Source organism: Lepidochelys olivacea (genome assembly GCF_965140295.1).
Source record: "Lepidochelys olivacea isolate rLepOli2 genome assembly, chromosome: 10".
Classification (NCBI taxonomy): domain Eukaryota; kingdom Metazoa; phylum Chordata; order Testudines; family Cheloniidae; genus Lepidochelys; species Lepidochelys olivacea.
Window position 1 is genome coordinate 48,749,569 of NC_140420.1, and position 1,110,501 is coordinate 49,860,069.

At 46.0% G+C, this 1,110,501-nt stretch overlaps 5 protein-coding genes and 1 long non-coding RNA gene across 23 annotated transcripts; 5 read left to right on the forward strand and 1 right to left on the reverse strand.

The window, feature by feature from the left end:
• The first annotated feature begins 44,000 nt into the window (after positions 1–44,000).
• On the forward strand, positions 44,001–515,260 carry LINGO1 (leucine rich repeat and Ig domain containing 1). 5 transcript variants are annotated; one of them, XR_014713453.1, is made up of 8 exons: positions 44,001–44,700; positions 96,170–96,369; positions 96,777–96,922; positions 227,410–227,452; positions 327,309–327,502; positions 351,001–351,086; positions 512,840–512,939; positions 515,137–515,260. XR_014713453.1 is itself a non-coding variant. In XM_084642161.1 (7 exons), the coding sequence occupies exon 7, from the start codon at positions 503,338–503,340 to the stop codon at positions 505,177–505,179; it is 1,842 nt and encodes a 613-aa protein (XP_084498287.1). In that variant the 5' UTR covers positions 44,246–44,700; positions 96,170–96,369; positions 96,777–96,922; positions 227,410–227,452; positions 327,309–327,502; positions 351,001–351,086; positions 503,326–503,337; the 3' UTR covers positions 505,180–505,538. The 5 variants fall into 5 exon arrangements, 4 of the variants coding, with proteins under 4 accessions (XP_084498287.1, XP_084498289.1, XP_084498288.1 ...); XM_084642161.1 differs by lacking the exons at positions 512,840–512,939; positions 515,137–515,260 and adding an exon at positions 503,326–505,538 and having other exon boundaries at positions 44,246–44,700; XM_084642163.1 differs by lacking the exons at positions 512,840–512,939; positions 515,137–515,260 and adding an exon at positions 503,326–505,538 and having other exon boundaries at positions 44,246–44,700; positions 327,309–327,489.
• An 18,689-nt stretch (positions 515,261–533,949) lies between these two features.
• On the forward strand, positions 533,950–538,336 carry LOC311527087 (uncharacterized protein). Of its 6 annotated transcripts, none has more exons than XR_014713238.1 (3): positions 533,950–535,162; positions 535,812–535,986; positions 536,954–538,336. XR_014713238.1 is itself a non-coding variant. In XM_084640712.1 (3 exons), the coding sequence occupies exons 1-3, from the start codon at positions 534,437–534,439 to the stop codon at positions 537,488–537,490; spliced, it is 1,380 nt and encodes a 459-aa protein (XP_084496838.1). In that variant the 5' UTR covers positions 533,950–534,436; the 3' UTR covers positions 537,491–538,336. The 6 variants fall into 6 exon arrangements, 1 of the variants encoding a protein (XP_084496838.1); XR_014713239.1 differs by having other exon boundaries at positions 533,950–534,411; XR_014713240.1 differs by having other exon boundaries at positions 533,950–534,411; positions 535,823–535,986.
• A 168,071-nt stretch (positions 538,337–706,407) lies between these two features.
• LOC311526997 lies at positions 706,408–708,970 on the forward strand. The gene is made up of 3 exons (XR_014713216.1): positions 706,408–706,503; positions 707,094–707,209; positions 708,557–708,970. It is a non-coding gene; the product is annotated as an uncharacterized lncRNA (long non-coding RNA).
• A 21,224-nt stretch (positions 708,971–730,194) lies between these two features.
• On the reverse strand, positions 730,195–801,412 carry HMG20A (high mobility group 20A). Of its 2 annotated transcripts, none has more exons than XM_084641326.1 (10): positions 801,240–801,268; positions 760,278–760,370; positions 758,096–758,243; positions 755,343–755,555; positions 752,227–752,359; positions 751,712–751,743; positions 740,966–741,041; positions 739,814–740,029; positions 739,045–739,189; positions 730,195–733,582 (listed from the first exon to the last, which is right to left on the reverse strand). In XM_084641326.1, the coding sequence occupies exons 2-9, from the start codon at positions 760,364–760,366 to the stop codon at positions 739,053–739,055; spliced, it is 1,044 nt and encodes a 347-aa protein (XP_084497452.1). In that variant the 5' UTR covers positions 760,367–760,370; positions 801,240–801,268; the 3' UTR covers positions 730,195–733,582; positions 739,045–739,052. The 2 variants fall into 2 exon arrangements, with proteins under 2 accessions (XP_084497452.1, XP_084497451.1); XM_084641325.1 differs by lacking the exon at positions 801,240–801,268 and adding an exon at positions 801,300–801,412 and having other exon boundaries at positions 730,196–733,582.
• A 409-nt stretch (positions 801,413–801,821) lies between these two features.
• Positions 801,822–1,016,895, forward strand: PEAK1 (pseudopodium enriched atypical kinase 1; the record flags this gene model as incomplete). Of its 8 annotated transcripts, XM_084641721.1 has the most annotated exons (8): positions 802,005–802,138; positions 820,519–820,551; positions 904,611–904,789; positions 961,505–964,788; positions 973,405–973,521; positions 975,585–975,781; positions 994,800–995,548; positions 1,013,888–1,016,895. In XM_084641721.1, exons 4-8 carry the CDS (start codon positions 961,619–961,621, stop codon positions 1,015,043–1,015,045), a joined length of 5,391 nt encoding a protein of 1,796 aa, XP_084497847.1. In that variant the 5' UTR covers positions 802,005–802,138; positions 820,519–820,551; positions 904,611–904,789; positions 961,505–961,618. The 8 variants fall into 8 exon arrangements, with proteins under 8 accessions (XP_084497841.1, XP_084497847.1, XP_084497840.1 ...); XM_084641715.1 differs by lacking the exons at positions 802,005–802,138; positions 973,405–973,521 and adding an exon at positions 801,822–801,909; XM_084641714.1 differs by lacking the exon at positions 973,405–973,521.
• Positions 1,016,896–1,068,146: 51,251 nt separating this feature from the next.
• TSPAN3 (tetraspanin 3) lies at positions 1,068,147–1,105,703 on the forward strand. Its single transcript, XM_084640418.1, has 7 exons — positions 1,068,147–1,068,304; positions 1,084,417–1,084,608; positions 1,085,700–1,085,774; positions 1,089,701–1,089,802; positions 1,096,477–1,096,629; positions 1,096,986–1,097,069; positions 1,104,753–1,105,703. The coding sequence occupies exons 1-7, from the start codon at positions 1,068,227–1,068,229 to the stop codon at positions 1,104,843–1,104,845; spliced, it is 777 nt and encodes a 258-aa protein (XP_084496544.1). The 5' UTR covers positions 1,068,147–1,068,226; the 3' UTR covers positions 1,104,846–1,105,703.
• Positions 1,105,704–1,110,501: the final 4,798 nt, after the last annotated feature.

A 1,110,501-nucleotide genomic window follows, 5' to 3' on the forward strand; every position in this document is an offset into this window, starting at 1 on the left:
GAGAGGAAACCAGTCAGGATGGTTATCACCCAAGGATAGCCACATGCCAGAGCGCATGATACTCACCAGGGGAGGGGTGGTGGGGTCTGCATTCCTCTCTGGCTGATAATGAATATCAAAGCCCCCTTCACCCTGGTTTGCCAATGCACCTCAGCCCCAGGCACTCCAGGCCTGGGTTGCCCCTCAGTCTCACTCCCTGCTGCTCCAGGCCTAGGCCCACACCCAGCTGTGTTCATGCACCCCTGTCCTGAGTTGCAGCCCACCTTGCTAAGCATTTAGTAGCTTTATGCCCTGGGGCCATGTCTGCCAAGACACAGAAGAAGCACTTTCCCCTTAAGTTTCCATCCATCCCAGAGGTGAAAGGCCAGTGGCTCCAATCTCCACCCCCCCCCCACCACCAATCCTTTCCCAGCCAGAGATTGCATGACCTGTCTGTCCCTTGATCCAGAGCCATGCCATGATAAGGAGGGATTTGCTGGGCTTGCTTAGTCCTGAGTATTCCTAACTGCCCCTCCCTCCCCTTCTGCAGGGGAAAGACACTGACATGAGCTGTGCAGACAGCCCATTTGCTGACGCAAGATGCGCAGGTCGGGTTTCTTTTTTCCCTTCTGGAGAGTGTGTTTTTGTTCCTAGAGGAGGTGAGAGGGGCCCCCGCTGAGGCTGCTTTGTTTACTCTGGCACAGGCTGGAGTTTATTGTCATTTTCTCTTAGGGAATAGAGCACATTCATGTTGCAAAGGGATGGCAGGTGCTGTCATATCCTTGCTCTCCTTAGGCATCTGTCTGGCTCCAGTTCTGTGTGTTTGGGCCAGATCCTCAGCGGGTGTAAATCCGCATGGCTCCTATTGAGCTCAGTGCACATCAGCTGAGCCATGATTTTGTTTCCTTCAGTTGTGACTCAGCTTTAAAAGCACTCAAGCTCCGCGACTGGGCATTAGGGATAGAAAGGTCCCCCGACCAAAAAGCCAGCTTGGCCTAAGCTGGCACCCACCGCATGATATGCAGGCTGTATTTATTGTTTGCATTAGAATTTTCTCTCCACCCTGCTCCCTTTTTCACAGCTCCCCCAGTATTGCTGACCCTGAGCATTCAGAACTCATGAATAAGGCCTTAAAGAATCATGAGATTTTAAGAAATAATAATTTGGGGAGCTCTTGCTATTGGAGCCTTTAGTTGTTAGCCCCTTTTCAAGCTTCTCTCCACAACTAAGAGGGGAAGAAAGTTTTTTTTTTAATGATAGCTGAGATTCTCAAAGAATTACATGACTCCAGGAGCTGGGGCATTAAGGAAAACACCTATTCTCATGTGACACGGGATAAAATCACACAAGTTGGTGAAATGGCGGGCTTCTGACTCAGTCAGGCGAGAGTGTCAGTCAGCAGTTTAAACCCAGGATGTCTGAGTGGGTTTGGAATCTGGGAACATGAGCTTCCAACTGGGTGTGTACATCACAGGTGCCCTGGTCTGCAGAGAAACATTGTCTCTCTCTATTTTCCCTCCCCGCCCCTCCAGGCCCACCCACTCCAAACTCCAGATGACAGACCAGCCCTAATTTAGACTTGATCTCCAAAGCTGCTGAGCACTGCTTGCTCTGATCAAAACCAATGGGATCTGGTAGGATGCTTAACATCAGGGGAAATCTGTCTGCGGTAGAGAAGGTGCAGGGAAGCTGAGAATTAGAGCTGCTCTTGGCATCAGATGCTGGAAATGTCAGCTGTATTGAAAAAAATTTTTAAAAGGGAATTCTTTGAAAGAATTTTGGTCACCACCTCCTTGTCCAATCCAGGACTCGGGTTCTCTCCCATAGTTAGGCAGGTGCTGGTAACTGGCCGAGCTGTGGGGTGGTCGACACAGAAACAGCAGAGGTGCTGCATGGCCAGTTGTGGGGCACAGGCAGAGAAGAGTGAGAGCCCCAGAGTGGAATAGCAGAGGTCCTGATGATCAGGGATTGGCAGTTGGGCCGGGGTCGGGGAGGACAGGATTGACTGTGGATGCCGCGGGTCCAGATTGAGATGCACTGGTAGAATTAGGAGGGTGCATGGGAGTTGCAAACTTGCAGCATCTCTCACTATATTTGGTCCAAACATCCCCATCACACACTTCACTTACATTTTCTTCCCTGCTGAAGCCACCTGGGCCCTTGCAGGCTGTCAGATCCTGCTGTTGCAGGTAGTAGCAATGTAAGGTGACGGTGCATGAGGAAGATATTAGGAACCCAGCAAAAGGAAGGAAGGAAACACAACAGCTGGCTACATGGTTTTCAGCACTAGTGACTTGAAATGTTGAATTGAGCCCAGGTCAGTGGCAACTGAGAACTGTCCTTCCCATCAGCTTGCTTTTTGGTGCTTCACGCAGAATGAGTTTGTGGGTCTCAGGCTGTATCCCCCTGGACAAGTATCCACATTACAAAACCTCCATCACAACTGGGACTGCTGAGTTTCTTTGCTTGGAGCCTCAGTTGAAATAAGGGCTCTAAATGAACTAAAAGACCTGGTCTTTCCAGGTCAAGGATGAAGCATGTTGGTTGATGACGTGGGGGAAGGCTGCACTGCACTGTCTGTGCTGTGGGATAAAGAGAAGTCTCCAGGATTGTCAGCTTGGTTCCTTCCCATTCTGGATGGTGTGGCCTGTCTCTCCTTTTACACCTCTCATTAAGTCCATCTGTTTGATTGTTATTGTGTGGTTTGCTCTATGATTACCCGGGGTTAATTCCAGCAGGAGGTACTTGCATATCCACAGAAAATGGGACAACGGCTTCAGATTGCCCCATTCACTGATACTGAACGGGACAATGCAGGTGTCATGACCTTTGAAATTTACCTGCAACCATGCTCAGACCACCTGTGTGGTCGGTAACTCCTGTGGAAGATCCTAGGTTGTAACCATGAAGCGGGGGCCTTCAGATGGGGAACTAGACCAAGGAGCAGTGGGACTGATAACTAGAGAGCCTCTGGAGTGCAGTGGGGAGAGACTCAGGGACTGTGGGGAAGAAGACTGAACCCCAGGCTCTAGAAATGGCAGTGTCTGCAGAAGCTAGGCCAACCTAAGCCTTAGCTAAGACAGATATGCACATGGACTGTTTTGTTGTCCTTTCTCTTGCTATCCTTTTTTCCTGCTGTTGAGACTAAACAACACTTTGCTTTGAAAAGGCTGTTTTGAGTTCCTGTATCACTGATCACAGCTCCTGAAGAGACATCCTGCAGGTCGCTGAGCCCAGTCAGGCCTGCTGAATAGTCCCATCCGGTACATGGGGCTGTAGCTGAGACCAGGTCTGAGTGGGAGACTCCCTGGATCCACTACAGCGGTAGTGCAGGCAAGAGGCCTAACACAGGAGGTTGGTGCACCCAGCAAGTCCCAGGAGTAGCTGGCCCTGAACCGAGACAGGGAGGAGGGGCTTTTGTCTAAGGTGGGTTCCGCCCACACTTCCCAGATTCAGATAGGCCAGGTCCTTTGCATTCGGGGTTCCATGTCCCCCCTCTGATCTGTGGGGGAGGGGGCTTCTGTTGTTTTGGTAGGCTCCTACCACCATCCCAGGATTTAAATAGGCTCCCCTCAGACCAGAGGAGGAAGTGTCTTCTTAACTCCCCTTAACTCTTAATTGTCAGTCAGTAGATATGCTAAGTACTACCCCTGTTGTCCTCAGTCGGGGCGGGGCGGGAGGGGGGGAAGGAGCTTTCAGGCTGGTAAGCCGTGGTGGATGCACTGACCTAGAGACATTCCATGATACCGCAATTTTAATAGTAACAACTACATAACATCAACCACAGTTCATAGGTTGTGCAAACAGATCCCCCAAATCATCAGCCTTAAAGCTGACTCCTGGTGCTAGTTGCTGCAGTCCAGGAGCAAAGTGTGTGTGGCAGCTCCTTTCTTCTTCTCCGAGTGCTTTGCTGGTTCGGCTTCCACAGCACAATCCCCAGCTCCCACAAAAAGATGCTTGCCCAGCCCGCATGGTTATGCATTGTTTGCCCTGTCAGTGTGCGTGCTGAGTCCCCCTCAAAGTGTAGCCATCTGACCTTGTGTGTGTATGTCATCAAAAAGCACCCTGGAGGGGCCCTGTATGCCCTGCAACTGAACATCCAAGTAGTTCTCTGGGTGCACACCTCATGCCTTGGGTTATATCCATCGGCTCTGTTGCACATTAAAATCTAGGACGTGATTCTGCAGTTGTAATGGGTGCAGATGAGTAACCAGGCAGGAGGGTTAAGAAGGGCATCCACTGTCTGAAAATAGTTTCTCCTCATCCGATCTACCAAAGCCCCTGGAGTTCTCCTGTGGGGGAGTGCAGACATTGTCTGGTTTTCTCATCTTTGCCTTAGACCCCAGGAAGCAGGGATGCAAATCTAGAGAAGCGAGAGGCCCTGATGGTTTAGCCAAGGTTCGCCAGCATGTGTCACTTGTGACCTTGCGAGAGAGAGGTGAGTTGGACAAGCCAGCGGATCATTGCTGACTTCATCAGCAGGTATCAGGCACGACTAGGGTAGGGAGGGAAGGTGAGAGAGGCAGTATCTTTTACTGGACCAGTTTCTGTTGGTGAGAGAGACAAGCTTTCGGGCTCACACAGAGCTCTTCCTCGTGTCTGGGAAATGTACTCAGAGTGTCACAGCTAAATACAAGGTGGAACAGATTGTTTGGAGTAAGTAGTTAACACATATTTCAAGGGACCATTCAAGGTGAAGCGGCCAGTTAACACCGCTGCAGTCTATGACAAAAAAGGGGGGTTAGTGCAGTGGTTCTCAAACTTTTGTACTGGTGACCCCTTTCACATAGCAAGCCTCAGAGTGTGACCCCCTCCCTTATAAATTAAAAACATGTTTTTATATATTTAACACCATTAGAAATGCTGGCGGCAAAGTGCGGTTTGGGATGGAGGCTAACAGCTTGCGACCCCCTCTGTAATAACCTCACGACCCCCTGAGGGGTCCTGACCCCTAGTTTGAGAACCCCTGGGTTAGTGGGCTACAGATTGTTGTAATAAGCATAAATACAGTATCTTTAATAAGTCCACAATTTTTAGTGTCTAGCAAAATTATGAATTTTAGCTCCCAAACTCATCCTTTGAAGGTATTGTGCAGGTTTCCTTTGAGGATGAGGCCTGAGAGGTCAGGTATAGAGTGATCGCTCTATGAAAAGTGTCCCTCCACAGGTAATAGATTGTTTTTGTCTTTTATCATTTTTCTGTCTGAGTTTATTTGAGAGCATAGTGATTTTCTGGTTTCACCCACACAGTTGTTGTTGGGACATTTTAGTGCACTGGATGAGGTACATAAGAGCAGCCGTATTGGGTGAGACCAATGGTCCATCTAGCCCAGTATCCTGTCTTCTGACAGTGGCCAATGCCAGGTGCTTCAGAGGGAATGAATAGAACAGGGCAATTATCAAGTGATCCATCCCCTGTCACCCATTCCCAGCTTCTGGCAGTCAGAGATTTAGAGACACACAGAGCATGGGATTGTGTCCCTGACCATCCTGGCTAATAGCCATTGATGGACCTAACCTCCATGAACTGATCTAATTCTTTTTTGAACCCAGTTGTACTTTTGGCCTTCACAACATCCCCATGGCAATGAGTTCCACAGGTTGACTGTGTGTTGTGTGAGGAAATACGTCCTTTTGTTTTGTTCTGTGTGTTGTGTGAAGAAATACTTCCTTTTGTTTGTTTTAAACCTGCTTCCTGTTAATTTCATTGGGTGACCCCTTGTTCTTGTGATAGGTGAAGGAATAAATAACACTTCCTTATGTACTTTCTCCACACCAGTCAAGATTTTATAGACCTCTATCATGTCTCCCCTTAGTCATCTCTTTTGCAAGCCTAAAAGTCCCAGTCTCATTAATCTTTCCTCATATGGAAGCTGTTCTGTACCTCTAATAATTTTTGTCGCCCTTCTCTGTACCGTTTCCCTTTCTAATATGTCTTTTCTGAGATGGGGTGACCAGATCTGCACGCAGTATTCAAGATGTGGGCGTACCATGGATTTATATAGCAATATGATATTATCTCGTCTTATTATCTGTCCCTTTCCTAATGGTTCCAACATTCTGTTAGCTTTTTTGATGGCCACTGACCATTGTTGTGATGGAAACACTGCTTAACAATAGGAGCATAAAGCAAAATAACACAACCTGTTTAGATCTGTGTAAGGGCTTCAGAGCCCTACAGCACTCCCTGTCTAGCTGCGCATCTGTGCGACCTGAGCCACACCAATACACTTGTGGACATAAGACTCCAAATGAAAATACATATCCCTATGTATAGTGGCCCAGGAACTTCAATTGCACCTCCCATCCACAGCTATGTGCGTTGGGCTCAGAGAGGGCCAAAGGTAAGAATGGTTCACCCCCACCCGAGCAAGCTTTGGGTTGGATAAAATAGGGCCTGGGCCTGAGCCAGCCCTGGCTGGGGTTGGTTTCCAAAATAAAAAAGCAACCTGGGTCCTTGTTTTAGAGATGGAGCAAAACCTGATAGCCAAACACTTCTCTCATCCCTGCTGAACATCAGGCGTTGGGCATTCAGAGCCCACGGGGCCGGGACCAGAAACTGCCCTGGGCTGAGTTTTAGGCACTCAGATAATACAAACGGGTTGAAAAGGAATCTGGCTGAGGAGGTTTTGCAAAACAAAAACTGCTTGGCGCAACTCTTACAAGATTCTAACCCCTCATAAACAACCCATCCAGACTGAAACCTAGGGCCTGGTCTACAGTATGCGGTTATTTCGGAATTACCTGAGTTACCTCGAAATAAAACTGGTTCCGTCCACACAACCAAACCAGTTTTTTCGATTTAAAGGGCTCTTTACTCCCATTTCTGTACTCCACCTCAGCAAGTGGAGTAGCGCTAAAATCAAGATCGCAGTTCCGGGTTAGAGGTACTGTGGACGCAATTCTACGATATTGGCCTCCGGGAGTTATCCCAAAATGCTCCCTTGTGACTGCTCTGGACAACACTCTGAACTCCGATGCACAAGCCAGGTAGGCAGTAAAAGCCCTGGGAACTTTTGAATTTCCTGTTTGGTCACCATCAGCACAGTCCACCATCACAGGCGACCATGCAGAGTCCACCATCTCAAGAGACCATGCAGTCCCGGATTCACAGACGAGCTCCAGCATGGTCCGAATGGGAGGTACTGGATCTCATTGCATGTTGGGGAGACGAATCTGTTATGGAAGAACTACGTTCCAAAAAAAGGAACGCAAATATGTACGCTAAAGTCTCCAGGACCATGACGGAAAGAGACTACTCCAGGGACACAGAACAGTGTCGTACAAAAATCAAGGAGCTCAGACAAGCATATCAAAATGCCAGGGAGGCGAACGGGTGCTCTGGGTCACAGCTCCATAAATGCCACTTCTACTGTGAGCTGCATACAATTATGGGGGGTGACGACACCACTACCCCACCACTTTCCGTGGACACCTGCAAGGGGGGGAGTAGCACGGAGCGAGGAGGATGAGTTTTTGGAGGACTAAGAGGAGGAGGAGGAGGACAGTGCACAGGCGGCAAGTGGGGAATCTGTTTTCCCCACTAGCCAGGAAATATTCTTAATGCTGGAGCCAATAGCTTCCCCCTACTCCTAAAGCATGCTCCCGGGCCATGACCCTGGAGAAGGCACTTCTGGTGAGTGAGAGCTTGATCGGAGCCACACGGTGGGGGGTGGGGGGAAACGCAGCCACGCTGGGCTGTTCGCGTTTAGTTTAAAGGGCTCATCCCTGCTCAGAGCCTCATCGGAGCCCCGCGGTGGGGGGGCGGGGAGGAGGGTGTTGTGTGAAGTGATCATCCCAGAGAGCCTGCAGGCTGCCTGCAAGCTGAATTCTGTTGCCTGGCTGCTGCCTGAAAGCTGAATTCTGTTGCCTGGCCGCGTGTGGTGGCTTACTCACACCAAAGTGGCAGGCACTTCAGTATAAGAGGCAAAATGAGACCTTGTACAGAAAGAACATGTGCTGTGTACTATGGAATTGCCTGTTTCACTGAGAAACAGTGTCCCCTTTGTTCTCTAAAATGTATCTTTTAAAATACTACCCTCCCTTTTTCTCCTCTGCAGCAGGTGCAAATGTTTCAATGCGGCCCCATCTACTCTGTCCCAGAGGCTGGTCCAGATTAGAAGGCGGAAAAAAGGGACTCGGGATGACGTGTTTGCCAAGCTCATGCAGTCCTCCTGCACTGATAGAGCCCAGCTGAATGCGTGGAGGCAAACAATTGCGGAGTCACGTAAAGCCTTATGTGAATACGAAGAGAGGAGGGATGTGCGCGATGAGAGCAGCCAGGATGGTATGGTCGAGCTCATGGGGGAGCAAACTGACATGGTCCATTGTATGATGGATCTAATGCAGGAAAGGCAGCAAGACCACAGACTGACACTGTAGCCCTTGTATAACCACCCTCCCTCCTCCCCAAGTTCCATAGCCTCCTCACCCAGATGCCCAAGAACATGGGGGTGAGGGGGAGGGGAGGCTACGGGGACCCACACAGTCAACCCCAGAGGATTGCACAAGCAACAAAAAGCTGGCATATCCTAAATTTTTATTTTGTTTCTGGACTTTTCCTTCCCTCCTCCTCCACCCCACAGCCCAATACCCTCCCCTCCCCCATCTAGCTTCTGATTTCTCTCAATGTTTTGTCCAACAAATAATAAAGAAGAGTTTTTAAACAATTGTGATTTTATTTCCTTTCATATATATATAGGGGACGGGTAACTTTAAGAGAAACAAACACAACTCTCACACCGTACCCTGGCCAGTCATGAAACTGACTTTCAAAGCTTCTCTGAGGTGCAGCGCACCCTGCTGCACTCTTCTAATCACCCTGTTGTCTGGCTGTGTGAAACTGGCCACCAGGTGAGTTGCCTCAACCTCCCACCCCACGATAAATGTCTCCTCCTTACTCTCACAGATATTGTGGAGCACACAACAAGCAGCAATTATAATTGGAATATTGGTTGTGCTGAGATCTAACCGAGTCAGTAAACTGCGCCAGCGTGCTTTCAAACATCCAAACGCACATTCTACCACCATTCTGCACTTGCTCAGCCTATAGCTGAACTGCTTCTTACTACTGTCCAGCGTGCCTGTGTACGGCTTCATGAGCCATGGCATTAATGGGGTTGGCTGGGTCCCCGAGGATAACTATAGGCATTTCAACATCCCCAACAGTAATTTTCTGGTCTGGGAAGTAAGTTCCTTCCTGCAGCTGTTCAAACAGAGCAGAGTTCCTGAAGATGCAAACGTCATGCACCTTTCCAAGCCATCCCACGCTGATGTTGATGAAACGTCCCTTGTGATTCACCAGTGCTTGTAGCACTATGGAGAAGTACTTCTTGCGGTTTATGTACTGGCCGCCCCGGTGTTCCAGGGCCAAGATAGGGATATGCGTTCCGTCTATCACCCCACCGCAGTTAGGGAACCCCAGCGCATTAAAGCCATCCACAATGGTCTGCACATTTTCCAAAGTCACTACCCTTGATAGCAGCTGGCCAATGATTGCATTGGCCACTTGTAGCAAATCAGCCCCCACAGTAGATTTTGCCACTCCAAACTGATTCCCGACTGACCGGTAGCTGTCAGGCATTGCAAGTTTCCACAGGGCTATGGCCACTCGCTTCTCAACTGTGAGGGCTGCTCTCATTTTGGTGTCTTTGCGCTTCAGGGCAGGGGACAGCAAGTCACAAAGTTCCATGAAAGTGGCCCTACGCATACGAAAGTTTCTCAGCCACTGGGAATCATCCCATACCTGGAACACTATGCAGTCCCACCAGTCTGTACTTGTTTCCCGGGCCCAGAATCGGTGTTCCACGGCATGAACCTGGCCCAACAGCACCATGATCTCCACATGCCACATGCCATGCTCTCTGTGTCCATGTCCTCATCAGTATAGTAATCGCGCCGTCGTCGCTTCCTCGCCCAGTTTTGCTGGTACTGCACATACTGCTGGATAACGCGCGAGGTATTTACAATGGTCAAAACTGCAGTGGAGATCTGATCGGGCTCCATGGCTATGGCACCTGCACGGGTAATCCTCGGAAAAGGGCGCAAAATGTAGGAGAGCAGAGTGGCAGCGGAAGCTGTGCTGTTTGTTTCACAGTAGCTGAACAAAGGCTGAAAATGGTTGTCTGCTGTGGCTTTCACGGAGGTGGAAGCTTAGGACAGACAACATGGAGAAGCTCAGAAGCGCGGCAATAGCAGGAGAGCAGAGTTGGCGGCAGAAGCCGTGCTGCTCGGTTCATGATGGCCAAGCAGAGTTGAGTTGGAGAGGTGGATTCATAGTAGCAGGAGAGCAGCGGTGCACCGTCTGCTGAAAGCAGCATGGCGTCTGCATGCCAAAAAGGTGTGAAATGATTGTCTGCTGTAGCTTTCTGACGACACACACCCAGAAACACCCGCGAGAATGTTTTCGTCCCATCATGCACTGGGAGCTTAACCCAGAATTCCAGTGGGCGGCGGGGACTGTGGGAACTGTGGGATAGCTACACAGAGTGCACCGCTCCGACATTCGATGCTAGCCTTGGTGCTGTGGACGCAATCCGCCAAATTCACGTGCTTTAGTGGGGACACAGAAGACCGAAAATAGCTTCCAAAAATTCGAATAGAATAATTTTGAAATAATTTCGTACTGTAGACGTACCCCAAGAGGGTGCTTCCTACACGAGGTTCCCTGAGGACCCAGCTGTGAAGGTGGAAGCGAAAGGGATATCATTCCTGTGGGGTCAGAGGTGTGCAGCTGACTGCTGGCTGATTACCCCTGCCTGCTTCACTGGAGAAAAGAGCTGGAACTTAATTAGCTGAGCCACAGAAAAGAGGGCAGCAGAAAATGGGAGGGGGGGGGTGACTGAAACACCCTCCAGAAAGCTGAGGGGACAGGGGCTGTGCTCCAAACCAACTACTGCTGCAGCTACTGCAGAGAGGAATTGCTCCAGAAACCAAATGGATGGAGGGGAGACTGTGCAGAGTCCTCTATTGCCGAGGCTCTGAGGTAAGAGCCAGGAAATTCGGGTGTGAGGGACAGACTTGGGGAAGGGGCTACTTGGCCTGTGCACAGTTTGAGGGAAGAGCCTGGGAGGCTTTGATTGATTTGTTCAAAGGCTCAAAATAAAACAACTAGCCCTGCTGCAAACTGCTTCCCTGCTGGATCCCTTGGACCAGCTCAGGCAGAGCTCCCCCAGGGACTCAGCGAGAGCAAAACCTGGTCCAGTAAGAGGAGGGTGCTATCAGCTAGGCTCCACTCCTTTTACACCCTCATTTAAGCCTCTCCCCCTTCTCCCAGCCAGAAAACACTCACTCACAACTGAGGGATTGTTTCAGGTTATCCTGGAGGGTAAACATGGCCCTTAGCTCTCTGATATTGTCACTCTCTGTGGTGTGTGAGTTTATTTCCCCTAATACCTAACCCTTCTCCTCAGGGGCTTTCTAGCAGTGCCCTAGCAGGGGAGAGAGCGCACGCTACGTGGTTATTTTCCCTCTCCCACCCAGTTGTAATATTATTGCAGGTGGTCTCCTCTATTTAATTACAGTATGTTCTGTGGGGAAAAAAGACTGTTTCCCTTTTAAAGAAAAGAAGCTATAAACCAACTAATTAGCCACTTGACTCCTTCCCTAACCTTATGTGATAGTCTTGTACATTTCACACAATTTCCACACTGCTGATTAGGAGAGTCTCAAAGGCAACCCACATGTAGTTGTTAAGGGTGCATCTTCTGTGGCTAGCTTCGAGGAGATGGCACTCAATGCCGGTGGTGTTGCAGCTACAGGATCATCAGACACATTGCTGGTAATCAGATAATGAGGCTTCTGCCCTACTGATCGCTGATTGATCTTCAGTTAGTCTCTTCTTGTTCACTCTCTGGGGCATGTCCTGCCAGCTGCTGTTGCGGAGGGTCCTCAGTCCTGCCTCCCAGAGACCACCCTCCCTTAGAGGGGTGGGGAGAAGGTTTATTTTGGGCTGCTTCTGGGCTGTTCTGCCAATGAACACTCAACGGAGCCCAGGCCAACCAAGTTTTTCATTGATTTCCCTTGGATCACTGTCCGTCCCTTAGCCCACGGGGAAGCCCATTTCCAAACATAGGTGTATAAATATGGCATCCAGCTCACCCAACTGGAGGGGTTAATTTGGCATTAGGGGCCTGATCAAAAGCTCACTGAAGTCCAGGCCTTAGGTGCATGGATGCCCTTTGGGCGTACCTAAAAAGTGCTGATTTCAATGGCCAGGTATACAGTGTAGACCTCCTGTTTAGTCACTTGCATTTGAAAAGTCTCCTCACCCCAGAGGGGGGAAAACTGCCTCGGGGCTCAGCTGTTTTGACAGAAACCAAATTACACGGAGTAGCGTCACCTCTCCCTAGTCCCAAACCCTGGATTAGGAGCATGGTAAATGGTCACTCTATCAATTGACTCGGTCCTAATAGAGGTCAGACCTGTCAGGCTAAACCCTGTTCACTGAAAACTCCCAATCAAACAAACCTCAGCCCCGTCCTAACCATCACTGCAACCCATTCCCACCTTCCCTGTTTGCATGGCCCCCCAGTGCTTTGGGGGAGACATTGAGGTCCAACAGTAGAACAGCCCAGAACATCTCCAGAACCTCTGTCCCCTGCAATGGTACTTCCTTTCCCATCCCAATTATGGGCAAACTTTCAGCCCAGCCTTCCCCAGGCATCCATTTTGCAGGCAGAAAATGTGGGGGCCGGGGGCAGAAAGTCTGGACCTTAGGACAGAGGGGAGGAGAGAGGCTGAAAGTGAGGCTAGAACTCAAAATGAGGTGTGTGGCAGGAATGGGCCTGTTGTCTCCCCCAAATCCCCTGCTACCTGGGCATGATAAGTGAGGCGTGTGCTCTTCCAGATAAACAGGTTGCCAGTACGAAAATATTCCTCCTCGTTTGTCCATCGGACAAAAGCCGGCTTGTCGTGGAGAACGGGGTCCTGCTGCACCGAGCTGGGATGTGCAGGATACAGGCAACGTAACAATGGGTGATATTCATATGCATGAGGAGAGGAGATAGTTTCTGCATCCTGAGCTGGGACTCTGCCTCCCTCCCCCTGCTCCGCTTGTCCTCTTCTCATTGTGGTGCACCAGCTATCGATTGTGGATGGGATCCCAGGCAGCAGCATTGGGACATCTTAATGACAGGGGCAGAGGGAGGTGAGGGAAGGCCCAGCATGCGCCCATTAGACACCGTCGCTCACATGACTATGCATCGCTCCTTGTTTGTGCTAACGAGATGGGCTCATTGCTACATTGCCCACACTCTGTCCAGGATTTCATGGCGATCCTACGCACACCAAGACCATCCCTAGGTTCCTCTGGAGCTCCTTCCTCTAAGTACAGTAATATCTCCTGGCACGGGCAAAACTGAGAGCCCCGGGTTCTCCCCACCCCGGGCCACAGCGACATCTGCTGGTAAGTGAAGAGCTGAACGGTGGCAGGCTTCCTTGGTGTCTCAGCAGCTTCTGCTGAGGAAAGGCCAGGTGGATCTGCAGTTCCCCAGTGAGATGGGGTCAAATATGTTCAGCTAAAATTGGCCCTGGGCTGGTGAGTGTAACCATTTGGGGAGGGGAGCCCCTTTGCCTTCTCCTGAGAGATGTTCAGTTAAGGACACTGTGTTGGGCAGGAAGGGGAGAGTATTCCTGTGAATTCCAGCTCTGGTTTGCCCCAATGCCCTTTGCTCCCATCAGTGACCGGACAGCAAGTCAGCCTGGATGGGCTAGGGATCTAGACATGCAGGGTGCAGTATTGGTGCATGGGCACCTGCAAGGAGACCTGGGGCCTGCCAAGGGAGCTTGGGGTCCTCCACCCCAAAAGGCAGAAGGGATGTGTATGTGCCACCTGAGCTGGGGGAGAGGGCCTGTCATTGGCCAGACAGACTCACCTTGGAAAGCCGTAACACCTCTTGCATTTCCTGCTGTCATCCTGAACCCGTGCAGCCGAGTGCTGTGCCAGTGGCCTGTTCCCATGGGGTGGCTGCTGACCATGTCAAACCCAGGCCTGGCAGGGCTTCCTCCCCTCCCAGAACCATTTACAGGACACAGACAATGCCATTCAAATCACAGAAGCCTGGACTGAAAATGACAGCTACAGGACTGGTAAGAGCTAAGGCTGGATTTGCCTTCTCCTGTCACCCACAGCTCCAGAGGCTCCGTAGCCATCTTCCAGCAGTCTTGGAGCATGGCCAGCTCCAGAGAAGTGGCCACATCCAGACACAAAGTGGGGAGTTGAGTATGGAGCAAAAGGATCAAGACCTTGTGGCTGGGCTTCCTAGTTCTCCCTTTCAAGACTATGCCCACCAATGCATGTCAGATCCTCTCTCTGGCCCCTGCATCCACTTGGTGTCTATTCAGGTTGTAAGCTCCTTGGGGCATGGTCCTGGCTTCTACGTCTGTGAAGCACTAACACATAAGTGGGTTGCATGGTAATAAATTCTCGACCATCTCCTCCACCCTCATCCCTCTCTTTGTTGCGAGGTAACATTGCTGTCTCCAGCAACAAGAGCCTTTTCACTCTGCTTTGTTTTGGCCACAGGCTATTATTTCGGTCTTAACTGGCAAGTGAGATTTGGGTCATGGACAGGGATGAAATTGCCTTGAATCCTTGTTCCCTTCCCTGCCCCCTGTCTCTCTCCCTCTTGCCTTCTTCAGGGTTATAAAAATTTAATGTTTGTTTCTGTCACTCAAAAATCATTTTGTGGCTTGAAAGGGACCACTTCAGAGCAGCCACTAGAAGAGGAAGGCCAAAGAGGCCTTGGGAGACGGAACCGGAGAAAGGTGAGCACTCAGGCTGTGTGAGGTGTGGGGCCAGATTCGTCCATGCACAGCACCTCATGCAGGAGAGGTCACTGTCAGACTCCACCAGGCCTGAACAGCAGCCTGTCACACTCGCTTTGCACTGGTGTGAATGGCAGTACAAGGTCTGAGGCACGGGGGGAGCCAGGCCTGTGGAGTTTCATGAACACAATGTTGGCTAGATCCAGACAAGGGGACCCCAAATGGCACATACACTACTGATGTTGGGGTATTTTCACGGGGGCCTAAGGAGGTTAGGGTGGTTCCCACTTCCACAGGAAGTCAATGAAAGTTGGGTGCCCAGTGCCTGTTGTCTCTCTCCGTTGGCAATCCCAGCTGTTTTCTCTGGGGAGAAGGGTGGGAGCACAAGGTGAGTTACAGGGAGAAAAGGCATCTGAATATACCCAGGAGAAGGCCAAGTTGGGCCTGAAGGTGCGTTGAGGAGGTTAAGCTGGTGTTGGAATAGATTCCCCTGGAGAAAATCTGAGAGGCTCAAGGAGGTAAGAGAGAGATCAGAGTTCATGCTCCATTTACACATCTGGTTGAGTGCAAGATGTGGTTTTATGGCTAACCCAGCAGCCATGCGGACTCCACACCCAGTTCAAGGCTCAGCAGTCCAGTGCGGCTCATTTCAGGCCAGGGGCAGAGGGGCTGGGAAAGTCAGCTGAAGGAGAGGAACAATGGTCCATGCTTGATGGAGATGAATGCACGTCAGGATCGGACACTGAGCCAGTGAGCTGAAGGTCCAACTCTGCATCACTGGACCTTTGAGGAGATCTCAGGTCATGCTGACAGAGGGGCGGCAGGGCTCTGAATTTTCACCCCTCCTCTACCATGGGTGGGGTTGAGCCAGGAGGCTGTAGTGAGGAAGTGCCAGTCTCAAAGGTGAAATCTATGTGTGGCCTCGTGCTGGTGTCGTGACGGGATCTGAGGGTTAGTTCCCATGGAGAAAGAGGGGAAAATCCCAGTGGCTCCAGCTTCTGGACTTGTGGTTCATTACATTGGCCTTGCTTAGCGGGTGGGATATGGATCCAGCAGGATGGTGACACAGAGAGAGATGCACAAAGCTGTGACCCAGGACCAGGAACTCCTGAATTTTAACCCCAGCTCTGATGCTGCCTTCCCGTGGCTTTGGACAAGTCACCAATTACATCTCTTTGTGCCTCAGTTTACCCATATATAAAGTGGGGGATAATAAGACTGACCTACCTTACAGGGGTGTTGAAGATAAATCCTTTCATGTTTGTGAGGGGCTACACGGGCAGAGAAATTCCTAGGCAGACAGATGCATGAATGGGAAATCAGCACTGTAATGACAGGGTCTCTGGTGCTAGGAGAGGGAAGATCAGACGCATCTATGGCCCCTCCCATACAGAAATTCACCACTACCCCTGTCCTTCATCCCCAAATCTGTTAAGCCCTGGGTTTCACTTTAGAAGCTGTCTGTTGCTCCCTTTGAAGTCCACACAATCATTCTGCCTCAACGCTTCACTGCTCTGACTCATTGAGTTTGCATACAAATGGGGAGGGGAGAAGGAGGCTGAAAGGGGAGGGGGTGCCAGGCATGTGCTAAAGCTAGGCATGTAAACCCGGCTTGCACACAGCTCTGTGAAATGCACCATGGGCATAGGGAGCACTCTGAATAGCTTATTCCCATCTCTAATTTTGAGGATTTGGTGAGATATCACTCTGCAGCCAGACTGAGGGGAAATGAATCAGCAGCTACATGCTCTCTGTGATGCTGGTGTAAAACCGGAGTAACCTCCTTGAAGCTGATGGAGCTGCTCTGGGTTTACACCCCTGTGACTGAGATCTGCAGCATCCCGGGGGCAGAATTTCATCTTGGCTACAGCAGTGTGAATTGGTGGGGGGGTTGCTCCAGATTTATGCCAGACAAGCTGAGATCAGAATCTGGCCCTTGTGCCTGTGGCCCTGAACATGCCAGAGAACCAAATCCTCTGAATACAGTGCTCAGACAGCAAGACCTAATTGAACCCACTTCATAAAAAGAAAATCTTTCCCTTGTTTTGTAAGTTTCCTTTCCTGAGGGGGGAAGCCTGGCTCTGTATTTTCTTCTTTTACCACCCATCTCTTGCTTTCCTCATTTTTCTTCACTTAGGAGCTTCCCCACAACCTACTTGCATCCAGTTCCTTTTCCTTTTTTTAGATAAAATCTGACTCCAGGCCTTATTTGGTAAATAGAGCTGGAAGAATTGGAGCTTGTGTTTTTTCTACTGACAAGCCTTTCAGTATCAGGGAGATGGAAGGAGAGAGATGAATGGAATGCAAAAGCAGAAAGGAAAATCAGACAAAACCAAAAAGCCCCAAAGATGAAGGGAGGGTGGAAGCAGAAATGAAGGACAAGGGGCAAGCAGAGAGAGAGAGAGAGAGAGAGGATGAGGCAAAGTCATGCTCAGGCAGTAAAAGAGAGAGGAAGAGGGCAAAGTAAAGCCAGAGTGGAAGAGAGATAGAGAGGGGCAGGCAGGGGTGGGGAGGAGACTGCAGAGCTACTGGAGCGAGGACAGAGAAATATTTGCTAATGCTGATCTTGCATCAGAAACCGTCATTGCTGGCCTGCATATCTGAGCATTTCTTCTCCCCTCCTGTGACATCCAGCCCTGTCTCCCATCCCCACCTCTCCCAGTGCACATGCTGTTCCTTAGGCAGAGCCCCTGGCATCAGAGGGGTGGGACTCATTTTAAAAAAGTAAGTAAAAAGAAACCAGGCTTTAGGATTAGGAAAAGCTTTAACCAATCTGATGGAAAGCAGGCAGCAGATGGTTTCATACACCAGAATATGTCATAAAACAGAGCTGTCCATTGCGGCCTCCTTTCCAGATTGTATTTAGTGCTTCTGTATCTTTCCTCCCAGCCTTGTCTACACTTCGATTGGGTTTGGATTTGGGAAGCATGAGTGAGTCTAAGAGATGCCGCTTCTCCTACCTCCCTGCGTCCTAGCAGCAAACATTGCTGTACATCCACATTTATGATGTGAGCAGGCAAGAAACCTTAACCTGTAGCTCCCTTTGCCTGTCCAAGACTGTAAATATCCTGGAGACAGTTAATGTATGGAAACAAATGAGGTATTTTAAACACAGTGCAAGAGCCAAACCAACCTATTGCAGAACTCATAAATATCCCTTTTGCATTTCTTTTCTGTCAAAAGGCAGTAATAAAAAAGGACCAAAGCCAAATCCATTGCCAGTCAGCTTGGATGATGTTTGGATGTATAAAACCATGTAAATGTTGATATATCTCTGCATCATTTCCTTTCCCACTTCCAGGACCTTAAACAACAATATCAAATCCAGATCAGCTGTGGAAGGGTAATGCACTGAATTACATTCTGGTCTTAGGTTACATCTGGGTTCTGCCACCTGGATGGAAGGATCGCTGGTATTCTCAATCCAGTGTCCTAGCAGACACATCAGTAGCAAGATGACAGTTGCCACTAATTAGTTCCCCTTGCTGGCTGTCTCTTAGAAGCAGAGCAAAGACTGAATAATTCACAGAGAAGGGACTGTGCTCACCACAGAGATCACAGTGTTCCCAAATCTCTGAATTTTAAAGTGAGTCTTATGTTAGTTCCTAGATGCCTTAAAGCACCAGCTCCTGGAATCTTGTGGTTATGGGAAAATCTCAGCTTTCACTTTAAAAATAAAGCAAATTTCTAGTCCTGCAGGTTGTAGAGAAAAGCCTGAAAATATGACTTCTAAGGGCCCGAAATCCAGAAGGCAAATAAAAACAATGCAACTTTTTTTTTAAAGTCTCCTGATTTATTTTTTTTAAACCTGACTCGTAATTTTTTGACATTTGGCCTCTCAGGAAAGAGCTCTTGGAGTCATCGTGGATAGTCCCCTGAAAATATCTTCTCAATGTACAGTGGCAGTTAAAAAAGCAAACAGAGATAGATAATAAGACAGAAAATATCATAATGCTACTCTATAAAGTCATGGCACACCCACATCTGGAATACCATGTGCAGTTCTGGTTCACCAGCTCAGAAAAGATGTATTCGAAATGGAAAAGGTACAGAGTAGGGCAACAGCAATGTTAAAGGGATGGAGCAGCTTCCATCTGAGCAGAGATTAAAAAGCCAGGGACTGTTCAACTTAGAAAAGAGATGACTGATGGTGGATACGACAGAGGTCTATAAAATCATGACTGGTGCAGAGAAAGTGAATAAGGGGGGTTATTTACCTCTTCACATAACATGAACCAGGAGTCACCTAATGAAATTAATAGGCAGTGGGTTTAAAACAAACAGAGGGAAGTATTTCTTTACACAACACACAGTCAACCTCATTGCCAGAGGATGTTGTGAAGGCCAAACATTAAAAAAAGGATGAGGTCAGTTCATGGAGAATCGGTCCATCAATGGCTATTAGCCAAGATGGCCAGGGACACACCCCTGTGCTCTGGGTGTCCCTAAACCTCTGTCTGCCAGAAGCTAGGACTGGGTGACAGGGAATGGATCACTCAATAAATTGTCCTGTTCTGTCTGTTCTCTTTGAAGCATCTGGCACTGGTCACTGTCAAAAGACAGGCTACTAGGGTAGATGGACCATTGGACTGACCAGTTCTTATATGACAGAGAAACCTGATCTAATGCAATTCTGAATGTCCTCCGCTCCTATTTATGGTCCAAAGTTATTGGTTTTAATCTATTATTTGCATATTGCCACTGGGGTGGAGAGCCTTTTACAGCCATACAAAGCTACGCCCCAGATCTAAGGACCAGATCCTGAACCCATTGACATAAGTAGCTTTGACACTGACTTCAATGCGGGGCGGTGGAGCTCAGGCCTTGGTTGGATAGGTAACACATGGAGTGATATGAGGCAAGGGCTAAACCCATCCCTGCTCTAACTGCACTGAAGTGGATGGAGTTAAGCAAGGGATGAAATTGACACAATAGGAATCAGTAGCACTGAGTGAAATTCAGAATCTCTGTCCCATGTGAAATTCTGACATTGTAACATCTTCTTTGGTCCCAAATCAGGACACAAAAAATGAAATGTTGAAATTTTTTATAGAATGGAAATCCCAAAAACGTTTGAGTTGGGAATGTTGAAATATTTTGCTTAGATCAAAACATTTTAATATTCCTGAAATTGAAATGCTTGTTTCTTGAAATGCCCCTAAAAGCTTCATTTTGAGTCATTTCAACATTAAACTCTATTTTCGCATTTTGGCACATTGCCTTATGGGAATTGTACTTCAGGAGCCGGATGACCCCCATGGATTAAGCTGTTTGCTGGACTACATCTCCCATGATGCAACCCATCACGTGACTCAGGTAATGCACAGTGCTTGGTCAGACAGAAATCTGCCATCTGTTATGGGTGATATAGTCCTCAAAGGAGCTCATCCCGGACGATAGAACTGGGGGGTCTAAACGCCATCTCCTATAAGGCAGTGTGCTGATAAGAAAATGCAGGTTGACATTTTATTGAACTGATTTGAAACTAAATATTCTGGGTCAGTTCAACAAAACAAAATGTTCGAAAGCAGGTTGAACTGACCCATAATGAAATATTTCCTTTGGATTTTTCCAATGGGAAACTGAAAATTTTTGGCAAAATTAAGATTTTCCCCAAGGAACATTTCAGTTTTGCAGAAGCTACATTTTCCATCAGAATGATCGTCTGCTGGAAAATTTCCAGCCAGGTCTAGCAATTGAAGAGATGGGGATGGTGGAGAGAGAAAGCGAGCAATAGGAAGAGGATGAACTGCTGGGGAGAACACAGGGCCAGATGTACAGGTGCAATCTGGCACAGTGCCATTGCCTTCCGTGCTGAGGATTTGGCCCTTCGGGGTATAAGGGAAGCAGGAGGTATGAACTGTTTTGATTTCAGACTTTCAGGAAGTTGTTAGTGTCTTGCACTTCTGCAATATCCCCTACCCCTGCTGGGAAGCTCCTTCTCTGGGGACCTACAGCTTGGGTTCCTTGGGTAGGAGTGGACTGATCCCTCTTAGAGCTGGTCAAAACATTTTCAATTACACTTTTTTTCTGCTGGAAAAATGGCATTTCATCAGAACTGAAATGTTTTATGAAACCTTTGTCAGGAAGGTTTCTCAGGTCCAGGATGGAATTTCTGGAGAGGGTGAGCAAGACCCCAGCTTAGCCACTAGCCTAGTGGTTAGGGCAGTTACATGGGATGTGGGAAACCCACATTCAAGTCCCTGCTCTAAATTAGCTAGAACAGGGACTTGAACCTGGTCTCCCACATCCTAGGTGAGTGTCTGGACATAAGAATGGCCACAGTGGGTGGACCAACTCCATCTAGCCCAAGATCCTATCTTCTGACAGTGGATGGTGCCAGATGCTTCAGAGGGAACAAACAGAACAGGGTAATTATAAAGGGTGGGCAGGGGGATGCTCCAATGCTCTAGTGAACAGAAGAGATATTTTCTGTTTCTTTTATATGGGGCCTTTTCTGATCTGAATCTGAGCCTGCCTGGCCTTTTGTTCTACCTCAGCTCTGCTTGCTGAGCACCATAGCTGGAGGACATTTTGCATTTCAGATTTTCTTGAGGATCAGGCCAGGTGGTACTTCTACACCAGGCAAGGGGCAGACCCAGCAAAGTCCATCTCCTGTAGTGAGATACAAAGGCCTGGATGGTTCCTGCGGCAGTGCAAGACTTCCCTGACTTCAACCCCCAGTCTTTCTGTGGTTACATGGTGGCTGGCATAGGTGGGGTGAGGGGTGCGGCCTCAGGACATTGATTCTGCCTGAGTGCAGTAAGCCAGGAAGATACGAACATCTCCCTGACAACTCTCTGCAGATTCAGGCTAGTCTATGGATGGGGATTTAAAGATAAAGGCTCATCTGGCAAATGAACTGGGGGCACAACAGTAGGGAACTTTAATAAGAGTTCCTCCAGGCTGCTCCCCAGGTAATGGGCCCAACACAGCTGGTATTACTCAGCCTTAGCTACTCCAAGAGATCCACTGCTTAGCTAAGAACATGGATTAAATAGAAATGTCTTTGACTTTTGAGCTCTTTGGGGGCACTGACTGAATCTGTTAATATGGTTTTGCAGCATCTAGTACAATGGGGCCCTGATCCTAAGTGAGACCTCTGGGTGCTCCTGTAGACTACAGAATTCTGGGGAAAGTGGGGATCCACATCCAGAATTGGGAACAAACTTTGCAGCTCCATCCCAGCTCTGTTTTTAATAATATGGCATCTCAGCTGGACCCTGCAGAAAAATCAAGAGAGGAACTTGATAAAGCAGTGGAAATACATGGAGCTAAATTGGCTGCCCTGCAGGTATCAGTTCAGACTCTGGTATGTAATAATATTCAACTCCACTGGAAAAAAATGACAATTTCAAAAATCCTTTGAAATAATTCTCTACAAATGCTGAAGTTTCTTAAAATACCCGGGGAAGATCCAGAAAGTACTTTTTTAAAAGTTTGTGATGGAAGTTTGAGGATTAAGTGAAGCAACCTTCCCCTGCTGTTGAAAGTACATCCGTCTACTTTTTTTTAACCAATTAGATTTAAAAAGGAACCTCACCTGTAGAAGCACATTACCTGCAAAGCAGCATCCTGGGATTTCGCACAAAGATTCTCTTTCTCCAAAGTCACTCTAATTTCACCCTCCTGGATCAGCTCTTCAAAAGGTCCCCCCTTGTGACATTCACATTGCCATACAATAGAAATCCTTAGTCTTTTATTTTTGGCAGTCTCCCAATCAACTATATTGTGGTGAGAAGATAAAGATGATATCCCCTGACATTTCAAGACCTGCTTGGGCTGGTAGCTGGAGACTTTTGATGTGTTAGGATTAAGGTGTTGAATTCTCACTATGAAATCTATGCAAATGTCATCTCAAGGAAATGTTTTTGCATGCTTTGATCTGCCTCGGGAGGAGAGGCTAACCTTCAGTAGAATTATTGTTGGCTGGGCTTCAACTGTAGTGGACGTTGATCCACTTCTTCAGTTCAATATAGAAGGCCATGTTAGGCCCAGATTCTCTCTGTGGAGTACAGCTGCAGATGGTGGAGTGCAGAGAAACCAGTTGTGCTCCCTTGATTCTCAAGCCAGCTCTGTGCTCTAAATTCCTCCTGCTTTTCAAAAGAATTGAGGGCCAGATTTTCAGTTGCTCGGCATCCCTCGGCGGGGAGAGCTCAGCTCTCATTTAGATATCAGACTAAATGGCCAGCTTGGCGCACATGGGGAGCACACTTGGTGCTGAACAGTTGTAGATGTGGCACGACTGGCAGAGGCTGAACAATTGGAAATCTGACCCCACGTAGCTGCCTCCCCACCGAGAACAGGTGGCACACAGTAGCACTCCAATGGCACTTCCTTCCAGCCCTACCTGCCCTCTACACCAAGCCCAGGTAGCCCAGGAGCTGGCTGTGCCAGTTGGACATTAGCTGAGGATTCCCCACACTGGAGGGAATTCCCAGGTGCTGAGTTGGACAGGTACGGCAACCCCATGCAATAGCTCTGTGTGTGAACCAATATCTGAATGGTTTATGTATCATTGTGGGCTAGGGATTATGCACAACTCTAGGGGGATGGGTTTACCACAGCTCCTCCAAGAATCAAAAACAATGTGTGTGTGGAGGGGTGATTAAGGTGAATCATTCAAGCTCTAACACCTCCAGAGAAGTACCACCCCTGGGGAGGCTGACATATACTGACTCAATCTGGGTTTTCCAGAGATAACAGCCAAAGAAAGGCCTTTTGTTATAAACGGACTGGGTTTAAACTGAGCTGAAGCCTGCTTTCTGATGCAGCAAATGGACAGGACCTGCTGTCAAAGTGGGGAGTGGAAACCTTTGCAAAAGGGTTGGGAAGACTTTGACTTACTAGACTGATGGTGACTCCTGGTATGTTCAGTGTGTGTTAAAAATCTGTTTTATGATGTTTTTTCTCTGTAACGCTTTTACCTTAAGAGTAAGTGCGCTTGCTTAAAGGTGCTGCGTGACAACTTGTGGCTGCGGCTACACGCTGTCTGTAGCCCTCAGAGAGAAAGCAAAGTGCAGGAGCTTGCTGAGGATATCACAGTTGTACAGCAGGGGCTGTGCAGCCTTAAAACCCCTAAAGTGGGACAAGGGTCCCTGCCCAGAGACAGGTGACTTCAGGAGTCCTGAGACCTGGCTGGATATGCCTGGAGTGGGGGAAATACAGGTTCCGTTCCCCTGAAAGTATGATAGTGAGACCTAGCCAGTTTCCACTGCCTTGGTGCCATGGGGATGGAGACTCTGACCCTTAGTCTGTACTTTAACTAAGTTCTCTTTCTAGGCCAGAGGACAGAGGAAGAAAGAGAAAATATATATCAATAAACCATTTTCCTTTTACATTTTTCTTTTCTTTCCCAGCCTGTGCTCTGGGGCCCTTCCTTTCACTCTTCCAGGGGCAGATCTTTCAAATTAATTATGTTCTTTCTCTCTCGTTTCCCAAGAAGCCCAGTTTAAATTAATGAAATGTCAAATACTGTTAAGTTCTGATCATGTGTCTGTGATAGTGGCGGGCCTGATCTGTAGCCAGTTTATGATGCTGACACTTTCCCCCTCCCATTTGCCATGCTGATCAAAACTCCTTTTATTAGATTTGCTTTTTCATTGGCTTCCTATAGTGACCTCATGCCGGGGGATATGATTTTGTTTAACTGAGGATTTAAGGCTTTTCATTTATTAACATTTTTAATTTCATTATCATCTGACCTTTCCTACAACCGCGAATCGTTTCTTCTCATTATCAGTATGTGGGCTCCGATTTGGTGGGGGTTAATTGAGCAAAATTCTCATTGAAATCAAGATTTCTTCCTTGGAAGTACTGCTAAATTCGTTCCATAGGCTATAACCAGGGAAGAGGTGGGCAGGGCTGGAATGGAGGTTAGTGCTGAAAAGCTAGCTGGAAGAAGTGAGCACTGAGGAGAGATTTGAAGGAGGGGAGCAAGATTACTTGAGTTCTGATCCAAACACCATTGAAGTCAATGGCGAGACTTCAGAGGGCTTTGGATCCGACCCTTTGGCCCCGATTCAGGAGCGCATGTAGGCATGTGCTTAACTTTAACCATGTGCTTAAGTTCTGTGTGTTTCCCTGAATTGGGACCACAGTGCCCACAGAGAAGGCACAGTGGCAGGATGGGAAGAGTGATCTGGCCCTGCTGTTGCTTGTGACATACCTGTTCTGGGGGTAAACAGACAATTGCCATCTCTGGGGCTACCCATCTGACACCTTTCGTGTACTTAATTTTATCCCTCCAGTCTTTGCAGTCTCTCCAGCCTGCAGTGATTGTGCTGGCACGAGGAATAATCAGCAGACCTGCAAATCCAGTTTGAGACGGGGCTGAGCCTAATCAGACACCTGTGATTGAACTCCCAGCGGGCACGGAGTGGTTTTTATGACTCTCCAAAGCTAAGCAGGGCACACTGTTCAAGCATCATATTGCTGTTGCGTGTTTATTTTAAGCCTCGTCCCATTCCTCAAGGACCTGTTAGCAGTGGAGGGGCTGGTTGTCTGGTGAGCAGCACTAAGGGACTGGGTCTGTGCTGCCGCTGATTATAATGGTAGCAAGAGAAGGCCCAGTGTGTGTGCACACAGGAATCACAAACCGGGGTCAGTAGTCAGCTGAGGCTGAGCCCTGGGGGTGGGGAGCAGTGCCTTGGGAGCAGCTTGGCAAGCACATTGTGGCTCCAAGAATCACAATCTGCTTCCCAGTTCCCCGACTGTGGGATAGAGGGAACATGCCTTGTGCTTAGCTGATGCCTGCTGCAGTGTATGGCCCTAAGCACATTGGGGGTGAGGGGATTGTAACCACGGCCCTGCCCCTTCATCACCACCTGCATGGGAGGGGGGCTGCTGGGGAGTAACCCCCGGTGCTACTCACAATTGGGTAGTCAGTGCAGTTGGGGGTGCCTTTTACTCCCTTACTTCCTTGCATAGGGTGAGGCAGAATCTGGCCTTTGGGCTGGCCGGGGCTAAGAGTCTAACCTGGCAAGGTGCTGAGGGCTGTGATGGGGTGCCTACCCCACACAAGGCCCAAAGGGGTGAATTAGGCCAGTTAACCGATAGGCTGCACCTGGAGGAAAGCCAGGGAATGCTAAGGCCTAATTTGCTGATGCAGTCCATTTCGGGGAGCAACTGGTCTGGGTTTATAAAGCCAGGAAGCTGGCAGCAGAAAGGGGCTACAGAGAAGTAGTCTGCAGTCCCTCCCTGGGAGCAGGGACGTGTGTTTGAGGCTAGGGCGTTCAGTCGCCTGCAGTTACTTCCTGGGAGAAGGGACTTTGAGCTGGTACAACCGGGGATGGGGGAGGGAGGGTTGGGGAACGGAAGCTGCAGAAGGAGCAATAGGGTCTGAGGGAAAGTGGACCACAGTTGGCAGGTATAGGATCCCTGGACTAAAACCCAGAGTAGAGGGCGGGTCCGGGTTCCCCTACCAGCCACTGGGGAAGTGGCACCATTGGGGCAGTGCCAGAGAAGATTGCCTGAGACCAGTCAAGTGGAAGGGGTTTAGTACCCTGGAAGGGGAATCCATGCTCAGTGACCTGGCCAGAGGGCTGAGTCATGATGAGGAGGCACTGCCTCCTGGAGCAAGAGAGGGGCCTCAGATGGCGAACGAAAGAGAGAGAACGTGGTGGAGTGCAACCACAGGAAGGGGCGTCCAGAATGGCCAGGAGGGGGTGCCATCTGCAGTGAGTAGAGTGCCCCAGCACAGGGACCTTTTGTCAAAAGTCGAGCACTCTAGGGCCCTGATCCTGCAAAAACTGGTGCATGTGGTTAATATTTTGCATTCACATCAATGTCAGTGGAACTACTTGCAGTGCATAGAGCGAAACACATGCCTAAGTCTTTGCTGGATTGGGGCCTGAGTGCTCCATGGGTGGCCGAGATGCTCAAGTCCTCGCAGGACATGCTCAGCACTGGAGTTAGGTAAATAACTGTGCAAACATACTCCCTGACAGTCAAATAAAATCCACCGGTATACGCTGGCACTAAACACACACCTTGGAACTTACTTCTAATGATTGTTCACACTGTTGCCGGCACAGAGTGCCCGAGGCAAGCAACAGCAAGGTTTGTTGCCCGGTATGCGTCACCCAATAATCACAACGGGGTGGAGAAGCAGAAAAGTTTATTTGAAGCTTCAATATGGTACAGGGAGATATTCACCTCAAATCCTGTACACCGAGCAGGAAGTTACACAGACTTTTATACATCCTTTCTTCAGCATACTTATCCAACAGCAAGCTGCCCTAAGTATCCATATAGCCAGATACCAGCTAGTTCCCTTTTGCTTTGTACCATCTGTTAAACCATATATGAAGCTGCTTTGTTCAGTAGTGTTTTACCATATCTGCCCTGTCTGGCCTTGTTTAGTTTCAGACAGTCTGACTTTGCAACATATTGTTGTAGATCCTCAGCATAACTGCTGCGAGTGCCTCCAGGCTGGGGGACCAAGGTCACTCCAGGCCGGGGGACCAAGGCTTCATTGACACTTGTGGTCTTCCATCCCCTCGAGTTACCTAGTGGCCATGCCCAGTGTCCCCAACAACATGAGTGTGGGTTGTTTGCACAAATGGGAGTTTGCACATGGTTTGATGAAAGAAGGGTTTGCTCGGCCATCATGGGTTTGGGTGTGATAAAGTAATGAAGCAGAACTGCTCATGCAGCATGGGGAGTGAATAGCGGTGGGGAACAGATTGCAAGCTAACCACTAGGCAGGAACATGTTTGCACATACCATGGCAGGAGGAGCTGTGACTAATGCACTCATCTGGAATGATGTAAGTCTGCTCGTGATTCATGAACAGCAAAATGAGCTAAGTTCGTTAAGTATGTTGTCCTCTGGGGGATGAGATTCACTCCTGCCCAGAGGGGCTAGCACAAAGTTCTGATGCGCCACTTCAGCCCTAATTGGAGGTCTTGAGTGGGACTCAGATGGAACACACAACTTCTCCAGGCCCATATGCAGCAGGGTAGGTTTCACCCTGACAGTATTTCAGCCAGAGCCCTTCAGTGCCTTACCAGATCTGATCCTAGGAGCACTTTGTCCCTGGGAGAAGGGGGTATGCTTTGTGTTGCAACCTCTGACTGATCCCGGAGTGATATTGACAGACTGCATCCGTCCTGAGTTGTGCAGGAACCAGGAAGGGAAGGTGGAGGAGATGAGAAGGAATATTAACTAACTGCCACTGTTCCCTGACCTCACCAAAGCTCTAAGCACCAACTGATAGCTGTAAACTAAATCTACCCCTTTTTCTGCCTGACTGCTCCTGATGGGATTTGCTCTCCAGCAATGTATCAGTTGGGATTCCCAGACTGAACCCTACAGGAAGCGTTGGGCCTTTTTTTCCTCTCTTCCTGCAGTTGGAAAACAATTGTGTTAATTAGTTTAAAAAGCCACATAATAATCAAACACGGCTGCACTCCAGTCAGTGACCTTGTAGGAAAGAACAGGTTCATTATCTTCCAAAGTGCCGCTTCGCAGCGGGAGCAATGGAGACAATTAGAAATAATATAAACAGGAGTAGCCAGTTAACCAGCCAGACAACGGGATAGAAATTGCCAGCCACAGCTGCAAGCGGCCAGGCTGGGGGGAAGAGAAAGAATTGTCTTTTTCTCTTGCACAAAGGGCAGCTTGGTCTACAATGGGCAGAGATCCTCTCACATACTGTGCTGGCAGGGAGGCAATGCATTCAGAATCTGGGAGGGGAGCACCCAGCTGTCACACCCCTGTGCAGGGGTGGCACCCAGCCATATTTGGTCACAAGGACGGCGACTGCAAAGTAAGAGATCAAGTACGAAGAGAACTGGAGTTGTTCCGGAGGGGGTAGAAACAGATCCTTACCCACTACCCCAAGAGACCCAAGGAAAGGAATGGAAAATATTCACTCCAGCCATTAGAGATGGGTGCCGACCAGATCCCAAGGTCTAAAGAACCCAGAACTTCAGTAACTGGACCCAGACTTTGTGGCAAACCCATCTCTGTAATGGCTTGAATCAAAACCTGCGGCACACTCTTAAACTTTGAGAGAGATTGGATCTGAACTATGTGGCTCCAACCCATCGTTATTAACAACCATAAATTGCTAATAATTGTCTGGAATTCTACAGGCAGGGAAGAGAAGGGGGAGCTGGGACTCAGCCCTAGATTTGGGCTCAGTCAGAAAGCATCAAGTTGGTTCTGTAGCCTCCCATGGCATGTAGCAGAGCCCCATCATTTGGCACTTTTAAACTTGTGCCTTGAAGACGACTATGGAGCAGGGAAGCAATCCTGGGTTTGAAGGGAAAGGGGCTGGACAGTCAAATCCAGCAGGCCTTTCCTATATCTAGCATCTGAATACCAGAAATACTCGGAGTGCACCGGGTGCTCTGGCAGAGGGACTGGTTTGTGATTGAGTGGCGATGTCTGTGCTTTCACTTCTGGATGTGGCTCCGTTCATTCGCTTCATTTTCACTTCTGCTTGTACATCTGGGGCTTCTGTTCTTTCTTTCATTTGTTCCCTCAGATATTTCCCTCGTGGCAGATTCTTCTCCACTCTTCTCATCATGGAGAGGCATTCTGCAGAGGGCAGAGCTCAGTGGTTTGTATTGTTCACCTGACTTTGTTAAGCAAGTGTTAGGGACTCCTTTTATGTAGTTTTCAAATCCTCTCTTTTCTCTGTCTATGGATTTGGCAGTTTTTTTATGACAGTAACACTCTGTGCTCTGATGGCACCATTTATCAGCAAATCTCACTGCTTTGCTAACACTGATTAAGGTCTGTTCTATACCAAAAAATTAGATCAACTGTGCTACATCTCTCTGGACAGTGAAAAATTTTACATCCTGGGTATCATAGTTAAGTCAACCTAACCCCCACTGTAGACGCAGCTAGGTTGAGGGAAGAATTCTTCTGTTGCCCCAGGTACTGCCTCTCAGATAGGTGGATTAACTACATCAATGGCAAACCTCTTCCATCAGTGTAGGAAAAATCTACACTGTGATGCTACAGCTGTAGCTGTGCAGCTGTAGTTTAGACATACCCTGAGTCTCCCCAAACCCCTGGGAGCTAGTGTAGGCAAGAGGTATGCAGGGGTTACTTCACCTACCAGTGATATGCTTCCACCTCTGGGGTGGAGCCAGCAGCTGAATAATAACACTGCACAGTAGTTATACTATATCCATTTGAAAGGGCGAGGGGGAATTTACAGGGAGAAAACAATTTTCCCTGCTACAATTTATCCAGAACACCTCTGCTCTCTTGCGAAAGGAGCCTCGTGAGATCTTTCATGACCACGTGTTACATACCTGGATTTTAAAAATGGCACCTTCTACAACAAGTTGATCCCTACTTCTGCACGGGGGCTTTGCACTGACTCAGAGGGAAAAGTGCCACCTACTGAATAAGCAACACCACTTTTTATAGCACATTTTGTTTTTCCGTCCTACTCTAAATCAAGCAAGACCTTGTAAGGGCTGATAAGGTCACGTGCTGAGGGTTGTATAGCAGAAGAGATCCATAGATGAATGATTCATAGATGGACAAATGAATGGACGTAGGTATAGGCAGCTAGACACACAGATTCGCTAATGGTTGGACAAACTGAAGACTGTGCATTGTTGCCAGCAGCATCCTCAGTGACCAATCTGAATTCAGCTGTGGATCTGAAGGGTTCTTCTATGAAGTGGAAGAGCTCCAGGGGTTAATTTGCTATTTCGGGCTTCGCACCAAAGATATAGTCATTGGGAGAGAAGAAAGCACCATCGAAGGCTTTGGGAAGTAATTTGCCTTGGCACTTTCTTATAAGTGTGAATTGATTTTTGCTGTGCAGTGTCAGGCTGAATTATGAATGGGGGGAAAGCAGGGCTGGATCTCCCAGAGGTGGTGGTGTCAAAATTGGAGACAGGGAGAGTGAGTGTATTTCAATGCCTGCCTGGATTTATGAGCCCCAATGAAATAATTTCAAGAAGAGCAAAGGGGTCTGCACAAAGGGGCTAGAAATGACCATTTGACACCCAGGGAGCTGTCATACCATTTTGCTTCATGGCCGTAGGGAAGCCATGTAACTGCTCCCTGCCTCAGTTTCTCTCCCAAGGCCTTCCCTCGCAGTCCCATCGGTAGATCCGAGCCCTGACCCAAAGGTGTCATCCTATATTCTGGTGGTTAGAAAGAGGTTAGGCCTCTAAATTAGTGCAATCCTGACCCTTTCCCCCCTGTTCTACCTGTGGACCCCCAACTTTCCCGCCGGCTGCTGACTGGAAGCTCCAGTTGTTTGAGTATGAAAATGAGCTTTGATCGGCCGGCTGCAGGTGAGGTGTTTGGACAGGACCTTAACAACAAATGACAGCTGATGTTGAACTCTTAAGAGGGAAAGGGAAGCATCATCATCGTCTTGATGTGAGACAGGACAGTGCTGATGCGTGCGCAGTGGGGGCGGAGGGTGAACATGACCCTGCCCTTGCTGGGCCTGAGAAGGCAGCTGCAATACACCTGAGTAGAGAAATGTAGGCTCCGATTTCAAGGGGAATGATCTCGGCGGGTCAGTTTTGCAGGTGCAATCACAGACCAAGGAAGAGCAGCAGGCAGGACTGGAATGTCAGGGGTGGAGTGTGGGCCTGGTCTGCACTTAAAATGTAGATTGATATGGCTACATTGCTCAGGGGGGTGAAGCGTCTTCACTATGGTGCTACAGTCAATAGCTACAGAAAAAAGAAAAGGAGTACTTGTGGCACCTTAGAGACTAACCAATTTATTTGAGCATAAGCTTTCGTGAGCTACGGCTCACTTCATCGGATGCAATAAATAAATAAAAATAAATTGTTTACACTACAGAGCCCTAGCAGTGCCTGTAGTGTAGACAAGGTAGCATATTGGGAACACTTCCCCCTAGCCAGGGCCTCTCATCTCACCTCAGCACCCTGGGACAGGGAGCACCGCTGGCAGGATTGCTATGCCCCATGCCACCAGGTCTCCTGGGGTCAGATTTTCCTGCCAATGGAGACTCAAAGTCATTGGGAGTGGAGGACTCTGGTACCCACTGAAGGGAGAATCCACCTCAGGGAGGGTGAATGAGCAGGATTTCTGATCCGGGCACCATTTGCTCTCCTGGCCAAAGGACTAGTGACTGGAAAAACGATCAAAACCAACACTCTGCAGCAGCAGACTGGCCCTTTGGGCAATTAGTCACAGCTTGATACTGAAAGGGTGAGCTTTTGTACTGGATGAAAGGGCCACGGCAGCGTAAAGGAGCCCCTGTAATGGGGGCCTGTAGCATTGTCCCCGTTATACAGAGGGAAAAACTGTGGCACAGAGAGAGGAAATGACTTGCCTAAAATCAGACAATGAATCAGTAACTGAGCTAGGAGGAGAATCCAGGAGACCTGGCTCCCGGTCACAAGCTCTCCCCACCAGATGACTCGTCCTATTACATAGAGGATAGGATATCCCCTCTGCTCCTGCTGAAGTCAATAGAAGCTTCACAGGGTGCTGGGAAATCCCAGCCATTAAGGTTATGGAGGCGGGCGCTAGTTGATATAATGCACGTCACTTGTAGATGGGATGAATCAAGGCTTCTGTTTTAGTGATACCAATGGTGGAGGTTCATCATCATTATTACTGGGGTCAGAGCAGCTAGGAATACCAGTCCTTGCCCAGGACCCCTCTGTGCTAGGTGCTGTACAAGCACACAACAAAGATGTTGCACTGCAAGAAAAGGACCAAGATTCAGGCCTCGCTGACTTCCTTTGGCCTAAAGAAACAAAACAAAAGAGGACGGCAGAAAGAAGGCCCCTTTCTGACCCCTGAAAAGCCTCTGGCATTGTGTCTGGTCCTCAGTGTCTGAGCCTGGGGTCAGCTGCCTGCCCACATCCATCTCCATTCACTGAATGATGAGCTGTGAGGCTGCTCTGACCTCAAAGAGCTTTATCGATCAGCATGGCTGAATACACTTTTCCCAGGTGAGGGCACTCCCATAGGCTGCTGGGAATTGTAGTGCAGTAAGAATGTTGGTTAATAATGGAGACAAATGCAGCCTGTTAGCCAGCCACTGACCTGACCTGCGACATGCACGTGTGCACATTAGAGGCCCTACAGCAATAAACTGCGGGTGAAACATCCTCCCAGGAGAACAAAACTCCCCGGGAGAAAATCTCCTCTTTCCCCCTCCACTTAATTTCTTCAGAGACGGGATGATATGTCTCAAGATACTGATATTTCCCCCTGAGCCCAGGGGACAGACTGGGAGGGAAAAACAGGTTGTTGTTTTTTTCTGCTACAAACAAACTCCAGATCATGACTGAGACCCAGGAACAATTTGGCAATTAATTTTAAATAACAAATTCATCTAGAAAATCCTGGTCTGAACACCCACTTCACAAGCAAAGGGGCAAAATAGGTGGAGGGTGTTACATGTGAGGAATGGTTCTTCCAGCACTGCTCACAATGCCACCCCTGCAAGATACAGACATATCGTTCCCACTGGGGAAACGCACAGGCACAAAGACAGGAACTGACTTCCCCAAGAATCACACACTGGGTCCATGCTAAAGCTGGGAACAGAACCCACATCTGTTGACTCCTAGTCCTGTCCCTGAGCTACAATCCCATCTTCTTCCTTATCCCCACAGCTCATTGTGCATGCAAATGGGTTCCCATTTATGTGTTGAATTGCCCCTTTTGCTGTCACAGATGAGCATTTTGCATGTGCAATTACCCATTTCTGCTTGTGCCATGCATACACTGGGGGCACAGCTCACGTGCCGGGTGTGGAAAATCCAGCCTTCTGTATTTCCTGTCCAGCAAAACATGTCCGTATGTGAGGTTTAGTGGCAGTCAAGCAGAAGCCGTTTTCCATACAAGGTTGCAGGCGGCATAAACATTTTTGAAAGCTTAGCAGGGTAATAAGTTAATTTTAAAAGTGCTGCCTTCTCTGGTGCATTAATTGACTCACTCTTACAGTTAAACCTTCACTTGCTACAGCTGCTTTTGCTTTTTACAGTAACTTTATTTTTTTAAGTGGAAATTGCTAATTTGTGGGTTAATGTGGAGTGAGGGGTGGAGAAAGGGAGAGGCTGGGAAGAAACAAGGGGGGTTACCAGAAACCTCCACTAGGGGTGCTACTGAGTTCACCTGCAACTCAGTGCTGGCAACAGGGCTCAAAAGAGCAGCATGGAGGTTGAGGAAGGCCATGTCTCTGGGTCGCTCTGCTGCAGTGGGGATTGAACCTGGGATCTTTGGATCTAAAACAGTGACTTTTGACTGCCTTAGCTAAAATGCTTCATCTAATAGTGCAGGCTGCAGTAGGCCCACCACCCCCAATATGTGGCCCAGCCACCGCTAGACAAGGATAGCTCGTGACACCATGCGGGTCTAGGTTACAGTTACAGAGAGGCTGGGTTCTTCCGATGACACCCCAGCCCGGTCTCAGAATCAGGAGGGAGATATTCACTGATTCATTGTGGGAGGGAGGGATGATTAGCTCCACCCTAGGTATAAGGGAGGTGAGCATGGGTCTGTGAGAGGCCCTAGGACAGAGCATTGGGCAGATTGGAGGCAAAGAACAGTCAATCCCAAGGAAAAGACAGGAGCTAGCATGTGTGTTGTGTCATTACTAACTGCCTTGTTATTAATAAGGCCAAGCCCCAGGCAGGGCTGAGGTTAGATTTGATATAGAATGGGGTCTGCTTCTTTCAGAGCAGGGTGCTGGCTTCAACGCTTGCGTCCCCCTGCAATCCCAGACTAGCTGGATGGTTCTGCTAAAATGATCTGCAGGGATTTCCTAGGTCTAAGGTCGACAACAAAAGCTGCCCTTCTGCAAACTGACCCTTATTCAGCAGAGCATGTGCTTAAGTCCCATCGAGTTGAATGGGACTTAACTAAGTCATTAAAAGTTAAGCAGACACTTAGGTGCTTTGGTAAATCAGGGCCAATGTTAGGAATGCCCCATGAGCCACACAGCAACAGCTCAGAGCTCTGGGAGCAATTGGCACAGTCTGCCTCGCACATGCCTACATAAACCCCCATGCTTCAGGGCAGCCTCCAATGGGCATGGGCGCAGGCTATTCCCCTTGTGCACAGGTTATTCCATAATATTCCACTACCGGCATGCTTGTATCTTGCTCTGAAACAGCTGGTACTGGCAACTGTCAGAGCCAGGATACTGGTCTAGATGGCTTGCTGGTCTGTTTGGGTACAGCAGTTCCCAAATAGTTGTGCACTGGTGCCAGGACTCACACTCCAGCCAATAAATGCACTAACAGCAGGGTTTGCACATCAAGGCCCTGAAGGAGGTATGCTCCAGAGACTTGCATGCTTGTGTCTGGATGCACACTTCTTGCCCACATGTGCAATATGGTTCACCTTAGTGCACTATTGCCTGGAGTCTCATTCCCAACCAGTGAGCAGCGTCAGCATCTCCACCCACTAAAGCCCAAAAGCCAGGATCCATGTCCCTGGGCCCTGCGTGCCATAGTGTGCATGGGAACACTAGTGCAGGGTTCACACCTATTAGTGCCTCAGTTCAGCAGGATAATTTGCAGCTCCATTAACACTTGGAATCCGCGCAGCAGCCCTGCAATGTGTCCATTTGATAAGAGGGAAATTCCAGTGAATAATGAGCCATAATTGGATTTCAGGGTTAACCAGCTTGCAGCAAAAATAGAAAAGAAAGGAGAGCCATTGGATATTTCTGTTCTGGCTCATCAGACATTGGAGCTTTCTCTCTGCTGAGAATAGCACAGGAGAGGTAAAGTTATTAGTGACCATCCGAGCATGTTGAGACGATCTCCCTCTTGTGTTCAGTGGGATGAGTCTGTGCATCCTCTGTGAGGCTCATGTAAGGCAATGGGAGTTTATAACGCTCCCTGTGGGAGATCCCCTCCCTCCCCCCCCACAATTTCAGTGCAGCAGAGAACAGTGTAATCAGCCCGATTTAGCATGCAGTGAGTTGAGTCTTTGTCACCATCCTCCAAAGTGGCAAGAGGATATAAAGGCCCCCAATATTTGCATAGCTTCAGGCCAGCAGAGTCCAGGGACATGGCCCCCCTGACAGGGTCAGAGAGTCAGTTGGCATAAATGACCAGGGCTTTGCTGAATTCCATTTGCACCAGCTGAGGACCAGGCGCTGATAGAGAGGGACGTTGTTAGCACACGGTTAAGGGCAGTGAGGAGAATTCTCCTAAACTAACCGTGGTCCCTGGAAAGGGAGTATGGGGGATGATGGAATCTCACCCTGCCCTTCCAGTTCTATGCCCATGGCTGTCTAGCCTGTATCACTTTGAGAAACTCCAGCATATTCTAACTGCACTTCTGGGACCCAGGGGAGCTGGACACAACTCCCTGACACAAGTGGGTGAGACAGATGGGGATGACATCTCAATCCAGAGGGATGAGTTGAAGGGTGCAGCGGGGGAAGCGTGATGAGGTAGGCCAGGACAATATTCTGTCTGTCACCAAGTAAACATCTGTGTGGGTACTGTGATCCTATGTGACGTTCAGTGTAAAGCTCATGTACATGTCTAAGGAACTGATCTGAAGAAACAGCAGTAGCCCATTGTGCACGCCACCATCTGTTATCAGGAAGGTCATGCTGAGATGAAGCTATGCGCATGTTTGCTCACAGGGAGAGGGAAGGAAGCAACTTAACCACCCATCCCAACCTCCCTTGCCCCTTGTTTTTGGACCTCAAGTGATGGAATGATCATGCAAACCAGCTGCTTCCAGCTCTCCCCTCTCTCTGGGTGATGCTTGACCTCCATTGGTGGAATGATGTGAAGAAACCCCAGGGTTCAATGCTTTGAACGCTCAAGGTCAGGCCCAACGGGGGCAGCTATGTGAGTCACGTCAGGATTTCATGAGTTCAGGACTGAGTGAGCGCGGAGGCTGGAAAACCTCTTCCCCCAGGAGTCCCTGTGGAGGTAGTAAGACAGTAACTTGTCCTGTGTTACTGCTTCAGCTCCTTCCTGCTCATGATGTCTGAAGTGACAATTCTGTCCCGCAGCCTCTGGGGACTGAGAGCTTCCTTAGCCAGTTCCCTCAGCTGGAAGGGCGAAGGAGGTCGGTGACAGTATGTGATGGGTCTGAATCACACTGAGCACTCTTTTCTGTTCTGTGCTGTGTGGGAACACTGGACACTGGGACTGCACCAGCCCAAAGAGAGACAAGGTGGGTGAGGTAATATTTTTTATTGGACCAACTCTTCACCAACAGAAGCTGGTCCAATAAAAGAGATCACCTCACCCACCTTGTTTCTTTAATATCCTGTAACCAACACAGTTACAACACCACTGCAATGCACAAGCCCAAAGACAGCCTGTTGTACTGCATTACAGACTGGCTGCTACCCCACCCAGAAAGGTGCTTGACACCTCCTTGAAGGACTAACTCGAAGGGTATGTCTACACTGCCCATGTTACAGCGTGGCAGCACTGTGACACAAGCAGTATAGATACACTTTATCGCTGGGGGAGAGCTCTCCTGGCAATAAAAAAAAACCCCACCCCGAATGTGCTGTCTATACTGGTGCTTTTCAGTGCTAAAACTTTTGTTGCTCAGGGGAGTGTTAATAGACTCTACCCAGAGCCAGTTAGCTTAGAAGGCTATGGGACCCAGCGACTGGGTCCTCTCGCAACAGACTGGTGAGTGGGAAGAGAGACTGGGCCAGTGTGTGACAAGGGCAAATCCTGGATCCTTGTCCCAGCAGTCAGTGGGGTTTGCTGGGCCATTACCCAGTCTGGTATCTGCAATGGCAGGACACGAATACTGAAACTGCAGAAGGCAGTGCAAGTATCACACACAATGGGAGAAGTCTCCCTCTTCTCCTAACCTGAGCGAGGATGCTTCAAGTAAGCTATTACCTCCATCACATGGATTGGTACATCTGTCAAACCTGGCAAGCAGCCCTGCAGCCCAGGGGAGTTTCCAGAGTCACCCCTCACCTCCGCCCAAGATGTGTGTTGCCCCTCTCCTATTGGAAACACTCTGGGACAATTCCCTGGAGAAACAAAAAGAGCCACTAACACTTAGGCTCAAAGTTATTTTTTGGAAATGTTTCTTCTAGGGTCAAACATATTTCAAACATTCTTGGGAAAAAGGCTCTGAGAGGCAGTGACTGGAAGTTTTATCAGTAACTCACTGACTGGCCTCCAGTAAGTCACTTAGGCGGAATTTCAAAAGTAGCCTCTCATTTGTTTTGTGCCTCAGTGTTTTGGTTCCCACTCTGAGACAATTGGGCCCTGATTTCTAGAGACGCTAAGACCCCTTGTGTTTGCTTCCTGCAAACATCCCAGCCAATGAGCTTTCTGGCAGGAGCATCCAGAGAAACAGCCAAATTGAAGCAAATTTTGGAGAATATTCATGGAAAGTGAATTTTGTTGGAATAATTGTGAGGATTCCCATCAGAAATTGGACTCTTCATTGAACTCATCCAATCAGGGAGCAGAAAGATACCTTGTGACCTTCCACATGTCCAATCAAAACTCACCAACTTAGCTCACGCTTTCCAGTCTGGAAAGCATACAAAAGCTATACAGCCCAACAATTAATCGAAGTGTTGTAACGGTGCTGGTCCCACAATATTAGAGAGACAAGGTGGGTGAGGTGGGATCTTCTGTTGGACCAACTTCTGTTGGCAGAAGAGACAAGCTTTTGAGCTTCACAGAGCTCTTCTTAAGGTCTGGCTTGGCACAAATTAATCAGAAACTCTTCAGTGACTGGTTTGGAATAAACAAGTAGACCAAACAAAGTCAGGAAGCTGTGAGCAGACAAAGAAGTGAAACACATTGAATGAATTATTTGCCATAAATTATTTGCCAAGCTCTAGAACTAGTTAAAAAGACAGGAACTGGGATTTAAAGAGAGATAGAGCTGAAGGAATTTGAAGGAAGAAAAGGTAATGAGAGATACAAATCCAGGAAGAAAAGGAATACTTGTGGCACCTTAGAGACTAACCAATTTATTTGAGCATAAGCTTTAGTGAGCTACAGCTCACTTCATCGGATGTAGCTGTAGCTCACGAAAGCTCATGCTCAAATAAATTGGTTCGTCTTTAAGGTGCCACAAGTCCTCCTTTTCTTTTTGTGAATACAGACTAACACGGCTGTTACTCTGAAATCCAGGAAGAAACACATGGCCCCATTTCCTGCTCCAGTTCTATCTTAAGTACATATCTGGTCCCCATCACTATGGTATCTCTGAGCACTCACAATCTATAATGGATTTGACTTCACAGCACCCCTGGTCGCAGGGCAGAACTATCACCCCCATTGCACAGAGAAGCTAAGTGATTTCCCCAAACTCACACAGGAAGTTTGTGGCAGAGCAGGGATTTGAACGTGGATTTTAAGTCCTAGCCACTGAGTCATCTGTCCTCCCTGCACTGCATGCACTGCTCCCTGTGTCATTTTTGGACTGCCAGTCGGTGCCAGGCAATGGGCTATGAGCCTCAGGGACATGCCCACACACCTTTTGGCGATAGCATTAGTATTAATTATTATTTGTATGACAGTAGCCCTTAGAGAGGGTGCCATTGCGCTAGGAGCTGGACAGACACACAACAAATCAATGATCCCTGCAAAGTAGGGGTGGATAGTTTCCCTGCCAGGAACAGGCCTCCCTCATTGATTCCGCAGGAGGGAAGGATTCCTGGTGTCCCGTTTCCCCCTGGCACAGCAGTGTAGAGGCAGGGAGAGTCAGAATTCATACAGAGCAGTGTTGTGCCACCCTGCCATCTGAGTGACTCTCCAGGGACAGCGCTTCACGAGCCATCTCCCATATCGGAAGGGAGGAAGGCAAAAGTGCTGCCAGAAAGTTATCTCACATGTTCTCATTAGCTGGGAGAGAACAGGAGGTTGAAACAAACTTGCCAAGTGGTTCTGAAAATGAAGGGCGAATGGGGAAGTAACAGATCCTTGGGCATGCTGCAACACTGGCATTGATTCACAAGAGAAGCAGCATGGCGGGCCCCCTCGGCCCAGTGCCTGTGTGATGCAGGTGGAATACACCGTTAAAAGGTACAATGCTGTGGAGCAAGTTGGTAACTGGACAGTGGGTGAACATGCTGGGGAGAGAGAGCACAGGGCTGGGTGTGGCAGGGTGCTGCTGGAGAAGCCCTTAATCAGCTCCTGCCACTCCAGACCCAATCAGGGAGAATGGATTGGGGCTGCGTGAACCGCTCTATGTTTGCCTGATAACTGACCACCCCGCCAGCCTCATTTAGGCGCTATAAGGCTGGAAGGAAGGAAGAGGAAGGGGAGGGGGGACTGGACTGGACTGGACTGGATTAAGAGCAGGCGGTCAGGCTCAGAGGGCATAGGAGCCTCCTAGCCTGTTGCTGGCCAGGCCTGTGGTAGGCCAAACAGCCTGTAATATAGTTGGACACTGGTGGTGGGAAACTGGTCACAAATAAAGAACACTGGTGTTGCACCAGACTGAAGTTCACGGGGGAGAGGGGCCAAATCCAGAGGGGCACAGTGGGTTCCCTGTTACAGGGGGCTGTGCTGGGGAAGGAACAGCGTGAATGCTACATTCTCCTAACTGGAACACAGGCTTCAGGAGTCAGTGCAACATCAGGGCATGGGTCTAATGCCTGTTGATCTGAGGAGTCCAAGCTGAGACACCCAGATATTCAGGGTAAGCATTTTGCCTTAAGGCACAGCCAATTTGTATCTGACAACTAAATGGCTTTGATTCAGTCATTACATAACAGGAACACTGCAGCAATGAGATCCTGCCCCGAGCTGCTGCTTGCCACAGATTTGTCCTGCTCCTGGCTGTCCAGAGCCTTTCAAACCTTGGGGGATTGAAGCCTCCCCCAATATCCTTACCCAGCCATGGCAGCTGTGCCACTCAGCGGGCGGCCAGCATTGTCCGCATTGAGACACCCCAAATCAATATTCCATTGGTCCATAAACTCCAGAGTCCTCCTGCTGAAGTTGCAGAGCCTGGGCTGTGTAAAAATGCCCCATAATGTACCCAGGGAATTGTGCAATGCTATACATGTGCGAGGGGCCTGCTTTCCTCCCTGACTGCTTTGGCCATCAGCTGAAGCCTAAAAGCATAAGATATGGGAACATATCTTCTGAAACATTCAGACATGTTTGTGCTGCTCTGCTGGTGCAAAACGTGTCTCAAGCCAGCTGATTCCCCATAGGAGGATCTCTAGGGCCCCTTGGTGGCATGAAGCTGGCATGGAAATGCCGGGCCACCACCTCCCCTTGCAGTGATGCAGCCAGTCCTGAGGATGTGTCTGGGGCTAAGAAGCGCCATAGTGACCCACTGTAGCTGTCGGGCTCTCACTACTCCTGAGCTGTGCGTAAAGCCCCTCAGCCACTGCCGAACTATCCATTGATTCCTGCCATCATCTTGGCATACCTCATTATTGATCATATACGTGTATTCAATCATCCTGAATCCCCCATATTTTATAGCATCATCCCAAAAGTGCTGGCGAAGAACCCACCAGGGCTTTAATCTGCTGCCAGTGCAGGTGGGATTGATCCAGAGGTAATTTCTCAGCCACCAATCATCTCGAAACAGTAAATCAGATTCAGGAGATGGCTGCTTTCTGCATGCCACCAGAATGGACTTGGGGAAGGCTTGTTGGAATAATCAGTTGAGTTGGAAGTAAAAGATGACTATTGATATTATGTCTGAGTTGTTTTAGGGTTATTTTACCAGGTGGGCGGTCCCAGGGCACAGAACCTCAGATGATGATTGAATGTGAATAATTATGGGCCCGATCCAAACCAATTAAAGTCAATGGAAAGACTCCTATTGATTTCAATGTGCTTTGGATGCGGCCCTATATTTGGGATGAAAGGAGGGAAAGGTGAAAAAAGCAGCGTCATCCAGTGGATGGGAGACTAGATGGGGATGCAGGAGGCTCTGCCAGTAACTTATGTGACACTGGGCAAATCATGGCATCTGTTTCCTCTCCCACCTTTGGCTGTCTTGGCTACATAGACTATACATTCTTTGGGACAGGGATTGTCTCTTACTAAGGTATAGGTACAATGCCTAGCACAATGAGACTCCAGTTTCAATTGAAGTCTCCAGGTGCTACTGTAATGCAAATAATAATAATGTATTAACTGGGGCCACTATTATATTGCCATTGTCTTTCTCAGTTCTGTACAACAGAAAAAGTGGAGAGTCTTATAAACCTAGGGAAATACATAATTTCATTTTGAAAAAGCACAGAGAGATAACGTAGATGTGTGAACAGATCTCAACTTCTGTCTAAACAATCAAGCATCTGACTCGTTCTAGAATAAGCATGAGTCTCATTTGGGGTGAACAAGTGTTTTATGATATTTTCATGCAAGAATTTTGCATGTTTGAGGGAGGGAGGGGAAGTTGCCTGCCTACCCTAGTGCTCGCCTCTAAAAAAAGCCAGTGTCAAAATGAGCTCCTGGGGTAGCCCCACATTATTCCCCTCCTTTCCACAGGGCAAGACCAGCCCATGGGATTATAATAGATCCTGGAACAGAACAGTGCACAATTTGGTCATCTTGTGACATTGCAGCCATGAAGTTGGGTTGTCGTGTACTTTGGGTGAGTGTGTTTGTATGTCCGGATATCTGTTTGTAAGAGAGCCACTGTGGTGCCCTCTAGTAGTCGGGCCTGTAGAAAGGATAAGGGATTCGCTAAGGGAGATTGCCTAGCTGAAGCAAGAAGCCTGGGCTTTTGGAGCAGGGAGGCTAGAGTACCAGTCCCAGCAATTTACCTAGTGATTGTGTCTGTTGGCCACAGTGCACGGGCCCATTACAGCGTTCCACCAATGGTGTTGCACCAGTGTGCTCATGACATGGCATGAGTCTGTCATGTAGTGGGACAAACGGAAGTGGCCCCCCTTTGGCAGTGAAGCCGGATGAGCTGGGGCTGGCACAGATCCCTTCAGAGCCTGTCAGCAGACATCAGTCAGAGGGGGGCACCAGCGAGTGGCGTGAGGAACTTACTCCCCCAGCCACCCTGGCGCTGGGCAGTTTAGGACTGAGCTCAGGGCCTGAGGGTAGCAAGCCATTAGGCTGGCACCACTATTTCCGCTGCTATATTGTATCGTGTTCCCCATCTCTCTCTCTCCCTGGGCTGCAGACGGACTGTTAGCATTGAGGGATGCTTCTGTGTCCCCCCAACATTGGCCTAAAAGTCAAATGTACAAAACCTTTCTTTAAAAGACCAGGAATCTGGAGCGGGGATGGGACTGGTGTAAAGCTCCCCTCCCCACGCACCCACCATCACCATTATTGCAGAGGTGACACCTTGTTCCTGGACACGCTGCCAGGGGGTCCTGTGCTGGGGGGAATGTTGCGGGGCCAATGAGACATAAGGCTGAGTCAGAAATATGCCTCGGGGTCTTTCAGGCATTGCATTAAAGCAAGGAGGATGGTTATTCATCTGCATTACCATGAAGAGTGCCCTGCCCTGCTCCCTTGTGTGTCTTGTTCCTTCATGGGTTTGGTCTGTTCCAAAGCCCAGCCAGACATAAGGAACTCCAGAATGCTAGGGATGCAATCCTGGCTCTGCTGAGTCAAGGGAGCTTTGCCATTGGATTCAGTGAGGCCAGGGGTTCATCCTAAATTCCTGAAAGGGCTTGGGTCTGGAAGGAGGGAAGTCTTTCGAAACCGTGTTGTGGCACGTGAGGGACAGGTTGCACTGGGTAAAGTCAAGCATGCCATGGGCAGGCAAAGTGCGTACTCCCCCCACCCCATTTTAACCACACACCCTCTCCTCTATTTTGTCTTTCATTCAATCCCTGGTTGCCAGTGTCCCTCAGTCCTGATTTGTGGAACACCCCTCCTCCCCCCCATCTCATCTCTCCCCATGCTTCCTGCTGGCTGCCCAGTGCCCCTCATTTCTGATGTGCCCCTCCTGTGCTACCCCGGCTCCCAGCCTCCTCCAAGAACACACTGCTACTGTGCATCCAGCATTGCGTGTTGGTTCTGGGCTGGGCACAACTGTCCATGAGGACTTGGCTGAGACCATTCAATCTCGGGGCACTGATGACTCCAGTCCGATTCGGGGCCAGGCCTCCAGAGCTGAAGGGACACGTGTACAGACTCTGGCTACCCCGGGCTCTTCTAGTAAGCGAGGAAAGGCGGAAGCACCCCGAGTCGCAGCCAGCCCTGGTAAGTGACTAGCCCAGGAGAACGCCCCGCAGGGGTGGGTGGCCCCAGGCGCCGGAGCGCAGCTGGGGTGCACAACCGCGGCCAGCTGTGGCAAGGAGCAGCGGGGAGGGCGCAGCTGAGCCACCTGCCCCCCGGAACAGCCCCCCGCCAGAGGACGGTGCTGAGTGGAAGTGGGTGGGCGCGCTCTCTGGGAAGCCGGGCTGGCCAAGGCGCATGGTCACAGCCTCTCAGCGGCGCGATTTGCCCCCGAGCCTCGGAGAGCGCCCCGCGGCCAACGGCTCGGTTCCCGTCTCTCCCCCCGGGGGCTGGGGCGCAGCTCGCCAAGGCGGCAGCCTCTGATGTCATGCGGGGAGTGTGAGGCGGCGGCGGCGGGCGGCGCGGGGAGCGGGCGGCGGGAGCCAGAGCGAGCCCAGGCGAGGGACGCGTGAGGAGCGCTGCGGAGAGCGGCTGCGGCTGGGCGTCCCCCGGCCCCCGAGCCAGCGGGCAGGCGCAGGAGGGTGGCGGGCACCTGGCGCTCGGGGAGGGGATGAGCTCGCCCAGGCGGCCGCGGGAGCGCTCCAGCCGGAGCGCCGGGAAGGAGCAGTAGGGCGCGTCTCCCCGCCCGGGGAGCGCAGAGCCGGACCGCGGCGCTGCCAGCTCGCCCCAGCTCCGGGGCCGCTCGGATCCGGGCGCGTCTGTCCCGCTGCCGCCCAGCGGGCACTGCCAGGGGCAGGGTTGCGGCGAGCTGCCCCTTCCAGCCGGGGCTCCGTGATCAAGGCGGAGACCGAGCCAGGAGCTACCGACACGCGGGGCGCACCTGCTCGTGGGGGCCGGTCCCCAGGGCCAGCGCGAGCAGGGGATCCTGGCAGGGCAGCCGGGCACCGCGGGTGAGTCTCTGGGCAGCAGGGAGTTGGCAGGCCGGGGATGGGGCTAGCTGGCGGGATTGCTTGGCTGGAGGGGGATACGTGAGTGTGTGTGTTTGTGTGCCGCACGCGGGAGAGGACTGGGAGATTTGGAGAGACGGAGGTTGCAAGCTCCTTGTAGTCCTCAGCAGCGGGAGCACGTCTCAATTTGCTCGCTGCTGTGCTGGGTTTGTGGAAGGGGTGGTGGTGGTGGTGGTGTAAACACACAGCCCAGGAGCAGAATTGGCTGCTTAGTCTCTGGTTCCTGTGACAGCACAACCAAAGGCAGCAGGCAAAGCAAGTCTTGCTAGGTCCATGGAGAGGGGTGGCTCTCCTTAAAGCCACACTGGTTTCCTTTCTTTCCTAGTCCTGCCATCCTCCTCCTTAACCATCTCCTGGCTGGATACAGCTGGGATTCTGGTAACGCTGCAGAGCATCAAAGGCCTGGCTTAATTATTTTAGCTTTCACCTGCATGGGCAACAATGACCTAGGATAGGTAGAGGCCTGTAGGAGGGGAATGGGACAGAGTTGTCACATGGGCATGTCCCATCAGACTAGCTGAGACCCCAAACAAATCCACAGCTTCAGGCTCGTGGCATGGGCTGAGGAACATAGTTGTTTGCTCTGTGACAGCTTGGCATTCACAGCATCCTGATCCAACAGCGCTGCATGGCCACCGGACAGCCTGTTGCAAGAGGCCCTGACTACAATGGTGTGGGATGCTCGCATCCAACCTTGCAACCACTCCGTTGGAGCCTGGCATTTGAGGTTTGATGCATTTGCTAACCTCAGTCCCTGCTCACGAAAGCTCAGTGAAGCTGGTGAGATCTCTTGCAGCTGGGAAACAGGCCAACTGCCCTCCTCTCCCACACAGCTGGCCCCCATCCCCCTGCAAAAGCCACTCTTTCCCCTGCCCCACAAACCCATTTTTGGTTTGGGTCCAGTTTCAAGGTGACCTGGGCCAGCTGACAGAGCTGGGTTGCCATTTGGACCGGTACTGCCACAGGAACAGGTGAAACAGAGTGGTTTGGCTACAGTTTGGCTTTGAACCTCAATGGCTTTGAATTCTCAAAGGAACACATAGACTGAAAGCAAAGGCAACATCTGTGTTACAATGGTAGCCCCTACTGAGATCAGTGACCTGCTGGTGCCAGGCACTACACATACAGGGGAAGAGAGAGGCCCTGCCCCAGGGAGCTCACAGTGTGGGACTATTATACAGCTGTGGATCTGAGGGGACTGTGTGATATACTCAGGGTTATAAAGGCTGTCTGGTGGAGGTAGGAACTAAATCCAGAACTCCTGGCACCTTAAGCACCAGGTGATCCTTCCTCCTATGGAAACCCATCCAAAAGAAGTCATCCACATGTTTCTTGTTTTGACCAGCACAGCATCTCCTGTCTTTGCCCCATGAGACCAAATTGCAAAGGAAGCTTCCCAGTTACACTGTTGGGAAACTGTGTTCTTTCCTCCTTTTGCTCAAGAGTCCCGGAGTCTATATGCGAGTAGCGTACCAATGCAATGACACAATGGCTCTTCCTCTCTTATCAGCTGTGCTATGGGTGATAGATTACCCTCAGATGTCTGCTCAGGATAAATCCACTAGGACAAAGGTCTTGAAAGGTGCAAAATGACAAATAATTTTCAAGTACCGGAGACTGAGTTGAAAACAGTTAACTGTCTTCATAGGTGGTGTGCATGAAAGATTCATGCTAGATTACAGAAAATGCATGATTCAGAAAATTCCAAAATTCACCAGTAGACTTGTGTTGGACAAAAGGCCTGGTGGGAGTTGCCTATTTTGCATAGGTCATTTGCTTTGTTATGGAGGGAAGTAGGCACTGAAGATGCGTTATTCCATCCCCACTGACCTTGTCCCTGCTACCGAGTTGCATGTGTTGTCCCTGCTACCGAGTTGCACGTTAAAGAGCTAAAGGCTTCATTGGTGTAATTCCTAGGCTGAGGGCTTTGGAATTTGATGGCTTACCTTTCAACAGGGATCTATGTGCAGGAACTCTGTTCTGGGTAGGGATTTAGGAGCAGAACCCTACACCCATGGCCTCTCTCTAAATGGCTTGGCATTTCCAGGTGCATAGCTTCCTAGACACTCCCTTTTGCTGGATCGTCTGGGTTGCTAAGGTATGGAACAGGATCCTGAGAGAGTCTGGGCAATGCTCTCATTAGAGAAGCTGCATTTTGCAAGACACACTGGTCAGATAGTTACATGCAGGAACAGGGTGTTCTGGAGACATCTTCCAGAGACTCTTTGGCAAGTGGGCCTTAGTTTGCGTTCAGTAGCTCTCTTTCCCTGCATTTCTCATGTAATGAGCTCCCTAGGTAGAAGCTGCATAAGTTTAGGCTCACACCCCAACTACTGAGAGACCTCTCCATTCCAGTAGCTGCAGATGAGGAACTCCGGGCCCATAAAGGGCCCTCCAGCTCAGCTAAAAATGTAGGATTGGAGCACGCACAACATCTGTCTCCTCTCCTCCGTGTCTCAGCTGCAGCACATTCATTGAACTCCAGGGTCTGATGCTGATCAGATATTGGAAGCATCCCCCAGTGAGCTACTCTCCAACTGTGGGATCCAAAGGTGGTTATCCAGTTACAGCAAAATTAGGTCTCTCTGCAGCCTGTGCCCATCATGAGTTTGTCTGGGGGCAACTTAATGAAAAGGAGAAAACTTTGTTTATTGCTCATCCAGATGTGCCCTACGTCGCTCTGTATTTCCATTCACAGGCCTTCCCTGGCAGCGAAGGGAATAGATGATTTAAAGAGACAGTATCTGATTCTATTCCTGCTGGCTTCTAGGAGCTGAGTGCAAACAAGTTGGGTCTGGTGTCACAATAGATAGAAACTGGGGCAGTGGGTGGCGGGGGGGAGTGGGGGTGGGGAAGGTTAGTTATAATCTCTGCTTTAGGATCTGGGAGGTAGAAGGGCCCTAAAGGTAACAGGCTGGCGCTTTTCTACTGCAATAAGTTTCTTTCCTGGCTGGTACCTGCCCAACAGGCCTTTGTGGGGGTCCCTCCCATGGGAAACCTGAATGGGTATATTTATTTAAAAATACATACATGAGGCTCCTATTCTAAGTGGGCCCGATGAGTTTGCACCGAAAAGGCAGGGTTCCTGTTGGGCTAGTAGATCAGAGCATGGAGATCCTGCACAAAGGATCTCCTATAAGCTGTGGAGAGGCTTCCTCAGTGGTGATGTGTACAGCGGTGCGTAGGGGATAGATGGCTGTACTGGCGGCATGGCTAATGGAAGTGCACAGAGAATAGATCCACGAGGACTATACCCCACGTTGGGTGGAAGCAGTGAGCTGCCTCCATTTGTGTCTTCCCCCTCCCCCCCCGCCCCCTGTCCTGCTGTGTGGTCCAGCTATAGGAGTTAAACAGCCCTGAAAACACATGTTGTGAGCGAGGATTGTTTCCTTCATCCACACTATCTCCGGGCATGTTTCTCTCAGAGCACAGGCCCAGGGTCAGAGGAATGACCAGATTCATCTCACAGACCCTCAGAACTTGATGAGGTTCTCCCATCACCAAGTCACTAAAACAGCGCCGTCACTTTTTGGAATGTGTGAACACATGTCTCTCTGTGGAAATGTGGCGGAGAATTTCTATAGGTTTATGGTCTGTTCCAGTGCCTGTTGATGACAATGGAAAGACTCCCTGGACTCCAATGGGCATTGAGCCAAACACTTTGCTTGGAGTGGCCTCCAGAAAGTTTGGGTTATCATCTAAAACTTGTGTAAACTTTTCTGAAGCTCCTCCTACCAAAAGCTTCTCACAGGCCCCATTCCCCCCTCTTTGCTTTTGGCCCCAGATACTCTCTTACATAAGAACATAAAAACGGCCATACTGGGTCAGACCAAAGATCCATCTAGCCCAGCATCCTGTCTTCTGACAGTGGCTAATGCCAGGTGTTTCAGAAGGAATGAACAGAACAGGTGATCACCAAGTGATCCATCCCCTGTCGCCCATTCCCAGCTTCTGGCAAACAGAGGCTAGGGACACCATCCCTGCCCATCCTGGCTAATAGCCATTGATGAACCTATCCTCCATGCACGTATCTAGTTCTTTTTTGAACCCTGTTATAGTCTTGGCCTTCACAACAAAGCATTCCACAGGTTGACTGTGCGTTGTGTGAAGAAATACTTCCTTTTGTTTGTTTTAAACCTGCTGCCTATTAATTTCATTGGGTGACCCCTAGTTCTTGTGTTGTTAGAAGTAAATAACACTTCCTTATTTACTTACTCCACACTGGTCATGATTTTATAGACCTCAGTCATATCCCCCCTTAGTTGTCTCTTTTCCAAGCTGAAAAGCCCCAGTCTTATTAATCTCTCCTTATATGGAAGCCGATCCATACCCCTAATAATTTTTGTTGCCCTTCTCTGAACCTTTTCCAATTCCAATATACATTTTTTGAGATCGGGAGACCCACATCTGCATGCAGTATTCAAGATGTGGGCATACCATGGATTTACATAGAGGCAATATGATATTTTCTGTCTACTTATCTATCCCTTTCCTAATGATTCCCAACATTCTTGAGTGGTAACAGCTAATTTAGACCCCATTATTTTGCAGTTCAGAACAAGCTTTCTATACAGATGGAGTAAAACTGAAATTGAATTGATATGACATTCTCTTAATCTGATCTAATAAAATATTAAATAGAGCTCTCTGTTTTAATAGGACAATCCCATGAACATGGTATCTGTGCACATCCCAAAATTATAACATACACGTAAAGGTCTATTTCTCTCTCCAGGCTCTGTGGACTGGCTTTTGTCTGTTCACAGGCCAGTTGCTGAAGAAGCTACGCTTCTGGCACAAGTGACCTTTGCGCTTGAGGCTGAGAGTGCTGTGGTTCCGGTGGAAGGCAACTGCCCTGGGAAGACTTGACCCCCTAGTCTGTGGGACCCCTCAGGTGGTCTGAGCTATTCCCATTAGCATTTAGCGATCCATTGCTGTTGATGGAAAGAGGCTGATTTGTGTGGCCTCAGTATCTGGCCCGATATGCTTAAGAAAGAAGGCACAGCAGTCTCCTTCCACTCCCCAGGGGCATGCCTTCAGGAGAACTATGGATGTGCTTTTGTTGTTAAAAGGGGCAGCTGGGAGTGAGGATTAGGGTAGACTGGTAGGTAACAATCTTCAGCACCAAACAGGGCTGTTTGGAACAGCACGCTGAGGAAGGAGGGTGAAATTCCCATGCATAGGAGCCTGGAGCAGATCATCCCTCCCCTACTCTAAATATTAACTGCTAGCAATTTGCTGCTGGTTTTACCCATGTCATAGTGGAGCAGTGGCCTCATGATGGACAGTTTTGTACCCATAGCCAAGAGAAAGTGCCTCATTGGGTCAAAGAATCAAGCTCTTAGACAAAAGCCTAGTGACTTGGTATTGACAGCATTGACAGGTACCCTAGGTGCAGATGCTGCAAGAAGAGGGGTGAGATTTGGGAAGGAGAAAGGGAAAGAGGCTGCTCTTTCAAGGGGTGTCCAATGAGGATATCTGGGAATAAAAGAGCAACCAGCAAGAACTGCCAGCCATCCCAACACCTCCAGGATTGTCCCAGTTCAGCTGGGATGATTTCACATTCTTTCAGGAGGTCAGAGGGTCCCAGAATAACTTGTTGCGATGTGTAATGTTGTGTCACAACATGCTGGTGCTGCCTTTCCTGCCCTGGGGATGTTACACTCTGACTTGCCAGCATCGGATTGTGAGGTTGGAATGTAAATGTCGCGCTGTTGTGACTTGCACTGGACAAAGAAAGGACGGGGGCTATACTAATGTTGTCCACTGCCGGGTTTTGAAATTGCTTGTGATGTGAATTTATTTTGATTTGATTTATATTCCAAATAAAAAAGCACCTGCCAATGGGCTTTGGATCGGGCCATAAGGGCTTTTGACAAAAATTACAACTACAGGCCTTAAAATATCTGCAAATCCAATAGCTTATCCTCATCCCTTGCGGACAAAGTTAATCAACCATGGGCTTAATAAATCACAAAATAAGCTATTTGCACCACTGAGTAAGAACTGAGGGCCAGATCTTCAGCTGGTGCAAATCAGTGTGGCTCTGCTGAGGTCAGCATTCCTACGCTGATTTATGATGCGGGCACTGGACAGTGTTTGCAGTTCAGGATTGCTGGGAAGTGTCAGTGTTTGTGACTCTGGGGGTTCGGAGGGGAAGCAGATGTCAGAGACTATAAACCACTCCCAGCCTGCTTTGAAATTGGCATGACAATCAGAAATGCCACCTGCATTCTCTATGCACTAAACATTTGCTTAAATATTAGTAAAAGCATTCCTCTGGCTGTTAAAGCTGTATTGACATTGGACTCTCAGGTGGCCAGAAGGAAAGAAACGTGACATCCAAGTGCTCAGAAATGCTAGTCAGAGCTGTGCTGAGCTTGCCCTTTGATTTTGCATTCCCTATACTAAGGCACATTTAAAACCTGTGAACTTCAAAGCCCTCCTTATTTTTAATAACATTGCAATGCGTGGCTCAGGAAGCAAAAAGGGTCTCAGTGAGGCGCTTGATTCTGCTCCAGATTGGACCTATGGAGTGGAATGATTTAACAAGCACCCTTTATCAGACCGGAATGTGACTGGCTGTGAGAGATACCAAGGGGACAAGCTGAGTGAATTCATTAGCCTGGCTGTGGCACAGAGGCAGAGTGAAGTGGGGAACTGAACAGATTAGTTGATCCAGGCCACCACATTTGTCATAGAATCCCCAATCTTATACCTCCCCCACTACCTCAGGAACGCACGACTGAGCTTCATCGTTTGTGGTAGAACTGCAGCATGGTTAGCCTTGATCCAGGACTACCTGGCTCTTGATAGAGACCAGCACGGTAACAATCAACGAAGTATTGGTCTTTCTGCCATCCTCTTGCCTTATACACACACTGCCATAATTTTCCATCAGTGCTGGCCTCATGTAGCTCTAGAGGTAGAGTGAGAATCATTACTCTGTTGTTGTTTTTTTTTCCTCTCTTTCTCTCTCTCCCAATCCCCCCCTCCCCGAAAAGAGCTACTGACCCTTTGGTGCAATCAGGGCTAAGGGGACAGAGGAGGGAGCTGAGTTTCCATTTAGCTGAAGAACAGCAAGGCAAAGTGTTACTCACTAGAGATGGACCTGAAGCAGGCTCCCTGATCCAAGGACCTCAGAGCATTGGGGGTGTTCAGAACCCAATCCCTGATCCAGACCTGACTTCACAAGATGGCCTCGGATGGTTGGAATCCAGGTCCCAGTTCTGAGGCCCAAGTCCTTCTCCAGTAATAACAGGAAGTGAGTTTCAGAGTAACAGCCGTGTTAGTCTGTATTCGCAAAAAGAAAAGGAGTACTTGTGGCACCTTAGAGACTAACCAATTTATTAGAGCATAAGCTTTCGTGAGCTACAGCTCACTTCATCAGATGCATATCGTGGAAACTGCAGCAGACTTTATATATACAGAGAGAATATGAACCAATACCTCCTCCCACCCCACTGTCCTGCTGGTAATAGCTTATCTAAAGTGATCATCAGGTGGGCCATTTCCAGCACAAATCCAGGTTTTCTCACCCTCCACCCCCCCACACAAATTCACTCTCCTGCTGGTGATAGCCCATCCAAAGTGACAACTCTTTACACAATGTGCATGACAATCAAGTTGGGCTATTTCCTGCACAAATCCAGGTTTTCTCACATCCCCCCCACCCCGATACACACACAAACTCACTCTCCTGCTGGTAATAGCTCATCCAAACTGACCACTCTTCAAGTTTAAATCCAAGTTAAACCAGAACATCGGGGGGGGGGGGGGTAGGAAAAAACAAGAGGAAACAGGCTACCCTGCATAGGAAGTGTGTTGTTTGCAGTGCAGGGAGAACGAGAGGGGAAAGGCGACAGTGGGGCAGAGCCATGTTCTGATGACGAAGGAGATCATGGGGCTCAGAGAGGCAAAGAGGAGGCTGGAATGGAGAGACGCATTGGGGCTGATGAAGGAAAGGCAAGGGTTTGTTATGCCAGATCACTCCCCTGCTCCACCACGTCTGATAGTCTGCTGCCGAGCAGTGGCCAGTGCTAGCTGGTGCTTTGGGGAAATGGAGGAGATTTACTGAACAGCAGGAAGGGAAGCAAGTGGACCAAGCTGGCATATTAGCATCAGTAGCAAAGGACACCTTCAGGAAGTCACTGCCAGCCTCCTCAGTTGCGGCTGACCATATGTAACCCATATGTTTGTGAGAGGGGGTGGAGTGGCGGAGATGCCTCCAATCTGTAAGCCTATTCTTGGAGATGGGCAGGCATCTGCTGTTCAGATCCCCACTTCTGCCAAGCTGGAACCAGGCTGAGCTGGGACAGACAGCAAACGGGGATCAGCCTGGGTCGGGTCATGGAAAGGAGATCCCCCTGCAGGTGGTCTGAATCTATTTGCCCTGTTTCCAAACACTTTGGTTTGGGCCCCATTAAAGATCCAGGCTCTACTTGTGAAATTCGCAGCCGGATCTGGGTTTGAATTTTAAACTGCCTCCAAATTCATGGATCTGTGGATTCATGGATAAGAACAGCCATACTAGGTCAGACCATTGGTCCATCTAGCCCAGTAGCCTGTCTTCCAACAGTGGCCAATGCCAGGTGTCCCAGAGGGAATGAACAGAACAGGTAGTCATCAAATGATCCATCCCCTGTCACCCATTCCCAGCTTCTAGCAAACAGAGGCTAGGGATGCTTCAGAGCATGGTTTTGTATCACTGCCCATCCGCTAATAGCTATTGATGGTTCTAGCCTCCATTACCTTATCTAGTTCTTTTTCAAACCCTGTTATAATCTTGGCCTTCACAACATCCTCTGGCAAAGAGTTCCACAAGTTGACCGTGCGTTGTGTGAAGAAATGCTTCCTTTTGTTTGGATCTAGGTGTGGTTCATCCCCCCTTTTAGTTTTAAGGGGTTATCTCTTAGCAGTTAATGGAAATGGGATTGTCTGAGTGACTGCCTGAACTGTGCTCCTGTAATTAATGAGCTCAGTACAATGTATGGGCGGGAGTTGGGCTGAGGAGAAAGGGAACTTGCCAGCTGAGATGTAAAGCCCTCAGATGACCATTTCTCATGAAAACATCATCCCCTGGTGCTTATCACAAGCACAAGGGTGTTGGTCCCAGTCTCCTGGTGAAATTCCAACTTGAGTAATTGCATTCTGCCTCCAGAAAACGCCTCCTGGTTTTTCCTTTGCATTCCTTCGCATCGTCTCCTGGGGTTTAGTTGTGATTACACACTGGAGGTTTGCTCCTGCTCCTAGTAAAGTCAATGGCAATGCTCCCATTGACTTCAACTGGAAATGGATCGTGCATGTAAACAGCTACTGTGCCCAGCTGCTAAGGGGGATACTGTCTTGCAGAGGCACCTGCGGTTCAGGCCTTGGAGGGATGAGCCTTTATAAACTGCTTGGGGATCCTTTCTGGTGAGAGGCTGTATGAGATCTCATCCTCCAGCAATGGGATAACTATAAATACCATATTTGTGGGGGAGGGGAAGGATTCCTCTTATTGATAAAAAATTACTTGTTTGTTGATTTCATGGCTGGGGCACCATGCTGAGTGCCTCTGTTGCCATCTCTTTAGCTTTATGAGCTGCCCTGACTCAAAGAGTCCTTGCCACACTGGGAGAAACTTCTAAACGGATATAATATTTTACAGCCCTCCCATTAAACTGTCCTGTCTGTTTCCTTCCCCATCATTGCCAATTACCAAGGTGCTTGCTTGTGTCTGTACAAACAAATGCTGGCTCTTTTAGAACAAGCTGCTGCCTCTGCAACGGCTCCTTCAGGGATGCTGTGGCAAGTCCGTGTTTATGGTGTCCCCTTTCGGTAGTGCTGAAGTGATTCGGAGGTTGCCAGCGTTGTGTTACGCTTGCAGGTGGGTTGGAGCTAAACTCCTGCGGGCAGTTGCTTTGGGTTTGAGGCTTGGGCCCATTGCTGCAGGAATGCCTTCCAGTTGTGCCGTGTCATGTCATTTGTGTTACCATACTGCAGGGCGGTCCAGCTAAATGCACAAGACAGACAGAGGGCAGTGGGAAGGGAAACAGAGGCATGGAGTGAAAGCGACTTACCCAAGTTCGCTCAGGAAGTCAGTGGCAGGTGTAGGAATGGAACGCAGGTCTCCTAAATCCCAGTCCAGCGCTGTACCCACTAGGTCCTGCTGCCATTTCAAACACTGAGGGCATAAAGAACTCAGCAGCCTCAGTTGCTCTAGCTCACCCTCTCCAGTGACCCGCAGTGTCCCAGGCATGATGCTGTCAGAGGCGAGTGGTGAGGCCCGGGGATTGGTACATGCGTTCTGCCGCCACGGTGAGTGGGGGACATCCACAGAAAGGTAAAAGTTTGAGAGATACATTTCCCCTGCCCGTCCCCATCCAACTGGCTGCCCCTGATGCTCTTCAGTCACATTAGCTCTTCAAGCAAGCCCTTGGCGACAGGCCTGCAAATGGAGACGTCTTGGGGTCCCCAAGGCCTCTGACAGGACCAAGTAAGATGGCTCCTCTCTCAGGGTACGCCTAGCAGCTCTCTTTCCCTCTGGTACTACAGGCCCTTCCGTGATGGGGCCCTGGTGTCCATTTGGGGCCACATGCTGATACTTATTCCCCAGCTTTTCGAGGAAAGGGCCAGCTGGAGGGAGAGGGGCGTGGGTCCCCTCACTGCTTCAACAGCGCACCCACCACGAATGCTGTTTCAATGTTAGAGAGAAGGACAGTCCAGTGCCTCCCTTCTGAAGCCAGTCACGGTGGCATTGTCAGACTGGCTCAGCCCTGAGCTCCACCTAGCTCCGGGGCCTGTCTGTGATGGGGGGCCAGCACCCTACTGCTGCAGAGGAAGGTATGAGAACCCCACACCAGCAGCTGCGGGATAATCTGCCACCCCGCAGTGGTCTCATTCTGCGCTCTAATAGAGATCAAGGCCTGAATTACAACATTTAATATCGCTTCCAAAATGTATGTCATTAATTGTAACAGCTGGGTATGCTAACGGGTTTTAAGACTTCCCCAGTCCCCCAGCACAAGGTATTCCCAGCCACCCCTGGGAAGGGGGAGAACAGTGCTCTGGCCTGTTACCCAATGGCTCCCACTACTTCCGTTCCTGCACTTCTGAGGGTGGCCACTTCCTTTCCCCATCCCCTGCTTAGGCCGGGGGAGAGCAGGAGACCCTGTCCTATTCTAGACAGGGTCTTATGCTGTGCCAGTCACCATAGTATCTGAGTGTCTCTGGGCTCATGAGCTGGTTCAGATCTCTGTTTTCCTGAGAGCGGAGGGAAAGCCCCAAGGAGCATTTGGCTGCCTTCGGATTAAAACAGGTTCTTTGGCTACAATCCGAGGTTTGGATCAGGAGACCTGGGGACTTACTAGCAAGCTGTTCTCCTTTGAGAGACTCCCCCCTGCTCCCAGCACTGGGAAGAAAAGAGTTCACGAAGGGGCCAGCTTTATTCTATTAGCCACTTGGCTGGTGAGATGGGTGGTAGCCCAAGAGTTTTAGAGATGACTGGATATTCTTGGCAGGAGACCTAGCCAGGCCCGGCAGCCGTTCTTTCCTTGCCAGGCCCTGTGGTCTAATCCGTATTGCTTCTGAGAAACATTTTGCCTGGACTCCAGTCTTCTGACTCTAGCTTTAGTATCAATCTGTATCTTTAAGCGGGAAGCCTCTCTTTTCAGTTAATTGTTTTTTTCTTTTGTGTTTACTGTGGGGATTAATGAGGAACTGCAGCGTAAGGAAAATCTGAAACAGCTTCTTGTTTGTTGTTTAATTTAGGAAAATGCTACTGAAGCGCGGGTGTTCGCCTGCACTGTGCTGCAGTTTGTTCTGAATCGCGAGAACGACTCACAGTGGGAGAGGAGTGGGGAGGTTTTTACCTCCCCCTACAGGCACTGCTTCTACCCAAGTCCTCACAGCGACTCCTGCTGGACGATGCTGGACTGGCATAATTAGGAACATGCTGACAACTGGTGCTCTTGTGTTGTCCTGTGCTATGGGAGACTCTGAGTGGAAGATGCTGTCAGTGGAGTAGTTCTGTCCCCCCACCCCCACCCAGAGGTCTTCCTGTGGAATTCCTTAGAGTAATTCCTGCTAGAAGAACCTAGAGCAGCTTCAGTTGTGACCTCTCCAAAGGCACCAGCTCTTTTGAATGAAATGGGCAAGAACAAGTGGTCCCTTTGCTGCTCCAGGATAGCAGAGCTTTGCTGATGGCAGCATTGAGAGTGCTGTCTAAGCAAAGCGGTGAGCTTGACTTACCTTTTGCAGCAGACTGGCAATTTGGTGGCAGATTCAGGTACAATCCAAAATGGAGATTTCTATTCCATTAAAGATGCGAGTAAATCATATAATCAGCAGGGTGTTTCATTTTCATTGTAGTTCAATTAAGGTTGTACTGCTTGTGAAATTTCATTTGCCACAGATAAGTGGCAAGGGGTAGATTTGGTAGCTGCAGAACATGCAGGATCCTTGGTGTAACACTGATTGAAAACAAACCTGAGCTGCTCTTGAGCAGCTCACTAAATTACGGCCAGAAAATTGAGTGTTGCCAGCCCTTTGGGATTCTGACTCCTCACAGTATCCGAGAGAGGAGGGAAAGCTGATGCCCTGATACCTTGGAAGTTTTAAAGAAAGGGAAGGAGGGTAACCTTATTTGCAGCTGTCACCTAGCTCCGCTGCCTGGTCCCCTGCTGCAGCATCAAAGGCTGAGAGGGAGCCATTCTCTGAAGGTATCACATGTTAGTTCCATAGAAACACGAGGAGGAGCAGAGAGAGGGAACTCTTCTACCTGAGCTGCAAAGGGGCTTGAAATCAGCTCTGGCTGGAGTCCACGTCCACCTGGGCATCATTCATGGGGGCTTCTGGCAACTGCTTTTGTTCTTTCTGGGTATGTGACACCTTTGTTTGGCTGCTGCTCCCGTGGTGTGCCTACGGCTGGATTTGTTGAGAGAAACCCTCTTGCCTCCCTTACCGGCAAGAAAGGCTGTACTGGCAATTGGATCAAGAGAGGCTGTATTGATCAGCATTACTCTTATTATTTGTAGGGGTAGAGTCACTCAGGATCTGGGCACTACTGTGTTGCTGGGCATTTCAGCTGAGTTCTTATCCCAGCCCTGTGCCTGTGACTCTGACAAATGTAATACCCTGGCCACACCCCTTCCAGATTTCTGACCAGGCCTTTGGAAGAGATCACTTCAAATGTATCCATCATCCCAGGTTTTACTCTGGGCCTTTATGCTGGGATTGGACTTTGGGAATTTAGCCACAGCTGTGTGGATTTTTATGCAGCACAGATATGATCAGTAGGGCCCATAACTATGTACTTCAAGGCACTGAGACTTTGATAGTGATTTAAGCTGCCATCCGTAGCTTGGTGTTTTGTTACGTGACCTTGTGGTGTGCTCATTGCTGGGCTGGGCTGGCACATGTAGGCACAGTCCCTGGAATAATGATGTAATCATGAGCTCAGTAAACACGAGAACCATGCTTGTGTAGTAGTAGGAAAGGTACAGAGGCAGCTCCCCTCCTGCTACTGGGGCTATGGTTACCTACCACAGAGTTTCCCTTTGTCCCTGAAACTCAAAGAACAGAACCACCCCTAAACTTCCTCTGGGTTTCTTTCTTTCCCTCCCATCTGGGAAGAGCCGGACCCATTAGGGGACTAGGTGTGGAAACACCCACTCAGCCAGCCAACCCATTAACCCTTCTATAGTTCTCTTGGGGATTGTCTTCGCTTTACCTTTGGCCTGATGTAATGTTCTCACCATCTTACTGGGGGAAATATACGGGTTTCATGGGCAAACTGAGCTCCTGTGGGTCTTAGATTTTCAGAGGTGCTGAGCACCTTTGGCTCCTATTGATTTCAGCTGGAACTTGGGGTGCTTTCCCGCTTCTGAAAATCAGGACCACGTTCCAGGATGCCGGGGCTGCATGTTAACTCCTCCTCCAAATATCCCAGTCGGTGGGAAATGCTGTACGCTCCCATTAGCTTTGCTTTGGCGGTATCATCCGGCTTTACGTGGGGAACTTCCCCTGTTCTCGAATTTCCTTGTACCAGCAGAGTGTGGAGAGTTGTTCTGCGAATGGGAGGAAGACTTCAGTACCACAAGACCCATTTCTTCTCTACCTTCCCAATCTTCCCATTTTGGTTTGTATGTGTATCTGACCAACCACCTGTTCTTGGTTGCTCGTTGCTCAGGTGAGTGACAAGGACCTATTTTCCCTGGAGTTCCTACTCCTCTAACTTTCCACATCACACACTGGAGCCATCTGTGAAACTTGCTTTATTCTCTGCAGTATCTCTGGTGACTTCCTACTGTGGACAAGGCCACCTAGTCCTCCTGCCTGACACTTCTATTTTACTAACCTCTTCAGTTCTGTGATTGCCCGTGCAGTGCCCAGTCCAGATTCCGTGGGGATTATAAAGAGTGAGATCCTCAGCACTTCCTGGTAATGGAGTGCTTTGTGCTACTGTGATCACAAGAGTGTTGCATTCGTGCAAATAGAAATAGGTTTACGAGTGTGCCACCTGGCTTGTGATTTGCACCTGCACCAGCCCACTGAGAACATTTGCAGGATGCTGTGCAAACCGGAGTAGGGAGGGTTTGCACAACTGTATAGCAGACCAAGTCAGAGGGCAGGAGGGGAAAGAGGGAGGGGAAGAGGCAGATTTCTAAAGGAGAACTGCTGGAGAGTGGCACTTGGTGGGTGCCGCAAAAAATCTCTGTGACTGCTCATTCCGCCTGTTAAACAAATTTTCTCTGATCCTGTTCATCTCCCTCCCCCCCCCCCCCTTGGGTTGATATTCCACAAGTATCCATGAGCTTCACTAGTGCGATGGTTGGTGGAAAAACAAATACCAAGCAAGACTAGTCACAGAAAGTGATTTTTCTAATCACAAAACCGACAACAGTGAACGTTTCAAACCACAGGTGGCAAGCTTTCCACTTGAGTAGGCAATTCATGCTGGGATTTGTTAGCTGTGAGAGAGAAGTGGGGTGAGTAATATATTTTACCAGACCAGCTTCTGCAGATGGAAGGAACAAGCTTTTGAGCTGCGTGGAGCTCTTCCTTGGGTCTGGAGAAGGTAACCCCAGTCGGTTAGTGGTGTAAGTCATCCAGTTGGGAGTGAAACAATGCCACGTGAGTGATGTTTCTAAACAGCCAACCATGAATGCATTAGCATTGAACTATTTGCCAGCCTGCTGCAGGCCAAGAACTGGTCACTAATGAAATGTACGAGTAACTTTTCCTGATAAATACACTGGAGAACTTTGCAACTGGCTGTTGGAGAGAACAGTGGGTGAATTTTTTTGAGTAAACTGTTGATGACTGATCCTCCCAGCCCTGCTGGAGAAGGGCTGAAAGGGAGGAAGGCAGAGGCAAAGACAGCTGGGATCCTCACCGTACAGCCTTGCTGGTTTGAATCGAATACACTATCATCTTTACCTGGTGCTGTAATTAGGCTTTGAGCTCATGTTCGTGTCAGTTTGCCTACCTACTTTCAGACACCACCAACTGTTATGGAGAGGGGGAGGAAGGAGACAGGCAGAGGAGGGGGAAACATGGGGCAGAGCAGAAGACAGACTGAGGCCTTGACTTCACTGCTAAAAAAGGTGGGTGTTTTTTTAACAACAGGCTAACTACGCATGTAAGGTCTCCTGAAGTGAAAGCACAGCAAAGACAGGGCACTTTGATTTTACTGTGCAGTAAACTGGGTGAGGTGAACCCCAGGTGGGGACACAGTGTTGACCTCACTGAGTTTACCTCATAGTAAAGCCAAAGTGGTTTATCATTGCTGTGTTTTTTACCTCAGGATACTTCACGTGCGTAGTTACCCTGAGGTAAAAACCCCACCTTTGGAGCAGCGAAGACAAGGCCTCAGAGGGAGACAGATGCAGGAGAGGGCAGAAGGCGTGTAGGAATTGAAGCTAAATATCCTATTGCAGGGAAGAGGCGGCGTTCCTCAGGCATTGTTCTCCCGCCTCCACATTGCCAAGCCAACAGCATAAAAAACAAAGGCCGTGCGCAACCACAAACGTAGCTCACCCGTCTATCCGATTTCTATTTAAAACAAAGCCCTCTAGAGTGGGGAAGCAACAGGCTTCCCTGTAGTAATATGTGCTAATGAAGGTGGCCTGCTGCATAACTTATGCAAAATGACTGCAGCCGGGGCGGGGGTGCGGAAGCTGCGTTTAAAGTTTTTACATTTTCCTGGGGCAGGAAAGAGCAGGATCATGAACCCCGCAGGTGCTGAGATGTTTTACTCTTCTGTCTGAGACTGAGTTGCACAGCGGCTGTTTCAGATTAACTTCTTTCCTGGGGCGGGGTGACAAAGGGGCCATCACCAATGTGTTCATGATGGGGACACTCTGTGGTATCAAGCCTGCCTGGTCCCTGACCTCTGTTTCCAGAGAGGGCTCTTCAGAGAGTTGCCTGGATTCCCCCCATCTTTTTATTTAAATTAATTAAAATGTTGTTTTCTTGTTATTTCAGTTCTGATTAATGAGCTGAGTTTAACTCTGACAACGTGCCACAAGCAATAAATCTCCCAAGTGCGGCCCTGCTGCTGGGGGTGCCCTCCGTTCCAGAGCTGAACCTGTCCCACTGTGTCATGCCCACCTGTCGCGCTCACGCTTTGACCCTTTTCAGTGACTTACAGCAGGGAGAGACTGGGGTGGCAAACCCGGGGTTAAAAAGGCCATGGGGTGAAAGCTGCCTTTCCCAGACCATGGGCTGGGTTTGGGATTAAGGGGCTAGTGGGGGTGAGAATATAAACATGGGCCAGAACTTCAAGAGTGCTCAGGATCATAGAAATGTTGGGCTGGAAGGGTACCTTGAGAGGTCAAGTCCAGCCTCTTGCTCTGAGGCAGGATCAAGTAAACCTACATCGTCCCTGATGGGTGTTTGTCCAACCTGTTTTTAAAAGCTTCCCATGATGGGATTCCTCAACCTCCCTTGGAAGTCTATTCCATAGCTTAACTACCTTTAGAGTTGAAAAGTTTTTCCTAATATTTAACCTAAATCTCCCTTGCTGCAGATTAAGCCCATTACTTCTTATCCTACTCTCACTGGACATGGAGAACAATCGATCACTGTCCTCTTTAGAACAACCCTTAACATATCTAAAGACTGTTAGCAGGTCACCCCTCAGTCTTCTTTTCTCAGGACTAAACATGTCCAGGGTTGTGGTTTTTTTTTTTTTTTTTTTTTAAACCTTTCCTCACAAGTCAAGTTTTCTAAAACTTTTTATCATCTTTGTTGCTCTCCTCTGGACTCTCTCCAGTTTGTCCATATCTTCCCTAAATTGAGGTGCCAGAACTGGACACAGTACTCCAGCTAGGGCCTCACCAATGCTAAGTAGAGCGGGCCAATTACCTCCTTTGTCTTACATACAACACTCCTCAACACTCAGATTCTCAAGTGCTCAGCACTTGCAGTTGGGGCCACATTTTCTGAACAGGCTAGTTCCTATTTAGGCCCTTGAATGAGGACTAAATTTTCAAAGGAGTATCCAACATGCGGGAGAGCTCAGCACATGAGGTGCAAACCTGATCCCAATTGTGAGTGCTGAGTCCTGCTGAAAATTCTGAAAATCCAACGGGCTGGATCCTCAGCTGGGGTGAATTGGTACCAGCTCCGCTGAAGTGACTGGCTTACAGCAGCTGAGGATCCGGGCCAATAAACCCAAAAGAAGTGGAGCTGGCTGGAAAATGTTCAAAGAAGAGCCAGCATTTGGATGGAACAGTTTTCTGTTGTTGAAATGCATATTTGGCTATGTCAAAATATTTTATGGATATGTCAATTTCGATGAAAGTTTCCATGGGAAAAAGTTGAACTGTTTGACATTTCGATTAATTCCATTTAGACTTACTCTAATACACTAATTTTAATATCGTATCAAATGTATGTCGGGAAGAGGTTTTTGCAATGTCAGGATTTCCTGTGGAACAGAAATTCCACTTTCTGAATGGGATCTAGTAAATAATGCCCAGCGCTTTCTAGGGAGCTGCAAAAATACAATAAAAATGGGAATTGTGCCATTTTTACAATAGAACTGTAACCAGGCACTGCATAAACCCCTGCCCTTGTTTCTGGCTCTGGAAGGTAGATGAGCATGTGTTGTCTTCATACAGCGAGTGGGAGGGAGATGGATGGGATGGGGGAGGATTGTCTGCTGAAGCCAGCAGGGAACATGGCAATGAGGGTGCTATAGGGGCTCTCTTGAGCGGTGGCACTCCAGTTTCCAACCATCACCTCTAAAGTAAAGAGAGGACCACAGTGGCTTCATGCTCAGCAGTCTCTACCAGGAGTGCTGAGTTCAGGCCTGGATTTAAGGGCGACCATATGTGGTGCAGCCTGGAAGCTGGAGAGCTAGAGGGAACCACAGGGCCAGTTAAATAAATCAACTGTGTCTTATTGTCCCTGTAAAAATGGCGAAGATATTGAACAATTTTGCTTTTGCTGAAATATTTTTTCAGATTTTTTCAGATTTTTGTGGAAGAACTGAAAACCAAATCATGGTTTGGTTTTGGGCTGTCGGAAACTGAAAATTGTTGGACTTTTGCTTTTTTGATAGACCCTCCCCTCCCCCGTATTGCAATGAAAACGTTGTCAAACCCCATTTTCTGTTGAAGAAAAGACTTGATGAAAAATTTCTGACCATCCGTAGCCCAGCAGCCTCCTTACAGAATCTCCTCTGGGTACAAGGCAGCCAAGGCTTGTTTGCCTTTATGATAAAGGACATTGCGGACACTCTCCTGCAGTTCCCTGCTCCCACCCCCCAGCATGCTGGCTGCCTGTAGCATTTACACCGCTAACAGTGGGAAGCTCCAATCCTCTCCTGAATAGAGACATCTGCCGAATAGTGAGAAGCCACCACTCAGCCCAGAGGTTGGGGGTTGGGTGGGGGAAAAATCCTTGCAAGAACTGAGGCTGCTGTAGCGAGCAGTGAATCTCTCCTCTGATGCCAGGGGCATAGCTGGCTCAAGGAGGTGCATGGCTCGAGTTCCTCTGTCCCAGTTTTGCTACGTTTCTATATGTATCAGGGTGGGGAGTCAGCACAAGGATCCTAGCATGGAGAAGTCTGGGACCTCCGATGGCATTCTAAGCTTCCTGCTGCTCTTTCTTGTGCCTCCCATTGGGGGTCTTTGTCTCACCTTTGGTCTTTGGCAGGGTGAGAGGTGCAGCTGAAAAGCAGGGTAGATTTGCTCCACCCCAAGTATTGGGCTGTCGCTGATGCTGCTGTTCTGTTGAAGGGGAAGGGATGGCGGAACGTCATGTGTAGGCTGAATTGACCAAGACACAGTCTTTGTTCCACAACGTGGGCTTCATGTTCCACCCTCTGGGTCCTTATTATTATTTGGGTTTCGATAGCGCATCTAGAGATCGGGGCCCCATTGTGCTATGTGCTGCGCGTGCACGCACACACACACACATAAAACCAGATTTTCAAAAGAGCTCAGCGCCTAGCAGTTCCCATTGAGCTGCCAGTTGGTGTGCCGTTTTGAAAATCTGGTCAATAGTGAGACAGTTCTTGCCCTGAAGATCTGATATCTAAATAGAATAGACAGACCAAAGAAGGGAGGGGAAACTGAGGCACAGAGCAGGGCAGTGACTTGTCCAACATCACCCAGCAGGGCTGGGTACAGAAACCAAAATCTCCCGAGTCCCAGTCCAGTGCACTATCTGACAGACTACACTGCTACTGAAGACCACAGGCGCTTTGCAAGAGTCACGTTTACTTGTCTTCCACCTGAATGAAAGCTGGGATAAGCTCTCAGCAGCACATTATGGACCCCTTTTCCGTAGGGGAGCAACTGGATGTCCCCTCCAGGACATGAAGCAGGTTCCTTGATGGATCCATGTGAAGGAAGCCCAGAAATGGATGATGATTTCCTCCATCAGCCCGGGGAAGGCTGTCCCTCCAGCGCAGTAATGGTGTTTTTTTGGTTGGTAGGGAGGACTGGATGAATGAGGGAGTCTGAATTCCCTTCTTTGTTCATGAGACACCCAGGTGGTCACTCATAAGTACTGCTGAGCTCTGTTGCATCCCTCCAAATTACATCAGATTCTCTGCTGCTTGAACACTGATAAAATGCAGATCCCATTGAAAGCCACGGCTGAGCAGAGATTGAATTGGAAGAAAAAAGCTTTCGAAGGGCTGAGGAGAGAAGTGGACTGTTCACCAAGGGAAGATGGTCCACAGATGGATACGTTTGTTACTTAGAGAAAACAGATGGGCTCAGCAGCGGGTCTCTTTGAGAGCAGATATCTTTCCGTCTGAAAGAAAGGAATGAATTCATGATAAGAGAGCGAACCTCTTCATCTTGATGGGATCTGACCCAACTGCCTGAGCTGGATTGGATGCTGGTTTGGGAGATACTGGATGTCACAAAAGGGAGAGTCTTATTAACAAGACGCCATTTGCACTCTCTTCGTATCTCTTGCCTTCACCAGCCAACTTCAAAGGGGGCCCTGTCCTCTGCCAGACGTCTCCCAGAGTGTCCTGCCAGCTCATTCTCCTTGAAACCAAGAACAGAGGACGGGCACCACACCCCCTGCCTCTATCAGAAGAATAGACACTTTCTCCTCTTTACAAGAACAAAAATTGAGGAAAGAGGTATCCCCCTCCTCCCTTTAAAATAAAATACATCTTCTTCCAGACTACAGCTTTGTGAAACACTTACAGTAAATATTCTGAGGAGGAGAAAAGTCCGCTAGGAAAAGAGGCCCCTTTGTTGAAAGCAAGTCAAACTTTTCCTTTTCCTTTAGCGTGTTTTTACTAGGGACAATCTCCCTTCAGAACTCCCACACATGAGTTTTAACCAAGGAAGTGTACTTTAATAACTGCGTTTCTTCTTCTGAGAACGCAGTCTCTTCCTTGTTTCTCTTTCCTCATCATACTGCTGCTTCTCTAGAGAGTTTTGTTAAGCAGGTTGGACCCAGGAGGCTGTGCAGCTGCTTTGAATGTGTTCCCCAGTTTATGCAGCAAAGGGGCAGTGAACAGGACACTCCCTGTTAACTACAGAATAGCAGAGAGGTAACGAAGGTAGGTAACACTTTCAAAAGCGCCAAAATGACTTAGGAGCCGGACTTCAATTTTTCAAAAGTGACTTATCTGCTTAGGAGCTTGTCCCGAAGGGATTTTTGCCCTATTAATGTAATAATACCATCTAACTCAGGACGAAGGGGAGAGGATGTAATATACTGGCTTTGTGTGGATGAGAGATGCTGCCTTCTAGTGGCTGGCCATTAGAGAGGGTGAGAGAGCTGGTGCTTCTAAAAGTAGAGGGAGCTCTTCTTCAGCTGAAGTGGTTTAGGAGCCAAAAAACCAGAGTTCTAATCTGGACTCCTAAATTGAGTGCATTGAGTCCCCATGCAGGCATGTCTGTTGTTGGGTTCAGGATTCATTCCATTAGATCAGGGGTTCTCAGCCTGGGGGCACAATCCCCAAGGAGTAACAAACAGTTATTAAGGATTCTCATGGCACCATGCTAAAAGAGGCAGGGTGTTCTGGCTAGATCTTCCTTGAAGAAGAGAGGTCCCAGTTACCCCAAAACTTTCTCATACAGGATGCCACTAGGCTCTGTCTGATCACCCCTTCCTATTCATAGAATCATAAAATCATAGACTATCAGGGTTGGAAGGGACCTCAGGAGGTCAGTGGAAGGAGCCATTCATTGTGTCTGAGGCCATTAGGAGTGCGGAGCAAGGAAACCCTGGTTGTGCCACGTGGAATAGCCTGATGATGCCCTACTCTGTCTCCTCTGACGTGCCTGATGCTGTGTCCCAGTATCTGCATGTTCTTGGGATGTGATGAGGGTTTGCTGCCAATACAGAAAGGATTAGTGGAATGTTGTGAGGTGCAGCTTGCACGTGCAGGTGATGCTGACCAGGTCTGCTGGGTGTTATGCAGGTGCACAGTCTAGGGGGTCGTAGAGACCCACCTGCTAGTCCTGTATGCACTGGTAATGGCTGTTTTCTAGCTGTGTCTGATGAGAATAGTGCAACTGTTTCTCTTGGACAGGGCTTGTGCCACAGTCATCCATGCCTTTGTCAGCTCCAGTGCCAGATTCATCTAATGCACCCTTCATGGGACTGCATCCCAGGGCCACTCAGGAACTGCAATTAGTGACGAGGGCTGAGATTTCTCCAGACCAGGCTGGTCAAGGCATGTCAGTGTTGCTAGGTTTGGCTGGAATTAGAAAGTAGGATGAAGAGAGAAATCAGTGCAATCTTTTGTGCAACGCAGTGCGGATATGGGACTTGTTTCGAGTTTTGGGTAGAGCCCTATCAAATTCATGGCCATGAAAAACGCGTCATGGACCATGAAATCTGGTCTTTTGTGTGCTTTTACCCTATACTATACAGATTTCACAGCGGGAAAACAGTGTTTCTCAAACTGGGGGTCCTGACCCAAAAGGGAGTTGTGGGGAGGAGGGGGATCACAAGGTTATGTTAGGGGATCATGGTATTGCCACTCTTACTTCTGTGGTGACTTCAGAGCTGGGTGACATACCATACCATGCTACCCTTACTTCTGTGCTGCTGCTGGCAGTGGCTTTGCCTTCAGAGCTGAGCTCCAGGCCAGCAGCCGCCGCTCTCCAGCTGCTCAGCTCTGAAGGCAGCGCTGCCCCCAGCAGCAGCACAGAAGTAAGAGTAGCAATACTGCAGGCCCCCCCCTCACAATAACCTTGCAAAACCCGCCCCCCCCCCCACAAAACTCCTTTTTGGGTCAGGACCCCTGCAATTACAACACTGTGAAATTTTAGATTTAAATAGCTGAAATAATGAAATTTACCATTTAAAAAAATCCTCTGACTGTGAAATTGAGCAAAATGGACCATGAATTTGGTAGGGCCCTAATTATGAGTGAAGGGTTTAGTCAGATCCTATATCCTCTGAACCAGTTTGCCTACACCAGAAGAAAACCTAGCTTAGGGGTGGAGGGAGCAGGCAGCAGGATGATACTAGTATATTTGTGTCATTGTTTATGTACTTGATTAGCTCCTGCTGATCAATGACATTAATCCCATTTACCTGGGCATTGTTAGGGGATGGCTCTTGGTTTCTAACCATCGACAGGAAACACAAACTATTAATGTCATTTCTCCTTGTATCCTTGATAGATTTTTTAGCATTGCCGTTACAGACTCTCTGCTGTTACCTTTTGTTTTGTCCTCAATAGCTTGTCTAATAAACGCTATTATCTTGGGCACAAATCTACTTCATGCTTCAATTCCACTTGGTAAGAGTGGGTAATAATAGCAGAACAATGATCCTTTTAAAGGGAGATCTTTCACAGGCCGCTCTGGATGCCATTTGTCCCGTGCTTTCCCGTGCTCTTCCCTGAAATGGATAAAGATAATGGAGCACGCAGGTCCTGAAAGTGCAGGTGGGAATGGCGCCCAGCTGATAGATTGGATGTCAAATAGAGCAGCAGTCAATAGAGTAACTCTGGGGATGCCAATAGGGGATCTGAGATGCTTGAGGCCCTGCCACTTTGGTAATTAGAGAAGACCTGCTTTTTGGTCTTTTGATGTAATTCCAGCAGATTAGGATGAAGAAAATGGTCACGAGGGAGGAAAAAAAAGAGAGATCACAAAACGGCTCCTTATGGCTTCCAGGAAAGGTCTAGTCCAGAACCAAATAAAGATATTGCCTCCCTGTCTACATAAACAGGAGCTGGAAAAAGCTCTGCCTAATTGGTAGGTGGAGGGCTGCCGACAGATCCCTTGGTCAGCCCACAGTTTTTAAGAGAAACAGTGAGGCAGCTCCAGTTGAAAGATTTAATTCCCCAGCAAGAATGATCAAAGGTGTGTAAGCACAATAACTGGCCCTGATTCTTGCTGGCTGCTGAGACTCTTGCTCGTTAGCGTCTCTGCAAAGTGAGCAGCAGGAGTGTGAAAGCCTTGGGTGAATGGTGTTTAATTAAAGCAAACACAACCCAGCACAGCTGAGCTGCTGTATTGTCGGAGCCTTCTGAGCTGGATTTGCTGTGCCCATGTGAAAAAGGGGACCCTTTCATGGAACTGGGAGAACCACCCCTGGATGTGCAGTGTTCCCCTGGCATGAATGCAGGGTATAGACACCACCTGAGGACTGCCTTTGTTGGAATAATGTCAAACTCTTGTGCCTGCAATTATAGTTTGTTTAGCAGGGGAACAATGAAAGGGCCCTTCTTGGTTATTTTTGTCTCCATTGCTTTCAAGATGGGGAGATAGATTTCACCACAAACATGCCACCATTATACCCCCTCTGGCACTCCGGGCAGCCATGCTAGCCCTGCCATTCTAGCCAGACCTGGATGTCTGCTGTCCCGGCCCAGGAGCAGGCCAGGGGAATTTCTTGCCCGTCATTCATTTGTAAGTGTATTCTAGTCAAGTAAGCATAGTCTAGTCTAGTCTACCCATGGCAATCCTAAAGGTATTGTCCAGGCCTCAGCTGCTATTTAAAGGCAGCACTGTGACAGTAAATCATTAGCTTCCTTCCCATGTTGCATTCCCTATGGTAGTCATGTTGATGCTGTGGGAACCACGTGCGATATGGCACAGGATTTTGTTTTCACTGCTCCGTGCCCAAATGGAGTTCTGGACCTCTGGGAAAGAGAGGCTGGAAGGCACGAGGTAACAAACTCCCTGAGTTTTCTTATTATCTGACAACAGTCTGATGGTGCTTGCACTCAAAAGGCTCTAGGATGGGGCAGCCCCATGAGATGCATTGCAGGCCTCGTTCCTAAAGGGCATAGTCTCTGCTTAGCTAGTTTGTGCCTAAGTGAGAATTCCCTGTTCCCAAACTAATTTCGGTGATTGGCCAGGAGGTCACTGGCCACATGGTGTTGGCCCCTCCTCCTCCTTTCCAGCTGATCCATTGCATTAAAAGAAGTTGAAAGTATACTAAATAATTGCCTAACATCACTCTTCCAAATACACAATTACTTCAGTTGCCACAGGGTTACTAGGCGATTGCAAATGGGAGGACAGTTGCTTTATTGAGGTGTGATCCAACCTATGAAAATGTTTGGCAACTTCTACCCTCTGGATCTTTCCAGGGGCCTGCCCCAGTTCTGATTGGTCCTGCTGAATGAGTCACTGTTGGCACCAAACTCACGGCCTGGCTGGCGAGCAGATGAACTGTAGAATTGCACTTCAGAAGAGGTAAAGGCCTGAGGGCTGACGCTGATGGGGGTGCCCTCAGAGGGACCCCAAGATGGGACAGTGATGCAGCCTACCCAGGGACCATGACAAGTGGTGGCAGTGGTGGAATGCTGACGGTGACAGGGTTATTTGCAGGAAGTGGCAAACAGCAGTAAAAGCAAAGTGGTGTAGTCAGCCAAGAGGCTGGGGCAGTGTTGCTTTTCTTGAGCATCATCTCCCCCCTTCAGCATGTGTGTGATGGGTTTGGGCCCTTTGGGGTGTCACCTGATGTGCTGGGGTGACCCTGAGTCAGCCTATTCTGCCAGCCTGGATCCCCTTTACCTGACCTTGCTGGGCTAGGCTCACGAGCCCCTTCCAGCCAAGCACACAGGCAGGGCCATACCCAGCTGCACAGAGAGACAGAGATCCGCTCTGGAAAGATTTGGCCTTAGGGGCTTGCCCCAACACTCTGTTGCCCATGCCCTTTAAGGGGTACAAACCCAGAGGTTTTATGAAATTCTCCCCATCCCTCAATGTGGAGGGTGATTTATGCACAACTTCTTGCCCCCCCTTCCCCCATTAGAAATTACGTAAACTGGGTTATGTTATAAATGAGCAATAAGTTTATTAACTACAAAAGGTGAATTTTAAGTGACTATTAGAGATAACAGACAGAACAAAGCAGATTAGTGACCAAATAAAACAAAATATGCAAGCTAATCTTAATATACTTAAGGTTACAAAATGTAAATTCTCACCCTAAATGTTATTTTAGGCAGGTTGAAAAGTTTCTGTGGTTCACAGTTCCAGTTATATTCCTTTTCAGATTGAACCCCTGTCTCAGTCTGGACTCCCCGCGTGCCTTCCCTTGAGGTGGTTTTAGTGGTCTCTCTTTTTGGGCAGACAGGCCATGGAGAGGAGGAGTCCTGTTTGCCTTCCTCCCCACCCTTAAATAGGATTTACATAAGGCGGGAATTCTTTGTTTCCCAAACTTGACCCCACCCCTTTCCCTTCCAGTGGAAAGTTACGAGAAGTCCCAGCTAATGTTTAGTATCAGGTGACAAGACCACCTGACTCTGTAGTATCACAGCGTCCATGACTCAGTGGCAGTATGGAGAGTCCGCAGGAAGGCCAAGCCTTTTCATAGTCCATTGTCCTCGCTGATAGGCCATCTGGCTTTTCCGTTGTTGTACCTGAAGCATTGGCAGTGGGCGTCACCCAAAATAGCATAGTTGAAATACAGATACATAGTCAATATTCCTAACTTCAGATACAGAAATGATACAGGCATACAAATTGGATAATCACATTCGGTAAATTATAACCTTTCCAATGATACCTTACAAGATCCATCTTGCATGAAGTACATCTTAGTTATGTCATATTCATATCATAAGCATATTTTCATAAAGAATATGGAGTGAAACGTCACATTGTGAAACCATGCTGTACCCAACACTGCATGCTCCTTGTTCACACCTTCGGACCCAGTCTGTGTTATCTGCCTTAAGGCAGAAGGGACTCATCCTGCTAATCCATGGGCCTTCGCTGGTTAAATGGGGGTGAGGGCTGGAGGGACACAGAGGTCGGATGGGGTTTAACAGCACATTTACCCCTACTTACTAACCCATGGGCATGCTTTGAATGGCACTGGGATGTCCACAGCTCCCTTTGAGGACTCACCCTGCTATCCTCTCTGTCTTCCTACATTTGCCCAAATTGCCTGGTTGGCTGCAAGATCCATCCTGCCTGCAAGATGGAAGTATTTTACGTCCACAGTATATATTTGCCTTAAATTGCTGCCTTGCAAGCCCTGATTTGCTTTTACTTGGTTCCTACATTACAAAACAAAACAAAGAACACCCCACCAGGCACAGCACTCAGACGTTCTCACTTCTCTCTCAGCTTTCCCCAACTGAATTGCTTAAAAACTGTAGACCATTGATAAAAGCAATTTTCTTCCCATTATGGAAAACCCTATCAAGTCTTATTCTTCACTCTGACCTTTAGGTGTGCTTTTCCTCACCTCCTCTTTTTACTACCATGCAACTATTGGAGCGCCTGGTACCAGAGTAGCAACGGTCACCCATCCTCTTAGCCAGTGCTCCTACGAAGCAGTTCCTACAGGGACTCCTGTTGTGGGAGGATGGGACTGAAGAACCTGTGACCTTTCCCACTGCTAGTCCTCCTTCAGCACTTCCCCTGGGAACAGAAATACGGTAGCTGGCCCCTGTCCCTCCGCCACTGCTCCTGTACCGTTCTCTGTTGCAACTTCTGGGAGAGAGGATGGTACTGCAGCTGTGAACTCAAGTCTTTTCTCTTCACTATAGAATCATAGACTTTAAGGTCAGAAGGGACCATTATGACCGTCTAGTCTGACTTCCTGCACAACACAGGCCACAGAATCTCACCCACCAACTCCTGTAACAAACCCCTGACCTATGTCTGACCTATTGAAGTCCTCAAATCGTGGTTTAAAGATTTCGAGGTGCAGAGAATCCTCCAGCAAGTGACCCGTACCCAATGCGGCAGAGGAAGGCAAAAACCCCCCAGGGCCTCTGCCAATCTGCCCTGGAGGAAAATTCCTTCCCGACCCCAAATATGGCGATCAGCTTAACCCTGAGCATGTGGGCAAGACTCACCAGCCAGACACGCAGGAAAGAAATCTCTGTAGTAACTCAGGTCCCTCCCTATCTAGCGTCCCATCACAGGCCATTGGGCATATTTACCGCTAATAGTCAAAGTTCAGTTAATTGCCAAAATTAGGCTATCCCGTCATACCATCCCCTCCATAAACTTATCAAGCTTAGTCTTGAAGCCAGATATGTCTTTTGCCGCCACTGCTCCCCTTGGAAGGCTGTTTCAGAACTTCACTCCTCTGATGGTTAGAAACCTTTGTCTAATTTCAAGTCTAAACTTCCTGATGGCCAGTTTATATCCATTTGTTCTTGTGTCTACATTGGTACTGAGCTTAAATAATTCCTCTCCCTCCCTGGTATTTATCCCTCTGATATATTTATAGAGGGCAATCATATCTCCTCTCAGCCTTCTTTTGGTTAGGCTAAACAAGCCAAGCTCTTTGTGTCTCCTTTCATAAGACAGGTTTTCCATTCCTCGCAGGGCCGGCTCTAGGATTTTTGCCGCCCCAAGCAAAAAAATTTTTGGCTGCCCCTGCTTTTTTTTCGTGCCCCACCAACCCCGGCTCTGCCCCAACTTCGCCCCTTCCCAACCCCTTCCCCAAATCCCCGTCCCCGCCTCCTCCCCTGGGTGTGCCGCATTTTCCCCCCCCATTGCTTCCTGCAGCTCCCCCCCACAACCCCCTGCCCTAGCTCACCTCTGCTCTGCCTGCTCCCCTGAACACACTGCCGCTCTGCTTCTCCCCCTTCCCTCTCAGGCAAGGGAGAGGCAGCGCATTCAGGGGAGCAGGCAGAGCGGAGGTGAGCGAGGATGGGGGGAGCTCAGGAAGTAATTGGGGGGGTAGAGGAACCGTTCCCCAACCCAGCTTACCTCTGCTCCACCACCGCCACCTCCCCCGAGCGTGCCGCCGCTCGGCTTCTCCTTCCTCCCTCCCAGGCTTGCTTTCGTGCGCGGCAAGCCTGGGAGGGAGTGGGGGGAAGCGGAGCGGCGGCGGCGGCAGAGCGGAGGCGAGCTGGGGCGGCGGGGGCACATTTCTAGGGGTGACATGGCCGGCGCTGGAATGCCGCCCCTAGAAATGTGCCCCCCCAAGCACCTGCTTGTTTTGCTGGTGCCTAGAGCCGGCCCTGATTCCTCGGATCATCCTAGTAGCCCTTCTCTGTACCTGTTCCAGTTTGAATTCATCCTTCTTAAACATGGGAGACCAGAACTACACACAATATTCCAGACAAGGTCTCACTAGTGCCTTGTATAACAGTACTAAGACCTCCTTATCTCTACTGGAAATACCTCTCCTGATGCATCCCAAGACCGCATTAGCTTTTTTCACGGCTATATCACATGGGCGGCTCATAGTCATCCTGTGATCAACCAATACTCCGAAGTCCTTCTCCTCCTCTGTTACTTTCAAGTGATGCGTCCCCAGTTTATAACAAAAATTCTTGTTATTAATCCCTAAATCCCTTGCACTTTTCACTATTAAATTTCATCCTATTACTATTACTCCAGCTTACAAGGTCATCCAGATCCTCCTGTATGATATCCCGGTCCTTCTCTGTATTGGCAATGCCTCCCAGCTTTGTGTCATCTGCAGACTTTATTAGCACATTCCCACTTTTTGTGCCAAGGTCAGTAATAAAAAGATTAAATAAGATTGGTCCCAAAACCGACCCCTGAGGAACTCCACTAGTTACCTCCTTCCAACCTGACAGTTCACCTTTCAGTAGGACCCATTGTAGTCTCCCCTTTAACCAGTTCCTTATCCACCTTTCAATTTTCATATTGAGCCCCATCTTTTCCAATGTAGCTAATAATTCCCCATGTGGAACCTTCTCAAATGCCTTACTGAAATCGAGGTAAATTTGATCCACTGCGTTTCCTTTATCTAAAAAATCTGTTACCTTCTCAAAGAAGGAGATCAGGTTGGTTTGGCACAATCTACCTTTTGTAAAACCATGTTGTATTTTGTCCCAATTACCATTGACCTCAATGTCCTTAACTACTTTCTTCTTCAAAGTTTTTTCCAAGACCTTGCATACTACAAATATCAAACTAACAGGTCTGTAGTTACCCGGATCACCTTTTTTCCCTTTCTTAAAAATAGGAACTATGTTAGCAATTCTCCAGTCATACAGTACAACCCCTGAGTTTACAGATTCATTAAAAATTCTTGCTAATGGGCTTGCAATTTCATGTGCCAGTTCCTTTAATATTCTTGGATGAAGATTATCTGGGCCCCCTGATTTAGACCCATTAAGCTGTTCAAGTTTGGCTTCTACCTTGGATGTGGTAATAGCTACCTCCATATCCTCATTCCCATTTGTCATCCTACCATTATCCCAAAGTTCCTCATTAGCCTCATTAAAGACTGAGGGAAAGTATTTGTTTAGATATTGGACCATGCCTAAATTATCCTTAACCTCCACTCTATCCTCAGTGTTTAGCTGTCCCACTTCTTTCTTTGTTTTCTTCTTATTTATATGGCTATAGAACCTTTTACTATTGGTTTTAATTCCCTTTGCAAAGTCCAACTACATGGCTTTTGGCTTTTCTCACTTTATCCCTACATGTTCTGACTCAATAAGGTAGCTTTCCTTGCTGATCCCTCCCATCTTCCACTCCTTGTAGGCTTTCTCCTTTTTCTTAATCACCTCTCTGAGATGCTTGCTCATCCAGCTTGGTCTACAACTCCTGCCTATGAGTTTTTTCCCCTTTCTTGGGGTGCAGGCTTCTGATAGTTTCTGCAACCTTGACCTGAAGTAATTCCAGGCTTCCTCTGCCTTTAGATCCACAAGTTCTTCAGTCCAATCCACTTCCCTAACTAATTTACTTATTTTTTTAAAGTTAGCCCTTTTGAAATCAAAAACCCTAGTCACAGATCTATTTTTGTTTATCCTTCCATTTAGTTTGAACTGAATTAGCTCATGATCGCTCGAACCAAGGTTGTCCCCTACAACCATTTCTTCTATGAGGTCCTCACTACACACCAAAACCAAATCTAAAATGGCATCCCCTCTTGTTGGTTCAGCAACTACTTGGTGAAGGAATCCATCAGCTGTCGCATCCAGGAAAATCTGAGCCCTATTATTATTACTAGCACTTGTCCTCCAGTCTATATATGGGAAGTTAAAGTCTCCCATGATCACACAGTTCCCATTTGTATTTACTTCATTAAAACCATTAAAGCAGTCTCTATCCATATCCAAATCATATCCCGGCAGTCTACAGCACACCCCAAGCACTATCCCGGGGGAGGCTCTACTAGCTTTCTTCCCCAATGTGATTTTTGCCCAGACAGACTCTGTCTTATCCATTCTATCACTTCTTATTTCTTTACAGTCTACCTCATCATCGATATACAATGCTGCTCCACCACCTTTGCCTTTATTTCTGTCTTTTCTAAACAGCACATACCCTTCAATACTTGTACTCCAGTCATGACTACTCTTCCGCCATGTTTCTGTTATCCCTATAATATCTGGTTTCACTTCCTGCACCAGTTCCTCCATTTTGTTACGTAGGCTCCTCGCATTAGTGTACAAACATCTTAATTTTTGCTGTTTGGCTTCGCTTGCATTCTTTACCTGATGAGGCACAGACATTCTCTGGCCAGTATCACCAATTAGACTGGAATCTACACTACCCTTCCTTCTTATGTCCATTCTCCTACCCATGGCTGTATCCTTTCTAGCTAAACGGTTCAAACTTAAAGTTCCAAACCTACCTGTCTTTCTGGCTAATTTGATTAGGGTAGAATGCAACCCCAGCACCTTTGCTTTGCAATTTAGCCATCTGATCAATGTGTTAAAATGTTCTTTCTGTTCGCGGGACGTGTAGGGTTTTCAAAAGCATTAATGATAGAAAATAAATTGGAATCTGAGAGAAATAATCTTTAGGCATTCTCTGTGGGCCTTTCCTTTCCTCGCTCTTCTCAGCCATATTGAAGGCTGCAGCTGGCCTGGAATACAAATGAGAATGAACCCTGCATCCCTCTTAATCTACAGTGATGCCTTCCTCTTGCCGGATAACTCTCACCAAAGGGAAAGCTCTTTTAGATGAGACAGCTGCAATAACTGGGAGTAATAAAACATAAAAAATGTGTTTGGGATGGAGTCGGAGTATACGAGAGGCAGGAAAGACAGCAAGGCACAGAGTGCACAAGGCTTCCTGATTGATTTATTCCAGGGATTCTTAATCTGGGGGGCATGGACAGGTATTATGGGTCATGACCACCCTGCCCTCCCCATATTGCTAAATATGGGGGGTGGGGTGTCCTGGTATGGAAAAGGCTGAGAACCACTGACAAGTCCCATTAAGTGTTGCGTATTGTGGGTCCATCCGCCATCTGGGGTGATAGAGGCATTGGCTCTGCATGGGTTCTCTCTGCAGCCAACATCAGCAGTGTAGAAGGGCAGGTCATAAAACACCAACTCCGCTGGGCTAGCTGCTGTATACGTATGCCTGACACTTGCCTCCCGAAGCACGTACTCTTCTATCAGTTAAGTCAGGGAAGAAGGGCTTGTGGAGGGCAGCAGAAGCGCTTCAAAGACATACTGGAAGTACACCTTAAAAAGGGAGGCCTCAGCCCAACAAACTGGGAGGACTTGGCAAGGAACAGAACCCAGTGGCGCCACACCATATACCAAGCCACAGCCCACTTTGAGGAGAACAGACATGCTCATGAGACAGAGAAGTGACAAAGGAGGGAAGAAAGGACACAACAGTCCAGCCAACAACTGTGTCTCTTCCAAGATCACACTTGTCACTTCTGTGGGAAAATCTGCAGGGCATGAATTGGCTTCTCAGCCACTTAAAAACTCCAGGGTAACTGAGGCACAGAGAAAGTAAGGACCAGATTTTTAAAGTTAAGGACCTGGTGCCTAAAATTCATTGATTTCAATGGGAGTTAGGTTCCAACATACTTTTGAAAATCACACTAGGTGTTGGATTACTTCTGAAAATCTGGCCCTCAGTGACTTGCCTAAGGTTAGGGAGTCTGTGGGAGAGGAAGGGATTGAACCCAGGCCTCTTGTCTCCTAGGCCAAGGCCTTAACCACTGGACCATCCTTTCTCTTGTAGGGTTGCTGCTCATGGCTCTACTTTTGTCTCCCATTGCTGACCTACTAGTACTGTTCATCCTGTGCCATGGTGAAAGAGGAACTCACTGTCCATGGCCATTGAGTCTTCCCTTGTGCAGTCCAACGGATTACCCCCTCGGCCAGGATTTTCCAAAGTGACTTATGACTTTGGGCACTTTAATTTCTCTCCCCCACCCCCAACCCTTCCAATTTGAGACACCTTACAGGGTGTGATTTTCACAAGGGGCTGGGCCTCAACCCTCTGAAAATTAGGTCCCTTTAAGATGTCCCTAGTTGGGCTCCCCAAATCATGAGTGACTTTTTGGAAGATCTTGGCCCCTCTTTCGGGAGTCCCTCCATTGACTGCAGTAGGCTTTGGATCAGGCTGAGTGGGAAGAGAATTTGGCTGTCAGGTCTGTTCAGTCCTGACTTGCTCATCTTTGTCAGTGATTTGCAACTTGCCTTGACAGGAGACCCCGCCTTCTCTCGGGAGAGAGGGATATTCATTCAGAGATATGCCTCTTATCTCTTTGTTTTCCCCTTTGTGTTTACGAGAAGGTGGTAGAAGCAGAGCTGGTTGTGTTTTGTTCTGTTTATACCACATGTGTCCCCTGATAACAGCTCCTGGCCTCTGATACACCAATCCCCTGTGTTAATGGCAGTGCTATCAGATGGAACCAGAAACTGATCCACAAAGACTTGAATGCTCTCGGAGAAATGGGGAGCTGTGCCTTGAAGAGAGTGTGCTGGGATATCATGGGCTCTCTTTGCTGTCATCTGAGTAGGAAGAAGATCCTCAGTTTAAAATGTAGATATTCTGGAAACAGGGGTTGTCAGGCTATACGATTTGTGAAGGGGACCAAACAGTTCATCTGATAGCGGGTAAGAAAGATGCCTCTGAAAAAGCGAGCCAATCAGAAAGGCCAAGGACAGTCTTGCAAACTCAGTGTGGGTTTGTAAAGGGCCAGATTCAGCTGTTGGTTTCACCCACCTCAGTCCAGAGTAACTGTTGATGCCAGTGGCCTAAACATGAGCAGATTCTGGCCCCCAGAAGCATTTGTATGAAGAACAACAGAAAACATACAGAGTTGCATTAAAGGGAGATTGTCAAGTGAAATCTCATCGAAGGCCATGTGCATGCATGTGTTTGTAACATTTCTTAACTGAATTATTAATAACACTGCAGGTTATTCAAATGGGAACAATTTAAAAAATCAAACTAGTGTCTCATCACTGCGGCTGTGTTGTTTACATTTTGCATTTCCCAGGCTGGCGCGGGGAAGCCATGCTGGTCCTTTTCACTTCCTTCTTAGTCAGGCTAACTTTCAGGATCTCACACACTGTTCTAGCCACAGCCCTTAAAATAACTATATGGTCACCTTATTTTAAAACCTGGGCTGAAAGCAGAACTGAGGTCAGACGAGCAGCTTTGGCGAGATCAAAGTTTTCGCTGTTGGGAGGCTGTGTGGTCTAGTGGATAGAGCACTGGATTGGGAATTGGATTCTGTTCCCAGCTCTGTCCCTTTTCCCCCATGCCTCTCTTTCCACTCCCAACCTGGGTCTGTCTTATCTATTTAGAGTGCAAGCGGGACTCTCTCTCTCACTATGTGTTTGCACAGCATTTAGCCCAATCGGGCCCTGATCTCAGCTGCAGGAACTGTCATCATAATGCTGTGTAGCCTTTTCATCCTCAAAGCACTTCACGCACTGGTCCTCGCATCTCTCCAGGGAATAGGTGGGTGTTCTCTCCATTTTTCAGAGGCGGGCAGTGAGGTGAAATGACTTTCCCAAGGTCACAGAGGGTGTAGGTGTCAGCATTAGAACGTCCGTGGTTCTCAGTCCCATACTTGGCCTGGTAGACCTCTCCATGCTAGAGACTGTGAAAGGCTACTGAGTGTGATTTAGGATCTTAGCTGCATTGCCTCCTCAGGCCTCTCCCCTGGCTCCTATCCACATGGACTTGGCTGGGGATAGTGAGCAGGACAGAAAACAGGGCTTGAAAAATCTGATTGTTTTCTCTTCCCCTATTCTGGAAATGGAGCATGTAGCTGTGAGAGGTTCTGGAATCTGCCGAGAGCCATACCTCTTGCAGGCCTCAGACGAGAGTCTGTTAAGGCACTGTTTCATACCTGAGTCTGGCCCCTGCGTTCCTTTTGGGTACAGACTAGCCTCATAATGAAATCTCTTTTTATTTATGTTGTTTTCCAAGCATCAGTTTAATGTCTGGAAAATCCTGTTGCTGTGGAGCCTAGAGTACTTAAAAGAAATCCCGTTAAAGGAATGGGCATCTATAGAGACCCTACGTATAACAGGCACCAAATGAAATTCAGCCGTACACAGACATATAGAGTGCACCAGAGCACTTGGAATGGCTTTGTTTCTGTATTCCACTGCTGCGTGGACTGGACAGACAACAAGGATGCCGCAGACACTGCAGATGTGTTTTGATGTACTTACCTATTCTATTCAGGGTCTTAGGCCACACCCTTCACCATGGTATCTGAGCACCTTCCAGAAATGCATTAAGCAATATAAATGGCAGAGCTGGTCAAGAAATTATTTTTCCTCCTGGGAAAAATTTAGACTAAAATAAAAAAAATTAATATTTTGGTTTTCAGTGGTTTGAGAAAAACCTGAAAATATTTGACAAACATGGACCTTTTTTTGCAGAATTTCTTTTTAGTCTAAAAAGACATTTTCCATAAACAAAACATGGATGGAAAATTTTTGAGAAGCACTACTGATTCGAACTTTTCAGATTTGCTTGCCTCTTTCCTTCTTTCTCTTGCTTAGGGGAAAGAAACGCATGTGGATTTTCTCCTGTTATTATCACTGTAATGCATATTTATGTTTGCGAAGGCAGGTTAGAGGTGTGAACCTTGCACTTGCAGTGGCAAGGGGGTGAACTTAGTGATGATTGGTTGTGAGATCATGCTGATACCTGGAATTTGTTAAGTTATTGTGAGTTTTACACATAGACTTTAGAGGAAGAATGGAACCTGTTGTCTGTTCTGGCCCTGTGCGTGCTTATATGTACATATACCCAGATTTACTGTGAGGATTCAAAATGAACCTAAGCTTTGAACTTCCCCCTAACTCCTATATGGGCTTCTGGTTCTGTAATTCTCTAGTCAGAATATTGAAAATAAAACGACTACCCATCCTGTACTGGGCTTGGTTCAAAAGCCATCAAAGTTAGCGGAAAAACTCCCATTGACGTGATGGGATTTAGATCAGGCTTGTGTGAGAAAACCAGGATTTGCCTTGATGCAGTGTTGAGCGTTATATGGCAGCAGGGAGAATGCCTGGAAATCCCACTGTGTCAAAGCAGATTTTCCAGGCAGGGTGGATGAAAACCTGCAGTTCACAGACTTGACGTGTACCTGGGGGCAGAGGGAGATGCTAAGTACATAACAGAGGTGTGTTGAAACGTCCCTTCGCCCTCTCGATCTGGGGCCCAATTCTGCAAGGTGCTGAATAATGCTGAGCATGTTCAACTCCCAGTGATGTCAGTGAGAGCTGAGGGTGCCCCTCATCAACAAGAGGCACTCAGCACCTCTCAGGATCAGCCCCCCAGGGTATCCACAGCCTAATCACCTAGCTGTAACGTACCTTTGCAATTGTCTGCGACCGAACGAGTAATTTAACAGCGTGGTTTATAAACACTGGATGCCACACGCTTTTTATATTGTATTGTGAGATCCCTTTGAATGAAGCTATGATCTTGTTTTCATATCAAATGTACCTAACGAAGAGGGAAGGGGCTGAATAATAGAAGGATCACGCCAGACAGAATGGTTTGCTGGTTATTTGTTTCCAATGGGAAGTCAGTAGCTCTTTACAAAGAGTTATGCACAGTAGTTTCTATCAGTACTATTAAACAGTGGCACAAGCTGCCAAGAAGTCAACATCGTGGGATATACTGAAGGCTAGACTTGACAATTATCCATCAGGGATGCTTTAGGCACAATGAAATTTCAGCTGCTGTGATCCAAGGAGGGAATGGATTTAATGACCCAGTAGGATGTTCCGTCTACCCTAAATTATTCCACAAATACACTTCAGGCCATCCTCACGTAAGGGAGTCCAGGCTGGGGAGGAAGCAGGCTTGGTAGCAGACTCTCTCTGGCTGATGCAAGAAACAGTGAGAGGCTCTGGAAGGAACAGTGTCTCAGCCCTGTCTCTGCAGAGGAGTGCCGGAGCTTTGCATGATGGGTTTTATTTTAGTTCTTAAGTCTCAATCTGTTGAAAGATTTGATTGGAAAATTTAAACACCTCTACCTGGCTGGTTATGTTTTTTATTTCCGAGAAGGATTGTATCATGGGGTGACTGACCACTTGAAGGGGAGTCTGGGCCCAGTCTACTCACAAGATGCTTCTTTGAGAACAAACCCATCTTGGCCCACCTGTAAGCAAATAGCTGCCAGCTAGCCACCTGGGCAGTTAACTAACGAGCACCTGGGCCTGAAAAGGCTTCCCAAGCTCAATTGGATGGGAGTGCTCCCAGAGAGCAGGTGCTCCCAAGGAGAGCTCCTGGCCGGAGACACAGCTGTTGCCTGCTGTGCTCTCCCAACCCAGGGAGATGAGATCTAAGGTAAAAAGGGGCTAGCTGGGGAGGAGCTGGTTGGAGGCCACAGTTGCTGTGAATTAACGAGCACAGCCCAACAGGGAGGGTGGGGGCCTCCTGTGCTACGGAGGCAGGAAATCCCCCACGGTCGGCCCCCAGAAGATGGGCTGGGAACCGCTGGACCTTTTGGTGGAAAGCTGATTGAACAAAATAAGTTAGACCACAGGGAAAGTGGAATATTGTTTAGGCTCTGGGTATGAGTGGCTTATTTCTAAACCCCAAAATGGGGAGCTGAGTGAGCCTGTAGGGTCTGGCTGTGCCACAAAGGAGTGCTCTGGGGTGGCACCCTGCTACAGACTGACTGAAAAAAAAATTTCCTCAAAACATTGGGTTTGTGGTAAAAAGACAAAGTGTCTTCTGAATTTTCCAGAAAACTGAAAATATTCAACTGACATGTTTTGTCCCAAAACTTTCAGCTTTCCAACGAAATGTCAAAAATCTTCTGGTGAAAATTTCCTTGTGATTTTTATTTGGTTTTGTTTTCATTTCATTTTCTGCAGAAGCCCCCCACTCTTCTTGCCCCCTCTAGTTTTCTGACTAGCTCCAGTGCCTATTCTCCTTTGCCTTGCAGCTCTTTACATCGATGCAAAATAAGCATCAGATGGTGCACCCACCTGACATAGAACCATTTTACACACTTTGCGCCAGAGGAAATGACTCCACAAAGTGATGGGGTAATGAAGAACCAGGCCCTTTAAATATGGGAGAGAAACTTGCTTTCTCATTACCCCAAAGAGCTGGTGGGTTCCTCAGATGCAATCAGCTGGAGTGTGGCTTTTAGACCAAGCCCTGTGCTATGGGTGGTGTGGAACAGTGGTTCTCAACCAGGGGTACATGTACCTGTGGGGTACGCAGAGGTCTTCCAGGGGGTACATCAGTTAATCTAGATATTTGCCTAGTTTTACAACAGACTACATAAAAAGCACTAGTGAAGTCAGTACAAACTAAAATTTCATACGACATGTTTATACTGCTCTATATATGATACACTGAAATGTAAGGTTTCAGAGTAGCAGCCGTGTTAGTCTGTATTCGCAAAAAGAAAAGGAGTACTTGTGGCACCTTAGAGACTAACCAATTTATTTGAGCATAAGCTTTCGTGAGCTACAGCTCACTTCATTGGATGCACCTGATGAAGTGAGCTGTAGCTCACGAAAGCTTATGCTCAAATAAATTGATTAGTCTCTAAGGTGCCACAGGTCCTCCTTTTCTTTTTACTGAAATGTAAGTACAATATGTATATTCCAATTGATTTATTTTATAATGATATGGTAAAAATGAGAAAGTAAGCAATGTTTCAGTACTGTGGCACTTTTTTGTATTTTTATGTCTGATTTGGTAAGCAAATTGTTTTTAAATGAGGTGAAACTTATGGGTACACAAGACAAATCAAACTCCTGAAAGGGGCACAGTAGTCTGGAAAGGTTGAGAGTCACTTGGTGTGGAGTTACAGCAACTTCTGGAAGAACAATGTTTCTGGGAGCACAGCTGCTCGACAGCACTACTCAGGAATTTTTTGATGAAACTTTTTTGTTGAAACGGAAACATTTCACAGGAATGGGTCAGTTTTGACATTTCTTGACTTGAAACATTTTTGGGTGGGGCTGGGGGAGGGAAGGGTTAGAAATTGTTGAAAGATCCCACAAATATTGGGTTTTTCGTTTGAACTGATTTTTTGTGTGTTTAAAAATGTAACCTAATTATAGTACATGTTTTTCATTTTAAAAATGGTCCAAATCAAAACAAAACACTTTGAATGACCTGAACTGCAGTTTCTTTTGGATTTTTGGTTTGTGGAAAATTTTCAAAATTTTGACTTCTTGTCCTGATTTGGGATGAGAAAAATTTCCAAAATATCAAATTTTCATGGGATGGGAGAACCATTTCCCACCCAGCTGTACTACTGGAAAGGGTGTAACCCCCTGCCGCCAAAGAAGACAGACGACTTGTAAAAGGGAAGTGTAGGGATAGTTAAATATATGCCGTTTTACAATCCGATATACGTTTGCTTTTTATAGAAGGTGTTATAAATAAAGTAAGTGCCATTTTTCTGCCAGCTGCCCCTCAACCCAGTCAGAGTTAATGGCTGATTTCTTATAGGAGTCTCAGCAGCGCTGGATTCGGAGGGGTTTGGAAAAGGAGAGAGTAATTGCTTGACTGAGCCATCATGGGACCATTATCCAGGCATGGAGGAAAACATGGAGGTGTTTGAATGGGGAGTTGACAAATGAACAGATAAGGCTGGCCTGAGGATGTGGTGGAATGAAACTGAAGAGGATGAGGAAGGATGGGCAGAGTTGTGAACGGTCTGGAAGGTGCAAACAAGAAGCTGGAGTTTGATTTTTTAAGGGGTTAGAGCTAGAGACTCCATTAAATCTACTTGGGGCTTCACTATTGCCAATCTGTTTTAAGAACATAAGAACGGCCATAGTGGGTAAGACCAATGGTCCATTTAGCCCAGTGTCCTCTCTACCAACAGTGGCCAATGCCAAGTGCTTCAGTGGGAATGAACAAAACAGGAAAACATCAAGTGATCCATCCCCTATCATCCACTCCCAGCTTCTGGTAGACAGAGGTTTAGGGACACCCAGAGCTTCGGGTTGCATCCCTGATCATCTTGGCTAATAGTCATTGATGGACCTATCCTCCATGAACTGATCTAATTCTTTTTTTTAACTTTGTTATAATTTTGGCCTTCACAACATCCCCAGCAACAGCATTTTGCACTCCTTTTGCATTGATGTAAATGGCAATAAGGCCATTTTACAGGAAAGGTGCTCAGGTATTCTAGTGATGGGCAACAGCACAAACCCCACAGACAGAGGCTGTGAAAGAGGGGAAGCCGTTTAAGTGATTCAAAAGGGGGTGATGGAGTCAGAGCATGAGCAGGGAAGATGACTATAAACCTCTTACTGCCAACTGGCAAGGGGCACAGAGGGGGCTGCATAGGAGTCACAGAGATCTCTGGAGTCTGGTATGTATATTCTAGTTCACCAAAGAGTGTTATGTGAGGTCTCAGATAAAAGCTGGTGTCACACTGGTCATGGATATCATTGTAAAATGCACGCATGGATGATGTGTATGGAGTGATGTGTGCAAACAGAAAATTGGGTTCCTAAGGTCTGTGTCTAGGGACTGGTGACCAGCAAAGGTGAAAAACAGGTTTTCTGTCAGATGAGAAATGTTTATCTAGCTGGCTGTTTACATGTCAATTCAGTATTGTTGAGTTCACAATGGTCTCCTCTCACCGGTCTGAGCAGAATGCTAATGAAGGATTGTGAAAACTTCAGAGAGAGAAAAGTAACAGGGAAAAATGAAGCAGTAGCGGTGCATGGGGAACCCTATCTTGAGGCGCACGCCAGGGTTTGCTGTGGAATATTTAACTAAAAAGACACCCTGGCCTCCTTCACTGAGGCTATCTATTTACTTCAAGTTTGCTTCATGAAAAAGGGATCTGTCTTGACCCGGGTTTGGTTGAAAATGCTAGAGAAGACTCTGGGCAAGATGAGCTTCTTTAGACACGAGGTTAACCTGTTAAGTTTAGTCTCTAGAAAGTGTATTATGATTTTCTTTCACTTGTATCCATTTGTTACCAATTCTCTCACTCACTGTTACTTAAATCTCTGTTCTTTGTTAATACATTTATCCTTGTTTTCACTATAAATATAGAGAAGTGCGGTGGTGTTGAGCAAAGACATGGCCCCGAGCTGAATCTTGCAAGCTAGTGTGCACTGTTCCTTTGGGAACAGCAGTCTGGGTAATTGTGTCCATGTCCAGTGGAGCAGAGGCTGGACTCTACAGGGAAATCTTGGAGGGCTCAGGGATTGGTGTGCGTACAGGCTACCAATGGACAGGGTGTTGCCAGAGGCTGGTGGAGTCAGGCAGCTGATCCATAGCAGGCACAGACCTGGCTTCTTCATGTTAAAGATAGATGGTGGGGAGGTGCCTCCGGGGAGTGTCCCAGGAGGTGATGGAGTCGGAGCCTGAGCGGAGAAGATGACCATAGCAGCTGTGTTTTGAGCAGACTGTAGAAGGGACAGATGGATGGCAGGAGGCAGAGGCCAGACAGGAGAAGGAGGAATCTGTAATGACCAAGACAGTTAACTATGAGGACCGGGACTGAGAGTTTCGGGCTGTCTGGACAGAAGGAAACCTATGAATCCTAGGAAGGGGATGGAGGAAGAAATGGCAGGATTTGGACACAGCCTGGATGTGCAGGGCAAGGAACTGAAGGTGGCTTCTAGGAAGATGGGGACACTGTCAGCCATGACAGAGCCTGGGGGAGAGGAGCAGGTGTTGGCGGAAAGTTCCCTTTTGGCCATGTACTGACAAGCTAAGCAGCATCATTTGCATGGTGAGTCTCTCTTGCAGAACAGCCAGCCCTGGCCTATACACCGCTCATGATGCTGTCATTAAATGGGATGGGGGGGAGCAAAGAGGTGAAGTTTGTCAGATAAATTACTCGTGGTGAATTGCTCGTTCAGCTCTAATTGGAGTCTTGATGTCTGAAGCTTCTACTCCTTGTTTGGATCGCTTGCTTTTCTGGGGAGTATGGGCCCTCTTTTTGCCCAGACAGGGTCCTCAGCATCCTGGCTGAGTGCTTTGGAAAGCCAGGCCTCAACAGAGGAAGCAGGATTTGCCATTTTATCACCTTCCACTAATCCCACTCTTCTGATATTCTTCCTACTCAGCCGGCTTTCTACGGTCCTGAGGTGGAATTTTAACTTTTTATTTTCTAGTGTTGGAGAAGTAGCTATAACAAGTCCTTTATCCGACCTGGTTATTTTTATGGGGTATTTCATCATCATGCCTTAGCTTGTCAGCTCTGTCAAAGCCTGGAAACTCTGGTCTCTGCCCAAGCATAGACTTGAACGTCCTCTTGTTTAGTGACATAGTCACTCTGGCTAACCTTTTCTCCTCTTAATCTTTGCAGGAAGGCCTGCAAAAGTCCCACTGAAGGGGAGCAAACAGAATTTGGTCTGTGTTTGTGACATTCACCCGAAGGTGGACTGAAAACTATCACTGTTAGAATTTCTGGCCTTATTCTTTAGTAGACAAGATTGGGGCCCTGTTGTGCTGGGCTCTGTCCATATATCTGTACACACACAAACACACACACCCCTCTCTGCCCCCAAAGAGCTTATAACTGAAATAGACAAAGGAAGCATTGCTATCTCCATTTTACAGAGATTGAGGGACTTGCCCAAGTCACACAGGGTGTGTATGGTTGAACCCAGGTCTCTTAAGATTCACTCTTTTGCCTTAGCCACAATGCCAGGCTTCCTCTGACTTAAACCTCACCAACTGAGGACAGAGGCCACAATAGGCAAGGTGCTTGTCTAGTGCTCCAAACATCAAGTAAAACACCATAAACTTCCTGTGGCCACAGGCTCAAATGCCAGCAGAGCTGACGCGGATTTTCATCCTTCTGTAGTAGATGAAGGGAATATCATAGGGCCAGAGTGTCTTTAGGAGGTGACTTCATATTAGCACTGTGAAGACATCGAGGACCATATGATCATTTCCATAAGAGCGGGACTTGGGTCCCAGGGTCCCTGTCCCCGATTTCCCCTTCTTCCGCTCCCCCCTCAAGGTGGCTGTATTTCAGTGGTTCTGCTTGTGCTCTTTGGCCTGAAAGGTGTTACAGAAACAATGGGCCAAATCCTCAGCTGGTGTAACACAGCCCAAAGCCTGTAGTTTATTCCTAAGTATTCAACTATTCACTGGAAACTGCCCTAAAACATAGCTCTAATAAGGTGAGTTTGGGATTTGCTGGCTGGTAAATTTCTATCCAAAAACTCTTTGAGGGAGGGGAAAAAAATGTTGGCAAAGATCTTCCTGGCTGTTTTTTTCACCAGCTCTTGTTGGTGCATTTCTTCAGCTCTGCACTGTCCTCCAGGACTTGGCTTGATTAGCCTGTCCTCCAGGGAGTACTGGGTGAGGATGTGAGATTTGCTTTCCCCACGTGAGGGGGAAGAGCAGGGAAGGCTTTAGAAAGGGGCAAAACCACCCAATCCACTCCGCAAACCTTCAGAGCAGCAGACAGGCGAAGGAAAGGAGAGAGCGAGAGGCAGCAGCTTACAAAATTAATATAAATGGCCTAATTCCTGTGTCAGAGGAGCAGAGAGCTTCTGGTTTTATTGCGTCTGGAGGAGGGTTGGGGGTCTGGGCCAGGCTGATCAGATCCATTAATATAACCGTGGCCTCACAACTGTTGCAAAGACAGACCAAATCGAGCAAACCCCCTCTTGTCCAAAGGTGCTCCTTTATGCTCAAGGGAGAAAGAAGTGATCAAAGAGGTTTGCCTGATCCTGAGACTGGATTGCAATAATCAGAATCCCCAGAGCCTTTAGAGCTGGGAAGAGGAAGAAGGCTACCTAGAAACTAACATGAGACAGTGAGAAACTAGAGAGACTGTACAGGAACCTGTTGCAGAGTTGTCATAGCTGCGGCTGGGAGACCAGCATTTGGAATCCCATGTACTGGGACGGCAATGTCAGGGGCTGGTATAGTTTTCAAACGGATTAACCCTAGGTCCCAGCATTAGCACAGCCGTGTCAGGACACGCCCAGGGTGGATTTCAGGGAGCTGAGTCCTTGATCTCATGCAGCCCCCAGGAGGAGGCTGAATGTGTGGCTTTCTGGGAGATTAGCCCTCAATCCTTCAGTGTCTACAACTTGGACGGTGGCTTCAGAGAGCGGAACGGCTGGCTTTCCGTGTGCATGGGGATTAGCTGTTGAGTAACAAAGGAAATCAGCAACGGAGGGTTTGCTGTTGTATTCTGAAGGTCGCTGCCTGCTCTGCATGCTGGGTATTTGCTGTCTGGCTACTTTGTTGCCTAAGGTGGACTCCCCCGTGGACGGGGAGGCTTCTCCAGGGTGGATGAGCATTGGAGTCGCCACAGCTCTTTATGTGGGAGTCAGGCAGAAATAATTAGGGAGGTGAAAAGGCAGCAGCCATTGTCATGGGTGGGGGGCCCAAGATACTGCAGGATGCTGTTAATTGCTCCTAGAGAGCTGGAGTCAGGTGTTTAAATAAATATTGAGGCCTGCCAGCTGGGGGAATGAATTCAGGCTGAGCTCGCTGCTGCCTGACGAAATGTGCTGCAAAGAGTCTGGCAGCGTCCGGACAATGCATCCAGCAGGAGAGATGGCTAATTTTGCTTTTGCTGGAGGCAATTATGCTTTAAATCTCTCCCTGGGGTGGCAGCTGCTTTGGCTTAAAGATCATATGACCAAACAACCTAGGCCTTTCCGCTCAGCCAGAGGGATCTGTTGTTTATAGTGACCTAGGTTCCAGCTGGAGGCTGGGCTCCTTTGTCCTTTAGCTGGCACATTGGGGGCAGCGGCAGTGCAAGCTTCCCCCCCACACCACCACACACACACTCAGGGTGAGAGGGGCTTTTAGTCTGCATGGTTCAGTCTCTGACCAGGCAGCCAGTCGCTCTTATGTGGAACTGTGCCTTAGGACACACCAGTTGATTACCCAGCTGCTGGGAGGTAGTGACCACTGGCAATCGATCCACAGCATAGGTGAGGGTAGCTTTAATTTGTACCCAGGTGGCCCTGGTTCCTATAGGAACAGCCAACGACCCCTGTCATGCCATCCTGCCAGTCCTGGAATGCCCCTGTCCTGGGGGCTCTTGCAGGAGAGCAGGGTAGGCGCAGTGGCTCCCTACACTAGGGGAATTCCCCTGGCAAGGGGGGCGTCTAGTGGCATTGTTACCCCTTCGTGCCCGCAAAGGGGCTGTATAGCAATAAAGCAATAAAACCCGCAAAGGGGCTGTATAGCAATTAATCCCAGAGGCTCATGATCGCCTAGGCCTGAGCCATCCAGGCAGCTTTGCTCTGCTGCAGCGAATAATTCTCTGCAGCGTGGGTGTAATAACATGAACCCCGTCCACATGAGCCCCTTATTCCCCCGCAGAGGACAGTGACTTGGCTCAGAGTACTGCAACTTCTGCCTGATGGAGAACTAGCTTTTTCAGGACCATTTGTTCTATTTAACAGCTTGATTTTGGAGTTGAGTGGATGTGTGTAGAGTCGACGCTGGCTCACCGACTCTTGTATAGTTTTTATTGGCGTGCATGCACACCCAGGGCTTATTGCAATTGGCGCTTGTAAAAACAATGGAAGCAATCATTAATTAGCCTTAACAGCAGGCTAGGTACAGGCAGGGATGGAGATAAAGAGATTTGTTTAGAGGACAAGCTAAGGGAATTGAATTGGGTGTAATTTACCTGCCATGGCCTGGATGAGCTGGGAAATCTTGTGGCCCCTCCATAAGCTTACATAGTGCACTTTTCCTGAGCTGCTTTTCCTTTCCGTGTTCTCTTCCAGCCTCTCAGTGTGTCCATGATGCCACCTAAGGCTGTCAGATCCAGGGGCCAAGTGCAGAACTGGTGTGTGTAGCAGAGGGGATGTAGGTTATGTGTTGGTCAGTGGTTATGAGACTTAGGGTATGTCTTCACTAGCAACATTAAAGCATTGCTGCATCAGCTCTTTAACATGGCAGTGTAGTCGCGGCACCAGCAACTATAGGGGTAAAAAAACTACCCCCACAAGGGGAATAGCTACCAGTGCTGGTTCAGTCTATTCTGGCACTTTTCAGCGCTAAAACTTGCAGCGGTCGGGGGGTGTTTTTTCACACCCCTGAGCGCGAAAGTTGCAGTGCTGTAAAGTGTCAGTGTAGACAAGCTCTTAGAGTCATCTCTGCATATGGCCCAAATATCTTGTCCTGGATTGTTTACAGTCTAAATAAGGCCCATATTGTAAGGACATGTTCTACAACAAAAGATACAAAGAGAGATTCTCTGTCTACAGCCTTATTACATTCCAGGCTCCCCTGGTTCTTTGGTTTTTAAGAGTATTTGATGAAATCCATATCTGTTTCCTACTTGAAATCATCATTCTCTTCTCCCTGTGACATCATAATTGTTTTCATAGCAACCAGTTGTAAGGTGACAAAGGGAAGATTGTATCTTTGGGTGGGGTTGAGGAGGCAGAGAGAGACTGCAGAGGCCAATAACTGGTTAAACACAGGTGCTGATTACATGCAGTTATCAATATCCTAAACTAGATCTTCTCTTCCACCCCTTGCCCTGTCTGCATTGAGGAAGTGCCCCTCCATTATCTAGTGAAATTAACAGTCAGGCATTAAAACAGCTTAGAAACAGATCCAGAGCACCTCCTGTCCCAGTAATTCAAGAGTTAACTACTCAGCCCTCTTTCAAGTCAGCTGGATTCTCTTCTTCTTGGAACATAATCTTCCTGGCTGCATGTCCACGTTCTTGCATGGAATGGATTCTTATTCTTTGCTCTTCATTTGCCCCTCTGTGCAAGGACCACGATCAGCAAATATAATTGCAGCGACTGGATCACAGGTCTAGAGATTTGGGAGAATCCTTTGCAAATATTTGCAAGTCTCTGCACTGAACCTTGTGAATATGTTGTGAAACCTAAAGGCTGAACGTAATTGGCAATTTGAGCTAGGATACCAGACCCGGGACATACATTGCAAGAGGTTGTGCACACCTGCTACAAAATACCTACATAAATAGACTTCACTTACACAGGCTTGGATCAATCTCCCCCCTCCCCCACCCACAAAGCATGCAACCTGGTGGTTATGTTAAACTATGATACACTTGACTGATTCCATTCTTGGATCATATCCTTACCATTAAAAGGTGACCACAGATATATTACATGAACCTGCAGCTAAACAGTTTTGAGGTGGTCTTATGTGCTAGGACAAAAGTGACTAAAGGAAGAGTTTGCATACTTCACTGTGGGCTACAAAACAGTCAAGCTGCCTCTTCTGTGAGAAGCTGTGGCTGTCTCCCAAAAGGGGTAAGTAACTCTCAAGGGCTGGAGGGTCAGCTGGTCCCACCTCTTGAATACAAAGGGCAGCCTTCCCAGCCTGCATCTCCTTTTACACCAGGAGGGAGGAGCTGGAGGGAGATTGTGAGATCTGTGGTGTTCTTTAGTAGCTCTTTTTAAACTCCCCTGGAAGTTTAGTCGTGAGTAGGCAACAGAAGACTGGTTTGTTCCTCTCGGCAGAATTCCTCTCATTGGCAGAGAGAGGCTCTATTCTCCATAACTGGGCTGCAGGTCCCCAAAGTCCTCTGCTCTCGTTTCTGTGTGTGTGAGAGACATACACACGCACACGGTGTGCCTCTTCAAAGCTCCTCCCTGGATGGGAGCTTCATCAGCTTCCAGCCAGACCAGTCTGGTGACTTGGCCTAACCAAGGGACAGTGGGCAAACACTGCAGTTGGAGGCAGCACATAACTGGAAAAGCTTTACCCTCGACAACACACCCTCTCATGCGGGTTCTGCATCTTCCTGAATAGAAGGATGGAGATGGCCGGCTGCTTGAGTTTGCCCCTACTTAGGAACCTGCAGCTGATTGGCTCTGTCCTTCCCTTGCTTTTACAAGACAGATGGTTGCAGGCTGATATCTTCTGGATCTCCTGGCCCTCAGTCCTTGGTGTGTTAGCTAAAGGTCCGCAAGCAACCCCCTATGATAACTATATTACTTTGGAACGGAGATTTTTCCCCTTCTCAATATCTTCCCAGCCCTGACTGTCTCTGCAGCCAATTCAGATGGCTTCAAAGAAATTAGGACCTATTATTGGGTGGACATTACCCTTCCCAGGCAGGCAATAACCCTCTGACTCTTCTTTTAACTATGATCCCTCTGTTTTGCTTTGTTGCCCTAATAATTTTACACTTTGTCTCTATTAAACCATGTTCTTCATTTCCAAATCGGGTCACTCGAGGTCCGAGGCCATCTGAATTTGTTAGGTTGGGCCTTGTTATTTGTTGAACTTCTAGTGCTGAGCTTTACTGGTGGGATGCAAGATCTCCGGTGTTATAAATGAGCAAGGGCCCCATACTGACGCCTTGGTAACTGAGCTAGAGACGTCCATTTTCATCTCCTTGCTGCTTGTTGGGGTTAGCCAGCTCCTGGATAATGCACTGTCTTAGTCACGGCTCTTTAGCTCCTAGGCTGCTAATCTTTATATCTATTTAACGCTGCCTGCATCGATAATTTTTTTTAAAATGAAGTGAATACTGTTTGTGATGATGAAAGGCACTGGGATGACAGCATGATAATCTTCTAACTGTACCACCAAGGCAGGGGCAGTTTAATGTTCCTCAAACCATCTTGCCCTGGTTCTGTTGGGAGATGAGGGAGCTGTTTAGTATTCATGTCCACTTGGATCTTGTCCACACATTGGGGTAGTGTGCTCTACTGGATGTGATTTATAAAACACACTAATATTTTGCACATTAATTGGTCTGTGTAGACCCTGCTGGTGTGCTTTAATGTAGTGCTGTTTCAAACAGCATTGTGTTAAAACACACTAGAGAACCTTTAGTGCACACCATGTTAGCAAGCTTAAGAAATAATCCTCTCCCACCCAGGGGCCGCAGGTTTGTATAAATTTTGGTGGTGCCCACATGGGTCCAAGCCTCCCCCACAACCTGCCTAAGGCTCTGGGAGGGAGTTTGGGTGCGGGAGGGGGTTTGGGGTACAGGCTCTGGGAGGAAGTTTGGGTGTGGAAGGGGTGTGGGCTCTGGGATGGAGTTTGGGTGCTCGGTGCAGGCTCTGGGCTGGGACAGGGGGTTGGGGTGCAAGAGGGGATGTGGGATGGGGTTTGGGTGTGGGCTCTGGGCTAGGACAGAGGGTTGGGGTGTGGGAGGGTGTGCGGGGCATGGGGCTGGGCATGAGGAGTTTGGGGTGCAGCAGGCAGGCTGCCCCAGGGCTAGGGCTGGGGGCCAGAGAGGAGGATTCCCCCCAGCCCTCTCCCCTCCGGCAGCAGCAAGCTCCAGTGGAGAGGGTCCCCGGTCCCATCCCACACCCCCCCCCGGTTCCACCGGCAAGACACTCACCAAAGCCCCCCCAAGCTGCTGCTCAGGAGGTCCAGCCGGGATAAGCCCCCACCTTGGAGATGCCTGCTGGGGTGGTGGGGCTGTCATGCGCCACCTCTCCTCCTCCCTCCGCAGGCGAAGCAGCTGCCTCAGTCTCTCCGTGGCGTAGCTCCCTTGTAGCTAGCAGTGGCCAGTGAGGGAGTGCAGCACAGAGCGGCAGGGGGCAGTGGCCCGCTACCCGGGGCAGCGGCCCGCTACCCAGGGCAGGCAAGGACACTTGGGGAAGGTGCGCAGGGGTGGCAGGCGGGGTCGGGAGATGCTCAGGAGGAGGTGTGCAGGGGTGGCAGGTGGGGCCAGAGGAGAGACCCGGCCCAGAACGTTTTTGGAGCCAGGCCCCGGGCCCTGAATTTGCTGGAGCCCGGGCACCAAGGGCCTATACAACTCGCTGCCCCTGCTCCCACCCACACCCAGGAAAGCGCATTACCCCATGGCCTAGACAAGCTCGTGGTCTTGGCCTCTTTCTTGGTGCGTTTGGCAAGAGCTCTGTTTGTGATGATTTCTCTGAATCACTGGTGGGGGAGGAGATGGAACTTGGTTTTAATGAATCTAAAGAGGATTCAGTATTGCTAGCTCCAAGCATTCAAAAATCATGAATTGAACCCCACCAAAATTATAAGATTGGCTTAAAAATCATGAAAAAATCTGGGTTCTTTTTCTTTTGGTTTCTGAGCCTTTAGGGTGCACTTGGTTCATGTTCTCAGGCTTATCTGCTCCACCATGAGGGCTAGAAACTTGTATTTTTAAATGAAAGATGAGATTTTCTTGTAGTCACATGATTCACAGATCTTGGGCTTTAAGAAAAACAAATACAATGAAAGGGGTCAACACTGAGGATTCCTTCTTGAGGGTACTGGATGTGGGCAGACCCAGTGGTCCTCTCTGGCTTTGCAGCTGCCAGACCAACTAAACAAAACTTGGGGTGCCTAATGTGACCAGCCTCATTCTCTGTAAACCATGACATGGATGAAACAGTTGTGGAAGGAGCTCCTGGCTACACTGCACAAGGAACCGGGCTGTGCCCTCCAGTGTATTGCAGATAGGCCATCAAACAGCCATTGTGCAATGTCATTATGTTCCCTGCCTGTCAGACCCTATCAATAGTATCTCTGAAGAAGGAGATAGTTAATCTCCCTACCCAGGAGCTGGACTGTGTTTGTTTTATATGCCTGGCCCATTAAACCTGAAGAGGTACCCCAGGCTATCTTTCCTAGAGCATGGCTGTCAGTGTTAATGGGTTACAACGTTAGTGTCCCTCACAAATCCATCCTGGCTGCTCCCAGAGCCAGTTCTAGGGGTGGGTGAGCAGGACAGTTGCCCTGGGTGCCAACTTCCTGGGTGTGGTGTACTGCTGAGCCGCTTGGAGATATAGATAGATATAGTTGCTCTGCTCTGATTGGCTGACTATTTTGGAGGCTTTTTCCCCCCTCAGCCATTAAACAACAATGTCTACAGAGAATCTAGCTCAGGTTAAGTGACAGTCTCATCCCGTTGGAGCCTCCATCTTGAATCTCCTCACAGCCCTGCCCCTTCCCAGGCAGACTTTGTATACTGGGAGGTGAAGTACACAAAAACTGGGCTCCTAACTTAACAGGCCAGTTTGTATGTGGGTGCTGGGCGGACTTCTGTGCATGTACAAGCGTTGGTATGTGAATGTGTGTTTGTAGTGCATCTACACAGGGTGCTGGCTGTCCTGTGCCAGGAAGGGGGTGATCACCCAGAGCACCAATAATACTAGGGGCAGCTAAATGCTGTATATCGGCCTGTGGCAGCTTGCAGGCGGGGAGGAGCTGAGATGCCTGACTGTTTGCCTAAGGAAGCAGCCATGCTGGAGCTGGCCAGGGTGTGTGTGTGTGTGTGAGAGAGAGAGAGAGAGAGAGAGAGTGGTGGTTTTGACCTTCCTCTGCCTTAACTGAACTGGGGAGACAATCACATTTGTCCAGCATGAGTGACGAGGAAGGCCCCATGACCATTAGGCCACGTTGCTCAGATTGTGCTGCTAAATTTTGTGTTTCCTTTCTCACTTCAGCCTGCTGTGCCTGAGGGCCATGAGCTGTTCTCAACATCTGGAGACCCAAAGGAGCAGCCCCACATCCTTGGGACCTCAGCACTTGTAGAGGACTCTGCTGTGCCAAGAAGAGCCTTGCTGAAAGAAGCCCACCACCAAGAAAAGGCCAAAGGCTGCAGCCTCCTGTAGCCCCACCCAGGGTCTCTTGGGGCTCTCTGAAGGTAAGACCCATATTCATTCTCTTTCCTTGGCAAACAGGCCTCCCTGTTGTTCCCCAGCTGAGGGCCATTTGCTTCTTGGTTGCCTTGTGTCATGTCACATCCCTCGCCTCATCCAAGCGGGAGTTTGATTCCTTGCACTTCAGTGACAGATGGTGGCAAGGTTTGGCATGCGCGTCTGCTGCTCTGTGATGTGTTGGCCTGTGGCTTTGCCATCCAGGACTTGCAGGGGATTGTAGAGGGGAGTAGGACGTGTGTAGATGGGTGAAATCTTCTGCAAGCAATGCAGGAATTCTCTCTCTCTGCTTTGCTTTTCAAAGGGGTAGAATCAGAGCAGAAAGGCCCCCATTTTAACCCATCTTCTCTGTCTGCAAAGTCTAAGCCAGTGCTTATATTTGTGTGTCTTTTAGAGTATCCTTTGGTGGTCATAAAATGATGCAAAATCATGGTGAGTGGGCAGAGAACAACCTGACTCTGACCAAGCCCGCAGTAACCGACCAGTGTAGTAAGCCCAACCCTCATGTACAGCCCTGCAGTAACAAACCAGAATGTTCAGGTAAGCTCCTGTAAGCAACCCGAGGAGGATGGTTTTCTATTCTGGGAGCACTGAGAGGCCCAGCTGTACATACACCTAGTAAGAGAGAGCCACTGCCTTCTAGACAAGACAGACTAAAGGTGGGTGGGGAAATGGGCACAGGGAAAAGTGAAGTGCTCAAGTCTGAAGTTTGTTAATATAGCGCCATCGCCATGGGCCATTGCACGTAATACAATAAATAAATAAAAGGTGAAAAACAACACAACTTCCAAGAACAGATACAAATGAAAACCACAGGATTCCCCTTCCCTAAAATTAGTGACACCTTTCAAATCCGCACGGGAAGGTGAAGTAACTTGCCCGTGATCACCCAACGGAGGAGTGGCAAAGGCAGGAATGCAACGCAGGTCTTCCAAGTCCTGCGCTAGTGCCCTGTCTGCTAGCCTACACTGCCTCCCAATAAGAAATGGGGTTGAACAGCCTTATGGTGATGACCTAGTGCACTCAGTCCGGCCCCCATGAACACCTTGACAATGCAGGTCCCTTGCCCTGGTTTCCTGCAGGTGGCCATGCTGGTACAGAAAGGGTTAACAATAAGCGCAGCCGGGTTAGGACAGAATGAAGCATAGGCCACTTGGATTCAAATGTTCCTGCATCCCTCTTTGTGCATGGAGTGGTGCTTCCACCACAGCAATCTCCCTCCTCATTAGACTCTAATGAGGCTGGGCTGGGGCTGTGGGAGCTGAATTGTTGTGATTGGTTCAGCTCCATTGATGTGCTTTCGATATAATTTTCTGCAATTTGTCTCAATAAAACCCTTAAGAGTTCCCAGAATGGGCCCAGCCTTCTCTCCCCCAGAAGAGGCCTGGAGGGCATAGAAAGAAGCTTTCAGCTGGAGGCGGGCTGGGGGTGCAGTGCCGCTGGAATAGATGGAAAACATTACCCTGACATTGTCTGGAGATTAGTGGTGTTCTTCTCCTAGCAAAGGGACACATTCCCCATCATTAAAGCACAGGGTGCTCCCATGTGCTTCTTCTCTCTCTAACCATTTTTCTTCTCTCTCACATGCTTCCAATCCCTCCCGTCTGCCCTCCGCACTGAGTAGATTTTAGAGGGGGTGAATGGATGCGCTTTTTGGGTGCTAATGCCTTGTCTTCATGAGGGAAAAAGGTGTTCTTAATTCGAGGCAAAATCTGGGCAGTTAACACTACTTAGCAGGTTGAGTTAAAGACTGTTTTCTTGCAATAGAGGATTGTTAGCCTATAGGGCAACCTAGTCTTCTAACTTGGTAACTTGTGTGCAAACTGCCATCTTCACTAGGATTTTACCTAGAGTTAAGAGCACCCCCCCTTTTTTTTTTCTCCCTAGTGCCCATCCGTTGCAGTTCAGCCAGGGTGCCCAGTGCATTTATAGCCAAGCCCGCCTGCTTGCTCTGAGGGATGGCGGAGCAGAGGCACCCAGCCAACCCCTGAGCAGGCCAGTAGTTACTGTATGCTGCTGAGCTGCCTTGGTTTGATGCGGGCCGTGTGTGCTCACGCAGGGTGCACTGCAGGGGGGCGCCTGAAGGGGAGCTTCTCTGGGTCCGGTGTCGTGGGGAGCCTGAAGCTGCTGCCTTCTAACTGAGGGTGTGATTCTCCACGGCTGAGCACCTTGTGTCATCGCTTGCAATAGTACAAAGCAGCAGAGTCCCCCAGACAGGCTGCGCAGAAGCTGTGCCCAGGAGGAAGTGATGACACCAGCTGCAAGGCAGTGGACAAACAGGCCCCAAGAGGCTGACGGGGAGGAAAGATTTCAACAGCGGTGTATGTGTGCATGTATGTCCCGTGGGTGGTTAGGAACACAGAGATTACTAGACTGGATCACACCCTCGGTCCATCTTGTCCAGAGTCCTGTCTCCAGCAGTGGCCAGCACCATATGTTTCAGCAGAGTTTTGTGCACCTTCCTCTGTTGACAGATGTGGGATGGTCTACCCCCAGGAAGGTCTCACCTCGTAGTTAGGGACTGGATTAAGCTGTGAAGCGGGATGTATTATATTCCTTCCAAAAACTCTGGTCGCATTAACAGTCCTAAATCTGGATAGTCTCGTTATCCATTTCCATGTCCAGTCCCCCTCTGAGGGATTATTAATGTCCATGCACATCCTACAGAGAGAGTATCTGAATACATCTGTGTGTGTGGAAGCTGCAAAAAATCACATCTGGTTTCCATGTTAAGGCAAATAATGACTGACTTACAGCTCCAGATCTGCCATTCACAGAGAGGGGATTTGGGAAAAGTGCTTCATGAGCTTGTGCAGTGGGACAGTGGGGACCATGGAATAAACACGGGATAAAATCCCTGCAAAGTAGACAGCTTATCCCCTGGTGCTAGCCAATACATACATGCTATGCATTGTATTACTGGAAATGTTGGGAAGTGAAATTAACTGAATGTAGTACTATACTCTCCCCACAATTCTGTTCACCCAGGTCCAAACTCCCATAACCCCTTGGATTAGCTGAAGTAAACTTCGTCTTAAATAGATAGGAAAACTGCCAGGACATATGGGTGTTTTACTATAGCAACAGGGAGGGAGGTTCTCTTGCAGGCTGGTACTGGAATGTCCTAAAGGAGAAGGACAAGACATAGGATTGTTCTACCCTGGTACAAAGCTAGGAGGTGCCTTTGTGCCCCTTAGTCCGTGGAATGCATGTGTTCAGAGCAAAGAGATAAGGGGTGCACCACGAATCCAGGGAAACAAGGGAGAAAGCTCACGGGTTAAATCTAGTTTTAGATGAGGCACATGGTACCTTTTTACATGTAAACAGGATGGGTGTAAGAAGGATCGTCTTAGGAGGCAGTGCAGGATAAGGATTATTATTTATTGTATGGATTGCAGTGCTGGCTAGGCTCCACCTGAGGGCACTGTGGTAGGTGTTGTACCAGCACAATGAGAGACAGTCCTTGCCTCAGAATAGACATGATGGAAAGCAGAGGCAGGGAGAGATGGAATGACTTGCCCAAGGTCACTCAATAGGTCAGAGGCAGAGCCACCCAGGTGTGTGAGTTTTGGGAAGGAAGAGGTCTCTGCTTTGCTACTGCTAGATTGTCCCAGTAAGAACGCCATCAGCTGTTCTGGCCTGGGCTGGTACAGGAGGAAGGACTCTCAGTTCCTCCAGCCCCAGCCCCTCCTGGCTGTCAGGTGGACGGTGAGGGCAGTTCAGTGCAAAGTCTGGGAGCTTGCCTCATCTCTGAACGTGCCCCAAACCCCTGGTTGGGAGTGGGGAAATCAGGGCTCCACCAGGCCTGACCTGTCTGAGGGGGATTGGCAGCTGGGGTGAGTGGGGGTAATCGGACTGCCCACCTGAGGCTGGCGTTTCCCAGGATCGTCTGTCTGCAGACTGCAGGGGATCACAGCTTCTCCAGGTCTGGCCTTCCCCAGCAGTCCACTTCTACCTCTTCCCCTTTTCCTTGTTTTGAGAGTGTTTTTTTAAGAGTTATTTGACTCTTCTGCATCGCACCTTCCAGCCAAATGGCTTTTAAATTAAACCCTCTGCTAACTCATTAAGCCCCTGTCCAGGTCACTTCCTGTGTGTGTGATTTATAGACCTGCTTTTAACATTTATTAACTGCTAAATCACTGTGGCTGGTCAGTTGGAATCCTTCCCATTAGTTGCCTTGAGTGGTAAGTGGATGCCGGCCTTCTCCTCGAATCTGGGGAAGGCTGAGGTGGGTCCTTCCTAGGTAGGTATCTGTCCACCTGCACTCAGTCAGTCACATGTTGCTCAAAAATGGACTGAAAATGGGGGAAGGTGGAAAGCGGGTGGGGGGAGTGGAAGAGAGGAGGGGAAGGCTTCAGATAAAAGATGGAGAATGGAAAAATGAAAAAATTTAATGAGGGAAGATCTGACAAAGGGACTGGAGAGAAACAGCAAGGAAAGGGGACCCTAAATAACACCTGGGGAGGTGGCTTATCACATACCTTCAATGCATTCTTCTAGGATCTTATGCCCTGTAATGCAGGAAAGGAATTGTGCCTTCATAAGGCACTACAAGTGAGGGTCATAGCCCCAGAGTTAGGGGCTGGATCAAAATGTCCCCCAAAGGGGTGTCTTCATCTGGGGGATTTTGGTGTGAACCCATCTCCATAAGTACAGGAGTCAGAATGAGACTGTTGCCAGAGCCTGAGAGCAAAGCAGAGTTCAACTCTATCAGACTCTGTGACCTTGAGCCCATCCCTATCCATACAGTGGGGAGACTAGCGCTGCCCTACCTCCCAGGGGTGCGAGAGGATAAATACACTAGAGATTATGAGCCACTCTGAGGCTGCGATAATGGGGACCAGAAAAATACCTTAGATAAATGGACGGTAGTTTGGGCAAGGGGAAAAGACTTCAGACTGCTGAGGGGTGGGGGAGAAATCCTAATTAGAGGTAAAAAGCTGGTATGTGAGACCCCAGCATTAGGAGCAGCTTTGATTTATTTCTGGTTTTTGTCCTTTTTTTCTGTGTGCACTTGACGCTTTCATTCGATAGGACTCGGCTGTGGTTTTTGCTGCACAATCAGGGCTAATGAGCACTCCCAGGAAATAAATTGCATCTTAAGCACAGCCTCACAGTGCAAAATAAACAGTTCCGTAGTGCTGAAGCTGCCTCGTCAGTGATCTCCGTCTCCCCTGAACTCACCAATTCAGGAGGTTGAGATCAGAACCCTGCTCTGCAGTATTCCGGGGCAAGCAGAAGGAGCTGCCATCATGAATCTGACACAGACTCTATCCGGAATGGTGTAGCCCCCGATGGTTCGCCTGCTGGGATGTAATAGATGCCTATGTTTCACTTGTGGTGGGGCCCAAGTACAGCCCCATGTTGGTGGCTGCAAATCAAAGCAGTGATTCATCCTAGCGGCTAGAGGACTTTGTTATTTCTACTAGTATTGTGGAGCGTGCTCAGGTGGTGTTTGGGTTCAGCTTGCCCTTGGGTTCTCTGCATGGGAGAAAGATACAAAGTTATTCCCCTGCCTTGCGTTATGTCTGGTATCCCACACATCCCTATCCCATCCTGGCTGGGGTGAGTGTCTGATGGGAGGTGGGCCGTGCGGAGTTCAAGGGGCATTGATTAGAAATGCATTGTCAAACAAAGGCTGAAATATTCCAACTCCTTGATGTAGAGCGGGGGGAGCCAGCAACTGGGCCATGTTCGAGGCCTATCCATGCTGTCTCTTTGAAAAATGCTTAATGATTCTAACTCACTTAAAATCAGGCAGTCGCGTTCCTACCTCACCCCGGGGTTTTGCAAAGCTTGTTCCAGACTGTGTCTGAATCGTGCTATGATCTTAAACCTCAGACAAAGCTCTGCTTTAAAGTGACTCACTGTCCCTCTGCGAACCACCTTGGAGCTGTAACTGGACCATCATTGGGACTTAAAGCTGGGACTTTTGAAAGTGGAGCTAAAAGACTAGTTGGACTACTGTAGCAAACTCTCAAACCTCTGGTATGAACCACCAGTAGAGGGCAGCAAATGCTCCTTGCTCTCCTAGGATTGGTGTGGGATCCTGTCCATTAGGTTAGCTCAATTGAGCTAATTTAAACACACTTTGAAACGCTCCTCCACACCCATATAGACATAGTTTGGCATATTTACAATGGTGTCAGCTGATTGCATTGTTACTTAGGTGAGTGTTAAGAGAGGTTTACAGTTGTACTGAACTTACTGGATTTGGGGGTCCTCCCCGTTGTCTAGGCAGAGTCCTGGTGGATCTGAAATCCATAGTTCTCCAGTTCCTCAGGGGGTAGAGTGAATCTGCTGCCCCTGCCTTTGGAAGTGATCTTGGTAACACAGTTGCTGTCACAACTGCTTTTGCATTCCCCAGTGGGGATGAGGCTTTAGATCAGCAACCCAGCCTGGACGTATTAGACCCCTGCAGTGTCCATAGGGACTACAACCCTCGTATTAAACTGTGGCTGTCACTGTTGTCATACACACAACTAAATTTATCTAGCAGCAAAGCCAGCATCTTAAAGCCGTTGGTTCTGAGGTACCTGTGATTTGCTGAGATCCGTGTCTCCTTTATCCCTTCCCCCTCTGTGTCTCTCGCTCAAATCCCAAAGCAGAGACTAGAAACTTGCTTGCAAAGGTTTTTTTTCTTTTATGTTTCAGAGGTTGATGATAATCTGTATGCAAACACTAGCATGCACAGGATTGCAGCTAGAAAGCCAGCTAGCACACACAGACCTCAGCTGGAGCATGTATGGAGCATTGCCTTACCAAACACAATGTAGTGATCTGGCCAGTATGAAATGGTACAATATGGTGAAACGAGACACCCCTTAAACTATAGGAAAAGATGACGCACTTACTGGCTGTAAAAGAGCCTCCAGCTGACAAAAGCCCAGCTTTTCCCGGCAGGGAATGGTACAGCAGTGCAAGGTGTGAGGGAATTCCGAGCTTTGGCAGCCCCCAGCTTCTTGTTGTAGGGGGAGGCAGTCTAGCCAAGTGGATAGAGCACTGGACTGGGGCTGCATCCCCAGCCTCTCCAAGCAAAAGGTGCTGTAGGGGAGAGTGATACATCAGGAAGGAAGTCTCAGCTGACCCTGGGTGTATACTGGGGCTGTGTTGAGCTTGGATGTTTTGTAGCTAGAGCCAAAGAGCTGTTAAACTGTGAATAATGTGACAGCTTTTTTTGGCAGGAGTTCAAAGTATTGAGGGGGGAAGCTGTGTGTGTGGGGGGGTAAATGTAAAAAAAAAAACTGAAAAAACGCCAGCAGAATATTTTACTCAATTCTCCCCAGACATTTTTATGTTGGGGTTAAAAAGAAAACAACTTCCCAATTAAAGGATTTTTATTTGTAACATACCCTGGGAGACCTTTCTAAATCAAGAGATTCTTCTGAATAATAAAAGTTTTATATTCAGGGGAATGGAGGGACTCAGGCAACAGGTGGCAGAGGAGCTTGGAAAGAGAGGAGGAGGAGAGCTGGGCTGTTGTGATGGAGGGGAGAGTGTGATATTCTATTCGCCGGAGCACTTCTCTTCCCTGCTTTTAGAAATTTCTCATTTGACAGCCCTGTCCTGTCTTTGTGCTCCTGGCTGGTGCAGTGTGCGTGTCTGGGGCGGGATTTCATTGCCAGGGTTGCATTCACTGTGGAGATGTTTTACATCTAGCAAATGAAACTGGTAAATGCTGATCCTGGGAGAGGGGGAGTGGAGCTGGGCTGATGGCTCAGCTGACATTTTAGCTCCTGCCAGCTGTCTAAAGTGACTCCCAGAATATCTCCCTCCAGATCAAAGTGGATCTGGGCAGGTACATTATAGCGGACAAAGCCTTCCCCCCCGCCCACCATCAGGACTCTCACCACTACAGGGGCTTGCTGAAATGCATGGCCTGGCTGACTAAGTGCTCTGATGACCAAGATCCTAGCAATGCTGTATATTGTCAGGCTAAAGCAAATGGAGATCCATGCAGTCAAAGGCCACTGGTTCCCTGATGGTGATACTCGACAGAAGGAAGAACAGTTTTTGAAAGCAGGGTTTTCTGTAGCATGCATCTGGCAGTAGTGTTCAGCCTCATTCACATGAAGCCAGTAGACTCACTAGAGGCTTGAACCTGTGAAGTTCTGAGTGCCTCTTGCATTGTTTTGCTCAGCCTCTGAACACGCTCTGTATTACAGGCTTGGTCCCAAGAGCTGCAGTCACTTCAGTTCCCATGTGGCCCATGGCATCATACAGGGCATTCAGGACTGACTTCAGAGTTCCAAGGAGAATACAGCCTGTTTGGAAGATGCCTGTTGCTAGGGTGACCAGATGTCCTGATTTTATAGGGACAGTCCCAATTTGGGGGGCTTTTTCTTATATAGGCACCTGTTACCCTCTACCCTCTGTCCCGATTTTTTACACTTGCTATCTGGTCATCCTACCTGTTGCTTACTTTCTATACAAGGCCACTTTACCGATGGGTAAACGAGGCACTGAGATGCTTATGTAACTTGTCTGGGGGTTAAGATGAGGTGTAGGAAATAAGATCTGTGTTCTAATGCTGGTCTCTCTTTTGGGAATGGGGACAGTGTACTTGCCCTCTCTGAGCCTCAGTTTCCCCATTGGTAAAAAGGGGGTGTAAGAGGGGAGGTAGGGCTCCTCTGTTGACCCACTCTGGTAGCAGGAATTCAAACCATGTGTAAAATCTGGTTTGACTACCTAGTGCTCAGCCCTATGCTTGATACACCAGCACAGGTGGCCAGTGGCTTTTCACACACCCCTTGCAACTGGAAAAGCATTTTGTCTGACAGGAAGTTCCACTTCCTCCCAAAAATGTTTCCGTCTTGAAGGTTTTGTAAACTCCAAACCACACAAGTTGTCCCTGAAGACACTGCTGTGACGGCTGCTCGGTCTGCACCCTGCAGCTACAGGGCTTTGGTCTGTGCCACTGGGAGCTGGGAGAGAGGCCTCCCAGCTGGCTGTGCTGTGCTAAGCCCTCCTGCAAGAGCTATGGACACATGCAAGCTTCCAGCTGAGAAGTTTCCTGTTCAGAGTTGTAGGCTACAGCCTGCCTCTCAGCCTGCACTGAATTCTGGGACATAGAGCAGGTCAGCGTGATGCCCTAGCCAGAGTAAACAGTGCGTGTTGATCCCAGGGGGTGGCATGAAAAGTGAGGAGAGGAAGCAAAACCTCATACAAAAGCCATGTGGGAGAGGCAAGAGAGAGGTGGGACAGACACTTGATGGTATAAAAAGACAAAACTGCACTGGAATCAAAGGAGCTGTGCCCATGTAGGCCAACAGAGCATTTGGACGGGAGAGCGGTATGACTGAGGGGGCCATATGATATCAACTAGCTACGGTGTGTAGGTAGATTCATTGATAGGGCCCTACCAAATTCACGGCCATGAAAAACACATCACAGACCATGAAATCTGGTCTCCCCCCATGAAATCTGTATAGCATAGGGTAAAAGCACACGAAAGACCACATTTCATGGGGGGAGCCCAGCGTTTCTCAAACTGGGGGTCCTGACCCAAAAAGGAGTTGCAGGGGGTGACAAGGTTATGTTAGCGGATCATGGTATTGCCACCCTTACTTCTGTGCTGACTTCAGAGCTGGGCAGCATACCACACCATGCTACCCTTACTTCTGCGTCGCTGCTGCTGGTAGCGGCTCTGCCTTCAGAGCTGGGCTCCCGGCCAGCAGCCGCCACCACTCTCCAGCTGCTCAGCTCTGAAGGCAGCATCGCTGCCAGCAGCAACACAGAAGTAAGAGTAGCAATACCACAATCCCCCCTTACAATAACCTAGCAACCCCCCCACACAACTCCTTTTTGGGTCAGGATCCCTACAATTACAACACCATGAAATTTCAGATTTAAAGAGCTGAAATCATGAAATATACCATTTAAACAGTCCTATGACCATGAAATTGATCAAAATGGACCCTGAATGTGGTAGGGCCCTACTCATTGACTTTAAGGCTACAGGGGATCCTTATGATCATCTAGTTTGACCTCCTGCAGAACACAGGCCAGAGAATTGAACCCAGTGCCCAAGGTTACCTGGCCGGCCAGTGGCAGAATCAGGAATAGAACCTAGGCTATTGCTTTAGCGACTGGGCCACACTGCCTGAACTTAGCTGGCTGTATTCCCACATCCCCTGTTCCCCAGATGATGACACACCTGCCCTGCCACTGCTCTGGTGTGACCTGTCCAGCCTGCTTCTGCAGTGCCAGACTCCGTTGCGTGCAGTAAGCTGCCATACGTTCTCCCTCACTCTTTCGTTTATTTCTTTGTTGTTGTTTTTTCTGCCCTCCTTCCTTTCTTTTAATATTACTGCAACGTGCCCTAGAATCCCAAGGTCATTCAAGGGGACTGGAGCGATTAATGGGTTTGCTGTCCTCTGCTTGTGTGCTTTGTGTGTGTTTTATATAGACTGCACCTGTGTGTCTTTTTCTCCCCCTCTCTCTCCTTTCCTTTTATTTTCTTGTCCTACTTTTCAAATCAGACTGCTGCCAGTGCTCCAGTAAATAAATTGAATTCTGAGAGACTGGCCTCTTCTAAAGGTCAACTGACTTCATGAGCAACTCTCCTTGAGCGTGGGGCATGTGTGTTTGGAACACTAATTAGGATGAGTCCGTGTGCATTTGGGATGGTGGGTGAGAGTTGGAGTGAGAAGACTTGGACAAAGTGGTAAAGAGCCTTGGCAGTGATCTGGCATGGACATGAACCTCAGGGCCACAGAGCTCAGGAAGGGAGGGACACAAGGTGGCTCTGTGCCACCTCTGCAGCACTTGGCTTCTGGGGACTGGTCTCATCCCTGGTGGAAATTAGAGATGCCTCAGGGCTGCTCCAACCTTTGCTCAGCCACTTATGGCCACAAGAGGACGTTTTAGCAGCAGAGAACAGCCAGAGTACAGAGGTGTTTCAGCTACGTCCTCTATACCAGGCGAGATTGTGACATGGGATGGCAACGGGTCTACAAGCCTTGAGGATTTCCCTTCTGGAGGGGAAACTCCTGTGTGGCTGGTGATCACTGGCTTTCCTCCTAACTCTGTGCTGCTGGAGTTTCACAAAACTCCTGTGAAATGGAGAGGTCACTCTCACCCTTCCAGGTGAAGCTGGAACATGCAATAAATGCCTCTCTCACTGGCTGCTAACCCCCATCAGATTTCCACAGCTGGAGACACAAATCTTGGGTCAGAGATGCTTGTGCTTTTTTCCCTCCTGCATATCTGCTCTCCTTTAGAGGTGCAGAGGCTTGGAGTTTGGGAGTGGGGAGAGGTGCATGACAGCTGGACTTGTGAGGTATCTTGTAAATGGGTGGGTTTTTTTATGCATCACTGCAAACAGCTAGGGAGTGAGCTCTAATACTAGGTATAATTCAGTTGGGGAATACCTTGGGGTTAGCAGGGATAGGGCCAAGAAAGGGAAGATTCTGAGATGATTTAAATAGGAAGATTCTCCCTTCTTTTCTAATGGAAATTAAATGCAAAAAAACTAAGTTGATGTAACACTAATGCTGCAGAACTGACCACAAATGAGTCAGGAAGGGAAGGGATGAATTAAGGTTCATGTGGTAACTCACAAATTGTATGCGTGGGGCCTAATTGTGCTCTCTCAGCACTACAAGCCAACTGAAGTCAACAGTTTTTACACCAGTGTCAACTCAGCATGAGCAGGCTCAGAAATGGGCCCACTGTTTTGTATGTAGGTTACCACTAAGAGTCCAATTAGTGAGAAAAGCTCTCTCTTGGAAACGTGGGTAAGTTGAAGTTGCTGTGAGAAGGAACTCATTATTGTGACTTTTGGGCATTTGAATTTGTCGCCATTACATGGCATTATTCTATGGTTTTTACATGTAACATACGGAGTGTAATTTAAGACTTCTACTGGAAACTCAGCATTTTTGGAAAGAGGCACCTCATTATCAGTTTTTCTGCTTTGTTATCTTGGAGCGTCAGGGATTTTTATAAATGTGGCAATAAGCCTTTGTCGTGTTCTCTATACAATAGGCTGTCCTCCTTGAATAGAATAGTCTGTCTATTTCTTCTGCTCTAGGTAATCCAGTCCTCGTGGTGGTCATTTATCCTTGCACTGTCTTTCCTTCAACCGAAAGAAAGGGGGAGATAGGTAACTGAGTGCATGTCTGACTGTTTCAGTTCCTCAAGGACGGTGCCCCTTCCTCCATCCACTATAATAAAGGCTTTCTGGCCATCCTTAAAGGAATAATCATTCACACCATCCCTGATGAATATGTGGGTGTTAATACCCAGATTTTGTAATGAGCACAATGGTTTTGTGACCATTGTATTGATGGCACAATGAAATCCTTCCAGTAGGCATCAAGCAAATGCCAGTGATGATTGTGAATATGCCCCTATAGGATTTGCCTAAAGGAGGCAGTGGTCTCTTTTTGTACTCTTTCAGAAGGCTGGTGTTGGGATGCTGGCAGCAGCAGCCGATCTCCCTCCTTTGTCTTGATGGGTTGGGTCGTGCTTCTTGGGTAGCTAGTCTGATCACAGGTACTGTGTGCCATGGGCTCTTCTGACAGGTGGGGAGCTGACTAGAGACTTGCCCAGAGGCACTCAGGAAATTTGTGGCAGGGTAGGGAATGGAACCCATGTCTCATGAGTCCCAGCTAGCCTATCCTCCTCCATGAGGTCTGTCCTGACCACTTATTGGCATTAAAGTTTCCATGGCACTTGCCAGAAGAAATAGGATTGTTAGTGTTCTGGCCAAATTCCAGCCATGGTAGCATGCTGTATCCTTCAACCACCCACTCCCGTGGTCTGGAACTGAGATCCCAAAAGGAGGAGCCGTGAGTAACATGACCCCATTTGCAAGGGATACAGTAATGGGATCTCTTTCCCTGAAATGGATTCCTCTCCCTCTGTATCACTAGTACCACTCTATCTCCCACCCTCTTTCAATTGCTTTCCTGTCTCTCCTTCTCTCTTCCTTCACGTTCTCCAGTATCCTTCTCCTTTCCAACTTAGCTCCCGTATCCACCCAGCTCCTCAGTGCTTCAAAGCAGTGGAAATGCAGGTTAAATTATCCTTGGTGTGTGCTCTGACCATGCTTCCATTTTTATTCCTAGAGGCAAAAATCTCCCAAATTTTTGATTTCACTGTCAAACCCTCCTGTGACTCCATGGCAACTCACTTTATTCTGATCACTCCAGCTTGATCATTAAGGGTCAGATACTGAATACCACCTTAGCCTGCAATTAGTCCCATTGATTTCAATGGAATTACTCATAGAGGAGGCTGCAACTCACTGTGAACAATGGAATTGCAATCTGTTGCTAAGAATAAATGCCAGTTAATTAAATCTACGTCTGCTCGGAGTGAGAACCTGAAGACACTAAGATTAATTTATAAGAAACATGAAATGTTTAACTAATAAACAAGAGCCTACTAAGCTCTATATTAATTTAACCTAATGAAGTCCTGTAATAATCCATGATAAATGAGGAAAGCTCCCAGAACATAAGCAAGGAAAAGCAGCAGTTGGGTGTCATGATAAATTGTTCGTTAATAGTGAGAATAATTCATAACCCCTAAGAACAACAGAAAAGAAACATCAGATTGTTTGTTTGTTTAATAAGCTAATCGATAGCTGAGCCCCATGTATCTTAATTCAAGTTAGATTTACCTTTACGACAATAAATGGATTTTTCCTGAGAATAATCGTACCCGTTAATATCATTTTTCCCCTCTTGAGCCTGGATAATGGCAGGAATTATCCTCTTTCCAATCAGATGCATTTTCTTTCTCACTAATTAACAGAACAGTAGGAATCTATATATCTACACACACACACACACATATTTTCATCTTGCTTCTTCTGAGAGGCAGCAAAGAGGTTTATCCAAGGAAAATGGGCTTAGGGATACAGAGCCGTTCTGAACAGAGTGTGTGAGAGCTCCAAGGATCATCTAAAGTACTGAATGGTTTCCAACCAGGCACGTGTGTGGCAGGTACCCTGGGTCAGATTTATGCTTCTAATATTGCCATTATCCCCTTCTCTAGTAATACAAAACCTTATATGTGTACCCACTTCATCCAGAAAGTCCCAAAGTGCTTTAGAGCAGTGGTTCTCCACCAGGGGTACGTGTACCCCTGAGGTTATGTGGAGGTCTTCCGGAGGTACATCAACTCATTTAGATATCTGCCTAGTTTTACAACAGGCTACATAAAAAGCACTGGTGAAGGCAGCACAAACTAAAATTTCATACAGACAATGGCTTGTTTATACTACTCTATATACTGTACACTGAAATATAAGGACACTATTTATATTCCAATTGATTTATTTTATAATTATATGGTAAAAATGAGAAAGTAAGCAATTTTTCAGTAATAGTGTGCTGTGAGATTTTTGTATTTTTATGTCTGATTTGGTAAGCAAGTAGTTCTTAAGTGAGGTAAAATTTGGGGGTATGCAAGACAAATCAGTCTCCTGAAAGAGGTACAGTAGTCAGGAAAAGTTGAGAAAGGTTAGAGGCTGTGTGCGTGCGTACATACGGGATCAATCGGTTTCCACCAGAAAGATGCATCAGGGTTTAGAAGTGAAGGACTACTCCCCAGGAAACTGCAGGGGTAGCTTGAAAGAGATGAGATGGATTCCACTGTGACACCAGAGTGGACAACCATTGTCTTACAAAAAGCAGCCGGGGGTATCTCATGATCACCCAGTGCTAAGGGAAGCCGAGTTTAAAGACCATAGGTCAGACCCTCAGCTGCTACAAATCAGCTTAGCTCTGACTTCAGTGGAACTGTGTCAATGTACGCCAAACAGGGTTTGGGCCATGCGTCTCCAGTGGAACAGTGCTGCCTGGCCATGCCTCAGGATTAGTTTAGAATAGTGAACACCCAAGAAAGAATAGGGTTCCCCAGCACCGTTTATTGTTTGCAGGCCCCTCGGTTTTCCTTTGAAGTCTGCCAGGCCCAGCCCTGTATAGCTTCTAAGTTGTGATGGGACCGTGGTCTGAGTGTGCTCTGTGGGAAGGCCACAGCGTTTAAAAGGGGGATCAGTTGTTGAGTCTCATGGGGTTAAATTGTGAAGAGTGCGCAGTCTGGTATCCTATAATTCCCTCTCCTAAGGCGGTGTCTGCCATGTCCCTTCTTTTTATCCCTTTCAGTCCCCTCTCCTCTTGTCCTCTCCCTAAAGAGATCTAGTCACTCCTCTTTAGGATCCCCTGTGAGAGGAATCTCCCACCCTTTGGAGTAGAAATTGACCTGAACAGCAGAATTTGGATCCGTCTCTTGAGCACTGCAGTGTTCTGTGGGGCTTGGATCTGGGTTTGCACCCAAATGAGTGAGATCCTTAAAATTGATGGAGCTTATTGATTTACACCAGAGGAGGATCTACATTTCATGTAGCTCTGCAGGCTGCCACTTGTGCTGTAAACCAAAAAAAAACCCAGAGAAATTTGGTCCAAAGAAAAGCACCTAAAAATAATCTGCTAGGATCAAACTGTGGGCACCTTTTTAAGCACAAAAGTTCTGAGCCTGCAGTTTTTCTTGCCCATTGTTTAATGTAGACACATGCCTGGTAGTTATCCTGCTACCCATCAAATCTGAATTTTCAAAACTCAGTCATGGAAACTGATGGGATCAGAAATGTCTTTGTGCAAAAGTAAACTTGTGGGTCATAGACTGGAGGTCAGGCTGCTTCCAACATTTGGGATGAGAGCCTCACTCCCACCCCAGCCCCGGGCGCGGTGTAAAGAAGTTCTAAAAGCCCCAGCACCACCCAGAGAAGGCCCTGTGGGAGATACCTGTGAGGTTGCCTTCTGAGGATCCCTTCACAAGCCATGGCATAGAGGTGTGCTGGGGATGAGACAGACTGGGCAACAACATACAGCACTGCCACCCATAGGGCAGGCTGGGGACATTGGAAGCTAGACAGGAATAGGATTGTCTAAGCTACACTGGGGCCTGCCGAGCAACCCAGCATGGAGAAGCAGCAAAGCCATCTTAGACTCTCCCACTTTCCTTTGGGCTGAGAGCTCTGTGCTGCCCCTCAGGAAGGCATAACAGCTAACATCTCACCCTTGGCATCATCACCCCTCCCCTTCCAAGGCAGGAGGAGCCTGTGTCATCCCGGAGCGACTCTTGGATGGGTGGGAAGGAGGTTGGCCAACAGTGAGACTAGTAGCTTGAGGCCAGCCTCTGAAGGGGATGAGCCAGTTGTGGCTGGTTGTCCATCTGTTTCCTGGGTTGGAATTTATTAATGCCATAGCACCCCAAATGTGTTAGTAGAGACCTATGATGAGATCATTCCTGTCCTGAAGTGTGGGAGAGGGATCCCTATATAAGAGAGGGGATAAGGGTGATGGTTGGGACATATCTTTTTAGTGCCATGTTTTGTCTGTCTTTTTTAAACCATCGCTAACTGCTGCTCTGCCAATCCACTGCAATATCCTTCTCTTGTGTTTTTCCTGCATGTGTCTCTTGCACTTGAAAATGACACCTGCCCTTTTACGTCCTATGTTGTCAGCAGCATGGTGCTAGCCCATGCCTGCCATCTGCACTAATGCAAATCCTGCCCTGTGTGATAGATTTTCTCCCTGGCAAATGCTGATCCAAATAGTTCCTGTCCAGCAAAACAGAAGCATGGCTGAAACCTTCCTGTCCAAACTAAGATTGTACATTCTATCCCATTACTCTGCTTGCCCAGACGGACATTCAGGACTGTCTGTCTCTGTGGATTCATCCCTGTCAAGTCAGTGCTGTTCTTATGTGGAATGTGTCCCCTTATTTGATGTCATGCCTAGATTTTCTTATCCACCCTTCTGTCCATTGCTGTCTCTATTGTGTATTCATTACAATGCCCAGAGGCTCCTCCAAGCCCAATGTGTGTTGAATTACTGCTCATCTATTTCTCCCAATGTCCTCATACTCATAACCATGAGGCCCATATTACCCATGTGCACATCTGTCAGGCTGCATATTCCTTGGCTGTTTCCAGGGATACATAAAATTGCCTGTGTGTTTATGACATTACCAACAACTCCGTCCTTTCTCTCCCCGACCCCATCCCCCCGAGTCCAAGCCGCTGCCTCTCTTTATGAGGATTGATATTTGGGCTGTAAATATTTTAGAACCTCATCTTGCAACCATCTCTGTGTGCGCGCATACATTCTTATCTGACAACAGATGTTGTTGGAGCTCTCTCTCTGTAGGAAACGCTGCACATTTGTTTGTCTTTTTCCTGCTCCACTCCCCCCTTCGTGTGTACGTGTCTCTGTCTGTAAAGTGATGACCGTTTCTGTTGGAGAGGAGGGAATTGACAATCTGAAACAAAACCATGCAAGGGATGTTACATGAGTTGCTCAGCCCATGAAGGAACATGTGAGCCTCATCTTAAAAAAGGGTCCTGTGACTTGGTCTTCATCAAAGAATCCTTCTTCTGGTCCAGAACACTGCATGATCCTTGCTGATTCATGTTCATTTAGATCCCCCCCATTCAGCAGCGAAGGGTGCCTGGCTAATCCTAATCCCCAGGAAAGTTAATATTGAACTGACTGACAGAGCTCCGTTTGGCAGGACAGATTTGTTAGCACAGGCGCAAGCCTCACCAGGTAGGTTCACACTGCAAGTGGAGGCATTACTGTAGAAAGCATAGGCACATTAGCTTTAATCTAGCTAGCCCAGGTAACAATAATAGTAAAGACTTAATGGCATGGGTTAGCAACCAGAGTGCATACCTAGGGTCCCTAGCAGGCTTGTGCTCTGGTTGCCCATCTGTGCTGCTGCCCACACCACCACATTTTCACTACCATTGTCACCTGTGCTAGCTAGAGTAAAACTCAGGCTATGTCTACACTACAGCTGGGATCAACGCTCTGAGATCAATCCACTGGCGGTCAATTTAGCGGGTCTAGTGAAGACCCGCCAAATCAACAGCAGATTGCTCTCCAGTCGACACCTGTACTCTACCCCCAACGAGAAGAGTAAGGTAAATCGATGGGAGAGTTTCTTCTGTCGACCCCCTGGCGGTGTAGACCCCGCTGTAGCTCGACATACGTTATTCATGTAGCTGGAGTTGCGTAGTGTAGGTTGACTTACCACAGTAGTGTAGACATAGCCTGACATGTGTTTGCCTACCTGTCTGTCCTACAATCACACCTTCACTTGCCCTGAAGGCATACTGAGAGGGGAGGAAAGGTGTGTCTGACTCTTAAAGGCCCTGGAAGAAGGAACAGGGATACAGTAGCTGTGTATGTCAGAGCTCTGCTCTCCTAGCTGTGAGATATGACTAGAAATGGGCTCAGGTTTCAAAATTCAGATCTAGCTTTCAAACACCCTGTAGTTTAGTTGTTGTGTGAAGGGATTTGGTGTTGCTCACTAGATAGAGAAAGACTACCTGTGAATTTCAGCTGAGGCTGTGGATTTGGGTTTTAAACGACCCAGAGATTGCAGTTGTTGAGAATCCAGGGTATTGATTCAACTGTTTTTAAAGGATGAGGAAAATCCTATTTTAACCAATAGAATCATGGTATGCAAATGAAGGTAGTAATCTGATCTGCTCAAATACCTTCTATGCTGCAACCTTGTCACTCAATGAGTTTGTGCCTGTCTTGAAATTGAACAGCATACGTGAAAATCAGCCACACGGCACTTGTCTCTTGTGGGAGCCATTCTCAAAAGTGATCCATTTGACAAGAATGTACATCTTCTATACAATTTTAATTTCTAAAAAATTTGTAAATTTTCTGTATAATCTACATTTTATTGTAAAATTACAGTTTAAACAGAAGTTAGATAACCCCTTAACATGAAGGGTATGATCAGTACAAGAAGAAACACTCGGGGATTATAAGGATTGCCCAGTGGTTAATAATGTGGTTCTTCACAGCTGAATGGCTCTTCCGGTTTCAAGAATTATAATAGCCTTTAAACATATAAATTCCAACCCAGGAGATCAGTGACTATAACCACCCACATCTCCAGATTCTAGTGATATAAAGAAGGATCAGTCAAGCTTTTTTCTCATTGTTACTGTGATGTATCAGCCTACACTTGATTCTTCATTAGATAGAATGATCCTTTTCTACTCTCAGTAGTAAAGGTTGACGCAACAAAAACCTCCACTCAGCCTTAATAATGGCATCGTTAGCACTTACCCATAAAGACCTGGGGTTCTGGACCACACTCCCCTTCAGAAAATTATTTTTGTGTCCAAATTGGCAGGTGAGATCAGACAACCAAAGTTGGCTTGAAACTGTTTAGCCCAGGGGTCTCAAACTCAATTTACCTTAAGGCCAGTGCCAGTCCTCAAATCCTCCCAGGGGGCCAATAATGTCACTCATGCCCCCCAAAACTCCACCCCCCCAAACTCCACCCCCCACCTGCCTAAGGCTCTGGGAGGGAGTTGGGTGGGGAAGGAGGTCTGGGGTAGGGGATTGGGGTGCAGGCTCTGGGAGGGAGTTTGGGTGCAGAAGGGGTAAGATATTGGGCTCTGGGAGGGGATCTGGGGTGCAGGCCCTGGATGGAGTTAGGGTCATGGGTGCAGGCTCTGGGCTGGGACAGGGGTGGGGGTGCAGGAGGAGAGGGTGGGGGTGCAGGCTCTGGGAGGGAGTTTGGGGGTAGAAGGGGATGTGTGGGAAGGGGGACTGGGTGCAGGCTCTGGGAGGGAGTTTGGGGGGTGGGAGGGTGTGCAGCACATATCTGGGGCTCCAAGGTGGGGTGGGCCAGGGACCTCCGCATGCTGCTGCCTCCAGGCACCGCCCCTGCAGCTTCCCACTGTCCACAGAGTGCTCGGGGTGGGGGCAGCGTGTGGAGGCACAACCCCGCCCCGGGGCCACAGGGAGGGGCCAGCAGCCACGGGGAGCTAGTGTGCAGGAAGCCACTCAGCTCTGCTGAGCTGCTGGTGGTGGGAGGGGCCCCAGCCATTTTAAATCGCCCTGGGGGGGGAGCGCCTGGGGGTGGCAGGCAGGGCAAAGGGAGAGACCCGGTCCCAAAATTGCTGGAGCCCTGCGGGCCACGTTGGGGAGGTTCTCAGGCTGCAGATGGCCTGTGGGCTGGGACTTTGAAACCCCTAGTTTAGCCAGGGCAGACACTGAAAGTTCAATAACAGATCTAGATGTTGCCCAGTTTTGTTAATTTATCCTCAAGCTTTTGCTACTGTTCTTGAAGGGCAAGGCCTTGATGCTCCAATTTTGTGTTGTGAAGGCTTTTGCAAAGCACACTGAGCTTTTGCCATTTTTAGATACATGGGGTACCTATCAGGGAGTCATTCGATAGCAAATTCGCAATGAATGGATGGTCCCTTTTCGCACTCTCTCATTTTGAGGCTGGATTTTTAGTCAATCTAGGGGTGCAGGTGGAAAGAGAATATCTAGGATTTAATACTTGGGCCTAGCCTATGCTTGAAAAGGTGTGCTGGTATGGCTCTGTCCATATGGCTATACCAGCAAACCTGCCTTGGGGAGATGCAGTTTACACAGGCAAAGGGTTTTTTTTTGCTGGTATAGTTTATGCCACTTCCCCCAAACAAAATAAGCTATGCCAAGAAAAGGGCTTTTTTGATGGTATAACTGTTTACATGAGGGCTTTATAAAAATGTCATAAAGAAACAGCTGTGTAACTGACATTGTTATACCAGCAAACGTTGCTAGTGTAGCCCTGGCCTTACTTAGGAGTAGAGTTGGCTGAAGTCAGTGGCGCTTTCAGAAAAGGGTACTCACTTGAGTAAGGATTTGCAGCATCAGGTCCCTAATCTGCATGTGCAGACACTGACTGGGATTTTCACAGGAGCAGAAGAGAGTTAGAAGCTCAATGCTTACTGCATTTCAATGGGATTATGTGCCTAACTCCTTAAGGGCTTTCCTGAAACTCTCAGCCAACCTGAGTGCATGAGCAATAGGCATACATCCCCGTGGCCAGCTGGATGTATTTGGATGCCTGATGGGTCTGCTGATCTGGCCCTTGATGGCTACATTTTTTTATGTCAATGTAATGTCTATTTATTTATGGCTTCTGTGGGCAGTGCTTTGGCTGCTTTATGGAGCCACTGTGAGATATTTTGAGGCACAGTGAGATATTTTAAAAACATCTCACTACTCTGGAAATATACATAGTGTGCTAGATATATATTAGTCATTCTGAAAGGGAGCGATTTCCATGAAGGAAAAAACATTTCAGCCCTTCAGAGCCTTTTCACTCGCTTTCTGTGAGGCAGCTACTGTTACTCCCTTTTCTCAGTTACTTGTTTTACTCGTCCTGAGCTCTGCCTTTATTTTATTTTTTCTTAAACAAGAAATAAAATAAAACCCTTAATGGATCCCCATAGACATTCATCAGTTGTCAGCAAGAAATTGCATTTTAAAAGTATGCAATAAAACCTCTTTCAACTGGATTACTTCCAGCAGGATTATTTTTCTAGCAGACTATCTCATCAACATGAGAAACTCCTTCAACAGGTGTTATGCCCTGAACAAAAGACCCTGACCTGATTTATGACAATGTAAATTAGGAGTCACTCCAATGTAGTCACACCAGCTAGAGAATTGGAATTAGGCCTAGCAAACAGAGAAGAAGGAATGTTTCCCAAAGAAAGAAAGAAAAACAACAACAAAACACAAGACCAGGCACCATCTTGAAGGAGAAGTCCGCACAAATGAGTTCATAATATGCAAAGCAACTGAGTTGTATAAACCAACAGGGTGGTAGCAGAGAGTTTCGCTTAGAGAGAACCTATCATAAATCACTCAACACTCAGTTTTGCGGTGCCATTTAAGAAAATATTTTTCAAATCCTACTACCTGCCACTCTTTTCCACATGGATAGGTGTTTGTATTGTGACAGACCCAGACTAGTGGGATACAGGAGTCTGGTCTTATTGGGATCCAGGAAGTGGGCGAGCGAGGCTTGCCCACTGCTAAAGGATCCCCCCCCAGCCTAAGGGGGAGATCCACAGGACCTGGGAAGCCAAATAATTACGGGGGGACAACTCATGAAAAACAGGGACGGGAGTGCGGTCAAAGGGTCAAACAAAAGGAACCAGACAGGGACACCGATTAGAGAACCCCGGACAGCACCCACTGCTCCTCAAAGGTGTCAAGGGAGTCAGTGGACGCCGCCCAGAGGAACTCTGCCCGGAGGCGTGAATGGACAGAGGATCGGAAATAGGCCCCGCAGTCGCAGGAGACTCCATCGGCCAACCTCCTCACCCTGGTTTTATAGATGGCCACTTTAGCCAGGGCCAGGAGGAGGTTGACCAGGAGGTCCCGCGACTTAGTGGGGCCACGGATAGGGAGTGCATAGATAAGAAGGTGAGAAAAGTGCAACCAAAATCTTAACAAAATATTGGTGAGGAGCCGGAATAGGGCCTGCAACCTGGCGCACTCCAGGTAGACGTGCGCCAGGGTTTCCCTCACGCCGCAAAAATGGGAGGTGTCCGGGATTGGGGTGAACTGCACCAAGTACACGCCTGTGTTCACGGCCCCGTGAAGGAGCCGCCAACTGATATCCCCGTCGGGCCTCGGGACTAAGGTGAAATAGAGGCTGGCCCACCGGGGCTCCTCACCCTCTAGAGGTGGCAGGAGGTCCCGCCACTTTGTGTCAGGGCGGGACGTGAGGGTGAGGACATGAAGGGTGTGGAGCACAAGCGTGTAGAGATGTTGTTTTGGCGCAATCTGGAACTGGACCGGCTGCAGCTCGCGCAGCCGGCTCACGGTGAAGGGGCGGGGGGGGTCAGTCGGGTCCACAGGGCAGGGGCCCGATGAAAAGGTCCGGAGGGCCTGGGGTGGAGGGCGGGCGGGTGCGCCCTCTCGCAGGACCTGGTCGAGGTAAACCCGAGCAGCGGGCAGCAAAGCGGCCCTCACCTCCTGAAGTACGTGCAGGGCAGTACGAGGTCTGGAGAGCCCCATGCGCTGAGCGAGCGTCAGGGGATCCAGCCAGTCTCCCCGGTCGTAGTCCAGGAGGTCTCTGACTCTGGTGACTTCTGCCAGGACCAACCTCTGGCGCACCGAAGGGGACTCCGCCGCCTGCGCACGGAGGTGGGGGTTGTGTAGCAGGGGCTCCGAGAGGAGATCTTCCCCCACGGGGGCCGCCACAGACCTGGTCGCTGCAAACAGTTTCCAGGTCCGGAGGAGGTCCTGGTAGAAGACCGGCAGCCAGGAGAGGTCTCGCGGAAGACCCCTCAGATGGAGATAAAGGAGCTGCCGGTCATATCTGAGCCCTCGGAGGCGGCGCAGGAAGGCGTGCGCCAATATGCTCCACGCCGGACTACCTGCACCATAAAGGAGCCTCTGCAGGGCCTGAAGGCGGAAAACATGGACCTGAGTGCGGAGACACTTCAGGCCCTGCCCTCCCTCCTCCAGGGGCAGATGGAGAACCCCTGCAGAGACCCAGTGCAGTCCTGACCAGAAGAACTCCAGAATCAATTTCCGGAGGTTGGCCAGGAAATCCGGGGCCGGAACCAGGGTGTTGAGTCGGTACCAGAGCATGGACAGGACTAGTTGATTGAGCACCAGTGCCCGCCCTTGAAAGGACAGACACCGGAGCAGTCCTGTCCATCTCCGGAGCCGCTCTACCACCCTGCCCTCTAAACCGTGCCAGTTCTCTGGTGGAGACGGATGCGTGGCAGAAAGGTAAACGCCGAGATAGAGCAGCGGACCCGCGCTCCACCAGATGGCTTGAAGCGCGGGTGGGAGGGAGCTCGCCTGCCACCGGTCCCCTACCACCAAGCCAGAGCTCTTGACCCAGTTGACCCGGGCAGAGGAGGCTGTGGGTACACAGCCTGGCAAGCCTCCACCCGTGCCAAGTCGCCCGGGTCCTGGACCACGAGGAGTACATTGTCGGCGTATGCCGACGGGACCAGCCGCAGCTCCGGCTCCCGTAGCGCCAACCCCGTCAACCTCCTGCGGAGGAGACAGAGGAAGGGCTTGATCGCCAGAGCGTACAGCTGGCCTGAGAGGGGGCACCCCTGCCGTACTCCTCGCCCGAAGCTGACCGGTTCGGTCAGGGTCCAGTTGAGCCTGACCAGACACTCTGCGGAGGCGTACAGCACCTGGAGAAAACCCACAAACTGGGGACCCAAGCCAAACGCTCGCAGAGTGCCCAGGAGATGCCCGTGATCCACCCTGTCGAACACCTTCTCCTGATCCAGGGACAGGAGGGCGAACGACAGACTGTCCCTACACCTGAGTTCCAAAAGGTCCCGGACCAGATATAGGTTGTCGAAGATGGTGCGGCCCGGGACAGTGTAGGTCTGGTCTGGGTGGATCACGTCCGCCAGCACGGACCCTAGCCGCAGCGAGATGGCTTTCGCTACGACCTTGTAGTCCGTGCTGAGGAGCGAGACGGGACGCCAGTTATGTAAATCGCGGAGGTCCCCCTTCTTTGGCAATAAGGCGAGCACGGCTCGCCTGCATGAAGGAGGGAGGACCCCGCTCTACAAAGACTCGGCCCAGATGGTAACTAAGTCTGGGCCGAGGACGTCCCAGAACGCGCGGTAGAACTCCACAGTCAGCCTGTCCATGCCCGGAGATTTATTGGTGGGCATGCGGCTGAGGGCTTCCAAGAACTCGGCCAGAGCGAGAGGCAGCTCTAGCCGGTCTCGGTCGCCCACGCTGACGGTCGGGAGTTCGTCCCAGAGCACTCTGCAAGCATTAGGATCAGTCGGATCCAGGGAGAAAAGGCCTGCGTAGAAGGCCCTGGCCCTCCCGCACATCTCCACTGGATCCGTGAGGGGGGTGCCATCCTCTGCAAGGAGGCAAGTGATGTGCTTCTTGGCCCCCCTCTTTTTCTCCAGGGCGTAGAAGAAGCGGGAGCCGCGATCCATCTCCTGAAGGAGGCGGATGCGGGATCGAACAAAAGCACCCCGGGCCCGATGGTCCTCGAGGGCCCGGAGCTCCTCCCGCTTCTCCCGGCACGCTCCGCAGAGGGATGGATCCTCAGGGCTGGCGGCCAGACGCCTCTCCAGCTCTAAGACCTCCCGTTCCAACTGCCCTATCGCCGCATCTCTCCGTCGGCTGGCGCCCCGGATGTAGTCACAGCAGAAGAGCTGGGCGCGCACCTTCCCTAGGTCCCACCACCGCCGCGCCGAGGGAAAGGCACACTGCTGCCCTCGCCAGGCCAACCAGAACTCCCGGAAGGACGCCACGAAGCCCACATCCTCCAACAAGCTGTTATTAAAATGCCAATAGGCCGGCCCCGGCCTCTCTGCACAGAGAGAGACCGTCACGGTGGCCAGGTGATGATCGGAGAATGGGGCTGGCCGGATGCTGGAGGAGTGGGCCTGTGAAAAATGGAAACGTGATAAATAGATCCGGTCCAACCGGGAGTAGCGCAACCGACGGGCCTCCACCCGGACAAAGGTGAACGTCGAGGTGTCGTCCGGGTGGCGGTCGCGCCAGACGTCCACCAGGGAGTGATAGTCGACTATCTCCCGGAGGACGTCTGTGGCGGCCGGGCACTGCTCGGTTCCCGAGCGGTCCTGCTCCTCAAGGGTTGTATTGAAGTCCTCGCCCAGGACCAGGCACTCGTGAGGATCCAAAGTGCCGAGGAAGGCAGACGCCTGCTGAAAGAAGCGTAGCCACTCCGGGCCTAATGTTGGGGCATAGATCGCTGCAGGGCGAGCTGCACCTTATTACGGGAGCCCCGGACATCCTCAAGGAACTCCCGCAGCTCCTCCCGCAGCGTATGGGGGGCCGGGGCCAGGGCCACTAGCCCCCGGCTGTCCTCCGGAGGGACTACTGACACAGCCCTGTGGCCCACCGAAACGGGCAGGCAAGGGGCAGACCCCCGATGTGGCGCCTGATGGGCTGGTGCCATGCGGCCCCCCTCAAACCCTGGCCCGAGTGGGGGCGGCAGATGGAAGGTAGCAGCCCCTAGCGAGTCGGGACTAGGGAAAACAGAAGCCGCTCCCTGGGGGCTATCCTCTAGGAGTGAGGAGATGACGGCCCCAGGGGCGGCAGTGACAACACGGGAGGTGGGGGGAACAGGGGCGGGGTTGACATCGGGGCAGGGCAGGGATTCAGAATAAGGGCAAGGCAGGGGTTGGGTGCAGAGCCAGGGAGAGGGGCATAGGTAGGATCCTGGGCCCCAGGAGCCAAGCCGTTGGAAGATGGCCCCTCTCGATCAGGCTCTGGGAGATGGGGGTGGGGCAGGGGGCCCTCCATGATGCCGGGCTCTGGCACCACGGCCAGCATAGTTGCCACAGCACCTTCAGTGGGGTCCCCGCCCGGGAAGGAGGTCAGTTGCCCCACGCCCTCGAGGGGCAACCCGTGGGGCTCGGGTCCCAGCCGCAGTGCACCAGCGGTCGCCTCGGTGGGCTTGGCAGCTAACCGCAGGGTGCCACCCACGGCCGGGCAGATGGAGGAGCCCTGGGAACCCTCGGAGGCGGGAGCAAAGGTGGAGGTTAGGGGAAGGGGACATGGGACAGGTGGGGCCGGGGTGAGGTCGCTCAGATCGAGGCCTGCTAGCAGAGGGTCGTCCTCCCTCTGGGTGACTGGGGTCAGACCCAGGGCCTCGATCTCCTCGTATATGGAGGGGAGCTCTCCTTCCGCCACCCCGGAGATCTCCCCGCTAGTGCCCGGAGCGACACTCGCCCCGAGGCTCACGGGGGTTGTGGATGGTAACGTGGCAGGTGGGGCTCCATCGGGGTCCTTCGAGGGAAGGGACTCTAAGGGAGGGACGGCACTGCCCTCCCGTGCTGCCACGTTTTCCCCAGCTGGCACCAGGGGATGGTGTGCACCCGCGGGCAAGGCAGAGGGCTTGGCATCGGCGCCCCCCCCTTCTGGTCTTCCGGGGGACTTCCACATCGGTAGAAAGGGGCGGAGCTCGAGCCTTCCGTTTGCCCCGCTTCCCCTGGACTAGGGCCCAGCCCTCCATGGCATCATCGGGGGACTGGCTAACAGGGGTCGGGTCAGGGGGCAAGGATGATGGCTCAGGGACCGTGGGAGGCAGCGGTGGGGTGGAATAAGGGAGGGAAGAGTCCCCCTGGAGCGGGCCCTCTCCCACGCTTGGCGGCATCCCTGCCGCACCCTCCTCTGGGGGCCCCGCCAAATTGCAGGCAGCAGAGGCGGGGCTCTCCCGCTCGTCTGGGCATGCTGGGGGGAGCGCCCCTCGGTCCCGAGCGGGAGCAGTGATGGACTGAGGGGGAGGAGGGGCTGCTTCGGGCACCGGGCAGCCAAGGGCGCCGGCGATGACAGGGCCAGCGCCCTGCCGGGGCTCAGGGGTCCCGGATGCCTCTCCTTGCCGGGCCTCCCCCGTGGAATAATGCACCTGGTAGTGGGCCCCCTGGTAGGGGATCAAAAAGGACCCCTCAAGCGCCTCTCCGTCACGCGCTGCCGGCGGCAGTTGCAGCTGCACTTGCCGGTGCAACGAGAGGATGTGACGGAGGGCGGGGTCCGTGCAGCCCAAGGGGAGAGGGCTCAAAACAGAGATGGGCTTCCCCAGGGTAGAGGGGGCAGGTAAGAGGGTGGCATTAGGAAGGAAGGGAGGGACGGAGGTCAGGACCAGGCGGACGCCCAGGTCGTCCAGCGGCTCGAGGGGGACGAACACGCCCCCCACCGCCAGGCCCTTCTCCACCGCCTCCTGGGCGGCGGCCTCCGATGCCAGGAAGAAGACCACCTTCCCGTACATTTTGGAGGCCACCACAATGGCCGTGGGCCCCACCGCCCTCGCCAACGCCCGCACGTACGTCTCCACGTGGGGCGAGGCGGGCACCAGGAGGCAACGGACGCTGTGCTTCCTGGTCATGGTGGGAAAGGGGCCCCGGCCGCTATAGCTGGTAGCGGAGGCAGCGGGCGGGAGAGATGACGTAACGGTAGGCAGAGGGGCTGCCGCCACCTGGGCGTACGCCCTGGGGGCCGGGGGAGGGACACCCGCAGAGCTGGTGGAAGGAGCAGCGGGGTGGGAGGCTGCGGCTGGTGGCGGGGTCGCGGCAGTGAGGGCAGTCCCTGCCATGGAGGGCCTGGACTTTTTAGCAGGGCCCTTCCCCTTCTTCCTACCCTGGCCCTTCCCGCCGGCTTGAGGGACTCCCCCAGAATCTAAGGGGGGGAACGTGGCAGCAACGGAGGTCACACCAGTGCCCGCCGCTGCCGGCGCCCCAGCGGGGATGGTGACAGGTGGTTTGGCAGCGGCGGCTGAGGTAGAGGCTTGGGGGGGTGACGGAGGGGCAGGCGGGGGAGGGGTAACTAGGGCTGTTGGAGGGGCCCCACCCGTCGTATCCCCCGCCATAATGAGCAGGGAGGGAGGGAAGGATACCAGAAAGAGAAGGGGAAGGGGGAGGCAGGTCAACCACTCCTCCCCGCTAGGTTGCAGGCAGGGGAGGAGGGCGCCAAAGGGGATGGGCTGGACAGGGGGGCTTGCGAGGGCTTGTGGGGGACAGTCACTGACTCAGAGTAAAAAAAACCGGCTCCTCTAGTTGCACTGGGGGAGGGGGGTCAGAACAACAGTCGGGGGGGTGCGGTGAGATGGGGGCAAACTCAAACGGGGGAAGGGCACAAGCGCATGGGAGGGGGCATGGGCGCACTGAATAAGGGGCCAATCGGGGCAGGGCTATCACATGGGGAGGGGGGAGAACCAGGCTGGAGGCAGGACAGGGAACCTAGGGACTGACTTCAGAGGCAAGGGTGGAGCAAACAAGCAAGGGCTGCAGAGTGGGAAGGGTGGGGCAGGCAAACAAACTGAAGCCAGCAAGGTGCTGGGGTAAAGGGGAAGGCAGAAAGGCTGCAAGGGGAAAATGGGGCAGGAAGCCAGGGACAAAGCTGGGGGCTGTTAAAGGGGGTCAGTCCAGGATGGGGCGGGGGGCACGTGCGCCCACGTGCGCTTGCGAAAGAGTCAGTGCAGGCTGGCTGCTGCTGCAGGCCCCAAAGGTGGTGAAAGGGGGCAGCAGGCCAAGCAAGCGGTGGAATCCCAGAAGCAGGAGCTTGAGGCAGATGGTGAGTGTCTGCTGGGGGTGGTGGAGGGGACAGCACCGACGGTGGTGGTGGTGGTGGGGGTTGGGGGGGGAGGACACTGATGGACTAGGGGGCAGGCTCCACACCACACCCCGTGTCCCCGCAAACACAGTCAAAACCCCCACCACAAGAGCACAGTCCAAAAGTTACTCAGCTTTCTGGCCCGCTCCACAGTGGTCTACAGAGTCCGTGTGCGCTCCCCCAGCAGCAGATGGCTTCGTCCCCTCCTCTTTTGGGGTCCAGCAGCTCTCAGGCAGCAGCAGCAGCTCCAGGCAGCAACCCGGTGGCCAGGCAGGCAGAGAGGACCCCTCACAGGTGGTGTTGATGGTGGTGGTGGTATTATTCACAGCAGCGGTAGTGCCAACGGCTGGGGTAGGAGTCCCTCACCCCCCCCCCCGGGGAGTGGGCCAGCAGCCCCCGCTCCCCCCCAAAGGGGCTGTAGTTGGAACGTAGCAACAGCACCCAAGGGTGGGTGGATGGGTCCAGCAGCTGGCCAGCAACCAGGTAGGGGAGATGGCTTCCGGCCCGGCCAGGGGAACAGCTAGAGCAGGGGCGGCAGCAGCAGTAAGGGCCCACAGCAGTAGCAGTCTCCCTCCTCCCTCCAGACTAGTGGGGTACAGGAGTCTGGTAGAATGCAAATATATTGGCCACTGGATGAACAGTTTTCTGTTCCCTGAGTGATCAGAGCAGAGGCTGCCCTAGAACAATCAGGAACCTGCCAGAACAATTAAGACAGGCAATCAAGACACCTGGAGCCAATTAAGAACTTTCTAGATTCAGTTATGGCAGGCGGGCTAATCAGGACATGTGGCTTAAAAAGGACCTCCCATCAGTTAGTAGGGTGGCGTGCCAGGAGCAGGAAGTGAGAAGGTGTGCTGCTGGAGGAGTTGAAGAGTTCAAGTGTGATCAGGCTTCAGGAGGAAGATCCTGCAGTGAGGATAAAGAAGGTGCTGGGGGGAAGGAAATGGGGAAGTAGCCCAGTAGCTGTCACGTAGCTGATACAGGGAACATTGTGGACAGCAGCTAGCCACAGGGCCCTGGGCTGGAACCTGGTGTAGAGGGTGGGCCCGGGTTCCCCCACATTCCCCCCCCCCCACACTCCTGATCGGACACAGGAGGAGTTGAACCTGGTCTGTGAGAAACACCAGAAGGGAAGGGAAAATTGGAAAGGGATCTGCCCTGTCCCCGACCGACTAGGTGGGACACAGAGACTGCGGGGATTGTTCTCCGTTTCCCCAATGCTGGCCAGTGATGAGGTTAGCTGAGTGGACGGCTGGTCTGAGCCACTAGAAAGAGTGGCCAAACTGAGGGCTGCCGTGAATCTCTGATGAAAGCAAATACGCCAATAAGCGCAGGACCCACCAAGGCAGAAGAGGAACTTTGTCACAGTATGTACAGCAGCTTTGCAGAATTCTACTCTTCCAGGACAAGTCGGGTTTTTTTAATGTCAGATATATCATAGAATATTAGGGTTGGAAGAGACCTCAGGAGGTCATCTATCCTTAGTTATTTTTTGTCAAAATAACTTAGCCTATAATAAAGCTAAGTATTACAATGCTGTTACAGAGTAATTACAATAGGGTTTTGCTTTTCAGTATGCCATTACCACTGGTTCATATAATCAGAAGCTGACTACATGCTTGATTTACTTCATACCATCCCATTGGTGTTCTTAATACATATTGTGTTGGAAGCAGAGTCTGGAAAATACAATGTACTAACACTGTGACTTTTCTCAATGTAGTTTGTAATTACACTGTTTTTTGCTATGTAAATACAGTTAGCCTTTAAAGTTTGATCATTTTATCCATTATCCTGAGAAAAGGTGGGCAACAGGTGTGTTGCTTGGGCTGCTAAGTTTCATGTCCGCTCAGTCTTGCCAGGCTGCTGAGATTGCATACAAACCGAGAATGACAGCTTGGAGTAGGGTGTCATAATTGCCCCTATTGCTCTGAAGTGAGGATGTTTTCTGTACTAGTAGTTACTCAGGTCACCCCAAATGAGTGCTGTTGTAACCTTGTTTCTGTTATGAACCATCCATGTATTTTCTTTATGGTACTTTTAGAGAGATGCTATTTTGAGGAGTTTTTGCCAGTTTAAAATTTGGTTTTATTTATATTATGTCTCATAGCCCTCTGCCTATAGAAGCCAGGTTTCCTTAGTTACGAGGTGCAAGATTTGGAGTAGTAGGTTTAAAAATCTATTTTTTTTCTATTAAAAATTATCTAACCTAGATTTCCTCTACGCTGTGGTGCTGTGATAAGGCCCAATATCTTGGGAGTTACAGGGTCTAGAGACTAATGCTTTAGGCCATTAGGAAGCCCAGGTCCCCAGTGGGATGAAGCACACATGTCTGTTTTTCATAGGTGACCGGGGCTGAAGAACAGCCACTGACCCACGGTTTGCTATAGCAACTGCAGTTGCCAAGGGCAAGCTTCAGACACAACATTCCTCCCAGGTTTCTTCAGATTTGGTGTAAGGCTGATGCTTCCTTAGCTTAACTCTTAAAACACCACCTCCTTGTGGTGGTATGTGGCTATTGTATCACCAGGCTCACACTCCTCAGGCTGGCAGCTGGAGGCCTCAGCCTGTTTTCTCTTGGCAGTACCTGAGCAGCCATTTCCCTTACGAGTGTGAGTGTGCACCTTGAAAGATTATGTGACAATGTCCCAGCCTGGCTCTGCCAATTGCTCCATCTGAAGTTGGGCTTTCTGTGTACCTCTGCGGTGCCCCATCTCCCCTATGCCTTTGTAGAGTCCTGGAATGGCTCTGCAGAAAAAAACACGAAGGCTGCGGCTACACAAGTCACTTCCTCAAGGGATAACAGGCTAGATCCTCAGCTGGTGTAATAGGCACAGCTCTGTTTTCCTCAGTGGAGTGGTTCTGATTTACAAGCTGAGGGCCTGACCCAGTGGTTAGTGCAAGAAGAGCAAAATGAGTGAACGTAAATAGGGAAAACTCCCCTGTATGGGGCTTAGCCTAGTTCTGGGCATGCTGCTGTTAGCCATGTTTGTTATGGCACTGCCTAAGGCCTACGGTGCTGCATTGTGCTAGGTACTGTACAGACACAGAGTAGTGGACGATCTCTATCCCAAAGGGTTTACAGTTTCAATACAACAGAGTGATGCAGGGTGGGGAAAGGCTCTAACACAGAAGAAGAATGACCAATGTGATGGCAGCAAATAGCATGTTAATGATTTCTGGGGGTGGGTTTAGGTAGGAGGGGAAGAAGAAAAGGGGGGCTGGAGTGGAGTGAAGCTGAGGTGAAGAGTCTGTTGGGGGGGTTGGAGCAAACAACCAGTTGGTGCGGAGGAATTCAGAGTATTCTATGCTTCAGACTGGACTAGCTGGAGGTCCCTGCTTTGGCTGCTGCTGCCCCTACTGACTGCTGTCTCTGCCTGGCTAGGGTGACCAGATGTCTCATTTTTATAGGGACAGTCCTGTTTTGGGTAACTTTTTCTTATATAGGCACCTATTACCCCCCCACCCCCTGTCCCGTTTTTTCACAGTTGCTGTCTGGTCACCCTATGCCTGGCTCTTCTGCAATTTCCCCCCAAAGGCCACGTTGCAGAGTAGAGGCACCACCAGTGTGTGTGTGGAATCTCCCCCACACTGTTCTCCGTCTGGGGGGAGGAGTGGGTCTGGCTGGGCCCCATTTTACACTTAATTCCCCAGTCCTTCCACTGGCTGCTCCTTTAGGCATGGAGCTTACCTTCCCAACCAGCCACACATGCAGCCTTTGTTAGGAGGAATTTAACCCCTCATTTACTGAGGAGCACGCGTAATGCCTCTACACCTTGTCACATGTCTGTAAAGCGCCTAGCAGAATGAGGCCCCGGGCCATTGACTTGGCACTACGATAATACAAGTAGTGAGTAATACAAACAAATGCGTGCACACACTTTCCTTTTGAGCAGCTTGTTATACATGCACTACAGGTGTCCCAGCATTTACTGAGCAGTTTGCTTTTAATTCCCAGAGAAACCATGGCATGCCTGGCACGTAACAGTGCATGTCTATTCCTATTTTTGACCTGGGAGCTCTCCATCTTCAGGGGCCAAGCTCTTGTCTCCTCCCATGCTAGGGTGGAAAAGAAGGTAAATGGACACTCGTTTGGGTGGCAAAAAGGAAACAAAATAACTTAAAAGGAAGGTGAAAGGGTTTTTTGTTTGTTTTGGAACATCTTCCCATGGGCTCCCAGGGGAGCTAGACAAAGATGGGGCTGCCTACAGGGAAGGAAAGCTGAGGATGGTATGGGCCACAATTCAGCACTGGAAAAGGGACAGCTCCTGATGTGCTTTGTGCTGTGGTAGCCTTAGGCCTATGCCAGGGGTTCTCAAACTGGGAGTCGGGACCTCTCAGGGGTCGCGAGGTTATTACATGGGGGGGTCGTGAGCTGTCAGCCTCCACCCCAAACCCTGATTTGCCTCCAGCATTTATAATAGTGTTAAATATATAAAAAAAGTGTGTTTCATTTATTGGGGGGGAGGGGTTGCACTGAGAGGCTTGCTATGTGAAAGGGGTCACCAGTACAAAAGTTTGAGAACCACTGGACTATGCAGTTCTTTATGACTCTGCTCAACTAGGACACACACACACAACTGTCCAGCATCCCTGTTCCAGGTGACAGGAGAACTACCCCACAAAACCTAGTGCAGCCATCTTTGCCCTGCCTCCAGTGTCTTCACCTAGGTATGTCTGTATTTCCCTGCCTGGGTGCAGCAGTATTGCCCAGCCTCTGGCATTTAATATTTATTAAACTCTTTGCTCCCAGGATGGCCCCATGGACTCCCCATTTAGGAGGGAGAGAAGCCATCTCACAATTTCTGCATGCATGTGTTTGTGCCTGCAGTCTGCTTTGGGCACTAATCTTTCTGCTTCCGGGAGCACATGGGGTTGCTCTGTTGTGTATGCACATGCACCGGCAAGCATCCACGTCTCTGATGCGGAGGTTAGAGCTATTATACCAGGAAATCTAAAATAGAGACTCTTAAATAAATAGCAGAGGAGGACAAGTGTCTTTCAGTGGAGAAGAGACACCTGTCTGGCTCCAGGAGGACGGGGGCAGCAGTAGCAAGGTGAGAGAGAGGCTGCTTGACAAAGGCTGTAAATGCTGCCTCAGCGGGAGCACTCATGTTTAACACAAGTTTGAACGAAGAGGCAACCTGTCAACACACAGGCTCCAGGAGGAAATGTCAGAGCCAGAGTGAGCACTGATCCCTCTCTGCTCTCTGGGGAGCACTTATTAATCGACAGACCAGCTCCAAGCTGCTCCAGGGCCTTGGTGTGCTGGAAAAACTCCAAGCCTTGCAGCTTTGTCATCTCACAAGAGGTGAGCAAGATCTCTGAGCTTCAGGCCAGGGCATTGTGTTTGCACATGGGCTCTGGGCAGCACCTGTTAGCCTGGGGCCATCCTATGAAAGCCATGTTTTCTAGCCATCCTCTGGATTGATTACTTTCAAGAAGTGCCTAGATGCTTCCATTGAGATGGGGTCTTCGAGCTGGGTGCTGTATGTGCACATAGTGAGAGACTGTCCATGCCCTGAAGAGCTTAGCCTACATACGTAAAGGGACAAAGTCCCTCTTTTATGGAGGAGAAACTGAGGCACCAAGAGATTAAAGCCAAGAACTGAATACAGATCTTCTGAGTCTCAGTTCAGTACCTTAACCATGGGACCATCTTCCACTCTGCCGTCTCAGCAGGTTGCTTTTATTCTAAGTTTCCCCGGGGGGAAGATGTCAGATGAGGCTGCTTCAGCCCTTGATTCCAATCTTTTGTCAGGGAAAAGCTGTAATCCCCCTGGAGCCCATGAAGGACATGGGGCTGCTCTGTCATAAATTATGAACACTGTATGTGACCTGGTTATTGGGATGACTGCTGCATGGGCTACGCTGGGTTAAATCAACAGAGCTGTTGGGAAACAGAGAGGCAAATCCATGACTTGTGATAGGACCCTGGGGGGTTGTTATAGGGCAATAGGAGAGCAGTTGCCCCAGGGGAGGTGGGTACAACTGCCCACGGAGCCCTCCAAACTGGTTTGGAATTAGCTGGGCCCAAAAGCCCTGGGCACTGAAGGTAAAAAGAACCCTGGCTGTCTGGAAGTGAGTCTCTCCCCTCGGGGGGAGGCAGTCATTGCTGAGAGAGCCATGGGCTGGGAATGTCTGAAATAACTATGCCTGCTGGGGTCTCCATTGCAGGGGCCAGGACCTGAGGTAAGACAGTTATGCATACAGACTATTTGCTGTTCTAAACCCCCTTTTTTCTTGTGTTCTGTTTTGTGCCTACTGTTAAGACTAAACAAGGCTTTGGTTTGAGCAGGGGGGCTGCTCACTATGGTCACCACAGGCCCTCAGTCAGCAATGGCCAGTGGGTCAGTATTCAGTGTACTACAGCCCAGGGCTGGTCAGGGAGTGGGAGAATTGTGGGATTCCATCGGGAGGAGTGGGGGTGCTCTCAGAAGGGGGTCATGTGTGGCTAGCCCTGTAACTGTGATGGAGCTATCTACCTTTGACACTGCCTCTCTCCCTTTGGCCTTCTACCCCCTATTAACTGGCCTGCTCTGACCATCTTCCTTCCTTGAGCAGCTCTCAGCAAGTGGGGATGGCAAGGTGGTGGCGTGTCACCTGTGTTAACGGTGCTTCTACCGAGCCGTTCCTCCTCAGCCCATGTTGTGTCCCAGGGGTATGCGGGTGAGGGGCTGGGAAATCTATTTGTCTGTTTAAACAGAGTCTTTCTTACAAATAGAGGGAGGGAGGGAGCGCCACTTGGCAAACAAGCATATTAAGCAGCTCTTTGTGGGAAACGTTTGTTCTTTGTTCCTGGAAAAAAACATCTACTGTGTTGCTGGAAGAGTGCGGGGTCCAACACTTGTAACTGGTGGCACAGTGGGCAGGTGAGACTGTACAGGGGCAGGGAGGGGTTTGAAGCATCTTCCTCTGGAAATATTCATGGAAATGCCTGTAGTGCAATGTGGGGCATGTCGCAGGGCAGCGACTGCACCAAAGGAACACCCCCCAGATGAAATGGGATGGGAAGAAGCGGGTCTTGGTGAGATCCCAGCTAGTTGGGAAGGGTGGGATCTGGTTAGGGGGTTGTGATCATTCTGCTCTTTCTATATGGCTAGATGGGTCCTTGATAGATCCCAGCTGATTGGGCAGGGGTGGGGGCGGGAGTCCCACTAGGTTGGGGCTCTCTGGCTTAGCAGTGTCTGGAGAATTGGTGACTTCATCCAAGATGGGAAATCTCCCCAACCTTCCCTTCAAATTGGTGGTAGAATGATACAAGGGACTCTCATAGGTCTCTGCCAGCATGTCACTGAGGCAGAGCACTCTCAGCAGAGCTGGAATCTGCTCCTCTTGTTGTTTCCCAGAGCCGGAGTTTGGCCATTTTTAGGATGGCATGCAGGATGGCTCAATCTGGATATATTTTTTTAAAGAGACAGGAGGGTATTTACTGAGAGCCATCGGTGACTGACTGTTGGCCATGGTTATTGCTGATGGGTTTGTAGATGCACCCACATATGTCTCCGCATTATCCCACCTCTGGGATTTGGCAGCGCTACCCGCACACAAGATACTGCTACAGTGCCAGATCTGTGAATCCACATACTGGAGAAATATGCTGTATCCTGGCATTGTGCTGTATTCTTCCCATCCCTCTCTCAGCACCTTGCAAGATGGGAGGGGGAAGCACATGAGGGGCCATGTAGCCTCTGTGTTTATCTCCGAGAGCCGTACAGGGTGCGCTGCTGCTGCTAGCATTGGCTGTGGGTGACTGCTGTGTGACAGGTGAAAAGTGGGGGTAAAATGAACCAGCCACGGGGCGGGATTATGAAAAAACAGGTGTATTTGCATTTACTGTATCTTAAGTCATTTAGCTCAGTTGTCATTTGAACTTGTTGGGTGGCTTTTAGAATTCAAATAAAAATGCTTAGCACTCCGAGAGCACCTTTCATCCCTGCCTCACAAAGCACTTTACAAATTAACATTAATTACACCACTCGACAAAGCCCAGTGCTACATTGTTCAATGTTGTTTTCTTTAGAGAACATTTATTTGTGGCTGGAAGAATGAAGGCCTCCATTTAACCACACAACAGACAACGTAAAAATCCCTTTGTACTCATCCCATCTATGGGCCTTGTCCTGGCTTGGAAACCAAGGAGACAGTAAGAGCATCTTAGTCAACAGGGAGTAGAAAGCCAAAAGGGGAGAGGCAGCCTCAAAGGCAGAGGGCTCCAGGGTGTTTAGGGTTTTTCCCTAATAGAAGATGGGAAAGGAGGGATGAAGTGTCCCTGACTGGCACACCGTCTGTAACCATCTAGGCTAGCAGTGGCTGCAAAGTGGAAGGATGGTCCTGTGGTTAAGATACTAGCTCTGGGACCTGAGTTCAATTCCTGTCATTACCCCAGACTTCCTGTGTGATGTTGGGCAAAACACTTAATCTGTGTGCCTCAGTTTCCCCATCTATAAAATAGGGGGCCTTGTCTATTAAGATTACAATTTTTTCAGAGCAGAGGCTTTCTGAGGGCCATGATCTTAACTGGGGCCTCCTGGCAGTGCTGTAATAACAAATATTGGAGGAAGGAAAGGGGAGCTTGATTTCTGCAGTATTTCCTTCCTAGAGCAGGGGGCCAGGGAAAGGCATGGTTGGGTGGAGCCTTGGCCCCTCCCCATCACTTCCTGGAGGTATAGCTGAGTCAGCACAGGGGAGTAGTGATTTGCTACTGGAAACCAGCAGTAAATTGGCCACAATTCCTTCCCTGGGTGGCTGCAGGGCTGGTGCAGCACAATATCATTGAGAGGTACTAATTTAATGCCCATTTTTGTAATTGGTGCCCTGCCCCAAGCAAAGCCCCAGCCACACCCCAAGCTCCACTCACTTGTGACATCAATATATGATGCCTCTTGCAGTAGATTATTTCGCTGCTGAACAAAGCATGCAAGAGAGAAAATCACCAATATCAACATTTACACTGTTATAACTAGGCTTCACCAATAACATCCCATTGCTGTGAATGAGCCAGGTCACATCTCTCTGAGTTATTGTTTCAGGCTCTCTGCAGACTCAAGCAGGCCACAATTCATTGTTTTACACCTGTCTCATGCTTTGAAGGTTACAAGGGCCACAGACTTTTATTAAACATGAAAGCTGAGATTCTGAAGGTCCAGATGGCAGCTAGGTTGGATGATTATTATGGCCCAGTAGAACTCCTATTCCACTAAGAAACTGACTGAATTCCCTACCTCAATTCACAAAGACCAGTGAATAGAAGAGAATGATTTATGGCCACTACAGACATCTGAGATGCATTTGTACTAGTGACTCAGAAGTGAATGTATCCATATTCCATTACCAGTCCTTCTGAGAGATCTTCTGTTTCTTTATATCATTGAAATGCATGTCAAAGTTCAAGCTGCTCCACTTCTCAGGTGAAGTAAATGCATTGTATACTTTCTGTTCACCTCATAACACATTAGACTTTGGGGGCAATTTCCTCTCATGTGGCTTGTTTCTAAGAGCAACACCCTGATTTTACAAGTTTCAAGGGGAATGATTCTGCAGTATTTTATTGCTGTCGGGCTCTTGTGATTTAAATTTCTTAACCATATTAAAGCAGGTGGGAAGTTGCAAAAGATAGTATATGGATCATGACTAACAAAATATGCCAGGTAGGCTGTTCAGCTGGAGATACTTTCAGGAATATAGTCACTTTCACACTTCATAAATTTACAAACGTGTAATATTTTTGCACCCCGTATGGATCTGAGTAGGTGCCTCATGCTATGGCTGTTGCATGGGATTTTAAATGCTGTTCCTTCTTTTTTCACAAGCAGTGGTTGAAATAAACGTTTTTGACTCAAGTTCCCAAGTACTACTGTTGTTGGAACAAATGGAAGGTTGTCTTTTTGCCTCTCAGGGTACTTTTACAATGTGATAAGAGTCCTGTGACATGCCTGCAGCTGGCCCAGGTCAACTGACTTGGGTTTGCAGGGCTCAGACTACAGGGAAAACCCTATATCTGGAAAAGCCAAGGGCTGAATGGGTGTGGAAGCTGAACTACTCTCTCTCATCCATCCAAGGCACGTTAGTGGAGTAGGGCAGATTTGGTTTCTGTAGAACCATACTGCTTTACTCTGCAATTTGATCAGATCTCTCAAGCTAAGCATGGTTGGGCTGGATCAGCTTGTGCCTGGAAGACCTCCAAGGAAAACCCAGGGTGCTACAGGGAGTACTGTAGGGTTGATTAGTAGCTTGTACTTCAGCACTAACTTTGTACTAAACCAAAGCCCAGCATGGGGTTTAGTGTAGACAAAAGAAGCAGCTACTCAAAATGTAAGTCAGATTTTTGTGTTGGTTTTTTGTTGAAAACTTTAAATGAACCCAATTTGCTGCATTTTATAAATCTTTTCATTCAAAATCTGGGCCCTTTTCCAGGAAAAATGAGCCCTTTTGTGAGCAAAAACATAAGCACCTTCCAAACAAAAGCTGGCTTTGAAATTTGACATTTTTTGTGTTTGGAATTTCAAGTTTTTGATAGGAAACATTCTATTTTGAAGAATAGTGAGGTGCAGGGCCCAGAATGAATCAATGAACCATTTTAAGGCCATATTGCATAGAGAAACTGTCACTAGTTCTGCAAAATTTTTCCTGTAGACCATTGCCCTCCTAGAAGTGACCTCCTCCATGCCCATTCATTTGCATGTAGGGGGCCACATCCTTAGCTGGCCTAAATTGGTGTTGCTTCATTGGCTGCAGCAGAATGACACTGTTTTATACCAGCTGGGATCTGGCCTGATATTTGTAGTTACTTGCTGTTCTAAACTGTTGCAATGTCTGACACCTTTCACCCAGAGGTGGCTGCATATCGTAGGTGAAGTAATCCCCATTGGCAGTGTGTTTATGTGAAAAGTTTGCTGAGCCCTCCCAGAGCAAGAAGCTTCTCTCTAGAAGGCTTCCCCATTCAGAACAGTTTGACACCGGTGCGTTGCTAGCTGTGCTTCTGGGTTGAATGTGTGAGGTGGCTTATCTCTGGAAATGCACAGCACCGTGACCAGCAGTGCTGGAGATGGGGGGCTGCAGGTAAGTCACTCTTAGCAGCATGCACACACGATGAGCAGATGGTTTGGGCATGTTCTAAAACCCAGCCCATGCCCTGAGCTTGAATTATAAGAAGCTTGGGGCATCTGCACATTCTGCTTGCCTTGGTTTTTTAAACATGTAGAGCACCCAGGTTGTCAGTGCTCAGAAGGGGCAAGCAGCGACTGGGGACTTGTTTTTTGAAGGGGAGCTTGTTTCAGAGACCATGACTTGCAGAGCTGTTTGAAAAACACCTCGGACTGTGTGTGCTGCTCTGACTCAGGGCGGAGGGACAGGAGAATGAGTGGGACTGTGAAGCAATGATCTTCAGCTTCCCTCCCTCTTCCTCTTACACTAGGTTGGTCTTGATTTAGGCTGGGAGGAGAAAACAGGGACAGGACCTATGGTGTGCAGAAAGCACAGGTGTGTTCCTATGCCTGCAGTAGGTAAGGTCGTTGTCAGCTGAGAAGCAGATCCCCATGCAATGCCTCTGCTGTATTGTGTGCAGGTTCTAACAGCCATGAAGGAGCTGTGAGGGCCTGGGTGGGCCAAACCCTTCCATCTGCTCTGTAGCTCAAGTAGAAAATCAGCCCAACGCCCATCTCTGTTGCTGCTTCTGGAGGTGTCCTGGCATTTTCCTCTTTAAAAATAGGCAACCCAGCAGTCTGATTGTGTTTGAAAGCTGGAGGGATCCTGCTTGGCCCCTGCCACCCAAGCTATTACCTTCACTCGCCTTCTGTATTTGCTTGAAGGAGCTAATCCAAGGAGGCAGAATCAGGGGTGGGAGCTGTCACTGTGAACCTGAAAGACAAATGCGCCTAAATTGGACAGGGAATACATTTCAGCACCTTAGGGGAGGGACAGCTCCCTGGGAAGGCTGCGAGCTGACTGGGCAGAAAGGAGAACCTGAGGGTGATCCAGAGCGCTGCCAGATTTGTGTGGGAATGTGTACATGTGGTGTTTGTCTGTGTGCTCATTCTTATCTTTGTATACCAGGGAGTCAGTATGGTCAAGTGGATACAACACTGGAGCTAAGAGACCTGTTTTCTCTTCCATGCTCTGCTGGTGAGTCGCTACATGGCCTTGGATGGGTCACTCAGGGCCATGGTTTTTTAAGGGCAGAGGCCTCTAATTTTGGGTGCCCAATTTAGGACAACCTGGCCTGATGCTTATAGGAGCTGAACACCCCCAGTTCCTGTTGCCTCCACTGAGAGCTGTTGGTGCTCAACACTTGTGACAATCAGGCCCTAGATTTCCTAGGCTGGACCATCAGAAAATGAAGTGCACAAAATCAGAGGGCACATCTGGAAAATTTGGGCCTTACCTCTTCATGCCTCGGGTTCTCCAACTATCAAAGGCCATAATGATGCTTCCCACACTGGGTACAGCACCTTGAGACCGAAGGGTGCAAAGTGTTTTTGTCTGTCTGTCTAATCATCCAAGGTATGACTATTCATGTTACCTTTGAAGAAAGCATTGTTGTAGAACATCATTGTATAAATGTCAGCAATAATTATAGGCTATATTGTGGACAATTGGAGGGGGGATGCAGAGTCAGATCAAAGCCCTCAAGCAGCCCGTAAAATTAATATGTCCTCTGGACCAGATATCGATAAACTCTACTTCTAACACTTAGCAGTGCATGCTGGGCATTCTGTCTCCCTGTTCCTCTGAATGCCATTCTTGCAATAGTGTGATACACACCATGCCCTTTTACAAACAAAGCAGGTGGCTTATTGCTTTATTGTTTTATTTTCTTTAATAGCCCACAAAACTGGCCGGCATCCAAAATGCTCTGGAGCCCTCTGGTTCAGAGCTGAGAAGTCCGCAGTTCAGCAGGCAGGTGCTAACGTTTGTACTTTGCTGGCAGAGGGGGTGTGTGGATGCATGCTGGTTGTACTGACTGCCACTGTGGCTGGGCTGATCAGGACTGGGAGGGTGTCTTTGAGGGTGAAGCAGGAAAAAGAGCCCCTGCCCTACTCCTCCCACCCCATCCTCTCTCTTTGCATTATAATCATTTTAGGCTACAGATGAGCACTGACCTGGAAACCAGCACATTCATCCCCTATTGTTGACACAAGGGCCTAGAATGGCTGGATTCATGCTAAAGAAAGAGATGCTGTGAAATTAGCTGGTGCCAGGGCTCCAGGCTGTGCAGGACACATCTTACACTTCCTCTGCTGAGGTCAAGAAAAGAGGGCCTTGACATGACCTTGCACAGAACATTTAATTTGTGCACTCCAAGCCCCTAGCAGCAGGGCTTCTTTTCTAATTAACTCAATGCAGCAAGAGAAGCAGCAGCCACTGTCCAAGAGGGGGGAGAAAGAAATGCTGGTGAGGACTGAAAAGAGGACTGGAGACATGAGAAATGGAGGCTCATCTTTTCAGGGGATTCAGCCCCTTTAACCCCAAAGTCTCCTGTGCTGCTAACGTGTCTGTCTCCAAGTCCTCAGTCACACATGGACATTCATAGTCCATTTTGGTCAACTTCACGGTCCTAGGATTTTAAAAATGGTAAATTTAATGTTTTCAGCTCTTTAAATCTGAAATGTCAGGGTGTTGTAACTGTAGGGGTCCTGACCCAAAAAGGAGTTCTGGGAGGAGAGGGGGTGTCGCAAGGTTACTGTAGGGGGGCGTTGTGGTACTGCTACTCTTACTTCTGCGCTGCTGCGGAGGCAGCGCTGCCTTTACAGCTGAACAGCTGGAGAGCGGCAGCTGCTGGTCGGGAGCCCAGCTCTGAAAGCTGCGCTGCTGCCTGCAGAGCGGGGCCCTCAGTCAGCAGCTGTTACTCTTCTGCTGCCCAGCTCTGCGGACAGCAGCGCAGAAGGAAGGGTGGCACGGTAAGGTATTGCCACCCTTACGTCTGTGCGGCTGCTGGCGGCGGGGTGCTGCCTTCAGAGCTGGGTGGCTGGAGAGGTGTGGCTGTTGGTTGGGTGCCCAGCTCTGAAGGCAGCACCCCGCCGCCAGCAGCCGCACAGACGTAAGGGTGGCAATACCGTGATCCCCCTCCCCCCCAAATAACCTTGTGACCCCCTTGCAACTCCCTTTTGGGTCAAGACCCCCAATTTGAGAAATGCTGGTTTCCTCAGTGAAATCTGTATAGTATAGGGTAAAAGTACACAAAGACTAGATTTCATGGGGTGGGGGGAGACTAGATTTCATCATCCGTGATGCATTTTTCATGGCTGTAAATTTGGTAGGGCTCTACACGTGGGACTTGACTCAGTCTCCACGAACCCTCAGCCACACCAGCCTCTCAGTCCCAGGAGGGAGGAGGCTGTCTGTGTAGTTCTAACGCCTTGAGGTCTTTATATCCTGTTCCCAGGCCCCTGTCCACCAGAGCGCTCGCTCTCTTTCCCATGCTCTTCATGTCACTAACCCACAGAGCTTCTTCTATCCCCCTCCAGGGGCTCGTCTCCAAATTCTGACCCTCAGAAAGCCCCCTACACTGGTGATGGGGGGGGGGGCGGGGTTCTGTCCATCGCAGTCCCATGTGGGAAGGGGATGTCTCCATCCCTCCAGCCCAAGGGGTCTTGAGCTGGAGGGGTTTTGCAGAGGTGTCAGGTGGTCACAAACACTTATCTTTCCTGTTGCGCTAAAAGGAAGTGGTCCCTGTGTAGAAAAGCCTGAGAATCACTGTGCTAGCCCAGAGGGCTCCCTCTGGTCCACACTGGAAGAAAGCTGTCCCCAGAGCTGATTTTCAGGACCGGTATCCACCTAGTTTGGGGTGTGGCACCCAGACTGAGCTGGTTGGATGGGCTGATTTGGTGGATTCGGGGGGAGGGTAGATGGGAACACGTGGTGTGCTTGCTTCCATTCTGTCCTCACAACGTCTCTGCAGAGAGCCCTGCTTTTTCCCGGATCTGGAGGAGGCGGAGGCCAAACCCCCTCTGTCTCCCACTTGAAGGTGGCCGACTCTGGTACCACCTAATTCTCTCTGGCAGCAATTCTTTCCATTGGGCCAGAACTCAGGGGTGCGGGGAAGTTTTGGGGTTGAATTGGCCGGCCTGTTTGAAGGGTTGTAGGAGTTCACAGACCTGCCTCAGATCCCGGTTGCTAATTGCTTTCCAAATAAAAGCTAAGCAAACAATGTGAGATGTGGGAAACGAATGAAAAGGGGGCGGGAGAGAAGGAGTGGGAGTAAGGCAGGGCAGGGTAGGATTGTGACAGCCCAGACTGCCCCTCCAGCACTGGTGTTTTCTTCTAATTAGCTCGGTAACTAGCCAGAGGAGAGGTGCCTCTCTGACCAGGGTTCCTGGTGGATAATTACCTCAGTTCATTCAGGAAGGGGCTGGCGAGAGAGTTGAACTGTCTGTCGGGATTTTCCAAACCTACCCATTCTCGACTCATTTAAGGAAGGGAAAAATGTGCTAATGGAGCTATTTCTGCCACAGAGCAGGCCAGTTTGGTACCCAAGTGACAAACTTCATTTTAACGAGAGGTAAATGGGTTCAGCAGCTGTGGGAGTGTCAGGGTGGCAGCTACTGAACCCATTACGGGGACACTGCTCCTGTAGGAGCTCATCGGGGAGGGACAGGATGCAGTGCCGAGGAAGACTGCCCTCCGGGGGCATGGCCCTGAGTTCTGCAGATTTCCCCAGACCCATATGGATCTTGGAATGTACGTTCTTCGGGCAGGGACTGTCTCTTTGTTCTGTGTTTGCACGGTAGCAAGTACATTGTAGCCTCCAGGAGCTACTGCAGGGCAGATGAGGAAAAGTATGTGGGGGTTGTACAGGGTTCGGGTCCCCTATGGTTTAGGGATGACACTGGCGGTCCAAACCAAGGAGCTAATCCCAGTTCTAACACTGACTTTTGTGTGGCATTGGCCATGTCGCTTACCTTCTCTGAGCCTCCATTTCCTTGCCTGGAAATGGGGCTAATCACATTTTTCTCCTACACAGTGTATGCAAGGTGGTGTATGTGTGCAAAGTATAACTGAGGCCGGTCGACAGCAGAGCTGGGACTAAAACTGGGCTAGCAGCCTTTGTCCTTGTGCACAAGATACTTGTGCCCTACAGGTGTGAATTTTCCCCAGCAGCCAGGAAACAACAGAATATTTTGTACAATGTGTAGTGTTTTTAATATGCTGAGTATATCTCCCACTCATGGTCCTAACCCTGCAACCCATCGCTGTATATGCTGTTCCTACCAGGATGCCTTCGGGGAGGCTGCGCATCCATTTGCAATTAGCAAGGAGGAGTTTTTAACTGCAGTATAAAAAGAACAGACCTGCTTGGTCCCTTGAGTCAGAATTCTCCTGCATTCAGCTGTCGGAGGAGGAGCTTGGGGGGAAAGAAGGCCTTTGAGCGCAGTGTGCAAACCTCACCGATGGCCATGGGAGCTGTGTGACAGCAGTTAGTGCCACTAGAGCCCATAGCTCCAAGAGATCACATAGGCCCAGAGAGACATGCCTATAGCAAAGAGGCAGTGCGCCAGCTCCTTAAATTCCTGGGATGCTACCTGCTACGCAGCTGTCTGAGGATTACCCCAGACAGGTTGCAAAGCCCCACACCACCCTCAATGGGCTCACAGGTGACTGCCTTGGGGGTGACTCCGGATACCCCCATTTTAGTGATGGGGAAACCGAGGCAGAGAGTGGCAGCTACTGGCTGAGGGCCCAGCCCTGCAGGGAGCAGTGCAGAAGTAAGTGTGGCAATGTGACTTGCCATAGGCTAGTGAGTCATTGGCAGAGTGGCCAGTACAACCCAGGAATCCTGACTCTCAGGTCCCTGCTCTAAACACTAGACTCTCCCCTCCCTGGCCTATTCTTAGCAAAGACTCCTTTAAACTTGTTGCCCTCCATTTCCTGACCCTACAAGCCCTCTGCTGCTGACCTAGCCTTGTTAATGCTGCATGGTCCCTGACACTCTCCCTCTCTCTGACCGAGCCCTTCAGGCACAATTGCTTTAGGCCGGTGTAGCATCTGTGCTCTCCTCATACCTCACACAGTGGCTGGGATCTCCTCAGCCACCTCCATCCTCTCTCCCTGTTTATCTCAAATTTTTAAATGGCTCATCTGATTTTTCGCTGGAAGGGAGATGGCTGCGTGAGTCATGAAGGGGCTTGACAGCTCCTGTGCCAGAGCGTGCCCGGGCCAGGGGGCCTGCGGGGGCTCTTGGAGCTGACTGCCTGCTCGGATCAGATCAGAGAGGTGGGAGAGGAGCTCAGTCACACCACGCTGGGGACCCTTTGGAGAGGGGACCAGCAGCCCCCTCCCTTTTATCGCTTTCCCCAGCATCGTTCTGCACAAGGCAAATGTGATGGGGAGTTTTGCAAAGTTCACCCCTGTCTCGTGTGGTTGGCACCCAAGTTCCTGTCAGGAGTTTTGTGTGTGTAGGGGCGGGGGGCATCAGGGTTTCAATGGGGTGAGGCTACCAGAGAGACCCCAGCAGTAATGGGTTATAAGTAGAGCTGGACAGAAAGGGTCTGATTCAAAGGTCATTGAGGCCAATGGAGGAACCCAAAACAGGAGGGAAGTGTCACCCTCTCCCTGGGGTTTGTGTTGGGGAATCAGAGACGTTAGCGGTGGAGAGGACCTACCGGATCATCCAGCCCAGAGCAAGACCACTCCTTACAAATGGGGCTTCCGCTCCGTCCCTGGAGACACTGCCGTATGGCCTAGTCCATCTCAGCACTGGGGAGCTTGCCTTGGTGTTCAGCCAGCATCTTCCCTTTCCTAATGTCACCCTGTTAATCCCCTTTACAGACCCCTGCACCCAACCCCCAGTGCTAGGTGCCCTTAATTGCCAGGCTCCCAGAATCCCAGCCTTCCTGAGGTCACTGGTTTGGCATGGGGAGCTGTCTAGGGTCTCCACTCTCTGCACAGGGCCAGTGAGGGGACGTGCCTGTCCTGGTGAGCAGGTTTTCCCGATCTGTGCAGTACGGAGACGGGGGAGGGGGATGCGGAGGTGGCTAATCAACTCAGGTCTTGATATAGTGGCCATCTCCACGGTATCTGGGCAGGATCTCTTCTGCCTTCCACAGCCCTTCTCACTCTCTACACCACATGCTCTGAAATCTACTCACCATTCTCCCCGCAGATCCATTCCCCCTTTAGTGTTCACCCCTCTTTCCTACACCGGTCACTATCCATTTTCTCCCCTTGATGCTTTGAAGGGGGAAAGACAGAAAGAACAAGAGAGTGAGAATACCCATCACATCTCCTCTAAACAGAGGAGACAGACCCCCCACTGCACTACCAACATCCCCTCCCCTGGAGCCCCACCTGCAGTTGGAGGGAGGGAGAAGAGCTGGGCCCAGCTCCCATACCACTGGCATCTCACACACCCTCTCCCTGCCCCTCAGCCTGTGAGGGGAGGAGCCAGTGTGTATGCCTTATGACATTTGGCACTCCACCCATGCCAAGGGACCGGTGCTGGGAGCCGCGCCCCATCAGCAAGAGTATGGCAAGGGTCTGCTCTCAATGTTAGTGCTGCGTGTCAGCCAGAAGCTGCTGGCAGTGTGATTTCACCTATCCTAGCTGATCTGTTTATATTCACATTGCCCATGTTTTATTCTCTGCCCTTTAACAATAGCTGTTTTTACGGGTTCTTCCATGCCCCCTAATTGCTCAGACTTTCCTGTATTTTCTGCTATAAAGACAGATATAAAAAAAGGGGCCGAGCATCTCAGCTATTGCTTGTATCATCTTTAATTTCATCCCACTTCTCCTCTCGCTCATAGACCTACTTTATCTTCCGTGCTTTGCTTTCCCAGACTGTATTTATAAATGCCCTACTTGCTATTACCCGGAGCCGGGTCTAGCATTACCTCATTCTTCTCGTTCCCTTCCACGCTGTGTGTTCTTGTATGGTGCCATCTCACTTCTCTCATTTCTGTAGCTGGAGTTTAAACTAGAGCTGTGGGAAAGTTTTCCCATCAATAGTTTATTTGCCCCCAAAAAACCTGCTCTTTCAGTCAACCCGAAAGGATTGGCAAATTCCTGTCGAGTTCGCCAAATAGTTTTGGCCAAACCAAGAAATCCAAATGTTCAGAACAGTCAAAAGGAAATGTTGTGTTTTGACCGAGCTCAAAATTTTTTGTTTCCATTTCAGGCATTTTGACCAAAGCAATGGAGGATTAGATTCACACAGTACCTGGGAAAGAGTTGGAGGCCTCCCTTTTACAAATCTTTGCCTCATGGTTAAGGTACTCACCTGGGATCTGGAATCCCGGGGGTCAATTGTCCCTTCTGCCTGAAGAGGAGGGATTTGAACATGGGTTTCCTACTGCTCAGGTGAGTGGCCTAACCATCGAGCTATGAGTCCCTGCCAAATTTGTGGTCCATTTTGGTCAATTTCACAGTCATAGGATTTTTAAAATAATAAATTTCATGATTTCAGCTGTTTAAATCTGAAATTTCATCGTGTTGTAATTGTAGGGGTGCTGACCCAAAAAGGAGTTGTTGGCGGGGGGAGGAGGGAGCGCTGCGGTACTGCTACCCTTACTTCTGCACTGTTGCTGGTGGCTGCCTTCAGAGCTGGGCAGCTGGAGAGCGGTGGCTACTGGCCGGGAGCCCAGCTCTGAACGCACAGCCACCGTCAGCAGCAGTGCAGAAGTAAGGATGGCATGTTATAGTATTGCCATGCTTACTTCTGCACTGCTCCCTGCAGGGCTGGGCCCTCAGCTAGTAGCTGCCACTCTCTGGCCGCCCAGCTCTGAAGGCAGCAGCGCAGAAGTAAGGGTGGCCTGGTAAGGTGCTGCCACCCTTAGTTCTGTGCTGCTGCTGGTGAGGCGCGGCCTTCAGAGCTGGGCCAAGAGCTGCGGCTTTCTGGCTGCCCAGCTCTGCAATCAGTGCAGAAGTAAGGGTGGCAATACTGTGGACCCCCCTGCCCAATAACCTTGTGACCACCCCCCCAGCAACTCCCTTTTGGGTCAGGACCCCCAATTTGAGAAATGCTGGTCTCCTTCCCCGTGAAATCTGTATAGCGTAGGGTAAAAGCACAGAAAAGACCAGATTTTTACAATGGGAGACCAGATTTTGTCGGCCATGCTGTGTTTTTCATGGCTTTGAATTGGTAGGGCCCTAGCTATGAGAGATTCCATTGTGAGCTCCCTCGGTCTGTCCTGTTGAATCTGTTCCACTGTGTATAAATAAATCGATAGTTACTGGAGCAGGGACTAAAGTTGGGTCTCCTATGTTCTAGGGCAGTGGTTCTGAACTAGAGGTATGCAACCCCTGGAGGTACGCAGAGGTCTTCCACGGGGTACATCAACTCCTCTAGATATTTGCCTAGTTTCACAACAGGCTACATAAAAAGCACTAGTGAAGTCAGTACAAACTAAAATTTCATACAGACAATGAGTTGTTTATACCGCTCTATCTACTGTACGCTGAAATGTAAGTACAATATTTATATTCCAATTGATTTATTTTATAATTATATGGGTAAAAATGAGAAAGGAAGCAATTTTTCAGTAATAATGCGCTGTGAGACTTTTGTAAGTTTGTCTGATTTTGAAAGCAAATAGGTTCTTAAGAATATAAGAACAGCCATACTTGGTCAAACCAATGGTCCATCTAGCCCAGTATCTTATCTTCTGACAGTGACCAATGCCAGGTGCCCCAGAGGGAATGAACAGAACAGGTAATCCTCAAGTGATCTATCCCCGGTCGCCCATGCCCAGCTTCTGGCAAACAGTGAAGTGAGGTGTGACTTGGGGGTACACAAGACAAATCAGACTCCTGAAAGGGGTACAGTAGTCTGGAAAGGTTGAGAGCCTCTGTCCTAGGTCAGTCCCCTGACCACCAGACTACACAGTCATTCTCATCCTCTTTCCCTGGTCCAATGACTGACTACCCACTGTCATGAGTGACAATACAGGTATATAGACCAACCCTTCGTGTAGGGCAGAGAGAGCTCTGGGGTCAGGCATTCAGAGTTTGCCCCACCCAAAGAGGGGACCATTGCCACACCCCTTAGCACCGGAGAGCCCTCTGCCCCACACTGAGAGGGGACTGAGGGAGTCTGGGGTTAGGGCTTTGAAGGAACACTGGGCACAGGGAGCTGCTGCTGAGAGTGTGGCTAGGATGTAGCATTGGTGTTTGAGGAGCAGTCGGCAGAATACAGACACTGGACCAGGGCCAGCGCTGGAGTGCCGATGTGCAGGCTGTTGTCACAGCATCTGGGTGAAGGATCAGGTGCAATTAGGAGAGATTTGCAAGTTGAGAGAGGGTTATTTTCCCATTTACCCTGGAGATAATCTTCCTCTCGAGCCAATCGAAGTGGCACGTTGAGAGGACCCTTGTGCGGGACTCCGGACTGCCGGCAATCAGGCAGCACTCCAAGCACTTAACGTGGTTTTAGAAATAAAAATGAGACAAAGCCGCTGTGCACTGTGTAGAAGGGTCACGTTTTGTGAGCAGCCCATGGCTCTGCGTGAGCCTCCGGGGCCTCTGCCTATTGATTTAGCTGCCCGTGGAATGATGAGGCCCTTTGGTTGGGGCTCCAGGGCACATGAGAAACTGAGACAAAGCATAGCCCCATGGTCTGCTCCTTTGTCTGAGCCCAGAGAGGGCTTGGGTGCCCAACAAATGTGGTTTGGTACAATTATTACCCATCCCCCAGGTGTGCCCTGGCAGAAAGGACAGAAAGAAATCTGCCGTGACTCCCAGATGCGCCCCCACCTCCCCCTCCAGTGCCTCATGTGAGAAGGTGCAAATGGGAAACCTGCCCCTGGCAGAGGTAAAGGTTGTGGGGAGAGCTTCCCGTTCCTGCTGCTGGATACACTGCGATTCCACCCTGCCTGCTGGCTCAACACCTCTGGAGCCTGAAGGCCTTTGCTTCCCCACTGAGCGGGTGCAGCCCAGGTTCCACCCCTGCAAGCTGCCCACCCCCATCCTGATCCTGAGGGACCACCTCTAAGGATTACAGGGGTCTCCATGCTCAGTTCCATTCTTGGCCCCTCTGCTGAGCTTGTTGACAAGGACACCGCAGGGCTGTGCGTGAGGTGAATGCTTGTTCACAAAAGCCTGGGCTGAGACCACTTCAGCGAGGAGCCACCAGTTGTCAGGGACTTGCATTCACGACTGACCCAAGGCGAGTCGGAATGGATGACCCAAGCTGCCAGTGCGGGGGCTGATGTCTGCATGGCATCAGGATCTTTAATTGCTGAGTTGCCTAATTCTAGATGAAACAAGGGTAGGAAAGCAAGCAGTTGCCTTAGCTCCATGGACACTAGCACTCCCCGTTGTTAGTGGCCATGCAATGGTGGGAGAGTCCCTGCAAAAGCTCATCCTTCTTCTCTTGGTGGATTAAAAATCCTCACCGGGGATCAGGTAAATCTTCCATCAGTAAATGACATGTCCTGTCTTTAAACCCTCTCTAGGATAGCAGTGAACCCAAGTGGCTTCTTTCTTCCAGTGACAGGAGGTCTCCTTCATTAGCATGGCTTCCTCACACCATTCCTAATAACAGGGAGTTCTCGGTATCTTTCCAGTTTGCTTTTTACTGAGCTGCATCTTTTTGTTTCAAGGTTTGTGGGTTGACCTAGATACAACAGAGAGACATTTGGGGCTCAGCTTCTGTTTCCACCCCCAGGTATGAAGAAAGCTACTTCTTTACATCCAGAATGGCTGGATCTGGTTTAGTGTTTACATCCACAGTGAAAAGGTTGCTTGCCGTTCATGTTTGTGTTCAATACACAGCCAGCTCCGCTGCAAAGGGTGCTGTATGCATTCGTGCACTGTATTATTATCGAGAATGGACTTCAAACCATTAAGACTTCTCAGGAGCATGGACTATTAGGGTCTCTGCTCGGTGGGCATTAATTTCAGTACATGGGTGTGTTTGCTCCCAGATGCTGTTCTGCAGGGATGTGACTAGAATAAATTAACATGCAGCAAATTTCTGCTGCTTCTCCCTTCCCCACTGTCCCTCCACTGCCCTTTAAAGAGATTCAGGTCATTCCTGGAATTAGGGCTTCCTGAACTGCCGGGGAGTAGTGTTTAAACTGCTTACAATCGATTAAGCAAAGTGTATGTTTTTCCGAGGCTTTAGATAGGTGGCCATGGTGCGGTGCGTTAAACCCCAGTAAATACATTCTCCATAATGGGATGGTCTCTCACATGTGTATTTGAGTCTGAGGGAAAGCAGGGGAGGCGTTTTGGGGAGTGTCCAGGTTTATTTCCTGGAAGTAGCCGACTGCTCTCGACAGAGAGACCTTGCAGGAAGGCATTTTACTTAGCTGGCTTCGTTTATTGTGGGACTCCAGCTGGGATTAGACACAGTTAAGACGATAGATAAATCCTCCTCTTGGCTGAGAGATGCTATGAATTTTTCAGGGAAGGGTGTGTGTGTGTATAAAGCCTGTGGAGTTCATGGAAACAGTGTGTGTCCATCCCATGTGTGCCCCCCCCCCGCCCCATACATACACTTCCTTTTTCTTCCCCTCCATAACAGCCAACGCTCGTAGACAGAGATTGCCAGCCAGAGCCCCCTCCCAGCTGGCAAATTTGAAATCAAGCGGCTGGTTTATAACAAAACATCTGTACATGTTAGAAAAGACAAGAAACCCCGCGCTGCTGCTGCCTGCACTGCTGTGTCTGATAATGGCTCTACCACGGGGGAAAGTAGGTCACTCTGTTCTGCAGAGCCGAGTGAGTATGCAAAATCAATGCTCCTCATGGACTTCCCCCTCCAGACCTCGGAGCCAACTGTATCCTCCTTGGTTCCAACCCCTGGCCCACCGGACCTCCCCCAGGCCCTTTACCCCATGGGAGAGGGACATATTCTGCAGGGCAGCTGGGGCTGGCTAAGAGAGGTGGAAGGGAATAAGTTCCAAATCTATTAGATAGAATGCTCTGGTGTCTTGGTGCTTTCGTTCTGTAGGATCTGAGCTCCTCCCGCAATGGGCCATGCTCCGCTATGTCCCACCAGTTACTTTATTGATGTCAGTAGAGTGTCAGCCTGGTGCAAGAGAAGGAGCAAAACCCAGGCACACACAGAGCCAGCAGGAGGTTTAATAAAGAGAGGTGGGGGAGGAGACATCACGGAAGGGACGGGGCAGGTGGGAAGAGGTGCTGGTGTGGGGGAAGGGCTCCCTGGTTGTCTGACTGTCCAGGGAGCAGTTTAGTGCTCACAAATTTAGGTGCAAGGAGGCATGGCATGGATGAAGGTGCATGTGTGAGATTCTATGGCTCAGCAGGCGGGCGACCTGAAGAACCTTTGGGGAAGTTTCTCAGAGGAATTACACCAAGTCTAAATATCTCATAAACCTTGGTCTCCCTCCCCTTCGCCCCTTGCAATGGGCTTGGCTGATCAGAACAGAGACTCCGGTAAAATTCTATGTATGTTGCCTTCCAATGCCCCCTGCTGGCCAGCACCAAAGCTCTGTATCCTGTCCATGCCCTAATGGCTGAGAAAAAGACCATTATACCCCTTTATGTCCCATGCCCTTCAGTGCCTCCTCCTTGCTGGTCCTATGGTCTGTAGATTTCCCACCCCTTCATATCCCACTTTCTGTATCAGCAAGGACTGATTTGTCAAAACAAACAGCTCAAGAACCAAATCTGGATAAAAGCCCATCACTCGTTTCCTGGGAAAACAGACAGGTGCTACTTGTAAAGGAGGAACATCACACTTTGAAAAATAACTCCTTGAAAGAATGCAGCATCCCTTAAAACCTCCGTCAGCCTCTAGCTCCATATGCTTGTCGGCAGCCTTTGTAATAATATCCTTCTGAAATGTTCTGCTGCAATCCAAGTGCCTGCTATGGGGGGACTGGATGGTTCTGGGGCTTGAGATGGCTGACTGGAGCTTTCCTTCTCTGGGCTGCTGGTTCTAGGTTAGGAGTGGCAGGAAACAGTTATTATTGGACAGTTCTGGAGGGCTCTGTGAGTCAGTGGCTCCATGCTGGCGGTCTCCACATGACAAAGCCCATGGCCATAGGTGATGGTAATGGTAATGAGCATGGTTGGTTGGATGAGAATCTAGGCAGCGACTGAGCATGGAGAATGAGCTAAACTGCTTCCAGCTTGCGATTGAAGCAGGCCAAAGAGGTGGCATGATGGAAACTGGGCAGGCCACTAACCACCCTGTGCCTTTGAGGACTTTGCTCTACTGACACTCTCAACCCAGTACCTTGCACTAGCCCTGAAAATCCACACTGCCTCTTATGGGCAGTGAAGGAGTGAAATCTGATTGCCCATTGCAAGGGGACAGAGCAGAGCGTTCCTTGCTGTAGAGAAGAGAGTCAGCCAAGCAGCATCCCCCAGAAAAGCTGTGCTGTTGCTCAGAGAGAGGAAGTGAAGATGTGCTGTCAAGAAAGAGGTGCTTTAAGTGCAGAGCAGGAGTGTTTCCCTGGGGGAGTCCGAGAGCAGCATTTCATTATAGATTTGGGCACCTGTTGCGAAAGGGACAGAAACTTGGAAATTGGCTCCATTCCTTTCAGGGCATGTTTGTGATCTCCCTTCCTTTGCCCTCTGTCCTTGTCTGTTCTGAAAGTCTCCAGACACATGATGCCAGGGCAGAACCTGGTGGTAGTGACAAATCAGACAGAGGGTGAGTGCCATGCCCATGGCAGGGGAGCGCTCGGCCTCTCTGCACCGGCACTAAGCTGGGGTGCATGGTGGAGTGCAGGTGGAATACAAACTCTGTAGAACGATGGCAAGGAGCACATGGTAGCTGGTGTGAACTCCATTGTGAGCACTTGACTATGGAACTCCAAGATGTGCCACCTGCTTGTGAGCTGGGAAAATCCCAGCAGGACAGGAGATACTTCACCCCATCGGGCTGGCCGTCATGTTTCTGAGGCAGATCCTGGAGCGCGGGGTTATGACTTCTCAATGGATGTGTTTTGGGAACAAAGGCAGTGCCCTATTGCATCAGACCAGCTGTCCATCAGTTGTCAGGGGCCACTACCAGATGCTTCAGAGGAAAGTGCAAAAAACCTGCAATAGGCAGCTGGGAGAGAACCTGTCGCCAGCATTAGTTTCCTCCCAACCCCCATTAATTAGGAAAAGATTGTGAGAATGACTCTGCAGCCTGATGGTTGGGGTACTCACACTGGAGGTGGGAGGCCCGAGTTCAAGTCCCTGCTCCAGTGTTTATATAATTATTTACACGCAGTGGAACAGCTTCAACAGTTCATTCCAGAGTATCCCGTAGCCCAGGCACTAGGGATCTCTCCTGCAGTGTAGGAGACCCTTCTCCATATTGGGTTGGGGGAACTGAACCTGGGTCTGCTACATTCCAAGTGAGCATCCAAAGCCCTAGACTAAAGCTTATAAGGGAGCTGCTGCCGCCGCCTCCTCCTGCTGTTTTGGTGAGCTCGTCTTCCCTACCTTTGCTTTTGTCAAAATGCCTGACAGCCTGAATGAAGCTCTTCAGATCAAGACACGACATTTTATTTCAACTTTTTGATTTTAGTCCTGAGGGCATTCTGTGCCAAAAAATTTAAAATTCTGTGCGCAATATTTTAAAATTCTGCTCATTTTATTTGTCAAATAAACGCAGAGGCTCCAGTATGGCAGTGGGGAGCACAGGCCACTGGCTGCACAAAGGTGAGAGATCACCCTGCAGCCCCCCTCACCCCTGAGATACTCAGCGGTGAGGCTGCACCCAACCCTGACACAGCACAAGACCTGGGCCTGCCCCAGAAACACCCTGGTGCCTTGCCCCTCTGTGCCAGGCATACCAGGTATGGGGCAGGCAGGCTCAACCAGGCAGGATCCAAGTGTGGAGGGGCTCAGTGTCGGGTGAGAGGGTTCTGTGGGGACAATCTGGGTGCAGCTAACTCAGTGGGGGAGGGTCTAGGTGTGGGGGGATCTGAATGCACAGAGGTTTGTTGGGGTGGTTCCAGGTGCAGGGGCAATGGGACCCTACAGGGGCTTCCAGATGAAGGTGGTTGGGGCTCAGCGGAGGTGTCTGGGTGTGGGGGTCTCAGTGGGGGGGGTATAGGTGCTGGGGGTGTGGGGCTTGGTCGGGGGGGTCTGGATGTGGAGGCTCAGGGTGGTACAGGGGGTGGGGCATCAGGGTGGGGGTTTGAGTGCAGGGAGTTCAGTGGGCAGTGGTCTCGGTGCAGGGGTGGGGGTCTGGTTGCAGAGGGGCTCCAGATGCAGGAGTTGAGGTTCAGTGGGGTGGGGTTTGCGTATGGAGGGCTAGGGGAGTTCTGGAGGGGTATGGGAAGTCCAGATGCACGGGGGTTGGGTAGATGGGGGAGCAGCTCCTTGTACAGTGACCTGTCCCCCCACAGTGATGGGGGCAGAAAGCAGGGGAGGATGCTGGGGTGGGGGGGGTCTGAGACAGCCCCAGTCACTCCTTGCAGGGGAAGAGGAAATCCTAGCCCAGATGGGACTTGCAGCTGATTCCGGCTCAGGGTCACTGGCTGGGGTATCCCCAGTCCTGCAGTGATTTACCTCTCCGCTGGCTGCTCTGGGTGCCTGAAACGATGTACCCGCACTACTAGAGAGTGGTGCGTGACTGCTCTTGCAGCTTCCCTTTGCTTCCCTGTCAGAAAGTCACTTTTCTGGGGGAAGCAAAGAAATCGGCATGGGACATGAATTCTGTGCACGCACAGTGGCGCAAAATTCCCCTAGGAGTATGATTTATCCATATATTTTGGAAAATGTTGTTTTCAATGGAACTTGTTTGGAACTTTTGAAATTGCCAGAGAACTAAACAAACTAAGTCAACTGCTTCCTTTTTACCCTCGGTGGACCTGGAGAAGAGTTTTAATCACCAGCCTCTTTATAACAACCTTTTATATATTTGAAGACTGTTATCCTGTCCCCCCTCAGCCTTCCTTTCTGTAGACTAAACATGCCCAATTCTTTCAACTTTTCCTCATAAGTCATGTTTTCTAAACCTCTTATATTGGATGCTCTCCTCGGGATTCCCTAGTTTTGTAGCAGTGAGTTCCACAAGCTAACAGTGTGTTCTCCCAGAGTTATTCCTCATGAAAACAAGTGTGGGGGAGACTGTCCTGTATTTAAAAAGTAAAAAAATCCTACAGTATTTTACAGTAATAATCCCTAAATACTGCAGTATTCCAGAGTAATAGCATACATACCTTGAACGATGGCACGTCTGGGCTTTATAGATTTTCAGTGAAAGGCTGTGTCATGAATTTTTCTCTTCCACTGTATTTGCTGCAAAGCTGCATCTCGGCTCCACACATTAGCCACTAACTAGAGAGTTCATTTTTTCACCCCTACTTAAAATAAAAGAAAAAAAAAAGGCAAGTTTTGTGTACGTTGGTTTTAAGAGCATGATGGATGCAGTGGTTTTGCTAATCCAGCACCAGAACAGAAAGCTTGTATTAACAGCGGAAAACATTATACCCAGAATTTCAAGTGACTTATCGCTAATGGGCTGCATAGGGGAATGCTCCCTATTTGATAGTCTGTGCTACCCTTACTCCAGCCAGTGCATGGAAAAGAGGCTCCCGCTCTTCCATAGATGCTGACCTTTGGAGAGGACGTCACATCAGCTGTAAGAGACTATGATAGCCTGTGTGATGAGGAAAAAGGTGCTAGGAAGTTACCTTTGTTCCTTCCCCCATTCAGAAAGGCCTGTCAGACACTCTAGGCTGCTGTTAAGATATACAAACTAATTAGCAATGGACCCAAGCTACAAAATTTGGCTCCTGATCCAACTTCCCCTAAACTTTGGGAGCATCCAGATCTGGGTGCATTGGTTTGGTTCATTGTAGCGAAAGGGGAGCAGGCAGGAAGTTAGGATTGGAACTTTCTCAAAGTTCAGCCGTAACTCATGTCTGTTGGTAGCTGAAGAGAGGAATGAGTAAATGTAGGGCTCATTCAAGAGCACTAGTGAGGGTCAAATGTCACTGACTTGCTGCTTTGTGCAGGGTGGGAGGGGGCGGTTTCCTTTGGGTGCTCTCATAGATTCATAGACTCTAAGGCCAGAAAGGACCATCATGATCATCTAGTCTGACCTCCTGCACATTGTAGGCCACAAACCTCACCCACCCACTCTTGTAATAGACCCCTAACCTCTGGCTGAATTACTGAAGTCCTCAAATCATGATTTAGAAATCATAGACTATCAGAGTTGGAAGGGACCTCAGGAGGTCATCTAGTCCAACCCCCTGCTCAAACAGGCCAATGCTCAAACCACTGAGCTCCCAGCTCCTAGGCAGGGTCCTGTGTAATGGGACACATGCTTGCAGGAGAGCTGTATGTCTAGTTGTTAGACAAAGGACCTTCTTCCTCTAGCAACTACAACGGCCGAATTGCCGTGCTGTAAAAAGTGACTTGTTGGAGACGCCTCAAGATTGATCTAGTGTGAGCAAAACTTACACAGTGATCAGACTGGGGGCAGGAATTTAGGGCTGGTGATGGGTTGATGGCCCTGAAGGCCGTTGCTCTATTTTATCCATAGAACAGCGCCAGCACAGGTCACTACAGTGTGAGCTTCCCCTATGCTGCCCCATCCATGTGCCGTGATCCTGGAGGGGCCACTCCTGGAGCTCCACGGCTGTGGCCCCTGCTCCTGTGCTGGCACCTCTTCTGAGATTGCCGATCGCAGTGAGGTGGGGACACCGGTGTCCTATCCCCTGGGCTGTGGCTGGGAACAGCTTGGCGAAGCAAGTTCAAGGATTAGAATGCTGGCAGGGATGGAAGAGAGAGGACCTGACATGCTTTCCCTTCTCTCTTCTGGCTGAGCCTAGAATTCCATTTTCAGTTGTCTCACATCATTCCTTCCTCTTCCTCACTTCAGTGAGGGCGTGGTGGCTGTGCGGCTGCCTGACATGGCCATTCCGAGCCTTTCCTGTTCTCCATCCTTGTTCCTGGCACTAGTGGAAATGAAGAGCTCAGGTAGGTGCTGCAGAAAGCTTGGAAATATCCATGGCTGAGCCATCTCTGCAGGAACTCAAGTGTCTCCACCAGCTCCCAATCCGCTTCAGATGCCAGCATAAGGCCCTGGCCCTAACTTTTAGAGCAATTAGTGGATCAAGCCCCAGCTACATGGAAAACCAGATGTTGATCTATGAAGCACAATGCAGATCTCAAAGCCCAGGGAGACATGTGAGGGCTGGGGATGATGCATTCTGGGTTAAGTTTCAGAGTAGCAGCCATGTTAGTCTGTATTCGCAAAAAGAAAAGGAGGACTTGTGGCACCTTAGAGACTAACCAATTTATTTGAGCATAAGCTTTCGTGAACTACAGCTCACTTCATCGGATGCATAAAGATATGATATAAAGATATTATGCATCCGATGAAGTGAGCTGTAGCTCACGAAAGCTTATGCTCAAATAAATTGGTTAGTCTCTAAGGTGCCACAAGTACTCTCATTCTGAGTTAAGGGGATCTAGCTATGGAACAAACTTCCAGAGGAGATCAGTGTTAGGATCTAGATATTCAGGCCTGTCGGTAAAGGCCTGTACTCGAAGAATTTAGGTGTATTCTTACCACTTGGCTAGTTAGAGGTATAAAAGAATCAAAATCACTGTCTGCCAGTGTAAGGTCCTTCTCTTACTGTGACAGTCTGAGTAGATTAAGTCCCTGTTGTTAGATTAAGGCCTTTGGCTAAGCAACAGAGGCAGCCATAAACTGGGAAGTGAACGGTTACATCCTCATATTCCAAACTAGTCACATTGAAATAAGGTGCTATTGGGCTGTTAGGAATACAATCCTGTCCTGATAGTGCCTATCACCTCCAGAGAAAGGGAAGTGTCTAGAAAATGTAAAAGGAAACTTAGTCTGATAGCATCCTGTCTGGCAAGAACTCACTTATCAATAGCTGGGATGTGAAATCCTCACTTCTGTATTGTTTTGTCATTATAGTTCCCACTTTGCTATTGTTTGTCTGTATAATCTCTGTCTGGTTCTGTGATTGTTTCTGTCCGCTGTATAATTAATTTTGCTGGGTGTAAACTAATTAAGGTGGTGGGATAGAATTGGTTACATAATCATGTTACAATATGTTAGGATTGGTTAGTTAAATTTCAGGAAAATGATTGGTTAAGTTATAGCTAAGCTGAACTCAAGTTTTACTGTATAGTCTGCAGTCAATCAGGAAGTGTGGGGGTGGATGTGGGGAGGGGAAATGGGAACAGGGAATGGGGGTGGGGGTGGGGAGGGGAAATTGGAATCATGTTTGGCTAAGGGCAGGAATGGGGACAGGGACACAGGTGTAAGGCTCTGTGGTGTTAGAGCTGGGAAGGGGGATACTAAGGAAGGAAACTGGAATCATGCTTGCTGGAAGTTCACCCCAATAAACATCGAATTGTTTGCACCTTTGGACTTTGGGTATTGTTGCTCTCTGTTCATGCGAGAAGGACCAGGGAAATAAGTGGGTGAAGGAATAAGCCCCCTAACAATCAGGCCAATCCAGAGTCTGACCAGCTTTAGGATATGTTTCAAAACTGTCCTGTTTCCACAGACAGAGTAATGCTCACAACATTGAAGCCCCTTTCTACCCCATAACCCCGAGCAACCCCCAAATAATTCCTAAATTTAATATAAACCACAAACCCTGCCCCAAGCAGAGTTCTGACCCCATAACAGGAGAAGTGCCAGAGACTCCATGAACTCCACTGCTACTATTGATTTTATGTGCAAGGCGCCAGATACTACGGTGATGTGCAGGTGTAGAAAACTCTGAGCTAGCGAGAGAAGATAGTAACCAGCTTCTTCAATGGACACATTTGAATAATTGAATAGGAACAGCCTCTGCTAGCTCCATTCTATCCATGCACCTCAGTCCTCACTGGGAGGACACACCCCTGCTATTTCAGTACTAGGCCTGTTCTGAGCACATGGTGGGCAGGAATGAAGCAGTTTGGGTCCATAGCCATCTTCTAGGGAGCAGGCAGAGACCAGTGAACTCCCTTCACTCATGGACAGAGGTGGCTTGGAACCCAGATCTGCAGAGGTGAAAGGTCAGGAAGCTTACTGTGAGCAGCTAGACTCCTCACTACGGCTCCAGTGAGAATCGAGCCCACACTGTAGGGTAGTAATGGGGCAGTAGGATGGGTAGGGAGTTCGCAGGTGTAAAAAATTCCTTTCCCAGCAGCCAGTTTTCCATCTTTCTGCCTGTCTCAGGAATTTCACCCCTAGCTGTGGATGGCAAATGGATGGCTGTTGCTTCCCAGAGGAGACAAGGTTGTGTTCCCACAGAGTTGTGTGTTCAAATCCCCGCAGGTGGAGGCGAGAATGGATCTGTTCTGGGGTTGCTTGCAGCTGTGTTATTGTACAGTCCACTGGAAGGAGGTTGGTATGTGGTCCCTAGACAGCCTGGTGGATGGTACTGGGATATGCTACCTGCACAAAAGAGTTAATTTTAATGCTTGTATAGCTGAATTCACTGAAGCTGAAGTGGAGCAGTATGTAAATCCACCCACTTTCATAAACTGCTTAATTAGGCGAATGTTAATGAGACGTTAATTACTGTTGTGCCTGCGAATCCCACGGAACAGAGATTATGTTTCTCTTCAAACATCCAGTCTTAATTATAACTTGCACTTACTTCTGCTTCCTTGCCCGGGATGCGATCGGGTAGGCTGGGCCCACTGCCGGCTTCCAAGGGCCCTCGACTGCGAACGTGTGCGCATGGAGCCCCTTCCATCAACGGCTCCGCATGACACCATGCAGGCAGGTTGAGGGGGCACCAATGAATAGGTTTGCAGATCCATCCCTGGGACTGTGGCAGGCAAACTGCTTTAATACAGCTTCAGAGTCTCCACTGCTTCCTGTTTAGCTAGGAGACTTCACTCTGGCCCAGTGCAGCTGCTGACATCGCAAGGGATCACCTACATTGTTTTGCTCTTTTCCTGTGCTCTGTTCAGGGTGGGGCTCCCTATGTCTTGTAGAGCTGCAGCTACCAGGTAGGTCCACCCCGTCCCTGCCTGCCATGCCTGGAGCCTCAGGGAGCTCCCCCGTCACTTCCCCTACACCGTGCTGGGTAAGGTGCAAGTTGCCTCTCTCCCCAAGGGCTGGAGTTCCAGGTAGCAGGTGTGGTTTGGGAAAGCTGGATCTGTGCTTTGCCAGAAGAGAGCGTGCAGGTGGGGAGCAGCCCAGGCCTGCATATTCCAAGCCCAGGATGGGTGTGTGCACCAGGCACAACTAGTGTGTGCAGGGGGGTTCTAGTCAATGCACTTGCTCTAGTCCCACTCTCCAAGATGATGGAGAGAAGTTTTCTTGGTCCTGCCCTTCCAGCCTGATGTTTCTGTGATTGTATACGATTCTGTGTGGGCACATTCATCTCTCCAGGCAATAGACCACTCCTAGGAGCATATCCTCTTCTGATCAGCTGAGAAGGCCTAACACGGCCCGGTGAGCCTGTGACACTAAAGGGATTTCTTGTGAACGCTAAATAGCAAACATGTCAAAGGTGGAAAATCCACACAAATAACTGAGAGAGAATATAGGCTCGTCACTGAGGATTTCCTTGTAATCTTCCTGGGTGAAACGATTTATCGATGGAATCTGCACGGGAGTTAAATACTGTAGATAGACAGGGATGCTTCTGTTCATTCACAGGGAAGAGTCATGAATTAGTGTCCAGGTTTATTTCCTTGTAAGTGAGAGCAGGTGGGGGCCCAGCAGGTCAGACAGGGAGAGGGCTCCCTTGGAGAGTTGGGTCTGGATCCTGCACCCATTGATGTTAATGGGACTGTTGCTGTTGACTTTGGTGGGTGTTGGTGCCCCCTAGGGATGGACCCTGTAAAAGGACCTGTACTGGTTTGCACCTGGAATAGACTCAGAGAATGAACTTGAACTAGGTCTCAGCTGAACCAGTTCAGATACAGTATGAACCAGCTTGAATTTGCTTAAAGGCCAAAGTCTGGATAATTCTCCCTGATGCTTTTCATTGTTGCTTGCTCCCTGCGTGTCAGGATCTAGCAGGACTGTGAGCACAAGGTCCTGAGTCTTTCATAAACGATCACTTTCTTAGGAGACTTCCAGCCCCCTTGTTCAGGTCGTTTGGATGAGCAGCCACATGTGTGGGTGTTAATCTGTTCACAGTGCCCTGGGTCTTTGAGAATTTGCCCATTGTTAGTTTTTGGGCCTATCAGGAATGGGCTCTGAGGATGGAGTACCGGGTACTTCAGCCAAACTGAAAATCTCTTCTGCAACCAATGCTTTCTATTCCCTTCCGTCTGTATTTTTAACTGATGAAAGGGTGTGAAATGTGTTCCGTGTCGTTCTGCTTCCACAGCACTCTGTGTTTTTCAGTGTCTCAGCTACGTATATGTAGGAGTTGGGGGTGGGGGGTTAAGTGTGGGTTTCTCTTGTAGATCAGCAAGATGAGCAGGGAAATGGAATTGGATTTTTTGTCTCTTGAATAAACCTATTATTTGGTGTGGGGAGGGCTTCTGTTAATGTTCAGGATAGTGTTACATACAAGAAGGTTTTCAAATGAGATATTAGTGGGCCATGAAATCTGCATCATCAGGGTTGTTTTTCTTTTTTGGGATCTGTCTGCAGAGAGTGGGTTTTCCTCTTTAACAGTGTGATTTTTCTGGGACTTGTCTGGTTCCAATGAGCCAGGCAACAGAGTGTACTGTGAATTCAAGGAACTGCAGGAGACGGCGCTCTTTAAAAGGAGATGTGGGCATGAACTCCATGGCTTGACCCCCTACCCTACACAGGGAGAAGGCAATTAAACTATTGTTGTTTTGTACTGCAGTAGGCTCTACAGGCCCTCCCAGAGATCAGGGCCCGATTGTGCTAGGCACTGTACAGGCACGTAGAATATGTCTACATAGCCCGTGGAAGTCAGCCTCCCAGCCCGGGTCAGCAGACTCGTGCTAGCTGGGCCTTGTGCTAGTGCTCTAAAAACAGCTGTGTAGACAATGTGTTGAAGGGGAGAAAAAGGGGTGAGCTTCAGAGCCAGAGCTCCAACTTCAAAGCCCTGTCTACACAGCTAGTGTGAGCCCCGCTGACTCGAGTCTGTTGACCTCGGCTGGGAGGCTTGCTTCCGAGGGCTGTGTAAACATACCCGTCATCAGAGCCAGGGCCTCCCCTGAAGAGCCTTGACAAAGAAGGGCAGGGAAACTGTCTTTTTGGCACATGGAAAATGGTAAAGAACAAAGCTGGACTGTAAGGTGGCATGTATGGAAAAAGTTAGTAGCCTCATTCTAGTTCCTAAGTCCTCTGGCCCTCTCATCAGAAGTGCCATGTTGGCAGTCTCAGCAGAGAGCCTGAGGACTGACCTGGCTAGCAGCTGGGCTTCCTTTGCACACTGGAGTCTGGCTAGGGGCTAACAACCCTTCTCTTGAACAAAGCGCTGGGGGAGCTTTAATGGCCACAAGTGGTCAGTTTGGTTCTTGGCTTTACTTCTCATCTAAAGGGCAACAGTGCTTGGGAATTAGCTCAGTTTGGATTCAGAAAGAACTCATCCTCTAGTGAATCAGCATCAGTCCCTCAGTGGTCTCCCATCTGGCTGCTGACCAGGGCTGATCTTGTGAGAGCTGATGAAAGACCCACCTCAGCAAGGCTGTGGTTCAACCTTGCTAATACTCTAAGAGCTATTTCTGCACTGACGCGGAGACATTCCTAAGGGCTGCTTCAGTGGTGAGTGGTGGCCCTTCCTACCAAAAAAATAAATAAGATGTAGAACTTCTCTGTTCAAACCCTGAGTGTGGCAGAAAGAAATGGGACAGAAGTTCCCACATTGACCACTCCCATATGGTGCTGCTTTGCGTTCACCTGGAGAGCAGAAAGGGCAGTCTACAGCTGTGAAAGGAAGTGCGGTTGTTGTACAGGGACCCAAAGACCTCTCAGGAAGAGAGATGATGCTCCTCCCCAAGCGTGGGAGTGGGCCATTAGTTAGTGGTCTCTGTGACACTATTCTGTAGCTTGTAGCAGTGAGGAAAGGGTTTAGTCTTCCCTCAACTACCCCTAAACAGCTCCACTAACTTCAGAGGATGGAGGGGAAGAGGACCTAGCAGGCTTCCCCCAGGACTGTAGTCTCTAGAGAGGAATCAGTCCATACCATTGGTCCTGCTGTTGGAAGAGCTGGTGGTCTCTGTCCAAGGACCTCTACTGGATTAGAGCTTAGGGCCACATACCTCCTCAGCTATGCCTTGTACAGGTGCTGTCTCAGGCATACTTGTTCAGGTCCCAGCAGTGGCTGCTTGTTTGTTCTGCAGATGGCTTTCCCTTAGCGTCCAGTCAGAGAAGCATGGCTGTGTTTTTCCATCTGAATTTATGGATTGCCTTGTGATAATCCCATCAGCCTAAGGTAGGAATATAGTGGTGGGGGACTGTGACAGGATGTACTAGGCATTTGCTGCCCCCTGCCAGGGACCCCCTTGCGTTGGTGCACCCCACGCCAAGAAACAGCCCTTTAAGAAGAGAAGTACAGTGAGTTTTGGACCTCTGGAGTTGCCTAGAAAGCTCTCACAGAGTCAGCTGCTGATGGAACCAGGGAGACTTAGTCCTCCAGAGCCAAGAACTGCTGGGGACAGGAAGCAGCCAATCAAGGCCCAACAGGCCAAATAATATGGGCTGACAGCTTTTATCAAACTGCAGTTCCTAGGTGAAGCCAGGGAAGGAGGGGTCAGGAAAAGCTCTTCCCTCTACCATAACCCAAGAAGCCAGGCTGGATCAAGGCCCATTGCTGACCACACTTTTTGGTTTAGGTCACTAAGAGTCTTTGATTTGTGCAAGTGTAAGACCCTCGCAGGCCAACCTGTTGGTCAGACTATCAAAAACTAGGTGTGCTCACTTCACGAGACACCCACTGGTTTAGGCGAGCTGGTGACGGGCAAATGCTCTCATGCTACTGAGATCAGCCTTGCAAATCTTTATTTAGAGGTTGGTTACTGGAGGAGAACTCTACAGATTGCTAGGGAACAATGCAGGGCAGGAATTAAGGGGATCTGAGCTGAAATAATGAGTTTGTTGATATATTCCCCCCTCTTGACAGCCAGCTGCCTCCTCTCTTCCCCCACTTTCTTTCCCTGTTAGATCAGAAAAGACCTGAGGGCAAGGAGGTTAGTTCCTGAAATACACTTCAAGCTGCTGGCTTGTGGCATGAAGCACTTAAGGAATACATTTACTAGTAAAAGGAGAATGACTCACTGACTCATCTCCATATGCAGAGAGAAATCTTGTCAATTAATCATTACATGTCCCCGAGTCATCTTTCAACAGATTAGTGCTTCTTTAACCATAAATGGGAATGTGTAATGTATATAGACTGTATATGGCGTATAGATACCGCATAGGGAACTGAACTAAGGGGAATGCACACAGACCCATCAAGAGGGTCAGAGGCTATCATCGTACCCAGAAGCATGAAGCTGAGTAACTAGAACCCAGAGGTGCATGTCCAGCACCTATACCAAGCCTTGTTGATGTCAATAAATCTGCAGAGGTTAGTTTTCATGGGTTGTGTTTTAGAATCTGCACCTGCATCAGCAGCACTGGCTCACCCAAGATTTTAATAAGAGGAAAAAACCTGCTTTAAAAAAAAAATTAAAACCCATTTTTGAAATGTCCATTTGCCCTCCTGCTAATTTATTTACTGTTGGTTTGGGATGAGATTCTCCTTATTGGAGACTCAGTTTTAGAGGATGTTGGCTAAGCTTCTTACGTTATTTTTCTTTTTTACACTCGGCTGTTTGATTTCCAGACAGTTCTGAAACTTTGTTCTCTCAGCAAACTAGCAAACCCTGGGGATTTCTGAAGACATCTCACTACAGTGGAATCGCGCTGTGTTCCTTTTGAAAGTTTAGAGTTCTAAGTGTGACATTCTGCGGTGACACACTGTATTGTTCTGCTAGCTAACAGACAACATAGCGTGAAGTGTGAGGCTGTAAAAGCCTGTGATTCATACAGCTCTAGGAGGCCACGGCTGTAGTTGATAGTGCTGTGAAGGGCATGGCTCCATTTTGGATTTGCTCTTTCTCAGGGTTTGAACCTGTGCACTCACTTTTTTGACACATTACATTTTGAAATACGTTGTTAATAGGGCCAGATCCTCAGCTGCTGTAAACTGACTTCAGTGGAGCTATGCCAGTTTTCACCAGTTGAATATCTGGCCCTTGAAGGGCAGATGAACTTGCCCCTTCAAATGGTCTAGTTGTTAGAACATAGGTTGGGAGTTCCACTCCCTGTTCTGTGACTGACTTGGCTGTGTGACCATGGGCAGGTTTCCCTGTCTGTGACTCAGTTTCCCTATAAGGTTTAACTAATGTGTGTGTAATGCTTTGTGGTGCTCTCAAGGAAGATGGTACAGGAGGTCAAAGCTGCTTATTTGAGATATTAAAGTATTTTGAACATTTTTAGCCAAAAAAGGCCTTTTTTGAAAATGAAAGATTTTGCTAAAAAACTATGGCTTTTGTCATTTTTTCTTTGATTTTGTGCACTGTATTTCACAACATTTTTTAAATGTACACTTTAATTTTTATCATAATTTTTCAAAGTTCAGACTGGAAATAAGGTGTACATCTTTAACAGTGAGGGTAATTAACCATTGGAACAATTTATTACAGGTCATGGTGGAGTCTCCATCATTGGCAATTTTTAAATCAAGACTGGCTGTTTTTCTAAAAAATCTGCTCTAGGAATTATTCTGGGAGAGTTCTTTAGCCCGTGTTATACAGGAGTCTCTTCTAGCCTTGGAAACTATGAATCTTGCAAAATGAAATTTAGATTCTTTTTATGATTTTTTTTTTAAAAAAACTTGAAATTTAGAAAATTTTTATGGCTTTTAAAAAAATATGTTCAACTAGCTGTAATTGTTTTTGTTTATTTGTCTATCTACCTGCTATTTCGGAGGAGATCAAGGCAAGAGTCTGGGAGTGGGCTGTGCTCATGGGAGCACCTCACTTTTCAACTCTTTGCATTCAGTGTCCTAGTGGTGTAACATTACTATATGAGCTGCAGGGCACCTTTGCTTCTCATGAAATGTCAGTGGGACTTGGAAGGCACTCAGCATCTCATAAGAATGCGCCCTTCACTTGACTCTCTGAGGTTGTTTCATCCATGAGAACTGCAGAAGGCAAAAGAGCTCAAGCCATCTCTGTGCCGATTGGCTCTGTTATGTGTCGGGTTGTGGCTTCTGCATCAAACGTTCAGCTGTTCCACAGCTTCCTTGAAAAGGAAATGTAAAACCCAATGGAAAACAGTCTCTCTCCTGGTAAGATCAAATCTTTAACAAAACAGTCATACTGGAAAATAAACAGGTGTGTGGGAGGCAAGAGGAGCGTTTTGCATTCAATTTCAATAAAACACAATGTTTTTGTGAAACATCAGATATGTCAAACACAATAGGGAAGCCGTGGGAAAGGCTATATCGCACATCTCAAGGGTGTGCGAAGCAACTGTAAATGATTCATGCTTTGGTCTCTTGCAGGAGCTACCAAGATTATTTTGGCAAGATACCATCAGAGCCTCATGAGCAGTGTACGTAGCCTTTGTAGTCTGCCCTTCCCCTCTATCTCCCTCAAATAACACAGATAGGGAACTGCTCAGGTAACTGTGACCAGTGAGGGTTACAAGCCATATTAAGGGCTTCTGATGATACCCTGAGACTGAAGCATTATTCATTTATGTGTCCTCAAGTCCCAAGATAGGTGTAGAGTTTTATCACACTTCTGCCACATTGTGATTATTCAGAGAGCACCTGATATTAGCCAGGAGAATACGATGGCCCCAGTTCTGCCCTCACCCCCCAAAGAAACAGGATACCAGTTCAGCAAAACAATTAAGCACATACGTAACTTTAAGGATGTGCACAAGTGCTTCCGTATTCAACAAAGCACATAATTTATTGAAATCAATGGGGCTTAAGCCCATGCTTTAAATTCAGTCTGGTAAACATCAACACATTGAAAGGTTCAGTTTGATTAAGTGCCAGTGAAGCTTGGCTGCTTTGCAAAACATCATCTCAACTCATCACTTTTTTCCGATTCTCTTGCTTGAGTCCACAAACTGGGCTGCAAAATTCATGCAAACAGGCTACCTTGTGAGATTCCTGACCCTCACTGCTTTCATCAAAACTGAAAATACCACAAACTGAGAATATATTCTCCCCCCGCCCCACCCCACCCCCAGTGGAGATGCACACGTAGAAAAGCCCCCTGGATCCGAGTGCTTTCATTCTTTGGGGAAGGTTGCAACTGGAGCTGAACTTGGGATTCAGTCTCGCCAGGTGCAGAGAACTACTGCAAGGTTTTGAGCTATGCCCAGTGGCCCTAGATGTCAGGTGTGTGCGCGTGTGTGCACACGCAGAACCTCACAGGAGTGAATGTTCAGGTCGTTGGGACGTGCAAGCCATGGTGTATGGAATTGAAAAATACCTTTTTTTTAAAAAAAAATACCAACCTCAAAAGGTTTGGATCAAATTGTGGGTGAAAACTGTCTGTTCTCATCCTTAGATCATGCCCATTGCCATGGTACCTGGGTGCCTTCCAGTGATGTAACTATCATCTGTCATATGTGATTCTCCCTTTCTTGCCCTCCCAAGAAAGAAACATGCATATGGACTTCTTAACACTGGAATTCTATGCATGACATGGTCTGTTTTAATCAGCAAAGGGAAGCTCGAAGTAATGCTCCATGCACCCAGAACAAAAGGTGGGAAGCTTTGTGGTGGCTCTTGGACACTGGGAGAGTTTGTTCCAACCTCTTGGATTAGCCCTCTAAGGAAGCTCTGGCTTCTGCGCAGATGAGGTTTCTTCTTGTGGCGGATACTTCCATGGTGCCTATGGAGAGGAGTTTTCAATGGAGTGCCTTATCTTGGTGTTCCAGGTGATCTCTGAGGTATCCCAGGCCCAGAAGATAAGGACCGAGATCTTGAACTTGCTGTGATGTTCTGGGGGAAAGCAGCGTAGAGAGCAGAGGAGTGGTCTGATGTGCTTGCAGTAGCCTGTGTAACTGCGGGCTGCCCTACTGCATTCTCTACCATTGCAGTTTCCTGAGGGTTTCATGCCCAGATACATTGCATGCTGTACACCAGCCGCTTAGCAACAAAGGCGTGTTGCTGTCTTCATTATTTATTACTTGTATTATGGCAGAGCCTGGGAGCCCCAGGCCCGGCAAAGGATCCCATTGGGTAGATGGTGTACCAACGCTGAACAAAATGATGGTCTCTGCCCCAGAGAGCTTTCAAACTAAGATGAGAGACAGCAGGTGGATGCAGACAGACAGAGATTGGGGAGTACAAGGAAATGAGGATCCAGTGCTGGTCTGCATGATCGGCAGGGGTCTAGGCACACCAGCTGTCGAATGATTGATTGTCCACATTTTTGCTGGCATCATGGCAAAGAAAAAAACGATCAGCCCTTATTTAGCCAGAGCAGAAGGCCCATTCGTAATGCCTGCAATCCTTTACCGACTCCGTCTCAATGCACTGGTTTGCATCGGGATATTTCTGTGGGTTTCACTTTGGCCCCAGCAAAGCAGCTCAGGCTGCTGCATTGTTTGGAGAGAAAAGGAACAGCCTTAATCTGAATCCACGCTAAAAACAACAGCAACGGTGTTCTCGCCGCAGTCGCCTGTCATTTCTAATTGCCCAGCTCGGCACCTGCAGTCTTTAAAATAAAATAAAAGGAGAAGAGAGAAGAAAGGAGATTTGACTCAAACGTGTGTTTAAATTAGCCTCATTGTGCTGAGAGCTGGGTGTCAGGATAAATCCATTTCTACACTGCTGTATATCTTTACTGAGTGGGAAGTTGGAGAATAAATGAATGTTCTTCTTATATTATTACGGCCTGACAGCGTTGAGGCAGACAGAGGCGATGCAAAGGTGATTAATGAGAAAGTTTGAGTTAACGAAGTGTAGTCGTCTCTCATTACAGGAAAATGAGTTCCCTTTACCACCAGCCGTAGGGCCTGTAAAGTTGAGCATGCTTTCTCTCTCTCTTTTTTTATTTTTTTTTAAAGCCAGATAATTTATTTCTTATTTACCTCCTCATCCTGCTGCTCATCATGGTGACGGGGTGTTATCACTCATTCACTTTGGAGTTCATATGGTATATTTTGGGCATATTCTTTTCTTCCTTTTATCACAGTACCATAAAGAGATCTTAACGGAGCCCCGTGAGCTAGGTGCTGCAGAAACACAAATGCTGGCCCATGCCCTGGTGAGCTTACACTCTGACTAGATGGGATAGACAAAGAATTAGAAGGAAGAGAGAGTGATTCACCCAGGGGCATACTGGGAGCCTGTGGCCAAACCGGGAATTGAACATGGATCTCCTGAGTCCCAGTCCAGTGCCTTAACCACAAGACCACCCTTCCTCTATGTTGTCAGACACCCCCCCCTTCTGCCCTGTCACTGTAAAGTAAAAACTGGACCAAAGTGCCTAGTACTTCGTGTGCTGGGTGTTGAGTGGTGTGGTGGGATTGACAAAAATGTATCTTCCAGGAGGGAGCGTGGCTGAAGGATGTCAGCCTGCCATCGGGGATTCTACTGCTTTGTGTCTCAGTGTTGTCCAAGCAGCAACTTTGCAATTCTCATCTTACTGTGTACCTTAATGGTTGCCTGTTGAAATGTTCCGCTGGGCTCCAGCACCTGTAATGGGTCATGCAGCTTCTTACCTCTGTTCGGAGCTTTGTGTCTGGGCCAGGTCGGTTGCATCTCCTGCCTGCCAGCCTGTGGAGATGAGCTGGGGATGAGCGTCTCTGGTGTGGTGAGACCTATGTCCATCACCAGCACTGAATTCAATTTGTAAGTGGCCTTGTCTGACTCTTTTTTTTTTAATGTCTTGGATGTGTGCTGAGGGAACGAGATCCTCCTCTGTGCACTGCTCCAGCTATCTGGGGATCCCTGTACATACTGGGAATCTCTGGGTGGTATAGGGTCAGCAGGGTGGCTCTATGCCATTCTCTTTCCTGCCCCCAAGGAAGGGGTGTGGCCACAGACAGACTTCATTCTGGTAGTCCCTAGCTGCTCCGTTCTGGTAGTCCCTAGCCAGGGTCCCTTGGTTGGGCATAATTTATTGCAGCGCTGGGGCCATTAGAATTGAAAGAGGAGCTGAGAAGTCTGTGGGCCGGCTTATCACCTGGTGTAAATCGGCAAAGCTCCACTGAATTCAGTGCAGCTCTGGGATTCACACCAGCTGAGGCTCCTGCCTACAAGTGCATTGGGGGTGTTAGGATGAAGGGAGGCATTTTGGTGAGCGCTGTTACCCCTTTCTCCTGAATTTGAGCCCTGCATGAAAGCCATGCGTTTGTGTGATTCTAAATAAATAGCTGCTGCCCCAAAATATCATGCATGAAAGAGCAATCTATCAGGGGCACCCAACTGCCTCAGACAGAGAGGAGAAATATTTCCCCATAAAATGTGGTGGAAAATTGTCCTTCCTTTCACACAGCTCTCACCAATTCACTTCCCCCACCGTTTGGGAATGTACAGTATTTTCATTTATATTGGAGTAGCACTTAGAGGCTTTTACAGAGGTTGAGACCCTGTTGTGCTAGATGTTATCCAGACATGTAGTGAGAGAGACTCCCTGCTGCAAGGAGCTTACTGGTCTGATGAGGTAAGTCAGACAAAAGGTGTGGGAGGGGAAAGAGAAATGACTTGGACAAGATCACATGGTAGGTCAGTGGAATAAAACCTGAATATGCTGAGTTCCAGTCTAGTGCCCTATTTACTAGGGCATATTGCCTCTTGGTTTGGTGCAGCTGGCTAAGTAAATCCAAGTAAGGCTTTGTCGTTCTTCAATTCAGCACAGCAGGGGTTTGGGTACATCTGAAATCTTCTCTATTGTTTAGCATTGCCGTTAAATTAATTATGAGCAAAATTGCAGATGGCTACAACACAGACATCACGTAACTCAACAACAGGACACTAGAAGATGTGGATTTTGCTGAGGACATAGCTCTAAGTGGCAGTGCAACCAGCAGGCAAGTAAAAACTGAAAACCTATCCAGCCCCACAGAAGAGACAGGGTTAATAATCAGTTATGGAAAACAAATCTAATGAAAATCCCAGCAACTCCCAACTCAAGCAGTGCTTTAGAAGGTAAAGGAGTAAAAGAGGTGAAACAATTAATGTATCTTGGCAGTAACATTCCAGCCAATGGGGATGTCCAGAAGGAAGTAATGTCATGACTTGACAAGGTCGCAGCTGCATTTACCAGCTTAAACAAGATTTGGTCATTGGAAATCTACAGCATAAAGATCAAACTGTGAATCTTCAACTCAAATGTTATTTATTCCCATCTTACCATATGGGTGTGAGAGCTGGAAATCCACCAAAGGTACAGACAGATGTCTAAATGCCTTCCAATGCACCTGCCTCAGGAAAATAACTAGGTATTAAATAGAAAGAGTTTGTAACAAATGCTGAGATTCATCAGAAAGTTCAACAACCCCTTATCTTCAAAGTTACCTCGAAAAGAAGATGGAAATATCTGGGCCATGTGTTAAGAGTGAAGTCAGAGTGTCTGCCAGGGCAGGTTTCCCTGGGGCAGCTGGAGGGACACACAAAAGGGGACAAGTGAGAGAATCTTTCTATCAATGCTACTCTGCGGGAAAACTTTATGGGACTTAACACAGAGGACACGCCAAGAGCAGCTCAGGATGGGCAGGGATGGTGGAGTCTTGGTCATGACCTAAATGAGGTCCAACAGCATGGGAAGGATCCAGGAATCTCTGAGTCAGGCGCTTGGTGGAGTGGAATGGCTGGAGACCGAATGTGCTATGCTTGGAGATGGCCATCACTCTAATAAGACTAGAGCCGGCAGTTACAGATTCAGCAAACCCAGAACGTTTTGTGAAGTCATGTTGGGTTTGCCAAATTGTTTGTGTAGGGAAAAATAAAACCCAAATTCCCCAAGAGTTAAAATATTTAGTTTCAACCTTTTAAAAACAAAATATTTTGATTTTTTTCCACTTGCAATGACCTTTGGTTTCAAAATGTTATTTTATTTAAAAGAAATGTTTGAAAATGGGTTAAAATGAAAACTCAATGTTTTGTTCAGCGGAAATGAAACTTTTTCAATTTGCTGAAAACTCCCAAAGCCTTTGACTGTGTTTTTCTGGGGTTTGGAATGGCCAGCAAACCGAAAAATCTGTGATTTGGTGAGCAGTAAATACAACAGCAGCCGAGCATGGCAGTCAAGCGCCATGCCACTGCCAAGCGCTCATCCAAGAGAAACTCTTCCTTATGTCCCAGCTTTCCCCCTGCATGTCAATATGACCCTCGTTCTAAACAAAACTGTTTGCTTAGCTATTTGCTAATTAAATCTCTCATATGGAATAAGTTATTCCACTAGACAAGGAAATATACCTCTCGAGAGTAATGCAGGAGGAGAGAAAAAATGGGACATTGTATTGATATAAGCTCTACGGTATTCTGTAGTAAGTACTCCACATACTGCAGTAAATCCAGTGGCAAATATGGTGTTTAGGATCTACTTTTTGGGACTCTTTTTGGTCTTGCGTAACAGATTCTGTTCTGAGCCTGGGTCTGATTCCATTGAAGTCAATGGAAAGGCTCCCATTGAAATGGATTGGGTCCTAAACACTTAGAAACAAGTAACTTGAGTGGGTTTCGTAACAGCATTTTGTCCTCTGCCTGATTAGGGGCTGTACCAGCAAGGTTGGGCTGCACCCGGCTAGTTGATCTGGCAGGAGAACGCCCCTTGCAGGCCATTATCTGGGGAGACGAGAACAGCGAGAGCAGAATGCAAGGAGAAGTGCACACGTACCCACAGAATGGAGATGAATAAACATTAGCCATTTTCGAGCCAGCAGCCCTGGGCTGCATGCACAGAGGTGGGGGAATGAAGAAATAGCAATAATGAGAGAGCTCTCCTGAAAGCAGTCAAGCCAAGGAGAACCGCTCCAGAGCAGGAACCTACAATATTAAAGGAGTCTTTGTTTTTTAAATTAAAATGGCTCCTGTTCAGATATCCTGTGGACCAATACATGGACATACTTTTCACTCAGCAGTCACTGCTTTGGAACTTATTAACCCCTTGAAACAAAACTGGAATGTGTCTATATCTATATCCATTTTAATTCCTTCCTCCTAAACAAAAATACCCTGCTCTGGGGCTAACCTTAGGGGAGCTCTCTGCAGACAGCATGGCTAAGAGTTAGAGAAGGGAACAAGGAGTCCAGAGACCTGGGTGGTATTCTTTACTCTGCCACCGACTCGCTGCGTGGCCTTTGGTGGGTCATGCTTGGATGAAAAGGTGCTATGTTAGTGGGTGGTGGTGGTAATCCTTCCAGGCATGCTGCAGATAGGATCACCTGAGTCCTAGGATGGAGACTTCAGCCCAGCTGCAGTTGACGTATGCATAAACAATAGAAAAAGTTAGCTGGCATTACCCTATTGATCTGTTAAATCCCAAGCAAACTCAAGTCGATTCTGACTCAGGTCTCAGTGTTGAACTAGATTCTTCACACAGGCCTTCTGCGGCTGATCTGAGCTTCTCTTTTCAACGAAATGCCTTCTGCTGCTCCCCTGCAGGCTGGCTCGCAGGGGACGTGGGTTGTGGTCACGGGGCAGCCTTGCTTGCTTACAGGCAGTGAGGTTTTGCTGTTGATAAATGCTGTGGGTTATTGTGGAGGAATGGCAGCTGCTCCATAGCTGAGGTTGCATCTGAGTTTGCATTGTCTTTCTCATTTGGCCTCACCTCTAAAATCCACAAAAGTAGTCCTGGGGTGTTAAATTTGGTAGCTCAAATCTAGGGCCAAAGCAGGATTTTTCTACAAACTGTGAAGAGAATTGGAGAGGAAGTTCCTCAGTTACGACCCCTTAGATTGCTAATTATTTTGTTACAGTAGCTCATTCCATGATCAGGGTCCCAGTAGTCGGCTCCTACAGATTGCTTTCAATCCATTGCTCTCCAAGTGGTTTACAAAGGAGGTCAGTGCCATTATCCCACTTAAACAGAGGCAAGGGGAGTAGAAATGACTTGAGCAAGGTCACACTGTAAATCAGTGGTACAGCTGGGAGCAGAATCCAGGTAGCTTGATTGCCATCCTGTGCCCTACCTGCTAGACTGGACCATGCTGTTTTTTAACCACACTGCCTCTTCAAAGGTGAAGTAACATGCACTTCACCCCCTGATCTGTACCTGTATCCTGAACTTAGTCTTAACCAGGTTACTCATGCAAGGCATACAAGGAAACGGCAGATGAGCGCAGCTCCCAACCCCCATGGTACCTGATGCCCTGATGATAAATACCTTTGATATTGCAGTGCAGCCCTTCCTGCCACTGATCCTGACTGACCTGCAAAGCTGGAAGCAATCTGCAGTGATGTAGGATGATGGCTGGCGGGCCCATTTGCCTAAAGAAAGAAAATAAAGAAAGAAAGGTGATGTGAAACATGGTTATACAATAATAATATCTTAGTAATCTACCTCCTTTAATCTCGGAGCACTTTCCTAACCGTGTATTGCTCTTCATGTTTATTGGAGAGAGATGCATTTTGGAGCATAAGTTCAGCTGTTGTTTCCTTTCATGTATAATGCAGGCTGGAAAGTCTGTATATTGCCAACACACCGGATGTGCAGCCAGCAGCTGCAGAGTTTTCTCCCTAGTCAGCCCTAGATACAAACTGACTGGCTTCCATTGGGATGGGGCCCTAGTCCTCCTCCGCTCCTCACAAGGATGTAGTTGTGAGATAATCTGTTTCCCTTTCCCAGGCAGATTCCTCCCAATCCCTTCAATAATACAGCATGTGTGGTTGGGCTGAGGGGATGTGTGAAGACCCAAATCGTTCACTGGGGTTCAAAATAACATGGCTGATGTTTGGGGCCCTGCTCCCATGAGTCTCTTTAACTGTTTTTAATTCCAAACGCACCCACGTGAACATGCTACTAGGGCCTCTTCCAGGCAGACAACAGCTGGTGGGCCATGCTGGGACAGCACGAGCAATACTCTGCTACCTCTGCCACAGCGCTTCATCTGCCGGGCACAACTGGTGGGCTGCTGCTCAGAGCACTCCTGGCTCTGTCCAGAGACCCAGCTGCCTTTGAGTATCTATTAAAGGAGGATAGGACCCAGAGATTCTCCCATACAGGGGAGAAGGAGAAAACCTGAAGCCCCCAGCCAAAGAGTTGGTTGCCTTTTCCTTCATGACAGGCTAAGGCCAAGTCTACACAAGCAAGCGTACAGCGGCACAGCTGTACCGACGCCGCTGCGCCACTGTAAGATCACCTGTGTAGCCATTCTGTGCCCCGTTCACATAATAAAGCCACTTCAACGAGCGGTGGTAGCTATGTCAGTGGGAGACAGTGCTGTGCACACTACCACTTATGCCGGTGAAACTTGTGTTACTCAGGGGGATGTTTCACACCTCTGAGCAACATAAGTGGTAGTGTAGACATGACCTAAGTGTGCCAGAGATTTTTAGGGTCTCCGATCCAAAGCTACCTTGGTTCAGCTCAGGTTTTTTTTAAATACATTTTGGGCTCTGTCTGGTACCCTTTGATGCCTGCATGCCTTTAGTGGGAGCAGGTTCCAGGCTCATTAGGAAGAACACAACATATTGTGGGTTTGTGTCTGGATTCCTATTTAACCAAGAATCCGCGTATAAGGTGTAGGTATCTTTGTTCTTAAAGGAATATGGAGGGACTGAGCCCCCAGAGAAGGCATGAAAAGTCTCTGCACAGTGCTCTTCAGTGAGGTGTTTTGTGGCTAAAACAGAAATAGGGCAGGGCTGAAGCTGGGACATCGAGCCTGGGTGCTTTCATGGTCTGGTGGAGAGGTCTGGGTTTGAATGCCTGGAGCTGAACCATTCTCTAGGGCTTCAGTTTTGCAATAAATCCAAAATTACCAGGGAGCTTTGTCGTCTTGTTCAGACGTAAGATCATGGGCCCCTGAGAACAACGGTGGATACAGGATGGCTGGGACCTAACAGGAGACCAGGTTGCTCTAATTGCAGTCTGAAATCTTATGAGAATGGCTGGCTGGCTTTTTGTGAGCATTCAGCACTATTCAGTAGGCTAACCCTGAACCTTCACCCCAGTCCAGCCTCCATCAAGAACTCTAGGCATTAACGTCATGCTGAATTGGGACCCACACCCCATCTGCTCTGCCCCTAAGCAGAGCTGTGCATAAATTACCTGAAGAAGCGAGAGGAAACTCTAGCCCTGTCTGTGTGTGTCATTGTGAGTGTAGACCAGGATCACCAAGGGTCACGAACCTGCTGTTGGTGGACGTGAGCATGGGCTGGTGCACAAACTTGGAAGGGAGCTAGGCTAAACTTGGTAGTCTGGGCTGGGTTTGGAGTATTTTGCTCAAAGCTTTAAGAGTGACCATCTGCAAACTGAAACCACATTTTTACACATCTTTATAAAGGATAAACTGCAGCGTGCTGAACGTGGGAGAGCCTTCAGCCAGCCTCTGGGGCTGGAAGTCTCTGTTCTGGGAGCCCCTGGGGCACAACTTTCTTTCTGCACCAGCACAGGAACACCAGGGGAAATAGATGTTGTGTAGGAACTGGATTTGCACACACCCACAAGGACTGTGGCCTGAGTCCTTGCAATCCAGCCCTGGAACACTGCACCTTCAAACTGGATGCTGGGCCAGGCTTGGGAAATATCCATGTGCGACCATTTCTCAATGGTTACCTGGATAGTTCTCTCCTGGGGTGGAGATATAGACAGTCAGTCAGAGATTCAAGGGCAAAGTCTATCTCCCCGAAGAATTTGGCTTGGGACAGGACATTTTAAACACCACTTCTTCCCTGGGCTGTGGTGGCCGATGGGCCCACAGATCTATGTCCTAGACACACTCTGGCTGCTCCTCTGCCACGGGTGGATATCCGTCATATGTGAACGGGGCAGTTACTGGCCACACTAGGGAGCGGATGCAGGACCTGTCTGCACCAGGGCTTCGCAGGCTGTCTACCCAATTCTCAGTGGGTCTGAGAGCTGACAGGGATAAGCAGATTGACAAATGACATTTGAAAATAGAGCTGCACACCAAATATCCGAATCACCTGCTTTAAAACGAGCCCTGGCACCGATACATGGCATATGGACAGGCACACAGGGCATTGCCCTTCCCAGGGGGCGCAGCGCCAGCTTCTAGCCTCAGGGGTAAGGAGCGCTGGTTTTGCTTGCTCCCTGTCTAGCGCTGCAGTAGGAGACAAAAAGAACAGGAGGACTTGTGGCACCTCAGAGACTAACCAATTTATTTGAGCATAAGCTTTCGTGAGCTACAGCTCATTTCATCGGATGCATATAGGAGACAGATTACCTCTCCTGTGGTGCAGGGCTTCTTCCTGAACTCCTCGGGGGTCCCAATGCCTGGGGTCCCTTCCACAGAGCCTGATGGGGAGACCAGTCCTCCTGCACCCGCAAGGCGGGGCAGCCAGTCTCAGCTGGGAAAGAGGTCAGACAAGAGGCTCCTGTAGCAGACAACAAGAGGTAAGGCTTGGGGGTGGTCCCAGGGCCTGAGGAAGAGTGGCGGCTGGAGTCAGGGATGCCCTGGAGTGGGGAGGCAAGGGGAAGCAAACAAGGCTCTGGTATAACTGCATACCTCAGGGCTTCTACCACGGTCAGCGATTCCAGTGAAACCAGAACTGTCTTATGAGGAGTGAAGGATTTGCTGGGTTCCGAGTTGTATATTATTTACACGTGCCTGGGGGATGGCTTTCTGGGTGGTCCCTGGCTCTGCTTTTTCTATACTAGAAATAACACCCAGGCTGGGAGAACAATGCTTTTCTGTTCACGAGGTTTCCCGTGCATTTCAGAACCGGTTTGCCTCTTGGTGCTTGATCCCGAGGCAGGGGATGAAGCAAGATGCAGTGTCCTGTTACTCCATCTCTTTGTAGTCCCAAGGCCCAATATGATTATGTGATGGCCACCATCTGTGCTGACAAGGGATTGAACTGGCGATCTCGACAGCTGTAAGCATGAGTTATTACAGCTTGAGCTTAGCCATGGTCTATAGTAGGGAGCTGTAACAGAACCACTTCCTCTGTGGGCCAGGCACAGAGGGGGACACCCCGCTCCCAGTGCATTATAATTACACTGGATTGATCAAAGCCGTGGGGCCAGATTCTGCTCTCTGGTACACAGCATCACTCTGGAGTAACTCCATTGTCTTCTACTGGGTTACTCTGGATTTGCACTGATGTAAAGAGCACAATTTGGCCTGATATCTTGAGTTCTGGTGGAGATACAGGAACTAAGAAACAGAGGGCTCAGAGGATAGCAAGGCATAATAAAAATGGGTTAACCGTTTACAAAGGGTGTCCTGGGGTATGTGGGGGAGGGGGCTGTGCTGATGCTCAGGCTGTGCCCTTCGATATCTCCGCAGACAAAGTGATCTCCAAGGCATGTATTACTGTTTTGGGAGGGGTGACAGTACGGAATATCAGCTGATTGCAGGTATGACTTTGCTGAGTCAGCTCTCTGTGCGGTGAAATATGAGGCCAAACACAAACTGTCTCCATCACCAGAATAGCAGGTGTGTCTAGATGAAGCTGCATATGCTGGGGTCATGTTATTTCTCTTATTAGAGGAGCGAATGGGAAAGAGGGAGGGTCTAAGTGGTGGTGTGAGGGTCTATCGGGATGGGTGCTTGTAGCATGTAGTAGATATACGCGAGCTAGCTTTGATCTAGCTCCAGTAACAACTGTAGTGAAGCCGTGGCAGCGTGGGTGGAGGCTGCTTGAGTGGGAATGCAAAGTCGGGGGTGGGCGGCTATCCCATGCTGCCGCGGCTTCAGTGCTATCGTTACGTCTACACGTGCTGCAGTCATACTTCTCAATAACTGTGTCGACATACCCTAAGAGAGAGGGCTCATGCAAAAGCAATGAATGTCCATGGATCACAGGCATTTAATCTGAGAGGTGATGGAAACTGCATGGCTAATCTTGGGTCACATCCAGGGATGTGTTGAGCACCCTCTTCCTGCTGAAATCAATGGGCCTGGTTGTGCTTCCATTGTAGTCAATAGCAAAATTCTTGTTGATTGCAGTGGTGTGTGACTCAGGCTCCAATGAGAGTGGTAATGCTCAACACCGGTCAGGATTGGGTCCATACTCAAATAGCCCTTTCAGTAACTGATCCTATTTGGTCAGAGTTCTGGGTGCCATTATACCCATATGAAAAAGAGAACCAAACCATGAGTAGGGTTTTCATTTTCAATTATGTAACTAACTCTTAACAGCTGGGTCGGGACCAAAGGTCTAATTTAGCTCCCTTTGGAGTCATAGACCCCTAAGGCCAGAAGAGACTACCAGGCCATCTAGTCTGACCTGATTATCACAGTCCACCAGCACCACACACCAAACCCAACAACTGAATTTAGACCAAGGTATTGTAGCCCATAGGAGACTAACATGTTATACATCACAGGCCCCTGCAATGGCAGAACATTGTTTAAGTGAGATATACCCAGATAATCCCAACAAGTGACTTACACCCACACGCTGCAGAGCAAGGTGAAGAAACCCCAAGGTCACTGCCAATCTGACCTGGGGGAAGTTCCTTCCCAGCCCCACATATGGGGATTAGTTAGACTGTGAGCAAGAACAACTCCGTTACCTGAGTCAATGGAAAGTGTGACTACACTGGGAGTTGAACTGAACCCTGATATAGAAGCCAGTATAGCCAGTTAGCATGTATTGCCCTCTGTATGCATGCAGCATCCTATTTATATCCATGTAGTCGCCTTCCTCTGTAATCCCAGCCAGGGTGTTTATGCTTGGTGGCCGACTATTCCCAGCATCAGTTACATTTTGGTGGAGGAGGGTCGCCCCGACTGAATTTAACCCAGACTTTGTATTTTATTTGACACTGGCCGGGAGTATGTCCATCTGTCCTCCTGTTGTTTAGTTCAAGTAGATCCATACCTCAGTCACCATGATCAATACACTTTTAGGTACTTTTGCTGCACAAGGAGATCCTTCCTCCCGTCGCATTTTCCCTCTTTCATTCTCCTCGTTGTTTTCATGGCTTGGAGAGCTTCTGTAGCAAAACCTTTTATCAATGCAGTAAGCCTCCTCTGGGCCCAGTGCTGAATATGCACCTCCCCATGGAGATAGGCTCCCCGTAACTGGACTCAGGACAGGTGAGCTCTCCCCAGTGTCTAGTGCAGTAGCAATGGTGGTTGTCCCCTGTCTGATGCAGATTAAGGTCCTGCTGGATTTCTTTGCTGCAGCTAAGCCTCAGATTCTCATCTCAGTGTTGCTGTTAACAGAAATCCCAAATCCTTTCCATGTTGGTCCAGTCCTGTTCTTTAGCCAGCAATGGAAAGCCACTTTTAATGGTGGTTTGCATTAAAATCCATCAGCCATTTCCTGGACCACTATGCTAAGGATAAAGAGCTAAAGGAGGGTGGGGAGGAGAAAGATTCCGTGCGGCGAGACAGAGAGATTAGAGGAGGGCGAGAAGAAGACCCAGATGATAGCTCGGCGTTTGCTAGCAGAACTAGAAATGATAAGTGAAGGGAAGAGACCTTGGCAAAGGTTGAGGAGGTTAGAGCATGACAGTGCAGTCAATTCAGAGCATGCCCCCCTCCTCCTGAGTATGCACTGCTCCTATGGCGCTGCAGCTGGTGCTCTTTTCCCTTAGAGCCTTGCACGTCCTCCATCGGCGCAAAGACGTTAAGGGTGGGTCTAGAGAGGCCTGGCCAACGAGGCATCCTTCCTCCCCCAGCACAACATTTGGTGGTGGGATGGAGGAGGGGGCAATGGCATTGTGTACGGAAATTCTCAACCCAGGTGAGGATATTGGGGGCTGACATCCTAGGGAAGAACTCAGTGAAGCCAATATAGACATGGGGAGACTTTCAAAGGCACAAATGGCACCAAAGTGCCCAGCTTCTTTAGGAGAACAATAGGAGTGGGACACCTAATTGCCATTAGTGTCTTTGAGAATATCCACCTCTCTGTTACACCCCGAGTTACACCCAATATGTAACCCCCCGGATCCCCTCTAGTAACTCCACCAACTGTCAGAGATGTGGCGACACCCTTTTCACCTGGGCCATGGTGCTTGGAGACTAGCTACCTCTCCCTTTAATCCAGCGCCTGGAAACTGAAGCCAGACACACTCAGACAGAATAAGGCACAACTGTTTAAGTGAGATAACTGACCATTGGAACAGCTTACCTAGGATGTGGTAGAGTCCCCATCACATGGAGTCTGTCAGTCAAGACTGGGTGTCCTCCTTAAAGAGGTGCTCTAGCTCAACCAGAAGCTTTGGGCAGAGATGCTTGGGTGAGGCACTCTGGCCTAATCTATGCAGCGTGTCAGACTAGATCAGGGGTAGGCAACCTAGGGCACGCGTGCCAAAGGTGTTACGCGAGCTGATTTTCAGAGGCACTCGCACTGCCCAGGTCCTGGCCACCGGTCTGGGGGCTCTGCCTTTTAATTTAATTTTAAATGAAGCTTCATAAACATTTGAATAACCTTATTTACTTTACATACAACAATAGTTTAGTTCTATATTAAAGACATATAGAAAGAGACCTTCTAAAAACGTTAAAATGTATTACTGGCACGCGAAATCTTAAATTAGAGTGAATCAATGAAGACTCAGCACAACACGTCTGAAAGGTTGCCGACCCCTGGACTAGATGATTGTAATGGTCCCTTCTGGCCTTTGAATCTCTCCTTAACATTGTCCCTGTTCCAGATAGAATTGCCCCTTTTCTCCCCTAGAATAGCTCCTGCCCTGTCTCACTCACATGAAAATCTTCTCTTCCTCCTAAATAGCTACCTACCCATCCCTAGTCCCTCTGGGTCCTATTGTTCTCCCTGTGCCCCAGAGTTCTGGAGCACTCCCCTCTCCCTGCTTGATTGCAACAGTGCAGTTCCCCCCCAGAGAATGTTCCCTCTGTACTCGAGGTGCAGTACAGTGCTGCTTCCAGGGGACAGGAGATGGAAAATAAACAGGCTCAGATCAGGAGCTCTGGGGATGCGAGCAGGGCTGTGGGGCTGGTGTGCAGTGGGAAATAAACAGAATAAAACAGAGAAATGCCTCTGATCATCTAAGCTTTGCCCTAGGAAGGAAAGCCTGAATCCAGGGAGAAAATGCCCTCGTCCCGTATCACACCCCTTGGAGACAGGACTAGCTCACGCCAGTTGGTGCCTCTCTTTCCTCATGGATAGCCCTCCTGTACAGTCTCTCCATTTTTCCTCCTCTGTTCAGATCTGCTTCTTCCTAGAGGCCTGTCTCTCCTGTGAACTTAGGATCTACCCTTCCTAACAGCTGCTGTGTCCTATTATGCCTGTCCCAGGAACATCGTTGCAGGCCAAGCTGTTCCCCCAACCCTGTGCTGGTTCCTTCACGCTCTGTGGGATGCCTCTGCCCTCCCCACAGGCAGTGCCTTGAACAATTATGGATTTGAAATGAGCAGCGTGTTTGTCTCTGGTCTCCTCATTGCACGTTCTGATATTGTTGCTCACTGCATGTCGGGGGATGGGGGAGTAGAAATAATTTCAGCATTTACTGGTGTCGTGAAGGCATGTTTATTCCCCAGGGAGGAGATGAGTGCTTCTGAAGAGGAAAAAAAAACCCAGGCAAAGGATAATAGACGATTAGGCAATTTCCTGATTCCCTCCCTCTCTCTGCTCCTTTCTCATTCCTCTATTCTCCAGTTCTTCCTCTTCTCCCTTCCCCACTCCCCACCACCTTTCCTCTCTGGAGGTGAGATCCTGTTCTGTTCTGATGGCCAGCACCAGGGTTTGGTAAAGGCTAGACCTTGTGCTAAGCCCCCTTGGAGAGGTGAATTTTAACCTGTGTGTACAGGATTCATGCCAAGGATCACATGTGCATTGAGATATGGACCCTCTTCATCCCAGCACAGGGTAGTGTTCCCTGTCTGTCAGAGTACATGTCCATACATGCTGCATGTATGTAAGGAGACAGTCATGGAATAGAACTGCAGGGAGCAATTGCGGCCAGATTAAGGCGTTCTAGAACCCATGGCACACAACATGTGACCCCCCCCCCCGCAATCTCTGCCCTCGCACCATGGCCTGAAATGGCAGTGGCCCCTCACCATGGAATCGGGGCATCAATGTGGGGGTCCCCCAGAGCAGTGAATCTTGGAGTTCATCGCAGGAGATGAATGGATAGTTCACACCTCTCAGAGCTATTGTTTCAGGCTCTCTGCAGACTCAGGCAGATGCTCAGTTCCATGTGTTCTTTGCAATCATGAGGGTCAAAACCTTATTTTTTACTGGAGCTTTTGCTGTAATCTCATGGTTTCAGGAGCTGGAGCCCTAGCACTGGGACTGCAGTGCCTTTGCTTTAAGCAGGGCCTTGGGGCAATCCATGAGTGAATTAAAATGATGGCTAAAGTCTTCTGATCTTTGGCAACTTATTAAGGTTAGGGGGAAATACCAAAGAAACCCACCACAGTAACATTTCACTTCAGAAAGGGGAACTACACAAAAGTGAAAAGGCTAGTTAAAAGGAAATCAAAAGGAATGGTCCCAACAGTGAAATGCCTGCAAACTGCCTGGCACCTATTTAAAAACAACATATTAGGGGCTCAAACTAAATGTCTACCCCAAATAATTTAAAAAAACAGCAAGAGGACCCAAAAAAAAATGCCACCATCGCTAAACAACAGAGTAAAAGAGGAAGTTACTGGCAAAAGGGCATCCTTTAAAAATTGGAAATCAAATCTTAGTGAGGAAGATAGAAAGGAGCATAAACTCCGGCAAGTCAAGTGTAAAAGTATAATTATGCAGACCAAAAAAGTATTTGAAGAACAGCTAACAATTAACAGCAAAACTTTTTTTAAGTACATCCGGGTATGTCTTCACTGCCCACGTTACAGCATGGCCGCGGCAGCGCTGTGATGCTGGCAGTGAGAGTCATGCTTTATTGCAAGGGCAGAGCTCTCCTGGCAATAAAAAAAACCAACCTGCCCCAAATGAGGGGTGGTAGCTTTCTTTATCTGCGTGAGCGCGGCTCCCGGAGTTAAAGCACTGTCCATACTGGCACTTTTCAGGGCTAAAACTTTTGTCGCTCAGGGCTGTGTTTTTTCACACCCCTGAATGACTAAAGTTTTAGTGCTGAAAGTGGCAGTGTAGACACAGCCAAGCAGGAAGCTTGTCAAGCAATCAGTGGGGCCACTGGACCATCAAGGTGCTAAAGGAGCACTTAAGGAAGACAAGGCCATTGTGGAGAAGATAAATAAATTCTGTGCATCTGTCTTCACTCGCTGCAGCGGATGTGAGGAGATCCCCACACCCGAGCTATTCATTTTAGGTGACAAATCTGAGGAACTGTCCCAGATTGAGGTGTCAGTAGAAAGAGGTTTTGGAACAAATAACAGTAATAAATCACCAGGACCAGATAGTATCACCAAGAGTTCTGAAGGAACTCAAATATGAAATTGCAGAACTATTAACTGAGATATGTAACCTATTGCTGAAATTAGCCTCTCTGTCTGATGACTGGAGGATAGCTAATGTAATGCTGATTTTTTTAAAAAAAGGCTCCAGAGGCGATCCTGGCAATGACAGGACAGTGATAGGCAAATTGGTTGAAACTTTAGTAAAGAACAAACTTCTGAGACATGTAGATGAACACGATATATTGGGGAACAGTCAACACAGCTTTTGTAAAGGGAGATCACACAGCACCAATCCATTAGAATTCAATGAGGGTGTCAACAAGCATGTGGACAAGAGTGAGCCAGTTGACAAGGTCCCACACACAAGACTCTTAAGCAAAATAAGCAGTCATGGGATAAGAGGGAAAGTCCTCTCACCTGATTAAAACATAAGAAACAAAGGATAGGAATAAATAGTTTTCAAGTGGAGAGAGGTAAATAGTGGAGTCCCCCAAGGATCTGTATTTGGACCTGTTTTGTTCAATATATTCATAAATGACCTAGAAAAAGAAGTAAACAGTGAGGTGGCAAAGTTTGCACACTCTGCAAAATTGCTCAAGATAGTTAAGTCCACAGCTGATTGCGAAGAGTTACAGAGGGATCTCACAAAAGTGGATGACTGGGCAACAAAATGTCAAATGACTTTCAATGTTGATAAATACAAAGTAATTCACACTGGAAAAAATAATCCCAACTATACATACAAAATGATGAGATCTAAATGAACTGTTATCACTCAAGAAAGAGATCTTGCGGTCATTGTGGATGGTTCTCTGAAAACATCTGCTCAATGTGCAGCGACAATCAAAAAAGCTAGCACAAATTAGGCACCATGAGGAAAGGGGCAGATAAGAAGACAGAAAAAAACATAATGCCACTATATAAATCCATGGTGTGCCCACATCTTGAATACTGTGTGTAGTTCTTGTTGCCCCATCTCAAAAAAGATTTTAGAATTGGAAAAAATACAGAGAGCAGTAAGAAAAATGTTTGGGGTATGGAACAGCTTCCATATGAAGAGAGATTAAAGAGACCGGGACTTTTCATCTTAGAAAATAGATGACAGAGGTCTATAAAATCATGCATGGTGAGGAGAAAGTGAATAAGGAAGTGTTATTTACCCCTTCACATAACACAAGAGCCAGGGGTCACCCAATGAAATTAATAGGCAGGAGGTTTAAAACAAACAAAAGGAAGTACTTCTTCACACAACGCACAGTCAACCTGTGGAACTCGTTGCCAGGGGCTGTTGTGAAGGTCAGAAGTATCAGTGGGTTCAAAAAAGAATTAGTTAAGACTAGGGAGGATAGGTCCATCAATGTTTGTTCAAGATGGTTAGGTATGCAATGCCATGCTCTGGATGTCCCTTAGCCTCTGACTTCTGGACGCTGGTACTGGACGACAGGGGATGGATCACTCGATGATTGCCTGTTCTGTTCATTCCGTCTGAAGCACCTGGCACGGGCCATTGTCATGATAAGGATACTGGGTTAGGTGGACCATTGGTGTGACCCAGTATGGCTGTTCTTATTGAGACTTTTGATAGGGTCATCACAGAAAAATCAAGTTTGAGACTCAATTTTCCTCCGCTCAGGTCATGATTCATCACCTGCAGTTATACTAGTGGGATGAGATGTTGCAGTTCAGCAGAGGCGGAAGGTCCCATGACCACTGGGAGGTTGGTTGGTTAGGATTGAGGCAGGGTAGGGGACCTGGCTAGGAGTGTGGTATTCTGAAAGAAGTTGGCAGAGGTTTATTCAGATCCATTGGGCTCATAGGGCCAAGCAGCTGAAGTGCCTTAAATCTTGCCTGTGAGTCATGGCATGATAGTAATTAGTGTATCAGGATGGTGTCCCAAGGCATTTGGGGTAACGATTACACTAGCAAGGGCTATCAATCCTCATGTATCAGGAATCTGATCACCAACCAGCAAGGGCAGGAAGAAATTTCTGTAATTGGCATGGTAATTATGGGGCTCTTATACCTTCCTCTAAAGCATCTTTAAAGGAGACAGGATGTCTGTCTACAGGGGACCATTGGTCTGTTCCAGGACAGCACTTCCTATGGGATGGAAGAGTGTGAGAAAGCTTAGGATGGACTGAACAAAGAGCCTAATTTCCTCGCCAGACCCCAGGAGAGAGCAGTCACTCCAGGTCCAGGGTTAAATGCATTTACAGAGTGGTGTGTCTATCCTGGGGAAAGCCCAGAACTAAACGAATGTGGAGACTGAATTAAAATGCATTAAAACTACTTCCTGCTGAGTTCTCCCCCTCATAGCGAGGGAGAGAGGGGTCATGCGTGAAAACTACAACACCAAGCTGCCTCGAACACTAATGACTTGCATTTGCCAGAGAGCTGGAAACAACCTGGTTAACCAGCTCAGCAAGAGCATCCTCTGAGGGACTGGGAAGTGCTGATGCAGGATGGTGGGGTGCGGGACGAGGAAGCAGCTGAGGTGGCCGGGAGTGGCGTACAGCTCGGGGAGTCTTTGGGTACAGGCTCATCCATCTTTGCACATTCCCTGGGACTGGGTGAAAAGTGGCTTACAGTTTATGGCTGAAGTTCTCCTTTTTTGACCACCCCTCCTCCCTCCCCTTGACATTATTAAAAGTAAAGAAGAAGAAAACACTCGGAGAGGGTGGAGGTGATATATAGTGTGCGTGTTTATACGTATATATGCACATGTGTATGTATCGCTCTCTCTATGTATGGTGTGTATCTATAAACATTTTTCAGAGTAACAGCCATGTTAGTCTGTATTCGCAAAAAGAACAGGAGGACTTGTGGCACCTTAGAGACTAACCAATTTATTTGAGCATGAGCTTTCGTGAGCTACAGCTCACTTCATCGGATGCATACCGTGGAAACTGCAGCAGACATTATATACACACAGAGACCATGAAACAATACCTCCTCCCACCCCACTCTCCTGCTGGTAATAGCTTATCTAAAGTGATCATCAAGTTGGGCCATTTCCAGCACAAATCCAGGTTTTCTCACCCTCCACCCCCCTACACATAAACTCACTCTCCTGCTGGTGATAGCCCATCCAAAGTGACAACTCTTTACACAATGTGCATGATAATCAAGGTGGGCCATTTCCTGCACAAATCCAGGTTCTCTCACCCCCCCTCACCCCCCTCCAAAAACCACACACACAAACTCACTCTCCTGCTGGTAAAAGCTCATCCAAAGTGACCACTCTCCCTACAATGTGCATGATAATCAAGGTGGGCCATTTCCAACACAAATCCAGGTTTTCTCACCCCCCCACCCCCATACACACACAAACTCACTCTCCTGCTGGTAAAAGCTCATCCAAAGTAACCACTCTCCCTACAATGTGCATGGTAATCAAGGTGGGCCATGTCCAGCACAAATCCAGGCTCTCTATGCAAGGTAGCCTATTTCCCCTTGTTTTTTCCTACCCCCCCCCCCCAGACGTTCTGGTTAAACTTGGATTTAAACTTGGAGAGTGGTCAGTTTGGATGAGCTATTGCCAGCAGGAGAGTGAGTTTGTGTGTGTGTGTGTGTGTCCTAGGGGGGGGTGAGAGAGCCTGGATTTGTGCTGGAAATGGCCCACCTTGATTATTATGCACATTGTGAAGAGAGTTGTCACTTTGGATGGGCTATTACCAGCAGGAGAGTGAGTTTGTGTGTAGGGGGGTGGAGGGTGAGAAAACCTGGATTTGTGCTGGAAATGGCCCAACTTGATGATCACTTTAGATAAGCTATTACCAGCAGGACAGTGGGGTGGGAGGAGGTATTGTTTCATGATCTCTGTGTGTATATAATATCTGCTGCAGTTTCCACGGTATGCATCGGATGAAGTGAGCTGTAGCTCATGAAAGCTCATGCTCAAATAAATTGGTTAGTCTCTAAGGTGCCACAAGTACTCCTTTTCTTTCTATAAACATTGTTCACTAGATTCTCATTTATACTAATGTCATTTGTCACTACTCTGGCAGTATGTAGAGGACTTAAAAGTGGGTGTAAATTATATTTATATTCACTTTAAGGTTCCTTTAACAGCCAGGCTGGTACAAAGGGGGCTAAATGAGAAACGTGCTGTGTGTGTGTGTGTGTGTGTGTGTATTTATTACATGAAAAGACCACTATTTAATTTGCATAATCAAGCACTCAAAATTTAGCAAATGCCAGATTTATGGTTGCCCGTACAATCTTAACTCCGCCCTCCTCTGCATCCACCCTGTGCACTGAATGAGGCAGGGGTCCTGTAGAAAAAATAGGATATGATCACGTAATTAAAGATTGGATCATAAGGCATCTGTACAAAAGGGCTGACTTAAGGTTGCATGGGTTATTTTATTTAAAAAAAATTAAAAAGGGATTTTTGAATGATTTTTTAAATGAAGTAAAAAAAAAGGAATAATAAGAATCTTTTATAATGGCAAGTTTGGCAACCTAAATATAGGGGTCGCTACCAGCTCCACCTTTAGTATCTATATTCATGTTAATATGTATGTATATATAACATAACAAGACAGAAATTGCTATTCCATATTAGGCTAGTGGTCTTTCTACACCAGTCTCTGAGTCCTGCCGTCATCAGTGTCCAGTATCAGCTGCTTCTGAGAGGTATGCAAGAACCCAGTAGTGTATACTGTGACAGGGTCAGGCCAGATGGCTACAGGAGAGTGATAGAAGGCAGACATATTAGCCCCAGGTTAAGTAGGTCCCTTTTCCCTGGGTAAGGTAACAGGGAAGGTTGCAGAACAATCAGGAGCCTTCTGGAAACAATTAAGACAGGCTGATTCGAACACCTGCAGCCAATCAAGAAGCTGCTAGAATCAATTAAGGCAGGCTAATCAGGGCACCTGGGTTTAAAAAGGAGCTCACTTCAGTTTGTGGTGTGTGTGTGAGGAGCTGGGAGCAAGAGGCGCAAGGAGCTGAGAGTGAGAACGTGTACTGTTGGAGGACTGGGGAGTACAAGCATTATCAGACACCAGGAGGAAGGTCCTATGGTGAGAATAAAGAAGGTGTTGGGAAGAGGCCATGGGGAAGTAGCCCAGGGACTTGTAGCTGTCGCACAGCTGTTCCAGGAGGCACTCTAGACAGCTGCATTCCACAGGGCCCTGGGCTGGAACCTGGAGTAGAGGGTGGGCCCGGGTTCCCCTCAAACCTCCCAACTCCTGGTCAGACACAGGAGGAGTTGACCTGGACTGTGGGTTCACGAAAATGGGCAAACTGAGGGCTGCCATGAAGCTCCGAGGCGAGCAAATCCACCAATAAGTGCAAGACTCACCAAGGTGGTGGAGGAACTTTGTCACAATACTTATATAATAAGATGCCCATAGGGGAAGTTTCTTACCAACTTCCTTCAGTCTATAGTTGTTTGATGTCTTGAAGCATGAGGAAGCAGCACTGTGGAAAGAGATCACAGTGCATCACAAGCTAAATATGAGTCAGTGGTGTAACACTGTTTCAAAAAAAGCAATCATCATTCTGGGATGTATTAGCAGGAGTGTTGTAAGCAAGACACAAGAAGTAATTCTTCTGTTCTATTCTGCGCTGATAAGGCCTCAACTGGAGTATTGTGTCCATTTCTGGGCGCTGCATTTCAGGAAAGATGTGGAGAAATTGGAGAAAGTCCAGAGGAGAGCAACAAAAATGAATAAAGGTCTAGAAAACATGACTTATGAGGGAAGACTGAAAAAATTTGAGAAGTCTGAAAAACAGAAGTCTGAGAGAGGACATAACAGTTTTCAAGTACATAAAAGTTTGTTACAATGAGGAGGAGGAAAAATTGTTCTCCTTAACCTCTGAGAATAGGACAAGAATGGGCTTAAATTGCAGCCAGGGAGGTTTAGGTTAGACATTAGGAAAAACTTCATGTCAGGGTAATTAAGCACTGGAACAAGTTGCCTAGAGAGGTTGTGGAATCTCCATTACGGGAGGTTTTTAAGAGATGGTCTAGTTATTACATAGTCCTGCCTTGAGTGCAGGAGGCTGGACTAGATGAACTATTTAGGTCCCTTCCAGAACTATATGTCTATGATTCTGTGAGGGTTTACATCACTTATGAATTGTTTATCCTATCTAATGGAACTGGGATGTCCTCATTATCCATATAAATATCTGATCCTTTTTGTAATCCTTCTAAAATCTTGCCTTCAATTATAGCTTGTTACGGCAAGTTCCACAGGCTACTTAGGAATTTCCAGACTAATTTCCATGGGTGTTTGGAACTTGCTTTCTTCCATGATCCATACAACCCTGTGTTTGTTAACCTTCAGGGTATGCTGTAAGGACCCACCTTCCTTACCTGACTAGTAAGGAGATAGGTATTGGAAAGGGGTGATGTGGGGATCTGACGGAGAGGTTAGTTAACGTAGTTGTCACTGGACAATTTCATTGGATCTTGCTAGCATTTTAGTTATGGGCATTGTCTTTTCGAAGAGGAGTAAAAATCCAAACAAATCAATAATGCCCCATGGGACAGACCGAAAACCCCTTACTCACCTTAGTGAGGCATTACTTACCTGCGTAGTCCCCTTTAAATCAGTAGAATGGGAGGCAGTGTGGTGAGAGCACTAGAATTTAGGAGACCTGGGTTCTAATCCTGGCTCAGCCACTAGTCTGCTGGGTGACCATAGACAAGTCACTTCCCTGCTCTGTGCCTCAGTTTCCCCATCTGTAAAATGGAGATAATGTTACTGCCCCACCTTTTCTATTGATGAAAAGCTCTTAATAAGAGTGAGGTGGTAGTGTTATTATTTATTACTCAGGTGTGTACGTGTTCCCCGACATAAATAAAGGTTGCACAATCTCTAGCACTGGAGGTAGGGGGGAGATGTTCCTTTTATCAATTCTAAAAGCATTGCCTTTCAATTTCATTGACTGTCCACTTGTGCTTGTATTATGACAGAAGGTAAACGAGACCCTTATTTACCCTCTTTATGCTACTCATTATTTTATATGCCTTTATCACATCCCTTCTTATTCATCTCCTCCCTAGATTAAACAGTCCTAATCTCCTCCCTCTCTCCTTGTGTGGAAGCATTTCCATGCTTCTTATCATTTTTGTCGCCCGTCATTTTGTTTGTTTTTTTTTGACTGCTGCTACACATTAAGCGGAGGTTTTCACTAAGCTGTCCACAGTGACACCCATGCCCTCTTCCCCCTGAGTTATTACAGTTAATTTAGAACCCAGCAATGTGTATGAGCCACTCACATTATTCCTGCCAACCTGCTCTGTGGTGCATTTGTCAACAGTGAACTTCATCTGCCATCTTGCGAGTGAATTATCCGGGTCATCTCACATGAGTGGTGATAAAGCCTTTTATCCAGCACTAGCATGTATCCTATGTATACCACATACATTACAGGGGAAGAGGACAAAAGAAGCCTTCTTTAGGAATGTTTTATAGAGGCTGAAAATGTTTTTGAGGACTTTTTTTTTTTTTTTTGGTATCCTTCTGCTTGTCAGCCAAGGGCTTTAGTTGCCATGAGTCCAACTGTACAGGACTCCGAGGGTACCATCAAAGCCTTAAAATAGCTTTTCCATGCCTAAAAATGCCATGATTATAAATTCTGGTCACTGGACCTTGCTGGGCTTAGAAGTGCATGCTGCTTGTCCCCTTGGGAAGCTAAGAATCTCCTCTCACCAAGGAGATAAAGCTCCCATTTCCAGACCTGTAGGGCTGTGTGTAGAAATGCTCCCACTGGCCTAGGGCTCAGTATTGCCCATCCTGAGCTTTTGGCCGGTGTGATTTGTATAGTGGGGGAGAGGAGAAGGAAACATTTCTCTGGCAGGTAGTTCAAAAGAAAAGATTTCTGCTGGAAGCTGCTCAGGGGTTGGAATGTGGGAAGAAGGCTGATGGGAGCTGGATTAGCAGGCAGATGAGGCAGTCAGAGATGCAAGGGAAATTGATTACGTGACTCTGCAACTTATCACATGTATAGCTCCTCCACTCGTGTAGAGGGTTCATATTTCTATGCGTTTGTGTGCATGTGTGTGCAATACACACATATATACACTCTGTTTAATATATAAATGTTATTTGTATATAACCTGCTGGTCAGCCTGTGCCCTGATTCAGAGAAGATATGGGTTTGTAACAGGTCTTTAGTTCAAGCATTAGCGACTTATGCTTTTAGCTTCGGAGCTCCCCAGTTCAATCCCTGGCGTCAGCCAAGATAGCAGCCATAAGCCCTTGAAGCCACAAGGACCTGTGCTCCCAAGTCTCTTGAAAAAACTCACCCAAACCTAACCTCAAGAAACACGCTGGTATTAAACTAGGAACCAAAATGAAAACACTAAAGTTCCTCTTTTTCTTGGAAGTGACTATAAAAACAGCATTGTGGGGTTCTGTGTTCATGGTCTTTCAGTGATTCAAGATCAAAATTGGCTCCATTTACATGTAATATTTCTAACTACCAGCCCCGCAATATTCAGTCTGGGAATTGAGAGTCAAGATGGGCTTTTTTTCATCTGTCATATCATCACAGGGAGAGCTGCTCCACATTTTTCACTGAGAAATGGCCTTTTCTTCAAAATGAACTTTTTTGTGGAAAAACTCCGTTTTAAATACGTTATTCCATTTTGGTTTTTTTTCTTTTTTCCTTTCCTTCACTTTTTGCTTCTTGCCCTCCCCTTCCCTTCCCCCCTCCCCATTTTCTTCCCTTTTCCCCCCACACATTTTCAAGCATAATTTTTTTCTGAGAAAAGGGGGAAAAATCCATAAATGAATAATAGTAGAAAAATTATCTTACGAAAAAATTTGGAAAAAGAAAAACTAGTCCATTCTGAACTCTGCAACGTAAAAGCAACTTTTGTTTCACCAAGTTGTTTTATCATTTTTTGATCCTCTCTGACCACCAGTGATAAAGGTTGTTATTCTGGTACAGCCCTGCTGTTTTCAGTGACTTTTGAAAGGTGCAATTTATTGGAAGCTAGTAAACAATTCTGTTGGAGATGCATCTCCTCTTAGCTGTGTTGGCTCTGCAGAGCTGCCAAGAGTAAAAAGCAGTAAAAATGGATTCTTGGTGCTAATGTCAGCAGATCTGAGTACGAATCAACACAGGGAGCACATCCATGGACTGAGCTGATGCCACGTACATAGTCACTTATGAATAAAAGTTTCTGACCTGGATTCCTCAGCCTGTCTGGAATGGACTTGCACCAGAGAAAGGAGATTTGGGCCCATATGTCCCACCCTCACACCCACACTCCTTTTATTGTAAACCTTTAAGAAGGACCCTGGCATTAAACATTAGCCTTTACATGTCCTATCGCTGGCATTTTGCCTGCGTCCAAGCCCAGCCACTTACCGGAGCCTGGCACTTTGCACTTGTGGGAGGGTGACATTTCATGCGTGGCATTTACACATTAGAAAGCTGGCATTTCACACCTAGAGGATGCTGGTATTTACGAGCTAGGGCACTGGCATTTCATGCATAGTTACCATCCAGCAATTTAGACAAGGTCATTCAGCCAGAAAGATATGATGGACTTTTTTTTTATAGGGGAAATAGGGGACAAACAAAAACAAGCACCAAAATAATTTATTTGATTTTTATTGCACTGCAAATTAATGTATTTATTGCTATATGGCAAGCCAAACCCCATCATCCCTTCTTGCTATTAGCTAATTTTTAAGTTACTTATTCTTTGCTTTGAATCTCTAATGTCCCCTCCCTTCTTTCAACAACACTGTACAGGTCAGTTGCCTCTTCCATCCCAGAAGCAATCAAAACAGTTGACAATCTACAAGAAACACTTTGCCTACCACTGAAAGACGGTCACATCTGCCGTGGGAATTGTCTGTTGACCACAAGCAATCAGGACCTCAGCATTGATGGTGACATCAGCAGCTCAGCATCTGTGCTGGGGCACTGGCATAGGTGCTAGAACTGGGGGTGCTGCTGCACCACCTGACTTGAAGAGGTTTCCATCACATAACAGGGTTTACAATTTGGTTCTATGGCTCTAAGCACCCCCACTATGCAAATTGTTCCGGCACCCCTGGGCACTGGCTCTCTGGCACAGAATTAGATGCTCCACCTACTCAACCATCACCAAGACCTCCTGCCATAGGTGGGTGTTCCCTGGAGAGCTCCCATTCATAGAGTGACTGGCCTTGTTTGGGAGATCTTACAAGACCAAGACTGAATGCTTTAGATACCATAACTTCATAAAGCTATGGGGATGTGGATAGGAGTGGGCAAGGATTTCCCTGCCCGCTCTGTGTCCAGCCAGAGATGAGTTTGCTGCTTTAACAGGGAAGGGAACTTGGTGGATCCCTGTCACCCCACGATGCACCCCCAGTAGTTTGCAGAGTCCAGAATGCTCTGCCCCTAAAAAACCATCAGCTCTGGAGTCACAGCTGGTGATTCTATGGTGATTCTATGCCCAGGTCGTCATGTCACGTGGCTCTCCCGTAAGCACCACTGAGATCTTGCTGGCATGGATCTTTCCTCCTCTTCCATCCGACTTCTGTAAACTCCACACAGTAGCGGCACTAGAGCATGGTGATGAGGCAAAGGGACATGCCCACAGCATTTGATTTTGTTTAAGGCTATGGCTACACTACAGACTATGACAGCATAATTTATTTCGCTCAGGAGAGCTCTCCCATCAGCATAGAGCATCTTCACCAGACGCGATGCAGGTGCACCCCTGCAGCACTGTAGATGTAGACATGCCTTAAAAACACTGTATCCCTTTCTCTGCTCCTGTCCGGAATACTTACATTGTGCTGGCTGTATAAACCCAATGGGAAGACTCCTTGGCACCCAACCCCCTATTCCTCATCTGTAGGCTTGGCAGAATTTGATCTTTATTTTTTCATAATTTCAGTGGATAATATTGATGTTTGTTTTTAAGCACTTTTTTTATCCACAGTTGTGCAAAATTAAGGGATTTAAGCATTTTTATGTTATTTTTATTGATTTAAATTTTCACAGTTGTGGGAAACGGGGGGGGGAGCAAGCAAGGGGGGGGTCAGACGGTAATCATTTAATTATGGTAGACGTTGAGATTCAGAAAGTTAAAGCTTTATAACTGTTAAAACACAATTTGTCAACACCACATGTCAAAATGCACACAGTAAATATCCTTAAATCAAACTCTAATAAGTTTTCAAGCAGCATTTGTCTTACTTTGTCTGTCTGTAACTTTTGATTATTATGGATGGAAATATTTTTTCACCTGTTTGTGCGCATGGAGTGAAATTGATGTTTACCAATCAAAATCGAACCCTTCCAAGCCTATCCATCTGTGATCAGGAAATTAGGAAAGACAAGGTGCGTGAGGTACCATCTTTTATTGGACCGATGTCTGTTGGTGAAATTAGAGAATTAACAGGCCCTGGATCCTCTTGTGGCTGGTAACATGCTGCATGATTTTCTTTTCCTCTGAGAACTCTCAGCCAAACAATTTGTATTGTGGCTTTTGGCCAAAATGTTGGTGAAACACCAGCACTGGTAGTGGTTGATAATAATATAACAATCTGTCCTTATGCAGTCCATTGCAGGGCAGGGCATGGGTTGCAGGGAGAAGCAGAAATGCTTTGGGACAATGGAGAACACAGCATGAGGTCACTGTATATGCTCAGATTGTAAACTCCTTGGGGCAGGCGCTGTTTTTTGTCCTGTGTTTGTACAGCACCTAGCACAATGGGGTCCTGGTGCATGATTTGGAGGGCCTCGGTGCTACCACAATAGAAATAATAACAACAATGATCCTCTGGCCCTATAGCCTGGCTCTTCCTGTGTCTGGAACCGATCTGATGCCAAAGCTAGGGTGTGGATAAACTGGCCAAAATCTGAACCTTGGCCCAAAACATGAACAGAATTGTTTTGGGGCTTCAGAAAAGATTATCATTTCTTTTGTGCACATCGCTGCTTTCCTGGCCCAGGCAGAACATGAAATAGAAATGCTAAAATACCACAAGCAAGGTGGTTCCCATGTTATTCCTGGCAGGGGTGGAAGCAGAAGTCTCTGGATAGAGAGAAATGCTCCAGCCCAGTTTATAGACCCAAGTGTTCTGGGATCAGCATTTGAACTTCTGGCTGTATTAGGTGATGAGAGAGCCTCAGGCAATGGATAAAACACAGATGGAAGCATAAGGAGATGTGAGTTCTAGTCCCTGTTCTGCCATCAAGTTGCTGTGTGATTTTTGAGAAGGGAATCTCTGTGCCTCAATTTCCCTCTTTGGAAAATGTGGATAACACATAACCTAGCTCACACAAGGGAGGTGAAGCTCAGTGTTTGTAAAATGCTTTGAACTTCTCAGCAGGTGATTATGGAGTATGATTATCTCTGAACCCGTTGGGTCAATGCTTCTGGAATAACGGTAGCGGTGCTAAGTAGTTACTTAGCTGTTCTGTAATGTTTTTCATCAGCAGCTCTCAAAGCGCTGTACAAAGAAGGGCAGTATCATTATCCCCATTGTACAGATGGGGAAACTGAGGTACAGGTCAGTGATGTGACTTGCCAAGATCACCCAGCAGGCCAGTGGCAGTGCTAGGAAGAACTGTCCTGAGTCTCAGTCTAGTGCACTATCCATTAGGTCACATTGCTTTCCCCTACAGGCACGTCACTTCTGAGGGAGTGAGAAGCAGGAAGGGAAAAGCGAAGATGAGCCCTTGAGGCAAAGTGAAAGAGGCTCCTTTGGGGGAGAGGGGGCAATAATAGACACTGCCAGGGCATGGCAAGCGTAACTAAAACCCGCCAGAAGCCGTTCAATTGTGCCTGAACTTTGCGAGTCACAATGAAGGGCACGCTGGCTGTGGAGATCTATCTGCTGCCAGTCTGCACACCGTGGCACATTCATTAAGTATCTTTAAGATGGATACACCCCCCAATTCACCTCATGCGAGAGCCTCGGAATTTATTTCCTGCTGAACTGCACCATCAATCACAGCCCGACAACCCAGCCGCAGCTGCGTGCAGCTAGGGGCCTGCTCGGCAGGCACGTAGCCAGAGAGACGTGGGACCGGCTGGGGAGTTTAATTACTCCCCCATCAAATGGAATAGGCAATGAGCCTGGCTCAGAGGGCCCCTGTCCCCAGGGTGCTCGCAGCTTTCCGCCAGGAGGGAGTGCCATTCAGACCTCCGTGGTTCTCTCTGTCCCATGCTGAGTGGCGCTGGCTTTGTGCCTTCAAAGTGCAGAGTGGTCTCTGTTGAGTGGGGACTAGCTCAGCTCTTCTAGGCCCCGGGCGCCCTTGGGAATAGGTTGCCTCCATTCCTCTGATCTCAGGTGCCCCGGCTATTGCATGCTTGGGAGAGGAGGCACTCTTCATACCTCAAATGCCCAGAGGGCCTGCTGCCCCATACTGACAAGGGGGTGGTCTCCATGTGCCCTATAACTCCCTCTGCTCCACCCTGGGTTGGGACTGTCCCCTTGCCTGGAGCTAGTGCTTATCTGGTAGAATATCCTTTTGGAGCACAGGTACCTAAGTGAATACATGTCTGCATGACAACAGTAATCCAATTTGTCTCTGATCTATTGCTAATCAATCCCAGCTGCTGTGGAGCTGGCTAATTGTGGAGGAATAAGGATTCACCTTGAGCAGTACAGGGAAGGGGAAACAAGGGGGTGAAGATGGAAGCTGTGTGTGTTTATTGTTCATTGATTGAAAGCCAGGGTCCAGTTTCCTGAGTATTACCCCAGAATAGCTATTCAATATTTTCCCTTTCTACTTAATGTTAACTCGCTTGAGCCATGCTGGGGGGAAACCAGGAAGAGACTGTTTTCTGCTAGTGATTGACTCGGGTAGCAGGGCTGGAAGGTAAGTGAGTCAGTGTCCCCTGAGCTCTATGAATTGGGGAGGCACAGTCCCCTCTCATGAATTCTGCCCAGAAATGTCTGCCCTGTCTGATTTTAGGTTCCTGATGATATATCAGATTGACCAGAGCTAATTAAATCACCCAGCGTCGGTTTGTACAGCCCATGCTGTCACAGCTTCACTGCTATTGTTATTGGAGCTAGCTAGATCAAAGCTAGCTCAGGTATGTCTAGACCTGTTGGTGTCACACCTCCGACTACAGCCTAGATGTACCCAAAGCCTGAGTTGTTTTGCTTTTCTTTCATAAGAACTGCCATATAGGTCAGCCGAATGGTCCATCTAGCCCAGGAGCCTGTCTTCTGAGGTATGAACAAAACAGGGCAATTTTGAGTGATCCATCCCCTGTTGTCCAGTCCCAGCTTCTGGCAGTCAGAGGTTTAGGGACACCCAGAGCATGGTGTTGTGTAGCTGGACCATCTTGGCTAATAGCCATTGATAGATCTATCCTCCTTGAGACCTATTTAATTTATCTTTGAACCCAGTTATAATTTTTGTCTTCACAACATCCCCAGGCAACGAGTTCCACAGGTTGACTGTGCGTTGTGTGAAGAAGTGCTTTCTTTTGTTTGTTTAAAACCTGCTGCCTATTAACTTTGCTGGGGGCCCTCTAGTTCTTGTGTTATGTGAAGGGGTAAGTAACACTTCCTTATTCACTTTTTGCACACCAGTCACAATTTTATAGACCTATATCAGATCCCCCCTTAGTTGTCTCTTTTCTGAGCTGAAAAGTCCCAGTCTTTTTAATCTCTTCTCATATGGAAGCTTGTTCCATACCCCTAATAATTTTCATTGCCCTTTTCTGTACTTTTTCCAGTTCTAAGATATCATTTTTTGAGATGCAGAGATGAGAACTGCATGCAGTACTCAAGGTGTGGGCGTACTATAGATTTATATAGTGGCATTATGGTATTTTCTGTCTTCTTATCTGTCCCTTTCCTAATGGTGCCTAACTTGTATTAGCTCTTTTGATTGCCACTGCACATTGAGCAGATGTTTTCAGAGAACTATCCACAATGACTGCAAGATCTCTTTCTTGAGTGGTAACAGCTAATTTAGACCCCATCATTTTGTATGTACAGTTCGGATTATGCTTTCCAGTGTGTATTACTTTGTACTTAACATGAAATTTCATCTGCCACTTTGTTGCCCAGTTAAGTGAGATCCCTTTGTAACTCTTTGCAGACAGCTTTGGATTTAACTATCTTGAGTAATTTTGTATCATCTACAGATTTTGCCACCTCCCTTTCCAGATCATTTATGAACATGTTGTGAATAGCATAGGACCCAGTACAGATCCTTGGGGTCCCCCCACTGTTTACCTCTTTCCACGGTGAAAACTAACCGTTTATTCCTACGCTTTGTTTCTTTTAACCAGTTACTGATTCATTAGAGGGCCTTCCCTCTTAACCAAACCAAGTAGTCATGGGATAAGAGCCTTTGGTGAGGGACCTTGTCAAAGGCTTTCTGAAAGTCCAGATACGCTGTATCAATTGTATCCCTCTTGTCCATGTGCTTGTTGACACCCTCATAGAATTCTAGTAGATTGGAGAGGTATGATTTCCCTTTACAAAAGCCACATTGCCTCTTCCCCATCATATTGTGTTCATCTAGGTGTCTGACAATTCTGTTCTTTACTATAGTTTCAACCAATTTGCCTGGTACTGAAGTTAGGCTTATCAGCCTGTAATTGCCAGGATTGCCTCTGGAGCCTTTTTTTAAAAATTGGTGTTATATGAGCTACCCTCCAGTCATCTGACACAGAGGCTGATTTCAGAGATAGATATGAAATTGCAGAACTGTGGTACATAGCCTGAGTTCCTTCAGAACTCTTGGGTGAATACCATGTGGTTCGGGTGATTTATTATTGTTTCATTAATCAATTTGTTCCAGAACCTCCTTTGCTGACACCTCAATCTGGGAGAGTTCCTCAGATTTGTCACTTAAAAAGAATCTCTCAGATGTGGGGATCTCCCCCCACACATCCCCTGCAGTGAAGACCGATGCAAAGAATTCATTTAGATTCTCCTTAGCGGCCTGGTTTTCCCTAAGTGCTCCTTTAGCACCTTGATCATCCAGTGGCTCCACTGATTGGCAGGTTTTCTACTTCTGATGTACTGAATCTATATATATATATATATATATATATATATATATATATATATATACACACACACACACACACACACACACATACATACATACATACACACACGCACACTATATAAACTAATTGCTGTTAGTTTTGTGTATTAGTTTAGTTGCTCTCCAAATTCTTTCTTGGCGTGTATAATATTCTTATACAAGAGTTGCCAGAGTTTATGCTTTTCTCACTAGGATTTGACTTCCAGTTTTTAGAGGATGCCTTTTTGCCAGTAACTTCCTCTTTTACTCTGCTGTTTAGCCATGGTGGCATTTTTATTTTTATAAAACTTTATTATGGTGTTTTTAAATACTCTCCATGCAGTTTGCAGTCATTTCACTGTTGGGAGTGTTCCTTTTAATTTCAGTTTAACTATCCTCCTCATTTTTGTGTAGTTCCCCTTTTTGAAGTTAAATGCTACCATGGTGGGTTTCTTTGGTATTTTTCCCTCTACAAAGATGTTAAATTTAATTACATGATGGCAGCTATTACCGAGCTGTTCAGCCTCTTCCCCTATTAGCGTCAAGGTTGTTCTAACTATAGAAACAGATGCTTTGGTTGGGTTCCAGTAGGGGATTGTAGGAAGAAGAGAACTTAAGGGGAGAGTGAGTTACTCATGCCCCAGGAGAAAGGTAAGGTTCCTCTCCCAAGGCAGGATTAAGGTCAATAGGTGAAACACTGAACTGGAAGCCTCCAGTCACAGGCAGAATTTCCCTGTCCTGCTCACTTGCACAACCAGAGACCTCAGAGACAGGCCAATTGTGGAGCTTCTCATGTGTGTTATGCAGGAGGCCAAACTAGAGGAGCTGGTGGTCTGTTCTGCCTTTAAAACCTATTAATCTATTGATGGTGAAAATAACTGACCTGAACATGCACCTCAAACCTGAATCAAACTCAAAACAAACACTCCTGGGGTTCAGAAACGTTGAGGTAATTTCCACCCCCCACCCCTTCATATGTCTCTGGATCTGAATAGAAGAAGCAGCATGCCATTAATGGATTGTGGCATTTCCAACCCATCCAGAAGCAGAACCAGACATTCAGACCTGTTTGGAGAAGTCTTCTGGATATTTTTGCCAATAGGTCCAGGGTGATAGACCGTTTGGCAAGATACAAAGTCTTTCTATTGGGTCAAATATTCAGTATTCTATGAGTTAGAGAAAATCCCTTTCACTGGCCAACACTACCTAGGTGTATAGAAGTGAAACCACCACCTCCAAAAGGTGGTCAAGGCAATCAACATGCTAATGAGGCTTTATGAGGATCATCTATATGCCACTCGTTGCCTGTAGACTGTGGCATTGGCAGGAAGTTCCACATTTTATTATGTGCACCTCAGGATTCCTGTAAACACTTAAACAGGAAGAGAAGCAAGAATCTAGGCCTACCCTAACATGTCTGGAACACCTGCATGGGGATATGGAAATGCATTTTGTTACTGTGGACCAATTCATAGGTGCTGACTCCGGGGCTGGAGCACTCACGGGGAAAGAAAAAAAAAGTGGATGTCAGCACCCACCAGCCACAGCTGTTTGGTGGCACCCCCATTTAGCTGATTAGGGAACAAACAGTGCTTTGGCAGCTAGGGGAGGGTGGAGATCACCAAGGGGGTGGGGGTATCAGGGAGGGGGTGAAGTGGGGGCAGGAAGAGGCAGAGCAAGGGTGGGGCCTTGGGGGAGTGGACATCATGGGGGTGGGAAGAGGTGGAGGGGTGGAGTGGGGCGGGGCCTCAGGGCAGAGCATGGGTGGAGCACCCTCAGGGAAAATTAAAACTCAGCGCATATGCACCAATTAGTGAAAAAAACCCTCTCTCCAGAGCTGTGTTGTGCTAGGGACAACCCCTCATGTACACCTCAAAACAAAGGTGATTGTAATAAAAGGGACTTACCATAACAGACACCACCCTCCTTCTGTGATCCAAGCTGCACACAAGCAGACAGAGATAACAGCAAGAGGCAGCCTGTTAAACTATGAGGAGGAGACACATGGATGGACACCGTGCTGTTGGTAATAGTTCCATCCTTCAGCATTTGCTCTGTGCCCGTAAACCACAGCTTTCCATAGTGTTTGTAAAGTGCTAATAAATGGACCTATCTTTCACATTGGCAATTGGCTCTCCCTTTTCTGCCCTTTGCCAAAGGGACTCTGCTTTTGTTCAACAACTGGAGTTGGATGTGGAACTAGTAACACTGGGATTACCACTGTTTAGGGCACCTTGGGAGGATGCGGGGAGGGGGGTGCTGAATTCTGAGCTCAGAAATGACAGTGCCAGGATTGAAGTATTGACTTGGGCACTGCATCTGGAGCTGGGCAGGGAACAGGTTTCCCATCCTGCAAATATTTGAGAATTTGAAATTTTTTCACATCTTGATTTGGGACAAAAGGTCAAAAACCTGATTTGTTTCATTTTGGATCAATCAAAACATTTCATTGAGAGACTTTGGAAATGTTTCATTTTGATTTTGACCTTTTTTTCTTTGACCTTTTTTCGCTCTAATTTATCTTAGATTTCTAAATACAAAGTTGTTCGGAACCGGAAAACTAGAAGTTTTCATTTAAAAATGTCAAAATAAAAGGTTTTGACAATTTCAAAACAGGATTCCTTGGCAGTGTTTTGAGTTGAGAAACTCATTGAATCCATTCTTGTTTTGCAAGCTGTTTCAGTTTTGATTAATCAACATTTTGTCAAAAAATTCTCAACCAGTTAAACAGAATGGTCCGACCCAGTATGGCCAAAGGTCCATCTAGCCCAGTATCCGGTCTTCTGACAGTGGCCAATGCCAGGTGCCCCAGAGGGAATTAACAGAACAGGTAATCATCAAGTGATCCATCCCCTGTTGCCCATTTCCAGCTTCTGGCAAACAGAGACTAGGGACACCATCCTTGCCTATCCTGGTTAATAACCATTGATGGGACCTATCCTCCATGAATTTATCTAGTTCTTTTTTTAAACCCTGTGTAGCAAAGCAAGACTCACCACCACGGCGCCTCCTGCTGGTCATCCTGGGAATTAGCTCTCCAGCTTAAGGAGTGCCCTCTGCAGGCCGGTGTCTTACCTCTCAGCTGGCCCCTGTGTCCCTCCCGGACCCAGGTACCCCTCTACCTCAGGGTTCTGCCCCCAGCAGTAACCCACAATCTGTAACCCCAGCAGTAACCCCCAAGGAAACCCCAACCCTCTGAAGCCACCTTGCCTCAGTGGCTATTGCCAGTCATCATCTAGCCCCTGCTCACTGGGGCAGACTGCAGTCTATAATGGCCATTCATCACTGGCAAGGAGGTTGGACCAGCTGCCTCTGCCTATCTCTGGGCTGCCCCAGTACCTTTCGGGCCTTAAAAAAGGCCTACAGCCTGGGAGTTTACCAGGCTGGAGCTCCCCAGCTCCCTTGCTGTATTGCTTTGCTCTGCTTCGGTACCTTGCTTCCAGGCAGTTAGCCCTTCCTACTCCAGGGCTAGAGTGAGACTCCTCCAGCCTTTGGCCCACAGCCCTCTTATAAGGACCAGCTGGGCCCTGATTGAGCTGGCCACAGCTGTGGTCAGCTACTCAGCTTCCCCCAGCTGTTCTCCCCAGGGCAGCCCTCTCCCAGGGCTGTTTTAACCCCTTCAGGGCCGGGGCGGGGTGACCACCCTGCTGCACCCTGTTATAATCTTGGCCTTCACAACATCCTCTGGTAAGAGCTCCACAGGTTGACTGTGCATTGTGTGAAGAAAACCTCCTTTTGTTTGTTTTACACCTGATGCCTATTAATTTCATATGGTGACTCCTAGTTCTTGTGTTACAAGAAGGAGTAAATAACACTTCCTCATTTATTTTCTCCACACCAGTCATGATTTTATAGACTTCTGTCATGTCTCCCAGTTGTAATTGGGATCTCCTGCCATGGACACCAAACTTCTCCTACATATGAATCATTCTCCCACATGTCAAGTTTCAGTCTCATATTGCCATGGGATGCCAGTCCTTACACCCATGTGGCTTCTACATGTTGTGTCCTTTCAGCTTCTGATAAATTCTGCAGTCAGACAACTTGCAAATTATTTATATTTATGCAGAGACCTGGGTTTTTCTTCTTTAATTTCTTCTTATGATTTTTTCCTTCTCTTTTTTTTTATCCCATGTCAGCTTGGTACCTTCAGATTATCCTGTAAGAGTAAAATAAGGACTTGTCAACCCTTTTTAGGCATTTGTTAAGATGAAAATAACGTTCCTAACCTTTTTTAATGCTTTATTTTCTGCTTCCTCTGCTGCGTCTTGATATAATTTGACTGTCTAAAGGATCTTCAGCCCAAAAGAGAAAAGCAAGGGGGAAGAATAAGAATAATAACGTATTTCTGACAAGATGATAAGGGTTTTAAGTATTACAGCATAAATCCTGCCTTCAAAGGTGGAATACCATGCCTGAACCCCGGGCTTTTGTTCAGCATTCCTTGCCAGCTGATAATCCTGTGTCCCTGTCTGTGTTGGAGTGTAGGGAATACCTGTCTCTTTAAGATGGGAAATTTCAGTGAGAAGAAAGGAGGTGTGCCACTTGTGATATTGAAATGAACGGCGAGGTGAGAGCAGAGAAGAAGAGGATTTTCAATGGTAATGAGGCTTCGCCTGGGTTGGGATAATTTTTTTTCTCCCCTTCTTTCCTTTCAAGCATAAGATGATGTTTAAAGGACTGTTTCTTTTTATCCTTTCCCTTCGTTTGTTGATTCTTTTTGCCCCAGCTGTTGTGTTTGCGCCGCAAAGAGAAAACCGGGACTTGTAATTAAGATGAATTCTGGAGATGACAATGGCTTGCTACCATAAAAGTGATAGTTACGAGGTTAATGGATGCTGCTGGTGCATGGGCAGTGAAAGCACCTAGCCAAAGCTAGAAGGATCTCAGGAGCATTTCTCTTCTACCACATGTGCATGTGCACACTCCCCGCTCCCCAAAAAATTAGAGATGGGCCCAACCTGCCACATTTGGATGTAAACCTTAGGTGAGATTCTGTGCTGCCCTTCTAAGAGGCCAGATGCTGCTAAGACTTTGCTTGCTGCGACCCTTCCCCATCTCTGCCCTGGCATGCCTTCTATGCCAGGATTTGCAAAGGGGTCCTCAGAAAGCAGCCGTATGGCTGTCTTCCTCAATTTCTACATTGGAGAACTCCTCCCGCAGATCCTGGGCTTTTACGGATCCTTTATGCCCTTCTGGCCCTTTTATCCCATGTAAAGGGGCCAGGCAGGGGTGAGATCTCACCCTGAACTGTCACAAGCTTTGAGGGAATCTGAATCCAGGCTGTTGGCTCATCTGCATTAGAAAGATGTGGCACTGGTCAAATTCACTCCCGGATCTTTGGGGTGACTGAGGTCATAGATTTTAAGGCCACAGAGGATATTGTGATCATCTAGTCTTGCATATCACAGCCAGAGAACCTCACCCAGTGATCTGTGCATCAAGCACATAACTTCAGCTTGAGCTAGAGCATCTCTTTCAGAAAAACACTCAGTCTTGATGTACAGACTGTCGCATCCTTATGTAAAAAGAAAAGGAGTACTTGTGGCACCTTAGAGACTAACCAGTTTATTTGAGCATAAGCTCACGAAAGCTTATGCTCAAATAAATTGGTTAGTCTCTAAGGTGCCACAAGTCCTCCTTTTCTTTTTGCGAATACAGACTAACACGGCTGTTACTCTGAAACCTATCCTTATGTAAGTTGTTCCAATGATTTCTACTCTCCCTGTTAAAAATTTGTACCTTATTTTGAATCGGAATTTGTTTAGCTTCAGCTTCCAACTGCTGGATCTTGGCACACCTTTGCTAGATTAAAGAGCCCTCTGCGATTTGAAATCTTTTCCTTATGTAGGTACTTGTAGCCCCTGATGAATAAGACTCATTGAATTTTTTGATAGAAATGTTTTTTTGACAGAAATATGTGTTTTTAACAAAACAAAGCTTTTCACATGACTGTCTGCTTTCCGTGGAACCTTTTGACTTTCCATCAAGAAAACAAACCAAAACATTTTGGCTGAAAACCAAACATTTCGATTTGGAAATGGTGCCATGGTGCCTCATGGGAATTATAGTTCATGTTCTTCATTCCCTCATTCTTTTCAATGGATCATGTTCCCCAGCCGGACTACACCTCCCATAATACACTGCAACCATGAGACTCCCTTGATGCACTGCGGAGGCTCAGAAAGAGCAGAGACTGTGATTGATGTAACAAGAGAGACATAATCCAGCCAGGGAGTCCCCATTTACAATTACTTACATCATGTAACTAGTTTTTAATTCATTTAATATGGGCTGCATTGATTTTGTTTGTCCTGAGTTTTGGGGGTTCATGCCCATCGCTACTAGAAATGTTAATAAAGTAGGATCAAGATACTGAGCTTTTTGTCACTCTGAGGTTCCTACTTTTTCATTTGGATCTTATGAATATTATGAATAAGAACTTTGTGATGGGCAAGGTAAAACTAACCCGGGTTTTCCCCCAAACAAAGATTTGCATCCTAATCTAGGTTCAAAATTTTGGTTAACTTTATATTCCCGCATAATTTTCCACTTATGCAGCTGCCTCTACACTTTTTGTCTCTGGCCAGGCGTACAAGGAGAATAGCTGAAATATACAAAAGAGGCAATATGGAAACTATTATGGAAAGCCAAGAAGTATGGGCAAATTTCCTGGAGAAGCATCTATATGCTAGGGTGCTTTTCAGACCCAAAGTGAACCAAAAAGCCTTCCAAAGATCCCCCACCACTGATAAGAAGTGGCTCCAATTTCAGAGTGATTTAGGCTGAAATCTTTTTGTTCTGTACAAAAAAAGAGTTCTGGTAAGAGTTCTAGCCGATTAGAATCTTAAGTATTTATGGTCCTCACCCATCATTCATTAAAAGACCTTTATCAAAATTCTGTGGGCCTAATCCCTATCTGGTAGAAATCCATGAATCTCTGTTGACTTTAATAAAGCTGCATTGATTTACATCTGGAGAGGATCTGGTTATTCATCGAAAGTGCCACATCTTCTAGTTTCCTTGGCCTTCGCTCTGGCGAAGAAGAGAAATGCTCTCTGTCTCTGGTTAATTGCAGGAATTGCTGACACAGGATGCTGCTGCTGTTTTGCAGGGTTCATTTGGGTCAGAAGGGTTCCGAGTTCAAATGTGCTATCCGCTTGGGAGGTATAAGCAAAGACGGTACACATTCAGCTACTCCAATATTTATTCTGGGCCTCCCTTTTTAACCAAACCTCTTGAGTCGCCCTTTTTTTCCCATCAAACATTGTTTGGCTTGGTTTTTTGATATATATATATTTTATTTTCTCCCTCTTCATTGTACAAGATGTGACAGTAAATCTATCATGTATGCAGAGGATCGTGCCGGGTGTTCTAACAGTCATTTGCATCCAGATGTGTTAATGGCTTTGGGGTATCTCCTGATAATGTTGTTTTTTTGTGCTGCATATATTACACCATAAAAAGTTAATGTGCAGAATCTGACTTTAAATTCACGAGAGTGAAAAATTCTTCAGAGCTGGGTCCTCAGCTCCCAGCATTGTGTGTCAGGGACTAAAGCACAGACAGTGTGTTTGGGAGAGTGGCACAGTACAGAGTATCATCGGCCTTTGTTCTGAATGCCCTCGCTTTGGGGAATTTAAGACAGATCAATAATGTGGTTTAAATATGCTCTAGCTAGGGCTGCTTGTGTCTGCCTCAGTGAGGCCCTGGACTAAGGTCAGGTTGCCAATCTTCATATTTTTTTTAGTTGAGCCAGATGGTAAGCACCTGTATTCTGTGGGAGACGGGAATAATGGTGGTGGCTGCAGGGAAGGACTGAGGTGTACCTGCTGAGATGGGGGAAGAGCCCTTACAATGGGAGGCAGCTTAACCTATTTTTCTGGCTGGAACGATAGCCTGGCTGCTGGGAAAGCCTGGATCCGAGTCCAGGTTCAGACGAGAACTCACTTTGGACACATCATTTCAGCTACATTTGCGAAACCATCCCGCCTTTTGGGTGCCTTCATTTTTGCCTGCCCAACCTGAATCCCTTAGAGCCTGACTTCTCAGAGGGGCTGGGCCCCCTCCAGCTGCCACTAGCTCCTGGAGGAGTTGGGGGTGCTAAGCAGTGCTGAAAATCCAGGCCCAAGTGTCCCAGATGGAGCACCAAGGCACCCAGAATTAGAGGACCCTTCTGCGGACATGGGTCTCAGTCTCTCTGCCTTTCTCTCTCTGCACAGGGGTAGTGTGGGGCTTAACCAGTGATGCACTCTGTGGTCTTGAAATACAAGGCACTGTATGAGGGTAAAGCATTATGTCAGGGGTGGCCAACCTGTGGCTCCGGAGCCACATGCTGCTCTTCGGAAGCTAATCTGCGGCTCCTTGTGTAGGCACCGTCTCTGGGGCTGGAGCTACAGGTGCCAACTTTCCAATGGGCCAGGAGGTGCTCACTGCTCCAACCCTGGCTCTGCCACAGGCCCTCCCCCCACTCCACCCCTTCCCGCCCCTCTCCTGAGCCTGCCGTGCCCTCATTCCTTCCCCCTCCCCCCCAGAGCCTCCTGCCTGCCACGAAACAGCGAATTGGGAGGTGTGCGGAGGGAGGGAGCAGGAGGCGCTGATTGGCAGGGCTGCCGGTAGGTGGGACGCACTTGGAGCAGGGGAGGAGGAGCTGCTGGGGGGCTGCTGACGTATTACTGTGGCACTTCGACAATGTCCATTGGTAAATTCTGGCTCCTTCTCAGGCTCAGGTTGGCCACCCCGCCTTAGGGTTTCATTGGAACATTGGAGTACTGAGGTGGCGGGCAGAGCGATGCTGTGCCCTGGCCTGCAACAGCAGAAGAGGCTGCAGGTTGGGCATAAGGTGCTTGGGCAGAGCATTGTTGGTGAAACCTGCAGTGCTTCCTATGCTCCTTCTGGCTGTAACCAGTGGACTTTCTCTCCTTGAAACGACGGCCTCCCTCATTCACAGTCCTTGTCACGTATTCCTCTGCTGCTCGCATGGACATTAGAGCCAGAGTGTGGAGGGAAGAGAACAGCACTCCCATGCACAGACAGGCCCAGAAAGGGGAGGGTGGGAAGCAAATAATCACACCCAGAATAGGAATAAGTGTGAGTGTGTATGTGTATGTGGGGACAGACAAGAGAATCTCACTCCTCGTGCCATCTGCTGCAGGGTTGATTTTTTTCTGCTTATTCTCTCTCTCGCGCTCTCTCTCTCGTGCTTTGGGGGGTTATAGCTCCTCAGCCTAGGCAAGTGAGGAATGTTTAGGGGAATCAGCAGAAAACCAGCTCTCCAGCATCCTTGTAATAGAGTGATGGGTATAAACCCTAGCTCTGGATCTCCAGCCCCTGAACTGTGGGGAACTTTGGGTCTGCATCCAAACCTTATGACTGGAGCCCTTCTGTGGTTGGAACATAGTTCAGTCAGGATTCGTTGTCTTTGCTAAGAGGAGAGCTGAAGGCATAATGGATTTTTCAGCTTGCTGGCAATTCCAAAAAATCAGGAAAAATGTTATTTCAAGTCTAACCAAAAATGAATTGTGTTCAAAGTGTTCAGCACACTGTAAGCATTGCCGATTGGGTTTTTTAAAAAAAATACTAAAGGAAATGTAGAAATGAAAAGTGATTTCAAACAAAAAAAAGTCACAATATTTCATTTCAAAAATGTCAAATTGAAACATTTAGATCATTTTTTGGAAATTTTTTAGGGTTTTTTTTTCACACCAAAACAATTCAGTGAAACTGACTCAAACTTGCAAAAAGTTTCGGTGTTACCAAATCTGCATTTTTTGCTGGACAAAAAGGTTCAGCTGAAAAATTTCACCCAGCTCCATGAGAGCTTTACGAGAGGCCTTTACCTGCCAGGGAGGCTTGTGCCATTAGGCACATGGGGGAAATGCTCCAGAAAGGAGAAACTCAAATCCACGTTGCATGTGCTGCTAATGGCGAGTCTACACTTCAAAATTAAATTGACTTAGTTATGTTGTCCAGGGCTGTGGAAAATTTAGCTCCCTGACGATTAGTAAGGTCAACCCTAACCCCAAGTATAGACATAGTTAGCTCGATGGAAGAATTCTGTTACCTAACAGAGAGGTGGATCAGCTGCACTGATGGAAAACCCCCCTTCCACTGAGGCAGGAAGTGTCAGGCTTGCCCAAGCCTCTAGATGGGGAGCCATCAGTGCTACAATGGCGTAGCTGCAGTGCCCTAGCTGGGTTGCTGTAGGGTTTGTAGTGTAGACACAGCCTCAGACAGCTGCAGTGCTTGGCATTATGAGTGGCACCCCAGTAGCATACACCTCGGGGGCACTTGGGAACCCAGGGAGAAGGGAAAGTTAGATTTTACTGGTGGTGCCAGATGACCCCACAGAGATTTCTCCTGAGGCCCACCTGCCTGACCCTCCTGTGCCTTGACATGCCTGTGGGGTGAATAAATACCATTCTCTCTCCCTTCTCAGTGAGTGGATGTGCTTGATTGGTTAATATGTTAAAGGATTTACTGTTCCTTGTGGGCACTCCCCATGGTGGAGGCAGAGCTGAGCCGAACCACCCATGGAGAGCACTGGAAGGCTTTGAACCCCAGGGAGGCAAAATACCTTGTAAAAGGCAACCGGGGGTACCAGGCTTGCTGCACCACCCTTCAGGAGTGTGTGTGTGTGCGGGGCAGGATTAGGATCTTGCCTCCTTTCCTCCCTGTCTGGAGGCATTTGTGCCTCAGGGGTGCTATGAGAGAGCAGCCCCCACACTTGGCAGCACACCAGGACTGCTGTTGTGTCTGGGCCCTGGGCTGGGGAAGGGGCCTCACTTTCTCCCACACATCCCTTTCTAAATGTGCCAGCCACAGCTAACCCTGATGGTGGCCAGTGTGATGTCGAGAGGGATCTGGCCCAAGCCCACTAACGCCTTTCACGTAGGCCACTGAAGAGCTGTCAGATGGCAGTGACTGCTAGTCACCACCCAAATGAACCAGATTTGAGTCAGTGACCTAGAATGGACCCCACTGTGCCATATGTGCCATTGCCAATCTCCTGAGCTGCCCAGTTGCCTGGAGCTTTGGATCTGGTTGGTTTTAGAGACAGGCTATGTCTACACTACAAGTTAGGGGCATGGTTTCAGGTGAGTTTCTGCTTGGCACAGCTGTGTCTCCACTGCCGCTACCAGTGGCTACACGGCTATTTAATACTCAGGAGAGAGCTAACACCAGTACGTGTACACGAGCAGGGGACTCGGACCCATAGCTCGCAGTGTAGCCATAGCCTAAAGAGGGCAATGAAGGAAATTCAGAGTTCTTCAGAAGCCAAATTCAGCTAAGGTATTAGGACGGGTTGCACTACTGACTTCATCAGAGTTACACCAGCTTGTCACCAGGGCTGGATTTGGTCCCTAGAGTCTGGTATCAGGGCAGTCCCTTTCCCTGGCTCATTCGCTGAGTGTGGCTGATGTGGAAGTGGGTGGCTTGCTGATGACCACAGCCCGTTCGTAGAAATCACAAAACTCCCTTTGACCTCTATGAAAGGGTGCAGAGTACTCACCTTTGGTGGGTCCTTAAAATGCAGCCAATTCAACAGGACAGGAAAACATAATCCCAGCAACCCTCTGTGCTCCCACAGGGAAAAGCCAACACCCATTAGAGCCCTTATGTGATGGCAGGGATCTGCTCCAACAGCCATCGAAACATCAAGGAGAAACTGTTCCATTTCTGGAGGTCAGTCTGTAAAGTCCGCCTCTCTGCAGCACAGGGGCCTGAGGGCTGGGAGATGATGGGGGTGGGGGGCAGGGGTTTGAAAGGTTTTATTTTCTATGTTCAAAGAAAATATAAAAGACTCTGTGTTCTTCTTCCATCCCTTCCTTTGTTCCTCCATCTTCAGGCAAAGCTTGTCTGTTCCACACCCCCCACACACATCCCCAGCTTTATTTCATTGGAATTTTCTAAATCTAACATTAGGAGGACAAAGACCTATTCCTGAACTGGTACTGCACCTTTGTCCACCCCAGCATACCTGCTAGTTAACTCTTCAGATGCTAGAGCTGTGCTTTCCAAGCATGGTTGTTTAGGGATACCAAACTCAGTCAGTGTCCATTGCAATATAGAGGCATGAGTCATAAATACAGCTTTCTTAGAATGTTCATAGTCTTCATTAACCCGGGAGGCGAGGGGGTAAGTGACAGGAGCAGGCTAAGGCCAGGGCCCAGAAAATTAAAGTTCATTGGAGATTAATTGAAGGTCAGATCTAGATGCTTGCAATACTTTGGGGGCACTTGATGCCTCCTAGCCACTATCCCAAGTTCTAACGTAGCAAACGAATCACAGTCTTAACTACAGCTGAGCCAGATGGATCCTGGATGGTCTGGAATAGTGGAGTCTTGCATGTCAGGACCAAGGCTGCAGAAGTGGAGCGGTAGAGTGTGGGTCAGAGCGGAGGTACATTGACAGAGCTGAATGGAGAGGGACATGGAATAGCAGGGAGTGTTAGAGGGCAGAGATGGACAGAGTAAGTTTGGCCTCAGAAAGTTAAAGTAGCTGGTTCTTGCTGCCGCAGAATCTACAGCACCAAAGAAGGTGTCCGTGTGCAGACTCCTGGACAGAAATCAAATTGGGAGGGAAAGGGGGAGGGGGAAGTTCAGGGTTAATTGAGCACCAGTTGAAACGCTAAAGATGTAGGAAGCCCTGGTGAAGCAGAGCAAGGAGCGGCATACGGATCTGATCACCACGTGGTGCATGAGAGCATCTGAAATCTTCTCGCCCACCCACATGCACACGCACTGCGGAGGCCCCAGCAAATGCCACCGCACGTGCCAGTTCGAGCTGTTAGTGCCAAAGGACCCAATGCAGGGCTGGAAGAAATGGAAGCTACGCCTTGGTGTGTAGGTGGCAGCGAGAGGCAGCTGCTGTGAAGTAGGTGCTGAGGGGGTGGAAGGACTGCAGTAGGGAAAGCAGCCAGCAGGGGGGTGTAATAAGCAAAGCAGGAGGGCTAGTTTATCAAACACCATCTTATAGCAACTAGTTGCTGTTGTAACCCCATCAGTGCACTATAAGTTACACTGTGCTGGCTCCCTGAGGTTCAGCTTGCATCCTGTTTGAATCTGGCCCTAAACTCAGTTCCTTTCCCACCGACTGGGGGAATTGCCTTGTGGTGCCAATACCAACTTCTCTTTCTTGACTGGCAGGCCCAGCCTGCCTGGGTGGGTTCTGTTCAGTTGGGCGCCAGAACACAAAGCTTTCCGAGGGTAATGCCTGCCAGGACTCTGTAGACTGGCAGTGTTGAGGCATGAGGTTCTTCACCTGACTGGGGGCAGGTTGCCATGGTTACTACACTGCCTGACTTCCAGGGCAGTGGGAATTTTTCTGCTGACAGTTACAATCCATCACCTTGGAGGCCTGTTGACCCCTTTCCCCTCATGACTACTTTTCATCTCCTGTCTAAACACAGTGGCCTCGGCTGAGTCCTCCCCATCCCAACATGACTGCCCATCGCTCCGCTTCCAGCACTGCATGTGGAAGTGTCGCCAGCAATGGTGGAGTATTGCAGACGGGTCCTGCTGAAGGTGCACAGGCCCCAACTAGGCCCACTGAGAACAGTAGCAATGCAGAGTGCGGAGCATGCCCTCTTGGCAGCATGCTCCCATGTAGCTCCTTCCTTGGCTATCTGGTGCAACCGAGTGCAGCTACACCATAAGGGAGCAGCCTTGAGTAATGTGTTGGTTTGGGTGGCCATGTCTCCCACTAGTGGCCATTCCCTGTAAACTCACTAATAAACCTGTAATAAGAGGAGGTGAAAGTCATGAATTTGATCCCCACTGGTGACTGTCGTGTGTGCCTATGTATGCAGCTATGGTGCATTATGCTGGGACCTCTACAATGCTGATTGTAGTGGAAGTAACAGCCTCTGAGCACATGTTCTACAGGGGAGGCTGGGGTTAGCTTGTAGCTATCTTACTGTTACAGTGAATGCTGCAGGTATTGAATACAGGGGTATGTTCCATTGGAGACATTTTTAATAAGAACTATAATCAAAACAGAGAGGGGTTTTTTTTGCTACTGTGGGGCATGTAGTTTTGTGTCTGAGCTCATAAAATGTCTGAATTGTTTTTCTTAAAAGACTGTTTAATGTGAAATCCCTCCCTTCACTCATTTCACCTTGCAAAAACCTTGTGTTTTGCTCATTTCAAATTATATTGATGTGGAGGAGATGGAAGATGATCTCCTTGGCTTTTCCTGGGGGATTGTGCTGTTTCTGGGAGGCTCAAGTTCCCAGCTGGAAGCTGGTGGTGACGTGGAAGCTCTCAAAGAGAATGGTTAGTTATGAATTAGAGATGAGAGCCTGATGGGGCCTGTCCCTCTGTGAATGAGGAAGGGTTTAAACCCCTTACCTGGGCAGAAGGAGGAAGCTAGCCCCTAAATACTCCCTCAGCTACCATACCTGGAGAGAGGAGCTCTGGCTTGTTATTTGACTGCTGGAAGCAGAGCTTACAGCTGCACCTCATAAATGGGGAAAGGCCATAAAAAAGGAAGCAGAGGCTTCTGGGAGGAAAAGCATTGCTGAGAAGGAATAGGAGCTGTTCTCTGGTCTTCTCCAAAGTCAGGAGCCTCCTGAACAAGGGCAAAAAAGGAACTAGTGACTGTTTGCCTGCCTTGGTCCAGTGAAGGCTCTGCTATGCCCAGAGTCTGTATCCCTCGTAAGAGCTGCCTTTGGTTGCTGTCTCCATCTGAACCATGGGCTGAAGGAAGGAGCCCTGTGTAGTGTGTGGGCACGGGGATTTGATGGAAGGCAGCCACCCTGCCTGTGTGCTGTTTGGTTTGTTGCTGTGGACAAAGGCTGTTTGGTTTTTCTCTGCCTGAGAGTGGAACTCTATTGGGGGAGCCAGGGGGTTTCTAACAGAAGGGATCTGTGACCCCAAGCCTTGGGGCGGGGACAATGGCCTTGTGACAGGGTCCAAACCCCGCAGTCACAGCCCTGGATGCTCCCTAACCTGGGTGGTTGTAACCCATGTGCAGACATTCTTGTTGGGGTGTGCAGATTTGGCCCATTAGAGGGGTTTAGGTGGGAACTCTGATTCAAATCTGCATCTAGATTCATTATTTCCATATGGGGCTCTCTCTAGCCAGGATGAAATGGGCTTTCATGTGTAGTCTATTGCCTGAACCAAAGGAGAAGTTTTCTAGTATTGTCATTAACTCTCCAGCTTGGAGATGAAATCTCATATCCTATTGTCTTGAGAGCACTCTCTGCAGCAATACCCTGACAGCTTAAGTCCTTCCCCGTTTCCAGTGTATCAGCATATCAGCTGTCCACTTGAAACCACTGACAGTGAGCAAGGCCAAAGCATACTGCAACTGTCCTTTTGTCACAGGAGCTGCCGGCTATACTGTGGGGTTCTTGATCCCATCCCCCTGTTGCAGAGCTGGATCTGGGATGGGTCTGGGAGCAGATGCTGCAGGCCAGGCTGTGGGGTTTCTTATTGCATCCCCATGGCACAGAGCTGGGTCTGGGAGCAGGCGCTGCTGGACTTTGCTTCAAGGGGCCAATGTTCTGTCTTTTATGTCTGATGCTCAATTCTTATCCTCGTGGTGTTCCCTGGCCTGGTGATTTTATTGGTTAATAATCTCAGCCCTCTATCATTCTCCTTGTTATGCAGATGATACACCGATTTACTGTCCTCCCTGTCAAGCCTCCTCTGTAGAGAGAGCCAGCAGTAAACATCTTCTAATAAACCAGCATTGCATGTTCTGTGGTCAGAGTATTAACCCCTGGTATTCAGCTCAGATTATTTGGGCACTGCAAAATAATGGAATAAGGAGGTGTGGACGAAATTAATTCGCTATGTCTAGTCTGGTCTCTTGTGAGCTAAGAACTCCTTGGCTGTCACCTCCACATTTCCCTGAGACTTAGAAATCCCTGGGGAGTGGTAGCAGGTTTCCTGGCCCTGGGCTCAGATGCCTGCTTTTCGGTAGCAGTCTGACAACCCTGCGGAAGCCTTGCAGGAGCCAGTCGTGCTGGGGTTTTGGTAAATACCCAGCTTTGCAGTGGGTTCTCAAATAACACCAAAGGAGAGTGAATTTGTGTGGGGGGGTGGAGGGTGAGAAAACCTGGATTTGTGCTGGAAATCACTTTAGATAAGCTATTACCAGCAGGACAGTGGGGTGGGAATAGGTATTGTTTCATATTCTCTGTGTATATATAAAGCCTGCTGCAGTTTCCACGATATGCATCTGAGGAAGTGAGCTGTAGCTCACGAAAGCTTATGCTCTAATAAATTGGTTAGTCTCTAAGGTGCCACAAGTCCTCCTTTTCTTTTTGCGAATACAGACTAACACGGCTGTTACTCTGAAACCTTTCCCTGGTGTGTGGCCAGTTCTTGGAGTGGCTGTGTAATCCCTCTAAATGAAGATTCAGGATTGCTGTTGCTGGACCATCAGCCTGGAGCCCAGAATTCAGTTCCCTGGAGTCAGATGGAAATAACTCTGCAAAAGCCAGAACAGGGTTAATGTTGTATCTCCTCCTAAAAAAATGTCGTGGACTGCAATTGTGTTACAGTATGAGGGTTTTTTGATCCCCTTTGAGCTGAAAGTTGGACTGTTCTTTGAACCTGTGTGTGTTTGAGTCCAGATATGGCAGTTCCCTGTATCCCAGCCCTTCGCTCCCCTCCTGCTGTTGGTTGGGGAAGCCATCCTCCTCCACTGCTGCATGGAACTGCTTTCCAAGCTGTGATGGGACCAAACAAACAGAACTTGTTGCTCACTGTGACTGATTTAAAGTAACAACCCCAAAGAACCGGTGACGTAATGACCCAGTCTATCATCTTTACAGTCAGTCGTTTGAATACACAATGCCCATTCCCGTTCCTATTACAGAGCCAATACCCGGTCACAGAGAGTACTTTATTGTCTGAGGAATACTTATGCAAACTAACACAATGGCTTAATAGGGAACACCTGGAGAAATCTCCAAAGAAAATGCTGTAAATTTCTCCTTCCGCTGTATTTATGGGAAAATTTTTCACTTATATTTATAGTTTCCCCGACACGTTGTTGTGGCTCTTTTGCATAGATTTGCATAGAGTGTTATATGAGTTAAGGAGGTGTTGGAGGAGGAGGTGTTAATGGGCAGCCCTGTGTTTCTTGCAGAACAGGTTCCCATGACAAATCTCTTACCCTGTTCTCCAACAGACTCCCAACTTCCTGCTGGGCACACAGGCTTGCCCAAGCCTCTAGATGGGAACTTTATTTTAAGGTTCAGAACACTGGAAGATATTCAGCCCTTCTCCCTTTAATGAATCCAGACCAGTGTGAGAAATCAGTCATCTGCTAAATCCAGCTCCAAGTGAGCGATCGGCCAAATCCAGCCACAGAACAATAGCTAACAAAGGGAAACATAGTGATTGCTCGGTTATCAGAGCAAAGAAGGTTGGACACTGAAAAAACATCATTTGATTGCTGGATTTGAGGGGGCGCTGTGGGCTGGGTTTGGTGGCTGCCCACAGGGGCACTGGATTTTGCAATCAGTGTTATGGAGCACGCTTGGATGGAATTGGCAGGTGGCAGTGAGGGATTGTGATGGACCCCTGAAGTACAACCTGGATCTGTGGAACTGCTGTGCACCCTTCACTCTCCAAACTGGGCTGTCTCTCCCAGTGCTGTGCTAGTGACAAGCAGCCAACCCCTCCAGGTCCTGTTATCACTCAGCCACCAACATGCAGAGACACACCCAGCTAAGTCGCATGAATGCTCTCTAAGCCACTCGTGAACTGCACATAAGAGACACCTGCACATTCCACCCAGACTCAGCCTTGCACCGCAGAAGTGCACTGTCTTATACTGCTCAAGACCTTCTCTTGAACAATGCATGCGCATTAATTAGTTTGCCACTTCATCAAAGGATAGTGGATATGCACCAGCCTCTGTAATCTGGGAAGATTTCCCAAGCACTTTAGACAAACTCATTGATAAGGATAAAACATTAAAATAAGTTTATTAACTATAGAAAGACAGGTTTTAAGTGATTATAAGTGGCAGGCATGAAGGTCAGAGATAGTTACCAAAGAAATAAAAATAAAATTGCAGTCTAAATTCTAAACCCTATCATAGAATCATAGAATATCAGGGTTGGAAGGGACCTCAGGAGGTCATCTAGTCCAACCCCCTGCTCAAAGCAGGACCAATCCCCAATTAAATCCTCCCAGCCAGGGCTTTGTCAAGCCTGACCTTAAAAACTTCTAAGGAAGGAGATTCTACCACCTCCCTAGGTAACGCATTCCAGTGTTTCACCACCCTCCTAGTAAAAAAGTTTTTCCTAATATCCAACCTAAACCTCCCCCACTGCAACTTGAGACCATTACTCCTTGTCCTGTCCTCTTCTACCACTGAGAATAGTCAAGAACCATCCTCTCTGGAACCACCTCTCAGGTAGTTGAAAGCAGCTATCAAATCCCCCCTCATTCTTCTCTTCTGCAGACTAAACAATCCCAGTTCCCTCAGCCTCTCCTCATAACTCATGTGTTCCAGACCCCTAATCATTTTTGTTGCCCTTCGCTGGACTCTCTCTAATTTATCCACATCCTTCTTGTAGTGTGGGGCCCAAAACTGGACACAGTACTCCAGATGAGGCCTCACCAATGTCGAATAGAGGGGGACGATCACGTCCCTCGATCTGCTCGCTATGCCCCTACTTATACATCCCAAAATGCCATTAGCCTTCTTGGCAACAAGGGCACACTGCTGACTCATATCCAGCTTCTCGTCCACTGTCACCCCTAGGTCCTTTTCCGCAGAACTGCTGCCTAGCCATTCGGTCCCTAGTCTGTAGCGGTGCATTGGGTTCTTCCGTCCTAAGTGCAGGACCCTACACTTATCCTTATTGAACCTCATCAGATTTCTTTTGGCTGAATCCTCCAATTTGTCTAGGTCCCTCTGTATCCTATCCCTGCCCTCCAGCGTATCTACCACTCCTCCCAGTTTAGTATCATCCGCAAATTTGCTGAGAGTGCAATCCACACCATCCTCCAGATCATTTATGAAGATATTGAACAAAACCGGCCTCAGGACCGACCCCTGGGGCACTCCACTTGACACCGGCTGCCAACTAGATATGGAGCCATTGATCACTACCCGTTGAGCCCGACAATCTAGCCAACTTTCTACCCACCTTATAGTGCATTCATCCAGCCCATACTTCTTTAACTTGCTGACAAGAATACTGTGGGAGATCGTGTCAAAAGCTTTGCTAAAGTCAAGAAACAATACATCCACTGCTTTCCCTTCATCCACAGAACCAGTAATATCATCATAGAAGGCGATTAGATTAGTCAGGCATGACCTTCCCTTGGTGAATCCATGCTGACTGTTCCTGATCACTTTCCTCTCATGTAAGTGCTTCAGGATTGATTCTTTGAGGACCTGCTCCATGATTTTTCTGGGGACTGAGGTGATGCTGACTGACCTGTAGTTCCCAGGATCCTCCTTCTTCCCTTTTTTAAAGATTGGCACTACATTAGCCTTTTTCCAGTCATCCGGGACTTCCCCCGTTCGCCATGAGTTTTCAAAGATAATGGCCAATGGCTCTGCAATCACATCCGCCAATTCCTTTAGCACTCTCGGATGCAACTCGTCCGGCCCCATGGACTTGTGCGTGTCCAGCTTTTCTAAATAGTCCCTAATCACCTCTTTCTCCACAGAGGGCTGGCCATCTATTCCCTATGTTGTGATGCCCAGCGCAGCAGTCTGGGAGCTGACCTTGTTCGTGAAGACAGAGGCAAAAAAAGCATTGAGTACATTAGCTTTTTCCACATCCTCTGTCACTAGGTTGCCTCCCTCATTCAGTAAGGGGCCCACACTTTCCTTGGCTTTCTTCTTGTTGCCAACATACCTGAAGAAACCCTTCTTGTTACTCTTGACATCTCTTGCTAGCTGCAGCTCCAGGTGCGATTTGGCCCTCCTGATTTCATTCCTACATGCCCGAGCAATATTTTTATACTCTTCCCTGGTCATATGTCCAACCTTCCACTTCTTGTAAGCTTCTTTTTTATGTTTAAGATCCGCTAGGATTTCACCGTTAAGCCAAGCTGGTCGCCTGCCATATTTACTATTCTTTCGACACATCGGGATGGTTTGTCCCTGTAACCTCAACAGGGATTCCTTTAAATGCAGCCAGCTCTCCTGGACTCCTTTCCCCTTCATGTTAGTCCCCCAGGGGATCTTACCCATCTGTTCCCTGAGGGAGTCGAAGTCTGCTTTCCTGAAGTCCAGGGTCCGTATCAGACTAAGAAATATTTGAATCAAGCAGTTTTTCTTACCCTGCTAGGTGTTGTAAGTAGTTCACAGTTCTTAATACACAGGCTGAATTCCCTGCTCAGCCTAGGACCAATTTCCCCAGTTCAAAGTCTTTTCCAGCTAAACATTCTTGTTGCCTTCAAAGTAGGTAGGGGAAGAAGGAGGCCAGGGGCTGATGTCAGAGTCCCCAATTTATACCTCCAAATCCATGGGCATGGAAAGATACTGCCTCAGACATGGAGTCAGGGGTCACATGTTCTATGTGCCCTGCTGAGGGACTGGGCCTCCATTGTCTGTGTGCTTCAGGAGGGACCCACTGGGAGAGTGGATTCTCCTTAATGCGCTATCAACCTATGACTGGCTAGTCCTATTGTAAATCCATCTTGGGGGTGTTAGTTGCTCCTTTATTGCCACCGAAAGGCCAGCTGTGGGTGTCTCCCAGGCTCACAACATATTTCAGTAACACACACACACAGCAAAACTTCCTAACTTCAGATACAATGGTAACACATATAATTCAACAGGATAGTAATGTTCAACAGATCATGAGTTCTCAGATGATACCTCACAAGGCATACTTTGTACAAAACATATCAAAATCATACCCCAGTGATGAATGTGGAGGTACCGAGTGTCACTGGGATGTGTGCCGGATTTGGGCAGCGATACAGGGTGATGTGTGCTGGATTTGGGGGAAGGCTGCAATACTTCGGTTCTGATTGACTGTTGCTCTCTAGTGGCTAGCCCATAGATAAAATGAGGGATCTATTACTTGAGCTTGCTGAGGGAGATCTTCTTTAGCTCAAGTGGCAGAGGCCTGTGTTCTTGAAGCTCAAGGAATAGGGTCCTGGCCCCAGCTGTATTTGTGTGCCTGTTGCCTACAGCATGTGGTAGGGTTATAGAATTCTATTGTTCTGTGGCGGGATTTGGCCAATCGCTCGCTTGGAGCTGGATTTAGCAGGTGACTGATTTCTCTCACTGGTCTGGATTAATCAAAGGGAGAAGGGCTGAATATCTTCCAATGTTTTGAACCTTAAATTAAGGGCCTGGCTATCTACTGACATTCCGAAGGAGATCAAATTAAAGAATTTCAGTGTTGATAGTTAAAGATGACAGGACGATAATGGCTCCCGCCAGTATTTATGAAGTACTGTTTTTTTAAAAAATATGTTTTCCTCCTAAAAATTAAGTGAATTTGATGCCAGTGCAAGGTACCAGCTTGACAGCCCCAAGGCCTCTCTCCATCCATATAACAGGTACCAGCAGTGGAAATGTCTTCCACACTGCCCCCTACTGGTGTGTTTCAACCCTTTCCAGAGTACAGCTATCTCTAGGAGTGAGGGGGAATCCAGCTTCCATTCCTCCCTCTTAGTTCTCTAGTGAGATTGCCAGCAAGGAAAGGAAACCAATTGTGACCGTGGCACCTCGTCTCCAGCAGTCGCAGAACTTCAGCAGGTGACTGTGTTTGGCCTCTACCAGCCTGGTCCAGAGTCAGACCAGGCACCTAGCTATCTGAGGCCATGTTTTCAATCATCACTCCCTAAGCCCTCGTGTGCTTGTGCCATCTCCCGGAATGTTTGTTCTCTTTGTGGCCAAGCGAGCACTTGCATGGTGGCCCACTGGGTGGCCCGTTTTTGGAGGGAAGGCAGCCTGTTCTGTCCCCATGCTGCACACTCACTTGGTAGATATCAGCATGTGTGTAGACATGGATTGTGCAGGGTCTTCTAACCCTGTATTTTACCTACAGCATGGGTTTCCATGCCAAACCAGGCAGTGCCATGTGAGCCTGAGGAAGGGGTAGGTGGCCAGCACCCTAGGTAATCAGCTGCCTTGGCGTCTTCATGTTGTACCTTCAACACATAGCCGCACCTTGGGCTCTCTGAGTATTTGTAGATTGTCCCTAGTGCAATATCGCTGCAAAAACCTCCCTCTACCCATAATATCAAATCTATTAATCAGCTTCTCAGTCTCATGCCGTAGGGTTTATAACCAGCTAACAAAAGTAGCTTTGGCAGCCGCTCCCTTAAATGCTCTCTCTGGAAACACATCTGGATCAGCTGGGCAACTCTTCAAAATTGGGAGAGCATATGGGAGGGGATTGGCAGCGGGGTGGGGGAGGGGATTTGCAGCTGCATCCCCTGCCTCTTGGAAACTCATTTTGAAAATTGCATTGGAAGCCGATAAGTTTAATGTCTGTTTAATCAAGGTGAGCTGTAGCTCACGAAAGCTTATGCTCAAATAAATTTGTTAGTCTCTAAGGTGCCACAAATACTCCTTTTCTTTTTGTTTAATCAAGGTAGCCCGAGAGGAAGGGAGAAAGAGCTCTGCATGCGGTGTGTGAACAGTTTCCCTTTATAGTTAGGGGGGAAGGAACTAGAAGTGCTATGAAGAGCTATTTTTTCCTCTTTTAATTTTTTAAAAGCTCCTCGCCTGGTGAGAGGGAAAGCTGAGTTAATTATATTGAGTTTATCTCCTCCGTTTTGGTCTGAGATCAATCTTAACAAATCTTACAGCACCCAGTGTTTGCAAAAGGCAGGGGGAGGCAGCGGGTGAGAAAAGGCCCAATTTCCTTTTGCTAATGTGATCACACTGCCACCTGGCAGGAGAACTGGCGCTGGGCGCTCTCCCTCTGCTGCTCGCTCTGTCTGGCAGTATGCCGAGCAGGCTGGGGCAGGACTTTTGGGAAAGCCTGGCAGGTTTGCATGATCCCAGAGAAGCCGCGCTTCTGCCCAGTCTCCTTTTAGATGCTGCTTAATTCCCAACAGTGTTAACTAATGCAGGCAAAAGTGGTGGAGGAAGAGAGAAGGAAGGGATGTCTAAAGCAGTGGGTTGGTGGCAGTTTTTCCTTTCTCAGGGCTTGTTAAGGATGTCTTGCCTGGGTACCTGGCTGTCAGATTTGTGGCTCCTGACCTGCGGCTGTGGGTCGGTGCTATATGGGTGCTCTACGGAGCCTGGTTTCCTACTCGCTGAGTGATCTTGGGGAAATGACTCCCCATTTCCAGCTTGGTTACCTTTTCTGTGAAACAGGGAAGCTTCTCTGTGTCCATCTCGTAGGAGATGGCGTGGCTCAGTTAATCTGTATGTGTAGAGTGTTTTCAGATCCCTCCCTGACAGGTTGATTTATTGTATTGAGCTGATGATTCCCAGCCACACCGCTGGTTGCAAAGCCAGTGGTTGCCACCACATGCATGCGCTGCACTATGAGTCCACCCTCTGCAGGAAACTGGGATGGGAGGAAGTAGAACAGATATCCCAGGAGCGTGTGAGGATTAAGGAATGAGAGGTTTGAAAGGTACACTTGGGAGATGAATTTCAGGAGAGTTGGATGTCCATCTGTATTCAAGCTGGTTCTTCAGCACTCTGGCATAAGGCTCATAAGAGGCCTGGATGCAGGATCCTATTCTGGGTCTGATTCTGACAGTACCACATAAAACTCTGATGTTCTTCTCAAGACATAAACTCATGCTATGAGATTTTCATGGCCATGTTTGGGGAACTTCCTCCAACTGTGGACATAAGTTGCATGTCACCTTATCCACCCGGTGCCGGGCTGAGACTATACATAGCCTGCCTCAGGAAGCAACAACCCACTGCACTAAGGTCCCTGGCACCCAGCAGAGTTAAGTCTGAATGGTGTTCTGTCTCCTCCGGTTTCCCTGTCCCGAGGGGACACTGTGCCATTGCGAAGGTTCATCACAGGTGGCGTTTACACATGGAACCCTGCCAGGGCAGGCTCAGGTTGGTCTCTATAGCCTGGCAGAAGAGCTCCTTGCAAGTGGAGAATTCTCTCCCCGGCACTTGGAAGCCTAAACCTGAAGGGATCTGCTTGGAGAAGGAAGTGAGAAGGGACTTCTTGGTACAGCAGGCAGATAAGCTGGCCCTGGGGCAGAAGGTTCCATAGGGCAGCAGTCCATGGAGTGCAGTTGGGTTGTGGATGAGGCAGCAGTCTGCGTGGTAGGCTGGTTCCCCATCCCATTGGGGGCTTTGTAGACTAGGACTAGCATATTCAGTTCAGGATGGTAGCAGAAGGGGGGGCTGTTGGGGGGTAAGGAAGCAGGGTGGTGATGAGCTCACATCACCTTGGAGTGCTTCTGAGGCAGGGTGCTTCATGCTGCACCAGCTGCAGCTACTGTGTATGGGTGGAGATCAACCCCATGGAGGGAAAATCGATGGTGAAAGTATGGATCAGAGTAGCCAGGTTCTCCTTTGTGAGTAAGACTCATTATAGCACTATCTGGAACTTCTCTGGAGCTTTGAGGGAGGTGCCTGTACCATCTCTGTGCAGGGTCTGACTTTTAAATAGTTGGCTTCTGAAGAGCTCCACCCTGGACTCCCTCTGCCCCTCTCCCTTCACTACCTGCATCATCTCAACCTAGTGCTGCTGTGTCCCGGGGAATTATCTTTATTGGAAAGAGCTGTCTGGGCTGAAGATCTACGTGGAACTGGGTAAATCCTCCCAGAATGTCCTGTCTTGACATGCTCTGAGATTCCTTAAAGTCTGGCATACATGGCATAGATTCTTTGGAGCCTGCCTCTGCTATGCTCAGGACTGATGAAGAGGACTGACCCAGCAGGGCTGGTCCCTGTAAGGGGAGATGGACCCAGCCCCACCTCTGGTACACTTGGCTCACCTCCCCAGGTGGCAAGAATGAAGGTCATGTGATTCAATCAGACTACTATCTTTCTTAGCCCAGAGGCCCAGGGAGAAAGGAGCAGTGGCAGCAGCAGATGGCTGCAGAAATAGAGAAGGCTCATTTGGATCCCCCGAGATAGCACGGGAGAAAAGGACTGCAGTGAGGTAGGGCTGGGGTGACCTGCCAAGGCAGAAGAGAGACCAGACTCCAGGAAAAGCCCTGGGAGTCCGAGCCCTGCTAAAGAGTGAGACAGACTTTCATTAGAGTGTGGAGGACAGAGACTGTTTTGGTTTGTGTTGTACTTTGGCTCAGAGTGGGGAATAGCCCGGAGAGTCAGCACTCTGATAAGAGGGAGAAGAACTGCGAGTTGAGCCCAGGAGGGTGGCAGACCATTGGTTTATGTTAATTTGGGACTGTTGTTGAAGGTGGTGTGTCTTTTGGACGTGGAGTACCCTGAAAGGGGATTGAACTCTGAGAGTGACCCAGCCAGAGGGTGAATCCCTGGGAGAGTCAGAAAAACCCTGGTGAGGGGAAACTGAGGCAGGGCTACTGCAGGGCCCCCCCATGTCACAAGGGGGACCTCTGCAGGTGGCGACTCAGTTCGAATGAATTAGTGGTAAAAAGGCCAGTGGCTGGCCTACTCTGTCACACCTGCCCAAGCTAGCCATAGTGCTAGAACAGTAGGAGAAGTGTGGAGAAAGCAACAGAACAAGAAAGGAGAAAAGCAGTGTCCATGAGGGAACTCGGTGTGTCTCTGTAAGAATTTGCTGCCATGGCTGTCTCACACAATTGCAGCAGATTCCCAGAATTTGGAAAAGTGCAGTACTCAAAAGAAAGGCAATCGTCAATTACATAGCTCCATGAATGCCAATACCCAGCTGAGGGGGTGGCTCTTTCTCACAGCACAGCTAACTGGCACCAAATGTGACCAAAACAACACGTATCTTCACGCGGTGTTCAAAGGCAGGACTGGTTTGCTCTCTGATAAGCATCCCTGAGATGCTTTTCGATACGGAACTGCCGGGACACCCCTTAATGACGCAATCCTCTGCTGAGGAATGTTGGGGGCCGCTGGGCCTGATCTCTAGAACCTCCTGGGGTAGCCAGCACCATTTCTTACCATGGGGTTGATGGCATAACCGGGTGGCTGTTTAGGAAGCAGGTCTTGCACACAGGGAGCAAAATCTGTTCTTTAAATGATAGCTCAGCCTGTGGGCCTCTCTTTTGATTTTTCTTGCAGTGACACTTGGTATTCTGAGCTTCAGAACAAACTAAACTCCATGTTGGAGAGATGGGTTTTTTTTTTTGTTTTTTTTGCTAACGGCAGAAAACAGAAGCATTTCAAAGTAGTGCCAGATTGCAAATGACAAATACACAGTCTTCTTTATTCAGAGAACTGAGATGCTCTTCTTATAAATTAAGAAACCAGTGGATATATAGGGGAAATGTTTTGGAGGCCACAGTGCTGCTGTTATATACACACACACACTATTTATTTATGTTCTAAATCATTGTCACACGCCTAGAAGGCTTTTTACCTGCAGTGGCTGGAGTTCAGGGTTCAGAATTTCTCCTACAATAGCCAAAGACCTTGCTACTGCCTAAAGCATTGCACAGGAGTGGGCTGAGTTACCTTTCCAGTACTGCACTAGATGTTAGCCAATTCATCAGCTGTCACAGGAGAAACAATGAGCGAATGCCACCCGCTGCCCTTCACTCATTGTGGGCTGGGGCTGGCATCTTGGAATCCTGATCCATGTGCCTTGGTAGGTAACCAAAGGAGGGAATTATTTTCACCAACATTCTTGCTTCTAAACATAGGACCCACTACTGCAGGCCACACAAACACAGGAAGCCCAGTTGAAGTCAGTGGGACTCCTTGCGTGTGTAATGGGTGAAGTTGGCTTTTTTGCGGCTGAGTGTCTAGCTGGATTCTGACTCTGCTCACCTCTGGGCTACGAAAACAGGCAGGCAAATCCTGGTATTGGAGTGCATATAATCCTACAACAGGGCTCCTAGCTGTCTGACTGGTGTATGCCAATGCCCCCCCCCACCCTATGACCACATCGTAAAATTGAAAAAGATATCAGGATCTGCTCTCGTCTAGCCATAAATAAAAGGAAAGTAGTCACAGCCCCCTGGGACCTGCTTGTATTCTCTCTCCGCCCCATGAAGATTATAACCCCCAGGCTGAGAACCCACGATGGATGCAAAATGGGGACCTGTCCATTTCTGAGAATCCTTGGTTAGGTTCACAAATGTGTGCAAAATGGGAAGTCATGGCTGAAAAGATGGCCATTGGTATTTAAACCTAAGCATGTTCTGCTATGTCTGGGATCTTAACCAGCTTTAATTATTTAAGACATGCATAGAAATTCTGTAAAACTCCGTAAAAATCTATTGCTTATCATAAGAGATCCCAGTGTCTTTGCAGAGTACGTCCTTAGCAATTAAATGACAATGCTTGTTCTCTCCAGCCATCTTGAATGACTGTACTTGCCTTTTGGAGTAGAATTAGCCCGAGGAGCTAAGAGTGCATGTGTGCATCTAATTCATGGTTACTCAGAGTATGGCGGTGTCATTTCCAGTTGGGGCAGACACATCAGCGCTAGCTCTGCTTGAGCTAGTGTGCTAAAAATAGTGGTATAGCCTCAGTGGCCCAAGCAGTGGGATGGGCTAGCCACCTGAGGGCATACCTACAATTTCAGACACAGTTGTACTCAGGGTGGCTAGCCCTTTGCACTGCCGTGGCTACACTTCTCCTTTTTTGCACGCTAGCTTGGTCAGAGGTCATGCGGATAGTTCTAGTCGAGCTGGCAATGACACCGTCCAGCTCCAGGATCTACTTTGGAAGTACACTGCCAAAGTGGGGTCACCCCACCACCAGTGACTATGCACTATGGCGTGTTCAGATGTGTCGGGGGGCGAATGCGTCCCACCTGTCAGGGTGGAATATCATTGAAACAATAATCCTGTGCTACCCCATTTCTGAATCATAGAAAGATAGAAATGTCAGGCTGGAAGGGCCCTCAAGAGGTCATCACGTCCACTCCACTGTGCTGAGGCAGGACCAAATAACCCTAGACCAGGGGTCAGTAACCTTTGGCACACGGTCCATCAGGGTAATCCGTTGGTGGGCTGTGAGACATTTTGCTGACTTAGACCATCCACAGCTCCCAGTGGCCGTGGTTCACCTTTCCCGGCCAATGGGAGCTGCGGGAAGTGGCGTGGGCCGCAAGGACGTGCTGGCCGCCACTTCCCGCAGTTCCCATTGGCCGGGAAAGGTGAACCACGGCCCATCAGGAGCTGTGGGGGGCTGTGCCCATGGATGGTCAATGTATACAAAATGCCTCGTGGCCTGCCAGCGGATTACCCTGATGGGCCGCATGCTGAAGGTTGTCGACCCTTGCCCTAGACCATCCCTGACAGGTATTTGTCTGACCTGTTCTTAAAAATCTCCAGTGAGGGGATTCCACAACCTCCCTTGGAAGCCTATTCCAGAGCTTAACTACCCTGAGAGTTAGAAAGTTTTTCTTAATATCTACCCTAAATCTCCCTTGCTGCAGATTAAGCCCATTACTTGTCCTACATTCAGCGGACGTGGAGCACAAACAATCACGGTTCACTTTATAACAACCTTTAGTATTACCCATCAGTTATCTTTTCTCAAGACTAAACATGCCCAGTTTTTCAACCTTTCCTCATAGGTCAGGTTTTCTAAACCATTTTTTTTATCATTTTAGTTGCTCTCCTCTGGACTCTCTCCAAATTGTCCATCTTTCTTAAAGTGTGGTGCCCAAAATTGGACACCCTATTGCAGCTGAAGCCCCAAAGGTGCCGAGTTGAGTGGGACAGTTACCTGTATCTTATATAGGACACTCCTGTTAATACACCCCAGAACCATGTTAGCCTTTTTTGCAACTGCATCATGGTGTTGACTCTTACTCAATTTGTGATCCACTATAAACCCCCAGCCCTCCAATGCTTCATGCTGCAAATGGTCTGCCTGCTGAACCGCAACTCTCTGTTCTTTTGCAGGTCTTTAGTTGCAGAAGAAGGTCCTTGCAGGATTTCTTCACTGGTAAGTGCTGTGTGGTTTCCTTTAGTCCAATTACTAACTAGTGTTGAAGCATCTGTTAGTTATTCAGCATTGCTCTGTGTGTTTGTACGCATGATGGCCTTGATTGTTCACTTCCCTACACTGGAGTAATGCTAGTGAAATGAACAGATTCACACCAGTGTGCTGAGTACAGGATGAGGCCCAATAAGTGTACTGTTTGGCACAATGCAGCCCCAGTGATTATTGGCTGTTGATGGGACATTCACTCTGGTTCATTGTATCTCAACGGTCGGGTCCAGAAATTGACATCTGTTAGTTCTAGGGTTTTTTAAAGCAATACAGAAAAATATTGAGGGTCTGATCTTCCCCTTATGTGCAGGAATTCTGTGCCGGTACGGCCACTGACTTTGTTAGGGCTGCTCTTGACTCATACCTGTGCCAAAGATTCCTCCCCCGTGACATTTAAAATGAGCACAGAAGTGTGCACCCATGTAGGTGCAACAATTTATGTGCCATGGAATACTGGGCTGTTACCACTATTATTGCATGTCTGTGTAATCTTCAAAGGGAAACTGTGTGGGCATCTTCCGTTCTGCCTCGCTACATTTTGATGGATGGAAACTGGAAACTTCAATTCAGTAACTGACATGATGGTTTAAATAAAAGCCAGGATGCCTCTAAATCATCGTAGTAGTGAGGCTGTCCCTAAGGGCTAGGCTTGGGAGGACCTTTTCAAAGATCAGAAGGCAAAGTGTTCTGTAGGCGTAGAGCAGCAGTTCCCCTCAGGACCTTGCAAAGGAGCAAGGTTTAGATAAAGCACAAACAGAGCATTTTGGGTCGTAAGAAAATGTGAAAAGTCAAAGAAGCAGGAGCTCCGGCTTTACCTGTGTTGGATGAGTTGATTTTGTCATCTGTAACCTTTTCAGAGACGGGCTTATTTCAAACCTTCCCTTACAGATGCTGTTCCGTAGCTACCTAGTCACTGTATTTGTTTTCCATTTGTTATACAAAATGCAGTAGCAAATCACACAAGAAGTGTATTAAGCCTGGCTACTTTACTATCAATTCTAGGACTTGTCGATTTCAGCCAGAGAGGGACTTGGCTCAACTTTCAGAATGAAAAATCACTTTATTAAAAAAAGGGAAAGCATCTCAGTTTCTTAAAAACATAGAAATGTTGTGGGAAATGCTGCAATTTCTATGAATGGCAGAGTTTCTAATACCAAATGTCCGAAGTTAGATGATATTTAGAAACTACTGGAATGCAGGCAAATGAAATCTAGGTACATTTTTAATCCACAGAAGTTCTTATAGTATATTTTTAAGTATCAACATTGTTTTATTAATAGCATAGACTGTAATGAGGAGTTCTGGCTAACATGGAGGGTTATTTACTTTGCAGAGTAACTAAACCTAATGACAGTGCAGAGCAAAAAGAGGATGTTTACATATGGGAATGACCTCCCTGTAGAGAAATGAAAAGATGAGGGAAGGCTCTATTAAAGCACATTTCTGTGCTTTGAAAACTAGCAACAGGAAAGATGTGCACTTCTGATGTGGGGCTCGTATGTGAGAGGGTGCATGTCAGTCACTCCCTGTCCTGAATGTTATGGTCTGCATGTGAGCAAAGTGAATACATTTAGGAAATTCAGAGGAATATTTGTGGGAAATTTCTTGCTGGTGATCACCTAGTTGACAACTAGAGCAGATGGGCCACTGGCCTGTCCATATGTAAAATTTCCCAAACCTCTGTTCAAGACTGAAAGGAATCCTAGAAGACTGAGTGCGTATTCACACTGTATCTTATCATGATGGTCCTGCAGCAGTGTGTATATGTAATCACTGACTAAAAGTGATCTCTGCTGGGCTGAACTAAGACGAAGTGGGGCCCACATCAAACAAAACATTCCAGCCCCCCAACATCTCACACAGCTCACTTCAAGCTACCTCCTCCCTTCCAGTCTCACTCCATTCTATGTCCTATCACTCAACATGGGAAGGGATGGCAGGGCGTTCCTGGTCTACTGCTTTGCCTGGATTAAGTGGCCTCCTTGCAGGACCTCTTGTTGTCTCTGCCCTACTCTGCTGGCATGCTGGCTCACCCGCCAGCTCCCCATCAGTATTTTGGTGTGAAGCCTGCAAAGGCTGACCCACTCCAGTAAAACTACCATCGCCCACCTGCGACTGGCCAAGCTGGTGAGGGCCTTGCACTCAACTAGATGGCATTGCTCTGTCTCTAATGCAATAACTTTTGAACAGTACCTCAGATCCATTCCAAATCATCAGAGAATTTTCTAGGCATCAGTGGCCAGAATCCTACAGATTTGAGGGGAAATCAGAAAACTGAAAGGGGGAAAACAGGAGACACATGGAGTCCCTTTCAGCTGCTTAGCACCGCTTCAGCTTCAAGCACCTGTGCAATTGTCTATAGATCAAACAACTGTCTGATGGCACCCATGAATGCTTTCCAGCCTAACCAAATCCCTAGTTCATCCCTGCCCATTCTCCTAGTAAAGGTTAACACCTTGAATGATTCATCTCCCAGACAAAAAAAAAAAAAAAATTGGGGGAGGGGGGCATGGGTAGTATGCACAGCCCCTAGCATAGAGGGAAATGGAAGACATTGATATGGGAGGAGGAGAAAATTGGACACACAGAGTTCCTTGTGGGGGGACCCTAGAACGGGAAAGGGGGGGTACGCAGAGCCACATAGCATGTGGGGGAATGGGGAGACTCTGGCAAGGGGAGGGAATGGGAGAAACACAGAAACCCTGGCATGAAGAAGGATATGGGGGGTTGCAGAAAGTTCCTGCAATAGACGGGGATGGGGGGTGGCACATAGGGAGCTTGTGGGGAGATGGAAGGATGCAAGGAGCCCCTAGCATGTGCTGTGAACTCAGTGGACAGAAGCAGCAAAGGGTACAACACTCCCCCATCTTCCAGTTTAGCTGGCCTGTAAGTATGTCAGGATAGACACTGTCTTCTGCAGCAGCAAACCGGCTGTCAGCAGGGCCGGATTAGCACAAGCAAAGGAGGGACGTGACTGGGGCCCAAATTCGTGGGAGAGAGCCCCAAATTTTGCATTTTCTTTAACCGATGCACAGACAGAAAGAACTTCACTCCCCTGCGTGAGTAGCGTTGCTATGTGGCGCACAGGCCTGCAGTGCCACTCAGATCTGGTCCAGCTGCCCCTGTGTCATGACTCAGTCTCTGCCCACTCATGACGGAGGGGCAGCTGGGCAAGATTTGAGCAGCATTGCAACCCCGGGCGTGCCAGGTCACAATACCACCCACTCTGGTGACCGAAGCTCTTTCTGTCGGTGCACAAATCTGCCCCCATGGATAAGGGCACGAAGTTAGTCTTCGCACACCTGAGATTCACTTTGTCATTCCCAACAGAGCCGAGGGGAGAAGAGCCCCGCCTCCCCAGAAGTGTGTTTCCCTAGGGCCCAGTGATGGGTTAATCTAGCCCTGGCTATCAGCTCGTCATAAAGGCTGATAGCCGGTGAAGAAGCTGTGCTGTGTTGCAGACAGGCAGGTGGGGGGAGTGTGTCAAAGAGTGGCAGGGCCTGCCGTCTGGCAGGGCTGAAGATGGAGGTATCCCTCCAGAGTGAGAGAGGAGGGCTCCAGGCTGTGGGTGGGGGGGATTCTGCAGCCAGCAGCTGGAACTGGCTCGGCTAGAGGCTGTTGGCACCATCCTCTGCATGCGAGAGCCCCCTGCTGCGGTGGGGCCTTGGATCTCTGTGTTTAAGAGGATCCAGTTTTAATCTGCCACTGAGTCTGCTTTATTCAGAAAGCCTGTTAGAGGCAAATGATAGGTTTGTTAGCTAAAGTGCCTGGCTTGTTGCGCTTTGATTGTCGTCCCTTAAAAATATATATTGCAAAGTACTGCCTAATGAAAGAGTGGGTAAGGTAGGGGACTGGCAATCAGGACTCCTGGGTTCTCTTCCTGATCTTGCCACTGACTCACTATGTGTCCTTGTCTAACTCCCTAAAGACCCATTTTCAGCAGGGGTGTGTCCAAATCAAGGTACCTAAATAAATGTCCTGTCTCTTCCAAAGTTGCTGAGCACCAGCAACTCCTAGTCCCTTTGACCTCAATCGAGTTGTTCTTGACCAGGGTAAATCCTGTGGCTGATAAGCTACTTGCTAAAACACCTTCAGTAGGTTAGCTCTGTTGCCTTAGCTTCCCCCTAAATAGAAGAGGAACTTGGTGCAGACCGATACCTGTGTCTTTCCCTATGGGACATTATAAACATTATTTTCCCTGAAAAGAGTGCTAATATAGTAATATCAGATCAGCAAACTACTAAATAAGATGCCATTCACTGGTGACAAAAAGGCACCTAATGATGGGTTTTAGCAGGGTATGCTATCTAATATCTCTGTCTGTTTCAGGGGAGGCCTTTTTCCTTTTTCTTTGTGATCAGGTTGTTCCTGCTGTGGAGCTGAATACATCATCTTTAAACCTAGTGCACGGCCTAAAAGGTTTGGAAAGGGGCGGGGCAAGAGTATCGAAAAGAAGGTCATGTGGCGAGAACATTACCTTTGTTAACAAGATCCCATTGACACTGTAACCCTTGAAATAAGGCCATGGGCCAGATTCAGATCTCTGGGTAAATCTGGAGTTCACTGACTTCTGAAGTCCACTGACTTCACTAGTTACCCTAGATCTACTCGTGCTTAACTGAGGTCTGAATTGGGCCCTCTATATCTGCAGAAGTCTATGATACCTGGGTGCATAGCTGTTTCTGATCCCACATGGTGACATAATGTCTATTTTAGTTCTGACTGTATCCAGATTTGAAGATAGCCATGATCCCAGATCGTGTCTGACTGAGACACTGACAATGCAATGATGTCTCCTCCTCCTCTGAGAGTCGACTGTAGGGTTCTGAAGGCTCCAGCAAGGTTAGTGTGGAGAGTCTTCCCCACGCCCATTCGCTCTTATGCAGCACAGTCGCACCGCTTTCGGAATGAGTGTGAACAGACCCGGAAAATGATGTTCTTTCATCACAGTGAAACAATCAAGAGGCTCAAAACATATTTACAGCTTGCTCCCAACATTGGCAGCCATGGCACATCGTCGCTTTCAATCCAATTTACTGTCCCCAACGTGACTCGGTGTTTCAGTGGGAACTTTCTCACCTCCTTCTGATCGAATTCATTTAGGAGGCTGGCTGCCTTGCGGGTACTAGCCGGTTCCTGTTCAGCAGAGACAGTGGCATGCTCATGATGAGATTGAGGAGGGAAGGTCCCACCCTTATTTACACCTCAGGGCAAAGCATGGATGTATGTCCTACAGACCACACAACACGGAGGACCAAATTCAGAAATGGATGAGTGGAAGTTAAACACCAAATGCACAGATGGAGGCAGATAAAATGAAGGGCTGGGGCTACTTTATTTTCCATCCTCCTGTTAGTTGGGGATGCTGGCACACATTAAATGGATTAAAATCTGGCTAACTGATAGGTCTCCAAATGTCATTGTAAATGAGGAATCAGGATCAAACGGGTGTGTGTCTGTGGGGCCCTGCAGGGATTGGTTCTTGACTGTCATAAACATAACATCATCACCGGTAAAGTCTGCAGATGACCGAAAAAACGGGGGAGGGAGGGTAGCTAATAATGAAGAGGGCAGGTCACTAACACAGAGCAATATGGATTGCTTGGTAAACTGGGCACAAGCAAACAATATGCATTCTAATATGGCTAAATGTAAATCTCTATATCTAGAAACAAAGCATGCAGGCCATACTTGCAGGAAGAGGGAACTCTGATAAAGATTTGGGGATCATGGTGGATACTCAGATGAATGTGAGCTCCCAGTACAAGACTATTGTCAAAATGGCTAATGCAATCCATGGATGCATAAATCAGGGAATCTCAAGTAGGAGTAGAGAGGATATTTTACATCTGTACTTGGCACTGGTGAGACAGCTGCTGGAATACCATGTCCAGTTCTGGTGTGTTGCCCATTCAAGAGAGATGCTGATAAATTGGAGAGGGTTCAAAGAAGAGCCCTGAGAATGATTAAAGGATTGGAAAACCTGCCTTATAGTGATAGACTCAAGGAGCTCAATCTACTTAGCTTAACAAAGAGAAGGTTAAGAGGTAACTTGATTACAGTCTGTAAGTACCTACATGGGGAATAAATATTTAGTAGTGGACTCCTCAATCTAACAGAGAAAGGTATAACACAACACAACAGCTGGAAATAAACCATAAATTTTTAACAATGAGCGTAATTAACCACTAGAAAAACTTACCAAAGGTTGTGGTGGGTTCTCCATCCCTGACAATTTTTAAATCAAGATGGGATGTTTTTCTGAGAGATCTGCTCTAGGAATTATTTTGGAGATGTTCTTTGGCCTGTGCTATACAGGAGGTCAGACTAGATGATCACAATGGCCCCTTCTGGCCTTGAAACCTATGAATGGGAACATTGGAGAGAGAAGCTGCTGTGAAGAAAGAGGGAAAGGAGATGTTAAGAAGACAAGAGTGAGACTAGCTCAGGACTATGAAAGGAAAGGAAACCACAGAGATGGGTGCCTCAGAGATGGCATCTCATGTGATGTCTTGCAGTAAAGTTACTGAATAAAAGAGCCATGGTTCAACATCTCCTGCCGTCCTTCTGCCTATTTCAATCTTCCACATCTACCAACTGGGCAAAGGCCTCTCCAGAACTTCTCTCACTCTAGACTTTGGAAAGAAATTAGAACTTCAGCATCAAGAGACTGCTACCGTAGCTCATTGTGCCTTTCCACTAATCTTACTACCACAGGTGAACCTGGTGGGGACTTTTTTTGTTCTCCTTAGAGTCAATCCAAAACTGGTTGCTAGACCTGTGGACCCAGCAACAATGAGCCCATAATCTCCAATAAAGGGACATCACCCTCCTGCTTCCCTTCGGTGCCTTGCCACAGACTTGAGAACAACCAAAATAAAGACAGGTCCTGAAAAATCCATTCCAGGCAATACACGAGACCCACATCATGTTGGATCAGGACTCTGAGAGGTTTTCAGTGTATTGCTGACATTCAACATAAGTGAGGGTGCCCAGTGAAACTGGAAACTTTTTCCATTGGTACTTGGCCACAGCTTAGAAGGCAGCAGAAGGCTCCCAATAGCTGCAGACCTCAGTGACAATTGAGTCTAGCCTTTGGTGTTTGGTGTAACAGGGATACAAGTAGCAACTTGGAAATAGAAATGGGACTCCAAAAAAACCAGATCCCAAGATCACCAAACTCTGGAGAACTGGGGATCTGGGTCTGAATCCCAACTCTACAAAGGACTGAGGCTGCAGCTGTGGAAGAGTGCAGATCCTGCTCCCAATCAGCAAGCTGGCTGGCTTCAAGATTCCAAAGAGCTCAAAACTGCAGTCCTAACAGCTCCATTAGGTTGAGATCCACGCCAGCGAAGCCATGTGGAGATACACCAATTTGTGAGGGAACACACAGTCTGTGAGTGGATGGTCTCCACCTCAGGACTGAGGTGCACTAGGAAACCCAGTTTTGAATGAACATTGAGCATGTATATGCACCCTTCATAGAGATTCCTCCAGGGCAGACACAGTGGTATAACAGAAGTTTCGTATTGTTCCATGCAGTAGCTGGCATGTGAACCTTCAGAGGCCTTAAATCTCAGATTCACTGTGTCCATAATCTCCGTAAACGCTTAGGGCCAAATCCTGCCCTGATTTGCACCTTCTGCCACTCCATTGACTTCAGCAGAGTAGTACATGGTATAAGGCCAAAATCCGGCTCCTCCTCTTGAGCTGGTGGTTGCCTGTTGCAAGCTGCTGCATAAATGAATTGGAAGCAGTTGGAAGTCCTTCGGGTACTGGAACTGGTTCAAGGGAAACCTCATGCACAGCAGCAGTGAGGAGTTAACTGTGGAACCAGGATGCTTGAAAACTTGGAGTGCTCTGGAGCTGTCTCCAGTCAGGGTGAGAAGAACGCATGTGTGTGCGCATGCGTGTATTCAAGAGGGGCGGGAGAAAATGATAGAACATTCTCCAAGAAAGAGGAAGGGAAGAGAGGCAAGGAAGGGAGAGGGTAGAAAAGACAATGAAGAAGGAAGTGATGGGGAGAGTCACAGGTTCCTCCATCATCTCTTCATGTTCCTCCCTTTCCCCAAGTACGGTAGTCAGCTCACTGCTTCTATCTCCCAAATCCTCTTACACTCCTCCCATTTCACAGCTCTTACAGGTCCCACCATGTGTGTTAGCAGAGATAAAGCTCCCCTCCCACACTGAGCTCTTTCCCTCAGCATAGTTAACCACAGTCTACTGTGGCAAACAGTCTTATAGGGAGATGCCTTGAATTTGGCTTTCTTCTCTCCCTAGGTGGCTCCTGCCTTTTTTTCTTCTCTTGCTTCCTCTCAGCCCCTTTCCCTCAGTCACTTTCTCTTTCCTGCAGGCTACATGGCAGTCTCACGGCTGTGATAAATGAGCTTAATCTGCACTGCAAATTAATCACATTGTCATGCTGGCAGAGGGAGAGGCAGCTGCATGAAATGCCTGAATCTCTGGCTAATTTATCACAAGGCCGAATGCAGAACCACTCCAAGGTTTAACACTTCTTCAGCCACCCTCTGGGTCTGGGCATGCTCAGTAGAGCAAGCTGCAGCCAAAGACACTGAAAAACTAACTCAGGGCTGGGCCTTGAGAGTTAAATACCTTGGAACAGGAGTTCCCTCTTGCAAGTGGCCTGGAAGGACCTTTTGTGTCTTGCCATGCTTTGCAACAGGGAGCAACTAGGCATGCTGGGAACTTCTTGCTTAAATCTGAGGATTGGAATTCATGGGCCCTGGTGTGTCAATGAAATATTATGCCTGCAAACCATGATTGTGGTCTCTTGACGTGGCAGATGGGCGCATCAGGTTGTGCCTATCTAGAGGATTATCACATCCCAGGCATTTAAAAATACAGATAGACGCTTCTGACAATAAAACCTTCCCAGCTGTTAATACGGTTTTCACTGCTGCTTCCAGCATAAGGTTCAACACCAACCGTGCTGCTTCTGCTACTCATCGCATTGCCCAGAAAAGCCTGGGCCAACAGGCGAGGCTTTCACGGTTAGCTGAGATGCTTGCATGCAGCTCTAGGTATGCTTACCATGAAATCAATCCCGCTGAGCCCTGCACTTCACCGCTCTGCAGCAAACTGCTCCCTAAAGTTATGGGTCTGAAAAGCATTTTCTCTGCAAGGAATATCATGCAGGCAGAGCTATCTATGGCACTTGCTGATTTAACTGCTGTGGGGTGTGTAATGGGCAAATCAGAAAAATAGCTGTAGTGACAAGGATTCTAAGACTTCCAAAAATGTGGATATCTGCCAATGGTGTAAACTGGCGCAGTCTAGCTAGACCAGGGGTTCCCAAACTTGGTTCAGGGCTTGTTCAGGGTAAGCCCCTGGTGGGCCATGAGACACTTTGTTTACCTGAACGGCCCCAGGTATGGCTGCTCGCAGCTCCCAGTGGCCGCGGTTCGCCATTCCGGGCCAATGGGAGCTGTGGGAAGCAGCATGAGCCGGGCCACCACTTCCTGCAGCTCCTGGTTGGCTGGGAACAAAGCGTCTCAGGGGCCTGCCAGGGGCTTACCCTGAACAAGCCGCGAATCAAGTTTGGGAACCCCTGAGCTAGACTGATATATTGTAACCTTGCCCCTTAGCTGGGATGCCATTTAGCTGAAGATGTGCTTATTATCCAATATAGTCTTCAGCATACTTGCATGGCTCTGAGACACTAGATAGTTAAACCCTTATGACCAGATCCTCAGCTGGTGTAGTTAGGCTGCAGCTCCATTGACTCCTGGGAGCTTTACCAATTTACACCAGCTGAAGATTTGAGGTCACAGTTCCTTTGGTTGCTCCTGGAGGTGCATCAAGGCTTGAGCTTAGCTAGGTCCAAGTTGTCGGTTCTAAAAATCTAGCTTGTTCAATGCCAACCGTTTCCCTCCTTTTTAACACAGATCTAGTTGGATGGGTCTCCTTATGTTTCCCATATAATTTAAATTCCTCATGCCAGATTCTCTGCTTGGTAGTGTGTGCTCACAGGGACAATTGCTTTAGCTTATTTCTTGCTGATGTCTCCCTGTGACAGGAGGATCTAGGATTGCTATCTTGCAGATTTCTCCCTGTGACAGGAGGATCTAAGATTGTTATCAAGAAGCTGCTCTGTCTGATCAAAAGGATTTTTGCTGAATCTGCTGGTGAAGCAATTCAGCCCAGCGTACTGACTGGCCAGCCAGTGTTTGATGTGTGTGAATTTCCAAAGATCTAAGATCTGTCTCCTAGAGGTCTGAGTCGCTAGCTAACAAGATTGTAACTGATATTAACCAGATCCTCCCAAAGATCTGGATTCTTCTGAGGGCTGGTCAGGGGAAATGTCAGTCATACACTTAGGCCCACATCCTGAAAGAGATTTAGGTGCTTAAGTTTGATTTCAATGGGAGTTAGGTGCCTAAATACCTCTGTGAATCTGGGCCCTAAAATAAATACATAAATTTAAATGTTTTAAGAAGTGGTTTGAGAGAGCTCTGTTGTCCAGTCTCTTTCCACTGAAAGGGCTTGAGTCTCAAGATGTTAAATAGAGCTGCACAAACAGCAAATAATTAGAGCCCTGCGCTGATACAAGATTTGTATCTACATCCGATCTGCAAACATGGCCTGTGGAGATAAAGTGGATATCTGCAGATTTGCAGGGCTCTACAAATAATTTGTTTGACTAATTTAGTCCCTTTCGTTCTGTTCATAGCCTACAAACAGAAGTTAGATAAAACATAAACTTACTCTATCTGGAAGGTTTCAGCGTAACATTATTTCTTGAAATCCGGAACCTTAGCACAAAAGTACCAAAAACAATGAGAGAAAGCAGTCTGCTCACAAAGGCAGAGAGAAACAACTCAATCTACCTTGCTGCGTTAGGCTTTGTCAAGGTTTCTTCCCCACTCTGAACTCTAGGGTACAAATGTGGGGACCTGCATGAAAAAATCCCTAAGCCTATTTTTACCAGCTTAGGTTAAAACTTCCCCAAGGTACAAACTATTTTACTTTTTGTCCCTGGACTTTATTGCTGCCACCACCAAGCATCTAACAAATATAACCACTTGGAAATGTCTTTCCCCCCAAAATCCCCCCAAGCCCTACACCCCCTTTCGTGGGGAAGGCTTGATAAAAATCCTCACCAATTTGCATAGGTGAACACAGACCCAAACCTTTGGATCTTAAGAACAATGAAAAAGCAATCAGGTTCTTAAAAGAAGAATTTTAATTGAAGAAAAAGTAAAAGAATCACCTCTGTAAAATCAGGATGGTAAATACCTTACAGGGTAATCAGATTCAAAACATAGAGACTCCCTCTAGGCAAAACCTTAAGTTACAAAAACAGAAATATACATTCCATTCAGCACAACTTATTTTATCAGCCATTTAAACAAAACAGAATCTAACACATATCTAACTAGATTGCTTACTGACTTTTTACAGGAGTTCTGACCTGCCTTACTGCTCTGGTCCTGGCAAAAGCAACACACAAACAGAGAGAACCCTTTGTTCCCCCACCTCCAACTTTGAAAGTATCTTGTCTCCTCATTGGTCATTTTGGTCAGGTGCCAGCGAGGTTATCCTAGCTTCTTAACCCTTTACAGTTGAAAGGATTTTTCCTCTGGTCAGGAGGAATGTAAAGGTGTTTACCCTTCCCTTTATATTTATGACAAGCTTGTTCTTTGTAGACTGACTGCTGAAAGAGCCTGATTGCACACTTTGCTACAGAGCCCCGCAGTTTGCAAGCAGGAAACCCCTCACATTTAAAGTGACAGCGTGTAATTTTAACACAAGTTTTCAATTTCAATACACCTTTTCCTCTTTGATCTATCCACCAAAGAGCCAGGATTTTCTCAGACTTGTTCACTGTTACTAATTGTTCAGTGAATCATTTTGTCACAAACTAATCGGTTCAAGTAACTGTGTGGTGACCAAGTCATATGATCATTGTTATCTGATTGGATTGCCCAAGTTTATAAATAGGAGGAGTTTCTGAGGAAATCACAGGGGCTTTGATTATCTCAGAGAGAGCATAGATTGTGGAATGGGAATGTTTGCAAATGGAAGAGCAGGAGATAGAAGCCTGATGCATGTTAAGCCACTTGGAATCTTTTCTAGCTCTCTCTTGCACAGGCAAGGGCATTCTATTTGGGTATATGCAGATTGTAAAATGGCTGGGTTCCTTCCTGGGCGAGGACAAAGTAGGGGTGTATGTGTAAGCAACTCAGACTTCTTTGCATGTAAAGACTGCTAGACAGCAGTTTCCACTTGTCACAGCTTGCATCATCGATCATGTGTGCACGTACATGCATGGTCCTGATGGTAAAAGTTATGGCCAGATCCTTGACTGGCTCATTTAATTGTCTCTGCCAGGGCTCTGCCCAAAGGAGTATTTCACCTATTACATGCAACACAATACTGTTTTATGTATATTGTCCAGTTAGGGTGACCAGAGTCCTGATTTTATAGGAACAGTGCCGATATTTGGGGCTTTGTGTTATATAGGCTCCTATTACCCTCCAGCCCCATCCCGATTTTTCACACTTGCTATCTGGTCACCCTTAGTCCAGTGGATGGATTGAACACGTTGGCTTCCATTTTGTCACACAACTATCTACTTTTCACCCCGGTCATTAATCTTATGTATTTGTACAATACTGTGTGCAAAGGGTTCCTCTGCCTATCTTTGTCAGTCTTATTATCTGCATTATTCTCAGGTTCCTGGACTGGGGTTTTGCAGAATGCTGTTTCATTGCTGTGTTTTGTTAAATATGGCTCCATATAAGGCTGGACACTTATCTACCTGGTACACTCATTTCACTTACTGGCCTTGCACTTTCTGTCCTCATTCAGTATAGTCACTGCCAGCCACCGAGTAGCGGTGTTTGTGCTCAGCTCTAGTCACTTAACATTGTGCATCTTTTTTGTTTGATTGCCAGGATAGTTTTGTAAGAGTCGTCTTAACTGTGTCCCATTCCCAACTCGTGTGTGTGTCTGTGTGTAACAGCACCCTACATGTATTTTTCAAGTTCAGTTATTCAGAATACTGGTGTCCACCTTCTGTCACAATTAATTAGTCACATATGCATACTCCGCTACAAAGACTACTGTCAGATGCCTATGTTGACCTGTTCTCCACAAATCACCAACAAGTCCTCTGGACCGCTGCTGGTTCACAAACTGCAGCTTTGGACCAATTGATCTAATGGAAGCTTCTTCCCACTCTGTCACTTCCTATCCAGAGACTCGTGCCGACTAAATCTGGAAGGAGCTAAAACCATATACTTGGGAGCTTGCAAAAATACAACCTACAGTGGGGAGATGGCTTAACTCTTTCTGTGTCATGCAAGAGCTAGCATGATTTCTGGTGAGAGCTTTTCCAAACTGTGAGGGCTGCAAGAGGGCATTTGTTGTGGGATGCAAAGTAATGGAAAACCCAAAGTGCTGTGGTGGGTGGTTCAGTATGTGGCATTTCTCTGAGCCATTGCCTCAGCATGGTGCTAAGAGGAAGTGTACCACCGGAGGCATCATCTCCTGGATGAGATGGAAAACTGAGGTTCTGGCAGTTTGTCACTGGCCATCAATAAGTTTAGGCTTGAAATTAAAGGGAGGTTTTTAACCATCAGGAGTGAAATTCTGGAACAGCCTTCCTATGGAGAAATAGGAGCCAAAAACCTAACTGGCTTCAAGACTGAGCTTGATGAATTTATGGAGGGGATGGCATGATGAGGTTGCCTACAATGGCATATGGCACATCTGTGGCTGCTTTTAGTAAATATCTCCAACACCCGGAGGTGGGACATTAGATGGGGAGGGCTCTGAGTTACTACAGAGAATTCTTTCCCAGGTGTCTGCCTGGTGGGTCTTGCCCATATGCTCAGGGTCTAACTGATCACCATATTTGGGATTGGGTAGGAATTTTTCCCCAGGTCAGATAAGCAAAAAGCCACCAGGGTGTCTGCTATCCTCTGCAGAGTAGGGTATGGGTCACTTGCTGGTATGAACTAGAATAAATGGTGGAGTCACTGTGACTGGAAGTCTTTAAATTAAGACTTGAGGACTTTAGTTACTCAGCCAGAGGTTATGGGCCTATTACAAGAGAGAATGGGTGAGCGTCTGTGGCTGCAATGTGCAGGAAGTCAGACTAGATCAGACTCAGAGATGTGCAAACTACAGCCCGTGGGCCACATTCGGCTTGCGGGACCATCCTGCCAGGCCCTTGAGCTCCCTGCTGGGGAGGCTAGCCCCCAGCCCCTTCCCCTCAGCCATGCCACCGCACGGGCAGCTCTCTGGGCGGCGGGGTTGCGCACTCCTGCAGGGCAGCACAGCAGCGTGTCTGGCTCTGGCCGGGTGGCAGGGCTGCTAGACATGCCACTCTGAGCAGCGTGGTAAGGGGGCTGGGGCCGGGGCCGGTGAGTCCCAGGGGGCAATCAGGGGACAGGGAGCAGGGGGCGGTTGGATAGGTGTGGGAGTTCTGGGGTCCTGTTGGGGCGGTTGGATGGGGCAGAGGTTCTGGGGGGGCCGGTTAGGGGATGGGGAACAGGGGGGTTGGAAAGGCATGGGAATCCCGGGGGGCCTGTCAGGGGGCGGAGGTGTGGATAGGGGTCGGGGCAGTCAGGGGACAGGGAGCAGGGGGTTGGATGGGTGGGGGGTTCTGAGGGAGGCAGTCAGGGGGTGAGTGGTAGGACGGGGTGGAGAGGGGGTGGCGCCAGGCTGTTTTGGGAGGCACAGCCTTCCCTTCCTGGCCCTCCATACAGTTTTGCAATCCCAATGTGGCCCTCAGGCCAAAAAGTTTGCCCACCCCTGGACTAGATGATCATGATGGTTCCATCTGGCCTTAAAGTTTAAGGGGCTGCGTCACCAAAGAACTTATGGCACTTTTTCAAGATTTATTTGTACTTGATGTGTTTTGTCAGCACCCAGACTTGTGCTAGGTGCTCTGCACAACCGCTAGAGCAGACTTGACTTGGGAGTTTGCAGCCTAATGTCTGCTATGACAGAATGAGTATTAATGCATCCGATGAAGTTAGCTGTAGCTCACGAAAGTTTATGTTTAAATAAATTTGTTAATCTCTAAGGTGCCACAAGTCCTCCTTTTCTTTTTCAAGACTAACACGACTGCTACTCTGAAACCTGTAATACCTACAGCGAGTCAAAAACTTTCAGAGGGCAAGGATTTTTCATCAAAAATGAGCTTTTTACAAAATGAAGCATTTCATACAAAACAGTCAATTCTTTTGTTTTTCAAAATAAAAGTTATGTTCTTTAAAAAAACAAAACCCCAAAACAAACCCAAACTTTCTTTTCCCTTTTTTTTTTAATATTGAACTTTAACTACATATGGTTACCAAAATCTTGTTTACTCTCAAGCAGTACAGTAAACTGACTTTGGTAAACCAAAAAACATTAACATGTTTTGGGGGAAAGCTCAAAATTCTAGAAACACCACAAAGGGTCCATTTTGAACATTTGGAAGCTAAAACAATTTGGAATTGCTGTGAGAAGAGGCTTTCATTTTTGACAAGCTCTAGTAATGACCGAGGAAGGGAGAAGTAAAGTTCTGACTTCCAGGGTTCTAGTCCAATTCTAATCTAGATGATTGTATTCTACCTAGGAGTATGCATTTTCCCCATGCAGTCTCAGCTGAATATAGTGTCCTCTTCACTTCCTAACCCTAGTGCTGTATAGTGCTGTTGCATGCTATGCAACAGCCACTATGTGCTATTCTGTGGCTTCAGCTCTGTGATAGATAAAGTGATTCTAATCAATAAAGTGTCATTTTTAAAGTCCTTTGGGATAAAAGGCTCTTGACTAAATTTACCACTCAGAGGAACAGGACTAGCTCAATCTATGTTAATATAAATGAGAGCCTGACACACAACATTCTTCAAACTAGACCCATTAAATGCCCCCACTGATAATCTTCCTGCTCGGGGCATTTCTCAAGGGTTTATTAATCCAAATGGTGCCCTGGCTCGGAAATCTTTTCCAACAGAGAGGAAAGGAATGAAATGTTAAAGACCATGGAGGCGTGTCAGAAGCAACCTTCATAAATTGCTTTTAATCCATGCACTGCACCACCATCTTCCCTTGGACCCTGCAACATGTCTGTTTTAAACAGTGGACTAGTTATATTTCACAGCACGCAGGAGAAAGCGATTGGTAGGGGGAGAGGAAGTCTCTGTATTCTGTGGAGTCCTGGGAACTGTAGTTGACTACTTGAGGGAGACGCTGGGACCAACAAATTAATTTTCATTAACGTCTCTCCTGAGACTTCAGGAGAGCTAGCTAATAGCTCCTTGCATTCCCATGTGCTTTCCACATTGGGTGGAGGTTCTTCAGAGCCCCTCATTAACCTTTCTATGCCGCAAGCTATGATGCGGCCTGCAATAATGCAGACTAGTGCAAATACTCCATTGTAGACCAAGCCTCATTCTAAGATCCAGGTCTCTGTTGCAGAGAGCACTACTTCCAATGGTGTCATTGTCACAGCTGCAACACAAGGGTAGAATATTAATGGGTGCCAGTGTCTACTGGTATACAGCCTCCTAGGGTAAGTCCCATGTATGGCCGCTGTACTGTAATTTTTTTAATAGTATGTCAGGATCAGAGCTGATTGAAAAGTTTTTTTTTATTTTTTTTCTGCAGAAAACTTCAGTGCAAATGAAAGAAAAAATAGGTAAAAAATCAAAACCTGAAGCATTTTGATTCTGAGAGGTCACTGCGGTTCCTCATAGGAGTTGTCATTTGGGTGCCTCGTATTCCCATTCTCCTCTATGGTCTGGGGCTTCCTGGCTGGACTACATCTCCCAAGATGTATCACAGTCTCATCTCTTCATTAGGGGAACATGGCAGTTGCATGGCTGCAGTGCATCATGGGCTATGACCTCGATCCGGGGACACATACCAAGAAAAATGTTGTTCAGGTGAACACGCAGCTTTCTGTCAAACCTGTTTAGCTGGAAAATGGCTGGCTCCAGTTGCAAGACTGATACTTGCTGGCATGTGTCTTTATGTACATGCTTCTGTTGAAATATAATGGACTCGTTCATGCTGAAAATTTAGGAGAAGTGCTCCTTCTACTACAACTGAGTAGGACCAAGCTATGTGGTGAAGCTTAAAGTAGTGAGTTTGAATCATGTGATACTGCCTGTATGGGAAATGATTAGGTAACGGCATATGAATAACCACACAAATCGCTACAATGCACACAGAGAGAATAACGAGTGGTGTTACTTTGCGTGATTGTAGGCACAGAAAGTTGTGCTTCCCCCCCCGACTCTCTGAGGTGTGTTTGAAACTTCGTTTCACTTTAGTTGGAAGTTTAGATCAATCCTTATTCCTTCCAAAGTAGTTTTTCCAGTCCTAGCAGGGGAGCAGTTCTGAGACTTGAACTCAAGACAGGAGCCTGACTGCAAAAACTCTATTTGGGTGCCATCTTTTCAAGGCACACACAAGGGCAGGAGAGTTTGTGTCCATGCTTAGCTCCTGTGAGCACTGATACAGCATGGAAATTCCCCGCAAATACAGACAGAACCAGATCTCAGTTCTATCAAGCTTTCAAATAAAAAACAGTACATAAAAATAAATCCTGCTCATCAGCTATCTTGTAGTCCCATTCCTCAACTGTCTTTAAAGTTTCCCAGTAATGCTTTCTTCCTTCCACTATTAAAAAAGTTCACAAGCTGGATTTGCCATTCTGGTATCCAAATGAAAAGCAGGTTCTCCCTTCCATTCTCATGCTCTGTACTGTAATAGATGTGCATGTGCGTATCACTATTGCTCCCCACTGCAAGGAACACCAGACCTATACATGTTATGCCACTATGTCACTTTTCACGGCTGGAGATATATAGTGTCACAGATGATATAAGCTTGAAAATGGAAGAGTGCAAACAAATCCCCCTTTAGCTGAGGTGGTTGATGTTTCTTAAACATGAGCCAAAGGTCCCTTAGTTCAAGTTTTCACTATTCATAACAGTGAAGTAAGTGGGGCATGATGTTTCACTGACAGTCCTGATACCTGTGCACCATGGGCCTGATTCTCCATCCACTCTGATGTAAGTCAAGAGTAAACTCCATTGAAAGCAATGTGCTTACACCAATGCAATTGAGAGGAGAATCTGGGGCCACAGATGCAGCGTGGCAGGGTGTAAATTCTTCCTACCTGGGTAACAGAGCATGAACTCCTGCTGTATTTCCTGACAGTAAGGCCTCAGTCCAGGTTTCAGCCTGCCCGACACTTCCCGTTCTGTGTAGCTAAGCATGGATTATGTCCCCAGGAAGGAGAGGACATTGACGATGCCAGTTTCTAGCGGGATGTCAAGTGACTGGGGTCTGTCCCAAGGTGTTCACCCTTGCCTTGTAAGTGCCCTCCAGCGTTAAGGGCTAAGGGAGGTGGCAGGGGCCATGCAGTGCGTGAACAGGTGCAGCATGCTGTGAGAGCACTGATTGATCTCTTCAGAGGGCTCAGCAGCCTGCTTACTCCACAGAGAGAGTGTTTTCAAACGTCTGTCAGAGCCTCTCCAGCTGCTAGAGCTTGGGAAAAGCCAGCTAATTGTAGCTATTTTCAGCCACTTTGCTGCAATCTCCAGTGATTGCTGCTGCGGCTCTTGGGCCTTTTAGGATTCAGAATTAAGTTTCCATAAGGATATGCACTCTAGGAATTCATTTGTTTAAATCCTCTCTTTGCAGCTGCATGTAGACATGCATACACTGTGGTACGTAGCAACATGGCATCCTGCTAATAGAACAGAGATTGCAGGCCTGACAGCTAGAAGCCACCTCTTAATCTGCCACTTGTGTTATTCTAGATGCAAGGAATTGTGGCCACAAATAATGTGATTTTTGATGTTTAACTGCCTATTTGCACACGCACATCAGAGTTTGGGGTCTAAATGACCCCAATAGCACCTGTAATTATCTGGGTCGATAAAACTAGAGGCCCATTTGAGGCCCTTTGTGTAAATATAGAGTTGAGGGAAATTTAGAATTTCTGTCCCATGGGAAATTTCAACATTTGTTTCATCCCAGAAAGGATGAACAATTGAAAGGTTTTGCGGAACAGGAATTCCTCCCCAAAATCTCGATTTTTTGGAAATATCCAAGTTTCATGTTGTCATTTGCAATCTAAATGAAAGGTTTTGACATTTTTGAAATCAAAATATTGTCACCCACTGGAGGTCTCCTGGTCAGTGCATGGGGGGCTGAGAGGTTGACTCAGAAGGTTGTATAGTAGCTGTTTTTAAGGTGGCTGCTTCTCTGAACCAAACTCTAAATTCTCTGAGGCTTGTCCATCACTAGCTGTAATATGCAGTGCGTTAAACTGTCACTTAAAAAATTTATGGGGAAGCTGCCTTACTAGTCTCCTTTTAAGGTTATACTAAAATTTAAACTCCTTTTTCCCCCCAAGGGGAAACTGCAGACTGTCATAGTAAAAAAATGTCCCTGTGTATCAAACACCCACATATATAAAAAGCACTGGGATTGAAACCTCAGGCCACCACAAATGGCACCGCTCATGTAGCTGTTGATCGGAGGGAAGTCTTTATTTCTACATTTTATTTATCATAATTTCCCAGTAGCATAAAAGTCAGATGGTTACCCAGGCTGAGAACAGACGTCCTGGTATCAACCTAGAAGCCTGGTACATGACTTATTTAAGCTGCAGTGAATAAACTGTTCCCCTCTTCCCCTGTCTCCAGCCATTTTGAAGTGTAATTATGATTATGAAGCATGACATTTGGGAGAGGGCTTTCCGTCTGCTGCAGGCAGCCTGGCTTCCTGATGGAGGTCTCTCTAGACCAGCTTCTCATCTCGCCTGCATGATCCAACCTTCCTGTTCTTTCATGTTGTTAGGAGCCTGCTTCTCCACATTGCCCCATTCCAAAAGCTTTGGTCTGGATTACTCCCACCAGATGAGTGGGGAGAAGCTCAACGTGCTCTGAAGGTTCAGCATCAGATGAGCATCCAAACATAGGTAGTTGTGTACTTGTGAGAGGAGAACACTTGCATCTCCCCCACCCTTGAAGCTTTGGTTCAGTTTAGTTACATACCCGAATGTGTGGCTGATCATCCAAACTATCTGAACCCCTTAGCTCTGCAAAATGGGCCAGGAAGCCTCCCAAGGAAAGACTTTTTCACAGTACGTCCTGCTTCTGGTCTGGCCAGATAGATCAAGAGACCTTCCAGTTCTTGGCAGAACCAGTCATTTTAGGAGCCTGTGGCCCTAAAGAAGTGTTCAGTTTCTGCTGGAGTCTGGAGTCTGGTTCTGACTTTACCCAGAGCTGGATCCTTTCCCTCCCCCTCCCTTCCCTGAATCCCAGCTATCATGTAAGCTAGAGATGGATCAGAACTATTAAATCGTGCTCCCATCACCTGGGGTCAGCGCAGGACTGTTCCCTGCATAGTCTTGTCCAAACTAGCATTAAATGTCCTAAGCCAGCAGTTTGCAACCAGGGGTCTGGGGCCCCCTGGGGGGCCATGAGCAGGTTTCAGGGGGTCTGCCAAGCAGGGCCAGCATTAGACTCACTGGGGCCCAGGGCAGAAAGTCAAACCCCTCCACTCGGGGCTGAAGCCAAAGCCTGAGCAACTTAGCTTTGCAGAGCCCCATGGGTGTGGGGCCCCAGGCAACTGCCCTGCTTGCTATCCCCTAACTCTGGCCCTGGCTTTTATATGCAGAAATACAGTGGTTGTGGTACAGGTGGGCTGTGGAGATTTTATGGCATATTGGGGGGGCCTCATGAAGAAAAGGGTTGAGAATCCCTGTCCTAAGCCATAGGGTATCTAGCTCTTCCTTTGGGCAGCTGCCCTGGAGCCTAATGAATCCCATTGTTGGGAAGCTGCTTCCTGGTATTCAGCCTAAATGTCCCTTTTCTTAAGTCTTCCTGTTACTAGAGCCCTGCATGGATACACGAATGTGTATCCACATCTGATCCGCAAAAATTATCTGCAGATATTCACGGATTTGCAGGGCTCTACAATGGAAGCTGGGCTGAGGCTCCAAGGCACACCCCCCCCCCCCCACCAGAGCCTGATCAGGAGAGCTGCTGGCAGCTGTGGGGAGCCTGCGTGGACTCGCAGACCCTCCACCTGTCCTCGGCCATCAGTAGGGAGCCTGGGGGGTGGGGACACGGCTGAGGGCTGCTCTTGCTTGCCCCCACCTCCCACACCATGGGCAGGTGGAAGGTCGGCCGCGGCTCCCCACGGCTCCCCGGCTAGGCTCCACACTGGCCTGGCCGGGGAGGGGGGAAACCTGTGGGGCTGCCCGGGGGCTGCTCGGGCCCCCCGCCCAGGGCAGAAGGAGGGTCTGCCGTGGCTCCCCACAACTGCCCACCTGGCTCTTACTGTGGCTGAGCTGTGGCTCCAAGCCGCCCCCGTCCCTGGCGCGCCTGAGCAGCCCCCAACCTGTGTCCCTGCTCCCCTGCCCACTGTTCCAGCCTCCCTGCCCAGTGTCCCTGCCCTCCGCCCAGTGCCCCTGCCCCCCAGGACCCCCGCCCAGGGCAGGTGGAGGACCCGTGCTGTGGTTCCTTACAGCTGCCCACCCAGTTCCTACCATCAGAGCCCTGCGCGATATACAAAATTTGTATCCGCATCCACCTGCTATCCACAGAAATGGTCCATGGATAGCCACATCCGTGGATTTGCAGGGCTCTATCCATTACACCCTCCCTTGCACAGACCCCCCAAAATAACTCCCCACTGTCCTTAAGACTTCTGCTCTTCAGATAGCTGGAGACTTGCATCACCCTCGCAGATGTCCTTTAGTCCTCAGATTTCCAATCTCCAGTTCTATCTTCCTAGGATGTCCCCGGCTATTGTACAGGCAGATGAGATTGCTCTGTGCTCAGGCAGGGGAACTAGGTTTTTATCTGACTATCCTACGGGACCCAGCTGTGGTGTTTTACAGCGATGGGTTTAGAGAACTGCTTCCCCAGTCCTCCTGTCCTCTGGGGGCCAGGCTGGGAGGACCTCAGGTGATGTCACTTAGCTCTGTGAGAAGGACAGCTGGTCCCTTATGGAGCCTGAGAAAAGGAATTTGGTATCTCTCTCGAGCCAGAGAAAGATCCTACAAGAGCTGTGCCATTATCCTCTGCTGTCACTATAACCTCCCCACACCCCTGGCAACGTCTCACTATAGGGATGAAGGGAAGACAGGGAAAGAGGCTTAGCAGAGGGTCCAGCAGCAAGTTCCAGGCATGGTAGCCATTCGATTGGACTGTGATATGGGGTTTGGGGGCGTTTGCCAGCTCTTGCAGTGTAGATAATGCGATTAAGGGCTTTTCTCACCTTCCACTCAGCCATTCCCCTCTTAAGCAGTGCTGTCATTTCTGCCTTGCTGAGGTGAGAGCACCTGGACTATCTGTATGGGGAAATAGTTTCTCTCAAGGAGACTGGGTAGCCTCTAAACCCTGCCCAGTACTGCTGCTGGATTTGACAGTGGCGGGAGGAAGAGTGGCTGGAGGAATAGCCATTGTCTGGTATGTAATGTTATCAACCTGGATGTCTCTTTCTAGGAAAGAGACGGGTTTATGATGGGGATTAAAGAGCTAGTGGAATTGCAAAGCCCTGCATGAAATGAGAGACACAGATTTATATATAGAACAGACAAGAAGGAGACTGCACAGCCCATCCCACATCTCTGTCCTGAGTGGGGAAAGCACCAGGGGAACAGAAACCAGGCCCAGTCTCTATGTAGCTGTTCCCCCACAGTGTCTTGCCCCTGTCCTGGGCAAGATAGAATGGGTGAAACAGGCCTCGGGAATCTCCTCACCAAGGCCAAATCCTGGTCCTGACCAAGTCTTGCTATTTGGTCCCATTTAATTAAAAAGACCCCTATCATCCCACACGTGCTGGTAAGATCCCCTCACACACCACGCAGCCCACTTCCCTCTGCTGACAGAGAGGCTGTGCACTACTTACACGTGCTCTCAGCTCCAGAGTATTGTACTCTGTTCCATTGCCAACAGACTACATAACCTTCACTTCACTTACACACACACACCCTCACCCCGCCCCTTCTCACATGCGCACACAGCCCCTTCTCACACGCACACTCAAATCCAGCGCACCAGACACTCTCCGTTATCCACCCCCCCATCTCTGTCACTCACGCGTTTGGTCCTGAAGCTGAAGAGCAGTAAGGGTATCTTTCCCTCAGTGGGATGGGGTCTGTGTGAGGGCAGTTGAAGGTGTAAATAATAAGGTGTATTAACTAGAGATGGGCTAGGGAGGTCCATGTTCAGATGTGGGTCTGAATTAGGTTTCGGTGGGGGTTGAGAGTTTGGATTCAAGGTTGAATGAGACCAAAGGCTAGCATTTATGTTCAGTGGTATCAAAATCTTGCTAGCTGATCTTAGGGTATTTCCACCATGTTGGGCTGGATCCAGACACTGGACACTGGGGTGTTTGTAGCAATTAATTTGCAGTGCCTTTGTTTTCTCTTTCACCAATAAGAACTTCTCTCTGCCATCCCACTGCATCGCAGCCTCTTCCCAGCAGTCTCTCGCTCCCTTGGACAAGTCAGTATCAGGCAGTCTTGTAAGAGTGTGCATGAGAGATGGAGACCATCTGCCTAGGACATTATTTGATATCTCCAGAGATTCCCCTCCAGGCCCTCTCAAACAGAGCTGGTTGAAAATTGGAATTTCCATCTCAAGGGAAATTCTAACTTTTTTTTTGTCCAGGTTTTGGGATGAAAAGTCAAACTAGCGACATTTTTCATGGAATGGAAAGTTTTGAAAAATTTTGATGAGAAATGTCAAAGTTTCATTTTAGTTTGACTGTGTCCAACTGAGCTGCCATGATGACTCAGACCCCCATTGTCCTTTATGGTCTGGGCTCCCTGGCCAGACTACATCTTCTATGCTGCATCTTAGTAGGAGGATTCCCATGATGCAGTGCCATGGTTCAACCGGAGAGGAGACTGTGGTGCATCATGGGAGACAGTCCTCCTAAGGAACCCAGACCTTACTGGGGAATGCAAACATGAGGCAACACAGCAGCTCGGGGAATGGGAACAGTTCAGTGTCTAGCTGACCCAAAATCAAATGTTGTTGTAATCTGGCCAAACAAAGCCAAGTGTTTTGGGTTGACTCAGCCCAAAAACAATTTTAGATTTTTTCCCACTGAAAAACCAAATAAATTCAGCAATATTAATTTTCCCTAGAAACTGCATTTTCCATTTAAAAATAATTTCTTTGGAAAATTCCCAACTAGCTCTACCTACAAAGACTTGGAGTTGTGCTTTCCTTGACATTTTATTTGTGGAGAAGCGTGAATCCCAGCTCACTTCTGTAAGGCCACGATCTCTGACATCTGCCAAGCTAGTATCATGGTTTGTATCCATGCACAATACTGTTAATCACCATGAAAGCTAACCATATTGTACCCTGCAAGCAGCCCAGTCTGCCACCTGGTTGCTTGCCTCTCTCCCCCAGGCATAGCACTGTTCTGCTGTGTGGCCAGGACTCCCTAAGCAAGTCCCTTTGTCCTCTGTCTTCCCAGCAGTCTGTGTGGTAGAACATGCCACAATGCATTGCATCATGACTTTGTGACACTTGTGTAGTGACATTCCATCAGCATTAATGAAATTTCATGAACATTTTAATGGCCCTTCACAATGCAGGATGGACCCATCAAATCAGAACCATCCTTTAAAAACAAAGGAGTTTTTAATGACAAGTATTATCAATTAGCAGTCTATTATATTGCACATTAAGTTGTGATATTAATAGTGTAACATAATACTCATTCAAATTTCACATTAAAATACTAAAACTGGATACTTGGAGACCTTAAACTAACTTAAATTCCCAGCATCCTGTCCCAACATGCACTGGGGGAAGGATAGTCTTGTGGATAAAGCACCAGATTAGGACTTCGGAGATCAGGGTTCATTTCCTAACTCTGCTGTGAGGTGAGACCTTGGACAAACCTCTTAGTCTCTGTGCCTCCATTCCCCATATGTAAAATAGGGGTGATACTTCCCAACCTCTCATGGGGGCTTATTAGGAATAATTAATTAATGGTTGTGAGGTCATCAGATACTATAGTGATGGGAGTCAGAGAAGGAGGGAGAGAGGTGGACCTAAAACGAGAGATGGGTTTCCGTTTGGATCCAGATCAAGCTACTGAAGCTCTGCAAAGCTTGGGTCCAGGGTTTTTGTTTCAGCCCTGTATGGAGATAGGCGCTGGCTGTGACATTTGCAGCTAAATCTTGGTTTGGATTGTAAATTCCTTCTTCCCCATCGCTGGCGTGGAGTGGATGTAAACACACCTGGGGTGTTGGTTTGGCCCTGTGTTTATGTAAAAACTGGGATGCCCCTGTTTAAATTACTTCCAGGCCTTATCCAGGGAAATAGCTTAGGCCTTCCAGGACACGGAAGGAGGAAGGGTGTGTCTGGACATGAGATTTGGGCAGGAGGGATAGCTCAGTGGTTTGAGCATTGGCCTGCTAAACCCAGTGTTGTGAGTTCAATCCTTGAGGGATTTAGGGCCAAAAAAATTGGGGATTGGTCCTGATTTGAGCAGGGGGTTGGACTAGATGACCTCCTGAGGTCCCTTCCAACCCTGATATTCTATGATTCTGTGATCTTTTCCTAGGTCACAGCACTGGGCATTCCAGAGAGTCAGACCAAAATGGAAAGTGCATTGGGCATGGGCGGCAAGAATGGACTGGTGCCTTATCTCCAGCAAGGAGAGCAACATGCTCTGCAGTTGCCAACAGCAGCACTGGACCAGGTAGTAGCTAGGGCTGACTGCTGTGAGCTGGATGCTTGCTGTCTTGGGCTGAAGCTTGGTGCTTTGAGCTCCATCCCCAGCCACAGCTCCATCCCAAAGGGGTCCTGAGCATTCTAGCAAATCTTAATCCTCCAGGTGGCAATGTTCCATTCTGCCCTGTATGGCTGACTGGTGGTCAGACAAATTCCAACCCTGACCTGCACCTTTATGGAAAATCCCTATAGAACTTAGCAGAGAACTCTGTCCCTGCTATAGAATTCCCTGTGCGATGGGCATTCAGAAAAGGTTCTAGACTAATTTCTATAGAATTTGGTCTTAATTCTGTTGGACTCAGACCAGGCTCTCCTGGGAGAATTTAGCCTTCATGTTAATTCAGGCTTCGGCTTCCCGTTACTGCTCCAGCAATGAAATCTAATCAGGATGTAGAGGGTCTGCCCTCTCTTAACAGAGTAAGAGTGGGGAAGGAAACCCCTATGTGTTTAGCCTTCATGTTAATTCAGGCTTCGGCTTCCCGTTACTGCTCCAGCAATGAAATCTAATCAGGATGTAGAGGGTCTGCCCTCTCTTAACAGAGTAAGAGTGGGGAAGGAAACCCCTATGTGTTTAGCCTTCATGTTAATTCAGGCTTCGGCTTCCCGTTACTGCTCCAGCAATGAAATCTAATCAGGATGTAGAGGGTCTGCCCTCTCTTAACAGAGTAAGAGTGGGGAAGGAAACCCCTATGTGTTTATTCACTTTTGAGCTTTCCAATATGCTCCACCGGTGGACATAAACCCTATCCTGGAAGGACCAGTCTTGCCTGGATGAGAAGGGAATTTGGCTGTTATGTTGATTCAATCCCGTCCGTATCCTGTCTGGAGAGATTACCCTCCCCTAAAATTGAACGGGGATAAGGCTCAATGTTCTGTGTTCTGGATTTCTTGTCATTGCACCAATGCCTTGAATGGGTGGGGTTTTTTTATTGTTTTCCCCTAGGTGAGAGGGGAATTCATTCTTCTTGTTGATTTTCTTCTGGCCTCTTTTAAGCAGACCCTGCAGGTCATATCCTCAGTTGGTGTAAATCAATGTAATCGGTGCAGCTGCACAGACTTACATCTGGCTCTGAGAGCATAAACCTATCCACTCCACTTAAAACTGACCATCCTGCAGGCTTCCAAGGTACAGAGAGGCTCCAACATTCGCCATTTTAAAATCAAGTGCTCTCCCCTGCAAATCTGCATCCTCGGGCCATGTTGAATAGGGGAGGGGATGGCAACAGGTTGGCTTAATCCCAGCGGTAACAGCCATAACAAGGCACCTTCTGTTGCCTTCCTGCTTAGCACTTATGTAATGCCTCCCGCTGCAAATAGCAGAAGGCAGGTAGCGAAAGCAAATCGGAAGTAGGAGTCAATCCGCAGCAGACTGCAGTATCCCCAGCAGGCTCTCTGACCTTACGGAAACTAGCTCAGGCCTGTGACGCTCAGAGAAACCCAGACACAAACACAGCTGCCTCCTCTCTCTCACGCTTGTTGCCGCTTATTTTCTCCCCTCTCTCTGGCTGGTGGCCCAGAGCAAGGATTTTTTTGGTCTTTTTCAAAGGGAATAAGTCTTTTATCTGTTGACTACAATATCACATTGGCAGCAACGGCCTATAAATCGTGTGCTTTTTTGGGGGCACTCCAGTCTCTCTGCTGGCTTGCTGAGGCCTGCCTCTGTCCCACATGGACCCAACTCAGCCAGGCAGGCAGGAGTTTAACCCCCAAAGGGGAATGTGGACCCAGATGCACTGCAGAGAGACTAGTGCTAACAGCCCCAGGTGTCTGTGGGAGAGGGAAGCACCGGTGGGTTTGCCCTTAGTGCTGGGGAATCAGGGAGAATCATGGAAGCTGTATTGCTCTTGAAGCTTTTCATAAAGCTGGTGCTGAGACCAGTCTGTGGGTGCTGAGTGGAGAGCAGTCAGCACTGAGCTGTGGTACTCAAATGGGTAAAAGGCAGCAATGTAAGAGGCTGGAGAGTGGGGGCATGGCAGGAGCTGGAAGCGGCTGACAGAATACTGGGGATACTGGAACAGCTGACAAAATCGTGCAGGGCAGGGATGCTGTAATGGGCATGGTGGAGGTGATTGCCCAGGGTCCCATGTGAGGAGATGTCTTGGACCATGAAGGTCCCAGCTTGTGCCAGCTCTGCAGGGAGTGTTGTGGGTGAGAGCAGATCTCTGTTTCAGTCAGGGACCCTGCTACTCACTGCCTGTAGTCTGGCGGGTGGGTTCACGAGATACCCACCCATCTGAGCGGTTCTGAGGCCATGCAGTAGAGGACAGTGGTGTGCATGGTTGCATTGTGGTTGTTAGTTCATATGATGCCATCACACCTGAGTTCTGGTATCTTCTTGGAGTTGCTTGTGATTTTCACACGCTCCCCATAGCCATCCCTCATGTCTAGGGGGAGGGCTGGGAGAGCCACCCTCCAGCCCCCGAACAATATAGAAGCTGTGCAGCAGAAGGGGGCGTCCTGGTGCAGCAGAAGGGAACTTTGTTTGAGAAGGAGGAGAGGAGGCCCTGGAGGAGCGGACGTAAGGCCAGGGTATGGCATCTCACAAGCAGAGGAGCCAGACAGATGGACTTGGGGAGGGTGAGGCTCTGTGCCCCGCAAAGAGAAGGAGGGACTGTGTGTGAGGGAAGGGAGGGGAGGATGTGGCAGCCACGTGCATGGGAAATGTACCCTGTGGTGCTGTAGCATTGCCAAGGCCCAAGCCCACTGCTCAACGCTAATGCCCGCCTGCTAACGATCCATCATGTGGAAAGCCTCCTTGCAATTTATGGCATCTGGCTTTGTTTGGTTTCCTGCGTTAGTTTGGGAGAAAAAAGGGAAAAGGCATGGCGGGGGGAGGGAGGAAAATGGCTCGCTTTACTTAATTATGACTGATTGTGACAGCTTGCATCTTTAGTCTGAGAAGTATCTATGAGGTGAGGGCTGCTACTCTCGATTGGGATAATTATGTTAATTAAAATGCTTTCTTTATAGCGGTTCTGATTAATAAAAACAGTTCCAGTGCTCTCTTTAAACACTCTAACCTTCTGCTGTGCAAGAAAAGTGGCTTTTCTCAGCAATTTATGACTTTTAGAACAGATTACAGTGGGACAGCCTGCTGCTTTCACGAGGCAACGCTTCCTACGCCACAGAAAGCACAGCCCTTCGCCGTAGAAAACTGGGGGAGGGGAGGGGAAACAACTCAGCTATCAGAGCGGGAGCGGGTGGGAGCATGTGTGCATGTGGGCTGTACGGAGGGGAGGTGTCGGGGAGTCAGGCATTGCCGCTTTGCTGTGAGATTGCCAGGGAATAAAAATACCACTTATTTCTCTAATTGCTGTTTATTTCCTCTGCAAAGTATTGGGATAATTAACAAGCTCCCAATTAAGAAAAATTACATATGGGGGGAAAAACAGGTATCTGTGCCAAGTGAGCCTGTTCTCCCCGTGGTGGAGTAGGGATAGTGGAAGGAGGCAGCTTCTCTGAACGCTCTCCTGGTTAGGGCTGAATGGAGAACCAAAGCTGCGGTGGGTTGGATGGGGTTAGTACCTGTAGATCTCCACAGCTCCTCAACTGCTGGAGTCCCCAGAATAACTATACCCTTCACGGGTTATCTCAACAGCTCAGAGGAGTCTACGAAGGTGGATAAACTTTGTTATCTTCTGGGGAAATTGAGGCATCACTTTTAAAAGCAGCATTTTCAGCAGTAGCCATGAATTTTGAGGGCCTCACCTCTTGATTGCCCAACCTTGGAGGCCTGGAGCCTGGCTCTCAGAGGGGCTGAGCACCCAAGTCTAGGAAGTATGAGTGCTTGGCATCTCTTTGAATCAGGCTCAGGATGGGCATGCAGAATCCAAGGCACCCAAAATTGGTGGCTGTTCTTGGGAAAACTTGCCCCTTCCCACTTTGTCTACACAGTGATTCAGTGGCAGAATGGGGAATCCCAAGCCCTAGTCCCTGGCTCTAACCACTCGACAGTGCAGCCTCCCTTGGGGAGAGTAAGGAGTTCTTGACCTATTTTCCAGTTACTGAAACCTCTTCAGTTACTCTGGGACTCTCCTGGTCATGAGGTTCCTCCTGAGAGTCCAGCACTCCCATTGAACACCCGAGTGCATATGAACAAGTTAACCAGCTGTGGCTGGATAAGTAAGGAATCAATCTGATTTGTTCACCTCACCCTAATTTGCTGCTTGTCACCCTACATTCACAGGGCAGTCCTAACCCTCACTGACCTATGCTCTCCCCCAAGTCACTCTTTTGCAGGGCAAGTAAGAATCATGACTATTAATGGCCCTATCACCCTGGAATGCGTTACCTAGGGAGGTGGTGGATCTCCTTCCTTAGATATTTTTAAGGTCAGGCTTGACAAAGCCCTGGCTGGGATGATTTAGTTGGGGATTGGTCCTGCTTTGAGCAGGGGGTTGGACTAGATGACCTCCTGAGGTCCCTTCCAACCCTGATATTCTATTATTCTAATGGCACTGGGTCCTGCAACACCTATGCAAGTTAATGCAACACCGACATGGAGGCATCTACACCACAGCAGTTGTTATGGAAGTACCGTGGGATGTGAACTGTACAATGCTATTTATGGGAAGAGGAACACCTGGTACCAGGAGTGGAGCCAGTAGGTGGTAAAGGGATCACAATGTAGCTGGAGCTGTAACATCAGTCTCCATCTTGCTGCCCTGGACCCAAGACCTGGCTGGGGAGTTTTTCGATCTCTCTGTCTATATATAGGCCAAAAAATGCAGCTTCATGAAAACCAAGCTGGTTTGTGGGGGATGGTCTGGGGGGGTTTTATGAATTTCTCATCTAAAAAAAATTAAAAGTTTGAAAATTCTCAAAATGTCATATTCTGACATTTTTAATGAGAAATTTCTGTTTGAAATGACGTTTCATTTTGAAATTTAACTTTATTGTCACTAAAAAACTATTTTAAAAAAGAACGAAAAAGATCAAAAATAAAGAAAAAAAAATATTTTTTGACGGACCCGAACTGAATTTTTTGGTTGGTTGGTTGATGGGTTAGTGGAAAATTTGAGACTTTTGTCTTTTTGTCGTGACTCAGGATTGGAAAATTAACGAATTCTCGTGGGACAGAAACATCATTTCCTGCCCTACTGTGTCCAGACTCCAGCCCCTCTCCATGCAGGGAAACTGGCCAGGCACCATCTGCAGCTGGCAGGTCTGGATGGGACAGGGATGACTCCTCCCCATCCTCCATGTTTAGGGGATCTGAGGCATAGTGACTGACCCAGGAGTGCGAGGAGATGGGCCTGATTGCCGATTCGGCAGCGTTATGATGTCTTTGCCCATGGCAGGGTGGAAAGGAGAGGCGTGTGTGCCAAACCTGGGGAATGGGGAGAGGGTCCTCACCCAAAACTGCCCAAGAGGCCTCCGTTTAGAAGGCTCACCCAGATGCAGCCTGTAGAAGCTTGGGGCCTTTACCTTGGGCCCTTTCCTATCACAGCAAAGCCCACTCTGTCATTCCAGGCAGTGCCCCTGCTGGCCTCTGCTCCTCTGGTGAAGCAGTGCTTGGTGCCCACTCCTCTGGGCACAGCCTGCATGACAGGCCTTGGGCCTCTCTTCCCTGCCTCAGTGGGCTTTCATCCCTTTGCTGCAGTTAACTGCCTGTCTGCCTGCCCTTATCTCTCTCTCTCCATCTGGTTTGCTGTTTAACCGATCTGTCAGTCTCCCTCCACTATCTCTGCGTTTGCAATTATCGGTTCATATTTTGCACTCGTTTGCTCTCTCCTGCCTGTCTTCTTCTGTCTCTCTCCACTTCCAAGCTGCTGTGTCAGATGCTTCATGGTAGGACTCTAGCTAGTGCAGAGAACTGAAGCGCTCGCTCCGTGCTAGGGCTGGGCAAATAATGGATTCTTCGGCTCTCTGGCAATGTCAAAGAGTGAGGGGAAAGCATCCGTTTCTGGTCAAACCAACCATTTTGCTTGGACACAATCAAAAAGTTTGGTTTGATCTCAAGCATTTGTTTACTGTTTTTAAAATTTTTGTGTGTAAAAAAACAGTTTTCTATGAAAAGTCACTTTGCCCTGAAAAATCAAAACATTTTGGTTTGAAAATGTGAAAGTGAAACTCTTTGATTTTTCCCTCCTGAATTTTTTTAGGGTTTTTTCAACTCTAACAGTTGGGCGATATCACGATGAATTCAAAACATTGCAGTGTTGTGGTATCTGTAGCATTCACTGAAAAAGGTTTTGAGTGAAAACATCTCCCCCAGCTCTATTGTTCATCTACAGGGCAAATCAATTATAGAGAGAGAGGAAGGAAGGATGGCCGTGAGGGTAAGGAACTCACCTGAGACACAGGAGATCTGGGCTTACCTCACAGTGCTGCTACTGACTCCCTGTGTGACCTTGGTCTCATCCCTTAATCTCTCTATGCCTCAGGTCCCCGCCTGTGACGTGGGGATTATCCTGGCAGTGCCCCACAGGGATGTTGTGAGGTCACATTTCTCGGTGTTTGGGAGGCTCGTGCTTGGATTGCGTTGTTGGGGCTGTCAGAGTACCTAGATGGTACAGGCCGAAGCCCAGCTACCTTGGCTGAGAACACTTATGTCAGCAGGTCTGTCTATGCCGCTACAGGGCAGCGATGCCAGTGCAAGCCACTGCAAGGCAGGAGAAGTAAGTCAGTCTCCCCTCACTGTCAGGTTTCTCCTGGTTCCCTGCCCCGGCTGCAGGTTCGGTTCCATGCTGGGCATGATGCTTGGTGCCATGCGCATGGATTGCAGATTCTCACAGCAGCGCTGCAACTCAGGATACAGAACGCCTGTAACAGTGAGGTTGCCCAGGAAAGCGGCAAGCTTTGAAAGCGGCATGGAGGGCACACTAGTCTGACTCTGGCTGCCTCTGGCAGTGAGTTCAGCCAGTTAATGCCCCCTCCTCTTTCTTTCTCTTCCTGCTGCTTCCCCTCTCCCTCCTTCATCCCATCTTTCTTGTCCTGTATCCCTGATCCCTGCACTGTATTTCTGTCCACCAGCCTCCCTGCAATGTGGACATAACTCAAACGATGGAAGACACCAGTAATTTATCTTCCCTTAGTGAAACTGAGCACCAGCATCCGTGCCCGAAGGCAGGAGCACTGTGCAATGCTGGTTGCCTCTAATAAAGATACAAGCACCATAGATTTGTCCCCAGACACCACTCCACAGCCTGCTGTAATGAAAAGACACTTGGAAATGCTGCTCTCGATACTGCCGGTCCCCTCTGCCCACCTAATCCAGGGAAGCAGCTGTGGGCCTCCAGCTGGCTTTCAGTCATACCTTAGCAAACATGCTGCGGCTCCTCCTGGTCTCCCCCCCGCCCCCCGGGATTCTTTATCCATGTCAACCTAGTGAACAGATCTCCCCGGGCGAAGACGGATGACCCCAACGGCGGCAGCAGTCAGACGCCCATGGCATGTTCTCCAGCCTCCCTCCCTGATAGGGCTGGTCAAGCAACGTGGTCCGGCAAGTCATGGGATGGCTGTATGCAGTGGGAACAGACAACCAGTGAAGTGCCAGACTCCCTTGTGCTACTTAGACAGCACCTACTCACACCCACCTCCCCATGGGGGGGCTGAGGTCTGAGCCAGACAGAGGCATGAGATAGAGCAGAGTAGAAGCTACCTTCGCCTAGCTCCTTGGGGTGAAAAGTACCCATTCCCTGGGGAACCAAAGCACTGGGATTTTTCTATTGGCTCTTGATTCCCACATGCCACCCTTAACCTGGAGTTCCAGCAGAGAGACCGTCTGGCCAGTTCTGTGTGCCTCTCTCAGATAGCAGTCATGTTCCCATGCGTATGGACAGCAGCCTGTAGAAGATGCCACTTGGCTGAAGAAATGAACTCGCTCATTGAAGGTGAAAGATCTCAGGCAGCAGAGTGGAAATCCCCAGTCCCCAAGGGCTGGAATCTTGGAAGGTTTGGGGGAGGTTGAAGTGGTTTTCCCTCCACTTGTTTTCATCAGAGCTGAGCCAGAACTCACCCCCCACCCCAGTCTGGCCACTCTCAAACTTTGGATCCAGATCCAGACTTGGCAGCTGTCCCCTTCTGTGTGAAGGGCCAAAGCAGATCCCTGGCTGTACATGGGCTGAGACTTGGACTTGGAGCGCTGTCCTCAGGCCCATTTCTAGCAGAGCTGGGTGAAACACACTATTGCGAAACACACAGGTCCTTTGTGTCCTGCAGCATTTGGAAAAGATGGTTTTCATGGACTCAGAATATTTCACACACTTCTACTGAAAGCGCCTAGGGGCTTTTCTTCCTCCTTGGCCACTGGAAAAAGGGTGGGGAAAAAGGAAAAACAATCAACCGTAAATGGACTAATCTTTGTTTCTCAATCTTGTCAAACAGAACCTTAAAAACTCTGAGATGTTTGATTTTGGGAAAAGTTCTGGGTTTTTCTAATTTGTTGCTTGAAAAATTTTTGACCAGTTTTAATTTCTGATTTTAATCAGAGGAAAGTTTCCAGAACCCCTGCCAGGGAACTGAGAGAGCTACCAGGCAACGCGACTTCCAGGTGCTTAAACTGAGCCTCTTCTGGTAATGACTTTCCAGTGGAGCTGGACTTGACCCCACATGCCAGTCTGAGCCTTCCTGAGCTTTGGGGTTGTTTAAACTCCAGATCTGGATCCCAGTTTTTGCGAATTGCCCCCTACTTTATGACGGGCGACGTCAAACCTGGGCTCCAAACACCCCTGAACTCTGAGCTGTTTGGAAGAAGCTGGAGCCCCCTTTGCTTTCCACTCTTCAGTTGCTGTCTCTTATTCCCTGCTGCATTCCTTGTTGACTCCGTGTGTTTCTTCCTCCATCCTTTGATTCCTGCTGCCCTTTCTGTCTACTCTGCCTGTTCTGTGACGTGTGCTTAGGGTCCCTTGTGGCTGAACGAAGCTCTGCACAGCACCTGCTGGCTCAGTGGAGGAGAAGGTGGCATCTCTGGAGCTCTCCCATAAACCACAGGCGCTGTGCATATGTAATGAAAGGGAACTAGTGGCTGTGATGATCAGGACCGGCTCTAGGCACCAGCAAAGCAAGAACGTGCTTGGGGCAGCATAATTCCAGGGGCGGCATTCCGCCCCCCCCCCCTTTTTTTTTTTGCTTGGGCAGTTGTGCACTCGGAGCTTTGGGGCGGCAAATTTTTTGCTTGGGGTGGCAAAAACCCTAGAGCCGGCCCTGGTGATGTTGGGGCTCATTGATGCCTACAGGTCAAACAGTGGGTCCAGTTCAGATCTGGTGGGAGTGTGTGGACTTCTCCCTGCTCTGGATTTGACCCACCCCTGGCAGGTACAGCTGCTGGAGGATCCTCCAGCTGTTCACGTCCACTTAGAAAGCTTGTGCATCAGTTTTTCTCTTTCTCTGACTTCCTCCGTCCTCTTTCAGTCTCTTTCTCCTTGCTCAGTCAACATCTCTCTTCTTCCCTTTGATGCCTCTCTGGCACTTCAGTTGTAAACCCAAAGGAATGAGCTGCTCCCCATCCCTGTCTTAGTCAGGAGGCTCCAGTTGCTCTGAAAAGCTTCTTACAGCTTCTCCTTGGCTCCCTAGTGAGACGTGAGGTCCTCATCACCAGTCTCCTGCTGCCTGGAGCTGCCACTCATCCGGCCCTGTAGCCAGGTACCAACCCTGTAACGCACTGCCATCTCCATGCCCTGCAGGCCCGGGTGCGATTGGCCGGCTCCCTCTTCTCTCCTCGCTACCCCACTTGCCTTCACTATATTTACATGTCTATTTTATGATTTCAATTTTTAATGCTTCTGCTCTTTTGAATACTCTGAGTGCTTTGGAGTGGAACACCAAGTCCTGAGCGCCAATTGAGTACAGAGCAATAAATCAACTAATAACTGGAACCTTGTTTTCTACTTCCGTGGTTGAGAGTTAACCCTCCCCGTGCTGCCTGGCTTCTCCCACGTGCTCAGCCAGCATCCGCAAGCAGGAGTGGGTCCCAGTTAATGTTGGGGAAAGCACTGACTGTAGCTGGAATTGCCGGGTGGGAGGCTTTGATTATAACCTGTGTGGGATGAAATCCTAGAAGTCAGCGTCCCAGGATTTGTATTCAACCTGCTGTAAAAACAGGGGACATTTGCCAACTTCTCCTCCAGGTTTTGAGCAGCTCCAGAGGTGGGTTTGGGGGTCGATTGCCTTTGATCTGGATCCATTTCTAATCTATGTGAATACAGCACATGGCAGGGTACTCCAAACTTTTTCCTGGGGAGGGGCAGGGAGCTGCATCTTAATAGAGAGATGATCTCCTGAGTCATCTCCCCTCTTGGCACAATCACAGGACCCACCTGCCCTCCATACTGCCACTATCCACCTTCCTTCCCAGACTAACGGCCCTGTGCCAACTACACCAATTGCTGACATGGAGAAATAATACTAGGAGAGTAGTAACAGCTGGGAACAAGAAGGAGGAGCCAGCAGCATGTGACCAGCTAGATCTTTCTAGGCCACCGGCAAGTTGTCCATGGACCAGAGATTGAGACTCCTAGTGAGGCAGGATCACATAGCCTGGTTCTGCACTACTGCCCTGCTTGGACAGGCAGTAGTTTGTAAGCTGTTGGCTGGTTGTCACCTGGCTGAGACACGGTCTCCTGGCTTTGCGAGGAGCATGGAAAGCTTTGGCTGCGTGTGCCATGTCTGGCTCCCTGAGGCCCTCCTGCTGTTAGTAAAAGCAGTAACGTCGCATCAGGCAGCACTCAAATGTCCCAATATGGCCCAATATGGCAGCACTGCAAACACAGCGTAGCTGCATTTGAAACTCTCTCTCAAAGACTCACTTGCCACATGGAGCCTTTGCTGACAAAGCAGGAGTTCTTCCTCTGGGGCATTTCCCTTTGACTGATACTGAAAGAAAGCACAGGATTTGCCATCTTACAGCAGACTGCTGGGCCACCCAGTCTTTGTCAGTGGCCAGTCCTAGATTTTAATACCCAAAGGGACCACAGTGACCATGTAGTCTCCCCTGCAGAACACAGGCCTCAGAACTTCACTCCACCTCCTGCTGTGTAAGTGAATGCTACTGAGTCCCATCCCTTGTGGCTGAGCTAGAGCCAATCTTTTAGAAATGTCTTTAGCCTTGATTTAAAGATTAAGAGTTGGCCCGGGGGGGGACTTTATACCCTGTGCCTCCATTGTGGGATCGTATACTATAGTGGAGGTGCCAGGCATTGGGATTATTTCTTTCTGCCCACCAGTTGGCGCTCTGCCTTTGTTGTGAAATACGAGGACAAGAACCCTCAGTGCTGACCTTCTATTTTGTGTGACCGCGTGTGCCATTCTTATCAGATGTGTCTAATCCTTTAACAAAAAATACCCGCCTCAAATACATTTTGTGGCAGAGCGTTCCACAGGCCAGACATGTTGCATGAGTGTTTCCTTTCATTGCCTTTTAGTTTTATCAAGTGTCCATGCACAGCTCATTTAAGCATGTGGACACCACTCCTGCTGCTATGTTCCTTTCTTAAGGGTTACCCAGGGTGCACAGTAGGTAGACTGCTGGTTTTAAGTTACAGTGGAAATCCATTGCCCCTTGAAGTGTAAAAGTGACCCTTACATTAGCTTCCAATAATGCCCACAGTCTACATCACAGTTGCTTTTCAACTAGCAGGTGGCAATGATTTTCCTCTATTAGCCTCCACTCCATTAAACAAAGAATATAAATTCATGCCACCTTGGGCTGTGATCTTGTCTCCGAACAGGTCTAGAAAGCTAAGCAGGGTTAGGTTTGGTTGTTTTTGGGAGGCCTCCAAGGAAATCCATATGGTGTAGAAAAAGATGTTAGTGATTGCAGTTTCAGCTACCTAGGTTGCCCCTGCCTTACGTAGTGGTGCTGTGAAACAGCTGCAGCATTCCAAGCCAGCGGTGGCTGCACTTGGATGGTGAATGAAGCAATTTGTGTATATAAGGCCCTTTGTGACGAAAGATGCTATGTAGATGTATGATGATGATATTCATACCCATGACACGAACACAACAGATGGCCAAAACCACACAGACATCGGCCTGTGCTCATATTCTCTCAAACTGCCACCTGGTGGCCCATCAGACTCCTGACACTGCAGTGTGCACACCCTCTTAGGGGCAACTAGAAGAGAATAAAAGACCATTTTGCTGTGTAGATGTCCATTGGGCAGCTAGAACTGTAGAGAGAGCAGTTGGAGGAGGTGTGGCATGCAAGTGGTGTGTGCAAAAGGGCAATGCATGTACATGCATGTAGCTGTGGACTGAGCATAGATCACATGGTCTATTCTTGGACATAGGGCTTTCAGTGCTGCTCACCCCTCTGCAGAAGGCCAGCAAAAGTCTGTTCACTGGGACTTTTGGGGGTTTATGTGGTGCATGAGCTTTGCCCAGGCCCCCTGCATGAAGTGAATTTAACCCTTTGTGCCTCTGTTTCCCCCCACCTCAGGATAGCAATTCACACCGGCCTTTGCAAAGTGCTTTGGGATCTGCAAGGAATGATGATGATGATGATGCCTTATTTTTAGCACTACCACCACACTGGGGAGAGAAAGTATGTTTGTGAATCTCAGAGACTATTGAATGCTGTGCTGAGGCTTCATTAAATGGTCGCTGAGACAGGCCCGTGCTCCCCTGATACCGTTCCGCTGCTATGAAAATACCAGGCCGCATAATAATAATAATAGGAGTCCACTGCAAGATTATTTTTTTATGCTCATCTGAAGGCTGTATTTTGTACGTGGCTGCGATGGAGATTGGAACCCTATAAATACTTCTGGATTGATAGAGACTAATGAGGCAGGTAGTGCATTGCTTCAGGTACTTTTCCCCATTGGGTGACTTAGTTCAATCAGTGTTTGTTTCACACCTCGGCTGTCAGAAAGAATTACACTTTGTTCTCCTTCTGTGGGCTCCATCCCAGTAGGTGCTGAGCATTCAGGCCCTGACCCCGCGATGCATGCAGAGTTTTGAGCATTCACATAGTCCTTTTGTCTTCAGTGGAACTGCTCTTGGGCTTAAAAGCGAAGCAAGTGCTCAGGTGCTTTGCTGGATCAGGACCGGCATGCTCAGCGCCTCGCAGGGTGAAGCCCGCTGGCTGAAATGTCTCCACCATTCTGCTAAGCGCTGGGGGAGGAAGGGTGAGCTGGGTCCACTCTTCTTCACAGCCATCTTCCTCCCGCTTCAGTGTGCTCCAATGGGCCGCATTGTGTTTATCCATAATTATAATGGGGCAACTTGGTTATGCTTGCCAAGCCTGTACACAAATGCTTAATAACCCACGGTAATGCTTTCCTGCTCATTAAGTGACACGGACGGGAGCTTCCCTGCCTCCGTCTTGCCCCTTGACAAACCAACTAGCAGCACAGTTAGCGCCACCCGGTGCTCATCTGAGTCTCTCTATTGGCATCTTAAATTTCACTGGGGGAATGAGCTACCGCTCGCACCTCTGACCTCCAGGGCCACCATCTCTTTCCACAGAGAACACCCAGCAGCCCCTGTTAAAGGCAAGGGAGTGGCCCCAACATTCAAGCAACATATTTAACGATTAATTGTTTCACTATTCAAAAGTGGTATAGCACCAACCAGAGCCAGCTGCAGTCTGCCATTCCCCAGTCTATCCCGGCCATCCCGCCTTCCAAAACAGAGGATAACTTTTGGTGTCTCCAGCTACATCCTGGCAACAACCGCTGCTCCACACACTCCTTTCTTCCCTGAGAATCTGGGCTAGAGGAACTTGGTATTGGATCAAAAAGGGAGCTGATTTAAAAAGTGTCAGTGGAACAGTTTTCCACTGGAAAATGCAGCTTTGTCACAATCAGAGTGTTGCACAGGAACATGGCAATGTTGGTGAAAGTTTTGATGGAAAAGTGTCAAAATAAATCATTTCCGCTTTCCCAGTATTTGTTTTGATGATGTCAAAATGTTTCAATTTTTTTTTTGTTTTGGTTCATTTTGTTGAGACTTATGTTATTTTAATTTGAATATATAAATGTATATTTTGACCATATCACTGGGAATGTTGCGATGTTTCCTAACTGAAATTTTTTTAGAATTTCTTTTCTCAAACAAATTTCTAAATTTCTACTTTTTGTTCTGAGTCACAATGAAAACACATTTCAGAATGCCGGGAATTTCTCCTGGAACGGGAATTCCAGTTTCTGAGCAGCTCTTCTGAGGATCTTGCTCCTCGATTATGCCAGCTATGTAGCGAGTTGCCGTACATCTCCAGTCCTCAGACATAATCTTAGCCAGTGTGGATCAAGGCTAGCTCTGAGAATTACAAATGGGTTACAAAACTTTCCCCCTCTAGGCCAGCATCAGAGGGGTCAATCCAATGCCCATTGGAGTTAATGGGAGTCTTTCCATTGGGCATCAGTGCTAATTGGATCAGGCCCTAGGTGCATCGATACACAACAGGATGATAATGAATGGACCCCCACCCCCGGTGCAGTATTGGGGGTTCATGGCACTGGTTTTCTCACCATGCAAGGCCGCTGGACTGCACAGTGTGTAGCTATGCTGTCCCACACACTGCAGTCATTGCTGGTTGTCGAGTGTGTCCTCCGACTCATTACACCAAGCCCCCAAATCCTCCGTGCACAGTCCGATAGCTCCACTCAAGCCAAATAAAAGGAAGCGATACAAACCCAAACAGCGGGGCCATTATTCCCAGAGGGACACAGTTCAAAGGAGTGACCCTTCCGCCCACAGCCACTCAGTTCAGCATCTGAGCTTAGAGAATTATAGGCCATCAAATTCCTCCTCTAAAAACAAGAGCCATAGCAACCTTGAAACCCCATAAAAATATGTGAGAGTAGCAGCAATAAAAGTACCACCAGGGGGCTGCCACAGACCAGACCTGTGCAAGGAGCAGCAAGGAGAGCCTGTGTGTGGAGGTGAGTCCTCTGGCAAAGGGAGGGGGAATTCCAGGTTTGGTACCATTCATTCCAAACCTCCAGAGTGGAGCAGAACTATCATGCCTCCAGGGGCAAGTTCTGAACCAGGGATGGGCATCTCCAAAGGCCTGAAGGCTGAGCGCTGGGCCTGATTCTTCCCTCACACCATTGTCACTGCTGGCATGCCTTTGACTCCAGGAAGCTATTCCTGATTTACATGAGTCCGGATGAGATCGCTGTGAGCCCCATGCTGCATCTGAACCACCTGAGTCTGCTCAGCTGAGCTGGGAATGGCACAAGAATCTGCATTGTTAAACGTACGGCCCCAGATCCTTAGCTGGTATGAGTTGGCATCGCACCATTGACTCCAATACCCATGGTGTTTGTTCTTCCGTTGGGGCTGGGAATAGCACAGAGATGACTCTCCCGCAGTATTTCTGGGAGGTGCTTGGAGGAGCAGTTAGCCAGGTCTTTCCATGGCAGACATAGCACCAATAGACAATGTAGCTGTGACCTAGTAGCTGTTGTATACTGCAGAGTGTACGCAGGAGTTCAGAGCCAGGGATTGGGCTCCTCTTCAGTGTTATAACCAGCTTCTTGGAGCAGCCACTGCAGCGAAAGATTCAAATGTAGTTTAAATTGCATTATCTTTTCACACAGTCAGAGCTTGACTTATCAATCAAATTTGGGACTGAAATTTTCCATCAGTGAAAAGGTGATTACTTTGATAGAGTTTCAGCAAAATCTCTGAAACTCTTTTGAATAACGCGAACGTGAAATTACTGGCAGGACTGGTAGTGCCACCTTTAGTTTGGCTTGCCCGACGCTTTCTGTTAGAAGACCCTGTTATCAGTGGTGTGGGGCGGGGGAACCAACACACCAAATTCCTAACTCCAAGACTGCAACGAAACCTGACAGGGTCTGAGGAGTAGAAATTCTGCTTGGGGTATGGAGGGTGCAGAGAGTGAAAAACCTAATAAATACATTGCTAACAGTATAAATCCACCGTGTGTTCCAGCTTCCTCTTGCAGGTGGGGAAAGAGGCATCTTACCGTATGTTTCAGCCCCAGTTATCCAAGCCTCATTTAGACTAGATTCCCAAGACCATGTCCCATGAGATCTATTAATTACTTTAAAAATTCTCTCATTATCCCAAACCTCCAGGATAGGATATGGGTCAGTCCCAGATTTACAGAAGTGTGTGTGCATGCAGCCATCCTTCCCTACAGGTTGTCAGTGGGGCCTGAACCCAGGGCCTGTAGCACCAAAGTAGGGTTACCATAGGTCCAGGTTTTCCCGGACATGACCTCTTTTTTTGGTCCTCGAATCTCTGGGCAGATTTTTGAAATAAGAACAGATTCCATGATTTTGAGCTGGGCGTCCAGAGAGTAGCAGCTGGTAGCCGAGGGCCCCGCTCTGAAGGCAGCGCCGCTGCCAGCAGCAGTGCAGGAGTAAGGGTGGCATGGAATGGTATTGCCACCCTCACTTGTGTGCTGCTGCTAGCAACAGCGCTGCCTTCAGAGCTGGGTGGCTGGAGAGCTGTACCCCTCCCCCCATCTCCTCCTCTCCCCGGCAGTATCCTCTGTTTGGGAGCTTGAGATATGGTAATCCGAAAGTCCAGCAGCGGAGTCTTGTGCTCAAACTAGTTGAGATGCCTGCCCGTTTTCTAGAGTAGGTCTCGGTGTATTCCCCAGACACGGGAGTAATCGGGGTCCTACTGTCCTCATACCATGGATACACGCTTTCAGTGGCCCCACTGCAGGTTAATATGAAGAGCCAGGGGAGAAGGGGTTTCAGGAGGCTGGAGGTTCAGAAACAAGCAGAGTGTGTTGGATTTCAGCACGTTGCTCTCCAGGGCTGATTTACAGCAGGCTCTGTGCTAGAGGACTCTGGGGCCTGGTGGTTCCAGCAGATTGCAGTAGGGTAGGGAGCTCTTACTGAAGCAGTTAAGGAGGAGGGGTAGCTGTGGGGTGGGGGGGGGGGGAGAGGGCCTGCAGGGACAGGAAGAGGGGAGCTCTGCCTCTGTGTTTTTGCTATGCTCCTCCCTCTCCTCTCCTTTAATTTCTGAGCCTTTCCCAGGTGCCAAGCCCCAGTTCATTCAGAACAGAGCAGCACGGAATAACCGGAAATTAGCCCATTCTGCACTCGCTCAGCCAGGCAAGTCTCTTCCCACAGCTTCCTCCTGAGCACAGTGTGACCCAGCTGCTTTCTGCCTGGGCCCACACCCTGTGATCACAGCCCAGCGGGGGAGGCTGCTGGGCCTGGGTTACCCCTTCTGGCAGCTTCCTTTCCCCACACCTTTGCTAGCACGGCCAGTGACAAGGGCAGGGTACCTCTAATGCCTTCCCAAAGGGCCTGCGGACCCATCAAAAGGGTCCTGTGGGGGTGGCTCCCTCGCTCTCTCTCACGGTCTGATTCTGCTCCCAGTGAAGCAAGTGGCAAAACTTCCATTGGCTTTAATGGAGCAGGGTCAGGTCCTCGCAGGGGCAGTGCCCTCTTCCTGGCTAAATAGTGAGAGACCTGGTACGTGCTCAGAGATTCTGGTCCATATGGGCCTGGGCAGCAGGGGGACTTGCCGAGCTTGCTGGCGGAGCTGGCATTCCCGTCTGAGGCAGTGAGCTCTGGTTTACATCCTTCCTGGAAGTAGCCCTCTGCTTCTAAGGACAGGCTCTCTGGCCTACAAATGCAAAGTGGCAGGTGCTGTGCCCTACAAGGGCTACTGTATATTTCTCTGTCCCTTTTCCAGAGGCCGCACTAGCAGTCAGGACTCCTGGGTTCTATTCCTGACTGTCACTCAATAGCTGTGTGACCACTGGGACAGGACGCGTCACCATGTCTGTGTCCTCCCCATCCTCATAACGGTAGCACGGTAGCATTCTTTATCCCGCAAGGGGCATCCTGGTGCTCGATTCACCCGATCTCCGCAAAGTACTTTGAGATCTTGGCTGGAAAACACCAGCAGGGGACACAGTTTGACCCTTTCTCCAGCAAAGCGAGCCGGTCGCACCCGGGCACAGCTGCCTGTGTGGCACCAACACTTCCAGAGTTATCTGTGGCAGCCTGTCTTTGTCAGAGACCTCTCTGCCCCTCTTCCAGCTGATCAGCAGTAGCAAACATGCACAGCGCACTTTGTGTAGGCAGGAAAGATGGGGGGGAGGGATACAAGCAAAGCCCTCCCTCCCCCTCCCAGCAGCAAAGCGAACCACATGAATTACCAATGCAGCTGCACACGTAGCTAATGTGTATTTAAAATCCCCCAGGTAGCGGTATGAAAAGCGGCTGTGTGCTGGGCTGGGCAAGAGCCTTTCTCCCAGCGCTCTCCACCTGCCCGTCACGGCAATGTCAGGCCGGCAAGCTTCCCTCGTTAATGTCAGGCCGTTAATTGTGAGTGAGGCTGTCACCGCAGCATGTCATATTCCACTGAGTGGGTCATTTGCATTCTCTGCGCCAAACTCCCGTTGTTACAGCTTTGAACTTTCCAAAGGAGCTATTTGTCCCAACTCAGACATGAATCTTTAATTATTTCCTGATTATATTTTTTAATGGGGAGTGAGGGGTGGGGAGAGGAAGAGTGAGGAAGGTGCGGCAGGCAGCATGCTTTCCACATGCTGTCAGCCCTGAGAATAGAGTGTGTAATGACTTTGGGACTGATTTTCACCACTGCCGTGGTGTTCCTGTGCATAGATGTCATGAGACTTCATGTGCTGCTGAGAGGGTGGTAGCCAGAGTTTGTTCCAGGTGGGCATGGAAATCCAGCTCTGGGTTTTACTCTTTCTAGGGAGCATCGCCATATTAATACTGTGACCTAGCTCTTTTATAGCAGTTTTCATCTGTCGATCTCAATGCGCTTTACGGAGATCGGGTGAATCGAGCACCATGATGGCAGTATCATTATCCCCATTGTACAGATGGGGAAACTGAGGCACAGAGTGGGGACACGACTTGTCTAAGGTCACCCAGCAGATCAGTTGGCAGACCCTATTTCTCCTATGTCCCACTCCAGTGCGTATCCTCCATCTAGCAGCAAGAGGCCGCCATCGGAGGCAAAGCCTCATTTTGTGCTAGGTGCTGTACATCCATCCACATGTAACAAAATGACAGTCCCTGCCTCAAAGAGCTTACAATCCGTAACATTAATAACCCCTTAACCAGGTGTTGCTAGCCAGGCAGTTCCTACCCAGCACATCACAGCTGCGGATGACACATGCTCTGCTAAAATCCTCACTTCACCCCTAGGAACTGTGTAACACAGGGCAGCTCCTGAACCACTGAAGCTTCACTGAAGTGGCTGTGGTTCTGCAGAACAATGGAATGCAATTCTCAGGTGCTCCGCTTAGGGCCCCGCCCCCCCACTGCATTCCCATCAAACTTTTCTCTCGTCATTTAGATGCTCTCCCAACGCTCCCAGCTCTCTTTTGTGTTCCTAGCTACATAGGTTGCACTGTGCCAATGGTCCATATCCTCAGCATTGCCAGCTCTGGCACTGTTTGGTGCTGTTTTAAAAGTCCTGACTCCTGGAGTCAAGTGATTCCATGAGACTCTCCACTTCCGTTTCAACATAAATAAACTTTCTAGCTTCATGGTTGCAGGGAAAAGCTTGACAATGCGACCCGGGTGCACCATATAGGGGCAGAATCTAGACGGCTAATAAAAAGAACCCCAAATTTATAATATTTAAAGAATCACATGACTTTTAAGCCAATTTCAGGATTCTATGGAGGGCTGGGGTTCACAATGCTCTTGTCTCTGTCTGTGACCTTTCTGGAGATGTCAGAGCAGGGACAATCCCAGCCTCTGCCCCAGGATTTTGCAGTGGGCCAGTTGTGAGTGCTTATTAGAGGGGTGGAGGGAGGTGCCATTCTGTCCCTGAGAGTGATCAGATGACTTCTAAGGTTTGCCTTCCTTCACAATAAGTCTGAGCTTGGACAGACAGATCCTCAGGGGTGTAAATCAGTAAAGCTCCATTGACTTTGCACTGGCTGAAGGATCTGTCCCACAAGACCTTCTAGCTGTAGGTAGCAGTGCTGCATCTCTGTCTTCTGTGTGTGTGTGTATTCGCACGCATGCACGCACATCTCTCTGTCTGCTCCCTTGAGTACGAAAAACACAGAGGCAAGGGGCTGGCAGGATCAGCGTATACATGTTAATGAAGTTATGACTTATTTAAATAGCATATGCCATGTTAGTCCAACTAGAGCCCCAATCAAGGTGAATTAATGAACATAATGAACACAGCTGGGAAGACTCCATAGCAGCCTGTGAGGAGCAGAGCAGAGGCACACTAGGGCATGGTCCCACATTATCTGCCAGTTGTACCTGTCCTATGAAGCAGTACTTTGTGAAGGAGCCCAGTATCACCAAATGGAATTGTGTGTGGCACTGGTGGGTCTCTGCTAGGAACCCCAAAAGCTCCTTGGGAGAGAAGTTGGCCACTTCTCCTGTGTGTCGCTGCACCCTCTGCAGGAGGAAGGCAATCCAACATGAGCATAGAAAGTCTCTTTGCTAACTGAGGTACGCTCCTTCATCAGAGCAGAAGCTGTGGATTGGAGGTGTGGGTCTTTAATCCAGATCCCAGTCTTGTAGTTGAATGCAGGCAGCATGTGAAGGGTTAACAGTAGGACCTTTACAAAAAAGGGCTCCATATCCTCTGGTTTAAAAGCATAGAGCTTCCAATATTGCTCCTGGGGCAACTGCTCTGGTAGCCTTTTAATAAGGGGATTGTATTAAGAACACTGCTACTGCTTAGCACTTCTCCTGAGTCTGTACCAGCCAGACTTGCCAATGCCCTGTGCCTCATGCGGTCGTTTACACTGGAGCAAAGTGGGCATCACCGCTCCGATCTGCACAAACAGACTCAAGGTGGCAGGCGAGAGCATCCTTCCAGATCAACCCTTTGCACTTCCTCCAGCTCCAGCCATTCCCTCCCTCTATGCTCTGTCTCTTAGCTCTGGATATTGTTTATCCAGGAGCCACTTGTCAGCACAGCCAAGAGCAGTAGGTTTTAGCAGGCTGCTCAGCTCAACACCCAGCGTGTGTGCATGTGCACACAGGGAGCAGGGGAGGATGGTGCCAGCCATGAGGAAATGATGAACTGCTCAGACACCCCCGGGAAGACAGACAGCAGCCATTTAACCCCTGATGCATGGACTCTGGGTATGGGCGAAGATGAGAAGGAGCAATGCTACAGTGTTACTGAGCCGTGGTGCACCTGAAAATGGTGGAAGGTGACCCCCATTTACACCCCTTCCCTCCGTCTTCCCTGCACAGATGCTGTATGTGTGGTTTCAGTCATACCCACAAGATAACACAGGCCCCTCAAAGAGCGGTAGGGCTACTGTGCACTAGGAAGGGTCTGCTATGTCCCAAGTGCATCTTCAGGATGGCACGCAGGGATTTCAAGTTGATCAAAGAAACTCTGGAAAGCAAAAGTTAAACTTTGAATTGGATCCATTTGGAACAAATTGTCTAGAGGCATGGTGGGGCCTCCATCGCTTGAAGTCTTGAAACCACGACCAGATATATTTCTGTAAGACCTTCTCTAGCCCAGCCATAACTTACAGTGGTAACTGTCTTGGTGAGGATGCAGGAGGTCAGACTACGGTCTCTTCTGGGCTTAAAATTCACAACACTTGGGGATGGAATCCAACATGGCCACTGGCGTGAAGGCTGGGCAGCAAGCAGAGGTGCCGGGGACTCTCTGCCTCCAGCAGACAAAGAGACAGATTCTGGTACTTCACTCATGTGCACTGGAACTTTTCAAAGCATAAGGCAGTACTCTGGTGTGGGGCAGGGGGGCAGGCTGGCCGACCCATTAGCCCAGATTCTACCCATGTAGTCCTGCTGAGAGGTACCTTCTAGAGGGAGGAATAAACTACCTTCCCTTTCACAATTCAGCATGAATAAGCACCCACCATTCCCATAGACTTCAGTGGGAGTTCGAGGCACTCAGCCCCTCTGCAAGCCAAGCCCTTCCTTGTTAGCACTTGGCATTTGTACTTTCTCGCTCTCTTTTTTTTACTAACTTGTTCTTTATTGACATTTTTCTTCAGAACACAGGAAAAAATGCCCGTACAGTAATTGCAGTGCATGTAAAGCAAAGCACTGTGCCGTGTCGGTCAAATAATCTCCTTCCCTTTCTGGAGCTTGTATGGAACTATCTCAAGTGACAAACGGATCATGCCAGGTATCATTCGGTGTCAAGGGAAGGGCGAGGATTGGGACGTCATAAAGCCATTCCCATTTATACAGTGGGAAAATTGAAGTCCAGAGAGGTTTAATGGCTTGATTTTTACAGCAGATGCCAAGCACCCGGATCTCACATTGACTGCATTGACAGCTGATTGCTGCGTCTCTCTATATCAATAACTTGCTTAACGTTACCCAGAAAGGTGGTGGCAGAGTTGGGAATAGAACCCAGGTCTAATTGCTACTTTACCCACTAGACACACTACCTCCAAGAACACTTATATCTGTGGCTATCTTGGGTTTCTAATACCAACAAAAACCCATCTTGCTCTCATGTCTAGCAGCTCGCAATCACAACCCCTTGATGTCTGCATAACAGCCTTCTGTCTCCCCAGTTCTCTGTGAAGAACGACACAGCTATAGCAAGCTGGAAACAGGCAAACAAGCAAAACACACTGTGTTCCAGGGGATAATCTGGATTCCACAGGATGCAGATCAGTCATAAAAAACTGAACACACACACCCCCGCCCGCCAGAGTATCCAATAAACAGATAATGTCAGAGATTTATAATTTTGGAAGGCCATAGCATACACCTTTCATCAGGCAGTAAACCAGAAAATGTTTACTAAGTGTGCAAGGTAGAAAGTGTAATGTTGCAAAACGATAATACTAAAATAGAGAGGAATAGTCTGTTTATTGGCTAATGGCTGGAGGAATGTGTGTGTACACTATGATAGAATGTATGTACATGTCTGTAATACATGTATTTGTGTCTGTAATATATACTGCATTTTGGGGGACGGGGGCATGCATGTAAAACCAGATTGACAATCTTACACACACTGAGCAGTGCCTCCAGTGGGACTGCTTGTGGAGTAAGGTGCTACTCAACATAAGGATGATAAAATCTGGCCCACTGCCACACACAAAACTTTGGGCTAGATGATGCACCCATTGGACTCTTCTTGTGAGTAGCTTTTCACCATTGTGAGTACACGGTTCACAGTCCGACCCTTTGTTAACGTAGGTCTAGTGTGTGCAACCCTTACTCATGTTGGTGAGCACTTACACAGGTAGTCCTACTGACGTCATCAGGGTCACTCATGTCTGTAACTACTACTGAGGGAGAGTAGGGGTTGCAGAATCTGCCTCCTAGAGGTTAGGCTGCTAGACTGCAGAGCTCACCAATGCAAATGCTAGAAAGCAAGTGGAGTAAGCTGTTAACTCATTCATCACCTCTTCTATGCTCCACTCATCAGTTCTCCTTCCCAATCTCCGCTGTTTCTCAGTCCCGCATATTTCCACTCTCACCCGGACTAATTAACTCAAACCCTTGAGCTCTGCCCAGGTTTGTTGTTTATTTCTGTCTTTTGATTATTAATAGAGGAATGTTATGGCTCTTGTAAATTATATTGTGTGTAATTCTGTGCAGGGCTTTGGCTTAGGGGGTGCATGTAAGTGACCAGGAGGCGGTGTGAGATTGCAAATGCTGATGAGAGACGTTTTTCTGTAATGTTTAGGAAAACAGGTCCGGATGGGCAATCTATGCTGTTAGCGATCATTCTAAATTCAGCATAACTGATATCTGCATGTTTATGCATTGCTGTTTTGTGTTTAATGACTGGAGTTAAGGCTGCACATTGGTTGGAGGTATGTGGGCTATGGATGGGAGGTAGCTGAGGTCAAACAGTTGCATTTTTTTCTCTGCCTCAGAGTCGTAGCAGGTACAAGTGCTGCTGGTTTTACAGGAAATGGACCCAATAAAACATAAATATCCTAAACCATTCTTTATATAGATTTTCAGTAACATGTGCAGCATGAGCTGAAGACTTACTGGTATAGTGAGGTATAAAGATATTATCAATGTGACACTCAGATGATCTGCATAATCCATTCATGGGTTTGCAACTTGTGCAACCATTCCAAATGCCTTCAGATGAAACCTCTAGAACACATCAGAGTGCATACTCCTGTATTTAATTTGGGGATTATGTATGTCAGAGTGGTTGGCACTGAACTCCTAAACTCTTCAGTTTCTGCCCTGGAATATGTGGGCATGAGTCTTATTGAGGTCAGTGGGATTTGTGGCTGCTTACCACAGGGCTGAACCTGCCTGTTCTCCTCTTGCTGAAGGTCATGCCAGTGTCTCTGGATTGGTAGTATTCCCTAGCGGAGTTTCAGTAAAATCTTGGATTTAACCAATAATCTCAATGCTGAAATAATCTAGCTGGTGTCAGGATACCTATTCATAGATACTCATACATCTCTCTATAGTTGTGAGTCTTATTCACCACTGCACTCCTGTTTCATATTGCTGTACCTGCATTGAAATTAATGGTATTGAATAGGAGTAAGAACAACAGTGAATCAGGACCTATGTACATATACATCAGTGCTGAAAGTGCAGCTCCATAGAAATCAATTTGTGCATTTCCGTTGCAGCGAATGTTGTCCATAGGACAGCTTTTGTTTTGATGACAGGAGTGGAAAAATATCACCCAGGAGTTATAAACGATACCAAAATTGTGATCGTGCCCTTTGGAATTGTTTCATAGTCAAGGTGGCTTTTCGGTCCTCTTGGTGATATTTACCCAGGCGGTGCTAAAAGCATCACTGTCTTGAATTTACCCATTTCTATTGATGCATTGAGTAAGATGCTATATTCCCCCTAGCACTGGTGCTATCTATTTAGTTTCCAAGCAGCACGCCGCCTCTGATCATGGGCAGCAATCTGTTTGCCTGCTGCTGTGAATTATAGCCTGATATTGCAGAATATGAATGGTCACATGGGGCAGTTTCACTCAATCATCCGCTCTCACCGACCTATTATTATTTTGTGATTGATAATCCAAAGGGAAATTATTATTCTGTATATAAATAGAATTTGAATTTAATATTATGATCACTATGAAGTTCAGCTCTGGCTTATTCTTGTCATTATTATTATTAGCACCTTGAAGTCCCGGCTGAGATCGGGGTCCCATTGTGCTAGGCCCTGCATAAACCTATAGTAAGAGACCGTCTTTGCCTCAAAAATGCTCATGCTCGGGATCCATATCAGAAGGGTGGAACTTGGGCCCAACTCCAGATAACAGAGAGGCCATGGCTGCCAGTCTCATCCCCCTGTGCGTGCATGTGTCTGTCATATACGATACGTGGTATGTGTATGTATATGATCAATACCACCCAAACACTCACACTCACAGGACTTTGGCTCGTCTCACTTGTCTTCAGACAAGCTGCACCGTTTATACTCACTAAAAGGGGAACGGCAAGTCTGACCACCTGATGAAGTTGTGTGGAGCTGTCAGGATGTGACTGGAACACAGTGTCCTCGGGTGTGGTTATTTATTCATTATAAGTCAAGCAAAGACTCTGGCTGGTTACTGTAGCAGTTGGAGGCTGCTGTTTGGTTTCTGAAGATATGTGTGTGTGTGTTTGTTTTCTGAAGATGTGTGTGTGTGAAGGAAGGGAGTCAGAGAACAAGGTAGGATCTGTCTGTGAACTGACACGTAGAACAAAATGCCTGACTTAGTTCTTTGAGATCTCTCCCTGTCTGACTTTGTCTTTGAATCACAGTGCGTAGCTCTCGCTCACTCTCTCTGCTTGTCTGCACCCATCCTGCGTGCTCTCTCCTCCTGTCTCTTCCTCTCTGTTCCTTTTTGACCACACTTGTAGAATTCCAGATGCTAGCCCTGTTTGGGCAGAGATGCCAGGGCATCACATTTCAGAGAGGTCACCTAATGATGGATTGGTGCTTATTCAGGCTGGTTCAGTGCAGTAAACACTAGACGGGCCGTGGCTATTCAGGATAGTCATGTACAATGGACAGCCATGATTTTCAAAGCTGATTAGTGATTCTGGGTGCCTCGGTTTTGATACCTTTAAAATGCTCCTGATTTTCAGAAAGTGGTTGCTCAGCACTTTGGTCCTGCACAAGTTGATGTCCGTGGCAAAGCTCCCATGGATTTTAATGGTGCACAAATAGAGTCTTTTTGAAAATCAAGCCCCTTAACGTGTCTCACCAAACTGTGAGTCTCCCCAAATCACTAGTCACTTTTGGTCAGACATTGTGACTTTGCAGATTGCAGGGTGCATTGGTAGGCATCTCTCAAAGGCATTTTCAGAGATTCCAGCTGAGCCTATAAGAAGAGTCCTGAGAAGGGGCAATAGGGAAAAATGCCTGTTCTCTGTTTATTTTAGATTTAAAATAAAAAATTATATAATAATTTCCAGAGTTTAGATCTTGAATGAGTGTATTCCACAAATTGCCAGTGCAATAAAATAAACATAAGTTCACAGCCAGCTCCCCTGAACACATTGAAAAATATGTACCCATTAGACAGGTTAATAATACAGTTCACAGATTATATAGATTTTAGCCTATGATCATCTAGACTGAGCTCCTGCATGACAGCCCATAGCATTTCATCCTGCACTGAGCCCAGCAACTTGTGGTTGAGCTGGAGTGGTCATTGAGAGAGACTAGAAATACGACCAACTTTTATGCCAACACATATAAATTTTACACATACTATAGAACTAAGTCAAAAATACATTTTTTAATCAATCTTATTTCCAGTTCAATTAGAGACTTAGGGACAGATTTTTAAAGGTATTTAGGCACCTAAAGGGGCCATGGAAGTTCAGCATCTGGGCACTTTTGAAAATCTCACTAACCACCTATCTGCATCTTAAAGCGTTTAAATACCTTTAAATATCTGGCTTTCAGAGCCAAACCCTCCAAGAGACACAGGAGTAACATTACTTGTGTGTGTAATCCTATGGACTTCAGAGTTACTCCTGTAAGTGTTTGCAGGATCAAGCCCCTAGTTATTCAGTGTGAAAAACTGACAATAAGGAAATACAGATTGGTCTTCAGATCATAGCATTTTAATACCCCCAAGATCAATAAAGAGCTAAGCCAAAACTGCTTTTTAGATTCAACAGATTATTCACTAAAAAGCCAAAGACAATTAGGCCTCTCTTGGTATGGTAATAAATAAACATAAATATACTGCTTTTCAAATCACAAAGTCTCAATACAAAAGATCAGTAGAAAACTAAGTAGAAACTGCTTTTTATAGGATTCAAATTCCAATTAAATTATAGCAGATTATTCAACAAGTAAAGCCTACAGAAGGAAGCCTTGCTTTATGTATCAGAATGTAAAATGCAAATCTGTTGCTTTCCAGGTCACAGAGTTTCAAACCATAAGACAAACTTACCATAAGTAAAAGTGATTTCATTCAAATTCTAGGTGAATCGATTAAAGTAACTGATCCTCAACTGAATTATTCATTTTTTCATCAACAGACTTATTTCTTCCTTTCTTTTTCCTTAATTTGTGTATTTGGAAATATCACTGCTTTGTCAGTCATGAGAAATACCTTTTTAGTATCCTTGACGAAGCAAAATTTATCAGGGAAAAGAACTGACATAGAACTCTGAGTAGAGAATTATTTTCTTGCAATGTAAGATTTTTTTTCCATCATAAAATAATATATTTTAAAGCCAAAAGGGACCTTTGTGGTAATCTAATCTGACATCCTGCATCAAACCCATTTTTTTCATCAAGCACGTTAACTTGTGGTAGAGCTAGAGCATATCTTTTAGAAAGACACCCAGTCTTGATGTAAAGATTTCAAGTAATGGAGAATCTGCCACATCCCTCCATTGCTTAATTGCCCTTGCTGTTAATTGGCATCTTACTTCATTTGAATTTGTCTAGCTTCAATTTCTAGCCACTGGATCTGATTGTGCCAGGCCATGTGGGTCTGGATATTTCGGGGTAAAAGACCCTTATAATAAATCTTTCCTTTTGACGTCTCAGCATCAATCTCTACTGATCTAAGGAAGACTCAAAGGTCATGAAAATAATTCAAGTCAGTGGATTAGAACTAGCTAGAAATACTGATACTGAAATTTTGTGATGAGTTTTGAAATGTTTTAATGATAGGATTAAATACCTGTAAATACAGAATTTAAAAAGAGAGGGATCTGTTCAGTCTACACACTGGTGAAATTATAGTATCTTGGAAACAATTTGTAAAACCTCAATGTTTAAAAAAAGTGGTTCCATGAATTCATCCATCCTTCTGTACTAATGAATTTGAACTTTCTTCTTTAGGTTATAATTTCTATAATATATAGGAAGATATTTTCTCTTGCAGCTGTTAAAAAACCACCTCCATTTACAACCTTTTCTGCCCTAGATTAGTGACATTGGACCCAATCTTTCAAAGGTTTACCAGATTGTGATGCCAGGAGTTGTCCCATCAACTTCAGGGAGCCTACACATAGGAAGAGGCACTATAGACAGTAGTAAAGGTTTGCAGAATTGAGCCCCTTCATTTGTAACTGAACCTATCTCAGGATCAGGCTAGTTAAATGTCCCACCTAGTGACTGACCTGCTGCTAGGGCAGCCTTTGGTAACCCAATAACATTAGATGGGCGGAGGAGGGAAAGAGATTTATTAGCTAGCGAGTGGGGATTACGATGGGGGTGGGAGAGAAGAGGTTTTCTTCTTGTCAGACCTCCCTGCCCTATCAATGTTGCTGGAGTGGTGACTGCTACATCTCCAGTGCTTCTTGCTCTTTCATCGTCTCTTTGGAGACATCCTGAAAGAATGCAAGAGAAAATTAAGTTATTCCGTTCTCCCATATCTAGAGCGTGAGGCTGGGGAAGAGGAAGGCGAGAAGAATGATGGTGCTACAGTCATGGGGCTAAAGGGGAGATGGGGAGGAGAAGAGGTCTAGGAGTAGATCTGCTTGGGACCACACTGTGCACAGGGACTAGCTTGGGGGTAAAAGTGTGCTGGAGACACTAGGCAGCATAGTCTTTAAGGAGTCATGAATCATGCCAGCCACAGCATTATCTGGGAGATAACCCCACTGTAATAAACACAACAACAATGGAATGAGATGCAAGGAGCCTGGAACCCTGAATAGCATCTCCGACCTCAGCAAAGAGACTTTGACTTGAACCATTCTGGGTCTGGACTGGACAACGAAACTCAGGTTGGCTGTGTGTGAGTGAGGGCTAATCTCCTTCCAATCTGCCTGCTCTACCCCAGAGATCTCCGAGTGATGGATGCTTTATGACTGAGGGCTAAACTCTCTGAAATGTACCCACCTGTCTTTCTGAAATTCCTCTCCTGTCTTGCTGTAACTGTGTGTGTGACAGGGAGGCTATATTGGGCCTGAAATCTGCCCTTTCCACCCTCTAACGCTGTCGTTCTGGGGAAGGATGGTCCATTATTAGTTTTCACTCTCCCCCGAATCCACCTTTACTTTTGCACCACCTGTGTGCCCTGTCAGACCCTCTGGCTTAGCATGTGCATTCAGAAAAGAAGTTTGATTCCCACTTCCAAGTGCCAGGCTAATGCACGTTGTCATTTCACATCAGAGCCAGGTTGCAGGAGACAGGCTCACGCAGCCCCAAACCTTCACCCCCTACCTTTCTTCCCCCTGCCACCCGTCAGAAAATGCCAAAGCCATCAGGCTTTATGGAGAAGGTCAAGCATAATGCTCGCTTTAAGAGCCTTCTTTGCCTGAGAATGCTGAATCTTAAAAGGATGGTCCACCAGGGAGGGTAAATATGTCACTGAGATGCTGGAATCATAGACTGTCATACTGTTAAATGGCATGTTAGGCACAGCATATCTGGACAGTTTCGGTGTGTTGCTATTTCTTCCTGGCTCTTCTGATCAGTTGCAACAGTGCAGCCGAGTGTTGGCAAGATCAGACCCAAGGGAGACAAGGAGAAACATGCTGAATAGAGCTGTCCCCCCTTGACACACACACACATTTTGCAGCTCCGTTACTCCACATTAACCGGAGTCAGATTACAGGAACACGTTCAGTCAAGGCCCCGTGTTCAGTGCAGCACATTAGACCTAAATTAGGCAGCAGGGATCCTATATTCATGTGCTGCAGACCCTTATGAGGAGGCCCTGCAAATTGTCAGCCTCAGCCTTGTCCCCTGCCCCAGTGCACTGCAATCAGGATACACACCCCGTTTTGTTGGTTATTTGGATATTCATTCAGTTTGTTCTGTGTGGGCCCCAAATGGTCCATGTGCTGGAGATTTTTGTATAACTGCCTCCTGGGAGTAGTCGGGGGAAGCTGGAGGTTTTGGCAACCTTTTGAAGAATAGCTGGGGTTTCTATCACCCAGGAAGATATTGGACATGGCTTTGGTTTTTAGGAGACTGCTGCAGCTTTTGTGCCAGCGAGGAAATGCATCTTGTCTTTCTTCCCTTCGTTCTTCCCATGGGCAGTCATTACTGTGTATTATTTGTACGGCAGTTCAAGGGTGTCTTATGCACCAGTGAAGGGTGAGATGCGTCTCAAGTTATGTCTGTGCTGCCAAAAACAAAACAAAACCCAAGATGCGGTTTTAACGCAGGTTAAAATAGTGAAGACACAACAACGCGGCTTTTTTTGGTGGTGTAGTTACACCCTCAGATCTGCTGGTGGGATGTGCCCTGCTCTGCTTTTCTAGCTACTATTCTGCCTTGTCACATTGTGCCCATCTCTCCATCCTGCTGTCAGCCTATGTTCAGTCTTCTCTCATCTCCAGTCAGCGCATCCCTGGACACTTCATGCTATTGCCGTTCATGTTAATTGGCAGCTGCATCAGGAGCTGGTATGGAAGATGAGAGCCCAGGGCAGAGCTGCTTCCCAGATCCTCCGGGCCTTTTCAGCTCCTCCCGCAGGGATGTCCACTCTGCAGGCTGGATGGGGGTCTGAAGGGAAGAGACGTGTGTCTGCATCTGTGACACTGCTTATACAGGCCCCCTCTAGGAATCTAAATCCACTCCATTGCTCTGGATTGGGGCTGGCTGCCCTAATGAAATGGGATTCCCCTTCAGTGGGCAAAGTCAGCACTATGGGCATTCCACATGCACAGACCCCTCCCCACCCCAAGCAAACAGACTGTATGAGGGGAAGGAGAGCTGCTGGTTCCTGCTGGGAAGCAGCTGGAATGAGTGGGAGCAGACCAGGGTAAGGGGGAGCCGCAGCTGGTGTGAGGGAAATGGGGATCAGCCCCTTGGTGAAGGAGGAGCAGCCGCTGAGGGAGGCTGGCGAAGAAGAGAGTCGAGTGGTGGTGGGGCGCAGTGGAGGGTGGAGAGCAGGCAAGTAGCCAACCCTTGCACAGAGGAGGGAAAGCAGTCCAGTTCAGTGCAACAGAGGGAGGAGGAGAGAGAAAGGGAGCTGGTGTGCCCTACGTCACCTGTCTGCTCAGGGAGCAGGTGAGTGGGGTGCGTTTTCCCAGAGTTGTGCCTTTTATGAGGTAGCTGCCCTGGGAGATCTGGAAGGGTGCTCAGTGCACACTGCCAACTGGCCTGTTTTGTGGGCTCAGGATCATTCTGGATGTCCCGGGTTTTTGTACCCCTGAGTCGGCAACCCTCCTGAAGCACCAAGGATGAGAGAGCAGAGCGCCCGTCCAGCCAGTGAGAGCTCTGCGGCCCCGGCTAACAGTGCTCTGCAGTGGCACAGAACAGCCAGGACTTGGCATGCTGCAGTTTCCCCTCCCCCTCCACCCTCCACCCCCATTCGTGAGTGGGGTTTGTAACCAGCCCTGCTCACACGTGCCTCGCTCGGTGGGGATGTCTCCTCCTCACTCTGTTAGGCCCGTTATTTCCTGCTGTTGTGCCGTGCCTTCAGCGAGTACGCTCGGTGTCAGGTTGTAATGGCAAGACTCCCTTGCGCCGGAGAGCAGAGCGTGCTCGTGTGCACTGAAGCAGCCAGTCGCACTGGGGCTGGGGCAGGCAATGCCCAATCTCTAGCCTGGTTCTGACCCAGGCTAGATTATGTCATGTTCTTAGGGGACAGCCCCAGGGAGATCCTGCCAGTTCTTTTCGCCATCGTTCGCTTTAGACATGACTCTAGCCTGTCTGCTTTGTGGGGAGGGCCTTGCTGGCAAAGGGATTGAGAGTCTTGCCCATAAGGTGAATGCTCGTGCTGCTGAAAGGTGCTAGGTTGGCCGCCTTGGGAGCTGAGGCTTTGTCTACACTGGCATTCAGCCCTGGGTGGAGCTGCTCCCGTGCAACCTCTGGTGTAAACCTGATTTACACCAGTGCAGCATGACTGGCGCCAGTGCAGCGTCGCCAGATTTCAGTCTGGGGTAAACTTGTGTTGGGGCGGCTGATGGGAATCCCCCTGAGGGGCCACGTGGTGGTGGGAAGAGAAGCAAAGGAAACTTCTGTTTCAAAGCCAGAGACTATGAGGATGGGAATGGGCCATGCAGCGCCCAAGCCCCCCCAGCCAAAGTGTAGGCTGCCAGAGACACTCAGCCCGCCATGGTATTGCTCAAGTATCCAGCCGGGGACTGGACAGTCCTGCCTGGGCACAACGAAACCTTGGCTGGCAGACCAGATGGAAAGTGGCACAGTGATTGACTGAGGCTCAGGAGAGATGGGATGAGCCTGGAGCCTGCTGGCAGGTGTGGGTGGGATGAGACAGGACGGGAAGAGAAACCAGGAGGATACAGAAGAGGAGGAAGGAAGGAGGGAGAGAGGAAGGGGAAGTGGGGTAAGGGTTGAAGAGGGTGGGAGGAAGGAGAAGGGTAAGGTGGAAAGAGGCAGAGGGAGGTAAGGGGAGGGGGGAAAGGTAAAAGGGGGGGGGCAGGAGGGGAGGCTTTCCCCTCTCTCTGTTTTGTTTTTCATGGCAATGGCTGAGCTTGCAGCCCGAGCTGCCCCCTCCCAGGGTAACATGCTGTCTGTGGAGCTCTGCACTCCATCGAGAGGGAATGGGAGAGCAATGTCACATACCTGTCAGAAAGGTCAGTGGAAGGGGCTGCCAGATGGACTGCAGTATCGTGAAATAATGATTTCTCTCTCTCTCCTGATGAAGACAGCCCTTGGCCTGGATGAAAGATTTATGCCTGAGACATGCACATGGGGGATGGGGTGGGGCAGGGGCTCTCTTGCCACCTACCCCTCGAAGGGTGCTTATTCCAGCTGTATGCCGGTTCCTCATCTCTGCAAGGTGGCTGCCGGTTCGTTATCTCAGCCTCGTTTAGTTCCATTGGTATATTTCCTCTGTCTGGTGCCTTTATATCTACATGGATCTCCCTCAACAAGTGTCTGCCTGCCTAGATCTTGGCGCACCCAGCAGTGAGGCCGGCCACCAGCCCGGCAGCATGGAGTCTAGGCCAGACTGAGGCTGTCCCCAAGCAGGTCTGGGTTAGTGCCTCCCATGCCAGAGCTGTTTGGGGGCAGGAGAGAGGTTTGGGCCAGTGAAATGTGCCCTGTGTAAGATTTCAGCATGTAGCAAAGACACCAGTGGAAGACTAACAGCGAGGGGCTGGCATGTGGGGGGCCAGGGGCATGTGGGTGACTTCATGCAGAAGCACCAGAATGGAAGGAGCGTTTCATGTCTTGGTGAAACCAGTGCTTGGACTGGTGCAGGTGGGCTTTGAGGGAAGCTACGTCTAGCCCTCCTTGGCCAGAAGAAGGGGTACTGCCATGGGCCCCAGGGAGAGGGGGTATTGATGAGGCGCACCAGTGAAGTGATGCTGGAGGAGAGCCCTGCCCCAGAGTACCTGTAATGCCAGCAGAAGCACATCTGTCCCCGTGGGCACTCAGTGGAGGGTACATCATTATTCTGTATATGCAAGGAGCAGGAGGTGGGGAGTTATGCCGCGGGCACTGGCTGTGACATGCAGGCACAGAAGGGAGAGGTGACTCCTCAGTAGGAGTCAAACGAGCCCACAGCTCCCCTGTACCCAGGAGTGCCCCATGGAGCTACTTGCTCTGAGTGCCATGAAGGCTACAAACCCATCCCAGGTGTTAAAGAGACAGCATTGCACTGCTTTCCCCTGATCAGCCCAGTAAGGAAACGTATGGATGGTTTCTCCTTCTGGAGGCCATATGAAATATCCTCCCCACAGGATTTCTGTCCTCTTGATGGTGGGAGGGACAGCTCATGCCAGCTCTTAGACCAGGAGTTTTCCCTCTCCCCCAAAGACCCTAGACTGGAAGCATTCCCAATCTGATCTCTGGATTTGGGGCTATCTGGATAAGTAGGATTCCCTCTTTCCTCTATGGACAGAAAGTTATTGGCCACACCAACACATGGGGCATCAGAACAGGGACTATAGCTTTCCCTCTCAGTGATGGTCCAAGAGCATACATGGGGGAGCACCTATCTGGCAGGAAATGAAAGGGACGGTACGTCCCACAGCTACCAGCCAGGTCCTATTTCTTCCTGACTCTTCTGACCTCCATCTTACCAATTGGTCAGGAAAAGGGAATGCAAGGAAACCTCATTTGTTACCTCTTCTCAGAGACTCAAACAGCATCCAGACCCGTTCACCGTCCTTGCTATCTGTCCATCTGCTATGGTGTGCTGAATGAGGGGCCTAGGAATAAACAGTTTCACACATCAAGAGAATCAATCTGGTACCTTGTGTCACGTCTGTATTTAAAAAGTAGAAGGCTCACCATAGATTGAAATGTCCACAAGCCATCTCTGCCCTTTTTTGGCATCATGTCATGCCCATCGCGGTTGGTGTTAAGGATCTGCTTCATCGAAGGGTATTGGACTTATTTAGTAAAAATACATTGGGTGTCTGTAAACATGAGTTGGAGATCATCCTGATTGTCCTGCAAAGCTCTGGTGCCAGAGAGCTTGGATGTAACACTGAAGGAATAGGGGTAACGACTGATGGTATTCTGACGGAGAAACATGGAGGAGGCAAATTGCCGGCCTAGCGGACAAATGTATTAAAAAGCCCTAGATTGTAGGGCTTATGAAGAGGTGTGTTGAGAGAATGTGAGTGGAAATCAATTTAATTTGAACTGGGATGGGGAATGGTTGGGCCGGGTTCTTCTTGTTCTTAAAATGTTTTGGGTGAGGCAGATGGATCGCTGTTGGTCATCTTGCCCTGACCAAGTTCTACAAAGGCGGAGGTTTGTGAAGGCCCAAGGAGAGGGGAGCAACTGAGGATATGAATGACACTGGACTGTGATGGTGCCGTGCATTGATATTTCTGAATTCCCTCTGTGTGGTGTTATGATATCATATTCCTGGTCAGGCCAATCAGGGAGCACTCCGGGCAGTGCATGGGGAATGAGGAATGTGGCATTGAAATGGCCAGCCATATCACTTCATTCTGGGCCACATTCCAATACCTTTACTCATGTTGGGCAGTAACTTACTCTGGGGATATTGCCATTGAGAGGCAGTGTGATCTACTGGATGGGGGCTGGACTGGCAGTCAGGGGACCTGGATTCTGTTCTGTCCTACTGACCTACTGTATGACCTTGAGTGCCACTGCACCTCTCTATACCTTTGTCTTCTCTCCTGCTCTCTGTCTTGTCTCTTTGGGGTAGGTAATGTATCTTACCATCGAACCTCCTAGCACAATGGAGCCTTGATGTCAGCTGGAGCCTATAGGTTCTTGGAGTGAGGCAAGGACATGGAATCTGGCTCTCTGCATGATCTCAGATGGTCAGAGTTAAGCAGATCCAGGGTTGGTACTTGAATGGGAATTCAGGAGTGTGTAACAAGTGTTAGTGATTCAGTAGGTGGCGCTCTCCCCAGTGAGAAATCACTGACCCAGTGTCCCAGCCTGGCACTGGGGTGTCCAGTGCAAGGTGAGACCATGTCCTCAGTGGCAGCACACCGGGGTAGAGTCCAGCGCAGTGATCCATCTGTCCCTGTGGGGATGGTTTAAATGTGTGTGTATTTAGGTGGCCTGCTTGACGGAGATAATCTCTCTGTTTGCTCACTCATCTTTTTGGTTGCTTTGGGTTGTTTTTCATAAACATTGTTTTTGTGCCATGGTGCTGAGCCGTTGTGGGTACTGCGGCTCTGCTGGTGTTGGTTACAGGTGCTCCTTTAGTGCCAGGGGTCTCACGTGCAAATGCCAGGGGTCCGGGTTCTGTGTCCCACTCCTGGCTTCTCCCTGCAAGTTAACGGGTCTTCTCTTGTTTGTTTGAACTGGTTTTAGGGTCACCGGAAGGTGCCAGGTTGATACTGAAGGATGGCAAAAGCCTCTCTTCACACACCAAAAAGGCACAGCACAGGTAGTGGCAAACCCAGCTTCCTTCTGTGCTCGCTCAGCAATCCTCCATCCTCAGTCAGCAACCCAGAGGGACGACCTCTAGAAAAGACAGGCTAATTCAGTCTCCACGGCAGCCATGGGCCTCCTGGTGAGACGGCCGACAACAGTGGCTCTTAGTGATGCTGATCCCTGTCCACTGGAAATGCGGCTGAGACCCTGGCACTGATCATACAGGGCCAGAGAGCAGCCATCAGATGATAAAGACTTTCAGTCACTGTCTCCCAGGGCCAGATCTGAAGCAGTGACCTAGAGTTTTGTATCCCATTTCCCAATGCTCTGAGCCATCCTGTGCCCCATCTTGTTCTGTGTAATGAGGTGGTGGCGCAGGTGTGCGTAATAAAGCAACACATGGCAACCCACAAGTGCGCGGCCCCCTCCGGGAGACTGCACTCTCGGCACTGCCTCCCCTTCCGAAATCACACACGTTTGCGTCACTGACATCCGCGCTGCTCTGCTTGCTGCAGCGTTAAACCTTGATAAATGCCTTTAATATTTAATTGGTCTTTAAAAAACATAAATAGTTGTGGTATTAAATCCAGCTCCTCCAACTGAGTGAGGCAGATAATGTATGTTAGCTAACCACCAACGGTGATCTTGCAAATACAGGTAGTGTGGCTTGAAAGCTAGGATCTGGGAGGGGATTTTTATTTTGTTGTTTACGCTCATGAAAGTGGGGAACTGATAGCCCTGACCTGACCCTGCCAAAGCTCCCCCAACCCCCTTGCTCTTGACCTGCAACACCCCAGTGCTATTACAGCCATCCCCCCCATCCCGGACTGCGGCACCCCAGCGCTGTCACAGCCGTCCCCCCCCATCCCGGACTGCGGCACCCCAGCGCTGTCACAGCCGTCCCCCCCCCATCCCGGACTGCGGCACCCCGGCGCTGTTACAGCCATCCCCCCCCCATCCCGGACTGCGGCACCCCGGCGCTGTTACAGCCGTCCCCCCCCATCCCGGACTGCGGCACCCCGGCGCTGTCACAGCCGTCCCCCCCCCATCCCGGACTGCGGCACCCCGGCGCTGTCACGGCCGTCCCCCCCATCCCGGACTGCGGCACCCCGGCGCTGTCACGGCCGTCCCCCCCATACCGGACTGCGGCACCCTGGCGCTGTCACGGCCGTCCCCCCCATCCCGGACTGCGGCACCCCGGCGCTGTCACGGCCGTCCCCCCACATCCCGGACTGCGGCACCCCAGCGCTGTTACGGCCGTCGTCCCCCTATCCCGGACTGCGGCACCCCAGTGCTGTTACAGCTGTCCCCCCCAATCCCGGACTGCGGCACCCCATGCTGGGCCTGGCTGGAGCAGGGGTGACAGTTGTGCCAGATTGCATGGCAGCATGACTACAATTTTAGAAGTGGGAGTACTGAAGGTCCTGGGCGCTTTGGTGCCACCCTTGGGGTGTCACCACACAAATTGAAACCCCCTGAAGTCCGGGCAATTGACTCAGGTTCCAGGGCTAAAAATAGCAATGTAGATATTTGGGCTCTGCAAGCCAGGACGGGGAGAGGCCCCATGAGCCCGAGTCAATTGACCCAGGCCTTGCGACTTGCTGCCATGGGTTTTTCTCTGCAGTGTAGATGTACTCTGGGAGCTCTCTTGGCAGGGGACACTCCTTCTGCTTCCTAGCTAAAATTCCTTGAAGTTCTGGGGCCACTAGACTCTTTGCCTCCATCTCAGCTAGTGGATTGCAAATCTCGCCAGGTAGGCGGATACAGCAAAACAAAGCATTTGTGACTATTCATTTGAATGTAAAACATGAATGCAGTGTTGTTATTGTGAATGTTAAAGTAGTGCCTCAAAAACCTAACAGAAATTGGGTCCTCACTGTGCTAGGCGCTGTACATACACCTAGTAAGAGAAAGTCCCCCAAAGAGCGTATAAGCTAAATAAACCAGCTGTCATAGGGTGAGCTGACCTTTAAAGGGGTTGGGGCTCAGCAGCACCTGTGCAAGCCTCTGCTCACCTCCCCAGAGGGAAGAGATGTACGACAATGGGTCAGATGACTAAGAGCAGTCTGTGATTAGAGAGACAAGGGAAAACTTCCAGGAGAGCAGATCTTGGGGAGACAGAGCTCTGCCAAGAGAGGGTTGGAAGTGCCTAGGAGGAGGCCCTGGGAAGAAGCAGGGCAGTTTTGCATTATGACGGCAGAGAGCCCAGTCATTCAGGGTTCCCAGGTCCGGGGACACATAGTGGAGGTTGGGGAAGGGGGTGCTGCCACCCTGTGAGGGGGTACAACACCCCCTCCTATTAAGAAGAAGACCAAGAGACTGTTCATGCTGCCATCTATCAGTGTAAGGGGGTGCAGGGACCCCTGCGAACAAGAGGAGGAGGAAGGGACTGATAAGAACCCAGGTGGGCTTGAAGGCCAGAAAAATCAGACAGACCCTCAGGGGGAAAGTGTTGTGCCCAGTGTGAGACTGGGCAAAGGGTTGTGTGTTTGGACTCATTGGTTTAGAACCTGGCCCTTTTGGACATTAACCAGGAGGCTAGTTCGCTTCAGACATAGGACAGTGCTGAGAGCTAGGATTGCTGGGAGATAGGGAACAGCTGAAACTAAATGGAAACTGAGTCAGGGTGTGATGTCAAGTCTGGAGGGGCCTTGCTATAGACCAAAGGATGAGAGAGGATCACTAGAGATTGCTGCCTATCACGCTGACAATTACTGTTGTCTTTTTTCCTTGTGCTCCCACATCTGTATGCAGCCACCTGTCGTCTCTTGGCTTATCCAGTACTTAGACTGGCAGCTCTTTGGGGCAGAAGCTATCTTTTTATTCTTTGTCTGTACAGCACCTAGCACAATGGGGTCCTGGTCCATGGCTGGGGCTCTGTGGCACTAACACAGTACAAATAATAATTGGGAACAAAGGCACAGGGAGGTGAAGTGACTTGCCCAAGAGCTGGGATTAATCCTAGGGCTCCTGAGTTCTATCCAGGGCCTGCTTTGTTGGACTACACTGCCTCCCCAAGCTGTCTGTGCTTTGAATTTGCCTCAGTGGTGTGCATGACCCTTTTTACTTGTGTTCCACAAACACTCCAACGAGCAGTGATGTTGTTTGCGAAAGCCTCGTCCAGGATACTCCTCCCTGGAACACGTATGTTTCTGGAAGTGTTTGTGCAGCTGTCTTGACCTCTCTTTGATTTCCTTCCTTTCTGTTCACAAAAGCTCTGGTCCAATTCAACATGACATAGCTAATAGTTGGAGCGGATCACAAACAACCTCTAGGCTGATCTCTTTTCATAGGTAGTGTTTGGACTGTTGCAAATCGTGCATGAGTTTGTGTAAACTTGGGTGAGTTTGTGGATAATTCATGGACAGAAAAAGGGGCCACGTTGATTGAACAGACTGATGGCATTCCTGTGGCAAGAAGTCTGATGTCCTCTGCCCTCCAGGAGCATGAGGGTGGTAACAGGTGGGCTATTGTATTTGCAAGAAGAGGGGCTGGGAATGAAAGATTTATGGAAGATGTATGCTGAGGTGTTCTTAAACCCTGGCATTCTCATTGGAGAGCTGGTGCAAATTTGCTGTTGTTAGGGTAGAGGCTTTAATGATTCAGTTATAGAAGTAATTGACTCAAACTCACTTTGAGGATTGGAATCTCTATCAATTAAACGCCCTGCTCCACCCCCCCCCCATGCCTGACTTCACAGCTGCCAAAAAGTGGGCATCATGCTGTCTCCATAAATAAAATCTGGACATAATCCATGCATCCTCCACTATGCTTCTGAAACTCTGATGCCTGCAAATGAGATCCCCACACTCACGTGTGCCAACGTGAAAGGCTAAAGCACTTCGCCTCGTGATGCCTTGACTGACCCATCTGGCTGTTAATCCTTAGGAAACGGGTTTTTTTTAAATAAACATTATGTAATTTACCTGAACCTCCCAGACACAGGTACGTGTCTGAGACATGAGACATGGGTCTGACATGAGACATGCGTCTGACATGTGGCTGTAGTCAAAGACGCATGACTGACGACTGCCCTCTGACCAGATTTGATGGTGGTCTGAGGGCTCTGCACTACGATGATGATGCTGCCCCACATATTGGCTTGGCAAACTCCACATCTAGTAAGCAGGAGACCAAAATCCTGGATCAAAACACTCCAGAAAATTCAGAAGCAAATCCAGCTCCAGATCCGAACGTAAAAGCTAGTGCTTCTGGGCCAGATCCTCAGTGGGTGTAAATCAGTGTAGCTCCACTGACATCAGTGCAACAGTGCTAATTTGCACCAGTTGAGGATTTGACCCAATGTATATAACAGGAAATCCTAGATCCAAACACACTAGAAGAGCTGTGTGAATAACTGGTTTTCCTTTTCTCCCAGTTCTTTGGCCATTCCAAAAAATCTGGGGGGAAAATTCGTAGAATCATAGAAGATTAGGGTTGGAAGAGACCTCAGTCAGTCATCTAGTCCAACCCCTTGCTCAAAGCAGGACCAACCCCAAGTAAATCATCCCAGCCAGGACTTTGTCAACCCATTCTAGTGCTTCACCACCCTCCTAGTGAAACAGTGTTTCCTAATATCCATCCTAGACCTCCCTCACAGCAACTTGAGACCATTGCTCCTTGTTCTGTCATCTGCCACCACTGTTTTGGGTCTGGAATTTTTGTTGAATTTAAAAATCAGGAAATTGTTCGTTTTGGGTTGAACAAATAGTTTGGGTAATTTTAAGGCAATTTTAACTATTTGTTTAATAAAAGCAAAGGAAATTTGGAAATGAAGGGTAGGTTCAGAAGGTGAGTCAGGTGCTATTAAACAAAACAAGGTGGTGTCTCCCTTATAGCCCAGTGGCCAGGACGCTCACTCAGGAACATGGGAGACTCAGGACTGAATCTGTACTCTGGAGCTGGTGCTGCTGGAGGAAAGACCTGGGTTCATGTCCCTGCTCTAGATCAGGGATTCAAACCTGTGTGTCTTGCGTCCCACAGTGAGTGCCTTACTCACTGTGCTATTGGATACAATGGGGGACCACCCACACCTCCTCTGTTTTGTGAATGGTCCTTAAGTCCCCTTGTGACTAACTTACCAAAGTGAAATGTTTCATTTAAGAAATGTCAGCACAAGCCATTTAGACGTTTCATGACTCTTTTTTGACTGAAACGATTTGCTGAAATCGACGCAAATTTGTGAAATGTTTTAATCAACCCAAATCTGCATTTTTTGGCCAAAAAACAACAACATTTGTTGGGAAAATGTTGCCCAGCAATACGCGCCAGACTTTGAAAGAGTTCAGCTCTAGCCCCAAACTTCCTGGTGCAGATCCATCTCTTGGAAAGTGAGTTATATTACACCAGTGTGATTGTGAAACTAGCAAGAGATAACAACCTAGCCCAAAGATTGTACCTACTTATAGTTCCAACGAGAAAACTGTGGAGAATAAAACAGCGATGTGGGCAGAGGCATCGGTAGATTGAAAAAGAAAGAAAAAACTACCCATACTTTTTGGAACTTCACATTTTAAGTGAAAGTTCCATTCAGCTTTTACTAGAGCGCCTGAGGCTCGTGTCATCGCCTCAACTGCTTTGGCTGGGAATGCATCAGCAGGGCATCATCCTCTGTACTCAGCCAATATCCTCTTGTCTGATCCTTCAGTGATGCCAGCATTAGTGTTGGGTGAACCTCAACATGTCTAGAGGTTCAACTTCAATCAAATCAGCACTTAGCACCCAAATGTTCAGGTACGTCTCTATTAACCTGTGTTGCCATCTCTTCAGTTTGTACAAGTGGGCTGGAGATCTGGAGAGAACAGGTTTTATTATGAAATTTACGGTGTTACTTATTTTCAGGATGGAGATTGCCTATTTTCGTGGCTGCTCATATACCTATAGTTCCCACATAGTGGTGCCTGAGCTAATTATTTCTTATTCCAAATATGGGGAGATGCTGCAAAACCTCAGACAGCACTGTAGGATAACTGTCCATAAATGCTTTTGAATAACAGTCATGTCTGCTTCCAAACCTGGTCAGATCTTGGATGAATAAAGGCAACTTGATAAATGGAGAGTAACTTTTTTGAAGGAAAAAACAACCCATTATTCAAAGTTTTTGAGCGTTGTGGAAGGTTCAGTTCAAGTCCAGTTTGGGTTTTATTAGAGATGGACTGAGGAGGGATCAGGATTTGGTGCAGCTACATAAAAGCAGGATGAGTCTGGATTTGGGTTCCATTTGATCCAGATCAGCATAGTTCAGAAATCTTTCTGAGGGGGTAGATATTCAGATGCAACTTTCTGGTCTTGCCCTGTCTCTATAATGATGGACCAAGCTGGGTTTGCCAGCCCTGCTCTGTCAGATATTTTGTTTCCGTTTTACCCAAAGCTCAGGCCAGTGCAGAGAGGATAGCTCAGGCATGAAGCTCCGGTTTTGATCCATCTCTGGTTCTAAGTCTGATCTGAACAGGGAAGTCCAGCCTTTGTCTCTATCCACCGCCTGCTGACCAAGCGAAGAGCTGTGTTGTCAATAACTGCCGCCACAGTGATGGAATGGTGCAGGAAGATGCACTGGCCACGGTGTACAGCTCCACTTTTCAAAGTAGGCTGGTGCTCAACCACAGGACCTGTCCACACATGCATACATCTTCTCCTGCCCATCCTCTTCCTTTGAGAGCTACCTACAACACCCTGCAAACTGCTCATTACTTCAGCAGATGCTGACAACTTTCAAAACTTCTCTCTCCCCCTCTTCTTCCCCCCCCCCCCTTTTCAAGAGGCAAAACATTTTGGAGACTCTGCACTGGCCTATTATTCATTAAGCCTCCTATCTCCCCGCTTCAGGACACTGCCTGGATCCGACCAATTACCAGCTCCCTTGATGTATAACACCATAAAACCCTTAACCTCATTATAGAAAATTTCTTTTGAATGGCCTTTAAAAACCATCTCATTACACGGGAAGAGCTGTAATTACCTTTAACAAGACAGAGATATTGCGAGAGTGAGTGTGTTTGGGCTGTCAAAACAGCAGCAAGGGGAGTTCGTCTGGAGCTGGTTTTACCATCAGGGTACATTCTCTCCCCTCTTCGTCTCTTGCCCTCAGACTTCCTTCCTGCCCCCTTGTGAATGTATCTGCTCTGGACTTGGCTGTTGTTTTTTCTTCTGCAGGTGTTTTGCTAGCGTCGGTGCCCTATTGGTTTAAAGATGCGTGCGAGGGGAGAAAAAACTGTAATTACTTAATAGCATGTGACTGAGCAGTGCAGGAGTCATTAAGATCTGGGCTGGCTAGAGGGAGAAATTGATGATAGTTTCTGATGCGTGCCCCAAATAGGCCTCAGTAGCTCCGGGAGAGGAATGAGTGGGGAATGCAGAGCTGAGCTAGTAAAGTAGCTACTGAGGCCCGGTGGCGGGCTGTGCTAAAGTCAGACCTACAGGCGGAACAATGTTGAGCCCTGGGTTGCATCAGTGGGGTGGTATGGGTGCCATGTGGCCACCATGCCCAGTGTTCTTTTGCCCACCCATAAAGGATACCAAGCCTAGTGCGAGAAAGAGGAGAATTCTGTGGGGCATTCTGCTCACCCGGGAGCCCAGCTAGGAATCCTTAAATGTGAAACGAGTTGGTGTGGAGGGGAGTGTGTGTCTCAGTTCAGTGTCTAGTGGGCATGTGCCCATAATCACCAAAGGATGGGAGATGGGCCCGAGCCACAACCTCTGGATCCACCCCCAAACTTCCTCAGTGTTTGGATCCAGGGTTTCATTCTGGGGATCCACCCACCGCTGCCTCCATGTCTCTGCTTTCTAGAATGGGAAACGCCCTCTTTTCCCCAGGCTTCTGCTGTCCAGGATGTAACCTCCTCTCCCCTGCTCTCTGCTCTCAAATGCAATGCAAGCCCCTGCCCCAGACCCCTGCTGTCTGAGATGGGCCCCTCCTAAGTCTCCACTCTGTGAAATGGCTTGTAACCCCTACTCGCTAAGTGGTGTGCCCTGGGCCTCCATCGTTATTGGAATGTAGTGGTGATGCTTGGCCATGTGATTGTAGAGGAAAGCCCCCTTTGGGGGAATGATGTCGTGATCGAGTTTTTGCAGCTAGCTCTTGCCAAAATGGCTTCCTGGATGGGGGCACTAAAACCTAATGAACCCACCTCCCACTGGTGAGAGACTCCTGGTTTGGGGGTTGAGATGCCAGACTGCCTCATCATCTAACTATCTAGTACTCCCCTTGTGCTTCCTCCAGTTGCTGGCTGGGTATAGAGGAGCTCCAGTGCAAAGACCCCAGGAAAGTAAGGCCAATGAGAGGATGATTCTGACATGGAAGCACTGGGCTCCCAGATGAGCTGTCATCCAGAAAAAGAGAGCAAGCAACTCCATGAAGCCCACAAGAAACTGTTTGCTGTGGAAGGTGCCTGGGTATGACACTGACAGGCGGCAGTAGAGAACACAGTGATGGATGGCATGAGGGAAAGGGCCATCCCTGTCTGTGGGCACCAGAGGCAGGGCATTCATGACTCTGTAAATTAAATGATGGGTGATTATCACATTCTGGGGTACAATCCAGACTATGGAGGGGCTGTGTCACCACACTCCCTTCAAACTATGGGTGCCTCACAATGCTTTGCTGTCGGAGCTCCCAACCTGGGCCCTTCACAAACAGCCTGCCAGCATGCAGGTCACACCCTGAGAGTCTGTGTAGGGCTGCAGCCTTGGTCCAGCAGCTCTGACCTCAGTTGTTAGCAGCACCAACCACACTCTGCCTTGGGACTACCTACTAGCCTTGGGACTACCCACAGGGTGACCCCAACACACTCCTAGTCTCAAATTGTCCCCAAAATGTGTGTTCTGCACTGTCTGGCCCTCTCCTAGGTAGTTCATATATTAAAGGTCCATTGTGCCGGTAAGAATCATAGAATATCAGGGTTGGAAGGGACCTCAGGAGGTCATCTAGTCCAACCCCCTGCTCAAAAGCAGGACCCATACCCAATTAAATCATCCCAGCCAGGGCTTTGTCAAGCCTGACCTTAAAAACTTCTAAGGAAGGAGATTCCACCACTTCCCTAGGCAACGCATTCCAGTGTTTCACCACCCTCCTAGTGAAAAATTTTTTCCTAATAGCCAACCTAAACCTCCCCCACTGCAACTTGAGACCATTACTCCTTGTCCTGTCCTCTTCCACCACTGAGAATAGTCTAGAGCCATCCTCTCTGGAACTACCTCTCAGGTAGTTGAAAGCAGCTATCAAATCCCCCCTCATTCTTCTCTTCTGCAGACTAAACAATCCCAGTTCCCTCAGCCTCTCCTCATAACTCATGTGTTCCAGACCCCTAATAATTTTTGTTGCCCTTCGCTGGACTCTCTCCAATTTATCCACATCCTTCTTGTAGTGTGGGGCCCAAAACTGGACACAGTACTCCAGATGAGGCCTCACCAATGTCAAATAGAGGGGGACGATCACGTCCCTCGATCTGCTCGCTATGCCCCTACTTATACATCCCAAAATGCCATTGGCCTTCTTGGCAACAAGGGCACACTGCTGACTCATATCCAGCTTCTCGTCCACTATCACCCCTAGGTCCTTTTCCTGCAGGACTGCTGCCTAGCCATTCGGTCCCTAGTCTGTAGCTGTGCAGTGGGTTCTTCCGTCCTAAGTGCAGGACCCTGCACTTATCCTTATTGAACCTCATCAGATTTCTTTTGCCCAATCCTCCAATTTGTCTAGGTCCCTCTGTATCCTATCCCTGCCCTCCAGCGTATCTACCACTCCTCCCAGTTTAGTATCATCCACAAATTTGCTGAGAGTGCAATCCACACCATCCTCCAGATCATTTATGAAGATATTGAACAAAACCGGCCCCAGGACCGACCCCTGGGGCACTCCACTTGACACCGGCTGCCAACTAGACATGGAGTCATTGATCACTACCCGTTGAGTCCGACAATCTAGCCAACTTTCTACCCACCTTATAGTGCATTCATCCAGCCCATATTTCCTTAACTTGCTGGCAAGAATACTGTGGGAGACTGTGTCAAAAGCTTTGCTAAAGTCAAGATACAATACATCCACTGCTTTCCCTTCATCCACAGAACCAGTAATCTCATCATAGAAGGCGATTAGATTAGTCAGGCATGACCTTCCCTTGGTGAATCCATGCTGACTGTTCCTGATCACTTTCCTCTCATGTAAGTGCTTCAGGATTGATTCTTTGAGGACCTGCTCCATGATTTTTCCGGGGACTGAAGTGAGGCTTACTGGCCTGTAGTTCCCAGGATCCTCCTTCTTCCCTTTTTTAAAGAAGGGGTCAATATGCTACAATTTGGTACTTTAACTGGAGTTGCCTAACAGATCGGTTTAACCACAAGACTGGATTAGTTTTAATTAAAAAATAAAACAAGTTTATTTTACTACAAAGTGAGATTTTAAGTGAGTCAGATATAAGGCATTTAAGTCAGAAATGGTTACAAGCAACACACAGATAAAACACTTTCTAGTAGCTAAAACAACAAACTGGACTTGGATCAAGATAAAATCCTTACCACGTGTTCCCAGCAACAGGGCTGACCAAATCCTCAGGTCAGAACCCCTCCCAAAGTCCAAAAGCTGGTTCCTTTGTCTTCTTAAGTGAAGGAGAGCAACAGAGAGAGAGGGATAGGGAAGAGATAACCTGGGGTGGTTTTGCCCCTCGTTTATAGTCCAGTCCCCTTTTGAAATGCATCTTCCTGAGGGTTACCTCTAGGTAGAGTTCCTTCCCGCTGTGCAGATGGAGACATGGAGTCTTGTGGTGAAAGAAGTTCCATATGGTTGTTTGCGAAAATGCAGATCAATCAGTTCCTGCCCCCCTTTGTTGCCAAAGGATGGCCACTTGATAGGCAATTGCCCATTAACTCTGATAACACCTGGCTAGAGGCGTCAGCTTGTCCTTTGTCTTTAAGAAGTGGATTTACTCCTACCGAGACTTGGCTGGTAAACACATTTCAGTCACCGTTTCAGCTTATGTTCATACTTTACACACAATGCTGCTGCATGCATTTCACTATGATATTATTGACCAGTGAGCTATTGATTTTCAAATGATACCTCACAAAGCATATATGGTACAAGGATTATCACAATAGCATGGAGGGTGTGGATAGAGGGGTGCATTCGGTCACATTGATGAGAGTCAAAGAGCCAAATCCCCTGCCCCCTGAGCTCTCATTTGCAGCAAGGGTTCTGCAACAAGGTGTTGTGGATCCAAGCGCAGTGCCATCCGTAATGACCATCACTAGACCAAAGGGTCCCTATTGTGAATTATATCCTGATATTGCAAATATGAATGGTCACATGGGGCAGTTTCAATCAGTCATCTCCTCTCACCGACCTATCATTATTTCATGATTGATAATCCAAAGGGGAATTATTATTATGTATATAAATATTGTCAGTTTCCTCCTTTCTGGGGTGTTCAGCTCAACCTTCAGTTCCAGCTAGAGAGCAGCCCAAGCCAGCACTCCTGAATTCCTGGCTTAAGGGTGCATTGAAAATCTGGATCATAATACTGGGGCTCATGCCTGTCATTAAACCTAGAGCTGTGCATATCTCAGCAGGCTGCATTCCCAGGGACATATGTGTGGCATGGCCTGGTTGTGGGTCAGATTGCTTGAGTTTTACTCAGAGTGGACCCTAGAAAGCTCAGAGGGGAGCCCAGCTGACAACTCTGAGGACTGCCTTGTTTGGGGGGTTGTTAGAGAAGCTCGGAAGGGCTCTCTCAGTGCACAATTTGCCATCCTGTAAAAGGGATTCAGACTAGGAGCTCAAGCTTCTTTGGAGAGCACAAAGGCAAACTGCTTGGCTGGCTCATAGCCTATTCACCAGACAAAACATAAGATCATTTTATCCTCGACATTTTAACCCTTTCTCTGCTAGTGCCCGATTTGGCCTGTGCAGGAGGAAGGGGCATGCATTGGAATGTCAACTGCACTTTGAAAAGTGAACCTGGGAGATGGGGTAGATCTGAAGAGGTTAAGTTGCTTTTTATTTCTGCATGCGTGTGACTCAAAAGCAGATTTCTTTTTCCCAGACAAAATGTTTCCATCCCATCTGTCATTAATGTCAACTTGCTCCTTTGCCCAGATTCACTTTTTAAAAAACCTAAAAACTAAACATTATTTTAGAAAAATCTTAATATTTTTGCCAGAGCTGTGATATATTCCATCTCTCAGAAAGCACCAGTAATAACTTTTAACCCTTGCTTTTCATCCCGAAAGATCCCACAGCACTTCACCACCTACAGACAATTATATCTAGCTATCTGTATAATATCTTGCATCCTTTCTTTTCTGCATCTCACTGTCTTCTTTTCTCTCTTATTCCTCCTGTTTTCATTTCACACTGATCAACGAGGAGCTAATTGCATATTATTACCCTGCTCTCCCGCATGATACTTGGGTTTTTTAATTATTTCCTTAATTTTATTTCCCTAAATAACAACAAGTACTTTGCACCAAATGGAAACTTTAGGAGCCTGATGCTTATTTACCCTAAGTCCCCTTTCCACCACTGTACATTGCACTCACCTGAAGACCCCTTTACACAGAGCACTATAAAAGGCTTCAGCATAAATGAGAATCTGGCCCTACCTGTGCCTCTTCAGTTTCCCACCCATTGTTTGCCCTTGTCATATACTGAGTGAAGTTTCTATGCATGGATAATATTTTGCCTGTTGTTGTATGTATAGGAAAATGGACAAATGTTTTTACAAATAAAACAACTCTACAGGAGAGCCTCAGACTTCCGAACCCCTCAGGAGTGGCAGTTGTTCGTAACTCTGAACAAAACGTTATGGTGGTTCGTTCAAAAGTTTACACCTGAGCGTTGACTTAATGCAGCTTTGAAACTTTACTATGCAGAAGAAAAATGCTGCTTTTAACCATCTTAATTTAAATGAAACAAGCACAGAAACTGTTTCCTTACCTTGTCAAATCTTTTATTTAACTTTCCTTGTATTTTTTTTTAGCAGTTTACATTTAACACAGTGTACTGTACTGTATTTGCTTTTTTTTTTTTTTTTTTTTGGGTCTCTGCTGCTGCCTGATTGCATACTTCTGGTTCCAAATGAGGCGTGTGGTTGACTGGTCAGTTCATAATCCTGGTGTTTGTAACTCTGAGATTCTATTGTATGTGGAAACACACAACCTCCCCTGTAGGTACAACCACATGAGGAGAGTTTGAGGGGAACAGGTGTAAGAATGAACTGTTCTTGGAGCTTTGCTGCAACAGGGGACATCAGCGGGATACCATAAAGTGAGATGACGTGTTTCCCCAGAGATTGCACCCAGGGCCATATTTATTTGTGTAGGGCTACGTCCTCAGCTGGAGTAAATCAGTGTCATTCAACAGAGGTGAATGGAGCTTCACTGATTTACTCCAGCTGAGGACCAAGCCTCTGGTGACCGAGACTGCAGATGTGAAAGGGACAGTCGGAAGTATGGGTGAAAGTCAGCTGTGTTCAGAAGGTCAACACTTATTCACCACATAAGTCCTTAAAACAGAACTTAAGTGGAACACAGGCAGACAGGACCACAGGTTTTTTGAAAAAATGACATGGAACCCAGCTGACCTCATTGGAATGGATGGAGGGCTGAGTCACCCACCAGGGTTTGCGGCTGTGGTTCTGCAGAGTTTTGGCTTCCTAGAACTGAGGCTCCGACCTCCAAGGCATACACAGAGCTGCCCTTCAGCAGCCCAAGCAGCCATGATGTGATCACATGCTGGAGGTAGTAAAGTTTAGTCCACAAGGATCCAGGGTCACACACCTCAGCTTAATTGAAGTAAATGAGGATCTGGCCTACAGATTTCAGGAGACCAGCTTCTGGGACTCTTGGCTTGTTGGTTGTGTCACAACACAAACTTGTGAAGATACTTAGGTGTTGTGGAGCCATAGTTAAGAGTTTCTACTCCCCTGCGGAGCTAATAGGCAATGGTCTGGATAGTGAGGACTCCAGACATGTGCCAGTTGATGGTTAATCATTCGAAGCTTTTCAAGCTGTATATTTATAATTGGATTATTATTTACTGTTCTCTGTACATATGACTTTTGAAGAGTCTAGCACAGAGCCAGGAGAACGGCCTGAGCAGAGAACCAACCCTGCTGCATTTGAGCCTGCCAGACTCAAACCCAAGTATTGCCAGCACCAATGCTGTTGCATCACAAGAATGTGTGGGTCGGATTCAGGTTCGCCAAACCTTTTTGACTATATCAAGGGCAGCTGGGTGACTAACATGTTCCATTTTGCAAAGAATTTCAAGATTTCAAATTTTGATTTTGTTCCAAATCAGACTGAAAACCAAACATTTCAAAATTCTCCACAAAAGAAATTTCCAAAAATGTTTTGAATGGATTGAAATGGTTTGGTTTGTTTTTGACTTTTTAAAAATGTCATATTATAATATATAATGTAATACAAAATGAAAAAACTGAAATAAAAAGTCATTCAAAACAAAAAACCCGAGTGTTTCATTCTGAAAAGTCAAAATGGGTCATTTTGACGTTGTTGGACCTTTTCTCTGTTTTATTCCTAACTGAAATTTTGGAAGTGTCATGATTTCAAATGGCTGAAGTGTTATGATTTCAACAAACTGTATAATCTGATGAAATATGGTTCCGTCAAAGTTTCTCTGACGAGTTCTAATTACATTCAGAATCCAACCTTCTTGGGTTTGTTCTCTCTGTTTTTCCTGCCTTTCTGTCTGTCCATTTATGTGACTTGGTATCCAAGAGTTGAATTCTCTCTTTGATGCATTTATGCACACACACATCAAGGGGAGACTAAACCATAAACAGCTGCCTCTTACAAGGCAAATAGTAATCTCTCTGGCCCAATTAATACTTGTTTAATGTGCTTTGTCATGCCTGATGCTAGGGGACAATACTGTCTCCTATCCCCATTGAAACGCTAGTTAGTTGCTTTATGACTTGCTGCCTCAACCTCATTATTTAGTAGTATTATTCCTATTTCAGTGACACCCACCATGTGTCATGCTCTGTCCATTCACAGGGGAAGGCAGCTCTTGCACCAGGAAGGTCACAGATGAAGGACAGAATTATGAAATACCTACATTGGGAAGCACAGGCTCCAGAGGGTGGTCCCATTTAAGTCAATTGAAGTAAGGTTTTCACAAGCTACCCCAACGAAAGCAATGAGCCTTCTGTATAGTTTGGGGAATGCAGATGCTTCAGAGACATCTCAGTTGCCAGGTGGAATCCCATTGCAAGAGCCCTGTGATATAGTGTAATGTTGAATTAGTACCAGGAGACTTCTTCTCTCTTCCTGCAGCCGGGATTGGCTAAAGGCTCTTTCCCCATCTTGTTACAGCTGTCCTCCCGAGAGCAACTTCATTAAGCTTGTATGTCTTTGACCTTTTCAGTGTTCTACAATGGGATTGGCTTCCTGGGCTGCCTTCAGCTCCTCTTGCAGTCTAATTAGCCTGTGGGGATTGAGGGAAAATGGGCAGCCAATCATAATACAGAATATTGAAAAGGTCAGATCTGTGCAGCGTGACGCCGTAATTCACAAAACTTCTGAGGCATTACATTTCTGAGCACTGTTATTCTCTTGCTCTGGATGGGGGAAAAATGCCTCGCACAAATTCAGCGTGGATAGAAAGATCTTTGTGAGTTTGTTAAAAGCCCCTATTGGCCTGATTACACACACACACCATTGGTATCTTTGTTTCCCAAGTCTGCACCACAACCGACCAGCCTGCCAGGTTTGCTGGGGAGGATGAGCAGACAAGCTGTTATAAATATAAAGGGAAGGGTAAACACCTTTAAAATCCCTCCTGGCCAGAGGAAAAACCCTTTCACCTGTAAAGGGTTAAGAAGCTAGCTGGCACCTGACCAAAATGACCAATGAAGAGACAAGATACTTTCAAAGCTGGAGGTGGGGAGAAACAAAGGTTCTCTCTGTCTGTGTGATGCTTTTGCTGGGGACAGAAAAGGAATAGAGTCTTAGAACTTAGTAAGTAATCTAGCTAGATATGCGTTAGATTCTGTTTTGTTTAAATGGCTGATAAAATAAGCTGTGCTGAATGGAATGTATATTCCTGTTTTTGTGTCTTTTTGTAACTTAAGGTTTTGCCTAGAGGGAGTCTCTATGTTTTGAATCTAATTACCCTGTAAGGTGTTTACCATCCTGATTTTACAGAGGTGATTCTTTTACTTTTTCTTCAATTAAAATTCTTCTTTTAAGAACCTGATTGCTTTTTCATTGTTCTTAAGATCCAAGGGTTTTGGGTCTGTGTTCACTTATGTAAATTGGTGAGGATTTTTATCAAGCCTTCCCCAGGAAAGGGGGTGTAGGGGTTGGGGAGGATTTGGGGGGGAAAGACATTTCCAAGCTGGCTCTTTCCCTATTATATATTTGTTAGACGCTTGGTGGTGGCAGCAATAAAGTCCAAGGGCAAAAGGTAAAATAGTTTGTACCTTGGGGAAGTTTTAACCTAAGCTGGTAAAAATAAGCTTAGGGGGTTTTCATGCAGGTCCCCACATCTGTACCCTAGAGTTCAGAGTGAGCTGAGACGTGTGGGTTGAATGAAGGGCTCTCAGAATATGTGGTTCACAGCTGGGTCATGCAATGCCTTTCAGGACAGTGATAGCAGCTTTCAGAGGATAAAGTCCCTCAGCAGTTACCCGCATGACAGTGGATGAGAGTCACAGGCTTTGACGGTTGGCCTGAATAATTGCCTACATACTAACCTCAACCACTTGGGTTATAGACTCCTAGAACTAGAAAGACCTGGTAGGCCAGCCAGTTATCTCCCTGCTGGACTGTTCCCAATAGTACATTCTCCAGGGTTTTCCCCAGACTAGCTTTAGATATCCCACCACTTCTCAGATAATTCCACAGTTTATTAGAGCTAGCTGTGTCAGGAAGTGCTTCCTGATGCACATAGATTATCGGAATTGAAGCCCCGTGTGCCACCCTAAATAATGTTCCTTTTCCTCTGGAAATTCCTCTGTTTTGCAAATCCATGAACATTTCCAACACTCCAGCTACAAACCCTCCCTGCCAGCCTACCTCTGGTATGCCCCTTCCCCACTGACAAGTCTGCCAGTTCTACGCCAGCTGGGGATTTCCACCTCTTACTTGCCCATTTAAAGTATCTTTAAGGACTCTTCGCAATGAGCGACAGCTCACTTCATCAGATGCATGCAATGGAAAATACAGTGGGGAGATTTTATATACACAGAGAACATGTAACAATGGGTGTTACTGTACACACTATAATGAGAGTGATCAGGTAAGGTGAGCTATTACCAGCAGGAGAGAAAAAAAACCTTTTGTAGTGATAATCAAGGTGGGCCATTTCCAGCAGTTGACAAGAACATGTGAGGAACAGTAGGGGAGGAGGGGAAATAAACATGGGAAAATAGTTTTACTTTGTGTAACAACACATCCACTCCCAGTCTTTATTCAAGCCTAATTTAATGGTGTCCAGTTTGCAAATTAATTCCAATTCAGCAGTGTCTTGCTGGAATCTGTTTCTGAAGTTTTTTTGTTCAAGAATTGCGACTTTTAGGTCTGTAATCGAGTGACCAGAGAGATTGAAGTGTTCTCCGACTGGTTTATGAATGTTATAATTCTTGACATCTGATTTGTGTCCATTTATTCTTTTACGTAGAGACTGTCCGGTTTGGCCAATGTACATGGCAGAGGGGCATTGCTGGCACATAATGGCATATATCACATTGGTAGATGTACACCTGCTCGGGTACCGGTTTCTGACTTCTCTGGATACTCTGTATTTGTGAGAGCACTTAGCACTGTCTGCTCAGGGCAGTCTAGATGGTTGCTAAGTCTGTGTTTTTTATAGTTGCGGGTTATTCTAAAGCCCTATTTCAGGATTTTGTGTGATGTCACAGTGACTGTCTTCAGGGTGACCCCTGGTTCAGTAAATATGTAACCAAGCTGGCAAATACTGGATACATGATTGTTTTTGGCTTTCATGTATTTATGCAGCACTAATGTAATGCTGTTCACAGCACATCAGCACTCCTTAATAGCCAGCCCATTAAATGAGTAAAGTGGAGCAAAGGCAGGGTGTTATTCCACATTTAGACTATCGTCTTTCCCTCCTGATGACTTCAGCAAAGATATAGTGGCCTTAGGAGGCAACTCATCTCTAGCCCTGAAAACCTTCCTGGAAAGTTGGCACCTGGCAGCAGGAATGAAGAAGGGAAGGCAGGTGACTGTGCCCTTTGCATTCAGAAGAGCTTCCTTTTTAAAACCATGTTTTCTAAGAATCTTCCGTATTTGGCAAAAACGTGTTAGAGTTTAGACAAGCTGTTTTCCAGACTGCTTTGCTGCCCTTTTAGATGCCAGCCATGCAAACATTTATATGTGTGAGCCCCTTTTAGAACTCCAGGGAACTACTCACTTGCATGTAGTTACACACATGCACCAGTGTTTGCACAGTTGGGAGCCATATCATAAGCTTTTCGGGGCATGGGCCATCATCTTGTTTGTGTCTTGAACAGGGCTGAACACACTGTCATCCAAGGGCTGCCCGATTCAGGGCAATCAATTTGACTTCTGTTGCACTTAAGCATGTGCTTAAAGTTTCCTGGATTGGGATGCTTTCCTGAAGCAGGGACTTAGGATTCGATCCTGCAAGGTGCTGAGCACTCTGTTCTGATCCAGAAAAGCATTTTGCTGCTTATCTTAAAGCATTCAAGTGTCTCCATGGATGTCCATGGTATTACTAGTACATCGATGCTTTGCTGGAATGGGACCGGAGTGCTCAGAATCTCAGAGGATCCAGCCCTTCACACATAATCATTAAAATCCTGCATTTTAGTTTAATGGAAGTCATTCAAACTGCAGTGCCCAGAATGTGCTGCGACTGACATCTACAAAAGTTACACAGGAAAAGTCATGGTTCTGGTGCTCGATCAGTGGATTATAACTTGTTGACATTTCAAAATATGTCATCTTGGCAGTTCTGACTTGGGTACTCTCCACATATTCTGACAAAATCCCATCCTGCAGAATTTCTGCTTGCACCATTGCTGAGGGCATTTGAAATTTCTTTGCAATTAAGTGGCTTGTACTTTAGTGCTGGTTTGTTAGTCTGATATGATAGAAAATAAATACACCGAACAAGAGAGACGAAGAAAATAATATTGGGAACTATAGTACATAGCTCAGATTGCTTTGGCCAGAAGTCATTTTTACCTGGATAGTTGGTTTATTTAAGGCATTTTAGTTAATAATGATTAAGGACAAGATTCTGTCTCCCTTACACTGATAGTATTTGTTCTGCATATAATTCCTTTGAAATCAGTAGGACTACTTGTGGAGTGAGGTCCTGCTCTGGCTAGCAAAATCTGGTCCTGTGTAATGGCCACCTGTTCCTCTGAGCCTGTTCTGTTTCAGCCTCTGTCACCCCTCCATCTGCGATGCAGACCTACCCTTGGTAGTTTCAGTCCAATTCCTGTCTGAATCACAAAATTAACATCACTGCTAAGTGGTCAGTCTGAGCCGAAAGGCCAGGAACTGAACAGGCGTGGGGCCTCAAGTCTCCACTCACCTCTAAGTAAGGGTAGAGGCACTTTGGAAGGGCAATGTGGGGGAAGCTTACGCTGCCACTATGCTGTGTGGCTAAGTGGAGGCTTTCTGCTCCAGGGCCATAATCCAGCACCTTTCGCCAGCACGACATTCCCTTTAAACACCAAAAAAAACCAAGGTACAAGACTCCTGTTGGCCATGGAGTGTATTTCTGAGCCTCTAAATGATCCTTGTCTGCAGCAAAGGCAGGAGGATGGTCTGATTGGGGACAGACCCTTGTCGGCAGCAAACCTGACCTTTTCCTCTATGCAAAGAAATGGAGGCAAGGCGTCGAGAAGGAGGAGGTGTCTCCTGCTGACTATCTCCAGTCCTCCTCCTGTGTGGGGCCTCCTAACAGAAGCTAGACAAACACACTCTCTCTCTCTCTCTCTCTCTCTCTCTCTTGTTATGGGGAATCTAAGTTTCTCCGGAGCTCATGTCCAGCAGACCATACTAGACTAGCTGTCGGGTCCACTTTCTGTGCTGGGAAGCAGGTGCTTTAGAGCAGTAATTCTCGACCTTTTGGATACCAGGGCCTGGCTTGCGGCCTTCCTACACTGTATTAGGGAGATCTCAGGGACCGGCGCCGGTCCATGGACCTGTTGTTGAGAAACACTGCTCTAGAGGAACTGCCCAGATCAGAGGTTTGGCCCTTGGGGGCTTGTCCAGCTCCCACACATGACACCAACTTCTGTAACATCGGATGGGATGTGTGGAGCGAAGGTAATTCAGCAATAGTGGGGTGTGCCAAAGAGATGCATCTACCTCCAGGCCCTGGAGTCAGCAGGAACCATGCTTGGCCTGACTCAAATGGAAGGTACTTGTGTGCACTTGAATTGATCCTAGTTTCCCATTTTGTGTCCACTGATTTTTACCAGTGTCCCTCTGGAAATGGATTATGTGCCCCAAATAAAGACCCCTATGTTCTGTGTTCTGAGAGGCAGAGCCCGTATTAAGCCACATAGAAAAACACAATGTAGCTTTTCAGATACAGGCAGTAACTGAGAAACACTATACAGGAGGAACACACTCTTGTGGCTAAAGCAGAAGGCAGGGCACTATCCCTATCCCAGCCCTGCCACAGATTTGTTATGTAGCACTGGCAAGTTACTTTCCTCCTTTTGTGTGTCTCGGTTGCCTATCTGTAAAATGGGGGTAAAATACCAACCTCACAGAGGTGTTGGGAGGCTGAGCTCATTGTATTTGTATAGCACTATGCAATCCTCTGGTGGAAGGAGCAAGGGATAAGCAGAGTAGGATTGTTGGGGGAGGTTTTCAGAAGTGCTAGTCTTTTAACTCTGCTCCCATTGAAATCAATGGCCCAGCTCCCATTGGTTTAAGTGGGATTGTAGAAATAACCTCACAGGAATTCCTGCCTTCCATGCCCTCACTCTGCTGTAGCCAGTCACCTGGACAAAGCAGCTATCTTTGTCTGTCCTGCAGAGACACGGTCTCCTCCAAATTAAATGAGGAACATTATCCCTTTACATTCCCATCCACCAATTCCAAATTAAAAGGGAACCTATGGGATAAAACCAAAGTGAACCCTATGCCCCCTTTGGGGATTTTCTTCCTGTTTATTTTTATTCTATTTTTTTTTAAGCAGGTCGATAATTCCATCATGATATCTCCTGTGATGCAGTGGTAACCCTTGGATGAGATTACAACTGCATCATGGCCCCATGGAGTGCATTCATTGCTGCCTAATTGATCTAAATAAGTTGGGAATGATGAAATTAAAGTGCCATTGATATCAGCGGGCCCTGGCATGCTGTAGTTACTGACACATGAGGAGAGTGGACAGATGGGGAGATGTTAGGATAATAGGTATTAAATGCAGACTTTACCTTGTATGGGATGGCAGACTAAGCATAGCTCAATTTCCCAGAGCAACAAGTTTGGCAGCCTCTGCTCAGCTGATGTTCTAATGCTTAGGCACAGAGTTTGACACAAGATGGTTTCTTAGGGGACATGTCATAATGCCTTTTGAATTATCTTTCTGTTTGCCTTAGATGAAAGGATGCTGGTCTCTCCAGGGTCTGTATATCAAAAGCATCCATCATGCCATTCTCAGGACAAAAGTTTTGGTGGCCTCAGAGTGCGGCCACCAACCCTCGCTGGTGGCCATTCTTACACTTTTTCCTCAAATACTTGATTAGCTTTAGGAAAAACAAATAAAAATGCGCACATACACGTCCAAATTAGTCTAATTTATTTATTGCTAGCTAGTAAGTTTGTTGTGAAAAGTGATATTAACAAACATACAAGTATCACTTTTCACAGCAGACTTACTCATCCCTGACAAGCCTGGGGACAAATTAAGCCCTGGATGGGGGAGTCAGGGAGGCAGCGGGGTTAGTGGTGCTGGAGTGGGTGGGTGGCCAGGGGAGGCAGCAGGGGGCTGGAGTCTGAAGCCCTGTGGCCAGATCCCAAAGCCCCATGGACGTGGGACGGGGCCTGGGGATGGAGCCTGAAGCCGTTCGGCTGGAGCCTGTTGCCGCACAGCCAGAGCTAGGGTGACCAGACAGGAAGTGTGAAAAATCGGGACAAGTGGTGAGGGGTAATAGGAACCTATATAGGAAAAAGGGCCAAAAATCAGGACTGTCCCTATAAAATCGGGACATCTGGTCACCCTAGCCGGACCCCAGGGCTGGAGCCCAAAGCTCCACAGCCAGAGCCTGCCACGCTGCCTCCCCAGGGCTGAGGCCCAAAGCCTGAGCCCCACCAACCCTGGGAAGGTAGGGAACTCACCAGCTGCCTGCTCCTCCAGCATTGTACCCAGGTGTCTCTGGAGGGGGGCAGGGTCCAACCCCTGCTGGCAGCCCAAGCAACCAACACCAAGGCGGTGCATCCAAGAGCAACAGGGAGGGGTCACTACTTTGCCATGTCTCCCCCATCACAGCACAGGAGGCTGTGGCAGCAAGAAAAGCCTCTGGTGGCTGCATGTGGCCATGGTGGCCACATTTGAGAAACACTGTGAGTCTGCAAATCATGAAGAACTCAAGAAGTCCACCAGGGCCATACTCAGGTCACACAAAGCTATTTCCAAGAGACCATCCTAGGAAGTGACTATATGTGTCGGACAGAGAAAGCCTGATTCCGCTGTCATTGACCCTTAGGAATATTAGTTATTTGTATTACAGTAACATCTAGCAGCCCCCACTAGAGACCGGGCCCCCATTGCACATGCACATAGTAAGAGACAGTCCCTGCCCCAAAGAGCTTACAGTTGTACATGGTAGACAGAGGGTGGAAGAGGAAACAGAAGCACATATTAAATGTTACTTGCTCAAGGTAACACAGCAGGTCAGTGGCCGAACCAGGAACGGAATCAAGGTCTCCTGACTCTGAGTGCAGTGCTCTATCCCTTAGACAAGGCTGCCGCCCTAAGACTGATCATTTACTTGAAAGAAAGAGAAGAACCAGAATTCTGGTGCCCACTAGAAATGGACTAAATAAAACCCCACGTGGCATGGCTAGCAGGTCCTGCAGTCTCTAGGAGCAGATTCTCTGTGCACCTAGAAAGAGACTTGGATACAACTCCTAAAACAAGAATCTAAACTGGATTTCTGTTCCCATCCAGAATGTGCTACTCATGTGACCGATAGACAAAAAAAAACAAAAACCCACGAACCTGATTTCTTAGCATCTAACCATGGATGCATGGTTCATGTGATTTTCTTGCCTATACCTTTAATAAGAACTCAGTCAGCATCACGGAATATAGTAGCATTATGTCCTTGGTGAGTGGATTTGAAAAGTGCCTCTTTCATGCAGCCTTTGGGGAAAAACGAGCCATTGAAACAATGGCTTGCTGCAGAAGAGCTCAGGCTTGGATACGTAATGAAAGACCAGTTTACATAGATTTTACATGAACTTATGTAGAGTAGAATGGGTTTGCTGATGTGTCCTGTTTTGCAATCATGTCATTAGTAGGTTTATGGAAAATGAACGGCAGGTACAGAACATCAATTCCATTTCCAAAAAAGTGCCGATCATTTTAATCATTCACCTAAAGTTTGGGCTGTGTCCAGCCATCTGCAATTGGGTAATAGCTCTTCCCTGACTTCTCAAGCTAGTCTTATAAACCTTCAGTTTGATCAGTAAACTTGAAATGGATGGTGTGCAACACTGACATGGCAGCCAGCTGTCTGGGAGAATGGACAGTGGGTTGCAAAGTGATGGGAAGTTTCACTTGATCGTGACGAACCAATTCTGTTCTTATAACAATTTTAAGACCTTGACTTAAGGTGTCACATGACTCATCAGAATCACACCCAGCTACAATGATCATCAGAAGCTCAGTCACACAGCCAGACTAGGAGTGACAAAGCAGGATCCTCAGCTATGGGCTGCCCCACACACTGAGGGGCTAACCTTGCAGAACCTCTACGGTTCACAGACATATAGATTTTAAGGTCAGATGAGACCACTATGATAATTTAGTCTGACCTCCTGCACAACACAGGCCATAGAATTTCACCCAGTGATTCCTTCACTGAACCCAATAACTGCATATATTTTCCAAAGACATTCACACGAAGTCAGTGGGAGCTGCAAGGGCTGACAATCAGGTCACGTGCTTCTAAATTAATCTTCCCAAAGTTGCAAAGCAGCAGCAGTTCAATTACTACAGGGTTCATTGGTGCAAACATGAGACATTCAGAGCAATTGGTCAGGCATTGCTTCTGCAGCAGCCTACGAAATATGCAAGCTGGCACACTTCCTGCCAGTGTGCTCTGCTTCCTAGCTGAATAGGTTGTAGAAGTTAGAAACAATCCATTTGAATACTGAAAAACACAGAAGTCACACAAGCCTGATCTCAATTATTTAGATTTGAAATACCTCTAAGTTCCAACTAACAAATGTATCTTCTAAACAAATATTTAGCACAGCAGGAAACATACTTACACACAGTGAATCTAGATTCCTACCAGGAAAAAGCAGCGACGGTCATCTTTTGTAAAGTTAACTTGGCTAAATTGATTTACACAGATGAATACCATCCCATCTGTGATGCCATTTATGTACATAAACCAGAGGATGGATCGGATTCCACATTGCCCTACACTGACTGTTGTCATTCATACCAACACAAAAGGGTCCCGTCCGACTTGTGCCCACTTTGCACGTTCTTTAATAATAATACCTAGCTCATACAGTGTTTGTCTCATCAGTAGATCTCAAAGCACTTTACGAAGGAGGTCAATATCTTTATCCCCATTTTACATATGGGGAAACTGAGGCACAAGGAGGGCGGTGGATAAGTGTACAGGGTGCCAGGCAAAATGGAGAATCCTACCCAATGACTATAAATACCATGAAATCTCTTCAGTATTCCTCATTTCCCAGCTCTTAACTGGCTATCCCACACATGTTAGCAACACACCATTTTTCCTAGCCATTGCTAGGGGACCCAGCAGAGGAGGCATTTTTTTGCTGTGTGGGTCTGACTTGGGAGACAGCTATTGTCTCTGAAGTTGGGTGGGGATGAAGGGCCTTGGTGCTGCTGAGGCTCATGTTCCAGTTCGAATGGGCTGCCAGATGAGAAAGGTGGAGCAGGGACTAGAATAAAAGCTATGCAAGGCTGCAAGAGATAAAGATTTGGCTACACCAAGGGTTCTGAACCCAGGGGATGCAAATAGGATTCAGAGGATGGCAACCACCTCTCTTTGTGGCTAGATGGGAAGGGATCCCAAAATTATTCTGCCATTGTAACACGGTGTTACAGTATGGAAAAAGCTGAGAAGCACCGAGCTCCAGTCCCTACTGAGAGACGAGGTGCAGCCAGCATAGCTCAGGAGGGGGGTAGGATGCAGCAGGTGTGAGGTTCCCTTCCTCCACAAATGGTCCTCAGTTCCCTCTCTGTGTCATGTGGAACCAGGAGAGTGATCACTACGTAGAGTATTTGGAGATGGAAACGGTTCCCCTTTCAACCCTGCTAGCTTCCAGCTCATCCTCTTAACTGCTCAGAAAAGTCTGCTTGGGGTCGATAGTCCATCATTCCATCCTTTGCCAGAAACGTTCCTTCCCCCATCCAGCGTTCCTGGGCTGAGGGTTTGGAGGAAGCCTTGCCAGGCTGGAGCCTCGACACTAATGCCTCTTCATTCCTGTGGTACAATGGGAGAAAGGCAGGCTGGATTCAAACTGGCCCCCAGCCACTTGCCTCCTCTGAATGAAGCCGCCCTCCCTCAGCGGAGACCTCCTCCAAACCTCTGCTCGGCGACCCCTGCCTGCTGAATTATTGACGAGAGCTAATGTGTGCGTAGGTTGGCACGGCTCACTGTGACCTTGATATCCCATTTCAGTGTGGCTTTCCCTCGCTGCTCCTGTTTTGTGTTGGGGCCAAGATAACCTGTTCAAGCTCACTCGCTCTCTCCCTCTCCATATCTTCTTCCCACTGTCCTTTCGGCTCAGCGACTGGCTTCTGGGGAATGAGTGCTACGAGGGGAGAGGACCCCAACCAATGGCAAGGGTGTGGGGAAACAAACGGGAACTTACGGGCAATTACAATATGCCCCTGGGGCCTGGTTCTGCTCTCACTTACACCAGCCTTCCACTGGAGTAGCACAAACGTGATTATTTCAATGACAGTAACACCAAGAGGCCCCATTGTGCTCAGTGGTGTCCAGTCAGGGAGGGTTCCTGACTCAGAGAGGTTCCAATGTAAATAGACAAGGGGTGGGAGAGGAAACCGAGTCACTGAGCAGTGAAGTGATGTGCTCAATGTCTCACACAACAGGCCAGGAATAGAGGCCAGGGCTCCTGGCTGCCAGTTCAGTGCCCTAGCCACTGGATGGCAAGTTCTTCTCTTACGTGGTTGCCAAGGAGTGAGCAGCCTAGAGAAACTTCTTCCTGCCTGACGCTCGGCTTGTCAGCCTGGATCTCAGGATCTGCCATGCTCTGCCTCCTGGAGTGAATTCCGGTTACATACGCCTCTTTCTGAGGATCGTTGTAAAGTTCCAAGAGAAATGAAAAACAAATAATAATCATTAGGAACCACTGCAGAGTGGGGTGAGGGAGAGGAAAGGAAGAACGAAAGAGATGGGGAAAGTAAAGGAAAAAGAGGGGAAGGAGAGCACTGGGACGAGACTGGATTCTGACTTAGGGGACAGTGGTTGCAGAGAGAAAATCTCTTGTGTCTGCTTTAAACAAGTGCTCCCCCAGCATTGCGAGGGGTGGAGCGGCCTGGGTGATCATGCTATGGCTACAAAAGAGCTAGTGTGAACCCAGCCTCAGAGTACTGCAGGGGAACTCACCCCCTTGGAGTTCTGGGCCAAGTCTCCGAGACCTCTCCGGGTGCTGAGCTGGGCCCTGATTTTCTCTTGCTTGCCCCATGCTTAGAGAGCTCCTTGTGTCTCCCGCTCCCCTCCTCGTCAGCTGCTTGCTCTGCCATCCATCCCCTGCTCCTCTCAGGGAATCCATGGAACCTTTCACCCTGAGCTGAAGCTGCTGAATGTGTCTGTCTCCAGCAGCTGCTTCTTTGCACCGTTGCTCATAAACGTCCAGGTAATTTAGTGCCTGCAGTGCACTAAAGCAACAGCCCTGTCAGAGGCTCTGCTTCGACACAAAGGAGTCTTGGCCTCCCACTCTTATGTCACTCACATGGCCTATAAGTCTCACTAAACAATGAGAACCTGGGTGCTTGTCTTAGGCTCTTAACATCTCATTTTAACCCCTTCAGTGTCTCTTGTTGCCCCCTGGCTTCACCCCAACTCCTGCCCTGCTCCTGCATCATGCTGTATTGGGGTTTCTCCCAGATGTGAATGGGGAGCCGGTGCTCTCAGTCCAGTTCCTAGAAGGCAGCTGCCAACATCACAATCAGCACTAATTAGCCCTCTCTTCAGCTGTCTCAGTAGAGTGTGGCTCACAAGTGTCCCAGAGCAGCTGCAGCAGCCCTACAATTAATCAAGCTGTCCCATAATGGAGATGCTCTTCTCTGTGGTTTCACAGCCAGCCACGCCCTCCATCTGCTTCTCTTCTCTGGCTTCCTCTGCCTCTGATTGCGTCCTGCTCAATGCTAGCTGCTGCCTGCTCCTTGCTGCTGTCTTTTGCTCCGCTCTGTTCTGCGGCAGGCATCTTGTTGGTTCCTCCACGGGGCTGCCTGTTTGCTGAGTGCTGAGAGCGAGAGTGGGAGAATGCATTAGAGGTGGGCACAGAGAACCGCAGTGCTGGGACAGTGTGTGTTCCCAAGGCCCGTTCCCAAGTGCAGGCCCACACACACAGCTCCGAAGTGAGGATGACAGACAGTGCATTAACCCCTGCGCAAGTCATCCTTACCAAGTCATGGCTGAGTCATGCCTGACAGCAAGCACTTGGTCACCAGCTCTGCCAAGAGACCAGCCTTTCTCCTGGCCCAATGTTGCCCCTGTGCAGTGTTGCCCCCTCTATGCCCAGCGACAGTGCATGGCATCCCCTGGGGTGACTGATTTCTGCTAAGAAGGAGTAACCCTTCTGCCCGTCAGAGTTGGCAGCAACAAGGGCCAGGTTCAATATCTAGGGGATCCATTCCAATAACACAATGCAAACCGGCTCGAGCCCCCACCCAGTGACCTGGGACAAATATATACCACCCCGCTGGGCGCCTCCAAGAGGCAATACTTCCCCTCTCGCAAGCACCTAGTCTGAGTGTAGCAAAAAGCCTTTTAATAACAGAGAGAAACAATGTGGCATTATGTTGGGGAAACACCACCAACAGGATTCATAACACAACCCATGAGCAAAAAACCCACCCCAAGCAAATTGGGGCATGTCCTTTCCCTTTGGTTCTTGAGTCCAGCAACCCCAAATCACCCAAAGTCCCAAAAGTCCAATGACCCAAAAGTCTCTGTCCCTGGTCAGGGCAGCCCCAGAGTTCAAAAGTTTATCTACAGAGCTTTACCTCCCAACCTGGGTGGAGATGGGGGTGGAGGTAAGAGGCACCTTACATGATCTGAAGCTGACCGCCCCACAGCTCCATAGGCCTTCACTCCACTCTTCCAGCCGCCCCACAAATTGCTTCGCTCAGCTCCGCTCTGCTCTGCTGCCCACACGCAGCTCCCGCCATCCCACGAACTGCTCCACCAGCTGATCTGCGAACTGCTCCGCATCCCACCAGCAGCTCCCGCCGTCCTATGAACTGCTCCCCCAGCCTGTCCACCAGGCACTCCAGCCGTCCCGCAAACTGTTCCACCATATATCTTCAGGCTCCCCCACTACTTAACACAACACTCAGTGATTTCAGCTCTTAGTCAGTTCAGCTCTTTGGTGAATTCAGCTTGTAGTAGGGGAGCCTCAGTGCTGGTGCACCATTAGCCCAAAGTGAGCTCAGCAGCCTATAGCTAGACTTCTAATGAATTCGCTCTGATATTCCACAGTGGAGAGAGGAGGAAGTGCAATTAGCATGTAAGGCCCTCACCAAGGGGCCCATGCCACCAAGTATTAATACTTGGTCCCCACCCTCTCTCAATTCACAGAGTTTTGGAACCCATGACCCTTGCCTAGCGAGTGCTACTTAGTTGATGGTGAGTCCCTCCATCATAACAAAAGGCCAAGTACAGTTCCAAGCACAGTTCGCATAATCAGGGTAATAACAATTTATTCTTCCTGCCACAATAACAGAGACACTGGGGATCCCACAGCAGCCAAAGTGACTGTTTGGGCAGCTATGGCCTCATTCTAGGCGGGGTGGATGTGCCTATGCAAATGAGATCGGCCCCTGAAGTTCTTTTCCACAACTTGCCACACCGCACCACCAGATGTCAGGGAGGAGCTCATCCTGACACTGCTTACAAAGGAATAAAAAGAGAGTAATTCTACATGAGCGAACAAAACCGAGGGTCAGAAGCTGGCTGGAGGTGCCGTAGTTGTGGGCGTGAAGCACATCCATGGTGTTAAGGCTCAGAGTGGGATGGTGGCATGTAAACCACTGCCTAATAAGGTAATAGAATGTAGAATTTAAAGCCAGAAGGCCCACCGGCTCATTGGGTCTGACGGCCTGTCTCCCAGGCCAGGAACCCAGCCAGCACCCGCCAAACCAACAGCTGAAATTAGACCAAGGTATTACAGCCCACAGGAGACTAATCTGTTATATGCCACAGGCAAAGAGCAGGAGGGAGCAAGATGCACCAAGGCCCCTGCAATGGCAGAAAATTGTTCAAGTGAGATATACCCAGATAATTCCACCAAGTGACCCACACACCATGCTGCAGAGGAAGGCGAATTCCTCCCTCCCCTCCCCCCCCACACCCACCCTCCAAGGCCAGTCCAGCCTGGGGGGAAATTCCTTCCTGATCCCACATTCAGCGACCAGCTAGACCCAGCTCCACACCAAGGGTGACTAAAGGCATCACCCCTCATGGGAGTGTGCAACAGAGCAGTGTCTACAGCACCCTGTGACGGTACAGCTTATGCTCAGCTCTGTGGGAGGGGCTGGACACATGGCCCCAGGCCTCCTCCTTTGGGACTCATGCTAAAGTGAGCAGGAGGCTGCTTGTGCCTTTTTTCCAGTGCTCAGAGCTAGTTGCCAGCTAGTCCTTAGCATAGGGGTATTTTTGTGGTGACAGTGCAATTGTCAGGGGTGCGTTTGGACTCTGTCTGCTGTTACTGTATAGAAATTCTTCTGAACATTGCTGTAAGTCACTGAAGTTTAAACAAGGAAAAGCATTCTCAGGTAGTGGTGCTGGAGAGAGGGGGGGCTTTCTCTGTATGATTCCCATGCTAGGGTGGAGCGGGAGCTGCCAGGTCTGTCTCTACCGTAATGCTCTCATGTCTGTATTGTATTGGACCTCACTGTGACTGAGGCTGGCCCTCTCCTGATGGTCTGTAAAGCTGTGATGGATTTCTCTAAAGGCAAAATAAATTAAGGGAAGCATCTTACTTGGATCTGGATCAAGGTTTAAAGTCAAACAGGTTCTCCATTGAGCACCGTCTCTGGCCTGGTACTATCCACCTGCACCGTTTATGACTGACTAATGACTGTAGTAGCATGTCAATTCTTTATGTTGTGCTATAGAGGTGGGCAAACTATGGCCTGCGGGCCACATCCAGCCCACGGGACCGTCTTGCCCGGCCCCTGAACTCCTGACCTGGGAGGCTAGCCCCTGGCCCCTCCCCCACTGTTCCCCCTTCCCCTGCAGCCTCAGCTCACTGCACCATCGGTGCAATGCTCTGGGCTGCAAGATCCTGGGGAAGCACAGCTGCAGAGCCACGGCCTAACCCTGTGCTCTGTGCTGCATGGTGCGGCTGCCTGTCCTGGTACAGCCATGCTGCCCACCACCGGTGCTTCAGGCAGTGCAGTAAGGGGACAGGGAGCAGGGGGTGTTGGATAGAGGACAGGGGAGTTCCGGGGGTGGTCAGGGGCTGGGGGTGTGGATAGGGGTCGGGGTGGTCAGACGGCGGGGAACAGGGGGGTTGAATGGGAGCAGGAGTTCCAGGGGGGCAGTCCAGAAGGAGAGGAGAGGTTGGATGGGGTGGCGGGGGGCAGTTAGGAGTGGTAGATCCGGGGGCAGTCAGGGAGAAGGGATGGTTGGATGGGGCAAGGGTCCCGGGGGCGGTCAGGGGACAGAGAGCGGGGTGGGGTGGATGGGGCAGGGGTCACTGGGGGGCCATCAGGGGGCGAGACGCGGGGGGAGGGTCGGATAGGGGGCGGGAGATGGGCCATGCCAACCAGCCCTCCATACAATTTCAGAAACCGGATGCAGCCCTCAGGCCAAAAAGTTTGCCCGCCCCTGTGCTAGATGCATGTGGACGAAGCCTCTCCAGGTTGTGTGGGACAGATCTCCAAGAGCAAAGCACCCCTAGTGATTAGTCCGTACGTTCCCCTTATGAGCAGGTTCTATCTCTATCTCCCTACAGCACAGCACAAGCCCAGGTAGTGCTGAGGATGGGGTCCTTCATAACCTAAAGATGGTCCAAGACTCCAACTGGAAACCTAGGAGAAATGAGCATGCTCCATCTCTCTCCAGCCCCAAATGAGGCCTGGGGATGCGGGGAGCCTTTTCCTTTGTAACCTGGCCCAGCTGGTTCCACCCACCCTACAGCCCAGAGTAAGCATGCTGTCCTGCCCGACCTAGCATGCTGGCTCCACCACTGTGACCTAGAGTGAGGATAAGTGACGCTGAGTGTGCTGTCCTGCCTAACCTAGCCTGCTCCATCTTTCTCCAGGCAGCCCTGCATGGCATTAGTGGGTGCTATGCTGCGATCACAGCTAATCTGGACATGCTTCATTTCCTTACCCCCTAGCCTGTCACAGGAGCAATGTGCTATTCCTCACATTGCGAACATTTCCTATCTACCACGGTGCTGGGATCCTTGTATAATTTGCCTTTTAAAATGATAATTCCCCATTAAACAGAGATATTTAGCCTAATATAAGTAGACAGATCAGTCAAGGCAGTAATGTACTCCAGTTCCCAAATGTTTAGTTTCCTTTGGCTAAACTTGCCTGTAAAAGCTCTTTTTCTCCTCCGTGGACGAGAATAACAGCTTTGACCTTGAAGGGAGGAAAGAGGAGGGTTTTTTACTGTTTTTCTTCCAAAATATTCAAGTGAGAGGGATTTTTGCTTAAACAATTTATGCCCTGTGGATAGATTTATTCCGTTCAGCTGCCAGCCACAAGAAAGCCCTGTTAGTCCCCAGGGCGTTTTTTCAGATCCGGTAAATCCTGCACATTAAATCTGCTCACAAACATGAGGGACCAATCACCCTGGCTAGAGCCAGCTATGGCACTGGCAGGTGTCAGGAGTCTCCCACTCCGCTGCTAGGCCCCTAGGCAGCCATGGGACTTGATGCAGCTCTTCCAGTATGCCCTGCAGCACCCCTGTGATTCCAGTCCTGAGCCCTCCTGCCGCTCTGCTAAGCAGCTCACCCACTCCTGGAGTACCAGTCCTGAGCTCCCCATACAGCTCTGCCAATGCACCCCACTCATGGCCTTCCCACTGTTCCGTATACCTATAATGACCTCTCACAGCTCAGCTGATGTCCAGCAATCCTGTTCTTTCAGCCCTGAGTCCTTACACATAGGTCTCTTTTCCCAGGCCTGCATAGTTCTCCTACATCTCATGCTTCTGTCTTACATTGTACGGAGGTGCCTATTGCTATAGTACAGTGTATAAGCTACTGATCGGGGCTCTTCTGCTGTTGCTCCTGGATTTATCCCTGCAATTGTAACTCGCTCAAACATTTTGGGATAAAGTGTGTGTAAAAAGCAAACAATGCCAAACACAACAAAGCTGGTTTGTACTGTGTTACTGTCCATTCTGCCAAAGCCCCTCCTGACCTCTACCCGCAACTCCCATGACTAGCATGAACTTCTGCCCGGTCTTGCTAGTACACTTCTGTCCTGACTTTTAGCATCCCCACTATACTGCCCTTTGGCTGACCCCGCACGGTCCAGTGGATGGGGACCTGGGTTCTATTCCCAGCTCTGCTACTGACTAGCTGTGTGATCCTAGACAAGACAGCTCTGTGCTTCAGTTTCCCCTCCCACCCATTGTCTGATTACATTGTAAGGTTTTGGGAGCAGCGACTGTGTCTCATTGTAGTGTGCTTTAGACACTAGAGCCCCTATTTCAGTTGGGGCTACCATAATACAAATAATAGTCAGCATTTTCTTTTTAATATATGATGTCCATTAGGATGATACTGAGATCTCCAAGCTCTTCCATTTGTGATCTGAGCCATATTTGAACCTATGGTATGTCTTCCGGGATGGGCAGCCAGTTTGCTTTGCCACACTGGTGCTTTTTATTTCCTTACTGCTTAGATTTTCTGTCTCCTTCTTCACTCCGATGGATGCCAGCACAATGCTTGAGGAAAAGATAGGCGTAACGTCTGATCCCAACACCTCAGAACTTCAGGGGAGGTTTGAGTTTGGCTCAAGGCCTGCCTCTGACTGTATGTGGTTTAATTTGATAGACTCCCCACTGCAGACAGCCAGTGTCTCTCGTGCCCCTATGGAAGTGTTGTGTTCACCAACATCCTAAACAAATACTGCATCTTTGCAGGACCCAATGTCAAGGAGAGTTTTCTCAAATCGTGTACTCCTCTCCACACACATGAATCTATCTCTATGTTACCTGTACAGTAGCTATATTCAGTTGGGATGTTTATCCTTAGTTTTATCTAATACTCTTTGGTCATGAAATCAGACTGGGGATCTAACAAGAACAGGATTTGTCACACCATTTCTGGTACTTCCTGGTTTCTGGCTGGGGTAGAAGTATTACAGTTTGTGTAGTATTTCTGCAACTGGATGGAATCAGGGAGCGGGGAGCTGAGTGAAAATGAAACGTACAAGAAACTATGCACACATTTTCTGGGCTTCATAAAAGTTCCGGGTCAAAGGTTCAGGTCTCAGTTTCTATTTTCATAGAAAGAACACCCAATTTTCAATGAATTGGTTTGCTCATCTCTAACTATACCACCCATGTTCCACCTAACTAGCAAAGTGACCTGCTGCTGTGCCTAAATTGTCTGAAAGCTTTTGACCCATGAATAGAACTTCCACCGTGCTCACCCCGTTAACAGATGTCTAACAATAACATCTTGCATTCCCATAGCACTTTACATCCCAAAGGATCCCAGTGTTGTTTGTGTATAGGAATGGCAGCTCCCCCCCTGGAAATGGCGTTATCGGTACCTCTCAAGTGGAAGGTGGGAGTACACAGTCACAACACTGCATGACAATCTGGGACAGGACTTAGAACTAAGTAGAATGGAAGGCTTTTCATTCATCCCCCAAGTTATCCTTCGAATCTGAGGTTTAAACAAACCCCAAATTCAGAGAACACCGTCAGCTGCCAAGCTTCACCTAGGTTAATGCTGAAACCATGCAAAGCTGCTAGTTTCTATCATTTTGAACCATAAGTTGCCCCGTTTGCTCAACACTGGTTCCAGATTTGTGCAAACCTCTCAACACGCTTATTGTTGTGTGTATTGCAGTAACACCTAGAGGCCCACCAGGGCCTGTTGTGATAAGTGGGCCTAAAAGTTTGCCCTAATTGTGAGTTCAACTGTAATAAACAAGTGTAAGTTCATAAGTTGTCACAATAACCTATAAGAACAAATGTTGGTGGGAAAAGGTACGAAAGGAAGACTGAATTAGTCCAAACAAAAAGGCCTCCTGATATAACTCAAGGACTGTGTTAAGTTCATGCTTAGTAAACAAGAGAAGTGTTGAACCAGATCAGTGAACCAAAATTGGGGTGTTGGAAACTAGGCCTAGTTGGCGGACAAAATAATGAGCGGCTGGGCTATTCCATCACCACTCCCTTTGTGGGTCCTTAAAGAAAGGGACTTCGGGGGGAAAATTGGCAACCGGAGCAAGCTTCACCATCATGGCTGCCATCCCCACAATCTCCTGATCCTGAAAGAAGTCTTGACCTGACCAGGCCAAAGAGAGGGACCCAGATAACATCACCACCTCTACTGGCTTCAGCTGAATCCCACACACCGCCTGGGATGAAATGGGATCAGACTTTAACAACAACAGCTGCAGCCCGTCTGAACTAACTTTGTCTCTTTTCCCCAAAGGACAGTCATTACCATCTTTGGTACCACCCAAGAGATCTTCAGTTGAGGGTTTTTTCCTCTAAAGATTCTCTCCAGCTAAAGGGAAAGGGAACAAAGGGTCCTGTTAAAATGAAAGCCTCACATAATCCTTTGTATTTCAAGTGCTTTGACTGTTTTTTCCTTCTTTTCTATATCTTTAATAAAAGGTTAAAAGGATTTTTAACAGTGTGTTTGCCATGGCACTAAGCAGGCTGAGGTCTCTGTAGACCAAACCCTGAACCTTGTTAGCAATGTTTACTGTTGGACAGCGACTATCTAATGTTAACATCTTTAGCCCATATATTCCACTAACCCATCATTCCAGGCAGTGTGGAGACCAAGTGACTTGTCCATGGTCCCACAGCAGGGCAGTGGCAGAGCCAGGAATGAAACCCAGATCTCCAGAGTAGTCTCATGCCAATGACCCTATCCACTAGACCACACTGTCTCCTTGGGCTCAGGGTCAGGTTTTTGATGGCACATGAAGCCAGGTGAGTTTCGCGTGGTTCAGGGGTTACTCCAGGAAAGGTTCACGCAGCTCTCTGTGACGAATCCTGTTTCCATGCCGGGGTGCTGGTTCAGTACTGAAGAGTGCCACCTATTGGCAAGAGCCCTTTGCTATTTGTAGCACATGTGCAGTACTTGGTATGTAGATGTTCATCATCACCATTGGCAAACAAGCCCTGACTATAGACCAGATGGAGCAGTGCACCTTGAGAAGAGGGTGAGACGATAGTAAAACCGTCACTGCAGAGAGAGAGGAGTTATCTAATAGACTGAGCAGGTGGCTGAGCGCCAGGTACTCACGAATGCTAGTCCTGGCTCTAACACCGGTTCCCTCTGTGACCTTGTGCAAATCACGTAACCTCCTCTCTGCTTCAGTTTCGCTTCATATGCAGAGGAGATTATAACCCTTAGCCACTCACAGGGTTGTCGGGAGGGTTACTCAGTTAATGTGCGGATAGTACTTTGAAGAGGGAAAGAGACACATTAGCGCTGATTATTATTTTATTACATCCTCCCTCCCAAACATACTGTCACCCGCTCACGAACGTACCTTGCTCCCAGAGGCCTCCTGTCACTGTAGTTAGATGTTGCCCTTTCAGTCCAGGTCTAGAAGTGCCTCACAGAAGTGGGTGAGTCTCATTACCCCAAGTTTGCACCAAGGCACAGCAGTGATATGTTTTACCTAAGGTGAAAGAGCAACTGGTAATCCCCAGAGATAGGATCAGAACCAGGTCTTCTAACTCTGCAGCTACTGCACCATGCGGTTGCCTATGGGTGCTTGGAGCACAGGAGTCACCCGGGTTCGTTTCTACTATGTAAATGTACTTTCCAATGGGAGCTTCCCCCCCACTGCCCTTCCTTCTGATACTTCATTTAAATACACGCTAGAAACACTGAAGATGGAAACAGCCTCCTGATATCGGATCATCTTGTCCGTTCCCTTCAAGACTATTCCCTACCGTAACCTGTCAAACTTTGTCCAATGGAGTTATAAAAGATGCAAGCAGTGGGGCTTCCGCTTCTTCCCATGAGAGGCTCTTCCCCAGCCTAATAGATCACTCTGATCACATCTTTGACATGTAGGAAGCCTATTCTACTTGTGCTGCATATAAACATGTGCTTAAATATCCTCTAAGCAGGGGAGGGCAATAGCCGGGGAGCCTTTTGTTGGGAAAGTAAAGAAGAACTTGTAAAGACCTTGACGCTGTCTGCATGTCTGCTTTGGCTTGCAGCCATTGGACCCATATTTCCAACCACTACAGCCATCCAGGGAAACCCTCCCATGGTCCTTGGATGCAGGGCTTTCACAGAGGATGGCACAGTCCAGTCATGATTGCCTATTCAGCTAGATGTCTCAGTGGTCTTTGGTACCACGGCCCATGGGATTCTGTTCACCCTGTTGTCAACCCTGGGCTTGACTGTACCATTAAGAAGCAGTTCTGGGTGGTGGTGATGTGGAGTAGAGGTGCCTTGCCCCACTTGGAACTCTAAGAGGGATCGGACCAATTCCAACCACGGAGCCTAGGGTGGATGTGCAAGCTGCATGATCCCTCTGTGTGGTGCCGTGCACTCCCCTCTCTGCACAGAGATGAGTCATGTCCTCATCCCCTTTGGGGTCATCTGCTTGGGATGCTAGGAGAGAGCATTCCCCTGCATGCAGGGGTTGGGGCTGGTCACTGGGTGAGACACAAACAGGGCTAGGCTCCATGCTTCCCACCATAAAAAGATCAGTCGCAGACTGGACCAGGCTAGATTTGAAACAGCCAGTGGCAATGGTTCCCCGTGGCCACAGGGCATGTATTTAAGGTGAAGACTTGGATGGCAAGAGTCAATGAAGCAGCACACAATTGTTTTTAATTATTGAAATGAAGGTGTTCCCGGCAGGAGCTGCAGGGCCCTATGCGACCCCAGATGCCACAGCTCCTGTTTTAGCACCCTGCTGAGTGTGATGTTGCAAGCACAGCCAAGAGAGAGGTGTTTATTAAGTCCTGCCTTTTAGACTTGCTCCTGCAACTCCAGAGGTGTGGATTTCATACCAGAGCCAAGCCATTAGGGGACTCCCAGGTTTATCCCAGTGTCAGTGGGGAACTGCTAGAGGTCAAGCAGATTAGCTGAAATGCACTGGAAAAACAAGCTCTCTACAGCTCCACAAGGGAAATGGATTGCAGGTGGATTTTAGGGCCCATTTCTGCATCGTTTTCTAACTAATGTTTTCCCCCATGTGTTTGAATAGATTTAAACCCCAGATTTCTCTACTTCTGGTCAGTATCTGGGCTTTGAACCAAGGAGTATAACTGGATTGACTTTCCAGCGGAACCACCATTTCCTCTTTTTAATTCTCTTCCTCTTCTTTTGCGTGACTTTAGTTCTCCCTTCAGCTCCTGTTCACTCTTTTGGCATTGTCCTGTTTTGCAGGAGAGCATGTCCAGAATTGGATGAGTCACCCCAGATGCTGCAGCACTGTGAATAGGATTTCATGACACCCTAGGTTGGCCAGGCCAGTCCCATCATTCCAGCGTGAAACTTCTGGGCCAGAGCCATCATCTTCTTCCTCCACCTGGGAGATTGCCTGAGGTTGCATGGCAAGGCCGTGAAGGTCAGTCAACACGGTAGGTCCCCAGTTTTTCCTCATTTTCGCCTCCTTTCCATGTAGAGTTTCATGTGCGGCACTGGGAAGGAATAGCCAGACCTCTGGGCAGCGCTGTACTTTCCTCACTAGAAATGAAAGCTCTTCTGAGAGCCAAACCCCATAATGCCTCTCACAGGCAGGATTGCCAAGTCCAGGCCTGATCACAGGAGTCCAGTTCTACCCCCTGAGATTGAGACAGAGGCTGTGGTGTCCCGAGTACTTCAGGGATAAGTCCAGGAATGGGTTGGGGAGAGGAAGATGGACTGAGGAGGATTAAGGCAGAATCCTTGAGGTCCCAGCTCAGTGGACAAAGGGAACCCCAAGGCAACTGTGAGTGAAGGAGGTGACCTGGGTGAGCCTCAGCTGAATCCATGGTGAGTGCCTCAGGCTGTGTCACAATGTGACTGGTGAATGGGAGCTTCTGGAGAGAGAGGCCAGGTGTCATGTGGCTCTGAGTTAGGCAGCTTGCCCGGCACACCAGCCAGCTACTGAAGAGAGGGCTGGCAGCTGGTGGGGAGAGTAGGAGGGCAAGTTTATCTGGGCCCAATAGAGTCAAATATTTGGAGCAGGGACATGAACCAGGGTCTCCCACATCCCAGGCCAGTGCTCTGGGGGGAGAGGCTGTCTTTCAGAGTGCCAGAGGTGCTGTTGTGCAACGCTGGTCTGTCAATGAACTGGAACTATCTGGACCAGCCGAAATGAGGGCCAGATTGTGATACCCTGACTCACTCTTGGCCAGATCCCCACCTGGTGTAAATTGGTGTAGCTCCATTGACTTCACTGGAGTGACAGTGATCTACACCAGCTGAGGAGTTGACCCACTGAGTAGCATCTTAACTCCAGGAGTAATCCCGTTGAAATTGATGGGACTGCTCTTGCTAAGCAAGGGGATTCAGACATGGCCCTGGGGGAACCGGAGAAGCTGCTGGTGCCAGCTTCAGGGAGTTTCCCATCCTTGAGCAGAGGGGAGCTGGAATTTCCCCAACCGTGGGCAGGGTTCAAAAGTCTGGGGGCCTCGTTTAAAATGAGGAAGCTAGGAGTGGGCAGAGCTGTTTGGCACCTGGGGTACTAAAGGAGGGATGGGAGTGGCCATGGAAGGAGGCAGCACAAAGAGCATGGATGAGGTCCAAAAGCACCTAGATTTGTTCCTACTGCCATAGAGGCTTGAAGATGGTCACTCCCCAAGGCACAGACATGCTGGGCTCTCAGCCCCACATTTTGTCGTTCTTCTGTCTGGCACAAACTCCAGCCAGCAGGCAGGGTATACCAGGGTCACCTCCTTCTTGAGCTGAGGCCAGCAATGGAGTGGGACAGGAGCAGAGGGCCAGATCCTCACAGTAACTAGCTGTTGTTCCATTGACTTCAATGAGGTGAGGCCAGTTACATCAGCTGATGGTCCTAGCCAATTATGTGAGTCTATATCAAAATGGAGATGGGGCCAGAGGGTGCTAGGGATCTGAGCAAGCGTGGCGGGGACAAACAGAGGGAAGTGGCTAGCACAGCTGGGGGTTAGAACAGGCAGGGACACACATTAAATGGTGTCACTATGGGGAGGTGCAGGGGACCTAAGCGAATACAGACTTAGGGGCCAGTGGAGGTAGCTGGCTAGTAAGCAATTTAGTCAGGATGGCGGTGGGGTTACCCAGTTTTATTTCTCGGCATGCTCCCTGCCAAGTGAGACATGCATTGTGTCTGCAGTACAAGCAGGTCTAGCTAGCTAGATGCCTTGAGAGCCTAAGGAATGATTACGGAACGGGTGGATCAAGGACAGAGAGAGATTGAATAACTACAGCATACAGGGATGTAGCAGAGGTGGGACCCACCTCTCAGCTCATTTCCTCAATCCTTTATTCACAATGGAAAAAGGTAAATAGCAGGGTCCTCCAAGGATCTGTATGGGGCCTGTGCTGTTCAATATATTCATAAATAATCTGGAAAAGGAGGTGAACAGTGAGGTGACAAAATTTGCAGATGATACAAAATTACTCAAGATAATTAAGTCCACAGCTGATGGTGAAGCGTGGCAAAGGGATCTCCCTAAACAGAGTGACTGTGTGACAAAATGGCAAATGAAATTCAATGTGAATAAGTCCAAAGTAATGCCCATTGGAAAATATAATCCCAACTATACATACAAAATGATGGTGTCTAAATCAGCTGTTACCACTCAAGAAAGATCTCAGAGTCATTGTGAATAGTTCTCTGAAAACATCCATTCAGTGTGTGCAGTGGCAGTCAAAAAAGCTAACAATGTTAGGGACCGTCAGGGAAGGGATAGATAATAAAACAGAAAATATCATAATGCCACTATATAAATCCAGGATCTGCCCATACCTTGAATACTGCGTGTAGTTCTGGTTATCCCATCTCAAAAAAGATGTAGTAGAATTGGAAAAGATACAGAGAAGGGCAACAAAAAGGATGAGGGGTATGGAACAGCTTCCGTATGAGGAGAGATTAAAAAGACTGGGACTATTCATTTTAGAAAAGAGAGAACTTGGGGGTTTGGGGAGAGTAGATAGAGATCTATAAAATTATGAATGGTGTGGAGAAAGTAAATAAGGAAGTGTTATTTACCCCTTCACATAACACAAGAACCAGAGGTCACCCAATGAAATTAAAAGGCAGCAGGTATAAAACAAACTTAAGGACTTACTTCTTTGCACAATGCACAGTCAACCTGTGGAACTCATTGCCAGGGGATGTTGTGAAGACCAAAAATATAAATGGGTTCACAAAAGAATTAGATAAATTCATGGAGGATAGGTCCATCAATGGCTATTAGCCAAGATGTTGAGGGACGCAATCTCATGCACTGGGTGTCCCTAAACCACTGATTGCCAGAAGCTGGGACTGGACGACAAGGAATAGATCTCTCGATATTTGCCCTGTTCTGTTCATTCCCTCTGAAGCATGTGGCACAGGCCACTATCAGAAGACAGGATGTTGACTAGATGGACCATTGGTCTGACCCAGTATGGCCATTCTCATGTTCTTATGTTAGGAGACCAAGCAGGAATGGAAAGAAGGACAGATTCCTTAAAAGTCTTCCCTTCTAGGAGCAGGAGAGCCAGGCATGCTCAGTGAACAGGTTGTAGTGGTAGGAGGGAGTTTTGTCATTAGAAATACTGTGTAGATGGCTGGGAATGTGATGACAGTGAAAACTGTGAGGGTATTTGCCTAGTGGGTGTGAAGGTGTCAGATCTTATGAGCCATATACTATGGATTGTTTTTTAGAGAGATCTCAGAAAGAGCCTGTGGTCGCAGTACGTGCTGTACCAATGACATAGGGGATTGCAGGCGAGAGCTCCTGGAAGCTAAATTTAGACAAGGTAAAAAGCTTAAGTCTAGGTCTTTGATGGTAGTTTTCTGTGATGGGGAGGAGCTCCAGGGACTGGAGATAGCAAAGGTACTGACAAAGTGTTACCACGTGCCTGTGTGTGGCAGGACAGAGTTCCCAGAGACTGGGGAGATTGGGGTGAGAGGTGGGGGTCTGGCAGCACCCTGTGGGGGTATGCTGTAAGGAGCAGATGTAGCCATGTATCAGGTGGTCTGACCACACCTGAAGGTTGGTTATACCAGGTGATGCGTACAAATCAAGCGGTATTTAATCTGGCCTTTGCCTTGTGCATGTCAAGGGGGATGCCTTCAGCTATAGAGAAGACTTTCCCCCAGCCCAGAGGATACATTTGTGCTACGGGAAGGAAAAAACAAAACACTGCATGAACGTGAGTCTGTTCCCCAGCACTCTCTCAGGACAATGCAGTGATGCTGGGCTCGCCAGGCCACGGTCTCTGAATGCACTGCCAGATGCAGCCACCTCTTCCCCAATGCACCCTGCCCCCGCCTAGACTCTAGCTCTTGAGGCTTCCCACAAGCACTTGCTGCTGGAAGTTTTCTGTTTCCAGGGCTCACATTCAGCTCTGACTTAAGTGGCTGCCAGTCCTGTCCCAGTCAAAATTACACCCGCTTATGCTGGGGCTTCAGACTTGGAAGGAATTGGCTAGCCTTGTTTGCTCCCTGAGGAGTGCAGATAACAGGGCACCCACGTGCCTATTTAACTCTTTGCCATCGAGCTTTCGTGAAAGTCACATCATAACCACCAAGTCAATTGCTGGCTTATCTACACGTTTTCAGCAGGCCTAATGCTTCTAAATCGTGTTAACCAAAGCCTGGCCTTCAGCCCGACCTTTACACTCCCCCCGCCGCTGTGACCCTCCCTTCTCTGCCAGAGAAGTTAGTAGGGGAGGCTAATCTCCTCCTCAGGATCTTGCTCTGCTCTGATGGCAGGCCAGCACTCACTGGATAAAGAGCTGGGATAAAGCTGCGAGAGAGACTGCTGGCTCAGGCTCAGTTTACTGTTTTATTGCAGTGACTCTGCTACAAGGCATTTATGGGATTAGGGCCAGTAAGATCACTGCAGGCAGAGACAAAACAGTCTTGTCCTCTAAGAAGCCATGGAAAAATGGCTTGGCCTGTTTAACTCCCATGATCCTCCAAGTTTGGGTTCGTGGTCTGCTGAGGGAGGATTAGAGCCAACATTGCTCACCCTGCAACCAGTGTTGGTGGATGACCCAACACCCGCATCAAAGGTGGGACGGGCAAGGCACAGGCTGGATGGGCAGCCACTCATTGTGCCCCATGTCAAGACAGCACAGTAATGCTGGGGGGGTTCCACTGCATGAAGCACCTGTGCCTGGCCCAGAGGGCCCCACCCTCAGAAGCATGGGCCATCTGAGGAGACCAGCCATCCAGAAGACAAGTTCCATAGCCCATCCACAGACAGCTGTGGAGATCAGGGGCAAAGAGAGACAAGGATGCCTCGGGAAATAGATGTGGGGTCTGCTTTGCTGATGCATGGAAGGGAGGCCAAACAATTCATATCCTAAGGCACAAACACATCTAAGGTTGGGCCTGAGTCAGAGGGTATAGTAAGGTCATGGGAATGAGAAATTCCTTCACCCCAAAATGTCATTTGCTTTTAGACTGTTGTCATTAGAGAACCCCATGAGAGTCCCATCCAGACAGCCTCATGTGGATGAGAACGAACTGGTATTTAATACCAAAAGATACCTCGTTGGGGGCATGCAAATACATCGCGCTCTCTTCCTCCTGCAGCAATGACAGTGGCATGATCCAGAGTTGCCCATTAAGTAAGGTCCCTTTTAGCTACTGGAATCTTCGACCACTCTGTCTGTTTGGTTGACTATCCAGGATTGCTTAATAAGAGAAGAAAGAACACAAATTATTTATCCGCTAACCTCCTCCCCCACTCCATCCCAGCCTCCTGCAATCTGAAATGTAACCATGTCAACATTTTTGCCACCTAAGTGGTCATGGAAACTGACACGCAAACTCCTGTGCTTCCCAAAGCATCTTATACATTGACATGAAATTCTTGGCAGATGTCACTAAACTCCTCTGCTTTTGGTGACAATATTGTTTCCACATTAACTAATGGATTTCAAAAGTGGGGAGGACAGGGGGAATCAGAGGGAACGTGACAGAGATAAAGGATTGGAAATGTGGCATAAATAAAATATGTGCTGGAATGTGCTGTCAAGATTTCATTGCCACTTGTTTGGGAGGAGCCACCCATAACTCACTCCTAGCTGTGCCACTTGCCCCAAATGCACAGTATTAAAAACCTGACAACACTCCCACCCTGGCACAGGCTGAAAATGTGATGAAGCTGACTGGTTGTCTTGTTATCCAACAACGTGATAGGACACCATAAGCAATTTACATCTGCTTTAATATACATCCCTCCTTTTCATTACCACAAACTCCTTCTCGAGGCGGAACGTGCTGCCTCTCAGCCCCTGTGCGTGATGACCTGTTAAAGCTCAGCTCCGCTTTCAGAGCTGGTCAAGTCTGGAGGGATCAAATGTCCCAGCCTTGAGCCTGGGTTTGAGGAGCAAAGGCTGGCCAAAGCGAGGGGCACATGTAGACCCAATGTAAGAAGCTGCCCCTATCTATTGCCCAGCAGGAGGACCACATGGGGGAATGTGAGCCGGAACCCGAATTAGCTCCTTGTCCACTGAGCTGGTAGGAACTGGCTGCAACTCAGTCCATCCAGACCAGCGGTTCTCAAACTGTGGGTCAGGACCCAAAGTGGGTCGCGACCCTGTTTTAATGGGGTCTCCAGGGCTGGTGTTAGATTTACCGGGGCCAAAGCTGAAGCCTGGGGGCTTCAGCCCTGGTTGGCGGGGCTCAGGTTATAGGCACCCTGCCTGGGTCTGAAGCCCCTGAGCTTCGGTTTTGGTCCCCCCACCCGCACTCGAGCGGGCTCAAGCTTTGGTCCCTGCTCCTGGAGTCATGTAGTAATTTTTATTGTCAGAAGGGGGTTGTGGTGCAATGAAGTTTGAGAACCTCTGATCTACACCCTTTTAATCCCATGAGGGATGGATAGGGGAGGGGGAGCCAGGGTCAGAGAGCAGTTAATTTTACAGCTGCAAGAGTGGCCCCTGCTAACCAGGGTGGAGAAGTGACCCTCAACAAGGGACCTCACCTCACTCCTGTCCGGAGGGTGCGGCAGAGGTGCAATGGACTGTGTGCATGTGTCCAAAAAGTGAGATCACTGCAGAGTGTATCTGGCTGCAGAAAGACAGGGGTTATCTCCCAAGGCACCAGCCCGCCAGACGAATCCTGAACAATCTGCTAGCCAGCCCCCTTCCTTGAGAGAACTCTCCTGTACTTCAGAGACATTAAACCGGAGCAGAGGGCGGCTGGGATTCTAACCCCAGTGGATCTCCCCCTTCGGTTAAGGATGGCGCAAAGCCAGGAGATGGTTGAGCTCTCCTTTGGGAAGGAGGCAGATTGGGGAAAGGAGGAATATTTATCCTTTGAGGAACCATCCCAGGCTTTTTTGGCAGCAGTGGGAGGTTCTTCCCCAAACCAGCTTGCTGAGTCCTCGCTGGTACTGGGAGCCTTCTGACTTCTGCTGAGTCATTTACCTCTGGCTTCCTTTCTCCCAGTCTCCTTTCCCCATCTTTATCAGCAGCTAATGAAATAGGCCAGGAGAGACCCAATCCGTACAGTAATTAAATTTACTTAGTGGGTATTCAGCTGGAGTAATGAGAAGTTTAATTCAATGATTAGTTTTTTCTTTCATTAATTAAAAATGGAACAATGGCGCAATTACACTGGGCTGAACTGATTCTTCTCTTAGAGAGATGCTGATGGGAGAGGGAAGTTTGTTCTTTTCTCCTCCCTTAAAAGAAATCTGTTCGGCTCCTCGCAGTCCTGCACCTATCTGGGCCCCTCTCCAAAGACTGCAATAGACCAGGGTGAGTGTGTGTCCGAGTGCATGGCTGATCCGAGGCCAGTGTTATGCAGTGCTGCCTGACCTGGCTGGAGGTGACTCAGCCACAGACAGAGGCAGTTAGAGGAGTGCAAGGAACAGCTCGTGACTGGGGCTGGTTCAGGGCACTCCAGCTTCAGGGAGCACTGGAGGGGACGAGAGCTTTCTCAAGCAGTGGGATCTGCTTAAAAAGATCATGGTGGACTGTAGCTGGGACTGAGGCCTGGTGCTTGGAGTTGTGTGGGACTCTGAAGTGGTGCAAGATAGCAAATGTTGGGGCTGCAGCCTGGTAGGGTGGTCTCTGGGACGATGGAGGGCATCTTGGCTAGCAGAGGGCATCTAGACATGTGGAAGTCATCCCAGAGGGCAGACTAAATAACCCCAGTACAACTGGCCCCTTTGTTGGAAGGATGAACAGAAAGGCCAAGGACCAAAAGGGCCTGGAAGCTGAGTTCCCCTCCCCTCCCTAGAGATGCTCCCTCTTGGTCACAGGTGGGTGTCAGGTCCCTCTGTCAGCCAAGCCCATTCACATGGACTGGATTCAGTTTGGAACAAACCCTGCCAAGGTCTGTAATCCCGGCTGCTGCCTTCCCTCTGGTACGCACATCATTGCCGGCCAACCCTCTAGAATGGCTGGGCTAAGGCTGGGGCTGGGCTAAGCCTGTGGGCCTCTGCCCCACTGACAGCCTCTGCAAGGAAGGGTTAGCAAGGAGGCTGCGGCAAGGCGAGGCATGAAGGCGCTCAGCGGTTCAGGGGTTTGAGGCATTGAAAAGCTGTGGAAAATTGTTTTCCAAAGGGCTCATCTGATGAGACTCAAGGCCTGTGCGCATGTCTTGGCATAGGGCAGGCCCTGCCAGGCTGAGTGCCTTTCTGCATGAGTGCATGCGTGTATGCTGCTAAACCTGAGAGGCCACTTGTTCCTGAACCCGAGGGGGGAACTCAGCTCAGCCCATCAGACTCTTTCATTTTCTCCTTTGCAAACAAATTAGTAGAGCTGCAAGCAATGCTGGAGCTGGGCAGACAGGTGCTTTGCTCTCTGTGTTTCACAGTCTCTCCTCTCCTTAGCCCTCCCTCCTCTCTCTTTCCTTTTTTTTTCTCCACCTCGGCCTTACTTCCTCCATATTCCTCCATTTTCTTTTTCTTCTCTTCCCAGCCTCAATCCTTTTCTTTCCTGGTCTTCGCCATCTCGTTCCCCTCTCTTGAGCTCTCTGGCTCCCATTTAAAAATTCAGGGCCTGACTCAATAACATTAATGCTGCTCTGGAAATATGAATGGGCCTTGAAGGGGCAGGAGATGGTTTTGAGATAAGGAGGGAGTATGAGAATAGCTGCTAAGAATAACCTCTGTGCAGGGGCCTTCCCCCGCTGGTATAGAAGTGGCTTAATGGCTCTCTATCAGCCCAGAGCGGGGAGGGAGAAGGGGATGGGGCCGGGGCCAAGAGTAGGGAGGGAGGAGATGATGAGCCACGAGTAAGGATGGCCAGAGCACGCTTCACTACAGCTCGTCTCTATGGTGGGTCTGTAGGAAGTTACAAAAGGCAGAGCATGAGATAGAGTCACTCTATGGCTGCTCTAACTTACCCTGAGCTGAGCAAGCCCCCAAAAAACAGAGCGCAGAGGTCTCTTAAAGCCACCTTTGTGCTGCTCCAAGATCATGAGTAGCTGAGAATCGGAGTGATGGATTTCAATGTGGAATAACAGTTAGAGGGATTTTACTTGTATTATTTGGTTGCTAGGCTTGGAATTTGATTGGAAAATAAGTTGTTGGGTTGTTCCCCCTTGGTAATAATTATTTTATCCTGTTCAGGGCTTTTCTGAAACAACTCCCCCCAAAACCAATGAATATCTGCATGCACATTCATCTGAGTGAGCAGCAATCACCTTCTACCCGATCTGCTGTTCCCTGCCGAGCCCTCTGGTAACAGAAATGCGCTGTGCCGCCCCTGAAGTGACTAGGCAGGTGGAGAGGCAGAGAGCAAGGGGATTAATGAAGGGAATTTAAAGCAGTGCATCTGGTTGGTGAGGCCTGTGGGGCTGAGGGCGAGAAAGAGGGGAGGCAGAATTGTGGATGTGCTTGCAGAATTACGCTTGTGCAACAAGTGTTACTTTAAACAGATCAGCATTTCTGAGCTCCCTGGGATAGATAACCAAGGACTGGGGAAAGGACTGAGGCTTTGAGCAGCTATGAATAAACATATGCGGTGCTTCAGCTGCAATTCTGTGAGGGGCTCACTAATCGGTCTTTGTTCTGTTGGGTTATTTATTTAGACCTCTTGATGGTGCCCCTTAAGGGTCGCTAGTGGGTACTGGCCAGGGGGCTACAGCCTCCGAATTCCAAGGCAGCTGTGCTGTGGGTGGCACAAGCCATCAGTTTGGGTGACAGCTTGGGAATTCGATCAGATCCAAATCCCAGACAGCGGGTCGAAAAGTAAGAGCCTTTATTTTTACTTGTAAACTGCTGAGGAATTTGGCTTTTATCTCCTCCTTTGCTGGTCGTTTGGAAAGGTCCCCCCAGCCTCCTGCCAGGGATAACAAATGGACCTTTTGGAGGACAGAACTTATATCAGGGCTTCTCCTCCCTCTTGGAACTTATTTCTTCTGTAAGATGTTTCTGCCACTTGAGTGCACTTGGATGAAAGGGGAGTCCCTGTGCTACGAGGGAGCCGTCATAGTAGGGAATGGTGTAAACTCTGGGCATTAGGGAGCTGCCAGCTAGAGCAGTCCCAGTCTCTGCCAGCAGGAAGCACGGTAGGAAGGAGTATAGCACGCTGCTGTGTGGGAGCTGCCAACTTTTCAGTTCCACCTGCCACCAGAAAGAGTCAACTAGGGATAATCGTAGGCGCATTGAGTGAGAGGGTTCCGAGCTGCTCCAATCCCAATCTCTCCCAGCAGGTGTCATTGTGGAGAACGGTGTAGGAGTGCTGTGTGGGAGCTCCCAGATAAGAGCATCCATGCATTCTTATTGTACTCCCCGCACATACTCTGTGCGGTTGTAGGAAGTGGCCTTTCAGCAGAAAAGGGATTTGAAATTTGGCCATAAATATTTGGTGTGGGTGGAAGATTGAAATGCAGGTCCCTGTTCACAGTCAGTTTCCCCACTTCTTCTAGAGCTGGATTAAATAAGTAAATAAATACAACTTTTTAGCCCTTTAAAGTCATAGAATTGTAGAAATGAAAAACGTAATAAAGCAGATAAAGAAGTTGTTTCCCAGGTTTTAGTACTTTCCCCAGGCTCCTCCAGATGGAAGACAACCTTACTTTGCTTTTTAAATACAGTTTTGCAGGCCGTGTAGCTATCAAGCGGGCCTTTTGGTTTATGCTGGATTTTACTTTAGGGTTATTATAGTATTTCTGGAGTCATTATGATATGCACCCGAAAGCATCTCTGTACTCTGTACTGGAATGAGACCACATAAGTTTCCATGCCCATTTGTACAATAATGCACTAAAGAGGCCTGTTGAGTGAATGATTTGAGCTGTAAAATTTCCCCTGGTTCCATATTTTAAAACTTTGCTAATTATATATGAGTTCATAAAGAAGCCAAGTCAATAATATGCCTGTAAAGAAACTCATTCAGTGTATATGTGCACAATACATTCTGTCAGCTTGGAGAAATATTCATTTAGCTCTATCACAAATTTCCTATGTGACACTGAACAAGTTACTTCCCCTCTTCGTGCCTCAGTTTCCCCATCTGTAAAATGGGGGTAGTCCTTCTTTCTCTTATGGAAAAGTACCGTCTGCCCAAGGTATCTTCAAAATCATCCATTTTGGATGCCTCAATTTTGGGATGTCTGATTTTGAGACGCAAGTCAAATGACACAATGTAATGAACCCCCACGACCCCATTTGAAGTCAACAGGAGCTGCAGGAATAGGTGCTGGAGCACCCCCTGGCTTAGAATCATAGAATATCAGGGTTGGAAGGGACCTCAGGAGGTCATCTAGTCCAACCCCCTGCTCAAAGCAGGACCAATCCCCAACTAAATCATCCCAGCCAGGGCTTTGTCAAGCCTGACCTTAAAAACTTCTAAGGAAAGAGATTCCACCACCTCTCTAGGTAACGCATTCCAGTGTTTCACCTCTCTCCTAAAAAGTTTTTCCTAATATCCAACCTAAACCTCCCCCTCTGCAACTTGAGACCATTACTCCTTGTTCTGTCATCTGCTACCACTGAGAACAGTCTAGATCCATCCTCTTTGGAACCCCTTTCAGGTAGTTGAAAGCAGCTATCAAATCCCCTCTCATTCTTCTCTTCCGCAGACTAAACAATCCCAGTTCCCTCAGCCTCTCCTCATAAGTCATGTGTACCAGTCCCCTAATAATTTTTGTTGCCCTCCGCTGGACGTTTTCCAATTTTTCCACATCCTTCTTGTAGTGTGGGGCCCAAAACTGGAAACAGTACTCCAGATGAGGTCTCACTAATGTCGAATAGAGGGGAACAATCACGTCCCTCGATCTGCTGGCAATGCCCCTACTTATACATCCCAAAATGCCATTGGCCTTCTTGGCAACAACAGCACACGGTTGACTCATATCCAGCTTCTCATCCACTGTAATCCCCAGGTCCTTTTCTGCAGAACTGCTGTCTAGCCATTCGGTCCCTAGTCTGTAGTGGTGCATGGGATTCTTCTGTCCTAAGTGCAGGATGCTGCACTTGTCCTTGTTGAACCTCATCAGATTTCTTTTGGCCCAATCCTCTAATTTGTCTAGGGCCCTCTGTATCCTATCCCTACCCTCCAGTGTATTTACCTCTCCTCCCAGTTTAGTGTCATCTGCAAACTTGCTGAGGGTGCAATCCACACCATCCTCCAGATCATTTATGAAGATATTGAACAAAACCGACCCGAGGACCGACCCTTGGGGCACTCCACTTGATACCAGCTGCCAACTAGACATGGAGCCATTGATCACTACCCGTTGAGCCCGACAATCTAGCCAACTTTCTATCCACCTTATAGTCCATTCATCCAGTCCATGCTTCTTTAACTTGCTGGCAAGAATACTGTGGGAGACCGTGTCAAAAGCTTTGCTAAAGTCAAGGAACAACACATCCACTGCTTTCCCCTCATCCACAGAGCCAGTTATCTCATCATAGAAGGCAATTAGATTAGTCAGGCATGACTTGCCCTTGGTGAATCCATGCTGACTGTTCCTGATCACTTTCCTCTCCTCTAAGTGCTTCAGAATTGATTCCTTGAGGACCTGCTCCATGATTTTTCCAGGGACTGAGGTGAGGCTGACTGGCCTGTAGTTCCCAGGATCCTCCTCCTTCCCTTTTTTAAAGATGGGCACTACATTAGCCTTTTTCCAGTTGTCCGGGACTTCCCCCGATTGCCATGAGTTTTCAAAGATAATGGCCAATGGCTCTGCAATCACATCCGCCAACTCCTTTAGCACTCTCGGATGCAGCGTATCCGGCCTCATGGACTTGTGCTCATCCAGCTTTTCTAAATAGTCCCGAACCACTTCTTTCTCCACAGAGGGCTGGTCACTCCTCCCCATGCTGTGCTGCCCAGTGCAGCAGTCTGGGAGCTGACCTTGTTCGTGAAGAGAGAGGCAAAAAAAGCATTGAGTACATTAGCTTTTTCCACATCCTCTGTCACTAGGTTGCCTCCCTCATTCAGTAAGGGGCCCACACTTTCCTTGACTTTCTTCTTGTTGCTAACATACCTGAAGAAACCCTTCTTGTTACTCTTAACATCTCTTGCTAGCTGCAACTCCAGGTGTGATTTGGCCTTCCTGATTTCACTCCTGCATGCCTGAGCAATATTTTGATACTCTTCCCTGGTCATTTGTCCAATCTTCCACTTCTTGTAAGCTTCTTTTTTGTGTTTAAGATCAGCAAGGATTTCACTGTTAAGCCAAGCTGGTCGCCTGCCATATTTACTATTCTTTCTACACATTGGGATGGTCTGTCCCTGTAACCTCAATAAGGATTCTTTAAAATACATCCAGCTCTCCTGGACTCCTGGAGTGGTTTCCACCATATACAGGGTTCAATGGCTCTCAGCACCCCCACTATACAAATTGTTACAACATGCTGGCTGCAGGCGCTCAGCCCCTTTGAGAATCAGGCCCATCTTGGTTCAACTTGTGATCTCTAATCTGAGATATCCAAGATGATTCTATGATTCTATGATATGCCACTCTTGAAAATGTAGGCCTTACTGACGTGGGGGCTCAAATCATCATTTTGAGTTCAGTGGAGCTGCATCAATCACACCAGTTCAGGATCTAGTGCTCTGTCATCTTGCGAGGTTTCACTCATCAATGTTTGTGTTTCATTTTTAGATACTGGGGTAGACAGTGCTAAAGAAGAGGAAAGCACTGTTGTTAGATAGAGAGCACAGGAAGGTTTCTCTTCCTTTCTTTCTTAATAGTAAATGAAAAGACTAAAAAGGCAAAACAAACCCACCCACACTCATACAAACTACCTTATACAAACATTTATGGGCTGTGGAAACCTAGGAAATAGAAATTGACATTGGGCTCATCCTCTGCCAATGGGTTTCTTCTCCCGCTGTGAACTTTAAGTACCCTGTGCTGAACAGAATGGGTATCACTTCCTTTTACTGCTGCAATGTCCACCAATCCTACATACTCAGGCATTACAGCTTCTCGAGGCCTCTGTCAGGGAGTCCTTGACCTTCACCCCCATCCTGTTTGCGCTGTACGACTCTAGGCACCAGTGGGCTGAGTGGAGAGAGCTAGAAACTTGGACCTGCTATGCTTCATCCAGACTCAGAACGTGATTTGAACGTCACTTGGGATGTGTGTTTGAATGGAGATACAATTCCATTATGCAGAGGAGAGAATTAAGTTGTATGTCTCTCTTGTGGGGAAGAAGATACAATGGCTTTTGCTGTTTTTGTTATGCAAACATACTAATGTATGTTGTGCAACATTTTGCATTTATTACCTGCCATCCTGGAGACTGTGGAGAGCTTCTCAGCTTCAGTTTTGGTTGCTAATTTTGTGTTATTGCATCCTGGCATTTATTTAAATCCAGGGAGCACTTGGTATTGAGTAAAGTGTGAGAGTGGGTTCTGTATGTGTTATTGAAAGATGCTTCCTGTTTGGAGAGCTCTAAAGAGACAGCTACCCCTGTCCTCACTTACAGACATGCCTTAGCTAATACAGGATTGATAAAGGGCCAGCGCCTCTGGTAAGAAGATTGCCGCCTCTCTGCTGAGGTTCAGAAGGCGGTCAGTTCAGTCTGCTGCGTCTTGCTAGAATTCCCAAGCTAAGCATGCTCAGGAATGGTCAATGTTTGGCAAGCTACTAGGAGATCTCCATGTGTAAGAGGGGGAATGGTCCCGCTATTGTTGGGAATTTTCTTGGCTTAGACATTACCCTGGTGAAATGGGCTAGCGAAAGGATCTGAGTCCTTGCTCCCACTCCCTTTACTCAGAGGCCTGCCTGACCTTGAGGGCTCCCCTTCCACGCTCCTGTGTGACAGAGGCCTTGACACCCCAACAAGGCTGGGCCCAGGAGTCCTGGGGGCTCAACCCCCAACCTTGCCATGGTCACTTAGGGCAATGGCTAGGGTGTCCCCACTCCGGGGTACTCTCTCCGCACTGGACACTTTCCTGACCCACTGATCATTATATACAGTTCAAAGCAAATACAATATATTAAACAGCAATCAATTTTAAAAAATAACGGAAAATGGGAACGGTAAAAGGAAAACACATCACCCGCTCTGCGGCACGGGGACATCACAACCAGTGTCTCTGGAATGTCAGGGCAGTTCACAGCCTGTTCCTCACAAGTCCCAGGCCTCCTACCCAGGCCTTGGCTGTGCTGCAGGGTTGCCCTGGGTTGGACACTCACTCTGGCAGGGGCCAAACACCTTCAGACTCTAGGTGGCAGGACCCTTCCCCCCAGTGTCACCATCCACCCACCGTCAGGGTTATGATTCCCCCCAAGTCTGGCCAGCAGGGCCTCTTGGCTGGGGGAATCTCCCTGCGCTGGGCCCGCTGCCCAGGGTCCCCCTCGCTCTCCCCAGCTGCTCATCGCACCCGACTCTGGACTGCTTCAGCCCCAGCTCCAGCTCCACTCTGCCTCAGCACGGCTGCTGCTCTGCCTCCAGCTCCCTGGGCGGCTTCTCTGGCCCCTCTGGTTCAGGCTGCTGCAGCTCTCCCCCCAGCGCAGGTCTGCTCCCTGGGCGGCTTCTCTGGCCCCTCTGGTTCAGGCTGCTGCAGCTCTGCTCCCAGCGCAGGTCTGCTCCCTGGGCTGCTTCTCTGGCCCCTCTGGTTCAGGCTGCTGCAGCTCTGCTCCCAGCGCAGGTCTGCTCCCTGGGCTGCTTCTCTGGCCTCTCTGGTTCAGGCTGCTGCAGCTCTGCTCCCAGCACAGGTCTGCTCCCTGGGCTGCTTCTCTGGCCCCTCTGGTTCAGGCTGCTGCAGCTCTGCTCCCAGCACAGGTCTGCTCCCTGGGCTGCTTCTCTGGCCCCTCTGGTTCAGGCTGCTGCAGCTCTCCCCCCAGCGCAGGTCTGCTCCCTGGGCTGCTTCTCTGGCCTCTCTGGTTCAGGCTGCTGCAGCTCTCCCCCCAGCACAGGTCTGCTCCCTGGGCTGCTTCTCTGGCCTCTCTGGTTCAGGCTGCTGCAGCTCTGCTCCCAGCACAGGTCTGCTCCCTGGGCTGCTTCTGTGGCTCTGCTCCCAGCACGGATCTGCTCCCCCTGGGCTGCTTCTCTGATTCTCTCTGGATCTGGCACAGCTCTGCCCCTCAGCTCAGCTCGGGCCCCTGCTTTCTCCTTAGCTCAGCCCCACTCTGTCTGGCCCAGGCAATTCCAGGTCACACCAAGGACGGGACCCCTCTGGCCTGCTGCCTACCTGATTAGCCTGCCCGCCCTGTCAGTCAGGCTGACCTGGAGCATTGGCCTCTCCCCATTGTTCCTGGGGACTGTTAGTCTCAGGGTCCTGATTTCACATTGACCCTTCTCCTTTCTTTGGTAATGGGAGCAAGCCAACCAAAAGCCCCCACTAAGTTTTAGTAAGGGGACAATAGTCCCCTTACACATGCAGGGCATAGGATGCTGCAAGATTGATCGGGAAGTCTCTCTTTCTGACCTTTCCATTCCTTGTCCTTGGATTCAGCACTGATGTAAGGAAGTTAAATCCTAGTGAGGAAAATAGAAAGGAGCATAAAGTCTGGCAAATGAAATAGAAAAATATAATTAGGAAGGCCAAAAAAGAATTTGAAGAACAGCTAGCCAAAGACTCAAAAAGTAATAGCAAAAAATTTTTTAAAAACATCAGAAGCAGGAATCCTGCTAAACAACCAGTGGGGCCACTGGACGATCGAGATGCTAAAGGAGCAAAGTGCTGAGCAGAAGGGATGTCATTACGGAGAAACTAAATGAATTCTTTGCATTGGTCTTCATGGCTGAGGACGTGAGAGAGATTCCCATGGGCCTTCTTTTTAGGTGGCAAATCTGAGGAACTGCCCCAGATTGAGGTGTCATTAGAAGAGGTTTTGGAACAAATTGATAAACTAAACAGTAATAAGTCACGAGGACCAGATGGTATTCACCCAAGAATTCTGAAGGAATTCAAATATGAAATTGCAGAATTACTAATTGTAGTCTGTAACCTATCATTTAAATCAGCTTCTGTACTAAATAACTGGAGGATAGCTAATGTGATGCCAATTTTTAAAAAGGGCTCCAGAGGTGAACAATTACAGGCTGGTGAGCCTGACTTCAGTACTGGGAAAACTGGTTGAAACTATAGTAAAAACAAAATTGTCAGACACATAGATGAACATAATTTGTTGGAGAAGAGTCAACATGGTTTATGTAAAGGGAAATCATGCCTCACAAATCTACTAGAATACTTTGAAGGGGTCAACAAGCATGTGGACAAAGGGCATACAGTGTACTGAGATTTTCAAAAAGCTTTTGACTAGGTCCCTCATCAAAGGTTCTTAAGCAAAGTAAGCTGTCATGGGATAAGAGGGAAGGTCCTCTCATGGATTTATAACTGGTTAAAAGATAGGAAACAAAGGGCAGGAATAAATAGTCCGTTTTCAAAATGGAGAGAGGTAAATAGTGGTGTCCCCCAGGGGTCTGTACTGGGCCCAGTCCTATTCAACATATTCATAAATTATCTGGAAAAAGGGATAAACAGTGAGGTGGCAAAATTTACAGATGGTACAAAATTGCTCAAGAAAGTTAAGTGCCAGGCAGACTGTGAAGAGCTACAAAAGGATCTCTCAAAACTGGGTGACTGGGCAACAAAATGGCAGATGAAATTCAGTGTTGATAAATGCAAAGTCATGCACATTGGAAAACATAATCCCAACTATACATATAAAATGATGGGGTCTAAATTAGTTGTTACCACTCAAGAAAAAGATCTTGGAGTCATTGTGGATAGCTCTCTGAAAACATCCACTTAATGTGCAGCGGCAATCAAAAAAGTGAGCAGAATGTTGGGAAACATTAAGAAAAGAATGAATAATAAGACAGAAAATATCATATTGCCTCTATATAAATCCATGGTACCCCCACATCTTGAATACTGTGTGCGGATGTGGTCGCCCCATCTCAAAAAAGGTATCTTGGAATTGGAAAAGGTTCAGAAAAGGGCAACAAAAATGATTAGGGGTATGGAATGGCTGCCGTATAAGGAGATATTAATGAGACTGGGCCTTGTCAGCTTGGAAAAGAGACAACTAAGGGGGGGATATGATTGAGGGCTATAAAATCATGACTGGTGTGAAGAAAGTAAATAAGGAAGTGTTATTTACTCCTCATAACATAAGAACTAGGGGTCACCAAATGAAATTAATAGATAACAGGTTTAAAACAAACAAAAAGAAGTATTTTTTCACACAATGCACAGTCAACCTGTAGAACTCCTTGCCAGAGGATGTTGTGAAGGCCAAGACTATAACAGGGTTCAAAAAAGAACTAGATAAGTTCATGGAGGATAGGACCATCAACAACCATTAGCCAGGATGGACAGGAAATGGTATCCCTAGCCTCTGTTTGCCAGAAGCTGGGAATGGGCGATAGGGGATGGATCACTTGGTAATTACCCATTCTGTTCATTCTCTCTGGGGCACCTGGCATTGGTCGGAAGACAGTGTACTGAGCTAGATGGACCTTTGGTCTGACCTGCATGGCTGTTCTTATGTTCTTATGACAGTCCTGGGAACTGAAGTGCCATGGTACAGCACCGGCAGTGACACTGCAGTCTTGCCTTTGAGCTGAGAGGGGAGTTTAGTGTCCAGGCCCATCTACTGTACTTCTTGGTCTCACTCTGCTGAGGCTGGCAGCAGTGTTGTGGACATGTGCCCTCTAGGAACTGTGCTGATGGCTCTGTGCGCTAACAGCCCACACGGCCAGCATCAGATGCTCCTGACATTTGGTCTCTACCGACCCGGGCTGGATTTGAGCCCATTCCCCAGTGGTGAGTGGCTTTGGCTGCATCTCATCAGTGTTCTGAGCCATATGGTCCCATGTCCAACCTCCGTGGGTTTTTCCAAACACCTCCGTCTGTCACTGACCACTTTAAAGGGAAAGACTCCTTCTCGGCTCACCACTGCTATCAATGACCATGTACAGTCTCAGGACCCTAGCCTGGGCGGCACAGCACACCCCCAACTCCTACTGGTGCTGGAGAACATATCAACACAAGCTTCCAAAGGAGGCTCTCCCCTCAGCTCCTTTGCACTAAGAGGCTTCCCAAGAGTTATCCAGTTGCGTCCTGGCGCCGGAGAGCCACCGCCGAATGCTTTTAATCTCAATTCTCCAAACTCTGCTAAGCTCACAAGCCTGATGCAAAGATGCTTTTTGATGAGCTGGAAGGGCCGTGTCCTCCCTGACTGCGCCCATGACACTGAGCAATTAAAATACAAGCTATAATTGGAGAGAAAAAGGGAGGGAAACAACATCCTTGTGCACAGTCATTTACTGGACTGGAACTGCCGATGTCACGCAGGCCATAATCTTTGCTCTTAGTTGGACCCAGACCAAGAAGTTCCAGGCTGAGTTCACTGAAGGGTCATTGTTACACTGCTCCTGGCTTTGTCAGTGCGCTGAGCCTGCTGGCTGCTCACTTTCCAGATTCTGTCTGTCCATCCATCCATCATTTGCTCCTGCCCCCGGCCCCTTGACAATGCTCCTTTGGGACAGAAGGGCAGGAACAGCCCCACAGAACACCCGCAGAGTAAGGCAGCTCCCTTGCTGGCACAGAATTAGAGGAATGGGGGAATACAGAACATGGGGTATATTGGGAATAGGGAAGGGATGGGAGTGGTGGTCACCAGTGCTGCTGCACCCTGACCATTCTCTGTGCCATAGGGGACCAGGGAAGTGGGACATAAGTTAGGGCAGTCATGAAGCTTCCCTGAATTACACCAGCAGCTGGGCAGGCCTGTGGCATGAAGGTGGCTTGAAACAGCTGTGTCCCCACCTCTGCCTGCCTTGCATTGCAGTACCGAGCACAGGCACAGAGTAACAGGATCAGGCCCATGGTACATTACACTCCTTAACTGCAAAGCTCTTCCTCTTGGGTTCGGTTTAACAGCAGCCATTAGGCAGCAAAGATGAGGCCTGGCTCCCATTTGTGTATCTGGGAGCTTAACGTCTCCGCTTCAGGCTGAAGGGGAAACTGCACAGAGAAATCCACAGGCGAGAGGAAATGCAGGGCATTGTAGGCTCTGGGCGAGCTGCCCCTGGGGTGGGGCAGGCAGGCTGTGCAAGATGGCATCCTGGTCGGAGTGAAAGAAGGGGCTCTGTGCTGGACTGGCTATGCAGCTCCCCGACTCCTCCCTTTCCTCCTCCCTGTCCCATACTTTCCTTTGGATTCCCTTTTCTTGGCAACTTCTCCCATCAGCAATATTTTCTTCCTTCCTCTCATTTTCCCCCATTCTCACCTCCCTTCTTTAGGACTCTTCCACTCCCCAGTTTTGCACCTTCCTTCCTGAATCTTTCTCTTTCCATCACTCTCTCCTTCCTCCTTTCTTCCCACCTCTCTCTCTTTCATTTCCCCTAGCCTGCCTTTCAAAAGGAAAAAACCCAGACAGGAACTGAACCAGCCCAATTTAGCACTGCTGGGGTTGAAAGTTTATCATCTGTGATCGAAGTATCTGCACTGAGGCCTTGATGTGCCACCTGTGTGCGATTTTGAATTCGAGTTTGCATGCTCCCTGCGACTCATGTAGGTTCGCACAAGCTGTGTTTCAATTTATATCTCTGTCTCTCTATATTTTTAAAGCCACAGCTAATATTGATTTAGTAACTCAAGTGTTGGAATTTCATCATGCCAGGGAGAATGCATCAAATAAGACACAGTAGTTGTTTAACTCCAAATGTAGGTCCTGGTCTATGGGGTGTATTTTGCTTTAAGAACTGATTTGGGGGAAGATAGATACTGAAGGACATTTGCATTGGGGTGATGGTCGGGGTTGAGAAGAAGCACTGAAGTTATGAGTAGGCTTTCCCCAAGTTCCCTGAGAGTATCCTCTCTGCTCCCCAAGCCCTTTCCTTGGTGGCCCCATCAGCCCTGTTTCATTCAGTACTTTACACAGCTCACACAAGAAGTGTGGTCTGGGCATAGCCTTGGAGACTCCTAGAGCAGCGTGTGCACTGGAGCACAGCTTGGAAAGCATTCCTACCAGTGCCAAGCGAACCCCAAATGTTTGGATGTTTCAGTTGTTTATTAGGGAAGCCCCCAAAGTAAGATGTTTAGCTACACCTCTCAGGGCTGCAGACCTGAGCTTGGAGTCTTGCACCAACAAACTTCCTTAGGAGACCACAGATAACTGCTGACTCTGGTCAGGCTTCACATGCACTTTTCTCAGGAGCTTTAGCCTTCCTGGGGCTGGGATTGGAAGAAGGAAGGGCAGGAGCAAGTGCACAGAAGCATCACAGATAGGCTGGGCCCATCTGCCCTTAAAGGAGCCAGTCCCATCTGTGGCATAGTTAGGTCACCTCCCCAGGTGGGGCAAATGAAGGTCATGTGACCCAAACAGGCCTTCTGGGGAAGAGATAAGAGCAGAGGCCTGTGGCAGAGCTTGGGGAAGTTTGGGTAAGAAGTATCAGGGTGGCAGGTTATAGAGCAGGGAGACAGACCCTCAGACAGGATGGGCCTGGTCCAGCCAGAGATAGGGGAGAAGACTCTTAGTTCTGTTTGTTTAGGGCTTCTAGGGGAGAGACATCCTTGAGTTCTGTGCTTGAAAAGCTTTGTTGTCCGCTTGTGTGAGCTGGCGGAGGGAAAGTCAAAAGGACTGGGGCAAAGAGTTTATTGAGGAGCCCTGAGAAAGGGAAACTGAGGTAGCGTTGCTGCAGAGCCCCCCCATGCCGGGAGGCAGCACTCTGGCCGTGGCTGCCGTGTTAGAACAAGAAATAATCTTTAGAAATATGTATCTGAATGCTTATACAAAAGGTATCAAGACTAGTTTGGTTAGGAGTGAATTTGGGACAGAATTTCAAGTTGGATCATACTGGCTCCAAAGCAGTTTGCTCTGCAAGCTCTATCTCTAAAGCACATAGGAGAGCGGAGCCCAGAATGCAGGATAATGCCCTCCCCTTACCAGAGTTTCCTGGGTTCTTGGCTCTCAACCAGAGCTTTATACCCCCACCCCACCCCCGAACCCTGTGTGCTTTGTCTGTAGCAAAGTATCCAGCTTTGTGTCTGGGGATCTCCAGTGATTCCAGTTCCTGGGTTTCATGCCAGCCTTTTACCTGGTGTTGTCACCTGAATTCATGCCCCTCCCCTGGAACTTAGTGCTCAAGCAAACTCAAAATCACAAAGCCACACTCAAGGGAAGCCCCTGAGTTTAACCTGGTTTAGGTGCTAACTCACAAATTAGCCCTTGTTCTCTGGGATGGTTTGAGGGGCATGGGGAACACTGGGTGAACTGAGCTGCCTTGTGTCTGTAATGACACTTATAGGCAGAAAGAAAAGGAGGACTTGTGGCACCTTAGAGACTAACCAATTTATTTGAGCATAAGCTTTTGTGAGCTTTATGCATCCGATGAAGTGAGCTGTAGCTCACGGAAGCTTATGCTCAGATAAATTGGTTAGTCTCTAAGGTGCCACAAGTACTCCTTTTCTTCATGGGGAGATAGTTTTACTTTGTGTAATAACCCATCCACCCCCCACTGTTCCTCAGATGTTCTTGTCAACTGCTGGAAATGGCCCACCTTGATTATCACTAAAGGTGTGTCGGTCGTCGTCCCTCCCCCCCGCACTCCTGCTGGTAATAGCTCACCTTAAGTGATCACCCTCATTAGAGTGTGTATGGTAACACCCATTGTTTCATGTTCTCTATGTATATAAATCTCCCCACTGTATTTTCCACTGAATGCATCTGATGAAGTGAATTGTAGCTCACGAAAGCTTATGTCCAAATAAATTTGTTAGTCTCTAAGGTGCCACAAGTACTCCTTTTCTTTTTGCAAATACAGACTAACACGGCTGCTACTCTGAAACTTATAGGCAAGCAAGTTTCACGTGGTCATATTTTGGGATTTTGCAAAGCTCCCTAGCACTGTTTGCAAGAGGGGGGACTCCCCTTATGCCATGACTATCTGAGCAGGGAGGATACCCTGGTTGCTCCAGTGTTTTCTATGGGAAATGTTGTTTCCAAGAGGATTCACACATGCTCAAGGTCCTTACAGGAAGGACAGTTCTTAGTGTTTAAATACAGTGAAACTTGGGCAAGAAATCGCCCTTATTGCACAATTGCATATTTTAAGAGCCCACCCCAAAGTATGCTGGGCCAAACCTGCCCTAGGTGTAACTCCACAGGGGAGGTGACTTTACCCCACTAAGTACTATTCTGCTCCACCTGGATTAGGAAATTACTTCTATTAAGTAACTGCTTCTGGTTGGTCTTTGGAGTGGTCACTTAAGACAGCCTCAGCTGTAATATATTTGCCATTTTTCTTCTCACTCAGCTCCCTGATCCTGTCTTTCTGTGTCCCTGTTTTTCTTCCCATACAGCCCTATTTACAGCATTCAGATATCAGCCTGGGTGAGGCTTATGCTCAGTTCAGCTCATTTTTGGTGAGGGGAGGAGAAAGTTATTTGAAACCTGTTTAACTTTCCTGGTGCTTAATTTCGCAGTCTAATGTCCCTTTAACAGCAGAAGCCAAGTGTCTCTCTCTCTCTTCTGTTAAATGCAATGCAAGCTCTGATTGTGATATCATTTCCTTCTCAGTGCATGACTGGAAAGCAAAGGAGAGGACTACGTCCATTGAGCTTCTGGCAGCCAATTGGCCTGCATCCTGACACCATCTGACTTGGGTATGTGTGGGTTTTTCCCCATGACATGGGGGTTTGATGCTATTGTGTTGCAGAATGTATAACGCTCAATGATCTGTTGCTAGACACAAACATGGGCTTGTCTGTGTTGCTGTAAGATGGGCAGAAATTCCTTCCTGCTATAGTCTGCCATCAGTCCCCAATTACTTGCGTGTTGAGGAAATGTAGAGTTCTTCAGGAGGAATGCAGAAAATTCCATTCTTTTGGCTGAGGGTGGGAAGCTGCTCCTCATATATTTCACCATAAGTGGGGGTATCTGGGAAGTTGGCGTCATGCTTAGTTGGGATGGATCTCCAATGTGTCTGATATTTGGACAACTCCTTGAAAAATACCATCATTACAATCTGGTTAGATTGCATATTGGGGGAAACTTTCTAATGATAAGGATAGTTAAGCACCGGAACAGGTTTCCTAGGGAGGTTGTAGAATCCCCATCACTGGAGGTTTTTAACAACAGGTTAGACAAACATCTGTCAGGAATGATCTAGGTGTACTTAATCCTGCCTCAGAGAGCTGGACTAGATGATCTCTTGACGTTCTTTCCAGCCCTACATTTTTATGATTCTGTCCTATCACCTGTAGGATATTCCTCCATCATTAAACAAGATTGGTTCTCTATAAGGTCTATATTATGCCGATCACAGAAACGGCTGCCCGCTGCCTGAGCTAAGTGTAGATCCCCCCTCCACTGTAATGCAGGGGATGTTGGCCAGACAAGCTCTTAATTCTGTCTGAGGGCAAGCAACAGTGACCTCAAACGACTGTGCTTTGTGAGATGTCTCTATTACAGTCACACGACATCGTGACGACTCAGCCTGCTTCCCAGCTTTCTCTCTAGGACAGTCGAAAGAGACAGGAGCAGGTTTTGGCTTGTACTATACATACAAGATCCTAGACTAAAATCTGTGAACTGTCAGTTTGATATAGGCAATGCGTGAGACAGCAAACATCAGAGCTGACTGGGTCTAGGCAATTTCCCAGCACGACAGTCCTCTGGAGAGAACAAAAAGATGGTTCAATGCAGAATGGAATTTAGTTTCCTAATGGGGAAAAAAAAAATCAGGATGATTCAGGCATCTCTTTACATCGAGCTGGGGAAAACCATAATTCAGGTTGGATCTGCCCTAATCTGAGGTGAGCTGGTGGGAAGCGCTCTGATCTGTGGCTGCTTTCGAAGGCAGAGCTGTATCTGTACCATGGGTTAGCCAGTGAGGAACCATCTGCTCAGGCCTGCTTCAGAAGGGGAACTGTGTTGCTAATCTGGGGCTGGCTGGCAGGCAGTGTCCTTCCCCAGGCCTGTTTTAGAAAGGAGGGAACATGAACAATGAACTGGTGCTGGCTGTCAGGTTTGTCACACGTTTGGGGTTTTTTTCCTTCTTACCCCATATTCTTTGCTCAGACCAAAGGGCAGGATTCATGGATCCGCTCACTGCAGGCAAAATGGGGACACATCCAAGGACTCCTCGTGCCCCACCGTGCACTCATGTGGATGGCTCCACGCTGTCTTTGAGGTTTCCTTTATCATCATCTATACCATGGTAGCATCTAGAGTCCAGGTGCTGTACAAGCACATAGAAAGGGACAGTCCCTGCCAAGAAAGAGCCTAAAGAGAGGAGATAAAGGGAATATTATCAACCATATTCTACAGAGGAGGAAAATGAAGGACAGGTGTCTGGGGTTTTCAGTGGGAGCTGGGGAGCTAACATCTTGGCAAACCCCAGTCATACAGATGAAGTGATTTACCCAAGGTTTGTGGTAGAGTTGGGAATTGAACACAAATGTTCATGTCCCAGTCGAGAGCCTTACCCACAAGGCCATGCTTCCACCCTATTACTGTGTGCTCTGCTTCCTCTCTAAATGGACTAAGATGTGACACGTGGCCTGGACTGACCTAAAGCAGGGGGTTGCACTCCGTGTGTGTGGGTGAGCTGGCAGATATATATCTGTGTGTGGCTCCTTCAGAGTACTGGGTGGGGAAGCCTGGGCATGCAGGGAGATGGTTACCTGTCTGGACAGGGGAAACAAAAGCCCCTTGGCTGTGTTGGTGACCATCTTTGTGGCACAGGGCAGGGACTGACCAATGTGGCCTTGCTCAGTTTCTGGTCCCTGGGGTGCTCTTTTCTACATTAAACCTGTCCTATGGCTCGGAGCTGCAAACTATATTCAGCATCAACATGCTGGGATGAAGAGAAATGATCAGTCGTCACCCTCGCACTTCATCATTATGATAACGTTAACAGAAGGCTGATTACTGGGATCATTTGTCAGCAGGCACATGTGTCTACCAATCCCGGATCGCAACAAGGTGTGCCACTACCTTGGTGTCATGCCGAATGTTTAAGGGGAACTCCACAATGGGAGGGGTTGGGGGAGAGGGTGACTATCCATCCATCAGTACTGAATGAACAAAACATGCAGATGAACCAGCATGTAGAGGACTTGGGTTGATGTACGGCAGTCATCATATTTTATCATACTGGTGATTTAGGATTTGGAGCACCAACAGAGCCCTGCTCTGGTAGAGCCCTTTGGCTGCTCAAGGTTGTAAGCTACTGTATCGAGATGCACTGTCTCTTCAGATTAAGGATGGAGATGCACACTGCAGAGAAGCCCACAGAATTCGCACAGGCACTACATTATACTTTAACCCTAAAAGAGAGGGAATCCCGCAGGCTGGGTTTTTTGGAATGCCAAGGAACGAATGAACATATGGATGGAATTTCCTTCTCAATCCAATAGAGAATGGCTCCCTCCCTGTCTGGGTTGGGGTGAATGTGGGCTGACAGTTCTGCATGGAGCCTAGTAGAACTGGTCAAGATTTTGGGGGCGGGAGGGTCAAAGCACTTTTTCGAACAAAGAAATATTGGTTTGTTTTACTAAAATGGAAAATTTCCATTTTGGCCAAAATTTTCCAATTGTTCTATGAAAAAAATGAACACCAACAACGTGTTGGTTCTATGTTTGGGGGGTTTATATCTTTTTGTTTGTCTAATACAGAACACTCTCTTTACTAAACACTGACAATGTTTACCAAAAATGGTTTTCAAAAACAAGTTTTTCGGTTTCAGTTTTTTATTGAGGGGAGGGAACATAACAATTATTTGTCAAGAGAGATTTCAAGAAAAATATTTGGCAGTTTTCAACTCTGCTGTACGAAGCAAATTAATATACCCCATATAGTATGACTAGATTCCTCTTAACTGCTCCTGAAGAGGAGATACACTGGATATTGCCCCTGGTTGCCTAGCACTAGGCAACTTTCATATCTTCAATCCCAGTCATACAATTAGGCCCTAGGTGGAACTTCATTGACCTCAGGGGGATTGGCAGCACTTCTCCAAGGCATATTTAAGTTCATGACTGTTCACTGAAGGAAGGGCCGTTCTCAAAGGCAGCTCTCAAATTCCAAAATGGCAGCAGCAGCGTTGAAGGCAGGGCCCTTCTGGGCTAGGCCTGTGGCTTAGAGAGACAGTGCAAGGTGCTGCCCTGTAGTGGGGGGGTCTGAATTTGGGTCCTGGGCATTTACACCTGCTCTTTCTCCCTCCTCTACCCAAGCCAGCGTTGGGAGGGAGGATGCGGAGGGGTGGGCAGGGGCAACAGGAAGCAGGCTGGGCGATTATTAGTTCAGTAGTGTTTTTTTTTTTAAATAAATGCTAGAAAATACATATATTGCTTCTTTGAACCAGGACATGATTTACAGGGACCTTTCTTTTTATTATTATTATTAATTATTTATTTGTATTGTAGGGGCCCATAAAAGCCACAGTCCTAGCCCAGCACCCCATTGTGCTGGGCACTGTACACAAACAGAACAAAAAGACAGCCCCTACCCCTCTGTCCTCTCTGCACATACATGTCACCTTGTATTCCGCCCCGCAGTGTTACCAGGTCCTGCAGCGTTAGCACAAGCCACCTGATATTTGGTGTTTTCATAAAGCCCCAGCTCCTGGATTCATGGGGTTACAAGAGAATCACAGCTTTTGTTATTTAAGAAAAGGAAGTTTCTAGCCCTTGTGGTATGGTGGATATTTAAAGCCTGTAAACATAAACTGAGCTCACCCAAAAGGCTCCGGACCCAGAAGGCAAAGTGTCTACTTTCTTTAAACCTCATGATTTGGGGGACCTGGCTCATGCTTTTTGAATGCTGACAGTTGGCAACCTAATGGTTCCCATCCGTCCAAGCTCTGCCTGGGGGTGAATTGGCCTCTTCCATGTTGTTTGAACAGCTCTATCAGCAATCAAGTTTCATGCAGTTAATGTGGCAGGTGATACCACAGCCACACTCCTAATCTGTTACCAAACACTTGTGGAATTCATCCCTAGAGACCACAGAGGTATACAGGCTGCTGCCCTTCACGCTCCTCTCACACGCACATGGACTGACATACAAACCTGAATGCAGAGTGACACATGCACAAACATTCATCCTCTTTGCTCAGAGGCATATGGTTGGTCACAAACCGCCCCCCCAGCCTCTTACTGCTACAGCTCAGCTGAGCGATTAAGGGGTGCGTGCCCCCCTCTCCATCCCCAAGGCTCATGTTAAATTTACTCCTCACACCTCTGTCAGAGCTGCCTACAGGTAGGACACAGCAGCGGCGCCTATCCTAACGCGGCAGCTTTTTGAACATCTTTTCCTCCTCCAGTGGGAGGAGAGGTGTCTGGGCATGGGATCTCAGAGCCAGATCCTTGGCTGGTGTGAATTAGCTCAGCTGTGCTAACTTAGTGGGACTACACTGGTTCACACCAGCTGAGTATCTGGCCCTCAAATGTCAAACAAGAACGAGGGTTTCAAAGGGCTTTACAAGCATCAATGTAGTAAGCCCTTCACAGTGCCCAGTGAGGTGAGTGATATCCCCATGGGAGAGATGGGGAAAGTGAGGCACGGGAGCCAGGCAATGACTTGCCCAGCAAGTCAGGAGCAGAGCCAGGAATAGTCTCCTTGCTCCCATCCTGGTGCCCCTTCGTTCCTGTTCTTCAGTCTCCTCTCTCCTGAGATTCAGTGGAACACAGTCTTTCCGCTTGCACTTTGCTGTAGTGACAGGTGGAAGCTGGCACTGGCTTCCCCACCCACCACTTGCTGCCCAGCAGGAGATTCCTGAAGAGCCATATTTCATGACTGGTGGGGCAGAGGGCATAGCGCCTTGCCAGGCTGCTGCCGCCAGTGTCAGCATATGGCCAGAACGGAGGGTGGACCTTGATCAGAGAAGAGGCTGCAGTACCCTGCTGCCTATCTCTAGCCGGCACTAGGAATCCCCTCTGCTTTCCATGTGGAGGTGCAGCTGCCATGTATCCCTGCCCATCAGCTCCCCGTCCACTTCCATCCCCTTCTGCTCCAGCTAAGCCCTCCCACCCTACTCTCTCAGGGCCCCATTCTGACTACAGCAGGGTACCAGCAGCTCCCAAAGGGGCTCTGGGAATGTCAGCAGTGGGAGAACCAGTCCACAGAGGGAGAGGGCCGGGGGGAAGAGAAAGGGATGTGGAAGAGGAATAGAAGCGAGAGAGAAAGGGATGAGTTAGAGATCTTGGCATGATACAGCACCAGGATCAAAGGCGAGGGAGGGGGAGCACCAGCTCCTTTACAGAAACATGTCTATCCGGGGATCGCACACCATTGTGCAGGTCAGCACTTTGTTTGAGAGAGAACAATATGAGTTGTCAGGCGGAGAAAACATTCCATCCACCAATAACTTCATTTTGCTGAACAGTCTGCTTGCTCCGAGAGGAAAATCAATGAGAGCAAATCCAACCTCTGTGCCTGGCAGGAGACACCAGCCCGAGCCCAGCAGTCCCCTCAGGGTGCCAGCCACCCCTATCCAAGTCGGGGGGGAACTGGCTCAGAGGACAGAGGTGGGGGAGAGTTCCCCCGGAGAGGGGGCAAAGTGTGGGACTAGGGAGTTGCTGCCTTCTGGACTTTAAGAAATGATGCGGTTGGGGGAAGAGAAATGAGGTGAGAGCCAGGTGAAAGAGAGGAGGGAAGGAAAGAATGTGACAGAGGAGAGAGCTGTTGTAACCTCCCTTCACAGTTTCTGTTAATAGAAGTGCTGAGGGCTGTGAGGAAATGGCCCAAATGTTATGGAGCACGTGGGTGGGAGGGGGCAGGAAGGAAGGAAAGCGGAGACAAGAAAGCAGAGAGGGAGAGGCAGCAATAGGCTCAGCCCAGCTTCATGGGGGAGGGCGTGGTTTGAGAAGAACAGGCAGTTTCCTTAGTTGTTATACTCTCCTCCTCCATTTATTATTGTTCATATCACAGTGGTGCCAACCAAGCTGAGGGACCCTCTGTTATGCCCTGTAGCGAGAGGCAGACACTTTCCTCCAGGGCTTCCGTTCCGTGAGACAAGACGGACAAAGGATGGGAGGGGCAGTGACTCTGGCCTTGCCCGACTCCCACCCGCACACAAAGCCCTGAACTCGGGGCAAACAATGCTGTCACTCCAGCTGGCTGGCCTGAGAGGGGACAGAGGTAAAGCTCTGGTAAGCACAACCCGCCAGCTCTGTGTACTTGAGGTGATGTCATGGGGTGGCCACTCTCCCTGGAGCTAGGCTAACTAGGGAGAAGTTATCTCTGCGGTGAGTGAAGACAGGCCCTCAGTTGAGGTCACTCAGCCGGAGGCCCAGTCTAGTACCCAATGCACTCAGCCATACTGCCTCCCTTTCCCCTCTCTCATTTCATCCTTCCCCACTATGAGACATATCTCCCCACCCTCTCCCCAATATCCCAGAAAGAAACCTAGCTTGAATTTCTTGCCTGTTACTTTTCTCTGTCCCATGCTACTTTCTAGGTCAAATCAGCACCAGGCATGAACATGAGACCTTTTTTTGGTATCACATTAGCAAAAATGAATATTAATAGTGCAAAATGCTAATAGGCAGGTGAGAGAGACAGGTCGCACAATCTGATAGTCACATTGTATATGCAACGGCTGTCCCTCAGCATGAAGGTGAGTGCTAACAAAAGACCCAGTACTGCTCAGGTGTCTGGGAGCTAACAGGATTAGTAGCACTGTTCAAAGACACACACCCCCCACCCCGACCCATGAATGGGGACTGGATCCAGAGGGGTTGGCATCCGCTGCCATGGGATGTTTTGAGCCAGATGCTCTGGGTGACCCTGCCTGGTGCTGGAGTTTCAGGACAACTGAGAAATGTGCTGCTCTGAAAAAATGCAGCTGTGTTAATGCTGCTGAACAGGAATGCCAGCTCCTGAGGGCCCCCTCCCATCCCCCCGCCGCTCCCCCCCCCCCCGACCCCAGGCGCGAAGCGGGGATGGGCAGCTCAGTCTGGAGCTCCAGGTCTGAGCTCTGGCTTGGCCTAGTGGGTGTCAGAACCTTCTCTTCCCAGGAACTCGCTCTGTGACAGAACCGTTTAGGCTAAAATGGGTGCTTAAAGGGAGGTGCCTAAGGTACCAGTTCATATCCAGGGCTCTGAGAATTGGGATGTTTCTATCTGGTGCCTACAGAGGTGTGTAAACACCCATATGAGGGCACCCAAGTTTGAAAATGGTGGGTCAGATTCTTGGAGCTTGGCTGATTTACACCAGCTGAGGACTTGGCTCATTGGCACTGAACCGCTCCGTGCCTTGGTTTCCCCAGCTGTGCCATGAGGATCATAATACGACCTGCCCAGAGTGGGATGTTGTGGAACTTCTGGTAAACGGCTTGAGAGCTTTGCATGTGTGACACTTTGGAAGCCCAAACGATGCATGATAATAAGCATTATTCTAAAATCCCCTAGCACTAGGCACCACCATCAGCTGCAATGCACAGGGCCATGACTGCAGAACAACATGCTGTTATTTGAAGGGTAGGTTGTGGCTTATAGGTGCACTGCTGAGCCGCCCCACATGGGAAGGGCAAGGGGAGGTTAGTCTGTGAGCTTTGAGGCAGAGACTGTCATTATGTGTGTGAAGAGCACCCCATGCAGGGCTGTCATGCTCTCCACCTGGGCTGTCTCCTTTGCCAGATGGAGCAGGTTCATCTCTCTAGTGCACTGGCCCCACTGTGCACTCCCCCAGCCTGTCACACTTCTCCCCTTGCTCACTGAGCAGCCTGCACCTCTCTTTGGCCCTAAGCAGCAGCTCCTCTGTCTAAAGGACATGATCACTTGCCCCTCTCCAGAGGTGGAGTTGGAAATCAGAGCCCTGCATCTCCTACATCCTCTCTGCTGGTCCCCCTACACCCTGGGGCTCAGTACCCTGCTCTGCATGGAGAACCCCAGAGCACTCGAGGTCAGGATCCAGCAGAGAGACTGCCAGAGAACAGTGCAATTGATGCAAAGTAAAAGGAGGGGCAAACCTCTTAGGCCCCCCTTCCTCTGTTTTGCCAGGCATCTTGCTTTGGAGCTAGTTTTGGGGGGCATATCCAGCCATCCTGCCATGCCACTGACTGCTCTGCACATGGACAGCTGCCCACAGAGCTGCTGCAGCCAGGTCTCAAAGGGGAGCAGCTTCTCCCTTCTCCTTCCACTGCTCCCCCAACGCCCTGAGGGACAGGGTCTGTGCTGCCTGTCCATCCGCTGCTCCCTGCACTGGTGGAGGGGGGCATGCAGGGGCAACGGCTGGAGAGAGGAGAAGGTTGAGGGAGAGAGGTCAGGAGAAAGGAGGAGAAGATTTTGCAAAAACCCACCTTAACCCCTCTTATTCACTCTCCCAGCCCAGACAGCTAAAGGACTCACAGGCTCCCAGTGCCCGCCACCGGTGCCCCAAACCGTGCGGCACCTGCACTGCTCTTCCCCAGCAGGTTGGTGTGGTGGGAGACGTTAAATCTCAGGCATCCATGACGAAGGGGAATGTGGGTTAAAAATAGGCTAGAAGCCGCTGGAGGTTTTTCCAACCATCGGACAGCGACTTCCCGACTCTGAACGGGAGATGGTATCTTGTATACGCAGCTCAGAATGTCACATTAGTGTTAAACGAGGGGAAAATCCAGAGTGGAAAAGGGAGTGTGCGAGACAGGGCTGCGCTGCAGTTTAGTCCTTTTGGTTTACGCTCTGATACTTTATGGTTAATTACACCCTGACATGCACAAAGGGGAAAAAAGGATTTTAAAAAAGCTTTTAAAAAATTACCTTCCATGAAATATTCAGGACATGCTGCTCCTTTTTTTAAAAACTGGCATAATTACTCCTGCAAGGCTTTTTCCAATTCTCTGGATTTCATTGCATTTGGAGAGAGGCAGCAGAAACATTTGTCCTTGTTAACACAGAGAGGAGCTGTGGGGTGGGGGTGGGGGAAGAGTTGTACCAGTTAGGAGAGAAGTTACCATATTAAAATAATGTAAATGGGGAGGGGAGGAGTTGGTGCCAACACGCTCCACGGTGTCTGGGAATCTGGATTGTGGTGTGGCTGGAGGGGGAGGGAGTCTAGCTGTGCAAAGGATATTTTACCATCTGAGTGCACTAGGATCTGCACTGGTAGTGCACTGGTGATGGGGATCCCATCCCACGAGTGCACTAGGGTCTGCATTGGCATTGTCCAGTTGTGTAGCACAGTGTGTATGATGGGGACGCACAGAGGGGAGATGTGCAGGACACAGAGCTTACATTACTAAGAACCAAGGGCTGTTTTACTAAGAGGAAACACTTGACATTTAATTGGAGACCAACTGCTTGCAGATCCCCTGTGTTCCTGGGTGCACTGTTAATAGCTTTAGGGCCACGGCTGTGATGGTGTGCTCCCTGCATTCCCACCCCCTCAAACAGAATGGCAGCCCCTGAAATGGCAGGCCACACCTCCAGATGTCACCTCAGTCAGTGCTGTGTATTTCTAGAGCACTTTTCAGCCGAGGCTCTCAAAGCACTTGGCAGAAGTGGGTAGCTGTCATTATCTGTGTGTGATAGGTGAGGGGAAGCTGAGGCAGAGGAAGCCAGATCTAGAAGAGTAACAAGGAAGTGTTAGCATGAGTCTCTGCCATGGGTAGGAGTGTGGGGTTTGATTGCAGTGGTGCTGTCACCGTGGTAGAGAGCAGTCCCGTCATAACACCAATACCCGAAAGCGTGGGAAGGAGCCATGCTAACTTAGTGTAGATGGGCCTGGAAATCTGAGGGTCCTGTCTCCACTGAAACATGCTGCTAGAAATGGCATCTGGGGGGTTCCCATTCATTGCTCACTCTACAGGTACAAGGCTGGGTTTTCAGGCTTACAACACTGCAGACTCACTCCAGATTCAGAGTTGTCTGCCTCAAGCATCAGCACCCCTGCCACCAGAGGTGGTTGAGAAGGGTAGGTAGGACACCACTGAGATGAGCCACTGTGTATGCCCCAGGGGAAATGGTCTTCTGTTGGAGCTATTCCCTTGGTGCTAAGGGAGCCAGAATTAGAATTGAGTTCACTCTTTCTTAGCTGTACTGGTGCCACAGGGCCAATTGGAATAGAAACAACTACTTTTGTCACTAAATTCAGCAACTGTGACATGAAGGGAGCAGAATGCTGAATGAGAAAGTGCTGTCTTTACAGTCACTTTACTGACCACAACCATGCTTTAAGGGACCGCCCCAGGGTCACACAGTGAGTCATTGGAATAGACCCCCAGTCCTCTGACTCGCAGCCTCTGGGTCTAGCCACAGCATTGCCTTTCTGAGGAAGGCAGGGAGAATTAAACACCCAAATCAGGGAGCCTTTTCAGTACCACAGCACAACCCATGATTCAGCCTGCCCCCCTCCGTGTGCTGGAGTGGGGGAAAGGAGGTGGCTGGCATTTTATGAATTAATCAAAGACCATGGTGTTTGGTAGAGCAGTTGATTTAAAGAGCCCTTTGCAAGCATGTGTGTAATATGATTTCTTATCCCAGCCTGGCTCTGCGTGCTCCTGCCAATAGGAACTGTTCCAGCTCACAGCCACATCCTGGGGAGACAGGCAGAGTGTTCTTTTCATCTACAAATAAAACAAACAGGAACAAAGAAGACAATAATATTGACTTTTATCATTGATATTCCCATTTATCTCAGTAATAATTAGTAATTCTATCGCCATGAAGGCATAGCTCATAATCTCATTGTTTCATGGGAGCTTTTTAGTGTCATCTCAGACAATACAGACACACACAGCTTTGGTGGTGGGGGGAGAGAAGGATGCGGGCAGACAAAGGGGGAGAGGGAGACTAGAGGGAGGGGAGGATGGAAAGGAGACAGGGATGGGAGATGAGCTGCATGAATCTTGACTGCAAAATCCACGCCAGGGGGAGAGACTGTGCACCCAGCAGAGGAACAATGGCTGAGGGAAAGAGAAATAGACTCAGGAGAGGGGGCGAAGAAGCCAGCAAGGCGGGGAAGGGAGAGCCAAGGAGGGAGCGAGCGCTGGCTTGGTAAGAAGTTGTAGCTGGGGGAATTCGGAGAGGCTGGAGCAGTCTGTGGAGACTTCTCTTGCTCTCTGCTTCCCTCGAACAACTAAATCCGAGCTGACAGCTGCTTGTTAAGAGAAGCTGAAGACAGAGGGGCTCGTGGGGAGCCATGTGTGCTGACAGTGCCCAGGAACAGGTGGGGAGAGGAAGGCCCATGGCCACTGCTCCTTCCTTGGGCTGCTGTCTGCAGTAAACACATGGGTACCAAAGAGACCTGGAGAAAGGGACCGCGGCGGCTTCATCCTGTTAGCGCTGGCTGTGGCTGTCATCTCCCTTGGCCAGCAGGAGCCTTTGAAGTGAGAACTCCCAAATCTCAAGGTACAGTGCAGGCCAGCTTTAGGGGGTGTAGAACACAGTGCTATGGTGTGAGGGGCGACGCCACAGGCCAAGTGCAGCCTTGGGCTCCTAAGGGGGTGACATCGTGTGTGGGGGGGGGGATTTGGCCCAATGGGTGCTGCATTGCTGTGGGCTGTAGCTGGGATTGCAGCTCCTATAGCTGGCGGAGACAAGGCTGTTTTGGGAACCCGGGCACAGAAGGGCTGAAGGCCAGAAATCCAGGAGGGCTCAGCATCTGCAGTCAGAGCCAGGGTTTCCAAAGAGCTCTGCTCCCATTTGGACTCCTCAGTGAAGGGACCTGATTTCAAAGGGGCTCAGAACTCAGAAGCTTCCTTTGTTCTCCTGGGGGAGAAGGGCTCCCCATTGTTCTCAGGGGGTCCAAGAGGAAGAAGTCTCCGCTGTTCTCAGCGGGAGCTGCTGGGTACTGAGTACTTTCAGAAGTCAGGCCCTGAGTGCCCAAGCGTTTCATGGTGTTGCTACCTGGCTGTTCATGTCATGGCTCCGTGCTACTGTCCTGATGCTGCATTTAGCATCAGGGTGCTGTGAGCTGCTCTTGTCAGGGGATTGCCACTCCTGAGTCCAGGTGCTGTAGGGTAGCCATGAGAGCTGTGATTTCAGCTCATTCTATCCCTAGAGTTTTGCTTCTGAGATTTAATTTTGAACCACCCCCAAACCTCAGCCCAAAGCACCAAGTTGGGTGATTTTGGAGTTTGTAATGAAACCTCCAAACAGGCAAACCTGGAAGCTCTGCCCAGCTGTGATGACAGAGAGGGGCCCCAGCCTCAAAGTTCACAGCCGGATGCAAATTTTCCCTAAGTTCAAGGGTGTTTGGATTCAGGGTTTTGGGCTGTTCTAGTGTAGAGATAAGACTTTGTGCCAACTTTCTCCAGCTGTCAAGGGTTGTTTTGATTCCGTCCCATCATTACGGCATTTAACATGTACCAAATAAGAGGCTGTACAGGCATTGACAATATCCTCCCAGCCCTTGTCTGAGATGAGTACAATGATTATTTTTCAGGTTTCCGAGTAGCAGCCGTGTTAGTCTGTATCCACAAAAAAAACAGGAGTATTTGTGGCACCTTAGAGACTAACACATTTAGCGCATAAGCTTTCGTGAGCTACAGCTCACTTCATCGGACCCCCATTTTAAAGAGGGGGAACAGAGACACAGAGAGGTTAAGTGATTTGCCCAGGGCTACATAGGGCATCAGTACCAGAGCCAGAAATAGAAGTCACCTCCAGCTCCCAGTCCTGCACTTAATTCCTGTGATGGGGTGTTTGCCCCACACCAGCCCTGAAAGGGTTAAGGTGGCACAGCTAGAGCCAATTAACCTCAGAGTCTGCCCCTGGTGGAGAGTGGGCTTGATTGAAAGTGACTAGTGGCTGATAAAGATAGGGGAGATGCTGGCTAAGGGATAAATCCAGGAAGTTTGCAGCAGAGGGGGGGTGCAGTAGGGAAGTCAGCAGTTGCTCTCAGGCCCTGATGGAAGGGTTTACCCAGAAGCATGGAGAAAAAGCCTGTGGGAGTAGAATAGGAAGCAGCCCAGGGAATGAGTGGTGAGGTTAGAGATTATGTAGACCTGGGCTGCTGATTGTAGGGTCCCTGGGCTGGAACCTGCAGTACCAGGTGAGTTGGGTTCCCCTACCAGTCCCTGGGAAGTGGCACAGGATTGTAGGACACACCAAAAGGATAGCTGATCTGGAGGGACTTTGGTACCCCAGGAAGGGAGAAGTATATGGTGAGGGCTGAGTTGCGAAGAGAGGGAGCATCCCAAGTTAAAGAGAGACACAGGCCACCATGTGAGCGAATGATGGAAGCGGGTGCTAGATCAGACAAGAGTTGCTTCCCCAAATACAGCCATGAGGGGTGCCCCAGCAATGAGCAGAGAACCCTATTCTAGCCTGCCTCTCCAGCTAGCCCGTCTCCTGATTTTGAGAGGGTTGTATCATACGCTGCAAGCAAAATTTTCATGGCTGTGGAAGCATCAGCAGTTCTCTGCAGGGACCTGCATCAGCATAAGCTTGTGAAGCCACGTGATTGCCTGCCACAGTGCAGCAAGAGTCTTGCAACAATGTGATGCAAATGACTGTGTTATGATGTCACTACTAGTTTGGCTCAGAGAAGAAATGTACATAGGTGATAGCAGCCTAGGCGTGAGCCCAACCATTGTCAGGTTTGTGGGGTGAGCTGGGAGTTTCAGAGGAGATGGTGTGGGGTGACTCTGAGGGAATAGCCAAAACTGAGTAATCAGGGTTTCCCACAGCTTCCACTCCATTTCAGCTTCTAACCAGCCCGTGGTGAAAAATGTTTGCTGTGCTTCTCCCTTCCTCGATCTCTGGCCTCTTTATAAAAAATCCTTTCTGTGCTCTCTAAAATAAACTCACTTTGCACTTGGAGTGAACAATACAGAGCACCCAGGCTGCAGAAGCAAGGGAGCCAGTCCTGCGCCCCCTGCCGTATGGCCATAGAGGGGAGAAAGGTAATCCATTAGGGAATGTGGGGAGGGCTTGGAAGAAGTTGGCTCTCCTGGTTGTTTCTCTATTTGCTCCTGACTGCTCTGTGCATCATCCCAAATTGGTCTGGGGGCCCGTTTCCTGCATCTATTTTTGTGTCGCTCCATTAAATTCAGATCCCTACCTCGGGTTTGAAAGATGGTTTCCGGTACACAAAGTCCCAAGCATTATCAATTCCACAGGAACCGCTGTCACGGCAGCCACAGGGACCAGCGAGCAGCGAATGCAAATGCAGGGCAGTGTTTTTATTAGGATTTAAATGAGTTTAGGGCTGTTTAGAATTACAATATGATTTGAGTCAGGAGGGGCTTATAAAACTGGTACAAGTTCATATATTATACAACAAACGTGCTAAACCCCATGACTCCAGCCCGAGTGCATTTCTGTAGCAAACCAGGGAAACAAACTTCTGTCAGAATTCCAGCAGATCTTCTGGGCTCAGGGATTTGGCCCTTCTCTCTTGGGGCCAAGGAAGTGGCTGCTCCGGGTGAGGGCAGTGCTAAGCAGCCCAGCCGCTCTGCCTGCTGAAGGCAGTGATGGTTCCAAGCATAGAGCACATATAGAATAGGGCCTCAATTTTGTGCATACACAAAAATAATAACCACCATGCAATTCAGCAGGAGCTACGGTCTGTGCTTCACAGAGCCCTGGAAGGAGAATAGCAAGGGGCACTCCAGGCCGGGATGAAGGCACAATGGCCATGCTGCAGCGGGGTTGGCAGATTGCACAATACCTGCTTGTATTATGCCTGGCCCAAGCCGAGCAATTCTTCCCTCACTTATGTGAGCATGAAAAGCTTTGTACAAAGCCCTCAGGAGTCAGTGGAAAGTAGGGTTGCTGATCTGGGTTGGATGTATTCCTGGAGGTTTCATCACGTGACATAGTCTTTAATTAAAGATTCATCTTTAATTCTTGGAGACTCCAGGACAATCCTGGAGGGTTGGCAACCGAAAGGCTCCCAGTGATTCCAGCGAGCTTTGCATCAAGTGTTATCTTCATACCCTCTCTGTCTCTCTCGCAAACACACACACACACACACAGAGATTTTAGAAAGGAAGGGGAAGGTTTTAGATATGCAAAATGTCAATGCCATGGTGGGGGTGGGCTTTGCTGCACCCCAGGGTCCTTCCTGTGAGCTGCTACATTGTCTCCTTTGAAGACGGACCTGGGGTGCATCGGAGCCCCAGGGAGACTGATTGCTGCAGCTCAGCAGTGGGAAGTCTCCACCAGGTGAGAGGTAAGCTGAAGAAAGGCCCCTCAACAGGCTGTAGTTAGAGGAGAGCCGGGGGGGGGGAGGGGTGAAAGGGCGGGGAGGACGTGAGTTGAGCTAAGGAGCTGGGATTCTCTCACCTTCAGTTTGGATGAGTGTCAGCTGTTGCCGTTTGGGTTTGGAATGTGCCCTCCAGTCAGCAACGCCCAATGCTGCATTTCCAGCCTATGGAGTGAGCGCTTTCTACCACCACAGCCTCATGTTTCCATGCCCAAATTGCGTTACCGGCCACTGAAATGCAGCCACCTCTGGGGTGGAACATGTCAGCAGCTGCTATTTCACTGTCAACAGTCCAGTACACCACAGTGCAGAAGGCTACTGTATCCCACTGAAAGTGCAGGAGAAATTTGCATAGGCAGACTGGCGCAACTCAAACCCAAACCAGGAGGGCACTGGGACGGTGGGTCTGACACCTTTGCAAAATACCTTTGCATCTTCCAGAAAGATGGGAATCTTTAATACCCATCTTGATTTTACTCCTTGCCCCAAACTAAGTATCCCTAGTTGTCTTCTCATAACATTACACTGATCTCTACTGGAGTCACTCCTGATTTACACCCCTGAGTGAAGAATCCGGTTTCCAGCACCATTGATTTGGAAGGAAAGGTATCACCTGTTGAAACTCCCACACCACTTCTGGCAGCTGCTAAGATTTTGGTGGCTTCCCATCCAAGTACTGACTAGGCCCAACTCTGCTTGGCTAAGGTGGTCGGATGAGAGCACAGCCCAAGGGAATAAGGTTGTCATGTCATTGGTGCTATTTAATAAAAACCTTTGTATAATAAACGGGGCTTATATGTATGGAGGTAGGGGTGAAAGAGAGAGCAAATACTACTGGCATAACTGGGCTGTACACATTGCCAAAGAGTTCATGATGCCTAGATACAATGGTGATGGGGAAATTAAAAATGCCTGGATCCATTCAATTAGCGAGTATAAGAAGGAAAGGGAAGTTTTAGTCACTAGCTCATTGTGGTGTTTTTGCATGGTCTCGGTCATGGTACTACTGTGTTAGATTTTTGATCTCTGAATGATATAGCTGAATATGTGAATGAGGACAATATGGTTGTATTGAAATCCTAGAGGAAAAACTCCTTTATGCTCCCCTGCATGTTTGTTTGTGTATGAGGCTGCTTTGTTGGAAGAAACAGAGGAGAGAAACATGGGAGGGTGGGAGTGAGATAGCTTTGAAGCTTACAACGGAATTTCAGGACTGTTAATGAACATCTTGTCAGTGGTGAGATAGCGACATTAGAGGCAACTCAGCCAATCATCTGACACATGGTACCTTAGTTCTTGTGCTTGCTGGGATCCCATTGGTTAACTTCCTGGGTTTGGCCTGAATTTTACAGCAAAAAAAAAAAGTGTGATTTCCCTGTGACCTTGCAGGCGTGAGATAACGTCTTCTGCCTACATCGGGCCTGGGAAATATGCTTTGCCTCTGTAGCTGGATTGCTGCTTCCTGCCTGTTACATTGAGTTGAGTTTAAGAGTTAAGCTGGCCCTTTCTCATGTGTTGGGAACTTTCCCAAAGAACCGGACTGACCCAGCCACAGAGACACATGGAAGGTTTGCAGCGAGAGGCAAAGTCACCTGAATAGGAGGTTTTCCCATGTCATTAGGAGCTCACTAATAAGGCACGTTTCACAAGTTATGTGCTTCCCCATGAGGCCCCTTTCCCAGTGGAAGAGGAGGCTCTTGCCCAGCCAGAGGTGAAGGTGGGAATTCATCTTCTGGCATGTTTCTGATACAAAACAGCCATTTGATTTAATTTCACAGATGAGATTGGATTTGAGGGGCACAAAATCACCCAGATGTTTGTGTGAAATGTCATGAGAAGACTGTCACTGGATTGGAACGGTTCTGTGCTTAGAACAAACCTACCTCTCATTGGAAAGATCCCCTGGAAGCTAAAGGAAGGTTGGTCTTGTAGCTAAGGCATTATACTTGGAGTCCGAGTTCATTTCCCAGTTCTGCCTCAATCTTCCTGTGTGACCTTGGGTGAGTCACTTAATTTCTGACTCAGTTCCTGTCTGTAAAATAGGGATAATGCTGCTCCCCTGCCTCCAGGGGTGTTCATTAATGTTTAAGGTGTTCTGATACTGGGATAATGCGGGCCATATAAATAATGAAAGTAGATAGACCAGAGGAGAGTGCTGATGAGAAATTCCCTGCCCAGCTCTATGAGATAAACAATCTTCCCACTGTACCAGGGTGAGATCAGTCCTTGATGTTACATGCCATGTTCTATGTCCTGCAATCCTCAGGCACTATGGCACTGTATGTTACTGGTGAATGTCCTGGCTTTCAGTGCAGTCCCAGGGTAGGGGTTGGACACACTGGCTAAGCATTTAGGGGGGTTGGAAGCACAACTCCCATTCACTGTGCATCCAAATGCCAGCCTGAGGAACTCCCACCCTTTAAACAACAACTGAAGTAATAGCTCTCACCTTTGCCAAAGGGAACCCATGTAGAAGACTCTGGGGACGGGCAGAACAGCGGGGCAGAGAGGAGATTTACATCGCATCACAAGTCACCTGGATCAAAGGGACCCCAACGGGCAACAACCAGCAAACAGCTTTTAAATACGAGCCCTGGAGCAGGGAAATGTGCACAAGAGAATAATTTTTTTTCAGGATCAGCCCTTTCATAACCAAATGTGTCAATCTGACATTCAGGAAACTTTATTTAACACTTTTGTATTAATTTAACAATTTGGCGAATTGCTGCATTTTCTAAATACCGTTTTTATGCACCCAAACTCTATCTTTGCTCTTTGTTCTTTTAAAATGATTTCATTAGGGTTATTTATTTTCTCTTCTGTCTCTCTGGGAGGATTTGGGGAGCAGGGTGGAGCCCCAGTGAACGTACAGCTGTGAGCATGTGTGCATGTTTGTGGAAATGGGTGGGTGTATGTGGACACAGGTATGTGGGGTTGTCCACATGTCCATACCTGTGTATGTACATGCAGCACCTGAGTGTGATGCAGGTGCATATTAGCATAGGTGCATGACTCTGTGTGTCCCATTTGCACGTGTGCCTGCGTATGGGTCTTTGAACACACACGCGTGTAGAGTATGTGTTGGATGTCTTGCTTCTTCAGTGGCGTTAGCCTCATCCATGAAGCACTGTAAGGCCAAGGAAGGTACTTTGGTTCTATGGACTTAGAAAGTCACAGGTCCCCTCATTAGGTCTTTTGTCTCCAAAGACCCATTTGAGCTCTGCAGTATAGTTGGGGTGATGGGAGGGGAACCCAGGAGCACACACATTGGGACAAATCCTCAGCTGGTGTAAACTGACATTGCCCCATTGAGGACAGCTGAGGATCTGCCCCCTGGAGTATCTTTGTGAGGGCAGAAGCCTGGTCCAGCCTAGCTGTTTGGCTCTGAATCTGTAAACCTGCTTCTTTACCCATGGAACTGGGAACAATGCACCAGCCTGGGCTTTTCCCTAAGACTTTGGGCTCGGCTCGTGTGGTCAGCAGAAGGGGATAGTTCTGCTTGCTCAGGGGAAGTCCCAAACCATGGTTTCCCCAGGGCTGGGCGTGCCGGCGGTATCTGTTGTGGAGGGTGCCTTCAGGGTACTGCACATGAGGGTCTCCGGAGTACAAACCCTGTGCCTGAGCCAGTCGTAAGCAGCCTTAGCCTCCTGAATCTACCTCTTGTCCAGCCATCTCCTCTGGCGGCAGTGCTCAAACCATTGGGAAAGGCCCCTTGATAGTGAAATCTCCAGCTCTCATCAGCAAGCTGGCTGCCTCCTCTCCCATCTGGCATGCCCTTCAGATTGCAGCTGCTTGGGGCTGCTGCAAGTGGGGTGGTGGCTTGTAGGACTCGCTCACCCAGCTGCTGAGCAGTGAGCTGTAGCTCACGAAAGCTTATGCTCAAATAAATTAGTTAGTCTCTAAGGTGCCACAAGTACTCCTTTTCTTTTTGCGAATACAGACTAACACGGCTGTTACTCTGAAACCTGTGAACCTTGTGGCTCTGGCATGTAATGCAGCAGCGTGCTTGCCACCTCCTGGGTGCTGGGGGTACCACACCCAATGGGGTGAGGTGTTGAGCTGGGAAATTTACTGTTAAGGCACAGAACTCCAAGGAGATGGGGGCCCGGGAAAATGAGTAGGAGACAGAGGTGGAAAAAGGAGTGGGAGAGGTGGGGACCCTGAGAAATGGGGTGGGAGAAGCACTGGAAATAGCAGGGGGCATGTAGAGACAAATCAGGAGAAGGGGGAGACACGGGGAAGTGGATCTGGGAGCAGGAGGAAATGGAGCTTGGCTTGTTTAGCCCTAGCCACAAGAAGGCTGAGGGGAGATATGAATATAAATCTGTCTATAAATACATCAGAGGGATAAATACCAGGAAGGAAGAGGAGTTATTTAAGTTGAGTGCCAATGTGGACACAAGAACAAATGGATATAAACTGGCTATCAACAAGTTTAGTCTTGAAATTAGAGAAAGGTTTCTAACCATCAGAGGAGTGATGTTCTGAAACAGCCTCCCAAGGGGAGCTGTGGGGGCAAAAAAACGAACTGGCTTCCAGACTGAGCTTGATATGTTAGGGAGGTGATGGTATGACAGAACTACATACAGTGGTGTATAGCTGATCTGCGACTAGTAGTCGCAGTGATGGAATGACCCAATGACCAGCGATGGAATGCTAGATGGGAAGGGATCTGAGTTACTACAGAGAATTCTTTCCCAGGTGTCTGGCTGGTGGGTTTTGTAAACATGCTCAGGGCAATGTTCCCTCTAATTTTTGACAGGCCGTGTGCGCAAAAAAATTCTTCTGTGCGAATTTCTGAAGCAGAGTTCAAATTTGTGCGCCATGAGGCAAATCCGCCCAAGTGAGTAAAATGCTTCTACATTTAAAAAGTTTTACTTTGCAATTGGTGATGATAATAGTTTTACACCATGTTATTTTATAAATGTCATTTTTAAATACTTAGAAAAAGGACATTTAACCGTTCTTCATGGAGCAGAAGTTAGTTTTAAGCAATACACTTTATGATCTTTTTTTATAGGACAATCGCGAGCATATATCAAGCACATATTAATCATGATCATTATCAGTCCATAGGCTTCTGCACATTGGTTTCCACTTTCACCTTTCATTCTATACACATGTCCGAAAAGATTTTGATAAACATATAATAAAGACAATTTAATAAGTATGCCATTGTGTCAATTTATATGGGTTTTCAGATAGAGACATCATACGTAAGAAAAGAAAAACAAGAAGTTTGTGTTTTAAATTTAAAATTTTCCTTAAAAATATCAATAAATGATTATCAGCCAAGAATAAGATATGTACTGTAATTACAAATGCATTTTAATTTCCTTATTGGTCAAAATATCAAAGACTGCTAAACTAACCTTACTGTTTTTCCCTGCAATCTTTTTCATTTGCCCATTCAATATAAACTCTGTCCAGATCTATCAGTCTTCCATCCAGCTGGTAACTCTTAATACACACCAGCATGTCCAAATGATCTACTTGTAAACGATTCCGTAGTTTGTTTTTTAGTGAGTTCATTAAGCTAAAGCCACGCTCACAGTCTGCACTTGATGCTAGGAATGTTCCTCCAATATCCATCAGCTTTACAAGATCCTGAAACTGTTCGTTCTGGTGAGCAAATGTCACCATATCTTGGAAACTTAAAACCAATTGGCTTTTGATTCTTTCGGCTACTGCAAACTTGAAGTCATTGTACTGACTGACTATAACAATCTCTTCAGAAAGAAAGTCTTTGTATTTTGAACGTAGGGATCTGATAGATGACACTTTAAGAAATCCAATGTCCATACATCGTTCCACATTCTTCCTGTTGAAAACTCTCCCAAAGCTCTGGCATCTCAACAATATACACAAACCACGCCGTTGTCCTCATCATTTGTAAATATTTCACAAAGTTTAACAAACATTACACTATGTGACTGTGGTGTAACCATCTCTATAGTCTCATCCAGATTTAAATGAAGTCGCTGTTCTTTTACGCTTTAGACCTCTAGACAGTGACATTTTGGGATTGATTTTTTACCAGATTGGTTTATTTAGAATTAATACTTTTATTATATGGCTACTATTTCAATGCGCTTAACAGCATGACTCGACAAAAGGGCAAACGGGAGATCATTCAGATCAGGATACCAGAAGTTTGTGCATAGCTCCGATCATGTCCATGCATCTGCGGAAAAAAAACACAGGAAAATGGAGATGTGTGGATTCCAACACCCCCAACATGATCAATGTTCCATGTTTGAAATGCTGGCAGGGAGGGGTACGATTCATTGCCCTCCTTCCCCCCCTCATCCCCCCTCCCCCCGCCAGCTAGTAGAATCTGGCTGTGTTGATAGATGGCGGGCAAACAATGTCAAAAGTCGCCCATAAAGGATATTTTACGCCTGGCTCCGACGTAGTATTTTATTTTTTGTGCGCGTGGTGTTTAGGATCTTTGTGTGCGTGCACACGTGCACAGCTTAGAGGGAACAGTGGCTCAGGGTCTAACTGATCACCATATTTGGGGTTGGGAATGAATTTTCCCCCAGGTCAGATTGGCAGAGACCCCCTGGGGGGTTTCACCTTCCTCTGCAGCATGGGGCATGGGTCACTTGCAGGTTTAAACAAGTGTATATGGTGGATTCTCTATAACTTGAAGTCTGCAAATTGTGATTTGAGGACTTCAGTAACTCAGCCAGAGGTTAGGGGTCTATTAGAGGAGGAGCTGGGTGAGGTTCTGTGAACTGCAATGTGCTGGAGGTCAGACTAGATCAGCGGTTCTCAAACTGTGGGTCGGGACCCCAAAGTGAGTCACCATCCCTTTTTAATGAGGTCACCAGGGCTGGGTTAGACTTGCTAGGGCCCGGGGCCAAAGCTGAAGCCCGAGCCCCACCGCTCAGCCAATGCCCAAGGGCTTCAGCTGGGGTAGAAGGTCTCAGGTTACAGGCTGAAGCCCTTGGGCTTTGGCTTTGGCCGCCCTGACCAGGGCAGTGGGGCTCTGGCTTTGCTTTGGCCCCTCCCCCAGGGTGGCGGGGCTTGGGCGGGCTCAGGCTTCGGTCCACACTCCTGGGATCGTATACTAATTTTTGTTGTCAGAAGGGGGTGGCAGTGCAATGAAGTTTGAGAATCCCTGGACTAGATGATCATGATTGTCCCTTCTGGCTTAAATTCTGAGTCTACGACTGTAACTGCATAACCTGTGTGTGTGACTGTACCTCCATGTACATACCCTGTGGTGTGTTGTTATACTGAGGGGGGGGTGAGAGACTGTAACTGCACACCGTGTGTGTGTGACTGTACCTCCACGTACGTACCCTGTGGTGTGTTGTTATACTGAGGGGGGTGTGAGAGACTGTAACTGCACACCCTGTGTGTGTGACTGTACCTCCACGTACATACCCTGTGGTGTGTTGTTATACTGAGGAGGGTGTGAGAGACTGTAACTGCACACCCTGTGTGTGTGTGTGACTGTACCTCCACGTACATACCCTGTGGTGTGTTGTTATACTGAGGGGGGTGTGAGGGACTGTAGCTGCACACCGTGTGTGTGTGGCTGTACCTACATACCGTGTGTATGTGTGCGCGCATGTGTGTGACTGTGTGTGTGGTGTTATACTGAGGGATGTGTGAGGGGCTGTAACTGTTCTCCCTGTGTGTGTGTGTGTGCATGCGCACATGTCCACATGTGTATTAGAGACTGTAACTGCACACCCTCTGCTGTGGTGTTGCACCATGGGGTGTGTGTAACTGTAACCACACACCCCGTGCATAGTGCTCTTGTAATAACTGGCACATCTGCAGTTCCCTGATGTGTGGAAATGCCGTCATTTTGGTTTGAATGTTTTACCATCTTTAAATATATTTGTTGTCAGTCAGACAACGACAGACAGCTCTGGTTACGAACTCCCAATGCTGAATTATTCCTGTAGGGCCTTGTCAGTCCCCACCTCTGATCTGGGTTAATCAAGGGAGCTGGCAGCTGCTGCATAGCAGCAGGCTTTGATGGGGTTTGATACCACAACTGTTGTCACCCTCTCTCATCTCAGAGGGCTGTAGAGTCTCTGCTACATCCTCTTCTTCTCCCTCCCTTCATGGGATTGATAAATCAGGGCGGAGGGCTTCACAGAAAGATAGGGGCCTTTGTTCTTTGCTCAGACTCCCTGCATCACGCAGAGGAAAGCAGCTTTTCTTCCCTCGGGATTGTCTGTGCTGGACCCATCCCCTCTCTTCCAGCAGTGGCACCTGCCAAGGTCAGGCCTGATCTGCTTGTTGTAGGAGCATGTTTTAGTTATTCGAGATGCAAGGAGATAATAGCATGAGGATTAGCTCTGGATCTTGGTTGAGATTTCAGCTGGAGCCTGCTGCCAGGCAATGAAACCCCTCCAACTCCACTAACAATGTAGATGGGTGTGCGTGTGGTGTGTATGTGTGTGTGTGTAATGGGCAACAGTGGCAGGAACGGATGCAGGGGATCACACCACAGACACATTGCATAACGTTGTCTGCAGTGAGTAATATCTTAGGGCTCTTATCTCTTTCTTACACTTTGCCAGCACTTGCAGAGCTTGTCATGCCAATAAAGCTTCCTTGGATTCAGTTGTGTGTGAGATCAGGAGAGATCTTGGTTGTCTCCAACAGTGTGGGTAACTGCCGCGTTTCTTCGCTTAGGAGCCAGTGCCACCACCATCACGATTAAGGGGGCCTCTCCCACTGGCTTCAGGAGGCCTGGCAGCTCTCCTGAGGCTTTGGCACCATGAACAGTTGTGCTACTGATACGGAGCTAGTCCACCCTTTGTCATTTTATTAATTTCTGGGAGCCAAGGAAGACTCTATCCCAGCAAGCAAAGAGTTAACGCCATTCTACAATGCATCCCCCCCGAATCCACAGCTTCTCACAGCATCCATCTACCATATCCAGCTGCCTGCTATGCCCCAAGCCCATGCTGCATGAAACCTCTCCTCCACTGCTGCATGGAGAGCCCTGTCTGGGCCTGCAGTCTTTACACCTCTAACTGCACTCTGTAGTTTTCCCTGCGCTGTACCAATCCATCCTCTCTCAACATGTCATATCTTTCCCTGGCTGCTACCACGCTAAAATACTCTCGGGCCAGCACCTTACTGTGTCGGTACCGAACTGAAGAGCATCCTAACCCATACGGTAGCAAAGCAGTCACCAAACCCAGTAGCATCTTCATTCACGCCTTGCCTCAGCTGTCTCTGACTGCGACTTTGCCCTGTACCCTGGCATGTTTTGAAAAGTAGCTAACCTGCAGCGTAGCACAGCCATTGCCTAACTGCATCCAGCCTGCATCTCACTACCGTGTCTAACACACAAACACCAGCCTGCCGCACAATTTCTGACAGCCTGGGCTCTAACTGCACAGTGCAGCATGGTCTCTTCCATGCTGAACGAAAGGCGAACCTCCATGTGGTTCTATATCGTTACTAGCTGCAATTCCAGAAGCCCCAATCAAGGACCCCATTGCGCTAGAATTAAAAGACGGTCCCTGCCCCAGAGAGCTTGCAGCCCAAGTATGTGATGAGAAACAACCAACAGGCAAGGGAGCCGCACGGTAATGGTGAGGGGATTATGATTAGTCTAAAAAGCAGCAGTCACTTCACCAGCTGCCGAGCCACTGTCATGGCAGAGGTGAGATTCCAGAGGCTAATGTAATGCCTGGTGGATTTTTACAGGGTGCTTCTTCCAATCACGAGGGGTGACAAGGGAGAAAGAATGAATCGGTCTGATGGGCAATAAAGACACATAATAGCAGAGTTTATATCCTGCAGAATTCTTACGCCCATATTCCCAAGGATGGTCCCATTCAGAACCTGACTCAAGCCACACTTTCCCATCGCTGCTGCCATATCACTAACTCCCCCATACAGGTATCCATGGATTCACCCCTTACTAAAGGCCCTTCCCCTCTGACTGCATCTTAGCCCACAGTCACTGTGAATCACCTTTCACAGCCTAGCATGGCATGTTCTGTACGTTCTCTGACTCCGCTTTGAATTGCTGGTTGGTGCCACATCTGACTGCACCAGGGCCCACGGCGTCCTACTCAGTGCTTAATTTGTGCCAGCGCTGAGCCCCGGCACCTCTAGGTTTGGCAGTCCATAGGTCCAGTACCTCTGGGCTGGCCGCATCGGTTATAAATGTAAAAAAATTGCTTGAGCCCCAGCACCTCTGTCATTACAAATTAAGCTCTGATCCTACTGCTGATATTATGGCTACCTTTGTTCTCCTCCACATTTTGCTATGGACTCATGTTAACCTGCCATCCCAGTGTTGTGACTTGTGCACTACACAGTTGCCAACACTAGGGGGAGTTGAGGTGAGGAAAGATGTCAAGAGCTGTTAAAATTTGCGAGTGAGCTTAAATGAGGGATCCATTTTAATTCTCCTGCCTGCCTGCTTCAGTGAAAATACAGTGCCGCAACTCAGAATGGCTCATGTCATGTCTGACCACATCCAGCTAATGCACAGGTTGCTGCGGTGTGTGCTGCATCTCTCTGCACCACAACTGTCCTAAGCCAGGACCACAACTTACTGGAGCTGGCCCCCAAACCCACAGCTTGCTTCAATATGATTCATACCTTCCCCGTAACATGCATCTTCTCATGGACTGCACAACATCTGTGCTTTAAACCACAACTTAGCAAGGCCTGGGCCACATCTAACTGGAGCCTAAACCGCAACGTACCACACTGTCTTCATCACACCTAGCTCGCCCTGTGGCGTGACCCGGAACATGTCTAATTGCATTCTATCCAGATCTTACCATGCTCTCTACCACAGCTGTCTGCTCCTTCCACTTCATCATGACCTCCACCCCTCTCTCAGTCTAATCTACAGCAAGCCTTGTCCTCTACAGCATGTGACCGTACCCTTGTAGCGATGCCTCCACTCAGGGGTGCGGGAACAATTTGTATAGTGGGGGTGCTGAGAGCCACTGAACCAAACTGTAAGCCCTGTACCTGATGGAAGCCACTTCAAGCCAGAGGGCATAGGCGCCAACTTTCCCAGGTGCCGGTGGGTGCTCGCACCCCCCCCGCCCCTGGCCCCGCCCTGACTCCACCCTTTCCCTGCCCTGCCCCCATTTCAACCCCTTCCCCCCAAAGTCCCCGCCCCAACTCCACCTCCTCCCTGCCCTTTTGGAACTCTCCCCAAATCCCCACCCAGGCCCCGCCTCTTTCCTGAGCATGCTGCATTCCCCCTCCTCCCCGCCGTGCGAAACAGCTGTTTCATGGCGCAAGTGCTGGGAGCTAGGGGGAAAAAGCGGGCACGCGGTGTGCTCCCGGAGGAGGCAAAGCAGAGGTGAGCTGGAGTGGGGGGCGGGACGGGGCGGGAAGCTGCCGGTGGGCGCAGAGCACCCACCAATTTTTCTCCGTGGATGCTGCAGCCCCGGAGTACTTGCAGAGTCAGCGCCTATGCCAGAGGGTGCAGCAGCACCCCTAGTTCCAGCCTCTATGTGTCCACTTGGAAAACCCATCACTCCAGTTACAAGCCAGAGGCGTGGCTATATGTGGTCTGAATCAACATTTCATAAACCTCTTTGGATTTTCTCAGACGCAAGTTTCCTTGACCTTTTCCTCTCCTGGTGAATGTTATGGTGGCAACATATTCAAACGGGGACGTTTCCGAAGACACAAAGGGCAGTTAGGGATTCAGATCCCATTAGTGCCTTTGAAAATCTTCCCTACAGGCATCCTCTTCTGCCGCAGAACACAAAGAGTGCATGAATGGTTAGCCCAGAAGTGAGCTCCCATCTGTGCTCGTGAAAGCAAACTAGGTACATCACTAAATACCACTCGCTGCTCTCTGGCCTCCTTAATTCCCCCTCTTCATCCCCCCTCTGTTCTGCAGAGGTTGAGTGTAGGTCACTGGACAAATGCTCCAAAATTAGCACTGTCCTGAAATGCTTAGGTCAGGCAGTAACCGAACTTTTTAACTCTCACTTCAGCCCAGCCTAACCCACAGCAATACGTTTGGATCAGTTTTAGTATTATTATTGCATATTACCATACAGCCTAGTAATGGACCAGAACCCCAGTGTGCTAGGTGTTGTACAAACACCGAACAAAAAAACTGACCTTGCCCCAGAGGCCTGGAGACAGACAACTGTACGGGGGACTACAAGGAAACAATGAGGCAGTATCGGACAGCATACCAAGGCGTGGTTTCTGCACGTCAGTGGCAGAATGATTGTCAAGTGTTTTGTAGGCATCCCAGAAAGGAGAGTTTTAAGGAGGGGTTTGAAGAAGGGGAATGCGTTAGTTCTGCAGATGTTTACAAGGAGTGCCCCCCCCCCCATCTCAGGGGCAGTATGGGAGAAAGCACAACAGGGCTGGATGGAGGCCGGCATCGCGGGCCGATCCGAGGTGAGTGTTGAGATCTCCCTAGTGAATAAGAGGTAGTAGGTGAGGTGGGGGTTGACTGAAGGACCTCGAAAGTGAAGTGTTGGATACAGTAGAGAAGAGGCAGCCCAAGGAAGGATGCAAAGAGAGAGGTGACCTAGTCAAAGTGACAAGCTAGGAGAATGGCCTTTGCAGCAGTGTTCTGAGTGGAGATGAGTGGGGCAAGATAGCACTGGTCAGGGCCAGAGAGAAGGATGTGGCAGGAATCAAGACATGAGAGGATGAGAGCCTGGAGGAGAGTTTGAGCTGGGTAGGGAAGGCCGTATCTTAGAGATGTGATGCAGAAAGCATCGGCAAGATTTAGACACAGACTGGATGTGGGGCCCAGAGAGAGGCCCAAGTTGACACCCAGGTGACAGGCCTGAGTGACAGGTGGGAGGAGGGAGAAGGCTTGGGAGAGAAGAGAAGAGCTCTGTTTCAGCCATGTTGAGGTGACTGCTGGACATCCATGAGGAGGTGTCAGAGACAGGCTGAAATGGACTCTGAGGATGTTTGGATCTCAGGTTCTGGTTTGGGCCTGTCTCTAAAGAATTGTCGCTTTGCATTTTCTGGGCCTGACCAAAGCCTACTGAAGTTAGTGGGAGTCTTTCTATTGGCTTCAGTGATCTTTGAACCAGGCCCATTGACTGACTATGCCTCGTAACACCCCAACTGTAGCCCTATAACCCGCATCTGCATCCTGGTCCCCTGCATCTTACCTGTGCCGATACACTATGACCCCCATGCTGACCACCACACTGACGGCTTACTGCGGCCTCTACTGGCATGGGATGCCTGTTTGCCATGCTGCCGACACCTCGAACAACGTCACAGCCCACAGTTTGCCGCCACCTGTAAGACACCGTAGCCCCCAGCTTGCTGCATCTCATTGCCTGGCTCACATCCAGCTACATCCTCCTAAGCCAGCTTCTGCTCCATGGCACTTCCCCAGAGCCTACAGCCCAGCCTGGGCCCTGACGCATCCCTCACTCCATCCTGTGCACTGTGCATCCCTCTGCTGTTACTCTGCTGTTTTTCTAAGGACACTATAATTATCATCTTCGTTGCCTCATAAGATTATATTGCTACTGTGCTCTTTCTGCTTTAGTGGAGAGACACACACACACACGGCCTCCCTCTGAGGAGCAAGCAGTACCAGTGCCCTTGAAGTGCCTGGTGTCTGATATCTTCATCTTTATTATTTAGAGGCTGTAAAGAGCGGCTCTGCTTGCCTGTTCCTCTGAGGACATGAAATGGAGCTGCTGGGGATGGCTGTGTGACTGGAAACAATCTGGGCAGGGACCCCCAATTACCACCCTGCAAGAAGGGTCATGCTAGTTCAGCCAGCTGCAGGGGGCTGCAAGTTAAAGGGGGTGTTAGCCCACCAGAGACGGGATGAGGTTTACTGAGCATGCTCTAGACTCATGCTCTAGAGAAGAGCCCAGGTTGTTGTGTGCTGAGAGCTCTGTGGAGATGTGGGAGCCCCCAGAGAATCACATCTTACCCCTCCCCCTCATCCTTTACATTGACACGGGCTGAAGTACATCCCAGGTTTGGCTTCCTTCTCTTTAGGAGGAAATCTCCACCCTGTAAACACCCCCCCTTTCCCAGCACCCCACCCTCAGCAGAGCTAAGTGTCCTGCAGCTGGCATGGCTGAGGGGCAGGAGTGTGTGTGGGTGATAGAATGGCTTTTCCATGCGCTGCCTGTGAGAAGGGACATGTAAATGTTGAATCGCATGTATTACCAGAGCTCCCACTGCTAGGAAACAAGTAGCCTTTCCTTCCCCTCTTTAATTTCCTGCCAGCCCCAGGCAGCTGGCCCAGTGGCGTCTGTTTTCACCTGCCAGAGCCTTTCTCCAAGCGGCTGCCGGCTCCCAAGCGCCAGGCGCTGTCTGCTCCAGTTAGCAGGCTCAGCATGCTCCTTGCTCGCTGTGTGAAGGAGTCGCCTCAGAGAGGCAAAGTAGGCTGGGCGTTTGATCCGAGCACAGCTGCTTTAGCCACCTCCAGAGACCAGCTGGAGGCCCGCTGCTTGTTTTTCCTTCCTCTTTAAAGTTGACACCATGTCTGTTGGATCCCAAGTTGCTGGGATCTCATCGAATCAAACAGCTGGGACTTGATAGGAGGCTCTTTGCCAAAAGATGTTTGCACAGCATGGGCTAAACTCCGCATCACCCTTATGAATAAAGCGCTGCAGAATCTCCAGTAATGGTCCCAAACACATCCGCCTCCAGAGGTGATACCACAGGGTTCTGAGCCCTTGTGGTAGAACAATGTCATATTTATTCAAATTCAAGCCGCCCCAGCATCCACTGGACCCAGTGCAACACTCGGGATTGGTTACTACGGGGGGCTTCCTCTTCATGAATTCTTCCAAAGACCTGGTGAGGAATATGGATGGGATCTTCCCAGGTTGCAATGCCAATATAAGTGAAAGTATAGCACTGGGAGCGATTTGCAGTGCTATGTTTCAGGCTGGTATAAATCGGGTTTATGACAGCAGTGCCTAGGGACCGACCTAGATCGAGGGCCCATTTTGCTAGGCATTGGACACTCTGCTAGCTTTCCCACTCTGACCCTCTCTTGTTTGGCGTCATAACAGCCTGGCTATAAAAATCTCCACATAACTGTGACTTGCTGCTTAAGGACATAGGCTATGGAGCTGGAGGATGTTGTTTGGTTACATATTTTCCGGTTGGGCTGGCTGGATCTGCCTATGTGTCTGTGCTGCTTAGATGAGAGAGAGACACAGTGGGCATAGGTGAGATAATACCTTTTATTGGCCCAACTTCTGTTGGTGGAAAGGACAAGCTTTTGAGCTTCCTGGAGCTCTTCTTCAGGTCTGGGGAAGGTAGCCAGAGTGTTAGAGCTAAATATAAGGTGGGGCAGATTGTTAAGCATGAGGAGTTCACACGTGCTCTAGGAGGCCTCTTAAAATGAAGAGGGCAATTAAGGGTTAGCAGACAGCAGCGGTACAAATTGTTGTAATGGGCCATAAAACCAGCGTCTCTGTTAAGTCTATGGTTTTTAGTGTCCATTTTGGCCTGGAACTTAAATTCATAACTCTGCTGGTCACTAAAAACCATGGACTTAACGGAGATGATGGTTTTATGGCTCATTACAACAATGTGTAGCACACCCTACTAACCCTCTTTTGCCGAGCAAATTTAGAGGTGTTAATTGCCTACTTAATTTTAAGTGGTCTCCTACAACATGTGTGCACCTCTCGTGCTTAACAATCTGTCCCACCTGGTATTTCACTCAGACCCTCTGGTTACCTTCCCCAGACCTGAGGGAGAGTTCTTGTCCCTTCCACCACCAGAAGTTGGGCCAACAAAAGACGTTCCCTCACCTACCTGGTCTCACTCATATCCTGGGACCAGCCTGGCTACAACACCACTGCAAACTACTTAGAGGATATTAATTGAACTGTACGCAGTTTGTACAGCGCCTAGCACAATGGGGTCCTGCTCTACTAGCTGGGCTCCTAGGCAGTTCCGCACCACAAATATTTAATAAGTCCTCAGTATAGCTGACAGGTCTCATTAGATAATTCCACACCTCCCCTCCCTCTTTCCCCCTCCTTTTTTCCCCCCCATAAGAAAAAGCATGAAGACAAATCACTTGTCTTCAGTTCAGGCTCAGCACCAGGCCCAGTTGTTTGCTCAACTAATGCTGTGCAGCTGACTAGCATGTCAGACTGTAGGCTGCCAATGCACAGCCGGCATGAGGCTGTCAAACTCATTTCACCACAGGCTGGTGCTAACACCACCAAGCTGACGAGCACACTCCTCAGCCCTTGCCATCTCCCTTCTCTCCCACCCCCCCAAATGTCAGCTTACTTTCACTGCACTGGCATTTTAAAATAAGAATAACCGGCTCCAGGGCTCCTTAAACCGTGGAATTAAATATGTGTTTGGTCCCTAGGCAGAGTCTGACTCCTTGATTCTAAATCTGCTCAGTCAAGCGAAATATTACAGGGGGGAAAGCAATCGATATTTCTCCAGCCGAGCAGAGGAGAGGAAGCTGTGTGTCTGCAGGCATGTGCTGGTGAGGATGGGGGGTGCAACTGGGGGAGAAAGGGCGTGTGTGAGGTTCTTTATGAATGACTGTGTGCAAGCGTGTGGGAGTGAGACTGGGGGTGGGGATGAGAGATGAGGGCGTGAGGGAGGGAGGATGAGTGGAGAGAGGAATTCTTAATGAATGAATATATAATTCTGAGGCAGTTCAGTGTGGCGTGTGAATGGGGGTAGCGGAGAGGGGTCGTGGGGGCTGCATTTCTCTGAGTGGGGCTAATGGAGATGACCTGGATGGATCTCAGATGTAGTTGTCTCACAATGAAATACTCCTTTTGCTGTTTCATTAGCTGTAGTTTTGGAGCCAACCTTTGGTTTGGAGTTTGCATCTAATGACCCTGTATTGTTGGGATGTTTGCTTGATTGCTCCCTACTGGTGATCTGACCCGGGCATGAAATACCTGGGGACATCAACTCTCCTGGGAGACCAACCTGAGCTGAATGTGAAAATTCCCCCTTTGCCTTGGCCATGCTTTGCCACCACCTCATGATAGCCATGCCCCGGGCCCCATTTGGGGAAAAGTCTGACACTCCTGCTTTTGTCCAAAGAGCAGAAAGGGTGGAACTGACTGAGCTGGGCAGGAGGAGGGATTGGGCAGGTAATTTCTTCTGTTTGGAGAACATTTACAAGACAAAGGAGGTGGGAGATCAGTTCCAGATGAGTGAGCTGGTCTGTCAATGAATGCAGGCTTGTTAATGCAGGTTAGTATGGGCAGCCGGCAGGAATTATCTCATTTGTCTGGACCAGGCTTTCAGCTGTTCTGGGTTTCTGGATAACAGGATTTTTCCTAGCCTGGCCATGTGAGTCTATGCATGATAGTAAGGGGTTGTATGGCAGGCGGGGGATTTTAGTGAGTCGAGTGAGTGTATATACCTGCAGGATAGATGTGTGGTAATGTAGGTGTGTATCTGAGGTGTTAAGCATATTACAGAGACACGGTGGGTGAAATGAGGCTATGTCTACACTACAGCTTATGTTGGCATAACTTATGTTGCTCAGGGGTGTGAATAACCCCCCTGAGTGACATACATTACACCAACGTAAGCACTATGTCAGCAGACGGCAGGAGAGCTGGAGTAGTTAAACCAGCAGGAGAGCTCTCTCCCATCAGCTTAGAGAGGCTACATCAGAGAGGTTACAGCAGCACAGCTGCACCGCTGTAAGGTCTCAAGTGTAGCCATAGCCAATATCTTCTGTTGGCGACAGAGACAAACATTCCTCAGGTCTGGGAAAGGTACTGAGAGAGTGTCACAGCTAAATAGAAGATTGAACAGATAGTTGACCATAAGTAGTTAGCACATAATCTAATTCTAAGGGACAATTCAAGGTGAAGTGGCCCATTAACTGAAGAAGAGCCAGTATGAAAGCTTGTCTCTCTCACCAACAGCAGTTGGTTCAATAACAGATGTTACCTCCCCCGCCTTGTCTCTCTGATATCCTAGGACCCACACGGCTGCAACAAAACTGCATTGTTATGCATAGGCATGTGTGTTGTGCATGGATATGTCAGTACAGAATATGTAATGTGTGTGTGTGTGTGTGTGTGTACATACAGTGCCATCTTGATTATCTGAACATAATTGGGCCATTGGATAATCGGGGATAATCAAGGTTTCTGATAATCTGCAATGAATAGGCATCAGGACTGTGTTTTGGGATTGACAGTGGATCTGATACTGAATGTGAGTGTGTAATGTATCCCCAGGTGGACGCTGCCTAGCTAAGGCAGAGCTGTTCAAGTTTGAGTGTTTAAAATGCGATAGGGCTTGCTCTCTCTCTCCACTCACCTCAGGGTGGCTCCACCTACCCAACCCCAGGCCTGGGATAAGCCTGTTAATACAGCTCTTTAGCATCCATATGTGGTCTGCTGGGGGTTGAATCTTACAAGGCTGAGGAGGGAATGGTCTACTGCTGCTCAGTTGGATTCACTCAGGTTTTTTCTTCTCCCTGCAAAAAAGAGAGATGGGGAGTCATTGATTACTGGACAACCATTAGCATCTTTAAGAGCCCTTTGTCCCCCAGGGGTTAAGCCCACCTTGGAGAGGGTTTATATAGGCCCTGCAGGCCTCGGTGCCATGATCGTTTTGCTGGAGCTGCGTACAGACATAATTTCTGGATGGTTAATCAGGCCCCAGGAGTTTCCACACTGTATACAGTTTTGCAAAGAAATTAACTGGCTGGCATGAATTCCGCAGGAGGTTTTTTTGTTGTTGCTGCTGCTGGTGTTTTAAGCTCCCATTTGGAACGTGGCTGTGATATTTCTTCCTCCACCTGCTCCCAGCGCCAGGCCCATGGGCTGCATCGATGCCCTCCCTTCCTTCCCAGCTGCTGAGACAGGCCGTGCAGCCAGATACAGACTACAAGCAGCTCACAGCCCTGCTAGCGGAAGACGTTTCTTGAGGCCAATAGAATGGAGCGGGCTGCAGCCAGGGTGGGAAAGGAACTGCCTTTACAGCATTGAGACGCCAATGGCAGTTCCCCCCAGCCCTCATGTTGTCTCTGAGTTCCACGTGTGCTGCATTTCTGCAGCCTTTCTTCTTGAATCATGACTGGTTGGGAGGAAGAGGCAGGTGTGCACGCTGCTTTAGGTCAGGACATAAGGGAGATTACCCGCTGCAGGTGGAAGGACAAGGGCAGCTCAGGGAGGCAGAATGCGGTTGCTGGATTAAGAACTGGGTCTGACCATCTGACACCCAGCTGTCGGTGCTCAGGATCTCAGCTGCACCGCTTATAAACCACTTCCAGCAACACAACGCCCTCTAATAGTGTGCCAGGGTACTGCTTCAGTACTGACTCAGACAAATGCACCACTGCCCACTGGAGCTTTGCCTAGAGCTGTCCAGACTGGACAAGGACTGACCAAGTCCGGCTCTCCTTATCCGCACAAGAGCTGAAGATGTCACATCCTGAGGGGTTACAGCAACAAGCCCGGTGACTTAGAGACACTGAGCCCAGTTCCTGGGTCTGAGTTTCCGCCTGCTTCATGGGTTAACGTGGCAGTGCATCCTGCCTTCCCAGATGGGTGCTCGCTGTGTGGGGAAGAAGTTAAGCCTCAGATACATGGTGATGGGCACTGTAATAAACTCCTAGTTGGTTGACTGGACAAGGAGATAAAGGGCAGGATATCCATTGAAAGACAGGAAACCGTTCTTGGCTCAGGTGTTAGAGGAAGATACTGGGGGCAGGGGAAGAGGGGTGGTGTGTGCAAACTGAAGAACAAAAAACCTTCCTAGCTTCTTGACTCCTGCTGCTAGGAAATCAGAGAGTCCCAGCAGACTCCAGCCCTACCAAGACAAGCCAGTAGCATGTGTACTTGCAGCAGGGGCTTGTGAGCTGTCAGAGAGGAAATCTCTATATCAGGACCAGCATGCTGAGGTGGACTTGAAAATAAATATTTGAAAAGGAAATGGTCATCTATTGCGTCCGATGAAGTGAGCCGTAGCTCATGAAAGCTTATGCTCAAATAAATTGGTTAGTCTCTAAGGTGCCACAAGTACTCCTTTTCTTTTTGCGAATACAGACTAACATGGCTGCTACTCTGAAACCTGTTTTCAGTTGTTTCCCTTCTCTCTTCCTCTCCTCCATCCTCACTTTATGTTCTGCTGAACATGAGAGTTCATTGTTAAGGGGTTTGTTTTTCCTTCCTTCCTTTCTCTTCTCCTGACAAGTAACTATAGTAGTTGAATTATTAACAATTCAAATCAGTACAGCAGTGAGGGCTGTTTTAATGCTGGGCTTGTCCGTGCCCAGGTTGTTGGGTGCTTGTTTTTCTCCCAGTTGCTTTGTTTATTTGCTGTGGTAAAACACTTCCAGATGGCAGCTCATTTCCACGGGGAACAGAAAATGATGGGATAAACTGTCCAGAAAAACCACGCTCTTGCTTAGGACAAATACGACACAAATTCTCCCCATTCTCAGCTTTGGCTGGAGGTAAGATGATGGGAGCAGGGAATCGCTATGAGAGATGAGAAGAAGCGGTGGGGACTAGCTCACTATGTCCAGTGGATGTGGAGAAGGGGTCAGGGTTTCTCCCATGCTGGAAGAAGTGTGGATAAAGATGGGTGTGGTGAAGGCTAGTCCATTGTGATGCAGTGAAGGAGGAAATGCAGACAGAAGGTAGATCTCCTAGATCCTGAGTTCTCACCCCACCCTTCCTTTATTGCTACCTGGCTAGATCCCAGCTAGATGGGAGGGTGGGCCTGGGACAGAAAAGACATTGAAACAGGGGGGCCCAGTACGCAAAAGGTTGAAACCCAGTCTCCGAGACACATCCATTGTGAACTGGAGGTGGGGCTGTCTGGTAGCCCGCTGTAGGGTGGAGCTGCTGGGGAAATGCAGTGCACAAGTCAGTTCTGAGCTGGAGAGATGGGGTGCAGGGTTTGCCCATCATGTATATGTTTAGTTATCAGCCTGCTATGGCACGGTGGGGGTCACTGGGAAGTCTGTGTGGGATGGGGTCAGTGTGGGTGGGATGGGGGTAACCAAGTGAACCTGTGGGAGATGTTGAAGGCTAACCCCATGGAGACAAGGCTGGGAGGGGGGGGGGTTGTGGATGAACGGCTCCAGCAGGAGGAAGATGGCTGGCTGCCACCCATTGGAAACACCTGGCAATGGCGTGTGAGCCTGTTCTGATGGGTAGGGTGGAAGGCTCTGAGAGAGCAGCTAGCAGGCTGGGCGAGGGATAGGGACAGGAGGAGTGTGCATGTTACACTAGGGCATGGCAGACTGATGCTGGCATAGGTGAGGCCTCATGAGGCAGAGAGAGCCTTGCGGTGGCAATGGTCTCTCCCCCCCCCCCCATGCCCAGATACAAGTTCCCTCCCATGCAAACTCCCACACCACCCTGTCTGGGTTGGCCATGATTAATGCCACCCATTGGCACAAGGGAATTGGCACCAACACTTAGGAGGAAAGAGGAGCAAGGGGGAATGAGTCCATTAGGGCACAACACACCTCCCCCACCAGTGCGGATACATTGGGCAGCCCAGACGCCCACTGGGGAAGGGTGGCCACGCTGAAGCCTAACGCGGACCCAGATATGCTGACAAAGAGAGGGGGGCCTGGGGGTGGCAGGAAAGCAAGGAATGGAGCAGCACAGCCTGTGGGGACTTTCCCCGTGATGTTCACAGCCGTGGCCCCCTGGAGCGCTCACAGAGTGATGGGTGATACAGGGCCTCCCTCATCATCCCGAACTGTTCACTGTAAATCTCAGGCAACATATAAAGGGGAAATGGGGATAGGGGGAGGAGGGGGAGAGTGGAATGGAAAGAATCTGAAGAAGAGGAGGGAGTGAAAGACACTGAGGTGATTAAAGGTCCCAGGGAATTCACAGGCAAAGGAGGAACGCCAAGGGAAGGTGTGAGATTGTGAGAGGTCTTCTCAGCCTGGCCATAAATGTTTGATGAACTTCCCAGCTATTTTTAGATGCCTCCACGCTCTGTGGAGAGTTCTCCAAGCAGATGGCACAGGAGCAGCCTGCCAAATGGTGGCTGCCGTGCTGCGTTGGAAGGGGTGCCCAGCAATCCGGGAGAGGAGTTTTAACGTCGGCGTCACCCTTTCAGCGGAGAGAAGCCAGACGGTTCGCTTTGCTGCCCGGCTGATGGGGCTGCCAGATGGCCAAATATTTGCTTGTACATTAGGAATGGGAAACATCAGTTATAATGTCTTAAATTGAAGAAACACGGATGCTGTTGTCTGGGACTCTTGCTCCAGCAGAACGTGGCGTCTGCAGACCTAAAACTAAAGCAATGTGAGGAGACTTTGGAAGGAATGAGTGTGCATGAAGCGTTGCCATCTCTGAGTGGCTAAGTCTGAGGTCAATCCTGGAGCAGGTGCCCTTAGGCTCTGTTCGTTATAAACCATCATAAACAAGCCACTCCTAAGTTGTTTCACTGTGTACAGCACCTAGCACGATGGGGCCCTGATCTGGGGCGGGGTCTGTAGGTGCTAGTGCAATGCAAATATTCATTATACGCGTGTGCATGCATGAGTGTTACGTACATGTGCCATGTGGTCATAAAGCGTATCGCATAAACTCAGGCATTTCACAAGCCACATGGCAAAGTTCAAGCCACTCTGTGAAATGACTTTATACCTCACATGTGACCAGCTGTGCCTTCTGCCTGTACCAGTGACAGTATGTCCAGCATGGCCAATGTACTTCGGAGGAAGGGAATGAGGAAGGAGGGGTGGAAAAAGGCCAAGCCAAACAAAACATACATGCGTGTGCGTGGCTGCAAGCATGTGTTATAAAGCTAGTATCTCCAGCTCCAAACATTCACAAATGATGAGCCAGGCCCTAGAACATCATGAGATTATTTTAGGAACAATGAGATATTAAAACAAAGGTTCAGTTCCTATTATTTTCCTCCTGGCATTTGGGCCAAGGTTTTCTCTGCAACCAGGAGGGCTAGTCATTAACCCTTTTGTAATGAAAGCTGAGATTCTCACATAATAACTTGACTCCGGGGCCTGGGACTTTAAGAGAAAAAACAACTATTATGAGACTCCTGATGATGAAATTGTGAGAGTTGGCCATACTGTAAAACTTTTACTGTCCTCGGTAGAGAAAGAGCTAATGCCTGCCCCGCCCCATACATGCCTTCCTAACCCTCCCTCCCTCCATCTCCTCCTCCCATTCCTGTTTCATTCCTTTGTTCATGGGGCGGCATGAGCAATCTCCTACTTCCACTAAATGCTCCTGGGACAGATGTGGCAATTTCCTTGAAAAACTTTATTGAATTACATTTAAGGATCTTTGGGGTCCATTATATTAAATTCAAAGTATATGGATTATCGTGGGCCAGGATAGTGTGTAACCTCGCCACGGGGGAGATGGGATGTCATTCCCTCTGAAGCACTTGGCATTTGCCACTGTTGGAAGACAGGATATTGGGCTAGCTGGACTGTTGTTCTGGCCCAGTATGGCCGTTCTTATGTTTGATGTGTGGCCTGGGAGTTCAAAGGACTATACTGAAATTATGCCAGACAAGCATGGACTTTGTGTGAAGTGGATTTCCTGGGGAATTCCTTAGGAGGAGGTTAATGCAAATTCCCCACCTCTGATTGTGCAAAATCCCTTCTTTTGAAGCTGAGGAGAGGGCCTTTATCTGCCAATTACAGGAAATCATAGGCCTGAGCTGTATGAAGAAGTGGATGAACTGCCCAGTTGGTTGTTCTGGCTGTGAATCTAAGGCAGTTATGCACTTGTAATCACAGGGAAACTCCAGTTGTGGTGTTGGAAGGACTGACAACTACCAGAGCCTGAGGTTGGGGTTGGGGGTGACCTCTAGTAAGAATTTTAGCATGCAGGTAGGTTTTTATTGTTTTAATAGGATTCCTCTGTAGTGCTTTTACCCTACGAATAAATGTGCTTGTTTAGAAAGAGCTGTGTGATAACTTTTATCATGGTGGGCAATATGCTGGGCACAGCTTCTGGAGAGAAAGCAAAGTGGAGAGGTTGGCCTTTCAGGCAGTCTGACTTGCTGGGATATCACACTGAAGGCAGGGAATGGTGCAGCCTGGAAAAACGTGATGAAAAGGGAGTGAGGCGCAGGTGTCTGCCCAAGCGAGGTGACAGCTGGGAGCCAGAAACCTTTAAGTGGGTGCCCCTGGTGCAGCACGGAAGACGAATACAGGTGCAGTTGCCCTGAAGCTGTGATGCCCCTCTCTCCCCTCCTCCAAATCCTTCCTTGAAACCTGCTTCTTCCAGGAATCGCTCCGACATCCATGCCCTTCTTTGTCAATGCTCTTATCCTGTGCCTGGTCTTGTCCTTCTCGGTTTCTCTCCTAACCGTTCACGACAGGGTCCGTGTATCACTCGCTCTCCATTTGCGGCATTATATACATGACAAGAGCTATAACAACTCTCCTTGTGGTCGTGCCACTCAGGCATATTGAGTTTCATGGCACTAAGACCTTTCTGAGCATCCCCCACCATCCTCTCCTGTATTTATAGATCACTGTGGTATTGGCCAGGCGTATGGGGGTGTGCGCTGATTTTCTATAAATACAAATGCTCTGTAATTATCATTTGAGGTATTGCTTCCAATTCAAAGGTAGATTAAATAACCACTGTGCATGTGATCCTCCTGTCAACATCCAGCAAAGAAGAAATAGCAGCTCCTGCCTGAGCGGCTGGGAATCCCGAGGACCCCCACCCCCAAAAAGGAAGAAGACAGGGGGAGGTTGCAGGGAGGAATAATTCACTTCCAGATGTGTTCCAGAAACACCCTTGCATCTCTCCTGCTCCCGAGCCAGTGGAGGACTCTCGAGGCTGGCAGGTACGTGGGAAGCAGAATGCTTAGGAGGTCCAGCAGATTTTATATGCCATGGGATGGAGATCGAACAAAGAACTTTCATACAAGGAGACAGAGAGGTTCTGAGCCAGGATTAGAGTGTATAGAAGCAGCTTTCCATTCTCTGCTGCCCACCCCCCTTCCCTCCCCCCATTTTCATTGTACCACAGGAACATCAGGTACATAATTTCAGGCTAGGCTGCGGATGGAGTGGAATCGAAGGCATATGATAAGGCTCCCCAAAGCCTCTTAGATGCTCATTTGGTATGGTAATTGATTTTCTTGGAGGCTGTGCGTGCCCCGGTGTGCTTCCTTTCTGCCAGTCTCGCTCTCGCCGCAAGCCATCTCAATGGCAAATCAGGGGCCGGGCCCAACCTGCAGGCTATTTGGACTTCTCCTGCCTCTTTGGATTGCACTCCTGCCCATATACATTATATATGGGCCAATTCAGTAGCGCAGGCAAACATCCCCCCAGAAATTGGCTCATCTTCCCAGTACATTCCGCTGAGTTAATTTGTAGCTAATGGTAGAAAAATGGCCCAAGCCCTGTTCTTTTGCAACTATATTGAAGCTATCTATTTCCATGTCCATATGGGCAATTGCGCTGCCTGAGCAGCATTTTGCTTCCCTGCTAGAAGAGCCAGAACAGAGGCATTTCCTTGCTGTCAGCCCGAGGAGGAGCAAAGCGGGGGGAGGAAGTGAGGAATTAGGGATGCTCTCTGATCTGGGAAGCTTTACCACATCCTGAACTGGGGACCCTTTTTGAGGGGGCAACATTGTATCCTGGAGGGATTTAGCAGCTGAGTCAGCCATGCAGAGCTGGGCTCTCCCCACTCCCCAACCCCCCCAAACGTATTACCCTGGAAAGATTATGTCCAGCTCCAAGTGGTGGGGGAGAAGATGCTGCAGACCAAATGCACCATGTTTGCTCCACCAAGACAAGTGGCTGGAGGAGACGGAAGCAGCAGCCAAGGAGGGGGAGCGCTGTGCCGCCACACCAGGGAAAGAAAGGAAGGAGGGGTTCCCTCTGCTTTCAGTGGGGGTGGAACAGCTGTGCTCTTGCCATTCCCTGCCCTCTCTCTAACCCCCAACTGATCCCATTAGCCCCTTTTGTCGCTTTCAGTCCCTGCTGTGCCTGCTGCCTGCCTACCTACAATGCCCCCTGCCCCTTCCCCTCCTGTAGCCAGGTTGATCCCAAGCCTCGAGCCCTCGCATCAGGGCGGTGGCTGGCAAATGCGGCTGGGCTGGGAGATGGGGCGTTCTGTCACAGTAACTAATACCCACCCGCTGAAGGAGCCCTCTTTCAGTTGCCTACACTATTGATCAAAGAAAAGGTTTGTTTTTGAAGTTACAGTTGCAATGTCCTGGGGGCTTATAATGAACTAAAATAAGACCAGGTTAGCAAGAGAATCGATCAGCTGTGGCAGCGGGAGCGTGGGCTTGTCTCATAACTTTAAATGGAAGTGGCAGGGGAGATGTCAAACCCTGAAGCAGTGCAGTCCCTACTCTGCTGCTATCCAGGAGCTGCTCAGCCTTCTCTCTTAAGGCAGGGGCTGCATCCACCTCCAAACGTCCACTCGTCCTTCTGCACGAGGCCGGCGAGGCCGCGCTCATAGAATCCTAGAATATCAGGGTTGGAAGGGCCCTCAGGAGGTCATCTAGTCCAACCCCCTGCTCAAAGCAGGACCAATCTCCAGTTTTTGCCTCAGATCCCTGAATGCCCCCCTCAAGGATTGAACTCACAACCCTGGGTTTAGCAGGCCAATGCTCAAATGCGCACTGAGTTTTCCCCAGAAATGTGCGATAGGGAAGGATTGAGGGAGGCTTGGAGTGGTTGGGATGAGTCCATCAGTGCAGCAATGTAAGGGGAGCCCAGCGCTGCATGAGTGCAGAGGCTGGTGTTCGCCCCTGTGCAGAAGAACCAGCACAAGTGAGACATAGGCCTTGTGCGTAGGGGTGGATTTTAGCCAGATTGCATTGCCTTCCCATCCCACAAGGAGGCAGTGTTGCAGTCCCAGACTGCCATGCAGGCCAGCATGGGCTGAACAAACACATCTCCTGGCACCCCAAGATGCTCCTGTGGGAGCAGGTTTTGGGGTTCACTGGTGGAGCAGTGAAGGAAAACATGAGCTGGATGGGTCTCCCACCGCAGGGGAGGATGGGCTTGGGCTTGGGCTTTCTGGGTGGAGCAATGTGGTGATGCTGACCTGCCCATGAACACATGACAAATTGTTAGTAGTAGTAGTTAGTAGTAGTAGCCAGCTGAGATGAGGGCCCCAGTGTGCTGGCTGCTGTCCAAATATGCAGTAAGAGACAGTCCCCGCACCGAAGAGCGTACAGTCTAAATAGACGAAGGAAGTGTGATGACCCCATTTGATAGATGCAGGCCTGATGGGGGACTAGGAACTTCCCAGAGGGAGACTGGCCAAGCCGGGGATTGAACCCAGAACTCTGGAGTCCGTGCATTACCCACAAAGCGGTTCTCCCTCTTGACGGAGCTGCCCTCATGACTTGAGAGAAGCTGTGGCCCATGCAGGGCGGCCCTGACTTCTCCCAGGATGTCTCCATGTCTGTCAGAGGGCAAGGGCACCAGGAGCAGCAAAGCCAGCTCCTCTGCCGGTGAGTCCACAAGGAGCAGGAATTGCTTAGTTGTGGGCTGTGGTTATTCCAGTCCAGGCGTCGCCTGGCAGGAGTCATCATGAGCGAAGTTCGGTGCTTTTGGAGGCTTGTGTTATAATTGTTTTTGGCCGGAACCCAAGCGGCACCACAGGAGTCCTGGGGTTGAACCTCGACTCGCGTGAGGCTCTCTGCCAGCTGATCTGGCTCGCTCTGGGCACAGCTCCCTCAGGCTGCTTGTGTGAGCAAAGCTTTCCCACTGTGTCCCACTCCTCACGGCGCTCCCGTCTGTACAGTGCAGCCCTGGCCGGGGCGGAGGCGCATTGGGAAGCATCCAGGCAAGTGCACACACAATGGGACGTCGGCAGCTACTGGAGTGAGGGAGCTCCCAGCTGAGGAAGGGCGATGGTGCCTGTTCCCAACCCCACTGCCGGGATTTGGCGGGGAAAGGGTGAACTCAGTTACACCAGCGAGGCAAAGGGACGAAAACCCCCTCAGCCAGATGAGAAGGACGGATTGGGAAAAGATACTTTCCAAAGGGTTGCACTTAAAGCACATGGCCTTCCTCCAGGCCCTGGGAGCCAGGGAAGGACTGCAGCCCACTTGACACCCAGACACATCCATTTCCTCCCAGGAATCCCCTCCGTGCTTCTGCAGCCCTGATTTGAGCTTAGGGTACTGGAAATGTCTTGCCCATGTATTTGGGGAGCTGATAGTGTAGCTTTAGTCCATGGGTGCAATTCCCCGCTAGGGCTTAGGGGTCGGGGTTTTCAGCACAAGTGTTAGGCAGCGCTGGGGAAGCCTCTCCATGGGAACGCGGGCTAATGACCATGGAAATCTGACGACAGAAGTTGTTATGGGCTCTTTAAATTATCCCCAATATCCTTTATTTTCCCATTTTTTTGTTAGAGACAGGCCTGATCCAAAGCTTGGGGATGTGGAGAATGGGCAGCCAAATCCAGATTTCACACATAGCCCGCCGATCATTGCAATGGACTGAACCAACCAGCCAGCCCCCTGAACCGGACTATCCCACTCCCTTGAATGTCAAGCTCTACTTTGTGCCTTGGGCCCCACTCTGATGAACTACGAGCAGTGTGTGTGCTCCTCTAGGCCCTGATTCAAGGCAGCACTGACACACCTGCTTTGTTGAACCAGGGCCGCAGCCATTCCAAATGGTGCAGTTGCCGTATGGGAGCAAGACATCGGCCCGTCAAAGCCAATAGCCTAGACCCCCATGATGCACCAGCTAAGGCACTTCGACTGCACAGTGATGGGCCCTGTAACAGGGGTGAAAGTCAATTAAAGGACTTCCCGGTACTGTGGAGTCCTTAGGAGGGGGCGGGGCCTCAACCAGAAGAGGCGTGGCCTCTACTGGAAGAGGCGGGACTTTTACATCCCTGGGCCCTTTAAATCAAGATTTAAAGGACCACGGGCTGGGACTGTGGTAGCAGCAGCTGGGAGCCCCGGGCCCTTTAAATCCCCCTGGAGCTACCAGTTGCCGCTACCACAGCGGAGCCCCAGGCCCTTTAAATAACCATCAGAGCCCCGGGGGCTCCCGGCTGCCACTGCTGCCCCGGGCTCTGGCGGAGCTTTAAAGGGACCGGGGCTCCACTGCAGTGGCAGCAGTCGGGAGCCCCTGGCCCTTTAAATCACCGCCGGAGCCCTGCTGCCACTACCCCAGGGCTCCAGCAGCGGGGCTTGGGTGGCGATTTAAAGGTCTCTGGAGGGTAGAAGTAGCAGCTGGGGGCTCCGGTGGCGATTTAAAGGGCCAGGGGCTCCCAGCCGCCGCTACCGCAGCAGAGTCCCGGGCCCTTTAAATTGCCGCCGCGACCCCTGGGGCTCCAGCAGCAGGGCTCGGGCAGCAATTTAAAGGGTCCAGCGCTCCGGTTGCTGCTACTGCCCCGGGTCCTTTAAATCTTCCCTGGAGCCTGCTGGAGCCCTGGGGTAGCAGTGGCTGGGCTCAGGCGGCTGTTTAAAGGGCCCAGGGCGGTAATGGTAGTCGGAGCCCCGGGCCCTTTAAATCACCACCTGAGCCCCGCCACCACTTCCCCAGGGCTCTGGCGGCAATTTAAAGGGCCCGGGGCACTGCTGGGAGCCCCAGGCCCTTTAAATTGCTGCCTGGGGAAACCAATCCACCCCGATACGGCACACGGTCTCTTGCCGGTACGCTGTACTGGGGCGTACTGGCTTACTTTCACCTCTGCCCTGTACCAAACCCATGGAGAGATCCATTCACCCCACCGTACACCCAGAACCCACTGGGTCAGAACCCACGGCTTCTCATGGAAAAGAGACATGAATCTATGGCTCTCAGGCTAGCTGTGTCTGAGGTTCCAGCTCTCATATACTTCCAGTTCTGTACTGTCTTTCTCTAGTTCTCCTTATCTAGGTACGTGTGTGTAAACAGAACCTCGTCTCTGGATAATCAGCCTGCCGCCCTCCCTGCTTGATCCTTCAAGTGATAGCGTAATCGCTTCCCAGATAGCAAACTGGAGAGCTCTCTCTCGCACACTCACAGCGCTGCTGCAGGAGCCCACTTGTTGAAGTTGGTTAAATGAGGGCTGGAGAGGGGGGTGCTGGGAGCAGAGAGGTCCCCAAGTGAAACCCTGGGACTAAACCTTTGGGTAAGTTCAGACACAGATGAAGTGAGCTGTAGCTCACGAAAGCTCATGCTCAAATAAATTGGTTAGTCTCTAAGGTGCCACAAGTACTCCTTTTCTTTTTTCAGACACAGAGTTGGACTTGGGAGTTTGGCCCCATCTCTAGCTGAAAACTGTTTAGGGCCCATGGGATCCAGTGACACCTGGCAGGGAGTTACAGGCCCCAATTCAGCAATGCACTTAGGCACATGCTTCACTTCAAGCCCGCGCTTCAGTCCTGTTGATGACTTAAGTGCTTTGCTGAATAGGGGGGAATGGGCCTATGCTGGCTTAATTTTAAGCATGTGTCCCAAGTGCTTTGCTGACCAGAGTCAGATACTGGCAATACAGAACCAAGTCAGGGTGGGAAAAGGAGGCAGCAGAAGAGGTACAAAGGGAAGTGGAGCTGGTGATGGGTGTTTGTTCAGGGGAGTGGACTTCAGTTTCCTTTTGCCTTGCCCCAGCAAGGCTGTTTCTTTAGCTCTTCTCTGAGCAGCTCCTGGGGCCGCGCTAGTTGCGAAGGACAGCACAGTACCCACTCAATGCTGTGCTAAGGCGCTGGTGGCTGGTTATGAAGGATGGCACCTTCAGCAAAATCGCCTTTCCAGCATCGTGCCAGCAGAGAGAAGGGCCAGTCCCCCATAACACAGTGCTGGGGGCTGCGCAGCCTCCAGCTTTGACTCCGTGGAGCAGAGAACCTTGGCTGTCCCACCTGCGGATGGAGAAGTTCTCAGCAAGCGTAGGCCTGGCTGCAGGACCTTTCCTCCGGTGCTGCCCTGCTTGAGAGTCTGTCCACATCGCGTGGGGGATTAGCATTCCCATCACAATGTCACTCCATCACCATTTCTATTAAACTCATTTGCTATCTAAAGGAATTCATTTTCCACTTTGTTTGCCCACAATAAGAAAAGAAAAAAAAAATCCTCCAAGCTGAGAGGGGAGAGACTGAGGTTGGCTTGGGAGCTTAGCCATCTGCTGGGAGAAGGTCAGCGTGGTCCCGCCATCAGTGCACTGATATTCCCAGTCTCAGCACACTGCCACCAGGCACTTGAAAAGGAAAGGTGCAGGGTGACGAGGGGAGGGATGGAGGGAGTTAAAGCAATCTGCCTTTATTGGTAGCAGGATTGGACATAAAGACCAGTTGTTGATTGTCCGGGAGGTACAGTGTGCGGAAGGAGGCCAGGAAATGATGCTATTTCACCCTCGATCTGGGCTTTGGTGACCATGTTTTTGATCAGGGTGGAATTTCAAATGGGTTAATTTCCATGCTGATCAAAACCAAGTCATGTTTTGCATGTGAACCATCCTGGAGCCATGATGCATTGTGGTCTAGTGGATAGAGCACTGGGCTGGGCCTCAGGAAAACGGGGCTCTATTCCTGACTTGACCCCTGACCTGCTGGGTGACCTTGGGCGAGACACTTCCTGACTCTGAGCCTCAGTTTCCCCTCCTGCCCTTTGCCTATTTAGATTGTGGGCTTTTCAGGGGCGGGAGCTCTCTTTTACTAGGTGTTTGTACAGCACTTAGCACAAAGGAGTTCTGATCTCAGCTGGGGCCTTTCTGTGCTTCGTGTTTGGCAGGAGTCCCTTCTGTGGGGCATGCCAGTGGTATTTGGGAAACTTGCCCCATTCGAAAAGTGGGGATGTAGGCACTGATCCAACAGAGCTTACCAGGACTCCCAGGGAAGTTAGAGGTTATTTAAGACCCCCAGGTACTTTCTGTTCCTCCCTGGTTCCAAAATTCCAAGCATTTTTGTTTTGTTAGCCAATTTACAACATGCTCTGCCGCTCAAGTTCTGCATGTCTGTCTCTTGCTCAGAGGCAAGGGCTCTGTGTGTGTGTGTGTGTGTGCACGCACATGCATTCCAGAGATCACATAACAATCTTGTTTACAGTCACTCCCTGCGGTTTTATCAATAAACCCCCTGGCGAGAGCACCTCCTGCTGGAAAAAGGAGTAAAATCCTCTCCATCCCTCCCTTCCTCCCCAGGCTGTCTGCTTTCAAGGTCAGGGGCTGTTGGTAATTGATCCACAGCTTCCATTATAAATCTTCTAACCAATGAGAGCATCCCCTGCTGGCTTTAGACAACAATATCCATCCAACTTGGCTCTGAGACAGCCTGAGATGAGAGAAGGGAAAAAGGCGGGGGAAACTTTAATTATTCCCTGCCTCCGCTAGACTGTATTTGGGTATGTGACAAGCCTCGTTTTCTTGCATCTCTCTCTCTTCCCACATCCTATATCACTTGGCACTGTCCTGTGGCTGTGTTAGCTGCCTGTCATCAGCTGACTGGATCTGGCATGTGCAGAGGCAGCATGAACAATGAAAAGCGAGAGACCACCCCAGCCTCTCCCGAAGATTCCTTTTCCTTATTTATCCCCACTGGCTCACCCATCACGCAGGGCTAGTGCGGTCTGGCTGTCTTCCAGGTCCATGCCACTGCTTCTGCCCCTCTCTCGGTGGCACCTCCGCCGAGGTTTGTGAGGGGCAGAGAATCGGTCCCATGTGTTAGCCCTGATATCTAGGGGACAATGCTTTGCCCTTCTTAGATGTCTTCCATCCAAGAATCTAAAGATGCTTTACCAATGCTGATGAATTAAGCCCCCCTGCGAGATAGTAGGGGAGTATTGTTAGCCTCATTGTAAACATGGGGACACTGGGCATCGGAAGAGCCAGAAACAGGATTCAGGGCTTCCTAACCCTGTCCAATAGACTGGCAATGCCATCTCAGGCTAGATTCGCAGACCACTCCTAATAGACAAAGTAAGCCCAAACGAGTATGCCAGCCTGGCTGCTTTGTCTTTCCCTCGAGGGTAACAGGAGAGGATGGCTCCGTCGGGGAGGTGTGTTCCCTTGGTTTAGGAGCTGTCTGTGATGTGTGGCTGTAGGGTCACAGTAGAACAGAACCATGTTAAACTCACCATTCACTTGGCCATGGAAACAAGGGACTCTGTGAAGGACTGCAACCTCCATCTCTGAAATCGGAGGGCAAGGCTAATGTGGGACACGCCTACCTAACCCCAATGGATGGTCCCTGCTCAGTGCTATGAAGGAAGCTGACAAAATCCCAGCCTGCCCTGGGGAAAATACCTCTCTCACCCCAAATGGGGTGACTCATTGAGCCCTGCGCACATGAGCCAGGGTCTCCATGACTACGCTTGAGCGGGGAGGGAGGTTCCACATAGCTAGAGCATAGGACTGGGCGCCAGAGGGTTAGAGGTCTTAAGCTGCTGAGAATGGCAGGCTCCGTGGATGTGCAAGCCATTAGTGTCTAACTCCATGGATAGCCTGTGTCCGAAATAGCTGTGTGCGTGCAGGTCACAGCCCACTAGACGAGCTGACATCTTCACATCTCATCACCCTCAGGGACGAATTCTTCGTATGCTCTGCCCCGGCAGAGCCACAGGGCAGAACCTGTGCCACTTCCGAAGCTCCAGTTTGTTACAGCTGGGTGAGTGGGGGGTAGAGGATGACAGCACTTCCTGCCTACTCCTCCGAAATGCCGCAGAGCAGCTGGGATTCCCTCGCATGAGGGGGACGGCAGGCGGGAATTTGTTTTTTCTTGTTAATTTGACACATTTTGTCGTGTTCTGGTGCTTTGGAGCATGGAAGAGGGTGGGCAGCCTTGAAATGTCTCACTTTTCAGTTTGTATGCGTTCTGTTGCCCCCCACTTCCCCTCCCCATGCACACACATAGTCCCTTCCCTCCCCTCTGAGCGCCCCCAGCCACAGTTGAACCCAGTGGGGGGCCAGGAGGACCAGCCCCTTGCCTGCTCAGATGCAGAGAGAGGGAGAGCTGAGTTGCAGGAGAGGCTGGCAGGTGGCAAAGGCCAGGTGGCAGCAGAGGCGGCGTGTAGGGAAGTGGGCGCTCTGGGAGGCTGGTAATGAGGAGGGAGTGCAGTTCCTGTGGGATCAGGCAAGCAAGGTGAGGAGAACTGTTAATTTGATTCTTCAGCTTGGCGGGGTCAGGAATTGAAGATCACAGAGCTGTTGGGCTCCCCTCCCCCACGCCACACGTCTAGAGTTTGATTTTCTAGGCTCTGTGAAGAGTCGGCACCAAGAACAAATGACCCACATAGCGCAGCAGATGCGCAGGCGGGCAGCCTTATTTACATGCAGCTGGAATCACTCTCTCACCGGGCCGGCTGCACCTTGCGCAAGGCACCGTGTGAGTACACCGACAGCCATGTGCACAGCCGGCTGTCTGCAGGGCTCAGAGCCCGCAACACTGGGTGTGGGGCAGAGAGGTCTCCGACCCAGCAGTGATGCAGTCTCACCCTCCTCCTTCAAATAACAGTGCAAATCAATTCAGCAAGGGGGGCTGGGCCAACAGCCCTGGAGCTGGCCATCCTCTCTCCACAGGGCAGGGCTTCCCAGCTTCCCCCCAGGCTGTGCTGCAGCAGTGTGACAGCCTGGGAGCGAAATGGTCCTGAGGATTCCATGCCAGCTGGGTCCTAATTGTAATGCTGATACCTGCTTTCATGGACTGTGTCTTGTAGTGCGCCTGCTCCGTGTATGAATGAGGGATGGCACCCTCGGGTGGCTGGGACCACAGAGAGGCTATAGGGTCCAGTGCTAGCTAAGGATGGGGCTGGGACTTATGCTTTGGGAGTTGAAGAGCCCCAGTTCTAGTCCCACCTCCCTAAGAATATATATACATATGTGTGTGTGTGAGAGATGTATAGAGAAACCGTTGTCTATCCTACTGCCACCCCTGTGGGGCAGGGCTGTGCTATAATCTCCATTTCCAGATGGGAAGCTGAGGCACGGAGAAAATAAATGACTTTGCCAACTCACACAGGGAGTGTGAGGCAGGGCAGGGACTTGAACCTACCACTCTCAAGTCCTAGGCTAGTAGTCTAACCACTGGAGCACCCTTCCTTCCTTCCTCTATTAATTGTATACATCATTATTTAGTAATTGTGTCTGTTATCTACAGCATGTAGATTTGTTACAGTAGGAGCTACGTGTAGTTTGCAAATCATTTTGGGGCCCTGCAGAACGACAGCCCCATATAAATGCAAAATATTCTTCGAGTGAATAATATGTAACTAAATAATGCAATTGTTTCTGGACCAGGCAGCATTTAGCCCTGGAGTGAACAGGCACATCTGCCATTGACTTCAGACCTGCCTTACGCCGGGGCTCTTTAGCCCAGGATGGTACATTTGCCAGCAGAACAAAGGAAGAGGGAGGACAGAGGAGCTAAATCGGTCCTTGCCTCTAGGGGAGGCAGCAGAGATCCCCTTGTGTTTCCAACTGGCTACACAGTCGTGTAGCTTCACTGGAGTCAGGTGGCTCAGTCTACACCCAGTGATTTTAAGAGGTAGAAGGGCATCCTGAGGCTGCAGTTCCTACCGGGGGTCGTTTAGCCAGGACATCAGCTGATGAGTTGTTCCTCTCCATTCTCCCTGCTGCGGGCAGTGCTGATGGGGAAGGCAAGTCGCTTGCTCAGACAGTCATTTGATAGCCCCAGGGCTTGGGAGGTTGGGTAGCCTGCTGCAGCCTTCTCCTTTCCTTCCTCAATCCCTCCACCGAGTAGGCCAGCTCCCCAGCTCTGCCCCTTCCCGGCCACAACCACACACGCATCTCAGCAAGGGATTAATGGAAACCTCCCTTTGAACACCCCACCTCCCTGTCAAGCGCGCACGGTTCCTGGCCGTACCAGACAGAAGACCATTTCCTTCTCATGTATCCTTTGTCAGCAGCCGCTGCGCTAATGCAAAAGAGAAGTAACAAAGCCAATTTAACTCCCCCAGTTACCTGCAGCTTCCAGCTCCAAGTCCTTTAATGAACTAGCTCAGGTAGTGCTAATTACCCTAACCCAGGCTGCTTCGACTAGAGCACCAGCAGCTAACTCATGGTCAATTAACCCCTGAGGGCTCGTGCTAATTTCCCCCTTTCCAGCTGCTGTCGGAACCATCAACATGTAAATATCACCAGGAAGAAAGCAGATAAATCTCTGTTCAGCCGGGTGCACTGGCAGCCTAATACCAGCCTCCCCTGCATGGCAGCTCCCTCCCGTATGCTAGCAAAGCATGGTAATAGCAGACTGCTCTTGTATGCAACTGGGTTGAGTCTACAGGGTCCTTATTTAAGGCAGTACAGGAGTGTCAAGATCTCTGGCACTCCCCCAAGTCTGATCCCGCTGTGTGCAGTGCTCCCAGCCCCCTGTTGTAAGGATTGCATTCAATGAGCCTGGACAGTTTGTTTTGGCTAGCAAGAGCATATTCATCCTACCCACCACTCTGTGGAGCCAGGAGCTTCCCTCATTCTGGACTGGGTTTTCTCCTCAATTTGCTTATTATTATTTGTGGTATGGCAGTTCCTAGAAGGAACAGCTAAGATCAGGGCCCCCCCAGTCCTGTGCAGACACTTGGAAAGAGACATCCCTGTACCAAAAAGCTTACAGTCTAAATAGACAAGAGAGACACAGGGTAGGAGAAGAGACAGAGGAAATGACTTGTCCAAGGGCACACAGCAGCGCAGTAGCAGAGCCAGGAAGAGACATCTCCCAATGCCCAGTGGGCCACTATGCACATGGGCCGCGCTGCCTCACGTGCTGGCTCATGGAGTAACTGCATTTGTTTGCATCAATTTGCTACTTTGTGTAGAGGCTACTTTGGAACCCTAGCTCTTTGCTCCCCCAGAAGACAGGTACATCTGTCTCTTCTTGCCATCAACAGAGCTACATCTGTGCAGCCCTCGTTTAGTGGAATTACCACTCCATCGAACAGAGCAGAGAGAATATTTTGCTGTGCGTACTTTGTCTGACAAATGGAGCCCCTCCTTTTGAACCATTCCCAGGCAGGTTGCAACCACGTCAAATTTATTCGTGATTCTACGTGATTCACTGATTTCTTCTTTCAGCCTCTTGGTACTCTAGAAGGTGATCATGGACAGTCGTCTGCTGTAGTCACTGTTTGCTAGTCAAGCTGTCTGTCTAATGTGTCTCAATCGATCTGATCCATCCGGCTCTCTCTCTGTAGTTGCAGAGAACCCATCACACCATGCCCAAGTGCTGTTGAGCTGTGCTGGTTAGCTGTGACTGAGCCAACAAGGACATCCTAGGGCTTGTCTTTCCAGACTGGGTGAGCGTGGAAATGCTTCCAGCCCTTTGCGAACCTTCACTAAGCTCTAATCTGGAGGCCCTGTCCCTCTCCTCTGAGGGAGCTGCCCCCAGCCCAGGGATGCAGGCCCCATCCCTCACAGCACAGGCCCAGCAGCCCCCTCCTGTGTTCAGTGGCCAGGAGTGGTGGGCTAAAGCAGTAGCCCGTCCCCACTCGTGGGTTTAGCCCCAGCTGGGTGTTGTGTAGCTGTCTGTATACTTGCCCTTTGGTTGCTATGGTGACACTACCACTTCTTACCTCACAGGGGGAAAAAAGCCTCTAAACATCTAATTCTTCAGCCCACCTGGGAGCCTTTCAAACTCCCCACTCGGTGTTTGACATGTAATAATTTTTCTGCTTTTAAGATTATCCTAAAATGCTCATTCCCTTTCTCTCTCTTTAAATCTCAGCAGTGGAGCCTAAAGAGAAATAAGCATAAAAAATAATGATACGTGTTTCAAATAACAATTTGCCACCATCTGTGGGAACATGCAGTGGCAGGCATTTAGGAAACTAGAAAGGGACACGACACCTGTCTGGAGTGACCACTCGCGGCACTGGCGGAACACACTGCCAAACCCCAGTGGCCTCCGGAGCCAGGGGTGGCAGAACTGGACTCACTGTCTTAGAGGCTTCTGTGCAACTGACTCCTATGGAGCGGAGATCGAGAGCCAGTTTAGATGTCCAGGCTTTGCCACAGCCTCCTGTGTGACCATGGGCAAGTCACTTAGTCTTTCTGAGGCTCTGTTCCCCATCTGTACAATGGGGATAATAGCACCACCCTGCCTCACAGTGAAGATAAAGATACTTAGATACACCGGGAATGGGGCCCAGAGAAAGACCATGGATAGATCACCATCAGATGGTCCTGCTCCAGAGCCCTGGGATCTGACATGCCCATGGAGCGTAGGGTGTTTGTTTTCCTGGCCAGCCATGGAATAATTCAGTCCTGCTTTCCTTGTGAGGGTTTATTTTGAGCCAGCCACCTGGGGAGCAGTTTAATCCCACAATCTACAGAGTAATGTAAACCTCTCCCCGGTGAGTAATTTAATCCTCCATTTCCAGGGTAATTTAACCCTCTCCCTGGGGAGTAATTTGATCCTCCACTTCCAGAGTAATTTAATCATCAATCTACAGAGTTCAGTACTTGAAACCAGCCACCTGTAAAGTTATTTAAACTCTCATCTGTAAAGTATTTTGTTACCTGCAGGGCAAGCTACTTTGATTTCCTGCAAAATAATTTAATCCAGTTGCACATGATATAACAAAATCCAGTCAATAAATTAATACAAACTCCTAGTTGGGTTTAATCTAAGTAGATAGATCTGTCTAATCCAGCACTAAACCCAGTGCTCCTTAATTGCTTGTTTAACTCAGGTTACTCCTTAATTGTTTAATCTGTTTGCTCCTGGTTTAGTTTAATCTGGGTGACCCACAGCTGCAGTTGTTTAGCTTGGGTGAACTCAACCGCAGAGCTGGTGAATCTGCATGGTGTGGTTTATTACCTGGAACCTGTAGTCCAGCAGGAGTGTAACATGCGAGACAGCATTTTACAGGCTGAACAGCCATGACTTCTGTTTGGAATGGAAACTCTCCAAGTGTTTCTGACCCCTCAAGTCTCTGTCACCCAATGTCCAACCTTAATATCCATGCTCCGAATCTGGGACACTTTGGGGCATCATGCAGATACCATCACACATGCCCATAAATCTGGGGTGCTGTTGGCTTCACTTTCTTTTTTTATTCTGCCTTTTCCTCTATCGTCCTGTTGTTCTTCCCTTCATTTTCCCATTCCTCCCCTCTTATGAGGTATTTATGAGCTGTCCTTTGGAAATGAAAGGCGATCCGTTTCCCTAGCGAGGAGGAGGGACATGCAGGCTACTTCGGGGCTGAATGCAATCTTTCCATTGATCTCGAGGTGCAGCACCATGATTCTTCACACATTCCTATTGAAATCGACCTTCTCTTTTTACCCTCTGACAGCCTCACTGGTAGGAAGAGTCACTCCTCAGCAGGACAAGATGGCTCTAGACACCAGAATCTTTCATCCCTAGATCCCCAGTTCAAATCCAAGCCAAGTCAATAGTGAGTGAGCATCTCTACAATTCAATTAATAATTGTGAAATGAATCAGTGGTTCCCAGTCTATCTGCTAGGAGACAGATGTTCAATTCCCCCAAAATAGCACCATCAGTATTGGCAGGCTCATCAGAAAGGTCAAGGACTGCATGGGCCATGGAGACTGAATGGCCCTCTTCTCTCTCCCCGGCAGTGATCCCTCCAGGTCAGAGATGCACGGGGGGGATCTTGCTCTGTTACTGTCTATGCTATTACTCCTCTATAGATGAGCAGAGAACTGCATTCTTTTAGGCATGTCAGGCACCTTCACCAACATGGAATTCAAGTTGAAAGAAAGAGAGACCTAGGGGTAGAATGAAAGGGATATTCACTGCAGGAGACCTAGCAAGTTTGTACCAGGTCCTCTCTTTTCATTTGTGCCATAGCAAAGGCCCACAGTTGATAGCAGGAGTTGTGTGTCTTTTAGCTGAGTGAGGATGAAAAAAATAATATTAATTATAGTGTCAGTTTCCATATAGAGAAGGATCTGCAAAGTAGTCAGAAAGGAAATCTTTCCCCTGTGCCTGTGAACATTGCAGCTGTTGGCTTTCAGGAGAGCTGATAAAGAGCTGAAAATGAGGTAAAGAGCTTAAAAAACTGTATGTGAAAGAAGCATGGAACGGGGAGGAGCAGAGGGGAGAAGAGATGGGAATGGGAGGGAGACAAGGAAGAGGGAGCTGTAATGAAAGGTATTGACCCCAGTCTTAGAAAATCAGCTGTAACATTTTGAAACCATAGAATAGTCTTAACTATATGGCCCTGTCCACACTCTGTGCAAGCCCCTGGCTTGAAAGGACTCTTTTCACACCACTCCCAAGGCTCCTTGAAGGAGATAGCTATTTCCTGGCAGCTCTCTGAGTGCTTAGGAGAAGGAACCCTCACAATGTCAGTGGTGCCAGATGACCCAGATGGGGTGTGTCAGGGCCCCAGTGGCCACAATGTGTTTTGCACAGACTGGAGATTGATGAAAGGAATTACTTTTATACTCAACACGTAAATAGAGTACAACTCACTGCCACAGGAAGTCATCGAGGCCGTGGCATTTCTGTGAATAACAAGAGTCTCCAGAATTGTAATAACAAATACTAACGAAGAGTTTTGGAAGGGATTTTAAACCTCAGGCATCAGGGCTTAAGCCAGTTTCTCATTATTAGAGATTAGGATGAGATGTGTGGGGCAAATCCTAAATCTGCCCAGTGTAGGTTTCTTACGCCTTCCTCTAAGATGTCTGATGCTGCCACTGTCATACAGGAGACTGGGCTAGATGGACCTTGGGTCTGATCCAGTCTGGCAGTTACTGTGTTCTTCCCCACTCCCATGTGCACTGGACAGTGCCTGAGGGCCATGCTATGGAGAACACATGCTACACCATTTCACGAGGGCCATTACTAAGCTTGCTCTCCAAGCATGCTTTGAAGCATTGTGCTTCCTCCTCACCTCCCTTCGCAGGCTGATGCCTCCAGACAGCAATGCTTGTCCCCTCCCCAGTTCAGCCAGCTAGGATCCCTGATTTTGAACCTTCCTGTCTGTTACAGTTTACATGTCAACTTGCAAGAGAAGACTGGTCTGGAGAGCTGAGTGTAGGACTAAGAGCCAGGATCTACTGGCTGAAACTACCTGAAAGGGGGTTCCAAAGAGGATGGATCTAGACTGTTCTCAGTGGTAGCAGATGACAGAACAAGGAGTAATGGTCTCAAGTTGCAGTGGGGGAGGTTTAGGTTGGATATTAGGAAAAACTTCTTCACTCGGAGAGTGGTGAAACACTGGAATGTGTTACCTAAGGAGGTGGTGGAATCTCCTTCCTTAGAAGTTTTTAAGGTCAGGCTTGACAAAGCCCTGGCTGGGATGATTTAGGTGGGGATTGGTCCTGCTTTGAGCAGGGAGTTGGACTAGATGACCGTCTGACGTCCCTTCCAACCCTGATATTCTATGATTCTATGATCTCCTGAGTTCCATTCCCAGCTGTGCTGCTGACTCACCGTATGACCTGGGGCAAGAAAAGTCCTCATTTGATGCCTCGTTTTCCCATCTGTAAAATGGGGATAATGATCCTGATCTACATGCTATTCTGTCCTGGGAGCTGACTGCATGCTGTTTTGGCCTCTGGAATATGTTAGAGCAGCCTCAGGGCTTCCCTAATTTGTGTCTGAGTACTTATGCCCCCTGGGGCTTTTGCAGCAGCTAACAGTAACTGGATGTCAGTGGTGCTTTTGCCACACTCCCTTTTCCATGGCAACTCCCCCTCTGTCAAAGACTGCATGGGGATGGTATCAAGCTGTTATGCCAGTTTCAGATGATAGTAGAGGGTTTCCCCCTGTGTCAAGGGAATTCCCCAGCTGAAGTTGCTGACTTTATGGCTTCTTTGCAGTAGCACATTGCGTGGAAAGGTGCCCAGAGAGACCATGAACTGGCCCCTTTGGTTTCACCTGAAAACGTAAACCCCTTAAGAAAAGCTTGTCTTATGATATCTCTAAGGTAGACAAAACCAGAAAGGATTTGAAAGATCTCAAGAAAGCCTATTCCTATGTGGTTCCTCCTGAATTTCTGGATCAAAGAATGTCAGGCCAGCGTTCTTAGACCTCTTGCAGGTAGGATGGTAGAAGGAGAGGAAGGAAGGGCACGTTGGGCAGCACCCTGGGTTCATTTCCTAGCTCTGCCTCAGACTCCCAGTGAGACCTTGGCCAAGTCACGTCTGAGAATTTTATCCTTAGGCTCCGATTCAGGAAAGAATTTAGGCTGAAGTTACTTAGGAGTCCCATGGACTGGCAGCAGGATTTAGGCAGCCCTTAAGCAAGTACTTAAGTTCTTTTGAAGTCAACAGGGCTTAAGTACTTTGCTGAATTGGGGCCTTCATCTCTCTGTGCCATAGTCCCCCATCTGTAAAATGCAGATAATAACTAGGGCAGTTAACTCACGCGATTAACTCAAAAAAATTAATTGTGATTTTAAAAATAGCAATTAATCGCACTGTTAAACAATAGAATACCAATTGACATTTATTAAATATTTTGGATGTTTTTCTACATTTTCAAATATATTGATTTCAATTACAACACAGAATGCAAAGTGTACAGTGCTCACTTTATATTATTTTTGATTACAAACAATTGCACTGTTAAAATAATAAACAAAAGAAATAGTATTTTTCAATTCACCTCATACAAGTACTGTAGTGCAATCTCTGTATCGTGAAAGTGTAACTTACAAATGTAGATTTTTTTTGTTACATAACTGCACTCAAAAACAAAACAATGTAAAATTTTAGAACCTGCAAGTCCACTTAGTCCTACTTCTTGTTCAGCCAATCGCTAAAACACAAAAGTTTGTTTACATTTATGGGAAATACTGCTGCCTACTTCTTGTTTACAATGTCACCTGAAAGTGAGAACAGGCATTCGCATGGCACTTTTGTAGCCAGCGTTGCAAGGTATTTACATGCCAGATATGCTAACCATTTGTATGCCCCTTCATGCTTCCATGCTGATGATGCTCGTTTAAAAAAAAAATGCGTTACTTACATTTGTGACTGAACTCCTTGGGGGAGAATTGTATGTCTCCTGCTCTGTTTTACTCACATTCTGCCATATATTCCATGTTCTAGCGGTCTCAGCTGATGACGCAGAACATGTTCATTTTAAGAACACTTTCACAGCAGATCTGATAAAACACAAAGAAGGTACCAATGTGAGATTTCTAAAAATAGCTGCAGCACTTGACCCAAGGTTTAAGAATCTGAAGTGCAGTCCAAAATCTGAGAGGGACGAGTGTGGAGCATGCTTTCAGAAGTCTTAAAAAAGCAACACCCAGATGCGGAAACTACAGAACCTGAACCTCCAAAAAAGAAAATCAACCTTCTGCTGGTGGTATCTGACTCAGATGATGAATATGCATTGGTCCGCACTGCTTTGGATCGTTATCGAGCAGAACTCATCATCGGTATGGATGCATGTCCTCTGGAATGTTGGTTGAAGCATGAAGGGACATATGAATCTTTAGCGTATCTGGCATGTAAATATCTTCTGACGCTGGCTACAACAATGCCACGCGAATGCCTGTTCTCACTTTCAGGCAACATTGTAAACAAGAAGTGGTCAGCCTTATATGCTGCAAATTGTAACCAAACTTGTTTGTCTGAGCGATTAGCTAAAGTAAGACTGAGTGGACTTGTAGGCTCTAAAGTTTTATATTGTTTTATTTTTGAATGCAGTTATTTTTTGTACATAATTCTACATTTTTAAGGTCAACTTTCATGATAAAGAGATTACACTACAGTACTTGTATTAGATGAATTGAAAGATACTATTTCTTTTGTTTTTTACAGTGCAAATATTTGTAATCAAAAATAAATATAAAGTGAGCACTGTACACTTTCGATTTCAATTACAACACAGAATACATATATTTGAAGATGTGGAAACATCCAAAATATTTAAATAAATGGTATTCTATTATTGTTTAACAGCACAATTAATCACAATTTTTTAAATTGCTTTACAGCCCTAATAATAACACTTCTCTCCCCAAGCCTGTCTATCTTTTCATCTAGATTATAAACTCTGTGGGACAGGGACTGTCTCTTACTGTGTCTGTACAGCACCTAACACAACAGGACCCTGATCTCAGCTGGCTGCTATAGGGACTACCATAGTACATATAAATAGCAATACTCTTTCACAGGGTTACAGAAAAAATTCATTTGGGGGAAAGGCAAATATTAAGCAGAAATGTAGGAACATTGCTGATCCTTTCACTATATACTTTGCATGTTCTGTTCCCTCTTGAGATGGCTTAAAATCTATTTTTGGTTATTTCCTAGTACCTGGATCTTACCCCAGTGATGTCATTTCACATTCTGACATATGATATATTAAATTCTTTATGGATAGCATTTTTCAAAAGCATCTAAGTGTCTTTTGCGCCTAAGATGCTTTGGCACTTTTAATAATTTTGCCCCATCTCAGATTTATTCTTGACCAACAGTCGTCATTTTTCTAAAATGGTGGCTGTGGATTGGATTTAGTTACTGGATATTGCAATCTTGTATACGGAGAAGAGAGGTGGAAGAGGAGGGGCAAAAAGACCTTCTGTGTTCCTTGAAATGTGAGCTGTTTTCTTTAACTTGTCTTGACGTTTACTCACCTCTTTTCCCTTTTAATAAGTCAGTTTTTGTTCTCTCGTATCACGTTAGAATGCACATTGGGCATAATTGATGGACAGGACCCAGCTTCTGAAAGCTATCAACGTAGCAACTGTGAAATCACACGTCCAAATATGTTTATCTTCTCAGCTTTTCTGGGCTGCGTGCTTTTCGGACATGGATTTTTGTGCTTCCAGAGGGACAGTAAATTTCCTTTAAAATGTCGATGTAGAAAAGGAGAGATAAAGAGAAGACGTAGCTGTGGCTTAGGCTTTGAATTCAAAACAAAACAGGGCCAGCTGCCTCAAAGAGACACTGGTGACCAGCAGATGTATTAATACACGTTAGGGAATGGAGCTCATTCTTACTGCAAGTGAATTGCAATTTCTTTGGAGGACTTTAAACGGCAGCTGCAGGGCATGCAGGGTTGGAAATCATCTCACCAGCATTGTCCTGCCAGAGTGCCTGCCCTGGAGGACCCATCATATCCTAGGAACGAAGAGTAAATTAAGGGTATGATTCTCAAAAGCACTCGGTTTTGCCCTAACTTTGCTCCCAGGGAAGTCAATGAAGAGTTAATCCTATGCTCAGTGCTTTTGAAAATCTGCCTCGTAAAGCATGTTCACCCCACTTCTCCCGTAGAACAACAGGGTCAAGTAAGATCATGATGAGCCATTTGGTCTTCCATAGGAGCCCTAAGAAGTCACTTCATCAAGTGACCCCGCCCCCCCCCAAAAAAAAGAAAGAAAAAGAAGGAAACTGTTGCTCCTCCAATCAGGAGGGAAACTGTTGCTTCTCTCACCAAACTGCTCATAGGGTCTAAGTGATGAGGTAACATGGTCCCTTGATGCTCACTGGAGAAAGAGGATAGTGCAGTGCTCAGGATGCTAAGCCGACACTAAGCATAACACAGCTCTCTCAGAGGACTTCCCTGGATTAATTCCTGTGGGGTTAAATTTCCTGCTCTGCCGTGGACTGCCTGTCTGACTAGATCTATTCTGTGCCTGCGTTCCCCATCTGTACAAGGGGATAACAGCGCTGCCCTGCCTCACACAGAGGTTGTGAGGTTAAATACATTAAAGTTTGTGCAGCACTCAGATACCGTAGTATTGCGGGCTGGATAGTGCATTTGATAGCTAGGAGAAAACACCTAGGAGATGTTCTGGGGCAGGGGGATGATGATAAAGGTTTCAGACACAGTTCTTTTCTGCTTGTATTTTAAGCGAATGAATTTAGAGCTGGTGAGCGATGCTGTATTAAAGGCCTGATCCCAAGCCCATCAAAGTCAATGGACAGATTTGCATTGACTTCACTGGACTTTGGACCAGCACCTAACTGTCCTGGTAGCGTCATTCACACATTCGGCACAGTCGTAACTGTGTTGCCCCATTACAGTGTCTGAATCCTTAATTGCTGGAGGTAAAGTCTTTAAGCCCCATCTACGCAGGGATAATTTCTGAGTTTCTCTGCACCAGTGCTACAAGTTCCGGCTGCTGTAGTGTAGGTGGTGTGCTGCGCTCACATGGTACTGCAGTGTCATGTAACTTTGTTGTCTCAGAGATGCACCAGGGCAGAAGAAGTTTGCCTGATGTCCCCCATTTAGACACCACGCATGGAGGTGAGAGGGTCATTCATACCTCATAGCTCTGTCAGTCTTTGACCTCTCTGCTGCAGACTGCCAGCCGGGGGCCGGTTAATGCAAACTACAGTGCTGCTTTTTGGTGAGGCAGACACTGGTTCACTAAGAACAAGACTGCAACCATCAACATGTGCCACTGAAGAGCCTTCAGATGCCAGCAGTTTTCAGTCACTTGCCTGAATTTGACCTGAGCTGAATTTAAACCAGTGACCTAGAGGTGAAGGGTATTAGCCCATTACTATCCCCAGAGTCAGACATAGCTCTTAAGTGCAGTGTGATTTGTTTGGGAAGCAACCAGAAGTGCAGGGATTACAATACACACACAGGATCACATAGTAATAATAATAACTAGCAATTTTCTTCTGTAGATCTCAAAACACTGTACAAAGGAGGTCAGAATGGGGAAACTGAGGCACAGGGCAGTGACGTGACTTGCTCAAGGTTACCCAGCAAGCTAGTGGCAGAGCTGGCCAATAGAACCCAGTGCTCTATCCACTAGGCAACCGTGCCTCCCAAAACAATAGCACTATCTCAGGACACCCCCATGGTCTCCAAACATATTGATTGTTTTCATTTGGCTGCTGGCCCTCCTCCTCTCTTAGCCCTCCAGCTGATGCCTTGGCCAAACTTGCCTCGCAGCAGGGTCACCCACAGGTGGATTTTGGATGAATCCCCAGAGCGAAGAATTTATGTTAGAGATCTGTCCCATTGCAATGTAAATATCAGCCCTTGCTCCACCCTCACTTAGCCCCATAACACTGAGCTGAAGGGAAAAGCCTACATAAGTTACGTCAACTAACAGCCACCACAGTAATTGGATCCATTTTACGCTTCCACACTACACTCCTTGCATCCTCACTTAAATTGCACCAATTTAACTGCCAGTGTGGGGTATTGTGGGATGGTTTCTGAAAGGCAGCAATAGTAGATGTAAGAAACGTGGTGTCTACACTGACACTGTATCAACTGAACCATATCAACCTAAGCATGACGCCTCTTGCAGAGGTGAAGTTATAAAGTCGGTGTGGCAGGCGAGTTACGTCGGTGGGAGCGACATTTTAGTGTGGACGCTCACAGAGTTAGGTCGACATAAGCTGCCAGCCTCTCCTGGGGACGAGAGAGGATGTCAGTCTCCTTGGTACTCATTAAATGCCAGGGCCTCCCCAAACTCTCTGCCCTTGGCTGGGGTCTCAGTGGAGTTCTGCTCAGGCTCAGCACAGGGACTGCTTACCCTGCACCTAAGCTGGCTGCAGCATTGTTCTCCCCTCACCCGCTGCTTTGTTAATCTCTCAGGCAGTCTCCTTTGCGAAGCAGCTGGGGGATGTTGTGATGGATCGGAGATGGAGATGGAGCGATACTGATGCACTCTAGGTGCGCTGCTGATTGATAGCAAGAAGCACAATCACACATCTTGTTTTCAGAAATTTCAATTTTGGGGTTCACAAAGCTTGGCTCATACTAATGACAGGATCTGCCTGTGGCTGTCAGCAGCGTCTCTTCTTCCTCAAATCCTCCTAACTAGGCCCCTGCAGCCTGGTAGCAGTGCCTCCTGCTGGAACCAAGACACATTTCTATTCTCCACACTCAGCAATGGGGACTCTCTGCCCCTAGGCCTGTGGTTCTCAACCTTTTCCCTACTGCAACCCCATTTTCCACACCAGCATCACCCTGCACTCCCCTCTCATCCAGCCAGGATCTAGCTGGGATCCTCCTGCTCTTGGCCAATATAGGAAGGGTAGGGTGGTCACAACCCTCTGACACCTCTTTGCAACCTAGCGGGGTTGAGAGCCTGGCCCTAGGCTATCAGGGCACCACAGCTCCAAGTTGGTGAGAGCATCCTCTGCTGGTAGCAAGCAGATACTTCGTACTGGCCCTCTGCTCACTGCGCTGATGGTGACACGGAGCATCTGACACACAGATTTGGGACAAAACACTTCTATTTCCAGGGCTCCTGGCATCTCTGACCCCTCTTTCTCTCAACCTTCATTTCACAGCCCTTGCTGCATTGCTCTCAATCTAACCTTGGGGCCTGCTAACTACGCAGCCTGCTATCACCAGCTGGGAACATACAGGAATCATGCATCTGTTCATAGCTGCTACTTCATATTTGTTTTTCTCTCTCTGCCAAGACACCAGCACCCATCAGCAGCAGGCAGTTCTGAATCTGGCACGCAAAGGCAAAACTGCACCCCTATGCCAGCTCAGTGACCAGAAAGCATCAACCACATCGGTAGGGAAAAGCTCCTAATTGCCATATTCTTTACAGGCTTTACTCAGAGCTCACTCTTTTCTTGCTTATCAACCAATTCATTGACACTGAGAGAGAGGAACGAGGCTGGGTCTCCTGGCATGAGAGACAGGCATCTTGGATGTGTGTGGTGGTGTCGGTCAGGGACAGGAGAGTAGCTGATGTCCTTCTGGATTCTGCCAGAGGTGGTGCTAGAGATAATCACTTGTAGTCTTTAAGTCTAGACTGGGAGCCTTTCTAAAAGAAATGCTCCAGCTCAACCAGATGTTATGGGCTTATTGTAGAGATTCTTGGGTGAGGCTCTCTAGCCTGTGCTATGCAGTAGATCAGACTTGATGACCACAATGGATCCTTCTGGCCTTCAAATCTATTAATCTATAATCTCTTCATGAATACAAGCCAATTTCGATCAGAAGTAAGTTTCTGAACATGGCTTCCCTCTATACCACGCAACTGGGGATGGAGTAGAGCCTTATGGAATTGGGGATGAGCCACAGGAGCAGTGCTCAGATCCACCTGCTTGGATCTAGGTTTGAGATCAAGTATGTGTTCTGTGGTTCAAGGAAAGATTCCATGGCACTGAACTCCCGCAAGCCATCCTAATGAGACGTCAGCCTCAGAAGTAGAGACCCCATAAGGTCTGCTGACTTTGTAAGTTTTCTGCCCATCTCAAAGGGCAGAAGTCTCATTAAAAGAGCTCTTGGGCCAAAATTCCATCAGAATGGATTTTCTTGCAGGATTCTGACTGCATTCAAGTCCGAAAATTGGGCCCTGGTAGGTCTGCATCTGATCTGGAACCAAAACATTGGAGACGAATTTGGATCTAGGAATTCAAATATCCATCTGCTTCCCCACCCTGAAATCCGAAGGATTCAGTCTTAAGGTTCCAGTTTTGGATCATCTCTACATGGAACATATTGTAAATCCATTGCCCCACCTTATCCCCTTTGTCCTGTTGCATTCTATGCTGGGAACCTGCTGTCGGGAAGCAGGCAGGCCTGCCTGTCTTGAGTTCCCAGGCTTCGCTCACTGACTCTGCTGCTATGCAGGGACCTGACAGCAACACGGAGGAAGAGGTTTGTAACCCTGCCTTGGGATGACAGATGTTTTCAAGCTGCTGCTAAGCTTTCAGACTTGTCCTGCCGGGATGCAGAGATGAGCATCAGAAGCTATTGTATGGCAGAGCCAGGGAGGAGAGGAAAGCAGGGGCATGCGTACATGCTGGAGTGTAAGAGCATGCAGGGACATGCGTGGGCCCAAGAGCTCATGGGTGGAGGCTGGAACACATCATTGTGTATGGTGTGGGGTGAACCCAGCCTGTGTGTGCGTGGCTGCATGCGTCACCAGTGTGTTTGTATTCTTGAATGAGTATGGATTCTGTGATTCCTATCTCAGGGGAGCTGGTTACTACAGGATTGTCCCCCAATAACAATGATGCACTGTTCCATTTTGTAATTATTATGTTGATTAGGGTAGTGCCTAGGAACCAACCAAGATCAGGGCCTCACTGAGCCAGGCACTGCACAGTTACAGAGTAAATAGTCCTTGCCCTGAAGAACTCATGGAGATGGGTCCTGAGCCATGGTCCTGAAGCATGTGAAAACTTTAGACTGTCCACACGGTTGTCTAGCTGGGTTCCCTGACACGTTTGCATTTGTAGCGACCTTGTGGCTGTGTCCATAGGACTGAGTGTGGAGTATGTGTACACACACAAACGTGTGCTTGGTTTGCCACGGACTCTGTGTGTGCCTGCGTACATGCATATGTGTGTACATGCAGCAGTGGGCGTTGATTGATTGATGAGATTTGACTTATAATGTAACTAGATAACACAAACCAGCTCCGAGGGAACTCCCTCCCCAACACAGCAGGGAATAACGGAGCATCAATAGCTGCTCTGTGGTTCACAGGGAACTAGCTGATTTTCAGCCCTTCCTCCGGCCCATTTGTTTCTCCAAGGAAACCCTGAAAATTCTAGGTGAAAATGGGCTATCCCCACAATTTTCCACTTTGTCCAAACCCATCTTTTGTCCGAGAAAATTCCTGCAGTCATATCTCCCTTAACCCCTTCAGCGCCGATTGATAAACGGCCTCTGCTCGGTGTAAAATCTGCTGCTTTACGTGCAGAGTCTGGCAGAATTATTTAAAGCAACGTGACGCGTCAGCTCATCTCCCCCAGATGGAACTCCAGGCTGTAAACTAGATGAAAAGATCTGTCTTTAGCCATCAGGTAGGTCCCCGCTGGTTGCTTTAATACCATCACTTGCGCGGGGCTTTGGGACCTTTGTGTTAGGTTCTCTGTAAACTCAATTACTTCATGGTAATAGCGTGGTATTGACTCAGCGGCCTCGCCAGCACGGGACTCTTGCCGTTTATTAGTTGTTTAATTATATGGCGCATCAGGCCAGAATAATGTCATTATCTCATTATTGTGTGTTGGGGTTTTGTAATTTTTCTTAAGTGAGTGATAGCGGTGGGGTAAAGTGCCGAGGGACAGCCCTGGAGACCGGAGTCCTGTTTATGCACAGAATAGGTGCATCACAGGAGCTTTTTGTCATACCACCCTGCTAATACACAGCCCACAACAACTCACAGGGAGTAACTTCTGGGAAGCACTGGGGTAGCTGTCCCCTTGGCCTCTTTGCAAAGTCTGGGCTAATGAGTTGTGATGGGGTCCTCTCCGTGTGTTCCTGTGTCAGTTGCAACTATACTGAGACCCACCAGCAAACTGGGCACACTGGGCACCAAGCAGCCTGGGACTCATTCTGTCACAGCCAAATCGAGCCAGATGTGAACCAAGAGTGGCTTAAAGGTGAATAGAAAAGGAGTACTTGTGGCACCTTAGAGACTAACCAATTTATTTGAGCATGAGCTTTCGTGAATGACTCGGTATCCTTTTACTTTCCACCTCATTCATCCTGTCCCCCAGGCCCTGGCTTTATGGAAGAGAGATTTGTTTTGCTAACTAATCTTACTTCTTTGTGATTCAGGGAATAAAACTGGGCTATTGATAGAGAGTCACTGATGTTGGAGGTGGAAGAATTGCAAGTAATGTGCATCTCATACCAAACAGTAACTGTTGTCTGCCAGCTCCTATACACCCGCCACTGCCCCCTTCTCAGACACCAGAGTGATTACACACCAGCTCTTCACAAGCAAAGCTCTGCCAACTGAAAAGAGTGTGTTAAGATGCCCGGGGCATGTATTACATTTATAACCCACCAGAGGGTGTGACAGCAGAGCAACAATAGAGCTAAACCTTTTATTATATACCTCTAGCTTCTCATGCTGTTCGAACTGTTCAGGAAATAATTAGAGTTCCTTAGTGATGTTTTTACTTTCCATTGTATGCTGGGGTGGGAGGTGTATGACACAGAAAAAGGGAGAGTTTGTACAATCTGTTTGTGTGTGCAGTCTATTCAATTACAGTATTTAGGAGCCAGGCTCTTGGGCAAATTTACAGTAAATACATTATACAGTGTGTGTTTACATGAACTTGTGCATGTGTATATATGTAATATCTGAATATCTAGAGATACAGGTATACGTGGGGTATCTTTAAGTTATATTGTAGCAGTATACACGCCCAGACAACAACATTCATTAATATGGAGTCAGGATTATTAACACACCTCAAAAAGATCAGCCTTAACCCTCACCTCATACCCTATTCCACCATGTCGTACATAAATAAAATAATGCTGAAATAAATACTCCAATAGTTTACCTGAAGGTGCATAGGCTGTTTCGATGTATATATGTGAGTTCGAGTTCCATATAATAACTCTATTTACAGTGCGATCGCTGTGACTTTTCTCAGGAGGAGACAGGTATAATATGTAAGTGGCTTACAGTGCAGTGAATGTGGAAGGTAGAATATGATACCACATTGCCTTGCAGGGTGGATTAGGTATCTCTCTGGCTGGCTCATAAGGTAGCAGTAATCTATATTTGCATGAAAGGCAGTATGAAGAGCTGTGGTTACAGTACAATAGGTAAGACTTTGCAATCCCCACTGGAAATCCAGAAGATCTTAGTGGAGTATGACAGTATGGTGGCTGGCCATAAAGCGATTGTTGGTAGATAGGCAGAACCTAAGTATTGGGATGAGGTCAGAATTAAGGTTATTTGTGGAACCTGACTTTCCAGATTTTCAAATGTTTCCTCTTCAAAGTTTTAACCATAACTTAGTAATAATATCTTGGATTTAAAACGTTCTTATTTAGAACATCTTATGTAACTGATATGTATTTACAATCTTAACTTTCAGCTTTTGCCTAGGAATTTCCTTAGTTATTTCCAGAAAACTCTCTGGAAAAATGCTGGCACCCCTGCTATGTGGAACTATTTTTCTCTCCGTCAGACATGTAAAGTTGATGACTTCCCAGGGGATGTTTTTTTCACTAATTAGCATATCTTGGTCTCCTGCTTTCTAAAACAGCACCAAAGATTCTTCAAATCTATGCCTCCTGGCTTCTGAAAGTCCTTCAACCTGGCTGTTTCAGGTCCACAATTTCAGAAGTGTTCATGCTGCCCCTGCAGACTTCTTAGAGTAATTTAACACAGACAGATCAGCTCTGGACTTTATAAAATATACTCGCTGCCTCTAGATTTCTTAATGTCCTTCAACCTGGCTGTGTCAGTTCCAGATTTTAAAAGAATCATCAGGCTTTTGCAAGCCCCCTGCAGATGTCTTAATGTCCTTGAAGACAAGCATTGAAGACTTTCTAAACTCCATGGGGAGCTCGTGGACTTCTGAGAGGTTCAAAAGTCTGTAGCAAATAACTTCAAAATTAACCATGCAGTCTTTCCCCAAATACTCAAAGGCACTAGTACAGATGAATAAAATAAATTTGGAGTTAATAGACCAAGCTGTTTTTGAGATATGTCTTTCCAAAAAGAAAAAAAAAGAGAAGAATCTCTCTTGCAAAAGTGAAAAATCTTTCATTTTTCAAACACTCCTCTCTCCCAAATGCTGTAGCTGATTAATCTGAGACTTTCCAGAATCAGACTCCTCCGGCATAAGAAAACTTCAGGCAGACAGATTTATTTTATATATATATGCAGTTGGGGTTGAAGAAACAAAATTGGACTTATAAAGGAAAACTAGTTACAGCCTTAATTTGGAAGTTGCTACCCCCGTTCCATAATACTGCTATGAGATAATCACTCATCCTCTCCTAAGTTATGCAGCTCTTCTTAATAACTCACCTAGGAGTTTATGTAATGGTTTACATGACTTTTGTGAGGCAGTCCGAACTCTGAGGCATCCAGCACTGACAACTGAGACTGAGTCAAATCTAAAATGTTTCACTGCTCCCCAGTGTTTGAAACTGCCATAGGTTTGAGTTTCTCTCAAACAATACATGAAAAAGTTGCAACTTAGTGAGCTCAACTATTCATAACTTTATAACTACTGAACCAGAGCCCTTCAAACTTGGCTTGCTTTTAGATCTGAAACTTAAAGAAATTAAGCCATGTCTGAAGACTGTATGTACTATATTTTACCATAGATGAGGTAAAATTGGGTAAAATAATCTAGTTGCCATTATACAGTGATTAACTATTTATAATGCTATAAGTGTAAAGAGAGGAAGGATGGTCTAGTGATTAGGCCACTAGCCTGGGTCTTTGGTGACCTTGCTTCAATTCTCTGCTCTGCCACAGGTTTCCTGTGCGACACTGGGCAAATCACCTAGTTTCCCTTTGTCTCCATCTCTGTACAATGGGGATAACAGCACTACCCTGCCTCCCAAGGGTGTGTGAGGGTAAATACACTAAAGATTGTGAGGTACTCTGGTATTAGTGCCAAGATACGTAGCTATCCTAATTTAAACAGATATAGGCTCCAGGAGTACAGCTAAACTTCACCTTAATTGTGTATTTCCTGATCTTTGAATGATTTCTTAAAGATGCCTAGTTTTTTATATTGACTAGATATAAAGATGTGTATCTATAATCAACATATTTATTTACCTCTGTGCATCGTATGCACACACAGCACACCACACCACACCACCTATGTAGTTCTGCAAATCATGCAGATAAACATCTGTATTTCACAAACCATGGGAAACGATCATATAATCTAAGTTGACACTACTTGCACATGTCAACATCACTTCCTCCTCCCATCATTTTTCCCTGCTCATGACAGTAATGTGGTTCCACTGAGAAAAAGTATAGGGAGCAAACCAAAGGAGAAAAACAACAGAGGAAGTGGGACAAAGTTCATTCCTGTTGGGATGGGGGGGTGCTGCTACCGGTATAAGGTTTGTGTTGTGGCTTGGCTGGGAACGGCTGCCTAACCCATGGTTGGTGTGGCATACATCTCAAACTCATGATGGAATTAGCTTTGTAGCACCATGGCTTCTTTGGTGTTAACTGGATCCTCAGTAAAGATGGGTTCCAGGAATAATACATAGCTAATTAACAGACAGGAGGGCTGACATTCTCAAAAGTGGCTGTTAGTTTTGGATGTTTGGATTTTTGAGTGCCCCTCTTGTGAGACAACAATAGGATTTGGAGGAGCCAAGACCTCTGAAAATCAGGCTCAAGGTGGACAGGTTCGGCACCAAGAAATATAGGCACCCAAAATCAATAATTTCAGCCTAAGCTTTTCTGAATTTACTGCGAATAGGCTGTTGGGAAGCAGCGTGATCCCACTGAGCTGTAGGTCTGAGAATCTCCCTTGCACTGGCCTGCCTCTAAAAGGCAAGATAGGTTAATATGATCCCAGTGCATCCCTGATCCAGTCTCCAGGGCCAAGTAGGACTATCCATGACCCTAAGAGTTTTCTGTGTTGCCCGGCATATCCCTCTGACCTTAGTGGTGAGTCTGTGAAGAATAAGTGTCCTTTCCACTCAGCTTGCTGTCTAAGGGCAGCCCCGGAGGGCGGGGCATGAAGAGTGGTTGGTGGTAGATTCTCCCCCCACCCTAGCAGCTAGACAGATCTGAATTGCTTGATGCCTACAGGTATCACTCAAGAACCACTGTGGTCTAGTGGGCTGGACCTAAACCTAGGAATAGTTGCTCCCACGTCCTAATTCTGGCTGCACCTCTGACTGGCTCTGTGACTTACAGTAACCTATTTGGGCTTGAGTTACCTTCTCTGTCAAATGAGGATAATGGCGCTTCCCTACCTCGCAGGGCCTTGTGATCGTTGATTAGTTAATGTTTGTACAGCGCTCTGAAAATGTAAAGCACTATGTAATTACATATATTAGGACCTTTTTTTCCCCCCGGAGACTAAATTAACCTTTCAAAAAGGGAGACGCATCTAAGCCATTATCCCATCCCCAAAGGAATCTGTCTTGTTTCTCTCCTTCAGAAAGCACCAGTGCAACCGTATTGGTGTTCTCTCTGATTCACTGATGAAAAATCCTCATGGAGGGTACATGGGGAAGTGAATTTCGGAGTTTGTACTCATCTGATGAGGAAATGGAAACACTACCATGTGATGTCTACTGAGAGAGCAAGGATGGCCTTCTGGTTAAGGTCTTGCATTAGTAGTCAGGAGACCTCGGGTCAGTTCCTGGTTCATCTGCAGACTACATAGATGATCTCAGACAAATGACCTCGGGATAGATCCTGTAAGTAGTGAGCACTCTGACCCCAGTGCATCACAGCACTTGAACATGTGAGTAGTGTCACTGGGACCACTCGTGTATGTCAGATTAGTCATGCACTTAAGTGGTTTGCTAGACTGGGGTCTGAGCATTTAGCAGCTTGAAGAACTGGGGCCTTAATTTTCTGTGCCTCAGTTTCCCATCTGTAAAATGGGGATAATCCTTCCGTCCTTTCACTCTCTGTCTGTCTTTGTATGGACAGTGCCTAGCACAATGGGGCCCTGATTTGAACAGGGGCTCTAAGCACCACTGTCATACAATGATTATGTTGGCAGTAGCTTCATGAAGTCACTTGGCTCAAGTTTAGACTATCTACCCATAGAAAATGCAGTCTTATTCGGGGAATAAATCTGATTTATTTAGACATACATTTATTTATAAAGACATACATGGGAGGAAATCACAATCTGCTCAGAGATATTCTATGACTGGAAAAAGGGGGTAAACTCTTCAGATAAATTGACCTCTGTGCATTATTTGTTCAGCTCTTCTGATAAGCACATCATGTAAAAGAGCAGGAGAGGGACAGGAAAGCATACAGGAAAAAGGGGGCTTGGTTCGGGGGCAGATACAGAGAGATTTAATTCCTGTAGATAAGGAGGAGTCTTTTCCTTTCCGTAAGGCAGCTCTTGGTGTCAGTGACATTACTAGTATCGCTAATGGAGAAAATCAGTCACTTCCAATGAGGGGGGAAATAATTGGCTCTTAAGGTACCACAGGATGCTGTCATTTTCCGGTGAAACACTCCATCAAGTTCAATTTCTAGAACAAAAGCTCTTAGGCCTTGAGCAGTCGTGTCTAATCCTTTGTGCCAAGCACCAGAAGCTCCTTCCTACCATGAAGGAAGAAGCACCACAAGGGCAGGCTGATACCACAGATGCCCAGATCATGATAACATTTGAGAGACACAGTCCATTATGTTGCATGGAAGCTGGCCTGGTGAGTAAGGCATTGGGTAGGGCTCAGGAGATGTGGGCTCAATTCCCTGCTCTGCCACAGACTCCCTGCGTGCTTCGTGTACCATCACTTAATCTCCCGGGTTTCCCAGCTGAAAGTGAAGCTAAGCATACTCCCTGGCCTCAGAGGACATGTTTGTTAATGTTTGTGCTGTGCCCATGCACTCCAGTGATGGGAGGGGTAGATGGAGATACTGCCCATAGCAGAAATACCCAGAACGGACTCTGTGGTGGGCAGTCCCAAGGTGGACTCTTGTATGAGTGTGTCGAGCCCTCTTCCCACAGCATCCATCACCCTGTGGGGAGCAAGGACTGGCCAGTTGTCTATTTAAGGGACTTATATAGGCCCAGTTACTGTAATACCTGAGCATCTCACAGCTATTCACATAGTTATCCTCATAACAACCCTGTGAGGTCAGGCAGAGCTGCTATCCCCATTTTACAGATGGGGGACTGAGGCACAAAGGGCTTGTCTGCATGAACACTTAGTTTGTGGCAGGCTGGGGAGTCAATCTAGCTTGCTGTGTGGTGAAAGCTTCATAGCGCTCTACATGCGGAGATTAAAAGTGCACCATGGAACTTTTAGTCCACAGCCACAGAGTCCACACAGCAGGCTGAATTTACACCCCAGTTTGCCCCAAACTAAGCATTTATGTAAACAAGCCCTAAGTGACTTGCTGAAGGTCACCTAGGAAGTTTATGGTGGAGGAGGGAATTGAACCTCGATCTCTCTCCTCTGAGGAGACTAGGCTGACCACTAGACCATCTCTGTAGATGGCAGGGCCAATGGCACAAATCTTAGAATCTCCCTGCAGCTTTTCATGCTGTCTGGATTTCCTAGCACCTGATCCATAGCCCAGAAAATTCAATAGAAGCACACCTATTAATTTCAGTGGGCTTTGCTAGTCCCCCACTAGTCTACTTTTTTTAATGCTCTGGTAGGACGTGGACAGGTTTCAGCAACAATCATCCTTAAAACTCCTTTGCTATCAAAGACTGTGGGGACACAGGGGCAGCTGCTCTCCCCCAGGCTCTTGCAGGAGAGAAGAACAGGGGTAAACTGGTGTCATTTTTGTGTTTGCCCCTTGCTGAATGGCTCCAGCCTGCTGCTGCTGGGTATTAAAGCTCCAAGGAGGAAAAAACATTAATCGGGGAGAGGAACAGGGGCATGGGGTGGAGTGGGGAGAGATCAGCACATGGAACATCTTCCCCGCTGCTGAGTGAAATTGGATGTGATCAGTGATGTATCCCAGCATCTCAGACTGGAGAGCTTCCTTATCAGAAATTGAAAGAGGGAAATTTTTTAAAAACCTACCTTACACTGGAAAGCTAATGATGTGTTTGAAAGCAGAGATGGTATCACTCACGACGCCCATCCCAGTTAATTATACTAGCACTGTTCACGGGAAGAATTCTTTCCCAAATGGTATTGGGTTTGTTTACCCTTCTTCTCACCTTGACTCTTTGTTAAACTTGTTAGCAACCCTGCCTCAAACTACAAACCTAGTAATCATGGAAGCCAGTCCCGCATAACAGAAGCTGAACTCCCCCAGAGAGAGGGGAATCCCTTCTCAGAGTCACTCACTCAGATTGGTCAGGCTTGATTCAGCTTACAGTTAACATTGACGCAAATCGGGAATATCTCTATTGAAGCCAATGGAATTGCCCCATCCAAAAAATAGTATAAATGAGAGCAGCCTGAGGCCTATTGGCTTTAATGGAGTTGTACCTGAATGGAATCTGGGGCATTTTCTTCCCTTGACCAGCGATGGTACCCAACTTATTTTTCATTGCACCAGGGCACACTGCAGTGGAGGAAAGCTGGGGCCAGTTCCTCAGCTGCTGCAAATTAGTGTATTGACTTGAAAGGAGCTATGGCTATCTCTACCTGCTGAAGATCTGGCCTCTGGTTGTACCACGGGTGTAGGAACACCAGAAACACCAGAGGTCCCAGAAACCCTAGATCTGGCATAAATATTGACCTCCCTATTCACGCAAAACACAAGGGACAGCAACTCCACATGCCTCTAGTGGAAGACACATACACACACGTCCATTCCCAAGAAACCATGGGAACACCAGTCCCCTCTCTAGAGAGGCTTCCCTAAGCACTGTCTGATATACCCTCTGGCTTAGCCACACATGTGCTCTCACTCAGACAACCCAAAGGAATTTCAGCCCAAGAGAGTATGGTGGTTCTCTTAGCCCCCCCTCCCCCTTCCATTTCTTGTTTCCTGGGAGGGTTGAGTTTCTGCATGATTTGCCGCTTGTAGTAACAGCTAGACCCTCGCTCTCTCTTTCCAAAAGTAATCCTGTATCTCTAGCTCAGGCTCTGTTCCTCCCCCACTTTCCCTTCCTCTGGCCTTGTCAGAACCACACTGGCCTTTCCCCACCTGTGCATTGCACACACGCTCTGCATCCCAACTGCACCGCCTTCAAACCCTGCAACCAGGGGTGCCCGAGTGCTCTCGCTACTGAAAAGCTTTTCATAGAGCTGTAATCTTTCCCTCTGTTACCGCGTGGAAGATCCCCTCCCTCCTCCCAGCCCAGTCTCGCCTGGCACTATTTGGCTAGCAGCGGAGGGGACGGGAGTTGAGAGACACCAATTGTGCTTTTGCATTAAAAAAAAAGATTCCAGGTGAAACAAACAAAGAAAAGAATTACCCGCCCCAAATGCATCCTGACTGGTTCAAAAATACTCGCACACACCCCCCAGTGCAAAGATGAGCACCTGTCCCTTTGGGGTCCACACTTCAGGAGAGGATGAGGAGTTAAGCAGCATTGCAAAGCCAGCTATTTATGGACGCTGCAAACTCCCTGCTCCTCCCCAATATCCTATTTCATCCTTTAATTATCTTCAGTTATTTTATGCTGTGTGTCTCTTGGGGAAAGCACCCAGGCCTTGCCAGCAGCATTGGGAAAATTCCACCCCGTGTGCCAGTTGGCACTGATACTCACTTCCTATGTCCAAGAACAGGGTGCTGTGAGCTCACAGATCTACTGGATCTGCTGGGTTTGGTCTTAGGAGGGGCAGCAGATGTGGCCTCTGGGGACGGGGAAGCATATTCAGTGAGGAGAACCCCTCCAAGGGTTACTTTCTTGGAGGGAAATGGAGGGCAAGAATGAATTGACTGGCCAGCATCCTGTTTTCTCTGGCACCCTGACCTCTTCAGAGATAGTGCGCATTGCCACAAATGCATGTCTCTTGTTACTCATCTGACAAGTTCTCCCAGCTGCAGACTTGCTCCCGGGTAACACGAAAGCTCCCCTTATGCATCGCTAAAACCCCCATAAAGATGGTGTTCTGGCACTATAAGAACTTCAGTTAATCCACTAATAGTCTTAAAGTAAGTCTGCCAAACAAAAAAAGAGCTTGGAGTAATCTCAGATGCCTCAACCTGCCTGGTTGTAAATGAAACCAGCTCCCTCCTCCATACAGTACAGCCTCCATCCCCACCCTTCCTGAAAGCTTTGCACTCAAGTCACCCACTTCTGGTACTTTTCCTGGCCCTCTTGGGGCAGAAGTAGATAGTTTTTGGAGACCAGAAGAGAAGTGCAACCCCCTTTTGCCTCCCCACTGCAAAGGAAAACAGAAGCTAAAAGAGCCAGCCACACAGCTCCACGCCCTTCCCACCTGGAAGCCAATTGGCTGGCAGCCAGGCTAGGAGGACTAGTAACAAAAGCTTTTTTCAGACCTCAGCTGGCAGCTGCATTGGTTGGTTGGGATGATTTAATGAGAAAAGGTCTCAGCATTGCCCAGCATTATTAGGCAGATAAAGAAAAGCAGAGACAGCATGAAAAGATCCAGGAAACCTTCCCAGCTCATTCAGCCCCTGTATCTCAAACTGCAACCCCCTCTGCTGAGTCTCCGGGCCACTTACAGCTCTGCCCATGCTGGCTTGCAGCAGGAACAGTAGGAAGCATTTCCAGAAGGAGAAGTTACTGTTTGTTTCTAGGAGGCAGTGTGGTCTAGTGGTTTAACCAGGAACCGGGGATTCAGGTTCAATTCCTAGCTCTAGTACTGACTCACTAAGTGACCTGGAGGAAGTTACAGTTTCTCTGTGCCTCAGTTTGCCCATCTCTAAAGTGGGGATAATAATACTTTATTTACTTCAAAGGGGTGTTAACTAAATGGTTGCAAAGCACTTTGGGTGAAAGATGTTAGAGGGGGGGCAAACCTTCACTGGATTCATTATGGTTGCTTTGACCATCCCTTTGTCCTATTAAACGGGGTGCAGATCATCAGGTTGGAAGCAGGTTATTTCTATGCAGAGGCCAGATATGACCTGGGCTGTACTCCAGAGCCTAGCTCGTCTCTACAGGGCATGTAGTGACTGGATATGATCCAATGCCAGAGATACTATCGAGTTCCCCTATAGAGTACCCGGGCTCGCTTCCCTGGAGAAGCCATTCACAGCAGCAAGCGAGGTTGACCTCAGACACGCTGGTATGCTGCTTATGGGGTCTCGAGGACGATGGATTTCTGAAAGAATTCAGGCCTGTCACAGAATATGTAGGGCTGCCATCTTACCTGGTGGCGTGTCCATCCATGTTTGCTCGCTGCTCTGGCTTACTGGCCGTCTGTTACCAGCGTAGGAATGTTTGATGCTGTTGGCTGGCCTAGGGCCAAGCTCTCACAGTGGCATAGGGCAGCGAGGGGGCACATAGTGCCTCTTTACTCCTTTTTCCCCAGCTCAGGCTGTGCTGTGAGTCAGGAAGCAAATTCCACATATTCACTTGGTTCCCTCCCCCCAAGCTCTGCACAGGTGAGCAGAAGGGAGCAGGGCTGGCTCCACCCCCTCAGCACGCAGGTAGGCAAGGCTATGCTGTGATAGGTATAGGCCCGGTGCTGAGCAGGATGGAGGCCAGGAGGCAGATTGTAACTCTCCAAGTCATGATTTGCTTCCCCGTCTGCCCCTGGGCCTAGGCTGGTGGCTAAGTCGTGGCTGAGCCCTGAGTGAATGTGTTCCCTGTGTGTGACCGTTCAAAGATCACTGTATCAGCGTATGATTCATTGGTTGTTAGGGCCCCTCGCAGGGTTCAGATGGAGAAGTTCTGATTGTTAGACCCAAGGATATGGGTAAACGCCCCTCTGCCTGTCTGAGGGAATGTATTGCCCAAATCATCCTCTGTGCTCTCAGGCTGCTTCTGCATGCACTACACAAAATCCAGCAGAACAGAGAGACTGTCACAGAATGCCTGTATGGCCTACCCTCACGGCAGCCATCACACACTGCTGGATGCCCTCCACCTGCTGCTCTCTATAGCAGCCAGCAGGAAGGCACATGATGCCTCTTCCCACCCAAGCTAGGGGTTGGTCCAAGCCTTGGCTTTGAGTTCTTCTGTGTAATTTCTATCTAGCTCCGTTCCCCTGCTCTCCTGCAGCCCTGTTCCTCTCTCTCCCAACTCTTGAGCTCTTGGCCTTGTCTCCCAGCCTACCGCTTTGCCTACCCCCTGACTGAGGGCTGTAGCTGCTGGAGCCAGGCTGTTTAGACTATGTTTCTGTTCCAGCGGTCGGGGAATGCATGGGGGTTTTGACGGATCATGCAATTTCCTCGGAAATTTCTCTGTGTTTAAAGTGCTCTTTCAGGCGGAGACATCACTTTTAAAAAATGACTGGATGCTGCAGCTGTCATATTTTTTCATCTTAATAGTCATAACAAGGTGAGGGGGGGCTCCTCCCTTTCTCTGCTCTCATGAAGGCAGCTGTGCTCTATTTTAACTCTGAACATCCCTGGGGAAAACACAGCCACCGCTCACCCCCTCCAGTATGTTTTTAAATAGTAGAAATACCCTGGGGACAGAGCCAGGGAGGCAGCTGAACAGGCTGTAGGCAGGAAGGATAACTGAGTCCCCTAAACGGTTTGGAACCCACACACCATCCCAGGGTTTGGGTTAAGGATGGACCCCCAAATGGCCAGTATCCTCATGTGAGGCCTGATGCTGAGGGGTGCCGAACACCTGCCAATCTTAGTGAAAAGTTGGTGTGACGTCTGGGTGCTCAGAGTGCCCCTAGTCTAGCCCTCATTCAACCAACAACTGGTGTAGCTGCAGCAGTGCACACCCCTAAAGTAAACAGGGGAAGCTGCCACTTGCTCTAGGCAAGTTCCCCGGATTTCAGATAACTCCATCAGTGCAAGTAGCAGCTTTACGCTGTCTACATTAGGGGACTTGCCCCAGTTCAGCTAGACCAATGTCTGGAATCGGGACAACTCCATCATGGAAACGATGCCTTGGAAATTCCTTCTCTTCCAAATCCTTTTGATTTAAGTCAGTATCAGAAGTCAGCCGCAAAATTCCAGGACCAACAGCTCCTGTCCCAAATTTTCCATTGGGCCGGGTTGTCATTCTCTGCTTAGCAAAGGCAGAGGGAGCTGCAGCTCAGGATGGAGATGCATTTGGGTCTGGCACTCAATGAGCAGGGACGGCTCTGGGCAGGGTTCAGGTACACTGGCCGGGGGTGTTGGGCCAAAAGGGGTGCAACGAGATTGGCATAGCCAGAAATGCTGCAGGTCAGGATCAAGATGCGTTGTCTGAGTTAGCTAGGTAGGTTTGCACCAGGCTCTGTTCAGGCTATTTCTAGCACTAAGAAATGCTCTCAGTCTCTCATTTGCATGAACCCTAAATTTTTGCAAAACAAAATGCTTTATAATTACTCACTCAAAGCCCCACGGGATTTTTACATGTGGATGTATTGCCCTTCCACTTAATTGTTCACCCACTGATCGATCACCTCTTCTTCCATTCAGGAAGATTCTCCCCTCTCTCCCACACCTTGTCTCTTAATGAGTTCGCTGTACTCTTGCCTGATTAGCGGATTTGAAATATAGTCTTCAGCTTCAAGACCCAAAATAGACGTGGGATTTCTTTGCTCTGCTGGCAGCTTTTTAGTATGTAAATCCCCTCTGAATCAAATCCAGTGCAGCATCAGAGAGTCTTAGAGGGAACTACTTTTCCCGGGGGGGTGTAAGCATTTTAGGGGCAATCCTGGCCCGTCTTGGTACCTGGCCTCAGTATCTGCATTGTTTTCCTCATCACAGAAATCCTCTATCCTGGACTTCCTTCTTCCTCTCTGGTGACCTCCTCTCTGCACTTCCTTACTCATAAACAGGGAGCTTAATTTTCTGTGATGAAAAACCAAAATTCTCCAATAAAAAAACATAAGAATCTGTGTTTTTCCGTGATTAAAATGAAACTCTGAACTTAAGATTCTCCAGCCATGATATACACAGGTATCCATTGAACACAGTGTTTTACTGATATACAGTTTATCTGAGCCTCCGTATTAACTGTATTAATCAAACCAGGGCTGACAGCTCTGGGTGGCAGGGCCCCGGCTGACAGCACCGGGCAGCTCTGGCTGAGAGCCCTGGGTGGCGGGACTTGGGCTCTCAGCCCCGGTTCGGTTCATACGGAGAGATGGATAATGGAGCCTTGGATAAATAGAATTCTCTGTAAAAAATGCAAATTCTACATTTTTTTCACGGCAAACAGATTTCTAGGTTCCCTGCTCATAAAGCAGGTCACCTTTCTCACACTGTCCTCTTCCTCTCTGACCACCTACGCACCTGACTCTCCTCCTTCATAACTTCCTCAGTACTTGCACTTCGCTCTTCATTGGGAGGGGTGGATGGTTTCCTTCCTCACACCTTCCTCTTTGGTTTTCTCCGTTCCCTAATCTTCCTCATAATGAGATCTCCTTCCTTTTCCTCCCTAACCGCTCCACCCAAGTTTGCTTCCTTACATGGAGTTTCCTTCCATGTATCTGGCTTTGTCTTCTCTCTCCTTTCATCAGTACCCAACTCACCTTCCTCACACCGTCCTCTTCCTCTCAATACCTGACACTCCTTCCTTACACCACCCTCTTCCTCTCTCTCCTTCCTTCAGAACCTGACTGCCTCAAAGGATTTGTGGAAGTAGCGAGTCCCATCTCAGGGGCAGCAGTTTATGGATGATGGAACAGCTCTGGGCTGCGCCTTTCCTGCCCTCGTGGTGGTGAGGGGAGAAGATGCTGTGAGCATCCAAGATTCAGGGCTTCATACCAGTGAGGGTCTTTACCCACCGTGGGGGGAGGGGGGAACTGTTGCCTGGAGCACACTGAGTGTGGGGCAGGGGAGAAGGCTGGTGCTGGGTGAGCGGAGATGTGTGGCACTAAATTCCCCACAGGACACTGGTGGGGTAACTCAGAGGAAAGTGGTGCTGTGCTGCCAAATGGGGAAGTAGGAGAGCAGTGTGTGGGACGCCTCTCTCCAGAGCAGGGACGTGCTCAGGGAATGCTGGGGGCGAGCTGAAGAGGTTGCTGATACTGGGCGAGCAGGCACTAGGTGTTTGGAAAAGAATTAGATCAGTGTGTGACTACAGAAGAAAGTAGCAGGCTTGCAAGCTGCCATCACTGTTAGCGCTGGGATCAGGTCACCCGTGACCCAGGATGAGGCGGGCAGGACGTGAAGTGCCACGCATTAGGGCTTGGTTCGCTAGGAGGATGCAGGGAGGAAATATTGCCTGTGATAATGTAAGAAGAAGTGCAGCAGGCACTGGGCCAGACTCCACACTCAGCTGCATTGTGTGACTCCACCGCCATCCTGGGGCAACCCCACATCTCTCCGAGTGTCACTGAGCTCTGGGGGGCCCCCACACTGAGGCGAATGGCACAGTGAGGGAAGCTGGTTGTGGGGAGCCCTGCCGAGGAAGCGCTCAGCTCCTCGGTTGGGGAATGCCTTGCCTTGCTCACCAGTGCCCCCTTCTGGCTGATTAAGGGCTTTAGGGGCCCTGTATGATCTAACACATGCAGGGCCTCAGCTAGAGCCTAGCTGTGAGGATCCACAGCCTCCTAAATCCAGAAGTCAGGAGGGGATGCTGAAGTGTAACTTTCCAAGCCAGTGAGGGAAACTGGGGAAATATCTTTCCAGGCTGCTGTGACATCATAAGAGGAACAAGCTGTACGAACTGGGAATCAACCCGACACTGGTTTCCACCTCTGTGCCGTGATGCCAGCACAGTGAGCGTGGTGTTGTGATGCAATGGCATTGTCCCACCAGACGCCATCCTGTGCTCCCAGGGATGAGTACTCATCCCCCAGCCACACAGGCTCCTCAGCCCTCGGAACGAGGAGGAGATGTAAGGGATTCCTGGGCAGGGGTGTGGTCCAGAGAGTATTTTTATTTATTTTGTTTCTTTAGATTTAAGTCCTAGTTAACGAACAAATGCCTGCACAAGAGCTCTACACGTCCTGACACTTAGTCTTATGCCAGCATGATACGCCCAGCAGCGTTAATAAACAAACACTCGATGGGAACAAATTAACTCCACACAGCTAATGAATCAGCTGCAGCAAATCTCCTTTCCAGCGTGCCTCATCTCCAGCCACCTACCCCCAAGCTTAACCAGGAACCTGTCAAATACGATAGAGTCACAAGGCAGCGGTTCTAGTCCCAATTCTTCCACTCCCTCAGTACATGACCTGGGGCTAATCACCTAGGCCTGACTTTTCCTAAGAGGCCGTTCATTTTGGTTGCTGACACAACCCTACTTGGGAAATGAAGGCCTTACTCTCTCCAGCTGGAAAAGGTTGGCCTGACCCTTGCCAATTTGTGCCTCAGTTTCCCCAGCTATAAAACATGGAGAGAGATACTCAATGCTTTGCGACCCATGGCAGGGAGGTGCCAGGAGTGGAGTGCTAAGTAGGATTGCTGCTGCTGGTACTACCACTTGGAACAGCGTGGGAGGGAATTGCCCAGAATGCTGCATTGCTGTGGGAAGGATCAGCTTGGCCACATGGGTCTGCATGGAGGAAACGAGAAAATGGGGGGGTGTCCATCCTGAGGTGCTAATTGGATGGCCAACTTTCTCAGTTGATCCTAACCTGTAAAGATTGAGTCAAAAACACCGCCTGGAGGAATCAATGTTCATTTAACCGACTTTGTGCTGCCTCACTGAGCCTGTGTAACTGAAGGAGTTAATTGATTATCAATAGCTTCAGTTCCCTCTTCCCCCACCTGCGAGGCCCAGCTGGGCCCTCCTAGGGGACAGTGATCAAGTGACTAGTCAGTGATCAAGTGACTCAGGCTCACCTGTTAATGACAGGTACTCGAGGGACACTAGATACAGGGCAGCCCTGTGAATGCTTTGTATTCAGAAAAAAAATGGTGGTGTTTCTATGAATGCCATTACAGCAGTGCCCTGGCATGGCCAGCTGGACTCTAGCAGCATGAGCTTCCCCGCAGCAGTGCCCTGTCAGCTGTAGCTTTGGGGTGTTTTAAGCATCAAAGGCCGTTCTTGTTATCCTGCAGTTAGCTGGTCATGTCCTGAGCTGTTTTGATTTCCTAAAGCACTAGGGAACTTTGGTTGTCTCTGGTTTCCTCAACCGTTGCTTTTGTGTGTGCGCTTTTTATTGGTGTTTTTCTTTCGTATTTTTGCTAATACTCTTGAATGATTCTTTAATGGGTTGTGAAATTCAAGGCTCAGAACAAGATGCTTCATTAGTCCCAATGTAATCAAGGATTTCTGTATATCCCCCTGCCTGTGGGTGCCTATCCTTGGGCACATGCGCCTGTAAATGGGGGGCGGGAGGTGCATGCCTGGGGACAGATGAAGGTGTATGTGAGTGTGTTCATGTGTCAGTACAGGCTGCAGGGTGCATGCTCATATGTTGATTTCTCCCTCTGGAAGCATAGGTGCCAGACGGGCTGCAAAAAGTGGAGGGCACCAAGCAAGCACAAGGGCCCAAATCGGAGTGATGTTGCAACCCCGTGTGCCAAGTGCAACGCCATTCCCTCACATTTAGCCCAGGTGCTTCTCCATCGTGACGGAGGGGCTGCCAGGCCAAATTTGCTTGAGCAGCATTTGACATGGTGCACGGGGTCACAACGCCACTCACATTTGACCCAGCCTTCCCCGCATCTTGCCAGCAGGGAAGGGGCTCTGCCATTATGCCACCCAGCTCTGGTCAGGGGACAAGGTGGGGGCTGGGCCTTCTGAACCTCCCTCCCTTTGTTGCATCCTTGCTGAGTTCAAGTTCTCAAAAGTGGGGGGCTATGGCCCTTCCCCCCATAACCCCTGTCTCAGGTACCTACATGTGGAAGGCCGAGCCTATGTGTGTGAGTGTGCTCTTGGCATCTCACACAAACATCCACACACTGACTCACATTCACACCTCTGCTGTAGCTCACCTGTTGTTAGACCCTGTGTTGTGATGCCCTGTCTCCCTTTAATAATGCATCACGGACATTCACGATGCCAAACTCTTCTGGGACTAGAAGCACCCTGGGAAACCTATTCTCGAGAGTTTGGGGGTTGCAAGCAATGCAGGAGTCCATAATCTACTCCTAAGGCCCCTCAACAAGATATGTGTCCCCCTGGTGCAAGGTCAGTGGATGTGGTTCTTAACATCAGCCTTTCCCCCAGGGTGAGTATTGAGGGTGCTGTGTTGTTGAAGGTGCCATCCCTCAAATTAAGTCCTGACCACTTGTGCTCACTAAAGATATGGTGGCAGCTTTGTAAGAATAGGGTCATTAAACCTTGTGCCCTGGCCATATTCCACCTTAGGCAGGAAGTGCTTGGCAGCCATGTAAACCAGCTAGAGACAGAGAACTATATTCTGCCTCCTGCTGCCTTCCCCAGGCAGTTTCAACTAGTTATTGAATTCTTCATTTCCTATTGTCCCATAGGGTGGTGTCATGTTGTGCTCTGCTCAGCAGCTGCTGCACTCCACCCAGAGGTGGCTGCATTTCAGTGGTGAGGGAGGCAATTCTGCTGCTGTGTTTGGCTTTCTAGTATTCTGCTAGGTTTATTTGTGACGTATTAGGAGGATTGTATTCTAACCGGTGGTCTGCCATCTTCGTGGGGCTTGTGGGAGCATTGCAAACACACTCATGTTAATTGTGATGTCGTTTGTTACATTTCTGACCTGCTTTGGAATCCTTCTGATGAAAGACCCTGGGCTAAATCCTGTCCTGCCTTCGGCCCATGTGCATCCCCACTGACTGTCAGCCTGCACTGAGATTCCATGGGGTTGACTTGAAAGGTGGATTTGACCCACTGTGTGTAAGTCTCTATCAGTATCAGGAACAAGTTTCTAGCCTCCTTCATTAATGCTGGAGAAGAATCCTGCTTGGAAGTGATGGAACTCAAATGGGGTTTTGTTGAGTCAACTCATAACCAAGCAATGCGAGAATCTCCAATGGTCTGAAAATTCAGGACACCTTGGTTTGCGCTGAGTATCTGGACTTTATCCAAACTACCTGCACTTCTTGGATTTGGCAAATATGGCTTGAGAAGGGGCTTTCTTCCCAAAGTGTGGGGTTTTTGGAGATGCTGTGGTCAATGCAATACGCCCTTTGTTCTTTCATTGAGCTCCTGTCTCAGCATGTTTGATCCAGCCCCTAGCCAGGAAGTTCAGAGTAAAGCTGGGCAAAAAACAGCTTTCCCAGCCCACTAATATTTTCAGAGTTTGACATTTTTCCCATCTTGCACTGGGACAAAGAGTCAGAACTCGAAACTATTAGCAAACTACTACTAAATGAAATCATTTGGGTCAATCAGAATGTTTCAAAACATTCAAAACCTCTGTCTCTTTTTGTATTTTTTTCCCCAGTCTAATCCGCTTACATTTCTAAACGAAAAGTTGTTTGGAACCAAAAAGCTGGACATTTTCATTTTGGGAATGTTGAAACAAAATATTTTGATGATTTTGAAACTCTTTTTTACACAATGATTTTTGGGGTCAGGAAATTCATCAAACCCAACCCTATTTTGTGAACACTTTCAGCTTTGACAAATTGGCATTTTTCAATGAAATTCTTGACCAGTTCTTGCCCAGAGTTACCTTTAAGAGGAAAAACAATAGAGGGGGAGGAAAAGATTAGTGGAGCTTTTTTGAATCTCATAAAAGCTTCAGGCTAGTACTTTCTATATCCAAATCAGTTCACCGGCCACTATTGACCCCCCAGCCGTGTGCTTTCTAATGCTGCTTCCCTTGGGTTCTACTTTCTCCAGCTAGCCATGGGTTTTGGAACCCCCAGGTTTGTGACACTCCCCATTGTCACAGTATTGGAGTGAACATGTTCTCAAACCCACTACAGTGTGGGAACCAGTTCCACCCACCGAAGCCTTGCTGAGCTGGTAACTGTACAAACAAGTCACTTAGCACCCACATGGCTCCATGCGCTATATATTCAACTCTGAATATACCAATAGAACCTCAGAAATAAGAGCTCAACAAGGAATATTTACTTTGCTGTTGAATTATTTAAGCAAACAGAAAAGGACAAATGACTCAAAGAGATTCTGGCCCAGCCGGGGCCTTTTACTGAGGTTTAGCCAGATGGGCCAAAATGCCAATGATTCAGTTTGTCCTCTCTTGTTTTCTTAAATCACTCACCAGAAATGTAAACAGTACCTGGTGATGGCTTTATTCTGCAGCAGCAGCCGAGTGCTCTGTGGTACCAGAGCATCTCAGAATCGCTCCTTCCAACACAGCTGAGAAGTCAGGAAGTATCATATCCATGGAGAACGGAGGTACAGAGGAAAGTACGTGACTTGGTCAAGGTCACACAAGAAGTCTGTGTCAACAGACATTGACCCTAGTATGGATGGGTGCCTTAACCCAGCATTGCCCTCGTTCAGCTAGCTCCTGCATGCAGGCTCTGTAGACAGCTCCAGAGGGCTCTCAGGAACCCTCTGTTCAACTGGGACCTTGTCTCAGGGGTTTGTGGTACAGCCCACCACCATAGACTTTCTGAGTACATCTGCACTGCCATTAAAAACCTGCAGCTGGCCCAGGCTCACAGAGCTCAGGCTAAGGGGCTCTTTAACTGCAGTGTATTTTCAGGCTTGGGCTGGGGCCCAGGCTCTGGGACCCTACGAAGTGGGTTGCAGCCCAAGCCCGAATGTCTCCACTATAGTTAAACAGCCCCTTGGCCCGAGCCAGCTGTCATGGGCCAGACACACTCTCTGGGACTTATTTTTTGGCAACCCCTTTGCCTTCCTCACCCTGGGACCCCTCATGCCATGTATGCTGGCAGTAACAGCCAGAGGGCAGAAAAACAAGGCCGGGGGAGGAGGCCGTTGGTCTCTACCTTCGTTAGTTTTAGCTATTGAGCTCTTTATAGGAGTGACATGACACCTGGTTTCCTCTTTATAAATTCAGTAATTTATGAAAGGTATTAAAGACAAAACAGCCTCCTGGATAAAGTCCGTGATGCGTGCTCTCTGGGTATTAGCCAAACAGGACAATGAGTTACACTTGAATAACACACAAAGATATTTACTCTCTCCCTCTATAAATTATTGAGGGGCTTTTTGCACATAATTACACGAGCTTTTATGTTTCTCACTCCCTGCTTTTAATCCTTTTTGGAAAGGTGCCAGTCACTTATGACAGGGGCTAAGCAAACAGTGAGTGTTACAGCTGGGTTTTAGGGTCGTTAAAGAAGGTGATAGTTACAGGGGAGAGTGCCGGCCGCAGTTGAACCTGCCTCGCCTATGCAGGGCACAATGTGCAGGACAATGGAGCAGGTCAGCCGTGGGCTGCTCCTGAAGGGGGAAGAGGGTGTGTTTGAACTGCCCCTGCTGCCTTTGGAGAATGTCAGCAGCAAATGGGCTCTTGAGCCTATAGAGCAAAAAAAAACCCCAAAACCAAAAAAGCCAGTCTTTGTGCCAAAGAGGGAAACCTGGAACAGCCAGGGTTGTGGTTTAATAGCTGAGCCAGGTGAGGTCCCTGGGTGTGTAATAACAGAGAACGCTGCACCTCTAGACCAAGGTGCGATAGGCAGTGCTCCGTTTTGAGTCCCAGACCTGAAAGAACAAGGGGTGATGCTGTGGGCATGCCCAAGGAGTGCAATAGATTTTAAGGCCAGAAGGAACCATTCTGATCAGCTAGTCTGACCTCCTGGATAACACAGTGCACTGAATTCCCCCGTATTAAGCCGATAACTTCCAGCTGGGCTAGAGCAGATCTTCTTGAAAGAGATCCAGTCTTGATGTAAATAAAGTCTTCAAATGATGAGGAATCCACTGCACCCCATTACCATCCCATCCATCACCAAGTCATGAGCAGGGATTAGAACCCAGCATAGTTTTCACCCTAATCTTACCCCTACACCAACAAGTCACTTGCTGAGTTTTGTTTCTACCTGCTGGGCTTTGAACTCTGATTTGAATCTGGGAGCTCAGCACTATAAGTGGAAACCATGCCCATACACCATCCGAAGCACCTAGCCTTTGTTAAGGGATGCTACAGGTTAGGAGTGTGGTGCCTTGGTAGACCTGTCTGGGGCCCCAGGAGTGAAAGAAGAAGAAATGCTGCAGGTCAGAGCATGAGATGCATTGGCAGAGCTAGGGGAAGGAGAGTTGACACGTTAGGATTGAGGTACATGGGCAGATTTAGGGAGTGGGGTATTGTTGCTCTGGGATACGTTGGGTTGGGACTGAAATATACTGGCAGAGTTGCGGGGATGGCACATTGGGGATAGTAGGGTATACCTTGGGTTGGGATTGAGGTGCATACGCAGCTCTGGGCAATAGAGCATTGGGATAACAGGGGATGCCTTGGGCTGGGATTGAGGTGCACTGCAGAGCTGGGGTGTTGGCACACTGGGATAGCAGGGGATGCCTGGGGCTAGGATTGAGGTGCACTGCAGAGCGGAGGTGTTCACCCATTGGGATAGCAGGGGTACCTTGGGCTGGGATTAAGGTGCACTGTCGGAGCTGGGGTGTTGGCACACTGGGATAGCAGGGGATGCCTTGGGCTGGGATTGAGGTGCCTAGGCAGAGGCTGAGTGCTGGCAGAGTGAACTAATCTAGCCCAACCATAGCAATAAACCTTTTCCCCAGTGGGGTTTCTCCCAGAGCATTATTCAGGTTTTAGGCTTCCCCAGCTGTAGCAGAAAAAGGCAATAACATGTTTTTACATCAACAGAAATCAAAAAACAAAGGTCCAATACAGGCTACAGCCCCCCCCCCCCACCCCCAAAGCAGGGCTCTGGCTACCCAGAGACTCTCCCCTTTCTGGCTCCCAGGAGGTGAGGTTTCTCCCAGAATTCCCAGTGAGTTGCTGCTGGGCCCTTCAGCTACCAATCCTGCCCTACCCCTGCAGGGAAGTTAAGCGAGGTGCTAACTCCCTGTCTGCTGCTGTGCAGGCATGAACATTAGCAGCATGCTCCAGAGCAAGCTTTGGGGGCTGCCTGGGCAAGGGTTGGCTCTACAGGAAGGGGCTGCTGCTCTTCGTATTGCCCCTGTGGATTTCACCGAGGTGGCTGCGAGAAAGAAAGTACAAAGCAGACTCCTTTTTTTAAAATTGCTCTCCCGTTGTGCATGTGAATCAATGATCTACAGGTGTAATTGGGCATGCAAATGTCACTAAGCAGCTGTTTACATGTGCAGTGTGTATTAAGTGAGCATGTCTGTGTGTGAAGTAACAATAACTATGGTTATTACTAAGATTTATTGTAAGGATCTGAAAGTGCCTTGCAACTGTTCATGGGTGTAGCCTCACAACATGCCCTGGAAAGTGAGACATGGGAATATCCCCATTCTACAGATAGGAAACTGAGGCATGGAAAGGGTCTGTGACTTAGCAAGTCAGTGGCACAGCCAGATCTGATCCCAAATTTTTCTGGTGCCAAATCCTATCTTTTAGCCATAACAGCGACCCAACCTTCCCATCCCCCCACCTCTCTTCAGTGCCTTTGATGAGTCCATTAGGAGGAGAGCCAGCTGCTCAGCTGGATTCACAGGTTCACACCTGCTCAGAGCAAGATCTGATATTAACAAGCAGCTGACACCCTTAATCCTGGATTCTGAGCAGCACAAAGCCCCACCTTGGCTCTGCTCCCAAGATGGCAGCCACAGGAACTTCCCAGCAAATTCTATGAACATCCCTTTTCAGAGGGGCTCCAGGCCAGCCTCTCCATATATTTGGCAGGATCTCCTGGCTCCCCCGGGGCACAGCAAAAATCCTACATCCTGGGCCCTGCGGGAGTCCATGATGGTTGCGGCTGCTGTTCTTTTGCCCAGCAAAGCCTGTGGATTTTGGCAGGAAGCAGGATGGGGAAAGTGGCCAGGCTCAGTCTCTGGTCACAACAGCAAAGGTCCAGGGAGTGGCCTGTACCAGCTCGAGGGCTACTGCTCCTCTGGTTTCCTCACTCATGGGCAAATCCAGCCCCTTTTGGCGCAGGCCATAGCTCCCCCAGAAGCATAAGACATATTGGATCAAAGAGGGGGTCCTCAGAAGGTTTGCACCCCTCTCTGGAATGGAGCCAGCTCCAGGGGGTTTGCCTGTACGGTGGCAGATAGTGTGGAGATAGTGGGATCTGAGGCTAAGCCACGAGGTGGGTTGTCCAGACCTCCCACTGCACAGGGGTTGTTCTGTGGCCTCCTAGGTTACTCCAGCCAGTAGCCGCCACAAAGTGGCTGTGGAGCAGCTCCAGTAGCTAGGGAGAAGGATTTTTCTACATGCCAGCTCAGCCACTATGGCTGGGCCATGGGGGTGGTGTTGGCCCTTAGAGAGAAAGCTAATTTCTAGACAAGCCCTACAACAGGAGCCTGCCTCCCAGTCCTTCCCCTCGTCACGGTCACATTTTCACTTCTGCCTCTTCTCAGCCTTCCGGCCTTGCTTTGTTCCCACCCATTCTCCTCCTCTGAGCAGAAAGAACGAGGAGAACTTGTGGCACCCTAGAGACTAACAAATTTATTTGAGCATACGCTTTCATGGGCTAAAGCCCACTTCATCAGATGCATGCAGTGGAAAATACAGTAGGAAGAGATAGATAGATATAGATATATACACATAAAGAACATGAAAAAATGGGGGTTGCCATACCAACTCTTAACGAGACCAATCAATTAAGGTGGGCTATTATCAGCAGGAGAAAAATCTTTTGTAGTGATAATCAGGATGGCCACCCACAGCCAGCTCTTGCTCCATCAGCTGGGCTTTGTGCCCACATCTCTGACCAGCTGTGACCGGTGGAAGCCACACCTCTTATAAACAGACAGGTGAGGAGGCTCTTTAATTCCAGCGTTAACTCTCCAGCCCCAATCAACTCTTTGCTCTTTCCCTCAGCCACTGGGCACTTGTTAGCTGCCCCAGTGAGACATTTCTTTTACCAGCTTCTAATCCTTCCCCATCCAGCACGGTCCTTTCATTTAGGGCATTAGCATGTGATATGATTTTGATGTTCTCAACACATTTGTTCTAATCCCCAGCCCTCTTCTCTTTTTGCTCAGAACTTTAATCATTGCTCCTTTGTCCCATTGCACGGTTCCTGTTCTTACGCTGTGCAGTTAAAAAGCTGTCACTCTCATAACTTTCTTGTACCAGAAATTATCTTTCATCTACTGCATGTGGGCTACAATAGACACTGAGATCTTACTGAGATGTTATTCATACCTTCTGTATGTGTGTCAGTGAGCTTAAGAATTTAATGGAGCTTTTCTCCCCAGACCCTCATGCAGCATGTTGTTGGCCAGTTTGACTGACTGTATGTTCTGTCTATCCATTGAGCAGCAGAGAGAGGCTTGCATTAGCATATGCCATTTCCTTCCGCTGCTGTTTCTTTCATAATTAAGGCCTTGGTCCCAGACACTTGGGCATCTGCTGAATTCCCGTTTGAAGTATGTCAGATTTTGTGCACCTGACATTGGGCATTCAGGCCAGCCGTTGGGTAATCTGGATGCACTGAGTCCCGGTCACACTCCAGCCCCTAATACACATCCCAAAAGGTGCTCTGATTGACACCCTTGCGTCGTGTTGGAGAAGAGTGGGAAGGAGAGGAGAGAGCTTTGTGGTGGGTGTTCCTCTTTTGTTTTCACCTCTTGTCTAATTTTCTATTCGAGTCATATCACCACTGGCATAACAAAATACAATTATCCGAGCAATGAAAGCAAATATCCCTCCCAGGGGTGATATCCTAGAGTCCATAGTGGTTAGCCAAAGGATCTTCCTACATTATCCCATAATTTTCCAGATTGCACAGATCACCAAGGCAGGGACCCATTAAAGGGGGCATGGGGAATGATGTATTAGCTTTATTGTAATATTTGATAATGACCCTTGATTTAAATAAGAGGAGAAGCCATACAATACAGTAGTTGGATTCACTCCAGTAGGCGATGGGAAGCCATTGGACTGACTCACTGGGCTCCTATGGGGCGTTGGTATTTGTCCAGATGGACATGGGGAGGTGATAACAATCAGATTATCTTCCACTGCAATTTTCATCCCACCCCGCCTGCCACCCCCATCGGAGATGAAAAACAACAGCTGCTTAACAATGCATTTCTTCGCTGCCTACCAGCTTTGGGCAGGAGTGAAGGAGAATACTGCCTGTGATTGACACTCTACTGAATTTAGGTGGGCAGAATTACCAGGGTTGAGACAGAATCATAGAATATTAGGGTTGGAAGAGACCTCAGGAGGTCATCTAGTCCAATCCCCTGCTCAAAGCAGGACTAACACCATCTAAATCATCCCAGCCAGGGCTTTGTCAAGCCGGGCCTTAAAAACCTCTAAGGATGGAGATTCCACCACCTCCTAGGTAACCCATTCCAGGGCTTCACCACCCTCCTAGTGAAATAAGATACAACAGCATTGGTCTTTGACTAGGCTGCTGAAGTGGTATCTTCATTGGACCATCTGGCTATGATGAGCCCTGGAATACCTTTCGTAATGTGGCAGGAGCACCTGGTTCCTATGATGGAATACATGAAGTGTGGGGTGGATGTGGCCACATCTAAACAGGCTTCTGAACTGGGATGGGATGGAAAAAAACGCCATACCAGAATCTGTGAGCAATGTGGAAGTCATGTCATCAACAACTCCTGACCGAAGGGTAGCGAGGAAAAGGTGCAGGTAAATCTCTCTGCCTGGGCAGCCTCTGTCTGTTAGGGTGGCACTATACCATTCAGAGTGTGAGGGGTGGATACCTTCATTAGAGATATCAATCTGCCTTAATGCCTGCCACGATTTTGGATTCGCTCCTCTATGATTTTGGACACCCAAATTTATAGGTTGTCCTTTACTTTTCCTACCCTCCCAGCCTCCTCCTTCGAGAGCACCAGTGAGCAGGGACTGGATGATGGAGAGGGAGGGATACCCTACTGGAGTTGGTTTTGCGCCTTTTAGACACAAAAAAACCCCTGCATCTTAACAGGGGGTTAGACTAGATGACCCTCGTGGTCCCTTCTGACCCTGTGGTTCTAGGATTCTAGGAGACAGCGTTCACTATAGCAAAGCCAAAAAAACGTTGGGTCGTTTTGTTTTCATAGAAAGGATTCAGAATCAAACACATGGTGTTTATGTGATCACATGTCGGGTGACATGGCCGAAAAATGCACAAGCAGGGAGTCCTTAATCTGAAACACTCATCTTTGCAAAGTCCTCTGGCAAACACCTCATTGTAGACCAGGTGCTATTGATATGCGAGTACACGAGGCAACCTTTGCTATCCCTGCCACCTCCATATCCAGTATCACAACACCCCGGCCTACTTGCTTGCCTGGGCAGAGCAGCCTGGCAGCCAGTGGGTTACAGTACTCTTTGGTGGACAGCTTGCTCTTCTAGTTCATGTCATACACAAGTCAGGACTCGTGGCCTGCTGGCTCAGACTTGTAATTTCAGGCCATGGTTAATGCAATGCCGCCTCCATTGCTGAGTCCCAGCCAGCCGAGCTGACGCTCAGGCCCCCACCCCCAGTGACAAAGGAGAAGAGGAGAAGGAGGCAGGCTGCAGAGGCAACGTTCTCCTCAGATTTCCAAGTTCTGAGGGTGGGAGCCTGCATAGCTGCAAGGCACAGCGCATGCTATCTGAGCCTGGTATTTGTAGATGTTTCCTCAGCCCAGCATGTTCCGAGAAATGTGTGAAAATTTAAAAGAAAAGGAATTATAATAATAATGGGAATAATTAAAATCCATCCAGCTCCTGCCAACTTGGCCCTTTCCAAACCACCATGGGATTCCTCTGTGTGTGTGTGTGTGTGTGTGAGAGAGAGAGAGAGGGACTCATTGGGAAACAGCCAGGAAGGTACCAGTCCAAGGCCAGGACAGCCCCTGCTCAAAGGGGGATGGCACATGAATGTGGAGGTCTCAGCAGCTCCCGCCGTCCTTCAGAGTTTGGATTTAATCTGGGTGAGGAAATTCCTTTCTCCCGCTTCCTACCAAAACGAGGACACTGCCTGTGCCTGGAACAGCCCAGTCTCACCTGAATTCCTGTAACCCTCAGTGACAAAGAGGTAGAGCCCCTGTCTTGGGGAGAAGCCCTCAACTCCAAGGTCAGCTTCTAAAGAGGAGGCAAACAATGAGAGGTTAAAAACTTGGGTACCTACCTTAAAACTTGCCCAGGGTTAAGCTCTGTGGCCTCCTGTGCACCATGGGGCTAGACCAGGGGCGGGCAAACCTTTTGGCCTGAAGGCCACATCGGGTTTCCAAAATTGTACGGAGGGCTGGTTACGGGAGGCTTTGCCTCCCCAATCAGCCAGGCGTGGCCAACCCCTATCTGACCCCCCCCACACTTCTTGCCCCCTGCCAGCCCCCCCGGGACTCCTGCCGCATCCAACCCCCCCCCCCCCCCCGTTCCCTGACCGCCCCCAGGCTCCCTGCCCCTGATTGCCCCCCACCGTCCCATCCAACCCCTTCCTGACTGCCCCCTCCGGGACCCCGTCCCCATTCAACCCCCCTGTTCCCTGCCCTCTGACCACCCTGACCCCTATCCACACTCCCACCCCCCTGACCACCACCCCGAACTCCCCTGCCCTCTATCCAACCCCCCTGCTCCCTGCCCCCTTCCCGCGATGCCTGGAGCACCGGTGGCTGGAGCCGCTACAGCCATGCTGCCCAGAGCACCAGGGCAGGCAGCTGTGCAACCCAGCTGGAGCCAGCCACACCACCGCACAGCACAGAGCACTGGGTCAGGCCACGGCTCTGCAGCTGCGCTGCCCAGCAAGAGCTCGCAGCCCCGCCACCCAGAGCATTGCTCTGGCAGCGCAGTGAGCTGAGGCTGCGGGGCAGGGGGAATAGCAGGTGAGGGGCCAGGGGCTAGCCTCCTGGGCCAGGAGTTCAGGGGCCGGGCAGGAGGGTCCCGCAGGCTGGATGTGGCCTGCGGGCTGTAGTTTGCCCACCTCTGGGCTAGAACAAGATTGGGACATGATGCCAGAGCTTGGAAGTACAGCTATAATGGCCAGCTGTCACTTCAGTGATTTCTCGTAGTGGGCGGGGGGGGTGAGCCAGATGGGTTGGGCTGGAGAAGCACCAACAGCCTCTCTACCCTCCCCCAACCTCAGGAACTGCACTTCCCAATGTGTCCCAGGCTCATAGAAGGGATGGCCCTTTAATCTGATAACCCTGAAGGAGGAGTACAGCAGGCAGGTAAGAGTTGCAGATGCTAGTTCCTCTTTCCCACAACAAATGCTAGTAAGTCAAGAGGAAAGGGTGAGTGAATCCCCTTTCTGTGCAGAGGAAAAGCTAATGCCTACCTCATAGCGGTGTTTTGGGGTCAACTATGACTTGGAAAGACCCTTTGGAGTTCCTTGCATGGACGGTGCTGTGACATAAGGCAAATGCAGACCACCATTTAATGTCTCCGCCAAAGCCGTGCTGCCCTCCCTGTCCCAGGCTCACAGGATCATCTTTAGGCCCAGGCCTGAATCCAGGCTTGGCTTGGAGGTGAGAGTGCTACCAGATTAGCCTTGCTCATGCTAAATTTATCATTTCCTAGTGATGCATGCACAATATTGGCCAACTACAGTGGGGGAGTGGAGGAGTTGGGTATGTTTTGGATAAGGTGTCATGGGTGTACCCAGCTCCCTTGCCTCATAATGCTATACCTGGGGTCATAACTATCAAGTTGGATGAACTATTTGTTTCCAGTATCAGGCATTACAAAACTAGCCCTTTTTAGCTGGCTTGAATGGATTATCATTCTCTTCCAGTGTATCCATGAAGGATTCATGGAATAATTTGACCCGCTCATTCGCTGTTTGTCTTTGGTGGTGTGCTGTTGGCCAGGTGAACCACATGGTATTGGTTCTCCTCCTGGATTGGACAACTGAAACATTTTGAGAGAGGAGAATAAATGAATAACAAGTTCCCAGGACAGAGTTAAACATGAATAAGTTCTAAAGCTCATGAAGCTTTTGGGATTCATGCACTTTCCCACCCTCCCCCTGCAACGCTAACAAGTATTGCCCCGCCAGTGGGAACCCACTGATCTCTCGTGTTTATTTGCTGAGGGCCAGGTTCTGATATCCTCACTCTGGTTTAGCAGCACCTCGCTCTTCTGGGACTGCTCCTGAAGAAAGGCAACACATGCAGCAGGAGTAATGGGATCCGAGTCTGGCCCACAGCAGTTTTCCAAGCAGCCCTCTTCAGAATCAACTGCATTTGGAGAAAGAAAACCCTGTTCTTGAAACATTGGGCTGCTGTTTGAGGCATGAGCAGATGTGTGGGGATTGTGGGTAATTGCGCCTCATTAAGTCTAACACAGACCTTTATATATTATGTATATTTTTCTCAGAAACATAAGAGCCCCCTTTTTTCTGGAGAGCTATGGCACTGCTTCCTCCTGCCGGGAACTAGACCCAGCACTGTCTGCATGTGGCACTTCCATGGGATCGAGTTATGATCTGCATGGGGCCTGCCAGGTGTGTTAACCCTGGCTGCTCTGTATGCCACCAAGTGTGGAATACGTACCAAAAGCGGGACATTGGGAGGTGTCACTAAGAATTAACCCTTTAATAACTCCCTGCTTTTATGACATTGATGCGGGGTGGGGGATATCGACAGTGGTGAGGGTCCTCTCAGCCTACAGACCTCAGCCTGATATGGCTGAGGGTTTTCTAGCTCCGTCTGGAAGTCACTTCCAAAAAGCAGCAGCACAGTCACCTGCGAGTCATTGAAACTGGCCAGCAATTTCTCCCAGTGTGAGATCTGTTCTCGTCCTCCCCGCAGTACCAATGCGATGAGCCATCGTCCTACCGTGGTAAGGTGTGTGAGACGTGCTGCTCTGGGGGACAAGTGGGGCTCGTCAGGCACTGTTGAAGATTCTGGGTGGGGCTCATTGGGTGCTGCCAGGGTTACACAGGGCTTGTTGTCAGTATCAGACTAGGGCCTGGATTACAGGTGACTTGTTAGTATCAGTTGCTGCCAGGGATATTGCACAGGGCTCAGCACAGGCATCAGGTGCTGCCATGGATTACAGACGGGGCCCATAGGGCACTGCCACTGGTACATGTGAGGCTTCTTGGGGATGTTGGGTGTTACTGTGGGTAACCAGCAGGGCTTGTTGGAAGCATCACGAGTTATAATGGGTTACCAGCAGGGCTCGTTGGAGGTTACCGTGGGTTGGCTTGTTGGAGGAGTCGGGTGTTACTGGGGGTTACCGGCAGGGCTTGTTGGAGGTGTCGGGGGTTACCGTGGTTTACCAGCATGGCTCATTGGGGGTGTTGGAGGTTACCGTGGCTTACCGGTGGGGCTCATCGGGGGTTACCGTGGGTTACTAGCAGGGATTATTGGAGGAGTCGGGTGTTACCATGGGTTACCGTCAGGGCGAGTCGGGTGTTACCATGGGTTACCGGCAGGGCTTGTTGGGGGTTACTGTGGGTTACCAGCGGGGCTTGTTGGAGGAATCGGGTGTTACCGTGGGATACCAGCAGGGCTTGTTGGAGGAGTTGGATGTTATCATGGGTTACTGACAGGGCTCAGTGAGGGCATCGGGTGCTGCCATAGATTATGGGTAGGATACTTGGACACCGCTAGTTGTGTGCTGCCATGTATAACCCCCATTTCTTTTTTCCTTATTTCCTGGTGTTCAGCCAGCACATGAGCTATGGGTAAAGCTTGGCGTGGATGTTGGGCATTGCCACAGACTATGAGTAGGCTCACTGTGAGCTGTGGGGGAGCCCAGGCTCTGGGCATTGCGGCAGGTTACAAGCAGGGCGCAGTGTAATTGCATGTTGTGGGCCAGGCTGGTTGTGCTCTGTATCACATCAGGGGCTGTCAGGAGACACACTCGCCTGGGGAGCTAGTTCACCGTACTCTTGTCACCAGCTGGCATGAGAGGGGCCTGACCTTTCCCTGGGCTGCTCCCTTCCTAAGCTGCTCCCAGCTCTGCTTCCCCGACTGCTCCAACCATCCATCATGGGAACAGCCTGTCTGCTCATCCCAGCCTGGCACCCAGCAGGTGAGCGACACTCCAAGCACCTCCTGCTCCTGGGCACGGGCTAGCCTGAGTTCGTATCTCTCCAGCTTAGCCCGTTCCAGCTCTCTCCAGTCAGATTCCCCCCACGTCACCCCTGACGTCTGGCTCTGACAGTTCAGTAATCAAAGCAACCATACCCACAATATCAGCATAATCTAAAAGAGGAAGCCTGGCTGGAGGTGATGCTAATGATAACCTGCTGTGATACAGACAGTATTTACCTCCCTCCCCCAGCATCCGCACCTCCTTGCTGGAGAGGGTTGGCTCCTACCAGGATCGATGCACTCTGTGGGGTTAGGCCAGTGCTAGGATTAGCATTCAGAGATGGGCCTGAACTGAAACCCTGCATCCAAATGACACTAGGCTGTGAGGTGGAAGCGGGGAGGAGGGATTGAACTTCAGGTCTGGCCCTGGTACATAGGATTCAACACGACAAACCAAACCCTAGGTCTGAACATCATCCCCAGCTTTAGGGGTGGGTAAATCATCTGACCTCATCATGAATAGCTACATTAGACCTGAATAGACCTGAACCCTCCAGCCTCCGAGAGCTGGAAAATGTGGGTAACTACCTTGTTAACCTGTAAGCCTGTAGTCGAAAGCTTCAGAATGGAAGGAGCACTCTGCACCCTGAGTTGTTGGAAAGGAAAATAATGTCTATAGAGTGTCTCATTGACATATGTTACATACCCACAATGGCACCAGTCACACTTGGAAATCACCCTAACTGATCTAGACTAAGGCCATGTCTATGCTATCACTTATTTTGACAAAACTTCTGTCACTCACCCCCCTGAGTGACATAAGTTTCTCCGGCCTAAGTGGTAGTGTGCACAGCACTATGTCGGCAGGAGAGCTTCTCTCGCTGATATAGCAACCGCCACTCATGGAGGCAGTTTTATGATGTCGATGGGAAAGCTCTCTCCCATTGGCATGGAGCGGCTACATGAGCAATCTCACAGCGGCATCGGTACAGCTGTGCCACTGTAAGCTTGCTAGTGCAGACATGGCCTTAGACTTTGGTAGGGACATGAAATCTGAACTCCAAGGCAGAGAGAAGGAAGGCGTTCTCTTCTTGTGGTAGGAAGTACATCTCCAGGTAGCAAGGACTCTGCCCCAAGGTCCTAGATCCTCTTGGCTTCCCCCTCCTGAGGATCCTATGACACAGAGAGGACTTCTCAGCGGAGACAGAGCAGGGTGGGTTCCCCAGCAGAGACCCATGGGGCAGTAACAGAGCTGGGACAGTTTCAGTGAGGTCCCTCCCTATCCAGCACTTAAATTAAGCTGAATCATAAAGCTGGGTCAGTTGGTGGTGCCTCAGGGTGGGACTAGGCAAACAGCTTCAGCAGTGCTGGATCTGGATCTTCAGAGAGAATTGCCCTTAGCAGCTGGACTACTGCCATTCAGCAATCTGAACTGTGAGTGGGATTTGCAGTGGGTGGATTGACGTGGCCAGGGAACTCCTGCCTGATGGCCATTCAGAGAGACTGGTGGGGAGGGAGGAGAATGGTCTCCTGCAGATTTACAGAGGCCTTTAATCCTTATCTGAATGTTATAGTGTTGCTGAATTTTCCTAGATTCCCTAATAAATATCCCCTTGTTTTGAGAATGTGTACAGGTGGGCGGGTACAGGGTGTTCTGCCTGCTAAGGGCAAATTGGAGGAGGATTTACTTATTTTTCCAAAGATCCAGGTGGGGGCTTGAGCCAGTTTTGTTGCTCATCAAGCATAGACATACTCAACCCAGCCCTTCTTGCTGTAGTTAACCACCTGGCAGAAGAGTTACAAAATTGTTTTCGCTTTTCACCACCTCGTTTTCTCCCAGCTATCCCTAGCCGTGTCATGGACAATGATGGCCCTGTGATGTGTGAGGCCCAAGCTGCCCAAGGAGAGACTCAGGCCATGACATGTCCTGGTGCTAAAGGGGAAAATGGTTTCTCACAACACATCTGGAGGGAGAAGTAGGTCTGACCCCTGAGCTGCAGAGCCTGCATGGGACTATAGAGCCCTCAAAGTACGGGGACCTATGGCCAGCTCTGGATCTGGACCAGAAGTGCTGAAATGCCATGAGAAAGAAGCTATTTTCAAGGTATTTCCAGCCTGTCTGGAAGCAGAGGGAACCTCAGCAGAAATTTCCAGGCCAGCTCTGCAGAGCTCAGTTGTTTCAGATAGTTTGGATAACTGGCTTCTGAACTCACCATTGCATCTCTGAGCTGAACCCAATTTCCCAAGCTCTGGAACTTTGCCTCACCTAGCAATAATGGGTGGCTTTGAAGGGGAGGACTTGGGTGCTATTTACATATGTGTGGGAAAATAAAGGCCAGATAAGCTGATTTGGCTTCTATGATACAGGATGGGTCTAACTGCAGCAAAGCCAGGCTATTCACTGTGGTGTGGATTATTTGCATTTCCGTGGCTGGACAGATGTCATGTGCACCCCCATGCCAATCCCATGGAGAAATGAGGTGTTGAAGTTTTGGCCACAACTCACCTGCTGTTTTGGCCACAACTCCTAGCAACAACTCACCTGCTGCAGGTCTCGTGAACTCCCCTGGTGGACCTTTGCAATAAGTACAGGCTAGCCTAAGTAGCTCCCTACAGGCCTTGCCTGTGGGACTTCAGAGCGTTCCCTGAGAAAGGGGAGCTGCTAAACAAAGGGACCTCCATCAACCACTCTGTGCTGATCATGGGTTAACAACAAAGCCAGTCCCTTCACTCAGCCTCCACAATGATTCACTCTACTCCTTAACACTGCCACCTAGTGGGCAGTGTTGAGGCATGGAGTGAGGCTGCCTTGGTATGTGTCTCAGTGAGTTTCAGACTACATCCTCTCAGCTTCCGGCCCACGCTTCCTCATTAGGGGCCTGATCCTGCTACCACTCGTGTCAGCAGTAAAATCCCCACCCATCTGAGCAAGAGCAGGATAGAGGATAGATTGTTTTTAGATTCAAATTTACCTCCATCCCTCATGTATGTTTTCTTGCTTTTCCTGCTGTGTTATTTTATCAACGCCAGAGTCATTAGGAAAATCGCTAGACTGAAGTTGTAGAAAAATGGGATTTATGCAAAGGCAATTGATCCCACATCATTTCCAGTTTCCAGTGCTAATATTGTGAGGCCGGGGCGGGGGAGCATTTTGTCTCAAGTTTGGCAGGTCAAAAGCATTGATGCAGGATGCTCCATGCATCCCCATTGATCTCATTTCCCTGACACCGTACCCCCCTCCCACCCCGACTCTCTTTCTATCCCTCTCTCGCCAACACATTTCTAAATTACAAATACGCACATATCCTATTTCTGTTTATGCTCCAAAGTATCTTACCTCCTAAAACCTGCCTCTTCTCATTACGAAGCCCCAGACCCCCTCTCTCAGAAGTGTTGTCATTACTATTAAAGATGTGTTAGGCGCCAACAGCATGTTCTGAGCTGTGCAAGACAAGTCAGCCCCACCCCCAACTTGGAAGCACCATAGGAGCAAATGATGGTGGTAAAATACAGTATTGTCTTGGTCATCTGCTAGCAACAGTATCATCCTGGTAATATATATACAGGGTGCGCATATTACATCTTTTGGTGGATCAAGATGAATTAGGTGGTGTCTTCTCTACATAGGTCTCATACTGCTCTGTAGAAAATACAATACCATGCCATCCATTTCAATGGGGCTTGTAAAGCAAATATCAGACTTTTTTCCCACCCTGAAGAGCTGGCACTCTAAACTGTTGTTTGCCATGGGTTTGCTTGGCTTGCATAATTCAGATTGTCAGCTCTTTGGAACCGGAAGCATGCTTTGTCCATGTTTGTAAAGGGCCATTTACATTTGTGGTGCTGTTTAAATATGCATGATAATAATAATAGTAATAGATGTTGATCTTGTGTAAAGATCTGAGACCCACTGAAAAAGACGGCATTGAAGATCCCTTGACCTCAAAAGTGAAAGGGTTGTGTGTGCATGCACATACTGTATATACTGCAATGGTGATCTTTGGTATAGCGAGCACATCTGTGCTTCATTTGATCTGTATTCTTATATTTATCATCTGTAATATCCAAAGAGGGTGGATCATATGTAAGAGGAGTGTGTGTGTGTATGTAAGGGCACAGAGCTCTGAGCAGAAATAACTGAAGTTATTATAGGTGATTTAAACCTAGTCTGGCAAGTCTTGTCTTCTTCCCTTTGTTTATTTCATTTCAGTTTGCAGGGATCCTTTGGGAACACACAGGAGGATAACAATCTCTATCTATGCTGGGTCTGAGGGTGACTCCTGGGCAATAAGGCTCAGCCCATTCTTCCTGGGAGCCAACCAGGGAACGCCTTACAATTTGCAGGGACCTAAGTTAGTTGAGGGAGGATTGAGGTGGTAACCTCTGACTCGGCTGCTGGAAGGAGTGCTCAGCCTCCCCTCCTGTCACACTGGAGATGGGACTGGTGCCGGGATTCATTTCCACTCTGGTCCCAATGTCAAAGGAGGAGTCTGGGTCAGCAGGTAAGATTGCAAGTTGTTGCACAATGGCACAGAGCCCTCATAAGGGCAGGGCCCCAAACAGTCACTTTGTTTGCGTTTGCTTGAGGGAAGCCTGTGTGGAGCACCTCACTGTCTGGGAATCTTAGCCCTTTCCCATATCCATCAGTGGCTCACTTACATGGCTTGTGGATTAAGGCCAGATGATTATCGAAAGCTTCTGCAGGCAGAAATAGCCATCCAGGCCCCATCTAGAGGCCCAAGTGGGAGTTGGGTAGCCTGGCAAGCAACTTTGTTGGCCAGTGCAATGGGCAGTGGTAATGGATTCTGAATGCAGCTTCCCTGCCTCTGCCCCTCTTTGGCTGGACGGAAGGTTGCTGTGACTGGGGATTGTTACAGGGCAGAGGGAAAGCAGAATGGTAAAGATCCCCAAAGAGCTCTTCTGGAGGGGAACAGGAAGTGAAAGTGCACATTAGAAACAAAGTTTGTATCCATTATCGCTGGAGAAAACTGCCTCGTATGGAAGAGACATCATTAGACAAATCCATTAATATTGTTATAATAAGACATTCTAGCAGAGGGCATATAAGCAGAGGGCATTGCTATGTCCACTGAAACCCATTCTTTTTAAATGTAGCAATGGACAAAAATCAGAACGTTTGGACATTTGGTTCCAGTTAAGAAGCCAAAACCTGGAAGCTTATTGAGACCTCTGAAGCTTTGGAGTTCACAACAGTGCCCAGATCCCTCCCTCTGACATGATTCTGCCTTTAATAGGCCCACTGCTGGTGATCAGTTGTTCCCATGTCTTCAGTGGGCTGCTCTCGTCTCGCAGCAGGAAGAAGGGAGATGCCCCCACAGGCAACCTCACGCTGGTCTGAACGTGCTGCGTGGCTGTAGGGAGCTTAGCATGAAAGGTTCAGTGGGGGTTGGAATTGATGCAGAGGCAAAGGCCACCCCACATTTTAGTTTGTCGTGGCTGCCTCCCCATTTCTCACAATGACAAACTTAGCATACTACATTCTATGTAACACCCACATCCACTGTAAGCAGAGGGTGTTGTACTGGCTTCAATCCATTCTCCATTACATGTGTCAGGAGACAGTATGCTCCAGTGGAGCCCAGGAGTCAGGAGATGTTGATTCTGTTCCTGACCTGGACACTAACTTACTGTGTGGTATTGGAGCAGGTACTTAGCCTCTATGTGCCTCAGTTTCCTCACCTGTAAAATGGAGGTAATGATATTCCTCCCTTTTGCAAAGTGCTTTGAGATAGCTGGAACATAATTGCTAAGGAGGGCCCAGTTAGTAGAGCACTGCTCTAGGGCAGAGGTTCTCAAACTGTGGTCCGTGGACCACGAGTGGTCCACGAGCTCCATTCAGGTGGTCCGCAGATAGTTCTCTCTAAGGTGCACACCTGGGCAACCACACACAATAGAATGAAGGGCCACCCACCTAATTAGTGGAGCCATGCAGGCGTGGCTCCACTAATTAGGTGCCTGGACCCTGGAGAAGACGCACATGTAAGGTGAGGGGGTGGCCTTGGGGGGAATGGGGGGTAGGTGGGAGAGGACAGTGGGGTGAGAAGACGGAGTGGGAGGAATTTGGGACGTGCAGAGCTATGGCGGCCAAAGAAAGAGGCGACTTTCCCCAGCTCCAGGGCTGTGACTGCCGGGGAAGAGACCCCCCCTCCTTCCCAGGCTCAGCTCTATGGCTGCTCTGGTGGGGGAGAGACCCCTCTCCTTCCCAGCCCCAGCTCGGGGGCTGCCACGGAGGGGGAGAGAGGGCACATCCATTGCATTAGAAAGATCAGACTACTGATATTAAAATATGAGTTGTGTGCTTTTATTTGTAGAACAAAAAAATGTTAATTATTAAGGTTTTTTATATATAGCGCTTTTATCCAAAGCGCTTTACAAGAGTTAGCTAACGGTACAAACAACATTTGGAAAGGTCATTAAGTGGTCGGCTGAGACCCTCAGCAATTTTCAAGTGGTCCACAGGAAAAAAAAGTTTGAGAACCACTGCACTAGGGCTCAGGAGTCCTGGGTTCTATTTCCTGCTTGGCTGACCTTGGGCAAGTCTCTGTGCCTCAGTTTCCCCATCTGTAATATAGAGCTGATGATCTATTGACCTCCTTTCTAAAGCATTTTGAGATCTATGGCTAGAAAAGTGCCATATAAGAGCTGAGTATTATTTTTCCTACCCTGTGTTATAACCCATTTGTCCATTATAAATGAAAGGTACCATATCAGATTCAAAGCCCTGCTCATTGCTGTCAGCAGAGCCCTCTCTAGTCCAGGTTTCAGAGTAGCAGCCTGTATTAGTCTGTATTCGCAAAAAGAAAAGGAGGACTTGTGGCACCTTAGGAACTTGTCAGAGTCTGGGATCTGCTGGGCAGTTTCTCGTACATGTGATCTTATCGGGGTGTTTGAAAGATGTCAATTCCTACATTTTCATTCCTCTGATTGTTCTTCCCTGATCTCTGCTCCGCCTCCCCACAGCCTCGCTGGACTGTGCATACACCACATTAGCACCCTCTGTTGGAAAGCAGAGACAAGGCCGGTGACTTGTGAAGCTATAATAAGACAGTGCCCGTCAATTGTCAAGGAGGACCGGGAGCGTATGAAACTTCTTAGCTCCCAGCGATGTGACCGGCATAGCCATATCAGCCCAGCACTGGCCGGAACTCTTGGGACGCTGGTCTCGGAGCCGGAATCCAGGGAGAAAGCCTAGCGAACATGGGCTTTGCGGTTGGCCTACGTGCCCAAGAAAAGCTGGCACCTCCTGGTGAGGTGACGGTGGGAGAATCCTAGAGCCAGCACCCTTTCCAGGTGAGGGGTGAAGAGAAATGTCCCACTCCCAAAGGATATGTCCCCTTTAACCCCCCACCTCTGCTATCTTCTGTTGGCAGAGTGAGCATGCCCCTGCAGGGCACCCCTCCCTGCCACCCCAGAGGGGGAGCCACTACCAAGCCGGCAGGAGCTGCCCGTGCCAGAGCCCGGATCTGGGCACGTGCGCTGCAAAGCTGCAGGCCAGGGCTGGCCCAGGCAGAAGAGTCTCATGGCATCGCCCCCAAGCAGCCAGCCCCCCTGCCTGGGCTGGGCTGTGCCGTGCCGGCCTCTGCCCGCACCCTGCCTTTTCCGCCACTCGCCGCCTTGGAGTGGGAGGGGAGGCTGCTATTGATTGCGGGCGCTCAGCCTGGCTCCGCCAGTCCTGCCGGCAGCCTCGGGCGCTCTCCGGGCTCTCAGCTGGCCACGCCCAGTGCTCCGGGGCCCCGCCCACCGCTCTCCGCCCCCGCTGGAGCTGGCGCGCCCGCTCGCGGTGTGTCCGGGGGGCCAGCCCCAGAGGAGGCTCGCTTCGCCACAGTGCTACGTTCCGTCGCCGGCTCATCCCCGCCCCGCAGTAGCTGGGGCCGGAGCGCGAGTGGCGGAGGAGGAGCAGTGGGGGGGGCCGCTTATCCCGACCCCCCCCCTTTGTCTGGGTTTAAGGGAGGAGATGCCTCCCCCTTCCCCCCGGAGCCTCAAGCCCACCTTCCCACCTGCAGGCGCCGCGCTGGGGGTGCGGACAGCAGCTCGCCCTTAGAGCCCAGCGGGCTGCCCGGACCCCAGCGCCCCCCACCCTGGACCCGGCTCTCGGCCCGGGAGGGGGGCTCGGCTCGAGACGGAGCCCGCAGCCTGCGCGTGCTGCTGCCTTTCGGCGAGGAGAGGGGAGCTGCCTCGCTGCAGGTGGATTTGGGGGCCGGGGGAGATGCCATTTCTAACCGAGAGAGACAAGCGGCGAGAATGAGATGCAGGTAAGAGCTGGGGCTGGGGTGGCCCGGGACTGACGGGAAGGCGAGGCTGGGCTGGTCGTGCCCAGGCTCTGGGAAGGGGGAGTTGGTCTATTTCACTTGCCCGGCAGCAAAGAGGCGAGCTGCAAGCCTGGGGTCTGTGCCTTGGATTGCAACCTTCCGCTGGGAAGTTTGTACGTGTGTGCTGGGTTTGGATGGATGGGGTGAGCTGTGTGTGTCAATATGTGGGGGAGGATGCCCATTGAATGGGTGTGAGCCGCGAGCGTGCTGGGGTTTTGGTTGGGTGTGTGTTGCTTTTTTACTCAGGGTGTATGTGTGTTATGGAGGGCTAGGAGTTTGTGTGGTGGGTCTTTGTGTGGAATGTGGGAATGTGCGGGGCTGGATCGTTTAGTGAATGGGTGTGCAATTGTGTGTCTTGGCCCTTTTCATTATAGGGGTGTGTGAGCAGGAGCGCATTTTCACAGGAGGGCTGTGAGTTTTGTGTCAGTGTTCTAGGAAGGGTGTCAACTGGGGTGGGAGAGAGGGGTTCTTTCTCCCAAGGGTGTGAGTTGGGTGTGTTGGTCCTGTATGTGTGTGAGTTGTGTGTATGCATGTTGGGTGGGGTTGGGTTGTGTAGTGTGTGCTGGGTTCTGGGGCTACACGGGTTTGGGTGTCCAGAGCCCTGCCAGCTGCCTCTGCCCTTGTGCTGGCTACCTAGCAGCAGAAATGCTCTGGCTTTTTCTGCTGGCTCTGCCCTCATTTTTCCTTCTCTTCTCTCCCTCTTCCCCCCCCCCTTCCCTTTCATCCCCTCGCCTGTTTCTCCATTGTCCTGCATTGCTGGGCATTTAATTTCCCATATTGTTCCCTTCCCCCTTGTCCCCACTGTCAATCTTTGGGGGTGCAGCACTGGTTGTGCCCAACTCCCCCACCACCACCACCAATGCACCCTCGCTGGCTAAGGAGACTGATGCCAGCAGCCATCCTGAGCCAGGTCCCAAGATACCAGGGTGACAGGCAACCTTATAAAAACCTGGATAGACAGACAAATGGATGGATGGGTCAATGAGGCTCAGCTGCTAGCCGCTGTTTTCATCCTAGTCCAGCTAATAAACTGGTGCTTGGCTGTGCTGTGGGGTGGGGGGAATGAGATGCTGGGTTGCATGGTAATATGGGGAGCCTGTCTGGTCCAGCTAAGCAGATGAGTTAACTGGCCTGGAACAGATTACACATTCAGGTGGGGTGTTGTTGGGACAGCGCTACCAACCAGGGATCAGCAGAGGCTGATACCAGGGAGATTAGCCTGCAATCAGAGACAGGCAGTGCAGTCTGAGGCATGAAGAGTTAATGTCAGGTGGGATTAGCCTTCAGTCCCAGCTACTTCAGCTCTGGGGCAGGGCAGTCAGGGGTGTTCATGGTTAATTTCAGCCTGGATTAGCCCTCAGTCACCGAGAGCTTAATACTGGGGCAGGATTGTTGGGGGACAGAAAGGGTTAATTTCAGGAACTCTAGAACTGAGGGCTAGCTCAGCAGGGTGGAAAGGGTTAATTTCAGGAGGGTTGCCCTTCAATTCGAAAGGCACCAGTGTTGGGGAAGGGGTTGGAATTGTTTTATGTTAGGAAAAATAGCCAGCCCTCAATCATGGTCTGATGATAGTGTCAGGGGAGAGAAAGGGTTAATATTAGAGGGGCTCAGCCCTCTGTTCCCGACAGCCCAGCATCAGGGCAGGGAGGGCTGCTTGCAGGGAATTCAGCCCATCCGGGATGGGGCTTCTCTAACTTAGGGGCGTAGCTGGGATCTGCCATGCATGGACAGGGGGTCCAGACTCTGGTGATACCAAGGGGAAAAGACAGTAACCCCAAGGGAGGAGCCCAGCCTGGCTGCCCCCTGAATAGAATTTTCCTTTGTTGTTGCCTTTTTACATTTGTGGTGCTGATCAGATTTTTTCACCTTTCCGTCTCAGGGAAGTAAAAATATTCCAGAGCCAAAGGTGTTGGCCACCGCGTGCTCAGGATGCAGGAGCTTGTGGGCTCAGAGAACAAACAGGAGGTTTGCTATTTCGGGGAAGGCAACTCACTTGTGGGTGGGGTGGGTTTGTGCATGGGTGGGGTGAGAGAAACCGCTCAGAGTCCTTTCACGGTACGTGCTTGTTGGATTACAAAGACCTTGTTCTCTTGCCTCCCTCTGCGTGTGTCTATCTGAGCCAGCCATCTAAGCATTTTTAGCGCCCGCATCACCACAGAAGCTAGACATCCTTCAAAAGTAACATCCCCTTCCTTCCAGAAGCAAATGGCTTTGTATTACAGTTCTGCAGGACGTGTTTGGGCAGCAGCACCGGGGCATGGAGCAGAGTGGGAGCCACCGGCCCTGTGCTATAGTCATGGCAGATGCTACTCTCGCTTTCTGGAATTCATGCACTTGCCCAGAGCCTGACCAAGGAGAGGAGCTCTTGCATTTGATCAGTAAAGTTATGGTGAAACACTGGGTGGGTCAGGAAGCAGCGTGAAATGCAGGAGCTCTGTAGCTCTGCCCAAGATTGGCCTCATCTCCTGTCTCCCCCTTCTCAGTTTTACTCCCCTGTCTCCAGCTGCCTCTTTCCCATTCTTTCTATGCAAACCTCAAAGCCAGCCCTTAGACTGGGATTTCCACAGCTGTTTGTACATCTCCCTGCCGAACACCTTCAGTGAGGATTAACCCTGTCCTCCCCATCCAGCCTGTCGCAGGAGCAGCAGCTCTGAGCTCTTTACAGCTCTGACATCTACATACAGCAGAAACTACAGTGAGGACCACCATCCAAATCACTGCCAATAACTAAGTAACTGGGCAAAGATGGGGGGCTGGAATGATACACCTGTGGACTTCAAGGTCGTGACTCAGGCACCCCCATGCTCCACTCCTTGAACAATGGGATTACAACACCCCCTGAAAGATCCAGGTCCCCCCAACATCTGTTAATTGCATTCCTCAAATATCTGAAACTCCAGTGATCCAAATATATTCAGTGTCGCTATCCACACGCTCCTGGCATTCCGATAATCAAGGCAGGTATCATCTGAGCTCCAGCGATGGGACCAGTGGCCCTTAGGAGCATGTTCTGTTCTCCCTCCCTCCCACCACAGCTCATACCTATCAGTACAATGTTGCTTGAACATCCCATGATGCTTTACTTCTAGGGCTATAGGAACCAGTTTCACCCATCACTTGAGGGCGAAGGGTTTGATGGATTCCTGTCCTTTCCCCCAGGATTCATGGTCTTCCTCCTGCTACCCAGGGAGCCTGTCTCCATTTAGAATGTCACAGGCCTGCATATGTGTACATGTGCAGTGGGATTGTCTTTCTTTTAGGTGGTTTGGGCTGGGGACAGGACTGGAGGAAGAAAAGAGCAGGCCTGGTGGGACTGGCATGCCAGAAGGCTTTTCACTCAAGATTAGCACTAACCCTTCCTCCTTTGCCTTCTCACATTCTCCTTTCTGGAATGTATGATGCTGGGAGTTCTCTGGTTGTCTACAACTGTGGGGAACTGATTTCGTTCTGAAGCTTTGAAACTTCTCTCAGCCTTTGCTCTCTTTGACCATGTCTACGCTGCAGGTGCTACAGACTTAGTGTAGATGGTTCCTACAGCAACCGAAAGGTTTTTCTGTCAATATAGGTAATCCACATCCTCAAGCAGCGGGAGTTAGGTCAACGGAAGAACTCTTCTGTCAACCTAACCACTTCTATGTTGGGGGATTTCACACCCCTGAGCATCCCCATTACTTAGGTAGCAAGTATTCTGCATGAAGCTGGTTCCTTTTCTCCTTGCTGTGATTCTAATTAGGCCTAAGCAGCTCTGAATTGAAGGAAAATGTGGAAGCAGAGGTTGGAAGGTCCTTCACTAGTACTGTAGAAGTGTTGGAAGATGTCTGGTTGGAAGCTGGCCTTAGTTTAGTTGTAGGCTTGGAGGACACCTGCCTGAACTGGAGGATATTAGACTTGATGCAGTCAGAGCACACGTAGCTGGAGTTGTTTGGAGGACTTGAGGAGAAGTGAGGTTTTCCAAGCCTCAAGAAGAGGAATTAATTACAGAACTAATCATTAAAAAAAGTCTAATACAGTTACTGTAATTACACTGTAGTTATACTGCAACTATAATGTAATTACTTTGTGGTACCTCTAATTACCAGTGTTTTATATGACTGGAAGGTTAACTGCATGACTGAATTACTTAAAACTCCTTTCGTTTCATACTTAATCCATTTCACTGTCGTACTGCTGAAGTCACACTGTTTGGTACATGTAACTAGTACAAAATCCTATAACTTGAGGTTTAATTCTATAGGTTGATAAATCATTTTATAATTGGGCTATAATTGCAGTGTTATAATACCATAATTACAGACATTGTATTATAAAGTGCAACTGAACTGATGAGGGTTAGATTAGGATTAATACATTTCATCCGGTATTGCCTTGTGTGTATGCCTGTCCCTGCTCTCTTATGGAGCTGCTCATGTATAATGATTCCCACTACTGGCTAGGCTTGTAGGGCTACTGTAATAATCCATATGCTGTGTACATCAGACACAGTTGTTATATCTACACCTGGGGAACTGGGGGTAGAATCCTACTCCTTCAGCACCAGAAACTCAGGTCTCTGCCACACCATCTAAGGACAGCTCCTTTAGGCACCATTCGTTAGGCCCCTTGCAATCTCAGTGGGATTGACACCGTGCACCCTCAGTCTGCCATGGCGTGGCTCACGTGCCGCACAGACACCCATGGTGGGTTTGGAAAGCGTGGACGTGGCCAATTTGGATTTGATCCATATGTAGTGACCCTGTGCTGTACTGGTCTGTGTATTATTGCTTTCTACTACAATACGATCAACCCATTGTCCTCTGACCGTTCTAAGCCCTCCCTCTCTTTAGAGGCCTGGGTTTGCTGTGGCATAAGTCCCAGTTCCTTTGCTTTCACCACGATGAGTGGCGCTGCCCACTGTTAGAGTGAGACAGCAGTGATCCTGTGCCTGGCTGAACGGGGCGAGTTGCTCTTTTCATTTACCAGGAAGTGGCCTGGGGTTTTTTAATATCATGACTCGCTCTTGACAGTTTTGTGATATATGTGCAGATGGCTCATGTTAGCCACAATTACATAGGTGCCGACTCTGTGGGTGCTCCAGAAAATTAGTGGGTCTTTAGCATGGGCACCCAGCTCCCCTTTTCCCCCCCAGCGCCTCCCACCTGTCAGTGGCCTTGCCGATCAACTCCTTCCTTCCCTCCAAGCACCTCCTGCCTGCCACAATCAGCTGTTCTGTGGCAGGCAGGAGGTGCTGGGAGGGAGGGGGAGGAGAGAGGGCTGGGAGCAGAACTGAGCGGAAAGAGGTGGGGCAGGGGTGAGGACTTGGGGGAAGGGGTCGAGTGGAGGCAGGGCCTGGGGCAGTGTTGGGGGTTCAGCACACCGGGGGCCCAGAAGAAGCCTGGGTCTGTGCAGTTATATGCTATATGTTGCTTGTGGGGTTGCCAAAACATGTCCACCCCTACAGCTCAGGTTCTCTTCCACTTCTCCTTCATTCTTCCCTCCTTCCATGCTCTCATTTGCGCCCACGTCTGCCTCTGCTTGCTGGGAAGGGTTGCCAACTTTCTACTCACGCAAACCCAAACATCCTTGGCCTGCCCCTTTCTCTGAGGTCCCACCCCTGCTCGCTCACTCATTTTCACTGGGCTCGCTCGGGTTGGGGTACAGGTTCTGGGGTGGGGCCAGAAATGAGAGGTTCAGGATACGGGAGGGGTTTCCAGACTGGGGCAGGAGGTTGGGATACAGGGGCAATGGAGGGCTCTGGCTGGTGGTGTGGGCTCTAGTGTGGGACCAGAGATGAGGATTTGGGGTGCAGGAGGGGGCTCTGGGCTGAGGGGTTCAGAGCTGGGGTAGGGGATTGAGTTGCGGGGGGGAGGATGAGGACTCCAGCTGGGGGTACAGGTTCTGGGGTGGGGCTGGGGATGAGGGGTTTGGGGTGCAGGAGGGTGCTCCAGGCTGGGATTGAGGGGTTGGGAGGCCGTGAGTGGGATCAGGGCTGGGGCAGGAGGTTGGGGCACAGGAGGGGATCAGGGGTGCAGGCTCCAGGCAGCATTTACCTCAGGCAGCTCCTGGACGCAGCAGCATATACCCCCTCCGGCTCCTACATGGAGGCACAGCCAGGTGGCTTTGTGCGCTGCCCTGTCCACCGGCACCGCCCCCACAGCTCCCATTGGCTGCAGTTCCCAGCCAATGGGATCTGCAAACCTGGCGCTTGATACGGAGATAGCACGCGGAGCCCCCTGGCTGCCCCTATGCCTAGGAGCCAGAGCAGGGACATGCTACTGCTTCCAGGAGCCGCTCAAAGCCACGGCAGGCAGGGATCCTGCCTTAGCCCCACTGCACCAGCGACTGGACTTTTAACAGCACAGTCAGCACCGCTGACCAGAGCCACCAGGGTCCCTTTGCAACTGGGCATTCTTGTGGAAAACTGGACACCTGGCAACCCTATTGCTGGGACACCATTTGATCCTACAGCGTATGTACACAAAAGGTTTCTGCCACTGCCATCCACCGGGTTCTAGAGTATTAGTAATGAATAAAAACCTTTCCAAGTCACACAGAGTGCACAAGCCACATGCATCCGATGAAGTGAGCTGTAGCTCACGAAAGCTTATGCTCTAATAAATTTGTTAGTCTCTAAGATGCCACAAGTACTCCTCTTCTTCAAGCCACATGGATGTGTGGCAGGGCCTTTCTGTGGGTTCAGCACCCTTTTATTGTGTTGTGTTTTCATTCTCCTGCGTCTCTGTGTACAGCTCCCATCCAGGAGTGGATGTACCAACCTACCAGGGCAGAAACTGTTCCTGACCCAACCAGAAGCAAGAATCACTGGAAATATGCCAAGAAAGCCTTGTCTCTTGGATTTTCTGGTCTAGTTTTGCAAATTCAGGATTTAGATCATTCAGATGAGCTGCTGATATTCCTGGATCTTATCCTAGCTCCCACACCTTAGAGGAGGAGCCAATATGACAAAGAAGGGAGGTAGGTCATCCAGGGCATAAGATGGTCCAGGTGGAACATGCGTTGCTGGCACATGATTTACTGTAAATCCTGGTTTTGCAACAGATCCATGCACAGAGCTCCCATTGTAGTCAATGGGAATTCTGTGTGTGGAACAACTGAAGAATTGGACTCTTGATCTGTGAGTCAGCTCATTGCCTGCTACTCAGGTGTTTAAAATGCTTCCTCTAGATTATCCTGGGCTTGTCTGTAAACAGTGAGGCTGTGGTCTCCCACCCCTAACATAATCATTGCAATTTTCTTCCTCCCTTTCATCCCACCTCCCTCTATGATAACAGCTCTCAGGATGTACCTAGACCTATGGCCCCCAGGCTCATCTATGGGTGAGCATCTAAAGAACTGGCTTCATATTCAATGGTCCTGAGCACCCATAGCTCCCATGGTGTCCCTGTCCTTCAGTGGCAGTTGTGAGTGCCCAGCATGCCTGAAAATCAGGGCATGGATTTAGATGCCTAAATAGGGAATTAGGCACCAAGTTTGGAAATGTTGGCCTCTGGTTTTAGTTTGGGGTCAAAAAGCAAAATATGTAGGCCAGCGTTCTGCTGTTATGATTTGGGGAGCACCCACACAGTGCAAGAAGACAGAAGCCCTCCCCCAAAGAGCTGACCCTCCATATCCCCCCTGCCCATGTGGGCTCTCTGCATCACGGATCACAGCACAGGGAAGAGCTGCCTTGCCTGGGCTGCTATCTCCTCTCCCACACAGGAGCAGAGTGGGGAGTAAGCTGCATTACCGGTTACTTTTCTGCTGGAGCAAGAGGAAGCAGTGTCCACATTGTGATTCTGCTGCTTTCTGGGACAGCACAGCGCTCCATAGTAGCTGCAGCAGAGAGGGCAAGACGGCTCAAGAGGAGAGCGGATGAGCAGGAAGGGGCAGGGTTGGGAAGGGCCTTGGGGGCAGGGACAAGGAGTTGGAGCTCTGGGCCTGACTCTGCTCTCATTACAGTTACCAGACAGATGGATCAAGGAAGGGCTCAAACGTGGCACCCAGGTTACTGCTGGGTAACGCGAAGGTGATGGATGCTGTTAGCAATGACAGGGGATGGGGTCTGGGGTTGGGAAGAAAGACTGGGGCTTGAGTTTTGTCCATGTTACGTTTCAGCAGATGGTGAAACCTCTAGGAGCTGATGTGCCATAATGTGTGATGTGAGGGTCCATCAGTGCTCCTGGGCATTGCCATTATTGGCCCATTCTTCAGGGATGAGAGAGGTGGAAATCCCATGAGCTGCTGAAGCTGAGTGGGCCCAGCCCTCTTGGAATCCAGTTCAAGTCTCTAGCAGAAGGTGCAAGCAGATCTCTGGGGGTTTCAGCTGAGTAAGTGAACCAAGCAACCCAATCCCTACTACCCTTCCTGGAGGGTTAGCCCTCCATTCTGAAAGCAGGCACTCCCGTGGCAGAGTCCCTGGGTGTACCCTTCATTTTCCATCCTGTTCCACTTCACAGAGGGGCATTGTGGAAGGGGAAGAATGGAGGGGGTGCAGGGAAGCTCAAGAGAGGGCATCCATCCCCATCCCCTACTATTTGCTCACACCCTCATACATACTGTATAAAGCTAGGGGAGGTGTCAGGCAAGAGAGTTGTCGGTAAGAGAGTCTCAACTCATTACCTGCAGGTCTTTGTCCCATGACTCTGGACGAATGGGACGTGCTCAACAGAGGACACCCTACTGCAACATGCAGTTATTCTCAGCTAGACCTGCGTCCATTAGAAAATTGTCCCACTCAACTCCTGGGACTGGCATGGTGCTGGCTTCTCTTGCAGACGCAGACGGGGTTGTGGGGAGCAGGCCATCAATGTGACACTCTGTGCTATGCCTCCCCCAACCCCAGGAGTTTTCTAGATGTATCTTTCCAGGAGAATTTCTAGGGGCAGGAAGAGAACATGTCCGAATGCCCTTTGGGCTGGCACTCTTTTGGCAACGTGGCCACCATGGTGAGGCTCAGTATTCAAACATTAAATGCCAGTCTTGAGGTCAATGATGATGGATATTGGTGGGGTGAGGTTTGGGGTTTTTTCCTCCTGGCCCTTTGGCCAGCAGTGTGTCCTTCCAGAATGAGCTGGCACTACTCAGCTCCCATTTTGGTGTCACTGAGGCTGCTTTGAGCGTGATGGTTTGTGGACTTTGGTTTCTGCTGTGACCAAGAGCCAGCCTGATCCTTTGCCCAGAACTCAAACTGATCTCTGAATGCCAGTCATATTTTTTCAAAAGTTCCACATAGTTAATTTTCCCTCCTCATTATTCTTCTCTTATTTCTTAACTACATTCCCTAGTTCTGGAAATGCGTCTGGTGCTGCCAGAATGTGCTGAGATTACCCTGGCTGGGAAGTACCAGCAATCTCACAAGAGTTTCAGCCCAGTTTTGCTGGCCCATGAAATTCTGAGGAGGATCTTTCTAGGCTGTGATTTTTTCCAAAAGTGCCTAAGTTACTTAAGAGCACAAATCCCATTGATTTTCAGTAAGACTTTTGCTCCTAAGCAGAGCTGGTTGGGAATTTCTGTCAGAATGATTTTCCGAAGGCAAATGTAGTTTGCACAAAATCAAAATTTCCCCAACATGTTTGGTTTTGAATTCAAGAAAACATTAAACTGCATTTCTCTTGTGGTGCAATGCCTTATGGGAGTTATTGTTCAGGCCCCCATTTTCTCCTATGGGCTGGACTCCCTTGAAGACTACACCTCCCATAAGGCAATGCAGGTCCAAGCTGTGTGGTGTGTCATGGAAGTCACATGACTTGGGGTGCCTTATCGGAGCCGTAGTCCAGCCCAGGAGCCTGCCCTACAGGGGAGAATGGGAATGTCTGTCTCATGAGCTACAGCTCCCATAAGGCTGTGGGGAAATGCAGTTTAATATGGCACTGACTTGAAATTAAAAGTTTTGGGACAGTTCAGTAAACCCAAACTAAACATTTTGATTTCGGAACCTTTTTGACATTTTTCAATCAAAGTTCTTTTGGAATGGAATTTCTATTCTGTGACATTTCAAAATTTCAACATTTTATCCTAATTTGAGGTGAAAACAAATGTTAAAATGTCAGAATTTCCCACAGGACAGATATTGCAAATTCCCCTCAGCTCTCCTCCAAAGTCATGTCATAGAATATCAGGGTTGGAAGGAGGTCATCTAGTCCAACCCCCTGCTCAAAGCAGGACCAATCCCCAATTTTTGATCCCTAAATAGTCCCCTCAAGGATTGAACTCACAACCCTAGGTTTAGCAGGCCAATGCTCAAACCACTGAGCTATCCCTCCCCCATAAGTGCTTCAAAATACCCCATCCCTAAACTTTTAGATACTTACATGAACTGACCCTTTAGACCTTGTGTGGGCTGCCCATTCTGTAGAATCTGATACCCTTGCGTAGAATATTACGTTCCTTCAGGCCTAGTCCCCTTGCAGTTAATGGAAGCACCCATGGAGCAAGGGGTTACTCATTGTGGATAAGGCAGAAGTGGGCAAACTACGGCCCGCAGGACTGTCCTGCCCAGGCCTTGAGCTCCTGGCCCGGGAGGCTAGCCCCCGGTCCCTCCCCCGCTGTCCCCCGTAGCCTCAGCTCACCATGTCACCAGCACCCTGGGCGGTATGGCTGGCTCCGTCCAGGCTGCATGGCTGCAAGCAGCATGGTAAGGGGGTGGGGAGCAGGGGGGTTGGATAAGGGGCAGGGAGTCCTGGGGGGTAGTCAGGGGACAGGGAGCAGGGGGAGGTTGGATGGGGCAGAAGTTTGGGGTGGGTAGTCAGGGGACAGGGAATGGGGGGGTTTGATGGGCGTGGGAGTCCTGGGGGCCCTGTCAGGGGGTGGGGGTATGGATAGGGAGCAGGGGGGGTTGGATAGCGAGTGGGGTCACGGGGGGGGCAGTTAGGGGCGGGCTGTCCCGGGAGGGGGTGGTCAGGGGACAAGGAGTGGGCTGGGAGGCTTGGATGGGTTCAGTGTTCTGAGCGGGGCAGTCAGGGGGCGGATAGGGGGAGGGGGCCAGGCTGTTTGGGGAGGCACAGCCTTCTTACCCAGCCCTCCATACAGTTTTGCAAGCCTGATGTGGCTCTCGGGCCAGAAAGTTTGCCCACCCCTGGGATAAGGGAATCAGAATTCAGCGTTTTGCTGATCAGATGCCTGGCTGACCTTTTCTGGGAATGAAGCTCAGGAGAAGGTGGTAGGGAGCCATTAAGTGAGCAGAGCAGAGAAGATGGCAGGTTCATGAGGCTTGTCTCAATGACAGGTTGGGACTGGTTCACAGGGAGAGTCCTGGTTTATATTATTCTGATGCAACCACCTCCTCTTATTCTGTCTTCCTTCCTTCTTTGTCCCCTGTCCCTTCCTGCTCTCTGCTGCTTCCCCCTACTGCCCGTCATGCAGTTCCCACTGATCAGTGCCCCTCTGCTTCATTTTCCCTCTCTCTGAAATGGGGCTAATCGTACCTTCCTGCTGAGGGGAGAGGGTATGCATGTACTGAAGTGCTTCGAGATCTGAAGATGGAGGGTGCTATGGAAGGGCAATTAGTACGTCTTATATTAGCTCTGTCACAGCCCTTCTGCAGGCTTTGGCTTTTACCGGAGTAGTGGGGAAGGCTCTGTCCAACCCCATCCCCCTGGTCCTGATGCATCTAGTCAGTGCCTGGGGATTCCCTGCTTCCATTTTCTACTCTCAGCAGGAGCCCAGGGGAGGCTGGCTGTGTTTTCTAACCCTGTGGGTTTGTAACCACACTTTCTCCAGCCAGAGTAGAGTGCAGGGTCGGAGGGCGGGAAGAGTTGTCTCCTTTATTTTGCAGTCATTGAAGCGAATTGTTAGGACTAATAATGGAACCAGATGAAGTCTTGAGCCCAGGGATCAGATTCCGTTCTCCATGTGTAACTGAGATTAGCATCTGGCGCCCTAGGAATTTTAACTCTCTGGTGGGTCCCTCCTGACTTCCACGCGCTGTTCGTGCTGGAGGGGTTCCTGTGAAGCCAATGGCGTGGCCAAGAAGGTGGAGCCATTGAACCTATTCAGCAGCAGGGGAAAAGAGGAGCTATGTTCCTCGGTCCTGCCTGGTGCTTTCATAATATGGAACCATTTTATGAATCAGACCAGACAAAAACAAAACAGATGTTCCTCAGGAGGAAGAGCAGGGAAGCAAAAGGCAAGTGAGATGCACACTACAGCAGCTTCCTCTCCTGATTGAGATAGGAGATTCCCCACCTGTGTCCTATTATGAAGCCTTATCAATAGTCCAGATGAGCAAGCTGATGTATTAGTGTGTATCATACTGTCTGTGCCCAGCACTTCATGGTCACTGCAGGACAGGTCTACCCTGTTCTTGCCATAGATAGGCTGTATGAGTATAGGCCACCATGCACAGTGAGTGGACATGTGCTCCATACAGCAGAGACCGCTGTGGGAAGAATGCAACCCAGGGTTGTCTCCTCTACTATGAGACCATAGCACTTCCAAGGAGCAGGAAGAGAGTGTGGGGTGGGTATGTGTATGTCACTGATGCTCCATTGGCAACCATGGGACAAAATCCACGGATATGAGATCTATGAGACTTTCAAGTGTCCACCTGAAAACAAACCTACAAATCTCTGGGGATGCCAGGCCCAGGGAGGAGAAATGGGCACAGGGGTGTTGGGGCAGGAAGGCAGTGGTTAGGAGAGAGGTGTAAGGGAAGGGTGCAGCACAGATATGGAGCGGAGAATAGAGAGAAAATGCAGAGAAGTCAAAGGAGGAAGACACAGACCATGGGAGGAGAGGGCAGGTTAGAGGAAGATATAACATGGGGGACAAGACCCCAGGACAGGGAATGTGTATGGAAAGAGCAAGAATGCAGAGACAGGACAAGGGATCCAGGAGAAAGGAGGTGGCAGGTGTGGGGCGGGGGGAAGAACATCCTAAAAACACCAGAGCATAGGAGGACAGGTCCCCATGAGAGACTAGCAGTGATTATAGAAAGAGGTGGGCTCTAAAAATGAACCTTCTCCACTCTCCCTTGCAGGGTTTCTATAGTTAGAATGTTGTTTCAAAATGGCAATGTTAACCTGTTAAACTGCTTGGTTTATCGGCAGAGGGGAGACTGGAACTGGGGCAAAGGGGGAAGTGTTCTATCAAGGGCCAAAACGGTGCTGCAGCGCACAGCCCTTCGCAGGCCCAACTCCCAGCAACAAGGGCAGAGAGACTGGGCCCTTGCTGTCCTTGCAGACCAGCATGCACGGTATCTGTAGTGTTACCCTCAGATCTTCACCTGACCCTGTACTCCTGACGCAAAGCATCAGACTGACCCATACCTAGTGCTCCAGCCTCTGTCTGCAGCATGACCAGCATCCTAGTGTCCTAGCCTTCACCTTCTTTGCTCACTAGCATGCTAACCCCTACCCAGGGTCAAGCCAATGGTGCCGTACCCAGTACACCAACCTCTACCTACCAGCCCAGCTAGGAATATAGATGGCCAAACTGGCTCAGAGCTGTGGCCCGTCTAGTCCAGTATCCTGTCTCTGACAGTGGCCAGCACCTGCTGCTTCAGAGGAGGTGCAATTAACATCCCCCGCTATCACCAATAGACAGTTATGGAATAACCTGGCCACAGGCAACATTTCTTCCTGAACCCCCTTTGTAAGAGGCTGGTTTCATGCCCTGATGCATGAGGGTTTATGTTCCTTCCAAAACTCTTAAGTGAACTCTGTTATAACGCTGTATAGTCTTGTTATCCCTATAAATGTCCAATCCTTTTTTTTTTTTTTTTAATCTTGCTCTGGTCTCGTCTTTGAATCGATGGCAGAGTGTTCCACAGGGTAATTGTGCATTGTGTCTAAATGTATTTTCTTTTATCGGTTTTAAAGTCCCACCACAGAGCTTCATTGAATATCCTCTCTTCCTTCTAGTAAGAGAGAGGGGGTGAATGAGTATATTTATTTTGTATATGCTATCCTGTCTCCTCTTATTTGCTCTCCCTGTAGAGTTAACAGTCCTGCCTTATTAACCGCCATTCATAGGAGAGTTTATCCCTCCCTAAATCAGACTCCTCTCCTGTCTCTGATCCCCTGCTGTAGCCTTTTTGAGATGGGGTGATCCCAGTGGAACACAGTATTCCGGCTGAGGACTTCCCATTGCTTTATATAGTGGAATTATAATACTGGCAGAATTATTTTCTGTCTCATTCCTTATGCATCAGAGTGCCACACTGACCCCTCCCCAACACTCTGACTTCCACCTGGTGCCCGACCCCAAACAAGCTACACATCCTCACCAAGCCCTCTGACTCGCCCCCCAGCACTAAGCTGCCCCTACCTGAATAGATGTTAATGTTTAAAAGTCTCGGTCTTAAAGCCTTAGCTCACAGCGGGGGCGGGGGACAAGGGACTCTGCATGTACCAAAGGTGGGGAATAAAATGTGTTTACCTGGATCTTGAAAGTTCCAATTCAGCAGCTCCTGCCCCTGATCTGATAAACCTGGGAACCAAAGAGAGTGTTTTTGTTTGTTTGTTTTGTTTGTTTTTTTCATCAGGGTGTTGTCAAAATAAAGTAATGCTTGCGAAGCACTTGACCACTACAGTGGTGAGTGCCATAGAAAAACCCATGAGGAAATGAATCATTCTGTCTTTGGAGCAGGGTTTGAATAGCGTGTGGTAAATAAGGCCTCGGGGGAGGGGGGGAGAGGACAAGGCACACCCACTGTGCTAGGTGTTAGGTGCTGTGACACCACAGTCAGGAGTGTGATGGAGACAGAGATACAGATCTATGCAAACAGGATCTCTAGATTTTCAGTGCCCCTTGCTTCAGGAAAGGAGAGAGACACTCTGAGACAAGCCTTTCTCTTGGTATTTGGGTGCTTACAGTTAAAACATGATCCAGGAAGTGGTCTGAGTCACCCTCTCGAAGGAAACATGGCCAGTGGGAGAAGATGGAGAATTAAAGGAACCCCTAAAGGTTTGGTTTGAGTCTTGAGCAAAGATTTGGTTCTGTTCTTATTCTGTCTGAATCAAATTGCCCTAATTCGCACGCCGTCTCCTTCAGGCACGCCATCTCCTTCAGAGATTGCATGTCTTTTCTTCGACCATAGTACCTTTGATGGTACAATATCTGGGACAGGTTTCTCTGAGTGGGGTGGGGGCTGGGAAGGGCAGGTGGTGCCCACAGGCTAGGGAGGTAGGGATCAGGTCCACAGCCTTGTGCTGGCTTGGTCAACCAGTAACACAACTGAAGACGAGCACTGGGGAGGGAGGCCTTGGTGGTTTGCATCACTGTTGAGCATACAGGGAGGTAGCAGGAGAAATGGTGGCCTGATACCCGCATTTGGGGCCTTGCTGTGTGTGAGGTGATGGTAGATGTGTAAAAGGGGGACATGTATATGTGGGGACGTGGGGTGAGAGTCTGCATGGACATGCCCTGCACTGGACTGGACGTATTTGGGTGCTCTTCAAGAATGCACACTAACAAAAATAACCCATGATCAGCCTCAAACAAGCAAGCCTCCCTGTGGCAATTTATCTCCTCAGTCAAGCACACACAACTCGCCAAGTTGCACATGCATAACAGATGGGCTGAGGACCCTTGTACTGTAGTGTGTTTGTGGCAGGTTAAGAACGCTGGCTAAATGTGTGAGTGCCATTAATGCCAGTTGGGGCAGGGGAAACACAACCCCTCCAAACTCCTGAATATGAGCCAAGAGCTCCCAGTGCCAGAGAGGTGACTGTGAAGCACATGTGCTTCTCAGGGATGCTTTTTCTTTCTCTCCAACTGTCCGCCTTTTCACTCCCATCAATCTCTCTCTCTCTAGCTCTACCATCTTCTCTGCCCCCCTCAATTTCTCCCTTACCCTCATGCTATCTCTGCCACTCTCTCTGCTCCCCATCTGCTAGGCCAGCTTCTCAGCTGGTGTAAATCGACATGGCTCTGTTGAAGTCAATGGAACATCTATGTTGGTTTACATCAGCTGAGGACTGGGTCCTCTCTCATTTTCTCTCCTCACCCAGCCCCCACGGCACTCTCTCTCTGGGTCCTCCCACTCTCCTGGTTATTTCTGTCTCTTTTCCCTCTCCATTTGTCCTGCATTTATCACCTGTCAAGGAGGCTGCGAGGAGCAAGCCTTGCACTTTTGCGCTGGCTCCCACAGAGCAGTTGCTTTCCAGCAGCAGAAGGTCCGTATGCTTTTGCAGACAGGTCTGGGGCATTCTATTGATAGAGGGTAAACAGGGCAGAGCAGGGAGCCCCTGGCTAGTTGCTGGCTGCAGGGGAGGAGATAGCGCTAGTGAATAGTGCAGACTGGAGGGACCAGCATCCCTCCTGGAGAGCAGATCTCAGGGGTGAAACGGGAGTTGCCATTAGAGGCTTAGGAGAGGGAAGTAGAGACAATGAAAGCACCTGACCCCCTAGTTATTATCTCAGTTAATCACAGTCACTATTAACCCAACATACTGCTCATGGATCATCAGAGAGAAACAACACGCCTGGGAGGGGGGGCCTTTAACCTGTTACAAGAGCTTTGCCCCCATTCCTGACCGGTGCTAGTAGGGAGGGGCAGAGCTCAGCTTGCCCATGGTGATGGATTGGCCTCATGTCGGAGCAGCGTGACCATTGCCCCTGTGCTCAGGAGGCATTTCAAGCAGGGAATGGCTCTAGTTAGATGGATTACACGGCGGTGGATGTACCCGGGTGGGTGCCATTAATTGTCTGCTTGACCCCAGTAATCGAATAAATGCTAATAAACGCCATGAAAGGCCCCGTCTCCTCTTTAGCATGGGAAGGTAGTGCCAAGAATCATTCATCACTGACAATAGCAGGATGAAGCGCGGGTCAGGCCACCTGGCCCAGAAAGGAGTCAGAGCTCAGACGGGGGGTACAGGGAGCAGGCAAAGGGCCCAGACCTTTCCCCTCTCTGTGCTCCAACACAGGCCCAGCTATTGTGGGCTCTGCTGGGAGGTAATTGGCCATGACGGGAGCTAGGGAAATGCCCCAGACTGAGAGATACCATCCAGTATCGAGGAATCATCCACTAATGGCCAATAGCCCCCTCCGCCTTGCCCTGTGGAGGGAGGATGTGGCCCTGAGAACACCTTCTTACAGCAACAACACAGAGTGGTTTCCCTGAGACTATCCAGCCGTGTGTCTGCTCACAGACATCTCCAGTGCCGGTGGAAGGGGCAGGAGGGACTGACAGTCTTGGAGACCACAGCCCTATGTTACCCATAGAAAGGAGAGCAACAGTACAAGCTTCCCCCATGCTGCCCACCCCAATAAGCCTCAATCCTAAAGGGACCAACTTGAGAGCATCTGCAGGGCTCATTCACATCTCCAGGGCCTGTTCAGTCCTGGCCTCGCTCCTGAATCTGCCACCAAAGCTGCCATTTAGCACCCATACTGATATAGAGATCTGTGTTCCTGTACGGGCTGAGACACTGTGCTGCTGGGTAGCCATCTGGGAGCCACTGCTTTTGTTTGCTATTGATCAAGGATGGATTTTCAAGGTGACCACACAGACCATTCATAGAGCCAGTGTACCAAATTCTTTGCTGGTGCCAATGGACAATGCTCCAATGAAATCAAATGAACTGCGCTGGGAGAAAACTTGGCCCAGTCACTCTATAATGCTGCCAAACAGGGAGATAGAAAAGGGGATAAACTGCAGCTGGAAGAGAGGATCTATAAGGGGGCTGCCTGCACTGGGGTAGAGATGGGTGAAGGCGGCTGGCTGAAAGGAGATGTCTTTAGGAGCCTGGAAGAGTGCATCTATAAAGGTAACTCACAGCTAAGACAGGGGTCTACTGGACTGTAAAGTGGCTGCCTGCACTGGAGTAAGGGCTGGGTGAAAGGGAGAAGGGGGCTGCAAAGCTAAAACTGCTGCCCTGATAAAGGCGCTCAGCAAAACCGCCCGATACTTCATGAGTCACAAACCCAGCTTCTTGCCCCACGCTGAAGTCTCCCTTATGGGGTCTTGGAGGTGGCTGGGTTTGTTTTTCATTTCTCCTTCCATTTGCATAGACTTTCCATAGCATGGCTGACTCCTACTTTTCCATCCCTCCCAATCCCACAATTCATCTCCAGAGTCTGGACATCCAGCGGAGAGCGCTGACCACTAACCAAAAGACATTAGGCATTTTAAACCAGCGACCAGACAGAGGATAAGCAGGTGATGGGTGTCTTTGCCATCTTTGGAAGAGGTGGTAAGGGCCACCCCAGGAATTATCAGCCCAGCCTTACTTCACTACTAGGAAAACTGGCTGCAAAAAAAAAAAGATAGAAATGTCATTGGAAATACATACACACGTGGGTTGTGATTTTCAAAGCGACCTAGGCGATTGAGACGCATGCCTTTCATTCATTTCAATAGCAGATGTGTGTATCTAAATTCTCTGATCTGCTTTGAAAATCTGAGCCGTCATGGGGGCAAACTAGCACAGCTATGGTAAGGGCCAAGCACGCCTCTCTAACCTATAAGAATGCAGTGAGGGAGTTAAACTCTTAGCAAAAGTAAAGCAGGTGACTGTCATTTCTTTAGACTTTCAGATGGTTTAATTATTAAAGTCCCACAAGAGAAGGTGTTGAGGAAACTTGGCAATCTAAGTGTGATGAAGAGAGCTGTAGCTCACGAAAGCTTATGCTCTAATAAATTGGTTAGTCTCTAAGGTGCCACAAGTACTCCTTTTCTTTTTAAGTGTGAAAGAGAAAGTCCTGCCATAAGAAAAGGATCAGAAAAGAGAAGAAGCAAAGGTCAAGAGTGAATGAATAATTTGGGAACCCTGACATCAGTGCTAGGACTCAAGTTGCTAAATATGCTAATTAACACAGTCCTATTGGAAGTGGGGTGACAAAATTGCCTAATCCAGCCAAATTACTGGGGTTAGACCAGACTACAGGGAGAGTCATGACCTATCAAAATTGGGGGTGCGGGGAGTCAGGGAATGACCATGTCATTTGCTGCCATCACATAGATCACTCTGGATGCATGTTTCTATCCCTTTCCCCCTACCCGGTGTCTGTCCTGTCGATTTAGATTGTAAACTCTCTGGGACAGAGACTATCTATCTACTACTCCATGTTTGTACAGCACCTGGTGTGAGGGGGCTGCAATCTTGGTTGGTCCCTAGGCTGTAATAGACAGGATTAGTAAGAGTGGGAGAGTGGGCCATGCAATGGCCGATCAAGCTAAATGCACACAAGTGCCAGGTAGTGCACATTGGAGGGACCCATTTAAGGACCTGTATGAGTCTTTTGGGCTGGGAGGAGGAGTGGGGGGGGGTGGCTTAAGGAAGATGTCTACTCAGTGCACAGCAGTGGTTTAAAAATGAATAAGATTCACTAGGGGACAGAGAATAGTACAGACAATAGAGGGGTTGCCAATAGCAGAATCCACAGCTCCTTGGTAAGGAGTGGTTGAGTGGTGCATTCCCAGCTGGAAGTCCAAGAGATATTGTGCATGAGAATTATGGCTGATGTGCAACCCTTTCATGGGAGAGAATGAGACAAAAAATGAACTGCATGTGACAGATGTTGGCCACATCACTTAATGCACTGCGGGCAGGCACTCCAGTGCTGCGGTGATGAGGGCAGTACTAGAATAGGATGCTCTGTGTGTGATTTCTACATGGTCTTGTGATATCCAAGTCAATTCTTGCAAAGGTGCTAGTCCTCAGTGAGGGCTGTGTCCCAGACAAGGTGCACATCTCAGCTGTAGCCATGTAGGAGAAATTATAAGAGCCCTTTAAAAAATGGGGAAGTGCATGTTTCCCTCTTTCGCTGGACTCAACCCCAACTGATAGGGTTTTTGCAAGCTCTAGGGAAAGCATTTGCTTGAGGCAGAATTAGTGAATTTCAGCCCCAAATGGGAATGTTTTGGAAAGTTATGCGCATATTAAAAATAGGGGCTTCTCACTGAATTTATCATGTAACCTTAACCATAGCAAACTGTAGCTACAAAGGTGCCTGCCTTCATCCGAACAAGGAAGAGTACCTGCTGTCACACTAGCTAGGCTCTCAAGTCTCATGCTTCAGGGTATCAGGACAGACAGCCTGTTGCCCGGTTGGCCCCGTGTGGGGTAGGGCTTGCAGTGAAGAATGATGATCTTGGGGTCTGGCCTGCAAGTCAAGAAATCTTGGTTCAGTTTCTGTCTCTGCCGCTGCCTGCCTGTATGAGCTAGGGCAAGTGCCTTAATCTCTCTGCCTCAGCTCCCCATCTGTAAAACATAGAGGGTGATGCTCCCCTACTGCACAGCAGTGCAGAGGGTGAGTTCATTGTGTGTGTGGCACTCCGATCCAACAGCTTGGGAGGCCAGAAAAATGCCTGGCTAAAACCCCTACCTCTGAAGTATGTAAGGCCGGTGGTTGTCAGGGACAGCAGACCAGGCTAGTTAAATGACTGCTTGGTTCCTATATGCTCATCCCTAAGTGCCCTTAACTACCCCAACTCCCTGGTGTTCCATCTTCAGCTCCTTTAACTGCTCTCCTGTCTCTCCATTACTTTCAGGATCCTCCGCCCAGTCCTTTAGCCAGCAATTTCCCGCCGTGCTGAGGTTTCCTAGCCTGAAGGGGTCTAAACGGGACTCAATCGTTATAAATATCCCCTTGAAATGCAGGGCACTGTTAATCTTCTGCTTTAATGAACAAGACGCTCAGCACCTTTGCTACAGAGATTTGTACGCGTCTCCCCTCCCACGTCTTTCTGATTCCCTCCCCCCCAGCTCCCATTCTCTTAATCTCTATCTCTTCACCTCTCCCCTTCTTTCTCTGCCATTCCACTGCTGTCGTTTTCCTCCTCCATTTCCCTCTGTGCCTCAAACCTTTTGCTTCTCTCTCTTCCCCTTGCTCCTGTCTATCAAGGCTTTTGCTCTCCACCTCCCTCTCTCTCCCTCTCCTACGTTGCTCAGTTTTACCTCAAAAGGACCAAATCTTTTTTTATTATTATTATTGCCATTCTGTTTCTTCATCAGAATGCAAAACATTACATCTCTCTCTCTTGTAATTATGGTTAATTTCATAACCAGCACCTTAATTGGATTGGTCTCTGATGGGGAATTCCCATAGGAAGGCAAGGCAGAAAGATTGTGGCATGATCTGTTCGTTCAGCTCATTGTTTAGATTCAAGATTTCTTGCGTGAAATGGGAAGCAACTAATAATTCAGACCTGGGAGACAAGCTGGAGGTGACTGGGAAAGGCTGAGTACCTTACGGGGAGGCTGCTTCCCAAGGGCAATGACTCTCTGCAATGCTTCAATAAATCCCCCTCTTCATTGACACTCTGAACCTGTCTTCCTTTCTCCCCCTTGTCAGTGAGAGAGGAACATGCAGCTAAGAGTGTGGACTGTCCATTTCCTGCAGTGCGGGAGAGCCAAAGAGATGGGATCTCATGTGAAACAAATGTTGCAAGGGGTTCCCCCTGGGCAAGTAGCCCCAACCCAAGGCCCTCTGTCAGTGCAGGTGATGGTTTATTAGCACTAGGAATCGCTCTGGTTTCCCCTGCTGTTCCGAACCGGAATGCCCTTCTCCAATGGCATCTCCCTTTAAGGGCAGTGTGACTTGAGCACCCTGTGTTTATCTGCAAGTAGCTAGCACCCCTTGATTCGCTGAAAACTGCCTAAGGGCTGCCTTCCTTCCTAGATGCTGCCACCCCCACTATTGCTGGGGGAGCACCCCCTGGGATCCCCAGCAGTCGGCAGCTATGCCATTGCGGGCTGGGATATAATCAGCTCTCACCAAGTAAGTGGAGTCCAGGCTGCCCAGTCCTTGGTGTACAAGGAAAACCCAGGGCTCAATTCTCCTCTGCCTTGCGTCACCATTGCCAACTCTGGCACCCCATCAGAAACCCCCACTTCCTCCCCTTAGTGGTAGGGTTTTACACCCATTTTGCACAAGTGTAAATGACTGCACAAGTTACAGGGTTATGGAGAATCGTCCCCCCAGGGTGCTACAGGCAGTGGATGGCACACATGACTCAGCAGCTGGCACTCTTCCCTGTGAGTCATCCCGAGCTGACACCCCTGCATGGCATGGCGTTAGTGGGCATTGTATCTCTGGAGATGCTATCTTCCAGATGAGATGCCCAACTGAGGTCCTGGCCTCATGACATTGTTTCTGCAAGAATAGGGGGTCTTAATCCTTGAACTGTACCCTCGTCAGATGCCAGATCAGGCAGTTCCATTCTGCCTGTTGCCCATTTCATTTGCATACAGTTTTCTTCACTTCCTGTCCAAAACTGTTGTTTAGTGTTGTCGTGTGCTTTTAAAGAGCTGCTCTATTTCAGGAGTTTGCATTACAAGCGGGAATCAAGTGAATGTTCTATCCATTTAGGGCCAGAATCTGAGCTCTGTACTCCATATCTCCTGAGCCTCTTATGGTGTCTAATGGAAATGTACCCAATAAGGCCCTTTGGACATGGCCTGTGGTTCATTAAGTATTTCAGGAAAACACTGAAATTATTATGTACAGTGTTATTGTTGTGAAACCGAGTGGTGCTGTCTATGTGGCCAGCAGTTTGTTTCTTTCCCTAGTATCAGCTGACAAGAGGCCCATGTAGTTGAACATGGAGAAATAAGAAATAATGAGGATTAGATCAAAAAATGTCAGGCAGCACTATGCCTTAAATGAATATGTGCTGCTAGAGGCCGATGAAGAAAAGGAACCGGGGCTATGGATGAGGGCAACTTAAAACACCATCAGCTCAGTGCCTGGCAGCACTTAACAAAGCAAACAGAATCCTGGGTGTATCAATAGTGGAGCAGAACAAATCAGAGACTCATTCCAGCTCTTTGTACAAGGCCGTCAAGAAGACACCTAGCACACTGTGGGCAGTGTACAAGAGGAAGCGTACTGAAGGCTTGGGGAAGATACAGGAGGATGAAGGATCTTAAGGTTAGAGTCACAAGGCCGGGTTAAGAAAATTAGCCTTGAAGTCATCAGACGATAAGAGGTGAGCAAGGGGATGTGATTGAGGAGCACAGGAGGGCTGGGGTCTATCTGGGGGGCTGTTGGAATAGACTGAGACATTATTTTCTGGACTGGGAAAGAGGCTGGAGGATTGGCACAAACAATGGCCTGCGATGGGATATTAGATGGGGTGGGATCTGAGTTACCCAGGAAAGAATTTTCTGTAGTATCTGGCTGGTGAATCTTGCCCATATGCTCAGGGTTTAGCTGATCGCCATATTTGGGGTCGGGAAGGAATTTTTCTCCAGGGCAGATTGGAAGAGGCCCTGGAGGTTTTTCACCTTCCTCTGTAGCATGGGGCACGGGTCACTTGCTGGAGGATTCTCTGCTCCTTGAAGTCTTTAAACCATGATTTGAGGACTTCAATAGCTCAGACACAGGTTTTTCGCAGGAGTCAGTGGGTGAGATTCTGTGGCCTGCGTTGTGCAGGAGGTCAGACTAGATGATCATAATGGTCCCTTCTGACCTTAGTATCTATGAATCTATGAATCGGATAAATCATGCGGGAGGCTCTTAGCCCTGGGATGCCCAAAACAGCAGCCCCCAACCCAAACCTCTGCCCATAGCAACGCGTTATAATTAGTGTCAGTGTCAAAAGAGGGAGCCCACACCGCTATCACTTTGACCTGTTGGATGTTTTAATTCTTCTCCTGCATTTGGGGAGCTGCAGTTTTTCTGCAGAGGACAAGATCTCTATGTCCTTTCTGGAAATAGAAGGGGTGGGAACGTAGAGCTAGATCCTCACAGCTGGGCGAAGCTGCAGAGAAGGGCCACCTTTGCACTTCCTTGATCCTTGGTGCCTGGTGCCAGCCTAGCCCCTCGAGTAACTTAGAGTAGCCCCTGGGCCGCTCTAAATTAAACTGGCTTGTAATAGTTCCCAAAGGACTGGCGTGCAGGCTGGGAACTGCCAGAGCATACTGAGCTTTGGCCACCTTCTCTCCCAATCCTACCCACTATGTTGATGGGGAGGTAGTGTTCTACACCAGCCAGAGATTCCCTTTCTCCAGGGTCAGTCCCAGGTGCCTGTGTAGAGCAGCTTTCTGTTCCCTTTGCACCACCTTAGCATGAGTTAGAACATGGACTGTCAACTTTTGGGGCCAGATACTCGGTATAAATCAGCATTGCGATCAGTGGAGCTACTGTCAAAGAATCCAGCCTATAAGGGCCTGGTTCTTTCTTCCTTTCGGAGCTTCTGCCTCATGTCACCATGGGCACTAGTGTAAAGTGTTCCCATTCTGATTTGTTTGCGTATTGTGCTCCCTTTACACAAGGAGCAGGGCAGTGAAGAATTAGTGCCAGCGTCCTAATCCCAGTTTTGCAGCTCCTTGCTTATGTTCCAGCAATGTCTTGTCTTGTCCTCATCCCATGCAAGACACTCCTACTCGAGCGCTGTGCATGGAGGAAAGTGTCAGATAGGGGAAGAACTGCAGTGCAGATCCTCAGCTCGGGTAAATTGATAAATTTACTTCAGCGGAACTACATCAGCTGAGAATCTGGCCCTGAGTTCTTTGGGACAGGAGTTGTCTTTATTTGTAGATCTCATGTAGTGCTGAGCATGCCAAAGAAATAATCACTGTGAACAGTAACTTGTGGGAAACGGAGAGTAAGAAAGGAGCTGGCATTAGCAGAGGGTAGAAGTTTCCTTATGTAATAGGGCAGGGGTTCTCAAACTGTGGGTCAGGACCCCAAAGTCGGTCTCAACCCCATTTTAATGGGGTTGCCAGGGCAGGCGTTAGACTTGCTGGGGCCCTGGGGCCAAAGCCTGAGCCCCACTGCCCCATGTCGAAGCTGAAGGCAGAGCCCCACTGCCCAGTGTCGAAGCTGAAGCCTGAGGACTTCAGCCCTTGGTGGCGGAGCTCAGGGTTACAGGCCCTTTGCCTGGGCTGAAGCCCTTGGGCTTCGGCTTTGGCCCCCCTGCCTGGGGTGGTGAGGCTTGGGCAGGCTCAGGCTTCGGTCCCCACTCCTAAGGTCGTGTAGTAATTTTTGCTGTCAGAAGGAGGTCGCGGTTCAACGAAGTTTGAGAATCCCTGTAATAGGGTAAATGTGTGTGGAAGAGACTTGACCAGTTTCAGCCAGGAGTATATTCAATAAGAAGAGAGGCCAGCCCTTTGAATCCAAGTAAGCCACAGATTCTAGCTTGGTGAGTGGATGAGCCTAGAAAAGAACACAAGAATAGCCATACTGGATCAAGCCAATGGTCCATCTAGCCAGTAGCCTGTCTTCCGACAGTGGCCAGTGCCAGGTGCCCCAGAGGGAAAGAAAGAACAGGGCAATTTATAGAGTGATCCATCCCCTGTCATCCAGTCCCAGCTTCCAGTAGCCAGATGTTTAGGGACACCCAGACCATGGGGGTGCGTCTCTGACCACATTGTCTAATAGCTATTGATAGACCTGTCTTTCATGATAGGTGAGCTGTAGGGAGATGTGGCCAATGATTACAGCTGGTTAGAAAAACTTCAGTGGAACTATTTTCTACTGGAAAATGCAGTTCTGTCCAAACTGAAACACTTTGTGAAATCTGATGATTTTGCTGACATTTCTTTTGGTAAAATAGTTCCAAGGATGTTGAAATGTCCTGTAGAAGGAAATGTTTTGATTTTTTGTTTTGAAAACTTTTCATTTTGGTGTTTCCGTTTTGTATTATAGTGTGTATTCTACTGTTAGATACATTTTTTTAAAAAAGTCCAGATCAAAATGAAACATTTTGAGCTATCTGAAACAATTTTTTCCTGCAATTTTCCTTCGGAGGAGGATTTTGAAATTTTCAGGGTTTGTTCCAATTTGAAAGGAAGCCAAATTTCAAAATCCTTCTCACAACAGAATTTCCATCCTCTGCCCAACTCTACTGATGACATTTGCCTGAGTCCTCCCTCCCTGAATGAATCGGACCTGATTCTTTGTGGCCAGCCACACTCAGAGGGGAGGCCACTCACTGGTGAACGTCTCCACTGTTCCAAGCAGGGCTGGGTGAATTTCAGCTGGGGTGTCATTCTCATGTTCACATCAGCATGCCAGCTTCTTCACGCTGCCCCTTAAGGGCATTGCTCCAGAGACAGAGCCTGGGTTGCAGGAGAACGACCCACCAAATGGGAAAGCAGCCAACCGCCTCCTTGTGCTTCAGAGATGGGCTCCCTGAGCAACTGGCTGTGCCACAGTGGAGTAGCGACCCAACACCATTGAGATGCTCAGACCTGAGCCCCGTCTGTCCTGCGCAGGGCAAGCCCCATACCTGTTTGTACACTGCCCTAGCTCCTCTTTCCCAGCACTGCTGCTACGTCTTGGATCTCCCACTGTCCCTTTGGCTTTGTGTTATGACTTGCTCTGAGAAACCATTGGATTTAGCTGCCATTATTTGTTGCCACTAAACTGTTGTACTCAGTCTGTTTATCCTTTTCAAGATGAAATAATACAGAAGCTGAACTGAAATGGAAACCCTGGCCTTCCATTTCCATTTTAATTTAAACACACAGTATTTCCCGGTGATTACATGTATTCTCACGCAGCCTAAGGTGCATTCTCTTTGTTATTATTATAATCATTGTTTGGGGTGTGGAGAAATCATCCTCTTTCATCCTACAGAAAAAAATCAAGGGCTGGCCAGAAGTGAGCTCCTTCTCCTGGGCTCCTGCTTCCCTGCATCTGCAGGCTTCCTGCATGAGTGGCTGCTGAAATGTAGGAGGAAGGGATGGAGAATGAAGAAAGGGGCACCCCATGGTGGATCTGCTGCTGCGTGAAGCTGCAAACGTGTTTTAAGCCATTATTGAAGACATTAAAATTATCATGTATTTCATCTGTAATCCGACAGCTTCCTGACCATGCTAAAGTGCTGCTCCAGGGAATTGAGCCTTGTCCCTCACTCCTTGTGCAACACAGTGCAAACAGGTTATACTGGCTGGATGCATGGGACTGCGTTTTCAAGAGCTCCGGGCGCAGATTTTCAGAAGCATTCAGCACCCAACATCAGCGTCATCAACGCCAAGCATTTGAGAATCATGAGCCAAGCCCCAAAATTCAGGAGATTGGCTTAAAAATCATCGGAGTTTTAAAATGAACAAACCACACCCACTTTTGGAGTTTTGGTTCACTCCTGGCTTTTTAACGTTTAGCACTGAGGGTTTCCAGCTTCTCTCTCTGACCAGGATAGCTAGAAATTTACTTCAGTGAAGTAGAGATTGGGTGTATCCCCGTGACTCCTGGAGCTCCTGCTTTGAGCAAAACACCAAATATTGTGAAAGCTGGCAATGCTGCAACGTGCACCCTATGTGCTGAGCAGTTGAAATCCTGGTCACTTATTTAGGTGCCTAATGAGAGCTGAGTTCTTTGGAACATCTGGCTGATAGGGTCTGAGCCAACACCTATTAAGCCCAGTGGAAAGATTGCCATTGGATTGAAACCCATTGATTTTTCCCCATGTTGTGCAACTGTAATGCCGATAGACCCTGGTCATCGGCGGGCGGGATCAAACCTGGGACCTCTGGAGCTTAATGCATGAGCCAAAAGCCAACTGGCTGTTAGCTAAGGCTGTAGAACAGATTCATTTTATCGCTCTCTCTCTAGGTGGTCTTGGTGCCACTAGATGGGACAGAACACCACACCAAGAGGGTGTGTGGGTTACATACTTCCCCTAGCTCAGGAAGCACACCCTGAGCTTCAGAGTCTTCCCAGTTGAAATCCCGGAGAGCCCCCACTTGTAACATCGACAGACCCCGGTGGTTGGCAGGCGGGATCGAACCTGGGATCTCTGGAGCTTAGTGCATGAACCTCTACCGCATGAGCTAAAAGCCAACTGGCTGTTAGCTAAGGCTGTAGAACAGATTCATTTTCTCTCTCTCTTTAAGTGGTCTGGGTGCCACTAGATGGGACAGAACACCACACCCAGAAGGTGTGTGGGTTACACAAGAACGGAGGGTTTTGGGGAGAGGAGAAGAGAGAGCAACTTCAGCAACTGGGTTGGGGGTGATCATTAGGGAGAAATGCGGCTCCCCTTTCCTACGTCAGCAAGGACAATTGGTATCTGTGCAGAACCCTACGTGCGTTTGAAAAGCCTGACGGCTCCGCAAAGCAGCTGATTCCTGCAGAGCCCTTCAGTCCATTGCATCACGGACTGGAGGACAAGCCGATCCAGCCCCAGCTCAGCACAGTTTGTTTTTATCTAATCTGTTTTATTGTCGAATGAAACAATAACAACAAACACTCGCCCTGAAGACAAGCCATAAATAATGCAAAATCAAACAAGCGAGAGATGGGGGAAAGAAGAATTATACATGTAAAAACAGCCCGAAGATGGCAAGGCTGCAAGGAGGCTCTTTCTCTCCTTTGTCCTTTTTCGTTCTTTCTTTCATTCATTTTTATCTCCCCTTTCTCTGGAAATTCCTGGGGCAATATTTTTGTTACGGGAAATAAACTTGATGATAACCTGGAGAGAGATAGAGATCAGGCTGGTGGCAAGGAGCCCTGCGATGAGATAGGTAGACAGGGCTCAGGCGTTTGTCTCTTGAAATACACCAGTGTCACCTTCAGAACCAAAGTTCCAAATCGCTGCCTGCTCTCCGGCCCGTTGAATCCCAACTAGAAATGATGGCAGGGCTGGCCAGTGCCCTGAATGGCTGCAGACACAGAGAGAGAGAGGAAATGTCCCAGTGACCAGGACAAGGGCCCAGACAGGGAAAGCGTGGGACATAGCAAAAAGTCACAGTGTTGCAGCTGGTGGGAGAGCAGCAGGACACCGCAATTACAGGACCCTCACCACGGTAAGACTGCTTCACACTTATGCCCTTGGGGCCATGAGATCACCACGCTGCCCTCCCCACCATGAGAGAGCCAGCCTGGCACCAGCCTTTGCCACTAGGAGACTGCTGCATGATCTGCCTCTAGAGCAATGAACCGTCGTCGTACCCTTGCCACTGTGCGGTCAAAGCACAGCCACCGTGAGAACAACATAACACCACGTAGCTGCTGTACCCTCACTGCAGGCACAATGTACTCGCCACTGTCAGTAAACCACACTGGCAACACAGTCACAATGCTGTGCGTGGGCTGTGTAGACTGCTCTAGCTAGCTAGTGAGCCAAGTGACCCATCACCTTAGGATCTAAGCATCTAGGCCATGCCATGCTCTGTGTGGTGATACACAATAATACTGTCCATGTGACATCCTGTGGCTTTATGACGTCATCACAGGGATAATGGTCCGACAGTCTGATGTAGTATTACTGTCTGTCCTAGCATGCATTGCTATTGCATTGGCATTGCAGTGTCGACTGCTGATGGATTATCTTAACGTCATCCTGGCCTCATGGTGATACATTGCAGTCATAGCGCTGACGTTCTAGAAAGTCTTAGGATACTGCATATTTAACGATGCCAGGCCGGATCCTTAGCTGGTGTACATCAGCATAGCTTCTCTGAAGTGAATGGAGCTGTGCTGATTGACTCTAGCTGAGCATCTGGTCCGTTGTGCCCATTCCTGTTTAATGATGTAGTTGCCTTCCTACAGATAGGAGAACATACCTTTATGTAACTAGAATAACATCACGTTCATTGTCAGGTTATTTTAGGGAATGTGCAGCGGGAACAAAAACATTGCCAGTAGGAACATTCTAACCTTAAATTAAACATAGGACATGTGAACCAATGTCACTGCAAGAGACATCAGCTCGGATTGCTGGAGACTCAGGCTCTGTGCTCTGGCTCATGACTGTCAGAGGTGCGCAGTAGAGCGGTGGTGGGGTATGATGTCTCAGCTTGAGACAGCTGGAAATATCCAGCCCAGCGTGATAGGGCTGGAAACTCATTACCGTCTCACAACTGGTATGAATAGAGTCTTACTGCCGTGCCGAGGGGAAGGCATTCACCTCAAAAACCCACTACCAGGTATGGTAGCCTTCCATACACTGAGGAGGGAAGGATGGTCTTTGTGGTGAATACACTTGTTGGTTAATTGAATAGTCAACTGCTTGACCACACTTTGGTGCATTATGAAATATACTCAAGAAATTAAATACTAAGCGTCAGTCAGGTTTAATAACATAGTACAAGGAAAAGGTTCTATACGATACCAGTCTCTGAGCTCCCATCTCATGCAGCGATGGTACATTCACCATATGCAGACGGGGAGCTTCCCAAGTTACACATTTCTGCTGGTATTATTTATATGATGATTTTACAAGTTACACGTCAGTCTCTTTTACACATCACTAAAATCCAACCCCTCTGACTTGTTCTGCTTTGGATACTAGCATTACGGGTGCTTGGCTGTGAAGGTATTTCCTAGTTTGTAGTAAGACATAGAACAACTGTATCTTGATTTTGACACATTTCCTCCCTGCTTATGCCAAACGGTTACTTCAGCAAATGCAAGGAGTTATGGGATACTTAGCATAAGTGAACAGGGTTATGGTGGAGGCCAATTGAGGCCAGAGTACTGTTACAGTATTTGTGCTTAATGTTACCAGTGCTTAATGCATGCCAATATCTATATGGGGCAGATAATATATATTGTTAATATGATATATATGTTAGCCAGCATATATTAGTCAACACGCTGGACTGGGACTCCGGAGACGGAGGTTCAGTTCCTGGCTCTGCTGCGGACTCTCTGCGTAACCTTGGTGAGTCCATAGGCCTCACTTCAGCAAAGCACATCAGTGCGTGCTTAACACTGCCCATGTGTGTGGTTCCCTTGAAGCCCCGAGGCCACGCACTTGCTTACACTTAGACCTTCCCATGCCTGAATCGCCCATGTGTAACATGGGGATAATGGTACCTCCCTGGGTGTTGGGAGGATCAGTTCATCAGTGCTTGTGAGGTAGTCAGATATCACAGTGTTGGGGCCATGTAAGTGGCAGATATCGATATGTCTCAGCCGACAGGCAAAGGGCTCGGTAGCATGGCATGTGGAATGCCACCTCACACTTGGCAGTGGCCCTGGCATGTCAGAGTTCGGGCACATTGATGGGGCAGAGTGGGGGTCGTTTGCATCGCTTATGCTGTTACTGCACCTATCCTCCAGGTGCTACGGAGCTGACACCTGCTTGGCTCCCATTGGCTGATGCACTCAGCACTTTTCTGCCTTTAGCACTCAGGTTAACTGTCAGGCACATAGACCAGCTCAGAGTGAGCAGATCCATTGGGTTTGAGGCCGTCTCTCATTCAGACCAGAGTAATGGACTTGTGCTTTATTTAAAATTGCGATACCCTCCAGTCACAGTGCCAGAACGCTCGGGAAGCCTGAGCATCAAGCAGCATGATGAGTAATAAGTCAGGATCCAAACGGGGAGCTGGGCGGCATAGACACCAGGGAACTCTCCACTCCTCTTGCTCTTCTCCTCCTTTGGAGACAGCCAATGGGGCCTTCCAGGCTGAGGGGAAATGGAAGGCACACACAGTGGGGGTTGGGGGAGTGGCAGTTTGGGCTGTGTCTGCATATGGGTTAAATTATTCCTCTGATCAACCAGAATTAACAGCAAGGAAAATAAGCCAGGAACAAAGCAAGATGGAGAGTGGGTGGGCTAAGGAGGATGAGAGAGAGCAAAGAGAGAAGGCAGGGCAAGGTTTAGAATAGCAGAGTTCATTCAGGGTGTACCGTACGTTACACCTTGCACTGACTTTGACGCCATCTAACCCACTACTTCCCCAGCCAGGATGCGTAAGGGAGTATGTGGGTCAGATCCTCAACTGGTGTAAACTGAGGAGGCTCCACTGACTCCAATGCCCAACTGAAGGTTCAGGGCGCCAACTTCTGTTCTCAGTTACACCAGGATGAATCCGCCCCAATTCCAGTGACTAGGAAGTGTGTAAGGGGTGTGGGTGTACGTTACAGTTTTGTAAGTGGGTGGTAAGCTGAGCTAATGGAACCTACACACTGTGGGAACTAGCAGATGTGACACCAACTTAGACCCGCCATTAAATTTGGCCCTCACTGTTTTATCCCCTCTGTGCTGGTGCTGCTGGCCACATGCCGTTTCTGAGATTGGTGGTAGGAGGCCTTTAAGGATGTGCTTTGAAAATCAGCTGGACCTGAGAATCCATGGCAGAATTCCTTCTTTGTGGCTAGGGATGGTCTTTTGAGACCTTCTATTTTCTGGACAGATCCTGGAATCTGCTCTATCCTAAAGACTTTTGCACGGAAAGCTATTTGTGGGGGTATCAGGGTTTGAGTTTTTTGCCCAACACCTCATTTTGGTCCAGTTTGTGCCCAAGTTTCTCCCTCTAGCTCGCTCCTTCTGGCAGTTTACATGCACAGTGGCTGCCTGCCATCTATGAGGGGAAGAGAGGAATGCACAAACCCGTCCTTTGTGAGGAATCCACAGCCCCACTTTCTACTCCCTGAAGAACAGTATTCCTTTACCCCTATGAATCTACGTTGGTGGAAAGATCAAGGCTATGATTTGGTTCTCCAACCTGGGTCACACTCAGAGCACAGCAGAGCAAGGGTGCATTGTACCAGCCACTTCCACGGAACCTAGAGCGAGAGAGATTTCGTTGCACCCAACAAATACTCGTGTAGACAGTCCTCCCTGCAGTGTACGATGGGAAATGCACAGAGTAGGTAGAGCAGAGGGCCAGTTTTCCATTGTGCCATGAGCAGAAGATGGTTATCTTTCATAGTAGCATGAAGGTGACAATAAACTCAGTTCTGGTGGCTGGGGATTCTATTCTCTTCCAAGAAGACCTGTTTGCATTAGTTGCATCAGAGAAGGCTTCATCCAAAGATTTGTCACTGGCTGGCTCTGGGCATTTATCTGACACTATTCTGGGGTTGCATCTGCCCTGTCACATAGACCAGAGGCATCTCCTTTGATAAGCCTCTCTCTCACTGCCTTACTGTGGATGCTTCATGAGCACAAAAAGGAGTTTCCCTGCCTCCTTTGGCAGCTGGAAGTGGAATGGGGAAGGAAACATCCCGATGCTACATTAGAGTCTATTCTTGGGCTCTCAAATCTCGTTCATGGCTCTCCCCATCCTCATCTGCCCATTGAGCAAGGGTCCCTTCAAGCAATCTACTAAGATTTCTGCTGGCCCAGCCCTTACTTCCAGAGAGTCAAGAACCTAATTGACTCAGAGGAGTCAGTGAAGTCTGAGGAGTTGAATAAGGAAAAGACCTAGTCGACTACTGGAACATGTGCCTGGCCAATGGGGGACTTTCCCCTATAGTACATCATTCTCCAGTGCTTTGTCTAACTTAATTTTGAATGTCTCAAGTGATGGAGTTTCCCTTGGGAGATTATTCCACAACTGAATGGAGCTCTCCTATGCTTTGCCTTTGCAAACAGAAAAATCCTGTTCTCCAAACCATTGCCCAATGCAGAAAATACTGACCCAACAAATGATGCTAGCTTTTGTGGGAACCAGGGTTACCTGATGCTGAACGGAGCTTTCGCTCTCCTGGATCTTGGGACGATGGGGTGGGCGGCTCGGTGCCCACTACACCATTTTCACGTGCCATAGAAGTCTCATTTCTCTCTCACCCCAGAGGTGGACACAGCTGCCTTCACAATTACTTATTGATCGCTTGTCAGGATGTTTTCTTTGCTGGTGGGTCACTGAAGCATGAACAGCAAAAGAGATGATCTCAGTGAGGGAGGAAGAAGGGATCTAAGAAGAGAGTGCGCCTCTTGCACCGGAATGTTAATTTAAAAACACACAGACTCAGGCTCTTCACAGAGTGGGGCCAAAAAACCACACTGAGGTTAAGCGGCTTCAATGTCATGCTTGTGAGAGAGATTTTTCTGCGGAGCAGGCTCCTTCATGGAACCATGATCCTGATGCCCCACTTGACAGATGATTGGCTCTTTGCCCTCGTTGTTTTAAAACCTCTCTTTGGGCTGGCTCCAGCCCATTACAAAGCAATTGACCCTTTGTGCTACCTTCCCTGCCTGCATCACTCATCTAGCACTGGCCCCCTGCCCATCCCTTCACACACTGGGCCAGATCCTCAGCAGATGTAAAGCAACAAAGCTCCATTGACTTTCATGGAACAACCTTGATTTGCACCAGCTACGGACCTGGCCCAGAGCTTCCCCTCTGTAGCTCTCACCCATCTGGCATCTCTCAACTTCATTGACTTCCTATTCCATCTCCTCTTGTTCTCCTTGTCTTGCTGGTGCTTCGTCATTCCTCCCTCCTTCTGCTCTTATTGATTTTTCATCCCTGTGACTGTGTTGTTTAATTCAGCCAAGTGTTTTGGGGAGAATGTCTGTACGGAAGGAGCTTGGCAAACTAGAGTCGTGCTGTGTTTCCATAGCAGTCTTGCAACAGGTAGGGTAGTAGTAGTCTGGCAGTCGGGAGAAGCTAGCTAGAGCTGTGCTGACAGTGTGGGGCAACCCATGCCATTTAGCAGATACAGCTTCTTATCGCATATGCCAGAAAGGGATTGGTATCTTAAATACATCCCCTTGATGTTTTATGGCAACATGTGCCTACTCTGTGCATGTGCCTACTGATCAGAAGAGGTCCTTTAGCAGAAGCTGTAGCAGCTCAAGCTTTTAGCTCTGGAGGCCCCTGGTTCAATCCTTGAGATGGCAGCCTCACAATAGCCATTACCATACCAGATCAGATCACTGGTCCACCTAGCTCAGTATCCTGTTTCTTACAGTGGGCAAAACCAGATACATCAGAAGATTGTGCAAAAATTCCATAATGGACAATTATGCAAGAACGTGCCTCTGGGGGAAGTGTCTTCCTACCCCATGCCGTTAGTGGCTGGCTTACAACCGAACCATGAGTGTTGCTGTCTCGTCTTATCATGAACTTCCTTTGCACTGTTCATTATTTTGTGTATCTTTGTTGTGTTCCCTCTTATTTATCTCCTTTCTAAAGTAAAAACTCCTGAGCTTTTTGTGCAGAACCATTTCATGCCTCTGAATCTTTTTGTATTGCTGGTTTCTCAACCTCTTCTGTATCTTTTTTTTTATTCGAGCTAATCAGAACTCAGCATTCTGATTGGGTTCCCATTGATTTCTATAGTGTGTTCTATTTGCCATCCCATTCGTTAAACATTTTGTTTGGGTTTTGACTGCTGCCACACATTGAGCTACTGACACTTATTATTGTTTGAATTATAGTAGCACCTACAAACTTCAACTGAGACCAGGGCCCTTGTGCTAGGCACTGTACAAACACAAAGTCAGAGACCATCTGTGCCCCAGAGAGCCTCACAGTCCAGTAAACAAGACAGCCAAAAGATGGGAGGGGAAACTGAGGCACGGGGAGGGGAAATGACCTACCCAAGATCACCGGCAGAGCTGGAAATAGAAACCCTATCTCCTGAGCCCCAGTCAAGTGCCTTAGCCACAAGACAACCCTTCTTCTCACCTCTTGTCACCAAATCTTTCCCTTTCCATAGTATGGGCCTGTCTCTCTGCCAATACTGAGACAGTGCTGAGGAGTTCTGGGTTTTTGGTTAGAATTTATTTACATTTTCCTTTTACATGAGAGATTGTGAGATACAAGGTGATAATGGAGGGACGTGGTGAAAGCAAAGGATCCTGATTCTCCGTTGCTCTGCATTCATCCACCCCTGTGAGGATCTTTACCATGGGGGCATTTTACACCCTTTGGGCATTGGGAGACGAGGGGGAGGAAAGACGGGATGATATAAAGGTGAGATGGGTGAACAGTGGAGGCTCTCCTGGGCAGGCTGTATTCTGTGGACTGCTGGCTAGGAGAGCAGCATGGGGGTGAATGCAGTATGGACTTTGGAACACCAGGGCGTGGGTGTCGGAGTAGAAGCGGTCAGCAGAGGAAAAGCAGGCTAGTGGGAGCTGGGAATATGCTGAAAGGCTCCAGTTTAATCCTATAGAGCACTGGCTTTCTGCAGCCTAAATGGAACATTTAGCCTACCCTGTCTGGAGTCGGGTGCAGTGTGGTCTTCACCTGCATCTATTAAGTGACTCCAAACACACCTTTTGGGCTAGCTGCCTGTTTTCAGATGTCAGCCGGCTATATATATATATATATATATATATATATATATATTTTGGATGGAAAAGGAGGCAGGAGAGAGAGAGAGTGAGCAAACGAATGATGGAAGCAAAGCGAATGATGGAGAGAGAAGGAAACAGATAGAGACGTGTTTGGCAAATTAAAGCTTTTCCCTTGTTTTGCTGCTTTGCAGTTAGCTACAGGAACACTTAGCACTGAGCCCAGGGTCTCGAGAAGCAACTCTCTTACCAACAGAAAATGTTGTTAAATATTTATTTGTAAATCTGGAGTCTTTAGCTCTAAAACATAGTCAAGTGCAATAGAATTTGATTTAGTTGGTGCAGCTGGGAGGAGGCGAGAGGGCTGAAGCCGAGACCCTTGTTTGTGGGGTTTGTTTATAAACCCAAAATCCAGAGACCAGGGTTAGTCCCACAGCTAGGGTGACCAGACAGCCAGTGTGAAAAATCGGGACAGGAGTGGGGGTGGGGGGTAATAGGAGCCTATATAAGACAAAGCTCTGAATATCGGGACTGTCCCTATAAAATCAGGACATCTGGTCACCCTACCCACAGCCCTGGGTCCAGGTCAGGACTCTGTGCCTTCACACTCCCAGCACAGTGGGATCTGCTCACCAATGTATTAGGTTTCAGATGTCCAGCCCCTCGCTGCAGTGAGATCGACCAGCCCACCCCTGAGAGCTGTAGGACTCGTCCAGCTGTGCCCCAGCAAATTCCAGTGACTTTGATGCATTATTTTCTTGCTCAGAAAATGTTTCCCAAAGTCACTGGAGATGCTTGGAGAGTCTCTCATGGGCAGCTGGCTCAAGGGTGAACGTCACACACTCTATAATTTATGATTACCAGATGTTTTTACAAGCTGACTCAGAAATTTCTGTTGTTTCTTTTTTTTTTTTCAATAATCTTGCTCTGTCAGCTTATCTGAAACCCCACTCCAGATTCCTCCCTGCCTAGAGAAGGCCAAGCTCCTGGCTCCAGGATTCTGATTGCAACGAGCAGTAACAATACGGGGTTCCGTGGCTGGGATGGTACATAGAATAACTTGGCGTTGTCTTCTGCAAAAAAAAAAAAAAGACTAAGTCACGTAAACAGGGATGGGCAAAACTCCAGGGAGCCTGGGGACTTATGAACCTTCTAAGTGCACAAACTGTGTTTCCCTGGGGGTTTAAACCCTTGTGTTTTCGTTTTCCCAAAGGACAATTTCAGTTGGTTTATTTTTGCTACATCATGTTTACTTCTTTAGCTACAGGGTAGTCCGTGCTTTCATTATGGAGACCATCCTGCTGACTTAAGTGCTGTTATTCAGTGTAAATGCCAGCTCAGAATTAGAGCCACCACTTCCCCACCCCACCCAGCGCAAAAAATACCTCTAGGCTGGCCCCAGTGGGGAATTATTGATACTACAGGTATGGTCCAAGTAGAGCTATGCAGATTTATGCCATCTGAGAAGCAGGCCCATTGTTCTTAATTTTTCATTTTCATTTTTCTCCCTCTCTGCAACTTTTTCCAAATCGCTTCCCTTTCCAATCTACTTTTACCGTATTTTTCTCTTTTTTCCCCCCATCTTCTCCCATTCTCCCCTTTGGCCCAGCTCCTCAGCTGGTGTAAATCAGTGTAGCTGCATTGGCATCTGTCTACCACACTGATTTACACTCAGCTAAGTAGCATCCCCTTCATCTTCGATATAGAGAGGTAGAGGTGGGAATTTTCTCTCGGCTCCCTTTCTCCTATGCTTAACATAAACCCAATACCATTCAAGCTTGACCTGTGGACCCAGGATGGCCAAATGGGTTTGAAACCAGCCCTGATTGTAACACTGACACAGACAATGGTGGAGGAGGCGTTATGTGTGCAGAAATTGATGTCATGCTGACATAATAGTGCTGACATAAAAACGTGCACAACGTCACAGCATAATGGGCCAGGGTTTTTCCCTCCCGTACAGTTGTATGCTGGCGGCTGTGAGCCTGCTTCACTGCCACCTGCTGCCTCATTGTCAGTTACACCTGGGGAAACTGTACCAGACACAACCAGATCAGAAGCTGGGTGGTATTTTCTTCCCACTTTGCACAGATGTAAGTGACGGTGTGCGGTGCCACTTTCCCTCTCCCTGAAGCAGCGTATTTATTCGGCTTTTCAAGGTACGTCTACATAGCAGGTGGCAACCGCAGCAGCGAGTATCAGATTGGGGCTCTCAGACATTGTGCTGTACCTAGCCATGTCGATGACTGGGCTCAGGCTGGAACTCAGGCTCTGAACTCAGGAACTCGGGGGTGGGTTTCAAAGCCTGAACTCCAGCCTGAACCACAACATCTACACAGCTGTTTTTAGCACCATCATGCAAGCCCAAATCCTTCAACTCGGGCTCTGAGACTTGCTGCTAAGGCTGTGTAGACCTACCCTCACAGAGCAATTACACAAGAAACAGCAAAGGCCTCTCTCTAGGCCTGCAGTGAGGGAAAGGGGAAAAAAAGAAACCAGTCCACACCATGGAGAAATCCCCATCTAGATACCTGGACCAGACTCCTTCCTTGGAGGTGCTCTGACCCCTTCCCAAGAAAGGGCAACATGTTATACACCTCCCGCTAGATTAACCGCTACCTGCCAAGCAAACCCAGCTGCTCACCCCTGCTGATCCAGGAAGCATCACTTAGGAGGAATGGATCTTATCTCCAGGGCCAAGTTATGGACAGGGTCACATGCCGCCCACCAGGGCAGAGCCATGTATCGGGCAGTTATCTTCTTGGGGGCGATTCTCCAGCCCTCACACTGGTTTTACTCCTGTGGGTCCCAGTGATTTCAGTGGAGTCACCCCAGATTTGCACAAATGTGAGGTCAAAGTGATTGGATCCTGATTCTCCGTTGCTCTGCATTCATCCACCCCTGTGAGGGTCTTTACCATGGCGGTATTTTACACCGTTTGGGCACTGGTGTAAGTGACTCACTAGGTTCAGGGAAGCAGGGGTGTTCCAGATCAGAGGGTACATTTGTTAGATCTCATTTTCCCTCACTGAGCAAATTCAAGAGTGCTCCAAACTCTGCCAGACCTTTACCCCTTCAGTGATTGCTGCATGATCTGAGCTAGGTAGTCAACATCAGATCATGCAAAAATCTTGATTTTTAGAAGGGAGTTTCTATCGTCAGCTCAGCCTTGGAAGAGACTTGTTTTGCTCTGAAATGTCCAAAGGTAAATGGGAAACGGAAGTGATTTAAAGCTCATCTTCACACTGTATTTTTCAGTGTATTCGTTGTCTTTATCCTGGGCCTTTTATGTGGCTTCAGCTGTTAGCATTACGGATGTTTTTGTCAGGGCTTGTATTTATCATGGATTTAAATTTAGCCCAGAACTCATACTACGTGAGGTGTGTCTAGACTTTAATTATATGCAAGTAGGTTTGTCTAGTCTGTAATAATATGCAGATTTTGCTTTGTTCATTTATCATGTTTGTTCATCTTTTTAACTCTTGGCCTCCAAAGCCTTAAATTCTACCACTGAAGGCTTATTTGGCTGCTGTTGTTTTTCATGGCTACATTGTATTCTGTGCAGTTACTAGAAGGCTCAGACAAAGAACATGTAATAATTCCACAATACCAGGTGTATTTCAGCCTAACCAGGCAAATTATCCCCTTGTCACCATGTGTGGCATAGGGCCAGATCCTCAGCTGGTGTAAATCAGCTCCAATGGATCTCTGCTCGGGAGGTGCCTTGGGATGGTTGAATGGTGGAGTTTGTGGAAGGTCAGTACTGAGGTGCACTGCAGGATGTGTGCCTTTGCACAGGGCTCAGGTTAGAGAATAGTGGCTAGGTTGGAAGTCTGAACTAAGTGCATTGGCAAAGCTCTGCTGGGTCTAGGAGTGGAACAATAGGCGGTGTTGCATGCCAAAACAAAGGTTGTTGCCAAAGCTGTTTGCCATATCAGAGCTGTTGCAAATCACGATGAATATACAGGACCAAATTCACCCCAGGTGTGATTCCATTGATGCTGGTGGAGGTACACCAGGGAAGAACTTGGCACCTATTAGAGGAATTCTTGGGGAAGCTCAGATAGTAATATCAAGAGAGATACCACAACAACCCCCCCCCCCCCCATTCCTGCACCTGTCTGAAGCCAGTATTAGCAGTTGCCCATAAAGGTGACAAGCACGGAAATTTCAGCTAAGAACACATCCAAATAAGGCAGGCTGTTTTTCAGCATCATAAGGTGAAGTCTTTCCAGTGCAATTAGACCCTTTCGACTGTGTTTTGTTTTGCATATAATGTTTTGCTTTTTTATGTCTTTCTCAGCAAGATTGTGAGTATAGGGAATTGGATTCCAAGAGAGATTAACAGAGATGACGATTAAAGAGAAAGCGCATGCATTTTGAAAGCATGCACTCTGAGCGACTGCACTGCAAAACGTTCCTTTCGCTGCATGTAATGTGATCCAACAAAGAGTTTAGAGTGGAACCTGCTGCCCCATTTCCAGCAGAGTCGCAGCACATTAGCAGGGATTTCTACATCTTCCTGGAAGACATGGTTTCAGAGGTGCAAAGTTTACTCCGGCAGTTGCAAAATAAATAGCACTTTTTGCCTGATGGATATTGCACAAGCAAGAAAACAGCTTGTTTAGCCTCCTTGAAATGGCTCTGGGTGGAAGACCTGCTCTGGCTCCCACCCATGTGGGAAGAGCCCTGGGGAGGTATTTAGATAGCCGCTCACCAGCTGGACATGGCTCCTTTTGGCTCCCTGGATACCGTTACTGCCCACTCACTCAACAAGGGTCCAAGTTTGTCTTAATTACAGGAATATGCTGGGCAAACACACAAGTGGAACTACCAAGGACTCTACTAATTGGTTATGTCCACCCTAGTGTCTGGCCACCAGTTGGCAGAGGTAGCAGGCCCCTTGGCTGAGACCTTGACGTCTCTGGTATTGTCCCAGCCTCAGAAGCCAATTATATCCTTCAGAATAGATTCAGGTCTCATCTCTGCGATATCAAATACTACGCCAGTGAAACTAACATGGCAGTGTTCATAGAATCATAGAATATCAGGGTTGGAAAGGACCTCAGGAGGTCATCCTGTCCAACCCCCTGCTCAAAGCAGGACCAATCCCCAACTAAATCATCCCAGCCAGGGCTTTATAACTGTGATCAGCATAGTTGGCAATATTGATGTTATGCCATGAAGGATGATTAATAATAAATATCCTACATTCATTTAGCACTTTGTGGCCTGATCCAGTTAGTGAAGCCAATGGAAACCTTTCCACTGATCTCAGTGAGCATTAGAACAACCCGTTAGGAATGATTGTGACGTGTTTACAAATTATGTATGCACAGGAATCACTTTGCACACTCCTGAAATGCAGTCACCTCTGGGGTGGAACGCACCAGCTGTTCACCAGCAGCCAGCAACACTGCACAGCAATCTAGGGCAAGAGGTGAAGAATGCCATATCAAATTGAAACTGTGGGAGGAATTCTGTGCAGCAGACTGTAATTAATACCCCAGTTTGAAGTGGGCGAGGACATTACTGTTCTGGTTTATGAGATAGCGAAAACTGATACATTTATGGATTGCACATCACTTTTCATCCTTGCATTTTGCAAAAAATGTTCAAATAATCTTTTTTGGAAGGAAAGTAAGTTGTACATGGGACATCTATCTATATAAAATGATGGATATAAACAGACGCAATGAAACTAATGCACAGAGTATATCCAAGAGCCATAAATAGTGCGAGGCAAAGTAATGCACAGGATACATATAATGATGGATATAAACTGAACCGGTGAAAGTAATGTGTGGAGTATATTCAGCGATAGCCATAAATAGCATTAGTGAAGGCAATGCAGAGTGTATATGTAACAATGGATATAAACAGAGCCAGGGGTAGTTGTACAAATAATGTACGATATTAATGTGATTTGATCCTTCATAACAGCTTGAGCAACATAAAAAATAAGTACACCAGAAGCAATGTGACATGCAGCTTTAGCATCCCTCTGACAAGGGGATGGGATTGTTTATGGTTTGAAGGTATAAGCTGCCTTTGCAAAGCCATAACTCCCCCGGAATAACTTTATATAGTGCTCAGTGTCTCCCCATTCCAAGTTTTTCACTAGCTCAGCTCCCTTCATTCATTTAACTTTCAAATTGCCTCTTCCATTCCAGAGCAGGGAGGGCTGGGGATGAGGAGGGAAGAGCCACTAGACTAGACAGAGTCCTGGCAGGTGGTGGTGGATTTGGGGGGGTGTCTCCTGCTAACCTGGCGTGGGAAGAGTTACTGCATTCTTCTTTTCAGAAGAAAACTAGGGTTCAGTATCCTCCAAATCCCAGCCTGGTCTGGCCCCCACTTAAAGACAGTGTTGACTTGGGGTGCAAACAAGGAACAACTTTCTGGAGTGCAAATGGTTGAGATGGCTACTAGAGAAGTGATCAACCCACCTACATTAGGACAAAAGAATAGTGCCATTTGACAGGTTTCAGAGTAACAGCCGTGTTAGTCTGTATTCGCAAAAAGAGAAGGAGGACTTGTGGCACCTTAGAGACTAACCAATTTATCTGAGCATAAGCTTTCGTGAGCTACAGCTCACTTCATCAGATGATGATTGATGAGGAAGCTGGGGATTGCTTAGGGCAAATAACTGGGGGAGGAGGTGTGTGTGTTTGAGATAGGGACATTTATATCACTTCCACCTGAAATCACTTGAGATCAGATCCTACGGCAGGGATGGGCAAACTTTTTGGCCCGAGGGCAACATCTGGGTGGGGAAATTGTATGCAGGGCCATGAATGTAGGGCTGGAGCAGGGGGGAGTGCAGAGTGTGGGAGGGGGTGCGGTGTGCAGGAAGAGGCTCAGGGCAAGGGGTTTGGGTACAGGAGGGGTGCAGTAGGGGTCTCAAAGCAGGGAGTTAGGGGGCTCAGGGCAGGGGGTTGGGGTGCAGGAGGGGTTCAGGGTGCAGGCTCCAGCCCAGCGCCACTTACCTCAAGCAGCTCTGGGGTAGCAGCAGCATGCAGTGGGGCTAAGGCAGGCTCCCACCTGCCCTGGCCCCATGCTGCTCCCGGAAGTGGCCAGCCTGTCCGGCAGTGGCTCCTGGGGGCTCCAGCTCCGCACGCTGCCCTCACTTGCAGATACCACTCCCAAAGCTCCCATTGGCCACAGTTCCCCATTCCTGGCCAATGGGAGCTGCGGGGGGCGGTGCCTGCAGGCAAGGGCAGCCCTTGGAGCCCTCTCCCCACCCCACCCCGCTCCCCAGGAGCCACAGAGACGTGGTGCCGGCTGCTTCCAGGAGTGGCACGGGGCCAGGGCAGGCAGGGAGCCTGCCTTAGACCCACTGCACCACGGGGCTGGCAAGCCCGCAGGCCGGATTGAAAGCCGTGATGGGCTGTAGTTTGCCCTCCCCTGTCCTAGGGACAAAGTAGTTAACACCAGCAAAGCCCATCCTTGGAAAGCTCTCACCTGCCCTGTTACAGGATCCTTGGTGGTTGTGTTGTCATGCTGATGGTGTTTCAGTATTCAATGCTGGCATAAATCATCAGCCAAAGCTACGTAAGGGCTGGTTCCAGGAGGAAGGCCAGGATGGTAGCTAAAACAACTTCAGATTGACACAAAAAATCACTTCCCATGGCCTTGTCCCATTGCATTCCTGGCAGGCCCAGAAATCAGTACCATGTCTATCTCTGATCAAAGACTTTTTCCAGGGCCCATCCCACATTGGCCAGGAAATCTATCTGAAATTCTTCTCTCGTGGACATTTTTTGCTTTAGTGAGGCAATCTGGTTAGGTTTTTTCATCCTTTCCCTAGTGAATGAAGGGAACAGGCAGTTTTTGTTAGTAAGAAGGCCCCAGCAGTGGGCTCACAGGACATTCCCAGATCCCATGCCTATAGAGTAGATTCTGTTTACACTTCCCTGGTGTTTCATTTGCTGGTGCAGTAAAACCAATTCTGCTGCCGGTTTGGGGATGGAAATTCTGAGCCCCTCTTTTGCACCTCGGGGCTTCTACCCAAGGACTTGCCTTTGCATGTAAATACTCCATTCAGCGATCAGTGGTTTCCCCCACCCAGGACCTCTGTAATCTGATACAATTAAAAGCAACAGGGAAAAAAGAGACTTAAGTGTTTTCACTTTGGATTCCAATGGCAACAATGGATGCTGAGAGCCATATTGTGTTTACCTTCCCCAGGTCGAGACATGGTGATAAAGAAAAGGGGTATTGGGGCATGCTCGCAGACAGGCATCTTCAAGACAGCGTAATGGATCTAGGTGCCCAGATCCCCAAAAGCCCAGCCTTTGTTTTTAAAAGGTTAATGGTAGTTTGTAAGTACAATGTTCCTTTTACCCATGATCACAGAACACGTTGCAAAGCCAGGTAAATATCGTTATTGCCTTTTGGCCGATGGGGAACTAAGGCACAGGAGGGGTTAAGTGACTTGCCCCAGGACGCAGAGAGGGTCAGTGGCAGAGACACGAGTAGTCAGGAGTAACTCCACTGGAGTCCATGGGGTAGAGGAGAATCCAGCCCCGAAGAGTATATTGCTTTCTGCTCTAAGTGGAACGTGTTCCTTTCTGAGCTGCCATTCTCTGGCCCTCGACACAATGTGGGCTGCTCCACTGTCTGGGTTTTCCCTGTCTCTCTAGTCTGGGCTGAATTCTGCATTCCAGTGCCTCTGCATTCAAAAGGCAGTTTTTGTATTCAAGTTCCATCTAAAGGGAACTGACTCATTTCAAGAGCTTAAAGTGTGTGTGTGTGTAAAACATTCCCCATTCAATCATCAAAAGTTGGGGGATGATTTTGCCCAGGAGTGGCTTTGGACAAGTAAATGAAGGCATCACCACCATGGCTTCACTTCTTCCTCAGGCACCATCTGCACCAAGCCCCCGCCTCTCCCTTTCTTCCCAGCAGACGGTGGGATTGGTGGGGGTTGCTGCACTCCTGCCAGAAAGCTGTGTCAGCGGGCAGGATCACGCTTCCTGGTTCCTCAGCACCTCATTATGGCGCTGCTGGCCGAAGTGCAGGCTCCTTCCTTTTTGTATGCACCTCACCTCCGAACTCTGACTTCATTAGTGGAGACTGTTCTCCTGGCTGGCTCTGAGCAGACTGCAAAGCAAGCCGTTAACATAGAGGCGTCTGAGGCCAGGTCTCTCAGGGAGCCAGTTGGATCGGGGGATGGGACAGAGACAGGTTTCAGCCAGTTAATGCCTAAATAATAGATGCTTTTTCAACGTGGATGGTTTTTTGTCAGATCGCTTTGCCATGAGAAAGTATATTATAAGCTTTCAGGCTTTGTCATCGCTCGCAGTCGTACAGCATAACTGGTTTACTGAGAAATTCCCCTGTGGCCCCACCATACCCATCTACAAGAGCCCCAGTCTGAGCAGCAGCGTGGCCCACTGGTGAAGGCACTGAGCAGGAGACCTGGGTTCTGTTCTTCACTCAGCCACTGACTTGCAGCGTGACCTTGGTCAAGTCACGTACCCTCTCTCTTTCCCCTTCAGCCCTTTGTCTGTCTGCTTTAGATTGTAAGTTCTTTTGGACAGCCATTGGCTTTTACTGTGTGTCCATGCAGCACCCAGCAGAGTCGACACTACCATCATAATGGGCAGCCCCTGCCCTCATCAGGTCAGCTTAGTGACAGGAAGCTGGACTAATTATTGTTTGTTAGCCTCTATTGCCAGCCTTGGGGGCAGAAACATTGACTTCCTTTGCCAGTCCATGTGGATACCTAAAGATCAGTGTGCAAGGGACTTCCCTGCCCAGAGACCCTGTGAATTCGGCCACATGGAGCACGCTATTCAAACCCACTGTAGTGGCTGAACCACATTTGCAACTGCCTAGGTGGTAACGATTGAGACTGCAATTTAGTAATCTGTCTACAGGAAAGGGAGTCCCAGGGACAAGCCCCCCGGGGGATGCTGAGAAAACATAAGGAAGAATCTAGGTTGGGGGGCAGGAGTCAGTCTGTGGAGAAATACAGGACCTGGCAAGTGCTTAGGCATCTTTGCCCCATAGCTAGTGGTAAATTCATGGTGAAGCTGTAGGCCTAGAAGCAGAACATACCAGTTCTGCTACTCATAGATCCCCTGATGGCCACTGTCCCACCCTGTGTGAAATTGGACACAGCTGCTAGGGCAAGTACTAAGACCAAGCAAGGAGGGGAGGAAAAATGATGGGCGGGGAGAGGAAGTCCAAAGATGACTAATAACTGGATAGACCGCTGGCTGGCTAGTATGGGGACGGACATTACCCCAGCCAGTGAAATGCTGTGCTCATGCCAGCTCTACCTGCAGCCCTTCAAGTGTGTGTGTTCTGCTCTCTTAAATGTGCTTTCCTACCATCTCTGCAGCACAGGTGCGTCTGGCTGCATGTGTGACACTGCAAATGATAGCAGCATGGTGGCTACACTGTATATTGAAATAGCAGGGATGTATCGAGCAGACATGGCTAATATTGACCTGGTATTTCCCCTTTAGTTAATATCAGCACTGGCAGGTCAATGAACTTTGACGCTGACTTGAACAGAAGTGACTTTTGCCATTCCACTGGCCTTTGTTCACTAACCTCTGCTGTTCTTTCCTCCCTCTCTTTGTTTTTTGTGTTGCTTGCAGGTGAGAGATAGGATGATAGCTGGGGAGGTGAGCATGCATAGCCCAATTCTGGCCTGCTGGCAGCCTATCCTCCTCCTGATGCTGGGATCCGTCCTCTCCGGCTCTGCCACGGGCTGCCCGCCCCGCTGCGAGTGCTCTGCCCAGGAGCGCTCTGTGCTGTGCCATCGAAAGCGATTCCTTGCTGTACCCGAGGGGATCCCTACTGAAACTCGGCTCCTGGACTTGGGTAAGAACCGAATCAAGACTCTCAACCAGGATGAATTTGCCAACTACCCTCACTTGGAGGAGCTGGAGTTAAACGAGAACATTATCAGTGCCATTGAGCCTGGGGCTTTCAACAACCTCTTCAACCTCAGGACTCTGGGTCTCAGGAGTAACCGACTCAAGCTCATCCCCTTGGGGGTGTTTACCGGACTGAGCAATCTTACCAAGCTAGACATTAGTGAGAACAAAATTGTGATCCTTCTAGACTACATGTTCCAGGACTTGTACAACCTGAAGTCTTTGGAGGTTGGGGACAATGATCTGGTCTATATCTCCCACCGGGCCTTTAGCGGCCTCAATAGCTTGGAGCAGCTGACCCTGGAGAAATGCAATTTGACCTCCATCCCCACAGAGGCGCTGTCTCACTTGCACGGCTTGATTGTGCTGAGGCTGCGCCACCTGAACATCAATGCCATCAGGGATTACTCATTTAGGAGGCTCTACAGGCTTAAGGTCCTTGAGATCTCCCACTGGCCCTATCTGGATACCATGACGTCCAACTGCCTCTATGGACTGAACCTGACGTCCTTGTCCATCACCCACTGCAATCTGACTTCCATCCCTTATGTCTCTGTCAGGCACTTAGTTTATCTCAGGTTCCTGAACCTGTCCTACAACCCCATCCTCACCATTGAGGGCTCCATGCTGCATGACCTGCTCCGGCTGCAGGAGATCCAGCTGGTGGGTGGGCAGCTCACCATTGTGGAGCCCTACGCCTTCAGAGGCCTCAACTACTTGCGCATCCTGAATGTCTCCGGGAACCTGCTGACCACACTGGAGGAGTCAGCCTTCCACTCGGTGGGGAACCTGGAGACGCTCATTTTGGATAACAACCCCTTGGCCTGCGACTGCCGGCTGCTTTGGGTTTTCCGACGCCGCTGGAGGTTGAACTTCAACAAGCAGCAGCCCACCTGCTCCACCCCTGAGTTCGTCCAGGGGAAGGAGTTCAAGGATTTCCCTGACGTGCTCCTGCCCAACTATTTCACCTGCCGCCGGGCACGCATACGGGACCGCAAGCCGCAGCAGATCTTTGTGGATGAGGGCCATACGGTACATTTTGTCTGCCGGGCAGATGGGGATCCACCTCCCACGATCATGTGGCTCTCTCCCAGGAAGCACCTCATCTCTACCAAAACCAATGGGCGGCTCACTGTCTTTCCCGATGGCACTCTGGAGGTGCGCTACGCCCAGATCCAGGACAATGGCACCTACCTATGCATCGCCAGCAATGCAGGTGGCAATGACACCATGCTGGCGCACCTTCATGTGCGGAGCTACTCCCCAGATTGGCCCCACCAGCCCAACAAGACCTTTGCTTTCATCTCCAACCAACCCAACGAGAGCGACGCCAACAGCACGCGCGCCACCATGCCTTTCCCCTTCGACATCAAGACTCTCATCATCGCCACCACCATGGGATTCATCTCCTTCCTGGGCGTGGTGCTCTTCTGTCTGGTGCTTCTCTTCCTGTGGAGCCGGGGGAAAGGCAACACGAAGCACAACATCGAGATCGAGTACGTGCCGCGCAAGTCTGACGCCGGCATCAGCTCCGCCGATGCGCCACGCAAGTTCAACATGAAAATGATCTAACCCGAAGCAATTTGCAAATAAAAGTTTTTTTAAAAACAAAAAAAGAACGTTGCTACAAACATACCGACCTCTCTCCTCCTCTGAACCCCCCCTCCCCTCTCGTTCTGACCCCACCTCCCCGCACCACCACCTCTTCATACCAGGAGAACATTCTGCGGATGTCTCCAGGACTCCCATGTTTGTAAAGAAGTCGTCTGATGGACGCCGGTGTCAGATCTAATGATGAGAGGGGAAAAAACAAACAAAAAATAAAATAAATCAATAAAAAGTTACGAACTTTCCTCTGTAACTTTGATTTAAATAATTACGGATTTTTATGAAAAGTTGAAATAAAAAAAACAACCTCCCTATTTGCTATAGATAGTTGGAATGCAAAATCTTGACTTCTTGATCTGTCCAGTTCTGTATCTGATTTTTATTTTTCTTCCTCTCCTCTGACTCTCCCCTGGAGGCGGTTTCTAGTGGTCTCAGACAGAAAAATCTGGGGCTTCCATCTACACAGCTCTGAGTGCGAGCCAGCACCCAGTTGCACTGGCGAAAAGCCTGTTGGCTCAGCAGAGAGCAAAGAACAAATTCTGCTGGGACTGATGCCCTCAGTTACACCTCTGAAGGGGCTTGCCAGGGGATAAGTCCAGACAGAATTCAGCCCAAATTGTTGGTGTTCCTTTTTAGATAAAAAGTAAATCACCAGTTAGGCTAAGGCCTTTCCCTTTGGGCAGCTCAAGGTTCAAAGTGCTCTACACCCTTTTTCCATTAGTCCTGGGGAAGCTAGTCAGTACCTGGATTTCAGCTCGGCTGTGTCTATATACCAGTAAACAGTCTGTAACTCAGCCCATTCCCTGGCCAACAGAACAGCCTTTCTGGGCTTCTCCCCTCTGCTAATTGACAAAGGCGAGACTCAGTTAAAACCAAAGACTGGAGAATCTATCAGAGTTAGGTGCCACTGCTCTGAAATGTATCCCAGCTGGGCCTTTCCCTGGAGGTATTTCAGGGAATGCTAGCCTGGGGTTTTCCTGTGACCAACAGGTAGAAGGGGGCCTGAGATTTAATTACTCCACAGGTGTTAGGCAGGGAGAGGGCTCTTTCTCTGCAGCTGTGAATAATGGAGTCGGTTGGACCTGCTGTCAGACAGGGGGCCTGATGCTGCTCTCACTCTGGCCTCATCCTCCCGTAACTCCCCTGCCCTCAACAGAATGACTCCTGATTTGCACGGCTCTAAGTGGGGTCAGAGTCAGGCACAGAGAGCAGGTTCCCAGGGCTGTGACTAATGGCATCTCTGCTGCTGGCAGAGAGAGAATGGATTTCCTCCAGCTGGGACTGGTGAAATCAGACTGAGGAGGGGGAGGTTCCCTGAGCCAAATTCTGCACTGTTACAGCCACACAACCTCTCATTGACTTCAATGGTGCAAGGAGGGTAGAAGTCGGCACTTGGGCTGGGATGGAAAGGCTGCGCCACCTAACCCATACTCTGGTACCCGTACTCCTAGCCCCCTCTGTTCACCAGAAGGAAAGTGTTCGCCAAAGCATCCATCTATGCCCACCACAGCAGGGAACTCCTTGACGTTCTCTCAGGTTCCCGGAGCCCCATGCTGGTGATGGCTCTCGCTGAATTTTTTAACTTACTCTCTCAAGCCCTCAGGCATTTCCCTGGGACTTTAGCTTCCAAACAGGCAGGAGATCTTGGCTGGAAGATCCAAACGCTGGTGACAGGAGGGGGGCATGTGAGCAGGGTAGTCTGGGAAGTGCAGAGTGGCAGCAGTGGGGTAGGAGTGATGCAAGCTGTTTTCTAGCTATTTAACCTATGTATTTATCTCTGATGTGCCTAGCACCACGAGTAGCTGGGCACCTAATGGTTTATATATAGGCTTGGCAGAATTCAATTTTTACTCTTTTATAATCTTGACAGATGATATTGATGTTTATTTTAAGCCCTTTTTTAGATTTTTAAATTTACAGTTGCACAAAATTACAGGGTTTGACTACATTTCGCTATTTTTAAGTCATTTAAATTTTCAGTTGCAGAGTCAGGCAATTATTTAATGTCAGTTGCTACTGAGATTCAAAAAGCTAAAGCTTTATAAGCATTAAAACAAATTGTCACAATATACTAAATAGCCTTAAATCAACAAATCCCACCTCTTTTTAACTGTCCATTCGCTAGTCCATTTGTAACAAGCCTTGTTCAAAACCTAAATCACTGGAGTTTCACTCTAGGTTCTCAAGCTGCCTTTTTTCTTACTTTGCCTATCTGTAAATTTAGAGCATCATGAATGAAAATATTGGTTTCCTCATTTTGTATGGGTCCAGTGAAATTGACGTTTACTGACATTTACAGATAAAAAAAATTAAATCCTTCCAAGCCTATTTATACAATAACATCGTTCCTGGGTGCTAGCATTAACCCCATGGGGGTCTGAAAGAGTCTCTGTTTTCATTGGATAGAATTGGGTTATTTTAAAGAAGAAGGGGTGTTTAAGAGCCAGTCTGTGCTACAGAAGGTGTGTTCTTCCTCAAGTAATGGTCCCTGTAAGCATTCCAATAGCAGGTGTGGGTGCGCACCATACACGGGAACCAGAAGGCTTTTGTAGCTGTGTCCCTTGACCTGTATAGCCAAATCTTGCCCCCTTTTCTCTGCGTGCTGAGGTTCTATTCAGAGTGCCCCCTGGGGGACAGGTCTGAGATTTCTGCAACTTTACTTGGGTGCCTCTCATACAAGCAAAGTCCCAGAACGCTCAGCAGAATGGAATACTGTGTAGAGAATATGGTGTGAATTACAGCAAGCAGGGGTGTAAAGACATTGTATGGTGAATAAATTAAAACATCGGGTTAGAAGGGCAAAAGCAGAGGGAGAGAGAAATTAAGAGGCCCAGAGACAAGGAGAGAAGATATGTTTTAAGGTAAGCTTTGAAAACAAAGCTTTATCAAACAAGCTTCAGACCTTCCCCCATTCAGTTTATCCCAATATCTAGGCCTTTGGAGGAATTTATGATTCTCATTTGTACATTTCTGAAGAGACTGTCTGCATTGCTCAGCTCCCAAGGAGAGGGAAAGATTATTAATAGCATCCTGTCACTTTAAATGGGTATCCCATTGGAGCTGAGCCCTAGGTCAGCCATGGGAGCCATGGAGTGAGGCAACATCCACCCTTTTGAAGAATGAGTCCTTTCGAAAAATGTTTGGAGCTTTAAAGCTTTGAGGCTTCAGCTTTACAGTAGGTGGCAGCTTGCATTGCTGTGTGGTACCCATTTTGTGAATGAAGAGAGAAGCTCAGTTCATGATGGCACTCCACAATCAGAGCATGAAACAGACCAACCATTGAAAATTCATACATCAATAAATAACTTGTCCACTTTGTGGTAGTCTGCCAAAGAAATGTCCCAGAAGAGAACTGGCAGGTGTGGATGGAGGAGCAGAGACAGGTGGGAAATCAAATAGTGCAAACCTAGAGGACGCAAAGGGAAGAGATGGAGAAACCAGCAGCACAGCATTCATTGACCAGAGTGACCGCAGGGGCTGTGCCCTGCATTTGATCATGCCAATGGCTAGGTGGGGAGGTATCAAACGGGGCTAATGAAATTTCCAACTTAATCCTTGAATGCAGCAGCCACCAGTAGAGAGGTGAATGCAAGGGAGAAATATGGGAGCATCAGCACCGACCAAAGGTTTGAGCATAAGCAGAGCTTTTACAGTGTCCGTGGGGCCCCTCTGCTGGTTATAGAGTGATGGCTGGCAGCATGCTGTAAGTTTGCAGTGGGTCTTGCTCAATATCTGCATCTGATTCGCAGTTCTGCCAGCCACAGACATCACACCGCTCTGCCAATGCGCCAAATGCTTTGCCTGCAGTACCCTGCTATTGTAGACTCCTCGCTTGACTCTCCCAATGCACCTCAGCCCTACCCTGCACTATCCCTGCTGCACTGGTGGTCGGCCTTAGCACGCTTACGCTCCTGCCCTACCATCCAGTGCTGGCTTCCACAGAGCTCTGCCAATGCACCTCAACCCTGCTGTGTAGTGACCCCTGCTCTTGCAGGCTTCAGCCTGCCCGACATAGACAGCGCCAACCAGGCTGAATTATTAGCTGGTTTAATGATCTGCCATGAGATTTCCAGTGTCACTCCGGCTGTGACCTAAGCTGATGGGAACCCAGGAGTGAGGTCAGTGCTGCCTCTCTCTCTCTCTGGACCTTAGTCTCAAAGCCTCAGTCATTTCCCCCTCCCTTTGTTCCTGTTGAAATTGGCATGATGCTGCCCAGGGTGGGGAAGTTCATTATCTTATTCCCAGCCTTGCTAGGGCTCTGCAGCCTCCTGTGACAGATGAGTCCCTCATACATTTCAGCTCTGCCGTGAATGAGTATATTCTGGGTATCCTTCACAGCCAGGCTTTGGGGTGATCTCACTATGCTTCTACCACAACATAGATTCTCCTGCCATTTTTGCCTCTGACATTAAACGTTGGGCCATCACCTCACCCCAGAGAAACGAGATAAAATCCAAAGAGTCCCAAGAAAGCCCAGACCTAGCACATCTTCCATAGATCATCTCAAGCCAAAGCACTCAGCACTCACGGTCATTAATGGCCCTTTCACAACTGGGAAGTTAAACCTGGTGTCCCAATCTACTTGCAGCTTGGAATATTACATTCTCCCTCCCTACATTCCCCGTGCCACGTTGGATTGGTGCATTGGGTGTCCATACAAGCCAGGAATCACTAAAGGTATTTGATCCCGGATTGCAACACAAGACAGGGGATTATCTTCTATTGCCAGCCCTGCCACTGACTCCGCAAGTCACATCTTTCCTCCATGCCTTGGTGTCCCCCAGGTGGGAAATGGAACTAATCAGACCTGCCTGCCTTTGTAAACTGCCTTGAGGTCTATGGCTGAAAGGTGCTAACGTGTGATGTATTAATTCACTGTTATTATTATTATTATAGCTACGAAACGAGCCCTGACAGCTCAGATCTGGTAAATGAATCTTTACAGACTGCAGCTTGTCTTTGAAATCTTTCCTAGTCCCATGCTTGCTGTTTCCTGCCAGATGATCCAGTGTCACCTTTTTATTCCCAGCAGCACTTCCAGTGAGCATGCAGCAAGGTGAATGGAACCGTCATTCCATGTCCAGTGCCTGGACAGTGTACTCCAGCCATTCAGCAATTGGGCTAGGCACAGGCTAACACACTGGATAGCTAGCATCTATACAAACTAAATCCAGGGGCAGGAGCCTTGGAATATCAGGACCTAACCCTAATTTAAATGCCCCCACAGTGCTTGGGACATGGGGCTGCAAGGATTCCTCATCCCTGGTCTGCGGGCAAGGCTGCACACTGGGGCAGGTCTGCCGCACTGCAGAGTGGCTGCTCAATGAACTGCTCCTCCTGCAAGACAGCAGACATAGGCAGGTCAGTAGCAGCAGCATCGTGGCCAATGGCAAAGGGTCACCCCTTTTGTAGGGTTTCATTGGGCAGCTTTGCCTCAGTGGCAGAGACACTCCTGGCAACTTCAGCTCCAAGGCCAACTGACAGCTCAGCAGCAATATTACATCCTTGCAATGTGAGCACACCGACCCTGGCAGGCCCATTGTCTGCACAGAGGCCTGGCAGCGCTGTGGGGCACCAGTGCTTCTCCCACCCTGGGCATATTCAGACCTCATTTAACCTTAATCCCTCCTAGAATCACTCTACCGTTGTTACTGTCCATGCTCCATTCTCCGGCCCGCACCGAACTCTGGATCCAGGCGTTCCGCCAAGGCCCTAGCATTCAGCAGCGCTATGAACAGGAGGTTGGCTGAGCCCATTACAGAGCTGGAGGCCAGCTCTGATGGTCCGCAAGGTTAAGGGGTGCTCGGAAGCAGGGGCAGGGCCATGGCCACATCTTGCTCTCCTTGTAATGCCAGATGGTTCATGTCGGCAGAAATGGTACTGGTTTAATTGTCCCTCGGGCCAATCTGAGCACAAAATATTCCCACACAATATAGGCCCGCTCCCCATGCCGTCAGCAGCTCAGCGCTTTACTTAGAGACAAAAATGTAACTGCCACCCGCGAGCCATGCTGTGCTAAAGATTTTTCTCGCCATTACCGAATGGGAGGGTTTCAGCACACCTGCGCACAGAATTGGGGCCAGGCTGCTGTGTCTCCCTGCTGCAGTTTCAGTCGGTGCTTCATTTCCTATTCTCAGCTGTTGGGTAGTGTTGCAGGGCACTGCTAAGCTGCTTCCATGTCCCACCCCAGACATAGCTGCATTTCAGTGGCAAATTAGCTGATTGGCTGCACGATTTGTAAAGCGCTTAGGCTCCTTTGGGGAAGAAAGGTGCTACTGTGTATAGAGGTAAGAGCCACTAAGATTGAGAGGCAGCGTTTGATGGGTAGATCAAAGGCTGGCGAGCCAGGACACTTAAGCTGTATGGGCTACACTGCCACTGACATGCTGAATTACCTCAGTCAAAGTATGTTGCCTCGTTGCACCCCAGTTTCCCCATTTTTCTGTTGGGGGAGGGCTGATAATACTAACTGAGGGTGTTGTGATGCTAAATTACTCAAAGCCAGATCATGACTGGCTTTTGCCTGAGTGCCCAAGTGGAGCAGGAGGCAGAGCTCCCACTCCTTTCTGGGGATGTCCTTGTGCCCCCATGAGAGAAGAAAGATTAAACCCAAACCTCTAGTCTGCCTGGAGTGGCCCTTCCTTCAGGCTGTGGATAATTAAAGCATCAGCCCATCAGAGCAGCGGAATCAGACATTCCCAAGCAGATGCCATAGACTCCATGTTCCTGGTTGGCTATTAACATTGGCAGTTTGAAAGGGCTGTATAATTGATTTCCAGTTAGCCTTTTTAATACTGTAATTAAAAGGCCTAATTCAACACACACAGATTAAACCACCACCACCAAAGGTATTTGCTGCAGCTGGCATTTGCTGCAGATGGCAGTATCCCGACAAGCAGATGGCCTCAAAGTCTTTTGCTCTTCTAAAAAAAGCTTAAAAACAAATAACGGTTTCTTTGATGGCGGGGGGGGGGTGATTTGCACACTCGGACTTTGCAGGCCCGGCCTGGTACCCACCATTCCCTGGGCTTTGTGCTCAGAATGCTGGCCCGGGGGGTCATGATCACAAATGGTGACATACCACATACACCACCAGTGGTGTGGGCCTCCTCTGTGGCTTTTCCATTCACCCGCTCTTGCACGCTCACCCATTGCAGGCCTCAAACCCCCACTACCAGCCCAAATGGCGGCTGCTCTTCCAGACAAATGCTTGCCAGATGGCTCTAGGGCTGAACAAGCAACTGGCTCATGAGTTGGAGCAGTGTCAGTTTTTGGGCACCCAACCTGAGAGCCCTTGAAAGGGCTGGATGCTCAGAAGTGTGACAAGCCATTTGAGAACCAGACCCGTTTAAGGTGACTCAAGTTGGGCACGCAATGTAGGCCTTTATTCGTCGCTGTAGACCCAGTTGGAAGAACCTAAGACTAATCTGGACTGCGCATTATAAATGACCAAGAATAAGGCCAAACACTCTTTACCAATTGACCCAAGCTCAGTGCTAGAACTGGAGTTATGCCTGTATGCCCCCCCCCCCCAAACCTGAAGAAGGGGCACCAACCAAGTACCGCTCCAGCTGGGAGCACTGACTAACTGCAGCTGACTCTTGCCTTTCCTCGCGTGTTCCAGGAACTGCACGTGTCCTTCTTTGGGGCCTGCCAGTGCAGCGTAGTAAAGCAGCAGCCTGTGAGTCAGGAGACCCATCTGCCAGACTTGCCAGGTAACTGAGGTAGGTTACCTTAATCACCCTGGGCCACCCTGTTCCTCCTCTGAAACATGGAGCTAAGAACACTGCCTTCGCGTGGTAATGTGCTCCGAGATCCTGCCAGAAAGATTTAGCCAACAACCTTTCAGGCACTCCTCTCACAGAGCAAACACAGGCACTGGGCTAATGGCACAGGCCTTTCCTGGTCACACCAGGGAGCCAAAACCTGACCCAACCAAGCATTCAGGAAGTGTTCTCCAGCTACTGGCAGATATTATACGGTCCTAGTCTAGCCACCCCTCGCAACCCAAAGACTGTCTGACTTTGCATAACCAAAGTCATGCGGCATGTGGGTAAGACAAATATCCAGGGGCATAAGCACAGCCCAGATATCTGTCAGCAGCTTCCCACGATAAGTGCAGTGCCATGGATGGGTGGAGGGGGGGTCCCAAGGTAAGCACAGTGCAGTGGCTGGGTGGGGGGTCCCAGGGGAAGTGCCATTCAGTGGCTGGGAAGGTAAAGGCCCTTCCCCGTAAAGGCTGGGAAAGAGCATGCCATGGGGGGGGGGGGCGGGGGGGGTTGGTCACAGAGCTGGGCTAGTAGCAGCCAGGGTGAGGGCTGCCAGAACGACTCCTTGTCTGCGAGGGCTGTGTGATAGCGTTGCTGCTCGCCCTTCTCCCTAGAGCTAGACTGCGTCGCTCGCATACCCAATAATTTGTTTATACCGTCTTAATAAAATCCTGATGCGTTGTTGAGCCAGGCTCTGATTTATTGTTCTGGCTGGAGATAAACAGCACAGTCCCACGGAGCTGGCCACAGCGCCGTCGCCTCCAGCAGCAGCAGAGGAAGTGCCGTGGGCCAGGTCGGCGGCACCACTGCCCCCAGGGGGCGCCCTTTGGGCCATGATTGCAATTCTTTGCCCCAGCACAATACCTAGTTGGGCACAGATGGGAGCACGGGGGCCTGTGTGCTGCCTCAGCAAGATACAAGACATGCCAGAGCTAATCAGCCCCTATCCCTGATCCCTACCAGAGACTGACTTAATTATTGACGCTTTTTGGGACTCAGGCCAGCTCCTGGAAAGGGATTAAAGGGGAAGGATGAAAAGCAATTCTTCCGTTCTCACTGCAGAGCCATGGGGAAAGATGCCAGCTTCCTTGAGCTCAGTGGAGAGGCTGGCGGGTCTGCCAATGGGGAAAGGAAGAGCCGCTTAGCTAGCTAGCCAGAGAGGGACTGGCTGGCGAAGGATGAACGTGGCACGCCACCTACACGCATGTGGCACATTGGTAGGGTGACCAGACAGCAAATGTGAAAAATCAGGACAGTCCCTATAAAACTGGGACATCTGGTCACCCTACACATTGGCTGGTTGTACCCTCAGATGGCTGTACACTTGCCTATAGCCGGTTCTGGGCCCTTGAAGCTGGGCTCCTGCCTTCCCATGGCCCCAGCAGGAATGCAGCGGCCTGATGAGGGAGCAGCTGGGAAGATTGCAGTTGTTGCCAGCTCTGGACTGGAGCTCCCCCAAAATTCACAGGCACCATAGGGTCAGTGCTGGAGCTTGGCGCAGTGCTAACAGTAACACAGGGCTGGGGGTTAGCTTGTGATCCAGGCCCCAGCCTGCTCTCGTTAAAACGAGTCACCATTTAGGATGTCAGGGGGAGTCGCCTGCGGCTTGACCCAGCAGTTCAACAAGCTCCCCCCCCCCCCCCCCCGCCCATGGCGCCAAGAGTTTTGCACAGGAATAAAATTCCTATTAAACAAAAACGAACAAAGCATTTGCCATGCTTGCCCCTCCCTCACACAAGCTGGAGGGTGAGGCAGCCTGGACCCTCCGAGACACCAAACCAGCGCCGTGGACCAGAAACTGCTTCTTCAGTCACAGTGCCTGAGCCATGCCCAACTCCAAACTCTGTGACTAGGGGGAGGGATAGCTCAGTGGTTTGAGCATTGGCCTGCTAAACCCAGTGTTGAGAGTTCAGTCCTTGAGGGGGCCATTTATGGATCTGGGGCAAAGATTGGGGATTGGCCCTGCAGGGGGTTGGACTAGATGACCTCCTGAGGTCCCTTCCAACCTGATATTCTATGCTAATGATGGCTCGTTACCAAGTTTGGCCAGTGGTCGCTGGCTCTTCCCCCTGCCCCACCAAGCAGTTTATTAGCCACGCTGCCTTTTTAACCTTCCAGACTTTGCGACCTGGATTTTTTTTTTCCCCCACAGGTGCTGCATGATCAAAGCAGACAGAGGGAGCAGAAGAAAAGCAGGTTGGGGTGGGCAGGGCTCCTTCGCTTGGGCAATGTTCTTGGCTGTGATGTGAAGAATAAAACTTGCACCATTGCTGAAATCTACAATTTATTCTTCCTGACAGTTCATCAGGGCACAGAGTGAGCAGGGGGCTGGAGCCCAGGCTTTTGCATGTGGTAAAACTCATTTGTTGGGGGACTTATTTGCCTGGTTAGCGAACCAAGACAAAATGTGATGCAGGTAGTGAAATAAACTGGGAGCTTGGAGGAAAGAAAACAAGGAATTTAGAGAGGCGTGTCCATTGCAGAGGTGCACACCTGCTGTGCGCCTTGCCTTTGCTTCCTGCCAGGAGGCTGCCTCACCTTGCTGAGCATCAAGGTTGATACCAGAAAAACTTCTTTGTACCAAAAACCGGGACTGGGCATCTGAATCCATTAGAATGACATGACAAGGGCGTGTGTTGTGCTGGGCAGCTTAATTATACTGGGCTATGTTGGGCCCATGGGGTCGTCCCTGTCCCCCATCACTCTGGCCCTGGCCAGCCTGCCCCAGGCAGAAGGGAACCAAAAGCTAGACAAAGGGGCCAGCAGCAGACAGGGCAAACACCTACTCTGTCTGCCTCACAGCCTTGCTGTCCATAGACTTCATTTGGCCTTGGATTGGGGAAGGGAGGAGCCGGAGGCTGGCAGCGAAATCAGCCCTTTACAACCCAGTTCCCAGCTCACATCTCTCCCCTTACGCAGCATGCTGTCCTACCAGGCAGGCTGGGCACGTGCTCATGAAGTTTAAGGCCAGACTGGACCATTAGATTACCCAGGGTGCCTGCCTGTATGTCACAGGCCATTGAATGTTACCCATGTTAAACATGCCTTTACATTGAGCCCAGTGACCTCAGGGGGCAGCACTGTGACGTGCAATAGCAGGGTGTAAGAGACCAACAGAGGGCCACCAGTGCCCGAGAACCCTGTGATCGCAGGGAATTGATTATGTGAGATACACCCGGCAGATCTTAACAGGCATTCCAGGGGCCACGCTGCAGAGGCCTGCAAAAAAACCTAACTCCAAGCTCAGTGCCAAATCTGACTGGGGGTGAGTGGGAAATTCCTGGGGGGAACTGGTGGGGCGTAGACTAAATCCTCTTACCATCCCTCACTACACCAGCCCCAGAATATGGCCAATGGTGCGATGCTGCTGCTACTTTTGTATTGTGCCCAAAACAGCAGCAGCCACCGAGAGTGGCGAGGCTGTGCATACCCATTTCTCCCACTGACTCTACTGGGCAATCAGCTTCTGCATCCCCAGCTGCATTTAGCTCCCCTGGTTCCAGCCCTATGGGTGCTACCACACCCCTCTGGCTTGAAATGGTTTCCAGCCTATACAGGGTTTACAGTTTGGTTCAATGGATCTCAGCACCTATTCCCCCCCCCATACAATTTGTCCCAGCACCCATTAGCACCCTTCCTGCCATGCTCTGCAATCAACAGCAGTATCTACTGAGTTGATCAACAGGGCCAGAAAGCAGTATGCAGCCACCAGTAGGTGTGCAGGGCTCCTCTAACCAGGGTGCTAGTGGGCGTGAAGCCAGGGAAAACTGAGACAGCAACATGGCAAAGGCTGGAGATTTGGTTCACTGAAAGCCAGAAAGCTGGGGCTGCCCCCCCGGGTATTGTTTATGGCAGCATGAGCCAAGGGGGCATGGGGCTGTTTGAGGGCAGGTGTCTTTCAAAGCAAAGGCTTAGCCTAGGCCAGCCAAGGCAGCCCCATTGTCTCAAGTAGCTCATTATTTCCCCTGCTTTGGAGACATTTATGTGCCTTGTAAAAAAAAAGAAAGAAAAGGCTGTAAATTTCAGGCCATAATGCAGGTGCCGCCACCTCCAGCCGCATTGGCCTGTAGAGCGCATGAGCCCGGCAGCAGCTTTCCGCAAGGTCATGGACGTGCACGGCTGAAAATCAGGCACTGGGGGCCAGTGGGGCAAGGTCTTGCTCGGTCCTTCAAGGAGGGCCCCAGACACCCCCCACATACACATCCTGGAGCCTTGCCTGGATTCTCCAGAGGCTATGCAGTGGCTATGCAGTGGGGCATTCAGGAAACGGGGCGGGGGCCAGCTAAAGTGTTTGTGCTCATCGGCTTCCCCACTGAGCATGAGGCCTGAGCACATACCCCCTCCCGCATTCTGGTGTGAGGGGCTCCGGCTCCTTCCAGTCCCCGATCCCCCAAGGCAGTCCTCTGCCTCAAGCACCCTCTGCAGCAATCCTGCTCCAAGCTGCTTACCTGCCTCCCTCCACCACACAGAGAGCTTGGGCGCCCCCATGGGGCCACCCCGAGGGAGCAATGGAAACACTTCCTGGACCAATCACCACCCCCAGAGACCAGCTGATAAATCCTGCTCTCACATGCCCAGCGCTTAGGGCAGCAGCAGACCCCAGAGCCCAGGCCTGCGAGCCAAGGCCAGGAGCACGTCAGGACTTAGCAGGGTGGGGTGGGGGGGTGAGAACTGCCCGGATCCCTGTGGCTGTGGGTACAGCCACACTGCAGTGCATAGTCCAGGCACTGCCTCTGCAGAGCACCATTCTCCTCCCTCCCCACTCAGGCCTGCCTGCCACACCAACGGCCCCTCACATCCATCTCTGCACTCTCCTGTGCTCCTACTTCACTCTTTTGTTCTCATTTCGCGCCACGACACTCTTCTAGCATCTGTCATCGTCTGATCAAAAGCCCTGTGCTGGTGCAATGGGAGCCAGATCAGCCCTCTACCACCGGCCTGCCACTGCACACTGGCCCTTTCCGTTCGCTTCCCGCTCACTCTCCTCCTTTCCCCACTGTACCACACTTCCCCTAATACACATCCTTCTCTCCCCCCTCCAATTCCCCCCCACACCTGGCTTGGCATGGCCCCAATCCCCCCTGGTCCGTGGCGGGAGGCCCTGAAGGAGGTTACGAGCTTGCCCCTTCCATCCTCAAGAGCAAACTGAAGAGTTATGAGCGCCATGCAGGAGAGACGTTTATGACTGCGGGCTTCTTGACCCACCCATAAATCCCTATGGCTGCTCAGTCTCCTTTATGATAACTGCAGATAAGGCCTGGAGGGCTCTCGGCGTCTCTGCAGTTAGCTTGGAGCACTTACCCTCCTGTCATGGAAAGGCAAGCCCCCGCGTCCCCCCACTTCCCGGCCTGGCTGTGAAAATGACTTAGGGCCTGGAAAGCAGCAAGGCCGGGTTTAGAGCCAATGGCCTTAACCACTAGCATTGGAGCTTAATGTCCCTCACAGCTAAGTGCCCCTGAACGGAGCTGGGGTGACAGAGGACTTCTGTTCATGAACCAGGATTTCCCTGCGTCTGCTTCTCAGCCCCCAGAACCCCACGGGTGGGAAGGAGCAGGCAGAGGCAATGGCGTACAGAGCACTGAGGACACAGGGCAGGAGCCAGGGCCGGGAGGCACTGGTGCGCCCATACTAGGCATAGTTCAGGAAGCGGCCTTGGCTAATTGTTCTGGGCATCCCTGACAGGCACTGCTGCCTGGCCTTGGCTAATGCCCAACTACACTACCCCACAGGGAGGCTTTCCACAGGCCACGCAGCCCAGCAGCCTGTACCCTGACAGCCTGATGCTCAGACACTCAGCTCCTGAGGTTGGGGAAGGGAGGGAAGGCAGCTCTAGTCCCCCTTTGCAGGCCCCATATTGTGTCCCCATTCCAGGGGCTGCCTGGCCCCTGTGCAGCTCACAGCTACCTCAGTCTGTCCAGCAGAAAACACCCATAATGCAGTTCAGACCTTCCATCCACCCCCCATGACAGGAGCTGGGGCATGGCATGGGTAGAGCCTTAGTGTAACTGGGAGCCAGGCGCAGAGCACTCCCGGCACAGCACCAGTGGGGCTCCAGGAAATGCCCACAAGCCCATGGCTCTGCTGGAACCAGGCCCCAGCCGTGCCCCTCCTGCTTTTCACTTCTCTAGCTGCATCCATTCCGGTTTGTTCCTTGTTTTCCTTTTCTGTCAGCACTTATCACACTTAATTTTAGCAGTTCTCTCTCTAACTAGCCTTCTGCTCTTATCTCTGCTTCAGGGTCAATTTTTTCTTCTCCCTCCCATTTTTCCTCCCCTCTATGCTTCTCTCTCTCTCTCCTGCCAGAGACCATTTTCTGTCTGTCTCTCTCCCCCTGGTCTCTTGAGCTCCCTCCCCACACCTCTAGTTCCTAGCCATGCCCCCGCCTCATCTCCTCTCTTTGGGGCCTGAGCCTGTTCTCAAAGTTAATGGCAAAAATTCCCACTGAGCTTCTTGGATGGAAGCAGGATTGGGCCCATGGCATTTGCTTTCTGTCTCAGTTTTATTATTTTTCTTTCCTCCCCGCTTTCTTCCCCCCTCCACCATCCCCAGAGCTGTATTCCCTTCTCACCCAGAAGCCTCTCCCAAACTCACATTTTGCCCGCTGGTACCAATGAGTCTTGGCACTTGGTCCTGTATCATGAGAGCTTTTGGGCTGCCAACATTTGTGTTCTTTGAAAGTCAATCTGTGCTACCAGCCCACTGGGAAGGGACAGAGAAAGGAGCCTGACCCCAGAGCAACACGGTGCTAAAGTCTAGGTGGAGCCTGGTGGGGGTGTAGATCAGAGCATGAACCGCGCAGCCCCGTTTTGTCCAGAGCCACCTTCAATGGAGATTTCAGAGTAACAGCCATGTTGGTCTGTATTCGCAAAAAGAAAAGGAGTACTTGTGGCACCTTAGAGACTAACCAATTTATTAGAGCATAAGCTTTCGTGAGCTACAGCTCACTTCATCAGATGCAAGCTCACGAAAGCTTATGCTCTAATAAATTGGTTAGTCTCTAAGGTGCCACAAGTACTCCTTTTCTTTCTTCAATGGAGAGCGAATCCACAGACAAGGACAAGCCCAGCCAGCCCTCCAGCTATTGCAGCACCTTCCCAGCCACAGGCCAGGAGTGAAGAGAGAGTATAGCAATGACATCACAGCACCTGTCATGTCCTCACATGCTTTGCCCTGCCAGGCACCATCATGCCATCGAACCTGTACTGAGCCTGACCCAGCTACTTTCCATCCAGGTCCCTGCTTCACTCCGAAATGGAGGCAGCCAGGGAATCACCATCTTCTCCTCTACAAATCCCGACCTGCTGAAATCGCTTAAGAGTGTGGGCACTGGCTACAACAGGACCGGAATTTGGCCCTATGCAAGTTGTGCAAAATACACAGCACTAACATTGCTTGTGTCTGGAGCACAAGAGCTGCTCTTAAGCACAGGCAAAGCCAGTGACCAATCAGGACTCTACTGCAGGGACTTTGCATCTCATGCCAACTTGGCAATTCACCAATCAGCCCTGCACCCGACTCCCTCAGCAAGAGCAGAGGGGCATGGAATACCTCCTTGCTCAAAACCCACCCCACTCAGCCCTGCCAACAGGGGAAGAAAAACATAGCCTGACTCCTTCCAACAGCTTGGGGCCTTGCTCGGCATCCCACCCACCCACTTTGGAAGCCTGACAATCCAACCAGCCTCCATCATGCTGCACAAGAATGGTGGGAAGGGCCATTTTGGCCATGGGTGCCATGTTTAAGTGGGCCAAGCTCAGTCCGTTGTCTTCAGAGGAGTTACACAAGCTCAGCAGGCTAAATCATCTCCCTTAGGAGACAACCTGGGCTCAGTGCAAGAGAGAGAGCCCTGCGAACACATCTGCGCCATCAAGCGTGAGTGTGGACAGGTGGATGACTGAAAGAGGTGACCAGGGACTCGCTTGGGACTAGAATCTTTTCTGGGTCATGAACTTTGTGATGTTCTTTATGCCCAGCCCCAACGTCCTCCAGTTATTTATTGTAAACATTGTTAACAGAAGAAGGGGGAGTCTATTGTTGTATGGCTGTAGCTAGTGGGTATGATAAAATTTCAGTAAATCATAAAACTATAGATTAAACCCAATACATTTTACTCGGCCTTTTTCTTATTTTCCATAATCCTCAGGATTCAAGGCAGCCCAGTTTTGACTGGAAAGGGGTGGATATGTAGCAATGGAATAGATCATTTCCTGAAAGATATCCTGCATTCCCTATAAAACCAGCATTATCTGAGCACTAAGCAATAAAACCATGATTAAAATATGGACATCCAGCTCCCATAAAGTCTTGTGCTTTGCAGAAGCACTTGGGGTAAATTTCAGCAACAGCAGTGTAAAGTCAGTGAAGTCAATGGGGGGTTGGACTTCAACCATGAATTGAATCCTGTGGAACTAAATGGGGAGGAGCAGGTGCTGGGTTTTGAAATGGTCTGTGAAAGCTGTGTGTCACAGCAGCTGTTGCCACATCACCTCCTCCTTTAACCCCAGCTCGGGCAAATCGACAGGTTTCTGTGATTTCACCAGATGCCAGGTAGGAGCCAAGTAATAAGACATTTCACTCAAGTTACCAGATTTATTCCAGCAGCACTTTAATAGCTAAATCAATAAAACTACACTTCCCATCAGGGCTTTATCATATGCTAAAACTACAGCCCATCACCTACATATACTAAATTCTCTGCTAGAAATAAAGTGCAAAGTTTAGAAGACAGATGGCACCATTTGAGATACCAGTAGGGTAATACTGTAATAAATCTGTAGCCATCCAGGCACTTCACGGTTGTCAATATGCCACATTCCATGACCACTGGGAACATCTCAGGGACAGCTGGAATAGAAATGGGATGTGCTCCTGCTTTCAGAGCTCAGACCCATACCTGTGAGGTATAGGGCTTATGACACACACGTAAGCAGTTCTGATGCATCTAATAGGGAGTAGCGGCATACATGTGTACGCGCACAGCCCAGCCAGTTTGCTACAATATGTTGCGTACACAGGAACATGGTGGAATACTGTTATTAGTTCAGTGCAGGTTATTTTACTCACAGGTACAAGACTGCTGTAAATCAACATTTAATATTGGAACCAATGTACTGACCAGCCCCAAGCTAAGTATACCAGCCTTTCTGCATGGTCTGTGCTCAGAATGACTTCCTTCAGCATTGCTCAGTAACCTCCCAAAGGGCACATCACCCTACGAGAACAATTCGGAAGTTGGCTGGCATTGTGTTTCCACCAGTCCAGAGAGCCAGCTGTTCAAGGCCGAGTGGTCTCTGGTGGGTACAAAGGAAGGTCCCTTTCAAATGCAGTTTGACTGGAGCCTGGGGAGTCTTCTCCAGAAGCTCTACACGCTGCTGGCTTTCTCTCCAGGGTGCTGGATTACTGATTCTCTGCCCTTCCCTTTCATGGGTGTTCTGGTTCTGGCTGGGAAAGCCAGTTAACTCTGTAAACATGTTGGAAGGGGAGTCCCACCAGCCCATGACCTGTGCAACATAGCAGCCAGGCCTGATTCCCGGTGCTGTGTTGTGTCCCTTCTCTCAAGCAGGCCCATCACCCTTCACCAACTTGCCTCCATTCCCCAGGTCATCTCCATTCCCCACCGCATTACCTCCTGCCACTTCATCCCCCTTCCCCATGTCGTTACACTCAGCCAGAGGATCACCCTTACCCTGAAATATCACCTGTCCCTAGTCAGTCACCGTTCCCCAGTGCCATCATCCATCAATGTTCCAACATCTGCCCAAGTCCATCACCCTCCCCATTACAAGCCAATTACCATCCATCAGTTCACCATCCTCCAGGCACTCCCTCCCTCCCTCCCAGCTTTACCACCTAGCCTTAGTTCCCAAGCCTATAAGGTTCCCCAGGCTTGATTGCTGCTAAACTAATTAGCTCAGTACAAAGACTGCAGGATAATTAGAGAGTCCACTGAAAGCAGGAAACTAGGGCAGCTCGCCTTAAATAAAGGCAAAGAAGCAGCTCTACACACTGCTGATGACCTTCTATTGGCCCTCACAGAGGATTACATGAATCTCTCCTTCCCTAGCCTCTCCATTTAACAACATGTTTATCACAGGTGAGTGGGTCACCTGCCTCCATTGCTTTGGGCTGTTGAAAACCTGAAGACATTTTCTGGAAGAAGGGGAAAATTATCTCCTTAAAACTCACATCTTCTGACGGGTCTGTTAATCCCAGTTCCCTCCCTGAAGTGATGCTGAAGGGACGAGAGGAGAAATCATGAAGATAACAACAAGCCACTGACTGTCACCACTCATTCAACTCCTGCTTTCCCTGTGAATGAGCCTTTCTCCAGCTGCCGTCTGTGTTAAAGTGCTCTGCACACCGTGGGTGATACTTAATGAATTACTGATATCTAAGAGCCTGACAGTCAGCCTTGGAGTCTCATTCAGAGACCACTTAGCAAGAGCTGGCCTGGAACTCTGATCAATATCCCCCATCCAAGCATGCAGGATCTGGGGTCTCCTATGCCTGTTGAAGCCAACGGGAGTTTGTCCATTGACTTCACTGGGAGTATAGGAAGGCCTGGCATTAAATCCTTTAGTTGTGGCACCCTGCCTGGCAGAGGAGTGGACAAACCACCCTCCACAGAGCATCAGTGGCATTTTTGGTTTCAGGAAGGGGATTTGAGAGTCACACGAGGCGCTCTCTCCTGCAAGGGGCTGAAACGCATACTCTAAGCCGACAACCATGGTAGCTCAGACCCAAAACTTAGGTTCCCCACAGGGAAACTGTGTACGCCACCAGGCTGGCCCATTTAGAATGTTTCCCGCAGAGATGAGTACAGAGAGTGCTGGCTGTCCAATGGGGAGCCACTCCCGCATTCCATGGAAACAAGATCATTCATTTCCCTGACTCCATCTTTCCTTGTCCTCCCCTAAGGAGGAGGAGCTTCTCTGGGAGGCCATAAACCTGTAGCCTCTCTCACTGCCCTCTGCGAACGCCCATCATTGGGTTTTGAAGCAAACTTCAATGCTGCCAAATGGTGCCAGCTGGGCAGCCTCTGAGACTCAAGATTCAGCGTCTCCACAAAAGAAGGTACTTGTGTGACCTTGGACAAGTCACGTACTCTCTCTGTGCCTGTTTCCTCACTGGCAAAATAGGAGGTGGTAGAACTTCCCCATTTCATGGGGTGTTGGGAGGATAAATTCATTAATGAGTTTGAGGCACCATGTAGGTCTGAGCAGCTCCCATCAACCATAACTGCAGTTGCAGTGGCTGGGAATGAAAATCAGACTTGGGGTGTCTACACTGGCTCTCCAACAATAGACACACCCAGAATTAGTGGGTACTTTTGAAAATGTGGGGCATTGCCACCCTCCGCTATACTGGTTTAACTCCCCTTGGTTTGTATACCAGCTTGTAAGACTATCACATCAGATTGTGGTTGCATTTATATCTTCTTGTTCTCCCAACAGGCATCCTTTTAACAAAGATATGCCTTCCTCAGGAATTCATTTCAAAGGGCTTTGCAACTGGTTTTATGTATGATTTTGTTTGGAGTGTGGGGAATGCACAGTACTCTTAAGTATTATTTTGATTCATTTCAATGGATCCACCTGAAATGTAATTCTCCCTTTGGTTTTAGAGGGGTTCTCATTGTAAGGTAGTGCTTTAACATGGCACTAATGAGACTTGACAATTCTTACTGTATTGTATGAAAGACAATATGTAATACTTGTTACAATGCAAACAAGTCTGCTCTGTTCAGTGGCTGTCATACCACAGGGCAGGCTCTGCCTCCACAGCTTTTGGGGAGCCTTTCTGGGAGTGTATCCCTCTTAGCCCCAGATCCTAGGCCTCCTTTTCTCAAGGGAGAGCCCCATGACTCCCACACTGGGTCCCTGACTTCTGCACCTCTGTTTCTCACCCAGGCTTCTTCAGCAGGGCCAAAGGAACTTGGGCCACTGCTGGGAGACTCTTGGGAGTGTGTAACCAGCAACTGTCTGTGGCGACACAGGACACCCTTCCCCAAACAAGATATTATCTATTAGCCAACAGGCAGACAGTACTTGGGTACATTAGGTTCAAAAGGCAAAGCAAAGCTTAGACATTTAATTCTCCCCTAACCTGCCAGCTTGTCCTTGCTCAGCTAGGCGGATCCCTCTTGGCTCTGGCCTGGAAGGCAGACTGCATGCTTGCAGCAAGCTCCCTCTGACTCTGTGTCTGAGCCATCAGCACCAATCCTCTGACAATGCACTCACCCCCTCCCTTTTTGCAAGCTAGCATCTAGAAGCGGTTACTCTCCCCTTTGATCTGGCCAGGGGAAAGTAAACTATTCTAGCCTGGGTGAAGCCAGACAAGCAGCTTCTCCATTGCTTCCTCCATGACTTGTCTGTGTCATTATTTTACCTTTCCTGCTTGATTCTTTTAACAGCCCCTTTTGATCCAACTTCATAGCAAGCAACCCAGACTAGACAGACACACAGAACTGCACCACAGCCATAAAGAAACAACACCCTTCTTTTCCAGTTCAACACAATCAACTAATGAGTATCAACAGAATTTTCTGGTCAACAGAACATTTGTAGATTCATAAGGCCAGAAGGGCCCATTGGCTGACATCTTGCCTAGCACAAGCTAGAGAACCTGATCTAGTAATTCCTGCATCAAGACTATAACTTCTGACTGAGTGAGAACATCTCTCTTAGAAAGCCATCCAGCCCTGGCTAAAAGACAGCACACGATGGACAATCCACTTACACTTGGGGATAGCAGTTCAGCTAAAAAGCTAGTTCTTAAAGGCACAGTATTAGGATAGCTTCACCATGTTACCTATACTACAACTCCCAGCCCTTCTCTATCAACGGTGGCTTGCTTATTTTAACATCTACAAATACCTACGTGTAACAGGATTCACAAACCACCCCTCTTCCTAGGGCCCACTTGCCCTCACCAATAAGGCTCAGAGAGGCCTCAGGGTTGTGCAACACCCATGTCTTTATTTACTTAATGTTGTCCCACCACCCATGTCCATCTATATACAAGCTTTACAAGTTTGGTTACCTCCTTTACAGGCAGAGCCAGCTTTCTGCTGAGTCGCTAGCTAGCTTCTCCCTTACTACACTACACAACACAACCCACTCCACCCCCTCCTAGCCTTTATAGCCCTTGGCTTGTCAGGTCAGCAGATGTTGCCAATCCTCAGGCAGGCATCAGGCCTTTTCCATCAGCCCCAATCTGCTTCCCTTCATTGGAGCTGACAGGGCAGGAGCTAATTAGGTGCTTCTACACCAACACCCTGATACACTATGGCACCCATCACTGTGTGAATCCCATTCACAGCTCAAAAATAAACCATTTCCATTTTTCCCACCTCTCAAGGGTTAAGGATTTGTGGTAAAGGCAGCAGAATAAGGGTTGCAGACTAGCTGTGTGGTTATCAGTGATATCTGGACTGAGCTAATGGATTGGAACAGCTGTTCCTTTTTCCTTGGTGGCAGGTAAAGGGACACTGGCAAGGTTGATTAGCCCCAAAATTGGACCTTCCTTTTTTTTATTCCAGGGCTCTAATGTGGTGACAATCTAAATGAATGAGATTTAATAAAAAAAAAAGAGTGAGATGTTCAAATGCCTCACCCTTCATTGCAAGAGGGAGTGGCTTGAAAAATGGCTTAAAGTGACTGCTAAGCAATTGATGCTTGAGAACTGGTTCTGCTCGCACATCACTTTTACACAGGGGTAGCTCTATTAACCTTGATGTGTTGCTCCTGATCTACACAGATGCAAATGAGAGCCCAATCAGGTCCTTGCACTCCACAGGAGTGAGCCCCATCAGGTCTGGTTTCTACCTTCTTGCCAACTACAGGAAATTGGGGCATTTTGTTTTCAAAACAAATGCTTTGATGCTCTTTTCACTTAAAGGGGAAAAAATCAATTTGGCTGGCTCGCAGAAGCAGCCGCTGAAGACGTGTATGTGATGGGGACTTATGCAATGCAGCCTCCCAGGTGTGTTCTCTGCTGCTTAGCATCACATTTTTGAATACAGCGTAGATGTCTGCTTGCTAGAAACAGCCCCAGATAACACCAGACCTTTAAGCCCCAGCCACCCTTTTCGTGCAACTTGGTGGCACAATTTTGCACCCACAATATCTGCAGGTACAATTTAGGTCATTGAGGGCTAGACTGTAGCTTGGACTATATGTCTATTCAGGGGCGTAATGGGAAATAATGCCCACCGCCCTCCCCCGCACACACCATTATGCTCTTGAACATGCAAGAGAGTAGACTTATAATGTTTGCAGACAATACCAAGATGGGCGGGTTCCAAATGCTATGGAAGGCAGGATTAGAATTCAAAACGATCTTGACAAACTGGCAAAATGGTCTGAAATAAAGAGGCTGAAATTCAGTAAGGACAAATGCAAAGTACTCCCTTAGGAAGGTACAATCAGTTTCACACATACAAAAGGACTGTCTAGGACTGCAGAAAAGGATCTGGGGGTTATGGTGGATCACAAACTAAATATGAGTCAATAATGTGATACTGTTGCAAAAAAAACAAACATCACTCTGGGATGTTTTAGCTCGAGTGTTGTAAGCAAAACACAAGATGTAATTTCAGCACTGATAAGGCCAGCAGGAGTCCTGTGTCCAGTTTTGGGCACCACACATCAGGAAAGATGTGGACAAGCTGGAGAAAGTCCAGAGGAAAGCAACAAAACAGATTAAAGGTCTAGAAACCTGTCCTATGTGGAAAGGTTGAAAGAAAATGGGTTTGTTTAGTCTGGAGAAGAGAAGACTGAGGAGGGGAGATGTGATAACAGGCTTCAAGTATGTAAAATATTGTTTAAAAGGTGATGGTGATAAATTGTTCTCCTTATCCACTGAGGACAGGACAAGAAGCAATGGGCTTAAATTGCAGCAAGGGATGTTTAGGTTAGACATTAGGAAAAACTTCCTAACTGTCAGGGTGGTTAAGCACTGGAACAAATTGCCTGGGGAGGTTGTGGAATCTCCATCATTGGAGATTTTTAAAAGCAGGTTAGACAAACACTGGTCAGGGATGGTCTAGATAATACTTAGTCCAGCCTCAGTGCAGGGGACTGGACTAGATGACCTATCGAGATCCCATCCCGTCCTCCATTTCTATCATTCTATGCTCCCCAAACCTTCAGTCCTGGCCTGCAGAATAAAGGGTGTGACACCTCCATTTACTGCCTCCTAGAGCAGATGGGAAGGGCTGGTTGGAGGATGGTGGAGTCTTGGCTCATCCCCAACCAACCTTCCAACTAGCGGGAGGCAGGGTAGTGATTTGCTGTTAAGAACAGCCACACAGAGTCAGACTAATGGTCCATCTAGCCCTGTATCCTGTCTCTGACAGAGGCCAGTGCCAGAGCTGCAGGAGGAATGTACAATGCAGGCAATTTTGGAGCAATCCACCCTGTCTTCCCCTCCTGGCTTCTGGCAGTCAGAGGTTTAGGATTGCCCAGAGAATGGGGTTACAGTTGATAGAGTCCAGCAGCAAATTACCACCCTCCTGGAGTGAGGGGCTGTGCCTCCTCACATCACAAGTCCATTCCTGAGATGCTCCAGGGGCAATGGTCCCTTCTGTCCTTAAACGCTGTGAAGCTAGGTCTCCGGGCTTTATCTACTAGGCCATACGGCCTCTCAATACACTTGCCCATGTAGAGTTGTGCAAGAATAACCATTTTTTTCAGCTCGGTGGCTGAATGAAAAAATTGTTTCACAATGACCCAAAATTAAAAAATTTAAGTGAAATGAAAAAATAACCCCCAAATTATTTGGCATCAAATTAAATATTGACTGGAAATGAAACGAAACATTTTGCTTTCATGGTTTTGGAGGCTTTTTAAACTTCTTTTTCTGAAGAAAATAAACTGGAAGACAAATTCAAACCAAAAAGTCATTTTGACCAAAAAACAAAATATCTTTGGCGTTTGGGATATTTTCTTTGTAGCCAAAACAATCTGGTGAATTGCCCATGAATTCATGCTATGGTTCAGTTGACCCAAACATGCATTTTCTGGTGAAAAAAAGTTTCATCCAAAATATGTCACCCAGCTCCACTCCCTAAAATTCGCCTTGTGACTCTTGGAAGGGTCACTGGTAGACATGCTGCACTAACCTGGATCTAGATGATATTAACAAGTGCACAATCCATGCTCAATGCAGCACATGCAAATTCCAGCAGCACCAGTCTCCTCTACTCTGTGGGGAACAATGGCTTTGATCAACAGAAGATTGCTAAGTTAATTGTAATGATATTCTAATAAAGCTGGGGAGATTAATTATGGCCTTTTATCAGAGCTGGCACTCAGCCATGGGCTTGGAAAATTGTTTTCCTCTGTTTCTTGTCATTTGGATTTAGGAGACGAAAGAGGACAGGTGGGAGCTTTTCTACAGCAATCATGCTCATAGCCCTGTGCCGTTATCAAGGCTTCTAGATAAATGTGTTTATGGCATGAAAATGGGACGGGCAGCATGCAGGGAGGGAAGGCAGATAGAGAGATGGGGCAAACCAATTACGTATAATGCAGTGAGATTAGATTTCTCATCAGTAAGTGGCTCAATGCAGAGAAACAGCAGAGCATGGGGCTGCAGTGCCTGGACCACAGCCATAGCCCACAGTGGGTCAATTGTGAGGTGTTTAAATCCTGTCAGTGCTGGCTCAGTTCCAGGCCTGGATAGAGTGGATATGTGGGACTGCTCACCATGGGGTCTTTCGGAAGGCAGTGGGATGAGACTGAGCAGCAACCCTTCCAGGAAAGATTCATGAGCCTAATTCTCGGGTACATCACACCGGCTGCCTGTGGGTGGCAAGGGGCCAGCCAGAGCAATGCAAAGACCCCTTGGTGAAACTAAGAATCAGGCTAGCCTATTTTTAAGTGATTAACAACCACTTCTTGCCCTTTAACAGCAGATTCACCAGGCACCCAACTGGGTGGGAGACTGTCACAGAAGAAGATCCGCTCCTTGAAAAGCTGGAAGGCAGCAGATCAATCAGGCGGGAGTCGCCTATTTTTACTTGCTGAAAAGGAGAAGGGTCCAAAGGGCCTTCCTGCACCAGGGATGCTGCTACACGAGTCCTCAACCTGCTGAGAAGAGAGACTGTGACTCAAACACCAGAAGGGAATTTGTTCTTCTATGAGCGAGAGAATAACCAGAGGATTAAAGCCGTGCATTTCACTTTCAAGCAGGCAGCAAAGCATCTCTAGGAAATTTCCCGCTGACGGGTCAGGACTCGCAGTAAAAATACTGTCCTTTCAGCCATAGTCTCGCAGCCCTCAGCTGGTGTGCTGCAGCGGCTGCTATCAGATGGGCTCTTTTGGGCCGCTGGCTGGGTGGGGAGTGGCCCACCACTGCTGCTGGTGAAGGGTGAAGGCAAAATGTGAGCCAAGCCCAAAGCTTTTTTTCTTTTTTTTAGTGAGGTTTGGATAATTTTCATTTGCTTGATCCCTCCCTCCCTGCTCCCTTCCCATGATCTGCTGCACTTCCTGATTCAATCTGGGGTAGATGTGGAAGTAAAGTAGAACAGTGCCGGATTATTTGGGATCAAACCAGACCCAGTCTGTCCTGAGAGGCAGTTCTCTCCAGAGCTGAGAGGCAGTTCTCTCCAGAGCTCCAGCCAATTTCTCAGGCAAAGGGGGCTGTGATTTTTGGATAAGCATCGGGGCTTTGCCAGGTCTTAGTGGAACTGAACTGCATGTCCATCACAATTGAGACTCACTGGCCTCTAATACTGATCATGGATGTGCTATTTATCTCCAGCAGTCGCTGGACAAAGGGGACTATCCATTGCTACTGCTCCACGTCTGCTCTTCCTCCCTACCCTCAGCACAGGGGATAGCTGTTGATGTTACAGATGTTGCTGGCTGGTGGGGCTACCCAGGGCTGCTGATGTACCAATACAAACATGGTCTTCGGATGCCCAGGCACACCCACCCTCCGCACACCCGGGTTCATATACCCCCTACTCACCCAACCCTTTCCCCTCAGACCCACACGCCTCTCTCTCCGTGCACACAAACACTCCACTTGCATGCCAAGGGCTCACTCCTCAGCTGGGCCGGTGCATGGGGTGGGGAGGGAACTTGACGCCACTTTTTTGCACCTGCAATCCTGGGCCAGCCTGGGTGTGAAAGAGCCCTTGGCGTACCTCAGAGTATCCCGAGGACAAAGTGAGCACAAAACCCTTCTGAATGAGAACAACAGCGTTCTGCACATACACTGCCCAAGTGCCAATGGTGTCTTGAGGGGCAAGGCAGTGGGGACTCAGGCCTAGTATCTATTTCCATCTCATAAGGCAGAAATTATACTTGTATCAAAGATGGCAGGTTAGGGAGGTGGTTTGAAACAGCAGATAGTGCACTGGCCTGGAACTCAGGAGACTTGGTTACTATTCCTAGCTCTGCCACCAGCCAGGTGGGTGACCCTAGGCAAGTCCCTTGCACTCTCTGTTGGGAAGGTGGGGCTTGCCCACCTTGGCAGGCAGACCATCTAGGAAAAGGCAACCTCCAGTTTCAAAGTGAGACTGTCAGGCCAGGCCAGCTGGTATGTAAAAGTTGTGCCAATCACACATGCTATATGGGTCTGCATGGCCAGGCCAGCACCAGTGACAGCATGGCAATAGCCAGGTGTGTTTGTTGGTAGTGGAGTTGAACCGGCATTTGTGCAGGGCCTTTCAGCTGAGATCGCAAACCATCCAATGGAGCACAAGCTGCATAGCTGATCTCCCCCTGCTGAAATGCAGCCTCCATGCAGATGGAACACAGCAGCCATTTAAGGGTGGAATTCACAAATACCTGGGCACCAAACATCCATTGGTTTAAAGGGGAGAATCAGGCCCTGTGCCTCATAATATCACAATGATAACAACGTAAACGGCTTTAGGAGGCCCCCTTTGGTACTGCATGTCTTGCGGGTTCCACCACCCCACCAAACCATTCAGCATTCCCATGCATTACCTATCTACCACTGTGTTCTTTCCCCTGTCTCCAAAGCCACTGCCAGAGAGACAGAACACTGGGTGAGGGGGTCTGATCCAGGCTGGCAATTCCTATGTTTCGATGTAATTGTTGTCATCCTCCAGCAGGCCCCTCCCCACGCCATGACGCGACGAAACAGTTGCCCTCTGCTGCCTGCGCATTCCAGCCAGATATTTCCAGTAAATAAACATTGACGCTTTCCATATCATGTTAATTTCACAGGCTGCTGCTTTGCTGACAGTTTTCACACTCCGCTACCATGTCTTGTCAGTTTTATACTCTCAGGCCAACACCAGCTCACCAGCTCCGATGTATATACATAAAAATAAATGGCTCAGAAACCCCAATAAAGTGACAGATAACATAATGGGCCCTGGCTTCAGAAAATAAGCTTGTTTATGGAACCTCCGTGCCACCAAATTTGATTTATGGCATAAGGGTTTTCTTGGTCGGTGAGGATTTGGGGTGGGGGGGGTGAAGCTGAGTTTGTTTGGGCTGAGCTTGTTTGGGCACGGGTACAAGAAGCTGATTTTGTTAATAGTTGCCCTTGCAACAATGGGGAGGAGTGCACTGAGAGGCAATATCACCAGGTCATGAGTGGAGAGGAGAATTTTCAGTTTCCTAGGTCAGGGCGCTTCCCACTGGGGTTTCTCCCAAGTGATCTTCAACCAGGCCAACCAGGAATTCCATCCTCCCAGTAGGACCTGTCCCCAGTCCCTGTCCACCATCAGCCCACAAGAACTCCATCCCTCTGCCACTGGGATCTTCCTGCACTCATCTCTTGTCTGTCAGCCACAGGAATTCCTTCCACTGACTGTCCCCCTCTGTCTGCCAGCTGAAGGTCATTCAGAAAAAAGACTAGGGACTGATGTGATCGACTGACTGTGCAGAGAGAGACTAGTTATTGTGGAAAGGTGCTGTCTTGAATCAAGACCCTCTATTTATTCCCAGAGCAGGGTAACAGTCATGGACTGTGGCTTTCCTACAGTCTTTCGCTTGTCTTCTGAGGCTGCTGAGTAGGGTACCAATTAGTGCCAGTTGTGCAGTGGTTGTGGTGATTCAGACAACTGTCCACTAAGAACTGGCCTAAGGCCACCAACTCCCTTCACACTGATCATCAAAGCAGCTGCCACCTAGTAATGAATTTTGGTCACTCACTACCAACCTGGTCTGGATTTAACCCAACAGCAAAGGTCAAACTCAACTTGGAGGCAGCCTGCAATGATGGCCATGCAGCCTGGACTTCATGTGGAGAAAACTGGCTGTGAATGTTTGTTATGTGAACATTTAAAAACCATGCACTCCGCTTGCTCAGTACTGAACTTTCCTTGGTGATTGAATTAAGCACCTAAGCATGATGATATTCACCTGTTCTTGTTCTTGGGTTTTATTTGTGCTACAGTGGTGTCCAGAGACCATGACCAACAATCTGGGCCCCACTGTGCTACGTGCTGCACAGACAATGCATGAGAAATTCCCTTCCACAGAGAATCCCAGGAACACAGCTCATGGTCATGACAAGAGGCGGCAGGTGGAGTAAGCAGACAGGGATTGGAGGCTGGAAGAGGGTACCTCCTCATACCACCAGATAGTCGAGTCAACTTTCAGATCAGAGAGCTGAGGGCTGAGGGTTGACTAGCCTTGGCCATATTTCAGAAAGGAACATCTCTCTTGTTAACATTCAGATTGATATGGACTGCATAGACCTTGGACTTTGGGAGTGAGCTCCTGGACTCGTTAAAGTCAATGGCAAAAAAATTCACATTGATTTCAAAGGATCCAGGGTTTTACCCCGTGGGAGCAAAGCTCAACACCCTTGCACTGGTAGGGCAAATTTCCTTAACTTCTCAACTTGTCGCCTGCATGGCAGTTTCCCAAATTGTAAAGCTAATGATATACCAAATGGAAAGAATGCTCATGGAAATTGCTCCTGGATAGTGCCGCTAGGTGATGAATACTTTAAGAGAATCATAACTTGAAGGGTTAATGTCTAGCTATTCCACCTGGAAGCAGGCGGGGCACACCCTGACTGTCTCCTAGAAGCAATGCACACATTGCTCTATCCAAGGACAAGGGCTAGATATGAACCCTGAGAACTTGATTGTTTGGACAGCAACTGTGGGAGGTTTCTTTAGCCTGGGCTCAAGGCCTGAGAACCAGGATTGTAGTAGATAGAGGATGGTAACTAAGCATATGAATCAACGTCATACATTCCTTTGTGTAGCAGTGTGTAATGCTTAGGGGGAGAAATATAATAAAAGGAGAAGGTGGAAGGCAGGGGGGGCAGAACAGCCCATCTCCGCTGACCAGCCTGCTTGCTTGCAAAAAGCTGTGTTCTGTCTCATCACTGAACCGCAACAACTGGCGCCCAACGTGGGGCCCTCAGCACTCACCTCGCCCGGCAAGGGTTTCAGACGCGTCACTCATCCACTTCGTGGATCCCGGTGAGTATTTTTCATTGTGGTAAGTATGGGAAGCTCCCTCTCTGCTTTGCAAGTGCAACACCGTAATGAGCTGCAGTATTTGCTGCGTAAGGCTCAGCATGACTGCCCGGCTCGAGAACTCACTCTCCTGCTACAGGAGGTGCGTGCCAAGTGCCCGTGGTATCCTGAAGCTGGAAGCCTTAAGTTAGCGGACTGGGAGCGATTGGGCCAGACATTGCACAAAGAGCCTCGGGCACCCGTGCAGGCTTTACATGCCTGGCACCTCTGCCGCGACGTGGTACAGCGTGTCGCCTCGGACAGACCCTCCCTCGCGAGGCTGGTGCTCTCGCCGCCCCCGTCCGCCCCTGCAGCCATTCCCCCTCCTGGCGATGCGACACAGCGTGTCGCCTCGGAAAGGCCCTCTCCAGCCCCAACAGAGGAGCTGCCGATCCTGCCACCCCCGTCCGCTCCTGCAGCCATCCCTCCCCCTGCTTCGCCCCCAGTGCCTCTATTACCACCGCCTCCCTGGCCTTCCCCACCGGAGCCGGTGTGTGATCACCCTCCCCCCATGGGGCCCCCCGGAGAGTCATCTGCATCTGCTCAGAAGCTTTCGCTGGTGCAACAAATGGTTCACGCAGCGAAAGCTCGATCAGATCTTACAGCAGAGGAGCTGGCTGATCTGGTCTCCGTTTGCCCGGTGACCTGGCAGAATGATGACCAGGGCAACCCCGTGGGCACCTGGACCACTCTGCCATACTCGGTGGTTAGAGAGGTAAAGAAAGCAATTCGTGAATTTGGCCTGACTAGCACCTTTGTGCGTGGTCTCATTGAAGGGATGGGTGCTGGGTACTCCCTAATCCATGAGGATTGGAAAACGCTGCTGCGCATGATGTTGTCACCCAGTCAGTATGTTATTTGGCTTAGTGAGTATCGGCAGATGGCAGAACGCCAGGCCCAGGTATATAGAGAGCAAGGTATCATTTATGAGCATTTGGCAGGGGAGGGCCAGTTTGCTACTATTGGGATGCAGTCTCAACTCCCTCCGGCCGTCTTCCCCATTATCTCCACCTGTGCCCAGCATGCTTTCAAGAAGGTCCCGGATTCAGGCAAGCCTACCAAAAGCTTTGTCAGTATCCGTCAGGGTGCCTTAGAGTCCTTTTTGGATTTTACCAACAGATTGCAGGAGGACACTGACTTTCAGCTGCCAGGGGAGGTCTGTGCCATACCTACACAGGTGATGGGACCTCTCCCTGCCGGCTTTGTAGGTCTTGTTCTCCCTCGCTCACATGCTGGGAAACAGGGCTTTTTTGTCATTCCAGGGGTCATTGATGCTGATTACACTGGCATTATTAAGGTTCAGGTGTGGACTCATCTTCCACAGTCGCTCCCGCGTGGACGGTCAATTGCACAATTGATTTTAGTCCCCTATCAGGTGCCAGCTGCCGAGGATCGAACTCGGGGCGGAGGAGGCTTTGGATCTACGTTGTCTCACTCGCCGTCTCACAGCGTTCAGAATTGGCTGCTGTTATTTTGGCCTTTCAACTTTTTGCTGATTGTCCCTTTAATTTAATTGTGGATACCCATTATGTTTATTAGGTAATTGCTTATTTACCCCTTGCCCTCATTACCCCTCAGGTTGATGCAGACCTCCTTCACCTGTTTTTGTCTTTACAGCGTCTTCTTGCCACTCGTCATTTCCCTTACTTTGTTGCTCATATTCGCAGTCATACCCCTCTGCCTGGGCCACTCACTGAGGGCAATGCACGCGCCGATCGCGCGTTGCGTGGTCAGGTGAATTCCCTTTTTTCTGACCCCATTGAAAGCCATGCCTTTTTTCATCAGTCTGCCTCTGTTTTGGCCCGGCAGTTCCACATTCCTGCTGATCATGCACGTTCTATTGTTCGTTCCTGCCCCCACTGTGCTGCTGCTGCTCCTACTTTTTCTTATGCTGTTAACCCCCGAGGTACCGCAGCAAATCAGCTGTGGCAAATGGATGTTACTCATGTACCACAATTCCGCCCCTATTCATTTTTACATGTTTCCGTTGATACTTATTCAGGTTTCCTTTGGGCAACCCCACAACGTGGGGAAGCCACTAACAAAGTTATTCACCATTTGCTGGCCTGCTTTTCTGTTATGGGTCGCCCTTGCCAAATTAAAACAGATAATGCCCCAGCCTACTGCTCTGCAGCCCTCTCCACCTTTTGTGCCCGCTGGGACGTCCGTCTTAAACACGGAATCCCTTATAATTCCACGGGCCAGGCCATTGTTGAACGTGCCAATCGCACACTCAAAACCTTGCTAGATAAACAATTAAAACAAGGGGAGCTGCATCTCCGAACCTTAGGAGACATTCAACAACAGATGTATATTCTCTTGTTTACTTTAAATAATTTAACACTGAATGCAGATCAGCAGACCCCTGCGGATCGGCATTTTCACAAATCTGAGGTACTGGAAAGACCGCGTGTCTTTTACCGTCAGCTGCCCGATCCACAGTGGCTGGGCCCAGCACCTCTAATCACTTGGGGTCGGGGATATGCTGCTGTGTCTCTCCCTGCAGGACCGTTGTGGGTTCCAGCCCGGTGCGTGCGACCAGCACTTAAACAACATGGCATGGCACCAGGGGCTGTCGAATCCCATACCAGAGTTTCAGCTGACCTTGGAGGAGACCGCGTTGCCCCCCGAGTCGACAACGGCGGGACGGAAACGGAGGAGGCGTAACGTCCCAAGCCAGCCCGTGACAGGGGGAGCAGTAAAAGCATTGGTCGCCACGGCTCAACGAAAACTGGCAGCAGATCAGCAGCCAGAAACTCCTAAGACTTTGTTTGTGGCGATTCTCGCCCAAATCACTGCTAATTCTGTGATGATTGTGTGCCTTTTGTGCCTGCTATTTCCTGTAGGGGTTGGCTCGGAAGCGCCTCCCCCGTTACAAGCCCGAAGGAGAATAAGACACTGTTCTCTGCTTATGCTAATCTTTCCTCCCAGTATTTTAGCATGGCTAATTGGGGCCCGGCCAACTATACTCTGCCTCGCACGGCTATATTCCTTCACACACCGTACCCGGCCGGGGCTCACAATGTCACCTGTGCGCGTGTAGTTAACTGCACTAGTACAAAGGTGCCATTGGGCTGTCAAAAAATTTCTCAATCCCTTTTAAATTGTTCCCATGCTGTTAATGTTTTATATAATTATGGCCATATCATCCTACCATCAGGATGGGTTTTTACTTGTGGTTCATGCACCTTTAATTATATTCCTGCAAATTTAAGTGATGGCACCCTTTGCTGTTTTAGTAGAATGATACTTATATTGCCTTTTGCTGGTTACAATTGTAGTAAAAGAAGTGTATCCCTTTTAGATGATTATATTGCAGATGTTAAGCTTTTGGTTATTTTGTGTTTGTAATTATTGGGCTTAATTTTTGTTGTTGCTGTGTACAATGTATTCCTTCCTTGTTAAGACTTTGTAAAATTTTTGCCCTGGAAAGCTCCCCAGGTTATGTCCTTGTCTGTCTGGGAGTTAAATAGCATGATAAAACAAATTGGCGGCTACCATGAGATGGCCAATTATCAATAAACAAAAAAGGGGAGATGAAGGGTTAATGTCTAGCTATTCCACCTGGAAGCAGGCGGGGCACACCCTGACTGTCTCCTAGAAGCAATGCACACATTGCTCTATCCAAGGACAAGGGCTAGATATGAACCCTGAGAACTTGATTGTTTGGACAGCAACTGTGGGAGGTTTCTTTAGCCTGGGCTCAAGGCCTGAGAACCAGGATTGTAGTAGATAGAGGATGGTAACTAAGCATATGAATCAACGTCATACATTCCTTTGTGTAGCAGTGTGTAATGCTTAGGGGGAGAAATATAATAAAAGGAGAAGGTGGAAGGCAGGGGGGGCAGAACAGCCCATCTCCGCTGACCAGCCTGCTTGCTTGCAAAAAGCTGTGTTCTGTCTCATCACTGAACCGCAACAATAACTAGTCACAACTGACAAGGCACTTGCCCTGATTCTCCCCCTTCAGCAGCCCAGCGCTGCCCTCAGGCCAGCTTGCCTAGCCACCAGAAGATCCAACAAGTGCTGAAGGCTCCTTGGGTAGCATAGAGCCTCTCTAGGAGCTCTTATTCCTCTGGTATAGGGAGTGTGGCCACAGCAAGGGACATGGCCAGGGGCCCTTTATGCCCACCTGATCCCTGGCTGCTGAAACAGCCCCCTCATAGCAGTCATAAATTGGAACAGCCCTTAGGTTGCTCTAATTTACTCCAAATCCCTGACCAATCCCTGAACAGCTAGAAATTCATGGAAGCACAAAGATGATGTAGAGTCAGTTTTGTACACCCTTCCTGAGCAATGTCAGCCATTCCTCAGCCACAGCTCAGGATCCAGCCCAGTATACAGCCGCCTGATAAAGCAGGGCTGCACCAATCTGAAAATGCCTGATGTCATCTAACTTCAGCATCAAGTGGGGTTTGGCTTGACATGCAAGACCCCTAGGAGGATAAAATAGCCCAGAGATCCTGTAGCATTGTGTGTACCAGACTGCTGAATTCAAGTTCCAAATAGAATAAATAATGATGGCAAAGGCAGGTTCTCAAGCATGACTCCATAGGTAGCCATCCTGCTTTTGTTTGCAGATGGCCCTCATTCAGTTTCTTGCTAGAATAGGCTCCTCACAAATAAGGATAATCCTTCATTTGATGCTTACTCCCCGGGATACCGCCACTGACATCGAGCCTTGCAATTTGTCTTGCCAAGACACACTTATTCCTCAGCCGCTTTGATGGTTATAGTTAGGGCTGGGATGGCATTTTCAGTCTAAGCTCCTGTTTTCAGTGGCTAATGAGGAATTGTTAAAGTGGGATACAGAAAAAAAATAACAGCCCCTCCTCCCCCCAGAAAGTGATTGGTTTTTCTAGATCCCAACCTACTTTAAAGGTTCTAACAGGTTTGTATCAGCTGGAAGTTACTTATTTCCCATCTCCAGTTTGAACTAGAAGTGCTAAGATAGCATCTATCCAGCCCTTTATCTGCATAGCACACTCAGAGATTCTCAGGGAAAAACTCTTTGGAGTAGGGACCTGCATGAAAACTTGAAGGGAGTACCACAGGTTGCAGGAGGGAAGAGTTTGGAGACGGCACCAGGAACCAGTCTGTGTACACATGGCTGGAATGTAACCTGTAGCTGCAATACCTCCACACAGTTCTCTTCATAAAAAAAGAGTTTCGTTCTAGAAACATGGAGCCGTTTCTTGTTATTACCCAGTTTATGGTACATGAACCATGATGGCAGCGGCCAGTCTACCAGACCCACAGCAAGGAAGAGAGTATGATTAACAGGCAAGAAAAACAGAACCTTGAAACAGAGCAAACAGGCAGCATGGAGGGACTTAGACCATCAGGAATGCTGGATTTCCAGATGGAAAACCTTGCACAAGCACAAAAGCACTGGAAGCAAGAACTGAGTCTATATACAGAGCTGATTATGGAGGATAAAGATGAGAAAACGAAGGTAAAGCTTTTTTACTAACTCATTGGGGGAAAATGAGGAGAAGTGAGTGAGATACTGTTGCCAGAAATAATGCCTGAGATAGCTGATAAAGGAGTTTGATGTCTACTGTGACCCCAGATAGATTGAGATGGTAGAGGGGCACTGTCTTTTTACCCAAAAGTAAGAAGCAGAAGAGGGTATAGATATTTACATTACAGAGCTGAGAACACTGGAGTCCACATACAAACTTTGGAGACATAAAAGATTCCTTAATTAGAGACAGGGTCATTTGTGGGACACGTGATTCCAGCCTACAGCAGAGATGGCTTCGAGAACCAGATCTGCACCTAGGAAATGCATCCAAATAGCCAGGACAACTGAACTTCCAGGGACAGGGTCAAAATAACGACAGCCACTATGGCGGAACAAGTACACAGACTCAAGCTAAAGAAACCCAGGAAGCAGGACACAGACCGGTCAGGAATGTATGGTCCAGCATATGTACTGTGGAAAGCAGCAAGAAAAGCAGAAAGAATAACACCCAAACAATAGCGCAAGGGATGTGGGAAAGAGAAACCACACTTTGTGCCCCACTGTCACAGCTACCCCAGGAATAAAAGAAAAAAAGCAGCACTCCCTGCAGGGTGCAGAGACTGCTAGTGAAGAGGTAGGGATCTGCGGCATGACTAACTGATCCAAAGGCTCTCAATGTACAGGCACTGCAGAAGAGACCACCGACAGGCACAGAAAAGGGATACACCCCGATAGAAGGAGCCCTTGGATGTGCTCTTTGGAATGGAATGGTTCCATCAGTTCACCTTTGGGCACAAGGTGGACGTGCAGTCACATCACAAGCCTTTAGGAAGCATCTTGAAGAAGCGACTGCTGAGTGCAGCCAAGTAACGACAACTGTTATTGAGATTCCAGCAGTATGATGCAAGGATGTCCAGGACAGTCACCACTGGTGGCAGCTATACTGAGCCGGGCGTGCCTTGCAGATTCCAACACAGACAGCTCTGTGGAACATGAGAGAGCCCAGCAACATGTTACTATACTTTTGCATCTCTGATGGGATGCGCCAACAAAGCACCAAACCGGATGGGGGGCTACAGGAAGTGAAATGATTCATAAGCCAGGGTCAGGGATGAGCTGTATGCACAAGACAGGATTTGTTGAAAAGACATGGAGCAGTAATCCCAGCAGATTTCGGAGCTGACACCGTGAGACAATACATGCTTCGCACCTGGGGTTACAGGCATGCCTGAGATGAGCCAGGGAGCATATCTAGCCAGGCAAGAATGCCAATTGAGAGCATACATGGAACATGTGCTGAGAGTGCAACATAGACAAAGGAGGAGACTATACGGACTCATGAAATCTTGACCCCGGGAAAAGGTCAGAACAGACCTGCTCACTTTTAAGACCAGCAGCGACATGGTCACAGCTGGTGGTACACCTGGACAGATGGGGCCAGAGCCAGGAGGACATAGCTTCAGCCATAAGCGGGTCTGACATGGGAGATTCAGAAGAAACAAGCAATACGGAGGACCAACAGGCTGCAACCTAACAGAATGAAGGCAGAAACAGAATGGAAGCAAAAGTGACAACACACACAAGAAGTGGGAGACTGGTTTGAAGATCAGCATACTCGAAGGACTCTGAGTCCTAACAGGCCACAATAGGACGGCGGTAAAGGGCATGTCCCTACAGTGGACCAGGTACTTGTAACTCCAGGCCCCAGCAAGTCAGCAAATGCTTGCACAACAGATACAACCACAACACAAATTGTTAAAAGGAAAGACGTAGCGGTCAGCATGGAACTTGGAGGGAGGAACACAGGTTGCAGGAGGTAAGAGTTTGCAGGAGGCACTAGGAAGCCAGTCTGTGTTGCACACAGCTGGAGTGCTAGGTGCGGTTGCTGCATCTCTCTAAGTAGGTCTCAAAATAAAGAGTCAGTTTAGTTTTAGAAACCTGGAGTCCTCTCCTGTTATCCCCTAGCACGCAGTACATGAAGCCGGGGCTGTCTCTTATTCTGTGTACAGTACCTAGCACAATGGGGTCCCAAACTTGGTTGGGGTCCCTAGGCACTACTATAATACAAATAACAATGAATAAATCCCTGGTTGAAGGAAAGGGCTCTAACAGAGTAGGTACAATGGAACTGTCCTGCTGGGGGCGGGGACTATAGTTGGACTACAGGTGCCAAGGATGCTCCAAAGGCAAAAAGCTTCAGTGTGGTTCACAGATTTTAAGATGAGAAGGGCCATTGTGATCATCTAGTCTTGCTGCATAGCACAGGCCATGGAATTCCACCTTGCCCAATAACTTGTGATTGAGCTTCAGTGCATCTTTTAGAAAGACACCCAGCCACGCCTTAAATATTTCAAGTGAGGGAGAATGCAGCAGGTTCCCTGGTAACTTGTTACAATGGGTAACTACTCTCACTGTTAACATTTTGCACCTTATTTCCACTCCAAATTTGTCTAGCTTGAACCTCCAGCCATTGAATCATGTTATGCCCTTGTCTGCTAGATCAAAAAGCCCCTCCCCAAATCTTCTCCCTGCATAGGTACTTTTAGAGCACAATCAAGTCATCTCTTTACCTTACCTTCTATAAGCTTTGATTGCCCAGGTCTTCTGCAGATCCCATGGCTGTTTCAACAAGAGGCACAAACCCCATGGAATAACACAGAGGATTCTCACTTGCACTGTGAGCCTGAATCTCCTTTCACTTCCATCACTGTAAATCAGGACTACCTGCACAGAACGGAATTACACTGTGTAAAATGAGTGCACAAGGGAGGAGAATCTAACCCTATACGCTGTGAGCTCATATAATAAACGACTATTGTAATACAAAGAGGCAAAGTTAAGACTGCTGTCGATATCATGTGGCCTGAGCCACATCCCACTGAAATCAGTGGAAAGATTCCTACTGATTTCAGTGGAAAACTGACCGTGCCCTTAATTCTGAATTTCCAGGCTTCTATCCCATTCAACTATTAACCAAACTTTACATTATTGTATCGTTTGTTTGTGGGCGAGGGGTGCGGATCTTGCTTTAGTTTTTTTGCTTATTTTTCCCGTTGGATTAAATAATTAAAATGTTTTCCCCAGGCTAAATAATTTTAATTTTTTCCCCCTGCAGACTGGCAATAATAAATATTTAACACATTCTTGCTTCGTTGCATCCAGCGCCTTGCCATTTAAAACATCTTTTTATTGTGTGTATTTTTCTTCTTTTAATTACAGTCACCCAGTATCAGCCAATTTGAATAAATAATAAAAATAAAGGAGATGTGGCAGCTGCAAATCTGTTCCTCGCGTGTTTAGGGGAAGCGTTTTGTTCCAATACAATGGCAAGGAGAAGCATGTTTTTATTGTTAGCAATTGCTCTCGCTTCTGCACCGTGATTATTTCTTGCCTTATCTTTTTTCCCCACTTTAATTGGACCTTTCAGGGCTTGGACTGGGTCAGCGGGGATGTTATTTAAATAATGTCTCGCAAACAGAAGTCAGCTCCTCTTTGCTCCTTGTCCAGCCCAGCTGCCGATTTTCAAAGCTGGAAGGTTTTCTCCGATGATGAGATTAAAGCCGCCTGGCATTGGAGAGACACCCTGACTGCCCAGAGATCCTGTCGGGGATGGCAGTGCCCCTGGGCACAGACGTAAGGCCATGACAGGGTGTGCGCCTAGGGCCCCCCATTTGGAAACTCACTTTCCTCCATTTGTGACATTCGCAATCCCGTTGGTAAGAACTCATTCATGTGAGAGGCCATGGGAAGTCAGTGGGACTACGTGCATGAGTGCTTATTCAAATAAGGGTTGTGCCATTGGGTCTTAACTAGGCACAGTCCCTGAAGCAGCCAGAGAGGGCTCTGCATTAGTGAAAGCATGGGGATCAGGGAGTCCTCCTTTGGTTGCTTCCAATAAATCTAACTTCAGTCTGCTCGACTTTACTTCCCGTTCTTCCCACAATTCCCCATCCACCTCCAACATTCCCTTCTAATTTAGTCCTCCTCACCCCCAGCTTCCCTGTCTGTCTGTGCCACCTTTATCCAACGCCCACAATGTGATGAAAACAGGCCTACATCCTGTGGATGGAGGCACTTTCCCTTGACAGCCTCGCTCACACTGCTTTAGAGCTCCCACAGCTGACCAGACCTAGGACATGCAGCAGCTCCCCACCCCACATGCAGCCCTTCGATGCTGTGCACGCCCATTGTTCCCAGCTGAGAAGGCCAGGATGCAAGGACTTCCAGCACCGTTCATGAGTTGGCTGGGAAGGGTTAAATGGCTGTGAATCCCCCTCTCCCTCACCTGGGTTCTGACTTGCATCACTTAGCTACAAGCAACCATCATCGCCCAATGCCAGCACTCAGCGAAGAATGGGTTAACCGCTTGGAGAGACGCTATTGTAGTCCGTCTTGTGAATAGTATTAGCAAAAATGAATAGAAAAGCTACATGAGGCTAATGGGATCTGAGGGGAGCTCCTTAGACAAGTTGATTTCCAAATTGGACTGACTTTAGCCTCATATAAATAAAAATGAACGTGGGGGACAAATCCATAATGGCAGGTGAAGGCACCAATGCATTTTAATCTCTCCCTATGCTTACATTGCAGACAGATGCTCCGTGTCCTGAGAACACCACAACCCCCACCTTGCACTGGCATTCGCTTAGGCTTGCCATCAGCAACGGCCTGGGATCCTCACAAACTCCTCAGTCGCCAGCAAGATGCAGGGTTAAGGACAATCAGCACGGCCACATTTAGAACCAGGGCCTCCCTCAGCAAGCCTCCTGTGGGGGCAAAGGGGAAACTATCAGCCATGTTCTGAGCAGCAGCTGTCACTGTGAGAGTGGCGAGGAGCCTGCTGCTGGTCAGCTTTGCCCTCACCAGCAGGTGGCATGGGGTGAGCACGTGTCATTCCGCGTGCAACAGAAGCTCACAAATAATCGGGCCTGTTCTTACCAGTAGGTGTGGAGAACCCAGCCGTTCTGCCCTCCCCAGCAATGGCACAAGGGATGACTACTGCACGTCAGCTTCCCTTGTTCTGTTAAATAAGCTGCGCTAAGGATGTGCTTATTTAGACACAGAACTTTAGCTATAATGTAGAACAACGTCAGGGGCTGGAAGGGGGGAGGCGGAGAATTGAAATTCCATCAGGCTCTAACAGACCCAGCTCCTTTGCACCTTTGTTCTAGTTAATCAATATGTAATTAAACTTAAATCCCTCTTAAGAACTTCCAGTGTCAAAACGAACAGTCTGTTCAAGGGGGCCGCCTGGGATGTTAAGGCTGGCCCCTGTGCTAGACCCTTGTGACTGTGCTCATTGGGGCCTGGGCCAGCCCGCAGAGCCTAGAGATTGCCTTTAGACACAGGGGTAGAAATGAGGGGCAAGCCACTGCTGGGATGAGTTTTGTTCAGTGTAGGGTTCCTGGGTGAGTCGGTAGTCACTTCATTGGAAGGAGCCTGCAGCTGTTCTAGTCTCTTCTACTCAGGTTTTTGCACTGTGCCCGTCATCATGGTATCTGATCATTCATTGACTCCAGCTGATTCAGTCTGCCACTGGCACCATGGGGAAGCCTGCAGCTGGCAAGCTCTGCCCGTCCGCCACCCTGCTGAGGTCCAAGAGTGAGAAGTAATCTCAGGCAAAGCCCTATACGAGCCGGCTCAGAAACCACAGCCCTGTAGCAATGGGACTGGCCTTCAGAAAATAACAAGGGCAATAACAAGGCGAGGAGCTTTAAACAATGTGGAATCAATTTCCTTTGCATAAATAACATTGTCTATAACCTCAGCTTTATGAGTCAATATTTATGGGGCAGATAATTTACAATAATAAAAGTGAAATAACTTCAGGGCTTCCTGGGACAGAAATAAATTCTGGCCTAAAATTAGGGCAGTCCCATGTACCAATGTATGGTCCAGAGGTCTGGGCTTCGCCCACAGTAGCAGCTACTGTTGTGGCAGTGGGGGAGGCTTGCATCTGACCGGCGGGTGCTGTTATGACAGCACTGGAACAAACCTGTAACCCACCCGCTCCTCTCTTCGCAGCAGACGCAGGCCAGTCTGGGAGCAGACGAGCTTTGACTTTAACACCAGGCTCTGCTACAGCCGTGAGCAAGGAGACCACAGAGAGTCAGTGCTGCTTTTGCCAGCAGATGACACTGTGGTGATGGGGAAGCCAGCAACTGGTCAGCTCTGGATTCAAGATCAGGAATGGAAATAGCAGTAGGGCAAGCTGCAGCTCTGACTACACCAGCAGCTGTCGCTGTGACAACAGGGGAAGCCTTCACAGCTGTGTATGAACCTACCCATCTCCAGTCCCTTGCATGGCCTGTAGACACATGCAATAAAAAAACAGCCTTTGCCCCCAAAGAGATTAAAACCTACGGCCTTGATCCTACAGAGAGATCCGTAGCTTTGTGCACTGTGTTGTCTTATTGAAATTGACAATCGGGACTCCTCACAGGGCATGAATTTAAGTGCATCTATAAATCTCTGTGGGATCGAGGCCTCGCTATATGATGAGAAACAACAGGTGGACAGAGCCAACAGATGTGGGGAAGGACAGGGCAACCATGAGATGATGGCAATTAGTGTAATAACCAGAGGTCACAGCAGAGCAGCTGTTTAGCCATTGTCAAGCAGATCAAACAAAAAAACACCCAAGCTCATTTTTCGGCAAACGTGATCATGGCTATTCCAAAAATAAAGCATCACGCAGTGTGATTCCAAGGGAAGGACCCTCCCTCTGCCTGGGGGAAAATCAGACAGTTGCCTTCATGTTTGGCCACATTTCTAAACACACTGGCACCTTGCATTCAAAAAATGGAACTTTCCAAGTAGATTCAGTACATATCTGTAAAGTGTCAACTAGACACCAGTCTCTGGGCATCAGTGTTCTCCCTCTGGGACACACAACACCCTCCCCTCCCAAGCTGAGAGCACAGCCAGGATACACAGGATAACTCAAGTTAACATACCTGCCCAGCCCGTTCTAATAAGGGGCAGCTAGATAAGCTCAGATAGCAACAGAACACACCCCGATGCCCCAAACTCCACAAATTCCTGTCCCGCTAGTCCTCACCTGGATAGAGGCAGCATCTGTGGAGAGCAGACTGTGCTTCCATAGAGCACCAGTTCTAGGGGAGTGAGGTGGAGAGACTGGGTGAAATGGACCTTGGTCTGGTGCCCACAGCAGGTATGAGATAAAGCACTGGGTCCCATTCACTCCAGCTGTGACTCTTTGGTGCAGTTGCATCAGGGACCAATCAGTTATACTATCTTTCCTCTCGTTATAACATAAGGTGCAGAAGAATGATTTACAGTCTAAGGGCTTGCCCCAAGAAAGGGGCCACATGTAGTTATGGTGTTCCAGAAGCAGACTGTGCCTCAGAGTGGAGTTTACTGCTTTGCATACTATCACTTGGGGTAAATACTGTTTATTTCCTGGCGATTTCCCAAGGGAGATATAAGGCACTAATTTAGAATTGAACCCATGGATCATATACACTAAAGCCCCATCTCCAATCCCAACAGCATAATACCTGGGGAGATAATGGCTGTAAAAGCTGGCTGAGAATTTTTCCACTGAAAAAATGTCAGTTTGTGGAGACCAAAACTTTTCGCAGGAACTTACCAGATTTGACAAAAAAACAGGAAAGAAGGAGAGACGCTGCCCCCAGAATGGCCAGGTGGTAGAAGCACTCACCTGGGATGTAGGAGGCAGGGGAGGGACTTGAATATAGGTCTCCTATAATCCAGGTGAGGTCTCGAACCACCAGCCCGCCAGCTATTCTAGCTTGATTTTCATGAACATTTCAAAAGGTCTCAATTTCAACCAGACACACAATGGGAACATTTTTGAAACCCTAAAAATGTTCCCGGACTGGGAAAACCATTTCCCGCTCAGCTTTCGTTGCTGCTGCCCATGACTGGACTCTGTGTGTGTATGCCCACACGCACTAGGGAAAGAGGAGCAGTTCTGAGCCCCTCTGTGCTCACCAGCACCAAGCAAATGGGGCTACGATGGGGAGGAGAACTGCACTGATTTGATTAAAGAAGCAATTTGCCGCTGAACAAATGTAGCTACGTCCAAATCAAACCTTTAGTCCCAGAGACATTATAGTTCTTTCCTTTCTTCCCCCAGGGCTTGTCAACCTTTAAGGCTGACCAAGGATGATGTATTACAAGGGGAAATGGCCTTAAACAAGAGAAGGGCGAGTTTAGACTAGATACAAGGAAACCCTTATGACGGGTAACAACAGGAGATGCTAAAACAGCTCTCGGAGGGAGGGAGCTGCAGGCCTTCAATGGAAACAGAACCAAGAGGGGCCTAAGCTGCCGAGTACAGATCCACACCCAAGCTTTTGAGGTGTTCACATCTGGGTTTTGGTTCAGACCATCTCACCGGATACCCAGAATTTGCCTGGAAAGTAACATTCCTCCAGCCAGATGCCCCCCTGCCCTTGACAGAGGATGAGTCATTCTCCCAGCATAGGGGGCAGGAGGGAGGAAAGGCTTTTTGCCCCACTTGGTACAAATTATTTCCTTTCTTATCATGTTAAACCAGACCGTTGCCAGTCCCTTGGTCCTGTGTCCATAGAAGGCACCTGTTTTGGAGCCATAGTTCCACCCGGGCCATGCTACATGGCGTCACACCCAAGAGCTGACGAGGGAGGGGCAGGTATTAGTGCCCTGGGCCAGCTAAGGTAGGGATGGACAGCCTGATCCTAAGCCCACTGAAGTCAGGGGGGTTCTTTCCATTGCCTTCAGTGGGCGTTGGATCAGGCCCTGAGACAGCAGTCCCTCATCCTCAAGTCCCTGGTGTCTGTGTCTCTCCACTAAAGCCCATGTGGAATGCTGGCTGGATTCCGAGTTCTCCGCCTCCTTCCCGGCCACGCTGACCTCCAACAGCTAGCAGTCAGGGTGTAATTAGTGCTGTAATGCGGCTAGGACTGTCCCCCTGGGGCTGTCATTGACTGGCAGGACCTGCTCTCCATTAGAGCGCCACTAAATGTTAAACGCCCTCGTCTGTTCCCTTTTTATTTCTTACAGTAACGTAGTTCTGAGATCCTGCCCCACACATTGATTGCTCAAGCAGACTTGGTAACACAGCAACAAGCTGAGCAGTGATGATTTTTCAAAGGCGAGAGCATGGTCTAGTGGTTAGTGCAGGGGACTAGGCATCTGGGCTCCTTTCCTGCCTCTGACATTGGGTGCCCTTGGCCAAGTTACTTCCCCTCTCTACACCTTACTTCCCCAATTGTGATATGTCCCAATGGCACAGGAGGCTAATGCATGAGCTTGTAGCTAAAAATGGCAACCGTGAAAAATATCATTCACATCAACCCGCTGTTCCTACCAGTTTACACTGCTTCTCCGAGAGACAGGCCCACAAACCCACCAGGAAGAAAAGCACAGAGATGAAGATGAAGAGCTGACCCAACTCTCTGAGGAAACAGTGATTTACATTGCTGCGTAAAGTTCCCGTAGCCTCAAACTGTGGGGTTTGGAAAAGCTTACACATCCGAGCCGCGTGTGTGTATTAGAGAACCACATTGCATGGCCGCTAGTTTACATTGGTAGCTAAACTTCATTTCCCAGACAGCAGGCTGCCTTTGCAGGACGTCTCCGTGAAAAGCAAGGCCGTTTGCGGGCTGTATTTATTTGAGGGAAATCTATCATGCCACATCAAAACCTTTCACTCGGGACAATTTGCTGTGTAACTCACCAAGAGAGGTTCCGGGAAACCCACTGTCTGGCCCAACGCACTGTGGATTGGCAATGCGGGAAGGACGGCTAGGTGAGAGGAATGAGGGATAGCTATTAAACATTTATTGGGCAGACAGGGCTGTAAATAGCACTTCCTGTCCTCACCCCGCTCCAGGGGGAGCCAGCCCAGTCCCTGGGTGCTGTATGCCAGCCCAGAGTCATCACTCAGGATCGTGGTTCAGAGAGAGCCAAGCCCAGGGGAAAGGAGAGACAGTGAAATTGATTATCCCATAAATCAGTCGTGGGACACTGATTACAAAATAAACCAGCAGGGCAAAGGTCAAGTGCTTCATTATATCACCCAGCCCACAAGATTTATTTACCGCTTGGGCAATCAGTCCCACTTGGCATCTATTATGAGGAGCTGCAGCATAGGCAGCTTCTGCGTTTCCCGTTGGACAAAGCCGGGCAGGCAGACAGGACAAGAGGGGGCTTAAAAAGAAACAGGGGTGGGACTCAAAGACTGGGGCTCAGGTTCCAACTGGGTAGGACCCGGAGTCCAAGGCACCAGCTCTCATAGCACCACGCAAGATCACAAAGTTGCAAGCGCAACTTCATGCTGATGCATGGCCCATCTAGTCAAGCCCTGGCTGTGTGGTTAGAGCACAGGTAACAGTAGAGGAAGAGCCACAGAGCACACCTTGTAGATGGGTTCGTAAAGCACAGGACTCATTGTAGCCGGTCACTTCTCCAGGCAACTAGGCTTCCCCTGTCCCAAGATGGACTGCGGCGTTCCTTTTGGTAGGCTGCTTCTCCAGACATCTAAGCATCTCCTTCACCTGCATCCTAGGCTCTGCTGGGAGGATTAACCATTCCTCTCCTTCACCCCGTCCTCCTGGGAGGGGTTCTCAGCATCCAGGGCTCTCCTTGGAAGGCTGTGTCTCCAGCCAGCTTTCTTCTTCTCCCCCTGTCCCAGGAGGAGAGCATAGGGTCCTCTGGGCCCGCTGTGGAGCAACGACCAGACCTCTCCTTCCCAGCCAGTGGGGAATGACACCCATAAAAGAAGGCTCAGCTGTGGAGAAGTTCTCTGCCCCCTTTCACTCACTGGTGAGGAAGGGCAGGTACCTGGAGCAGGGGCTCTGCTGAGCCAGCTGTGCGGGAAGCATAGCATGGGTTGAGCTCCAATAACATGGTCCCTTCTGGGACTGCAGTAGTTCAGCACCTCTCCCACCAAGTGGGGAGGCTGGAACATGCCCTGGCAGGTTCATGCAGCAGGAATTAAGGACCATTTCAGGGCGCCTGCATTTTCCCTCCCAGCCCCAGGCATGACTGCCTCATGTTTAAGTGAGAGGCCTCCTGGGGCTGAACGGGGGGGGAAGGATGCTGGCTATAATCCACTCCAGAGAGGCTAGGCATGTGGAAAGCATATCCCAATAACCCCCTTGGAATTTATTTTTTTCCCTCCTTTCTTTCCAACTTTAGATTTTAAACACAGGCAGCAAAGAGCAAAATTCCTGGGAGCATTGTTCATCTGTTTCCTCTGAGCTGCCTTGTCACTGGCCAGGAGGAGATTTTCAATTCAGCTTCCAAAAAATAAAAATCCTAAAATGGATATTTCTGAATCCTTCGCAGAAGCTCCAGGGCCTAAGGAAAGTAATGTTAAGCCAATTGGTGTGTTTTGGGGCGGTGCGCATGGTGGGCATGTGCATGGATGGGTGTGAATTTGTATGCGCATGTGTGCTCTGTGAGTGTGTAGTGTGCATGTGTGTGAGTGCACGCGTTTGGTGTATTCATGTGGTGTGCATGGATGGGGAAGTACTTGTGCGTCTTTGTGCATGGGGCAGATTGGGAAAGGCTGGAGCTGCAGATATTGGTCCTCCAAACACTTCCATGCGTGAGCAGACCTGGTCCCCGGGCTGTCCCCATTACTCAGTTATGGCTGTACCCATAACTCAGTAGGGTCACTCACACACATAAAGCTACTCTCACCCACATGTTGTTGCTGGATTGGGCTGGTGATGTGGAGTTTGGTTTTGCATGGCTTTTTGCTGAAGCCCGGAATGTTGCAATTCTTAACTTAGCCCATCCTTCCCAGAAGAAACCAGCATCCGCAGCTCCCAGACACCACTTCTCTTCTCTCTCCATCTTTGAAGGCGTGCTTCACGCTGCGTTAATATGGTTACAGTGGGCTGCGTGGGGAGCTGCTGCATGGAAGGAAACCAAAGCCGAGAGAACTCAAAAGTTCCCTTTGTTATTAATCGAAACGTCCCACATGTTTCATTCCCAGCTAGCTCAGGGATATTTAGCAACAATAAAAACAGAGCAAGGTGGGGGTGGAAATCCATTTTAGGCATGTCTACCAATTCTGATCTACAGTGAAAAATGACTCTTTCCTCTCTGAATGGCTGCACCTGACCTGCGTGCTCTCAGATCTTCAGCTGGGGTTAATCTCTGCAGCTCCACTGAAATCAACTCAGCTACAACAATTTACACTACCCCCGCTCATACAGATTGCTTCCTGGCCTGTGGCACAGTCCCTTCATCCTCTGAGGGTCAGATTCACTGCTCCCAGCACTTGCAGTCTCTGCTCCATCCCTGCGGAGGTCACCAACCTTGTGAATCAGACACAGTTCAACCTCAATTATCCAGACCTCAATGATCTGAGACACCCTGCTCTCCAATACGAGGTTGTGACCCCTGCTGTCTCTTAATTGCAATGAAACCTCTCTTGATTCTTCCATTTAGAGAACGGTGATTGTATTGTGGCTGCTCCTAGCCTTTGATGGGATCACACTGCATTTCTTGGGGGCAGGGATACTATATCCAGCACTGAGCCAAGCCCCCACTTTCCTTTCGGGGCTCTGAGTTCTCTGGGTGAGGTACATACTCCCCTGCCATGATGTAGTCACATCTCTATAGAGATTAGGAATTCCAGCTGTAGGTATATTGCTCCCCGAGTTAGCCGTGGATGCTCTTTTCCTCAGAGGTGGGGTAGACCCCTCCGGACACTACACACATTAGGAAGCTATGCCACAGTCTGGAGATATAGTCATTGCCATGACCTCGCTGGACAGGTATGTGAGGGGGTGGATGACCTCACCTGAACTCTCCCACATTGTCTGATTCACTGCAATATGTTAGTCCAAGCATTTGGCTGCCTCATTCCTATAGCATCTGTGAACTCCTTGGGGCTAGCCATAGATTACGTTTAGGGCTTGACATGGCTGCTCCTTTCCCACAGAGGTTTTGACCGCCATGGACAGATCCGTTACTCCTAGCGTTTGGCCCAGCTCCTCCTTTCTGATGGTGGTAACAGGATGAGATCTGTGAGAGGGATACATTTCCCATCCCTCCCCTAGCTCTTCCTGGCAAATTTAGATGTTCGCATTTAATCTGGAAGAGGAGAGCTGGAAAGGAGCTCACCGCCACGTGTTTTGTAAATGTCAAGATGGGAATGAAATCTTAGTGAGTTCTATTAAACTATGCAAATCCACAGAGCACAGCCATGTGGTTCCAGGGCTTTTATTCTGCCATGGTAATCACAGAGGATTAAACCTGGGGCTGGATTAGACCAGGATTAAAGCTGGGGCTGCCGTCAAAGGACTCAGAGTCTCCCTTCTCTTCTGCTTTTCTGTCCTCCATGTTTAGAAACCGTGTTACTGGAAAGGCTGAGCAAACAGAGTTGTGGAAGGGATTAAACCCTCATGCTTCAGGGTTTATGGCAATCTCTAGTAGCGATCAGGAAGAGATATTAATGGGGGACAGATTATCCCAGCACTGTCTACTGCACGGTTCCTACACCTTACTCTGAAGCATCAGATACTCACCACTGTCAGAGGCAGCATACTGAACTAGATGGACCACTGGTCTAATCCACTCTGGCAATTCCCATGTTCCTGAAAACTCTTCTACAGCCAGCCTTCCAACACCTGTTTTGATACAGGGCCTCCTGCTGGGACAAGTTAGCCCCATGGCACCAAATTTCCAATACCCCATTCTACGTCACATCACCTCCCACTGGGAGACGGCAGTAGTGGAGTAGCTGTGATCACCCCAGCGCCAGTCTTCCTACATCCATTCGTTGTTACACTGCCTTCTGCTGGGGAAAATTAACACTGCGGGGCCAACCTTCCTACACGATTCTCCACCAGATGCTGCCCTGAAGTAGCTGTGAGCTCTCCCATCACAGACCGCCCTTCAGCGCCTCCTCGTGGCAGAAGCCAGCTACAGAGTAAGCTCTACAGCCAGTCTTCTTGTACCACTCTGTTTCACAGCGCCGGAAGTAGCTGAGAGATCCCCACACATCCAGCCTGTCGTTTATTCTCTTAATTCTCCTGTGAGTGGCAACATTCATACAGACTAATATCAGTTGCCCTAGGAACTGTAAATCAACAGGATCAATTTCACATTACCTGTAATTTTTATTAATGGGTATGCCCAAAGCTTTACGATTTGTTGGTTACATCTGATGGGAATGTTATTCCCTGCCTCAACCCCCCGCCCCCCAATTCTTTCTCCCCATTACAGATTTCTGGAGATTTTACTGCATCAGTGTGTATGGCTGAAATGTGCGTCAGGCTGTAAATGAGTGTATGGCTAATGGTATGAATGTATGTGTAGCAATTTTGGGAGCCCCCCCCGCAAGTAGATGCACGGCTGAGTGAATGTATGGTAGTGTGTTTATGGGGGTCCAGGTGCGTACTGCTGAGGCTGAGAATGTGTGCCTGGTGGCATATGTTGCGCATGGCTATGTATTTGGTGGGTGAATGTGGGTATGCGCACATGGCTGTGTGTTGTGCGAGGGCATGACCGTGTGTTTGGTACGTGGCTGTGAATGTTTCTATTGAGGCTGGCAGGAGGGGAGTCTCAGTGTTTCTAGCCCAGTGGTGATGGGGCGTGAAGGGTGAGTGTGTACAGTTTAGCATGTATATGTGGGGCTGTGGCGATGTGTTTGTGTTGCTCTCCTCCTTTACATTTTTCTGCATCAAGGAAGATCCATCACTTTCCTTCCCTGTAATGATGTTGACCTGATTAAAATTTTTATTGGATTTTACAAAATAATTTCATACATACCATTCCCTGGAGCCCTGCAGGGAGGAGGTGGAAGACGGGAGAGGAGAGTATATTAAGAATAAGGTGGAGAAGGAAAATATTTTATTTTACTCTGAAATGATTTTGCTGGATGAATAATATATTAGAACTCTTGCTTTTTTTAAAATAGCTCTCTTACAAGGGCTCTTGAAACAGTGCAAGCATGAAAAAAGGCATCACTTGAGTATTTGGGACTATTTCAGAAATAGCTTTTCTTTTTCTGCAATAGTTTCTAAGCCTTTTCCTTGCTGAACTATCTAGATGTCTTCCCTATGTACAGTAAGCCAGGAACTGGGCAGATGCCCATTACCATGGTACCTTGCCGTGGCATGACATGGACAGACAGCTAAGTAATCCAGCAACACTGGCCAGAGTCCTCAGTCAAACAAACGCAGCATCTCAGGGTTTAGCTATGGTGCCATAGTCACAGGGCAGGCTGTGCTTTAGAAATTTTTTAATCCCTTTCAAGCATATCCCTCAAGGCATAAGCTTCGCTTCCCGCACTTCTCAAAGGATGGCATCCCTTAAGCCAGCCACTCTTTGACTGGATCTCTGGGTGGCAGCACCCCTGTTCCCCAACCATGCTAACATGACAGGCCCCACTGGGTTTGGCTCCTGTCACCCCTTTTCCTCTGGGGCCCAATGATCAGCAAGCTGGTTAAAGTGGTTCAAATACAGATTCTGCAAAACGAGGCATTATTTATTCCCCAAAGATGCACAGCATACAGAGAGAAGGGATAAAACAACAAAAGGCCCATCTGCCTGCATCTTACCTACACTTGATTCTTTCCTTGCCAGTGTTGGGTAAGTTCCAGTCATGCCAGACCTCCCTGACCCTGGGCAGGGAGCAACAGACCCCTGCAGCATCGTCAGTGTCTCTCTGTCAGAGATTCCTCTCCAGCTGCTACTGCCCATTCTACTTCCCTAGACCAGGATCCCTTTAGATCCTGGGTTCCAGCCTGGGAAGAATAAACCTTGCTAGCCTAGCTAGAGCCAGGCAGGGGCATTCCCCAATTAATAGCTTCCCCATTGTTTCCCCAAGGACCCTTGATATTCTCTCTGGCTGTCATTGCTTCATTTCTTATTTGTTCCCCACCACCACCCTCCAACGTTCACCTTTGCTTTCACTCTTTGCAAGCAGGATAATATCAAGCAGATATAATGAGATGCATATGATGGTCATAAAAATAATACAGATATCTCCCTCATTCTCCACATCTTGGAACACAGGAATTGTCAGACTGGATCAGACCTGTCATCCAGCTAGCCCAGCATCCTGTCTCTCTGACAGCGGCCGGCACAAGATGCTTTAAGGACTGGACAAGAAACCCACAATAGGTGGAGGTTCGGTAATCTGTCCCCCATGAAAGTCTTGTCTTAAACCACCATCCCCATGAGCTGTTAACTTCAAAGATCAATAGGATCCATGGTACCTCACATCATCACAAAACTGCAATCAGAGGCCCTGCTGATGCTAAAAATCCCATAGTATTTGACACGAGGTATCAAATACAGCTCCACATTTCCCACCCCTCACCCACACACATAAATGATTGTTCAGTGTGGTTTGGTTCCCAATATGTGCAGAGTGAAGCAGTTGTTGATCTCATCCACACCAACGAAAGCTGAAGAGGTGCAGAGCCATGATGAATTTGACACACAATGTCAAACAGGAAAGGAGGCCCAGCCTCCAGCTGTCTTTGGACTCAGAAGAACAGCTAGCATCTTCCAATAACATAGTCAAGAGACATTTATTTATTATGTCTGTAGCGCCCCCTCTCCACCAGGTTACCTTTTTTTAATACCAATCTGCTTACAGGTTTTGCTGGACATGTCTGGGTTCTTCTGGATCCCGCCACCCACTCAGCAGGGTGTATCTTCTTTATTTTTTCCTATGAATTTATTTGGCAGTGCCTCCGCCCCCCTCGCTCTTTCCTGGCAGGATCACCAGGGCAACTTGGGAGGAAAATTCTAACCACAGGGTAATCCCCACTTACTTACCAGATAGTTGGAGACTTCCAAGAAATAACACAAACATATACAATATATTTAACACAATAATTATATTAAACAGGAGACAAATATAACAGAACAGGGTAAAACACTATTTTTAGGGTCACCGGTGCCCACGCTGGTAATACCTGTGAGTCTCCCCAGTCACGTGACCTGATGTAGCAAATGTAAGATTAGTGTATCATTGGTATGCATACTTGATGACCTATGACCACTGTTCCCTCTAAGTTGTGCGCGTGTGCGTGCGCACACAGATCCTAAACGCCATGCACACGGTAAAACACCGCATGCACAAAAATTTGCACAGACTCACAACAATTTGCACAGAAGAATTTTTTGTGCATACACGGCCTGTCAAAAATTAGAGGGAACATTGCCTGTGACCATGATATCTTCTCTGCGGTGATTTAGCAGTGTGGCTGACGGGGTTCAGTACAGCCCAAAGGACTCACAAGTAGAAGAAAGTGGTAAGTCCCTCCACAGGTTTAATATGCAGCAGGTTATCAAATCCCCAAACCCTTACTCCATGGCTTGAGGACGCAGTTCAGGGAGTAGCAGGTCTCCAAAACAAATTTCCTAACTAACTAAAAGATGGTGCACTCACAAACTCCATGAATGATTCTCAGGTTCAGAGATGACTCTGGACTCCTCAGGCACTGCAGAGGGGCTGATCTCTGCTGGCAGGGATCCTCTTCAGGCAAGAGTCAGGCTGTTTCAGTCCCAGGATTTCCCCTCACCACAAAGGGGTGCAGGGCTCAAGGTGCAGATTACACAACTGTACTAAAATCCAAACTAGTCTCCTAGCCCAGCATCCAGATACACTCCCAGGAGGCAGCAGCCCTGAACTAGCAGCCAGAGCAGAGCTGACCATGTGGTGACTGGTCTCACCTAGGGAGCTGGAGGGCTAACTCAGCCTGGCTGGGGAAGTGTCCCAGAAAAAACTCTACAAACTGGGAATCATCAGTGGAGAAGGAAAAGCCCAGCTGAGGGATCTTGCTTTCAGGTCCCTGGAGGCCAGTTCTCAGGGGGAATCCTGCATGCAGGCCTGGGACTTACTACCTCTGCACACAGCCAGTCCTGCCCTTGCCCTGGCTGGCTCCAGACTGACTCAAAAATGGCTTCTCCCCTTTCCTCACTCCCTATTGGTTGCCAGGCAAATTCTGAGTCTGCCTTGGCTCCCCCTCCCTACCAGGGACAGTGTGCCTCTCTCTCTCTGGGCTGCCAGCAGACACAGCCCAAGGAATCTAGGTAATCTCCTTGGGGGTTACACGTCTATTGTGAAAAGAAAAGGAGTACTTGTGGCACCTTAGAGACTAACCAATTTATTAGAGCATAAGCTTTCGTGAGCTACAGCTCACTTCCTCAGACGTCTATTGTGGTAACACCAGAAAGCCTCACGCAGGATTAGCGCCCCATCGTGTTAGGCATGGCACAAAGGTGGCCCCATTCTCCAAGAGCTTGCACTCTAATTTAAGACAAGACACAGCAAGCAGCTGTAACAAACAAAAGGAGGGGAGAGAGACAGAGGGAGGAGGAAAAGGAATGATAGGGGCACGACCTGATTTTTGACTCCCATCTCCCCACCCAGATGTGGATTCCCTGATGGATGCTTTAGAAACAAATATTTCTGTGAGCTCTGTATGGCCCTAGAAACCCCAGCTGTCATCCAAGCTTGTGATGAAAATGCGCACGTTTCCAGAAGATAATGCACATTCAACCTGAGGTTAGAATGTTCTGAATGTTAGGCGTCTAACAATACATATCGGTGCACTGTCTGCACCTCATCTTGCTCTTGAGTTTCGTGGTGTTTGAAGCCATTTTCAAGGGGGTGTTGCTGGAGGTGGGTAGGGCACAGGTAAGATTATTTGGGTGACCGTAAGTGTCTGTGTCGGAATGGTTTTGTCGTCATTGAGTTGAAGCAGACCCTTATTTTAGAATTTCCATGTTTGATATTCCCCTGAAATGAGTGTTCAGATCTTTCAACCTAACTCCAAGTTAACCAGGCCATCAGCTTCCCAAGTTATAAGTTCCTGCCACATTCCCCAGGCTGGATATAGATTGGTTTTATGCTTGGTATTTTCCTTTATCTCTTTTTTATTCCCCTGTAACAGTTGCAATGCTGTGCCTGACCTCTGGGTTTCAGGATGGAAAAGAGCAGCTGTGCAAGCTTCCCACACACAGCTTTGCTAATGCACCTCAGTCCTGACATGCAGCAACTCCTCATATTTCAGCCCTGAGTCTCCCAGGGTTGTACCAGTGCATCTCAGTCCTGACCTGCAATTCCACTCCTGTAACTTCGAATATGAATGAATGCATCTTGAGTCTGATCTCCAGTCCCCCTATAATTCCATTCCTGGGCCTCCTACAGATCTGTCAATCCATCTCAGTCCTAACCACCATGATGTCCTTGCAATTCTCACCCAGGTCTTTCATATACTTCTACCAATGCAGCTTAATCGTGAGCTTCAGTCCCAGCTGTTGTTCTAGTCCTGAGCAGAAAGTCAGAGCAGTGAAGAGCTAAACATAGTTCACACAGGTGCTGTGCAAAGTCCCTCCAGCACACACACACACTGAATCGTTAACTGTCAACAATGGTTGAAAAAGAAGACCGGTTCTAGGCACCAGCAAAGCAAGCACAATTCCAGGGGCCGCACTCTGGCCATCCTTTTTTTTTTTTTTTGGCTTGGGCAGTTGTGCTCTCGGACTTGGGGCAGCAAAAAACCTAGACCTGGCCCTGTTTGGGTCTTCCCTGAATGAAAACTGCTAGGGATGCCAGACTGTGCAGCTGACTGAGAGTGCAGAGCATGGCTACTTCTCACTTAGAGTATGTACAAATAAATTTATCAAAAATTCCCAAGAGGCCAGAAGAGGCTAGCACAGCCAACTCTGATTGGCTGTCTCCCATTCTGACATGGACTGGGTACCATGCCAACCATTTTCAGCTATTTCATTAGCTATTCATCTCTAGTTCTGCCCATCCCCCCTCATGAACACACTCTCATAACCTTGAGCTGCTCAGTGGCTCCTTTGCCCTGTCCACCCTCTTACCATAGCTCCCTTACAACCTCCGTGCCGACGTGTTTCCACATAACATCCTTCCTATAAGAACCCAAAACATTTCAGAGTCTCTGCTTTATCCCCTTCTTTCCTTACACCATCCTCTGTCTCGCATGGCTTCAATTATTTACAAGTTTACCAAACACTCAGGGCCTCATCCTCGACTGATGTAAATCGGTGACGTGCTAATTAAATTAATGGAACTACAGTGATTTGCTGACATACTACCCTTGGCGGTTTGCTCTCGCCTCCATGGGGCATATTATGAGGGAGAGGAGAGACACCGCCTCACATTTCCCAGTGCACACAAATCTGTTAACACCCACATAGACACAGACCCCCACTACTGACCTCGTTTTCATTCATTGTGCCCATGGCACATTTTCAGTCTCCCATGACAGTGCCCAGATATCAGAAACATGAATCCTGGTCTCAAAGGGGGTCTTCAGCAGTGCCCAATGCTCAGTACATGACCCGTGACCTTGGTCATCAGTGGAATGTCCATCAACACCATTCACAGGAGTGTAGATGTTAGAGATGGAAGTTACCAAGTAGGTCATCTAGACACCACCTCCCACCTCCTGGGAGCCAATGCAGGACCATTTCCTATTGTGACAGGACTTCTAGCACTACCCCTACAAGAGACTGTTCTACCCTCTAATAGCTTCCTTTGCTATTCAGCCTAAAATCTGTTTTCATTTTCACTCCTTTAATTCCTAGTTATTGTCATCATGTTCAGGTTAGTAATGGGAAAACATCAAAAAGTTCTGAGGTTCAGTTTGGGTGATAAACCCCAAGAGCTTAGATGCCCATCCAAGTTATCTGCAAAACCTATGTCTGTAAAACTGGGCTGAAAATCTGTCAAGAACTTTCTCTCTCATGACACTTGATCTGGCCCAAAATGCCAACAAAAACAGCCTTATTAATGACATTTTGTTATTTGCACTTCCACTTGGAACCAGGAAGTGAAAATGAAAACTGATATTTTTTAAATAGCTACATTTTCTCTTTTCCATGAGCATGCTGGGAAAATCTCTACCAAATCCTGATCTAGCGGGTGGTCCATTAGGAGATAACAGCTTACTACTACTTCCAGAAATGGGAGTGCTCCTTTGTCTTAAGTGGACCGTGCTGAAGGTCCCAGCTTCATACCCTGCCAATGACTCATGAGAACGGGCCATTATGTTCTAAACCAAAAGGCCCATGTATTCAGTTAAAGTCTGGGATGGAATGCACGTCAGTTCTTATTCATGCAAACCAGTTTGCCCCGCCATATGAACCACCACAGTGAAGAGTCCCCATGGAGCTACTCATCATGATTATGATTATAGTGTCCATGATTCTCTCGGAATTTCTTTTTTTAAACAAAGTGCAGAGACAAAAATAAATGAAAAAAAAAACCTCAATAGGAAAGTTGCCTAATTTCCAGTGAGATGGATAAACCATACTGAATGTAAACAGCTCAACTTGACCCAAATATTGTTGCGTTGCTGAGTAACCCTGCAAAAATGTTGTTATCTAGCCCACATCAGTGGAGATTAGAAGTGTAAGGGAATTTTAAACACACTGTCTGTTGTTTTAGGAATTTCAACCTGGACATGAAGTACCAGGATTGTTATTCTTTCATGGCATCCCTGACCCCTTGTCCCCAGACCCAGCAGGAGACAAGCCGAGGAGGAAAGGGGATTGTACAATTTCCAGCATGCAATAAACACACTGTTGACACGAGTGCTTACACAAAACATTTGCCTTTACAGCTTTCCAGTTTCTTATAACGAAGGAACTGATTCCCTTAGAGATACATAGAGTCTATAGGGGTGAAGAACCCCCAGAGGGAACCGTGAATCCACAAAAATAGTGAGTATGGGGGATGAGGTTTACAATGACTTTGGGTCACCGACAGAGGGACTGGTCAGGACTGACTGACATTGGGCTTGCTTCCAGAAGGGGATGAGTGACCTCAAAACATCCACCGGCTCTCATGACAGTTGAAGGGTGCTGAGCACTTACCACTCCCGTACCTTTCCTCTGCACAGCTCAGGGCACGAGGAAAAGGGGGCGGGGGGGTTAAGCTTTATTAGCCCCATATCGCTAAGGCATAGAGAGGTGAAAGTTGAGATTTTCAAAAGCCTCAAGGGGATTTAGGAGCACAAGTCCCACTGAAGTCAGACACTTCTGCAAATCTTCCCTGGCACGACACAGAGAGTCAGTGCTGGGAATTTGAACCCATGACTCCCGAGTCCCATTTGCTTTCTCTAGCGACTCACTAGAACATGCAATGGTGGGTAAATCCCTTACTGTTTGGAGGTTTACTTCAGAGCTGGGCTGCTTAGTCAATCCTGCCTGACCTTCCTATGCCTCTAAAACTGGGGCTGGGAATTTCAAGGAAGCAACTGCTATGGTGGGTTTGACACATCTTCTGAGCCCAGGCAGAACCAGCAAGGGCAGAGCTACCGTGCAAGGGTTCCGCTCAGGTTCATGCTGAGCTTTGGTTCTCATTTAACCTGAGCGGGATCACCCGTTCCTCACCATGACCTCAATAGCAGGCCAACCATCCAGAATCAGCAGATGCTATGACCTCACTGCTGGATGTGCCAATCACAGTTAGCCATGCTGTGAGCTTCTTGCTGAGAGTAGCAAGGACAAACATGACTTCACTCTCAGGCAAGGCAAGTTAGAAATAGCCATGCTTCAGCCTTGCTTCCAGAAATCCCAGACAGTCCCAGCAGACACTAAATAGTGAATGCAACCCTGAGAAAAAGTTTCCCAACAACAGAGAAAGGGAGAGAGGGACCCACAAATGAACATGTGTAATGGGGAATAAGCACTTGTTTAGTTCCATCTGGCTGCAAGTTATGGGCTAGGGGAAATAATGCTCTTCTCTCAAAGCAGGGTCATGCTCCGTGCATGGGATAGACAGATAGCACATGTGGAACAATAGAGTACCAGAGCCATCTCCCCTACCAGTATTAACTCAGGTATCGTTAGTTAGTCTCAGAGTTCATCAGCAGATCCCTGTGTGCAGTGGGAGCCCTGCTATCCTGCCTGCTGCCTGAAAGGAGTTACTTTCAGGCGCTGCTTAGGTTGCTCCTCAGTGTGGATTCTCTGTGGATGTCCCAGGAATCTATCCCAAGTCCTGGTCCCTATTCAAACGGGGAGTGAACTAACGAGTTCAATAAGTGCCATTTCCAGGAGACCAGACACTAAACCCAAACTGATTAATATATCTCGCTCCTACTTCCACAGGCAAATACAATAGGCCTCCGCTGTCTTAGCTTGTGCCTTACAAAAGCCATGTTGTGAGTCACCATCCCCGCTAAGCTAGATCTCCACACCTCATGTGCTCTTGGGCTTCCTGGAATCAGAGGCGCAGAGGGCAAGGCAGGGCACCTGTGACAAGGGGAACTCCGAGCGTGTGAGATGGGATGATTCCAGCCATGCAAACGGCAGCTGTTCCAGCAAAGGCTGTCAGACCTGCTGAGATTCTCCAGCAGTGCTTAGCAAAAGGAGGGCGGGGGAGGAAAGAGAAGCATGCGGATGCGGAAGGAAAACAGGAATCCCTGACTCCAGGAGCAGTAGGGGAGATGGACAGCCAGGAACTGAGTGTAGTCACAAAGAAGGGGAGAGCACGTTAAATTAGTATCATTATTATTAGCATCATTGTACCTTACTGCACTTTTGTCACATGACCAGGAGCCAGAGCGCCTTGGTGGCAGTGGCAGGGAGGGATGCTTTAGAAATGAAATAAATAAAGGGATGATTATTGTCAGATCCGGGAAAGCTGGGTAAGGGCTAGATGGGATGGGGTGGAAGATCTGGGCACCTTAGAAGGAAGAAGAGGGAAGGAACACAGAGAAAGGAGCTCCCAGCTCTGGGAGGCAAATTCAGACTGGCACTCTGGATAGTCTGTGCCCTGGCTGGTGAAGCAGATGCCAGAGGATGTAGCCTCTGTGGGTATTCAGGAGACAATCTGACCCACCCCCTATTTCCTGTGCTCAGACTCTGCAGTTTTAAGGCTGCTTGCTAACATAGTCTGACCTCCTGCACATCACAGGCCACAGAACCTCACCCACCCGCTCCTGTAATAAGCCCCTAACCTCTGGCGGAGTTACTGAAATCCTCAAATCATCATTTAAAGACTTCAGGTTACAGAGACTCCACTATTTACCCTAGTTTAAAGCTGCAAGTGACCCGTGCCCCACCCTGCAGGGAAAGGTGAAAAACTCTGTTAATCTGACTAGGGGGAAAATTCCTTCCCGACCTCAAATATGGTGATCCATTGGACCCTGACCATGTGGGCAAGACCCAGCAGCCATATACCTGGGAAAGAATTCTCTGTAGTAATGCAGAGCCCTCCCCATCTAGTGTCCCGTCACTGGCTGTTAGGGATATTTGGTGCTAGCCGTCGCAGAGTGCATGTCCTTGGAGCCAGGATCCTGTTCATGCTCTGGCAGTCTAGCACTGTCCATGTGCCTCTCTTCCTCTGAAATTGCATTGCCACATGCATTCCCCTCTCCTGGCCCCATCTGTACCTGCTCTGCTCGCTAGATCCCTCTGGCACAGTCTCCCTCTGGGCAGAGAGTATGTATGCCTCTGGCCCTCCACTGCTGAGCTCAGTCTGCTCAAAGCACAGTGGCGCTAACTCCCAACAAGTTGAGAAAGAAAATCCCAACCCTCCTTGCTCTGGAAAGGACAAAAGCACTGGGTGATGAATTCCTCTGAGCTGGGCTACCATCTCATCAAATATTGCTTTGCCGAGACAAGGGAGGCTGTGTCAGGGAAAGACAACTGCAGGACAGAACTTTGGGCCGCAGTAGAGTTCCTCACAGGCACAGGGGTCTGCTCACTGAGACACTTGTAGACTCAGGCCTTTAGACTCCCCAGAGCTACCAGTTTAAATCCCAGCAAGGGCAGCTCAGCCATTGCCCCACCTGAGGTAGATAAATTGAGCTCAAGGCAGTTTACAGTGTGAGTGTCCTTAGCCCTGCCCTGGCTGGTGTAGTGTGGGTCTTAGATTCCAGGGGGCTCCTCAAAAGAGTTGCCTGGGAGAGGTACCCTTCCGCCCTCTCCCTCCATTCTCCTGCATAGGGCCATAAGGAATTTTTGCAATTTTCTATTGCCCATTTTCACTTGAAATTTTGGATACTGGAACATTTGAGAAAGTAGCCACTCAGTTGCAAGAACATGTGCAATTGTGAAACTGGGCAGGTTTTCTGGAGCATAAAATAATTTCATTTGGCATGGTCCTGTTTTCAGTGTGAAAATGTTGCTGTGACCAGAGTCCCAGGGGAGCCAACTGAGGTCACTCAGTTAGGATGAACTGCAAAGAATGGGGCAGGCAATCCCCAAAGCCGGTGGACATTCCAATACTTAGATTTACCAAGCCAGCACAAAACAGCTTCTATAATACCTCGCTGGTTACCCAGAATCCAACAACACAGTTCCCCTAAAGCAACCCAGCCTTAGGCCTCCACCCAGACACCCAAGTCAAATATGACGAGGATTACTGAAAATCTTATTCATCATATAAAAAAGTTCTACCACTCCCTAAGGATCAGACACATTACCTCCCAGGTCAAAGACTATTTCAGATCTTACCCAAATACACGCTTACCGCCAATTCTTATTAACTAAAATTTATTAAAAAGGAAAAGAGAGAGTATTGGTTAAAAGATCAGTATACATAAAGACATGAGTACAATTCTTGAGATCAGATTCATAGCAGAGATGGTGAGCTTTGTGGTTGCAAAGAGTTCTTTCAGAAATTGTTCATAGGTTATAGTCCAATGTTTATATTCAGGGTGGTCCTGTCATGGCTGGGATCTCAGTCCTTATGGCTTAGACTTCCCCTGCACGAAGCCTCAAGTAGATCTGAGATGACAGGATCAGGATCCAAGGATCTCTGACACAGTTTCAGGCCCTCTTGTGACAGCTCAGAGTCCTTAGGCGAACAATAGGCATTCATGGGGACTTAGAAGTGGACCCATTTCCTAAGCATCACAGGTAATTATCTACACAGATTAACATAAGGCAATTGCCTGTTTTTCCACCATTTTCAGATGATTTGCTATACATTTCAAAGAGAGATGAATACAGCAATATCCTATGTTTACAGTTCATTTAAATGTTAAGATGTCCTTTTGATCTCTGAATTAACAGAATACAGCATAGACAGGGACTGTTTGATTACATTGTTGACCTCTACCAATATATATGTAAACACACAAAAACACAAACATTATCTTTATGTCTTTAAGGGTTGAATTTGAGTCATTTCTCCTGCAGGATAACTTAACCCTTTCTGGTCATGCGTCATAGTTGCCAAGCTCAAAAATGCTCCGATCTTGGAAATTCCTTATTTTGTTATAAATTTTTCCTATGCACACTTTGACCAGTGAGCCAGCCCCTCCCACTCATTTCAGAGATGGCAGCATTTCAGTGGCAGCTGAGGTGATCCCTTGACATGTATAGTTTGTAAAGCACCGTGGGGTGATGAAAGTGATTATATAAATGAAGGCTACTTAAGAATAGGCTATTGCAAAATTCCCAGTTTGCAACAGAATCCAGTGTAGCTCTGCTGCATAAATGAGAACTTTGTCTCCTGTTTCAGGTCTAAGCTGCTGTATAATACAAGGGGTGTTGGTTACACCAGTGCAATTCCAATTAAAGGAACATTTGACTCCATACCTGTGTTATGAGCTGGGTGAAATCTTGTTATGGGATTGAGATGGATAGGCACGAACTCACTCTTCAATTAACATAACTGTAAGCAGAAGCCCCACTTAAAACAAAAGGAATGTGTGAGCTCAGCTTTTGCTGAGTATTGTTTTGGGTAGGGGTGCAGGCAGTGGTGAGCTGGAGCCAGTTCGCACCGGTTTGCGCGAACCGGTTGTTAAATTTTGAAGCTGGTTTAGAACCGGTTGTTAAAGGGGTGGGCAAACTCCGGCCCGCAGGCCACATGTCCATCCTGTCCGTCCCGCCTGAGCTCTTGGCTGGGGAAACTCCCCTGAGAATTTTTACTCACCCGGTGGCACTCTGGGCCTTCAGCGGCACTTCGGTGGCTGGTCCTTCTCTTGCTCCGGGCTTTTGGCGGCACTTCGGCGGCAGGTCCTTCAGTGCCGCCGAAGACCCAGAGCGACTGAAGGAACCAATTCTTCAGCTTCTGGCAGCTCATCACTGGGTGCAGGGGTAGAACAAAAAAGAAACTGGGTAGAGACAAGAAAGACAGAGAGAGAGAGAGAAGGAGCAGCTGAAAGCATGGTTGCTGACCCTGGAAGAAACCTGGGGAGAGATTTTTGGGTCAGGGCATCAGGCTGAAAAGACTGCTGTTGGTGCTATGAGCAAAAGAAACTGTTTCCTGCTCTTTGAGTCCTTCTGCATTCAGAGACACAGGACTTTGTATGCTCTTGGTAAGTAAACAAAACCACACCAGAGAAACACCCGACTACCAGTTGGAAGTAGAAATTGGAGGAACACACACACAGGGCCCCAGACTTTGACTAGCCACTCGGGCCAACACCTGCATTTGTAGTCCTGTAAAGTAAAGGCTTCCCTCTGATCTCAGTCTGCTAAAAGCCGTGGCTTGCTCTCCCCACCTGATAGCTAACACATCACAGCAAACTCCATAATCCCCCCAGCAAAGCAGATTTCAGATGCAATTTAATCTGAGCTCCAAGTGCAGCTTTCACAGCCAGCTTGAATAAAAATGAAAAGCAACTGATAAAGAAAACCTACAAAGCGAGGTAAGTGGTGGGGAGACCGGGAGGCAGAGGATGTGACTGGAAACAGCAATGTCATGGCATAGCTAGCAGTGCAAATACTAATTGCTTTTTAATTATTCTAAAGTTTTCCTTCCCGGGTGGTTGGTAGTTATGGCATTCCTGCCTGCCCTCAGGTGGCTAAAGAGAGAGAGCAAACCATGAAAGTGTCAGCCGAGCAGGTACAGGCATTTAGAGCTCATAGGGCTCTACATGGGAACTGAGGTGGAGGGAGTTGAGTGAATTTGCTTTCATGGGAGCTGCAGAGATTCTCAATGGAGACTTTGAGGTTGAGTCTGAACCCACCAAGCATTCACAGCATGCCCTGTGTGAGACTCTAAAGTTCTGGAGTTGGAATGCCTTGGTAGTGTCAGGTTTCAGAGTAACAGCCGTGTTAGTCTGTATTCGCAAAAAGAAAAGGAGTACTTGTGGCACCTTAGAGACTAACCAATTTATTTGAGCATGAGCTTTCGTGAGCTACAGCTCACTTCATCGGAATGCATGCCGTGGAAACTGTAGCAGACTTTATATATACACAGAGAATATGAAAAAATACCTCCTCCCACCCCACTGTCCAGCTGGTAATAGCTTATCTAAAGTGATCACCAGGTGGGCCATTTCCAGCACAAATCCAGGTTTTCTCACCCTCCACCCCCCCCCCCCCCACAGATTCACTCTCCTGCTGGTGATAGCCCATCCAAAGTGACAACTCTTTACACAATGTGCATGATAATAAAGTTGGGCCATTTCCTGCACAAATCCAGGTTCTCTCACCCCCTCACCCCCCTCCCAAAAACCAGACACACAAACTCACTATCCTGCTGGTAATAGCTCATCCAAAGTGACCATTCTCCCTATAATGTGCATAATTAAGGTGGGCCATTTCCAGCACAAATCCAGGTTTTCTCACATCCCCCCCCACCCCCATACACACACAAACTCACTCTCCTGCTGGTAAAACCCCTTCAAAACTGACCACTCTCCAAGTTTAAATCCAAGTTAACCAGAACATCTGGGGGGGGTGGGGAGGAAAAAACAAGAGGAAATAGGCTACCTTGCATAATGACTTAGCCACTCCCAGTCTCTATTTAAGCCTAAATTAATAGTATCCAATTTGCAAATGAATTCCAATTCAGCAGTTTCTCGCTGGAGTCTGGATTTGAAGTTTTTTTGTTTTAAGATAGCGACCTTCATGTCTGTGATTGCGTGACCAGAGAGATTGAAGTGTTCTCCGACTGGTTTATGAATGTTATAATTCTTGACATCTGATTTGTGTCCATTTATTCTTTTACGTAGAGACTGTCCAGTTTGACCAATGTACATGGCAGAGGGGCATTGCTGGCACATGATGGCATATATCACATTGGTGGATGTGCAGGTATACGAGCCTCTGATAGTGTGGCTGATGTTATTAGGCCCTGTGATGGTGTCCCCTGAATAGATATGTGGGCACAATTGGCAACGGGCTTTGTTGCAAGGATAAGTTCCTGGGTTAGTGGTTCTGTTGTGTGGTATGTGGTTGTTGGTGAGTATTTGCTTCAGGTTGCGGGGCTGTCTGTAGGCAAGGACTGGCCTGTCTCCCAAGATTTGTGAGAGTGTTGGGTCATCATTTAGGATAGGTTGTAGATCCTTAATAATGCGTTGGAGGGGTTTTAGTTGGGGGCTGAAGGTGAGCTATTACCAGCAGGATAGTGAGTTTGTGTGTCTGGTTTTTGGGAGGGGGGTGAGAGAACCTGGATTTGTGCAGGAAATGGCCCAACTTTATTATCATGCACATTGTGTAAAGAGTTGTCACTTTGGATGGGCTATCACCAGCAGGAGAGTGAATCTGTGGGGGGGCGGGGTGGAGGGTGAGAAAACCTGGATTTGTGATGGAAATGGCCCACCTGGTGATCACTTTAGATAAGCTATTACCAGCTGGACAGTGGGGTGGGAGGAGGTATTTTTTCATATTCTCTGTGTATATATAAAGTCTGCTACAGTTTCCACGGCATGCATCCGATGAAGTGAGCTGTAGCTCACGAAAGCTCATGCTCAAATAAATTGGTTAGTCTCTAAGGTGCCACAAGTACTCCTTTTCTTTTTGGTAGTGTCAGATGCCATCTGAGAGCGCATGGATTAATTGTTCAGCAATTCTGGCGTCATTAAGCCATAGAACAACAGAGCCACACTCTGCGTGGACAACAGAGGGAGAGCCTCCACTGAGGATGACAGAACACTCCCATTTCTCTCCCTGCCTTCATCTCTTCCACTCTCATTCCTCCCGCTTATCTGGAGAAAGTGCGGAAGGTGGGGGCACACTGTGCTCTGTACATAAACAAGACGTGAAAGTATCGGCCAGCACACTTAGAAAACTAAGAAGATAAAAGGAAGCATGTCTTTCTGAAGCATGGAGTCAGCCTGTGGAAAGCAGGGCATCAGGAGGTCATCCACACACATACAGCAACTGGATTTTTCAAAGGGGCAGATATTTAATGATAATATTTGTAGCTGTACAGGCTAAGCTTGGGGGAACCCAATCTGAGACCATTAGCTGATCACCTGCAGAAGGCAGTAGCAAGTATTTCCCCCTCCAGTTCAGCATTGCACATTGGGGATGGGGTGTTCTTTTTATCTAAGCATCAGGTTCTGCCCAGTGCCTGAGGTCCTGATCCAGAGTTCACTGAAAGCAATGGGAGGCTTTCAATTCAGTGGCCTCTACTCTGGCCAAGCAACAGCATAAGAACTAACTAACTAGAGGTCCCAATCAAGACTGGTTGGGTTAGATGCTGCACATTCACATAGAGAGAGACAGTTCCTGCTCTAAAGAATTTGTAAACTAAATAGACATGGTAAAGTGACTTGCCTAAGGTCACATGGGGAGTCAGTGGCAGAAATAGAACCCACATCACTGAGTCCCAGTCAAGTGCACTATCCCCTGGCCACAGTGTCTCCTGCTGGAGAGTGGTACATGTCATGGGCCTACTGGGGGCTGGATGTGGAAGGCCAGAGATTCAGATTCAGCTAGCAATATGTCCTAGTAATAGTACTGCCTACTTGTCAAGCAGTTGCCTCGGGTAGATTTGGATGCTGTGTATCCCTCATAGGCGTGGTAAGGTTAAGTCCTAAGTTTCTTCTGATGCCCCCAGCACCACTAATTTCTGCCTGATCTCTTTACTTGTATGTTGTCCCCTTTCCCCCTACTCTCTGCTTGTTTCTTTTGCCATTTTAGGGGGTAAGTTCCTCCAAGCAGAGATCATGTCGTTGTGTTTGTACAGCACCTAGCACATTGTGGGTGCCACTAGAAGCAAATAATAAATAACAGCCGTAGCGTGACAAGGTGGGGGAGGTAATATCTTTTATTGGACAAACTTCTGTTGGGGAGAGACCGAGCTTTTGAGTCACATGGAGCTCTTCTTCAGGGCAGCTCTGTGTGACTCAATAGCGTGTCTCTCTCACCAACAGAACTTGGTGCAATAAAATATACTACTGCACCCACCTTGTCTAATATCCTGGGACTGGCACAGCTACACTGTATGAAGTAGGAGCGTTTCAAGATATGGGCACGTGGCTGCGACTCTGCCATGTTGCTGGCACTAGATCTCCTTGATGACATACAAATAATGGGCTGGCACTTTTGGCAACTGTACAGTTTTTGTCCTAGCTTGGCATGAGCTTCAGTCACTATGCTAGACTTCCATGCTGCATGTAATAAAAGAGACGGTCTCAGCGTGCTACTCCAATTGCACATGGTATAGGCTCTCCTCCTTGAATTAAGCAAGCTCCGGGACTATCCTTGCATGATTCTGCCTGTATAGTAAACCCTTTGCCTAGAGCCATAAAATGAGAGCACTGATGTCTGATAACATGTGGGTTTAGTTGTGGTCAGAGCTGGTCAGGAAGCAGAATTTCCATTCCATGGAACATTGTGACTTAAAAAAAAAAATAGTTCTGAATTAGAACTAAAAGCTGAAATTTCAAGATTTCCCATAAAGTGAATTTTTAAAAGTTGTTTTAGGGCAATTGAAGTGTTTTGCTTTGATAACATCTAACATTTTGTTTGAGCTTTTCTATTTGATATTATTTTTAAATGTTATTTTACACTGTATTTGTGACCCAGTGGATTCTCACCACTGGCCCCAAATCCCACAGCTGTAAATGTCACCAAGCCATTGCCTGATGGGTCAGGATGAGCTGACTGCCCCAGAAAGGCTGAGGTGAGCAAGGACCCAGAAAGAATGCTGTAGTGCTTATCATTTTGGGCCCCACACTACAAGAAGGATGTGGATAAATTGGAGAGAGTCCAGCGAAGGGCAACAAAAATTATTAGGGGTCTGGAACACATGACTTATGAGGAGAGGCTGAGGGAACTGGGATTGTTTAGTCTGCAGAAGAGAAGAATGAGGGGGGATTTGATAGCTGCTTTCAACTACCTGAGAGGTGGTTCCAGAGCGGATGGTTCTAGACTATTCTCAGTGGTAGAAGAGGACAGGACAAGGAGCAATGGTCTCAAGTTGCAGTGGGGGAGGTTTAGGTTGGATATTAGGAAAAACTTTTTCGCTAGGAGGGTGGTGAAACACTGGAATGCGTTACCTAGGGAGGTGGTAGAATCTCCTTCCTTAGAAGTTTTTAAGGTCAGGCTTGACAAAGCCCTGGCTGGGATGATTTAGTTGGGGATTGGTCCTGCTTTGAGCAGGGGGTTGGACTAGATGACCTCCTGAGGTCCCTTCCAACCCTGATATTCTATGATTCTAAAGGGGGCATCAGTATTTAATTTATCATCATCTACCCAAAGTCTTTAGTCTCATTTTTCCATAAATCCTCTTACCTCTAAGGCAAGTCCAAAATGTCCTAAGACTCAGCCTGTGACCAACTCTTCCCAAACTTAGGATCTTCTTCCCCCAGGTGATTGCCTTTCCTCCTCCCCCTTTCTGGAGCTGTTTTTCCCCCAGCACTCCTTCAGCTTCCCAGTCTTCTTGGGTATTGCCTCTCCTCCCCCTGGAATGAGCTGACAGAACAAAGTAAGTTACCAAGCAAAATAAAACAAAACATGCAAGTCTAAGCCTAATACATTAAGAAACTGAATACAGGTAAATCTCAGAGATGTTCCAAAAAGCTTCTTTCACAGACTAGACTCCTTCTTAGTCTGGACCCAATCCTTTCCCTGGTATAGTTCTTGTTAGTTTCAGCTCAGGTGGTAACTAGGGGTTTTCTCATGACTGCAGCACCCTGTGTTCTGTTTTTATGGCTTTGGCACAAGGCCAGAATCTTTTGTCTCTCTGGGTCCCCATCCCTCCTTCTAAATGGAAAAGCACCAGGTTTAAGATGGATTCCAGTATCAGGTGACATGTTCATATGTCCTGTGAGACTCCAGCCTCCATTCTTCCTGGCCTGACTCACATGAACACAGAAAGGCTTACAGGTAAACAGAGCCCTTTACAACCAATTGTTCTAGTTAATGGGAGACATCAAGATCCTAAGCTACCATTAATGGCCCACACTTTGCATAATTACAGTAGGACCTCAGAGTTATACTTCATATTTCTAGTTTTAGATACAAGAATGATACATTCATACAAATAAGATGAACACACTCAGTAGATTATAGGCTTCGTAATGATACCTTACAAGAGACCTTTTGCATGAAGCATATTCCAGTTACACCATATTCACACTTACAAACATCTTTCCATAAAACATATGGAGCGCCACGTCACAAGCTGCTCGGGTTTGTTTTCGTCCCCTCCTTCTATCATGCTGTTATAATGTAAAATAAAATAAAGTTTGAAACAAAGAGTCATTTTGAAACAATAAATCAGAAGGAAGGCAGGGCTGGGTGGGGTTAAACTAAACTTCACTGAAATTGACACATTCCAGCAGAACATTTTTATTTGAATGAATCAGCATTTTCTAACAGAAAATAGTTCCCCTGTAAGATTCTCAACTGGCTCTAGTTGTGGTTATGTATGGCCAGGCTGGGAGCCCCTGTTGCCAAATGATCCTTTTTGCCTGGTCGCAGTCTGAATTGCATCTCCTGGGAGACACTGCATCAGTATCACACCATGCCTAAACCTCACCATCCCATTTAAGCGCAGTGGGGGTGGCAGCAAGTTAACTATGGCTTGTACTTTTCTTTTGCGCTGTCCTCCCCGACTGCCTTTAGAAGGAGCTTGATCAAGCCAGAAAGCTCTCACTGCACTGGCTTGCATGTTTACTGAACATGCCTGGGCTCTTCCGTGACCTTTCTTAGGACCTGGTCATATTTTTACTGTCGCCATGACAATCATATCATCTCATGACATGGAGACCTGCCCTGAGACAACCCCAGAAGTCTCACTGTTATTTCTGCTGTAACTCTTTCCTCAGTGACTTCATTCCTAAGGGGAGGTGATGGAATTTGACTCTGCTCTCCAGGGTCGTAGAAGTGCACTGTTCAAATGATGCTTTGTCTAATCTGACATGTCAATACCCATCACTCCCATCCAGAATAGCGAAAAGGATTTTATCAGCCTGTTGGCATTGGGCACTTTTGACGTTGGAATAATGCAATGCTGACTTTATTCAGCCTCGCAAGCATGTTTTCGTCTTGTATGGCAGCTTCCCATTTAAGTATCTCACAGCATGTGAGGAGCATTAACGAATTCATCTTTCTCACCACCCCTGAAAGGTACGTGTCACAGATCCTAGCGAGCACCCCTTCCTGGCCACCTGCTAGGGAACTGCTAAGGGAATTCCCGCACACTTTATACAGTCTAACAACATTCTGTTCATTACTTAACAGATAAAGCACAGAAGAGTAAAGATCATATAGAAAACAATAAGAGATCCAAAACACACTGTCCCTCAGTCGCTCAACCTGCCCTTGGGGGACCGCCTGTGTGCTGTCCCCTCACCTACTCTGGCCCTGCAGCAGCCTCTCTCATCTTAACCTGGTGTAAAATGATACTCGTCCTTGTGAGTCCCTTTATCGACTCCTGCTGGGGTCCCCTGCTTCTTTTTTTCCACCTTTGGGTAATTTCCACTACCCCCAAACACGCATCCTTCAGCCAAGAGGAGGAAGTGTCTTCTCTCAGGCAGAGCAAACCTAGTGTCCCAAGGTGTTTTACTCTAGTGCTCATCGCTCACCATTGTCTCTGGCCTGGCAGAGACATGGTGCAACTCTGCTAACTCAGGGTGGCACCACACAGCTAGAGGCTTTCCATGAAACAGTCATTTATGATACAATTTCATAAACTCCTCCACAGTTCAGAAGCGGTAGAGACAGAGCACCAATTTGTCTCGGTATGCACAGCAAGTGCCATTATTCCTGCAATACACATGGGAAACGACTTCCCACCAGGTCAGTGGCAGAGCTGATAGAACGCAGTCCTTTGCGATGGCTCGTGCACAATGATCCCACTACTAGTATCTCTAAGATCTGTGCAAATCCACTGTTGCTTTGCCACCCTTTCCAGTTCTAATTAAACTGTTATCCTTAAGGGTGCTTCAGCTGATTCAATGCTCTATACATCGAAGGGTCTCACTGGCCCTGTGTATGTGTTGTGTGGTCCACAGAACTGTCCTAGCCTCCCAAAGTCTTTTGGATACTGTGACACTGATGTGGGGGTGGGAGTGCGGGGGGGGGGGTGGTTCCCTTCATGCTGGAAGCTTGAGTACCTTTTATTATGCAAACTCTATCACATTCAGTTCTGGTGCAACTCCACAGAAGTTAATGGAGTTACACCAGGGATGCATTTGGCCTATTAGGACCAATGTAGAGCTGACACACAGCTGTAGCTATCCTACCTTCACTTATACCATCACACCACTAACACTAAGGTGGCCCAGTGCTTAATGCACTAATGGGAGGTGCTCAGATATTACAGTGATGAGCACAGTGTAAGAACCTGTATAGAATAGAATAATCTCTGCCTAAAAATTCTTCTGTGGTTACCATGAGGATGAAGAGTTTAAGATCTTGCTGTCAGATTCTGTTCTTCAGCCATATGCAACTATCACAACAATGGCCTGCTTCAACTAGCCAGGACCATTCAAATATTAATTGGCAGTACATTAAATTCAGCCCTAGGAGACCTAGGTTCTCAGATCTGACAGTGACTGGTGGCATGGTATAAAAACATAGATGGAAGAATAGGTTATATTCATAACTCTAGTGAACTTGGGGAAGACACTTAATTCCTCTGTACCTCAGTTTCCTCATCTACAAAATGAAGTTGATGATGCTTACTCAGTCCTGTAAAGCAATATGAGATCTGCAGATGAAAATCAAAGAGTTAAGTGTTATTATTTAAATAAATCAATGCCAAGGACAAAAGGCTAAAGGGTCTGATCCTGAGAAATGCTGAACCCCTGAGACACAGGTAACCTGAGCTCCTGGGCACGGCAATGGGAGTTTTGGTAAAGTGCAATCTACCTTGTTTAAGTTTGCTGGAGCCATAGTGAGGGTAGTTTGGAGAGAAAACAATCCTCTGTCTCTCCTTATGGATTACCGACTTTTGCTGGAGGCAAGTTCCTTACCCACCTCTGCTGATTTTCACCATGATCTTTATGCTTTATTTTCCTTCTCTGAGGTTTCCCAACTGCTCTGAGCATGTTGAAGGCTATCTAAACTCAAATTGTCATGGGCAGGCACCATCAGCGCTGAAGTGCTGCTGCTGGGCTGGAATTAAGGCAGCTCAAAGACAGTGCATTGAAAATATTGACTTTCCAGCTAATAAAACTGAATTCCATGAAAGCTACAACTTCAAACTTTAAGAAATCCATCAATTTCTCATAAATATTTGAAAGCACCAAACTAACTGTGGGAGGACTACAACTGTACAAAAAAAAAGGAGTACTTGTGGCACCTTAGAGACTAACCAATTTATTAGAGCATAAGCTTTCGTGAGCTACAGCTCACTTGAGCTGTAGCTCACGAAAGCTTATGCTCTAATAAATTGGTTAGTCTCTAAGGTGCCACAAGTACTCCTTTTCTTTTTGCGAATACAGACTAACACGGCTGTTACTCTGAAACCTACAACTGTACAGGAGACCTGCGGCATGGTGGAGATAGGCAGAGGAGGCTGGAGGTCAGTATATTGGTGATGTATTGTACAATGGGATGCAGACCTCACCAGGTTCAGTTGTGAGGAAGCTCCCAAAAACCTGGCTATACCCTGAGGACATATTGAGGGCCACATCCTCACTGGATGTAAATTGGTGTAGCTCCACTGACTTCACCAGCAGAGGATGTGGTCTGCCAGTGGGATGCATGTCCCGAACACTGGGTCTGTAAAATCGGTCTGGAAAACTCAGAACAGGCTCTGTTATATGATTTCCTGTGCTTCCTGGCTAGGCCAGAAACATCCTGGAAACAGCCTGCCTCAGGGTTCCCCAACACTCCCTGTCCCTGGTGGAGCCAGGAAATACCGAGAAGCACAAAAAGGGAAAAGAGAATACTTTGAAAAGTTAATTGAATTTTTCCTCAGATTTCCAGATCCATTCAGCTGAGGTAAAGTTAGTCAGGAAATGCAGATTCCATGGAACTGAAACATTCCACAGGAAAGCATTGATTCCATCAAAACAAGCTTGGCAGCTGCCTCCCTGCCTGGTTTCTGGCCAGCCAGCCAGTCAGCTGGCGGATGGGCATTCAGGGTCTCCAAGGTGCCTGGCTTCCCAGGTGGCCAGTTCCCTGAGCTGACCTACTCCCCAGCTCCCCTGCTCCTTGGGGTACCCAGCAAGCCAGCTGACTGGTTCCCTGAACAGCTGGCTCCTGGGCTCCCCAGCTCCCCAGGAAGCTAGTCAGGCAGCCAGCAAGCCAACAGCTTCTATTCCAATTCTCCCTACCACAGAAAATATTACATTTTTTACTTTTCATCCTGATTTGGGGCAAAAAAAACCCATAATTTTCAGACTCAAAATTTTTCACAAGAAGGAAAATCCATTTTCTGTCCACCTCTAAGCTCAGGTTCAATTCTGGATAGTCCTCATTTAGTATGAGCTAGTTCACTAAGTCTGATTGGAAGGGTATTCATGAGAAGGCAATGTTATCCTGGCCAGAGTTCCACTCTGCTCTTCCCCTTCTGTTCTCTGAAGCGCCACCTGGACAGGTGGGAAGAGATGACCCAAGTGCAGGCTCTACTTCTGCTAAGTTCAGTTCACTTGCTATTACTGCCGCTTCTAGGCCTGGTTATTTTAAGCCCATGACTGTTAGGTTCTTCATATTGCCTGGCTTGGGAACAAATCCCAGCAGGGTTGTGAAACTATAAACTCATCTCTTGAAATCAAGAGGGAAAAAATTAGGGCCAAGAGATAAGGCAGGGAAACAAGAGTCTCTCTCTCTCTGCAACTGACATGACCACAGAGACCCACCAGGACTATGGGAAGCTCAGGCATTTCTGCGTTCTAGAGAACCTAAGCTTCAGCAGAGACCCAACTAAGATGGATTCCACTGGACTTGGGGAAATGTCAGGGCGAGCTAGATTTAAAACTACAGGCTATTGATTCCATTCTGGAGGGCACTGTGGCCCAGTTTAGGTTTTCTTCCACTCAGAAGCTGTACCCAGAGCCTCCAGCCACACACGGGGCTTGTCTAGATGGAGAGTTAAAGCTTGACAAGTCAGGAGCTAAATCTACAGAGCACTAGTCTGCTGCGCGCTACCTGGCCATGTGGAACGCACTAAAAGTTGCCTAGTGCACTTTGATCTACTCCACTTTGAAACAGGAATAGAGCAAAGTGCACTAGGGAACTTGGGAACTCAATTTGCCGCACATCATCTCGCTGTCTGGACAAGGCCACAGATATGTTTAGGCTCTTTCCATTACAAGAGGGCAATTCCTCCCAGTCTGCCACCAGTCAGGACTTTGCTAAGTAAGTTTCCACTTATAACATTTATCTCACAGAGAAAACCTGGACTGGAATTTGTGTGCTTTTGACCTGGATTTTGGCTACAGAGTTTCTATCTACAATCTCCCTGAGCTCCAATTCAGACTGGATTGCTCCAGCCCAAATTCACTTCCAGTCACCTATGGTGCAAGTATAGTAAAGAGAGAAAGCCTGGAGCACTGGGCCATAAAACAATGTTTAGCCCCTTGGGTCATTTTCAGGTCATGCATTTTGCTTCTCCAGGATGATGTGTAAACATCCTCCGCATAAAAAGACAAAAAGCAGGGGAATGTAGCAGAGAGAGACAGCAAGCTTGGAGCACTGGGTCTGGTGCAAGATCTGAGGCATGAAGCAGAGGCTGTGAACTAAAGTTAGGCCAGGTATTAAAGCAGATGCTTACAAGTTCACTGCCAGTACATGAACTTGCCAGAGTTGTTGCTAGCATATTAGGCATTAGCTATATATGTAAATATATTTCAAGTCTAGTACAGATACATCCCAATCTAGTCCAAGATAAGATGGTTTAACAGAACAATGAATAGGGATGTTGTGTCCAAGATATCAGGAACAAGGGGAGGTAATAAACAGATGTCATGAAACACATAAGACTGTGTGTAAGTTGTGTATCCCAGTTGTTTGTCTCAGTCTATAAATGTGGGGGTACCTCACCTTGATCTTTTTGTGTGGCCTAGGAGACAGCAGAAACTCCCACTGCTGACTGAGCCGTTCCTTGCCACTGGGCACTCATGTGTTAGTGTACCTGTAACCACAGAGTCAGGGCAGTAGGACTGTGCCTTAAGGGCAATAAACCTGGCCGAGTGCCTTTGTTACCAAACCATGCCTGTGGTCTTTCTTTATGAGAAACATTAAAGCCTGCTGAATGAGCAGGCTGCATTCTCTGCTGTTAGTACTGGTAACATTGGAGCTCCAAGGACAGACGCCCCTGAGCAGCCTTGAACGGCATTACTGAGGCAACAACATTCCAGCCTTCAGCACTTAACCATAGCAGGGACTGCTTGTTTCCCTGAAGCTGTAATACTGAGGAAAGATGGACTGATGGGTTATGGTTCTCTCTCATGTCTGCCTAAGTTTGAGAAAAGCACCTCAGGACTCTTGCTTGCTGGCTCAGTAAAAGTGAACATGTTGCATGGAGGCTGAAAAGGGTTCGTTTCCTGGTCTTCTGGAAAATGATTTGCTGCTGCTTTTATAGTACTATTGGCAGCATCCTCCCAGGCTGTGTCTACACTTAGAGGGAAAGTGTTACAGTGGCCACCAATATGAGGAGAGAAGACAACTCTATCCTTAAAGGGCCAGTATACTCCCATTATACTTCTCCAATGCGGAATGTGGAGGGACTGACATCCATTAGGAGGAACAAACCTCTATTTCCATGGGAATTTCTCCTCAACTATAATAGCTAAAATTGTACTTTTAAAAAAAATATAAGGAGAGAGAGCGCAACAGGCTTCTCACATATTCCCATGACTCTAGGAGCTAGGGCTTTAGAAAAAACACCAAATATCTCAAGCCTCGCAATAACATTGCAGAAGTTGGCAACACATTACGTCTACTATGCTGTTAATGTAGTTGGTCACTGAAAAGTAAGGGTATGTCTACACTGAAAATTAATGTGTAACTGTAGCTCAAGTAGGCATTCCTGCACTAGTGTTAATCTAGGTAACATGGTAACAATAGTAATGACGATGTGGTGGCCCTGGCTTCAGCATGGGCTAGCCACCCCAGTACAAGCCAGGTGGAGATGGGTGTGTACTCGGGTGGCTAGTCCATGCCACCATGTCTTCACTACTATTGTTACCCAGGCTAGCTAGCTTGAAGCTAGTGCAAGTATGTCTAAGGTGTAATTGTAGCATGGGTAGTTTGTGGTGCAGATATGCCCTTAGAGTCCCACCTTCTGCAGTCATGCAGGGCTGCTTTACTGCACATAAAATATTGGTTATATGCAACCTTTTCACACCTGTGTGCAGGAACAATCAACTCCACTTTGGTTTGGTGCACGTGTGTGCACATGCCGACATAGAGCAGGCACCCTAATAGGGGAACCAGTCCTCACCATTAAAAGAGTGAAATGGAAAAGCTCTTTTGGGCACAGCAATGGAACTTCCTCCCACCCATCTCCTTGGATGTTCTGCATTAGAGAACTCTGAGGCCAAGCCCGCACGTTCTCTCAGAGACCCACCTAACAAGCAGAACAGCTCCAGCACTCAGCCTTCCCTGACTTTTTAATACAATATCCCACAAAGCTGACCTGAGAGGAAAAGACCCCCCCCCCACACACATGAAAATGAAACACACCAAACTGCAGTACTTATGCTAATGCTCCAAGTGCTGCCTGCACTGTGAAATAAGGATGGAATTCATATAGTGGCTCCCTTCTAACCACTGAAAATAAACCAGGAGCCCTCACCAGCAAAACGATCCTAGATTTAAAGAGAGAAAAACATTCCTTGTCCATAAATTCATTGGACCAAATCCTGCTGTCATTTACACTGGAGCATTTATAGCATAAAACCATCACCCTCAGTGGCATTGCTCCAGATTTACACCAGATTTACACCAGTATTGTGCTGAATAAACTTTGGCTCTTTACGTATTTAGCTAAATGATAAAAGTTTCCCTGGCCCCAAGGAGAAACATTAATTATGCTCATTTGGGGTATTTTAATGAACTATTTTAACTCCACAATAACAACCTGACAATGTTTGGTCTTTTTTTAAAAAAAATAACTTTTTTAACTTAAAAAAATTATTTTACATTATTTTATTAACTTTACACACACACATACGCACCCTTTAAGCTCTTTGGATATGGACAGTCTTTTTGTTCTGTGTTTGTACAGTGCCTGGCACAATGGGTTCTGTGACTGGGACCCTTTGGTGCTGCCAAAATACAAATAATAATTATAATAAGCACACAAAAACTAATAAGCCCCTTGCCAGGGCCCTGCGCTTTAGCTCTTCCTGGCTTTTCAGTAAGCTCTATGGTCCAAATGACAGTGTAGCATGCAGGCCAGGAGTGCGCTCTCAATAGGATCTACATAAGGTGGGGCTCGGAGTTGCCTCCGCAGCAACATCGGGACCAGCCCTTGGTATTCTCCAGCCAGAAGATCACGGTGAAAGCCATCTGGCTCCTCAGCCAGTTTATTCTCGCAAGACTTGCTGACCCTCTGCCAATACCCATGAAACTGGGCTCCTTCCTGGACCTGCTCCCAGCCCTCCGCAACCAGAGTAGCCACCCAGTGACAAACCACTGCTCTCATCTGAGCCATGCCGCTGCCAGCTAAAGCAGCAAGGCCCAGCACCTCACCCTGCTGAGGCCAATATTCCTCTCTTGCTGCTTCTTGGTCCTCCATGGGCTGGCAACGTCTCCCCTCTGAGGCTGTTCTCCCCTGCGCACCCATGGGTAGAAGGGGAACAAGATGCAGGGCTACATACATCCCCCAGTGCCACACTTGGAAGTGGGGACTCTCCCAGTGGGTCTGTGCATGGCTGTTTCTCCAATTTGGAAGAGCCTCCATGCACTCCTCTGCACTGTGACAAGCTGGAAGTGGGGCAGGGTTCAGGAGAGGACACTGGGGCACTGGTTAGGCCCAGGTGCACTTTCCTCCCCAAGGCTGCCTGGTTTTCATATGCATTTTTAAACTCATGAAAATTGTGGATGGGAGTATTTTAGGGGGTTGTACTGGGCCACTCTTGTTTTTAGTCAGGCGTTTTCTATGGGGCCCACTTTTATTTTCTTGGCTGTGGTCCCCACTTGGGTAGGTGAGTACCCAGCCACCCTGCCAAAATAACTCCTGGCAGGCACCAGATATCTGCACACCCATTTCCACAAGTGCAATCGGTTCCTTCCACAAAATCACCAGCCAGGCCTCTGTGTCAATGAGGCCAACTTTAACAATGAAATGAGTTCTACATTTTAGAGTCTGTTCATGTCAACCAGTGAAGTGCTAACAGATTACAAAACCATCCCCCAACGCACGTTTGTCAGTGATCTGTCTGGAGATCATTAGTAGCTCATGACATAGAGGTCATAAGTCAAATCCGAGACTTTATTGTCAATCTAGGGGAATTGCCTTTGCAGGGATATGGGGCTCAACCTGCAGCTCCTAACCAACTAGGAGGAACTCTCTTCCCTGTGTTAATACATTCAAAATGCCCAGATTATATATGTGATAAATAATATATTGTCTTCCTAGAGCAGATCTCTGGGAAGAGCATCCTAAGCATTTTTAAAAGAATGTAAACACAAACAGATTAGAAGACTAAAATACATAGAGGATTAAAATGACTGCTATTAAAAATCAGTATAAAAGCATAATAAAAGCAAGGCACCATGCCAAAGGGCTCCTAAAATTCAGAGATTTTTAAACACTGCATTTACAGGGCACCAGTTCCATGGTCCTCATAATTAGCCACAGGAAGGGTATTCCATAGCCACAGAGTATGTAAGAGTAAGGGTAAGGATAGAGACCTGAAGCTACTATCCCGAGCCCCTAACACCTCCACCCTCTGGGGATGTTAGAGGACAGAGGTATGATGCAGATGGGAAATTGACTGAGGGGAAGAAGAGACTGATGAAATGCTGTATGTATGTAAATAAGACTATTACAGAATCCCATTGTGACTCTGCAGCAGTGAGGGAAGGATATTAATGGGGGATGAGGCAGGCAAACAGTTAGCCAGCAGTAATGAGCAAGCTCCGAGTGACTGATTCCACGTCACGGTTGGGCAGTATTCATCAGTTATGTACGGGTGCAGTTCTGCCACTGGAAAAGGACCACACCGCACTGACTGACTGCCAGTGAGGAACACCTCAGCTTAGCAAGCCATGGCAGCGGAGTCTCCCAAGACAGGCCAAAGCAGCACAATTCTGCAGGGTGACAAAGGGGGATGAGAACCAGCCCCAGGTCCCGAGCTTCCACCCACTACTAGAAGCAAATTTGGATCCAACCTTTCTGGAGGTTCTGAGATATTTCAGGAACATCTTTTCCTTTCCAGTCTATCTGGAACTGTCATCCGAGGGACCGAAATGCTATGGCAGAGCCTGTTTCACCAGCTTCCCAGAATCCTCTGTGGGAACATCTGAGCTGAACACCAGCAACTCTTACGGTTTTGAGGGTCACCTGTCACTAACCATGATGTAGAAAGGAAGCAACTGGCGAGATCATGTCTCAGCATCATGTGGGCGAAGGTTTTATGTCACACATAAACAGGGCTCGGACTGGGTCAGGTGATACCATGTTAGCCTTTTGGGGAGACTGCCATCTTTCTCTCCAAAATCTCAACCTTTTCTTTTTTTTAAAGTAAGTCTCTAGCCCTCGTGGCCACAAAGAAACATGAACTGAGTGTACCCATATCTGCCTGTCTGCAACAATTGCTCTCAGCGATGAGAAGTGCCTCCTTCAGTGGGATGTTAATTTAGATGCCCAGTGATGATAACTCTAAGGTCATTGAGTTTAGCCGGTGGGCAGAGTGAGAGAATACAACTAGTACTGCTGCCTCTCCCTGACCCCAAATTTGAGCCTTGCACATGTAAAGATCAGTTATCTTGGTTACCCATGGGCAAGGGGAAGGAACATTAATGATTTCTGCTTCCAGCCCATCAGGGAAACTCTCAAGGCCCTGTAGAATTCAAAAAGCTTCCAGAAAAGCAGGGAAAGGGATAGGGTTATCACTGCAAAGACGGAGCCTAACAGCCTATATTGTCTCTGAGGTACTTTGTAGCTGACCCTCAGAAAGGATAAGAGGCCTGCTACTGCTGCTAGCTAGGGACACTCTCCTCCAGCTCAAGTCATCAAGGCATGCAGTTTTGGAGCTGAAGGGACAACTTTCTAGGCCCCAGCTCCCCAACGGAGGTAGTTCATGTTATAATGATGTCTGTTCGCTGTGATTGATTTGGTAGGGTATCCCATATCACTAAACCATTCTGTCCATCCTTGAATCAGAGAGGCTAAATAAACTAGTTATAGGCCACACTCAGATGCTCTGGTTGGAGGCTGACTTAGAAGCCAGAAGTTAATTTTAAACTAATTGACCTTAACACTCTGTCAATCTGCTTAAGGAGGAGCCAGGAAAGGAGGGGTGCCCGGTAACTTATGTATACAGTGCATGTGTTTTGTCTTCCAGCTCTTGTTTCTCATTATTAATGTCAGAGGGTTTTTTAACAAAATTTGTCTTGGTCAATTAACTCAGACAGGATTGCTTGTAATGTTCTAAGTAAAACCAGCCACATCCTGTGCTCAGTAAGATGAGAAAACAATGCATCGAAAACAAGAGAGGATGGGAAGGACGACTTATGACTCACATCCGTTTAGTGCTTTTATGCAGGTGAATCCCAATGTGCTTCACAAATGCATGGGCCAAATTCTCCCATAGACGACACCAGTGCAAGACCTTGATTCCAGCAGGATTGAATGGGTGTAACTGAGAATGGGTGTAATTGACACTGCAATGTAAACATAGCAGGAATAAAACATTGTAGCAATGGTGTGTTTTACAATTCATGTTGTCCGCGGGGGGTCATTCTTCATGTCCTTGAAATGGAAGGGGTCGTTTGAGGCTGCAACCAAAGTCTTGATGGGTGAATGGGAGTGTCTTGTCTTTTCAACTGTAAAAGACCTGGCCAGGCAAGCAAGGAAGTGATGCTGAGCTGCTAACTGCTGTCTGAACTGGATATTGCAACCCACCGATCCTTTATCAATAACAATCCTTGCGTATCTACAACATCTTCCATCCAAGGGTCTCCAAGCATTTTCCAAATGTCATGAAGCTCCACAGTCTCCCGGTGAGGTAGGCACAAATGGGAAGAACACGGTGCAGAAAAGGGTAAGTGACTTGCCCTAATTCCCATGGTCAGAGTGTGTCACAGCTGGGATTAGAATCCAAGTGGCTGGAGTCCCAGTTTGGTTCTTTAACCACAAAAGGTACGTCTACTCAGGATAGAAGACCAGCAGCACAGCCGTAGCTAGGCTGGAGCAGCTGACATGGGTTAGCTGCTGATTTTTTATCCTTAGATAGACATACCCAAAGCCATTCTCAGATTTCCTGGAGTAGCCTTGTTACGTGCAGTGTTACTGGGCAAACAGGGTAATGGTCTTTCCTGTTAAGCTAAGCTAACTTCAACAATACTATTTGTTAAGCTTTTGGTTTTTCTTCTTTCCCTTCCCTGGTATAAGTCAATCCTTAATGAAATATTCTCATGTGCCCAGGCCCCGCTTCTCTCTCTAGTGATGGCACCAGCCAGGTAAAATGAATGTAAAAAAACCAAAGGGATCAGGGATGTGAGCACCATGCTACTCTGTTGTCATATTGGTGGGATGGTCTCTTAGTATACATATTAAGACTGCTCCTGGGAATCCCAATCAGGGCTCAGGATCCCATTGTAGAGGGTGCTGTACAAACATGTACCAATGAAGCCAGGCCTTGGCCCTGAGAGCTCACAAGCATTTGTGGGCATTCCATTTGTTGATGAAAACTCAAATTTTCTACAGAAAGCAGATGCTCTTCGTGAAACAAGTTGTTTAGTCAAAAACCCAGTTTTCCTTCAAAAAACAGTGTCAAAGGAAACTTTTCAACCAGCCCTATTTTTCATATGGCCACCCATCTCCGTAGTGGCCAAGTGCCTTTGTGATCCCTGGTGGCTAGGCCTGTCCACCGTAGGAAATGGATTCTCTTAGAACCTAGAAATGTCACAATGATGGGGAGGGATAGCTCAATGGTTTGAGCATTAGCCTGCTAAATCCAGGATTGAGAGTTCAATCCTTGAGGGGGCCATTTAGGGATCTGGGGCAAAAATTGAGATTGGTCCTGCTTTTGAGCAGAGGGTTGGACTAGATGACCTCCTTAGGTCCCTTCCAACCCTGATATTCTATGATTTCATAGAAAATGCAAAGCAAGAAAGCAGTTCCTGTTCCCAGAAGGAAGGGGCTCCCAGTAGCTTACAATACTCATTTTCAAACGCACCAAAATTTCTATATCTCATTCTCTGGTGGACACAAAAGGTGGGGATACCATGCTAGAAGGACACAACAGGGAAGAGATAGGAGACAGACAAAACACTGACAAAGGAAGTTATTAATGCTGGTTACGTTATTTTTTTATGAATCAGATTCATTACAAAGCCGTCCTTAGCTACCATAAGCTGATCTGCATTTCCTTCAGGTGCGTTCATTACCCAGACACAGTGAATCATCTGCAGCCTGCGGGGCTGTCTGCAAACTGTTCTCTTTCACTCGTCCTTATCTGTACTCTGTCATTGGTCATGTGATCTTACTTCTGCTACCTGATTGGATGACTAAAACATTTTAAGGCGGAGGAGAACGAATAACAAATGAGGAAGTTGTGGGGTGACTTTTCAGACAAATAAGCATTCCACTTATTGTTTTTACTGGGGAAAATATTCACAAATCTAACTGTCGCATCCAGTCAGCCCTGGGTGTTATATTGGTCTGTTTTTCTTTAACATGCACAAAAATTTACTGAAGCCTCAAATTTAAAATATGGTCACTGCCGGCTGGGTGGCTTGAGCAAGCATTGCCTCTGGCTTCCCTTCAGGCCATCCATGACAAGCCCACCACTAAGGAAGAGCTGGTAATGACCAGTCTTAAGGGAGAGTCCCCCTCCTGCTGAGAGGGCAGCCAAAATTTTGCACTGTAGTGATGGGTAGGAAGGGGTGGTGGAGGGAGCAAGGACTCAGGCAAGCTGCCTCCAAAGGGCTCAGAGAAGTTTGCAAACTGTGAGGCTCGTCTGGAGGAAACTGAAATGGGGGAGGGGGGTGATTAGAACCTGCTCTCTGTTAAACACATTGCTTTGCTTGGGCAAAGGTTTATTTGTCTAACAATTTCAGTAGGGCCACTGCCCCTCTGCTCTCCAAGGGATGCAAATAACAAGGGCATCTGCTAGGTTTGCAATGGGGGAATTGAGGGCAGCATATTAAATACTCGAAGGAGGAGCAGTTAAGAACCAACACAGACTGGGGGGAGTTGCCACAGATCTTTAGATCTTTTTAAGTACTGCAGACTATGGAATTTTAACTCAAACCCGACCTGCAATATGGCCCCAACTCAGCAAGACACTTAAGCACATGCCTGACTTTAAGCATTTCCATCCCTATTCAAAACACTTAAGCCTGTGCTTTACTTAAACCATGTACTGAAGTTCCATTGACTCTAATGTGACCTAAGCACATGCTCATGTGCTTTGCTGAGTTGGGGCTTTAATGGGGACTTGACCTGCTCTCTGTATACAGGCATTATCTGCAAAGCAGACGTGGTCCTTCCAGGCAGGCACAGAAATCCATTTCTGGTGCTTGGCCCCATTGCAGGACACTGCCTGGATTAGTATACATTCGTTGGAGCCAGGGCCATCTTTCTGTTATGTTTGTCCAGTGCCAGGCACAAGTCTAGATGCTACAAATAAAACAATGGTAATAGAGGGAGACCACTGTCTTCTATAAGCTAAATCGTTTCCCCAGGCTCAGCTACAGGTACATCCTGGACAGGAGCAGTATGCTAGACCCTGAACCTGCAACGACTGGATACATCTTTCCAAGATCAGTGCCTTGATTTACTATGGAAGCTAAGTACAGGGGGCAAGGAACCTGAACTGGATGTTGGAAATTAACTCAAGTGCAGCCCCTGGAAGGTAGGTGCTGTGTGGAGCGGAAGAGAGATGAAGCTGGAGCTGTTGTGTAGATATTAAGAGCAGGATAAGACACACTCCCCAAAGAAGGGTAATGGTCTCCATCCAACTAGAGCATTCAGTAGCAACAACAAAAAAGCAAATATAGAGATCAACCTATTGGCAGGAAATCTTGTTTTGGGCTGTCACTGGATAAGTAACTTCTTAGCAGCAGTGCTCCACTTGGGTTAGATTTTAGTGACTGAGGACAGTACTCTGAAAAAAAAATTGCCATGCTCTCTGGAGTGGCTCATGAGCAAGAATACCAACCTCAGGACAGACATTAGGAAACAGGGCACAAACCCCAAACTGAACTCTATAACTAGATTTCACCAACCAAGTAACGAGTATAAACTCCTCAGGCACTACACAGCCTTAACATGGAGTGCCAGACAGTTCCTGTGGGTGCTCCAATCTCTCTTGACAACCAGGCAAGCTTGAGACTGTGCTAGATGGTCACTTTACACAAACAATCACAAAACATTCAGGTTACTCCCAGTCCCAAAGGACCAGTCACTTACCCCAGGACAATTTGTACCTTAGGTCTCACACCAAAGACATCACTTCTATCCAATCCTGTAATAAACTAACTAAAGGTTTATTAACTAGGAAAAAGAAAAGAGACTTATTTACAAGATTAAAACAGTTAAAAGAAAAAAGATTTGCAGTCTTAGGTTTCAGATGGTGACAGAACAGCTGAAATATGCCAGCTCTATATGTTCATTAGGGCTAACCCGGTTAGTCCTGAGGATCTCTTGCATATGTTTAGGAATCTTTGCCCCTTAAAGTCCAAACAGCATAAACTGTAAGGTGCACCATACTGCGTCACACAGTTAGATCACATGGTCTTACGAGACAAAGTCCAGCATACTGGATTCAGGAACATAGAGAATCAGCGCATCACATGCTAGCATAGATTTCTGTGTGATATTGTCAGCTACTGTAGATCAGAAAAAGAATCAAAACCCCCAGCTCCGGGAAGGTAAGTAGAGGAGAAAAAGGTTTGCAAATAGTTTGTTTGAAAGGGACACAACTCAAATTTGACTGAAAGTTGGATTTTGTAAACCACCAGAAAAAATTTAGACTCATAAATATATTTCCAGTAGATAGATAGATAGATAGATAGATAGATAGATAGATAGATAGATAGATAGATAGATAGATAGATAAAAGGGAAAAGGAAGCCGACTGTGGAAATAGCAAAATGTACCTTTGATTTTAAAAATTCTTTCATTTTTAATATCTAAGGTTATGTCTCCACTTAATCCACAACAGCAGCACAGCTGCAGTGCTTCAGTGCAGACACTCAGTGCCGCCACGGAAAAGGTTGTCACTTCGCTTCAGTTAATCCACCTCCCCAAGAAGTGGTAGCTAGGTCAACGGAAGAATTGTTCTGTCGACCTGGCACTGTTTGTACGGGGGGTTAGGTTGGCTTATCTACCTCACTCAAGGCTGTGGATTTTTCACACCCTTCAGCAATGTAACTGGGTTGGCATAACTTTTCAGTGTAGACCTGGCCTGTTTCCATTCCTACAGAAACTTAAGACTTCAATCACGCTGCTTGCATGAATAAAGTTATGCATGTACTTAGGTGTTGGCAGGATCTAGGCCTCAGATGTTACTAAATAATAGGCAAGCAAATTTGCTTACAATTTTAATTTGCCATTGTCCTATTCAACTGTAAATGTGCTCTTAATAAATAATGGTCACAATAATAGCAATAATTTGTTCTTCTCTGGCATCTCCTATCTGAGTAGCTCCATTCACTTCACAGGTCTCAGTTAATTTAGCTTCACAACACCCCTATGTGGTGGGTAAAATATTGTATGCATTGGGTTAATCCTTGTTTAAACTGTTGTGACCTCCATCTTTCATTTCAGCGAACAGTCAGACACAGCTAAGCAGCAGCAGCCCCATTTGAGACAAAGGGGGTATGCAAAGCTGCCCAGGAATTTTGATGATGTGGATGGAGGTTTGCCAAGATACCCTGGCTGAAGATCTGGCCCTAGATGTGTACAAAGGTCAGCCATTTGTGCATGTGCACACACACACCTATGTACATATGCAACCCCAATTTAAACATGCATGTGATGTGAGAGCCAGGAATTGAACCTTGGGTTCCTGATTCCAAACCCTCATCCTGCTTCCACAGATATCAATTGCAAAACTCCCATTGACTTCCATGGGAGCAGGGCCAGGCCCTCACACTGTAACTTTCTACATCATGTGCTCTGTTAATGATTTGGGATCCCAACTTTTATCTTAATGACTTTAAAGACATGTGGTTCACTTCACACCTGGTGTCTCCTCCCCACAGCCCATTGACTCACATCCATAGCCCAGCATCGCAGGACCAAAGGGGGGCACAGAATGCTCCACCAGCAGGATGGGGAAGTGATTGGTGTGCAGGTTGTTGGGACAGCTCTCATTTCCCAGAGGCCACCCCATGCCCTGGCTCCACACCCCTGCTGCTCTGCTACATTCTCCTCTCCTCTCCTCTCTCTGCTGAATGGAGCAGTTCAGCCAAGTATAGCTGTGCTATAATGAAGCACTTGGTAGAAATAGATTTTTTGTTCCGCCTGGCTGTGGGCCGCTGGAGACAGGGGTCATTAGCTATGCACCACTAGTAAGCTGCTGTTCCCTCATTAGAGGCCCTCTCCTCTATTTCAGCCACCCATATTACTGGTTCACAAGTGGGTGCCCAGCTATTACTTCCCTCACTAGAAACTCAGCCTAATTAATTTAACAGTAAATTCAGGGTTTTTTTAAAAAAAACAGTGAGAAATTGGTTAACTCTTCCCAGTCCAGCAGTGAGCAAGTTTATCTGCAGCAACTGCAGTGCCACCAGCTCTCATGATTTTATCATGAATATCAAGTGAGTTGGTGGTCTGTTTTTTTAAATTCCCAGCTCCTGGAATCACAGGAATCTTGGTTTCCACTTAAAAAAAAAAGTCCAGTCCTTGTGATTGCAGAGAATAGCTAGCAAATGGGAAGCCTAGAGGCTCACAAACCAGAAGGAAATTGGAAAGAATCTAAAATGTATTGTACCATTATTTTTAAGCCAATCTCATGATTGGGGAGGGTGGGGTGAAGCTGACTCATGATTTTTGAATACTTGGGATTGGCAATGCTGTAGTAGCTGTGGGGCACCAGGCAAAGAAGTTTTGTACATTGGCTTAAGGCATGTTCCCCACAGTCATCTCCCACTCTGCTGGAGGTTAGAAATAACTTTCATGACCAAATCCCAAACCCTGAAAAACTCACCTGGCATTGTCTTTCGTTTCCAAATGCTGGGGGCCGGATTTTCCACTGCCCAGCATGTTGTTGTACCATCATTTACACCAGTGAGAACTGGATCTAAATCACTGTCCTTCTGATTCGGTTACATCTTATGCCCATTTTGCACTGGTGTAACTGATGACAGAAAGCACAGAGCAAGGGACAATCTGATCTAATTGGGTTGCTGTGACTCACAAGTCTTTAGAGCCACACTGGGACTGGTTGAAACCAAAGCTGGGTTTGGTTTACACTTTTGCAACAAAACCCTGTAGAACTCGTGTTTGCCTGGTTTTCAGAGTCAGTGTGGTTTTGGCAGAAATTCGCAGTGAGTTTGAGGGTTCAAATGAAGCTTAAATTCAAAGCAAAGCTCAGGTGATGCCAAAATCAAAACTGATGCAAACACTGAAGCTGCCAAGCTGAAGCTCGTCTTACAGCCCATTTCAGCCACTGCTGGAGACTCAGAACCCTCCAGAATAGATGCAGGACCCACAAGTTGCATTTTCTTTGGTATAAATTCAATTCTCACCATGTGTGTACTGTTCCCTTTTATATGTAGTTGGAGGAAACTGACTCCCGTTTTCCTTAAAGTTCCTTATTGACTGTTGGAAGAAAGTGATTCTTTACCATTGTCACATGACGCAGATGAGCCATAGAGCTAAGGTTCTTTTGATGGCTTGTGCTCATTAAAGATACCAAGCACCACTTCTCACAGCAGCAGAGTGCTATCCCATTGTGCTGCCCAAAGGCCAATGTAATGACATCCTACGCACCAAATACAGCTGGTTGGAATTTTTTCATCAAGGTGTTTTTTCCAATGAAAAATGCCATTTTTGTTAACAGTAAACATTTCAAAAAAAATGTGGATTTGGACAAAGTTTGGTTTAGAAAATAAACAAAACCAAGCATTATTGAAATGTCCCATTTTGACATTTTTTGAATGGAATGTTTCGATTTTTCATTTCCAAACAACTTTTTGAAACAAAACATGTTGTTTGGTATAAAGAAAAAATTTTAGGAGTATAACGAGGTCAACATCAGAATAAAGGGTTTCTTTTTCATCGAAACAAAGTTTAGATCAACCCAAAATGCAGGAAGACTTTCAGAATATTATTTCTCAGGAAATTTTCAGTGAATTGGTTTTCATTCCATTTCATAATGGAAAGAAAAATGCTACTGCAGAATTTCCCATGAAACGGAAAATCCAGTCCTATCCAGCTGTGCAACCTATATCCCCCCCTGCAGTTTTAACTAGTCTAGTAGTCTTCTTTCATTTCCTGGGCTAATCTGTTGTACAGTTTTGCTGTTAATATCTTCTGCGTTCCAGCGCAGAGGTGGCTGCATTTCAGCCATCCCCTATTTCAGTACTTTGTAAAAGAACAAACAAAACTCCAGTTTTAGGATTGTTGGATGAAGAATATTATGTATAGTGACACCAGTCATCCATCACCCCTGGACAGAGCAATCAGTGCTTGGCAAAGGCATGCAGCTTTTGGTTAAGAGTATCTCTTGCCCAGAAAACATTTGAAAATAATTAGAAGTAGACAAAAATAATTAAAATTAAGATAAATGTTTGAAATATGCTGATGTATAACTCTCTACACCCCTGCAGAAAGGCTGATAATATATTAATGGATGCGCTTCTAAGTCTTCTGACAAATCAAGAATGAAACCTTTTAGGTCCCAAGAGCAGCTGATCTGATCCGCTTCATTTCTTGGTTCCCCCACCCTGTGAGTATGCCTGGCACGGGAAGCCATTTCATTCGCCGTAAGAGGTCAGTGCCAAGGAAAGATGCCAGATTGACAGAGTGCAAAAGCAAAGTCCTGTCTGCAATCACAGAGCAGGTACAGCAGGGCAAGCTTCGCTGATCTATCCCACCAATATGCCTTAATCCTGATCTGGAAGGACCTCGCCAGTGAATAGCCTACTCTCTGTGGATCACTCAGTGCTTTGGCCTCTCTACTGACACTGCCAGGAAGGGTGTCAGTGAATTATTAGTGACAATGACGGTGGTGTTTTCTGTGATGTAGGCATGGAAGCTGGACTGAGACCCTCAACTGATTTCACATAGGCCAGCAGACAGGCATGGATGGCGATGGAGAAGGGGATTTCTTTGATGCAATAACAGACAGCAAAATCCATACATGACTATTTACAAAGTAGTTTCATCTAGAATTGCCAGATATTGGGGTGCAGGGCCCCCAACTCCAGAATCCCACTGATCGCCAAGGTTTCTACTCAGAAGTCAGGTCAGAGGAATGAGTGAAAATGAAGCATTCGTGGAATTGGCCTCCCAAATGAGGCAGCAAAGGCCAGCATAGCTAACCAGGAGCTGCCTTGGGAAAGAGAGAGAGAGGCCATGATTCTTAGCACATAAAGTCACAGGGAAATAGCCATCTACTGAAATGAACTTCAGTTCATTCAAAGCAGCTACCAGACATTTTCCATGTGGCATAGAGGACATGTTTGACCACAAGAGGCTGCTCCTGCCAGGAGAGGAGAATAGCTGGTTGGAGTCTGAAAGGTGGGCAGGCTACCCTAGCCAGCTGATGTTTCCTACTTGTGTCTGGTGGGGTCAGTCATGCATGTATATTCCCTACGAATACTGACATGGTTAGCATCTCAGCCCTGATTCCTACTTACAGATGGTGCTCCAGCAAAGACTGGGCAGCCCCCAGTGGTTGTTTTAGAACCCAGACATCTCAGAAGAACAATTACACCTGAACTGTGCTTCCTGTCTCCCTGGGCATCCAGAGGCCAGGACAGGGCAGGGGGGCACAGGAGGCACATGGAGAGGGAATCTGGAAGCTTTATAGCTGTTTTGTGTTACTCAAGTAATGCAAAGTGGCTGGAGCAGCTTCCAGGATCTAGCCCTAAATCCATAAGCACAGATTGCAGAACCTGGCTTGAAACACCAGAGTTTCTTGAAAATTTGGTCCCAAGTAATTATAGGTTCTCTTGAGCAAAATGTGGACCTGATATCATGTCAAAGAGATCACCGAAGAACAGGATCCTACAACCCTCACTCCAGCGAGGAAACCTTGCCCATACATGGAGTCCCATGGAGTTCATAGAAGTATGCAGGTAAGAGGTTTGGGATCACGCCTCAAGAGCTCCAATTTTGCAAGTGTCGATCACAATTATACTTGCAACATTCCCTTCTGTTAATGCCTTTGGAGCAGGCAGGAAGAATCCATGTAATTAATAAATCACTATCATCATGGAAAATTTACCATGCAGGGGTGGAGCAAGAATTTGGGTTTATTTACAGCTGCTTATAGGCCACATATCCCAGAGTGAGTCATGAAATAACACCAGCAGCACATTGACTGTGTAGGCAAAGGCAGCAGCCTCTGTGCACTCGGCAATCACTGGTACATATAAGCCTAGAAGAACTGAACGTGGAGCAGCACAATGTATTTGCATTTACATGGACTTTTATTGAGGAGAGGGGCAGTTGGCCATTTTTATTTCTCAAACACAGACATGGTCAGGGGTGCTCTCCCGGAATGAACAGCTCACATGGCCATCCTGCAGCCATTAAACAGATGTTTTGTGCCCAAGGCTAAAAGAAGTCTTGTAAGCACTGATTTTTCTTCTTTTAGGGATGGAGTGGAGGGGGAGGGGGAGGGGGGTCATGGTTTGCAGCAGTGGAGCAATCTATGAAGCCCACAAGCCATCTCTGAGAGTAGGCAAGGAGGTCTTAAAGAGATCAATCACAATTTTATCTAGCCTTTTCAAGGTCTCATTTCTTTTTATCCCATACCGCCAGATAAAAATCTCTGCCTCAGACACGGGTAAGGAGACAGAGCTTTATTATATTATTCCAAAAACATTAGAGGCTGTAAGCTTCACCCTTTTATGACTTTGCTTCATCCATGCCCCCCGCTACCATCTCTCTTTCCTTTCATATTTTTTTCTCTCCAAATCAGAACAACAGGCACAAAACTAATTATGTGATATTTCAGATCCATGTTGTGTTAATAGCGCCAGATCGCATGTGACATTTCCGACTTGTTAGACTATTATTCTCGCTTATTGTTATCGCTGCTGCTCTGAATGCGGTCTCGAGGTTTTATACATCTCCCCTCCTTCCCCCTCTCTTTCGTTTTCATTAATATTCCACAAGTCCTCCCAGGCTGATAAACTGTGCCATGGCAGATTCTTCTGTCCATTGTGGACACAGGCAGAATGAAAGCTCAGAAGCAGAAGTAAAGGGAAGGCTGGGGAAAAGCAAACACCCGTGGAGATGTACTGCACAAAGGGCCTGTGGGGAAAAGCAGCCAGCCTGGCTGCCTGGATAGCAGCTCCTCTCTGATGCTAGATGTAGCTGAACCGTGCCAAGAGGAAATGTACGTGCTCTCTCTAAAGAGGTCCCACTTTCTCCCCCTCTCACTTTGCCCACGACTGGATCCTTCTCCATTGGGGATCCTTCTTGCTTGGTCCCATTTTCCAGCCCTATCCTCACTCCAGAGGACACAGCCTGTCTCTGCAAGCTGAGGTGGCTCCCCTGGTATCAGGTGGGTCTGGTGTGGGGCAGGATTCCAGGGGCAGCCCACCAACTGTGCGGTACACAGCTTGGCCACACAGGGTCCCCTATAAAGGGCACAAGGGCAAGCTCTAAGAGAGGTGGACAGAAGAGGGCAGAAATGCCAGCTCAACTAGCTCAGCAACCTAAAGTGCTTTGAGATATACGGGCAAAAAGTGCTATGTTAGATTTGGTATTATTATTGTAGCAGGACTGGCCCCTGGAGAACACTGAATGGTTCCACTGAGACTGTACACCTAGCTAGGCAAAGCTCAGGGTATAAGATCCCAAGGATGGCATTTCCTAACTTTATATAATTGTCTATTTCTTATTCCTTTAGGGCCAAAGCCTGGTCCCATTGAAGCTGTTGGGAATTTTGTTAAGGTTATAAAGTTTCAATGGAAAACAATGCAGCTCATTTACATGCCATAGCTCCAAGGTCTCTGCTATTCCTAGGGCTGGTGGATGCATCTGTTAGAGACCAGCCCTTTATTTTGTGTCACCCCGTTCCATTAGCAATACTGGGCCTCTTTAGTCAAACAACATTTTGTTGCCACGTTGCACTCAGAGAAAAGAAACGCCCCAAAATCTCCTTCCCTGTTCAGCATCATGGGCAGAGCTAGGCAGCATTACCAGCAATGCAGGCATCCTAAGAAACTCTCACAGCCTTTGGCACAAAGTTGGAGAACTAAGACGTATTGTCCCATCCCTGCCATGGGTGGGTCTATAACTTCCTGAGGCTCTTTTTTGAAATGCAGATCACAGCACTGGGCCTATGTAGTCTATAGCCTTGCTCTTCCAGGGCTCAATGCTGCAAGGTGATGAGTGCCCTCAATTCCCATTGACTTCAGGAGGGATTGAAGATGCTCAGCATTCATGCTCAGGAACAATTGAGTCTTGAGGCTCGTTTGGATCACCTTTTCCATTACAGACTCCTGGTTTGGTTTGAACTCAGCTAGCTCATACGACTCCTCAGAGCCTTGGCACCAGACATTCTTCCTGCCCAAGCTTAGATGTTTCCCTGTTGTGAAACCGCAGAGCTGGGAATCTTTTCCCGGTGTAACCATTCATTACGGTAACTGGCCATGCAGGACTGTCGGGAGCTTCAGTCAGGTGTAGACAGACCCTTAGAAATGGTCTGTTCTGCTTGTTTGGGAATATTTCGTAGACAAGTGAAGAGGCCAGTAGGGAACCGGCACTGGGAAGTGGGTGGCTGGGGAGCTGCAGGGGTCTGGATTAGGGAATAACCACATCCCCCTTGTAGCAGTGTCCCAGCCTGTGACCCAGCCAATGAGGAAAAGCACAGGAGTTTGCTTTGCAGTCATTCTTTCCTCCCTGAACTCCTCTTCAGACTCCAAGGAGCTGACTGCTCCTTCCCCTCTGCCTTGGAGCCCTCTGAAATATTAGTGGGGTCAGGTCCCCTCCAATCTGAGAGCTGAGCAGATCCTGAGTTGGCCAGACCCTATCTGACTGGTCTGTCAGCCCCACAGCAGAACAGACAGATTCCCACGGAGACACCACCAGAGAGGGGAAAGGAGGAAGCAGAGCTGGCTGCAGCAGAGGCCCTTATGCTGAGGTGTAAGGATTCCCACTGGGCTGCAAGTTGCCCCCTGCTGACCATGCCACAGCTCCTGCTACTCCAAGAGCTCCCCATCCACAGGGCCACCAGGCACAGCCTCGCACTTGCTGCCTGCTCTGATCCTCCTCTGCAACTCTCCACCCACGCAGTGTCATCACACTTCCCCTGGAACAGCAGCGGCAGCTCCAGCATTAGTATGTTCTGCAACTTGTTTCAGCATTGGGGGCTGGGGGGGGGGGGAGAGAACAGCAATAAATAAAATAAAATATGTCTGGATTAATCCTTTTATCACTTCATGTCCTCCAGCCCTACACAGGGATACCGATCAGCTGGGCTCTGCAGGAGCAACTGATCGCAGCTAGAAAGGAAACTGGGCAGAATCTAGGGTTGCCTCCAGTCCAAGTTCGGTGATCACTTGGGTGGGACAGAAAGGCTTAAAGTGGGTCAAGCCATACAGCTAACCATTGCACTGAGCTGGGCCAGTTCTGGTCTCATCGCCACAGCCAACAAGGGAGGTGGGAGGGGAGAGGAGAGACGGGGGGAGTGGGAAAGTCAGGAGAAGATAGAGAGGGAAATAAGAAAGGCAGAAAAATAAAATGTCACAGAGATAAAAGAAGGCATGAAAGTGAGAGATGGAAGGATCAAGGGAAAGAGACACGGCAAAAACAGGCGCTCACAGGAACAAAGGTTTAAGGTCACTAAATCAAATGTCAATTTCTTGGCAAAAAAGGGTGAGATGAATGGAGAACTGTATTCCCCATGGTGAAGATCCATCGCTGGCCTACGGAACCCCATCCAACAGGCAACTGGCCACTTCTCCAAGCCTGGCTGTGCTACCAGCAGGCCTACCTACAAAGGGATCAGTGTAGGTGCTGGAGCGGTTAACAATTCCCTTTGTCCTCCAGGATTCAGCGACTCAAGTCCAGTGACACATGTAAAGCCACTCCTGTGTGTGTGACTAGCAGCTCTGAGAGACGGCAAGAGAGCATGAGGGGTGAAGACAGGAAAAAGGCTGCTATTTTGGGTCCAAGTAATCATTTCATGGTACATCCTTCCCACACACACACACACACACACACACAAGGAGAGCCAGCTGTATTCTTCCAGTCTGAATGGCTTTTACTTTAGATTGAGGGAAACAATCAGACATGAAAGGACTAAAGTACAGGATCCATGAAAGAGCACAGTGTGTGAAACTCCTCTGTAACATTCTGCATCAGCGCTCCTTTGCAAAATGGCAGCTGCATCTTCAGAGAGGCAGATGCCTTTAAAATTCAGAAGTGTCATGTAAATGTCTCTGCTGCCCCAGTGCAGCCTCATAAAGGGCCACTGCCTCAGTTTCCCCTTCTTGGGCTCCCGAACAACAGCACATCAACCTCTCATGTCAGTCAACACATCCCCTTCTGCGGGTTCTGATGCCTGAGAACCACTGTTCAATGTCAAAGACAACCCCACCTTTCCCAAACTCCACCTGCTTGCTGGACTCAAGATTTCCTTTCCAAATCCCAAGTCTTGCTGCTTGACGCTTCCCGAAGCCCCATCCTCTTCAGGCCTCTTCCTCTCTCAGCTGGTAGCTCCAGTCAGACCTTTCCATCTGACTGGTGTGGAGCTCTCCTTCCCAGGTCTTCTCTGACTCCAAATCTCTTGCCCACTACAGACGTCTCCACCCTGAAGCGAGCAGGCCCCCCTTATATGAAGCACTGCCTCCAGGCTCCTATCATGTGATGGTCACCCGGCTCACTAGTCCAAGCCTTGAAACAGCTCAGGGACGTGCTGGCCCAAGGCAGGGTGTGCACATGCAAACCAGGAGCAGCACCCTCAGAGGCAGTACAGTGCAATCCATGTTGAAACTATGGCTACTCAGGGCACCTGAAACGCTGCTACCCATTGTGTTTGGTCAGCCACAACCAGTGCTACTAGCCGCTGTTCATGCAAAGAATTGCACTGCTCCAGAGACTTCACCAAGAAGTTCCCCCTTTCTGAAGGCAGACACTGATGCACTGGAGCTGTAGGAGATCTCTGCTAGCCTGCCATGCCTCACTCATTACTGATTCATTTGAAGGGACTTTGTAGTCTCCCAGGGTGTGAAGATGGGCAGTGGGATTCTCGGAGACATTCCAAATCTCTCTCTCTCTCTTTTTTGTTAAACCTTTTTCAAATCTCTGTCATTTAAATTATGACCCCAGCAGCGTTCAGAACAACGGCAGCACCGACCCAGAAACCAACCACTAGAGGGAAAGACCATTACGTCCTCCTCAGCTGTGATTCTTGCCTGGCCCTCTTGGGGCCCAATCCAGCAGCCACGCATGGAAGCCGCCCATCCAGTCACTTCAGCGGACTCCCGCTGGTGAGCCTCACGGAGGCCCAGGCTAGGATTTTCCAACCTAGCACCCAGTGAGGGATTTGGGCCGCTCATTTCATTTGAAAAGGCCAGCCTTAGAGCCAAAGGATGCAAGGCTGGGGTCAGGCCTGTGCCTCCCTCTGTGTGTTCTGTACATGCCCCAGTGTACTGATGGTGCTGGATAAATTATAAATACCAGTGAGTGATTTGGCCCCTTTAGTTCCTTATGTTGGTCCCCGTGCAAGGGGGCAAGAGGCAGAAGGAGGGGGAGGGGGGCTCCTCCCCTGTCTGCAGTGGTTATCTGTCACATGCCAGGCTGCTTCCCCTGCCTTCCCTATGGCTGAGCCGCTGCCTGGAGGGTGGCACGCATCACTGCGGTGCCATGCCTCACGCTTGCAGGTGACCCTCATAAAGTCTGACCTCTGTGCTGTAAACCCGTGGCTGGCTGCTGAGTAAGTAATTTCCTCCCCAGTGATTTAGCAGGGCCTGTGCCGATGAAGCAGCATGCAGCCTAGGTTAGACTAAGACTTCATCGGCCCAGGCTACTGCCTCCTCTCAAATACGCTCCAGCCTTTATTAGCTCCCCTCCTGTTCCCACCAGCCCTGAGCCTTACCAGGGAAGGGCCAGTGGGGAAGGGGGTGTTAGTCAGGCTGCTGTTCATCTCTTTTCTTTCCCTCTCATAAAGCTCCTCGGCCACATCCACAATCAGGGGACTATTATCTCTCCTTGCTGCTGTTAAACTCTTTATAGCATCGCTTGGCCCTTTCTAACATCCATTGATTTTTGAACTACCCTGTACAGCCACTCTTTGGATCCATTTGGTCTAAATTACTAAACACCAGCCTCCCGGGCAAAACACCGGAATAAATAAAGCAAAACAGAAAGGCCTGTTAAGTAACTGCAACTTCCCAGCCTCTTTTGGTCCTCCCACCTTCCTCCTCCCCATCCCCCCCGCTTCAACATGCACATAGGTACCAGCACCTCCCAGTCTCTCTTCTACTAGCCTCTTACAGCTTCCTTTCTTATAGGTTACCTGCTTCTCCCCTTCCCCACATGCAAGGCATCTGCAATTCCCCCACCTTCCCTTAGCTTTGCCAATGCACTGTAATCCTGACCTGCAGCACCTCTTGGATACCACCAGCTCTGCCAGTGCACCTTCGTCCTCCTGAGCTGTTGGAATCTCTCCGCTCTCTCCCAATGCACTTCAATCCTGACCTACAGCACTCCCACCGTTCCGCTCCCAGCTATTACCCTCTCTGTCAATGCTCCCCCATGGTCACATCCCCTGCTGCTCCAGTTCTGGCATGCCATAGAGCTTTGCTAGGCCTCCTCTGTCTAGACTTGAAACACTCTCTACTTATTTGTTTATAAGAGTCCGTACAGCTTCACTAATACACCTCATTGCAGACCGACAATGCCCCAGGCAATTCCAATCCTGGTCCTTTCTTGAGCCAGTGCTAACAACACTGGCCAGAGCTAGACACAGCCCGTAAATAGGCACCATGCAAGTTCCCCTCCCACACATTTGCCAGTGTGTGTTGAGTCTGCCCTGCAGCTTCTCTGCTGTCCCAGCCCTGCACCTCTCCTGAGCACAGTCAGACAATGGTGTTAAATTTTGCAATGGATTTGCTACATGCAAAGCTGAGATTTCCAAACTCATCACACTTGTGACTGTGTTCAAGATGGTCTTCAAACCAGGCTTCCCAAAATTAGACTAACTCAGGGAAAGACAAACCCAGCAAGAGGTTAAAGCTGAGGCCTGTAATTTATTTGAGAAATGACATTCACTGCAGAATAATCTATTTTAATTTATTTCTGTTTTCCTGAGCTCACCCCTTGTCCAGCCGTAACTGTCTCCCTGTCTCACAGCTTGGTGTGTGTCCACATGAAATACTGGACAGTATTGTCTAATATTATGTTAAAAAACACAATATATCACATTGATACATTCTGTGAATATGACATAAAAATAACTAATGTGCTCTGGCCAAACATTTAAATGTATTCATCCAGCATTAGTGCAAAATGAATATTAATACACTGGAATATAGCTCATGTGATGAGGGTTTCATGTTGTATTAGAGAGGACACTTCATTCTTAGAACAGATCAGGGCCCCAGTGCTGGTTCAGGACCACTAACACAAACCCATTTGAACAGGGCTCTGCACCAGGGCAAAGTATCTGTGTTAGTAGATCCTGATGCAGGATCAAGGGCCAACTGCTGTAAATGTTGTTGGAATGTAAACACATCCTGGAGACAAACATGGGTTGGGCATTAATCTTAGGAAGAAGCACCATAAATTCTTCAGCATTTGACAAGGGCCTGGTTTGGTTGCGTTATCATCCCAAATTTTAGGTGACTTTCCACATAGAAGAACTGGATGAGAACCCCTGGTCCCTTCCCAGCTCTGCCCTCCCCATCTCTTTCCCATCTCCACTCCCACTTCAACCTTTGCCCAGTGTTAGAACCAAACTTGGTGGTTGAAGTTCTGAAATGTTCATTTCTGGTCTTAAGAAGATTCTAGTACCAGCAACATTTTATGGGAGAACATGTTCTCCAGCCTGGTTCTTTGCAGAGCCAAGAGGTTCACACAAGGTGAGGACTTTAGCATGACTAATCTGTTCATCAAATTGAAGCTTCACATTTTTAGATGCTTACAGTCCAGCTGTCCATTCAAAGTTCCACCTCTTTTAAAAAAGCATTAGCTTCTTTCACAGGATCTCCATGTCATTCAGTGGAAGGTATTTTAAAGGGCCAGGACAGTATCTGAATCAAATACAAATGCTGAAGCTTTGTTTGCTTAATTTGAACTTCTAGGGGCAGATCCTCCATTGGTGTAAATCAGTGTAGCTCCATTGATTATGCCAATTTATACCAGCTGGAGATCTGTCCCCCTAAATTCTATAAATCAGCCCGGCCTTCTTGCAAGATCAGAGCTGTTTGCCAGATTTCCCAGACTCAGTGGTTTCATCTGTGCTGGAAGCACCATGAGATTGGCCTTTTGTGTGTTATTCCCTCCACTTCTGTCTTCAGTCCCTGATGAAAGCAGAGGCCACCGTGAGAATTTAATTAATTATAGAAACAGCTAATCAAATTTGGATTTGGTTGGGTTCAAGTGTTGGGCAAAGGTTTCTGTCAGCTCTTCTTAATTACAGAGTTTTACGTGTGATACAAAAGAATAGCTGCTGATCATTATGTACTATATAATATACTTTACAATTAAGCCATTTAATTAAAGAACTGTATAAGCCCCATAACCAAAACTTCATCTCTGTAAATTTATAGGGCACACACCATGACCTATATCATGTGCAGAAAAACTAGTGGATCTAATTTTATCTACTTTAAAAATCCCTTTCCATCACCAAAGGTTCTACACAAAGATTACAATTTATATCATCTAAGAATCCTATAGCATAATTATGATAGCGCCCCATTGTACAAATACATCATAAGAGAGAATCCTTGTCCTGAAAAGCTTACAGTCTAAGGAGACAAGACAAAGTGGGGAGGGGAAGTGGTCACATAGCTGATCAATGGCAGAGTGAGGAATAGCACCTAAGTCTCCTAGTTCAGTGTCTTGTCCCCAGGATCACTTTGCCCCTCTTGAGAGGAGGTCATTAGCAACATAAAGTTCCACCCTAGAGCATGACACCAGGGCTTCCTTTGGCCCCAGAGAATGAGCAATTCCGAATCAGAACAAAGGTCCATCAAATCCATTCCCTTCCCTCCTGCAGTGGCCTGTGGCTGATGCTTTGCAGGAAGGTAAAATGAATCCACAGTTTCTCTTGCTCTTTATGTTGTACTGTGTGTAGGGGTGGGGAAAGGGTTAGCTCACCCCAACCAGTTCAATCTTGCCCAATTGTGTCTTACCCAGAGCACTGCAACCTTGGTGACCATAGTGGGGTACAATCTATGCTGGAACACCCCGTGCCAGCAACAAGTCTCAGAGCTCAGATCAACAGACTTGGGCTCATGCTATGACACTAAAAATAGCAGCGTAAATGTTCCTTCTCAGGATCTGAAACCTGAGAAGGCTGGAGGGGGCCTCGGAGTCTGAACTCCAGCCCGATTTGGAGAATCTACGTAGCTTTTTAGCATTGTAGGCTGTAGACTCAGGCTCTGAGACTTGTTGGCATGGGTTTCGGGGTTTTTTGCAGCAGAGACACACCTGTTGGGTGGGATGGGAACAGCACGCAGATTTCTCCTCCGTGAATCACCATGGAAATATGAGGAGGAGGGAGCGGCATGGCCCCCAGCCACGCACAAACATGTTGCAAAAAGCCCCTCCAAATGCAGTTAGGGTTGTTAGGGAGGCTGCTAACAGCATAGGAAATACATCTATGGACAACTAGTTCCAGGAGCTGGCTGGGGATATGGGGTTGGTGCTCCCTTAGGAGCTAGTTGGCCATAGACATATTTCCTTCTCCCCCCATCCCCAAACCCTCACTATCACCCCCACAACTCATGGACCAAAGCAATCCACAAGAGCTGCTCCAAAGGAACCACTGGTTACTGGAGTCACTGCCCCATTCATCTGCAGCAGGGTTGGGGAGGGATCTCTCTTTCCCCTCCCTCCAGGCCTCCATCAATATAGAACCGAGAAGGAATTATCAGACATGGTACTTGTGTCAATATCTCTAAAGAGGACCAGGCAACACTGAAAAGGTGGATCTGAGAAATAGCTGCCTTTGAGCAAAAAAATTACTTGGATCTTATTTTATGTGGGTTGGATTTTTTGTGGGGTTGTTCTGTTTTGTTTATAGTATCAATTTTCCTCTAAAAAGGAAAGGAGGAGGGACTGGAAACCCACAACCTTTGCTGAGCAGGCTGAATGACCTTTGGGATCGGCTGAGAAGCAATAAAAACAACCTGCAAAAAAATTTATCCTTGCATCATTTTAGATGACCTTTTGGAAGGAAGAAATGGAAAAAGGGGAAGAAGGAAAAAGGAACAAAAAAGTTTTCAAACCAAAAATCTGCTAGGGGCATTTGAAACAGCTGCCATCCGCTGCAACGGGAAAATAAAATAAAAAGAGATTCAACATTTTATTCCCCCATCAAACAATAGATTCCCGAATAATGGCAGAATAATAAAAAATTACCCGACACAGCATATGAGTGAGACAGGAGAGGAAGAAAAAAATAAAAGCGGGGGGAAGGTTATTATAAATGTGTCAAGCTTGTTTATGGCTCTTTATCAGCAAGCGAGGGGGACAGAAAGAGAGAGGAGCTGTTAACACACGTTTTAAAAGTGGTTGGCAGCTTTGCTCAGGAATGTAAATAATCTTTATATTCCGGAGCATTTATGTTTCATGGAGTGTGCAGGAATGCATGCCGCCCACAATGACGGATTTTTTGAAGGCCGTTCTGAAATCGCTGCAGGGTTCTGCCATCGGGGTCTGGGACACGGGCTTCAAACTGTGTTAGACGGGACAGGCCTCACCAGGCGTTGAAAAAGCGTGGCTGGCAAATTTGATACTAATGAGAAACCCTGCAATAGAGGCCAGATTCTGGCTGGTTTACACCCCTACTGAAGTCAGTGAGCCAAATTCTGCTCTGTTACACTGGAGCAAACTGGGGATAACTCCACTGAAGTCCAGCCAAGTCACTCTGAATTTACCCCGCTGTCTGAGAGAGCAGAATTTGGTCCAATGAGATTACACAGAGTGCATACAGAATTTAGCTCAATGGGCTGCATCCTCAGTTGGTGTAAAGTGACCACTGCTTCACTGCTGCTACAGTGATTTACAGCAACTAAGGATCTGGCCAACTCTTTTCTTTCTGCTGCCCATTTCTGCTTTAGTTAATCCAGCTGGTCAGTAAAACTGTGTCTCTCCCCCATCTGTTTCTATGAAATATGTTTTACTGAAACAGCCCACTTTCAAGAGAGCTGCCACCTCACTTTTCAAAGGTGGGGGAAGGCTAAGGATACGAGACTGGCAGCAGCAGCAGCATAGAGAAAAAAGCAAGATGTCTGTGAAGGCAGAGGTGAAGAGGAAAGAGGAAGGAGCCATCAAACCCACCACCCAAGATACAGGACTTCAGATGGAAATCTGCATTTAAATGCATTTAAATGCAGATGTTTTGTATTTACTTCAAAGAGTGATGCACAGGCAGAGTGGGGACACTCTAACAGGAGAAGTAAATGGCAATCACAGCAGAAAACCCACTGCAATTCATGCATCACACAAATGGTTGTGTATATTAAAGCAATGAGGACAAGGAGTATTGATTTAGCACAAGTAGCAAGAGTCCCAGGTGCTAAAACCTGGAGAAATACAAACCACGCTGGGCAGAACAACAACAAAAAGAAATGATAAAAGGATATGAGTGTTTGAAAAGACACGTAGGACGAGCTATAAATTCTAATAATCCATATTTCTCGAAAGCAGCAGCTATTGACTCAAAACAAAAGAGCACGCGTTGTAATGTAACAAATGTCAGATAGGATAGCAGCAAGAATTCAATTTGCTCCGGCCATATATCAACTTGAAACGTAACATAATGGCACGTAGTTAAGGTTGCACCCTCACTTAATAGCGATTACCGGTCCTGGGTGGGTTTCCAGCAGCAAGCATGAAGCAGTGAGTAATTGGGACGGCACAGCCTGTGTGATTGCTAATGACAAAAAAAAAGCCCAACAGCCTGGAAGGGCAGTGATGAGGGGTGAGAACTCAGGCAAAAAGGGCAAGTGGGCACCATAGGTGAAGCTGCCAGCAGCTTGCTCTAGCAGGGTTCCTCTTGGCAGGGTTTCAAAATGGGTTACGAAGTCTGTCGATAGCTGCAGTGGGAGAAGGGTCTAATATCTGAACAGGGTCCCTTTTCCTAGAGGCAGGATTGCTCAGTGCTCCAGCAGGACACCATTGCTGGTCTCCTCAATAGGCTGGATCCATGCCTAGGCGGAGGAGGATGAACCCAACACTGTTACAGCTAATCTAGCTCCTAAGTGTGCACTATTTATTATTATGCGGGCAATGGTACTGCAGTCAGCCAATTAGGGCCATTGTAATTACTTCATTTTGGTGGTTGCAAATGGCTGAGTGAAACGACAGATTTCTCACTCCACAGTTATTATGGTTGCTGAAGTGAGGAAGCAGAAGTGTCTGCAATAGATAGAAGACACTCTGGCCATATGTTAGAAGCAAGAGACAATTAGTGAATGGAGGAGGAGGAGATGCAGGGGTACGGAAACTTCTGTGGCATTGAAACATCCCGAGTAATCAAGGGTGTGCAGGAATTTAAAGCTGTCACCATCACCATACTGCAGGCAGGAGGGGGCATTCCCAATATGCATGGGAACGTTATTTGGTGTATGTTAAGATTTGCAAATGCTAACCTCCCAAGGATATTCCTCTGCAGATTACAGACCAGCAACAACCACAAATCAGACCAGCCCCCGAGAAACCATCCTAGGTTTGACATTGGGCCTAGTACCTTCCAGAGGAAGACTTTGGAAAGTTAGTGAGTATTCTGTGGATCATGGCTGGAATCATGGTCTTAAACAGAAGGCTTTTATTAAAGAAAACTACAAACCAGAGACACACATAACTTGAGTCCCAACTTTGTCTCCATTCTTTACCAATGGCCACACGCCACTTGGAATGCTACACAACACTGAGAGACATCTAGTGGCTGAATGTAAACATATCAACACACCAGTCACTGGGGTCATAACAGCTTCACTTTTTTTCCATATGCCAAAATGTCTCACACATAGAGCAAGGCAGTGCTGAGGTTTTGGTACTGAAGTGTCATCACCCAATATACAATTATTGTAAAAATGGCATCATAGGATGTCATGTTTATAATGTCTCAGTGATTCTAAGTCAAACATGCTTGGTTTAAAAATAAAGAAATGTTTGTTTGAACAGCCAGCCCTATAAACTCAACCTGGGATCTGAGAGTCAAATAGGTCCTGTCCTGCTTTCACATCAACATCAGTAATAGAGATTCTGCAGGACAAGCTCTTTCTTCAGTTTCACCAGTGCAACCCCATTGTTTCTGGAGTGGATGCACTGGTCTAACTGAGGCCAAAATTTAGCCCTTTAGTTGGAACTTGATTAAAAAGTCTGTGGATAATGAGCAAGCTATAATAAGAACCCAGCTCACTCTCCCATAGCTGCATTGACTGCAGTGCAAACAGGAGGGAAAAGGAGTCAAGCTTATTTTTTGGTCAGTAGATTAAGCAGATATGGATATACACAGGGAGCAGAGAACTCAGCACAGACACAAGGAGCAGGTCTTTGGAGTAAGAAGGTGGGACTTTCCAGAGTAGATTTGCACTTTAAATACTGAGTTACAGGAACAGTGTCTTTTTCACCCCTTGAGGTCTTTTCTGTGCTGGGGATTTCAGGGACTGGCATAGCTGCACGGGTGCAACTCCCTTTTGCAGACAGGCAAAAAATCACTATAAACTGCAATTTGTTCCAATGCAGCCTAGCCATGAGTGAAACTGGGGTAAGTGCACTAAAGCAAATTGCAGTTTACAGAGACTCCGCCTGTCTACACTAGGGGGTTGCATTGGCACAGCTACACCAGTCACTGGCTGCCAATAGCTGTAACTGGGGCAAATCCTGGAGTAAGCAAGGCCTATAAGTAATGACTGTGGGTAACTAGGTCCTGTTTCAATTTAGTTCTCCCTTCCCTTCACTTACCAACCCCTTGGCAGTGTCATCACAGTCTTGACTGATTCTCAAGGGCTCCAAGGGGGAGTAGGAGGGACCTAGGATTGACGGCACAAAAAACTGCTGAAAATATTCTGAGAGGCTGTTTATGGCCCCATAAAGATTTTATGTGTTGCATTTAGCCTCGTGTCTCTGCATTCAGCATGTTAAGCATAGAACATTTTACTTTAATACCATGGCGGCTGCGAGCAGGAACATTTAACTGTAATAAATAAGAAGTAATCACTGTTTACAGTGGACGGATTGAAAATGGCCATTGGGAGAGTCTGCCTTCTCCAGCCCAAAGCCACAAGCTGCGGCCAGGATGTACATCAGCAGACGGACTGCGCCTCCTTTGGAATCCCTCCAGAGAAAATAATGGTATAAATAATAGAATGCATGTGTTGTTTAATTGAGGAATTGGTCCATTGCGGGAACATAACATGTTCACATGAAAGGCCCAAAAGCAAACATTAATATTTAAATTTAGGGAAAAGAGAGACAGAGGGACAGAAGCAGATGGACGCAACACCCGTTATATTGATAAATCAAATGTACTGGAAAGGAGACTCGATGCTGTCCAGAAACTGGACTACTGCAGGAAAACCACAGCAAAGGAAGTTCTCAAGGGGGTCCGTTCTACTTCCAAGAAGCTTCCAACCGCAGCTTCTGGAGACGCATAACCAGCACTGTCTCTTCTTTAAGGTGACCCCATTGTGGTCATCCAATTCCTGCAAGAGTTATCTGCTTCCCATGCTGACTAAAAGCAAAGGAAGACACCACTTACACACACCGTCACCCAACTCCGTTCATATGCCGGGAATCTTCAGCCAACCTGCATGAACTTGGCACCAGCTGAATTGCCACTAGGGGTGTTTCGGTGACTAATCCTTTCTGGGGTACAGACAACCTTGGCTTTACACGGAGATATGATCCGTTAGTGGTGTATCTTATAGCTCCTTATTTTGGAGGTAGAGGTGGTGCTGAAACAGGCTCCCAAAACTCATGTTGCAATCCAAAATCAGCAGAAATTCTTGCTCCACTGCTTGCCTGATAAGCAACAAGGAGGAGGAGGATCACTAGGTGACTACCCACACCTGAGCTATTCCTTTTCAGTGACATATCTGAGGAACTGTCTCAGATTGAGGTGTCAGTAGAGGAGGTTTTGGAACAAACTGATAAATTAAACAGTAATAAGTCACAAGAACCAAATGGTATCCCCAAGAATTCTGAAGGAACTCAAATATGAAATTCCAGAACTACTAACTGTGGTATGTAACATATCGCTGAAATCAGCCTCTGTGTCAGATGACAGGCAGCTAACTAATATAATGCCCATTTTTTAAAAGGCTCCAGAGGCAATCCCAGCAATTACAGGTCCATGCCCAACTTCAGCACCAGGAAAACTGGTTGAAACGATAATAAAGAACAGAATTATCAGACACATAGAGGAACATGATTTGTTGGGGAAGAGTCAATGCAGCTTTTGTCATGGAAAATCATGCCTTACCAATCTTTTTGAGTGGTTTGAAGGTGTCAACAAGCATGTGGACAAGGCTCATCCAGGTGATACTGTGTTTGAACTTTCTGAAAGTCTTTAACAAGGTCCCTCACCAAAGACTTTTAAGCAAAGTAAGCAGTCATGGGGTAAGAGGGAAGGCCTTCTTATGGCTCAGTAACTGGTTAAAGGATAGGAAAAAAAGGATAGGAATAAATGGTCAGTGTTCACAATGGAAAGTGGGAAATAGTGGGGTGCCGCAGGGATCTGTAATGGGACCAATGCTGTTCAACATATTCATAAATGAACTGGAAAAAGGAGTAAACAGTGAGGTGGCAAAGTTCACAGCGGATACGAAATTACTCAATATAGTTAAGTCCAAAGCTGACTGTGAAGAGTTACAAAGGGATCTCACTAAAGTGGGTGACTGGGTGACAAAATGACAGATGAAATTCAATATTGGTAAATGCAAAGTGATGCACACTGGAAAATATAATCCCAATTATACATCCAAAATGATGGGGTCAAAATTAGCTGTTACCAGTCAAGAAAGAGATCTTGGAATCACTGTGGATAGTTCTCTGAAAACATCCACTCAATGTGCAGTAGCAACCAAAGGTTCTTTGAGATCCTCAGATAAAAAGCTAACAGACTGTTAGGACCCATTAAGAAAGGGATAGATGATAAGACACAAAATATCATAATGTCACTATATAAATCCATGCTATGCCCACACCTTGAATACTGTGCACAGTTCTGGTCAACCCATCGCAGAAAAGATACCTAAGTATTGGAAGAGGTACACAGAAGGGCAACCAAAATGATGAGGGGTATGGAACACCTTCCATGTGAGGAGAGATTAAAAAGACTGGGACTGTTCAGTCTAGAAAAAGAGACAACAAGGGGAGTGGGGGATAGGATAGAGGTCTATAAATTCATGACTGGTGAGGTGAAAGTAAATAGGGAAGTGTTATTTACCTCCAACACATCACACAAGAACCAGGTGTCATCCAATGAAATTAAAAAGGCAGCAGGTTTAAAACAAAAGAATTTTACACAATACACAGTCAACCTGTGGAACACATTGCCGCGGTTATTGTGAAGCCCAAAAGTATAACTGGACTCAAAAAAGAATTAGATAAGTTCATATGGAGGATACGGCCATCAATGGCTATTAGCCAAGATGGTCAGAGATGCAACCCCATGCTCTGAGATTCCTTAAACCTCTGACTGCCAGACACTGGGACTGGACAATAGGAGATGGATCAGTCGATAATTGCTCTTTTCTGTTCATTCCCTCTGAAGCACCTGCCCACTGTCAGAAGACAAGATACTTGGCTAGATGGAACCCAATAGTCTGACCCAATATGGCCATTCTTATGTTCTTATGACTAGTAGAGGATGATATTTGTCCACGCCAAATGCTCGGGATTACAGGGCCTTCAGACGACAGCTGCTCTTTCAATCCCATGCTTACTAGGAGGTCATTTGGTGGCTCTTCTCAGCAATACTGGATGGTCAGCCGAAGTTTCTAGCAACAGTTTGCATAATGTGACCCAGAATACTTTGTACTTCTCCTTTTGAAGCTATGACCCATAAGCAATGCGCTGCTAACGTACCTCTGTGAGCCGAGAAGCACCAGGGGAAATGAATATATTAGCATTTATCATATTAATGCAGATCAAGTTAGGTATTTGTTCTGACATTTCAGTAATAGCTTTTTCCATTTTTTTAAGCGGAAGGTTGTATTTCCTTCCCACTTAAATAATTCATTGTTACATTAAACTTATTTTAAACTGGACTCCTTTTCTTTTTTCTCTGCAAACCCAAATGTTATTTGGATGGCCAAAGGGAAGAGGCGTGTAAGTGAAAACTCTCTTTTCTCTTTCGTCTCTTCTCTCGCAATCTCTCTTCATCCCCCGCCCCCATCCCCGGTAGAATCTCTTAATCAAAGTGACAATCTGTCTTTACCAGAAAGGAAGCTGGAGCCTTTGAACAGTACTGCTCCGATAGCTCTTTGCTTTGATGTGGGATTTAACTTGTGCCGTTAGCAATCTCCAGTGTGCGCTCGCGCCCGCACATGTGTGTGTGTTGCTGTGTTTTTCCTTCTTGCACATCAGTTTCCCTACAACCAAAAAAGAAATGGGGGGAGGGAAGGAGACAGCTACACAAACCAGCAATATGACCCCTCATGTAGCTGCCAACAGGGGGCTGAGTTCAAAGGGGATTCTGCTCTTCACCTTTCCCCACATAGTTATAGCTTGACAGCTGGAAGTTGATTCCCTCAGTGCCCTAAAGTCTTTCCATTAGCTTCAATGGATGCTGAATCAGCCTTTTATAGAATCCATTCAGCAAGATGGCATCTCCATGGCCCTCGGCCCTACGCCACTGCATTTGTGGGGAGTGCGGCCTTGCCCCCCAAGAAGTACTGCTCTACTAGATGTACTCTGGTGACTTTATGCTTTCCTCTGTAGCACCTGGGAATTGTCACAGTTGGAGATAGGATCCTGGTGGACCATTGGTATAGTATGTTCTGGTGTAAAGGCTTCCTGGACACTGAGACATGGGTGTGTCCATAGTATTATTGGTCAGTCTGCACATTCCTCCCCATCCTCCTGCCTCGCCCATTTTGATACCTGGCTCTCCCCTCTACTCCTCATGTGTGGCAATCCCCAGGCAATCCCCATGACCTCATTAGCTCCTACTCCCTCTCCCTTAGCCCCACTTTTGGCCTTCAGGTCTGGATCAATCCTCACACCATTAGGACCTCATCTTCACGAAGGATAATAACACTAACCTACCTTAATGGCTATCATTTTGGTTCTTTGAGATCCTCAGAGATAAAGCTCCGTATAAAGGCAAAGGAATAGCACGCTATGGGCCACCTCATGTTCAAAGTCTCAAGGGACAGGAATTCCCACATTGTCTGTGGGAGACTATTTCAGAGTTGAATGCACCCTCCAAGCCCCAGTGAGGTTATCTGCTCCCTTCCTTCTTGCTACTCATTGCTGTCTTTGATGACCACTGACCCATTGGCATGCTTTGCTGAGGCCTGAATGTCACTGGTGTTGAAAATGGATCAGGGGCAAGTGACATCCTCCTTTAATTTCACAGCCAGAAACTTCCCTCCCTATTGGCTATCAATGAAACAGCTTCCCCAGACCTGATGATTCTGCAGCAGCCATATTTCCATTTAAAGCCCCAAGACCTCCATTCCAGTAGGTCCTCTCTGGGCTTTCTTCTCCATGGCTTTAGAGATCATATTCACTGGTGGCACCGGGTCTTCTCTTATAATTAAGAAGAGTGTTTGATCCCTGAAAATGTCATCCTTTTATGTTCTTGTACATAAGAGATTTTACAGGTTCTTCTATTAAACCTCCTCCCTGGTGGTTCCTTCTAGCTGCAGGGTGTACACATGCCTTACAAACTACAGAATATGTAGAGCAATCGGCTAGTTGTCATAGGTGCCTGTGTAATGCCGACAGACCCCTGTCATCAGTGGGCGGGACTGAACGGGGGACCTCTGGAGCTTAGTGCATTAGCCTCTACTGCATGAGCTAAAAGCCAACCGGCTGTTAGCTAAGGCTGTAGAGCAGACTCATTTTATCTTTCTCTCTAAGTGGTCTCAGTGCCACTAGATGAGACAACCCACCACACCCAGAAGGTATGTGAGTTACACCTGTACACAAACACAAGAAGCCTGGGGAACAAACAGGAAGAATTAGAAGTCCTGGCACAGCCAAGGAACTATGATGTGATTGGTGGGGTAACTCACATGACTGAAGCACTGTCATGGATGGGTATAAACTGTTCAGGAAGGACAGGCAGGGGAGAAAAGGTGGAGGAGTTGCGCTATATGTAAGAGAGCAGTATGATTGCTCAGAGCTCCAGTATGAAACTGAAGAAAAGCCTGTTGAGAGTCTCTGGGTTAAGTTTAGAGGCGAGAGCAACAAGGGTGATGTTGTGGTGGATGTCTGCTGTAGACCACCAAACCAGGAGGATGAGGTAGACGAGGCTTTCTTCAGACAACTGACAGAAGTTTCCAGATCACAGGCCCTGGTTCTCATGGGGGACTTCAATCACCCTGACATCTGCTGGGAGAGCAATACAACAGTGCACAGACGTTCCAGGAAATTTTTGGAGAGTGTTGGGGACAACTTCCTGGTGCTAGTGCTGGAGGAACCAACTAGGGGCCGTGCTCCTCTTGACCTGCTGCTCACAAACAGGGAAGAATTGGTAGGGAAAGTAGAAGTAGTGGCAACCTGGGCAGCAGCAACCATGAGATGGTCGAGTTCAGGATCCTGACAAAAGGAAGAAAGGAGAGCGGCAGAATACAGACCCTGGACTTCAGAAAAGCAAACTTTGACTCCCTCAAGGAACTGATGGGCAGGATCCCCAGGGAGGCTAATATGAGGGGGAAAGGAGAGCTGGCTGTATTTTAAAGAAGCCTTATTGAGGGTGCAGAAACAAACCATCCTGATGTGCAGAATAGGAAATATGGCAGGCGACCAGCTTGGCTTAACAGAGAAATCTTCAGTGAGCTTAAACACAAAAAGGAAGCTTACAAGAAGTGGAAACTTTTATACTCCTCCCAGATAACTAGGGAGGAGTATAAAGATATTGCTCTAACATGCAGGGGTGTAATCAGGAAGGCCAAAGCACAACTGGAGTTGCAGCTAGCAAGGGATGTGAAGGGTAACAAGAAGGGTTTCTACATCCTCCTTTTTGTTTATTATATGTTAGCAACAAGAAGAAGGTCAGGGAAAGTGTGGGACCCTTACTGAATGGGGAGGCAACCTAGTGATAGCTGATGTGGAAAAAGCTGAAGTAGTCAATGCTTTTTTTGCCTCAGTCTTCACAGACAAGGTCAGCTCCCAGTCTGCTGCACTGGGCAGCACAATATGGGGAGGAGGTGACCAGCCCTCAGTGGTGAAAGAACAAGTTAAGGACTATTTAGAAAAGCTGGACATGCACAAGTTCATGGGTCCAGATCTAATGCATCTAAAGATACTGAGGGAGTTGGCTGATGTGATTGCAGAGCCATTGGCCATTATCTTTGAAAACTCGTGGCAATTGTGGGAGGTCCAGGACATTTGGAAAAAGGCAAATATAGCACCCATCTTTTAAACAGGAAAGAAGGAGAATCCAGGGAACTACACATCAGTCAGCCTCACCTCAGTCCCCGGAAAAATCATGGAGCAGGTCCTCAAGGAATCCATTTTGAAGCACTTGGAGGGGAGAAAGATGATCAGGAACAGTCAACATGGATTCACCAAGGGCAAGTCATGCCTGACCAATCTGATTGCCTTCTGTGATGAAATAACTGGCTCTGTGGATATAGGGAAAGTGGTGGATGTGATATATCTTGACTTTAGCAAAGCTTTTGATACGGTCTCCTACAGTATTCTTGTCAGGAAGGTAAAGAAGTATGGATTGGATGAACGGACTATAAGGTGGATAGAAAGCTGGCTAGATTGTTGGGCTCAATGGGGAGTGATCAATGGCTCGATGTCTAGTTGGCAGCCGGTATCAAGCGGAGTGCCCCAGGGGTCGGTCCTGGGCCCGGTTTTGTTCAACATCTTCATTAATGATCTGGATGATGGGATGGATTGCACCCTCAGCAAGTTCGCGGATGACACTAACCTGGGGAGAGCCGTAGATACGTTGGAGGATAGGAATAGGGTCCAGAGTGACCTAGACAAATTGGAGGATTGGCCAAAAGAAATCTGATGAGGTTCAACAAGGACAAGTGCAGAGTCCTGTACTTAGGATGGAAGAATCCCATGCACTGCTACAGACTGGGGACCGACTGGCTAAGTGGCAGTTCTGCAGAAAAGGACCTGGGGATTACAGTGGACAAGAAGCTGGATATGAGTCAACAGTGTGCCCTTGTTGCCAAGAAGGCTAACAGCATATTGGGCTGCATTAGTAGGAGCATGGCCAGCAGATCGAGGGAAGTGATTATTCCCCTCTATTCGGCACTGGTGAGGCCACACCTGGAGTATTGTGTCCAGTTTTGGTCCCCCCACTACAGAAAAGATGTGGACAAATTGGAGAGAATCCAGCGGAGGGCAATGAAAATTATTAGGGGGCTGGCACGCATGACTTACGAGGAGAGGCTGAGGGAATTGGGCTTATTTAGTCTTCAGAAGAGAAGAGTGAGGGGGGATTTGATAGTAGCCTTCAACTACCTGAAGGGGGGCTCCAAAGAGGATGGAACTAGGTTGTTCTCAGTGATGGCAGATGACAGAACAAGGAGCAGTGGTCTCAAGTTGGAGTGGGGGAGGTATAGGTTGGATATTAGGAAAAACTATTTCACTAGGAGAGTGGTGAAGCACTGGAATGGGTTATCTGGGGAGGTGGTGGAATCTCCATCCATAGAGGTTTTTAAGGCCCGGCTTGACAGAGCCCTGGCTGGTATGATTTAGCTGGGGTTGGTCCTGCTTTGAGCAGGTGGTTGGACTCGATGACCGACTGAGGTCTCTTCCAACCCTAATCTTCTATGATTCTATGAACCTCAGCACTACAAATCGCCAATGGATCTTCAGTCAGATAATGCAAAACCTTAACAAGAAGAGAATCCAGCTTTGCCAGGAGTCAATGGTTCCAGCAGCCATCCTCTTCAGTGTGAAATCACTCACGCTCCAGAAATGTCTCACCACTGAGATATTTAGGGGTTTTTTGAGGGGGTCTGGTGAATGTCAGCCTCTCTTTCAGACACTTTTCTTCTTCTTCTCTACACACATGCTTTTCTGCTTTATATTTACATCCCCCATCCTTCTAGCTGAAGAACAAGGGAGGAGAATTCCCTCCCTTTCCAGTGACTGAGTGCAGTTGTATCGGAAATCCTTCCAGCCCCCATTAGCCCCGTGGTGTGAGAGTCTGGGAACCAAGGCTGGTGCACAGAACTGCAGCTGTGCCAGAGACCCAGCTGAAGGAGACTTGTCCAAGTTGTTCTCCATGCCAGGGACTTTCACATGCCACTCAGTGCCCATTCCCATCAGGCAAGTATTTGGGGGCCAGATTGCCAGGAAGCAGTGAGGTCCACTCAGTTTCTAGTGATGTCTGTCCTGTAAAAGCAGAGTTAGAATTGGGAAGAACGTAGCACATCATCCACAAAGTAGGAGGTGAGCTTCATGCCAACCAGCCTCACACCTCAGGCATCAGGCCCTGCTCCAAACCACTTTGCACACTTGGCCCTCCTCCCTTGCAGGACAACTGGCCACTCTAGAGAATCTCCTTTGTACCTCTGCCCAAAGGCTGCCTTTTCATCTGCTTGGTACCTTTGGGTCTCTCAACTCTCCCTGTTTGCTGCCTTGCTGGAGAATGTGATCCTGTGCTGGACTCAAGCACATATTTCTGCCAGTGCTCCCTACACCTCCCCATAGCCCCTTATCTGGGTACCTGTTTCCATAGGCCTTTGACCAACTGAATGTAGAAGAGAGTCTCTGTCCCAGGCCCATGTGCCTTCTGTTCTTACCACCCAGTCAATGCCCTGCTAGAAGTCAAAGGCCTGAATGTTCTTTACCTCCCTCTAGCAAAACAGTTCAGAGGAAACTCCCTAGAGTGGTTGCCCTTAAAAACCCAGTAAGGTCCTGCACTGCTGACAGGGGAATTATTCCTTTGGTGGGTGTCAATGGCACACCCTGCAAATCTCCTGAGCACTGGTGAGCAAAACTTCTGGAGTTGCACATGCCCCCTGGCTTTAGGGTTAGATAATGCCAAAGGATCCGCTGTTACTCTGATGATTGCTAGGGTGGAACAAGGAGAAGAGGAATTTAAGAGAAGGGAGGAAGAGGGAAAGGAACATGGGTGAAGGGAAAGATCAGGGAAGAGGAGCCTGGGGAGCCAGAGTGGAAGAAGGAAAGCAAGGAAAGGTTTGCCCCATGTCCTGCATTGGGAGTGAGAGGAGAGAGGATTGATGGTGACTACAACCTAAGCAGGAAAATAACCCATCACTGGATCTCACGGTGTTTTACAAAGGAGGGTGAGGCTCACTATGCCCATTTCACAGGTGATGACACTGAAGCAAAGAGCTGCATAGCCTCACATTTTCAAACCCCAGTGCCCAAAATCAGGCACCGAAATCCAGATTCAGGCACCTGAATAAGTCCCCTGCTTTTTGGAGGTTCTGAGCCCCTACAAGTCCCATGGAAGCTAATGCAAAGCTAGGGTTAGAGCTAGTATTGAGAATCAGGGCAACTATTTAGGTGCTTCAATACAGATGTCAGTGCCTAGCTTTGGGCACCCAGGGTTGGAAATTCCAGCCTGAGTGTCCTACCTGAGGTCTATGGAAGAGCCAGGAACAAACCCTATCTCCTGCATCCCAGACTTGCGCCCCATCCAGGGGCCATAGCTGTCTCCAGCAGAAGTTTAAGGTAGAGGAAAGGGATAAATATATCCAGAAGTAGGTCTCCCTGTGGTCCAAAGGCAGCTGCATCTCCCAGCTGGGTCAGATGGCCCAGTCCAGGGCAGAGCCTCCAGATACCTTGTTGACTGAAGCCACTCAGAGCCCACGCTTCTCATTCTGATTCTCCCTCCAGCTCGGCGGCATGTGGTCCAGAGGAGTGCCTCCACCCACTCTCATGCATACCCGATCAGACTTCTTGATTATGCAAATGAAATACAGGAATATCGCCCTCCCTGCACCCTTACCCCCTACCAAAAAAAAGGAACAATCCCTCGGCTTGTAACCAGAAGCATTAATTATATGTAATGACGGACAGTCGGCTCTCCGAAGCGTTGGCATAATTACAAATGCTAATGGATTCGGAGTGTCTCTCTCCTTCTTGTGGAGGAAATTTAATTGGAAATGCATACAAATGTGATGGGGCGGGGTGGGGGCGGGGGGTTCTGCACAGGTTTGAAATGGCACATGCCAGGGGAAGAATTGCTGCAGGAGAGAGTTATGTAAACTGACCTCTCACTCTCAGCTGGTCTGAGGAACCCAGATTGCCTTCCCCAGCCCAGCCCTATATCACCCCATGTTCCTCAGGGAGCAGGAGGGGGGTAGGTTTGCAGAGCATTCTCGGCAGCTGGTGGGATCCAAAGGGGATTATAATAATGAGGTTTAATGAAACTGGGAAGTGCTCAAAGGGGAGCCTCAGAGGCAGAGAAAGATGCTTAACCACTGCTTGGGTGCTTGGGATTCCTGGGCACTCTGCTCACAGCTAAATACCCTTCCAGGGCCTCTCCCTCACTCCAGTAGAATTTGTTTCTTCTTTCTCCCAAACCAGGGACTCCCGCCACCATGCCATGACACAGCTGCTCTTCCACAACCAAATGGACAACCCCAGCATGCTGGGGCAGCACAGTATGGAACTGGAGGGGTCTGAGTTCCTTTGGAGTTCAATTCTGGGAGCCCAATGTGCTAGGGTGGCTGGGCCACTTCTGGTGAGATAAGCTCTCCTCAGGTTTGCACTCACGTTCTCACTGTTTTCCAACATATCTCCATGACAGACCTGCCTGGGCCCTGCTGTGTGAAATAGCAGCCTGGAAGCATTTTCCAAGCACCCTTTCTCCTCTTCCTTTGTCATCGCCTTCAATTCCACACCCTCAGCCTCCCAGGAGTCAGAGTCCATGCCATGACCCCCTGCATATGGGGGTAGGGGGTATGCCAGTCTCGCTCCTCCATTCCCCCTGAGAGGTTGTGTCACTGAACTGAAAGAAGTTTCCAGTCGCACTGTGAGCAGCTGGTGAGGTGGCAGATGGCTGGGAATCCGTAAAACTCCAAAAACTCCAGGGCTGGGAGAGCGTTGATTTTATTGTGTTCTTATGCCTATTGCCGACAGCCTTGGAATGCACATCAGATCAGAGACACGATCTCCCACATGCCATCTGCAGGTAAGGAGACAAGGAGAGAAAGCCACCCTGACCCCGATGCCCAGGAAATTCCTTGGGGACTAAAGAAGACACCCTAAAAGGGTAGCCAGACCAATGTTGGGGTGTAGTGAGATTTCAGCTCCATGACCTCATCTCCTTGTAATACTCCAGCTTTGTAGTAAGGACCTCAGGAAAGGGACCCGTCTTTTTTTTATTGGACTATAAAGCACCATGCATACCTATGGTGCTGCATAAATAATAAATAATAGCAATAACATTGTCCCTTGAGCAAGGCAGTGTTTTATCAGCAGGGAAATTGTCCTCCTGTTCCAACCTAACATTTGCAGGCTGGCAGGTCCTGGCTCAGGGAGATATTTGTACCACATGCTCTTTAGGAGGCCAGCCTGCTGCTGCATTTCATTGGGACTAGCATGTAATTCGGAAGAAAATTTGGTTGTTTATCACCTTTACTTTGTGAGAGGAGTTTGGTTAACTTTTAGTACTTGTGAGAGCAAGGGATTGGAACCAGGCAAAATACAGCTTTGGCAACGAATCGCTCTCTTCCTGACTTGTAGCAACCTCTGCTCTTCCAGTCCGGGGGCCTCAGTTTTAAACTCTGCACACAGCCTAGAAATCTTACAGCAGCTTATGTTTTCCTAGGAACAATGCCTCAGTACAGGTCTTTATGGGAAAAGGTTTCCAGTTCTCCGAACCATCCTCATCTCATTTATCTGCTGTACTGCTTCTATTGCTCCCTCAAGCAAGGCCGGAGCAGCTTCTTCAAGCCCTCCTCATAACTAGAGGAGTTAGGCACATGCAATCAGTGAACAGAAGCAATGCCAAGTGACTTGCAAGACCAACCACCATGAACCAGAGACCTGATTCAAGACACAGTGACATCAATGTCAGCAGTAAGTACTCAGCACCTCCAAAAAAACAAGAAACTTTTATTTAGGAACCTAGATTTGGATTCCAGAGCCTAACTTTGGAAAGGAACCAATTAATCTGTAATTGATTTAATTATAATAAATTCTGATTTTTATCTCATAGCTCCTGTTCAGTCTAGACCTCAAACAACAAGGCTACAGCCATTTCTCTTAGGAGACTTCCACAATCTAAGAGTTCTTAGCCTAAATTTTCCTTTGCTTAATTTCATCATCATCACATTGTTTTTAATAATTCCACATAGCTCTACACACATGTTCAGTTCCAGCTGCAACACTATTTGAAATCAGCCTGGGTTAGAGTTTGCCCCATGTTTGTAACCCAACAGAGGCACATGACAATTTTTCTGACTACAAACCATCACAATCTGAGAACATTTTCCTCTCTCTGGCTATCCACAAACTGTGATGTTGATGTTCTTCGACCATTCTGGGTTTGGACCAGGCTTCTAGAAATCTTCTAGACCAGGGCTTCTAGACCAGCCCTCAGGTAAGTGGGAAAGCGGGATACCGGGAGGAAGCACAGGCAGGAATGTCTGTGAGGGGAGGGCTCCTGCCTCATACTGGGAATGAGGGGCGATCAACAGGTTATCTCAAGTGCTTATATACAAATGCACAAAGCCTTGGAAACAAGCAGGGAGAACTGGAGGTCCTGGTGATGTCAAGGAACTATGACGTGATCGGAATAACAGAGACTTGGTGGGATAACTCACATGACTGGAGTACTGTCATGGATGGTTATAAACTGTTCAGGAAGGACAGGCAGGGCAGAAAAGGTGGGGGAGTAGCACTGTATGTAAGGGAGCAGTATGACTGCTCAGAGCTCCGGTACGAAACTGCAGAAAAACCTGAGTGTCTCTGGATTAAGTTTAGAAGTGTGTGCAACAAGAGTGATGTAGTGGTAGGAGTCTGCTATAGACCACCAGACCAGGGGGATGAGGTAGATGAGGCTTTCTTCCGGCAGCTCACGGAAGCTACTAGATCGCATGCCCTGATTCTCATGGGTGACTTTAATTTTCCTGATATCTGCTGGGAGAGCAATACAGCGGTGCATAGACAATCCAGGAAGTTTTTGGAAAGCGTAGGGGACAATTTCCTGGCGCAAGTGCTAGAGGAGCCAACTAGGGGGGGCGCTTTTCTTGACCTGCTACTCACAAACCGGGTAGAATTAGTGGGGGAAGCAAAAGTGGATGGGAATCTGGGAGGCAGTGACCATGAGTTGGTTGAGTTCAGGATCCTGACACAGGGAAGAAAGGTAAGCAGCAGGATACGGACCCTGGACTTCAGGAAAGCAGACTTCGACTCCCTCAGGGAACGGATGGCCAGGATCCCCTGGGGGACTAACTTGAAGGGGAAAGGAGTCCAGGAGAGCTGGCTGTATTTCAAGGAATCCCTGTTGAGGTTACAGGGACAAACCATCCCAATGAGTCGAAAGAATAGTAAATATGGCAGGCGACCAGCTTGGCTTAATGGTGAAATCCTAGCGGATCTTAAACATAAAAAAGAAGCTTACAAGAAGTGGAAGGTTGGACTTATGACCAGGGAAGAGTATAAAAATATTGCTCGGGCATGTAGGAATGATATCAGGAGGGCCAAATCGCACCTGGAGCTGCAGCTAGCCAGAGATGTCAAGAATAACAAGAAGGGTTTCTTCAGGTATGTTGGCAACAAGAAGAAAGCCAAGGAATGTGTGGGCCCCTTACTGAATGAGGGAGGCAACCTAGTGACAGAGGATGTGGAAAAAGCTAATGTACTCAATGCTTTTTTTGCCTCTGTTTTCACTAACAAGGTCAGCTCCCAGGCTGCTGCGCTGGGCATCACAAAATGGGGAAGAGATGGCCAGCCCTCTGTGGAGATAGAGGTGGTTAGGGACTATTTAGAAAAGCTGGACGTGCACAAGTCCATGGGGCCGGACGAGTTGCATCCGAGAGTGCTGAAGGAATTGGCGGCTGTGATTGCAGAGCCATTGGCCATTATCTTTGAAAACTCGTGGCGAACCGGGGAAGTCCCGGATTACTGGAAAAAGGCTAATGTAGTGCCAATCTTTAAAAAAGGGAAGAAGGAGGATCCTGGGAACTACAGGCCAGTCAGCCTCACCTCAGTCCCTGGAAAAATCATGGAGCAGGTCCTCAAAGAATCAATCCTGAAGCACTTGCATAAGAGGAAAGTGATCAGGAACAGCCAGCATGGATTCACCAAGGGAAGGTCATGCCTGACTAATCTAATCGCCTTTTATGATGAGATTACTGGTTCTGTGGATGAAGGGAAAGCAGTGGATGTATTGTTTCTAGACTTTAGCAAAGCTTTTGACACGGTCTCCCACAGTATTCTTGTCAGCAAGTTAAGGAAGTATGGGCTGGATGAATGCACTATAAGGTGGGTAGAAAGTTGGCTAGATTGTCGGGCTCAACGGGTAGTGATCAATGGCTCCATGTCTAGTTGGCAGCCGGTATCAAGTGGAGTGCCCCAAGGGTCGGTCCTGGGGCCGGTTTTGTTCAATATCTTCATAAATGATCTGGAGGATGGTGTGGATTGCACTCTCAGCAAATTTGCGGATGATACTAAACTGGGAGGAGTGGTAGATACGCTGGAGGGGAGGGATAGGATACAGAAGGACCTAGACAAATTGGAGGATTGGGCCAAAAGAAATCTGATGAGGTTCAATAAGGATAAGTGCAGGGTCCTGCACTTAGGACGGAAGAACCCAATGCACAGCTACAGACTAGGGACCGAATGGCTAGGCAGCAGTTCTGCGGAAAAGGACCTAGGGGTGACAGTGGACGAGAAGCCGGATATGAGTCAGCAGTGTGCCCTTGTTGCCAAGAAGGCCAATGGCATTTTGGGATGTATAAGTAGGGGCATAGCGAGCAGATCGAGGGATGTGATCGTTCCCCTCTATTCGACATTGGTGAGGCCTCATCTGGAGTACTGTGTCCAGTTTTGGGCCCCACACTTCAAGAAGGATGTGGATAAATTGGAGAGAGTCCAGCGAAGGGCAACAAAAATGATTAGAGGACTGGAACACATGAGTTATGAGGAGAGGCTGAGGGAGCTGGGATTATTTAGCCTGCAGAAGAGAAGAATGAGGGGGGATTTGATAGCTGCTTTCAACTACCTGAAAGGGGGTTCCAAAGAGGATGGCTCTAGACTGTTCTCAATGGTAGCAGATGACAGAACGAGGAGTAATGGTCTCAAGTTGCAGTGGGGGAGGTTTAGATTGGATATTAGGAAAAACTTTTTCACTAAGAGGGTGGTGAAACACTGGAATGCGTTACCTAGGGAGGTGGTAGAATCTCCTTCCTTAGAGGTTTTTAAGGTCAGGCTTGACAAAGCCCTGGCTGGGATGATTTAACTGGGAATTGGTCCTGCTTCGAGCAGGGTGTTGGACTAGATGACCTTCTGGGGTCCCTTCCAACCCTGATATTCTATGATTCTATGACTCTATGATTCTCTGGATAGATCAATGGAGTGAGTCTTATTGGTGTTTCTCCTGTCTCCTTGATTGGTTCAGCCAACTCCCTGTGACCAAGAGTGTCAGCTCAGCAGAATCTATTTCTACTTGGTTTCTCCAAAGGAGAGAGAGAAGATATTTTAGCAAAGTTCTCAGATTTGGCTGAGAGAACCTGGAGACAAGAGAAAAAAAAATTTCACCAAACCGTTGTGGCTCGTTCTAGTAGAGAGGCAGTGGGCTGGGACATTAACTTCTGTAATTCCTCCAACTCCTGTCTACTGACTCATTGTTTTACCTTTTGACACACATAAGAATTGTACCTCGGCTTGGCAGAATTCAATTTTTTTATAATTTTGGCAGATAATCTCAATGTTTATTATTAAGCATTTTTTCTGTGTTTATCCATTTCAATTTTCACAGTTGTGCAAAATTATGGATTTTAAGCATTTTTTTATTTTAAATTTTCAGAGTTATGGGAAATTAATGGGGAGCTCAGGCAATGATTATTTAATGACAGTAGATGCTGAGATGCAAAAATGTAAAGCTTTATAACCGTTAACACACAAACTGTGAATATCCCATGTCAAAATACACAAAGCAATTATCCTTAAATCAAACTCTAATAAGTTTTCAAGCAGCATTTTTTTTTACTTCACCGATCTATACATTTCAACTGTTATGTTTTTTCATCAGTTTGTGTTTGTACAGTGAAATCATTGTTTACCAACATTTACAGATAAAAATCTAGGCTTTGAGTGTGATGTAACAGAACCCTGTGTACTGAAGCATCTTTCTGAACCCCAGGGACCATAAAGCTGTGTGCACCAACTGTGATATCAAACAGTTCATGAACATGAGTTCATGGTACATGCACCTGGGAGGGTTTGCACAGGTCTGGTTATACCCACGACTATACTCAGTTCCTCACCCTCCGTGGTTTTCACATCCTCCAAGCACTTGTAGACTTCAAACACTGCTAAATACCTTCAAGTTCTGGAATCCTGTTCCTCGTCATTAAACATGAAGCAAAACACATACCTGAGGCTCTAGGCCTGCACTGAAGACATCCAGGTTCATTCTCTTCTTGAAGGTTAGCATCCCAGAAAAAGGACCTACCATCTATACACTAAATACATCTCAGTGCTCACACTTCCCACACAAACTCATGAGGACTTTTGGCTCTATGTCTCATGCACACACTTGAGAGCTTACCCCAGAAAGGAAAATAAAAAAGGCATTACTGTTTGTAAATATGTTGCTGAGCATGGCCCTGTGGTACAGATAGGAGCAGCTCAAAACACATGAATAAATAAAAACACTCTCTGTTACTACCAGCTACCAGGGGAGCTCTCCTCTAGCTCAGCGAGTGGGGACCTATGTTTTTCGGAGCTGAAAGACCAGGGTTCCATTCCTGGCTTCCCAGCTGTGTGTGTGCTTTATGTAGGTGTACGTATGTTGCCTGCAACAGGTAGCTGTTACAAGATCCAAAGCTCCTCACAGACATGCCTAGACAGATAGACAGATGTGCAAAATCTGACATGCAGATCTAGACTCACAGGTCCGTGTATAACATACTCAGATTGGCATCCTTTAAGAAGAAGTCTGGTTTTGTGGTTAAGGACTCAGGAGATCTGCATTCAAATCCTGGCTCTGCCATAGACTCCCTGAGTGACCTGGGGCAAATCACAATCTCTGTAAATAATCATTCTTCCTCTACCTGCCTTGCCTAGACTTTAAGCTTCTTGGGCAGGGAAGAGTGTCTGACTTGTAAGTATAGTGCCTGGAACAACAGGCCTCTAAGCACTACTGTAATACAGATAATTACTACTAACAACACAAGCACATGCAGGTTATTAGATACGTACAAGTGCATAGACACAGGTTGTTGGATCATATTAAAGAAGTTCTGTATTAAAATCACAAATGAGTTTGATTCCCCATAGTTTAAATTCCAGGTTATTACTAATTAAGAGGTCTCTTGGTTTTTGGTACTGTTTCTCTCCCTCTATGTGTGAAACTTGCAAGCTGCTAATTGCGTTAGTAAGACAGAGTCTAAGACAGAGTCTGTTCTCAAAGCAATTCACACAGAGAGAGACTCAAAGCAATACTCTGTAACAACATCTTGTTCTTTGGTTCTCCCATTCTTGAGGCTGTTGGGTGGATTCCAGTCTGCCCTCCGGGGGTCCTCTGGTTATTTCCACTTGACGCCTTCTTCAGCCGATAGACACTGGATTCTTAGGCTGGCACCTCACTGATCATTCAGTTATTATTCACACTAAGCATCCATCCACATACATCCTCTATCTCTATTTTAATCACAATTGTTAATACAACAAAAGGGCAGGGAGTCTCTGGGTGCTGTTTCTATAACATCTAGCAGCATGGAGCGTCAGGAATGTGCTATCTGCTGATTGATTCAGCAACAGCATGATGAAGCAATTCCCATAGACTGGCACAGGAAGAAATTCCTATAAAAATGGACTCTAGAAAGTGAGAACTTTGGGGTCTGATTCTGCAAACCAACTTCCAGGAGCATCAGATGAGCATCTGACAAGGCCCTGCTCCCTCCTCATGTCCAGGCCACCTGGCCAGTGGCTTGGCATGAGCAACTCTAAGGCTGGTAATGATGATAACAACCTTGCAGAACCTGTGTGTGTGTGTATGTGTGTGTGTGTGTATGAATGAATGTGTGAATAAATATGAGATTGAATGGAATGTTATAGCTATAACTAACTGCTTACTATGATTCTTTCTGTATTCACAATAAATGTGGTATTTTGCCTTTTTCCCTTTAATAAGATCCTGCTGGTTTTTATTTTATTGGTATAAGAAGGTCCTCCCAACTCCACCCCAGATAAATCTCAGCAAGGAATCGTGCTTTGCATTGGTATCTCTGGGACCACAGGCTATGACCAAGAAGGACAGAAACATTATCAAACTCAAACACATTCTCCAGCTCTGTAATCCAAATGGAAGAGCCAGTTTCTATCTACAACAGAAGAAATCAGATTATTTCCAGCCTGGAAATACCTCCCCATGCAAAATGCACAATGCCCTTTCCTTTGATTATGTTCAGGGATTGCGATGATTTCTCTTTGGTTGGTTTATGTCTTTCCTCTTTCTTGAATGAAATTGCAAATGACCAGTAGGATGCAAAGTTTGGACTCTAGGCACGTCTGCCCTCACTATTCCCGGTCCCGTAGGACAGGAGCACTGGGTGACGTGGGTTTTTTCAGTTTTAAAATTAAAATCTTACAGAGAACTTATTAATAAAGTCTGAGTGGAATGGTTATTTGAATATGACTTAAACTCGCTGTCAAGAATATTCAATGTGTCCTTCCATTTGCGAGCCAGGAAGGCTATGATTTGAATGAGGACGCTGCTGTGATACTGGAGTTTTGTCTATCCCTTCTCAGCCTCTTCATTCTCCTTTGTTGTGTCTTTTGCTTTTTATATAACAACATGAAGGAACCACCCTCTGGGTCCCAAATAACTGTATCTGGGTTTGTCCCCACACACACTTAGCTTACTGCAAATCAGGGTGTGAATCTATCCCATACTAGCCTGCGGCACATGGGTATCCATGAGGACTCTGGTGACACACACGAATGGATCCTTAGTGCACTCCGATCTATGCCCATTTAGAAGGAGGAGTGCACTAACATGGACAGAGTAGCTACATGCACACTGGTTTCTGGCAGCATCTCAAAACATAGAACATGGTGGCGAGTGCCACTTAAGGGATCACAAACTATTTAAAGGAATACTAGCTTATTCCTATCCACTACAACTCTTCAAAATTATATTAATGTATTCAAAGGTGAGCTGCAAAGGGAGGAAAATGGGTTCTTGTCTTTTTTTTTTTGCTTCCCTATGGTGTATGAAAAATGGCCTGGTGGCTTTCGGGTATTGTACTCTGCTTGTTTCTTAAATTAGAAATGCAGGTCTTGTCTCTCTGGTTTTTCCTGGAAGATGTTGTGGATGAGTGGAGACTGAAGAAAATTGCCAGACTCAGGCTGACTCTTTCTGAAGGGTCAACTGAAACTGCTAAGCTTCAGTTTTACTTCTGTCTGCCCCTGCTGGCTGGAAAGATTATCCCACAACCTGTGGTGCACAAAAGCTCGGGAGGAAATGAAGTTACATAAAAACCTGTTTTAAAAGGCATGGTCAATTTTAAATCAAAAAGCCAGTGTCAGCTCAGCAGACAACCCATTGGGTCTGGAAGCAATGCAGGACGTTTTTATCTTTCCAATTTTCTTCGTGAAAGTGAATGGAAAGACAATTCAGTCTCCTTGTTTGTTCCCCGCTGCTCTTCCCCACGCTGCTCCAGCTATAGGCCCAGACCCTGTCCATGAGTGGGGGCAAGAGAAACCTCAGTCCATCCCGGGTCCCCTTCTGAGACTATAAGCTCCTTGGGTCAGGGACTTTTTGTTCTGTGTTTGTACAGCACCTAGCACGGTGGGATCCTGGTCCATGACTGGGGCTCCTAGGCACTACAGTAATACAAATAAATAATCCACCCATGGGCCCAGCTCTGACCAGGGAGGAACAAGACCCCTCCTAGGAGCTCCAGTTCAGGAAAACATCTCTATTCCAAACAGAACTTAAGCATGTGCTTAGTTTTAGCCCTATGCTTTGAAGTCAATACAAAATGGCAGTTTTGCATTGTTGACTTATTTGGGACTTAAATGCTTGTTTAAAGGTAACCACGTTCTGGAATGCTGTCCTGAATCAGGGCCAGGGTGAACAGGGAACAGAGGAGAATTATTTCAACTGTTCCCTTCGGGATGCTCCTTACTCTCTAGGGAGCCAACAAGCAGCTTCTCTGTACTAACTGCAGCGGGCTAAGATTTGATAAACTCTGACCCCCTTTCTCAGCTACTTGATCATGGTGAGCCCTAGATGGTTTGTTCAGGTCAGAGATGTGATTCCCCAGCCCCTACACACACAAACACAAACCACTGCACCTGGCCTGAACCCAATGGCTTTAAACCACGTGTGTGTCAATGCCAAGTGATTCCCAGGTACAGCACACATGCTGTGGGTGAAAGGAGCATGAAACAATCCTGTCCTCAGACCATTCTGAGACTGCCCAGGTTTCCTTTCCATCCATATCCTGTATCCTGTCTCCCATACGCCCCCCCAGCTGGCTCATTTCCTGAGTCAAAACATCAGCTACTGGAGGGCACAGGCTTATCTTGGGAGTTCAGTCTGCTATTCTGCAAGTCCATGTTTCCCACTGATTCAAGGAAGGACTTGGAGTATTCCCGTCCAGGAGATAACTGTTGTGCAGTAGAAGAAACCAAGCTAGATGTGTGCTGATTAGGGCCTTCGGGGTCTGCTGATATCTGCAGTTTTGTTGTTGTTTACATTGTCAAGTACTGTTATGATTCAGCATCAAAGGAGTTCTTACTACAGTAGACATGCTCATTGTAAGGCCCTGTCTCTGCTGCTTTCATTTGTCCCTCTGCAGTTACATCATTGCAAATCCCCAGGGTAGCTGTGCTGCAACAACGCAAGACAGGGCTTGTACCAGTGTGACTTGCTCCAGCAAGCTGAAAGATGCATAGGTGTTAAGGCCAGAAGGGACCAGTGTGACCATCGAATCTGCCTTTCTGTGTAACACAGGCCATAGAATTTCACCCAGTGATTTCTGCATCAAACCCAGTACCTTATGGCTGAGCTAGAGCAGATCTTTTAGGAAGACACCCAGCCTTGAATAAAAAGCTCCAAGTGATGAGGAATCTATCACCGATAGTAAATCAACCTGGCGCAAGACCACAATGTAGTTACATCAGCGACTACTCAAGGAATAAGGTAAGCTGTCAGAATCTGGACCCTAGTGTGTAGACTTATAAGTCCAGAAGGGACCATCATGGTTATCTAGTCTGACCTCCTGTGCATTGCAAGCCACAGAACCTCACCCACCCACTCCTGTCTTCTTCTTCTTCTTAGCGCATGCGCAACGTGTCTCAGGTGGCATGTGATCAGGACTCATCATTGAATTTGGTCCGTCATTTGGATCATTAGCTTCCCTGGTTTGGGCTGGGTACCGGCGGGGAGTGCGATGTGAATGCTGATCATACTCCCCACCCACTCCTGTAATAGACCCCTAACCTCTGGCTGAGTTACTGAAGTCCTCAAATCACAATTTAAAGACTTCAAGTTACAGAAAATCCACCACCCACCAGCAACCCTTGTGGGAAAGAATTTGCTGTAGTAACTCAGAGCCCGCCCCATCTAGCATCCCACCACCAGCCACTGGAGATATTTGCTGCTGTCCGTCGCAGATCGGCACCATGCCATTGGAGGCAATCACATCATACCTTATCAAGCTCAGTCTTGAAGCCAGTTAGGTAGTTTGCCCCCACTGCTCCCCTTGGGAGGCTGTTCCAGAACTTCACTCCTCTGATGGGTAGAAACCTTCCTCTAATTTCAGGCCTAAACTTGTTGATGACCAGTTTATATCCATTTGTTCTTGTTCTAAGTGTCAGTGAGGAAAACAGCTGGGAGTTTCAAAGGAACCTAAGGAAGTCAGGCATCCAAGTCCCATTGAATTGCAATGTGTTTGGAGCACCTGAGCCTGTCACACTCCTTTGAAAAGCCCAGCCCACATGCTGTGCTATGTCTAGGGGGAACTGGCAAACTGGCAGAGTCACAATCCAACACCAAGCCTTTCACAAAGAGTGCTGTGCTTCAAACGAGCAAGGGGCCCGGTCCTGAACTCACAAAGAGCTGAGGACCCTTTGGCTGCAACAGAAGGTGCTCAGTACCTTGCAGGACTGGATCCATAGCTAACCCTGGACCCTCTCCCAAGTAGTGACACAATATCTAGACATCCGTCATCATTCAGTTTTATTATTCAGTGGCATTTTCTAACAGCTGCTGAGATGCTCCCCCATTCTGGGGAGGCAGTGTTGTTGCAGGCACTCTTGGCTGTGCTCCTGCTGCTGTCCCCAGCCTCCACATCTCCTCAAGACCAGCAGCCTTCTCTGAGCTGTTCCTTCCTTATTATTTCAGCCATTAAAACCATCATTTTAAAAAAATACCCTGTAATTTCTTCTGTTAGATTTCCTCTCAATTTGCTGTGGATGGCACCTCCCTTTTCCTCCCCAGGTCTTATCTCTCAGATTTAATCAACCATGCACTTTCTCTCTTTCTTGTCTTATTTCCATGGCACAGATTGGCCCCAAGCCACACTCAGAGCTGGTGGAAGCAGCTGCAGCTCCAGTGAAGAAGCATCAGTCTCTCCCAGCTCAGAATTTGATTTGCACCTCTACTTTGGGCCCCTTGCTGCTATCTATTTCTGGAACACTGGGTTTAGACTCGGGCAATCTGGATTCACATCCCGGCTCTGTAACAAGCTCCCTGTGCACTTGCCCAAGCTCATGCAATCTCCCTGTGCCTCATTTCCCCATCTGTAAAATGGAAATACCTCCTTGGGATCTTTTGTCTATTTAGATTGTAAGTCTTTGGGGTAGGGCTTTTCTCTCACTATTCGTTTGTACAGCATCTAGCACAATGGTGCCCTGACCTCAGCTGAGCCCCTAGGTACCACTGTAATATAAATAGTAATGATAATAAAAATGTCACAACCCTTCTCTTCTTATCTACCTGGTTACTTGGTTTCTCTTTAAGCCACTTTGCACCCCATGGAAACACCAAACCAATCCATTAAGCGCGCCCCCTGTCGATTGCCAGCCATTATAAAGCTCTCCAGCCTGCCCCATATCGGATTAGCAGGAAGTGGCTCCTTCCTCCATCGGCAAGGGGTTATGTTAAACAGGCATTAAACCCCTCGTCTTGGCCGCTGGAGTGTGGCACAAGTGTCACAATCTGCCCAATCCAGGGAACAGCATGCACCAAATTCAAGGAGAAGTCTCTCATTACCTGCACTATTTCATGTAGTCCTGGCCTCATGTTGGGCTGATTTCCTGCCCCTTCCCTACCATGTTCCAGCAGATTTAGAGAAATCCCAGTCTGCCAGGGCTCAGCTTCAGGAAACATCTGGCACAGCAGGCAAATGAAAGATACGTGCATGCTTTTAACAGAATGGTTAGTTCCAGGAGCCTTGGGAGATGGTTCTCAACCATGGGCTACTTTGTGCTGATGTGGATGCTGTGGAAAACCCCACTGAATCCCGTCAGGTTCCTGGTCCCCGCGTCTCCCTCTCTCTATTTTATTGGGTTTATTTTAGTAGCTGACATGGTCAAGGAGTCTGCTAGTTCAGCCAAGAGAAGCAAAGCACCCACACGTTCATGTGCTTGTCCAAACTGCTCATGCAGGACCTCTCGGGTCTGCTCCCCAGGGCTGAAAGTTGCAGAAAAAGAAGCTGTCTAACTGTATGCTAGAGCTTCCTGCTCCGGGCTGGGATGGTGCTGCCATGCCTAGCACACATGTCATAGCAGCAAAGCATTCCACCTCTGCTACAAATCCCCAAATACATGAAAACGGAAAATAGCAAGAATTTTAAAAATTAACCATCACGTCTCCATACTCAGAAGAGGTTCTGACTGGGCCTGGAGAGATTATTCAGGGTGCCTTTTATTTTGTCTGAACTGGTTTGCCCATTCCTCGTGCATATTTGTTTTCAGGCATGCCTCCAACCTCCACAATGGAAGTAATAAGGAGATAGACAAGGCAGAGCGAGGTCCAGTAAGTGTGAGCACCAAACCCATGATGGAACAAACACAGAGAATAAATACCGCACCTGCTGCCCAAAAAAGGAAGGCTGCTCCAGTCCAGAAATGTGGGTCCATCAGTAGAGAAGTGTGTGGAGAAAGTTCAGGACAAAGTAAACATGAAGACTGTGAGCATGATTGTCCTCTGGTTCACACTGGTGTAACTCCATAGACTTCAGTGGAGTTATTCCTGATTTATGCCAGTGTAAAGGGGAGGAGAATCAGCCCCTGACTTCCTAAATGACTCTAGAGAACAGGATCAGAGGAGGAGACCTCCAAAGGTCAGGCCTGAGTGAACATGGCTACAGCTGCACCAGCAGCTGTCAGGTGATATGCAAAGAACCCTTTGCTGAGAGAGTCTCTGGGAAAGCTAAAAGGACTCACACAGGACTGAGACTGGACCTACTTGGCTTGCACCATGGCCCTCTGACTTGGCCTGTGGCTGAGTAATTCAGAGAAAACCCACCTAGTTCATGGCCAGGTGAGGCCTGTGTGGGGACATAGCTCTCACACAGTGCCCTGGAAAGATAAAGGGAGGGACTAAAAGATGGACCATTTCTTGCCTTGACAACTCAGAGACACCAAACATGCTGTGGCATCTGGCTAAGCAGCCTGGCTCAAGCTGTCACTCTCTTACCAAGGAGACACTGACTGACAGATTAGATCAGACATGTGGATGACGGGCTGGGACATCTTGAAGGCCCGTCTCAAACCATCTGCTGGTTTCCATTTGTGGCATTAATCTCCAGTGACAGAGGGGCCCCTGTGTGACTAAGCCAGCTGTGCAGTGCCAGTAAATAGGACAAGATATCATATGTTTTAATCGGAGTTTGATCTCTGGGGCAGGAAGGACTCTTAGGACAGCTTGATCTATGGAGGAGCAGAGTGTCCCCATAAGAAACCCAGTCACCAGAGGAGGAAGACTGAATTTTCCTGTGTGGATCCCTAGAGGAAGGAAAGAAGAATGTGAAAGTTCCAAGGAAAGAAGGCAGGGGTTGGAAGCTGCCCTTGAGAGAGGGTGCGAGTAGTGACATGGAACCTTGAGAGGCATCAAATCACTCAGCAATCTCTAAAGCCCTGGAAATGAGTGCCAGAGACAGGGATGTTACTGATCATGGAGGGTCATCTCCTGCTCTGGCTGCATCACACATGCATTTATCGGTCACCCTCCGTGGCCAGCCATTCCTCTCCTCTCCCTTCCTCTGCATTTCAGCTTTACCTCTGTTTGATCTTCACTTGAAATATTCCAGCGCCAGCTCCTCTCTCTTCCCTGGCGGCACAGACACCCTCTGCAAAGCCATGAATCATGATAGAATAATAAGCTCATTTACGAGAGGCACACAAACCCAAAGGACCAAAGAGCAGAATAAATCGCTACAAAGCTCTGTAAGCCAATTTAGTCATTCAGCAAGTTTTCTTTGACTCTAGCCTTCTATAGCTGGCGTCCAAACAACGCCACAATAGAACGGGAGGACAACTGGCACCTCCTTTCAAGAGGTTCATTATTTTTGTCTTTTCAACATCAAGAGATGAAGCAACTTATAAAGGGTTCGAATCCTCGAGTGACGGCCGAACTCTCCACCATTGTGATTGATGCTAAAGCTTGTAAGGTTGTGTGTGCTATGTAAATGAATAGCCAGCACAAATGTGCAGCCCATTAACTCCACCTGTGAGAGACTTCTCTTAACCTCTACGTTATTCTCTCCCAAATGATACTGCTCATTTCACCCTGGGTCTCTTTAGAAACTAGGAAAATGGTCCACACACCATTTTATGCTGAATGAAATGATACAATACCAGTCAATGAATATTAAATAGTGCTTTGCCTACTCTAGCACTGGAGCTCTCTGCAGATATTAGTTACTTAGCCTCCCAGGCCTGCGTCACCCACCGCTGCCAGATCCACCACTATCCCTGTTTTACAGATGGAGAAACTGAGGCATGGAGAAATGAAAATTCTTGCCCAGGTTTGCCCACTAAGTCAGTGGCAGTGCTGGGAGTAGAAATCTTGAGGTTCCTAATGATTAAAAGATGCTCCTGCCTTTTGTATCACCCTGAACCTTCATCCCAAACCATTTATGAGATAGAAAGAGTTTGCTTAACGTTTTCCATCCACCTTTCTTTCCTTCATAAGTGCACACTTCTGGGGTTCCTCAGCCCAGATGGGACTGGGAGCAGTCGTACCAAGTGCCAGTGGGAAAGTTATATTCTTGTAGCATTTCCAGCTTCACTGAAATGCAGCTGCTGCTGCTAAGTGAGAAAATTTTCAGGCTTTCCTACTCGATCAGTCACCCACAGGGATTCAGGCAAGCATCTGAACATGGAGGTGCTTCTCCTGGAGGGGACACTTGATCTAGTAGTAGGTAAAGCATGGGAACTGGAATCTGGAGATCTGGGTCCTGATTGCTCTACTGCCATGGACAAGTCACTTAACAGCTCTGTCCTCCTGCCTCACAGGGATTCTTATTTTTCATGTGTGTAAGTCAGGCCCAGTCAGGATCAGGGCCACACAGTTCTAGGCATTGTACAAACCTACAATAAAAAAAAAAAAAAGTTCTTGCCCCAAAGAGCTGATGATCTAACTTGGGACAAAGCTGGGAGAAGCGGGTGTAGAAAGCAATGAGGGAAGAAGGAAGGAAAGACAATGATGAGGCCAGTGGTAAGAGCTCAAAGTGCATCTCTCAGCAAATGTCCAATTTGGTGGTTTCATAGGGCTGTTAAGTGAACAAGAGATATTAATAAATCATTAGCGGGCCACTTTCCTAGCTGATACATTAGGCTGCTAACCACTGGGGTCATGGTGGAGGCCAGGCTTATGAAGGGCTATATAGCATTTCTTAATGCATTCGTGCTTTGAGATCCTCAAACGGACAGAAGGCACTACACAGAAATACAAAGTAGGATTAGCCAGATCTTTGCAGGATCACCCATCATTAGTTTGTTCGTTACTTTTATTGCTGTCCTCTCTCAGGGCTCCAGGAGACTCTCCGAAATCGCTCCACAGAGAGAGAACAGTTAGTTTTCCAACCGCGCTGCCCTCATGCTGAGTGTATCCCTCATTTATCTGCATAGGCATGAAGGGAGTAGGGAGGGGGGCATTCAATTCTTATGTATTAATCCTTCTTTGCTTTCCTGCAGCCCAGGAATCTCTCAGCTGGCATTTTCGTTCATTTCTTAAAGCCTGCGTAGGGTGTAATACATGGCTTAAAGGAACAGATCGCTAGGAACGCATAAATAAACCGGCAGACTCATGCTGCCTCTGCTTTGCAACAGGAGTCAGAGACGCTGGGTTTCCTTCATTTACATAATTAACTGACTGATTATTCTCAATACAAGATGGAACCGCTTTCAGCAGACTGATTGCATGAACTGACAGAGCTGGGGCGGGGGGCAAAACTGTGCAGCTAGAGAATAAAAGCCCCAAACTTGTGGGGGAGGAACACAAATTACAGAGCAAAAAATGCTAGTGGCAAATAAAGGTGCTGAAAAATCCAGCTCCCTACACTTGCAAATGAGTACCTATTCCTGTAGGTGTAGGAATTTTTCTGAAACTCCTGCTTTACCAGAGCAGTGAGGAAGAATCCAAGAACCAAATTAGCACAGACAGTGAATTCTCCCTTACATGTTCAGTCAGGATCTGACTCCAAATCCATTGAAGTCAATAGAAGTCTTTCCACTGACTTTGATGGCCCCCAAAGACTGTCCCCAGGTCAGGGTTAGGAGTCATTGGCAGGAAAAGAAGCCCAGCAGTGAACAAAGACTGAATTCCCTTCAGATGCCCCAGCAAAATGGTGATCTCTCCATTCCTTCTGGGCACAGGTTGAAGACTGCTGCTGGAACAAGGCTGGAGAAGCTCAGAGGATAAAGGCAGGACATTGTGGACACAAAAACAAATGGATATAAATTGGCCATCAGGAAGTTTAGACTTGAAATTAGACAAAGGTTTCTAACCATCAGAGGAGTGAAGCTCTGGAACAGCCTTCCAAGGGAAGCAGTGGGGGCAAAAGACATATCTGGCTTCAAGACTCAGCTTGATAAGTTTATGAAGGAGATGATAGGATGGGATAGCCTAATGTTGGCAATTAATTGATCTTTGACTATTAGCGGTAGATATGCCCAATGGCCTGTGATGGGATGTTAGATGGGGTGGGATCTTAGTTAGCACAGAGAATTCTTTCCTGGGTGTCTGGCTCATGAGTCTTGCCCACATGCTCAGGGTTTATCTGATTGCCACATTTGGGATTGGGAAGGAATTTTCCTCCAGGGAGATTGGCAGAGGCCATGGGGGTTTTTTGGCTTCCTCTGCAGTGTGGGGCACGGGTCACTTGCTGGAGGATTCTCTGCACCTTGAAGTCTTTAAACCATGATTTGAGGACTTCAACAGCTCAGACATAAGTTAGAGGTTTGTTACAGGAGTTGGTGGGTGAGATTCTGTGGCCTGCATTGTGCAGGAGGTCAGACTAGACAATCATAATGGTCCCTTCTGACCTTAAAATCTATGATTCTATGATTCTATGACACTGGGTGCTCCGATATAAGAAATGCAGCTTGATAAAGGGACAGGATCATTAGACTGACCTCACCCAGCACTGGTCACTTCTCTTTAGGAAGAGCACTCCTCTGATGTCTCCTGTGGAGGGGAAGTGGCAACTTGCCCAGCTTCCAGTTATGAGGATAAGGGAAGGAACTGGTGTTTTGTCATGAATAAGACAGAAGGTTTTACAGCATGCTTAGAGTACAATAAAACCAGGGATGGTGGCTGAGAAAACAAAGCCTGGCAAATTATTCACACTCTGCAGGAATTCACAGGAGCACAAAAACCAAATCCCCGCTCTGCAAGGACTACAAAGGGAACACTGGTGGGTAAGCACCATGCATTGTACACAATGGATGTGAACTAGGGGTGAGGGGCAGCCCCGTGATGTCATCGTCTGGGATGGCTTAAACAGCCAGAATGGAAGGGTTGCCTGGCTCTGGGCTAGTGGTCATGTTTTCAAAAGCACCTATGTGACTTAGGAGCTTCAGTCTCATTTTCAAAAGCGACTTAGGCAATTGGGAGGTATTGAACTCAATAGCTTTTGAATGTCCCACCAAGCTCCCAGCTGCATTTGTTGGTACCTACAGACCTTCCCAAATCTGGCCCTAAGTGCCTAAAAAGCTTCTGAACATGAAGTATAGGCTCCTAAGTCACCTAGGCACCTTGAAAATTTTACCCTAGGACTCAAGAGATCTGGCATCCATTCTCAGCACTGCCACAGACCTCCCGTGTGACATTGGGCAAATCAGTTAATCTCTCTGTGGTTCAGTTTCCCTTTGGTAGCATGGAATAATTCTGACTTGACTATGTAGATTGTGAACTCTTCAAGGCAGAAACCATCTCTCTGTTTGTGTACAGTGCTTAGCACAATGGTGCCCTGGTCTCAGGAGGCATCTCTAGCCACAACTGTAATACCAAGAACAAATAGTAATTCAGAGCCTGCTCCAGCATCTTATTGCATTCTGGTTAGCCTACTTTTAGATGCAAAATTACCCCTTAAATTTAGGTTCACATCAATAAGCTGCCCGAGACAGTGGAAAGAATTAAAAGTGGAAGGATTGAATGGCAGGAAAATAAAATTAAAAGGTGCCTGAATGGATGAGTCAGACTCTCGCCTCCGTGTCAGATGCACAATTAGTCCCTCTTCTCACAGGCCTCCTTGTTTAGTGTTGTGTTTGACAGACAAATCAATCCTCTCCCTCTCCTAAACACTGTCTAATGAATAAATCAGCAAGGTCACTGATGTCGCTGCCTCACCCCACCTCTGCCAACGAGCCTAAGTTGGACTTGCTGCCTGACTCCATCAACGGCCATTCCAACAGCAGCTGATAGTTCTGCAAAGTGGGCTCTAGTGGTTTGAACAGAAAAGTAAGCATCAGGACTCCTGGGTTCTATTCCTGGTTCTGCCACTGACTGGCTGTATGACCTTAGGCAAGTCACTTAAATTCTCTGGGGCAAATCTGCCTGGGTTTTAGAGCTGCTCTTGTGCCAGGGGGCTTTGGGCAACTGCTTTGGCCTGTACCCAGTATATCCTTGCCCTGTACCTAGTGCAGTCCTTAACATCAGTCTGTACCCAATCAGAATAGTGGGACTTTGCACCACTTTAAAACACGGCACAAGTGCTTATGGCCAGCCTTGGTGCCTCACTAAAGAGAAGCTAAAATATGCCTGTACTGCTTGCTGGTGGGCCTTCTTGCCAAATGGCCCATGGGCCATATAATTTGCCTTTGCACAACACTCTGCCTATAAGTGATGAGTTTTGCAGGAATCAGTGGTGGATTAAGAGAGAATTGAATGAATGAGCAGCTCCAGATCCCATTCTTCCAAGCGGACCCTACATTTCTGGAAATGGGGAGTTCCCTTTGAGCTGATTGTGACTTCTGCTTTCTTGTTAAACTCTGTGTGTTTTATGGCTACCCTTGTCCTCCCATGACACCACACCCTGCCTGTCTCTTTCTTCCACTGGCTGTGTCCTGTCTGACACGTAGATTGTGAGATTTTTGGGGTAAGGCCAGTTTGGTGTCTCTTGTACTTGCATGCAGGATAGTTGGCACAATCAGAGCCCACATTATTTGGGATTCCCAGGTGTTTATACAATATAATCAATTATGGTAATGATCCTGGTCCCATTCTCCTCTCCACAGGGGCTCTGAATTTACTAATGCAATAATAATAATTCGCATGACACCAAGTGTGTACTAAGTGTCTTCAGGACATGCCTGAAGTGAAGAATCATAGAATCATAGAAGATTAGGGTTGGGAGAGACCCCAGGAGGTCATCTAGTCCAACTCCCTTGTCAAAGCAGGACCAACCCCAACTAAATCATCCCAGCCAGGGCTTTGTCAAGCCAGGCCTTAAAAACCTCTAAGGAAGAAGATTCCGCTGCCTCCCTAGGTAACCCATTCCAGTGATTCACCACCCTCCTAGTGAAATAGTTTTTCCTAATATCCAACCTATACCTCTCCAACTCCAACTTGAGACCATTGCTCCTTGTTCTGTCATCTGCCATCACTGAGAACGGCCTAGTTCCATCCTCTTCGGAGCCCCCCTTCAGGTAGTTGAAGGCTGCTATCAAATCGCCCCTCACTCTTCTCTTCTGAAGACTAAATAAGCCCAGTTCCCTCAGCTTCTCCTCATAAGTCATGTGCCCCAGCCCCCTAATCATTGTCCTTGCCCTCTGCTCTCTCTCCAATTTGTCCACATCCTTTCTGTTGTGGGGGGACCAAAACTGGACACAATACTCCAGGTGTGGCCTCACCAGTGCCGAATAGAGGGGAATAATCACTTCCCTCGATCTGCTGGCCATGCTCCTACTAATGCAGCCCAATATGTTGTTAGCCTTCTTGGCAACAAGGGCACACTGTTGACTCATATCCAGCTTCTCGTCCACTGTAATCCCCAGGTCCTTTACTGCAGAATTGCCACTTAGCCAGTTGGTCCCCAGCCTGTAGCAGTGCATGGAATTCTTCTGTCTTAAGTGCAGGACTCTACCCTCGTCCTTTTTGAACCTCATCAGATTTCTTTTGGCCGATCCTCCAATTTGTCTAAGTCACTCTGGACCCTATCCCTACCTTCCAACATATCTACCTCTCCCCCCAGGTTAGTGTCATTTGCGAACTTGCTGAGGGTGCAATCCATCCCATCATCCAGATCATTAATGAAGATGTTGAACAAAACTGGCCCCAGGACCGACCCCTGGGGCACTCTACTTGATACCAGCTGCCAAGTAGACATCGAGCCCACTGATCACTACCCACTGAGCCCAACGATCTAGCCAGCTCTCTATCCACCTTATAGTCCGTTCATCCAATCCATACTTCTTCACCTTGCTGACAAGAATACTGTGGGAGACCATATCAAAAGCTTTGCTAAAGTCAAGGTATATCACATCCACTGCTTTCCCCTCATCCACAGAGCCAGTTATCTCATCATAGAAGGCAATCAGGTTGGTCAGGCATGACTTGCCCTTGATGAATCCATGTTGAGTGTTCCTGATCACCTTTCTCTCCTCCAAGCACTTCAAACTGTATTCTTTGATGACCTGCTCTATGAGTTTTCCAAGGACTGAGGTGAGGCTGACTGGTCTGTCATTCCCTGGATTCTCCTTCTTCCCTTTTTACAGGGAAGACAAGGTCTCCGCCCCAGACACACTTAGTTGACAAAGACAGCATGCAGATACAAGAGGGAGGCAATGAAAGGCAAAGCACAGCAGTGATGGGGTCACGTATGGGTTTGTGGTGTGCTAGAGCAGGCCCCTGGCTCCCAGCAGCCCTTTGTCAAAGTTCCACCTCTGCCCAACAGAAAGGAAGCCTGAGTGCTTTCCCTGTCTTTGGGTGCCGATGCCCCTCTCCGGATACTGCTGTGCTATCCTTGAGACTCATCTAACTCTTTATCAATAGCAACGTTTTGCCTTTGGAATGGATCTCATTGCACAAATAGGCAGGTATTTTCTAAAAATTAACACCCAGGAGGATTCACCTGGTAGCCCCCTACAAGGTCTCCAAACCACCTACTCACCCACCCTCGCTCCCCCCAGATTATATAAACTCCCACCTTGGATCCACCTTCCTTCACTCCTGCTTCTTCCTCTGCACTGCTGAGTGCCCCTGGAGGAAACCCAGTCCAGAGAAAAATGTCCCCCCCACCCCCTGGGCCAGGCCCTGTGTCCAGGGCTGCACGTGTTCCCAGGGAGGAGGGACGAGTGACTAGGGGGAATGTGTTTCTGTGCTTTCCCACAGAAGTAAACAAGGGAAGAGGCAGCACATTGGCTAGCATAGGGGGCTGAGTGGATAAAGGGGAGAGGATGGAGGCTTGGCTGATTGGTCATGGAATGTGGGGCTGGGAAGGGGTTTTCCTCCACAGCATGTTAGTGGCGGGCTTGGGCGCATGGACTGCATCCCTCTGGTTGCTCTAGGCATAACTCTCTGTTGGGATGGGGGGCATGGGTGGTCTCACTCCATGCTTCAATAGACATCACAGAAACCACCCCCAGGACTGCCACTATTTGCCCTGCTCCAGCTCAGAGATGAAGGGCTGAATGGGCCATGGAGACTGAACTGCCCTCCCACCCTGGAGGAAGCCACTCAGATAACGTTATACCTTCTGCTTCCCTGGCTTCCCTTCTCCCCCAGTATTACGTTTTAGTTCTTCGTTCGCTCTGCCCAAGGCTGCCGCTGCCAGTCCCTCTCTGCCATCACCCTATACCCCTCAACCCTCTCCTTTCTGCTCCCTTTGGCTCTCTCCCCACTCATGACTTTGTGCCACCCTCCAGCCACAGAAGAGCTTCTCTCTTACCCTGCCCCGGGGCCCTCCCACTCCTCCTTAACTTGCCCTGCTTTTCTGCACAGCTCTTCTCCTGGCCCTTCTCTCTGTGCAGAGACAGCAATCTCCTCTGGGCAGGGACTATCATCTTCTGGGGTAGGGTCTGGGAGTGGCTGGGGGGCTCTGGGGTGGGCGTTAATTGAAACCCTTGCTGCTGTCACTATTCACTAAATTCATAGGTCATGCACACACCCATGCACACAGGCACTGAATAATACCCTCAGGCACAGTACAGCAGCTAGGCTAGTGCTGTAGGTATCTCAGGAATACAAACAGCCCTGGAAAAGATCATGGGGGGGGAGGAATCAGAGGCAGGAGGGCAAGAGTGGAGGGCGAGAAGCAGAACTGGAGCTCCCAGGAGAAGCCCAGGGAGCTGAGGCAGAGGAGTGGTGCACGGGACCTAAGACGAGGACAGCAGGGACAGTAGAGAAGTCCTCTATAAACCAAGTGAGTATTTCTAATGAATGTTAGGGGCTTGTCTACACTTGAAATGCTACAGTGGCGCCCCGGCAGCTCTTCAGTAGTGGGAGTTCTCCCACTGGCGTAAGAAATCCACCTCCCCAAGAGGCAGTAGCTAGTTTGATGAAAGAATCTTCCATCAACCTAGCACTGTCTACACGGTGACTTGGGTCAGCTTAACTATATCACTGGGGGAGCAGGGATACACATGTTTCCAGGTGTCCGGTTTTCAACAAGAACACCCTGTCAAAAAAGGGACCCTGGCAGCTCCAGTCAGCACAGCTGACCGGGCCATTAAAAGTCCAGTCAGCGGCGCAGCGGGCAAAGGCACGCTCCCTGCCTGCCATGGCTCCACGCGGGTCCCAGAAGCGGCAGCCTGCCCCCCTCCACTCCTATGCGTAGGGTCAGCCAGGGGGCTCCGCACGCTGCTCCTGTCCCAAGCTCCAGCTCCACAGCTCCCATTGGCCGGGAATTACAGCCAGTGGGAACTGCAGGGCAACACTGCGGATGGGGCAGTGCACAGAGCTGCCTGGCCATACCGGCATATAGGGACTGGAGGGGGGATGTGCTGCTGTTTCCAGGAGCTGCTTGAGGTAAGTGCCACCTGGAGCCTGCACCCCTGACCACTTCCTGCATCCCAAACCCCTCATCCCCTGCCCCACCCCAGAGTCTGCACCCCCAGCTGGAGCCCTCACACACCACCGCACCCCAACCCCCTGTCCCAGCCTGGAGCCCCCTCCCACACTCCGAACCCCTGAGCCCCAGCCTGGAGCTCCCTCCTACATTCCAAATCTCTCATCTCTGGACCCACACCAGAGCCTCCAGCCCCAGCAGGAGCCCTCACACCCCCCGCACCCCAATCCTCTGCCCCAGCCAGAAGCCCCCTCCCACATCCTGAACCCCTCATTTCTGGTCCCACCCCGGAACCCACACCCCCAGCCCAGAGTCCATACCCCCTCCCACACCCCAATCCCCTGCCCACAGTCTGAATCCCTCAGTTCCACCCTCCAACCTGTACCCCCAGCAGGAGCCCTCACCCTCTGGAGTGAGGGTGGGGAGAGTGAGGGGGGGAAATGGAGTGAATGGGGGCAGGGCCTCAAAGAAGGGACAGGGTATGGGGTGGGGCCTCAGAGGAGGGGCAAGGCAGGGGGCGGGCAAGGGTGTTCAGTTTTGTGCAAGTAGAAAGTTGGCAACCCTAGATATACCCCTGTGTGACATAGCTGGGTTGATCTAATTTTCTAGTGTAGACCAGCCCTAGGGCTCTCAAGAAACGACTCTCCAAAGCTCTGGAGTTGAACAGAGAATGGCATATTCCTGCAGGGCTTTGAACCCACCTTATGCATTTGGTTCCAACAACCTATTTGCCTCCTTCCATGAATGAACTGCCAAGGCAGCTGCACTCCTCTGGGGAAATGCACATTGGGATGCCTGGGCCAGAGGCTGCAGAGCAAATTCCAGAGGTGATCGCCCCACCCCAGAGTCTGATGATCTTTTGGGAATGTTGCAAGCCCCACCTCTTTGATACCACAACCAGAATTACATTAAACTGCTGCCCCACCCCAAAAGAGGAACCCTAGCCCGAGCAGAGCTTTGTGTAACCAGGGACGGGGGAAGAGCTGAACGTTCCATGAAGTCTGCCAGTCTGCTCAACTTGGGAGACTGGAGATACTATGCTGAAAGGCAGCATACAGATCTCTAACCTAGATAGGTAGATAAATAGCCAAGGCCACCTGGAGGTGGTAGTGGTGGGGGGTGTGTGTGCAAAAAGGAGCAGTTTGTCCCAGGGCCCCCCATTTCAGAGGGTCCCCAAACCAACCTGGGCCTCCCCTCAGTGTTTTTGCACCCTTGGGTTGTTTGTTCTTTCTTTGTCTCGGTTAGATTTTGCCCCAGTGAGGGCAAACCTCCATGAGGCCCTCTAGCTAGCTCGATGGATTGTACAGGATCCCAACTTTCCATCAAGAGTTTTGATTGGAAATTTAGCTTAGTTACTAATCAATAAATGAGATGACTTTTGTGAGCTCTTTCCTCTATCACAGCCCACGTTGACACAATTGAACCATTCCTGCTCAGTCCAGGCTGTGTTAGAAGAGGGCTTTATAATGACAGCTGGCTGCACCTTTCACCATGGAGAGGCCACTGCATGCAATATAAAGAAAAGCCCAAACTTTGAGCACTGTAGGAAAAGAAAGAGCCCCAAGAAGATCCATGTGGTAATAAGATGACTAACCATGCAGCCTTTGGTCCTGATAGTAATTACAAATACTGGTGTGCGCCACGCAGGCTGTGAGAGGCACCCCCATGGTCATGTAGATAGCAAGTTCAACTACTTATTTCCATCAAAGTGTTAGAAACTGACTTGACTGCAATTAGGAAAAAAGCACGGCCGTGCATGGTTATGAATCACTAAAATGCAGCTACCTCTGGGGTGGAATGCAACAGTGCACCGAAACAGCACAAGGCAGGAAACAAAGAATGTTGACTCCAACTAAAACTGTAGAGGGAATTAAAGCAGGCAGAATGAGCCAAATTCTTCCTTGATGCAAAGTCTATTAAAGTCAATGGAGTCGAACCAGAGCTGGATTTGAAGTGAGCTCACAAAAGCTTATGCTCAAATAAATTTGTTAGTCTCTAAGGTGCCGCAAGTCCTCCTTTTCTTTTTGCGGATACAGACTAACACAGCTGCTACTCTGAAACCTGTCATTAATACTGAAGCTGGAATTCGTGCAGGATGCCCTTGCTCGTGTGAAAAGCACCATCCAATTTTTAATGGCCACAGGTCCAGAGGACCTTGGTTCCATGTCTCATCCAAAAGACGCCCCACTCCTATCAATCTACACCTTCCCCAAGGGCATAGCAGAGGTGGGAGGAGGGGATAGTTGGGGGGCACAGGGAGCCTGCAGGGCCTTGAGTCATGCTTGGCTTGAAGCACTGCAACCAGTACCACATCTCAAATCACAGCTCAAACATGCACAGCAAAAGACAAAGGACTTTGGAGGAGGGACACCTTGCTTCCATTGTCTGCATTCCCTGGGCTTGGCTGGTTTCCTCCCTATGCCCCAGCCATGGTGACTGATAAGTTAATTTTTTGCTGACTTCAGCAAGCAGGGATGCACAAAAGCTGCTTTTTGGTTTGAACAAGCATTGTCTCTCTCTCCTTCTCCGTACTTTGTGTGCATGAGTATTGAGTGGCTGGTGGGGCCGTAAATCCGGTGCTAAGACAGTAAATTCTCGCTTTGTGAAAACACACATCCATTGTCAGCGAGTGTGTGAACCTGAGGTTTTGCAGACAGCAGGGCTATTAAATGCTGCTGTCAGAACAGCTTTATTTGACTGCATCAGCTTTTGCAGATATGAGTGAGATGGAATTTATGACTGCTTGTGAGTGCCACCAGCACACTGCAGCCTGGGACTACAGGGCCAGGGCTGTTACCACTGCCTTTCTGTGTGATCCCCTCCTCTTGAGCAGAGATACGGGGCATGTGATCTCCACACCAATTACACAAGATCAACTCCTGCAAAACAGAGGCTTTGTCCAAGAAAAGACTAAGTTCTATATGTCGTACAGAGATCCCTATCTGTATCTACCTTATCTTTACAGAGACAGAGAGATCTGTGTTAGAATGACACCAGGAGAGAGCAGCAGAGCCATCCAGGGCCCAATCCTGCAGCCCCGAATCATGTGAGTAGCTTTCTTGAAGCCAACAGCCCACCTCAAAGTCGGTCTGGAATCTCAAGTTGACCGAGGGGGAGAGAGCACCAGAATGCCATTGGGGAGGATGAGAGAGGTGGCAGATGGTAAGGGATGGAGAGACAAGGAAAGCAGGAAGGGGGAAGGGGACACAGGAAAGAAGGAAGAGGAAAACCAGGAGATGAAAGAGGCAAGGTATTCATCCTGCTACCCAGAAGCAACCCCTTTGTCAGCTAGGCAGGAAATGCTGCCTACAGGGGATTCAGGTGAAGTGGAGGGAAGAGGAAAGAATGATGGGGATAGCATGGAGAAGCAATTTCCAGGCTCAACTCCCCACACATCTCTGTTAGATTAGACACCCACCGCCAATCCCGGTGGCTTTGTGGGAGAGGAGACAACACCTGTCTGTAAATGCTGCTGTGATCATTGGCCAGTGCCACCCAGATGTGGGGCATGAGTGGACTGAATGTCTGAGGCACTGTCTGTCTTAAGCACAAGAAAAGCAAACAGCTGCCTGTGTGGGCCACCTCCCATACACCCTCCATAGCCCACACACTGGCCCGGGCTCCCGCTCCGGCAGCAGGCCAGAGGAGGAAGGAACAACATGCAGCCAGACACCCCTCTGGCATCAGGGCTGGAGGCGAGGCAGCTCAGGGCCTGACCCTCTGCTCCACAAGCCTGGGGCCCAGGAGACATCATCCCCTCCACTGGGATCTCCGTTGTGAGAGCCTCCTGCAGATCAGGGACCATTCTGGTTTCTCCCTCCCCTTAGAAGTAGTTGTCCTAGAGCCCACTGGCCTGAGATTCTGATGGGTCACAGTAACCTGGGCTTGCTCTTGACAAGGGAGTTTGTTTTTTCCAGTAGTTTGTGGGGTCCCTTAGAGGGGCCATTTCCAGTCCCATTTTGCTCACTGCACAAGCCTAGAAAATTCTGCCCTCAGTCTGGAGAGCTCAAAGGCAAACACTCTCCGCTCATCCTGAAAGGCCCCCCATTTGCAGGCTCTGTCCTCTGGCTTGAGCCTTCACCTCAGAACAGGTAAAGAAGCAGGAATTTATTCTGCCATCACCATGTGATGATGAGGTAACTGGCAAGTTCATCATCTGCTGATGCCACATCCAGCCAGGAAGAGCCCAGAGCAGCACCACAGCCCGTAACATAGTAGACTGTCCCACAAGCCTAATACGACTCTTGGCCACCCTACTCCAAAGTTCTCACCTTTCAGTGTTTTCCTCCAGGCTGCCTGCCCTGAGACAATTTTCAAGACCCAAATGCATTAGCACTGCTGCGATATGGTGGCACTAAACAGAGAGAGGGAGATGCTAAGGTAGAGGTTAGCATGACTAGGAGACAGACATACTGGGGTGTGGCCCGTGTTCTGCAGCCCCATTGTCCAGACCTGTCCCGAGGGAGCAGGCTATGAAATCCCCATGCTGCAGAGCTAAATTTCCCCCACAGGGACATCCAGTGCTCTGAGCCAGGATGGCTTGGCACCTTCAGCCACTGAGGATTTCATATCACCCACTGCTTAATCGTGGGTTCACATTTTGTGTCCTAATCAATAGGGCACCTGGGCCCTCCAGGAGGAGATGGAGCACACTATGCCCTGTTTACACAGCAGCAGCACCCCCAGGCATGGAGGAATGCATGTGCCAAAGAACGAGAGAGTGAAATGCAGGGCAGGAAGCCCCCTCGATGCTACCCAGAGAAGGAGAAGCCACAGATATTACCCATTGCTAGCACTGCTACAGGGCTTTGCCCCACTCCCCTATTACACAGGGAGCACTCTTTCTTTCTCTCAAATGAAGAATGTTTCCAACGGAGGACCCTTCTCGTGCCATGTGGTTTCTTCACTATCCCTCAAGGAGTCACTTTTGTAGGGTCCAGGAGGAGCAGTCCTGGGATGGAGGGAACAAACTGCAGAGACAGAATCCTCTCTGCACTCCTGACTGGGATTTGGCAACAAGTGAAGTAAAGCTAGGGCCCTGCAGAATCTCCTCTGGGCTCAAACCAGCCTCAGTGACTGCTGGTATAGGACCATGGTTAGACATTTCCAGGTGGGCTTCCAGCCCACTGGGGCAGGCTCAGTAAAGCTCCTCTCTGTTTACCATGAAGCTGAGATTTTCAGAGCTGCCCCAGGGAACTGAAAATGCAGGTAAATTGGACATTTGAATCCTTTAGACAGCTTTGAAAATCTCAGCCTCCATAGGAGCCTTGGTGTTTTAATTGCAGGCTCCCAGAGCTCTGGGATACAATGAAGGGTGGTCACTGGAGCACCCTATGGGCTGGCCCTTCCAGGATGGCAGTCAGGCAATCACAAAAAGAACACGGTTTACACACTGGGCTCAGTTTGTTCAGAAGCCCCAGGAATGGTGCCCTCTTGGATGTTCAAGGGTGCTAGGCTGCCCCCCAGGTGAGGGAATCATATGTGCAAAGGAAGGTTTCTTGGTATCTCATACTCTGTGTCTCAGGACATCCATCTAGGAGAGGATATGCCCCCTTTAGCTGGCAGTCTGCTACAGGAGGATCCTTTTGCACACTGATTGCAAGGGCATATGGCTTTCTGCTGCAGCTGTCCACCCACAGCACCATGCATGGGAGCATAGCTCTTATTTTTGCCTTTCCTTTTAACACTGTCATGCAGATTTCTGCCAGGCCCAGATATTCTCCTGGGGACCCAGTCAAGCCCAGAACAACCTCACTGCATCCCACCACTCCCTGATTTCCCATCTGAAACAGTGGCTTGTTTTAAGACAGACAGAGGGAGAGAGAGATGTAACCCTCCTCCTCCTCTCTCCAGCCTGCCTACACACAGCATAAAGTCCTTCTGGCTACAGCTAATGAAGCCAGCTGGCTGCTAGGGACCTATTCTTCCTCTCCTTCTGCAAGGCAGTTCCTGGCTTAGCACAGATAGAAGAGTGTGTCCCAATTAGCCACTTATCCCCGGGTGAACACAGGGAACCAGCCCTTCAGGGCAAGACTCATGGTGGGGAGAAGATTGTCTGGTCACACTGGATTTTCATTTCTTTAACAGTGCCAGGCCGATGGGTGTGCAGTTTGTAACTCCTAGGCCGATGTACAGACAGTGCGGAGTGCAGCCCTGCAAATTGCATAGGGCAGCCTCCTCCCTCCAGTGACTGCCGTGGATTACACCAGGCATACCCCCCCTCCCTATAGCAACCCCTATGGATTGCACGGGGCACACCCTCTCTGCACAGCAGCCCTATAGATAATGCATGGTGCAGCCCCTCCTGCCTGCAACCCTACAAGTTGCAGTGGGTGTAGTCCCCCCGTCCCATGCATTGTCTGGGGCATCCTCTATTTGCAGTAGCACTATGGATTAAATATCTCCCTCCACGAGCCATTGGGGACAGCCAGAAGAAAATAATGTCGTGACTTGGTAAGGCAGCAGCTGCATTCACCAGTTTACACAAGAGTTGGCTGAAAATCTGCACCGAAAGATCAAATTATGGATTCAACACAAACTTTATTTATTTCTATCTTAACATATGGGTGTGAAAGCTGGAAGTCCACTAAAGGTACCAACGTCTAAATACCTTCCAACGCACCTGCCTCAGGAAAATAACTAGGTAGTAAAATGGGCATGAACAAATTCTGTGATTCATCAGAGTTCCACAACACCTTCGCTCCAGAGTTATCCAGAAAAGAAGATGGAAATATCTGGGACCTGCCTTAAGAGGGACGCCAGAACAGGTTGCCATTGGACAGCTGGAGGGACACTAGAGAAAGGCAGAGAAAAAGAATCCCTCTCCCGAACAGTACTCACTGGGACTTGCTTGACATAGAGGAGATGCAAAGAGCAGCCCTGAACAGACAGAGATGGGAGAGCCTTGTTCATTCCCTAGTGACATCCAATGGCACGTAAAGTATTCAGATTCTCTGCACACTGGGACACACTCTCTCTGCAGCAGGCCTGAGGGTGCATGGGGCACTCCCTGCTTGCAGCTACCCTGTAGATTGCCAGGGACATACCTGCTCCATGCAGCAGCCCTGCGGACTTGATCATCTGGGCTTATCCCTCCCTATAGCTGCCCTGCAGGCTATATGAGGAGCATCCCTCCCCCTTGCAGCACTGCTGCTATGCCACTTGCATGCTCCCTTCACAGCCCCTGGCCTTAGCACCAAAGAGTGAATATTTCATGCAGTACTTTTTATTGGGAACTAAATCTTTCACTGGGAGTAGGAAGATTTTGGCCAGCGTGCCAGGATTTTTAATCACATCCCGGCATTAATTTTAAAATGCCATTCCTCATCGCAGAGACTCCTTTCTGTTTCCAGGAGGGAGGGAAGAAGGGAGAGGAGAGAGAAGGGTGTCACATGCTCAGAGATGGGGACTCCCACAGCCCCAGCCTCTTGAAATATTGCTCTCTTCCCTCCTCTTTAACCTACTTAGGTATTTTATTTTTTCCCCCCAGCTCCTTCAAATCCAATGGGGGATTTTTCTGATACCCAACAGCTCCCTCTGCTGGCAAATCGCAGCCTCGCATGACATCAGTGAAGCAGGAAGGTGCTGTCTCAGCAGGAAGGCTTGGAGAACAAGAGAAGGGCTCTGTTAAAAATAGCCTGTGAAAGGAGAAGGGGCATTCTGGCTGCAAGCTGTCCTCAGGCAGCAGAGCAAGGGAGTGAAAAAGAGAAGATGAAGCCCAGCTGACACCTGGAGCCCGGTAACAGACAGGCAGCCCGCCTGGCTTCTGTGGCTAATTAACCCTGCTTTGGAGAAACCACAATTAATTTCAGGGAGCGGTGAGCCCTGGTAGCTCAGTGACACAGATTCGCTCTTACTTTGCTCCCCCGCACCGCCGATGTGGGAAATGGTGACCACGGTGAGATACACACCATCTGTGGTCAGCCAGCAGGCGCTGCTGTGCGAGTCTCAGAAGGGGAAGCCAACAGTACAGGGCTCCTTAGACAGCGAGCTGCTCCGTGGGGGAGCAGAGGTGCCCAAGCCCCACTGGGAGCTTTACCCTTTCTGCAGTCTGCTGTTATAGGCTTTTAAATGGCCATGCTCAGGTGGCCAGAAGAAACAAACGTTACCAGCCAGATAGCCGGGGCACAGCGCCCAACCCAGCCTCTCAGCCCAGTGCAGCAGGAAGGACACTCACGCAGAGGCCACCTCCCTTACACCACAGCTTTGTTAGCTGATCCTCAGATCTCCCCTGCTCAGAGGCCCCCACTCCAGAACAGGGCCTGGTCTCTCCAGGAGCAGGCAGGCTCAGGAGTGGGGGAAGTGCTGCCTACAGCTCCTCAGACTCTTCCGTATACAGAAATGTATCCCATACCTGCCTCCCCCCAGGCTACAGATTTCCTGATGGGCCTCACACCAGACACTGGCCCTTCTTCCAGGCCCTGAAGGAGTGACCAAAGTATTTCCCTTGGAGACGTTGAGCCCCACCGTCCAGCACCAAGGGGTCATACTCCAAACAGTCCGTTTACAGGCCATAGGGGCACAGGCACATATCCCAAACTGACTTTTTTTAAAGGCGTTCCGGCATATCCCAAAGCAACCTGGCCTCTACCACTGTGTCCAGAAACACAAGGTCAGTCATTTTCCCTCAGACATCAAAGTCTGTAATCCCATAGATAGCACATACTGGCAGACTCAGACAGGTAGTTTGCCACTGGGAAAGAAATACCCATTCTCATTTTACACACCTGTGGTCTCTTCCCATCCCATCCCACACAATGGTAGAGGGCTGTAGTGTCCTGATTCTGATCTCACTTGCACCAGTTTGACACTGGTGGAACTCCATTGGGCCCAGTTCTCACTCCCTGCACCTCACCACCCAAGGAAAGGGAGTACATAGCGGGTGTCAAAAGGGAGTACATAGCAGGTGATCTGCTTCTCCAGACCTATACACTCACTATGCACAGGTGTCAGCAACTCCACGAGGTGCAAGACAGTGGGGAATCAGGCCCATTGACTTCAACGGAGTTAGTCCTGATTTACACCAGAGTGAGTGGGAGGAGAACTGGTTCCTAAGTGCCTAGTTTCTCTCTTTGGATGGACACCAGGGCTTATAGAACTGGATGGCACAGGACCAAACTGCTACAGCCAGGCCTGTGGTGTTCTGGGGATGGCTTTTTGCTTCAGGGTTCATCCACAGAACTGTGGAAGAGTCAAGAGCCATGAGGCCAGAGGTAGGAGACCCTCGTATCTAGGGTGACCAGATGTCCTGATTTGATAGGGACAGTCCCGATTTTTGGGTCTTTTTCTTATATAGGCTCCTATTACCCCCATCCCCGTCCCGATTTTTCACACTTGTTGTCTGGTCACCCTACTCGTACCCAGGCTAGCTAGGTGACATCTATATAGCCAGAGGGTGTCTACATGAGCTGCAACCACACCCTGTAATACCAGTATAGACAGGCCCTTGGAATGAGATTTGCAAAGGCGCTCACTCTGCTCCCATTGAAGCCAATGGTAAAACTCTCCCACTGACACAAGTGGGAGTAGAGTGAGGCCAATGCTTAATAGCTTGGGAAATCCCACCCTTTGCTAATGGGGGTAGTGTTTTCCATCCAGCGTCCTCCCCGGTGAGTACCACACAGGGAATGCAGCAGCCACCCTAGAGAGCACCTGTTCTACTCCCCAGCCAAACAGTCAGATCCCAAAGAATGAAAATTAGAGGCTCAACCATAGCTTCCCTGCAGGCGTTTGAACAGAGCAGAGTAGAGCTTGTGCAAGAGGAATACAGAAAAGCTCTTGTCAAAAACTGTAGTGCCTAGCAGTCCAATCAATCCCTCCACTGGACTGTAAAGGCATTACACGGGGGTGAAACCGGCCTGCTGGGCTTATTCCTGCCCTCAGAGGTGTGCTCTGGGATCCCAGGAACACCAGTGGGAGCTACATGTGTGTATCCAAGGAAAGGATTTGGCCAACTATACTTAACTGTTTAAAAATGCAGGTTATTTAAAGAATAGGGGCCAGAGTTCCATACAAGCAAAGCAATTAGAAGAAGAAAGATATTCCAAAGTTACTGCAAAAGAGCAAGTTGAATCTCTCTCCCCCATCAAAGCACATAAATTGACAATGTGATCAGCATCAGGTTTGATTAAGACAAGGAAGAGGCAATATTCAGCTAAGCCCCTGCATTGACGATGTGTATAGACCAAACAAGCAGCCTTTAGCTATAGCAAACAGAGGCAATGTGAGAAATCCCTGTTATGCTAAGCATGGAAGTAGTGTGAGGTAGCTAGTATCCGCAGAAGCATGCATGCTGACAGGACGAATGTAAAAGAGTAGGAGATATTGGGAATTCACAGCAGAGATTCACAGCAGAGAAATCTCCGATATCAGGGATCAGTTAGAAGGGTAAGAAAAGATACAGTCTTGTGAGCTAGACACTGATCTGTCCAGTAAATGCTTCTCTGGGCTTGGTTTTATAGCATTGTCCATGACAATTTTGTTGCCCCCATGCATGCCTGTAAGCTCTGGTATGTTGTTCTCACTGCATTTCCAAGAGCGCATACACCAATGTGGTATATTCCCAATGTAGTCCCCTATATCTTTAACATAGACCAGAGCCCATTTCCACAACAGAGATCCGATTGATTTGGAAATGGATCTGTTGCAGACACAGTACCTGCCCCCTCAGCCATGCAGGCCTGAACACTTAACAGCTCACGTCCCCATGCACACAGATTCCAGCTAGATAGACATTGTCAGTATGAAACCATTAGGAAGCCCATGACACACACAAGTTTCATTGGTAGTTTGGCACTGCAGATCCATCCAGCAAGGCTATATTGTGCCCCACGGAACAACAACCTGACACTGGCACTAATACTGGCGATGTTCCCACGTGGGCAGGGGAAATGGGCAGAAAGGAGCTGTACCTGACACAGCTGAACATAAGAAAATAGTTCCATCCGTCAGTTAATAAGCCTTCTCCCGTTCAGGTCAATGGCAAAACTTAGTTTCCTTCGCGTAGTCGAGGACATCACAGGTGCCTATACCTGAGTGTTCTCGCGCAGCTCTGACAAAGGGAGATCATCTTGCTGAAGAGACCATTTTCCCTAGAAGGAAGCCGATGACCTGGTTGCGCTGTAAGCAAAGCACAGAAAGGCAGATACTCAGCTGGTGTAAATTGCCATAGTTCCATTGAAGTCAGCTGAGGTCTTCCCTAGTCTCTCCTAGACAGGAAGAGTGCCATGCTCCAGGGCTGTCAATGTCTGTCAACAAGGGGAAAGCAACCAAAGTAGGAACCTATGTGGCTTCAGAGAACTGGTTCCTTCTAGGCCAGAGAATAGCATGATGCCAATGGTTTTGGGGAATAATAAGACTCAGTGTAAATAGCACTTTTCATGGTCTAGCCTAACAATTTAGACAACACTCACCATAAAGTAAAGTAACTAGGATTATCCCCATTTTACAGATGGGGAAACTGAGGCAAGACCCTCTCTTCAAAATTAGGCATGCACATTAGGCATTCACACACACCCACACCAGGTATTTGCACATGAGCTGGACATGCAAAAATTCATATACCTGCTTCTGGAAAGCTGTCACTGAGTGTCTAGCCCAGTGGTCACAGCAGCCACTCAGGGTCAGAGGCAGGCATTCCTGATTCCCTGTCTGTGCTCATGGCACTAAATGATGCTTCTCTGTCAACCAGGGAAGGGTCTCACCAAGGAAACAACAACTGTAAGGAAAAATGTAGCTGGCCTGGAATTCGGATCTGCATTCAAATCCTGCCTCTGACTCTGACACTCTGTGTGGCCTTGGGCAAATCACTTAATGTCTCTGATCCTGATCCCACTCCACGGACATCAATGACAGACTTGCTTCTGAAGCAGAATCAAACCCTCTGTGCCTCAGTTTCGCCAAAGGGACAATGCTTACTTTGCCTTGTCCATTTAGTGTAGAAGCTCTTCAGGGCAAGGACTGTCTCTTATTATGTATATATACAGCGCCTAGCACTATAGGACCTTGGCTGAACTACTAAACACTATCATAATACAACAGTAATAATAGAAATAAACCAGGCAACACTTTGGTTCTGTATTACACCGGGATTTGGTAGCGCCCACTACAGTTAAGCTTGTTAAACCTTTTTCCATTCTAAGCCCATTTCAATGTGCTTTCTGAAACACTCCTTTCTGGGCTGACATTTCCCATACTTGGTTTCTTCTGAAAACGGAGAGCTTGTTTGGATAATCTGAGCAATACATCTTCAGCTGTTTGTGAGTCACAGCACAGGGGGAAGAGGGGGGGAATGGGAACGCCACACACTTTCAGAGAAAAACCAAAAAAGCATTCCACTCAGGAAGCACTGCTGGAGCCTGAAACTTGGACAGGATGAGCATGCAGCGAGGACTCTGTGCTTTCCTAAATTGGAAGTAAATTGGTTTTGATTTCACAAAGTTAGGCGTGTATGAAAACTGCATACTTAGCATGCGCAAGAGTAAAGGCCTTTGTGCAGTCTTAACATTGCATTAGCATATTCTTTTCCATTTAATTAAGTAAGTGTTGCAAGTTGTTTTCCTGTTAATTATTTCAGCTATGGACATTATTTTCCCTTTTGGAAAGCAGAGTCTATTTCAGAGGGTTAATAATCTTGCTAGCTCTTCTTTCCCACAAATGCTCACTGATGTTGATAAGGTTCCACTGGCTTTTGTTAGACTGTAGGCTTCTAGTTCATTTATAATTGGAAACATCCTGTACCAAATGTCTCTAGACACACTGATATGATATCCCAGACGGTAATATTCTCTTCCCTTGGTGTGTAATTTCACAAAAAGGCCCATGACAGCTTGTGTTTAAAAAAAGAAAAAAATCTATGTATGCAGATGTGTTAGGTGAGCATAGTTGCTTCATGTTAGGGGTGGGTAAATCCATTCAGATGAAACAAGAAAAAAGAAGGAATGTGTCAAAGTGGTAGACTGGAATTTGGGACTGCCAGGCTCTACTCCCAGCTCTGCCACTAATTTGCTATGGGACCTCTTAAACGCCCTCTGCCTCAGTTTCCCCATCTAAAATGGAGTTATTATTGGCTGTACCTACCTCACATGGGTGTTGTGAGGATTAATTCATTTTTATTAAGTGTGATGAGTTCCTCAGAGGAAAGGTGCCATATAATGCAAAGGAACAGTATTATTAACTATTGACCACCCACTCTGCTCTCGAAGTGGGGATACAGCTACCCATGTTCCTGAACCAAGTTAAAACTATTCCTCCTCTTCTCAAAGATGTGTCTCTACAGCACTCAAAGGTGTGTTTGCAGCTTGGGCAGGCTTCAGGGCAGGCGAGGAAAACTATTACATACCCAGGGAGACTGGGCAGCTTGTAAAGCCAATGCTGGGGCCCAGGCTGTCATGGCTTTGCTGCTATGTTTAGCCATAACTAGATTAAAGTTAGCATGGGACTGTCTCCGCAAGTTGCAGTCATGCCTCTGATTCAGTGTGGACATACCCAAAGAGATGGGAAGAACAACAATGCAGAGCAGAAATCCATTCATAGTGGAAAATTCTTTGTAGAGCTGTATCTCCAGTCTCCTTTCCACGTTTTTGCTTGCACAAGAGTGAATCTCTTTATGTAGCCAGTGGCTATATAAGAGTGACAGGCAAAGCTCAGAGAGTTTGAAGATGTGGTCAGGCCTGAACAAACACCCATATATTTGGATACTTTCACAAAACGTATCCAAGCATCTCAGGTCTGCAAAGCTGAGTTGGAAATTTCAGAAGAACAGACCCCCTCCTGTTGTTTCTCTGAGATTTCTGGTACTTTCTTCCAGTTCTGGTGAGAACAGATTTTCTCCTATTTTGTTGCCTCCACTCCTGGCTAGAACAGGGAAAGTCAGAGCTGGGTGAAATGGTTTCTTCTGAACAGTGTACAGTACACACATACTTTTCAGAACTTTTCAGGAATCAAGAAGAAAAAGAAGAGACCTCACACTTTACATCTTCAAAGTACTTCATATACTAAAACTCACAGCCTCCCTGAGGGGTCGCTATTATTCTCCTGATTTTACAGACGGGGAAACTGAGGCACAGAGGAGTTTAGGCTAAGATTTTCAAAAATGATCAGTGATTTGGGGTTTCTCAGTTGGGGGGGGGGGAGGAGTGATCTTGAGAGACCTTAACAGGGCCTGATTTTCAGAAAGTGCTGCGCTTCCCCGTCTGAAAATCAGCCCCTTTGAAGCATCTCCGATAAGACACTCAAAATCACTAGTTGCTTTGGGAAATCTTCACCTGTGTGGCTTGCCGCAAGGCCACACAGCAAGTCAGCAGAGCAGATGGGATTTGAATTCAGGTGCCCTTAACCCATGACTCAGTCCTGTATCAGCATCTCTGCCCCCAAAAGGGTGTTAGGCTTTGGGACCCTGCGCACAATGATTCGATTTGCCTTATGACTTTTACCCACTTCAGCCTCAGCCTCCCACCCCATCTCACCCTGTGTTTATACATCCACCCTCAGTCTTCTCTTCTCTCCCTCACCTACACCATTTGTCTTTCCATTAAACTCGTGTGAAGCCTAAGGTAAACGTTAAGCCTGGGGCCCCACATGGGGTCAAAGGCTAGCATACGAATTTACTGCACTGTCTCTATTCCCCGCTGGGGAGCCTTTGCCGAGTCCTAATAAAGATATCTGAAACAAGATGCTAATGCTGGATTATCCAGGTAATCTCCCTGAGTTATTTCCTTGGCTTTCTTGGTTATAAATAATGAATTAGGCCTTTACTTATTATTTCTCCTGCCCTGTGGGGTCGCTGCGAGTCTCAGGAAAGAATACAGATTTAAAAATATTAGATCCATTTATTAATATCAATTTCTCCCAATGCTGCATGAGGGACATCGCTCTCTCAGCACTGGGCCATCAATACAATGAAACGGCAGGGTCGGTAACAGTCTGGATCTAATAGCTAAGAACTGGCCTGGGTCTCACTCACCATCCCCATAAATTGGATTTTAAAAGGCAGATGGGTGCATCATAAGTAGAAATAGATTCAGGTGCCAGCTTTGATTTCATTCCCGTTCCTGAGTGTTTGTGAAATTACACTCTCCCCGACTTCCTCCGCACGCCTGGCAGCGCAGCTTAGCCCCAGTCTCAGGCAGTCCCACTACCCCCATACTGGGTCCCCAAAGCAGTGCTGCCAGTGCATTTTAACCATTTCACGGCTGCCTTCCAGTGCAGAGTGTGCGTCAGTGGATCCGTGCCTAGTCCCATGTAGCTGGTATGCCGTTCTGTATTCAAATGGTTACATGCGTCGCTCTCTGGCATCCTTAGACTATTTGGAAAAGGCACCACAGTCCTGACCGGGCTGAGGTTCCTCTTCTATACCTGACCTGAAGCCTCATGTAGGGGCTATATCTACATTGGCATTTTTCTAACATAGTGCACCTCTGCTATCCCAGGTCCAGAGCCCATTTCACCTCACTCATGACCTGCATGTGAAGCCTCTGCCATTCGGACCTGCCCAGCCCTGCATCTCCCCTAACGTCATTGCCCAAACTGTGTTTGCTTCCTGACAAAGCGAGGATTAAATGGAGGCTTGTTTCAGTTGCGTTGAGTGCGGGGTCCCCCTTGGTGGAAGAAGGGGGGTAGCCCCCTGTGAGAAGCTGGCTCTTCTCCCACATTGCTCTGCATTATTTTTAGCTTTGGTGTCACAGGGGCCCTTGGGAACCATCACAGTCCAATGAAAGGCAGCTCTGATGTCCACCCTCGCCTCCCTTGAGGTGGAATGAGAGAGTGTTAAATGGGGTGTGTTCGGAGTATTAGTTTCAGGATTAAATGCAATGAAGGAGGAGGACTGGTTCAGTATAGCATCAGGACGCCAACAAGTACACTCAGCCTGATTGTTTGCTGTGAGTAAACAGGCAGAGCTGTTATCAGGCAACTCTCTAGGATTTCCTCTTTAGGGTGCGTCTACACTGCAAGGTGCCAAGTCTCAGAGCTCAAGCCAATTAACTCGGGCTTGCGGGGCTCGGGCTGCGGGGCTAAAAACAGCAGTGAAGACACCACTGCTCCAGCTGGAGCCTGGACTTTGAAAGCCTGGGATGGGGGAGGGGCTTGAAGCCTGGGCTCCAACCCAACTGGGAACGTCTCCCTCTTATTTTTAGCCCCGCAACCCAAGTGCCACGTGCCCCCAAGTTAATTAACCTAGGCTCCGAGACTCCATGCTACTGTTTTTTCTTTGTCATGTAGACATATGCTCAGCCTCTTGAAGGTACAAGGCAGAGCTAAGTGCACTTATAGGATAATATTTCCTTTCCCTTTGGTTGTCCTGCCTGTTTGAACTGGAAGAGCTTCCTGGCAAGGGATTGTCAGTCTCTCCCTGTGCGCTGTAAACCGGCTCAGGCAGTGGAGCCCTGATTTCAAGTGGGGCCTCTCAGCTCTACCATCATCTTAATAACAATATATTCTTACCAAAAATGTCATCAACAATTGATAACCTCTCCGATGCTTGAAGGCTATTCCTGGTAAAATGGGATTACAATGGGCAGCCTAGCAGCTTTCTGAACCAGTGAGAGAAATCCAGACATACTCTCAGTCAGTTAAAAAGGACACAACAGGAATTTCCCTACACCCCCCCCCTTGGGGGTGTTCACCCCCCCCCCCCCAGTTTTGTGAACTAGTTACATGCAGTGTTGCCAATTTAGTGGTTGTTTGGAAATTTGAATTGAAATTGAAACATTAATACACACTTTAAAAGCATATACAGTGTATGATAAAATACGCGTATCTGAAAAGTATCATAGATTTGAAAAGTATGAACATAGACTAGCTTCCTTATACAGCTGTTGTTTTTTATGACAATGTCAGTGCATTCATTTTGGTGATGTTGGCCAACCTAATAACTTCAAATTATGATTTGTATGCAAAATCTAAATGAGCTCTCCCTGACAGCTAGTGATGAGCCAGGGGCTGGGAGGAAAGGCTTCAGGACCAGACTGTATTTACATTCACACCTAAACTACCTAGGTATCCAGCAAATAGAGCTGTGTTGCCCAAGTGATAGATTTTTCGCTGGGGTTGGGTTACAAATCATGCGGGGGGGGGGGGGGAGGTGTAATGAAATGTTATTCTTATTGTATGAGTAAAGGGCAGTACAACTGTACTTAGCCTGTGCTGATTGAGGGCATCGAGAGAGGGTGGGGACAGGTGTTTTGCTTGATGGTCTGCCTGAGTCACAAATAGTATTTGACCTGCCCCTCTCCACTGTTTAAAGACAGAGCTGATTAGGTTTCATAGACAGTCTTTTGTTCTGTTAAGTGACCACTACAGTTGAAATCACTGATAATCAGGTCTAAGCGCTTAGACCTGCTGTGGGACAGTGTTTCTGTGGAAGAGACGGCCCAGTCTGCACTAGCAGCGAGGTTCCCCCATTGAGAGCTCAGCTGAAATCACTGAGAGCTGGGTGGGTTTTAGTTGGGGGCTGAAGTGATGGCTAGTGGTGTTCTGTTATTTTCTTTGTTAGGCCTGTCCTGTAGTAGGTGACTTCTGGGAACTCTTCTGGCTCTATCAATCTGTTTCTTCACTTCCGCAGATGGGTATTGTAGTTGTAAGAATGCTTGATAGAGATCTTGTAGGTGTTTGTCTCTGTCTGAGGGGTTGGAGCAAATGCGGTTGTATCGCAGAGCTTGGCTGTAGACAATGGATCGTGTGGTGGGGTCAGGGTGAAAGCTGGAGGCATGTAGGTAGGAATAGCGGTCAGTAGGTTTCCGGTATAGGGTGGTGTTAACTAAAACCCTCCAGCGCATTATTAAGGATCTACAACCTATCGTGAAGGATGACCCAACACTCTCACAAATCCTGGGAGACAGGCCAGTCCTTGCCTACAGACAGCCCCCCAACCTGAAGCAAATACTCACCAACAACCACATACCACATAACAGAACCACTAACCCAGGAACCTATCCTTGCAACAAAGCTCGTTGCCAGCTGTGCCCACATATCTATTCAGGAGACACCATCACAGAGCCTAATAACATCAGCCACACTATCAGAGGCTCGTTCACCTGCACATCCACCAATGTGATATATGCCATCATGTGCCAGCAATGCCCCTCTGCCATGTACATTGGTCAAACTGGACAGTCTCTACGTAAAAGAATAAATGGTCACAAATCAGATGTCAGGAATTATAACATTCATAAACCAGTCGAAGAACACTTCAATCTCTCTGGTCACGCGATTACAGACATGAAAGTTGCAATTCTTCAAAAAAAAACCTTCAAATCCAGACTCCAGCGAGAAACTGTTGAATTGGAATTCATTTGGAAATTGGATACAATTAACTTAGGCTTGAATAGAGACTGGGAGTGGCTAAGTCATTATGCAAGGTAACCTATTTCCCCTTGTTTTTTCCTAACCCCCCCCCCCAGACGTTCTTGTTAAACCCTGGAAATGGCCCACCTTGATTATCATACACATTGTAAGGAGAGTGATCACTTTAGATAAGCTATTGCCAGCAGGAGAGTGGGGTGGGGGGAGGTATTGTTTCATGCTTTGTGTGTATAAAAGATCTTCTACACTTTCCACAGTACGCATCCGATGAAGTGAGCTGTAGCTCACGAAAGCTTATGCTCAAATAAATTGGTTAGTCTCTAAGGTGCCACAAGTACTCCTTTTCTTTTTGCGAACGCAGTTCATGTGAACAAACATGGCTGTGGCATCATACTTTCTATTTAAGCAAGAGATACCACACACTACAAACTGGAGGCCAATGTTAAGTGCATTGTCACTTGTTCATCCTGAAGTTGAACACTGGTTCAGAACAAGACCAGCAAATGCTCACTATCTTTCTGCAAGAAACTCAACTGACTGGCTAGACGCATGTGGTGCAAAAGTGAAAGACTCAACAGTTGAAAAAGTGAAGAACTCTCTCACCACATTCAAAAAATTTGCATACATAGCTGATGAATGCACCAATGCAAACGGTCATCAAATATTAAGTCATTGTGTACATTATCTTGATGTCAGTGGTAGGCCAGTACATGCATTTCTAGATGTTCGAGTTATAGAAGACAGATTGGCTGCATCTGTGACAGCCCACATCTTAGAAGAGTTAAATGCTTGTCAATTGGACCCCAAACAGATGGCTGCTTGTGCATTTGATGGAGCTGCAAACTTCTCTGGAAGACATGGTGGAGCACAAGCTTTGCTCAGAGAAAAGTGTAACCCTAGTCTCTCCAATACACACTGCAGAGGCCATCTACTCCAACTAGTGCTAGTACAAGCTGCAGACTCTTCAAAAGACATTAAAAAAGGTATAAATTTAATGTCTTCATTATATTATTTTTTCAGCAAGAGACCAAAAAGACTGAATATCTTGGAAAATACAAAAGATACACTGGGACTGAAGTTCAAAATAGTCCAACCTGGGAAAACCCTCTGGCTTTCTCACAAGCGATCCTTAGCTGTTGTCTTAAAATTACTCCAGCCATTATTACTGGCTTTGGAAAGTATCTACCAAGATAGGATGGATCTAAGTAGTCAGTCTGGAGGATTACTTTTGCTACTACATTCAGAGAAGACTATTGCCATTCTCTCTCTTGTAAGCCTACTGTTGATACCACTTGGGTCATTAAACAATGCCATCCAGGCATCTGCTACAACAGTAGTAGATCTTTGTCCAGCAATAGAAGCTACATTTGGATCAATCAAAGAGCTATCCATTGAAAAAGTACTGGAAGAAGCAAAGACTTCAGTCCAGAAGTTGACTAATGAAGGCATTTATATTGAATCCTTAAGTGAAGAGGACAAGAAGTGTTTGTTAAGACAACTGAAAAAGTACAGAGACTTGATTCTTAAAAATCTACAACAGCGACTTCTAGATTCTACTCAACCTCTATGTAGCTTTAACAGATTCCTGTCTTATAAAACACCGACAGTTGAGTGGAGTGAGGCACTACCAGCAATGGGGCTGCCATGTGATCAGGACAGAGTAGAGAATTTGAACACAGAGTGGACTATCATACGATGAATGAATGAAGATTTGACTTCAACTTCTTTTTTTAACATCACTAGTGGCTCGACACGATCTTTATGCTATGTTTCCTGGGCTGAAAGAAGTAGGAATTCATCTCTTGCTACTCTCAGTCACAACAGCTACAGTTGAGCATTCTTTTTCATCATTGAATAGAATTTTGTGTTTTGAAAGAAGTTGCCTTCTGCCTGATCATGTGAATGAACTAATGAGCATATCATTTGAAGGAATGGAAGTACCGGACACACGAGAAGCCACCAAAGATGAATGCATTGCATTCAAGAAGTTCATTAATATAATTGTGCAAAATCAAAACAGGAAACCAAGAAGGATGTAGATGTAGTGCTTCACAGAAGGCTTGAGGAGCCAACTTTAATTTGTGTGATGATTTTAAAATCTAATAAAATGGTCATGAAACATTTCTCAGTTTTTACTGTGGTGCCATACAGTCCACCTTCACCCTCCGGTCTCACCCCTCATCGGCCCTGACCCCCACCCTGTAAATTTGAACACCCTACCCCCCCAGTTCAATTCCTGGGGACAACACTGGACCCAGAGTTCCTTACAGGGGCAAGCTAACCTGGCCTAAGCCTGATTTAAAAAATAAAAATGAATGTAAGAGCGTCCACACACAGTTTCACCAATAGAACTAAAGTCACCCTTCCAGTTAGTGCAGCTTTGTACAGACCAGACCTCAGTCTAGTTCCTACTGATGATGTCTTTCTGCTATAAACCAGGACCAAAAATGGCACTTTTTACAGCCTGGCTGAGTCCCCTTAGCAGATGGTCACCAGATTGTGTTAAATGGACCCAGCCTTTGTATCCCAAGTCATAGAATATCAGGGTTGAAAGGGACCTCAGGAGGTCATCTAGTCCAACCCCCTGCTCAAAGCAGGACTAATCCCCAACTAAATCATCCCAGCCAGGGCTTTGTCAAGCCTGACCTTAAAAATATCTAAGGAAGGAGATTCCACCACCTCCCTAGGTAACACATTCCAGTGTTTCACCACCCTCCTAGTGAAAAAGATTTTCCTAATATCCAACCTAAACCTCCCACACTGCAACTTGAGACCATTACTCCTTGTTCTGTCATCAGTTACCACTGAGAACAGTCTAGATCCATCCTCTTTGGAACCCCTTTCAGGTAGTTGAAAGCAGCTATCAAATCCCCCCTCATTCTTCTCTTCTGCAGATTAAACAATCCCAGTTCCCTCAGCCTCTCCTCATAAGTCATGTGTTCCGATCCCCTAATCATTTTTGTTGCCCTCCGCTGGACTCTTTCCAATTTTTCCACATCCTTCTTGTAGTGTGGGGCCCAAAACTGGACACAGTACTCCAGATGAGGCCTCACCAATGTCGAATAGAGGGGAACGATCACGTCCCTCGATCTGCTGGCAATGCCCCTACTTATACATCCCAAAATGCCACTGGCCTTCTTGGCAACAACGGCACACTGTTGACTCATATCCAGCTTCTCATCTACTGTAACCGCTAGGTCCTTTTCTGCAGAACTGCTGCCTAACCATTTGGTCCCTAGTCTGTAGCCGTGCATGGGATTCTTCTGTCCTAAGTGCAGGACTCTGCACTTGTCCTTGTTGAACCTCATCAGATTTCTTTTGGCCCAATCCTCTAATTTGTCTAGGGCTCTTGTATCCTATCCCTACCCTCCAGCATATCTACCTCTCCTTCCAGTTTAGTGTCATCTGCAAACTTGCTGAGGGTGCAATCCACACCATCCTCCAGATCATTAATGAAGATATTGAACAAAACTGGCCCGAGGACCGACCCTTGGGGCACTCCACTTGATACCAGCTGCCAACTAGACATGGAGCCATTGATCACTACCCGTTGAGCTCAACAATCTAGCCAGCTTTCTATCCACCTTATAGTCCATTCATCCAGCCCATACTTCTTTAACTTGCTGGCAAGAATACTGTGGGAGACCGTGTCAAAAGCTTTGCTAAAGTCAAGGAACAACATGTCCACCGCTTTCCCCTCATCCACAGAGCCAGTTATCTCGTCATAGAAGGCAATTAGATTAGTCAGGCAAGACTTGCCCTTGGTGAATCCATGCTGACTGTTCCTGATCACTTTCCTCTCCTCTAAGTGCTTCAGAATTGATTCCTTGAGGACCTGCTCCATGATTTTTCCAGGGACTGAGGTGAAGATGACTGGCCTGTAGTTACCAGAATCCTCCTTCTTCCCTTTTTTAAAGATGGGCACTACATTAGCCTTTTTCCAGTCATCTGGGACTTCCCCGGATCGCCATGAGTTTTCAAAGATAATGGCCCATGGCTCTGCAATCACATCCGCCAACTCCTTTAGCACTCTCGGATGCAGCGCATCCGGCCCCATGGACTTGTGCTCGTCCAGCTTTTCTAAATAATCCCGAACCACTTCTTTCTCCACAGAGGGCTGGTCACCTCCTCCCCATGCTGTGCTGCCCAGTGCAGTAGTCTGGGAGCTGACCTTGTTTGTGAAGACAGAGGCAAAAAAAGCATTGAGTACATTAGCTTTTTCCACATCCTCTGTCACTAGGTTGCTTCCCTCATTCAGTAAGGGGCCCACACGTTCCTTGACTTTCTTATTGTTGCTAACATACCTGAAGAAACTCTTCTTGTTATTCTTAACATCTCTTGCAAGCTGCAACTCCAGGTGTGATTTGGCCTTCCTGATTTCACTCCTGCATCCCCGAGCAATATTTTTATACTCTTCCCTGGTCATTTGTCCAATCTTCCACTTCTTGTAAGTTTCTTTTTTGTGTTCAAGATCAGCAAGGATTTCACTGTTAAGCCAAGCTAGTCGCCTGCGATATTTACTATTCTTTCTACACATTGGGATGGTTTGTCCCTGTAACCTCAATAAGGATTCTTTAAAATACAGCCAGCTCTCCTGGACTCCTTTCCCCCTCATGTTATTCTCCCAGGGGATCCTGCCCATCAGTTCCCTGAGGGAGTCAAAGTCTGCTTTTCTGAAGTCCAGGGTCCGTATTCTGCTGCTCTCCTTTCTTCCCTGTGTCAGGATCCTGAACTCAACCATCTCATGGTCACTGCCTCTCAGGTTCCCATCCACTTTAGCTTCCCCTACTAATTCTTCCTGGTTTGTGAGCAGAAGGTCAAAAAGAGCTCTACCCCTAGTTGGTTCCTCCAGCACTTGCACCAGGAAATTGTCCCCTACCCTTTCCAAAAACTTCCTGGATTGTCTGTGCACCGCTGTATTGCTCTCCCAGCAGATATCAGGGTGATTGTGCCTAAGCAACTGGGTCTGGACAGATTCCAAGCACTGGCTCTGGGTCTCTAGGGCACACTCCCAGTTACAGACTCTGTGTCTGAAACCTTTCCTTAGGAGGTTGGGACCTTGCAGTTCAGTTGCCCTAGGCCCCACCCTCAAGACAAGTGCCCATCCTCCCAAGCCTGCCCAGTCACTTATGCATGCTCCCCCCAGAACTCTACCCTAGTTGGCCCTCTAGTTTACAGTGCAACTCTGGGGGACATGTGGCAGGTAAAGTAAGGAACATGGCCTTTACAAAAGAGCTTCTCATCCACACCCACTTTACTCTCTTACAGCACAGGAGCATTACAGAAGCAGGGAAAACAATGCCTGAATGCAATCCCCTCCTCAGAGTCCCCACCACTCCAGAGAGTCCTTCATGTTGGTCAGTGTCCTTGGGAGAAGACAGAACCCTTCTGCCCTCACTCCTCCAGCTGGGACTTCTGTTTCTGGTGATGGACTGGCTCTCTTGCTCAGTTTGTTATTTTTAAAAGCAGCCTTTGACACCTTAGTACTTGTGTCTCCTCTTCTGCTGGAGATTTCCCAGGCTCCAGATCCCCTGCAGGATTGCTCAGGAAAGAGTTGATTACAAGTTGATGGTTCTGCTAGGGAGCAACCCCATTGTTCTATCTGGGCAGAGCTATTCAGTGTTGTCAACTCTTTCATTGTGTTGTCAAACCTCTCCAGATACAACTTCTCACTACATTCCAGGCCCCTGCTATCAAGTTTTAATCTAATTCATGACTGTTACAACCATAAATGCTATTCATAAAACAAAAAAGGAATTCATGAGCTGACTGAGACATGTTCCCCAAACTGTCACAGCACAAATACGCATTCTCTCGCCAGCTTCCAAAAACCTCACTAGGCCATGAAAATGGAACTTCCCTCTCTTTCTTAGGGTATGTCTACACTGGAGATGGAGGTGTAATTCCCAACTCAAGGAGACATACCCATGCTACCTCTGCTCGAGGTAACACACTAAAAATGGAAATGTAACCATGGCAGCATGAGTGATGGGATGGACTACCCACCCTGAGTATAATCCCAGCTGAAATCCTAGATGCGTTCTCAGGCAGCTAGCCCACTCGGCCATTCATGACACCGTGGTTACACTTCTATTTCCAGTGCACTGGCTCAATCAGAGCTCGTACAGGTGTGTCTACTGGAGCTGGGAATTTCACCACCATCTGCACTGGAGACATGCCCTTACAGCTGGGTCCCACCAGGGCAAAGTTGAGGCACATTGTTGGGAGAGTGCAGGGGAAGCTTATACATCTGCAGCCAGTGCTGTCCCCATCCCAGGGACTTCCGTCTCCAGAGCGGTCAGGCAGGCACCCATTCCCAGTGCCACATGTTAGCTAACTAGCTTCTGAGAAAACGCCATAAGATGGCATGAAGAACTGCTGCCTTCTGACCTGCTGGAACAACGGCTCTGCCATGGCAATAGCCTGTCCTGCCCTAGGAGTCAGATAGACAATCCCTGTTTTTAACGGAATTACAATGCAACAGGTTTCAAGATGCTTCTTGAACCTTCACAGTCTGAAGATATGATCGGTTTTCTTCCACTTGAGTCTTGTTTCACACACACAGTATCCCTCTTAACCCACTGCCCCCTTTCCATTCGCATCATCATGACCATAGCTTCATTTGCAGTCGCAGCACTTTTAACTTGCAGGCAAAGAAGGGGCGGGAGTCAATAGCACTGAAGGCAGATCTAAAAGAATCAGGATGGGCACATCCCACATGAGCCCCTTTTGCAATAGGCAAAGGAATAGTGACTGGAATTCTTCTCCAGCAGCAAAATCCCAGTGTAGATTTCAAATGCCTCTGGCATGTAGTAGACCACATTCTCATTCATGCTATGAGAGCTCAGGAAGCTGAGATTGTGGCAGGGCCCAGTTTTTGCCTGGCATCAGCTGGGACCAGAGATTGTGGATCTCGGATGTGCTTCATGCCCTTGAGAAATCTTCTGAGGCAATGGGAATGGCCAATCAGCTAGCATGCTGGAATCAGGAAATGAAACTCACTTCTTTTTGCTTTACCTGTTGGCCACTTGCTTTTCATATTCTGCCTCGTGGAAGCTGCTTTCAGCTCCCATGGGGGAACCCAGGCCCACCCTCTCCACCAGGTTCCAATCCACAGCCCGGTGTAAGCAGCTAAGTCCTGCACCGCCAAAGGGCTATTCTGCTGCCACCCTGGATCACTTCCTCTTTCCCAACAGGTAACAGACAGACAGTAAATAACTGGAAATTACAGACAAAGTCTCAGACCTTCTGAGAATCCCCAGTCTCTTCCCTTTAGGTTTGGCCTCATCTGTATAACCAGGCAACAGGGGGTGCAGATAGCTCTATTCACCCCCACGGTCTGCTACCCTGCTGGGTAGGCCTGCTCGCTAGCCTTTCGCATAGCCTCCTCCAAGCCATGCGTGCTTCACAGGTGTGGCAAGGTGGGGCTACCTGGGTCCAGAGCAACTGCTAACCCCCTCCTTACTGCTGCAGGGTTTGTATACGCTGTCACAGGGCAAAAGAGGTGTTTGTCAGTCGAGCTAGCTTAACTCAATTAAGTCCCACTTAATACCTGTGTGGATGCAATTTAACACCATTAGGAATGCAAGAGCTGGCTGCGTAGTATGCTCCTGAGGTCTCCTGGGCAGCAGGAGGAACCAACCATTCAGAGGGAAGGTTGCATAAAAGAAAGAAAGAATACTCTTTGGATCAGCTCTACATGTCGGTGGCAGCCAATGAGAACATTTCAAAGCTGATGTTGAACTGCCAGAGCTTGGGAGGAACAAGAATCCTTGCTGCTGCTCCTGCTGAATTTTGTATTAACAGAGTAATCCCAGACGCCTGTGAACAGCCTACTCCAGAGCTTAGACACACACAAGCAAGCAGCTGGCTGTCCATCCACTCTGGAGAATGGAAAGCCTGAGCTTTGCAATACTTCTGAGGCAGTTAAAAAAGGGAGAGAAATTTCCTAGACATGTGCTGAAAATGATGTGTGAAGGCTTATCTATGAGCCCATGTAACCCACTACTCACTGTGTGTGACATGTCCCCTCTGTGCCTGATGCACAGAGTATGTGAGTGTGATACAGCAACCAGCTACAGAGCCTGGTTCTTCAGCTCAAGCTGGAGTCACGTCTGCTTTTAGCCCTGGAGGGCTCCAGTTCAGTCCCCAGTGGGGTAGCTGAGATGGTGCTGCCCCATCCATAACTTTCCCAGATTGCAGCTGTTGTGGATCGGGTCAAATCTTTTTGCTATGGTTGGGCATTACCACCAGAGCCGGCACTAGGCATAAGCAGACTAACCAATTGCTAAGGGTCCAAAGTAGCTCAAGGGGCCCCCCATTAATTATTAGTATATATTGGGGGGGGGGATATTCCTGCGTAGGGCCCCCAATAGGCTAGCGCCAGCACTGGTTACCACCACCCTTAATTCAGGATGAATGCAAAGAAGTGACTGAAATAATGTACGCAGTGTTGTTGTAGCTGTGTCAGTCCAGGATATTAGAGAGACAAGGTGGGTGAGATAATAGAGCTTTGAGAAACCTCGCAAGCTTGTCTCTCTCACCAGCAGAAGTTGGACCAATAAAAGATATTACCTCACCCTCCCTGTCTGACTGAATTAATAGCTGTCTCCAAACCCCAAACACAGACACAAGTCTCTGCCCAAAACGAAGGCGAATGCAAGGCTGTCCAGACATAGGAACAACCTGGGCAGAGGGGTTTGCTGGGCATTGACCGATGGGGAAGGTGAGGGGTAGGGTGTAAGAAAAGCAGGACTGGAGACAGCATACAGAGAGACACAGCCTGGACAAGCCTGGTGTGTGACCCTGAGAGAACCCTAGGGAAGGGGCTTTGAGGTCTAGTGCTGGCTAAAGATGCTTGGGGCTGTAAGCAACGAAACGGTGCCCAATTGTTTGGTTCCTCTTGTGTCAACAGGCAACAGGACTTTGTACATTCCTTGTAAATAAACACGATTACATCAAAGAAAATATCTGGCTGTAGCATCAATTTCTCCTCCTAATTGGAACAACCCACAACACCCTGACTTTGACTAACTGCTTGGGTTAACAGGGGTAGGTAACAGTCACAAATGCTCAGGTACAGGAACTGACTGAACAAAAGGAGAGTACCTGCCAAGCTTGCTCTAGTCTCTATGGGTATGTCGACATTGCAGTTAAAAACCTGAGGTTGGCCCATGCCAGCTGATGTGGGCTCATGGGGCTTGGTCTACGGGGTTGTTTAATTGCAGTGTAGACATTCAGGCTTTGGCTGGAGCCCAGGCTCTAAGATCCTGCAAGGTGTGAAGGTCCCAGAGCTCGGGCTGCAGCCCAAGCCAGAATTAAACAGCCCCTAAGACCAAGCCCCACAAGCCCAAGTCAGCCGGCATGGGCCAGCCACAGGTGTCTAATTTCAATGTAGACATACCCTATGACTTTTTCAGCTCTCACAAGCTATGCCAGGTCAGGTCTAGTCCGGGTGAAACTTCCAAAGAAAATCCAGGATGCTGGAAGGAGGTGGTATTGGCAATTGAGTTGGTAGCATTCCCCTTTCCGAGTCAGAATCCAATCAATGCATCCACATGGTGCTGGAGTGCTATCTATCAGATGCAACTGTGCTCCCAACCACTTTGTTGTGCTAATTAACAATGTCATTAAAAGGGTCATGGCACTTTTCACAAGAATAGGGATAGTAATTGCATCTTGGGTATCTATAGTCAGTCTACATAAATACACCCAGCTGCTTCAACTGGCTGAAGTATTCTTTCCTTCCAGCCCTAAAGTGTTTTGTTGTGTTACCATGTTCCACCTCAGATGTGGCTGCAATTTAGTAGTGGTTGAAATGATTTCTGTATATGTGGCTTATTTAGCAGTTTGGGGTCCTGTGGAATGAAAGTTACCTATATCAGTGTGACTTTAATTCATCATACCTTGTGCATTACACCCTGCAGTGACTTCTTCCCACCAGTTGGAGGTGCAATTTTAAATGCGAAGAGATGAGGAGCAAAATGGTGATTTTAAGAACCAAGTTTAGGTGCCAAAGAGAAGAGTTCAATATGAGAGATTAGAGCAGCAAAGTGAAAGTGAAAAGCAGCATTAAGGCACAGCATTATCATCTGTCACCAACTAGTCCTGCATCCTTTTTATACAGTAGCTGCTCCAAGAAATTATTTACCAATGAATGCAATTTAAAAAAATGCAGTAAATTGCTCAGATTATATCTCAGAGCATTTAAAATCCTGACACTGGAAGACACGACCACATTAATAATAAAAAATAATATTAATATTTTGCTCTTCTCCAGCATTTTTCACCTGAGGATCTCAAATCAATTTACTAATTTTAGCTAAGCGAGCATCACAATACCCCCACAAGGTAGGTAAGAGATGAAGTCCCTTGATTCACCACTGAAATGCAGACACTTCTGAGGTAGAAAGCAGCAGCTTTAACACAATGCAACACTAGGGAATACATTATGGTAGGATGGGAAGGTGATTACAATTATTATTATTTAACATGTACATTGCAGTAGCACCTAGAAGCTAATCAATTTGAGACACATACACCCCTCCTTGTTCTGGGTGCTGCACAAACATACAGAAAAAGATGGTCGCTGCCCCCAAAAACACGACATAAGAGGTGGATGAAACAAACAAGTGGGTTGGGGTTAGGAGTGGGGCAGACAAAACAAATAGGATGTGTGCAATTCTTAACCAATTGAGGGCCATAATCACAACTCAGCACTAGCCTGGCTGTTATTGGGTTGCAGATTATTGTGTGCAGAATGCTGTATGAAGAATAGCTGAATTGTCTGGGTCTGTGGTGCCTACATCTCCCCTCAGGGATGGACAGAGGCAGCTCCTTGGCTTTGAGGGCCCAGACACAACAGAGAAGCAGAGTAGCAGGTGGCAGAATGGGTGATTTGCTGTCAAGCAGCTGGGTTACACTCAGCCGCTTCACTTGGGAGGCAGATCAAAGAGGCCTCAAGATCAGGAGGAAGACACAGGAGTCCAGACCAGGTGAGGGCTGCTAGACTGGACAGAGTAGATTCTGTTCAGGGAAGCCTGGAGTTGTGGTGCATCTAGGCCCCATTAAATAATCATATGCCACTCCAGACTCCACCTTCTTCTGGCTGGTGGAGTGGGTAGAATATCCATGGTGGCTGAGAGGGAGTAAAGAGCCAATGCTCCATCCAGGAGGGAGAGGGAGCTGCCCAGGTAGGAGATGAAGAGCCTCTGGTCTGTGGTGACGAATGCACAGGTAGAAACATTACAGCTCAGTGACTGTTCTCCAGAGCCCTGCATGTGGCAGAAGGCTCTCATTCTCCTCAGAGCTAAAGAAACCTGCCCATAACTTCTTCCTTTCAGGCCTAAGAGCTCCAGCTCTCTGCCTACCTCTTCCCCCTTCTGTTCAAGACCAGGAAGGTGCTGGGATGCATTGTGACTGCCATGAACTCTGACCGGAAGACAGGCCTGTGCCACAGAGAAGCCAGGGTTTGCTATTCGTTTGTCCTACGGGGAGATTCTCCCTTGTTTTTCTTTTACTCTCACACTAACACATGCACAGATCTCAGGCAGTCTTGAAACACAGGGCATAGCAAATCTTCAAAAACAATGAGTTCCCAGGTAGACCAGAGGGGGAAATAACAGGTGTGCTTAAAGGTTTATATTTATTCTTAAAAAAACCCAAAACCCTCTAGCTGTTAAGAATCTGTATAAACCAGTTAAACACTCTTTATGAAACCTTACAACAATATTACTCTTTTACCGAAACAATCGCAAGAGCAATTTCACCTGTACTTACTGTCCAGTCAGCTGAGCACAAACAGCCAGGAGATTTATATCTGAGTGGAAACATAATTTCTATTATCTCCAACATTAAACTTGGTGATGGAAATTCCCGTGCCTGGAGTGCAAAATCAATTTCAATAACCAGAAGAGCAAGAAGTCAAATTGCAAGGCAGGACTCGGAAAGGACACTAATTTCTGTAATGACCGGCCTCATCCTTCTGAACTGGGGGCACCACTGGATTGTGCTAGGGGAAGCCTGTTGGCTTTGGGATACATGGGACTCAGTGGGAAATAGACCGAAGAACATAAACCTGCACCAGCAGGGATGGTAATGGACTATAAATTAGTAGGCCCTTTCCATAGGAATACAGGAATTGACCAAGTGGATCAGGTCCAAGATCCATCTAGTCCAATATCCTGCCTCTGACAGTGGCCAGCACTTAGAGGAAGATATAAGAAACTTCACAGCAGGTGGATGTGGAATTACCTGCCTGCCCCAAACCATGCTAAACCCTAATTAGAAATTGACGTATTCCCTGAAGCATGTGGTTTTTAATTTCTTTCAAAGCTCTTTTTTTCCATGAAATGTTGTAACTCTGGATATTTGCCATCTAAACATCCAATCCCTCTTCCAATTCCATCCCTAATTGCCAGGGCCTACTATGGTGGCAAAGCCTGTCCACCCATCTGCCAGCCTGTGATGACACAAGTCCTGACTGCAAGTATCTGTGCCAGGTTTTGCCTCTGGCTAAGAAGCAGCAACATGACGTTTCAGGTCCTGTAATGGCTCTCCTGACAGCACCATCTTCAGAAGTGGGGAGCTGCTGGTAAGAACATCACAAGCCCCCTCCTGTATCCAGTAATTAAGAATGTAATAGCACCATGAAGTTTATGCCAGGGATTTCTAACCACCACTAGGGATTGTGTGAAAAGCAGCCATGCTAGTATTGCTAGCCACACATCAGTATACTGTAGGTAGCACCGACTAGCTAACTCCCAATGTAACTCAGATGACCACACACCCTTGCGCAGATAAAAGTCTCAATATCCATTACCTCGACCTTACAGGCCTTTCCCTCCTAGTGGGAACTGTCATGTTTCAAGTTGCTCTTGACCCACTGTGGATGAGGAGAGGCTGTTTTGGGGCTAACTTTGTCCTGTGCTGAAATCAGACAGGGAAACCTATCCATTCATTTAGATGGATTCCTTAGTTGGGACACTGTTCCCATGGGACAGTCACTCTGAAGTTCCAGGCATGAGTTCTGGGTCTCCAGTGAAGAGAGGGCCTCTTTCTGAGGTGAATGTGAGGGTTGGATGCAAATTCATAAAAATCATGGAAAGGGGAAACACAAGGGACAGCAAAAATCTCCTGCAAGAGGCAGCAAAACTAGAAGTGCAGAATTCAATGTGAAAATGCTCAAAAGTTGTGTAGTTTGTGTCATTACTACAGCTCAACACAAACATCAAGGACAACTGTGAGGACTAAACCCCCAAGACCTTTGGATGGCCCTCCTCCTAGTTCCCCTGACGCGCGTGCACATGCAGTAACTGAAAGCCAGTAGTACCAGAGAGAACAGGGAGAGAGAGACTTCGGAGTGATCCTTTCTAATAGATTCGTCTTTTATCATGTTTTCATGACCTTTGTAAAAGGCAATTTACATTCTAATTGTCCTGTGAGCACCAGAGGAATCAATTAGTGACAAGAGATGCTAATTGTACAGAGGGGAGGAGGCATTGCCAGACTTCTCTGTTCCAACCCAGGGTTAACAGCCCAGGGGATTCCTGGGATGGTGAGGGCTTTAATCAATCCTCCCTTTTTAATAGTTTCCATGTTGTGTTGCAGTTGTCAAGGTCCATTAGTCTTCTGGACTGCTGGATGAGTCAGTGGTATCCCCTCCTTCCCTGTACTCACAGAGCACACACAGATGCTCAGAAAGAAATGCCTTACAGCATTGAGAAGCCAGACCCTACCAATTCCCTCTCTTTCCCCCACAGCTCCCTGTATAGATACTTTTCTGTACCAAGAAACCCATTAAATGTTCATACTGGGGCACAGGCAGACCCATCCTCCTTGCCCTCATGCCTGTTGAGACGAGGCTATCTCAACATGATGGGCCCACCATTGCTGGCACATGAGATAAGAGAACCCAGTACTGTCATCCCAGATCCCAGCCAGAACCCTCTATGGAACTCTCAGCCAAGAGTGCTCGTAGTTTATTACCATGGCATGGTAGCTGTCTACGAATTTCCCTTTTGAAAGACCAAGCCAAGATCTAGCTATACACCCAGTAGCTAAACCCATAGTGCACACTTGCAAGAATGTGGAAACTTTATCTGAGCACAGAATCATAGAATCTGGACTGTGAAAACAAATATCAATACTACATTGTCCATCCCCTCCTGAGGCAGAGACATCTTGGAGTAGAGCGCGCTCTCCATATGGCCATGGATGGAGCGATAGGATATACCTGTCTCTCTCAGTGGGTTACAGGGGCCCCACACCATACTCAGACAGTTTGGCTGGCTGGGAGGTAGCTATGCCAGTGGCCAGGGTCTCAGGAGCATGACACCTCACCAGTAACACATACATTGTGAAAGGCAGCGTCCAAGACAGCTAGATCCCGAGAAGAGACAGGCCTAGCAGCGTTTCCTATGAAATGCCAGCACAGGTTATTATTGTCACCTAAATCCCTCCACACTATCCCCTAAATCTAGCTAGTGACCCAAGAAGCAACTGCGTAACATGGGCCTCTGGGGCACCAGGGCTTCATCTGCTGCCACACAGAACATGTCTTCACAAAAGCTCACAGAGCTTTCTCTGCCCCCACCGCTATGATCCCCAGCAAAACACAAGAGAAAACATGTGCCCTCTTGAATCTCCTTTAATACGAAGTATCCATTGTGGAGGCATCAGTCAGGACTGCAGGGCTACGGCAGAGGTGGCTTTTGCACTAAACTTTTAAAAGAACTTGATGTTTCCCCTCATTTTCTAATCACCCAGCAGTTCTGAAGCTGAACTCAGTCATCCCCTCTGCCACACACACAATATAGACTCATTACATTAGTTTTCCTTCTATGCCGTCACAGCCCATACTCCAAACCCTGTGTCTCTTCTCTCAAGTCCCTCTACGTGTACAGGGGAGAAATCCCTCCATCTCTGCCAGGCTCTAGGGTTCTGCTGCAGTCACTGGGCCAGGACACAGTATCTCTGCCCTCTCGTGCACAGAATGCCCCTTCTCTCCTGCGTTGCTCAGGGCACTCTCATTTCCTCAGCCAGCAGCCTGCTGCTCCCAAAAAACCTGGGGGTGTCTCCCCAGGGCTGGGTGGGATCTATACACACCACCAGCCCCACTGTCCCAGTCTGATGTGTATCCAGCTTTTCCCTGAGCGATTGCCCTTGAGAGCCATAGCACCTCCTCATTCACTCTTTGCAGGCTGGTCACTTGGAAGTGCCTCCCTGAACAACCCTCCCCCTGAAAGCAACCTTCCCTACAAACCAGAGTAGCTGGGTGCCGCTCCCTCCAGAGCCTACCGTTCACCCCAGCCAGACCTCGCCATGCATTACTCAGAAGGGATTGTGAAGCGTGATGCAGCACCATGCCCCACGCCTGCAGGGCTGACCACTGCTTCTGTAGCATGCCAAGCCCAGCACCCCAACCCTAAGCCTCCGGGTGGCAGCTTGTTGTGCTGCCTGCACACACCTTAATTAAGGCCACATCTCCCCACACAGGGGAATCATCTTCAACAGGGGTCTTCTCCTACGGCCACACTGGCCACTCACAAGGTTTTAAGGGCTACAACATCCCCCTCCCTCGTGCTGTTGGCAAGGGCCTGTTATCACTCCCCTGTCAAAGCCCAGGAGCATTTGGCTGGGAGGGAGGTGCTCACCAAGTCGACGGGGGAAACATGTTGTGTGTTCATTCCAGAGCCATTGTGCACAGGGCTTTCCACCAGGTACCAGGCCAGTCAAAGCCCCCTGAGGCCCCTTCAGTCACCCTGCCCTGGCTGCCACAGGCTAAGCCACCAGCACGAAGGAGAGGTGCGGAGCGCTGCTTTCCCCTCCCCCGCAAGCCAGGCATCAGTGCAGCGGCTGGTTGGAAGAATGCCATCCCCGCCACACTCGCCTTTCACCTCCGCAGTGAAATCCTGCCAGCAACTGGGGGTGGAGCGGGCATTGTCGCCCCCTCTCACAGCCTCCTCCACAAAAGGCACTGGCTGCCAGCACCGCCCATCTCCACTCCCCTCATGGGAAGGGAACGGGGTCTCACTGGCAGGTTTAATTACTCCTGACAGTCAACTGCAGCAAGGTGAACACTGCTCCTCAGCAAATATCTTTTCCCCAGCATTCTCCCCACGGACACAGGCTATTTTTAACTGTGCCACATTCTCTAATTGCCTCTCAAATAGGAGGCACAGGCCACTGTATGCCGGGAGAGAGGGAGCACAGCACTGGCATGCACCATGCCGGTGCCCGTGGTAACGTTCTGTACCACAACTTTGTGCCATTAGGGGCACACACAGGGATGAAGCGAGGGGGGTGGGGAGCCAACTGCCCCCCTTGACCATAGATGCCAATCAGGGTTCAGGGCAGAGGCTGCAATAGACTTGAACCCCCTTGAGCCCTGTCCAAGCTTGAAGCCCTTTGGAGCTGCTGGAGGGGTCAGCAGAGAAACACATACAACCCCACTGCCCCCCAGCAGGGCATCTCTGTGGTGCAGAGGTGTGCGGGATCACGCACTCCAGGCCCTGCCCACACCCAACTGCCCTAGCCCAGAGTGGCCTGCTGAGCTTCTTCCCCAGCTGTGAGGGCAGCAGAGTCCGCAACGCAGAGCAGCTGGAGCGATACATGCCACTGATCCAGAACAGGGACCCCCGACTCCAAGGTGAGGACCCCAAGCTGGGAGAGATGGATGGAGCCTGGACTAATGGGGTCTCCAGGAGATGATGGTCCCTACAGTAGGAATCCCCCCATGCTTCTGTGCAATGAGCCCCCCCATCATGCACTCAGCAGCAGGATGACCCCACTGCCCACCCCCAAGTCAGCACCCCTTAGGAGAATTCTGGTTGTGCCCTTGGGCACAAGCATTCAGTAACCCAGCATAATTACTGCCATCTCTGGGGAGCCATACTTTAACTACCCAGTCCAGAGGAAAGAGGGGCATGGTGAGGCAGTGGCAAAGCTGGGAAGGAAGAAAAACCAGGAGTCCTGCATCCTACTTCCCTGGTCTAACCACTCTGCTTCCCAACACTGGTAATAGAACTCCAGAGTCCTGATTTACTCTAACCATTGGTCCACACTCCTGCCTTCGTTTCCTACATCCCTAAGGACTCTGGGAGCCTCAGAACCACTGCTCCCTGACAGCATGAATGGAGTCAGGCTTCCCAAGACAGAGTCAGCCCCATGTGTCAGTAAAACACCCTTTTTTTTTTAGTGGGAATATATTGGCACAAGAAGAACCACTGCCGCCCCCCACCCCTCCATGCCCAATGGCAGAAATGTTTTCAGCATAAAGCCCTGGCTGTGAAAAGCCTTTTCCCTAGGGCAGATTTACATCAGCTTCCCCAAGAAAGGGAGAGGCAGCACATGGAATTTACCATGTTTTTAAGGGACCTGGGTAAATGCCCTGGGAAGTTCTTTTCTGTGCTTCAGAGCTGGGCTTTGAAACAACTGTAGTAGTGATGGCCAGTAAAGAATCCAGGCCTGCTTTACACTGTAGGCAGAGCGTGCTGAGAGATGACACATAGGAGGTGCCACAACGATTGTCATGTCAAGCGAGCCATGGTCTGGTTTGGGAGAAACACCCCGAGGTCTCGCAGTCCAGAGGAAGGGGAGCAGCTGCCAGCTGGCTTTACAGAGTCCAGTCACATGTCCAAAATCTTCCTACGCTCAAGGTTTAAACTAAGAGATCAAAAGGGCAGTGTGCAGCCAAAGACTGAGCATAGTTAAAAGGAGGGCAAATGCAATTTGCTCCTAACGTCATGAGCTCAAAGTCCCAAGCACCTCCTCCCTGTAGAACCTGAGCCAAAGACCATGGACATCAGTGAGGAGCTTAACCATCGACTTCAATGGGCTTTGGATCAGGCCCAAGGCATGCTGGGGAATTAATTAATCCCGACAGCTGACCCGAACCCTGCTACCTAGCAATCCCCACATTTAATGTCTGCAGCTGTGGTCTCTTCCGGACTCAAGTGAGAACCGGATCTAAACACCCCCCCTCCTCATCTGCTCCCCCCCCCCCCCACTGCATTTCTCAGGTGGATGAGAAGCTATGACAGATGAGTCCAATAACTAGCAGCAGACAGCATGGTGTAGTGGATTGGCGAGGTTTCTGGTGTCAGGAGACCCTGGGCCTAGTCTCAGGCCTGTGTGCCTGTGGGCAGGTTAAAAGGGAGGGTAACAATTTGCCTGCCTTTGTAAAGTGCCGTGAAGAATGAAAATCCCTACGTGGCCTCTGCTTTCAGAGCCAGCTCTGTAAGGATGATTATAAAGCTACAGTCCCCTCTTGTATACTTTAAGAATGAGACTTATTTGTTCATTAACTCAAGGTTCCCAGGAAACCTGGGACATACCCTGCTGTTTCATTAAAAACACTCATATGGGAGGTAGAGTTCTGAGGACCAAAGGGCTCAGTTGATCTCCAGATCATGCTAGAGGGAGCTATGTCCCAGCTCAGGGAGGATGGTCATGGGATGGAGTGAGCTGAGAGAACAAGAGGTGGGGTCAGTGTTGAGACTTGACAGCACAGATTGGTCAGCAGGAGGCCTGGAACCAGCACACAGTGGTAATTGCAGAGCTGTCTACCCCCCAGGAATCCTAGTGCTTTATGCTGGAGTAAGGGATTTCTGTGGCCCAGCTTGGAATAAAAGCTGGTGAGTACAAACTGCAATCCACAGTAGGTCCTCTCCTCCCTTCCCTCTCCAGCCGGCTCTGCTGAGCTGCTGCATTCTTTACCCCAGCACCGGAACAATGCCGGCTTTACTCCTGCCACCGGCATGAACCAGAATTAGCTGTTTCTCTGCTCATGCTCTGCCCAACGCATCTGCAAAGCCCTGCTTGAATTTCCATTAAAAATAATAATACACTTCGTTCTGCTTCATGAGACCCATTGCTCACCTGCCCACATTCTCTCTCAGACGCCACTAAGTGCCTTCTCTTTCACCAGCATAATCACTTCACACTCTCCTTTCTGCAGGCTGGTATTTGCCTGATTGTGGACACTTTTTACTGCTGAGATTTACAAAACCATTTAGGTAGAGACGGCTCGGAAAACGGGAGCAGGTGTCTCTGCCATGGGCTTTGTTACGTGGTCCCTGAGTACAGAGTTGGGGCTGGGATCAGCTCTCCAAGGTGCTCTCTAGTGCCTCCATGTTACTTAGGATTAGTAGCATTATGGCAGGCCCTAAAATCAGGGCCCTGTTGTGCCAGATGCTAGATGCACACATAGGGGGAGACACTCCCTGCCCCAGAGAGCTCACAAGCTAACTAAACAGCAGGTCAGGTCAGAACCAGGACTATTACTCACCTCTCTGCAACATGTGCCACCCTAGTACTGACTCAGATCTGTGAGCAAGGGCTGCAGACCCAGGCTGTAGGGTTCATTATTTTGTCCCCGTGGTACAGAACCCAGACCTGAGAGGGGAGGTGCTTTATTCTTTCCTGGCAGAGCTGAGGGCTGAGCTGGTTCTGGCCCAGTATTTCTTTCTGTGGCTTTGATGCTCTAATTTGAAATGAGCAACAACTAAACCTATCCTTTCATAACTGAACCAGAGCCAAAAGCCATCCAAAGACTTATGGCTGCACCAGATAAAGAAGGCGGGGTCTCTACTCATGGTCAGACTCCCCCAAGCATCAGATCCTCATGTCTAGAAAGGCTGATTGAGAAGAGAAACTCACCCTGAAGCATGGGACCTCCTTCCACCTCTTCTGTCTGGCTTCCAAGAGAGATGGGACAAGGTGTTTTCCTTCTCTTCCCTTACTGCTTTATTTGCTCAGTACTGTAGAACTGTTTCAGAGTAACAGCCGTGTTAGTCTGTATTTGCAAAAAGAAAATGAGTACTTGTGGCACCTTAGAGAGTACTTGTGGCACCTAACCAATTTATTTGAGCATAAGCTTTCGTGAGCTACAGCTCACTTCATCAGATGCATACTGTGGAAACTGCGAAGACATTATATACACAGAGACCATGAAACAATACCTCCTCCCATCCCACTCTCCTGCTGGTAATAGCTTATCTAAAGTGACCACTCTCCTTACAATGTGTATGATAATCAAGTTGGGCCATTTCCAGCACAAATCCAGGTTTTCTCACCCTCTGCCCCCCCCCCCCCCACACACACACACAAACTCACTCTCCTGCTGGTAATAGCCCATCCAAAGTGACCACTCTCTTTACAATGTGTATGATAATCAAGGTGGGCCATTTCCAGCACAAATCCAGGTTTTCTCACCCCCCCCTTCCCCCCCACAAACTCACTTTCCTGCTGGTAATAGCTCATCCAAACTGACCACTCTCCTTACAATGTGTATGATTATCAAGGTGGGCCATTTCCAGCATAAATCCAAGTTTAACCAGAACGTCGGGGGGGAGGGGGAGGGAGGAAAAAACAAGGGGAAATAGGCTACCTTGCATAATGACTGAGCCACTCCCAGTCTCTATTTAAGCCTGAATTAATAGTATCCAATTTGCAAATTAATTCCAATTCAGCAGTTTCTCGCTGGAGTCTGGATTTGAAGTATTTTTGTTGTAAGATAGCGACCTTCATGTCTGTAATTGCGTGACCAGAGAGATTGAAGTGTTCTCCGACTGGTTTATGAATGTTATAATTCTTGACATCTGATTTGTGTCCATTTATTCTTTTACGTAGAGACTGTCCAGTTTGACCAATGTACATGGCAGAGGGGCATTGTGGGCACATGATGGCATATATCACATTGGTGGATGTGCAGGTGAACGAGCCTCTGATAGTGTGGCTGATGTTATTAGGCCCTGTGATGGTGTCTCCTGAATAGATATGTGGGCACAGTTGGCAACGGGCTTTGTTGCAAGGATAGGTTCCTGGGTTAGTGGTTCTGTTGTGTGGTATGTGGTTGTTGGTGAGTATTTGCTTCAGGTTGAGGGGCTGTCTGTAGGCAAGGACTGGCCTGTCTCCCAAGATTTGTGAGAGTGTTGGGTCATCCTTCAGGATAGGTTGTAGATCCTTAATAATGCCTCCATCACTTGCTCAATACAGTTTTCACTGACTGGCACATGCAAGACAAAGCAAGAGGAGCTCTGCCTCCGATCAAACCCAACATGCAGCAGCTGTGCATTCAGACTGTGTAACTGCAAGTGCAGATCACTGTTGTGTGCACTCAGCTAACTGTTAGAGGGGATGTAACAAGTTGCCAGATAAAGTCATTTGCAGTGGACAAGTTCTATAAGTCCTACACAGCCCAGGAAATATACTATATATTCTTAAGCCTCATGTACTGCCTTATCTATTAGCAATTTATGTATATACTGACACAGAGCACTCTAGTAACACTGCTGGCTTTTGCATGTACAGTTACCTCTTTGCATTCAAATGTGTGTACACACTGGATGTGACTCAGGGTCCTGATTTCAAAATTCTGACCCTAAATATAAAACGCATCCCTGAATTTAACCGGAAAATTGCCACCCTGAAAGAAATGTGAAGCATCCTCCAAACTATATCGTTATTTTTAAGAAGCCCATCCCTGTGGTATCTGAGTGCAATACCCCTGACTGCATTAAAGAGAACACCGATTAATCAGCAGCACAGCTTCTCCCCAATGCCTTCCTGATCCTCTCTGTGAAAAGGCTGCTTTTCCTCTCCCCTTGTTTCTGGTAGGACACCAGTATCAAACCAAGGCCCAGTGGGTCCCTACACAGCAGCTCTGGACACCATGCAATGACAGCAAAACTGCACCGCAACTGCTGACCAGCAGCCATAGTGCTAAGGGTCTACATCACAGCAGCCACACCCCAAGCCCCTGATTTGCTGGACAAGCAGCATTCCCACTGAATACCTGGACTATATAAAGACCACAACAGGAAGAGGAAGCTGTTTGAGCAACAGGCTGTTGCCTGCTAGTGGCTGCCTAGACCGTCTTGCCTTGCATGACCTTGCCAATCCAGCACTTTGGTTTGGATTTCCAAGCTACCAATCCCCTGTGAGAACTCCAACCATTACCTGGGACTGCCTGTTGTACTAAATGATCTCCCGGCTACCAGACCATCTGTACACCACTTGAACACTGCTCTGGACTGCCCCTAGCCCACTTCAGCCACTGGGCATTACAGTTTCACATTCCCCTGTAATATTGGTGAAAAGGGCCTTCTACAGGGCAAAATCCATAGATCCTCACTCCCAGACCCACTACCTTCTCAGACCAGGCACAGACTGAGCATGGCTATTGAAACCAGAGTATTCATTAAGAGCAGCAACTGTTTGTCCTCATCCGGTAGAATCTTCTCAGTGGAGGTGCCTAGCGCACAGCAGCTGCACCTTCATCTGACTTCCGTGAGACTGGGACTTGCTCCTCTGCTCTTATTAAAGTGAGCCCATCCAGGAGGAGAGAGGCCTGAATGCACGTAGCTAACGGATTTGCCTGTGAAAACACACAAAATTCCAGAGTTCGGAGTCTACGCCTCTTGGACCAGCGAGATGTTGGTGGAAAGAAAGAGGCCGAGAGTTGCTGAAAAAGGAAGAGCAATTGTGCGAGTTGGGCTAAAAAGAAAGGGAAAGGAGGAGGGCAGCCAGCAAGAAAGGTATTTCCTTTGCAAGCAGGAACTTAAATTGATTAGCTTCAAGTGGCCTGAAATGAACGTTGACACCAATTTAACTTAAGAGCCACAGTTATTTTTCAAAGTCATTTTCTCCGGCTGCCGGGAAATGAAGCCGCATTTGTAAATTGAAAAAAAAAATTATCAATTTCCAAGCAGCAGAAGTGCAGCCAGCCTTCCCATGGCCCAATCTGGCATTGACCATGCCAGTCCTGGGTCTATATAGCCCGGCAGCATGAATCCTGCCAGCATCAGGTCCTACAACCCAGTCCAGGACTGACCATGATGGTACCAGTGTCACACACTCTGGCAACAGAAACCCTGCCAGCATGGAATCCCCTTAGACCAGTCTGGCACTAAACCATACTGGTTCCAGGGCCCCATAGCACTGAGGCTGCTCCACCTTATAGTATGGGCTGGGCTGCCCCCTGAAGAGCCTCAGAATGAAGGAAAGCTCAGAGCCAACTACTACCATTCCTGTCCCAGGCGGAGGGACAGACTAACTGAGAGTGGGGCCCCTGTGCCTTAAAGGAAATAAGGAAGCCAAACAAATAGACACAAGCATCTGTGAATAAGCTCTTTGATTAAAGAGCGAAGAGCTATACATACTGGGCCAACTCCTGGCTGACATTCCACTCACTCAGCATTTGTCAACTGCAGGGGGAAGGATGCATGTGTGCGACTGTGACAGATGGCCCAGGATTTATGAACTGGTATTGCATTTCTGAGAGTTCATTTATGACAATCTATGTACTGTCTGTGTGAGTAAGCCCATCAGCTCACACAGAGGAGAAGTGAGCCAGGACTAGCCCCAGTTCACCTGACTGACTGGGAACTGGAAGAAGTGTCATGTTTCACAAGCACAAGGAGCCACCTCAGAGTTTTTGTCCTTAGATTAAAGGAAAACACTATCTTGAGTGGGAAAAATGAGTCGCCCCAGCTTCAGCTATACACCCAGGCTCTGTAGCTGGGGCTGTCACTAAATCACATCCTCTTTGTATTGGACACAGGGAGACACAACACACACTGACCAGCAGGTTACAGAAAAGCTCCCTGACAGAAAGAGAGAGAGAGCACAGTGGGTGCCTGCTCTGCATCAGGTTGAATTCAAAATGGCGGCTGCCGCCAGTGTAACCCACACACCTCCTGTGTGTGGTGTTCTGTCCCATCTAGTGGCGGGGGGCAGGGGGAGAGAGAGTGAGTGGGGGGCTCATGCACTAAGCTCCAGAGGTCCCAGGTTTGATCCCCCCTGATGACGACCAGGGTCTGTCAGTGTTACAAGTAGGGGCTTCTCTGGGATTTCAACTGGGAAGTCTCTGAAGCTCAGGACGCGCTTCCTCAGTGAGGGGAAGTATGTAACCCACACACCTTCTGGGTATGGTGTTCTGTCCCATCTAGTGGCATTGAGACCACTTAGAGAGAAAAACTGAGTCTGCTCTACAGCCTTAGCTAACAGCTATATGGCTTTTAACTAGTGCACTAAGGTCCAGAGGTCCCAGGTTTGATCCCATCAGCCGACGACTGGGGTCTGTCGGTGTTACACCAGCAGACACCTGGTGCAGCAGTAAGAGAGAAACAGTTCCAGTGAGGTGTTCAGATGGCCACACAGGAGGGAGTCCTGGAGAAGGGACAAAGGGCTGGGCTAGACCCTTTCTGGAAGCAGAGAGACAGAATTTTGGGGGGAGAATAGGGAAAGCAAACTCCATGAACCAGGAAAGGGAGAAGGACCTGAATGAAGGGGGTCGCACTTCAGATGTAAGGATACTGCCACCAAACGTATCTTGTGTGACTTATGTTTCCCAGCACATACTAGCAGAGTTTCCCAGAGCTGCATTTACATGAGAATAAGAGTAAAAGGCTTTTTGTATTGCTGTGTGTATCCTTCTCTCCTTAAAGAAATGGTACATTGTTTAACTGCCACTGTAGTTGGCCTTGCTCCATCAATTTGGCAGTTATTGACACATGTCACTAGAAATCAAGGAGCCTTTACTCTCTGGAGAGGAAGGGCAAGGAGGTGAGGAGGACCAACCCACAGCTGTAAAAAGTAGGGGAGGGTATTGCACAGGGAGTTGTGGGGGGGAGCTGGATTCTGTCCTACGTCCATAGCTGGGCTGAATATTAGCACAGCTGGAACCCACTAGCTTTAGAGGTACCAGGGTATGCTGACCTGTTACAGCAACTGAAGGCATAATTTGACACACTAGGTCTAGTCTGACTGAGGCAATGGGAGCATGACAACAAATCTGTAAATACCTTCAAGGTAGAGCTAGTTGGAAACCAGTAAGTATTTTCCATCCATATGTTCAAAATAAACATAAAACTTCCATTTTTTTCCAAAATCCTTTTGTGAACATTTTCCATTTTTTCTACCCAAACCCCCTAAATTTTTCAGTTTTTGAAAAACTAATTTTTTTCCTATTTTCAGTTTTTCATTAAACAAACAGAAGAGTTTGAATGAAACAAAAAAAAATTCCACACAAAAAAATTGGTTTAGAAAGAAAGGCCATTTGTCACCCCAGGACAGTTTCAATGGGCAATTTTTGACCAGCTCTAATTCAAGAAAACTATATAAATGAAAAAAGGAAATTATTCACAGGCCCAGAAGATGAAGAACACAGAAAAATGGCCTCAGGCTCACAGAAGGAAACATATAAGTCAGGTAACAGGAAAGCAGTTTGAACGGTAAAAGTAACTGGGCAGTGGATTGAGGTGTTATTGTTGCAAGGAGTCAAGAACAGGCTAAATAAGACAGTTGTGGGGCTAGTATGGAAAGGAGCCCTACAAAATGGTGAAGCTCAAATTGCATGGCCTAAATGGTCTGTCCTGGCCTGACTTCCCAGGATGGATTTTGTGAAAGGTAAGTAAAGTAAAAAGATAATGTGCTTGGTCAGAAGGAGCAAGCACGGTAATTTTAAGCCCCTAATTAAACCAACTCAGGCTGCGTAACACCCAAATCAGTTCCAAGATCAATATTTCTATTCATTTACAAGCATAACGAGGTGAGAGAGGCAAGCAAAGTAAATAATTAACTCATTTACAGCTTTTTTAAACAGAAAGAGTCATTTTAATCTCCTGGGTAATTAGCTATGCAGTTGATATCAGTCACAGCTGCAGCAATTATTTAAAGTATTTGATTAATATATCTGGGGGGGAATAGAGTTATACCAAACTATACTGGGTGCACAGGCCTATCAGCGAATCAGCCAACCCATGGGTGTTTGTCTTCAGAAATGTTGCATCCTTTCTGTCATGGTTATTGTGACAAATCCTTGGCTGCATGCATATAAACAGGAGGGTGATTCACATCTGAGACATGGAGACTAGAATCCACAACCTTCTACTCTGTAAACATAGACGTTTACTGTTTAAACTAAAGAAGAATCTCCATTAACACTGGACTAATTGTATTGTTCCTTATATCCTGTAGACCTCCACCCACTAGAGGGCAACAATCGCACACATTTCTGCTGCTCTAACAATCCATCCAGAAGAGGGCAGAGAAACTAACACATTACAGTGTGGGTGACCTAAAGGTAAAGTGTCAAGTATGGTGGTACAAGTAGGGTGATACAGTCCGGTACACCGTACCAGTAAGATATTTATAGCCGGTACTCCGTACCGGGAAGACACAGGAGGAGCAGAACGTGGGGCTGCCTGGTGGTCCCACACTGGAAGCTCCTCCAGCGCAGCTGTACCATCCCCAGCACCGCCCCCAGCTCTTCCACACAGCTGCGTGCCTCCATTTCCTGGCAGGGTCTGTACAGCAGCCCTGCCGGAGGACAGAGCGGTGGGGGCAGGGCTGGGGGCAGTACAGCCGCGCCGGAGGAGCTGCCGGCGTGAGGCCACCAAGCAGCCCCATGTTCTGCTCCTTTCGCCACTGCGGTTCCTGGGAGAGCCCTGCAGTTCAGAAGTCTCCGGCGCAGCAAGAGGAGGGTCCCCTCAGGTAACCTGGGATGGATCCTTGAGAGGGGACGGGGAGAACACAGGAGCCCTGGGCTGGGGGCGGGGTGGGAAGGAGTCACATGGGGATGCCACGTGCCCCCCCCTTTGTGTCCCTCCCATGAGTGCAGCATACCTGTAAGAAATGAATGCTACTTGCATCACTGGCTATATGCTAATAGAATCGTAACTCAAGGATACAAGTACCATTTGGATAAAAGGACAAAGGTGAACCTTTACCTGGAACATGATTTGAACCATGATTTTCTATTTAGAAGTTCACAGTAGAGAAATTCATACTTTTCTTTTTGGTAAGTCACTGTCCAAGTATCTGCCACATCCCTCCTAGTAGTTGATCCATTTTACTACTGTTACCAGCTATCAGACTTACTCTGGCAGCAGTAAGTAGCCTTTTGTCTCGTGAGTGAACAGGACTGTAGTGGTGAACACAATACATTTTTGCCAGTGTGTTACATATTTATTAGAGCTGTCCGGAAACCAGAATTTTCATTTCATGAGAAATTGTTGACATTTGAAAATTTGCTTTTTTGTTCCAAATCAGAATAAAAAGCCAAAATCCAAATTTCCTAAGAAAGTAAATTTCTAAAAAAATTAAGTTTGGAATTGTTTTGTTTCATTGCAATAATGTCACAACATTATAATATTAAATATAATTAGATAATATAATATTTAAAATTTATATTTTATGTAATATAAAAGTCTGAATGAAATTAATCAAAATGATAGTCAAAACATTTCAACTTTATCAAAATGAAATGTGTCAACATTATCTAAATAAAATAAGAAAGTCCAAACTAATTGTTTTGACTTTCTTTCATTGAAAATGTCATCAACACATTCCTGTGAAACATTTCGATTTTCACACGACTGCCTTTTCCCACAGAAAACTATTCTGTTAACATTTTTTCAACCAACACTAATATTTGTTATGTGCCTCTTCATTTCCTAGTTTCAGAAAGACTTAGACATTCTTAGATATCATGCATAAAGATTCTTCCCATGTTATTTCTGAGCTTGCTGAAATCAAGTCTTAGAAATCTCACAAGAATCCCCATTCTTACTAGATTTCCAGCTCAACTATAGACCAAAGACCCTTGGATAAGTTACATTAAGCAGCCAAACTTTTGGATAATTACCCAAACCGAATCATAGAATCTTTTGGAGATGCCCACAAATTGTACACAAATTGTATTGAATTGAGATTCATTCACATGTGGTTTAGTCCTGGACTATATTGCTGGTTTCAAATATGTAAATGTCAATTCACAAAACAAATTTGGTTGTGCTTATATGTAAACTGAAATGCAACAGCAAGTGCTTATACAGTCCATCACAACAGCTCAAACATTTAAAAAGAATGCAAATGAGAAGGGCAGGTATATTTTTTTAAAATCCTTTACTGAAACACTCTGTGTATGTTACTGATCATTATTTCTTGGGGTTTTATAGCCCCCAATCTGACATTTTGTATGCTCCACACGAATTAAACTAATGCTTTTTAATACAAAAATTAAGACCAATCACCAAGTTGTGGAACTGCCACTACTTCCACATGAAAACAAGCCTGTCAGATGATCATAGTAATAAAATGCACAGACCAAACTACCTGTGTCAACCTGCTAGCCCTCCTCCTCCCTGCACACCCATGAGAAAAGGAGGGCTTTGGAATGTGCACAGCAGGGTAACCACCCCAGCCTCTGGCACAGCAAGAAGACAGGGAATTCCAAAACCCTTTGCAGAAAATGTCCTAACAGCAGCCCCTTCTCATTTAAACCAAGGGGGTTCTAATTCAAGTTCTTCTCCTGACTGCAAGTGCAGGGGTGTCTCATGGGGAGAAAGGCGGTGTCTGAGATACCATAAGGATGCATGTACCAGGTTAACACTAACTACTGTGACTCTGCCCCTGGGTATTACTCTGTTGCTCAAATGGTGTATTTCCTACATCTGTCATGTAAAATTCCTTTATATTGAAGAATGTCCCGTTTTGATTTAAATTAATGCATTTATTTCCAAATGTGAGCCCATAAGTTAAACAAACACATTTCTCTCTGTGCACATGAAAGCATTGTTTTGTCACAGATGTATAGTATAATACATTTATTTTCTCAATTGTTTTGTGTTTGTAAGGCATTTCTAGTTATTTGGATGGGTTTGTAAGGGTGAGGCAAATTGCTCTGTGGGGCTCTATTCAGAGAACATAATATTCCCACAAAGGCACCATAATCCTGCATGCAGCAACTCAAACCAGTAAGACATTGTAGCAGCTGGCAGGGTGCATACAGTTAGCATTATCTAAACCAGTGTGACAACTCCACTCCAGAACCACTCAGACCCATAAATTAATGATGTGTGTACATTGCTTAACCCTCTAAGGCCCTGCCTGCATTATAATGTTTAACCACTGTACAGTTAATTTATCTCTTTACAAGGAAAACAGCTTAATTTGTGTCCATACAGAAACTTTTCTGCCATCGCAACCATGTCTACACATCCACATCTAAAGAGCCTCCTAACCTTGTTTGTACAAATGCATTCTGGGAAAATCTGGGCAGACCCTCAGCTGGGGATAGAGTGCACAGAGAGGGCCATCAGTGACAGGTCCGACAATGCACTCTGGGGTGTCCTACCACCCAGGAAGCTGGGAGGAAGGAGACCCAGCCAAACTGGTTACATAAACATGGCTCATTGGGGTCCTGTCACATTGCAAAAAAACCCAGTGTGCTGAACTGGATCTATACTCATCTTCCTTGCCTATCCCTTTGCTCAATTAACCCCCATTTTTGAATCCCTCCTCTGGCTTCCCAGCTGGTATAATATCAAACCTACGCTTCTTGTCACCTTGTCCAGCGTGCTATATAACTCCATCCCCTCCTCTCCGCCAACACTTCCAACCACCTCACACAATCACTTCCCTGCAGCCCCCTTCCATGCCTGGTTCAACTTTCCTGGGCTCATTTGGCCATATTTAAGTCTCTCTAGAGATCCACCTCTGTGATGAATTGTCTGTTCCCCTCATCTCTGTCTACTTCTTCGACTTTAGATTGTGAGTTCCTTGGAGCAGGGACAATTCTTCCTAAGTGTCTGGAAAGTGCAAATAAATAATAACCAATTATAACCGTGGTTGGCAGCCATGGTCACTAGCCAAGCATTAACTGTGTGGTGTGTGGATGCAAACTAATTGTTTATGTGCTAGAATTAACCCTGGGTATTATGGGGCATGGAGATTGGTTAGAATGAGGGTTGCTGCAGTTCTTGGTTTCAGACATAACCAAAAGCACCAAAATACCAGATTATTCTCATGGTATTTCTGACCTTAGGGAGCTAGTATATACCAGAGATCATGGGAGATAGACAATCCTCGGGAGACTGCCAACTAACCTGATGTCTACCCTGGGAGGAGCCTGGGTTGATTCAGCTAGAGCTGCAGAGAAGCATTCAAACTTTTGCCAGCCTCTCTTAACTGAACCTCCATCAGGACTCAACCCAGACGAACATTGCTGAGCCCTTTTGACTCCTTTTGAAATCAGCGGAGGGCAAGAAGACTTGCACCACTGAACCTTTAGTGCATGTGGCCAGATAGACAGATCTTCTCGAAGGATAACCTCCATTAGGTAGCCCCATTTTGAGCAAGCACTTTAAAGCTTTCCCAAGATTTCCAGTGCCATTTGATCTGCCCTTTAGTTAAAGACCCATCTCCACTTGATGACCAGTTTCTAGGTAGTTGCTTAAGGCAGATCTCACTGTGTGTGTTAATTACTCTTTGCAGCCTTTGAAACCGCTTCTGGTTATGGCACCTGTTGTCATTCACATTATGCAGGAAAGTCTGAACAAAACCCACTCAGCTTGTTTTACATCAGCAGGTGGTAAACCACGTAGACCACACTCTGAAAATGAGCAAGGAAGCAAATCCATGTCAGCAAGCTATAGAGGGAGAGGAGACATCTGAAACACTGACTACTTGCTCTGAAGGTGCCCTTGACATGAGTTTCTCCACCATGCAAGATGATCTGTTGGAATCTCTGGGTAAATAAACTCACGTTGACAGTGCATAATGGTGCCTACATGTAGAAAGCTGGTTCTGCTCTCAGTCCCCAATGGAGACTCCACTCACAAGGGGGAAGAAAGGCTGCTCAAAGGCTGACAAAACAAACTGAAAGAAGACTAAGATGGCAGAGGGACAGAAAGTACCATGTACGAGCCTAACAGGGATAATGAAACCAAGTGATGACTTAGGGGGCGCCGTCAAGGTCTGGACTGCTTTGGGATCCGGTCTGCAGGCTTCATACCCCAGGAGGAGTTCAGATTCTGCAGCTCACCAGAAAGTTAATCAGACTTGCAGAACTTGGACCCCGCTCCCTCCTCCTATGCCTGCTCCAGAGACAGGGTCCAGAAGCACATGGTTCTTCAATGCCCACCTGCCACTCAATTTTTGTAGATCATTTCTGTTTTGTGCTGTATCAGCCCATGCCCTTAGAATTTTGGAGGTATATAACACATTTGGAGGCCTCTACGCTGTCCAAGACATAGCATGAGAACTAACCTGACCCTGCTAGACTGTTTAGGAGTCATGCTGACAGACTCCTAGGAGAGTTCTGGGCAGCCTTCCTCTGTCAGAGATGGGTGGTCATAATAATAAAATTTAGCTCTTACACAGCACTTTTCACCTGTTGTTCTCAAAGCACTTTACAAAGGTCAATAAGTATCATTAACCCCATTTTACAGATGGGCAAACAGAGGTACAGAAAGAGAAAGTGACTTGCCCAAAGTCCCCTAACAAGTCAATGTCAGAGCCACCAAAAAAAAATCTCTCCTGATTCCCAGTCCACTGGGCCACATGGAAGGTAGATCCTCACAACCCCATCTGGGATGCAAAGGACTCCGCCACCCCAGGGAACCAAACCGCATATGCAGAGTCCTGGCTATTATTGTTTTCCCTGATGTTGCTTGGTACCTGGGCATTTTTATTGTGCTTGCTCTATACTGAGCTCAGACAGAGCTGTGGGAGACCAAGGCAAAGAGCAGCCCATGCAGGCTAAAGCCCCTTCTGTAGCTGGAGCATATATCCTTTTTAGGGTCAGGTGCAGCTGCTGAATGGGTGTGCCAACTCCACCCCAGCAAATACCCCAAGCCCTTTTCATCAAAGAGATTACATGTCAATAACTCGACCCAAAGGAAGTGCCTTTCTTCCAGATGACCACTAAGCGTCTCTCTTGCTTAACATGGGACATGACAGAGATTTTTCTCCCTCAGTCAGTGTTAATTTTCTCCTTTTTCTGATCCACTCCAGCTGCTGAATCAGTCAGAAATGCCAGTAGGACTCCACACGCTGGTTAGAGACCTTACCTAAAGCCGGACTCACGGTTTGCTAATAAAAGCTAATACATCCTCCTTTTCTCTGAATGCAGCCCCCCTGTGTTAATCCCTGTGTAACCAGAGGCACCACAGCCAAGCCCAGGGAAACAATAAATATTGCCCATTTATCAGCTGCATGACTCAGGAAGTGCTTGCCACATCGTCAGCTCTCTGAGCCGGGGCACAGGTGGGGTATGTGCAAGTGTGAGATGAACCCACCTTTTCTTTCCGGAGGCAGCACATCTCCACTTTTTGGAAGCTGCGAATGGTGATGCTGTCATAGATTCAATGGGGCAGATTCCTGCCTTGCAGCTCCAAGATCTGTGGACAGCAAGAGAAGGTTACAGGGGTTACAAAAGGAGAGCAGTGACCAGCGGGTGGGTGATGATCAGTGAAGGACGTGGCTGGGTGACCCAGGACCAATAGAAACAGGAGGAAGAGCACTGCCTACTGAATCAGCTGCACCACTTCCTCCCAGCACCTGGATTTCCCAAGAGGTCTCCTATCCCAGCACTGCCAAGACCCAGCACTGCTTCGCTCCTAAAACCTGGTGAGCCCCCAGTCCCAGGGAACAGAGTTGCACCTCCCCTCCGCCCCCTACAGCCAAGAGGATTTCCTGCCTGAAACAGCCCTCTCCAAGGACGCCACCCGTAATCGGCCTGTCTATGAAAACAACTGAGTGCTAAACACATCTCACTTCCAATTATGTTTATGACGCTGCAAAGAAAATGCACAGCTGCCAAACCCCCCAGCATGCCCAGTACTGCTGGACGCACAGGAGGGCTAAATATAACCCCAGGACCCTGGCTATCCCTTAGCAGTGGAATTGCCTGCAGTCTAAGTCCCCTTGGAGCAGATAAGCTGCTCATTTAATAGTATTAAAGGTCCAATCCTGGCAGTCTCACGGTTGCAGAACAAGGCCCTTGCTGATAGGGCCTTTTTAATCCACTAGCGCTTTTTCAGTGAGAGAATAGATTCTCTCCACTTACTCCTGTAGTGTATTGGAATAGGGCATATTCCTTTAGAGAGCGCATGAGCCCTCTAGTGGTGCTCACCATGTTGTGTGTTTTAGAAGTCACCAGAGCAGAAATGAGTCTATGTAGCCAGGCCTCGCGTGTTATGTGCATTCAGTAACCACTGTTATTTGGTCCCCACCGTGCCTGTGTCACTTCTTCACACTGTTTGTTGTCCAAAAACTGGAAGACACAACAACTCTTCACTTCCTAATTGCTTTATTCCCTCTCTTCCCGTTTCTTTTTTCTTCTCCTGTCTCTACTTCTCTTTCATGCCTTCTCTTCCTATTCCTGCTCTCCTTTTCTATCTCCCGCTGCTCTTTTTCCTTGTCCCATTCTCTCTATTTCTGCCACAGCCCCCATGATTCCCAACAGAGCAGATGTGCAGCTAGCCATATGAAATGTGTACACACCCTGCTCAGTCCATTTACACCACGGCCCCATGGTAGACTTGTCGTAAACCCAACACAACCACTAAGAAAGGGGGAAATTTGCAAAGATAAATGGGATCTGGATACCTAACTGCCCTTTTTTTCTTTGAAACGCTATCCCACAGTGCACGTGTAACCCACTGGCAGGTGTATGCTACAAGTGCCTCTCTGTGATGACGTGCCCATACTTTGGCCGGCACACCAGGAACTGAGCTGGGGAACTCCAGAGCTAAAATGCATGTGCAGTTACAGCTAAAGAGCCAACCTTGGACAGCTTGAGGCTGTAATGACTCATATCCTCTGTGGATCAGCAGTGAGGGGGCTCTGTAATACACCCTCACTGATGGGGTACACATGTAGTGAGAGGGGGAGTGACACAGCAGCAGTATGGCAGGGAAGAGAAGAAACCTTCCAACGCTCTAGAAGAACAACATACATTGTGGGGCAGAGCGCTATCCCACACTGCATCATCACCATCCGACCCGTTATGGAGCTGGAACTGAGAAAATGCAAGTCTCCAACGTGGAGGGATGTGTGGCTGGGGATGTCTCTGTGAGAATGAGTCAGAGGAAGCTGAAAATTAGGACTGAAAACTGTCCGTGCCTACAGACAACAAATGTTTTGAATGATCAGCAGTTTGAGGCGATGAAACAAGCTACTCTGTTCCCTCCCGTGGGGAGAGGGTGGACTGTGCTCCTTTATTCCGTATTGTGGAGGAAATTTGAGTGATTGATGGTGATGGAGTTGGGAAATGCACATTCAGCTTCTATTTACAATGTAAATTATTTGCAGCCTCCTCCTTCTCCTCTTTCCTGTTCTTGCTGGTGTACCCAGCATAGAGGTGGAAGGCGGGATGGATTATTTGTTTGATTTCTGTTTTCTTCTTAAATTTTTCCTTCAACATTCAATAAAGCAAAGCGACAGAGGAAAGAAAAAGTCAAATGGCTCTTCAGTAATGAGCCCAGCAGCCCCCTGCTCCCAGACCCAGCCCTGTGCCGGGGGGTGGGTGTGCGGGGGGGAGAGAGAGAGAGGCAATGTGGTGGAACCACACAGCTTACACCTGCAGCCTCTGGTCCCAGACCCAATCCAGCTCAGTGACAGGGGGCTGGAACAAGGAACCCCGCGTCCCAGGCCTGCAGCCCCTGCTCCCAGACCCAGCAAGCTGGGTGTAAGAATGCAGCTCCTGCGTATAAAATTTCCCATTGTGTTACAAGGGTCCAAACAGAAAGGAAAGGGGCTTTTTAAAAGGCTGTGCGCTACATTTTCAGGCTCCATCTGGCTCACAGGCAGGGTGAGGGATAGAGATGCTAATACTGGTTGCCAATCTGCAAACCCAGAGGAACGCAGCCAACACCCATTTTCAGGAGGCCAGTCCTCGGTCTTTCCCAGGCATTGCGGTCAGAAATGCTTATTTAGCCAAAGCAGGCTCTGAGATCCTACAGAACCAATGTTGTTGTTGTGCCCCAACCCAATAACTCCGTGACCCGCTCGTTCCCACTCTGCCCCCTGACCTTTTCCCATAGCGCTTTCCAACAGCGGCACATGACAAATAGCCCCGCTCTTCTCCTTCTCGGCTTTGGAGAAGGTTTCAAATCTCTGCTCTGATAAACAATTCCCGCTAGGCAGGAATGCCATTCCAGCCTCATGTCACAGGCAAGAGGAGGAGGAGAGGAGGAGGAGGAGGTGGAGGCCACAAGTCGGGGTGGAGAGTTCAGTTGCTAGGGGAAACAGGAAATGCAGGCCAAGAGCCTGGGATGCTAAGGAGTCAAAGTAAGGCCCAGTGGGCTGATCTAGGGTTTAGCCAGGGCTTTGAGGGCTCCGTGGTATGTTTTCTTCTCTTCATTGGAGTGGAAGCAGCCTCTAAGTTTCACTCAGTGTGGAAGGCAGTTGGTGTATTGACTGCCCTCCCCACAAAGCTCTGCCTCTCCCTCCCTCTTCCCAGCCTTTGTGCTGGCTGGCTAACTCCAGCTTCCACTCCTGCGTGCAGCTCAGGCCATGAGTTGGGATGTGTCTCCACGGCACCAAAAAACCTGCAGCCCCAAGGCTCAGATCCTGGCTCAGTTGACTCAGGTTTACGGGTCTCGGGCTGCAGGGTTAAAAAAAATAGCAGCGTAGACCAATGTTCCCTCTAATTTTTGACAGGCCGAGTGCACAAAAAATTTCTTCTGTGCAAATGTTTGAAGCCGAGTTCAAATTTGTGCGCCATGAGGCAAACGCGCCCAGGCGAGTAAAATGCTTATACATTTAAAAAGTTTTAATTTGCAATTGGTGATAATAATAGTTTTACACCATGTTATTTTATAAATGTCATTTTTAAATACTTAGAAAAAGGAAATTTAACCTCCTTTCCCTTTCCCCTCTTTCCAGCTAGTAGAATCTGGCTGTGTTGATAGATGGCGGGCAAACAATATCAAAAGTCACCTGGCCTGGCTCCGATGCAGTATTTCATTTTTTGTGCACACGGGGTTTAGGTTCTGTGTGCGTGCACACATGCGCACAGCTTAGAGGGAACAGTGGTGTAGACATTCCTGCTTGGGCTCTGAGTCCCTCCCGCCTTGCCAGGCTTCAGAACCTGATCTGCAGCCTGAGTCCGTAGCTCTACACTGCTATTTTTAGCCCTGCAGCTTGAACCCCACAAGCCTAAATCAATTGACCCAGGCTCAGAGACTCAATGGTGTGAGTTTTTCTTTGCCATGTAGACACATGCTGGGGATCCAGACGGAGGGTCCTGGAGCTCAGCTGGCTGTGAATGCCCAAAGCAACAGCACAGTGGCCGGCAATTTGTTGGCCGTTTGAGATTTGAAGTTGAGGCCCTGGCTGGTGAAGGCAATGCTGAAGCAGGTCCCTAGAGTGGTCAGTCCTTATACAGCTCACTCTCGAAGTCTCACGACCCCAGTTCTCTCACTCTGTTATTAAGCTCCTGGAACCTGGCTCCTGCCTACAGTTCAGGGACCACCTTCCTCTGCCCAAGGATGTGAGCAAGTGCCCTAAGAGAGGAAGTGTGACCTGATAGCACATTGGCCTGTAGCTTAGGAGATATGGGTTCTAGTCCCAGCTCTGCCACTAGCCTGTGGGTGACCTTGGACAAGTCACTTCCCCTTTCCCTGCCTCAGTTTCCCCCTTTGTAAAATGGGGTTAATAATACTTACACCCTTTGTAAAGTTCTTTGAGATCTGCAGCTGAAAAGGACTATATAACAGGTAGGTGGTGGTATTACTGTTAGTGACAATGTTCCAACCCTGCCACAGTAAAAGAGGACTCCAGGACCCAGGGCATCTTTGGAATTCAGATAGCTAGTCCAAAATACGAGCCCCCTATCCTACCCCTTGCTCCGCCTGTTGGCTAGAGGAAAGGGTTTGCACAGCAGATCAATTTATTGCATGAAGGGCCAGAAGGAAATACAAGAGAGGCAAAATTCACCCCAATGCAATGCAGAGAGAACCCTGCCCAGAGCAGCATTCGGGTGATGAAAGGAAGCTCTGGAGTTCTCCAGGAGCACCAACAAGGGAGAAAAAAAGCAGAAGTGGGTAATGCCACTTACACATCTCATGTGCATCTGTTAGCAGATCACACCTGTGCACTCCCTATGCTGGGCACAGAGCTCTGTTACTGCTCAGGCTGCCATGATAATCCCCATAGTCTTTGCAGAGACATGTTCCTCTCATTCCCCTTGTGCAGTGCACACCCGCTCCCATTCCCCTTGTGCAAGGGCCTGCCCTTCCCAGCCCCCTCTGCAGTGCTTTGCCCTTTGCAGCCCCACTCTACTTTACCTTCCATACAGTTCTCTTTCCCTGGATGGACTCCATTGCTCCAGGGGGACCCAGTAGCAGAGGGAAATCACTTTTATGTCTGTGTAGTTGGAATGGTGTTAGCAGCAGCCTGGCGGGTTGGTGCTTGGCTGACTCTTATTTAAGCGATAATAGGACTGCTGCACTCTGAGATGGCAATAAACTGGTTCCCAATGAGGGAACTGGATAATTACAGAGAAAAGCAGCAGGTGCTTCAATCATTGCTATTATGCTACACATCTTTTAAAGTGTCAATGAAAAGAAATGTTGGGATAACAACATCGCTTAACCTGCATGCAAAAGCACCTGAGCATGAGACCGGGCAGGGGAGGGGACCACACTGCGATGTTTTTATCACCACATCTTGTTTCAAATGTGATGTGACAACCTGTGGCTGATCCCACAGAGTAGGAGTCGGGGCACTGGCTGGCAAGATCCCTGAGTGCCATAAAATAGAAATAGAGAGGTAGGACTAAAAGATTCTCACCTGGTAAATGTCTCCCACTCTGAGACTAAACATCTCAACTTTACCTTGGTTGGTTTTGTTCATTTTGTATTTTATTTGTGCCTCTTCTTCACCATTTTGGCTTTTATGTAGCATCAGGAAAGCATTATCTCATGACACTGTTCCATTCCATTGACATTATCTCCTAAATATCTCTCCTGAAGTTTTGACAGGCATTTAAACCATGAAGGCTGGTTGAAGTGTTAGAAAATTACGAAATATATGGACACCTCTCCTGCTGTTTGAAAGGTATGAAAACTCTGAACACTCCTGTCTCTGTGCCAGTAGACAACACCACACATACACACACATAACCCACACACACTGCCCACAGAAGGCATGCAAGCAATCACAAAGCAGGCATTTACAAACACATGCACAATACAGTATTATACATGCATACATTGAAAACATAAACAAAATATGCATACATTACACACACTAAGGATTCACACAGATATGAACTAGACAATGAAGACCACATTGGCACATCTGCTTACAACAAAGAATTTGCAAAGTTGCTGTGCAAAAACTACACACATTTATTTATGCATGTGCTTATTTGTTTGAACCACAAACAATCACAATAAAAAGACTGCATAAGCTAACTGCCACACATATCAAGACTACGTATATGAAATATACTCAGAGGAGAGGCAAAAACACATCATCTGCAAACACACACTCCTCCTGTGAGACTGAATTTGTCACATCCTAATGACACACACAGACACATGCACACAGAAGTGTACTCAGAACCACAGACACAATTGCACCAATACACCAGGTACACAAAACCCTGATGCACAGTCACAAACCTCACATTCAGAGGCAAGACACAAGTGCACTGCACACCATTGCTCCTGATCACACACACAAACAAGTGTGCATAAAAGGCACACACTGACACCTAAGAAACACACTTGGTGTGTTACAATGTTACAGTCTGTCCAGAGGGCTGAACAGACTGTAACCAGGAAGCCAGAGACCCTGGGGTTAATTTCCCATCTGGTACAGAAAATGCACAGTACGTAGGGCACTGGGTTTAATCTCCCAGTTGGCACAGCAGATGCACAATAACTAGGCTGCTGGGTTTAATCTCTCATCTGGTACAGCACACACACACCATGCCTACGGCCCAGGGTTGAATCCCCCAGCTGGTTGAGCACCTGCCCCATAACCTGTACTGCTGGGTGTAATAACCCAAGGTTAGACTGTAGCCATACAATCTGCACCACCCTATAGAACACATTGTGACCCACAGTCACAATTCCTCCCCTATTCCCCACATGCTCTGGTGGGTGGGGGGGTTTCAGGGGCAAGTTACTTCACCCCTTTCATAGAGCATCAGGCACCTGCCAGGAGTCAGGGCTCCTCTCCCTTCCCATCCGCTCCCCACTCACAGTGGGGAGTATCATGTGAGTGGCCCCACCACAGCTGAATGGGGAGCAGTGCGGGGGTTACTCCCAGGCACAGCCAAGCAAGGCTTGTGACAATCTAGCCCCCAGCTGGTTCCTCACCAGCACAGAAACCAGTGCACTTAATCTAACCTCCCAGTGGGTGAAGCTCCAAGAGAGGTTGGGAATGTGTGAATGCAGTAGTGGGAGCAATGCATTATGGGGAGGTGGAATAGCTTATGTCACACAGGGCCCCTGTAGGGGTGTCCCAAAGGCTCTGCACCCACAGACTCTCTTCCACTTGCGACCATTTCAGACCTGGGAAGCTGAGCAGTTTCCTTCTCTCCTGGTCTGAGCATGGAAGTGGGCAGAAAGGGGAGGGAGGAGTCCTTTCCTCTCTCCTGTATCGTGTGCATAGTACAGGATAACAATGCAAGCCACAAGCAATCATTTTGGGCCCAAATTTGGGAGGGGAGAGGCTAGCAGCCCTAATAAACATGGTTTTGTGGTTAAGATGTTGCACTGAGCTTTGGAAGGTCTGGGTTCATTTCCGCTGACTGCCAACGAATACAGCCCTTAGTCTCTGCTTCATTTCCCCATCTGTGAAATTGGCATAAAGGTCCTTCCCTTTGCTCCACCTTGCCTATAGAGATTGTGATCTCTTTGGGGAAGGGACTGTCTTTTGCTCCATGTTTGCACAGCACCTAGCACTGTGGGGCTTTGATCTTGAAAGGAGCCTCTACATGCTACCAGAATACAAATAACAAAGAAGCAGAAGGAGTGTCTGGACCTGGGTTCCCTCTCGTCCTCTCCTGAGTATTCCTGGCCCTCCCGCTATTGCCTGCTGGGTTGCTTAGCTGGGATTCCAACAAAGTGCCAGGGTTTTTTTCCCCCAGACACAGAGCGGCAGGCAGAGCTAAAAAAAGTAAAACAAAACAAAATCAGGGGGAGCCTAACGAATAGAAATAATAGCAGAAACACACTCTCCGCTTTTCTCCTTGTAATTTTCCCACCCCAGACAGCTGTAATGTGGAAAGTATTGAAATTTAAATCACACTTCGGCCTAACCTCAGCTGACAGGCTGCCGATGCAATAATCTCAGGCCGGCTATCTTCTCCCGGGGAGAACGACAAACCAACTAAGGGAAAGTGATAAATTTTCAATTTTATTTTAAAATATACCAGATGGGAGATTTTATTGGAGTCATAAATATGTCAAGAGCAATGTTGGTATATGATTGGAGATTGCCCCCACCAAGGGACCAGCGCTCCCTGTTTAGAAATTCCATCTGATTCTTAATAAGAGGCTCCAGTTAGACTGCAGTAAAATAGTCTCTATATTAAACCAATTGAATTTCCATTTGCCAGACATCTTTTTTTCTCTATGCTTCCAAGATGCTGCTGGGGGGGAAGGGGGAGAGCGGCATGTTTTGGCTAGTAAGATGGACCAAAATGAATTGAAACTGGTACCTGCTCACCGTGTTTGTGCCTGGGCAGATCAGGTAAGTTGGTGGAAATAATTACACAGGTAAAAACGAGCAGCCTCAGAGAGGAGCTGATGAGGTGGAGAGGAGAGATGGGGAGGCATTTCCCCTTCCCCAGTTAGCCACATGTTTGAGGAATGCAGTGAGTGCAATTACAAACTCATTATTTCCCACCCTGGGCTCCCACCATGACTGTGATGCTCTGAATTAGTTTTGTTTCAAAGCTTGATAGACAGAGATCGTGACATGTCCCCTCCTCCAAGGAAGTCACCCAATTCCTCTCTGGACTGGAGTGGATGTTGGCACCAGAACTGCAGCAGGCGAATGGTGCTGAGACTGTTAGGGGCCACATGCATAAGAGCAGCTTCAGTGGCCACCCTAACTTCCAGCTGGTCACCCACAGCCCCTGTTGGTTATTCTGACAGATTGGAATGCCAGGAAAAACATGTCACGCCTCCCTCCCCTTAAGAATGCCCCAGACATTCGCCCTTCACTGGGGGGCCCTACAAAAGTGTTCTAGAACCAGGGACCTGCACCTGCTGACAATTTCCTGATTGGGGAGCGTGTTGGGCTTGAATCTCTGGATCCTCTCATCCTGTATGATTCTGGTTCTATGTTGTATTTAAATTGTGAGGAACCTATTTTCTCTTTCTTGCTGGGATGTGGCTGAAATCTTGGCCGAACTTGCTTAGCCTTCACTACGTAAAGCCTGAAGCTCACAAAAATCAGCTTTGGCATCACTGAATCCAAACCCTGAAACCAAGCCCTGGTTCAACTTCAGGCTCAAACCCTGAGCCATAACCTGGCCTCAAACCCAAAACCTAGACCCAGCCTCAACCTGATCTGAATCCAGCGCCCTCATCCCATGTGTAGAAATATCAGGGATGTCTTTGTTTCCTCTGCACTCCTTTGCCAAATGCCTCTGAGGCTGTGACAGATCAGACTAGTATGGCAGCAGCAAGTGTGGGTATTGTATCCCCTTCCCCTGCAGAAAACTTGACAAACTGCTACTATAGACTGTATTGTTGAGTGTGTTTCCATTCTCCCAGTCCACCAGGAAATGCCCAACCTTCTCACACAAGAAACACCCAAATCTACCCCTCAGATTTCCATGGGCCCTGAATTCATCTCGTGGAACTGCTGGTGCTTTGAAAATGGGAATGTGTGGCAAGTAAAGCGGAACAATAATATGTTATGTTCAGAGAGCCCTTGGTATAAATGCTTCACAGATTTAATCATAAGGTTACGGAATTGTATAAAGGAATTACAGAATTAATAGCAGACATAATATATAATGCATTTAGAGAATGATATTATACAGTTAAAGCCAATCCACAACACAATTACAGAGCAGCAGAGGGGAAAGCAATCAAGAGGCATAAGCAAAAGCTAGCTTTTCAGAGGCCAGAGATGTCTAAGGGCCACTTAAGCTATACCTACGTGGCACACTAAGCCTGGACTCTGACTCAGGTTTGAGTCCGTCCGTGTTCCCCCCCCCACCCCGCCATCCACACAGATCAGTCTGACCCAGCTCAGCAAGCACTCAGGACCTGGGCCTAGGACCCTGCAAGAGAGGAAAGGCAAGTCAGAGCCTGAGTCCCACTGTGACTTGGGTCCAAGCCCTGTCATTCTGCAGCGTGGATGCAGCTCAAGCCGCAGACCCAAGTCAGAAGGTCTGCGTAGTGCAGTATGTGTTAGCACAGTGACACCCGGGTCCAGCAATTGTAAACTTAGGTTTACAGTGCAGTGTGGATGCTTAGAAACACCTAGTCCAGAAGCCGGGTCCCACAGACCTGGGCTTAGTGTGCAGTGTAGTCATATCCTAAGGCTCCTCTTCTCCCTCTTAAACCATGCCAGTTGAGCAATCACTACACCAGACTGATCATTTGCTGTGGCAAGCTCTTTACAAAAATCTCCTAACACTAACCCCCATCAAATCTATCACCCTCTTACCCGCAGCCTCAAATCCCGAACAAGCTATTCATTGGTCACAAAGCAGCAGATGTACTGAGACAGGCTGAAGCTTTTAACAGCTTTTTAATCGGAAGAAGCAGATTGAAACAGACGACTCCATCCCATCAGTCTTGAGCTTCAAAAACTTGAGCTAATGTGCTGCATGCTGAGGCTGGCATTTGTGGTGCTCTCTCTACTTCTGTGTGGTTTCTGATGGGGACTTGTACTATTTGTCACGGCTTGGCGTAGGGTCAAGAGAACCTGGAGACGTTGGGAGTCTAACAAAAAAACTGGGAAAGAATTCAGAATGCAGTAAAATGTGTTGGATGAAATACAAGCCCGTGCTACAGATATGAAAGAGGACAGCCTGTCTCTAGCATTCCACTCTCAGGAGAACTCCCTGAGAAGGGGGAGTGAGGCAGTTCCAAGCTTATCTGAAATCCTACAGTATCCTACATTCCCTCTAACAGGCCTCACAACTGGACACAGCCAGGAGACAACACTGGCCACATAGATGAAAAGTGAAATGTCTTTGATAGTGCTATTTGGGTTTGTCATGGTGGATCAAAGGTTCTGATAGATCACCTGTTCTGTAGGACTCAGTAGCGTGGATATAATTGTTGTGCTGGCTCTGTTTTTTTTTCTCGGAGGGACCCCAGAGATTTTAGGCAGGTAGCTTCTTGTCCTCACCAGGGACCCTTAGCTGTGGAGTCTGCTAGATTCTTTTCAGCATCCACATACAGAAACTACATGAGACCACAAGGTGCAATAGGCTGTGATGCTAACACCACCCAACACTTGGTTTCCTTTGTCATTGACCACAGACCGGACAGATCCCTGGCTGTCCTGGTGTCTGGATGGAATAGAGGCATGGGTGAAACACACCCAACTCTGTGGTTGCTGTCCTGAAGAGCTCACAGACAAAAGCCCCAATCGAGCAACCAAAACCACTGCAGCACAAAGGCCCAGCTGTGTTGATCCAAGTGCATGACCGGGCCTGTCAGGGTTCCTTCCCCACTCTGAACTCTAGGGTACAGATGTGGGGACCCGCATGAAAGACCCCCTAAGCTTATTCTTACCAGCTTAGGTTAAAAACTTCCCCAAGGTACAAACTTTGCCTTGTCCTTCAACAGTATGCTGCCACCACCAAGCGTTTTAAACAAAGAACAGGGAAAGAGCCCACTTGGAGACGTCTTCCCCGCAAAATATCCCCCCAAGCCCTATACCCCCTTTCCTGGGGAAGGCTTGATAATAATCCTCACCAATTTGTACAGGTGAACACAGACCCAAACCCTTGGATCTTAAGAACAATGAAAAATCAATCAGATTCTTAAAAGAAGAATTTTAATTAAAGAAAAGGTAAAAGAATCACCTCTGTAAAATGTTTTCTGTAATTTTAATTAAAGAAAAGGTAAAAGAATCGCCTCTGTAAAATCAGGATGGAAAATACTTTGCAGGGTAATCAGATTCAAAACACAGAGGATCCCCCTCTGGGCAAAACCTTAAAGTTACAGAAAACAGGAATAAACCTCCCTCTTAACACAGGGAAAATTCACATAAAACAAAAGATAAACTAATCCGCCTTGCCTGGCTTATCTATAGTGGTTGCAATATTGGAGACTTGGATTGGGATGGGTTGGAGAAGATGGATTTCTGTCTGGCCTCTCTCAGTCCCAGGAGAGAACAAACACGTAAACAAAGAACACAAACAAAAGCCTCCCTTCCCCCCCCCCCCGAAGATTTGAAAGTATCTTGTTCCCTTATTGGTTCTTTGGGTCAGGTGCCAGCCAGGTTAGCTGAGCTTCTTAACCCTTTACAGGTAGCAGGATGTTGCCTCTGGCACTGTAGCACTGTATACAGAAAGGTGGTTACCCTTCCCTTTATATTTATGACAGAGACCTTAGACAGAAATGAAAAGGCAAACAAGACATGGAAGGGATTACTAGTGAGAACAAGCTCCTTTTCCCTGGGTTAGAAACAAGATCCTGCAGGGATGGGAGCCAGCAGAAAACAGCATGAAGCCCAGCCCTCTTCCCCTGCAGTCTGAGCTGTGTCAGAGGGATCCCACACTGGTCTCTTCTCCCTTTCCTCTGCCCCCCCATCCTCCCTCCCCAGTACCAAGGCAGGCCAGGGAGGGACAAGCACATACACAGCAGCAGCTGCCTTATAAATTATACAGTTAATGAAAACAACTTTATCACAGCGATGACACCGTCATCTGCAGCGTTTATGGGTTAATAAATTGCGTCCATGAATGAATATCTGCTGACTCATTAACTAAGCCGTAAGTGAAAGTCATTCATCTTCCATGCAGCTCCATGAAAACCAGTGTCCTGCTCCTGCCTGGGGATTCATTTTCATTTCCCTGCCTCTGGGAGAGGAGTGGGGGGAAGGAGGGAATTATTTCCTTTCCCTCATTTCCCTGCATTAGTGAACCCCTGCAGGTTATTTAAATGGTAACTTCAAAGCAGGTATGTGATCACTCTGTTTACTGCTGGAGGAGTCTCATTTTGCAGTCAGATTGAAAAGCTTCTCTGACTCAGGGGAGAACAGCAGCACTGACAGGTTTAGGATCTGCAGATCCAGCCAGCTCAGGTGAAATGACACAGGAAAGAGGCGGGGGGGGGGGGAGAGGATAGGAAAAGGGCACTTCCTACCTAGGACGTGTCGGGGTGTAGCTTATCACACCCTGCAGGGAGTTAACGGCAGCAACCGCCCCCACACGGTAAGGCAACAGCAAATCTCTTCACAGAGCTCTACGGGTGGGGTTAGAGGTTGTTATTCTGTGCAGTTACAGCTGGTTATTTATGGGGTGGTTCTTTATGGTTATCCTGGGGGTTATAAGGGGTTCTATTCTATTTGGGTTTTTATACCACTTTCATCACCATAATATCCAAGTGCCTTCCTGTACTGACTTAAGTGATGTGGCTAACGTCTGCCAAGTGTGGCTCATTCTTTCTCTCACCCCAGGGGGAGAATTGTGTGTGTAGCAGGGTGCTTTGTTTTGGTCAGGTGTATTACATGTACCTGCATTGCTCTCTGTTTATGTTGGAGAACACAGGGTGGAGGAGTGCACCGGGAGGAGAAGGTGGTGAGGTTTGTGATGATCCTGGATTCCTGGAGCAGTTCGTTCCACAGTCTGGGAGTGGCCCCTGGGATGCTCTGCACAAATGAGCTGTAAGTGGGTATTCCAGGGCGAGAGGGTGGCGTTATAGGTGACTATTCAGGGAGAAGGGCTCTAGGTGGTTATTCCAGTCCTGCTCTTCTCACGGCTGCCAAGTGACAAACTGAGAGAAAATGTGTGGGGAAAGTTGGAGCATACCATCACTTTTTGGGGGAGGTTAGGAAGGAAGAGTTATGCCACGACTGTGGAGAAGAACCCTCACTCTCCCTTTTTTTGGGTGGTGGGCGATGCCATCATTTCCCGCACTGCCTCGCTGGGATCCCTTGAGCCTATTCATGCCAGCACTGCCAGGTCATGAATAGCACTTGGTGGGGGGCCTGTGGAGGCCGTGGTGCTCCATGCTGGGAAGTGTTCTTGTGGTACAGGTTAATTCCCTAATCCAGTTAAGAAAAGCTCCATTGAATAATTTTTCTAAAAAAAAAGAGAGATTCTTTTAAATTGGTTTGTTCCACTTAAGCTGCCATTTTCTCGCAGTCCTTTTTAAATACGGTTTTTGCACAGAGGAAGTTTATGCCTATAACAGTAGCAGCTTTTAGTCTTTCATGAGTAGCTTAGCAGCAGAGCTGCCCTAGCAACAGCTCCCCTCCCTCTCCTTTCTCCATGGGAGCAATAGGGCACATGGGAGAAGCAGTGACCTCAACTCTTCTGCTCCTTACTCTGGTCAGAGATAGCCTCCCTCTTAGATCTCCTGAAGGTGGAATTTGCAATAACAAGGCTCCTGGAACTGGACACTGAACAAACCACTCATGACAGATGTGAGTCACATCATTTAATGCATAACTGGAAGGCACTCAGATACTCTGGAGATGAGCATGTATAGAATAGATAAGACATATTGAACACTATTGGCTCATTGATGTAATGCCAAGGCCCCTAATACTGCCTTTTGGAAACATGGTAGGAAGGACTAGGGCTAGCCTGGAAGGAATATCAGCTCATGTGAGAAATAAGCTCCAGCTAGTTCCTGCTCCTATATATGGTTGGGCATAGCTGCTCAAAGGATGTTTCAAACCTCTGTCTCCATCAGGATGTTAAGTTATTCCATATATTTTCATCAGATGCAAAGAAAATGGACTCTTTGAGTGGGGATTTTTTTCTGAAAAGAAGGGTTACTTTAATTAGACTCCACTGGCTAAAAGCTCTGCTTGGAGCAATTGCATCATTTCTATTCCATTAACCACCATGTATGTGAAGCTGGATTAGGGGATAACTAGACACTACTGAAGAAGGGAATAGCTGGGAATAGAAAGTAAAATCCTCTGCCCGGAAACAATCTGATATCCAAGACCCTTTGGGAAGAATGTATATCTCTCTATATCTCTATGTCATTCTTTTTCTAGTGATTATTCATGTGCATGAAAGCATGGAACTGCTAGTGACAGCTAAACCTCACATAGGAGCTCAGAGTTCATGAAGACAAATATCATGCTGTCTGGAGTGGCTCAAGACCATGCGTGCCAACCTCAGGGCAGACTGTCAAGAAGCTGGGGGAAAAACCCAAGTTGTATGTTCAATAATTAGATTTCACCCAGTAACAAATGTGAATTCCTAAAGCATTAAAACATTTTTCCCATGGGGTCACAGAGCATCCCCTAGGGAATTCCAGTCTATCTTGCCACCCAGGCAAGCTGGACTTAGTGAGATATGGTCACTTACACTGAAAATCACATCAACGTTCAGGTTACGTCCAGTCCCAAAGGATGAGTCACTTACCTCATGTCAACTGTACTTCAGATCTCAAACCAAAGACAATGCTTGTGGCCGATCTTGTAATAAACTAATTAAAAATGTATTAACCAGGAAAAATAAATGAGTTATTTACAAGGTTTAAGTAGAAACAGGTATACACACAACTGAGATACACTGTGAGGTTCCAAAAGATGATAGTAGCTGCTAGAAGTCCCTTAGGGCTAACTCAAACTAAACAGCTGACCACTCCTTGCTTACTCTCAGAAATCCTTGCCCCTCAGAGTTTCAGCAGCATAGGAATAAAAATTTCTCCTTAACAGGCATTTTTATTTTCTTCCCCCAGCATTCAAGCTAGGATGGGACAAGGGTTTGTGCACATTGCTTCCCCCACGCCCCGGAAGAAGGTATTGACAAAGTCTTTTGTCCACAGTGGTATGTCTGTAGACCTTTTGGTGGGTAGATGATACCTCTTGTGATGAGCTAGTATTTGACACTTAGTATGCTTTTTGCCTGATTGGGAGGATTTGCAGTCTTAGCAAGCATTTTTGTAGTTACAGAGTAAACATTTAAACGTTACCTTATAACCTGGGATACAGGTATAATAAAGCAAGATTAAGACATGCAGCATCCTACAAGCATTCCATAAAGTCTAAACACATTATTATAACTCTAACCTTTGTAACTGTTGTTCTTTGAGATGTGTTGCTCATGTCCATTCCAATTAGGTGTGTGCCCACCGCATGCACGGCCGTCAGAGAATTTTTACCCTAGCAACACCTGGTGGGTCAGCTATGGAGCCCCCTGGAGTGGCGCCATCATGGCGCTTGATATATACTCCAGCCAACCCAGCGCCCCCTCAGTTCCTTCTTGCTGGCTACTCCAAGAGAGGGGAAGGAGGGCGGGTTTGAAATGGATATGAGCAACACATCTCAAAGAACAACAGTTACAAAGGTGAGTAACTGTTTTTTCTTCTTCAAGTGCTTGCTCATATCAATTCCAACTAGGTGACTCCCAAGCCTTACCTAGGCGGTGGGGTCGGAGTGAAGTACTGTGGATTGTAGGACCGCTATACCAAATGCCGCATCGTCTCTGGCCTGTCGGACGATGGCATAGTGTGAGGCAAAAGTGTGTACTGAAGACCAAGTAACAGCTCTGCAGATCTCCTGGATGGCACCTGAGCCAGGAAAGCCGCCAACGAGGCCTGAGCCCTTGTGGAGTGAGTGGTGAGGGGCAGGGTAGGAACACTGGCCAGATAATAGCAAGCATGGATACAGGATGTGATCCAAGATGAGATCAGCTGAGAGGAGCCCGGGAGGTTCTTCATCCAGTCCGCCACTGCAACTAAGAGCTGGGTTGTCTTCCTGAATGGCTTTGTACGCTCATTGTAGAAGGCAAGGGCCCTACGAACATCGAGGGAGTATAGCCACTGCTCCTGACAACTGGCGTGCAATTTTGGATAAAAAAATCGGGAGAAAAATGTTCTGGTAGATATGGAAGGTCAAAACCACCTTGGGAAGAAAGGCAGGGTGAGGACGCAAATGCACATTATCTTTATGGAAGATCATGTAGGGTAGTTCTGAGGTAAGACCCCTGAGCTTGGAGACACGCCTCACCGACGTGATAGTAACAAGGAAAGCTGTTTTCCAAGAGAGGTATAAAAGGGGACAGGTGGCCAACGGCTCAAACGGGGGCCCCATGAGTCTGGAGAGGACTAGGTTAAGGTCCCATGTGGGGACTGGCTGCCACACCTGCGGGTAGAGACAGTCCAGGCCCTTAAGGAACCTACTGACCATGGGATTGGCGAAGACAGATAGGCCATTCGCTCCCGGGTGGAAAGCCGAGATGGCTGCCAGGTGGACTCTGATAGATGTCACCAGACCCTGCTGTTTCAGGCTTAGGAGACAGTCCAAAATGAGAGGCATGGACGCTTGGAGGGGGGGCATGCTGCGGTGAGTGCACCAGCGTGAGAATTGCTTCCACTTAGTCATATACGTAGCCCGAGTGAAAGGTTTCCTGCTGCCCATCAGCACTTGCTGCACCAAATGCAAACAGAGGAGTTCTGAATGGCTCAGCCATGCAGCATCCATGCCATGAGGTAGAGAGAGCGTAGGTTGGGGTGACAGAGGCGGCTGTGATCCTGAGTGATCAGATCTGGAGAAAGAGACAGTGGAACTGGAGCGTCCACAGAGAGCTCCAACAGCGTGGTGTACCAAGTGTTGTCTGGGCCACGCTGGGGTGACCAGAATCAGCCGTGTCCTGTCCCTGCGCGCCTTGATCAGGACTTTGTGCACAAGGGGAAACGGCGGGAAGGCGTAAAACAATCGGCTCGTCCATGGGAGTAGGAAGGCATCTGTGACAGAGCCCGGAGAGCAACCCTGGAGGGAGCAGAAAGCTGGACATTTCCGATTGCTGCGGGAGGCAAACAGGTCGACCTGGGGAAACCCCCACTTTCGGAAGATGGAGTAGATGACATCCGGACAGAGCGACTACTCGTGGGAGTGGAAGGACCTGCTCAGGTGATCCTCCAGCGTGTTCTGGACCCCTGGGAGAAAAGACGCCACCAGGTGAATGGAGTGGGCTATGCAGAACTCCCACAGTCGAACAGCCTCCTGACAGAGGGGAGAGGAGCAGGCCCCCCCTTGCTTGTTGATGTAGAATATGGCCGTGGTGTTGTCCGTGTGGACTGCCACACAACAACCATGCAACTGCTCCTGAAAAGCTTGACAAGCAAGACATACTGCCATCTGCATCCGAACGTTGATATGGAGAGAGAGCTCAGATGGGCCCCATAGGTCCTGCGTCTGGATGTCCCCAAGATGGGCGGCCCATCCCAGGGCTGACGCGTCTGTGATGAGGGACAAGGAGGGCTGACGAGTGTGGAAGGGGACTCCTTCACATACCACCCTGGGGTCTAGCCACCAGTGGAGGGAGGCCAGGACCCTCTCTGGGATGGTGACCACCAGGTTCAGGCTGTCTCGACCTGGGCAATAGATTGATGCCAGCCAGGCTTGTAGCGGGCAGAGCCGAAGTCTGGCATGCCTGGTCACATATGTGCAGGAAGCCATGTGTCCTAGAAGACTCAAGCAAGCTCTTTCCGACGAGGTTGGGAAGCTTTGAAGGCTCCAGATAAGACTCACTATAGTTTGGAAATGAGCGTCTGGCAGGAGGGCTCAAGCACGCATGGAGTCCAGTACTGCCCCTATGAATTCTATTCTCTGGGTCGGTTCTAGTGTCAACTTCGCCATGTTGAGAAGGAGGCCTACTCGACAAAATGTGTCTGTGACCAAGCAGAGGTGGGACTGCATCTGTTCTTTGGGGCGTCCCCGAATGAGCCAGTCATCGAGGTACGGGTATACCTGCACCCGCCATCGACGAAGGAAAGCCGCCATGACTGCCATATATTTGGTGAACACTCGAGGGGCCGTAGAAAGGCTGAATGGAAGGACCGTGAACTGATAGTGTTCGCGGTTGACCACAAAGTGGAGGAAGAGTCTTGTGCGCCAGATGGATCACTATGTGGAAATATGCATCTTTCATGCTGAGGGCAGCATACCAGTCTCCAGGATCCAGGAAAGGTATAATGGTGCCCAAGGAGACCATGCAGAACTTCAACTTTCCCATGAATTTGTTGAGTCCGCGCAGGTCCAGGATAGGCCGAAGCCCGCCCTTTCCCTTGGGGATTAGGAAGTAATGGAAGTAAAACCCCCTGCCCCTTAGCTCCCTCAGAACCTCCTCGATCACTCCCATGGCGAGGAGTGATTGAGCCTCCTGAATAAGGAGTTGCTCGTGAGAGGGGTCCCTGAAGAGGGACAGAGAGGGAGGGTGGAAGGGTGGGGAGAAAGAAAATTGGAGAGAATATCCCCTTTCCACCATGCGAAGAACCCAATGGTCCGTGGTTATGAGGGACCAATCATAGTGGAAACGAGATAAACAATTCAAGAAAGGTGGGGTAGGATCCTGAACGAGGTCTGGTACACCGTCCTCGGGCATCCCTTCAAAAGGTTTGTTTAGAACCTGCTGAAGGCTTGGATGGGCCCTGGCCCTGCCCAGATTGATGGTTGGAGGGCTTCCTCCTGCCATTACACCCCTGTCTCCTATAAAAATCCTGCCTCAGCCGAGGAGGAGGATAGAAGCATTGTGGAGGCTGCTGAGGTTTAAAGAACTTCTGCTGGGTAGCCGGTGTGTGCATGTCCAGTGACCTCATTATAGCCCTTGAGTCTTTAAGGCTTTGTAGCCTTGAGTCAGTCATGTCCGAAAACAGGCCCTCTCCATCAAAGGGGAGATCCTGCAATGTTTGCCGAAGTTCTGGTGGTAAGCCAGACGCTTGCAGCCAAGAGATACGCCTCATCGCAATCCCTGAAGAAAGGATCCGAGCGGCAGAGTCCACGGTGTCCAACAAGGCCTGCAATGAGGTCTGCGCCACCATTTTGCCCTGTTCCACGAGGGCCCCAAACTCTTCTCTGGACTCCAGAGGTACTAGCTCCTTGAACTTCAGCATGGAGTTCCAAGAGTTAAAATTGTATGGGCTCAGGAGCACCTGTTGGTTAGCAATCCAGAGCTGAAGTCCCCCCCGCCCCGAGGAATAAACTTTGCACCCAAATAGATCAAGGCGCTTGTCCTCTTTTGACTTGGGCGCCGGGGCTTGCTGACCATGCCACTCCTTCTCCTAAGGCCACCACCAGTGAACAGGGCTGTGGATGAGTGTAGAGGTAGTCATATCCCATAGACGGGACAAAATACTTCCACTCTACCCCTTTAGCAGTCGGGGGAATGGACGCGAGCATTTGCCAGATTGTTCTGGCAGTGGTCTGGATGGTCCGAATAAGAGGTAGGGCCACCCTAGATGGAGCCTCAATGGACAAAATGACGACCACAGGGTCCTCCACCTCTATAAACTCCTCCACTTGAAGGTTCATATTCCACGCCACTCTGCATAAGAGGTCCTGGTGGGTGCGGAGGTCTATCGGAGGGGGACTCGATATAGCAGTTCCCACCACTGCCTCATCAGGTGAGGATGAGGAGGAGGCCATGGGAGGAAGAGGATCATCTGGAGCCTCTTGCGGAGCTGGGCCCTGTTGTCCTGAGCCCGCGACCTCAGTGTCTGGGCCAGGAACTTGAGCTGGAGGAGGGCCTGGAGCAGGCTGGGACAACACCACAGTCCCCATGCCTCCAGGGGCAGGACGGCTGGCTGTGGCCTCTGGCACTCGCGGCTCGGCCGGGGCTGAACAAGAAGCCCCAGATGGAACACCTTGGGCCTGGTGGTACGCCCAGTGCACCCAAAAAGGCCATTGAGTGGATCCTTGAGCGGGACCTTGCTCCTGCCCCTGCCAATGTCCAGCCCCTGAGTCCACGTGGCTGTGGTCCAAATGGCAGCAGTCTGAGAAACGCGACCCTGCCTCTGACTCTGACGAACAAGAGGCAGAACATGATGGCCACAGTGGTGCTGAGTGGGTATGTGCCGAGTCACAAAGACGAGATGCTGGAGAGCGGTACCGCGATGCTGGAGACCAGTGCTATGATGTTGGGGAGTGGTGCCACAATGCTGGAGACCAGTGCCAGGACCTGGACCTAGGCCATGACAATGACCGGCGTCGGGAGCAGCGTCGGGACCATGATCTACTCCTGGACGGCGACCGGCGGACCGAATGGTGTCGAGACCAGTGCCGGCAGAAGGAGCGGTGCCGTGAGTATGACCGGCATTGCAATGGAGAGCAGTGCCGGGACTGCAAACAGTGCTGGGCCTGCGAGTGGTGTCGGGAGTGGGAACGGTGCTGAGAATGGGATTGGTGCCATGGCTCGACCAACAGTGCCAGCATGTGGATAAGAGCCGGCTTGCCCTGGGATGGTGCCACACGAACAGGTGCCGACGCCTTGGCCTGCTGAGGGGATGCCGACACTGTCATGGCAATCAGATCCCTTGCAGCCACAAAGGTATCTGGAGTAGACAGCAACTGGATCTCAACCATGCTGCGAGTCAGGGAGTCCAGTCGCACCAGACTCAACAGCTCCGCTCTCGGTGCCGGAGTCAACGGTGCCGAAGCCGCCAGTTGTGTCCCTGGGCTCTCTGCTGCAGGACGCAACTCTGTGGGAGGTTCCAAAGAGGCTGGTGCTTGTTGAGGTGGGCCAGCCTTTTCCGGTTTCCGGTGCTGCTTCTGGCCAGGCGAGTGGGAGCGGTGCCGGACCGCTGATGTCGGCTGCGGTGCCGGGGAATGTCGGTGCCATGGGTCTCTATCAGAGTCCAACCGCGGTGACGTTCCTATTGCTGTCGCCAGGGCACTGCGCACCGAAACACTTGGTGCCAGATCTTGGCATGCCGCTGGAGGCTGAGGGCTAAGAGCCGCCTCCAGGAGGAGCTGTCTTAAACGAAAGTCCGCTCCTTCTTAGTCCAGGGATGGAACCCTTTGCAGATCCTGCACTTGTCTGCTTGATGAGACTCCACCAGACACTTCAGGCAGAGTCATGGGGGTTGCCTGTTGGCATGGGCTTAGAGCAGGAACCACAGGGTTTAAAGCCCAGAGCCTTGGGCATGAGCCCAAGCAAACGACGGAGAGGAGGGAAAAACCCCTCCAACCCCACTAATACAACAACTATAACTGTAACTGTAACTATAACTAGGAACTATTAATAAACTGTGAGGAAAAAAAGCGTGAGGGAGAGCTGCAAAGCCGAACTCCACAGTTCCAACCACCGTCACGGGCAGTGAGAAGGAACTGAGGGGGCGCTGGGTCAGCTGGGGTATATATCGAGCGCCATGAAGGTGCCACTCCAGAGGGCTCCACAGCCGACCCACCGGGTGTTGCTAGGGTAAAAATTCTTCGATGGCCACGCACGCGGCTCACACACACCTAATTGGAATCAAAATGAGCAAGCACTCGAAGAAGAACTATTTTAACTTTACTAACTCACAGGTAAGAGAAACTGGTTTCCAGCTATGCATTTGCCAGTGTTCAGTGAGGCCTGGGGCCTTGGCATGAGCTGGCATCTGGTCTGCCAGCATTACAACAAGCACTGCATAAAATGCCTAGATAGAAAGGAAGCAGATACCTTGCAAGCATCCCATATTCAGTTCTTCCAATGCACCTCCATCTTGATATGCATCATCCCAGTTGCCCACTTCAAATCGTAGATGGCTATTTGTTGGAAGCATTTGTTGAGAACTCCTGGTATGGATGGTGGATGACCAAATTCTCATATGAAATTGTAATATATTATACCTGCATAAATCTGGAGTAATTCCACTGACATTAGAATTTATTCAGGTGTAAATGAGATCATAATTTTGCCTTAAGTCCTTAGTTCACTAGGGGTTTCTTGTGGCACAGTGGCTGGGCTTTCTTCAAAGTGTTCTGAAAGAAAATAACTAAAGGGGAGAGAGACAAAATGAAAGAGTAATGGTATTATTTTCTCAAAAGCTTTCTATGGGAGAGTTTATTCAGACAGCTGGGAAGGCTATCCTGTGTGCAAGGCTCTGTTTTGGAAGCTCAGAGATGAAAAACAAAATGTAAATTCAACAAGTGAATATTCATAAGATAAAAAACTTCATAAGAGTTTATATTTAGAAACCTATGCTCAAGAACACACCTCCCAAAAACAGATGTTTAGACTGGTGAACCATCCTGTTACCCGCACAATTATGCCTCCCACCCCTTCCCTCCCTGGGCCCGGAGTTCCAATAGCCCTCTATGGGTTAATGGGACTTTTTCCCAGTGAAAGACCCTTTATCACACAGTGAATATTCTTAAACATGTACATGTGTTTATTAGCAATCAACAATTCATCAGCAGAATGCACACACCAAGCGTCTAATGCTCACCACTCCCAGCAAAACAGACAGATGTCTCCTGATGGCCAGTCAGGGTCGTGTCATCTGGGGCTTCAGCTTCTACACAGACTGGTCAGGCAGGAGTTAAAACAATCTAGCCGCTTTGGTCTCCAGCTGATTCCTGGAGTTAAGTTCCAACAAGCTTGTCTCTTGACCCTTATTATATAGTTAAAATCAGGGTTTCTCTTATCTATGCTTTAACCAATTATTTTACTTAAAGCATGACTATACAATAAATTTAACCAATCATAACCCCAATGGGCTAAAACAATTTTCTAGCAACAGCAAAACCTCATAATTTCTACTTATCAGCAAAAGGAACTTTTAACAAAAACTTACACAGGCATCCAGTAAGAAACTTGCAAAAAATCAAGGTTAGCTTGTCCCTACTCCCTTCAGTGCCCATGAATCTGTGATTTCAGTGTATCTATCCCTGTTGGTAATGCTGCAGCTGCGGCTGATACTTCTCGGGCTGCCTAAGCCAAGGCCGAATTCTCCTGACTCTATAGTTTTTGTTTCCAGCTTATGGTGGCTGAACATACAAGATGGCTGCCAGGTTGTGCTACGTCCATACACAAGAAGGCTGTGGGACAGGTCAAATCCAGGCCTCTCATTACAGTCCAGACTGACATTAGCTATGAACCCTCTTATTACTGAAATTTAGCAAAGCAGTGTCTTTGGGGAGATTTCTAGCAACTGATGGGAATCCTTCCTCCATGGACAGGAACAGAGTCAGCCTAGAGTATATTTTGGTGGCCCAAATTTGCAACTTTTTGTTCCCCAACAAGCTAATAAAACAAGTTCTCCATCTTTTCTCCATTCTATTTCCTCCTTTGTGTGGCAGGGTGGGAGACATGTCTTTTGGCCAGACATTGTCCTCCTGAATGCTGCCCATCCTTTGAGGATAGGCTCCAAGCATCTAACTGCAATGCAGCTCTTCTTAGAGTCACGCCGCACTCACTGAAATATGGCACCCCACATGGCCACATATCTAGTTTATGTTTTAAGCCCCCCCTGGCAGAGTATCCACAGGCAGCTGGAAGCCACATTTGACATGGCTGGGAGGTGGCTGGCTTGAGGCTGAAACTGAGCAGAGGTGATTCTCCCTGGAAGCGGAGTGGAGAGAAGGGATGGATTTTGGAAAGCACTGGCTCAGAAAAGGATTTAGGATCATGGTGGATAACCAGCTGAACACGAACTCCCAGTGTGATTCCTTGGCTAAGAAAGCAAATGTGATCCTTGGATGTATAACCATTTTATATGGCACAAGTGAGACAATTACTGAAATGTTGCATCCAGTTCTGGTGTCCACACTTCAAAAAGGATGTTGTAAAATTGGACAGGATTCTGAACAGTGCTGCAAGAATATTTCGAGGACTGGAAAACCTGCCTTGCAGAAAGAGGCTTAAAAAGCTCAGTCTATTTAGTTTGATCAAGAGAAGGCTAAGAGGCAACTTCATCCTGGCTTAGAAGTACCTACACTGGGAAAAGATTTCTAATAAGAGAAAGCCCTTAAATCTAACAGACAAAGGCATAACAAGATCCAGTATCTGAAAGCTGAAGCTAGACAAATTCAGATGAGAAATAAGGTGCAATTTTTTAACAGTAAGGGTAATTAACCACTGGAACAGCTTACCTAGGGGTGTGATGGATTTTCCATCATTTGAAGTCTTTAAACAAAGATGGAATGTCTTTTTAAAAAAGTATGCTGTAGCTCAACCAGACGTTAAGAGTTTGCTGCAGGAATAATTCGGGGAGGCTTTCTGGTCTGTGTTACGCACGTCAGACTGGATGATCATAATGACACCTTCTGGCCATTAGGTCTATGAATCTACAAGGGTTTAGGTGGTGGATTGGCCTTGTGCTAGACCTTGGGGGAAGCGTAACAAAAGCAATACTCCGGTTTAATATCAGAGATATTCCAGTCATCATACTTAATTGGAAAAAAAAATAAATCACTGGGATGTTTGAAATATGATGAAAACAGACCAACAAGCAAACAGGAAATCAGCAAATTGTAATTTGGTGCCAAACCCTCCTTAGAGTAGCTTAGAGCCCCAGTGCTGGTGCACTGTCTACGTTGCCACTTTACGGCGCTGAAACTTGCATTGCTCAGGGGACTGGTTTTTCACACCCCTGTTTCAGTGCTGTAAAGTGGCAGTGGAGACAAGGCCTAAATCAATATTGTGCATCTTAGCTATTATAACACATCTCTGAATGCTCCCGTGGAAGTGTGTGTGTCGGTTCCTCTGTGAAACTACAGTACAGTGGCTGGAAGGATTGCAAGGCTCATGGGACTGGTCTGTAGAGCTAGTTTTTAACTACACTATGGGTTGCTGAGTTGTAGCTGGTCTGGGTTGATAGGGATTGAAGGTAAAATCCTGGCAAAATTCTCATTGACTTCAGTGGAGCTAGGATTTCACTCTGAATGTTCTTACTACCTGTCAGCTCTGTGGTGGCCTCCATGAGATGAATTGATGGGGTCAACCAAGTTCTTGGACTGTGGAATTGGTGTTGTGGACACTTGTCCCTAGCACATATGGCAGTTCTAGACCAAGGAACGAAAGGGCCTGGAAGGAAGCTGGCATTACCGTCACTCATGTATTGTTTCCAAAGACACCTGCCAGTCACCAGTGTCAATCTGGCACCTGACACCACCACATAATTCACTTTTAAGAAAACTAGGATTTTGTTCAATCCTTGGCCCTCACAAGGCCGTTGTGTTCGCATCACCTGTGTTCTGGTATCATTTCTACAGAAAAAGCATTGTTCTGGCCTGTTAATCATTGTCTGTCACAACTTTATTAACACTGGACTCTGCCCCAATGCCCTTCAACTCAATCAATGAAGAGAACCCCAACCAAAACGCAACCATCTCAGCATCCTCCTCCCTCTTCCACTCAAACCTAATGTAATTTTCTCTTTTATCTGCCACTTCACTCTGCAGCGCTGCCCTATGTGACTTACTCTGGCTTTACATTATTGTGAAATCAGAATCAGGCCCCCCAAGTCCACTACCTCTATTGGCCATCTGTCCTCTTTTCTTTTCTAATAAAACAACAGTCCTGTTCTCTACACTTGCCATTTCCTTCTGCCCAACCTTGACCCCAGAATCCCTATTTTATCCTGCCCTACCCCAATTCAGCTATGGATGGATTTAGTTGGGATTGGTTCTGCTCTGGGCAGGGGGTTAGACTAGATGGCTTCCAGAGGTCCCTTCCAACTCTGTTATTCTATGATTCTATGTTATCTGTATGTTGCCTCACACTGTAACTTACAGCAGAGTTTAATTGAATTTGGCTATGCAGACTGCAATGGGCCATGAAGCATTTTGTGATCCTTTTGCATAGTGTTGTTTGCACCAGAGTAAATTGTATTTGTACATAAGAATCCCTTCGCAGAGAGGATCTTGAAACCGTTTACTGAGCCATGTATAGGCTGAAGAGAACAGGAAGTTTATATAGTGACCAAGTGACTCAGACAGAAGAGGAAAGTTCCAAATAGAGGACACTGCACAAATACAAGAGCAACCTCCAGCTGTGAAGAGTCACGAGGAGAAAGCAAATATTGAAGGTGAGAAGGGACATCAGAGCAGATGGAGAGGAAATCAGAGAGTGTGCATGTACTGAGACCATGGAAAATGTAGGGACAGAATCCTGCCCTTAGTTACACTTATGCAACCACACTGAAATCAGAGTTATATGAGTCCAAGGGCAAGATTTGGCCCTAGAAATCCAGAAAATCAGTATTGAATTGGATTTAGAGATGGATCAGCCAGTGGAAATGGTACCTGATGGGGGTGATGTAATCTTGCTTCCTGGAGGAAGGGAGTAGTCTCTGAAATTCACAAAGCAGGGATCTAATCAAAGCCACCACAGAAGGAATTACCATAGTCATGATGAGAAAACATAATGTTGGAGGTGAGGCAAGCATGTCTAGGCATCACTGCAAGCTCTGTGGGCGTGCTGGAGATGTCTATCACTACTTCCACCTTCCTCAAGTTGCTGCTTATGCAGGCAGTAAAATCACTGCATAAATCCCAGAGAACAAACTGAGTTAGCACCCCATTAAATACAATGGAATTTCAATGCAAGGAAGGGACATGCCCAGATTAAACTACCCATGGAGGAACCGGCCCATGGGTAAAATATATCAGCTACACTGACTGATGGCTTAAAAAAAGATCTGAGATGCTTGGGAGTGAATTTTACAAAGAAGAATTTCCACGAGGTAAGAAGGGGATGTGTTCTTTTGAAATGTGCTTAAGCAGCACATATATTTTTGCCATGCACGTTCTTTCTACAGTGGGGCAAGCACCCCAGGGAATTTAGCCAGGAATTTCTATTTACTGTATTTCCTGTTATCAGTAGAATGATTTTCCTATTTCCCACACAGATAAAGATCTTTAGTTTACAGCTCCAGCTTGTTGACCTTGTCAATATTTCAACCTAGCCTGGAAATTGGTCCCAGAGAGAGGAGCATTGTTCTTTTTTTCTGTTCATTTCATAGAGGAGAAGATCATTTAAAACACATTTATTTCTAATGTTGTGTCTTACTTTTTACACAGCCAAGACTCCCACAGTTGTGAGCTCCTCTCCACACCTGGCACTCAGATGTTCTCCTTCCAGCAACTTCTCAATGGAAGGCTTAGTTTGTTGTAAAGGATGAGCTTTTCCACAGCTAGCGCTCCTGTACTATTCCACAGCATAACTCCTGGCTGTGAAAGCAGTAACAACGTGCATCCTCACCAAGGCTTCCTTGTGTCATGCTGGAACACCATTCCAGCACCCTTTTTGGGAGCCATAACACCGTTCTGGTACTTTCGGTACTATCACTTCCCGGAAGTGCATTCCAACATTTCTTTTGTTAGGACTGGAGCACTGCACCTCGCAGCCAATTCTCCTACATTATTTCCCTTTCCAGTAGCTGTGGTCTCTCAGCACAGCCTCTGTGTTACCAACTCTCACGATTTTACTGCAAGTCTCACTACATTCGGAGCTCTACGCTTTTGGAGTCCTGTGAGGACATGACATTAGCTTCTTTAGTTTTAAAAGTAAGTGACTAGTTGCACTCCTGGTTGCATAGAAAACCTTGAAACCCATTAACTCTAAAGGCTCCAAATCCAGAAGGCAAATAAAAAGACCCCTTAATTTATTATCTTTTAAAAAAATTCATGATATTTTAAGCCAATCTCTTACTGCTTTTGGGCTTGACTCATATTTTTTGAATGCCTGGGACTGGCTATCCTGTAACCTACAACAACCCCCCAGAAGTTCTTGCTTGGACAGGCTGCTCAGGCTCTCGCTCTCTCTCTCTCTAGCTGTGGTAGTGCAGTAAACTTTGTATGAGCCCTCTGACGTGTGCTCTTACTCTTTGTATGGCAATGCAGTAAATTTTGTACATGCCCTGCACGAGCACCAGCTGTGTATAGAACGCAGGATGATATTGCAGTATCAGATGTTGCATGGCTTCTATTAGAGAGATCTATGCACCCACAACTCCTAATGGTTTTCTTTTGTTTATCACAGCCCTGATAGTAAAGGAGCTAGAGAGGGGGAAAACCTGTGACTTTCCACCCTGCTGGCTGTTGGCACGTTATTTAGTACACCTGAGACAAGAAAATTTCCCCCAATTTTTAGCCAACTGGAAATATTATCACACCCACCCCTTTCAGGCAAGATGACGACTTCACAAGGACATTTAGACATTCGGGTTCACTTGCCGTGCTGGAATTTCCCTGTAATACAGAAACATCTGTCCTTCTCCTAGCATCTTGAAGCAGAACAGGAATAGGAAAACACACCAGCTGATCTTCAAATAGAATGACTGTCTATCTAGAACAAAAGTAGGGGCTTGATTTATGTTTTGAGTGCAGCCGTGAATTAGTAATCTAGTAACAGTAATTTTCACTCCACCTCAGTTATGCTATATTAGGAATTACCATTAGAGGGCACTGCCTCTCCCAGTAGGAATTAGGTTCATTTCTTTACATAAACATAGATTTCAGCCATCTGGAAATGTGCATTTATCACAATTGTGAAATCCTGAAGCTGGTGTGCAGCAAGAATTCCACTTTCACATTTGTTACATTTTCCTCTCAAAAGCTCTTCAGGAATGTGTGGAATTTGGACATCTGAGACCAGACATACACACGCAGAGTAAAAACTCCCACTTCTCAAATGTCTCTAAATCAGCAATGGATGATCATGAACTTCATGGAACATTACAGATTTTATTCCTTTGCTCTCCTCCCCTCTTCTCCTCCTCTACCCCTTTTTTAACTAGCAGATTTGAAGAAGGTGGGGAAAATTCCCATCCTTTGGGGGGAGGGATAGCTTAGTGGTTTGAGCATTGGCCTGCTAAACCCAGCGTTGTGAGTTCAATCCTTGAGGGGGCCATTTAGGGATCTGGGCCAAAAATTGGAGATTGGTCCTGCTTTGAGCAGGGGGTTGGACTAGACAACGTCCTGAGGTCCCTTCCAACCCTGATATTCTATGATCACAACATCTATGAAAAGCACAAGAAGTTCAGCTCTGGGCTGCATTCTCCTTCTCCTCCACAGAAAAGAAGAAACAGGCAGGCCGCTTTTGGTAGAACTTGGTCTAAATTATGTGTAAATTGGAATGCCAGGGACACTGGTTACTAATATGTGTAAAAGACAAAGACCCCTCTCCCCATTCTGAGTCAGCTTCATACCTGCCAGAAAGCTGGATGTCTTTAAACATCCACATTTTTCCCTCCTACAGCTCTTTTCTTAGCTAAACCATCAGTGGAATGCGCTTGGAGAGTTATAATCTTTTATGCATAGTGTCAACACCATCCAGAACCAATTTACACAAGGATAACAACTAATGGCATCTGTGCTGCTGCGTCCAAGAGCAAGGGCAGCATTTCTGAAGAGGCAACTTTCCTGGAGAAGGATTGGGCCCAGTTAGGTTTCCAGAGCTTTCCCATGCCCCAAGGCTCAGGCATCCTGCGGCCTTCTACCTTGGATGTACTTCCTGCGTCCCTCCCCCATTCAGAACTGCTTCCCTTTTTCATTCAGAAATTGAGGAGGAAACAAAACAAAAAACACCTCAGCAGGAATTTGAAGTGTCAGACAGGAACCAAACTTCCTCTGAGAAGGGATGAAAGGGCCACTGCTGCTGTTATGGTTTATTTTGGACGGTTGCGAGGGGAGAAAGAGGCCATTGAGAGACAGCTCTAAAACTTCAGGATGGGATTTACTTGCAAGTGCCCTGGGTTGAAGGGTTAATTATTTCAAATAAATTAGATGAGGGAACTCTCTCCAGGTGTACCACTAGAGTAGATTTAATAAAATGGGTGGTGTTCACATGGGATAGGCACAAGGGAATCCCCCACTGGTATCATCCCATACTGAAATTAACTACACCCTCCTTCTTGGAGTCCCCAAAACAGAGGGCTGGTTGCTCGTCCAGTGTAAGCTGGCAGAGTTCCATTGATCTGATGAAGCGATGCCTAGTTATGTCAGTAAAGCATCTAGCCCAGAGAATCGGAAAAGTGAAATGCTTTGTACGTTTGCCATGTAAACTCCTTGGTAGAAAGAGAGACTTTCAGCCCGCTGAGTAACACGTTTCTACTAAATTAGAAGGCCTTTTACTCACTAAAGCCGAGTTCTGAGACAGTGAAACCACCAATATGTGAACAGTAAAGGGAGAGTCGTTATTTACTCAGTGTGAGGAGCTAGCTGTGTCATCTACAGTGGCAGGGAAAACACAGATACCCTAAGTCACTGTATAGTCATTTATACAGAGCAAAGCGCGTGTTCTCTGACACCATTGGGTAGCATTCTGCACCCCCTTGGCACAGGTGTAAATGGCTGCACAAAGGGTAGGGCAATAAAGAATCAGGCCCAGAATACCGAAGTCTTCCCTAGACAGGTGAGAGGGAGGTTGACTGTCAGCAAATTGCTTAAAGGTTTGTAGTGATGGCAATGAAGTCAAAACATCTGCTGTGTTAGCATCGGGGGGATCGCAAACCTCTTTTTGTATTTATTTTTTTAAAAGCTTGCACATTTCTCTTTCTGTAAATATTGTGTAGTGGAAGGTACTAGACTGAGTATTTATCCAGAACTAGAGTAGCAGCCATGTTAGTCTGTATTCGCAAAAAGAAAAGGAGTACTTGTGGCACCTTAGAGACTAACCAATTTATTTGAGCATGAGCTTTCGTGATGCATCCGATGAAGTGAGCTGTAGCTCAGGAAAGCTCATGCTCAGATAAATTGGTTAGTTTCTAAGATGCCACTAGTCCTCCTTTTCTTTTCATCCAGGACTAGAGATTAACATCTTTTAAAATTAAAAATATTTTCTCAGTTTGCCAAAGGATGAAGATTTTTTTCCTTGTATGTGGTCTGAAGACCCCGTTCCAGTTTTGCTAATCAGGCAGGAACCTCATTTTGTAGCGTAATTAGGTAACAACATTTTTTTTTTCCCTACTGAACCTTTCAAATCTCAGTTTAGATTGTGACTAATTTATTACTTGTATTGCAGTACTAGCACCCAATGGTCCCCCTCAGGATCTCACTATTAGGTATCTTACAAACACATAGGAAGATACAGTCCCCGCCTCAAAGAGCTTAGAACAGAGGTGGGCAAACTATGGCCCACGGGCCACATCCGGCCTGTGGGACTATCCTGCCTGGCCCCTGAGCTCCCGGCCGGGGATGCTCGCCTCCAGCCCCTCCCCCGCTGTTCCCCTACCCCGCAGCCTCAGCACGATGCGACGCCGGCCCTGTGGCCGGCGTGGCGTCGCTCCTGCCAGGCAGCACGGGCAGTGTGGCTGGCTCTGGCATGGTAAGGGGGGCGGGGGATCCCGGGGGGCAGACAGGGAGCAGGGGGCAGTTGGATGAGGTGGAGGTTCGGGAGGGGGAGGCGCGGTCAGGGAACGGGGGGTTTGGATTGGCATGGGAGTCCCATGGGGCCTGTCAGGGGTTGGAGGTGTGGATAGGGGTCAGGGCAGTCAGGGGACAGTGAGAAGGGGGGTTTGGATAGGGGGTGGGGTCCCAGGGGGCAGTTAGAGGCAGGGGTCCCTGGAGGGGGCAGTCAGGGGACAAGGAGCGGGGGAGAGGGGTTGGATGGGTTGGGGATTCTGAGGGGGGCAGTCAGGGTGCGGGAAGTGGGAGGGGGCAGATAGGGGGCGGGGGCCAGGCTATTTGGGGAGGCACAGACTCCACTACCCAGCCCTCCATATAGTTTTGCAACCCCGATGTGGCCCTCGGGCCAAAAAAAGTTTTCCCACCCCTGGCTTAGAAGGTAAGGCCTTGATCTTGCAAGGTGGACAACCTGCACTCACAGGAAGTCCATGGGGACATGCCCATGTAGATTAGCTTGCAAGATACAGAATAAATTTAAGACAAGGCTCAACAAGTCTGAGTGTAACAATATGAGGGAGTGGGTGAAGAAAGGATGGGGGTATCAATGGTATGGTCACATCTGTACATAGATGAATAGCATGCACAGCTTAATGGGTTTCAAATCATACTAAAGTGTTCTTCATTTAAAAACCTCTCCCTATTCCCACTTTTTTTTTAAAAAACTGTGCCTCTTATTTTAAGCCTCTGTTTCTATATTTCTTTTTAAATCACTACCTATCTCTGTTTCTGGGTTTCTCTAATTTAAAAATAATAGCTAGGTGTGTTTTGTTTTTTTAAACTACTGCCTCATAGCTTTTCTAAGATATTTTCAAACTCCATATGGCACTTATCCTACTAGTATCTGGGGACACAAGTGACTTTATAAACACGAATAGGCCCACTCAACTTGATGGAACCACTGACATGTATATAAAGTTAATCGTGCTTAAATCTTGTAGGACTGAGGCCTAAAATCCCAGCAAAACTAACCGCTTATGCATGACGCCATGCGACGCCCTCTGCACACTGCAGTGCACACAGCCTCTCATCTTTCGCCCTCCTCACACTTCCCCATCCAAGATGCAGTGCAAAGGTTAGTGAAGAGTCCAGCTGATGTAACAGTGATGAGGGAAGCAGTGGTTGGTGCTCACCTGGTGATGGTGAGGCAGGGGAACTGAGGTAGCTGGAGACGGGTGAAAGGAGGTCAGAGAGGACCGTCTGTCAACAGGGAGTACACAAGGGTTCTGTGTTGATTATGGAATGTACAATATGCAGTAGCTGGAGAGGTACAGCTCTGTCCCACTGCTGGGGTGGGGGATGTTCTGATGCCATCTTAGGGGTTTCGCCATCCCTTTGAAAGTGCTGCTACTTCTCTCCCTGCCCTATGAGAAAGGTGCTTCATTTTTGGTTTTTACCAAAAAAACCAACACCTGGGTTTTACAAAAGCTATGATTCAGTTTGTACCGACTTTTCACCTGAAGTTTAGACCACTCCATTACAAAATTATCCACTCCAGTACATAAAAATACTCATTTTGTTAAGAAAATCCAATACATTAGATTGATGTGTTTATGCTAATAATAAATTAGTCTAAGTATAAATGTTAAAACAAGGCAACGCAGCGGAAGATACACACACGCAAGTGCGTGCCCATATGTATGTACTCGATGAACTTCATGAAGTAAACCACAGCACTCAAATGTTTTTACTACTCTTACTTTTCTCTATTTGTTCCTTTTTTCTGTCCTCCCATCTCCCTGCATTAACCCCAGTATTTCACCAGAAAACAGAGAAGTTAATTTTTTGCACCAATTTTTACCCATTTTTAATTTTTTGTAATAAACACAGATAAAGTCCCTGGGAAATTTTAAGCAAAATAAAAACCAAAATAAAGGGCTTTTCATATAAACACCACCACACAAACAGGGGTATCCTTTCCTTGTATCGCAGGAAACAGGAATTTCTTCAAAGAGTAGTTTATCACCTCATTATTAAGTCATTGACTAAATTAGATCCTTTGCACCACTAAGATCTTCTTACTAGGATACAGATTCATACAAAATCTTCAAAATTTAATAATGAGCATGTCACACCTAAGGTTATAAAGTTGGTGGACCACTGCCTTCTGGCTACAGGTTAAGTCAGATATGATAAATCCATGTTGTGTTGGCCCTGCATCAGAGTGAACCAGAAGTTAGAGATGGAAAAAAACTATTTGACCACTCAGACCAGTGCAGGCTTGAAATGCAGATCAAATTTGTATTAGCATCAGTTCAGAGGAATCAGCCATCAACACCATTTTCAGCCTCTTTTCACCTCTAAGTAAGGCTGAGGAGTTTAGGACAGGAAGCCATATGTTTGCATAAACATCCCATTCTCCTGTGTTGCAGTCACCTTTTCCTCTTGACTTCCCTTAAAAGCTGTGCTTTAGCAAAGTCCCAGCTGCATCTGCTTGCCATTACTTGTCTATAAATATTCAAACTTCCAACATCTTCTTTGGCACACATACATAAATGCACCCTCACTGTGCTAGTCTCCACACACCAGTTTATAACAATCGAACAGGTTGGCGATAGCACCAGATTTTAAAAGCTTTGGCCCTTCACTTGCCGATAGCTCCCAGAGTCCAATTTTCATACCTTTACACAGCCATATACCTCATCCGCGCTTACATTAACCAAAGAGGCCAGTGCCAGGTGTTAGTCCCTGGACACTGGTTTCAGGGTCTGACTTGGCCAAGGCCACATCAGTTCTCTTACTAATTAGTGGACGCAGACACCTGACTACATATACCAGGTGGTGAACTCCACTTACACCCAGTAAATCTGCAGTTTTTGCAATTAACAAGGCAGTTCCTGAATTTGACTAGGAAATCCCAAAGATTAAAAAGATAAAATATCCAATGCTCTCAGCAATGAGGAAGGAAGAGACAAAATGATCCACTGGTCAGTGAGAGATCATTACAGAAGAGCTGAAGGATAACCTTTAACTCTAACTGGACGGAATGTATTTCAGGCTCCAAAGAATACAGCTGAACTCATGCGAAGTGTAAAAAATACCTCACTTGAAATCTCATCTACATTACTGACAGGAAACTGCCTGCGGAACAGGAAGGAGCTGTGAGCTTTTCCTCCAAAAAGAACCCAAGCTCCCCCATCTCCCCTAAAGGATTATTAATCACTGATCCAATCCAGCAGCTGCACAGCAAAGAGGGATTAAGAAAAGGAAGAAACAACTAGTGGAAATATTACAATGCATCATGGTTTGTTTTAAAGAAAGCATGATTGGCCACCATCTGCTGCCTGACGTCAGACACAGGGATAGCAGCACTGGCTGAAAGGGAAATGGACCCCTGCCTTTGGTGATGCACTTCTTGTGGCTGTTTGTTACTTTTGCAGGTGTGCACCAGTCCTGTGCTCGCCAGTGTTTAGACAGGAAAATGCTGGCGGGTGCCCTTCAATAAAGGATACCCTGGGTCCCCTCCATTTTGGAACCTTAAAGGCTTACAGCACATGTGATGCCAAATATACAAGGTGTGATACAAAGCCAAATTAGCATATATCCTGATATCTGAAAGAGTACTGGAACCAAGGACTTAATTGTGTATAAACAAAACTAGTAATCAGACTGGGCAATCATAATAATCAGATGTGACCCTGGGAATAAATTAAATGGATGGTTGAATAAAGTCCCATGGTTTTGGAAGGAGTTCCAGTGCAGGAGAAATTCATCCAGCCAGAAGACTCCTTCACGTGGGAGTCTATTCCCAAGGTATGGGCTGCATGAGGATAAAAGATGGCTAGAAGATAAGTTCTCCATCCCAGTGAGCAGAAATGGAAGACAGATAGAAGGCTCTGGAAGGGGAAGGAAAAGGAGCTGAAGAGGTCCAGGGGTAAGACAAGATGGAAGATGACCAAGAAAAGAGACAGGGAAAAAATTGGTGGGAGAATCCCAAGGAAGGGAGAAAAATGAGGGTGGATGAGAAACAAAGAAAGGACCTGCTCGGTTAACTCAGTTGGGTGACAGGGGGATGACAGGCAAGTCTTTACCTACAGCTTGCCCTATTAATGATGCTGTATGACTATTAAATTTTAATGGTCTTCATGGGGTTTTCAACAGTTGTTACTTCTTCAGGTGCATGAAAGGGGAGCTACACTTGAAAGAGGGCAGCTATCCAGCCCTCTTCTCCTTTCAGCACCAGGGCCCCTTCACACAGAGCTAATACACTTGGGCTGAAGAGGATAAAGAGCTCCCATTAGTTCTATGATTGTCTGACAAACAGGGTAAAGACTGAGCATTCTCCCCCACTCTGCTCTGAGCATCATTTTCATAGAAAACCAAATTACAGCCCAGCATGGCATTCTAAAATACAGACTCCTCAAACTGTGAACCCACCATTCAAATGAGCAACTGAGGAAATGAACCTGTTGCCAATATGGACTGCTTACGAGTTTTGGTGACTAATGTGGAGTTGACAAAGTCTCTCAGACAAGAAGGCAATGGTGGTAAGATTTCTCTCATTAACATGCAGTTAAAATTCAATCAGAATGGATTCAATGTTGAACAGTTTTAATGAAGCAAATGTCAAGCAAGCATATCATCTTCTTAAACAAAGAAAGTCTAAAAGTTTAATTGCAAAAACACTTGTACAGAAAACTTGGCATTTCAACAATTCCAAACACATTAATCCAGAAAATGGACTCCATTTTAATATGTTTTTGTTAACATTTCTCAGAGCAAAGAAAATGTCTGACCCTGCTCCTCCCCTCACCACCCACTTAATTTTTTTTGTCAGCCAACACACTGAAAAATGTAAACTGAAGTGACACTCATGAAAAACACTGAAAAGACAAAATTCATTTTTCACTGGGTAAATCAGTGCAGATTTGAAGCTTCTTAATGAGACAAAACATCATCTATAATATTGTTGGAGAGCAAGAACTCAAACCATACCCCCCCTCCCCCATCCCAGCTGCTTCAAAACGGGTCATGTCATCACATCTCTCTTCCTCTATGTTGGGGAAAAGGGAAAGATTTGTCAGTCAGCATGCAGCTAACGGTAAGTACCCGCTTGACTCTCCCATCCAGGAACAGGCATGCTTTGCCCAACACAGAGATAGATTGGCAATGTGCCAGGAGCTGATGGCTACATCTGATTTGTGTAAGACAGGGCAGCTTGCAGCCATCCACACCTTAAATATGGACCCAAAGTGGATCAAGCCCTCGCATCACATGCTGAGACCTTAAGTCTCCATGGAGTGTATCTCTGTATTAAAGATAAGAGTTACCATTGACTGATTTGTTAGAACTCTGTGGGCCCAGGTTTTGGCTGTGGACTGCACTTAGGCTACTCCCACTTCAATACAGCAGTCAATTGCCACTATTACTAAATGGTGTGAGACGGAGGTGCTTTTTCTTGAGATGCTATTTATCTACAGGATGTCCTCCCACAACCCCTTCTTCACTACAGAACTCAGAACTAGTTCATGCTAACATCACCTGGTCTTGCCCAGTGTTCCCTCTGATTTTCCCACCCATGTGTGGAATTTTGTTACGTGCACCAATATGGAGGTGATGTAACACACATCACTTTCATATTGGTGCACCTAACAAAATTCACGTGGTGGGGTTGGGACTGAGGGGTTTGGCATATGGGAGGAGGCTCAGGGCTAGGGCATAGGATTGGGGTGCAGGCATGTGAGGGCTCTGGCTGGGGGTGCGGGCTCTGGGGTGGGGCGGGGATGATGGGTTTGGGGTGCAGGAGGGTGCTCCAGGGCTACAGTGGGGAGAGAGGACTCCTCCCAGCTCTCTCTCCCTGCAGCAGCACCTGGGCTGAGGGGGAGAGGTACCTCTCCCTGCCATGGCAACTCTGGGGCTGGGGCTGCAGGATAGGTGCCCCTCCCCCGGCCCCAGCAGATCTGTGCCACTCCTGGGTCCGGGCCAAGCTGCACTGCCACGGTCATGCCTGGGCCCGATCTGGCTGCGGTTGGGCCGCCCCGGCTGCGGCAGGTCTCCGGGAGGGTTCTCCGAGCGCCTGCGCAGCGCTAAATAGGATGCTTTGAGGCTGCGCAGCTTACAGGGAACTTAGGTCTTGCCTATGTTAAGGAAAAAGAAAGTCAGTGCCCCAAGTTGCAGCTCTTGTGAGTGAAGTCTTGAAAAATGATGAGAGAGAAGACAAAAACGAGTCCCTCCGTGAAGGAAGACTCGAGCTTACACTCCTTGCTGTTTGGCAGCAGTGAAGGTAGCAGCTGCAAGGCAAGGGGTGAGTGAGCCCCTGTCACAGAAGGCATTGACTTGGAGGTGGCTTCAAGCAAGTGTGAAATCTGTGCAGCGTGCACTAAAGAGTGGAAAAGGAAGAACTACTTTTTAATCTTCAAATATAAAATTGGGCAGATGCTTACATTGCAGATTCGTGAAACTGTTCTTGCTTGCATCAGCATGGCAAGGTAATAAAAGCATTCCCAGTTCATGACAGGAAAAGTCCCAAGATTTTCTGAAGGAAGAATAGGAAGGTGGCATGTAGAACAGAGAGCATGGTTGAACCATCATAATAAAGCCCAAGGGTATTCAAGAAGTTCTCAACTAAAGCCTGAACTAATAATTTGACAGGACCCCAAGGGCTGCAAATAATTTGCATAAGACAATGCAGACAGTAGATGTCTTCATCTCTGACAAGCAGGTGAGGTGCAACTCAAAGAAACTATAGATCTCAGCACGCAAAAAGACACTTGCCATGAATAAAAGGCCATTCAAATCAAGCAGGAACATCCCATGCAGGAAGCGGTAGTCTCCAGAAGATGCACTTTTGTATTAAAGGTGAGGGTAGCCGTGAGCTGCACTACGGAATTCTGTGTGCCACAATTTGCTCACCTTTGCTAAAGCTGCTCTCTGCTGTTACACTTCATTGCAGGCCCCTTTTATAAAAATGGTTCCTTAGTGCTACAACAGCAGATGGACAGAGGGAAATGGAATTCCCCTGCCTGTTTCTCTTTGTGGTGGAGAGATGACTTGGAACAGAATATCATTCGCTCAAGCAGGCTGCAGCTCACATCATATTAGACAAAGCAACATATCAGAGGACAGAAAAGCGACATGTTTTATTTTAGTCTAAAATATAGTTTTGCACTTTTCCTGCTGGCTGAGAGAAGCCAGCCTTTCACTTTCTCTCTTGATTACCGCTGACCTTTTCAGCAGTAAAATGCTGCACCAGCCATTTTCAATAGATAGGAACAGTGGAGTCTTGCTGAGAAGCAGGACACTCATGCAGCAGAGATGCTTGGAAAGAGTAGCTGGGAGGGGGAAAAGAGAGAGCCCTTCCCTCAGGGTCGCACAGTCATGAAGCGCCAGCCACAGCCAATACCAACAGGAAGGAACCTCATGTTGTACGAGATGTAGCCTAGCACATAAAAGAGAAGCTTGCATTGAAGACACGACAGGCGGGGCAGGATGGTGCAGTAAGGAAGGCTGTATCTGTCATAGCAAAGAATCCAGGTGTTGCTATACAGTGCAGCGAACATCAGTTAACAGGAAAAGGACAAAAGGAGAATTGGAAGGGGAGAAGGAAACCCCACAGAAAGGATGAAGAGATACAAAGCAACATAACATTTCAAAGTTCTATTACCATAACACAAAGGCTGCCTCCACTACACAGATTGGAAGTAGATTCACCTCCATACTTGTCCAGTCCACAGAGTGTGTGGGTATCCCCCCATCCAGCTAAAATGATGGAAAACTGATGATTGTACGGTAGTTACATGCTCTGAAAGCTTTACACGGAGGACAGTTCAAATGTTTAGTGGCTGGTGCCTGTGGCTTCATAGGAGCTTTTAATTCATTAAATAGTTTGCCCCATAGGCAAGCTGCTTAGGCAGGGACCAGGACAGATCCTGAAGTCTTGCCTCCCACCTCCAGTCTGTTTCCATCATGGCTTTTCATTCCTCACTGGCTGAATCACTTTTGTAAGACACCCCTGGGCCAGGAGACCTGCAGATGAAACAGAAACAAATGTTAGATGTTTAGACCAGTCTGTCAAAATAAACAGGACGTTGTGAAGAGATTTTTGGAGGGTTAATTTGAAGGGACCATATTAAAGTACACTCGATAGCTGGCAAGCCTACAGAGAAAGAAGCTTATCAAGTGGCTTGGACAACTTTCCACTGGGAAACCAGAATATGATTCTTTATAAGAGTTATCAGGGAGTCAGCTCAGAGTTACCTCTGAAAATCACCTCTGAATCTGTGTTTCAGCCCAAACAATTGTTTTGAAATAAACTATTTTCCCCATATATGTACATATCTTTGGGGCACAGACTGTCTACTGCTCTGTGTCTGTACAATGCCCACACTAAGGGCCCCATTCTTAGTTGGTCCCTAGGCACTACTGTAATAAACATTAATAATAATAATCATACAATGTAACTCCCTAGGCTCCTGGGGTTCTGTGTGCCTGTAACTCTGGTAGTGGCACACTGTGCCTGGGAGGAAAGGGGAGCCGAGGCAGACTCAGAGTCGGCAAGGCAACCAAGAGGGAGAGAGGAGAGCCACTATGCATAGGGCCCTACAAATTCATGGCCATGAAAAACATGTCACTGACCATGAAATCTGATATTTTGTGTACTTTTACCCTATACTATAGAGATTTCATGCGGAAGACCAGCGTTTCTCAAACTGAGGGCCCTGATCCAAAAGGGGACCATGGGGGTGGTGGGGTGTTAGAAGGGTATTGTAGGGCGTGATCGTGGTATTGCCACTCTTACTTCTGCTTCAGAGTAACAGCCGTGTTAGTCTGCATTCGCAAAAAGAAAAGGAGTACTTGTGGCACCTTAGAGACTAACCAATTTATTTGAGCATGAGCTTTCGTGAGCTACAGCTCACTTCATCGGATGCATACCGTGGAAACTGCAGCAGACTTTATATACACACAGAGAATATGAAACAATACCTCCTCCCACCCCACTGTCCTGCTGGTAATAGCTTATCTAAAGTGATCATCAGGTTGGGCCATTTCCAGCACAAATCCAGGTTTTCTCACCCTCCACCCCCCCACACAAATTCACTCTCCTGCTGGTGATAGCCCATCCAAAGTGACAACTCTTTACACAATGTGCATGATAATCAAGTTGGGCCAAATGGCCCAACCTGATGATCACTTTAGATAAGCTATTACCAGCAGGACAGTGGGGTGGGAGGAGGTATTGTTTCATATTCTCTGTGTGTATATAAAGTCTGCTGCAGTTTCCACGGTATGCATCCGATGAAGTGAGCTGTAGCTCACGAAAGCTCATGCTCAAATAAATTGGTTAGTCTCTAAGGTGCCACAAGTACTCCTTTTCTTCTTACTTCTGCGCTGCCTTCAGAGCTGGGTGGCTGGAGAGCAGCTGTTGCTGGCCAAGGACTCAGCTCTGAAGGCAGCAGCACAGAAGTAAGGGTGACAATACCATACCATGCCACCCTTACTTCTGTGCTGCTGCTGGCAGCGGTGCGGCCTTCAGAACTGGGCTCCCAGCCAGCAGCCGCCGCTCTCTGGCTTCCCAGCTCTGAAGGCAGCGCCGCAGCCAGCAGCACAGAAGTAAGGGTGGCAGTACCGAAACTGCCCTACAATAACCTTGCAACCCCCCTACAACCCCCTTTTGGGTCAGGAGCCCGACAGCTACAACACTGAAATTTGAGATAAAAATATCTGAAATCATGAAATTTATGATTTTTAAAATCCTATGACCATAAAATTGACCAAAATGGACCATGAATTTGGTAAGGTCTTAACTATGTAGAATGCCAGGAGCCCAGTTGGCTTGGGGGAAGATAGTATGCGGTCTGCTTGGAGGAGGGGGCAGAGTGAAATGATTGGCCCAGGAAGCTGAGTTAGCCTTACCAACAGGGAGTGAGCTGCCATCCCTTGAACAGGACTGGCTGTGTGGGGTTCTGGTGAGTCTCAGGCATGCATGCAGGGTTCCCCCAAGAATTGACCTCTGGGGATCTGGAAGCAACATCCCTCAGTTTGGGCCTTTCCCTCTCCAAGGTGACTCCCAGTTTGTAGAGTTTTGTTGGGAAAATTCCCCTCAGCCAAGCTGAGTTAAGCCCTTTAGCTCCCCAGGGAAAATCAGTCACCACATGGCACCACCACTGGTCTGGCTGCTAGTCCAGGGCTGGCGCCGGCTGAGAGTGCATCTGAGCACTAGGGTAGGAGACTAAAAAGTCTGGATTTTTAGTATAGCTTTGTAACCTGCACCTTGAGCCCTGCACCCCTTTGCAAAGGGGAAATCCTGAGTCCAGAAGCAGCCTGACTCCTGCATAAAGAGGACGCTTGATAGCAGCAATCATCAGCCCTTCTGCAGTAATTGAGGAGTCCAGAGTCATCTCTGAACCTGAGGATCATTCGCAGAGTTGTGAGGGCACCATCCTTTAGTTAGCTAGTCAGAGAGATTGTTTAGGAGATCCTCCTACTCCTTGAGCTGTGCCCTCAAGCCAGTGGGTAAGAGTTGGGGATTTTATTACCTAATGTCTATTAAACCTGTGGAGGGACATACCAACTTAACCCACTTGTGAGTCTTTGGGGCTATACTGAACCCAGTCAGCCAAGTTGCTAACTGTTGCACAGAAGATATTGTGGTCACAAGTCACCAAGGGCCCCTACAAAGTACGCATACCAACAGGATGCTGATTTTTACATTTGCTATATCAGGTCACGTGACTGGGGGAATTCATGGGTATTATCAGGGTGGGCACAAGTGTCCCTGAGAATAGTGTTCTACCCTGTTATGTTATACTTATCTCCTGTTTAATATAATTACTGTGTTGAATATACTGTATGTATATATGTGTGTGTGTGTGTGTGTGTGTGTGTGATTTCTTGGGAGTCTGCAACTATCTGGCAAGTAAGTGGAGGTTACCCTGTGGTTAGAATTTTCCTCCCAAGCTTCCCTGATCATCCTGCCAGGAAGAGGCGGGGGCTACGTGGGGTGGGATGGAGGCACCTCCAAATACATTCATATTGGAAGAAAATAAATAAGTTACACCCTACTGAGTGGGAGGCAGGATCCAGAAGAACCCAGGCCTGTCCATCAAAAGCCACAAGGAGATGAGAGCTAAAGGAGGTAACTGGGTGGATAGGGGGCATTACAATGATATTTCTATATACATAAAGTGTACCTCTATATTTTAGTATTCTGTTTGGTGTTTCTGTTCTTCAGTGCTGTGTAATACAGCCATTTGTTAGGTACTTTAGCTATTCGAAATCAGCTTAGCTCTTTGAGTACCGTATTTTTGAAGAATACCATAATTGTAAAAGCAAATAGGTTTCTGATCATCAGTTTTATTTTTAAATATGCCTCTGAGCACCTAGCAATCTATCTGGCTGATACACATTCTTTTAAGAGAATACTTATACTGTAAATTCAGACTAACAAAGGGAAGATGGTGCTGACAATCTACCAATGGTAGACTCTTACTAAGTTCTCTCACCTTCTCCTATTTTAAGGTTCTTACTTTTGTTTACAAGTCCTATCCTCTCTTAAGCGTGAACCCACTTACACAAACACCCATCCCCTGCCCCCAGCTTCCCTCATAAGCTCCTGTCACTGGATGTGACAGTACCAAGTGCATGTCAGGATAATTAATTGTATCATGAGGGCTTGGAACATCAGGCCCAGTTGTCTGTACACATTTGTATAATGAAGCCAGGCCATTATTAATTACATTTTTTTAATTGCCTTATCTACTATTTTTGTAGGGATGGATTGTCTTTTTAACCATAATTGGGAAGGAGGAATTCTGGAGCAAAATCATTTTTTCCAAACAGCTCAAAGCTGAATCCAGTTTTTCCAAGAACAAAATATTTACATCTCGAAACCACAGAAAATGCCAGTGACTCCTAGAAAATAAGAATCCTCTGAGGCTTCCCATGACAGCTGGGACCCAAAGCATCCAGCAGAAACTGCCTAGATTTGAGTAACCTTGAGATAGGTTATGGTGCTTTAAAGAGAAAACATCTGTCTCAAGGACTGGGGTGCCCTTCCAACACCTGACTGATGGGAGACCACTTTACCAGTTATTCCATTTTGTCACAAGTTCTCTCATCCCCCTCCAATCCCCAATTCTCTTTTTCTGTTGAGCCAACAAGAGTGCTAATTGAAAACACTGTGTGAAAATTAGAAGGCTGATGAGCTACTGAAAATCCCAGACCTAGATCCACAAGCTGTTCCCTTTCATAAATAGAAGCAGTAATGCCATTTCTTTATTCTGCTGGGAGCTCAGTCATCTCTTAGAACTACAGTCCGTTCCATCTGGCTACCCACTGGAAGGACAATGAGCTTTTAGCTTAAGCCACTCTGTAATGGGGAACATGTAATTAATTGCACTGTGCAATATCACAAAAGGTCACGACCAGGAAGGATGAAGACTCCTGCCTTTATATTTGCAGATGAACCCCATTTCATAACACATTAAGTCAGAATTTTAGTTGCATTTATACATGCCATTCATAGCGCAGAATATGCTGGGATGTACTGTACATATTCCAAAAAAATCCAGGCCTGCGTACTTACAGCAACAAAAGCAGGTAAAAGATTCAAGCCCAGGATATTCAGATCCAAATTGCAACATTATAATCCTGTTGTTGCCCCACAAAGTATGGTAATCTGTATATAGCATGGGGAGGTGTATTATAGTGCAAAGGCTGGGTAGTTTTGTTTGCTTGCTATTCATCAAGTCTCTTATTAAGGCTTTTCTAGATGGTGAGCAGCAAAGCAAAATTTGCAGAATCGTGATCTCTGAAATACTAAATGCATATGATAAAGATGTATTGGATCATTAAACCTCAGTAAATGCTATGAGTGGCCTGACCCAGTTATATCTTGCTTAAGTTATCTGTATACCTGGAGGTCCAAAAGAACACAACATGTAACCAATTTGACAATTTCTGCGTGCTACAGACTTGCTAAGTGTCCATAGCAAAACTGGAAGCTGTTTTAACTTTAGGAATTGGGATTAGTTGGTGAACAGCCCTTTGCTGATAACAGGATTTCTCAATGACTACCAAAACTAGCAAACACTTACTGCAGAATTCTTCAGATTCATCATGCTCGACAGAGAAATCTTCTTCACCATTATCATCTACCACAGTATCTTTAGTCAGTACATCATGCATGCAAAGGAATGTTCCTCCTTTTCTGTTCTACTCCAGACTTTAGCAGTCTTATTCATCTGATACATCAACCAAGATGTCGAACAATCCTGCGATATACCAAGCACTTAAGTCTCCCTTAGAAATCAGGGAGCTTTTCAAAGCCATGAATGGGAGTAAAAACACCCAACTTCCATTGAAAATGGTTGAGCATCTCACTGCTCTTTGTGCCTTTGAAAATTTCCCCTCATTTATTTCCAGGCTTGGTGCAGAGGATGTGGTGTAGGTGCTGGTAAGCAAACCAGTCTGAGCAAGGGGGTGCTTACCCAAGTCACTAGCGATCAAGCCGGTTGACAACCTCTCGGACCGTGGCTATGAGATTCTCATTCTCCTGTGGGTTAGCCAGAATAATACTGTGCAGTCTGTTCATGTATGAGTCAATGGTGTCCATTGTGGGGGTCTCCCCACTGCCTACAGTAAATATAGTGCAAGCAAAAAAAAAAAGCCACAGAATATTTAGATAACTACACCAGTATCAAACATTACCGTTCTAAGGACGGTTCGCATAAAGGCAAAACCATATTGCACACAGTTAGACCCAAAAGAAATGTAACTGAAATAAAGCATAAATCTTAAGCAACAAAAGCCCAGATCCTCAAAGGTATTTAGGTGCCTAACGTCCATTGATTTCAGTGGAATTTAGGAGCCTAAATAACTGTGAGGATCAGGGCCAAAGTGATCATATGGCAAGGGTACACAGCAGTACTGTTCTCTTTGTCTGCACCTGTAAAAGACCCTCTGGGACTAACAGCCTCCTCCCACAAAAAAGAGAAGAAAAAAACCCCAATTGCAGAGAGTAATTATATTAAAAAGTTACAAAACTGGGAGACAGTGCCATTAACTCTAGCCCTCATCCTGCATCCACTGTCAGGCTCTAACTTGCAGCACAGTTTAAAAGTTTAAAAACAGACCTGCAGCCTAGAATTACTAAACCAGGCCACGGAAAGTAAATTCACAGGAACCAGTGACATACAACTAAAAGAGAAGTTGGACTTAAGCAGTGGTAGAGAAGCCCCATAAAGAAATGGGGATTACCTGGTAGTGGCACTCCTGCAAAGCTGCTGGTGAGTGCTTGCCGTAAGGTCTCCAGATGCTGCTGCAGCACTGTGTTCCGGCTGCGCTCCTGGATCACATCCACCTCCAACTTCTCCACAGCAGTGCGCATACTCTCCACGTGCTTCTGCAGGGCAGCATTCCTCTCCTCAAACTCCATGTTGGATTTACGCAGCTGGCGCAGCTCTGCTTCCCGTGCTGTGAACACACCCAAAAAAGGTATGAAATAACTATAGAAAGTAGTCCTGTGGATGATGAAGCAAAATGTTCAGGGATGTCCACTCAGCGGAGGATGATTAAAAAACCAGTGCTATTTTGGGCTACATATGAAGAAGCATGACACCACAGAACAGCGAGTTGATAATGCCTAGAATTCTGAAGTCAATTCTGAATTCAATTTAATACCAGAGATATTGACAAATTAGAGTGAGTTCAGAGCAGAGGAACAAAAATTAATAGAGGGATTGATTGAGGAAGGAAGATTGAAAGAACTACTCTGAATACTTTCAGCACACTATAGATCAGCAATATAGTGGCAACGGGGCTAGAGACCAGCAACTGACTACAAGTATTAGCAGGGTGTACATTTTAGGTGCCTGAAGGTGACAGCTATTAGAGTATGGAATAATCTCCCAAGGGAACTAGCAGAAACCCCATCACTTGAGACATATGAATCTATTAATATAAAATCAAACCCTACAGCAATGGAGAATATATTGTAGAACAATTTTAGCTGGGGTCATAGACTAGTTGGCCCAAAGAGACTTTCTCTTGTCTAACTTCTGTGGCTACAAATTAAAATGTTGCTAACTAGCCCACATTATCTGCTCAACAATTTCAAATATTTCCTCATTCTAACAGCAACTGCAACTAGGAAAGACTGGGGAAATAGCATCTATATGAGCTTGCCTACAGCTTGTACACCAGCACCATTCTCCACAGAGAATCCTGTTGGAAGAGGGAAGGCCTGGAGTAGCTGTCTGCTCATCCATTATAGTCCTGAGAGATACTGTAACCTTACTAACACACTGAGCCACCTGACTTCACTCTTTATGTAAAGCACTTTCTCCCATCTCAGCCAGGCTGACATCCCTGTGGCAGGGCTGGTGAAAACACTGCATGAGTTTAATTCACCTTTGCTGTGATTCAGGAACTCTTCTGTGAAGATTGGGATATCAAAAACAGACCTCTCCTTTGTGTCTGCTTCTTTCTGCAGATAGAAAGTGACATACAGTTAAATACTGATAATTCTCAACTGCTAATAAAAGAAGTGACAGATCTATCAAGAAAACAAGAAGAAGGATGGAGATGATTCCAGGAAGCCCCTTTCTCTAAAGAAGCTATTGGTCAAATCAAGCACTGAACTGGAGATGACAGGGACTCCCATCCCTAGAAAGGCATTTGAGAGGTATAAGGGACGTGGGTGTTTGACAAATATAGATCACATGGTTCAGATATTTCATATAACCTGCCACCTAATTGTTTTGCCTTAATGAAACTGCACATTACACAAGGCTTCAATACTTTCATAGCTATTCTTGTGAATTCATCCACCTCTCCAAATTACCATACTTCAGAACAAGCCTCTACAGTAAGACAAGATGGCAGATAAAGTAGATGATAGTTATGGTAAGTTTCACAGCTCTGTTTTTGACCATCAGTGCCAAGATACCCAGCCGCTAGTTAGAGAACAGGGAAAGGAGCTGAGAATAGAAAAGGGAGAACCTTGCAATGGGTCTCACAGTTCCTTGTTTGTGTCTGTTAGGGATTGCAGAAGGTGCAGAGGTGACATATTCTGCCTCAGAAATAAATACAGGAGCTACACAATACTTTAAATGAGCCATATTTTTGCCAAGCAACTATTATTCAGACAGTTTTTTTACCATGGGTGAAAATAGACAGACACAATGGTATAGAATTTTTGCAAATTGACAAAGGGAAATATTGCTTTTGACAAGCAAGGGTGAGGTGGCTTGTTTTTCATTTTCTGGGGGGAGAGAGAGGAAAAGGGAAGGGTGTTTGTGTGTGCTTTTTAAAAAACAAACATCTGCTCCCTGGCACTCTTCCGGGTTCCTGATTATAGTGGAACTCATGCAGATCTCCATCATTGAGGGAATGACTTCAGTCATTCAGGTTTCTACCCTTTGCATGCTGCAAAGCCAAGCTCTGCAAGGGCAAGGTTCGTAAATCCACAACTGTACAGGGCATTGATTGTTTTCTCCCAGATTATGGGCACAGGAGTTATCAGGACTACTGCAGGAACCATGACCTGGGGGATAATTCCCATCCCACCACCTCAAACGCACAATGTTGTCAATCAGGTGTACATTAGGGGTATTAAGCGTGTATGTTGGAGGTTGCCCCTAGCTCTCTTAACAATACACTGTTGGCAGGTGAGCAGCAAAGCAAAACATACAAAATCCTGACCTTTGAAGTGCTGTCTGCTGACAGTTCCAAGATTAGGACTCCAGTAAGTTTTACTGTCCTGCCTGGGCACAGAATAGAAGCATCGAGAGATCCTAAGTCTGTGAGCAGAGAAGGCAAGTGGGAGATAACACTAAGCTGAATACTATTTGCAACAATATTTGCTGACGGTCATCTTTTGTGGTCCAAGGACTGCTTTTTCTGCTAGATAGAATGATGGTATGTACCTGCACCCTCACCTATTAGTTAATTGTGTGTAATAATGACGTGACTGCGCCTTGGGAGATTGCGTATGAGTATATAAAGGATGTGGCAACAAACTAGACAGTGTTCATACAGATTTCAAGCTTCTAGTTATTATATCCCCAGATTCGGCGTTTTACTAGAGGGATGTGGAGGGAGGTGAAAAGAGAACAGAAACTATAATACTGAATAGTGCTGAACCAATTCCTCAACTTGGGTCCAGCAGGGACTGTGCTGATCGAGGTGTCATTATTATTTATTAAGTGCTGATAATGTGTGTGGTGGAGCTAGGCAAATTTTTTTGGTGAACAGTTTATTCACCAAAAAATGCAGTTTCAGTTGACACAAAATCTTTGTGAATCTGTGTCAAGTTCACCAAATAGTTTCAAATGAACTGGGAAAAAAATGAAATGGTTTAGAAATGTCAAAATGAAATGTTTGATTCTGAAGCAACCCAAAATTGTTCATTTCGATTACCGGCATTGTGACAAAAGCAGAGGAGGACTAGAATCACAAAACAGGGAAAGGGAGAGGAGGTGGCAGTGGCAAAAGGCACTTTTCTAACCTTTAGTCTAGTGGTTACAGCATTTGTTAGTGATGTGAGAGGGCTTGGTTCAATTCCTCCCTCTGCCTGGTGTGGAGAAGGAATTTGAACATGGGTTTCCCCCATTGCAGAAGAGTGCCCTCTCCACTTGGCTGTGGGATATTCTAGGATGGGTCTTTCTCAGCATCTGCTGATGAAGTTCTTCCACTGTTTTTAAATAAATAGTCACTGAAGCCAAGACTTTAACCTGGCCCTCCCACATCCCAGGTGAGTGCTCGAAGCACCAGGCTGTAGAGTTATTCTCGCTTTCTGTCCCTGTCCCAATGACTATTCATTGTCATACACAGTGGCAATCCATAGTCATTCATAATGACAATGAATAGTTCAAATCCCTTCCCCTCATCAGGCAGATGGGGGAATTGAACCCACAGCCCTCTCATATAACTTTTGAATTCCCTAACCACATCCCAGATAGGTGCCCTGGCCACTGAACTAAAGGTTATACGGGAGGCTGCCTTCTCCTTCTCCTCTTCAGGGCAAAACAAACAGGTTTCATTTTGATCACACTTGAAATTTTTGAGTTTTTGATTCATAAAATATTTCAACAAATTTGGGGTTTGGTTCAACCCAAAACAAATTTTTCGGAATTGCCAATGAACCAAAAAAAATCCATTATTCACTCAACTCTAGTGTGCAATGTTGTACAACACAACAAATGAGACTGTCGTCTTTTAAAATAGAATTAAAACAAGGAACATGACCACCTGGGATCAAAAATTTAGTAGTTTTCTCAAGTGTAGTGATATCAGCACCTGGTACCCTGGTCAAATTAAACTCAGATAATTACATTCTAAAATTCCCTTGCAGTTTTTTTTTTTTGCAGAAGGTAGGCTTCACTTTCTTTCTGGAAATGTGGTGCAGTGGTGTTGTTCTGTACAGTTAAACAGCTGTCACAGCCTACCCAAGAGATGACTACATTTCAGTGGTAAATGAAACAATCCCAATTTACGGTTTTTGTGTCTATTAAGTATGCAAGCCATTTTAAAATCCTCAGAGATAAAAGATGCAATATAATTGGAAGATTTATTTATTTACTTATTTACAGAAAAAGGCCAAGAAAGACAGACAAAATGCAACCCTGAAGAGTTATTATGAAGGCAATTTTTTCTTTAGGGATTTCTAAAAAGTAGTTTAAAGTTCATATTTTTAGTGATGCCTCAGTCATAATTTCTACAAGTCAAAAGTAATATGAATAAATGTTTGTTTTCAAAGTATATATTGATGATGTCAAAGACACAACTGAGCTTTCTTGTTTGATAAATTGGGGCAACTATAATAAAACTGCTGCTGAATATAGGAACAAAGTTAAGCATTAGAGAAGTTGCTACTGAAAGCAGAAGGTTCTCAAACCTCTAAAACATCTTGGCTGGTAAAATGCACCAAGAAATCATTCCTTCAAAACCGTGTTTAAAGCCTGAGATAAAATGCCTCTCTCCTGCTTCTGCCACCGCTAAGGTCTTTTATATTTGAACACCTTAGGCTTTAAATGAAATGTCAAACATGATTTGGTACCCAGCAGAAAAACTAAGTGGTTAACAGCCTATCAGGGAATTCTGGCAGCTAAGCTTAGTGTTTCATATTGGTGTCTGGCTCATAAAGGGGCTAGACTGGGGTGAAGCGGGTGCCATTTGGCAGTCAGCCAAGATAGACGTGGCTAGATGGAACTTCAAAAACCTTCCAAGTGTTTACCTGAGTAAACTGTCAGAGTCAGTTTATTTATTTTTTACTTTCTTTTTTAAAAAAGTAAAGCTGAGTTTCATAATGTGGTAACATTACTGCTGGGAAGCCCTAGATTCAAAAAGAGCACAAAGTTCATATGCTGCACACCAAGTGGGCTTGTACTCAAGACTGAGAGCAAAAGAAAAAAAAAGTTCTGATTTTCTGAGGACCTGAAGAGTTACAAAAATATCACAATGGCTTTCTTTATTGCACCCATTATCTGCCCAATTCTAGTGCAGGTTACTGCAGAAAAAAAAAAATCTCAGGATGTGTATTCAGAAAATGAGGAGTCATGTACAGCAACAAGCCTGGCAATGTACTCATCTGATCTTAACGCCTCGAGACAACCACAAACTAATTTCATCTAGAACTCCAGAGTCTCAGCAATAACACACTGGAATGCTGGCAATTATGCAGCTTGCCCTCCAAGCGCTTTTTGCTCTACCAGCCTAGGCAATTCATGTTTGATACTACTAGCTGTGTGCTGGAGGTATTGGCATGGACCAGTAATGGCTCCTACAGACTGAAGGGCAGAAGAGAGGGTATTACAGACATTATATATAGTGCCCCAGGGTAGAGATTCTTCAGGTACAAAATAAAAAACATTAAAGCAATTAGGTGAAATTGCTCAGTATCTGAAAGGCAACAGAGAAACTCTACTTAACGGAAGACTGGTAATGAAAACCCATCAGCACTCTTCCATTGCCAAGTACATTACCCAGCATGTAAAGGATTCTCTTGGGGGCTCAGATATACTTAAGCCACTCTGAGGCTTGCTCAGGGAATTAAAATCATAAGGATTTGATTACCCCTTCATTGAAAAGGCTTAATATGTTCAGGCTGAGTGTCGTTTTCTCATTTCTCATAAATTAAAAGAGAAACAAAAAATTTATTGTTTCTATCTTTGTCCTTAAATGAGAAGGAGACATTTCCAGAATGTCAGCCTGGAAAATTATTCATTGGGCTGTTACACTGACGTTGGCGTTAGGGGCTTCAGAGACACACTGGACTTGAAATTCTTAAGAGGGATAAAAGAAAGGGAGGACTTGTGGCACCTTAGAGACTAAACAATTTATTTGAGCATAAGCTTTCGTGAGCTACAGCTCACTTCATCGGATGCATACTGTGGAAACTGCAGAAGACATTATATACACAGAGAATATGAAACAATACCTCCTCCCACCCCACTCTCCTGCTGGTAATAGCTTATCTAAAGTGATCACTCTCCTTACAATGTGTAGGATAATCAAGTTGGGCCATTTCCAGTACAAATCCAGGTTTTCTCACACCCCCCCTCCCAAACACACACACACAAACTCACTCTCCTGCTGGTAATAGCTTATCCAAAGTGACCACTCTCCCTACAATGTGCATGATAATCAAGGTGGGCCATTTCCAGCACAAATCCAGCCTGGTCCAGTCCACACAAGAGATCCACTTCCTGGACACTACAGTGCTAATAAACAATGGTCACATAAACACCACTCTATACCGGAAACCTACTGACCGCTATTCCTACCTACATGCCTCCAGCTTTCACCCTGACCACACCACACGATCCATCGTCTACAGCCCAGCTCTGCGATACAACCACATTTGCTCCAACCCCTCAGACAGAGACAAACACCTACAAGATCTCTATCAAGCATTCTTACAACTACAATACCCACCTGCGGAAGTGAAGAAACAGATTGATAGAGCCAGAAGAGTTCCCAGAAGTCACCTACTACAGGACAGGCCTAACAAAGAAAATAACAGAACGCCACTAGCCGTCACCTTCAGCCCCCAACTAAAACCCCTCCAACGTATTATTAAGGATCTACAACCTATCCTGAAGGATGACCCAACACTCTCACAAATCTTGGGAGACAGGCCAGTCCTTGCCTACAGACAGCCCCCCAACCTGAAGCAAATACTCATCAACAACCACATACCACACAACAGAACCACTAACCCAGGAACCTATCCTTGCAACAAAGCCCGTTGCCAACTGTGCCCACATATCTATTCAGGGGACACCATCACAGGGCCTAATAACATCAGCCGCACTATCAGAGGCTCATTCACCTGCACATCCACCAATGTGATATATGCCATCATGTGCCAGCAATGCCCCTCTGCCATGTACATTGGTCAAACTGGACAGTCTCTACGTAAAAGAATAAATGGACACAAATCAGATGTCAAGAATTATAACATTCATAAACCAGTCGGAGAACACTTCAATCTCTCTGGTCACGCAATTACAAACATGAAGGTCGCTATCTTACAACAAAAAAACTTCAAATCCAGACTCCAGCGAGAAACTGTTGAATTGGAATTCATTTGCAAATTGGATACTATTAATTTAGGCTTAAATAGAGACTGGGAGTGGCTCAGTCATTATGCAAGGTAGCCTATTTCCCCTTGTTTTTTCCTACCCTCCCCCCAGACGTTCTGGTTAAACTTGGATTTATGCTGGAAATGGCCCACCTTGATTATCATACACATTGTAAGGAGAGTGGTCAGTTTGGATGAGCTATTGCCAGCAGGAGAGTGAGTTTGTGTGGGGGGGGGGCGGAGGGTGAGAAAACCTGGATTTGTGCTGGAAATGGCCCACCTTGATTATCATGCACATTGTAGGGAGAGTGGTCACTTTGGATGGGCTATTACCAGCAGGAGAGTGAGTTTGTGTGTGGGGGGGCGGAGGGTGAGAAAACCTGGATTTGTGCTGGAAATGGCCCAACTTGATCATCATACACATTGTAAGGAGAGTGATCACTTTAGATAAGCTATTACCAGCAGGCTAGTGGGGTGGGAGGAGGTATTGTTTCATGGTCTCTGTGTATATAATGTCTTCTGCAGTTTCCACAGTATGCATCCGATGAAGTGAGCTGTAGCTCACGAAAGCTTATGCTCAAATAAATTGGTTAGTCTCTAAGGTGCCACAAGTACTCCTTTTCTTTTTGCGAATACAGACTAACACAGCTGTTACTCTGAAACCTGTTAATAGGGATAGAAGATTGAGGGTATGTGGGGAAGGGGAGAAAGAAGGGAGAAGAGAGGTCTGTTTGAATGATATCTTCCCTGTTATGGTCATACGCGTACCTCTCAAGTGCTCTGTATTATAATGAATACTCCCTATTTGGTAGACAATTTTTGTTGTGCTCCACTACTCTGTCAGGCCATTTGCCCTGCACTGTACTCTACCTTATAGACATCATCAAGCAGGCCCACCTCTCCTAAGAGTGGATTTGTGGATTAATGGAAGCCGTGTCAGTAAGGAGGCATGTTTTTCTAATCAGCTGCACGAAGCTGGGGTTATTCCGGTTCCAACAATTTCAGAAAAGGTGGAGCAGAAGAGCAGGGAAAGAGAAGAACACAGAGAACACAGAGAGAAGAGAGGTACTTGTGGGCAGAAGAAAACAAGCACATAAGGGTGTCATGACAGGCCACACAAACAGTGCAATGTCGTAAGGAAAGGGAAAATAACACCACTGTAGAAAGTCTTGTTACATTTGAGGTTGGTAAGGTCACTTTTGATTAGTGTGAAATTAGTGTGAAATATATAGAGCATATAATCACAAAATCTCAGTTATTTTAAACCAAGAATAAAGTTCACAGGAGTCACTGTTCATTATGTGTAATATTCCACATAAAAATTCATGACTATGGGATTTATGTGAAGATTAATCTATATACTTTATTGTGATTAATTCAAATTTACTTCATTTTTTGGTCCTTTGCTATACATTTTGAAGGTCATTGCTATGCACATGCACTGTGTTTAAATGCTAAAGTGATATCAACATTGTCTATGGTAACTAAACTATTACCACTGAGGAAAAGCTTCCTTGACCCAGAGATGCTCCCAAATTTTTGCAAGAGATAATTTAGCAGATCCTCTCTGATGGTCATAGAACTACCACAACAGCAAGCAATAGTGACTAGAGGAAGAAGAATAGGACAGGGATCCAGGAGCTCCTGAGATCTTAAATCTAATGGTGACTTGCTGTGCAATCTTGGACAAGTCACTTAGCCTTTCTGTGCCAGTTTCCTCCTTTGTAAATGGCAGTTACACTACTTACCTACATTAGGTCTTGTGTACGCTTGCAGTGGTGTGTAGGGTATGCATAGCTACACGCTGCAGTGAAAGGCGGACTGTGTGGTGTATAGCTACAAGTTGCAGTGGAAGGCTCTAGCAGTGGGGAGGCAGAGGAATACTACACTGCTAAAAATAGCAGTGTAGATATGGGAAGCACTGCTTGCATGTAGGGTATACCCCCTAAGATTCTGGCATGTCTGTAATCTATTCGCCTAAGCAATGCCTCACTGTCTACATTGCTATTTATAGTAGTGATAGCTAGACATGCAGTGTCTGTACTCTGCACATCACTGTAAGTGTAGACCTACTCTTAGAGAGGTGTTGTGAGGATTTGTTAGGTAACTTGTGTACAGAGTTTTGCAAATATGAAAAGGCAGAAAATCCTGAAGAGGAGGGGAGAGGAGACTTTCAGAACAGAGTGCCTACCTGGCAGAGTTCCTAGCTCCACATGAGCAGTCCCTGCTCGGATGGAGCATAAGAACGCAATAGGGATGTGCAGGAGGTCAACTCTCTTCCATGAGTGCATTTAGATAATGATGATCTTTCAGTAGTCATATTACATATATTGAAGGATAAGAATTAAGCCTGTTTGAATTTTTGAAGTGACTTGTCACATGAACACTGCTGTTAAATAGAATATTTATGTAATCTAAGTTAAATGGCCATTATCATACTTCATGCAAATTCTATTAAAACTTATGTGTGTTGTGTGTTTTGTACAAGTATTATATTACTGACTGGGACAGGGTTACACTGTTTTGTGCGGGTTACTAATAAAAAGTCAACTCCCACGTGGCATGCAGATTTAGGCACTTCATATTAGACATCCTAAGAGTCCATCTATTTCTAAAGGTTTGTCTGATAGGGAATAATTGGCTTTGCGGGTCAGTGGGAGAACGCATCTGAGCTGAAAGCATCCAACCAAAGCTGCTCCCTGGAAATGAAATGTATTACTGTTAAAGTAGACGGGAGCAGCAGAAATTAAAAAGTTGCAGTGGCTTGACAAGTGACCATCCCAGTCATCCTTCCAATAAACCCACCAAGAGGTACCAAAACTGATGACTTTCCCTGAAAAGGGGGCTGGCTGGGAGCTCACAGAGGAAGAGCATTGGCAGGAAAGTCTCTTGTCCATATAGAAAAAGGGGATGATTCATCTGCTTGTTTTTTTCCTATTTGCTTGCTACAGTTTGGTGACTGTGAAGGAAGCACCTGGCCTGGGACCCTATGTAAAATGGCCCTTGTTGTGTTTGGTTCTATTAAAAGATTGACAATTACAGCACTTCAGAAAGAGGGATAACTTTGTTGTCAACCAGGATACAGAAGGTTTAGTGTCTGTTTAACATCAGGGAATCTAGAGTCTTGTTAAAGCAAGGCAGTATTTTTCATTACTCTTCACTTACTTGGTATGCTAACAGGTGTTACAACAGGTCTCCCACCAACTTGGCCATTCCCCTCCCTTACCTTGGAAAAAGCCACATGGTGGTTGGTGCACTGGAACAATAACATAGAGGTGCAACTTATTTGTGCATGATCGGTCTATGACTCAAGCTGGCCATAAGAATGTCCTAGACCAGGGGTGTGCAAATTTTTGGCCTGAGGGCCACATCTGCATGGGGAAATTGCATGCAGGGCCATGAACGTAGAGCTGGGGCAGGGGGTTGGGGTGCGGGAGGGAGTGCGGTGTGTGGGAGGGGGTGTGGTGTGCAGGAAGCGGCTCAGGCCAAAAGGTTGGGGCGCAGGAGGGGTGCAGGTGTACGAGGGGGCTCAGGGCAGGGGGTTGGTGTGCAGGAGGGGTGAGGCAGGAGCTCAAGGTTGGGGATTCGGGTGCAGCACGGGGCTCAGGGCAGTGGGTTGGGGTGCAGGCTCCGGCCCGGTGCCGCTTACCTCGAGCGGCTCCAGGGTGGCAGCAGCATGCAGCGGGGCTAAGACAGGTTCCCTGCCTGCCCTGGCCCCGCACCACTAATGGAAACGGCCGGCAGCACGTCCCTACGGCCCCTGGGGGCAGAGTGGGGGGGCAGAGGGCGCTGCATGCTACCCTCACCTGAAGCTCCGAGTGGCCGCGGTTCCCCGTTCCCGGACAATGGAAACTGCGGGGGGCGGTGCCTGCAGGCGAGGGTAGCACGCAAAGCCCTCTACCCCTCCCCCTTGGGCTGCAGGGATGTGGTGCCGGCCGCTTCCCGGAGTGGCACAGGACCTGCGGCACCATGGGGGTGGCAATGCTGCAGGCCAGATCCAAAGTCCTGACAGGCCAGATCCGGCCTGCGGGCCGTAGTTTGCCCACCCCTGTCCTAGACATTACATGCCATATTTTCAAAAGAACAGTTTCCCATTTGCAGGCTTTTCTGCTTCCAAAATTTTCACCTGCAATTTTGCACCTGAAATTGAATTACACATACACCTCAAGTACGTAAAAGACACAATTATTCTGACCTACACTCAGAATTTGTTCTAGGTTCCAAATCACAGGTGTACGTTTTGCAATGCAAATTACACCTACAAAAGGAGAGGCTGGGCCTCAGCCCTTTTAAAAACAAACCCTAAACTCCATTTCCAATTTGTTTCAGATCACTTATATATGCATGGACTAGCTTCCGATTTAGCAGAAAGCACCAAAAACAGCACATAAATTACTCAATTGCACAAGACCCCAAAAAAACTGTATTGAAAGGGTGAGAAATTTGCATAAATCTATATCTAGGGCAGATCCTAAGCTGGTGTAAACTGTCATAACTCCATTGACTTCAATGGCAATTTTTACCAGCTGTGGTCCTGCCCGCTGCTATGTAGAAGAAAGTAAGGTATTTACCTCATGGTCGTGGGCAGTCTGTCGTGTTCCATCTGAAACAAACAAAAAGATAAGATGATCCTGGAATGAAAGAGAACTGAAGGAGAAAGTTAGCTGTACAAGTCAAAAGCACAGCTACACAATCTGTCTAGTTATACTATAAGGGCTTTAGCACACAGTATCTCCATCTACCTTAGGTTTTTCTAATGTACCTGTCACAAGGCACACTAATGTCTACATAAACCTAATCACTCTGCATACACACACGCACGCTGATCTAGGCAAACACAGACGAGTATGTTCTAAGCAGTGTAACTGTCACAGGCTTTATAAAAAAGTGTTTGACACCTGCTAGTTGACTATATGCCTGGATATTTTTATTACTCTAGCTAACTGTCTACTGTTTATCACTCTAGCTAACAGAATTGCCATGCAGGGTCAGACCAATGGTCCGTCTAGCCCAGTATCCTCTCTTCTGAATGTGGCCAGAGTTGTCATGATACTTGTAAGGCACTATTTTTGTTATGGTTTAATACCTTGCCGGTGTGATTTGCCTTTCTGCCTGTCCTGTGCTTTCCTGCTAAAGACTTTGTAGGCCTCTGTCTTCTGGTACTGCTCCAGTTCCCGCATGTACCGTTCTTTATCTCTATCTGCTTCATCAAGGTAGCGCTGCAACAAGAAAACAGAGCCCTTCAGGAAAAAACCCAAACAATCAGACACATGATCATCTTACCTAGATAAACAGGAAAGGAATGGAGAAAAATGAGTGAGAATGCCTGAGAGATTCAGAACACGGAAACCTGAGAAAGGATAAAAACAGAGAGAAAAGCACTCCAGAATAGTAACATATTTTATCCAAATCAACATCCCATTAAACTTACTTCTCGATTAGACCGATTGCAATAGTTTACTTAGATGCTGAGGTGACTTGCTATCAGGCTACTCAATGCAGCCAAGTGCTATCTTCACATAGTCAGAAAATATTTATGAACTGGATATTTGTGGCCGGCACTATGTGCTGTTGAACAGGAAGCTCTGGTTATGGATCACCCTTAGGGGCTCAGATTGTTGCTAAGGTGTGTCAGTCTCCTGAAGCAGAGTACTGTGTTTTCTCACCTTCAGACCCCTAGGAGAAAGGCCGATACCATGCTGCAACACAATATCTTGTCCTCTCATCTGATAGGGGAGACAGACGTAGCTACTATGAGTACTATGAGAACACGCAGTTTACAGAGAGAATAGAACCAAGAGGGATCTGTCAGTTTAAGCCTTAGTGATAGTTCAGTCTATTTTTTAAGAAATAAACTTGAAGCATTTTCATACATCTGCTTAATGCAGGGAACTCTTGAACAATAATAGAAACTGCTGGACTGCAAACCACTTAAAGAATAACCATAACACAACATGGGAATTAACGGGACCCTTTCACCAAAATGCTCCCTTCCCTGCTATCATGTTTCAGTACAATATGCTTAAGGCTTTTTCCCCATATAAGTTTATATCATGCAGTATTATGCAAACCTATTCATATTACTCGGGCAAAACCGTAACAGTGACCTCATATGCTTTTATATCCATTATATCAACTAATATCAATTGGTATATCTGGCTATCACACATTCCATGCATTTGGGACGTTATTTTGCCTTAACACTGTTGAGGTCACTATTAAGGTTTTGCAAGTTTGATGACACTCGAGTACATATTACTTCTAAGTGTCAGTTGGAGATGGAAATGAAAGCCTTATGTTAGCATTAGAGTGAATTATTGACAATGCTGTAGGCAATCTGAAGGTGGAAAGGAATCCACAAGTCTTACTCCTTAAGCTTCTTATAGCCATCCTTTTATGGTTTTGGGTGGATGGCTTGTGTCCTGCTGCAACCCTACCTGCCACTAAATGCAGTTTTTGTTTGCCAGTTTTCTAGTTATTTTTATACAGCTTTGGTGTACCTTAGTACATAGCTCCTCTGATAATGGGGAGAAAGATCCATAGCTAGACTGTTGTCACTTGATTGACAGGAGTAATTTCTTGTCTCTTTGGAGACCAGACAATGGAGAGAGACTTGAAACATGCTTTCCCACTGAATTATACAAGTACTCTCTAGTCAGCTGTAGAATACTGATGATCAGGAATTCTGGATTTGATTCCTGACTCTGGAAGAGGAGTGTGGTTTATAGTGGTTAAAGCTAGGAGATCCAAAGCCTAATTTAGTCACACTGAAAGGCAGTGTGGTGCAGTGCATAAGACTGGGGTTTGTCATGTTGGAGACCTGGGTGCCGGGCCTGGAGTGTTAACTTAACTGCTAACTTATTTCTTAAAAATGGGATTGGGACGGGACCGCGGGAGGAGTGGGGGGGGGAGGGGGGGAGTGTTCAGCAGCCCTTCCTTGTCTTCTAGGTTTGGATTCAGGATCTGACTCAATAATAAGAGTAGTCCAGTGAATTCCACAGGAATTTAAACAGCAGTTAAAAGAGGAAAGATTTGAACACCTGGTCTCCTCTTTCCCAGCCTTCCTTAGGCTACAGAGTTATTTGTTAAGGGAGTATCTTTTTTTTTTTGTTTTTTGCCCCTAGAAGTGAGTGACGGCAATCATTCTGCAACAGATTTGTCATCAAACTCAGCAAGCTGACCTTGACACACATTTTCTGTTATGGTTAAAATGTTATCAAATGCTGTAAGGACAAACACTATCAATGTGTAACTGATATTCTAGGAATCTGCACATGAGGAGCAACAATGTGGACAAAGGACAGAATGTTTTAGATTTCTTGCAAAAAAGGTACAAAGAAAAAAAATGAGACATTTCGTTACAAAAAAAACCCAAAGGGTTTGATTGATTTTTGAGCTCTTATTCTCTTTGTATCAATTCATTTTTCATAAAAAAAAAAAACATGAAAAATTCAAATACCCAAAGTTTATAGTTTATGTTTTTGTTATTGCAATGAGATATTTACAAAATAAAGGTTTTAAAGCTTCTGTTAAACTGAACTCTGTCATGCAATCTTAACTACAGTTAAGAAATCAGGTGCAAATAGTACAAATTTAGTAGTGATGCTGGCATCCGCTCCAGTGGAAGGAAGTAAAGGAACAAATCAAGCTGGCCATTGCCATAATTCACATATGAGGTATAGTGCAGAAGGCCCAGGTAAACTGATGAAGAGAGATACACCATATTCTGGTTGAAAGAAAAACAAATTCTCATTCCTGGGACAGATTTTTATAGAGACTAAAATTAACAGAACACTCTCACTAGCACAAATTACAGAGCTATGCTTTCTTTACATGGCTAGCAGACCTTGAAAATGGACAAATACGTTGTCAAAAAACCAGCTCTACCCCAGCTAGCTGTGAGCAGCCCATCCCTTCTGGTCTGCCTATCTTTCTCTTCTGAAAGACTCATGCATGTCCTGCATATACCCTTGCACTGTTTATAGGGCCTATATAATTTTCCACCAGCAATGACTAGGGAGAGCTACTTTTGTCCCAAGAGGGTTCCTTCCTTTACCCCTTAAGGGCCTTTGCACCCCATCTAAAAACACCTTCCTAAACACTGTCATGGCCAAATACTGGTGTCAACTTCCTCAGTAAGCAATAGTGTTCCCATTAAACAATAATCAAATCCCCAGCAAGGAAAAGGAAAGTTAATGGTACCCGTTTCTCCTCAGGAGGCAGCTTACTCCACTCATTGCCCAGCATCCTGGTGATCTCTGGGAAAGGGACTTCAGGCATCTTTGCTCGAAGCTGCTCCCTACGCTCATTCATGAATCGCACATACCCTGTGAGGGGGGATTTCGGGGCATTGCTGTCCCTAAGGGGTTTCTTCCTCTTTCTCCCTTTGGACCAGCCTCCTCGTTTAGTTCTTTGCTGCAAAATGAAACAGAAGAAAATTCAGACTGAATGGGGAAAAAAAAAAATCAAATAAATAATTTTACCCCTGGAAGGAACAAATATTCACGTCTCAAACATTTTAATAAAGTGCATGTGGCTGCAATATAAGCTTCTTCACTTATCTTCTCTGTAAAGTTCAAACTTCACTTTAGTCTAATCGTGATCTTCTTGTAAACAAAGCCAGACAAATGAGCCTCATCATCAGAAATTATTTTGTAACATCACTGCAGGTCCATGGGACAATAAGATGGTATCTTCATCATCCCAGTATGATTCTCTAGCTGTAGGACTGTGAGTTGAGACCAGCGCCAACACACTGAGATCGTACAACTGAACGACACTAAAACGTTTATTTAGGAATATAACACACACTGTAATGGAACTTATCTTCTTCACTGTCCTACCTCCAGCAGTGACACATACTAGTTACTTCAGAAGGAGGGGGGTGGGAAAACTAACTAACAAACAAAACCAGTGTAGTTGGACAATTGTGCTATATTATGCCATGGGATATTTCTTCCTGACCACAGCCTATAATCATTTTATGCCATGAAGCATGAGGAGTAAATGCTCATGAAATTGTCATCCTAGCTAATATAACTGCAGATGTTATTCTTATTCTAAATGGAAGTGTCTAATCTTTCTGGAAATTTACAAAGCTATTTGCCTCAGTATCTTATTGTAGAAAGTTCCACATGTTATCTATCATACTGTATATTAACTAATATTTTCCCTTTTAATTTGTTGCATTAGGATATTATGTTTCCCAGTCTTCTTGTATCATGGAATAATGTAAACAAATAATGTAAATAACGTAAATAATGTAGAAATACCAGTGGGCCTTCCCTCCCATGCTCACTGTTGTTATGGACATCATTATAAATTACTTTGAACTTTTAAAACTCCTTTCATCAGAAATTTGAAGAGCTTTACAGAAGCAGTTGAGTATTGTCCCTAGTCTACTGGTGGAGAAACTCTGAAGCAGGGCAGTTAAATGATTTGCTTGAGGATTTGCTTGAGTTCTCTGAACTCCATGTTTCTGTAATAATCTCTGGACAATGCTATCTTCTTATGCTGTATACTGCTATCATGTAGCCCTTCTTTTATTCTTTTAATCTCTCCTGGAATGGAAGTTTCCCCTCCTTGAGGCTTCTTATTACTTTGATTGCCTTTCTTTAGCATTTCACTACTTCTGTTGTAGTTTTTTTGAGATGAGGTCATCAAAACTGAATATAGCTTTCAAGGGTGGACATAGAATCTGTCTGTGTAAAAGCACTTTGAGATCAGACATTTGCTTCAGTTCTTCAACTTTCTAAATCAGTGGTTCCCAAACTTTTCGGCATCCCGGCCCCATTTTAATTTTCGTGAAACCCTCAGCCCCCCACCTCTCCTTTACCATCATCCAACCCTCCCTGATCCTTGTCCCCTGACCACCCCCTCCCGGGACTTGCCGCCCCAACCGCCCCCCAACAGGATCCTACTCCCTATCCAACCCCCCCTGCTCCTTGTCCCCTGACCGCCCCCTCCCGGGACCCCAACCCTTATCCAACTCCCCCTGCTCCTTGTCCCCTGACTGCCCTGACCCCTATCCACACCCCCACTCCTGACAGGCCCCCCGAGGCTCCCACGCCTATCCAACCCCCCCGCTCTCTGTCTCCTGACCACCCCGCCCAGAACCTCCTGCCCCTTATCCAACCTCCCCCTCCCCGCCCCCTTATCAGGCTGCTCTGAATGGCAGGACTGGCTTATTGGAAAGCCTGGGAGGTGGACGGGTGCAAGCCATGCTGCCCGCATGGCGGCATAACTACAGGGAAAGGCGGACAGGAGGGGAGGGGCTGGGGGCTAGCCTCCCCAGCTGGGAGCTTCAAGGGCTGGGCAGCCTCGCGCCCCCTTGGAATTTCTTCATGCCCCCCCGGTTTGGGAACCAATGTTCTAAATCATCAATATCAGTAAAGATGATACACAACTCCAGTCTAAAAAGCATTAGCAACACTTATACCTTTCATTAGAGTATCTCAAAACATTTATAGAGGTGGATAAGTGTGATTCTCCCCATATTACGGATACGGAAATTGAAGCACAGAGAGGTTGTGAATTGTCCAAGGTCACAAAGTAAATCAGGGAAAGAACTGGGAATAGCACTCTGGTCTGAGTCTCGGTCCCCTACTCAAATCATTAGATTGTACTATTTCCCCAGAGAAAGGAAAGAAGGAAAGGTAGGCAAACCACTGAAATAGTGATCTTGGTTTGCTAAACTAAGGAGTGCCACAGACATCACTCTTGGAGGGTCTGCCTGCTATGTTTTCCTGACTATAGGAAAGTGATTGTGCAACAGAGGAGAAATAGCTATAGAAAGTAAAGATATGAAAAAAGCCTCCTGGATATGGTGGATGGATGAAAACTGGTAACTGACAAGAAAAAACTTGACTGGATAAAGTGACGGATGGGGAGGAGAGCCCATGCTTTGTTCTCTCAATCAATAAGTCGTTTGTGTTAACTACATTATTTCAGCTCACCTCTTCTTCAAGTCTCTGCTCGCTGCTTTCAGCTGTATTAGAAGACTCATTTTGCAGCAACTGAACTTGTGACAAGTCCTCCACAAAGTCTGGGTTGTTCACAGACTGCGAAGCTCCTCCACTGTGTGACCCCTCAGAGTGGGCTAACCTGGAAAATCAAGTTGTGTGAGAAAGCGCAGGCATTATCACACTAATCTACTTCCCCTCTGCTCCTCTGAACTGTGCAATGATGTTGCAATTATCATGCAACTTTGAGGCCAGACAAAAGGTGAGACATTACAAAAACAGCAACTCAGACAGCTGTACGTTCCATCTGGCTATGTGATTTCCAGGCCACTGTCTACAGCAGTTACCAGGGATTTAGATAAAGCTCCCCTAGGTCCTGATGGAGACAAAACAGTCCTAAGAAAACTAACTTTTGGAGGAACTTGTGCTTACACAAGTCAAACACAAACAAAACTAAACACTATCTGCTTCAAAGAATAATCAAACATGCAGTCATATGAAGGAAAGTTGGGAGCAGGAATGAAAACACGTGAACCCTGCAGCTCTGTTCAGGGGAACACCAGCAGAATGACAAAAAAGGTACAGAGTAGAGAGTCTTATCTTCATCCTCTTCCAAGTGATTGCACCTTCTTGTATGCATTTCCTATAGCCCTGTATAAGTGTTCTGTGCCATTGGGGTTCCATGGGATTTGGGATGGAACTCTTTGCAGTACTGTCTCCTGTTGACACACCTGGATATCTGAAGCAGACTCCAGTATCATTAGTTCCCACTAGGCCCCTGAATGGCTGTTATTCTTCAGTCAAGAGATGATGAAGATGGCATTTCAGTCAATGGCTGCACCCTGCAGGAATCAGGCTGCTTGTGGTATGGAGGCCAACAGTGCAGCTATATGGAGGTATATGATCTATGTGGATCCCCAGAGATCTGCATGGATCTTGGGGACTTGCTGATTTAGGGCAACAATCCACTGGTCATTCTAACCACTGTTCTTAATGAAATCATTCATAGATCTGAACAATTTTGAGATCTGCTCCCTGTGTATATTCAAAGCTATAGCTGCTTAATCAATGGACAAAAAAAATTTTATTACTTTTTTCTCCCGTTAGCGACGTAGAGCTAACATAACTACAACAAAGCAAGATTAATTCTTATTCTGGTTTGTGCAACATCAGACATGTACAGAGAGCTGCAAACCTCTACAGCACCTTATTCTGAAATACATATTAGTTGGGCCAGGTTTACTGATAATGATACACAACCGAGAAACAGACAGGCTTGACTTTCAGATCTCAGGTTGAGATTACAGAGCCAGCAGTTAGAAAAAACAAAAACAAAACAAAACATGGTTTATTATCATTAAGCATACACAGAGAGAGAGAGAGAGAGAGAGAGAACACCTATAGAACCCCACAGTGTATTTTCAGTCACTTCTCAGATTTTAACCCACTTTAGGCATCACAATCTTCCAATATACTAACAAATACAGAGTAGGAAAAATTTCAAGTGTGGTGCATGGACTTTCAATGAAAGGTGATGAAAGATCATTCCCTTAATCCCTCCTAACAGCATGTCAAGATTCCTACATGCACCACACTTCGTGTCAGCAAATTTTGAGGCCCAGAGATGTGGGGCCAAGTTCGGACCTGGTATAAGCAGGTGTCTCTATGTTTAATTACATAGAATTGTACCTGCTTATGCTAGATGTGAATTTTCCCCTTGGAGGTCTAAAGAATAGAAAAGAAACCTGTTAAAGCACAACCATGCTTAAAAAAAAAAAAAAGTATTCCTGAAAAAGAATCTAATCTTTTGTCGTTGAGTACTTAAGCCAGGGCCACTGCTTTATAGCCTGTGCAAATAAGGACAATTTGTTTGATAGATAGGAAGAGTATTAATTTATCAGTTCTGTTCTTGGACATCAAGAATGTATCTTTAACAGAAATTCAGTGGTGCCCCTGGAGCACAATAAAGAAAACAATCACCATATCTGCAGACCCGCTCTAGAAGACTGTTCTTGGAAAGCAAGATTTTACAAATACCAGAAGAGTACATGTGAAAGAGAAAATTAATGGCGCTCAATCAGTCTAGTAGCAAGAGTGTACAATCAGGAGTACTTTCTCTGGAGAGTCTGCAAAGAGACAATATCTGTGAGCTGAATTTAGAGCAGCAGTTGCTTACCCAGTTGTGGGCATATCACTGCTCTCCTTTGAGCCATCATCATCTGCAAACAGTGGGGGTAGAGATGAGCCAGCCATCAGGTTCTCCATACCTCTGTGAAGAAGAAAGTTGAAGCAAAATTAACATTTGAATTACTTCTCACAAGTGTCCTGCCCATTTAATGATCTGTCTTTGCAAGTATTACTTAACTGCCAGTTCTTAAAAGCAACACAACACATCAGCCTCAATTTAATCCTGCACCCTGGTTAATCTTTTGAATTATTTGGACCTAAAAGATTTGATTGTGTGACATGAAGCTACCAATTTATATTACTGGGTTATCCCAGGTTGGTCCCATCAATCAGGTATTTATAATCAGAACTGAAGATTGTTGGCATCTTAGTGGGAAATAACATTCTGCCTACCTACCTAAATCCTCCTTGCAGTTTCAATTTGAGTTGGTGTTTTCACTTCCTCCCCTGACTCCTGTACTTTCACAATGTATTGTTATGCAATATTTGTTGCATTGTGGAGGAATAACTTCATGAATACAAGCTTATTTCATACCCACCCCTAGCAGAACATATATAAGATCACTGAAAAAGAAATCGCTACAATTATCAGAAAAAGTTTCACCTGATGGAAAGAGAAAAATTCCATTCCTACCCTTAGAGTACGCCTACACTGCAGAGTTACCAGGGCTCTTACGCTGGTTTTGCCCCAACCCCACCCACAAAAATTTCTCACCCACATACAGAGGTGCTTTCACAGTAATCTGTTTCCCCTCTGCTCCTCTGTTGGGTGCCCTGGGGGTGGGTGTAGATTGGAGCCCAGGTGCTGTTTTTACTCAGATGAGTAACCCACCCACTTTGCAATGAAGTCATAAGCAAAAATCTGATACTCTGATAGTATTCTAATAGTCCTCCAGTGCCTTCCCACAATTCTCCCCATGTGCCCAGAAAGACAGACAAGTTCTCCAACAATTCAATAGGAAAGAATCATAAAGCTGGTCACCTTACTGCAGTACAAAGAACCAAGGAATATGCCCCAGAAGTCCTAGCAACACACATGGTGGAATGCAGCACTAGTGAGGACATAAAAAAACTGAGGAGTACTTGTGGCAACTTAGAGACTAACACATTTATTTGGGCATAAGCTTTATTTAGGCTATTTATGCCCAAATAAATGTGTTAGTCTCTAAGGTGCCACAAGTACTCCTCAGTTTTTTTTTGCTGATACAGACTAACACGGCTGCTACTCTGAAACCAAGTGAGGACATAGTGACTTGGCTAAAGTTTTGCAGTGTGGCTGTTCAGACCCAGGCGCTCAGACCTGGGTGCTGATCACCTGGGTTAACACTGCAATGAAGACAAACCCACAGAATCCCCACATTGGAGCGAGACAAGTGAGAGACTCAGATCCAGGCTAAGTCTCACATTTAAACACTCTGGCTATTTTACAGCTTTTTAAAAGGGTATCTTGATGGTCAAGGACAACAAGAAAAGACCTGAAAAATTCCCAAGCTCTACAGTAACTGACTTAGTAAGGCAATATTATTTAAAATAGAGGGGCAGCAGGATGCAAGGTTCACTACCAAACAGGTGCTTGAAGGAACAGTTACAATCAGTGTGGAAAAGTTGGATTATTTTGAATGCTAAGAAGGCCATTTGTTGCGCATATACTGATCCTGCATCTTGGCAACAAATCCAGCAAATCCTGCATCTTGGCAGACTAGATGATCCTTGCAGTCCCTTCTAACCCTATGATTCCTTTAAGTAAGTATTCAGTTAATTCCCTAATCAGCAGATCAATGTAAGTTCTAGGTGAAATGGACACTTCAAATCAATCTAATTTCCACCTGGAATGAAAATTATGCTTTCAAGATTTCCACACAAAAATTCTGTGTATATATAGTATATATAAGGGTAGAAGGTGGTGGGAGGGAAGTAAAGGCGTCAGTACCTTCTCTCTATTTCCTATCCTGTGTTTTTCTACCTCTGGAAATCCATTTTATTTCCTCCTTTCTTGACTGTGTCCTTCCTAATGATCTCAATAAGGGATTGGAGTGAGGGACCTTCTTCTTTTGAATGTAACTAAAAATACAAAGTTTGGGTTTCTAGCTAATATAAACCTGTTATGGGAAAAGGCAAGTGCATCTTATTCATGTAAGAGAAAGAGGCTCAATCAGGAAGGCAGAAGTCCAATATTGGTTCCTACTATTATGGGAATTCTTTATATCAAACACCATTCTTAAGTGTGAAAATCTCCCATATAAAAAAGAAAAAATGACTGCAGTAAAGATCTGAAAGCCCCTAAAATACGAAATGCTTAGGATACATTGGTGGAGTAAAGTGAAGCATTTTAATCCTGAATGAAATGAACAGAGGGTCTGAATTCTCCTTTCACCTGAGGAGATGATCCATCCAAATCAAGGCTGGGGTTCTTAAATGAAGCACTGTGAGACAGTGCAAGCAGAGGTGGATTTACAGTAAATCTCAGGGTGCCCTGGCATGGGGCCCCCCCAATGACAGGGGGCCCCAGGGCCAGGCAGCTGCGGGGGCAGAAGCTTGGTCCTGCCGGCTCCTGCTGCAGGCGCTGCACCACCAGCAGCCAAGCCCCTCCCTGCCCCGCCTTCCCCCCCCACCCCCGATTGTGCATTCCCATCCCTCCAAGCACTTCCCCCATTGCCAAACAGCTGTTTGCCCGCACTCAGATCACTCCAGGAGGGAGGGGGAGGAGCGGGCCACAGACTGATGGGGGCGGGGGGAGGGAAGGCGGAGAAGAGGTGAGGGTGGAGCCTTGGAGAAGGGGGTGGAATTGGGGCAGGGAGCAGCAAAGGCAGAGCCCCATGCTCTCCCCCTACACATACCCTCCCCAACCCCCTGCCGTGAGCCGCTCAGGGCAGGGGGCTGGGGGCACCCCCAAGAACCCAGCCCACACCCCCTGCCCTGACTCCTGCACCCCCTCACACGCCCTGCTCTCCCTGACTGCTGCACCCCAACACCCCCTACCTCCTGACTCCTCCACCCCCCTACCCCTAGCCTTTTCCCTCCCTGACTCCTGCACCCCCCCACCCTCCCCACATCCCCACCTGCACCCCTCACACCAAATGGGAGCTGCCCCAGGTAAGCGCTCCACGCCCCTGCCCCAGCCCTGAGTCCCCTCCCACACCCTAACTCCTGGCCAGACCCTGCACCCCAACCCCAAGTCTGCTCCTGCACCCAAACTTTCTCCCAGACCCTGCACCCCAAGTCCTAGCCAGATCCACATCCCAATTTATTTTACATTTTTTTTTTTATAAAGCGCTCTTATCCAAAGCACTTTACAATAGTTAGCTAACAGTACAAACAATATTCGGAAAGATCATTAAGTGGTCCACCGAGACCCTCCGCAATTTTCAAGTGGTCTGTGGAAAAATAAGTTAGACTACAAAAACAATCAAGGTACCTCACTTTATTTTCATTTACTTCCTATTACTTATAGGAGGAAGAGGAAGAAAAAAGAATGAAAAACAGAGGTAGGGGGGAGATAAGAGAGAATGTTCTTTTTCTTGGCTGGGTCCCAGGGAGGGGCCCCAAAAATGAAGCTGAGCAGAGGGCCCCACTAACTCTAAATCCACCACTGAATGCAAGAGCCAATTAAATTGGAGACTGAATTCTTCTTTGATCCCTTTGGTGAGTTGGTTAAGCACAGTAGCTAAATGTAATCCTGGCCCTACACCATGTACTAGATGCTCTGAATGGAGCAAGTTAATAAACTATAATGAAGAAGTTTTGCTTTGTGTTACATACAGCTATTAAACTTGCAACCTCCTTCAGTGCTGTCAATCTTATCTTAGATGAGCCCTGAAATCATCTAATAGAAAAGAGTATTTAGAAAACTAGAGCAAACTTTGCACATAAATATTTTAAAATTATATATATGAAAAAGTTGTGTATGTCTTCTTTGAAGCACAGAAAGCACTCTGTGTTTTGCAGACGGTCTCTCCAACAGCTTTCCCAGAGGTCAAGGGCCTCTTCAGAATCCCAGCCTCAACAATCAGGTGGCACTCACCAATCCACACATGCCTTGAGATACTATATACTGTCTTCTGGTGTACAAACCATCACAAAGTGCTTTTCTGTCCATCATGCCCAGCATGACCCTTCTGACTAGGTTACTCTCTATATCTGGACCCAGTCAGCAGCATCAGAGCTTCAGCTTGCTTTCAATCTGTGGGGAATCAGCCGGACATCAAAAACTTAACAACATACAAGCAGACCACATAAACACAGGAAGCTAGCAGAACACACACTTCTTTCTTCTTTAAAGTTTGTTATAGTTAACCCATATGGTTTTGATACTAATTCCTTCAGTCAGTGTACAGGCAGGCCCCAAAGAAAGAAAAAGGTCAAATACTAGTGAATATGCAACAGCTTCTAAACTGTTTCAATAGACAGGAAAAAAAATGCAGTTCCCAACACAATGGCTGAAAAGAGATGAGAATCTGCATAGGATGGTAGGTCAGGGGTGATTTGTCAGCATTGGGGCTTTCGAGCCATGTCCTGCCATTAGCCCTTCAGTTGTGGTCTCTGTGCCCAAAAGCATTCAAGCCCTCAGCCCCCGTGTTATGGTCAGTCAGCCTCTAAGTGGCAGAGCAGCAAGACTCATTTAAAAAATGTAAAAAATTATATTTTGGGAGGGCGAAGTTATTGTATCCAGGGGAACAATGTGGGGACAAACTGACAAGGGGGGGGGGGGAGGGAAGAGAGAGAAGGGAATCTAATAGTCTAGTCACAGACATATCTGTCCTGTGACAATACTTGTACAGCTTTGCAAGTGTGAATTCTGACCAAAGCATTTATTTACACGATTAAAGTCATACCACTGTGTCTGAGGTATGAACACAGATTTAAAACAACACTGTCAGCTTCTTGGAGTTTTTTTTATGGCCTACTGTTTGACTGAAAAAACAATATAAAGGACATTACTATAGTTAGCTCCACAAGAACCCACTTAAACTCAGCTTCACTTCTTTATAGCCTTGACTACCCCAGAGACATTTTTAAAAAATTTCCCACTATTGCTAACACTGTTTCAGCTCCACCTGAATTATCAGTGTTCAGAGCCCCATTGGAGGGATACTACTGCCATTTTAAGCACAATATTGATTAGAGCTGCCCTGGGCTACAGTAAACAATGTGATGCTTAAAAAGCCACCTGAATATCAATGATAGGTCTCTCAACATCACCAACACTGTTGAAACTGAGCCAGTATAAGCAATAGTGAGACATTTTTGAAAAACATTTCACTACTACATGCAGGAAATGCCATGGTACCTCTTCCACCAATTTCTAGGATGTACATTTGCGTCCGTCATGGACAGAAGAAGAGTCCTACAGATATTAGTAAAGAGTAGGGTTGCCAACTCTGACTGAAGCTATTCTGGGAGACTGTTTTTCCCAACATGACATAATGTCATTTTCTTAAAATAGCCTATTAAAATCTTCTGGATTGCTTTTAATAGTCACTGGGAGATGGATGCTGATTCCAGGAGACTCCAGGACAATCCTGGAGGGTTGGCACCCTACTAAAGAGGCTTCTCTTAATAGGTGTATCACCTATTACAGGATCTCTTTGGTGTGTTACCAGGAGATGGAATTGAATGGGAGAGAAACAGAATTGTGTATGAGAGTAGTAAGGGGAGGGAAGCTAGCGATGGGGAAGAGGAAGGTCCCTTTCACACCCAACAACATAAAAGAATAAATGTAGAGTCTTTTTCTGTCACTGGAGAAGTAAACTCTTGGCATTTTGTGGTGCTGCAGTCCTCCATCTACCCAACACGTCACTTACAGCTACTAAGTGTTGTGCCATCCATGTGTGGGGCTTTATGCAAGTTATTTGATGGGTCAATTTGCAGGTTTTTAAAATAATTTGCATAGAACCATAAGCTTCAGTTCATGATAAACATAGTAGCCTTCCCTGAGCAGGGTGAGGGTAGGACTTGGAGTTGCAAAACTTGTCAGCTATGGCTGGGATGGATGGGATCTGGATGGTGTCTGTGGCCACCATTTAGATGGATGATGAGTATCTGAGGAGGTGGGGAGCATGGACCAGCAATGGGGCCCTCACTTTCTGTCCCTGCCACTATCCCCTCTGTTTGTCGCTGCTGGTGTTGTCACCTGTTCTTCCAGTTGCTTCGGTCCAGCAGGAGCAGAAGCAAGATAAGAGGCAAAAAGGCCTCCAGGTTGCCTGCTTAGCAAGTACAATCGCAAACCATTCCTTCAACCCAGTCGGCTACAGGAAATCTCCACTGTGCTCCAGGAATGTATGAAAGAGCTGCCAGTCGTGTGAACCTTTGCAGCTGTAGCCACAAAGCCTTGCCAACATTGTGGTCTCATTTTACTAACCCTCTTCCCCAGAAAGTTGCTCTTTTAAACTTCCCTCTGTGTGTTTGACCTGGATTGGCTAATAGTTAAGCCAGTTAGTTAGAATTTTCCATATCTGTTCAGCCAGACACTGAGGGTCAAAAGCCACCACCGTGACAGTTAATGAGCTGCTTGTGCTCTTGTTACTATGGGTAGTAAAGAGCCACCAAAGGCACCCTGCAGTGCAGGTAACCACACTACAATTTTTAACCAATGTTATAACCAGTTAGTGGCATGGTAAGCTCCAAACGTGGTTTGTTGCCATATTCTGCATGGTCAATACTTGGTTAACGAATGTAGCAGCTGTGATAAATGAAGGGAGGTTGTAGCTCCCTTTTATGGACACCCAGACAGACAGTTAGCTATTAAACTCCTGTTAGTAGCTGTTCTCTACTTGCTTTACCTGTAAATGGTTTAAAGTCCATATGTAAAAGGAAGGAAATGGGCACCTGACCAAAAGAGCCAATGGGAAGGCTAGAACTTTTTAATTAGGAAAAAGCTTCCCCTTTGTCTGTGTTGTTCTCCCGGAGAGACAGATGGGCTGGAACTATGCTGTAAAAAGCTTTGGGCCAGGTATGAAAAATCACCAGATCATACCTAGAAACTACTCATTTGAAACCCCAGATATGTAAGTAAATCAGGAAATGTCTAGGAAGACGTGGTTAGGTTTATCTCTTATTTCTTTATGGCTTGTGGACTCCTCTGTGCTAACCCCAGGTGCTTTTGTTTTGCTTATAACCTTTAAGCTGGACCTCAAGAAGCTAACTTGATGCTTAATCCTTGTAATTTTTTTTTTAAAAATCTAGCAAAAAACCTAAGTTCAAGATGTATTTTCTTTCTTTTTGTTTTTAATAAAATTTACCTTTTTTAAGAACAGGATTGGATTTTTGTGTCCCTAAGAGGTTTGTGCATATGTTGTTTAATTAGCTGGTGGCAACAGCTGATTTCCTTTGTTTTCTTTCTCAGCTCTTCCCCAGGAGGTGGGGGTGGGAGAGGGCTTGAAGGTACCCCACAGGAAGGAATTCCCAAGTGTGCCATCCTGGGTTCTCAAACGGGTTTTTGTACTCGGCTGTTGGCAGCATCTACCCATCCAAGGTCAGAGAAAAGCTGTAACCTTGGAAGTTTAATACAAGCCTGGAGTGGCCAGTATTAATTTTTAGAATCTTTGAGGGCCCCCACCTTCTGCCCTCGAAGTGCCAGACTGGGGAATCAGCCTTGACAGCAGCTAATAGTGTTCCACCCTTACTAGCATCCTGTGTTGTTAGCACATGGTCATCTTCCTTTGAAGAGTTCAGCCTACCTATTTATTGCAGAGCAGATGGTCCCTCCCATCCCCTAGCATGCCTACATATACAAACTGGCCAATTTTGCTTCCCCAGTTCTCCGGGCAGATGGAGATTTCAAGACACATTGCCACCATGTGCTGATGCCACCACTCTGTATACATATCCCCTTGCATTCTATCCACTGTGAAGGCTATGGGATAACTACTTGGATTTTCCCAGAATGCACTGTTAAGTGAAATGGTAGATGTGAATGCACAAGCAGTGTCAGCTGTGATGTACAAAGGCTGCAGTGTAAACACAACTCAAAACAATGTTTGTTGTAAACTGGGACAGATGAGGGAGTATCAGGAACAAGTTACAAAACCACCACAGTACTTGCAGCGTGGATAGGGCTTCTATGTTTAAAGATTAGTGTGCACACTGAACAAAAGCAATACAATAGAAAATGCACACAAAATGTAACTGAGAATATTGTCAACTCATTTGAAATTTTGTTTTTTAAATCCTTGGGAGAAGTTAAACGTCCACCTATGCAACAACAACAGCTTCTACATACATGCGTTTTCCTTTCTCTCCCCCAAAACACTACTTCTAGAATTAAAATTGGAAGTAATGTTGGCACCTGAAAAAACCCAGACTTTGCATTTTTAATCTGAATGCAGACAAAAATACTTTCCCTTCTTATTGGGCTATTTAGCAAGTTTTAAATTGTTTGTGTTACTTTGAAAAAAATTTACTCCACCAACTACTTTGATATCCCTGCAGTAGCCAGAACTTTGCATTTGCTATGGCGGATTATGTCTCAGAAAGACCAGCTGGGCCCTCTGCCATAAATCTTTCCAACTATCCAAAACAGACCCTCCAGATCTTTTTCCATGACCCCACTCTTAGATATTATTTTTCACCACCACTTCCCCTTTATACCCAGATTTTTCCCCTACAGCAACTCTCAACCCAGGGAATGGCCCCTCACTTGAGACTGTGTTGGACTACATTTATATCTAATTCACTCCCAGCTCTATACTCACATTACACATTTTTTATCCCAATTGGTTTTTAAAAAAAAAAACAAAAAAAAACACAAAATCCTGTATCTGTTGGAAAAATATCAGTAGTGCAACAGTGGCCTCATCTCTGTTCTGAATTATGCTATTTTACTTCCATATGTTAAATATCTGATGTTTAGTATCCCCTTTACTATCCCTAAATGTATGGCAATTTATGTTGCATTCTGAGCAGAGAATTATTGTATAATGGAGTAGCAAAGGGCTAGGTCTATTACTGTTGAGCTTTGGGAAGCTATACAGAAAAATGTTAGTGCCACCTTGAGTTCTTTCTGTCTGAAACTGTTCAGAATAAGACACTAAATTAATCCACAGGACACCGGCAGCAGAGTGTGATTGAGATGTAGTCAACAGACTAATCATTTTCAATTCTGCAATAAACACCCTTTCAGGCAGACACACCGGCTCAGCAGGGGAGACATCTGCACTTTTTTGAAGCAGTAAGACCCCTGATAGATAGGATTCAAGCCCTAGGGAAAGGAGATGTTTTCACTGTCTTCGTCCCTTGAGGTACCCCAAGGGAAGAGTTTTAATTGGTGGTCAGGACAAGGTGGAGAACAATGGAAAGATGAGATATGGACAGAACTGTAGTGTTGTGCAGAGTCTTAGAATTAGAACAATGGTATAGCTGCCACATTCCTGGTTGTGCCAGGATAGTACAAGGTATTGAACACCCATCCTGTGACACCAGAATCCCAGCCAATATCCTCAGATTGAGGCAGCTGGTAGGCTCTTTACTGTGTCCCAAAGGTGGTCCAGCCACCCCACCCATTGCTGCAGGACTGGCTTTCACCATAATCCAGAACCACTAATTCTTTAACTGGGCAGGAAAAGTGAGACAAGGAGCACAATGGCCTAGGTGCTGCTAGCTGTTTTCTAGAAGAGGAGGGAGGAGAGCAGATATTTATTTAGAGAATTGTGTGCGTGGGAGTGTGGGGATTGATTGATTTGAGAGGAAGTAGCTGTTTTGGAAAGACATTTAATTGATGTATATGGATTAGTTATCTAAGAATTAGTTTTAAAATGCCTAGAAGCCACAGAATAAGAGTCAAAATCCAGCAGGGTGGATTTGTACTTTCATCGTTCCAAGATACATCAGTTGAGAATCATGCAGTTTACTATATGGAGTTTTGTGAACAAAAGCTTTAAGAGTGTAGTCTAGTCTTTACTGCATTGGTACTAATGTCCACTTTTTACAAAGTGGAGATCATGATGGCAGGGTGGCTTGGCCAAACCTGAGTGGTGCTGTGACCCTGCGTGCCACGTCATAACACCACTCACTCAAAATTGGGCCAGCCGCCCCTCCATCATGATTTGATCAAGTGGCACCATGATCCAGTGTGGCAAGTCCCAATTCCCCGAGCTGCACCCTATCACATGGAACAGGAAATGCCACTGCAGGGTGAGTGTAGGAACAAGCTCACTCTCCAACCCAGGCCCCCCCATTCCACACTGGGCAGGGAGAAGTGTATATTTGCCTGTTTTTGCCTCCTTGCTTTCACGATTTGTGTGTGTGCACCAGTGAACCCATGCGAAAGCTGCTCCTGCTTATTTGTCTACATTTGCATGTGCAATAACAATAATCATGTGCACAAATCCCCTAGGCAGCCTCAAATCCACAATTTAGTTGGACAATGGTCCCTTTCAACATTTTTACCTTAGCAATCATACAAGGAGTTTGAACTTTATGCAAGAGGAGACAGGAAGATAGTTAAGGGTCTTTATTATGGAGGGGAGGGAGTAAGGAAGGCAAACAGGGTGAAATGGCAGGAATAGAAAACGTTAGCTAGTCAGAGTTGGCCATAGTGAAGAGAGTTATAGTGAAGATGTGGAGCTGTGTTGAAATGGGAAAGGGACTTATTCCGTAATTATTTAGTCTAAGTTGTTAAAAATTTTAATCCAAACAGCTCTTAAAGCTGTCTTCAGTGTGACCCTGACAGTATTATCACTGCCGTGTACCAAAACAAATGTGTGGTGTTCGTGTTTAAGTAGCCCATAGTACATTTCATAACATATGCTGTATACTCTCCCAAGGCTCCAAAGAGCTGACTTCCAGTTGTTTTGAATATTTTTTATTCTCTACCTCCCAAACCCCATCTCGGACTGTATTTCTTACTAGGGAAGAGAGGAAGAGGCCTTGTGGCTTTCAAGGCGCTACAGCATTCCTGGTAGTTTTGTATTTAAAACACTTAGCCAGGCATTTGTACTTCACATTCACCAAGAACTTTACAATCATGTATATAACTTTTTGACATTGTTACTGAATAAAGGAGGGAAGAACTAACTGCATCTGCCAATCCTGTGAACGTCTGAGAGAGCTGCTGTCTCGCTTGATGGACAGGATGAAAAGGGAGAGAGATGAAGAATAAAGGAAATGAATGGCCCTCAAGAGACAGAGTTCAGCTATATTTTCCTGCTTCCTTTCTCTTTACTCTGTCTTTGTCTCAGCATTAATTGTTGTAATGGCAGTCCGTAGTTTGAATAAAAGAAGGTTCTCTAATAAAAATCTGGAAAGATCACCTACTTAGAGAAAAGAATGGAAGCTTTAATAAGTTGTGCTTAGGTACAATGAAAATCACTATATGATCCAAATTCTGATCTAGAATAAACTGCAGCGAGTCACCCCAGTGTAGTAGAGGTGAGAGTCAGGAGAGGAGGCGAGAGCAAATGATGGCATGAACTGCATGGGATGACTGACTTTTCCACCACAGCAGTATTGTGGTATTTTGTTTCATAGACTCATAGTTCCACCATTCCTATGAGGCAGTAACATACAGCTTCAGGCCAAATGATAATTTTTTAAAGCAGATTTTTCTAGGTCTGTTTAGTACGAAACTCTTAAGTCATTGGATATATCTATTTGAAGTAAATAAACATTAAATTGGTTAGAGCCAATTTGTCTACAAGTAAGTAAAAATTATTTAATTTAAAGACAGGAGTGCAGCCAGGTCTTAGAGTGCAGCCAACCACACTAATCCATCCAGCAGACAATCTGGATAGAGCACACTATATATCCCTTTTTATGAATAAATGGAGATAGAACCTGCAAGTGAGAAAATATGTCCAATGCCAGGACTAAATGTCTCAGTGGCATTAGCCAGGATCTGTTGCTGTTGCCTAAGGCTAGGTGTGGGATAGGAAAAAAATAAACAAACAATACTATGGCCTCATATGTTCATTGACTCAAAATCATACTCAATACATCAAAGAAAAACATAATCTGAGCAAGCAAGAGCCCCCAGTGCAAGAAAAAGATGACTCATTTTAATTAGAAGACTAAGTTCAAATATGAAATTGCCTTATTGTTGGAAATTAAACTCTCCGCCTGTGAACACAGCTGAACACCACAAATGAACATTAGGTATCGCTTTGCCAGATCTGACCTCAAAAGCCCTTTTGGTGGATATAAGGTTGCCGACCTCCTAATCGCACAAAACCGAATACCCTTGCCCCCCCAAGGCCTCACTGCTGCCCTCCCTTCTCTGAGGCCCCATCCCTGCCCCCACTTCTCTGAGGCTCTGCCTTTCTATCCCCCCTCCCTCTGTCGCTCACTCTCCCCCATCTTCACTCACTTGTTCATTTTCACTAGGCTGGGGCAGGGGGTTGGGGTGTTGGAGGAGGTGAGTGTCCAGCTGGGGGTGCAGGTTCCAGAGTGGGGCCAGAAATGAGGGGTACAAGGTGCAGGAAGAGGCTCTAGGCTGGGGCCGAGGGGTTTGAAGTTCGGGAGGGGGTTCCGAGCTGGGGCAAGGGTTTGGGGTGTGGGCTCTGGGCAGGAGTTTGGGTGCTGGAAGGGGGCTCAGGGTTGGGGCAGGGAGTTGGGGCGCTGGAGGAGGTTTGAGGTGTGGGGTTCCAGGAGGCGCTTACCTCAGGTGGCTCCTGGGAAGCGACCAGCATGTCCCTCTGGCTCCTAGGTGGAGGTGTGGCCAGGGGGGTCTACATGCTGCCCCCACCCACAGGCGCCTCCCCCGCAGTTCCCATTGGCCATGGTTCCTGGTCAATGGGAGCTTCGGAGCCAGCACTCGGGGTGGGGGCAGCGCGCGGAGCCCCATGGCTGCCCCTCCTGCCTAGGAGCCGGAGGGACATGCCGGCTGCTTCCTGGGAGCTGTGCGGAGCCAGGTAGGAAGCCTGCCAGCCCCGCACCAACCAGACTTTTAACATCCCAGTCAGCGGTGCTAACCAGAGCCGCCAGGGTCCCTTTTCAACCAAGTGTTCTGGTCGAAAACCGAACACTTGGCAACCCTAGGTGGATAGAGAGGAATTTCCTTCCACACTTTCTGTCTCTGAAGTGTCTTTTCTCTGTCCTTGCCAGACCAACCAGCTCTCAAAGGCACTGCACAGAAGAGAATGGGTAAAGAAAGATGCTCTTCTCTCTGAGGAGAGCACAGTGCACTTGAGTTTATAAGTAAATCAAAACTACAGACATTTCACAACATAAAAAACAAAGTAAACTGTAAATGAAAATCAAAGGATCTTTATTTCAGCACAGACAAAGCAGAAATATCATGATTCCCTCTGCCAGCATTTTCTATTAAGTTATAATAGAAAGCAAGCAGAAGTAAACAGGTATATTTCCAATTGAACCACTCTGCTCTGATCCAAATGAGAAAATGCAGACTCCTCTACAAGTAACATATTGCTCCAATTTGATGGAGGAAAAGCAGGTTGACCAGCATACTTGACTGTATATACTATTTGATTTGTTAATACACAGCACTTTAGAGAGAAATCCTAAGGATTCTAGAAGATCAGCAAGAAAGCCTATACAAGTGAAGGTCCCTTTGCCCAACCCTAACAATGAATGTAGCAATAAGAGTAGTTATTGCTGCTGGCCAAGAAGATCATACCAAAGCACACAAAGATCAAAACCAGGACCTTTCTGAAAAAAACAAATCCCAGAAGAGGCTCTAACAGTGTGTTTCGAAGTAGCTTGATTGCAGGATGAGAAGGGGGGAAATGTAAACCTCAGAGTTCTACAGTTAGGGCTTGTCTACACTATGCAGTTTTTAGCGACAAGGCTGTGTCGATACAGCCTTGTCGCTAAAAGTCAGCGAGCGTGAACACTCTTTTGTGGTATTCCGTTGGCACTTTTGCCAACAAAATACTACCAGCCCCGTGAGCGGCATAAGCTTTGTCGGCAGGAGAGCGCTCCTCCCGACAAAATCGCAAACTTTTGTCTTTCGCTTTTTTTTTATTATTATTAAAAGTACCCCAAAAGACAAAAGTTTTGGAGACAACTGTGCAGTGTAGACATACCCGTAGTTATTTGGTTCCCTGCATGAAACTCAAACAATGCTATTAATACTCAGGCCTTCAGTAACAATTGCTAATTAAACATCTATAGAATGTTTGAAATGGATTTCTAAAGTTTTCAGATCCACAGATTCTGACTCCCATTTATAAATTTATTCTGTGATTATAGAATGTGCCCTAACATCTCAGGGATGTACAAAATCTAACACTATACATTGTTTTTGCCCATTTCTCTGTCACATAAAAAAGCCACAAAGGATATTCCCCAAAACAAAACACAGTTCCTCACTCAGCTTTCCCATTTCAGACCTGTCAGAGAGAAGATTTAGCACCTTGTCCTAAAGGTCAATAAAGTCAAGTTCTTTCAGACCAATGCGGGGGGGCTGAGGGGTGCGGGGGGGGGGGAGAGCAAAGTCCAGAGTTGAAAACCATCCATTGATAATGGCCTGATATCAACCCCCAGACACTTAAATTTAGTGACTATTAGCTGGCTGTTGACAGGAACCAAGATCTAGAAGACCTAGGATCTGTTCTTGAGCCTGCCACTGACTTCCACTGTGACTGTAGGAATGTCATTTAACTTCTTCCTGCCCCAGTTTCCATTTAAAATGGGGATACTATTACTTATACACCTTTGCAAATACTTTCATTTGAGGAGCTCTTATTACTAATTATTATCAGCATTCATGCCAGCTAACCATAAGTAGCACAATCGGAAAAGAGGTGATTTTGCAAATAACCTAAATCTAAGCCAAAAGCTAAGCATAATAAGCCTTTATGATATGTACTCACCTTTGTACTCACCCTTCTATCTCTGATTAGAAAAACATACAAGTAATAGGAATGATTGTTATGGATCATTGTCAACACTTTGAATTATATCTGGAAGCAAGTGCAGTTTTCAAAGAATTGACAAAATATGTGAAGCAGTAACAGCTGCTTGAGACAGGGGGGCATCCACTTCTCCACCAGCTGTAGTTTTAAGTAGTCTTCAATGGTAGTCTCACATAAAGAAGATTACAGTAACGTAGCCTAAAAGAATCCAGTTACTTTGGTAAGGTCTAGTTCAAAATGACAAGGTCAAAACATCTAGCCACAAGACGACGAAAAAGGCATTCATGGGCCACCTAATATTCCTAGGTTGAAGAACTTCTCCAAATTGTGAGCATCTGAGATCAGGTCTACACTACAGACCTATATCAGTATAGGTCATTCAGGGGTGTGAAAAATCCATACCTTTGAGCAACTTAGTTATATCAGACTAACTCCACATGTAGACAGCGCTATGTCAACAGGAGAGCTTCTCCTGTCGGCATAGGAGTGTCTTCACTTAAAACAGTGCATCAGTGCAGCTGTAGCGCTTAAGTGTTAGACAAAGAGTGGACCAAACTCTTCAATAACAGAGGCAAGAACCACATCTGCTATAAATTCAATAGACTTCCTGATCAATTTCTAAAGGGTTTTAGAAAAGCTCTACCACACCCTTCCAAAATTCTGCTGGTCATTAATCAGTCAATTTTTTTTTAAACAGCTGAGTAAAACACTATTAGTTTGGGGAGGGGGTTAAATATCATCATGGTCAGGGAAAGCAGTAGATTTTGTGTTTGGCGTAGTATATTTTCACAATAATTTAGTAAAGCTATTGTAATTACACTCCTTTTCTACCAGATACCTGGATCAACCTGCCAAGTGGAAACTTCCTGCATAAAATTGTGAATTTCAGTCTTCCATGCATGCTTAAGAATTCAGATGGTACACACTACTGGAGAATAAAAGAATATTGTGATTATCCTTCACCAAATAGTTAAGATTTTTCAAGATTCACCAGGACTTGGATATTCCACTAAACAAAACCTCAAATAATACTTTACACTATTATTGAACCTTTCATCCAAGATACTAAATTGTTTTACAAACATTAATTAAGCCCTAAAATATCTCTATGAGATGGGGGGAGGGAGGACAGTATTATCATTGCAGGAAACAGAGGAAGGAGATGTAAGTCATTTGCCTAAGGTCACACAGCAAGCCAGGTGTAGAGTCAAAGGGGAAAAAAAATCCAGGTTTTCTACTCCTTTAGTGTAATGAAATCCAAAGTTAAATATATTAGTGCTATTGCCAAAATCATTTGCTTAAGTTTTTCTTTTATTAACTTGACTTCTGATTTCTTAGGAATTTCTCTTAGGAGTCAAATTTGACTCCTGTTCTAAACATGTGACCTTCTCTATTTTTAAATTGTATATTATCATATAAGAGAGAGATCTTAAATGTTCTCCTGCAGCCACTCAGATTCTTTACTGAGTACAAAGGATCCTCATTTTGCTTTTTACAAAAATAAAACATCTTGATCACAAACAGATCTTTGTAAACTATGATTAATTTTGAGTGATCAGAGAAGTCACCTGATATTGTTAGTTCCCCAGCTGAATAAATGCACAGCCATTTTTAGTCAAATTTAGATTCAGTTTCTGTGAGCATTTGTGCCAGTAAGAGTCATTTCAATGCTTGTGGAATGCAAAAACAAAAGGCCATGGGCATAGCAATTTATTAAAAAATGTACATGAACAGTCTCTAAAGTTTTTTTTATGCTGTTTGCCCAGTTCTAAATTTACCGGCATCATACAAGCGTAGCAAGGATTAATTAAATGTTTGCAAAGTGCTTTGGTGACTTGAAATGCTATGTAAGTTTTAGGAACAAACAACAGCAATTCAGAATGTTGGGGAATCCCAACATCCCAGACTGAGAAGTTTAAAGTGCTTTTAAAATAATAATTTGTAGGTCTTTCCCCCCCATAAAGCTATACTCGGATTTCCACAAAAACTTCTGTGGCAGGAGTAAGCTCCCAACTCACTTGGATTCTATGAATGGAAACTCTTAATGGTGATAGCTGGAGAAGGCAGAAGGTGATTTCTCATACACATACCCATCAAGATAAGTCATTAGTGATCATTTTACCAAAGAGGGATGAATACTTTGGATGAGAGACCAGAGACTAGTATGTGAAAAAGCAATGGCTATGCAAAGGGTGATTCACCACTGGCTTCATGACCCAACATAAAAGCATCTCCCCTGACCACAAAAAGCAGCCAAGACAGCTTGTAACTAGATATTTTAATGCACTGGTATGGGTATCAGGGCAAAAGGTTAGAGGAAATGAAATGTGGGAAGAGTCAGATTCTCACACTAAGTAAGCTACTCATTCTATTAGATGTCAGAAACTATTCATCTTTAAGAAATAAGCAATGCCAGTTTCCACATACATTCTTTTTTCTTGTGTCTACTGTTGCTCCTGTACTAGTCCAACATAGCGAAAGCTACTGAGGGTGCTTGAGTCTATATTAACAAGACAGACAGATTTTGAGAGAGGTTAGGCATGCAATAACCACAATACAAGTGCAAGATGGCTGTACAAAAATACATATTTCCTATGTACATGTGTATTTATCCTATCTGCATATACAGACCACTTATATTTGGTGTTAAATATGGATTTAGGAGCCTAATTTTAAGCATTCAGGTTTGAACATTTTGGCCTATTAATTAGTAAAAATTCTAATAATACTTTGCACTTTTGTAGTACTCTCTATTTGACAATCTCAAGCCTACAAATAACAATGTATTAAGTCTCTATTTTAAACAGCTGTATGTAAGTATTATCCTTATTTTCCTCCACATGTGTGAAAAGGCAGAGGTGCAAAGTGACTTCTCTATGATCACACAGGAAGTTTGTGGCAGAGTTGGGAATGGAACCCAAATTTCTTAATATATAATCACAGGCTTTAAACACAAAACTATCCTTCATCCTTTTGATGTGAACACCTGCTCAGGCGCTAGAGTGAGGTCATCAACTCATTTCATACATATCACCTAACAGCCAGGGCTTTGTAACAAACTTTTGATCACTACCCTGTTTCAAGTGCATGGGACTGAAATAGTGATGATGACCTGGTGCAAGAGACATTACGCCATTCTTAGAGCAATTAATACAGAAAGAAGCTGGACCTAAAATAGTAAGACCCGTAACAAAAAAACTACTAACACTGTGATTTACAGAAACTTCTGCTAGAGTCTGGGAATATGGAAATGAGGAATTTGAGACCTTTGTATAGAAAAAAGATTAGGAAATAAATTTCACCCATAGTGGTCCAATAAGAGGGAGTCTGTTGTCTTGAGGGAAATTGTAGGTGTAGGCAAAGGTATGTAGATGAGCCTGGGATGTGGGGGAAGCCATCGGCACACAACTCTGTGTGTGTGTGTGCGCGCGCGCACACACCCGCGCATGCACTCTCCAAGATTTCTTGGCTGTAGAATATTTGCCTAGGAATCTGTTTTTCCCTTCCTGACTTCCCGAGTTTCCCAAACAGGCAAAAAAACAAATTGTTACAACTCCAAGGCAGTTGGAGTCAACATCAAGTTGTAAAAATAGTAAGGATTCATTTTTTATTAAAAGAACTTTACCAGCAATAAGTAATTCGTTTATAGACTTCCTGAGGTGAAACCTGACCTTCTGATGAAAGAGGCTTGGTTTTCCAAGTCTTTATTGGCTCCCACCACAGCAGACTCCCACCCTGGAACTGTTTCCTGACCTTTGGAAAGGGTCATCCATATTTAACTGAAAGGAAAAAAAAGTGCACTGCATTCTAATACTCTGTGGTAACATGTTTCAGAGTAGCAGCCGTTTTAGTCTGTATTCGCAAAAAGAAAAGGAGTACTTGTGGCACCTTAGAGATGCATACTGTGCATCCGATGAAGTGAGCTGTAGCTCACGAAAGCTTATGCTCAAATAAATTGGTTAGTCTCTAAGGTGCCACAAGTACTCCTTTTCTTTTTGTGGTAACATGGTCTCTCTCTTTTAAAAATAAAATTGGTGAGTTCAGTCCACATTCAAAATGAACTTTTTCTTTCTCATGATAAAACATCCTTTAAAAATACCCTTGCTTGGTTATATCAAATCATTCACATTGATGAAAGGAGACTAGCCATCTCCCTTCTACTGCAGGATAATTGCAGCAGTTTGTGCTTATACAAGATTGGGGGGGGGGTGTTTGGCTGGGGGCAGGGGGGAGAACAGTATTAAAAAGCTGTAGAGAATTTTGTGTGACTCCTCTACCTAAATATTGCACCCAGATAATATATAGTATCCCTCACCCATAACCTCATGCCAAATATAAACTTTCCTGAGCCAATGCCCTGGAAAAATATGTACTTTTAAATTATGACCACCCCAATGTCCAAAGAGAGCAAGCACATTGGCTACTTGGGCATCTGTTCAAATAGGAAAAGGAGAGACTATTATTTGAATATATACTCAGCAGGGTCATTATTAAATTTCTGAAAAACCTCAAAACAAGAAAAATAAAGAACTGAATCAATTATTTAAATTACAAACACTTTTCTGTGTTGCAGAGGATTTATTTTTAGGGCTGTCGATTAATTGCAGTTAATTCATGCGATTAACTAAAAAAAATTAATTGCGATAAAAAAATTGATCATGATTAATAGCAGTCTTAATCACAGCGTTAAACAATAGAATACGAATTGAAATTTATTAAATATTTTTGGATGTTTTTTCTACATTTTCAAATATATTGATTTCAATTCCAACACAGAATACAAAGTGTTACACTGCTCATTTTATATTGTTTTTTATTACAAATTTTGCACTGTAAAAATGACAAAAAAGAAATAGCAAAAAGAAAAAAGGAGTACTTGTGGCACATTAGAGACTAACCAATTTATTTGAGTATAAGCTTTCGTGAGCTACAGCTCACTTCATCGGATGCATTCAGTGGAAAATACAGTGAGGAGATTTATATACACACAGAACATGAAAAAAAAATGGGTGTTATACACACCATAAGGAGAGTGATCACTTAAGATGAGCTATTACCAGCAGGAGAGCGGTGGGGGGGAGGGGGAACCTTTTGTAGTGATAATCAAGGTGAGCCATTTCAAGCAGTTAACAAGAACATCTGAGGAACAGTGGGGGGTGGGGATGGGGGGAATAAACATGGGGAAACAGTTTTACTTTGTGTAATGACCCATCCACTCCCAGTCTCTATTCAAGCCTAAATTAATTGTATCCAGTTTGCAAATTAATTCCAATTCAGCAGTCTCTCCTTGCAGTCTGTTTCTGAAGTTTTTTTGTTGTAATATTGCGACTTTTAGGTCTGTAATCGAGTGACCAGAGAGACTGAAGTGTTCTCCGACTGGTTTATGAATGTTAAAATTCTTGACATCTGATTTGTGTCCATTTATTTTTTTACGTAGAGACTGTCCAGTTTGACCAATGTACATGGCAGAGGGGCATTGCTGGCACATGATGGCATATATCACATTGGTAGATGTGCAGGTGAACGAGCCTCTGATAGTGTGGCTGATGTGATTAGGCCCTATGATGGTGTCCCCTGAATAGATACGTGGACACAGTTGGCAACGGGCTTTGTTGCAAGGATAGCTTCCTGGGTTAGTGGTTCTGTTGTGTGGTTGCTGGTGAATATTTGATTCAGGTTGGGGGGCTGTCTGTAGGCTAGGACTGGCCTGTCTCCCAAGATTTGTGAGAGTGATGGGTCGTCCTTCAGGATAGGTTGTAGATCCTTGATGATGCGTTGGAGAGGTTTTAGCTGGGGGCTGAAGGTGATGGCTAGTGGCGTTCTGTTATTTTCTTTGTTGGGCCTGTCCTGTAGTAGGTGACTTCTGGGTACTCTTCTGGCTCTATCAATTTGTTTCTTCACTTCAGCAGGTGGGTATTGTAGTTGTAAGAATACTTGATAGAGATCTTGTAGGTGTTTCTCTCTGTCTGAGAGGTTGGAGCAAATGCGGTTGTATTGTAGAGCTTGGCTGTAGACGATGGATCGTGTGGCGTGGTCTGGGTGAAAGCTGGAGGCATGTAGGTAGGAATAGAGGTCAGTAGGTTTCCGGTATAGGGTGGTGTTTATGTGACCATTACTTATTAGCACCGTAGTGTCCAGGAAGTGGATCTCTTGTGTGGACTGGTCCAGGCTGAGGTTGATGGTGGGATGGAAATTGTTTAAATCATGGTGGAATTCCTCAAGGGCTTCTTTTCCATGGGTCCAGATGATGAAGATGTCATCAATATAGTGCAAGTAGAGTAGGGGCATTAGGGGACGAGAGCTGAGGAAGCGTTGTTCTAAGTTAGCCATAAAAATGTTGGCATACGGTGGGCCATGCGGGTAACCATAGCAGTGCCGCTGATTTGAAGGTATACATTGTCCCCAAATGTGAAATAGTTATGGGTGAGGACAAAGTCACAAAGTTCAGCCACCAGGTTAGCCATGACATTATCGGGGATACTGTTCCTGATGGCTTTTAGTCCACCTTTATGTGGAATGTTGGTGTAGAGGGCTTCTACATCCATAGTGGCCAGGATGGTATTTTCAGGAAGATCACCGATGGATTGTAGTTTCCTCAGGAAGTCAGTGGTGTCTTGAAGATAGCTGGGAGTGCTGGTAGCGTAGGGCCTGAGGAGGGAGTCTACATAGCCAGAAAATCCTGCTGTCAGGGTGCCAATGTCTGAGATGATGGGGCACCCAGGATTTCCAGGTTTATGGATCTTCGGTAGCAGATAGAATATCCCTGGAACCCCGACCTGGGGTGTGTCTCTGCGGATTTGTTCTTGTGCTTTTTCAGGGAGTTTCTTGAGCAAATGGTGTAGTGTCTTTTGGTAACCCTCAGTGGGATCAGAGGGTAATGGCTTGTAGAAAGTGGTGTTGGAGAGCTGCCTAGCAGCCTCTTGTTCATATTCCAACCTATTCATGACGACGACAGCACCTCCTTTGTCAGCCTTTTTTATTATGATGTCAGCATTTTTCAATTCACCTCATACAAGTACTGTAGTGCAATCTCTTTATCTTGAAAGTGCAATTTACAAATGTAGATTTTTTTTGTTACATAACTGGAGAGGCAGATTACGGTTTTGTGGTGCCCTGGGCCAGAGCAAGTGGGGGCCCCTCCCCACCTCTTCCTCTTGCAGTCCCCCCCCCACCCCTCTCCCTGGTGCTCCGGCTGGGGAATGGGGTTGGGGCACAAGGGCTTCTCCTGTGTGCCCGGCGCTCCTGCCAGGGAGCGGGTTTAAGATGCGGGGGCTTCTGAGGAGTGCTGGGTGGGCAGGCGGAGAGGGTCAGAGCAGCACCCATTTTTCAAGGGCCCTCCAGTTGGCCAGGGCCCCTGGGCACAGGACCCCTTGGCCCAGTGGCTAATCTGTTACTGCATAACTGTAAACAAACTTGTTTGTCTGAGTGATTGGTTGAACAGGAAGTAGGACTGAATGGATTTGTAGGCTCTGAAATTTTAAGTTGTTTTATTTTTAAATGCAGGGGGTTTTTGTATGTAATTCTACATTTGTAAGTTCAACTTTCATGATAAAGAGATTGCACTACAGTACTTGTATTAGATTAATTGAAAGGTACTATTTATTTTGTTTTTTACAGTGCAAATATTTGTAATCAAAATAAATATAAAGTGAGCATTGTACACTTTGTATTCTGTACTGTAACTGAAATCAATATATTTTAAAATGTAGAAAACATCCAAAAATATTTAAATAAATGGTGTTCTATTATTAACAGCGCAATTAATCAATTATTTTTTAATTGCTTGACAGCCCTATTTATTTTATTTTTACTGGTCCTCCTTACTACTATCAAAATTGGCAATTATTCTGTTTCTAACTCTTTGAGCTACCTGTGCAATTAACAGTAACACTTCTTTATTTCTCTGCCCTCAATCTTTCTTCCACTCTACTTTAGTTCCCATGCATCTCTCAATCCACATCACCTTGTTCCCATGCTTATTTCAACCTCTCTTTTTCAGTAAGAGCCTTACCAACACCATCTGATGAAGATCACACATCTGCTCATATATAAACACTGCCCTAGTGACACCAGAAAAGAAGTAGAATCTGGAGAGCTTAACTAGTTCTGCCAACAGTGGCCCACCTCAGGAAAGTATTACTGACCAATACCAGACTGCCTATCAGAACAATCATTTTGTAGGTTTCTCCTTTTTGGTTGATGGAAAAGAGTGCAAAGTAGTTAAGGATTTCAGAAATCTAAATTTAATCTCCTGGGCTGTTATACTGGATTAACTCCATTTTCATAAATCAAGCCACTATTTTTGTAGCATAAAAACAAGAGTTTAATGCGAGTAAGCTCAGACAATCTGTTTAAGATTTGCTGCTGTTTATCCTCCCCTTCCAAATTAAATTGCCAGCAACATCTTGAAATTGCCAAGAAGTCAAAGAAAACTGAGGAAATACAAAAAGGTGTGTAAGAAGGGTAACAATATTACATAGCAGAATGGTATAAATCACCCACAAAAAAAGCCAAGAAATTTCAATTTAAGGCTTTCATTTCATCCTTAATCTCTTTCTTGTGCTGTACTTAGGTATCAGAGCAGATGTTATAACCCCAATCCTTCCCAGTATGTACTTAGTTCTGATTAATTGGAGTTATGCAAAGGTGGTACAACAAAAGCAGAATAAAATCTTAGATTCATCAACCAGAATGCAAAGGAGGCAGTAGTTTTAACTCATAATTTCTCACATTACACAGTTTAAAATGGCAGTCATTTTAAAAAAAAAATCACGTCTCTCTGAAAGTGTGCTTATCTACTGTTACAACTTCTAATATTACTGTAACTGAAAGCAGTTAAGAAGATTTGTATATATATTTGTATATTTGACAGCACTTTATGTATAGTCAGCTTGTCTGTTTTCCTTGTATTACTCGGGTAGTTCTCATTTACACTGAAACAAGGGAGATTAAAACCTGTAAAAATAGAAAATGTAATTGTAAAATCAAAAATATTGGCAGATGGAAGGTATAGCATCTGAAATCCCTTTAACTAATTTAATTTTTTAAACTGACTAGACTTCCAGTTGATGGTGTCCTTTCAAAAGAAAATGTCTTCCATGTTCAGAGCTTGAAAACTCTACTTGCCATCTTGCCAGTGAGTAGAAAGTTTTCACTGATGAGAAAGGAACCTATATTACCCACCAGAGAAGCTAGAGAAGTTAAGCTTTTATTTTAAACAATGAAGTTGCTACCTTTTATGGTTGCAAAAATAACTTTTCAAATGTTAAACAATGCAGTGCCGTCTTTCTCAGTCTACAGATTTCAGAGTAGCAGCCGTGTTAGTCTGTATCCGCAAAAAGAGGAGGACGACTTGTGGCACCTTAGAGACTAACCAATTTATTTGAGCATAAGCTTTCGTGAGCAACAGCTCACTTCATCGGATGCTAAAATGCATCCGATGAAGTGAGCTGTAGCTCACGAAAGCTTATGCTCAAATAAATTGGTTAGTCTCTAAGGTGCCACAAGTCGTCCTCCTCTTTTTTCAATCTACAGAGCATGCCTGGGTATCTTCTGTTGCTCATGGCTTTCCCAGTCACCTTCACTCCCCAGCTGACAAGACTATGGTCACTTTCAAAGCTAGTATACAGAAACCAATAGGCAGCTGTGAAACTGGCAAAAACTGTATCAGCTTCACTTTGCCACGATTCGGGAAGGCTATGAGCAGCTGCAGCAGCAGGCACTGGTGCTTTTCATGGAGAAGGAGCTACCAATAAATGAAGGTTTGGGGATGGAATTGGTGGAAAAAAAACTTCTCTTTACAAAATCTGTGAGGATAGGAAGGGATAGACTAGCAGAGACTACCCTTCTCTAAATCCATCTGTCAGATGGCTCAAAGGCAGGGGAGTAATAAAAAAAAAAAATGTTTTTCTCCCTTTCAGCAGGCCAGAGAAGAGGAAAAGAGTGCATTTTTAAGTTTAGACACCTACTAACCAGTGGCCAAAAAATAAAAATAATCAAGCTCTTCCCTTCCCCATATCAGATCTAGGGATAGCTCCATGGTAGGAAATTCAGGACTTCCTTTTTCTCCCCAACAGCTGTGGACAGAGCTGGACTTCGCACTATAGCATTGACCTTAAACCACAGTTGCCTTGACTTTTGTATCAGCCTTCAGCATTTGGTACATTTTCTAATCTCTGCCATTATACTCAGTTCTGTGTTTTAATCACACAGTCAGAAGCACTTATCACATTTTTTTTTAAATGTGAACAGCATTTGAAAACAACTATTTAAATTTTACAACTGGCATACCAAAGGCAAACTCCAGCTGGCAGCTGCCATCTTACAGAGAAGTGACTTTTGACACTAACAATATACAAGCCAACTCTCAGCAATTTCCTCCCACCCCCACAATGTAATCTTTTCTCCTGCAGAGCTACACAAAAAGGCAGGCTAGTGGAGAAGTTTAAGCAACTTTTTCAAGGACAACTGTGATCTAAAATGTAGTTACCCTTGTAAATCCCACCAGTTAGCAGGAGTGTAGTGCCCTTCACTAGGCAAACAGCACAAAATGAATGTCTGTATATAGGGCAATAGAGTGAACGGAGCCGGGAGAGGAGAAGGCCGACTGGGGGGAGGGCAGGAGAGAGAGCAAATAATTCATTTATTTTCTTGATTAGTAACATTTTCAAGAAATGTGAGAAAGTAGGCTAATTTTCATTTTCAGTCTCAGATGGGACACACTGTATTATTTATATTATAGTAGCACCTGGAATTCCCATTGAGATTGGGTCCCCATTGCTCTAGGCACTATATACAACAAAGCAAGAGACGGTAAACTATGTGGGGCAGGGACTATCTAGATAAACACAGGGTGTAAGGGGAAATGGAGGCACAGAGCAGTGAGGTGACTTGACTAATGTCACACAGGAGAGTAATGGCAAAGCTGGGAACAAAACCTAGCTCTCCTGATTCCCAGTCCGGTACCACACCACCAGGCCACACTAATCACAAACTGGGTAATTCTGAAATGCAGGTCTGAAGTTTGACCAACAGGCAATTAGAGATGGTTGGGATAACATCAATTTAAAAAAATATCCAATTTCATTTTTGCATTAAAAAAAATCAGGCTAGTATTGTTCCAAGTAACAGCTAAAATTACAATGATTAGAGGTTTTTTCTGTTTGACAGCACTTGTCAGTCAGCCTATTATTGTGTTGCTTTTCATACAAGTAACAGGGAAACATTTTGGAAAAAAAATAAGAAAATGTGATTGTAAAGCCTCAAAGGTAAGCAAAGTACCTGAAACTACTGACTAGATTTCAAATCAACTGCATCCCTTTAATCTCTTGCCCGTCTTCTGTATAGCCACCTCCAGATACCATCATCCTCCTGGCCTGCTTCACCAAGCCTCCCTTTCTCTTTCTTTGAGTTCCTCCTCAAAACATACTTTATGGAGTCTTACAAATCCTAGTCCCTCTCTCTTAGCAATGACCTCTAATAGAAAAAAATATAATAAATCTGGAACTTCTCTACTGCATGCATCACTGAATAAAATACCATATGATCTCTTTCATTCATCTTCCATTCCTTCTAAATTTTGTAATCACCACTTGTGACATTTTGTCAATGTAACATGGGATCTCTTTGGGGCAATGACTGAGTTTTACTATATATTAAGCGCCAAGTATATTTCTAGCAAACAATACATTTCACTTTGGCTTCAGGTTGCCAGACAACAAGTTTATCCTAGCCTGCAAAAACCTACAACTGCAGAAAATATTCTGCGTGCCTTTTAAAAAAATCCAAATGGATTTATATCTAATATTGTGAATTAGCAAAATGCAACTGGGCCAGTTAACAGTCAAAATATACATCCTGTTTTTGAGCTGTTTGCAATGTAAACATAACAGATGCTATCAAGAGTTGTGCTACCAGCTGCCACTATTGTACAAGTGGATGGTGGCACATAGTTAACAGAAGCCATAATAAAATGCAGATGAGCTAAGTAAGGCTAGGTCTACACTACCACTTATTTCAGTATAACTTATGTCACTCAGGGGTGTAAAGAAGCCACCGCCAAGCAACGTAAGTTACACCAACCTAACCACAGGTGTGGACAGCACTATGTGGGAGAGAGAGCTTCTCCCGCTCTCACAGAGGTGGATTTATTATGCCGATGGGAGAGAGCTCTCTCCCGATCAGCATAGAGTGTCTTCACCAGATGCACTACAGCTTGCTGCTAGGTAATACAAATTGCTTGCTGCTAGGGAATAAGAGGCTAACAGTGATGCCATCAAGAAAAGATGGTGCATTATCCACCACCACTCATATTTTAACCTCCTTCCCTCTCCCTCTACTGTCAAAAAATGGAACAAAAAAAACCTACCACCACCACACACCACCTTAAAAAGAATGAGTTTTCCAAAATGTTTGAAATTGATATGAAAATCAGCCCTCAATGTTTAAAAGACTTTCTTTAAATTGATAACTAACTTGACTTAAACATCCTTGCACGTGACAGAATGGACCCCCCTTTCTCATTGTAGCCACAAACTACTGTATTTCCAGGTATTGTTACAACCCCATCCCAACATCAATCACAATCTCTTATTGGTTATGTAGGTTAGTGACCCACATCTGCAATACCTAAAGAAAAAGCATACAGTGCACTATAGATCAATAAAGTTTCTACGTTTTAAAATCCTTATTTAGAAGACTCCAGAAATAGGCAATTATAAACTCTTACCTGAAAACTTTGCTAGCTTCAGAATAGAGCTGAATTTCTAATATATTAGTACTGCATGAATAGATATTAGATTTTTAAAATATATACAGCTTAATTCCCAAGAGTATATAATAAAACATTAAGCTAAAAGCTATAGTTAGAATTTTAGAAATGTTCTGGCATTTTCTAAGCATTTGTAATCTCCTCCATCCTCCCACTCTCTCCCTATTATAAACCTTTAAATGCTTTGGGTGTTTATTTGCATATCAATACTCACAATGATTTTCCAGTTCACAGCAGTACAGGCATCTGAGCTCTGGGAACAAATTGTAAGGTTTGGTGTACTCCATTTCTGCATATTTTGCAAACGCTCTGATAAAAATATTCTCTTGATAAACATTTTGCTGGACTAGACTCTTAAAACAGAATTTAGGCTATTTTATAAGTGGTAATAAGGAATTCTAATATACACTGAATAGTAGCTTAGCTCAATGTATGTGATTGTTCAAAACTGCTTTTTTAAAACACATTTTTTCCCCAAATGAGAAAAACATTTGCAGTAGCTCTAGCTAGCAAAATTAAATGTAAGTTCAGTAACTGATTTTGTGTTAACCACCTTAAGAATTTTTTCAAAATATATACTTGTTTTAGGAGAAAAAAGCAAACAGCTTTTTTAATGTAAGCAAAATCCATGTTTTAAAGTGTTAGCAAGACCCTTAGTCTCTTTGTATCACACTTGATTCAAGGCAATCCACTTTAAAATTAAAAAAAGAAAAAGAAAAGAAAAGGTCTCCATGTTTAATGAAAACAGGTTGGAAATTCTAGTGCAGAACAGTTGTATTCAATTTTGGATCACTTGGCAAACAAAAACAGGTCTTTGCGAATGGTCAGGGCTTGGAACATTTGGAGACTAGTATAAATGCTTTCAGGACCAGTACATTTTTCCAAACTATTTCAAGATGATAATTAGAAATTAAAAAAAAACCCTTATTTCCATAGCTCATGGTACTCAGAGCTTCAAGTATCTGCTACTATTGAATACAATTTTAAATCTGATGTTATTTAGGTCTGAGGACATCAATCTTCAGTAAGCAGTATGTACTGGAGTCTATTTATAGATTTAAAATATTTACAAGAATATAAAGAAGGGTCAGAGATCACAGTTGAGTCAGAGAACCAGGCAGTTCTTCCTGCCTTCTCTTCCCAACAGCAGCCAAAATATAATAATTCAAAAAGCTACTATTAGTGCTTCCAGATTTCAGTATTAATGCTTAGTGCTTTTTATAGATCATTTTACAGAAACATCGTAACACATGCAGTGCAGTGGTTTAGAGATGACCTGCAAATGATAAAGCAAAATGGGAAACTGCCAGAGCACTGGTGGAAGAAGACCAGGGCATTACAGCATATGGAATTTTTAATCAGAGCTTTAGGCTGCATGGTTTAACAAAATGCTTCTTCACTTCCAGAACAGCGCACAAGACAGCTTGCTGGATCCATGCTGCCTACAGTCAGTTACAAAGTAGAGTTTTCATGTTACACCGAGGAAAAACGTACTCAGATTCAGAATAACTTGTGTATCTGCATGAAAACAGAGCAATGGTTGGAGGGGACAACTGCTAGTTCTTTCCGGCTTGTGTTTCATACAGCCTCATTCTCTGATATTGCGAGCCCCAAACAGTTAAAAATCATGAGTAAGGCTCCTCCTCCAAAATCATGGCATTGGCCTTGAAATCGTGATTTAAAAAAAAAAAAATTCGGAGTTTTTTTTGTTATGTGTTTGTGAGGTTTTGTGATGCTGTGTATAAGAAAGGTGACCATTTATATCACTGTTGTTACCACTGTTATACAATTTCCATAAATCTTATACAAAGTGTATCATGTAAGGTGTCAATGGAAAGGTTATGTCTGAAGTATGATTATCCTGTTTATATACATGTATCATCATTGTATCTGAAATTATGAATATTGGCTATGTACTTATATCTTACACGTGTTGCATTCGTGGGTGACACCCACCAGATAGAATTTACTTCAAGGCTAGACAGCTATATGTTGATGGTCCATCAAGAAACCTCAGCTCTCACAATGGGCCATTAAAGAAATTTATTCCCAGCAGTGCAAGTAGGGCCGTCCGGTCTGGTATGTCGTACCAGCAAGGTATTTATAGCTGGTACGGCGTACCAGAAAGAGGAGCAGCAGAACATGGGGCTGCTGGACAGCCCCACGCCAGCAGCTCCTCCAGAGCACCTGTACCACCCCCAGCCCTTCCACGCAGGGTCTCCTCCATCTGACAGCAGCCCTGTTGGGGAAGGAAGGGAGAGGGGGAAGGTGCAGGGCTGGAGCAGTACAGCCGCCAGAGATGCTGCTGGAGTTCTGCTCCTTTCCACACTGCAGTTCCCAGGAGAGCCCTGAACTGCAGCTCCACCAGCGCGGCTGCTGTACCACCCCTAGCCCTGCCCATCGGTGGGACTGCTGTACAGACGGAGGAGACCCTGTATGGAAGGGCTGGGGCAGTACAGCTGCGCTGGAGGAGCTGCTGGCATGGGGCTGTCCACGTTCTGCTCCAGTCGCCATTGCGGTTTCAAAGGCACAGAAGGAGGAGGACAGAGCCCCCACTCCGAAAAAGGGGGGGGTGGATCATGGGGAGGGGATGGAGAGAGACTGGGGGCCCCGAACTGGGGGCAGAGTCATGTGGAGGGTCACGTGAGGAGGTCACATGCCACCCCGTACCGGGAAGAAATGGATTCCACTTACACCACTGCTTACCCAGTCCAGGTGGCTCTTCCTGAGGAGCCAATGGTCACCCTCCTGTGATTCAGCAAATCATGTAAGGATATGTGAGATGCTCCTGTGACCCTGGACTCTACCTTGGGCCAGTAACTTTCCACAAACAGGGGCTGTGGGCTTTGTTTAGGACAGTAAGCTTCCATGCACATGGCAGAGGATATAAAAAGGCACCTGAGACATCTCTAATTTGACTCTTTCGTGATCTGATTCTCTGGACTGTGGATTTACGACTAAAAGAAGCATCTTGAACTATGGACTGAGGACCTTCCAATCTTTTGGAAGTTACCAGAGAGATTTTACAAGCCAGCAAGCTATTCCATCACTGCTACAAACCTCATAAGTACTTTGCAATCATGTGTATGATCTATTAACCATTTATAACTCCCCATTTCTTTTATTATTAAATCTGTACACGGGACTACATTTGGCTTCTGGTTAACCAGTGCGGTACTGCAGAAGCTCTTTTGTTACTGGGTTGGTGAATCTAATTATAGAATAAACCAACAGTTTTGGGGATTGTCTGTCCCATTTCTTGCAGTCTGTCCTAAGCGTGGCATTTTCAGTGTGGCCCATACCAGGCACCCAGTGACCATTTGTCTTCTGAATTTTGAGACTTTGGAGTTCACATTTTCAAATTTGTCTTGGCAATCATGATGGCTGAAAACAAGGAAGGAAGGAAGAAAGGAAGAAAGAAGAGATTCTCACTTAATCACTCCAGGAGGTGGGGCTTTAAGACAACCATGAAATATCACAAGAAAAGGCAACACTGAGCCCCTCTGAAGGTGGTAAGGGTGCAAGTACTGGGTCTATTGCACATCATCTTCCAGTTCTGGGATAGTTTATCGAGAGGATTGTGGCAGGACCCATGATAGGTTCTACGGATTTCATCTTTTCTGAATCCCACTCATTTGGACTTTAAACTTGGGTTTGAGCAACAAGCAACATTGATTACGGAGCTTCTCCTAACAATGAAGGACAATGAATTGTCTGCGCTGATTTTATAGGATATCAACTGCCTCTGATACCATTGCTTATTTAAGGGATACAAAATTGTTAGAGTGGCTCTGTTCATTACTTACCAGATGGTGATCTGGGGCAATTTCTCTTCTGGCCTGATATCTTTCATGTGAAAAAGTTTGAGATCTGTTTCGCCACTCTTCTCGTTCAACATGTTTTAAGACCATAAGGAATTGGTAAACTGCATCATATTCAGTACATTGCCTGTACTTAACTCTGTGTTTCCAACACATCTGGACCAGCTGATCCAGTATTGTGAATAATGTGCAGTCCCAACTAGAGGAGATTACAGTAAATTAATCTTGAGGTGACAAAGAGGCATATTATAATTATTATTCATTTGTATTATTGTAGTGCCTAGGAGCCCTACTTGTGGACCAGGATCCCATTGATGGTATGTCTGCAGCTAAAAATAAAAGCTGTGCTCATTTGGCCCCACAGAGATGAAAAACATCTTTTTAGCTACAGTTACTAGATCCTCCAACATCAGAATCTAATAAAACTCCAAGAACACAAGCCTGCCTCATAAATGGTAGCCATGTTATCTTAAGCAGGACTGCAGATGTTTCCCTCACTAACTCTTCCAGATTCTTCCTCCAACTCACCATTATCATGCTAATCTTGTGCAATTTGAGTGTTGAACAGCTGACTCCAATTTCAAAAAGATTGGATTGGAACCACTCAGAAGCTCAAGTCACTGCAAAAGTCAGCCTCACATCTGCTGAGCAATGAGTCATACAGGAATCACACATCACAGGTACTCTGCCTTGCACTGACTTCCAACAGCCTCTTGAACTCTGTCTGGAAACTAAATTTCCACCTCTAGAGTCCTAAATTAATGGGGACCCTAAGGGTTTGCCTCTCCTCTAATGTAATATTAGCAGAGTTGGGAACAGCAGATTATTCAAGCTATAGGTCCATTGTTTCAAATAAGCAGGAGCCCGATGGCAGGGCATTTTCTACAAGAAATCTTCAACTCTAATTTGGCTTCCTTCTTTAGTCATTAGAATCCAAACTTATTAATTCCACAGACCCCATCTTTCCTCCCCAGCACTAAAAGATATTGAAGGAGGATTTAAGTGAGGCATTATGATATGATTGTGTAGAGTGCATATTTGGTTACTTCTTTTGTCTATTCATTAGAGATTTGATTAAACAAAGGACAAGAGTTACATTTTTAGATGGCATGATTTGAAATGCTGTGGGTCCTGATAGATGCCAGAACAGTAAAAGTAAATGTCACCAAGGCCCAAAAGTGGATTGGAGAACAATCTCTTTATAGGCCAGTCTGCATCATTCCACCTGCATATGCCATTACTCCCTATATTGGAAACACTTCTTTACCTGCTCCTAATAAAGCTGCATGTGAAGTTTTGTGTTACACTTATGCAATGACAGTTTCCAAAGAGACAGAGAGAGAGAAACAGCAAACCTTATAGGCTGCTGCATCTGTAAGTCATGGGGCGCAACTGGGAACACAGCTTGACATAACCATACCAGAAACTTTCTTTCACAGCTCATTTTCTCCATCTCTCCCAGGTACATGGCAAGTGACAGACCTATCTCCCACTTCACAGATCACCAGACATGCTCTACATATTTTGGACTTGTGATTACATCAGAATTTCAGCTTTTATTTTAATATGGAGATGTCTCAGGTGCCTTTTTATATCTTCTAGCTCTGATGGTTGCAAAGAAAAGCTTGAAAACATGAACTGAGTGTAAACATAAGCAAAGCAACAATAGCCTTGTGAGTCTGAAGACTGCACAGAACAACAGCTCTGAGAGGTGTGAAGTGTTCCACTGGTTTTAGAGTTAGCATCATACTGAGATTCATGGGTCTGGCATATCCACCCAAGCAGATACATCCGAGCTGCTGGAGTGAGTACTACTAGTACCCTGATGCCTCCTTTTTCTTCATGGGATAGAAAGCATGCCTCAGTAGCCAATCCTGAGTAGAAGGGGGACCCATGCCACTGTCCCTAACTTTTGTGGGTGGGGTTGCTAGTGGATGGAGCCACAGGGGCCCAGAGTCACAGTGTGCCTAGAGCTCCAGGATGCCTTAATCTGGCCTTGCTCATATGGTATTGACTAGTCTGCTAGTCTGGCCCTGTAAATCAACCCTAGTTTAGCATTTACTGATAGCATGCTAAAAAACAAAAAACCAAAAACAAATAGATAAACAGTTTTGTGAGGCTAGAAATTGACATGCCATTAGGAGTCTAAGGCTTTGAAAGAAAACCAAGAGAATTCGTGAAAGAACCAAGCTATGTTCACAGTGGGGAAATTGACAAAAATTTCCCATCAGTTCTAACAACGGCTTAACTGAAGAAGCATGAGCTACAGCATAAACTGGACTCCAGCAGCCACATCTGTTTTAAACATCGCTTTAGTTAAAGTTGCTGAAAAACAGTCTCATTGAAACACTGTAATACTGGGTTAGGCTGATAAAGCCCTACTTTCACTCGGCTTCCAATAGTTCTGATTTTTTTTTTTTTCTTAAAAGAAATTTTCACCAGGATAGACAAGGCCATATTGGCCAAAACCCTCTATTGCACCAAAGACAACCATCACATTAAGGAGACAAAAATCAACCAGACAGGAACGTCTGAACAATTTTAGTACCTAGGAAGTAAAAATGGATTAGGTCACAGGAGAACTAAGGTAACAAGCATGAAGAACATTCATGTAGCAAGAGTCCAAACAGATCTTCAGCAAAGTTTCTTAATGCGTGCAATTTATTTCTATGTTACAATAGAGTGCTATTAACTATTGCTTCCATTACATAGAAATTGTGATTTAGAAATACAATTTCATTCAACTAAGAACTGTTCTAAAGAAGTGGCATTACAATTATTTTGTACGTTTTTCCCCCCCGAACACTAACAAAGATCACCAGCACATCAAACTCCCCTTTTTCAACACAGTGAATGAATAAAAACTGTTACGACACTTCTGCAATATTTAAGAAAAGAGGAATTTTAAGCTTGTTCACAATTCTTTCCCCCTATTCCACAGTTCTTGGGTTCCTTTTTAAATAAAAAACTGCCACTTTTCACCAAAACGCCTTCACTTTGCCAGGACCTTCATACATATTGCTGTCATCAATAAGACATTTCTTGAAGTCATTCAGTTTCAACTACAGTGATTTTTCTTGCTTCCAGGTGGTGGCAATTCTTTAAGCTACAACATAGCCCATTTAATAAATATTTCAGTTGCTTCCTTCATTAGCTTTCTAGTGCCTTAAAGGCACATTGTTGGGTCTACAGCAATGACACAACTTATTCTATTTACTTCCTTACAAAACCCCCCGACCATTTTTAGTCACAACAATTCCAAATACAGTAACCAGCACTATTTTACATTGGTTCTGTTTACTGTATGTTGCATAAGAAATACAATACACAAAGCTGAAATCAATCAACTGATGTCCACTATCAATCTAGTCTCCTGAGAAAGAGGAGAGGGAGTAATTTGTTACCATGTACTATATCTTCACTTATTTATTTATCTGAGGACATTATAAATAAAGACCTCCATCAACAAATGGAGGTTTTACAATAGTTTAATGTCTAAAATCTAAGATTTGTGGGAAATTAATGTTCTTTTGGTTGGGCAGACGTTTTCTAAACATTTGAGTGTGAAACCAAAATAGTCCAACTTTCCTGGAAGGAAAAGCTATTGCTGAAGGGGCACAAGATTGGTGCAGAGATATGAAGCTTTTCACTTCTAGCTAGAGCTGAGCAAATAATTGAGTTTTGGTTAGGGGAGGTGAATTGAAACTTAAAACAAATTGGTTAGTTTCAAACCAAAAAGTGAATTTTTTTTTTTGGTTTATAACCAAAAGAACCCATTATTTAAAACTGAAAAATCCTACTCCCAAATGAAACAAAAACACAAGTCAAAATATTTTTGGGTGTGGAGGGGGGAAACCCCTTCATTCTGACTGTATTTTTGATCGAAAATGAAGAGTTGGTTTTTTTTAGCTTTTCATTCCATTTTCAGGTGCTTTTTAGTTTCTAAATAAATGTAGCCAAATTTCTAAACTAAAGTAATTTCAAAATGGTCAAAATACCAATTTCTAAAAAGTCAATTTTTTCCAGCTGAAAAAATTTGCCTAATTCTACCCAAATTGAAGAAGTTTTGGTGCCCCCAAAATGTTTTTTATAACAACTTCACTATTTGCTGAAAAAAAAAATCATCTAGCTCCACTTCTATCCCATTAAATTAGTTCAAATCCAATCCTGACTGGTGGTCGCCAAAGTTATAGCTATCTGATGGCTATTCAGGGGCCTACTTGAAATAAGACAGCAGTCTCATGGAAGTCCCTAACAGACATATCCACGTCACACAACCCTCTTCTCCTCCATAACAATTAACACCCTTTTGAGAAGTTAGAGGGGTCAAAGAGTTCACTAAACTATGTAACAGAAGGGTCTTAGAGCAGGTCTATACTACAGGGTTAAGTTGACCTAAGTTACACAACTCCAGCTACGTGAATAATATAGCTGGAGTCGACATAGCTTAGGCTGACTTATTGCAGTGTCTATGCTGCGCTTGGTCAACGGGAGAAACTCTCCCGTCAACTTACCTTATGCTTCTCGTTCTGATGGAGTACCAGAGTCCACGGGAGAGCAATCGGCAGTCGATTTAGCGGGTCTTCATTAGACCCGCTAGTGTAGACAAGCCCTTTAAATGAACTATAGATGATACAGTTCACCATTATCCTATCACCCTAAAAAAACCCTATGACTATACTGGTATTTATTTAAGTTCTTCACTGTTGTATCTCTAACACTGGAGGTGCAAATGTAGACTACGCATGAACCTTTCTACAAACATACCATTTAATGCTACCCAGAGTAGGTCTACATAACATGAGTAAAAATGCCAGCAGCCATCTCAGCCCTGTCTAGCTTAGTGGTCCCACTGGTGGAGGTGCAGCATTAGTAGTATAAAAAGATTAGATTTTTTTTTTTTTTTTTAAAAGGATGATGTAGCCAAGGACATAGTGGTGGTTCCTCCCAACCAGGATTGACAGTAAAACTTGTGCTACCTCTTTGCTCTGTATTTGTCCAATGGACAGAGATGAATGCAGCATGGCAGCTTCCATGAACATAAATTCATTTCAGAGTAGCAGCCGTGTTAGTCTGTATTCGCAAAAAGAAAAGGAGGACTTGTGGCACCTTAGAGACTAACCAATTTATTAGAGCATAAGCTTTCGTGAGCTACAGCTCACTTCCTCAGATGCATCTGAGGAAGTGAGCTGTAGCTCACGAAAGCTTATGCTCTAATAAATTGGTTAGTCTCTAAGGTGCCACAAGTCCTCCTTTTCTTTTTATAAATTCATTTAAAATCCTTAAAGGGAGCTAATTCTGAAGATGCAAACTACAGTGACTTCACACTTTTTGTGTTTGGTACCAACACAGGTATTGTGTTTGGTATCAACACAGTGCCTAAAAAAATTTAAAACTTCAAAACACACAAAAAGCACAAGCAAGTACTATACCACATATGAATTACAGAACCAAAACAATTAAGCTTAAATTCATACAGAAACCAACCACTGAAGCCAGGAGGAGATCAAAGTCAGCTAATCAAATGATGACAGAGAGGGCATTTCAAAGGGGCAGATCAGCTGAGAAACACCCCCATCCCTCCCAGTACATGTCTTCACTACAGAGTAGTAGCAATGCATTAAAGCGAGCGAGTTCTGAGCTAGGCATGCTTCAGATTTCTGTGTGAAGCCTGTGTTTCAACCAGTGGCAAGGCATGAATCCAGCTCAAAAGGAAATATCTGTACCTAATGTTAGCATGGATACAACTCTCATTCTGGCAAAGAGGAAGATGACGGTGTGAGACATAGTGGCACCCCACTCACCCACTTTTTCAGGATGAATGAGCTTGCCCTAGCAAGTGAGGAGAGTTATGATATAAATTTCTGAAGAAGTTAAACCTTAATTTAAAAAAATATATATTGCCAGCCATTATAGTTGCAAAGAGACTTCCAAACAACAAATGGCCTTTGTAAGTCTGCAGAAAGATAGCTCAAGTGACTCTGCTGCAGATCATAGAATCATAGAAGTGTCGGACTGGGAGGGACCTCAGTAGGTCATCTCGTCCAGTTCCCTGCACTCAAGGCAGAACCATATAATAACTAGACCATTCCTGATAGGCAATTGTCTACCATGTTCTTAAAAACTTCCAATGATGGAGGTTACACAACCTCCCTAGGCAATTTATTCCAGTGCTTAACTACCCTAGCACTTAGGAAGTTTTCCCTAACGTCCAACCTAAACCTCCTTTGCTGCCATTTAAGTCCATTGCTTCTTGCTCTATCCTCAGAGGTTAACAAGAATAATTTTTCAACCTCCTCCTCGTAACCTTTTACATACTTGAAAATTGTTATCAAGTCCCCTCAACCCCCAGTCTTCTCCAGATTAAACAAACCCAAGTTTTTCAATCTTTCCTCATAGGTCATGTTTTCTAGACCTCTAATCACGTTTGTTGCTCTCCTCTGGACTTTCTCCAATTTGGCCAAATCTTTCCTCAAATGAGGCACCCAGAACTGGAAACAATACTCCAGCTGAGGCTTTATCAGCACAGAATAGAGTGGAAGAATTACTTCTCATGTCTTGCTTATAGCACTCCTGCTAATCCATCCCAGAATGATTTTTTTTTTCCAAGTGTTACACTGTTGACTCATATTTAGCTTGTGATCTCCTATATCCCCCATATACCTTTCTGCAGCACTCCTTCCAAGGCAGTCATTTCCCATTTTGTATGTGTGCAATTGATTGTTCCCTTCTTAAGTGGAATACTTTGCATTTGTCCTTATTGAATTTCTTCCTATTTACTTCAGACCATTTCTCCAGTTTGTCCAAATCATTTTCAATTTTAATCCTATCCTCCAAAGCACTTGCAACCCTTCCCAGCTTGGTACTGTCCACAAACTTTAAGTGTACTCTCTATTCCATCATCTAAATCATTATAAAGATATTTAACAGAACCGACTCAGGACCGATCCCCGCAGGATCCCATTCGATATGTCCTTCCAGCTGGACTATGAACCACTGATTAGTCTCTAGGAATGGTTTTCCAACCAGTTATTCACCCACCTTATAATAGCTCCATCTAGACTATATTTCCCTAGTTTGCTTATGAGGAAGTCATGTAAGACAGTATCAAAAGCCTTACAAAAGTCAAGATATACCCCATCTACTGCTTCTTCCCCATCCACAAGGCTTGTTACCCTGTCAAAGACAACTATTAGGCTGGTTTGACAAGATTTGATCTTGACAAATCCATGTTGACTGTTACTTATCACCTTATCTTCTAGGCCTCTAGAAAGGAGATGTTTGATAAATTTTCATAGCTATCCTTTCACTCTCCAGCAGCATGGCAAAGACTGATCAGTTTCACAGCTACTATTCAAAAGCTGGTGTGCACCAGTGAAACTGTCAAGAATGTCAATTTCAAGCACTTGCTGCTTAGAAAACAATTAGCCATAGAGGCATCCACTGCAAGCACTGGAGTTATTTCCCCTGCAACATACCTTCCCTTAAAATAAATAAATGAAAGTTGGGGGGATAGAGGTAGAGTAAAACCAGTAGTGTCTGGGAGAAAGATAATGGCACAGATTCTGGACAGAAGAAAGGAAAGATAGAAAGTTCTTTCTCCCTGCCACCCCCTTCTAACAGCTAGATGTAAATAAAACAGATGAAACTTATTTGTGGGTGCTAGAGACAGCTACCTAGTAGAAAATTCAGTATCCTCACCCTCTTCCCAACTGTTGGTGGGAGATGAACTGGGTTTCTTCCAACGTGTTGCCCCTGGGCCTCACTGTTGGTCAGCCCACACATCTCATCCTCCATAACCACCTCTGGGATAACAGAGTTAGTTCTCCAGCTAAAAAGTATCTTGTAATCTTTTCAAGCCCTGAAGTGAAGGACTTACGACAAAACTAAGGAAAGATATTATGGCTAAAGTCAAGAATTTGGAATCAGGAGTTCCAAACCCAGTTCTACCAGACTTTCAGTGTAATACAGGAAAGTAATTCTCCCTGCCTCAGTTTTTCCAATCCTAAAATGAGGATAATCTTTAGTGTTTGCAAAGCATTTTGTAATCACTGTGTAGAAAATGCTTTAGAAAAGCAAATATTGTTAATGCAGCCAGTCATCTCTGCTAGGAATTGTTAGAAAACATTAAAATAAACATTAAAAAAAAAGGCATTAACCTTTCATCTTGAAGTAGCAGCCAAATAACGTGTTGCCATGCTTATCTGTGTCTGCTGCAGTTTCCTAGCATTTTAAATAACCATCATAATCAATTAAATAAATATCTATTTTCAACATGCTGTTATATATTCTCAGGAACCACACACCAACATTCTAAAGTGACAGTAAGTGTTCTCTCACTTTCTAGTCCCAGCTCTATGGTTGATTTGTTATGTGGCCTTAACCAAGTTAATACTCCTACGTGCCTCACTTTCCACATCTGTAAAATAAGGATAATAAGGGTTTGAAAAATTTACCACCTACTAGCAAGTGGTCTAAGCCTACCACCCATACACCAGTGAGAAATATGCTTGCCCTCCCTCAGCAAATTTCAGAGGCAATGCCTCGGTAAGAAGACCAGCCTCCATCTGCTGGTAAGGTGAGTGCCATCCCAGTCTTTCAAATTGGGCTCTAGATAGGTGGCGTTTGATAAATCTAAAGCTGCTTCTTGCTTCCAGCAGTTCCTTTTCTCTCTCTCCCTACAAAGTTTCCTGGCTGCTATGAGGGGGTGGAAGGATGTATTTTTACCCTTCCGCAGCAAGGTAGGTGCAATTCTACTACTTCACTTCTCCTACAAGCACCTGCTCATAGCTCTCCCAAGCAGAAAGAACATGGCACCGACATCATTCTCATCTGTTTTACTGCTGATCCATTGGTCCCTGACAGTAGCAGTCCATTGGTCCCTGACAGTAGTAGTGAAACTGACTATTCTTGTCAATTGTATTCTGCAACTGCTGAGCTCTGAAAAAGCCCAAAGAAGTCTACCTGAACATTTAAGAAGACTGTTCAGGTTTGTTAGACTTTCTTTGCAAACCCAAGGACTAGAAGCTTAAATTCTACAGGAACTAGCAGTTAAATCTCCCCAGTCGTGAAATCTTGCAGTTTTTAGTATCAACTACCTATCATCTCATAGGACAGTCCAGGTTTATGGAGTAAAGAAATTAAAGGACCACCAACACTTTTGCCCCTCTTGTGCCTTAACAGATATGGGGGTTGTATGAGAAGAGGCCCCAGATGTATTTGACCCTCCTTTGCCCTCCAAACCCTCGTCCCCACACGAAGCCCTGGCTCCCCATTCTAGAGATTACTCCCCGATTTCCTTTGGTGTCTTGTGGAGATGGGGGCTAGGAAGCCCAGTGGCTCATCCCCTCCTCTCCCGTCACAAGAGAAGCGAGTGGGGAGTTGGGGCTGAGATTGAATAAAGGCTGCTGGGGCTGGAAGCTGGAGGAAGACACGTTTCCCCTGCCCCACCTCCTGCTGGGGTCTGAGTGCCGAGGCAGGCCCCCCTTCCCCTAGGAGCCAGGGCACGGGGGTGTCCCCCGCCCCAGTGAAGCAGAGAGGCCCTCACGCACCGCACGAACGGGAAGATGGGATACGTGGGTCTCGGAGCTTCCCAGACCTTCTCTACTGACCTGCCGCAAGATGGCTTTCCTGGAGGGGGTCCCCCTACGGAGCGCAATCCCCTCACCCCACTCAGGCTCCTCCAGCCTCAAACACATACACACACAGCCGCATTACCCTTCCCTTTGCCCCGCACAGATCTCTCCGCCCCCTCACACCCTGCCTCCCCGGTCCTGCTCCCCCAGTAGGAAGACTCCGCAAGGGAATCGACAGCGGGAGCAGAGAGAACCGCTCCTCTCGCTCCACCGTTGAGGCCGGAGAAAGGAAAGGGGGCAGAAAGCCAACACAGAACTATTTGATCCGGCTGGCGGCAGTATACCTTGTCGTGCGTGCCCTGTGACGTAATACAAATTTTAAAGGGACCGGCGGGGGGGGGTGGGCGCAATGCATGCTGGGGATCGTAGTTTCCCCTTCTCCAACCGGCTCTGACTACACCGTACTGGGAGCATCTCTCAACAACCCGATCATGCCTATCCTGCGGCGCCACGCCCTTTCCACCATTCGAGCCAATCGGCGTGCGCTTTGCGCGAGAGCGCACTTATGGCTCGGTCTCCCGTGCGCTCGGGAGCGCGCGAGTGTCTAGATTCTCCTTCCTCCGAATGCGTAGTAGAGAGAGTGACGGTTGGTGCCCCGCGCTGGGGAGGGGGAGGGGGAGGGAGAGGGAAGGTTAGTGTCGCGCGCGGTGGGGGGCGTGGTCTCTGGCTGTGGCCGGCCGCTGGTAGTAGTTAGTTGTCTGAGTCAGTCAGTCGGTGGGTGCCAGAGTCGGCTCCTCCTCGGGGCTCGGCGGCAGCTGAGCTGAGCCGTGACGAACGAAGCCCTCAGCCCCGCCAGTTTCTGGGGCCCCTTAGAGGTAAGGGGACAAGTAGAGCATGGAGGGGGTAGTTAAAGTGACTTAGGGGACATTTAAATGTCCCTCCGACAGTCTTAGCCCTTCCACTTGAGGGGCGGGGGCAAGAGGGGGAGGGGCTGACCCGAATGGTCCTTCTCCCGTGGAGGAGACAAGAGGAGAGGAGCTGTGGGGTGGGGAGTCTTCCGGGGTGGGGAAGTTATTTGTCCCCTTTAATCGTGAAGAGGGAAGTCTGATGGAGGCGGGAGGGAAGGAGGAAGAACCATTCAGGGAAAATGAATGGTTTCCCCTCTCCCGTCATGGCTCAGATTTCTTCTACAGGACGCCTCCTATGTTGGGGTGTGGGGTGGGGGGCAGTAGGAAGGAAGGAAGAGCCCTATCTCGCCTGCTCACTGGATTGGTGGAGTAGAAGGAGCAGAAATACATTGGGGAAATGGCTGATCAACTTTTTTTGACATCCCCGTCTCCTGGGGGATGGGGGCAGGGAATTGAGGGAGAATTGAAGATACAACAGCAATGAAGGATGCCTAATTATCTCTGTTTCCATCCTTCCGCAGCTCGGGATTCATTGCCTGTCTCTTCATTTGCCCCCTCCTCTTCTCTCCTCCTCCCTAACATCTAGAGTCCTAAGTGGATTCCTCAAACTTAAGGGAGAGGCGGAGCTGCTTGTTGCCGAGTAGAGAGGGTCTTGGACATAGCTAAGAGGCGGCAGCAGCTCCGTACACTCAGCCCGGATTGAGTCCATAGATCTCTCTCAACTGCTTCTTATTACAAACCAGTTATTTATTTGTAGGCTGGGAAGGCCAGGGCAGTTGCTACCTCCCTTGTATTTTTCAAATTAGAGGTATCCTGACACTAATTTTTTAATAAAGAAACTTAATTTTTATTTCTCTGTGTATATATGTTTTGCATTTTCAGCATGCTCCTTTGCTAAATACGTTGCAACACAGTTTACCTCAGTCTGCAGTTTTGAGATTTTTTTGGGCTGTTTGTCTATTTCCACTTTCTAGGAATTTTACAAGTAAAACATTGCTGCAGACTCCAGTTTATTTCTACTCCTCACAGACCCTGGTTTCCTCTCGTTTTTATTATCGTATATTACTGGCATAAAGAAAATGAGATTAAAACTGTTAATTTACAAATACCAAATTATTTTCTACATTATATTAAGCTTTTCTGTTTTACTATTCTCTTTTGTCCCTTATTTTGGGATTTGGCAGATTGATCAGTATGGCTCTGTCTCTCCTTATCTTTTCTACTGTTTTACCCGAAGGTTGAGCTGGGACCAGATATGAAGGACTGAGAAGTTTATTCATTAGAATCTACTTTGTAATACTGGGTAAAAAAAGGTGTTTATGTAGTGCAGCGATTATCATTATTTACTGAGCAGCTGGTATCTGACACAAGATGGCCATGCTCTTTTTGGCTGGCACTAGAGAGAGGAAACATTCATTGGTATGCCTCCCAGCTTGGAGTTGATCAGGGCCTCTTCCCTAGAAAGATTGCTTCTGTTTATATTAGTTATATTTTGGATGCTTCTTTTTGTAGAACTGTGCACTTTGATCAGTTTGTAGGACTCTGAAGTTTCTTCTGTTATTGTAGATGTTTTAAGGGTTGTCTCATGTCTGTTAAAACACTTCACTCCTGAATTTGTGATCCCATGTGTCTAAAAATGTCACTTTACAGGATAAATAAAATAAAGAATGAAAGAATTCTTTACAAAATACTAAATAAAACAGTTGCTGTAAGATCCAGAATTGAGGTCTTGAGACATTTACTCCAGATTTGATGGAATTCAAATTCTATAGTTAAATGAAAGTTATTTAAAACTGGTTGTCCTATAATTTAAAAAAAAAAAAAAAAAGCCTGTCTCTGTTTCAAGTTAGATTCATTTAGTTCTGCGTGGCTATATTTGACTGATGAATTGACTTTTGTCCTCATTTGGATAGATGGTTTGATTCTGAACAATACAGTAAGAAGGCATTTATATTGCTGAACATTTTGCTTTGTAACTCTGCCTTAGGTTTAACATGATTAGTTAGAGCTCTTCACCTGATTCCATATTAGCTTACAGATTTTTGTTCTGCAAACTAGCTACTGATGATTTCTCCAGACAAAGCGTCTGGCAAAGTTAGTGCTCTAGCGTGTGCTACAGGAAAACCTCATATTGCTCTCTGCAGTGTTGAAGTATGTAAGAAGTGAATTATCCACTTTCCATGAGTAACTTTCCATGAGTAATCCTACATACTTATTTCATGATGGGGTTACCTTATTGTCAGAGCGTCCTTATGGGTAGCTCCATTCTCTGACTTCCCAGATTACTACTTTTAAATTGTTTGGCTTATCTTGACTCTGGGTGACTCATTCACACATGAACTGCAATGGCAGGTAGTGTGTGTTTTTTAAGATATTGGGCAGAAGATATAAATTTAAACCAAGAGATGAATCTAGTGACCTCAGCAAGTTTAATTCTAGATCTTTACTGATGCTGGTCAGTTTTACCTCGCTACATTAAGCGCAGAAATATGTTGTTAATATTATGGATAGTTTCATTCAAGGACAGAAGCCATTAGATTTACTGCATATTTGTTTAACAACATATTATGTTGTTATACCGTTGTGTTGAAAAGTCACAATGCACTAAAGTTTCCATTCAGTACATTTTATGCTTTTTTTTGGGGTGGGAAAGGGGTATATCTGTGGAAAGGACCATTCCACACCTTTGAGCTTATGCTCAAATAAATTTGTTAGTCTTTAAGGTGCCACAAGTACTCCTTTTCTTTATACCTATTTCTGGATACATAACTCCATATAAACCCTTTTTAGATTTTATTGATTAAATACATAATTATTTTGCATATGCTTACCAAATATATTAATTATAATCAATTTAATACATTAGGAAAGAAGGACATATTTTTGATCTAACAGAACTTTAATGGTCTCTTGTGTAATCAGGGCAGTCAGACCTTTGACATTAGCCACACAATGATCACAAGTTTTGGTTTGGACTCACAGATGTTAGTGATTGCTGTTAAGCATCTCTGTCATGTTAGGAAACATATGTACACAAAATAAACATACGATCAAAATACCAAGATATAACATGATCTTTTTTCTTTTTCTTTTTCTCTCCTGTGTTGTTCTTTCATTTCTGCACCTATGCCTTTGTTCTGTCCTCTTTCTTTTGCGGTCCTTTTTGGTATTTCTTGCCCCTTTTATGCCCTCCTCTCATTCCCTGTTTAAAATTAACCTCCCATTAGTACTTGTACTCATTAGTACTGGAAAGGAGTACAGAGGTACTCATGAGCCCCTCCGCATTGCCTCCTAGTCTGATGGGAGCTGCTGCTTTGACTCCTTTTTATCTTTCCTTTTCTTCTATCTGGCCACATGCTGACAAGGTTGTCTTTCTGATGGTGCTGACTGGGTTGTCATCTGTCTTGTTTTGCACATGTGACTGTTGGATTCCCTCTTCTCCTAAGGCCTTGACAAGAGGAGCCCAAGATTTCTAAATGAATTGTTAAGCCTGGTTCAGACCATAGGTCTACGTACTATTAGCTTCCACATTTACTCCGGCTTCCTGAGCTGTTATGCCTGATGGAATCCTGCCGAGCTGCTCCCTCATATGCAATCAGAGTCACAGCAAACATTCTGACATGTCATTGTATTTTGTTATTTTGCTATAGATGTAATGTTGAGAGAGAATCCGTCACACAGAGAAATATTGCAAATGTAAACACTGTAAGGAAATTTCTTTATAAATAAAGAGATATTTAAAGACAAAAATGAGATTAAAATATCTGATCCGGAATTATAATAATAATGAAATGTTTTATTCATTCTCTAATGAATTACTGTTATATATTGTCATTCTCACCAATTCTTTACCCTCTGAAAACATAATAATAGCACGTCTTAGCATTTTTTGGTTTGTGTCTTAGTTGGAGCAAAGTTCTAAACGGATACAGTCCAGTCATATTAGTCCCAAAATGTAGTGTTTATTGGGGGGGAGGAGGTGAAGGGAGTCCAAATTCTTTCCAGCTACATAAATTAGATAGCCTAAAGGTTTTGGGGAGGAGAAATTCATCCCCAACACAGCGCTCAGGCTGAAACAGGTTGTAGTCCCTCCATGCGATTTAGTTAGTGCATTGGGCCATTGAAACTACACCTTCCTTGGCCATCCCTCGGCCTTCCTGATCCCATCGTTCTGTGCTGGCCCATGTGGGGCTGGCACAGAGACCATTTCTGTGGCCCATAGGGGATTTACAGGCATACTTGTGTGGGTCCTGTTTAGAGCTTAAATGGATGAATTTAATGCAATGTTAACAGAAATGCTTTCATGATTTCCCCACCCTCCTAAATATTCTTGTATAGTAATGAAAACTCAGACTCCACAGCAGGAAATAAAACTGACTAGTCTAGTTTAATTGTCAAAGCTGAGTGAAATATTACAAGTAAACAGCATAAATGGTGAAGTAAAAATTAGACTTGTAAAATTATTTTACTTTAATATGCCAGAGATGTTGGTGACACAAGTAAAGAATTTATTTTTAATCAGTATCTTCAGCAGTTCTATCTAGTTGTCCAATATTATAATTGTGTATCATAATAAAAATAAATTGTGGTTTGGTGTTGCTGGTTTACTGTAACCACAGACTGGCTGATTAGTTGAAATGTGCATAAAGCCAAGCTGGGCAGAGGGAATGTTTCTGAAGTTAGTATCTTTTTTGTAAAGACCCATCTACCATACACAATTTACCACATTAGGGGGAGAGGTTAAAACAGCAGGAGTGCAAATATTATAATGTGGCCTGGTTTTGCCTGTGTAGATGGGACTAAGTTGGCTTATATTTACAGAACTGTGCTATGTTTCTGAAACCCCTTCACCACTGTTCTGCACCCTGTGTGGTTATTTACACCAGTATAAAATGACACTAAGTCAGGGTGGTTGTGTTTTACACCCATTTTGCATTCAGAATATGTGAGGTAACCATGAACTGGACTCCTCTTCTGAGGGCTGATCTGTACTAGAAAATTAGATCGACCTAGTTACATTGCTCAGGGGTATGAAAAATTCACCCTTCAGAGTCTTAGGCCAGGTCTACGCTTACAAGTTTACAGAGGCAATGCTGTATCGGTACAGCGATGCCCCTGTAAGAGCGCTTTTGTAGCTGCCTTATGCTGACGGGAGAGTGCTCTTTTGTCGACATAAAATCAGCTCAGCGAGAGGCAGTAGTTCTGTCGATGGGAGAGTGTCTACTTCCAATATAGCGCTGTGCATACAAGCACTTATGCCGTCAAAACTTATGTCGCTCAGGGGTGGGGTTATTTTTCATACCCCCGAATGACAAAAGTTTTGCCGATACAAGTGCTAAAGTAGACATGGCGTTAGTTAAGATGACCTAAGCCGCAGTGTAGACTGTGCTCGGTTGATGGGGGGGAAAAAATAATTGTTGTTCTTGTTGATTGAGCTACTGCTTCTTGGCGAGATGGATTTACTGCAGTGACTGAAGAACTCTTTCCATCATTGTAGTGACTGTCTACACTACAGAGGTGCAGTTGCAGCATTTCCACTATAGACATGCCATGGAGGGACTGTGTTATGATGCTGCAGTTACCTTTTATGAGAGTGCTTGTAATCTGGATTGACTCTGGCATCAGCCCTAGCAAGGCATCTATCCACACAAACTCTACACCCTTGCAAGTCTCAATGAAGTCAGTCGAACCACCACATGGACGGATCCCTTACCAAGATCATGGCCCATATCTGTGATGTATGGGCCTAGTTTTCAATGAGTTTTTTGAATAACGTTGGTATGAGACTCTGACAGGTTGCAGTTAATATTATTATTATAAAATTATGATGGTGCCAAATGGGCAACATTACAATAGCTGCAGCTGTACTTTGGTCACTAGTGGTATACATCTGTGATCAGTTAGGTATCTTTTAAAATTAAATAAATATTATAAACAGTGTGGGTGAGGTAATCTCTTTTATTGGTTCAACTTCTGTTGGTGAGAGAGACTAGCTTTTGGTTTTCTGCTTGGTCCAGTAACAGAGATTACCTCACCCACCTTGCCTCTCTAATATCCAGGGACCAAGATGGTTACAACAACACAGCATATTATAAAAAGTATTTAATAGCATTAATCTGCTATGCATATATTAAAAATCTTTAAAATTTTTGGTTATTTCTTATAGGGTTTATTATTTTAATGGTCAGGGTTCTTAGATCTGGGGATATCTTATTTATTGCATAGAATATGCATTTTTTTCCCACCTTTTAGTGTAAAAAAGGGTAACAAAATCTTTAAAAATCCTTTCCAGTCATATATCTTGGAGATAGTCAAGTGGACTTTTTGAATAATAATTTCTAAAAATCCTTCTGATTATATGCCATGTTTCATTTGAGAGCAAGGCCTCAAGATTAAGTTATAAACTCAAAATCTGTTGTCAGCAGTTACATTTTAAAAAACAAAAAGATGAAATAGAGTGTTGCTGACAGTGCTGATTTCAAGAAGACAGATCAGTGTCATGGAAATTTTAGAAATGCAATAAATGGATAAAAAGGAAGTCCATGATCACAATGCAGGCTGCTAACAAAACTTAATAAGATGTGATCTTTTAGGCACCGGTTCAGCAAGATACTTAAGTACCTTGCTTAATCAGGATCTTAACTAATAGTCATGCTATTCCAGAAAATGAAGTGACTAGCCCAAAATTTGCAGAATAAACGCCAATCTCTAGGTGTTTAAAATTAAGCATATCTGGATTATTTCATAGTTTTGGAGGAGTTGCATATAAAAATAATCAGTGATGGATTCTGTTGGACATAAATAATCTTGTATCATATCTTTTAAAAGTCAGGAGCTAGGCAGTTTAAAATAACATGGTCTTCATTCTAAAATGTGCTGTGCTTGAGGAGCATTTCTGCCTACGTGTGGTTCCATGCAGTCCCGGGGTCCATACACAGGGAACTCATTGTAGGATTGGGGGCAGAGGAGGATACTAAACTGCAACCAAAATAGGGTGGGTGGGTGGGGGTGAGTGCATGTGTGTGTGTCTTTATATATACTTTTCTGGAGTCTATTGAGCACAATATCTCATGTTATCAGGAAAATCTTCATACAATCTGGAATACATCTCCATAAAGTTTGCAAATGAAAGTGTAGAAAATGGGGTCTTTCTACAGATAATACATTTTTTATGAACAAATGCAGACACTTTTTAACAGGACATCAGCTTAAAAAACATGCTTTTGCCTAAAACTTGTTTTCCAATTGTTGTTTCACTCCTACAATCTATATAACTGAAAGAGATTAGAGGGAAAATATTTTTCAATGTATTTATTGCGTGAGTCAATCAGTTTCTTCTGTTTGTGAGTTGTTGTTTTTTTTAAGCACAGCAACAAGGGATTTAAAAACAATTTTTAAAAATTGGAAAATGTTAACAAAAATTGTAAAGTAGATTTAAGGACATGTAATATTTGAAACTAATATTATCTTGTTTTTAAAAACTGCCTAGATTTCAAGTTGACAATATGCCTTTTATAATTAAATTAGCTTTACCCCCAATATGTTCTCTTTAGGCTAATTTGGCCTCCCTCCCACCTAATATCCCATTTGGATTAGACCCCAGTCATTCAGTGAATGTATTGCAAGCTCACCCTTGAGCCCACACGGAGCCCCGTTGAAATCACTAGCATCTCTATGCAGGCTCAGGTGTCTGGCCATGCAAGGCTATAGTGAATATACCACAATTGTTTAACAGTCTTTAATTTAGAGGATGTTTTAAAGACTGGATAAAAATAAATCTTCAAATAATATCATGTTAAAAGAGACAAACTTAGAAATATAGTGAGAACGTGTTTATGCAGGAGCCTTCCATTAAAAGATTAGTTGTTGTACTGTATTGTGCTATCCATTTTTGAAGCCAAACTTCTCACTGATTCTCTTTCCACTCCTCCCCTCATTTTCTAGGATGGATAGTACTGCTTAAGATTGCATAATGTGCTCTGTGTGTGTTTGAAGTCTGAAAGTATGTCTAGTGAGCGTGACTCTCTCTCTCTCTCTCTCTCTCACTGCCTAGAATGATCCATGGAGAAGATAAGTTTACTTAACAGCTTCTGTTTTCAGAGTAACAGCCGTGTTAGTCTGTATTCGAAAAAAGAAAAGGAGGACTTGTGGCACCTTAGAGACTAACCAATTTATTTGAGCATAAGCTTTCGTGAGCTACAGCTCACTTCATAGGATGCATACTGTGCAAAGTGTAAAAGATCTTTTTATACACATAAAGCATGAAAAAATACCTCCTCCCACCCCACTCTCCTGCTGGTAATAGCTTATCTAAAGTGACCACTCTCCTTACAATGTGTATGATAATCAAGGTGGGCCATTTCCAGCACAAATCCAGGGTTTAACAAGAACATCTGAGGGCGGGGGCGGGAGGAAAAAAACAAGGGGAAATAGGTTACCTTGCATAATGACTTAGACCTCCCAGTCTCTATTCAAGCCTAAGTTAATTGTATCCAATTTGCAAATGAATTCCAATTCAACAGTTTCTTGCTGGAGTCTGGATTTGAAGGTTTTTTTGTTGTAATATCGCAACTTTCATGTCTGTAATCGCGTGACCAGAGAGATTGAAGTGTTCTCCGACTGGTTTATGAATGTTAGAATTCTTGACATCTGATTTGTGTCCATTTATTCTTTTACGTAGAGACTGTCCAGTTTGACCAATGTACATGGCAGAGGGGCATTGCTGGCACATGATGGCATATATCACATTGGTGGATGTGCAGGTGAACGAGCCTCTGATAGTGTGGCTGATGTTATTAGGCCCTGTGATGGTGTCCCCTGAATAGATATGTGGGCACAGTTGGCAACGGGCTTTGTTGCAAGGATAGGTTCCTGGGTTAGTGGTTCTGTTGTGTGGTATGTGGTTGCTGGTGAGTATTTGCTTCAGGTTGGGGGGCTGTCTGTAGGCAAGGACTGGCCTGTCTCCCAAGATTTGTGAGAGTGTTGGGTCATCCTTCAGGATAGGTTGTAGATCCTTAATAATGGTTGGGGGGGGGGTTAGTTGGGGGCTGAAGGTGACGGCTAGTGGCGTTCTGTTATTTTCTTTGTTGGGCCTGTCCTGTACTAGGTGACTACTGGGAACTCTTCTGGCTCTATCAATCTGTTTCTTCACTTCTGCAGGTGGGTATTGTAGTTGTAAGAATGCTAGATAGAGATCTTGTAGGTGTTCGTCTCTGTCTGAGGGGTTGGAGCAAATGCGGTTGTATCGCAGAGCTTGGCTGTAGATGATGGATCGTGTGGTGTGGTCAGGGTGAAAGCTGGAGGCATGTAGGTAGGAATAGCGGTCAGTAGGTTTCCGGTATAGGGTGGTGTTTATATGACCATTACTTATTAGCACTGTAGTGTCCAGGAAGTGGATCTCTTGTGCGGACTGGACCAGGCTGAGGTTGATGGTGGGATGGAAATCGTTGAAATCATGGTGGAATTCCTCAAGGGCTTCTTTTCCATGGGTCCAGATGATGAAGATGTCATCAATATAGCGCAAGTGGAGTAGGGGCATTAGGGGACGAGAGCTGAGGAAGCGTTGTTCTAAGTTAGCCATAAAAATGTTGGCATACGGTGGGCCATGCGGGTAACCATAGCAGTGCCGCTGATTTGAAGGTATACATTGTCCCCAAATGTGAAATAGTTATGGGTGAGGACAAAGTCACAAAGTTCAGCCACCAGGTTAGCCATGACATTATCGGGGATACTGTTCCTGATGGCTTTTAGTCCACCTTTATGTGGAATGTTGGTGTAGAGGGCTTCTACATCCATAGTGGCCAGGATGGTATTTTCAGGAAGATCACCGATGGATTGTAGTTTCCTCAGGAAGTCAGTGGTCTCTCGAAGGTAGCTGGGAGTGCTGGTAGCGTAGGGCCTGAGGAGGGAGTCTACATAGCCAGACAATCCTGCTGTCAGGGTGCCAATGCCTGAGATGATGGGGCACCCAGGATTTCCAGGTTTATGGATCTTGGGTAGTAGGTAGAATATCCCAGGTCGGAGTTCCAGGGGTGTGTCTGTGCGGATTTGATCTTGTGCTTTTTTAGGGAGTTTCTTGAACAAATGGTGTAGTTTCTTTTGGTAACTCTCAGTGGAATCAGAGGGTAATGGCTTGTAGAAAGTGGTGTTGGAGAGCTGCCTAGCAGCCTCTTGTTCATATTCCGACCTATTCATGATGACAACAGCACCTCCTTTGTCAGCCTTTTTGATTATGATGTCAGAGTTGTTTCTGAGGCTGTGGATGGCATTGTGTTCTGCACGGCTGAGGTTATGGGGCAAGTGTTGCTGCTTTTCCACAATTTCAGCCCGTGCACGTCGGCGGAAGCACTCTGTGTAGAAGTCCAGTCTGCTGTTTCGACCTTCAGGAGGAGTCCACTTAGAATCCTTGTTTTTGTAGTGTTGGTAGGGATTTCTCTGTGGATTCGTATGTTGTTCAGAGGTATGTTGGAAATATTCCTTGAGTCGGAGACGTCGAAAATAGGATTCTAGGTCACCACAGAACTGTATCATGTTCGTGGCGGTGGAGGGGCAGAAGGAGAGGCCCTGAGAGCCGTCACCTTCAGCCCCCAACTAACCCCCCCCAACGCATTATTAAGGATCTACAACCTATCCTGAAGGATGACCCAACACTCTCACAAATCTTGGGAGACAGGCCAGTCCTTGCCTACAGACAGCCCCCCAACCTGAAGCAAATACTCACCAGCAACCACATACCACACAACAGAACCACTAACCCAGGAACCTATCCTTGCAACAAAGCCCGTTGCCAACTGTGCCCACATATCTATTCAGGGGACACCATCACAGGGCCTAATAACATCAGCCACACTATCAGAGGCTCGTTCACCTGCACATCCACCAATGTGATATATGCCATCATGTGCCAGCAATGCCCCTCTGCCATGTACATTGGTCAAACTGGACAGTCTCTACGTAAAAGAATAAATGGACACAAATCAGATGTCAAGAATTCTAACATTCATAAACCAGTCGGAGAACACTTCAATCTCTCTGGTCACGCGATTACAGACATGAAAGTTGCGATATTACAACAAAAAAACCTTCAAATCCAGACTCCAGCAAGAAACTGTTGAATTGGAATTCATTTGCAAATTGGATACAATTAACTTAGGCTTGAATAGAGACTGGGAGGTCTAAGTCACTATGCAAGGTAACCTATTTCCCCTTGTTTTTTTCCTCCCGCCCCCGCCCTCAGATGTTCTTGTTAAACCCTGGATTTGTGCTGGAAATGGCCCACCTTGATTATCATACACATTGTAAGGAGAGTGGTCACTTTAGATAAGCTATTACCAGCAGGAGTGTGTGTGTGTGTGTGTGTGTGTGGCGGGGTGGGGGGGTGAGAAAACGTGGATTTGTGCTGGAAATGGCCCAACTTGATTCTCATACACATTGTAAGGAGAAAGAAAAGGAGTAATTGTGGCACCTTAGAGATTAACCAATTTATTTGAGCATAAGCTTTCGTGAGCTACAGCTCACTTCATCGGATGCACTTCATCAGATGTCAAGACAGGCTGACTGAAACGTGCACAGCTTAAAGTGCACTTCATTATTTCTCTGTAATCGTCATTGGTGGGGGCAGCTATATCAGCATTATCATCTCACTCTAATAACCTGTTGGTGTGTGGGTGATGGTTGTGTTCATGGTTTCTTAAGTGAGCTCTATATATCTTAGAGTAGGAGAAAATCTCTCTCAAGTGTTGCTCTTTTATGAGAGTTGCTAATAAGGTGCTTGCACCAGAAAGAATGCTATTCTGTAGCATTCAGAGTACTGGCGCTTAGCCTTAGATAGAGAGATACCGTTAGTAACAGTTGCCATGAAAAACCTTCTGCAACAGCTTTGCAGATTGAAGGTGAAATTGAAAAGGTTTTAGACTGATTCCTCAGCTTCAGTGGCGCTTTAGTCATGGTAAGTTTGTGCTGTGTTCCTTGTAATTGTCTGGAGCTTTTTGCTTGTTGGAATGTGAGAAGTATCTGATCATTTCTGTTGTTTGCGCAATCACTTTCAATAGGAATAGCTGAATCAGTTGCTTTTCTCATTGGTGTTACCCTTGTGCATTTGTATGGTATTTAGTGAATACAGTCTTTAAATGCTATGTTGCAACTCTTAGTTGATTAATAGTGTAAACAGCAAGAAGTGGTGCATTTTAAAAATCAAATTACCTAGTATCGACCCTGTTGTTTATTTTACAAGCACTTAACAAGCTTTTCATTGTGTGATGGTGAAAACATTGCAGTCTTTCCCCTTCTCTGTCCTTTGCAGGTGGACTTTACTGCTTATGTTTTATATTATATTCATGAGTGTAAATCAACAGAGCTATTGCTGAATGATAGAGATAACAGCCAACACTGAGATCTTTTGAAGCTAAATTTGCAGATTAAGGAACAATATTGTGTTGAAACATGTTGAAATGGATAACCAACACAATCTGAATGCTCTGTATGGTCTACAAATATGTATGTTCCTATAAAGAGGAGATAATGAAAAATACTAAATAATAATGTTATAAAGCATTCCTCCCCTAGTGCCAGAGCACTCAAGGAGATGCATAAATATAATATCATTCAAATGTCAAATCACAATATAAAGATGAAAAACAAATGGTGCTTACCCAAAAAAGCAGCATAATTTAAAAATGAGAGAAAGGCAGAGGTTTCACATAAGCTTTTTAAAATTTCATTGCCTTTTATTGTTTCTAATGTTGAGCGTTCCTGCAATTGCCAACTTATTGCACAACATAACCTAGCTATGTACAAAGCTGACATCTAAATGTCTCGATATGGAATTGTATATGATGAAATTGTGAACATCTAAACAAAATAAAAATCGGTGGAATATAGAAGAACATTATTTCATCACGAGAATTTGTGCTTTATCTTCAGTGCCAGGCATTTTTTAGGAAGAGGGTTATCAATTCAGCAAACAGCCATTGACATAGTGATATACATGTAATACTTTCTAATTTTTTTTAATTGCACTGGTTATCACAGTTGTTTTGCTCTTTTTTTTTAATTTGGATCAAATTGCTAGGACAAAAAGAGAAGAAAAAAATCTATTAAAAAATAAGAAAATAAGTTCTGGCTTTTATAATTGCAGTGACAGTGTAGACACAAATGGCTGAGTCATGTATGAAAGATTTATTGTGCAAGTGAAATGATCAAAAATAAGTGTCAGGAGATAAGCAACAGAGTGCTGCACTCTCCCAAAAGTCATGATAGTGTTCCATTTTTAGTGCACTTATTATAGAATGGTGGGCATTAGAGTTAGAGCAGCATCACATCAAAGGCAACTTCAAGAGTAGAAGGATCTGTTCTTTTTCAAAAGTAACTAATATACATGAGTATTTGAATCAGTCATTGCAATCAAATGTCAGTCTCCTCAAATATCCATTTTTAATGGTTATCTTAAAAAAAAAAAAGTGTGATGGGAACATCTTCAATTGTCATCCACGTTTTCTATTTTCTTCTTTTTATTGACCACCAGAAATCTACCTTCACTTAATTTCTAATTGGCTATGTATCTGTCTATTTTTAGGGATTTCTAAAGTTACTTCGGTATCTAAAATCAGTGCACTTCAGTTTAAACTACTTGATTTATCTCCCCATGACACTTTGTTCCCCTCATCTTCATCATCCCAGGAAGTATAATATTCCTTTAAGGAGTCGTGATTCCGCATTGTTATACCAATAAATTAAAAACCAGCAGGATCTTATTAAAGGGAAAAAGGCAAAATACCACATTTATTGTGAATACAGAAAGAATCATAGTAAGCAGTTAGTTATAGCTATAACATTCCATTCAATCTCATATTTATTCACACATTCTTTCATACACACACATAGACACACACACAGGTTCTGCAAGGTTGTTATCATAGTTACCAGCCTTAGAGTTGCTCATGCCAAGCCATTGGCCAGGTGGCCTGGACATGAGGAGGGAGCAGGGCCTTGTCAGATGCTCATATGATGCTCCTGGAAGTTGGTTTGCAGAATCAGACCCCAAAGTTCTCACTTTATAGAGTCTGTTTTTATAGGAATTTCTTCCTATGCCAGTCTATGGGAATTGCTTCATCATGCTGTTGCTGAATCAGACAGCAGATAGCACATTCCTGACGGCTCTGTGCTGCTAGATGTTATCTTGTTCTTTGGTTCTCCCATTCTTGAGGCTGTTGGGTGGATTCCAGTCTGCCCTCCGGGGAGTCCTCTGGTTTTTTCCACTTGACACCTTCTTCAGCCGATGGACACTGGATTCTTAGGCTGGCACCTCCCTGATCATTCAGTTATTATCCACACTAAGCATCCATCCACATACATCCTCTATCTCTATTTTAATCACAATTGTTAATACAACAAAAGGGCAGGGAGTCTCTGGGTGCTGTTTCTGTTGTTACAGAGTATTGCTTTGAGTCTCTCTCTGTGTGAATTGCTTTGAGAACAGACTCTGTCTTAGAATGTACTAACGCAATTAGCAGCTTGCAAGTTTCACACATAGAGGGAGAGAAACAGTACCAAAAACCAAGAGACCTCTTAATTAGTAATACCCTGGAATTTAAACTATGGGGAATCAAACTCATTTGTGATTTTAATACAGAACTTCTTTAATATGATCCAACATAATCCCCCTTTTGACACTAAGTTTTATAATCGTCAGTGTCACTTTCTATGTAGCCTATTCAAGAGAAGGTACTGTGAGGCAATTTGAGTTTGTGATTCCAATTCATGCCACATACATGATCCTAGGGATGTATCTTTACTACAAGGTTCTGTGGCAACAGGCACACCCACTTTTGAGGAGTCCATTCGGTACAACCTCTAGTGTCCAATAGCTTCCCTCCCTCCCCAGCCCAGTGGCTTGAGGTCTAGGGTAGCCAGAAGGATCCCATGTGTAATATGGGGAGTGGGTTAACCTTCAATACCTTTGCCTCCAGGGACTGTTGGTGTGCAATTTTGACAACGTCTCCCATTAACGAGTCTGGTTTTACAATACTGGAAATGTATTGCATCCATTCATATTGATAAGTATCAAACAATGATCTCTTTCTTTGTTTTAACAAATGCATCAAACCCTTAATATTTCCCAGTATGACCCAGAACATTTTGTGTTCCAAAGTAGCTAGTGCAAGTATCTGCATTTCAGTGCATCCCATAGCTATGGCTGTGTAGTTTCCTATTTCTAAATTTTTTTTTCTTATGGATAAGCCATGTGGTAGTATTAAGCCATTACCAAAGATTCCATCGGCCTTTTAGGTTACCCAGACCAATTTGGACCAACTCTACATTGGCATGTACTTGTTTTTGTATGAGGCTGTCCTGTAGCTGGGACAGAGAGCTTAATTTATTTTTAAGTACCTGCAGGTCTTCAGTATTTCTTTTTTAAAAACACACAACAGTGCTTACAACAACACAAAACAAAACATAGAACATAAAACTCAATTTCTATTGTGACAGTAGATTCATGGTATTGGTTTGCTCTTCAGCTGGCATCAGCTTTTCCTGATTTTCTGAAAGACAAAAAGAACATGTTTCTACCCCTTTTGGGGTGGCAGATTATTGCTTAAAATATTTCTTTTACAAATACCCTTGCTGATTGCAGGCAAAATGGAGGAATTGCCCCCACATTTTCCTGTTTTTGTTCTATAGGCAGGCCAGGTTTCAATGGCTTCTATCTTTTAAGGGTTATGGGGAAATTATCGCACTGTTTAGTCATTAAATCCCTGAGGTGGGGTACCTCAGTTTCCCTTCTTATACAGCGGACCAAGTTTATAATGTTTTTCCTGCTGTGTTCAGCTTTAAGTTTATTTACAGGTAATAGCTGAAAAGCATCATCACCATACAACCTTAAAGGGTTTTTCCAAAAATCATACACACTATATGTTGTTACAGGGGTACTTATTATCATTAAATTTATTAAAATTATCTTGTTATACCATGCCTTTTATTTAGACAATTTGTTTGCTGACCAGGTATGTCCTTTATCTGCAGCTCCTTGTGCTGCTAGTTCTTTCCTTCCTTTATCATTTAGGTAATTTGCATTTTCACAGACGCTTCCTGCTTTTGGATTTAAAGCCATCAGCAGCTCAGAGACTCTATCTTAAAAGGGACATAATCAGCTTTCACCAGAGTTTTGATTACTTTTAACTTCTGCTTCCAAAACACACAGCAATCTGAAAAAGAAAACCCAACCTATTGTGGCTCCCTTTGGAGCCCTAATAGCATTTTAATTAAGTAGCATGGTATGTTTGCATTTCTTTTGCCCCTTCTACAATATACCCTGCACATGTTCTGGGGCAAATGCACATTCCTTCCATAGTTTAACTTCTATAACATTATCCATGTCAATTTTTACATAAGGTGTAACTATTTCTTTTTTTTTTGCTTACAGAGTTTTCATGTACCTTTATCAAAGTGACAGTCTGATTACTCAGAGCCATTTTAAGACTCAGTGTTTCTAACATTGCTTCTTTTTGTTTTGTGCACCTCACCCCTGCTGTTGCTTCAGAGGGGCACTGTCTTTTTTTAATTTTTTTTTTACTACAACTCTCATCTGTTATTTTGTTACAAAAACAAGCAAACAAAAATCAAACAAACAAAAAGAATCCAGAATTTTTTTTTCTCCTGATTTTGACTGCCCTGCTGCAGCCACAACTTAAAAACATTTTAAATTTTGTAAAGCATTGAGTTACCTTTTAAGGGTTAAATGCCAAATCCCAAAGCCAAACAACACTCATTACCTGTGTCTCGCAAAAAGGTCTGTCAGTTTTGCAACTTTGAATTAAAGAGTCAAATGGATTTTTAGTGGCATTATTTAAAACAAAAACAAAACCAATTGGTCCTTAGAGCTTTACATATTTACACACACACATAGATACATACACATTTTCTTTTCCTTAACAGGGTCCACACTGCTCTGTTGTGTTTTTTTTTTTTTTTTAACATCTTACATTCCCTTTATACATTTGAGGCAGCTAAGTTCCAATAGAACCCCCTTATGTTCTTTTAGCAAATTTGACTAAATTGTCCAGTCAAATTATTTTAATCATAGTTTATTTTTGCCTGGCTAATTTACAGACATTCCTTTGGAAAAGGTCCCATTTTTCCTTCAGAATGGTTGCAAAGAAACCAAGAATCCTCTTTCTCTAACACTTTTTAACATTTTCACAAAGTTTAGCTGCTTAATTCCCTCCAGCCTCTGCAGAGTTAACTTTTTTTTACTCTCTTTTCTCTTTGTAATTATGCCTGGGGGTGCCTTTACCTGCGTCCCTCCAGCATCTGCAGAGTGAACTTTTTCACTCTTTTTGTATTCCTGAAGTGCCTCTTTCACTATTTTCAGCTGGCTTTGGGTATTTGTAGCCAGCACCTTCCAATTGTTAGTCTCTAAGGTGCCACAAGTACTCCTTTTCTTTTTGTGAATACAGACTAACACGGCTGTTACTCTGAAACCTATGATAACAACCTTGCAGAACCTGTGTGTGTGTGTGTGCGCTTGTGTATATGTATGAATGAATGTATGAATAAATAGGAGATTGAATGGAATGTTATAGCTATAACTAACTGCTTACTGTGATTCTTTCTGTATTCACAATAAATGTGGTATTTTGCCCTTTTCCCTTTAATAAGATCCTGCTGTTTTTTAATTTATTGGTATAACAGCATGAGGTCCAATATATATACATATATAGAGACCTACATGGCTTTTGGAGATGGACTGCGAAATATCTGCCCCACTTTAACAATATTTTTAAGGAGTTCTGAAATTCTTTCTGACTTGCTGTTAAAAGTACAAACAAGGCACAGCACCTGCAATTAGCACCAGTCAGTCTGGGAATTATTGGTTCCTAGGGTATTTATGACCAAGCCATCAATCTGTATCTCTTTCTCTTTAAACAGTTTCTTCACTTACATTATTATTTTATTGTGGGTGGTGGCTTTCTGGTCAAGTTCAGAATGGAAAATTGTCAAACCATGGGGTGGGAGTGGGTGGGGAAGTCAAACTGGTTAATTTGAGCTGAAAAAAACGAGCAGACAATCGCAATTACATAAGGAACCTTCCCTAGGCTGGTAATGAGCACATAGTGACTGGTGGTTGTAGGTAGCAGTGATAGTACTCTGAAACCAGTGATATTTCAGTTTCAGATCCTTGGGTGAAAATGACTCTGCCTGTCAAAAGCAAGGAAATATTCAAAGACAAAGACAGAAAGTGGTGTGCCTCTTTGCTTGAAGTTTAATGCAAGTGTGTTGTCTGAAATGCTATAAATTTAGTCTGAGTAAAGGAAAATGTACTGAAATACAAGTTTTTGTTCTCTTTTCAGGGGAGAAAAGAAGGAAAGCTTCTCATTAGAAAGGTAATTATCTTAAAAATGCTACTGTGCAGCTTATTCCATCCTTAAAGGACAAATTTAATTGTTGATACAGGGATCTGTGATAAACACATATTTTGGAAAAACGGTATACAATGTGAAAATAGGGGAAGTCTTGTCTTGTCTGCCCAATTAAGGAATGTTGGAATTTTTTTTTTTTTGCATATTTTTTTAGAAGGAATAATTCTCCCAGGCTTTGTGCTGTTCATTACATAATCTTTATGCTTTTAATAGCTTTAAGCATATGGGAATATTTCTTTCATCGATGTCCTGTGAAACTTGGGATGTTTTGCTGTCTACTTCTATACTTCTGAATTTTGAAGAACTGTATTTCCCAGAGTTCGTGTAAGATACTTTCTAAATATCTGCTGTTCTGAGAAGAAAAGACTGTTTTGTTCCTAGTAGTTTCAGATTTCTAAATAGTTATTTGGAAGTTACTGTACCAAAAGCTTAAAAATTCATGAATAAATGAAGTGGCACAAAAAAATAAAAATTATTTTCAATAATTTTCTTCGCATTTTCATCAACATGCATACTAATTGTGTTTTTGCTCTGATTAGGTGTTTTTTGTCTAATTTATTGCTATTGAATCACAGTTCATGGTATCCTTGACCTGGGAGACAGAGGCTAACGTATAAAATAAGATGGTTGAAATATCCACTGTTCAGTAGCGGATTTAGAGTTAGTGGGCCCTGTGCTTAGCTTCATTTTGGGGCCCCTCCTTGGGGCCAAAAAAAAAAGAACGTTCTCTCCCCCAGCCCCTGTTCTCATTCTTTTTTTCTTCTTCATCCTCCTTCATCATAAGTAATAGGAAGTAAATGAAAATAAAGTGAGGTACCTCGATTGTTTTTGTAGTCTAATTTATTTTTCCACAGACCACTTGAAAATCGTTGAGGGTCTCAGCAGACCACTTAGTGATCTTTCCAAATATTGTTTGTAGAGTTAGCTAACTATTGTAAAGTGCTTTGGATAAGAGTGCTTTAAAAAAAAATGTAAAAAACCATTGGGGTATAGGGTCTGGCCAGGACTTAGGGTGGGGTGGGGGGGCTCAGGGCTGGGGGTGCAGGGTCTGGGAGGAAGTTAGGGTTCAGGAGCAGACTGGGGGTTGGAGTGCAGGGTCTGGCCAGCAGTTAGGGTGCGGGAGGGGACTCAGAGCTGGGGGAGGGGATTGGAGTGTGGAGCGCTTACTTGGGGGCAGCTCCCGTTTAGTGCGAGGGGTGCAGGTGGGGATGTGGGGTGTGTGTGCAGGAGTCAGGGTGGGCAGGGGGCTAGGGGGTGTGAAGGGGGGCAGGAGTCAGGGCTGGGAGTGTGTGAGGGGGGTAGAGGAGTCAGGGCTGGGAGTGCAGGAGCAGGCTGGGTATTGGGGTGCTGGGGATTGGAGTGCAGGGTCTGGCCAGGAGTTAGGATGCAGGAGGGGTCTCAGGGTTGGGGTGTGGAGCGCTTACCTGGGGAAGCTCCCATTTCGTGCGAGGGGTGCAGGTAGGAATGTGGTGTGCGTGTGCAGGACTCCCGTTTGATGCTCAGGGTGGGGGTGAGGATGTGGGGGGGTGCAGGAGTCAGGGGAGGTTGGGGGTGTGGGCTGGGGTCATGGGGATGCTCCCAGCCCCCTGCCCTGAGCGGCTCACAGAAGGGAGCTGCAGGGGTATGTGTAGGGGGAGTGCGGGGGCCCCGCCTTTACTCTGCCCTGCCCAGATTCCACCCCCTTTCCCAAAGCCCCGCTGCTGCCTCTTCTCTGCCTCCTCCCTCGAGCATGTTGCTCCTCCTGAAGCGACCTGAGCGCGGGCAAACAGCTGTTTGGCGGTGAGGGAAGCACTGGGAGGGAGTGGGAGGGGCGGGAACAGAGCACGCTCAGGGGGAGGGGGGACCTTGGCTGCCAGTGAGTGCGGAGCCCCAGGAGCTGCCCCCAGAGCTGCCTGGCCCTGGGGCCTCCTGTTGTTGGAGGGCCCCATGCCAGGGCACCCCTGTGTTTCACTGTAAATCTGCCTCTGCCAGTGTTATAAGTAAAGCTAAAAACAGGATTTTGGCTGTAAGGCCTTTTTGGGATGTGGGGGAGAGAGGAGTAGGAGGCATAGGCTTCAAAAGAGCTTGTTTCCCTTTTGGTCCATGTGCTGAAAGTCTCATGGGTTGTGAAAGATTGCCTCTGGCTTACTGGATATTTTAGACCAAGACTGTACGACTTCTGTTGATTCTTAGAACTTCAATTATTTTGTCTGTACTTCTAATCACTATTGCAAATATTCTTTACAGTATTTCTTATGTATTGGATTAAATTTGTTGGGATCAGTGTCTGCATAATGATGAAGAGTGTTGAAGTTTCATTGATGGTTAATAAATTACTCTGGAGTATGCATTTTTGGTGTGCACCCTTCTGTTAATTCAGATAGGAGAGGATTTCCAAAATAACTTGGATACATGTTTGTTCTTTATAGAAAATAATGTTTTATTCATTTTTAAAATGCAGCACATTTTCATATTTGTGAAAGGTAACCTGTAATTTTTAATTCTATAGTTGAAGTGGGGCTCTGAGGTTTCAGTATCTTTTGTTGATATTGAAATAGGTGTAGAATGACTAAATATGTCAGAACATTTTTTAAACCTTGATGATCATTCTCAGACCCAAAGATCAACAAGTGTTCCATCTTTCTCAAAATCTACATTTGCGTTAATCTGGAGAAAATAGAATCTGTTTTAACCATTGATTGTAAGGGGAGACTTTTATTACATGGGCTCTTCTACTAATGCAATTGCCTTCATGTGCATTCAAAAGAAAAATGTACTTGAGTTCAAGTACTGTAGTCTTGCATGTATATCTTACTGCAATAGTCTGTTGGAGGCTGCTGTTAATAAGTTTTTCTTTTAATAAATGTTAGTGTTAAAGTTCTGGGCTGAAATCTGTGGTTAATTCTTGTTGTCTGTATAGTAGAATGAAACCATCTTTATCTATAGAGCAATATGGCTCATGAAATGGTAGAGAAAGTCCCCCACAGTGTCTTGCCAGTATGCTTCAAACCTGACCTGAGAGAAGAAGAATAACTTGTGATTAAGGTAATGGGGACTGGGTTCGATTCGTTTTCTGCCACAGACTTCTGGTGTGACCTTAAACAAGTCATTTAATTTCTTTGTGCTTCAATTCAAAACCCCTGCAAAACGGGGTAAAATATTATTTTCTCCCACTGTTTGCCTATGGTCTGTTTAGACTGTAAAATCTTCAGGGCGAGGATTGTCTCTTACAATGTGCACTTACAGTGTCTACCAGAATAAGGCCCCAATGTAAGATGGGGCTTCCAGGTACTGCTGTAATGATAAAAATTACCTGGAGGGACAAATGCTAGGGATGAGACTCCTGCTTCCATGGTCAATTCAGTGCTTTGGAGACTAACAGTTTGGGCTTCTTTTTTTGTTATCCTGTCTAGTGTCTGTCGGTCTGACTTTCACAAATCTATTATAATAGACCACTGCTGCAGGCAGTGTCATTATAATATGAAAATCTGCAGTCTTCATATGATTTTTGGGAGCAAAACAGACAGACTCCCGCATACAATACCCTGAAAAGGAGGATGAGCCAGTACTTAGGACTGTAGCCTGGCACTTGGAAGAGTGAATTTAATCTGCCACAGACTTCCTGAGCGATTTTGGGCAAGTCACTTAGTCTCCCTTGTGCCTTTGTTTCCCATCTGTAAAATGTGGTTAATAGTACTTCCTTATGTCACAGGGGTGTTGGGAGAATAAATACATTAAAAACTGAGATTCTACCGTAATAATGCCAATATAGGTGCATTAAATAGATACCTAGCCTAGTGGAAGATGCAAGTTCAGTTACCATGAGTTCTAGTCCCAGCTCTTTGTCTCTCACAACTTGTATTATGAGCCAAGGTCTGATACCTTGGGAGAAGGAGTGAGTAACTATCATTCACCACTTTCCCAGATAAAATAACTGAGAGCTTGCATAAGGTCACTTCAGGCAAAGCTGGGAATGGGACCTAAGATCTCTGATTACAGTCCTATCCGCTTTGCAACACTGTCTTTTGGAAAGAGTACATTAAATTAGGTACCTGTGTAACCCACCCTAACAAGTGTGGTTCTTTGTCTCATCCTTGAGCAATTAGGCCACATTATAGAGGTTTTTTTTCTCTGCTGCTACTTCCATGCTAAGTGATTTGGTTCATTAGTTCAAGTGGTAAAGGCTTATGTTTTTACATCTTCAGGTGCTAGGTTCAGGCCCCCATATGCCCTAAACAGAAACATTGTTACATTTGGCTGTGCTGCCTACAACCTCTAAGACCACGATCTGCTCCCAGAACCAGGAACAGAACCCATGAATCATGATACCCAGCTATTGCTGTCTCACCAGTACTTGTGTAACCCAGTGGCAAAGTGCGTGTTGTCTCCCCGTGTATGAGCAGGTCTACGCAGAGAATTACAGTATGTTTTCCCACCACTACTTACTCCTATAATGGAAGTATAAGAGGTCGGTGCTGTGGGTCTGAAAGTTGTGGGTTCAAACCCTGCCTGATGAACCCATATGGGGTTGAAAAAATACATGCATAAATGTTAGTGTAAGGACCCTGGAGTAATCTTCTTCCCCTTATCCCATCATCTGAGGTCAGGTCATCATGCAAGCATCCACCCATCTTTGTCTGTCTGTGGGAGCACTAAGGTCCACCTGCTTACAATCATCTTTGATGCAATCCACCCTTTGCTTCCTTGGCTTTCCTCAGAATTTCTTTCCTACCATTGTTTCACGCCAAGCTATCTTCATCAGGTCCTCTTCAATCACCCTTTGTAGCTGTCTAACCACTGAAGTCATGCTTCCTGGATTTTGTGAGCCAGCAAAGACTTTGGAGTAATCATTGGAATTATTTTATGTTGTAAAACATTATATGTGGAAGTGAATTTGAATGTTGTATGTGATGTCATTCCATATTCTTTATGAAAATATGCTTATGATATGAATATGACATAACTGAGATATACTTTATGCAAGATGACTCGTGAGATCATTGGAAAGGTTATGATTTACTGAATGCGATTATCCTATTTGTATGCATGTATCACTTCTATTTCTTAAATTACGAATATTGACTATGTATCTGTATTTCAACTATGCTACTTTGGGTGATGCTCGCTGCCAAAACTTCAGGTACAATAGTGGAAAAGCCAGACAGGGCAGATGGCCCATCAACAAGGATACTGGACTGTAAAAGAGCTTAGTCTTCCTGTGAACCTGTGGGTCAGCTTGTGAAGAATGGCTTCAAGGGCCCTACAGAGTCAGGTGGCCTTGTCACATGATACTAAAACATTACGTGGGACGACTTGTAACTTTCCACTGTAAAAGAAGTGGGGAGAGGGGGTTGTCAAACTAGGAAACAAAGGACTCCTGCCTTATGCAAATTCTATTTAAGGGAGGTAATCCGAGGTGGTCAGTTCTCCCCTGCTACCCAACCCAAGATGACTGCTGGAAACAACTAAGACTGAATAGCGGGAAACAACTAAGACTGAATAGCGGGAAAGAACTGGGTCCAAGCTGGAAGGGCGTCTGGCCTGTGAAGAAGATTATTAGAACCACGTTTAGGGTAAAAACTTGCATGTAACCGGTTTCTTTAGTGTATTAAGCTTAGTTTGCGTGCTCTGTTTTATTTTCTTAGTAATCTGCCTTGTTCTGTCTGCTACCACCTTAACTACTTAAAATACACCTCTTTGAGTTAATAAATTCATTTCTGGTTTATCATATAACCCGGTTTATGTGATTTCTAACATGAGGGGGGCGAGAAATTGTGCATACCCTCTTCCACGTTGAGGGAAGAGGCGAATATAATATATCTTTGGGTCTGTACTCAGGTGGAGGTGGACATCTGAATGCTGGAGCAAGTCCCTTAAGCTGAGTCTTCCTAAAGCTGATCTGCAGCTGGGTGTGGCCCTGCTTGTGGGTGTGTGTTGGAGGAGGTTTTAAAAGCCCAGCTCAGCAAGACAGGTAAAAGGGGGCCCATGCTGGCAGAACAGGTAAACTCAGTGGTATCTCAGCACATCAGGTGACTTCCCAAGAGGTCCAAACCATCACATTGTGCTAATATTTCTCTTACTGATGCCTCTTAAATATTTGTATTTGATGAGAATTGTTCATTTTAATAATAGGGATGTGGCAGATTTCTGGCTCGTCTACACAGTGCAGTAATGTGCACTACAGTGGTGTGATTTCTAAAGTACACTAATGTGTTGTACATGTATTAGTCCATGTAGACCCTGCTGGTGCTCAATAAAACTTCCCTGGTGCGCTTTAAAGTAATGCTGTTTGAAGCGATACTAAGTTTAAGTGCACTAGGGGACCTTAAGTGCACACTTGCAGGGTCTACACTGACCGGTTAATGGGCAACATGTTGTTGAGCTTTAGAAATCCCCCCCCCCCCCCCAGCACACATTATCCCACTGTGTAGACAAGCCCTCAGTGTCCAGCTCTTGAGAGCAGTGTGTTGGAGACTTTTCCTGTAAATCCAGAGTGTGGAAAACCCTTTCAATATCAGCTTCAAAAATGTTAGAACTTGATTTAATGAACATATCTTTCCAGAAAGGAAGCTTCAGTTCCAAACAAGTGTTACTGTAGCACCTTTGCAACTGGATGCTTCCGGGCATTGCTAATGAGCTATGGAGCCTTTCACTTGTATGTCACCGGTTTGAATCCTGCCCAGCTCAACAGTGACTTAAAAGTTGTTTCCATCTAATAGATGTTTGGTATACTCTATTTGAGATAAATTTGGTTTCTTATTTCTAATTCCCATACCACAAACTCATCACCATACTTTCTACTATGTTGTAAGCAGGGACTGTCTTGTACCTATGTGTCTACAAAGTGCCTGGCACAATGGGGCCATGTCTCATTTGAATCCTTCAGTGGAGCTCTTGTAGCAGGGGCCAAAATCATGTTACTCTGTTGTATACCCTTATTATCTCAGACACATTAGGAGTGGGCAGGGAGACTTCAAAAGTCAAAAGATAGTCTAAAAATGTGGTTTAATCTCTGGCCCCAAAAGCACTATTTAAAATATCTCATTATTTTGGTGGGCGAGAGTGGGAAGGGGAGAATCTGCCTCATGATTTTTGAACTTCGGGGGTTGGCAATACAGCCATCAACTAATGTCAAAAAGACTGCATGTTAAGGTGGGCAGTGTATGATAGGATTTCTTCTCATTTGTTCTCACCATGTAAGAAAGGACCTGTGCAGACCTCTCTTTGCGGAAAACTCCTTTCCACTGCTTCATTTAGAGAGGCTATGGCATGTTGCATCTCCATGATTATTTTACCTCACAGCTTCTAATTCTTTCAGCAATATTAACTCTTCAAATGAGCGCTGGAAAACAAATTAAGACTAACATGTAAAGCAACATTTTAGTCTAAGTATTTTTTAAGAGTGGAAAAATACAGAATAGTGTTAAATATCTTCCTAGCTTGAAACATCCCCCCTGATTTTTCCTCTTAATGACAGACTTATTGGAACTTAAATGATACAGGACCAGCATAGCCTCCAATCAGGTAAAGACTTGCAAATGTGCTTAACCTTAAGCATGTGAGAAATCCCATCAAAATCAGACATAACTTCCATGATTAAAATTATGTCAATATATTTTTGCAGGATTGGGGTCTTAGTTTTGCACCTTTAATATGCTGAAAAAAACATGTCATGGATTGTGCTCTGTATTGCTCCTTTATGTTATATCTTCTGCATTATAATTTGTGTTAGGCAGTGTAATATAATTATAATTTTAAAATATTTTTTTAGACATTTGGAATAATTGTTGATGATTATGATAAGGGTGTTAAATAGGGTTGCCAGGTGTCTGGTTTTTCACCGGAATGCCAGGTTGAAAAGGGACCCTGGTGGCTCCGGTCAGCATCCCTGACTGGGCTGTTAAAAGTCTGGTCGGCAGCACAGCAGGGCTAGGGCAGGCTCCCTGGCCGCAGTGCCTCTGCGTGGCTCCCGGAAGTAACCGCATGTTCCCCCTCCAGCTCATATGCGTAGGGGAAGCCAGGGGGCTCCGCACGCTGCTCCCGCCCCAAGCACTGGGTCTGCAGCTTCCATTGGTTGGGAACTGCGGCCAATGGGAGATGCGGGGGCGGTGCTTGCAAACGGGGCAATGCACAGAGCTGCCTGGCCCTGCCTCCACTTAGGAGCCAGAGGGGGGACATGCCACTGCTTTCGGGAGCTGCTTGAGGTAAGCGCCGCTCGGAACCTGCATCTCTGACTCCTTCCCACACCTCAGCCCACTGCCCCAGCCCTGATTTGCCCTCCAAACCCCTCGGTCCCAGCCTGGAGCACCCTCCTATGCCCTGAACCCCTTATCCCCAGCCCCACCCCAGAGTCTGAACCCCAAGCCGGAGCCCTCACACTCTCTGCACCCCAACCCACTGCCTCAGCCTGGAGCCCCCTCCTGCACCCTGAACTCCTCATTTCTGGCCCCACTCCAGAACCAGCACCCACAGTTGGAGCCCTCATTCTCTCCTGCACTCCAACCCCCTGAACCAGCCCGGTGAAAATGAGCGAGTGAATGAGGGTGGGGAGAGTGAGTGACAGAGGAAGACGGGAGGGATGCAGTGAGCAGGGGCAGGGCCTCGGAGAAGGGGTGGGGCAGAGGCGGGGACTTGGAGGACAGGTGGGGCAGGGCAAGGGTGTTTGGATTTGTGCGAGTAGAAAGTTGACAATCCTACTGTTAAATTAGCATTTATTTTGTCCTTGCTCTGCCATGTTTTAATTTTAAATGTGCAGATGCAGTCTACTACAAAAGCACAGTATGTGCATCTTGAGAGGAATATACAGGAGCCCTTGAGCTTGTTGCTTTACCATTAGTTTAGGTCTAGGTTTCTGGAAATGAGACTCAGTAGGCAAAGTTTATATATATGAGGTGTGTGTATAGTGGTGAAGAGAGTAAGCAGTGAACAGACCTATGAGGAGTTTGTAACTGACTTGAGGCCTCCATACATGAAATTCATTAACTGCATGTTAGAGCTTTAGAATGAAAATGTAGTTTTCCATGAGGGATCTGTTCTGGGGTGGTTTTTTTTGTTTTTTTTTTTAAATAGCTTTCTGTTGCTCTTCCCCCCCCCCGCCCAATTAATATTTGCTACAACTGATACCACCACGTTAGCTCCACAGATAGAATCAACAGTGTGGAATGCTGGTGTAGACAAAGTGCTTCTGGTCATTGGTATTTTCACTACGATGTCATTTACACTTACTCTGTGCAGGGTGCAGAACCACGTGAAAGGTGGGTTTTTTTATTTTATTTTATTTTATTTTATTTTATTTTATTTTTTGAAAAAGGATTAGCATAGGTACCATGGAAGTGGTTGAAACATTTACTAGGAAAGCTCATTTAATAATGGACAAAACCTAATAAAGTTAATTGGTGCATTATGAGATGCTTCTTTTGCCATGCAATTTTGGAATGTGCACAATAGAATCCAGCAATCTTAAATATCAATAAAAGTTGTGGGGAGGTGATAGTTGTAACATTAAATGAGGATCTTTCTGCACTGAAGATCTGAAGCAGTCCAGTCTTACTGGCACCTTAGTACTATGATGTCAATTTTGAATCTGTATTAAAGCTTTTGGATTAGCTATTGGATCTTTTAAAATGTTTGACTTTTGCTGGCTAATTTCATTTATTTGACTTCAAACCTATACATGTGTTTTTGAAAATCAATTAGCTGTGCTGTAATCAGTTTCTTAGCAAGCTTTTAGTAGCTGTACAGTAGTGCTGTGATAAGGGGAGACAACTTCATATTTTGGACCCAGAGAGGAGGGAGAGGCATCAGAAAAGTTTGCTAATTTAGCACTGTCTGATCACTGTTCGGTTAACTAAGTTAATATGGCTTGTTTAAAATAAATTCTTTAAAGGACTTTTAAGAAACATTGTCAGACCACCCTTTGGTTTCCAATAGATTTCCTTTGTATAACGGTCTGTAAGTCTCTTCAGTTGACATACCCTATTAAAGAGACCCTGAGCAATCCTTTGTGTTTTTGGGTCAGTGGTTTACAAACACTGTCTGGACCAATGAACTGTGAAATCAATCATTATATCTTACTGACACTGCCTTTGAACTCCTTTATTGATGACAGTAGAAATGTTAGTCTGTCTCTGTTTTCATTTATAAAACTTCCAAACTCCTCTCCACTGACAAACAGTTAAATATCATTGAAGTCCCATTGTCCTTGGGATGACAAGTGAAATGCATTGTCTTTTTGATGAATCTTTGGATTTTGTAAAAAAGAAAAGGAGTACTTGTGGCACCTTAGAGACTAACAAATTTATTTGAGCATAAGCTTTCGTGAGCTACAGCTCACTTCATCGGATGCATTCAGTGGAAAATACCTGAATGCATCCGATGAAGTGAGCTGTAGCTCACGAAAGCTTATGCTCAGATAAATTTGTTAGTCTCTAAGGTGCCACAAGTACTCCTTTTCTTTTTGCAAATACAGACTAACACGACTGCTACTCTAAAACCTTTGGATTTTGTGAAAGTGACCAACAAGAAAGGGACCCTCAAAAGTCAATATCTTGATGATTTTGCTTGTATGGACGATACATTTTGTCTGTTCTAGAGAAGAACTCTGAAGCTGCCATATAAAACAATCTAGTTGGCGGACTAATTGCATATTAGAATCTTTCTTCTTTTAAAGTAATATAAATATATTTACTGTTATGCTATGAATGCTTGTTAAGAATAACATTAAATACATTTGAAAGGCTCATTGAGAAGAGAGGGAGTCTGAAGAAACTTGGACTTTAAATAGTGGTGATTCCTGTTATGTGCATCAGTATCTCTAGCAAATATGAGGGATGTAACATATCAACTGGCACTAGGAGTGGTGTTAGAAAGTAGATTTCTCTCCAGGCATAACTTTCCCCATCTCAGTTCTTTTTACCCACTTTGTATTCCAACAGATGTGTCAGTACTGAAGGGTGACCTGCCGTTCCTGTCCCACAGCAAACTATTTTTCACTTTTTTTGTTTAAAAAAAAAAGTGATTTTCTTAATCCTTTAGTGATAATAGAATTACCAAATTGAGATCTTTGGAGAATGGAGCCTTTTATTTAATCACAGAAAAAATACAAAGTTCTGGTAGTGTGAGATTTCTCTCCAATGTGCCTTATGATAAAGTCTTGCATATCTCTTTCAGTCTCCTCATCTTTCTGGTTCCCTTCTTGTAGAACTGCTCATGGTAACAAGTAATATACATTGTCATGAGTAATTATTAAGTGTGTGATTTTGTTCCTTTCTGAAGCTATTTTTTTAAATACCTGGAAAAGAGAATCTCTTGTTCAGAAAAACAAGCCTGGGTCCTAGGAGTAAGCTATCCTGGTCATATGGTGGCTGATCTCCTAGAAACTGGTCTTCAGATAAACTTACCAAAAGTTGGTAATTGTTAATTCAAGCATCTTAAACTTATAACAGCCAGGTTTATATCCTGCAGATTACTTACATTTTTACCTGCCTTCTAAGCATCCTCATTCTGGAATGTAAGTGTTACTTGTAGTATGTGGTTTGTCCATAGCTAGTCTTGTCCTCAAAGTGTGAAACAATTAAGAGTATAGAAGCTCATTCAATAGTTATTCATACTTAAGAGTAGAGTCATGAGATGTACTGGACAATAACTTTCTAAAAGCAGCTTTGGTTACTTGTGTAGCTTAATTATTAGCAAAAAACCACGTTTTTCAAATTGAGTTATTTGGTTTAATGGGGAAGTCCCTGTCAGATTTAAAGAGAGAGTACCCGTTCAGTTCTGCCTTCAAATTAATAGGTTCATAAAAACTCAATTCTAGAATTATCTTGCCTGTTAAGTTTCCCTTCCTTATTTTGATGAGACTTCATATGTTGGTGTTTATTTTCCCCTCTTCTGCTGATTGATGCTTGTAATTCTTTGTCTGTGAAAGAATGGGTGAGTTGAGTTTCCAAAGCCTGATTGTTCCTTCTCCCTGAAGACTGGTGTACACCCATCACCCCACCTCCAATCCCTCAGAGAGCAAGTGGGGCAAACAAATCTGCCACATATGGATCCCTCTATTTATGGAATGGAATGGAATGGAGTAGTCGGATATTCATTTTTCCTGTGACTCTAATAGAAGTGCCTATTGATAAAGTGACACTTTGAGGGTGATGGGAGCGCAGGATGTGTGTGCTCTGTTGTGCCAAGGGAGTATATTTGGGATGGGTGGCTGCTGAAGTGAACAAAGCCTTTTCTTCACTAGGAGAAATGGCTTTTAATTAGAGTTAAGTAACTCAAGGTAAAATCCTAGTAAAGACAAGCCAGTTTGTAGTGTTCAGCCACGCTAGCAGTCGTTTTAAGTTGATCCATTTTAACTCATGTATATGAAATTCAAGTACTAGGATGTGTTTTTAAAAAAAGAGCAGAAGAAAACAAATTGCAAACCTGGAGAAATAACTCCTGAGTGAAAAACTGGATAGCTGTATTGGGTTTCTAAAATGTTTACTAACAATAACATCACTCTTGGGGGAATTCTGCACACAATATTTTAAAATTCTGCATATTTGTCAAAATAACATAATATAATCATGCCAGTTTCAATTATTTTGGTAATTTATTTAAAAATACCTATCAGCAAGTATGTCTGTAACAAGACAGCAAAAAAGAATCAGGAAATGTTTTTTGACAAATAGATTCCTTATTAGGCATATTAATACAGAACTTTGAGTAATAATTAATTTGTACTACAATACAGAAACATATTTCCCACACCCCTCAAAAGCAGTCCAAAAGCTTGGGGGGTCTGAGGGAGAGGAAATTTAAATTCTCTGACACCCCACCACTCCCTCCCCCAGTCAGTCGTCCCCCCCCCACTAGCTCTTTTGAACCCCAGTCTGTGACCTCCCAGCAGCCCCATGTGCCCCAAGCTGTCCATCCCTCTGTATCCCGTGCCACCTCGACTGGCCCCACGCATAGGGCACTGTGAGGTATGCAGCCTCTTCTGTTCCCTGTCCTCAGCTGGCTGCTCCTGCCCAGGAGTGGCTGCCCTCTGTTCTGGCACCACAGCAGCCCCTGGTGGTTGAAAGGTGTAACTGCAGCTCCTCTCCAGCAGAACGTATTTTCAGTAGAGAAAATTTTTTTTTTGCAGGGGACATAAATTCTCAGGGTTCTGGAACAGTTTAAGTGGGGATGCTGAGAGCCATTGAACTAAATTGTTAACCCTATGTGTGATGGAAACCACTTCAAGCCAGAGCATCCCCAGCACCCTTAGTTCCAGCACCTATGTGAATTCTGCGCATGTGCAGTGGTGCAGAATTCCTCCAGGAGTAAAAGCTAAATAAAACAATGATTTTTAATGTGATGTTGAAGTTGTCTCTTGAATAGGCTATTTAGGGAGTTTTCTGCATTATTTGTTTTCACGAGTTTATAGCTCATGTATTTTTCATTCCTTATTTTGTTTTATCAGTTGCCCTTTTTGATTAAAAGCAGCAGAGAGTCCTGTGGCACTTATGCTCCAATACATCTGTTAGTCTATAAGGTGCCCCAGACTCTCTGCCTCTTTTACAGATCCAGACTAACACAGCTACCCCTCTGATACTTGACACCTTTTTGGTTACTCACACTTTGTAATACAGAAAAGGAGTATTAGTGGCACCTTTGAGACTAACCAATTTATTTGAGCATAAGCTTTCGTGAGCTACAGCTCACTTAATTGTAATACAGCTTCTTCAGTCCAAGAATGTTTATTCAAGGAGATTATAGGACTATTAGCTGACTCTACAGTCAAAAGGCAGGCCCTGCTGTGGAAAACCAACATCTTCCAGATTCTTTTCAAATTGCACAGTGCTAGATGAATTGAGATTCCAGTGTGAAAAGTGGTACTTGTGATTCTGAAGTTGAGAGAGGTTATTCAGGCTGGTCTACACTGAAAACTTACATTGGCATAGCTACGTCTCTGAGGGGTGCAAAAAATACACACTCCTAAGAGATGTAGCTACATTGACCTAACCTCCGGGCAGATAGTGCTAGGTTGACAGAAGAATTTTCGTCAACCTAGCTACCGCCTCTTGGGGATTAGCTACAGCGACAGGAGAACCCCTGCTGTCACTGTAGTGACTGTCTACATTGAAGTGCTACAGTGGCACAGCTGCAGCAGCATTTTAGGTGTAGACCTGCCTACCCTTTTCTACTGTTGCCATATAGATGGCACCACTATGTGAAATCTGGTGCAAATTTAACTTTTGATGTCATCAATAACTGCTTGGACTGTTCAGTCATTTGGACAGCATCCCAAAAGCAGACAAACTACATAGGATTTCAGCAGAGCCGGAGTCGTATCTCAGCCATCAATTTACTGTTTTTATGAGAGGGAGGGGAAATAAGAGTGACGAACTGTGGTATTTCAGTAAATGTTACTTCTTGACTGTCTGAGAAACCAGCTCATTACCTCTGGTCTAGAGACCGCATGCAAGCATATCAACAAGATAATCATACTGTAGTTGCAAAGTTTGCTGCGTTCACACTGCAGTCCAGATGTCCTGTTTGTAGGAACATTTGGTGATAAGAACATTCTTGTGGTTTTTAAAAAAAAAAATTATTTGCTCTGTAACTATGAAGTTGAAGGTTTTTGCATTTGTCTTCTAGTTTTTTTTAATGGTTTTGTTTTTGTAACAAATGTGTATGGGGAGGTATTGGCTTTCTGAAAATACTGTGATACAAGACATGGTATTGCTACAAGCCTACAGTGAATACGAGAACTAAAAATGAATTAGACTTTTCAGCAAGGGAAAGGATTTTACATTATTTTTCTAGTAGCTTTCCATTGTAACAAACTACCCTAGGTGCTATAGCCCTAATTAAATGCAGATTGTAATAATCTTGGCTGTCAGGCTCTGGCGTTCCAGGGACCCTTAATCAAAGGAGCAAGAGGTTCAATGGATCATTTCATTTAACCTTAGTATATAAAGCAAAATATCTAGTTAAATTTTTGCAAGGGAAGTTTTGTTTTTTCATAAAACTATTTCTTGGATAAATCTCTTAATCAAAAAATAGGCAATAGGAATTATATAACTATAAACAGTTTTTGAAATACTGTAGTCTAGGACTTTTTGAAAAATTCTGATGTCTTCAAAAAAGAGTTTTAAAAATGAAAGGAAATTACTTAATGCAATAAAAGTATATTTTAAAGATATCTAAAATACTAGATAGTCTTGCTTTCATTATGCTTACGAGGGCCCAGCATGGCCTTTGTCTCTGTCCCTCCTGTCTGCTCACCTTAGTGAAGGTGATTATGCTGCTTATGGCAGTTTTAATTGCTTTATCTAAAATTACCACATAGATTCATAATAAAAATGTTTTGTTTTTTGAAATACAAAAAAGCACAAAATAAGAACAGTAAAAACAATACATTGACATGATTTTTTTTATCCCTGATACCATCACTGCAAATTCAACTGGGAAAGGAATACCATGCACAGACCTTTAAATTGGTCAATATATGTAAGGGTCATGCTGCAACGCTCCCTTTAAAGCATATATGCCATACCTTAGCGAATTATGTCAAGTCTTAAACCAACTCAGTATCCGTTCCTGAAGCCTGAGTCGAAAAGTAACTTTTCTAGATGAAGATGACAACTCCTTTGTTCACAATTAAATTAAAGGTTCCACCGCAAAATTAAAATTCAGATTTGTCACATCCTTCTTATTTACATAGTACCTTCTTTCTTCCCATCCCCATGTGACAGTTACGTAAATAATTTCACTAAGGAAGCTTCAGTGGGCTCTTCTGCAACTAGAGCAGTAGTGTTTCTTGTGTATTCAGTTTTGACCTGGTCCTGTTCTTACCAGTGTTCCCCATATAAATTAACCTCACACATTAGGAATTGGAGGAAGGGCCCATTATATTTTTGAAAATTTAAAGGAGTCTTATCTATGGAGCTTTTCTAAAAGCTGTGTGTTTAAACTCATTTCAGCTTTTTAAATACAAGACTGCTAAAGGTCCCAGAAAGCATCACACTTGTACACATGTAGGCCCTGTACTGCTGTCACTTTAATGTTAATTTGAAGTAATTTAATTGAAGACAATGGAGCTACATCTGTAACACACTAGTGTAAAATCAGATTCAAGCCAATCTGTAAAAATCTGCGGTGTTTACTTTTGGTTCACCCCAGGTTCCCTTCACCCTTCAAAAAAACTGTCCTACTTTTTTTTAAACCGTGTGTGCTGCTCCAATAGCATTAGTTGGAATGTAAATGCTAATATGATCAAGGCTCTGCTGCAAATGTGGTTAAAAATATGGTACAAAAAATCATTCCCCAAAAACTTTTATCTGGAACTTCTGTTTCTCATAGTGGAGCATCTGGACATTACTAATGGTCATGATCAGCTCATCTGGTTAGGATCAGATCTGCTCATTTCACCACAGTGAATCAGGTTTTTCTCCTCACCCTGCCAGCTCACCTTCAGACTTGCATTGCAGCAACATCCTCTGACCCCAGAAGATGATTTCCAAAGAGGAAACTATATGAACTAGTAGAAAACTTTAATAAAACTATTACAGGTCTTAGGATTAATACTTAGTTTTATCATAAACATTTGAAGAAGGTATTTTTTGTATTGCTATGGTCAGTGTCAGGATAATGAGCCTTTGCTTGGATATGGGTGTGTTAGGATGTGACTGTCTTATTTTTTGTTTTTTGGGGTTTGCATTGTGAGGAAGTGTAAGTTAAAATATTGTTAATGAGTGAGTTTAAAAAGGGGCAATGGCAATGTGTCATATTACTGAAAAATCTCAACTTCTTGAATTGTATGCACACTGGGCAAATTTTTTATTACATGGTTAAACTAATACAAATAGCTTTGACCTTACAGGCTTAAGATAACATGACATCTTTGTCAATGTTTTGATTGCTTATTTGGATGGTGGTAGTTGCTGAAGAACATAAACTATAATAGACTGTATATACAGGCAACTTTCAGTTGCAAGGAAGCATCCATCCACCTGGTTTTTGTGGAGTTAACTGGAGTTTTAACTAGATTTTTTACTATTACTGGTAATATTATGTTTGTTAGTGCAAACCCCTGTGGTGTGGAGATGCATTTTGTGAATTGTCTGTGTTGTATAGGGACGTGTTGCCCCTAATTAAAAAATATTGAGGATTTTTTGCTTCCACTGACTGTGAAATTCTTTTAAATTCCTATCCTCAGGACTGAACATGTTAACCATTCTTGCTGATCTCTGCACAAGTCTGTTTCCTTAAAGAGTGACCTAGGTGGATTATGTGACAATATTCTGCCTTTGCACCTGGATAGTTAAGGAGGTTAGGTCATTGTGTGTATTGTCAGGTGAGAGACTTTCACATCCTAGCCACTGCGTAGTCATCTGTGATTCCCCAGAACTCCCTTATTCAAGAGGAGATGGTTACAAGGTTATTCGGAGAACATGCCATGTGGAGTAAGCGTACTTTCTCTAAAAACACTATTTGGTATGCGCTATGTAGGAGTTACAAGCTTTTTCAGCTTGATCTGTTTCTTGAAGGTATTTTAAATGTATGTTTACCTTAAATCTCCACTCCTGTGGGTGGGAGTTTATTTTGGTGAATATAGTGACATTTGGTTATAAGAAAAGTGCTAATAGCTAGATGTCCAAGGGATTAGGTTGAGGTCATCTAACTAATTTGCTACACCTTTTATAATTAGTTAAATAAATTAGCATGACTGCTGTACATTGTTTTGGTGCCTTGGGTGATATTCTTGTCCCATTGAATTCTTTGGGAGTTTTACCATTGAGTTCAGTGGAACCAGGATTTCATCCCTTGTTTCTTGGATCTATAAATTATATTAGGTATATAAACAGATTAAAGAGAACTTGAATGTGTCAGAGTCAGGAGGATCTTATGGTTACAATAAAAACCAATAGGGCAGGATGACAGTAATGCACTTTCTACTGCTTCAGTGCTGGCCTCTAGCAAGCAAACAAAATCAAACAGATTGAGAATGGTGTTTGTTTTTATGACGTAGTACTGTTGCCCAGGAGTTTCTTGGCTGGTATCACAAAACTAATTTCACTCAATGGCTTTGATAAATTATGATGTAAGAGAATGTTGCATTACATTAGTGTGCTATCAAGTCCTCTGCATCTATCATCCTTTATCCCAAATAGTAGCTTTGCTTTTCAGACTGTCAGAAGCAAGTAAGCAGACCCTTTCAAGGTTATAACTGTTCATGCTTGAGTAATGCAATTCATAAGAGTCTAAACACAACAAATCAAAATCTGTGAAATGATGCATGGCTTCATGCTTCTGTAATTTTAAGAAAGTACCTATAGATATCCATTCTTCCATTCCAGAGAGCCCTTGAAGGTATGTCAAGTATTTATAGTTATTGGAAGTCCAATTTGTACATGCCAGATTCAATGACTCACACCTTTTCCAAACAATGGAAGGCCTTCCTGGGTAGCTGAGAAAACATTCCTTCATCATTTCAATTACTGGTTCACATTTGTTTGTTGTGATGTGGCAAATACCAGTTGTCATGTTACTGTTAGACCTAATTATTCCCCAACAACACTAATTTCTTTCCACCTTCTCTGTCCTTTCTGCTCCATAAACAAGAAGTATATATGCTTCTGGCGCTTTCATTTTGGATTAAACCAAAAAGATGTAAAAAAACAACTCAGGATTAAATGACTTCATTTAAGAGGAATTTAGTAGTTTAATTATTCAGAAGTTTATTCAGATTGTGAGCTTCCACTGAGCTGCTTTGTAGGGTGTCTCAGTACAGTCATGCTTTTAAAATAAAAAACAAAACTTATTTTTGCAAGTAGAGGAAATATATGTATATGCTTATACTCAGATTACACTAGTACACTTCAAATAACAGAATAAAAGCCTAATATAAAATGAAATCTGAGACAGCACCAAAATTAAATTCATTTCAGGATTCGCTGAGACCTAGTGAAATAATGTATTTTGGCATTCTCTGGTTTGTCATCAGCTCACCAAAGTCTGAGTACTTCTGTTTGTTAGAAATGTCAAAGATCTGTAATAATGGATGTCTAGCTAATTAATGTCAGTGGTATTGATGCCTTGTTTTTCCCAAACAATGTACCATTTCTTCTCATTTAATGATTTTCACTGTTGAACTGCTACATTAAAATCCGATCCATGCTGCATGAATTCCAGAATTTTACTATTTATTTACTTACTTTATTTTGAATTCAACATTTAAACAATAGAATATCTATCCCAGGATGTAGGCAGTCTCGGCAAATAAATGAAAATATTTGAAAATATAATCCAACAAAAATATTAGCAGCCTTCCTCTGCCCAAAAGAAGCTAGTCCGCAAAACCCTAGTCTCCCTGCACAAATACAGATCTCTGAAATATTCCAAGATTTCTGCAGCTTCCTTAAATGAAATGACCTTTCTCTATTCCTGTTTTAAAATAACAAACACCTCTGCATTGTTCTAATTGGACCACACAGGCTGCAGTATGCACACGAGATATGCACCATTAGTTTCTGCTGTAACAGAGATTTTTGGGGAGATCTGGAGATGGACATAGACAACAGGATTGGGGACCTGGCAACTGGAAGCTTTTGCTCTCCTATCCTCTCCACACCCACTTTAAAAAACAAAAATAAAACAAACCCCAAAACGTCAACATCCTTCCCACTTCACAAAGATCCAGTTGTTCTCTTAAAGACCCATTACATTCATTCTTTCCTTTAGACGGAGGCTGAGCATATGATTTTGTAATTAAATGTTGCTAAAGAATGCTAGAAGAAATCTGCTTTTTTTATGGAAGAATACGTGGGCAGGAGTTTGTTATGTTCAAAGGATCTTGCTTGTGATGTCTCAGTTCTGGAAATGCCATTTCACTCTTGCTGTTTGAAAAAATGCTTTGCCATTCTTCAGTATTTTAATTTTCTCTTTGTGGGGCACTGTAAAGGAAATATGAGTTGTTTCTTTATTATAAACTGAAAGATAAGTGGTTACTGGATTATAGTTGCACTTGCAGTCATTCATCGTATTCTACCTTAAATAATTACAAGGAAAGCTTGTCAAGGGAATTGATTATGGACCCTGTCCTCTGCATAAACTTTCTTCTTCCCAGTCACGTTACACTTCCTCTAATTCTAATAATCTTTTTTAGCATTTGGAATGTCTGATTTTCATAGGCAGAGTTGTAATTTGAGGGGGAATTTTTAGCCTTATGTTACGTTTACGTTATTACTGAAAATCAAAATAGATTTAAGCACTGACTGTTCTGATTGCTCATCCATAATTTCTCATTGAAACAATCCTCTCTCTCCCTATCCCCAACACATTCACACACACAAAATGCTAATAATTCTAGCAGCATTTATTAGTAATTTCATTCTTTGAGGCAGTGAAGGTATTTGACACATATTAACAAAAGAAATTAGAATGCATTTTTATATCTATCTATACAGATAGATAGATATCTTGATTAAATGTCTTAATGTACTGCAGAAGGTCTAGTAATTAAACAAAAACCTTCTCCTTCTTTCCTTCCTTCCCAGACTGATATACTCTACCTGCTGTTGAGCACTTTACAGCTTGCTTAATATAAAAATAGAAATATAGCAAAATCTTAATATGCTTCCCTTCTAATTAGTGCACAGTTTCATCTTATGGTTCATGCATTTTCTTGGTTATTAACACCTTTTATGGGCTCATGATACTTGATGTGGAAGAAAAACAATATGGGTTTACAATTAACCTCTTGGCTGTTTTCAAATGTAGAGGGCTGAGTAATTCTGGCTTTCTGTTGATTCCAGTGGAATAATTTAGGACTAACAGTGAAATTATTATGTGAAGAATGGCCTGTCCAAGATTAAGGAAGTGACCATTTACTTTCATCCTTCACCTTCCTTGATAGTTCAGAGAATGAAAATGCTCAACCCTGTTTACTATTTTCCCAAATGACACTCTCCTTGAAGTATTAACAGTTTAATTTTTGAGTTTTGTTCAGGGAACTATCCAATCTGAGCCTGAAAAGTGAGTGTCTACTTGTTGTTGCTATGGATTCTTGAGACAAGCTATTGCCAAGGTAACTTCTTTCATTGCCCCATTCAAGATGAAGTGATGCAAGAAAAGAAAAAAATGACTGCTTCAAACAATACCAATATTTACCTTTGACTTTTATTGGGTGGTGAGAATTTGTGTGAAGTATGTGACTTATAAATGAGAGGCAATTCATCATCATCACTCCCATAACTGCACTGGTCGTTGGGGCACCGTCACTGATGAGCAATCAACCAGTTGTCTCCACCCCTGATGATGGTGTGTCAGTGCGTGAGTCTCCACAAAGTCCATTCCTGTCTGCTCATTTATCTTCTCAATCCATCTCTTCTTCTGTCTACTTCTTCTCTTCCCCTTTACTGTCCCTTGGAGGATGATCTTGGATAGGCCAGATGATCTTGTTACATGGCTGTACCACTTCAGCTTGCGCTTCTTCACGGTCGTCAGGAGGTCTTATGTGACCCAGCGCATTGGGTGGTGATGATGATGATTTAAGAGGGTGGTGTTGCAGAGGGGCTCCATCCTGGGGGCAGACCCCCAGGGGATTTGGGGTGACTGAACCAGAATGTCTCCTTAGTACTTGGGGGGTGCATGTCAAAGCAGGAAATGTGACTTCCCACCTTGCCAATATAATTCCTCCTTACTGGTATGAATGTGGTGCAAGTGTATGTTGCTTTTGGCTTCTCTAATGCTGATGTCAGATGTAGACACTGCTGGTCCTTGTGCACTGCGGGCCAGATTCAGTGCCATGAAGGTCAATGGGAATCTTTTCTTTCATTTATATAGGTGCTAGATCAGGATGTGGTAGCACAAGGATCAATATAATGGCTTCCCCTTGTCCATGTGCACAAGAGAATGAGAGGCATGCATACATGGTTATTGAGGCCCAGATTTTTTTGGTGTTTGGCTCTAGAGAAGTTAATGTTTAAAGTGAACATGTGTTGTCTTACAAAATACTGATCACAAAATTTGGAGATTATTTGTAGAGTTTTCCTTGAGGTTTGTCTGTGTGTGTGTGCGCGCGTGCATGCTTCCAGGCAAACTGTTAAACCCAGTAAACGCTTTTAACAGTTTTAGTGGTTGTCTTGAAACTGAAATTTTCATCTTGAAGGTTATCTGAAAAGTGAAGGTCAATCACAGATTAAAATGAATGGTTGAAATATCCTCTTGTTTATATATAAATGAAGTCTGTGTATACGTTTGTTTTCTACAGTTCTGTTTGTTGTAGCTTTATTTTTTTTCTCCAAGCTTTACATTTCCCTTTGTTTGGGCAAATTGACCTAAACATCTAGTGTACATGCTCAGTTGTAGCAATAAAATGACACTAATGTAGGATCAGTAATTGCTTGAGGGGCTGTAATTAAAATTTCTGCTTACCTGGTGCAGGTGAAAATCTGGTGCAGGTGAATAGTAACTGAGGTCTTAATGGTGGTACTAGAACTGCCAAACTGCAGCAACTGCATCCCTGAGTAATCAGAGTTCAGACTGCTCTATTTATCTGCTGTATTTAATGGTTTAACATTATTAGAGGAGGATGGTCAATCATCCTTTTGGCTGCGTGGCTCGTATGATTTCAATGGTCATATAAATGAGGATTTTGATATTAGACCAAAAGGAAGTAATGTTATTTTGCTAACCAAGATTATATGAACTGATTATTCAGTTACCAATTTAAAAAGACTAGTATTGGCTATGTATTGAATACATTAATCTCCATGCACAGTCATTTTCTTCATATAACATTTTATTTACTAAGTGCCATTAAATGTAATCTGGGTAGTGCATAATCAATTAAAGTACAAAACATGGAACAGGTAATATTAAAAGTGACCTTTAAAAAAAAAAAAGCATAATAAATGTTAGTAGTAAATTCCTGTTGGTTGTCATTGGTTTTTTGTGCATGATCTGGGAATTCCTAATATTTCAAATATTCTTTAAAACCATTTGTAAAGTCCTGGGTTGGAATTTCAGAAACCCTGAGTGGTTTGTTCAAAATAACAACTCACCACTGATAAAATCAGTAAGAGATTCTTTCTGTTCTCTCATATTTTGTTAGTGTTTGGGATTTCTTTTTCATTCTTTGTACGCATTTTGTTTATAAGATATAATCAAGCCAAGTCGTTTCCAAATTTTGCTTGAAAGGTTGGTTTTGAAAGGATGCTTTCCTCTCTCTAAATTAACCTCTTGAGGTTTGCACCAAAAATCACGCTTCTTTTGTTTGGCTGTGAAAGCTTTTTCTGCAGTTCAGCAAGTCAGCAGCTGCAGAGCACCAATGCTAATGTGATGCAATATCTCCATGTTTTTGCAGCACGCTTGTTCTAGTGCGGAGTAACTCTTCATGCTTCTCTGACTTTTTGGCTTTAGAGATTCCAAAGATTATGGAGGTGAGTTGTCATAAAATGCCTGTAAATAAAATAGGGTACCATGTAGCAGTTGCCCTTAGAAGAGATGCATATTTCGTGGTACTGTTGATAATTTCAAGAGTTGGTCTACTAGCTGACATACCTTGTTGTTTGATTTATGTTCACAGATTGCCTGATTGTCAGTAGCAGCTAATCTTCTCTGTTTTTACTTTTCATACATGGCCTGCACAGTTTAGATTATTTCTAATACACAGAAAATCAACTTGTGAGCTGGCAAAATGCTAGGTAGGTGCATGGGCTTGAACATAGATAATAATCAAATAGTTGCACTGAGAATCTGGCTGTTTATAAGTAGGAACTCTAGTCAAGAAGGGGCTACCTTCCATCAGTAAAAAAAATAGAACAACTCTGATTAATAAAGTACCATCATTTTATTCCAGTACTTGGCTAGAGTAATTATTAAACCACAGGTTACATGGCTGAATAAATCTGTGTTTTGGGCACTTGGAACAAGATGTAGTGCTGCACAGAAAGAAGAAAGACCCTTTCTAAATAATATCTACTTCTTTTTTCAAATGCTCTGTATAAAGTTCCCATAACCCTTCCTCCCCCCAAATACATACACATAACTAGGTAAAATTACTGCTCTATACTGTGATTAATATTTTGCTGACTATATTAGGTTATGAAAACATGTTTCGAGGCGTTCATCATCCTCACACTTCCGTGGAACCAGAACCCTCACTGCAGTACTGCTTTTGAGTCTTTCACTAATACTCATAAAATGATACTTAATCTGATACATTATTCCCTGTTTATAAATGGAAAACTCTGTTAAAGTCATTGAATAATGAAGGAGTGATCTGAAAAGCGTAATATGGTATTGTTCAGCATTAAGGGTTGGTTTATTGGAGATTTGAATTCAGGAAATGACACTGTTATATAAGAATTGGAGCAACCAAAAGGAAAAGGGATTAATATACTCAGAGTTTGGGGGGACCGGGGATGGGCTGGGTTTGTTGGGTTTTTCAGTAAAGTAAAAAAATCTGCCCCCAAGCTATTTGGAATCAGATCTTTTAGTTCTGAGCATAACATGAATTCAGTATCCCTGCAAATAATTTTGATGCATTCTGCGTATAAATTGGCAGTCTTTAAATTTTGTAAGAGAAATTTTGTGCAGAGATGTGTATAGCTCATTCAAAAGACGGGCGTGTTTGGCTTCTGTCAGTCTCCTTTTAGTATACTTATTAGAATGCAAAAGTGATATTAGATCATTTGTATGGTGTCCCTCAGCTACATTGCTAATGGAGCTCAAAAGAAGCCTTAAAAGATTACATTTTTACATTCCTAAGTTTGTTACACTTTCACAAGTACATGTCTCAGTACTCTTCCTGTTTGATTTCTGTGCTTTCTTTAAGAGAAAAAGTTAAAAGCGTATAAAGATATACATGCATTTATATAAAGATTGAGAGATTCTGGGGTTTAAAGAAGTTAAAAATACTAGTGCCATTTACAAAGAGACTTGAGTTACCCTTTTGCTTACTAAGAAAGTGCGGACCTACTTGTTTACTTCGCTGCATGCAGCAACTTTCACAGTAGACAAAGCAGATACTGTAAAACCATTGCAGATTTGCTTCTCTTCTAAATTAAATCTCCAACATGTCAGACAAAAGCCCCCAAGAAAGATTGCTATCCTCCAAAGAAAAGTCTTTCAATAATCCTGTTGCATCTGGATATTAGAAAGCACTGATTTTGGTTGTCAGCGGAAGACCCATATATAGAAACAGTGTTTAAATTATGGGTGGAGAGATTAATACTTATCCAGATAAATTCCACCAGTTAATCACAATTTTTGTGTGTGAAAACATTAAGGATAACCTTAAAATTACATAAGTGTTCACAGCGCTCAGTGTTAATGTGGCAACATTTGGTCTTAAAGTACTATCAGTGCTACTAGTGTAAAACACTGTTTCTGTAAGTTCATCCACAAATCTGGATAAATAGGATGAACATCTTCAACTAAGTGGAAGGAAGCAGCACTAGTGGGCTGGTGCAAAATAAGTAGAAGAAATCTGCCTCCTCAGTTTCTACTTTATTCAGAGAGATGCAGGAGACACTTTTTAGTGACCACATTTAAATGTAAACAACTAGTTGCCTAAAAATAACAAAGAACATAAACTGAACAAACTCTTTTCCTTTAAATGGAAGGAGCGTTTAGTGAGCCAGAGTTACCTTGTTCAGAGAATAACATTTACAGGTACAATTACACATTTGGGTAGAAATTTTTTTGGCAGAACGATTTTCTGATGAAAAATGCCCTTTTCGCAAAAACAAAATTTTCCGTGGGAAAATTTCAATTTTGTTGGGGAAAAAGCCTCGATTGTTTGTGTGGGAAGTTCAATATGATGGCTCCCTCGCTGCCTGTTTGGAAGGCTTATGTCAGTTTTACTTTCTGCCTATAGAAAATGTCAAACCCTTACTGTTTAAAAAAAATTATAAATTTATAAAAAGAAACCAAACCAAAACTACAAAGGAAATATAAAGAATCTTAAAACCTTTTGTCAAATTCCACACCAAAAGGAGCATTTTTAGAGAAAACCAGGATTTATGCCCCATTTTTAAGTCCATGACAGAGCACAACCTTGGAATCACTTAATTTTGAATTGCTGTCAAGGCACCTACATAACAGGGAGGGAGGGTTCAAATGAAATTATTTTTCTGAGTGATTGGTATCGAAATGCTTCATTCAGAAAAATAGGTTTCTTACCTCTACGAAATGGTATCAGCTGGTATCAAGCGGAGTGCCCCAGGGGCCACTTTCGTTCAGCATCTTTATTAATGATCTGGATGATGGGATGAATTGCACCCTCAGCAAATTCGCAGATGACACTAAGCTGGTGGGAGAGGTAGATACGCTGGAGGGTAGGGATAGGGTCCAGAGTGATCTAGACAAATTGGAGGATTGGGCCAAATAATCTGATGAGGTTCAACAAGGACAAGTGCAGAGTCCTGCACTTAGGATGGAAGAATCCCATGCACTGCTACAGGCTGGTGACCAACTGGCTAAGTGGCAGTTCTGCAGAAAAGAACCTGGAGATTATAGTGGATGAGAAGCTGGATATGTGTCAGCAGTGTACCCTTGTTGCCAAGAAGGCCATCGGCATATTGGGCTGTATTAGTAGGAACATTGCCAGCAGATCAAGGGAAGTGATTATTCCCCTCTATTCGGCATTGGTGAGGCCACACCTGGAGTATTGCGTTCAGTTTTGGTCCCCCCACTACAGAAGGGATGTGGACAAATTGGAGAGAGTTCCAGCAGAGGGCAACGAAAATGATTAGGGGGCTGGGGCACATGACTTAGGAGGAGAGCTGAGGGAACTGGGCTTATTTAGTCTTCAGAAGAGAAGAGTGAGGGGGGATTTGATAGCAACCTTCAATTACCTGAAGGGGGGTTCCAAAGAGGATGGAGCTAGTCTGATCTTAGTGGTGGCAAATGACAGAACAAGAAGCAATGGTCTCAAGTTGGAGTGGGGGAGGTCTAGGTTGGATATTAGGAAACACTATTTCACTAGGAGGGTGGTGAAGCACTGGAATGGGTTACCTAGGGAGGTGGTGGAACCTCCATCCTCAGAGGTTTTTAAGGCCTGGCTTGACAAAGCCCTGGCTGGGATGATTTAGTTGGTGTTGGTCCTACTTTTGAGCAGGGGATTGGACTAGATGACTTCCTAAGGTCTTTTCCAACCCTAATAGTCTATGATTCTATAAAAAGAAAAGGAGTACTTGTGGCACCTTAGAGACTAACCAATTTATTTGAGCATAAGCTTTCATGAGCTACAGCTCACTTCATCGGATGCATTCAGTGGAAAATACAGTGAGGAGATTTATATACACACAGAACATGAAAAAATGGGTGTTGTTATACACACTGTAAGGAGAGTGATCACTTAAGATGAGCTATTACCAGCAGGAGAGCAGGGGTGGGGGAAGGAGAAAACCTTTTGTAGTGATAATCAAGGTGGGCCATTTCTAGCAGTTAACAGGAACGACTGAGGAACAGTGAGTGCATCCGATGAAGTGAGCTGTAGCTCACGAAAGCTTATGCTCAAATAAATTGGTTAGTCTTTAAGGTGCCACTAGTACTCCTTTTCTTTTTGCGAATACAGACTAACACGGCTGCTATTCTGAAACCTGAAATGTAACTGAATTGCAGTCATTATAAAATCATAAGAATCTGGGCAATTGAGGTTTTTTTTATCACTATGATGAATTTACTTATTTTGATATTAATGAGCATCTCATATGGACATGTAGGAGTTTCTGTGAAGAAATCTGCTTTCCAGATTGGTTTATGAATCGTCCTTTTATTTGTAGTGGATCAATGAGGAACGTGTATTCAGAAAGGTTTTCCACTCCTTTTGCACCTTCCATAGTCATTTATACCTATACAAAGTGCATGTAAAATATTACCAAATCAAAATGGTAGCGTTTGATGCCCACTTTGCACTCACTTAACCATATCCTTCTTTGTTTAGCTTCCTCCCATTGTCTCCAAGTGCTTTTGTAAGTCTGCTGAGTCACTCATTCCTGGAGGAAGCTGAGACCACTTTAAAGAGCCTTTCCCTTGAGACACTCTCTGGGTATGTCTACACAGCAATGTAAGCCTACGATTAGTGGGAGTTGAGTTAGCTGACCTGTGTCACAGAACCAGGGCTGGCCCTGGGGGGATGCAGGGCCTGGGGCAACCTCCACCCTGGGCCCCGCCCCCCCTCCACCCCTTCCCCCCAGTCTTCTGCCCCTGCTCCGATCCCGCCCCGCCTCTTCCCACCCCTGCTCTGCCCCCTCCCCACCCCCATTCCACCCCTTCTCCCAAGCCCCCGCCCCGCCTCTTTCTGGCTTCCATCCCTCCCGCGAGCGATGGTGGGCATCAGTGGAGCGGGACAGGCTGGGGCCGTGTCGATTGCTGCCGCCAGCGCCAGGCCCCCTGCTAGCCCCCCAGGCTGCCCAGGACCCCACATCCCAAAGCATGGGGCCCCCCAAAGCAAGGGTCCCGGGGCAGTTGCCCCGGTCCATTCTATGGACAGCACAGCTCTGCACAGAACCCTGGGCTTGAGTGTCTACGCTGCATTTTAACTCTAGATTAAGAATTTTCTGACTCGTGCTCAAACCTAGGGCTGTGACATTCACTCTGCAATGCACAGACCCTAATCAAAGTAACCCTATCCCAGAATGTTAGCAGCCCCTGCCCCAGTGTTGACATTCTAGCCCTGTGAATGTGTTGCACTGCAGAGCAAAAACTGCTGCCCACCGTGTTCCCTAACTATGATGGTGCTATTGATGGCAATCAGGTTCCCCTAAGGAGCACAAGTTAATAAATGCATAATTAGCTCCTTTGGGAGCTGTCTCAGTAGAATGACTGCAGTTTAAGAAGGTTTTGTACTGAATTATCATCTAATCTGAGAATTGGGCTCTCCACCTCTAGGCTGAGTCACACTAGCAGGAAAATGCCCATGTGCACCTGTTCTGACGATAATTAAGACATCAGTCTCCAGGGCTGTTAACCTATTAAAATGAAACTTTACAATTCTTAATTTTTAACATGGGATGTTCAATAAAAGGGTTTTTGTTGTTTTGGTTTTTATTTATTTTTGTCTGTTTTGAAGTTTGACATAGAATGTCGGTTTCAGAGGGAAAAAACACACATCCAGCCTGGCTGCTGCCAGCTATGGAGTTGTGAAATGTATCCTCAGGGCTTGGAGTGCAGTGGGCTCCACCACCGCATGAGGACTCCTTATCCCTGTCACTGCTGCACCCCAGGAAGCAGTGATAAGGGATACCCGTGAGGCTGTAGGGAAGTTTTGGGGCTGGCTTCCACTCATCACCCTCACAGTGTGTGCTGCGTGGGTGCCTCTGCACACACAGCCCCAGGGAGGGCAGCCAGAGCTGGGGTGCAATGGATTGAGAGCGGAGTGGGGCAAAGTGATTGCCCTGCAGGGATGGAGAGCAGCAGAGTGCCTGGCTCAGCATGGTTGGGAGAAGGATTGTGCCCAAGATCCTGGCAGCAAGGAGTCACCTCCTGCCTGTCAGCTTTGCTCCCTTCTCCGGGCAGCCTTTGCACAGCACCAAGGAGGATCTGGAGCTGCCACCACAGTAGGTTGTGGGGAAATTTTGGGGCTGGCTCCCACATGCTGCCCAGGCGCTCCTGCATATGTAGCCCCGGGGAGGGTTGGAGTGGGCTCAGAGAGCTATGTGGGGATCAAGCAGCTTCCCTGCAGGGCGGGGAAGCACTCAGGGTGTTGGGATCATCCCTCCCCTGGTCACGCTGAGCTGGGAACTTTTCTGTTCCCCTTCACTGCAGGGCTGCTGCTTAGTCCCCATGCTGCTCTCCTGCCCCCACCATTCCCTATGCTGTGTGCGCATGATTGGCCAGGCAATGTGCATCAAAATCTAGCTGTGCTCTTGTGACCAGGAAGCAGCTCCCTTTGCAAAAAGCTTCTTCTGATCCGTCCCCATTGAACACCCTGCAGGCTTTCTGATAGTATGCTTGCAGACTGGTGTTCAGCAGACAATAGGTTACACTGATCTGAGCTGCTGTGTGTCCATTTGCACCACATATTATGGGCAGTACTCCCTTTAATTTTTTATGTCCATGTGTGGAATAAATTTTGTTATGTGCATAGGGTTGCCAACTTTCTACTCTCACAAAACTGAACACCATTGTCCCGCCCCTGCTCTGCCCCTTCTCTGAGGTCCCACCCCATGCTCACTCCATCCCCCCCCGTCACTCGCTCTCCGCACCCTCACCCATTCATTATGGGGGGGGGGCAGAAATGAGGAGTTCAGGGTGCGGGAGGGGCCAGCGGGCTGAGGCAGTGGGTTGGGATGCGGGGAGAGGTGAGGGCTCCTGCTGGGGGTGAGGGCTCTGGGGTGGGGCCAGGGATGAGGGGTTTCAGGTGCAGGATGGGGGCTCTGGGTGGGGGGGGTGGAGCCGAGGGGTTCCGGAGTATGGAAGGGGGCTCTGGGCTGAGGCAGGAGGCTGGGTTTTGGGAGGAGGTATAGGCTTTGGGCTGGGGTTGCAGGTTCTGGGATGGGGCCAGAAATGAGGGGTTCAGGGTATGGGAGGAGGCTCTCGGCTGGGGCGGGAGGTTGCAGGGTGGGGTGAGGGCTCTGGCTGGGAGTGCGAGCTCTGGGGTGGGGCTGAAGTTTGGGGTGGAGGAGGGTGCTCTGAGCTGGGATTGAGGAGTTCAGAGGGTGAGAGGGGGATCAGGGCTGGGGCAGGGTGTTGGGGGTGTGAGAGGGGTTCAGGGATGCAGACTCCAGGCAGCACTTAACCTCAAGCAGTTCCTGAAAGTAGCAGACTGTCTCCCCTCTGGCTCCTACACGGAAGCGCAGCCAGGCAGCTCTGCGCGCTGCCCCATCCACAGATACTGCCCCTGCAGCTCCCATTGGCTGCGGTTTCCAGCCAATGGGAGCTGTAGAGCCGGTGCTTGGGGTGGGGGGAGCGATCAGGGCCCCCTGGCTGCCCCTACGCATAGGAGCTGGGCGGGGGGACATGCTGCTGCTTCCAGGAGCCGTGCGGAGTCACATCAGAGAAAGAGCCTGCCTTAGCCCCACTGTGCCGCCGATCAGGGTGCAGGAGGGGGCAGAGGGTTGGGGTGCGGGATGAGGGCTCTGGCTGGGAATGTGGACTTCTGGGGTGGGTCTGGGAACGAGGGGTTTGGGGGAAAGGCGCCTCTCTGCAGCAGCTCCGGCTGGGCCGGGGGAGGGGCACTTCTGCATGGCCACAGTAGCTGGGACCTTCCCCCTTGTGCTGCTGGCTTTGTACAGTGGAACCCCAATTAGCCAATCTAATTGGGACGCGGGCCAGATTGGATAACCAAAAATCCAAATAAATCAGAGAATAGGCAGCTGGGGCTTGGGCTGTCAGCCCCGCCGCTCATTCTCTGAGTTATCTGGATTTTTGGTTATCCGGTCTGGCCCCAGATCCAATTAGATCAGATAATCAGGGTCCAACCACCAGCTGCCTGGAGCTTACAGCAGGAGCTCTGGGCGGCAGGTGGTTTGGTTAACAGGGAAAGCCAGATAATGGAGGCTCAGTTCAATGAAGTTCTGCTGTAGTAGCGGTAGTCAATAGGGAGACTGAGGGCCAAATCATTGGGGGTTTTTTTATTATTATTTTCCGTGTAGTCTGGACCATGACTATACCTTGCCCAAGAAATTTGGACCTTGACAAAAAAAAATAGACTACCCGTGTTCTACTGTATATCACTCTGAATATATTACTCTACTTTGAAGATACATTAACTTGCCTCATTCATCTGAAATTCTTTGCACAGCCTCCTTTTATGACTGGTATTTGAAGAACTATCTTATTGCTTGAGAGCATTAAATAAAAACTTTTAAAAAAAGTAATAATTTCCTAAAAGTGTAATCAGAACTGGATTTCATTGTTAATCTAGTTGCCATCAAAGAGCTGTCAACTGCAAATCCCATTGCCAGTACATCTGGCACCCTTTTTTGGCAGTCTAAGCAGATACCAAAGATCAAACAAGCATTTATGATATGCAGAACCCTCTTTCCCTGAGTCCCTCCAGGCCAGTGGTGAGAAATATAGGGGCACTATGATGGAAACTTTCACTGTTACTGCCTGTGCTCTACCTGTTTTACGAATGTAGGACTTTAATTTAGTGTCGTCATTCTGGCACTTAAAAAATTCACTGAAAAAGTACATTAAAAGAAGAGGTCTGATATTTTAAAGGATCTGTTATTGTGCTAGGTGCTGAAGAAGCTATATGTGAATATATTTGCATCTAGTGTACAGTATTAAATTCCTTCAGAAGCCTCTGTAGTACACTGCAGTTCTTCCTTAAGCATAAATCTTTCTCGTGCCACTTTTAATATGTGCTTATTGATATCATCTTTCCTTACTACACTTCCATAAGTTATAGGAAAACACATCTTTATGAAGTCTGGGAAAATGTTTCTATGTACTTTAAATTATTCTAATTTTAAATATTTTTATACTTCAAAAACAAACATATATTGTAAGTCACAGCAAATATATGTATTCCACACACAGTATACAAACAAAGATGTAAGTGATCTTCAGTTAAGAGAATTTTAGTTAACTAGAATTATATCTCCTAGGGACATGAAAATAAAATCAGCCTCCTTCCTTCTGCAAGGCTGGCTGTGATATTGGTTGCCATTCCTAAAACATAGCAGGCATTCTGTCTGATATGTTCAAAGGAGTACCAAGAGGAACAAAGCCTATTTAAAGCAAGTCAGTCTGCAAAGTAGCTACCATCTTATATGACATAAGCAACAGCTCCCCTGATTATCCAAACTGCCAGTGTCACAGTTCCTGAGTTAACTGCACCTCTGACACCCCCCACCACATGGTCTCCTGAAGAACACCCCAGTTATGTCATGGCATTGCTTCTTATTTATTTATTAATTGTATTTTTCAGAGGTACAGAGTATTCATATAGGTGTTTCTAGTTTTATACACGGACTCATAGACTTTAAGGCCAGAAGGGACCATCATGATCATGTAGTCTGACCCACACTCCTGTAATAGACCCATAACCTCTGTCTGAGTTACTGTCCTCAGATAAGTTCATCTAGGTAACTGTTATATTCCATTACTAGACTGGAGTCCTTTCCATTGAAATTTTGGAGTGGTGGTAGAAAGTTGAGAGTAGAAAAAGATAGAGTTAATATATTTTGAGTATATAAGTAAGATTACTTCACCTACTGTCCACATTCCCCTCATGGAAAAGTGTTTCTCACCAAGACTTTGAGTCCTCTACCTTCCCCACTCTTACAAGCTTGTCCTAAGATGTATTGTGTTTTTTGTTGTTGAAGAGAATTGAATATATTCTTGCGTTCTAATTGTTCTCTCTCTCTGCCCAGTAACTGTAGAATAAGAAGTGTCCCTGCAACAGATTCTCTTGACAGTCAATCAGGGCTATTTAAAGTCATACATGCTGAGTGAAACAAAATAGAGTACTTTGAAAAGTGGCTGAGTAAAAGTGGCACATAGGTTCAGTTTTGTGCCTCTTGTCTCTTACTTCACATTAAATTTGCTTAGGTTAAGAAGTAGTATTTTTTCATCTTCTCACAGTCTTGTAAGATCAGCTTGGGATCTGAGAATCAAGCTGTATTTGGTTTGGCTTTTATCACCAATAATAAAGATTCTGCAAGTACTACTTAGGTCATGAGCAGAATAGAATCCAGCTTGCTTTAGATCTACCTGTATGGATTTTTTTTGCAGTTAATGGAATAAAAAAGGTCAAAAACTTATCAGTGAAGAAGACACGTGACTCAAATATCGTACATTCAAGGAACAGATTGGTTCAGTAAGAAGGCTCCATATTCATACATTTATTCTTTTGATCATAAATGAACTTTCATATCTGATTATACAATATATCATAAATAATGTTATTAGATTTGAAAAAAAATGGGCATTCCTTTGCAAAATTCCAAGTAATCCATATTGTTGGCATGAATTCAGCTAGCACACAAAGTGAGTGTGTATATCGTAGCACGCATCCATGTGCGCGCCCTCCCTACACATGCACCCCTCTCCCCCTACACATACACCCCTCCCATCTCCACATAAACACAGTAGATTGGCAACTAACTTGTTAACCCTTCTGGTTCTTTATAAAAGTTTATTTTGTTTTTATCTTGATTCTTGGCAAGTTAATAGAAACCCTGACAGATTTGTGGCATAGTCTTCTAAAATGAAATTCAGGTTTTAATGTTGCCAGCATAGCAGTTCAAAAAGATCTGATTATCTATTTATTTTTTATTTTATTTTATTTTATTTTATTTTATTTTATTTTATTGCAAATCCTTAGCTTGAATTTGTTCCTTTCAACCCCCAAATGGATTCAGTCCACTCAGAACTAAAACTGATCCTTGCATTAATCAGATTAAACTTAAACAGTCAAACATTTTAATCTACAGTTTTTAAAAATCAATATCTAGTTTACAAATGCAGTGATGATCGTTTTGTAAAAATCTTTTAATCTGCAACTCTTGTGGTATTCTGATTCAAAAATCAAAAATGATGAATCCCTCAAAGGAATTATAATTATTGTTTTGTGTTTTCAACTATATTGATTTCATAGTGGTTTTCATTATTTCATATATTTGCATAAAAGTGTTGTGTTTGCCCTGCCCACTTCCCACTTGTCTCCCAAAATGTGACTGACTGGTCGAGTCAGTTGAATATTCTATATATCATATCATATTCCAGTGGTAAAGGTTTTGGAGGGCAAGAGCAAGTATAATGATAAAAGTACATGTTCTTTCCTTAAAATACTTCATTTTAGAAGTTTATTAATAATAAAAGGAATGTGTAGTTTTTTGGTCAACTGCCCACAATGTGAGCTAAATTGTCAACAGGCTTTTTGTACCTCCTACACATCAAGCTGCTCCCTGTAGAGGATTGTGTTTTGAAACCAAAAATTTGATATTGCATTATTCCTTGTTCGTGGTGAAAATAAGAGAAATTATGGGTTTCAGAAACATGTTAATAATCTAGAATGGTCTAAACTAGACTGGTGTTCCATTATGCCTGGTTATTGGTGACAATACAACAACGATTGGGTCTAAAACCAATCCGTTTTCCACAGTTTTGTGCTAGACTGTAAACTAACTGTTGGGGTGAATAGAACTTTTGAAAAGATTCCCTGGCTAGTTTTGTAGATAGGGATGATAAGCTAATATAAATATGTGGGTGCTACAGATTTATATTCAGGGCCTGAAAAACTCACTTGGCTGACCTCCCAAGGTGAATTAAGAATTTTGAGCATACAGGTGGTCTTAATTGAGCCAAAAAGGAAGCAGAGCAGCAGGAAGGGAGCAGGTATAGTAAGAGAGAGGTGGCTGCTACTCAAAGAGAAGGAAGTGGGGGAACACTAGAGCATCTCAGTGTTGCTACTGTATTCCCAGGATGTAAGAGAAAGCAAAATGTAAGCTATGAGTGGCCCAGCACTACTATAGTTTCTCCGGAGGAAAGGAGAGAGGAGTATAGGAACCTAGAAGCTGCTTGTCTACACTTACTGGGGGATTGATGCATCAGCTGTTGATTTAGCGGGTCAAGTGAAGCATACCAGGCCGCTAGAGATCTCCACCTGACAGCACCATTCTCGCCGGCCAAGGAGGAACCTTCAGCACCGAAGGAGCGCCGTCCTCCGGTGCACTCTAAGGGAAAATCGGCTATGATTTCGAGGCACTCCCCTTTGTCTTGACCATCAGTGCCTGCACATCCAACAGAGAGTCTTCCTGCTCCCTGAGCTCTCAACGTCCAAGGCACCGAGGATCAGCTCCTCCATGGTCTTCAGTGTCTGAGACCTTGGAGTCGGAGCCCGACTCCTACCGCTCGAGTAGAAGCAGCAGCTGTAGAGCGAGGTCGGGCAGAGACAGAAGGGAGCATCAGGCGTAGCCTCCGCAGTGGCAGAATACGCCTCAGTGGCCTTCTGGACTCCCTGGGTTTATCACCAGGGCCAGGGAGGAACCCAGGGCCCACACTCAGCAACACCTTCAGTGGCCTTCCGCCACTTTCGTGCCATCTTCCGCTGTGCATCCACCCCCGGCGCCCGTGGTCCTGACGCCTTTGCCTCCGGCCCCATTGTCGACTCTTGCACCGTGCTCGACTTCGGCACCAGCCTTCACGACGTCGACGCACTCCTCTCCCATGCCTGCACCGTTGTCAACCTCGATGCAGGAACCTATGGCCCCAGTGCCGATGTCGGCACTGGGCCCCACAACCCCGGTGGCTCCAGCTCCCTCTGGTGAGACTGATGCCGATGCCAACGTTTGCTACAACGCCTATGGCCCCGGCACTGTCATCAGCACCACCTCCTCCAGCGCTGCCCCGGGAGTCACGTGACCCCTCCGGGGCAGACAGTAGACAGCTTCCACTACTGGCACACGCTTCCTCCTCGTCGCCGGACGAAGCGTTGGCAGGGACGACCATAGCTCCTGCATTAGAGGATAACAGAGTCCTACAGCAGTTGCTCTGCAGGGCTGCCCAAGGTCTGGGCATCAAGGCCGAGGAGGTGGTAGAGGACACGGATCCCAAGGTGGACATCCTCGCACCCTCGGGGCCTTCACGGATACCGTTACCCGTCATAAAGATGGTGGTGGACACCTGTGGCAGACACTAGCATCCCTGCCACCCACTGCCAAATGTAATGAGTGATGGTATTTCATCCCTTCCAGAGGCTTTGAGCATCTCTACTCCCATCCACCTCTGGACTCACTAGTGGTCGATGCGGCTAAACAGCGGGAGAGACAAGGCTAACCAGCGGCAGAGACAAGGTTTCCAAGGTCCTTCCCCAAAGAATAGGGACACTAAACGCTATGCGGCAGGGGGCCTGGTGGAAAATCTCAGGGTTGCCCTACGAAGTCCAACAGACAAATCAGGACCTCCCATTTGAGGGTGAGACTCTCTTCAGAAAAGACAGACAAACCGCTCCACAGCCTAAAAGATTCCCGAGCCACCCTCAGATCTTTGGGCTTTCATGCCCCCGCCACATGGTGGAGACACTTCCACCCACAACCTCCTCAAAGGTTTCAGCAACAGAACTGCCAGGACAATTTTAGGAGGAGGAACCGGAGCGGTAGGAGAAGGCAACATCCCTCCGCTAATCAAGGCCAGTCCAAACCACCCTCTGGCCCTAAACCGGCCTTTTGAACGTGCGGTCGAGGACGACGCACCAGACCAGAGGCTGGATCTACCCTGCCTTACCTTTTCCTCCTGACTATCACCTTTCTACCATGCATGGTCCTGTATAACTTTGGACTGCTGGATGCTTTGTATGCTAGAGAGGGGATACTTCATCTAATTCTGTGCCCTCCCGCCCTTCCACCCCCTTTCCCTGTCCCTCTTCAGGGACCCTTCTCACGAGCAACTTCTCATTCAGGAGGTGCAATCGCTCCTAGCACTGGGGGCAGTGGAGGAGGTTCCGCTGAAGCACAGGGGTGAGGGTTTCTATTCCCGCAATTTCCTAATAATGAAGGCCAAAGGCGGCCTCAGGTCTATCCTGGACCTGCGCGACCTCAACAAGTTCGTAAGGAAACTCAGGTTCCCTGTGGTCTCCCTGACCTCCATTATCCCTTCACTGGATCCAGCAGACTGGTATGCCGCCCTTGACTTGAAGGATGCGTATTTTCACATAGCAATCACACACAACCACAGAAAGTTCCTCAGGTTTGTGGTCAATGGTTCCCATTACCAATTTACTGTCCTCCCCTTCGGTCTGTCAGCAGCATCTCGAGTCTTCACCAAGTGCATGGCAGTCTTCGCCACCGCCTTTCTGCAGAGACATCAGGTACAGGTGTTCCCATACCTCGATGACTGGCTGATCAAAGGCTGATCCAGGGCTCAGGTGGAACTCAGGTGGCATTCATCAGAGCCACCTTCCAGAATCTGGGCCTGCTACTGAACGAGGCGAAATTGACTCTGTCTCCAGTCCAAAGGATAGAGTTCATAGGAGTGGTTCTGGACTCAACCCAAGCCAGAGCATTCCTCCTGCAGGTGAGATTCCAGGCCCTCGACGCCATGATCCAGGGACTCATGCGATTCCCCACCACCACTGCGAGAAATTGTCTCAAATTGCTCTGCCACATGGCAGCCTGGTTCAGCACGCCAGACGCAGGCTTTGACCGCTGCAGTTATGGCTTATGTCAGTGCACAGACTTGCCAGGGACAGCTTGGCCAGGATCATGACCCTGCCTTGCCCTATCCTCGACTTGCTCCTGTGGTGGACGGATGCTCAGCAGGTGTGCTCAGGAGTACCCTTCGCTGCCCCACAACTATCCCTAGCGCTAGTAACGGATGCATCAGATTTGGGGTGGGGAGCCCATCTGGGGAACCACAGGACTCAGGGCTTCTGGTCACAGACAGCTGTCCGTTTTCATATCAATGTCAGAGAGCTCAGAGCGGTGCGCCCAGCGTGTCAGTCATTCCGCCCGTATCTGGCAGGTCGATGTGTATCAGTCATTACGGACAATAAGACCGATGTTCTGTATCAACAAACGGGGGTGCATGCTCCTCTCCCCTGTGCCAGGAAGCCCTCAGGTTATGAGACTTTTGTATAGAGCAGTGCTACTCAAACTGGTGGTCTGCGGACCAGTGCCGATCCGCGAGCCATCGGCTGCCGGTCTGCGTGCAAATTGGGGAAAAAAATTGCCGGTCCCCCACATAAGATAGCTTGAGAAGCACTGGTATAGAGCACTCAGTCAATCTACAGGCATCGTACCTTCCAGCAGTCCAGAACGAGCTGGCAGAACATCTCATCAGGTCTTTCCACAGCCACGAGTGGTCCCTTCACCCGGATGTCGCATCCTCATTCTTCCAGAGGTGGGGCTGTCCCCTGATCGACCTCTTCGCCACGCGATGCAACAGGAAGCGTCAGCAGTTCTTCTCCTTCCAGAATCACAGTCTGGGCTCCACAGCGGATGCGTTGCTCCTCCACTGGGGTTGGGGGGGTCCGCTTCTGTATGCCTTCCCACCCATACCGCTTGTCGACAAGGTCTTGCTCAAGATCCGCAGAGACTGGGCTCGGGTCATTCTCATAGTATCAGCCTGGCCCCTCCAGCATTGGTACACGTCTCTAGACACGTCAGTGGGAGCCTCGATTACCGTGCTGCTCTTCCCAGACCTTCTCATGCAGGATCACAGGCAGCTCCAGCACCCAAACCTGCAGTCGCTACATCTCACAGCATGGAGGTTCCATGGCTGAATCCGTTCGGGCTCTCCTGTTCAGAACAAGTCAGAGAGGTTCTCCTGGGCAGCAGGAAACCCTCCATTTGGGCCATGTACCTGGTCAACTGGAAGAGATTTTCAATCTGGTCAGCTCAGTGCGACTTTCCCCCTGCGCTAGCCTGAGTGCCCCAGATTTTGGATTATCTTTTCCACCTAAAGCAGGAAGGTCTCTCCTTGTCTTCTATAAGAGTACACCTGGCTACCATCTTGGCTTTCCATCCGGAGGTACAGGCCGCTTGGTTTTCACTAACCCCCTGGTCAGTCACTTCTTGAAGGGCTTCTACAGGTTGTACCCGCCCGTCCGCCAACTGGTTCCTGCTTGAGACCTTAACTTGGCCCTCTCTAGCCTCATGGGGGATCCCTTTGAGCCTCTAGCAACATGCTCCCTGCTCTACTTTTCCTACAAGGTTGCATTTCTAGTGGCGATAACATCAGCCCGGAGGGTGTCTGAGCTTAGGGCTCTAACGTCCAAGCCGTCCTACACCATGCTTTTTAAGGACAAGGTTCAGCTCAGGCCCCATCCAGCCTTCCTCCCGAAGGTTGTATCGCAGTTCCACATCAACCAGGACATTTTCCTTCTGGTTTTCTATCCCAAGCCTCATGCGAGTAGCAGGGAGCAGAGACTCCACATTCTCGATGTCCGTAGAGCGCTGGCCTTTTACATCGAGAGGACAAAACTATTCAGGAAGACGGTACAGCTCTTTGTCGCAGTAGTGGACAGGATGAAGGGCCAGCCTGTTTCCACATAGCACATTTCATCATGGATTGTGGCCAGCATTGCCAAGTGCTACACTCTAGCAGGGATCCCAGCACCCCCGATAACTGCACACTCTACAAGGGCTCAATCTTCATCGACAGCTTTCCTGGTTCAAGTCCCCACTCAGGAAATGTGCAGGGCGGCAACTTGGTCATCAATACACACCTTTGCCGCACACTATACAGTTACTAGGCAGGCCAGAGATGATGCGGCCTTTGGTAGAGCAGTACTCTAGTCAGTGGACAGCTCCGACCCCATCTCCTAATTTTGCTTGGGACTCACCTGGTTGGAATTGACATGAACAAGCACTCGTAGAAGAAAAAATGGTTACTCGCCTTCTTGTAACTGTTGTTCTTCGAGCTGTGTTGTTCGTGTCCATTCCAATACCCACCTTCCTACCCCTCTGTTGGAGTAACCGGCAAGAAGGAACTGAAAGGCTGGTGAGTCGGCAGGGCTATATATTAGGCGCCATGAGAGTGCGACTTCAGGGGGCACCCACGCCGACCTGACAGATGCTGCTAAGGGAAAAATCTTCCAGGCAACGTGCATGTGCGCACGCACACACCTGATTGAAATGGACATGAACAACACATCTTGAATAACAACAATTATGAGAAGGTGAGTAACAGTTTTTCCTCCTCATCTCGTGTCCTGTCTCTGGCTGTTGGGGATTTTTGCTACTAGCAGTCACCAATAGGCCATATGCCATTGTAGGCAGTCTGATCATACCATCCCCTCCATAAATTTATCAAGCCCAGTCTTGAAGTCTTTATGTTTTTTGCCCCCACTTCTCCCCTTGGAAAGCTGTTCCAGAACTTCATTCCTCTGATGGTTAAAAACCTTTGCCTAATTTCGAGCCTGAACTTGTTGATGGTCTGTTTATATCCATTTGTTCTTGTGTCCACATTAGCACTTAACTTTAACTCTTCTTCCTCCCTGGTGTTTATCCCTCTGTTGTATTTATAGACAGCAATCCTATCTCCCCTCAGCCTTCTTGTGCTTAGGCTAAACAAGCTAAGCTCTTTGAGCCTCCTCTCATAAGGTAGCTTTTCCATTCCTCAGATCATCCTAGTCGCCCTTCTCTGCACCTGTTCCAGTTTGAATTCATCTTTCTTAAACATGGGAGATCAGGATTGAACACAGTATTCTAGATGAGGTCTCACCAGTGCCTTGTATAATGGTACTAACACTTTCATGTCTCTACTAGAAACACCTCACCTGATGCATCCTAGGACTGCAATAGCCTTTTTCATGGCCGCATCACACTGAGTGCTCATAGTCATTTGTGGTCAAACAATACATCCAACTCTTTCTCCTCCTCTATCACTGCCAACTGGTAAGTCCCCAGTTTATAGCAAAAATTCTTGTTTTTAGTCTCTAAATGCATGATCTTGCACTTTGCACTATTAAATTTCATGCCATGTCTCGTACTCTACTTTACAAGGTCATCCAGCTCTTCTTTTGTAATATGCAGGTCCTCCTCCGTATTGGCTGTACCTCCCATTTTTGTGTCACCTGCAAATTTTATTAGCACGCACCTCATTATTTGTGCCAAAGTCAGTAATAAAAATGTAAAATAAGATCGGTACCAAGACTGATCTCTGAGGAACTTCACTAGTAACCTCCCTCCAGCCGGGCAGTTCACCTTTCAGTATGACCCATTAGATAACAAACTAGTTAAAGGAGAGACTACGCTGTCAATGCTTATATTAATCCTCATCTTCTCCCATGTAACTAATAATTTCCTATGTGGAACTGTAGCAAATGCCATACTGAAATCCAGGTAGATTAGCTCTACTGTATTTCCTTTGACTAAAAAAGATGATCAGGTTGGTCTGACATGATCTACCTTTTGTAAAACCATGTTGTATTTTATTGCAATAACCATTCCCCTATGTCCTTAACTACTTTCTCTTTCAAATTTGTTCCAAGATCTTGCATACAACTGAAGTCAAACTAACAGGCCTGTAGTTTCCTAGGTTGCTATTTTTCCCTTTCTTAAAAATAGGAACTATATTAGCAGTTCTCCAGTCATAGGGTACGACCTCCAAGTTTACAGATTCATTAAAAATTCTCGCTGTTGAGCTTGCAATTTCATGTGCCAGTTCCTTTAATGTTCTTTGATGCAGATTATCTGGGCCCCCCAGTTTAGTTCCATTAAGCTGTTTGAGTTTGACTTCCATCTCAGATGGGATAATTTCTACCTCCATATTCTCAATGCCATTAGCCATACTCCCACTCCCACTACCCCTAAGGTAAGATGGAAAATATAAAGGAGAACCTAGAGAACAAAGACAATTTGGGGGGGAGGATGTAAAGTGGTGAAGACAGAGAGAAAAGAGTGAACATATGCTTCAAAATGGAAGAAAAGATACAATATGATCTATAATAGGAAAGAAAAAACTAAGTCAGTAAGGGGAAATAAAAGTGTAATACAAATGCAGGAAGAACATTAACTTTTGGTTTTATGAGTAACTTTTTCATTTTTAAACTTTTGGTTTTTCCTTGCATGGAAAGTGTATTGTGTATTGTATTCATTGTAGTATTGTTAAACAGTTTAGTCTACTTTTTTTTAAAAATGTATGAGTATGCATACTTGAGAATTTGAATTTGGGGGTGGGGGTGGGAAGAAGATATTTTCATTGGGGTGATGAAGTTCAGTCCTCAGACTGCTAGGAGTCAGGGAATTTTTCAAATCTTGGTATTGTTTTACATGCTTAGACAAAAGAAACACCCTGTTGTACTTGATAAACTTTTTTGATATCACCTAAGACCTGAATTTAAACCACTACAGGTATAACACTCTCCCCATGCCTCATATGGACACTCTTATTCTGGTACAAGAGTGGCTTTTTCAGTTTAATTTGTCACTTGAAAAGGATTTTAATTTAACTGAAATTATGCTGTGTTATGCCAGAATAAGAATATATGCACAGGCAGTAATAGCTATAAAACTAGGATCCTACCAAATTCATAGCCATGAAAAACGCATCATGGACCATGAAATCTAGTCTTTTGTGTGCTTTTACTTTATGCAAAACAGATTTCGCTGGGGAGACTGTCATTTCTCAAATTGGGGGTCCTGACTCAAAAGGGAGTTTTAAGGGGTCACAAGGTTATTTTAGGGGGAGTCATGATATTGCCACCCTTATTTCAGAGCTAGGCAGCCGGAGAATGGTGGCTGTTTGCCGGGCACCCAGCTCTGAAGGCTGTGCCCCGCCACCAGCAGCACAGGAGTAAAGGTGACAATACTATACCATGCCACTTTTCTGCGTTACTGCCTTCAGAGCTGGGTGGCCAGACAGTGGCGGCTGCTGAGTGAGGGCCCAGCTCTGCAGGTAGCAGCACAGAAGTAAAGGTGGTAACACCATACTATACCATCCTTCCTTCTGCACTGCTGCTGGTGATGGCTCTGCCTTGCCAGCTGCTCAGCTCTGAAGGCAGTGCTGCCACGAGCAGCAGCACAGAAGTAAGGATAGCAGTACCACAACCCCCAACTCCACACACATCCTTTTTTGGTCAGGACCCCTACAATCACAACACCATGAAATTTCAGATTTTAAATAGCTGAAATCCTGAAATTTATGATTTTTAAAATCCTATTAGTGTGAAATTGACCAAAATGGACCGTGAATTTGGTAGGGCCCTATATGTAACTATAACTGTATAGCTGGAAAGCTTTCCTGTGCAAACAAGGCCTTAATTTTCATGCGTATTTGACAGTATTGATGACTTGATTATTCTCTGCCTAGAATAGGAGGCAGCTTCTAGACCAGTCATATGTGTGCCTGTTAGCAGGAGAGACCAACACATGGATTACTTTGTGGGAAAATTTTTCTTATGTTTTGAGACTATCCTCCACAATTCTGGCTTTAGTTTCTTGGGAAATAATATAACAACAATACCTAACAATTATGTAGCACTTTTCATGATTGAAACCGTTTACCAAACAAACCCTTCATTACCCCGTGAAGCAAGTATTATCTGGTACTGTATTTACAGATGGGGAAACCGTACAAAAAGTCTTTGTGATTTATCCAAGACCACAGATTTTAGGGGAGGACCTTTTTTGGAGCAGAGTTTAGAAATTTAGAAATTAGACTTCCTGTCATGTGCTTAAGCTATATACCCATCCAGATGCTATTTTCCTCTCTTTCACCTGCTCCTAGTTATTTTTCTTCATATTGTACTCTTTTTTACAAAAAAACATTTTAAATATAAAATCTTAATTCTGTGGATATTCAGTGGACCTATGCATACTATTCTAAAATAAATTGTATAAACTCTTGGAGTATACTACAAATAATTTTCAAGCCCTAATAATCATTCATGGGAGTCTTCTCGGGATCGTGGCACTAATTCTTATTTTTGAAAACGTGTGTGTAGGTAAGTCTTCTGCTAATATCATGCATTTGAAATATTCATGTCTTTGAATTGCTGTTGCTTGACACATCCTGGTGGCCTCTAAAATGTTGTAACTTGATTTCCTTTTAGAAATCCGAGGAGAGATGGAATTTCAAATTGTTTATCTTTTGGGATAAGACTAATGAAACAAGTGAATTATTAAGGACTATTATCATTCATGTCTTCCAGTCCTGACTCTTTCTTTGAACAGGAGCTATGTGCTAAAAGCTACTCATTAGTAGGTAAGCTGATAGTTGAAAGTATTTATTATTGATGGTATAGTGAGAGTTTCCCTTTCTGAAAAATGATGGTAGGCCAATAGAAATGAATATTGGGATCGGTAGCAGATGTTAAAAGGGCTCAATGTGTTACCCAAGGATGGATTTTTTTAATGGATTGTAAAATGTCCTGGGAAACAGTGCATGAAAAGTCCTTGTGGTACCTTAGAGACTAACAAATTTGTTTGGGCATAAGCTTTCTTGGGCTAGAACCTACGATCTAGATCTGATGAAGTGGGTTCTAGCCCACGAAAGCTTATGCCCAAATAAATGTGTCAGTCTCTAAAGTGCCACAAGGACTCCTCGTTGTTTTTGCTGATACAGACTAACGCTGCTACCACTCTGAAACCTGTCTCCATTGAGAATGGATTTTAGATTAACCAAGGAGTTTGCGAAACAATGGGGGAGAAAAAAGTTTGTAGTGTAGAATCATAGAACATCAGGGTTGGAAGGGACCTCAGGAGGTCATCTAGTCCAACCCCCTGCTCAAAGCAGGACCAATCCCCAACTAAATCATCCCAGCCAGGGCTTTGTCAAGCCTGACCTTAAAAATATCTAAGGAAGGAGATTCCACCACCTCCCTAGGTAACGCATTCCAGTGTTTCATCACCCTCCTAGTGAAAAAGTTTTTCCTAATATCCAACCTAAACCTCCCCCACTGCAACTTGAGACCATTACTCCTTGTTCTGTCATCAGCTACCACTGAGAACAGTCTAGAGCCATCCTCTTTGGAACCCCCTTTCAGGTAGTTGAAAGCAGCTATCAAATCCCCCCTCATTCTTCTCTTCCGCAGACTAAACAATCCCAGTTCCCTCAGCCTCTCCTCGTAAGTCATGTGTTCCAGTCCCCTAATCATTTTTGTTGCCTTCCGCTGGCTGTTTTCCAATTTTTCCACATCCTTCTTGTAGTGTGGGGCCCAAAACTGGACACAGTACTCCAGATGAGGCCTCACCAATGTCGAATAGAGGGGAATGATCACGTCCCTCGATCTGCTGGCAGTGCCCCTACTTATACATCCCAAAATGCCATTGGCCTTCTCGGCAACAAGGGCACACTGTTGACTCATATCCAGCTTCTCGTCCACTGTAACCCCTAGGTCCTTTTCTGCAGAACTGCTGCTGAGCCATTCGGTCCCTAGTCTGTAGCGGTGCATGGGATTCTTCTGTCCTAAGTGCAGGACTCTGCATTTGTCCTTGTTGAACCTCATCAGATTTATTTTGGCCCATCCTCTACTTTGTCTAAGGCCTTCTATATCCTATCCCTACCCTCCAGTGTATCTACCTCTCCTCTCAGTTTAGTGTCATCTGCAAACTTGCTGAGGGTGCAATCCACACCATCTTCCAGATCATTTATGAAGATATTGAACAAAACCGGCCCGAGGACCGACTCTTGGGGCACTCCACTTGATACCAGCTGCCAACTAGACAATGAGCCATTGATCACTACCCGTTGAGCCTGACAATCTAGCCAACTTTCTATCCACTTTATAGTATGAGTCATAGCTATAGAATCTTGCACCACTGTATGCTCATAGCTGCTTCTTTCAGTATTTAATTATTTGCTGAAATCCTGTGGGTTGGTTAAGAGAATAAAGGCAATTTCTAGCAGATGGTCAGCCACTTTATGCATTGCAATTTCAAGTGCAATTGGAATAAAAAAAAACAGTTCAATAATCAAAACCTAGCTGTAATATAAAAGATATCTATAGTTTTGAACCACTGGTTCTAAAAGAGCAGTTTAGAAACTGCTCTAAATTACAGGTGCTTATTTGTTGTTGTTTGGTATTTATTTCTGGTATTGTTCAATGTGTTAGACACTTTCCAAACAGAAAAGAATGCCTGATTCCTGCCCTTGGATCTCACAATTTAAAACATAGACACAGGGAGAACGGGGTACAGTATATATACAGTTGTTTATGGATGTTAAGAGCATCTCAAAAAACTAAGAAATTTCAGTTCACCACATACTTTTCCCATTTTTCAAAGTGACATGAGCTGAATTGGGAAAATACACTCCTATTCCAGAAAAAGAGTGTCCTCATGGGGAGTTATACTGGTATAATTATGCTGGAATATTTCTGCAAGTAAATTTTCCCCCTTGTAGACCAGCCCTTGCAGTCTAAGACCCCAGTTTAGCATAGCACTCAAGAATGTGCTTTAACTTTAAGCATGTTTTTAAGTGCTTTGCTGAATAAGAATAGACTTAAGCACATGTTTAAATAATGTGTTGATGCATGGTCTAAATAGATAAAGACATAGTGTAGCAAAAGGAGTAAGTATTATCCCCATTTTACTAAATGCTTTTGCTGTAATAAACATGATTTTCTTAGATCTTATTGTGGGGGAGTGGGGATGGGAGGTTTATAAACAACTCTGATCCACATTTGTTCATCTAAAAGGTGAGTTGTCTTTATTCCTATCTCCTGATTTTTATTGACTGCCAATGCACTCCTGTTCACTAATTTACTTAGTTAGTGTCTCCTAGAAGAACTCAGTCCATCCAACTTTGTCAGTTCCCCTCAGCACAGTTTTCTTTACTTTAATACTGAATAATCTGTTTCATAACCAGTTAACCCCTCTTCAGTTCTGATGGGGTTTCAGCCATTGTGCAGAGCAATACGTATCTCACTGTCTTAAAGGGGAGTTTTATGTAGCCAGTTTAGTTATATTGCCCCGTAAATCCCCTGCTGTAGATTGTCTGCTGGCTATTTTGACATTCTTCATGGGTGATTAGTCATAGAATCATAGAATATCAGGGTTGGAAGGGACCTCAGGAGGTCATCTAGTCCAACCTCCTGCTCAAAAGCAGGACCCATACCCAATTAAATCATCCCAGCCAGGGCTTTATCAAGCCTGACCTTAAAAACTTCTAAGGAAGGAGATTCCACCACCTCCCTAGACAACGCATTCCAGTGTTTCACCACCCTCCTAGTGAAAAAGTTTTTCCTAATATCCAACCTAAACCTCCCCCACTGCAACTTGAGACCATTACTCCTTGTCCTGTCCTCTTCCACCACTGAGAATAGTCTAGAACCATCCTCTCTGGAACTACCTCTCAGGTAGTTGAAAGCAGCTATCAAATCCCCCCTCATTCTTCTCTTCTGCAGACTAAACAATCCCAGTTTCCTCAGCCTCTCCTCATAACTCACGTGTTCCAGACCCCTAATCATTTTTGTTGCCCTTCGCTGGACTCTCTCCAATTTATCCACATCCTTCTTGTAGTGTGGGGCCCAAAACTGGACACAGTACTCCAGATGAGGCCTCACCAATGTCGAATAGAGGGGAACGATCACGTCCCTCGATCTGCTCGCTATGCCCCTACTTATACATCCCAAAATGCCATTGGCCTTCTTGGCAACAAGGGCACACTGCTGGCTCATATCCAGCTTCTCGTCCACTGTCACCCCTAGGTCTTTTTCTTCAGAACTGCTGCCTAGCCATTCGGTCCCTAGTCTGTAGCTGTGCATTGGGTTCTTCCATCCTAAGTGCAGGACCCTGCACTTATCCTTATTGAACCTCATCAGATTTCTTTTGGCCCAATCCTCCAATTTGTCTAGGTCCCTCTGTATCCTATCCCTGCCCTCCAGCGTATCTACCACTCCTCCCAGTTTAGTATCATCTGCAAATTTGCTGAGAGTGCAATCCACACCATCCTCCAGATCATTTATGAAGATATTGAACAAAACCGGCCCCAGGACCGACCCCCGGGGCACTTCACTTGACACCGGCTGCCAACTAGACATGGAGCCATTGATCACTACCCGTTGAGCCTGACAATCTAGCCAACTTTCTACCCACCTTATAGTGCATTCATCCAGCCCATACTTCCTTAACTTGCTGACAAGAATACTGTGGGAGACCGTGTCAAAAGCTTTGCTAAAGTCAAGATACAATACATCCACTGCTTTCCCTTCATCCACAGAACCAGTAATCTCATCATAGAAGGTGATTAGATTAGTCAGGCATGACCTTCCCTTGGTGAATCCATGCTGACTGTTCCTGATCACTTTCCTCTCATGTAAGTGCTTCAGGATTGATTCTTTGAGGACCTGCTCCATGATTTTTCCGGGGACTGAAGTGCACCAGCTTGTCTCCTTTCATCATTTTATTGTTTTCTTTACTCAGCTGTTTTTCATGCTGTCCTGAAGGGTCAAAAAGTAGATCCCACTTCACTTCCTAAATGGCCGACTTTATAGACACGTGGAAGTCAATCCTTAATGTGGAGGGATCAACTGTCAGTTACTCAGAACTTTTGAGTTTTTTAAGAGGACCTGAAAGAAGCTGGCTAGGCATTATTTTTTACTGCCTCACTCTTTCTTTCCTTACGCCACTTCTCCCCTTCAAGATTTTATACTCCTGCATGTTAAACTCATGGTATTCCCTTTTGGAATGTTCTTGCTGAGCAGTCAATCAGCCAACAAACTGCTCACCACTCTCCACGTACAAAAAGCCTTCATTCATTTCAGGTTTGTATTTTTTAGATGAACAGCCAGTAAAATGTGCAAAATGGTACCCTACTAAGTTCCAAGGCTACAGACCCTCCCTTACTGGGAAACCATGCATGAGGTTACAGCTGAAATTTAAATAAATAAAAAGGTCAGTTTATCAGCTTTCCAGAAAATAAGCCTTGTTGTACTGTTTTAGAGTATATGCAACTTCTTTCTAATTATAGAGCTTTTTCCTAATCTCCACCAAATGTCATTTTTGGTGTTCAGTTTCCATTTATATTGGGTTGAAACTGCCAGACATTCAGTTTAATTTCAATTCAAGCATATTACTCCCTTTCCCTGTCCTATTTGAGAGGCCTGCAAACAAAATAGATGATAGTAGATAGGAGGCAGTGAGCAGTTTGGTGCAATTATTTCTGGCTATCCATCAGCCATATTTAGCATCAGGAGGTTAGAAGCTCTGCTTCTTTATGTATGTTGGTTTACTTCAGGTAATGTAGCTGCAATAAATCAGTCTTTCCCTTGGGATAGAGCATGCAGTGCAGATAGAATTTTGCTGACAAACACTTAATAAGCCTCTACTGAATGTGTGCAACTGGTGATTTTTCAGAGGTCTATAACCCAGCCAAATTTAGGTGGATTTTCTCAGGGACTGCACAAGACACCTCTCTAATTCTAAGATGATAGTCCCTGCTCCAAAGTATGGAAGAAGTGGGGCTTCTCAACTAAATGGTTATAAGAATTTAATATTGACAAAACAACATAGCCTTTTTAACCTGCTCTGAATTTTTACTGAAACGTCCCAATAAATTTAGCCTGAGATATAGACCCTGCACAGAAAATTTCAGCCTGAAAAGTTCGTTTGGCAAAGTTATAAACAATTGAAAATAGGGTCTTATACTGGAAGAGTTAGGCAACCTTACCTATAAACGTCACTGCTGGCTCCACTTATAATAAATAAAGTTCTCTTCCTTTTTTAAATCTAACCCATGGAATTTGAATCTGACCACCTCCTTGGCCTAAAGAAATTCTTTTCTAAAGTTCCAAGGTTAAGCCTCTACGGTGAAAAGGATACCTTATAATTGACCATGTCATTGTGCCTATCACTGGAAACTTTCTTTTATTTTTTTGGTAAAGTAGTGTATAAAGATTGATACATCTGAGGTTTAAAAAAGGCAGTTTCTCTAAAATGGGAATTTAATCACTTTTAGGAGCAAACGAGCAATTTCAGTTTCTGGGCTATCATATCTTTTATACTCAAGCATAGCACTGCTTAAACTCTGAAGAGAGATAAAGAGGAATAATTGTGGATTTGGAAAGTTTTGCTTCTCTGTGCACAAGCAGAATATGTCATGAATTTAGTTGTAGGACATTTTTCCTTATTTGGGGATGTTTACTCCAAAGGATGTTGTAGCAACGGTCACCTGACCTGATATATATTGGAATTCATTAGGTACTTCTGTAGAACAGCTGCAACACTCTGCTTCCCACTGTGCCACTAGTATACATGTAAATATTAGTAGGCTGAGAATAGCATCTCTGTACATGGTAGCTAGCCTCATGCTGTTTCAGTGCAGCTAGTCACTGACCTGAAGGCCTTGCAGGTCAGAAGGAGAAGGCACTCTAATTCTTTTCAAAGACTTACCATTCTACCAGATTAGGGTACATTGAGACAGATCTCTGAATTGCTGACACCTTCAGAAATGAACAACAGAAATCTCGTTTCTAAACTATTTCATTATTGTAATCAGAAGAAAAGAAATTGATATTTTACTAATAAATTGGTTAGTCTCTAAGGTGCCACAAGTACTTCTTTTCTTTTTGCGAATACAGACTAACACGGCTGTTACTTCAGTATAATTAATCATTCTTCCTCCCCAACCTTCTCATTGTCCTGTATAACTGAAATTTGTTTCCTTGCCAAATATTTCCCCCCGTCTCCATTGAAAATGCTACGTGGGTTTATTGTAGGGTACCTCATTAGTGCTCTGCTGCTAGCATTGTCTTTTTGGGAGTTGGGTGAAGAATTTTAAAAGCTATTAAGTATTTATTTTGAAGGGGAAACAAAACATACAACATACAAAATTGACCTGTTGCTGACTGTTCCCTCTCATGACCTTGTATTTACACCTGTATATCTGTACTGATCTCTTCTCTTAACCAGTTTGTCCCCATTAACAGCAACAGTGCTTCCTACTCTTCAAGTTCCCTGTTAACATACAAGCCAGCTATAGTCCCATGAATGCACAAGTTAGTACTTTGAAAAGAAATGGTACATGTCTAGCTTCCAGGTTTCCACACTGAGATCCAGAAGTCTTGTCAGATATTCTATAGGGAGAGACTATTCTCTATTTCTCTCTCCTTTCCCAATGTGCTGATAATCTTTGCTCCCTATTTCATATCAGCTTAGTTCACCCTTATTTCACATCTTTAGCCAGCTGAGTGTGATTAATTTGATCCTCAGTGTAAAGTTGCCTTACCTTATGTTTCCTCCTTCTGCTTTTCCTGATCAATATTTTCTACCATAATAAAACTAAATGCTGTCTTTGACCCCTTCTCTCTGTCAGTTTTTGTTGGTGGTCCATTCCCATCTTGCTTCCCCCTGCCATTGTCGTGATCATTGTTACTATCATTGTCAATAACTTTATTTGCTTTTTGTATCTTCCATAACTGTTTTAAAATCTGCCACTGCCTACCTTCTTCAAAAACAAAACAACAAAAAAACCTCATTTTGCTGTGACTCACTGCTGCTCTATCTATGACCTTCCCTTTCAGAGCAAAATGTACTCCTGGGGGAATTCTGCAGCAAAAAATTAAACATTCTGCACACAATATTTTCAATTTTGCAAAATTCTGCATATTTTATTAAAATAACACAATATAATCATATTTCAATTATTTTTGGTCATTTATTTCAAAATACCTGTGAGCAAGTATGTCAGCAACAATACTGACAACAAAAAAGATTCAGGAAATGTTTTTTGACAAATAGATTCCTTACTAGGCATATTAATACAGAATTCTGAGTAATAATTTTTTTAAACTACAATACAGAACCGTATTTCCTGCACCCCTCAGAAGCAGAGCAAAGGCTTGTGGGGTCAGGGGTGTAACGGAGGAGCTGAGGGTGAGGGAAATAATTGTTGGGAAGGAGCCTGGATGTGAACATATAGGGTTGTTGGGTATGGGTGGGAAAAGTATGGAAGAGGGATGCGGAGGGATTGTTAGGGAGCTTCTCCAGTGCAGACCCTGGCTGACCCCTAGTCTCTCCCGTTCAGTCTGGCATATCTGACCCTGTCCCTGTGAGTCCTTGCACCCCTATCCACATGTGGCCCTGCACCCCCTTCCCCATCCCTATGTGGCCCTGCACCTCCCTCCCCCCTGTGGCCCTGCGCCTCCACTCCCATTTATCCCCTGCCCCAGTCTGGCCTCCCACACGAGCCCTTATGAGCCCCTTTCTGACTCCCCAGCAGCCCTACGCTATCTGTCTCCCCCTAGCTCCTGTCTCCTGTCAGGCACTGTGAAGAACGCAGGCTCTTTTTCTTCCCGAGCTGGCCAGGAGCTGCTGCTCTATTCTATCGCAACAGTACCCTCTGGTGGGCAAAAGGTGGAACAGCAGCAGCTTTCTGGCAGAAACTTTTTTCTGCTCAAAAATATGCATGGCCCATCAATTATGTGCGCAAACAACATCCAAATCTGGTGTCAGTGGAACCACCCTCACGGACCCAATGGTGGGGCCTAGTCGGGAGGCAAGGAAGCAAATACATAAGCATGGGACTAAGTGTTCCTCAAAAGCAAAGAAAGTGGATGCCCCTTCCATGAGTTTGAGCCCTGGAGATGGAGTTCACACTAAGTCTCATAGGCACAAGAAGAAATCCTGCAAACAATTGAATCCGGTGGCTCCAAGCTCCAGTTCATTGGTAGAGTCATCAGTGGCACCTCAAGAGACACGGGATCCTCCCATTCCAGGAAAATCCACAACACTGGCATCAATACCAGGCAAAGAGAAGGTGTCACTGACACAGGAAACGTACTCAAGTTACAACACGTTTGCCTTACCATACCTGGAGTCCCCTGTTCATCAGGCCACTCCACCTCTAGAGAGATTATTTCTCCGCCACAGGATCTATCCCTGGTACAGGACCCCTCACCAGCCGCTCCATTAGTCTACAGTACACCCTTCCTCCAGCTCTGACTGTACCACCATTTGAACCAGAGTCCTCCTGCAACAAATCAGAAGCAGGAGAGGAACTGGCCCTGTGCTTTCACCACTCTGTGCTGTCAGAGGGACCACCACATCCATGGCAGCATCCACCACTTCTACCTTGGAGTCATTGGTACCCCAGGCTGTGGTGGTGACAACAACCTCCATTGGATCTGACCTACTGGTCATATGAGGAGATGCGGGTCCCCCTTGGAACCAGCTTGGTCCGCAAGACAACCTTCACTTGCCTTTCCTCTAAAAAAAAATTCCTGCTAGCAGGTGCTCGGATCCACTGGTAGAGGAAGAACCCCTTAGTCCAGTCCCAACGGTGCTGCCAGAACCTGCAAGATTTCCCTCTTCATCTCTGGACAAAGTGGTGACTGCAGCATCCCCTTGTCCTCTGGATGACTTTAACCAATTTCAAGAACTATTGTGGAGAGTCACAGGAGAATTCCAAATTCGCCTGGAACAGATCCAGGATACCTAGCATAAGCTGCTGAACTTACTTCCTGATACCCAAGAAGAAAGGTGGATGAAGACCAATCCTCTCTCTGACATCTTGATCACTTCATTCACAAGCTCCAGTTTCATATGGTCACATGAGCAGCGATTGTCCCATCTTTAGAAAAATATGTGGTTTACGGCTCTCAATATGAAGGGCGCTTATTTTCACATCAATGTCCATCCATCCCACAGACGTTTCCTGAGGTTCACAGTGGGCACCTACCATTTCCAGAACAGGGTGCTCCCCTACAACATGGCTACCTGTCACAGAGTATTCACCAAAGGTTGCCCCCCCCCACCCCCATCGTAGTGGCCTATGTCAGTCAGACATTATGGGGTCTTTGTGTTTCCATATCACGACAACAAGCATCTACAACACGACAACAGTCCAAGCAAGAAGCCCAAGCATCAACCTCCATGTTGCTCAACCTCCTTTATCTCTTGGAGTCAGTGTCAACATCAAGAAATCGATCCTAGACCCCACACAGTCTTCATAGGGATTACGATTAGTTTGGTCACAGCACAGGCCTACTTGCCTAAACACAGGTTCCAGGCAATGAGCAGTGTCATAAGCCACATCATGAGCAATCCTCATGTACCAGCCAGGACTTGCCTGTCCCTCCTGGGCCACATGGCTTCGTGTACATACGTGACCCCTTTCACATACCTCTACCTTCGCTGCCTTCAGACATGGTTCCAATCTGTTTACTCATCTGACAGTCACTCCATCGATTTCATGCTGACAGTCCCTGCCAAAGTACTGTCATCCCTCCAGTGGTGGACACACCCACATTACATATGCATGCGGGTTCCCTTCCTTCCCTAATCCCCGGACAAGATGGTCATCACTAATGCATCTCTGGTGGGGTGGGGGAACCACGTGGACAAGCAAATGACACAGGGCATGTGGTCTGCCCGAGAATCCAGGATGCACATACATGTCCTGGAACTCTGAGCTTTAAAGTAAGCATGCCACTCATTTCTTCAGTTTATTAGTTCCCATTATATTCTCATCATATCAGACATCATCACCACTGTTTTCTAAATTAACGAATTGGGGGAATGAGATCAGCCACTGTACGCATAGAAGCAGTCAGTCTCTAGAATTGGTGCATCAGTCACCATGTCCTCTGTCCGCCGCCTGTCTTCCTGGGTCACAGAATGTACTCGCGGACTTGCTCAGAGGACAATTTGCAATCAAATACGACTGGAAAATTCACGGTTCAAGTAGCAGTGTTCCCTCTAATTTTTCTCACCCAGGTGCGGAATGAATTTTGTTATGTGCACCAATATGGTGGTGGTGCACATAACAAAATTCACGGGGTGGGACCAAGGGGTTTGGAGTGTGGGAGTTGCATCAAACTTTGCTACCAACTATTAGGCCTACCTCCTCCTTCCCCCACCCTCCCCCAGTGTTGAAGGGTTCATTCCACAAAAGCTCAAGCCTCAACCACAGCGCCACTTATGGGCATATGTAGGGTGGCCATGTCAAGTTTTGTGCACACCTTTGGTGCGCACTATGCCTTAGTACAGGACTCAGCGGCGGACATCTCCTTCCACGTGGCAGTTCTCTGTATGACCATTCCATCCTCCCACCCTCCTCCAACTTAGGTACTGCTTGTTAATCACCTTCAGTAGAATACCATAGGGAGCATCACTAGAAGAAGAGGAGGGACGTAGTTACCTGTAACCGGAGGTTCTTTAAGATGTGTGGTCCTTAAGTGTATTCCGCTTCCCACCCTCTTTCCCCTATGCTACGGATCTGTCTGATTTGCCGTGGAGGAAGGAATTGGAGACTTGGGTGGTCCGCCCCACCCGTTATCACCTTGGATGGAAGCATGAGGTGAGCCAAGGCATATGTGTGGACCAACGAACACTGGTTTGAAATTCTCCAATTCCGGGCACATGACATGCATGCATAACACCTCAGTGGAATACAGATAGGGACCATACATCTCCAGTTACAGGTAAGTAACCACCTCTTTTTGACCTAAATGTAATCTTCTACACTGTGGACCTTCAATTCTGGGCAATCTCTGTGTCTGCATAAGTGTCACCAATTCCGTCCTGTTATGGTTCTACTCCAATCTATCCAACCTCTCCTGTTTTGTGGCAATTCCTATTCTGCGCCAGTATCCCTCCTCTGTGTTTCACATCTCAGACCTCAGCTCTTTTCTATGTAACTTTAAACTTAACTACCCCTTAAATAACTGATACTCAGTGATTCCACTTTTCTGTCTGTGAACCAAGTATGTTTGTGGCATCATCTCATTTTCTTTCAGCTTAAGGTCTCAAAGATAAGTATTTTCCGTGGTCAAGAGGGGTGTCCTACAACATAGCTCAACCTTCTCAGTTTCCCTCCTCGATTTACACTTCCGATTTGACATTGCTGCTCAGAACTTTTGTGTTTAAATTTGCCTCTGAACTTCAGTACTCCCATATCTCGTATATCTGCAATTGTATCATTGCACTGGACATCTCCATTTCATAGGAGAAAAGATCTCACTGATATTTTTTTAAACTTAATCCTCCTATCAGGAAAACTCTACATACTTTTTTCACCTGTTTGGGTGGATAAACCAATGGTCTGGGGTCACAAACATTAATAGTTCAGGTTTGAGTAGCAGCCGTGTTAGTCTGTATTCGCAAAAAGAGAAGGAGTACTTGTGGCACCTTAGAGACTAACAAATGTATTTGAGCATAAGCTTTCGTGAGCTACAGCTCACTTCATCGGAATGCTCAAATAAATTTGTTAGTCTCTAAGGTGCCACAAGTACTCCTTTTCTTTTTATTAATAGTTCAGGAATTTAACTAGATTATTGATCAGTAGAGTAGGATTCAAGTGAAAAATCCTTATTCCAATAAAGGGTCACTTTCATGTTAAAAATCATAATTATGAAAATAAATTTAATTATCCGTTACAAATAAAATCTTAAAACTTTTTAAGGTGCAGAGGTTCTTTAATACCTCTCCAGGAATAGGGGTGAAAGATGAGGAGGAAGAACTGGGTGGGGGAGCAAATGGATTATAGATTGTTGTAATAAGCCAATTATCTGTAACCCACTTAACTTCCTTTCCAGCTTTTTTCTCCATCTTAATCCCTTATGCCTGGAGAGGTATTAATGGGCTCTTCACTTGAATGGTCCCTTGATATATGTGTTAACTACTTATGCTAAACAATCTGTTCCACCTTGTATTTAGCCATGACATTCTGAGTACATTTCCCAGACCTGAAGAAGAGCTCTGTGTAAGCTTGAAAGCTTGTCTGTCTCACCAATAGAAGTGGGTCCAATAAAAGATATTATCTCACCCACCTTGTGTCTCTAATATTCTGGGACCAATGCAATTAATACACTGCATAAAACTTTTTAATACATTTTAAAAGTTGAATTTCTTTTATTGTTGATTATTTACTTAATATTTCTCTCCACCTGGACAATGAAAATAGTCAATTGCATTCTAGTTTCATGATCTTATGCCCTCATATAGTGCTGCAATGTTGGAGTTGCAAGCACTGCAGGTGAATGTTTACCTGCTGGAAAAATTTGTGTCCAGTGTTTTAAAATATATGGAAATATTGCTATTGGTCTTAAGCTTTTACAGAAAAAAAATTGTAATAAACAGCAAAGTTGACCTGATAAGCATCCCTTTTAAGATTCTGACTTCACAGCAGCTCCAGCTGTTTGTCAAAATGAGATTAATGCATAGGTAGGTAGTTTTGCTTGCTATCAAAAGTAGTTTTCGTTCCTGTTGAAATAAGATTTCGTCATCTCAACATTGCTGTGGAGAGAGTCCTGTGTGACACAACTGGAATTTTCCAACTCTGTCCAATGATCCAGTTAACCACATGTCTGTAATCCACTGAAACCTCCTTGCTGGTATTTACTGGTTTTGATGTAATGTTTTGTGTTTAAAGTTGAGTCAGTTTTCTGTACTAAATAATTCAATGTGACCAATGCTGAAAAGTATAATTTTAGCTTAAGTGAATCAGCAAACTGAGCATCTGACATGAAGATGGGAAATGGGAATGTTGGATTTGAAAAAGGAAGCCATAGTTATTTTTCTTATTAATATACCTCAGTCATACTGATGACTTTGCATTTGTATTAAAATATTATATGCCATTTTCTAGTGTAATGAGGAGAAGGAGATTTCAGAGTTTCTTCTATAGTGCGCCTTAAGGACTTCATCCTACCACAGCTGTAGTTTTTCCATTCATTAGACTTGGTGTTTCGGGGGAGGTAGTGTGGAATGAATAAACATTGCTGCTTATTCTAGCAATAGATAACAGATAAGGGAAAATTGTTACCTGTGCTGACTGTTACAGTAGTGGCATTATTTATTAAAAAGTTAAGTAAAACCATTGGAAAGATTTTTTCCTAATATATTTTATTCATCTTCAAGTTTCCTTTTCTTCATTTCATCCCATTACTTCTATTTTAAATCCCTCATGTGGTATTCTAAATAATTCCTCTTTCTCCATGTTTTGCACACACTTCAGATATTCATAGTCTGTTGCGTCTTCCCTTAGTTATAAATTAGCCGAGCTATACATATTTAGCTCTTCTACATTTCCTATTAACTCAGTTCTTCCTGCTCCCTACTTATTTTTGTTGCTGTTTTCTGAACGCACTCCAGTATTTGGTAATGAAGTGTCCAGAACTGAACCCAGCATTCCAGATAACATCTCAACAAAGCCATATAATATGATGCGTATAAACAAGGAGCCCAAAATTGCATTGGCTTTTTTGGTGCTAAGTCTCCTGACAACTCATGTCTAATTTGCTGTTCAATATCACCCTTAAGTCTGTTTCTGTATTACTACTTTCAAGGTTTCTCCTACCATTTGTATACTTGCATTATTTTTCCCCTGATACTTGCATTTTTTAGAGCTGAATCCCAATTTTATTTTCTACTACATTCTTGTCTCTCTAGAATTTGTTGTATTTTTTGTCCTCACACCACTTCCAACTTTTATATCTATGGTAATTTTTATTAACGTCCTTTAGTATGGAATATGATCAGGCCTAACAACAGTGGCTGAAGTACTCAGCTACCTTCCATTTCCCAAATCCAGTTCTTTGCTGTCATTACCCTTATTGTTCATGGTCCTTCACCATTATTAGATTGTGAGATTTTGACATGGCATTATATTAAACGTTTGAATACAAGCCTACTAGATTGCCTCGACCATGTTACTTTCATCCACTTTGTGTATTCCTGTTCTAAAAAGAAAAGCAATTGTAAAATTGAGAAGGATTCTGGGTCGAACATTGTACTAGTCTTCTGGATGGAAAATGCTTGTGTGCTGTTCCATGCCCTTCCTGCCAACTCACCTACTGAAGAAATGTTGATATACTATCTATCTTAGAAATGAAGCCTGGTAGAAAAGTCAAAAGAGAAAATGGCAGCCTTGTATTTAATGGACATTTAAGGTATTTTAAAATCTTTGTCTAAATTTGAGCAGCACAGGCAATCTTAAATCTGGCATTTCCTGTTGAGGTTATGGGAGAGGGATCATAATATAGGGGTTTTTTTGAATGTCATAAACAAAGAAATGAATGTAAACACAGTTCAACATAATTCTTCTAGGCTTAGCCATCCATAGGATTTGTAACTCAGATCAGATCCTGTCTGCCTTAGATCCAAGATTCTTCTTGGTAGAGGGGTCACTTCCATATCCACTATGAAGTTTTAATGAGCCACACTTGGAGCAGTGTGTTGGCAAGACTCCTATTTCTTTCAGCAGGATGGACTTAGTTAAAAGAGCGGGTTCAACACTGCCAGCTTCTTACACTGTGCTGCTATTAACACCTTATAGTATGAAAGCTGGAAGATTTTAAATCTCATTCACTTCTCACTCCATATGTATGTATATTTGTTCCTTTTTATTTATTATTTTTAACTTAACATTTGCACTTCACTCAGTTTGGACACCGGAACTTTTCTGGTCTCTTTTTATAATCAGTTTCATTTTTTTAGTTCTCCAAAACACAATGGATTGACTAATGTGAAGTTTCTGACACTGCAGTGGGAGTGAGTGTTTAAATCCCAAAGATCCATGTTTATATTGATGCTAAAATATTCATGAAGGATTTTCTATTAATAGTTTTGCGTAACCTGAATGTTGAGCCTGAACTCCGTGACGTAGTTTCTTTAAGGGTCAACTAAAAAGTCCCATCTCTGGGATATGATGTGATAGATATCCTGAATGTTGGTAGCGCACGTACTTGTCTGTGATCAGACATGAGAGAAACAGACATGGATTCTAAATTCAAAACCAGAAACAATAAAGTGATAAATTGTATACAGTGTAATTGAATGACATTTCCTGTTAGTGCATATGTTGCATAGTAGAACAGTCACTATGATTACCTTGAAAGTAATGTACAGCAAAATGTGATAATTTGCTTCATATGGTGCCTAGTAGCTTACCAACAGCACGTTTTTGTAATCTATAAACTTTTATATATAAAATAGCATTCTTGACTATTGGTTGACTTGGATTTGAGTAAATTCTTTCAGGTATACTCTAGTAATGTTGGTGAGCTGCCCACATGTTTCTGAATGTGGTGGTGTTTTGTTCAGCGAGTTTATGGCAATATTGGTCCTCCTCACAAAAAGTTCATTCTGCAATATTTGTGTGTGAGCAGATTTCACCAGGAGGATGCTGGGGCATGCATTGATGTCTGCCAATTTCCCTGAATACAGCAGTTCAAAGGGATTTTATGATAACCTTTGTCATACAGTCATGACTGTTTGTTCATGTCAGTAGGGGTTTTTGAAACTGAGAGTCATTGTACAATATAGCAAGAGTCAACCACAGACTTGTTTGAGATGCAGCAATAGTGTTCTGTCTTGAATAAAAGTGCAGTTTTATTGTAGAGTTGAAACAAGGATATCAGTCCTTAACAATTCAAGGACAAGAAACACACATTCATAGCAATGTGGAATTTGCTTTTACTACACCAAACATTCAGCATGCTATCTAAACATGTACAGTTAGTTTTCTGAAACAAACACAATACACTGAATCAACTTCAGATTAATTTCTGGATAGATTGTACTACATAGAATTGTAGTTTCTGATGGCTCTCTTGTGTTCCAAGGCTTGACTCTCCCCTTGTTTGTAAACACATGTTCAGAAGCTATCTTTCAAAGATGTATTGATGTGCTCAGTGTACTAGAGAATTAGTTCAAGTCCTTGAAGAGATGTGCTCAGGATTTTTTTAAAAACTGATGTTATGCCCTGTTTTGCTTTTGTATGACATATAAAGAAGGTCTGAAAAGGTGGTTTATTTTGCTTTGGGTTTTCGTTTTTGTTTTGTTTTTACTGCCTTTTTTTTTAATCATAGAAATATCAGAAAAGTGTCAAGCATGGTGTCTCCTGGTTTTGCTGGAGGACCTCAGTGAAGTGTCAAGGGTATTTATTGTGAGCTCAGTTCTTTATTGAAAGTTGTATTGCATCTATCAAAAAAAAAAGTCATCTTTTATCCAAAATATTAGGCAATGAAATAATAGGTATTAACAAAAACAGAGTTTAAACAGTCTTACTAAAAATCCCTTGCCATCTCAATTGCTCAACTTTTAATCTCCCCTGTGATATTTTATTATTCTCTAGGGCTTCTCCAGTAGAGTTTTCCAGAGCAGACCTGAATTTTTAATGTAAAAACACAACTAAATTTGCTTTGGGTTTTGTTTAACCCTTTCAGACCTGTACGGAAGGGTGTGTAAAATTTAAAAAGGCATAAGGCCACTGGTTTTCCCCTTACGCACACCCCCTTCGTAGGTCACCTTTAAGATCAGCCTTGCAAAATTCTGTTTGCCCATGATGAGTAGGTTTGGTTTGGGGTGAGGGGTTAATGGGGAAATAAAATACCTTTAGTTTATTCATTAAAGTTAACATACTCAGGGCAGGTCTACACTTAAAACCCTGCATTGGTGCCGCTGCACTGCCTAAATTAAGATGATCCTACACCAACAGGAGAGCTTCATCTGTTGGCTTACTTAATCCACCTGCATGAGAGGTGGTAGCTACATTGATGGGAGAAGCTCTCCTTCCGACATAGTGCTGTCTACACCAGGGCTTAGGTCGGAATAACTACGTAACTCAGGGATGTGTATTTTTCACATCCATGAGCGATGTAGTTATGCCAGTATAAGTCTGTAGTACAGACCTGGCCTCAGACTCTAGAGATATAGGGAAGAAATTCTAGAGCTAAGGACTCTTAACCTAAGAACACCTTGCCAGTGGCTCTCGGACATTCCATTTGTAGTCTTTCAAGAGCATCCTAGCTCACCTCAGATGTTGTGCTAGCCTAACCTAACGAGGTGATCTCTCAGGTAGCTAGAGCTTGAATATTTCACCTGTCTCAAGTCTTGATTTTCTTCTGAAATTCTATGACATACCCTTGGAAAAGGGCAAAGTGAGATTCTCTTCTCCCTCAGCCTCCAAAAAGTCAGTTCATATTCTTGACCACAGGTCTACAACTGTCCCTTCAAAAATGGATTGGAAGAGGAAATCTTCAACCAGATTGCCAAAGTAGACACTGTGATCATATAAGTAACGCCCTACTTAATTCACAATATTGTGAAAATTGCAGATCCTGCAATATTAGGCTTCCACTTAAATTTTGATAGCGGCAGCCCGTGCTCTCAGCCGTGGCTTTCACGGGCAGTGGGAGCCCCCTCTGTCAGCCCCGGGTTCCCACTCTCAGCCCCATGCAACTGATAGCGGAAAGTCACAAAAAAGTAATAATGGACCTTATTACCACAAATAAAGTCCATTATTACTTTTCTGTGATTTTTCATGGCTTGTCCACAACTTAGCTGCAGTAGTGACTTCTAGTGGTTAGGGCTCAGGAGGCCTGGATTCATCTCCAGCTCTGATGCTGGTGTACTTGGGTGATCTTGTGCAAGTCATTTCCCACCCTGTCCCTCAGTTTCCCCATCGATTAAATGGGGATAATGATACTGCCCTCCTTTTGTAAAGGGCTTTGTGATCTAAAGATGAAAAGTGCTATCTAAGAGGTAGCAATTATTATTATTATTATTTTATTATTAACATCCAGGGGAGAAGTTGCCACCTTGTGACAAAATGCACAAAAATGTGATTTACAAGTCTCATTTCACATGCAATGAAGATGTGGAGCTAAAAAAAAGGGAGATGCAGAAGCAGTAGAAGAGTCAAATTAGAATTGCCAGGTAAATGTGTGGCTTTCTTTACTGGTGAATGGGTTCAGATTTTGAGACCTTTTGGTATGTGTGAGATGTACTTCCTTAAAAGGTCTAAGAAGACACAATTGTATATGCACTTCCTATTCAGGAATTACAGGTGGATCATGACAGTATTTCAAAATGATTAAATAGAGCATCTGAGATACTTAAAGTAATATTAAAAAATAAAGAAAAATGAAAAAGGTGGAATTTAACTTTGTATTTGAGAAGTTATAAATATTGTATCTCACTTGAGAGCACATCCTGGAACTTTTATTACATGTAATATATAACTTTTGGATACATATTATTTTAAGGTTCTCTCTCTTCCTTTTTCATACTTCCATTTTTCACCTTTGTGTACAGAGATGCTGCAGTGATACCCCTGTGCACTTCCATTGTCTCTACATCTCCATGATAGGGGTGATCTTGAAACCGTTCTGCGTTAACAACTTTCAGTGCTTCAATGAACGGTAATTTTGTATTTCAGAAAAAAATATAGGATTGATAGTAATTTTCATGTGTTCTAAAACCTTTACAAGGTAAAACATCCTGGAATCTTTCCTTTATTTAAAACTAGTTCTGCAACAAATATTTTCCCTTACTCTCTAAGACACCATCTGATGTGGTTTCTTTATCTCCAGAATCAATATTTTTGAGCCTGTAAAAGGCCTTATGTCTTAAGGACTTTAAAACAAAAGTTTTTAAACAGATGATAAACTGCAGCTGCCACATTAAAAAACGTAAGAAACTAAAAGGGGAGGATCTCCCAGATGGTTCTAATAAAACAAGGAAAACAGCAAAGGAGTTGTGGGGGATAGAATTGAAATTCAAGTCACAGTCCAGTGCAAGGTTTGGTTTCATACAAGGAAGGGAAAAGTTACACATGAGCCTTTTTATGTTCGTCAAATCATTCCTTTCAAATTTTCCTATTGTCATATTGCTGCTGTTTTTTCATGTCCATCACCTTACCTGAAGGGTTATACCATTCAGCCAGAGCTTCAATTCCAAGGCCAGTGACAGCCACCCAGAAGATTTACAAAAGTCTAAAACGCTACTTAAAAATCCAGCTTTTCAGCAACTCTTAGCATAAAAGCTTTGCTTTATCATCATGGCAAAGAACAGTACAAAGAGATCTAGGGGACTTCTAACACTGTAGGCGCTCCTATTCTTTCCTCCTGTCTTCCCCCTCCAAAAAGAGTGCACTTGTTTGTTGTTTGTTCATTTTACTAAGCAGTTTTTCTTGGTCCAGTTGAAACAAAACTTGAAACTAGTTTTCCAGTAACCAAAACTCCTAGCATAGACGTATTTTCATAATCAATATTGAAATATGGAAATGACTATACAGCGTAGTTTACCAATAAGGATTGTATCTCATGTCTCTGTTTCAGGGGTTCTCAAATTTCATTGCACCATGACCCCATTCTGACAGCAAAAATTACTGCGTGACCCCAGGAATGGGGCCTGAGCCCCACCGCCCCAGGCAGGTGGGCCAAAGCCCAAGCCCTATCCCCCAGGGTTGAAGCCCTTGGGCTTCGACTCCAGGTGGTGGGGCTCGAGCTTTGGCTTCGGCCCCAGGGGTGGGCTCAGGCTTTGGCTTCAGACACGGGGCTCGGGCTTCGGCCCTGGGCCCCAGCAAGTCTAATGCCAGCCCTAATGACTCCATTACCATGGGGTTGCGACCCATTTTGGGGTCCCAACCCACAGTTTGAGAACTGCTGCTCTATTATATTCAGCAGGCCTTTCCTGTAATTTACATAGGGATGTCTCATTAATTGAGTGTTTAATTATTACACATCTTCTCGTCAAAATTCAGGGCTAACATAAGTATTGATTTCAGTGGCTCATACCAAGATACTTTGGTTATTTTGTTGAAGCATTTTTAATGTGAGATAAGTGGCTGCAGACCAGCCTGACGTCCAGATGAGTTACTGCAGTGGTTCTCAACCTATTTACAATTGTGGGCTAATGTTGGTTTTGTAGTAGGAAACTTGGAGACAAGTGAATATTCTTTTTTATGTGCATTTTCACTTTTCTCCTCAAACTACCTGTTTGGTTAAATATTCTCTTAAATTAAAAATTGCAACTGTCATGGAACCCCAAATGACCTTAAAGCTGAAGTAGGTATAAATGTCAAAGTTTTGTGGTTGTTGTGGCCAGTAATTGCATTTTGCATAAATGGGTGTCCACTTGTCTGATGCCACCTTTATCATGGCAACATGCCTTGTTCAATGGAAATAAATTATTTGCAAAAAACACTCAGAAAGCTCTTAAGGTTTCTTCCAAACTGAGCAACCAGTTTTCTCAGTCGATCACTTTCATCAGGGAGGAAAGAAAGTTGTTCTGAAAGTACCTACAAATTCTTGATCTAAATGGCAGACCTTCTAGACATTTTCTTCTTCTAGAGTCAAAGAATTTTCCAGATTTGTAGTACAGAAGTCAGCACTACTTCCTTCAACAGCTCAGGCAACAATAGTTAATATAATTTTGCTATGTTAGGAACCCTTAAGCCTAAGGAGGACATTAGACATTTTCTTTCCTCCTGGACCAGTTCTACCTCAGACAGTATCACTCTAAATTTCTTACAAAAAGGGGGATGCCTTATAGGATTTCAAGTATTTTTTTTCCCTGTTCTCTTTCCTTTATGTTCTCTTTCCTTTATCCTCCAGCAGTGAATTTACATAAAAAAATTATGCATCTTGAAATAGGAGCTAAAATTCCAGTTCTACCCTCTGAGCAACACCTATTTCTTTCCCCCTTTCTTCCTCCTTTGAGTCCAGACTCCCTGTGCTGGATTGTTACAACACTGCACTCTGACCTCCAGAAGAAGACTTCTGAAAGTGAAACTATATAACTAGAAGAACAGGATGGCTAGAAAAATTGCCTGTTAGATTTTAATTCATTTCAGAGGGTTTTCGGTTTTGTGATGTCATAAGAATGTAAAGAAGAGCTGGTTTTGGACCTGAAATGGGATGTAGGATGGGAAAGTCATTTAAGAATAAAATCCAGAACCAAGTCAGTAAATTATTTTTAGTAAACCTGTAAGTAGATAGAAGGCACCAAAGAAGGTATGGTTTCCAAACAACTACAGGGCGGGATCCACGATTTATTTTTCGGCAAGAGGGGAAGTTGAGTCAGTACCTCTGAAAATGACAAACACGTTTTCTTGTAATTTTGCCAATAATTAGAAAGTAGCATTTTTAAAAACCTTCATTTTAACAGCAGAAAACTGGCCAGTCATTCAACTATTTATTATGCTTCATACTATTGTTCCACTGCTTACCTTGTCTACCCCCCCCCATTTGTTTGTTTTTATCCACCTGTAATATCTTGTCACTTGGATAGATTACCCGTTTGGGGTAGGCACTGTCTTTCTTTCTTTATAGTGTGTGTACATGTACAGTGTCTAGTGCAATAGCAAGAGACAAGCTTTTGAGCTTACAAAGACCTCTTCCAATAGGCACCTCTAAAACACTACTGTAATATAAATAATCAATATTAACCCCCCCATCTAATATTAGAGAGGGAGTTGGCAGCAACCTCTTTATTTAGCTTGTCTAACACCTTCCATTATAAAAGATTCTTGTAGCCTTTTTTGAGAAACTCTAATACCTCCACTGTTTATAGCCGTCCTGTGAAATTTGGCAGAGGAAAAGATTTTGGGCTAGGAGAGTGCCTTTTCTTTATCCTATGAAATTCAATTCAGATTTTGCTGAGATACAAGCTGTTGAAAATTGCTATTTCCTGTCTCTTTCTTGTATGGCTCAGGAAAAATCCGGTACTATGTCAAAATAACTGAACATGAATATCTAAGATTGGGTCCGTGCCATTGCAGTAGCTGCAGCAGATACTGCCCGGGGAGCACTTGGGAGCTGCTAGGGAATCTGTATAAGGTTGAGGGGAGAGCACCAGACAGGCTTTCTCAAACAAGCCATGGCTTCACTTATGTGTATGCCTTATAACTTAATTTAAAAAAAAAAACTATCACGTGCTACTTTTTCCAGAGTACCTTTGCCTCATTCACTGAATAGGGTAGACACACATTGGGGCAGAACTACAGTTGCGCAGGCAACTTTAAATCGGAAATTTCCTAATGTTTAGGTGTTTGACTTTGCAACTAAATAACATTTTTTAACATAGCTTTTTATGTAGTAATAGCAAAATTTGATACATTAAATAATGCAAATGTTGACATAGCCTTAATAACACAGAATATCAGATTATATTATCTCTAAGTGAAGTGTAGTTTAGCGTAGCGTAGTTCCTCTGAAATGTACTTTAGAGCAACATCCTGTGCACAATTCCATTGTATTGTATGAATTATTCACAGTTCAGTAAAAGCTCAATTATAATCACCCATCGACATTAATAGGAAAAGGATGATATCCATTTTCTAATGGACTGTGTTTTAGTTTTTTTCCTCTCTCCACTGCCAGCAGTCATGTCTCACGTCGTTGATTTAGGAATACATTATCCTAGTTAGTAATCCTGTAATGAGGTGCCCTTTTATTCAGTATGTATGGGCAGTGCAGCTAACATGCCACGGTTGGCAGTAATTAGAGAGTAGGGAATGTTTTGCAGAAATGGCTTATGATGAATTTGTTTAGCATTCCCTGCTATCACTTCATTTTATGGGAACAGTTTGTATGTCTGGATGTCACATCACAGTTCTTTTACATTCGACTTCTACTGACTGCAGCCTCTGCTTCATTTTTCGCATGACAGAGAGGGAATACATGTTGGTTTTTTAACTTGTTCTTGATGTATTCCATCTGTATAGCAGTATACTAACTCTAGTACCAACCATAGGAAGAGAGAGGATTTAATCTGTCTAATCAGTGACATTAAGATGTGAATTAATCTATGGTATTTGAATACATTTGGTTTTTATTGTAATAAGTAAACACAAAATGGCCAGTGCTGTAGTACTTTTTTCTGTTTTGAATAATGCATTGTGTATTATAGTCATGATTACAACAGTTCCCTAATGTCATCTCCTTAGCACTAATGGAAACAGTCACGATTTTTCGTATGTGATATTGTGCTTGATTTGGAGAACTAAAGATCCTCTATGGCATCTTGGGACTGCTTGGGCCAAAGAGTTAACCTGTAATGCCAGGTGAACTGGCTACCTGCAGATTCTTTTTGAGAAACGTGAATTCCTGGATGGTGGAGAGCTGGCATAGTGCTCCATGCCACTCGCTTCTGACCCTCAGTGTGTGGAGGGCATTCCTGGGAGATAGGGGACATGGCTAGGGAGTCTCATTACCTTAGTAATCTCCAGCTGCCAGAATGGATGGGCAGTTGGATGTAACTTAAAGCAGTCCTATATTTTACATTTAAGTTCTACTAGGGACCAGAATGGTCCCTTGCCAACCCAAGGATTGTGAGAATGTAAAGGTGACACCTGTTATCTTTACCCCCTCACTTCACCACCATCAGTCCTGAGCTTAATGCAGCTAAGCCAGGCACAGGTTTTGTTCCCCCTTCCCCCAGTCCATCTTCCTCAAAATGAAGCATGTGTAGCCATGCTGTTAAACCAACAAACTTTACTCCTCTTTAGTAATGACCCCCCTCCTCATTTCCTTTTCCCCATGCTCTCCATTAACATATACACTTCACTTCACCTCTCACCTCCTTTTTCCCATTTGCAAGGGGTCAGAGATGCCTTCTGGTCCATGGCATGGGTTCATAGGTCTTGGAGTTCCAGTCCTTTTCTCAACAAATGTCTCTTGACTGTCTTTCCTTTGTATCCTTGGTCTTCTATGTCCTTTCTTGCTGTCCTCTTCGTCCCATGCTTGCTTTGGTGGTGGTTCTTCTCACAGCAAAGAAATGTGTGCTATCACTGAGAGTGCCAAATTCATTTTCCCCCTAATTTCTTACATGCACACTTTGTGTACTCTCCACATGCCTGCCGTTATCCTCCGTATATTATTTTCTACTACCTGTATCTTCTTTTCTTCCATCTCCATAAGAACCACTGGTTCCAAACCATAAAGCAGGCAAAGACAAAAACACACAACATACACTTTTCCATTCAGTTTATTATTTAATAGCTGGTGCCACAGTACTCCTGCCACCCTTTTCACTGCTGGGCATGCATATTGTGCTCTTCTTTTCAGTTCTCTAGGCCTCTTTTTGATGGCACTAAGTATACTTTTCAGCTACACAAATTCTTTGTTTTGCTTCAGCTTTTCTCCTGAAACTTGAATCAGCAGAAACTCTTCCACCTTCCCTACTTTCATAACTTCAGTTTACTTTGTGTTTACCTTCAAACCATGGTCGTCCAACACAGATGCCCACTCTGATACCATATTTACCAATTCCTCTTGTTGTCAGCCAAAAGGCCCAGATTGTCAGCATACATTAGTTTTCTCTGTCTCCACAGGCTTGGTTCTCTTCCTAGTTAACATCATAACTAGGATGAAGAAGTAGACTCTGCACATTGCTATTTCTCAATCCCATCGTCGCCTCAAAACTCTCTGCAATTCCATGTATTGTTACTACCTTAGCTCTTGACCCTCGATACAGCTCCTCTGTAATCTCCATTTCTTGAAGTCCCCCTCCCATTCATCTCAATACTCAAAACACCACTCCCCTCAAACCAAGTTATACGTCTTCTCAAGATCTACGTCGCAGTTATGCCCTCCATTATCATTCTTTCAAACTCTGTCTCACTGCAGATATTGAGTCTATACTACACCTTCGCTTCCTAAAGCCATGTTGTTGTTCTCCTATGCTTTTCTCCACCTTGCACCTCTGCCTTGCCTCCAAAACACTTTCAAGGACTTTGAAAGTTTGATTTAATGGGGTGATGCCTTGATAGGGTAATGCAAATTATCCAAATCTTTACTCTTCTATAAAGGCACAATCAACCCCATCATCTGGTATCCTTGCTCGATCCCAGTCAACACATGGAGCTATTGGAGTAAGGTGGCTTCATAAATAACCAACTGCCTTGATCATATCAACGGTTATTTTCACCAGGTGCTTTACCATTCTTCTTCTTATTCAATGCCTCTACCTTTTCTGTAGAGATCAATACCTTTTGAGCCCTTTGGGGGCACACACTCCACCGTTTGAAAACCTCTGGTATGCAGTCTGGGGAGGGCGAGCAGCAAAGCCAGGCAACTCGGGCCAGCCTGCCACTGCTCGGGGAGGGAGCCCCACCTCCACCCCCTGACTCACTCACTAATTTAATTTACTAATTTAATTACCACTAAAAATCAGTAAATCCAGAAGTTAGACATATACATATTATTTATAATAGTAAGCTCCCTTCCCTCCCAAATATTGAAGTCACGCTGCATCTATGCTCCCACCATTTTCATACATTCTCTTCTCAAAATACAGTTGACTTTTTTGCTTTACTTTTTCCTCTAGAGTCGGTCACCATGTGGGATTCTCTTTTCTTCCAACCATGTATTCACCACTGAAAACCCATTAGAGAAACACAACAACCCACTTCTCTCCTTCTGCATTACTTTTACCAGTCAGATTTATCCACCACTCCTTTAGCTTGGCTCCCTTTACCAATTTGGCAGCTTACATCACCACTTACAAGGTCTTATTCTTTAATAGGGCTGTCAAACGATTTAAAAAATTGCAATTAATCGCAAGATTAAGAAAAATAATCCAATTAAATTAGACAACATGGGAATTTATCTAGTGATCCATCACCCGTCATCCAGTTCCAGCTTCTGGCTGTCAGAGGTAAAGGGACACCCAGAGAATGGCACTGTGTGCTTGACTATATTGGCAATCTTCCATGAACTTATCTAATTCTTTTTTGAACCCAGTTATGCTTTTGGCCTTTACAGCATCCGTGGGCAACAAGTTCCACAGGTTGACTGTGAGTTGTGTGAAGAAGTACTTCCTTATGTTTGTTTTAAACATGCTACCTATTGGTTTCATTGGGTGACCCGTAGTTTGTATTTTATGTGAAGTGATAAACAACACTTGCTATTCACCTTCTCCACACCATTCATGATTTTATAGACATCTATCATAACCCCACTTAGGCCTGGGCTACGCTGGAGGGGGTTCGAACTAAGATGCGCAACTTCAACTACGTGCTTCGCGAAGTATCTTACCTGGACATCCTCACGGCGGCAAGTCAACCACGGCGGTTCCCCATCAACTCTGCTTATTCCTTCTTCCGAGGTGGAGTACAGGCGTCGATTCGGGGATCGATTTATCGCGTCTAGATGAGACATGATAAATCGATCCCCAATAGATCGATCACTACCCGCCGATCCGGCAGGTAGTGAAGACATACCCTTAGTCATCTTTTTTCCAAGCTGAACAGTCTGTCTTTTTAATCTCTCCTGTAATGGAAGCTGTTCCATACCCATAATTTTTGTTGCCCTTCTCCATACTTTTTCCAATTCTAATATATATATTTTTTGAGATGGGGTGAACAGAACTATACGCAGTATTCAAGGTGTGGCCATACCATGGATTTATATAATGAGATTATGATATTTTATGTTTTATTATCTAGTGGTTCCTAACATTCTGTTAACTTTTTTGGCTGCTGCTGCACGCTGAGCAGATATTTTTCAGAGATTTATCCATGATGACTCCAAGATCTCTTTCTTGAGTGGTAAAAGCTAATTTAGGCTCCCTCATTTTGGATGTATAGTTGGGATTATGTTTTCCAGTTCGTATCATTTTGCATTTATCAACATTGAATTTCAATTGCCATTTTGTCACAATCATCCAGTACTGTGAGATCCATTTGTAACTCTTCACAGTCAGCTTTGGACTTAAATATCTTGAGTAGTTTTGTATCATCTGTGAATTTTGCAACGTCACTGTTTATATCTTTTTCCAGTTCATTTATGAATATGTTGAACAGCCCTGGTTCCATTACAGATCCTTGGGGGATCCCACTATTTACCTCTCTCCACTGTGAAAACTGACCATTTATTCCTACCCTTTGTTTCCTATCTTTTAACCAGGTACTGATCCATGAGAGGACCTTCCCTCTTATCCTATGACTGCTTACTTTGCTTAAGAGCCTTTGGTGAGGGACTTTTGTCAAAAGCTTTCTGAAAGTCCAAGTACACTATCTCCACTGGATCACCCTTGTCCACGTTTGTTGGCACCTTCAAAGAATTCAAATAGATTGGTAAGGCATGACTTCCCTTTACGAAAGCTGTGTTAACTCTTCCCCAAGAAATCGTGTTCATCTATGCGTCTGATAATTCTGTTCTTTACTATATTTCAACTAGTTTGCCTGGTACTGAAGTCTAGGTCTCGAGCCTCAGGTCTTCACCTCTTTCCTGGGATGAAACAAGCATTTCTCTGACTCTCGGACCGGCTGCTGGGTAGTAGTTCATTATGTATTAACTGTGATCACCTTAGCAGGTCTGACTTGGGCTCAGACCCTGCAGTTCTGTTCTCTCTGAGGCAATGACAGTGGTAATTAGTGACCCAGCAGCTTCCTTAAATGCTTTCACTTGTTTGGAACAAAAGCACTTAAAAACAATAATACATACCACACACATTTAGTTCTTCCCAAGGCTTGCCATTCCCTAGACTTGGGAGGCCCAATACCTTCAAACTCCTTCACAACCTCCACCCCTCTCTCTTTGTGCCAGTCTGTCCACCTAGACAGCAGCTGAGACGTGAACCTCCCCTTCAACCTCACAGAATGGCTTTTTAACTCCTAAATTTTCTTTTGATCTCTAGTTCTGGCCTGCAAAATAATGCTTACAACCTGTTGAGACAAAGTACAGGATCTCTGACGCAGACAGCTGTCTCCCATTGTCTTTCAAGTATGTATCCAGGTATTCTCATTCTGTTGCCTTCCTGTGATAGCCCCATTGAATTCAAACATTACGGGCAACGAAATCAACATTATGCTAATCCCAATACGGAATAAGTTTCCTCATTGACCTGGCTACATAGTGTTCATACCATTATTACATATAAATATGATTTATATTTATAAATGATTTTATTAATGTATTAGGATTAATATGATGCAATTCCTACAGTAGTCATGATCTTATTACATATCTGCTCAATTTCTGTCACACTAGTCTTGCCCATTTAAATTATTGAGTTGGCACTTCTATAGGATGCTTGAGATGTTTGTGAACTGATCCGTGGCCTCAAATATCTCAAAATTCTTACGGACCTGCCATCTGACTGAATATATTTTTGTATCCATGGAGTTTCAGAGCCCAAAATTACTGGTGTGGATAGGTTAGTAGTTTAAGTAAAGATGACCTAATTGAACCCCACTGAGCAATGCAAGTGACCTCAGAAAAGGAGTGCCCCATTCTGATTCGCTACAAGACACCTGAGAAGAAACTCCAAAGGGGAGGAACCACTATCTTCAAAAATTGAAGGAAAGAGGAAGCCACTGCAGGTTGGCTTTTACTTCTGAATCATTCAACTTGCTTGCCTGCAGTGACTGCTTCCATGGCTGCTAGTCTCTGTCAATGCAGTGCCATCATGCCTGACAAAGAGACCTGTGCTTCCTCCACCCTCCTAGCTTAGGTAGCCACTGAATGATAAGTTAGGAGTCAAGCAACATGCAATTTCTAAGATTCAACATCTACGAGCAAGTAACCTCTAGCAAGCTAGCCAGTCTGTCAACATTAAACATATGAACCAGTGAGACCATCAGCTAATCTTTTCAACCATGTATCAGCTTCCTGAAGGTGAATGAAATCACAAGTCTTGACAACCATCCTGCATAAGTGTAATTTTTTTGTTTTTGTTTTTTTCTTTTCCAATTTTTATTAGTTGAGGGACACCTTTACTTTAGCACTTACTTTTAACACCAGCAGATGGCTGGTAGTGGGCAAGTGTGTCTAAAACCCACTGAATCTGAGAACAGTGCCTATTTAATATTTATTTGGGCTGTCAAGCAACTAAAAAAAAGTAATTGTGATTAAACAATAATAAAATACCATTTATTTAAATATTTGTGATGCTTTCTACATTTTCAAATATATTGATTTCAATTACAACACAGAATACAAAGTGTACAGTGCTCACTTTATATTTATTTTTGATGACAAATATTTGCATTGTAAAAAAAACAAGAGATATAGTATTTTTCAATTCACGTAATACAAGTCCTGTAGTGCAATCTGTTCATCATGAAAGCTGAACATACAAATGTAGAATTATGTACAAAAACAAACTACATTCAAAACTTAAACAATGTAAAACTTTAGTGTCTATAAGTCCACTCAGTCCTACTTCAGCTAATTGCTCAGATAAACAAGTTTGGTTACAATTTGCAGGAGATAATGCTGCCTGCTTCTTGTTTGCAATGTCACCTGAAAGTGAGAACAGGTGTTTGTATGGCACTGTTGTAGCTGGCGTCACAAGATGTTTACGTGCCAGATGCGCTAAAGATTCATATGTCCCTTGATGCTTCAACCACCATTCCAGAGCACTTGCGTCCATGCTGATGATGGGTTCTGCTCAATAATGATCCAAAGCAGAGTGGACCGACGCATGTTCATTTTCATCATCTGAGTCAGATACCACCAGCAGAAGGTTGATTTTCTTTTTTGATGGTTCGGGTTCTGTAGTTTTTGCATCCGAGTGTTGCTCTTTTAAGACTTCAGAAAGCATGCTCCACACCTCGTCCCTCTCAGATTTTGGACGGCACTTCAGATTCTTAAACCTTGGTTCGAGTGCTGTAGCTATTTTTAGAAATATCACATTGGTATCTTCTTTGCATTTTGTCAAATCTGCTGTGAAAGCTCTGTTATTAAAATGAACATGTGCTGGGTCATCATCTGAGACTGCTATAACATAGAACATATGTCAGAATGCAGGTAAAACAAAGCAGGAGACGTACAGTTCTCCCCCCAAGAAGTTCAGTCATAAATTTAATTAATGCATTTTTTTAACGAGCATCATCGGCCTCTGGAATGGTGCCGAAGCATGAAGGGGCATACGCATGTTTAGCGTATCTGGCACGTAAACATCTTGTGACGCCAGCTACAACAGTGCCATGCAAACACCTGTTCTCACTTTCAGGTGAGATTGTAAATAAGAAGCAGGCAGCAGTATCTCCTGTAAATGTAAACAAACTTGTTTTTCTTAGTGATTGGCTGAACAATAAGTAGGACTGAGTGCACTTGTAGGCTCTAAAGTTTTACATTGTTTTATTTTTGAGTGCAGTTATCTAACAAAAAAAAATCTACATTTGTAAGTTACACTTTCACGATAAAGTAAACTACAGTACTTGTATGAGATGAATTGAAAAATACTATTTCTTTTATTATTTTTACAGTGCAAACATTTGTAATAAAAATAATATAAAGTGAGCACTGTACACTTTGTATTGTGTTGTAATAGAAATAAATATATTTGAAAATGTAGGAAAACATCCAAAAATATTTAATGAATTTCCATTAGTATTCTATTGTTTAACAGTGCGATTAATAACAATTATTTTTTTTAATTGCAATTAATAATCGCATGAGTTAACTGCAATTAGTCAACAGCCCTAATAATTATATAAATACCTAAATGTAAAACAGCCCTATCATAGACTATCAGTGTTGGAAGGGACCTCAGGAGGTCATCTAGTCCAACCCCCTGCTCAAAGCAGGACCAATCCCCAACTAAATCATCCCAGCCAGGGCTTTGTCAAGCCTGACCTTAAAAATATCTAAGGAAGGAAATTCCACCACCTCCCTAGGTAACTCATTCCAGTGTTTCACCACCCTCCGAGTGAAAAAGTTTTTCCTAATATCCAACCTAAACCTCCCCCACTGCAACTTGAGACTGTTACTCCTTGTTCTGCCATCAGCTACCACTGAGAACAGTCTAGATCTTTGGAACCCCCTTTCAGGTAGTTGAAAGCAGCTATCAAATCCCCCCTCATTCTTCTCTTCTGCAGACTAAACAATCCCAGTTCCCTCAGCCTCTCCTCATAAGTCATGTGTTCCAGTCCCCTAATCATTTTTGTTGCCTTCCGCTGGCCGTTTTCCAATTTTTCCACATCCTTCTTGTAGTGTGGGGCCCAAAACTGGACACAGTACTCCAGATGAGGCCTCACCAATGTCGAATTAGAGGGGAACGATCACGTCCCTCGATCTGCTGGCAATGCCCCTACTTATACATTCCAAAATGCCATTGGCCGCCTTGGCAACAAGGGCACACTGTTGACTCATATCCAGCCTCTCGTCCACTGTAACCCCTAGGTCCTTTTCTGCAGAACTGCTGCTGAGCCATTCGGTCCCTAGTCTGTAGCGGTGCATTGGATTCTTCCGTCCTAAGTGCAGGACTTTGCACTTGTCCTTGTTGAACCTCATCAGATTTCTTTTGGCCCAATCCTCTAATTTGTCTAGGTCCCTCTGTATCCTATCCCTACCCTCCAGCGTATCTACCTCTCTTCCCAGTTTAGTGTCATCTGCAAACTTGCTGAGGGTGCAATCCACACCATCTTCCAGATCATTTATGAAGATATTGAACAAAACCAGCCCGAGGACAGACCCTTAGGGCACTCCACTTGATGCCAGCTGCCAGCTAGACATGGAGCCAGTGATCACTACCCTTGAGCCCGACAATCTAGCCAAATTTCTATCCACCTTATAGTCCATCCAGCCCATACTTCTTTAACTTGCCTGCAAGAATATTGTGGGAGACCATGTCAAAAGCTTTGCTAAAGTCAAGGAACAACACGTCCACCGCTTTCCCCTCATCCACAGAGCCAGTTATCTCGTCATAGAAGGCAATTAGATGAGTCAGGCATGACTTGCCCTTGGTGAATCCATGCTGACTGTTCCTGATCACTTTCCTCTCCTCTAAGTGCTTCAGAATTGATTCCTTGAGGACCTGCTCCATGATTTTTCTAGGGACTGAGGTGAGGCTGACTGGCCTGTAGTTCCCAGGATCCTCCTCCTTCCCTTTTTTAAAGATGGGCACTACATTAGCCTTTTTCCAGTCATCCGGGACTTCCCCGGATCGCCATGAGTTATCAAATATAATGGCCAATGGCTCTGCAATCACATCCGCCAACTGCTTTAGCACTCTCGGGTGCAGCGCATCCAGCCCCATGGACTTGTGCTCGTCCAGCTTTTCTAAATAGTCCCGAACCACTTCTTTCTCCACAGAGGGCTGGTGACCTCCTCCCCATGCTGTGCTGCCCAGTGCAGTAGTCTGGGAGCTGACCTTGTTCGTGAAGACAGAGGCAAAAAAAGCATTGAATACATTAGCTTTTTCCACATCTTCTGTCACTAGGTTGCCTCCATTATTCAGTAAGGGGCCCACACTTTCCTTGACTTTCTTCTTGTTGCTAACATACCTGAAGAAACCCTTCTTGTTACTCTTAACATCTCTTGCTAGCTGCAACTCCAGGTGTGATTTGGCCTTCCTGATTTCACTCCTGCATCCCCGAGCAATATTTTTATACTCTTCCCTGGTCATTTGTCCAATCTTCCACTTCTTGTAAGCTTCTTTTTTGTGTTCAAGATCAGCAAGGATTTCACTATTAAGCCAAGCTGGTCGCCTGCCATATTTACTATTCTTTCTACACATCGGGATGGTTTGTCTCTGTAACCTCAATAAGGATTCTTTAAAATACAGCCAGCTCTCCTGGACTCCTATATCCCTCATGTTATTCTCCCAGGGGATCCTGCCCATCAGTTCCCTGAGGGAGTCAAAGTCTGCTTCTCTGAAGTCCAGGGTCCGTATTCTGCTGCTCTCCTTTCTTCCCTGTGTCAGGATCCTGAACTCAGCCATCTCATGATCACTGCCTCCCAGGTTCCCATCCACTTTAGCTTCCCCTACTAATTCTTCCCGGTTTGTGAGCAGCAGGTCAAGAAGAGCTCTGCTCTGGTTGGCTCCTCCAGCACTTGCACCAGGGAATTGTCCCCCACCCTTTCCAAAAACTTCTTGACTTTTCTGTGCACCGCTGTATTGCTCTCCCAGCAGATATCAGGGTGATTGAAGTCTCCTATGAGAACCAGGGCCTTCGATCTAGTAACTTCCCTAGGTTAAACAATCGCGTGCTCTCGCTCACACACAGACACACAGACACACACACACACAAAATGGTATGTTCCATCCTGAGAAATCATGTTATTTTTCACCTAAATTTGTCACATAACTATTACATGCAACAAGATGTGTAATCTTGAATTGTATTGGACTGTTTTATGTAGTCCTGTATTAGAAAGAGAAGGTAAAAGATTGCCAATAGTTAAACACCTATTATTTGGACAGCCTACCTTAATTGACATCAGAACTGTAGTCTCAACATTAACTTCAACCATGGAGTGATTTGACTCTCTCTGCATCAATTATTTGTCTGGAATATAAACAGTCACTGGCACTGAAATTGATAATACCCCATTACTTTGGGGGCTGATAGCTATACAAGACTGTTGCCTTCCCAAGTTACTACATGAAGCTTAATTATTACAGGATTCTGGACCTGAAGAGTCTTGGGGGTAGATGAAAGGAGGCAACTCTGTGACGCACCTGGTGGTAGCCCATAAAACTTACTTACCCTTCCATAACTTGCACCTGAATAGGAACACTGTTGGTTTTTGAAGAAAATTCTACTTTCATATTGATCATTTCTTTCATTAATCTCCATGCATGTCCCAGAACCTTTTAAAAAGTTTTTTAAAACCATTTTATATCCTAGGGGATTTAGATACACAACTCCCATTAATTTTAATTGCCCCAGAAGAAGGCCCAGAAGAAAAAGCCAGGCCCTGGGAGAAACTGCTGGAGTCCTCAGGGAGGGGAGGTAGCAGGAAACCTGTCAGGCCTAAGAGGAGCAGAAGCTTGGTTGGTTGCATGTTTGGTTGTTTAAACTGGACTTTTGTTACCCCAGAAAGAGATTGAACTTTAAGTGTGACCTGGCTGGAGGGTTACATCATCTAGAACTCAACCACTGCAGAACCCAGTTGCCTGACAATATGGGGCTCTCAAGATGAAGTCCTGAAATGAGGGGGGCACTCTGGTGGTGAGAGTCCCTCATTACATATACCCAGTCATTTATGGACATTTATCTACTTTACAAAGCTCCAATACAATATGACACAATATGTAGTGTTGCTCAAAGAAAGAGATCTCTGAGTATAGTTTTAGAAGATGGTGTAAGTCAGGACTGGGTTGCATTGGCAGAGCTCTCTGTGGAAAGTTTACACAGTTCCTCCCGGCTTTAATTTAAATATCATTCTTAATCTAAATTTAGTATATTAAAAAATGCCAATATGACTAATTTGGAAACTGTTGTCTCTGAGCCAAGAGGTTGTGGGTTCAAGACCCAACACCAGAAATTGTGTTAGAGGTACTGTTATTCAAAAGAGGCATTCAGACAAGTTCCTTATCTAGCTTCCTGTGGTGCTTGTCCAAGCAGAGGTTAGTTAAGACCCATTAATTAAGCACTAGTGGTAATCAAGAGTGGAGGCTGAAGTATAAAGAGTGTATAAGTGTTTTTACTATCACCATCTCCTTTGAGCAGTAAAAATGCAACATAATGTAACCAGTTTATTTTTTTTTCCATTACCACATACAGGAGAATGGTAACCTGTGGAGGCACAAGTAAAGCTTCAGAGATTAATTTAAAATGTTTTGGTCTGGAGGAAAGATGAAAGGAGTTAGGTATAGGGTTGCCAGGCATCCAGTTTTTGACCAGAATGCCTGGTCAAAAAGGGACCCTGGCAGCGCCAGTCAGCACTGCTAACAAAGCCGCTTAAAAGTCTGGTTGGTGGAGCAGTGTGGCTAAGGCAGGCTCCCTGCCTGCCCTGGCTCCACATGGCTCCCAGAAGCAGCTCGTATGTCCAGCTCCTAGGCACAGGGGCAGCCATGGAGCTCCACGTGCTGCCCTCATCCCAAGCACTGGCTCCACAGCTCCCATTGGTCGGGGGCCATGGCCAATGGGAGCTGTAGGATGGCATCTGCGGGCATGAGCAGTGCAGAGAGCCCCCTGTACCTAAGAGCCAGACGTATCAGCTGCTTCCAGGAGCCGCCTGAGATAAGCGCTGCTTGGCTGGAGCCTGCACCATGAACCTCCTCCCACACCCCAACCTCCTGTCCCAACCCTGAGCTTCCTCCCTCACCCTAACTCCCTCCCAGAGCCCACACCCCCTCCCACACCTGAACCCGTTGGCCCCAGCCCTGAGGCCCCTCCCACACCCAAACTCCCTTCTAGAGCCTCCACCCCAGAACCCACACCCCAGCTGGAACCCACACCCCGTCCTGTATCTGAACCTCTCAGCCCCAGCCCTGAGTCCCCTCCTGCACCTCAAAACCCTCAACCCTGGCCCCACCCAGAGCCCGCACCCCTTCCCACATCACAGCTCTCTGCCCTAGCCCAGAGCCCCCTTCTGCGCCCTGAACCCCTCATTTCTGGCCCCACCCTGGAGCCTGCAGCCGAACTCCTGCCCCAGCCCTGTGAAAATGAGTGAGGGTGGGAAAGAGCGAGCGACTGGGGGTGGGGGTGGAGTAAGTGGGGGCCGGGCCTCAGAAAAGGGGTGGGGCAGGGTAAGTGTGTTCAATTTTGTGTGATTAGAAAGTTGGCAACCCTAAGTAGGTATCATCATAAGCCTAGCAGTTGCGGAGAGTGTCATGAGGGGAAAAAGAAGAGGAGATGAATTAATAGCAGTATGGTTGATGATAGAGAGTAGGGTTATATGTGTGATGTCAGCAAATGCTCCCAACAAGACACACCTCTGGAAAAGAAGGAAAGCTTTAGAAATGAGCTGGCAGAGTTGGTGGTATAGTTAAAGAGTAGGTCTGTCAATTAATTGCAGTTTTAATTGCATGATTAAACAATAATAAAATACCAACTTAAATGTATTATATTTTTGAATGTTTTTCTACTTTTTTTTAAATATATTGATTTTAATCACAAAACAGAATACAAAATATACAGTGCTCATTTTATATTATTTTTAATTATAAATATTTGCATTCTAAAAGAGATTAAAAACTAGTATTTTTCAATTTGCCTCATAAAATTACTGTAGTGTGATCTCTTTATTGTGAAAGTACAACTTACAAATGTAGAAATTTTTTTTTACATAACTGCGCTCAAAAATAAAACAATGTAAAACTTTAAAGCCTACAAGTTGAAGCTTGAAGGGGCATACAAATATTTAACATATCTGGCACATAAATATCTTGCAACACTGGCTACAACAGTGCCATGCGTACACCTGGTCTCACTTTCTGGTGTCGTAAATAAGAACCGGGCAGCATTATCTCCCATAAATGTAAACAAACTTGTTTGTCTCAGTGATTGGCTGAATAAGAAATAGGACCGAGTGGACTTGTATGAGGTGAATTGAAAAATACTATTTCTTTTTATCTTTTTTACAGTGCAAGTATTTGTAATAAAAAATAAAATAAAATGAGCACTATATGCTTTGTATTCCTGTGTTGTAACTGAAATAAATATATTTGAAAATATAGAAAAACATCCAAAAATATTTATAATAAACTTAAATTGGTATTCTATTATTGTTTAACAGTTCTGTTAAAGCTGTGATTTAATTGCTATAAGTGCTGGAAGACAGAATACTGGGCTAGATGGACCATTGGTTTGACCCAGTATTGCCATTCTTATGTTCAAAGGGTGTGCCCAGAGAGACCAGAAGGGTTATGAGGTGCAGTTAGATAACTATGAGACCTGGCAAAAAGTTGGAACTAGAAATGATAGGAAATCACCAGTCATAGAGGGACAGTTAGTGTTCTACAGACAAATTTTGGTAACTTTCCCTTTGATATTTTGATACTCAGCAGCTCAACTTTAAATAGCAGTTTTTTGATGCACAAAATCTTTCCTACTGAAATCACAATTTTGGGCTTCAATTTTCATGTTTCAGTTCCCATTTCATATCTTCCACACACTATCCAATTCTGCAACCATTACTTTCATTAGCAGTGTCCCATTGGCTGTGCAACTACAACAGGACTTCAACAGAACCTTGGCTTTCATTTAAAACCAAGTAATTTTCTAGACCTTGTGGTTGTGGAGGGAAAGCTTGAAAATGTGAGCCGAGAGCACTGTAAAAGGTCAAAAGACAGAAGACAAATCTCACCCCCCCACACACACACACACTTATGGGGTTTTTTTTTTTAAAAATTCATGATTTTAAAGTCAAACTTATGATTTTTGGGGTGGAGCTGTGCCTCATGTTTTTGTCTTTTCGTTTTTTAACATGTAGGGTTTGCAAGACTGCTATTTTCAACTTTGCCTCCATCTCCTCTGCTTTGACACACACAGGCATTGTGACCTTCTCATCTGAGAACAGGATGAGATGTCAAGAGCACCGAAGTATCAGTTCCTGTTTTGACAATGATAGTGTTCTCCTGTGGCTTTGGAAAAGTCACTTAATATTGTCACCTCAATAACTCCATCTGTAAAATAGTGATAAAATTTTCCACATACATTTCACAAGTAATACTTAATGTTCGTATAACAGTCTGACAATTAAAAGCGCTAAATAAGTGCTAAGTATGCTATATTTATTAAATAAATTTATTAGCTTCTGTAAATTCCTCCTGCCTCTTTCCATTTTGTCTGCTGATTATTTCCTCTCCTTGGACATAAGGTAGGATTCTACAAATGTTAAATCCAAAACTCCCTTTGTTGCTTAATTCTGTTTTGGCTTTTTCTCCTCACAAGATGAGCATGCTTTAGTCTTTCTCCTCTTTAAAACCATCACTTATCCTTGACCTCACTTGACTCCAACTACTATCTCTTCCCTCTTTCATCCAAAAGCTCACTGAATGCACTGTCTACAATCACTTTCTGGAGTTCCTCTCCTCCAGTTCCATTCTAGAACCTCTCCAGTCTGGCTTCCACTCTGTGTGCTACACTGACACCACATTGCCAAAGTCTCTAATTACCTCCTACCTAAAGATCAGAACCAATACTCTACCTTTCTCCTTGACTTGTCAGCTGTCTTGTTGCAAGACTGGGGTTCGGACTTCATCTTCCTCTCTGAGTTTATAGCAGGTGCATGTGAACAAAAGACAGGCAGCACCAGTGCATTTAGGATCCCCAAAAGAAGTTCATAATTAGAGAGTACTTAGTGTTCCAGCTGCACCACCTGAAGAACCATTACTGGTTTGTGTACCCAGAATTGGAAATTACTGCATTCCCCTATTAGAAGAGTTGGGGGGAGATCAAGAAAGGAACTGAGAGGAGAAAATGATCCCTTTACACCACCCCAGGAATCTTCCATGTTCAACAGTTGTCTGACTGATGAAACTTGTTTTTAAGTACCTTCACGCTTGGGAGTCCATAAACACAAACATATTTTCTCTAATCTTGTCTGGTTTGTAGCAGGGGAAGGAGCGGTCCAGCTTTCCTGATTAGGCACTGCATTTTATATAGTGTATAGGCAAGTGAAAATGAAATAGTAATGCATAGACACACATTTGGAAGCAAACAGTAGTTCAAACGAACTATTAATAAGTAGATTAGTTAATTTACTAGGTTAATCTGTGGTCTGTTTTTTAAAAATATACATTTAAATGAATACTGTATCTCTGTACACCTGATAATACCAATTGTGTAGAACTGTTTTTCCTAAATTTAGTTCTGTGGTATAAATTACCCCAAAAAAAGTTTAAAAATTTGTTCACAATTTATAACTCAAACTTAGTAAAAATATTTCAAAATTAAGTGTTTTGGCTGTGTTTTTGTTTTTGTGTTTTTGGTAATGGAAAAATTAAATATTACAATGATCTGATTTGTCTGATAAAACGAAGGCCTGTGCATGATTAAGCAGCCTTCAGAAAGGAAACTAAAGCAAATTAGAAAACCATAAAGCAACAACTGCCCAAGTGCTATTCTTATTCTTGGTTGTCATTTGATACTAGGGTGTAGTATGGGGAGAGTTGTATAGCCCTATCCAAAAATCTGTTCAGGCCTTACACCTCGGAAAGAGAAGCCAATTCCAAATGAATAAGATTAAGTGGAGGTCTCCATTCAAGTATTCATTGCAGAATATGAAAGACACGGAGGGTGCAAGGGGAAGGGAAAATGTATCAGATCATATTTGAAACTTATTTAAGCTACAGCAGAGTTACCATTTCATCTTTCTTTTGCAGAAAACATTGCTGTCTGATCTGTAGTTGCAAGGAAAAGGGGGTGAAAAGAAGAAGGAAATCTGTCTTGGATAAATTGGAAGTGCTTTGAATTTGCAAAGGGATTTAGTGCCAGCTGCTACAGAAGGTTTCACAAAGCCACTTTTGGCACCGAAATGGATGAAATGCTTCAGACCTAAATGGTAACCTTAATTCTTCCATCATTTTATTTCTCTGGTGTAGCCCCTAAGCTAACTTGTACAGATTTTAAAGGATTTTTTTCTTAAACCAGTTCGGTTTAAATATAGTAATCTTACAACAGCTAAATTCTGGATAAATCTGTAATTTTACAACTTGCATGTATTCCAATGAAGTTTGCAGTTTTAGCTTTTATATCTGTTTAAGGCCTTGTCTACACTACGAAATTAGGTTGAATTTATAGAAGTCGGTTTTGTAGAAAGCGTTTTTATACAGTCGATTGTGTGTCCCCACACAAATGCTCTAAGTGCGTGTAGTCACCGGAGTGTGTCCACAGTGTCGAGGCAACTGTCGACTTCCGGAGTGTTGCACTGTGCGCAGTCTCCGCCACCCATTTGAATTCTGGGTAGAAATCCCAATGCCTGATGGGGCTAAAACATTGTCGTAGATGGTTCTGGGTACATTTTGTCAGGCCCCCCCTTCCCTCCCTCCCTCCATGAAAGCAAGGGCAGACAATCGTTTTGCGCCTTTTTTCTTGAGTTACCTGTGCAGACGCCATACCACGGCAAGCATGGAGCCCGCTCAGTTAGCCATCACTGTATGTCTCCTGGGTGCTGGCAGACACGGTACTGCATTGCTACACAGCAGCAGTTTATTGCCTTTTGGCAGCAGGCAGTGCAGTATGATTGGTAGCCATCATCAACGTAGTCCAGGGTGCTCTTTTAACTGACCTCGATGAGGTCGGGGCGCCTGGGCAAACATGGGAGTGACGCAGCCAGGTCATTTCCCTTTTAAGTTTCATCTCATGGCGATTCAGTCCTACCGGCAGTGCACTCTCTTTTAATCAGCAGCCAGCTGAAGATGATGGCCAGCAGTCATACTGCACCGTCTTCTCCCGAGCACCCAGGAGATGACGATGGCTAGCGGTCGTACTGCACGGTCTGCTGCCGGCAAGATGTATAAAGATAGATGAAATGGATCAAAACAAGAAATAGACCAGATTTGTTTTGTATTCATTTTCTCCTCCCTCCCTCCATGAAATCAACGGCCTGCTAAACCCAGTTTTGAGTTCTATCCTTGAGGTTTTGAGTTCTATCCTTGAGGGGGCCATTCTGTTTCTCACAAAGCCACCCCCTGTAAGCCAACCCTGTTAGCCATGTGGGCAGTCGCCCCTCCCTCCACCAGAGCAAAGGCAAACAATCGTTTTGCACCCTTTTCCCTGGATTGCCCGAGCAGGAGCAGAAGCCAGAGCACAGCAAGCATGGAGCCCATTCAGCTCACCACAGCAGTTATGGCCATTGTAAATACCTCACGCATTATCGTGCAGTGTATGCAGAACCAGTACCTGAAAAACCAGGTGAGGAGGCGACGGCAGCACGGTGATGAGGACACGAACACACTTTTCTCTAAAACTGCGTTCCCCCGCAATTCGGAGATCATGGTGTAATGGGGCAGGCTCATGCCATGGAACGCTGATTCTGGGCCCGGGAAACAAGCACAGAGTGGTGGGACTGCATAGTGTTGCAGGTCTGGGATGATTCCCAGTGGCTCCGAAACTTTCGCATGCAGAAGGGCACTTTCATGGAACTTCGTGACTTGCTTTCCCCTGCCCTGAAGCACAAGAATACCAAGATGAGAGCAGCCCTCACAGTTCACAAGCGAGTGGCAATACCCTGTGGAAGCTTGCAACGCCAGACAGCAACCGGTCCGTCGGTAATCAATTTAGAGTGGGCAAATCTACTGTGGGGGTTGCTGTTTTGCAAGTAGCCAGCACAATCATTGAGCTGCTGCTATCAAAGTAGTGACTCTGGGAAATGTGCAGGTCATAGTGGATGGCTTTGCTGCAGTGGGATTCCATAACTGTGGTGGGGCTATAGATGGAATGCATATCCCTATCTTGGGACCGGACCACCAGGGCAGCCAGTACATAAACCGCAAGGGGTACTTTTCAATGGTGCTGCAAGCACTGGTGGATCACAAGGGACATTTCACCAACATTAACGTGGGATGGCCGGGAAAGGTTAATGACACTCACATCTTCAGGAGCGCTGGTCTGTTTAAATGGCTGCAGGAAGGGATTTACTTCCCAGACCAGAAAATAACTGTTGGGGATGTTGAAATGCCTATAGTTATCCTTGGGGACCCAGCCTACCCCTTAATGCCCTGGCTCATGAAGCCGTACACAGGCACCCTGGATAGTAGTCAGGAGCTGTTCAACTATAGGCCGAGCAAGTGCAGAATGGTGGTAGAGTGTGCATTTGGACATTTAAAATGTCACTGGCGCAGTTTACTGACTCGCTCAGACCTCCGCAAAACCAATATTCCCATTGTTATTGCTGCTTGCTGTGTGTTCCACAATCTCCGTGAAAGTAAGGGGGAGACATTTATGGTGGGGTGGGAGGTTGATGCAAATCACCTGGCCGCTGAATACGCGCAGCCAGACACCGAGGCAGTTAGAAGAGCACAGCAGGAAGCGGTACGCATCAGAGAAGCTTTGAAAACCAGTTTCATGACTGGCCAGGGTAATGTGTGACACTTCTGTTTGTTTCTCCTTGATGAAAACCCACCCCCTTGGTTGACTCTAATTCCCTGTAAGCCACCCGCCCTCAATCACAGCTTGCTTGCAAAGGAAATAAAGTCACTATCATTTAAAAAACATGTATTCTTTATTAATTGATTATAAAAATAGGGAAATAACTCGCAGTATAGCCCGGGTGGGTGTGGTAGGAGGGAAGGAAAAGGCCACTTTCAAACTTGTTGAATGCCAGCCTTCTGTTGCTTGGGCTGTCCACTGGAGTGTAGTGGTTGGGTTCCCGGAGCCTCCCACCCCGCATTCTTGGGCGTCTGGGTGAGGAGGCTATGGAACTTGGGGAGGAGGGAGGGTGGTTAAACAGGGGCTGCAGCGGCAGTCTGTGATCTTGCTGTCGTTCATGAACCTCCACCAGACGCCGGAGCATGCCCGTTTGATCCCGCAGCAGCCCCAGCATTGCCTCATACCTCCTCTTCCTGCCGCCACCTCTCCTCATGTTTATCGGCCACCGTCCTGTACTCTGCTGTTGTGTCCCTCCACACAACTCTGTCAGTGCCGGACGACTGCATGAGCTCAGAGAACATGTCCTCGCGCATGTGGTTTTTTTTGCTGCCTTATCTGAGATAGCCTTTGGGACGGAGGAGGGAGGCGTGAAACATTTGCAGCTGCTGGAGTTAAAAAAGGGAGTGAAGTATTTAAAAAGATACATTTTACAGAACAATGGCTATATTCTTTCACGATGAACAACACTATTCACATTACATAGCACATGTGATTTTGGTACAAGGTCGCATTTTGTATTGAGTGCCTGCAGCTTTGGTGTTAGAGATCACACAAGCAGAGCTGGGCAAGAGAATTTGGCTTGCAGGCGGCCATGGTAAGCCATAGTCTTTCAGCTTCTGCAGCCTTTATAACAGCAGCCCCCTCCTTTCCCATACCAAGCAAAGCCCGTTGAGTTGGCCATTTAGTTCTGCAGTTTTCCTGTTAACATGCAGCAGCAGAAACCAAACTAACCCCCTCCCCTCATCCAATCGCTTTTCCTCTCCCCCTCCGCCTGGCTGGTATCAGGGAAGATCCCTGCTAGCCAAACGTGAACAGCTCAGCTCCAATGGCCCCCGCCCCCCACCGCATGGCCAACTGCGGGGTGGATTTCTTTTCAGCCACAGGCAAATGGCCCAGCAGGAATGGGCACCACTGAATGTCCCCTTAATCAAATTCCCCTATTTCAACCAGGTTACCATGAATGATATCACTCTCCTGAGGATAACTCAGAGAGATAAAGAACGGATGTTGCTTGAATGCCAGCAAACACCAGGACCATACGCTGCCAAGCTTTTTCATGCAATGATACCAGATTACTTGCTACTAGCATGGCGTGGTAAAGTGTCCTACCATGGAGGACGGAATAAGGCTGCTCTCCCCAGAAACCTTCTGCAAAGGCTTTTAGAGTACCTCCAGGAGAGCTTCATGTAGATGTCCCTGGAGGATTTCCGCTCCATCCCCAGACAAGTTGACAGACTTTTCCAGTAGCTGTACTGGCCACGAATGCATCCCAAGTCCTCAGGGCTACTTAATCATTAAAAAACGCTTGCTTTTATAACATGTATTATATTTTAAAAGGTACACTCACCAGAGGTCCCTTCTCTGGCTTCGTTGGGTTGGGAGGGTATTTCAGTCAGGGTGATAAAAAGATCCTGGCTGTCGGGGAGAACGGTGTGCTGTGTGCTCTCCTCAAGCTCGTCCTCCTCCTCCTCATCTTCCCCGTCCGCAAAATCCTCAGGCATGGTGGAGAGTACCCCATCATCGGAGTCCACGGACAGGGGTAGGGTAGTGATGGCGACGACACACACCTCCCACCCTCAAGAATTGCATGCAGCTCAGTATAGAAGCGGCATGTCTGGGGCTCTGTCCCAGAGCGTCCGTTTGATTCTTTGGTTTTTTGGTATGCTTGTCTGAGCTCCTTAAGTTTCATGCAGCACTGTGTTGCGTCCCTGATGTAGCCTCTGTCCCTCAGGCCTCTGAGATTTTTTTGAAATGTTTTGTCATTTCGTCTTCTGGAACGTAGTTCTGATAGCACGAATTTCTCTCCCAATACAGCAAACAGATCCAGTACCTCCCGTTCAGTCCATGCTGGAGCTCTTTTTCGATTCTGGGACTGCATGGTCACCTGTGCTAATGAGCTCGCCTGGCCAAACAGGAAATGAGATTCAAAAGTTCCCGGGGCTTTTCCTGTACACCTGGCCAGAGCATCCGAGTTCAGAGTGCTGTCCAGAGCAGTCACAATGGTGCACTGTGGGATAGCTCCCGGAGGCCAATACCTTCTAATTGCGTCCACACTAACCCTAATTTGAACGGTGATGTCGATTTCAGCGCTAATCCCCTCGTTGGGGAGGAGTACAGAAATCGGGTTTAAGAGCCCTTTATGTCGAAAAATGGCTTCGTTGTGTGGATGGGTGCAGGGTTAATTTGGTTTTAACGCTGCTAAATCCAATATAAACTCATAGTGTAGACCAGGCCCAAGTTTGTGGCTTATAAAAAAACCCATTTTTTTGCTCATTTTTCTTCCTCCTTTGGAATAGGAAAATGAAGATAAAGACTTGATCTTATCCTGTAAGTAACTATGGCTTTCTACTAACTACATCTAATGAAAAGACTGTATAATAGTAGCCACATGTGCATTTTTTGTTCCTATTTCCATTTATTTCACTAATAACTCTTTAAGACTCTTTCAATAACACAGTCCAAAAAACATGGAAGCTATGGAAAGGAATATGAACACACTGTATTTTTCTCTCTTCACCTCCTGTTTTCCCCTCCTCACCCTGTTTCATTGTAATTTTCTTTCCCTCTCCCTTCTTTCCCCAATTTGAGCATCACCTCCTATGATAAGTCCTCCCTCTTATTATCTCCTTTCCTTCTTGTTCCTTTCCATTTGACTTCCTATCTTTTTTTATCCTGTTCTTCCTGCTTTCACTCCTTGTCTCTCATTGTTACACTTGATGTATCTAAAATATGCCTAAAATATTAACTATGATTACAGCTGTCTCAAAGACTACTTTATATCAAACATATGTGCTGGACAATAATACAAAAACATAATAAGATTGTCTCTTAAATGTTATTCCAATACAGATAAAATTCTAAATGTAGTTCTTTGGAGGAAGAAGAACTTGGCTGTTTGTGTTCGTAAACAGTTCTCAAATATCTTCCAATCACTGCCCTCCTTCAGTCATATGAACAGACAATTTGTACATTTCAGAAAATGTACAAAGAATATTTTCATTTTTCTATTAACATTGGGAGGATTATCTTTTGGCTTTCCTATTCCCATTAGTCATGCACAGGTATTAGCTTTTTTGTGAATCTTTAGTTATTTGTTGTGGTGTCCTAAAGTATACAAAGCAAGGTTGAAGTTGTAGAGGGAGTCTGGAGTACAGGGCCTGGTGCAAGATCTGAGGCCTGAACCAGAAGTTGTGAACAAAAGTCACACCATGTATTAAAGTAGATGCTTACAATTTCACTATTTAGTACGTGAACTTGGCAAAGTTGTTACTTGTGTACTAGGCACAATTTACATAAATATATTCCAGCTAGTACAGATACACCCCCATCTAGTACAAGATAAGATGGTCTGATAAAATAATGAATAGGGATGTTTTTTCAAAGATATAAGCAACAAGGAGAGGTAACAAAAAGATGTAATGATTTACATAAGGTGGCGTGTAAGTAGTGTATGTTAAGTTGTTTGTCTCAGCCTATAAAAGTTGGGATACTTTGCGTTAATTCTTTGTTTGGTCAAGGGGGCAGTGGAAAGTTCCACCACTGACTGAGCCGTTCCTTGCCACAGGGCAGTCATATTAGTGTACCTGTAACCACAAAGCCAGGGCTCTAGGACTGTGTCTTGAGGGCAATAAACCTGGCCAAGTGTCTTTGTTAATGAGCTGTGCCTGTGGTCTTTCTTTGAGTAACATCGAAGTCTGCTGAACTCACATGCTGCTCTGTCTAGTAATAACATTGAAGCTTCAAGGACAGAAGTGCCTAAGCAGTGCTACTGAGGCGACAACATTTCAGCCTCCAGCACTTACTTAATCACACTGGGTAATACTATCAAGGTCTGCTGAACCAACTATCTGTGCAGTATTGGGAAAGCACACAGAAAGAACCCACAAATATGCAAGGCAACTGACATTAGAAGTATTTATAGAATTCACAGTATGGCAAATTCTTGCAGAAACTGCTGTTTACAGTTAATAAATATATAAGCAGAGCATGAGAAATCTGATTATCTCACATCTTCTCTAACTCTTTTCACAAATGGACTGACGCTACTAACTTATTATACTGGACGCCACCAAACAGCTGGCATATTGTAATGTCTTTATCTCTGTCAAACTGGGTGAGTTTTGAACCAGGGACCAAAAAGTGAAAGTCTTTCAATTTTCCAAGGTAATGTGAAAAAGACAACCTCATCTTAGGTTTCTCAGATGATCCCTCTCCTTCTTGGAGCTTTTATTCGGTTCTCAAAGCCTTGTGCAGACCTTCTTTTGAACAGCTTAGTATTATTCCCATTCCATATTGTCCTGAAGAGTGACTTTTTTTTTTTAGTGGCAGTCATCTCAACCCAGGTTAGCTTTGCTTTCCTGCTCATACTTCCTTATTTTGGTCATTCACCCAGAATAAAGTCATCCATAATGTATGGCTTGTCTGTGCTGGGGATTTTGCACCAGTGTGGCTACACTGATGTACAGTTGCACTATTCCACTATAAAGTGATTTGGACCGATTTAACCTGGTTTGAAAGGAAGATACGGGTGCGGTTAAATATTCATAGTGCAATAAATGCTTTTTATTTGCACAGGACCCTAGAAGTTAGAGTGTCCCTCCTTTTTCTGTTCTGTTTTTTTTAAGGGGAAAAGATCTACTAGAATCTCATTTTGATTCCAATAGACTAATTGGAACCTGCATTTCTGAGTCTTACAAAGATTGTTGTGCTCCCTTGCCTAGTCAGACACAGGTGCTCACTGCACCCATGCATCATTCATTGGCTGAGTGAGTTGAAACTGCAGTGGGAGAGTTTGCAGGGTTGCCACAGTGCAGTCTCTTCATACTTTCTCTGAATTTTGTAGTTTAAGGCCTTGTCTACATGGTGCGTTAGTCTGCATCAGTGGAGTGTAAAATCTAATGTGCAGCAGCATGTCATACACTAAGTAGCCCATGTAGACCCTGCTAGTGCAGGTTTAAAGTTCCCGAGTGCATGTTAATGTAGTACTTTTTGAAACTGGACTACATTAATATTCACTGTGGAACTTTGTGTGCCAGTGGGGTTTATACTAACCAGTTAGTGTACGTGAACTGGTGCTTATTGGAATGTACACCCCACGGGTGTGGACTCATGTACTTCATAGACAAGCCCAGAGGGTGGGATTTTTCAAAAATCCTTCACATTAATTGTAATTGTTTCCATTGAAATTAATGGTAAAGCTCCCTTTGGTGACGGAGAACAAGAATTAGCCAGCGCTGTCCACTTTGGAAAATTCCACAGTAAATTTAATGGCTTTGACCAAATGATGCATCGGCCCAGCAGTTCACAGAGGCCTTTCCCTAACTGGTTTCCTTTGTTTGTTAAAAAAGTTCTCTAGTTCAGAACTTGGATGTATGTATGTATTTGTTTATTTTGAAAAGTAGGAGAGCCTCTTGGAGTCCATGAGTCTGTGACTGTCTTTGAACTCCCTTCCAAAATGTGTACTTTATATTTTGTGTATGATGTTCCCATTGGTCTGCACATATGCTAACTGTCGCTCAGAAAGGAATAAGGTGTAAGTCATTTCTCCTTTTAATGGAAAGAATTTTTTTTAAAAAATATTTCCTGTCCTTTCCCCATCTGGTGCCTCAGCTCCTCTTTCTTTTTGCCTCTTCTCTTTTTGCAGATCTTTATAAAGGTTAACTTTTGTTTAACTTGCACTTCTAAAAAGAGCAAGATGAGAAACCAGTTCAACTTTTAATACCCTCATTACCCAAAGTGTAGAACTATGGCAAATTAGAGTGCTTATTAATTTTGGAAGCCATATTAAAATATAGTATGTCCCCAAAAATATCAGAGTGGGAGGTTATGATAATGTAAATCACAAGCCCACATGTATTTTCCTCTTAAAAAAAGAAAAAAGGACCACACTGACATGTTTTATTGAGCAAGAGAGCATGTGAATGCAAACTTGAGTCTGTAACTGAAGGTATGTCAGAGTAACAAAATAAAGGACTTGAAGCATTCTAGCCATCAGAGGAGCCTATTTCTTTGTTGTGCCATTGCTGCCTGCAGTTCAACCATTGTATTTCAGGTTGCAGTGGGGGAGGTTTAGGTTGGATATTAGGAAAAACTTTTTCACTCGGAGGGTGGTGAAACACTGGAATGCGTTACCTAGGGAGGTGGTGGAATCTCCTTCCTTAGAAGTTTTTAAGGTCAGGCTTGACAAAGCCCTGGCTGAGATGATTTAATTGGCGATGGGTCCTGCTTTTGAGCAGGGGGTTGGACTAGATGACCTCCTGAGGTCCCTTCCAACCCTGATATTCTATGATTCTATGATTTTAAGCTTGCATTGTGTAGGCATTTAAAAATGCATTTGATTGTGAAGGACTTTAGCTGGGGGAAAAATCATTCTGGTAGCTTGTATCTGCACGCAAATTAGGTTTTTCTTTACTAAAAAAAGTTAATAACTGTGGTGGTGGAACAAGACTAGCCAGAGGATGCATTGTGAGAGCATTGTCTCTTGGCTCAGGAAGACCCTACCAGGCTGTATAAAGAGGGATTGTATTGGCTCAGGAAGTGCTGGATGAAGCTGCATGGGAGGCGATCTCTCTTGAGTAGAGAAGAGCCAGGGGTTGCCGTTTGGAGAGGTTCCCTCTCAGCTAGACAGACTCTGGGCTGACTTTGGTGGGACGTGCCTAAGGATGCCACATGGGCAAATTCTTTCCCTATTTGAGAACAGCTGGAGGATGTTGTATGGGCGGGTTCTCTTGGCTCAGGGAACATGTTGTATGGGAGGGTTCTCTCTCGGCTTGAGAAAACATTTTTTCCGCTTGAAGTCACTGAGTAAAATCTAAATGACTAATAAAGCTTCTAAATTAATGTTCAATCGGTTAGAATAATAAAAGTTAATTTATCATCAGGAAGGAAGACCAGAATAAGGGAAAATGATCTATTAAGAGGAGGAAAACCACCACCTTCTCAGTAACAAAGAAAGGTTGTAGATCGCTGGGCAACGCCTTTTTTGGACAAACTGATTTGTTCTCCATCTACGCAATTATATATCCATGGAGATAGCCATTTTGCAAGTATTAGCAATCCTAGATGCACAAACCTTTTTTTCTCTTTTGTCCCAGGGATGCTCTCCTCTGTATATATTGAAGATTAACCATTTGACACCTATGTATTATGTGAATCCTCATACAGAAGTGTTGGTTTGTGAACATGAGAGGAAACTGCCATAGATTCCTGCAGTGCATTTTTCTCCTGGAAACAACCCCAGCTTTTGTTTCCTCTCTTTACTTGGCAATAGAATGAGGAAGGAACACATAAAACATGCTGGTGCTGAAGCAGAATCTGATTTGACCGAAAAAGCTTTTTTAAAATATTTACTGTGTGTGTGTATATATATGTGTGTGTGTATATATAGTTCTGTTTTTATGTGGAGGATCGTTGGTGGCCTTACAGTAGACTTTTTTCAGGATAAGAAGGAACAGTCATAGCTACTTGTCAGACCTTTCTTTTTCTCTCTTTTTCTCTTTCTCTCATGATTTTACATTTACATGGCATCTTCAATCTCAGTGGAACTGCTATATAAGACAATAAGATTAATTGCAAAGCTGCATAATGGAAGTTGAGTTTAAGGAGGAATTTGCGGAGGAGAGCAGGGTACGTGCTTGGTGAAGAAGAGATAAGAGGCTATTTCGGCCATAAATGGTGCTGTGCTATGAAAGAAAAGCCAGAAGACCCTTTTGTTTATTTCTGAAATACAGTCCATGTTAGGGTCTTAATAGGAGACAGTTCTGTGAAAGTGTGCAAACCACCATGCTGTGACACTTCAGGAGAAGGAAGGGAGAATACAGCATAACTTTTTTTTTTTCTTACATTATCTGAAAATTTTAGAAGTCATATAGGCTGACCTTTACAATAGCCTACTTATTTTATGCACCAGCATGTCTGACATCCGCTCAATTCATAAGTAGCAATTCCTAAGTTGCAGAAAAGGAAAGGTTATTACCAGTGCATAAAAAATAAATAAAACTAGGAACCCTGTGTAAAATGTGATTGTGGCTTCATTAGTAGCAACATAATGTCCTTTTTAAAATTTCCTGCATAATTGTACTCTAGATTTAAGATTACATTTTAAAATATAGTTTCTAGCCCTACAGTTGTGAGGAAAACCTTCAAAATATGAAACAAATGTCAACCAATGCAATGATGTTCTACTTGAATCTGCAGACAGAAACAGTAGCTTTTAGATGTATGAAATGCCTAATTCATCTGAATGGGATGTTGGCTGTGAAGTCTAATGTTAATTACACCTCTACCCCGATATAACACTACCCGATATAACATGAATTCGGAGATAACGCTGTAAAGCAGTGCTCCTGGGGAGGAGGGGGTTGCGCACTCCGATGGATTAAAGCAAATTCGATATAACGCAGTTTTACCTATAACGCGGTAAGATTTTTTGGCTCCCAAGGAGAGTGTTATATCAAGGTGGAGGTGTATTTAGCAGTTAACATTTTAGCAGAAACATCAAGCAAACGTGCTACTTCATCATTAGATGCAGTGGTAGATATTGTCATGGGGTATAATAGTTAGTTGTTGTCAAGGTTGTTTGGGTGGGAAATTAGGAATTCAACTTCTCCTCCCCCCGCCTCCCAAATGTACTGTCCCCTCCATCCTTTCTTCAAAAGATAGAAGGAAAAAGGAGATGCTTTTTTCCCCTAGTATTGAAAGCTTCTAAAGTCCATTGACTTCTGGTGGCTTTTAAATAGTTTTTTGTTTTGCTTTTTTTAAATACAAATAACTACTTTTTGGATGGTGTTGAAAAAATGTGTGCATTTCCCTTTACACTTCAATATATATCCACAACAGCCTTAATTTCTTGGTTTATATCCAATTCTGCCACATTCTAAATATTGTTTTAACATAGAAAAAAAAGATTAATTTTTTTAACCTCAATGGTCGAAATCAAGAATTTTTTACATCTTTTATCTGAAGAGTAGTTGAACAGATTGAATTCAAATTTTGTTTTTGGAAAAAAAAGTCATTAGTATGAGCTGAGACCTTGATTGCCGGTTTTCCGCCCTAAACAGACTTTTCCAGCTGAGATATAAACTCCTGAAGAATGTGATTCATAAATGGAAACATTGTCAGATCAAGTCATAACAAAAAGGAAATATTTAGAAAGGGTACTATTATAAATTGTATTCATTTCCACAGTGGGCTATTAATTCTTTCTCTGGCTTGCTCTGTGACCTAGCCATTATTTCGTTTTTATGCTGAATATATGAAAACTGCCCTCTCACAGTTGTGTTAAATATCATATCATATAGCATATGTATGCTCATAAGGAGAAAGAGATAAGGAGAAAGATGGTGATTCCTTTCTTTTAAATCCATGCAGATGAAATGGCTGCCTCTGAAAATGTAACTTAAAATCAGCAGGACAGACATTGGCAAGACAAAATGGAAAAAGCCTTTCATAGATTTTGTAGGGTTCAAAACATGTAGTATTGCTGTGCTAGCCAAAGGCCGCTGTGTTTTACATCCAGATTGTGCTATGCTGCTGCATATCAAACCAACGAGTTTATTTTTTGTGATAAGACAGTAGTCTTTATGTCCTCAACTAGTGATTTAAATTTCACTGTTCACTTGGGGGGAAACACTGGTTTTTATTTTCAAAAGTTGGTTGATCTTCTCTTTGTTCCAAAAAAAAGAAAAAAAATTGAAAAGAGGATAGTAGAACTAAATTCATAATAATAATAAATACTTCTTGCCTGTGAACAGCTGGATTGAACACGGAGTCAGACTTCCCAAAAGTACACCACAACAGACCCTTCGGCACCCACATTCTTGTTGCAACCATTGCTAGCTTTGAGTGTCTCTCTGAAATTGCAATTCAGCACAACAGAATAAATACAAATTCCACAATAATCTTCAATTCTCACCCTGTTTAATAGTCTCAGTGACTTTTTGGTTGTACATTTTCTGAGGTTTTATAGCTCATTAGAAGTAATAAATTAGCACTGTGTGCATTAAGCAAGACTTCATAAACTTGGTAAGGATGAATGAGGAAACAACCCACTAGTTTTTTGGTTTTGTTTTGTTTTTTTAATGTGTATTCTCTGCAGTTTGCCTGCTGCACCTTCCTGCCTGGGCTTTTTAATCATGTGATACTTGCCAATATTTTGGGAAGAGATTCCAGAAAACAATATATAGTTAATGAGTATTAAGGATTTGGAAGGCGCTTACGTATATTAAGTTGTCATGGGATAAGAGGGAAGATCCTTTCATAGATTGAGAACTAGTTAAAAGACAGGGAACAAAGGGTAGGAAAATAGCAAATTTTCAGAATGGAGAGGGATAACTAGTGGTGTTCCCCAAGGGTCAGTCCCAGGATCAATCATATTCAACTTATTCATAAATGATCTAGAGAAAGGGGTAAACAGTCAGGTGGCAAAGTTTGCAGACGATACTAAACTGCTCAAGATAATTAAGACCAAAGCAGACTGTGAAGAACTTCAAAAAGATCTCACAAAACTAAGTGATTGGGCAACAAAATGGCAAATGAAATTTAATATGGATAAATGTAAAGTAATGCACATTGGAAAAAATAACCCCAACTATACATACAATATGATGGGGGTTAATTTAGCTACAACTAATCAGGAAAGAGATCTTGGAGTCATCATGTATAGTTCTGTGAAGACGTCCACAGAGTGTGCAGCAGCAGTCAAAAAAGCGAACAGGATATTAGGAATCATTAAAAACGGGATAGAGAATAAGGCGGAGAATATCTTACTGCCCTTCTATAAATCCATGGTATGCCCACATCTTGAATACTGCATACAGATGTGGTCTCATATCAAAAAAGATATACTGGCATTAGAAAAGGTTCAGAGAAGGGTAACTAAAATGATTAGGGCTTTGGAACGGGTCCCATATGAGGAGAAATTAAAGAGACTGGGACTTTTCAGCTTGGAAAAGAGGAGACTAAGGGGGGATATGATAAAGGTATATAAAATCATGAGTGGTGTGGAGAAAGTAAATAAGGAAAAGTTATTTACTTGTTCCCCTAATATAAGAACTAGGGGCCACCAAATGAAATTAATAGGCAGCAGGTTTAAAACAAATAAAAGGAAGTTCTTCTTCACACAGCGCACAGTCAACCTGTGGAACTCCTTGCCTGAGGAGGTTGTGAAGGCTAGGACTATAAAAGGATTTAAAAGAGAACTAGATAAATTCATGGAGGTTAAGTCCATTAATGGCTATTAGCCAGGATGGTTACGGAATGGTGTCCCTAGCCTCCGTTTGTCAGAGGGTGGAGATGGATGGCAAGAGAGAGATCACTGAATCATTACCTGTTAGATTCACTCCTTCTGGGGCACCTGGCATTGGCCACTGTCATCAGACAGGATACTGGGCTGGATGGACCTTTGGTCTGACCTAGTATGGCCATTCTTATGTTCTTATGGAAGGACGAATATGTCATCAGAACATTGTGTGAATAGGTTTGAGTCAGAGTTCTACGTACTAAAGAAGTCCAGATTGTTAAATGACGGTTGTTTCGGATAACCTTTATCTTCCTAAAACCTGTAAAAAATCATTTTAAAAAGGGATGTCGTCATGAACCTTACTTAGAAATTATTTCCATAACTTCCTGATTTTAAGGAAGAATATTGTGTTCTGTAGCAATAAGGACATGCCAGCTAGAAATGGTACAAAATCTGTGCTTAAAAGCAATTGGTGGTCTCTGTTGAAGACCACAATCCTGAAATAGGAGATAGAGGCAAAGGTATCTCTTGGGTTTTCCTTTTAGAAGGAAGGCTTAACTACCATTTGATCCAAATTAATGATCTTTTATGTATTTTCTTTGAATGGCCATCTATTCCTAATATTTCTCTCCGTCCCCACCACATCCCCAAGGAATCAGACTAGTATAATTCCAAGGTTGGCAACTTAGAAATTTTATAAGGACAGAAAAGCTTCCCATTTTTCTCTCACAATAGACTTTTTTAGTGATCAGCTAGCAGGTATATGAATAGTTAGAGCTCCTAAGCCTTGGGTTTTTGTTTGTTTTTTATATATTTTTATACATTACATACATTTTTATACATTTTTGTTTGTTTTTTATACATTCGTCCTTCTTTAATACCGATTGTATTAAACCTGGAATACTAAACCTTGTTTACTTTCATTTTTAAAGAAGAATTTTGTTTGATATTGATTAGATTTTACTTCTTTCAAGCTGAATTTCATTCTTCCCCAACCTCCTATTACATAGTGTGGTATTGGCAAGGGATGCATTTCCAGGGAAAAAACTGTTCAACCCTTACTTCAGATGCCGCTAATTAAGAGAATCATTGATAGATTTGAGGCCTGAAAAAGGTATTTTCCCTCCCCCAACACTACAGCAAACAGCAGTGATTTTGTATAAAGCATGAGAATGACTGTGTTATGGAAAAAAATGTTGTGTATGCAGTTGTCATAGAAACATGTTATCCAGACGTACAAAACAGAGCTGCAGCCTACAGTGTGTCTGCTGTTTTCAGACACCAGTTGTAAATCAGAGAGGTTATATTAACTCCCTTCTTCTCCCAATTATGAAATGGCATTTAGGAAGTTATATAAAACATGCCTCTGGTTTGGCATGTTTGCTAATATTAAAAGGAAAGTGAGAGAACAGGAAGCTGTCGTTTCTAAAAATGATGTTGAGGAGGAGAAGTAAAATAGAACTGCCAAGCATTGCCTTAACACAAACGTCATTGTAACCAAGATACTTTCAACAATATTGTGCAGCCTTTTTCATAATGAAGTGATCTAGTTATCTTTCTGAAATCATTAAATTACTTCAGAAACTTTAGACACAGTAGAACTTTCTGATTGGTTGTCAGTGTTCTGTAAGGACTTGTGCCTGATTTCCCTCCCCTCCCCCCCATTTTTATGCATATACTGCATTTCATACTAGCAGTAAGGCACAGCAAGTATGCATTTCTGGAAAATTATTACACTTTTATTACATGGCTATAGTCCGTCAACTTTTTATCTCGTGCATTATGACCTGAGCTAATAGAAATATCTGAGAAAAAAATAGATGAATTTTGACGATCTATGGATTTCCTGTGGTTTTCTCCAGAATGCAAGTTATCATTTGAGTTTGAATTTTTCTTATTGTCAAGGGTATTTTTACAATTTAATCTATCTTTTTGAATATATAATGAGACAGAAACAATAGAACCAACTGAGATTTTATCTTTGCCCATTCATTTTAATGGCATCCTAATGGTGATAACGTCAATACTAACATTAGTACCTAGATACTTAGAGCACTTTACAGATGGATGAATAGATAATTGTTAATCAGTTTAATTTGTGATCATGCCAGTTGATTTACTACTTCGCACATTTTATCAATCTCTGATATGTGGGTATTTCCTAAAATTGTACAATGTTCTATTAAATTATTTTCATATTCTGATAATAAAGACATTTAGTGAAATCTTTCAAGTTAAGATCAAAAGTTGTGTTTACCATTTCATCAGTGTTGAAATTCTATGATGATAGAGCTGGCTATTCCAATTATCATGAGGTTTAGTAAATAGTCTATAAACTCAGCCCACTAACAGAAAAGTAGAGAGAGAGAGAGAGTGTGTGTATGTATAAATATTATTGGAATTAACTTGCTATTTAGTATTTAAATGGGTAAGGAATGGTGTCTATTAAAGTACAAAGCAAGCAGAAAATCCGTCACAGAAATTCTTTAGATTTTTAGATTATCAGCTTCCCCGCACGGATTTTTCTGGAGAAATTATTGGTGATATTCTCTACAGTTTTATAACACTACCCAGGTTCTGGCTGTAATTACTTAGAAATGCACTGCTTGTTGTGTCTTATCATTTCCGTAACCATTGCTAAAACTTTTCTTACCAGTTTTAAAGAAAAATTATATTTGCTTGATGCAGACATTCTGAAATAAACCTGAAGGAAAGCTTTGAGAGCTGCCACTTAATATAAACTGTTGACAAACTTTTCCTCTTGTCAGTGCAGCATGAGATCATTGCATGGGGAGACCCGAAAGTCATAAGCATTGAAGCTGTCTAGGAATTCAGTTTCTAGTTGTGCCCTTTTTCAAGAAGCGAGAAAAAGGAACAACTTGCCTTATTAGTATGTTCTTCCTCTTTTATACATGTTGCTTGGAATTTGCTGCTGTTCTTGTTAACATCTAAGACTATGTCTGCCCAGCACACTATGCCCAGGTTTAGTGGGACCCAGGCTTGTGGACTCATTTGTCCAACCCTGCGTTTGAGTGTCCACACTTCAATGGAAACTCAGGCTTCATAACTGTGCTGGCACATCCATATTGCACTACCCAGACCCATGTCACAGCTTCAGCTTCTATGGGCATGTACTATCATACCGAAGGGTTCCTAGCAGCCTCACCAGCTGAAGCCCTCAGGAGCTTTCTCCATAGTGGGTTGTGGGAGAACTGTCTGTCAGCCCTGTGGGAGTTGACCAGAAGTGTGTTGGGTGGGCTTAATCTGCGAACCCATCCAGCTGAGCCATTTTGTGTCTGCACACTATCCGCAGCCAGAGCCAATATGGATTTATATATTTTGGGACACAGGAGGATGCTGGTCCACAGCAAGATGCTGGTGGACATTTCATTAGCAGTTTTTGAACTGCTGAAGGCATATTAACATGCCAGCTGTGAGTCAGCTGATGCTGCTCATGCCTGTTGTTGCCATAGCCGCCGATTTCCCCCCTGTACAATGAAGCAGGAATACAAACAGACTGATGGGCTCATATCATCGTGTGGATTAGAGATGACCAGCAGTGGGTCCAGAACTTTTGCAAGAAGAAGCAGGCTTTCCTGGTGGCCTGTGCACCAGCTTGCCCCTATCCACCAGAGTCCAGATGCTCTCATGATGGTGGCCAGGCCAATCCAGAAGTATGTTCCTATTGCCATTTGGAAGTTGGCTACCCTAGACTGTTATATGTCCATGGCTAACCAGTTTGGCATTGGCAAATCAACTGCGGGGATTGTTGTGGCAGAGGTTTCTGAGGCAAACAGGATTGCGATTTACCAAATGGTTTTGGGCACAATAAATGTTCCTGAAATAATTGCTGGTTTTCAGAGAATGGCCCCTCCCCCGCTGTCTCCCCTCCTCTGGAGGTATGCTGCTGCGCGGGCAGCACAGCTTGCACCCGCCCACCTTCCAGGCTTTCCAATAATCCTGTCCTGCCGCTCTGAGCAGCAGGGTAAAGGGGCGGGGGGAGGAGGGGTTGGATATGGGGCAGGAGGTCCCAGGGGGCAGTCAGGAGACAGGGGGTGGTTGGATGGGGTGGGGGGGGACAAGGAGCAGGGGGGGTTGGATGGGTGGGGGGTTCAGAGGGGAGCAGTCAGGGGGTGGAAAGTGGGAGGGGGCAGATAGGGGGTAGGGGCCAGGCTGTTTGGGGGGCACAGCCTTCCCTACCCCACCCTTCATACCGTTTCACAATCCCGATGTGGCCCTCGGGCCAAAAAGTTTGCCCATCCCTGGTTTAGGAGGACATACCCCAGTTCATAGTAAGGAAAGAGTGCATAGCAGAAATTTGCTAAATCAGTTCTATATATTTTCATAGATTTGTATGTCTTTTGAGGATGCATCTTAATATTCAAAATGTCATCTCATGAATGAAATTAAGTGTAACAACTGAATCCAAGAGGAGCAGGATGGGTGCACAAATCACAGCTCAGGGGGATTAAGCCCAAGAACAGGATAGTTCTGCCACTTCTGCTGTAAACAAGATAAACCTTAGAAATTTAGAGAACAAAAAGACCTATTACAGATATCATGTCCAGTCCCTTAACAGTGTAAGATGATACCCCTATACATACATACTAAAATACTTAGAAGTTTGTGAATTTGAAATAAGTGTATAGAAGATTCCATTCTCGGGTGATGGCATGTCACTATTTTTTCCCATGCAATATTAACAAATTAGTACTCTTGATTTCCAAACATTCTGAATTAAATGTGCTGAGTGTCTGTTATTTATAATAATATTTCCAGAGCCCACTAGTTTACTCAATAATTTAATCTTTTTGCAAAGCAGTCTTTTTTTTCTTGGGGTAACTTTATGTAAAATGGTGAAAAGTACAAAAATAGTCTTCCAACTGGCATGCTTTTGTAAAAAATAAGTTGGGCAAATAAACATTTAGTTTCAGAACCTATCAGGTTATTAATACAACTTTGGATATGCATAACTTTAAGGATTGGACTGAGTGGATTTATATTTGTGCAAGGAACATGAAGGCTTACTCTAATTTTTGAACTGTTAAGCATTATCAATGAGCTGTGTGAAAACTATTTTTTCTAATGTTGAAATGGTATGTCAATAGAGTAGAATAAGAGGTAATCCTTGTCTAAAAATTATCCTTTGTACCACTGATATGATGTAAAGATTTTTTTTTTAACTGGTAATATTGTACATTATTATTCATGTCACCATTTGGTACAAAAATTAACCTAGAGCATGTGAATGGTATTGATATTTACATATACTTGGTGTCTGCAACTGTGCCACAGTCAGTATTTGGTTATTGATCCAAATATCACTAAAAAGAGAACTGTCTCCAGCTGTTTCTAATTAGGGCTGGATTGTTTCATGTGTTCTGAACAATTTCTTTTTATTCATGGAATCTATAGTTTTCCAATTTTTCTCACTTTCTGTAACATACAAGCAGTAATATATTTCTCAGATAACTAGAGTTAGAGCAAACAGAAATATATTGTGAGGTCGGTGTTATTAACATCCTTCTTAACTCTGACTTTGCCTTATGCATATTTCCATCTCTGATACAGAAGTAACAACCTAGAAAAATGTTCTTTCAGATGGATTAGAATAAATGGAGAATCTTAAAACAGCACAGTGGGTTCTATAAAATCTGATATCTAGACTCTGTAAATCTTTGTTCCTAATGAGGGACACCACCACCCGATAGAGGGAAAGGAACTTCTGATGGCAAATCAGGGATATATATGGCTCTAGCGGTTGTTGAATACTCAATAAAATAGCAGTAGCCCTTGGATACAATGCTAGAAATGCAATATATCAAATCCAGAATAATTCTCCTCTCCCTCCCCCCCCCTTTTTTTTTTTTCTGCACCACTGAACTTCTAACACTAGGATTTTGGTACATGCAGCTATGGGTGTCTTAACTTCAGAAAGTCAGCTCAGCTGGCTATTCTCCATTCAGTATCTAAGTTGCCATTACCTGCTATGCCCTGTGCAGCTTATCAACCTTTTCTTCCAAATCACCACCAAGGTTATCAAATTTTCACATTACTGCATCTCTTGCAATAAATTTGTTAGTCTTTGGGTATACTCCTAGGGGAATTATGTGCCACTGTGTATGTGCAGAATTTGTGTCCCCTGCAGAATTCTTTGCTTCCCTGCAGAAAAATAACTTTCTAACAGGGAAGCAAAGGGAAACCCCAAAAGCGGTCATGCGACCCTCCCCAACAGTAATGTTTCACGTGCCCAGGACAGCCAGCAGAGAGATAAATCACTGTGTGGCAGTGGGTGGGACTGGGGAAGGCCTGGCTGGTAGCTCCTATCCTGGGCAGGGCTCAGCTGCTAGTCCCAGCTGTGTTGGGGAGGACAGGCCGGGGCTGTGTTAGACCCACTCCCAGATTTCTCCCCTACCTGTAGGAAGCTCTGTAAACTCTTCCCCTTCTCCCCTCCCACTCCCAGCTGCACTTCTTGCATCCATTGCTCCTCAGCTGCTGGGGAAGGATCTCTGTACAGGGAGCTGCTCCACTGTCCACCCAACCCCCTCATACCACTGAGCCTCAACCCCCCATACACACACCCAAAACCCCCCTTGACAAGCCCCACTCTCCCTGCACCACCCTGATGAGCTATCTGGATCCCCACCATACCAAGCCTCACTCCATCAGCATCTGGACCTTCCCACTAAGCCCCCCACTCCCAGATCCCCCTGCTGAGCCCCAACCACCTTCACCTGGACCCCCTTGCAGAGTCCCATTACAGTTGCACCCAGAACCCCCTAACAAGCCCTTGTCCATCCAGATCTCCCCCGCACACACACACACCCCACAGCAGCTGGATCTGCACCCAGATTGCTCCACACAGAACCCTCTCACCCACACCTGGATCCCTCCACACTAAGTCCCTGTCTTACTGAGCCTGCCTACCCACACCTAGTGCACCTGGCACAGAGGTGCAGGGCCCTCGGTTGTTTCTGGGACAGATCCACTCCTTGCGCTGTGTCAGGATTGGGTGCAGCCTCACCACCGAGTCTGTGACCCGGAGGGGAGCTATACAGTGATTTCCCACCTCTGTGCAGTGTGACAAAGTCAGGCTGGACGGCTGCAGGAAGATCCTGGAAGGCTGATATATTAGCCCTACAATGTTAAAGGTCCTTTTGCCTACAAGCTGAGAAGGAGTTACCTCAGGTCAATTATGGACACCTGAATCCAATTAAAGACTGCCTGAGGCCTTTAAAAACCCCTCCTCTGGGGAGAGCACGAGAGGGACAAGCTGCTGCCAGGCTAGTGGCAACAGGCTGTTCCTGGGTGAGAGTCTGTGCTCCTTCCCATAGGGGAAGTAGCCAAACCTGAGTGCCTGCCCGGGGAAGGACTGACACCCCATGGCAACCAACCAGATGACACCCTGCACTAGTGAGGGGGGCAGTGAAAGGTACCCCCCTGGGTTTTTGTTTGATTGTTTCCTTTTGTTTGGTGGAGGATCATCTCTAAGGCCGACCCTCAGGTCTACCCTGAAAATATGACCAACGGAGCACAGAAGGGGGAAGGCAAACCCTGTCTGAGTGGGGCTGATTACCCTAGGCCTGCCATCACCAGAGGGGGCAATGCTAAATCTGGCGAAAGAAAAGAGGTGCCTTGCCACAGCAGCCAGTGGCCTGTGCTCCCCGATGCCATGCTGGAGCCTACACATTTATTTGACAAATAGAATTTGAAGAATTTTGCAGAATTTTGAAATATTGTGTGCAGAATTTTTATTTTTTTGGTGCAGAATGCCCTCTGAAGTATTTGGGGCAAAGATCTTGCTAAGTTATTTGTCTAACTAAATATATCTATTGGTATTTGTAAAGTAACTTTCACTGGGTATGCAGTAGGATCTTCCATAAGGGAAAAGCAGATATCCATCCTGATCTTTGGGAGCATTTACCACATTCTTGGCACCATGCAAAAAAGTTAAACCAACTTCATAGTCCCCCACTCTTGGGGATGATTTATATCAGTTCAGATTAGGATAGCCTGAAGGCTCCTGTAATTTATGCCAGCAGCCCACAACTCTCAAGGAAATATATGGCAGCAATGCCCCCTGCAATGGATAGCCATCTATTTTGGATGGTTCAGAGTTAATGTTAAAGCTCCTCTTAACTCCACTTATTGTGCCTAATTATGTAGTCAGACAAGCTGCATGTGAGATCTTAACTACCTCACTTCATCCGGAAATTAAATGTTGTATATTTAGGGTCCTGTTTATATTCATTATTTTCACTGTATATGGTAAAAGGGGGTTTCTTTCAACTTGCTTAGAGTTTAGTTTGTATAACTAGGGACCTACCAAATTCACAGCCATGAAAAGCACATCACGGACCGTGAAATCTGGTCTCTTGTGTGCTTTTGCCCTATACTCTACAGATTTAATGGGGGAGACCAGCGTTTCTCAAATTGGGAGTCCTGACCCAAAAGGGAGTTGCAGGGGGGTCGTGGTATTGCCACCCTTACTTCTGCATTGCCAGCCAGAGAGTGGTGGCTGTTGGCCAGGTACCCAGCTCTGAAGGCAGCAGCACAGAAGTAAGGGTGGCAATATCATACCATGCCACCCTTACTTCTGAATTGCTGCCTTCAGAGCTGGGAGGCTAGAGAGCTGACTGAGGGACCAGCTCTGCAGGAAGCAGCGCAGAAGTAAGGGTGGCAATACCCTTCTATGCCATCCTTACTTCTGTGCTGCTGGTGGCAGCTCTGCTTTCAGCGCTGGGCTCTTGGCCACCTGCCACCACTCGCCAGCTGCCCAGCTCTGAAGGCAGCACCGCCGCCATCAGCAGTGCAGAAGTAAGGTTAGCCGTACTGCAACCCACCCTACAATAACTTTGCGACCCCCCTGCAACTCCTTTTTGGGTCAGGATCCCTACAATTACAACACTGGGAAATTTCAGAATTAAATAGCTGAAATAATGAAATTTAAGATTTTTAAAATCCTATGGTTGCGAAATTGACCAAAACGGACTGTGAATTTGGTAGGGTTCGATGTATAACCATCAAACCTCTTTCCGTAACAGCATTTACAAAAGTAATGCTGAAACACTATTGGAGCTGTTTGTAATGTTTGGCGTGTATGTGGCATTTTAACAATATCTGAAAAAGGCTTAGTTGATTGGTCTGCTATAAAAGGAGACTTAACTACAGATTTTGCTGTTCATTGTTTAAATTTTCTGTCTCATTGGATATTTAATGTAAATAGAAGCATCTTGCAGAAAAATGTTTGTAGATTATATGCCTTGGCTGTTTTCGTTCAAGACAACATAATATTAAAGCAAATCAAATTCGATATAAAAATGACAAAACCCAGGTCCAGGCAGTAGCTTCCCTTAGGGAAGTAAGAAGGCAACAACATAGGTTTACTTTGTTTCCTTCTAATAAAAGCATGAGAACTTACTCATTACACTACTCTATTCTCTATGAGAAAGACCAAGCCCTGCTTGGACTCTAGCATGCCTCTCCTTGTTAAGAATATCCCTCCAAGAGAAGTCAATTCACAGAAAGTTGAGAAAATGATGTTTTTTAACTCATTGGTCCATTACTAAAGAATATTTCACATCTTGGCTGCATCATTCCCCATATACTTAGGTGCACAGAGATGGAGTGACCATTCTATTAATCTTGCTTTACACAGCCCTATGACCAGAATCTGCTTTCAGTCACAATTGTATAGAGTAACTTCACTGAGGTCCACAGAATTACTCAGGGTTACATATTAGTGTTCATGAGAGCAGAATCTGACACAGAGGCAACTCATGTTCCATGAGCCTCTTGGGGGGGTACATCTACAGGGCGACAAAAGACCCTGATCCGGGTCAGCCTACTCAGGCTCACGGGGCTACAGGGCTATAAACTTGCCTTGTAGACATTCAAGCTCAGACTGGAGTCCCGGCTCTGGGACCTCCCCCGACATGGGCTCCAGCTCAAGCCCAAACATCTGCGCTGCAATTTAACAGCCCAAGCCTCAAGAGCCAGGCCAGCCATGGGTCTTTTATTGTAGTGCTGATATACCCTTGTTCTATTGGGGTGGCATTATTGTGTGGCTCTAAAGAGGCCTTTTGCCTTTCTACTCAGCCAGTACAGGCAATTGTGTCAACTAAGAGAGGGGATGTCCCAGAATATGAAGGATTAGGAAGGGAATCATTAGAAATTCTTCCTAGGCCACCTTTGATTAGTTCAATAAGGAGAAAGGGCAAACTGACTCTAATGCTTGGAATGGGGAAAATCTTCTTTTTGGAACCACAGTACAACAGTATTTGCTTTTTATACAAATCCTTAGAACAGAGGTGGGCAAACTATGGCCCCCGGGCCTCATCCAGCCTGCGGGACCATCCTGCCTGGCCCCTGAGCTCCTGGTTGGGGAGGCTAGCACCTGCCCCTCACCCGCTGTCCTCCCCTCCCCTGCAACTGCGCTGTCAGTGCTCTGAGCGGCTGGGTTGCGCACTCCTGCAGGGCAGCACGGCATCGTGTCTGGCTCCAGCCAGGCAGCATGGCTGCCAGACATGCTGCTCTGAGTGGCATGGCAAGGGAGCCGTGGCAGGGAGGCCCAGGAGGCGGTCAGGGAGCAGGCAGGGTTGGATGGGGGGGGCTGTCAGGAGGCGGGGGTATGGATAGGGGTTGGGGCAGTCAGGGAGCAGGGCGGGTTGGATAGGGGATGGGGTGGTGGGGGTGTGGATAGGGGTTGGGGCAGTCAGGGGACAGGGGGGTTGGATAGGGGGCGGTGTCCCAGGAGCGGGCAGTCAGAGGACAAGGAGCAGGGGGTGGGGAGTGGGGTTGGATGGGTCAGGGGTTCTGAGGGGGGCAGTCAGGGGGTCGGAAGTGGGAGGGGGTCAGATAGGGGGTGGGGGCCAGGCTGTTTGGGGAGGCACAGCCCTCCCTACAGTTTTGCAACCCCAGTTTGGCCCTCGGGCCAAAAAGTTTGCCCACCCCTGCCTTAGAGCCTTATTTTCAAAACTGCAAATATAAAAATATCACAGGCACAGAACACTGCTCTTGCTGCCACTTTGGAGAAGGTCACTGGTTTGGTTTGAGGGGTGGAGAGAAATACATGCAGGCCCTGCTAGCACAGGCTCCTCCTTCATTGCTCCTGCTACTTCTACTGTGGCTTCTGGGGAACTGTGGGCTTTACAGTTAAGTATTCTTTATTTTATTATTTTCTTGTTTTATAATAAATCTCTTTTTTTCACAAGTTTATTTAAAAGCTATTTTGCCACATTTTCTAGCTCCTTCTCATGTTGTCACCGCTTGTGAATTGACATTCATACCATCAGCACTTATAGTAATTTATATTAATTCATAGTAGAATCAGACAAACTTTAGGAAACAGAGCTTTAATCAACAATTAATCAAGTGTCTGCATGCCGTAGACTATAGTGGCAAGTGCAGCACTTCCAGGAGGGTGATGGTGGGATTTACAGGCTTGCTATTTTAGCCCAGAACAGCTGTGTGTTGCTGGATTGAATTTCTGAGTTACACAGGGCATTGCCATTGTAACAGTGATTGCACCTACTTTCGTTAATATGAAATTTTAGTTTAGTTTGTTAACAATGGACTTTTCGTGGTAGAAGAACGTACAAACACCTAATTCTGCCTCAAGGCAATTTTATCAGAAATTGACAGATAAGTATGTTTGATTTTGAATTTGTATGGCTTCAATTTTTTAAACTAAAATTAAGGTAAAAAGATCTTTTACTTTTTTTTAAAATAGTTTCCAAATATTTAACTTCAAGTGTAATGACAAGAAGTCAAACCAAAAAGTGTTCTTTTGCTAGAACATTTCATCTTATGCCACTTCTAATCTATAGACCATTAATGCATTGCCTCTTATTTTAAGTGGCTTTGAACTCCACAGAATTGAGGAAACAACATTGATTTCCTTTATTTTTTTATAGTAGGTTTGTGGTTTTAAGAATTGATTAAATAGTTAGAGCATACATGCTGTATGTTAATATTTATAGGAACTTTCCTAAGATTTAACAAGGCCATACTTTATTGCTTTCATTGCTGTTTTCATGGTGTGCACATTATAAAACATTCATAATGTGCTGGAAGTTATGCTTGTATTTTACTCAGTATTAATTTGATTGCAGGCTGATAGAGGCCATATTCGTCTCAATACAAAGGGGGTTTTCACAGTCCTTTTAGTTTTGTTCATTTCCACATGTTGGATGAGACAAAATACCATGATGTTACCTATTACAAAATACCTTGTTACCTATTCTTGTGTTACAAGGTATGCAGATAACAATGAGATTAATTTTTCATACCGCATGAATATTTGAATCACAGAAAACTGAAAGACAAAGAATTTGCCAACTGCATTGCACAGAGAACTAATTTTTTTACAATGTAGCATTGTAAGAAATAGTTTAATGGCTCCTGCTTAAACAGTGGTACTCTATGAAGCACTTGAGTGGCCCCAGAGAGCATTCACAAAGCCAGTTGGAGGATCCTACCACTAATGCACAAAATGGTTTGGTCTTCCCCTAATGTACTGCACAAACTACTTCATTGTCACTGCACACTGAGCACTTTGAGAATATTTAACACTTTGTATAGCACTCCGAAGAGGTAAGACCCTATAAAAAAAATTGACTGTCTCATAAGACCACTGGGGAGCAGGTTGTTATTTCCATTTTACAAGTGAGGAAACTGAGACAGAGAGGTTGTGACTTGCAAAAGGCCACAGATAGTTCCTGTTAGATTTGGTGTTACAACTCCATTCTCAGTTCAGTCTGCTAAGCATCATTGTTTGATCTCTTCTTCAAATCACTCCTAAAAGCCTGTCTCTTCAATGAAATACGTGTGCACCGATGTCTACATACAACTTCTCTGACTGCTATCTGTATTCATTATACTTTACATGTTTATCTATTATTGACTGAGTGTTCTTCAGGACAGGAACCTTGGGACAGATTCATATCTATTGTTACCAGTTTAAAGCTTGAAATTAATGGAATTATTCAGGATTTACACTGGTTCATTTAAGAATTTAGGCTTTTGTTTTGTATTTCCATTAGTTTCAAGCACTGTAATGGATCCTTATAAATAATACATATGTTTATACATTTAGATACAGGCATGTATTTCAGTGAATTCTACAGGAAGGAGACACCCTTCTTTGGTAGCACTTGCTAGCAATGCAGCCTGCTGCTGACGCTTTTAACCATTCTACTTTCTAACCCTATTCAGAGCTGGTCTAAATGACACAGTGATAAAATTGCTAGCAACTGGCATTCCCATTCTACAGTGAGAGAATTGCCTAAAATCATCACTGTAGACAAAGCCATAAATACTCTGTAAAGGCAATTAATAACAGGTATCCAGGGGTATGTAACTGACTATTAACAATGTATTGTTGCTAGCTATAATTTGTAAAGCAATCTATACAAAGATATATTCTAAGAACAGACAACAGATCAACACTGCTGGACAAAGCTCATTTTCTCCTTCTCTAGCCCAGTTTTTTCATTGATCTAGTGCTAGTGTAAATCCATCCTATATGGTACACAACCACTTGTCAATTGTGGTTCTTTTTTTTTATTGCTTCACTTTTTTAGTTTTCTAGCTGAGATTTGCACTTTATATATTGATTTCAATATCCCCAAAATGTACCTGAGCATTTCATAACGGTACATGTTCTTTTTTTAACTAGGAGGAAAATAGCACTGATGATAACCCACAGTCAATACCTAGGTGCTAGAACTAGAGAGGGCTGGGGTGCTACTGCAACCCGGGTCTTTAAGTGGTTTCCATCATATATAGGGTTTACAGTTTGGTTCAATGGCTCTCGGTACCTGCACTATACAAATTGTTCCAGCATCCCTTAGTCAATAAATTGCAGATTAGAACATGCCCTGGCCTTCAGTTTGCAGCTGAATGGGGACACCATAGGAAAAAAGTAATAGACGATACTTCACCTGTGCTGCAGCTCGGGGCTTGGGGCAAGGCCAGTGGCGGAGCTACACCTGGCTATGGCTCCACCCCCAGCCTCAGGCCCTGGCTGGGCTCCACTCCGGGCCCCAGACACACCCCCAGCTGCAGCCCCAGCCTCAGCCCCCTTATCTCTGTCTGTATCCCCTCTCCTGCTCTCCCATCCCCCAAGCTGCAGCACAGGGGTTAGGGGGGACGCAACCCTCAAAAGTTATGCTTTAGAGCTTAATAATCCCCCCAAAAAACACCCAATAATCTAAAGGGGGTGCACCACCAATTTAAAAATCCCATTTCTGCCTGAAACTTTCATACATACTATGGCTACAAATAACTTCTAGTACTAGAACAGAAAGATTAAAGAAAAGAGGGGTTTGTTTATTTGTTTGTGCCTGTGACAGCATTTTGTTAATAAAAATCGTTGTTGCCAACTCTAACAGTTTTATTGTGAGTCTTGCAATATTTTTGAAGTCCCTGCTCCTGGGGGTATTAGATTAGATGAGAATCTCAGGATTCCTTTAAAATAAATTAAGTTTCTAGTTCTCCAGGTTTGGAGAAAAGATTGAAAACATGACTTAAGTGTATCCTAGAGATTCAAATATTAGAAGGCAAGTATACTCCCCAAGTTTATTATTTCTTCAAATCTCATGTCTTTAAGCCAATCTCATGATTTTCATGGGGCCTGATGCATGACTTTTGAACACTTGGGATTAGCAATACAGTTGTTTCACTGTTCTGTTGGTCATTTGTGTAACTTACCATAGCTCTTCACAAAGCAGTCTATATGTGCACTTCCCTGGGCTCTGCAAGAGCATGTTTACCAGAAGCATCTGCAACAAAACTGAAACTTAAGGCCTCAGAAAGATGTCTGCACAGAAAGAAAAGGAGAGGAGAGCCATCATTGGGTCCAAATATATTTCGGGTGATTCTTGAGCCCACCCAAAAGACCTGATAAATACAGAACTCCCCTTTTAAAAATTGTATGGACCTTTTATTTTTTTTAAATTAGGACATACTGTTGAAAGTGTACTGTCTTGGAAAATTGAACTTGTTTAAAATGTCAGTTTTTTTAAAAAAATCAACTTAATACTTTTTCTTTTAGTTTCTGTTTCTAGTTTTATAATAAAGACAGGAAATATATATTCTTTCCAGGCCAGGTACTGAAACCAAAGATGTGCAAAGCAGTAGAATTCCCAAAACCTTCCAGGAGATGTATCTTTCTACTAAGCACAAACTTTCCAGGAATTATCAAAATGTACTGATTTAGGGCAAAGTTTTAAAATACTTCTTACAAACTCTCACAATAGTACTTCAGTCTTCACTTTGCCCTTGAAAATAAAAACCTTCACTCAACTTGTAGTCTTTTCTGGGTTTTCTGTTTTGCCTATACTTACGTTGCCAAAAGACTATTCCTACTTGTTTTAAAGAACTCTCTGAAACAATGCATGAGGAAAGTATTAGGAATATGCTCTTTACGTTCTTTCACTCAACCTTGCAAATATTAACCAAGTTGTGTGAATTTAATTTCAACAGGCACACACCTCATTATGAAAGTGAAGGGTGTCTCCCTCCCCCCCTTCTCCCTGCATGCTGCTTGCTTTTTAGATTGTAATACACATTTCAAGACAGTCCATTGGCTAATGGGAGAAAGCTAGATCTCCAGCTGCTGATATATTTGTAAAGGGGTGGTGTTCTTTAAGAGCTTGCACATGTCCATTCCACTGTAGGCATGTGCGCACCTCATGCATAGTTGTAGGAGAATTTTTTTTCCTGCAGTGGTATCCATCAGGGTTGTCCAAGCACCCTCCATTGCCATATGCCACTGCATGCTAGTATAAGAGGGCAGAACCAACTCCTGCTTCCCCTTTGTCCTTTCATACTGCCAATGACAGTTGTCGGCGTGATTCCAGTTTCATCCGCAGCAGCCATACAGGCACTGTTTTTGCTCCCCAAGCCCAAGATACACCAAGGAGAAAGTGCAGGTGTTGTAGTAGGCAGCTTCCAGTGCACTCCTCTTCGGCAGCCCTGGTGCAAGCCACACCGGCCACTGCTTGGTCAGCCCCGGGCAGTGGCCAGTGCAGCTGGTCCTAGGGGGTGTGGGCAGCCCCGGGGGACAGTTGGAGCAGCTGGTGCCAATGGCCCCTGGGACCCCCGAGAGCAGCGCCCCACTCCCCAGCCAAGATTTAGTCAGGAGTATGTAGTATAAGTCATGGACAGATCACAGGCTGTGAATTTTTGTTTATTGCCAGTGACCTGTCAATGACTTTTACTAAAAATACACATTACTAAATCATAGCCTTACTCATAGTCACCAGGTTCCTAAAGGGTTTGGTCAGATTGTATTCACACTTACAAGATTGCATCTGAACTTGGTCCTGGCAAAATTGGTGGGACTACCTTTTGAACCCCTTGAAACTTGCTGTCTGCTGCATCTCTCTATGAAGGTAGTATTTCTAGTGGCTGTTATATTGGCCAGAAGAGTGGGAGTGTTAAAAGTCCTAATATCAGATCTTCCCCTATACAGTTTTCCACAGGGATAAAGTTTATTTTTGCCCTCTCCAAAATTCCTTACCAAGGTAGTCTCTGATTTTCACGTTAACAAGGCAATCTCTTTGTCAACTTTCTTTCCAAAACCTTGCACTCCTAGAGATGAGAAGAGAGAGCATTTTCTGGATATGAAAAAGACTAGTTTTCTATTTGGAGCACACAAATCCTTTAGGTCCTCAATTGTTCATTGTGATTGCAGACAGAGCTAAGGGTAGACCAGTGTCTACTCAGAGGATTTCAGCCTGGATCTCTTCATACATTCCTTTATGCTACCAGTTGGCTAATATAACCCAACCAGCTAGGGTATTGGTGCATTCAACTAGAGCTCTGGCAACATTGGTGGCGTTCTTGGTGCAAGTACTTATCATAGATATTTGTAAAGCGATGACTTGATCATCTGTCCAGACTTTTGCTTCGCGTTATGCCATTTCCCATCAGTCCAGGAACAATGCCACTTTTGGATGGGTTGTCTTACAATCACTGTGCAGGTAAATTAAGACTCTACCCCTATGTTTGTCTGTCTGTGAGACACCTACAGTGGAATGGATATGTGTAAGCACTTGAAGAAAAAATGTAGTTCTTTGAGATGTCAATTCTACGACTCACCCACCTTCCCCTCTCTCTCAGAGCCTATCTGGCATGAAGGAACTGAGGGGGATCAGGAGTGGTTCTGCCCTGCTATACTAGTACGTAGTGGCACGTGGCAACAGAGGGCATTCAGACCTCCCTGATGGGTACCGTTGTAGTGAAAAAGTTCTCTGCATGAGGCACGCACACAAACCTACAGTGGAATCGACATGTTGCACATATTGCCAAGTGCAAAAAATACACTCTCAGATTAAAATCTCTCTGCCAAAGATGGAGAAATAATCAAGAGTTCTGCTAACAGAAGAAAGCTTTGTTTAATTTTATTTTAAATTTTCACATCCTGATAATATAGCAGTCCTATTAAAGTTCAGAGTCTATAAGTGAGATGACAAGGTTGGAGTAAGTTAGTGAGACAGTTGCAAACACTGTTATTTTAATCATCTAAAACTTTATTGTGGGGGGTGGGTAATTCCATTTTCAAAATAGAAATTTTCAGGCTATTACTCTATAATGTTGCACATCTTGAAAGGGGGTGATTAGTGTCAGTGGGAGTTTCAAATACTTTGCATCTACCCGTTGTTTGGCCCCTAGACAATAGTTTACACTTTTGACAAACAGCTATTACATATGCTCAGTTAATAGATTTGACAACAATTTTCTCTGTGTATTGCATATCTGCATTCATACACAGTCCCATTGCTTTCAGTGAACTTGGCATACATTTCTGTCATAGTTAAGGCTTGTGGACCAGCATTAACTATACAATAAAGGCTTTTTAAACCTGGCTGATTTTATTTTAATTTTGACCTGAAAAATCCAGTCCTGACTGGGGTAATTGACAGGTGCAGAGTAATTGTTTTCTGTCACTTGAGGCTCCCAAAACAAGAGGGAGGTGAAATTAGGACATGTAGGAAATTATCCAGTGATTATACAAAAGAAAAATGAAGATCTTTCTAGGGAATCTCTGAAAGAAAAGCCTCAATTGTTATGCAAAAACTGTCAAATAGTATTCTGCTGGAAAAAACAACCCTGTGTGGCATAAGAAAAACCCTGCGTGCTTACATAAAAAACACAAATCAAAATGCTTTAACTTACAAAACAGTTTTAAAAACAAAAATCTGCTCTCTAAAACTAAAATACTATTTCATCCGCCCCATGCTTCACTACTGAAATTTCCCCAGAACAACCAATATCTCTTAATCCTAATGCCACATACCCTTTGATGTACATCATCAAAGTGCTGTGCAAATATTAACTAATTTATCCTCACAAAGAACTGTATGGAATAAGTAAACATTCCCAGTCTACAGATGAGGAAATGAAGATGTTGACTGACTTGCTCAAGGCTACACTATAAATCAGTGGCAGTCAGGATTAGAAATTAGGATCTCCTGGCTCTAGACCTGTATTCATTCCATTAGACCATGTAGAGTTTCAGCAGACTTTTGTATTATATTAATAGCTGTCAATCTTGTGAAGCTTTATATGACATTTTATGTAAATTATTTAATGAGCTAATTTGCATAAAACTATGCAGGTCGTTTAAAAATTGTGTGACTTTAGCATTGATGAAAGCCTGAGAGCTCTGGTATATTATTTATTTAGAGGGCAGCAGTAGGGCAGGCTTCCACTAAACACTGCCGTAAGGGGATACCTCAGTGCTGATATGGTAGGAGGGTTAGTTCAGAAAACAGGGCCCTCACAGTTTGTGGCCCACCTCCAGAGTCTGCCAGTGAGTGTGAAGCATGGTGCTGAGTTGGTGATGTAGGAGCTGGAAGTGAGACATGCCAGACTGATTTCACAGAAGAGCCACCAAAGATCCATTAGGGAACAATTTTTAATCACTAGTGAACTGGGCTGTACTCAAATTGGTGACCTGCAGGTAAAAGGCTTGATAGCTCATTAGCAATGCCCTGTGGCATCCAGTCCCCAGACAAGTGCAAATGTTATTCCTGCAAAGATCAGGCTTGCTTTCTGGGACGATAAATTTATTAAATTAAGGTCTGACATTTTTAGAGTTTACATAGGTATGATCTTCCACCATCTGCACATAGGCATAATCTTGGGGGAGGGATAACTCAGTGGTTTGAGCTCTGGTCTGCTAAACCCAGGGTTGTGAGTTCAGTCCTTCAGGGGGCTGTTTAGGGATCTGGGCCAAAAATTGGGGATTGGTCCTGCTTTGAGCAGGGGGTTGGACTAGATGACCTCCTGAGGTCCCTTCCAACCCTGATATTCTATGATTCCACACATTGCTCTCAGTCTCCCAAAAACTGGGTTTCAGTTTTCAATCAAATGCCACACTATTCTAAGGGTATATCTACATAGGGATAAAAAACCTGTGACTGGCCCTGGCCACCTGACTCGAGCTCAGGCTGAGGGGCTAAAAATTGCCTTGTAGACATCTGGGACTCTCCACCTTCACTGGGTCCCAGACCTCAAGCTCAGACTCCCGCCTCAGCCCAAAGGTCTACACAGCAATTTTTCAGCACCAGAGTCTAAGCCCCGTGAGCCTTAGTCAGCTGACCCAAACCTGCTGCAGGTTTCCACCCCCCCCCCCATGTAGACACATTCCTAAAGGAATGCCTCCTATTAAGCAGAATTCAAACACTAAAACTATTATACATATTAACACAGTATCCAAACTCTCTTCTAAATAGAATGTTTTGTAATGTATAATTTTAATAATTGCAGTAAGTCAGCCACACTAACTTTATAACATATTTTCCACCCAGGTCATCAAGTAGCATGTAAACCCACAATCTTCAGTGCCACAGCACAGATTTCTTCTACTCAAGCTATAGGAGTATCTGATACAGGAAGCCAGCTGTTATCTTCTATGTGGACCAACCTGTAGAGGGAGACATGACACACAAGTTGCCTTTTTGTTACAGTTATTTGTGAAATACCACAGGAATGGGAGCAGTGTGGTCTAATGGTTAGGGACAGCCTAGGCCAGTGTAATGATGCACTGTTTTGGTTGTCTGTAGGAACTGAACCTGGGACCTCTATATGTAAAAGGCACAAGCCTCTACCACTTGCACTGAAGGAACAGGTCTGTTGGCACTGAGGGAGTCACAGACTCATAAACCTCTGTTCATGAGCTAACCTACCAGTGGGGAACAAAAAGCTACAGTCACTGCACAAGCAACATAATTTTGAAAGGAGGTGGCAACATGGATGAGAGATGCATCTGTCGTATTAGAGATTGGAGGTCTGTTCCTAGGTCTGCTTGAAATGACCTTGTGCATGATTTGTTATCTTTATCTGTAAAATGGATGAATGATAGTTACCTCCCATAAAATAGCAGTAGTAACGCCTTGGTTAATGAGGGCTGTGAAACACCCAGAAATATTAACAGTCAATGGAAAAACTAGGACTAGAACTTGTGGTCTTTTTCCCTTACAACTCAATACCCTATAGCATAAGGGAAGGCACACCATGTGGAAGAATCAGTCATTATCAGTCTGTTGCTCCTCATTTTACCCATTCCTCCTACCCAGTTCAAAATGTCACAGTACTCCATTTGAAGTTTGTTTGGCCATGCTTTCTGTACTACTTTGGGTTTTCCTGTTCCCTTTACATGTAATTACATAGTAGTGGGGTTTTGGTTTGGCTTGTTTTTATTATAGCTGACACTACTGAAAACATGAGGGGGAAAAACAATAAAGCTTAGAGGATAGATAATGGGAGCCTTTCACATCTAGGACACTAGTTCAGATTTGACCTATGTTAGTAGTGACTGAATGTCATTGACATTATACAGCTGGTACAGCTGCTGTAAAATGATTTGGTGCTCTTGGTCCAATTGTTAGGGGATAGGCGGTCACCAAAAATATTTCCATTGCAACTGGAACTTAGACTGTAAACTCCTGGGGACAAGAACCATGTCCTCATACGTGCTTGTGGAGCACTTCGCTCAATGGGATCCTGCTTGTTTATTTATTAACTAGATAATAATATCCTTTCACCTGGTGATCCCTGTAAATTAGAGTTGAGCCATATTAGAGGAACGGTAACCTGCTCTCTGGATAAAGAGACTTAAATCTTTAGTATTTCTGTTAGGCATCTTGCATAAGGAATGACTATGGCTGTTGCAGTATTTTTAAGTAATTTATTGTAGTTTATCTTTTTCAACTACATTTCTCTCTTTTTCTTTGTATTTCATGTATATATAAAATATACACACACTCATTCATATGTGTATATAGAGAATGTTACTATATAAGTAATCTTGGTTTATGGGCAGCTAGAACATCTAGCTAAACATTGCCTCTGGTTTCTAAGCGGCCAACTACCTTAAAGAATAACCACAGAGTGATAGAATATTGGAATACAGCATAATACATACCCACTGACACTATTTCCTATTGCATCTTTCTGCCATAATCATCCCTGAATGTCCAGGGTTCCAACTTAACTGTTCCTTCTGCATATGAACAGAAATGCTGTCAGTTTTTTCAGATACTAGTGAAATAGTTGCTGATCAGGCTTGAAAATTAAAAGCTTGAAACCTTGCCGCTACTTACTCATTGGGTCAGAGCACAGTGAGAAATCTGAAAATTAAAGAGTTGAAGGAGTGCCCAGGCAAAGGAAGGACAGTGAAAGGAAAGTGGCAAGAATATACAAACTTATTTCCTTTCAGTGTATGTGTGTACATACACATAAATAGATGAAAACATAAAAGATACATATAAAATTGTAATTTTCAGGCCTGATCAGCAATCACTTTAATATTTGAAAAACTGACAGCATTTCTGTTTGTATGTAGAAGGAACAGTTAAGTAGGAATCCTGGCATTCAGTGACCTTTGTGGTGGAAAGATGCAATGGGAAATGCTGTGCAAGGGTATTTACCATACTGTATTCTAATATTCTGTCACTCTATGGCTGCTCTTTAAGGTAGTTGCCTCTGGTTTCTAACTGGCCATGTTCAACTTGATGTTTTTGCTGCCCACAAACCAAGCTGGGTTATGCTATACATTTTATCTACATGAAGGCAGCCTTCTCCACAGTAGTATTTACTTTGTAATTATCTCTCACCTCTTCCCTTCTTAAGGTGCCGTGGTGGGATGTGTAGTGGCTTGCTTATTTGATGAGCTTGCACAGGCTTTTGAAAATAAACAAAAGCAGTTTCTCCTCTTATAAAGCTAAAGAAGTAAATTCTGTGCCTCAAAAAGGCAATCTTTGAATATTTTGCTTAAAAGTAAGTAAGATGGCATGAGACTTCTGCTAAACTTCCTTTCAGATTTTGTGCTTGATTATATTTTGCTTTTTGTGCATAAAATCCTTTATTTCTTGATTTTTTTAAAGTGTGAAAATAGATTGGGCCAAAAGAAATTATTGGTTTTCCTTTGAGTGATTGATCTAAGATACGCAACTTTAGCTACGAGAATAGCGTAGCTGCAGTCGACGTATCTTAGATCGACTTAGAATCACTTACTTCACATCCTCGCAGCACGGGATTGATGGCCGCCACTCCCCCGTCGACTCTGCTTCCGCCTCTCACCATGGTGGAGTTCCGGAGTCAACGGCAGAGCGATCGGGGATCAATCACTACCCACCGGATCGGCGGGTAGTGTAGACATGGCCTTCTTGTGATAGTCTCTCTGCAGCTCATCCTTTGGGGCATGGGCCATGGTTCCCAACTTCACTGGCTTCTTACCCTAGCATTTTCATATGGTCTTACTGGGGACCCTGGGAGTCATATGCACGGAAATGCTATCCCAAGAACCCCATGTTCATTAGAAATCTCCTCCTACTCCTGCAACAGCCTGCACAAGCTTCTCAACCTGAGGATCCTGCTGAGAAGATGCCAACCCTCTCAGCTGACTTATCTCATTGCCTTCCCTGGACAAGGCTGTGGATCCTTCTGCTGAACAACAGCTCGGTGATGTTAAAGGTTTTCAGGACTTATTAAAAAGGGTGTTAGACTCTTTACTAATCCCTTTCAAGGAGGTTCTGGAGCCCACTCTTAAACTCATTGGTGTTCTCCAATCGTTGATTGCTGATAGGATAGCCCTTCCTGTTAATAAAGCCATTACAGATCCTGCAAAAATTCTTTGGCAGACTCCCACTAAGCAGCTCCCACATCTTTGAGAGCAGACAAGAAATAACCACGTTCCATTTAGGTCTAAAATAATTAATTCCTGCTCGGTGCTGAGCTCTTTCATGGTGACAGCCAAGTACAAGAAATCTAGGCAACAGTTCAACTGCACCTGAAGACCAGGAGCCCTTCATCAGTCATCTTATAGTTCAGGGTTGTAAACTATCAGACTCTTGTGAGCAAATATGATTTTCCAAACTATGAAGAATTGTCAAAAATTATGGATAAACTTCCCCTGGATGCTAAGGCATAGATTTCTTCTCTAGTGACGGAAGGACAGTTCATAGCCAAAACCAACTTACAAGTGACACTTGATGCTGGTGCACTGGATCAAGCTCAATGGCTACAGCAACAGTTAAGAGTAGAGCCTCCTAGCTAAAGGAATCATGGGAAGTATAGTCTATAGCAGAGGACTTAACATTTGAAGGACAGAATCCCTTAGGGCTTACATTCCAGCCCCTAAAGGAAGCACATCAGGCAACCAGGTTTAAACATCACAAGAGACCAGCTCCTCTACCAACCTTTTTCCACTACCAGACCATTAGAACCACCTAGAAAGAGACAGTGTTTTCATGGGAAGATACCATCTGCTTCCTTGATTCATATATCACAGACTGTGCCTAGTGGGAAGCATTCATTCTTCTTCGAGTGCTGTCCCTGTGGGTGCTCCACTCTAGCTGTCGGTGCGTCCCAGCGCCATTGATCGGAGATTTTCAGTAGCAGTGCCTGGTCGGGATGCAAGCGCTCAGTTGGTATCTCCCGTCTCGTTGGAATCTTCTTGAGCGCCTGCGTCCCGCACCCCCCTCAGTTCCTTCTCAACCGTCCCTGGCTGAAGATGGGGCTCGGGGCAGTGCTACTTCTCTTCCCTGGTCTCTATAGGAAAAAAAGTATCAAAGAATATAGAAATAGTTATTAGTTACATCCCAGTTGTTTCCCTTCCTTTGGTATAGTTACATAGTTACTTAGTTAAAAAAAAAATCAGCAACAACTTTTTGCTTCAGGCTTGTCTCCTGCTGAGACACTCTCCCCTGCCATTTCTAGTTCACAATGCCAGGGGCTTCAGGATTCAGAAAGTGTGTTTCCTGTCAGGACTCCATGCTACGGTCCGATGGGCACTCACACTGTGTGAACTGCCTCAGAGAAACCCACATCCCTACAAAGTGCCTCCGCTGTACGAGCCTCAAGTCAAGGGCTCGGCGTGACAGGGACCTGCGACTTAAAATATGTCTGATGGAAAAATCCCTGCAGCCCCTTTCGGAGACAGGGAAAGTTAACCCGCTCCTACATGCTCCCCGGCCAGATCCGAACCAGTTGAGAGTGCTGCTTCACCCTCTCTGGAGCAGAGGCAAGAAGCACAGCAGTCTCATAGGAGAGACTCCAACAAGGGTAAAGGGTCTCCTGTGAGATCCTTACCCTCTGTGCTGACAGCGCCACAGGCAGGCACCTCAGCCCTTTCTAAAGCCTCAGCCGTGGCTCCCACAGATCGCAGAGGCAGGAATCTGACCTCCGGTACCGGGAAGGTCTCCGCAGCACCGAGCACCTCAGCACTAAAAATAGCCGTGATGCCAGCTGTACGCTCTGCCCCAGTGCCAACAAGGATGTCAGCACCTACCCCCTCTGTGCTAAAATAGCCACGGTGCTGACTGTGCGCTCTGCCCCGGTGCCAGTAAGAATGTCAGCACCGAGCCTGCCTCCTGCCCCGGAACCAGCAGCGGACCCCCGTGCAGAGCACTTCTAACAGACCCACGGTACCGCTGTCACTTTCACTTTCCAATGCTAATGTGCTGGAGCAGAGGCAGGCTCAGCGCAGCCCAGGGAGCAGGAGCAACAGTTCCTCACTGAATGTGATCTATCAGTGCCACCTGAGCTTAACTCTCCAGTCCTGGATACACAGGGCTCACTCTTTAAACAGCCGCTCTCACCACCTGAACTGGCTACCTTCACTGACAGCAAACCCGATATACAGCAGCAGGTAGAGTTCTCCCCACCTGCCTCTCCTCCTCCACCAGACCCTCTTCCATCTCAGGCTACGGTCCTCAGCCACCAGCCTCAGTTTCCCTACTTCACACCCCCCCCAACCCCCCCCCCCGTGGACAGCACCTGGGTTCTCCGACCCTATGCCTTGGCCCCAGTGGTACCCTTGGCCACATCCTCCTACCACTCATGCTCAGACCTCTTCCATGAAACCACTACTTGCTTCTGTGCCTCGATCTCCAGCTCCGTCCACTTCTAGAGTGCCTGAACCCCGTCCTGAGAACGTGAGCTATGAACCATATCCTGACTCACTGACCCCTAATTCTCCATCTGCTCCAGACAGAGCTCTCCCCCTCCTCCCCCCCCCCCCCCCCGCCTCCACAGAACGTGGACGACTGTAAACAATTTCAAGAGCTTTTCAAGAGGGTGGCACTCAGTCAAGACATCCCCCTAGAAGAGGTTCAGGAGACACAACACAAACTCCTCAGAATCCTTCAACCCTCTGCATCCTCAAAGATCACGCTCCCTATAAATGAAGCTCTGCTGGAACCAGCTGACACTCTGGCAAACTCCAGCTTCTTTATTACCTACCTGCAGAAAGGCTGAACGTAAATACTATGTTCCTGCTAAGGATGCTGACTTCCTATTTTCTCACCCACAAACAAACTCTCTCGTCATGGATGCAGTTGCACAAAGGACGAAACAGCCACAGTATCAGCCCACCCCGCAAGACAAGACATTAAATGCCTTGACGTTTTCGGACGCAAGGTTTACATGTTCTCCACTCTTCAATTCAGGATTGCAAACTACTCTGCACTCCTCGCCAGCTATGACCTTGATAACTACAATAAACTTTTTGAATTTGCCTCCTATGTTCCAGAGATTAGGAGAGCGGACTTTAAATCAATTCTGAGCGAGGACCAATTGATTTCCAGAATGGCCCTACAAGCCTCTTTAGACAACTGCTGTGTTTATGCACACATCTTCATGGCTTTCTGCATCTGGCATCCCTAAAGATCTGCAGCCCAAAGTGGAGGACCTCCCCTTTGATAAAGACAAACTGTATTCCAAAAAACCCAATGAACTACTTCACACTATGAAAGATTCGGGAGTGACACTGCGCACCCTGGGTATTCACCCATCTCTTCCCAGGAGACAACGATACCAACCTTATCAAAGACTACGCACACAACAATATTATTGGCCTCAACCCAAACCATATGACCTAAATAGGAATCGTTCTAGACCCCCTAAGCGCAGACAAAATCAAGCTCAAGCAACCACCTCCCACCGATCCGGGAATAAACAACAATTTTGAAACATTGGTCGAGGGTCTGCGTGACCACCCCTTGATTCCACAGCCTACTTGCCCATTTGGCCACCGCCTCCAGAGTTTCCAACATGCCTGGCAGCGTACTACACAGGATCACTGGGTCCTCGAAATAGTTCAGTCCGGTTACTCTATCCCATTCATATCCTATCCTCCTACCCTTCCCCATCCCTCTTCAGGGACTCCTCTCACGAGCACCTACTTCGCATAGAAGTGGCTCACCTTCTCCAGCTAGGCACAGTGGAACCTGTGCTGACGCAACATCGAGGGAAAGGATTCTACTCCCATTACTTCCTGACCCAGAAAAAGACTGGGGGATGGAGGCCTATACTAGATTTACGCCGACTGAACAAATTCGTGAGGATACAAAAATTCAAGATGGTCACACTGGGCACAATAATTCCTGCACTAGATCAAGGGGACTGGTTCACAGCCCTCAACCTACAGGACACTTATTTTCATATATCAATTCATCCAGCTCACAGACGCTTCCTGATTCACAGTTGGTCACAACCATTTTCAGTACAGAGTTCTTCCTTTTGGCCTTTCCACAGCACTGAGAGTCTTTACCAAAACTCTAGCCATGGTCGTGGCTCACCTCCACAAACATGGGATCACGCTTTTCCCCTACCTGGACGATTGCCTCATCAAAGGCAACTCCTATGGCTAGACACTCCAAGCTAGCCGTTTTGCCATCTCCCTCTTTCACAGCCTAGGCCTCCAAATAAACATTCAAAAATCCACTCTGAACACCTACACAACAGAGTTCATCGGAGCTCATCTCGACTCAGTCCAGAGCAGGGCCTCGCTCCCATATCACAGATTCCTCGCGATCACGCAGCTCATACGCACGCTCTCTATTTGTCCCAGGACACAGGCAAGAATCTGACTATAGCTCCTTGGTCACATGGCAGCCACCACCTTCATGGTCCAGTATGCCAGGCTACACATGAGATGTCTTCAGGACTGGCTCAATTCCAATTTTAAACCCAACAGACACACCTCAGGGACGCTGCTAACTCTTCCTCCCAGTGTTCTAGCTTCCCTACATTGGTGGACAAGACCAATGCACGGGGGTTTCCTTCCAGCAATGATCCCCAATGCTCATGCTCACCACGGACGCTTCCCTAATTGGCTGGGGAGTGCATCTAGGGGGACACAGGGCACAAGGCCAGTGGTCCGCATCAGAGACATGCCTACACATAAATCTCTTAGAGCTCAGAGCAGTGAGGCGAGCATGCCTTCACTTTCTTCCCCTCATAAAGAACAAATCTATTCGGGTCTTAACAGACAACATAGCATGTATGTACTACATCAACAGACAAGGGGGAGCCCGATCACATTCCCTTTGCATGGAAGCCATCCGACTTTGGAATTGGTGCATACAAAATCAAATACAAATCATTGCTTCCTACCTACCAGGCTGCCACGCCGACGCACTCAGCAGACACTTTTCAACAGAACACAAATGGGAACTGCATCCTGCAATATTTCAACAGCTCTTCTCCCTCTGGGGCACCCCATCAATAGACCTCTTTGCCACATCCCAGAATCGAAAATGTTGGCTGTTTTGCTCCAGAGCAGGACTTGGGACTGCATCCCTAGGAGACACGTTCCTCATCCCGTGGAACAACTCTCTCCTCTACGCCTTCCCACCAATCCCTCTGCTACACAGGGTTCTTCGGAAGATCATAGACGACAAGGCCCAGGTCATCCTTATTGCCCCGGGTTGGCCGAGACATACGTGGTATCCTTACCTACTCCGCATGTCCTCCCATCATCCACGGGCTCTCCCCAACAGACCATATCTCCTTTCCCAGGATAACAGGCGGGTTCTTCACCCTCAGCTCCAAAAGCTGCACCTAACAGCCTGGTTCCTTCTTGGTTCCAAACCCATGAACTAGCCTGTTCCGAGCAAGTCCGATATGTCCTTCTGCACAGTAGAAAAGACTCTACTTGTAAAACTTACCTGCAGAAGTGGAAGCGTTTCATCCTCTGGTGCTCACGTAATCACTTAACGCCCAATAAGGTGACCCTCCCTAACATTCTAGACTACCTCCTCAGACTAAAACAGGACGGACTTTCGCTTAGCTCCATCCAAGTACACCTGGCGGCGCTTACCACCTTCCATGACCTGTTAGAAGGTTATTCACTCTTTACCCACCCCACCATAAAACGATTTCTCACAGGCCTGCAAAATCTCTACCCTGAAATTTACCCAACGGCAGCTACATGCAATCTTAACCTCATTCTTCACTTTCTCATGAAACCTCCATTCGAGCCTTTGGCTACCTCCTCTCTTCTCCATATGTCCATGAAGGTAGCTTTCTTAGTTGCAATAACATCAGCAAGGAGAGTAGGTGAAATAAGCACCCTGATGGCCCATCCTCCCTACACAATCTTCTCCAAAGACAAAGTCACTCTGAGACCACATCCTAAATTTCTCCCGAAGGTGGTATTCACCTTCCATCTTAACCAATCGATATAGTTGCCTACTTTTTATCCCAAACCTCACAAGACTCCACACGAAGCATCCCTACATACTCTCGATGTCAGGCGAGCAATCGCTTTTTACTTAGACAGGACTAAGCCATTTCGTAAATCTCCACGACTCTTTGTCTCCATCACTGAAAGATCGAAAGGTACAGCTATCTCTAAACAATGTCTGTGCAAGTGGATCTCTGACTGCATCAGATCCTCTTACCGTATTCAAAATATTCAACCGCCCGAAGGCATTAGAACTCATTCCACTCAAGCTATGTCAACATCCATTACCTTCCTACTTAACGTACCCATTTCTGACATCTGTAGAGCAGCTACATGGTCATCTGAACACACGTTTGCCAAACACTGTGCTATCATGCAAGATACCATGGCAGACATCATAGTAGGCCATACAGTACTCACTGCCGCATCTCCAAAGTCCTACTGACCATAGTGGGTACTGCTACATATTCACCTAGAGTGGAGCACTCACAGGGACAGCACTCGAAGAAGAAGGGGAAGTTACTCACCTTGCAGGAACTGAAGTTCTTCGAGATCTGTGTCCCTGTGGGTGCTCCACTTCCCACCCTCCTCCCCTCTACTTTTGAGTACTAGTATAATCGCTCCATGCTAGAGGAGGAACTGAGGGGGGTTCAGGACTCAGGCGCTCAGAAAGATTCCAACAAGACGGGAGATACCAACAGAGCGCCTGCGTCCCGAGCAAGCACTGCTACCGAAAATCTCCGATCAACGGCGCCAGGATGCACTGACACCTAGAGTGGAGCACCCACAGGGACACACATCTCGGAGAACTTCAGTTACTGCTAGGTGAGTAACTTCCCCTTTCGATGGGTCAGTCAAGAGAAGTGTAATCACTTCCAAGGATCCGGAATCACCAATGCTTCCTTTTTGGTGCTCCCAGAGTTTCTTCAGCCAGCATGGTCCTCCATCACCTTGGACCATTGGGTTTTGGAGACAATTATAATGGGTTGTTCTATCCAGTTCTAGTCTGTGCCTATTCCCACTCCCATTCTGTAACAAGGCGTTCAGGTTTTCTGTATCTTATGAGGACCTATTAAGTAAGTCTTCTCACTCCTTTCTCTCAGCATGATAGAAAGGGTTGTTCTTCACTACCATGGGACGGGATTCCACTGCAAATATTTCCTCATCCCAAAGAAGAAAGGAGGGATGATGGTCAGAAAATACCTGTAGTGCTGTAGTTCTGGAAGATGCCTAAGAGACCCTCATGTTGGAATGACTGAACTTGATCACAGATACCAAGGATAAGAAGAAATGGTTTTATACAGATTGTAAAATGGTGCAAAGAGATTATTATTATGTGACATACAATCCTGTGACACTGTCAGAAAGATTCAAGCCCTCCCCAACCACTTGCTGTATCAGGTAGTATATAAAATGTATTTGCATACTCTGTATTTTTGATAGCAAAGATAGACTGGAAAGGGAGCACTCTTCAAAAGTTGAATTTTTTTAAAATGTTGCATGTGGTCCCACCATTGTCTTCCTCACTTCATTTTATATTTTATCTTTCAGTGTGATAACATTTAAACCAACAAAAATAATGCTTAGCACTTACATAGTTTTTCATCTTCAAAGCTGTTTCCAAATATTAGCTAATTAATTAAACTAAGCTTCAAACTTATCATTCTAGTAAGTGCCAAGTTACTTAGGGAGACATATGCGGCCAAGAACATTCCTTCAGTCTTTTCGAATGACAGTAACAGTACTGATCCATCCTTCCACCTCCATCACTGTCATTATTGATATATATTATTTGTATAATGCCAAAGGTATGCGTGGCTCTTAACAGGAGCCACACTGATAAAATGGACAGTCATTTCCCTAAGGAGCTTACAGTCTAGGACCCCAGTCCTGCAAACACTTACACACATGTTTAACTTTACTTCCACATGAGTAAAGATAAGCATACGTGTATATATTTGCAGGACTGGGATCTAAATTAGACATAACTCAGCAAAGAATGACAAACAGTGAGTGAAGGGAATGGAAAGGGGAGGCTATAGCAGTGAGAGATTGAGATATGGATGTTACCTATGAATCTTTAGTTCCAATATTTATAGTTAGTATATTAAAATAAAGAACAGTATCTGGTAAAGAACGAGAGGGAGGAAGATAAGAGTTATGAGACTAACCAAAAAAAAGTGATTATTGAGAAGGATTTTGCAGGAGGAGAATCAGGTTGCCTGGCATACAGGGATAATATTCTAAGCACAAGGGGCCTATATGAGGGAAAGCAAAGTGTCACCTGTGAGAGATGTAAGGGATATATAACTTAGCTAGAGTGACAAAGCGTAGGTAAAGCACGATATACTCTGCACTGAATTGGACCTAGATTCTGTAACAAGGCAATCAGGTTTTGTGTAGCACTCCAGTACAGTCAACTGATACAAGTGGACTCAGGAGTGAATCTGTGAAGCTGAGGAATTTGAGTTTGATACCAAAAAAAAAAAGACTGACAGATAGAATATGGTCTCATGAGGTGGAGGCAACTTGTGGAGAGCTTAGGAACACAGGAATTGCCAGACTGGATCAGAACAGTGGTCCATTTAATCTGATATCCTGCCTCCAACAGTGGCCAGTACCAAATAACACTACTAGAATCCCTGTAATGGGCAATTAGGGAATAACCTACCCCCAAGATAAATGTCTTAGTAACTCCAGGCAGTTAGTGATTGGCTTATGCACTGAAGCTGGGTAGTTTTATATCCCTTATATTTTTTTATCCTAGCTAATGTAACTAGATGTTCTCATTATCTATATAAATGTCTAATCCTTTTCTGAATCTTGCTAAGTTCTTGGACTCAATGCTGTCTTGTGTCAATTAATAATTTTATACACAATGCATAATTTCCTTGTAATTGTTTTAAATGTGTTGCCTTTCAAGTTCATTGGATTCCCCTTGTTCTTGTTTTATGAGAAGGTGAACAGGAATGCCTGGTTTACCTTCTGTATTCCATTAATAATATGTATCTCTGTCTTCTCTCATTTGTCCAATCTCTAAACTAACAATCCTAATCTTTTCAATTTCACTTAATATAAAAGACTTTTCATGCCTCTAAATATTTTGATGCTTTTACCTGAACCCTTTTTATTTCTTCTTGTGATAACTAGAACTGAACACAATATTAAAAAAGAGCCCATCCCATTGATTTATATAATGTTCTCATCAGTATCATTTGTTATCCCATTCATTGTGCATCCTAACTTTTGTGTGCTCTTCATTGTGCAGATATTTTCACTGAGCTGTCTGCAGTGACACCTCAGCCTGTTTCCTGAGTTGTTATGATTAATTTAGAATCCAGCAATATGTATAAGTATTTCAGATTATTCCTTCCATTGTGTCTTTAGCCATCATATATTTCATCTGACATCATGATCCTTGTTCACCAAGCTTTGCTTGATTCCTTTGGAGTTTATACAGTTTTCTCAAGTCTTGACTAACCACAACAGTTTTGTATCATCTGCAAATATCACCTCACTCTTCATTCCCTATTTGAAATCACGAATGAATACTTTAAATAACATCGGTCCTAGTCTGGGAGGCACACCTCTGTTAGCCTTTTGGGAGGGACTTTGTTAAAAGCTTTTTGAAAATTTAAATAAATATAAACTGTTTCTCTATTATTTTGTTGACTGGGTCAAAGAGGTCTAGTTGACTGTAGAGGCACAATTTCCCTTTACGGAAGCCATTGTACTTTATCTTTGTTATATCATATTTATCTATGTGTTTTATAGCTCTCTTTAATTATTGTTTCAACCAGTTTTCCTGGTCCTGAATTAAGGCTCACTGGTCTGCAATTCCCAGGATCACCCCAGCACTTTTAATAAAGATAAATACAATATTTGCTATTTTCTAGTCTTCTAGTATTGTCATTGGTTTTAATGAGATCACATATTTTTGTTAGTGTTTCAACCACTTAGTTCTTAAATTCCTTCAGAATTCCTGGATGAATGCTATTAAATCCTAACGACTTGTTGCTCTTTAATTTATCAGTTATTTTAGTATCTCCTCTTTTTTTCAGTAACTGACAATGTCTTATTGTTATTACTTGAAAAGATCCGGTCCGGAGTAGCTTTCTCCCCAACATCTTCTGTGGTCAAATTGATGTAAGAAATTGTTTGACTTGTCTACAATGTTCAGAAGTCCAGCAGACCTGCTGTTCTCTTACAAGGTTCCTGCTTCTGATATACTGAGAGAATTTCTTGTTTGTTTTTATGTTCTTGGATAATTGTTCTTCAAATTCCTTCATCACTTACCTCATTTCCATTTTGAATATTGTATGCCATTGCATTTTGCTTATTTTATTTAAGCAGAAGATGAGAGAGATGATTTTTGGTGGTATCATGTTGGATAGCACTATGGGGTGTCATGTGAAATTTGGAAAACCCAGAGGTTGTAGTAGTTTAGGGAAGCGAATGACAATTACTTGAAATAAATTGAAATGAAAGAATTGGTTCAGTAGGATAGTAATAAAATTCACTGTTTTTATTTTCAAGCTGCGTGATAAGCAGAGGTGTAACCACAAATACCTTGCCAGCTTTTATCACAGCAACAGTAGTGTCAGTGTTTTTCAGGTCTTTTCATTATAGTTTATTGTGCATATCCGCGTTCTGCAGATGTTGCAGCCTGTTGTAAAGTTAATTCTCCCCAGTCATTTTCAATGTACTCTAACAGCTGATAAAAATATATATGTGAGTGTAGGGTCCTGCAAATTGAATCCTAAATGTACTATTGTGTTCACAGTTGGTGTATATCAAAGATAACTGAATTGGTCCAAAGAGAGTCTTACTGGTATATTCTTAGTTCGGCGCATGAGGGGCTTGAGTCCTACAACTCCGATTAATTCTAAATGGAGTTATGACTACACTCAAATGCATTGAATCTGGGCACATGATTTCACATTTCTCTTATCCCTATAGATTAGTAGAAAGAGTGATGAGGCTGCCCTAAACTCACTCTCCAGCAGGACACATAGTATATACCCCTTTTTAGGAAGCAAGATAAACCAATAAATAATGAAAATAAATTTTAGCATGAGTAAAAAGAAATGATATGCTAAAAGAATTTACTCTGCAGCAGTGTTTGAACAATTTCAGACTTCTTTGTGTTTCAGGTATATTGATAGCTGTACAATTATCCTTCCAAAATAAAATATGCTATTAAGTGGGCTTTCTCTCATTAAAATATATTTTCTTTTTGTTGTACTGGAACACAGAATAATTAATTAATATTCAGATAAATCAGCTACTTGTTGTATTGTGCTTCAAAACCAGTAGCTAAAATTTACCATTATTAATGGGTGTTTTGTCCCAAATTTGATTTATCAGGGTGTAATATAATTACTTGTGCAGGCACTGATGGCATTTCTTTCCCCTTCCCATATGCAAAGTTGTCCATTTGGCTTAGATGAATTGAGAGGGAAGTGTCTCTCTTTTCCTCTGCAGCACTGTGTCTTGTCTACCCAGAGGCAGGGTATTTGAGCTAGATGAACCAGTGACGTGATCATTCTTATGGCACATTTTCTTATGCAATCTAGAATGGGGAAAACACATTTAAGAGGTTCCCTAACCTACTTGGTGTTATGAAATTGTAATTTAATTTAGAATAGCTATCTATTTCAACTTTTAATGTTAGTGTAGCAGTGAAAGTTAAAAACAGAAATTGTGTTTACAGTTGTCTCCCTGATTGTTTCATGCCATCTTGGAGAAACTTTACAAGTAACTATACCTACAGTATATTAATTAAAGATCTTGTAATCCTTTTTCCCTTATGGTGAAATGGACAGGACAGTGGGGTCTAATTAGTTGTGTAATTTGTGTTTTGGCAGCAGATTACTGTCTGAAGAGTGATTCTAAACAAGTCTTACAATTCTTTAGTCAGTTATAAATAATTGCCTTCCCATCAGTCACATAAGGTTTATGATTCTCTGATGTTCTGTAAAACTTTCATTTTGTTGTCTTTTGTGTAGTTCTCAACACTAGGGAATTCTGGCTGATAGACAAAATGATCGCTTACAATGCTTCCCATTTGTAGATCTCAAAGGTAGCCAAGAACCATAATCACTATAAAGTTCCAGCCTATATACTATGGTGATTGGGCATTGGATAAATACCTGTCTCGAGAGATGTCTCCCCACACACACCCCAAAACCAACCATCCCCCAAAGCACCCAAAATATTAACCCTCTGATTACATGGTTATAAACATGCTCATATTTTTCTAGTAAATGCATACCAATAGCTACTTCTGGAGGGTACATTTTAAGAGTAAAATTATGGTCGCTTATAAGCTTATATGAATACCATTACTATTCAGTTTCTTATTCATTTCAGGCATATGACTCACAAAATAAACAATGTAATCCAGTGTATATGACATCAGATTAGGGGTCAGGAAACCTAGGTTCTATTTCTGGCTCTGCCAGTGACTTGACATGTAACCTTGGCAAGTCATTTAAGGTCTGTGCCTCAATTTTCCCCTTTGTAAAATGTGCATAATAATGCTTATCCATCTTTGTAAAGTGATGTAGGATGTATGGATACACTATATAAATGTTAACTATTGCCTTTAGTATTATATCCAAAGCTCTGCTGTAACACTACTAACATCAGATATATTTATGCATGTTTCACACCTCATTGAGAAAACCTGCATGATTACTCAATACTTCTGGGTGATTATATATATATATATATAATATATATATAATATATATAAAGTGTGTGTCTCTATGCATGCCTTAACTTAGGACCATGTCTTCTCTGGCAATAAAATTGTATTACCTCTGCTGTAGTCTCTGAACACAACAGATGTTGCAATTAGCTTCACTTTGGAGTCTCTTCCATTTGGAGCTGTACAAAGGAGCTAAACTTGGTAGTTTATTTGAGAGGTAGGAGTTAGACTCGTCTTTCTCTCCTCCATTCCATAACAGGCACGTGCCACATCTGTTTGGTTTCACAGTTATCAGTGCTAGACCTGCTCATATTTCAGCTGCCTATATGAGTCAATGAGTTATGCCTCTGAGTGGGGGATGGAGCAGTTTCAAATGGTGTTCCCAACTAATAGAAAGGTATGTATGGAGTTGGGGGATTTCCAAAGTTATTCATCATAATCTAAAAATTAAAAGAAAGAGATGGAGACGGTCAGACATCGAAATAGATTTTGTATGAATTTTTGTTGTTTTTTTTTAACTGATACTTTTTATGATGACCTGTGCATACCCAAATCGCTGTAATCTGTGCCTCTCAAAGAAAACTGTACAGGCAAGGCCGAGTGGTTTTGTGGTAGTATTATGAACTCCCATCCAGGAAACCTAAGTTGGATTCCTATTGCACATTTCTATGGGCTGCAAGTGATGCAAAGGCAGTGTTCTTTGATGGTTGGAGGGTGGTAAAAGAACTATGTGTTGATTACTAGAGAGGCTTGTGTTGATTACTAGCTAAATAACGGTCAGGAGAGAATCTTGGTGGCTGCAACTCTGTCTGAAAACTAAGAATGGTAAAATTCTCTCCACAAATGGGTATGCTGAAGGTAAACATCATTTTCCTAAAAGAGGAAACACAAAAATAAAACTGTACTTTGATATGAAGTACCTAGTGATCAAAAGTGATGGTATTGCAATGGCAAATGACTGAAACACATACTTGTCCATATTGCCAGTAAATGTAACAGGTACTCATTTAAGAGGAGGTTTTTGCAGCATAAAGCATTAAAAACACATGTCTAATAGGTGCATTCATTTTAACATATTCAGTGAGCAGGCCTGATTAATTAGTAAAATGTCACCATCTGGTACTTACTAAGACTATTCATTTTTAAAATGTTGAAATTGTAGGGAATGGTGCACACCAATTATGTTCTTTTTAACTGAATTATGTTGGTATAAAGTTTCAGTGGAGGAGGTCATCATTGTGATTCAGCCAGCATTCATCTAAGGGAGAATTGCCAACCTGAAATTATTTAGGACAAAGGAAAAATGCCTGAAATGCATTGTGGAAAGAGAAGAAAAATGCCTGAAATGCATGTATTACTATCTTTAGGCACGCAATTGAGAAGAGGTCAATAAATAAGAGTCATAAAAATACCTCTGCATTTCAATGCAAGGTTCAAGCACCGGATATCAAGATGTCTCAACAGATCATCTCTTCATCCTAATGCAGAGCCCTTGAATCTGTCATCTTACACCACACTGCACTGATAAGTGGAATAGTTTGTTACATTTTCATGAGCTTGATATCAGCATAGTGTGCCAAATTCAGCCCACAGGTAAACAGTTGCATATCTGTTGAACTCAGTAGAGTAGTACACCCTTGTAGAGGACTGAATTTGGTCTACAGTGTTGTCAAACTGTTGTTTTACTGGTTCATCCATCTAGTGAACAAGGAAGTATGATCCAGTGACTAGAGCACTACATTAGGAGGTGAGACGTGGATTCTATTCCTGGCTCTTCCATTGACTTACTTTGTGAATTTTAAGTTATTTAATGTCACTGAGCCTTAGTTTCCCTATGTGTAAAATGTGGATGGTAATGCTTGCTCACATTTCTTAAGTGCTTTGAGGTCTATGGATGAATAACATATCAGCTTTAAGTATTATTAACTATTATATTTTACTTGAGAAGCCCAATTTCTGATTTATAGTGAATGTGTGTGTTCAGGTTTTAATTAGCCCTGATATTTCCATGTAAGTCTCTTATAATTCATTATAGTGATCACTTTGGGATAGGAATTTCCACAGAGTTTTTCTCATTTGCTTCAATGGCTAGGTAGCTTGTTGAGTGGTGGCATGCAAACTATGGAGGGAGAGACTGAATATGTTCTTTTGATATCTGAAGAATAAGAAGATTATCAGGGCAGGGGTGTGTCAGTTTCACAAGCACCTTTCTCTTGAATAGTAGAGCAAAATAGATTCATAAGCAAATTATGTTAGATTATTTCAACCAACTGAAATTTTAAAATATTCCTTTTTGAACATGAGGTACTTTGTATATGTGTTTCCATTAGCTTCAGTGGACTCTGCTGCACACTATCAAATGATACCTCTTGCTGGTAACCGCTACCAGAACAACATTCAGAATGTGAGGACAGCACAGTACCTATAGTTAAGGTTGAAAGAGTTTAGCCATTGTCATTTTAAGGGCTAGGAAGGGGAGAAAGTAGTTCAGCAAAATATGTCAAATAATTTTTGAGCTATGTTCCAGTGAAGAAAGGGATAGACTTTTTTCTATCTTTATAGAGTTCAGACACTGATTTTTAAACTTCAAGTTTGCTATCAATTTAGCTCTTAATATTCCAAAGTGCCTTTGGTATTAAAATTAGAAAGTAATAGATATTTGAATTCCTTTACTTTTTCCAGCCCACAAACAACAAAATTTCCTATGGTTTGAAGGTGCAGAGTTCCCTTCTCACAGCTGCAGGTGATTTCAGAGGATGTTACATGGAGAGCTCACAAATCAGACATCCTGTGACTGTCTAAAACCAATCTGTAGTTTATGAACTATTAACTGAATGACTCTTGCCCACTTCACAGGCTATATCAGAAAACTATATGTCATGTCATGAGGCTGTGTGTAAACCATTTATATTAGGTGTTAATGTTCTAAATTATTAATGGCTAATGTTAATGGCTAGTGTATGCCTAATGTGAGCTCGATTTCTATACTGGTGCCTTTGGGATATGTAAGCGTAAGTTTGTGTACAGCTATGACTATATCATTTTAATATTTTAACTTGAGCCGGGCTTTTTAAATATGAATCTCCCTGGTTTCTGCCAATTTCTTACATCTAACATTCAGATTCATTTTTCCGTATGCAACTCTTATTTGGAGGAGGAAAAAAGCTGATCAGTTTCAGCATCTCTGGACAAGAGGGAGTAAATAAAAGCATTAAAACATTGTTGTAACCCAAAGATATGAAATATGCTACTCTCCATCATTTTTACCACAATCTTTTTATCAGAAAATGTTTGGACTAAAGGGCACTGATCCATAAAACTGTCCATTTTGTGAGAGAATTTCAAAGCATCCATCTCTGTCCATCTCTCAGAGAGTTTGTAAAAACCAGCTAAACCTTAAAAATCACATTCACACTTAACTCTTTTGTTTGAATTATTTGCGTTTGGACTCAGAACAGCATCTTTTTTTTTTCTTTCTCTCTTTTACGTAGTGGATACATGAAAGCAGGGAGATCACCAGAATGAGAGATTCTGGCACTTCCCTACTTTCTCTTAAATATTTCAGGAGACTCATTTCTTGAATGTAACTTTTATAATAAGAGTATACGATGAGGTTGTTGGGCTAGCAAAGCTGCTTCAAAGAGTTCAACGAAGAAGGAAAAGTAATTTTCCCCATTGCTATAAAAACCAAAGGCTTAACATTTGAATAGATCAGTATCTGGCAATGCTAATATCTGTTAGATTATATAGAGAAAGGTTTTGGGACTATCTTCAAGGGAAAAAGCTTTGTCTCTAAACATTATTAGTCAATATATGAAATATGAGAACTCTGTTACTATGAATGTGCTGGATAAAACTGTTCTAGTGCTAGACTGCAGCCCCATCTGGTGTTTGAACAGGGGTGTTTCTTATGCAGCTCTCCTATATCATCGCGTGAATAGGAAGGCACCGTACCATACTGTATTTGAGAAAATTGACATATATACAAGTGCCCAATTTTATGAATAGCTTCTATTGTATGCCATACTATGATGAAATCCAATTGTGTTTCTGGTCAATTACAGCGTAGCAATCCTGTTGATAACATGCCAACTACTAAATCAGGCTGAGAGCTGTATTTACTAGATAGGTTTATTTACAGTTTGTATTTATTTCTGTGATCAAAAATGTATATTGATCATTCAAATGGCCTAAGAAAATAGAAAGAGTTGCCTCCTGTTACTTGTATTTTTACATTAAAAATGATTCTCTGAAGTTACATTGGGATGAATTTGGCCTGGCAGGATTAAATTGGTGAGACATCAATTCTTGAAAGACTCAAATCCTACATATTCTGAAGGCTCACATTTAGTAGGTTCATATTTGGTTTTTGACACGGGGCTAATTATTTCAGGAACTGATCAAACTCATTCTCAAATAGTTTTCCAATTAGCTGAGGGAAATTTCTACTTGTATTGCAGATTTGGTAGGAAGAATATAGGTGAAACAAACCAGTGACTAAAAGAAGCATTGCCTTGCATCATGTATATGGTTTAAGATAGAACAGAGACAATAAAACTAAGTTGACTAAAGATATACCATGAAGAAACTGAAGTGTGTGACTTTCTGCATATAATGGGTCAATGTCTTTTATCCAGCTCTCTTTTTGGAGTAACCATTTTCTCTTTCACTAAAGTATCTGCCCAGTAATAATTTGACCTTGATGAAAACATGATTGAAAGGCTTTTTGTCAGGTAACTATGAATTAAATTGAATTGTTCAGGCAGGTTCTCTCAGTCAAGCAATAGAACGTTCACCTTTGAACCTAAATCAAATGCTTTAGATCGCATTTGAGAAAACTCAACATATTCTTTAACCATCCCCGTCCTGTCTAATATTTTGGAGGAGGTTTCTGTGGTGACATACCCTTCTTTTTTAGTTTTAGGTTCCTATCTTTCTCAGCTTCCAGTTTATCAGGCAGAACTGAAGGTCAATAGCACTGAATAAGTAGGAATTTAACACTAGATTCCTAATTGTCACTTTTCAGGGACGTGCTGGCCACCGCTTCCCACAGCTCCCATTGGCCAGGAACAGCAAACCGTGGCCACTGGGAGCTGCAGGCGGCTGTGCCTGAGGACAGTCAGTGTAAACACTGTCTCACAGCCCGCCAGCGCATTACGCTGATGGGCCACAGGTTGCCCACCGCTGTTCTATATCTAGGGCCCTACCAAATTCATGGTCTATTCTGGTCAATTTCACAGTCAGAGAATTTTAAAAATAGTAAATTTCATGATTTCAGCTATTTAAATCTGAAATTTCACCGTGTTGTAATTGTAGGTGTCCCGACCCAAAAAGGAGTTGTGGGTGGGGGGTCACAAGGTTATCATGGGGGGGTTGCGGTACTGCTACCTTTACTTCTGCACTGCTGCTGGCGGTGGCACTGCCTTCAGAGCTGGGCAGCTGGAGAGCGGTGGCTGCTGGGCAGGAGCCCAGCTCTGAAGGCAGAGCCGCCGCCAGCAGCAGTGCAGAAGTAAGGATGGCATGGTATGGTATTGCCACCTTTACTTCTGCGCTGCTGCTGTCATGGCACGACCTTCAGAACTGGGCACCTGGCCAACAGCCTCCCAGCTCTGAAGACAGTGCAGAAGTAAGAATGGCAATAACACAACCCCCCTAAAATAACCTTGTGACCTCCCCACCCCCTGCAACTCTTTTTTGGGTCAGGACCCCCAATTTGAGAAACTGTAGTTTCCTCTGTGAAATCTGTATAGTACAGGGTAAAAGCACACAAAAGACCAGATTTTCATGGCTGTGAATTTGGTAGGTCCCTATCTATATGTAATTGTTTTGCTTTTCATATATTTGGTTTTGTAGAAGTCAATAAAGAGCTATAAGTTGTCAGATAGAGACTACTTGGTTATTTTAAGTCATTGCAAAGAGTGTTTACTCCTGGGGGAATTCTGTGCCAAAAAAATAAAAATATGGCACACAATATTTTAAAATTCTGCATATTTTATTTGTGAAAGTAATACAATCTAATCACTCCAGTTTCAATTATTTTGGTAATTTATTTCCTATTTCTCTGTTATATTTTTGTTGCGCATCTCAGTCTGGGTGTGTCACATGCCAGCTGAGCACATCTTGGGGGAAAACTCTTCCCCTCCGGTCTTTTGTTGATTTCTGAGGTTTTGCCCCCATAGGGTTACTGTATAGAGGCTCCCAAATAGAGGACAATGCCAGGGGGACGGGGAGTTGGAAGGGGGTTACAGTTGGGGAGTGCTGGAGGGGTCTGTGTGTACTGGGAGAGGGTATTTGGGGAGTACTGGTGGGGGCTGTGCAGGGTACCTCCCAGCCCAGACACCTGCATCCCCTCTTCCCCAGAACCCAGCCACGGGGCCAGAGACCTCCACACGAACCCCAGACGACAGCCACGGGGCACCCCCCGTCCCAGACACCTGCATCCTCTTCTCCCAGAGCCTGGGGATCCATAGGGAGAAACAGCCTGATGCTGGTCAGACCGGGCTTGTATGGAGTTTCCTGTGGTGATTTCAGTGTTGGGCGGTACAGGGCCGACAGTGCACAGGGCCTCCAACTCTGCCGGGTTGGGCTGTCTGCTCACTGTGAGGCCACGGCCCACATGCCACCTCCTTCCTTCAGGGTGTGCCAGGAACCACAGCTGCCAGGAACCATCCAGTTCCCCTCCCCCCAGCAGTGTCCTGTATTTGTGAGTTGGGGAGCCCGGCTCTGCCAGGACCAGTGGCCCCTAGTGGCGGCCAGCAGCAGTGCAGCACCAATTCTGTGGGAAGAAATGAAATTCTATGCAGAACTTTAATTCTCCGTAAATTCTGCATTGCACAGTGGCACAGAATTCCCCCAAGAGTAAGTGTTGTAAAAGAAGAAACAGTCAGAATATGAGTATAAACAGTCATTCACTTGTGACTGAATGTTGTTGTTTTTCCCCCATTCTTATCTTTTGTTTTCTGTCTTTGATTTTTAGAAAGAAATGGCTATTTGAAAGCATAGCCAGAATAAATGAGCAGAGTGAAAACAAATGTCTGAAGTTCTTACCATGCACTGAACAGTGGAACATCAGCTGCAAAGCTCTGGGAAAATGTCTGCTTGCAACACCTTCACTGAACACGTCTGGAAACCTGGTGAATGTAAAAATTGCTTCAAACCCAAAAGCTTGCACCAACTGCCCCCAGCCTCTGAAAAGGCTCTCCTCTCACATGGTAATCTGAAAACCAATGCAAACCACAGCAACAACCACCGTGGTAGAAGTACAGGAAATTTCCGACCCCCTGTAGCAAAGAAACCCACTATAGCTGTGAAACCCACCATGATGGTGGTAGATGGGCAGAGTGTCAGTGGTGAGATCAGCACACCAGATCATTGTGAGAACAAGCCAGTAATTATAGGGTGGAACCAAAACAAGGCTGTCTTAAACAAAAAGCCACTGAACAATAATAATGAAGATGAAATTGAAGGTTATAGCCATGTTCATAGGCCTTATGGCAACAATGATAGTGCAAGTAAGATACCAAATAACAATAATAATAATGGACTGACAGAAGTGTTGAAGGAAATTGCGGGTTTGGATACCACACCTCAACTAACAGGAAATGAAATGAACTCAAGGGAAACTTTCTTGGGAAGAATAAATAATTGCTATAAAAGATCATTAGAAAGACAGATCCCTCCAAGCTGCATGATGGGTGGAATGAAGGATTCTCATAGTAAGCATGTTATTCTGAGTGGAAGCACTGAAGTTATAAGTAATGAAGGTGGGCGTTTCTGTTACCCAGAATTCTCCAGTGGAGATGAGAGTGAGGATGATATGTTTTTTGGCAGCATGCAAGAAGAGCATGAGAGTTGGGATGAAAGTGATGAAGAGCTGCTAGCAATGGAAATTCGCATGCGTGGCCAACCTCGCTTTGCTAACTTTAGAGCTAACACCCTGTCTCCTGTCCGGTTTTATGTTGACAAAAAATGGAACACTGTGCCTTTAAGGAACAAGTCTCTACAGAGGATTTGTGCTGTAGACTATGATGATAGCTATGATGAAATTTTAAATGGTTATGAAGAAGAAACTGTGATCCTTTTTGGGCAGGAAAGCATGCAGAGTATGGTATCATCTGATTCAACATCTCCCGATTCTTCTTTGACTGAAGAGTCTCGCTCTGGAACAATCAGCAACTCATCTCAAAAACTCTGCAATGGAGGGTTATCTCCCAGTACCCCTAAGGAGATCAAGTTGATTGAACCAGATTATGAGAGTCTTTGTGATAAGCAGCAAGTGAAAGACATGTCAAAAGCTTCCAGAAACACTGCAAAAATTCTAGAGACTCACAAGGCAGTTCTTGCACTTAGATTGGAAGAGAAGGATGGCAAGATTGCAGTACAAAGTGATAATCAAGAAAGCAAAAGTGCTACAGATGTTACTGGTCAAGCAGTGACTATAAACTTGGTACCAGTGGAAGATCAAGCCAAACCTTACAGAGTGGTGAATATGGAACAACCAGTGTGCAAGCCCTATACTATAGTAGATGTGTCAGCAGCCATGACCAATGAGTGTATGGAAGGTCAGACTGAAAGCTCAGAAACCAAAAGTACTCCATCTAGCCCAAATTCACCAGGAACTCCAGGTGCACCGATTATATCTACTACTGCATCATCTGGGCGAGTAAATGCCAATCTAAAAAAATCCAGTGCAGTCAGATACCAAGAAGTATGGACTTCCAGTACTAGCCCACGACAGAAGATACCTAAGGTGGAATTAATTGCTAATAGCTCAGGACCTTCAGTCCCTCCAAGGAAAAGCAGCCACAAATCTGCTCCTACTTCACCTACAACCACAAATATTTCTTCAAAAACCATCCCAGTGAAGTCACCCAATTTGTCTGAGATAAAGTTTAATAGTTACAACAATGCTGGCATGCCACCTTTCCCAATTATCATTCATGATGAACCTACATATGCTAGGAGTTCAAAGAATGCTATCAAAGTTCCTATTGTAATCAATCCAAATGCATATGATAATTTAGCCATCTATAAAAGTTTTCTAGGGACCAGTGGAGAGCTATCCATCAAAGATAAAACAACAAGTGTAATAAGCCACACATATGAAGAAATAGAAACAGAAAGCAAAATCTCTGAAAATATACCCAGCAAACCCACTGAATTTACCCAGCCCAAGGGGGTAACTAATAGCACAGAGTGTAAACTGGGTTCTGTGGCTCAGAAAGTTCAAGAGTACAATAGCTGTCTTAGCAAAGGTCAGACATCACCAAAAAGAAGTCATAGTTTTGACCACAGCTCCCCAACAAGAGTCCAGAAGACAAGTCAGGAGCCTGCAGCTAAAAGGGAAGGAGCACAGGAGACTTCTGGTGGCAGCAGCAGTAGGGAAAATGCAAACACAGTGCTTTCTCAGATTGTGGCTTCTATCCAGCCCCCACAGTCTCCTCCAGAAACACCTCAATCAGGACCCAAATCTTGCAGTGTGGAAGAATTATATTCCCTACCACCTGATGCAGAGACCAGTAAAAGCAGCCTGGTACGACCCAAATCTCTCTTTACCGCACAACCCCCCATCAATGATACTGAAGTATCCAGTGCCACAGAAAGCACTACCACTAAAATGCAGAAGGATACACTTTCAAAGCCACTTGCCACCCATTCTTCAAAGCCAATAACAGGCACCCATAATACCATAAGTCCCAAAATAGAGCAAGCACCTCCATTTCCCCCTCCGCGTTCCACTTCTTCACCCTATCATGCAAGTAATCTGTTGCAAAGACATTTCAGCAACTGGAACAAACCAACCAGTCCCATTAGATCAACAGAGGCAGAGTCAATACTGCATTCAGAAGGGAGACGAGCAGCTGATGCAAAACCCAAGCGCTGGATATCCTTTAAGAGCTTCTTCCGCCGCAGAAAGACTGATGAGGAGGAGGACAAAGAGAAGGAAAGAGAAAAAGGGAAATTAGTGGGTCTTGATGGAACTGTTATACATATGCTGCCTCCTCCTCCAGTTCAACGCCACCATTGGTTCAGTGAGTCAAAAACAGACTCCAGTGAGAAGCCATCCATTGTTTTCATGTATAGATGTGAACCTGCACAGGCTGAACCAAACACTGACCAGAACAAGGCTAGAGTGGAGTCTCCAAATGAAGATACAGAGGCAAAGGACAAAGCAGAAATGGAAGAGATGTTGGCAGAGGATTCTGAACAGAAAATTAAGAGTCATTCTTCACCATCTCAAATTCCCAAGAAGATCCTCAGGTAAACTGCTATTAACAGCATATGTCTTTTTAACTCACTCATTCGGTGTTGTGGAATATGCTGTACATTTTGCAGAAATGGGAAGTAATTTAAGGGCTTTATAGAGAACTTTTTATGTGTATGTGTAATGTTTTTACAGTTTTAACATTTTACTGGATAGTCGTTTTCATTAGCACCTTTCTTCATGTGAACAGCATCCAGTATTTTGAACTGTCTTCAATAGGTCGATCTTGTTTCACTGAATCAAACACACATGGCCCTGAATTTTTAGATTAACATGGTATTTCTATGTTATAGAAGACTAAAGAACTCTGGTGTAGACGTGGATGGTAAATATTTCAGGGAGAAGTAGAGTGCATACTGACTATCTATCTGTCTGTCATGTGCCCCTCCAGAGGAAAGAAACACATCTCCAGCTGTAGTACCCAATACTGATAGTCCATGTCATGGCACAGGTTTTATTAGCATGTATTTTATTATGCTGATGGGAGGGAGCTGTCCCATCAGCCTAGTAAATCCACCTCTGCAAGAGGCGGTAGCTATGTCGGTGGGAGAAGTCCTCCTGCCGACACAGCGTTATCCACACCAGTGCTTAGGTCAGTGTAACTTACAGCGCTCAAGGTTATGGCTTATTCACAACTCTGAGCAACATAAGTATACCTACGTAAATGGTAGTGTAGACCAAGCCTTGGTGAAAGCAGGCTACCAATATATTAACTCAAAAGGTATTTTAAAACTTTTGTACCTGATTATTCTTTTAGTTGTACCCTGCCAGATAGAAAATTATAAAATCATAGACTTGTTCCTTTCAATGCGATGTCTGACCCTCACCAAAAACAAGGTCAGGTCCTAAAGTTCCCTCACCCTATTTGTTCTCAGTACTCTTGTCTATACAAGAAAAATGCACTGATTTAACTTTAAATGGTTTTTAAACTGATTTAAAATCATGGAAATCTATGTGTGGACACTCGTATTTCAGTTTATCTTAAACTGATTGCTAATCAATTTAACCTAAAGTTGAAATCAGCCTGTTTTCAACTGCCCATCGGAGTGTCAAACTCAGCCTTTTGCATGAGTTTAAAATCACACCTTTATTAAAACTGGTGCAATAAGGACTTATTTATTGTCTGCTTTTCTGATAATTTTTCAGAGTTGGAAAGCTCAAGTTTTTGTTACAATGTTTTTGATTAAAGTTAAGGGTATAAAGTGGGTATTATGATCTAGGAAGTATCACCACACTTGAGTGCAGTATAGCACCTGGCTGAAAACAAAGTGTCTTCAACTACCCTAGGGATGGTGCTGTTACTTTGCTTTACCACACCTGCCTAGAGTATGTTTGTACTGTTACTGTTTGCAATAGCTAGTCTCTCTTTCACCCCCTTTTTAGATAATTTTCTTTATTTTTTTCCCACCAAGCTGTGGTGTTAGTGTGAAATCATAGCTCAGAATTTTTCAAGGGTAATTATATTGTATTTGCTATGAATTCTGTTTTATAAAAAGTACTAACTCCATTGTGATCTTTCTGAGAATATTTAAAAAAAAAGAAAAGAATGAAACATTGGAAGTTTTATGGGCAGAATAAGATTTGGTAGCTTTTTGTGGCATGGGGCTTTCTGTAATTTTTTTTAATTGCCTTTGATGCATTTTGGTGTTTTAAGGTAATTGTTCTTACTTGATTTTGAGTGCTGTTAAAGAGGGGGAAGAAAGTGGGGTGGGGGGGAGACCTTTTCAGTACGAAAAATTAAGACAATATGGTTCAAGGATTTTGATTTGTCTGTTTTACAATATTTGTGAACCAGGCCTGGCTGCTTACAGTTTTGCACCAGTAGGAGGTATTATTTGATTTACCAAGTGATGCTACACTTGCTTAGTGTTAACTCATTAGATGTTAGGTAAAGGTTAATGCTAATTCAGGCTAAAATATGTGGAACAGAAAAGAAGTTCAAAATCTCCAGTTAATGACTGCAGCAGGCTTAGAGAAAAATTGCAGACATGAAGACATAAAGATCAATGAACATGACACTTATCTAACTGAGAATGCCAACAACTGTAAAGCGCACTGAGCGATCAAATTGATTACCTGAAAAATAAGATCAGATTAAGAAATGTCAGATTTGTAGGGGGTCCTGAAGGCATATCAACAAGAGAAACTGAACTTTTTTTTTAATCCCATAGTGGATTATGAAGGTGGCAGAGACTGACAACTTTAAATTCCTTTAGCACTGTGTTGTGGTTATGATATCGCTGGAAAGGTCAGTTAATCACCCAGAACAGCACTTGCAGAATATTCATCTCTTGAAATGAGGAATAAACATTTGAAACTGAATGAATTTGAGTCTGTGATGGGGCCCTCAAGTATTTTATCCATGTTATGGTCTTGTTGGGTTTGTTTGTTTGTTTGTTTTTGTGGGGTTGTTGTTGTTGTGTTTTTGTTTTGTTTTTTTTTTTGTCATGCATAGTGGTTAAAAAGATGCTGGCAATATGAAATTGGCATCTCAGTGGAGGGTTTTTCTGAAAACCAAAATGAACTCCCCTCCCCGTCCCAAGGATAGAAAAGTCTTTCCGGTAAAGGTTTCAAATTGAGACAGGATATAACCTTTCCTACTGTGCTTTTTTCTTTTTCTTTAAAAAAAAATCATAGTAACTAAGTTTTACCAAATATTTGTAAATAAAATTTATTGTTTGGTGGTGCAGTAGTTAATCCTGCTCACCCTGGTAATTTGAGTGATTCTTTTGCAGGAAATTGCATTTAAGGCTTTGTGTTATGTCTGTGCAGAATGGAAGATGACTAGAGATAGTTTCAAGGGGAGAGAGAAAATATGAAATCTAGAGTAAAGATCATCTTTATTCCAGAGGATTTGTGGGATACCTCCTCCACCATTCCTCACAGTCACTCCTCCCTCACAAACTCTATCACAGCAGCCCTCTCTGAGTATATCTGCATTGCAGCTGGGAGCTAGCATCCCAGCCCAGGTAGACAGACTCAGGCTAGTGGGGCTCGAGATAGCACTACAAATAGCTGTGTGGACATTGTGACTCTAGGCTTGAGGTCCAGTGGCTAGCCTGAGTTTCTGATACAGCTGCAAGGCCCACACAGCTATTTTTAGCGTGTTAGCTCAAGCCCTGCTAGTGCGAGTCTGTCTGCCCGGGTTGGGAGGCTCACTCCCAGCTGCAGCATAGGTATACCCTCTGCTTCAGAGAAGGGCTAGCGATAGCTTCTCTTGTAGAGCAAGTCAATACTGCTTCTTGGATTGACCTCAAGGAGGAATACTAGAGATCAATGTGAGTAGTTCTCAGCCCTTGCTATCTGGATTATGTTGTGAACCCCTGTGCTGCCTCTTGGCATGATTTACAAAGCTTTTTGTTTTTACTGATGTAGAATATTTTAGTAGAAAGATGAAGTCTCGTTGTCCTCAATTTAGGCTAGGCTATATGGCTGAATGTCACAGCTGATGTGACTTTTACAGAGGGGGAAGGAGAGTAGCTAGAATTACAATTTTCTTTTGTTATTTATCACAGCTCATTCAATGGACTTCTTCCTAGAGGAGTTGATTACAACAAGATTAGTCTTGGTAAAAATATTTTCCAGAGTACTAAGATCCAAAACCCCTATAATGGGTCTTTGGCCTCCTGTGCTTTTGAGGGAAGAATATAGAGATGTCCATCATTGGCTTAGAAATGAGGCCCTACTGGTATGCACATCAGTTATATCCAGCATATGGGAAAGGTCAAAATAATTATCACTTCATGCAGACACTGATACTTTTTCTGATCCATTCTCCACAACTACACATGGTGGCCCCATCACTGGCTGTCAATCTGTTGCTAAATGTCCCTGTAACGGGGCGGGATTCACCGGTGCGGCACCTTCTGATGGTCGTCCAGAGAATTAGCATTTCCAGCCTCCGGAGAGCCCTCTTCAGGCCGGTGTCCTGCTTGCCGCTGGGCCCTGAGTCCCTTCCAGACTCCGGTACCCCTTTCGCCCCAGGGTGCTGCCCCCTGGCAGTACCCCCACAGATCTGGGTCTTCCCCCCCCCCGGGAACCCCCACCTTCTATCCCTACCTCACCTCAGTCTTTTGCTACTGCACGTCACCATCTAGCCGCTCACTGGGGCGGACTGCAGTATAATTGCCACTCATCATCGGCAAGGAGGATCTGGACCTGCTGCTTCTGCCTACCCTTGGGCTGCCCTCTGCAACCCCAGTACGCTTTTCCTAGGCCTTCATCAAGGCCTGCAACCTGGGGATTTCTCAGGCTGGAGCTCCCCAGCTCCGGTCCACTTTAGGTACCTTGCTCAGCTCCCAGTAGTCAGGCACCTCCCTCTCAACATCTAGAGAGAGACTGACTCTGTCCTCCTGGCCCACTGCCCTCTTATAAAGGCCAGCTGGATCCTGACTGGGGCGTGGCCACAGCTGTGGCTGTTTCCCCAATCATCTAAGTCTTGCTGCTTTCCCTAGCAGCAGCCCTCTCACAGCCTCAGCCCTCTCGCAGGGCTGATTTCAAGCCCTTCAGGGTTTGCGCCCACCCACCTCCCGGGTTTTCCAATAAGACCCCGCTGCAGTCCCCATAAGATATTCTTCTGAACTTATAAAGGCAGTGTTCCCTCTCTAACAGTTGGGTTTTTTAATAGCAATTACGTCTGCCTGATGGGCGTTGGAATGAAGAGTTCTGTCCACAGAACCCCAGTACTCTATTTTCATGTTGAGATCGTGGTTTTCAGGACAAAGCAATCTTTTATTCCTAAAGTCTCAAAGGAGACAGTTCTGCAAGCTTTCTGTCCCAAGCCACTGTGTCCAATGGGAAAGCTGTGGAACAGCTTTGATGTCTGCACAATAATAAAAACATATCTACAGAAAACTGAAGAATTCAGAAGATAAAGTTCATAATTTTGTCTTGTTGCCTCGCTGTAAGGAACAAAAAGACTTCAAAGCCTTTGATATCTAGGTGCATCAGATTATGAATATCTGAGGCATACAAGATAAAGAACTCATCATCTTCTGCACTCATGCAGCTTTGTCTCTTGGATTGAGACATACATTTCTTAAGAAGAAACCTACAAGGCTCCTCAACTTCCATACCGGAAGTTATGTCATCTCTTCATCAGTAAGGTCATAAACTGTGCCAGCGATAGACAGGTCTGAGTTCCATCAAGATGCAAACAGGCCTCAAGCCCATCATAGGATCTATGGATCTTACAGCTTGAAGAAATTAAATGTTTAGATAGGTCCATATAAATTTTTGTAATGCTTTCTGAATTTAACAGTAATGTCTGACACTCCACTGTAAAGTTATACAATACATCAGGATCCAGTTATAAATTCTGGAGATTTTAATATTAGGTTCCATAATTGTGAGAGATTACAGATGTCAAGACTTTTAGAAATGCCTTGCTGTCCTTAGGATTTTATAATGATATCATGTTCACACATTGCACAGAGAGTTTGCTTTTGAGAACTGCCCACATGGATCTGTTCTTGGGATTAACTCACCCTTGGAATGTGAGCTTGAAATCTTTTGGAAAACTGTCTACAGGGATCAGTATCTTTACAAACTCCCCTATCCCTTGTGCAGGGTTCCAACAGTGTAAATAGGCCCCAGCCACCCTACAGTTCTTTCCTGAAGTGTAGAAGATGCAACAAACTCTGAAAACACTCAGTGTCCTCAGTGCTCCCCTTGTCTTTTTGGTCCATTCTCTTCGGTCTGTGGATACTATTTTTATGTCATTATTTTGTTTTAAAAAAATAAAACAGTTTTTCGGGACCCATGCCAGCTCTCTTGGGGGCCAAACAGGGTGGACAAAAATCAATGTTTTTTTTTTTTAAAATCAGATTTAAATCATGAATTAAATCAATTTGATTTAAATCAAATCCACCCTGGGGCCAAACACCAAAGGAAGCCTGATATTGCCAGTATAAATAGCAGACTGTCTTGATCTAGGAGGGGAACACCTGCCATCAGTTCATTGTAATTGCCTTTTATCTCCTGGGAAAAGAAAATGTCTTAGCAAGTTTTTCAAGGCAAAATATAATCAGTTGCAAGAACAATCTCCTAAGGACTCAATCCTGCATTAACGTTTCTGTAAATGGGGCAAAGCCCTAGCTAATCACTTTTCCACCAGAGACAATACCAAAAATCTCTGGATCTACTCCATAGGCAGGCAGGAACAATACTGCTAGATGCCATTCTCCTGGATTGGGGTCTGGAGTTACTCAGTCTCTCAAATCCTGTTGATCGCAAAGACCATCTGGAAAATTATACAATAAGGAATCAGAGTACTGTTGAAAGTCCCAACTTGGGGCCATCTAGAATAGATATAAAATCGGCAAATCCATCTTCCCAATTTACTTTCTCTCTTGTCTCAGGATTGGGATGAGGTTCTCTACTTGAATTCATAGCCTTTTGGGCTGTCAACTTATCTTCTGGACTGCTAGAAAACTAACTCAAGAATGTTCTGATAAAGTCCAAAAGATCATCCTGGAAAACAGGAAGACCTTAGCTAGCAAACCTATTTACTGAAATGGGAGAGATTCTACATTTAGGTAGCTCAAAATGTAATGGACCTGAGATGATCCTCCATCACTTTCATCTTCAACTGTTTACTCCACTTGGAGCAATGAACAGTGTCAGAGTTCAATCAAGGTCTACCTGGCTGTCATTTTGACTTTCTACCCTTTGAAGTGTGGACCAACAGTTTTCATTCACCCTGCTGTAACCAAGTTTATGAAAGGATTGTTCTGTATATTCCCTCTGGAGCACAAGCTACTTACATAATAGTATTTTAATCTTTTTTGAAGCTTTGTCAGAATCTTCTCTCTACAATCTCTCTGTGAAAGCAGTATTCTTCAGTGTCATTGCAAAAATCAATGATATGCACATTCCTTGAATACAGTTTTCATTTCTGTGTGCAGTATTGTTGTAGGCATGTATTCATTTCTGGTCATCCTATCTCAAAAAGGATATAGCAAAAATAATGGGTGTTCAGAGACAGTCAGCAAGAGAATGAGAATGATTAGAGTGGAGACGAATAAGAGGGGACAGAATATAATTATATGAAATAAGGAATGGTGTACAGATGGTAAATCCAGCACTCCTGTATGTATTTTCTCAAAATATAAGAATAAGGGAAATTCAATTAAATTGAAAGGCAGCAAATTTACAAAAATATTGATAAAAAGATATACCTTTTGCCAGGGAGTGATTAAAATGTGGAACTCATTGCCACTAGATATCATTGAGGCCAAGAATTTAGTAAAATTTATAAAAGGATTAAACTTATTGTATGGATAATGAGAAAATTGTATATATAGAATTTTAAAAATAGAAGGGATTTAAACCCACATGCTTTAGAGAATAAGTCAACCTCTAACAGTCAGGAGCTAGGAAGAAACTTCCTTTATGGGTTGGCAGTTTCAAATTGTCAACTGTGGGGTTCTTTCACCTTCCACTGAAGCATCTGTTCCTGTGTCAGAGACAGGAAACTGAACTACAGGAGCTACTGGTTTGATCCAGCATGTCAGTTTGGTTTTTTATTCTCGTAATATAAACCCATAAAGTTACTCAGATACAAACTTGGTTGTTTATCCTCCCTACACTGTTTCATGAAGATAAGGTGATTCTTCATCCTCATTCTAAGTTCCTGTCTAAAGTGATGTTTGATTTCCATCTCAGGCCATTAACTTGCCTGAACTTTTCCTCAAACTTTATTCATATTCAGGGAGTTCAGGCTTCATACCTTAGAAATCCAGAGGGATTTCAGAGGTCTGTATAGAATCAAACATATCTGTAAATTCCTTTGAATTTTTGCAGTTCATCAGTAGAAGACCAGGGCCTCAGTCCATCTCATGTATACGAGATTATGATCTTGCAGGTATCAGCCACTAGGGGATATCAGAGCACACTCATCTAGGTTATGGTAATTTTTATAGGTGTTATGTTTTTCCAGAAAGCTAACAATAAAGTTTTAAATGATCAGATAAGGCAAAAAATATTGACATGTTCTGAGTGATCCTTATGCGTTAATTAGTAGTAAGGAATTCTTTTCATATTTCTCTATTCCTACTTCTGTCTTTTGTGGGTGATGAGTAAGAGTTGACCTTTCATTAAACAACTGGTGGAGTGTATTAGAGTGTTTTAGCTTGATCACTCAGAACCGCTCCCTTTCTCCCATAAAAAGAGAGGTGCTTGCTCCCAGGTATCACAACATGGCATCGCATTGCTGCCGTTTTCAAAGAATTCATTTATTCTTTTTAGATATTAATATCACTTTGAATACAGATTAAAATTTTCACAGACTTTTAAAGTTAGGTTAGTTAGAGCTCTTTAAAGGCTTACAACACATTTGGTGTTAGCTACAGTTGAAACTGTTCTCACTTGACTAGTTAATGTGATACATGGCAGAATAAAATAGTGTTCCAGTAGAACTTAAACTATATTTCATGTGTTACAGCAGTGAGAGAGTTAAGAAGGCTGGGCTATAACTTAGATAATAGTACATTCCTTAAAGTATACTAGCAAATCCCTCAGACCAACCCCCTAAAGTAAACATCAAGGTGCAGTAGGTGATATCACTGCGTGCAGAGTTCAGCCTTGTTGCTCACAGCTTGCACAACTTGTAGCACACCAGAACACTGTGGAATCAATGGCTCACCAGAGTTTCAAGACATGATTAAAAGACTCAAGAAGGTCCTGAGAGAATTTCCTTTAATGGGGAATTGTGTGAGTGAGTATAGTGGGTGAGTTCACTTTTTTTTTTCTCTATTTCTCTCTCTCTTGCTGTTGATATTCTTTGTTTGGCAAATGCTTCTGAACTTAGATTTAATGTATGTGCATGCATGTGTCTGGGACTGGGAATTAGTGTATTCTGTACCTTGCCATTCAATACTAAAATTGTTTTATAAGATACGAGAATTTCTGTTACATAGTAGTATCAGAATAGCAGACCTATTATAGACAATTTATTTTGAACAAATATATTTTTACTGGAGAGATGCATACCGGTATGTATAAGATTTGTTGGTGGTAGGATAACCTCAGGTCTTTAAGATGATTTCTTTGGTTTTAAGAACGTTGTACCTGCTTTGATTTAATGTATGTCTTAATTTGAAATGCCTTTGGTTAACTCTTTAATGTGCACATCTTTTGATGCATATAATGTGCTGTCTGCACCATTCCCATGCATGTTAATAAAAAGTGATCAATGATTTTGACACTAAATGATTAAAATTACAGCTTTTTGAACTTAGCCATTTTGTCTCTGCTCTGTTACTAATATGTTTTGATGGTTCTTGTTTTCATAAGTCTGCACTTAAAATTGCACAAGTATGAAATTTGAAGTAGCATGTGCGTACTATACATGGAATTTTGTATTATGCAAAGTACAAGCATGTTTTAGTGTTTGTAGTCTGACTATAGATTGGTTGGGAGACTGCATTTTGTACTCTATGGCCTGTCAGTTTTGAGTTGGTATAGAAACTTTTTTTTACAATTCATAACAGGTCTGTAAGGGCACAGTCTTCCTTCTGATATGCAAATGTAAGATCACCAGTGTATCATGGAAAATCGGCTGCTGTGCTGTGTACACAAGCACAATGGGGCAGGTTTACAAAATATATACTTGTGTTCCAGCTCATCAGAAGTTTGGATTGAGCTCTGAGTTTTCATTTTAAAAGATACACTGATATACAAATATAGGGCCAGATCCTGGGAGGTTCTAAGTCTCTCCTTGGTGAAGTGTCTGCCCTAAACTTCTGTTGAAGTCAATGGAAGTTACGGGTTCTCAGTATCTTTCAGGATCAGGACCAAATCATGAGAGCTACTGAGATTTTACTCTCCAAAGTTGATCCCTAATGTGTGTATATGTGTGTAGACACAGAAATGTCATTAACCAATGTCTAAAATGTTATAAATGGCACCATTCTTGACAATTGCTGATATAACTGCAATAGGCAGTAATTCATTGGGTAAACCTGGACATTACTAATTTTTATTTGGTATATATTTTGCATCATTTTGAACTATATTCTATAAATATAACACTTGTAAAATGACTAAATAGTTTATTTTCACAGTTTTATTATGATGTAAAGCTATCAGTCTTCACAATTTGATTAAGAAGACTCCCACCAGTTGGGAGCAGAGAAGGAGAAATATCCCCTAGCATTGCTTGATGCATTATTGCCTGGGTTTTAATCCTCAGAAATATTTTGTGCAGGTCACTATAAGGAGACAGAATGCTGGATGAGATGGACTCATTGGTCTGTGTTCCAGTGTGACAATTCCTATTATGTTGCCAGAATTTGAAAATGTAGCTTTAAAGTTTTATGCATTTCCTAGAGAGTTTAGGAGTATATTCTTCTCTGCGTAAATGTATAACTCTCATTAAAGCAAAGTCCTTCTAATTGGTTTAAAAACAAACCTTAATCACTGTTGCTGCCCTATGAATCCTACAGATGCTGTACAATGTACAGTATTGTTATGTCTGTGCATTGCATGTACTTACATGTATTGACTATACTCAATTGTGTGAAACATTTTGTGATACTTTGGTACGAAAGATATTTCCTACCATTAATACTGTAGTGAAAAGTGAATGCACTTTAGTGAGGAGAAAGAAAAACAACTTGCTAGAAAGTCATTGTAAAAAATTTGGAGAGATGAAAGGGACACATTTTTGTTTCCATTTCCCAGTTCTTTGCCTTTTACCCAAAGGCATTTTATTATTCCAAACCTAGTGTTTTACTAATAACATATGGCAGGTAGCTTTGGCCACCAGGTGAATTTTGTTTGTTTGTTTCAGTCAATTGCCAGATGAGACCACAGTGGAAGATTTGTCTCCTCAGATTCCAAGAGCTGTGTTTGTGAAGCAGAACATTGGTGGCAATGCCTCGGTCATACCAGTGTCAACTTCCCATGTCCCACAAGGGCAAGAAGAAAATGAGGAAACTTCAGATTCTTCTGACTTGAGCCCTTGCAGTGCTACATACAGCAATTTAGGTAAGTGCATTTACAAGACAAACTTCAGCCTCCATCCCACTTAGATGGCTTATCTTCATGTGAGCCCTATCATCTCTTAGATCACCTGACACCCTTTTGAAAAAATAGCGTTCTTAAAGAAACACTGACCCCAAACTTCACCTACTTTTTAAATATCAGTTTACAGTTCTTTGTTGAAAAAAGAGGCTATTGTCTCATGCTTTATGAGCAACCTGCAGAAGGAAGCCAGTGATGAAATAAAGACTTATCCAAAATTCAGTAAGAATTTCATTTCTAAACTTTCAATAAATTATTTAAAATTGAGGGTAGGGGGAATATTTGTAAAAATACAAAAAATAGTCTTTGGGTTATCTATGTTAAATGTCTTGTGTAAGAGATGCCTTTTGAGAGAGCCACAATTTTTCCATATTCTTATATTTTCAAAGTCATTTTACCAGAGAAAAGTTTTGAAATAACTGTTGTATAGATTATTTAACTCTTTCAGAACAATCATTAAACTAAAATATTTTTCCTGATATCTTTAGTGAAATGTAGAACTTTTTCTTTTACAATCTAGATGATGATTCCTGGCATATTTTGAAGCATCTTGGTAAATAAGAATATAATTGAATTTTATTCTAAAAAAGTTAGTTTACTTTTAATCTTGCAGACCAATTGAAAAGATGTATGTTCTGAAGAACATGCTGCATCATGCACCCAGCCATCAGTGAATTCCTGTCCCATATTAAAGAGTTGTAGCTGTTTGGGTTTTTGTGGATGTTTTTCTGAGAGGCCAAAGGAGGGAAGTTATCAGCATTAAAACAACATTATCAACAAGTGACAGCAATATTTTAGGCACAATAGATTTTTTAAAGGATTTTTATTTAAAAGTACTGTGAAAATAGAGATATGAGCATATAGATTTCCTAGTAAAACAAAAACAATCAAAACCGACCTATTTTGTACTTCCTTTATTTTCAAATATATGTGATACTAATCAAAATGCTGAAAGATTTTCATTAAGGCCCCAGTCCTGCAGACATTTAAGCATGTTTTGCTTTTTGCATATGATGAGACTGGCTGACTGCAATGGGGCTGCTCCCAAGTGTAACGTTAAGCATGTTGACATGTGTTTGCATGATCAAGGCCTAAATTTTGAAGCCTTTGGTTGTATAAATTCTATAGATAGGTGAGTGGTAAATATTCAGTGAAAGTATTGTGGTTGTTATTGGCTAAATAGCAGACAACTAGCTGACTCAGTTCCACAAATGAAGCATTGCTTAGTTATTGTTTATAAATCACTTTGAAGATGAAAAGCATAATGTAACTCTTAATATGTATTTATTTATTATTAATGTAATAAAATGCTCCAGCTGAGATGAGGAAACTCAAAGTTTGGGCTCTCCCATGGAATTGTTCAAAGGCATGATGGCTAGTTGTGGTTTTAAGCATGTGTTTTTTGTTTTTTTTTTTAAATAAATTAGGGCACAGCTGCACTACAAAGACAGCCAAGTCAGTGGATCTGGTTCACTAACATCTCTATACTACAGGTGCCATTTGTAGTGTGGATAGCCCTGTCCCATGATCATGATGACATCTGGTATGGAAATTTTAAATCCCTCGAGGTGTGAAATACCACTCATTGCCAGTGGCTTCTTATGTGACAGCTTCCATTCAGCCCTTAGGTTTCATTCTATTGAAGGACTACTTATATTAAAAATGCCTTTTAAATAGCGACATCGAGAATGTCCTCCTGAGCCATTTCATACATTTCAGCTTAAGTTTCTCATGAAAGGTTTTAATGCTGATGACAGTTATTACAGGTTACATCTACATTTAAAATGCTACAGCAACGCAGCTGCGCCGCTGTAGCATTTCAATGTAGACACTACATCTGCCAATAGGAAGGGTTTTCCCATCAGCGTAGGTAATTCACTTCCCCAAGAGGCGATAGCTAGGTTGATGGAGGAATTCTTCTGTTAACTTAGTGCTATCTACACTGGGGGTTAGATCAGCTTAAATATACCACTCGGAGTGTGGATTTTTCACACTCCAGAGTGACACAGTTAAGCTGACTTAATTTTTTAGTGTAGACTAGGCCTCAGATTTTAGAACAAACATGCCTCATGGTGTAAAGACTGATTCTTTCTTCAGTAAGTCACAGGATGCTCAATCCTTTTTCCCTGGGGAACTCCCCCTTGACACCTCAGGGAGGCAAGAGCAGCTCTCTTTGCATCCGTCCAGTGGTTCCCCCTCTCCATCACATCAAACATAAGCAGCTTACATTCACTTTCAAGATCCTTCATAATCACTCCCACCCTGCATATCATCTCTCATTCACAATCCACACTCACTTCTGGTCGGCCCATGATGACAGCCTCCATTGCTCACTTGTTAAATTTTCAGACAAGCACCTTTTTCTTTCTCCCATACTGCCCTACACACTGAGGAGGTGTTCCCCGTAAACATCTGCAAAACTACTCATTCTCCTTCAAAATTCTCCTTAAAACTCTCCTTATCTGTGATATCTATAAAACACTTGGCAATGGCTCTGCTTTTCGTGTGCTGAGACCCCTGCCTATCATGCTGGCAGTATTGACTCATTGTTTCCATATACTCCCCTATCTGTCTGTCTGTCTGTCTACCTACCCATCTGTTGTCTCATATACTTAGATTGTAAGCTCTTTGCAGAGGGACTGTCTTTTTGTTGGGTGTTTGTTGGGTGCCTAAAGCAATGGGGTGCTGGTCCATGACTAGGGCTCTGAGGTACTACGGTAATATAGATACTAAATAATGATAATAGTAATAGTAAAGAGGTGATAGACTCATCTGAAATGTGGTGATAGAATTTCAGATCAATCAATCTGTTGTTTTGCCAGTATATTTCCCACATATTAATACCCCAGTATAAAGTTATGTAAAATGGTATCCCTTGGCTTTTATTTGGAGCAGACAGTATTTCTCTTTCTCAGATTTCTCTCAGATTTTCAGTCACCTAAGTTAGGTTTCCAGATGTGAAGGAGTTAATAGATAACCTTAGGCTTGGTCTGGCAAGCCTAAGCTGTAAAAAGCAATGCTGCCATAAATGGCATGGAATTCTCTGGCTCCAATGCAACTTTTCTTTGCTGGTTTGTTCACTCACCCCTCCTTCTAGTACTGATCAAGTGAGGGCCAGGTTGGGAGATTTTATGAATAATTCCTCTTTCTTTTTAGGTTTCACAACTGCCAAATGACAAATGCTATTTATTCATGCAGTCAATAAATTGTACTTGTGTCTGAGTGGGAAGAAGAAAAAAAATGATATACTTTGATTTGACTCAGTGCCTTCTTCACTGAAACTTGCACCTACAATTTTATTTCTCTAGTTCAGATTTACAATGGAATGTTTGTACTGGTAGATCATAGTAAATACATAAATAATTTTGAATTATTATGTTATCATAGTTGTGGTAGGGTTGGTATAGCTCTTCCATTTAAATAAATACCTGTCTCCTGGGGTTTCAAACTGATTGATACTTACCTAGTATACTCCAAAAATTGAATTTGTATAATTGGGGGGGAAGGGGAGCGGAGTTGGTTTCATTGTTTGTTACCTAAGTGTTAAAAAAAAAAATAGGAGCCAGATTCTGATCTCAGCTACAGCAGAAAAACTCTACAGGAACTCCATTGACTTCAGTGGAGTTACTTCAGATTTTCACTGATGTAACTGAAACTAGAATATAGCCCTTGTAGTTTACTAGCTTGGATGTTTTGGGGAGTACTTGTAAGTAGGACTATTTCAGTTCAAAATACAGTTTGCGGCACACTCTATCTGTAACGTAAAAATGGTCTTTATCCTGGGTAGATAAAAATAATAAGAGTAATTTAACAGCAGCATAGTTACTGAAGTTTAAAACTCATCTTCTGCAAATGCACACTACATTTTATTTTTACATATTCTTATGGGGGGGTGTTTGTTTTTGTTTTTACAGGTAGCACACATCTTAACTTTGTAATTCACATCCGACAAGAGAATATTCTCTTGTGTAAGTAATGCAGCTTTTGAAGTAATTAGAGATATATATTAAACCAGAAGAACTGTTCTTGTGCCTGGGCTACATAAAAATTAAAAATCTGTGTAAATATAGAGATATTTGGGACAATACCCAAAATGCTCCTTTTTAAGGACTTTTTACGAAAATTTTGTATGTCTGTTTTTGAAAGAGACATTATGCCCTTGTCTTTCTAAAAATCCTCAACCTGGCCTCTGATTTTGCACCTGAAATTTTATGCCTAGAATAATTTTATGCTTGACAAATTTGCATATGCAGTCAGGTAGTTACACATGTAGAGTAGTATTCTCAAAAGCACTCGGGAACAAAGAATGAAGGACTTACCTACAGGATGGCAGAGTATCCTGGGAAGCAGTGGCTCTGGAAAAGACTTGGGAGTTGTGGTGGATAATTAGCAGAACATGAGCTCCCTGTGCAACACTCGGCCAAAAGGTGAATGCAATCCATGGATGCATAAAAAGGGAAATATCAAGTACAAGCAATATTAACTCTGTATTTGGCACTGGTCTGACCACTGCTGGAATACTGTGTCCAATTCTGATGTACACAGTTCGAGAAAGATATTGAAAAATTAAGGAGGATTCAGAGAAGAGCCATGAGAATGATTAAAGGATTGAAAACATGCCTTAGAGTCAAAGACTGAAAGAACTCAATCTATTTCGCTTATCAAACTGAAGGTTAAAGGGTGATTTTATCGCAGTCTGTAGAGAATTACATAGGTTACAAAACACTGATAATGGGGTCTTCAGTCTAGCAGATGAAGACATAACAAGATTCAATGTCTGGAAATTGAAGCTAGATAAATTTAGACTAGAAATAAGGTGCACATTTTTAACAATGAGGGCATAAACAACTCATGCTTCCCCCTACTGGGGGGGCACAATCTAAAGGGGAGGACATGTGACCATCCCACATGTCTCCTCTGCCCAGTGACCCCTCCCTCCCACCCTGTGCCCAGGTTGGGACTGCCACGCTCCCCCATCCCACGTTACCAGAGATAGGGGGGCTCTGTCCTTCTCTCCCTGCCACCTCCCTCTGCCCCTGCACATTCAGCCGCTCTCCCTTGCAGCCGGGCGGGAACAGACGGAGCCACTTCTGCCTGAAGGGCCTGGCTGGGAGGCAGTGGTGGCCCACTCCCTGCCTGGGCTCAGCTGCTGGGGACGGGCCGAGTGAGCCAGGGCTCCCCACTCCCCTGGCACACTCAGCCCCTGTCCCTTGAAGCCAAGTCCGGGCAGGTAGCGGGCCACTGTTGCCTCTCAGGCAGGCTCTCTCAGGCAGAAGTGGCTCCGTCACACTCTTCCCCTTCCCCCGCCCCCCAGCTGTCGGGGAGAGCAGCCACATATGCTGAGGAGCAGGAGCAGGGCGAGAAGGATGAGCCAACCCTCACAGTTTTGCCGGGAATCTCCCAGAATCTGGCTCTATCTCCTGGAGGCTACTGAAGCCAAACTGGAAGATTTTAGGCGCTAAATGTCTGGTGGTACAGCAGGACTAAGGCAGGCTCCCTGCCTGCCCTGGTTCCGCGCTGCTCCCGGAAGAAGCTGGCACATCCCTGCAGCCCCTGGGGAGGGGGCAGGGGGTCTCTGTGCACTGCCTTTGCCCGGAGTGCTAACTCTGCAGCTCCCATTGGCCAGGAACTGCGGCCAATGGGAACTGCGGGGACAGTGCCTCCAGGCAGGGGCAGCACACAGAGCCCCCTGTCCTTCCACACAGGGGCTACAGGGATGTGCCGGGCACTCCCAGGAGAGGCACAGGGCCAGGGCAGGCAGGGAGCCTACTTTAGTCCTGCTGCGCTGCTGACCAGGAGCCATCCAAGGTAAGCGTCGTCCAGCCAGAGCCCACACCCCGAACCCCCTCCTGCACCCGAACCACCTGCCCCAGCCCTGAGCCAGCACTCCAAACCCCCTCCCACACCCAAATCCCCAGCCCTAGTCCTGAGCTCCCTCCCACAGCTTGCATCCAGCACCCTCTCCCATACACCAACCCCCTGCCCCAGCCCTGAGCCCCCTCCAGCACCCAAACTCCCTTCCAGAGCTTGCACCCCAGACCTCTGCCCCAGCTGAGTGAAAGAAAGTCAGTGAGGATGGGGGAGAGCAAGCAATGGAGTGAGTGGGGCAGTGTCTCTGAGAAGGGGCATGGCAGGGGCGGGGCCTTGGGGAAGGGGCGGGGCAAGGGTGTTTGGGTTTGTGTGATTAGATAGTTGGCAACCCTACCTCCCGCCCCAAGCATGCCAATCTCGGGGGGAACATTTGACCCCCCCATACCTTTCCTACTTGTCATCTCAATGTGAGGGTAATTAACCACTGGAATAATTTGCCAAGGTTAGTGTTGGATTCCCCTTCACTGGAAATTTTTAAATCAAATTTGGATGTTTTTCTAAAAGATATGCTCCGGTTCAAACAAGAATTAATCCAGGGGAGTCCTGTGGCCTGTGTTATGCAGGAGGTAAGACTAGACTATCTGACTTCATAGTGATTTTTGACTTTATAATCTGTTATCGCTGTGTGTTTGACTGTGTGTATGTGGAAAAGTTGACCTGATCAAACTTACTCATAGCTGTTACTTATATTGGCACATGCAGCCCATATATAGAACAGCTCTGTGCAACCTCTCACAAATTGATGGTGAGGAACTGGGGATATATCATGCATATCGGTTAACTAAACGTTCCTTTTCCTTTAGTTAGAAATCATGTATTACTATTTTGGAGGTGGATTTCTCTTTATTAATTATTGTGTAATTATTTAATTCACTTAATTTGTACAAGGAGTAATTTCACAGTGTAGTAGCATGGATGCATTGACTGGGCATTTATCAGCAACTGCTACTATGAAGTGCTTTCTATGCTTTTGTGAAAGGACGGATTATACTGTTGATAGTTATGTGTTTTTCTCATGGTTTGTTAGTAATTTGTATTAGTTAAAGTCAAAATGTATCAAGGAGTGAATTATTATTGTATTAATATTAAAGATCAGTCCAGCTGATCTGCTAATCACACAAAGAATCTTTTCCAGAATCTACTTTATGATACAAATACATACATGCAGACCAGTGGAGCATATTTATAAAAATAAGGGCAATTGGGGGATAATACTGCATCCGGCCATAAAATACATCTCCTGGATATTAATTTTCCTTTCTTTGGGGGAGTGAAAGGGTGGAATGTTTGGGTAATGGATATGAATAACTTGGAGACTTAGTGGTAGTCTAGGTAGTAGAATTGTCTTGATTAATTAACTGTGTTGTGGAGGGTAAGTGGTACAGGCATAGGTGCAGAGGGCAGTTGTCAGGTCAGCTTTGCTGTCTTCTTTTACTGAGACCTTATGTACTTATCGAAGATTTTTCTTTGAAACTGTTGGTCCTCAAATTTCATTTCCTTCTTATTCTGGAAATAGTCCAGCATCATGATGTTCCTTGTCCTCTTGAATGAACCTGCCAAGACTCTTTCAAAAAAGCAGACTTTATTTTCTCCTCTTCAAACTGGAATGTCCAGTTTGAGTTCCTTTTTATCCCCCTCTTCATGTTCTGGAATGGTTTTACCACTTTTCTTTTTTTGTGGACCTCATGTATCTCAGACATGTCATCTCTATGTATCCAGTTCTTCTTCTTCGAGAGAAGTCCCTGTGGGTGCTCCACTCCAGGTGTTGGTGCGTCCCTGCACCATTGCTTGGAGATTTTGACAGCTATACTCGTACCAGTTGCGCACGCGCAGAGCCTGCCCCACACGTTGAGCATGCTTTAATAATACGCATGCGCGACTGGCCTCCTCAGTTCCTTCTCTACCGTCCCCAGCCTGAGACAGAGCTCAGCAGACTCAACAGAGAATTTTTCTCTCCCTTTGTTCAAATAATTTCCCTCTTAGTTTAGCTTCTCAGTAATAGTTAGATACCGTTTTCCCTTCTCTTTTTCTTTTAAAACCAGAAAAAAGAAAAAAAAAAACCTTTTTGTTCCTCCCAGCAGCAGCCACTTCCGACATGTCTGGCTCTCCAGGCTTTAAGCGCTGTTCTACCTGCAATGATGTCACCCTCTTTCAGATGGCCACTCAATATGTATCAAATGTTTGGGGGAGTCCCACATCCCCCAAAAATGTGCCCACTGCAGCAAGTTCAGGCTGTTCTCACTCTCCCAGCACCATCATCCTTTGAGCTGGCTGGCACTGACAGAAGGCTCAGGACACTCGTGCAGAGGAACCCTTCTTCACAACAAATTCCTCTCGCGCAGACCTCACCTCACAGAGACGCTGCAGCACCGCAAATCACACAGTCAAGGGACCTGCTGGTGTCACCTCTCTTGCAGTCACCCCTACTTAACACCTACTTCTCTCCAGATACTCAGGCAAGGTCTAGACAGCTTTCTTCCCGTGATGAGGAATCTGGGCTGCAGGGAGAATTTTCACCCTATCAGATCTCCCATCCACAGACCCCAATCAATAAAAGTCATAGAAAAGCTATCTCGTCCTACTCCCAGGATCCTGCCCCATGGTGCGTAAACCCCTGGATGGCACCACCCGTGCCCTTCCCACCACAGTGGCAATATTGGGCTCCATGGGCACCTTATACTCGGGACCACACTCGTTATGCCACAGCCAGGTGCGAGACCTGCTCGGTACCACCAGTTGACGAACCTGCCACTGACTCAAGACACCAGGCAGCCCCGTCACAACCGCAGGATCAGTCACGGCCTGCCTCTAACCCAGTAGACCCAGTTGTTCTGCCTGATGAAGCATTGCTTCCTCCTCCCCCTACGTCTTCGGATGACTTCTCAACATTTCAGGATGTCTTTGAAAGAGTTGTCAGTGAGCTAAGAATTCTAAGAATTAACCTGCAGGAAGTTTCTGAACAGCAACATGAAGTAACTGACATCCTGCAGCCCTCTTCTTCTTCTAGGATTGCATTACCTATCAATGCAGCCCTTTTGGAACCTGCCAAGGCCATCTGGCAAACTCCGGCTGCAAGCGTACCTACCTGTAAGCGAGCAGATCGGAAGTACTTTATTCCTTCCAAGGGTTCTGAATTCCTTTTCACTCATCCAATGCCAAATTTGCTGGTAGTAGATGCAGTCAAACAAAAGAACAAACGCCAGTTTCCCCGCTCCATCCGACAAGGACAGTAATCAAATAGATCTGCTCAGATGTAAGGTATAAGCGTCTTCCACATTACAATTTTGCATTGCTAATTATACAGCCATTCTGGCAAAATATTACCACAAAAATTACAATAAATTCATGGACTTTATTGATGACATTCCAGAAGAAAAGAAACAATGATTTAAAGCCATAGTATCCGAGGGACAAATCATCTCCCGTACTGCTCTTCAAGCTGCCGTCAATGTGGCCAATACTGCAGCAAGATCCACTGCCACAGCAGTTGTGATGCACCGAGGTTCATGGCTCTTGTCCTCTTCCTTTCCTCGGGAGATCCAGAGTACCATTGAGGATCTCCCCTTCAATGGCGACAAACTCTTTGCCCCCACAACGAATGATGTACTTCATTCCATGAAGGACTCAAAGGCAACTCTCTGGTCTCTAGGAATCCAAATCCCTGTGACCAGAAGGTGACAATATAGATACCAATCTTACCAGTGACCACACTACCCTACATACACCGAGAAATTCCATAGATCACATGAGCAACAACAACAGCAATGCCAGAGACCCAAATACCAGCACCGCCATCCCAACTCCTCAGCAGCATAGCAACCCCCTCCAACTAATAAGCAAATTTGAAGTCTTGGTCGAGGATATAGAAAACAACACTCCCACTTCAGCGCTTACACCACCTGACCCTATTTTTGGACACTGCCTACACCCATTCTCCCATCAATGGCAGAACATTACCACCTACAAGTGGCCTTTAGAGGTTGTCACAATTGGCTATTCCATCCCTTTCCTATCCCTGCCTCCCACCCACCCACTCTCCCCGTCTCTCAGGGATCCCTCTCACAAGCAACTGCTCCTCCAAGAAGTACGACATCTCCTTTAATTGGGAGCAGTCAAAGTCGTGCCCGAAAAACACAGAGGGAAAGGTTTCTATTCCCATTACTTTTTAACAGAAAAAAAAAACCAGGGGATGGTGACCGATCCTTGACCTCAGGCGGCTCAACAAATTTATCAAAAAGCAAAAGTTCAAAATGGTTACCCTCACCACCATAATCCCAGTGCTGGAGCAGGGAGTTTGGTTTTCAGCCCTCGCCCTATGGGACGCCTATTTTCATGTGACTGTACATCTGGCCCACAGACGTTTTCTATGTTTTATCCTCAGTTCGACACATTTTCAATACAGGGTGTTGCCCTTCAGCCTATTCCTCCCCCCACCCCCCATGTTTTTTCCAAATTCCTAGCTGTAGTCACTGCCTACCTCAGGAAATGGGGTTATAATATTTCCGTCAATCCATGGGGCTCTCCATTGCTTGCTTCCTGTCCCTTGGCCTACAAATAAACAAAAACAAATCCACCTTATCTCCTATCCAACAACTGGAGTTCATAGGAGCGCACCCAATTCCTTGACGGGCATATCATGTCTTCCACTAGACCTTTTCAACTAAATAAAACTCCTGGTCACAAAACTTTGCAACAGTCCCCAGGTCACTGCTTGAGACTGCCTGCAACTCTTAGGTCACATGGTCTCATGTACTTTTATGGTCAAAATGCATGCCTATATATGAGGTGCTTCCAAGCGTGATTGGCCACAATTTACAGACCAAATGTACACACACTAAACAAGCCTCTATCCATACCCTTCAGAGTCAAAGACTCCCTCCTATGGTGGACAGTTCCCTCCAACCTCTGCTCAGGAGTCCCTTTTCTCCAGGATGCTCCATCCCTTATAATGACTACCAATGCATCCCTCACAGGATGGGGAGCACACATGTCCCACCACATAGCCAGGGTCTATGGTCTTCCACCGAAACCTCCCTACAGATAAACATCCTAGAACTTCGAGCCATATGCAACGCCTGTCGTCACTTCCACCCATTCATTCAGAACCAACATGTTCAGATAATGACAGACAACATCGCCTGCATGTTCTGTGTAAACAGGCAGGGAGGGACTCGATCTCATTCACTTTGCACAGAAGCTATGAAGTACTGGAATTGGTGCCATGCAAACAACATCCGCCTATCTTCCCGGGGTCCTGAATACCACCACGGACGAACTAAGCAGACATTTTCCCTGGGATCATGAATGGGAGATAAACAAAACGGTCATACACAACTTATTCCGCTTTTAGGGCTACTCAACCCTGGACCTCTTTGCAACTGTGAAGAACAAGAAATGTCCCAAATTTTGGTCCAGAGCAGGACTGGGCAAACATTCTCTAGGAGATCCTTTCCTGATCTCATGGGATCAAGACTTACTGTATGCATTTCCCCCAGTACCGGTTCTCCTCAGAGTTCTGACAAAGATATAAACCGATTGTGCCACCTTAATTCTGATTGCCCCATCGAGGCCCAGACAACCGTGGTATCCATTCCTCACCAGAATATCAATTTGCCCACCAATTTCATTGCCCCTCACTCCGAACCTCCTATCGCAGCAACATGGCTGATTTCTTCACCCCAGCCTATCCATGCTTCACCTCAAAGCTTGGTTCCTACATAGTTCTCCTAAAATGAACTAGCATGCTCTGAACAGGTTCAAAGAGTACTCTCACGTAGAGAACACAATCAACTCGCATCACCTATCTTTGAAAGTGGAAGCGATTCATACAATGGTGTTCAAGCAAACAAATTCTTCCCACTTCTGCACCTCTTCCGTCCATACTTGATTACCTATTAGACCTTAATCAATCTGGCCTTTCTTTCAGCTCCATCAAAGTCCATTTAGATGCTATTACAACTTTTCACGACAAGATCGACGATACTTCTGTTTTTCCTCATCCAATCACCAAGCGTTTTCTCAAAGGGGTCCAATCCCTATACCCGGACATTAAACCTCCTACCCCTTTCTGGGACCTTCACTTAGTATTAACCTGCTTAACTTAACAACCATTTGAGCCCCTAGCCACTTGCTCCCTCTTACACCTCTCAATGAAAACAGCATTCTTAGCGGCAATCACCTCCGCCAGATGCGCAGGAGAAATAGCAGCTCTCATGGCGGACCCACCCTACAACATACTTTTGAAGAACAAAGTTACCCTCTGACTACACCCCAAATTTCTTCCAAAAGTGCATTCGTCATTCCACATCAATGAACCTATACACCTACCAACCTTCTTTCCTAAACCACATGCAAACTCCTTTGAATCCACAAGGCATACATTGGATGTATGCAGGGCTTTGTCCTTCTATTTGGATAGAGAACCAGACCCTTTAGGAGCTCTTCCAGACTCTTTGTCTCCATTGCAAATGTTCCAAAGGGATGCCTATTTCTACACAGAGACTTTCCAGTTGGATCTCTGCTTGTATCCGATTGTGCTATGAAATAAAGGATGCAGTTCCTCCAGCCTGCATCAGGACTCACTCCACTAGATCTGTAACTACCTCCGTGGCTTTTCTATGCAAAGTTCCTCGGGATGACATCTGTAAAGCGCCCATTTGGACTTCTGAACACACGTTTGTTAAGCATTATGCCCTTACTCAAGGCCCTCTCACTGATACACGATTGGGCAGAGCTGTATTATCCACCGCATTCCTACCAGATCCAAAGTCCCTACCTCCTTGAGATATGCTGCTTTTAAGTCACCTGGCGTGGAGCACCCAGAGAGACATCTCAAGAAGAAGAAGAAGAAGTCGTCACTCACCTGTGCAGTAACTGACGTGAGTGTCCCTGTGGGTGCTCCACTACCCACCCTCCTCCCCTCTACTTCGGAGTTGGAGTAGCCCCCGTTGTGGAGAAGGAACTGAGGAGACCAGTCGTGCGCACGTACTATTAAAGCACACTCAACGCTGGGGGCAGGCTCTGCGCATGCATGACCGGTACGAGTACTGCTATCAAAATCTCCAAGCGAAGGCGCATGGACACACCAACACCTGGAGTACACTCATCTCGAAGAACGTCAGTTACTGCACAGGTGAGTAATCTCCTCATCTGCCTTCATTACTGCTCTGGGAGATCTATGATACTGTTGTGGTCACTACAATGAAAAATAAGAAATGACAGCATTAATAAGAATAGCAATAGCCTATCCATCCCTTGGAATATCAAAAATTAGGATAAAATTAACACTTTCAGTGTAGTTTTGAATTCCAATGTCTTTCCACAAAGCATTTTCTCTTTAGACCAGAGATAGTAATGACAGACAATTAGAACAAGACTTAAAAGAATAAAGGGGCATCAGGTATAGATTATTATGAGAATGGGACAATGGAGTGGGGCGGAAGGCCTAAAGGGCTTGTCCTTATTAGCGTACTGAACTAATAAAGGTTATTTCTTGCAGGCAAACAGGACTCTCAGAAATATGTCTGTGCACAGAATGATATTTGAGGCTACGTCAGACATTTTACCAGGCATTAGCTAATGAGCCAAATATGTGACCAGTTTCAGGAATTTGTTAGGTTTGAAGGAGGGATTCTCTGAAGTACAGTCAAATCTCCAATTATTTTTATAGCACTTTATATATAGTATCTCAAACTACTTGGCAGTGCATGCTGCTGAACAGAAATAACAGAAAAGAAAGGTGTCATGTAGCAGCAGTATTAAGATAAATAAAATTAGTGCATGTTATTTGCTAAGAGAAGATTTAGAAATAGAGAATAGAATGAAGTTGGAGTTTATAGTGCCTGGTGTGTTAGTTGCATGTCCCTCAGAAGCATGATTTCACTGCCTCCCATCAATAGTGTCCCCTTAGAAACAGGTGAAATGGGACAAGAAGGCCTGGGCTTAATCTGCAGCAAGGGAGATTTAGATTAGATATTAAGAAAAACTTTCTAACTATAAAATTAGTTAAGCCTTGGAACAGGCTTCCAAGGGAGGTTGTAAAATCACCATCATTGAAGGTTTTTAAGCACAGGTTGGACAAACAGCTGTCAGGGGTGGCCTACTTGGTCCTGCTTCAGTGGAGGGGGCTGGACTTGATGATCTCTCAAGGTCCATTTCAGCCCTACATTACTACGATTCAAAGCTAATTCAAGAGAAGATTTCAAATCCAGGTATGAAGAATAAATCAGTAGCTTGGAGAGGAAAAAATTACAGACATTTTAAAGCTAACTTAATGATGTTCCTTAGTGATGTTCCTAGTGATGACCTCAGAAGGATGTTGTGAGGGTTAATGCATGAATGTTCAAAAAGCACTGTAAGGGTCTCAAATGTAAGATGTTATGGCACTGCACGATTCCTTAAAGCTGTCATCTGTATTCAGTTGAGAAAGCTGTTACAGAGTTAACTTCTTTCCTCTTGCATAGTTTGGAAGCCTTTTAAGGACTTTTTTAAGTGGTATTTAATATGCAGCCTGTTCCTCCTCTTCATCTGCCTCCAAGGGTGAAGTTCAGACTGTATTCTGTAATATTGAAGAGCCTGTGCAGGAGGCAGTGAAGTGAAGGATATTAAGAAAGCTGGGGAGAGGTGACAGGCAAGAAGGAGAAACATTTGTTCTGCCACTAACCTTTGTTTAAAAGAACTATTTTTCTTTACACAGAGAGAGGGGCAGGATTTAAAAGACAAACATTTTTCTTCCTCAGAGAGACTCTATGACATAAGAATGTGGGGCATGCAATGTTGCAGCAAGCCTTTGGAAAGCTGCACTAGAAGGGTTGGCCCTAGAGGCACGAGAAGAATGAACAGGGTTAAGAGCTCAGCATAAAAACTGCAGAGATATGAAGCTTTTCAAACACTTAATCCAGATGGATGAATTTCACTAGGAAAAACTTGTCCTTGTGGGGAAGAATCTATATTCTGGCATGACAGATCTTACAGATTCATTTCCATGGACTGGGAATACGAGGCAATGGTTGAAATTGGGTCTGAAAAATGTGTACAGTAACTGTTTTTGGACTTTTATGTCAAATTTTCTGATGGGTTCCATCATTGCCAGCAGACATCTCCCTTCTGCACCAGATGGATGAGTGGGCTGTCATCAGCCTTCTTGCAAATGTCCTGTGCTGGAAGACAAAGAAAGGTGCAGAAATCCCATTATTATTATTATTATTTGTTCCTTGACCTTAGCAAAGCTTTTGACACGGTCTCCCACAGTATTCTTGCCAGCAAGTTAAAGAAGTATGGGCTGGATGAATGGACTATAAGGTGGATAGAAAGTTGGCTAGATTGTCAGGCTCAACGGGTAGTGATCAATGGCTCCATGTCTAGTTGGCATCCGGTACAAAGTGGAGCGCCCCAAGGGTCGGTCCTCGGGCCGGTTTTGTTCAATATCTTCATAAATGATCTGGAGGATGGTGTGGATTGCACCCTCAGCAAGTTTGCAGATGACACTAAACTGGGAGGAGAGGTAGATATGCTGGAGGGTAGGGATAGGATACAGAGGGACCTAGACAAATTAGAGGATTGGGCCAAAAGAAATCTGATGAGGTTCAACAAGGACAAGTGCAGAGTCCTGCACTTAGGACGGAAGAATCCCATGCACCGCTACAGACTAGGGACCGAATGGCTCGGCAGCAGTTCTGCAGAAAAGGACCTAGGGGTTACAGTGGACAAGAAGCTGGATATGAATCAACAGTGTGCCCTTGTTGCCAAGAAGGCCAATGGCATTTTGGGATGTATACATAGGGGCATTGCCAGCAGATTGAGGGACGTGATCATTCCCCTCTATTCAACATTGGTGAGGCCTCATCTGGAGTACTGTATCCAGTTTTCGGCCCCACACTAGAAGAAGGATGTGGAAAAATTGGAAAATGGCCAGTGGAGGGCAACAAAAATGATTAGTGGACTGGATCACATGACTTATGAGGAGTGGCTGAGGGAACTGGGATTGTTTAGTCTGCAGAAGAGAAGAATGAGGGGGGATTTGATAGCTGCTTTCAACTACCTGAAAGGGGGTTCCAAGGAGGATGGATCTAGACTGTTCTCAGTGGTAGCTGATGGCAGAACAAGGAGTAATGGTCTCAAGTTGCAGTGGGGGAGGTTTAGGTTGGATATTAGGAAAAACTTTTTCACTAGGAGGGTGGTGAAACACTGGAATGCATTACCTAGGGAGGTGGTGGAATCTCCTTCCTTAGATATTTTTAAGGTCAGGCTTGACAAAGCCCTGGCTGGGATGATTTAGTTGGGGATTGGTCCTGCTTTGAGCAGGGGGTTGGATTAGATGACCTCCTGAGGTCCCTTCCAACCCTGATATTCTATGATTCTAATACCCCAATGGTACTTTGATGCCCATGATTCCAAGTAGCTGTGCAGGAGCCATAACTATTACAGCGAGAAGAGTCAGGTTCCAAGGGCCAACCTCCTTCCCATCTGATTAGTCTGTGGCGGATGGAGGAGAAACCGCAAACAGGGAGTAGAGCAGCAGGATGAGCAGTCATATAGCTTACCCTCACTGCAGGAGCTCCTGCTGCGGCTTGCATGTGCATCTCATTCTAATATGTCTTCCTGTTACTCCCCAAGTTTCTGCTGTAGCCTCTGGCTTGGCCAGCCATGAAAGCAACATACATTAGGAGACTGCATGCTGAAGTGGTAGCAGACAAGCAGCAATGGTCTTTTTCACCAACCACCAGCTGATGTAGTAAGTAAGGAGCTATACTGTGGAAGAGCATAGGAATCAGGAAATGGACAGGTGAACTTGGAGGCAGGGTGTAGACAGAGGGGACAAAGTCAACAGGCATTTGAGGGAGACTTAAGAAGAGGTGCATAGCCACAGATTTTGTAAGGGGGAATATAAAGAGATGCTGATGTAAGTTAAGATGGCCATTTGGGTGGTTGAGAAAAAAGGGGTAAGAAGTGGAAAGGAAGGCACTTCCAGGTTGTATAAGGGGAGCTCATTTGAATTTGTGCTTTGGGGGTCCATCCAAATATTTTTATGACGCTGGCTGTGAACTGTGTCTCTTCTTTTTGCAGTCCTTGCCAAGACTAACCTTCTCATCTACTTCCTGTACTGTTAGGCTATTACCTGGATCCTCCACTGCCTCCTGTCTTTGGACATTTTTATTTTGTGAGAGCTAAAAGGAGATAGCCTGAGAGAGCAGCCACATGTGACCTTTCCTGAAGATCATGCCAAACAGAGCTACCCTACCTTCTGTGGACATAAATCCTACAGTTTCTTCCTACTCACAACTCAGTGCCTCTCTCAGTATTAACATGAGGAAATGATCAAAAAGAACTCCAGATACAGTGTTTTACTCTTTCTGAACTTCCATTGCCTTTCACAGTCCCAAGGAATACAAAACTCCTCAATCTTCTTAATTAAAATATCTTATTAGCAGTGTGGCCCAATATTCCAATTGATAGTGCATGTTGTCCTGCAGAGTGGGAGTTAATCATGGATTCTATTACTTTCATAACAGCTGTGATTATGTATTTTAAAATCTGAGGGAGGAAAATACTCCCTTGCAAAAGGTTCCATAATGCATTTGTATTATGTAGGTTCAGATCTGAATTATAACCTACCCAAAGTTCTGGGATGTTTGGATTGAGGGTTCCAGTCCAGGCCCATTTCTAATTTAGAGACCTTCAGTGGGGCACCCCACTCTTATCCAATAATCAAATAGTTTCAGTATCTCTTGCTGAACTAGATAGAGTTCATTCCATGCTTGCTCCATTGCATTTGTAGAAATTGCCTTCCTACCTTATAATTATGGTCAATGATCCTCACAGATATGGTAGAAAATTTACAAAATAACTCCTCTCAAAATAGCAGTTGATTTATTAGAAACGAAAAAAATGCATCATTTTATTTTTATACAAGGAGCAGTTGCCTCACAGAGCAGCACATCTGTCACTCATCCTGTTTTTCTCCCCACCCCAACCCCCAATTTTTGAAGGATTCATAATTGCCTTCTCTAAAATCCAACCAAAACACATTACAGGAAGTTTTATCCTCTCAGGAAGCACAGGCTGTCAGTGGAAATTCAGGTTTTTTGTGTATCCAAAACTGCAGATTGGAATCTCTTGACTGGTTCTAGATCAGGATGTCTATGCATGTAATAGTCCCAATACAGCAGCCACTGAAAAATGAGCAAGGGAAAGGGGTGTCAGAGATCATTACTATTTCTATTAATCTCTGATATTGGGGGCTGCGGGGGGTGGGGGTGGGGGGAAGGGAAGTAAGCTTGTATATTTCTGCAGTCCCAGAACCCAGTCCTGCTTTTACTGAAATTAGTGGGGGAAATCTTGTCAATTAAATGGTAGCAGACTTAGGCTCTTACTCTTCTGTTTGTTATGAAGTTACTAATGAATTTGCAGAGACAAACTTGATTATCTCTGATATCATTGCTTAGATATCTACAGTGTGCTATTTTTCTTGCAGGTGTCCTGGTTTATGTTTTATAATATTTTGAATGTATGTAACCCCTCTCAGATCCCAAAGTGTTTTACAAATTACCATGCGTATATACAAAGAGGGATCACTCCATCCACCAGTAAAATGTAGACATCTCTGGGGTGAAATACAGAAGCACCCACTCAAAGTACATAGCAGTTTAGAACAGGAAGTGAGGAAGAATACTGTAATCAGCTGCCTGCAGGGGGAATTAAGGGAGACAGAATGTAATTACTCAGATTGGAATTCGTCTAGAATGCTAGGCTTGACAGTCCATACTTCTGATTTGCATTCTCTTTCATGTTTTAAGTAAGCTCATGAAATGTAAGATGCTAGCACTGAAACCTGTTTTATGCACAGGCCCAGTTAAACAAGTCAAGGTATTCTTTATGTGATAGTATACATCTGGTGCTGGTTTCGTTATGTTAGTTTTATCCCTCCAAGCACCAGCCTCACACCTTCATTTTTTGTCAGACTTGGATTTGAGGAGATTGTGGTCATCTACATCAATCATCCAGCTATTTTCTCAGTTGCCCACTTACACTTTTTTGTGAAGTGTGAATATGCAGTCACAGTAAATCCAAAGTGTTCTAAAGCTTTTGGGTTTGTTTGTTTTTTATTACACAGGTCAGTCCAGGGCAGCCATGATACCTCCAAAGCAGCCCCGGCAGCCAAAGGGAGCTTTGGATGATGCCATTGCCTTTGGAGGAATAGCAGACCAAGAGGCAACTAACAGCTTACAGCCAACACCACCTCCACTGCCAAAGAAAACCATTTTGAGAGCCAACACAGAGCCGATCCCCAAAGAACTTCAGAAACAGACCCTGGAGAACAATCTCTGTGTTGTGGCCAACCCTACATATGACATTGATACCAACTGGGAAGCAAGCAGTGCCTGCTCTTCAATCAGCTCAGAACTCAAGGCATTGGACAATGAGTCAGGAGATTCCTTGGACAGGCCTTTAAGAAAAGGAAAAGCAACCAACTCAACAGCCAACAGCATTTCTAGCTTAACCACTCCCAGTATTAAGGATAGGTGTTCCAACAGCATGGAGTCTCTGTCTGGAAGATACATCTCTCAGACTAAGCAGAGCAAGAATATACAGAAGCCACAGAGGCAAGCACTTTATCGAGGAATTGAGAACCGAGAGGAGGTGGTAGGCAAAATTAGAAGCCTTCATACTGATTCACTGAAGAAGTTGGCAAACCAGTGCGAAGATCTTTTCATGGCAGGACAGAAAGACCAGCTGCGATTTGGAGTGGACAGCTGGTCAGACTTCAGGCTAACCAGTGACAGGCCATGCTGTGAAGCAGGTGATGCAGTTTACTACCCAGCTTCTTATGCAAAAGATCCCCTCAACAATTATGCAGTCAAGGTAAGAAGGAGGTTTCAAAAATGGTTGTCCCAGACATCAGTAATATTAATAATAAAACCCTGTGTATTACAGTATACCTAATTGTGCTGTTTGCAATAGCTAATCCATGTACAGTAATGATCTACAGCTACTGGCCCCTCTTTCTTTAAAGTGCCACTGTTGTCAATGGCATAATTAACCTTTAGCTGGATCCCCTGTTTGTTGTACATTTGGGGCAATTTTTTAAAAGCCACCAACTCTCTTACTAGCTGTTTAGCATAGCTATTATGTTATGACATAAGAATGATATAAACAGCTGTGTGCAGGCGGGCTCTTGGAAGCCTTCAGTAGTAGAACCTTTAAGTTCATTTGCATGCAGAGTTACCAAATTCTCATTTTTAATTAGGAGTGATTTCAAAGGTTTATACATATGGCTGTCTATGGATTTTATTTATATACATTCTTAATTAGCATACCTTTCCATTCCCTTACAAACCCTTAAATTCTCACCAGCCATTCTGAAGCCCTATCTTGCCATCGGTATGGCCTTGCGTGCTACATGAAAAATGAATGGAACTGAGGAACGTTGATTGGCTAGTGCTGTATTTCAGTGAAAAAAGAATTAGCTCTTTTTATTGAATACTCCATTCCACTATCCTGGTCAGAAAAACATCCAGGTACTTATTTCATATGCAAATGAACAGTTATCTTACCTAATAAAGGGTTTGTGTTATTTTATCATGTTTGTGATTCATATAGGAGATTTACTCACCCTCCCTTTGGGTGCCCACACCTCCACTGCTAATGAGACGATAATGTTCATCTGATAGGATGTGCTGTAATATGAAGGATGACTGGAAGCCAGGAAACCTATGTTCTATTCATTGCTCTGCCATAGACTTCCTATGTGACCTTGAGCAACTGAATCTCTGTAACTCTATTTCCCCAACTTTAAAATGAAAATTATGATTTTTCTTACCTCACATGGGTATTGTTAGCCTAAATTCATTAATGTTTATAAAGCAAGTTGAGCTTCTCATAGTGATGGTACTACAGAAGGGCAAAATGTAATTATTACTCACAACCACCGTTATTTATTAAAACAGAATGAGAAGCTAGAAAGCAAGAACATCAATGCTAACTTGATATAAAATAGGTTCTGAATTTGAAAAGGCATCTCTTCAGGAGGTTTTTCAAGGTTACATATTGCATTGAAGTGTTGCCACATTCTATTGAGTTTATATTTGTTCAGCCATCCAGGTCCTTTATTGTTGCAAAGATCACAGTTGTAATATGGATGCCATTATAAGATGATGAAGTGAACTGTCTGCTGACTCAAAACAACTGAGAACCAAGACATGAATAACTTTATGATGTATTATTTGTCTGGCAATCTTGTCCGGTTGCAAAATCAATGGTCTTCCATTGATTTTTTTTGCTTGTAATGATGCAGAAATAATCTGCCAAGAAGAAGTGGCAGGTGGTTTGCTGTTTCATGCACTATGACAGGTCAGCAGATCTAGAGATGGAAGTGTTACATTAAACACTGAATAAAAATGTTTCATTGATGAAAGTGACTTAAAGCCTTTCCAAACATGCAGTAGAGCTTTTGAGTTTGTTTTTTAAATGTATTTTGAAAGGAGAGAGTATAGCCAAATGTATGCTATTTTTTTTCTTTATTACCTGAAACACTGTTATCTTGAAAATCAGTTCACAAACTTGTAGGCATTTACTGTAATCTAATAGGTATGAAGGACTCTAGAGTGAAGGATCCATAACATGCCATTTAACCACAGGTCACTATGGATTGTTGTGCTATCATGGTGAGAGGAAATGTTAGGCTTGAAAAAAACTTCCCTGGCAGTGAATGTAATGTAGGAAGATACTTTGACTACAAATGCTCACTGATTCTTTGTAAGCAAAGTAGTGCTAGCTCAAAGGAATTGCTGTTGTCTTTCCATTTTCTCCCTTTCATATCTTCAAATATTATGCTTTCAACCAAGACTGGCTCACTTTATTTGTGTTTCCTTGATGGATTTTTTTTATTGCAATGTCATTCTCTAAAATATAGTCAAGGGTTTTATTATAAACTCACCTTTAAAGGGGTTTATAACTCTACCATAACATTTGGCTCCATGCTGAGCCTTGATATACAAGATCTCAGTCCAGGATCAAGATTTTTCAAAAACATATCATGTAAAAAACAAACAAACAAACAAAATCCATTGAACTGTTGTAAATTAAGAGCGCTGGCAAAAATAGCAGGATTTTACTCTCCTACAGATTTTTTAATTCTAACTAAATTTTGTAATCATCCATCTACAGTGTAAATGGTCTATACTTATGGCATTTTAAACCATGAAAAAATACAGATATTGAGATCAAATCCTACAGTGAACCCATAATATGGACTGCCTATTATTGTTAGACAACTTATAGTAGCAGAAGAATCATACAAGATCTATCTTGAAGGTCTCTTAAGAATTATACACATGGGGCCGTATCTTCAGCTCGCATAAATATGTTCAGCTCCATTAACTTCAATAGAGCTATGCCAAACTGCATCACCTAAGAATCTGGTCCAGGGCTTGACAAACTCTTACTAGGTTCTATGACTTTATATTAGATCTGAAAGAGTTTCTAAAAATGGAATATTTTTTGTCCTTTTGTTACTACTTTATAGAAAACAATATAATGAACTTTTCAAAACTATATGTAATGTTAAGTGTTGTTATCCATAAGTACAAAAATTATACATTGTTTCTGAATCTTCAAAAGAGATATAGTTTCTAATTATATTAAAAAGCAAAAACTATGTTCCAGTAGTATTAAGAATTAGACTTTTACCAATTGACTACTGCTGAATTGAGTCTTCAGAAACATCCCAGTAGAATGCACCTTCTGTGCAGATGAGTATACCAGAACATTTTTTTATGTTTTATTAATTTTAATAGATAATGACAATTTAATAGGTGTGATGGAAAACCATCCTGTCCCCAACTCATCTGTTTTGCCTAGATATTGCAGGAATAAAACTGTTTGTAAAGGTGTGCAATTTTAGCCATGGCATGTGTCAGGACATGCTTGCCTGCTGAATAAATGAATAAATAAATAAATAGTCTCCCACTAACAAATGTCCTTTGCAAAAAGGTACACCAAACTATGTGCAAGTTGCTTTGACTGAAACGATACAAACCAAAACAATGGCTCCAGTCAGCTCAGAATTACATTTCAAACAAGCAAAAACAAGGATCTCTTTACAAACCTTTTATAAAATTCCTTAGATATTTTCTCTTCACAAACAAGAACTAATCCATGTTCTAAATAATTGGTAGAGCTGGGTCAATGTGTCTGTGTGTGTTCCTCCGTAGCAGTGGAACAGTATCCTTATCAGCAGTTCCAGATTTGTAGTGAAATGCAAGTGAGCAGTGAAGACTAGCTTTTTGTAAAGTATATTGGACAAGTGCAGTTTGTCTCATCCCAGTATTGGGTGTTATCCTTGAACATACTGAATAAAGCAGCAGTATAGCAGGGACCTAAGTAAAAAAGCATTAGCAGAAATAAGTGATTATTGAGAATCTTGTCAGGTTTGGACTGTGAACATGGGTAATTAGTGTTTCAGTGATGCAGTGGAGCAAACTGGAGTGGAAACTACTTCCACTTTTAAAATTCAATATTGAACATTATCAAGACTGAAGCAGCATAAAAAATTATTGAACACTATTATGCATACCTGAGATCATAGTTCAGAAGCCATCTTGAACAATCAGGCAGCAGGAACCATTAAGGAGGTCCTGGCCTGAAGTGTGCGTTTAATATTTTGGCTGCAATCAGATGTTGCGTTAGAGGTAAGGTGGAGTAGCCTGGGGACTATCATGGGGTAAACAGGCTGGGAGTGTATGGAAATGCAAGTACCATAATTTATGGCTTTGTTATATCTTGAGTCCTTGCTGCAGGATGGTGGGAGCTTCCCTGGAAAGCTGTATGACCTTAAAGTTCTTGCTAAGATTCATTCCCAAAGCATAAAACATAACAAAACATAAGTAAAATGCTGGCTGGCTGCTTTCCACTGAAAAAAATGTATATTCCATTTGGGCATATGCACCTGATGAGGGCATGAGAATATTTTTTTGGTAACTCAGACTCTAAATTGAATGACCTTTCTGGCAAAAGTCTTACTGCAGATCGTCACAATACCCTATAGTTTGGATTGAGCCACAGTTTTATACATTAAACACTTAATCCATTATAGTGCAGTCACAGTAACGTTGAATTTTTATGTCTTGGCATACCAGCAAAAGAGCAAAGCATTACTCCCAAAGCCAGATCAGTGAAACAAGGTCAGTGATCAAACTGGACTCTTAGAAAGCAGGTTGTGCCAAGTACAAGGTATTAATGTGGGATTAGCAAGCTTTCATTTGACACTGTATTTCATTTGCAGTAGTGCTTTTGTGTAATACAACAAAGTAGCACAGATGGTACAGTGTTTGTGTGATCCTCAGTGTTTCTCATTTTCATCATTCTGCAATTCATTCCCCACATATCCATCTCGTTTAAGGTTCACCAAGGCCTTGTAAAATGCATAGGACATAGTAAAAATGAGATTCCCTGCTGCTAAAGTGGAAGTCCGCTAACAGTATCCTAGGCTGACTGGACCCATAATGAAAAAATAAAAGCTAATGCAGAGCATTTTTTAGAGTCTTATAACATGAAATTCTTGCTTCCTTGAGGGAAAAGGATAGACAATGGAAATGGAGAGATCAAGGAATCTAGCTTTGTTAAACTAATGTACAGTTATAGACTGGATTTCAAGGACCCCAACTATAGAGTTTATGTATTGACATGGGCACCAGTGAAAGGAAGGTGGACACATATAATTAGAGCTTAATATCCATATCTCCCTTCTTTGCCTTTCCTCTCCCCATAATTTTCTATCACAGTATACAGAGGTTGTTGACCACTACTCTGCATCCTTTGACTCATTCTTTATGAGCACTAGAAACATAGGATTTGCCATCCTGGATCAATCAATTCCTTCTTTGAATGACTGCATGTGTGCATTCAATTCTTGGGGTTGGTGCACCCAGCACGTGACCCTCAAATTTTTTTCCTCAGTGGTACCTGTTGGACGGGTCAAGCTTCCCTTCCTGTTGTGTGCCACTGCATACAGGTATAAAGGGCAGAACTGCCCCTAGCCCACCTAAGTTCTTTCTTACCGCCTATGACAGTCATTGGAACTCTTCTGTACCAGAATTCTTTCTCCCAGCCTTTGTGATCATAGTGTATGTGTGTAGTTAGTCTTTAGTGTTGTTAGGATAGTTAGTAACATTTATATATAATAAGTTTTTCAGATTTCTTGTTTTCCCTGTTTGGGTTTTTTTTCTATTCATGCTACTGAGGTACGCCTCAGGAGTTTCAAGCCAGGTGCTTCTTGCTCCAGGCCTGTGTCAGTGAGTGACCCACACAATAGCTGCCTGAAGTGCTTGGGGAAGCATACGTGAAGGACCAGTGCCAGATTTTCAGGGAGTTCAAATAAAGAAGGATAGGGTGACTAGGCTTTCCTGGTCTGACTCAGTGTAGAGTGCTGCAGCTTTAGGGAGAAGTGCACCTCCAACTTTGGTGCCAGGATTTCACTGTTCTCCCTCATCCTGCTTCCAAAGTAGCACCAGCCAGGGGACCGTCTCCACCTTCTATGTCTGGTAAGAGGGTTGAGAAGGAGTTGAGTAGAGTGCACCTGAAACCTAAGCACTCCTCCTCCAAATCGGTACCTAAGTCAGCTCTAGCTTCACATGGGGCACTCTCAGCTTCTTTGACACACAACAAGAGAGCATCTTGGTGCCAACTATCCCAGAGGTGTTTTCAGAGGCAAGAAACCTGCTCTGCCTCATGGTGCCAGTGTCTCCTTCCTTACAGAAGTCCAGTCCTTCAGCACTACTGCCATTTCTGCCAGCATTTCAACTTCCAGTACTGCAGTTGTCTGTTCCTCAGACAGGCAGCCTTTCTGTATCATCCAAAGGCATCACTCCATCCATTGCCAAGCTCTCACACAAGTCCCCCCACCAACTGGTCAGAGAAAGGAGAATCCTCTTAGTCAGAGAAAGGAGAATCCACATAGTCAGAGGAAGGAGAATCCTCAATATCAGACTCGGAGGTAGGACCTTGCATATCACAACCCTAAAGGAGTACCCACCAGTCTGCACAAGATCCGCTCTTCCCACCTATCACCATGACCCTTCAATGTAGGGTGACCATATAGCAAGTGTGAAAAAGTGGGTCGGGGTGGGGAGGTAATGGGTGCCTATATAAGAAGAAGCCCCCACAATCAGGACTGTCCCTATAAAATTAGAACATCTGGTCACCCTACTTCGATGAGACCTAACCTGGAAATATGGCTGGGACAGAGGGGCCCTGCCCTGTATCAGTGACCATTTTGGAATTCTAGGGGTCTTCCCCCAGCTTCTATATCTTCCCCACACCAGGCATACTCAGTGCCCTCATGTAGTATGCTTGAATCTACACCCAGAGCTGCTCCATCCCCAGAATCTGGCGCCAGGCCCAGTACCGAGCATCAAGAGGAGGTTCCAGAACCAGAACAACGGCTGATTAGAAGATATTCTATCCCCTCCAGTCTTGGCTTCTTCTTCGTCCTATCCAGACGTGGCCATTTCGTCTGGCATGACTTTTACTTCTTCTGCTGATTTTAAAGTTCATCAGTTGTTGTTAAAGAGAGTGGCTGCAGACCTAGGTGTACAGGTCAAAGAGGTCAGGGAGTCCTCATGTCTCCTGGTTGACATTTGATCATCAGTGGGTCCCTCCGGAGTAGCTCTGCCAATTAACAAGGTCATGCTATAGCTGATAAAGACTTTATGGCAGACTCCATCCTCTTTGCCTCCCACCTCTAAGAGGGCAGAAAATACTATGTATCCTCCCAAGGGTTTGGGTATCTTTATCACCCACCTGTAGGCTCATTAGTCGTTAGAGCAACTAATGAGAGAGAACAACTGGGGCATCAGGCTGCCACCCCCAACTCAGACGACACTAAGAGGCTAGACTTATTCAGCAGAAAGTTTATTCAACGGGGTTTGCAGCTGTGTATCACTAACCAATAGTCTCTGTTGGGAGGATACAGTTTTAATTCAGGGGGTTCCATGGAAAAGTTCAAGGAAGTGCTTCGGGAGAAAGCTAGCCAGAAGTTCTCTTCTATGGTCAATGAGGGCAGACTAGTCTGAAGAACTTCACTGCAGGCAGCATTGGACACAGCAGACTAGGCAGCTAGAACCACAGTCGCCTCAGTGGACATGTGAGGATCATCATGGCTTGTACTATCAAGTACTTGCCATTTGAGGGTCCTTCTCTATTCTCTGACCAGACTGACAGCAAGCTCCACAGACTTACAGACTCTAGAGCCATCCTGAAGTCCTTAGGTGTGTATACACCTGCCCCAGTCCTGAAACTGTATCCGTCACAGTAGACACACTGATATCCCACTCCTCCTCGGCAGGGCGTATCAAAAAAGAGGTCCGGGGTTAGAGGTGTAGACCTACCCTCCTGCTGTTTCACCTCTGGCTCCAGGCCCCTCAAGACACTCAGGAACTGCAAAGCAGGCAATTTTGATGGGCCAGTTGAAGTCAACATATTAGTCTCCATATCTCTTTGCAAACTGTCTGTTCCACTTCCACAGTTCTTGGTCCCAGATTACATCAGACCAGTGGGTCTCAAGCACTGTTGAAGTGGATATACTCTCCAGTTTGCTTCTGCCCCTCACTGCCATTCTCCCTTCCTATTCCTCTTCAGTAACACTCTCACAAGAAACTCCTTATCCAGGAAGTTTGTTGCTCCTTAGTGTGGGGACCATAGAAGAGGTTCTATGTACTCTCAGAGGGAAGGGGTTTTATTTCCAACATCTCCTAAACCCAAAAGCAAAAGTGTGTCACAAACCAATTTTAGACCTGCATCATCTCAACAAATTCTTAAAAAGGATAAAGTTTTGCATGGTCACCCTAGCTTCTATTATCCCTTTCCTAGATCTAAACTTAGTATTGTCAAGATGTATAGGTTCCCTGTTTGAACCTTCGGCTACCTCCTCGCTGCTGTATCTATCAATGAAGGTGGCATTTTTGGTGGCCATTGCCTCGGCCAGAAGAGTAGGGAAGCTAATCCTAGAATTGTAGGACTGGAAGGGACCTCAAGGGGTCTTCTAGTCCGGTCCTCTTCACTCAAGGCAGGACTAAGTATTATCTAGACCATCCCTGATAGGTGTTTGTCTAACCTGCTCTTAAAAATCTCCAATGATGAAGATTCCATAACGTCCCTAGGCAGTTAATGTCAGGACCCCCAGATACAATCTTTTTTTAAGGACAGGGTTTACCTGAGTCCTCATCTGAAGTTTGTCCAAAAGATGATTTCCTCTTTCCAAATGAACAAGCTAATTTATTTGCTTGTATTTCTACCCAAAACCATGTACGATCAGGGAGGAAGAGCGTTTGCATACCTTGGACATCAGAAGAGACTTGGCGTTTTAGCTGGGCAGAACCAGTCACTTTCATAAATCCTTCCAGCTGTTCATAGCAATGGCAGACAGAATAAGATCAATCACTCTCCACCCAGAGAATTTCTTCCTGGATCACATCCTGCATATACATGTACTGTGACTTAGGTAATGTTGCCCCACCTGACACAGTCAAAGCTCATTTGACAAGGTCACAGTTGGCAAGGATGATCTTTCTGATACAAGTTCCCATTGCAGACATTTGTAGAGTGGCAGCCTGGTCCTTGGTCCACATGTTTGCCTCCCTCTGTGCTGTGGCTCAATCTCAAGAGACTATACTAGAGTGGGTTGAGTTGTTCTCCAATCTTTATTGAAATAGACTCTGATCCTGCCTACAGGATCACAGTCTTATGGCTTAAAGAAAAGGAGTACTTGTGGCACCTTAGAGACTAACCAATTTATTTGAGCATGAGCTTTCGTGAGCTACAGCTCACTTCATCGGATGCATACCGTGGAAACTGCAGAAGACATTATATACACACAGAGACCATGAAACAATACCTCCTCCCACCCCACTGTCCTGCTGGTAATAGCTTATCTAAAGTGATTATCAAGTTGGGCCATTTCCCGCACAAATCCAGGTTTTCTCACCCTCCGCCCTCCCCCCCCCCCTCCCACACACACAAACTCACTCTCCTGCTGGTAATAGCCCATCCAAAGTGACCACTCTCTTCACATATTGTGAAGACCATATTGTGAAGAGAGTGGTCACTTTGGATGGGCTATTACCAGCAGGAGAGTGAGTTTGTGGGGGGGGGGGCAGAGGGTGAGAAAACCTGGATTTGTGCTGGAAATCGCCCAACTTGATAATCACTTTAGATAAGCTATTACCAGCAGGACAGTGGGGTGGGAGGAGGTATTGTTTCATGGTCTCTGTGTGTATATAATGTCTTCTGCAGTTTCCACGGTATGCATCCGAAGAAGTGAGCTGTAGCTCACAAAAGCTCATGCTCAAATAAATTGGTTAGTCTCTAAGGTGCCACAAGTGCTCCTTTTCTTTTTGCGAATACAGACTAACACGGCTGTTACTCTGAAACCAGTCTTATGGCTTGTGAGTCACCAAGAGTGGAATGCACATGTGCAATCACTCAAAGAAGAAAAAACTGTTACTAACCTGTTCCGTTACTGTTGTTGTTATTTGAGATGTGTTGCATGCCTTCAGTCCACAACCTGCCCTCCTACCTCTCTTCATCAGAGTTATGGCAAGAAGGAATAGAGTGGGGCTGGGGCAGCTCTGCCCTTTTTACCTGCATGCTATGGTGTGCAGCAGCAGAGGGAGCTGAGCTGCTCAATGGGTACTGCTGAGGTAAAAAGTTTCCAAGGGCTGGGCACACCAACACCAAGAGCGTAATGGACATATGCAACACATCTTGAAGAACCACAGTTATTACGGAACAGGGTAATAATAGTTTTTTCCATCAAGTGCATTATCACTTATCATGCCTTCATAGTTCAACTTCTGATGCTTCACTGGACCAGATGCTAAATGCCTATCATCTTAGCTTCTTTCAGTGCTTGTCTTTGATCAATTAATAAATCAGGATCCATCTTTTTCCCTTATTCGACCCTGTAATAAAGATTTAGAGTAGCACGTGGGTAAAAAGGCAGCAAGATTTCTACTATAAGCTGGCCTGTGACAATGGAACGACTGAGTAGGGCTTGGGAAATCCTGCACGGGGCATGGCTTTGTTTATTTACTCTTAACAGTGACATAGGACTAATTGTCACTAATAGAGAAGAAGCTGCCCCTCTAACACCTTTGGCAGTTAATGGTGGGCGGTCTAGAACCCTTAATATCTACATTAGATTTTATAGACCATAACTGCTGTTCTCTAAACCGTTTAAAAGGGGTACATAGGTATTTAGTTGTATGACTCTCATTAATGGTAATGTGACTCACAGAGTGAAATTCCCACATACTGTTTTAAAATTTTAGGTAATACTTGGGGATGATTATTCCATATATAAAATGCCTTATAATGTCATTGTGGTCATTGGAGTATGGAGACCAGTAGTCATTAGCTACATAAGAGATTAGAATCCTCGATTCCTAAATGGAAGCTCACAGTGAAGGTTTGAATAGAAACTTCCACATGGAAGATGATGAGACCCTGTGAGGGCCTGGTTCACATCAGCAATCTTTTCTAACTGCAAGTAGTACAGTGGATGCCTGTAAATATACTTTATGTTCATCAAACTGCCTACGGACAGAAAAACTTAATGTGTCTCTGCTGATTTCACTGAATTTTCCTTTTTTTGACAAAATATTTGTTAGTACTGAGGGAATCTGACCTGCCCTATCTAAAACTTGAGCACTTGTCCAGATTCATGAAGCTGTGTCTCGGAGCTTGGGGGTGGGTGTCTGAAGAGCAATTAGACACTCCTCTGGATGCCAAATTTTTGCTGGTTTCAATTCAGACCTTCTCTTAAATGCATCTGCTTTATGAATTCAGACATGTGACTGATTTGTCTTCAGACTCTCATCTTTGAGTGCTGTGGGGAGACAGTCTGGCTTTTCATTTCCTTTTGTGAATTACACAGCCTGTATATATTGAACAAATCTTAGTATTTGTCTATTGTCAGCAGTTTAACCAGCTGCCTCTTTCAGTTTTCACATTATTTTGTTTGTAAACAAAGACCAGGAGCAGACAACTCATCTCTAATCAGATCTGAGTTCTCCCCCTGCCTTTTGTACATGTCACATATACATACATGTCATTTTCTCCTTATAGAACAGGGACCTTGTGAGAATTTTTCCTGATGTTTTCTCCCAGTAGTGCCACTTAGTCTCAAAAGTGTCATTATATTTTGAAGTTTCATTAAAAGTGATTGGTTGTCATCTTTAACAAAATATTAAGGGGAGTCATTCATCATTTTGTCATTGATTACAATGGTTACAGGATTTAGTCTTAACTATATATTTCATTGCTATAACAGTAACCTATAGTGTTGTTGTACAGGAGAGTGTGTAATATTTCATTCTAAATAACAATGGTAGCCTGAAATAAAACCTCAGATCTAAAAAACTCTTGAACTTGGAAGTTTGGATCTATATTTGGATCCAGATTTACCCAGTGGCTATGATCTCCCCTCCCTGTTCCACCCCCTTAAAATAAATCAAAACAAAAACAGATCCAAACACTCCAAACATTTATGCACACCTACACACCAAATTTGGGGAAAGATTGGAGCTGGATTGGAACTTTACACCTCAGGACCAACTCTAATTTTAAAGCCCATATTTTCAGAGGTTAATAGTTTGTGCAAATTATGTTGCCTGAGCTGCTGCTGTTCTAAGCTTGGTAGTAATTTAAAAAAAAAATTGAGAGGTTTGGCACACTAACATCTTCCATTGGAGTTGTAGATGCTCAGCACTTTTGAAAATTAGATCCATAAAAACTTCCAAATCAAAATTTCAAAAATAGTTTGGCTGTTAAAAAAAAAAAAAAGGCAGATGCGGGGAGGAGAGGGAAAAGGGCTGCCTAGCAGTGTAATATGAGGTATTGGAGTTCAGGAGTTAGTCTTGATCCCTTGCTTCTGGGCTCTTATGGGGTGGGGAAAAAAAGAAACCCTCATATTGCTATTTAACAATCCTTCTGTGCCATCAAATAGAGAAGCATAGATGGATTCAAAAGTAAATGCGCCCCAGCTCACCTTTGCTTGAAGTAGCATCACTGTGAACTAGTTAGGAGGCATTGAGTATCGTCCCAAGACTCTTTGGGTGAAATAAAATGTGGTACAGGAGCTATTTACAGATGCTATTTTATACTTTTCTTACAAAAAATAAGTTTGACTTTTAAAATGAAACACTTTTTGGGTGACTAGTTTACAATTTGGGCTAGATCATTTTGATATTAAAAAAACCCCAAGTTATTAATATTTGAAAAATGTCTGTTGCATGAGCACAGTAATTACTTCCTAGAACGTAATACTCCAATCTAAATTAACATCATAAGATTGTTATCATAATAATCAAGATTAATGAGACACCTATCATATGAGAAATCGGAATGTGGAGATCTGGAGAGATCTATCTATTTAACTGTAACTCTTTGGGTGAAGTAAATGGATTATGAACTCTGTGTTACCGAACACACACACAAACCATCCTGTACCAAAACCACCCTTCATTCTATTGCTCTTCTGAAAGTCACAGATGGCATGATTAGGAGGAAAATACAGTGCCACTTGGGTTGAATACATAGAAACACCACTTCCTTGTAAAGCAGCTCAGATGACTTAGAGTGATGTTTTGTTCTGCATAGATCATCTTGAGCAGTGGTTCTCAAACTTTTGTACTGGTAACCCCTTTCACATAGCAAGCCTCTGAGTGCAACCCCCCTTATAAATTAAAAATACTTTTTTGTACATTTAACACCATTATAAATGCTGGAGGCAAAGTGGGTTTTAGGGTGGAGGCTGAAAGCTCGCAACCCTCCATGTAATAACCTCACGACCCCCTGAGGGGTCCTGACCCCCGGTTTGAGAACCCCTGAACTTGAGCCTTAATCTATGCATAATCTACTGTAAAATGTCAGGATATAAATTCAGAGTTCTTCTCCTTTGATTATGATTATTAATTATAAACCTTTTTCCTAGCACAAGAGAATATTCTTTATTGGTGTTAAAGGCAATAAATAAATAAATTAAATAAAATTCGTACCCACACACGCCTGGTAACACTGGTTTTACAGCACAACTTGTCAGACTAATGGTAAATTTCATTGGCTTGGTGGAGTTAATGAATTTACTTCTCCCAACTCACTCTGAAAACAATACATCCTTTCTTCCAATTGTTTAATGACAATCGGTCACTGAACAGGACTAACAAGTTGCTATTTTTAGCATGGGTAAACTCAGGTGTTCATCTATCGTCATGAGAGCAGAAACACAAACCAGGTTACAAATATCAAAGCATGGAATGGAAATAGAAAATGAAGGGAGATGCCATGCATAGAACTCAATATGGAAACTGAGGAGCACTTTTGGATAGAAAAGGGACACACCACTTTATTTTTAGATAAGTATCCCATGTCATAGAGAAACATCACCCCAACTGGAATGAATTGCCACCCTTGCTGCCCATCCCAAGAAAGAGGCCAAAGACTTAACTGGTGTGGAAACTGAACTACCCTCACACACCTTCAGAATGTTTTTCCAGATGACATTTGAGACACACTGGTGGTATGGTGTGCAGCAAGCCTCCCCTTTTGCTGCCTATGCAGTACCAGTTCTTTTATGAAGCAGGGGACTTAAGTCTCCAAGACTGTCAGCTGACACATTTCACTTCATGCATGTTTGCAGGGTCAGGGCCACGTAGCTACTATCACTTTCTGTATTTTTAAAAGACTTTGGGGGATATTCTATTGGTGAGGTTAGGGTTAGCTCACCCTTCTCCAACCATTAAAAAATGCATTGTGAGTGTAAATTACGAAGAGCCAGTGCTCAGATATAGTAACAATCGGCATTCGCTCCTGAAAGTGGTGCATTTTCCTTTTTAAATAAAATTGACTAGAAAATGCATTTTGTAAATTTGCTTTGCCTGTACATGACAGTGATAAACAGGCAATTTAAACTCCAGTGTGTCTGTGTTTTGGGAGGCTCAGGTATTTGTGATGTATTGGAACATTCACAGAATCAGAGGGAGGAGGACTGAATCAAAAATGTAATCACCTAGCATGTCTAATTGCATATGATTATCTGACAGTGCACTTTTCTGATCGGCAAGCACAGAGGACTTAATCTCCCAGTAATTTACAGTTGCTAATAGTGTAAACACATAAAAGATGAAAAACATACTTTTTTTTTAATTAAGGGCCAGTCTGACTAGCCTTGCACAATAGCTGAAGGGAAGCTAGTCAGAGCCCTGGACTCCTGGCGTGTAATTATTATGCATAGCTATTGAACTAGCCTTCTTAAAGTGCATATCGAGAGGCAAGTTCAGCACTTTCCCTCTGTACTAGCCATCAGAACCAGACTGGCACAGGAAGCTGCACACACTGTATCCTGTAAAAGGCATAACAGCCACTGCTCTGGCCTGCATGCCCAGAGCCTTTGTGTCTGTCTCTAAGATCTCCTTCCATAGTAGTGTGACTCTACTGTGGGAAGAGGATGTAGAGACACAATGTAGGCCTAAGTGTTCAACTATTTATCTGTTAAACAAGTAGAATATCAGTGAGTCTCTACAGAGAGAATACAATTGATGGGGGATCCTTTGCCTTCATTACAGGCATTTATAACTTCCCAAAATGTGCAGAGCCACCAGCAACTCCTAACATGAATTAAAAAAGATCCTGATGATAATGGCACAGGCCTCAAAGATGCTTGTTTTCAGAGATAATGTGGTAGCATTACAGAGCTGCTGTTGAAAGGCGTGAAGGGACCACAGTTTAACATGGAGCTGTTTGAAATGGATTTTCTAATAACACCCCAGTTTTCTTTCCTAATGTAAAGAGCATTGCTATCGCTCAAGCACTAAACTCACATACTCAGCACACACTATCAATCTAAGGATCCACTTTTTCCATTTATTTATCATTTTCAATCACATCATCAATCAAATTGTAGTGATTAACAAATAGTAAAGACAAAATTCCAAAGAAATAATGATCTCTCCCCCACCCCCCAAATTACAGTTTGTCAAGTATAAGTCCTTAAATTACTTTGGATTCTATATTAGAAAAAACAGACAGCTACCAAATATTCCCAAAAATTGTAAGAAACTGCAAAAAATACATGATAGCACACATTCATATGAATTAATATACAGAAAAATGCTACAACATATCAAAACATTTTACTGAAAATCAGAAAGAATACTGTGCCATAATTGTCCCCTGACCCATCTATCCCCTCATCACTCTGTTCTTCTTTCACATTGTTCAGACATGAGTTAAGCCAAGCTTTAGCGTCATCAAAATCCAAAAAGCAACCTCTTCCTGTCTTCCCTCAATCTAAGCCTTGCACGTAGAAAGTACTGCTGTAGTTATACCAGCTGATCACTTAGGTCCCAATCCTGCAGAGAATTAGGTATGTGCTTAACTTTACACACAGTGAGAAGTCCCATTGAAGTCAATGGAACCACTCTTAGTGTGTAAAGTTAATATGCGTAAGTCTGTGCAGGACCAGAATCTTAAAAATAGTAAGTCCTTTAAGACAGGGATCGTCTCTTTTTTACATATTTGCCTCGTACAATGAGGCTGCTACTGAAATGCAAATAATATATGATATTAGGGTTGCCAACTTTCTAATTGCACAAAACCAAACACCCTTACTGTGCCCATTGTCCCTCCCCGAGGCCACACCCCCTTCTCTGGGGCCCCGCCCCCTGATCACTCCATCCCCCCTCCTCCATCACTCACTCTCTCCCACCTTCTTTCACTCAGCTGAGGCAGGAGATTGGGGTGCAGGAGGGGGTGAGCGCTCAGGCTGGGGTGCAGGCTCTGGGTTGGGGCCAGGGATAAGTAGGCAAGGGTGCAGGCTACGGGAGGGATTTTGGGTGCGAGAGGGGGCTCAGGGCTAGGACAGGGGGGTTCAGGTGCCAGAGAGGGTGCGGGGTGCAGGCTCTGGGAGGGAGTTTGGGTGCAAAAGGGGGCTCAGGGCTGGGGCGTGGGAGGGGGTATGGGGTGCGGGTTCAGGGAGGGAGTTAGCGTGTGGGAGGGAGATCCGACCTGGGGCAGGTGATTGGGGTGCTGGGGGGGGGGTGCGGGCTCCAGGCGGCACTTACCTCAGGCGGTTCCCGGAAGCAGCCAGCATGTCCAGCTCCTAGGTGGAGGGGCCAGGGGGCTCTGCGCACTGCTCATGCCTGCAGGTGCTGCTCCCGCAGTGCCCAATGGCTGCAGTTCTCGGCCAATGGGAGCTGCGAACCCTGCACTCAGGGCAGGGGCAATGCACGGACCCCCCATGGCCGCCCCTGTGTCTAGGAGCTGGACATGCTGGCCACTTCTGGGAGCCGCACGGAGCCAGGGCAGGCAGGCAGCCTGCCTGCCTTAGCTCCGACACGCTACCGACCGGACGTTTTGCACCCTGAGCAGCAGTGTTGACCGGAGCTGCCAGGGTCCCTTTTTGACCAGGCATTCCAGTCGAAAACCAGACACCTGGCAACCCTAAATGATGTTAATAACTCAGATTTAAACATCAACCATTTCTTTCTGAACATTTGTGAACTTGAACTATATCAGGCAAAATGTAACATTTCCTTTATTTCTGTATTGTTCAAACATGCTTTATCTCTATCAGTTAGTGAAGTGAAAGTAACTCTCAATGTTTTACACAAAGCAGCAGCTGGAGGAGAAATTCAAATGTAATTTAGAAAGTTTTAGTAATCTGCAAAGATTATTGAAATTTTCTTCACAAAATTGTTTGAAACAATAAAGGAAGTTTATGAACGAGATCTGAGCCATCTAACTGCTCAGAAAGAATCAATATCCAAACATTACTTGAAATTATATAATTATAAGTTACTCTCATGCATAAATGTTTATAGAATTGGGAGCCAACGTTTTTAATTTATTACTTTTTAGACATTCTCTTCCGAAGAAGTAATTTTAGAGACTACCAATCCAATTTACCATTGAATTGATTGAAATGGGATTGTAATGCTCGAATGGCAGACATAATTGTACTGAATGATATATTAGAAGACGGAGGGATAGAATGAGCAGAGAACAATTTATCAACAGTTTGAACAGTCCCTATGGCTGCTGTGGCCAAGGTGGCTATCAACCGTGAGATGATGATGGGAGAGTAAAGGAAGGCCTTTGCACTTCCCCATCACTGCTGGGTGTTACAAAAACTGATACCATACATTCTTTTCTACCTATGTCTTCTTTCTGATGATTATATAAACTAAAGAGAGAGGTAGGAAAAAAATAAGATTATCTTCCAAGGTCATCCCAGAAAAGTAACTTAGGAGTACATGTATTAGCAGAAGTGTTGTAAGCGAGACACGAGAAGTAATTCTTCCACTGTACCCTGCACTGATTCGGCCTCAACTGGAGTACTGGAGTACATTTCACGAAGGATGTGGACAAACTGGAGAGAGTACAGAGAAGAGCAACAAAAATGATTAAAGGTCTAGAAAACATGACCTATGAGGGAAGATTGAAAAAATTGGATTTGTTTAGTCTGGAAAAGAGAAGACTTAAAGGGGACATTATAACAGTTTTCAAGTATGTAAAAAGTTGTTACAAGGAGGAGGAAGAAAAATTGTTTTTCTTAACCTCAGAGGATAGGACAAGAAGCAATGGGTTTAAATTGCAGCAAGGGAAGGTTAGGTTGGACATTAGTAAAAACTTCTTGTCAGGGTGGCTAAGCACTGGAATAAATTGCCTGAGGAGATTGTGGATTCTCTCTCATTGGAAATTTTTAAGAGCAGGTTAGACAAACACCTGTCAGAAATGGTCTAGAATACTTAGTCCTGCCACGAGTGCAGGGGACTGGACTAGATGACTTCTCGAGGTCCCTTCCAGTTCTATGATTCTATGAGAAATATATCAAATAAAATCTCCAGTGGGCTGTGTCATCATTTACTACCTCATGGTATATTCCAAAAATTAATAAATTGAAGTCCAGAGTCCTTAGCTTTCACTCCAAAAAGCAATCAATGTAAGACGCATGAAAACATATAAGAGTTTCAAAGTGTGCTCCCAAAGGGCAGAGGTGAGGGTTTTTAAGCCTCACTCTCCCTAATTTCTAGTATTTGGGGTGGGGTTGGCAGCAGGCAGCCAGGTGCACATTTAAAAAGAAAAAAATATTTACAAATTAAAAGTTATAATAATTGACTTTGGTTTTGTGCTCTTTTCTGCCAACAGATTTGTAAGAGCAAAGCTAAAGAATCCCAACAGTATTACCACAGCTTGGCTATCAGACAGAGTCTGGCTATTAACTTTAACATCCAACAGGACTGTGGCCATTTCTTAGCTGATGTACCTGTTCGCCTCCTTCCATGGGAGGATCCCAATGCACCTGAGGTGGAGGAGGAAGATGAAAAGGAAGGAGAGATAGAAGATGAGCAAAAGAACAAAGAAACCCCTTCCTGTTTGGAGGCTTCACAGAAAGACAACTCAGGCAGTGAGCGGACCATCAGCAAGCAGCGCAGCCGTGTTGTGGTCATCACACGGGAGGTACCATACCTAACGGTGGCTGACTTTGTGCAAGAGTCCACAGCACGCCATGCAAATAACCCAGACTTCTATGAAAGGCAGGTGTGTCTATTGCTCTTACAGCTGTGTTCAGGCCTGGAGCACCTGAAACCCTATCACATCACACACTGTGATCTGCGCTTGGAGAACCTACTGCTGGTTCACTACAGACCAAGGGGAGGCCTTTTGAACTATGAGCCTGTGGAGCCCAATCCCAACGCAGCTTGCCCAGCCAGGCTAATTGTGAGCAATTTCTCACAGGCCAAGCAAAAGAGACATATGGTAGATCCAGAGGTCCTACGGGACCAATCCCGCCTTGCCCCAGAGATCATCACTGCTACACAATACAAAAAGTGTGATGAGTTCCAAACTGGCATCCTCATCTATGAAATGTTGCACTTACCCAACCCCTTTGATGAGAATCCAGAGCTGAAGGAGAAGGAGTATACCCGTGCTGACCTCCCCAGGATCCCCTCCCGTTCCCTCTATTCCTATGGGCTCCAGCAACTCGCCAGCTGCCTGCTGAATCCCAATCCTTCAGAGAGAATACTTATTTCTGAGGCCAAGGGAATCCTTCAGTGTTTATTATGGGGTCCACGTGAGGATTTGTTTCACACTCTGAGCTCATGTTCCAGCCCACTACGGAAGGATGCTGTGCTGCAGAACTGGCTGGACATCAAACGGACGCTGATGATGATCAAGTTTGCAGAGAAGTCCTTGGACAGGGAGCGTGGAGTCAGCCTTGAAGACTGGCTTTGTTCTCAATATCTGGCATTTGCCACTACCGATTCACTCAGTCGCATTGTGAAAATCATGCAGCAACACTAGTTTGTATGAGCTGTTGCTTTTCCTCAACCCCCTACTCCTTGCTCTATTCTGCTCCCACCTTCTTTATTCTAGGGTTCACACTTTGCACGTCTGCTGAGAAAAACAGCCTAGATCTCAAAGCTAGCAACCCTGCGCAAATAGGTTCTAATTGGAAATACTGTCTCCTATTGAAGATACGATGGAGACTTTATTCAATTCCTAGGCCTTCCTTGTTTAATCATATGTACAGTGATTGCAATTGGATTATATACCTCCAAGGTTGGGTTAATTTTTCAACAGATTGAAAAAGGGGAGAGAAAAATTTTAAGGAGACCACTAGTTTTATATTACTATAGAGGATGAATTCCCCATCTCTTCTGGATGGATCCTGCCATTTCTAGTGGTAGCATCTGCAGAAAAAGCAGTGACCATTTATGACCATCAACAGAGATGAATTCATCATAAATGTGAATCAAATGATCCACCAAAGTTTAGAGCCCCTGACCACAAATCTATTGCCTGTGCTCCATCCCCGGTGAAAGGTTCTACCTCTCAGTCTAGGCTGAGGCTCATCCACTTAGTCTTCTCATTCAGGTGGATTTTTATTTTACTCCTACTCTTAAATTTTTTATTTTCCTCCCAAATAGGGCAGTCCTCTGATCCCAGCAAGTAACCAGCAGGCAGCAATCATCTGTGTCCAATATTGTTGCCTTCTCTAACTTGCTACCTGTCCATATCCCTTCTGATCATGGGTCGTGGATTCCAAGGATCCTGCCTTAATCAGCCTATGATTATCAACCTGTAGTATCTCCACTAAAAAGCAAAAGCAGAACTTCCCACCAGTATATATGACCAGAGAGTCATGTATTGTAGATATAACAGTGTTAAACAAGAGCAACATAACATACCAAGAAAAACTGAAACATCCCTCCCCCACATAAAAGGCACTGCCTGGGCTTGAAATAAACAGAAATTACGTAACCAGTCCTCCTTCAGTTGCTGCTGTGCATCAGGTATCAAAATAGCAGCCTCCTTCTTTGTGTTTTATTTTGGTTTGCTAGCCACTTGTGGCATATTGCAAAGCAGGACTGAATTGGCAGTGCTGGTGTGTTGGCAGGAGATACCTACACAGACAAGCACTAAACATTTCTAACAGGCCACATGGAGATGGTTTTACTTCAAATGCATTTCTCTAGGGGAAAAACGGGGGGGCAAACACTGCTATTTAATTACTGAGAGACCTCTAAAGTTTGGCAGCTGTAATTAACAGTGACCTGATCTATTTTCCCCACAGCAGTATTTGGCTACAAATCTCCTATCAGTAACTAATGTTTACTAGTGTACTAGCTGCTTCAGACAACATCCTAAAAATCCCTAAAAATTGAATGGCTGTTGACATAGCTCAGAGATCATTGCAGGTATCATTTTAGAGTAAGGAGGCACTGGCGGGTATTAAGGTGACAGTTTAAAAAAAAAAAAGTCCAACCTGAAGGAACTTTTCACCTTTTGAGGCAGCTGCTGGTTTCCTTCCCTGAGATAGCGACCTTTCCTATGGAACGCCTACAATCATACAGATGGTCTCTTTGCTCAGTATTGCTAGGTTCTCAATTGTCTCAAATATCTCTGAAGAACACAATGGGGGCAAATGAAAGGTGATATTTAATATTCTGAGATGGGTGGTGGAAAACATACAGCCCAAGTTTTGAGCCTGTGCTTCTCTCCTATGGATATATGTGCAATTCTTGTATGTATTTTTTAAAATCTGTATATTACAGTGTTTACGTTACTTACCAGACTTTACCTGATGCTAGATCTGCAAATCCTTCCTTTACTTTCCTGGCACATAAATGCGCAGAGTTACATGTGTTCTTTATATGGATTGATATTTCATTTTTCATTGTTTGTTAAAACTGTGAGAAATCAGTTTACTTCAGTCTTGAAAACAAATAGCCACTTTTTATAGCATATGCATGCTTGGACTAGATGCATGGAAACCAAACAAACAGTCCTGCAGGCATGAGGTCAGTGAAACGAACTCCGTGTACACACCGCATATTTGAAGGGGGTGAAATTTCTCTGGCATCTGTTAGAGCCAAGCCTTGTGGTATGTGGAAGCCTACATTGATTGTGCAGTAATATATAGAATATTTTTGTGGCCTTTTTAAATGTTTTTAAACTTTCTGATGAAATATCCTTTTGTCTGATTCATCTGTATCAGAGAGGGATCAGGCAAGGATAAGGATCGTGTATTTTAATGTGATATATATCACTTTAAAAAATCTCAAAGAGTTAATGGGGGTGGCAGCATTATTGCAAAAAGAGTGCAGTGCACTTAAGCACAATTGCAATGCATGGAGCTGATGACTTCCACCACTTTGGGAAAGAGGCTTTCTACATAATGCTGAACAGACTTGTGGTAGAAGCCTTTACAGAGAATTGCACAATCAATAAATGCAGCCCTGTTTCATATGGGCACAGAATCGTGTAATGCCTTATGGCTTATATACATTGAGCATGAGTTGACAGCTCACTTAAATGCTACCTGCAAACTACCAACCCTTTAAGCTAAGCACAGGACACTGCTTCTTCTTGTTCTCCTGGTCTGGATTAGTGTTTGTTTTTGGTTTTTTTTAAGTAGCATCTATCTGCACATAACTTCTCACCTAACAAATATATGCTGTATGAGTAGCACATGGACCACTGGCCATTGCAGTAGGCACATTCCTTTAGGCTGCCTGGTTTGTTTGGGGTTTTTTTTGTGTGTGTATGTGGACACATGTTCTCAGTGTCACTTTCATGTCAACACGCACATGCAGAGTTGAATATTGAATGTTTTACGACCTTATGTATTTAACGCAGCTGGTCCGAAGCCTTTGTATGTCTTTGTTCTTTAGAGATCAAATTTCAGTTCATATTGTTTATGATTAAATTTAAACCAGTACTCATTTTAGTTCTGCAGTATAATCAAGCATGGATGAATGTTCTCTACCGATCTCTTTATTGTGCAGCACTGGGTAACCTTTAGCAATTTGTAAAATCAATGTGATTCTTACTTTTTTTTTCTTTTTAAGAACAAAAGAATGATCAAGGAGGACAAACATAAACTAGCAAGAGCTTCCATTCCTTGGTGGTTCTGGGGCTGCTTTTGCAGACATCCTTGAGGATTATAATTCTGTTTATGGGGGTCCTCCGTGCTGATTAAGAACCACACCGCACAAATATCTGAGAATGTATGCATGAAATTGACTGTAAACAAACAAAAGCAAACAAAAAGGTGGGGGGGATGCTACAGCATAATTTCTAAACAAATGAGGAAAAAACCTGTTCCCTTTGTCAGTGGGATTCTTTATGTATCAGGAATGGAACCCCTGCCTATGTACTTGCATGTGGACATATACATGCACAGAGTTTGGATTTTTAAGTAGTGTAGCACTTTTAGTTGAGCTCAAGAAATGAGAAGAGCTGCAATTCTAAGATAACAGTATTGATTGTAAATATATATTTTTCTATTACTAAAAGCTGCCATTTCACTATTTTTTAAATATAAATTATACAGATTTTCAAGTTCAAAATAAGATCTGGAAAATCATGTAATTATTTGATGAAGAATTAGAATTAGTGGTTCCTGAAGTTTTTAGGGCCACTAAAAATCTTTTTAACATTTTGGATGGAACAATCTTGATCAGCAATTGAATGCACAATGTATAGTGCCTTGTCAAAGAATTAGAATAGTAATGAAGAGAATCAGTCAGAATCTCTCTCCACCTGCTAACAGCCCTATAAATAATACTGCCTACATAGGGTATGCGTACACACCAGCTGGGTACCACACAGGGTATGTATACACTGTGATTCCCAATGTGGGTAGACAGACACGTGCTAGCTCTGCTCAAGCTAGTGCCTAAAAATAGCAGCCTGGCTACGACGCCTCAGGCTAGCCACCGAAGTATCATCCCGTCTGACCCCCTCAAATACATACTCAGGCAACTAACCCAAGCCACCACCCATGCTGCTGTGGCTACACTGCTATTTTTAGGTGCTAGCTTGAGCCTTTCACCTCCCAACTGCTGTCTTGACATACCCATAAATATAAAAAGATGACTACAAAATAAAATGTTGCATTTCATATGATGCTGGGTTAATCAATTTTATGAAAGGAACATTTTCTGGAAGGTCAGTTACATGAAAAAGTTCCTTTGAAGTTGCTCATAGTACCAAAATAAACCCCAAATGACAGCAGGTCTCTGGATTTTTCACATTTGAAATTGAGGCTTAGCACTGGGAGAGAAATAGATGAGATGTCACTTGGTCTAGACATAATACACTAAAATTCAAGAGTCCTATTGCTTTGACAATCTATTACAGACACTCCAACTCCAGAAGATGAAGAGACTGAATAGCTTGGAAAGAAGAGAATGTGTGTAAGATGTGCAGCTCCTCATATTATATATAGTGGATGTGCTGCACACACATCTATATGCTGAGGAGGCATTGATGCAAACCACTGTTAATTTAGCAGTTTGGGAAAACAAGAACCTGTTATAGAATGTGGATTTCTTGTTTCCTAAAAAATGGATAAGTAAACCCAGTTTATCTTCCAAGCCTCAGGTCTGGTCCAGTGAATATATATGGTTCAGGTGAACATCTAGACAGAATTTAGATGGCACAGCCACTACAAAAGCTCATATGGAAATCGCCAGAAATGAGAGAATGCAGAATTTTTTCTGAGGGCTCTGGAATGTCAGAAAATAGAGACAAGGCTTCTTTTTAAAATTCAGATGTCAAATGAAGACTAAGAAGTCAGCACTAAAGTAAGAAATCTCATTTTATTGGAATACTATGGTGCTAGAAATCCCAACCTGCAGTCCAGTGTGTACATAGTATTTACATGCTTCAGAGTAACAGCCGTGTTAGTCTGTATTCGCAAAAAGAAAAGGAGTACTTGTGGCACCTTAGAGACTAACCAATTTATTAGAGCATAAGCTTTCGTGAGGTGCCACAAGTACTCCTTTTCTTTTTGAGTATTTACATGGTCTAACATTATCCTACCATCCTTCAAGCTCCAACATTCACTCCAGATTTTCTTTAGGGATCTGCCAACAGCACCATAGGATCTGCATACATCATCTGGACATTGTAGACCAGGGGGATTCTGATAGGTTAGAGGGAAGAATATATACTTTAAATAAATCTAGTGCATTGTGGCAATCAAACACTGGGGAGGTTACCCAGATACTTTCTATTCCAGCTCCCTAGCTTTTGTCTGAAAAACTTGTCAGTTGTTGCTGAAATAGAAATATCTCAAGGGCATTGCCCCATTCAGAAGCCTTACCTAAATGAGTATATTTTAACATTTTTTCCTGTTTTCAACTAGGGACCTAGTCCTTCTCTCCCTGAAGCCAATGAGAGAGTGTTTTGCCTTTGGGAGCAGTTATAGGCAGCAGTATCAAACCCTTCAGTGCACTTCCCCGCCCCCAGTTTGATACAGATTGAACATTGTTTCCTGGCAGGTGTAGTAAATGGGTAGTACTCCCAACATCACTGGGTCATCAAGTTTACACTGATTTAATGGAGGTGCTGCTGCTGCAATTCCTGAAATCCCAGAGAACACTCGCAGACCTTCAATCTCACAGACCTTCAATCAAATGCTGTCCATTTAAAGAGGATCTTGCTGTGTAGTGCAGCCCATATACATTGCTATGAGTGGAACAGGATCTGTGGACTGCAGTGTGGACGCTGGAGGCCCAGGTGCAGAAATTCTAAACCTAGGGTCAATATTCAGTGTGGATGCTCAAGCCCTGGGCTTGCAAACCCAGGGTATCAGTTCCTGAGTCCCACTAACCCTGGCCTTACATTACAGTGTAGACATACCTGTGAGATCTGCTGCACCAAATCCCTTAAACCAAAAGAGGCTTTTATATTGTGATGATTAAATATATAGAAGATAATACCAAAGAAATGCAGAGCAGAACTTTAAATGCTTCAGTAATCATACTGTTCCCAAAACTCAGTTCAGTAGAGATGGTCCATAAACCAGCACATAGATTCCAAACAGATTTCAAGAGCAGGGAAAAAAATAATTTAAAATGCTTCTTTAAAAGGAACTCCGGGCAGAACTTTTAATGTAAGGTGACTACAACTCTGAAAGAACCAGAGCGAAGTCTCATAATCCCTCCTCCTGACCATTTGTTGTGTTAGGAAGAATTTCTACTAGATGTTTGTCTAGATTATATTATTCACTTTGAGGCACTTTTTGAAGGATTATGGTTTGAATAGACACAATATAAAGAACTTTGTGCTTGGGAGATTTATTTCTGAATTTAAATTATTTTCTATAAGCCTCCTTGCATTAGATCAGTGTTTTTTAAAGTTTGGGTCGTGACCCAGTACTGGGTCGTGGCATGTAAGACATTGGGTCTCCTTGCTCAGCACCCAGGGACCCTAACGACTCTGGTCAGCACTGCCGACTGGGATGTTAAAAGTCCCATCAGCAATGCTGCCCAGCTAAGGCAGGCCAGTGCCTACCTGTTCCGACACCGCGCTGCACCCTGGAAGCGGCCAGCAACAGGTCCGGCTTCTAGACAGGGGGGCCACGGAGCTCCGCGCTCTGCCCCCACCCCAAGCACTAGCTCCACACGCCTATTGGTCGGAAACCAGCCAATGGGAGCTGGGGGAGGAGGGGGAGAGCATGCTTGTGGGTGAGAGCCGCCGTTTCTGCACTTCCACCTAAAAGCCAGACCTGCTGCTGGCCGCTTCCAGGGCGCAGCACAGTCCACGATGCCAGGACAGGTGGGAAGCCTGTCTCTGCGCCGCTGACCAGGAGCTGCCAGAGATAAGCCCATACCCCAATCCACTGCCCCAGCCCTGAGCCCACCCCCCAAACCCAGAGTCCCTCCTGTTCCGCAAACTCCTCATCCCTGGCCCCAGAGCCTGCACCCCCAGCCCAGAGCCCTGACCCCTCCTGCATCCCAACCCCCTGCCCCAGCCCAGAGCCCCCTCCCACACCCTGACCCCTCATTCCTGGCCCCACCCCACAGCCCTCACCCCTGCATCCCAACTCTCTGCCCCAGCCCTGAGCCCCTCCCAACACCCCAAACCCCTCATCCCCAGCTCTGTTGGGTCACAGGCATCAACAATTTTCTTCAACTGGGTTGCCAGAAAAAAAGTTTGAAAACCACTGCATTAGATGTTTGGCACTCCACTCAACATCTGGTTAGAGACTGAATTAAGTCTACAGAAGATTTCAGAAACGGCAATGGGCATGAAATACTCAACTTACCTGTACCTAAGCATCTTGCTATTCTAAAGAACTTGTTTTATACTTCAGTTTAAGAGGAGCCATCTCATCCTTTGTTTTCTTAAATCCAGGAAGAAGGTTTCAGGGATTTAGAAGAGGTTGGAATGTTTTTTATATGAGAGAAATATATGTTCATATATATATATATATATAAATTGTATTGTACTACAAAAAATTCACTTTGCCCCTCTTTTGTTTTGTGTGTGTGTGTATATATATATTATATACAGCATATAATATATGCTGTAAATTTGCTTGAATTTTAGCTTACCAATTTCATAAAACCAATTACACCTGTTTATGAAAAATCATTTCAGAACTCTGGTTCTTTTTCTTTGCTTTGTTGGTTGCAGAAAGTTTTGCAGCTCAAATCCTTGTGGTGTTTTTTTTTTTCTTAATTCTTTATTATGCTGAACACTTGTTTTTCATAAAAGGAGATAAAATTATTTTTAAATAAGAGATTCCTAAACTGGTGATCTTTTATAAATGGGATTTCTTTAAAATTCCTCAGATAAGGGATTTTTTTTTGACTCCATTGTCCTGGGTAAGCTTTGTGTTTGGAATTCCTGATTGCATTGCTTTATCTGGTGCTTCATATCTATATTGACACATTCTATATAAATAAGTGTATAAACTCCAAGCTTTCCTTTGCCATCAGGGGGCAGTTACATTCTGGTTTGCTGTGGTACTTTGCTGTGTACTTTGTGGCATTCATGTTACTGTGTAAATAAACTAGTTTTATTACACTGAAAGTCAAATGTGGTTGTCTCATTTTTCTACCTTTCTTTCCTCTTTAGGTTTTCAAACACCAGGGAGTTGCACTGGAAAATACTGTGTTTACAGTAAAGATGCGTGAACATGGCCTCTTGTTGAATTATGGCAAATGCAGGAAAAAATGTTTTACTGCAAGGGAGCTGAATGTTCTTTAGTAATGGCCATTGTATTAACAAGGCAGATGCAATGTTTAATGTCTCCTGGTCCATACAGAGAGATCAGAGTTATCATAATTAGGGCAGAGAATAATGCAGTCTTCATGTTCATTCCTCCCTGTGGCTTCTTTGCACTGTTCTATCAGCGTACTCCAACCTCAAAGGATTAACCTTTTCTGAAGTGAAGAGAATTCATACTCCACATTCATTTGATCTTGGGCTTCCCTCTGACTTCTTAATAGGTTTCATTTCTGCCGTCAAGGGAGACGTACTTGTTGGGGGTGAGAGCCAGGGATTTCGGGGGGTATACACCTCCCCTGAATTTTCCCAACACCCCCCCCCCCGGCAGTTACATGCAGTGTTGCCAGTTTAGTCGTTGGCTGGAAATTTGAATTGAAATTGAAACATTAATACACACTTTAAAAGCATATACAGCATATGAGAAAATACTTGTACCTGAAAAAGCATAATGGATTTGAAAAGTATGAACAAAGACTAGCCTCTTCATACAGCTGTTATTTATGACAATATCGGCACATTTGTTTTGGCTATATTCGCCTACCTAATAATTTCAAATTATGATTTGTAAGCAAGGTCTGAATGAGCTCTCCCCTGATACCTAGTGATGAGCCAGTGGTGGTTAGAAAGGCTTCAGGACCAGACTGTATTTTCATGCACACCTACTCTGCCTAGATATCCAACAGACACAGCTGTGTTGCCCAAGTGATCAATTTTGGCTGGTGCTGTGTTACAAATCACTTAAGTATTAAATGTGTGGGGGTCATGAAATGTTATTTTCTTTATTGTATGAGTAAAGGGCAGCAGAACTGTACTTAGGCTGACTGCATGAGGGGGTCTCCTTCCGTGCTTAATTTGTGCTAGGGCTTGCTATGGCTGAGCGCAGGCACTTCTAGGCTTGGTAGTTCATAGACCTGGGACCTCTGGGCTTGTCACATCAGTTATGAAAGTAACAAACTTGCTTGAGCCCCGGCACCTCTTTCATTACAAATTAAGCACTGGTCATCCTCAACTGAACTGCACTCCCTAAGCAGGAGGTTTGGATGCCATATCCTAGTGAAGAGAGAGGGTGGGGCACAGGTGTTTTGCTTGATGGTATGGGCTGTGCCTAAGAGTCACAGACACTATTTGACCTGACCCTCTCTCCTATTTAGAGATAGAGCTGATTAGGTTCCATAGAGAGTTTTTTGGTTTGTAAAGTGACCACTAGAGCTGAAATCACTGATAATCAGGTCTAAGTGCTTAGACCTGCTGTGGGACAGTGTTTCTGTGGAAGACACAGCCCAGCCTGCACTAGCAGCGAGGTTCTCCCACTGAGCACTGAAATCACTGACAGCTGGGTGGAACCTCGAGAGATCAACTTGAAGAGGTCACAGTGGAAGGTGGCAGTAGAAGGTGACAGCGCAGGGCCATTGGGGACGGAGTGGTAGAGTGAACGGTGGCACGACAAACAACAGAGGCCAGAGCATTGGACAATGTTTCAGTGACTTCATTCCAGAATGCTAGATTTGTGACTGGGAAACACATAAATATACATTTTCTAGTAGGCCAAGATTTTTAAAATACATTGTTTGCCAAGGTCATTATCTCACATCATTGCTATCTCGAGAGGTCGTTATCTTGGGGAGTTTCTGTACTAAACTTTTTTATTATTATAATTATTTTTATGTAAGAATAGCCATATTGGGTCAGACCAATGGTCCATCTATCCCAATATCCTGTCTTCTGACAATGACTATTCCAGGTGCTTCAGAGGGATTGAACAGAACAGGGAATCATCGAATGATCCATCCCCTGTCATCCACTTCCCGCTTCTAGCGAACAGAGGCTAGGGACACTCAGAGCATGGTATTGCATCCCTGCCCATCCTGGGTAACAGCCATTGGTGGACCCAACCTCCATAACTTATCTAGTTCTTCACAACATCCCTGGCAAAAAATTCCACATGTGACTGTGCATTGTGTGAAGAAATACTTCCTTCTCCTTCGAGTAGTGTCCCTATGGGTGCTCCACTTTAGGTGTCTGTGTGCCCCTGCACCTCTAATCGGAGATTTTTGGTAGCAGTGTCCCATGCCACGAGGCTATTTAGCACTGCACGGGCGAACCCCCCTCTCTTCCTTCTCTACCCTCTTTGGCCTCTGAGGGAAGGAGCAGTTGTTCCTTCCTTATCTGTGTCATTAGCATAAGTAGTGTTTGTTTTGTTACCTTTGTTCTCCCGGAAAAGTACTCAGGCTAGTGTTTTATTTTATTTTATTTTATTCCTTTGGTTTAAAAAGAAAAGAGAAAAAGGAAAAGAACCTAACTTTCCTTCCCTGTCTGGGGGCATTCCCCCGCTCCCCCCGGCATCTAGTAGACTCATAATTATTTTCTTTCAGTTAAAAAAAAAAAAGTAAAGACGCTGTTCTTCTGCATATTCCTCCCTGCTAGAGCATGACACCCCCTGCCAAGGGGCTTGCCTGGCTCTCTCTGCTCCAAGTGGTGCCTCTCCTGCCAGGAGTCAGTTCCTGTAATGGCCAGACACTCACTGTGCCTGGGAGACCCTCACAGACGTGCTTTATCTGCCACACCTAAAACTGCAGCCTCACAGGAGCTGGGAGCTGAAGTAAAAATTCCTCCTATAGAGAAAACACTTCAGTCTGCAGGGGACTCCCGTGGGTGTTGACCCCGGATCATCCCCAGAGCCTTCACTTCAAAAGGGGTCGAGTGGTGAAGAGGAGGAGAGAGAGAGAGAGAGAGAAAGAAGAAGAAGCCACCAGCAGACTCCCCCTGGAAAGGCTCCTCCGAGCAACTGGTCAGCCAGAGGGGTTGTTCCCCAGTGCGGCCATCTAAGCAGGACAATACTAGCAGAGGAATCTCCTGCTGTGAGCTCAGCTGCCACTCTGGGTCCGCACCAAAGCTCTGGAAGCTGAAACGTGAGAAGGGGCTTCCTGCTGTGAGCTCTGCCCTGCTCTGAGCTTTGCTCTTGGCACCGACAATTGCCTTCTGCAAGAGGAAGTTACTCACCTTGTGCAGTAACGATGGTTCTTCGAGATGTGTGTCCCTATGGGTGCTCCACTTTAGGTGTCTGTGTGCCCCGGCACCTCTAATTGGACATGTTTGGTAGCAGTGTGCCTTTGAGCCCACGCATGTGCTCTCCCTCCCTCGTGGTCTGCCTCGAGGCTGTTCAGCACTGCACGGGCGAACCCCCCTCACTTCCTTCTCTACCACAGAGCCCTGTAGAGAACTCTGAAGTAGAGGGGAGGAGGGCGGGTTGTGGAGCACCCATAGGGACACACAACTTGAAGAACCATCGTTACTGCACAAGGTGAGTAACTTCCTCTTTTGTTAGTTTTAAACTTGCTACCTATTAATTTCATTGGGTAACCTCTGGCTCTTGTGTTAAGTGAAGGTAAATAACACTTCCTTATTCATTTTCTCCAGTCAAGATGTTATAAGCCTCTATCATATCACCCCCTTAGTCATCTCTTTTCCAAGCTGAAAGTCCCAGTCTTTTTAATCTCTCCTCATAGGGAACCTGTTCCATACCCCTAATCATTTTTCTTGCCCTTGCCTGTACCTTTTCCAATTCCAATATATCTTTTTTGAGATGGGGTGACCAGAAATGCATGCAGTATTCCAGATGTGGGTATATGATGTATTTATATAGTAAAAGTGGAGGAGCTTGGTTTGCCAGACTGATCAGCTAAGCCAATACTGGCAACCTATATGAAAAGGCTGCAAAGCACCATGCCTCTGGGCTGCATCAACATGCAGAAAGCCTTATAAGCCAGTCACTGTCAAAGCCGATTTTAGAAGAACTTAATGAGGCTGTTAATGCTGGAGACACAATCCAGTTTATGTGAATCAACATGGCTGTTGTATCTCTTGCCTAAACAGAAAGTATGATGCCACACACTACAAACTGGAAGCCAACGTTAAGTGCATTGTCATTTGTTAATCCTGAAGTTGGACACTGGTTTCAAACAAGACTGGCAAATGCTCGCTATCTTTCTGAAAAAACTCAGCTGACTCTCTAGAAGCATACAGTGCAACAATGAAAGACTCAGCAGCTGAAAAAGTGAAGAACACTCTCACGATATTCAAAATATGTGCATACATGGCTGATGAATGCACCAATGCAAATAGGCATCAAGTATTAGGTCACTATGTATGTTATCTTGATGTCTGTGGTAGGCCAATAGATGCATTCTAGATGTTCAGGTTATAGAAGACACATCAGCTGCATCTGTGACATCTTAGAAGAGTTAAATGCTTGTAAATTGAACCCCAAACAGAGGGCTGCTTGTACATTTGGTGGAGCCACAAACTTCTCTGGAAGACATGGTGGAGTACAAGCTTTGCTCAGAGAAAAGTGTAACCGTAATCTCTCCTCTACACATACTGCAGAGGCCATCGACTCCAGCTAGTGCAAGTACAAGCTGCAGAATCTTCAAAAGACATTAAAAAGCCATACATTTAATGGCTTTTTATCCTCTTTTTTTTCAGCAAGAGTCCAAAAGGACTGAACATCTTGGAAACAAATAGAAGATATAGTGAGATTGAAGTTCAAATTAGTCCAACCTGGGAAAACCTGCTGGTTTTCTCATGAGCGGATTCTTGGCTGTTGTCTTAAAATTACTGCAACTGTTATTACTGGCTTTGAAAAGTATTCACCAAGATAAGACAGATCTAAGTAGTGAGGCTGGTGGACTACTTTTGTTACTAAGTTTAGAGAAGACTATTGCCATTCTCTCTCTTGTAAGTCTACTGTTGAAACCACTTGGTTCATTAAACAATGTCATCCAGGCATCTGCTACAACAGTAGTAGATCTTTGTCCAGCAATAAAAGCTATACTTGGATCAATCAGAGAGCTATCCATTGAAAATGTACTGGAAGACGCAAAGACTTCAGTCCAGAAGTTGACTAATGAAGGTACTTATATTGAGTCCTTAAGTGAAGAGGACAAAAAGTGTTAAGCCAGCTGAACAAATACACAAACTTGATTCTTCTAAATCTACAATAGTGATTTCTGGATTCTACTCAGCCTCCACGTAGCTTTTACAGATGCCTGTCTTATAAAACACCTACAGTTGAGTGGAGGGAGGCACTACCAGCAATAGGGCTACTATGTGATCAGAACAGAATAGAGAATTTTGAACACAGAGTGGAATATCATACGACGAACGAATGAAGATTTAACTTCAGCTTCTTTATCATCACTAGTGGTTCGATCCAATCTTTGTGCTATGTTTCCTGGGATGAAAGAAGTAGGAATTCATCTCTTGCTACTATCAGTCACAACAGGGACAGTTGAGCATTGTTTTTCATCATTGAATAGAATTTTGTGTTCTGAAAGAAGTTGCTTTCTGCCTGATCGTGAGCATATTATGAAAGACTGGAAGTAACGGACACACAAGAAGACACCAAAGAGTGCAAAATTACAACAAGAAACCAAGTTGGATGTAGATGTAGCACTTCATAGTAGGCTTGAGTAGCCAACTTTAATTTTTGTGATGATTTTAAAACATGAGTTAAATCTAATAAAATGGTTGCAAAACATTTTGCAGTTTTTACTATGGTACTATACTGCCCACCTTTGCCCTCATGGCCTCACCCCCCCCCATGAATATTCCAACACCCCCCCCCCCCCGCATTTAAATTCCTGGGGAAAACACTGGTGAGAGCTAAATCCTCTAAAGTCAACATAGCTTAAGCTGTTTAGTCTTGTGTCCGAGTACCCTCTAGTGGCAACAATGGAAACTGCAGGCACTTATGTGGACTCCAGACATATTTTGCAAAGACCAAGCCAACTCTAAAGCTCTGTCTTACCCTAAGGATATTTTCTAACAGTTTGTCACAGTTGCTAGCACCAATTCAGCTCCACCAGTGTTAACAATGATGGGAGCCCTACTGTAAACCAGCTGCTGCTGTTATATTAACCACTATGTTGATTAGACCTGCTCTGAGAAAAATGACATGACACGTTGATTAAAATGGTGATGGCAGCATGCCTACACTAGGGCTCTCATTACGAAGCTGAGCCAGTGTTAGCAATTTCCCTAGAATGGACAGGGCTTAAATGACCTGCTGTGAAGAAATAAAATGGCTTCAGTGATTTTTTATATGTTGTGACAAAGCAGGATGCCTCCAAGGCATTCATCTGCCTCAGAATTCACATTTCATCTGATCCGTTACCTTGAAGCATACGACCAAATGGAGGGTCCATTCAAAAGCAGATGGGTTAATATATGTCTTTCACAATCACGTAGACACACTTCAGTGATAGTGAGACAAAACAGCCCCATTTCATAGAAAGATTTCATAGTCAACAGTAGCTACAGATGCTAATTTATTAGTGTACAACAGATGATACTGCAACCATTTGGAGCCATTCTGTGGTTATGCATGAGAACAGCACTATTTGCAAAATTCTGTTTTAAACCCTGAGGGCTTGATTGTCCTCATTCCCTGGCTTTATGCTGGTGTATTCCATTGACTTCAGCGAGGTTACTCAGAGTCTAGATGGTAACTGTGATCAGAATCAGACCCCCAAAATGTAACTTTGCTATGCACTCACATGCACGTTTGAATGTGCAGACACTGACTCAAAGCCCTTTCCAAAGCAGCCAAATGAATTCTAGCTGTTGTCCTCATCCTTTTCAAAAACACACCATCAACCAGGACTCTGTAGGTGTCAGTAAATATGTAACTTAGCTAATGAAGTGAAAAAGCACAAGAACAAATCTGCACAGACACACCCCCAGAACCCCAACCAGGGGTATTCTATCTGCTCCCCAAGATCCATAAACCTGGAAATCCTGGATGCCCCAACATCTCAGGCATTGGCACCCTGACAACAGGATTGTCTAGCTATGTAGACTTCCTTCTCAGGCCCTACGCCACAAGCACTCCCAGCTATCTTCGAGACACCACTGACTTCCTGAGGAAACTACAATCCATCGGTGATCTTCCAGAAAACACCATCCTGGCCACTATGGATGCAGAAGCCCTCTACATCAACATTCCACACAAAGATGGACTACAAGCCGTCAGAAACAGTATCCCCAATAATGTTACGGCAAACCTGGTGGCTGAACTTTGTGACTTTGTCCTCACCCATAACTATTTCACATTTGGGGACAATGTATACCTTCAAATCAGCGGCACTGCTATGGGTACTCGCATGGCCCCACAGTATGCCAACATTTTTATGGCTGACTTAGAACAACGCTTCCTCAGCTCTCGTCCGCTAATGCCCCTACTCTACTTGCGCTACATTGGTGATATCTTCATCATCTGGACCCATGGAAAAGAAGCCCTTGAGGAATTCCATCATGATTTCAACAATTTTCATCCCACCATCAACCTAAGCCTGGACCAGTCCACAGAAGAGATCCACTTCCTGGACACTACAATGCTAATAAGCGATGGTCACATAAACGCCACCCTGTACCAGAAACCTACTGACCGCTATGCCTATCTACATGCCTCCAGCTTTCATCCAGACCACACCACACAATCCATTGTCTACAGCCAAGCTCTACGATACAACCGCATTTGCTCCAACCCCTCAGACAGAGACAAACACCTACAAGATCTTTATCAAGCGTTCTTACAACTACAATACCCACCTGCTGAAGTGAAGAAACAGATTGACAGAGCCAGAAGAGTACCCAGAAGTTACCTACTGCAGGACAGGCCCAACAAAGAAAATAACAGAATGCCACTAGCCATCACCTTCAGCCCCCAACTAAAACCTCTCCAACGCATATTCAAGGATCTACAACCTATCCTGAAGGATGACCCATCACTCTCACAGATCTTGGGAGACAGGCCAGTCCTTGCTTACAGACAGCCCCACAACCTGAAGCAAATACTCACCAGCAACCACATACCACACAACAAAACCACTAACCCAGGAACCTATCCTTGCAACAAAGCCCGTTGCCAACTGTGTCCATGTATCTATTCAGGGGACACCATCATAGGGCCTAATCACATCAGCCACACTATCAGAGGCTCATTCACCTGCGCATCTACCAATGTGATATATGCCATCATGTACCAGCAATGCCCCTCTGCCATGTACATTGGCCAAACTGGATAGTTTCTACGTAAAAGAATAAATGGACACAAATCAGACATCAAGAATTATAACATTCAAAAAGCAGTCGGAGAACACTTCAGTCTCTCTGGTCATTCGATTACAGACCTAAAAGTGGCAATTCTTCAACAAAAAAACTTCAAAACCAGACTCCAACGAGAGACTACTGAATTGGAATTAATTTGCAAACTGGATACAATTAACTTAGGCTTGAATAAAGCCTGGGAGTGGATGTGTCATTACACAAAGTAAAACTATTCCCCCCCCCCACCCCACTACTGTTCCTCAGACGTTCTTGTCAACTGCTGGAAATGGCCCACCTTGATTATCATTACAAAAGGTTTCTCCCGCCACCCCCTGCTCTCCTGCTGGTAATAACTCACCTTACCTGATCACTCTCATTACAGTATGTATGGTAACACCCATTGTTTCATGTTCTCTGTGTATATAAAATCTCCCCACTGTATTTTCCACTGCATGCATCCGATGAAGTGAGCTGTAGCTCACGAAAGCTTATGCTCAAATAAATTTGTTAGTCTCTAAGGTGCCACAAGTACTCCTTTTCTTTCTCAAGCGACGTAGGCATTTTGGCATTGCTGAAGTAATCTCTATTCTCTGTAACAAACTGTCATGGACTGAGATAAACAAAACCCTGTTGGTAGGCTCCAGTGACAACTAAAACATACCGCTCAGGAAAAATGACAGCCACAAAATGTCTTAGGTCTTCTCCACACACAATAATTGTACCAGCTTCTTTAAAATCTGTTTAAAAACCAATTTAGTTAAATCAATGCAAACCCTTATGTAGACACACTTATTTGATCTGAATCTGCCCGTACAGATTTAGCTTGTGCCTATATATTTATCAACACAAGCTGAATCAATATGAACCAGGTTTAAAGCAAAATAAGGAGTGTCCACACAGGGTTTTGCACCAGTTTTAAAACACACCTTTAGATAAACTGGTGCAACTTCGGTGTGTAGGACCAAACCTCTTCACTTGTCAAAGAAATTTAAGCACAAAAGCTCAGGGGCCATACACATGCCACAGCCCTCAGCGTCCTAGAAAACTCAATTTGGCCCCTGCTGACCTCCAACTCGTTTGCTGCTACCCTGTTATGTGTGAGCCATCCTCTCTCTCGCCTCCCACCTCTGCCACCTTCCCCCACCCTCTCTCTCCCCCTACCTAGCTCTATTGGTTTTAACCCTCAATCAGATAGAAGTAGCTCAGAGAGCAAACTATTCAGCTCACCCATTTGCTGTATCCCATCCAAGCAACTGTCACATTTCTAGTGTCAATGGGCCAAATTCACCCCTGGTGTAGCTTCATGGACTTCAGTTCAGTACCCTGTCTGTGCAGCAATGGGGAATCCAGCTCTCCTGAAGCAGGGCCATAACTGCAGAACTTCTGGTTAAAAAATTAACTTCTGTGCTGAGTAAAAACTGCACTGCAGTCACTGCCTGGCTGCTCACCTTGTGCAGCCTGTACATAAAAACAAGTTCTTTCAGCTGCACAGGAGAGGAAAGGGACTGGGTCATTACCCCTCATAACCTACTGGAGAGGAAAGGTGTGTGCCTTCTTATCCTCAGATTATTCTGGCTGCTGACCTGGACTAATACACAGTGAGCAGGTAGACGCAGTTGTTAGCACTATATTGGATGCAGAAGAAACTTCATGGTTCATTTCATTCAAACAGGTGACGCCCAGTACCTGACAATAACAAAGCAACCAACTTAAAGAAGAGTTGACACCATCAGAAACAGCTCGAATAGACATAGCCCCACACTAAAGCACTGCAGTGAGTAACCGCAGCTGTTCCCAAGTTCAAAGGGGAAGATTCTATAATATAATGAGTATATCACACTTCACACTACCCGAACACACACAACTGCTAACTAGAATCCTGGCCCTAACAGCTACTACATAGAGCCCAGTGTATGCATTTTTGCAGCATACAGTATATCTTCCACCTTTCACATGTTGTGTGGTATTTTACTTTGTGCAGGGCGCTTGACAAGCAACCATCGAGACCTGAACTATTGATCTTCTTCCAGTGCTTGCACATGTCCATTCCAATATAGGTATGTGCCACCGAGCACAGTTACCAGCATTTTTTCCCTTGGTGGTATCTGTTGGGTTGGCTCTAGCGCCCCCTGGTGCCGTAGGCTCATAGCGCCGGTATAAGGGGCCCTGCCAAGCCCACACCCTTCTAGGTCCTTCTTAACACCCATAATGGTTGCTGGAACTTCCCTCGTTGCTCAGACAATCTTTTGTAGTGATTTCCTTCTCAATTGTTTTGTATATAGTTATCGTAGTTAATTAGTTTGAAAGTAGTTTTCAAATTACTTTGAAACATAGTAGTTAAAGTAGCTTGGACATCTCTACACTTGCTGGAGAGGCTTGTCTGCTCCCCAGTGCCAGGGTATGCCTCGGTCACCGGGCTTTAAGTCCTGCTCTTCCTGTAGCAAGTTGATGCCACTGAGCGACCCACACCCAAGTTGTCTCCAGGGTTTTGGAGAAGCTCTCAGGAAGGATCGCTGTCAGATCTGCAGGGAGTTCAAGCCCTGCACCCAGGGGTGTGGGTCATGGGGAAGAGGCAGGGCAGGGGCTGGAGCAGCACGCAGCTGCATAGGGCACCAGGCAGTTTGGTGCCCCAAATTTCCTGCTGCCCTTCGCGGCTGCATACTTTGCATATGGGTAGGGTGATGCCTTCAATCTTCTGTCACTACTGTTGCCATCCAGTTGGGGGATTAGAAACCATGGCTTACAGTACTATGAGTTCATCTTTCACCTCTGAAGACCTGGGCTCAAGTCCTGCTCGGATTACCTAGGTTTCTCTCTTCTCTCTATTGGTATCAATTCACCTCACTCAAACAAAAAAAAACCTAACATGCCCTTAGTGTCTGCTCTACTGGGACTCTGATATTAGGGATGCTACAAGTTGAGATGTATGGGAACTCTTAAATAGGGCCTGATGCGAGGCAGTATTACAGGTTCATGAGCAGTAAATCAATACACACAAAGAAAAAAAATATGTAAATCTTAAACTTCCTCCATCAGTGTCTCCTGCTATTGTATCCTGAGTATATAAAGCCAGTTGTGGCTTTTCCTTTTGTTTTTGTTATGGCAGGTGACTTTTAGTTAAATCACCACTAGAGCTGATTCAGGACACACATGGAGGAGGATTGCAAAGCCCAGTAAATGTCATCTCAGCAAAAGGCACTGAAATCATTGCTACATTTTATACTAGTGTAATATGTGTCTGTAACTGGGAGATTTATTGCAAATGTGTTTTTATACCTACCCCTCTTCATGGCAGCCAGCAGACCATATCAGTCTTTCTGCTCAAGGCATAAATAGGATGCTGCAGCCTTACGGTCTGTGCAGCCAACCCACTTTGTACACTATCCATTAATGACATGTCCCACGTTAATACGGTATCATATCTTCTTAGTAGTAGTATTTATTATTTGTATTACCATCGTCAGAGACCAGGATTCCACTGTGCTTGGTGCTGGATAAACAGAAGAAAAGAAGTCCCTGCCCACAAGGAGCTTACAATCCAAGTGATATCACTGTTATAAGTGAGAACAGATGGGGATAGCCAGATAGATGAAGGAGTACAAGGAAACAATGGTTCCTACACACCACCAGTTTAAACATTGTCATGTTTTTCCTAGGCATCACAGCAAAAGAGGGACTTGAAGGTGGATAATAAGGCAGCTTTGCAGATGTTTATGGGGAACTCCTCCCAAGAGAGAAGGGCAACATGGGAGAAAACATGAAGGTGCTTGTTTGAAAATTGAAGTGAGTGATGGAGGCTGGCTTCATGGGCTGATTGGAGGTGAGTGCCCACAGCTTGATAGTGAATAAGAGATGATAGGGAGGGTGGGGATTGACCACAAAGGACCTGGCAAATGAATAGAGGCATCTTATCTCTGATGGAATAAAGGAGGAGAAACCAGGGAAGGAATGCAAAGTGAGAAGTAACATGGTCAAAGTGACGGGCATGGAAAATGATTTTAGCTGCAGCATTCTGAATGGATTTGAGCAGGTTAGATAGGATTTGCAAAGGCAAGAGGGAAGGAGAAGGATGAGAACTCAGATAAGAGTTTTAGCTATGTGGATGGGTAACAGAGCCATATCTTGGTGGTGTTATCCAGAAAGAATCAGCAAGGTTTAGACATAGCCTGTATATGAGACCCTAAAAAGAGGTCTGAGTCAACTGTGATGCCGAGGCTCTGGGCATGAGTAACTGGCAGGATGGTAGTGGTGTTGGGATTGCTTGAGAAAGGAGGTAGCTTGGGGGGCGGGTTGGGGCGTGGCAGGGGAGGGGGGAGATTAGAAGCTCTGTTTTTGCCATGTTGAGCTTGAGCTGACAGCTAGACATCCAAGAGATGTCAGAAAGACAGGAGAAGATATTAGTTCAGATAGAAGGAGATAGATCTGGAGTAAAGAGGTAGATCTGTGAGCTATCAGCATAGATGACAGTTGAATTTGTTTGCAAAGGAGATTACCCTGAGGTAGCATGTAGAGGGAGAAGAGAAGGGAACCAAAGACAGAGTCCTGAGGAATCCTCACAGGAAGTTGGAGGGTGAATGAGGAGGATCCTCTGAAGGACATGCTGAAGGAGTTATTAGAGCAGTGGTCCCCAAACCGTGGAGTGTGGAAGAACATCTGTGGGGAGAGGGCGCAGTGGGGCCCAGGCCAGCGCCCATGGGGTGTGGAAAGGGAGCACCTCTCAGTCCTGTTCTGCCCTCAGGTCCACTCCAGCCCCAGCTGCAGCCCCCAGCTCCGCTCCCAGCCTGAGGGGCCCAGACACATTCCATTACTGGTAAGGGGGAGGCACAAGAGGAAAAGTTTGGGCACCACTGGATTAGAGCGATGGGCGAACCAAGAGAACACAGAGTCATGGAAGCCAAGGGAGTACCGTAGTTCAAGAAGAGCACCGTTGATTGTGTCAAAGGTAGCTCACAGGTCAAGGCAGAGGAGGATAGAGTACTGTTCTGAGCTTCAGTGAGGAGAGGTCACTAGAGACTTTGGCAAGAGCAGTTTCAGTGGAGTGCAAGGAGCGGAAGCTGGATTGGAGGTGGTCTAGGTTGGAAATGGGGCAAAGGAACTCCACACAGTGATTGTACACTGCACATTAAATGAGCTTAGAGAGAGAAAGGAGATGGGGCAGTACCTGGAGAGGCATGTCAGAGTCAAGGATGGATTTTTTTAAGATAGGAGAGACTAGAGCAAGCTTGTATTGTGAGGAGAAAGAGCTAAAGGAGGAGCCAGAGGTTAAGGAGAAGTGTTAACCTGGCATCACAAGAGCTAAATATGTCTTATCCTCATGGTTTTATTGTGTCAGAGTGATCCAAGTTATTTTGGTTTGGGTTTCTTTGAGCAGGGGTCAGAAGGTTTAATATAATTCAGTGACCAGTACTTATAAAAAAAAAAAACTTTTCTACCAAGTATAGTGTCATTCTGCCATCTAGAGGACAAGGTGATAAAAGCAGCTAATAAAAAATAAATCTGATTCTCTTTAGTGGGTGAAATGGTGAAAGCCGTTTAAAAAAAACAGTTTCAGTATGTTGCAGTTCTAATATCAACTCTGTGTTCTCTTTACATTGCATGGTTAGTGGTGAATTGTACTGGCCCAGGACCACATTACACTGATTCTACAGAGTCATTTCTGCACACAGCATAAGAAGATTAACCTTAATAAGCCAAATTCCTGTACAATTGAGATGATGGACAATGAGTAGAGTTCTGCCTTTCAAGAGTGGGAACAGGATAAAGATTTTGATTAATGAAAGCACAAGGTCTGGAACTGAAATAAAGGCCATAAAATGATCCTGACCCCTTACACGGAGGATCAGATTGCTGTCTACATATGCCAATATCCTGCCTCCATGAGTGGCCAATATCAGATTAATCAGAGGAAAGCGAATACTCCATAATCTACACAAAAATCGCACAGCTGGTTGGGTATCTAGAGTGAGCAAGTCTCTTTCCAAACATTCACCAATTTATTCCTGAAAGATTTATTTTCTCCCATATCAATGCTCTAGTGTGTGTATCAGTATCTGTACAGTGTTCACTACCAAAGAGCCAACAATTAATACATACTAGAGTGGTACTGTACAAGAGAGACTGCATTATGGCTGTGGGATATCAGAGGCTGTGGTGTGGTACCTCTTCACAGACACTGATTTTTAATGGCAATAACTGTAAATGCTTGATAATTTATAAGTTATAAAATTATCCACTGCTTTTTAAAATTCAGCCCCACAGTTTGTCTCTGACCTTCTGCAGCAGTGAATCCAATAGATTGCCTCTGTGTTGCATGAAGCATTTCCCTTTGAATTTACTGCTCTGAATGCCCCAATCTCTCTTCACCCATAAATTCTGTCATACAGTCCCACTATCTTCATTGCCTTTATCTGGACTTTTCAGTATGTACAGTTTCTTCTCAGACAAAATAACCAAAACTGAACTGAGGGTGTTAGAAAAGGATATACTATCATTCCATAAAAATATTGTAACATTTTTCTTCTCTCTTTTTCTTATGGAATCCCAGCATCCAATTTGCCTGACGCTGGGCAGACATCTCCATGGGAAGCTACTTATGATCTTTTACTTCTAAAGATTCTGTAAACTCAGAGCATTAAAGAAAAGTTTAGAATATGTGAATTAGCCGGTTTAACCAAATTAAATCTCTCCTGCCATTTCGCTGCCTGACACTCCAGATTGCTTGGGTCCATCTGGAGGTCTCATAACCCCCTCCTTACTTTAAACTAGTCATTGACAGTTTTCACCAGCTGACCATTCACTTCTTCCTGCAGATCATCAATAAACACCTTAAGCAACACTGATCCCTAGGCACTGTTAATGTCTTTCCTCTCCAAGGAATATGTACTCATTATGAATCATTGTTTCCTAGCATTTCAGTGTTTTTTATTTCACTCACACTGGGTCAGAATCTATAAAATGTGTGCCTTCCCTAGTCCCAGCCAAATTGCTACTGATTATAGTAACTATTAGATGGTTCTTACACAGCACTTTTAATCCACAGATCTCAAAGTGCTTTATAAAGGAAGGACAGTATCATTATCCCCATTTGTAAAATGGGGAAACTGAAGCACAGGGATGGGATGTGACTTGTCCATGGTCACCTAGAAGGCCAGTGGCCTAAGTCTTTAGGCCACTGGCCTTCTAGGTGACCATCAACTATCAACAAAGCCAGACTGCCTCCTATAATATTTCCCATAACTACACAAAAACTAATCCACACAAGGCCACCTTCGATACTCAACCAGTTTTGGTCATAGCAAAACTACTATAATGTTGTAACCCCATTTTACAAGTATCTTCTACTAATAGTTGCTTGAGCAGGAAAACGGCATCATTATACAACTTCCAAAAGGCAGATGAAATCCCTGAGGCCCTTTTAATAGTTCAGTTCTGCATCAATTAAATCACTGGGACTTTTGCTACAGATTTCAATGGGACTAGACCCTAAAACAGAGATTAGAGAAATGTACCTGTCCTCTGCCGGCATTTTCCTGTTTCACTGTTCCCTTCTGCCTGAGAGCACTGCCCTGTGCATTCTGTTTTGCAGGAATCAGCATGGGCTTTGAAGTTAGGACTGAATACCTCTCTCTTGTGACAGCTCACATGCTTCAGCATTACTGAACAGACTCTTATCAGGAGGCCTTGGAGAACAGGTTTCAGGTGCTCAGCTAATCTGTCAACATGAACAGGATCCATGCCACTAATTCCCTAGGAACCTCTATGAAAATGAACATATGTTAGCCTATGGTGTCGGGGAACAAACTGAGCCTCAAACCTTTTGATACATTATTATGGTGATTGATTTATTCAGCATCTATTGCAAACTTCAAAGCACTCTACAGGGTCACAGATTATAACCATTCAAGGTTCACGTCACTTCCCCTTCACTGGAATGCAGCCTCCATGGGGTAGAACATTGCCACTATTATAACCATAGCAGTCATACTACAAAGTAGCTGAAGAAGAGAAACTGTAGATGAATTAGTATCCAATTAAAGCAATGGAAATTTAGGCAGAAAGAAATTACTCAATTACTGAAATTTGGCAGGACACCAGTGCTAGCTACCTATCATTGTGAAACCTCAAATGGTCAGGACTTCTGCATTATGGCTTAACAGCATCTCCAGCAGCCCAGTCCAGCCTCCCACACCAAGTTGTGGTTTGGGTACAGTACAGTACTGACACACTAGAAAGAGCAGTCTCTACTGAGCAACAGACTACAGGACTCCCTTCATCTTGATCACTCAAGTGTCTGGGAGCTGATTACAATGGGATTTTGAAAAATCACAAACTTTATTCTTCTCTGGTGGTCACTTCCTGAACAGCTGGGCTTAAGACATTACAGCAAAGCAGTCATGCAAATGTATTGGTAGATATTACAATTTTATTAAAGCTAATGTTAAAAAAATATATAATACATAGGTTGGGGAAAGAGTGTCTGTACATCTGGGTATAGTGCTTAGATTATCCACAAATATAAAGTTAGTTTTTAAAAGTCATATGATACATAGAGTACATAATCAGCAATAACCCAAATTTAGGTGAATAGATTTAACAAGAGAGTTTAGATATTAGAATCTGAATACTCAGGTACATCACTCATGAAAAGTTGTACAGGGATTTGGTTGTGGAAAGCAAAATATATCAATGAGTGGAGATTGTCCCTCAGTAATTGAGAATGAGGTTGGTTGTCTATTTAGAAAATACAATCCATGAGGAAAGTATTTGATACTTTCCTGACTGCGCTTATCATCGGCACTCCAGCTCATCCCTCCTGGTATTGCCAATGTCCAGTGATGTGTTCTATGTAGATGTCCCTCGACCACCAGATTGTGTCCGACACCATGAGTTGCTGCATCAGCCGAGCATAGCGTTGGTGACTATTGTAATAAAACAAGGAAGATACTTGACAAGCGCATCAAAAAAAGTGTTTGCTCTGGTTAAGCAGAATTGTAAAAAGCTGCATTAAAGGTGCAGTAAATCTGTGGACAATCATTGTGCCTTTGGCTTTGTCACATCCCACTGTGACGTTGCCACTGGTCCACATCCCATCTAGTCTCACTCAAGTGTTTTGGAGGTCTCAGCAATCATGATTGTCGCCTTCAGAAACCTAGGAGCAGCAGCTATGCTTCACACCGTGTGACAAAATCTTTGCAGCTTGTCCTAAAGGTTATCTGGAACCATGCAGACACAGTGAAACTTCCTGTGTTAGCAAGACCCTGTGTATGACAGGAGAGTGCCTTCCTTATAAATACTAGACAGAAAGCCAGCTTTTACCTTTATATACTGAACTGTCTAACCTTGAAAATTATAGAACATATAGGGCCAGAACTGGCTTAGACAGGCTTCAGTGGAGCTAAGCCAATTTACACCAGCTGCGCATCTGGCCTGCAAGTGCAGTTAATTAGTTGCAATGATTTTGAGGGGAAATCATGTGAGATTTACAGATTTTCTGTATTTCTGTCAATACTCTTCCTGTCACTATAACTAAAATAAGTGTCTGAACCTGTTATCCATATGACCACAGGCTGCATATCACAGTGACAAGGGCACAGAGCAGCTCCCATAATGCCAATAACAACGTCTGGCTAACACAACTTTTTAATATCACCTTCCTTCCCTATGCTCTTTTTTCTTTGATTTTATTCAGAATTCCCCCCTTTTATTAATTAAATGTCAACTTTCTATATATCTTGAAATCAGATTATCCATTAAACCAGCCTAAAGCAGTCAAAATTGATTAAAATAAAGGGTGGATGTTACATTATTTTTAATACAAATGATTTGGTTCGTGAGGCTTGGATTGAATTAAATGTGAAATCAAGTTAACTAGGGAATTAATTAAATTGGAAGCATCTGATTGCAATATTTCCTACCTCTCCAAATAACAGAAAGGGGCCGGTGGTACTACCGTGTATTCACTTTCTTCCCTGAAAACACGGAAGAGGATTTGGTTATTTACTGCATATGGGAAGTGCTGACTTATGCCGGAGATTGTGTGATGAGTGCTCAAAATCCTAAGCAATTTTTAAAGGGATATAGCATAATAGCAAAGAGAACCGACTAGGTAATAGCCACATGTTAGCACTACAGCTGAAGAAAAAACTCATTGTTGGGTTCTTATAATAATGCACAATATGGGCTGGACTTCCGGAAGTCCTGAACAACCACAATTCCAGTGGAAGTCAACCGAAGCTGTGGGGGCTCAGCAGCTGTGAAAATCAAGCCATAGATCTTATTGCACATGGCATAACTTCCTGTTTTGTTTGTCCCCCGGGTATTCTGTCAACATCACTTTATGATAATCCCATCTTTCCAGTCACACCGTGAGGTCTATCTAAAGTGCATTTATGATGGATTTGACATGAAAACCCATGTGATGATTTCTAATTTGGATGCATTTACTGGTTCTGAATAGCACAGTATTTTAAAGGTTCCAGATTGCTGTCCTGAGCAATCAATAGTTCTATACTGGCTCAGGGAACCAGCTGAGGGGTGGAGCTGAGTTTTGCTTCTCAGTTTTAAAATTCACCTTCCCAGAGCCTGCTACATGTCAAGAATTCCATCCCTGTTCTCCCCTTGGAATTCTGCCTTTGAATAATAAATGTGCGGGCATGATGGGCTTTGTTTTATTCTTTTGGATGAGCTTTTAAACTGCTTTTGGAGAAATATTTTTATTGACTTAGATGGATTGTTTTACTCCCCGCTCTGTGATAAATGCTAATTATTTAGTTGAGTAGATTGATTTGTCCTTAGAGCTATTTGGCTTCCCCTATAAATGTGTAAAATTACATTTTTCCTGCTTTAAATGTTTTCCTTTGTACTAATAAAGTGGTGCAGCAAGTGCAGTGAGCAGATTATTCCTTTCAGTCTAGTTTAAATGCAGTAGCCTGCCCTGCAAAAGCTATAAGCAAAGCAAAAGAAAGATCTTGGCATCCTGAAGTTGTGACCTAATTCTCTCCTTCTTGTCTCAAATGAGATTTCTCTTACTCTCTCCAAAATGTTTTAGGATCAGAATAGCTGCCCTTATACAGAACAATCCTTCCTCTCTGCTCCAGATAGGTCACTTCAAGAACAAAGGAAATAATTGTGAGTAACCATCTGGAACAAAAAACAGCCCCAGTGCTTACCCTGATGGTGAGTGCCTGGGTTGTGAAACATTTCAGATCTTTAGAAAAGGCTTTGCTTGTGTAAAATACAGCTGCATTTCAGATGATAGAGAAGGAATGACTTTATGCTGTTGACTTTATAAAGTTATCTGTACCCACTCTCAACCCGGAAAAGGTACCTGAATCTGATAATGGAATGGAATGCACAGTGGCCCATTCCTGGGGCAATGCTCTAAGGTGCATATGTCAGCTCTGTGGTTGGGTTGTGTAAGATGTCGTGCATTTTGGAAGCTGGGGTGCAGACCGAAAGGTTGGCTTGCGGTGGGGAATCATGCACTTCACAAAGAGATTGATCCAGCTCTCATACATATAGGGCCAGGTTCTTAGCTGGTGCAAATCACAACAGAGCCCCCCCCCCCCAACACACACACACCCGTGCACACGCACACACTGATGGCCATGGAGCTACACCAGCTGAGAACCTGGTTCACGGTGTTAAAACTGAAGGAGGGGTAGGCTTGTCACCTGCCTTTGGTAGTGTATTTTATGTATATACTATATCTTTTAGATGATAAAATAGCATGATAACGAGCCTAATTGCACCTAGACATTTTAAAGGCTGCATTATAAAACCATAGAAACTGGAAGCTCAGAATGAAAGCTGGCAGGTCCTTAGCCACATACAGATGGCATGGGGAGCAGCTAAGAGAGAGAGAATTCTTAAAAACATGACCATGCATCTGTAATTCCAGCATATGTTAATCTCATATGGGAGTGTCACCACGGTATCACCATTTTTGATGAAATGCTACAGCTAAGAGCCACTACATAATGTCTATTTCCACTAGGACAGCCCACCCAAGGAATCCCCAGTTCATAGTTTATTATGATCCTTGTGGTACATGGCATTGCTGCATTCTTTGCCCCATTAGCTCTTAGCTAGTTAATGTCTGTGTGGCACTTTAAAAATGTAAAGTGTTCTATGCAGTCCTGTAAATTCCCTCCTTTCCCCCAGGAAATTCACTGTCCTAAAGGGGAAACTCCATTGAATCATACTGGAAACCTGTTCCTCCCTTCCTGCAGAACAGGTGGTATGTTATAGCACCATGACTGTGCTGTAACATACCATCTGTTGTGCAGGAAGTCATGGGTGCTAAGCAGCAGTAATGAGCCAAAACATGAGAGGGGCTGAACATCTACAGCACTCAATGACTTCAGTGGTGCTCATGCAGGATATGGCCTGTTATCCATTCTTCAGCCTTTATCAAGCTTCTATGTAAAAGAGGATCTTCAAGCATTAATATAAAGGGCAGTTATTCTGTTAATATGCTACAGTCAGCAGGGCGCATCCAAGAGATTTAGCTGTCTCGTGAGTCTCATTCAAACAAATTTAGGACATCCAGCAATGACATCCCATTGGCTACCAGGGCTGCAAGGACCTCTGCTTCCCCCCCCGCCCCACACACACACATACTATCCCCACACAATATCCTGTGTCATGAGAGCTAGGGATGAGTGGAAGGTTCAGAGCCACAGAACTGGTTCATGCCTCTGTAAGAGCAGTGTAGGGGAGCAGTGGATAAGAGGCTTGCAGTAAATGACTTGCTCCATTTGTCCCCTTGGAAAGCTCCCCACATGTCATTTTCTGACATGAGGAAGCAGCTTTGTCCTTATGGACAGAAAATACAAAACAACAACATTCAGAACAAGAAAATACATGAGATGGGAGGCTAATATGAGGGGGAAAGGAGTCATCTCTAAGGTGCCACAGGGACTGCTCATTGTTTCAGGGAAGCTGGCTGTATTTTAAAGAAGCTTTATTGAGGGTGCAGGAACAAACCATCCCAATGTGCAGAAAGAATAGCAAATACGTCAGGCAACCAGCTTGGCTTAACAGAGAAATCTTTGGTGAGCTTAAACACAAAAAGGAAGCTTACAAGAAGTGGAAACTTGGACTGATGACTAGGGAGGAGTATAAAAATATTGCTTGAGCATGCAGGGGTGTAATCAGGAAGGCCAAAGCACAATTGGAGTTGCAGCTAGCAAGGGATATGAAGAGTAACAAGAAGGGTTTCTACTGGTATGTTAGGAACAAGAAGAAGGTCAGGGAATGTGTGGTACCCTTGCCCCCCCCCTTTCAGTAACCTAGTGACAGATGTTGTGGAAAAAGTTGAAGTACTCAGTGCTTTTGGTGCCTCGATCTTCACAGACAAGGTTAGTTCCCAGACTGCTTCACTGGACAGCACAGTATGGGGAGGAGGTGAGCAGCCCTCAGTGGTGAAAGAACAGGTTATGGACTATTTAGAAAAGCTGGACATACACAAGTCCATGGGGCCGGATGCAATGCATCCAAGGGTCCTGAGGGAATTGGCTGATGTGATTGCAGAGCCATTGGCCATTATCTTTGAAAACTCGTGGCGATCAGGGGAGGTCCCTGACAATTGGAAAAAGGCAAAGGTAGTGCCCATCTTTAAAAAAGGAAAGAAGGAGAATCTGGAGAACTACAGCTCAGTCAGCCTCGCCTCAGTCCTTGGGAAAATCATGGAACAGGTTCTCAAGGAATCCATTTTGAAGCACTTGGGGGGAGGAAGGTGATCAGGAATAGTCAAGATGGATTCACCAAGGGTAAGTCATGCCTGACCAATCTGATTGCCTTCTATGATGAGATAACTGGCTCTGTGGATATTGGGAAAGTGGTGGATGTGATATACCTTGAGTTTATCAAAGCTTTTGATACGGTCTGCCACAGTATTCTTGCCAGCAAGTTAAAGAAGTATGGATTGGATGAATGGACTATAAGGTGGCTAGAAAGCTGGCTAGATCATCGGGCTCCATGGGTAGTGATCAATGGCTCAATGTCTAGTTGGCAGCCGGTACCAAACGGAGTCCCCAGGGGTCAGTCCTGGGGCTGGTTTTGTTCAACATCTTCATTAATGATCTGGATGATGGGATGGATTGCACTCTCAGCAAGTTCACGGATGACACTAAGTGGAGGGAGAGGTAGATACGCTGGAGGGTAGGGATAGGATACAGAGTGACCTAGACAAATTGGAGGATTGACCAAAAGAAATCTGATGAGGTTCAACAAGGACAAGTGCAGAGTCCTGCACTTAGGACGGAAGAATCCCATGCACTGCTACAGACGGGGGACTGACTGGCTAAGCGGCAGTTCTGAAGAAAAGGACCTGGGGATTACAGTGGACGAGAAGCTGGATATGAGTCAACAGTGTGCCCTTGTTGCCAAGAAGGCTAATGGCATATTGGGCTGTATTAGTAGGAGCATTGCCAGCAGATCGAGGGAAGTGATTATTTCCCTCTATTTGGCACTGGTGAGGCCACACCTGGAGTATTGTATCCAGTTTTGGGGCCCCCACTACATAAAGGATGTGGACAAATTGGAAAGAGTCCAGCGGAGGGCAACGAAAATTATTAGGGAGCTGGGGTACATGACTTATGAGGAGAGACTGAGGGAAGTGGGCTTATTTAGTCTGCAGAAGAGAAGAGAGTGAGCTGGGATTTGATAGCAGCCTTCAACTACCTGAAGGGGGGTTCCAAAGAGGATGGAGCTAGGCTGTTCTCAGTGGTGGCAGATGACAGAACAAGAAGCAATGGTCTCAAGTTGGAGTGGGGGAGGTCTAGGTTGGATATTAGGAAAAACTATTTCACTAGGAGGGGGGTGAAGCACTGGAATGGGTTACCTAGGGAGGTGGTGGAATCTCCATCCTTAGAGATTTTTAAGGCCTGGCTTGACAAAGCTCTGGCTGGGATGATTTAGTTGAGGTTGGTCCTGCTTTGAGCAGAGGGTTGGACTAGATGACCTCCTGAGGTCTCTTCCAACCCTATTCTTCTATGATTCTACGATGATTCTAGGCCACCACATCAAGCAAGCACTGATTTTGTTAAAGGGGAGATGAACGGAGTCTGTTCACAGGTAGACATGCCACCTTCCCCTAGTGTGTGTAAGTGGAGGGGCTTCTGTGCCCCATAATAAAACAGCAACCATTCTCTTTCTATCTCCTTGGCTTTTCCCAGGTTATTGGAAGCCTTAATACATTGGACTGGGAATAAGGGAAAGGGGCACAAAGATTTATTGGACACCTCTGGCATGGCCAGTTCTTCCCCTGTAACTAGCACTGTCCCAGAATGCACTCAGTCTCATTTAAAACATTAGGATGGATTCTTTGAGGCCCACTCCTATTTCAGTCACTTCAAAATCCTAGTGAGAAACATGGATCCTGGATCCAACTCCCACTGGAGACAATCAGAAGCTTTCCAGAGACTTCAGTGGGGGCTGGTTCTGGCCAGGGAGGGAATCCTTCTGAAAGGCATAACATTCCTCCTTCCCTTATTAGCATAATCTTCTTTGTGCCTCTAACTATCCTGTCCTCTCACTGCCCATCGTATGTTCAAAATGTACCAATTTAGAGAAAGGCTGACCCTGCAGCATTCTGCTGTAGCAATTTGGCCTTTTTTTTCTGAGAAATATGAGGGAGTCTGATTCTACTGACTAAAACCCATCACAGGAGCCCTCTCTTTAACTCTTCCCTCCTGGAACAGTTTGCTGTGTGGGAGGACTGAGTGATCTATGCCTGACAGTGACAATAAAAGTAAAAATGGAACATAGCAGCTATTTTTACTGCAAATGTATCATCATTGGGTGAAAAAAGCAAGAGTGGAAAAAATTGTGCAAGCCATTGTGTATTTCTTTTTCATAAAATCCCAACAATATATTTGAAAAGATTATACTGAAGTTAAGAAACTCCAAATTTGACCTTTTTCCCCTTTTATTTTCAAAGTCAAAGTGATTCTTTACATGATTTTTGTTAAATAAAATCCTTCAATGTTTTATTCTTGCCATAATCAATCAGTTGTTGTACCCAGCATCCATGAGCCACACAACCTTAATAAACCAGAGTGCATAACCCATTGCTTCTGAGTACATTTCTTTTGGTAAGGAAACATTACTAAACCCCCAAGGAGTTAGAGTAGACTATTCTGAACCTCCATTTATCACTAGCTGTTACAAACAAAAAATGGAGAACAAAAGTAAGTTTTGAAATGGTTGAAGATAGCCTCTCCAATGTCTTTTTAAGCTTACTGGCCTCTTTGTAACAGATTGCTTTGATGAGGTTTTTGTTGATCTCTCAGTATAAGGTCACATGCCATTTTAACATTCAGAAAATGTCCAAAATATTCTCACACCATCCTTGTAGCTTTCAGAGGCCCAGGAGACACACTGACAACAGACTCTCTCTGCAACAGCCCTTTACTTGCTGATGAAGCAAACACATTTGTTCTACTGTGGTCACCCTTGCTATCGTTTCATTGGCCACCCCTAGCTTATTCTTTGCTGTCAGCTTCAGCAAAAAAATCATGATTGTAAAGCACAGAAAATGAGCTACTGAAGTCCTACTACGCCTTCCATTCTCCCTCCTCCCCCTGTAATGCATCAAACTGGCTGAGGGACTTTGTAACCAGGTTTGGCACATTGCTCTGAAATGTAAAGAAGCAGCTCTCTAATGAATCAACAGGAGTGCTGCATGAGAGACCCTCCAATGAAAGCATGGTCTTAGTAACAGCATCCCGTCCATATAGCAACCACTTGACTGTTGCTGACGGAAAGGCCTATAAATTATGCACCTAAACACGGACACTTGATGTTGCTAAGTTCACGTTCTATTCTAGCCCCAGAGCACTTTACATGTGAAATTAAGGAGGAAGCATTGTGCACATGTAAACCCACAAAATCTAACCGGAAATCTATGGATGAAGAACAAACTGCTGGTTCTGGTGGGATATTAGGGTTCTCTGGGAAAAGGGCCTGATTTTCCATGCTGTTACACCAGTTCTGGAATGGTACAACTCCACTGAAATAGGTAAAGTTTATGATGTAACCAACTGAAGAATTCTCTGTCTGACCTATGCTTAAAAGAAAATGAATAGAATTCTTGGCTTCTGGTTTTATTGCATGTCAGCATACATGTAAATAGTTAGTTATAGATAAAATGCCAGCAGATGGAGCTTAAGAATACGTAGTATAGTTCCTGGGTTTTGTAGGACTGATCAAACTTATTGTGCATTGCAAATGCCTTCTTCTGGCAGCTCTTTGCATCAGCTCTAAACAGTTTCTGCCAGTCATGCAGAACTCTGTCTCCTTGTGCCTATATTGAGGTCAACCACCAAAGACATCAGTGCTGTGGTGAGGCTGCATCCAACCCTGACACAGCACAAGGACTGGGACTACCCCAGAAACACCCCAGGTCCCTGCCCCTCTGTGCCAGGCACACCAGGTGTGGGCAGGCAGGCTCAGCGAGGCAGGATCCAAGTGTGGAGGGGCTTAGTATGGGGGGATCCAGGTGTTGGTTGAGAGGGTTCCATATCTGGCAATCTGGGTGCAGGCAGCTCAGTGGGGGATCTGGATGCACAGAGGCTTGTTGGGGAGTTCTGGGTGTAATGGTAATGGGATTCTGCGGGGGGGGGGGGGGAGGGTCCAGGTGAAGGTAATGGATTTAAAGAGTCAGATCTATACAATTAACAACATGTAGGGAAACATTGGGCACTGACATTTAGTGTAAGATTAACATTCAGCCCTTTGTCCTGAGCCCCTTTTGGATACCTGCAGGGGGCTACTTCCCTACCAGCTCAGGTAAGTGGGGAGCAAGTGGACCATATATGCACTCATTACTCCAACTAATGCCAGTCAGAAAATTTTCATTGAAACAATTTTCCATTTCAAAATGCCATTTCAGTGTAACCATTTTTTGTGTGAAATCAATAATAAGATGATAAGCACTCAGTGTACTAATTAGATTACCAATTATTTCCAATATCCTTATGTATGTCTGGAATAATTTTTCCTGGCTATTGAAAACAGCTGCTCCTATAATTCGTACATTCAGAGCTTATCTTATTTTGGTTGGGGCTCATCAGGGAGGGGTCTGGGTTTGGTGGGGGATAGAGCTCAGCAGGGGAATCTGGGTGTGGGGAGCTCAGTGCAGGGTCCAGATGCTGAGGGAGTGGGGTTCAGTGGGGTGTAGATCCAGGTGCAGCTGGCTGGGGCTCGGTAGGGTGGGGATCTGGGTGGCTCATTGGGGTGGTCCAGGTGCAGGGGGAGTGGGGATAGTCGGGGGGGTGAGGCTCGGCAGGAGGATCTGAGTGCAAGGGGATCTGGATGCATAGCGGTTGGGCTGATGGGAGAACAGCTCCCTGTACAGTGATCCCTCCCCTGCAGCTGAGGAATGATCGGTGTAGGAAGCACGGGGCAGGGTGGGAGTTTGCAGAGCTTCTTACAGCTGGGGAGAAATCTGGAGGTGGGTCTGACATGGCCCTGGATGCTGTGCAGCGGAAGAGGAAGTCCCATTCTCCCCAGCCCAGCTGGGACTAGCAGCTGAGCCTGGCACAGGGAAGAAGCCACCAGCCAGATCTTCCCCAGTCCCGTCCCCTGCCCTACAGTGATTTACCTTTCTGCCAGCTGCCCTGGGCACCCAAATCATACTGCTGGGAAGGATCTCATGACCGCTCTTCTAGCTTCCCTTTGCTTCCCCATCGGAAAGTCATTTTTTCTGCAGGGAAGCAAAGAAATCTGTGGGGGACATAAATTCTCCACATACGCAGTGGGGCAGAATTCCCACAGGAGTAAATCTCTCTATGCTTTTAGTGTACTTTTATGGCAAGAGTCACCAGATGGCACTGTTACACACAATCTTACACGTTCCTTTTCTTAGAGAATCTTTGAAGAAATGCTGTATTATTGTTAGTTCAATGATGCAGCTTCTTCAGCAGGGGTGGAGATGCTGCAAACTAAGTTTTATTTCTCCCTTAATCTCTTCATTGAAAGTAGTGGTTCTCAAACTGGCGGTCAGGACCCCAAATTGGGTTGCAACCCCATTTTCCTGGGGTTGCCAGGGCTGGCTTAGACTCTCTGGGGCCTGGGGCTGGAGCCCGAGCCCCACCACCCAGGGCCCAAGCTGTTGCCTGAGGGCTTCAGCCCTGGGTGGCAGGGCTCAGGTTCAAGGCCGCCTGCCTGGGTTTGAAGCCCTTGGGCTTCAGCTCCCTCCCCCCCCCTCACCCCCCGCTGGGTGGTAGAGCTCTGGCTTTGGCTTTGGCTCCCCCACCCAGGGAGGCTGGGTTCAGCCAGGCTCAGGCTTTGGTCCTCCCTCTTGGGGTCATGTATTAATTTTTGTTGTCAGAAGGGGGTCGCGGCACAATGGAGTTTGAGAACCCCTGATCTAAAGATTCTTGGTGCAAAGCAGTTTACTGAGAACTTGGCCCATGGTGTTGGGCTGAGTTTTCTAAAAGAGGGGTTTGCATGCATATCATTAGTGATCACCCCAGTTAAGGACTGATGGCTGTAGTGTAAATGAACAAGTTGCACAAAGAAAACACCCAGATTTCACATAGTTTATTTCACCCACAAACGCCTAAATGTGTTATCACTCAGCAGAGCTGCAACAATACCACTGTATAAAATGACAAGTTTCAGAGTAGCAGCCATGTTAGTCTGTATCCGCAAAAAGAAAAGGAGTATTTGTGGCACCTTAGAGACTAACAAATTTATTTGAGCATGAGCTTTCATGAGCTACAGCTCACTTTACAGGATGCATCCGATGAAGCGAGCTGTAGCTCACGAAAGCTTATGCTCAAATCAATTTGTTAGTCTCTAAGGTGCCACAAGTACTTCTTTTCTTTTTACTCTATAAAATGGGTACCATATAATAATTAATACCAATCTCCCAGTGAGGTGGTGAAGCTTAATTAATGTACGTAAAGTAATTGGACTGCTCAGATTAAAGTAATTATAAAAGTGCAACAAATTCCTAGTTATTATTAACACAACTCCATTTAACTCGACCTTTTACATCTTCCATCTGAAATGCCACATACCACATTTCTGCTTCAGTCAGAGGAGAATTTTAAAAGACAATCAATACAAATATTCATACTATAGATCTTTCCCTTTCCCCTCTTCATCACCTTTTTAAAACAGGATTTATCTAATTAAAATATATTAGGAGTTACATGCATAATTCCTTTGTGTGTCAGAGGAACAACATTCGCCTAGTTTTATACACAGAAATATTTACAACATTGATTTGAGTCGTTCCATGATGTATGTAGAAATGTCCTGTAGGTGGCAGCAAACAGAAATGCACAGTAGTAAATATCATCAAGGTGAAAAAGTATAAACTGGTACAAAACATTCCTCGGGGACAGTCAACCATGTTAGTTAAATGCATTTTTATTTAATCCATTATGAACTGACCTCATCTATTTTGCATACTATGGAGAGAGACACCAAAAATAACCTGATTCAAAGGCGATAGCACATAAGGAACAGAATTAAGCATTTAGCAGCACAAGACAATATTTTTGCCAATTTCATAAGATTCTGAATTATTTGAACCATTTGCCTTGCAAATTGAAGGCTATCACTAAAGATTTCTTTGCATAAATCAAAAAGGCCATTAAAAATAATTTCAGCTGGAGAGCAATTTGTTATGAAATGAAGGTCAAGCTCATTAGATCACTGTGGCAGGTATCCTAATAACATCCTGACAAAAATGAGCTAACATTATAAAAACTGTATAATTATTTTGTTTGAAATATTAGGTCATTGTTAAATGAGTGCTAAAATATACCTTATAGTGGAGGCCATAAATTCTTCCCCTGAAAAATTGGCCTTCAAATGCCACAGGGGTTAGAGAGGGGCTGTGGACTGTGAACAAAGCCTGCCATTTCCATTTGGATGATGGTGTTGCCTGATATCTGCTTCTTTTGTTGCTACACCCGTGTGGTGAGCTGGGATTGGCTGGCTGATGTTAGCCAGAATACTGCATAAACACAATGAGAACTTAGAATGAGCTGGAGAGATGTTTTATTTTTCCTTGTAGCCAGTGAGGGGAATTGGCATTGCCAACTGGAAAAAAACAAATATTGGTAGGTAGGAAGACAATTCTTTTACAAACGGCTGAGGGTAAACACCAAGCATAGTAAACAAAAGCCAGATACATAGCACTTGTCCCTTTAATCATCCCTATCACTTTAGAGAAGTTAGTTACATGAGTCTCTCTCTTCAGACTTTCCTGCTCACAAACTTCTGAGTCTATAGTGGAAACGGGTGACATCTGGATGTAAACAGGCAAAACTGACTTGTGGAAAAGGGCTTGATCTTGCAAGCTTCATTGTTCAAGATGCTGAACACTCTAGCTGGATCCAGCAAAACACTTGAAGCACGTGAATGGTCCCGTTGACTTCAGTGGAACTACTCATGTAACTCAGTGCAACTTTAAGCACAAACTGAAGTGCTCTCCTGCTCAGCACCTTGCAGGATTGAGCCCAAAGTGCAAAGAGCACCAAGCAAAGACCACTCTATGCTTGGCTTATGACAGGATGGACAAAACTTTACCTGCTAGGGGAGACAAGGTGGATGAGGTAATATCTTTTATTGGACCAACTTCTGTTGGTGAGAGAGACAAGCTTTCGAGCTCACACAAAGCTCTTCTTCAGCTCTGGGAAACTAACTCACAGTGTCACTGCTAAATGCACGGTGGAACAGATTATTTAGCATAAGTAGTTGACACATATTTCAAGGGACCTTTCAAGGTGAAACAGATGCCAGGTTTTGGAGTACCTTGCAGCTGCTACAGATGGTGCAGGGAGTGACTAGTACAGCTGCTTCTCAGAAATGAAAAGAGCCAAGTCTATTTGTGACTGTCTTTTCTTTAAGATTAATTGTTTTACAAACAATGAATAATGAGCTAGAGTAAATCACAATGGCAATGTTACTTACGGATGGAAATTGTTAAAGTGTAAGAGTGCACTTGGGCTCCAGCCTATTTTATGTAATGAGCTGATGATATGATGAGAAAAAAAGATTCTAAGCTAAAAGCCAAAGACCTCAATAGGCCATTAGTAAAAGAAAGATTCTAGGCATTAGGCGATCTTGGACCATTGGTTGCAAACTAAGAAGAAACAATGCATGAGGTTCTACTGAATAAGTTAGGCCCAGATCCTACAAATACTTAGCCACATGCTTAACTTTACTCTTGATTAGTCCTATCAGAGCTATAGGCTAAACCGGGAACATCTGAACTTTGATTCTCCACCAGTGCAGCTCTGAGTGGGACCAATGATGAAAGCGACAGAATAGCCAGGACACAGGTGTTTTTATTATCCTTGCATTTACTTGGCTCTGCACTTGTTTGCTGTGTTCCTTTTATGATGTATTGTTAACAAATACAGTACAACTTTGGTTGATCAGAAGAATGTTCCCAGTACACAACAATATAATTAAAAACAGAAGATAGTAGTGGTAGTTTATGTGCTCCACTTCAGAGAAAGCCTGCAGTGGAAGGCACTTTTCCCTTACACTCCTATTGCATATTGTTTTTGTAGTTATGAAATAGGAACCCTGCAGCAGATCTTTGGCTTAAGATGTATATTTAATCAGGCTGTTTGTCCTTTCATCTCTAGTAGACTGAAATGCAAGTGCTGCTGTAGACTAAAATTTTAAGAACGGTAGAACCTCATTATACAAATGTGAGATCCTGCCAAAAGTAAAGGGAGGTGACAGGAAGGCACTAGCTAAGCCCATGTATAACTGTCTTTGCTTCTAACTGGATTCCTGTTGCTGTCAAGAATTTTTTTTCCCACTGTGGGACATGTCACAGAAGCTATATATATCTCCCAGGAAGAACTGGGAGCAGCTCTGAACGGGCTTTTATTCTCTCACGTTCGATTCACAGTAGTGTTCATTATACACACTGGGTCCTTTGCAGAAATAAAATCAATCCAGAAATCAGTTGCTGTGTCTTTGTTGATTTCTCTTCCGCAATCATTCAAAACACAACTGCTAAAACCATCTTCCTTAGCCTAGTGACTTCACTCAGGCACACCGCTCCTCTTTGCACACACTTTGAATCCTTCTTTTTCACAGCGTCAAGTTTAAGGCCAGGTCTACACTAGAGAACTTACAGCAGCACAGCTGTACTGATGCAGCTGCGCCACTGTAAGATCTCCTCTTTAGCCGCTCTATGCCAACGAGAGAGCTCTTCCGTCAACATAATTAAACCAACTGCAATGAGCGGTGGTAGCTATGTTGGTGGGAGAGCATCTCCCGCCGACATAGTGCTGTCCACACCAGTGCTTCTGTCAGTGAAACTTATGTTGCTTGGGAGGGTGAGGGGCTTTTCACACCCCAGATCAACATAAGTTATACCTACAAAAGTGCTAGTGTGGACATAGCCTAAGCTTCTCTGCCTCACCTCTGAGTCTTTTCACTACTCTCTCCCTCCTGACTTATTTCTACTCTACTCTGCCAATGACACCAACCTTAATCATGCACTTAATTACTTATCTGTTTTGTCTTCACTACAATGAAAGGTGTATTTTTACCGCAGGGTAACTAACGTACGTTAGCTGTCTCTCCGTAACATCCTAGTGGAGATAAGACACTGTAGATTTACTGTGAGGTACGTGAGGTGAGGAGATAGCTAGGTGATGTCCACACTATCTCACAGTAAAAATTACAGGTGCCTTGTCTCCACTAGGATTTTACAGCAAGATAGCTAACAAGTATTAGTTATCCTGCTGTAAAAACCCACCTTTTTGGCACTCACAATAGCCACAAGTGTCTGCCTGCATTCTTCCACATTGACACATAGTGCTTTTCCATACAAGTTTGGAGAGGCTATTCTATCTTCTCCTCCATCAATTCCCTCCAAGCACTTCTACTTGGACGTCTACAAGCAAACTGCCAACTGATCATGGCTAGAGAGCAAGTGCGGGTAACTGATATTTACCTCAGCCTTGTCTATATCAGAGATTTCTGCTGGTACAACTTTCCTTATTACAGCAAAAGTGCCTTGAGTCCAAACACAAAGTATCTTACATCAATGTATCTCTCCACTTAAACTGAATTAGTTAAATTGCTTTGCAATTATAGTAACTATTTCTGTGGAGTTAAATCAGTTTAGTGGACCCTGTTACTATGGCTGAGCATACCCCACTGGACAAACTCAGAGGATGGTACCTCTTCAGAGGAAGAGTGAAGTCAATGGGAGGCGTGATAGTGGAGACACAGCATCCTTTACAGACAATTTAACCGGTAAATGTTTAACACAGTTAGGTGTAAGCTAAAGAGTAGAGAGAGTTATAAAGCAGTATGTAAAGATAAGGCAGTGACTCACTGACAGGAAGAGAGACAGGAGTCAAAAAGAAGAAAGGTTTCAGAGTAGCAGCCGTGTTAGTCTGTATCCGCAAAAAGAACAGGAGTACTTGTGGCACCTTGTTAGCGACTAACAAATTTATTAGAGCATAAGCTGTAGCTCATGAAAGCTTATGCTCTAATAAAAAAGAAGAAAGTAACCCTACTTTGTAAGCCCCTACTCTCCCATCCCCATGTCCTCTCACAATCCAAAAAAAGCTGGATGTTCTTGCTAAAATGATCAGCAGAGTACCTGCTAACAATGGTGACAATTATTAGGCTTCAGAGTTAACATCACATTTTGATTAATAGGAGCAGTTCACACCCTTCTTAGAGATACCATTTTAGACTAACTCAAGCTCTGTCTGTGCTATAAACATGACCTCATCAGGAGATCTAGTTACAAGAGCTATGCTCTAACTCAGTTACAACACAATTATAAGTTATAGTGTAGATAGGACCTAACCATGTCCTTGTAACCAGTCATAAGCTTTTAAATGAAAGCTCAAAAGCTGCAGAAACTAATGGGGCCATCAGGGAAGTACCTGTGTGGGACACCACCACCTACTAATTACCTTTAGGAGACACATTTCCAATAGATGAGCCAGCAGGAGCCTGAGGACAGTTGTAAGCTGGAGAGAGATGAGGCCAAGACTGGATGAGTGAGCAAACAGGGAAGGGACTGTCAAAGAGGTTACCAGATTGGAGAGAGCCTGTGCAGAACTTTGAAAACCAGGATGGACAGTCCCATTTCTCCCTTTTTCATAGCACTGAACAAGATGAACAAACATCTGAAAAACAGATTAACTTGGCCAGAGATTTTAAAGCCAGCCCAGATCTATTCCTAGTTAAACAAAATTCCAGAGCAGTAAATGCAGTATTAATATACTTCTGGGTAAACTGTCAGCAAATGTAATTTATTTTAAAAAGAGTGCTCTGTTTCTAAATGGAATTACTTGTTACTTTGTTTTTGAATTATTGTATTGGTTTGGCCTTCAGCTATAGACAGTATTGTATTAATCAGATGACGGCCTAACTGTAGGCTTTTATCCTAATACTGTGGCTCTTGTGGTATTTCTAAGACCCAAAAGGATTGCCTACAAAATCCCAGCACCTATCACAGTGCCATGGCTGTTGGCACCAAAACCATATACCGTATTAGAATAAAAAGGGAACAGAAAGTCCAGTTAGGTTACAAAGACAGATCTTGAATCCTGCCACAGCTTGAAGTCACTTAAAATTAAGGATATATTATATATCTTTCCTTTCCTAGTTGATTGAAAACACTGTAATTTTTTTTATCATATGGTACAAAGAAACCAAATAGATGGGGGGAGTTAATCAGAAAACCTCCGCGTTTTTATTTCCCATTGTAGTCAGATATGTTCCTAGTTCTCTATAAATCACCGTTGGCTCTAAAATGGACCTCACATATAGTATTTGAAGGGTAATGTGAACCATTCCTTTCCCACTTATGTTATCTGAAACTCACAACTTGCAGAGCCATCAAAGAGTGAGGAGAAGCAAAAACGTCATCTTGCGAGCACGGTGTGACTCCTGCAAGATAATTTAGTACAAATATAGGGCAATTAAATTATTGCAGGTTCTAACCTGTGCTCCCACAAGCTGTTAAATAAGGTGGGTGGGGCTCAAACAGGTGAGAGGGGTTTTTTTTCTCTAGAAAACATCAAAGAATATCTGAAATCATCACGACCCAGATACTTACAACTGAAAGCCCCAATATAAAACACCAACAAAAGTAGACACCGGCTTTTAGCAAGAGCTGATCCTTAAAGACAACGGATCACTAGAAATTGTGACTGGGAAAACTAAATTCCACTCTATGTGCCTGACATTTGAAATAGTTCCTAAGTGATCGACATGTTTAATTATGAGCCCTCAGATTCCCATGAACTTCCCCAAATCCTGCAAAATCAAAACCTTTTTGAATAGTTTAATCTGTCTTCTCAGCAGCTGAAGAGTGTAATTATTTTGTTTACGTGATTTAAATGGATTAAATAGTATGAACAGTTAACTACATCACATTTATGTGATCCCATAAAAAGTCTAGTAGAAAAGAATTAGTCTTTGGTTTTATTAATGCACTAATGCAGGTTCAAATGGACATCACTATGGACCAAAGAACTCAGAGAACAGACAGCCATTTTGTTGTCTCAATCCTTTTCCAGCCACACAAATGAGGTCAACAGATGTGAGGATAGCATTGTGTAGTCTCAAAATGACTTTGGGAACTAGAGTGTGAAATGTCTGTAGATTTTGAACATCATTTTTTCCTTAGATGATAATCCAGATCCCTGTTAGAGACAACAGTTCCCTCTAATTTACCACCCCCACACTTTTACAAGTTTATCCTGGAAGCCCCATGTCATCGTCCCCATCCTTTCACATGCAGAGAACTGTAGCAACTCTCTTCAAAGCCACACGATGGCCTCTTAATCAGAGAGAGGAGTCATAATTGATGTGAGGGCTATATTCTTCTACATCAAGGTCCAGTTATAGCACTTCAGCCCCACCTAACCTCTACTAATCTGGAAGGCATCAAAATAGGAACCCAAACCGCCAAGTGGCAGAGCAGTACTGTATTATTATTTATTATTATAATCATAATAGCCACTATGGGGACCCACTCTGCTAGGCACACCCATAGTAAGCAATGGTCCCTGAGTTAAAGAGTTTACAGTCTAAATAAACCAGACAAGAGTGCAGGAAGTATTACTATCTCTGTTTACGGATCTTGCTTAGGGCTTGTCTACATGGGGAACTTATTCCAAAATAAGGTGAGAATTGTTATAGCTTTTCTGGAGTAACTCCCCATATGGACCCTTTATTCCAGAATAAGAGTGTTCTAGTCAATTTTCCCATGGAGACAGGCACCCATTACTGTAGTAACTGAGGCCCAGATCCACAAAAGGACTTAGATGCTGTAACATTCAGCATTGCAGCACGTAGAATATCACAGGAACAACTCTACAATCTACAAAGTCTGAGTTAGGCACTTAGGTGCCTACACAATGAATGGGGAGAGATAGGTGCCTTAGAATAAGATCCACAAAACCAGCATGCTATGGAGGGAGCCACCTAAACTAGCCAATGGGAAACACTAGCAGAAAGAGTGTGTACTAAGCCCTGACCCCTCTTGCAGTTCCGTGCCTAAGTCCTGCTGCAGGGAGGTCCGTATCGCTGCTTGTGATTCACAAACTGGAGAAAAATAGGCATTCAGAGGCCTAAGTTGCATGTAGGGCCTCATCTGATAGGCATTCTTAGAGGCTGTCTACTGGATTGGGACCCTCAGGTGTGTTCACAGAAAATAGCTGGGGAGAGAGAAAGAGGACCTCCCTAATAAATTATAACCTTTAGCCTCATGGTTAGCATACTCACCCACTGTGTATAAGGCCACTGGTTCAAGTCCCCCTTGCCTGATGGAAGTGTTGCCGGCACCCAGTGCCAAGAGGCAAAACAACAGCAGGGATTTGTTACCCGGTGTGCTTTACTTAATAATTATAACAGGGTGGAGAAGCAGAAAAGTTTATTTGAAGCTTTAAAAAGGTACAGGGAGAACAGAATTTTAAATTTTGTACACAGAGCAGGAAGTTATACAGGCTTTTATATATTTTTTTAGCATATTTATTTAATAGCAAGCTGCCCTAAGTATCCATATAGCCAGTCAATTCAGTTTCCAGCTAGTTTTCTTGTTTTTTGTATTATTTGTTAAACTATATATAAAGCTGCTTTATTTAGCATTGTTTTTTTATATTTGCCCTGTTTGGCCTTGTTTAGTTTCAGGCAGTTTGACTCTGCAACATATTGTTGCAGATCCTCAGCATAACTGCTGCGAGTGCCTCCAGGCGGGGGGAGGGGGGGGCCAATGACACTTGGGCCTAGTACGCATAACTGCTGCGAATGCCTCCAGGCGGGGGGGGCCAAGGACACTTGGGCCTAGTGCGAGGGGGCTTCATCGACACTAGTGGTCTTCCATCCCCTCGAGTTATCTAGTGGCCATGCCCCAGTGTCCCCAACAACTCCCTCCTTTGAGAACACTCAACAGCCTTGGCTCTGAGTTTTCTTACTTGGGCTACTTATTTTTTTATAATAGGACTTTGCATAAGCACTTTGTGATAGCCCTGAAGAGAATGACTTATTAACTTTTGCAAAAGGGCCCTGACACATGATACTGCACAGCATAATAGCATTAATATAAGCAATATAGGAAAGAGAAGTTTCAATAACAGGCTAAATAAACCACCAAGCCAAAATGACAAACCCCAGCCTGAAAACAAGGTTTGCAACCAATCGCTCTCGGGGGCAGTATAGGCAACCTGTGCTTCAGCTCAGGCATGGGCCTTAGCCTGTACCACCTTTTTATAGATTTTATAATTGCTATTATTTACATATATATAACATTGGGGCCCGACAAGGGCACAAACTCCTTCTTGGGATGCCAAGAGATAGTTCAAAGCCAGCCTGTTTTGGAGGGAAAACGTCCTGAGCTGCTGTACCTTTTTATTTAATGTTTTTATTGCTGACTCTAAATTACTAACTGAGTCCTTTAACTTTAAGGCAACTTTTTTAAGTACCATTTGCAGCCTTGCAGTATAGCGGCCTATGCATGCCATGGCTGGCCCAGTAAACAGTGGCGCTATTTCCAGTACAGAGCACCCTACAAGCTTCTCGGTTGTGAGGGAATTTTTTACATTGCCCTTTAATACCATAGTTAGTTGCCGCAGGGTTTTTTTTTTTTTTGTGACTTAACAGAGGTGTTTCGGGCATTTTTAATTTTTTTTTTTTGGGCAGTGTGGCAGTTATGGAAAGATGAGGAACGCCATGAGCTATATAACAGCTACCTGTCCAGTTGGCTGGCAGCACCTTGTAAGCTTTTTGGCCACATACAAAATAGTGACCCTGTAGGGCCCAGTAAGGACTGTTTCTTAAGGGGATTCCTGGGATATTTAAGGCTGCTTTGGCTGTTTTTTTAAACAGTTTATATGCCCCTAAGGGGGCATTCCATTTTTCTGATTGGGTACAAGCGGGGGCGTTTCTAACTGTGCCATTTAAATTATACTCGCCATAGGGACCACTACAAACCCACCATTGGCTTGCTACATTGGAGATATTAACTGGACGGCAAGTTATATTTTCAAACCTTTTTTTTGTGGTAAGATTATTTCTAAGAGTTTCCCTAAAAGGGGAGGAACCATTACACCCACACTGCTGGCCTCCCCTTTTGGTCTTTATCCAATACCCTTCAGCCCACTGTGTAATAACACAGGAGCTTTTTCCCACAGGACACCCATAGTGATCAGATTGGTTTCGGGTAAAACATAATACTCCCTCAGTGAGTACTCCAACTGAATACTCCTGGTCCTGATAGGTGGCTTGCTGTAAAGAAGTCTTGTTCCAGAACAGCGAGTCCGTTCTTTCCTGCTCTTTGGTGGCAGCTAATTCTGCTAGGGTCAGGGGCAGCATGTCAAGGGGCATTCCGTTTTGGGGGAGAGTGGAGTTGGAGCACATACCCAGCAATCAATCTGGTTTATTAAAGTAGCAACATGGTGCGCAAGCAAAACAAAGGAGTTATGATTCCGATATGCACAGTTTGGAAATACCAATGCAGAGAATAACAATGTTACCCAATTAATTATTACCAGAGTGTTTTTAATCCAGGGTCTTTAGTTCCTGGGTGGGCCCATTTTAGCATTAAGGTCCCCGCTATTTGTGTCTTTTAAATAGTAGCTTTAACCCAAGATTGTTACTAGATGAGGAGTCAGCAGGTTGGACGGTCCACTGTTCTGCTGACGAGGGGGCGGGTACTGCCTTCAGACAAGAGTGATGGATCCAGTTCTTGTGTCCCTCGATTTTTGCCGCTGTATGGGAGATCAGCAGGATGGTATAGGGTCCTTTCCACTTTTCCTGGAGAGGCTCGTCTTTCCAGGTACGAACAAGCACAGAGTCACCGGGCTATAAGGAGTGGACGGGAGAGTCCAAGGGGAGAGGCTGGGAATACTTGGTATACCTGTGAAGAGACAAGAGAACAGTAGACAGGGAACACATATACTCAGACAAAAAACCATTACCCAACTCCCATTCCCCTGACAGAACCGGGGTGCCATTCATAGGCCGTGCCCTTCCAAACATAATTTCAAAGGGACTAAGCCCTAATTTACCCTTTGGGAGAATGTGGATACGGAGTAGGACGAGGGGCAAAGCATCAGACCATCGCAGTGAGGCTTCTTGGCACACTTTTGAGAGATGCCGTTTAAGGATCTGATTGGTACGCTCCACTACACCACTGGCTTGTGGTCTCCAGGGCGTATGGAGTTTCTAGGGGATCTGTAAGGCATTTGAGATGCTTTGGATGATTTTTGACGTGAAGTGTGTCCCGTTGTCAGATTCCATCCAGAGGGGGAGTCCAAAGCGAGGAATGATCTCCTTAACAAACTTAAGGGCCACTGTTCTGGCAGTGCAATTACAGCATGGGAAGGCTTCTGGCCATCCGCTGAACCGATCCACTATGACAAGGAGATATTTGAACCATTGCGTCCAGGGAAACTCAGTAAAGTTTATTTGCCACACTTGTCCAGGGCCTGGAGTGGGTTCTAGGGCAGCTGGTGGCACAGGATGTCCTGGTCGGGGGTTATTTTTTTGGCAGACTAAGCAGTCTGCTTGTACCTGGGCAGCCAGGGGTCGGACTCCGGAAGTGATAAAGTATTTTCCCATTAGTTGGATAAGTGCTTCCCTGCCAGCATGAGTGGTTTGATGTAGTTTCTGCAGCACCGGCCGAATCAGGCCCTTTGGTAAGAGGACCTTCCCTTCTGGGGAATGGAGCCATCCCTCCTTTCCTCGGAGACCGAGTTTGTCAGTTCTAGCTGTCTCTCCTCCCCAGAGTACTGAGGGGTTGGAAGCTCCCCTACTGATGGGATAAGGGCATGCATATGGGCGTTCTCAGTGTGAGGGGATGGCAGGGTGGCAGCATGCTTAGCCTCTCTATCTGCCTGGGCGTTACTTCTGGCCACATCTTGATTTTCCCTTTGATGGGCTTTACAGTGTACCACCGCCACTTCCGAGGGGAGTTGTATGGCATCTAGGAGCTGGAGGATCTGGGGCCCGTACTTGACTGGGGAGCCTTGGGCTGTCAGCATTCCCCTCTGCTTCCATAGGCCAGCATGAGCATGCAGCACACCAAAAGCATACTTTGAATCAGTAAAAATGTTGACCCGCTTTTTTTTTGACAGTTCAAGTGCATGGGTCAGGGCTATTAGTTTGGCAAACTGGGCAGAGGTCCCAGCAGGCAAACCTTCAGCTTCCACAGTGTCATGGAGGGTCACAACAGCATAACCCACCCTCCTTTGGCCATTTATTACAGTACTGCTACCATCAGTGTACCACTCATAATCTGCATTTGGGAGGGGTACATCCTTTAAATCCGGACGGCTGGAGTACTGGGCATCTATGATTTTTAAAGAGTCATGTTTCTGTTCCTCTGTTTCTGGCAAGAGGGTGGCTGGGTTAAGGGAGGGGCAAGGCTGTAAGGTGACTTCAGAGTTCTCTAACAGCTTAGCCTGATACCAAGCAATCCGAGCCTGGGTGAGCCAAAGCCCTTTTTTTGCATTCAATAAGGCTCGGACCATATGGGGAGTATAGATTTGCATAACCCCTTTCAATGTTAGCTTCTTGGCTTCCTCAAGCACTAGGGCAGTAGCTGCAACCAACCTTTGCAACCTGATCCAGTTGCTTAGAAAAATAAGCCACAGGACGTCTCCATGCTCCTAACAGCTGTGTGAGCACTTCTAGGACCACCCCCTTTTGTTCATGTACATACAACTGAAACGGCTTAGAGAGATCCGGCAGGCCCAGAGCTGGGGCTTTTATTAACCTTTTTTAAAGATTTTAAATGCCCTGTCAGCCTCTGGGGTCCAATAGAAGGGGTTATGATCTGCTTCTTTTACATAGTCGTACAGGGGTTTAGCCCATAGTCCAAACTCTGGGATCCAGATCCTGCAAAAGCCTGCCATACCCAGAAATGCCCTGAGCCGCTTACAAGTGCTTGGGGTAGGGACTTGACAGATAGCTTCCTTTTTTTTTTTGCTTGAAAGCTGACGCTCCCCTTGCCTTAGCTGTAACCTGATTCCTCTCCACCTCAAACAACAGGGTTCTCAGGAGGATATTACAGTTGTCCCAATCCGGCTTGTGACTATTGAGGCACTCCTCAAAGACTGAAATAAACCGGCTTGGGTTCATGGAGAATTCCCCAGCCTGTGTTTTAAAAGCTGCTAGGTCTATTGGATTGAATGGCACATGGGTGTAAACTTGCATAGTGGTAGCCTGAGGTCCGTCTGCCCCTGGGCAAGCCACAACAGTCTCGGTAATTAAAGGATAGAGTCCCACCGAGGGGGCAATCTCTGTAACCCGAGGCATCCTACCCCTATAAGGTGGGGGTGTGGGGGCCGAAGGGGACACCGGCTCTGCCATTACAGTGGGGGTGGGGGTCTGGGGACTAACATTAGCTACTACCGAACCAGTCGGAGTCAAATTACAGCTCTTCAGAATTACAACTCTGTTCTATTTTTTAAAGCTATAAATGCTTGTGCATACAAATGTTTATTTCATTTACTTATTTACTGACAAAACAAAACTAATTGAAGGATTGTGTTGTAATTAATTGACCCTTTGGTGGCCACCACTCCTGGTCCTCTAGTTGATATTGAGGCCAGTCAACTGTACAGAATCGTTTTAATTGACTTTTAATCATCAGATTCGCACCAAATACCTTCCAGTTTGCTAGAATCCATTCTAGGGGCGTACACCGTGCCCTAACCCCCGAGCTCTGCCCCTGTCCCATACCTACAGGGTAACTCTGGGTGTCCCCAGGTTCCAACAGGGCATACAATCCGGATTTCAAAAGGTTCCTACCTTATTCAAGGGACTGGTTCCTCACCGTCACCCGCAGCTGCTCCTCCCCTATGTCCAAGGGACCGGTTCTCGCCGCAATCCTCAACCTCCAGGAGGGGTCCAGGCAAGGCTAAATAGCAGCCTCGTCGCCCACCCAGGGACGCCAAAAGCTGTTGCCGGCACACAGTGCCGAGAGGCAAAACAACAGCAGGGGTTCGTTACCCAGTGTGCTTCACTTAATAATTACAATGGGGTGGAGAAGCAGAAAAGTTTATTTGAAGCTTTAAAAAGGTACAGGGAGAATAGAATTTTAAATTTTGTACACAGAGCAGGAAGTTACTCAGGCTTTTATACATTTTTTTTAGCATATTTATTTAATAGCAAGCTGCCCTATGTATCCATATAGCCAGCCAATTCAGTTTCCAGCTAGTTTTCTTGTTTTTTGTATTATTTGTTAAACTATATATAAAGCTGCTTTATTTACCATTACTGAACAACAGCTTGAGTTGGTTTGCTACCCAGTGTGCTACACCCAACAATCACAACGGGGTGGAGAAGCAGAAAAGTTTATTTGAAGCTTCAAAAAGGTACAGGGAGATTTGAATCTCAAATCCTGTACACAGAGCAGGAAGTTACACAGGCTTTTATACATCCTTTTTCCCAGCATACTTATCCAATAGCAAGCTGCTCTAAGTATCCATATAGCCAGCCAATTCAATTCCATCCTCTCAAGTTACCTAGTGGCCATGCCCCAGTGTCCCCAACAGAAGGATTTGAATAGGGATCGGCCACCTTTCAAGCATGTGCCCTAACCACTAGGCTATACAGCCATTCTAATTTTTTTTACTGGCCTAATTAATACTTACTTAATTAAAGTGGAACAACTTCAATAGAAGAGATTCAGGGAGCCACTGTATATTAGTACATTCCATAGCCTAGTGGTTAGAGCACATGTGAGCAGTCGTAGATCGCTATTCAAATACCTTCTCCTCAGGGGGTTAAACTTCACCCCTTTTGGAGGGGTATGTTATACCATATCAACACATGCACATACATCATATGCAAGGAAATAAACAGCAGTACATGCACCATTTCAATGAAAATCCATGCACCATGGAGCCATCTGAATAAATGTATTCACAAGTACTTGGCTGCAGCAGTGTCACAGAGTTCCTCTGACCCCAGGGCTGCGGTGGGGACAGAGAGAGCTTCTCCAGCCCCAGGGCTGCATGTCTCGACGGGGAGAAGGAGAGAGCTCCTTCTCCTTCTCCCCACATCTGTTTGTGTGAGCTTGCTTGAGAGCCTGATCCAGTAGGTGGCCTCTGAGCACTACTAGCAGATGTGGGCCCATGCATGACTTTGAGGAGCCGAATGCTTATCTTCCCGTGCTGTGTGAATTGCTCTGGGGCTCAAGGAGATAGTCCCTCAGGTGCTGAGAGTGAGGCAGCAGCGTGCATGCACAGAGGCAAAAACTTAGGTGCTGAGTGAGTTTAGACGCCTACAGTGTTAGGCAACAGCCAAGCGGGAGTTTTGTGCATTGCAATGGTGCCTAAAAACAGGTCTTGGGTGCCTAAAATTGGGATTTAGCACCCAGTTACCTTTGTGGAGCCCACCCTGAGTGTCTCACTATCTTTCATGTACTTATCCACACTACATCCCTGATTTTACAGATGGGTAGCAGAGGCTCAGAGAGACTTGCACTATTTCATATTCTCTTAAAGCCTCAGGGTACTTAAGAATCTTTCCTTTCTTGCCCTCTTGGTTGCAGAAAAAAGGTAGGTTAATGTGAATTCTAAAAGTTCCAACACTAGAGGACAAATTAACGCCTTCCCTCCAAAATATTTTTAAAAATCTCATATGAGTTTCAAGCCAATCTCATGATTCTCAGGAGAGCTGACTCATTATTTTTGAACATCTGTGCTTGGCAATGCCGCACATCCCAGGCTAACACCATAACAACTGGTCCACCCTCTCTCTACTGAGTTCCTGAATCCCACTCCCATGCCTTAACCTCAAAACCTCCTTGAGCTTCTCCCGTACTGCTAGTTCCCACAATACTTTCCTTAAAGCCTCCTCTCCTGGAGGCAGGGGATTATGGGAGAAACTTCACTTTAACCAAAGGCATTTTCTATTCCTCCTGGGTGCGGAGAAAAGCTTTAAACCATGACCTGGGTGTGTGCTAAAAGCGCAGAACCGAGAAGTCAGCTAACAGAACCCAAACTTCATTATGTTTTAAATCACATGATTTTTAAGAAAAAAGAAAAGGAGTACTTGTGGCACCTTAGAGACTAACCAATTTATTTGAGCATAAGCTTTCGTGGGCTACAGCTCACTTCATCGGATGCATACTGTGGAAAGTGTAGAAGATCTTTTTATAAACACACAAAGCATGAAAAAATACCTCCTCCCACCCCACTCTCCTGCTGGTAATAGCTTATCTAAAGTGATCACTCTCCTTACAATGTGTATGATAATCAAGGTGGGCCATTTCCAGCACAAATCCAGGGTTTAACAAGAACGTCTGGAGGGGGGGGTTAGGAAAAAACAAGGGGAAATAGGTTACCTTGCATAATGACTTAGCCACTCCCAGTCTCTATTCAAGCCTAAATTAATTGTATCCAATTTGCAAATGAATTCCAATTCAACAGTTTCTCGCTGGAGTCTGGATTTGAAGTTTTTTTGTTGTAATATAACAACTTTCATGTCTGTAATCGCGTGACCAGAGAGATTGAAGTCTTCTCCGACTGGTTATGAATGTTATAATTATTGACATCTGATAGTGGGTTTGTGGGGGGTGAGAAAACCTGGATTTGTGCTGGAAAGGCCCACCTTGATTATCATACACATTGTAAGGAGAGTGATCACTTTAGATAAGCTATTACCAGCAGGAGAGTGGGTTGGGAGGAAGTATTTTTTCATGCTTTGTGTGTATATAAAAAGATCTTCTACACTTTCCACAGTATGCATCCAATGAAGTGAGCTGTAGCTCACGAAAGCTCATGCTCAAATAAATTGGTTAGTCTCTAAGGTGCCACAAGTACTCCTTTTCTTTTTGCGAATACAGACTAACACGGCTGTTACTCTGAAACCTATGATTTTTAAGCTAACCTCACGATTTTAGAGACCAGACTCAGGCTTACTGCCTGCACTGGGTTGGTGATACAGGGCCCCATGTCCTGCCTGCTGCTCCTAGGCAGGCACCCAGTGCAGGGCTGCGCTCAACCAGCTGCCCTGTCCTTGCCCACCCTGACTGCACCTTTGTGTCACATCATATGCCCCCCGGCCATTCTTGGACACCCCCGACTCAGGGCCTTTCATGGGTGTCGTGTCATGTCATGGGGCATGGGCGTACGATAAGGGTGGGTGTCTGTTTGACTGACACGCTCTTTCATTCCTTACATCCATACCTTACCCCCCTCCCCGCCAACAGGGTTGCGGCTCCTTTAAGAGCAGAAGGGGGCGCCATCTTAGGTACCTCCCCCATCATGTGACAAAGGCAGCCGCCATCTTAGGCTCCTTGCTTGTACCTTCCCGGGGGTCACGTGAGGCAGGCGGGCCAGCTGGCAGCGGCGGAGCGGAGAGGGGCAGCAGCGGATGGGCGCCGGAGTGATGGGGCAGTGCGGGATCACCTCCTCCAAAACCGTCCTGGTCTTCCTCAACCTCATCTTCTGGGTGAGCCGGGGGGTCCCTGCGGGCCTGGGCTGACGCGCTTACTCTCTGCGAGGGGCTCGGTGCCTGCGGTGGGGCTGGGGGCCGAGGGGTTCTTGACTCGCTCCCCTCAGTCCCAGGCCCCCCTCCTCGGATCTTCGGCGGTGGGGCTCAGCTCCGGGCCGGGTAGAACCTTCCCCCGGGCGGGCAGGAGACGGGGGTCTAGCGCGGGGGCAGCGCCCTCGTGTAGCTTGGCGGGGTGCTGGGGGCTGCCCTGAGCTGGGGTGTCTAGTCGGACGCGGGCTTGGGAGCCCCCGCGCTGTAGCCCTGTCGGGGCTGTGCCGTGCTGACGGCGCCGAGGGCTGACGGGAGGGTGAATAATGCTGGTGACTGACCGGGCTGTGTCACTGCTCACACTGCCTTCCAGCAGATAAACCCCCCCAGGCCTCCCCTTGGAGGGGAGAGGCTGAAAACACTCATCTTCTGCTTTCTAAATAAGTTATGTCGCTTACAAGATACCTTTTCCAGTTTTGGGTCACAAAGATTCAGTAAATGCAAATTAATGTGATAGGTGGGCTGCAGGGTGATAGGGATCTGAGAGGTACCCTAAGAGGTTTCCGAAAAACCGTACTTGATTTGGGCCTGGTTATGAAGTTTTTGTTTTTTAGCTCTCTTTGCTGAATTCATTCACTTTTCTCAGTGTTGTTTGTGATCATTAATTTCCAACTATCTAGCTAGGGACTATATCCCAAATAATGTATGGTTGGGGGCAGGTGGGCACACACATTTCCTTGTAACCCTTTTAGTGGCATAAAGTAGTAATGTGCCCTTGCATTATAGTCTCAGTGTAACTAATCATAGACTTTTTTAATTTCTTGCAATAACTGCAGTACTTTACCCTTCCCCTGAACCTTAGCTGCTTTAGCTAAAAACCATGCAGACAGGAAGACCAAAGCTTATCTGGGTTAGTAGAATAGTAGATCTTTGTAAGCCATGTTTATAAATGTGGGCAGATTGTGCTATATTGTTAACATAAAATACAGTGTCATGTTGGCTATATCAGTACACCCTAGCTTAAGTAAAGGAAACACAATTTACAAATGATATGGTTGTGTGTTTAGAGTGCACGCTTTCCAGATGGATGGATTGGAACTGGGATTACAGTAATGCAAGATTGTTGTCCCAGCTGTTCAAAAATCTCAGGCTTTGGAAGGGGAAGGGGTAGTGGGTAATGGAATATTAGAACACAAATAACGTTGATATAAATAGTTTCACTCTTCAAAATGGGGTTGGTACTAAATCTAATATCCCCATGTTCCATAGTGTGTGTTTTGATCTTAAATGTTTAAGATGAAATTTCTCACTAAATATATATTTTAGTGACCCAGGGTGGTCCTGCAAAATCTGTATATATGTGCTGCCTCCTGTCCCAGCATTTCTGACTGGATTTGCTTACACTGAGATGAATCATACACTTGAGGTTTGTTTGATTTTTAAATCGAGTGATGCATGTGCCATTTAGCCACAATAGCCTCTATAATATCGCTATTCATTTGGAGCAGTGTATTGTTGGGTGTGGCTTTTAAAGGTAGGTTTGTGTTCTGTATTATGCTAAATATACTGTAGCTTGAACCAAATATTCATCCTGTGAAATTGGTTATACATGGTTGTAACTACCCATGTAATTGTGTTGTAACTGGTGTATTTTTAGAGAGTTTAAAATAGATTGTTCTTACTTGGTTAAAGATATAAATTGGATTAGCTATTGAATGAGCACAACTGAGTTTGTGGTGTCATATGACTGCTTATCATAGGTTTAGTGATGTCTTCATATGTTATGTACTTGAGAGAGAATTTTTTGCATTTACTGCCTCCAAGTATATAATTGTATAGTGACTCATTTTATGTAGTGACTGTTCAAGTTAAACAGTGGTTGGACAGCTGACTACTGTCATGGGAATCGTTCTGTGCAGGGTTATGAGGTTCCTGATTTACAGTAATGCTATTACCTTGGTTTGTGTTGAGAAACTTGAGAATGCATCATTTAAAACGCTGTGAAATAGTGTCTAGTACCATATGAAAATGTCTAATCATTTTTATTTCAGTGGGTTTGTGCTCCCAAAAATTGGATATTTTTTGGTAGGGAGTGCATTCAGGGCAGTTCTACTAATATGATCAATTGATGCTTAGCTGCCTGGAGAAGAGGGTAAGTATGACAGAATTTTGAATTCAGCTGGCTTGTGTCGTGATTTTGGTTTCACAGTTTGTGGCATCAAAATGGGGAATCGTAGAATACCTTCCTTTGCAAACATCAATTCTGGGATTAAAAATCTGGATCTTCAACTTTAAATGCCAGAAGAGAAGGAAAAAATTCAGCTTTTGTTCCATCATCTAAATATTACTTCCAATGCATCCAGTGAAGTGAGCTGTAGCTCATGAAAGCTTATGCTCAAATAAATTGGTTAGTCTTTAAAGTGCCATTAGTACTCCTTTTCTTTTTGCGAATACAGACTAACACGGCTGCTGCTCTGAAAACTAAATATTACTTGTTGCTTCCTGCTCTGGGCTCAACATACTGCATTAATATTTGGGGTCAGCTTTGTTGGTTAAGTAATATGTTCCTTATTATCTCAGCCATCTTCGATTTTTCATCTTTGTGTAGTTCCAGTTCTGTTAATTGGATCCTCCAGACTTTGGCCGTAGATTACAGCCTGCAATCTGTCAAATAACTCTAAAATCTCCTGTGATTGGTTTTATAAATTTAGTCCAACTCTGAGTCGCACATAAAATATTGTTTGATCACAGTTTTCCTCATGGTCCATTCTCAATACAAATATAACAAACTGCTGTTGGGTGTCAGTGTAGAGCTCTCAGGAGGATTGTCTACCAACTTTCATCAGGGAGACTGGGTCGAAAATTCTACTACTTTCTATCCATCAATATGCAGATGCATGGTAGTTGAGGAATTGGAACTTCCATAATGTGTTAACTCTCGAGTATTGTTGTTTTCTAAATACAGTTTAAATAGTGTGCTTGAATACCCCTGATGTTTTACAATTGCCGATGTTTAGAATGATTGCATCTGAGAAGCTCTCACTTTTCACTTTTGTAGTCTGAAGACCTTTTTGTACTTGTCTCTACAATCTTGTGTCACATCTTCAACTTGGTTCTGTGGCATTGGTTTTTTGGTTGTTGGGCCATTTCTCATGTTCAAACAGCCATCTTGTGTTTAATGCCAATGCTTATTCTTTCACTTTTTTCCCTTTAATACTTCCTCTTTCTTCATCTATATATAGCATCTGGTATTGGACCTGTGAGTTTTAATCTATCTAGAGCAGCATATCCAGGGCAAAGTTCACTTAATGTTTTTTTTCTTGATCATTTTATGCTCCATTGAAGATAATGCTTTCTTAAAAGAAACTTGCAACTTTTTTTTTCAAATTCAAGCCTCTGTCTTTCAGTATTAATGGCTGATCAGTAGTTAATCTCTGCTGTTTGGGGACAGTAGAGACTTTGTGAATTAAGCCGATCTTGAAGAGCTGTTGTGAGGCCTGGAAGAGGGACTTAAAGTATCATGTTTAGATGTTTGACAGATAGCATTGAGAATATCTTATTTTCAGTATCCCCAAACTGTCCAGGTTTTGTTCTTCCATTTCATTACAGTTTCATTTAAGAAGAAACAGATCATGTACTACTTGAGATGAGCATGAATCTTTTGTATCTTGCTGTAACTCTTGACAAGGTTTACTTTAGTGTTGTTTTCACTGTTTCAGTTTATTCTATTTCTGGTTTCTACCACTTATGTCAGTTATGCTAGCATGTAATCACTAAATGCTAATCACTCATTTGCAGAACAGATCAGCAGCATTTCTGTTTCTTATAGTAGAATAAGAGAGTCACCTACTGAACACTAACAATGAAGACTGAAAAATGAGATGGGCTGTTCATTTTCTTGCAGCCCTATGTTATAAAATCCCCTGCCCATCTTTCACTTTTCCTAGAATCTAACATATCAAGTCTGCTAACAGGTAACCACTCCAGCCACTTCTAGTTCTTCATCCAGTAACTTAATTTTACCCACAGGGCTGCCTTTGTCTCCAGTCACCAATGGCTATGCCCGTTCCTCCTCCCCATTAAGCTTCTAGCCACTTCTGTTACTCTCTTACTATTTCCTGGTACACACTGTAGGAACTTTACTGTGCTTTTATTAACTTTTCATAGAATACCTATCAACAAAAATGGTCCAGTCTCTCCTGGAAGCCTGCATCCCCCTCCCCCAATATTCGGGTTCTTTGTTCATTTTATCCTGGTGATACCACTAAACCTATATTCCCTTATTTTTTCATAGAAGGTTGCCACTGAGACAAGTTTTAGCAATTGGAGATAGGTGAGCTGGTATGAACTGACAGTGTTTTTTGTAGGGCTGTGATACAGCCAGCTTGATGTATCATCACTAACCTTCATGCTCCTTTCCAGGCCTCTAGCTCAGAACTTTCAAGATATGCCTGTTCTCCATGCTGTGAAGATCAAGAATTCAGACGTGTCTCTTGAATCGATATACTGTGGACAGATGCATTAAGTCAGGGGGTCTCAAACTGGGGGTTGGGACCCCTCAGGGGGTTGCGAAGTTATTACGGGGGTGGGGGGGAAGAGTTCATGAGCTGTCAGCCTCCACCCGAAACCGGCTTTGCCTCCAGCTTTTTATAATGGTGTTAAATATATTTACAAGTGTTTTTAATTGGGGGGGGGGGGGTCACACTCAGGCTTGCTATGTGAAAGGGGTCACCAGTATAAAAGTTTGAGAACCACTGCATTAAGTTAAACTAGGGTGTTGAAACAAGCCAGCATGATGATTTCATCTTAATATGAAATGGTATATTTTAGCTGCCAATTATAACATGAATTGTCTAAAATATAAATATGAGGCATTCTTAAAAAATTAAAGGTACCCTTACAAGGGAACATTAACAGCAAATATCAGTTACAACTTGATCCTCTCAGAAGGGTCAACCTCCAATAAGTAAATATTGAATTGGTCTACCGCTTATTAATGTTTTCTTGCCAGAGATTAATGAAGGAAGAAAGCCTTTAAATTATAAAGCTATATCTCACCGATATGGCACAAGATTGTCTTGTGCAACCAAAGGACTGCGCATTCTTTTTGAAAAGCTAGATTAGCAATATCTAAATCTTAGACATGGCAGATATTTATGAAGGAATTTAGCTTTTGCTAGTACAGATAATTGAACATCTGAAGTTAGACAGCATCCACCAAACTTTGAAAGAAACAATAGGAAATCACTAGTAAATATTTCCAGAGAATTTTAAACATAACTACAATGGAATAAAGAGATGCTAAAATCTCATTAAAGTTTAAGATAGTAAATGGTACACTCATGAGCATGACTTAGTAAATGGAATAGATTCTGGAACTAACTAAACACACAATAAGGGAACGCACCAAGTTGTAGTTTTAAGGATTGTTGCTATACTGCCTCACAGGGATTGTATCACTGTTAGCGAGGCAGGATGCCTTTTTAGTAAAAAGGCAAAACAAAAACAGGTATATGATCCAAGACCCCTGTTGCATGGATGCTTTTCTTTACTCAGTAGGCTGAAGTCCAGAAACAGCTTTGCCTCTACCCCAAAATACCACTGGGGAAGGCTACACAGTAATAAAATTGCAGGAAATGCTGCTGACACTGGAGAATCTGATTCCTTCAGAACAACTCCCTCCAGGCATTGACTTCAAACCACAACACTGGTGTACTCTGAATAGAGCGAGAGGTGGTATGGCAAAGATTGGTGACAGTATTACCATGTGGAAGCTGAGAAATGACTCCAAATGTGAATGTGGTAAATGCAGGCAAATATTTGAACACTGCCTGATGCAGTGCCCTCTGTCAACATCCTGTATTCCTGAGGAACCGATAACCTATGATGATGTGTTGTAAAAAATGAGGCCGAGTAGCTCAGGAAATAGATAACATACTTAAGATTACTTATAAATGGGAATATTTCAGAATAGAAGGATGTGCTCATACAGAGAAAAATACTGTTTGAGAATAGCCATTTTTATCAAACAATATTTGCTGTTTATAATAATATATTTCTAATCAGGAAAAGAAAACAAATTTACTGGGGGTAAAAGTCTGGAGAAGAGATGATGTATGTTATTGACTCCTGATATACTAGGAGCTTAGGCAGATAAGTGGCTTATGTAAATCCATGACAAATGAGGTCAGAGAAAAAAAAACAAGGAAGGGGCATGTATCTTCTAAATGCTTTCACATTAGAACATTGAAACATGCTACCTAATTCTTGTTTGGAGGTCTCCAGCATTCCACGTGAATCCAGCTTTCCGTGAGGAAAGGAGACTAATATTAAGGAAAATGGGAACTGGTTCTAGTAGCATTTCTGTTGTGTAGCTTCTTCAAGTGTCTGTAGAAGTAGAACAGTCTCTGCATCTGTTCTTTCACTGTGACAACTCTGCTGCAATAGTGGCAAAAGTAGTTTTTAAAAATTATTAGTATTGCATGATCTTGGGCCATGTCTACACTTGCAAGCTTACAGTGGCACAGCTCTACCAATGCTGCTGTAAAGTTGCTCATGTAGCTGCTCTGTGCTGATGAGAGAGAGCTCTCCCATTGACATAATAAAATCCCATAAATGAGTGGCGGTAGCATCCCCCATCAACACAATTCTGTGCTTTGAGCGCTTATGCCAGCGAAACTTTTATGTTGCTCGGGGAGGTTTCCACTGCTGTGGAAGTGAAGATCAGCAGGGCACTTTTGGTGGGAGGAGGGTGTGTATTTTCTGGGAGAGTATACATAAACCATGTTTAAACTTTTTGAACAACTGATCATTTTTAAAACTGTCCTCTTGAAACTGATATGGCATGTTTGAATTATTTCATTTGTTTTGTTTTGAGACAGATTATCAGGCAACACATGTAGGCCCTTGAGCCTGGGAAGATACACATGCTCAACTTGGGGGGAGGGATAGTTCAGTGGTTTGAGCATTGGCCTGCTAAACCCAGGGTTGTGAGTTCAATCTTTGATGGGGCCATTTAGGGATCTGGGGCAAAAATTGGAGATTGGCCCTGCTTTGAGCAGGGGGTTGGACTAGATGACCTCCTGAGGTCCCTTCCAACCCTGATATTCTATGAACTTTAAACCCACTAGTAGTCCCACTGAACTCCATTAAATAGTCATGTGTTTTTAAGTTATTGCAAGATCAGAGCCTTTAATGTTTCCAACTCCTGAGAGTTCTTACAATATTTGTTTTCATAGTGTTTTTTTTAAAATGGGGCTTATAGCTAGTAGCAGCAAAAACAAGTTGGAAAGCTAAATGTGGTATCACTGAAGGGTTTGGGACGGGGTATGGGCTATGGGCTGGGACCAGGGATGAGGGGTTTGGGATGCAGGAAGTTTGAAATATAGTTTTATCCAGCAAAGGAACACTTTACTGCATGGAAAAATCTTCATTGTTCTTGTGCAGTACAAGGAATCTGGAAACAATAGAGAATCAGGTCAAGTTACAAACATTCCCTATGAACCAGAGCATACAGAAAGAATGAGTGTGATAGGTCTCTCTGTATATTTGAAACTTTCAGGCCAATGGTCTACTGCCTCTTGTAATTAGAGATATTTTGTGTATATAATGCTAAGTGCAAATGAATCTTAGCTCAGCCTTTTGCTTACGTGGCAAAAGTAATGTAATCTTTGTTCTGAAAAAAGAAAAGGAGTACTTGTGGCAGCTACAGTTAAAGTTAATTTAGCATGTATACTTGTGTTACATTGCTTTTAGTTTTAAAACAGTCTAAAAATCATGAGGATCATTACTGCCTTATTATACAAAAACAATTCTTTCTGCTTATTTGCAAGCTCTTCTGAATAAACTGCAAGATCTGACAGATGCTCTAACAATCTTTCAAAGTATACAGGTTATGAAGGATTGTTAGGCTGTCAGATCTTACACTGAAACAGTTTATTCAGAAAAGCTTTCAAATAAGCATCAACATCTTAGTATGTACAAAAGGTAGAAACGAGAAATATCTTAAACCCCATTTGGATTTATTAACTCTTACATCTAGGCCAGATCAGACCCTGAAAAAAGACTGATCCAAAGAACTCAGTATGGTTTACTTAGCTTCTCCAAGAAACACAATACCCTAAATAGTCATTCACAAGGTAGCCTGTGACAATTCTAGAGAAATTTTTCAGAGTAGCAGCCATGTTAGTCTGTATTCGCAAAAAGAAAAGGAAGTACTTGTGGCACCTTAGAGACAAATTTATTTGAGCATAAGCTTTCATGAGCTACAGCTCACTTTGATATTGCATGATGCTGTATTATTTTCAAAGAATTATTATATAAATATACAAAAAGCTATTCAGATAATCTTTCCTAATATTCAGCCATTTTTCTTCAATTGACTTGTCCAACGCTTGTACCATTTTAACAACTCCTTTCTGGCCTGTTGATGCACGTCACACTTTAGATTTACCAAGCTCCCTTTCCCTCCATATGCTTATGTGCAAAGATATATTTCATGGTATGTCTACACTTATGGCAGTATGTAGAGTAGACACCGCGTGCCCAATTAGCATAGGTATAAATAACGTGGAGGATGAGGCATAGTTTAGATGGGTAGAGTACATACACACCAGAATCCTAGAATGTATACTCTACATGGCTCTTTGTGCCCAGCAGTGCCTCCCACATATGTTCTTTTAAACATGTAGTGTTGCTCTGTCTCCCTGTTGCCAGAGCTGTTCACTGTGGTGTGGCGCTACCTGTACCCTACATGCCATCACAAGTAAAGATAATCATTCTTAAGTCATCCCTGTGGCTTATGCTCTAATAAATTGGTTAGTCTCTAAGGTGCCACAAGTCCTCCTTTTCTTCCTGTGGCACTGGTCACTCTGCCCTTTCCTGAACCCACTCTAGTTTGTGGGTGTTGTTTTAATCCATATCCACTTTGTCCAAACGGATTTAAGCCTAATTATTACAGCACACAAGTTTAGTTGACTTTCCTTGATTTGGGTATTCGTGAAAGGTTAATGCTTATTTTCTCTAGTTCAATTTCTAATATTGCTTTTACGTTCTAGAGCATTATATATGAAATACATCTGTGTGAATCATATGCAATGCATATAACTGATGTCATTTTAAGTGATGTTACAGTAAGAAAAGTGGCTATCACTGAAATGGCATCTGTTTCCTCAACCCATCTGTTTTCTCTGTGTTGCATCTGACTAGAGCAACCAAAAAGCTTTTACTAACTTTTACTGTAGAGCCATTGCAGTGCTGCGAGTGAGCCAGATTCTTTTCTAACTCGAACAACAGCAGAGTTGTTAAGAGCTCTGACTAGAGTCTGATGGTGATGTGAGTGCCAGAAAAAGATGACTTTAGATCTTAGACTAAAAGAAAGGAGTACTTGTGGCACCTTAGAGACTAACACATTTATTAGAGCATAAGCTTTCGTGAGCTACAGCTCACTTCATCGGATGCATACAGTGGAAAATATAGTGGGGAGATTTTATATACACAGAGAACATGAAACAATGGGTGTTACCATACAGTTTGTAACAAGAGTGACCAGGAAAGGTGAGCTATTACCAGCAGGAGAGCAGGGGAGAGGGGAACCTTTTGTAGTGATAATCAAGGTGGGCCATTTCCAGCAGTTGCCGAGCAGTAGGGAGGGAAATAAACAAGGGGAAATAGACTGGATTTGCAAACTTGTATTGTTTGTTAGGCAAAGAATAAAATCTCAGTGTCTTTTTTTTCTCAGATCTTAAGCATATGTTAAGAGATTGTGTTCTTAAATTTAATTTGACAATACATAAGATAATTCTGCTTCTAACTTAAATCTTCTGAATACAAGTTTTAAACTAGTATCTTGTCCATTATTAATTTAGGTTGTAAGAATTTTGGTTGCAAGCTTATTTGGTTTGAATAAATCTTTTTCTAGCTGGATGGTCTTTCTCTGCTATATTGATACATACCCTATCTTAAACAGGTTGTAAAAACACACAAAGCAGCAGCAATATGATCTTGATATTCATGAATAAGGATAGAAATTTGGAAGTCAATGTGTGAGATTAGGGTGGAGCAGTATGCTGATTCACTTAAGATCTTATCTTCCAATGTAAATTGACGTTAAAGATTCTGGTGAATGGTAACTTAAGTGTTTAAATGTTCTTACATGTGCAGCGCTAGCTTTTAAGTCTTCAGTTGCTGTAATTTAAGTGCTTTAATGAAAGTTTTTACTTCAAAATATTCATTATGATATTACTTTGATAAGCACCACATGTTTTATTCTGGATCAGCATTTTGATAGTATTAGTGGAACTCACGTCAATTTTTATTTTAGAAAGTACGTCTCAAACTGTAAAAATTGTAGAATCTCAACAAATTGCAAAGATCCTAAGATTATAGGATTGACAACTGCTTTGCATTAAAAAAAAAAAATTTCCTTCCCAAATTATTCCTATGAAGCTATATGCTAAGTCTCAGCTCCCCTTCTATGAACTGGGTTTTCTTGGGTGGGGGGAAGAGAGAAGCCACTTAAAATTCCATTTAAAACATAGCAGAGAAGGACAAAGAGGCTCACAAATGGTGCTGATTTCAGTCTTCCTTTGCACTCTCTTCATATCTGGTGACAGCTGCAGATGGTTTTTCCCTCTGCCACCTTGCAAAATACCACATTTGACAAGCCTCTTAATCCTTTGAAGTGGGGGATGACATCACTGGCACATTCACATGTTTCATTGCTAGGCAACACTTAATGTAATTCCATTGTTCCCTGGCTCCCCTTTGGTTCTTCACTTTATATCCCAAATGTGCATGTCTGCGTTCCATTCTGTACATAAAATGCTAGCGTATTAGAGTTGAGCTAGAACTTTAGTTGTTTAGCACAGGGAAGACAACTAGGTTTTGAAGGAAATAAGCCATTAAACATAACTCTGCTAAAATGTCTCATTTTTGTGTTTTGCCCCGAGCTGATTTTTTTTCAGTTTAGTATCTATGTAGCACCTTATGTATTCAGTGTTGTGTGCAAATGTGAACTTATTAGATAACTAATTGGAAGGGGTGTTGAGATTCATATTACTTCCATTTTATAGAGGCAGAGGTGAAATACCTTGCCCACGGCCACCCAGTGAGCCACCAGCAGAGCCATGATTAGACTTTGAGAGTGCCTGAATCTCTCATCCTTGTTTGTTCTTTCAGACTGTTACTCTGAATGCAATGTATAGTTGGAGTTTCTGAATCTTCTGCATTTAACCTGTTGATTCAGCAATCATATCTCTCAGCCCTAACACTTCTATTATGGTAAATTCATGTAGTTTATGTGAAATGCTGTCAGATGCATAAAGCATAGTAAGTCAATTTTGCCTATGTTTTATGCTGTGACAAGGGGGAGGGGAAACTTTTTTTAAAGCATACTTCAAAGGTCTTCAGATATGTTAATGGCCATTTTAAATTCAATTGTTCTCCATGTCCTTTGAAAGTAGGACAAGAAGGTAATGCTCTTAATCTGTAGCAAGGGATATTTTAAGGTAGATATCAGAAAAACTTTCTAAATATAAGGGTAGTTAAGTTCTGCAATAGGCCTCCAAGGGAAGTTGTGAGTTCCCCAGCATTGGTGATTTTTAAGAACAGATTAGACAAATGTCCGTCGCAAATGGTGTAGGGTTTACTTGGTCCTGCCTCAGCACAGAGGATTGGACTTGATGACCTCTTGTTGTCCCGTCCAGCACTACATTTCTACAATTTGTAAAACAAAAGTTGGTAGGAGGTAACAGGCAGGTGTAGAACCAGAAGTTCTTTAGCTCATTTTAATCAAGTATCAGCTCTGTAAAATTGAAATACTTGTACAACTGAACAGTAGCATTTGTACTTCTTTACCACTTCTGTGGCTCCTATTCTCAGAAAAGTCTGAGAAGTTGTTTGGGTCCCGTGTTGTACATTCAAGAGGACCTGTAATGGTAAAAATGTCTTTATCCTTTTTTTCCAAAGATTTGTATTTTCTTCACATGAGAATAAGACCTGCTTATGACAGCAGGAGTGTAGTTCTCAAATAGCTTCTGAAACTTTGCAGCAAGAGGAAACTTCAGCTGAGACACAATTTGTTTTGATAGTAAAGTTTCACACTAGTTAACCAGCAGATTATTCCTTCCTCCCCTCAATATTTTATGTCCTACATCACCATGAAGTCTAAAATAAATTACACACAGCCAAAATTTATAGCTTTCATTGTTAACTGACATGCTCACAGATTAAGGCTAATATAGTCACTAATGCCTTAGGTGAGCAATTCGATTTTTAGGCACTGATCTGGGACTTAAACTTATCCAAATACTGACTTATTTTAACTTTATCCCTGTTCATATCTTACCATGTTTACTACACCATTTAACATCATTCTAGTGTCACGTCTCGTCTTCTCTTTCTGGTCATTTAATATCTTCCTAACAATTTCCCTTCTTATAAATGTTTATTTTAAAAAAAAAAAATCCAGGCACGCTCATGTTTACTATTTACATTATTTAGGTTACTTGTATATTAGATCCTTCCCCATCCCTGCCCGCACACTCATTGTGTTTAGATTGTAAGCCCTCCAAGGTAGGGACCCACTTCATTCGTGCAGTTATTAACACAGTAGGGCCTACTGTAATACAAATACATAGTAGCATTAAGATATAAATATTAATATGCATCTGCAGTTAAACTACATAGCACCAGGGTCCCATCAGACGAGACACAAACTGGATAAACCCCCAGAGCTACACTGCATGTAACTTCATATGTACAGATTCAGTATATCATCACTTTTATTCAAGTTCAAAACAGAGTGTACCCCATGGGGGAAATGAAGACTTAGATTAACACCTTTTAGTATTGGAGACAATATAACACATTGAATCTGAGCTCAGATTCAGGATTAGTTTCATGTTTCTAGCTCATTAAAGCCCCCATAATGAACTGTCTTGATCCATTTTAACTCAGTTTAGATAAATAATGATATTCAGGGTCATATAAAAACTCTGTAAAACCAGTTTGAATTAACGCAAAATGATCTCAGTGTTCTAAAGTGATAGTCCATTTCTTTCAATACAGCTAGCTGTTCCTGGCCTAGGGAACTCTGAAGGTTTTGGTAAAGCTTGTAACTTACTAAATGAATGTTAAGTACTAGCCAGATCTATTGCAGTATACTAATGTAGACCAGGAGACAGTGTAGTGACTATTAACTTCACTTGGTGTAAGGGTGCCCTGTTGCGTTTGACAGTCTTCCATCTGACAGACAGAATATTATAACTGAGTACACAGCATCCATTATTTTATTGCATCAGCTTACCTTATAGATGGCCTAGTTCTCCCATTTAAGCTGTTCAGTGCAGAATTTACCTTGAGTGTTCTAGATGCTGACATGGGGCCAGGGGGATGTGAAGAGAGAACACTGGGTTCATTGTATAACTAGAAAAGGGAATACAGAGGCAGAAGTACTTGCTGCTACTGGTGTACAGTGTACTCTCACGGGTCCAGTCCCGTGATTTTTTGAGAGTGTAATTCCATTGAAAGCAGTGGAAGTCTTACTGCAGTTGGAATTCAGGATCAGAATGAGATTTTGCATGCACCAGTTTAGAGTTAGAATTTTTCAATAAGTTGCATCTCTACATTTGTAGTAGAGGGAGCAATAAGATCTTCAGCATGAATCTGCCAGTAAATTACAGCAGTATAGGTAATGATTTCCTCTTTGTGCAGAAACTGGCTAGTTCGTACAATAATACTTCTGAGAATGTTTCCTTTGAAGTTGAAATCTTACCATATGTATTCTGTAGATACGCACCACACTGATAATACACAGCGATTGTCTGACTGAAAATTTTTATTTGGACTGGAGATACTACCTATTTTAAAATGGAAAGCTTGTTACATACCTTTCACAAAAGGTATCTTGGTTTTAATTTAATCTTTTCCTTACCAAATAAAAATTAATGCATCTTAGAGTATAAAACAGTTCCTGTATCTGAAGGAAGAACTCTCTGGATTATCTGCAAGTAGCTAGCTGTTTGGATTTAACAGAGTCTGAGGGCTTGTGGACACTGGCGCTTTACAGCGCTGCAACTTTCTCACCCGGGTGTGAAAAAACCTGAACGCAGCAAGTTTCAGCGCTGTAAAGCACCAGCGTAGACAGCACCCCAGTGCTGGGAGCTACGCCCCTCGTGGAGGTGGGGTTTTTAGAGCGCTGGGAGAGCTCTCTGCCGCGACTACACAAGCCACCTTAAAGTGCTCCAGTGGCAGCGCTTCTACATTGCCAGTGTAGACTAGCCCTTAGGGTATCTCTACACTGGCAAGTTTCTGCGCCACAAGTTACACCACTTTGATTAAAATGCTGGAATTAAACCACTGTTGCGTGTCCACGTTGTGTTCCTTGTGACGCTGGAGCACATCCACATTAGCAGCTCTTGCAATGGCAAAGACAGCAGTGCATTGTGATAGCTATCCCGCTGTGCACCTGGCTGCAGGGTGCTCTGGGAAAGGTTTGCAATGCCTCATGGAGCAAGCACAGCATCAGATGATGCAGGTTTCCCAATCCCATTGTTCCATGAGCATCCCACTGCGTTGCCAGCTGCTTTTCAACTGAAGTTGGTAGGGGGAGAGCGTGTGAGTGTATTGGGTGGGGTGGGGGGAGTAGTGTGTTTTGGGGGGACAGTGTGTCAGCATGCTGTCTTATAAGTTCAGACAGTGGCAGGAAACAACCAGCCCTGAGGCAGGGGGAGGGAGGAAACCCCAACATCAGCCCTGGGCTCTCTGCACAGTGCGCACACATAGGGTGACTAGATAGCAAGTGTAAAAAATCAGGATGGGGGTGGGGGGTAATAGGTGCCTATATAAGAAGCCCCCAAAATCAGGAGTATCCCTATAAAATCAGGACATCTGGTCACCACACACACACACCCCCACCCCTGCTTCCGTTCAACAGCACGAGCTGCTGTATTCCATGTTAATGGCTTGCTTTATGTCCTGAAGCAGATCAGCACAGCGTTCAAGGGCTCTTGGAAATGATGCTTTGAAAGGGGAGGGGTGCACATCTCCAGGGCTGCTGAGTTCAAAACAATGAGCAGAGCATTCACTGAGGCATTATGGGACAGCTTCGGTGGCCAATTACAGTGCAGAAAGCAATCAAGTGTCTACACTGGCAATGGAGCGGCGGAGCCTCTGCGCAAATAGCCTTACGACACTTGTCGAGGTGGTTTTTTGCAGCGCTGCAGCTGAGGAGTTTCTGCGCACAGCGTGGCTTGGCAGCGTGTACACATTGGCCGTTTGAGTGCAAAAAGCTGCTTTACTGCGCAGAAACTTGCCAGTGTTTACAAGCCCTTACTGTCAACAGTATTAGGAGTGTTTCAGAGCAGCAGCCGTGTTAGTCTGTATTCGCAAAAAGAAAAGGAGTACGTGGTGTATGGCAGGTTATTTAGGGCGAGTCTACACTGGCAATATTAAAGCACTGTCGCGGCCGCACTTTAACGTGCCTTGTGTGGGTGCGGTGCAGCGCAGGGGCAATGTCTACACTGGCACTTTACAGCACTGAAACTTGCGGTTTTTTCACACCCCTGAGCAAGAAAGCTGCAGCACTGTAAATTGCCAGTGTAGACGAGCTCTTGGACAATCATATTAGTTCATGGGACGCATGTTTGGGAAGGGGGCACACAGGAGTGCAATGTTCGCAACACAACCTCTCTCTTTCCTTATTTAAGGGTATGGAGGTCAGGTAGAGGTGAACTGACTCCAGTGTTTATCTAGTTTAAATGCAGATGAGTTTGGGGTTAGACTGGGGTTCAGCCTTTCACCTAATCTAACAGATATCTAGACTAGGTAAAACATTGGAGTTAACGATCCACTAACCTCCACTTTCCCCAGTCTAGGTATAGCCAATACTTCACCAGTCATCAGGTAAGTGTCTATAGCTGTGGTCATACAGAAGGACTGTTTTATTGACATTAGAAATGCTTGCTAAGGTACTCATTATGAAATTATAACCACTTGTAGAGGAGTGTGTTTAAAAAATAAACAAACTAACTGTTGGGATTTATGGAGAATTTGATGACCCTATTTTTTTTGTGTGTGTGTAGGCAGCAGCAGGCATTCTGTGCTATGTGGGAGCCTATGTCTTCATAACGTATGACGACTACGATCACTTCTTTGAAGATGTCTATACGCTTATTCCAGCAGTGGTTATAATAGCTGTGGGGACACTTCTCTTTATTATTGGACTTATTGGGTGCTGTGCCACAATCCGTGAAAGTCGCTGTGGACTTGCCACTGTAAGTTGCTGTGTTTCACATGAATTTTTGAGGCTTTATTGCATGTTCTGATATATATTTGGCCTTAGTGTTCCCTTTGAATGAACAGAGCCTTACTGATAGTGTTTAAAATGGACGCTGTCAAGTACGTTTTGGTTTTTAGATATTTACTCTTGTAATCTTGTTTTACAAGCGCAGTTTTTTTTCTTATTTTATCCTAAAACACTTCTCAGTTTTTTTGTGTTGGAATGTATTAAATCAGTATTTTTTGGTATTGAAACTTTATCTAAGGTCCTTCCAATGTCTCTATTTGGAACGATCTGGTAAAAGTAAAAAAGATTAATACTGTTAACGTTCTTCAGGGTACATCTGTATTCAATCATTTAAAAAAAATTCTTTAAAACACATTTGTGCTTAAGAAAGCTGAAACTTAAAACGGAATAGGAATAGGGGCTGTGTTGTCCAAGCTGTACTTGTGTTTAAATTAGTACTTCAGTTTCTGTCGCCGTTTGCCATCTATTCACTTATTTTTACTCAAATACATGTTATGTATATGGTACTAATGTGTTTAAAAAATTGTGTCCCATAATAGATAAGTGTCCTGTGGGCTGTAATACTTTGGTCCAGTTTTGGTTAGATTTCATCTGCAGGTGCTGGGTGGCATTGGTGGCCTGTGATATACAGGAGTTCAGACTAGATCTGGTGGGCCCTTTGGTACTTAAACTCTGACTTGATTTCCTTGTCTGACTACTTTAACCTTCTCTTGCAGTTGACTTTGGTGTTCTCTTAAAGCTACTAGAATGGAGAAACATATACATGGCTGCAGTATGCCAACATATGGCTGTCTTCTAAATGGACATTTGCCTGAATCTTTGTTGACATTTCTGATTTTTGTTGGCTGCTGAAACCATGAACACTCAGTTACTTAGATGAACTTAAGTACGGATGGATTATTTGGAATGATCCACTTGGTTGACTATTTCTATAAATTAGTTGCCAAGTTAATAACTTGCCTGGCAAGTTTGATACACCAGAAAGGCAGAGTTTAGGTTTTCAAAAAGCATGTCAGTAAAGCTACATATAATATAAATATTTTGAATTGTATTTAACAGTTTGTGATCATCCTCCTCTTGGTTTTCATCACTGAAGTTGTGGTGGTAGTTCTGGGATACATCTACAGAGCAAAGGTAATAAAAACTTTTCTAAAGTCCAATAAATGTTTTGTTGTAGATTGTGACCAACCTGCTGAAAAAAAAACTTCCCATATTTACTGCGGGTATACTTATGTTTGGGATTTTCTAAAACTGCTGTTGGGTATTGTGAGGATATTTTGATTCTCTACATTGTATAATATCAAAGAAAGGTGCAGGCCTAAATTATAGCAAAGATGAAAAAAATCAAACCTATATTAAAACAGACTTCTTCAGAGGTCTGGAAGTAAGTAGCTTAAGGTTATGGGTTACTCCAAACTTGGATGAAAGATAGCTCATTACTTTTTTTAAAAAAAACCTGATAACTCACTTGCAATTTAATTTTATTCTGGCCTTACAAAAGGGCTACAATTTTTCTGAAAGAGGTAGTGTGGGAATTTATATAACAATTCAGCCTGATGTTTAGCAGGCTTTTGTCGCCTGAAGAGTGAGGTGAAAAGCTGATACGCAGTAAATAGGATCATGCCATAATTGGCATATCTCTATTTGCCAAATATTCTATTGTGTTTTTAAAAGCATTTTGAATCCGTGTGCAGCATAGGTTGCACTGCATTTGGGTATATTGTATATCAATGCTTACCCAACTTGATTTTTTTTCTTTAAGTTGCTCTTCAAGGTATTGTCATAAAGTAAGCAGCCCAAATGGACTGGGTACTTACTGAAAAGTTAGAATAAACAATCCAGCTACATATTTAGTTTCTTTCACATCAGCACAAGACCATCTGATCTAGGCCTTTTATTCATTACTGATTGGCAAATATAATGGAAAACTAAGTTGTGGAAGGAAATGATTCCGTTTTGTCTTAGTAATTAGAAATGAGACATGCCATAATGGAAGGAGCATAGGACTGTAAATCTGGGAACTTCTAAATGCTAATCCTGGCACTGCTTGACTCCATTGCATAGCCTGCAGAAAATCTTGTTTTCTCATCTGTAAAATGGGAGTAACACTAGCATGCTTTGGCTTAATGCAAGATGTAGATATAAAATGCTACTGACATTTCCTGGCCATGACAAACAATTCACATAGACTGGTAAGATGTTAATGCTTTTGTAACTTGTTCTTAATTTGGTATGGCATCTGAACAGCCTTCACCTTATCTTGCTTGGCCTTCTGTATTGCTGCAGATGGAGCAGACAGGCACTGATAACTTGGCATTCTCTTCCACTGCTTTTCATTTTTGTTAGTGTGCCCTGAGAGTGTGTAGAATGTAAACATACATTTTTTGCGTGTTTCTTTGCAAAAGGAAACTTCCCTCAAACAATCCTGCTCAAGGAAACAGCTGAGAAAAGAAATTACCTTGAACTGTCCCCCAAGGTCTGCTGCCTTTAGAACTGTTGGAGCACTGGGATAGTGAGTTCCAAAGTAGAGACTGCTTCAGTGTAAATGTTCCATTAGGGATGTTTAAATCTAGGTTCTATTAAGCATGTTGGGAAGAGAGTAGCTGCTCAAGTAGCCAGAATCTAAACCCTATAGGTAGGACCCTACCAAATTCACAGCTGTGAAAAACATGTCACGGACCATGAAATAACCCCTCCCTGTGAAAGCTAGCTCTTGGTGGGGAGGAGCAGGGCTGGGGGTGCTCCAGTAGGGGCTTCTACTGTTCCCCAGGCTCCAGCTACTAGTCCCCAGGCTGGGTAGGGATGGAACTTACTCTTCCCCTGCACAGCCACTCTTGAGGGGAGATCAGACCCACTTCCGGGTACCTCCTGCGTCTACAGGAAGCTCTAGGGCTGTTGCCCAGCTGTAGAGCTTCTTGCAGCAGGGGGAGGTACCTGACTTTGCAACCCTCCCTCCCGCCCAGCCCCCTTTTGGGTTCGGACTCCAACAGTTACAACACTATCAAATTTCAGATGTAAACATCTGAAAATGTGAAATTGACTAGTTTTCAAATCCTGTGGCTGTAAAATTGACCAGAATGGACAGTGAATTTGGTAGGGCCCTACCTATAGGGCTCTGTAGGTTGAAATCGACACCTTGACTAGTCATTAAAAGTAAAATAGGAAGACACTGCAGTTCCTGAAACTAATGAAATGTTACCTAATGAGCAGCTGTGTTCTACATCAGTAACTTCAGAGTAGTTTTTAGGGGGTAGTTCCCAACAAAGTACAATGCAGTACTCTAGCCTAAAGATCAAAGGTATGGATTACTGTGCTCAGATCTGGGTTGAGCCTCAGCCAGCTCATTCTCTTCCAAATCCCAGTCTCTAAGAACTGGGAAAACAAAACCCACATCATTCAAATCAGATGAAAATGAGACACAGACCTGCCTGTCTGTCTGTTTATGACCCTGGAAGCCAAATATATTGCTTGCTGTTGTCTCACATGACTCTACAGAAGAGGCAAAAAAATAGAACCTAGATATCTGGTAGAAAAGAAGTTGCCCCAAACAACCCTCTACCACTTCGGGGAGGGAGGGAGTGAAATCACTCTAGACTAGCAGAGCATTAATGGCCATACAGTCTTATCAAAGGCTGCTGAAGGATCTGAAAGTATCAACATAGACACCTGATCATTGTTTGTTGCCAGGAGGAGTTAATCAGCAAAGACCAGAGCTGTGTACATCTTATATTCAGAACAAGAGAGTGAACAGGTTTTAAAAAATGGTGTCAGAATTCCTTGTGACAGATTTCCACAGAAGGGAAGACTAAAGACTGGACGGTAGTTGGCAAGATTGAGTATCAAGTGAGACTGAGCCCAGTGACAGCTTATTTGGGGAAGCTGGCATTCTGGACTTCCAAATGGAGGCATAACTAATCTTTGGTGCATTTGAAACTTTCCTACATCCTGTTAGCGATGAGAGGTCTGGGTCCAATTTGCGCACACAGATTTTACCTAGAGCGATGTGTTTCTTCTCCATGCGTTTCTCCATGACAGCAGCCAGCCCATTTCAGATCTTTCATTTTGTCTGCTAAATGAGAAGAAATTTCCTTTTGAAAGATTAATTTCCATATGTAGGTAGCTGGGATTAGTCAGTCTGTCAATTGAACGGTTCCAGACTTGTTTTCTGGACAGAATAGTGGAGGCTTTCTTCACCTCTGGCACTGGCCCAGGATTTTAAAAACTCAGTCAGTTGGAGGTCAAGACTTCTGCCATCTGCACTATACCTCTGCCCCATGCGGCTCATCTGTATGGGCTGTTCCACACACACACGTGCATCAAAATAACAAAGGTTGAATTGACACCAGTTTAGCTATTTTGGGGGCAAATTTATGTGTGGACACTCTTTTATTTCAGAGTAAAATTGACTAAATGGAGTCGAGTCAGTAACAAATTTAGCATATCCCCATTTTAGCTAACTTTATTCCAAAACAGACTGGTACCAACATAAATTGATTTCAGTGTACATCTATTTACTTCAAATTCCTCACATTTTGCCTTGGGCCTAAACCTAACCTGGAAGTTATTTCCTCATTTGTTGATATTTTTGAAACAGTAAGGTAGCAAAATTCATGCTTCTAAGGGAGACTCATTTGCAAACTTAAGTCTGTAGTTGGTGTAGCCTCAACCCCATAATAAAAGCAATGAAAGAGGGAAAGTGATGTCTCGGCTCAGAAATATTTCAGAAATTTAGATTTTTATAATACTGTATAGATGTCCTGAAGCAGCTTAAGGCCCCAAATTCTGTACAAGGTAGAGTTATTCATCCTCACTTTCTGTGCAGAGTATTTTTAATTGTAGCTTTTAACCATTAGCATTAAATTAGTATTTGTGCAAAATACAAACCAATCAGCATTCCAAAAGCGAAGCCATTTCTCCGAAGTACAGTAATCTGTAAAACACAATTAACTCACCTAATTGAATAAGCCTAGACAACACCCTATTATTTGCAGCCGAAAAAAGGACTGTGCTGCCCAGAGTTGTACCAATAGTTTGAAAGTGCACTAATGTTTGCTTTGTAGGTGGAGGATGAAGTTGATCACAGCATTCAGAAGGTGTATGATGCATACAGTGGGACAAACCCTGATGCTGCCACCCGCGCTATTGATTATGTACAGAGACAGGTGAGAGCCAACATAATGGAAAGTTGATTGTAATTGTAGATCTCATGAAGTCCATATTGTATGAGGAGCTCTGAATATCGTTCTATTGCTCTGGGGTTTGTTAGAGGGTGTCCACATTACAGCTTTGACCAAGACTATAAACAGTAGCTTGGTCACAATATAAACAGTTAAAACTACTAGTACCCATGACACTTAACTGTTTAGCTGTTGCAAGAGATCTAGGATGTCACATAACTGTCCTCCTGTTACCACTTCAGTGTGCTTTTGGGGGGATTGTTTGCCACTGTTTCCTTTAGTACTTGTCTCCCTTCAATATTTCTCTGCAGTAGGACATCCCAGAATGCACTGCCCCATCTGCTGCTAGCTCGCTATAAAGGTGGACACACAAATGAAGTTGTGGTGGCATAAAAGCTACTTATTGACTTGAAGGGCCATGATTGGCTTTATTTTATCTGTGCCAGGGAATTTTTGGCAGAAAATCTCACCAAGTTTAGACAAGATCCAGTGGCTTCCAGCTTTTTCACCATTGTCAATTTTTAAAAACTAGCCTCCAGAGTTCTCTGCTTTAAAACTCCAATTTGTGCATGTGAACAAACAGTACGACTGGTGGGAAGTTTTGGGGTTTTTTGTTGTTTTTCCTGATTCCATAGTGAAGGGAAAGTGTAGCCCAAAAGAGTTGAGATATGTAATTCACCACTGATGCAACTCCACTGTTGGGAATCTCACTGGGACTTTTCCTGTCTATGCTGTAGCCTCAAGTCAGTTTTTCTTCAAACTATTTACCAAGTTTTGAACAGACTTACAAATCCTTGTCATGTAGATATTGGAAACAAAACCATACTAATTACAACAATAGTTTGGTTAGTTTTATAGAGAGATTTGAGATTACTTTGACAGGGTGTTAGTTAGCATCTATACACTACTTCTGACATGCTGTTTCTGGCGGGTTTTTTTTTTTTTTGAGTGAAATCTGACTACACATTTAACAAACCAGATGTCTGTCAAACTGTAATTTCCAACTTTTTTGAGTAGGTGTGCTTGTTTTTTGCAGGTGGGTTGACTGAGTATTGAATAAATGGTAACTGGATATTTATCTATTTGCCCTCTCTATTTTGATGGGTACACAATTGGCATATTTTTCAATAACTTGGTTTTTTTAACCCTTCCCATAAACTTGGACTATCTTCGCTAACAGATGAGATCAATTCTTCGTTTCCTTTTGTGTGACCATTTTGTGCTAGGAAGCCCCAGGATGATCACCCAAGGATCATTTGGTGATAAATATCCAATATTTATTTATGTTGGATTACAAATTGTATCCCAATACTCTGATGCTTGGACACGTCCACTATAAAATCTTCTCTCACCACAATTTCTCCAGTACTTCTTCCCCTTCAATGTATGTATATATTTTAACCTACTTGTATAAGCTACTGTTGAAACAGTATTCAAGACATTTTATTTTATCATGTTACACCTTGAGGTTGCTGGTCCTTCTTTTCAGATCAAATCCCATTCCTCTGGGATAATTTGTCCAGATTCTTTTCCTGGGTATCATATGTGGACACTTTTTTTGTTAAGAAAGCTGTCTGCAAAGATTGATTATAAATTAGCTATTTTTAACTGATCAGATGCCATTGCTTCTATTAAAGTTAGCTTTCTGTATACAACTGTCGTAGGAAGCTGAGAAACATAATGCCTGTTAGTTATTTATGATCTCTAATTTAGAAAAGTTTACTGAATCACTGGTCAACCCTATGTTCCATAGCTCTTCCAATTTTTAAAACTCTGTGGTTTATGATTTGGATTAAGATCTGGATTATTTGCAAGAAATGTCATTGGCAAGGGGAAAAGTTCTTATCTCTAGTTCTGTTCCCAAACCCATAGCAAAGTATATGCTAGAGGATGTCTGTATATTTCTGAAGGTTCTGATTTTTTTCTTAATCCACAGTAACTCAACAATATTTACACCACCACAATTTTCTTGTTCAATAAAGTCCCATTGATTGGTTTGGTTAGAGTGCCCCAATCCACTACTGCTTTGAGCTTGCTGGCTTGCTAGTACCATGTAATATTTGGTATAGCGAGTCTCCATGTTTAATGGGTTTGTACAAATATCTGCACTCACTCTTGGTCGCCTTTTATTCTGTGTAAATTCCTCTGTGTTCCTGCTAGGTTTTTATCTGGGATAATTACAGAATAAATGTTAAACAAGGAAGATGTCCTTGGCAAAAGGTTCATTTTTGACTGCGACTGTTCTTCCTGGCCAAGAAATTTGTATTCTTCCCCCAGCTCTCCAGATGTTTTTCACTTGCTGAAGTAGTGGTTTGATGTTTTAAATGATAGAGCTCTTCTAGGTTGTTTGAGATGTGAATTCCCAAGTATCTTACAAAATTTCTTGCCCATTTATACCCAAATGTGTTCTAAAATTATAGCTTCTCTGTGTCTGGCAAACTTAGAGCTAACATTTCAGATTTGGCATAATTTATTATGAATCCAGATGTTTTCCCAAAGTCATGTATTTCTTTAGATACTAATTTATAGGGAAATGTTCTGGTTAACTTTATATACTGATATAATATTTTTATGTACCTTCTGATGTGTTTTTGCAAGTTTTATTCTTGTGATAAATTCATTGTTATCCTCTGTGAAAGAGAGGATGGCCAATGCAAAAAGTAAAGGAGGCAATGAACATTCCTATCTAGACCCTCTGTGTAATTCAAATGGGAGATTTAACCCAACGTAACTCACTTTTTTTGAGCTGGTATGAAGAGCAATTATCCTTTAAGGAACTAGGGGACAAAGTCCATGTGGGACAGGACTTGAAGAGCTGCATTAGATTAGGACTTCCCCAGCTTTGGGGAGACCAGTAACTTCTTTAATAGGTTGTGGAACTTCTTCCCCTAACAGAATGTCATTGACGGTACCCCTCAAGGGACCTACAAATTCTGCCTTCTCAACCTTGTAAAATTAAACTGGAAAGCCATCAGGTCCTGGATTTTTACCACTTTTCATACATGCTATTGAATCTAAGATATCTTCCTTTTGTTATTTTTTAATCTCAGGTTTCTTTATCAGCTTTGTTTGTCAGCAAGCCTGCTACTTCCAAATATTTTTGAATAATTTCAGGGCTAGGAATGTCTGATATATAGAGGTTTATAATAAGCAGCAAAAGTAGCACACATTTCATTGGGTGTGCAGCTGTCTTTTGCTGATTGTTTTTAATTGGAGGAATATGTTCTTTAAGCTTTGAACCAGTAGCTTCTCACTTATTTTCTTTTTCGTAAAACATTTGCTTTGTTATACCGAAGAGCTTTTTTGATGGACTCTGTCATCAACCTATTCAATTTCTCCCAAATAATTAGTTCATATACTTTTTTGAACCTGTTTCTTATGAAAGCTTTTTTTCTGGAGCTCTTTCATTTTTCAATAGAGAGGCTCTGTTTATCAACTGACCCTAAATTCTGCTTTACCCACCTCCTGCAGAAGACCTCTTTTTATACTGTCTTTTATTTGAACATATTGAATAGTGTCCTCATTTAATTGCTGCAAACTGACCTTTGTCCTGGAGAAATAAGCAGTGTTCATTTAAAAAAAAAAAAAATAGTGGGGATGGATCCCAAAGATCAAATACTGCTTCCAATGGGGCATGATCTGACCATGTAATGTACTAGTTTCTGCAGATCTTGTCCACTTCATTAAGGATTTAGAGATGAATCTAGTATATCCATGAGGGTGTGAATAAAATGTGCCACCTCATTCCCTTGGGGGCAATTCTCTCCATCAATCTGCGACTGAATTGTTGGCACAGTGAAAGCAGTGCTGCACCTGCTTCTCTATCCACCAACTTCTTTATCAGAACTGACCCGGTAAGGAATCCTCCTGCAATTGAAGACACTTCCGAGTTTAACTATTCCTTCCCCAAAGCGTTGCAGTATTTTCAAGTCTCTAAAAAAAAGTTTTTGTTTTTTTTTTTAATGGGGGATGTACACTGATCCCACTGTTAATAACCCAGTAATTGTGCCCTTCAATAAGATAAACGGTCCCTCCATGATGCCTCTGAAAAGGAAAACATGTTTGTTTGCAAATATTCTGCCAACTCCTCTTTGACTGAAGCCAAAAAGTCTGTTGAAACCAATTACCTTTCTTAGCCATAATCTGTTCCTCCTGGAAATACATTTTCATGGAGTAAAAAACCCAATTAAAGATTATAAGTTTCTTTCCTTTAATGATTTTATTTAGCCCTTTGACATTCAAAGATTCCTATTTTAAAAGGAAGAGACACTGAAAATGACTATTTCAATTACTGGAAAAATTGAAATTGTCATTCTTTAGCTGTTGAATGGCATGAACACTTGTGTGCCCAATGTCTGTCTGTCCTTTCTAATTATGCTGTATTCACAATTGTGTGTTTGAAGGCTTGGTTTCTTTTTGTGAACTTCCATATCCATTTTCTTGTATTAATTCCCTTCTTCATTACTCTGAGTTTAAATCCAAAAATAAAATACCAAAGTAGCATAAGAATCATGCCCCAAATGACTGAGTTTTTTGCTGAACCTTAAACCCCTGTACTCTCCCCCATGAATACTTCGGACTGCTTCTCTTGCAGTCCAAAGGTAGTACCTTCTCCATGCATGGGACATTAACCCTTTCCCTTAAGAGTAGATTACCATCTGATCATTTGAGTTGCATGGAGAGGATTAAACAGAAGGCCTGAGGACTCCTCCCTATTACCTCTCTCTTTTCTCCAATCTCCTCTGTCCCTGGGACTCACCACCCAGTGCTGCCACCGCCTTCCTTCCTCTCCACCCCCACCCCTCCCCCATCATTTATTTTCTCTATTCTTTAAAATAACTGCTCGTTCCTGGTGACTCCCAAGAAGTCCTTTCTGGTTAATCTTCTTGTTACTCCTCAGGTATCAGAGTCCTCTTGTTCAGTTTCACATCTGCCATTGCCAGTACATTCTCTAGAATTGCTTGTCTTCTCTTATCCTCTTTCTCTTGGGTTCCATCATCTGCAAAAATTTTCTCAGCATTTTATTCTTAATTTCTACCTCTGCAGTATCCTCTTGTACTTGATGTTTTGACTTCTATTCCAAGTATCTCTAGTGTGTTTTTCCTTGTGTAAAGTTTTATTGTATAATATTGGTGGGTTTTTTGGAAGCTGAATGAGTTTAGATGGGAATCCCCATCTGTAACAGATATCTGCCCTCCTGAATAGTGCTGTAATTTCTCCCAACTCTTTATTTAAAAAAAAAAAAAAAAAAAAAAAAAAGGATAAGGCAGCGAGGGTCATGGAGAAAATTGCAGCTTGTGGCCTTTGAGTTCTGAATGCTGTCTGGCTCTTTCTTTTTTTTTGTTGCCACGTGCTCGTGCCCCCCCCCCCCCCCCGTGATTAAATCTTTCTGTTTAATGATGAAATTTTATGATGAAATGTTTGGGTCTGTTCTAAGGTGGAGGGGACAAGTGCCTTGTGTGCACTCTCCACTTTCACCTCTTTCAGAGACTCCCTGAATACTGATGATCCGTCTCACCGTGTTTTTCTATATCCTCCAGTTTAAGCTGCATCTTTCTCTTTGCTCCAGAAGTGCCATGTGGTTCTGCACTGCATGCTCTCACTTGCTGCTTTTGGTCTTAAGCAAGTCTCTAGGCACGGCTGACTCTTATTTTCCCAGTCAGTAACTTTCTTCTTTTACTACTGGAATACTGGGCGTCATATAATTTCTCATGGCCTTAAACTCTGAAATTAACTCCCATATGTCAGCTTCAGTGGGTATTTGATTTTCTTCAGCCCTGGCATTTCTACCTGGCTTGGCTGCCATGTGTTCACTTGGAATCTGAAAGTCTTCCCTACACTGTGAGTCTGAAATGCTTCTTAAGGAGGGTTTTAAAAAAAAAAAGGATTTTTTTTTTTAAGAGAATCAATCCTCTGCAACCCTGTTCTCTGAAGTGTGCACGGGCGGGGGTGTGGTTGGGGAGTTTAGTAGATTTCTGGGGGCTGAAGGAAGTAAATTGCTTTGCTGTCATCCCCTTAGGGCTCAGGCTTAAGGCTATTTTAGTCCGTCCCCATTTTAATGTAGTACAGTGCTACATTAGTTTAGATTTTGGTTCACATTTTAAAGGCTTTCTTCACACCCAGGAGGGCTAGAAACATATTTGTTTAAAATCAGATTAAATTCTGAAGCACACTTTCATAGCAAGAAGTGGACTCTTTAGTTTGTTCTGTAGCTATTTGAGCACAGGAAATGGCTCCAGGCCTTGACTCATCTGAAGAAAAGCCTAACTGAATAGGGCTTTTCTTAAACTTATAAGGAGTCCCAAACTTTATATGGGATGGAGGGCATAGAAAACTCAGTGTTAAACATTTAGCATCCAGAGGTAGAATTTTAACAGTGAGTATTTCATAGCTAGTTTTCAGGATCTGTGCCATAAATCTAGTTTGAAGTTGAAAGTAATACTAGTAACATTCAATCTGTAGTTTTTTTAGCAAAACATTTGTCATGCTAAGTGGCAAGTGACATGACCTACTCTAATGTTCAATATTTAAATAACACAGGCAGCCTATTCTAATACATCTTTGTTCATGGCATTGTAATTAGTTACTGCATATTCTTAGTTATTGTCCCTTTACTAATAACTTTGATATACATGGTGGCTTTTTCTGTTTTTCTGTAGCTGCGCTGTTGTGGGAGCCACAACTATTCAGACTGGGAGAACACAAAGTGGTTCAAAGAAACTAAAAATAACAGTGTGCCCCTCAGCTGCTGCAAAGCAACCAGCACCAATTGTACTGGCAGTTTGACCCACCCGATGGACCTTTATTCTGAGGTAAGCCAGGCCTGTGAATTCAGTTTACTAGTATGTATAAAGCTGACAGTCATTTAAATTTACCTGTTTTGGTGGCCAATGCAGAAGTTTAGGGTGTATATTATATCTGGATCTGATCTGGAATCTGAAAAATAACTAACTTTGCTCTTCTCAGTCGGCTTTCCCATCCTAAAAGCCAACCTTCAAATGTCTTAGTTTTTCTTGAGTTTAAAGCCGTTAGCACTATAATTTTCTGTCCATTCACTTGCTGCTTTTGATATTTATTTCAGTTTATTAGTGGAGATATAAGCAAAGCTTCTATGCAAAGTTATGACCAGGCTGAATACTTCCTAAATGGCACTGCTTGTTTGTTTCAGGGGTGTGAGGCTCTAGTTGTAAAGAAGCTACAAGAAATCATGATGTATGTTATCTGGGCAGCTCTGGCATTTGCTGCCATTCAGGTGAGATTTCAAAACATTTACTTTTTAACTGATAACCTTTCATATAAAAATGAAACTCTGGACTGTAATCCCAGGTTACCATGCAAATGCACCAGTCTTCAACAAACTTAGGTTTTTTTTATTTTGACTGAGTTCCATTGACCCAAGTGTCAAATAACCAAATATTTTAAATTGATTACTCGTGGTTATTTCTAAGTTGTTCAGCGCCTTGACTTTTGCTGGAATGTGTCTTGCCTCCATTTGATCTAGGATCTCCAATATAAATGATCAGATGCATCTGAACACACCTGACGTTCATGCTGAGCAAATATTTTTCATAGATACATTTAATGATAGTTAACGTTTGTTTGAATAGTTACAACGCCCTTAAAACACATAGGGGCAGTTCATACTAATGCTGTTATCAGGAAATAAATCAACAATTAAATCATGGTATCTCGGAACCACCTAAAAATATAGCCAGATTTTTTTGATAGCTGACTCTTACAGTGGCCCTTCGGAAAGGGGGCATTGCACTTTGCTCTGAAGGTCTGATTCAAATGCTGGGCCTTCAGGGGAAGCGAAGTCCTGAGTTGAGGACCCTCCAGTAAGAATGCTCTGAATGCAAATGCTCTGTACACACATGCTCAAGCATCACAGCTGATGTTTATTAACTGAAGTTCAGTTAGTGCATTGATTGTCATAGTGAACATCTTTGTAATGCTGCACGTATGTAGTGTATTCTGTTCTTCTTTGTGATAAGTTATATTCCTTAATGAGCAGGTGCATTGTGGCCAACTTACAGATGCTCTGAATACCATAACTTTGAATCCTGTAAAATTAAAACGTTTTAACTAAGTTCCCCAGATATTGAGATGTATATTAAAATATTTAATTCTCTAAGTAACTGGACTTCGAACAAGTGTTCTGACACCTACTCTTAAATGTGCCTGTATGTCTGGAATTCTGCTTCTGTTCATTAGTTTAACCAGTTAATACCTCTAAAAAAAACTCAAAGCATTAATCAGGTGTTTTCTGATGTGGCAGTGGGCATTGCAGTCCCCAGTGAAAACTATAGTGCACATGCTGAGTACTAAGGTTTTGGGGATTTTTTTTATTTTTTTTTAAAGCTAACTAAATAATTCCCAGCCTTTTGCAGCAGAAAACTTTAACTAGTGTAACACTTTCTGCCTTCAGAAAAGTCAAAACAGCTGAATAAAGTTATTAAACTTTCATAATTTAACTTTTGGATTGAAATTTATCTAAAGGTGAATTTTTGCCAATGTTCAGCACCTGAAAATGCATCCAGTAATGGAACTCCGTCTCAGTGCTAAGATAAACTTGTAAAACAGATAGATCTGTGTATAAATGCTATGCATTTAATATGGTTTCATTGTCTTGAGCTGGCTTATTTCAGATTTGTGAAATGCTCATTTTTGCTTTTGGATAGATCTGATTATTCCAGTCTTTTGGAGGAAGGTTTGGATCTCCTGTTAAAGTAATGCATTTTGCCTTGGTGTTTTGAAAAAGGTGCTCAGTCTTGTACCCATCTTGCACTATGCAGTATTACGACATTCCTGTGGAGAGGTTTTTTTCCTTGTGTAAACTTAGTGTATTTGAAGTCATATTACGTTTAAAAGTGCTTCTGAGTTGCTTGCTAGAATTAACCATATTGCTCAAGAAAGATACTTTTGCAGTCTGGGAACCTAATGCCAGTTGAAAACTGGCATCCTTCTGCCATCAGAATTATTTAATAGTAAATATTAAAACCTACTTTAACTAAATCAGTGTTAGAGCAGAAGCAGTTTATAATAGGGGTGAACAGTTGGTGCTTAGAGATAATTCAGTGTTTAGGAATAGTTCTAATTACTCTGGAAAAATGCTCTTGAATGTTCAGCTGTTGAGATGGAAATTGTAATAAGCTGTGCTGGCTTTCTGTAAAGCAAGGTAGGTGCCTCAAATAGGATCAGAAATGGAAGTTTCAGTTGAAAGCTGTTTCCAAAGAGTTGAAAGCATGTTCTTCTGTATATTAACATTCAGAAATCTTCATAGAGCAAAATTGTTTGGCTTGTTAAACTCTTACAATGCCAAACAGCAGCCAGGTGATTGTCAAAACTCTTTTAGTTTATACTTTCTTTTCAAGAGTTACTGCAGTATGAACTTACTGAGAAGAGAAATTCAACTGAAGAACCTTATACACAGTACAAGGTGTTAAATCAACTTGTGTTTAGCTTGGGTAACCTCCTTTGGGGAGGAAGAACAACAGAAATAGGCCCCAGAGATGGGCAGCCAAAATAATTGGAAACAAAGAATGACAAAGTGAAAATAGGATTGTTCTATTTACACTCAAATCTACATTTCAGAGAATTTCTCCTAAAATTGTAATGCTGCTTGTTCAAGCCTATTGCTGTTTTAGTATCCTTTGTGCCTCCTTCCTAAATGGAAGTCAGTCCCTTTGTTAATCTTCACATGGTTTACTGCAAATTGCATCTTCTCCTTGAGAGCTTTCAGCATCTTAACTGTCCTTTCTATGCTTTAGCAAAATCTTCAGTATACCCTATTTACTCAAGTATGTCACATCACTTTGCAGCTTTTTGTGCAGTGTCTTGGTAGCCTGGTTTCAGTTCAGTTAGTTTTATTGATGTTTCTTAGTATTCTTTTTTTTTTTTTTTTTTTTTTTTTTTTTTGGTTGTTGCCAGGCACTGAGTTCAATGTTTACCAACTAGAGTTGCCTTTTCTTGTCTGGGCTTAAGGTAGAATTCCTTCCTCCTCTTCCCCACTGCCCCCCCCCCCCCCTTTAAGAAACATGTAGGGGAAAAGTATATGAAGCTGTGTCCTAATTGTCAAAAAGAGCTATACTTATTTTGGAGTCTGATGTAGTGAAGAGATGTCGTCGTCCTCCTCCCCTGCCCCCCAAAAATGGCTTACAGCACTGTTAAAAATCCTAGCCCCTCTGCATGGGGCTATAACCCATGCCACTCTGTTTCACTCTGTGTGCCTGTCAGTGTCCCACTGGCTTGCCAGTTGCAAGCAAGTATGCTCATTGTGCAGTCTCTGCACTTTGGGTGGCACTTGCTTTGTGGTGCCACGTGGCAGTAATCTAGCTATCAGCAGGGAGACTCCAAATTATGTCTGCAGAAAAGGCTATGTAAACACTTTGCCAAAAAAATGAGGAAACATCAAAAGGGGTTTTCTGCCCTTACCAAGATATTGACGTATGTTGTTTGAAATGTCTTCATGTAGAACTGAAGCAAACCATCTAACAACCATTAAGAAAGTAGATTATAAGATTTTAAACATATAGCTCCGGTGTTCAGTAAACAGTTTCTGTTAGACACCTGGCATTTCTGCTTAGCCCTGACTGCAATAGGAACTATTAAGCTCATTAAATGTTACATCATCTAATTGGTTTTGTTGTAATAGTTAACAAGGTTTCAGTATTAAATAAGACATTGGTTTAATCTAATGTTTATATAGTCATACTCTGCTTTCCTTTAAGCCTAGTCCTAACTGACTTGACTTTATTAAGTAAACCTCCAGTAGACCATTGTAAAGCTGTAGCATGTAGTGTGGCCATGATTCTGTATAATACATGGAATTTCCATATTTACTTTGTGCATATGGCACAGCAAGACTGTATAAAAATTAATTTAAATGTGGACAAGAATGTAACCTTTAACAAATGGACTTTGACCGAGTAAATGTGAATTAGAGCAGCCGTGATCTTCTCCATTCAGTAAAATTTCTGATCAAGGCTTTAAGAATGCACACAGCCCCCATTATGACCTCATTCTTTTGTGTTTGTAATACAGTAAGAATAATGCTTCTGGCAGCTCTGCTTACAGCAATTCTGTATTGTCGCTGTAACCTAAAAGTTTAACTTGTTTCGCCAGCTTGGCAAACTCAGTTTTGAATATTTGTTTTAAAATGAAAAGACTGAGGCAATGAAAGATTACTTTCACTTTTTGTGAAAAATAGCCCTTCTTCCTAGGAGCTGGTACTTCCCTGCTATTGAGCTAATGCAGAACGCTAGACCCACCAGAGTTTAAAGAGAAGTTGCTGTGTGACGGCTCCACTAAAGTGATAGCACACGTTTTCTTTGACATCCTTCACAAATTCTGCACAAGAAGTCATTCTGCATCACCATTGGGTATAATCTTGTTTTAGAATATCTCTAGAAGTGTCTAACTCTAGAGACGCTTTTTTTTTTTAACAAGACACTTGTAGCTTAGATGTCAGAATAAGGAACTAGGAATGAAGGGGCAAGAAAACTCTGCTTGTGCTGCCAGAACCTATACTGTCTGATTAACTTGTTTTAAACTTCAGTTGAAGGAATGCCATCAAGTTTTCATATAACTTTTTTTTATAAGATGGATCAAATTTTGGGTCTAATTTTGTGGAAGTTCTCAAAGTTCTAAATGAATTTTAAAAAATCATTAGAGAATTTTATCATTGACTGTCCCTTCTCACAATATGCATTAATCAGTAATCGGTGTGTGTTCTGCAAACAATTGCTAAGAAAGAAAATGAAATTAATGTAATACTTTGGTAAAGTCTTTTATTCGTACTAAGTTATGTGGCTCTTTGGAATCATTGATGAGTGACCGAGTAATAGACTTCTTAGTCTACACATGTCTGGATGGATTTTTTTTTTGGCTTGCTTGAATGGTGAATTGAACGGTTTTCTCTTTGTCAGTTTTAATTCTGAACATGTGGCTTTTAGTGAACTGACTGGAGGCTGTTTCTGATAAACATGAATAAAATAGCCTACAAGGATGAGGCAGAAATGTTACTTAAGTGATCACATAAAAGGGACAATCTTAAGCTAAAAATGTGTATTAAAAAAAATCAGATGCTTCCATTGGTTTCAAGATTTTAAAACCTTTTCTTTTAAACTTAGTTTGTCAGTCTTCAATAAAATAAGTTTGTGCTATTGCACAGTTACTATTTCTGAGAGGTTGGAGCAAAAACTGTTGTTGGTTCTATCACAAACATAAAAGCTGCTTTTTCTTTAAAATCTTTATCATTTGCTTGGATTCTCTCCTCTCTGAAGGGTTCCAGTAAAGCCACCACTTTGTTAATCCATTAGGGTGGTGGTATAAATTTCTGTGAGGCAGAATCCAGGATCGGAATGAACAGATTTAGGGTCACTTTTCTTTAAAGTCCATTTGAAGTGGTGGTCAGACTTCCAGTCACCAGATGGATCCTTTGCTCTCTGAGCATTCAAAGGTCTCAGCCATGTTGACAGTGTGGGCCGGTCTCCTGTAAACTGCAAGCAAGCTGAAAGGGGCAAATTCATCTAAATGCATTGGTTCTGTACATACACTGCTGATTAGCTGGGAGGCAGTTTTTCTTAATAGCTTATTTTCTAAGCTTTGTTCAGTGGACCAGTAGTGTTGTCAAAGGTGGGAGCTTTCTCTTAAAGTATTCCTGAGCAAGTTCTACTTCCTAACACTTGCTTAACATATTTATTAAAAACCTGGGTTTATTTCATAACTGCAGAGTGACCCAGCTGATCTAGTGTACTGTCCGCTAACTTTGTGCATGTAAACTACAAAATGGCTGACATTGGGAAATTGATACTGTGTAATTAAAACTACAGTGGGCAAGCTAAGAAAACAGATCTGATCATTGAGGATAAGTATAAAGTTTTGATGCAGGGAGGTGTGAAGTTACAGCTTTCAAAAATAAGCAAATATTAACTTGTGTTGAAGATAAGATTTATTGGTCCAAGATGTAAGTACTAACTGCAGTGAAGTAGAGAGCAATATTTTGGTGAATGTTAAGATTTTTAACACTAACCAAGGTTCTCTTGATAAATAGATCATACCAATACTTTCAAGGTCTTTATTTTAACCAAAACACCAAACATAGAAACCTTTTCTTCTGGCCAAAAATTTCAGCAGCGTGTTTTTCTTTGGAGACTGATATTCTAACAGCTGATACACTTGCAAGTCTATCAAACTGTTCTATGAAATAATTGGCTGCATCCCATTAAATGCATATAGAATCGGTCAGGCATTGTTGGGTCAAGTCAGGTCTAGAACAATACATAATTTGGCTGCCTTCACCCAGTCATAAGCTATGATTAATTTTTTTTATATGTAATGGTTATAAACATTATGGAATTCCTTACACTACATTTGTGTTTGAAATATGGTTAGTGAAGTGGGTTGGCTTTTAATGATGTCAGTCAGGAATATTTATGGTGATGGTATTGCCAGTGATTGAAGACTAATTCATTGTCACTTTTTTAATGAATTTTGAACTGAACATTGATAACTAAATTTAATACTGACTTAGAACACAAACTTTGGCATTGATTTAAGCTAACGTCACTTAATGTTACTGAGTTTCAATGTGCAAGTGTACATTCCTGGACACACAACATTTAGTACATAACTTTTAATAGTTTCACTGTCCAATCGTTGCCCAATAGTGTTTCCTTCTCAGTAAATGCAAATCTGAGAGGAGTGAATTTCCCTATGTAATCAGCACAAATCAAGAAGATTCTGAATGTATTGGTCTGCCTGCAAGCCTATTTTCTGTTAAACTCGAAGAAGCAAGGCCAGATTTCAGCATGACTTGACTGAGTTGCAATGTTCCGTTCACTTTTAGTCCAAGATTTATGAAGGAACCTACTGAATTTCTATAAATGTCACCCTGCAGGCAGATATCAAGTTATGTAAGAGGGCTGCTGTCTGTGTGGCCTCTTTGGGAAGTACTTACATCTTTTCAGACTTCTTCCTTTATTCAGCTTTATGAACGAATCTAAACAATAACTTAACTGGCAACCTTTTCATAAGGCCTCATAAAAGGTAAAGCCAGAAATTGTGGACTTGGCTGCAAAGCAGTTCCAGCCTTCTCATTGATGTCTTCCTCAAGCATTTAACTTCTTTTTGTAAAGTACTTTGTTACTTACAGCCATGAATACATTAATCTCAGATTAACATCTCATGTACATTTATATGTTAATTAGCTGAACCCCCAGGTTTCTGGCAAGCTGCCAGAGTGGCCCTTACAGCAGCTGTGCACCAACCTTTGCAGCACTAACTTGATTTTTTAAAAGGTGAAGACTACAACATTGGACACATTTTGCCCAAATTGGGCACATTAGCAAAGAAGAGGATTCCAGCTATACCATGTCCTTTTCTTAAACAGACCAGTCAAATTGTGTTAACTTAAAGTACAGTCTGACTTTGTACATTCTGGATTATAGTAACTTACACCTCAATCATCAAATAGTATGGTTCTAATTTCCCCTTTGAAATGTTAAAGTTCTGGCACTTAGATATCGATCTTCTGTGGCAATTGAGTGTTAAACCACCTCACCTTGAATTAGTCTTTTTCTTATCCACTAATATAAAGTTTCCATCCTTTTTAAATTCGTCTTGATTTACATCTGTTGGCATAATAGAGGCAGAATACAACAAGTGATTTGACCAAGGAATAGCCTAATGAAAGATGCTCCTATAAGGTGATTTTTTTTTTTGGTTAGGATCAGCTTAGAGCTTAATTTTATGTAGTATATACAGTAGCTGGTAAAGCTTTTCAAAAGTCATCTTATTTTGCCTTTCTTCACATTTCAGGCTTGATATACAGCCATTTGAAACATACTGGCAACTAGCCAGTGATTAATGTCCAGAAACCAATCTCTTGCAAGTATCTGCTGTGTACTCAATTTTGTTTTTCTTCTTTCCATAGCTGCTGGGCATGCTGTGTGCCTGTGTAGTGTTGTGTAGGAGGAGCCGGGATCCTGCTTACGAGCTTCTTATCACTGGAGGAACGTACGCATAGAAGATAATGCAAACCTAAGCTTGAATCTCTTATTACTTGGAAGGTGAATGGGCCTGGTCTACTGCAGTAGTTTTCCTGCCTATGTAGACTTAGCTAAAACACACCCTGCACAGATGAGGACAGCTGTAATGTACACTGGTGATGGGCAAAGCAGCGTGGCTTTCCACATACCCACATACTTACCTGTGACTCACTATTGTAGCCAGCTATTCATGTATCTAAATATATTTTAGTATACTGGCAAACTTTCTAACTTCAGAACCATTTGCAGATCAAGATTAATTTGGTTGACATGAAAGTTAAAGGAAGTGTGCCTAATTCGGTAGATTACCTCTAAGCATTAACTGACTGATTCTTACATATATATGGAATCCTTTTAAATCTTCACTATGTGGAACTTTTTTTGGCCAAAGTTGTACAAAGGAAGTCTGCTGTATTTAATTTGTGATGGTAAATATATTAATTCTTACCTCTCACCAGTGTCGTTTTTTTTAAAAAAACATAGGTAAAGTCCAGTACACTTTAAAGATAAATTGTATGAAATGACTACTAACCAAAATAATTTTAGAATCACAAGTGTGCATCTTTGATCTTCTCAAATTCAGAGATCCAATCTTTCAAACTTTAGTGTTTTAAAATAAAGCTGGCTTTTCAGGAGCAAAATGTATGCACTACTGTTCTATAATGAATTTTCATTTTTTCTATGAAGAGCTGTTTTGTGTTGAGTGAACTGTTATATTGTAGATCTTAAGTTGGTTTGGAAATGTAGCCATGTAGGATAGCAAATAGTATGTGAAAGTGATCTCAACTGTAAATAGTAAACCTGATTAAAATCTCTGTATATCCTCCCTCAAAACATACCTGCTTGTATTGCATTTTTTTTTTTAAGATTTCAGCACATCGAACCCTCTATTGCTACAGCTCTCTAATATGAAAGCCTCTGTTTTATCGACAGATCTGAATATTCTGATGTCTGATGCACTATTCTCTGGATAAATGGTAGGCCACTTATGGATTGTAAATGCTTGAACATGTTTCACCAAGGAGCTAGTACTTTTAAACAGGGTGGTAACAAAGTTATCATTCTCTTTGGAGAGAAGTTTTAAAAGCACTTCTCAAAGGGAAATTATAATCAGATATGGGTAATGCACCTAAGATGCATTTTCAAAACTGATTTAGGCACTTAAGAGCCTAGTTCCAAAGTCGGTTTTGAAAGTGCAACTTAAGCATTTTTGAACACTTTACCCCTGTTCTGTTCCTAGCACTTACTTCCCCCATTTCACCTTACTGCTCCCAGTCTTGCTTTCCCATCACCCACTATGTGGTGCTGCAGAGGCTCTGCAACAGTTCTGTAACTGGCAGTGGTCTAGACACATCTGTAGTATCAATCATTGGAGGAAGGCGGAACAGACTAAATAGCATAAGGGAGCAGACCTGGCAAGAAGATGTCAGACTGAAGAAATTAGGAGAGCTGGTGTGGGGAGTCAAAATGGAAGGGGAATTCAAACAGCAGTCTTAAAGATTTTGGGGAAGATACCTAAGGGCTCCTGGAGACAAGGAGAAAACTAACTGAAGCAATGAGGAAAACATAAGAGCCCCATTCTACATGTCTGGAAATACCTCATGAAATGAAGATTGTGAACAAGTTCCATGATAGCTACACATGTTCGCGTGTGGTGGTGCTAATTTTGATGGAATAAGTGGGACTGTTTATTCCAAGGTAATAACATGACTGTATCACTGTACAATACTAAACAATTCAGTGTGGTTCAGGGTTTCGAGTACGAAGACCATGGCCTGCTAACTCCCTGCAAACACACACATTCATGCCAAAGCTTGGAAACTTATTGAGTTTAGTTTCCAGTTCTCTGTGTATTCACATGCACACTGTGTATAAAGGTGTATTGAACTTTGAGTGAGTTATGCAAAACAAAGTTATGAACTTTCACTCGCTTTTTGACAACTGAGCTTGCAATTGTGGCAGATTTGTTAGACCCCATTTGTTAGAACAGTATCTTCTCCTCCTTCTCCCCCCCCCCCCCCCCCGGCTCTAGTCTGTTATAAATCTAACTGTCTCACTGTTTTCCAGAACATGGGACATGCCTGTATCATAGGTGTAGAAGTGACTGCCAGCTTTGTACAAGTGAAGGTGGAATTGCCACTCTAGAGGCTGGAGGAGTACAAAAAGTCCTACAAAGTTTTAGACTGTGTTCATTTCATTGTTGGACAATAAACACTTCTGTAATTGCTCAGTGATCTCTCTGTTCTGCGTTTTCAGTTTTCCATTTTCCAAAGTGTCATAACTCTGGTACACTGAAAGCCACATGCCTTTAATATCCAGAACCAGACCAGTTCAGTCTACTTGTCATAGTATATAAAAGCCCTACTGAAATAGATTAAACCTAAATAAACCTGTCTTGCCTAGAATTGGGAGAGGGAGGAGGAAATTTGAATAATTTGGGATATTCTGTATCCTTGACCTTCCATTTGTGGTATACAAAAAGCATTTTAATTTTAAAATACATCAAAATAATGGAAGCAGTGTGGTCTATAAGAGGACAAGAGCAAGCATCTAGAATCCCAGGTTCTGTGCTTGGGGCACTCCTTCAGTAAGAAAGGGAACAAAAAAATTACAATAGAAGATTGCAAGAGGATCAATGTACTGTGCTTAGGAGTTTGTTTTTATGTTTTGTGGACACTACTTGCATGATAACTACATTGCTTTAAATGTAGATTGTCAAGGATTAACTAATGGCAGTCAACCTATATCCTGAGGGCTGACTTCCCTGTAGCATTTAAGACGTCCAGTGTCTGCCTTGGCTCTGGATTCAAGGTCCATGGCTGCAATTAAAGTATTTATAATAAGCTAGCCAAAATATTAAATCCTACTGTAGATAGGGTAAGTTATAGTTTACTTCTAGGCTTAGCTGGTCTAGGATTCACCTTGACCAGCTACATCAAGGTGAAACTACAACTTTGTCCACTGTGTGATTTTTTTTTTGTGTTAGTCATCTTTGCAAAAATACTTTTTTCCAAGTGTGGATATGGCCTGAATCAAATACTCGTAACATGCATCTCATTGTCAGTATTCTGGTCTACAAGATTGGCCCAGCAGAAACAGTATAATCAGCATTTTAAAATTGTATGCCTACATCTAAGAAAGAATGGAATGGAACACTAACCTTCCACATGGAAGATCCAGTTATAGTTGCTGTAATATTAACAATGCTGTGTATGAAAATGTGCACCTGGCTGTAGCTGGGCTTCCTCTGTCTATTTGAAAGCAAAAAAAAATTCTCCAAATGAAGAACTTTGTTTCCTTTTAAAGTTGAAATGTGTAACTTTCTAACCTGGATCTGTTTGTATCTAGGTGAAGACATTCAGATTTACCAGCTTTCTGGCCATATTCCCACATGCTCTGAGTCCAGTCTGTCTGGTTTTAAATTCTGTTCCCTTTTCTTTGCAAATTCATATGCTCCTAAGCAAAATTACAGAATCAGAAAAACAGACTTCTGTTATGTGGGTGGAAAAGATGTGCAGCTGCTGTAAAGTGTCTGACTTTTAGGAGGCTGCTGAGATTGTTTTAGGTTCTTACTGCACCCATCACTGAAGTATCTGAGTGAGATTTACCTTTTCCCCTCTTCTCTCTTCCTCTCAAGCATTCTTCTTACTATACGTTATAGATATACACCGAGAACATGAAAAGGTGGAAGTTGCCACACCAATTCTTAAGAGTGACCAGAAAGCTTGAAGTGTTCTCCTGTCCTGAAAGACGATCCCTCACTCTCACAGATCTTGGGAGACAGACCAGTCCTCGCTTACAGACAGCCCCCTAACCTGAAGCAAATACTCACCAGCAACCACACAACAAAAACCACTAACCCAAGAACCTATCCTTGCAACAAAGCCCGATGCCAACTCCGTCCACATATCTAGTCAAGTGACACCATCATAAGACCTAATCACATCAGCCATGCCATCAGGGGCTCGGTCACCTGCACATCTACCAATGTGATATATGCCATCATGTGCCAGCAATGCCCCTCTGCCATGTACACTGGCCAAACTGGACAGTCTCTACACAAAAGAATAAATGGATACAAATCTGACATCAGGAATCGTAACATTCAAAAACCAGTAGGAGAACACTTCAACCTCTCTGGCCACTCAGTAACAGACTTAAAGGTGGCAATTTTGTAACAGAAAAGCCTCAAAAACAGACTCCAATGAGAAACTGTTGAACTGGAATTAATTTGCAAACTAGATACCATTAACTTGGGCTTGAATAGAGACTGGGAGTGGCTGGGTCATTACACAAATTGAATCTATTTCCCCTTGTTAAGTATCCTCACACCATCTTGTCAACTGTCTGAAATGGGCCAGCTTGATTATCACTACAAAAGTTCTTCTTCTCCTGCCAATAGTGCATCTTAATTAATTAGCCTCTTAGAGTTGGTGTGGCAACTTCCACCTTTTCATGTTGTGGGTGTGGGTGCGTGTGTGTATATTTATTTATATATAATCTTCTTACTATACGTTCCATTCTATGCAACTGATGAGGTGGGTTTTAGCCCATGAAAGCGTATGCTCAAATAAATTTGTTAGTCTCCAAGGTGCCACAAGGACTCCTGTTCTTTCAACTGGAGAGGGTAATTCATCTACACGCCCAGCTTTGGTGCCTTATGCTGAAGGAACAACGTAGATCATTAGTGTGGAGAGCAGAGGAGAAGTTGCTGTAAATAATTTTTCTCTCTCTCTCTCTCTTTCTCTTTTATATTACCTGGAGCATGGTAACAAGCCTAATTGAACTGGCAACCTGCCACCAGCAATAAGTCTGAGGCTATTGCTACACTAAAATGCGAGAGCAGTACCAATGTAGTGCTTCAGTGTGTACCAGGGGTGGGCAAATTTTTTGGCCTGAGGGCCACATCAGGATTGCAAACTGTATGGAGGGCTGGGTAGGGAAGGCTGTGCCTCTGCAAACATCCTGGCCCCCCCCCTCCCATCCAACCCCCCCAACTGCCCCCCTCAGAACCCTCAACCCATCCAGCCCACTCTGCTCCTTGTCCCCTGACTGCTCCTCCTAGGCCCCCACATCTGACCTCCCCCGCCCCCCACTCCAACTGCCCTGACCCCTATCCACACCCCCACCCCCTGACAAGCCCCTGGGACTCCCATGCCTATCCGACCCTCCCCTGACAGTGCCCCCCATCCACCCACTTCCTGTCCCCTGACTGCCCCCTGGTCCCCAGCCCCTTAGCATGCTGGAGACAGCTGCAGTGTGTGGCAGGAATGGCGAGCTGAGGCTGTAGGGGAGGGAGGACAGCGGGGGAGGGGCCGGGGGCTAGCCTCCCCAGCTGGGGGCTCAGGGGGCTGGGCAGGATGGTCCCGCGGGCTGTAGTTTGCCCACCTCTGGTATAAACACTTGCTACTGATGTGATAAATGAGGGAGGAGGGGTAGCTCCCTTTTATGAACACCCAGCCAGCCAGTAGCTATGAAATCCCTCTTGGTAGCTGTTCTCTAGTTGCTCTACCTGTAAAGGGTTAAAAAGTCTGACTGCATGCATAGGTAAAAGGAAGTGAGTGGGCACCTGGCCAAGAGAGCCAATGGGAAGGCTAGAACTTTTTAAAATTGAAACAAGACTCCCCTTTTGTC

Coding starts and splice junctions, on each gene's coding strand:
- LOC311527087 (XM_084640712.1), top strand. CDS start 534,437: ATGGGAAGCTCCCTCTCTGCTTTGCAAGTGCAACACCGTAATGAGCTG. Junction 535,163..536,064: donor CATACTCGGTGGTTAGAGAG/GTAAAGAAAGCA, acceptor TTGTCTTTACAG/CGTCTTCTTGCCACTCGTCA. Junction 536,182..536,953: donor ATCGCGCGTTGCGTGGTCAG/GTGAATTCCCTT, acceptor CTCTCCCTGCAG/GACCGTTGTGGGTTCCAGCC.
- TSPAN3 (XM_084640418.1), top strand. CDS start 1,068,227: ATGGGCGCCGGAGTGATGGGGCAGTGCGGGATCACCTCCTCCAAAACC. Junction 1,084,609..1,085,699: donor GTCGCTGTGGACTTGCCACT/GTAAGTTGCTGT, acceptor TGTATTTAACAG/TTTGTGATCATCCTCCTCTT. Junction 1,089,803..1,096,476: donor TTGATTATGTACAGAGACAG/GTGAGAGCCAAC, acceptor GTTTTTCTGTAG/CTGCGCTGTTGTGGGAGCCA.
- HMG20A (XM_084641326.1), bottom strand. CDS start 760,366: ATGGAGAACCTGATGGCTGGCTCATCTCTACCCCCACTGTTTGCAGAT. Junction 758,244..760,277: donor AGTGATATGCCCACAACTGG/GTAAGCAACTGC, acceptor TTGATTTTCCAG/GTTAGCCCACTCTGAGGGGT. Junction 740,030..740,965: donor GTTCCTGAATCACAGCAAAG/GTGAATTAAACT, acceptor GTGTGTTCACAG/CACGGGAAGCAGAGCTGCGC.